This window comes from Ambystoma mexicanum (genome assembly GCF_040938575.1).
Source record: "Ambystoma mexicanum isolate Mex_15411 chromosome 12 unlocalized genomic scaffold, UKY_AmexF1_1 Mex_chr12_unloc.1, whole genome shotgun sequence".
Lineage (NCBI taxonomy): Eukaryota > Metazoa > Chordata > Amphibia > Caudata > Ambystomatidae > Ambystoma > Ambystoma mexicanum.
Window position 1 is genome coordinate 8,258,656 of NW_027182322.1, and position 1,153,433 is coordinate 9,412,088.

The 1,153,433-nt window shown below is 47.6% G+C and overlaps 1 protein-coding gene, 2 long non-coding RNA genes and 39 other non-coding genes across 49 annotated transcripts; 21 read left to right on the forward strand and 21 right to left on the reverse strand.

The window, feature by feature from the left end:
• Nucleotides 1–4,046: 4,046 nt before the first annotated feature.
• TRNAL-CAG (transfer RNA leucine (anticodon CAG)) lies at nt 4,047–4,129 on the reverse strand. The gene has a single exon. It is a non-coding gene; the product is annotated as a tRNA-Leu (tRNA).
• Nucleotides 4,130–40,757: 36,628 nt separating this feature from the next.
• TRNAT-UGU (transfer RNA threonine (anticodon UGU)) lies at nt 40,758–40,830 on the forward strand. The gene has a single exon. It is a non-coding gene; the product is annotated as a tRNA-Thr (tRNA).
• A 5,264-nt stretch (nt 40,831–46,094) lies between these two features.
• Nucleotides 46,095–46,177, reverse strand: TRNAL-CAG (transfer RNA leucine (anticodon CAG)). Its single transcript has one exon. It is a non-coding gene; the product is annotated as a tRNA-Leu (tRNA).
• Nucleotides 46,178–52,186: 6,009 nt separating this feature from the next.
• Nucleotides 52,187–52,259, forward strand: TRNAT-UGU (transfer RNA threonine (anticodon UGU)). The gene has a single exon. It is a non-coding gene; the product is annotated as a tRNA-Thr (tRNA).
• A 5,198-nt stretch (nt 52,260–57,457) lies between these two features.
• On the reverse strand, nt 57,458–57,540 carry TRNAL-CAG (transfer RNA leucine (anticodon CAG)). The gene has a single exon. It is a non-coding gene; the product is annotated as a tRNA-Leu (tRNA).
• Nucleotides 57,541–63,549: 6,009 nt separating this feature from the next.
• TRNAT-UGU (transfer RNA threonine (anticodon UGU)) lies at nt 63,550–63,622 on the forward strand. The gene has a single exon. It is a non-coding gene; the product is annotated as a tRNA-Thr (tRNA).
• Nucleotides 63,623–68,927: 5,305 nt separating this feature from the next.
• TRNAL-CAG (transfer RNA leucine (anticodon CAG)) lies at nt 68,928–69,010 on the reverse strand. Its single transcript has one exon. It is a non-coding gene; the product is annotated as a tRNA-Leu (tRNA).
• Nucleotides 69,011–74,971: 5,961 nt separating this feature from the next.
• TRNAT-UGU (transfer RNA threonine (anticodon UGU)) lies at nt 74,972–75,044 on the forward strand. Its single transcript has one exon. It is a non-coding gene; the product is annotated as a tRNA-Thr (tRNA).
• A 5,310-nt stretch (nt 75,045–80,354) lies between these two features.
• TRNAL-CAG (transfer RNA leucine (anticodon CAG)) lies at nt 80,355–80,437 on the reverse strand. Its single transcript has one exon. It is a non-coding gene; the product is annotated as a tRNA-Leu (tRNA).
• Nucleotides 80,438–86,446: 6,009 nt separating this feature from the next.
• TRNAT-UGU (transfer RNA threonine (anticodon UGU)) lies at nt 86,447–86,519 on the forward strand. Its single transcript has one exon. It is a non-coding gene; the product is annotated as a tRNA-Thr (tRNA).
• Nucleotides 86,520–91,862: 5,343 nt separating this feature from the next.
• On the reverse strand, nt 91,863–91,945 carry TRNAL-CAG (transfer RNA leucine (anticodon CAG)). The gene has a single exon. It is a non-coding gene; the product is annotated as a tRNA-Leu (tRNA).
• Nucleotides 91,946–97,953: 6,008 nt separating this feature from the next.
• On the forward strand, nt 97,954–98,026 carry TRNAT-UGU (transfer RNA threonine (anticodon UGU)). Its single transcript has one exon. It is a non-coding gene; the product is annotated as a tRNA-Thr (tRNA).
• A 5,285-nt stretch (nt 98,027–103,311) lies between these two features.
• On the reverse strand, nt 103,312–103,394 carry TRNAL-CAG (transfer RNA leucine (anticodon CAG)). Its single transcript has one exon. It is a non-coding gene; the product is annotated as a tRNA-Leu (tRNA).
• A 6,008-nt stretch (nt 103,395–109,402) lies between these two features.
• On the forward strand, nt 109,403–109,475 carry TRNAT-UGU (transfer RNA threonine (anticodon UGU)). Its single transcript has one exon. It is a non-coding gene; the product is annotated as a tRNA-Thr (tRNA).
• Nucleotides 109,476–114,794: 5,319 nt separating this feature from the next.
• On the reverse strand, nt 114,795–114,877 carry TRNAL-CAG (transfer RNA leucine (anticodon CAG)). The gene has a single exon. It is a non-coding gene; the product is annotated as a tRNA-Leu (tRNA).
• Nucleotides 114,878–120,885: 6,008 nt separating this feature from the next.
• On the forward strand, nt 120,886–120,958 carry TRNAT-UGU (transfer RNA threonine (anticodon UGU)). The gene has a single exon. It is a non-coding gene; the product is annotated as a tRNA-Thr (tRNA).
• Nucleotides 120,959–126,271: 5,313 nt separating this feature from the next.
• TRNAL-CAG (transfer RNA leucine (anticodon CAG)) lies at nt 126,272–126,354 on the reverse strand. The gene has a single exon. It is a non-coding gene; the product is annotated as a tRNA-Leu (tRNA).
• A 6,008-nt stretch (nt 126,355–132,362) lies between these two features.
• TRNAT-UGU (transfer RNA threonine (anticodon UGU)) lies at nt 132,363–132,435 on the forward strand. The gene has a single exon. It is a non-coding gene; the product is annotated as a tRNA-Thr (tRNA).
• Nucleotides 132,436–137,760: 5,325 nt separating this feature from the next.
• On the reverse strand, nt 137,761–137,843 carry TRNAL-CAG (transfer RNA leucine (anticodon CAG)). Its single transcript has one exon. It is a non-coding gene; the product is annotated as a tRNA-Leu (tRNA).
• Nucleotides 137,844–143,851: 6,008 nt separating this feature from the next.
• TRNAT-UGU (transfer RNA threonine (anticodon UGU)) lies at nt 143,852–143,924 on the forward strand. Its single transcript has one exon. It is a non-coding gene; the product is annotated as a tRNA-Thr (tRNA).
• Nucleotides 143,925–149,233: 5,309 nt separating this feature from the next.
• TRNAL-CAG (transfer RNA leucine (anticodon CAG)) lies at nt 149,234–149,316 on the reverse strand. The gene has a single exon. It is a non-coding gene; the product is annotated as a tRNA-Leu (tRNA).
• A 6,009-nt stretch (nt 149,317–155,325) lies between these two features.
• Nucleotides 155,326–155,398, forward strand: TRNAT-UGU (transfer RNA threonine (anticodon UGU)). The gene has a single exon. It is a non-coding gene; the product is annotated as a tRNA-Thr (tRNA).
• A 5,321-nt stretch (nt 155,399–160,719) lies between these two features.
• TRNAL-CAG (transfer RNA leucine (anticodon CAG)) lies at nt 160,720–160,802 on the reverse strand. The gene has a single exon. It is a non-coding gene; the product is annotated as a tRNA-Leu (tRNA).
• Nucleotides 160,803–166,811: 6,009 nt separating this feature from the next.
• TRNAT-UGU (transfer RNA threonine (anticodon UGU)) lies at nt 166,812–166,884 on the forward strand. The gene has a single exon. It is a non-coding gene; the product is annotated as a tRNA-Thr (tRNA).
• Nucleotides 166,885–172,163: 5,279 nt separating this feature from the next.
• On the reverse strand, nt 172,164–172,246 carry TRNAL-CAG (transfer RNA leucine (anticodon CAG)). Its single transcript has one exon. It is a non-coding gene; the product is annotated as a tRNA-Leu (tRNA).
• Nucleotides 172,247–178,255: 6,009 nt separating this feature from the next.
• TRNAT-UGU (transfer RNA threonine (anticodon UGU)) lies at nt 178,256–178,328 on the forward strand. The gene has a single exon. It is a non-coding gene; the product is annotated as a tRNA-Thr (tRNA).
• A 5,320-nt stretch (nt 178,329–183,648) lies between these two features.
• On the reverse strand, nt 183,649–183,731 carry TRNAL-CAG (transfer RNA leucine (anticodon CAG)). Its single transcript has one exon. It is a non-coding gene; the product is annotated as a tRNA-Leu (tRNA).
• Nucleotides 183,732–189,740: 6,009 nt separating this feature from the next.
• TRNAT-UGU (transfer RNA threonine (anticodon UGU)) lies at nt 189,741–189,813 on the forward strand. Its single transcript has one exon. It is a non-coding gene; the product is annotated as a tRNA-Thr (tRNA).
• A 5,315-nt stretch (nt 189,814–195,128) lies between these two features.
• TRNAL-CAG (transfer RNA leucine (anticodon CAG)) lies at nt 195,129–195,211 on the reverse strand. Its single transcript has one exon. It is a non-coding gene; the product is annotated as a tRNA-Leu (tRNA).
• A 6,009-nt stretch (nt 195,212–201,220) lies between these two features.
• TRNAT-UGU (transfer RNA threonine (anticodon UGU)) lies at nt 201,221–201,293 on the forward strand. The gene has a single exon. It is a non-coding gene; the product is annotated as a tRNA-Thr (tRNA).
• A 5,322-nt stretch (nt 201,294–206,615) lies between these two features.
• On the reverse strand, nt 206,616–206,698 carry TRNAL-CAG (transfer RNA leucine (anticodon CAG)). The gene has a single exon. It is a non-coding gene; the product is annotated as a tRNA-Leu (tRNA).
• Nucleotides 206,699–212,700: 6,002 nt separating this feature from the next.
• On the forward strand, nt 212,701–212,773 carry TRNAT-UGU (transfer RNA threonine (anticodon UGU)). Its single transcript has one exon. It is a non-coding gene; the product is annotated as a tRNA-Thr (tRNA).
• Nucleotides 212,774–232,337: 19,564 nt separating this feature from the next.
• TRNAA-UGC (transfer RNA alanine (anticodon UGC)) lies at nt 232,338–232,409 on the reverse strand. Its single transcript has one exon. It is a non-coding gene; the product is annotated as a tRNA-Ala (tRNA).
• A 527-nt stretch (nt 232,410–232,936) lies between these two features.
• On the forward strand, nt 232,937–463,032 carry LOC138529512 (uncharacterized). Of its 2 annotated transcripts, XR_011284840.1 has the most exons (4): nt 232,937–233,062; nt 258,153–258,289; nt 323,360–323,442; nt 462,953–463,032. It is a non-coding gene; the product is annotated as an uncharacterized lncRNA (long non-coding RNA). The 2 variants fall into 2 exon arrangements; XR_011284839.1 differs by lacking the exons at nt 323,360–323,442; nt 462,953–463,032 and adding an exon at nt 280,708–283,676.
• On the reverse strand, nt 287,523–663,808 carry LOC138529513 (uncharacterized). 2 transcript variants are annotated; one of them, XR_011284842.1, is made up of 3 exons: nt 663,731–663,808; nt 663,536–663,645; nt 287,523–287,597 (listed from the first exon to the last, which is right to left on the reverse strand). It is a non-coding gene; the product is annotated as an uncharacterized lncRNA (long non-coding RNA). The 2 variants fall into 2 exon arrangements; XR_011284841.1 differs by lacking the exon at nt 287,523–287,597 and adding an exon at nt 432,805–433,039.
• On the forward strand, nt 370,248–370,320 carry TRNAT-UGU (transfer RNA threonine (anticodon UGU)). The gene has a single exon. It is a non-coding gene; the product is annotated as a tRNA-Thr (tRNA).
• TRNAT-UGU (transfer RNA threonine (anticodon UGU)) lies at nt 381,994–382,066 on the forward strand. The gene has a single exon. It is a non-coding gene; the product is annotated as a tRNA-Thr (tRNA).
• TRNAI-UAU (transfer RNA isoleucine (anticodon UAU)) lies at nt 391,427–391,499 on the forward strand. Its single transcript has one exon. It is a non-coding gene; the product is annotated as a tRNA-Ile (tRNA).
• On the forward strand, nt 449,733–449,805 carry TRNAT-UGU (transfer RNA threonine (anticodon UGU)). Its single transcript has one exon. It is a non-coding gene; the product is annotated as a tRNA-Thr (tRNA).
• Nucleotides 663,809–773,713: 109,905 nt separating the features above from the next.
• On the reverse strand, nt 773,714–773,784 carry TRNAG-CCC (transfer RNA glycine (anticodon CCC)). Its single transcript has one exon. It is a non-coding gene; the product is annotated as a tRNA-Gly (tRNA).
• Nucleotides 773,785–960,812: 187,028 nt separating this feature from the next.
• Nucleotides 960,813–960,883, reverse strand: TRNAG-CCC (transfer RNA glycine (anticodon CCC)). Its single transcript has one exon. It is a non-coding gene; the product is annotated as a tRNA-Gly (tRNA).
• A 35,415-nt stretch (nt 960,884–996,298) lies between these two features.
• Nucleotides 996,299–1,025,688, reverse strand: LOC138529506 (uncharacterized). Of its 6 annotated transcripts, XR_011284834.1 has the most exons (12): nt 1,025,270–1,025,683; nt 1,024,094–1,024,121; nt 1,023,861–1,023,891; nt 1,022,447–1,022,490; nt 1,013,664–1,013,787; nt 1,008,316–1,008,518; nt 1,005,563–1,005,628; nt 1,004,804–1,004,892; nt 1,003,796–1,003,901; nt 999,998–1,000,077; nt 998,225–999,800; nt 996,299–996,625 (listed from the first exon to the last, which is right to left on the reverse strand). XR_011284834.1 is itself a non-coding variant. In XM_069640833.1 (11 exons), the coding sequence occupies exons 5-10, from the start codon at nt 1,013,782–1,013,784 to the stop codon at nt 1,000,021–1,000,023; spliced, it is 642 nt and encodes a 213-aa protein (XP_069496934.1). In that variant the 5' UTR covers nt 1,013,785–1,013,787; nt 1,022,447–1,022,490; nt 1,023,861–1,023,891; nt 1,024,094–1,024,121; nt 1,025,270–1,025,683; the 3' UTR covers nt 996,299–996,625; nt 1,000,018–1,000,020. The 6 variants fall into 6 exon arrangements, 4 of the variants coding, with proteins under 4 accessions (XP_069496934.1, XP_069496932.1, XP_069496935.1 ...); XR_011284835.1 differs by lacking the exon at nt 998,225–999,800 and having other exon boundaries at nt 1,000,018–1,000,077; nt 1,002,743–1,003,901; nt 1,025,270–1,025,684; XM_069640833.1 differs by lacking the exon at nt 998,225–999,800 and having other exon boundaries at nt 1,000,018–1,000,077.
• Between the last annotated feature and the right edge of the window lie 127,745 nt (nt 1,025,689–1,153,433).

The window sequence follows — 1,153,433 nt, forward strand, 5'->3', positions numbered from 1 at the left end:
TTATTCATGTGATACCATACAAAACTAATTGCAAACTGTGTGACTTTTTATCCAGTTTTTCACGAATGGATAGCAAGACACAGCAGGTAATCAGGAATAAGATGCAGAAAACAGAATCAAAATCCTACCTTCCTTCACCAAATAAGAGTGGAAAACAGATTTTAAACCCCTTGTAATGTTATGAAATGACACTAGGAAATGGACAAATAAATAATTAATGTGCGGTTAAAACTTTACGGTAAATACAATTTCTCACTAAAGCAACAATGCATAGCTACTAACAATCCCCAGCAATGGATTACTAAGAGCATACAATTGAAAACTGAGTGGAAAGTTTAAAACATGTTGCTGCAAAATGACACGTGTAAAAGTTGCATTTTCTTTCAAATTCTGTGTAAATTCACCCAAACGGTATGTAATAAAAACGGGTGAAATACTCTGATTTGGAGTGCGGTTTTTGGGCTGGGGGATAGATATATATCACAGGTACAACATACTAATCAGAGAATAAATCAACCAGGCCCAGATGGGGCCTGACTGCAGAGGCTAACAAAGGAGACAGGAAACCCTACAAACCTTTCATATGCACTGTGTCAACCGAAAGCTAGCTCCAGCCCTCAGTATCGACTGACAGTGAAATGTCATGGCTGGGATTGCGTGTTTACAGTACTCATCCCCACAGGGTGACCCCATTAAGAAGATACAAGAATGTGGTTTGCTGGAGCCAGAAAGTCTGGTCTCGCCGCATCTTCAAGGGAGAGCTCCATTAACCAGATGGACGCTTTGATCCAAAACAGACAGAGATGATGGGTGGGACTTTGTAGTACATGTTTCTACCCCTTTACCTTTTCTGTTGCAAAGCACTCTGGTTATGACCTCACGCATACATGTGAGGACCCAGGATTAGATCATTAAGGCAGACGTACCCTATACCAATCCATGTGGTCCATTTGGCTTTAAAAGAGGGCTGAGCCCCTCTTTTGGCAGATCATCTGACAGCTTCACCAGAAGAAGAAAGAAGAACTCATCATTGGAGCCTAGTTGAAGGGGGATTATACAATTACTGCGTCCCCCAAAATATTGACCTTTTTTTAAAATGTCGACCCCCCTTTAAACCCCATATATATGTGTGTGGGGAGATGGGTATAGTATTTAATACATGTAGGGGGTGCTGCAGGGGCTTCCCCCTGCAAATATATTGGGTGAAAAGTGGGTCAACATAAAAATAAAAGTCAACATATTTGGGGGTCCCAGTAATTTGGGCACAGTAATCAGATAGATCTGCTGAAGGTACAGTCTGCCTTACATCTTCCGCAAGTGAAGGATGGCCCGGACTTCCAAGAGGGAAGCAAGATCCCTCCCCTAAACATCTCCCAGGGAACAGTGGGAGATACTGAATCCAGAGGACCCTCCAGCAGCTACAGAACTAGTACCCAGCCAGCACACAGCGTGCCCTGCTAGGTTCTGCAGCAACCTTCCTAGGTGGGAAATGACAGAGATTCTCTGAACTCTAAACCAAGGACAAGGCATATGCCTGAAATACAATCCTCAGCTTTGGGCTGTCTGCCTTAAAGGACGACACATGCCCAGTGAAGAAGCTAGGAGAAGTGCATTGACAAGCATCTACTGAAGTCTGCCTTAAAGGAAAATTTCGAGCCTGTCGAGTCCCTCGAGCGGCAACCGACTGCAATGCTGCAGTCCCTTAAACCCTTCTGAGACGCCTCGACCAGTGCTTCAGAAGCACCATCCAGATAATGATTCCTGATCCCGAGCTGCCGTGTAGGCCAGCCTGCAGCCATCCGTCCAGATGCGCTCATTGAACTGCCTGCCCCCTGATAACCACAGCTGTCTCCCGTCTCCAACTCTGTCACAGAAGCTGCAAAGCACCCTAAAACTGCCTCGACCCAGTCGAGCACCAAGAACATCTACAAGCACAAGGGACATTGTGGTTCTGTCCCCCTGGTCCTTCTCCAAAGGCCTCTAGAGACATTTTAAGACCCATTGCTTCCTTTGTGCTCAAGCCAAGTGTCCTTGAACTGTTGTGATTATTTACTATACCGACCACCCTCCTGTCAATATCCAGAGTGAATCCCTTTCCTTCTTTGAAACTCTCTGTCCTCTGCATTCCTTTACAGGGTGAGTTGTATTTCATAATGTTGCTAGAACTGTCTTTTGTTAATAATAATAAAGTAGATATTTTTATACACCTTGACTGGACAGTCCCTTTTATCATTGGGTAATAATTGTATTTTTGCTGTGTTGCAACTAATCAATGACCCAAATGCTTTCGGAGATAAGCCTGCCATTCTGTCCACGTTACCAAAACTGGACAAGGAGGTTTATAATTTGCTTATTCTTCCAATCTGTTCGGATCCCTTCTCGTGTACTAGAGGTGTGGGGCTGATTGATGGTTTAGAAAGTGATATTCATACCAGGACTACTGGTGCACCAGAAGTTGGTTTGCCACATAGTGGTTGCTGCATTGTTACAAGGCTTTGAGGACACGTGTGCTTGGCGCACCCTTCTGTGCCACCTGTGCACATGAGTCCTCATGGGCATAATCCCTAGGCTATGCCAACCCTAGCTGCTTGGCTTGTTGTCCCACTTGAGCCTCTTCTCACAGCCCTACACCATGCAGAAGACCTCAAGATCCTCTCATGTGGGTGGTCTTCCCTCATGGCAGGATAAAATAGTACCACTATTAAGCATTCTGTGTAATGTGTTATGGTGTGTTTCAGGTCACCACTCCGCAGGCAACTCCAGGCTTTCCCTCTCCTCTATGGCTAGAAGAGGTACATATACTACCGCCACCTCTTCTTATGTATGCCTCTCATCCTCTCAATCAAGTAGGTATACCTTCTGCTGTGGTACTTTCGCAGGCTGATAAACCCCCCTTAAGTCTTCTCCAGGCAGTCATCCCCCCTCATTTGCAGCAGTATCCTCACCCTGCTTTGTGAACTTCCTCCATTCCAAACACCTCCTCCAGGGTTCTAGCTGCAGCAGTCCCCTCCTACCACATGATGGACATGTCTACCTGCCCCTCCAATGTATCTCTGGGGTTGTCCATTTGAGGACCTCCCTCCCCTGCCTCTGTCCTCTTCTACTTCTAAGACCTCACCAGTGCCTTCACCTCCTCCAAATACTTGGAGGATTGTCAGTGATCAATGGCCCGGGTGCACAGATCAGCACCCTCAAAAGCACAATGTTCCACCCTTGATTGTGAAAAAGGGTTAACTTGTGTGGGGGTGGGCAGCATCCAGGAATATCGTAGACCTTAAGCAATCAGTGTAAGAAGAAGGTGTGAGGGGCGTACAAAAGCCATGTGTAGGTGGCTTAGTTTCAGTGGTAGAAGTGCATCCAAAAAAGTAGTGGAACAGTGACCCTGGCGGGGAAAAGAGTAGGCAGGAAAGGAGTAACATACAACACATTTTTCATTACTGGTTGACAGCCAATCAAGTTGAAACATACTTCAGTTTAGCCTTTACTGCTATTGGATTGTAAAATAGAGAAATGTGATTTAACTTCACAAAGAACAGTTCCGGAATGATTAAAATGATTACAAAAGTAGTAGAACTGTTAACAGTACAAAATGAAAGTAGTGGTAGCCGCTCCCGACCTTTTCTCCTCACTTTAACCACTGCTTAGTTTGTATGCTTATTGTGTTTTTAAAGATAGCATTTGAACGTGTTAGTGTGGATATCTAAAGGGAGAGTGAATATGAAAGTGTGCAATTGTAAATGGAGGGCCTGCTTATGTTGAGACTAACACAGAAAATATGCCACAGGGATAGAAAGACAATAATGTTTCAAAATTCACATGACTTGTAGCATGAGACATTTAGAGTGAAGCTGCAACTATTCCCAACCTGATTCAAAATGACAGAAAGTAAATATTATTCACTCTCCTAAAGAAGTTCATTTACAATCTATTTCACGAGGCATTAGAAAACAACTATTCTAGGAAGAGCCGACAACAATGTTGCACATAATTGTGTTTCTGGATGCAGACACTATTAAGACTATATAGTTATTTACTAAAATAATTCATGTCAGAAGTGGGATTCGAACCCACGCCTCCAGAGGAGACTGCGACCTGAACGCAGCGCCTTAGACCGCTCGGCCATCCTGACGAACTGACGAGCACATGACAAGGTCTGCAGTTATCACCATGTACCAATGTCAAGACACTCCTTTGCAATTCTTTTAATTACTGGTGAAATGACTGATAATCTTGGGATTTGGAATCATAATAACTGACAAATTAACACATATTTGCACAGTATCATTTGCCTCGCATGGTTATAATGGTGATCCACGCAGATGAGTTTGCACACGTCTTTTTATGTTATTTTCCATTCTTTGCATCTCTCACCACTTCATTGCACATACACATAGGTGTAATGTACAGAAGCAAAGAATAGGATCCAGTTTCTCTAATGAGTAACTTTCTATTGCATAACAAGAAAAGGTAGCGACAACCAATCAGTAGGAGCCTGTTGAACGCAGAGTGATCTTAATAGTTGCCCTAATATATTTTTTGAGGATTGTCTGTATTCGTATTACTCAAGGAATCGTATTACTTGCCAGGTGTCTCAGGACACAGCCCCTTTTTTTTTTTATTTATTTATTCGTATTTGTTAAGCGCACAGGCAGCCCATAGGGCATCGTGGCGCTGGTTACAGATATGAACATGACTTCTTGTACATACCGAGAAGTCATAACTTAGTTGCAATAGAAAGGTTTGCAGATATGAACATGACTTGTTATACATACATAGAGGTCATAACTTGGATGCAAGAGAAAAGTAGTAGTTATAGGTGTGTAGCTGTGGGTGAGGAGGAGAGAGAGGAGAGGGTGGGCATACACATGATGGGGGAATTCATTGTCTGAAGGGCATTGATAAGGGATGGGGGAGACTGGTGAGGTATGTGGGAATCTGATCAGCACTGTGGTGTGCTCCCCTTTAAGAAATGACAAGTCCCTGCTTAATGCTTGTGCGGTATCACGTGTCCGTGCAGCATGTGATTAACCCAATATATGTTCATAGATTAGAGTTGATTCTGTTCATATTCACTAGATGATCTACCCTTAATTAGGACATGGTGCTCCATAGTGAGCATCATTTCGGATATATGTCAGTAGAATATGAATTTTTACTTACCATGATACAAAGCAGGAAGAGCTTGCCCGTGAACGTAATAAGAGAATTGGCGTTCATTATGTGATCTTCCCAAACTGAGAACCTGTATTGAATCTCAGCAGTAATATATCTCAGCAGTAGACTTTCACACTTATCTTTAACAGGAGGCGCAGCTATAACAATAACAGACGGCACATAAATCCCTTGATGGCGTGTCTCATCACAGACACGTCATCACGTGATCACTTTGTGATCCCTTGAGGCGGCACAACGGTACAGGGACTGTGTCCTTCATTACACATCGAGCCCTTTTGTATGAGTAATAGTGGCAATAATATTACATATACTAAACGTGGTGTTTTTTAGGTAGATATACCACGTTGGGGCAGAGAAATTGGGGCGATAGTCCTTCAAGAAACGTACGTTTCCTGATCACGTGATCCGAGTTACGATCATGTGACACATTGAAATATCGAATACAAACGCACCGCGGGACGGGAGGCTGTGTTTGCAGCTGATTCGCTGTTCCCGAGTTGCTTTTTGGAAAGTCTCGAGCTGTGGGTAAGTTTTCCTTGAGGCATTTATTTTAGCCATTGGATTTAGTGAGCGCTGGGTGCAGGGAGGCAGTATTGAGTGCAGGTTTTGATAATTTGGTCATGTGATTATTCCTTCTTCATAGAGTGGGTGCAACATTTTGCTAGACCATTGGGACAGGACCATTGAGGATGGTTATAATACCAGACTACCAGCAATTATCAACCAGTGGCAAGTATCAGAAGTGACACGAGAGTCAGTGATGGCTATATAGACCCTGGATACTTCCAAGGTCTGTGAAATTCACTCTTAGGGTGTCTCAAAATGTGTTCATGATATATTGGTGTTCACTATGCTACAGAGACAAACCTAGTACAAATCTTTGTTTTCTTTGAAATTTGTTTTACGAAATAGTGAAAATAATACAAATCACATCAGCACATGAAGAAGGGGTCAAGATAACCCCGAAACGCGTAGTGGATTAACAACATGTGATTGTGATTGTGTGGGGAAAAAAACCTTTCTGCTGAATTGACACTTAAAACTATAAATTCAGCACATTTTGCAGAATTCTTTCTGAATGACATTATTTTCTGCTAAGAACTGTTGCTTTTTTATTTGATGAAAATCTTAGTGTGTAAAACTATTTTGTTTAATGAATGCTGTAATTCAGGTTGTCAAAAACATTGTATTAACTAAGAATAAAATTGTCTGTAAAAGAGATTTACAAAGTGTTTTTTCTGTTTCTTGAAATTTTGATTTAAATGAAGTAATACTTTCCTGATCAATATTGAATAATTAAGAAAATATTTTTTCTCGTGTAGAGTGACCAGGTACATGCCCCATAGGCTTCTTGAGGCATACATTTAATTGGTAACCCAATAAAAGGGACACGCAGTTTCTCGTTCGTCAGTCAAGACCTCCAGACTCCTGCCTGCAGCGTGTTATTCTGCTCTGCGCCAGCGCGGCCTTCCAGGCAGAGTGCCTGCCTGTGCAAAGCCCTTCATGATGGCAGAGCCCCTGTGAGGGAACTCTGTCCCCACTCCCTGTGTTCCAGGCAGAGCCCCTGCATGTCAACTCTGTCTCCCCTGCAGGATGATGCTGTGTGAGCACAGCCCATGCAGCACCACTGAATCTGAATGGATCCAGATCCTTGTGCATGCGCTGGGTGCCCCCAGGCCATGATGCAGTCGTGTGACCATGACTGCCATGTAAGTCTGTGTGGCCACGGAGAACAGGGTGATCCCTGCAGCGGGAACTGTGTGTGCGTATGCTGGGTGTCCCCTTCAGCCCTTGGGTTGGCCTGTGTACCTGTGAGCCAGCCCACACCTGTCTCTGTGAATGCATATACTGGGTGCCCCCAGCGATGGTCCGACTAGCCTGCATGACCGCAGGTCCAGCCGCAACAATGGGGACAAAGGTTTCACGAGCCTGCCGTGTTGGCTGCCCGTCGTCCTACCACCACTGATGCGGCTTGCATCTGGCGGTCATCGGGGCCGCACTCAATCCGACTGTGGGAGACCCCCTTGTTGGTAGGTCATGGAGAGTCAGTGCCCCTATGATGCATGCCCAGGATGGCAAGTCGGTGAGCTACGGAAACGCTGTGATAAAAGTTGGAAACAGTTGAGGTGGCACAGGGCTGCTGCTTCACTGCAGCATCTGTGCAGCCTGCCTGGGGGAGAAGGAGGCTCGCTCTGTGATCGGAGCATCAAAAATAAGAAAATATGGAAGGCGAGTGCCTGGTCCGGCTCCTGACCTGCAATCGGCCGTTTTAGCCTGTGGTTGGCCATCCAAGCCCTCTGAGTTAACCCGCTCTAACCAGCGGTGAAACAGAAAATGCTCCATGTTCAGAGCTTGAAAAAGAATGGGATACAAAAAAAGGAGACAGGATGTCGTGCGGCGGTCTGCACACCCCCAACAAGGTTCCCGGACCTAGTGGTGGTGAACTGTCAGTGTTCTGTGGGCAGAGATGCGGCAGTTTTGTGCTGTGCCTCCCCGCCCCGAATGAAAGTAAAGGCCATTGCTGCCGCATACAATCTGTTTGTCTCCCGCACCATTTTGCATGATCGTTTTTCAATTTTTGGCCATTTTTACAAAAAGCATAATCCTTAGGAACATGCAATTTACTCCGCACATTCCCAATTTTACCCTCTGCCAGTTTGCCAACTCTCAAATTCAGAACATGTTCAGAGCAGCCAAGTACACATTTTAGCCGTTCATTACAATCCCCTAAGTTGCAGGTGGATGAATTTTATTTCAACAAAATCGCCTGGAAATTATCTGAACAATGACATGAACATGAAGGCAGTACAATTTATGGTTGCTGAGAAAAATGGCTAAATGATAATAGTACTTTTAACCCTTTAAGTGCCAACGACGAGGTATCTCGTCCTTGGAAGTGCACACGCAGTGCCAAGGACGAGATAGCTCGTCCTTTTCGGCACCTTGTTTTGAGCGATCCCTGCAAAGCAGGGATCGCTCAAAACTGTAATCCAACCCCCGGGCTATGTGAGGGGGAGGTCCCCCCTCACTGCCCGGGGGTTGGATTTCCTTCAGTTTCACGCCGACGTGCGTGACGCACGTCGGCGTGAAACGGAAAGTAATTCCACCGCAGCAGCCATATTCGGCTGCTGCGTTGGAGAGAGAAGGTGAGTGCCCTTCTTGTTCCGCCTCGATCTCCGGCTGTATTTCAAGCCGGAGATCGAGGCGGGTATCGTTGGAAAGGGGAGATCTTCCCCTTTCCAACGGTACCCATTGTGTGGCTTTGCTGCCCGCGGATCGGGCAAAGGGCGCCTCGATCCGCGGGCAGCAACGTCACGGATCAAACGAAGATCCTTTTGTGACGCGTGGGGGAGGGGTGGCTGCTTACTAGATAAGCGGCCCCCTTCCCCCGTGGCCCCAAAGCATGGGGCCACAGCGCCAGGGACCCCTGGGGGCAGATGATCACTGCCCCCAGGGGTGGGGGAAAAAAAAAAAATGTCGAGGGAAGGAGGGTGGTGGGTGGGGGTTTTGGGCCACCAGGGATTGACCTAAAAGTGGTGTCCCTGGAAAGGGGACTTTCTCCCCTTTCCAGGGACACCACTCATATGCCGCATTGCTGGTCACGGATCCGCGCAGAGCGCTGATCCGTGACCAGCAACCCACTGAACCACCATGGATCTGTTTGTGAGTTGGGGGGGAGGGGGGCTGCTTCAGGTAAGCAGCCCTCTTCCCCCCCCCCAGCCCCCAAAGCATGGGGACACATGGAAATGAACCCTGGGGGCAGATGGCTGACCATCTGCCCCCAGGGAAATATATAAAAGAAAAAAAATAATAATCCGAGGGATGGGGGGAGGTGGGAGGAGGTTTGGGGTCCTGGGGCCCACTAGGCCACCAGGGATTGAGCAGAAAGTGGTGTCCCTGGAAAGGGGACTTTCTCCCCTTTCCAAGGACACCACATATGAGGCATTGCTGGTCACGGATCGGCGCAGAGCGCTCGATCCGTGACCAGCAACCCACTAGACCACCATGGATCTCTTTGTGAGGTGGGGGGGGGAGGGGGCTGCTTCAAGAAAGCAGCCCTCTCCCCCCTCCCGACCCCAAAGCACGGGGGCACGTGCATGTGAACCCTGGGGCAGATGGCTGACCATCTGCCCCAAGGGAATGTAAAATAAAAAATAAAAATGAAATGATGGGAAACAGGGTTGGGGGAAGGGGTGGGGGCCACTAGCCACCATGGATTTTTTACTGAATGAAAGGGGGGGGTGTCCCCCCATGCGGGGGAGTGCCCTCCCAACCGAAGTAGAAAGGGGGCACCCCTTGTAACCCTCCCTGGGGGCAGATAGGGGTGGCCTCACCTCATTCATCCCTCCCTGGGGTCAGATGCCCCTTCCTAGGAGCAGATATCTGCCCCCAGGGAGGGTTGCATGAGGTGGGGCCCTCCATTTGGGGTGGGGGGGGTTGAGGGCCACCCCCCGTTGCGGTACATCATGCGCTGCCAATTTAGGGTGGCCCTCAGCCCCCCCTAAAAAGCAGCCTGTGGTTTTGTATATTTTTTTTTGTTTACCCAACTTTGCTTGGTGCAGATGGCCACATTAGTGTGGCTATCTGCCCCCAGGGTGCCCAAACCCTACTGCCCCATCTATTGGGGGTCCTGCCCCACCTTTTGGGGTGGCCCTCTCCCCCCTCACCCCAAATGGAGGTGGGGTGTACCTCACGCAGCCGTTTGCAGGAGGCCCAGGGAGGCCTGCATGAGGTGTGTCCTCCAGCCTTTGGGGGGTGGGGTGGGGGGGATACCCCAAAAGTTGGGGCAGGACCCCCAATAGATGGGGCAGTAGGGTTTGGGCACCCTGCGGGCAGATAGCCACACTAATGGGCCCATCTGCACCAAGCCAAGTTGGGTAAACAAAAAAAAATATACAAAACCACAGGCTGCTTTTTAGGGGGGGCTGAGGGCCACCCTAAATTGGCAGCGCATGATGTACCACAACGGGGGGTGGCCCTCAACCCCCCCCACCCCAAATGGATTGCCCCCACCTCATGCAACCCTCCCTGGGCGCAGATAGGGGGGGCCTCACCTCATGCATCCCTCCCTGGGGTCAGATGCCCCTTCCTAGGAGCAGATATCTGCCCCCAGGGAGGGTTGCATGAGGTGGGGCCCTCCATTTGGGGTGGGGGGGTTGAGGGCCACCCCCCGTTGCGGTACATCATGCGCTGCCAATTTAGGGTGGCCCTCAGCCCCCCCTAAAAAGCAGCCTGTGGTTTTGTATATTTTTTTTTGTTTACTCAACTTTGCTTGGTGCAGATGGCCACATTAGTGTGGCTATCTGCCCCCAGGGTGCCCAAACCCTACTGCCCAATCTATTGGGGGTCCCGCCCCACCTTTTGGGGTGGCCCTCTCCCCCCTCGCCCCAAATGGAGGTGGGGTGTACCTCACGCAGCCGTTTGGAGGCCTGCATGAGGTGTGTCCCCCAGCCATTGGGGGTGGGGTGGGGGGGGCACCCCAAAAGGTGGGGCAGGACCCCCAATAGATGGGGCAGTAGGGTTTTGGCACCCTGGGGGCAGATAGCCACACTAATGGGCCCATCTGCACCAAGCCAAGTTGGGTAAACAAAAAAAAATATACAAAACCACAGGCTGCTTTTTAGGGGGGGCTGAGGGCCACCCTAAATTGGCAGCGCATGATGTACCGCAACGGGGGGTGGCCCTCAACCCCCCGCCCACCCCAAATGGAGGGCCCCACCTCATGCAACCCTCCCGGGGCGCAGATAGGGGGGCCTCACCTCATGCATCCCTCCCTGGGGTCAGATGCCCCTTCCTAGGAGCAGATATCTGCCCCCAGGGAGGGTTGCATGAGGTGTCCCCCAGCCATTGGGGGTGTGGGGGGAGAGGGCCCCCAAAAATGGTGGGACAGGCCCCCCCCAGTGGGTGGGGCAGTAAGATTTGGGCACCCCGGCGCCAGATTGGCACACCAATGTGACCCTCTGCACCAAGGGGAGTTGGGTTACCAAAGGAAAAAAATGAAAATGGTGGAACGCTTTTTAGGGGGGGCGGTGGGGCACCCCAAAGGGTCAGGGAATTTTCTAATGGGATGGGGCGTTGACCCCCTCCCCCCCACCCGCAATGGAGTGGGTGCCAAGTCATGCAGCCCTTCCTGGGACCAGATATCTGCTCCTAGGAACGGACGCCTGAGCCCAGGGAGGAGTGCAAGACAACCCCCCCCTATCTGCCCCCGGGGAGGGCTACATTTTGCTGGTGTGACCGTAGGTAACACATGTTCTTTGTTTTGTTTACAGCTTTTTCTACCCGAGCAGCTGCAACGTTATGTGAGTACTGTTTTTTATTATTCTATGGTTAGGGCCCACTGTCAGTGGGGTGGGTGAGACTGGGGCTGGATTGTTGGTGGTGTGGGTGGGAATGGCCCGTCTGGGCAGATCACCTCCAACTGTCCTGGAGTTGCGGCTGGGCTGCATTACAGCTTTTCCCTTCGGGGAGGTATTGGCACACTGCCGAGACTCCTTGGTGGGGAGAAGCTGTAACGCAGGGCAGCCAGGGCTCCAGCAAAGTCGGCGGTAATATCCCTGGCCTTGGGCACCCTTCTCCCATGTGGGTCTTTGCTGGTGGTTCTGGGTATTACATTCTGGGCCGATTTGCGTAAGTCAGACCTCTGTGGATTCCCACGGGTGTCCTCTTTTGGGAAATGCATGGGGTTCCCTGTTTCCCTTGCTGGCTGCGACACCCTAGGCCCAAATCTGTAGGTTGCCCACATGAACAAAATGGGCAGTGGCGAATGGCTTGGGGTTCCCAGTCGGTTACCCTTTTCCTTTTGCGCCCCTGGTAGGTGCACCCACACATGTGAGGTACCGTTTTCATCGGGACACGTGTGGGGACACGGGAAGGTAGGCCACGTGTTGTTGGCGGTGTGTTTCGGTGGATGGCCAGAGCGAAATGTCTGAGAATTGTCTTCATTTCTGGCCAATTTCAGAGACATTTCCCTGTGTCCACTCACCGAAACACGTCGCCAACAGCAGATGTCATACCTTCTTGTGTCCCCACAGGTGTCCCGACGAAAAAGGTACCTCGCATGTGTGGGTGCACCTACCGGGGGCGCAAAAGGAAAAGGGTAACCCGCTGGTAACCCCAAGCCTTTCGCCACAGCACAATTTGTTCATGTGGGCAACCTACAGATTTGGGCCTAGGGTGTCCAAGCCAGCAAGGAAAACGGGGAACCCCATGCATTTCCCAAAAGAGGACACCCGTGGGAAAGCACAGATGTCTGATTTGCACGAAGCGGGCCAGAATTTATTACCCAGAACCCCAGACAAAGTGAACATTGTGTTTTTTCCCCACCAAATATCACACTTTGTCGGGGATTGTGGCTAATAAAAACTGGGGCAATTTGCGCAAGGCAGACCTCTGTGGATTCCCACGGGTGTCCTCTTTTGGGAAATGCATGGGGTTCCCTGTTTCCCTTGCTGGCTGCGACACCCTAGGCCCAAATCTGTAGGTTGCCCACAGGAACAAAATGGGCAGTGGCGAATGGCTTGGGGTTCCCAGTCGGTTACCCTTTTCCTTTTGCGCTCCCGGTAGGTGCACCCACACATGTGAGGTACCGTTTTCATCGGGACACGTGTGGGGACACGGGAAGGTAGGCCACGTGTTGTTGGCGGTGTGTTTCGGTGGGTGGCCAGAGCGAAATTTCTGAGAATTGTCTTCATTTCCGGCCAATTTCAGAGACATTTCCCCGTGTCCACTCACCGAAACACGTCGCCAACAGCAGATGTCATACCTTCTTGTGTTCCCACAGGTGTCCTGACGAAAAAGGTACCTTGCATGTGTGGGTGCACCTACCGGGGGCGCAAAAGGAAAAGGGTAACCCGCTGGTAACCCCAAGCCTTTCGCCACAGCACAATTTGTTCATGTGGGCAACCTACAGATTTGGGCCTAGGGTGTCCAAGCCAGCAAGGAAAACGGGGAACCCCATGCATTTCCCAAAAGAGGACACCCGTGGGAAAGCACAGAGGTCTGATTTGCGCGAAGCGGGCCAGAATTTATTACACAGAACCCCAGACAAAGTGAACATTGTGTTTTTTCCCCACCAAATATCACACTTTGTCGGGGATTGTGGCTAATAAAAACTGGGGCAATTTGCGCAAGGCAGACCTCTGTGGATTCCCATGGGTGTCCTCTTTTGGGAACTGCATGGGGTTCCCTGTTTCCCTTGCTGGCTGCGACACTCTAGGCCCAAATCTGTAGGTTGCCCACATGAACAAAATGGGCAGTGGCGAATGGCTTGGGGTTCCCAGTCGGTTACCTTTTTCCTTTTGTGCCCCCGGTAGGTGCACCCACACATGTGAGGTACCGTTTTCATCGGGACACGTGTGGGGACACGGGAAGGTAGGCCACGTGTTGTTGGCGGTGTGTTTCGGTGGGTGGCCAGAGCGAAATGTCTGAGAATTGTCTTCATTTCCGGCCAATTTCAGAGACATTTCCCTGTGTCCACTCACCGAAACACATCGCCAACAGCAGATGTCATACCTTCTCGTGTTCCCACAGGTGTCCCGATGAAAACGGTACCTCACATGCGTGGGTGCACCTACCTGGCCGGCAAGGGGCAAGCCGAAAACGCAAGCAACCCCCAGTCTGTTTGCAGAGGGGAATCTCAGCCATTCTGCCGACCGGCACAACATACAGATATGGGCCTCGGGTGTCCAAGCCACCGAGGAAAACAGGGAGCCCCATGCATTTCCGAAAAGAGGACACACGTGGGAATCCGCAGAGGTGTGATTTGCGCACATCGCCCCAGATTTTTTTACCAAGACACCCCCGCAAAGTCCGGGGCACATTTCGGATTTGCGGGGGTGTCTGGGTAAAAAAACCTGGGGCGATGTGCGCAAATCACACCTCTGCGGATTCCCACGGGTGTCCTCTTTTCGGAAATGCATGGGGCTCCCTGTTTTCCTCGGTGGCTTGAACACCCGAGGCCCATATCTGTATGTTGTGCCGGTCGGCAGAATGGCTGAGATTCCCATCTGCAAACAGACTGGGGGTTGCTTGCGTTTTCGGCTTGCCCCTTGCCGGCCAGGTAGGTGCACCCACGCATGTGAGGTACCGTTTTCATCGGGACACCTGTGGGAACGCGGGACGGTAGGCCATGTGTTGTTGGGGGCGTGTTTCGATGGGTGCGTCGAGCGAAATGTGTGGAAAAAGCGTTTTTTCCCCCCACATTTCGGACTTTGCAGGGGTGTCTGGGTAAAAAAACCTGGGGCGATGTGCGCAATATCTGTATGTTGTGCCGGTCGGCAGAATGGCTGAGATTCCCCTCTGCAAACAGACTGGGGGTTGCTTGCGTTTTCGGCTTGCCCCTTGCCGTCGCCATGCACCGACGCATGTGAGGTACCGTTTTCATCGGGACACCTGTGGGAACGCGGGACGGTAGGCCATGTGTTGTTGGGGGCGTGTTTCGATGGTTGCGTCGAGCGAAATGTGCGGAAAAAGCGTTTTTTCCCCCATATTTCAGACTTTGCAGGGGTGTCTGGGTAAAAAAACCTGGGGCGATGTGCGCAAATCACACCTCTGCGGATTCCCACGGGTGTCCTCTTTTCCGAAATGCATGGGGCTCCCTGTTTTCCTCGGTGGCTTGGACACCCGAGGCCCATATCTGTATGTTGTGCCGGTCGGCAGAATGGCTGAGATTCCCCTCTGCAAACAGACTGGGGGTTGCTTGCGTTTTCGGCTTGCCCCTTGCCGGCCAGGTAGGTGCACCCACGCATGTGAGGTACCGTTTTCATCGGGACACCTGTGGGAACGCGGGACGGTAGGCCATGTGTTGTTGGGGGCGTGTTTCGATGGGTGCGTCGAGCGAAATGTGCGGAAAAAGCGTTTTTTCCCCCACATTTCGGACTTTGCAGGGGTGTCTGGGTAAAAAAACCTGGGGCGATGTGCGCAAATCACACCTCTGCGGATTCCCACGGGTGTCCTCTTTTCGGAAATGCATGGGGCTCCCTGTTTTCCTCGATGGCTTGGACACCCGAGGCCCATATCTGTATGTTGTGCCGGTCGGCAGAATGGCTGAGATTCCCCTCTGCAAACAGACTGGGGGTTGCTTGCGTTTTCGGCTTGCCCCTTGCCGGCCAGGTAGGTGCACCCACGCATGTGAGGTACCGTTTTCATCGGGACACCTGTGGGAACGTGGGACGGTAGGCCATGTGTTGTTGGGGGCGTGTTTCGATGGGTGCGTCGAGCGAAATGTGCGGAAAAAGCGTTTTTTCCCCCACATTTCGGACTTTGCAGGGGTGTCTGGGTAAAAAAACCTGGGGCGATGTGCGCAAATCACACCTCTGCGGATTCCCACGGGTGTCCTCTTTTCGGAAATGCATGGGGCTCCCTGTTTTCCTCGGTGGTTGGACACCCGAGGCCCATATCTGTATGTCGTGCCGGTCGGCAGAATGGCTGAGATTCCCCTCTGCAAACAGACTGGGGGTTGCTTGCGTTTTCGGCTTGCCCCTTGCCGGCCAGGTAGGTGCACCCACGCATGTGAGGTACCGTTTTCATCGGGACACCTGTGGGAACGCGGGACGGTAGGCCATGTGTTGTTGGGGGCGTGTTTCGATGGGTGCGTCGAGAGAAATGTGCGGAAAAAGCGTTTTTCCCCCACATTTCGGACTTTGCAGGGGTGTCTGGGTAAAAAAACCTGGGGCGATGTGCGCAATATCTGTATGTTGTGCCGGTCGGCAGAATGGCTGAGATTCCCCTCTGCAAACAGACTGGGGGTTGCTTGCGTTTTCGGCTTGCCCCTTGCCGGCCAGGTAGGTGCACCGACGCATGTGAGGTACCGTTTTCATCGGGACACCTGTGGGAACGCGGGACGGTAGGCCATGTGTTGTTGGGGGCGTGTTTCGATGGTTGCGTCGAGCGAAATGTGCGGAAAAAGCGTTTTTTTCCCCATATTTCAGACTTTGCAGGGGTGTCTGGGTAAAAAAACCTGGGGCGATGTGCGCAAATCACACCTCTGCGGATTCCCACGGGTGTCCTCTTTTCGGAAATGCATGGGGCTCCCTGTTTTCCTCGGTGGCTTGGACACCCGAGGCCCATATCTGTATGTTGTGCCGGTCGGCAGAATGGCTGAGATTCCCCTCTGCAAACAGACTGGGGGTTGCTTGCGTTTTCGGCTTGCCCCTTGCCGGCCAGGTAGGTGCACCCACGCATGTGAGGTACCGTTTTCATCGGGACACCTGTGGGAACGCGGGACGGTAGGCCATGTGTTGTTGGGGGCGTGTTTCGATGGGTGCGTCGAGCGAAATGTGCGGAAAAAGCGTTTTTTCCCCCACATTTCGGACTTTGCAGGGGTGTCTGGGTAAAAAAACCTGGGGCGATGTGCGCAAATCACACCTCTGCGGATTCCCACGGGTGTCCTCTTTTCGGAAATGCATGGGGCTCCCTGTTTTCCTCAGTGGCTTGGACACCCGAGGCCCATATCTGTATGTTGTGCCGGTCGGCAGAATGGCTGAGATTCCCCTCTGCAAACAGACTGGGGGTTGCTTGCGTTTTCGGCTTGCCCCTTGCCGGCCAGGTAGGTGCACCCACGTATGTGAGGTACTGTTTTCATCGGGACACCTGTGGGAACGCGGGACGGTAGGCCATGTGTTGTTGGGGGCGTGTTTCGATGGGTGCGTCGAGCGAAATGTGCGGAAAAAGCGTTTTTTCCCCCACATTTCGGACTTTGCAGGGGTGTCTGGGTAAAAAAACCTGGGGCGATGTGCGCAATATCTGTATGTTGTTCCGGTCGGCAGAATGGCTGAGATTCCCCTCTGCAAACAGACTGGGGGTTGCTTGCGTTTTCGGCTTGCCCCTTGCCGGCCAGGTAGGTGCACCGACGCATGTGAGGTACCGTTTTCATCGGGACACCTGTGGGAACGCGGGACGGTAGGCCATGTGTTGTTGGGGGCGTGTTTCGATGGTTGCGTCGAGCGAAATGTGCGGAAAAAGCGTTTTTTCCCCCACATTTCAGACTTTGCAGGGGTGTCTGGGTAAAAAAACCTGGGGCGATGTGCGCAAATCACACCTCTGCGGATTCCCACGGGTGTCCTCTTTTCGGAAATGCATGGGGCTCCCTGTTTTCCTCGGTGGCTTGGACACCCGAGGCCCATATCTGTATGTTGTGCCGGTCGGCAGAATGGCTGAGATTCCCCTCTGCAAACAGACTGGGGGTTGCTTGCGTTTTCGGCTTGCCCCTTGCCGGCCAGGTAGGTGCACCCACGCATGTGAGGTACCGTTTTCATCGGGACACCTGTCGAAGGCGGGACGGCAGGCCATGTGTTGTTGGGGGCGTGTTTCGATGGGTGCGTCGAGCGAAATGTGCGGAAAAAGCGTTTTTTCCCCCACATTTCGGACTTTGCAGGGGTGTCTGGGTAAAAAAACCTGGGGCGATGTGCGCAAATCACACCTCTGCGGATTCCCACGGGTGTCCTCTTTTCGGAAATGCATGGGGCTCCCTGTTTTCCTCGGTGGCTTGGACACCCGAGGCCCATATCTGTATGTTGTGCCGGTCGGCAGAATGGCTGAGATTCCCCTCTGCAAACAGACTGGGGGTTGCTTGCGTTTTCGGCTTGCCCCTTGCCGGCCAGGTAGGTGCACCCACGCATGTGAGGTACCGTTCTCATCGGGACACCTCTGGGAACGCGGGACGGTAGGCCATGTGTTGTTGGGGGCGTGTTTCGATGGGTGCGTCGAGCGAAATGTGCGGAAAAAGTGTTTTTTCCCCCACATTTCGGACTTTGCAGGGGTGTCTGGGTAAAAACACCTGGGGCGATGTGCGCAAATCACACCTCTGCGGATTCCCACGGGTGTCCTCTTTTCGGAAATGCATGGGGCTCCCTGTTTTCCTCGGTGGCTTGGACACCCGAGGCCCATATCTGTATGTTGTGCCGGTCAGCAGAATGGCTGAGATTCCCCTCTGCAAACAGACTGGGGGTTGCTTGCGTTTTCGGCTTGCCCCTTGCCGGCCAGGTAGGTGCACCCACGCATGTGAGGTACCGTTTTCATCGGGACACCTGTGGGAACGCGGAACGGTAGGCCATGTGTTGTTGGGGGCGTGTTTCGATGGGTGCGTCGAGCTAAATGTGCGGAAAAAGCGTTTTTTCCCCCACATTTCGGACTTTGCAGGGGTGTCTGGGTAAAAAAAACCTGGGGCGATGTGCGCAAATCACACCTCTGCGGATTCCCACGGGTGTCCTCTTTTCGGAAATGCATGGGGCTCCCTGTTTTCCTCGGTGGCTTGGACACCCGAGGCCCATATCTGTATGTTGTGCCGGTCGGCAGAATGGCTGAGATTCCCCTCTGCAAACAGACTGGGGGTTGCTTGCGTTTTCGGCTTGCCCCTTGCCGGCCAGGTAGGTGCACCCACGTATGTGAGGTACCGTTTTCATCGGGACACCTGTGGGAACGCGGGACGGTAGGCCATGTGTTGTTGGGGGCGTGTTTCGATGGGTGCGTCGAGCGAAATGTGCGGAAAAAGCGTTTTTTCCCCCACATTTCGGACTTTGCAGGGGTGTCTGGGTAAAAAAACCTGGGGCGATGTGCGCAATATCTGTATGTTGTGCCGGTCGGCAGAATGGCTGAGATTCCCCTCTGCAAACAGACTGGGGGTTGCTTGCGTTTTCGGCTTGCCCCTTGCCGGCCAGGTAGGTGCACCGACGCATGTGAGGTACCGTTTTCATCGGGACACCTGTGGGAACGCGGGACGGTAGGCCATGTGTTGTTGGGGGCGTGTTTCGATGGTTGTGTCGAGCGAAATGTGCGGAAAAAGCGTTTTTTCCCCCACATTTCAGACTTTGCAGGGGTGTCTGGGTAAAAAAACCTGGGGCGATGTGCGCAAATCACACCTCTGCGGATTCCCACGGGTGTCCTCTTTTCGGAAATGCATGGGGCTCCCTGTTTTCCTCGGTGGCTTGGACACCCGAGGCCCATATCTGTATGTTGTGCCGGTCGGCAGAATGGCTGAGATTCCCCTCTGCAAACAGACTGGGGGTTGCTTGCGTTTTCGGCTTGCCCCTTGCCGGCCAGGTAGGTGCACCCACGCATGTGAGGTACCGTTCTCATCGGGACACCTGTGGGAACGCGGGACGGTAGGCCATGTGTTGTTGGGGGCGTGTTTCGATGGGTGCGTCGAGCGAAATGTGCGGAAAAAGCGTTTTTTCCCCCACATTTCGGACTTTGCAGGGGTGTCTGGGTAAAAAAACCTAGGGCGATGTGCGCAAATCACACCTCTGCGGATTCCCACGGGTGTCCTCTTTTCGGAAATGCATGGGGCTCCCTGTTTTCCTCGGTGGCTTGGACACCCGAGGCCCATATCTGTATGTTGTGCCGGTCGGCAGAATGGCTGAGATTCCCCTCTGCAAACAGACTGGGGGTTGCTTGCGTTTTTGGCTTGCCCCTTGCCGGCCAGGTAGGTGCACCCACGCATGTGAGGTACCGTTTTCATCGGGACACCTGTGGGAATGCGGGACGGTAGGCCATGTGTTGTTGGGGGCGTGTTTCGATGGGTGAGTCGAGCGAAATGTGAGGAAAATGCGTATTTTTTCCCACATTTCGGACTTTGCGGGGGTGTCTGGGTAAAAAATTCTGGGGCGATTTGGGCATATCATACCTCTACGGATTCCCACGGGTGTCCTCTTTCCGGAAATGCATGGGGTTCCCTGTTTTCCTTGGTGGCTTGGACACCCGAGGCCCATATCTGTACATTGTGCCGGTCGGCAGAATGTCTGAGATTTCCCTCTGAAAACAGACTTGGGGTTACTTGTGTTTTAGGCTTTCCCCTTGGCGGCCAGGTAGGTGCACCCACACATTTGAGGTACCGTTTTCATCGGGACACCTGTGGGAACGCGTGACAGTAGGCCATGTGTTGTTGGGGGCGTGTTTCGATGGGTAAGCCGAGCGAAATGTGTGGAAATTGCGTATTTTTTCCCACATTTCGACTTTGAGGGGGTGTCTGGGTAATAAAATCTGGGGCAATTTGGGCATATCATACCTTTGCGGATTCCCACGGGTGTCCTCTTTTCGGAAATGCATGGGGTTCCCAGTTTTCCTCGGTGGCTTGGACACCCGAGGCCCATATCTGTATGATGTGAGAGTGTGACATTTCCGGTGTGAAAACAGACTTGGGGTTACTTGTGTTTTAGGCTTTCCCCTTGGCGGCCAGGTAGGTGCACCCACACATGTGAGGTACCGTTTTCATCGGGACACCTGTGGGAACGCGGGACGGTAGGCCATGTGTTGTGTTTGTGTGGTTTTCATAACGTTTTGACCCATTTGCTGGAGCCCTTTGTCTCACAACCCTTTCTTTTCCCAAATGTGACCTACATTTAGTCGCTGCTTTAGCCACCATACACTTTTGTAACCTGCACAAGTCACCTACCCTTGAAAAGGTCTGCCTATGCTCTTACAAAAAATGTATGGCTGCCATTCCTCACCACATTGGTTTTCCCAATTTACACATGCTAAGTGCGTCTGGTCAGGCCGTGAGCGTAAAACTCCTGTGTACCATGGCTGTGTTTGGCTTGTGGTATTGCTTGTTTTGTACAAACACTACAAAAATGGTATGCTCTCCTAACTGCAAGAGTCGGGGGAATGTAGCGGAGCATTGCTTTTCTCAAAATTCATAGAAGCCATTGCCGTACCAAGCCAACCATGTCCAACACATACCTTTTTTTCAGTCATTTTCCCGCTTTTCCCCCATTCGATGGCAGTTTCCCCTACCTAGTTGTTGGCTGACCTATGCAAATCACCCCTTCCTAAACTTGGAATTTTGTCTACTTTTCAGAAATATCTGCCTTTCTGTCCTCCAATCTGGCTTTCCTGCACTTTTCTTCCATTCCGTCCATGCATGTCCAATTGGCAAAAATGGCAAAAATCGCCTACCTCTCACCAAACGGTTGATAACCCCATCAAAATAATTTTTTTCCATTTCCACTCAACCTGTTCCTGAAAGCCAACACATTGGGGAACTCAGCACAGCAAGCCATTTGTTCCTAGCTCTTACAAGGAAAAAACCACAGGCTTCTTTGTGCATCATTTTATTGGCATTTTTTGTAAAAACCCAAAATTTTCACACATTTTCCTTATTTTCTCTCACCCCCCTACAGCAACCTGGAATTCCTGGGTGGCGTTACGACCGCCTACATGTGGGAAAAAAAGGAGCCAAATTTGGCCGAGATATCTCATGTAACGAAAAAGTTACAAGCCATTGAATGGCCACATACCAAAATCACCAAAAAAGGCTCTGGCACTGGGGAGAAATACCCATGGCACTTAAAGGATTAAATTAAAGCAAATCTTCCTGTTATGCAAATTGTAGCTCTCTGGTCTCCAGGCCATTTGCCACTCTGGGCCAGCCTGTGACCAGAGTTTTTTTTGTATTAGTCCCTTTGTTGTTTGAAGTATAGACTGCAGATCGTAAATACCTGGGATGCACCGGCCAACACAGAGATCCCCACTGCTGTCCTCTTATCTGTAGGGGACCACCATTTCAATCAAGAAAGCTTCTATTTTCCTGTATTCTGTTCAGGGTTCGGCCTCGATTTCAGCCCCTGCGTTCACACCTCCCCCCTAAATTCAGGTCATGCACTGGCTAGGTCACCTGCCTGCATGGAAATGAGCTTTCAGAGACTCCCAGTCCGGGGGAAGTTTTTTTTTCAACACCCTTAGTGGCCACTTTATTGCAGTTGTAAACAGCTGGGATGGAAGTCAGGCTTTCGGTGGGGGAGTCCTTTGTGACAGTTGCCCCACAAGGCCTACAGGAACTTTTCATGGAAACAAAGTGGGCTTTTCTTTTGAAATGTTTGCCGGTATTTTGAATGTGAAGCATAATATACATTACATCTTGTCAACACAAACTATGTCTTTTCCCTATGTTAGCTGGGGCATATTTTTATCATGTCTTGCTTTAAGCTGCAAAGACACATGCGAAGCCATTTTGGTGACAATGTTTGAAACTCCGGTTTTTCATGTGAACGGGACCTTTGAATTTCTCCTGCCACTTGTGAATTAGAATGGTGCTTTTCTTTTTGTAATGACTTTTAGGACTTTTTCACATGGCCCTTCCTTGTGTTACTTGCTGAAACCCCACAGTCTGCCATGATAGGCCAATTTTCTGTGTGAAGGTTTTTCTATAAAGAAGGCCAGGTCATTTTTTCAGTGGCCCCTTCAGTTCCGTTGGTTTGGAGCCTTTGATTATACCCCACAGGGCAACTGCTCTGAGTTCAAAGAGATCCATTTGCTTTTTTAGCGAGACAATCATAATTATGGTAGCACATGCACAAGTAATTCAAAGCGCTATCTCTTAGCAGGTTATTACCCATTTTGCTAACTCTGAATTTACTGGCATTGGAAGGATGAAGAGATCAGTCTGTCCACTATAGTCAGATGCCTGTAGTAAGGGTGTATCTATCTCATCCACGTAGTCCATGTTAATCTTTTTTCAGGATTATAAATTGAAACTGGTGCGATTCTTCAAATGGTCCCATGCCACTCTTTAAAGCAGATTTGTTTGTCATGGAGATTTGAGGTTGTAAATCACAACTTGGAAGAGAGATTGCTACATGGTATGTTCTGTAACTACGCTTTGCACTGTGCCAAATCACTACTGTGGTAATTTTAAAGTGCAAAAAACTTTTCTGAGACATATTATGACCCTGCCTGGGAAAGCCAATCTTATTCTGCTGGAAAGAAAAGAACGGTGAAGTGAGATGAAGGAGAAGCTGGAAAGTATTGTGCACACATGTAAGAAATATCTGTATGTTGTTCCGGTCGGCAGAATGGCTGAGATTCCCCTCTGCAAACAGACTGGGGGTTGCTTGCGTTTTCGGCTTGCCCCTTGCCGGCCAGGTAGGTGCACCGACGCATGTGAGGTACCGTTTTCATCGGGACACCTGTGGGAACGCGGGACGGTAGGCCATGTGTTGTTGGGGGCGTGTTTCGATGGTTGCGTCGAGCGAAATGTGCGGAAAAAGCGTTTTTTCCCCCACATTTCAGACTTTGCAGGGGTGTCTGGGTAAAAAAACCTGGGGCGATGTGCGCAAATCACACCTCTGCGGATTCCCACGGGTGTCCTCTTTTCGGAAATGCATGGGGCTCCCTGTTTTCCTCGGTGGCTTGGACACCCGAGGCCCATATCTGTATGTTGTGCCGGTCGGCAGAATGGCTGAGATTCCCCTCTGCAAACAGACTGGGGGTTGCTTGCGTTTTCGGCTTGCCCCTTGCCGGCCAGGTAGGTGCACCCACGCATGTGAGGTACCGTTTTCATCGGGACACCTGTCGAAGGCGGGACGGTAGGCCATGTGTTGTTGGGGGCGTGTTTCGATGGGTGCGTCGAGCGAAATGTGCGGAAAAAGCGTTTTTTCCCCCACATTTCGGACTTTGCAGGGGTGTCTGGGTAAAAAAACCTGGGGCGATGTGCGCAAATCACACCTCTGCGGATTCCCACGGGTGTCCTCTTTTCGGAAATGCATGGGGCTCCCTGTTTTCCTCGGTGGCTTGGACACCCGAGGCCCATATCTGTATGTTGTGCCGGTCGGCAGAATGGCTGAGATTCCCCTCTGCAAACAGACTGGGGGTTGCTTGCGTTTTCGGCTTGCCCCTTGCCGGCCAGGTAGGTGCACCCACGCATGTGAGGTACCGTTCTCATCGGGACACCTCTGGGAACGCGGGACGGTAGGCCATGTGTTGTTGGGGGCGTGTTTCGATGGGTGCGTCGAGCGAAATGTGCGGAAAAAGCGTTTTTTCCCCCACATTTCGGACTTTGCAGGGGTGTCTGGGTAAAAACACCTGGGGCGATGTGCGCAAATCACACCTCTGCGGATTCCCACGGGTGTCCTCTTTTCGGAAATGCATGGGGCTCCCTGTTTTCCTCGGTGGCTTGGACACCCGAGGCCCATATCTGTATGTTGTGCCGGTCAGCAGAATGGCTGAGATTCCCCTCTGCAAACAGACTGGGGGTTGCTTGCGTTTTCGGCTTGCCCCTTGCCGGCCAGGTAGGTGCACCCACGCATGTGAGGTACCGTTTTCATCGGGACACCTGTGGGAACGCGGAACGGTAGGCCATGTGTTGTTGGGGGCGTGTTTCGATGGGTGCGTCGAGCTAAATGTGCGGAAAAAGCGTTTTTTCCCCCACATTTCGGACTTTGCAGGGGTGTCTGGGTAAAAAAAACCTGGGGCGATGTGCGCAAATCACACCTCTGCGGATTCCCACGGGTGTCCTCTTTTCGGAAATGCATGGGGCTCCCTGTTTTCCTCGGTGGCTTGGACACCCGAGGCCCATATCTGTATGTTGTGCCGGTCGGCAGAATGGCTGAGATTCCCCTCTGCAAACAGACTGGGGGTTGCTTGCGTTTTCGGCTTGCCCCTTGCCGGCCAGGTAGGTGCACCCACGTATGTGAGGTACCGTTTTCATCGGGACACCTGTGGGAACGCGGGACGGTAGGCCATGTGTTGTTGGGGGCGTGTTTCGATGGGTGCGTCGAGCGAAATGTGCGGAAAAAGCGTTTTTTCCCCCACATTTCGGACTTTGCAGGGGTGTCTGGGTAAAAAAACCTGGGGCGATGTGCGCAATATCTGTATGTTGTGCCGGTCGGCAGAATGGCTGAGATTCCCCTCTGCAAACAGACTGGGGGTTGCTTGCGTTTTCGGCTTGCCCCTTGCCGGCCAGGTAGGTGCACCGACGCATGTGAGGTACCGTTTTCATCGGGACACCTGTGGGAACGCGGGACGGTAGGCCATGTGTTGTTGGGGGCGTGTTTCGATGGTTGCGTCGAGCGAAATGTGCGGAAAAAGCGTTTTTTCCCCCACATTTCAGACTTTGCAGGGGTGTCTGGGTAAAAAAACCTGGGGCGATGTGCGCAAATCACACCTCTGCGGATTCCCACGGGTGTCCTCTTTTCGGAAATGCATGGGGCTCCCTGTTTTCCTCGGTGGCTTGGACACCCGAGGCCCATATCTGTATGTTGTGCCGGTCGGCAGAATGGCTGAGATTCCCCTCTGCAAACAGACTGGGGGTTGCTTGCGTTTTCGGCTTGCCCCTTGCCGGCCAGGTAGGTGCACCCACGCATGTGAGGTACCGTTCTCATCGGGACACCTGTGGGAACGCGGGACGGTAGGCCATGTGTTGTTGGGGGCGTGTTTCGATGGGTGCGTCGAGCGAAATGTGCGGAAAAAGCGTTTTTTCCCCCACATTTCGGACTTTGCAGGGGTGTCTGGGTAAAAAAACCTAGGGCGATGTGCGCAAATCACACCTCTGCGGATTCCCACGGGTGTCCTCTTTTCGGAAATGCATGGGGCTCCCTGTTTTCCTCGGTGGCTTGGACACCAGAGGCCCATATCTGTATGTTGTGCCGGTCGGCAGAATGGCTGAGATTCCCCTCTGCAAACAGACTGGGGGTTGCTTGCGTTTTCGGCTTGCCCCTTGCCGGCCAGGTAGGTGCACCCACGCATGTGAGGTACTGTTTTCATCGGGACACCTGTGGGAACGCGGGACGGTAGGCCATGCGTTGTTGGGGGCGTTTTTCGATGGGTGCGTCAAGCGAAATGTGCGGAAAAAGAGTTTTTTCCCCCACATTTCGGACTTTGCAGGGGTGTCTGGGTAAAAAAATCTGGGGCGATGTGCGCAAATCACACCTCTGCGGATTCCCACGGGTGTCCTCTTTTCGGAAATGCATGGGGCTCCCTGTTTTCCTCGGTGGCTTGGACACCCGAGGCCCATATCTGTATGTTGTGCCGGTCGGCAGAATGGCTGAGATTCCCCTCTGCAAACAGACTGGGGGTTGCTTGCGTTTTCGGCTTGCCCCTTGCCGGCCAGGTAGGTGCACCCACGCATGTGAGGTACCGTTTTCATCGGGACACCTGCGGGAACGCGGGACGGTAGGCCATGTGTTGTTGGGGGCGCGTTTCGATGGGTGCGTCGAGCGAAATGTGCGGAAAAAGTGTTTTTTCCCCCACATTTCGGACTTTGCAGGGGTGTCTGGGTAATAAATTCTGGGGCGATTTGGGCATATCATACCTCTGCGGATTCCCACGGGTGTCCTCTTTTCGGAAATGCATGGGGTTCCCTGTTTTCCTCGGTGGCTTGAACACCCGAGGCCCATATCTGTATGATGTGAGAGTGTGACATTTCCGGTGTGAAAACAGACTTGGGGTTACTTGTGTTTTAGGCTTTCCCCTTGGCGGCCAGGTAGGTGCACCCACACATGTGAGGTACCGTTTTCATCGGGACACCTGTGGGAATGCGGGACGGTAGGCCATGTGTTGTTGGGGGCGTGTTTCGATGGGTGAGTCGAGCAAAATGTGAGGAAAATGCGTATTTTTTCCCACATTTCGGACTTTGCGGGGGTGTCTGGGTAATAAATTCTGGGGCGATTTGGGCATATCATACCTCTGCGGATTCCCACGGGTGTCCTCTTTTCGGAAATGCATGGGGTTCCCTGTTTTCCTCGGTGGCTTGGACACCCGAGGCCCATATCTGTACATTGTGCCGGTCGGCAGAATGTCTGAGATTTCCCTCTGAAAACAGACTTGGGGTTACTTGTATTTTTTAGGCTTTCCCCTTGGCGGCCAGGTAGGTGCACCCACACATGTGAGGTACCGTTTTCATCGGGACACCTGCGGGAACGCGGGACAGTAGGCCATGTGTTGTTGGGGGCGTGTTTCGATGGGTGAGTAGAGCGAAATGTGAGGAAAATGCGTATTTTTTCCCACATTTCGGACTTTGCGGGGGTGTCTGGGTAATAAATTCTGGGGCGATTTGGGCATATCATACCTCTGCGGATTCCCACGGGTGTCCTCTTTTCGGAAATGCATGGGGTTCCCTGTTTTCCTTGGTGGCTTGGACACCCGAGGCCCATATCTGTACATTGTGCCGGTCGGCAGAATGTCTGAGATTTCCCTCTGAAAACAGACTTGGGGTTACTTGTGTTTTTGGCTTTCCCCTTGGCGGCCAGTTAGGTGCACCCACACATGTGAGGTACCGTTTTCATCGGGACACCTGTGGGAATGCGGGACGGTAGGCCATGTGTTGTTGGGGGCGTGTTTCGATGGGTGAGTCGAGCGAAATGTGAGGAAAATGCGTATTTTTTCCCACATTTCGGACTTTGCGGGGGTGTCTGGGTAAAAAATTCTGGGGCGATTTGGGCATATCATACCTCTACGGATTCCCACGGGTGTCCTCTTTCCGGAAATGCATGGGGTTCCCTGTTTTCCTTGGTGGCTTGGACACCCGAGGCCCATATCTGTACATTGTGCCGGTCGGCAGAATGTCTGAGATTTCCCTCTGAAAACAGACTTGGGGTTACTTGTGTTTTAGGCTTTCCCCTTGGCGGCCAGGTAGGTGCACCCACACATTTGAGGTACCGTTTTCATCGGGACACCTGTGGGAACGCGTGACAGTAGGCCATGTGTTGTTGGGGGCGTGTTTCGATGGGTAAGCCGAGCGAAATGTGTGGAAATTGCGTATTTTTTCCCACATTTCGACTTTGAGGGGGTGTCTGGGTAATAAAATCTGGGGCAATTTGGGCATATCATACCTTTGCGGATTCCCACGGGTGTCCTCTTTTCGGAAATGCATGGGGTTCCCAGTTTTCCTCGGTGGCTTGGACACCCGAGGCCCATATCTGTATGATGTGAGAGTGTGACATTTCCGGTGTGAAAACAGACTTGGGGTTACTTGTGTTTTAGGCTTTCCCCTTGGCGGCCAGGTAGGTGCACCCACACATGTGAGGTACCGTTTTCATCGGGACACCTGTGGGAACGCGGGACGGTAGGCCATGTGTTGTGTTTGTGTGGTTTTCATAACGTTTTGACCCATTTGCTGGAGCCCTTTGTCTCACAACCCTTTCTTTTCCCAAATGTGACCTACATTTAGTCGCTGCTTTAGCCACCATACACTTTTGTAACCTGCACAAGTCACCTACCCTTGAAAAGGTCTGCCTATGCTCTTACAAAAAATGTATGGCTGCCATTCCTCACCACATTGGTTTTCCCAATTTACACATGCTAAGTGCGTCTGGTCAGGCCGTGAGCGTAAAACTCCTGTGTACCATGGCTGTGTTTGGCTTGTGGTATTGCTTGTTTTGTACAAACACTACAAAAATGGTATGCTCTCCTAACTGCAAGAGTCGGGGGAATGTAGCGGAGCATTGCTTTTCTCAAAATTCATAGAAGCCATTGCCGTACCAAGCCAACCATGTCCAACACATACCTTTTTTTCAGTCATTTTCCCGCTTTTCCCCCATTCGATGGCAGTTTCCCCTACCTAGTTGTTGGCTGACCTATGCAAATCACCCCTTCCTAAACTTGGAATTTTGTCTACTTTTCAGAAATATCTGCCTTTCTGTCCTCCAATCTGGCTTTCCTGCACTTTTCTTCCATTCCGTCCATGCATGTCCAATTGGCAAAAATGGCAAAAATCGCCTACCTCTCACCAAACGGTTGATAACCCCATCAAAATAATTTTTTTCCATTTCCACTCAACCTGTTCCTGAAAGCCAACACATTGGGGAACTCAGCACAGCAAGCCATTTGTTCCTAGCTCTTACAAGGAAAAAACCACAGGCTTCTTTGTGCATCATTTTATTGGCATTTTTTGTAAAAACCCAAAATTTTCACACATTTTCCTTATTTTCTCTCACCCCCCTACAGCAACCTGGAATTCCTGGGTGGTGTTACGACCGCCTACATGTGGGAAAAAAAGGAGCCAAATTTGGCCGAGATATCTCATGTAACGAAAAAGTTACAAGCCATTGAATGGCCACATACCAAAATCACCAAAAAAGGCTCTGGCACTGGGGAGAAATACCCATGGCACTTAAAGGATTAAATTAAAGCAAATCTTCCTGTTATGCAAATTGTAGCTCTCTGGTCTCCAGGCCATTTGCCACTCTGGGCCAGCCTGTGACCAGAGTTTTTTTTGTATTAGTCCCTTTGTTGTTTGAAGTATAGACTGCAGATCGTAAATACCTGGGATGCACCGGCCAACACAGAGATCCCCACTGCTGTCCTCTTATCTGTAGGGGACCACCATTTCAATCAAGAAAGCTTCTATTTTCCTGTATTCTGTTCAGGGTTCGGCCTCGATTTCAGCCCCTGCGTTCACACCTCCCCCCTAAATTCAGGTCATGCACTGGCTAGGTCACCTGCCTGCATGGAAATGAGCTTTCAGAGACTCCCAGTCCGGGGGAAGTTTTTTTTTCAACACCCTTAGTGGCCACTTTATTGCAGTTGTAAACTGTAAAGAAGACCGGTGGGGGGGTCTGTACTTCTGCTCTCTATATGGTAGAGGGGAGGCACAGAGGACCCCAGCCAAGATTCTCTAATACGGTAGCGATGGACGAGCAATCAAGGCCTAGCTTCTCAGGAGGTGATGCAGGCTGGTTCTTAAGTACAGTGTATCCCCAAGCCCCCACAAAGGAATGTCCACACACTGTATTACTGAAAACACAGTCTTTATATAATTAATATTCAAGGGTTATGTACACTTATCACAATAACGCACTTTGTGCTCAGGAAAATCAGCAATGGTAAATATCTACAATTCTAAAGTGGTACCACTAATATTAGACCTCATTAAGGTGCATTCACAATACTGTAGAAATGGCACACAGATCAATAAGAAGGAAACCAGCAATAGAGAGAGGAGAGATAACAGAGGGTTGAAACAATAGGCAGAATACTGGCCCTTGCTACTGGACACAGTTCTGTGTGGAGATCCCCCCACCTGGGCAACCTGCAAAATAAAGAGATATAACCCCAGCCCAGTCCAGATATTGTTCAATAGTCTATTTTTCTCCTATAATGTTTTTACCCCCCCAATGTACCTGGTGGAGTCGAGTTCCTCGAAAAGGCGTCGACAAGCGTCGAGGGACTCGCTGTTCGGCGACGGGGAATCGACGGCCCTTCTTGAATGCCTTCCTTTTCAGGCGGGAGGCACGGGGCGTCGAACGTCCGTCGACGAACGAGGCCGAACGTTGTCGAAGAGGCGGCAGCTCCGTCCGAGCGGTGCTCGTCGGCGTCGGGGCGTCGGCGTCCTGCAAGGCGGAGGTGTGCGGGGCACCTCGATGACAATAGTTCTGGACCGCAAAGATTGTAGAGACGGGAGCCCAGCAAGGGCGTCGAGTCGTCCGAGTCTTTGGGGTCGTCGGGTGGCGGGAAACCCACCGGCAGGTTTCTCCTCGGCGCGTTGGTCGTCCTCGACTTTCTCCGGCAGGATAAGCGGTCGACGATGCGGTCGAGAGAGTCCTTCGATTGAATGTTCTTAGGCAATGGAGCGGACGGCTCCGATCGTCGGCGGCACGGCGTCAAGTGGTTCCCACGGCTGGGCAACACAACTTCGACGGGCCTCCAGCGGTTACACAGACCTGCGAACCCTGGTCGACGGCAATGGACTTCGACAGCGTCGATGTCCGGGTGCTTCACTTCGATCTCCTCGGCGGTCCCGTCTCGGGTCGGCAGCCTTTCGAGGGTCTGACTTCCAGGGCGCTTCGGCGAAGATTCAGCGGTGCTCGATGGTCCCTCGGAGCACGGGAAGAGGGCGCCTTACCAGGTCCTCTCTCGGGTCAGTCCTCGACGATTTCGACAACCTTCAGTTCCGTCGAAGCAAATGCCACAGCAAGTCTTCTTCTTCCAGCTGGACGTCGAGGATCAGCAAATCCAGTTACTCTTGAGTGGAGACTCAGCTTCTGAATGCTTCTGAACAATTTCCAGTGGTGAGAGGTCCCCAGATATACTATTCTGTCTCTCATCCACACTGCTGGCACACACACAGCAGCCAATCACACAGAAGGGCATTCATGCAGTCAGTCAGCCAATCAGGCACACAGTGCATTCAGGCCACACTCCTCCCTTTCAGACACTCACAACAAGGAATGTGGATTGGGACAAGTACCCAGCCATTCAACACTACACACTGCATTCAGGCCAGTTTCGGGCAGGGCTGTCTCAGTCTTTGTCTCTCATGCCAGAAACCAGACAACCACAACAAGGAGTGTATATTGGTCACACACTCCATTCACCCAGGTCCCACCCACAGGAGGTACCCACAACATACAGTCACTGGGAAGGCTCCAGTCAGTCTAGCTGGGCCTTCACAACAACACCATATATGGAACTTCCACCCAACAGCCAGTCAGGGGGAAGGGACAGAGTCAGGGCATCCCAGGACTTTGGGAAAACAAGACAACAGGCAATAGAAAGCAAGAGGCCACAGGGGCCATCTTGTTTCTATCAGGAATCAACTGATCCCAATGGCAGGGCCTGGGTATCCCAAAATGGAGGACACCCAGAGCACCTGTCCAATTCAGCATGGAGCTGCCACCAGCCCATACCCTGCTCTGTGGGCCACCCACAGGTGCCCAAAAACATACACTAGGGGCACAGGGTTGTACCCCCCCACCCATGGGTGCCATAAGGGTATCCCAGGGGTCTGTTCACCAAACCAAAAGAGAGAGCTGCACTGCCAGGAGTCCCAAATGGATTCCTGGGCAGAAAACATAACAGAACACACGATAAAAGGCAGAAGAGGACAAGGATTCAGAGGCCCTGTCCCTCTGATACATTTCCAGCATCACAGTCGCCCCCCCCAGACTGAGGTGGAGGGTGCCTAATCTCCCACGGGATAGACACCCTCATCCAGACGGTCAACATACCTTCTGGAAAGGCCATCTGCATTATCGTGACTCTTCCCTGGTCTGTGCTCTATGGTGAAGTCTAGCCCTTGTAGGCTAATCGACCACCTGAGCAATTTCGGATTCTCACCCTTCATCTGCATAAGCCACTTCAGGGGCTTATGATCTGTTTGGACCTTGAAGGTGGACCCCGTAAGGTAGGGCCTAAAACGCCTAAGGCTCCAAACTATACTAAAACATTCCTTTTCAACAGTAGCCCACCTAAGTTCTCTACCCTTGAGTTGTCTACTGATGAATATGATAGGATGTTCTCTCCCTTTGTCATCTAACTGGGACAAGACAGCTCCAATTCCGGTGTCGCAGGCATCCGTCTGGACGATAAAGGGTCGGCTGTAGTCAGGCGCACTCAACACAGGTGCCCTACACAGACTTTCTTTCAAGCCATCAAAGGCCCTCTGACAGTCTTCAGTCCAATTAACCTTCCTAGGCTGTTTGGGTGAAGTTAGAGCTGTCAGGGGTGCAGCTATGGTTCCATAGTCTGCCATGAAATTGCGATAGTACCCAGTGAGGCCCAAAAAGGCTCTCACCTGGGTTTGAGTAGTGGGAGTCTCCCAGTTCTGTACGTCCTGTACTTTACTGGAGAGAGGTTGGATTTGACCCCCTCCTACCTCATGACCAAGATAGGTAACTTTCCCCTGAGCTATCTGGCACTTGGTGGCCTTGATAGTGAGGTTAGCCCTTTTCAAGGCCTGCAACACCTTATCCAGATGTGTCAAATGCTCTTCCCAGGTGGAACTGTAGACGGCAATGTCGTCTAAGTAAGCCACACAAAAGGCTTCCAGCCCACTGAGCGCATGGTTGACCAATCTCTGGAAGGTGGCAGGGGCATTCTTCAACCCAAAGGGCATGACCCTAAACTGGTAGAGTCCCTCAGGTGTGGAGAATGCCGTCTTTTCCTTGGCATGGTCCGTCAGAGCTATTTGCCAATAGCCTGAGGTAAGGTCAAAGGTGCTCACAAATTTGGCAGCACCTATAGTGTCCACGAGCTCATCAGCCCTGGGCAATGGGTGCGCGTCAGTTTTGGTGACGGCATTGACTCCTCGGTAGTCCACACAGAACCTCCAATCCTTGGTACCCGCCGGGGAACTTGCCTTGGGGACAAGGACCACTGGACTGGACCAGGGACTGGTGGAGGGTTCAATAACACCCAGATCCAACATCTTGGCGACCTCAGCCTGGATGTGGTTTTTGACGGTATCTGACATACGATAGCTCCTGCTTTTGACAGGCACACTGTCACCAGTGTCAATTTCGTGCTTACACCACGGTGTAAGGCCCGGTGTCAGTGAAAACAGAGGGGCATACTGCTGGAGCAAAGCCCGGCAGGCCCTCTGCTGCTCTGTTGTCAAATCGGGAGAGAGTTGTACTCCCTCCACTGAGCCATCCTGAGGGTTGCTATGCAGCAAATCAGGAAGGGGCTCACTCTCATCCTCTTCTTGCCCTGAAGCTAGCAAGAGACATGAGACTTCTGCTCGCCTGTGGAAAGGCTTGAGCCTGTTGACATGGAATACCTGGGGGGCTACCCCAGAGGCTCCCATGTCCACCAGATAATTGACTTCGCCCATCTTGGAGATGATCCTGAAGGGTCCAGTCCACTTGTCTGCCAAAGCTCTAGGCTTGGTAGGCTCCATCACAAGGATTTCCTGTCCCGGAGTCCAATCCACTTGCGAAGCTTTCAGGTCATGCCAGTACTTATTCAATTCCTGGCTGGCCTTGAGATTTGCTGTTGCCTGACCCATCATTTGTGTCATCCTCCGCCTGAGGCCTAACACATAGTCCCCCACTTGCTTGGCGGGACCTGGAGGGGTGGCTTCCAAGCCTTCTCGGATCAAGGCGAGGGGCCCCCTCACGGGATGTCCAAAGAGTAACTCAAAGGGGCTGAAACCAACACCCTCTTGAGGTACCTCTCTGTAAGCAAACAGCAGGCATGGCAGGAGGAGATCCCATTTCCTCCTTAGGGGCTCTTCCAAAGCACCTAGCATGCCCTTGAGAGTTTTGTTAAATCTCTCAACCAGACCATTGGTCTGGGGGTGGTAAGAGGTGGAGAACTTGTAGGTTACCCCGCACTCTTTCCACATGGTTTTCATGTAACTAGACATGAAGTTGGATCCTCGGTCAGAGACAACCTCCTTGGGGAATCCAACACGGGTGAAAATGCCCAGGAGAGCCCTGGCAACCACCTTGGCAGTAACAGTCCGAAGGGGTATTGCCTCAGGGTACCTGGTGGCATGATCTACCAAGACCAGGATGAACCGATGTCCACCTGAAGTGGGAGGGTCAAGGGGACCGACGATGTCGATGCCCACCCTCTCAAATGGGGTGCCAACCACTGGTAATGGCTGCAGTGGGGCAATGACCCTGCCTCCAGTCTTGCCAGACAACTGACAAGTTGGGCAGGTCCTGCAGTGGGACTCCACCTCTACTCCCATCCGTGGCCAGTAGAAATGGGCAGAGAGCCTCTGCTTAGTCTTCTTGGTCCCAAGATGACCAGCCAAGGGCACCTCATGCGCCAACTGCAGTAGGAAGGGCCTGTAAACCTGGGGTACCACCAACCTCTTGCGGGCACCAGGTTCGGGCTTAGTGGGCTCACTAACAAGGAGCTCACCCTCCCAATAAATCTTGAATGTCCTAGGCACTTCACCTTGTGCCTGGGACAGGGCCTGTTTCCTCAGGCCCTCGAGAGAGTGGCACTCTCTCTGTCCCTTACAGAAGTCTGCCCGGGAGGGTCCCCCTTCAGCTAACAAGCATTGAAGGTCGGGATGATCCTCCGGGTTGAGAACCTCTCCCACAGGAGAGTCTTCTGTCTCTTCTCCCACAGGAGTTGAGTTTGGGTTTTCCGCTGGACCCAGCCCGTCCGGAGCATGGATCCCATTGGGTGCTGTCGGAACAGCAGGAAGAGAAGGTGTTCCCTCCACAGAGGTGGCCTTCTTGGTCTTCCTTCTTCTTGCCTTAGGCCTCGCCTTTGGCTCGGATACCTGACTCACAGCCAGACCCGGTGTCACCTGTGACCTAGTGACTGCAGCAGCAGTCATGGGAAGACCATCCGAGATCAACCCCAACTCTACTAGATCGTTTCCTAACAGAATGTTAGCAGGGACATTGTCCTGAACCAGGACAGGAAGCTTTGCTGTCTTGTCTCCAATCATGAGTGTGACTAGGGTTACAGGCGATAATTTGGGAGGCCCACCAGCTAACCTGGTGGTTCTCAGAGGAGCACCTACATAGTCCTCTGGCTTGAGCAGGGTCCTGTCCACCACTGTCATGCTTGCCCCAGTGTCTCTCAAACCAGTAGAAGGCTGGCCATTCAAGAGGACACTTCTCAAAAACCTACGGGTGTTCTGCGGGATAGTCGCCAGTACTTCTGCGTACTGGTCCCAGGCCCCAAGGGACACTAAGGAAATCTCTACTGGAGCACCAAATGTGATTCCTGTAGAGGAGGGGAGGACAGTGGCCTCCACCTCAGACACGGGGTAAGGGTAGGTCAGGCTGACAGCCTGTACTCCAAGTGCCTTACCTTTACACTTGGGGTCACCCCTTTTGTGATCCAGAGCCCCACAATCCCAACAAGTGCCAGGAGTGCGGGGTACGGTACTGGAACCACTGGGAGCCTGCTTTGCAGCAGGTGGACCACTACTCTTATTCCCACCCACAGAGGACTTATCCCCACTAGATTTTTGGGTCTTAGGAGAGGAAGGTTTTGGTTTACCCGACTGTGACTGCTTTTGGGACTCCTCAGCTTTCTGAGAGGCCCCCTTTTCTTTGTCCTTGTCCTTCCCACTGGAGTCCTTAGGGGACACCCGGTGGGAGACCCACTTGTCAGCCAACCTAGCCAGCTTAAAGGGGTCCAAAATGTTCTGGTCAGCCACATACTGACGCAGCTCTGGTGAACAGGCTTCAGAAAAATGCTCAAAAAACAAGAGGTGGGACAACTCAACAAAAGTTTTCACCTTGTATCCATCAATCCACCCCATCATGTTCATGTGCGCAGTACTCACCCAGTCAACCCAAGACACATTCTCTCTTTTCTTAAATTCCCTGAACCTTTTAAGGTATTGGGCAGGTGTCTTGCCAAACTTGGCAATCAAAGCAGACTTCATACACTCATACTGACCCCTTTCTTCCACACTCAGCTTCAGAATACAGTCATATCCAGTTTGAGGCACTCTGCTTAACAAACACTTAGCCCAATCTCTTTTATCTACATCATGAATTGCACAAGCCATTTCAAACGCTTCAATCCATTGGAGGATATCTGAACCCTCCACAAACACACCAACCAAATCTTTCATAAACTTGGTGGCTGGGGACCTGACACTCTCACTGGATCTAGCTGAAGTCTCCACTCTGGCTTTCTCTAGCTGGATTCTCTGACATTCAGTGTCCTGGCTTTTGAGTTCAAGGTCCTTATTTCTGAGTTCAAGATCCCTATTCTTGAGTTCCACTTGCTGTGCCAGCTCCTCTTTCTTAAGCTCAGCTTCTATTTCCAACTTGCGATATTCAAAGGCTAACTTCATCCTCAATAACTCAAGTTCCATGGAATTGCTGGGGTTTGGAACAGAGGCAGCAGGAATGGTGGCATTCCCAGAAACAGATTCAGCGACAACCCCAGGGGCAGAGTCCTCACTGGTTGCATCCCCCCCTTCCTCAAGAGTTTCACCATCAGTCTGGTAATCCACCAGGGCAGCTATCAGCTCAGCCCTAGACTTATCCACAAAGTCTAACTCCCTGGCTTCACAAGCACTCTGGAGAGCCTCTAAGCTCATCCGAGTCAATTTACCATTTGCAATGGCCTCCATTGCTTGTAATGCAGTTATTTGGTACACACCCAAACCTTAATCTAATAAAAGTGCGGATATTTTGTAAGTGGCACGGTTATACACTGAGTCTTAAAACCATAAGCATCCCACCGCTGCCACCAGCTTTGTAAAGAAGACCGGTGGGGGGGTCTGTACTTCTGCTCTCTATATGGTAGAGGGGAGGCACAGAGGACCCCAGCCAAGATTCTCTAATACGGTAGCGATGGACGAGCAATCAAGGCCTAGCTTCTCAGGAGGTGATGCAGGCTGGTTCTTAAGTACAGTGTATCCCCAAGCCCCCACAAAGGAATGTCCACACACTGTATTACTGAAAACACAGTCTTTATATAATTAATATTCAAGGGTTATGTACACTTATCACAATAACGCACTTTGTGCTCAGGAAAATCAGCAATGGTAAATATCTACAATTCTAAAGTGGTACCACTAATATTAGACCTCATTAAGGTGCATTCACAATACTGTAGAAATGGCACACAGATCAATAAGAAGGAAACCAGCAATAGAGAGAGGAGAGATAACAGAGGGTTGAAACAATAGGCAGAATACTGGCCCTTGCTACTGGACACAGTTCTGTGTGGAGATCCCCCCACCTGGGCAACCTGCAAAATAAAGAGATATAACCCCAGCCCAGTCCAGATATTGTTCAATAGTCTATTTTTCTCCTATAATGTTTTTACCCCCCCAATGTACCTGGTGGAGTCGAGTTCCTCGAAAAGGCGTCGACAAGCGTCGAGGGACTCGCTGTTCGGCGACGGGGAATCGACGGCCCTTCTTGAATGCCTTCCTTTTCAGGCGGGAGGCACGGGGCGTCGAACGTCCGTCGACGAACGAGGCCGAACGTTGTCGAAGAGGCGGCAGCTCCGTCCGAGCGGTGCTCGTCGGCGTCGGGGCGTCGGCGTCCTGCAAGGCGGAGGTGTGCGGGGCACCTCGATGACAATAGTTCTGGACCGCAAAGATTGTAGAGACGGGAGCCCAGCAAGGGCGTCGAGTCGTCCGAGTCTTTGGGGTCGTCGGGTGGCGGGAAACCCACCGGCAGGTTTCTCCTCGGCGCGTTGGTCGTCCTCGACTTTCTCCGGCAGGATAAGCGGTCGACGATGCGGTCGAGAGAGTCCTTCGATTGAATGTTCTTAGGCAATGGAGCGGACGGCTCCGATCGTCGGCGGCACGGCGTCAAGTGGTTCCCACGGCTGGGCAACACAACTTCGACGGGCCTCCAGCGGTTACACAGACCTGCGAACCCTGGTCGACGGCAATGGACTTCGACAGCGTCGATGTCCGGGTGCTTCACTTCGATCTCCTCGGCGGTCCCGTCTCGGGTCGGCAGCCTTTCGAGGGTCTGACTTCCAGGGCGCTTCGGCGAAGATTCAGCGGTGCTCGATGGTCCCTCGGAGCACGGGAAGAGGGCGCCTTACCAGGTCCTCTCTCGGGTCAGTCCTCGACGATTTCGACAACCTTCAGTTCCGTCGAAGCAAATGCCACAGCAAGTCTTCTTCTTCCAGCTGGACGTCGAGGATCAGCAAATCCAGTTACTCTTGAGTGGAGACTCAGCTTCTGAATGCTTCTGAACAATTTCCAGTGGTGAGAGGTCCCCAGATATACTATTCTGTCTCTCATCCACACTGCTGGCACACACACAGCAGCCAATCACACAGAAGGGCATTCATGCAGTCAGTCAGCCAATCAGGCACACAGTGCATTCAGGCCACACTCCTCCCTTTCAGACACTCACAACAAGGAATGTGGATTGGGACAAGTACCCAGCCATTCAACACTACACACTGCATTCAGGCCAGTTTCGGGCAGGGCTGTCTCAGTCTTTGTCTCTCATGCCAGAAACCAGACAACCACAACAAGGAGTGTATATTGGTCACACACTCCATTCACCCAGGTCCCACCCACAGGAGGTACCCACAACATACAGTCACTGGGAAGGCTCCAGTCAGTCTAGCTGGGCCTTCACAACAACACCATATATGGAACTTCCACCCAACAGCCAGTCAGGGGGAAGGGACAGAGTCAGGGCATCCCAGGACTTTGGGAAAACAAGACAACAGGCAATAGAAAGCAAGAGGCCACAGGGGCCATCTTGTTTCTATCAGGAATCAACTGATCCCAATGGCAGGGCCTGGGTATCCCAAAATGGAGGACACCCAGAGCACCTGTCCAATTCAGCATGGAGCTGCCACCAGCCCATACCCTGCTCTGTGGGCCACCCACAGGTGCCCAAAAACATACACTAGGGGCACAGGGTTGTACCCCCCCACCCATGGGTGCCATAAGGGTATCCCAGGGGTCTGTTCACCAAACCAAAAGAGAGAGCTGCACTGCCAGGAGTCCCAAATGGATTCCTGGGCAGAAAACATAACAGAACACACGATAAAAGGCAGAAGAGGACAAGGATTCAGAGGCCCTGTCCCTCTGATACATTTCCAGCATCACATAAACAGCTGGGATGGAAGTCAGGCTTTCGGTGGGGGAGTCCTTTGTGACAGTTGCCCCACAAGGCCTACAGGAACTTTTCATGGAAACAAAGTGGGCTTTTCTTTTGAAATGTTTGCCGGTATTTTGAATGTGAAGCATAATATACATTACATCTTGTCAACACAAACTATGTCTTTTCCCTATGTTAGCTGGGGCATATTTTTATCATGTCTTGCTTTAAGCTGCAAAGACACATGCGAAGCCATTTTGGTGACAATGTTTGAAACTCCGGTTTTTCATGTGAACGGGACCTTTGAATTTCTCCTGCCACTTGTGAATTAGAATGGTGCTTTTCTTTTTGTAATGACTTTTAGGACTTTTTCACATGGCCCTTCCTTGTGTTACTTGCTGAAACCCCACAGTCTGCCATGATAGGCCAATTTTCTGTGTGAAGGTTTTTCTATAAAGAAGGCCAGGTCATTTTTTCAGTGGCCCCTTCAGTTCCGTTGGTTTGGAGCCTTTGATTATACCCCACAGGGCAACTGCTCTGAGTTCAAAGAGATCCATTTGCTTTTTTAGCGAGACAATCATAATTATGGTAGCACATGCACAAGTAATTCAAAGCGCTATCTCTTAGCAGGTTATTACCCATTTTGCTAACTCTGAATTTACTGGCATTGGAAGGATGAAGAGATCAGTCTGTCCACTATAGTCAGATGCCTGTAGTAAGGGTGTATCTATCTCATCCACGTAGTCCATGTTAATCTTTTTTCAGGATTATAAATTGAAACTGGTGCGATTCTTCAAATGGTCCCATGCCACTCTTTAAAGCAGATTTGTTTGTCATGGAGATTTGAGGTTGTAAATCACAACTTGGAAGAGAGATTGCTACATGGTATGTTCTGTAACTACGCTTTGCACTGTGCCAAATCACTACTGTGGTAATTTTAAAGTGCAAAAAACTTTTCTGAGACATATTATGACCCTGCCTGGGAAAGCCAATCTTATTCTGCTGGAAAGAAAAGAACGGTGAAGTGAGATGAAGGAGAAGCTGGAAAGTATTGTGCACACATGTAAGAAAGAAGAAGAGATTCTAACTGCCCACTGAACAGATACACTATGCGGTCTGGTGAATGGTACTTCGTGATTAGCTATACTGCCATGGCATCATTTCAGTGTCAGGCTGTCTACGTGTCATTACTGTCCTATTTTGCAGACTCTGCTTTTTATTGAAAACCTTTTAACAGCCCGGCGTTGCACATTTTCACTCCCTTCCTCACATTTTTAAATACCACTTCCCTTTCCCTTTTTTCCAAGTTTTAGTATAAAGGCTGTTAAGTCAGAAATGGTTGCAAGTAGAAAGTTGTAATACATAAATGAGTGTACATTTCTCCTGGCCAGCACAGATCTGAATGCTATAACTACTGAATGATTTACAGAACACCATAAAGTCAGCAAAGGGCGTGACTGAGTGCCAAAGCCCGTTTCCTCCCTTCTCTTTCTTGTCTTTGGTTTGGCTGACACACATAGTATGTTGCTCTTTTGAAGCAACTCTCGCATTCTTAAAGAAACAGTAAGACATGTACTGTGAGGTAAAACATTCATGTTGTCAGGTTTTTTTGTTTGAAAGACTCCAATGTCTGGCTCCATAGCTCAGGGGTAAGAGCACTGGTCTTGTAAACCAGGGGTCGCGAGTTCAAATCTCGCTGGGGCCTGTTGTAGTTTTGTCTTTTTTTCAGGTGGCGGTTGATATTTTAAACAGTATAGAACACTCAAAGAGTATCCTAATTGCACACATGGAAACATTCCAGTAATACAAAAACAGCATGATAATTGGGGTGTGCTTTTCGAAGCGCATTGAACTCTTCCATGTATGCAATAGCGATGGAACACCCAGAAATGGTGAGCCACTGATAGTCCATTACGTTACTGCAATGCAATAAATACTACTATTGTATGAAAAATTGAACAGCAGAAGAGAATATCATATTGCCGATAATCCATGAAGTCCATAAATAAATAAAGCGTGAAACACATTTCAGACACGTTTTATTATAACGAACAAAACAACTTGAAAATTAAATAATTATGTAACTTGCAGCAAAGTTCATTATCAAACACAAACGGAAAAATACCAGTGAAGTTCAAGAACACAACCTTGGTGAATGACAGGAATGGAAGATTTCGCACTCTACCAAACTTGCCAATATTTTTTATATACAGGCACCATTTTATAATGTTTAAACCACATTTATTGTCACAGCAAGACGAACTTTAATAGACTATACAACATTTTGAAAAAAAGGAACAGTGGAGCCCCATTACTATGGGTGGAAGGGTGTGGATACCTCGCCTGAGTGGCAGGCAGCACAGTCCACCCACGTGCTTTGTTTGCACAGCATTTACTTTCATAATGTGGCATGTCATGTTTTACTTGGCATCAAGGGTAAAGCAAGCATGATACGTGTTATCATGTGGCTAGTCTGGCCTATGGTGTCAGTGAGCATTTACTTTCTTTTTGTGGCATGGCATTTGTTACTTTCTACTTGGTATCAGGGGTAAAGCAAAAATGAGTGTCATTACATGGCTAAACTGGCTTACATAGGTGGCTCCAGTTTGACCAATATATTCTGTGTGTGTCATGGCATATGTATACATTGCAACAAAGGTAAAAGCAAACATGAGTGTGGTTATGTGGTACACTGGCCTGTCTTGATATAGCCAGTCGGGATAGACTTTCCTTCCGTGACATATAATTGTTTACTTGCAGACAGACCTTATATGGTAATATTGGCATATATTGGTGCAGGCTACGTGGACATGCACAGCCATCATGAACATTATATACCGGCTTATTTTATGGGGCAAAGGCATTATGAAAATGTGTGGGAAAATGGTCCTGTGCACTGTTGATTACTTGAATCTATTGGGTTTATTCATGTGATACCATACAAAACTAATTGCAAACTGTGTGGCTTTTTATCCAGTTTTTCACGAATGGATAGCAAGACACAGCAGGTAATCAGGAATAAGATGCAGAAAACAGAATCAAAATCCGACCTTCCGTCACCAAATAAGAGTGGAAAACAGATTTTAAACCCCTTGTAATGTTATGAAATGACACTAGGAAATGGACAAATAAATAATTAATGTGCGGTTAAAACTTTACGGTAAATACAATTTCTCACTAAAGCAACAATGCATAGATACTAACAATCCCCAGCAATGGATTACTAAGAGCATACAATTGAAAACTGAGTGGAAAGTTTAAAACATGTTGCTGCAAAATGACACATGTAAAAGTTGCATTTTCTTTCAAATTCGGTATGTAATAAAAACGGGTGAAATACTCTGATTTGGAGTGCGGTTTTTGGGCTGGGGGATATATATATATCACAGGTACAACATACTAATCAGAGAATAAATCAACCAGGCCCAGATGGGGCCTGACTGCAGAGGCTAACAAAGGAGACAGGAAACCCTACAAACCTTTCATATGCACTGTGTCAACCGAAAGCTAGCTCCAGCCCTCAGTATCGACTGACAGTGAAATGTCATGGCTGGGATTGCGTGTTTACAGTACTCATCCCCACAGGGCGATCCCATTAAGAAGATACAAGTATGTGGTTTGCTGGAGCCAGAAAGTCTGGTCCCGCCGCATCTTCAAGGGAGAGCTCCTATAACCAGAGGGACGCTTTGATCCAAAACAGACAGAGATGATGGGTGGGACTTTGTAGTACATGTTTCTACCCCTTTACCTTTTCTGTTGCAAAGAACTCTGGTTATGACCTCACGCATACATGTGAGGACCCAGGATTAGATCATTAAGGCAGACGTACCCTATACCAATCCATGTGGTCCATTTGGCTTTAAAAGAGGGCTGAGCCCCTCTTTTGGCAGATCATCTGACAGCTTCACCAGAAGAAGAAAGAAGAACTCATCATTGGAGCCTAGTTGAAGGGGGATTATACAATTACTGCATCCCCCAAAATATTGACCTTTTTTTAAAATGTCGACCCCCCTTTAAACCCCATATATATATATATATATATATATATATATATATATATATATATATATATATATATATATATATATATATATATATATATATATATATATATATATATATATATATATATATATATATATATGTGTGGGGAGATTGGTATAGTATTTAATACATGTAGGGGGTGCTGCAGGGGCTTCCCCCTGCAAATATATGGGGTGAAATGTGGGTCAACATAAAAATAAAAGTCAACATATTTGGGGGTCCCAGAAATGTGGGCACAGTAATCAAATAGATCTGCTGAAGGTACAGTCTGCCTTACATCTTCCGCAAGTGAAGGATGGCCCGGACTTCCAAGAGGGAAGCAAGATCCCTCCCCTAAACATCTCCCAGGGAACAGTGGGAGATACTGAATCCAGAGGACCCTCCAGCAGCTACAGAACTAGTACCCAGCCAGCACACAGCGTGCCCTGCTAGGTTCTGCAGCAACCTTCCTAGGTGGGAAATGACAGAGATTCTCTGAACTCTAAACCAAGGACAAGGCATATGCCTGAAATACAATCCTCAGCTTTGGGCTGTCTGCCTTAAAGGACGACACATGCCCAGTGAAGAAGCTAGGAGAAGTGCATTGACAAGCATCTACTGAAGTCTGCCTTACAGGACAATTTCAAGCCAGTCGAGTCCCTCGAGCGGCAACCGACTGCAATGCTGCAGTCCCTTAAACCCTTCTGAGACGCCTCGACCAGTGCTTCAGAACCACCATCCAGATAATGATTCCTGATCCCGAGCTGCCGCGTAGGCCAGCCTGCAGCCATCCGTCCAGATGCGCTCATTGAACTGCCTGCCACCTGATAACCACAGCTGTCTCCCGTCTCCAACTCTGTCACAGAAGCTGCAAAGCACCCTAAAACTGCATCCACCCAGTCGAGCACCAAGAACATCTACAAGCACAAGGGACATTGTGGTTCTGTCCCCCTGGTCCTTCTCCAAATGCCTCTAGAGACATTTTAAGACCCATTGCTTCCTTTGTGCTCAAGCCAAGTGTCCTTGAACTGTTGCGATTATTTACTATACCGACCACCCTCCTGTCAATATCCAGAGTGAATCCCTTTCCTTCTTTGAAACTCTCTGTCCTCTGCATTCCTTTACAGGGTGAGTTGTATTTCATAATGTTGCTAGAACTGTCTGTTGTTGATAATAATAAAGTAGATATTTTTATTCACCTTGACTGGACAGTCCCTTTTATCATTGGGTAATAATTGTATTTTTGCTGTGTTGCAACTAACCAATGACCCAAATCCTTTCGGATATAAGCCTGCCATTCTGTCCACGTTACCAAAACTGGACAAGGAGGTTTATAATTTGCTTATTCTTCCAATCTGTTCGGATCCCTTCTCGTGTACTGGAGGTGTGGGGCTGATTGATGGTTTAGAAACTGATATTCATACCAGGACTACTGGTGCACCAGAAGTTGGTTTGCCACATAGTGGTTGCTGCATTGTTACAAGCCTTTGAGGACACGTGTGCTTGGAGCACCCTTCTGTGCCACCTGTGCACATGAGTCCTCATGGGCATAATCCCTAGGCTATGCCCCCCCTAGCTGCTTGGCTTGTTGTCCCACTTGAGCCTCTTCTCACAGCCCTACACCATGCAGAAGACCTCAAGATCCTCTCACGTGGGTGGTCTTCCCTCATGGCAGGATAAAATAGTACCACTATTAAGCATTCTGTGTAATGTGTTATGGTGTGTTTCAGGTCACCACTCTGCAGGCAACTCCAGGCTTTCCCTCTCCTCTATGGCTAGAAGAGGCACATATACTACCGCCACCTCTTCTTATGTATGCCTCTCATCCTCTCAATCAAGTAGGTATACCTTCTGCTGTGGCACTTTCGCAGGCTGATCAACCCCCCTTAAGTCTTCTCCAGGCAGTCATCCCCCCTCATTTGCAGCAGTATCCTCACCCTGCTTTGTGAACTTCCTCCATTCCAAACACCTCCTCCAGGGTTCTAGCTGCAGCAGTCCCCTCCTACCACATGATGGACATGTCTACCTGCCCCTCCAATGTATCTCTGGGGTTGTCCATTTGAGGACCTCCCTCCCCTGCCTCTGTCCTCTTCTACTTCTAAGACCTCACCAGTGCCTTCACCTCCTCCAAAAACTTGGAGGATTGTCAGTGATCAATGGCCCGGGCGCACAGATCAGCATCCTCAAAAGCACAATGTTCCACCCTTGATTGTGAAAAAGGGTTAACTTGTGTGGGGGTGGGCAGCATCCAGGAATATCGTAGACCTTAAGCAATCAGTGTAAGAAGAAGGTGTGAGGGGCGTACAATAGCCATGTGTAGGTGGCTTAGTTTCAGTGGTAGAAGTGCATCCAAAAAAGTAGTGGAACAGTGACCCTGGCGGGTCAGTTTAGCCTTTACTGCTATTGGATTGTAAAGTAGAGAAATGTGATTTAACTTCACAAAGAACAGTTCCGGAATGATTAAAATGATTACAAAAGTAGTAGAACTGTTAACAGTACAAAATGAAAGTAGTGGTAGCCACTCCCGACCTTTTCTGCTCACTTTAACCACTGCTTAGTTTGTATGCTTATTGTGTTTTTTAAGATAGCATTTGAACGTGTTAGTGTGGATATCTATAGGGAGAGTGAATATGAAAGTGTGCAATTGTAAATGGAGGGCCTGCTTATGTTGAGACTAACACAGAAAATATGCCACAGGGATAGAAAGACAATAATGTTTCAAAATTCACATGACTTGTGGCATGAGCCATTTAGAGTGAAGCTGCAACTATTCCCAACCTGATTCAAAATGACAGAAAGTAAATATTATTCACTCTCCTAAAGAAGTTCATTTACAATCTATTTCACGAGGCATTAGAAAACAACTATTCTAGGAAGAGCCGACAACAATGTTGCACATAATTGTGTTTCTGGATGCAGACACTATTAAGACTATAAAATAATTCATGTCAGAAGTGGGATTCGAACCCACGCCTCCAGAGGAGACTGCGACCTGAACGCAGCGCCTTAGACCGCTCGGCCATCCTGACGAACCGACGAGCACATGGAAAGGTCTGTAGTTATCAACACGTACTAATGTCAAGTCACTCCTTTGCAATTCTTTTAATTACTGATGAAATGACTGATAATCTTGGGATTTGGAATCATAATAACTCACAAATTAACACATATTTGAACAGTATCATTTGCCTCGCATGGTTATAATGGTGATCCACGCAGATGAGTTTGCACACGTCTTTTTATGTTATTTTCCATTCTTTGCATCTCTCACCACTTCATTGCACATACAAATAGGTGTAATGTACAGAAGCAAAGAATAGGATCCAGTTTCTCTAATGAGTAACTTTCTATTGCATAACAAGAAAAGGTAGCGACAACCAATCAGTAGGAGCCTGTTGAACGCAGAGTGATCTTAATAGTTGCCCTAATATATTTTTTGAGGATTGTCTGTATTCGTATTACTCAAGGAATCGTATTACTTGCCAGGTGTCTCAGGACACAGCCCCTTCATTGTCTGAAGGGCATTGATAAGGGATGGGGGAGACTGGTGAGGTATGTGGGAATCTGATCAGCACTGTGGTGTGCTCCCCTTTAAGAAATGACAAGTCCCTGCTTAATGCTTGTGCGGTACCACGTGTCCGTGCAGCATGTGATTAACCCAATATATGTTCATAGCTTAGAGTTGATTCTGTTCATATTCACTAGATGATCTACCCTTAATTAGGACATGGTGCTCCATAGTGAGCATCATATCGGATATATGTCAGTAGAATATGAATTTTTACTTACCATGATACAAAGCAGGAAGAGCTTGCCCGTGAACGTAATAAGAGAATTGGCGTTCATTATGTGATCTTCCCAAACTGAGAACCTGTATTGAATCTCAGCAGTAATATATCTCAGCAGTAGACTTTCACACTTATCTTTAACAGGAGGCGCAGCTATAACAATAACAGACGGCACATAAATCCCTTGATGGCGTGTCTCATCACAGACACGTCATCACGTGATCACTTTGTGATCCCTTGAGGCGGCACAACGGTACAGGGACTGTGTCCTTCATTACACATCGAGCCCTTTTGTATGAGTAATAGCGGCAATAATATTACATATAGCAAACGTGGTGTTTTTTAGGTAGATATACCACGTTGGGGCAGAGAAATTGGGGCGATAGTCCTTCAAGAAACGTACGTTTCCTGGTCACGTGATCCGAGTTACGATCATGTGACACATTGAAATATCTAATACAAACGCACCGCGGGACGGGAGGCTGTGTTTGCAGCTGATTCGCCGTTCCCGAGTTGCTTTTTGGAAAGTCTCGAGCTGTGGGTAAGTTTTCCTTGAGGCATTTATTTTAGCCATTGGATTTAGTGAGCGCTGGGTGCAGGGAGGCAGTATTGAGTGCAGGTTTTGATAATTTGGGCATGTGATTATTCCTTCTTCATAGAGTGGGTGCAACATTTTGCTAGATCATTGGGACAGGACCATTGAGGATGGTTACAATACCAGACTACCAGCAATTATCAACCAGTGGCAAGAATCAGAAGTGACTCGAGAGTCAGTGATGGCTATATAGACCCTGGATACTTCCAAGGTCAGTGAAATTCACTCTTAGGGTGTCTCAAAATTTGTTCATGATATATTGGTGTTCACTATGCTACAGAGACAAACCTAGTACAAATCTTTGTTTTCTTTGAAATTTGTTTTACGAAATAGTGAAAATAATACAAATCACATCAGCACATGAAGAAGGGGTCAAGATAACCCCGAAACGCCTAGTGGATTAACAACATGTGATTGTGATTGTGTGGGGAAAAAAAACCTTTCTGTTGAATTGACACTTAAAACTATAAATTCAGCACATTTTGCAGAATTCTTTCTGAATGACATTATTTTCTGCTAAGAACTGTTGCTTTTTTATTTGATGAAAATCTTAGTGTGTAAAACTATTTTGTTTAATGAATGCTGTAATTCAGGTTGTCAAAAACATTGTATGAACTAAGAATACAATTGTCTGTAAAAGAGATTTACAAAGTGTTTTTTCTGTTTCTTGAAATTTTGATTTAAATGAAGTAATACTCTCCTGATCAATATTGAATAATTAAGAAGAGATTTGTTCTCGTGTAGAGTGACCAGGTACATGCCCCATAGGTTTCTTGAGGCATACATTTCATTGGTAACCCAATAAAAGGGACATGCAGTTTCTCGTTCGTCAGTCAAGACCTCCAGACTCCTGCCTGCAGCGTGTTATTCTGCTCTGCGCCAGCGCGGCCTTCCCGGCAGAGTGCCTGCCTGTGCAAAGCCCTTCATGATGGCAGAGCCCCTGTGAGGGAACTCTGTCCCCACTCCCTGTGTTCCAGGCAGAGCCCCTGCATGTCAACTCTGTCTCCCCTGCAGGATGATGCTGTGTGAGCACAGCCCATGCAGCACCACTGAATCTGAATGGATCCAGGTCCTTGTGCATGCGCTGGGTGCCCCCAGGCCACGATGCAGTCGTGTGACCATGACTGCCATGTAAGTCTGTGTGGCCACGGAGAACAGGGTGATCCCTGCAGCGGGAACTGTGTGTGCGTATGCTGGGTGCCCCCTTCAGCCCTTGGGTTGGCCTGTGTACCTGTGAGCCAGCCCACACCTGTCTCTGTGAATGCATATAATGGGTGCCCCCAGCGATGGTCCGACTAGCCTGCATGACCGCAGGTCCAGCCGCAACAATGGGGACAAAGGTTTCACGAGCCTGCCGTGTTGGCTGCCCGTCGTCCTACCACCACTGATGCGGCTTTCATCTGGCGGTCATCGGCGCCGCACTCAATCCGATTGTGGGAGACCACCTTGTTGGTAGGTCATGGAGAGTCAGTGCCCCTATGATGCATGCCCAGGATGCCAAGTCGGTGAGCTACGGAAACGCTGTGATAAAAGTTGGAAACAGTTGAGGTGGCACAGGGCTGCTGCTTCACTGCAGCATCTGTGCAGCCTGCCTGGGGAAGAAGGAGGCTCGCTCTGTGATCGGAGCATCAAAAATAAGAAAATATGGAAGGCGAGTGCCTGGTCCGGCTCCCGACCTGCAATCGGCCGTTTTAGCCTGTGGTTGGCCATCCAAGCCCTCTGAGTTAACCCGGTCTAACCAGCGGTGAAACAGAAAAAGCTCCATGTTCAGAGCTTGAAAAAGAATGGGATACAAAAAAAGGAGACAGGATGTCGTGCGGCGGTCTGCACACCCCCAACAAGGTTCCCGGACCTAGTGGTGGTGAACTGTCAGTCTTCTGTGGGCAGAGATGCGGCAGTTTTGTGCTGTGCCTCCCTGCCCCGAATGAAAGTAAAGGCCATTGCTGCCGCACACAATCTGTTTGTCTCCTGCACCATTTTGCATGATCGTTTTTCAATTTTCCGCCATTTTTACAAAAAGCATAATCCTTAGGAACATGCAATTTACTCCGCACATTCCTAATTTTACCCTCTGCCAGTTTGCCAACACTCAAATTCAGAACATGTTCAGAGCAGCCAAGTACACATTTTAGCCGTTCATTACAATCCCCTAAGTTGCAGGTGGATGAATTTTATTTCAACAAAATCGCCTGGAAATTATCTGAACAATGACATGAACATGAAGGCAGTACAATTTATTGTCGCTGAGAAAAATGCCTAAATGATAATAGTACTTTTAAATTAAAGCAAATCTTCCTGTTATGCAAATTGTAGCTCTCTGGTCTCCAGGCCATTTGCCACTCTGGGCCAGCCTGTGACCAGAGTTTTTTTTGTATTAGTCCCTTTGTTGTTTGAAGTATAGACTGCAGATCGTAAATACCTGGGATGCACCGGCCAACACAGCGATCCCCACTGCTGTCCTCTTATCTGTAGGGGACCACCATTTCAATCAAGAAAGCTTCTATTTTCCTGTATTTTGTTCAGGGTTCGGCCTTGATTGCAGCCCCTGCGTTCATACCTCCCCCCTACATTCAGGTCATGCACTGACTAGGTCACCTGTCTGCACATAAATGAGCTTTCAGAGACTCCCAGTCCGGGGGAAGTTTTGTTTTCAACACCCTTAGTGGCCACTTTATTGCAGTTGTAAACAGCTGGGATGGAAGTTAGGCTTTCGGTGGGGGAGTCCTTTGTGACAGTTGCCCCACAAGGCCTACAGGAACTTTTCATGGAAACAAAGTGGGCTTTTCTTTTGAAATGTTTGCCGGTATTTTGCATGTGAAGCATAATATACATTACATCTTGTCAACACAAACTATGTCTTCTCCCTATGTTAGCTGGGGAATATTTTTATCATGTCTTGCCTTAAGCTGCAAAGACACATGCGAAGCCATTTTGGTGACAATGTTTGAAACTCCTGTTTTTCATGTGAACGGGACCTTTGAATTTCTCCTGCCACTTTTGAATTAGAATGGTGATTTTCTTTTTGTAATGACTGGTAGGACTTTTTCACATGGCCCTTCCTTGTGCTACTTGCTGAAACCCCACAGTCTGCCATGATAGGCCTATTTTCTGTGTGAAGATTTTTCTATAAAAGCTGCCAGGTCATTTTTTCAGTGGCCCCTTCAGTTCCGTTGGTTTGGAGCCTTTGATTACACCCCACAGGGCAACCGCTCTGAGTTCAAAGAGATCCATTTGCTTTTTTTAGCGAGACAATCATAATTATGGTAGCACATGCCCAAGTAATTCAAAGCGCTATCTCTTAGCAGGTTATTACCCATTTTGCTAACTCTGAATTTACTGGCATTCGAAGGATGAAGAGATCAGTCTGTCCACTATACTCAGATGCCTGTAGTAAGGGCGTATCTATCTCATCCATGTAGTCCATGTTAATCTTTTTTCAGGATTATAAATTGAAACTGGTGCGATTCTTCAAATGGTCCCAGGCCACTCTTTAAAGCAGATGTGTTTGTCATGGAGATTTGAGGTTGTAAATCACAACTGGGAAGAGAGATTGCTACATGGTATGTTCTGTAACTACGCTTTGCACTGTGCCAAATCACTACTGTGGTAATTTTAAAGTGCAAAAAACTTTTCTTAGACATATCATGACCCTGCCTGGGAAAGCCGATCTTATTCTGCTGGGAAGAAAAGAACGGTGAAGTGAGATGAAGGAGAAGCTGGAAAGTATTGTGCACACATGTAAGAAAGAAGAAGAGATTCTAACTGCCCACTGAACAGATACACTATGCGGTCTGGTGAATGGTACTTCGTGATTAGCTATACTGCCATGGCATCATTTCAGTGTCAGGCTGTCTACGTGTCATTACTGTCCTATTTTGCAGACTCTGCTTTTTATTCAAAACCTTTTAACAGCCCGGTGTTGCACATTTTCACTCCCTTCCTCACATTTTTAAATACCACTTCCCTTTCCCTTTGTTCCAAGTTTTAGTATAAAGGCTGTTCAGTCAGAAATGGTTGTAAGTAGAAAGTTGTAATACATAAATGAGTGTACATTTCACGTGGCCAGCACAGATCTGAATGCTATAACTACTGAATGATTTACAGAACACCATAAAGTCAGCAAAGGTTGTGACTGAGTGCCAAAGCCCGTTTCCTCCCTTCTCTTTCTTGTCTTTGGTTTGGCTCACACACATGGGGCCTCATTACAACTCAGGCGTTAAGGGTTAACGCCACCGTTAACCCTTAACGCCTGATTCTGATTTTAACACCTGCTTTTAGCAGGCGTTAAAATCCATGGCGCTAACCTGCCATGGTGCTAATTACGCCGCCGTAATTTACGGCGGCGTAATTAGCGCCTCCCCCACTCCCATTATGCCCTATGGGGCAAAAATGGGAATGGGGAAGGGAAAATGGGAAATGGGGATTTACCGCCCCACTCACCTTGGAATGGGGCGGTAAATCCGCCATCCACCATGGTGTAAACGGAGTTTACACCATGGTGGTAAAGTTGGTGCACTTAGCACCAAGGTTGTAATGAGGCCCTTATGTTGCTCTTTTGAAGCAACTCTTGCATTCTTAAATAAACAGTAAAACATGTACTGTGAGGTAAAACATTCGTGTTGTCAGGTTTTTTTGTTTGAAAGACTCCAATGTCTGGCTCCATAGCTCAGGGGTTAGAGCACTGGTCTTGTAAACCAGGGGTCGCGAGTTCAAATCTCGCTGGGGCCTGTTGTAGTTTTGTCTTTTTTTCAGGTGGCGGTTGATATTTTAAACAGTATAGAACACTCAAAGAGTATCCTAATTGCACACATGGAAACATTCCAGTAATACAAAAACAGCATGATAATTGGGGTGTGCTTTTCGAAGCGCATTGAACTCTTCCATGTATGCAATAGCGATGGAACACCCAGAAATGGTGAGCCACTGATAGTCCATTACGTTACTGCAATGCAATAAATACTACTATTGTATGAAAAATTGAACAGCAGAAGAGAATATCATATTGCCGATAATCCATGAAGTCCATAAATAAATAAAGCGTGAAACACATTTCAGACACGTTTTATTATAACGAACAAAACAACTTGAAAATTAAATAATTATGTAACTTGCAGCAAAGTTCATTATCAAACACAAACGGAAAAATACCAGTGAAGTTCAAGAACACAACCTTGGTGAATGACAGGAATGGAAGATTTCGCACTCTACCAAACTTGCCAATATTTTTTATATACAGGCACCATTTTATAATGTTTAAACCACATTTATTGTCACAGCAAGACGAACTTTAATAGACTATACAACATTTTGAAAAAAAGGAACAGTGGAGCCCCATTACTATGGGTGGAAGGGTGTGGATACCTCGCCTGAGTGGCAGGCAGCACAGTCCACCCACGTGCTTTGTTTGCACAGCATTTACTTTCATAATGTGGCATGTCATGTTTTACTTGGCATCAAGGGTAAAGCAAGCATGATACGTGTTATCATGTGGCTAGTCTGGCCTATGGTGTCAGTGAGCATTTACTTTCTTTTTGTGGCATGGCATTTGTTACTTTCTACTTGGTATCAGGGGTAAAGCAAAAATGAGTGTCATTACATGGCTAAACTGGCTTACATAGGTGGCTCCAGTTTGACCAATATATTCTGTGTGTGTCATGGCATATGTATACATTGCAACAAAGGTAAAAGCAAACATGAGTGTGGTTATGTGGTACACTGGCCTGTCTTGATATAGCCAGTCGGGATAGACTTTCCTTCCGTGACATATAATTGTTTACTTGCAGACAGACCTTATATGGTAATATTGGCATATATTGGTGCAGGCTACGTGGACATGCACAGCCATCATGAACATTATATACCGGCTTATTTTATGGGGCAAAGGCATTATGAAAATGTGTGGGAAAATGGTCCTGTGCACTGTTGATTACTTGAATCTATTGGGTTTATTCATGTGATACCATACAAAACTAATTGCAAACTGTGTGGCTTTTTATCCAGTTTTTCACGAATGGATAGCAAGACACAGCAGGTAATCAGGAATAAGATGCAGAAAACAGAATCAAAATCCGACCTTCCGTCACCAAATAAGAGTGGAAAACAGATTTTAAACCCCTTGTAATGTTATGAAATGACACTAGGAAATGGACAAATAAATAATTAATGTGCGGTTAAAACTTTACGGTAAATACAATTTCTCACTAAAGCAACAATGCATAGATACTAACAATCCCCAGCAATGGATTACTAAGAGCATACAATTGAAAACTGAGTGGAAAGTTTAAAACATGTTGCTGCAAAATGACACATGTAAAAGTTGCATTTTCTTTCAAATTCGGTATGTAATAAAAACGGGTGAAATACTCTGATTTGGAGTGCGGTTTTTGGGCTGGGGGATATATATATATCACAGGTACAACATACTAATCAGAGAATAAATCAACCAGGCCCAGATGGGGCCTGACTGCAGAGGCTAACAAAGGAGACAGGAAACCCTACAAACCTTTCATATGCACTGTGTCAACCGAAAGCTAGCTCCAGCCCTCAGTATCGACTGACAGTGAAATGTCATGGCTGGGATTGCGTGTTTACAGTACTCATCCCCACAGAGCGATCCCATTAAGAAGATACAAGTATGTGGTTTGCTGGAGCCAGAAAGTCTGGTCCCGCCGCATCTTCAAGGGAGAGCTCCTATAACCAGAGGGACGCTTTGATCCAAAACAGACAGAGATGATGGGTGGGACTTTGTAGTACATGTTTCTACCCCTTTACCTTTTCTGTTGCAAAGAACTCTGGTTATGACCTCACGCATACATGTGAGGACCCAGGATTAGATCATTAAGGCAGACGTACCCTATACCAATCCATGTGGTCCATTTGGCTTTAAAAGAGGGCTGAGCCCCTCTTTTGGCAGATCATCTGACAGCTTCACCAGAAGAAGAAAGAAGAACTCATCATTGGAGCCTAGTTGAAGGGGGATTATACAATTACTGCATCCCCCAAAATATTGACCTTTTTTTAAAATGTCGACCCCCCTTTAAACCCCATATATATATATATATATATATATATATATATATATATATATATATATATATATATGTGTGGGGAGATTGGTATAGTATTTAATACATGTAGGGGGTGCTGCAGGGGCTTCCCCCTGCAAATATATGGGGTGAAATGTGGGTCAACATAAAAATAAAAGTCAACATATTTGGGGGTCCCAGAAATGTGGGCACAGTAATCAAATAGATCTGCTGAAGGTACAGTCTGCCTTACATCTTCCGCAAGTGAAGGATGGCCCGGACTTCCAAGAGGGAAGCAAGATCCCTCCCCTAAACATCTCCCAGGGAACAGTGGGAGATACTGAATCCAGAGGACCCTCCAGCAGCTACAGAACTAGTACCCAGCCAGCACACAGCGTGCCCTGCTAGGTTCTGCAGCAACCTTCCTAGGTGGGAAATGACAGAGATTCTCTGAACTCTAAACCAAGGACAAGGCATATGCCTGAAATACAATCCTCAGCTTTGGGCTGTCTGCCTTAAAGGACGACACATGCCCAGTGAAGAAGCTAGGAGAAGTGCATTGACAAGCATCTACTGAAGTCTGCCTTACAGGACAATTTCAAGCCAGTCGAGTCCCTCGAGCGGCAACCGACTGCAATGCTGCAGTCCCTTAAACCCTTCTGAGACGCCTCGACCAGTGCTTCAGAACCACCATCCAGATAATGATTCCTGATCCCGAGCTGCCGCGTAGGCCAGCCTGCAGCCATCCGTCCAGATGCGCTCATTGAACTGCCTGCCACCTGATAACCACAGCTGTCTCCCGTCTCCAACTCTGTCACAGAAGCTGCAAAGCACCCTAAAACTGCATCCACCCAGTCGAGCACCAAGAACATCTACAAGCACAAGGGACATTGTGGTTCTGTCCCCCTGGTCCTTCTCCAAATGCCTCTAGAGACATTTTAAGACCCATTGCTTCCTTTGTGCTCAAGCCAAGTGTCCTTGAACTGTTGCGATTATTTACTATACCGACCACCCTCCTGTCAATATCCAGAGTGAATCCCTTTCCTTCTTTGAAACTCTCTGTCCTCTGCATTCCTTTACAGGGTGAGTTGTATTTCATAATGTTGCTAGAACTGTCTGTTGTTGATAATAATAAAGTAGATATTTTTATACACCTTGACTGGACAGTCCCTTTTATCATTGGGTAATAATTGTATTTTTGCTGTGTTGCAACTAACCAATGACCCAAATCCTTTCGGATATAAGCCTGCCATTCTGTCCACGTTACCAAAACTGGACAAGGAGGTTTATAATTTGCTTATTCTTCCAATCTGTTCGGATCCCTTCTCGTGTACTGGAGGTGTGGGGCTGATTGATGGTTTAGAAACTGATATTCATACCAGGACTACTGGTGCACCAGAAGTTGGTTTGCCACATAGTGGTTGCTGCATTGTTACAAGCCTTTGAGGACACGTGTGCTTGGAGCACCCTTCTGTGCCACCTGTGCACATGAGTCCTCATGGGCATAATCCCTAGGCTATGCCCCCCCTAGCTGCTTGGCTTGTTGTCCCACTTGAGCCTCTTCTCACAGCCCTACACCATGCAGAAGACCTCAAGATCCTCTCACGTGGGTGGTCTTCCCTCATGGCAGGATAAAATAGTACCACTATTAAGCATTCTGTGTAATGTGTTATGGTGTGTTTCAGGTCACCACTCTGCAGGCAACTCCAGGCTTTCCCTCTCCTCTATGGCTAGAAGAGGCACATATACTACCGCCACCTCTTCTTATGTATGCCTCTCATCCTCTCAATCAAGTAGGTATACCTTCTGCTGTGGCACTTTCGCAGGCTGATCAACCCCCCTTAAGTCTTCTCCAGGCAGTCATCCCCCCTCATTTGCAGCAGTATCCTCACCCTGCTTTGTGAACTTCCTCCATTCCAAACACCTCCTCCAGGGTTCTAGCTGCAGCAGTCCCCTCCTACCACATGATGGACATGTCTACCTGCCCCTCCAATGTATCTCTGGGGTTGTCCATTTGAGGACCTCCCTCCCCTGCCTCTGTCCTCTTCTACTTCTAAGACCTCACCAGTGCCTTCACCTCCTCCAAAAACTTGGAGGATTGTCAGTGATCAATGGCCCGGGCGCACAGATCAGCATCCTCAAAAGCACAATGTTCCACCCTTGATTGTGAAAAAGGGTTAACTTGTGTGGGGGTGGGCAGCATCCAGGAATATCGTAGACCTTAAGCAATCAGTGTAAGAAGAAGGTGTGAGGGGCGTACAATAGCCATGTGTAGGTGGCTTAGTTTCAGTGGTAGAAGTGCATCCAAAAAAGTAGTGGAACAGTGACCCTGGCGGGTCAGTTTAGCCTTTACTGCTATTGGATTGTAAAGTAGAGAAATGTGATTTAACTTCACAAAGAACAGTTCCGGAATGATTAAAATGATTACAAAAGTAGTAGAACTGTTAACAGTACAAAATGAAAGTAGTGGTAGCCACTCCCGACCTTTTCTGCTCACTTTAACCACTGCTTAGTTTGTATGCTTATTGTGTTTTTTAAGATAGCATTTGAACGTGTTAGTGTGGATATCTATAGGGAGAGTGAATATGAAAGTGTGCAATTGTAAATGGAGGGCCTGCTTATGTTGAGACTAACACAGAAAATATGCCACAGGGATAGAAAGACAATAATGTTTCAAAATTCACATGACTTGTGGCATGAGCCATTTAGAGTGAAGCTGCAACTATTCCCAACCTGATTCAAAATGACAGAAAGTAAATATTATTCACTCTCCTAAAGAAGTTCATTTACAATCTATTTCACGAGGCATTAGAAAACAACTATTCTAGGAAGAGCCGACAACAATGTTGCACATAATTGTGTTTCTGGATGCAGACACTATTAAGACTATAAAATAATTCATGTCAGAAGTGGGATTCGAACCCACGCCTCCAGAGGAGACTGCGACCTGAACGCAGCGCCTTAGACCGCTCGGCCATCCTGACGAACCGACGAACGCATGGAAAGGTCTGTAGGTATCAACACCTACTAATGTCAAGTCACTCCTTTGCAATTCTTTTAATTACTGATGAAATGACTGATAATCTTGGGATTTGGAATCATAATAACTCACAAATTAACACATATTTGAACAGTATCATTTGCCTCGCATGGTTATAATGGTGATCCACGCAGATGAGTTTGCACACGTCTTTTTATGTTATTTTCCATTCTTTGCATCTCTCACCACTTCATTGCACATACAAATAGGTGTAATGTACAGAAGCAAAGAATAGGATCCAGTTTCTCTAATGAGTAACTTTCTATTGCATAACAAGAAAAGGTAGCGACAACCAATCAGTAGGAGCCTGTTGAACGCAGAGTGATCTTAATAGTTGCCCTAATATATTTTTTGAGGATTGTCTGTATTCGTATTACTCAAGGAATCGTATTACTTGCCAGGTGTCTCAGGACACAGCCCCTTCATTGTCTGAAGGGCATTGATAAGGGATGGGGGAGACTGGTGAGGTATGTGGGAATCTGATCAGCACTGTGGTGTGCTCCCCTTTAAGAAATGACAAGTCCCTGCTTAATGCTTGTGCGGTACCACGTGTCCGTGCAGCATGTGATTAACCCAATATATGTTCATAGATTAGAGCTGATTCTGTTCATATTCACTAGATGATCTACCCTTAATTAGGACATGGTGCTCCATAGTGAGCATCATATCGGATATATGTCAGTAGAATATGAATTTTTACTTACCATGATACAAAGCAGGAAGAGCTTGCCCGTGAACGTAATAAGAGAATTGGCGTTCATTATGTGATCTTCCCAAACTGAGAACCTGTATTGAATCTCAGCAGTAATATATCTCAGCAGTAGACTTTCACACTTATCTTTAACAGGAGGCGCAGCTATAACAATAACAGACGGCACATAAATCCCTTGATGGCGTGCCTCATCACAGACACGTCATCACGTGATCACTTTGTGATCACTTGAGGCGGCACAACGGTACAGGGACTGTGTCCTTCATTACACATCGAGCCCTTTTGTATGAGTAATAGCGGCAATAATATTACATATAGCAAACGTGGTGTTTTTTAGGTAGATATACCACGTTGGGGCAGAGAAATTGGGGCGATAGTCCTTCAAGAAACGTACGTTTCCTGGTCACGTGATCCGAGTTACGATCATGTGACACATTGAAATATCTAATACAAACGCACCGCGGGACGGGAGGCTGTGTTTGCAGCTGATTCGCCGTTCCCGAGTTGCTTTTTGGAAAGTCTCGAGCTGTGGGTAAGTTTTCCTTGAGGCATTTATTTTAGCCATTGGATTTAGTGAGCGCTGGGTGCAGGGAGGCAGTATTGAGTGCAGGTTTTGATAATTTGGGCATGCGATTATTCCTTCTTCATAGAGTGGGTGCAACATTTTGCTAGACCATTGGGACAGGACCATTGAGGATGGTTACAATACCAGACTACCAGCAATTATCAACCAGTGGCAAGAATCAGAAGTGACACGAGAGTCAGTGATGGCTATATAGACCCTGGATACTTCCAAGGTCAGTGAAATTCACTCTTAGGGTGTCTCAAAATTTGTTCATGATATATTGGTGTTCACTATGCTACAGAGACAAACCTAGTACAAATCTTTGTTTTCTTTGAAATTTGTTTTACGAAATAGTGAAAATAATACAAATCACATCAGCACATGAAGAAGGGGTCAAGATAACCCCGAAACGCCTAGTGGATTAACAACATGTGATTGTGATTGTGTGGGGAAAAAAAACCTTTCTGTTGAATTGACACTTAAAACTATAAATTCAGCACATTTTGCAGAATTCTTTCTGAATGACATTATTTTCTGCTAAGAACTGTTGCTTTTTTATTTGATGAAAATCTTAGTGTGTAAAACTATTTTGTTTAATGAATGCTGTAATTCAGGTTGTCAAAAACATTGTATGAACTAAGAATACAATTGTCTGTAAAAGAGATTTACAAAGTGTTTTTTCTGTTTCTTGAAATTTTGATTTAAATGAAGTAATACTCTCCTGATCAATATTGAATAATTAAGAAGAGATTTTTTCTCGTGTAGAGTGACCAGGTACATGCCCCATAGGTTTCTTGAGGCATACATTTCATTGGTAACCCAATAAAAGGGACATGCAGTTTCTCGTTCGTCAGTCAAGACCTCCAGACTCCTGCCTGCAGCGTGTTATTCTGCTCTGCGCCAGCGCGGCCTTCCAGGCAGAGTGCCTGCCTGTGCAAAGCCCTTCATGATGGCAGAGCCCCTGTGAGGGAACTCTGTCCCCACTCCCTGTGTTCCAGGCAGAGCCCCTGCATGTCAACTCTGTCTCCCCTGCAGGATGATGCTGTGTGAGCACAGCCCCTGCAGCACCACTGAATCTGAATGGATCCAGATCCTTGTGCATGCGCTGGGTGCCCCCAGGCCACGATGCAGTCGTGTGACCATGACTGCCATGTAAGTCTGTGTGGCCAGGGAGAACAGGTTGATCCCTGCAGCGGGAACTGTGTGTGCATATGCTGGGTGCCCCCTTCAGCCCTTGGGTTGGCCTGTGTACCTGTGAGCCAGCCCACACCTGTCTCTGTGAATGCGTATACTGGGTGCCCCCAGCGATGGTCCGACTAGCCTGCATGACCGCAGGTCCAGCCGCAACAATGGGGACAAAGGTTTCACGAGCCTGCCGTGTTGGCTGCCCGTCGTCCTACCACCACTGATGCGGCTTTCATCTGGTGGTCATCGGCGCCGCACTCAATCCGATTGTGGGAGACCACCTTGTTGGTAGGTCATGGAGAGTCAGTGCCCCTATGATGCATGCCCAGGATGCCAAGTCAGTGAGCTACGGAAACGCTGTGATAAAAGTTGGAAACAGTTGAGGTGGCACAGGGCTGCTGCTTCACTGCAGCATCTGTGCAGCCTGCCTGGGGGAGAAGGAGGCTCGCTCTGTGATCGGAGCATCAAAAATAAGAAAATATGGAAGGCGAGTGCCTGGTCCGGCTCCCGACCTGCAATCGGCCGTTTTAGCCTGTGGTTGGCCATCCAAGCCCTCTGAGTTAACCCGGTCTAACCAGCGGTGAAACAGAAAATGCTCCATGTTCAGAGCTTGAAAAAGAATGGGATACAAAAAAAGGAGACAGGATGTCGTGCGGCGGTCTGCACACCCCCAACAAGGTTCCCGGACCTAGTGGTGGTGAACTGTCAGTGTTCTGTGGGCAGAGATGCGGCAGTTTTGTGCTGTGCCTCCCTGCCCCGAATGAAAGTAAAGGCCATTGCTGCCGCACACAATCTGTTTGTCTCCTGCACCATTTTGCATGATCGTTTTTCAATTTTCCGCCATTTTTACAAAAAGCATAATCCTTAGGAACATGCAATTTACTCCGCACATTCCTAATTTTACCCTCTGCCAGTTTGCCAACACTCAAATTCAGAACATGTTCAGAGCAGCCAAGTACACATTTTAGCCGTTCATTACAATCCCCTAAGTTGCAGGTGGATGAATTTTATTTCAACAAAATCGCCTGGAAATTATCTGAACAATGACATGAACATGAAGGCAGTACAATTTATTGTCGCTGAGAAAAATGCCTAAATGATAATAGTACTTTTAAATTAAAGCAAATCTTCCTGTTATGCAAATTGTAGCTCTCTGGTCTCCAGGCCATTTGCCACTCTGGGCCAGCCTGTGACCAGAGTTTTTTTTGTATTAGTCCCTTTGTTGTTTGAAGTATAGACTGCAGATCGTAAATACCTGGGATGCACCGGCCAACACAGCGATCCCCACTGCTGTCCTCTTATCTGTAGGGGACCACCATTTCAATCAAGAAAGCTTCTATTTTCCTGTATTTTGTTCAGGGTTCGGCCTTGATTGCAGCCCCTGCGTTCATACCTCCCCCCTACATTCAGGTCATGCACTGACTAGGTCACCTGTCTGCACATAAATGAGCTTTCAGAGACTCCCAGTCCGGGGGAAGTTTTGTTTTCAACACCCTTAGTGGCCACTTTATTGCAGTTGTAAACAGCTGGGATGGAAGTTAGGCTTTCGGTGGGGGAGTCCTTTGTGACAGTTGCCCCACAAGGCCTACAGGAACTTTTCATGGAAACAAAGTGGGCTTTTCTTTTGAAATGTTTGCCGGTATTTTGCATGTGAAGCATAATATACATTACATCTTGTCAACACAAACTATGTCTTCTCCCTATGTTAGCTGGGGAATATTTTTATCATGTCTTGCCTTAAGCTGCAAAGACACATGCGAAGCCATTTTGGTGACAATGTTTGAAACTCCTGTTTTTCATGTGAACGGGACCTTTGAATTTCTCCTGCCACTTTTGAATTAGAATGGTGATTTTCTTTTTGTAATGACTGGTAGGACTTTTTCACATGGCCCTTCCTTGTGCTACTTGCTGAAACCCCACAGTCTGCCATGATAGGCCTATTTTCTGTGTGAAGATTTTTCTATAAAAGCTGCCAGGTCATTTTTTCAGTGGCCCCTTCAGTTCCGTTGGTTTGGAGCCTTTGATTACACCCCACAGGGCAACCGCTCTGAGTTCAAAGAGATCCATTTGCTTTTTTTAGCGAGACAATCATAATTATGGTAGCACATGCCCAAGTAATTCAAAGCGCTATCTCTTAGCAGGTTATTACCCATTTTGCTAACTCTGAATTTACTGGCATTCGAAGGATGAAGAGATCAGTCTGTCCACTATACTCAGATGCCTGTAGTAAGGGCGTATCTATCTCATCCATGTAGTCCATGTTAATCTTTTTTCAGGATTATAAATTGAAACTGGTGCGATTCTTCAAATGGTCCCAGGCCACTCTTTAAAGCAGATGTGTTTGTCATGGAGATTTGAGGTTGTAAATCACAACTGGGAAGAGAGATTGCTACATGGTATGTTCTGTAACTACGCTTTGCACTGTGCCAAATCACTACTGTGGTAATTTTAAAGTGCAAAAAACTTTTCTTAGACATATCATGACCCTGCCTGGGAAAGCCGATCTTATTCTGCTGGGAAGAAAAGAACGGTGAAGTGAGATGAAGGAGAAGCTGGAAAGTATTGTGCACACATGTAAGAAAGAAGAAGAGATTCTAACTGCCCACTGAACAGATACACTATGCGGTCTGGTGAATGGTACTTCGTGATTAGCTATACTGCCATGGCATCATTTCAGTGTCAGGCTGTCTACGTGTCATTACTGTCCTATTTTGCAGACTCTGCTTTTTATTCAAAACCTTTTAACAGCCCGGTGTTGCACATTTTCACTCCCTTCCTCACATTTTTAAATACCACTTCCCTTTCCCTTTGTTCCAAGTTTTAGTATAAAGGCTGTTCAGTCAGAAATGGTTGTAAGTAGAAAGTTGTAATACATAAATGAGTGTACATTTCACGTGGCCAGCACAGATCTGAATGCTATAACTACTGAATGATTTACAGAACACCATAAAGTCAGCAAAGGTTGTGACTGAGTGCCAAAGCCCGTTTCCTCCCTTCTCTTTCTTGTCTTTGGTTTGGCTCACACACATGGGGCCTCATTACAACTCAGGCGTTAAGGGTTAACGCCACCGTTAACCCTTAACGCCTGATTCTGATTTTAACACCTGCTTTTAGCAGGCGTTAAAATCCATGGCGCTAACCTGCCATGGTGCTAATTACGCCGCCGTAATTTACGGCGGCGTAATTAGCGCCTCCCCCACTCCCATTATGCCCTATGGGGCAAAAATGGGAATGGGGAAGGGAAAATGGGAAATGGGGATTTACCGCCCCACTCACCTTGGAATGGGGCGGTAAATCCGCCATCCACCATGGTGTAAACGGAGTTTACACCATGGTGGTAAAGTTGGTGCACTTAGCTCCAAGGTTGTAATGAGGCCCTTATGTTGCTCTTTTGAAGCAACTCTTGCATTCTTAAATAAACAGTAAAACATGTACTGTGAGGTAAAACATTCGTGTTGTCAGGTTTTTTTGTTTGAAAGACTCCAATGTCTGGCTCCATAGCTCAGGGGTTAGAGCACTGGTCTTGTAAACCAGGGGTCGCGAGTTCAAATCTCGCTGGGGCCTGTTGTAGTTTTGTCTTTTTTTCAGGTGGCGGTTGATATTTTAAACAGTATAGAACACTCAAAGAGTATCCTAATTGCACACATGGAAACATTCCAGTAATACAAAAACAGCATGATAATTGGGGTGTGCTTTTCGAAGCGCATTGAACTCTTCCATGTATGCAATAGCGATGGAACACCCAGAAATGGTGAGCCACTGATAGTCCATTACGTTACTGCAATGCAATAAATACTACTATTGTATGAAAAATTGAACAGCAGAAGAGAATATCATATTGCCGATAATCCATGAAGTCCATAAATAAATAAAGCGTGAAACACATTTCAGACACGTTTTATTATAACGAACAAAACAACTTGAAAATTAAATAATTATGTAACTTGCAGCAAAGTTCATTATCAAACACAAACGGAAAAATACCAGTGAAGTTCAAGAACACAACCTTGGTGAATGACAGGAATGGAAGATTTCGCACTCTACCAAACTTGCCAATATTTTTTATATACAGGCACCATTTTATAATGTTTAAACCACATTTATTGTCACAGCAAGACGAACTTTAATAGACTATACAACATTTTGAAAAAAAGGAACAGTGGAGCCCCATTACTATGGGTGGAAGGGTGTGGATACCTCGCCTGAGTGGCAGGCAGCACAGTCCACCCACGTGCTTTGTTTGCACAGCATTTACTTTCATAATGTGGCATGTCATGTTTTACTTGGCATCAAGGGTAAAGCAAGCATGATACGTGTTATCATGTGGCTAGTCTGGCCTATGGTGTCAGTGAGCATTTACTTTCTTTTTGTGGCATGGCATTTGTTACTTTCTACTTGGTATCAGGGGTAAAGCAAAAAATGAGTGTCATTACATGGCTAAACTGGCTTACATAGGTGGCTCCAGTTTGACCAATATATTCTGTGTGTGTCATGGCATATGTATACATTGCAACAAAGGTAAAAGCAAACATGAGTGTGGTTATGTGGTACACTGGCCTGTCTTGATATAGCCAGTCGGGATAGACTTTCCTTCCGTGACATATAATTGTTTACTTGCAGACAGACCTTATATGGTAATATTGGCATATATTGGTGCAGGCTACGTGGACATGCACAGCCATCATGAACATTATATACCGGCTTATTTTATGGGGCAAAGGCATTATGAAAATGTGTGGGAAAATGGTCCTGTGCACTGTTGATTACTTGAATCTATTGGGTTTATTCATGTGATACCATACAAAACTAATTGCAAACTGTGTGGCTTTTTATCCAGTTTTTCACGAATGGATAGCAAGACACAGCAGGTAATCAGGAATAAGATGCAGAAAACAGAATCAAAATCCGACCTTCCGTCACCAAATAAGAGTGGAAAACAGATTTTAAACCCCTTGTAATGTTATGAAATGACACTAGGAAATGGACAAATAAATAATTAATGTGCGGTTAAAACTTTACGGTAAATACAATTTCTCACTAAAGCAACAATGCATAGATACTAACAATCCCCAGCAATGGATTACTAAGAGCATACAATTGAAAACTGAGTGGAAAGTTTAAAACATGTTGCTGCAAAATGACACATGTAAAAGTTGCATTTTCTTTCAAATTCGGTATGTAATAAAAACGGGTGAAATACTCTGATTTGGAGTGCGGTTTTTGGGCTGGGGGATATATATATATATCACAGGTACAACATACTAATCAGAGAATAAATCAACCAGGCCCAGATGGGGCCTGACTGCAGAGGCTAACAAAGGAGACAGGAAACCCTACAAACCTTTCATATGCACTGTGTCAACCGAAAGCTAGCTCCAGCCCTCCGTATCGACTGACAGTGAAATGTCATGGCTGGGATTGCGTGGTTACAGTACTCATCCCCACAGGGCGATCCCATTAAGAAGATACAAGTATGTGGTTTGCTGGAGCCAGAAAGTCTGGTCCCGCCGCATCTTCAAGGGAGAGCTCCATTAACCAGAGGGACGCTTTGATCCAAAACAGACAGAGATGATGGGTGGGACTTTGTAGTACATGTTTCTACCCCTTTACCTTTTCTGTTGCAAAGCACTCTGGTTATGACCTCACGCATACATGTGAGGACCCAGGATTAGATCATTAAGGCAGACGTACCCTATACCAATCCATGTGGTCCATTTGGCTTTAAAAGAGGGCTGAGCCCCTCTTTTGGCAGATCATCTGACAGCTTCACCAGAAGAAGAAAGAAGAACTCATCATTGGAGCCTAGTTGAAGGGGGATTATACAATTACTGCATCCCCCAAAATATTGACCTTTTTTTAAAATGTCGACCCCCCTTTAAACCCCATATATATATATATATATATATATATATATATATATATATATATATATATATATATATATATATATATATATATATATGTGTGGGGAGATTGGTATAGTATTTAATACATGTAGGGGGTGCTGCAGGGGCTTCCCCCTGCAAATATATGGGGTGAAAAGTGGGTCAACATAAAAATAAAAGTCAACATATTTGGGGGTCCCAGAAATGTGGGCACAGTAATCAAATAGATCTGCTGAAGGTACAGTCTGCCTTACATCTTCCGCAAGTGAAGGATGGCCCGGACTTCCAAGAGGGAAGCAAGATCCCTCCCCTAAACATCTCCCAGGGAACAGTGGGAGATACTGAATCCAGAGGACCCTCCAGCAGCTACAGAACTAGTACCCAGCCAGCACACAGCGTGCCCTGCTAGGTTCTGCAGCAACCTTCCTAGGTGGGAAATGACAGAGATTCTCTGAACTCTAAACCAAGGACAAGGCATATGCCTGAAATACAATCCTCAGCTTTGGGCTGTCTGCCTTAAAGGACGACACATGCCCAATGAAGAAGCTAGGAGAAGTGCATTGACAAGCATCTACTGAAGTCTGCCTTACAGGACAATTTCAAGCCAGTCGAGTCCCTCGAGCGGCAACCGACTGCAATGCTGCAGTCCCTTAAACCCTTCTGAGACGCCTCGACCAGTGCTTCAGAACCACCATCCAGATAATGATTCCTGATCCCGAGCTGCCGCGTAGGCCAGCCTGCAGCCATCCGTCCAGATGCGCTCATTGAACTGCCTGCCACCTGATAACCACAGCTGTCTCCCGTCTCCAACTCTGTCACAGAAGCTGCAAAGCACCCTAAAACTGCCTCCACCCAGTCGAGCACCAAGAACATCTACAAGCACAAGGGACATTGTGGTTCTGTCCCCCTGGTCCTTCTCCAAAGGCCTCTAGAGACATTTTAAGACCCATTGCTTCCTTTGTGCTCAAGCCAAGTGTCCTTGAACTGTTGCGATTATTTACTATACCGACCACCCTCCTGTCAATATCCAGAGTGAATCCCTTTCCTTCTTTGAAACTCTCTGTCCTCTGCATTCCTTTACAGGGTGAGTTGTATTTCATAATGTTGCTAGAACTGTCTGTTGTTGATAATAATAATAAAGTAGATATTTTTATACACCTTGACTGGACAGTCCCTTTTATCATTGGGTAATAATTGTATTTTTGCTGTGTTGCAACTAATCAATGACCCAAATCCTTTCGGATATAAGCCTGCCATTCTGTCCACGTTACCAAAACTGGCCAAGGAGGTTTATAATTTGCTTATTCTTCCAATCTGTTCGGATCCCTTCTCGTGTACTGGAGGTGTGGGGCTGATTGATGGTTTAGAAACTGATATTCATACCAGGACTACTGGTGCACCAGAAGTTGGTTTGCCACATAGTGGTTGCTGCATTGTTACAAGCCTTTGAGGACACGTGTGCTTGGAGCACCCTTCTGTGCCACCTGTGCACATGAGTCCTCATGGGCATAATCCCTAGGCTATGCCCCCCCTAGCTGCTTGGCTTGTTGTCCCACTTAAGCCTCTTCTCACAGCCCTACACCATGCAGAAGACCTCAAGATCCTCTCACGTGGGTGGTCTTCCCTCATGGCAGGATAAAATAGTACCACTATTAAGCATTCTGTGTAATGTGTTATGGTGTGTTTCAGGTCACCACTCTGCAGGCAACTCCAGGCTTTCCCTCTCCTCTATGGCTAGAAGAGGCACATATACTACCGCCACCTCTTCTTATGTATGCCTCTCATCCTCTCAATCAAGTAGGTATACCTTCTGCTGTGGCACTTTCGCAGGCTGATCAACCCCCCTTAAGTCTTCTCCAGGCAGTCATCCCCCCTCATTTGCAGCAGTATCCTCACCCTGCTTTGTGAACTTCCTCCATTCCAAACACCTCCTCCAGGGTTCTAGCTGCAGCAGTCCCCTCCTACCACATGATGGACATGTCTACCTGCCCCTCCAATGTATCTCTGGGGTTGTCCATTTGAGGACCTCCCTCCCCTGCCTCTGTCCTCTTCTACTTCTAAGACCTCACCAGTGCCTTCACCTCCTCCAAAAACTTGGAGGATTGTCAGTGATCAATGGCCCGGGCGCACAGATCAGCATCCTCAAAAGCACAATGTTCCACCCTTGATTGTGAAAAAGGGTTAACTTGTGTGGGGGTGGGCAGCATCCAGGAATATCGTAGACCTTAAGCAATCAGTGTAAGAAGAAGGTGTGAGGGGCGTACAATAGCCATGTGTAGGTAGCTTAGTTTCAGTGGTAGAAGTGCATCCAAAAAAGTAGTGGAACAGTGACCCTGGCGGGGAAAAGAGTAGGCAGGAAAGGAGCAACATACAACACATTTTTCATTACTGGTTGACAGCCAATCAAGTTGAAACATACTTCAGTTTAGCCTTTACTGCTATTGGATTGTAAAGTAGAGAAATGTGATTTAACTTCACAAAGAACAGTTCCGGAATGATTAAAATGATTACAAAAGTAGTAGAACTGTTAACAGTACAAAATGAAAGTAGTGGTAGCCACTCCCGACCTTTTCTGCTCACTTTAACCACTGCTTAGTTTGTATGCTTATTGTGTTTTTTAAGATAGCATTTGAACGTGTTAGTGTGGATATCTATAGGGAGAGTGAATATGAAAGTGTGCAATTGTAAATGGAGGGCCTGCTTATGTTGAGACTAACACAGAAAATATGCCACAGGGATAAAAAGACAATAATGTTTCAAAATTCACATGACTTGTGGCATGAGCCATTTAGAGTGAAGCTGCAACTATTCCCAACCTGATTCAAAATGACAGAAAGTAAATATTATTCACTCTCCTAAAGAAGTTCATTTACAATCTATTTCACGAGGCATTAGAAAACAACTATTCTAGGAAGAGCCGACAACAATGTTGCACATAATTGTGTTTCTGGATGCAGATACTATTAAGACTATAAAATAATTCATGTCAGAAGTGGGATTCGAACCCACGCCTCCAGAGGAGACTGCGACCTGAACGCAGCGCCTTAGACCGCTCGGCCATCCTGACGAACCGACGAACACATGGAAAGGTCTATAGTTATCAACACCTACTAATGTCAAGTCACTCCTTTGCAATTCTTTTAATTACTGATGAAATGACTGATAATCTTGGGATTTGGAATCATAATAACTCACAAATTAACACATATTTGAACAGTATCATTTGCCTCGCATGGTTATAATGGTGATCCACGCAGATGAGTTTGCACACGTCTTTTTATGTTATTTTCCATTCTTTGCATCTCTCACCACTTCATTGCACATACAAATAGGTGTAATGTACAGAAGCAAAGAATAGGATCCAGTTTCTCTAATGAGTAACTTTCTATTGCATAACAAGAAAAGGTAGCGACAACCAATCAGTAGGAGCCTGTTGAACGCAGAGTGATCTTAATAGTTGCCCTAATATATTTTTTGAGGATTGTCTGTATTCGTATTACTCAAGGAATCGTATTACTTGCCAGGTGTCTCAGGACACAGCCCCTTCATTGTCTGAAGGGCATTGATAAGGGATGGGGGAGACTGGTGAGGTATGTGGGAATCTGATCAGCACTGTGGTGTGCTCCCCTTTAAGAAATGACAAGTCCCTGCTTAATGCTTGTGCGGTATCACGTGTCCGTGCAGCATGTGATTAACCCAATATATGTTTATAGATTAGAGTTGATTCTGTTCATATTCACTAGATGATCTACCCTTAATTAGGACATGGTGCTCCATAGTGAGCATCATTTCGGATATATGTCAGTAGAATATGAATTTTTACTTACCATGATACAAAGCAGGAAGAGCTTGCCCGTGAACGTAATAAGAGAATTGGCGTTCATTATGTGATCTTCCCAAACTGAGAACCTGTATTGAATCTCAGCAGTAATATATCTCAGCAGTAGACTTTCACACTTATCTTTAACAGGAGGCGCAGCTATAACAATAACAGACGGCACATAAATCCCTTGATGGCGTGTCTCATCACAGACACGTCATCACGTGATCACTTTGTGATCACTTGAGGCGGCACAACGGTACAGGGACTGTGTCCTTCATTACACATCGAGCCCTTTTGTATGAGTAATAGTGGCAATAATGTTACATATAGCAAACGTGGTGTTTTTTAGGTAGATATACCACGTTGGGGCAGAGAAATTGGGGCGATAGTCCTTCAAGAAACGTACGTTTCCTGGTCACGTGATCCGAGTTACGATCATGTGACACATTGAAATATCTAATACAAACGCACCGCGGGACGGGAGGCTGTGTTTGCAGCTGATTCGCCGTTCCCGAGTTGCTTTTTGGAAAGTCTCGAGCTGTGGGTAAGTTTTCCTTGAGGCATTTATTTTAGCCATTGGATTTAGTGAGCGCTGGGTGCAGGGAGGCAGTATTGAGTGCAGGTTTTGATAATTTGGGCATGTGATTATTCCTTCTTCATAGAGTGGGTGCAACATTTTGCTAGATCATTGGGACAGGACCATTGAGGATGGTTACAATACCAGACTACCAGCAATTATCAACCAGTGGCAAGAATCAGAAGTGACTCGAGAGTCAGTGATGGCTATATAGACCCTGGATACTTCCAAGGTCAGTGAAATTCACTCTTAGGGTGTCTCAAAATTTGTTCATGATATATTGGTGTTCACTATGCTACAGAGACAAACCTAGTACAAATCTTTGTTTTCTTTGAAATTTGTTTTACGAAATAGTGAAAATAATACAAATCACATCAGCACATGAAGAAGGGGTCAAGATAACCCCGAAACGCCTAGTGGATTAACAACATGTGATTGTGATTGTGTGGGGAAAAAAAACCTTTCTGTTGAATTGACACTTAAAACTATAAATTCAGCACATTTTGCAGAATTCTTTCTGAATGACATTATTTTCTGCTAAGAACTGTTGCTTTTTTATTTGATGAAAATCTTAGTGTGTAAAACTATTTTGTTTAATGAATGCTGTAATTCAGGTTGTCAAAAACATTGTATGAACTAAGAATACAATTGTCTGTAAAAGAGATTTACAAAGTGTTTTTTCTGTTTCTTGAAATTTTGATTTAAATGAAGTAATACTCTCCTGATCAATATTGAATAATTAAGAAGAGATTTGTTCTCGTGTAGAGTGACCAGGTACATGCCCCATAGGTTTCTTGAGGCATACATTTCATTGGTAACCCAATAAAAGGGACATGCAGTTTCTCGTTCGTCAGTCAAGACCTCCAGACTCCTGCCTGCAGCGTGTTATTCTGCTCTGCGCCAGCGCGGCCTTCCCGGCAGAGTGCCTGCCTGTGCAAAGCCCTTCATGATGGCAGAGCCCCTGTGAGGGAACTCTGTCCCCACTCCCTGTGTTCCAGGCAGAGCCCCTGCATGTCAACTCTGTCTCCCCTGCAGGATGATGCTGTGTGAGCACAGCCCATGCAGCACCACTGAATCTGAATGGATCCAGGTCCTTGTGCATGCGCTGGGTGCCCCCAGGCCACGATGCAGTCGTGTGACCATGACTGCCATGTAAGTCTGTGTGGCCACGGAGAACAGGGTGATCCCTGCAGCGGGAACTGTGTGTGCGTATGCTGGGTGCCCCCTTCAGCCCTTGGGTTGGCCTGTGTACCTGTGAGCCAGCCCACACCTGTCTCTGTGAATGCATATAATGGGTGCCCCCAGCGATGGTCCGACTAGCCTGCATGACCGCAGGTCCAGCCGCAACAATGGGGACAAAGGTTTCACGAGCCTGCCGTGTTGGCTGCCCGTCGTCCTACCACCACTGATGCGGCTTTCATCTGGCGGTCATCGGCGCCGCACTCAATCCGATTGTGGGAGACCACCTTGTTGGTAGGTCATGGAGAGTCAGTGCCCCTATGATGCATGCCCAGGATGCCAAGTCGGTGAGCTACGGAAACGCTGTGATAAAAGTTGGAAACAGTTGAGGTGGCACAGGGCTGCTGCTTCACTGCAGCATCTGTGCAGCCTGCCTGGGGAAGAAGGAGGCTCGCTCTGTGATCGGAGCATCAAAAATAAGAAAATATGGAAGGCGAGTGCCTGGTCCGGCTCCCGACCTGCAATCGGCCGTTTTAGCCTGTGGTTGGCCATCCAAGCCCTCTGAGTTAACCCGGTCTAACCAGCGGTGAAACAGAAAAAGCTCCATGTTCAGAGCTTGAAAAAGAATGGGATACAAAAAAAGGAGACAGGATGTCGTGCGGCGGTCTGCACACCCCCAACAAGGTTCCCGGACCTAGTGGTGGTGAACTGTCAGTCTTCTGTGGGCAGAGATGCGGCAGTTTTGTGCTGTGCCTCCCTGCCCCGAATGAAAGTAAAGGCCATTGCTGCCGCACACAATCTGTTTGTCTCCTGCACCATTTTGCATGATCGTTTTTCAATTTTCCGCCATTTTTACAAAAAGCATAATCCTTAGGAACATGCAATTTACTCCGCACATTCCTAATTTTACCCTCTGCCAGTTTGCCAACACTCAAATTCAGAACATGTTCAGAGCAGCCAAGTACACATTTCAACAAAATCGCCTGGAAATTATCTGAACAATGACATGAACATGAAGGCAGTACAATTTATTGTCGCTGAGAAAAATGCCTAAATGATAATAGTACTTTTAAATTAAAGCAAATCTTCCTGTTATGCAAATTGTAGCTCTCTGGTCTCCAGGCCATTTGCCACTCTGGGCCAGCCTGTGACCAGAGTTTTTTTTGTATTAGTCCCTTTGTTGTTTGAAGTATAGACTGCAGATCGTAAATACCTGGGATGCACCGGCCAACACAGCGATCCCCACTGCTGTCCTCTTATCTGTAGGGGACCACCATTTCAATCAAGAAAGCTTCTATTTTCCTGTATTTTGTTCAGGGTTCGGCCTTGATTGCAGCCCCTGCGTTCATACCTCCCCCCTACATTCAGGTCATGCACTGACTAGGTCACCTGTCTGCACATAAATGAGCTTTCAGAGACTCCCAGTCCGGGGGAAGTTTTGTTTTCAACACCCTTAGTGGCCACTTTATTGCAGTTGTAAACAGCTGGGATGGAAGTTAGGCTTTCGGTGGGGGAGTCCTTTGTGACAGTTGCCCCACAAGGCCTACAGGAACTTTTCATGGAAACAAAGTGGGCTTTTCTTTTGAAATGTTTGCCGGTATTTTGCATGTGAAGCATAATATACATTACATCTTGTCAACACAAACTATGTCTTCTCCCTATGTTAGCTGGGGAATATTTTTATCATGTCTTGCCTTAAGCTGCAAAGACACATGCGAAGCCATTTTGGTGACAATGTTTGAAACTCCTGTTTTTCATGTGAACGGGACCTTTGAATTTCTCCTGCCACTTTTGAATTAGAATGGTGATTTTCTTTTTGTAATGACTGGTAGGACTTTTTCACATGGCCCTTCCTTGTGCTACTTGCTGAAACCCCACAGTCTGCCATGATAGGCCTATTTTCTGTGTGAAGATTTTTCTATAAAAGCTGCCAGGTCATTTTTTCAGTGGCCCCTTCAGTTCCGTTGGTTTGGAGCCTTTGATTACACCCCACAGGGCAACCGCTCTGAGTTCAAAGAGATCCATTTGCTTTTTTTAGCGAGACAATCATAATTATGGTAGCACATGCCCAAGTAATTCAAAGCGCTATCTCTTAGCAGGTTATTACCCATTTTGCTAACTCTGAATTTACTGGCATTCGAAGGATGAAGAGATCAGTCTGTCCACTATACTCAGATGCCTGTAGTAAGGGCGTATCTATCTCATCCATGTAGTCCATGTTAATCTTTTTTCAGGATTATAAATTGAAACTGGTGCGATTCTTCAAATGGTCCCAGGCCACTCTTTAAAGCAGATGTGTTTGTCATGGAGATTTGAGGTTGTAAATCACAACTGGGAAGAGAGATTGCTACATGGTATGTTCTGTAACTACGCTTTGCACTGTGCCAAATCACTACTGTGGTAATTTTAAAGTGCAAAAAACTTTTCTTAGACATATCATGACCCTGCCTGGGAAAGCCGATCTTATTCTGCTGGGAAGAAAAGAACGGTGAAGTGAGATGAAGGAGAAGCTGGAAAGTATTGTGCACACATGTAAGAAAGAAGAAGAGATTCTAACTGCCCACTGAACAGATACACTATGCGGTCTGGTGAATGGTACTTCGTGATTAGCTATACTGCCATGGCATCATTTCAGTGTCAGGCTGTCTACGTGTCATTACTGTCCTATTTTGCAGACTCTGCTTTTTATTCAAAACCTTTTAACAGCCCGGTGTTGCACATTTTCACTCCCTTCCTCACATTTTTAAATACCACTTCCCTTTCCCTTTGTTCCAAGTTTTAGTATAAAGGCTGTTCAGTCAGAAATGGTTGTAAGTAGAAAGTTGTAATACATAAATGAGTGTACATTTCACGTGGCCAGCACAGATCTGAATGCTATAACTACTGAATGATTTACAGAACACCATAAAGTCAGCAAAGGTTGTGACTGAGTGCCAAAGCCCGTTTCCTCCCTTCTCTTTCTTGTCTTTGGTTTGGCTCACACACATGGGGCCTCATTACAACTCAGGCGTTAAGGGTTAACGCCACCGTTAACCCTTAACGCCTGATTCTGATTTTAACACCTGCTTTTAGCAGGCGTTAAAATCCATGGCGCTAACCTGCCATGGTGCTAATTACGCCGCCGTAATTTACGGCGGCGTAATTAGCGCCTCCCCCACTCCCATTATGCCCTATGGGGCAAAAATGGGAATGGGGAAGGGAAAATGGGAAATGGGGATTTACCGCCCCACTCACCTTGGAATGGGGCGGTAAATCCGCCATCCACCATGGTGTAAACGGAGTTTACACCATGGTGGTAAAGTTGGTGCACTTAGCACCAAGGTTGTAATGAGGCCCTTATGTTGCTCTTTTGAAGCAACTCTTGCATTCTTAAATAAACAGTAAAACATGTACTGTGAGGTAAAACATTCGTGTTGTCAGGTTTTTTTGTTTGAAAGACTCCAATGTCTGGCTCCATAGCTCAGGGGTTAGAGCACTGGTCTTGTAAACCAGGGGTCGCGAGTTCAAATCTCGCTGGGGCCTGTTGTAGTTTTGTCTTTTTTTCAGGTGGCGGTTGATATTTTAAACAGTATAGAACACTCAAAGAGTATCCTAATTGCACACATGGAAACATTCCAGTAATACAAAAACAGCATGATAATTGGGGTGTGCTTTTCGAAGCGCATTGAACTCTTCCATGTATGCAATAGCGATGGAACACCCAGAAATGGTGAGCCACTGATAGTCCATTACGTTACTGCAATGCAATAAATACTACTATTGTATGAAAAATTGAACAGCAGAAGAGAATATCATATTGCCGATAATCCATGAAGTCCATAAATAAATAAAGCGTGAAACACATTTCAGACACGTTTTATTATAACGAACAAAACAACTTGAAAATTAAATAATTATGTAACTTGCAGCAAAGTTCATTATCAAACACAAACGGAAAAATACCAGTGAAGTTCAAGAACACAACCTTGGTGAATGACAGGAATGGAAGATTTCGCACTCTACCAAACTTGCCAATATTTTTTATATACAGGCACCATTTTATAATGTTTAAACCACATTTATTGTCACAGCAAGACGAACTTTAATAGACTATACAACATTTTGAAAAAAAGGAACAGTGGAGCCCCATTACTATGGGTGGAAGGGTGTGGATACCTCGCCTGAGTGGCAGGCAGCACAGTCCACCCACGTGCTTTGTTTGCACAGCATTTACTTTCATAATGTGGCATGTCATGTTTTACTTGGCATCAAGGGTAAAGCAAGCATGATACGTGTTATCATGTGGCTAGTCTGGCCTATGGTGTCAGTGAGCATTTACTTTCTTTTTGTGGCATGGCATTTGTTACTTTCTACTTGGTATCAGGGGTAAAGCAAAAAATGAGTGTCATTACATGGCTAAACTGGCTTACATAGGTGGCTCCAGTTTGACCAATATATTCTGTGTGTGTCATGGCATATGTATACATTGCAACAAAGGTAAAAGCAAACATGAGTGTGGTTATGTGGTACACTGGCCTGTCTTGATATAGCCAGTCGGGATAGACTTTCCTTCCGTGACATATAATTGTTTACTTGCAGACAGACCTTATATGGTAATATTGGCATATATTGGTGCAGGCTACGTGGACATGCACAGCCATCATGAACATTATATACCGGCTTATTTTATGGGGCAAAGGCATTATGAAAATGTGTGGGAAAATGGTCCTGTGCACTGTTGATTACTTGAATCTATTGGGTTTATTCATGTGATACCATACAAAACTAATTGCAAACTGTGTGGCTTTTTATCCAGTTTTTCACGAATGGATAGCAAGACACAGCAGGTAATCAGGAATAAGATGCAGAAAACAGAATCAAAATCCGACCTTCCGTCACCAAATAAGAGTGGAAAACAGATTTTAAACCCCTTGTAATGTTATGAAATGACACTAGGAAATGGACAAATAAATAATTAATGTGCGGTTAAAACTTTACGGTAAATACAATTTCTCACTAAAGCAACAATGCATAGATACTAACAATCCCCAGCAATGGATTACTAAGAGCATACAATTGAAAACTGAGTGGAAAGTTTAAAACATGTTGCTGCAAAATGACACATGTAAAAGTTGCATTTTCTTTCAAATTCGGTATGTAATAAAAACGGGTGAAATACTCTGATTTGGAGTGCGGTTTTTGGGCTGGGGGATATATATATATATCACAGGTACAACATACTAATCAGAGAATAAATCAACCAGGCCCAGATGGGGCCTGACTGCAGAGGCTAACAAAGGAGACAGGAAACCCTACAAACCTTTCATATGCACTGTGTCAACCGAAAGCTAGCTCCAGCCCTCCGTATCGACTGACAGTGAAATGTCATGGCTGGGATTGCGTGGTTACAGTACTCATCCCCACAGGGCGATCCCATTAAGAAGATACAAGTATGTGGTTTGCTGGAGCCAGAAAGTCTGGTCCCGCCGCATCTTCAAGGGAGAGCTCCATTAACCAGAGGGACGCTTTGATCCAAAACAGACAGAGATGATGGGTGGGACTTTGTAGTACATGTTTCTACCCCTTTACCTTTTCTGTTGCAAAGCACTCTGGTTATGACCTCACGCATACATGTGAGGACCCAGGATTAGATCATTAAGGCAGACGTACCCTATACCAATCCATGTGGTCCATTTGGCTTTAAAAGAGGGCTGAGCCCCTCTTTTGGCAGATCATCTGACAGCTTCACCAGAAGAAGAAAGAAGAACTCATCATTGGAGCCTAGTTGAAGGGGGATTATACAATTACTGCATCCCCCAAAATATTGACCTTTTTTTAAAATGTCGACCCCCCTTTAAACCCCATATATATATATATATATATATATATATATATATATATATATATATATATATATATATATATATATATATATATATATATATATATGTGTGGGGAGATTGGTATAGTATTTAATACATGTAGGGGGTGCTGCAGGGGCTTCCCCCTGCAAATATATGGGGTGAAAAGTGGGTCAACATAAAAATAAAAGTCAACATATTTGGGGGTCCCAGAAATGTGGGCACAGTAATCAAATAGATCTGCTGAAGGTACAGTCTGCCTTACATCTTCCGCAAGTGAAGGATGGCCCGGACTTCCAAGAGGGAAGCAAGATCCCTCCCCTAAACATCTCCCAGGGAACAGTGGGAGATACTGAATCCAGAGGACCCTCCAGCAGCTACAGAACTAGTACCCAGCCAGCACACAGCGTGCCCTGCTAGGTTCTGCAGCAACCTTCCTAGGTGGGAAATGACAGAGATTCTCTGAACTCTAAACCAAGGACAAGGCATATGCCTGAAATACAATCCTCAGCTTTGGGCTGTCTGCCTTAAAGGACGACACATGCCCAGTGAAGAAGCTAGGAGAAGTGCATTGACAAGCATCTACTGAAGTCTGCCTTACAGGACAATTTCAAGCCAGTCGAGTCCCTCGAGCGGCAACCGACTGCAATGCTGCAGTCCCTTAAACCCTTCTGAGACGCCTCGACCAGTGCTTCAGAACCACCATCCAGATAATGATTCCTGATCCCGAGCTGCCGCGTAGGCCAGCCTGCAGCCATCCGTCCAGATGCGCTCATTGAACTGCCTGCCACCTGATAACCACAGCTGTCTCCCGTCTCCAACTCTGTCACAGAAGCTGCAAAGCACCCTAAAACTGCCTCCACCCAGTCGAGCACCAAGAACATCTACAAGCACAAGGGACATTGTGGTTCTGTCCCCCTGGTCCTTCTCCAAAGGCCTCTAGAGACATTTTAAGACCCATTGCTTCCTTTGTGCTCAAGCCAAGTGTCCTTGAACTGTTGCGATTATTTACTATACCGACCACCCTCCTGTCAATATCCAGAGTGAATCCCTTTCCTTCTTTGAAACTCTCTGTCCTCTGCATTCCTTTACAGGGTGAGTTGTATTTCATAATGTTGCTAGAACTGTCTGTTGTTGATAATAATAAAGTAGATATTTTTATACACCTTGACTGGACAGTCCCTTTTATCATTGGGTAATAATTGTATTTTTGCTGTGTTGCAACTAATCAATGACCCAAATCCTTTCGGATATAAGCCTGCCATTCTGTCCACGTTACCAAAACTGGCCAAGGAGGTTTATAATTTGCTTATTCTTCCAATCTGTTCGGATCCCTTCTCGTGTACTGGAGGTGTGGGGCTGATTGATGGTTTAGAAACTGATATTCATACCAGGACTACTGGTGCACCAGAAGTTGGTTTGCCACATAGTGGTTGCTGCATTGTTACAAGCCTTTGAGGACACGTGTGCTTGGAGCACCCTTCTGTGCCACCTGTGCACATGAGTCCTCATGGGCATAATCCCTAGGCTATGCCCCCCCTAGCTGCTTGGCTTGTTGTCCCACTTAAGCCTCTTCTCACAGCCCTACACCATGCAGAAGACCTCAAGATCCTCTCACGTGGGTGGTCTTCCCTCATGGCAGGATAAAATAGTACCACTATTAAGCATTCTGTGTAATGTGTTATGGTGTGTTTCAGGTCACCACTCTGCAGGCAACTCCAGGCTTTCCCTCTCCTCTATGGCTAGAAGAGGCACATATACTACCGCCACCTCTTCTTATGTATGCCTCTCATCCTCTCAATCAAGTAGGTATGCCTTCTGCTGTGGCACTTTCGCAGGCTGATCAACCCCCCTTAAGTCTTCTCCAGGCAGTCATCCCCCCTCATTTGCAGCAGTATCCTCACCCTGCTTTGTGAACTTCCTCCATTCCAAACACCTCCTCCAGGGTTCTAGCTGCAGCAGTCCCCTCCTACCACATGATGGACATGTCTACCTGCCCCTCCAATGTATCTCTGGGGTTGTCCATTTGAGGACCTCCCTCCCCTGCCTCTGTCCTCTTCTACTTCTAAGACCTCACCAGTGCCTTCACCTCCTCCAAAAACTTGGAGGATTGTCAGTGATCAATGGCCCGGGCGCACAGATCAGCATCCTCAAAAGCACAATGTTCCACCCTTGATTGTGAAAAAGGGTTAACTTGTGTGGGGGTGGGCAGCATCCAGGAATATCGTAGACCTTAAGCAATCAGTGTAAGAAGAAGGTGTGAGGGGCGTACAATAGCCATGTGTAGGTAGCTTAGTTTCAGTGGTAGAAGTGCATCCAAAAAAGTAGTGGAACAGTGACCCTGGCGGGGAAAAGAGTAGGCAGGAAAGGAGCAACATACAACACATTTTTCATTACTGGTTGACAGCCAATCAAGTTGAAACATACTTCAGTTTAGCCTTTACTGCTATTGGATTGTAAAGTAGAGAAATGTGATTTAACTTCACAAAGAACAGTTCCGGAATGATTAAAATGATTACAAAAGTAGTAGAACTGTTAACAGTACAAAATGAAAGTAGTGGTAGCCACTCCCGACCTTTTCTGCTCACTTTAACCACTGCTTAGTTTGTATGCTTATTGTGTTTTTTAAGATAGCATTTGAACGTGTTAGTGTGGATATCTATAGGGAGAGTGAATATGAAAGTGTGCAATTGTAAATGGAGGGCCTGCTTATGTTGAGACTAACACAGAAAATATGCCACAGGGATAAAAAGACAATAATGTTTCAAAATTCACATGACTTGTGGCATGAGCCATTTAGAGTGAAGCTGCAACTATTCCCAACCTGATTCAAAATGACAGAAAGTAAATATTATTCACTCTCCTAAAGAAGTTCATTTACAATCTATTTCACGAGGCATTAGAAAACAACTATTCTAGGAAGAGCCGACAACAATGTTGCACATAATTGTGTTTCTGGATGCAGATACTATTAAGACTATAAAATAATTCATGTCAGAAGTGGGATTCGAACCCACGCCTCCAGAGGAGACTGCGACCTGAACGCAGCGCCTTAGACCGCTCGGCCATCCTGACGAACCGACGAACACATGGAAAGGTCTATAGTTATCAACACCTACTAATGTCAAGTCACTCCTTTGCAATTCTTTTAATTACTGATGAAATGACTGATAATCTTGGGATTTGGAATCATAATAACTCACAAATTAACACATATTTGAACAGTATCATTTGCCTCGCATGGTTATAATGGTGATCCACGCAGATGAGTTTGCACACGTCTTTTTATGTTATTTTCCATTCTTTGCATCTCTCACCACTTCATTGCACATACAAATAGGTGTAATGTACAGAAGCAAAGAATAGGATCCAGTTTCTCTAATGAGTAACTTTCTATTGCATAACAAGAAAAGGTAGCGACAACCAATCAGTAGGAGCCTGTTGAACGCAGAGTGATCTTAATAGTTGCCCTAATATATTTTTTGAGGATTGTCTGCATTCGTATTACTCAAGGAATCGTATTACTTGCCAGGTGTCTCAGGACACAGCCCCTTCATTGTCTGAAGGGCATTGATAAGGGATGGGGGAGACTGGTGAGGTATGTGGGAATCTGATCAGCACTGTGGTGTGCTCCCCTTTAAGAAATGACAAGTCCCTGCTTAATGCTTGTGCGGTACCACGTGTCCGTGCAGCATGTGATTAACCCAATATATGTTCATAGCTTAGAGTTGATTCTGTTCATATTCACTAGATGATCTACCCTTAATTAGGACATGGTGCTCCATAGTGAGCATCATATCGGATATATGTCAGTAGAATATGAATTTTTACTTACCATGATACAAAGCAGGAAGAGCTTGCCCGTGAACGTAATAAGAGAATTGGCGTTCATTATGTGATCTTCCCAAACTGAGAACCTGTATTGAATCTCAGCAGTAATATATCTCAGCAGTAGACTTTCACACTTATCTTTAACAGGAGGCGCAGCTATAACAATAACAGACGGCACATAAATCCCTTGATGGCGTGTCTCATCACAGACACGTCATCACGTGATCACTTTGTGATCACTTGAGGCGGCACAACGGTACAGGGACTGTGTCCTTCATTACACATCAAGCCCTTTTGTATGAGTAATAGCGGCAATAATATTACATATAGCAAACGTGGTGTTTTTTAGGTAGATATACCACGTTGGGGCAGAGAAATTGGGGCGATAGTCCTTCAAGAAACGTACGTTTCCTGGTCACGTGATCCGAGTTACGATCATGTGACACATTGAAATATCTAATACAAACGCACCGCGGGACGGGAGGCTGTGTTTGCAGCTGATTCGCCGTTCCCGAGTTGCTTTTTGGAAAGTCTCGAGCTGTGGGTAAGTTTTCCTTGAGGCATTTATTTTAGCCATTGGATTTAGTGAGCGCTGGGTGCAGGGAGGCAGTATTGAGTGCAGGTTTTGATAATTTGGGCATGTGATTATTCCTTCTTCATAGAGTGGGTGCAACATTTTGCTAGATCATTGGGACAGGACCATTGAGGATGGTTACAATACCAGACTACCAGCAATTATCAACCAGTGGCAAGAATCAGAAGTGACTCGAGAGTCAGTGATGGCTATATAGACCCTGGATACTTCCAAGGTCAGTGAAATTCACTCTTAGGGTGTCTCAAAATTTGTTCATGATATATTGGTGTTCACTATGCTACAGAGACAAACCTAGTACAAATCTTTGTTTTCTTTGAAATTTGTTTTACGAAATAGTGAAAATAATACAAATCACATCAGCACATGAAGAAGGGGTCAAGATAACCCCGAAACGCCTAGTGGATTAACAACATGTGATTGTGATTGTGTGGGGAAAAAAAACCTTTCTGTTGAATTGACACTTAAAACTATAAATTCAGCACATTTTGCAGAATTCTTTCTGAATGACATTATATTCTGCTAAGAACTGTTGCTTTTTTATTTGATGAAAATCTTAGTGTGTAAAACTATTTTGTTTAATGAATGCTGTAATTCAGGTTGTCAAAAACATTGTATGAACTAAGAATACAATTGTCTGTAAAAGAGATTTACAAAGTGTTTTTTCTGTTTCTTGAAATTTTGATTTAAATGAAGTAATACTCTCCTGATCAATATTGAATAATTAAGAAGAGATTTGTTCTCGTGTAGAGTGACCAGGTACATGCCCCATAGGTTTCTTGAGGCATACATTTCATTGGTAACCCAATAAAAGGGACATGCAGTTTCTCGTTCGTCAGTCAAGACCTCCAGACTCCTGCCTGCAGCGTGTTATTCTGCTCTGCGCCAGCGCGGCCTTCCCGGCAGAGTGCCTGCCTGTGCAAAGCCCTTCATGATGGCAGAGCCCCTGTGAGGGAACTCTGTCCCCACTCCCTGTGTTCCAGGCAGAGCCCCTGCATGTCAACTCTGTCTCCCCTGCAGGATGATGCTGTGTGAGCACAGCCCATGCAGCACCACTGAATCTGAATGGATCCAGGTCCTTGTGCATGTGCTGGGTGCCCCCAGGCCACGATGCAGTCGTGTGACCATGACTGCCATGTAAGTCTGTGTGGCCACGGAGAACAGGGTGATCCCTGCAGCGGGAACTGTGTGTGCGTATGCTGGGTGCCCCCTTCAGCCCTTGGGTTGGCCTGTGTACCTGTGAGCCAGCCCACACCTGTCTCTGTGAATGCATATAATGGGTGCCCCCAGCGATGGTCCGACTAGCCTGCATGACCGCAGGTCCAGCCGCAACAATGGGGACAAAGGTTTCACGAGCCTGCCGTGTTGGCTGCCCGTCGTCCTACCACCACTGATGCGGCTTTCATCTGGCGGTCATCGGCGCCGCACTCAATCCGATTGTGGGAGACCACCTTGTTGGTAGGTCATGGAGAGTCAGTGCCCCTATGATGCATGCCCAGGATGCCAAGTCGGTGAGCTACGGAAACGCTGTGATAAAAGTTGGAAACAGTTGAGGTGGCACAGGGCTGCTGCTTCACTGCAGCATCTGTGCAGCCTGCCTGGGGAAGAAGGAGGCTCGCTCTGTGATCGGAGCATCAAAAATAAGAAAATATGGAAGGCGAGTGCCTGGTCCGGCTCCCGACCTGCAATCGGCCGTTTTAGCCTGTGGTTGGCCATCCAAGCCCTCTGAGTTAACCCGGTCTAACCAGCGGTGAAACAGAAAAAGCTCCATGTTCAGAGCTTGAAAAAGAATGGGATACAAAAAAAGGAGACAGGATGTCGTGCGGCGGTCTGCACACCCCCAACAAGGTTCCCGGACCTAGTGGTGGTGAACTGTCAGTCTTCTGTGGGCAGAGATGCGGCAGTTTTGTGCTGTGCCTCCCTGCCCCGAATGAAAGTAAAGGCCATTGCTGCCGCACACAATCTGTTTGTCTCCTGCACCATTTTGCATGATCGTTTTTCAATTTTCCGCCATTTTTACAAAAAGCATAATCCTTAGGAACATGCAATTTACTCCGCACATTCCTAATTTTACCCTCTGCCAGTTTGCCAACACTCAAATTCAGAACATGTTCAGAGCAGCCAAGTACACATTTTAGCCGTTCATTACAATCCCCTAAATTGCAGGTGGATGAATTTTATTTCAACAAAATCGCCTGGAAATTATCTGAACAATGACATGAACATGAAGGCAGTACAATTTATTGTCGCTGAGAAAAATGCCTAAATGATAATAGTACTTTTAAATTAAAGCAAATCTTCCTGTTATGCAAATTGTAGCTCTCTGGTCTCCAGGCCATTTGCCACTCTGGGCCAGCCTGTGACCAGAGTTTTTTTTGTATTAGTCCCTTTGTTGTTTGAAGTATAGACTGCAGATCGTAAATACCTGGGATGCACCGGCCAACACAGAGATCCCCACTGCTGTCCTCTTATCTGTAGGGGACCACCATTTCAATCAAGAAAGCTTCTATTTTCCTGTATTTTGTTCAGGGTTCGGCCTTGATTGCAGCCCCTGCGTTCATACCTCCCCCCTACATTCAGGTCATGCACTGGCTAGGTCACCTGTCTGCACATAAATGAGCTTTCAGAGACTCCCAGTCCGGGGGAAGTTTTGTTTTCAACACCCTTAGTGGCCACTTTATTGCAGTTGTAAACAGCTGGGATGGAAGTTAGGCTTTCGGTGGGGGAGTCCTTTGTGACAGTTGCCCCACAAGGCCTACAGGAACTTTTCATGGAAACAAAGTGGGCTTTTCTTTTGAAATGTTTGCCGGTATTTTGCATGTGAAGCATAATATACATTACATCTTGTCAACACAAACTATGTCTTCTCCCTATGTTAGCTGGGGAATATTTTTATCATGTCTTGCCTTAAGCTGCAAAGACACATGCGAAGCCATTTTGGTGACAATGTTTGAAACTCCTGTTTTTCATGTGAACGGGACCTTTGAATTTCTCCTGCCACTTTTGAATTAGAATGGTGATTTTCTTTTTGTAATGACTGGTAGGACTTTTTCACATGGCCCTTCCTTGTGCTACTTGCTGAAACCCCACAGTCTGCCATGATAGGCCAATTTTCTGTGTGAAGATTTTTCTATAAAAGCTGCCAGGTCATTTTTTCAGTGGCCCCTTCAGTTCCGTTGGTTTGGAGCCTTTGATTACACCCCACAGGGCAACCGCTCTGAGTTCAAAGAGATCCATTTGCTTTTTTTAGCGAGACAATCATAATTATGGTAGCACATGCCCAAGTAATTCAAAGCGCTATCTCTTAGCAGGTTATTACCCATTTTGCTAACTCTGAATTTACTGGCATTCGAAGGATGAAGAGATCAGTCTGTCCACTATACTCAGATGCCTGTAGTAAGGGCGTATCTATCTCATCCATGTAGTCCATGTTAATCTTTTTTCAGGATTATAAATTGAAACTGGTGCGATTCTTCAAATGGTCCCAGGCCACTCTTTAAAGCAGATGTGTTTGTCATGGAGATTTGAGGTTGTAAATCACAACTGGGAAGAGAGATTGCTACATGGTATGTTCTGTAACTACGCTTTGCACTGTGCCAAATCACTACTGTGGTAATTTTAAAGTGCAAAAAACTTTTCTTAGACATATCATGACCCTGCCTGGGAAAGCCGATCTTATTCTGCTGGGAAGAAAAGAACGGTGAAGTGAGATGAAGAAGAAGCTGGAAAGTATTGTGCACACATGTAAGAAAGAAGAAGAGATTCTAACTGCCCACTGAACAGATACACTATGCGGTCTGGTGAATGGTACTTCGTGATTAGCTATACTGCCATGGCATCATTTCAGTGTCAGGCTGTCTACGTGTCATTACTGTCCTATTTTGCAGACTCTGCTTTTTTTTCAAAACCTTTTAACAGCCCGGTGTTGCACATTTTCACTCCCTTCCTCACATTTTTAAATACCACTTCCCTTTCCCTTTGTTCCAAGTTTTAGTATAAAGGCTGTTCAGTCAGAAATGGTTGCAAGTAGAAAGTTGTAATACATAAATGAGTGTACATTTCTCGTGGCCAGCACAGATCTGAATGCTATAACTACTGAATGATTTACAGAACACCATAAAGTCAGCAAAGGTTGTGACTGAGTGCCAAAGCCCGTTTCCTCCCTTCTCTTTCTTGTCTTTGGTTTGGCTCACACACATGGGGCCTCATTACAACTCAGGCGTTAAGGGTTAACGCCACCGTTAACCCTTAACGCCTGATTCTGATTTTAACACCTGCTTTTAGCAGGCGTTAAAATCCATGGCGCTAACCTGCCATGGTGCTAATTACGCCGCCGTAATTTACGGCGGCGTAATTAGCGCCTCCCCCACTCCCATTATGCCCTATGGGGCAAAAATGGGAATGGGGAAGGGAAAATGGGAAATGGGGATTTACCGCCCCACTCACCTTGGAATGGGGCGGTAAATCCGCCATCCACCATGGTGTAAACGGAGTTTACACCATGGTGGTAAAGTTGGTGCACTTAGCACCAAGGTTGTAATGAGGCCCTTATGTTGCTCTTTTGAAGCAACTCTTGCATTCTTAAATAAACAGTAAAACATGTACTGTGAGGTAAAACATTCATGTTGTCAGGTTTTTTTGTTTGAAAGACTCCAATGTCTGGCTCCATAGCTCAGGGGTTAGAGCACTGGTCTTGTAAACCAGGGGTCGCGAGTTCAAATCTCGCTGGGGCCTGTTGTAGTTTTGTCTTTTTTTCAGGTGCCGGTTGATATTTTAAACAGTATAGAACACTCAAAGAGTATCCTAATTGCACACATGGAAACATTCCAGTAATACAAAAACAGCATGATAATTGGGGTGTGCTTTTCGAAGCGCATTGAACTCTTCCATGTATGCAATAGCGATGGAACACCCAGAAATGGTGAGCCACTGATAGTCCATTACGTTACTGCAATGCAATAAATACTACTATTGTATGAAAAATTGAACAGCAGAAGAGAATATCATATTGCCGATAATCCATGAAGTCCATAAATAAATAAAGCGTGAAACACATTTCAGACACGTTTTATTATAACGAACAAAACAACTTGAAAATTAAATAATTATGTAACTTGCAGCAAAGTTCATTATCAAACACAAACGGAAGAATACCAGTGAAGTTCAAGAACACAACCTTGGTGAATGACAGGAATGGAAGATTTCGCACTCTACCAAACTTGCCAATATTTTTTATATACAGGCACCATTTTATAATGTTTAAACCACATTTATTGTCACAGCAAGACGAACTTTAATAGACTATACAACATTTTGAAAAAAAGGAACAGTGGAGCCCCATTACTATGGGTGGAAGGGTGTGGATACCTCGCCTGAGTGGCAGGCAGCACAGTCCACCCACGTGCTTTGTTTGCACAGCATTTACTTTCATAATGTGGCATGTCATGTTTTACTTGGCATCAAGGGTAAAGCAAGCATGATACGTGTTATCATGTGGCTAGTCTGGCCTATGGTGTCAGTGAGCATTTACTTTCTTTTTGTGGCATGGCATTTGTTACTTTCTACTTGGTATCAGGGGTAAAGCAAAAAATGAGTGTCATTACATGGCTAAACTGGCTTACATAGGTGGCTCCAGTTTGACCAATATATTCTGTGTGTGTCATGGCATATGTATACATTGCAACAAAGGTAAAAGCAAACATGAGTGTGGTTATGTGGTACACTGGCCTGTCTTGATATAGCCAGTCGGGATAGACTTTCCTTCCGTGACATATAATTGTTTACTTGCAGACAGACCTTATATGGTAATATTGGCATATATTGGTGCAGGCTACGTGGACATGCACAGCCATCATGAACATTATATACCGGCTTATTTTATGGGGCAAAGGCATTATGAAAATGTGTGGGAAAATGGTCCTGTGCACTGTTGATTACTTGAATCTATTGGGTTTATTCATGTGATACCATACAAAACTAATTGCAAACTGTGTGGCTTTTTATCCAGTTTTTCACGAATGGATAGCAAGACACAGCAGGTAATCAGGAATAAGATGCAGAAAACAGAATCAAAATCCGACCTTCCGTCACCAAATAAGAGTGGAAAACAGATTTTAAACCCCTTGTAATGTTATGAAATGACACTAGGAAATGGACAAATAAATAATTAATGTGCGGTTAAAACTTTACGGTAAATACAATTTCTCACTAAAGCAACAATGCATAGATACTAACAATCCCCAGCAATGGATTACTAAGAGCATACAATTGAAAACTGAGTGGAAAGTTTAAAACATGTTGCTGCAAAATGACACATGTAAAAGTTGCATTTTCTTTCAAATTCCGTGTAAATTCACCCAAACGATATGTAATAAAAACGGGTGAAATACTCTGATTTGGAGTGCGGTTTTTGGGCTGGGGGATATATATATATCACAGGTACAACATACTAATCAGAGAATAAATCAACCAGGCCCAGATGGGGCCTGACTGCAGAGGCTAACAAAGGAGACAGGAAACCCTACAAACCTTTCATATGCTCTGTGTCAACCGAAAGCTAGCTCCAGCCCTCAGTATCGACTGACAGTGAAATGTCATGGCTGGGATTGCGTGTTTACAGTACTCATCCCCACAGGGCGACCCCATTAAGAAGATACAAGTATGTGGTTTGCTGGAGCCAGAAAGTCTGGTCCCGCCGCATCTTCAAGGGAGAGCTCCATTAACCAGAGGGACGCTTTGATCCAAAACAGACAGAGATGATGGGTGGGACTTTGTAGTACATGTTTCTACCCCTTTACCTTTTCTGTTGCAAAGCACTCTGGTTATGACCTCACGCATACATGTGAGGACCCAGGATTAGATCATTAAGGCAGACGTACCCTATACCAATCCATGTGGTCCATTTGGCTTTAAAAGAGGGCTGAGCCTCTCTTTTGGCAGATCATCTGACAGCTTCACCAGAAGAAGAAATAAGAACTCATCATTGGAGCCTAGTTCAAGGGGGATTATACAATTACTGCATCCCCCAAAATATTGACCTTTTTTTAAAATGTCGACCCCCCTTTAAACCCCATATATATATATATATATATATATATATATATATATATATATATATATATATATATATATATATATATATATATATATATATATATATATATATATATATGTGTGTGGGGAGATTGGTATAGTATTTAATACATGTAGGGGGTGCTGCAGGGGCTTCCCCCTGCAAATATATGGGGTGAAAAGTGGGTCAACATAAAAATAAAAGTCAACATATTTGGGGGTCCCAGAAATTTGGGCACAGTAATCAAATAGATCTGCTGAAGGTACAGTCTGCCTTACATCTTCCGCAAGTGAAGGATGGCCCGGACTTCCAAGAGGGAAGCAAGATCCCTCCCCTAAACATCTCCCAGGGAACAGTGGGAGATACTGAATCCAGAGGACCCTCCAGCAGCTACAGAACTAGTACCCAGCCAGCACACAGCGTGCCCTGCTAGGTTCTGCAGCAACCTTCCTAGGTGGGAAATGACAGAGATTCTCTGAACTCTAAACCAAGGACAAGGCATATGCCTGAAATACAATCCTCAGCTTTGGGCTGTCTGCCTTAAAGGACGACACATGCCCAGTGAAGAAGCTAGGAGAAGTGCATTGACAAGCATCTACTGAAGTCTGCCTTACAGGACAATTTCAAGCCAGTCGAGTCCCTCGAGCGGCAACCGACTGCAATGCTGCAGTCCCTTAAACCCTTCTGAGACGCCTCGACCAGTGCTTCAGAACCACCATCCAGATAATGATTCCTGATCCCGAGCTGCCGCGTAGGCCAGCCTGCAGCCATCCGTCCAGATGCGCTCATTGAACTGCCTGCCACCTGATAACCACAGCTGTCTCCCGTCTCCAACTCTGTCACAGAAGCTGCAAAGCACCCTAAAACTGCCTCCACCCAGTCGAGCACCAAGAACATCTACAAGCACAAGGGACATTGTGGTTCTGTCCCCCTGGTCCTTCTCCAAAGGCCTCTAGAGACATTTTAAGACCCATTGCTTCCTTTGTGCTCAAGCCAAGTGTCCTTGAACTGTTGCGATTATTTACTATACCGACCACCCTCCTGTCAATATCCAGAGTGAATCCCTTTCCTTCTTTGAAACTCTCTGTCCTCTGCATTCCTTTACAGGGTGAGTTGTATTTCATAATGTTGCTAGAACTGTCTGTTGTTGATAATAATAAAGTAGATATTTTTATACACCTTGACTGGACAGTCCCTTTTATCATTGGGTAATAATTGTATTTTTGCTGTGTTGCAACTAATCAATGACCCAAATCCTTTCGGATATAAGCCTGCCATTCTGTCCACGTTACCAAAACTGGGCAAGGAGGTTTATAATTTGCTTATTCTTCCAATCTGTTCGGATCCCTTCTCGTGTACTGGAGGTGTGGGGCTGATTGATGGTTTAGAAACTGATATTCATACCAGGACTACTGGTGCACCAGAAGTTGGTTTGCCACATAGTGGTTGCTGCATTGTTACAAGCCTTTGAGGACACGTGTGCTTGGAGCACCCTTCTGTGCCACCTGTGCACATGAGTCCTCATGGGCATAATCCCTAGGCTATGCCCCCCCTAGCTGCTTGGCTTGTTGTCCCACTTGAGCCTCTTCTCACAGCCCTACACCATGCAGAAGACCTCAAGATCCTCTCACGTGGGTGGTCTTCCCTCATGGCAGGATAAAATAGTACCACTATTAAGCATTCTGTGTAATGTGTTATGGTGTGTTTCAGGTCACCACTCTGCAGGCAACTCCAGGCTTTCCCTCTCCTCTATGGCTAGAAGAGGCACATATACTACCGCCACCTCTTCTTATGTATGCCTCTCATCCTCTCAATCAAGTAGGTATACCTTCTGCTGTGGCACTTTCGCAGGCTGATCAACCCCCCTTAAGTCTTCTCCAGGCAGTCATCCCCCCTCATTTGCAGCAGTATCCTCACCCTGCTTTGTGAACTTCCTCCATTCCAAACACCTCCTCCAGGGTTATAGCTGCAGCAGTCCCCTCCTACCACATGATGGACATGTCTACCTGCCCCTCCAATGTATCTCTGGGGTTGTCCATTTGAGGACCTCCCTCCCCTGCCTCTGTCCTCTTCTACTTCTAAGACCTCACCAGTGCCTTCACCTCCTCCAAAAACTTGGAGGATTGTCAGTGATCAATGGCCCGGGCGCACAGATCAGCATCCTCAAAAGCACAATGTTCCACCCTTGATTGTGAAAAAGGGTTAACTTGTGTGGGGGTGGGCAGCATCCAGGAATATCGTAGACCTTAAGCAATCAGTGTAAGAAGAAGGTGTGAGGGGCGTACAATAGCCATGTGTAGGTGGCTTAGTTTCAGTGGTAGAAGTGCATCCAAAAAAGTAGTGGAACAGTGACCCTGGCGGGGAAAAGAGTAGGCAGGAAAGGAGCAACATACAACACATTTTTCATTACTGGTTGACAGCCAATCAAGTTGAAACATACTTCAGTTTAGCCTTTACTGCTATTGGATTGTAAAGTAGAGAAATGTGATTTAACTTCACAAAGAACAGTTCCGGAATGATTAAAATGATTACAAAAGTAGTAGAACTGTTAACAGTACAAAATGAAAGTAGTGGTAGCCACTGCCGACCTTTTCTGCTCACTTTAACCACTGCTTAGTTTGTATGCTTATTGTGTTTTTTAAGATAGCATTTGAACGTGTTAGTGTGGATATCTATAGGGAGAGTGAATATGAAAGTGTGCAATTGTAAATGGAGGGCCTGCTTATGTTGAGACTAACACAGAAAATATGCCACAGGGATAGAAAGACAATAATGTTTCAAAATTCACATGACTTGTGGCATGAGCCATTTAGAGTGAAGCTGCAACTATTCCCAACCTGATTCAAAATGACAGAAAGTAAATATTATTCACTCTCCTAAAGAAGTTCATTTACAATCTATTTCACGAGGCATTAGAAAACAACTATTCTAGGAAGAGCCGACAACAATGTTGCACATAATTGTGTTTCTGGATGCAGACACTATTAAGACTATAAAATAATTCATGTCAGAAGTGGGATTCGAACCCACGCCTCCAGAGGAGACTGCGACCTGAACGCAGCGCCTTAGACCGCTCGGCCATCCTGACGAACCGACGAGCACATGGAAAGGTCTGTAGTTATCAACACGTACTAATGTCAAGTCACTCCTTTGCAATTCTTTTAATTACTGATGAAATGACTGATAATCTTGGGATTTGGAATCATAATAACTCACAAATTAACACATATTTGAACAGTATCATTTGCCTCGCATGGTTATAATGGTGATCCACGCAGATGAGTTTGCACACGTCTTTTTATGTTATTTTCCATTCTTTGCATCTCTCACCACTTCATTGCACATACAAATAGGTGTAATGTACAGAAGCAAAGAATAGGATCCAGTTTCTCTAATGAGTAACTTTCTATTGCATAACAAGAAAAGGTAGCGACAACCAATCAGTAGGAGCCTGTTGAACGCAGAGTGATCTTAATAGTTGCCCTAATATATTTTTTGAGGATTGTCTGTATTCGTATTACTCAAGGAATCGTATTACTTGCCAGGTGTCTCAGGACACAGCCCCTTCATTGTCTGAAGGGCATTGATAAGGGATGGGGGAGACTGGCGAGGTATGTGGGAATCTGATCAGCACTGTGGTGTGCTCCCCTTTAAGAAATGACAAGTCCCTGCTTAATGCTTGTGCGGTACCACGTGTCCGTGCAGCATGTGATTAACCCAATATATGTTCATAGCTTAGAGTTGATTCTGTTCATATTCACTAGATGATCTACCCTTAATTAGGACATGGTGCTCCATAGTGAGCATCATTTCGGATATATGTCAGTAGAATATGAATTTTTACTTACCATGATACAAAGCAGGAAGAGCTTGCCCGTGAACGTAATAAGAGAATTGGCGTTCATTATGTGATCTTCCCAAACTGAGAACCTGTATTGAATCTCAGCAGTAATATATCTCAGCAGTAGACTTTCACACTTATCTTTAACAGGAGGCGCAGCTATAACAATAACAGACGGCACATAAATCCCTTGATGGCGTGTCTCATCACAGACACGTCATCACGTGATCACTTTGTGATCCCTTGAGGCGGCACAACGGTACAGGGACTGTGTCCTTCATTACACATCGAGCCCTTTTGTATGAGTAATAGTGGCAATAATATTACATATACTAAACGTGGTGTTTTTTAGGTAGATATACCACGTTGGGGCAGAGAAATTGGGGCGATAGTCCTTCAAGAAACGTACGTTTCCTGGTCACGTGATCCGAGTTACGATCATGTGACACATTGAAATATCTAATACAAACGCACCGCGGGACGGGAGGCTGTGTTTGCAGCTGATTCGCCGTTCCCGAGTTGCTTTTTGGAAAGTCTCGAGCTGTGGGTAAGTTTTCCTTGAGGCATTTATTTTAGCCATTGGATTTAGTGAGCGCTGGGTGCAGGGAGGCAGTATTGAGTGCAGGTTTTGATAATTTGGGCATGCGATTATTCCTTCTTCATAGAGTGGGTGCAACATTTTGCTAGGCCATTGGGACAGGACCATTGAGGATGGTTACAATACCAGACTACCAGCAATTATCAACCAGTGGCAAGAATCAGAAGTGACTCGAGAGTCAGTGATGGCTATATAGACCCTGGATACTTCCAAGGTCAGTGAAATTCACTCTTAGGGTGTCTCAAAATGTGTTCATGATATATTGGTGTTCACTATGCTACAGAGACAAACCTAGTACAAATCTTTGTTTTCTTTGAAATTTGTTTTACGAAATAGTGAAAATAATACAAATCACATCAGCACATGAAGAAGGGGTCAAGATAACCCCGAAACGCCTAGTGGATTAACAACATGTGATTGTGATTGTGTGGGGAAAAAAACCTTTCTGTTGAATTGACACTTAAAACTATAAATTCAGCACATTTTGCAGAATTCTTTCTGAATGACATTATTTTCTGCTAAGAACTGTTGCTTTTTTATTTGATGAAAATCTTAGTGTGTAAAACTATTTTGTTTAATGAATGCTGTAATTCAGGTTGTCAAAAACATTGTATGAACTAAGAATACAATTGTCTGTAAAAGAGATTTACAAAGTTTTTTTTCTGTTTCTTGAAATTTTGATTTAAATGAAGTAATACTCTCCTGATCAATATTGAATAATTAAGAAGAGATTTTTTCTCGTGTAGAGTGACCAGGTACATGCCCCATAGGTTTCTTGAGGCATACATTTCATTGGTAACCCAATAAAAGGGACATGCAGTTTCTCGTTCGTCAGTCAAGACCTCCAGACTCCTGCCTGCAGCGTGTTATTCTGCTCTGCGCCAGCGCGGCCTTCCAGGCAGAGTGCCTGCCTGTGCAAAGCCCTTCATGATGGCAGAGCCCCTGTGAGGGAACTCTGTCCCCACTCCCTGTGTTCCAGGCAGAGTCCCTGCATGTCAACTCTGTCTCCCCTGCAGGATGATGCTGTGTGAGCACAGCCCCTGCAGCACCACTGAATCTGAATGGATCCAGATCCTTGTGCATGCGCTGGGTGCCCCCAGGCCACGATGCAGTCGTGTGACCATGACTGCCATGTAAGTCTGTGTGGCCAGGGAGAACAGGGTGATCCCTGCAGCGGGAACTGTGTGTGCATATGCTGGGTGCCCCCTTCAGCCCTTGGGTTGGCCTGTGTACCTGTGAGCCAGCCCACACCTGTCTCTGTGAATGCGTATACTGGGTGCCCCCAGCGATGGTCCGACTAGCCTGCATGACCGCAGGTCCAGCCGCAACAATGGGGAAAAAGGTTTCACGAGCCTGCCGTGTTGGCTGCCCGTCGTCCTACCACCACTGATGCGGCTTTCATCTGGCGGTCATCGGCGCCGCACTCAATCCGATTGTGGGAGACCACCTTGTTGGTAGGTCATGGAGAGTCAGTGCCCCTATGATGCATGCCCAGGATGCCAAGTCGGTGAGCTACGGAAACGCTGTGATAAAAGTTGGAAACAGTTGAGGTGGCACAGGGCTGCTGCTTCACTGCAGCATCTGTGCAGCCTGCCTGGGGAAGAAGGAGGCTCGCTCTGTGATCGGAGCATCAAAAATAAGAAAATATGGAAGGCGAGTGCCTGGTCCGGCTCCCGACCTGCAATCGGCCGTTTTAGCCTGTGGTTGGCCATCCAAGCCCTCTGAGTTAACCCGGTCTAACCAGCGGTGAAACAGAAAAAGCTCCATGTTCAGAGCTTGAAAAAGAATGGGATACAAAAAAAGGAGACAGGATGTCGTGCGGCGGTCTGCACACCCCCAACAAGGTTCCCGGACCTAGTGGTGGTGAACTGTCAGTCTTCTGTGGGCAGAGATGCGGCAGTTTTGTGCTGTGCCTCCCTGCCCCGAATGAAAGTAAAGGCCATTGCTGCCGCACACAATCTGTTTGTCTCCTGCACCATTTTGCATGATCGTTTTTCAATTTTCCGCCATTTTTACAAAAAGCATAATCCTTAGGAACATGCAATTTACTCCGCACATTCCTAATTTTACCCTCTGCCAGTTTGCCAACACTCAAATTCAGAACATGTTCAGAGCAGCCAAGTACACATTTTAGCCGTTCATTACAATCCCCTAAATTGCAGGTGGATGAATTTTATTTCAACAAAATCGCCTGGAAATTATCTGAACAATGACATGAACATGAAGGCAGTACAATTTATTGTCGCTGAGAAAAATGCCTAAATGATAATAGTACTTTTAAATTAAAGCAAATCTTCCTGTTATGCAAATTGTAGCTCTCTGGTCTCCAGGCCATTTGCCACTCTGGGCCAGCCTGTGACCAGAGTTTTTTTTGTATTAGTCCCTTTGTTGTTTGAAGTATAGACTGCAGATCGTAAATACCTGGGATGCACCGGCCAACACAGAGATCCCCACTGCTGTCCTCTTATCTGTAGGGGACCACCATTTCAATCAAGAAAGCTTCTATTTTCCTGTATTTTGTTCAGGGTTCGGCCTTGATTGCAGCCCCTGCGTTCATACCTCCCCCCTACATTCAGGTCATGCACTGGCTAGGTCACCTGTCTGCACATAAATGAGCTTTCAGAGACTCCCAGTCCGGGGGAAGTTTTGTTTTCAACACCCTTAGTGGCCACTTTATTGCAGTTGTAAACAGCTGGGATGGAAGTTAGGCTTTCGGTGGGGGAGTCCTTTGTGACAGTTGCCCCACAAGGCCTACAGGAACTTTTCATGGAAACAAAGTGGGCTTTTCTTTTGAAATGTTTGCCGGTATTTTGCATGTGAAGCATAATATACATTACATCTTGTCAACACAAACTATGTCTTCTCCCTATGTTAGCTGGGGAATATTTTTATCATGTCTTGCCTTAAGCTGCAAAGACACATGCGAAGCCATTTTGGTGACAATGTTTGAAACTCCTGTTTTTCATGTGAACGGGACCTTTGAATTTCTCCTGCCACTTTTGAATTAGAATGGTGATTTTCTTTTTGTAATGACTGGTAGGACTTTTTCACATGGCCCTTCCTTGTGCTACTTGCTGAAACCCCACAGTCTGCCATGATAGGCCAATTTTCTGTGTGAAGATTTTTCTATAAAAGCTGCCAGGTCATTTTTTCAGTGGCCCCTTCAGTTCCGTTGGTTTGGAGCCTTTGATTACACCCCACAGGGCAACCGCTCTGAGTTCAAAGAGATCCATTTGCTTTTTTTAGCGAGACAATCATAATTATGGTAGCACATGCCCAAGTAATTCAAAGCGCTATCTCTTAGCAGGTTATTACCCATTTTGCTAACTCTGAATTTACTGGCATTCGAAGGATGAAGAGATCAGTCTGTCCACTATACTCAGATGCCTGTAGTAAGGGCGTATCTATCTCATCCATGTAGTCCATGTTAATCTTTTTTCAGGATTATAAATTGAAACTGGTGCGATTCTTCAAATGGTCCCAGGCCACTCTTTAAAGCAGATGTGTTTGTCATGGAGATTTGAGGTTGTAAATCACAACTGGGAAGAGAGATTGCTACATGGTATGTTCTGTAACTACGCTTTGCACTGTGCCAAATCACTACTGTGGTAATTTTAAAGTGCAAAAAACTTTTCTTAGACATATCATGACCCTGCCTGGGAAAGCCGATCTTATTCTGCTGGGAAGAAAAGAACGGTGAAGTGAGATGAAGAAGAAGCTGGAAAGTATTGTGCACACATGTAAGAAAGAAGAAGAGATTCTAACTGCCCACTGAACAGATACACTATGCGGTCTGGTGAATGGTACTTCGTGATTAGCTATACTGCCATGGCATCATTTCAGTGTCAGGCTGTCTACGTGTCATTACTGTCCTATTTTGCAGACTCTGCTTTTTTTTCAAAACCTTTTAACAGCCCGGTGTTGCACATTTTCACTCCCTTCCTCACATTTTTAAATACCACTTCCCTTTCCCTTTGTTCCAAGTTTTAGTATAAAGGCTGTTCAGTCAGAAATGGTTGCAAGTAGAAAGTTGTAATACATAAATGAGTGTACATTTCTCGTGGCCAGCACAGATCTGAATGCTATAACTACTGAATGATTTACAGAACACCATAAAGTCAGCAAAGGTTGTGACTGAGTGCCAAAGCCCGTTTCCTCCCTTCTCTTTCTTGTCTTTGGTTTGGCTCACACACATGGGGCCTCATTACAACTCAGGCGTTAAGGGTTAACGCCACCGTTAACCCTTAACGCCTGATTCTGATTTTAACACCTGCTTTTAGCAGGCGTTAAAATCCATGGCGCTAACCTGCCATGGTGCTAATTACGCCGCCGTAATTTACGGCGGCGTAATTAGCGCCTCCCCCACTCCCATTATGCCCTATGGGGCAAAAATGGGAATGGGGAAGGGAAAATGGGAAATGGGGATTTACCGCCCCACTCACCTTGGAATGGGGCGGTAAATCCGCCATCCACCATGGTGTAAACGGAGTTTACACCATGGTGGTAAAGTTGGTGCACTTAGCACCAAGGTTGTAATGAGGCCCTTATGTTGCTCTTTTGAAGCAACTCTTGCATTCTTAAATAAACAGTAAAACATGTACTGTGAGGTAAAACATTCATGTTGTCAGGTTTTTTTGTTTGAAAGACTCCAATGTCTGGCTCCATAGCTCAGGGGTTAGAGCACTGGTCTTGTAAACCAGGGGTCGCGAGTTCAAATCTCGCTGGGGCCTGTTGTAGTTTTGTCTTTTTTTCAGGTGCCGGTTGATATTTTAAACAGTATAGAACACTCAAAGAGTATCCTAATTGCACACATGGAAACATTCCAGTAATACAAAAACAGCATGATAATTGGGGTGTGCTTTTCGAAGCGCATTGAACTCTTCCATGTATGCAATAGCGATGGAACACCCAGAAATGGTGAGCCACTGATAGTCCATTACGTTACTGCAATGCAATAAATACTACTATTGTATGAAAAATTGAACAGCAGAAGAGAATATCATATTGCCGATAATCCATGAAGTCCATAAATAAATAAAGCGTGAAACACATTTCAGACACGTTTTATTATAACGAACAAAACAACTTGAAAATTAAATAATTATGTAACTTGCAGCAAAGTTCATTATCAAACACAAACGGAAGAATACCAGTGAAGTTCAAGAACACAACCTTGGTGAATGACAGGAATGGAAGATTTCGCACTCTACCAAACTTGCCAATATTTTTTATATACAGGCACCATTTTATAATGTTTAAACCACATTTATTGTCACAGCAAGACGAACTTTAATAGACTATACAACATTTTGAAAAAAAGGAACAGTGGAGCCCCATTACTATGGGTGGAAGGGTGTGGATACCTCGCCTGAGTGGCAGGCAGCACAGTCCACCCACGTGCTTTGTTTGCACAGCATTTACTTTCATAATGTGGCATGTCATGTTTTACTTGGCATCAAGGGTAAAGCAAGCATGATACGTGTTATCATGTGGCTAGTCTGGCCTATGGTGTCAGTGAGCATTTACTTTCTTTTTGTGGCATGGCATTTGTTACTTTCTACTTGGTATCAGGGGTAAAGCAAAAAATGAGTGTCATTACATGGCTAAACTGGCTTACATAGGTGGCTCCAGTTTGACCAATATATTCTGTGTGTGTCATGGCATATGTATACATTGCAACAAAGGTAAAAGCAAACATGAGTGTGGTTATGTGGTACACTGGCCTGTCTTGATATAGCCAGTCGGGATAGACTTTCCTTCCGTGACATATAATTGTTTACTTGCAGACAGACCTTATATGGTAATATTGGCATATATTGGTGCAGGCTACGTGGACATGCACAGCCATCATGAACATTATATACCGGCTTATTTTATGGGGCAAAGGCATTATGAAAATGTGTGGGAAAATGGTCCTGTGCACTGTTGATTACTTGAATCTATTGGGTTTATTCATGTGATACCATACAAAACTAATTGCAAACTGTGTGGCTTTTTATCCAGTTTTTCACGAATGGATAGCAAGACACAGCAGGTAATCAGGAATAAGATGCAGAAAACAGAATCAAAATCCGACCTTCCGTCACCAAATAAGAGTGGAAAACAGATTTTAAACCCCTTGTAATGTTATGAAATGACACTAGGAAATGGACAAATAAATAATTAATGTGCGGTTAAAACTTTACGGTAAATACAATTTCTCACTAAAGCAACAATGCATAGATACTAACAATCCCCAGCAATGGATTACTAAGAGCATACAATTGAAAACTGAGTGGAAAGTTTAAAACATGTTGCTGCAAAATGACACATGTAAAAGTTGCATTTTCTTTCAAATTCCGTGTAAATTCACCCAAACGATATGTAATAAAAACGGGTGAAATACTCTGATTTGGAGTGCGGTTTTTGGGCTGGGGGATATATATATATCACAGGTACAACATACTAATCAGAGAATAAATCAACCAGGCCCAGATGGGGCCTGACTGCAGAGGCTAACAAAGGAGACAGGAAACCCTACAAACCTTTCATATGCTCTGTGTCAACCGAAAGCTAGCTCCAGCCCTCAGTATCGACTGACAGTGAAATGTCATGGCTGGGATTGCGTGTTTACAGTACTCATCCCCACAGGGCGACCCCATTAAGAAGATACAAGTATGTGGTTTGCTGGAGCCAGAAAGTCTGGTCCCGCCGCATCTTCAAGGGAGAGCTCCATTAACCAGAGGGACGCTTTGATCCAAAACAGACAGAGATGATGGGTGGGACTTTGTAGTACATGTTTCTACCCCTTTACCTTTTCTGTTGCAAAGCACTCTGGTTATGACCTCACGCATACATGTGAGCACCCAGGATTAGATCATTAAGGCAGACGTACCCTATACCAATCCATGTGGTCCATTTGGCTTTAAAAGAGGGCTGAGCCTCTCTTTTGGCAGATCATCTGACAGCTTCACCAGAAGAAGAAATAAGAACTCATCATTGGAGCCTAGTTCAAGGGGGATTATACAATTACTGCATCCCCCAAAATATTGACCTTTTTTTAAAATGTCGACCCCCCTTTAAACCCCATATATATATATATATATATATATATATATATATATATATATGTGTGTGGGGAGATTGGTATAGTATTTAATACATGTAGGGGGTGCTGCAGGGGCTTCCCCCTGCAAATATATGGGGTGAAAAGTGGGTCAACATAAAAATAAAAGTCAACATATTTGGGGGTCCCAGAAATTTGGGCACAGTAATCAAATAGATCTGCTGAAGGTACAGTCTGCCTTACATCTTCCGCAAGTGAAGGATGGCCCGGACTTCCAAGAGGGAAGCAAGATCCCTCCCCTAAACATCTCCCAGGGAACAGTGGGAGATACTGAATCCAGAGGACCCTCCAGCAGCTACAGAACTAGTACCCAGCCAGCACACAGCGTGCCCTGCTAGGTTCTGCAGCAACCTTCCTAGGTGGGAAATGACAGAGATTCTCTGAACTCTAAACCAAGGACAAGGCATATGCCTGAAATACAATCCTCAGCTTTGGGCTGTCTGCCTTAAAGGACGACACATGCCCAGTGAAGAAGCTAGGAGAAGTGCATTGACAAGCATCTACTGAAGTCTGCCTTACAGGACAATTTCAAGCCAGTCGAGTCCCTCGAGCGGCAACCGACTGCAATGCTGCAGTCCCTTAAACCCTTCTGAGACGCCTCGACCAGTGCTTCAGAACCACCATCCAGATAATGATTCCTGATCCCGAGCTGCCGCGTAGGCCAGCCTGCAGCCATCCGTCCAGATGCGCTCATTGAACTGCCTGCCACCTGATAACCACAGCTGTCTCCCGTCTCCAACTCTGTCACAGAAGCTGCAAAGCACCCTAAAACTGCCTCCACCCAGTCGAGCACCAAGAACATCTACAAGCACAAGGGACATTGTGGTTCTGTCCCCCTGGTCCTTCTCCAAAGGCCTCTAGAGACATTTTAAGACCCATTGCTTCCTTTGTGCTCAAGCCAAGTGTCCTTGAACTGTTGCGATTATTTACTATACCGACCACCCTCCTGTCAATATCCAGAGTGAATCCCTTTCCTTCTTTGAAACTCTCTGTCCTCTGCATTCCTTTACAGGGTGAGTTGTATTTCATAATGTTGCTAGAACTGTCTGTTGTTGATAATAATAAAGTAGATATTTTTATACACCTTGACTGGACAGTCCCTTTTATCATTGGGTAATAATTGTATTTTTGCTGTGTTGCAACTAATCAATGACCCAAATCCTTTCGGATATAAGCCTGCCATTCTGTCCACGTTACCAAAACTGGGCAAGGAGGTTTATAATTTGCTTATTCTTCCAATCTGTTCGGATCCCTTCTCGTGTACTGGAGGTGTGGGGCTGATTGATGGTTTAGAAACTGATATTCATACCAGGACTACTGGTGCACCAGAAGTTGGTTTGCCACATAGTGGTTGCTGCATTGTTACAAGCCTTTGAGGACACGTGTGCTTGGAGCACCCTTCTGTGCCACCTGTGCACATGAGTCCTCATGGGCATAATCCCTAGGCTATGCCCCCCCTAGCTGCTTGGCTTGTTGTCCCACTTGAGCCTCTTCTCATAGCCCTACACCATGCAGAAGACCTCAAGATCCTCTCACGTGGGTGGTCTTCCCTCATGGCAGGATAAAATAGTACCACTATTAAGCATTCTGTGTAATGTGTTATGGTGTGTTTCAGGTCACCACTCTGCAGGCAACTCCAGGCTTTCCCTCTCCTCTATGGCTAGAAGAGGCACATATACTACCGCCACCTCTTCTTATGTATGCCTCTCATCCTCTCAATCAAGTAGGTATACCTTCTGCTGTGGCACTTTCGCAGGCTGATCAACCCCCCTTAAGTCTTCTCCAGGCAGTCATCCCCCCTCATTTGCAGCAGTATCCTCACCCTGCTTTGTGAACTTCCTCCATTCCAAACACCTCCTCCAGGGTTATAGCTGCAGCAGTCCCCTCCTACCACATGATGGACATGTCTACCTGCCCCTCCAATGTATCTCTGGGGTTGTCCATTTGAGGACCTCCCTCCCCTGCCTCTGTCCTCTTCTACTTCTAAGACCTCACCAGTGCCTTCACCTCCTCCAAAAACTTGGAGGATTGTCAGTGATCAATGGCCCGGGCGCACAGATCAGCATCCTCAAAAGCACAATGTTCCACCCTTGATTGTGAAAAAGGGTTAACTTGTGTGGGGGTGGGCAGCATCCAGGAATATCGTAGACCTTAAGCAATCAGTGTAAGAAGAAGGTGTGAGGGGCGTACAATAGCCATGTGTAGGTGGCTTAGTTTCAGTGGTAGAAGTGCATCCAAAAAAGTAGTGGAACAGTGACCCTGGCGGGGAAAAGAGTAGGCAGGAAAGGAGCAACATACAACACATTTTTCATTACTGGTTGACAGCCAATCAAGTTGAAACATACTTCAGTTTAGCCTTTACTGCTATTGGATTGTAAAGTAGAGAAATGTGATTTAACTTCACAAAGAACAGTTCCGGAATGATTAAAATGATTACAAAAGTAGTAGAACTGTTAACAGTACAAAATGAAAGTAGTGGTAGCCACTGCCGACCTTTTCTGCTCACTTTAACCACTGCTTAGTTTGTATGCTTATTGTGTTTTTTAAGATAGCATTTGAACGTGTTAGTGTGGATATCTATAGGGAGAGTGAATATGAAAGTGTGCAATTGTAAATGGAGGGCCTGCTTATGTTGAGACTAACACAGAAAATATGCCACAGGGATAGAAAGACAATAATGTTTCAAAATTCACATGACTTGTGGCATGAGCCATTTAGAGTGAAGCTGCAACTATTCCCAACCTGATTCAAAATGACAGAAAGTAAATATTATTCACTCTCCTAAAGAAGTTCATTTACAATCTATTTCACGAGGCATTAGAAAACAACTATTCTAGGAAGAGCCGACAACAATGTTGCACATAATTGTGTTTCTGGATGCAGACACTATTAAGACTATAAAATAATTCATGTCAGAAGTGGGATTCGAACCCACGCCTCCAGAGGAGACTGCGACCTGAACGCAGCGCCTTAGACCGCTCGGCCATCCTGACGAACCGACGAGCACATGGAAAGGTCTGTAGTTATCAACACGTACTAATGTCAAGTCACTCCTTTGCAATTCTTTTAATTACTGATGAAATGACTGATAATCTTGGGATTTGGAATCATAATAACTCACAAATTAACACATATTTGAACAGTATCATTTGCCTCGCATGGTTATAATGGTGATCCACGCAGATGAGTTTGCACACGTCTTTTTATGTTATTTTCCATTCTTTGCATCTCTCACCACTTCATTGCACATACAAATAGGTGTAATGTACAGAAGCAAAGAATAGGATCCAGTTTCTCTAATGAGTAACTTTCTATTGCATAACAAGAAAAGGTAGCGACAACCAATCAGTAGGAGCCTGTTGAACGCAGAGTGATCTTAATAGTTGCCCTAATATATTTTTTGAGGATTGTCTGTATTCGTATTACTCAAGGAATCGTATTACTTGCCAGGTGTCTCAGGACACAGCCCCTTCATTGTCTGAAGGGCATTGATAAGGGATGGGGGAGACTGGTGAGGTATGTGGGAATCTGATCAGCACTGTGGTGTGCTCCCCTTTAAGAAATGACAAGTCCCTGCTTAATGCTTGTGCGGTACCACGTGTCCGTGCAGCATGTGATTAACCCAATATATGTTCATAGCTTAGAGTTGATTCTGTTCATATTCACTAGATGATCTACCCTTAATTAGGACATGGTGCTCCATAGTGAGCATCATTTCGGATATATGTCAGTAGAATATGAATTTTTACTTACCATGATACAAAGCAGGAAGAGCTTGCCCGTGAACGTAATAAGAGAATTGGCGTTCATTATGTGATCTTCCCAAACTGAGAACCTGTATTGAATCTCAGCAGTAATATATCTCAGCAGTAGACTTTCACACTTATCTTTAACAGGAGGCGCAGCTATAACAATAACAGACGGCACATAAATCCCTTGATGGCGTGTCTCATCACAGACACGTCATCACGTGATCACTTTGTGATCACTTGAGGCGGCACAACGGTACAGGGACTGTGTCCTTCATTACACATCAAGCCCTTTTGTATGAGTAATAGCGGCAAAATTATTACATATAGCAAACGTGGTGTTTTTTAGGTAGATATACCACGTTGGGGCAGAGAAATTGGGGCGATAGTCCTTCAAGAAACGTACGTTTCCTGGTCACGTGATCCGAGTTACGATCATGTGACACATTGAAATATCTAATACAAACGCACCGCGGGACGGGAGGCTGTGTTTGCAGCTGATTCGCCGTTCCCGAGTTGCTTTTTGGAAAGTCTCGAGCTGTGGGTAAGTTTTCCTTGAGGCATTTATTTTAGCCATTGGATTTAGTGAGCGCTGGGTGCAGGGAGGCAGTATTGAGTGCAGGTTTTGATAATTTGGGCATGCGATTATTCCTTCTTCATAGAGTGGGTGCAACATTTTGCTAGGCCATTGGGACAGGACCATTGAGGATGGTTACAATACCAGACTACCAGCAATTATCAACCAGTGGCAAGAATCAGAAGTGACTCGAGAGTCAGTGATGGCTATATAGACCCTGGATACTTCCAAGGTCAGTGAAATTCACTCTTAGGGTGTCTCAAAATGTGTTCATGATATATTGGTGTTCACTATGCTACAGAGACAAACCTAGTACAAATCTTTGTTTTCTTTGAAATTTGTTTTACGAAATAGTGAAAATAATACAAATCACATCAGCACATGAAGAAGGGGTCAAGATAACCCCGAAACGCCTAGTGGATTAACAACATGTGATTGTGATTGTGTGGGGAAAAAAACCTTTCTGTTGAATTGACACTTAAAACTATAAATTCAGCACATTTTGCAGAATTCTTTCTGAATGACATTATTTTCTGCTAAGAACTGTTGCTTTTTTATTTGATGAAAATCTTAGTGTGTAAAACTATTTTGTTTAATGAATGCTGTAATTCAGGTTGTCAAAAACATTGTATGAACTAAGAATACAATTGTCTGTAAAAGAGATTTACAAAGTGTTTTTTCTGTTTCTTGAAATTTTGATTTAAATGAAGTAATACTCTCCTGATCAATATTGAATAATTAAGAAGAGATTTTGTCTCGTGTAGAGTGACCAGGTACATGCCCCATAGGTTTCTTGAGGCATACATTTCATTGGTAACCCAATAAAAGGGACATGCAGTTTCTCGTTCGTCAGTCAAGACCTCCAGACTCCTGCCTGCAGCGTGTTATTCTGCTCTGCGCCAGCGCGGCCTTCCAGGCAGAGTGCCTGCCTGTGCAAAGCCCTTCATGATGGCAGAGCCCCTGTGAGGGAACTCTGTCCCCACTCCCTGTGTTCCAGGCAGAGTCCCTGCATGTCAACTCTGTCTCCCCTGCAGGATGATGCTGTGTGAGCACAGCCCCTGCAGCACCACTGAATCTGAATGGATCCAGATCCTTGTGCATGCGCTGGGTGCCCCCAGGCCACGATGCAGTCGTGTGACCATGACTGCCATGTAAGTCTGTGTGGCCAGGGAGAACAGGGTGATCCCTGCAGCGGGAACTGTGTGTGCATATGCTGGGTGCCCCCTTCAGCCCTTGGGTTGGCCTGTGTACCTGTGAGCCAGCCCACACCTGTCTCTGTGAATGCGTATACTGGGTGCCCCCAGCGATGGTCCGACTAGCCTGCATGACCGCAGGTCCAGCCGCAACAATGGGGAAAAAGGTTTCACGAGCCTGCCGTGTTGGCTGCCCGTCGTCCTACCACCACTGATGCGGCTTTCATCTGGCGGTCATCGGCGCCGCACTCAATCCGATTGTGGGAGACCACCTTGTTGGTAGGTCATGGAGAGTCAGTGCCCCTATGATGCATGCCCAGGATGCCAAGTCGGTGAGCTACGGAAACGCTGTGATAAAAGTTGGAAACAGTTGAGGTGGCACAGGGCTGCTGCTTCACTGCAGCATCTGTGCAGCCTGCCTGGGGAAGAAGGAGGCTCGCTCTGTGATCGGAGCATCAAAAATAAGAAAATATGGAAGGCGAGTGCCTGGTCCGGCTCCCGACCTGCAATCGGCCGTTTTAGCCTGTGGTTGGCCATCCAAGCCCTCTGAGTTAACCCGGTCTAACCAGCGGTGAAACAGAAAAAGCTCCATGTTCAGAGCTTGAAAAAGAATGGGATACAAAAAAAGGAGACAGGATGTCGTGCGGCGGTCTGCACACCCCCAACAAGGTTCCCGGACCTAGTGGTGGTGAACTGTCAGTCTTCTGTGGGCAGAGATGCGGCAGTTTTGTGCTGTGCCTCCCTGCCCCGAATGAAAGTAAAGGCCATTGCTGCCGCACACAATCTGTTTGTCTCCTGCACCATTTTGCATGATCGTTTTTCAATTTTCCGCCATTTTTACAAAAAGCATAATCCTTAGGAACATGCAATTTACTCCGCACATTCCTAATTTTACCCTCTGCCAGTTTGCCAACACTCAAATTCAGAACATGTTCAGAGCAGCCAAGTACACATTTTAGCCGTTCATTACAATCCCCTAAATTGCAGGTGGATGAATTTTATTTCAACAAAATCGCCTGGAAATTATCTGAACAATGACATGAACATGAAGGCAGTACAATTTATTGTCGCTGAGAAAAATGCCTAAATGATAATAGTACTTTTAAATTAAAGCAAATCTTCCTGTTATGCAAATTGTAGCTCTCTGGTCTCCAGGCCATTTGCCACTCTGGGCCAGCCTGTGACCAGAGTTTTTTTTGTATTAGTCCCTTTGTTGTTTGAAGTATAGACTGCAGATCGTAAATACCTGGGATGCACCGGCCAACACAGAGATCCCCACTGCTGTCCTCTTATCTGTAGGGGACCACCATTTCAATCAAGAAAGCTTCTATTTTCCTGTATTTTGTTCAGGGTTCGGCCTTGATTGCAGCCCCTGCGTTCATACCTCCCCCCTACATTCAGGTCATGCACTGGCTAGGTCACCTGTCTGCACATAAATGAGCTTTCAGAGACTCCCAGTCCGGGGGAAGTTTTGTTTTCAACACCCTTAGTGGCCACTTTATTGCAGTTGTAAACAGCTGGGATGGAAGTTAGGCTTTCGGTGGGGGAGTCCTTTGTGACAGTTGCCCCACAAGGCCTACAGGAACTTTTCATGGAAACAAAGTGGGCTTTTCTTTTGAAATGTTTGCCGGTATTTTGCATGTGAAGCATAATATACATTACATCTTGTCAACACAAACTATGTCTTCTCCCTATGTTAGCTGGGGAATATTTTTATCATGTCTTGCCTTAAGCTGCAAAGACACATGCGAAGCCATTTTGGTGACAATGTTTGAAACTCCTGTTTTTCATGTGAACGGGACCTTTGAATTTCTCCTGCCACTTTTGAATTAGAATGGTGATTTTCTTTTTGTAATGACTGGTAGGACTTTTTCACATGGCCCTTCCTTGTGCTACTTGCTGAAACCCCACAGTCTGCCATGATAGGCCAATTTTCTGTGTGAAGATTTTTCTATAAAAGCTGCCAGGTCATTTTTTCAGTGGCCCCTTCAGTTCCGTTGGTTTGGAGCCTTTGATTACACCCCACAGGGCAACCGCTCTGAGTTCAAAGAGATCCATTTGCTTTTTTTAGCGAGACAATCATAATTATGGTAGCACATGCCCAAGTAATTCAAAGCGCTATCTCTTAGCAGGTTATTACCCATTTTGCTAACTCTGAATTTACTGGCATTCGAAGGATGAAGAGATCAGTCTGTCCACTATACTCAGATGCCTGTAGTAAGGGCGTATCTATCTCATCCATGTAGTCCATGTTAATCTTTTTTCAGGATTATAAATTGAAACTGGTGCGATTCTTCAAATGGTCCCAGGCCACTCTTTAAAGCAGATGTGTTTGTCATGGAGATTTGAGGTTGTAAATCACAACTGGGAAGAGAGATTGCTACATGGTATGTTCTGTAACTACGCTTTGCACTGTGCCAAATCACTACTGTGGTAATTTTAAAGTGCAAAAAACTTTTCTTAGACATATCATGACCCTGCCTGGGAAAGCCGATCTTATTCTGCTGGGAAGAAAAGAACGGTGAAGTGAGATGAAGAAGAAGCTGGAAAGTATTGTGCACACATGTAAGAAAGAAGAAGAGATTCTAACTGCCCACTGAACAGATACACTATGCGGTCTGGTGAATGGTACTTCGTGATTAGCTATACTGCCATGGCATCATTTCAGTGTCAGGCTGTCTACGTGTCATTACTGTCCTATTTTGCAGACTCTGCTTTTTTTTCAAAACCTTTTAACAGCCCGGTGTTGCACATTTTCACTCCCTTCCTCACATTTTTAAATACCACTTCCCTTTCCCTTTGTTCCAAGTTTTAGTATAAAGGCTGTTCAGTCAGAAATGGTTGCAAGTAGAAAGTTGTAATACATAAATGAGTGTACATTTCTCGTGGCCAGCACAGATCTGAATGCTATAACTACTGAATGATTTACAGAACACCATAAAGTCAGCAAAGGTTGTGACTGAGTGCCAAAGCCCGTTTCCTCCCTTCTCTTTCTTGTCTTTGGTTTGGCTCACACACATGGGGCCTCATTACAACTCAGGCGTTAAGGGTTAACGCCACCGTTAACCCTTAACGCCTGATTCTGATTTTAACACCTGCTTTTAGCAGGCGTTAAAATCCATGGCGCTAACCTGCCATGGTGCTAATTACGCCGCCGTAATTTACGGCGGCGTAATTAGCGCCTCCCCCACTCCCATTATGCCCTATGGGGCAAAAATGGGAATGGGGAAGGGAAAATGGGAAATGGGGATTTACCGCCCCACTCACCTTGGAATGGGGCGGTAAATCCGCCATCCACCATGGTGTAAACGGAGTTTACACCATGGTGGTAAAGTTGGTGCACTTAGCACCAAGGTTGTAATGAGGCCCTTATGTTGCTCTTTTGAAGCAACTCTTGCATTCTTAAATAAACAGTAAAACATGTACTGTGAGGTAAAACATTCATGTTGTCAGGTTTTTTTGTTTGAAAGACTCCAATGTCTGGCTCCATAGCTCAGGGGTTAGAGCACTGGTCTTGTAAACCAGGGGTCGCGAGTTCAAATCTCGCTGGGGCCTGTTGTAGTTTTGTCTTTTTTTCAGGTGCCGGTTGATATTTTAAACAGTATAGAACACTCAAAGAGTATCCTAATTGCACACATGGAAACATTCCAGTAATACAAAAACAGCATGATAATTGGGGTGTGCTTTTCGAAGCGCATTGAACTCTTCCATGTATGCAATAGCGATGGAACACCCAGAAATGGTGAGCCACTGATAGTCCATTACGTTACTGCAATGCAATAAATACTACTATTGTATGAAAAATTGAACAGCAGAAGAGAATATCATATTGCCGATAATCCATGAAGTCCATAAATAAATAAAGCGTGAAACACATTTCAGACACGTTTTATTATAACGAACAAAACAACTTGAAAATTAAATAATTATGTAACTTGCAGCAAAGTTCATTATCAAACACAAACGGAAGAATACCAGTGAAGTTCAAGAACACAACCTTGGTGAATGACAGGAATGGAAGATTTCGCACTCTACCAAACTTGCCAATATTTTTTATATACAGGCACCATTTTATAATGTTTAAACCACATTTATTGTCACAGCAAGACGAACTTTAATAGACTATACAACATTTTGAAAAAAAGGAACAGTGGAGCCCCATTACTATGGGTGGAAGGGTGTGGATACCTCGCCTGAGTGGCAGGCAGCACAGTCCACCCACGTGCTTTGTTTGCACAGCATTTACTTTCATAATGTGGCATGTCATGTTTTACTTGGCATCAAGGGTAAAGCAAGCATGATACGTGTTATCATGTGGCTAGTCTGGCCTATGGTGTCAGTGAGCATTTACTTTCTTTTTGTGGCATGGCATTTGTTACTTTCTACTTGGTATCAGGGGTAAAGCAAAAAATGAGTGTCATTACATGGCTAAACTGGCTTACATAGGTGGCTCCAGTTTGACCAATATATTCTGTGTGTGTCATGGCATATGTATACATTGCAACAAAGGTAAAAGCAAACATGAGTGTGGTTATGTGGTACACTGGCCTGTCTTGATATAGCCAGTCGGGATAGACTTTCCTTCCGTGACATATAATTGTTTACTTGCAGACAGACCTTATATGGTAATATTGGCATATATTGGTGCAGGCTACGTGGACATGCACAGCCATCATGAACATTATATACCGGCTTATTTTATGGGGCAAAGGCATTATGAAAATGTGTGGGAAAATGGTCCTGTGCACTGTTGATTACTTGAATCTATTGGGTTTATTCATGTGATACCATACAAAACTAATTGCAAACTGTGTGGCTTTTTATCCAGTTTTTCACGAATGGATAGCAAGACACAGCAGGTAATCAGGAATAAGATGCAGAAAACAGAATCAAAATCCGACCTTCCGTCACCAAATAAGAGTGGAAAACAGATTTTAAACCCCTTGTAATGTTATGAAATGACACTAGGAAATGGACAAATAAATAATTAATGTGCGGTTAAAACTTTACGGTAAATACAATTTCTCACTAAAGCAACAATGCATAGATACTAACAATCCCCAGCAATGGATTACTAAGAGCATACAATTGAAAACTGAGTGGAAAGTTTAAAACATGTTGCTGCAAAATGACACATGTAAAAGTTGCATTTTCTTTCAAATTCCGTGTAAATTCACCCAAACGGTATGTAATAAAAACGGGTGAAATACTCTGATTTGGAGTGCGGTTTTTGGGCTGGGGGATATATATATATCACAGGTACAACATACTAATCAGAGAATAAATCAACCAGGCCCAGATGGGGCCTGACTGCAGAGGCTAACAAAGGAGACAGGAAACCCTACAAACCTTTCATATGCTCTGTGTCAACCGAAAGCTAGCTCCAGCCCTCAGTATCGACTGACAGTGAAATGTCATGGCTGGGATTGCGTGTTTACAGTACTCATCCCCACAGGGCGACCCCATTAAGAAGATACAAGTATGTGGTTTGCTGGAGCCAGAAAGTCTGGTCCCGCCGCATCTTCAAGGGAGAGCTCCATTAACCAGAGGGACGCTTTGATCCAAAACAGACAGAGATGATGGGTGGGACTTTGTAGTACATGTTTCTACCCCTTTACCTTTTCTGTTGCAAAGCACTCTGGTTATGACCTCACGCATACATGTGAGGACCCAGGATTAGATCATTAAGGCAGACGTACCCTATACCAATCCATGTGGTCCATTTGGCTTTAAAAGAGGGCTGAGCCTCTCTTTTGGCAGATCATCTGACAGCTTCACCAGAAGAAGAAAGAAGAACTCATCATTGGAGCCTAGTTCAAGGGGGATTATACAATTACTGCATCCCCCAAAATATTGACCTTTTTTTAAAATGTCGACCCCCCTTTAAACCCCATATATATATATATATATATATATATATATATATATATATATATATATATATATATATATATATATATATATATATATGTGTGGGGAGATTGGTATAGTATTTAATACATGTAGGGGGTGCTGCAGGGGCTTCCCCCTGCAAATATATGGGGTGAAAAGTGGGTCAACATAAAAATAAAAGTCTACATATTTGGGGGTCCCAGAAATTTGGGCACAGTAATCAAATAGATCTGCTGAAGGTACAGTCTGCCTTACATCTTCCGCAAGTGAAGGATGGCCCGGACTTCCAAGAGGGAAGCAAGATCCCTCCCCTAAACATCTCCCAGGGAACAGTGGGAGATACTGAATCCAGAGGACCCTCCAGCAGCTACAGAACTAGTACCCAGCCAGCACACAGCGTGCCCTGCTAGGTTCTGCAGCAACCTTCCTAGGTGGGAAATGACAGAGATTCTCTGAACTCTAAACCAAGGACAAGGCATATGCCTGAAATACAATCCTCAGCTTTGGGCTGTCTGCCTTAAAGGACGACACATGCCCAGTGAAGAAGCTAGGAGAAGTGCATTGACAAGCATCTACCGAAGTCTGCCTTACAGGACAATTTCAAGCCAGTCGAGTCCCTCGAGCGGCAACCGACTGCAATGCTGCAGTCCCTTAAACCCTTCTGAGACGCCTCGACCAGTGCTTCAGAACCACCATCCAGATAATGATTCCTGATCCCGAGCTGCCGCGTAGGCCAGCCTGCAGCCATCCGTCCAGATGCGCTCATTGAACTGCCTGCCACCTGATAACCACAGCTGTCTCCCGTCTCCAACTCTGTCACAGAAGCTGCAAAGCACCCTAAAACTGCCTCCACCCAGTCGAGCACCAAGAACATCTACAAGCACAAGGGACATTGTGGTTCTGTCCCCCTGGTCCTTCTCCAAAGGCCTCTAGAGACATTTTAAGACCCATTGCTTCCTTTGTGCTCAAGCCAAGTGTCCTTGAACTGTTGCGATTATTTACTATACCGACCACCCTCCTGTCAATATCCAGAGTGAATCCCTTTCCTTCTTTGAAACTCTCTGTCCTCTGCATTCCTTTACAGGGTGAGTTGTATTTCATAATGTTGCTAGAACTGTCTGTTGTTGATAATAATAAAGTAGATATTTTTATACACCTTGACTGGACAGTCCCTTTTATCATTGGGTAATAATTGTATTTTTGCTGTGTTGCAACTAATCAATGACCCAAATCCTTTCGGATATAAGCCTGCCATTCTGTCCACGTTACCAAAACTGGGCAAGGAGGTTTATAATTTGCTTATTCTTCCAATCTGTTCGGATCCCTTCTCGTGTACTGGAGGTGTGGGGCTGATTGATGGTTTAGAAACTGATATTCATACCAGGACTACTGGTGCACCAGAAGTTGGTTTGCCACATAGTGGTTGCTGCATTGTTACAAGCCTTTGAGGACACGTGTGCTTGGAGCACCCTTCTGTGCCACCTGTGCACATGAGTCCTCATGGGCATAATCCCTAGGCTATGCCCCCCCTAGCTGCTTGGCTTGTTGTCCCACTTGAGCCTCTTCTCACAGCCCTACACCATGCAGAAGACCTCAAGATCCTCTCACGTGGGTGGTCTTCCCTCATGGCAGGATAAAATAGTACCACTATTAAGCATTCTGTGTAATGTGTTATGGTGTGTTTCAGGTCACCACTCTGCAGGCAACTCCAGGCTTTCCCTCTCCTCTATGGCTAGAAGAGGCACATATACTACCGCCACCTCTTCTTATGTATGCCTCTCATCCTCTCAATCAAGTAGGTATACCTTCTGCTGTGGCACTTTCGCAGGCTGATCAACCCCCCTTAAGTCTTCTCCAGGCAGTCATCCCCCCTCATTTGCAGCAGTATCCTCACCCTGCTTTGTGAACTTCCTCCATTCCAAACACCTCCTCCAGGGTTATAGCTGCAGCAGTCCCCTCCTACCACATGATGGACATGTCTACCTGCCCCTCCAATGTATCTCTGGGGTTGTCCATTTGAGGACCTCCCTCCCCTGCCTCTGTCCTCTTCTACTTCTAAGACCTCACCAGTGCCTTCACCTCCTCCAAAAACTTGGAGGATTGTCAGTGATCAATGGCCCGGGCGCACAGATCAGCATCCTCAAAAGCACAATGTTCCATCCTTGATTGTGAAAAAGGGTTAACTTGTGTGGGGGTGGGCAGCATCCAGGAATATCGTAGACCTTAAGCAATCAGTGTAAGAAGAAGGTGTGAGGGGCGTACAATAGCCATGTGTAGGTGGCTTAGTTTCAGTGGTAGAAGTGCATCCAAAAAAGTAGTGGAACAGTGACCCTGGCGGGGAAAAGAGTAGGCAGGAAAGGAGCAACATACAACACATTTTTCATTACTGGTTGACAGCCAATCAAGTTGAAACATACTTCAGTTTAGCCTTTACTGCTATTGGATTGTAAAGTAGAGAAATGTGATTTAACTTCACAAAGAACAGTTCCGGAATGATTAAAATGATTACAAAAGTAGTAGAACTGTTAACAGTACAAAATGAAAGTAGTGGTAGCCACTGCCGACCTTTTCTGCTCACTTTAACCACTGCTTAGTTTGTATGCTTATTGTGTTTTTTAAGATAGCATTTGAACGTGTTAGTGTGGATATCTATAGGGAGAGTGAATATGAAAGTGTGCAATTGTAAATGGAGGGCCTGCTTATGTTGAGACTAACACAGAAAATATGCCACAGGGATAGAAAGACAATAATGTTTCAAAATTCACATGACTTGTGGCATGAGCCATTTAGAGTGAAGCTGCAACTATTCCCAACCTGATTCAAAATGACAGAAAGTAAATATTATTCACTCTCCTAAAGAAGTTCATTTACAATCTATTTCACGAGGCATTAGAAAACAACTATTCTAGGAAGAGCCGACAACAATGTTGCACATAATTGTGTTTCTGGATGCAGACACTATTAAGACTATAAAATAATTCATGTCAGAAGTGGGATTCGAACCCACGCCTCCAGAGGAGACTGCGACCTGAACGCAGCGCCTTAGACCGCTCGGCCATCCTGACGAACCGACGAGCACATGGAAAGGTCTGTAGTTATCAACACGTACTAATGTCAAGTCACTCCTTTGCAATTCTTTTAATTACTGATGAAATGACTGATAATCTTGGGATTTGGAATCATAATAACTCACAAATTAACACATATTTGAACAGTATCATTTGCCTCGCATGGTTATAATGGTGATCCACGCAGATGAGTTTGCACACGTCTTTTTATGTTATTTTCCATTCTTTGCATCTCTCACCACTTCATTGCACATACAAATAGGTGTAATGTACAGAAGCAAAGAATAGGATCCAGTTTCTCTAATGAGTAACTTTCTATTGCATAACAAGAAAAGGTAGCGACAACCAATCAGTAGGAGCCTGTTGAACGCAGAGTGATCTTAATAGTTGCCCTAATATATTTTTTGAGGATTGTCTGTATTCGTATTACTCAAGGAATCGTATTACTTGCCAGGTGTCTCAGGACACAGCCCCTTCATTGTCTGAAGGGCATTGATAAGGGATGGGGGAGACTGGTGAGGTATGTGGGAATCTGATCAGCACTGTGGTGTGCTCCCCTTTAAGAAATGACAAGTCCCTGCTTAATGCTTGTGCGGTACCACGTGTCCGTGCAGCATGTGATTAACCCAATATATGTTCATAGCTTAGAGTTGATTCTGTTCATATTCACTAGATGATCTACCCTTAATTAGGACATGGTGCTCCATAGTGAGCATCATTTCGGATATATGTCAGTAGAATATGAATTTTTACTTACCATGATACAAAGCAGGAAGAGCTTGCCCGTGAACGTAATAAGAGAATTGGCGTTCATTATGTGATCTTCCCAAACTGAGAACCTGTATTGAATCTCAGCAGTAATATATCTCAGCAGTAGACTTTCACACTTATCTTTAACAGGAGGCGCAGCTATAACAATAACAGACGGCACATAAATCCCTTGATGGCGTGTCTCATCACAGACACGTCATCACGTGATCACTTTGTGATCACTTGAGGCGGCACAACGGTACAGGGACTGTGTCCTTCATTACACATCAAGCCCTTTTGTATGAGTAATAGCGGCAATAATATTACATATAGCAAACGTGGTGTTTTTTAGGTAGATATACCACGTTGGGGCAGGAGAAATTGGGGCGATAGTCCTTCAAGAAACGTACGTTTCCTGGTCACGTGATCCGAGTTACGATCATGTGACACATTGAAATATCTAATACAAACGCACCGCGGGACGGGAGGCTGTGTTTGCAGCTGATTCGCCGTTCCCGAGTTGCTTTTTGGAAAGTCTCGAGCTGTGGGTAAGTTTTCCTTGAGGCATTTATTTTAGCCATTGGATTTAGTGAGCGCTGGGTGCAGGGAGGCAGTATTGAGTGCAGGTTTTGATAATTTGGGCATGGGATTATTCCTTCTTCATAGAGTGGGTGCAACATTTTGCTAGGCCATTGGGACAGGACCATTGAGGATGGTTACAATACCAGACTACCAGCAATTATCAACCAGTGGCAAGAATCAGAAGTGACTCGAGAGTCAGTGATGGCTATATAGACCCTGGATACTTCCAAGGTCAGTGAAATTCACTCTTAGGGTGTCTCAAAATTTGTTCATGATATATTGGTGTTCACTATGCTACAGAGACAAACCTAGTACAAATCTTTGTTTTCTTTGAAATTTGTTTTACGAAATAGTGAAAATAATACAAATCACATCAGCACATGAAGAAGGGGTCAAGATAACCCCGAAACGCCTAGTGGATTAACAACATGTGATTGTGATTGTGTGGGGAAAAAAACCTTTCTGTTGAATTGACACTTAAAACTATAAATTCAGCACATTTTGCAGAATTCTTTCTGAATGACATTATTTTCTGCTAAGAACAGTTGCTTTTTTATTTGATGAAAATCTTAGTGTGTAAAACTATTTTGTTTAATGAATGCTGTAATTCAGGTTGTCAAAAACATTGTATGAACTAAGAATACAATTGTCTGTAAAAGAGATTTACAAAGTGTTTTTCTGTTTCTTGAAATTTTGATTTAAATGAAGTAATACTCTCCTGATCAATATTGAATAATTAAGAAGAGATTTTTTCTCGTGTAGAGTGACCAGGTACATGCCCCATAGGTTTCTTGAGGCATACATTTCATTGGTAACCCAATAAAAGGGACATGCAGTTTCTCGTTCGTCAGTCAAGACCTCCAGACTCCTGCCTGCAGCGTGTTATTCTGCTCTGCGCCAGCGCGGCCTTCCAGGCAGAGTGCCTGCCTGTGCAAAGCCCTTCATGATGGCAGAGCCCCTGTGAGGGAACTCTGTCCCCACTCCCTGTGTTCCAGGCAGAGCCCCTGCATGTCAACTCTGTCTCCCCTGCAGGATGATGCTGTGTGAGCACAGCCCCTGCAGCACCACTGAATCTGAATGGATCCAGATCCTTGTGCATGCGCTGGGTGCCCCCAGGCCACGATGCAGTCGTGTGACCATGACTGCCATGTAAGTCTGTGTGGCCAGGGAGAACAGGGTGATCCCTGCAGCGGGAACTGTGTGTGCATATGCTGGGTGCCCCCTTCAGCCCTTGGGTTGGCCTGTGTACCTGTGAGCCAGCCCACACCTGTCTCTGTGAATGCGTATAGGGTGCCCCCAGCGATGGTCCGACTAGCCTGCATGACCGCAGGTCCAGCACTCAACAATGGGGACAAAGGTTTCACGAGCCTGCCGTGTTGGCTGCCCGTAGTCCTACCACCACTGATGCGGCTTTCATCTGGCGGTCATCGGCGCCGCACTCAATCCGATTGTGGGAGACCACCTTGTTGGTAGGTCATGGAGAGTCAGTGCCCCTATGATGCATGCCCAGGATGCCAAGTCGGTGAGCTACGGAAACGCTGTGATAAAAGTTGGAAACAGTTGAGGTGGCACAGGGCTGCTACTTCACTGCAGCATCTGTGCAGCCTGCCTGGGGGAGAAGGAGGCTCGCTCTGTGATCGGAGCATCAAAAATAAGAAAATATGGAAGGCGAGTGCCTGGTCCGGCTCCCGACCTGCAATCGGCCGTTTTAGCCTGTGGTTGGCCATCCAAGCCCTCATGAGTTAACCCGGTCTAACCAGCGGTGAAACAGAAAATGCTCCATGTTCAGAGCTTGAAAAAGAATGGGATACAAAAAAAGGAGACAGGATGTCGTGCGGCGGTCTGCACACCCCCAACAAGGTTCCCGGACCTAGTGGTGGTGAACTGTCAGTCTTCTGTGGGCAGAGATGCGGCAGTTTTGTGCTGTGCCTCCCTGCCCCGAATGAAAGTAAAGGCCATTGCTGCCGCACACAATCTGTTTGTCTCCTGCACCATTTTGCATGATCGTTTTTCAATTTTCCGCCATTTTTACAAAAAGCATAATCCTTAGGAACATGCAATTTACTCCGCACATTCCTAATTTTACCCTCTGCCAGTTTGCCAACACTCAAATTCAGAACATGTTCAGAGCAGCCAAGTACACATTTTAGCCGTTCATTACAATCCCCTAAATTGCAGGTGGATGAATTTTTTTTCAACAAAATCGCCTGGAAATTATCTGAACAATGACATGAACCTGAAGGCAGTACAATTTATTGTCGCTGAGAAAAATGCCTAAATGATAATAGTACTTTTAAATTAAAGCAAATCTTCCTGTTATGCAAATTGTAGCTCTCTGGTCTCCAGGCCATTTGCCACTCTGGGCCAGCCTGTGACCAGAGTTTTTTTTGTATTAGTCCCTTTGTTGTTTGAAGTATAGACTGCAGATCGTAAATACCTGGGATGCACCGGCCAACACAGAGATCCCCACTGCTGTCCTCTTATCTGTAGGGGACCACCATTTCAATCAAGAAAGCTTCTATTTTCCTGTATTTTGTTCAGGGTTCGGCCTTGATTGCAGCCCCTGCGTTCATACCTCCCCCCTACATTCAGGTCATGCACTGGCTAGGTCACCTGTCTGCACATAAATGAGCTTTCAGAGACTCCCAGTCCGGGGGAAGTTTTGTTTTCAACACCCTTAGTGGCCACTTTATTGCAGTTGTAAACAGCTGGGATGGAAGTTAGGCTTTCGGTGGGGGAGTCCTTTGTGACAGTTGCCCCACAAGGCCTACAGGAACTTTTCATGGAAACAAAGTGGGCTTTTCTTTTGAAATGTTTGCCGGTATTTTGCATGTGAAGCATAATATACATTACATCTTGTCAACACAAACTATGTCTTCTCCCTATGTTAGCTGGGGAATATTTTTATCATGTCTTGCCTTAAGCTGCAAAGACACATGCGAAGCCATTTTGGTGACAATGTTTGAAACTCCTGTTTTTCATGTGAACGGGACCTTTGAATTTCTCCTGCCACTTTTGAATTAGAATGGTGATTTTCTTTTTGTAATGACTGGTAGGACTTTTTCACATGGCCCTTCCTTGTGCTACTTGCTGAAACCCCACAGTCTGCCATGATAGGCCAATTTTCTGTGTGAAGATTTTTCTATAAAAGCTGCCAGGTCATTTTTTCAGTGGCCCCTTCAGTTCCGTTGGTTTGGAGCCTTTGATTACACCCCACAGGGCAACCGCTCTGAGTTCAAAGAGATCCATTTGCTTTTTTTAGCGAGACAATCATAATTATGGTAGCACATGCCCAAGTAATTCAAAGCGCTATCTCTTAGCAGGTTATTACCCATTTTGCTAACTCTGAATTTACTGGCATTCGAAGGATGAAGAGATCAGTCTGTCCACTATACTCAGATGCCTGTAGTAAGGGCGTATCTATCTCATCCATGTAGTCCATGTTAATCTTTTTTCAGGATTATAAATTGAAACTGGTGCGATTCTTCAAATGGTCCCAGGCCACTCTTTAAAGCAGATGTGTTTGTCATGGAGATTTGAGGTTGTAAATCACAACTGGGAAGAGAGATTGCTACATGGTATGTTCTGTAACTACGCTTTGCACTGTGCCAAATCACTACTGTGGTAATTTTAAAGTGCAAAAAACTTTTCTTAGACATATCATGACCCTGCCTGGGAAAGCCGATCTTATTCTGCTGGGAAGAAAAGAACGGTGAAGTGAGATGAAGAAGAAGCTGGAAAGTATTGTGCACACATGTAAGAAAGAAGAAGAGATTCTAACTGCCCACTGAACAGATACACTATGCGGTCTGGTGAATGGTACTTCGTGATTAGCTATACTGCCATGGCATCATTTCAGTGTCAGGCTGTCTACGTGTCATTACTGTCCTATTTTGCAGACTCTGCTTTTTTTTCAAAACCTTTTAACAGCCCGGTGTTGCACATTTTCACTCCCTTCCTCACATTTTTAAATACCACTTCCCTTTCCCTTTGTTCCAAGTTTTAGTATAAAGGCTGTTCAGTCAGAAATGGTTGCAAGTAGAAAGTTGTAATACATAAATGAGTGTACATTTCTCGTGGCCAGCACAGATCTGAATGCTATAACTACTGAATGATTTACAGAACACCATAAAGTCAGCAAAGGTTGTGACTGAGTGCCAAAGCCCGTTTCCTCCCTTCTCTTTCTTGTCTTTGGTTTGGCTCACACACATGGGGCCTCATTACAACTCAGGCGTTAAGGGTTAACGCCACCGTTAACCCTTAACGCCTGATTCTGATTTTAACACCTGCTTTTAGCAGGCGTTAAAATCCATGGCGCTAACCTGCCATGGTGCTAATTACGCCGCCGTAATTTACGGCGGCGTAATTAGCGCCTCCCCCACTCCCATTATGCCCTATGGGGCAAAAATGGGAATGGGGAAGGGAAAATGGGAAATGGGGATTTACCGCCCCACTCACCTTGGAATGGGGCGGTAAATCCGCCATCCACCATGGTGTAAACGGAGTTTACACCATGGTGGTAAAGTTGGTGCACTTAGCACCAAGGTTGTAATGAGGCCCTTATGTTGCTCTTTTGAAGCAACTCTTGCATTCTTAAATAAACAGTAAAACATGTACTGTGAGGTAAAACATTCATGTTGTCAGGTTTTTTTGTTTGAAAGACTCCAATGTCTGGCTCCATAGCTCAGGGGTTAGAGCACTGGTCTTGTAAACCAGGGGTCGCGAGTTCAAATCTCGCTGGGGCCTGTTGTAGTTTTGTCTTTTTTTCAGGTGCCGGTTGATATTTTAAACAGTATAGAACACTCAAAGAGTATCCTAATTGCACACATGGAAACATTCCAGTAATACAAAAACAGCATGATAATTGGGGTGTGCTTTTCGAAGCGCATTGAACTCTTCCATGTATGCAATAGCGATGGAACACCCAGAAATGGTGAGCCACTGATAGTCCATTACGTTACTGCAATGCAATAAATACTACTATTGTATGAAAAATTGAACAGCAGAAGAGAATATCATATTGCCGATAATCCATGAAGTCCATAAATAAATAAAGCGTGAAACACATTTCAGACACGTTTTATTATAACGAACAAAACAACTTGAAAATTAAATAATTATGTAACTTGCAGCAAAGTTCATTATCAAACACAAACGGAAGAATACCAGTGAAGTTCAAGAACACAACCTTGGTGAATGACAGGAATGGAAGATTTCGCACTCTACCAAACTTGCCAATATTTTTTATATACAGGCACCATTTTATAATGTTTAAACCACATTTATTGTCACAGCAAGACGAACTTTAATAGACTATACAACATTTTGAAAAAAAGGAACAGTGGAGCCCCATTACTATGGGTGGAAGGGTGTGGATACCTCGCCTGAGTGGCAGGCAGCACAGTCCACCCACGTGCTTTGTTTGCACAGCATTTACTTTCATAATGTGGCATGTCATGTTTTACTTGGCATCAAGGGTAAAGCAAGCATGATACGTGTTATCATGTGGCTAGTCTGGCCTATGGTGTCAGTGAGCATTTACTTTCTTTTTGTGGCATGGCATTTGTTACTTTCTACTTGGTATCAGGGGTAAAGCAAAAAATGAGTGTCATTACATGGCTAAACTGGCTTACATAGGTGGCTCCAGTTTGACCAATATATTCTGTGTGTGTCATGGCATATGTATACATTGCAACAAAGGTAAAAGCAAACATGAGTGTGGTTATGTGGTACACTGGCCTGTCTTGATATAGCCAGTCGGGATAGACTTTCCTTCCGTGACATATAATTGTTTACTTGCAGACAGACCTTATATGGTAATATTGGCATATATTGGTGCAGGCTACGTGGACATGCACAGCCATCATGAACATTATATACCGGCTTATTTTATGGGGCAAAGGCATTATGAAAATGTGTGGGAAAATGGTCCTGTGCACTGTTGATTACTTGAATCTATTGGGTTTATTCATGTGATACCATACAAAACTAATTGCAAACTGTGTGGCTTTTTATCCAGTTTTTCACGAATGGATAGCAAGACACAGCAGGTAATCAGGAATAAGATGCAGAAAACAGAATCAAAATCCGACCTTCCGTCACCAAATAAGAGTGGAAAACAGATTTTAAACCCCTTGTAATGTTATGAAATGACACTAGGAAATGGACAAATAAATAATTAATGTGCGGTTAAAACTTTACGGTAAATACAATTTCTCACTAAAGCAACAATGCATAGATACTAACAATCCCCAGCAATGGATTACTAAGAGCATACAATTGAAAACTGAGTGGAAAGTTTAAAACATGTTGCTGCAAAATGACACATGTAAAAGTTGCATTTTCTTTCAAATTCCGTGTAAATTCACCCAAACGGTATGTAATAAAAACGGGTGAAATACTCTGATTTGGAGTGCGGTTTTTGGGCTGGGGGATATATATATATCACAGGTACAACATACTAATCAGAGAATAAATCAACCAGGCCCAGATGGGGCCTGACTGCAGAGGCTAACAAAGGAGACAGGAAACCCTACAAACCTTTCATATGCTCTGTGTCAACCGAAAGCTAGCTCCAGCCCTCAGTATCGACTGACAGTGAAATGTCATGGCTGGGATTGCGTGTTTACAGTACTCATCCCCACAGGGCGACCCCATTAAGAAGATACAAGTATGTGGTTTGCTGGAGCCAGAAAGTCTGGTCCCGCCGCATCTTCAAGGGAGAGCTCCATTAACCAGAGGGACGCTTTGATCCAAAACAGACAGAGATGATGGGTGGGACTTTGTAGTACATGTTTCTACCCCTTTACCTTTTCTGTTGCAAAGCACTCTGGTTATGACCTCACGCATACATGTGAGGACCCAGGATTAGATCATTAAGGCAGACGTACCCTATACCAATCCATGTGGTCCATTTGGCTTTAAAAGAGGGCTGAGCCTCTCTTTTGGCAGATCATCTGACAGCTTCACCAGAAGAAGAAAGAAGAACTCATCATTGGAGCCTAGTTCAAGGGGGATTATACAATTACTGCATCCCCCAAAATATTGACCTTTTTTTAAAATGTCGACCCCCCTTTAAACCCCATATATATATATATATATATATATATATATATATATATATATATATATATATATATATATATATATATATATGTGTGGGGAGATTGGTATAGTATTTAATACATGTAGGGGGTGCTGCAGGGGCTTCCCCCTGCAAATATATGGGGTGAAAAGTGGGTCAACATAAAAATAAAAGTCAACATATTTGGGGGTCCCAGAAATTTGGGCACAGTAATCAAATAGATCTGCTGAAGGTACAGTCTGCCTTACATCTTCCGCAAGTGAAGGATGGCCCGGACTTCCAAGAGGGAAGCAAGATCCCTCCCCTAAACATCTCCCAGGGAACAGTGGGAGATACTGAATCCAGAGGACCCTCCAGCAGCTACAGAACTAGTACCCAGCCAGCACACAGCGTGCCCTGCTAGGTTCTGCAGCAACCTTCCTAGGTGGGAAATGACAGAGATTCTCTGAACTCTAAACCAAGGACAAGGCATATGCCTGAAATACAATCCTCAGCTTTGGGCTGTCTGCCTTAAAGGACGACACATGCCCAGTGAAGAAGCTAGGAGAAGTGCATTGACAAGCATCTACTGAAGTCTGCCTTACAGGACAATTTCAAGCCAGTCGAGTCCCTCGAGCGGCAACCGACTGCAATGCTGCAGTCCCTTAAACCCTTCTGAGACGCCTCGACCAGTGCTTCAGAACCACCATCCAGATAATGATTCCTGATCCCGAGCTGCCGCGTAGGCCAGCCTGCAGCCATCCGTCCAGATGCGCTCATTGAACTGCCTGCCACCTGATAACCACAGCTGTCTCCCGTCTCCAACTCTGTCACAGAAGCTGCAAAGCACCCTAAAACTGCCTCCACCCAGTCGAGCACCAAGAACATCTACAAGCACAAGGGACATTGTGGTTCTGTCCCCCTGGTCCTTCTCCAAAGGCCTCTAGAGACATTTTAAGACCCATTGCTTCCTTTGTGCTCAAGCCAAGTGTCCTTGAACTGTTGCGATTATTTACTATACCGACCACCCTCCTGTCAATATCCAGAGTGAATCCCTTTCCTTCTTTGAAACTCTCTGTCCTCTGCATTCCTTTACAGGGTGAGTTGTATTTCATAATGTTGCTAGAACTGTCTGTTGTTGATAATAATAAAGTAGATATTTTTATACACCTTGACTGGACAGTCCCTTTTATCATTGGGTAATAATTGTATTTTTGCTGTGTTGCAACTAATCAATGACCCAAATCCTTTCGGATATAAGCCTGCCATTCTGTCCACGTTACCAAAACTGGGCAAGGAGGTTTATAATTTGCTTATTCTTCCAATCTGTTCGGATCCCTTCTCGTGTACTGGAGGTGTGGGGCTGATTGATGGTTTAGAAACTGATATTCATACCAGGACTACTGGTGCACCAGAAGTTGGTTTGCCACATAGTGGTTGCTGCATTGTTACAAGCCTTTGAGGACACGTGTGCTTGGAGCACCCTTCTGTGCCACCTGTGCACATGAGTCCTCATGGGCATAATCCCTAGGCTATGCCCCCCCTAGCTGCTTGGCTTGTTGTCCCACTTGAGCCTCTTCTCACAGCCCTACACCATGCAGAAGACCTCAAGATCCTCTCACGTGGGTGGTCTTCCCTCATGGCAGGATAAAATAGTACCACTATTAAGCATTCTGTGTAATGTGTTATGGTGTGTTTCAGGTCACCACTCTGCAGGCAACTCCAGGCTTTCCCTCTCCTCTATGGCTAGAAGAGGCACATATACTACCGCCACCTCTTCTTATGTATGCCTCTCATCCTCTCAATCAAGTAGGTATACCTTCTGCTGTGGCACTTTCGCAGGCTGATCAACCCCCCTTAAGTCTTCTCCAGGCAGTCATCCCCCCTCATTTGCAGCAGTATCCTCACCCTGCTTTGTGAACTTCCTCCATTCCAAACACCTCCTCCAGGGTTATAGCTGCAGCAGTCCCCTCCTACCACATGATGGACATGTCTACCTGCCCCTCCAATGTATCTCTGGGGTTGTCCATTTGAGGACCTCCCTCCCCTGCCTCTGTCCTCTTCTACTTCTAAGACCTCACCAGTGCCTTCACCTCCTCCAAAAACTTGGAGGATTGTCAGTGATCAATGGCCCGGGCGCACAGATCAGCATCCTCAAAAGCACAATGTTCCATCCTTGATTGTGAAAAAGGGTTAACTTGTGTGGGGGTGGGCAGCATCCAGGAATATCGTAGACCTTAAGCAATCAGTGTAAGAAGAAGGTGTGAGGGGCGTACAATAGCCATGTGTAGGTGGCTTAGTTTCAGTGGTAGAAGTGCATCCAAAAAAGTAGTGGAACAGTGACCCTGGCGGGGAAAAGAGTAGGCAGGAAAGGAGCAACATACAACACATTTTTCATTACTGGTTGACAGCCAATCAAGTTGAAACATACTTCAGTTTAGCCTTTACTGCTATTGGATTGTAAAGTAGAGAAATGTGATTTAACTTCACAAAGAACAGTTCCGGAATGATTAAAATGATTACAAAAGTAGTAGAACTGTTAACAGTACAAAATGAAAGTAGTGGTAGCCACTGCCGACCTTTTCTGCTCACTTTAACCACTGCTTAGTTTGTATGCTTATTGTGTTTTTTAAGATAGCATTTGAACGTGTTAGTGTGGATATCTATAGGGAGAGTGAATATGAAAGTGTGCAATTGTAAATGGAGGGCCTGCTTATGTTGAGACTAACACAGAAAATATGCCACAGGGATAGAAAGACAATAATGTTTCAAAATTCACATGACTTGTGGCATGAGCCATTTAGAGTGAAGCTGCAACTATTCCCAACCTGATTCAAAATGACAGAAAGTAAATATTATTCACTCTCCTAAAGAAGTTCATTTACAATCTATTTCACGAGGCATTAGAAAACAACTATTCTAGGAAGAGCCGACAACAATGTTGCACATAATTGTGTTTCTGGATGCAGACACTATTAAGACTATAAAATAATTCATGTCAGAAGTGGGATTCGAACCCACGCCTCCAGAGGAGACTGCGACCTGAACGCAGCGCCTTAGACCGCTCGGCCATCCTGACGAACCGACGAGCACATGGAAAGGTCTGTAGTTATCAACACGTACTAATGTCAAGTCACTCCTTTGCAATTCTTTTAATTACTGATGAAATGACTGATAATCTTGGGATTTGGAATCATAATAACTCACAAATTAACACATATTTGAACAGTATCATTTGCCTCGCATGGTTATAATGGTGATCCACGCAGATGAGTTTGCACACGTCTTTTTATGTTATTTTCCATTCTTTGCATCTCTCACCACTTCATTGCACATACAAATAGGTGTAATGTACAGAAGCAAAGAATAGGATCCAGTTTCTCTAATGAGTAACTTTCTATTGCATAACAAGAAAAGGTAGCGACAACCAATCAGTAGGAGCCTGTTGAACGCAGAGTGATCTTAATAGTTGCCCTAATATATTTTTTGAGGATTGTCTGTATTCGTATTACTCAAGGAATCGTATTACTTGCCAGGTGTCTCAGGACACAGCCCCTTCATTGTCTGAAGGGCATTGATAAGGGATGGGGGAGACTGGTGAGGTATGTGGGAATCTGATCAGCACTGTGGTGTGCTCCCCTTTAAGAAATGACAAGTCCCTGCTTAATGCTTGTGCGGTACCACGTGTCCGTGCAGCATGTGATTAACCCAATATATGTTCATAGCTTAGAGTTGATTCTGTTCATATTCACTAGATGATCTACCCTTAATTAGGACATGGTGCTCCATAGTGAGCATCATATCGGATATATGTCAGTAGAATATGAATTTTTACTTACCATGATACAAAGCAGGAAGAGCTTGCCCGTGAACGTAATAAGAGAATTGGCGTTCATTATGTGATCTTCCCAAACTGAGAACCTGTATTGAATCTCAGCAGTAATATATCTCAGCAGTAGACTTTCACACTTATCTTTAACAGGAGGCGCAGCTATAACAATAACAGACGGCACATAAATCCCTTGATGGCGTGTCTCATCACAGACACGTCATCACGTGATCACTTTGTGATCACTTGAGGCGGCACAACGGTACAGGGACTGTGTCCTTCATTACACATCAAGCCCTTTTGTATGAGTAATAGCGGCAATAATATTACATATAGCAAACGTGGTGTTTTTTAGGTAGATATACCACGTTGGGGCAGAGAAATTGGGGCGATAGTCCTTCAAGAAACGTACGTTTCCTGGTCACGTGATCCGAGTTACGATCATGTGACACATTGAAATATCTAATACAAACGCACCGCGGGACGGGAGGCTGTGTTTGCAGCTGATTCGCCGTTCCCGAGTTGCTTTTTGGAAAGTCTCGAGCTGTGGGTAAGTTTTCCTTGAGGCATTTATTTTAGCCATTGGATTTAGTGAGCGCTGGGTGCAGGGAGGCAGTATTGAGTGCAGGTTTTGATAATTTGGGCATGGGATTATTCCTTCTTCATAGAGTGGGTGCAACATTTTGCTAGGCCATTGGGACAGGACCATTGAGGATGGTTACAATACCAGACTACCAGCAATTATCAACCAGTGGCAAGAATCAGAAGTGACTCGAGAGTCAGTGATGGCTATATAGACCCTGGATACTTCCAAGGTCAGTGAAATTCACTCTTAGGGTGTCTCAAAATTTGTTCATGATATATTGGTGTTCACTATGCTACAGAGACAAACCTAGTACAAATCTTTGTTTTCTTTGAAATTTGTTTTACGAAATAGTGAAAATAATACAAATCACATCAGCACATGAAGAAGGGGTCAAGATAACCCCGAAACGCCTAGTGGATTAACAACATGTGATTGTGATTGTGTGGGGAAAAAAACCTTTCTGTTGAATTGACACTTAAAACTATAAATTCAGCACATTTTGCAGAATTCTTTCTGAATGACATTATTTTCTGCTAAGAACTGTTGCTTTTTTATTTGATGAAAATCTTAGTGTGTAAAACTATTTTGTTTAATGAATGCTGTAATTCAGGTTGTCAAAAACATTGTATGAACTAAGAATACAATTGTCTGTAAAAGAGATTTACAAAGTGTTTTTTCTGTTTCTTGAAATTTTGATTTAAATGAAGTAATACTCTCCTGATCAATATTGAATAATTAAGAAGAGATTTTTTCTCGTGTAGAGTGACCAGGTACATGCCCCATAGGTTTCTTGAGGCATACATTTCATTGGTAACCCAATAAAAGGGACATGCAGTTTCTCGTTCGTCAGTCAAGACCTCCAGACTCCTGCCTGCAGCGTGTTATTCTGCTCTGCGCCAGCGCGGCCTTCCAGGCAGAGTGCCTGCCTGTGCAAAGCCCTTCATGATGGCAGAGCCCCTGTGAGGGAACTCTGTCCCCACTCCCTGTGTTCCAGGCAGAGCCCCTGCATGTCAACTCTGTCTCCCCTGCAGGATGATGCTGTGTGAGCACAGCCCCTGCAGCACCACTGAATCTGAATGGATCCAGATCCTTGTGCATGCGCTGGGTGCCCCCAGGCCACGATGCAGTCGTGTGACCATGACTGCCATGTAAGTCTGTGTGGCCAGGGAGAACAGGGTGATCCCTGCAGCGGGAACTGTGTGTGCATATGCTGGGTGCCCCCTTCAGCCCTTGGGTTGGCCTGTGTACCTGTGAGCCAGCCCACACCTGTCTCTGTGAATGCGTATACTGGGTGCCCCCAGCGATGGTCCGACTAGCCTGCATGACCGCAGGTCCAGCCTCAACAATGGGGACAAAGGTTTCACGAGCCTGCCGTGTTGGCTGCCCGTAGTCCTACCACCACTGATGCGGCTTTCATCTGGCGGTCATCGGCGCCGCACTCAATCCGATTGTGGGAGACCACCTTGTTGGTAGGTCATGGAGAGTCAGTGCCCCTATGATGCATGCCCAGGATGCCAAGTCGGTGAGCTACGGAAACGCTGTGATAAAAGTTGGAAACAGTTGAGGTGGCACAGGGCTGCTACTTCACTGCAGCATCTGTGCAGCCTGCCTGGGGGAGAAGGAGGCTCGCTCTGTGATCGGAGCATCAAAAATAAGAAAATATGGAAGGCGAGTGCCTGGTCCGGCTCCCGACCTGCAATCGGCCGTTTTAGCCTGTGGTTGGCCATCCAAGCCCTCTGAGTTAACCCGGTCTAACCAGCGGTGAAACAGAAAATGCTCCATGTTCAGAGCTTGAAAAAGAATGGGATACAAAAAAAGGAGACAGGATGTCGTGCGGCGGTCTGCACACCCCCAACAAGGTTCCCGGACCTAGTGGTGGTGAACTGTCAGTCTTCTGTGGGCAGAGATGCGGCAGTTTTGTGCTGTGCCTCCCTGCCCCGAATGAAAGTAAAGGCCATTGCTGCCGCACACAATCTGTTTGTCTCCTGCACCATTTTGCATGATCGTTTTTCAATTTTCCGCCATTTTTACAAAAAGCATAATCCTTAGGAACATGCAATTTACTCCGCACATTCCTAATTTTACCCTCTGCCAGTTTGCCAACACTCAAATTCAGAACATGTTCAGAGCAGCCAAGTACACATTTTAGCCGTTCATTACAATCCCCTAAATTGCAGGTGGATGAATTTTTTTTCAACAAAATCGCCTGGAAATTATCTGAACAATGACATGAACCTGAAGGCAGTACAATTTATTGTCGCTGAGAAAAATGCCTAAATGATAATAGTACTTTTAAATTAAAGCAAATCTTCCTGTTATGCAAATTGTAGCTCTCTGGTCTCCAGGCCATTTGCCACTCTGGGCCAGCCTGTGACCAGAGTTTTTTTTGTATTAGTCCCTTTGTTGTTTGAAGTATAGACTGCAGATCGTAAATACCTGGGATGCACCGGCCAACACAGAGATCCCCACTGCTGTCCTCTTATCTGTAGGGGACCACCATTTCAATCAAGAAAGCTTCTATTTTCCTGTATTTTGTTCAGGGTTCGGCCTTGATTGCAGCCCCTGCGTTCATACCTCCCCCCTACATTCAGGTCATGCACTGGCTAGGTCACCTGTCTGCACATAAATGAGCTTTCAGAGACTCCCAGTCCGGGGGAAGTTTTGTTTTCAACACCCTTAGTGGCCACTTTATTGCAGTTGTAAACAGCTGGGATGGAAGTTAGGCTTTCGGTGGGGGAGTCCTTTGTGACAGTTGCCCCACAAGGCCTACAGGAACTTTTCATGGAAACAAAGTGGGCTTTTCTTTTGAAATGTTTGCCGGTATTTTGCATGTGAAGCATAATATACATTACATCTTGTCAACACAAACTATGTCTTCTCCCTATGTTAGCTGGGGAATATTTTTATCATGTCTTGCCTTAAGCTGCAAAGACACATGCGAAGCCATTTTGGTGACAATGTTTGAAACTCCTGTTTTTCATGTGAACGGGACCTTTGAATTTCTCCTGCCACTTTTGAATTAGAATGGTGATTATCTTTTTGTAATGACTGGTAGGACTTTTTCACATGGCCCTTCCTTGTGCTACTTGCTGAAACCCCACAGTCTGCCATGATAGGCCAATTTTCTGTGTGAAGATTTTTCTATAAAAGCTGCCAGGTCATTTTTTCAGTGGCCCCTTCAGTTCCGTTGGTTTGGAGCCTTTGATTACACCCCACAGGGCAACCGCTCTGAGTTCAAAGAGATCCATTTGCTTTTTTTAGCGAGACAATCATAATTATGGTAGCACATGCCCAAGTAATTCAAAGCGCTATCTCTTAGCAGGTTATTACCCATTTTGCTAACTCTGAATTTACTGGCATTCGAAGGATGAAGAGATCAGTCTGTCCACTATACTCAGATGCCTGTAGTAAGGGCGTATCTATCTCATCCATGTAGTCCATGTTAATCTTTTTTCAGGATTATAAATTGAAACTGGTGCGATTCTTCAAATGGTCCCAGGCCACTCTTTAAAGCAGATGTGTTTGTCATGGAGATTTGAGGTTGTAAATCACAACTGGGAAGAGAGATTGCTACATGGTATGTTCTGTAACTACGCTTTGCACTGTGCCAAATCACTACTGTGGTAATTTTAAAGTGCAAAAAACTTTTCTTAGACATATCATGACCCTGCCTGGGAAAGCCGATCTTATTCTGCTGGGAAGAAAAGAACGGTGAAGTGAGATGAAGAAGAAGCTGGAAAGTATTGTGCACACATGTAAGAAAGAAGAAGAGATTCTAACTGCCCACTGAACAGATACACTATGCGGTCTGGTGAATGGTACTTCGTGATTAGCTATACTGCCATGGCATCATTTCAGTGTCAGGCTGTCTACGTGTCATTACTGTCCTATTTTGCAGACTCTGCTTTTTTTTCAAAACCTTTTAACAGCCCGGTGTTGCACATTTTCACTCCCTTCCTCACATTTTTAAATACCACTTCCCTTTCCCTTTGTTCCAAGTTTTAGTATAAAGGCTGTTCAGTCAGAAATGGTTGCAAGTAGAAAGTTGTAATACATAAATGAGTGTACATTTCTCGTGGCCAGCACAGATCTGAATGCTATAACTACTGAATGATTTACAGAACACCATAAAGTCAGCAAAGGTTGTGACTGAGTGCCAAAGCCCGTTTCCTCCCTTCTCTTTCTTGTCTTTGGTTTGGCTCACACACATGGGGCCTCATTACAACTCAGGCGTTAAGGGTTAACGCCACCGTTAACCCTTAACGCCTGATTCTGATTTTAACACCTGCTTTTAGCAGGCGTTAAAATCCATGGCGCTAACCTGCCATGGTGCTAATTACGCCGCCGTAATTTACGGCGGCGTAATTAGCGCCTCCCCCACTCCCATTATGCCCTATGGGGCAAAAATGGGAATGGGGAAGGGAAAATGGGAAATGGGGATTTACCGCCCCACTCACCTTGGAATGGGGCGGTAAATCCGCCATCCACCATGGTGTAAACGGAGTTTACACCATGGTGGTAAAGTTGGTGCACTTAGCACCAAGGTTGTAATGAGGCCCTTATGTTGCTCTTTTGAAGCAACTCTTGCATTCTTAAATAAACAGTAAAACATGTACTGTGAGGTAAAACATTCATGTTGTCAGGTTTTTTTGTTTGAAAGACTCCAATGTCTGGCTCCATAGCTCAGGGGTTAGAGCACTGGTCTTGTAAACCAGGGGTCGCGAGTTCAAATCTCGCTGGGGCCTGTTGTAGTTTTGTCTTTTTTTCAGGTGCCGGTTGATATTTTAAACAGTATAGAACACTCAAAGAGTATCCTAATTGCACACATGGAAACATTCCAGTAATACAAAAACAGCATGATAATTGGGGTGTGCTTTTCGAAGCGCATTGAACTCTTCCATGTATGCAATAGCGATGGAACACCCAGAAATGGTGAGCCACTGATAGTCCATTACGTTACTGCAATGCAATAAATACTACTATTGTATGAAAAATTGAACAGCAGAAGAGAATATCATATTGCCGATAATCCATGAAGTCCATAAATAAATAAAGCGTGAAACACATTTCAGACACGTTTTATTATAACGAACAAAACAACTTGAAAATTAAATAATTATGTAACTTGCAGCAAAGTTCATTATCAAACACAAACGGAAGAATACCAGTGAAGTTCAAGAACACAACCTTGGTGAATGACAGGAATGGAAGATTTCGCACTCTACCAAACTTGCCAATATTTTTTATATACAGGCACCATTTTATAATGTTTAAACCACATTTATTGTCACAGCAAGACGAACTTTAATAGACTATACAACATTTTGAAAAAAAGGAACAGTGGAGCCCCATTACTATGGGTGGAAGGGTGTGGATACCTCGCCTGAGTGGCAGGCAGCACAGTCCACCCACGTGCTTTGTTTGCACAGCATTTACTTTCATAATGTGGCATGTCATGTTTTACTTGGCATCAAGGGTAAAGCAAGCATGATACGTGTTATCATGTGGCTAGTCTGGCCTATGGTGTCAGTGAGCATTTACTTTCTTTTTGTGGCATGGCATTTGTTACTTTCTACTTGGTATCAGGGGTAAAGCAAAAAATGAGTGTCATTACATGGCTAAACTGGCTTACATAGGTGGCTCCAGTTTGACCAATATATTCTGTGTGTGTCATGGCATATGTATACATTGCAACAAAGGTAAAAGCAAACATGAGTGTGGTTATGTGGTACACTGGCCTGTCTTGATATAGCCAGTCGGGATAGACTTTCCTTCCGTGACATATAATTGTTTACTTGCAGACAGACCTTATATGGTAATATTGGCATATATTGGTGCAGGCTACGTGGACATGCACAGCCATCATGAACATTATATACCGGCTTATTTTATGGGGCAAAGGCATTATGAAAATGTGTGGGAAAATGGTCCTGTGCACTGTTGATTACTTGAATCTATTGGGTTTATTCATGTGATACCATACAAAACTAATTGCAAACTGTGTGGCTTTTTATCCAGTTTTTCACGAATGGATAGCAAGACACAGCAGGTAATCAGGAATAAGATGCAGAAAACAGAATCAAAATCCGACCTTCCGTCACCAAATAAGAGTGGAAAACAGATTTTAAACCCCTTGTAATGTTATGAAATGACACTAGGAAATGGACAAATAAATAATTAATGTGCGGTTAAAACTTTACGGTAAATACAATTTCTCACTAAAGCAACAATGCATAGATACTAACAATCCCCAGCAATGGATTACTAAGAGCATACAATTGAAAACTGAGTGGAAAGTTTAAAACATGTTGCTGCAAAATGACACATGTAAAAGTTGCATTTTCTTTCAAATTCCGTGTAAATTCACCCAAACGGTATGTAATAAAAACGGGTGAAATACTCTGATTTGGAGTGCGGTTTTTGGGCTGGGGGATATATATATATCACAGGTACAACATACTAATCAGAGAATAAATCAACCAGGCCCAGATGGGGCCTGACTGCAGAGGCTAACAAAGGAGACAGGAAACCCTACAAACCTTTCATATGCTCTGTGTCAACCGAAAGCTAGCTCCAGCCCTCAGTATCGACTGACAGTGAAATGTCATGGCTGGGATTGCGTGTTTACAGTACTCATCCCCACAGGGCGACCCCATTAAGAAGATACAAGTATGTGGTTTGCTGGAGCCAGAAAGTCTGGTCCCGCCGCATCTTCAAGGGAGAGCTCCATTAACCAGAGGGACGCTTTGATCCAAAACAGACAGAGATGATGGGTGGGACTTTGTAGTACATGTTTCTACCCCTTTACCTTTTCTGTTGCAAAGCACTCTGGTTATGACCTCACGCATACATGTGAGGACCCAGGATTAGATCATTAAGGCAGACGTACCCTATACCAATCCATGTGGTCCATTTGGCTTTAAAAGAGGGCTGAGCCTCTCTTTTGGCAGATCATCTGACAGCTTCACCAGAAGAAGAAAGAAGAACTCATCATTGGAGCCTAGTTCAAGGGGGATTATACAATTACTGCATCCCCCAAAATATTGACCTTTTTTTAAAATGTCGACCCCCCTTTAAACCCCATATATATATATATATATATATATATATATATATATATATATATATATATATATATATATATATATATATATATATATATATATGTGTGGGGAGATTGGTATAGTATTTAATACATGTAGGGGGTGCTGCAGGGGCTTCCCCCTGCAAATATATGGGGTGAAAAGTGGGTCAACATAAAAATAAAAGTCAACATATTTGGGGGTCCCAGAAATTTGGGCACAGTAATCAAATAGATCTGCTGAAGGTACAGTCTGCCTTACATCTTCCGCAAGTGAAGGATGGCCCGGACTTCCAAGAGGGAAGCAAGATCCCTCCCCTAAACATCTCCCAGGGAACAGTGGGAGATACTGAATCCAGAGGACCCTCCAGCAGCTACAGAACTAGTACCCAGCCAGCACACAGCGTGCCCTGCTAGGTTCTGCAGCAACCTTCCTAGGTGGGAAATGACAGAGATTCTCTGAACTCTAAACCAAGGACAAGGCATATGCCTGAAATACAATCCTCAGCTTTGGGCTGTCTGCCTTAAAGGACGACACATGCCCAGTGAAGAAGCTAGGAGAAGTGCATTGACAAGCATCTACTGAAGTCTGCCTTACAGGACAATTTCAAGCCAGTCGAGTCCCTCGAGCGGCAACCGACTGCAATGCTGCAGTCCCTTAAACCCTTCTGAGACGCCTCGACCAGTGCTTCAGAACCACCATCCAGATAATGATTCCTGATCCCGAGCTGCCGCGTAGGCCAGCCTGCAGCCATCCGTCCAGATGCGCTCATTGAACTGCCTGCCACCTGATAACCACAGCTGTCTCCCGTCTCCAACTCTGTCACAGAAGCTGCAAAGCACCCTAAAACTGCCTCCACCCAGTCGAGCACCAAGAACATCTACAAGCACAAGGGACATTGTGGTTCTGTCCCCCTGGTCCTTCTCCAAAGGCCTCTAGAGACATTTTAAGACCCATTGCTTCCTTTGTGCTCAAGCCAAGTGTCCTTGAACTGTTGCGATTATTTACTATACCGACCACCCTCCTGTCAATATCCAGAGTGAATCCCTTTCCTTCTTTGAAACTCTCTGTCCTCTGCATTCCTTTACAGGGTGAGTTGTATTTCATAATGTTGCTAGAACTGTCTGTTGTTGATAATAATAAAGTAGATATTTTTATACACCTTGACTGGACAGTCCCTTTTATCATTGGGTAATAATTGTATTTTTGCTGTGTTGCAACTAATCAATGACCCAAATCCTTTCGGATATAAGCCTGCCATTCTGTCCACGTTACCAAAACTGGGCAAGGAGGTTTATAATTTGCTTATTCTTCCAATCTGTTCGGATCCCTTCTCGTGTACTGGAGGTGTGGGGCTGATTGATGGTTTAGAAACTGATATTCATACCAGGACTACTGGTGCACCAGAAGTTGGTTTGCCACATAGTGGTTGCTGCATTGTTACAAGCCTTTGAGGACACGTGTGCTTGGAGCACCCTTCTGTGCCACCTGTGCACATGAGTCCTCATGGGCATAATCCCTAGGCTATGCCCCCCCTAGCTGCTTGGCTTGTTGTCCCACTTGAGCCTCTTCTCACAGCCCTACACCATGCAGAAGACCTCAAGATCCTCTCACGTGGGTGGTCTTCCCTCATGGCAGGATAAAATAGTACCACTATTAAGCATTCTGTGTAATGTGTTATGGTGTGTTTCAGGTCACCACTCTGCAGGCAACTCCAGGCTTTCCCTCTCCTCTATGGCTAGAAGAGGCACATATACTACCGCCACCTCTTCTTATGTATGCCTCTCATCCTCTCAATCAAGTAGGTATACCTTCTGCTGTGGCACTTTCGCAGGCTGATCAACCCCCCTTAAGTCTTCTCCAGGCAGTCATCCCCCCTCATTTGCAGCAGTATCCTCACCCTGCTTTGTGAACTTCCTCCATTCCAAACACCTCCTCCAGGGTTATAGCTGCAGCAGTCCCCTCCTACCACATGATGGACATGTCTACCTGCCCCTCCAATGTATCTCTGGGGTTGTCCATTTGAGGACCTCCCTCCCCTGCCTCTGTCCTCTTCTACTTCTAAGACCTCACCAGTGCCTTCACCTCCTCCAAAAACTTGGAGGATTGTCAGTGATCAATGGCCCGGGCGCACAGATCAGCATCCTCAAAAGCACAATGTTCCATCCTTGATTGTGAAAAAGGGTTAACTTGTGTGGGGGTGGGCAGCATCCAGGAATATCGTAGACCTTAAGCAATCAGTGTAAGAAGAAGGTGTGAGGGGCGTACAATAGCCATGTGTAGGTGGCTTAGTTTCAGTGGTAGAAGTGCATCCAAAAAAGTAGTGGAACAGTGACCCTGGCGGGGAAAAGAGTAGGCAGGAAAGGAGCAACGTACAACACATTTTTCATTACTGGTTGACAGCCAATCAAGTTGAAACATACTTCAGTTTAGCCTTTACTGCTATTGGATTGTAAAGTAGAGAAATGTGATTTAACTTCACAAAGAACAGTTCCGGAATGATTAAAATGATTACAAAAGTAGTAGAACTGTTAACAGTACAAAATGAAAGTAGTGGTAGCCACTGCCGACCTTTTCTGCTCACTTTAACCACTGCTTAGTTTGTATGCTTATTGTGTTTTTTAAGATAGCATTTGAACGTGTTAGTGTGGATATCTATAGGGAGAGTGAATATGAAAGTGTGCAATTGTAAATGGAGGGCCTGCTTATGTTGAGACTAACACAGAAAATATGCCACAGGGATAGAAAGACAATAATGTTTCAAAATTCACATGACTTGTGGCATGAGCCATTTAGAGTGAAGCTGCAACTATTCCCAACCTGATTCAAAATGACAGAAAGTAAATATTATTCACTCTCCTAAAGAAGTTCATTTACAATCTATTTCACGAGGCATTAGAAAACAACTATTCTAGGAAGAGCCGACAACAATGTTGCACATAATTGTGTTTCTGGATGCAGACACTATTAAGACTATAAAATAATTCATGTCAGAAGTGGGATTCGAACCCACGCCTCCAGAGGAGACTGCGACCTGAACGCAGCGCCTTAGACCGCTCGGCCATCCTGACGAACCGACGAAGACATGGAAAGGTCTGTAGTTATCAACACGTACTAATGTCAAGTCACTCCTTTGCAATTCTTTTAATTACTGATGAAATGACTGATAATCTTGGGATTTGGAATCATAATAACTCACAAATTAACACATATTTGAACAGTATCATTTGCCTCGCATGGTTATAATGGTGATCCACGCAGATGAGTTTGCACACGTCTTTTTATGTTATTTTCCATTCTTTGCATCTCTCACCACTTCATTGCACATACAAATAGGTGTAATGTACAGAAGCAAAGAATAGGATCCAGTTTCTCTAATGAGTAACTTTCTATTGCATAACAAGAAAAGGTAGCGACAACCAATCAGTAGGAGCCTGTTGAACGCAGAGTGATCTTAATAGTTGCCCTAATATATTTTTTGAGGATTGTCTGTATTCGTATTACTCAAGGAATCGTATTACTTGCCAGGTGTCTCAGGACACAGCCCCTTCATTGTCTGAAGGGCATTGATAAGGGATGGGGGAGACTGGTGAGGTATGTGGGAATCTGATCAGCACTGTGGTGTGCTCCCCTTTAAGAAATGACAAGTCCCTGCTTAATGCTTGTGCGGTACCACGTGTCCGTGCAGCATGTGATTAACCCAATATATGTTCATAGCTTAGAGTTGATTCTGTTCATATTCACTAGATGATCTACCCTTAATTAGGACATGGTGCTCCATAGTGAGCATCATATCGGATATATGTCAGTAGAATATGAATTTTTACTTACCATGATACAAAGCAGGAAGAGCTTGCCCGTGAACGTAATAAGAGAATTGGCGTTCATTATGTGATCTTCCCAAACTGAGAACCTGTATTGAATCTCAGCAGTAATATATCTCAGCAGTAGACTTTCACACTTATCTTTAACAGGAGGCGCAGCTATAACAATAACAGACGGCACATAAATCCCTTGATGGCGTGTCTCATCACAGACACGTCATCACGTGATCACTTTGTGATCACTTGAGGCGGCACAACGGTACAGGGACTGTGTCCTTCATTACACATCAAGCCCTTTTGTATGAGTAATAGCGGCAATAATATTACATATAGCAAACGTGGTGTTTTTTAGGTAGATATACCACGTTGGGGCAGAGAAATTGGGGCGATAGTCCTTCAAGAAACGTACGTTTCCTGGTCACGTGATCCGAGTTACGATCATGTGACACATTGAAATATCTAATACAAACGCACCGCGGGACGGGAGGCTGTGTTTGCAGCTGATTCGCCGTTCCCGAGTTGCTTTTTGGAAAGTCTCGAGCTGTGGGTAAGTTTTCCTTGAGGCATTTATTTTAGCCATTGGATTTAGTGAGCGCTGGGTGCAGGGAGGCAGTATTGAGTGCAGGTTTTGATAATTTGGGCATGGGATTATTCCTTCTTCATAGAGTGGGTGCAACATTTTGCTAGGCCATTGGGACAGGACCATTGAGGATGGTTACAATACCAGACTACCAGCAATTATCAACCAGTGGCAAGAATCAGAAGTGACTCGAGAGTCAGTGATGGCTATATAGACCCTGGATACTTCCAAGGTCAGTGAAATTCACTCTTAGGGTGTCTCAAAATTTGTTCATGATATATTGGTGTTCACTATGCTACAGAGACAAACCTAGTACAAATCTTTGTTTTCTTTGAAATTTGTTTTACGAAATAGTGAAAATAATACAAATCACATCAGCACATGAAGAAGGGGTCAAGATAACCCCGAAACGCCTAGTGGATTAACAACATGTGATTGTGATTGTGTGGGGAAAAAAACCTTTCTGTTGAATTGACACTTAAAACTATAAATTCAGCACATTTTGCAGAATTCTTTCTGAATGACATTATTTTCTGCTAAGAACTGTTGCTTTTTTATTTGATGAAAATCTTAGTGTGTAAAACTATTTTGTTTAATGAATGCTGTAATTCAGGTTGTCAAAAACATTGTATGAACTAAGAATACAATTGTCTGTAAAAGAGATTTACAAAGTGTTTTTTCTGTTTCTTGAAATTTTGATTTAAATGAAGTAATACTCTCCTGATCAATATTGAATAATTAAGAAGAGATTTTTTCTCGTGTAGAGTGACCAGGTACATGCCCCATAGGTTTCTTGAGGCATACATTTCATTGGTAACCCAATAAAAGGGACATGCAGTTTCTCGTTCGTCAGTCAAGACCTCCAGACTCCTGCCTGCAGCGTGTTATTCTGCTCTGCGCCAGCGCGGCCTTCCAGGCAGAGTGCCTGCCTGTGCAAAGCCCTTCATGATGGCAGAGCCCCTGTGAGGGAACTCTGTCCCCACTCCCTGTGTTCCAGGCAGAGCCCCTGCATGTCAACTCTGTCTCCCCTGCAGGATGATGCTGTGTGAGCACAGCCCCTGCAGCACCACTGAATCTGAATGGATCCAGATCCTTGTGCATGCGCTGGGTGCCCCCAGGCCACGATGCAGTCGTGTGACCATGACTGCCATGTACGTCTGTGTGGCCAGGGAGAACAGGGTGATCCCTGCAGCGGGAACTGTGTGTGCATATGCTGGGTGCCCCCTTCAGCCCTTGGGTTGGCCTGTGTACCTGTGAGCCAGCCCACACCTGTCTCTGTGAATGCGTATACTGGGTGCCCCCAGCGATGGTCCGACTAGCCTGCATGACCGCAGGTCCAGCCTCAACAATGGGGACAAAGGTTTCACGAGCCTGCCGTGTTGGCTGCCCGTAGTCCTACCACCACTGATGCGGCTTTCATCTGGCGGTCATCGGCGCCGCACTCAATCCGATTGTGGGAGACCACCTTGTTGGTAGGTCATGGAGAGTCAGTGCCCCTATGATGCATGCCCAGGATGCCAAGTCGGTGAGCTACGGAAACGCTGTGATAAAAGTTGGAAACAGTTGAGGTGGCACAGGGCTGCTACTTCACTGCAGCATCTGTGCAGCCTGCCTGGGGGAGAAGGAGGCTCGCTCTGTGATCGGAGCATCAAAAATAAGAAAATATGGAAGGCGAGTGCCTGGTCCGGCTCCCGACCTGCAATCGGCCGTTTTAGCCTGTGGTTGGCCATCCAAGCCCTCTGAGTTAACCCGGTCTAACCAGCGGTGAAACAGAAAATGCTCCATGTTCAGAGCTTGAAAAAGAATGGGATACAAAAAAAGGAGACAGGATGTCGTGCGGCGGTCTGCACACCCCCAACAAGGTTCCCGGACCTAGTGGTGGTGAACTGTCAGTCTTCTGTGGGCAGAGATGCGGCAGTTTTGTGCTGTGCCTCCCTGCCCCGAATGAAAGTAAAGGCCATTGCTGCCGCACACAATCTGTTTGTCTCCTGCACCATTTTGCATGATCGTTTTTCAATTTTCCGCCATTTTTACAAAAAGCATAATCCTTAGGAACATGCAATTTACTCCGCACATTCCTAATTTTACCCTCTGCCAGTTTGCCAACACTCAAATTCAGAACATGTTCAGAGCAGCCAAGTACACATTTTAGCCGTTCATTACAATCCCCTAAATTGCAGGTGGATGAATTTTTTTTCAACAAAATCGCCTGGAAATTATCTGAACAATGACATGAACCTGAAGGCAGTACAATTTATTGTCGCTGAGAAAAATGCCTAAATGATAATAGTACTTTTAAATTAAAGCAAATCTTCCTGTTATGCAAATTGTAGCTCTCTGGTCTCCAGGCCATTTGCCACTCTGGGCCAGCCTGTGACCAGAGTTTTTTTTGTATTAGTCCCTTTGTTGTTTGAAGTATAGACTGCAGATCGTAAATACCTGGGATGCACCGGCCAACACAGAGATCCCCACTGCTGTCCTCTTATCTGTAGGGGACCACCATTTCAATCAAGAAAGCTTCTATTTTCCTGTATTTTGTTCAGGGTTCGGCCTTGATTGCAGCCCCTGCGTTCATACCTCCCCCCTACATTCAGGTCATGCACTGGCTAGGTCACCTGTCTGCACATAAATGAGCTTTCAGAGACTCCCAGTCCGGGGGAAGTTTTGTTTTCAACACCCTTAGTGGCCACTTTATTGCAGTTGTAAACAGCTGGGATGGAAGTTAGGCTTTCGGTGGGGGAGTCCTTTGTGACAGTTGCCCCACAAGGCCTACAGGAACTTTTCATGGAAACAAAGTGGGCTTTTCTTTTGAAATGTTTGCCGGTATTTTGCATGTGAAGCATAATATACATTACATCTTGTCAACACAAACTATGTCTTCTCCCTATGTTAGCTGGGGAATATTTTTATCATGTCTTGCCTTAAGCTGCAAAGACACATGCGAAGCCATTTTGGTGACAATGTTTGAAACTCCTGTTTTTCATGTGAACGGGACCTTTGAATTTCTCCTGCCACTTTTGAATTAGAATGGTGATTATCTTTTTGTAATGACTGGTAGGACTTTTTCACATGGCCCTTCCTTGTGCTACTTGCTGAAACCCCACAGTCTGCCATGATAGGCCAATTTTCTGTGTGAAGATTTTTCTATAAAAGCTGCCAGGTCATTTTTTCAGTGGCCCCTTCAGTTCCGTTGGTTTGGAGCCTTTGATTACACCCCACAGGGCAACCGCTCTGAGTTCAAAGAGATCCATTTGCTTTTTTTAGCGAGACAATCATAATTATGGTAGCACATGCCCAAGTAATTCAAAGCGCTATCTCTTAGCAGGTTATTACCCATTTTGCTAACTCTGAATTTACTGGCATTCGAAGGATGAAGAGATCAGTCTGTCCACTATACTCAGATGCCTGTAGTAAGGGCGTATCTATCTCATCCATGTAGTCCATGTTAATCTTTTTTCAGGATTATAAATTGAAACTGGTGCGATTCTTCAAATGGTCCCAGGCCACTCTTTAAAGCAGATGTGTTTGTCATGGAGATTTGAGGTTGTAAATCACAACTGGGAAGAGAGATTGCTACATGGTATGTTCTGTAACTACGCTTTGCACTGTGCCAAATCACTACTGTGGTAATTTTAAAGTGCAAAAAACTTTTCTTAGACATATCATGACCCTGCCTGGGAAAGCCGATCTTATTCTGCTGGGAAGAAAAGAACGGTGAAGTGAGATGAAGAAGAAGCTGGAAAGTATTGTGCACACATGTAAGAAAGAAGAAGAGATTCTAACTGCCCACTGAACAGATACACTATGCGGTCTGGTGAATGGTACTTCGTGATTAGCTATACTGCCATGGCATCATTTCAGTGTCAGGCTGTCTACGTGTCATTACTGTCCTATTTTGCAGACTCTGCTTTTTTTTCAAAACCTTTTAACAGCCCGGTGTTGCACATTTTCACTCCCTTCCTCACATTTTTAAATACCACTTCCCTTTCCCTTTGTTCCAAGTTTTAGTATAAAGGCTGTTCAGTCAGAAATGGTTGCAAGTAGAAAGTTGTAATACATAAATGAGTGTACATTTCTCGTGGCCAGCACAGATCTGAATGCTATAACTACTGAATGATTTACAGAACACCATAAAGTCAGCAAAGGTTGTGACTGAGTGCCAAAGCCCGTTTCCTCCCTTCTCTTTCTTGTCTTTGGTTTGGCTCACACACATGGGGCCTCATTACAACTCAGGCGTTAAGGGTTAACGCCACCGTTAACCCTTAACGCCTGATTCTGATTTTAACACCTGCTTTTAGCAGGCGTTAAAATCCATGGCGCTAACCTGCCATGGTGCTAATTACGCCGCCGTAATTTACGGCGGCGTAATTAGCGCCTCCCCCACTCCCATTATGCCCTATGGGGCAAAAATGGGAATGGGGAAAGGAAAATGGGAAATGGGGATTTACCACCCCACTCACCTTGGAATGGGGCGGTAAATCCGCCATCCACCATGGTGTAAACGGAGTTTACACCATGGTGGTAAAGTTGGTGCACTTAGCACCAAGGTTGTAATGAGGCCCTTATGTTGCTCTTTTGAAGCAACTCTTGCATTCTTAAATAAACAGTAAAACATGTACTGTGAGGTAAAACATTCATGTTGTCAGGTTTTTTTGTTTGAAAGACTCCAATGTCTGGCTCCATAGCTCAGGGGTTAGAGCACTGGTCTTGTAAACCAGGGGTCGCGAGTTCAAATCTCGCTGGGGCCTGTTGTAGTTTTGTCTTTTTTTCAGGTGGCGGTTGATATTTTAAACAGTATAGAACACTCAAAGAGTATCCTAATTGCACACATGGAAACATTCCAGTAATACAAAAACAGCATGATAATTGGGGTGTGCTTTTCGAAGCGCATTGAACTCTTCCATGTATGCAATAGCGATGGAACACCCAGAAATGGTGAGCCACTGATAGTCCATTACGTTACTGCAATGCAATAAATACTACTATTGTATGAAAAATTGAACAGCAGAAGAGAATATCATATTGCCGATAATCCATGAAGTCCATAAATAAATAAAGCGTGAAACACATTTCAGACACGTTTTATTATAACGAACAAAACAACTTGAAAATTAAATAATTATGTAACTTGCAGCAAAGTTCATTATCAAACACAAACGGAAGAATACCAGTGAAGTTCAAGAACACAACCTTGGTGAATGACAGGAATGGAAGATTTCGCACTCTACCAAACTTGCCAATATTTTTTATATACAGGCACCATTTTATAATGTTTAAACCACATTTATTGTCACAGCAAGACGAACTTTAATAGACTATACAACATTTTGAAAAAAAGGAACAGTGGAGCCCCATTACTATGGGTGGAAGGGTGTGGATACCTCGCCTGAGTGGCAGGCAGCACAGTCCACCCACGTGCTTTGTTTGCACAGCATTTACTTTCATAATGTGGCATGTCATGTTTTACTTGGCATCAAGGGTAAAGCAAGCATGATACGTGTTATCATGTGGCTAGTCTGGCCTATGGTGTCAGTGAGCATTTACTTTCTTTTTGTGGCATGGCATTTGTTACTTTCTACTTGGTATCAGGGGTAAAGCAAAAAATGAGTGTCATTACATGGCTAAACTGGCTTACATAGGTGGCTCCAGTTTGACCAATATATTCTGTGTGTGTCATGGCATATGTATACATTGCAACAAAGGTAAAAGCAAACATGAGTGTGGTTATGTGGTACACTGGCCTGTCTTGATATAGCCAGTCGGGATAGACTTTCCTTCCGTGACATATAATTGTTTACTTGCAGACAGACCTTATATGGTAATATTGGCATATATTGGTGCAGGCTACGTGGACATGCACAGCCATCATGAACATTATATACCGGCTTATTTTATGGGGCAAAGGCATTATGAAAATGTGTGGGAAAATGGTCCTGTGCACTGTTGATTACTTGAATCTATTGGGTTTATTCATGTGATACCATACAAAACTAATTGCAAACTGTGTGGCTTTTTATCCAGTTTTTCACGAATGGATAGCAAGACACAGCAGGTAATCAGGAATAAGATGCAGAAAACAGAATCAAAATCCGACCTTCCGTCACCAAATAAGAGTGGAAAACAGATTTTAAACCCCTTGTAATGTTATGAAATGACACTAGGAAATGGACAAATAAATAATTAATGTGCGGTTAAAACTTTACGGTAAATACAATTTCTCACTAAAGCAACAATGCATAGATACTAACAATCCCCAGCAATGGATTACTAAGAGCATACAATTGAAAACTGAGTGGAAAGTTTAAAACATGTTGCTGCAAAATGACACATGTAAAAGTTGCATTTTCTTTCAAATTCCGTGTAAATTCACCCAAACGGTATGTAATAAAAACGGGTGAAATACTCTGATTTGGAGTGCGGTTTTTGGGCTGGGGGATATATATATATCACAGGTACAACATACTAATCAGAGAATAAATCAACCAGGCCCAGATGGGGCCTGACTGCAGAGGCTAACAAAGGAGACAGGAAACCCTACAAACCTTTCATATGCTCTGTGTCAACCGAAAGCTAGCTCCAGCCCTCAGTATCGACTGACAGTGAAATGTCATGGCTGGGATTGCGTGTTTACAGTACTCATCCCCACAGGGCGACCCCATTAAGAAGATACAAGTATGTGGTTTGCTGGAGCCAGAAAGTCTGGTCCCGCCGCATCTTCAAGGGAGAGCTCCATTAACCAGAGGGACGCTTTGATCCAAAACAGACAGAGATGATGGGTGGGACTTTGTAGTACATGTTTCTACCCCTTTACCTTTTCTGTTGCAAAGCACTCTGGTTATGACCTCACGCATACATGTGAGGACCCAGGATTAGATCATTAAGGCAGACGTACCCTATACCAATCCATGTGGTCCATTTGGCTTTAAAAGAGGGCTGAGCCTCTCTTTTGGCAGATCATCTGACAGCTTCACCAGAAGAAGAAAGAAGAACTCATCATTGGAGCCTAGTTCAAGGGGGATTATACAATTACTGCATCCCCCAAAATATTGACCTTTTTTTAAAATGTCGACCCCCCTTTAAACCCCATATATATATATATATATATATATATATATATATATATATATATATATATATATATGTATATATATATGTGTGGGGAGATTGGTATAGTATTTAATACATGTAGGGGGTGCTGCAGGGGCTTCCCCCTGCAAATATATGGGGTGAAAAGTGGGTCAACATAAAAATAAAAGTCAACATATTTGGGGGTCCCAGAAATTTGGGCACAGTAATCAAATAGATCTGCTGAAGGTACAGTCTGCCTTACATCTTCCGCAAGTGAAGGATGGCCCGGACTTCCAAGAGGGAAGCAAGATCCCTCCCCTAAACATCTCCCAGGGAACAGTGGGAGATACTGAATCCAGAGGACCCTCCAGCAGCTACAGAACTAGTACCCAGCCAGCACACAGCGTGCCCTGCTAGGTTCTGCAGCAACCTTCCTAGGTGGGAAATGACAGAGATTCTCTGAACTCTAAACCAAGGACAAGGCATATGCCTGAAATACAATCCTCAGCTTTGGGCTGTCTGCCTTAAAGGACGACACATGCCCAGTGAAGAAGCTAGGAGAAGTGCATTGACAAGCATCTACTGAAGTCTGCCTTACAGGACAATTTCAAGCCAGTCGAGTCCCTCGAGCGGCAACCGACTGCAATGCTGCAGTCCCTTAAACCCTTCTGAGACGCCTCGACCAGTGCTTCAGAACCACCATCCAGATAATGATTCCTGATCCCGAGCTGCCGCGTAGGCCAGCCTGCAGCCATCCGTCCAGATGCGCTCATTGAACTGCCTGCCACCTGATAACCACAGCTGTCTCCCGTCTCCAACTCTGTCACAGAAGCTGCAAAGCACCCTAAAACTGCCTCCACCCAGTCGAGCACCAAGAACATCTACAAGCACAAGGGACATTGTGGTTCTGTCCCCCTGGTCCTTCTCCAAAGGCCTCTAGAGACATTTTAAGACCCATTGCTTCCTTTGTGCTCAAGCCAAGTGTCCTTGAACTGTTGCGATTATTTACTATACCGACCACCCTCCTGTCAATATCCAGAGTGAATCCCTTTCCTTCTTTGAAACTCTCTGTCCTCTGCATTCCTTTACAGGGTGAGTTGTATTTCATAATGTTGCTAGAACTGTCTGTTGTTGATAATAATAAAGTAGATATTTTTATACACCTTGACTGGACAGTCCCTTTTATCATTGGGTAATAATTGTATTTTTGCTGTGTTGCAACTAATCAATGACCCAAATCCTTTCGGATATAAGCCTGCCATTCTGTCCACGTTACCAAAACTGGGCAAGGAGGTTTATAATTTGCTTATTCTTCCAATCTGTTCGGATCCCTTCTCGTGTACTGGAGGTGTGGGGCTGATTGATGGTTTAGAAACTGATATTCATACCAGGACTACTGGTGCACCAGAAGTTGGTTTGCCACATAGTGGTTGCTGCATTGTTACAAGCCTTTGAGGACACGTGTGCTTGGAGCACCCTTCTGTGCCACCTGTGCACATGAGTCCTCATGGGCATAATCCCTAGGCTATGCCCCCCCTAGCTGCTTGGCTTGTTGTCCCACTTGAGCCTCTTCTCACAGCCCTACACCATGCAGAAGACCTCAAGATCCTCTCACGTGGGTGGTCTTCCCTCATGGCAGGATAAAATAGTACCACTATTAAGCATTCTGTGTAATGTGTTATGGTGTGTTTCAGGTCACCACTCTGCAGGCAACTCCAGGCTTTCCCTCTCCTCTATGGCTAGAAGAGGCACATATACTACCGCCACCTCTTCTTATGTATGCCTCTCATCCTCTCAATCAAGTAGGTATACCTTCTGCTGTGGCACTTTCGCAGGCTGATCAACCCCCCTTAAGTCTTCTCCAGGCAGTCATCCCCCCTCATTTGCAGCAGTATCCTCACCCTGCTTTGTGAACTTCCTCCATTCCAAACACCTCCTCCAGGGTTATAGCTGCAGCAGTCCCCTCCTACCACATGATGGACATGTCTACCTGCCCCTCCAATGTATCTCTGGGGTTGTCCATTTGAGGACCTCCCTCCCCTGCCTCTGTCCTCTTCTACTTCTAAGACCTCACCAGTGCCTTCACCTCCTCCAAAAACTTGGAGGATTGTCAGTGATCAATGGCCCGGGCGCACAGATCAGCATCCTCAAAAGCACAATGTTCCATCCTTGATTGTGAAAAAGGGTTAACTTGTGTGGGGGTGGGCAGCATCCAGGAATATCGTAGACCTTAAGCAATCAGTGTAAGAAGAAGGTGTGAGGGGCGTACAATAGCCATGTGTAGGTGGCTTAGTTTCAGTGGTAGAAGTGCATCCAAAAAAGTAGTGGAACAGTGACCCTGGCGGGGAAAAGAGTAGGCAGGAAAGGAGCAACATACAACACATTTTTCATTACTGGTTGACAGCCAATCAAGTTGAAACATACTTCAGTTTAGCCTTTACTGCTATTGGATTGTAAAGTAGAGAAATGTGATTTAACTTCACAAAGAACAGTTCCGGAATGATTAAAATGATTACAAAAGTAGTAGAACTGTTAACAGTACAAAATGAAAGTAGTGGTAGCCACTGCCGACCTTTTCTGCTCACTTTAACCACTGCTTAGTTTGTATGCTTATTGTGTTTTTTAAGATAGCATTTGAACGTGTTAGTGTGGATATCTATAGGGAGAGTGAATATGAAAGTGTGCAATTGTAAATGGAGGGCCTGCTTATGTTGAGACTAACACAGAAAATATGCCACAGGGATAGAAAGACAATAATGTTTCAAAATTCACATGACTTGTGGCATGAGCCATTTAGAGTGAAGCTGCAACTATTCCCAACCTGATTCAAAATGACAGAAAGTAAATATTATTCACTCTCCTAAAGAAGTTCATTTACAATCTATTTCACGAGGCATTAGAAAACAACTATTCTAGGAAGAGCCGACAACAATGTTGCACATAATTGTGTTTCTGGATGCAGACACTATTAAGACTATAAAATAATTCATGTCAGAAGTGGGATTCGAACCCACGCCTCCAGAGGAGACTGCGACCTGAACGCAGCGCCTTAGACCGCTCGGCCATCCTGACGAACCGACGAAGACATGGAAAGGTCTGTAGTTATCAACACGTACTAATGTCAAGTCACTCCTTTGCAATTCTTTTAATTACTGATGAAATGACTGATAATCTTGGGATTTGGAATCATAATAACTCACAAATTAACACATATTTGAACAGTATCATTTGCCTCGCATGGTTATAATGGTGATCCACGCAGATGAGTTTGCACACGTCTTTTTATGTTATTTTCCATTCTTTGCATCTCTCACCACTTCATTGCACATACAAATAGGTGTAATGTACAGAAGCAAAGAATAGGATCCAGTTTCTCTAATGAGTAACTTTCTATTGCATAACAAGAAAAGGTAGCGACAACCAATCAGTAGGAGCCTGTTGAACGCAGAGTGATCTTAATAGTTGCCCTAATATATTTTTTGAGGATTGTCTGTATTCGTATTACTCAAGGAATCGTATTACTTGCCAGGTGTCTCAGGACACAGCCCCTTCATTGTCTGAAGGGCATTGATAAGGGATGGGGGAGACTGGTGAGGTATGTGGGAATCTGATCAGCACTGTGGTGTGCTCCCCTTTAAGAAATGACAAGTCCCTGCTTAATGCTTGTGCGGTACCACGTGTCCGTGCAGCATGTGATTAACCCAATATATGTTCATAGCTTAGAGTTGATTCTGTTCATATTCACTAGATGATCTACCCTTAATTAGGACATGGTGCTCCATAGTGAGCATCATATCGGATATATGTCAGTAGAATATGAATTTTTACTTACCATGATACAAAGCAGGAAGAGCTTGCCCGTGAACGTAATAAGAGAATTGGCGTTCATTATGTGATCTTCCCAAACTGAGAACCTGTATTGAATCTCAGCAGTAATATATCTCAGCAGTAGACTTTCACACTTATCTTTAACAGGAGGCGCAGCTATAACAATAACAGACGGCACATAAATCCCTTGATGGCGTGTCTCATCACAGACACGTCATCACGTGATCACTTTGTGATCACTTGAGGCGGCACAACGGTACAGGGACTGTGTCCTTCATTACACATCAAGCCCTTTTGTATGAGTAATAGCGGCAATAATATTACATATAGCAAACGTGGTGTTTTTTAGGTAGATATACCACGTTGGGGCAGAGAAATTGGGGCGATAGTCCTTCAAGAAACGTACGTTTCCTGGTCACGTGATCCGAGTTACGATCATGTGACACATTGAAATATCTAATACAAACGCACCGCGGGACGGGAGGCTGTGTTTGCAGCTGATTCGCCGTTCCCGAGTTGCTTTTTGGAAAGTCTCGAGCTGTGGGTAAGTTTTCCTTGAGGCATTTATTTTAGCCATTGGATTTAGTGAGCGCTGGGTGCAGGGAGGCAGTATTGAGTGCAGGTTTTGATAATTTGGGCATGGGATTATTCCTTCTTCATAGAGTGGGTGCAACATTTTGCTAGGCCATTGGGACAGGACCATTGAGGATGGTTACAATACCAGACTACCAGCAATTATCAACCAGTGGCAAGAATCAGAAGTGACTCGAGAGTCAGTGATGGCTATATAGACCCTGGATACTTCCAAGGTCAGTGAAATTCACTCTTAGGGTGTCTCAAAATTTGTTCATGATATATTGGTGTTCACTATGCTACAGAGACAAACCTAGTACAAATCTTTGTTTTCTTTGAAATTTGTTTTACGAAATAGTGAAAATAATACAAATCACATCAGCACATGAAGAAGGGGTCAAGATAACCCCGAAACGCCTAGTGGATTAACAACATGTGATTGTGATTGTGTGGGGAAAAAAACCTTTCTGTTGAATTGACACTTAAAACTATAAATTCAGCACATTTTGCAGAATTCTTTCTGAATGACATTATTTTCTGCTAAGAACTGTTGCTTTTTTATTTGATGAAAATCTTAGTGTGTAAAACTATTTTGTTTAATGAATGCTGTAATTCAGGTTGTCAAAAACATTGTATGAACTAAGAATACAATTGTCTGTAAAAGAGATTTACAAAGTGTTTTTTCTGTTTCTTGAAATTTTGATTTAAATGAAGTAATACTCTCCTGATCAATATTGAATAATTAAGAAGAGATTTTTTCTCGTGTAGAGTGACCAGGTACATGCCCCATAGGTTTCTTGAGGCATACATTTCATTGGTAACCCAATAAAAGGGACATGCAGTTTCTCGTTCGTCAGTCAAGACCTCCAGACTCCTGCCTGCAGCGTGTTATTCTGCTCTGCGCCAGCGCGGCCTTCCAGGCAGAGTGCCTGCCTGTGCAAAGCCCTTCATGATGGCAGAGCCCCTGTGAGGGAACTCTGTCCCCACTCCCTGTGTTCCAGGCAGAGCCCCTGCATGTCAACTCTGTCTCCCCTGCAGGATGATGCTGTGTGAGCACAGCCCCTGCAGCACCACTGAATCTGAATGGATCCAGATCCTTGTGCATGCGCTGGGTGCCCCCAGGCCACGATGCAGTCGTGTGACCATGACTGCCATGTAAGTCTGTGTGGCCAGGGAGAACAGGGTGATCCCTGCAGCGGGAACTGTGTGTGCATATGCTGGGTGCCCCCTTCAGCCCTTGGGTTGGCCTGTGTACCTGTGAGCCAGCCCACACCTGTCTCTGTGAATGCGTATACTGGGTGCCCCCAGCGATGGTCCGACTAGCCTGCATGACCGCAGGTCCAGCCTCAACAATGGGGACAAAGGTTTCACGAGCCTGCCGTGTTGGCTGCCCGTAGTCCTACCACCACTGATGCGGCTTTCATCTGGCGGTCATCGGCGCCGCACTCAATCCGATTGTGGGAGACCACCTTGTTGGTAGGTCATGGAGAGTCAGTGCCCCTATGATGCATGCCCAGGATGCCAAGTCGGTGAGCTACGGAAACGCTGTGATAAAAGTTGGAAACAGTTGAGGTGGCACAGGGCTGCTACTTCACTGCAGCATCTGTGCAGCCTGCCTGGGGGAGAAGGAGGCTCGCTCTGTGATCGGAGCATCAAAAATAAGAAAATATGGAAGGCGAGTGCCTGGTCCGGCTCCCGACCTGCAATCGGCCGTTTTAGCCTGTGGTTGGCCATCCAAGCCCTCTGAGTTAACCCGGTCTAACCAGCGGTGAAACAGAAAATGCTCCATGTTCAGAGCTTGAAAAAGAATGGGATACAAAAAAAGGAGACAGGATGTCGTGCGGCGGTCTGCACACCCCCAACAAGGTTCCCGGACCTAGTGGTGGTGAACTGTCAGTCTTCTGTGGGCAGAGATGCGGCAGTTTTGTGCTGTGCCTCCCTGCCCCGAATGAAAGTAAAGGCCATTGCTGCCGCACACAATCTGTTTGTCTCCTGCACCATTTTGCATGATCGTTTTTCAATTTTCCGCCATTTTTACAAAAAGCATAATCCTTAGGAACATGCAATTTACTCCGCACATTCCTAATTTTACCCTCTGCCAGTTTGCCAACACTCAAATTCAGAACATGTTCAGAGCAGCCAAGTACACATTTTAGCCGTTCATTACAATCCCCTAAATTGCAGGTGGATGAATTTTTTTTCAACAAAATCGCCTGGAAATTATCTGAACAATGACATGAACCTGAAGGCAGTACAATTTATTGTCGCTGAGAAAAATGCCTAAATGATAATAGTACTTTTAAATTAAAGCAAATCTTCCTGTTATGCAAATTGTAGCTCTCTGGTCTCCAGGCCATTTGCCACTCTGGGCCAGCCTGTGACCAGAGTTTTTTTTGTATTAGTCCCTTTGTTGTTTGAAGTATAGACTGCAGATCGTAAATACCTGGGATGCACCGGCCAACACAGAGATCCCCACTGCTGTCCTCTTATCTGTAGGGGACCACCATTTCAATCAAGAAAGCTTCTATTTTCCTGTATTTTGTTCAGGGTTCGGCCTTGATTGCAGCCCCTGCGTTCATACCTCCCCCCTACATTCAGGTCATGCACTGGCTAGGTCACCTGTCTGCACATAAATGAGCTTTCAGAGACTCCCAGTCCGGGGGAAGTTTTGTTTTCAACACCCTTAGTGGCCACTTTATTGCAGTTGTAAACAGCTGGGATGGAAGTTAGGCTTTCGGTGGGGGAGTCCTTTGTGACAGTTGCCCCACAAGGCCTACAGGAACTTTTCATGGAAACAAAGTGGGCTTTTCTTTTGAAATGTTTGCCGGTATTTTGCATGTGAAGCATAATATACATTACATCTTGTCAACACAAACTATGTCTTCTCCCTATGTTAGCTGGGGAATATTTTTATCATGTCTTGCCTTAAGCTGCAAAGACACATGCGAAGCCATTTTGGTGACAATGTTTGAAACTCCTGTTTTTCATGTGAACGGGACCTTTGAATTTCTCCTGCCACTTTTGAATTAGAATGGTGATTATCTTTTTGTAATGACTGGTAGGACTTTTTCACATGGCCCTTCCTTGTGCTACTTGCTGAAACCCCACAGTCTGCCATGATAGGCCAATTTTCTGTGTGAAGATTTTTCTATAAAAGCTGCCAGGTCATTTTTTCAGTGGCCCCTTCAGTTCCGTTGGTTTGGAGCCTTTGATTACACCCCACAGGGCAACCGCTCTGAGTTCAAAGAGATCCATTTGCTTTTTTTAGCGAGACAATCATAATTATGGTAGCACATGCCCAAGTAATTCAAAGCGCTATCTCTTAGCAGGTTATTACCCATTTTGCTAACTCTGAATTTACTGGCATTCGAAGGATGAAGAGATCAGTCTGTCCACTATACTCAGATGCCTGTAGTAAGGGCGTATCTATCTCATCCATGTAGTCCATGTTAATCTTTTTTCAGGATTATAAATTGAAACTGGTGCGATTCTTCAAATGGTCCCAGGCCACTCTTTAAAGCAGATGTGTTTGTCATGGAGATTTGAGGTTGTAAATCACAACTGGGAAGAGAGATTGCTACATGGTATGTTCTGTAACTACGCTTTGCACTGTGCCAAATCACTACTGTGGTAATTTTAAAGTGCAAAAAACTTTTCTTAGACATATCATGACCCTGCCTGGGAAAGCCGATCTTATTCTGCTGGGAAGAAAAGAACGGTGAAGTGAGATGAAGAAGAAGCTGGAAAGTATTGTGCACACATGTAAGAAAGAAGAAGAGATTCTAACTGCCCACTGAACAGATACACTATGCGGTCTGGTGAATGGTACTTCGTGATTAGCTATACTGCCATGGCATCATTTCAGTGTCAGGCTGTCTACGTGTCATTACTGTCCTATTTTGCAGACTCTGCTTTTTTTTCAAAACCTTTTAACAGCCCGGTGTTGCACATTTTCACTCCCTTCCTCACATTTTTAAATACCACTTCCCTTTCCCTTTGTTCCAAGTTTTAGTATAAAGGCTGTTCAGTCAGAAATGGTTGCAAGTAGAAAGTTGTAATACATAAATGAGTGTACATTTCTCGTGGCCAGCACAGATCTGAATGCTATAACTACTGAATGATTTACAGAACACCATAAAGTCAGCAAAGGTTGTGACTGAGTGCCAAAGCCCGTTTCCTCCCTTCTCTTTCTTGTCTTTGGTTTGGCTCACACACATGGGGCCTCATTACAACTCAGGCGTTAAGGGTTAACGCCACCGTTAACCCTTAACGCCTGATTCTGATTTTAACACCTGCTTTTAGCAGGCGTTAAAATCCATGGCGCTAACCTGCCATGGTGCTAATTACGCCGCCGTAATTTACGGCGGCGTAATTAGCGCCTCCCCCACTCCCATTATGCCCTATGGGGCAAAAATGGGAATGGGGAAAGGAAAATGGGAAATGGGGATTTACCGCCCCACTCACCTTGGAATGGGGCGGTAAATCCGCCATCCACCATGGTGTAAACGGAGTTTACACCATGGTGGTAAAGTTGGTGCACTTAGCACCAAGGTTGTAATGAGGCCCTTATGTTGCTCTTTTGAAGCAACTCTTGCATTCTTAAATAAACAGTAAAACATGTACTGTGAGGTAAAACATTCATGTTGTCAGGTTTTTTTTGTTTGAAAGACTCCAATGTCTGGCTCCATAGCTCAGGGGTTAGAGCACTGGTCTTGTAAACCAGGGGTCGCGAGTTCAAATCTCGCTGGGGCCTGTTGTAGTTTTGTCTTTTTTTCAGGTGGCGGTTGATATTTTAAACAGTATAGAACACTCAAAGAGTATCCTAATTGCACACATGGAAACATTCCAGTAATACAAAAACAGCATGATAATTGGGGTGTGCTTTTCGAAGCGCATTGAACTCTTCCATGTATGCAATAGCGATGGAACACCCAGAAATGGTGAGCCACTGATAGTCCATTACGTTACTGCAATGCAATAAATACTACTATTGTATGAAAAATTGAACAGCAGAAGAGAATATCATATTGCCGATAATCCATGAAGTCCATAAATAAATAAAGCGTGAAACACATTTCAGACACGTTTTATTATAACGAACAAAACAACTTGAAAATTAAATAATTATGTAACTTGCAGCAAAGTTCATTATCAAACACAAACGGAAGAATACCAGTGAAGTTCAAGAACACAACCTTGGTGAATGACAGGAATGGAAGATTTCGCACTCTACCAAACTTGCCAATATTTTTTATATACAGGCACCATTTTATAATGTTTAAACCACATTTATTGTCACAGCAAGACGAACTTTAATAGACTATACAACATTTTGAAAAAAAGGGACAGTGGAGCCCCATTACTATGGGTGGAGGGGTGCGGATACCTCGCCTGAGTGGCAGGCAGCACAGTCCACCCACGTGCTTTGTTTGCACAGCATTTACTTTCATAATGTGGCATGTCATGTTTTACTTGGCATCAAGGGTAAAGCAAGCATGTTACGTGTTATCATGTGGCTAGTCTGGCCTATGGTGTCAGTGAGCATTTACTTTCTTTTTGTGGCATGGCATTTGTTACTTTCTACTTGGTATCAGGGGTAAAGCAAAAAATGAGTGTCATTACATGGCTAAACTGGCTTACATAGGTGGCTCCAGTTTGACCAATATATTCTGTGTGTGTCATGGCATATGTATACATTGCAACAAAGGTAAAAGCAAACATGAGTGTGGTTATGTGGTACACTGGCCTGTCTTGATATAGCCAGTCGGGATAGACTTTCCTTCCGTGACATATAATTGTTTACTTGCAGACAGACCTTATATGGTAATATTGGCATATATTGGTGCAGGCTACGTGGACATGCACAGCCATCATGAACATTATATACCGGCTTATTTTATGGGGCAAAGGCATTATGAAAATGTGTGGGAAAATGGTCCTGTGCACTGTTGATTACTTGAATCTATTGGGTTTATTCATGTGATACCATACAAAACTAATTGCAAACTGTGTGGCTTTTTATCCAGTTTTTCACGAATGGATAGCAAGACACAGCAGGTAATCAGGAATAAGATGCAGAAAACAGAATCAAAATCCGACCTTCCGTCACCAAATAAGAGTGGAAAACAGATTTTAAACCCCTTGTAATGTTATGAAATGACACTAGGAAATGGACAAATAAATAATTAATGTGCGGTTAAAACTTTACGGTAAATACAATTTCTCACTAAAGCAACAATGCTTAGATACTAACAATCCCCAGCAATGGATTACTAAGAGCATACAATTGAAAACTGAGTGGAAAGTTTAAAACATGTTGCTGCAAAATGACACATGTAAAAGTTGCATTTTCTTTCAAATTCCGTGTAAATTCACCCAAACGGTATGTAATAAAAACGGGTGAAATACTCTGATTTGGAGTGCGGTTTTTGGGCTGGGGGATATATATATATCACAGGTACAACATACTAATCAGAGAATAAATCAACCAGGCCCAGATGGGGCCTGACTGCAGAGGCTAACAAAGGAGACAGGAAACCCTACAAACCTTTCATATGCTCTGTGTCAACCGAAAGCTAGCTCCAGCCCTCAGTATCGACTGACAGTGAAATGTCATGGCTGGGATTGCGTGTTTACAGTACTCATCCCCACAGGGCGACCCCATTAAGAAGATACAAGTATGTGGTTTGCTGGAGCCAGAAAGTCTGGTCCCGCCGCATCTTCAAGGGAGAGCTCCATTAACCAGAGGGACGCTTTGATCCAAAACAGACAGAGATGATGGGTGGGACTTTGTAGTACATGTTTCTACCCCTTTACCTTTTCTGTTGCAAAGCACTCTGGTTATGACCTCACGCATACATGTGAGGACCCAGGATTAGATCATTAAGGCAGACGTACCCTATACCAATCCATGTGGTCCATTTGGCTTTAAAAGAGGGCTGAGCGTCTCTTTTGGCAGATCATCTGACAGCTTCACCAGAAGAAGAAAGAAGAACTCATCATTGGAGCCTAGTTGAAGGGGGATTATACAATTACTGCATCCCCCAAAATATTGACCTTTTTTTAAAATGTCGACCCCCCTTTAAACCCCATATATATATATATATATATATATATATATATATATATATATATATATATATATATATATATATATATATATATATATATGTGTGGGGAGATTGGTATAGTATTTAATACATGTAGGGGGTGCTGCAGGGGCTTCCCCCTGCAAATATATGGGGTGAAAAGTGGGTCAACATAAAAATAAAAGTCAACATATTTGGGGGTCCCAGAAATTTGGGCACAGTAATCAAATAGATCTGCTGAAGGTACAGTCTGCCTTACATCTTCCGCAAGTGAAGGATGGCCCGGACTTCCAAGAGGGAAGCAAGATCCCTCCCCTAAACATCTCCCAGGGAACAGTGGGAGATACTGAATCCAGAGGACCCTCCAGCAGCTACAGAACTAGTACCCAGCCAGCACACAGCGTGCCCTGCTAGGTTCTGCAGCAACCTTCCTAGGTGGGAAATGACAGAGATTCTCTGAACTCTAAACCAAGGACAAGGCATATGCCTGAAATACAATCCTCAGCTTTGGGCTGTCTGCCTTAAAGGACGACACATGCCCAGTGAAGAAGCTAGGAGAAGTGCATTGACAAGCATCTACTGAAGTCTGCCTTACAGGACAATTTCAAGCCAGTCGAGTCCCTCGAGCGGCAACCGACTGCAATGCTGCAGTCCCTTAAACCCTTCTGAGACGCCTCGACCAGTGCTTCAGAACCACCATCCAGATAATGATTCCTGATCCCGAGCTGCCGCGTAGGCCAGCCTGCAGCCATCCGTCCAGATGCGCTCATTGAACTGCCTGCCACCTGATAACCACAGCTGTCTCCCGTCTCCAACTCTGTCACAGAAGCTGCAAAGCACCCTAAAACTGCCTCCACCCAGTCGAGCACCAAGAACATCTACAAGCACAAGGGGCATTGTGGTTCTGTCCCCCTGGTCCTTCTCCAAAGGCCTCTAGAGACATTTTAAGACCCATTGCTTCCTTTGTGCTCAAGCCAAGTGTCCTTGAACTGTTGCGATTATTTACTATACCGACCACCCTCCTGTCAATATCCAGAGTGAATCCCTTTCCTTCTTTGAAACTCTCTGTCCTCTGCATTCCTTTACAGGGTGAGTTGTATTTCATAATGTTGCTAGAACTGTCTGTTGTTGATAATAATAAAGTAGATATTTTTATACACCTTGACTGGACAGTCCCTTTTATCATTGGGTAATAATTGTATTTTTGCTGTGTTGCAACTAATCAATGACCCAAATCCTTTCGGATATAAGCCTGCCATTCTGTCCACGTTACCAAAACTGGGCAAGGAGGTTTATAATTTGCTTATTCTTCCAATCTGTTCGGATCCCTTCTCGTGTACTGGAGGTGTGGGGCTGATTGATGGTTTAGAAACTGATATTCATACCAGGACTACTGGTGCACCAGAAGTTGGTTTGCCACATAGTGGTTGCTGCATTGTTACAAGCCTTTGAGGACACGTGTGCTTGGAGCACCCTTCTGTGCCACCTGTGCACATGAGTCCTCATGGGCATAATCCCTAGGCTATGCCCCCCCTAGCTGCTTGGCTTGTTGTCCCACTTGAGCCTCTTCTCACAGCCCTACACCATGCAGAAGACCTCAAGATCCTCTCACGTGGGTGGTCTTCCCTCATGGCAGGATAAAATAGTACCACTATTAAGCATTCTGTGTAATGTGTTATGGTGTGTTTCAGGTCACCACTCTGCAGGCAACTCCAGGCTTTCCCTCTCCTCTATGCCTAGAAGAGGCACATATACTACCGCCACCTCTTCTTATGTATGCCTCTCATCCTCTCAATCAAGTAGGTATACCTTCTGCTGTGGCACTTTCGCAGGCTGATCAACCCCCCTTAAGTCTTCTCCAGGCAGTCATCCCCCCTCATTTGCAGCAGTATCCTCACCCTGCTTTGTGAACTTCCTCCATTCCAAACACCTCCTCCAGGGTTCTAGCTGCAGCAGTCCCCTCCTACCACATGATGGACATGTCTACCTGCCCCTCCAATGTATCTCTGGGGTTGTCCATTTGAGGACCTCCCTCCCCTGCCTCTGTCCTCTTCTACTTCTAAGACCTCACCAGTGCCTTCACCTCCTCCAAAAACTTGGAGGATTGTCAGTGATCAATGGCCCGGGCGCACAGATCAGCATCCTCAAAAGCACAATGTTCCACCCTTGATTGTGAAAAAGGGTTAACTTGTGTGGGGGTGGGCAGCATCCAGGAATATCGTAGACCTTAAGCAATCAGTGTAAGAAGAAGGTGTGAGGGGCGTACAATAGCCATGTGTAGGTGGCTTAGTTTCAGTGGTAGAAGTGCATCCAAAAAAGTAGTGGAACAGTGACCCTGGCGGGGAAAAGAGTAGGCAGGAAAGGAGCAACATACAACACATTTTTCATTACTGGTTGACAGCCAATCAAGTTGAAACATACTTCAGTTTAGCCTTTACTGCTATTGGATTGTAAAGTAGAGAAATGTGATTTAACTTCACAAAGAACAGTTCCGGAATGATTAAAATGATTACAAAAGTAGTAGAACTGTTAACAGTACAAAATGAAAGTAGTGGTAGCCACACCCGACCTTTTCTGCTCACTTTAACCACTGCTTAGTTTGTATGCTTATTGTGTTTTTTAAGATAGCATTTGAACGTGTTAGTGTGGATATCTATAGGGAGAGTGAATATGAAAGTGTGCAATTGTAAATGGAGGGCCTGCTTATGTTGAGACTAACACAGAAAATATGCCACAGGGATAGAAAGACAATAATGTTTCAAAATTCACATGACTTGTGGCATGAGCCATTTAGAGTGAAGCTGCAACTATTCCCAACCTGATTCAAAATGACAGAAAGTAAATATTATTCACTCTCCTAAAGAAGTTCATTTACAATCTATTTCACGAGGCATTAGAAAACAACTATTCTAGGAAGAGCCGACAACAATGTTGCACATAATTGTGTTTCTGGATGCAGACACTATTAAGACTATAAAATAATTCATGTCAGAAGTGGGATTCGAACCCACGCCTCCAGAGGAGACTGCGACCTGAACGCAGCGCCTTAGACCGCTCGGCCATCCTGACGATCCGACGAGCACATGGAAAGGTCTGTTGTTATCAACACGTACTAATGTCAAGTCACTCCTTTGCAATTCTTTTAATTACTGATGAAATGACTGATAATCTTGGGATTTGGAATCATAATAACTCACAAATTAACACATATTTGAACAGTATCATTTGCCTCGCATGGTTATAATGGTGATCCACGCAGATGAGTTTGCACACGTCTTTTTATGTTATTTTCCATTCTTTGCATCTCTCACCACTTCATTGCACATACAAATAGGTGTAATGTACAGAAGCAAAGAATAGGATCCAGTTTCTCTAATGAGTAACTTTCTATTGCATAACAAGAAAAGGTAGCGACAACCAATCAGTAGGAGCCTGTTGAACGCAGAGTGATCTTAATAGTTGCCCTAATATATTTTTTGAGGATTGTCTGTATTCGTATTACTCAAGGAATCGTATTACTTGCCAGGTGTCTCAGGACACAGCCCCTTCATTGTCTGAAGGGCATTGATAAGGGATGGGGGAGACTGGTGAGGTATGTGGGAATCTGATCAGCACTGTGGTGTGCTCCCCTTTAAGAAATGACAAGTCCCTGCTTAATGCTTGTGCGGTATCACGTGTCCGTGCAGCATGTGATTAACCCAATATATGTTTATAGATTAGAGTTGATTCTGTTCATATTCACTAGATGATCTACCCTTAATTAGGACATGGTGCTCCATAGTGAGCATCATTTCGGATATATGTCAGTAGAATATGAATTTTTACTTACCATGATACAAAGCAGGAAGAGCTTGCCCGTGAACGTAATAAGAGAATTGGCGTTCATTATGTGATCTTCCCAAACTGAGAACCTGTATTGAATCTCAGCAGTAATATATCTCAGCAGTAGACTTTCACACTTATCTTTAACAGGAGGCGCAGCTATAACAATAACAGACGGCACATAAATCCCTTGATGGCGTGTCTCATCACAGACACGTCATCACGTGATCACTTTGTGATCACTTGAGGCGGCACAACGGTACAGGGACTGTGTCCTTCATTACACATCAAGCCCTTTTGTATGAGTAATAGCGGCAATAATATTACATATAGCAAACGTGGTGTTTTTTAGGTAGATATACCACGTTGGGGCAGAGAAATTGGGGCGATAGTCCTTCAAGAAACGTACGTTTCCTGGTCACGTGATCCGAGTTACGATCATGTGACACATTGAAATATCTAATACAAACGCACCGCGGGACGGGAGGCTGTGTTTGCAGCTGATTCGCCGTTCCCGAGTTGCTTTTTGGAAAGTCTCGAGCTGTGGGTAAGTTTTCCTTGAGGCATTTATTTTAGCCATTGGATTTAGTGAGCGCTGGGTGCAGGGAGGCAGTATTGAGTGCAGGTTTTGATAATTTGGGCATGCGATTATTCCTTCTTCATAGAGTGGGTGCAACATTTTGCTAGACCATTGGGACAGGACCATTGAGGATGGTTATAATACCAGACTACCAGCAATTATCAACCAGTGGCAAGAATCAGAAGTGACTCGAGAGTCAGTGATGGCTATATAGACCCTGGATACTTCCAAGGTCAGTGAAATTCACTCTTAGGGTGTCTCAAAATTTGTTCATGATATATTGGTGTTCACTATGCTACAGAGACAAACCTAGTACAAATCTTTGTTTTCTTTGAAATTTGTTTTACGAAATAGTGAAAATAATACAAATCACATCAGCACATGAAGAAGGGGTCAAGATAACCCCGAAACGCCTAGTGGATTAACAACATGTGATTGTGATTGTGTGGGGAAAAAAAACCTTTCTGTTGAATTGACACTTAAAACTATAAATTCAGCACATTTTGCAGAATTCTTTCTGAATGACATTATTTTCTGCTAAGAACTGTTGCTTTTTTATTTGATGAAAATCTTAGTGTGTAAAACTATTTTGTTTAATGAATGCTGTAATTCAGGTTGTCAAAAACATTGTATGAACTAAGAATACAATTGTCTGTAAAAGAGATTTACAAAGTGTTTTTTCTGTTTCTTGAAATTTTGATTTAAATGAAGTAATACTCTCCTGATCAATATTGAATAATTAAGAAGAGATTTTTTCTCATGTAGAGTGACCAGGTACATGCCCCATAGGTTTCTTGAGGCATACATTTCATTGGTAACCCAATAAAAGGGACATGCAGTTTCTCGTTCGTCAGTCAAGACCTCCAGACTCCTGCCTGCAGCGTGTTATTCTGCTCTGCGCCAGCGCGGCCTTCCAGGCAGAGTGCCTGCCTGTGCAAAGCCCTTCATGATGGCAGAGCCCCTGTGAGGGAACTCTGTCCCCACTCCCTGTGTTCCAGGCAGAGCCCCTGCATGTCAACTCTGTCTCCCCTGCAGGATGATGCTGTGTGAGCACAGCCCCTGCAGCACCACTGAATCTGAATGGATCCAGATCCTTGTGCATGCGCTGGGTGCCCCCAGGCCACGATGCAGTCGTGTGACCATGACTGCCATGTAAGTCTGTGTGGCCAGGGAGAACAGGGTGATCCCTGCAGCGGGAACTGTGTGTGCATATGCTGGGTGCCCCCTTCAGCCCTTGGGTTGGCCTGTGTACCTGTGAGCCAGCCCACACCTGTCTCTGTGAATGCGTATACTGGGTGCCCCCAGCGATGGTCCGACTAGCCTGCATGACCGCAGGTCCAGCCGCAACAATGGGGACAAAGGTTTCACGAGCCTGCCGTGTTGGCTGCCCGTCGTCCTACCACCACTGATGCGGCTTTCATCTGGCGGTCATCGGCGCCGCACTCAATCCGATTGTGGGAGACCACCTTGTTGGTAGGTCATGGAGAGTCAGTGCCCCTATGATGCATGCCCAGGATGCCAAGTCGGTGAGCTACGGAAACGCTGTGATAAAAGTTGGAAACAGTTGAGGTGGCACAGGGCTGCTGCTTCACTGCAGCATCTGTGCAGCCTGCCTGGGGGAGAAGGAGGCTCGCTCTGTGATCGGAGCATCAAAAATAAGAAAATATGGAAGGCGAGTGCCTGGTCCGGCTCCCGACCTGCAATCGGCCGTTTTAGCCTGTGGTTGGCCATCCAAGCCCTCTGAGTTAACCCGGTCTAACCAGCGGTGAAACAGAAAATGCTCCATGTTCAGAGCTTGAAAAAGAATGGGATACAAAAAAAGGAGACAGGATGTCGTGCGGCGGTCTGCACACCCCCAACAAGGTTCCCGGACCTAGTGGTGGTGAACTGTCAGTCTTCTGTGGGCAGAGATGTGGCAGTTTTGTGCTGTGCCTCCCTGCCCCGAATGAAAGTAAAGGCCATTGCTGCCGCACACAATCTGTTTGTCTCCTGCACCATTTTGCATGATCGTTTTTCAATTTTCCGCCATTTTTACAAAAAGCATAATCCTTAGGAACATGCAATTTACTCCGCACATTCCTAATTTTACCCTCTGCCAGTTTGCCAACACTCAAATTCAGAACATGTTCAGAGCAGCCAAGTACACATTTTAGCCGTTCATTACAATCCCCTAAATTGCAGGTAGATGAATTTTATTTCAACAAAATCGCCTGGAAATTATCTGAACAATGACATGAACATGAAGGCAGTACAATTTATTGTCGCTGAGAAAAATGCCTAAATGATAATAGTACTTTTAAATTAAAGCAAATCTTCCTGTTATGCAAATTGTAGCTCTCTGGTCTCCAGGCCATTTGCCACTCTGGGCCAGCCTGTGACCAGAGTTTTTTTTGTATTAGTCCCTTTGTTGTTTGAAGTATAGACTGCAGATCGTAAATACCTGGGATGCACCGGCCAACACAGAGATCCCCACTGCTGTCCTCTTATCTGTAGGGGACCACCATTTCAATCAAGAAAGCTTCTATTTTCCTGTATTTTGTTCAGGGTTCGGCCTTGATTGCAGCCCCTGCGTTCATACCTCCCCCCTACATTCAGGTCATGCACTGGCTAGGTCACCTGTCTGCACATAAATGAGCTTTCAGAGACTCCCAGTCCGGGGGAAGTTTTGTTTTCAACACCCTTAGTGGCCACTTTATTGCAGTTGTAAACAGCTGGGATGGAAGTTAGGCTTTCGGTGGGGGAGTCCTTTGTGACAGTTGCCCCACAAGGCCTACAGGAACTTTTCATGGAAACAAAGTGGGCTTTTCTTTTGAAATGTTTGCCGGTATTTTGCATGTGAAGCATAATATACATTACATCTTGTCAACACAAACTATGTCTTCTCCCTATGTTAGCTGGGGAATATTTTTATCATGTCTTGCCTTAAGCTGCAAAGACACATGCGAAGCCATTTTGGTGACAATGTTTGAAACTCCTGTTTTTCATGTGAACGGGACCTTTGAATTTCTCCTGCCACTTTTGAATTAGAATGGTGATTTTCTTTTTGTAATGACTGGTAGGACTTTTTCACATGGCCCTTCCTTGTGCTACTTGCTGAAACCCCACAGTCTGCCATGATAGGCCAATTTTCTGTGTGAAGATTTTTCTATAAAAGCTGCCAGGTCATTTTTTCAGTGGCCCCTTCAGTTCCGTTGGTTTGGAGCCTTTGATTACACCCCACAGGGCAACCGCTCTGAGTTCAAAGAGATCCATTTGCTTTTTTTAGCGAGACAATCATAATTATGGTAGCACATGCCCAAGTAATTCAAAGCGCTATCTCTTAGCAGGTTATTACCCATTTTGCTAACTCTGAATTTACTGGCATTCGAAGGATGAAGAGATCAGTCTGTCCACTATACTCAGATGCCTGTAGTAAGGGCGTATCTATCTCATCCATGTAGTCCATGTTAATCTTTTTTCAGGATTATAAATTGAAACTGGTGCGATTCTTCAAATGGTCCCAGGCCACTCTTTAAAGCAGATGTGTTTGTCATGGAGATTTGAGGTTGTAAATCACAACTGGGAAGAGAGATTGCTACATGGTATGTTCTGTAACTACGCTTTGCACTGTGCCAAATCACTACTGTGGTAATTTTAAAGTGCAAAAAACTTTTCTTAGACATATCATGACCCTGCCTGGGAAAGCCGATCTTATTCTGCTGGGAAGAAAAGAACGGTGAAGTGAGATGAAGAAGAAGCTGGAAAGTATTGTGCACACATGTAAGAAAGAAGAAGAGATTCTAACTGCCCACTGAACAGATACACTATGCGGTCTGGTGAATGGTACTTCGTGATTAGCTATACTGCCATGGCATCATTTCAGTGTCAGGCTGTCTACGTGTCATTACTGTCCTATTTTGCAGACTCTGCTTTTTATTCAAAACCTTTTAACAGCCCGGTGTTGCACATTTTCACTCCCTTCCTCACATTTTTAAATACCACTTCCCTTTCCCTTTGTTCCAAGTTTTAGTATAAAGGCTGTTCAGTCAGAAATGGTTGCAAGTAGAAAGTTGTAATACATAAATGAGTGTACATTTCTCGTGGCCAGCACAGATCTGAATGCTATAACTACTGAATGATTTACAGAACACCATAAAGTCAGCAAAGGTTGTGACTGAGTGCCAAAGCCCGTTTCCTCCCTTCTCTTTCTTGTCTTTGGTTTGGCTCACACACATGGGGCCTCATTACAACTCAGGCGTTAAGGGTTAACGCCACCGTTAACCCTTAACGCCTGATTCTGATTTTAACACCTGCTTTTAGCAGGCGTTAAAATCCATGGCGCTAACCTGCCATGGTGCTAATTACGCCGCCGTAATTTACGGCGGCGTAATTAGCGCCTCCCCCACTCCCATTATGCCCTATGGGGCAAAAATGGGAATGGGGAAGGGAAAATGGGAAATGGGGATTTACCGCCCCACTCACCTTGGAATGGGGCGGTAAATCCGCCATCCACCATGGTGTAAACGGAGTTTACACCATGGTGGTAAAGTTGGTGCACTTAGCACCAAGGTTGTAATGAGGCCCTTATGTTGCTCTTTTGAAGCAACTCTTGCATTCTTAAATAAACAGTAAAACATGTACTGTGAGGTAAAACATTCATGTTGTCAGGTTTTTTTGTTTGACAGACTCTAATGTCTGGCTCCATAGCTCAGGGGTCAGAGCACTGGTCTTGTAAACCAGGGGTCGCGAGTTCAAATCTCGCTGGGGCCTGTTGTAGTTTTGTCTTTTTTTCAGGTGGCGGTTGATATTTTAAACAGTATAGAACACTCAAAGAGTATCCTAATTGCACACATGGAAACATTCCAGTAATACAAAAACAGCATGATAATTGGGGTGTGCTTTTCGAAGCGCATTGAACTCTTCCATGTATGCAATAGCGATGGAACACCCAGAAATGGTGAGCCACTGATAGTCCATTACGTTACTGCAATGCAATAAATACTACTATTGTATGAAAAATTGAACAGCAGAAGAGAATATCATATTGCCGATAATCCATGAAGTCCATAAATAAATAAAGCGTGAAACACATTTCAGACACGTTTTATTATAACGAACAAAACAACTTGAAAATGAAATAATTATGTAACTTGCAGCAAAGTTCATTATCAAACACAAACGGAAAAATACCAGTGAAGTTCAAGAACACAACCTTGGTGAATGACAGGAATGGAAAATTTCGCACTCTACCAAACTTGCCAATATTTTTTATATACAGGCACCATTTTATAATGTTTAAACCACATTTATTGTCACAGCAAGACGAACTTTAATAGACTATACAACATTTTGAAAAAAAGGAACAGTGGAGCCCCATTACTATGGGTGGAAGGGTGTGGATACCTCGCCTGAGTGGCAGGCAGCACAGTCCACCCACGTGCTTTGTTTGCACAGCATTTACTTTCATAATGTGGCATGTCATGATTTACTTGGCATCAAGGGTAAAGCAAGCATGATACGTGTTATCATGTGGCTAGTCTGGCCTATGGTGTCAGTGAGCATTTACTTTCTTTTTGTGGCATGGCATTTGTTACTTTCTACTTGGTATCAGGGGTAAAGCAAAAAATGAGTGTCATTACATGGCTAAACTGGCTTACATAGGTGGCTCCAGTTTGACCAATATATTCTGTGTGTGTCATGGCATATGTATACATTGCAACAAAGGTAAAAGCAAACATGAGTGTGGTTATGTGGTACACTGGCCTGTTTTGATATAGCCAGTCGGGATAGACTTTCCTTCTGTGACATATAATTGTTTACTTGCAGACAGACCTTATATGGTAATATTGGCATATATTGGTGCAGGCTACGTGGACATGCACAGCCATCATGAACATTATATACCGGCTTATTTTATGGGGCAAAGGCATAATGAAAATGTGTGGGAAAATGGTCCTTTGCACTGTTGATTACTTGAATCTATTGGGTTTATTCATGTGATACCATACAAAACTAATTGCAAACTGTGTGGCTTTTTATCCAGTTTTTCACGAATGGATAGCAAGACACAGCAGGTAATCAGGAATAAGATGCAGAAAACAGAATCAAAATCTGACCTTCCCTCACCAAATAAGAGTGGAAAACAGATTTTAAACCCCTTGTAATGTTATGAAATGACACTAGGAAATGGACAAATAAATAATTAATGTGCGGTTAAAACTTTACGGTAAATACAATTTCTCACTAAAGCAACAATGCATAGATACTAACAATCCCCAGCAATGGATTACTAAGAGCATACAATTGAAAACTGAGTGGAAAGTTTAAAACATGTTGCTGCAAAATGACACATGTAAAAGTTGCATTTTCTTTCAAATTCCGTGTAAATTCACCCAAACGGTATGTAATAAAAACGGGTGAAATACTCTGATTTGGAGTGCGGTTTTTGGGCTGGGGGATATATATATATCACAGGTACAACATACTAATCAGAGAATAAATCAACCAGGCCCAGATGGGGCCTGACTGCAGAGGCTAACAAAGGAGACAGGAAACCCTACAAACCTTTCATATGCACTGTGTCAACCGAAAGCTAGCTCCAGCCCTCAGTATCGACTGACAGTGAAATGTCATGGCTGGGATTGCGTGTTTACAGTACTCATCCCCACAGGGCGACCCCATTAAGAAGATACAAGTATGTGGTTTGCTGGAGCCAGAAAGTCTGGTCCCGCCGCATCTTCAAGGGAGAGCTCCATTAACCAGAGGGACGCTTTGATCCAAAACAGACAGAGATGATGGGTGGGACTTTGTAGTACATGTTTCTACCCCTTTACCTTTTCTGTTGCAAAGCACTCTGGTTATGACCTCACGCATACATGTGAGGACCCAGGATTAGATCATTAAGGCAGACGTACCCTATACCAATCCATGTGGTCCATTTGGCTTTAAAAGAGGGCTGAGCCTCTCTTTTGGCAGATCATCTGACAGCTTCACCAGAAGAAGAAAGAAGAACTCATCATTGGAGCCTAGTTGAAGGGGGATTATACAATTACTGCATCCCCCAAAATATTGACCTTTTTTTAAAATGTCGACCCCCCTTTAAACCCCATATATATATATATATATATATATATATATATATATATGTGTGGGGAGATTGGTATAGTATTTAATACATGTAGGGGATGCTGCAGGGGCTTCCCCCTGCAAATATATGGGGTGAAAAGTGGGTCAACATAAAAATAAAAGTCAACATATTTGGGGGTCCCAGAAATTTGGGCACAGTAATCAAATAGATCTGCTGAAGGTACAGTCTGCCTTACATCTTCCGCAAGTGAAGGATGGCCCGGACTTCCAAGAGGGAAGCAAGATCCCTCCCCTAAACATCTCCCAGGGAACAGTGGGAGATACTGAATCCAGAGGACCCTCCAGCAGCTACAGAACTAGCACCCAGCCAGCACACAGCGTGCCCTGCTAGGTTCTGCAGCAACCTTCCTAGGTGGGAAATGACAGAGATTCTCTGAACTCTAAACCAAGGACAAGGCATATGCCTGAAATACAATCCTCAGCTTTGGGCTGTCTGCCTTAAAGGACGACACATGCCCAGTGAAGAAGCTAGGAGAAGTGCATTGACAAGCATCTACTGAAGTCTGCCTTACAGGACAATTTCAAGCCAGTCGAGTCCCTCGAGCGGCAACCGACTGCAATGCTGCAGTCCCTTAAACCCTTCTGAGACGCCTCGACCAGTGCTTCAGAACCACCATCCAGATAATGATTCCTGATCCCGAGCTGCCGCGTAGGCCAGCCTGCAGCCATCCGTCCAGATGCGCTCATTGAACTGCCTGCCACCTGATAACCACAGCTGTCTCCCGTCTCCAACTCTGTCACAGAAGCTGCAAAGCACCCTAAAACTGCCTCCACCCAGTCGAGCACCAAGAACATCTACAAGCACAAGGGACATTGTGGTTCTGTCCCCCTGGTCCTTCTCCAAAGGCCTCTAGAGACATTTTAAGACCCATTGCTTCCTTTGTGCTCAAGCCAAGTGTCCTTGAACTGTTGCGATTATTTACTATACCGACCACCCTCCTGTCAATATCCAGAGTGAATCCCTTTCCTTCTTTGAAACTCTCTGTCCTCTGCATTCCTTTACAGGGTGAGTTGTATTTCATAATGTTGCTAGAACTGTCTGTTGTTGATAATAATAAAGTAGATATTTTTATACACCTTGACTGGACAGTCCCTTTTATCATTGGGTAATAATTGTATTTTTGCTGTGTTGCAACTAATCAATGACCCAAATCCTTTCGGATATAAGCCTGCCATTCTGTCCACGTTACCAAAACTGGACAAGGAGGTTTATAATTTGCTTATTCTTCCAATCTGTTCGGATCCCCTCTCGTGTACTGGAGGTGTGGGGCTGATTGATGGTTTAGAAACTGATATTCATACCAGGACTACTGGTGCACCAGAAGTTGGTTTGCCACATAGTGGTTGCTGCATTGTTACAAGCCTTTGAGGACACGTGTGCTTGGAGCACCCTTCTGTGCCACCTGTGCACATGAGTCCTCATGGGCATAATCCCTAGGCTATGCCCCCCCTAGCTGCTTGGCTTGTTGTCCCACTTGAGCCTCTTCTCACAGCCCTACACCATGCAGAAGACCTCAAGATCCTCTCACGTGGGTGGTCTTCCCTCATGGCAGGATAAAATAGTACCACTATTAAGCATTCTGTGTAATGTGTTATGGTGTGTTTCAGGTCACCACTCTGCAGGCAACTCCAGGCTTTCCCTCTCCTCTATGGCTAGAAGAGGCACATATACTACCGCCACCTCTTCTTATGTATGCCTCTCATCCTCTCAATCAAGTAGGTATACCTTCTGCTGTGGCACTTTCGCAGGCTGATCAACCCCCCTTAAGTCTTCTCCAGGCAGTCATCCCCCCTCATTTGCAGCAGTATCCTCACCCTGCTTTGTGAACTTCCTCCATTCCAAACACCTCCTCCAGGGTTCTAGCTGCAGCAGTCCCCTCCTACCACATGATGGACATGTCTACCTGCCCCTCCAATGTATCTCTGGGGTTGTCCATTTGAGGACCTCCCTCCCCTGCCTCTGTCCTCTTCTACTTCTAAGACCTCACCAGTGCCTTCACCTCCTCCAAAAACTTGGAGGATTGTCAGTGATCAATGGCCCGGGCGCACAGATCAGCATCCTCAAAAGCACAATGTTCCACCCTTGATTGTGAAAAAGGGTTAACTTGTGTGGGGGTGGGCAGCATCCAGGAATATCGTAGACCTTAAGCAATCAGTGTAAGAAGAAGGTGTGAGGGGCGTACAATAGCCATGTGTAGGTGGCTTAGTTTCAGTGGTAGAAGTGCATCCAAAAAAGTAGTGGAACAGTGACCCTGGCGGGGAAAAGAGTAGGCAGGAAAGGAGCAACATACAACACATTTTTCATTACTGGTTGACAGCCAATCAAGTTGAAACATACTTCAGTTTAGCCTTTACTGCTATTGGATTGTAAAGTAGAGAAATGTGATTTAACTTCACAAAGAACAGTTCCGGAATGATTAAAATGATTACAAAAGTAGTAGAACTGTTAACAGTACAAAATGAAAGTAGTGGTAGCCACTGCCGACCTTTTCTGCTCACTTTAACCACTGCTTAGTTTGTAAGCTTATTGTGTTTTTTAAGATAGCATTTGAACGTGTTAGTGTGGATATCTATAGGGAGAGTGAATATGAAAGTGTGCAATTGTAAATGGAGGGCCTGCTTATGTTGAGACTAACACAGAAAATATGCCACAGGGATAGAAAGACAATAATGTTTCAAAATTCACATGACTTGTGGCATGAGCCATTTAGAGTGAAGCTGCAACTATTCCCAACCTGATTCAAAATGACAGAAAGTAAATATTATTCACTCTTCTAAAGAAGTTCATTTACAATCTATTTCACGAGGCATTAGAAAACAACTATTCTAGGAAGAGCCGACAACAATGTTGCACATAATTGTGTTTCTGGATGCAGACACTATTAAGACTATAAAATAATTCATGTCAGAAGTGGGATTCGAACCCACGCCTCCAGAGGAGACTGCGACCTGAACGCAGCGCCTTAGACCGCTCGGCCATCCTGACGAACCGACGAAGACATGGAAAGGTCTGTAGTTATCAACACGTACTAATGTCAAGTCACTCCTTTGCAATTCTTTTAATTACTGATGAAATGACTGATAATCTTGGGATTTGGAATCATAATAACTCACAAATTAACACATATTTGAACAGTATCATTTGCCTCGCATGGTTATAATGGTGATCCACGCAGATGAGTTTGCACACGTCTTTTTATGTTATTTTCCATTCTTTGCATCTCTCACCACTTCATTGCACATACAAATAGGTGTAATGTACAGAAGCAAAGAATAGGATCCAGTTTCTCTAATGAGTAACTTTCTATTGCATAACAAGAAAAGGTAGCGACAACCAATCAGTAGGAGCCTGTTGAACGCAGAGTGATCTTAATAGTTGCCCTAATATATTTTTTGAGGATTGTCTGTATTCGTATTACTCAAGGAATCGTATTACTTGCCAGGTGTCTCAGGACACAGCCCCTTCATTGTCTGAAGGGCATTGATAAGGGATGGGGGAGACTGGTGAGGTATGTGGGAATCTGATCAGCACTGTGGTGTGCTCCCCTTTAAGAAATGACAAGTCCCTGCTTAATGCTTGTGCGGTACCACGTGTCCGTGCAGCATGTGATTAACCCAATATATGTTCATAGATTAGAGCTGATTCTGTTCATATTCACTAGATGATCTACCCTTAATTAGGACATGGTGCTCCATAGTGAGCATCATTTCGGATATATGTCAGTAGAATATGAATTTTTACTTACCATGATACAAAGCAGGAAGAGCTTGCCCGTGAACGTAATAAGAGAATTGGCGTTCATTATGTGATCTTCCCAAACTGAGAACCTGTATTGAATCTCAGCAGTAATATATCTCAGCAGTAGACTTTCACACTTATCTTTAACAGGAGGCGCAGCTATAACAATAACAGACGGCACATAAATCCCTTGATGGCGTGTCTCATCACAGACACGTCATCACGTGATCACTTTGTGATCCCTTGAGGCGGCACAACGGTACAGGGACTGTGTCCTTCATTACACATCAAGCCCTTTTGTATGAGTAATAGCGGCAATAATATTACATATAGCAAACGTGGTGTTTTTTAGGTAGATATACCACGTTGGGGCAGAGAAATTGGGGCGATAGTCCTTCAAGAAACGTACGTTTCCTGGTCACGTGATCCGAGTTACGATCATGTGACACATTGAAATATCTAATACAAACGCACCGCGGGACGGGAGGCTGTGTTTGCAGCTGATTCGCCGTTCCCGAGTTGCTTTTTGGAAAGTCTCGAGCTGTGGGTAAGTTTTCCTTGAGGCATTTATTTTAGCCATTGGATTTAGTGAGCGCTGGGTGCAGGGAGGCAGTATTGAGTGCAGGTTTTGATAATTTGGGCATGCGATTATTCCTTCTTCATAGAGTGGGTGCAACATTTTGCTAGGCCATTGGGACAGGACCATTGAGGATGGTTACAATACCAGACTACCAGCAATTATCAACCAGTGGCAAGAATCAGAAGTGACACGAGAGTCAGTGATGGCTATATAGACCCTGGATACTTCCAAGGTCAGTGAAATTCACTCTTAGGGTGTCTCAAAATTTGTTCATGATATATTGGTGTTCACTATGCTACAGAGACAAACCTAGTACAAATCTTTGTTTTCTTTGAAATTTGTTTTACGAAATAGTGAAAATAATACAAATCACATCAGCACATGAAGAAGGGGTCAAGATAACCCCGAAACGCCTAGTGGATTAACAACATGTGATTGTGATTGTGTGGGGAAAAAAAACCTTTCTGTTGAATTGACACTTAAAACTATAAATTCAGCACATTTTGCAGAATTCTTTCTGAATGACATTATTTTCTGCTAAGAACTGTTGCTTTTTTATTTGATGAAAATCTTAGTGTGTAAAACTATTTTGTTTAATGAATGCTGTAATTCAGGTTGTCAAAAACATTGTATGAACTAAGAATACAATTGTCTGTAAAAGAGATTTACAAAGTGTTTTTTCTGTTTCTTGAAATTTTGATTTAAATGAAGTAATACTCTCCTGATCAATATTGAATAATTAAGAAGAGATTTTTTCTCGTGTAGAGTGACCAGGTACATGCCCCATAGGTTTCTTGAGGCATACATTTCATTGGTAACCCAATAAAAGGGACATGCAGTTTCTCGTTCGTCAGTCAAGACCTCCAGACTCCTGCCTGCAGCGTGTTATTCTGCTCTGCGCCAGCGCGGCCTTCCAGGCAGAGTGCCTGCCTGTGCAAAGCCCTTCATGATGGCAGAGCCCCTGTGAGGGAACTCTGTCCCCACTCCCTGTGTTCCAGGCAGAGCCCCTGCATGTCAACTCTGTCTCCCCTGCAGGATGATGCTGTGTGAGCACAGCCCCTGCAGCACCACTGAATCTGAATGGATCCAGATCCTTGTGCATGCGCTGGGTGCCCCCAGGCCACGATGCAGTCGTGTGACCATGACTGCCATGTAAGTCTGTGTGGCCAGGGAGAACAGGGTGATCCCTGCAGCGGGAACTGTGTGTGCATATGCTGGGTGCCCCCTTCAGCCCTTGGGTTGGCCTGTGTACCTGTGAGCCAGCCCACACCTGTCTCTGTGAATGCGTATACTGGGTGCCCCCAGCGATGGTCCGACTAGCCTGCATGACCGCAGGTCCAGCCGCAACAATGGGGACAAAGGTTTCACGAGCCTGCCGTGTTGGCTGCCCGTCGTCCTACCACCACTGATGCGGCTTTCATCTGGCGGTCATCGGCGCCGCACTCAATCCGATTGTGGGAGACCACCTTGTTGGTAGGTCATGGAGAGTCAGTGCCCCTATGATGCATGCCCAGGATGCCAAGTCGGTGAGCTACGGAAACGCTGTGATAAAAGTTGGAAACAGTTGAGGTGGCACAGGGCTGCTGCTTCACTGCAGCATCTGTGCAGCCTGCCTGGGGGAGAAGGAGGCTCGCTCTGTGATCGGAGCATCAAAAATAAGAAAATATGGAAGGCGAGTGCCTGGTCCGGCTCCCGACCTGCGATCGGCCGTTTTAGCCTGTGGTTGGCCATCCAAGCCCTCTGAGTTAACCCGGTCTAACCAGCGGTGAAACAGAAAATGCTCCATGTTCAGAGCTTGAAAAAGAATGGGATACAAAAAAAGGAGACAGGATGCCGTGCGGCGGTCTGCACACCCCCAACAAGGTTCCCGGACCTAGTGGTGGTGAACTGTCAGTCTTCTGTGGGCAGAGATGCGGCAGTTTTGTGCTGTGCCTCCCTGCCCCGAATGAAAGTAAAGGCCATTGCTGCCGCACACAATCTGTTTGTCTCCTGCACCATTTTGCATGATCGTTTTTCAATTTTCCGCCATTTTTACAAAAAGCATAATCCTTAGGAACATGCAATTTACTCCGCACATTCCTAATTTTACCCTCTGCCAGTTTGCCAACACTCAAATTCAGAACATGTTCAGAGCAGCCAAGTACACATTTTAGCCGTTCATTACAATCCCCTAAGTTGCAGGTGGATGAATTTTATTTCAACAAAATCGCCTGGAAATTATCTGAACAATGACATGAACATGAAGGCAGTACAATTTATTGTCGCTGAGAAAAATGCCTAAATGATAATAGTACTTTTAAATTAAAGCAAATCTTCCTGTTATGCAAATTGTAGCTCTCTGGTCTCCAGGCCATTTGCCACTCTGGGCCAGCCTGTGACCAGAGTTTTTTTTGTATTAGTCCCTTTGTTGTTTGAAGTATAGACTGCAGATCGTAAATACCTGGGATGCACCGGCCAACACAGAGATCCCCACTGCTGTCCTCTTATCTGTAGGGGACCACCATTTCAATCAAGAAAGCTTCTATTTTCCTGTATTTTGTTCAGGGTTCGGCCTTGATTGCAGCCCCTGCGTTCATACCTCCCCCCTACATTCAGGTCATGCACTGGCTAGGTCACCTGTCTGCACATAAATGAGTTTTCAGAGACTCCCAGTCCGGGGGAAGTTTTGTTTTCAACACCCTTAGTGGCCACTTTATTGCAGTTGTAAACAGCTGGGATGGAAGTTAGGCTTTCGGTGGGGGAGTCCTTTGTGACAGTTGCCCCACAAGGCCTACAGGAACTTTTCATGGAAACAAAGTGGGCTTTTCTTTTGAAATGTTTGCCGGTATTTTGCATGTGAAGCATAATATACATTACATCTTGTCAACACAAACTATGTCTTCTCCCTATGTTAGCTGGGAAATATTTTTATCATGTCTTGCCTTAAGCTGCAAAGACACATGCGAAGCCATTTTGGTGACAATGTTTGAAACTCCTGTTTTTCATGTGAACGGGACCTTTGAATTTCTCCTGCCACTTTTGAATTAGAATGGTGATTTTCTTTTTGTAATGACTGGTAGGACTTTTTCACATGGCCCTTCCTTGTGCTACTTGCTGAAACCCCACAGTCTGCCATGATAGGCCAATTTTCTGTGTGAAGATTTTTCTATAAAAGCTGCCAGGTCATTTTTTCAGTGGCCCCTTCAGTTCCGTTGGTTTGGAGCCTTTGATTACACCCCACAGGGCAACCGCTCTGAGTTCAAAGAGATCCATTTGCTTTTTTTAGCGAGACAATCATAATTATGGTAGCACATGCCCAAGTAATTCAAAGCGCTATCTCTTAGCAGGTTATTACCCATTTTACTAACTCTGAATTTACTGGCATTCGAAGGATGAAGAGATCAGTCTGTCCACTATACTCAGATGCCTGTAGTAAGGGCGTATCTATCTCATCCATGTAGTCCATGTTAATCTTTTTTCAGGATTATAAATTGAAACTGGTGCGATTCTTCAAATGGTCCCAGGCCACTCTTTAAAGCAGATGTGTTTGTCATGGAGATTTGAGGTTGTAAATCACAACTGGGAAGAGAGATTGCTACATGGTATGTTCTGTAACTACGCTTTGCACTGTGCCAAATCACTACTGTGGTAATTTTAAAGTGCAAAAAACTTTTCTTGGACATATCATGACCCTGCCTGGGAAAGCCGATCTTATTCTGCTGGGAAGAAAAGAACGGTGAAGTGAGATGAAGAAGAAGCTGGAAAGTATTGTGCACACATGTAAGAAAGAAGAAGAGATTCTAACTGCCCACTGAACAGATACACTATGCGGTCTGGTGAATGGTACTTCGTGATTAGCTATACTGCCATGGCATCATTTCAGTGTCAGGCTGTCTACGTGTCATTACTGTCCTATTTTGCAGACTCTGCTTTTTATTCAAAACCTTTTAACAGCCCGGTGTTGCACATTTTCACTCCCTTCCTCACATTTTTAAATACCACTTCCCTTTCCCTTTGTTCCAAGTTTTAGTATAAAGGCTGTTCAGTCAGAAATGGTTGCAAGTAGAAAGTTGTAATACATAAATGAGTGTACATTTTTCGTGGCCAGCACAGATCTGAATGCTATAACTACTGAATGATTTACAGAACACCATAAAGTCAGCAAAGGTTGTGACTGAGTGCCAAAGCCCGTTTCCTCCCTTCTCTTTCTTGTCTTTGGTTTGGCTCACACACATGGGGCCTCATTACAACTCAGGCGTTAAGGGTTAACGCCACCGTTAACCCTTAACGCCTGATTCTGATTTTAACACCTGCTTTTAGCAGGCGTTAAAATCCATGGCGCTAACCTGCCATGGTGCTAATTACGCCGCCGTAATTTACGGCGGCGTAATTAGCGCCTCCCCCACTCCCATTATGCCCTATGGGGCAAACATGGGAATGGGGAAGGGAAAATGGGAAATGGGGATTTACCGCCCCACTCACCTTGGAATGGGGCGGTAAATCCGCCATCCACCATGGTGTAAACGGAGTTTACACCATGGTGGTAAAGTTGGTGCACTTAGCACCAAGGTTGTAATGAGGCCCTTATGTTGCTCTTTTGAAGCAACTCTTGCATTCTTAAATAAACAGTAAAACATGTACTGTGAGGTAAAACATTCATGTTGTCAGGTTTTTTTGTTTGACAGACTCTAATGTCTGGCTCCATAGCTCAGGGGTCAGAGCACTGGTCTTGTAAACCAGGGGTCGCGAGTTCAAATCTCGCTGGGGCCTGTTGTAGTTTTGTCTTTTTTTCAGGTGGCGGTTGATATTTTAAACAGTATAGAACACTCAAAGAGTATCCTAATTGCACACATGGAAACATTCCAGTAATACAAAAACAGCATGATAATTGGGGTGTGCTTTTCGAAGCGCATTGAACTCTTCCATGTATGCAATAGCGATGGAACACCCAGAAATGGTGAGCCACTGATAGTCCATTACGTTACTGCAATGCAATAAATACTACTATTGTATGAAAAATTGAACAGCAGAAGAGAATATCATATTGCCGATAATCCATGAAGTCCATAAATAAATAAAGCGTGAAACACATTTCAGACACGTTTTATCATAACGAACAAAACAACTTGAAAATTAAATAATTATGTAACTTGCAGCAAAGTTCATTATCAAACACAAACGGAAAAATACCAGTGAAGTTCAAGAACACAACCTTGGTGAATGACAGGAATGGAAAATTTCGCACTCTACCAAACTTGCCAATATTTTTTATATACAGGCACCATTTTATAATGTTTAAACCACATTTATTGTCACAGCAAGACGAACTTTAATAGACTATACAACATTTTGAAAAAAAGGAACAGTGGAGCCCCATTACTATGGGTGGAAGGGTGTGGATACCTCGCCTGAGTGGCAGGCAGCACAGTCCACCCACGTGCTTTGTTTGCACAGCATTTACTTTCATAATGTGGCATGTCATGTTTTACTTGGCATCAAGGGTAAAGCAAGCATGATACGTGTTATCATGTGGCTAGTCTGGCCTATGGTGTCAGTGAGCATTTACTTTCTTTTTGTGGCATGGCATTTGTTACTTTCTACTTGGTATCAGGGGTAAAGCAAAAAATGAGTGTCATTACATGGCTAAACTGGCTTACATAGGTGGCTCCAGTTTGACCAATATATTCTGTGTGTGTCATGGCATATGTATACATTGCAACAAAGGTAAAAGCAAACATGAGTGTGGTTATGTGGTACACTGGCCTGTTTTGATATAGCCAGTCGGGATAGACTTTCCTTCTGTGACATATAATTGTTTACTTGCAGACAGACCTTATATGGTAATATTGGCATATATTGGTGCAGGCTACGTGGACATGCACAGCCATCATGAACATTATATACCGGCTTATTTTATGGGGCAAAGGCATTATGAAAATGTGTGGGAAAATGGTCCTGTGCACTGTTGATTACTTGAATCTATTGGGTTTATTCATGTGATACCATACAAAACTAATTGCAAACTGTGTGGCTTTTTATCCAGTTTTTCACGAATGGATAGCAAGACACAGCAGGTAATCAGGAATAAGATGCAGAAAACAGAATCAAAATCTGACCTTCCCTCACCAAATAAGAGTGGAAAACAGATTTTAAACCCCTTGTAATGTTATGAAATGACACTAGGAAATGGACAAATAAATAATTAATGTGCGGTTAAAACTTTACGGTAAATACAATTTCTCACTAAAGCAACAATGCATAGATACTAACAATCCCCAGCAATGGATTACTAAGAGCATACAATTGAAAACTGAGTGGAAAGTTTAAAACATGTTGCTGCAAAATGACACATGTAAAAGTTGCATTTTCTTTCAAATTCCGTGTAAATTCACCCAAACGGTATGTAATAAAAACGGGTGAAATACTCTGATTTGGAGGGCGGTTTTTGGGCTGGGGGATATATATATATCACAGGTACAACATACTAATCAGAGAATAAATCAACCAGGCCCAGATGGGGCCTGACTGCAGAGGCTAACAAAGGAGACAGGAAACTCTACAAACCTTTCATATGCACTGTGTCAACCGAATGCTAGCTCCAGCCCTCAGTATCGACTGACAGTGAAATGTCATGGCTGGGATTGCGTGTTTACAGTACTCATCCCCACAGGGCGACCCCATTAAGAAGATACAAGTATGTGGTTTGCTGGAGCCAGAAAGTCTGGTCCCGCCGCATCTTCAAGGGAGAGCTCCATTAACCAGAGGGACGCTTTGATCCAAAACAGACAGAGATGATGGGTGGGACTTTGTAGTACATGTTTCTACCCCTTTACCTTTTCTGTTGCAAAGCACTCTGGTTATGACCTCACGCATACATGTGAGGACCCAGGATTAGATCATTAAGGCAGACGTACCCTATACCAATCCATGTGGTCCATTTGGCTTTAAAAGAGGGCTGAGCCTCTCTTTTGGCAGATCATCTGACAGCTTCACCAGAAGAAGAAAGAAGAACTCATCATTGGAGCCTAGTTGAAGGGGGATTATACAATTACTGCATCCCCCAAAATATTGACCTTTTTTTAAAATGTCGACCCCCCTTTAAACCCCATATATATATATATATATATATATATATATATATATATATATATATATATATATATATATATATATATATATATATATATTGTGGGGAGATTGGTATAGTATTTAATACATGTAGGGGGTGCTGCAGGGGCTTCCCCCTGCAAATATATGGGGTGAAAAGTGGGTCAACATAAAAATAAAAGTCAACATATTTGGGGGTCCCAGAAATTTGGGCACAGTAATCAAATAGATCTGCTGAAGGTACAGTCTGCCTTACATCTTCCGCAAGTGAAGGATGGCCCGGACTTCCAAGAGGGAAGCAAGATCCCTCCCCTAAACATCTCCCAGGGAACAGTGGGAGATACTGAATCCAGAGGACCCTCCAGCAGCTACAGAACTAGTACCCAGCCAGCACACAGCGTGCCCTGCTAGGTTCTGCAGCAACCTTCCTAGGTGGGAAATGACAGAGATTCTCTGAACTCTAAACCAAGGACAAGGCATATGCCTGAAATACAATCCTCAGCTTTGGGCTGTCTGCCTTAAAGGACGACACATGCCCAGTGAAGAAGCTAGGAGAAGTGCATTGACAAGCATCTACTGAAGTCTGCCTTACAGGACAATTTCAAGCCAGTCGAGTCCCTCGAGCGGCAACCGACTGCAATGCTGCAGTCCCTTAAACCCTTCTGAGACGCCTCGACCAGTGCTTCAGAACCACCATCCAGATAATGATTCCTGATCCCGAGCTGCCGCGTAGGCCAGCCTGCAGCCATCCGTCCAGATGCGCTCATTGAACTGCCTGCCACCTGATAACCACAGCTGTCTCCCGTCTCCAACTCTGTCACAGAAGCTGCAAAGCACCCTAAAACTGCCTCCACCCAGTCGAGCACCAAGAACATCTACAAGCACAAGGGACATTGTGGTTCTGTCCCCCTGGTCCTTCTCCAAAGGCCTCTAGAGACATTTTAAGACCCATTGCTTCCTTTGTGCTCAAGCCAAGTGTCCTTGAACTGTTGCGATTATTTACTATACCGACCACCCTCCTGTCAATATCCAGAGTGAATCCCTTTCCTTCTTTGAAACTCTCTGTCCTCTGCATTCCTTTACAGGGTGAGTTGTATTTCATAATGTTGCTAGAACTGTCTGTTGTTGATAATAATAAAGTAGATATTTTTATACACCTTGACTGGACAGTCCCTTTTATCATTGGGTAATAATTGTATTTTTGCTGTGTTGCAACTAATCAATGACCCAAATCCTTTCGGATATAAGCCTGCCATTCTGTCCACGTTACCAAAACTGGACAAGGAGGTTTATAATTTGCTTATTCTTCCAATCTGTTCGGATCCCTTCTCGTGTACTGGAGGTGTGGGGCTGATTGATGGTTTAGAAACTGATATTCATACCAGGACTACTGGTGCACCAGAAGTTGGTTTGCCACATAGTGGTTGCTGCATTGTTACAAGCCTTTGAGGACACGTGTGCTTGGAGCACCCTTCTGTGCCACCTGTGCACATGAGTCCTCATGGGCATAATCCCTAGGCTATGCCCCCCCTAGCTGCTTGGCTTGTTGTCCCACTTGAGCCTCTTCTCACAGCCCTACACCATGCAGAAGACCTCAAGATCCTCTCACGTGGGTGGTCTTCCCTCATGGCAGGATAAAATAGTACCACTATTAAGCATTCTGTGTAATGTGTTATGGTGTGTTTCAGGTCACCACTCTGCAGGCAACTCCAGGCTTTCCCTCTCCTCTATGGCTAGAAGAGGCACATATACTACCGCCACCTCTTCTTATGTATGCCTCTCATCCTCTCAATCAAGTAGGTATACCTTCTGCTGTGGCACTTTCGCAGGCTGATCAACCCCCCTTAAGTCTTCTCCAGGCAGTCATCCCCCCTCATTTGCAGCAGTATCCTCACCCTGCTTTGTGAACTTCCTCCATTCCAAACACCTCCTCCAGGGTTCTAGCTGCAGCAGTCCCCTCCTACCACATGATGGACATGTCTACCTGCCCCTCCAATGTATCTCTGGGGTTGTCCATTTGAGGACCTCCCTCCCCTGCCTCTGTCCTCTTCTACTTCTAAGACCTCACCAGTGCCTTCACCTCCTCCAAAAACTTGGAGGATTGTCAGTGATCAATGGCCCGGGCGCACAGATCAGCATCCTCAAAAGCACAATGTTCCACCCTTGATTGTGAAAAAGGGTTAACTTGTGTGGGGGTGGGCAGCATCCAGGAATATCGTAGACCTTAAGCAATCAGTGTAAGAAGAAGGTGTGAGGGGCGTACAATAGCCATGTGTAGGTGGCTTAGTTTCAGTGGTAGAAGTGCATCCAAAAAAGTAGTGGAACAGTGACCCTGGCGGGGAAAAGAGTAGGCAGGAAAGGAGCAACATACAACACATTTTTCATTACTGGTTGACAGCCAATCAAGTTGAAACATACTTCAGTTTAGCCTTTACTGCTATTGGATTGTAAAGTAGAGAAATGTGATTTAACTTCACAAAGAACAGTTCCGGAATGATTAAAATGATTACAAAAGTAGTAGAACTGTTAACAGTACAAAATGAAAGTAGTGGTAGCCACTGCCGACCTTTTCTGCTCACTTTAACCACTGCTTAGTTTGTAAGCTTATTGTGTTTTTTAAGATAGCATTTGAACGTGTTAGTGTGGATATCTATAGGGAGAGTGAATATGAAAGTGTGCAATTGTAAATGGAGGGCCTGCTTATGTTGAGACTAACACAGAAAATATGCCACAGGGATAGAAAGACAATAATGTTTCAAAATTCACATGACTTGTGGCATGAGCCATTTAGAGTGAAGCTGCAACTATTCCCAACCTGATTCAAAATGACAGAAAGTAAATATTATTCACTCTTCTAAAGAAGTTCATTTACAATCTATTTCACGAGGCATTAGAAAACAACTATTCTAGGAAGAGCCGACAACAATGTTGCACATAATTGTGTTTCTGGATGCAGACACTATTAAGACTATAAAATAATTCATGTCAGAAGTGGGATTCGAACCCACGCCTCCAGAGGAGACTGTGACCTGAACGCAGCGCCTTAGACCGCTCGGCCATCCTGACGAACCGACGAAGAGATGGAAAGGTCTGTAGTTATCAACACGTACTAATGTCAAGTCACTCCTTTGCAATTCTTTTAATTACTGATGAAATGACTGATAATCTTGGGATTTGGAATCATAATAACTCACAAATTAACACATATTTGAACAGTATCATTTGCCTCGCATGGTTATAATGGTGATCCACGCAGATGAGTTTGCACACGTCTTTTTATGTTATTTTCCATTCTTTGCATCTCTCACCACTTCATTGCACATACAAATAGGTGTAATGTACAGAAGCAAAGAATAGGATCCAGTTTCTCTAATGAGTAACTTTCTATTGCATAACAAGAAAAGGTAGCGACAACCAATCAGTAGGAGCCTGTTGAACGCAGAGTGATCTTAATAGTTGCCCTAATATATTTTTTGAGGATTGTCTGTATTCGTATTACTCAAGGAATCGTATTACTTGCCAGGTGTCTCAGGACACAGCCCCTTCATTGTCTGAAGGGCATTGATAAGGGATGGGGGAGACTGGTGAGGTATGTGGGAATCTGATCAGCACTGTGGTGTGCTCCCCTTTAAGAAATGACAAGTCCCTGCTTAATGCTTGTGCGGTACCACGTGTCCGTGCAGCATGTGATTAACCCAATATATGTTCATAGCTTAGAGTTGATTCTGTTCATATTCACTAGATGATCTACCCTTAATTAGGACATGGTGCTCCATAGTGAGCATCATTTCGGATATATGTCAGTAGAATATGAATTTTTACTTACCATGATACAAAGCAGGAAGAGCTTGCCCGTGAACGTAATAAGAGAATTGGCGTTCATTATGTGATCTTCCCAAACTGAGAACCTGTATTGAATCTCAGCAGTAATATATCTCAGCAGTAGACTTTCACACTTATCTTTAACAGGAGGCGCAGCTATAACAATAACAGACGGCACATAAATCCCTTGATGGCGTGTCTCATCACAGACACGTCATCACGTGATCACTTTGTGATCACTTGAGGCGGCACAACGGTACAGGGACTGTGTCCTTCATTACACATCAAGCCCTTTTGTATGAGTAATAGCGGCAATAATATTACATATAGCAAACGTGGTGTTTTTTAGGTAGATATACCACGTTGGGGCAGAGAAATTGGGGCGATAGTCCTTCAAGAAACGTACGTTTCCTGGTCACGTGATCCGAGTTACGATCATGTGACACATTGAAATATCTAATACAAACGCACCGCGGGACGGGAGGCTGTGTTTGCAGCTGATTCGCCGTTCCCGAGTTGCTTTTTGGAAAGTCTCGAGCTGTGGGTAAGTTTTCCTTGAGGCATTTATTTTAGCCATTGGATTTAGTGAGCGCTGGGTGCAGGGAGGCAGTATTGAGTGCAGGTTTTGATAATTTGGGCATGCGATTATTCCTTCTTCATAGAGTGGGTGCAACATTTTGCTAGGCCATTGGGACAGGACCATTGAGGATGGTTACAATACCAGACTACCAGCAATTATCAACCAGTGGCAAGAATCAGAAGTGACACGAGAGTCAGTGATGGCTATATAGACCCTGGATACTTCCAAGGTCAGTGAAATTCACTCTTAGGGTGTCTCAAAATTTGTTCATGATATATTGGTGTTCACTATGCTACAGAGACAAACCTAGTACAAATCTTTGTTTTCTTTGAAATTTGTTTTACGAAATAGTGAAAATAATACAAATCACATCAGCACATGAAGAAGGGGTCAAGATAACCCCGAAACGCCTAGTGGATTAACAACATGTGATTGTGATTGTGTGGGGAAAAAAAACCTTTCTGTTGAATTGACACTTAAAACTATAAATTCAGCACATTTTGCAGAATTCTTTCTGAATGACATTATTTTCTGCTAAGAACTGTTGCTTTTTTATTTGATGAAAATCTTAGTGTGTAAAACTATTTTGTTTAATGAATGCTGTAATTCAGGTTGTCAAAAACATTGTATGAACTAAGAATACAATTGTCTGTAAAAGAGATTTACAAAGTGTTTTTTCTGTTTCTTGAAATTTTGATTTAAATGAAGTAATACTCTCCTGATCAATATTGAATAATTAAGAAGAGATTTTTTCTCGTGTAGAGTGACCAGGTACATGCCCCATAGGTTTCTTGAGGCATACATTTCATTGGTAACCCAATAAAAGGGACATGCAGTTTCTCGTTCGTCAGTCAAGACCTCCAGACTCCTGCCTGCAGCGTGTTATTCTGCTCTGCGCCAGCGCGGCCTTCCAGGCAGAGTGCCTGCCTGTGCAAAGCCCTTCATGATGGCAGAGCCCCTGTGAGGGAACTCTGTCCCCACTCCCTGTGTTCCAGGCAGAGCCCCTGCATGTCAACTCTGTCTCCCCTGCAGGATGATGCTGTGTGAGCACAGCCCCTGCAGCACCACTGAATCTGAATGGATCCAGATCCTTGTGCATGCGCTGGGTGCCCCCAGGCCACGATGCAGTCGTGTGACCATGACTGCCATGTAAGTCTGTGTGGCCAGGGAGAACAGGGTGATCCCTGCAGCGGGAACTGTGTGTGCATATGCTGGGTGCCCCCTTCAGCCCTTGGGTTGGCCTGTGTACCTGTGAGCCAGCCCACACCTGTCTCTGTGAATGCGTATACTGGGTGCCCCCAGCGATGGTCCGACTAGCCTGCATGACCGCAGGTCCAGCCGCAACAATGGGGACAAAGGTTTCACGAGCCTGCCGTGTTGGCTGCCCGTCGTCCTACCACCACTGATGCGGCTTTCATCTGGCGGTCATCGGCGCCGCACTCAATCCGATTGTGGGAGACCACCTTGTTGGTAGGTCATGGAGAGTCAGTGCCCCTATGATGCATGCCCAGGATGCCAAGTCGGTGAGCTACGGAAACGCTGTGATAAAAGTTGGAAACAGTTGAGGTGGCACAGGGCTGCTGCTTCACTGCAGCATCTGTGCAGCCTGCCTGGGGGAGAAGGAGGCTCGCTCTGTGATCGGAGCATCAAAAATAAGAAAATATGGAAGGCGAGTGCCTGGTCCGGCTCCCGACCTGCGATCGGCCGTTTTAGCCTGTGGTTGGCCATCCAAGCCCTCTGAGTTAACCCGGTCTAACCAGCGGTGAAACAGAAAATGCTCCATGTTCAGAGCTTGAAAAAGAATGGGATACAAAAAAAGGAGACAGGATGCCGTGCGGCGGTCTGCACACCCCCAACAAGGTTCCCGGACCTAGTGGTGGTGAACTGTCAGTCTTCTGTGGGCAGAGATGCGGCAGTTTTGTGCTGTGCCTCCCTGCCCCGAATGAAAGTAAAGGCCATTGCTGCCGCACACAATCTGTTTGTCTCCTGCACCATTTTGCATGATCGTTTTTCAATTTTCCGCCATTTTTACAAAAAGCATAATCCTTAGGAACATGCAATTTACTCCGCACATTCCTAATTTTACCCTCTGCCAGTTTGCCAACACTCAAATTCAGAACATGTTCAGAGCAGCCAAGTACACATTTTAGCCGTTCATTACAATCCCCTAAGTTGCAGGTGGATGAATTTTATTTCAACAAAATCGCCTGGAAATTATCTGAACAATGACATGAACATGAAGGCAGTACAATTTATTGTCGCTGAGAAAAATGCCTAAATGATAATAGTACTTTTAAATTAAAGCAAATCTTCCTGTTATGCAAATTGTAGCTCTCTGGTCTCCAGGCCATTTGCCACTCTGGGCCAGCCTGTGACCAGAGTTTTTTTTGTATTAGTCCCTTTGTTGTTTGAAGTATAGACTGCAGATCGTAAATACCTGGGATGCACCGGCCAACACAGAGATCCCCACTGCTGTCCTCTTATCTGTAGGGGACCACCATTTCAATCAAGAAAGCTTCTATTTTCCTGTATTTTGTTCAGGGTTCGGCCTTGATTGCAGCCCCTGCGTTCATACCTCCCCCCTACATTCAGGTCATGCACTGGCTAGGTCACCTGTCTGCACATAAATGAGTTTTCAGAGACTCCCAGTCCGGGGGAAGTTTTGTTTTCAACACCCTTAGTGGCCACTTTATTGCAGTTGTAAACAGCTGGGATGGAAGTTAGGCTTTCGGTGGGGGAGTCCTTTGTGACAGTTGCCCCACAAGGCCTACAGGAACTTTTCATGGAAACAAAGTGGGCTTTTCTTTTGAAATGTTTGCCGGTATTTTGCATGTGAAGCATAATATACATTACATCTTGTCAACACAAACTATGTCTTCTCCCTATGTTAGCTGGGAAATATTTTTATCATGTCTTGCCTTAAGCTGCAAAGACACATGCGAAGCCATTTTGGTGACAATGTTTGAAACTCCTGTTTTTCATGTGAACGGGACCTTTGAATTTCTCCTGCCACTTTTGAATTAGAATGGTGATTTTCTTTTTGTAATGACTGGTAGGACTTTTTCACATGGCCCTTCCTTGTGCTACTTGCTGAAACCCCACAGTCTGCCATGATAGGCCAATTTTCTGTGTGAAGATTTTTCTATAAAAGCTGCCAGGTCATTTTTTCAGTGGCCCCTTCAGTTCCGTTGGTTTGGAGCCTTTGATTACACCCCACAGGGCAACCGCTCTGAGTTCAAAGAGATCCATTTGCTTTTTTTAGCGAGACAATCATAATTATGGTAGCACATGCCCAAGTAATTCAAAGCGCTATCTCTTAGCAGGTTATTACCCATTTTACTAACTCTGAATTTACTGGCATTCGAAGGATGAAGAGATCAGTCTGTCCACTATACTCAGATGCCTGTAGTAAGGGCATATCTATCTCATCCATGTAGTCCATGTTAATCTTTTTTCAGGATTATAAATTGAAACTGGTGCGATTCTTCAAATGGTCCCAGGCCACTCTTTAAAGCAGATGTGTTTGTCATGGAGATTTGAGGTTGTAAATCACAACTGGGAAGAGAGATTGCTACATGGTATGTTCTGTAACTACGCTTTGCACTGTGCCAAATCACTACTGTGGTAATTTTAAAGTGCAAAAAACTTTTCTTAGACATATCATGACCCTGCCTGGGAAAGCCGATCTTATTCTGCTGGGAAGAAAAGAACGGTGAAGTGAGATGAAGAAGAAGCTGGAAAGTATTGTGCACACATGTAAGAAAGAAGAAGAGATTCTAACTGCCCACTGAACAGATACACTATGCGGTCTGGTGAATGGTACTTCGTGATTAGCTATACTGCCATGGCATCATTTCAGTGTCAGGCTGTCTACGTGTCATTACTGTCCTATTTTGCAGACTCTGCTTTTTATTCAAAACCTTTTAACAGCCCGGTGTTGCACATTTTCACTCCCTTCCTCACATTTTTAAATACCACTTCCCTTTCCCTTTGTTCCAAGTTTTAGTATAAAGGCTGTTCAGTCAGAAATGGTTGCAAGTAGAAAGTTGTAATACATAAATGAGTGTACATTTCTCGTGGCCAGCACAGATCTGAATGCTATAACTACTGAATGATTTACAGAACACCATAAAGTCAGCAAAGGTTGTGACTGAGTGCCAAAGCCCGTTTCCTCCCTTCTCTTTCTTGTCTTTGGTTTGGCTCACACACATGGGGCCTCATTACAACTCAGGCGTTAAGGGTTAACGCCACCGTTAACCCTTAACGCCTGATTCTGATTTTAACACCTGCTTTTAGCAGGCGTTAAAATCCATGGCGCTAACCTGCCATGGTGCTAATTACGCCGCCGTAATTTACGGCGGCGTAATTAGCGCCTCCCCCACTCCCATTATGCCCTATGGGGCAAACATGGGAATGGGGAAGGGAAAATGGGAAATGGGGATTTACCGCCCCACTCACCTTGGAATGGGGCGGTAAATCCGCCATCCACCATGGTGTAAACGGAGTTTACACCATGGTGGTAAAGTTGGTGCACTTAGCACCAAGGTTGTAATGAGGCCCTTATGTTGCTCTTTTGAAGCAACTCTTGCATTCTTAAATAAACAGTAAAACATGTACTGTGAGGTAAAACATTCATGTTGTCAGGTTTTTTTGTTTGACAGACTCTAATGTCTGGCTCCATAGCTCAGGGGTCAGAGCACTGGTCTTGTAAACCAGGGGTCGCGAGTTCAAATCTCGCTGGGGCCTGTTGTAGTTTTGTCTTTTTTTCAGGTGGCGGTTGATATTTTAAACAGTATAGAACACTCAAAGAGTATCCTAATTGCACACATGGAAACATTCCAGTAATACAAAAACAGCATGATAATTGGGGTGTGCTTTTCGAAGCGCATTGAACTCTTCCATGTATGCAATAGCGATGGAACACCCAGAAATGGTGAGCCACTGATAGTCCATTACGTTACTGCAATGCAATAAATACTACTATTGTATGAAAAATTGAACAGCAGAAGAGAATATCATATTGCCGATAATCCATGAAGTCCATAAATAAATAAAGCGTGAAACACATTTCAGACACGTTTTATCATAACGAACAAAACAACTTGAAAATTAAATAATTATGTAACTTGCAGCAAAGTTCATTATCAAACACAAACGGAAAAATACCAGTGAAGTTCAAGAACACAACCTTGGTGAATGACAGGAATGGAAAATTTCGCACTCTACCAAACTTGCCAATATTTTTTATATACAGGCACCATTTTATAATGTTTAAACCACATTTATTGTCACAGCAAGACGAACTTTAATAGACTATACAACATTTTGAAAAAAAGGAACAGTGGAGCCCCATTACTATGGGTGGAAGGGTGTGGATACCTCGCCTGAGTGGCAGGCAGCACAGTCCACCCACGTGCTTTGTTTGCACAGCATTTACTTTCATAATGTGGCATGTCATGTTTTACTTGGCATCAAGGGTAAAGCAAGCATGATACGTGTTATCATGTGGCTAGTCTGGCCTATGGTGTCAGTGAGCATTTACTTTCTTTTTGTGGCATGGCATTTGTTACTTTCTACTTGGTATCAGGGGTAAAGCAAAAAATGAGTGTCATTACATGGCTAAACTGGCTTACATAGGTGGCTCCAGTTTGACCAATATATTCTGTGTGTGTCATGGCATATGTATACATTGCAACAAAGGTAAAAGCAAACATGAGTGTGGTTATGTGGTACACTGGCCTGTTTTGATATAGCCAGTCGGGATAGACTTTCCTTCTGTGACATATAATTGTTTACTTGCAGACAGACCTTATATGGTAATATTGGCATATATTGGTGCAGGCTACGTGGACATGCACAGCCATCATGAACATTATATACCGGCTTATTTTATGGGGCAAAGGCATTATGAAAATGTGTGGGAAAATGGTCCTGTGCACTGTTGATTACTTGAATCTATTGGGTTTATTCATGTGATACCATACAAAACTAATTGCAAACTGTGTGGCTTTTTATCCAGTTTTTCACGAATGGATAGCAAGACACAGCAGGTAATCAGGAATAAGATGCAGAAAACAGAATCAAAATCTGACCTTCCCTCACCAAATAAGAGTGGAAAACAGATTTTAAACCCCTTGTAATGTTATGAAATGACACTAGGAAATGGACAAATAAATAATTAATGTGCGGTTAAAACTTTACGGTAAATACAATTTCTCACTAAAGCAACAATGCATAGATACTAACAATCCCCAGCAATGGATTACTAAGAGCATACAATTGAAAACTGAGTGGAAAGTTTAAAACATGTTGCTGCAAAATGACACATGTAAAAGTTGCATTTTCTTTCAAATTCCGTGTAAATTCACCCAAACGGTATGTAATAAAAACGGGTGAAATACTCTGATTTGGAGGGCGGTTTTTGGGCTGGGGGATATATATATATCACAGGTACAACATACTAATCAGAGAATAAATCAACCAGGCCCAGATGGGGCCTGACTGCAGAGGCTAACAAAGGAGACAGGAAACTCTACAAACCTTTCATATGCACTGTGTCAACCGAATGCTAGCTCCAGCCCTCAGTATCGACTGACAGTGAAATGTCATGGCTGGGATTGCGTGTTTACAGTACTCATCCCCACAGGGCGACCCCATTAAGAAGATACAAGTATGTGGTTTGCTGGAGCCAGAAAGTCTGGTCCCGCCGCATCTTCAAGGGAGAGCTCCATTAACCAGAGGGACGCTTTGATCCAAAACAGACAGAGATGATGGGTGGGACTTTGTAGTACATGTTTCTACCCCTTTACCTTTTCTGTTGCAAAGCACTCTGGTTATGACCTCACGCATACATGTGAGGACCCAGGATTAGATCATTAAGGCAGACGTACCCTATACCAATCCATGTGGTCCATTTGGCTTTAAAAGAGGGCTGAGCCTCTCTTTTGGCAGATCATCTGACAGCTTCACCAGAAGAAGAAAGAAGAACTCATCATTGGAGCCTAGTTGAAGGGGGATTATACAATTACTGCATCCCCCAAAATATTGACCTTTTTTTAAAATGTCGACCCCCCTTTAAACCCCATATATATATATATATATATATATATATATATATATATATATATATATATATATATATATATATATATATATATTTGTGGGGAGATTGGTATAGTATTTAATACATGTAGGGGGTGCTGCAGGGGCTTCCCCCTGCAAATATATGGGGTGAAAAGTGGGTCAACATAAAAATAAAAGTCAACATATTTGGGGGTCCCAGAAATTTGGGCACAGTAATCAAATAGATCTGCTGAAGGTACAGTCTGCCTTACATCTTCCGCAAGTGAAGGATGGCCCGGACTTCCAAGAGGGAAGCAAGATCCCTCCCCTAAACATCTCCCAGGGAACAGTGGGAGATACTGAATCCAGAGGACCCTCCAGCAGCTACAGAACTAGTACCCAGCCAGCACACAGCGTGCCCTGCTAGGTTCTGCAGCAACCTTCCTAGGTGGGAAATGACAGAGATTCTCTGAACTCTAAACCAAGGACAAGGCATATGCCTGAAATACAATCCTCAGCTTTGGGCTGTCTGCCTTAAAGGACGACACATGCCCAGTGAAGAAGCTAGGAGAAGTGCATTGACAAGCATCTACTGAAGTCTGCCTTACAGGACAATTTCAAGCCAGTCGAGTCCCTCGAGCGGCAACCGACTGCAATGCTGCAGTCCCTTAAACCCTTCTGAGACGCCTCGACCAGTGCTTCAGAACCACCATCCAGATAATGATTCCTGATCCCGAGCTGCCGCGTAGGCCAGCCTGCAGCCATCCGTCCAGATGCGCTCATTGAACTGCCTGCCACCTGATAACCACAGCTGTCTCCCGTCTCCAACTCTGTCACAGAAGCTGCAAAGCACCCTAAAACTGCCTCCACCCAGTCGAGCACCAAGAACATCTACAAGCACAAGGGACATTGTGGTTCTGTCCCCGTGGTCCTTCTCCAAAGGCCTCTAGAGACATTTTAAGACCCATTGCTTCCTTTGTGCTCAAGCCAAGTGTCCTTGAACTGTTGCGATTATTTACTATACCGACCACCCTCCTGTCAATATCCAGAGTGAATCCCTTTCCTTCTTTGAAACTCTCTGTCCTCTGCATTCCTTTACAGGGTGAGTTGTATTTCATAATGTTGCTAGAACTGTCTGTTGTTGATAATAATAAAGTAGATATTTTTATACACCTTGACTGGACAGTCCCTTTTATCATTGGGTAATAATTGTATTTTTGCTGTGTTGCAACTAATCAATGACCCAAATCCTTTCGGATATAAGCCTGCCATTCTGTCCACGTTACCAAAACTGGACAAGGAGGTTTATAATTTGCTTATTCTTCCAATCTGTTCGGATCCCTTCTCGTGTACTGGAGGTGTGGGGCTGATTGATGGTTTAGAAACTGATATTCATACCAGGACTACTGGTGCACCAGAAGTTGGTTTGCCACATAGTGGTTGCTGCATTGTTACAAGCCTTTGAGGACACGTGTGCTTGGAGCACCCTTCTGTGCCACCTGTGCACATGAGTCCTCATGGGCATAATCCCTAGGCTATGCCCCCCCTAGCTGCTTGGCTTGTTGTCCCACTTGAGCCTCTTCTCACAGCCCTACACCATGCAGAAGACCTCAAGATCCTCTCACGTGGGTGGTCTTCCCTCATGGCAGGATAAAATAGTACCACTATTAAGCATTCTGTGTAATGTGTTATGGTGTGTTTCAGGTCACCACTCTGCAGGCAACTCCAGGCTTTCCCTCTCCTCTATGGCTAGAAGAGGCACATATACTACCGCCACCTCTTCTTATGTATGCCTCTCATCCTCTCAATCAAGTAGGTATACCTTCTGCTGTGGCACTTTCGCAGGCTGATCAACCCCCCTTAAGTCTTCTCCAGGCAGTCATCCCCCCTCATTTGCAGCAGTATCCTCACCCTGCTTTGTGAACTTCCTCCATTCCAAACACCTCCTCCAGGGTTCTAGCTGCAGCAGTCCCCTCCTACCACATGATGGACATGTCTACCTGCCCCTCCAATGTATCTCTGGGGTTGTCCATTTGAGGACCTCCCTCCCCTGCCTCTGTCCTCTTCTACTTCTAAGACCTCACCAGTGCCTTCACCTCCTCCAAAAACTTGGAGGATTGTCAGTGATCAATGGCCCGGGCGCACAGATCAGCATCCTCAAAAGCACAATGTTCCACCCTTGATTGTGAAAAAGGGTTAACTTGTGTGGGGGTGGGCAGCATCCAGGAATATCGTAGACCTTAAGCAATCAGTGTAAGAAGAAGGTGTGAGGGGCGTACAATAGCCATGTGTAGGTGGCTTAGTTTCAGTGGTAGAAGTGCATCCAAAAAAGTAGTGGAACAGTGACCCTGGCGGGGAAAAGAGTAGGCAGGAAAGGAGCAACATACAACACATTTTTCATTACTGGTTGACAGCCAATCAAGTTGAAACATACTTCAGTTTAGCCTTTACTGCTATTGGATTGTAAAGTAGAGAAATGTGATTTAACTTCACAAAGAACAGTTCCGGAATGATTAAAATGATTACAAAAGTAGTAGAACTGTTAACAGTACAAAATGAAAGTAGTGGTAGCCACTGCCGACCTTTTCTGCTCACTTTAACCACTGCTTAGTTTGTAAGCTTATTGTGTTTTTTAAGATAGCATTTGAACGTGTTAGTGTGGATATCTATAGGGAGAGTGAATATGAAAGTGTGCAATTGTAAATGGAGGGCCTGCTTATGTTGAGACTAACACAGAAAATATGCCACAGGGATAGAAAGACAATAATGTTTCAAAATTCACATGACTTGTGGCATGAGCCATTTAGAGGGAAGCTGCAACTATTCCCAACCTGATTCAAAATGACAGAAAGTAAATATTATTCACTCTTCTAAAGAAGTTCATTTACAATCTATTTCACGAGGCATTAGAAAACAACTATTCTAGGAAGAGCCGACAACAATGTTGCACATAATTGTGTTTCTGGATGCAGACACTATTAAGACTATAAAATAATTCATGTCAGAAGTGGGATTCGAACCCACGCCTCCAGAGGAGACTGCGACCTGAACGCAGCGCCTTAGACCGCTCGGCCATCCTGACGAACCGACGAAGACATGGAAAGGTCTGTAGTTATCAACACGTACTAATGTCAAGTCACTCCTTTGCAATTCTTTTAATTACTGATGAAATGACTGATAATCTTGGGATTTGGAATCATAATAACTCACAAATTAACACATATTTGAACAGTATCATTTGCCTCGCATGGTTATAATGGTGATCCACGCAGATGAGTTTGCACACGTCTTTTTATGTTATTTTCCATTCTTTGCATCTCTCACCACTTCATTGCACATACAAATAGGTGTAATGTACAGAAGCAAAGAATAGGATCCAGTTTCTCTAATGAGTAACTTTCTATTGCATAACAAGAAAAGGTAGCGACAACCAATCAGTAGGAGCCTGTTGAACGCAGAGTGATCTTAATAGTTGCCCTAATATATTTTTTGAGGATTGTCTGTATTCGTATTACTCAAGGAATCGTATTACTTGCCAGGTGTCTCAGGACACAGCCCCTTCATTGTCTGAAGGGCATTGATAAGGGATGGGGGAGACTGGTGAGGTATGTGGGAATCTGATCAGCACTGTGGTGTGCTCCCCTTTAAGAAATGACAAGTCCCTGCTTAATGCTTGTGCGGTACCACGTGTCCGTGCAGCATGTGATTAACCCAATATATGTTCATAGCTTAGAGTTGATTCTGTTCATATTCACTAGATGATCTACCCTTAATTAGGACATGGTGCTCCATAGTGAGCATCATTTCGGATATATGTCAGTAGAATATGAATTTTTACTTACCATGATACAAAGCAGGAAGAGCTTGCCCGTGAACGTAATAAGAGAATTGGCGTTCATTATGTGATCTTCCCAAACTGAGAACCTGTATTGAATCTCAGCAGTAATATATCTCAGCAGTAGACTTTCACACTTATCTTTAACAGGAGGCGCAGCTATAACAATAACAGACGGCACATAAATCCCTTGATGGCGTGTCTCATCACAGACACGTCATCACGTGATCACTTTGTGATCACTTGAGGCGGCACAACGGTACAGGGACTGTGTCCTTCATTACACATCGAGCCCTTTTGTATGAGTAATAGTGGCAATAATGTTACATATACCAAACGTGGTGTTTTTTAGGTAGATATACCACGTTGGGGCAGAGAAATTGGGGCGATAGTCCTTCAAGAAACGTACGTTTCCTGGTCACGTGATCCGAGTTACGATCATGTGACACATTGAAATATCTAATACAAACGCACCGCGGGACGGGAGGCTGTGTTTGCAGCTGATTCGCCGTTCCCGAGTTGCTTTTTGGAAAGTCTCGAGCTGTGGGTAAGTTTTCCTTGAGGCATTTATTTTAGCCATTGGATTTAGTGAGCGCTGGGTGCAGGGAGGCAGTATTGAGTGCAGGTTTTGATAATTTGGGCATGCGATTATTCCTTCTTCATAGAGTGGGTGCAACATTTTGCTAGGCCATTGGGACAGGACCATTGAGGATGGTTACAATACCAGACTACCAGCAATTATCAACCAGTGGCAAGAATCAGAAGTGACACGAGAGTCAGTGATGGCTATATAGACCCTGGATACTTCCAAGGTCAGTGAAATTCACTCTTAGGGTGTCTCAAAATTTGTTCATGATATATTGGTGTTCACTATGCTACAGAGACAAACCTAGTACAAATCTTTGTTTTCTTTGAAATTTGTTTTACGAAATAGTGAAAATAATACAAATCACATCAGCACATGAAGAAGGGGTCAAGATAACCCCGAAACGCCTAGTGGATTAACAACATGTGATTGTGATTGTGTGGGGAAAAAAAACCTTTCTGTTGAATTGACACTTAAAACTATAAATTCAGCACATTTTGCAGAATTCTTTCTGAATGACATTATTTTCTGCTAAGAACTGTTGCTTTTTTATTTGATGAAAATCTTAGTGTGTAAAACTATTTTGTTTAATGAATGCTGTAATTCAGGTTGTCAAAAACATTGTATGAACTAAGAATACAATTGTCTGTAAAAGAGATTTACAAAGTGTTTTTTCTGTTTCTTGAAATTTTGATTTAAATGAAGTAATACTCTCCTGATCAATATTGAATAATTAAGAAGAGATTTTTTCTCGTGTAGAGTGACCAGGTACATGCCCCATAGGTTTCTTGAGGCATACATTTCATTGGTAACCCAATAAAAGGGACATGCAGTTTCTCGTTCGTCAGTCAAGACCTCCAGACTCCTGCCTGCAGCGTGTTATTCTGCTCTGCGCCAGCGCGGCCTTCCAGGCAGAGTGCCTGCCTGTGCAAAGCCCTTCATGATGGCAGAGCCCCTGTGAGGGAACTCTGTCCCCACTCCCTGTGTTCCAGGCAGAGCCCCTGCATGTCAACTCTGTCTCCCCTGCAGGATGATGCTGTGTGAGCACAGCCCCTGCAGCACCACTGAATCTGAATGGATCCAGATCCTTGTGCATGCGCTGGGTGCCCCCAGGCCACGATGCAGTCGTGTGACCATGACTGCCATGTAAGTCTGTGTGGCCAGGGAGAACAGGGTGATCCCTGCAGCGGGAACTGTGTGTGCATATGCTGGGTGCCCCCTTCAGCCCTTGGGTTGGCCTGTGTACCTGTGAGCCAGCCCACACCTGTCTCTGTGAATGCGTATACTGGGTGCCCCCAGCGATGGTCCGACTAGCCTGCATGACCGCAGGTCCAGCCGCAACAATGGGGACAAAGGTTTCACGAGCCTGCCGTGTTGGCTGCCCGTCGTCCTACCACCACTGATGCGGCTTTCATCTGGCGGTCATCGGCGCCGCACTCAATCCGATTGTGGGAGACCACCTTGTTGGTAGGTCATGGAGAGTCAGTGCCCCTATGATGCATGCCCAGGATGCCAAGTCGGTGAGCTACGGAAACGCTGTGATAAAAGTTGGAAACAGTTGAGGTGGCACAGGGCTGCTGCTTCACTGCAGCATCTGTGCAGCCTGCCTGGGGGAGAAGGAGGCTCGCTCTGTGATCGGAGCATCAAAAATAAGAAAATATGGAAGGCGAGTGCCTGGTCCGGCTCCCGACCTGCGATCGGCCGTTTTAGCCTGTGGTTGGCCATCCAAGCCCTCTGAGTTAACCCGGTCTAACCAGCGGTGAAACAGAAAATGCTCCATGTTCAGAGCTTGAAAAAGAATGGGATACAAAAAAAGGAGACAGGATGCCGTGCGGCGGTCTGCACACCCCCAACAAGGTTCCCGGACCTAGTGGTGGTGAACTGTCAGTCTTCTGTGGGCAGAGATGCGGCAGTTTTGTGCTGTGCCTCCCTGCCCCGAATGAAAGTAAAGGCCATTGCTGCCGCACACAATCTGTTTGTCTCCTGCACCATTTTGCATGATCGTTTTTCAATTTTCCGCCATTTTTACAAAAAGCATAATCCTTAGGAACATGCAATTTACTCCGCACATTCCTAATTTTACCCTCTGCCAGTTTGCCAACACTCAAATTCAGAACATGTTCAGAGCAGCCAAGTACACATTTTAGCCGTTCATTACAATCCCCTAAGTTGCAGGTGGATGAATTTTATTTCAACAAAATCGCCTGGAAATTATCTGAACAATGACATGAACATGAAGGCAGTACAATTTATTGTCGCTGAGAAAAATGCCTAAATGATAATAGTACTTTTAAATTAAAGCAAATCTTCCTGTTATGCAAATTGTAGCTCTCCGGTCTCCAGGCCATTTGCCACTCTGGGCCAGCCTGTGACCAGAGTTTTTTTTGTATTAGTCCCTTTGTTGTTTGAAGTATAGACTGCAGATCGTAAATACCTGGGATGCACCGGCCAACACAGAGATCCCCACTGCTGTCCTCTTATCTGTAGGGGACCACCATTTCAATCAAGAAAGCTTCTATTTTCCTGTATTTTGTTCAGGGTTCGGCCTTGATTGCAGCCCCTGCGTTCATACCTCCCCCCTACATTCAGGTCATGCACTGGCTAGGTCACCTGTCTGCACATAAATGAGTTTTCAGAGACTCCCAGTCCGGGGGAAGTTTTGTTTTCAACACCCTTAGTGGCCACTTTATTGCAGTTGTAAACAGCTGGGATGGAAGTTAGGCTTTCGGTGGGGGAGTCCTTTGTGACAGTTGCCCCACAAGGCCTACAGGAACTTTTCATGGAAACAAAGTGGGCTTTTCTTTTGAAATGTTTGCCGGTATTTTGCATGTGAAGCATAATATACATTACATCTTGTCAACACAAACTATGTCTTCTCCCTATGTTAGCTGGGAAATATTTTTATCATGTCTTGCCTTAAGCTGCAAAGACACATGCGAAGCCATTTTGGTGACAATGTTTGAAACTCCTGTTTTTCATGTGAACGGGACCTTTGAATTTCTCCTGCCACTTTTGAATTAGAATGGTGATTTTCTTTTTGTAATGACTGGTAGGACTTTTTCACATGGCCCTTCCTTGTGCTACTTGCTGAAACCCCACAGTCTGCCATGATAGGCCAATTTTCTGTGTGAAGATTTTTCTATAAAAGCTGCCAGGTCATTTTTTCAGTGGCCCCTTCAGTTCCGTTGGTTTGGAGCCTTTGATTACACCCCACAGGGCAACCGCTCTGAGTTCAAAGAGATCCATTTGCTTTTTTTAGCGAGACAATCATAATTATGGTAGCACATGCCCAAGTAATTCAAAGCGCTATCTCTTAGCAGGTTATTACCCATTTTACTAACTCTGAATTTACTGGCATTCGAAGGATGAAGAGATCAGTCTGTCCACTATACTCAGATGCCTGTAGTAAGGGCATATCTATCTCATCCATGTAGTCCATGTTAATCTTTTTTCAGGATTATAAATTGAAACTGGTGCGATTCTTCAAATGGTCCCAGGCCACTCTTTAAAGCAGATGTGTTTGTCATGGAGATTTGAGGTTGTAAATCACAACTGGGAAGAGAGATTGCTACATGGTATGTTCTGTAACTACGCTTTGCACTGTGCCAAATCACTACTGTGGTAATTTTAAAGTGCAAAAAACTTTTCTTAGACATATCATGACCCTGCCTGGGAAAGCCGATCTTATTCTGCTGGGAAGAAAAGAACGGTGAAGTGAGATGAAGAAGAAGCTGGAAAGTATTGTGCACACATGTAAGAAAGAAGAAGAGATTCTAACTGCCCACTGAACAGATACACTATGCGGTCTGGTGAATGGTACTTCGTGATTAGCTATACTGCCATGGCATCATTTCAGTGTCAGGCTGTCTACGTGTCATTACTGTCCTATTTTGCAGACTCTGCTTTTTATTCAAAACCTTTTAACAGCCCGGTGTTGCACATTTTCACTCCCTTCCTCACATTTTTAAATACCACTTCCCTTTCCCTTTGTTCCAAGTTTTAGTATAAAGGCTGTTCAGTCAGAAATGGTTGCAAGTAGAAAGTTGTAATACATAAATGAGTGTACATTTCTCGTGGCCAGCACAGATCTGAATGCTATAACTACTGAATGATTTACAGAACACCATAAAGTCAGCAAAGGTTGTGACTGAGTGCCAAAGCCCGTTTCCTCCCTTCTCTTTCTTGTCTTTGGTTTGGCTCACACACATGGGGCCTCATTACAACTCAGGCGTTAAGGGTTAACGCCACCGTTAACCCTTAACGCCTGATTCTGATTTTAACACCTGCTTTTAGCAGGCGTTAAAATCCATGGCGCTAACCTGCCATGGTGCTAATTACGCCGCCGTAATTTACGGCGGCGTAATTAGCGCCTCCCCCACTCCCATTATGCCCTATGGGGCAAACATGGGAATGGGGAAGGGAAAATGGGAAATGGGGATTTACCGCCCCACTCACCTTGGAATGGGGCGGTAAATCCGCCATCCACCATGGTGTAAACGGAGTTTACACCATGGTGGTAAAGTTGGTGCACTTAGCACCAAGGTTGTAATGAGGCCCTTATGTTGCTCTTTTGAAGCAACTCTTGCATTCTTAAATAAACAGTAAAACATGTACTGTGAGGTAAAACATTCATGTTGTCAGGTTTTTTTGTTTGACAGACTCTAATGTCTGGCTCCATAGCTCAGGGGTCAGAGCACTGGTCTTGTAAACCAGGGGTCGCGAGTTCAAATCTCGCTGGGGCCTGTTGTAGTTTTGTCTTTTTTTCAGGTGGCGGTTGATATTTTAAACAGTATAGAACACTCAAAGAGTATCCTAATTGCACACATGGAAACATTCCAGTAATACAAAAACAGCATGATAATTGGGGTGTGCTTTTCGAAGCGCATTGAACTCTTCCATGTATGCAATAGCGATGGAACACCCAGAAATGGTGAGCCACTGATAGTCCATTACGTTACTGCAATGCAATAAATACTACTATTGTATGAAAAATTGAACAGCAGAAGAGAATATCATATTGCCGATAATCCATGAAGTCCATAAATAAATAAAGCGTGAAACACATTTCAGACACGTTTTATCATAACGAACAAAACAACTTGAAAATTAAATAATTATGTAACTTGCAGCAAAGTTCATTATCAAACACAAACGGAAAAATACCAGTGAAGTTCAAGAACACAACCTTGGTGAATGACAGGAATGGAAAATTTCGCACTCTACCAAACTTGCCAATATTTTTTATATACAGGCACCATTTTATAATGTTTAAACCACATTTATTGTCACAGCAAGACGAACTTTAATAGACTATACAACATTTTGAAAAAAAGGAACAGTGGAGCCCCATTACTATGGGTGGAAGGGTGTGGATACCTCGCCTGAGTGGCAGGCAGCACAGTCCACCCACGTGCTTTGTTTGCACAGCATTTACTTTCATAATGTGGCATGTCATGTTTTACTTGGCATCAAGGGTAAAGCAAGCATGATACGTGTTATCATGTGGCTAGTCTGGCCTATGGTGTCAGTGAGCATTTACTTTCTTTTTGTGGCATGGCATTTGTTACTTTCTACTTGGTATCAGGTGTAAAGCAAAAAATGAGTGTCATTACATGGCTAAACTGGCTTACATAGGTGGCTCCAGTTTGACCAATATATTCTGTGTGTGTCATGGCATATGTATACATTGCAACAAAGGTAAAAGCAAACATGAGTGTGGTTATGTGGTACACTGGCCTGTTTTGATATAGCCAGTCGGGATAGACTTTCCTTCTGTGACATATAATTGTTTACTTGCAGACAGACCTTATATGGTAATATTGGCATATATTGGTGCAGGCTACGTGGACATGCACAGCCATCATGAACATTATATACCGGCTTATTTTATGGGGCAAAGGCATTATGAAAATGTGTGGGAAAATGGTCCTGTGCACTGTTGATTACTTGAATCTATTGGGTTTATTCATGTGATACCATACAAAACTAATTGCAAACTGTGTGGCTTTTTATCCAGTTTTTCACGAATGGATAGCAAGACACAGCAGGTAATCAGGAATAAGATGCAGAAAACAGAATCAAAATCTGACCTTCCCTCACCAAATAAGAGTGGAAAACAGATTTTAAACCCCTTGTAATGTTATGAAATGACACTAGGAAATGGACAAATAAATAATTAATGTGCGGTTAAAACTTTACGGTAAATACAATTTCTCACTAAAGCAACAATGCATAGATACTAACAATCCCCAGCAATGGATTACTAAGAGCATACAATTGAAAACTGAGTGGAAAGTTTAAAACATGTTGCTGCAAAATGACACATGTAAAAGTTGCATTTTCTTTCAAATTCCGTGTAAATTCACCCAAACGGTATGTAATAAAAACGGGTGAAATACTCTGATTTGGAGGGCGGTTTTTGGGCTGGGGGATATATATATATCACAGGTACAACATACTAATCAGAGAATAAATCAACCAGGCCCAGATGGGGCCTGACTGCAGAGGCTAACAAAGGAGACAGGAAACTCTACAAACCTTTCATATGCACTGTGTCAACCGAATGCTAGCTCCAGCCCTCAGTATCGACTGACAGTGAAATGTCATGGCTGGGATTGCGTGTTTACAGTACTCATCCCCACAGGGCGACCCCATTAAGAAGATACAAGTATGTGGTTTGCTGGAGCCAGAAAGTCTGGTCCCGCCGCATCTTCAAGGGAGAGCTCCATTAACCAGAGGGACGCTTTGATCCAAAACAGACAGAGATGATGGGTGGGACTTTGTAGTACATGTTTCTACCCCTTTACCTTTTCTGTTGCAAAGCACTCTGGTTATGACCTCACGCATACATGTGAGGACCCAGGATTAGATCATTAAGGCAGACGTACCCTATACCAATCCATGTGGTCCATTTGGCTTTAAAAGAGGGCTGAGCCTCTCTTTTGGCAGATCATCTGACAGCTTCACCAGAAGAAGAAAGAAGAACTCATCATTGGAGCCTAGTTGAAGGGGGATTATACAATTACTGCATCCCCCAAAATATTGACCTTTTTTTAAAATGTCGACCCCCCTTTAAACCCCATATATATATATATATATATATATATATATATATATATATATATATATATATATATATATATATATATATATATATATATATTGTGGGGAGATTGGTATAGTATTTAATACATGTAGGGGGTGCTGCAGGGGCTTCCCCCTGCAAATATATGGGGTGAAAAGTGGGTCAACATAAAAATAAAAGTCAACATATTTGGGGGTCCCAGAAATTTGGGCACAGTAATCAAATAGATCTGCTGAAGGTACAGTCTGCCTTACATCTTCCGCAAGTGAAGGATGGCCCGGACTTCCAAGAGGGAAGCAAGATCCCTCCCCTAAACATCTCCCAGGGAACAGTGGGAGATACTGAATCCAGAGGACCCTCCAGCAGCTACAGAACTAGTACCCAGCCAGCACACAGCGTGCCCTGCTAGGTTCTGCAGCAACCTTCCTAGGTGGGAAATGACAGAGATTCTCTGAACTCTAAACCAAGGACAAGGCATATGCCTGAAATACAATCCTCAGCTTTGGGCTGTCTGCCTTAAAGGACGACACATGCCCAGTGAAGAAGCTAGGAGAAGTGCATTGACAAGCATCTACTGAAGTCTGCCTTACAGGACAATTTCAAGCCAGTCGAGTCCCTCGAGCGGCAACCGACTGCAATGCTGCAGTCCCTTAAACCCTTCTGAGACGCCTCGACCAGTGCTTCAGAACCACCATCCAGATAATGATTCCTGATCCCGAGCTGCCGCGTAAGCCAGCCTGCAGCCATCCGTCCAGATGCGCTCATTGAACTGCCTGCCACCTGATAACCACAGCTGTCTCCCGTCTCCAACTCTGTCACAGAAGCTGCAAAGCACCCTAAAACTGCCTCCACCCAGTCGAGCACCAAGAACATTTACAAGCACAAGGGACATTGTGGTTCTGTCCCCCTGGTCCTTCTCCAAAGGCCTCTAGAGACATTTTAAGACCCATTGCTTCCTTTGTGCTCAAGCCAAGTGTCCTTGAACTGTTGCGATTATTTACTATACCGACCACCCTCCTGTCAATATCCAGAGTGAATCCCTTTCCTTCTTTGAAACTCTCTGTCCTCTGCATTCCTTTACAGGGTGAGTTGTATTTCATAATGTTGCTAGAACTGTCTGTTGTTGATAATAATAAAGTAGATATTTTTATACACCTTGACTGGACAGTCCCTTTTATCATTGGGTAATAATTGTATTTTTGCTGTGTTGCAACTAATCAATGACCCAAATCCTTTCGGATATAAGCCTGCCATTCTGTCCACGTTACCAAAACTGGACAAGGAGGTTTATAATTTGCTTATTCTTCCAATCTGTTCGGATCCCTTCTCGTGTACTGGAGGTGTGGGGCTGATTGATGGTTTAGAAACTGATATTCATACCAGGACTACTGGTGCACCAGAAGTTGGTTTGCCACATAGTGGTTGCTGCATTGTTACAAGCCTTTGAGGACACGTGTGCTTGGAGCACCCTTCTGTGCCACCTGTGCACATGAGTCCTCATGGGCATAATCCCTAGGCTATGCCCCCCCTAGCTGCTTGGCTTGTTGTCCCACTTGAGCCTCTTCTCACAGCCCTACACCATGCAGAAGACCTCAAGATCCTCTCACGTGGGTGGTCTTCCCTCATGGCAGGATAAAATAGTACCACTATTAAGCATTCTGTGTAATGTGTTATGGTGTGTTTCAGGTCACCACTCTGCAGGCAACTCCAGGCTTTCCCTCTCCTCTATGGCTAGAAGAGGCACATATACTACCGCCACCTCTTCTTATGTATGCCTCTCATCCTCTCAATCAAGTAGGTATACCTTCTGCTGTGGCACTTTCGCAGGCTGATCAACCCCCCTTAAGTCTTCTCCAGGCAGTCATCCCCCCTCATTTGCAGCAGTATCCTCACCCTGCTTTGTGAACTTCCTCCATTCCAAACACCTCCTCCAGGGTTCTAGCTGCAGCAGTCCCCTCCTACCACATGATGGACATGTCTACCTGCCCCTCCAATGTATCTCTGGGGTTGTCCATTTGAGGACCTCCCTCCCCTGCCTCTGTCCTCTTCTACTTCTAAGACCTCACCAGTGCCTTCACCTCCTCCAAAAACTTGGAGGATTGTCAGTGATCAATGGCCCGGGCGCACAGATCAGCATCCTCAAAAGCACAATGTTCCACCCTTGATTGTGAAAAAGGGTTAACTTGTGTGGGGGTGGGCAGCATCCAGGAATATCGTAGACCTTAAGCAATCAGTGTAAGAAGAAGGTGTGAGGGGCGTACAATAGCCATGTGTAGGTGGCTTAGTTTCAGTGGTAGAAGTGCATCCAAAAAAGTAGTGGAACAGTGACCCTGGCGGGGAAAAGAGTAGGCAGGAAAGGAGCAACATACAACACATTTTTCATTACTGGTTGACAGCCAATCAAGTTGAAACATACTTCAGTTTAGCCTTTACTGCTATTGGATTGTAAAGTAGAGAAATGTGATTTAACTTCACAAAGAACAGTTCCGGAATGATTAAAATGATTACAAAAGTAGTAGAACTGTTAACAGTACAAAATGAAAGTAGTGGTAGCCACTGCCGACCTTTTCTGCTCACTTTAACCACTGCTTAGTTTGTATGCTTATTGTGTTTTTTAAGATAGCATTTGAACGTGTTAGTGTGGATATCTATAGGGAGAGTGAATATGAAAGTGTGCAATTGTAAATGGAGGGCCTGCTTATGTTGAGACTAACACAGAAAATATGCCACAGGGATAGAAAGACAATAATGTTTCAAAATTCACATGACTTGTGGCATGAGCCATTTAGAGTGAAGCTGCAACTATTCCCAACCTGATTCAAAATGACAGAAAGTAAATATTATTCACTCTTCTAAAGAAGTTCATTTACAATCTATTTCACGAGGCATTAGAAAACAACTATTCTAGGAAGAGCCGACAACAATGTTGCACATAATTGTGTTTCTGGATGCAGACACTATTAAGACTATAAAATAATTCATGTCAGAAGTGGGATTCGAACCCACGCCTCCAGAGGAGACTGCGACCTGAACGCAGCGCCTTAGACCGCTCGGCCATCCTGACGAACCGACGAAAACATGGAAAGGTCTGTAGTTATCAACACGTACTAATGTCAAGTCACTCCTTTGCAATTCTTTTAATTACTGATGAAATGACTGATAATCTTGGGATTTGGAATCATAATAACTGACAAATTAACACATATTTGCACAGTATCATTTGCCTCGCATGGTTATAATGGTGATCCACGCAGATGATTTTGCACACGTCTTTTTATGTTATTTTCCATTCTTTGCATCTCTCACCACTTCATTGCACATACACATAGGTGTAATGTACAGAAGCAAAGAATAGGATCCAGTTTCTCTAATGAGTAACTTTCTATTGCATAACAAGAAAAGGTAGCGACAACCAATCAGTAGGAGCCTGTTGAACGCAGAGTGATCTTAATAGTTGCCCTAATATATTTTTTGAGGATTGTCTGTATTCGTATTACTCAAGGAATCGTATTACTTGCCAGGTGTCTCAGGACACAGCCCCTTCATTGTCTGAAGGGCATTGATAAGGGATGGGGGAGACTGGTGAGGTATGTGGGAATCTGATCAGCACTGTGGTGTGCTCCCCTTTAAGAAATGACAAGTCCCTGCTTAATGCTTGTGCGGTATCACGTGTCCGTGCAGCATGTGATTAACCCAATATATGTTCATAGCTTAGAGTTGATTCTGTTCATATTCACTAGATGATCTACCCTTAATTAGGACATGGTGCTCCATAGTGAGCATCATATCGGATATATGTCAGTAGAATATGAATTTTTACTTACCATGATACAAAGCAGGAAGAGCTTGCCCGTGAACGTAATAAGAGAATTGGCGTTCATTATGTGATCTTCCCAAACTGAGAACCTGTATTGAATCTCAGCAGTAATATATCTCAGCAGTAGACTTTCACACTTATCTTTAACAGGAGGCGCAGCTATAACAATAACAGACGGCACATAAATCCCTTGATGGCGTGTCTCATCACAGACACGTCATCACGTGATCACTTTGTGATCACTTGAGGCGGCACAACGGTACAGGGACTGTGTCCTTCATTACACATCAAGCCCTTTTGTATGAGTAATAGTGGCAATAATATTACATATACCAAACGTGGTGTTTTTTAGGTAGATATACCACGTTGGGGCAGAGAAATTGGGGCGATAGTCCTTCAAGAAACGTACGTTTCCTGGTCACGTGATCCGAGTTACGATCATGTGACACATTGAAATATCTAATACAAACGCACCGCGGGACGGGAGGCTGTGTTTGCAGCTGATTCGCCGTTCCCGAGTTGCTTTTTGGAAAGTCTCGAGCTGTGGGTAAGTTTTCCTTGAGGCATTTATTTTAGCCATTGGATTTAGTGAGCGCTGGGTGCAGGGAGGCAGTATTGAGTGCAGGTTTTGATAATTTGGGCATGCGATTATTCCTTCTTCATAGAGTGGGTGCAACATTTTGCTAGACCATTGGGACAGGACCATTGAGGATGGTTACAATACCAGACTACCAGCAATTATCAACCAGTGGCAAGAATCAGAAGTGACTCGAGAGTCAGTGATGGCTATATAGACCCTGGATACTTCCAAGGTCAGTGAAATTCACTCTTAGGGTGTCTCAAAATTTGTTCATGATATATTGGTGTTCACTATGCTACAGAGACAAACCTAGTACATATCTTTGTTTTCTTTGAAATTTGTTTTACGAAATAGTGAAAATAATACAAATCACATCAGCACATGAAGAAGGGGTCAAGATAACCCCGAAACGCGTAGTGAATTAACAACATGTGATTGTGATTGTGTGGGGAAAAAAAACCTTTCTGTTGAATTGACACTTAAAACTATAAATTCAGCACATTTTGCAGAATTCTTTCTGAATGACATTATTTTCTGCTAAGAACTGTTGCTTTTTTATTTGATGAAAATCTTAGTGTGTAAAACTATTTTGTTTAATGAATGCTGTAATTCAGGTTGTCAAAAACATTGTATGAACTAAGAATACAATTGTCTGTAAAAGAGATTTACAAAGTGTTTTTTCTGTTTCTTGAAATTTTGATTTAAATTAAGTAATACTCTCCTGATCAATATTGAATAATTAAGAAGAGATTTTTTCTCGTGTAGAGTGACCAGGTACATGCCCCATAGGTTTCTTGAGGCATACATTTCATTGGTAACCCAATAAAAGGGACATGCAGTTTCTCGTTCGTCAGTCAAGACCTCCAGACTCCTGCCTGCAGCGTGTTATTCTGCTCTGCGCCAGCGCGGCCTTCCAGGCAGAGTGCTTGCCTGTGCAAAGCCCTTCATGATGGCAGAGCCCCTGTGAGGGAACTCTGTCCCCACTCCCTGTGTTCCAGGCAGAGCCCCTGCATGTCAACTCTGTCTCCCCTGCAGGATGATGCTGTGTGAGCACAGCCCCTGCAGCACCACTGAATCTGAATGGATCCAGATCCTTGTGCATGCGCTGGGTGCCCCCAGGCCACGATGCAGTCGTGTGACCATGACTGCCATGTAAGTCTGTGTGGCCAGGGAGAACAGGGTGATCCCTGCAGCGGGAACTGTGTGTGCATATGCTGGGTGCCCCCTTCAGCCCTTGAGTTGGCCTGTGTACCTGTGAGCCAGCCCACACCTGTCTCTGTGAATGCGTATACTGGGTGCCCCCAGCGATGGTCCGACTAGCCTGCATGACCGCAGGTCCAGCCGCAACAATGGGGACAAAGGTTTCACGAGCCTGCCGTGTTGGCTGCCCGTCGTCCTACCACCACTGATGCGGCTTTCATCTGGCGGTCATCGGCGCCGCACTCAATCCGATTGTGGGAGACCACCTTGTTGGTAGGTCATGGAGAGTCAGTGCCCCTATGATGCATGCCCAGGATGCCAAGTCGGTGAGCTACGGAAACGCTGTGATAAAAGTTGGAAACAGTTGAGGTGGCACAGGGCTGCTGCTTCACTGCAGCATCTGTGCAGCCTGCCTGGGGGAGAAGGAGGCTCGCTCTGTGATCGGAGCATCAAAAATAAGAAAATATGGAAGGCGAGTGCCTGGTCCGGCTCCCGACCTGCAATCGGCCGTTTTAGCCTGTGGTTGGCCATCCAAGCCCTCTGAGTTAACCCGGTCTAACCAGCGGTGAAACAGAAAATGCTCCATGTTCAGAGCTTGAAAAAGAATGGGATACAAAAAAAGGAGACAGGATGTCGTGCGGCGGTCTGCACACCCCCAACAAGGTTCCCGGACCTAGTGGTGGTGAACTGTCAGTGTTCTGTGGGCAGAGATGCGGCAGTTTTGTGCTGTGCCTCCCTGCCCCGAATGAAAGTAAAGGCCATTGCTGCCGCACACAATCTGTTTGTCTCCTGCACCATTTTGCATGATCGTTTTTCAATTTTCCGCCATTTTTACAAAAAGCATAATCCTTAGGAACATGCAATTTACTCCGCACATTCCTAATTTTACCCTCTGCCAGTTTGCCAACACTCAAATTCAGAACATGTTCAGAGCAGCCAAGTACACATTTTAGCCGTTCATTACAATCCCCTAAGTTGCAGGTGGATGAATTTTATTTCAACAAAATCGCCTGGAAATTATCTGAACAATGACATGAACATGAAGGCAGTACAATTTATTGTCGCTGAGAAAAATGCCTAAATGATAATAGTACTTTTAAATTAAAGCAAATCTTCCTGTTATGCAAATTGTAGCTCTCTGATCTCCAGGCCATTTGCCACTCTGGGCCAGCCTGTGACCAGAGTTTTTTTTGTATTAGTCCCTTTGTTGTTTGAAGTATAGACTGCAGATCGTAAATACCTGGGATGCACCGTCCAACACAAAGATCCCCACTGCTGTCCTCTTATCTGTAGGGGACCACCATTTCAATCAAGAAAGCTTCTATTTTCCTGTATTTTGTTCAGGGTTCGGCCTTGATTGCAGCCCCTGCGTTCATACCTCCCCCCTACATTCAGGTCATGCACTGGCTAGGTCACCTGTCTGCACATAAATGAGCTTTCAGAGACTCCCAGTCCGGGGGAAGTTTTGTTTTCAACACCCTTAGTGGCCACTTTATTGCAGTTGTAAACAGCTGGGATGGAAGTTAGGCTTTCGGTGGGGGAGTCCTTTGTGACAGTTGCCCCACAAGGCCTACAGGAACTTTTCATGGAAACAAAGTGGGCTTTTCTTTTGAAATGTTTGCCGGTATTTTGCATGTGAAGCATAATATACATTACATCTTGTCAACACAAACTATGTCTTCTCCCTATGTTAGCTGGGGAATATTTTTATCATGTCTTGCCTTAAGCTGCAAAGACACATGCGAAGCCATTTTGGTGACAATGTTTGAAACTCCTGTTTTTCATGTGAACGGGACCTTTGAATTTCTCCTGCCACTTTTGAATTAGAATGGTGATTTTCTTTTTGTAATGACTGGTAGGACTTTTTCACATGGCCCTTCCTTGTGCTACTTGCTGAAACCCCACAGTCTGCCATGATAGGCCAATTTTCTGTGTGAAGATTTTTCTATAAAAGCTGCCAGGTCATTTTTTAAGTGGCCCCTTCAGTTCCGTTGGTTTGGAGCCTTTGATTACACCCCACAGGGCAACCGCTCTGAGTTCAAAGAGATCCATTTGCTTTTTTTAGCGAGACAATCATAATTATGGTAGCACATGCCCAAGTAATTCAAAGCGCTATCTCTTAGCAGGTTATTACCCATTTTGCTAACTCTGAATTTACTGGCATTCGAAGGATGAAGAGATCAGTCTGTCCACTATACTCAGATGCCTGTAGTAAGGGCGTATCTATCTCATCCATGTAGTCCATGTTAATCTTTTTTCAGGATTATAAATTGAAACTGGTGCGATTCTTCAAATGGTCCCAGGCCACTCTTTAAAGCAGATGTGTTTGTCATGGAGATTTGAGGTTGTAAATCACAACTGGGAAGAGAGATTGCTACATGGTATGTTCTGTAACTACGCTTTGCACTGTGCCAAATCACTACTGTGGTAATTTTAAAGTGCAAAAAACTTTTCTTAGACATATCATGACCCTGCCTGGGAAAGCCGATCTTATTCTGCTGGGAAGAAAAGAACGGTGAAGTGAGATGAAGGAGAAGCTGGAAAGTATTGTGCACACATGTAAGAAAGAAGAAGAGATTCTAACTGCCCACTGAACAGATACACTATGCGGTCTGGTGAATGGTACTTCGTGATTAGCTATACTGCCATGGCATCATTTCAGTGTCAGGCTGTCTACGTGTCATTACTGTCCTATTTTGCAGACTCTGCTTTTTATTCAAAACCTTTTAACAGCCCGGTGTTGCACATTTTCACTCCCTTCCTCACATTTTTAAATACCACTTCCCTTTCCCTTTGTTCCAAGTTTTAGTATAAAGGCTGTTCAGTCAGAAATGGTTGCAAGTAGAAAGTTGTAATACATAAATGAGTGTACATTTCTCGTGGCCAGCACAGATCTGAATGCTATAACTACTGAATGATTTACAGAACACCATAAAGTCAGCAAAGGTTGTGACTGAGTGCCAAAGCCCGTTTCCTCCCTTCTCTTTCTTGTCTTTGGTTTGGCTCACACACATGGGGCCTCATTACAACTCAGGCGTTAAGGGTTAACGCCACCGTTAACCCTTAACGCCTGATTCTGATTTTAACGCCTGCTTTTAGCAGGCGTTAAAATCCATGGCGCTAACCTGCCATGGTGCTAATTACGCCGCCGTAATTTACGGCGGCGTAATTAGCGCCTCCCCCACTCCCATTATGCCCTATGGGGCAAAAATGGGAATGGGGAAGGGAAAATGGGGATTTACTGCCCCACTCACCTTGGAATGGGGCGGTAAATCCGCCATCCACCATGGTGTAAACGGAGTTTACACCATGGTGGTAAAGTTGGTGCACTTAGCACCAAGGTTGTAATGAGGCCCTTATGTTGCTCTTTTGAAGCAACTCTTGCATTCTTAATTAAACAGTAAAACATGTACTGTGAGGTAAAACATTCATGTTGTCAGATTTTTTTGTTTGAAAGCCCCCAATGTCTGGCTCCATAGCTCAGGGGTTAGAGCACTGGTCTTGTAAACCAGGGGTCGCGAGTTCAAATCTCGCTGGGGCCTGTTGTAGTTTTGTCTTTTTTTCAGGTGGCGGTTGATATTTTAAACAGTATAGAACACTCAAAGAGTATCCTAATTGCACACATGGAAACATTCCAGTAATACAAAAACAGCATGATAATTGGGGTGTGCTTTTCGAAGCGCATTGAACTCTTCCATGTATGCAATAGCGATGGAACACCCAGAAATGGTGAGCCACTGATAGTCCATTACGTTACTGCAATGCAATAAATACTACTATTGTATGAAAAATTGAACAGCAGAAGAGAATATCATATTGCCGATAATCCATGAAGTCCATAAATAAATAAAGCGTGAAACACATTTCAGACACGTTTTATTATAACGAACAAAACAACTTGAAAATTAAATAATTATGTAACTTGCAGCAAAGTTCATTATCAAACACAAACGGAAAAATACCTGTGAAGTTCAAGAACACAACCTTGGTGAATGACAGGAATGGAAGATTTCGCACTCTACCAAACTTGCCAATATTTTTTATATACAGGCAACATTTTATAATGTTTAAACCACATTTATTGTCACAGCAAGACGAACTAGACTATACAACATTTTGAAAAAAGGAACAGTGGAGCCCCATTACTATGGGTGGAAGGGTGTGGATACCTCGCCTGAGTGGCAGGCAGCACAGTCCACCCACGTGCTTTTTTTGCACAGCATTTACTTTCATAATGTGGCATGTCATGTTTTACTTGGCATCAAGGGTAAAGCAAGCATGATACGTGTTATCATGTGGCTAGTCTGGCCTATGGTGTCAGTGAGCATTTACTTTCTTTTTGTGGCATGGCATTTGTTACTTTCTACTTGGTATCAGGGGTAAAGCAAAAATGAGTGTCATTACATGGCTAAACTGGCTTACATAGGTGGCTCCAGTTTGACCAATATATTCTGTGTGTGTCATGGCATATTTATACATTGCAACAAAGGTAAAAGCAAACATGAGTGTGGTTATGTGGTACACTGGCCTGTCTTGATATAGCCAGTCGGGATAGACTTTCCTTCCGTGACATATAATTGTTTACTTGCAGGCAGACCTTATATGGTAATATTGGCATATATTGGTGCAGGCTACGTGGACATGCACAGCCATCATGAACATTATATACCGGCTTATTTTATGGGGCAAAGGCATTATGAAAATGTGTGGGAAAATGGTCCTGTGCACTGTTGATTACTTGAATCTATTGGGTTTATTCATGTGATACCATACAAAACTAATTGCAAACTGTGTGGCTTTTTATCCAGTTTTTCACAGAAAGTACTGTAAAATGCATCCTTTTAACCAATCATCTAAAATGTCCTCCCAAATCCCCCTTGTTTGGTTCGGGCTCCCCACTTGAGCTTGGTCGCTCCCATATATTAGGCCGATACACGTACCAACTTCAGTGCAGAATTTCACCAGTCCCCATTTGACAGAGGACACCTGGGATAGAGTCACAAAGCTGTTTGTTGAGTCTGATACTGGAAGCACAAACACAATGCATGTCTTTTAAGCACTACATTTCATTTTGCTCTAATTGTTATTCTAGCACTTGCAAGGCTCTGTCATGCCATTTCTCCCCATCCTCTGGATGCACCCCTCGCGTCGTACTAAGCCCTTTTCTGTACCATCTTCTTTGACTATGTAATTGACATTCCTGTGACTCTCCGACCAATAACATGGTATCATCATATTTTTCAGTTTCAGGGATAACATTTTCTCACCTGTTAAATCATTCCGGTTGTTGGGAAAGATTTCCATTTATGAGTCATTTTCCCTCCATTTGTGTACCCCCCAACTTTTTGTTGATGTTAAACATCATAGCCAAACTTTGCCAGAGGGGAAAACTGACATGCGTTTACAGACAGTCAGTACTGGGAGACTTTGTTTCCCTTAGTCCTTGATGCAACGTTTCTGCAACATGTAACAAGTGCACAATGTACCTTACAGTACAGTGCACTTGGGTCTAATAGTCATTTCCAAAGATCCTAGATACACTCGAAGGACATTTTAGGAGAAGTGCAGATGTGCCTTGGACAGGGCTGGTGGCAGCTTATCTTGTCATGTAATGTTAACCCTTTCCTGCCAGGTAAACCGTGTAAACCGCGTTTGGCACGAAAAGGTGGCCTAGCTCCAAAACAGCCATGCAACAAGGTTCTTTATCCTGTCCTTTGGCCATCTTGCCCCTTCACCTTCCCCAAGACGAGCAGACCCGGGCCAGTCCTTATTTGGGCATGCATTCTCCCGCGAAACGCCAAACTTTTGCAGGCTTCTGCTTGCCTTGTGTGTGCTTCCAGGATGTGGGCTGGACTGTCTAGTTTCAATACACATCCTGGTTGCCAGGGAGTCTGGTGTGCTGTGAATGCCTGGGACCACCGTGGTGCATGACTGGTCCAAGTATGGTATGCCTGCATGTGAGCAGATCTCCCATTGGGTCCTCTTAGCTTTGGCGCGAAGGAGGTTTTGGATAGGACAAGGCTCCAAACACCCATACCATGTCAATCTCTGGAGTTCCCACTGAACTAAGGATAGGATCCAAGTATCTTGAAACTAAGAAGCCGAGTCGAGGAACCGCTGGTGACCCACTGGAAAGTTTTGCACCCTGAGCCCACTGTTGCCCTGCTGGACCCCTCTGCATCTGATCGAATTAGAAGATCTGCGAAGATGCTTCGACCCATTAGAATAGTGGGACCAACTATTCTCGGCACCTTCATCAAACCCTGCAAGTAAGCCTTCTCGGAAGTGTCCCTGGGCCAAAAAGTGGGCTGACCAGCTTATGCAGGACCTTAGCCCTGATACCCCGCCTTTTCGAGGAGACACTTGAAACTTGGTACGTCACCAGCTCTGTGTTCACGGAACTTTCGCACAGGATTTCGTACACTTGGCTTTCCCAGGTCTGGAGTAAAGAGCGAGAGCCTGAACCAGAGTGAACACGCTTACCGTGTCGCCCAGCCGTGGTGACGAACTTTGCAGGTGTGCTACATTTGTGCCCCTCGTGCCCCTGCAGCCTGCTGCAGTGAAACTGGCCTGATCCATCCACCAGGAGCAGAGAAATTGCCACTGTACCATTTGGGAATCAACGCAGTAACTTTGTCGCTGAAAGCCGCAGTCGCAAATTGTTGCATTTGAACCTGCAACCGAATTGGACTTGACTGCCGAAGTTTGGTCCGGAGTGCACCAGGGGTCAGTGAGTACTAGCAACCCTTACCAGTGGCCCCTAGCGCATCCAACCCTTTTTACACATGAGGCCCCCGAGGGCCCCTCTTCATTCCACTGCTGCAGTGAACTAGCAAACTATTGCCAAGTCTTGAAAACTGTTCTGCCCTGTTGTGGAGACCCTCCTCGAATAGTGGGAACTTATTCTGCATCACCTCACCTGCCTTCCTAAGCTGCTAGAGACCCTACAAAAGACCCTTTTCCACCCATCTGCTCTACCGGGTGCGCCAGCATTGCATGCACATTTGAAAAATAGCCTCCTCTCGTCTTAGGGATTGGACTGCATCTCAGTTAGAACTGATTTCTGCAGAATTGCCTAAAGACTATTTGCACTACCTGCTTCCGTCCCTTTTCTAGGTTGTGGACCCATTCTGTGCATTAACCCTTTATGCCACTTGATCTTGTATATATGTATTTAGATAGTATTGTATTGATCTAAAAGTATTACTGTGATTATTATTGTGTGGTGAACTTTCAAAGGCCTTGAAATAAATGTATTTGTATTTTTAATATATATATACACCTGACCGGGAGTGATGTGTATGTGTCCTTTACTCTGTGTGCTCATTGAGGTCTTTCAGTCACCCTCACCCCTCCTGAGACCTAGTCTTGACCACCGCCAATTCTACCTTGGTTGGTCTGACTTGTCCAGAAGGTTACCCTGTTCCAAGAAACTAAGCTGGCCTTTTGAACCTCTGCCCACCAGGTCAGAGTTCAGAAATACGTCTCAACAGTGGTGTCAGTTGTATAGAGGGGCATAAGGGGCTGCAGTGGGCTAAGACCGGGACAACACCACTGATGCTGTGCGTGGGGTATACAGGTGGCTGATACAGCACTGGCGACAGATGCACCCTTACTTACAAAAGATTAAGGAATGATTTGGGAACTCAAAAGGAAATAATACATCAATGTACATCCTCAATAGACGAGAAGTGTCCTGGCGGTAAGACTTGTACATTTATGTGAATTACAGGGTGTGAATTACAGGGACCTCTGTCTCATCTTTAGTCCAGCATCCAACCATTTGTCTGATTTAATTGGGGTGGGAGGAACTAGATAGCTGAAATGTTATTCTACTGATAGGAGATATGGGGGGATTTAAAAGTTTCTATTTTAATGAAATACTGGGTCAGTTCTCACCAGTGGTGACGGGAAAGTGGTTGACTGCTGTTGGGTGCGGGGGGGTGGGGAGTGGAGTGGAGGGGGGTTGGCTCTCTACCAACAATTATGATGTTAACATTTCTCGTTTTCAAAAATGTTTCTAATAACATATACATTAAGAACAGGCAAACACCAGGTTAAGCAGAAAGATTACATGTAAAAAGGTTGTATTTGCTAGCGAACAGGTCAAGTGATTCACCTGAGTGGATGGATGCTAGAGGAAAGAGGTAGCAATTAGTGGCAATGACAAAAATCAGACGGTCAATACTGTAACCAAGAGCCCGAGTGACATATTAAAGAGAAAATATACTATCCATGCTCTATGAAAATGCAGGACTATCAACAACAGCAAACGATTAGTTCATTAGTTAGGTTACCGTAGCGTGGCCGTTATCGCGTTCACCTAACGTGCGGAACATGCCCGGTTCAAAAGTTCAAAACCTCGATGTAAACACTATTTTAAACAACACTTTTGTAGGAAAGTGAAAATGATTAGAAATTACATTATTTTATAGTAATACTATGTAAGGAACAGGGGAAGAACAGAAAGGGAGACAAAACAAATAAATAATGACTTAGCATGGGTGCTTTTGTCAATGATCTCTGTTTTCAAATATTTCTAGTGGGTGAAGTGATTAAATAAAGGCAAATAAAATGGATAGTTTCAGATTGCACTTAACTCAGATTGCTGGATTCAAAGTCCAGAGTGCTAACTATTATACCATGGAACCAGCATGCACTTGCGTGATCTACTGCCTGTGGTCAGCAAAGCACTGGATCCCTAAAATCTTCAGAATTACATGATTTCTGATGGACTGTCACACCCCTTTAAACTATCAGAACATCTTTATTTTGGGCACGTTTTATTATACTTTTGGCTTTGTAAAGAGCTTGTCACAGACAATGAATAACTCAGAGGGCACTGAGCAGAGGGTGAAATCCCTTAACATAATGCACCTTATCTCACCTACATGAGATTTCATGAGACTTTCCTGTATTTGAACCACTCATCGAATCCAGGTATGGAACTTTGTGTTAATTCCCTGTTCCATAATGTTGCCATCTTGGAAGATGACTTGAAAACGCCATCACATGGGCTCTTGAATTGGGCTCAGTTCAGAAAAGACTCTTTGAGATCGCTTTTGGTTTGTTACTCACTTCCCATATCACCAAGTGAGATTTGGCACCTAGTGTCTCTATGCGTTTAGAATCCTACAACATGTGGACTATTTATAGGATTGCATGAATGTGCATCATACACAACAGTATGATGTGTTGGCCTCCTTAGAATAAAAGAGTAAGCCTGGAAAGAAAATCTGAAAAGACTCTTCCTGGGTGGACTCCATTATTGACTCTTCGGCCAAACACACCACACTGATCCAGTGCCCATCTATTGGTCTGACATAAACTCAATTTCAAAGGAGCGAGGATCCCAGACACCCACCCTACATTTCAGAACAGAGCCCACCTCCCTTGGAACCATGCCTACCAAGGCTCCCTAAATCCCCAAACACTTCTTCCAGTAGAGATCCAGCTTCCATGGGGCCCACCCCTGTTCCAGAACAGCCCCAGCCCCCCTGGCACTCACCTTTTGTTCCATTAGAGACCCATCAATCTCGGTCCGACAACATTCTCCAATACCAATTTAGACTTCTGCTCACCCAATTCTTGTTTCACTAAGCCCAACTACCCTATAATCAATAGTTCTGCCAGGATCTATGTTTTTCATCGCCTCAAACTGATCGAACAACATTTCATCTGTGTTGCCACATCTGAGTGAAGAGGACACGCTGGTGCCACCTTTGCACTCACTAGAACTTTTAATCGCTGTTGCTGTTCCTCGTACCAGTTCGCTGTCGCACTGCACCAATTGAGCGCATTGCTTCCTTGGCTCGAATAAGAATCTCACCATGAACATCTTCGCCTCTGACCCGAAATCGAATATCGAACAAATCGTGGTGGCCTTATCCACCTGATTCATTAGAACGCAGCAACAAGCCACAATGAGTCTCACTTCACTGCCGAATCGTGGCCTATTCAACGTCTGGATCATTGCAAAGTACCACATCCGAACAAGATTCAATCCGCTCGCACAATGATAAAATGACTGATTCAACACCTTTGAACTTCCAAGAACTGAATTAGGTACTATTGAAAGGCCATAGGGCCTAGTCCATTTTGTGGGACCCCGGAGACTGTTAAGTTCCATTTTACAATTTTTTTCCTCAAAAAACATATCCTTTTTGGACATTGTGGTGATTTATTTCTTGCTCCTCCCTGCTAAATATCCAGATTGCTTGCATCATTACATTCTGCATTCCTCTGTATGCCTTTACAGAGGTCGGTTTTTGTTAGTGTTTTTATTGTAGATTTGATTGCATATTGCTAAGCTTCATGAGCGTACATATATTTGTATAGAACCTTGATTGGACGTTCCTTTATTTTGGACTTCTGTACTATCATTGATTCATTTGCTACTGTCAAACATTGACACCCATCTTAAGAGTATAGCCTGCCTTGGGCCCACATTACCACAACAAGTGTAGGTGGTATATCTCTTATTTGTGCCTGTTTCGCCTTTATGATTGGGATCACTCTTGTTTTGTAGAAGTGTGAGGGCTGAGTAGGCGGTTTGCCACTACTCATCCTTGTACTCCTGCTGGGCAGAAGTCATTTCGTCACCTGGTGGGCAGCGGTTGGGATTTGATAAAGACTGTGCCTAAAGCATAGTCATCAAAAATTTAAGAAAATGCATTTTGGATTGCTACATTGGAACTTGACATGTGCTCTGCAGACACATAGAAAATAGTTTGCTGCATGAGCTATGCCAATGCAGGGGAATCGCCTGCAGCAGTAAAAGCCTCCAAGCTTTTAAGAAAGATACAGGGAGTAGAGAGTTACTAGAGGGACAGTATCGATATTGAGCTCCCAGCTGAGGTACCCCCTTCTCTGGGTGGCATGGAAGTGGATGGGGAGAGCGACAGTGCTTGTGCATCCCACCCTTCTCCAGGAGAGAGGTTAGTGTAGTCTGCCAGAAGTCCCATGGGTTCCACTATTCTCAAGCCTCAGTTAGGTCCCATGCTTTTGTGAGGTCCACAGATTCTGTTAGGTCCCGGGTGAGGTGCACTAACCTTTAACCTTTGCCTAAAATACAAGTGTGCGAGCATTAGCTGAAGCCAAGAGATTGGCACCAAGGCTGCTGGGAAATTATTCTGGCTAACAGTTGGCAGAGAGATGAAGGCAAAGTTGGGGATGGGAAACTTGCTGATCATACATGTTATCTGAAGTTGAAACAATCATTATTGCCAAAGACTTTAAGCAACGGAGAGAAGTGGGTCATACAGGCAAATGTAAACTGTGGTTGTGGCAGACAGACAAGAGAGGCAAAGAGGTTGCCCCTTTTGAATAGAGATATTCAGAGGAAGAGTGCCTTGCCTGGTTGAAGGTGTTGAAGTTCCTTAACATAAATCTTGTCAGAACTAAAACCTGTTTTCAATCACAAAGTACTGAAGCTGTGGTAGAATCACAAAGTGCTGAAACTGTGGTGGTATATCTGGTTGTCCGTACATGCAAAACCTCAATAATACAAGTGAAGTGGAGTACTATGAGACGAAGGAGCATGTTCTCATGGTAAACCTTAGCAGAAGTGAAGTTGTTGAAGTAGAAGCAGCAGCACTGTCAAATCTTTCTGACAAAGATACCTACTGTTGTACCTAGTAACATAATAACTGTTAACCTATAACTTTGTTTCAGTACTATTGTAGAAGTTACATTTCATTTGAACTGTGGAAAGTCTTCTGGGATTATTTTAAGTGGTGGCAAAGCATTGTGGCTGTGAATACCATTGGTGCTGTTTTGAGTAAGTGGAAAGTCCATATTCCACAAAGATGAAAATATTTGCTATTGTTGGAACTTTGTTTAACAAAACGTTTACCTTGACATTGAAACATCAAGAACTGATATGAGATCTAACCTACAGGGATTTCCTTGTTTCTTTTTGTTGAAAACTGGGGTTGAATTCACTTTGAATCCTGGGGAAGGGAACTCGTCCAGGTTATTGAGAGGTTATCAAAAAAACTGTGAATGTTGTTTGAATTGCCATATATTTTTCTTTGTATTTGATGTTTAGGTGTGAGGGCCGGACAATCTGTGTTAGAGTGTTTCCCTCTAGTTTTGTTAGGCAGGGAAATCCTCAGCCGAGTAGGGATATTGAGGCATTTAATATCAATTTTACTTTAATAAAATGGCATGTTTTGAACAATCATCAAAGAGTTGTCCGTCTCGTATTGCTGACCCCTCAAATATGGTGTCAGAGGTGAGATTGGAGTCAGCTGATACAAACTGGGGATCCACTATGCATATGGCCGATTCCGATCAAACAGAAGTTAACTCAGAAAAGTGTGGGTCTGACACTATTCCTCCTTCTTGTGCCACTTGTACCTCCTATTCAAAACCTGGTTCTGATACCTCCATTACAGGAGAGGCGTGTTGATTCCTTTTTCATCGAAGGATACAGGGGAATAAGAGAAGTTCTTTGTATCCAGTGGCCCCTTAAGATGAATGTTGGCATAATCATTTTCAAAGGCTCAGGCCAAGCTATTTTTCCCAAAGGGGCATCATCACGAGTGGGCAGTATCCGAGCGGTAAATCTGCCGGGATACTGCCCAATGCAAATAGTGTTACCGCAACTCGGTCCAGCACTGTTAGCACCAGATCCTGAGTTGTGGTACAGCAGTAAGTCCCCATTTATATTGGGTCTATTGGACCCAAAGGAGCATTTTCTGTGCTAATTGCACTGCAGTAATTGTCCTGAAAATGGGCGGAGAGTCGGCAGATTTACCTCCAGCTCAGAACTGGAGGTAAAGCTGCTGACTTTCCACCCAACTTATAGTTGGGTGGAGCGGTAAGGCGGCAGTAACAGCATTACCGCAGCATTTATACTGCTCCGCCCAACATGTGATGAGGCATGCTGATGGAAATGTGTTAGATCTATATTTCCCACAGAATCATATAATACTAGGGAAAAATAAATTGATAGTATCTATGCTAAAGGAGGTGGAATGTCCCATTTATTCTCAATTTTTCTACTATTCCCCATGAAATACATCAAGGAGATAGAATGGGAAGATTGATGCATGGCATAGCTTGGAGTCATGGAATCATGAGAAGGTTATCCCTACAAATCCTTTAACTACCTCCAGAAAAAATCATCTACCTATAAACCCAACGATAGCTCCTCTAGCAGGAGAACAGCGGAAGATAACAAGACTACCATGTTGTATTGTGTTGAGAAGGAAGTTACTTGCCCCAATCTGGAGCCCCTTTATGAAGATCAGTCAAATGAGACATGCAGTTTAGAGGAAGAGCTAAAACCTGATCCTCCTAAGGGGAGGTCTAGTAATAGGGTGCAAGATAATTACCTGTCTTCACCACTGAGTAAAACATGTTTTCCACCTGATGATGATTATACAATATTATCCCCATGTTTAAATACATCTCAAAAGCCCATATCAGGAATTTCCCAGAGAAACATCTCACAATTCAGGAATTTAGATTTTTGTAGAAAAACAGGGGTGTGGTCAAGAATGTACTTATTTCTAAAGATATACAACATGGCCTTTATGACCAATAAGGTACTGTATACTCGCTTTGGATTCATCCAGGCTACCATCTCCCTACTGTCGGAGAATTTTGTCTTAAGTTCCTTCTTTTCTTCCTTCTTGCTTTCATAGGATTATTTCACCTAATGATAATCTTAGATATAGTACCCGGGGCATTTGCAACGTTGATCTGCTCTTTACTCTCTTTTTACCTCCTTTACCTCTAACTAAGGATATTTACAGGGGAGCTTACAGCTTAAACTACTCTCGCCTGTGCCAGTGCACACTGTGGCGATAGGTTTCAAGACAAGGTAGGCGTATTTTTAACTATAGGAATGGTGTTGATTTCATTTATTTTTTATTCTTTAATTTTTCTCTCCCTCATTATGCTTGGTTTCACATTTCCCAGTTTGATTTTTTTATGATTCTATATTATTATTTTGTCATTATTTTCATCCATGTAGAAATGTTATGTAATTACGCTCCTATTTTATTTCGCAATGTGAACGCAACCATTATTACTACGAGCTCACGTAGAGTGTACACCTTATCAGACATGTAATACTCGGGATACACACCAGCAGCCTTTCCAACATGGCCGCCGGCGTTTCTCAGTACTTGCGGCTCCATGTGTTGCTTGGCAACGTGACACGAACACAACATTAAGCACTATGGCTACCGCGAACGCGTCCTAGTAGCGTCTTCGCATGGCTCGCCTTCTTTCTACTGTCAGGTAAGAAGCAAGATTGAGCCATATGGTGCTCGTAGGCATCTGAACCCTTCTAATGGAATGGAACTCTGACACGGCGCGTCTCGAGCTACATGTCAACTTTAGAGCCTTTGTTATAAGATGAAATAATGACACGCCGGGTGCCGCGCTGCATGGCTCTCTTATGAGCGACTATGCTCGTAGGCGTCTGTGCGTCTTTAGTTAAATGGTAACTATGACACACTGCTAATCGCGTTGCATGTCTCTTCCAGGCAAGAGTCTGCACGCAAAGTAAAACGCCGGCACACGATAAGAAACGCCAGTCAAGCACGTTTACTTTGGAAGTGTTGGTGTGAAATTCAAGTCCATGCTGTATCTTTGACAAGGTCAGTGTTGAAATAGTCACGTCATTACTTGATGCCTATTAGATAAAACGATATATGGCATTTTGGTGGTCATTTTTCTACCTTTTTCTTTTCTTCCTTCTTTGCTGTAATTCCACGGTTTATCATCACGCACATAAAATGGGATTTCACGTATGTATTTTTTACATTATTTTTACTTTTTTACTATTGGTATCCGTTGGTAATCTTATGGTTCATGACATGTATGGACTCTTTAAAAATGTAACCTTTCTCCTGGTATGTGTTGAAATCGTGTTGTTCATTGCGGTTATTGTCATTGAACAAGTGCATCCATATGGCCACTTTGGGCATAATGCATCCACACCCGGCATGCTTGAAAAACTCCTAAATCATGATGATGATGTATACATTGATGACTTTATTTTCTTGCTATGTTATGATCCCTGTGGATTTGCTTTATAATTACTGTATGTTCAATTAATTAATGTTGCTGACATATTGTGGGTTATCCAACAGATTCGTTTGCTCAATTTTTAGCACTCAAATCTCATTAGTTTGTGAATGAGCTGGCCCTGACGAAGGAACAGTGTTCCGAAATGCATTGGCCAATTGTTTGAGCTCACCCTGCACATCTGCTTTTTCTTAGATGTACAATTACTTAAATTGATGACGAAAATCAAGCATTAAACTATCATTTTTTGCAGTAAACTGACAGAAGTTAATTATTTTGTGCTTTGAACCACATTGAATCTATACACCATGAGTGGTGTTTGGGAGTGCAGCCCGCACCGCTGGCTTAACGGCCTTGGTCCTTACCCCCTGTTTTCGTTGTGTGCCGTTCCACGGAGGCACCTTTTCCAGCGGGTTTGCACCCTTCTTTAAATTCCAAATTAGTAGTGTTTTAACCATAAGAGTTATCTAACAAAGGAAGGTTGTGAGCGTTCACCACACACATTTCAGAGGTGAGATTGGAGTCAGCTGATACAAACTGGGGATCCACTATGCATATGGCCGATTCCGATCAAACAGAAGTTAACTCAGAAAAGTGTGGGTCTGACACTATTCCTCCTTCTTGTGCCACTTGTACCTCCTATTCAAAACCTGGTTCTGATACCTCCATTACAGGAGAGGTGTGTTGATTCCTTTTTCATCGAAGGATACAGGGGAATAAGAGAAGTTCTTTGTATCCAGTGGCCCCTTAAGATGAATGTTGGCATAATCATTTTCAAAGGCTCAGGCCAAGCTATTTTTCCCAAAAGGGCATCATCACGAGTGGGCAGTATCCGAGCGGTAAATCTGCCGGGATACTGCCCAATGCAAATAGTGTTACCGCAACTCGGTCCAGCACTGTTAGCACCAGATCCTGAGTTGTGGTACAGCAGTAAGTCCCCATTTATATTGGGTCTATTGGACCCAAAGGAGCATTTTCTGTGCTAATTGCACTGCAGTAATTGTCCTGAAAATGGGCGGAGAGTCGGCAGATTTACCTCCAGCTCAGAACTGGAGGTAAAGCTGCTGACTTTCCACCCAACTTATAGTTGGGTGGAGCGGTAAGGCGGCAGTAACAGCATTACCGCAGCATTTATACTGCTCCGCCCAACATGTGATGAGGCATGTTGATGGAAATGTGTTAGATCTATATTTCCCACAGAATCATATAATACTAGGGAAAGATAAATTGATAGTATCTATGATATAGGAGGTGGAATGTCCCATTTATTCTCAATTTTTCTACTATTCCCCATGAAATACATCAAGGAGATAGAATGGGAAGATTGATGCATGGCATAGCTTGGAGTCATGGAATCATGAGAAGGTTATCCCTACAAATCCTTTAAATACCTCCAGAAAAAATCTTCTACCTATAAACCCAACGATAGCTCCTCTAGCAGGAGAACAGCGGAAGATAACAAGACTACCATGTTGTATTGTGTTGAGAAGGAAGTAGCTTGCCACAATCTGGAGCCCCTTTATGAAGATCAGTCAAATGAGAGATGCAGTTTAGAGGAAGAGCTAAAACCTGATCCTCCTAAGGGGAGATCTACTAATAGGGTGCAAGATGATTACCTGTCTTCACCACTAAGTAAAACATGTTTTCCACCTGATGATGATTATACAATATTATTCCCATGTTTAAATACATCTCAAAAGCCCATATCAGGAATTTCCCAGAGAAACATCTCACAATTCAGGAATTTAGATTTTTGTAGAAAAAGATATACCTGTGAGTCAAGATGCTTAAGATGTGGAGGTTTCGAACAGCATGAGTATCGATGCTTGTCACAACGTCCCTATAGAATACTAAGAGATGAGTGGGAGGAAGAAAAACAAGAAATATCCAAGAAATGTATATCATCTGTAAACGTTTCTAATCCCTGGGGGAAGAGAGCAATCAGATAACATATTTTGTAATGGAGAGAAAACCTGTTACCGAGAACCTGTGGTATTCCAGGGGGAAACAATTTGGGCCCAGTTAGACAGTGGAAGTAAAAACCCTGCTGTACAGAGTAACCTTCTTCCATAAACTTGGAAACCCATGGGATATAAAGGATTAAGTTGTGTATATGGCTAAATGGAAAGACATCCCTTAACCATTCTTGATGATACCATTTTAGGAAATAGTTTTTCAGTATTAGTGGCAGTATTACCTGATCTGCGTACATCTTTGGTTTTGAGTAGTGAAGTTCCCTAGTTTGATGAATGGATTCTCAGAGTGGCACACATGGAAATAAGAACTAAGGGAAATATTACTAATCAAGTAAGGGGCAAAGATTCTTTTTACTCTCCTCATAATTCATGGTCTCATGAAGAATAATTTCTCAATGATCCAGTCTGGGACTGACAAACTGGTGGACCGACTAAGAATGCGGGGGAGACAGGTGAAGGAGAGTAACAGGAACCTGGACCAGGGAGGTCAGGTCTTTAGGGGAAGGGTATGTGAAGAATCCTACAGAACCCTCACTGAAACCCTGCCTAAAGTCTCCTCCTAGGTGACCAGGGAAAGGCAGACGCTTCCTGATCCTGACCTTGGGGGTGGTGTACTGCGGGAGGATCACCTGGGAGGAGACAAGGCCCATTGTGGTGAGGAGGTCCCATGGGATGAGACACAGTATTTGTTCTTTGAAAGGGAAACCCTGTCAAGGTTACCAAAACAGGTAATGGCTTATTGTCATTATAATGTCCTTGACCTACATATAATATCTGTGGCTCTGAGCACAAGTACCATAACATTGGAGCACGCCTTACCAACAGAAAGACCCTTCAAGGTATTTCAGTATAAACACCCTCATTTCTCCCAAAGGTATAATGTAAAGGAAGCAATAAATATTGCTTTAAGTAAATTGTCTTTCTCTGTAACAACAAATTCTAATGGTTCATTTTTAAATGACTTTAAGGGAAGTAAATCTACCCTTAAAATGAAGCAGATACCTAAAAGAACTAACTTTGTTGTTGGGGACTACAAGTCTCAGAATCCCATCGGAACTGGAATGAGGAAGAAGGCTGAAGAGGCATGTTGTAGCAGTTCTCAGGCAATTATGCCTAGCAGCCCACACCTGAAGGAACGTGGGAGGCAAAAAAGGCTCCTCTAAGGTGCAGGCAATACAAAGGAGCTGGAACTGTGTCTGGAGTGTAGGCTGAACTAGCAGTGGCAGAAAGAAGAAGACACAGTGTTGGAAAATCCAAGCAGAAGTTGGAGAATCAAAGGAATGCTGGAACGTTGATGCAGCAGATTTCACCTGCTTGTTCTGAGAGGGTCCTGTTCCCCAAACTCGAAGTTGCAGAGGCTGCACCTCGGAAGGCATGCAGGAAGGCTGCCTTTCCCCATTTAGCCTGATTGTGGAGATTGCTATGCCAGAAGTGTCAAAGATGAAGTTGAGGGGCTGCTGTCAACTCGTGGGTCTCAGGAGCAAGAGGGGCTCCTTAATCGAGTGCCCGGGCCGGAGACCCCTTCAGCGAGGATGGGTGTGGGTCCCTGTGAAGCCTGAAGCAGTAGAAGTTGTACCTGAAGCCATAGAAGTTGTGCAATCCGCAGAACAAGGATCACAGAAACCGGTTAGTCAAACCTGGCATTCTGATTCCTTGCACAAACACTGCCGGCAACTGTATACAGTCCAATCTTCACTCGTGTATAAGCAGAAGTGAGCTGAAGTTGTTAGTTGAAATTTCAACAATGGGACAAAAAGTAGCAATTATGTGTGATCAGTAATTTCTCTTTTTACCCGCATGAAGAGCAAACGCTGCAAAAAAGCCATTGTTTAATACTTCAAACATTGTAAAGTTCATGAAGAAGTGGTCGTGTGTGCATAATTTTGCTTTTCAATGGAAGAGTGACCTTAACATCTTTATTCATGGGAACAATGAATACTCATCAAATAAGTAAAGTGTGTAAACCTTGTCTCTACTGTTAAAGGGAGAGCAAGAATTGCCCAAACCAAGAGTGTTCCCCATTGATATTGAATGCAGCCTTCCTTAAAGCCAGAAAACAATTTAACCAAGACTGTGAGCCCAATAGAAGTTTAACCATACCTAAGATACAAGTGTGCAAGCTTTACCTGAAGCCAAGAGAGTGGCACCAAGGTTTCTGGGTAATTTTGTGGCTAACATTTGGCAGAGAGATGAAGGCAAAGTTGGGGAAGGGAAACATGCTGCTCATATATGTTATTTAAAGTGGACACAATCTGTATTGCCAAGGACTTTAAGCAACACAGAGAAGTGGGTCATATTAAGTGGTTGTTGTGGAAGACAGACAAGAGAGGCAAAGGGGCTGCCCCTTTTGAAGAGAGATATTCAGAGGAAGAGTGCCTTGCCTGGTTGACGGTGTTGGAAGTGCCTTAAAATAAATCTTGTCAGAACTAACATTTTTTGAATTACAAAATACTGAAGGTGTGGTGGAATCACAAAGTACTGAAAGTGTGGTGGTATATCTGGTTGTCAGTATATGCAAAACATCAGTAGTACAAGTGAAGTGGAGTACTATCAGACAAAGGAGAATGTTCTCATGATTAACATTAGTAGAAGTGAAGTAGAAGCATCAGCACTGTGAAATCATCCTGACAAATATACCTACTGTTGTACCTAGTAACATAATAACTATTCACCAAGAAATGTGTTTCACTAATAATTGTAGAAGTTACATTTCTTTTGAACTTTGGCACGCCTTCTGGGATTATTGGAAGTTGTGGCTGGGAATGCCATTGGCGATGTTTTGAGGAATTAGAAAGTCCAGATTCCACCAAGAAGAAAATATTTGCTATTGTTGGAACTTTGGTTAACAAAACCTTACCTTGACATTCAAACACCAAAAAGTGATCTGAAACTTTGGTTAACAAAACTTTATTTTTGAAACTTGAAGAACTGATCTGAGACTATTTTATCTACAGGGATTTCCTTGTTTCTTTTTGTTGAACATTGGGGCTGAATTCACTTTGAATCCTGGGGCAGGGAACTCACCCAGGTTATTGAGAGGTTAGCAGGAAACTGTGAATATTATTGGTGTTATTTGATATGATATGGCATTTATAACGCGCCTATACACAAGTGTTGCAAGGTGCGAAACAAGTGTTTCAAGGCACAAATTGTCATATCTTTTTTATTTGTATTTGATGTTTAAGTGTGAGGGCCAGACATCCTGTGTTAGAGTGTTGTCTTCTAGTTTTTGTTAGGCAGGGAAATCCTCAGCAGAGTAGTGATAGTTAGGTATTTAATAACAATTTTACTTTAATAAAATGACATGTTTTTAACAATAATCAAACAGTTGACTGCCCTGCATTGCTGACCCCTCACAGTGGCCAGTCAGGGGTTGACTGAGAGGTAACGGAGTGAGTGGCAGCTGTGGATTCTGGAGAGGGCTCTATGATGTGTGTGCAAGCAGTCCCCCATGGATGGAAGGTGGCTTATGCAGTTAGGAAAGGTGGCAGGTTCAGAGTAGAAGTTGCAGCTGTTATGTGGAGTGAAGGTTTGAGATGGGGGGGTGGGGCAAGAGTGGGCAGTGATGGTAGGTTTGATAAAAGGTAGTGGGCAGGTGGTGCAGGCAGGGGTAAGAGTTAGGGTGGGAGGTGGAGAGAGGAGGTTGCCTGATGAGCAATGGAAGATAGCGAGGGGGATGTAGGGAGGGAAATGGATAAGAGGCAGGGGTGTTCTGGGAAGGCAATGAGAGGAGATGGGAGGGGTGGAGTTGTAAGGTGTTTGCAGGGCATATGATATTGAGTCTGAGTGGCGAGGTTAGATGGGGATGTCAAATTGTTGCTCATGGTGCGTGTACAGCTTTGGTGGGTTAGGGGTGGAATGTGTTGGAAGCTTAAATTCTGGAAGTGGGCGAGAATAGGTTTGTTGAAGGATAGGTGTGTTTCGGGTGTCCAGTGAAGAAAGAAGGGGTGTCAGATGAAGGAAGGTGCTTTTTTATCAATGAAGGGGGTGTGTAGGTGTGAACAGCTGTAAGGGGGCTGGCTCTATGTTAAAGGATGTTGTGAGAAAGTGCAGGGTGGTGTATGGGTGATGCCAAGGGTGGTAGATAAGGGAGAGGTAGAATGTGCTAATAGTTCTATCTCTTGAATGCTGGGGTCGGTGGGGAGATTGGAGGAGTATGAATGGTGCCTGACCAAGTGATCACTGTCATTTCTGCTGTGGCATTGGTAACCTCTAGTTTTTGAGCTGTTGCCCATTATTGGAAACTAGATAAATGATAGATGCTAGCTTATTGTGGAATGGATGTAAGTCTCTACTTGGAATTCGGAATCTGAAGTGGTATACAGGATGACCAGTGCTGCCTTATTCTGGCCTAATTCAGAGGTAGAATAGACCGGACCAGCGCAGTTTCAATGCACTAAGGTTAAGAACAGTATACATTGACCCAGTGTGTCTTTAGAATGGCCACATTCAAAAGAGGCAGAACTTAAAATGATACATACATCACGGTAGCAGAATTCAAATGTGGTGTATCCTCACAGTAGCAAACTTCAAATGTGGTGAAACCTCACAGTGGCAGAATTCAAATGTGGTGAAACCTCACAGTGGCAGAATTCAAAGTGGCAGGATTTAAAAGCAGCAGAGTTTAAAATGATACAAACATCACAGTAGCACCATTCAAAATGGTGCAGTCCATAAGCAAGAGAACTCAAAATGGAACTCACAGTGGCAGCATTCAAAGTAGGAAATTTCAAAGCAGCAGAACTCAAAATGGTGCATGCCCCCCAGCAGGAATGTTGAAGTGGTACAATTTAAGCTGCAGATGTTCCAAGTGGTGAGACTTCACCATAGCAGGATTCAAAACAGTAGAGTTAAACATGATGACAAACGATGGTTTCAAACTTTGGCAGGGGGCTGCAGTGCCAGGATGGGCCTCAGGTGAATAGGCCAGCAGGAAACACCCCTATCCACTTCCCTTTGCCAGCTGCCCAGGCAACGCTGTCCTCGGAGGGTCCAGTAAGAGTGCTGATTGGGTCATATAACCCCCAGCAGCACCAATCAGGACCTGGTGTGGGTGGGCAGAGGGAGGGTCCTGAGATGGGAGGGGAAGTAGGCTTTGGGCTCGTTTTTGAAATTAATTTAGAGCATGGGGTCGGAGAGGGAGAGTGGCCTTTGGACTCCATTTTTATTAAACACAGTATATACATAAAACACAATGTGTCTGTACTAGCCTATAAAATCAGTGCAAAGGCCCTGTGCGCTGCCACATAAAGGCATTGTGTAATGCTGTCTGAAGAAATAAATGTACTACTGCAGAGAGGCATGGATGTACTGTCACATATAGAAATACTTCTTAGGCGAATAAACTGCCGTTATATTCTGAATATAAATATGTATTAAGAGGTTAGAGATGAACTAGAACAGAGAGTTGAAACAAAGCTTATAAAAAGCACATCCACCAATAGATTATAATATATATTTTTGTGTAATGAAAATCTTTATGTAAGCCTATTTTTCCTTTTTAGAGAACTCCTTCCAGATGCTGTCTGTAACCTTCAGACAAGTCTCCTGGGATGGAAGTCCGCCCATTCCTGCCTTTTGGTGATTCCCAATATGACTTTATACCAGGGATGTTGCTAGGTCTGGAAAAGATCAGTGGCTACAGTAATGTCAGGACCCTCGGGGCTCGGGGCTAGCTAGCCTTTTGGTGTTGCCCCTAAGATTCTATCCGGGTCTACATCCAAAAGACCCGGGGCTATAGCCCCCTAAGCCCCTCTCCTCCCAGCAACGCCTCTGCTCTATACTATGTTCTGCACGTCTTTACGTCAGAATCCCATCTCTTTGTTTGTTTTCTGTTTACTGCAGCTCCAATCACTATTGCAGAGGTTGCTTTGTCTATTTAATGTCAAGAGATGAGGTCCAGTGTGAACTCTTTACTAGATAGTTAAATGAAGGGTGGTATCAAAACGTGAGCAACAGAAAATGCCCAATTCAGTGAGATGCGATATCAGATTATAGCCCTCTTTGCAAGAAACACGAAAGAAATTGAACAATATCTTCATTAATGGTGAAGTTTACCCATGGAAAAATAAAAAAATAAACCACCTGGAGATGCCGGGGATTGAACCCGGGGCCTCATACATGCAAAGCATGCGCTCTACCACTGAGCTACATCCCCTCACTGTATTAGTCGTTACTGAAAGTCATCATACGTAGTTATCCATCTCTGTCTGTTCCACACAGTGTTTTCCACTTTGTCCACTTCTTTTCTTGTCACCTACACAGGAATCATGAGTGAGTGTGGGGTTTGTATTTGCCACTTAAACTTTCATCTCCGGTTTAGAGCCAATTTCCCACAATCGTTCTCCTATTTCATCTCCGTCAAAGCAATATCGATTTTCAGGGATTACAACTCGGCCCTACAAGCAGGAACCTGTCGCCCAGTGCTGTACTTTAACATTGGAGGGCCAACCCAGTAGCAAAGCTACATCACCTGACAACGCGGTAGCAAAGCTACATCACCTGACTTCTGACTCGGAGCTCATGTGATGCTGCAAACGAGCCTGTGTTGTATGCATCCCCATGGCAGCATGAGGGAGGGATTGTTCGGAAATCTTTGGGACCACGCCCACTTGATGCCTACGGCCACATCCCGCCCTACAACAGCTCTGTTCCTCGGATTGGCCAGTGATCTTCTAGCTCCGCCCCTATCCTCCAGCCCGGTGCCCATAATTCATGCAGTTCTCATCTTCTTTTGTAGAGACTGTGCTATTAAGTTACCGTATTTTCTTCTTTTGCAGTTTGCGAGCACCGTATTTTTCCTGCCTCCAGGTAAGTTCTGTGATTCATGTTCTTCCCTGCATTTTGTAAAGATGGGCCATTTTGTAGGTGCCTTGGTGCTCATTTTCGACCTAGTCTAACCCTGGTTCTCTGATAGTGTTGCCAGTTTCCAGATGTGGGCCTGTGACTGTGTCTACCTAAGGGATGTTCTGTAGTGTGATTGTAGATTTATCTTGCAGTCTTTAATTAGTGCTGACACGTGAGTCTATTTACATAGTCCCATAAACATGTTTGAAAAAAATATATATGCATTTGTTTTTATCCTGAAGAAACCCCAAAACGAAATCGTGTGCAGGAAAAAACGCTCACGTTTTTACTATGATTATTGTGGAAGCGAATCCCAAGGCATAAACCCTGCTAGTTTCCAAAAAAACATAAATTATGGCAGGTCCTGGGTCCCAGTGACCTTTGTGCCTAGTGCAGACCTGAAACCCCCATACCCCCAAAAGGGCCAGTGTCAGCATGCAAGGTAAGCTCCCTCCACTAACTCCCCATGGCAGAACCCTGATGACTGTAACTACATACATTGTGCTGCATTTGCATGTGTTAGTCAGAACGAAGGCAGGGCATCGATCATTAGCAAGATCATGCACCTCCCCTCACCAGGGAAGTTCCTAGCCAACTTGGTGCCCAGGGCGAAACACTACAATGCACCTCCTCTGACTGGTGCACGTCACTCCCAAACTACATCTCTGTGGCACGCAACAAAACCCTCCTAAATATCAATCAATCAATAGTTGCTATCAGATGAAGCTGATTTCATTACATTGCAATTCAAGTACTTTACAGAATAAATCTAATGTGAAAACACAGCTGTTGCTGCCCAAGTAAATGGTTTTTCTGTCACCTGCTCTTAGGGAAGGCCTTGCCTGAATGCAGTTTCAAACTGTCCACAGTAGCACACTGTGGTGTGACCAGCCTGCCACGGTCTGAGGGCCCACTGACCACTGGCCCTGTGTTGCAGGCATTCTGTCTGAACCACCTCACTTGTATTTCCACAAGGGTTAACACTAGACTAACCATATTCATTATTTTCTGATAGAAGGTTATCATTCCAAAGTGGACAGTCTGGTACACTCCTTTGCACTCTCTCAAAACACACCCCTATGAGAGAGGGAAAGGGGACAAATGGCACCAATGAGTGTTCATGTCTGCTTTGCTTTAAATCACAGTGCATTTCGGGAATATAACAATGATCAGAGTTCTCTATATTTGATGAACCAGTAAATACATACCAGACACAAGGCTTGTTGCTTACATCACTGTTCACAACACTCACCCTAACATTAAATTGTTTGTAACCATGAACCATACATACTCATTCGGACATCTTAAGTTTTTGGATGTGAGTAAAAATTGGCTGCAACATCAGCCGCTCAAATGCAGAATAAGGGCTCTTTTGTTTCTTAGTTCTGGAGAAGTTTAGATGAGGGGGGGCAGGGTCTCAGTCTGAGCATGCCCAGTCCCTGATACAGAATCATCTTTAGGGAATTATATCTATAGACCAGAACGGATAACCTACAAGATACACACAATAAAGATGTAAACATTTACGGAAAGGATTGTACTTCTTACAAACTTTAGCCTGACCAGCAATAAATTGATGTATTGTTTTAAACAAAACCGGCTTCCGATACGTGGCATAGGGCCCACAGTTCCTCAGCTACAACCCCCCTCACCATTGTGCAGGCCTCACGGGTTATTTCTGCAAAAATGCAGGCCCATGTTAATCTAACAGCTGGCATTGGCATCCCTCATTAGTGCTGGCATTCTGCTAGTGAAAATCATTGTGTGGCAGTGTAGAAAGGGTGTTTGGCCTAGTAGATGTACCATTTGAGACAACTTCTTTGAATACTTTTAAGTGTGGGGGCATTATGGTGCACTTGTTAGATCTACATACACAAACAATTTGAGTGTGCTATTTTATGGACATTGGACACATCAGACAAAAGCAGTCATGTGCTGTTACATAGAGGAGCAGCACATAGACGCCTTAACAAACTGGGTGGTGACTTGTGCAGCGCACAAATCATTGCTGCACACATCACTGCGTTGATTTGCAACAGACTTACGGTCTGCACGGTGACACAATGAACTCTGCTTTCCTAATCAAGATGCCAAGTCACATTGAGGAGCCATCTGGCAGTGGTTGACATGTTAAGAAAATGAAAAGTAATTTGATGCTGAGCGGATGCATTTTGTCCATGTCCCAAAAGCAGCCACTAGACCACTTTGGCAAGTAAATGTCAGTTAACATGCTCAGGAATGCGCCATATGTAACTAAAAAGTAATATACAAAAACGTGTTGGTGTCTCAAAGACATGAAAATAAAGAACATAGTTTAAAACATTTTCTGAGTGGCATATTAATTCTCTTGTAAGAATGCATACATTTGGTCAGATGCTTTGTGCTGGCCTTAAGAATGAAAATGCCCCATGTTAATTTCTTATCACTGGTGTAAAAACAATGGCTTGTTAAATGAGCCATCATTTTTAAACTTCTCCCACTTTAAAAGGTCTGTCAACACAAAGCTGGAGAGGGCGTGTCTCCAAAGCATCTCAGATGCTGCGTTTGGAATGTGCATTCCTTTATTTCAAACATTGGAATGCTTATCTATTACCAACATGTTCTCCGAGGCAGTAGCCTGGGTGGGCCCCTTCCTGCGCCCGCCCTTCTGAGCTGCTTAATGTCTGCTCCCCGGGCAGCTGCCCCTTCCGTCTGCCACAACAAACAGGGCTCACACCCACCTTCAAGGCCTTGTTACTGCGTGAGCTGTCAGCTCATTGATAATGGCAGCAATTATTTGGGAGATCAGGAGGTCCCCTCAGACTGCCCCACAGGCTTCAGTGATCTTCAGCAGAACCGACACGGCTGACAATGGCATGCTACCCTTCTGTGATTGCCTTACCAACCAGCAATTTAGGGCTCAACTGCTAACGAAAAAAGGGCCTCTAAAAGTTCCATTTTGTTCATATATCAGAGTTAAATGCATTCCTGGTTTCCACGTCTACTTTTACTTCATGGTTTAATTTTTTATTTATTTTATCTTTAATGTATCTTGTTCAATAGAACTTTTAGCATTCAAATCAATGAATAAAACTTTATGCAGTCAAGTAAGATCTTAGAATTAATACCAAAATAAAAAAAATGAGAATATATTTATATATATAAATCAACTATTCTTAAAATACCTAATATTTGATAAAACACTTAGAATAAAATACTTTTACAAAATGCCATACATATGTCTGAGAAGCTACACAGTATTTGAATTTAACAATATAAAAACCTGTAGCCATACATGATACAGTGCAATATACAAAGTAGTGATCCCAGAATGTAGGCAATACGTCCAAAACTCTGGGCTCTTTATCCTATCATAGTCATTGACAAAATAACCCAAATTGCACATATGTAGGCGACCCAGAGGACTGCACTCAGTAAACACGTGTTAAGCTGCTTCAAGTATGTGTTTTAATTTACACGTGTGGCAGTATCTATTGTTCAATGGAAGCTTCAGCCTGGGGCGAGTTACAGACAACATAGGGAGTTGATTAATGTGCAAGCATTAACATCAATTTCCTAACAGCTGGGTCAGGGCATTGTAGCAGATATGGCTGCTGCATGCTCTTGTATTCATCAACCACCTGGGAAACAGCCTGATAAGTCTTCAATTTAGATAGATAGGAATAATTCCGATTCCAATCCCATATGCCTACTTTCTTATCGAAAGAACTTTAAGCCGATAGTAGTCTCGCCACTGTCAGCGTCTGGCATCCACCCAATTTGTTCAAAGAACCAATTATTCAATTGCTCATAATTAATAGACTTATTAATGGTGTCAGTACTAATTTAGTCAATAAAGGGCACCTGGGAGAGTGTGTTGCCCTGAAATACAACTCACCTCTCCTTCTTAAGGCCAGTGCCCGAAGAGATATCTGTCCCGGTTCAAGTCTGAAAAATTCCATGGGGACCGTTTGAGGGAAATTCAAGATCTTCCTCCACAATTTTCCTTCCAGAATATTTAACCATCTCAGGTCCCTCAGTGTCAAATGTTCCAGACCGTAAGGATTGCAGGACAAAAGCCTTGTTTCTAAAGTACCAACAATCCTTTAAGGCAATAGTCGGCAGTTTGTTTTGCAAAATTATTGAACAACGCACCAAGATGTGCCGCTTTCCTGCCTTTTATCAGTACCGTTTCAGTATAGTCCAGAGACTTTCCGATCTCAAAGCCCAGGTATGTGTAGCTATCCACATTCTCGATAATACTGTGAGATGTCGACAATACCGGCTTCCTTGCTGGCCTATTAGCAAACTGCATAATCTTGGTTTTATCGTAATTGATCACATGCTCGTTTTCATCTGCATATAAACACAGTCCTCTAATAGTAATTGACAAACCCATATATTTGTGTACAAAGACTCCAAGATCATCTGCGTATGACAGACCTACTATGTGCTCGTTTCCAATTCTGGGGGGACAGTTAGCTACGACATGGAGTCTAGCTGGGAGGTCTGCTTTAGTCCACCCATTCTTCCCCCACTCCCAGAGGACCCTTCACCCAGGTGATCCTCCTGCACTTATCTCTCGCCTCTCGAGGAATGTTATCAGTTGTGCCAGCCAGACTCGCAGACTTCTCACACATAAGTCTCTCAAGTTCCATCACTGACCCACCATACAGTTTCAGATCTTCATGAATTCTACTGCAAAGTTGAAGTAGAAATGTAACTGCAAATTGAAGCATAGCCATGCTTGAGGCAGCGCCTGAGGACTTCTTGCTATCCACAATCAAGCTTTCTGCATCCTCGGAATCTGTGTATAGCTCTGGGGTGGTAGATAAGCATTGGATGTTGTTCTGACAGGTTACTAACGGTATCACAACTTCAGGGGTCGGTACTATGGGTTGTTATCTATAACAGAGCCAATACAGCCCTTCTGGCCTTCTGATATTTCGACAGTGCTGGTCGTAGCCGCGTCCCGCCGTCTCCATGAGATCTCTGCAGCTGGATTACCAATTTCAAGAAAGAAGAAAGAAGTTATTTCCCCCCTGATCACTGTGGTTATTACCAGCTGATTGAGTTCTTTCCTGCCCTCCCAGTTCTTCAGTATTGATAATAGGCGGGTTCCCCACCTTGCAGGATGGTTTATTCTTCCTTAAATTGTCTGACTTAGTTTTCGCAGGAGCCTTACCTGGAATATTAAGCACCACAGATTCTCTGGATATTTTAAAACCTTTTCAGTCAATAGCTGGTTAAACATGTCTTTCCTTGGTTGAAGAGAAACGGAACACCGGCACCACCTCAGTAGAACCAGAAGTAGAGTGCACACTCAACATGTTCAGTCAGCATATATGGCTTGCTCCAGCAGATTGAAAATAAATAAGAAACTACAAAAAAATCTTCCACAGGCACAAAGTGAAATACAAGCTTTGCAGCGTGTCTTTGCCCCCATAATTTCAAACAATCCAACTATCACACTTAAACTGCTTGTTAAAGCCTTGTATAAGTATAAGTAAAACGTGCCACTGCAATGGTCACTGCCAGTTACCTATTCCCATCACTAATCACTTCCCATTGTAAATGGTCTGTGTGAAGAATCAAATATCAGGGTACCAGTGGTGAATATCGGTTTCTAAACCATTTCCGCCACACACCTCTCATAAACCAGAATGGATCGGAACAGATTGGATTAAACAAGCATACCATTAAAATGATAAAGCTCTTTGTCCGATTTTGGTAACGTGGATGGAACGGCAGACTTATCTCCTCTAAAGGTCATGGATCGTTGGTTAGTTGCAACACAGCAAAAATAGAATTATTGCCCAATGATAAAAGGAGTGTCCAGTCAAGGTTGTATACAAATATCTACTTTATTAATTCTCACAGTTTCATCAGTGGGTCATGTTGTCCTTTAAGGCAGATGGCTCACAGCTGTGAAGTGTGTTGCAGGCAGCTACCTTGTCCTTAGTTGTAGGTTCAGAGACCTTCTGGCACTCCCTATTCAGGAAGCTTGCTACAGAGGCTAGCAGGGCATGCTGTATGCTGACTTGGTACCGGTGGGTCTGGAGTGACTGGAGTGTCCTCTGAGTTCTTTTCTCCCTCTGTTCCCTGGAAGAAGTTTAGGGGAGGGATCTTGTTCCCTCTTTGGATATACTAGTCTTCCTTCACTGGCAGAAGATGTAAGGCAGACTGTATCTTTAGCCAGGGCCCAAGGTTGATTTCTTCTTTTTTACTTCTTGTGAAGTCTTCAGATGATCTGCCAAAGCCATCTGTGCCACAGTGATTGGTTTAGGCTAAGCCTACCTTAGTGAATCAAACCTGGGGTCTCTGCCAACAATCGTCGGTATGCGTGAGGTCATAACAAAAGTACTTTGCAACCGGAAAGGTAAAGGGGTGAAAACAGGAACAAGGTGTGCCCTAGAACTAAATTGGCTGAACCCTTCTCTCATCATAAAGAGAACTGGGCTCACCCCCATTGTGCTACTAAGTCCCACCCATATTCTTGTTTTTTGTGTTCAAAGATTTACTTGGCTTAATTGTCCTCCCTGGGTGGTCCCTGTTAAAGCGACAGGTCACCCTTGAAGCTGCGAAAAGACCAGACTCTCTGGCTCCAGCAAACCACATTCTCATACCTTATGCCGGGTGGACTACTGTAAACAACAGACCCAAACATGACCGTTCAGTGTCATTGATAATGAGGGCGGGAGCTGGCTTGAGGTTTACACAGTTACATGTTAAAGGTTGTTGGGTTTCCTGTCTCCTTTGTTTACCTCTGCAGCCAGACCCCATGTGGGCCTGTTCTAAGTACCCTTTACTGGTATGTTAATAGCTGCCACCGGCTGCAGGGCTTAACAAAAGAGCAGGGCGGTCCCATGGAGCCTTTGGCAGTTAATCAGGCGGACCATGGCATGGGAAAGTTTGGTCCTCCTTCCTGGAGATGGCATTGTGTACTCCTGGCTGTCACATTCCAACTAAATACGACAGGGCCTGACTGCGTCTGTAGGCTGTGTCCATGCCATAGTACATGGGTCTTTGCTTTTGTTGTGGTGTGAGCATAAGAAAATGTGTGTGGATTAGCCCCTCACATTTTTCTAAGTTCTACCATGATCCCATTTAAACATTTAAAAAATGCCCAGGCGAGCGCACGCCCACCCTGCGAATGGTCGAGTTCTTTACAGTCTAATGATGTGACATGCTAAAAAGGGGCGCACAGGAAGTCCATGTGCACACCTGGCTGTTTGACTTTGATGTAAGATAGGCAGTGCAAGGGTCGCCTGTGGGCATTTGTCCCTGTTCGACCTCTGCCACAGAGATAGTTTCATCAAATTTATGCAGGATTTACATTTTTCTATGCTTTGCACCTCTAGCCACCTTACAACATAATTCCATGTGTTAACCAACTACCGTAATGTCTTAACAACCTTTTGGTGCAAATCTTGATACTTTTACAGAATTGTGTTAAGGATTTAGTATTTGCAAAATAAATAAATCTCGCCCTGTACTGAAATCCAAACGTCAGCACCCATTCCTCTACCCAAAACAGCCTAACCCGTAGTCACCTGGACAACAGCCATGTTTAGGGGTTGTCGCCGCAGAGTCAGAGCGCTTATTTACTTTAATTAAATCAAATTTATTTTTTAGTGAAAGGCCCTATAATTTACAGACAGTGTGCACAGACAGAGGTGCATGGGGGGCAGCATACCTAAGACTATGTAGAATCTAACCATAGCCACCTTGTCAATTTTAGGGTATGTGCAGGCTTGGCATGATTAAGGGGTAGCAGGGAGAGGGATTCGGAGGAGGGATTATGTCCTCATTTTTTTTTTATCTATGCAGCAATGAAAGTGGAAGCTTGTGGCGGGATGTATTTGGTCAAAGTTTGCTTCTTTATGTGCAGTACTGCACATGGTTCTGAGATCGTGTGACAGGTTGCCAGAGAGCCCAAAGATGTATGAGTGCCACTCCTCTGTATTACAGGGATGTGCCTCATGGCTCTTGTAATGAGCACCCCAACAGATCCGGGATGGGGAATTGCCCCATTCTGACATTCTAATTAGCATGGGAATCTTGCATATCCTCCTCTTTGGGGGCTACAATGTTTTTCACTAGGAGATCTGTGTCAGATTTAAGGTATAGGGACCCATGCGAAAGACTGACAGGACTCTGGGTAGTGTGACGGGCCAGAAAGGTGAGGCAGACAACTTTGTAAAGAGTTTTCAACTTTAGCCATTTTATTAAATGAACAGGTTGATAAATGCCTCACTATGCCTACCCTGATGAGGATTTCCCTGCCTAAAATAAACTAAAGGAAACACTCTAACAAAAGGACATCTTACTCTGACACTTCTACAACATATAAAGCAAAAAGGAAATGTATGGCAATTCAATACAATGACAACGTATAACATACGATCTGATTCACAATTTGCTCAATGTATCTTCTCATAACCTTGGCGAGTTTCCATTCCCCAGATCTGAACCAGCAATTTCTCCACAGTTCAAAGGAAACCAAACATCCGATACAGTTCTTAAGATTTGGTGTTCGATTACATAAAGTTCTGTTGCTTCAGTAGAGTGTCTCAAGAAACCACAAGTTCCAACTCCTCCTGGAATAAGAACTGTTTCAAATTTGTCTTCTCCAAGTAAGCAACAAGTTACAAAACATGTATTTGTCAGGATAATTGTTTGAACTTTTGGTTTAAAAAAGAAATACATTATTCTAACTCCTCCTGGAGTAAGAACAGGTTTCCTCATTGTAGCAACAACAAATGTGTTTGTTCGAATGGTTTACTGCAATCTTGATTTTAAAGAGAATTGTATTTTTTCTTCAACCAGCTCTTACAATTCTTCTTCAAGTGTCACTAATCAACATGCGTTGTTTCTGTTAGAACCACAGTTCAGCACTTGCATCAACTACTACCTGGCTCATTCTTTTGCCAGGCTCTTGTAGGGAACAACTTCTGCCCTACAGTTATACTCGCCTGCCCGTCTACCTCTTCAACAACAAAACAGAAAAGTGCTTCAGTGGTAACTTCCAACTTAGAATAACAACAACTTCATTGGGCTTCTTCAGCATCAAACTTTAAATGAGTTGCAGGGAAACAAGAAACCACATTAGTGCTCTTTAAGACTTCTTGGCAACTATGCTCCTTTCCCCTCTGTACCAACAACCAAATAATGATCAACAGATAGTCTCACTTTTCCTCAGTCTTGACTTTGGCAATATATGTATCTATCACCTGAAGATCTGTGTTTCATAGCACATAAGCAGTAAGTCTCACAATCATTAAGCCTCCCAGTATTCCCCTCTGGCCTTGAGTACAGTTTGTTATATTGCTATTGCTGATTGGCAAAAAACTCTTGGCTTGGGTAGTGCTTGTCAGCTTTTAGACTGTTTACAACTTTCTCCTTGGGTTTTTGGGCTTTCCACACTCTCATGCGCTTGTTTATACAGTCACTTAGTTTCAACAGGCATCACTTTTTTTGGTTTCTTATAGTTCGGTATTCAAAGTTACTGTTGCTGCTGCTTTCACTCACTCTCAAGTGAAGCGGCCTTCCGCGAACACACGGACAGCGTTGTACAGCTCAGGAGTCACTTGCAAGCTGTGAACTCACCTGGTAAGTCACTTGATTACGCTTCGCTCGGTGTTCACAGGTCTTCGGTACTAGTGGCCTCCTTGTGGTCAGGTGGACAGCCTCCTCTGATCCTCCTCCACTCACGCCACTCAGGAATGGAGCCTCCTCTGCTTCTGAGAGGGCCAGGTGCAACCCAGCCACCTGGAACCTCTGAAGAGGGAACTCTTCCCTCGCTACTGCTGCTTACCGCTGCGCGAACTCTTCACAATTAAATGTCACTGGGCCAACGACCTGAGCAACAGGGAGAGTCAACGGCAAAGACTCTCTCAGGACCAGTGGCCCTGACGTTTTGTTTCGCCACAGATTTCCCTTTCAGCTGTAACCACTGCCTGTGCTGCTTCTTCCTCTTCCGTTGCTCTGCTTCTCTTTCTCTAATGCCTGCACCTGAGGGGGCTTTTTAAGCCTCCCAGTCCCCTTCAGGTGTAGGTCATACACCAATTAGGAGATCACTCCCACAGAAGTGTTTCTTTGCCATCCGTCTTCCTTGTCCCAGTAATGAGGGAATTGTTGGACTTGAAATCCCTTGCAACAAAGTCAGTTTTTCTAGCTCTTTGTGCTTGGCTGATTTGCGTCCAATTTTCCGTAACATTTTTGAAGGAATTTCATACAATTCAGTGACCATTATTGTTTCAGAAGAGGAATAAGGTGTTGGAGGCTTTTTGTGATTATTATTCACAGACATCTTTCCATTACCCCCTTTTGAGTTAGGGAAGCATTGAGCTCTATGGGCTTTATAATGAGTATTATTCTCTTTTATACCACAGGAGCTTTGGCTGATTTTACCTATGTTCAACATATGTTCAACAAGTGGAACATTTAGATTATTGTGGCTACAAGCGATTAGGTATTTTGGCATTTCTAACTTATCTTTGTAAAGGAATGAGTCCCACCTCCCCCTCAAACTGAATGCAATGGAGATAGACCCACTCACCTTCAAACCGAATGGTGATAACTTGTTGGGGTGATCAATTACTCTAAATGTTGTAGAAATCAGAATTATAGTGCCTTACAGGAAAGCGCTTTGAAGGACGATCTGTTGTGGGGTCTGAATGTCATGTGCAGTAGAGAATGTGTCAGGTAGTACATGTTATGATACATTATCAAAGAATATAGGTATAAAACTAAGCAGACCTGAAGTTATGGGTAAAAATAGGTTGGTCAGGCATTTTGTATTTGGTCAGCCATTTTGGGTTTGTGACAAAGTCAGGCACTCTAAGATGGAGGATTGAGCATACAAAATGGTCATGTTTTTGTGCTAACTCATGATGACCTCAATGGACAGACTTTTTAAAATAAAAGTTCATGCAGAGGACACTGATGAAGGCTGAGCTGAATAAAACCTGTTCAGTCTGGGTCTGAGTGGCAATAGGCCAACGAATCACAAGCAAGAAGAGAGGTTGTGCATGATCATGCCATTATAGGCCAACAAATCATAGGTAGGAAGGGTGTTGTACTTCTGATCAGGCATTACCTCACCTTCCTAGAGTGTACAAAAGGGAGGGTGAGCTCAGAGGAGTTTTTAGGAGAGTTCCACAGATGTCTTTAATGCTGTATGGTGTATCCTGCCTGCTGGAAGAAACTAAACTGATGTCTTTGAAAATTCTGCTTCAGTTTCTTGTGCTTCAGAGTGCCTTCCTTACCCGGAGATGCCAATGCTCAGAGAGAGAGGGTGAGGGGAGGCACATCGGAACACTCTCGCTCCTTGCTGTCATTCAGTGAGACCACCAAGCCACCACTTTCTTGTTCAGCGGCCATATCACCCCCCTCTTCCTCGTGTAGAGGTCCAGCTGACAACACCTCCTCTCAAAAGCCCTCTTTTTCCTTCACCCCTTGCACTGTTGCCGAGGTGAATAAGATCATTCTCAATATGAGGCCTACCTCATGTAAGGGTGACACTTGTCCCTCCAGGTTGCTGGTACAATGCTAGTCCTTGGGTGTCTAAGCTCATCAATCAATCCTTCATCGAGGGTCGAGTACCTACAAATCTGAAGGAAGCATGGCTCACACCATTACTCAAGAAAGCAAATCTTGACCCTCTTCTCCCAAAGCATTGTTGACTAATAACTAATGTCCCGTTTTTACTGAAGGTTATGGACCGTGCTGCTTACCTTCAGTTACAAAAATTCATCGACAACAACGTGATTTTGGGACCTCGTCAATCCGGTTACTGTGCCCATCTTGGCACAGAGACAGCCATGCTTGATTTAAAATCAAACCTGGCTGCTATTATCGATCGCGGCCACCCAGCACTCTTTGCCTGTATCTGACTGTTTGTCTTGTTTTTTTTGTGTGAGCCGTGAGGCCTGTGGGCGATTTGGCACTATAGCAAGAGTTAAAATAAATAAATAAATAAATATATTCATGCATGCTTTTAATATATGCTTTTTCTTGCATAGCATTTTATGAGTCCAGTTATTGGCTGACTGTAGTATTAAATAATACAGTTGCATGCATACCACACCTTACTTCAAACAAAATCCAATTCTTAACTCATGACCCTGATATTTTACAACACATTTTCTTTACTCAAAACATTACAGGGTTCGAAATTGAGATTCGATGAGCAGGACCTAAAACCAGCTTTTGGGTGTCAGGCATTACCTATTAGGCAGGAGGTACTTCTGGGGAACCAGAAGCTACCAAAAATGCTCCTTTTAACTTTGTGTCCAGTTTGTATGAACCATTGTGATTAAATGTGTTTAAAGATGCCTCCTGGCCAGGAACGCAATACAAATAAACCAAATACAAAATCAAATGTATAGTAGATGTCTTCTAATTCTTCTTTATTAACATTCTCAAATACTGAAAGTTAATTCCACATTTACATGTTTAGAAGGCACCAGTTGGCATTAGGAGCCAAAAGTAGATCCCGGTAGTGATTTGGTTTCAAGCTAACCATGCTCTACCATGCATGAAGCAGGCGTTAAATAGCTCCCAGCTCCCCTCAATTTTGAACCTTGCATTACAACTCTGGTGTCCTTCTTGTATTCTTGCTTAATCTTACTCTGATATTTGTACCAGTTTTACATGTTCCTCAGCTGCCTTCTTCTCGTTTCACACTTAACACTCTTTTGCATACTGTCAACAATTGCATGTCTAGGGCATGTAGTGATTTCCATGATAGTCTTGCCTCATGGATCTGTACTGCACACAAAGTGGGCCACGCATCGAATACAACAGAGAGGGTGGTGTGAGGAGCCAGGAATGAGACTCGGACATCACGGGTTCACAGTTTTGGTTAAAGACTTTTATTCAAAGAAAAGGGGGGTGGGGAAATGCCTCTCTGTCCCTGTACTAGTGGTGTTTCCCTACCTAAAACTAAGAGTCTGTCAGACTTAAGATGTCCAAAGTAAAACCGTCCCTTGTTCAAAGTACTATTCTGGCCCTCACACTCCTCTATGCTGAAAAAGCATAATGTCTTTGGCTTTAAGTGGTTTATAAATGTTCAAAAGAAGAATACGTAACTCTAACACAAAAGTTCCAGAGGGACAGAGTTCCTTCTTCCAGAGGGTAGTTCCCTTTCCCTGGATTTCTCTTCCTACTGTTGTATGCTGAACGATATCAGTCCCTTGAATTTCTCTTAATTCACAGTGCAACTGTTCCACTAAAACAACTTGGTTCTTCATCCTTATCTTATTAGAATCCCTGGTGTACTCTCCTGCCAGGTTTTCACTTCTTGTTTGATTTGTTTCAACCAACCTTTGGCTGGTCCTTATTCATCCTTATCAGAACCCCTTTTTGTTGATATATTTTTTGTATAGTATTCAACTTGTCTTCACCTGTTGTATTCCCCTACCAAGACATTCCCGTATGCACTTGCCTGGTATTCTCCCCTGCCAGGTTTTCCTTTGCATTTGCTGTGTACACACTTTCAAAGGTAATATTCTCTTGCCTTAGTTTTACACCGTTTTTTTGCTTGTCCTGATATATCCTTCTAAGGACCCCTTTCTGCTGATGTATTCTTTGTACACTGTTCAATTTGGTTTTGTCTGTTGTGTGTTGATGTACCAGGACTTTTCGCCTGTAGACATGCTTGTTCTTCTCTGGTATACTATCCTGCCAGGGCTTTCTTTACACTCTTGCAATTGCCTGGTATACTGTCTTGCCAGGGCGTTCTTTACACTCTTGCAATTGCCTGGTACACTCTCCTGTCAGGGCTTTTCTTCCTGTGTCATCTGCCCACACCTTTAAATGTAATTTTCTCTTGAGTCTACTTTATCTAACACAGCACCTGCCTGGTACACTATCCTGTCAGGGTTTTTCTTCAATATGTATTGCATACACTTGCAAAACGTAATGTCTCATACTTCTTGTTCGCTTTCCTTCTTTGTAAAGGGTTCAGTATTTCCTTCTCTCTCTCGTCTTTTATTCACATGTTTTACATTAATTAATCTTAGGCATATCTCCTTGTGCCCCCCAGTGTCCCTTCTTCCCTTTAGGGAACTCACATGCTCTTGCTGCGTTCCTTGCTCTTCCCGTGATCAGGAAAACAAGAGAAAAACTAAGGCCGACTACGCCTGTCTCAATCCGCTGTATACTCGGTAGGCTTACACAAACATGCTGGTTGCTAGTTTAGTCCCCGGCATATAGATCATGTCTCAACACTTGATTTACCTTTAAAACAAATTTTATTCACACACGTAAATTTCATTTATACTTCACAGCGGATTGAAACAGAAAACCTAACATGGGAGAGAAGATAACAGCTGTCTCTTTTTCTCAATAATTGTGACAATAAATAGCCTTATTAACAAATATATAAAATTCTGTGGAAATACGCAAATTGACAAGATTGTGTACATATATGTTGATGTCACCTACTAACCCCACGATCTGCTACAACATTGTACTGATAAAGTAGTTGAGTTTGTTTTATGTGTATGTGCCTTGTGGAAAAGGGCACTTTTTTTCTTCAATTTATTTTTTGTTGTGAAGTATAAATGAAATTTACGTGTGTGAATAAAATGTGTTTTATAGGTCAATCAAGTGTTGAGACATGATATATGTGCCTGGGACTAAACTAGCAACCATCATGTTTGTGTAGGCCTACCGAGTATACAGCGGATTGAGACAGGGGGACCTCGATGCGTGAGGTATTTTGGGTACATTACACATTGTTAGGGAGAATTCTCAGTGTGCTTATTTCCCTTACCTTTTGAGACCCCCAGCAACTTTGCTGTATTTCTAGGAAGAGTGTGAGCCTTTCCTTCCCACTCTTTCATGTATTTTGATGTGTGTTTTACTTTTCTGTCCTTTGGTTATGGAGTTTTAAAACAACTCAATGGACAACAAGAAATGGCAAAAAAGTCGACCGGAGTCTGTTTTTTCTGGTGCGCCATATTGAAAAACATGGCTGACCCGATTTTTAGCTACTGTTGTTCGCGGTCGGGAAAAATCATGATAGTTTGATCTAAACCACTGCCACCAGCGATTTAAAGTAGGAAAGGGTAACATTTGACTGTTACATGAGTGTTTTGACTCAGGGGAAGCTATGCTACCCCTCCAGCACTCTATAGGAAGATAGTTTGTGCTGGGTCTGCAATTTTAAAGAGACTAAAGTCAATTTAATTTTACATGCTCTGGGAGACAGTAGTCAGTCCCAGAGAAGGTATTTAATCCTTGGGAAGTCTGAAAGACATCCCTGTGCCACTGCACTGAAGGTGCTGTTTGACACACAGAAAAAGATGATGCCCATGGAGTTGTTTTAAAACTCCATAACCAAAGAACACAAAAGTAAAACGTTCATCAAAATACATGGAAGAGTGGGATAAAATGGCTCACACTCTTCCCAGGTAAAAAAATAAAATCCTAGAAATCCAGCAAAGTTGCTGGGGGTCTCAAAGGTAAGGGAAATTAGCACATTTTGAGAATTCTCCCTAACAACGTGTAGTGTACCCAAAATACCTCAAGTGTCGAGGTCCCTCTGGTTGTGTTTTTTCTGCCGTGAGGGAGCCTTATGACTAACGTGAGTACAGATAGAGAGAATAGTAAAATGTCTATGTTCCTTCTAATCCGAGCGGGGAGGAAGGGTGGGCACATGTGAATCTAAGCAGATAGAATCATTAGAAATGCTATTACGGTAAGTAATGCATGTCTACTGATGCTTGTGGATCTGCTTAGAGTCACATGCTGTGCATAGACAAGCGAGCAGTACCCAAAGTTGGAGATGGGGTGTGAGAAGCAACAGTAGTAAAGAGATGTCTTAGTACTTCTTGTCCCACCTGAGAATCAGACCTCGAGTGAGTATCTATGCAGTAGAGTTTTGTAAAGGTGTGTATAGAACTCCAGGTTGCTGCTTTGCAAATGGACTCGAGAGGAACATTTGCAATGAATGCTATGTAAGCCCCAGTGCCCCAAGTAGAGTGTGCTCTAGGCTTGAAGGGCAGATCTCTCTTGGCAAGAGTGTAGCAGAGTGTGATGCAATTTACAATCCACTTTGAGATGGCTGATTTCGAGACAGGGTCCCCTTCTACACCAGCCACCACTGAAACGAAAAACTGGTTTGTTTTTCTTAGTGGTTTAGTCTTTTTCAGATAATATATGACCGCCCTGCGCACATCAAGTGTGTGTTGGCTTTTTTCTGCCACGTTAGTGGGTTCTAGAAGAAGGTGGGTAGGTCTATTGATTGGTTCACATGGAACTTTGAAATGTATTTAGGAGCGCGCCAAGCCAGGTTTGGTCCCTTTGTTTGTTGGCCTTTGGTGGGCTACAGTGCTGAAGTACTCCTCTGGCGCCTGAGTGTCTGGGGTGGACAGGATGTGAGGGAGGTGCCCGAAACTCCTTATGCTTAGTCTCCTAGGAGACCTGAATGCACTCTGGCGTGATTGGCTGGCTGTCCGGCAAGGACAGCCACCCTGCTGTGTGAGTTACAGCCAGGCTGGAATGAATGGGGGAAAACTGTTTAAAAGCAGGTTTCTGGGACTTGGAAAGCAGAGTCGACCACTGGAACGAAAGAACCTAACACAAGCTGAAGGAAGAGGACTGCTGCAACTCCTGGACGACCGGTAAACCCCTGCTGCAGGTCTGAATTGCCTGAAACTCCATTGACGGAGAAGCCCTTCAAGGTTAACTTCTTCCCTTGAGTTTGGTGGGAACAACCAACTCGCAAGCCACCTGGACACCGTCCCCATCTGGTCGAATTTTCTACAGAGTGCTGTTGAAAACCGGATAGCCAGAGGGAAGGAAACCATCTTGTGGACTTTAAGGCACTCACACCTTAAACCAATGTCTTGCTAAAGCTTTTGGCTTCATCCCTGGGCAGTGCAGGAACCTCCCGATGTCCTCCTTCTTGTTCCCAAGACTGAAGCTCACGAACAGCGAGCTCTGCTCGAACTGCCAGGAACAACTGCCTCAGCTACAGCTCTTCTTCACTTTCAAGGTACTGTGCAAACGTGGCCTGGAAATCTTTTTGGCCCTTGCGAAGGTTTGTGGAAACTTTCTCAACTTCGAAGGCTTGTCTTTCCCTTAACTGTTTACAACCAGAACTGTGCTATCCTATACAAAGACTCTGAACCATTGACTTTGGCCCAGGCCTATGAGCTGAATTGCTGGTTGTAGTTTACGAAACCCTTTGCCCTGCCTAATCAAGTATTTGTGCTATTAATGCTTATAACCATGTCTTTTTACCCCTTTTGAAAGTATCTGAAGTGCCATTTTGCTCCCACTTCAGGGGAGCTAAACGTGTGCATTTACTTATCGGTTGTGTATTTGTGGTTTATTAGTGTGTGATATTGAGCTGCTCTTGCTAGTGTAATGTTTTCAAACTGACTGCAAATAAAATGTTCTTTTACCAAGAAACCTTGAGTAAGTGTTTGAATCACTGTAATTGTTGGTCTTTTGTGTAACTTGTTCTACTGCTCACTTTACTCTTGAGATAATTCTGGCTGCTCAGCCATCGCTACCACTTTACTGTGTAGTACAGGCTTGTACCAAAGGTGAAATTGTACTTACACTTGTAGTCTTAATTTTGTGTAGTGTTCCCAAAGGGGATGGATAAAGTGGTGAGGATAAAGTATATTTATTACATTTAGAGTGCTACTTTTAACTTTGTTCAAATAGTCCTCACAAGGCTAAGCAACACTAGAGAAGCAATTGGTTTATCATGACTGATATGGAAAACTACAGACAGGAGACCCTAGTCATTTTAACAGTTGATCATTTGAGAGATGTGTAAAGCTAGGAATCTCACTGTAAAAGGCAACACGGTTGAATTGATAGAAAAGTTGTTAGAATATCAATGTCTGAGGAGTGGGTCTGAAACCCCCACCCCTGCAGCAAATGTGCAAAATATTGATGAGGATGATAATATGTCAGAGCCCAACTCTAATGTTATGGATGGGTTAGATGAAGCAGACAAGTCTCAGAATGTAGGCCGTCTTACCACTACCTGCTCATAGGCCTCAGCCTTTGACCACAGGGACCCCATCAGGTCCAACACTAAGTCCTGAATGTGTCTCTTTAGAACAAATGAGACTTGAGTTAGAGTTTAAAAGAATCCAAGCTCAATCTGAAAGCAAACACCAAGAACTTAAACTCAGAGAAATGGAGTTGAATCATGCACTTGAAATGAAAACGTCGTCTCTTGAAACTGGTTCTCTCCCAAAGTCCTCTAGGTCTTCCAGTCCTAAGAGGCCTCACATGCCCAAAGATGCAGTAAGTATGTATGAGGTTAAGCTTGATATTTTGGATTGGCTGACTGCTTTTGAATCTAATCATGGGATTCAAGACATTACAGGGAATCAGTTGATTCCTTGGCTTTTTTCTAGGCTACCCCCTGTTGCAACTGATGTGGTAATGGAGTTGGGGGATATAGACAGAAAGGAGTATGAAACTGTGAAGCTAGCTTTGATAGCTAGATTTGGGAAGACTCCTGCTCAGTATCTTAAGAGGTTTAGAAACCTCAAAAAGTATGATGGTACCCCTTAGGCAACCTGGGTGACTGAATGTTTGAAAAACCTAGATGGATGGGTTAAGGGTTACAGAGTTAACACTTATGAAGGTATGAGAAATCTGTTTATGCTGGAATCTATGTATGATGCCCGCTCTCCTGAGCTGAGACAGCACTTGGCTGACTCTGAGGAAATTGATCCAAAGAAGTTAGCAAGGGCTGCTGACTTGTGGGTTGCCAACAGGGCTACTCGCAAGGATTCTGGGGTAGCTCAGAAGAAGGATGAGGGGAAGCAGCACAAGAAAGATACCAAAGAGAATTCCAATACCTCCACTCCAAAAGAGGGTCCCAAACATAACAAGGGTAAGCCACAAGGGAAACTGAATCTGGCTAGTGTACCTCCTGGTGCCAAACCAGAAGGAGGTCACAACAAACCCCCATTCATAAAGACATTTGGTAAATGTTATGCTTGTGGGTCATCTGACCATGTGAAAGGGGATCCCAGATGTAAGGGTAAACCTTCAGGGATCCACACTGTCCCTTTAGCCTTCTCCCCAGAGGATGAAGCACCAATGGCAAGTGGAAACTTTCACTTACTGGCTGAGGAACCCATGAAAGTCTCAGCCGGTGTTTCTTTAGTATCCCTGGGTCTGTGGGAACAACAGAACTTAGATGTCTATAATTCTATTCCAGGCAATACTAAAGAGTATTACAAAGACAGTGTTCTTGTGAATGGTCAGGAGACCCCTGCCATCAGAGACACTGGGGCCAGCATAACAGTAGTTGATGAATCATTTTTCAAGGAAGAGGATGTTGCTAAGGCATCCACATTCCTAACTAGGCTTGCTGGAGGCCCTGTTCAAATGCTTCCACAGTTACCAGCTCTCATCCAGTGCAATGACATGACTGTCAAGATACCTGTAAGTGTGCAGAGTGAAGTACCTGGGAAAGTCTTGTTGGTGAATGACTTAAAAACTCTTGGAGTTGTATCAAGTACCCCAGGCCTCCCAGCAAAAGGGAACAGGAGCAGACTAGGAAGGCCAGGGAGAGTACCTTAAGGGGCTCGCAAGGGAAGATTATAGAAGAAGATATAACTCCTAGTCCACAGGACTTACTGACAGCAATTTCAAAGAAGAAGGAGGAAAAGGGGAAACCTAAACCCTCCAGGAAGAAACCAGCCAGCAACCCTGTGCTACCAACAAGGACATCCCCGAGAGGACTGTCCAAAGTCACACCTGTGACTCCTCCACCAGCTGAGGCTCAGTGTTTGGAACAACCTTGTGTGGTTGAATGAGCTGCTGAGGAATCAGAGCTGGAAGAGGACCTTGCTCCTGTTGGAGATCTGGATCCTGCAGACCATCCTGAGCTGCAGTCTTTACTGGCAGAAGGTGTACCCTGTAGGGCAGAATTCAGCAGAGGTCAAAGAGAGTGTCCTACTCTTGAAGGTCTTCGCCAACAGGTAGCTTCCCAGCTGGATGGGCTAGAGCCAGGGAAGCATAGGTTGTATTGGGAAGATGGCCTCTTCTACAGTGAACCGACTGATTCTATCCCAGGGGACTACAGAAGACTTGTGGTGCCTCATGAAAGCAGACTCCAGTTCCTACAGTTAGCCCATGAGATACCTTTAGCTGGTCACCTAAGTTTTAAGAAGACCAAGGAAAGGCTCCCTTTCTATTTGTACTGGTCTAAATTGGGGTCTGATGTAGATAAGTTCTGTAGGAGATGTCACACTTGCCAAACCTCTGGCAAGAGTGGAGCCAAGAATGTGGCACCCTTGGTGCCTCTCCCAGTGGTGGGAGTCCCTTTTGAGAGGGAAGGAATCGACATTCTTGGTCCCTTAGACCCTCCAACATCTTCAGGAAACAGGTTTATCCTGGTTGTGTTAGACCATGCTACTAGGTATCCTGAAGCCATACCTATGAGAACTGTTACAGTTCAGCCTGTTGCCAAGGCTCTACTTTGTATTTTTACCAGAGTAGGTTTTCCTAAGGAAGTTATCTCTGACAGGGGTTCTAATGTTATGTCCCACTACATGCAGGCCATGTAAAAAAAAAACTGTGTGGTAACTTACAAGTTCTCAACTGCCTACCATCCTCAGACCAATGGATTGGTACAGAGGTTCAACCGTACAATAAAGAGCATGATAGGTGCTTTAGAAGAACCGCTTAGAAGAAAGTGGGACCTTCTACTGCCATGACTTCTATTTGCTTATAGAGATGTCACTCAGGAGGGAGTTGGATTTAGTCCCTTTGAACTTCTTTATGGCATTCCAGTTGGAGGCCCCTTGGCCCTAATTAAGCAGGGGTTGGAGAGCTCTCCTTCCCCTAAGCCAGTGAGACTCACTGACTATGTGATAGGTCTCCTGAGGAGAACGTCACACATGATGGCAGAAGCATCAGATAACTTGAAAGCAGGTCAGGCTCTGGTGACGCATTGGCATGACCAGAAGCCCAACATGGTTGAGTTTTCTCAAGACCAGCTAGCTCTAGTTATGGTACCTATAAGGCAGAGGGCCTTTCAGGACAAATGGATAGGATCCTTCAAGGTTGTGGGTAAACTTGGAGAGGTCAACTATCTGGTGGATTTAGGCAATCCTAAGGAGGCTCCCAGAGTCTTTCACGCCAACCATCTAAAAGCGTATGTCTCAAGACCAGAAGTGGGAGCTTTGCTTCTAGCTTCAGCTCAAGAGGAGGAGGAGAGTGAACCACTACCTGGCCTACTCAGAGGCCAGCCTTTAGATGAGAAAATAGAAGGAGTTAATCTCTCTTCTAATTTGACACTTAAAAAACAGGAGTGCAAATTTCTGGTAAATCAGTTTTCCTCCCTGTTCTCACTATCACCAGGCTTGGCCCCTTGGGGCCAGAACGATATTCAAACTGGTGACTGTTTGCCTGTTAAAGGCAGAGGTTACAGGATGTCAGATCATGTAAGATCCCAGATAAAGGAGGAGGTCAACAAGATGCTTGATCTCGGGGTAATAGAGCCCTCTACCAGTCCATGGTCTAGTCCAGTTGTTCTAGTACCAAAGGCAGGATCCAAGGAGTTGTGATTCTGTGTGGACTATTTAGCTCTTAATGCAGTCACCAAGACTGATGTCCACCCTTTACCAAGAACAGATGAACTGGTGGACAAACTTGGCTCAGAACATTTGATCTCACTTCAGGCTTTTGGCAAATAGCACTGACAGACCAGGCCAAGGTGAAAACTGCATTCTCAACACCAGCAGGCCTCTACCAGTTTAAGGTAATGCCTTTCGGACTAAAGAACGCACCAGCTACATTCCAAAGGATGGTTAATCAAGTTCTGAATAGGATGGAGGACTTCTGCATGGCATACTTGGATGACATTGCAGTGTTCAGCCCTACTTGGAAAGAACATGTTGACCACTTAGGATATGTTTTGCAGGCTCTTGAGCAGGCCCATCTCACCATAAAGGCTAGTAAATGTAAAATTGGTCAGGGTAAAGTGAAAGTGGTCTACCTTGTACATGAGGTAGGAAAAGGTGAAATCAGGCCATTGTCTAGCAAAGTACAAGCTGTACAAAACTGGGCCACCCCTACTACTCAAACCCAAGTCAGAGCCTTCCTAGGCCTCACTGGTTACAGTAGGAACTTCATAGAGAACTTTGGGACCATGGCTTCTCCCTTGAATGTGGTCTCCTCTCCCAAATTCCCTTAAAAGGTCAGGTGGAATGAGGAATGCACTCAAGCATTTGAAGGCCTAAAGAAAGCCCTTTTTCAAGCTCCAGTCCTAAGAGCTCCTAACTACAACCAAACCTTCATTGTGCAGACAGATGCTTCAAATATAGGTATAGGTGCAGTTCTGAGTCAGATGGATGAGAAAGGTAGGGAGCACCCCATTTGCGTCATCAGCAGGAAGTCGAAGGAACATGAGTCAAGGTGGGCAACCATTGAAAGAGAATGTTTTGCTACTGTGTAGACACTGAAGAAGTTTAGACCATACTTGTATGGATCTACTTTTGTGATTCAGACTGACCACCAACCCTTGAGATGGTTGATGAGGAAAACCCTAAACTACTGAGATGGTCAATCAGCCTGCAAGGGTTTGATTTTACCATTGAACACAGGTCTGGGTGTCACCACCAAAATGCTGATGGTCTTTCCGGGATGTTTGACCGACTGGATTAAGGAGGTTCATCCAGGAGAGGATTAAATCCTCCTGTCCCTTAGCCTGGGGGGGACGAGTGTTATGGAGAATTCTCAAAATGTGCTAATTTCCCTTACCTTTTGAGACCCCCAGCAACTTTGCTGGATTTCTAGGATTTTATTTTTTTACCTGGGAAGAGTGTGAGCCTTTTTTCCTCACCCTTCCATGTATTTTGATGTGTGTCTTTCTTTTGTGTTCTTTGGTTATGGAGTTTTAAAACAACTCCATGTGCATCATCATTTTCTGCGTGTCACACAGCACCTTCAGTGCAGTGGCACAGGGATGTTTTTCAGCCTTCCCAAGGTTTAAATACCTTCTCTGGTACTGACTACTGTCTCTCAGAGCATGTAAAGTTAAATTGACTTTGCTAGTCTCTTTAAAATTACAGACCCAGCACACATTATCTTCCTATAGAGTGCTTCAGGGGTAGCATAGCTTCCCCTGAGTCAAAACACTCATGTAACAGTCAAATGTTACCCTTTCCTACTTTAAATGGCTGGTGGCAGTGGTTTAGATCAAACTACCATGATGTTTCCCGACCGCGAACAACGGTAGCTAAAAATCGGGTCAGCCATGTTTTTTAATATGGTGCCCCAGACCTATCTGTAAAAACATACTCTGATTGATTTTTTTGACCATTTCTTTTAGGAAAGGTCCTTCTCGTGTTTGTCTCTGTGCACCAAACCAGGTTTGGTCCCTTTGTTCATTGGCCTTTGGCGGACTTCAGTGCTAAAGCCCTCCTCGGGTGCCTTAGTGTCTGGGGTGGACAGGATGTGAGGGAGGTGCCAGAAACTCCATGTGCTTAGTCTCCTAGGAGACCTGAATGCACTCTGGCGTGATTGGCCGGCTGGCTGTCCGGCAAGGACAGCCACCCTGCTGTGTGAGTGACAGTCAGGCTGGAATGAATGGGCCAAACTGTTTAAAAGCAGGTCTCTGGGGCTTGGAGAGCAGTGTCGACCACTGGAACGAAAGAACCAATGACGAGCTGAAGGAACAGGACTGCTGCAACTCCTGGACGACCGGTGAAGCCCTGCTGCAGGCCCAAATTGCCTGAAACTTCATCGACAGAGAAGCCCTTCAAGGTTAACTTCTTCCCTTGAGTTTGGTGGGAACAACCAACTCGCAAGCCACCTGGACACCGTCCCCAGCTGGTTGAATTTTCTCCAGAGTGCTGTTGAAAACCGGATAGCCAGAGGGAAGGAAACCAGCTTGTGGACTTTAAAGCACTCACACCTTAAACCGACATCTTGCTAAAGCTTTTGGCCTCATCCCTGGGCAGTGCAGTCACCTCCCGACATCCTCTTTCTTGTCCCCACGACTGAAGCACAGGAACAGCGAGATATGCTCGAACTGCCAGGAACAACTGCCTCAGCTAATGCTCTTCTTTACTTTCAAGGTACTGTGCATTTGGAAAGTTCATGGAAACGTTCTCAACTTTGAAGGCTTGTCCTTCCCTAAACATTGGCTGACTTTTCGCCTAGCCAAGTTCTTCTAAACTCTGTGGCAAACACTTAATCGTTTACTACCAGAAGTGTGCTATCCTATACAAAGACTCTGAACCATTGACTTTGACCCTGCCTATGCAAGTATTTTACCCCTTTTGAAAGTATCTGAAGTGCCATTCTGCTCCCACTTCAGGGGAGCTAAACTTGTTCATTTACTTATCGGTTGTGTATTTGTGGTTTATTAGTATGTGATATTGAGCTGCTCTTACTAGTGTAATGTTTTCAAACTGATTGTGTAAATAAATCTATATTCTTTTACCAAGAAACCTTGAGTAAGTGTTTGTTTGAATCACGGTAATTGTTGGTCCTTTGTGTAACTTGTTCTACTGCTCACTTTACTCTTGAGATAAGTCTGGCTGCTCAGTCATCGCTACCACTTTACTGTGTAGTACAGGCTTGCACCAAAGGTGAAATTGTTCTTACACTTGTAGTCTTAATTGTGTGTAGTGTTCCCAAAGGGTACTGAACATGATTCTGCCTAACACACGTCACGTTAGGGATAGTGTTACAAGCACGCCCCTATCGACGTCCCCTTTCGATCCTCGAAAGACAAGATGCGATACTCCGCGATTACCACTAGATGTCGCACGATATGCACAGCATGTGAATCTATGCGGATACAATCATCAGAAATGCTATTACGGTAAGTAATGCATGTCATATATATCTTGACTTCTCTCTTACTATCTAATGAGAGTATATGATTGCCACCCATATCTGCTGTACTATTTGATATATATTCAATTAATGTCTGACTTTCCGATTGTGATAGTGTGTGAAACAAGTGACTGCTTGTAGCAAAAATGGGAAGTAGAATTTGGATACAAAATGTAATTACACTTATGTAATAAAAATGTTTCTGTTAATATGATTTAACTTGTTTCAGGTTGCTTGTGATGCATGCAAACTATGGTTCCACTGGAACTGTGTGGATGAAAAACAAAGACCGGTAGATGTGGACAAGGGACAATTTCTGTGCAACAGATGTCAAAGGAAGTTGTCAAGCACCTGATTACATCTCATGTGAGCATCACAGACTTCACCACAGAGGAGCATTAAAATAGACACTTAAAACATGTGTTATGTCTTAAAGAAGTTAAACTAATTTGCAATGCCTGTGCATTTAAAGCGTAATGGCTTTTTTTTAGTTAACAGTGATGGTTTCTAAAGTAGGGACTAAAAACAAATACATTCTTTTCGTTCTCACTTTGGCAATAATCTATGTAAAAACTTAAAATGTGAAATGTAAGCATTTCCTTTTTGTGCAGGCAAACCTATGCAGCTATCTGTTACCTCCATGTCTTTGTTGAGTGGGTCTTGTGGAACTCTCTGGGGCATCACTCCATTCAGACAAGCAAGGGTGACTATGAGTTGCTCAGAGGTCCTCGAATTGTTGATTTCAATTTAACCTGCTCCAGGACTAAACGAGACGCACAGTGAGAGGTGCCCTTCACAGGATCTAACCATGCTTTCGATCCCATGGATCAGGTTCCTCAAAGGTCTAAAACACTGGGTGGACTTTCTCATGTAGTTCTACAGACCTTGTGATGGCATAATGAGAACTCAAAGTGTTAAATTAGAGCGTGCCAGGCTTGAAGTAGTAAAAGTATCTTTATTCAAGATGAGAAGTATGCGGCAGCAGGCCTCACCTTGAGAGGCAAAGCTCAACTGACCATAATAGAATTAAACACATACAATAACACTCCAACCCGGAATACTATGACATCATAGTTAGAAAGAACAGGATAAGAAACAGATAAGTATATATCAATACAAATGAACATGTGAAGCATACACAAGCTACATCTTAACACATCTCTTCCCTTATGAGAACAACAAATTAAATGTTATTCAACATAGTAATCCCTCAGCCACAGAGGTTTGCTCCTTAAACGTCCACCATTGTTTCTATTAAACACATCACTGTATTCTGACAGAGTTCCACTCTTCCTTGAGTCATAACCCATGTCACTATCACTGCCTTCATCCTCACATTCTTCAGCCTCTCCATTGTTGTTGCATCTCACAAGTCTAGACATGGACCAGCACTCCCCTCCTTCCAGAATCACTACATTGCCTCTTATAGCAGTAATTCTTTTAGGTCCAAGGAACTTGCTTTCAATACACTTGGGTGACCGTCTAGGATTCTTCACATATACCATATCACCTTCCTTCCAATCAACACTCTTACACTTCTTTTCTAGGTAAAATCTGACTTTATACTCGTCTTGGGCCTCTCTAATAAGTGTGACAATTTTGTTCCTATCAACATTAACACTCCTGTCCAGATTCAACCAACCAGGGCAAAGTTGGGTGCCTGGCTGTCTCCCTTTAAGAGACATAAAGGGGGAGATCCTAGTAACAATATGGGGTGTAGTACAGTAACCCCATATCATTTCCCTCAAAATTCTTTTCCAATTCAATCCTGCCGCCATGGCTAGTTGTAGTCCTCCCTTAACAAACCTGTTTGCTCTCTCTACCAGTCCGTTGGCTCTGGGTTGACAGAGAGCCGTTCTGTAATGCTTGATGCCATATTTTCTGAAAAATTCTGTCATCCTGTCTGAACAGAATTGGACGCCAGTGTCCGAAATCAACTCTGTGGGAAAACCCTCCCTGTAGTCATCTGAGCAGTGGTGGCTTCTTGTATAGCCTTACACTCTATCCACTTAGAATGATAATCTACCATGACAATCAAATATTTGAGGTCTTCTCCCAGGTCCTGCAGAGGACCTATCAAGTCTACTGCAACTTTCTTCCAAGGCTCAGTAGGGACACTCACTGGTCTAATGGGTGCTTCTCTTACTATTTTACTCTTGTCACTCTTCTCACAATCTTTACACTTCTTAACACACCTTTCAACCTCTCCATCAATCCCTGGCCACCAAAAGGACTCTCTAATATGTCTCTTTGTGCCTCCTATTCCTAGATGCCCTTGATGAGCTAAGGTCACCAATCTAGATCTAATACTGGCAGGGGGGATAACTTTCAGACCCTTTCTATGTTTGAGACCATCCTCTGAAATACTAAGTTCCTCTTTAATGTTATAATAGCACTCAAAAACTTTCTCAACATCATTTCTCTGAGGCCACCCTGTTTTGGTCCAGCTTTTAACTTGTTCTAACATAATATCTTCACCATTGGCAGTTTCCCACTCTTCCTTACTTATGGCATTATATTCAAGTTCAGAAATAAGTACATTTTGTTCTAAGCAGTCTTCTTCATTACTTCCACTACATTATCTTTGCCTGCTATATAAACCATCCTAAAATCATAGGCCAACAGGTCAACCATCCACCTTGAGACTCTGGGTGAACCTTTGGCCCACTCGACACTTCCTAACAATTGGACTAAAGGTTTGTGGTCCGTTTTGACCACAAAAGTTTGACCCCACAAGTAAAACTTGAAATGAGCCACAGCCCATGATACAGCCAGAGCTTCCCTTTCAATAACTGAATAATTCGCTTCAGCACCTCTCAGTGGTCTGGATGTGAACGCAATGATGTGTTCCACCTTGGCAGAGTCATATTGAGATAAAGCTGCCCCCAGACCTTGATTGCTTGCATCAACCGCCAAAATGGTCCTTCTTCCAGCTACAAACCCACCAAGTGAGGGCGCTTGAACAATACTTTCTTTAATCTTTCCAAAAGCCACCTCACACTCACTTGACCAGTCGAACCTAACATTCTTCTTCAACAATTCTCTCAGGGGAGTGGAGATGGTGGCAAAATGATTAACAAACTTGTGGTAATACTCCGCCAGCCCCATAAATGACCGTAACTGATCCTTGTCTTGAGGCTGGGGAGCATTGCTGATGCTGTCCACGAGTGACTTCTTGGGAGAAATACCGTCACTAGAAATCTTATGGCCCAAGTAATCTACTTCCGCTACAGCAATCTTACATTTGCTCCTCTGAACAGTCAGGCCAGCCTCTCTGAGCCTAGTTAGAACAGCCATAAGGGTGTTATCATGCTCCATTTTATTATTATTTTATTGTTGGCAAACACTAGAATGTCATCTTGGAACACCGTGACTCTTTTTAAACCTCTGAGCACCTCCTCCATTACTTTTTGAAAAACGGACGCAGCAGAAGCTAAACCAAATGGCATTCTCTTATACTGAAACACACCCTCAGGAGTAATGAATGCAAGGAGATGCTGCACATCTTCTGATAGTGGGACTTGGTGGTAAGCAGCTGATAAATCAATGATGGAAAATAACTTTGGCTCACCCAAAGTGGAGAGGGTCTCAGAGATGTTGGGAAGGGGGTGTCTCTCAACGATGATATTCTGGTTAAGGCTGCGTAAATCGACACACAACCTCAATTTCCCATTGGATTTAGCCACAAGGACAATGGGTGATAGCCACTCTGTAGCAGCTACAGGTTAAATCACACCTTTTGTAACCAAGTCATGCAGTTCATCACGGAGTTGACTTCTCATGTTCTCATTGCCTTACCCTATGTACAACAGGTTGTGCATTTTGTTTAAGTCTTATGTGATGTTCAAAGTTTCTTAGCCTTCCCAGTCTCTCGGAAAACACTTCGGGAAAATTCTTTGTCCAGACATCTTCTATCTCTGCAATGGATACAGGATTAGGTGCACCTGCCTGGACTCTCACTCCCAAAGCTCTCTGCTCTTCCCATCCTAGTAAAGAAGACTCTCTCTTGGCAACAAGTATTCTGGCTTGACAGTCCCTTCCTTTGTAAAATATTTTCACTGGAACTTCACCCATGATATCAATGGCGGATTCTGAATACCCACAAGCTTTGACGTCAGTGGGTTTGATTTTGTCTTCATCCTTCTTTAAAACATTCACCAGAGGATCCCTTGATACTATGGTCCACGGAGAGCATGTGTCAGCTTTCATTACAATATTGTGACCATCCACACAGAAGGTATCCGTCGGTCCTTTCTCATCACCATGTATGGACAACACTTCAAAAATAAACCTTGCGTTTGGCTCTTGAGTGTTTGATACTTCTTGGATGTTATAGTTCCTCCTAATTTCTTCTTCGTGAGTGGATTTCACTTCCATCCTGGGTTCTACAAGGTTCACTGAACTTGCTCTACAAACATTGGCAAAGTGTCCCTTTCCCTTGCATTTGAAGCAATCAGCGAATTTGGCGGGACAAGACGGAAAGTTCACGCCATGTCTGAAACTTCCACACTTTGGGCATGAGCCCCTCGAACTCCAGTTCCCTTTTTTTACTGGTGAGAAGCTTCCCTTCTTCTTTTGATCGATAGCACAGACTGACATGGCTGGAGTAATTTGTTTGTCAACTTTGAGCTCCTTCACATATTGAGATGTCTGCTCAATACTCCTTGCCAGATCAATTGCTTCTTCCAACTTCATATCCCTCGCAAGTAGTTTTTCCTGGATTCTGGGATTATTCGTGCATCTAAGCAGCTGATCCCTGATCAGTGAGTCCGTCAGTTGTTCGAACTCGCACGTGTAACTTAAGGACCTCAAGCAGGCAATGTATGATTCAACAGACTCATTTTGTTCTTGCATCCTCTGAAAGAATTTATGTCTTTCAAAGCTGACATTCTTGCGTGGTTCAAAATGATCTTGTAATTTCTTGATGGTCAGAGCATACACATCTATGTCACCAGCCTCAGGTACTTGATCGCCAGTCAAACCATCAAATATTCTGCGTCCTTCAATTCCCAAATTATGAATCAAGAGGGCTTTTTTTCTGACAGGGGAGAATCTGTCCCCCCCATTGCTATCAAGTAATTTTCAAATGTATCCTTCCACTTATCCCATCTAAGGGAAGGGCGACCAGGTTCATTTAGAAATGATTGTGGTGGAGGAATAGAGGTAGCCATAGTAGGTGGGAACTAAATAAGAACTTTTTGAATGATGTAGAACACCAGCAGATTGTCTGGGACGGAAATATACTGGATAGCAGTGCTTGAAGTGAATTGTCTGCTGTTCACAATTGTTGCAACAATGTATCCTTTGCTCCGCTAGATTCGACGTTCCTTTGTGCTTCCAGGACAGAAATCTGGTTGCCAGGCAACCGACGTCACAATGGAGGCTTTATTTGCCTTTCCGAGACGTAGCGGGTAATATGACGTGCCCCCAGGGAGCCAGCCTCAGCAAACGGGGTATGGAAAGCTTAGATGACACGTGCGTGCGCGCGCGCACGGGCCAGTAGAAGCGTTGTGCTTTTATGGCGGCACGCGGAATCACACTGTTTCTTGCTTCCCCCCTTCTCTTCACACAACAAGGCACAACTCGCTGACTTGCCTTGTGTGAGGAATCTTCGTACGATGTTCTCCGCCGCCCTCCGCGATCCGCCTGCTGCCGTTGCTAAGGAGGAGGCCCGGACGAACACAACGCTGATTAGATCAGCTGGAGTTACACCTTCAGACGCGCACACAGGGCCCGCTCCAGTTGTCCTCGTCGCCAATGTTAAATTAGAGCGTGCCAGGCTTGAAGTAGTAAAAGTATCTTTATTCAAGATAAGAAGTACGCGGCAGCAGGCCTCACCTTGAGAGGCAAAGCTCAACTGACCATAATAGAATTAAACACATACAATAACACTCCAACCCGGAATACTATGACATCATAGTTAGAAAGAACAGGATAAGAAACAGATAAGTATATATCAATACAAATGAATATGTGAAGCATACACAAGCTACATCTTAACAGACTGTGGTAGGAAATTCCAAGAACTGCCAGAAGAACAGGCTGCGCAAGTTCGTCCCTTAGTGTTCAGCATCCTCGAGAAGACATATTGATTCAAAGAGTTCTTAGATTCATGGCCTCATCACAAAAGCAGCCACATTTGAACAATACAATCTTCAGGTTGCCACAACCAATACCTCAGCACCCACTACTGTACAGGCCTTGTTGCCACAACATACTCAGTATAAAGTGACTGAAGTCCTGCTGCTGCCACCACTACTCTTTCAGCATTAGACCCTAAGGCGCCTCCTCCATTAGAACTGGTGCTTCTCTTTGAGCTAAAATTGCAGTATTTACAAACATTTATGTTTCTGTTTTCAAGTTTTTTCCTTTCCATAAAGGTGGTCTATTGTTATCAACCAGTGTTATTTAAAATGTTTGTATCAAAAAAGTTAATCTAAGCATTGGTACAGAACAATTCTTTGCGACACAAACATAAAATGTTTACCTGGCGTCCATCTATGAGTTACCCATACAGGGCAGGAGATGCAAATTATGATGGGTGTGTATGGGGCTTTAATATCTTGAACCACCACAATAAAAATGGGTGGGGGTAATTTATGGGAGTACTACATGATACAGAACCATATCTTCAGATTCCAATAAATACAAAACTCGATACCCTAGTGTCTGGGGAAAGATATCTTTGAAATGGAGAGGTTCACTGCTATGTTATATGATAAAGAAAATTATATTGAGTATGAATGGAGGGATGTATGTGAGTTCTCTGAATCCATTTATCCTAATGGAGAAATCTTCAAATGATTTTTTCTTTGCATTTTATTATTATCTGCGGGGGAGACCCCCTGCACCCACTCACTTCCCCCTACCTTATCCTATACCCTTACCCCACCCCATCTATCTTTTTTTAATTTAATCACTTACCCTACCAAATTCGAAGAATAAAAACTTCGAAGATTTCCCATCCGGGGAAATGGTATTTGGGAACATCTTATTATCTACAATAACGTGAATGGGAGAGCCTTTGTTGAGAAATATTTCAAATGAAAAGGAGGTGCTGATCAAGGAGGAATCGAGAGGAGGTGGAATTTTTTGGATAAGAATATAAATAATCCCATATGGGGTTGTATGATAGGGGCTAAATTTGCATATGAGTTTGATAGATATATATGTCAACATTTAATGGAATGTACAGTTGTTGCTGCATAGTTCAGACCAATCAGATAAATAGAAAAGAGGCAAACCTGGTGTATAAGTGGTTAACCCTTTTGTATCAGGAGATGCAGATTATCATAGATGTGTATGGGGCCATGATCGCTTGCAGCCTATCAATTAAAAATAGTGGAGGATGCAGGAAAGGAATAAATAGTGCGGAAATGAATTGTGTATAAAGATAGAACTGGGTAGCTGCACTCTCTCACTCTCTTTCACTCTATTTCATGATTGTATACCTCCTTACTCTCTTATTTTGTCTTCTACTCTCTGACCTCTTACTGCCATACTTTGCCACTTTCTCTGAGTACTGACACCCTCCATTCTCTCCCCCTTACTGTCTTTTTCCTGTCTCTTCCCACCTCTCTCCTCTGTCCCTCTGATCTTCTCACACTGCTCGCCCTTTTATCTCTCATAAACCCCTCCTTCACCTATGACAGCCTCCGCCCCTTTTTACACGCCCTCTACAACTCCTGCATCTAGCTTACCCTCTCTATCACTAACTACTCCCTCTCTCCACTACTCACCTCTCACTTCCACTCTCTTTGCTCTCCTTCGACATCTACACACTTCCCCCACCCCTCTTCTACCTCCTGCACACCAGTGCATTACCACTCAATCTCACATACACTCACAATCGCAGCTCCACTATCGCCACTGGGTACTACTCCCACACAGCCTGCACCCCTATCCAAGTCATCCTCAAATACTTCAGCACTCGGTTCCACCATCTGTGCACCTCACTGATCAACAGGTTTGGGGGTGTCTAGGAAGGGGCTTGATGGTAAATATACATTGGTTGGGGAGGATGAGGATACATATATTACTGGATTAGTGTCCCGGATGGGACCAGATTAAACATAAAACAGGATGACCACTTGCGTTACTGCAAATTACCCCCAGAGAAACGGGATGCGAATTTACCATAGGTGCGTTAAGGCCATAATATCTTGAACCCCCACAATCAAAAGGTATTGGGGAGTCCAGGGAGGGGCTAGATGGTACCTCTACTTCGTTTGGCACCATATTAAATACAAAAAAAGGATTACCACTGTAAGTGACTTCAATCCAACAATCCAACTAAGTCAATGTTTAGGATGGGATGCCCAATAGAAGCCCTTATTTATATATTTTTATGTCAAAGTTCTTAAATCTGGATGATGAACCCTTATATAACGCCCCTCTCTTTGAATCCCCCTGACCTCACTGAGCCAAGAAGTAGGTTTGTTTTGCAAATAAAAAGATTTATTTGAAGAATTAAACAATATATATATGACACTTTTATGAATTAAATAATATTTGAATAGCACACTTATGAATATGGACGGTAATCAACAATGGGTAATATTACAAAATTAACACTCTCTTTAATCACTTAGGAGTATGAATATGGAAGAAACTGTAGCAGAGAATACTTATGTGATTCAAGGAAATGCAATAATGGGAAAGAATGCACACAGAAATAGACTTGGTATGATTTCAATCAGAAGATAATATGGTCACTTTTTCCCCTATGACTACTCACTCCCCCCACTATGCAGTATGAAGAGATGGGAAGGAGGGTACACAGGGTTCAAGAATACAATCAATAATGTAGTTCAATTCCAGTTCCCCCCAGCAAGCTTAGAGACAACAGGTATGATTTTAAAACACAGGTCAAAAACGCTTTAGAAAGTGATGCAATGGATGGGAAAATCTGCTAAATTGATTTTAATTTCAGGATGAGTGATAGTTGCTTTAGTTTGTTTCAGGTCAACACTAGCAATGATTCATGAATGATTATCAGATTGAAAACGAAATTCAGCAATTGAGAACAAGGAGCAGCTATTTTGACAGAAAATGAAATTGAGCTAAATTGCAATTCGCAGCACTTTTTCCACGTGCGTAAATCGCGATTACGAAAAAACTATAAGGAATGTCGTTTTAGGTTTGTTGGAAAGCTTAGGATCTAAGCTTTAGCATGACAGTTAAATTTTGGAGGTGCGGTTCAAAAGTTACGGATGTTTTTTGTGAAGGTAGATTTACAGAAATAAAGTCAAGATTTCAGAATGACAGAAGGCGCTTTTACAGATTTGAAATCACAAGATGGACACAAAATTCTAAATGCCGTTCTGGATAGGTTAAAATGGATGGGATAATATTACTTTAAACTAAGAGATTGGTTCTGTACAGTTCTAGACTAGATACTCACTCCTAGTTTTGGAATGGAATGGAAATGGGCCTCGTCACCGATTTGGTCAGGTTTGGACTTCACTCGCCACCGGACGACTGGTTCTGGATACAGTGCTGCTTTCTGGGTCTGGACCTCGGTCCTAGCACAGGATTCTTGGCTAGAAAAGAACAGCTCAGCCCGGCTGTTGAATGTGAGAATCAGGTGGCTAAAGTTCTGAGGCCTGCTGAGAAGGATTCAGCTTTTGGGTTAGGCCTCTGCTTCCGGTTCTAGAGCTTGGTTCTAGAGTCTGGTCTCTGGCTCTATCTGGAGTCTGGATATTGTCTGGATCTGGTCCGGCAGAGTGCTTCGTAGGAATCAGTTGAAGTGGAAAAGTGAGTGTGTCCTTGCCTGTCCTAAGCAATCTCTTTTTATGTGTTTTCAAAGTGGGTGGGGAGGCTGATTCTACATGCCCAACCCCCTAAGGATTTGATAGGTTAGAGGATTCCCTGTGACCTGACTGGAGAAAGGATTAGCGTGTCAGAATGAGTCAGAGTGATGCTGTGTTTTACAATCTAGTGAAGAAACTCCCCTTTGCTTTTACTTAGAAAATCAATTTTTCATAAAAAAACATATTTCCCAGATACACAAGTTGTTGAGAATACATATACACCTCACAGATGAATTAAGGCAGGTCTCTGTTCAAGCCCCGTGTTCCTACGAGCTTGGGTTCCGAAATGACGACTTATTTTCATTTTCGGTGAATTTCCACAATATTGGTTCTGCACCAAATTGTACACAGACATGCACACCATCTCTGAGCATATTACTGTAAGTTTTCATATTTCTAGCATAAACACTGTATCTACAATATTAATAAATCCCGGGGTTTGGTCTCAGAACAGCGTCCAGCTTAGTCTTGAACCGTGAGTGAATTTGTCATTTTAAGAATCACAAAGTTTCATATTTTTGTCAGCTCGGTAAAATCTGTTATAAGCTATTTTATAAAACATACATTTGCTCTCAATTGAATTCACATCTCAGTCTGGTCCGCCCCCCTCCGCACCCCCCCCCCCCCCCAGAGCTGGGCAAGTCAGATGTCACATGGCCTGTCTCTCTCAGAGCAGTTGTTTGACCAGTTACACCCAAATCAGCATATTCTACTCAGCTGAAAGAATCCATTGTCTCTTTTTCCTGCCAGCAGGGGAAATCTCGTCCCTCCGATTAACATGTCCATGCAACCTCCTCTCCTGTTGCTGAGAAGGCCCAGGTGTGAAGGGTTCTCAGGGAAGCAAGTCGTTTGAAGTCTTAGCTGCATCAGGTTCCTTTCTGATCAATTGCACAGAGTTCCTTGTGAAGAAAAACATACATTTATAAACTTAAAATGAGCAATATATCTTTAAATCAAGTCTTTTTCAGAATGAAATCACTGTGTGGCACTTTATATGGCATTTTGATGGCATTCTCTTCTTTGGCATATTTAGCGTCTGCAACACAGCTCTCCTGTCAGAATTTTAAATCGCCAACACCTGTCGGAAGCGAGCAACGGTACTACACCCATTTTTGACAGCTGTATTTACATCAGTATCTTTAAAAGGGGATTTAGCTTGATAGCATATGATTCTTGCTGACATTGTTTTTATGTGGATTCTTGCACTATAATGATGTGTAACACCCAACAAGGAGATTGGATCTTTTTAGGTTGTTTGTGAGCCATGATTTTAGCACATTTTGGCAATCAAGAAAATGAATTCCCAAACAGCTCTGTGTTGCTTTTGGCAATCAGCATTGCTTTTTCCAAGTGGTGTCAGGCTGCTTTGTGGATGGCCCAATAGTGGTTTTAGGCAGTGATCTCCTGTGCTCACTAATATAAGCAAAAGTGGATGGCAGCCTATCTTTGAGATTTTTACTGCGCATTTTTGGCTGGTTTTGAGCGAGCACCATGCTTTCCAGTGGCCATGCTGACGTTTCTGCTGCCAGCAATGCACAGTACTGTTGCAGGGCTCGGATGAGTGGGTTAATACATCCCACAAGCCCCCCTCTTGTGATGGCCGTCGATCTTCCATCAATGGAACTCGCAAGACTGGGATGTTAACCTCACCTTCTTCGGATTCCAAAACGACAAAGTTCAGTATCTTTTCCTCCATCAGGGGTGGATCGATCGGTTCTCCTCGCCAGTGCTGATGGGAGTATTGAGCGATACCCCGGGCACCTCGGATCTTTGCTGCTGGTCCCCGGGTCGTCCTCCTTGGTCAGTCTCCATTGTTTATCTCTCCTAGGATGACAAAGCAAAGCGGCAGAAAGTTATTCGTAGACATTTCCCCACCACTATTAATGTAGTGGGGCGGGCATATGCATTTCATAAATCGGGAGACATTTGCATTCTTATTATTATATTTTATAGCCTATATGTGGAATATTTTAGGGTTGGGATTTTATGGATCTGGAGTGGCCCCCCTCTGGGGGTTCCAGAGGACTGCTCCAGTTGCTGCAGAGTGTGCCTAGGGTGGCAACACTTTAGCTGATTAATATGGACCCACTTTTCTTCCCCCTCTGCCAAACTGCCTTTGGGGATGCGGATCTTGTAGGCGACTGGTGAGATCTTGTCTGCAATTTCAAAAGGTCCCTTCGAGGTAGGCAGACATTTCCGCTGTTTGTCCTGGTTCCTTTTGGAAATTGTATAGATAATTCCGGTCTCCTACATTGTATTCTTTCCTAGTAGTCTTCAAGTCATAGTGGGTCTTCATGCTATCGGCTGTTATTTCTAGATTTCGCTGAGCATAGGCAAAAGCATGTTGAAGGTGTTTTCTTAAATTTTCAATATACTCATGAGTTGTGGAGGCATTGATCAATGTCTGCTCTTGGGTCCTGTAAAGCAGATGCTGCGTCCAGTCATCAACTCAAACGGTGACATTTTAGTTGCAGATCAAGGGGTAGATCTGATGGCCATTAGGACAAGAGGTAATCGAATATCCCAACTTGGCCCAGAATCTGCCACAAACTTTTTTAAGATGCTCACAATGGTTCTGTTGTAACGTTCTACTGAACCACTAGAGTCTGGCCGGTAAGCAATATGTAGCTTCCTTTTAACCCCAAGTATCTCCCACATCTTTGTCATTACTTCGCTGGTGAAATGGCTACCTCTATCTGACTCAATCCTTTGAGGTAGTCCAAAACGCGAAAAGATGTGATTGATCATCAGGGCAGCTGCTGTTTCTGCCTTGCAGTTTGGGGCCGGGAGACATTCCACCCATTTAGTAAACAAGCATGTCACTGTCAACATGTACTTGTTCCCCCTAGAGGAGCGAATCACGGGCCCTATAAAGTCGACTTGTAAATCTGACCATGGCAGTGTCATCCCCCTCTTTTGGAGAGGCGCACGGTGTGTGAGGGATGTTGGCTGAAATTGCACACACACAAGACACCCCTTCAAGTATTGGTCGAGGTCCTGCCCCATGTGTGGCCAGTATGCAATAACTCTTAAGATTTCAAGTGTTGTATGAAACCCCCTGTGACCGGCTGTGGCCGCATCATGGGCGTGACTTAACATCAAGCTTCGGAATGATGTAGGAACCACCCACTGATCATGACCAGCTTGGGATTTCCTTACCAACCAACCGTCTTGGATTCGGAACATTTTTGGGCATTTCATTAACACTCTGAGGTCCTCTTTCCCTATGTAATCGGTATCCGTCAGGGGAAAGTTCTCAGGGTCCGCAATGTGTTGGTAAAACTTACCAATTATTGGATCCCCTTTCTGAGCCGTAATCAAATCAGCATCTGGGGTCTCCTTACTCCATTGTGCAGTTGAAAGATCATTGTGAGCATTTGTCTGGGACCTAGTGATGGCATTGACCTGGATTTCCCCCAACAGGGACTCGATCTCTATTAGATCCACTTTGATGGCCCCAGTTTTGGCCATCTGATCAGCTAAGTCATTTCCAGTTTTGTCTGGTCCCTCTTCTTTGGAATGACCCTTGATTTTTTTCCAGTAGATGGTCAACCCATTCGAGGAATATTTTGGATTAACTTCCCATGTTTCAAGGGCTTATTAGCACACAGCATGCCTCTGGTTTTCCAATTAACCAGGTGCTCCACGAACCCGTTCCGTACATAATCATAATCTGTGATTATGACCAGTTTGTGGAGTTGATGTTGGACAGCAGTGAGGATGGCTTGATGCACAGCCATCAACTCTGCCACTTGACTACTTCGGGGACCAATCTTGTACCCAGCGCAGGGTTCTGGGAACTCATTCACCCATGCATTCCCTACGCCGGCCACAAGTTCTTTTTCCTCGTTGTCAACATTGTAAGAGCATCCATCCACATGCATTCCCTCACACTTGTCTTCTTCTAAGACTTTGTGTGGTGAATTAAGGTATGCGTCCATGTTGTCCGCGATTTTGAGACTTTCGTCATTTTCTCTGGCACAATCATGCTAGTCAGCCAGAACTTGCGCGAGGGGACTCTTCTTGTTTTGGCTATATCTGACCTCCACAGGAAAGCCTTGCATTGATAGAATCCAGGAAGTAATTCGGGAATTACTCACATTTCCGGCCCGGATTCTGTCACTTTGGATATATTGCAGAGGCTGGTGTGGAGTCTCCACTATGATGTGATCCCCCTGGATAAACGGGCGGTAATTCTTCAATGCCCACACCGTTGCCAGGAGTGCCTTCTCACAGTCGTTGAATTTTTCCTCCACAGAGGATAAAGTTTTACTCGCATAGGAGATAACTTTATTGACCTTGTCATGCTTTTGATATAATACTGCAGTCAAGCATGTATTGGAGAGCCCTTTCTCCAAGAAAAACTCCTTGTTTCTGACAGGGTGAGCTAGGCAAGGCACTTGTGAGATGCTTCTTTTGAGTTGTCTTACTGCCTCGGCTTGTTCTGGACCCCATTCCCACTTGACTCCCCCCCACCCCCTTCAAGAGATGAATCAGGGGCCTGGTGATCTCTGCGGAGCCCTCAATGAACTTTCTGCTGTAATTAGTCAGTTCAAGGAGGCTCCTTAGTTCCTGCAGAGTTGTGTGGTCCTTCAGTTTCCGGAGTGCTTCCACTTTCTTTCCTTGGGGACAGAGACCCTGAGGAGTAATCTCATGCCCCAAGAAATTAACACGGGTCCTACACCACTGTGCTTTTTGGAAGGAAAGTTTTGCTCCGGCGGCCCTCTAATGTGTCAGAACATAACGGATCTCCGGTATGTGTTCCTCAACAGTTGAGCTCTTGATGAGGACATCATCTACATAAGCCAAGTTACCCCTTGCACCCAGGTCAGGCATGGCCATATGTAGGAAAATGTTGAATTCATTGCCGGAGTTGGGGTATCCGAAGGGAGTCCGGGTCCATGTGTACTGCTGGCCCCCAAAGGTAAAAGCCATCTTGTATTGGTCCTCCCCACTGACAGGCACAGTCCAGTATCCATTGGTCAGGTCTATTACAGTGAATACCTGTGACCCCTGGATCTGGGCCAGCCCTTGGTCAATGTAGGGAAGAGGCCATCGGGAAGCATGGCCCCGTTTGTTGAGCTCCCTAAGGTCGGTGCAAAGTCTCCACTGGACGTTTGGCTTCAATATCCCAGTACCGGATTATTGAAGGTGCTGTGGACTGGACGGATTATCCCGCGGGATTCAAGGTTCTTAATTATTTCAGTAAGGGACTCCATTGATGCGAGAGGCAAGCGATATTGCTTCACAAATACTGGAGCCATGCCCGGGTCCGTGGGAATTGTTGTTGTGTGGATGTCGGTGCGACCACAGTCATGAGTCCACCGCAAAGAGATCTTGAAAATCCAAGAAAACTTGTTTAATCTTTTGCTTCTGCTCCAGAGTCACACAGGCATCAGCTAGGTTGACTCTCTCTTCCACCATCTGCCTGAAGTCTGGAAAGACCTCTGGTTTTGCTATCTCAGCGGCCTTCTCCAGCTGGGTGGAGAAGTCCCTGGTCAGAGTGCAGATTTGGACAGGTGGCTTCAGGTGGGAAAGGCAGCCCTCATGGACCTGAAAAATCACCTCATCCCTCCTGAAGTCACAAGTCACATCTTCGATACCATAAGGGCAGGAAGTGTACACCAGAAAGTTCCCCCCCCATGCCGGGTAAAGATCCTGTCTGGTGTTGTATCGTCATCACTGTCACTGTCAAAACAGTCCTTGGGGATTGGTCCTAACAGTTCATTCCCTAAATCAATTGAAAAATGTCGGTCATCAACCGCCATTCCAATAATGGTGCCTGCGGCTAGAGTGATACTCTTTAAGTCGCTGTTATCCACCTCTATCAGAATGGTGTCATGTTCTATATTGACTAATGGTGTTGGGTTTACCCCTAACCCTTGCTGTTGGAGAGAAGCATTTAGATAAGCATCAGGGTTTTTCAATTTTTGTCTTCTTTTAACTTTCACGTCCAGGGAGAATTGTCGGGTCCTTTCTGGGATGGTGACTTCCTCTCCAATCTGAATTTCAACTGCATAAGGCAGCAGTTGAGCGTGTGGAAATCGATATAATATTGTGACCCCAATCGCATTGTTTAAATGTATGTTGGCCTACGCCAAGCTGTCTAAAGAATACTATGTACATAGGTTCCGCGGCAAGGTCTTGACCTTAATGTATCGTGTAAGCCGCCATCTTGGATCCAGCCGCCATTTTAGGTACTCTTGCAGTGTGGAAGTCACCCTGAATCACAAAATGGAGGCCGAATGACATTTCGAGTAAGACTTCGGCCATGGTGACCTCCGCACACGTGAATGAATAAAATGTCCGCAGGCTACTTGTTAGGGTCATGAACTAAGACCCTGTCCTCTCTTTAACCTATGTGTAAATATGTAACCGTATCAGTGGAACTGATCTAATATATGGAAATTGTGTGTTCGACCTGGCTACGAACCCTAGCCATGGTTCCAAGAATGGTTAACTTGCAAGAGGGCTGGGCAATGCAGTACAAAATGTATAAAAACCCAAGCATCCCGATAATCGGTCTCTCCCACTTTCAGTGCGAACCTAACGTTGAAGGTTCGCATGTTAGTCAGAGGGCCGAATAGCTATTCGCATGTCAATTGACTTTGGTAACTTTGTAACTTTGAAATAAACCGCTTTGTATGTCCTTTGTAACCTGTGTTGGTGTGTTTCCTTTTGGGCTTCCCGGCCTCATATCAATTTCTCTGTTTCCACAGTTTGGCGCCCGAATAGGGACCCTCAAGATTGATGCCGGATCATCGAAGGTTGACGCAGACTATCGAATCGGGATCGGACGGTGTGATTCTGCGGGCCCGACCGATCGAGACGCGATACCTCGGCAGCACTGCACGATCCGATCCTTGGGCGATAGTCGTGCGGTCTGACACGGCATCTTGACGAGGGTCCAATTCCGAGGCGGGCAGATTTGCCGAAACCACCGAACGCAGGTAAAATTCGTTAGTTGAAGTCCTTTGTAAACCGTACGGTCCTCCTTAGGTTTGGTCAGGTGTAGTCGTGACCCGGCTCTTAATTTAACCCTGACAATTTGAATTTGGCGTATTGTATCTGCAGACACAATTATTGGACCAGGTGACACCAATTCTTTGAGAAATGCCTGGGAAATTGTCTAGCTGCTTTAGGGTTCTGTTCCGCAGCGATCGACAATCTTTGGAATTTAGCCGTCCGGCACCACAGGAGGGGTCGCCGGCGTGTACTATGTACTGTAAGTATGGCATTGGTAGTATTGTATTTAATGACATTTGGCACAGACAGACCAGAAATGCCTCCGAATTTCAGTGGCCAATCAATGGTAGCTTTGAGATCCCCCGTATTGAATACTTAGAGTCGATCTTGCTCAAGAAGAAGGCTAGGCCAGCAGCCTTTGATGTGTTACAAAATTGGAAAAAGGAAGCATTACAGCAGCTTAAAAGTAGGGATAAATATGCACGACGTCATAAAACGAATGCCGAGAAGGCATTGTTGTATGACAAGGAAAAACGATTAGAAGAAACCCAGAAAATGGATAGAGCTTTCTCACTCGGGGTCCAGAAAATTTACCCCTCTAAAGATTTCCATGTTTCCGAGGAGTTTATTGAGAAAATATTAAACGAACGGAGGCCTGATTCTTCAGCGCCACCTCCGTATGCTCCTGTTGTGGCCACTTTGCCCATTCCTGCTATTGCTCCTATTGCTATTCCTACTCCTCCTGCGCAGCCTACTGCTCCTAGTTCTTTGGTTGTCGCTCCTCTGTCTACATTACCTCTTTCCCCTGCACCCTTGCTAGGTTCACTTACACCTCCGATTCCGGGGAGTCCCGTGTTCACTAAATCAGATCCCGGTGCAGGGTCGAAAATTGTGACTCGTAGTACTGTTCCTGCGGGCAGGAAACAGGAACTATTTGCTTGGGCTAAACATTGCATGGAAAAAGGTGATCAAACTGATGTACTTTCGACATTATCTAATTTGCACGATTTTCCCGAGAAAAACGTTTTTATTGAAGGACTGGGGATTCATTTAGGTGTAATGTGGGGTAGATTGCAGACTTCGGATCTCCCACAAGGGGTGAGAGATCTGAACGCTTTGGCACTGTCAAGGGATACAGAGCAGAAGGTATATGGACATGTTGTTAGGTTGTTTGAGTTTAGAAGGGACTTTGAAAGGTTACAAAACGAGGACGATGAAGACGATAGGATATATGTGCAGAAACGGTTCCTTTCGTGTCGAAGATCAGCACCTGAGGAAGTACGGATTTGTACCAGAGATGCGATTCGGTGGATCTCGGATTCATCGATACCGCCAGATGAGGTATATGACACATATAGTCAATACACGGTAGAGATGCAAAGGAAGGTAATCCAAGTGATGGTACAGCATTTACAGGAGGAATGTATAAGGAAGAAGGTTGGTTGCCCCACAGAGTTATTAGGTATTTGTAAAAGAGCTTTTTCGCCCGACACTTCTACAGCTGCTTTAGCGCTCGATTTGGCCTTATTACTTAGTAAGCGGTCGGAGGTCCCTATATCTCAGTTGCCTATGAGAGAGGTCCCTCCGACCCTTGTCCCAAAAGTAGAAATCCCCGCCAACGCGGCGGCTGGTACTGCCGCGGTGGATATCCCTGCACATTACGTATCACAGTTTGTTCACGTCCCGTTCTCTCGACAGGAAGTGAACACGATTAGACAATCAGTTCCTGATATCAGGAAGAACCCGACAGGATTTTATAAAGAAATAGAATCCATTTTGCAATCTTCTGTGTTCACCTTAAGTGACATGGATTTATTGTTTCCAGTGCTTTTGCCTGTTGATGTATGGAAACAGGTACGAACAATAGATGATGTGCCGGGGTTAGGGGATACATGGGTAAATCTGGTTAGAATAGATGGGGAACGACCTGCTGGTGAGAAACCACCCCAGGTAATACTCACTTTACCCGATAGAATAGTCACCAAATTAAAAACTATAATTCCAGAAAAAAGGATTATTTGGGACAAGCTTACGGCCTGCGTCCAAGGGAAAACTGAAGGTACTACTGAATTCTTTAATAGATTCGAACAGGTGTTCTCCGACTTCAGTGGACAGGATTTAGGTACAGAGTCGGGGAAGAGGTTGTTTGTGGACAAATTTGTGCGTGGATTGTTGCCCGACATCCAGTCACAAATTATGTCCTCAGAGAGCGCTTGGCAGGCAAAATCTCAGTCAGAGGTCTTGCATATGGCTCAGTATTATGAGAATCGGGTTAATAATGAAAAAGAGAAAATCGAAAAAAGAAGGGGTGACCTAAAGACTAAGGTATTGTTGCAGCAAATTGTCAGAAACCCCAGAGGAGGTACGACACAAACTAGAGGTCAGTACATTCCAAGAGGAAATACTCCTCCAAATTCTATAAATATTAATCAGTGTGCTTATTGCCGCCAGGAAGGTCACTGGCGAGCACAGTGCCCTGCCCTCCGTCAGAGGTCAGGAGGCACATTCGGAGGAATGGGTAGGCGACCGCGGGGCCGCCCTGGAGCAGGGGGCCCTGATAGGGGTCAGCTTCTACAAGATCCCCAGCAACCTTTTTCACGGGAAAATCAGACTCCGAGTATGGACTCGAGAAATATATTTGATCACCCTTCCGCCGCCTATCTTTCTGAGGAACTTCCCTTTGATGAAGTCTTGCCTTATTAGGATTGCCCGAAGCAGCGTTTGGAACATTTACCTATTCCCGTTATTCAGAAGGGCCCCTATGTTGAATTATTGGTGGGGAATAGGAAACATCAGTTCTTGATCGACACTGGAGCACAAAAATGCTCCATCGACCATTCGAGGGTTCCAAACATCCCACTGTCAGGGCAAACAAACGTCTCTATAGGGTTCTCTGGTATACCAACTATTTGTCCGGTTTCTGCGCCGGTATCCGTTTCTTTGGGTCCTTTTACAGACCAGTGCCCTTTTCTTCTTACTTCAAACTGTGGAGAAAATTTGCTGGGGTTGAATTTGTTGAAGAAACTGAATGCAGTGATTCATTGTTCCCCTGATGGAATAAGATTAACAGTTTCATCACAGCAACCCTTTAACTCCCAATACTTGACCCGACCTCTACCTCCTGAATTTGACATTGTCCCAGAATGTTTGTGGGCAATGGACGACAATGATGTCGGGATATTGCACATCGACCCTGTTAAGATAATATTGAAACATGGGGTTAAGCTACCGCGCATTCCGCAATATAAAATTTCTATTGAAGGTGAGCGCGCTCTGAAATGCATTGTCTCCGATTTTGTACATCGTGGAGTGATCGAAGAGATTACAGGTAGCTTATGTAATAGTCCGATCTTGCCGGTATATAAGAAAGGCGACAATGCAATTCCGTACCGGTTTATAATAGATCTTCGTGCTATTAACCGGGTGGTAGCCCCACAATTTCCAATCGTGCCTGATGTAACAACGATCTTAACAATGATCCCTGCTACGGCTACACACTTTAGTGTCGTAGATTTGAAAAACGCCTTCTTTAGTATTCCGATACATGAGGAGAGCAGGTATTTGTTTGCATTTACCTTGGGGGGACGCTCGTTTACATTCACAAGGGCACCTCAAGGGTATACTGAAAGTCCTAGTATTTATAGTAGAGCCTTAAAAGAGCAGCTCGACACCCTTGAATTGCCACCTACTTGCACGCTGCTTCAATATGTAGACGATCTGCTCCTGGCTGCAGACTCTGAGAAAGCTTGTAAAGAAGGCACTATATTGTTGCTTGTTCATTTAGCTGAAAATGGTCACAAAGCTTCACTTAAGAAATTTCAATATTGTTGCCAGGAGGTTGCCTATTTAGGCTACCTCCTGTCAAAGGAGGGGAGAAGATTGACACCTGAACGAATAAAACACATTTCTGGCATGTCTGTCCCAAATACACAGAAGGAAGTCAGAGCCCTGATAGGGATGGCGTCCTACTGTAGATTGTGGATCCCGAACTTTGCCCTAGTGGTAAAACCGATGTTGGCTTTGACGAAGAAGGGCATTTCTCTGCCACTGCCATGGGAATCGGAACATCAACGATCATTTGAGCTTCTCAAAGCCGCGCTGTGTTCAGCACCGGTTCTGGGTACACCAAATTACGATAAGGCCTTTGTGTTGTTTGTGCATGAATGTAATGGATGTGCTTTGTCTGCGTTAGCGCAGGAACATGGAGGGAAGAATAGGCCGTGCGGCTATTATTCCTCCGCCCTCGATCCTGTTGCATGCGCTTTGCCGCGATGTCTGCGCGCTGTTGCTGCTGCCGCTGCATCTGTAAAACAGAGTGAGGGGATGGTCCTAGGCCACGATTTAATTTTGATGGTGCCTCACTCTGTCGATATTCTATTGAATAAAACTCAAACACAACACCTTACTTCTGCCCGGTTGACCAGGTACGAATTAGTTCTATTTGCTCCTCATATCCAAATTAAAAGGTGTTGTGTTCTCAATCCGGCTGAACTTTTGCCTCTCTCGCAAACTACTGCTTGCGGCGATGACGGATCACATGACTGCCTGTATGCCACCGAACAAGAAACAAAGGGCAGAATAGACCTCTCAGATGCTCCTTTGGAGAATGCGGAAGGGGAGCTGTTTTGTGGTGGCTCCTGTTTTAAACTTCCGAATGGCACATCTACAGCTGCTTATGCAGTTACTACTTTGAACAAGATCGTAGAAACTAAAAGGATTCCGCATAACTCCGCGCAGGCCGCAGAGATTATAGCGTTGACCCGCGCTTGTGAGCTCTCCCAAGGGCATAGAGTTAACATTTATACGGATAGTCAGTACGCCTTTGGGGTGGCTCACAACTTCGGAAAATTGTGGTCGGAAAGAGGGTTTCTGACCTCACACGGGACCAAGATTCAGCATGGCCCCTTAATAGTACAACTACTTTTAGCGCTCTCACTCCCTGAACAACTAGCGATCATGAAATGTGCAGCACATCGCAAGGTCATAGACGATGTGGGCAGAGGAAATGCCTTTGCAGATTCGATAGCTAGACAAACAGCCACAGACCTTAGCACAGACATGTATACCTCGAGGGAAGTGAGAGATGGTTGTATAATAGATGAAGGCATTGGGTCTGTGCGAGATATTCAGACTGATGCCTCTGTTGAAGAATCTAGGAAATGGGCTGAAGGCATGGGGAAATTGGATGACGAAGGGTGTTGGGTGGACGCATCTGACGGGAAATGGTTGCTTCCTGATTCTTATGTATTAGCAATGGTCACAATGGCACACGGTCCAACACATGTGTGTGCCCAGCAAATTGCGAAGATATTACAGCAGGTTTGGGTGAATGAAACTGCAAAAAGATATGTTCAGAATTGTATGATTTGCCTACAGCACAATGTGGGTAAAGGGACAGTGACTCCAAGGGGAAGTTTCGGGCCCCCCTCTGTCCCCTTTGAAACCATTCACCTTGATTTTATTGAAATGGAGCGATGTAATAACTTGAAATATGTTCTTGTTATCATTTGTGCTTTTAGCAAATGGGTCGAGGCTTTCCCCGTCAAAGATGCTACCGCCATGACCACCGCAAAGATCTTGGTAAAAGACTATTTTCCTCGATTTGGGCTCCCGAGGATAATTTGGTCGGACAATGGCCCCCACTTCATCGCAGCCGTAATGTTGCAGATATGTGTTGCCTTAGGGATAGAGAAACGTTTTCATTCAGCTAGGCACCCTCAAAGTGCGGGGTTGGTAGAAAGACACAACGGTATTTTGAAAAACAAACTTGCAAAAACATGTGCCGACACTAAATTAAAATGGCCAGATGCTTTACCTATTGTGTTGTTAGCTATGCGCACCACACCCCAGACTAGGTCTGGGCTCTCTCCATTCGAGGTAGTAATGGGAAGCCCTGCTAATATTTGGGGTCTCCCTAAACCTAAAGCCCTGAGGGATGTGGAGAATGTATTGCTCATAGATTATTGTAATCAATTGACTAAAAATCTGTATTTCATTTACCACCAGGTGAATGCCGCCTTACCTGTACGGTTTACGGGCCCAGGACACGATATATTGCCCGGCAGCTGGGTCCTGGTGAAGGCCTATGAAAGGTCTTCCTGTCTCGCGCCTCGCTGGCGGGGACCCTACCAGGTTTTATTGGTCACCAGGACGGCAGTACGGGTGGCAGGAAAGAAGAACTGGGTACATGCAACGCATGTGAAGAAGATCCCTCACCCGACGCCATACGTTACAGAAGAAACAGAACCCCTCGCTGATGCTACGATCTCTGATCTCGGAGTAGCAGGCAGCGCTGTGAGTGCGTCGGAGAAGTTCTCCGAGCCTGAGGAGCTCGGGGAGCCGTCCATTTTGTCTCCGCACTCCCTTGATCAATCACTTCCGGAAAAACTTGTTTCGAGCTCTGCGACTTCCGTCGCCACTGATACGACGCTCCCCTCAGGGAGCGACGATACTCTGCTTTTGGATTCAACAAACTTGGGTACCATCAGGTACAACCTTCGACCACGCAAATAGAATCGCCGCACGAGTATCGTGCATCTGGAAGAAAAAAGGAGTGATTGAAATACTATCGTCTTTCCTTTTTTTGGAACAAAGAAAAGGAGGGTTCTGTTGGCCAGGGTTGGGAAGGACTAAGAAGTCGCGCGGCCGAAGTGCCGCCAGCAATGAACATTGGGGCCATCGATCGGGATAACCATGATGCCTGCCGCCTTCACCGCTGCTCCTCGTATTGAACTATTAGATAAGGAGGTGACCAATTCGAACAATGGACAATGTGCCTGGGCCCTGAAAACGTACTGTTGTGTTCTCGTTTTGATTATTGTTAGTTTTGCAACTGCTGCCGTGGGACTTTGGTATTTTGAAGAAATTTATCCTTTGAAGCCTCTGTTACCGACCAAAATCGTACCAACTGTTTTGACTCCCTCTGTACACCTTCACACTCTGTCCCCTAGGGACTCTCGGCATAGACAGAAATATTATAATAACACTCTGATGATAGTGATGAATGCTACGCATGCTATTTTTAATAGGAGTAATTGTTGGATCTGCACTCACTTACCACAACATGGGAACAAGGGACTGGGATGGTATATACATCCCTTACCTCTAACAACTTCCTGCTATGCCTCTCTTAGAGCACTCTTTTTTGGCCGATGGAATGATAGCATCTCAGGGAACTTCGATGGGACTAATTTGAATGAATTTGAAAAACGTGAATTGACTCCCCTGGGATGCTCGCTTTTCGCAAATAGGAGTAGACCTAATATCGCTTCTATTAGGCCGTCTGATAAACTTTCTTTTCCTTTTCAAAATCTAGTTTCTTTCAAGATGGCTCCGATAGGCAATAAGGATGCCATGCCTCCTTCTTATTCTGTAAATCATAGTCCTGATTCTGTCCCTTTCTGTGTACAAAGAAACGGCACTAGGCCAATGGGAGATTTCGAGCCTTGTATAAATATTGTACATTTGACTGGGGAAAATAGGCCTTTGTATGTAGGGGGACCCGTTTATTTTGTTTGTGGTAGTTTAGCTTTTCCCTGGTTGCCCAAGGATTGGCAGGGGACCTGTTATTTAGGGATATTGTTACCAGGTGTATTTATAGCCAGTACCTTAGAGGTATCTAAGGCTCGCCCGCGAAGGGATAATGATGGAGATACCCCTGGACAAGTGTTCGGGGATATAGCCAAATCAGTAGTCCCCTTCTGGGGACAAATAGCAAATTCAGAAAACATTAGGGGATTAGCGAGGGTGTTGGAGAAAACGATCAACCGGACCACGGACATACTTTACAATATGACCTTAGAGCAAAAGGCGATAAGATTGGTAGCACTTCAAAATCGAATGGCATTAGATGTCATTTTAGCTGAACGAGGTGGAGTATGTAAATTAGTGGGGTCCGCTTGCTGTGTTTTCATACCAGATTCTTCACCAACAATATTCAAAGCAATTCAGAATTTACACACTCTTAGTTCTGAAGTCCATATCCCTGTAGGAGACTGGAGCCTTAGTACTTGGTTTTGGGATTCTCTACGATCTTGGGGGTGGAAGGTGCTTTCTGTTATTTTAGGTATTTTAGGGACTCTGTTATTTCTTTGCTGCTGTTTTCAATGCCTCCCGAGTATATGCGGAATGATAGGGGATGTTGTGCCCAAGTTATGAGCGCAATAGGGCGTAAAATATACACCCCGAAGACAGCATCTAAAGAATTCATGTTGCAAGAAGTTCTTATGAACAACTTTATGGCTATTGACATTTCAGACAATGATGCGGAACCTATGGATGCTAATGCCTTCAAGTATTTTCAAAAGTATTAGGAAATAATGTTTTAGCACTTGGCATAGGCCAAAAGGAGGGTCTGTGGAAATCGATATAATATTGTGACCCCAATCGCATTGTTTAAATGTATGTTGGCCTACGCCAAGCTGTCTAAAGAATACTATGTACATAGGTTCCGCGGCAAGGTCTTGACCTTAATGTATCGTGTAAGCCGCCATCTTGGATCTAGCCGCCATTTTAGGTACTCTTGCAGTGTGGAAGTCACCCTGAATCACAAAATTTAGGCCGAATGACATTTCGAGTAAGACTTCGGCCATGGTGACCTCCGCACACGTGAATGAATAAAATGTCCGCAGGCTACTTGTTAGGGTCATGAACTAAGACCCTGTCCTCTCTTTAACCTATGTGTAAATATGTAACCGTATCAGTGGAACTGATCTAATATATGGAAATTGTGTGTTCGACCTGGCTACGAACCCTAGCCATGGTTCCAAGAATGGTTAACTTGCAAGAGGGCTGGGCAATGCAGTACAAAATGTATAAAAACCCAAGCATCCCGATAATCGGTCTCTCCCACTTTCAGTGCGAACCTAACGTTGAAGGTTCGCGTGTTAGTCAGAGGGCCGAATAGCTATTCGCATGTCAATTGACTTTGGTAACTTTGTAACTTTGAAATAAAGCGCTTTGTATGTCCATTGTAACCTGTGTTGGTGTGTTTCCTTTTGGGCTTCCCGGCCTCATATCAATTTCTCTGTTTCCACAAGCGGACCTAAATGCTTTCTCTTGGTCATCAAAGCCCATGGGATTATCCACTAACCGGGACCAAGCTTTGAAGTTTGTTAGGTCCAAACTAATGGCAAAGCGATTGAGAATGTCACTGCCTAAGTAAAAGGTGGCAGTGATGTCTTGCACGACCCAACAATTATGGACTATGCTCTTGTTGCCAATGGAGATTTTGAGCATACACCTGCTTGGCAGGAGATGTTTGGAATTGGGTGCTTCCAGATCCATTTCCCATTTGTCTATCAATTTGAATGTGGAAATGGCTGGATCTTTTGGGAGTTGGCGGAACATGGCTTCGCTGATGAAGCTCTTACCATTGTTCACACACACTCGGGCGAGAACAGAGTCCTTCTCTTCATTTAACTGAACAGGGATGAACAACTGCTCTCCAATTTGCTGAATATCAGCCAGGCTCTGAGCTGATTTCACATCTTTGTGGACTATAGGAGTGGGAATGTCTGATTGTGGACTGGTAAAGAATTTCAGAGTGTTTCCTTCCAGTGTGGAATACCACCTTAAACTGGAAGGAAGGTTGATTTTCAGAAATAGAGAGGACCCACCATCACCAGTCTGTTGTCCTACTGCTATTACTGTCAAATCTGGAATTTGGTTGTTGAACTGAAATTCTACTTCGTCAGATTTTTGTTCAACCATGTGGCAGGTGCCGATTAAACTAACATTGTTGACACTCTGTTTCAATTTTATGGGTCGGCTAGTCTGGGTCCAGAGGACCTTGTTTACGCAATCTATTAGGGGTGACAACCTTCTCAGGAGGTCATTCCCTAGTAAACAAGGGGTGCCCTCTGGGGTCCCTACTATGACCGGGTGTTTCACCTTGTGTCGCCCAATTTTAATGTCCAAATCCGCAGTCCCCTCGATGGGAATCTCCTTCCCGTCAAAGTTCTGAAGTTGTCCAGGAAGAGAGGTGAGAGGAATTTGTTATTTCTCCCCCCTTCCTGAATTTAGTTCATCAAAGGCCTTTTTGGAAAGAAGGGTAGCTTGGGATCCAGTGTCCACCAGTGCCAAAATTGTCCCCTGCCCCTGTACTTGTACCGGGGCATAGTATCTTCCCTCCTTCTCCGCAAGGGGGCACAGATAATGCACATTTTTGAACAACTGGTGGGCTAATTTTCTGGTTTTGGACATGGAGAGAGAAGAGATTTGGGCAGAATTCTGTAGAGGGTCTTGGGAATCTGAAAGAAAAAGTTGTCAACTGGAGATAGGAGAAGGTTTGGGTTCCCCTGGTTCTGGGCCACCCCCCCCTTTTTGGAGGCAGTCACCAGGATGGGTTTGAACCAGGGGATTTTCTTGCTGTTGGTTCTGGGATGGGATGATGGGCGACGCTAGCTCAGTCCCCACATCTACCCAGTCTGGATGTGAATCCCTTGGGACGTATTTTTCTTTGGGAGGAGTTCCCCCATCTCTGAAGGAGAAGATTCTTTTCCCAGGATCCTCTGAGGATCCATCTCCTTCAAATTGGAAGATCTGTACCTCCTCTTCAAAGTGGGTCTGTTTGGGTCCTTTGTTTCTCCTACCCTCCTCTGCTCCTTAGGTGGCAGACTTTCAGGGGTAGGAGATTTTGTTTCCGGTTCCTGGGTTTCCAGGGGCTGTTTAAAAGTGGGGAAGGAAGCTTCCTCCAAGGCTTTACACCCCCCCTTACCCTTGTACCTCCTCCCTGGGAACCGGTGGGTTGTTGGGTTGCTGCCCCCGTCATTGTTCTGGAGCACCAGGTCCAGAGTTTGGGGCATTCTGTGCCAGTATGCTCATCTGAGGGTTCTGCTGAGCCCTCAGCATGCGACCCAGATCCTGTGCCATATTTTGGACCTGGCGCTCTAACTGTGAAACCCGCTCAGGCTGATACAGGGTTCTGTTTTCTCCCCTGGGCTGATCCCGGGAAGGGTAGCTATCCCTTCTCTGGTAGTACCCCGGGTTGGGAAGATTTGGGTACCCCTCCACCCTCGGCCTCCCCTCTCCCGGATTAGGTGGTCTGGGCTCAGGGAAGTGGGAAAAGAAGGATGGATGATTTTGGGGTTGGAAGTTGGGTGGATACCTGGGGAAAAAGTTCTGCCCAGGATTTGGTGAATTTCTGCCCTCCTGGGGGAAGTTAGGAGGGAGGTTCCCCGGGTCAGCTGCTTGGTTGGATCCCCCCCTTGGGCTGGAGGAGTCCACACATAACCCAGGATGGGTCGGTTTCCCTTCTAGCGGGGCCTTACATAGTCAGGGAGTGAGGGACCCCATTTATGGGACTACTTCCTTGACTCCCTGTCTGTGACTGGCCCGAGGGCCTTCTGGGCTTGGAATTATTCTGTGCAGGCAAGTTTTTAGGCCCCCCATCTCCAAATCCAAAATCGGGGCAACCTTTACCTCTGCCACCTTGGCAGCAGCAGGGGTGCTGGTCGGTTTGGGGTTTTTCTATTTTTATTTTCCATGGGCTTCTGCACCTCATAGATTTGGGTGGCCTGTTCAATGACCCAGTCTAGTGACCTTTTCTCATGAAAATCTCTCACTAGATGGGTCATGATGTATTTGGGTAAGGCATGGAAAAACATATTTACAAATTCTTTACTGTCCGTGCGCACCCTTTTGGTAGTCTGCGCAAGGCACGCTTCAACTCCTGCACAAATTCTTGTGGAGCCTGATCCTCCCCACATTGCAAATTGTAGGCTGCCTTGCGAGCCTCTTGGGGATTTCGGTGAACAGAAAAGTGTTTCAAGATGGCCGCCCTATATGTGGACCATCTTGAATGATTTTGGTCCTCCAGCCCCGCAAAGAAACTAGAGTATTCTGGGGAGAATGTCCATTTTAAGTACTGAATGCAGCTACTGCTGTCTTTCAAATGGAAAGTCTCCATCATTTGCTCAAAGAGCTCCAAGTATTCCCAAACAGAATACTTGGAGTTCTTATGGTAAGGAGTGATGACGCTCCTTATTGCTTTGATCTGCTTTAAGGGGTCCTTAAGCAAGGCCCTTTTTGCCTTATTGGCCTTCTTGGTTCGGGTAACCCTGGTCCATTCATCCTCTGACTCAGAAGCACTGCTCCCAGAGGTGCCCATCTGATCTTCCAGGTTTTCCCGGATTCTGCGAGCCTGGGAATGGCTGGCAGAATGTGGGGACGTAGAAAGAAAAAAGACCTTGGCCGTGTGGCCAGCGGTGCGGGCTGCACACCCTTATTCCACTACTCAGTGGCGTAGTTCAAAAATAATAATCGTAGAAAAAATTCTTGAATTGATTCCTTTTTTCAAAGAGAAATTTTTAATAAATCAAACTTCATTCGCTTGCTTTAAATTAAAGATAAATTATAATGGCAGAATTCATCACATCTGCGGCCTATGCATTTCGGGTCAAAAAACCCTTCTTCGGGCCTGTGATTACACATTTTCTTATAATACTCGGTCTCAACTGTCTTCACATAATTCCATATTGCGAACAAATCAACATTCCATTAAACAATCAAACACAGATATAATAATTCACCAACATCAATAAAACATTTACATATCAACATATCAGGTGCATATGTCAAAGAAGAAAAAACATAGTAGCAATAGTACATTACCCCATTTCCATTGGGATGATGCAAATCCCATGAACCATGTCAAGGTCGGAAAATGTTGAAAATAAAAAAATTACAGAAAATGAAAATAATGTAAAAATCATAATAAAGAAAAAAAGAAAGTATTCATCAGTGCAGTGTCCACAGTATACCTCAATGTATCCATAACAATATTTAACTCTCAATACGTCTGCCAAAACGGTATCACTAACCTTCAAAACGTCAGAGCTCAAAGAAAAACCAGCACGTCCACCCGTGCGGAAGGAATATCTGATCAGCAGTCGTCTCTGTAATGAGAATGGCCGCGTGTTAGTTAATACATTCCGGCTAGAAATTGAAAACAATACAATGTCTTCAAGTGCACCAGTTACTTACATATTTCGTTAACCAACTATATTCTTCAGGACCTGGTTGGTCCGACTGTATGCCTGCCACTTTCAAATGCGGTAATGTCCGCAGGAGACTAACGCATGCAACTCGGTCTCTGTAATGAGATCGAGCGCGTATAAGTACACTTAAGTTATTCTGCGTGCTATCCTATTCGTGTTCCTATTCCATTTCACTTACTTGTAACTAGAATAGCAGCAATCTGCCGGAGCTGAGTGCGTTGACACGCTTCCTCAGCAATGTCTGTAGAAAAGTATTGTGGCAGCAACCTGTTGCTAAGACAACCATTGCTTTATATAGAGCGGCCATTTTAGAATCGAACAAATGACTAGCTTTCCTCACGCTTGTTAGGCAACCATATTGGAACGATGTGGTAATAGATGAAACCTAATGTTGTAATAAAACGGAATTCATTCCAATTCATTTAAAAGACGTAACATAATGCTTTTGGACAAAATTTGCCACTTGCTGCAAATTGTGGTAAAATATAAATTGTCAAAAATTAACAAAAATAAAACCACAATAATACAAATAATTATAATAAAAAATAAATAATAAAAATGAATAATGAACATAAATATCAAAACCAAACAGAATAAACGAAAATGAAGCGCAAAGATTCATCAAAAGGCGAAAAGCATTTCCCTTCCTGTATTCATACTAATGTGCCCAAATATTCACATTTCAGTGTTACTCAACCATAAAGCACAATAGAATTGTTCATAAAAAACAGCTCAGATATAGCTCCTCGTTCATTCCATCTGGAGCGATCGACCTAGGGGGGACCTAGTCTCTTTTGTCCTGGGACGCTCAGAGGAGCCTTCAGATTCCTCCTTGTTACCCGGATTTGATGGGTACCCCCCCCCCCCCCCCCACTGACCTAACTGGGCAGAGGTTTTCAGGATGCCCTTAGTGGGCCTACTCTTCCGGGGTTCCCCACTAAATTGCACTGTACTTGGGTGCCCATACCCGGATGCCCGCCCATCCATTCCTGGGAGGTACTGGCCTATGAGCTCCATACTTCTGACTGGATAGTAATCTGCCATCCCCGTGGCCCTGGGCTCATGTGCACCAGGGGACATGGGGGTGGCAGAGTCCAGGGACTGGGAGAGATGGAGGCCTCTGGTACTAGGGCTCCTGAGGTTATGCTCAGGTGTTTCCCTTTCCCAGCGAACCTCATCTCTATCAGCCCCTGCTCCCTGTTGCCCTGTCAGAGCCTGTGCTTTCAGTTCCTCAATCAAGGCCTTACTAGACTCTATCAGTCTCTCTTGCATGGCTACCTGTTGCTGGAGCCTATCATTGTGCTGACAGAGAGCCTCATTTTCCCTCTGTGCTTCCTGGTTGGTCCTGGAGTACTGGGTCAGTCTTTGCTGCAGGAGGGTTACCTCCTGGGTACCGTCCCGACTGGCCTGCTCATTTCTTGCCAGAGCATCTTCCACCCTCCTGGTGTGCTCTAACAAGTTCTGATGCTCTTTTTGGAGTTCACCCAGTCCCTGGAGGGCCAGGTGATTTTCTTCCATTTTCCTTTTTAAGTGGCAGACTTCCTGGCCTAAGGTGTCCCTTTCCTGAGTAAGAGCCTGCCTCTGTGACACCAGGTCGTCCCTCTGCCTTTGAAGGGCACCAGCTTTCTGGCGCTTTTCCTCAAATTCTGCCTGGGTGTCCAGGTCTTTCAGAAATAATTTGTTGCTCTCTGCCTTCTCCCTATCTAGGTGGCTTTGCAGGGTGACTACCTGCTCTGCGCATGCCCTGTTGAAGTCCAGTTGTTGCTCCAGATTTTTCTGGATCGGCAGTAGGGAGTTCAAACCTTCTTGATACTCCTTCTGCAAGGCCAGAATTCAGGTATCCTGGTCTGCCCTTTCCTGTTGCAGGATACCTATGTCCTCTTTGATTTTAATGATATACTGCCTACTTTTGTGTTCTGACTCCTGGCTCCTCTGCAGCCTCTGCTCAGAAGAGTCCAGATCAGATTGGGCCTTCTCTAATGCCATCAGTCGTCTATTTGCCAAATTTGGCCTTCAGCACATTTGTCCTGTATGGCTCCCATATATAAATATAAATATGCCGCTATCCTGACAATCTTGTCATGCTCATCTTTGGCTTTAGGGGCCATACATAGTTCACTCAGGGCCACGTGTAAGGGGCCCTGATCTCTCCAGATATCTAACCCAGTTGCAGAGACCTGTTGTGTGTTTGCCTGCAACCACACATTCTTGTCCTGCTCAGTCCACTCACCTCTCACAAATAGCTTATGTAAGAGGTGCTCTCTCGCTATCTTGATGTCTACCAGTGTCGTCATTCTGGAAATTGATTTCCTTCCTGACTTACAGATGTTTATTATTTTATTTTGCAAAACAGACCGTTTCCTGAGAGCGTTCCTTTTTGAGGGGTGCTTTTACAGCGTAACACAGCGTAGTAGCCCATCAGGATTTATGTATCCTATTAGTTAGCACACTGTATTAAGCTGCACAAGTGGTAGTTCTAATCCAGAAGTCCCGTTACGAGCCCCCAATCTGTAAGTGACTTCAATCCAGCAATCCAACTAAGTCAATGCTTAGGATGGGATGCCCAATAGAAGCCCTTATTTATATATTTTTATGTCAAAGTTCTTAAATCTGGATGATGAACCCTTATATAATGCCCCTCTCTTTTAATCCCCCTGACCTCACTGAGCCAAGAAGTAGGTTTGTTTTGCAAATAAAAAGATTTATTTGAAGAATTAAACAATATATATATATATATATATATATCACACTTTTATGAATAAAATAATATTTGAATGGCACACTTATTGTCATGATGCCTAGCCCCGGGGACCCAGACCAAGTCCAGAAACCCCGGAAGCAGGCATCAAGTTATTCTAAGCAAGCCCAACAACCCCTGCTAGGGACTATTTGGGTGCAGTCCTGGTGCCTATGGCGCCAGGCTCATATGGAGTCAGTCCTGGTGCCATAGGCGCCAGGCTCATAGATTAAAACTTACCTGATGCAGACCATGCTGCAAACTCACCTGATGCAGACCATGCTGCAAGAGCTCCAAGCCAAAAGAGGCTTGGAAGGGACTACTTTACCTAGGGACTATTTTTTTTTATTCGGGTGGGGCTGGGGAGGAATACTTACCTGGGACTACTTTGGAGGCTATTTAAACCACGCCCGAAGAGCAGCACACGCTTCGCATTATTCTGCATCCAGCAGCGTAACGCTCACCGTGCCTGCAAGTCTGCATCCAGTCTTCTGCCACGCCCGCCTCGAGTCTGAAGCTCCTAGAAAAAGGGAGAAAGAAGGAGAAAAGGTAGAACAAGAGCAATACCTTTGATCCTTACATGAATTCCCGATCCATCGCGCCTTCGAGCTGGAAGAAAGAAGTTATTTTATGCGCGTCGCCTCGCCTGCTGCAGCGCCGCGCTGACCTCACCGGCCTTCGCAGCATCTTCACATTCCACCACATCCTTCTGCGTGTTCCCGCCGCACTCCGGCACCTAAGGGGAAGACAAGAACAGCAAGGTGAGCCAATGAATACACAGAGGCAATATTAGTTACCCCCCATAGACACCTGATTTTACCACCGGGGGTACTATTCCTCTTCGCGGGTCGGCACAGCTTCCACTGCATTCTCGCCGAAACCCGGCCCCTAAGGGGAAACAAAAGGACAGCAAGGTCAAACAAAGGGACAAACAAGGGGAACCTCCTCACCACAATAGACTTACCTGATTTTACCGCCGGAGGCATTATTCCCAGAGACTTCATACTTTCTCTCAGCGCCTGAATAAGGGAGAAAGCAACAGGTTACATATGGACATTATTTTATCGAACTGTGTTGGATAATACAAATCCTTACCTGAATATTACCGGTTGCCACGAGGAACTCTTCGCTAGGGTCAAGCTGCAACCTGCAAGGAATCGGACAGAGTGAAAGTCAGACATTTGAACTCTTACGAACTACATACTTACGGCGTCTTGCTGGGACTCTCAGAGTCAATATTGTTCTGGAACTCACCAATTCCTTCGTGCCAGTGAAGCAACTGGTTATCTACGCGCCCCTGCGCTCACTGCAGGATGAAGAGCTCATCTTTCCAAACCATCAGGTGAGACTCTATAAGGGGACATCAAAGGTGATCAGTGGGGAGATCAGCGGGATTGGGGGGGTTAACACTCAACTCCACGGGTGGTTAATTCCCTTTCTCCATTTGCAGAAGAATATTCCTACGGGTCAAGCAAACGAAGCTAGGTGGGCCAGTCCAGTCCGTCATCTCGGCACTACGCATCACATTGGTGGAGACTGCAGCTGTCCAGTTCAGATCGACGCCCCTGTGGGAGCCAGGTGAGTGTAACAGAATGCGAAGCCTACCCACAAATTCCCACCCGGGCGTTATGGATACCTTAGAAACTGACCAATTGGCCCAATTACTAGGGGAACTGAGGGCCGAAGTGCATTCCGCCCATCAAGAAACCAATGCTCTTAGGAGAGAACTGATTTTGTCAAAGGAGCGAACTGATGACCTTGCTAGGCAACTACTGCAAAGCCAGGCTGGACAAGCACCCCTACCCGGTCCCGGGGGCAATCCAGCTCCTGTGTCATCGAGTAACCCTGTGCAAATGAACCTACCAGGAAATATTCCATTAGCTCCACCCAAACGCTTTGCCGGAGATCCCAAAAGATTTGCTGTGTTTATGAACCAATGCTGCTTGCAGTTTTTATGCAGACCTGGAGCCTTCCCAAACGATCAAGCCAAGATAGCCTTCGTATTGTCATATCTCAGCGGCAGTGCAGCTGATTGGTCAATTCCACTAGTTACTCAGGATGACCCAATTCTTCGGGATTTTCAGGGCTTTCAAATGAGCATGGAAAGACTATTTGCCCGGCACTCCCAAGGACAGGCCCTGGATAACTAACTTTTGTCCCTACGACAGGGTAACCAGGACCTTCTATTCTACATGATGACCTTTAATAGGTTGATAGTGGAAACTGGATGGCCTGAGGTAAAACTAATCACGTTATTTCATCGAGGGCTTCGAGGAGAACTCAAGGATGTCTTGGCTCAAGTCGTGAACCCACCTCAAGACTGCGCTGAATATATAGACTTAGTGGTCCAGTTAGATCACAGACTTCAGAACAGAAAGGCTGATCGAGCCAAGTTTGAGAATCGGGTGTTGGTCAAAACCCACGCTAACCCCAAAGGAGCAGATGCTTCAGAACCCATCCAAATCGGAGGGGTTAAAAGACCCTTAACCCAGAAGGAAAGGGAAAGGAGACGGCAAATGCAATTGTGTTTATATTGTGGAACTTCTGGGCATTTTCTACGGGATTGCCCTGTAAAACCACCCAAGATGGTGGTAGGAGCTGCTGATAAAAGCCATATAGAGTCAGACTCGGGAAACGAGCACGCCCGACAAGAGTAGAGGTCTGCTTGCCGAGCTTGAAGAAGGATACTCAGACCTCTCATTTCATCATACCAATGGTCCTCGTAGATCCAAGGCAGCCATCGCGTATGCACGCAGTAAGGGCATACATTGATAGCGGGGCCATAGGAAACTATGTGGACTATGAATTGGCTTACAGGATTAATCTACCTCTCTGCCGAAAAACCACCTCAGATGTCATCACCACAGTCGATGGAACTGAAATTGCCTCTGGGCCTGTAACTCATTCCACCACAGAGATGACACTATTGGGTCGAGATGGGCATTGAGAGACTATTGTGTTTGATCTAATCAAAGCCCCACAGTTCCAAATAATACTGGGGATACCTTGGTTGGAAACACATAATCCTTGTATTGATTGGTGAGAGAAGAGAATAACCTTCCGGATTGTGCACAAACCTGTTACCCAAAGAAAAATCTGAACGTAGGCCTGGCCACAGTAACCACAGCAGTCATGCAACTACCTCCAGAATTCCAGGATGTCTTCCAAAAAGAATAGGCAAACACCTTACCACCTCACAGATCGTACGATTGTCAAATCGATCTCATACCCGGTGCACAACCCCCTTGTAGCAGGATCTCCGCCCTTACGGAACCTGAGAACCTTCACCTACGACAATACTTAGACCAGTACCTTGCTAATAGCTTCATTCGCCCATCCAAGTCCCCTGCATCATCAGCTTTGTTCTTTGTGCCCAAAAAGGAAGGTGACCTCAGAACGTGCATAGACTACTGCGCATTGAACCAGATAACTGTTAAGAACCGATACCCATTGCCTCTGATCCCTCAACTACTAGACAAAGTGAAGGACGCTTGCATATACACTAAATTGGATCTCCGGGGGACATACCATCTGGTACGTGTAAAAGAGGGCGACGAATGGAAGACTGCTTTTCGCACTAAATATGGGTTATTCGAATACCACGTGATGCCTTTCGGGTTGTGCAATGCACCAGCAGCCTTCCAATACTTCATGAACTACGTCCTTCGTGAACTCATTGACGTTTGTGTTGTCGTATATATCGATGATATTCTAGTATACTCCTCTTCAGAATCCGACCATGTGAAGCACGTCCGAGCAGTCCTTGAGAAATTGTGCCAGCACAAACTATATGCAAAACTGGAAAAATGCGTTTTTCATGCCACAGAAGTGGAATTCCTTGGGTTTATCCTGACCCCAAAAGGAGTCCGAATGGACTCACGAAAGGTAGACGCAATTCTTAAGTGGCCATCACCAAGTTCAGTTAAAGGAGTACAAAACATGCTCGGCTTTGCCAATTTCTACCGCAGATTCATCCCGGATTTCTCACATTTTGTACATCCCATCACAGCACTCTTGTGAAAAAATAAACGCTTTATGTGGACTGAAGAAGATGAAAATGCCTTCCAAGAGCTGAAAGCGAAATTCATGTCTGCACCTGTATTAAAGCACCCGTGCCCTGAACTTCCATACATAGTGGAAACTGATGCATCCAGTCTAGCCATGAGAGCTGTCCTGTCTCAAAAGGACCCTGAAACTGGCCAGCTTCACCCAGTAGCATTTTGGTCCAGAAAGTTCTCGGCACCCGAGTTAGACTATGCGGTTACCGACAAGGAGTTATTAGCCATTAAATCCACCTTCAAGGCTTGGCGGCACTATCTTCTCAGTGCCAGGCATACCATTACTGTGATCACCGATCACCGGAACTTACAATATTTAAAGACCGCCAAGGCCCAATTGTCACGCCAACTCCGATGGGCATTGTTCTTTGCCGAGTTCGATTTCGTGATAACCTATCGACCAGGTTGTAAGAATGGTAAAGCAGACGCCTTATCCCGAATAGGGATGGGAGAGGCAGAAGTGAACCCAGAACCAGCACCTATAATTTCCGAACAAAGGATTCTTGGCATGACTACTCTACACACTCTAGAGGACTTTCAAGTAAAGGTCCAGCAACTCTTTGATCCTACAGCCCTGCAGGACTGGGTAAAGAAAGGCCCGGACTACTCTGTCACCAATGACCTGCCTTATTACCAAGGGCGGCTATTTCTGCCACACAAAGAACTACAAGAGCTAGTCATTTCCCGTTATCATGATACCCTAATGGAGGGGCACCCAGGTATTTCAAAAACTGAAGCTAAAATTAAGAGACAATTCTGGTGGCCCACCCGTCGAAAGGATATTAAATCATTTGTGATGTCTTGTGGCATTTGCGCCCAAAACAAAAGTCAAAAGAAAAAACCAGCTGGACTCTTACAACCTTTAGACATTCTGTCTACACCATGGCACACCTTATCGTTAGACTTTATTACTGATCTACCCCCATGCAATGGATTTAACACCATTCTAGTTATTGTGCATCTTTTTTCCAAGATAGCCCACTTTATTCCTTTAAAGAGATTACCTTCATTTTCAATCCTGGCCAAGGAGTTCCTCAAAAACATTGTTTGCATACACGGATTACCGTCCGTATTGGTCTCTGACCGGGGCAGTCAATTCATTTCACATTTTTGGAAAAAATTTTGTCAATTGGCGCAAATCGATGTGAGGTTATCGACCAGTCACCACCCCCAAACCAACGGTCAAACAGAGAGGACCAACCAGACTCTTGAACAATACCTGCGTTGTATGTTACATCAGACTGAGAGTAATTGAAAGACATTCTTTGGATCGCCGAATATGCATACAATAATTCTGTACATTCTTGAACTGGACAAAGCCCCTTTTATACCTTTATATGGCCACCATCCTCGAACCTCAGACCTTGACTCACCCCAACATTTAGAAATGCCCGCAGTGGACCATCTGCACACTATGATTACACAAGCCTTTAAGGAAGCAACTGCACATTTAAAACAGGCGAAAGAAAAATACAAGAAAGATGCTGATCGACATAGAAGTGATGCTCCACAATACCAGATAGGGGACCAAGTATGGTTAGCCACAAGACATATACCTCTAAAGGGAACACGGACCTTTAACCCCAGATATTTGGGACTTTACTCTATTAAGGCCATTATCAACCCGGTGGCTGTCAAGTTGGACTTACCTGCTATTATGCAAATTCACCCCGTCTTTCATGTGTCACTTTTGAAGCCAGTGCAACCAGGGAGAAGACTAACCAAGCCACCAGACCCCATCCTTGTAGACGTGGAACCCGAATTTGAAGTGAAGAACATCCTGGACTCCAAACTGATAGTCAAAACTCTTTTATTTAATCGACTGGAAAGGTTACGGACCACAGGAAAGGTCATGGGAACCTAGTGACCACGTTCATGCACCCCGATTGGTGAAAATATTCCACCGAAATTTCCCAGACAAACCGAAACCACAGGGAAGAACGACTTTAGGAGGGGCCTTGCGGGGGAGTGCTGTCATGATGCCTACCTCTGGGGACCCAGACCAAGTCCAGCAACCCCGGAAGCAGGCATCAAGTTATTCTAAGCAAGCCCAACAACCCCTGCTAGGGGCTATTTGGGTGCAGTCCTGGTGCCTATGGAGTCAGTCCTGGTGCAGTCCTGATGCAGACCATGCTGCAAACTCACCTGATGCAGACCATGCTGCAAGAGCTCCAAGCCAAAAGAGGCTTGGAAGGGACTACTTTACCTAGGGACTATTTTTTTTACTCGGGTGGGGCTGGGGAGGAATACTTACCTGGGACTACTTTGGAGGCTATTTAAATCACGCCCGAAGAGCAGCACACGCTTCGCGTTATTCTGCATCCAGCAGCGTAACGCTCACCGTGCCTGCAAGTCTGCATCCAGTCTTCTGCCACGCCCGCCTCGAGTCTGAAGCTCCTAGAAAAGGGGAGAAAGAAGGAGAAAAGGTTAGAACAAGAGCAATACCTTTGATCCTTACATGAATTCCCGATCCATCGCGCCTTCGAGCTGGAAGAAAGAAGTTATTTTATGCGCGTGGCCTCGCCTGCTGCAGCGCCGCGCTGACCTCACAGGCCTTCGCAGCATCTTCACATTCCACCGCATCCTTCTGCATGTTCCCGCCGCACTCCGGCACCTAAGGGGAAGACAAGAACAGCAAGGTGAGCCAAGGGAATACACAGAGGCAATATTAGTTACCCCCCATAGACTTACCTGATTTTACCACCGGGGGTACTATTCCTCTTCGCGGGTCGGCACAGCTTCCACTGCATTCTCGCCGAACCCCGGCCCCTAAAGGGGAAACAAAAGGACAGCAAGGTCAAATAAAGGGACAAACAAGGGGAAACCTCCTCACCACAATAGACTTACCTGATTTTACCGCCAGAGGCATTATTCCCAGAGACTTCATACTTTCTCTCAGCGCCTGAATAAGGGAGAAAGCAACAGGTTACATATGGACATTATTTTATCGAACTGTGTTGGATAATACAAATCCTTACCTGAATATTACCGGTTGCCACGAGGAACTCTTCGCTAGGGTCAAGCTGCAACCTGCAAGGAATCGGACAGAGTGAAAGTCAGACATTTGAACTCTTACGAACTACATACTTACGGCGTCTTGCCGGGACTCTCAGAGTCAATATTGTTCTGGAACTCACCAATTCCTTCGAGCCAGTGAAGCAACTGGTTATCTACGCGCCCCTGCGCTCAATGCAGGATGGAGAGCTCATCTTTCCAAACCATCAGGTGAGACTCTAAGAGGGGACATCAAAGGTGATCAGTGGGGAGATCAGCGGGAGTGGGGGGGTTAACGCTCAACTCCACGGGTGGTTAATTCCCTTTCTCCATTTGCAGAAGAATATTCGTATGGGCCAAGCAAACGAAGCTAGGTGGGCCAGTCCAGTCCGTCATCTCGGCACTACGCGTCACATTGGTGGAGACCGCAGCTGTCCAGTTCAGAGCGACGCCCCTGTGGGAGCCAGGTGAGCGTAACACTTATGAATATTGACGGTAATCAACAATGGGTAATATTACAAAATTGACACTCTCTTTAATCACTTAGGAGTATGAATATGGAAGATACTGTAGCAGAGAATACTTATGTGATTCATGGAAATGCAATAATGGGAAAGAATGCACACAGAAATAGACTTAATATGATTTCAATCAAAAGATTATATGGTCACGTTTTCCCCTATGACTCCTCACTCCCCCCACTATGCAGTATGAAGAGATGGGAAGGAGGGTACAAAGGTTTCAAGAATACAATCAATAATGTAGTTCAATTCCAGTTCCCCCCAGCAAGCTTAGAGAAAACAGGTATGATTTTAAAACACAGGTCAAAAACGCTTTAGAAAGTGATTGCAATGGATAGGAAAATCTGCTAAATTGATTTTAATTTACTAAAAGAGATTCGGGATGAGTGATAGTTACTTTAGATTGGTGCAGGTCAACACTAGCCATGATTCATGAATGATTATCAGATTGAAAACGAAATTTAGCAATTGAGAACAAGGAGCAGCTATTTTGACAGAAAATGAAATTGAGCTAAATTGCAATTCGCAGCACTTGTTCTGCGTGCGTAAATCGCAATTACGGAAAAACTATAGGGAATTGGAATGTTGTTTTAGGTTTTTTGGAAAGCTCAGGATCTTAGCTTTAAAATGATAGTTAAATTAGGACTAGGACGTGTGGTTACAGACGTTTTTGTGAAAGTAGATTTACAGAAATAAAGTCAAGATTTCAGAATGACAGAAGGCGCTTTTACAGATTTGAAATCACAGGATAGACACAGGATAGACACAAAATTCTAAATGCAGTTCTGGACAGGTTAAAATGGATGGGATTAGATTACTTTAAACTAAGAGATTGGTTCTGTACAGTTCTAGACCTAGATACTCACTCCTAGTTTTGGAATGGAATGTGAATGGGCCTCGTCACCGATGTGGTCAGGTTTGGACTTCACTCGGCACCGGACGGTCTCAGGCACTGGTTCTGCTCACAGCACAGCCTCTGGTCAGGGTCTGATGGGTTCTGGATACAGTGCTGCTTTCTGGGTCTGGACCTCGGTCCTAGCACAGGATTCTTGGCTAGAATAGGACAGCTCAGCCCCGCTGTTGAATGTGAGAATCAGGTTGCTATAGTTCTGAGGCCTGCTGAGAAGGATTCAGCTTTTGGGTTAGGCCTCCACTTCAGGTTCTAGAGCTTGCTTCTAGAGTCTGGTCTCTGAATCAGTCTGGAGTCTGGATATTGTCTGGATCTGGTCCGGCAGAGTGCTTCGTAGGAATCAGTTGAAGTGGAAAAGTGAGTGTGTCCTTGCCTGTCCTAAGCAATCTCTTTTTATGTGTTTTCAAAGTGGGTGGGGAGGCTGATTCTACATGTCCAACCCCCTAAGGATTTGATAGGTTAGAGGATTCCCTGTGACCTGACTGGAGAAAGGATTAGCATGTCAGAATGAGTCGGAGTGATGCTGTGTTTTACAATCTAGTGAAGAAACTCCCCTTTTGCTTTTACTTAGAAAATCAATTTTTCATAAAAAAACATATTTCCCAGATACACAAGTTGTTGAGAATACATATACACCTCACAGATGAATTAAGGCAGGTCTCTGTTCAAGCCCTGTGTTCCTACGAGCTTGGGTTCAGAAATGACGACTTATTTTCGTTTTTGGTGAATTTCCCCAATATTGGTTCTGCACCAAATTTTACACAGACATGCACACCCTCTCTGAGCATATTACTGTAAGTTTTCATGTTTCTAGCATAAACACTGTATCTACAATATTAATTAATCCCAGGGTTTGGTCTCAGAACATCGTACGGTGTCCAGCTTAGTCTTGAACCGTGAGTCAATTAGTCATTTTAAGAATCCCAAAGTTTCATATTTTTGTCAGCTCGGTAAAATTTGTTATAAGCAATTTTATAAAACATACATTTGATCTCAATTGAATTCACATCTCAGTCTGGTCCGCCCCCCAGCCCCCAGAGCAGGGTGAGTCAGATGTCACATGGCCTGTCTCTCCCAGAGCAGTTGTTTGACCAGTTACACCCAAATCACCATATTCTATTCAGCTCAAAGAATCCATTGTCTCTTTTTCCTGCCAGCAGGGGAAATCTCCACCCTCCGATTAACATGTCCATGCAACCTCCTCTCCTGTTGGTGAGAAGGCCCCAGGTGTGAAGGGTTCTCAGGGAAGCAAGTCATTCGAAGTCTTAGCTGCATCAGGTTCCTTTCTGATCAATTGCACAGAGTTTCTTGTGAAGAAAAACATACATTTATAAACTTAAAATGAGCAATATATCTTTAAATCAAGTCTTTTTCAGAATGAAATCACTGTGTGGCACTTTATATGGCATTTTGATGGCATTCTCTTCTTTGGCATATTTAGCTTCTGCAACACAGCTCTCCTGTCAGAATTTTAAATCGCCAGCACCTGTCGGAGGCGAGCAACGGTACTATACCCATTTTTGACAGCTGTATTTACATCAGTATCTTTAAAAGGGGATTTAGCTTGATAGCATATCATTCTTGCTGACATTGTGTTTATGTGGATTCTTGCAGTATAATGATGTGGAACACCCACCAAAGAGGTTGGATCTTTTTAGGTTGTTTGTGAGCCATAATTTTAGCACATTTTGACAATCAAGAAAATGAATTCCCAAACAGCTCTGTGTTGCTTTTGGCAATCAGCATTGCTTTTTCCAAGTGGTGTCAGGCTGCTTTGTGGATGGCTCAAGGGTGGTTTTAGGCAGTGATCTCCTGTGCTCACTAATATAGGCAAAATTGTATGGCAGCCTATCTTTCAGATTTTTATTGCGCATTTTTGGCTGGTTTTGAGTGAGCAGCATGCTTTCCAGTGGCCATTCTGATGTTTCTGCTGCCAGCAATGCACAGTACAGTTGCAGGGCTCGGATGACTGGGTTAATACATCCCACACCACTTGTGTTAGTGTGAGTCAACCCCAGGGAGGCAGGGGATGCAAATTACCTTAGGTGCGTTCAGGCCATGATATATTGCACCCCCCACAATCAAAAGGTATGGGGGTGTCCCGGGATGAGCTAGATGGTGCCTCTACATTGATTGGGACCAAATTAAACATAAAACAGGATGACCACTTGGGTTTGTTTGAGTTAACCCTAGGGAGGCAGGGGATGCGAATTACCATAGATGCGTTCAGGCCAGGATATTTTGCACCCCCCACAATCAAAATGTATTGGGGTATTCTGGGAGGGGCTAGATGGTGCCTCTACATTGGTTAGGACCAGAGTAAACACAAAACAGAATGACCACTTGTGTCAGTGTAAATTAACCACAGGAAGGCAGGGGATGTGAATTACCATAGGTGTGTTCAGGCCATTATATATTGCACCCCCCCACAATCAAAATGTATTGGGGTGTTCTGGGAGGGGCTAGATGGTGCCTCTACATTGGTTAGGAACCAGAGTAAACACAAAACAGGATGAGCACTTATGTTATTGTGTGTTACCCCAGCGAGGCAGGGGATGCGAATTACCATAGGTGTGTTCAGGCCATGATATCTTGCACCCCCACAATCAATAGGTATGGGGGTGTCTAGGGAGGGGCTAGATGGTGTCTCTACATTAGCTGGGACCAGATTAAAAATAACACAGGATGACCACTTGTGTTAGTTACCCCCAGGGAGGCAGGGGATGCGAATTACCATAGGTGGGTTCAGGCCATGATATCTTGCACCCCCCACAATCAAAACGTATTGGGGTGTTCCGGGAGGGGCTAGATGGGGCCTTTACATTGGTTAGGACCAGAGTAAACACAAAACAGGATGACCACTTGTGTTAGTGTGAGTTAACCCCAGGGAGGCAGGGGATGTGAATTACCATAGGTATGTTCAGAGCATCATATCATTCACCCCCACAATCAAGGTATGGAGGTGTCCAAGAATGGGCTAGATGGTACCCTTACATCAGTTGGGACCAGAGTAAACATAACAAAGAATGACCACTTGTGTCAGTGTGAGCTAACTCCAGAAAAACAGGGTATGTGAATTACCATAGGTGCGTTCAGGACATGGTATCATGCAACCCCACAATTAAAAGGTATGGGGTGTCCATGTAGGGGATAGATGGTACCTCTACTGCGGTTGGGACCAGATTAAACACAAAACAGGAAGACCACTTGTGTCAGTACAAATTAACCACAGGACGGCAGGGGATGGGAATTAACATAGGTGGGTTCAGACCATGATATCTTGCACCCCCACCATCAAAAGGTATCGGGATGTCCCGGGACGGGCTAGATGGTGCCTCTACATTGCTTGGACCAGAGTAAACATAAAACAGGATGACCATGTGTCAGTGTAAATTAACCACAGGAAGGCAGGAGATGCGAATTACCATAGGTGCGTTCAGGCCATGATATCTTGCACCCCACAATCAAAAGGTATGGCAGTGTCCATGGAGGGGGTAGATGGTGCCCTTAAATCGGTTGGGACTAAAGTAAACCTAAAACAGAATGACCACTTGTCTCAGTGTGAGCTAACCCCAGAAAAACAGGGTATGTGAATTACCATAGGTGCGTTCAGGTCATATCATCATGCACCCCCACAATGAAAAGGTATGGGGCTGTCCAGAGAGGAGATAGATGGTGCTGATACATTAGTTGGGACCTGACTAAATGTAAAACAGGATGGCCACTTGTTTTAGAGTGAATTACCCCAAGGGAAATAGGGGATGCAAATTACCATAGGTGTAATCAGGCCATGATATCTTGCACCCACCACAATCAAAAGGTATGGGGGTGTCCCGGGAGAGGCTGGATGGTACCTCTACATTGGTTCGCACCAGATTAAACACAAAACCTCATGACCTCGTGTCAGTGTAAATTAACCACAGGTAGGCTGGGGATGTGAATTACCATAGGTGTGATCAGACCATATATCTTGCAGCCTCACAATCAAAAGGTATGGGGGTGTCTAGGGAGGGGCTAGGTGGTGCCTTTACATTGGTTGGGATCAGATTAAACATAAAACAGGATGACCACTTGTGTCATTAAGAGTTAACTCCAGGGAGGCAGGGGATGTGAATTACCATAATACATGTAGGGGGACTGCTGATGGGGTGAAAATGGGGTCGAAAACAAAGTCAACATTTAGGGGGTTGCCGTAATTGGGGTGCAATAATCACATAGATCTGGCTTGGAAGCAGACACAGAATTGATAGTTGTAGCTGTAAGGGGGGCTTTCAGTTGGAAATGCCCCATTGCAGTGCTTGTTGGCTGACAATGCATGCATGCCGAAGAACAGGACTGCTGAGGACAAAAGTAAAGTAATTACGCAGACTCTCACTAGTCTGCATTTGATCCCCATACGGATAGCCAAATATTTCAGGGAGGGGCCTGGAGCCTCATTAACCCAATGGTGTTGCATCCATGACATAGGACATACCATACCAGTCTCTTGCAGTAGCGTGTGATCGTGTGCACAGTGTACTAACCCGGGGGTGACCAGGGAGCTTAACAAAAATTACATAAAATACTGTTGACTGCCCTTCCCAATGGCACATGCTGGAGGGAGAACCTACCCTCCTCCCCCTCCCACATTATGACAGTTGTGTGACTAACTGTGCCCCATGACATGCAACGATGCTACAGCCCACCTCCCCCTTTATCCTTAAGAGAGGCTCCTGCAGTGCGTGCTTGTGTTTTGGTGTTGTAATCAGATATAGAAATGTTAAAGGATAGTTCCGGGACTTTTTTTTTATTGTCCCTACGGTTCGGCCATGTGTTTTTAAGCATAAATCGGTAGATCGTAGAAAACTTTCCTATGGACCTTACCCGACTTTTCGTCCATTAACGCACTCGAAATCAGCCGCCATTTTCTGATAATCCTATCATTTCCCCCCATCGACCTGGCTCACCTGCTTTTGCGGCACTAAATCAAATCCCCGCCCCTGAAACAGACTTTATCAAAACATTCATATTCCCCGCCTCTATCCGTGACGTGACTGTGCTGCGTAGGCAAACGCGCCCAGGCGTCTTCTACGCGACTCCACACAGAACCCGGAAACCAACACAGATCAGCTCACAACACAGCGCGCCACAATTCGGAATATGAAACTGTACTTTTAAATCAAACCGCAAGATTGTAAATTTGGTAAAGTACATTTATTTGACATCAAATGTTTAGACAATATTCAATGATTTGCATTTTTCTTTGCTCTCGATCCAAAATAGTTTGTCTTGAGGCAAGCGATGTTCCTTTGCTGTACACAGGGTCTTAGATCATCTCACAATACAGCGCCACAATTCGGAATATGAAACTGTGGTTTAAAAGCAAACGGCAAGATTGTACATTTGGCAAAGTAAATTTATTGGACATCAAATGTTTAGAGAATATTCAGCGATTTGCATTTTTCTTTGCTCTCGATCCAAAATAGTTCGTCTTAGGGCGATGTTCGTGTGCAGTACACAGGGTGTTGGTTTACGATAAAATAAGCTCTTCGGTCGCACTGATAATCGCATGGCTGTTCCAACAACGAGGCACTAGGCCACCACAACGGTCTGTATGTTGCATCTAGCCGTTAGTACCGCGTAAGGGCATACTTGTACTTGGCGATCGTCCCATAAAATGGTCAGGGTGGTAACGTTGTTCACGCGGAGAAGCAACTGGCAGTTGAAAAACCCATCTGCCGGTGTCTGGTACTCGTGACACATACAATAATGAAGGATGTACCTGTTTTAAAAACATAAAAAATGAAATTAGTCTCACCATCAAATCTTTATTAAAATTATTCATTTTATATATTAGGTCGGGAAATTATTTCATAGCTAGGACAGTGCAAAGGCGTGGCGAGGCAGGGAGGGGGGGGAACAAGGAGAAGACAGACAACGATCCTACTAGGCCAGGTGTCATTCAGATCGCGCAAGTGCAGGGGTAGGGGAAAGGTAAAAGTGCAAGGGGAAGGGGAGGGGGGAAGTGGAGTACAAGGTAAGTAGCATAAAATAATAAATACATAGGGCCAGCTGGTGGCGAGTGCAAGGTAAGTGCAGAACAAGTGCTGGGAAGGGGGGGCTGTAGGATACTGAGACAGTCCCCCAGTGCAGGGGTTGACAGGGAGGCAGTGCAGGTGGAGAGTGGAAGGGCCCAGGACCGAGGTCGCAGACAGTGGACCAGTTGTAGCAGGGGAGAGGGAGAGAGAAAGCAGAAGCAAAGAGTAAGGTTTTGAGGTGCTTCCGTAAAAGGAGATGGTTCTCCTCAAGATAGTGCGCGGTACAAAACAATATGCCACATAGAACGAACAAGTACAACTTAACCCGTCTTTAAAGCTACTGTATAGTAATTAAATTGCGGTATAAACTCATCTAAAGAGTTACTTACATTATATTTGCATTTTCCATTGTGTCTGTGCGTAGGGCAGCCCCGAAATACCACTCCTTCTATGCCGACGTTATTTTTTCTAATGAACGAACATTAAATGGCTTTCGTTTCTGAAATTATATTCATTATCGTTTCTTACGTTATTGCACCACACCCCCAAAAAGAAGTCTTTCGGGATGGTCCCGGCCTGTCAAGGTCAAATAACAATAGAACCTTATACTGAGTCGTGGGCCATTCCGGCACCCGAGCAAAAAATCAAAGCAGCTGACCTTCACTTTGAACGAGCACACATTCCTAGTTAGCTACATTCAGTGTAAGGCCATCTCACAGGACTTGAAATTTACACTCCATCTTTGCATTTTGTCTGCGTGCATTTGCAGCCCCAGCAAACCATAAATACGGAGACATTCTATATTTTTTGAAAAATGATTTATATTACTGTTTGGTTTAATTTAATGCGCAAATGAACAAGGGTGGAGAGACACATTGCATGTACACTGAGCAATCACTTTTATTTACACAATACATAGCTACACATATTCAATGGGCCTGCGACATGAGGAGACTCGAGAGAACAGACAATCAAATTACAATCAATTAAACCGTGATGTGTATTTCTCAATGAGCTCTGCTTTAGGTGGACATGGAACAGAGGCAATGTTGGGTGGCAATGCAGTTGTCCCCTGCACAGGTTCGTTCACAACTCCATGCATGTGCCTATCTAGGACATCAACAATAAGTCTCTCAATAAACTCATATTGCATATCCTCAAACACTGGTTTGATCACCCATTGTTTACTTCTTTTAGTGAAGGCCTTATTGTAGCGAAGCGTCCCTAAAGTTCCGGTCGTCCTACTTTGTTGACGGCCAACATTATGGTTATGTGCCAAGACCGCTAGAAGAGTCCGATTTATCATGCCCTCCATGCCAAAATGCAATCGTTTTGGCCTGTACTTTAGGCACATATTGTGGAACACCTCCAAATCTCCTGTGTGGCAGAATTCTGTGAGTCCCCTCAAATCTCTTGTTATAGTTTTATCAAATACAATCTTTTCAATGGCTTTGTGAGTGGGTGATGAAGGAATCAACCACTTCTTCTTCCGTGCCTCCTCTGTGGACAAATGGCCATGTTCACAATTGTGGAAATGTTGGTTTGTGGTCCAGCGGTGTACGTTGCTACAGTGTAGCATTACTGACCGCCATTTTTCCAGTAGAATTTCCAACGACCCTTCACATGTTTTTGAGCTCCACCAAAGATGGTTGCTGATTGACTTGGACCACTGTGAAATACCTTGCATATCTTTTTTTTTACCTGCAGCCGACATTTTTTTATTGATTGTTTTTGCAAGATGCCATACGTCAAATTGGTGATTTATATTTTTGTACTCTTCTCTCATTGTCTTGGCAATTGAAACGTGTCTGTCCATGGCTATCAGGTCGATCACCATTCCCCGCGATTGTAGTTCTTGCAATGATGCTACAAAGCCAACTTTCTCCATGGCCACTGAGGATGTACTTTGTGATGCACGACCACCGAACTCACAATTTTCTTACTTTCCATGTCCTGAAAGTGGTAGGTGCAGTACTTGGCTGAAAATCCTGGGCTGTCGCACTGTCCATCACCGGCTAGCCTGAACCGTTTGCCCGCGAATGTACTATCAATAGACATTTTTTCCATTCTCCAAGCTTCGCTAATGGCTGGAAATAGATAATCGGTTTGGTATTTGTAGAACTGAGTTTTCGCAATGAAATGGATTCCCACAAACTGAAAGAAAGACTCTAACTTTTTAAAACTTGAACCACTAAAAAGTGCAGCCGCTGCACAAAGTAGATTGCCTGCTGGCAGTTGCCCCAGCATGGGTTGTGCAGACCATGAGAAAGGATGATATTTTGTACAGGTGGCATGTATTTTAAGGTTAGTGCCTCAAATTGCACGAGTCACATTAATCAATGGCTCCCCACATACTTCCCCACCAACCGAATGCCCACATTTCATCCGAATATTAATATCAATCAAACAACTATCGAATACAATGAATTTGGCCTCTTTCCTTATACTGTCACTCTGCATCCCAGCTGGTTCGGCCTGTAACGTTGAGGACATGTCACTCACATGAAAGGTAGAATCTCTGATATCGTCTTCCGCTATGTTCAGTGATATTGAAGGTGTTTCATTGTCATCCACTTCATTCTCTTCCATTGCAACATCTGTTCCTTCTCCGGCGATGGGTGAATAAAACAATTTCTTCAACTTTCTCGCGGTCTTACTTTTTGCGGGTGTGGATTCTGTAAATTGATCTCCGACTCCATCCGAACTACCTGGAGGACATTCACTATCAATGGCTGGTGGTGGTATAGCTCCGTTGTCAATCACTTCATATTCTTCCCATTGGCACGATACATCTCCAGTCTCAAGTCCCTGCCAAAAGGTTTGACAAGCAACATCTCTCGTTCGCTTCACTGTCTGTGTAGATCTAGTTCGTACACCCACTCGCAACTAGAGGACAGATTGGAAAAGGGATGTTCAGTTTAAACACAACTTACAGTATTGAACTATTAACAGTGAAAAACAACATAATATAGTGACCAGGACACTAACCTTCTTTTGCTTTCTTTTCTTTGAAACTTTCTTGCCTCGAACTTCAACATCAGGACGCTGTTGCTCCGACTCGTGTGTGCATGTCTCCACTTCCTCTTGCGCTGCAACGACTATATTTTCATGATAAGCACATCCATCACGCACTGACGCTCCATCGACTCCCTGAAACATAGAACTTTCATTAGTATGTATAATAATATCGAAAACACAAAATGTACTTGGGGACCAATACCCATGTACATCTCAATAGCACAACACGAATGAACGCTTTGTGTAGAACATTCAAACGACAATTTTTCACGCTTAGTTGATCTAGTTAGATGGAACTGTCAAGATCCATACCTCGGGCTCCTCATAGACTTCCATTGATGATATTATTGAAGATGATGCTTCAGTAACTCCCTGAAACACAGTAATTGCATTAGTATGGTTTTCTATTTTGTTAAAAAGAACATAAACTTTGTGCAGGCGTCAACGGCTCATCTAAATAGACCTGCACAAAAGATCAGTTGTCTAAAATAAATAATGGATATGTAAATATGATTCGATTTGCTCGATCGTTGGAAGTGTCACCACCCAGAGATCTGCATCAACTACTAGGGGTGATGTTCTTGTAGAAGAAGCTCCGTCATCTCCCTGAAACATAGTACTTGCGTTAATAAAGAAGGAAGTATAGCCGATGTAATCACGTCATATGATTTCGCTTGATCGAACTGTCAGTATCCATACCTCGAAATGCATAAGAACATCAAGGGACGATGTAACTGCGGTGCACACTTCTGCAAGCTGTTGCGCCGACCCGTAACTGCATGCTCCCCCTTCTTCTTGGACTAATGCTCCATCGACTCCCTGAAACATAGGACTTTCATTAGTAATGAACACAATATTGAAAAAAGAAGACACATAGGAGGGCGACGACAGAAGGACATATCAATGGCTAAAAACGAAAGAAACATTGTGTGTAACAATCACGCTACAAGAATGCAAGATCTGATGATCTCCATCGATGGAACTGTCCGGAAACGTACCTCGAGCATCTGAGTGACATCAACGGTTGTCGTCAATACGTTGGACTCCTCAGCATCTCCCTGAAAGACAGTACTTGCATTATTTTGGATAACAATAATTATAACTGAAAACAAAGACTAGAGGACGAGTACAAGGGTGTACCATTAGGTAAAATAATTACACGATAAATTAAAACTATTGATTTACATGCCTAAAACAAGTCAGTGGCAGAATAGCCAAGTAAGATTACCCGATAGGCGCTTGAAGTGGCTGATGACTGCAATAACGACACGGATGGAGAATCTTCCGCCTTCATATTGAGTGGATACATAAATGGGGAAATTATTGTTAGCTAATGCTACACACTACCGCAAGGCCGAGAGATAAATACGTAAACTTGACTCACCAGTGGAGGGATGTGGACGAATAGAGTGGGAATAGCGGTTGAGAGCAATTTTCGCCTCGCTCGCGGTGTGTTCTTCTTTATTAGCAATGATGTGGAGTACATGTCTGAGCTAAAGTGCCTGCTGCAGATGCGGTATCGATCACCCCTCTTGTCCGCAAAGACTTCTAGGACTCTACTTTCAAGCTCAGACGGTGGATATCCGCAATATCGGACCCATTCTCTTATCTGATCTATTGTCTTAGGGAAAACATGCATTATAGTACCTGCAGATTTATTATGGGTCTTCGAAGGGCAACCGCCAATGGAACAGGCAGGCATTGTGGAAAGTTCTGAAAAGTAAAGATCAACAATTCTCTATGAATACCAATGTGTTAAAAAATTAAATGACACATAAAAGGTTCAATGCAAGGTTCGTTTTGGTTCTTGGAACTATACACGTTATTCACATGCGGATAAGTATTTGTATAACTTTAAAAAAATAGAAAAATAATTTGACTAAACTCAGAACATGTGACTAGTTCCTTGCATGTACTGTCTTGAACGAAAAGAAATTGGACGCAAAATGATTATGGTACATGGCCTTACCTTGACGAACAAACAATTAGATGCAGGGATCAGAGTAGTTTCTTGTCGTAGAACAGGGAGCAGTTCACAGGTTGCAAACTGACGAGTTTCCTCGAAGTGGTCACGGAAGTTCACAGAGACGAAGAGCAGATAACCAGCACCTTCACGGGTTGACTAGCAAAGCGCAAAGAAGTTCTCATTAGAAATATGAAGTGGGTTATAAAGAATTCGAAACGGGGGTGTGTTTGTGAATGAATGACGTGTATATGTCGTGGCATTATGCGGTTTGCAGGGGGCCGTCCAGCGTGAGGGGGGATGCTTGGCAGGAGACACGGGGTCTGGAGGTAGACATGGGAACAACAACCCATGCTCTATAGACCACTTTGAAGTGTACATGGTCTTTGGCACCTCTTGGCCTTTATCGCTCCCTGACAGCTCCACTTGCCAGCACAAGTACCCCGGTGCGAACTGCCTTTGATAGGGCGGGGGGTGGATTGGGGCGGTGGTCGTGCAGACAAGACACAGGAAGACTCGTGAATGGAGACACACTTATGTGGATTGCAGGGGGGCGTCCAGCGTGAGGGGGAATGCTTGGCAGGAGACACGGGGTCTGAAGGTAGACATGGGAACAACAACCCATGCTCTATAGACCACTTTGAAGTGTACATGGTCTTTGGCACCTCTTGGCCTTTATCGCTCCCTGACAGCTCCACTTGCCAGCACAAGTACCCCGGTGCGAACTGCCTTTGATAGGGAGGGGGGGGGTGGATTGGGGCGGTGGTCGTGCAGACAAGACACAGGAAGACTCGTGAATGGAGACACACTTATGTGGATTGCAGGGGGGCGTCCAGCGTGAGGGGGGATGCTTGGCAGGAGACACGGGGTCTGGAGGTAGACATGGGAACAACAACCCATGCTCTATAGACCACTTTGAAGTGTACATGGTCTTTGGCACCTCTTGGCCTTTATCGCTCCCTGACAGCTCCACTTGCCAGCACAAGTACCCCGGTGCAAACTGCCTTTGATAGGGCGGGGGGTGGATTGGGGCGGTGGTCGTGCAGACAAGACACAGGAAGACTCGTGAATGGAGACACACTTATGTGGATTGCAGGGGGGCGTCCAGCGTGAGGGGGGATGCTTGGCAGGAGACACGGGGTCTGGAGGTAGACATGGGAACAACAACCCATGCTCTATAGACCACTTTGAAGTGTACATGGTCTTTGGCACCTCTTGGCCTTTATCGCTCCCTGACAGCTCCACTTGCCAGCACAAGTACCCCGGTGCGAACTGCCTTTGATAGGGCGGGGGGGTGGATTGGGGCGGTGGTCGTGCAGACAAGACTCGTTTGCCGCAGGGCCTCACCAAGGAGAGGCCATCTAACTGCATGTAAGAGGCAGGCTGCAGGATCTAGTACATGGAAGGCAGGGGGTGAGTTTATAAATACCTCACCCTCCCAGGAGAATATATGGGTGCAGTTGTGGTGCAGACATGTGGTGTGACAAGGCAAGGCACAGGAAGACTATTCAATGGAGACACACTAGATTCATTTAAAAAATAAAAACAACTATTGTTAAAATATATGTTGGGTTTTATTTTAGATCTTAATTTCAATTGAACATAAATAATAAACATTACACATTGTAAAGTTCCGGTTGCAGCACATCCAGGGAAAATCCGCGGTATTGTCCACTGTCGCTGGGGAAATGTTGTCTAATGGCAAGTACCACACAGGCAGGTATTACTCTCCGAACGCGGTGTCCGAGCCTCCCGTGAAGCCTTTAACTATGCCATAAAAATGTTTATGATTGGCTGCTATGATATAAAGACGGTTAGGCTGTTGGTAAGACACAGTTCAGCTGTGGCGTTGTACAGATCCCGTTCCTCACATAGTGGGACAAGTTTGGGGCTGATACAGAGACACACCCACCGGCCATTCTCACACATCTGCAGCTCAGGCCCAACTGTCGCACATGGAACACTCTGCCACATTCACGCATCAGCATTCTCCCAAGTTGTCAATCAACCCATTCACCAACATTCCATCAAGCATACAGATGGCCACCAGGAAAAGAAGACAACGGGAATGCAACACAACATTGGCACTTGATGAGTTGTAGTGGGTTGTGATAATGTGCTACTAAAGACACAGGAGTGAAATCAAGTAGGTTGTGATAATGTGCTACTAAAGACACAAGGATGTACACAATTCCGTGATAAATGTTCACTGAGAACTTTATGGAATGACCACTAAGCGAAGCATCGGTGGTTCAGTGGAAGAATTCCTGCCTGCCACGTGGGAGGCTAATGCAACATTTCTTTTTAATACAATTTGTAATCATCTGCAACACACACGGTAGTGCATTTTGTGATGCAGATACATGTTGAATTAATGGTTGCCTCCTTTTGTGCAATGGCACTGGGGATTCTTTCATTCAAAATGCCCTGTCCTCACCACCTCCTGGTGTCAGTATGTGGAAATATTCACAGTTCATCAGTTCGGCCGCGTCTCTAATAAGCCCCCATCTGCTGTCCGGGCTTTTCTAAAGCCCTTTATACACAGTACAACTTTCCTTAATTTGACTGTAGTCTCTATACCGTTTAAAATAATAACACGCTGACGATTTGCTGCACAACTGATCGAATGCTAGGTAGCTCCCCGATCCTGCTGTAGCGAAAGCCGTGTTAGTGCACAACCCATATCACTCTCCCACCGCAGTGTGAAATATGTAACTCTGCACAGTATTCAAATGGGGGGTATGGGAGCTTCACATAGCTTGCGCCGCATACTGTTGAGTGCCCTTCTCTACGACACATGGTGGGAACCAGTGCTTTAAGTGAGCCGGGGCCTGCCGGGGCCGGGCTCCGTTAGTCTCCAGAAAGTGGGGCTGAGCCGGGGCCCTGACGGGGCCCCACGGTCCCACCACGCCATGGCAGGACGCATTATCCCGTCACGGCCGCTGCCGCGACAGGAGATGTGCCCGCCAGTTTAACGTTAGCCAAGTGGACAGAAGTGCCAGCCAGCCACACTTAGGCTGGCTGGCACTTCTGTCAGTCACTGTAACTTCCCTGATGACCCCCATCTAAGGGGTCATCAAGGAAGTTACAGTTCCTTTGTTTGCCCTTGCCAGGTCACCTGCCCTCTGTGAACCGGCAGGCTCCATGATCTAATATGTAGATTAGATCACGGAGCCCGCGGGTTCCCAGAGGGTGAAAGAAGCCTTGGGCTCTGTGATCTCTTCTCACAGCAGAGATCACTGAGCCCGAGGTGCCTGTCTCCTTTGGCAAATCTTTATAAAAGATGCCTTGAACTGTGTACGTTTCAAGCCATCTTTTATAAACGTAGAAATATTTCTATGTTTATAACAGACGGCTTGAAACGTACACAATTCAAGGCATCTTTTATAAAGCTTTGTCGACGGACAAAGCCACCTTGGTAAGCACACAAGTGTGCGTAACTTACTATGGTTTGTACACTTTCAAGCTACCTTTTATAAACATAGAAATATGTAACATTGATATGTTTATAAAAGAAGGCTTGAAAATACACAAACCATAGTAGTACGCATACAAATATATAAATGTTCACATACATTTATATATTTGTTTGCACACCCTACTATGATTTGTGCACTTTTAGGCCACGCCCACAGTGGATGCTACGCCCCCAAACGAGGGCCCCCCCTCAATTTCTTACCCCACTTAAAGCACTGGTGGGAACCCCCTAACATGGGAAGCTGTATGTTATACCATGCAGTATGATATTGGCTCCCCATGACAGAGTGAAGATCCTGAAGCTACGCCCACCTGGTAGCTCTGAGGGTGGGATACTGGGTGGGCGTGGCTCCGATGATTGCCGAACACTGCCCCCTCATGCTGCCATGGGGATATAGGATATCATAAAACAAAGTCCGAAGATGAGATGCCAAATTTCCATGCATATTTCCTTGATCGATTGAAAAGGAATATTGTAAGAAAAGAAAGTCAGCAGGTTTAGCAGTTGTTGCTCACATATGTGCATGGGTGTAATTATAGGGGGGGACAGGGGGTTTTGTCCCCCCCAACTTCTGTGGCATGCCTTTTTGTCCCCTCCATCTTTTGGAAGGAGGGCAGGGGGGCCCCAATCATCAATTATGTAATGGACAGCGCAAGCCAAGCTGGCATGGTCAGCAAGGCTTGCCATGTCTCATTACATAATGCAGATATGCCTGGCAGCCGCGCTGCCACACCTACAGGGCTGGGATGCCCTGCGTGGCTCAGTCCCTCACCCTGGCTGGCCTGACTCAAAGTCAGCAGCCAGGGTGCTGAACTGGGTGTTGCAGGGCCTGGCGCCTGTGCTGTCACGCTAGCAGCAGCACTTCCGGGGGCCAGCGGCACAGAGCATCGATTTCCGGCTTCATGTTTGTGCAACACACAGACAGGAACTAGGAAGCTCATTCAGCTTCCTGGTTTCTGTCTGGAGGCACGTGAGTGCGAAGAGGTTAGGTCGGTGTAACGTGAGACGTGGCCCGGGCGGCATTTGAAAGCAGAGCAGAGGTAATAAAAAAAAAAACATGCTTTTAATTGCGTTTGTGTATGTTTGTTGGGGAGCTCTGTCCAAGCCCTCTGAGGCAAAATACATGCAAACCTCCTAATTAGCATATGGATTGCACCAACAGAAGTGACTTCACAAAAAAGGACATTGCAAGGCACATCATTAGTCTTTGATACTTAGAGACACCATGGAAGTGATTTTAGAATAAGTTGCCATAAATAAGCCAAGTGACAAATAAATTTGTGGTGCAAAATACCTAAATTGCACTATTGTTATATGTGAAGCAACTCTATACTCATTAGGCTTTTTCATTATAATAGCATGATACATTAACATAAGCTTTGAAGTGAATCAGAATCACTTACAGAGCTGCAGATAAGGCACAATATGATTAAATGATTTGCTCAGGATCACACACTTGGTTAAATGGTGAAACTGGGATGTGGACAATTTAAGTGTCGTGCACATCTTTCCAGGCTTAGTTGATATATATATTAATTAAGGTTTTGCTTTACATTTCATGTGCTTATTATGTATGTAATACATATAATTATGTATAGCAATGCATTGGAAGCAAACCACATTACATAATAAACTAGCCATCCACTATATACATTGTCATAGAAATATGTTGAGCAATGAGAGTTGGGCTTTAGTTTCATTCTCCCCATTCTTCATGCAAAGTCACAATAGCATCATGCAGATTAATGTGAGCCTAACAAATCCTCCTTGGGTTTTAAAGCCCTAGGCATTATTTCATAAAGCATGTAACATTATGCACCGTTCTCACTTCTTATCACTCCCTCCCATTCACATTTCAAAAGGGACAAAAATCCCTGCTAATAGTACCCCCCTTCCTCCCATCAGTGCCTAGTGGCTCACATTGTAAAACAGAGCTACGTGAGGACCCGCTGCTGCCCGGATCTCCTTGGGACATTGTCCTGGCAGCGGGACACCTCTACCATTCGGAACGAGAAAGGTGTTCTGCTGCCAGGACAATTGCTCAGCACACATTGTCCTGCCAGTGGGACACCTTTGCAGTTGGGTGCCCTCTTTCAGGTGCCGAATGGGAGAGGTGTCCCAATGACAAATGTCCCGGCCTGGCTCTTAAAAGAGCTACAGGGGCATGGGGGGTAGCTTGACCAACCCATTGTGACTCTCCCGCTCGGTACTCCACTGCTTGGAGCCATTTCAACACAGGAAAACATGCCTTAATTTTAATCAGTCAGAATCTTGTGGAAACAAATTCTATTAGCACACAGACACATAAGGTGCTGTGCAGAACCCAAGTTTGGAGATATATTGCATTTAAAAATCTATACCAATTATACTTGGTCACCCACTGCACTGCATTAACCAATGGTTTCTGCCTTTGAATGAAAGGAAAATATCAGGCAAATTGCTGACATTGCAGTAAATCTGGTCCTTTCAGGCATGGCTTTATAGTTCAGCAAGTCAACGTAGCCCAGAATTTCAGGTATCAGGGGGTGATAATGTCTGGTCTCCTCAATGGACGTTGCGCCACTGTTTCCATGTGTTATTGTAAATGTACATATAAATGTTGTGTGCACACAGTGTATGTCAGTGGAGGTGCTGGGGGCATTTGTGTGTGAGTGAGAGTGTGTACAAGCATATGTGTGTTGACCTTTGTGTCTGAATGAATGATAAATAATGCATTGTTTGTATGTTCTAGTTGAATTAAGTTTGTGAATGTTATCTTGTGTCACTGGGTGCATGGCAGATCAGCTGAAGATGCTCGGGGGCCTAATTGAATTTTAAAGATACACCACCAGTCTTATGAAAGTTATAACAGAGTGTCAGCAATGGACTCGTGTGGTGTAGTAGTTCAGTGTTATCCCTCAGGGATTTAGGTTGTTTGACCGACGTACAAAATAACGGTGGAATTAGCCAGGTTCATTTTTGCTGCAAATACGTTTTTACCTCGGTACAAAAAACCAAACCCATGTCCCCTCAAACCGCCAGTACACCCATAAACCCCCCCCACTTAACTTTTCTCCATCCGCTGCCTCTCCTGTAACCTGCAGCATCAGATCCATCCCTTTAACGCGGGTGGGATCTGACGCTGCAGCATCCCTTTTCTTCTTTTTTTTGTTGGGCTCACTGCCACCAATGCTGAGGCAACGGGGGACACCCCTGCAACCTCTGAAGCCAAAAATACCAAACATGGGCTGAGGGGGGCCACCCTTGCAACCACTGCTCTTCATGTTCGGTATCTTCGGCTTCGAACTAATGGTGGTGACCGAATTCAGTCAAATCTACCATTGAACCATTCTTTTTTTTAACAATTTGGCCAAAACGATCCCTCAGAGCCACCATCCGCCCTCCCTTCACCCCACCCCTTTGCTTCAGTTGTCATGTCCCCCCCAACATTTTCAGCAAAGTTACTCCACTGCATATGTGAGTGGCAGGGGATCCGCTTTATACAACACCGGTCGCCACCCCCCTCACCCCTACGTTCTTAGAGGTGTTACTTGATGGATTTAGACAGAGAGACACAGATACAGAGAAAAAAAAGATTTCAGTGCAGGGGACAGGATACAGTAAGGACGAGAAGACCAAGAGTGGGGAAACAACTGGCAAATGCCTGAGAAATACAGTGGAATGGACTGAGAAACCAGAGGGATTGATACTGCATGGTATCCAAGCCACATTCATTTGAATCTCATTCCTTTCAATAACATCTTTTTGGGTTACTCGAGCATAGGGGTTTTTCTATTTTTTGAGATTATGTTTTATTCATTTTCCATAATTTGACAAGCTTGAGATTCTGAATCATGAAGGAGATGCATTGTTAGTAGCTTTAAGATTTTGAATGTAATGAAATTATTGAAGGAATACAATATATTATACATTATTTTGATAATGCTCCCATATTGAAAGGATATATCTAATGTCACAAAATAGAATTGATCTATGTTTCACTATGAAAGGAAAGCAATGTTTTTGGAATAAGACTTTTTTGCGTGGTAGGCAGCGTGACAGTCTCATATACTGAAGGTCTTGAGTTTGAGTCTCACAGAAGGCATATGATTTTACTCGTATATACTAATCTTTAGATTAATATTTTTGTTTTCCACCTATACTTTTAGACATTCGGTTGTTGTGGGTCTCAAAGAAATCACTGCACAATTTCAATCCTAAAGTCGAGGAGCATGAAAAATTGTGCCTGTCCAGCAAAAGCGTTCCCAAGTGCTCCTGTGATTTCAACTGTGACAGGAAAACATGTTTTCCCTTTGACAGTTTAAGTTCCCCAGCGTGCATTCCAAAAGGGCCATTCAAGGCAGGAAGGGCGTTTTATTTCCCCAGCCTTGCACAGGCAATTCAGGATTCAGGCTGGGGAACTGCAGGCCTAAATGTGCCTCCCCGCAGATTCAGACCTCCCTGGGCAGCGTTCAGGAGGTCCTCTGCCTCCGTGCATGCCCTCAGGAACCAGGATGCTTTTTCAGCTCACTTCCTGTGAAGCAGCCAGACGGCCATTGTTGCTGACAGCATCAGCCTTTGGCTGCAGGTAAGGATTTAATATTTTATTTTATGTAATTATTTTATGCTGCTCTTAATACTCCCTTCCCCTCTCACTTCCCTCTTACTACTTAAACTACTAAACCTTCCCCTCCACAGCCTTGGATTACACCTACCATCCACACTCAACAACAAAAATGAGGTAAAACATTCGCACTTGGCAAAGATCTAGACACTCATCGGATCTCCAACTCTACCTGACTGCTCTTCAGAACTACTCCTCTACGCTTTACTCTGCCAAATGTGATTTCTATCTCTCTCGCATTTTGTCTCAATCCTTTCAACCTAGGAGCACCAAAAATCGCTTGTTAAATTCTAGCACCTCCTGAACCTATCTCCATCTCCTCTACTCTTTCTGCTAATGATCTAACTCTCCACTTTGCTACGAAAAAATTTAAAATTCAAAATACCCTTGCAAATGACCTATCCCCCACATGCTCACCTGTATCCACCACCTCAACCCTTCTCTCCTGCGATGAAGTCTTCATTTGCCCCCACTAACCCTGATGAAATTCTTGACCCTCTCTGGGCTAATCCTTCATGTGCCACATAGACCCTCTAACTCCACACATAGTGAAACTCATAGCTCCCAGTGTTACTCCATATCTTACTTCCCTCTTCAGCTCCTCTCTTGTCAGTGCCTCATTTCCATCGTCCTACATGTCGGCTACTGCCATCCCTATTCTTACGAAACCTGGCCTAGCTCCCCACTGTCGTGGCAACTTTTATCCTGTTTCTTTCTACCTCACGGTTCCAAAATCATAGAGCGTGTAGTTTTCAAACAACTCACTGAGTTCCTTGACACAGTCAACCTATGGGATCCTCTTCAAACTGGCTTTTCCGGCCTCTGCACTCTACTGAGTCAGGTCTCCTCAATGTCATCAACTACATCTCTTCCACACGGCATGCTGACCGTTCATCTGTTCTTATTCTTATCAACGCCTCTGCTGCCTTTGATACCGTGAACCATTCTAATCTTCTCTCATCACTACCTCTCCTAGGCATCAGGGACAAGCCCATCTCTTGGTTTGCTTCATCTCTCACCCCCAGACACTCCCAGGTGTCGTGGAACCATCTAACCCCCAACTCACCCCCCTTACTGTTGTTGTTCCCCAAGGGTCAGCCCTGGGTCCACTTTTCTTCACCCTCTATCCCTTTGCTCTTGGCACCTTGATCTTCTCCTATGGCTTCTCTTAACAACTTTTTGCTGATGACACTCAGATCTTCTTCTCCTTTCCCTTCTTATCTGATGAGCTATGGTAAAAAATGCCTGGCTGTCTCTCTGCCATTAAATATTAGATGACATCTCACTCGCTCATGTTCAACTCCACTGAGACTAAAATGTTCTACTTCCCATCCAAACAGGCTATCTCTTCCTCTCCCGCTCTTCAATTCTTCTCTCCTGACTTCGTTCCCTACTCTGCTTCTGTTCGCAACCTTGTTGTCGTCTACGACTCATCTCACAACTTCCCACTCTTCATCACCAAATCTGCCACTGCAGCCAGATTTAGGGCCTCATTACAACCCTGGCGTTGGAGCATGGTGCTATCAGCACCATGGTCCATGCCGGATTCCGCCATGGTGGATGGCGGATTTACTGCCCCATTCCAAGTTTGGCGGGGCGGTAAATCCCCATTCACCATGGCCCCTTCCGCATTCCCATTTTTGGCCCATAGGGCTCAATGGGAATGGGGAAGGCGCTAATTACGGCACCGTAAATTACGGTGCCGTAATTAGCACCAAGGTCCCTTAACGGGTTGGACTTTAACATCTGCAAACAGCAGGCGTTAAAGTATGAATCGGGCGTTAAGGGTTTAACGGCGCCGCAGCCTTTTACGGGGCCGTTAACCCCTTAACGCCAGGGTTGTAATGAGGCCCTTAATCTCAACATCAGAACAATAAGACATCCACTTCCCTTCAGCACTTCTAAGCACGTAATCTCCTCTTTAGTAATATCTTGATCTGACTACTGTGCCAGTCTACTCTATGGCCTTCCCAACTATGCATTTTCACCTCTCGACAAAGTCCTCAACTTTGCTGTCTGTACACTCTTCAGTCTTCCCTGCATTCACCTCCACCTTCCCAGTCTTGTTGTCAGTTAGTCTAGTTATGTATGAGACTGAGGTCAAAGTATAAACTCATTCTCATCATCTTCAAATCTATACACAGACTTGCCCCACCCTATCTATCGGCCCATCTCTCTCCCTATTCTTCCCCTAGCTCCCTATGATCATCCTCTGCGCGGTTCCTTGACACCTCTCCTGCCCCTTGCACTCCCTCTCGTTTCCGCTGTTTTCCTCACTGCTCCCTTACTCCAGCTAACAAGATCTAGATTCCAGGTGAAAATAACTGTGGCACATTTAGCTGCATTTGCAACTGCCTTTTTCAGGTGCAACACAGTTATCTGCTCTTGGCACACCCTCTTTGTCCAGTGGCCCTTGGATTGCAAGGACAAGTCTAGGGGTAGCAGAGGGGGAGCAGCTTCTACACTGGGCAATCCCCAAATGACATCCCTGAAGACTGGCCTATGGTGGTGGGACAGTCTGGATATATTTTCTTACTGTGACATGCCATGTCTAATGAGCATCAAGAGTAAAGCAAACATGATAATTGTTATTTCATGGCAACACTGGCCTAGGTTAGTGTGCCAGTCTGGACATATTTTCTTACTGTGAAATGGCAGGTTTTAATGGTCATCAATTGTAAAGCAAACATGATAAGTGTTACTAAGCGACTAAACTGGTCTACTTTGGAAGCACCTGTACAATACATTCTTACTGTGACATGGCATTTGTTATTGGGAGTCACGGACAAAAGCAAATATGCTAAGTGTTATTACATGGCAAGACTGGTCTACGTTGGTGGGTCAGTCTGAATATATTTACTTATCGTGACATGGCAATAGGCATCAAGAGTAAAGTAAGCATGATAAATCCTATTACATGGCAAGACTGGCCTATGTGGGTGGGACAGTTTGGATTTATTTTATTACTGTGGCATGTCATGATTTAATGGACATCAAGAGAAAAGTAAACATGATCATTGTTATTAGGTGGCTAGACTGGCCTACTGTGGTGCAACCAGTCTAAACATATTTTCTGGCATGACATTGCATTTTTTTACTGGCATCAAGGGTAAAGCAAGTATGGTGAGTGGTCTTCAGTGGCTAGACTCGGCTGAATAGGTGCAGCCTGTTTTGACATGTTCTCTTATTGTCGGATGGTATTTTACTTGCAAAGCCAGCAGGAGTGTGTTTTTACATGGGGATATTGGCAAATATTGGCAGATCCAGCAAGGACATGTATAACTTCAATAATGGTAATCTGGGGGGTCTTCTGAAAACTCAAATGGGTAGGAAAGCAGTATTTTTGTCTTTTTATTTTGCACTGTCATGTAGGACTTATTTCCCCTGTGTCATTGGTTACTAGTGGCCACATTTATCTTCTGGCAAGTTCTTTTGGTTGGTTTCTTCTTCGTGTTCTGATTGCCAGCAGCGTTAGCTGCCATGCTCAGGGGAAATACACAGATGTATTTAATGTATCATATGCTTTGCACTGTGTTTTTCATAGGCTTCGCTTATTGTTCTTTGTTTGTTGGGCTTTAAGTCATCGCTGGCAATGTTTCTCTTATATGCCCCTCAGTTACAGATGAGACTGCCAGAGGGGGTTGCCTTCAGTGAGTTCTGGGAAATGACTTTGTGTTTCTGCATCTTTTGGTTGCTTCCAGCCCTCCACAAGGCACAATTAGCATTGTAAGAGGTTATTAGCCAAGTGTCTCTGTTTTACTGTTGTATCTTGTGATAAGGTAGATGGTTTTCAAAACACAAATACTGTAGGAGTGCCTGCATGTGGGTGTTGTAGTGCGTTCTGGTGAGATCTCTGAAAGGATTATTCAGACAGTAGCCTGGCAGGAGCACTCAACCATAATGGATAACAGGGCGGTGCCCTGCCACCAATCACAGAGGAGCTAGAGTCAAGCCCAGTGAAAGCTGAGCACATTCTCAGCTGCAGCAATCTGCTGAGGAACGCTCGTCAGCCATTGTTGCCCCATCGTAGTCAATGTGCCAGTCCATGCATGCCCAGTGAACCAACCATTCAAGGTGAGGGGAGCTTTGCTTCCCCAGCCTTGCATGGCTCATACAGCATGCTCGCTGTAGTATGCATGCCAACATCTTGCACATCCCAGTGGATGCGCTTGCTCTTGGTGCCGAACTAGAAGTCTCAATGCAAACACAGGAAGCAGGACTAAGAGAGTGGTGTTGATAGACACCTCTTCCTCTTCCTGCCTCCTGGTACTTCCTTAAAGATTTCCTCGTTGCAAGATGTCCGTGCATGGAGGGCTGAAGCAGCCAATGTGTTTGTGGAGCAAGTACAAAACACTTGTGTGGGTGCACGCATGGAATATGAGTCTGTGAGTGCCTGCATGCAGAAGTTTCCTTGTGCAGTTATCTGCATATGTCCCAATGTGTTTGTTTGTGTTAGGGGTAAATGGAGTGCACATCTGTACAGTGAGAGGTGAGCCAGTTATTCTGCATTAAAAATCGGGAGACGAGAGGAAGGGAAACAGAAGGTGACTGGGGGTTGGGAAGGTGGCAGCAATCCAAGTCTTGGCAGTTACGCTTCCATATTCTGGATAGTGACAGCAAGACAAAATTATTTGGTGGACGGATTGCATTTATTGGCACTTGCATCATGAAAAATGTCTTCTGACAGTGACAATATTGGTATTGTTAGGCAGAGTGTAATCTTAAATTAACAACACTGGCATTATAGTGCCTAAACAGCATGAGTGTGTTGCTACTGTGACAAGATTGACATATCTTGTCACAGCCAGCCTGAAAATGTCCTAATACGGTGGCAATAATGGCATTTCTAGACACAGTCAAGCTACATGTGTTTTTAAATTGGAACAATGGATACATTTCTAGACACAGTCAACCTACATGTGTTTTTAAATTGGAACAATGGATACATCGACTCAGGCAGCATGAATGTGTTCTTACAGTGGCAATACTAGGATAAATTGACACAGCCAATGTTTTTGGTTCTTGCAGTGGTGATAATGGTATTTATTGGCACAGCCCTCTTGAAAACATCTTCTTTCAATGCAGTACTGATATTATTACGCACAGCCAAAAAAAAAGGTGTGTTCTTGGAGTAGTGGTACTGGCATATAGTGGCACCACCTTCCTTAGAATACCTTCTTACAGTGGTAAAATGCTGGCATACAATTTGTACACATGAAAGTGTTTTGCATTGACAATGCTGGCTTATATTGTAATATTGATTTTGCAATATGGAATATTGTATTTTTTTTTTATTTATTTATTTGATTAATATGGAATATTGTATTTTTTTTAAATTTATTTATTTGATTTATATTTCAGGCCAAGACCTGTAATTTTATCAAAAAGATCTACGCATTTAACTCTTCAAGATTCTCCGGAGAGTTGGCTTTCAACAGATCGAGGTACATCTTTTTATAAACAATAGATACGTTTCCAATGTCATTGTTCCGATACTCCTTAGGTTTGTATTAATGAGGCGTCTTCGATGAGAAGAATTTCATTTATCTGTTTGAAAGCCAACTCGATTAGGTTTGTCATGGGCATTGTCCACCGCGTAGCTTCACCTGAGATCAATCTGTTCCATATGTTATCCTCTTCGAACATCCAAGGATTTGTAATCAACGGAGATAGATAAGTGATTCTGTTCTGTTTGGTGTATGGACAGTTTAAAACCAGGTGCCTAATTGTTTCCACGGTGTCCACATTTTTACATAACCTGCATGCTTGGTTTTCCACCAAACCTCGGATGGCAAGTATTTGCTTTGTGTGAAGTGTATTTAGTCTCGCTTTCATAAACAAGTGTCTTTTTTTCTTTTCTGGAAATTTGCTGACGTATTTTATAGGTATCTTTAATTTATTGCATGTAGGTGGAAGATGCTGTAGCAATTTGTTGTCTGCTGCTATTTCTATTGTTTTAATCCAGTCCATTTCCTGCATTTTCCGCTTGATTTTGTCTGGATTTTCTTTTAAATCTGTTTCCGTGCACATTATTTGCGACAGTCTTTCTTTTCTAGTTTCGGCCCAATTTCTAAATATCGTGCAATTCCCGTTTAACATTTCTTCTTTAACTACAGCGTAGATCGGGAGGGAGTCTGCCAGAATGATTTTTCTAAATAACCTCATTGCGCTAACGTCGACTATCGAAGCCAAAGACGTTAGCCCAAGTTCCCTTCTAATGGCCGCAATTGCCGTTGATTTGGGCAATCCCAAAACAGATCTCCAGACCATACCTTCTATCTTATTCCAAATGTTCTCCGGAATACAGAGAGAGGCTTCCATACCGCTTGTTAGTGAGGGCACTACTTTCATTTTATAGAAGTTGATTGCCGGAGTTAAGGTGAATTTGCCAAATTTCTTGTCTATTGTTCTCATTTGCGCTATCAAGCTCTTCACTTTGTCCCAGAGTACTGTTTGCATAGCTTTGTCTGTTGTTGTATTGTCTATTTCAAACCCTAGATATCTGATATTTTTTACTTTTTCAATTTTTATGTCATCCAGATACCATGCCTCCTTGGTTGTTAGGTTCTTTCTATGTTTCTCAAGGATCATGATTTTTGTTTTATTTCTATTTATCTCCAGAAGGTTTTCATCTGTGTATTTTTTCAAGTTTGTTAATTTCCGTTGTAAACCCACTTTGGTCTGGTCGATGAGAATCACATCGTCCGCGTATAGGAGACGGGGAATAGGAGTTTTCCCTAGTTTCGGAGGGAACGTTCTGATCTCATTTTCCGAGTATTGCAAATCTCCCAGAAAGGCGATAAAAAGTGCGGGCGCAAGAGGACAACCCTGTTTTACGCCTCTTTTTACTTGAATTTCCTCCGAGAGAATTCCCTGTTGGTTTAATTTCACTCTTACCGTTGTATTTGAGTGCAGGGCGATTAGTGGATCTAACAGTGATCTTGGGCATCCCCACCCATTCAATTTTCCCCAAAGCATGTTTCTGTCCACTTTGTCGAATGCTTTTGACATGTCCACAAAGGCCAGATATATTTTTGGTGCTCCTTCTTTGATTTTTGCTTTGAAAATGTTTATTATCAGAATGTTGATTGCTGTCGTTCCGTTTTTCTGGAAGCCTGTTTGTAATATGTCTTTCGATTTTGATGACCTTTCCCTTATCCTCAGATGGTCCAGGATGAGGGATGAAAAGATCTTTCCCAGAATGTCTAATAAAGCAATCGGTCTATAATTAGCGGGGTCCTCCCGACTACCTTTCTTATAGATTGGGACGATGACTGCTTTTAGCCAAGTATCTGGAATTTGATGGGATTGTTCACAGATCTCGAAAATCTTTCCAATCACTTTTGCCCAGTCTTTTGGGAATTCTTTTAGGATGGTGTTTGTCAATCCGTCCGGGCCGGGTGCTCTAGATGATTTCAAGCTTCTTATTTTTTTTTCAATGTCCTCCACATTGGCTACCGACACCCAAGTCGTGTTTGTTACAGATTTCTGAACTTTTGTCAGTTTCTGAGGTTCCTCAAATTCATTCGAAATGTACTCCATCCATTTTACTTCTGATACTGCATTTGTAGGTGTTACGTTGTGTGATGTGTTACTTTTTTTAATTAAAAACCAGAAGTCGCTAGATTTATTGGTGATCAGTTTTTTCATCATTTCTTCTGCGTCCAACTGGTATTGTGTTGCTTTTGTTTGTTTTCTCCAGGCAGTGTATCTTTTTGCTTCCAATTTCCAGTTTAGCCAGTCTTGTGCCTGATTTGTTTTTTTTGCCTTTCTTTTTAGTTGCCGCCCTAGTTTCCTTTGTTCTACAAGTTCTTTGTTGTATGCGTGGGCGGCCTGTGGTACAGGCTTCTTTCTAGCGACTATTGGTTTCCGGTATGGTATTAGAAGTGGTAGATAATCCGGTTTCTCAATTATTTTTGTTTGTTGATTTGCTCTTATTTTTTTATCCCATGCTGATTTTATTTGTTGAATATTTGCCTCCGTTATACGTAGACGGGTTTGTTGCACATTTGTTTCAAGTGTGGCATTATATACCACTTTAGTTGGTCTCCGGCCATTCCACTTACAAATAAGTAAGTTATGGTCGCTGTTGTTCGTTTTCAGCACTTTAAAGCTCACTATGTTCGCTGCCAGTCCAGATGATACAAAGATGTAATCTAGGGTTGCTTTTGATTCTCCCCTTTCCCAAGTCGGGATATTCAGTTGATTTGGGAAGAGTGTCGCTATGTTTTGTAAGTCTCTATAGCTTGTTACTTTCATCCAGGCTTTTCCCCGTTCTTGTGTTGCAGTTGTTTCTGTTCTCTCTATTTCTTCATTGCAATTGGCGTTTAAGTCGCCGCATATCATGATCTCGATATCATCGAAATCTTCGTAGAGCTGATCAATAGTCGCACTCATTCTTGCACAGAAAGCCTTTGTTGTTGTCCGCTGGGGGTTCCAATAGCAATTTATAATTGCTAAGGTGTTTCTTGTGGTGCCATTACCCTTTTCCATGGGGGGAGACCATGTGGAAAGGGTCACCAGCATTTCATATGCTTCACTCCATTTCTTTGGAGGTTCCAGTCCTAATCCGTTTTTGATGGCTGTAAGCAAGCCAGACGATGGTCTTCCTAAAGGACCTCTAATTGTAGCAGATGTTTCCAAGCAGAATCCGTCCAGTGAGGGTTTCTCAAGTAGCCACGTCTCTTGAAGGCATATTATATCAAGTGAGCCCAGATTTACATCCCCCGGTACTGTTAAATGATTATGCCCTCTGGTGTTCCATGAGCCTACCTTGTAGTGGTTTTGTTCGGGCCGTTCCTCTAGGATTGGGGCCGACGACAAAGTCTCGGGACTCCGTCCTATTTGTTGCTATTTTTGTGATTTCTTTGACCAGGTGGATGTAAACCAATCCCACGGACCTCTCGGCGATCTTGATTCTTGTGTTTTAGGTAAACTCTTTTGAGCCATTATTTCTCCTCCTGAATGTTTGATTTGTTGTGTGGATTTCTCATTTTCTCTGCTTCTATTGGTAGGTCTCCGTTCCTGTGGGTCACTACTGCTTTCTTGGAGGCTACTCAAACGTGCTTTGCTGTTTCCCCACTTGGAGGCCCCCTCCCAATTCAGCGGCCCATTTCTTCGGCTATCTTTTGGGTCTTCACGAACGTGCTTGATGTCCCTCTTTTCGTTCCATCGCTTATGAGAATACAGCCTTTCAGTTTTTGAATGGTAATGTGTGCTCTGATCGTTCATTTTTGTTGGATTTCTGCTTCGCTCTTCCCGCTGTGGGTGTGTTAGCTCTCTCAAGTAGAAGCCCATATCTTTCAGCTCTTCAAACACTGATTTGTCCAGGTGCATTATACTCTCCGCTTTTACATGTAAAAATGCTTTTGCTGTCTTACCCCTGTGGTACGGTTCGACCAAGTCTAGGTCCTTTGTTCTGAGGTCCCTGAGCGTTTTCGATTTTTTCAGGATCTGCAGAACCGTTGGCCTGTTTAAAATTAAATAGTCTTCTTTGATGACTTGTTGCTCAAGTTTGAACAATCGGGTTTTGCCTCTTTCTTCTGTTGTCGTTTTCCCATTTCCCCTCACTTGAGCTTGTTTTCTCGGGGTACTTCTGCTTCTTCGCCTCACTCTTTGTGGTGATGCTTTGTTGTCTTTCTGACTTTTACTGTTATAATCGCTAACATCTCTTTTTTCGGGCAATTTTTCCCTTCGCTTCACAAGCACCCACGTTTCTTCATCATTACTCAGCGATCTTTCTCCTTCTTTGATGCTTGTTTCATCATTCTTTAGCTTGTCTATCGTGGCAGCTGTTAACTCCTGTGACTTCATGGTAGTTTGGATTTGTTTGTCATGTTGTGATATGTTCATCAATGCTGAATCTAAGATGAATTCTTCCACCGTCCTAGGTGATCTCCGATCTGAGGGCGTCTGAGGGGACTGGGCATCAAGAGTTTGGATGTCATCTTTTTTCATCTCTATTTTGTTTGGACTTTTGGCTAAATGTGGTGGTTTTGCTCTAGCCTCCGATGAGAATGTATGTGAAGCTCTCGGTATAGCTGATTTATTTTGAGTCGATGGTGGAATTACTGAGCTCTTCTCTGTAATGACCTCCAGGCCATTCCTCTCATAATCTAATTTTTTAAATTTGTCTACCACATGCTTGTCCCCTTTTAAATCTTGTGTTGTTTGCGGGTTATTTTTTTGTTTCTCCAGCAGTTCGATTTTCCTTTCTAGAGTCTCGATTTTATTTTCCCACAGGATCTCTTGAATACTTTTTTGTGCTTCTACTGCTGTTATATAGCTTTCTACATGCGTATTTATCATGCACATTACTGAAAGAGTACCAGGCAGCATCTGGTGTACAGATGGAACCTTAAAAAACAGGAACAGAAACATTTGTAGTATAATCATGAAGCCATTTAGACAACTGATTCTGGCAAAAAGATAGATCTTCAAAGACCTCCGGAAGTTAAGAAGGGAATTCATGAGTGGATGTGGGTAGGGAGATCCTTCCAGGGATGTGGGCCCAAAACAGAAACACGTCTGTCACCTCTAATGGCACAACGAGACATGGAAATATACAAAGGCAAGGCTTGTTAGGAACAGAGCCTTCGGGAGAGTTGATGAATTTGTATTTTTTGAGAAAGGTAAGTAGATGCTAAGCCCTGTAAGCATTTTAATACCAAACAAAGTCTTTTCAAATTGACACTGTGATACATTGGTAGCCAATGCAAAGAATGTCTAGTGTTGGAAATGGGAGAAAACCAGGGAAGCTTAGGAATAAGCTGCATTGCTGCATTTTGATTGGATTGGAGGCAAATGAACAGATATTTAGGTAGTCCTGCACATAGGACTTTAGCATAATTCATTTTGTATTGTAGGCACATTCATCACCAACATGCGCTTGGCAGTGCTGGTGAGGGAACATGCCTCATGAAATGTGTTCTACAGCGTCAATTCAGGCATGTATTGTGAGCACAGAAATCACGAAAATGCATTGGAAAATGCTCATGTGTATTCTTGGTAACATGCAAATCATGTATTCCTTTCTATGCTTGGCAACATGCGCCCACTAAAGGGGACTGCTCATGACCCTTAATATATCAATGATCACCAGCTTCCGCCGTCTATTGCCACATCATCATAGAGTGGGGACTGTCATGAGCCAGATGGACAATGAGGTAACGTCCTGAGTACTTACAGGTACTCCTCTTTACCACCAGTACTCAGCACAGTTTTCAAAATCTCTTACTCCCGAAACCCAGCGGGGTTTTAAACTGCTTGATGATCAAAGCAGAAGTCTCAGCGAGTCTGATGTACTTTTATGCTCAGATAAGGGGAAGATTTGGTTTTAAAAAATGGGACGGGCAAACATGATTTTAGGGGGCTTTCGAAGCACCTTTCTCCCAGGTGAGGACTCACCTGAAGAATTCAAGAACGTGAGGAGGAAGGCGTGTACCCAGAGGAATGGCAATCACAGATAAGTTATCGAACAACAGCATTTTTTTTATAAAATTACCTGAGCTGGTGGGGTCGGTAACCCAAATCATTAGTGATGGGCTTTGCACGTCTTTCTACATAAACTGGTGGAAGTCACGTGGACAGAAGTGGGACATGAAATCCCGTGCAGACTGGTACAAACGAGAGCAGCCCAAACGTGTGCATGAAAATACAGACAACACGTAAAATGTCTCCACCAATCGAGCTCTACCTGACGCTAGTGCATTCGATCCGGAGGAAGGTTTATTGGGAATGTTGCGGTCACTACTCGAGGAAAGTGGCTACCTCCACATCAGTGGGAGCAAAGGACTCTTTCCAAGGAATGCCTGACCAGGATTGCTACGGACCAGGAACCTCTTCAGTCATGTTGGCCTGTGCGCGAACATTGCGTCATTACGTCATGTGTGCTACAGAGGCGGGAGCACATTGGGATTACAGAAGGACCGCAAGACCTCTTCAAAAATACAGCTAGTGCTCCTGCTAACTTTGGGGAGGCGTAATGGGGGTCTGTCCTCATTTTCATCGGGATATTCTGCATGCGAACAAGGGAGTCTGATTGCCTGAGTGCAGGCTTTGCGTTGTCAAATCATGAGCAGTCTAGCATTGTGTGTGCACGCGAACCAGGTGATATGCACACATGCTCTGCACGTCCCAATAGTATACCTTTTTGGAGGACGTCACATACATGCCAACATTCTGTGACCAAAAATCTGTAGGAATAAAGTTTCAAAAATATTGAAAAAACCCACCTAAATCGGTAGGGTTGGCAAGTATGACGTCATCAGGGCGTTAAGTGGGAGGGCAAAGGCTGGGCATTCTCCAAAAAGGGTTTCTGAGAGAGGGTGCTGGCAGAGCTCCCTAAAGACCCCCAGTTAGCCAGGGCAGATCTGAAGGCAAGAAGCCATTGCATTTTTTCCTACTACCTGAAGTCACTCGCATTTGAGCTAATTTCTCTGCATGAGAGCTTTGCATGAGAGTTTTGGGCTTTAAAAAAAAATGCCTTGACTTGTACCCGCCTTTCTTTTTCTACCTTAATTGTGATGCAGGGATTATCACTCTCCCTACCTGGGTGAGAAGGTGATGATCACTGCAAAGGGATGCCTGGTGGGGGTCAACACCACCATTTAGGAGCAAAAGGAGAGGTGCAGATCTTACCTAAGCTGCATGCCACCTCTTAAGCCATGCCCCATCTGAGCCCCTCCTCGAGTTTGCATCCTATTTAAAGCAATGGTGGGCAGGCAAGTCCCGAACCTATGCTGCATGCCTGCATCTGTTCTCCACAACGGGCTAAACATACAGACTGCACCCTCTTCAGAGGAGAGGGTAGTCAGTGCTTTTAGTGGGCCAGGGCCAGCCGCCACCGGGCCCCAGCAGTCTCCAAAAAGTGGGGTTGAGCCAGGGCCCTGCCAGGGCCCTGGTCCCACCACGCCATGGCAGGACACATTATCCACTTGCGGCGTGGCGGGAGATGCGCCTGCCATTTTAATGTCAGGCATTTTACAGAAGTGACAGCCCGCCACAGCGTCTCTGCGGCTGGCTAGCACTTCTGTCAGTCACTGTAACTTCCTCTTGTGACCCCTCGCGTGATAGGTCACAAGAAGAAGTTATGGTGCCTTTGTTTGTCCTTCCCAGGTTCACTGACCCTCAGCGAACATGCGGGCTCGTGATCTAATCTGCAGATTAGATCACAGAGCCCGCGGGTTCGCTGAGGGTCAAAGACGCCTCAGGCTCATGATCCATCTGACCACAGATCACTGAGCCCGAGGCATCTTTGTCCGTTGGCAAAGCTTTATAAAAGATGCCTTGAATTGTGCACTTTTCAAGCCATCTTTTATAAACCTAGAAATATATTATTTCTAGGTTTAAAAAAGATGGCTTGAAGTAGACAATTCAAGGCATCTTTTATAAAGCTTTGTCGACGGACAAAGACTTTCAGGCCGATTCATGGAATCAACGTGCACCGAAAAAACGTCGCACGCGTGCGAAAACGTGCGATTCGCAGAGAAACAGCGAAAATCGCAGTGCAAGTGCGATTATCGCACAGAAAACATCGCACATCAATTCATGGAAGTCCGTGCACGCGCGAAATGTGGGATGTGCGCTGAGAAAGTGCGCGGCGCACGCTGCCGCACAGGTCAACGAACGCCGTGCGATAAGGCCACAGCGAATTCGCACATAGCGCGGCGCACATAACAAAAGTAGGTGTAACACGGGGCGTCACACGCAGAATGGGGAACAACTCGTGAAAATGTGGGCGTCACGGGGGAAGTACAGGAGGCAAGTGCGCAGAACGCCCACACGCTCACCTACAACACGTATTCATGGAATCGAATAGGGAAAAACAGCGCACGGCCAAAGACGCGCACAGGCCCATACATGTCCGCCACACGAAAGCAGGCGGTAGCGTCCCTGCGCAGGAAAAAAATGTGCGCCAAAGTCCTACACGCGCGAGAAGGCCCACACGCGATCGGGCCTGGGGGAGCGTGTGCGTGTATTTCAGGGGTGCGCGTGAAGTTCCACACGCGATTGGCCTGGGCGCGTGTATTTCAGGGGTGCGCGAGAAGCTTCTCACACGCGATTGGCCTGGGCGCGTGTATTTCAGGGGCTCGCGGGTGTTTTCACACGCGATCGGGCCTGGGGGAGCGTGTGCGTGAATTTCAGGGGTGCGCGTGAAGTTCCACACGCGATTGGCCTGGGCGCGTGTATTTCAGGGGTGCGCGAGAAGCTTCTCACACGCGATTGGCCTGGGCGCGTGTATTACAGGGGCTCGCGGGTGTTTTTACACGCGATCGGGCCTGGGGGAGCGGGGTATGTGTATTCCAGGGGCTCGCGGGTGTTTACACATGCGATCGGGCCTGGGGGAGCGTGTGCGTGTATTTCAGGGGTGCGTGTGAAGTTCCACACGCGATTGGCCTGGGCGCGTGTATTTCAGGGGTGCGCAAGAAGCTTCTCACACGCGATTGGCCTGGGCGCGTGTATTTCAGGGGCTCGCGGGTGTTATCACACGCGATCGGGCCTGGGGGAGCGGGGTACGTGTATTCCAGGGACTCGCGGGTGTTTTTACACGCGATCGGGCCTGGGCGAGCGGGGTACATGTATTTCAGGGGCTCGCGGGTGTTTTTACACGCGATCGGGCCTGGGGGAGCGTGTGCGTGTATTCCAGGGGTGCGCGAGAAGTTCCACACCCGATTGGCCTGTGTACGCAATTCCATTGGACCAAAGGCCCTGACAGCGCAGGCGCATCTGTGACGTGACACGCGCGGGCGTGTCCCTGTACCCGGGGGAATGTTACAAGACCAAAAACTGCACGTCCGAGTGTCAGCCTGCGTGATTGGAGGATAGTGCCTCAGTGCGTATACGCGGAAGTGACGTTGGATGTGTGGTGCGGTTTAAAAGGTGCGTGTAGTACGTCATTTCCTTGTACGTGCTTCCCGTGGAGAGCGAGTGGGTGAAATCTGTACTTCTTGTCGGTTCACACGCGATTTACTTCACAGCGTTTCCAGTTCGTACTCCCTGTTACCTCTGTCAGTATTTTTCTGATTTTCTTTTCGACCTGTTTCCTCAAACAGCGTTGACTTCTCCTTTTGTCCTGTCTCCTCAGACAGTGTACAATTCTTCTTTTGGCAGGGGTGTTGCCAACGCGCACACGCGCATATTTTTCACGCTCTTTTCCCAGGCAGACGGTGAGTCGCGCACGTATTTACCAACTGTGCTAGCCCCGTGTGTAGCATACCCCTTCAGAGGTCATTGTAGGCTGCGTGTGACACGCATACGTTCATTTTTGTGTTCCTGGGTGCCACAGCGTAGTGCAGGTTCCTTTTCCCACGCACGCAGTCTACGAGGGGTCACGTGCACGTCATTTCTGTTTTAGGGGTGCCTGTGCGTTGCGTGACCCGTCATCTTTCCCCAGGGGTTACATACAGCCTTGCTAGAGCACTTGGGTACGAATTCGATCTAGTACCCTACCCCTTTGACACCCAATTGCCCAGGACAATTGTCCACTGCAACTCCCATACGCACAACTCCATCAGGGCCATGGCTGGGAGGCGAGCAAGTGGTAAGGGTGGCAAAGGTGGCCGAGCCTCAAGAGGTGGGCGTGGTGGGCGCGGTAGGGGACGTGGCCAGGATTTGCAGACTCCCCCAAGCCCCCCACGTGTGGAGGACCAGTCAGGGACACACATCCCCCCTCATGGTTGAGGGAAATGTGGCTGACACATCCCTGCTCAGCCCTTGTTGGACCGGCCCGTTGTGGCACCTGACCTAGCACAGGGTGACTCCCAGGCTGACTTCCAGGTCGCCAAGTCTAGGCCACGGGTGGTGGCGCAAGCCAGTGTCACCAGGCCACGTGGTACAGGAGCAGCCATGTCATCTGCTGCCCCGAGTAGGCGGGGTGGGGAGGCTGCAGGGGCAGCTGCAGCTCCGTCCACCCCAGCTCTGACTCCCCCAGCAAGGACAGTGTTGGTCCCGGTACATCAGACTGAGGTTCCCCCTGCCATAATCACACTTCAGCTAATGCCTGCAGATAGTCATGTGGTCACTGTGCCATCGCACACTACTACTACACAGTCCACCGGTGCTCCTGCCTCTAGTGTCCAGAGCGGCCTAGGGCCCTCCGGATCCCCACCACCCACAAAAAGAAAGAGGAAGAGTGCTCGACCAGTACAGGCTTATGACCCCGACACGGCTACACGGTCCGGCACGCCAAGGAAGCCTAGCTTCAATGATGCCGAAATGTTGGTCACTTCAGGGTGTAGGATTACACCTGCTCGACGTCAGGCACACTGGCAGTCCATCGCGGACAGCATAAGTGCCCTTGGGTTTATGAGGCGCACAGCTGTTGAGTGCTACAAGCGCTGGAACGACCTTAAGCGTAGGGCAAAGAAAAAGCTGGCCTCAAGTCATGCCGCAACTCTGGTGACTGGAGGTGGGTCTCCACAAGAGGACATAGAACTCACTCTACATGAGCATGTTGCTGGGACCTACGTCACAGAGGAGCAGATCCAAGGTGTGGGAGAACTGCCAGATTACGAGGCATTGTCCGGTGAGTGCACATGCATGTGTGTGTGATCCATGTGTATGTAGTTTGTGGGAGGGGATTCGGTTGAGTGCCAGGTCAGGGTGTGTGTGCCTGAATGTTTTGTCCCACCCATGTGCTTCATCCAATGCATTCTGCGCCCCGGGGTTTGGGTATTACAGTGTCCCTTCTGGCCACAGTAGGCATTTTGCACTACATTGCGCCAGTTGCCCTTGAAGTGGCATCTTGCTACCACATTGTTCCGTATTAAGCTGTGTTCATTCAGGCTGATTGTAGGAATTCACCTGGTTCTACTGCGCATCACTCTGCCCCATTGTCACATATATGTCATGCCCCTGGTACATGCCATCTGTGTGATGGCATGTGTCATGTATGTGTATTGGACATGCCACTCACAGGCCAATGTGTGATGGCACTGCTAGCCAGCATGCAGCTGATGTGTTGCTCTCCCATCTTGGTGTCATCAGTGTCTGACATTTTCCTCCCCTTCCAACTCATGGACAGTGCATGCATGGGAGGGTCATAGTCATGTGGGACATGTGTAAATCAAGTACTGGTACTGTAGCTTGTCTGGCCTAATAGCGTGCCATGGTGCTAATGCCTGTTTCCATTTTTTGTCTTTCTTGTTTTTGCAGAGGATGACGCACCTGATGCTGTTGAGGGAGAGGAGATGGTGCAGGCCCAGGAGGGATCTGAAGCACGACCAGGCACCAGTGGGGGACGTGGTTTGGTGGTGGGGGAGAACCCTCTCTTGCTGCAGGCCATACTGTCCTGGGGTGTCCCTGGCTGCACCTCCCCAGAACTCTTTTCAGGTGTTGATTCGGATGAGGCCTATGTGGATTCGCAGGTATGTGTTCATGGAAGGGATACTGTTCTGTCCGACCCACCTGCACCAGGGGTAGAGCCCACTATGGGGATGTCAGTGTTGGTAGGTGCGCCTTTGGTGGTTACGGATGCAGGGCCACACTCCGCAACATCTGATCCTGTTCCTGGGCCAGCAGTTCAGAGGGGAAATGCAGTCCTGCAGCCTCAGGCAGTGCGACACAGCAAGGCGCAGTTCGCCTTGCCCCAGACAGGTGTGGTGCCCGCCAACGCGGTGGCCGTCCGCCACCAGGCAATACCGCATGGGAGCAATCCATTTACGGTATGGCCAACCAACAGGCAGCATCATCCGAAATGATTGCTCAGGCCATGGAGAGGGTGGCCACTTCCATTGTCCCCCCAGAAAGGCAGATGGAGCTACTACAGCAGGCAACAGACTCCATTTGCCAATCAGTCAGGGAGGACATGTTGGCGTCCAACAGGAACAGACAGGCGGCCCTGGACAATCTGAGGGAATCAATTTCTATAGATGTCCAGGGACAGAGGGAAGCCCTGAGGGGAGAGGTCCGGCACCTCAGGCAGACTCTTGTGGACCTTGAGGCTTCCACTGTCACCAGGACGGAACAGCTGCTGGAGCACGTCACCCGTACGCTCTCAGCAGAGATGCAGACAACTCGGGCGGAGGTCCGGGCAACACGTCGGGTGTTGCATGGGGATCTCCGCACCATATCCCTCCAGAACGAGGCCTTCCAGGCCCGCATGCTTGCTGCCATGGAGGACCAAACTAGGGCATTGCGTGGGCTGCCTCCCATGGCACCACCTCCTCCTGTGGCAGCAGCAGCAGAGGTTGAGGAGAGCGAATCCAGCAGTGAATCTCACACTATTTAGTAGCCGTGTAGGCCATGAGCCCATGGAGGTGTTTTTTTTTCGCAACATTCACGCAGGTGACTGTTGGTGGGCACCCTGTCCTCGGACCTCCTGGGTGGCCTCCCCCACCCCCCCTGGCCCACACATGGCCATTTTCGATTTTTGATTTTTGATTTTTGATTTTTGAATACTTGTTGCAGTGTGTTGCCTTGTGTGGCTCCCGTGGGCATCCACTGTATTCCAGCTGGGCACATGTAGGCTTGTCCTGAGTTTGGGTTAGATGCTTGGGTCAGTGAGACACACACCCCTCCTGCTTCCCGTTTCCATGGGCTTGCAAAGGGTGTGCCCAAGTGACAGTGAATTACACAGTGACGTTGGACTCCCATGAGCTGTGTGGGCAGTCTGTAGTCAATACTGTGTATACATTCCTAGTGCATATTGTTGTTGTATTGTGCACTGCATGGTGTATTGATGTGTGCTTGTGCATCCATGTCTCCCTCCTGATTTGCAGGTTCATTCCTCATGTCTTCACAAGGCTGTCCACTTTGGAGATGGGGCTCATGTTGTGAGCAGTGGACTTCCAGATGTGCGTGGCAACAACACTGTACAGTTGGAGGTGGTGGATGTGCTGGCATTTTCATGTTGTAAGACTACGTATCCTTTGCCTTAGTACTGTCATGTTTATGCTATGTCGATTGTATTGTGGTAAGTATTTGGTCATGTGTGTTGTTGTTTCTACATTCATGTGGGCATATTGTGTGTGGCCAGTTTCCATTAGGGACACTGTACTTTGTGACACTTGTCATGTTTGGGGGATGACTTTGTTTGCTCTCACATGGCATGTCATGCCATGGTGTGTTGGGTGGCGGTGCTGGTGAGGGGTTGGGTGACATGGTACTGTTGTCATGTTGTGTCTTGCAAGGGGGTAATGATTTCAGCAGCATAGAAGTGTGTCTTTTGAACACAGCATTGGTGCTGTTTGTGTAGTTTGGGAAGCACACAATGGAACACTTCCAGATGTACAATCTCAGGCTGGTATGGTTGTGACAGTTGACTGTCCATTGACACATCATAATTGTCAGTAACAATCATCATTGATTGTCAGCTGGTATGTGCCAGGGCTGTGTGCACTCCACAGGGGTGTGATTTTATGTGAAATAATTAGCCAAGAGCTGCGTAGGGGCTGCCTCACCCCGTGCCCTTTCCCCTCCCATGCGCAGTGGGCATGCATGTGGTTGGGGATGTGGGGGCACCACCATGTCCACGGCCAGGCCCCGGCGTGTTGCAACGTTGTGCAGGACACATGCTGCCACTATGATCCTGCACACTACTGGGGGAGCATATAACAGCTGCCCGCCAGAACGGTCAAGGGAGCGGAAGCGTGACTTGAGCACTCCGAATGTGCGCTCCACGATGCCCCGGGTTGCAATGTGGGCTGTGTTGCATCTTACCTGGGGCGGCGTGGTGGGGTTCCGAATTGGCGTCATCATGTGGGTGCTGAGAGGGTAGGCACTGTCCCCTGGGGAGGTGGTGATGGGTATCATCAGTGGGGTTGTGACATTACTCAGTATCTGACATGCATGCATGCGCAGTGGCATTTATACTCACCGAGCAGCCATGTATCGCCATGCCGCCCAGCTTCTATGTCCCGGTTTAGGGTAGACATTCTGTAGATGAAACTGTCGTGGGTGGAGCCTGGATAGTTGGCGTATACTGAGGTGATGATTCCCTTGGCATCACATACTACCTGGGCGTTGATGGAATGCCAGTGCTTGCGGTTTCTATAGATGTGCTCAGTTGCCCTGGGGGAACGTAGAGCCACATGGGTGCAATCAATGGCACCTAGCACTTTGGGGAATTGTGCCACCCTGTAGAGGTCCTGGGCAACAGCCTGCCTTTCTGCAGGTGTTCTGGGCAGGTATATGTGCCTGCGGACTGATGGGCGTGCAGTGATGATGGCCAAGACCTGGTGTAGGCAGCGTGACTGCGTGGCCTGTGACACCCCCCCCACTATGGCACTTGTCCGCTGAAATGATCCAGTGGCCAGGAAGTGCAGTACATTGAGGACCTTCTCCAGGGGGCTGAGTGCTTGGGAGCACAGGGTGGTTGATGTGAGGTCATCCTCCCACTCACTGACCAGGTCGAGTATTATGTGAGGTGGAAACCTGTACCTCCCATACACATGGTCATCAGGCATCCCAAAAAGGCTGGTTCTGGGTGTAAAAATTCTGGCCCGGACTATCCTCCTCCTCCTCCTGCGGTAGGAACGGTATGTTCATCCTGGCGTCTGAGCTTGTTTGTTGTTTGCGTGCACTTTTATGCTGTGCGGGTGGACGTACGCCTACTTCCTGCTGGCGTACGTGTTTCCGGATTGGCCACATTCGTTTCCATGAATACGTGTTGTAGGCGAGCGTGTAAAACTTCCCGCGCAGCCCTGGAATACCCGCACCCAGCCCAATCGCGTGTGGTACTTCCCATGCACCCCTGAAATACACGTACCCCGCTCCCACAGGCCCGATCGTGTGTGAAACCACCCGCGAGCCCCTGAAATACACGCACACGCTCCCCCAGGCCCGATCGCATGTGAAACCACCCGCGAGCCCCTGAAATACACCACACGCTCCCCCAGGCCCGATGGCGTGTGAAACCACCCGCGAGCCCCTGAAATACACGCACACGCTCCCCCAGGCCCGATCGCGTGTGAAACCACCCGCGAGCCCCTGAAATACACGCACACGCTCCCCCGCCCAGGCCAATCGCGTGTGGAACTTCTCGCGCACCCCTGAAATACACGCACACGCTCCCCCAGGCCCGATCGCGTGTGAAACCACCCGCGAGCCCCTGAAATACACGCGCCCAGGCCAATCGCGTGTGGAACTTCTCGCGCACCCCTGGAATACACGCACACGCTCCCCCAGGCCTGATCGCGTGTGAAACCACCCGCGAGCCCCTGAAATACAGGCGCCCAGGCCAATCGCGTGTGGAACTTCTCGCGCACCCCTGCAATACACGCACCCAGGCCATTCGCGTGTAATACTTCTCGCGCACCCCTGAAATACACGCACCCAGGCCATTCGCGTGTGGGACTTCTCGCGCACCCCTGAAATACACGCACCCAGGCCATTCGCTTGTAATACTTCTCGCAGGCGCAGCCCTTTGCGATGGTTTTGCGATCTTGATGGCTTTTCCTTGCGCGAGGGCGTTCTTGGGGGCGTAACTGGCGCTGATGCAGGGTCGCTGCACCACTCTGCGCCACGTCTGCTTTTGAAGGTGGGAATCCATGAATACGCTGTGCATGGAAATTGATTTTATCGCACGCGGCTGGCGCAGACATTCGCACGGGCACGCTGTGCGCCAGCCGCGTGCAACACTTTTGGGAGGAATTACATGAATCGGCCTGTTTGCGTTTTATCCGTACTCAACGCTTTATAAAAGATGGCTTGAATTGTGTATGTTTCAAACCATCTTTTATAACCATAGACGTATGTTACAAACTTCTATTTTGATAAAAGGAGGCTTGAAAAAAGTACACAAACCATAGTAAGGTAAGCAGACAAGTGTGCGTACCTTACTATGGTTTGTGCACTTTCAGGTTCACCCACCTTTTATTAACATAGACATATGTAACATTTCTATGTTTATAAAAGTTGGCTTAAAAAGTACACAAACCATAGTAAGGTACGCATACAAATAAATAGATGTTTGCACACCTTACTATGGTTTTTGCACTTTTTAGGCCATGCCCACCATGTAAGCCACGCCCCCAAATGAGGGCCCCCCTCAATGTCTTACCCCACTTAAAGCACTGAGGGTAGCTCTCTCCCAAGGAGGATTGGCAAGGGTGAAGGTCAGCAAAGCAGCACGGAAAATGCGATACCACTCCCCATCACTGCACGGGCAGTCGGGAGTGGCTTTTATAAAAATCATGAAGTGTAAAGCCCAGGCTCGGACTGGCTTTAGGGAAATGCCCGAACCAAAAACGCAAAATGATAGTGTGGGACAGTTTTTTAAAATCAAAGTGAGTCACTTTTTTGGTCAATGTGGGCCAGTTTGATGAGATAGTTCACTATGCGGCTAGTAGTTTTGACTATTGGTGCTGAATACATATCCTTTAAATTGCAAAATGTGCATCACATTTTATCAAAAAACTCCCACTTAGGTACCATTCAAACAGTCTGTCACAAAAGGAATTAATTTCCATTTGAAACTGTGGGCCACTTTTTCTTTGGTGCCTGAGACAATAGTATGCCCCACTCCGACCCTGGTAAAGCCCCACACTGCACTTGAAGCATCATGCCTACCCTGCTGTAGTATAATAATCAGGCCACAGATAACTTGAAGTAACAAACTTTATTTGCCTCAACATATGTAATGGCAAGTATTTTTGGAACAAGGTTCATCAAGTGTCCATATGCTGCTTGGGAGCAGGGTGCAGGACCTGGGCTGCTAGGTCTGCTCTAGTGGCTTAGTGGCAGTCTTTAAGGCCCTTCCTTAGGAGGAGCACCAAGAGCATGTCTGCTCCGTGTCACTGGTGCCTTTGTGTGTCTGTTTGCCGCTTCGCGCCGCTGGGGGCAATTCCGTATCTGATCTCATGAGAACACGGCGGTGTCGCATCTCGCAAGCTTCCTACACACCTCCCTTTGGTAAAACAGAAATGCCTATTCCATAATAAAGTCATCATGCTTCACCAATCTTTTGTGCTCTCTTCTCGCATGACTCTCTTTCGTACCCCCTGTGTCTGGTGCTTGCATTGCTTCCTGGGACACTTCCGGTGTCTCACTTTCCATCTCGCTTTCTATGACATCCCTCACTGATGCCTCTAGTCCTTGTTCTCTCGTTGTATCACGGTCTTGGCGGCTGCAGGGATTGAAATCATCCTGTGTTCTCTTATTTGCCTGATGTCTCTCAAACATTGCCACACATTCCATGTTCCATGTACGGCCGTCTTCTTTGCGGATGTGATTGGTCCCTCTGTGTATGCCTTTCATGGACTTGCTGAACTTTGATCCTGTCATTTGGTCTTTACATGGTAGACTAATTTTGATCCATTCTCCTTCCCTGACTTTACGACCTTGGGTCGCTCTTCTCCGGTTGCTCCATTTCTTCATTCGTGCTTTGCTATTTTCCATCCTCCACAAAACATCCTCCATGTTCACTTCATCATCTTCTTGTACTTTGGTCAACCATGGTGGTACCAGTGTGGGTGCCTGTCTTCTCCCCCTCAGCATGCAGAACAGTGACACTTGGCCGACCCCATTGGTGGTTAATCTGTGAGCCTCTAAGACCCTCCTTGATGGTTTTCAGTGGATCTACTCCTGATGCCATTGCTAACTGAATTGCCCCTTTGATTAACCTATTTGCCCTCTCAACGAGTCAATTTGCCTGGGGGTGGTACAACGCAGCCTTCCTCTGCCTTATGTTATTTCTCTGCATAAATGAATTAATCTTCCGGGAAACTAGTTGGACTCCATTGTTGGTGAAAGTGTCTTTGGGGAGGCCTTCCCTCTGAAAAATGGATGTGAGGACTTCTATAACTGTTGCAGTGGTAATGTTGGGGACAGATTCCGCATCCACCCATTTTGACAGATAGTCAGCCATTACTATGCCGTACCGGTGCTCAGGAGCCATTGCTTCTAACGTGCCAATGAAATCCAGTCCCACTGTGTGCCAGGCTGCTTCTGGGAATCATCTGGGCTTGTCTGGTCTTCAACCATTTATCGCTGTTCATGCATTCATGGCATCTCTCAATCATGGAGCGGATGTCCTGGTCCATGGCTGGCCACCAGTACGCCTCTCTCACTTTTCGGCGCGTCATGGTGTTCCCTAAATGTCCTGAGTGGGCTCTGCATGGGATGACTCTTCTCATTCCCACTGGTGATATTACCTGGTCGCCCTTGATGATCAGTCCTTCTGCCTCTGATATTTCTTCTGCCACCTTCCATTAAGGCCTCATGCCTTCTGGGATGGCCCTTTCTTCTGGCCACCCACTCCTGACCCCCCTCTCTGAGACTCACGATGGTGGGGTCTTTACTGTCCTCCTCGTTCCAGTGGCCTTCACTCATCTCTAAGAACTCCGGACCTCTCAAGTCTTGGATAGGTGCGACAATGCATTCATCCTGCAGAAATGTGATGGCTCTTTCTTTGTTTTATGGAACCCTGGACATGCAGTCTGCTTGGGTATTTCTCCACCCAGCTATGTGGGTTATCTCAAACATGAATTCCTGCAGTTTTTCCGCGATGCGCGCCCGTCCGGGTGTTGATGACTGTCCCTCCTGGATGTGGATGAGGGGCTTATGGTCCGTGACCAATTAAAATGTTGTGCCCCATACATAGGTACTGACAGGCTCTACAGGCCATGCACAGGCTAGCATCTCCTTATACTCAGTGGAGTAGTTCCTCTCGGTTTGGATAGGGCTTTGGAGGCGAATGCCACCACATGTTCTGCATCGCCTGTCTTCTGGTTGAGCACGGCCTCTAATCCGCATGCGCTGGCATCTGTGGTGATAACTGTATCCCTTGAGGGATTAAAAGGCTGTTAGTACGGTGCTTCCATTATCTGTCCTTTTATGGTTTCCACAGCCTCCTTCTGGGATTCTGACAAGGTGAACTATGCTCCCTTTTTTATCAGGTCTCTCAGCGATGCATTGACCTCCAAAAGGTTTGGGATGAATTTAGCACAGTATTCTGCAAGTCCTAGAACTGATCATACTTCATCCTTGTTGGCAGGCTCTGGAGCTTTGACAATGGCCTACACAAGGTTTTGTTTGGGGCTGATTACTTGGGCGGATATCTTGTACGCCAGGTATTCAACTTCTTGTGCTTTCAAGGCACACTTCTCATATCTTAGCTTTACTCCAGCATCCTGTAACTTGGTGAAAACTTTTCTCAATGTGACATCATGTGTGTGCTTGTCATTGGCGTACACCAGTATATCATCCTGAAAATAGGAGACATTTCCTATATCCCTCAGGAGTGAGTCAATCATGCGCTGGAATGACGGAGGCTGCAGATGATAGACCAAAAGGCATCTTGGCAAACTAGTACGGGATAAATGCTTTGAGGGGCCTGGAGTCAGAAGATGAATTTGATGATACGCATCCCTCATGTCCAGCTTGGAAAACACCCAGGCTTCCTTCATCACCGGGGAGTGGATAGCTATCTGAAATGACCTCCAGGTTGAGACTTCAAAGGTTTATGCATACTCTCAGGTCCTCTGAGTTTTGCTTTTTGATCAGCACCACTGGGTTAAGCCTCTCTGAGGCTTCCACTTCTTTGATGGTGCCCTCTTTCACCATTTTATTGAGTTGGCCTTTGTGTTTGTCCCTGGTGGTCGCTGGTACCGGCTGTACTTTATGCTTGACCTGGACAGCGTTGGTCTTCAGTATTATTCTGTGTACAAAGTTCTTGATTTTCCCTGGCCCTTCTGAGAACAATTTGGGGACGTCTTCTTTCACCACTGGCACTCCTCCTGTATTGAATGCCAATACCTGATCTTCCATGCTGGGATCTAGTTTGATCTTGAATTTAGCTTGGTCATCCCATCCTAGGACCACCAGCCTTCTTTGGACAAGTATACTCTTGTCGTGGCTCTCTTACTTTGAACTCCGCAACGCTTAATGCACCCTAATAGGTTCACGGACACACCTCCATAAACGGTGGGTTTGTGACACGTGCTGAGTACTTCAACTCTGTTGGTTCCCATCGTATCGTATACATGTGTAAGTGTAATAGGGTCAAATCAGAGCCTGAGTCGGCCATCACTCCTGTCCCCATACTGTTCACTGGGAACACACAATGGGGCTTCTCTTTTCTGGCTCTTGAGCTGTTCACCATCAACACAGCAGGTCTCCCTTCTTCTTCCGAAGAGGATTCTGCTTCGACCTTGTGTTCTGCATTAATGGTCGTCACTTTTTTTTTTTGCATCACTAGCAAACCAATGCAAAATGTCTGCTTTTCTTGCACACAGAGGACTCTTTGTCCCTCGCCAGGCATTCTCTGTCGTTGGCCAAATGTTTCATATTTGTGCATCTGTGACACACATTCTCTGTCGTTGGCCAAATGTTTCATACTTGTGCATCTGTGACACTTAAGTGGTTCCTTTCTTCCCCACTTCGCCTCTCTTGCGTCAGCCACTTGGTTCTCTTTTCTATTTCTAAACGTAATTGCTTGGACCTCTGCTGGGACAGAGCTGCCAGCAAACTCTTTCCGTCGCCCTGTGGTCTCTTCTACAGCCCTCGCGATCACTATGGCCTTGTCAAGCTGGAGTTTCTTTTCCAAACTAAACTTGTCCTGCACCTTTCTGCTGTTGGTTTGGACCGCCAACATGTCGCAGATCATTCCTTCAGCATTATTGCCAAAGTTGCACAGTGCGGCTAGTTCTCGCAGCTTGGTTACATAAGTGTCCTACATAATCGTAACCGGGTTCTGACGCTTCTTGTTTGCGACCATAAAATCATACTCTGTGCAGAACTGTGTTTTCCTTGCTGGCAAATCGATTCACAATTCTCCTGACGGCCTCCTTGTAAGCATTGTTGTTCTCATCGGCACGTGCTTTCAGCGTAAGGCCGGCTAAGATGCATTGTCCTACTCCCAAAGCGTTCAATAGCATTGCTCTGTGCCTCGCAGCCATGTACCCCGCACTCTTAGTGCCTTCATGTATGTCGTGAACAGGGGTTCCCATTGTGGCCATGGGATCGCGGGCCTACCGGGCATTTGCAGGAACAGCGGGGGAGGCCTTGCTCCTTGCATGGTGATTTGCGTGTGTTGAATCCCGTCCTTGTCGGCAAATATGTAGTATAATATTCAGGTTACAGATAACTTGAAGTAAAAAATATTACTGGAACAAGTTTCATCAAGTGTCCATATACTGCTTGGGAGCAGGGTGCAGGACATGGGCTGCCAGGTCTGCACTAGTGGCTTAGTGGCAGTCTTCAAGGCCCGTCATTAGGAGGAGCGCCAGGAGCACGTCTGCTCTGTGTCTCTGTTGTGTGTCTGTTTGCCGCTTCGTGCACTTCCACTTTGTTAATCCAGCCCCAGGTGGGTTAAAACATGGCAAAAGGGGCAGCCTACTGTACCTTTAGTGGACAGATATGCTATATGTACCCTATCTTAAGCATTATTGAAAACGAATTTTTATTACAAAATTAATTGGTTAAAATACAATTTCCCGGAAACAAAAAGCTATATGTCTCAAGCCATTCCAGGTTACAATTACAAACGACACAGACGATGTTGCACATTACAGAGGCTGATTGAGTGGTTTTTATATTAGTGAAGTGGAAACAGCGAACCATGGCATTATTTTAGGACAAGCGGAGGGTCCAGTTTCTTGCTTCACGGGGAGACGAGAACGGACAGGTCGGCTCTTTGGTACTTTGGGGAACTCTTAATGAGGGTGAGCAGCCATTTCTTTGAAAATGCTGCCAACAGAAAAGTGAGATGCATTTCATGTGAGCGATTGAGTCAATGAGGGAATGAGTCCGTGACTGAGTGAGGGAATCAGTCCTTCAGTCATTGAAAATATTTGTATTGCGCTCTCATACAACTGAACTGTCCAGAGGTGTCAGACTATCATAAACAGTAGCAACAGAAGAGGACAACGAAGGCGCCCTAGAAACATAAAAGCATTGTATGTCTTTCCTGAAAGTCTTGTACTTTTTCCCCCCATTCTTGCTTCTATTACCAATCTAAAACCTGCTGCTCTCCAGATGTTTTGAACTACGATTTCTATGATCCACCACCATTGACTATACTGGCTAGGGATGATGTGAATTGTAGTACAAAACATCTGGAGAGCTAAAGGTTGCAGACCCCTGCCTAGGGGAAGATAGTTGTTTAAGAAGGGCTCCTTCCCAGGCCCTCCTTCAAGGAAGAGTGGACTCTTAAGAGTGCTATGTTGCTTGAGTGATCGCTCAGCAACCTGTGAGCCCAATTCAAATATTCCCTTAAGTACTTTAGACCCTGAATGAAGAAGTATTTTAGCTGCTGTTGGTAGTTTGTGGATGGCCCCACTCAGACCAGAGATAACTGTTTTATGGCACCCCAAGAACCCTTACTGTGGCTTTGAGCTCTAACTGCAACTGCGGTAGTAGTCCGACACAATGACCTAGAGACTCCTGAAGTACCCTAGAGCAATGGCTTCTATGCAAACTCGTGTTTTAGCCAATTAGAGTATCTAACACGTAGGTTTCTTCCACTAACCCAGTAGGAGTACCTGCTTGCAGACTGTTGCAATAGCCCAAGCATGAATTAGTGACTATGCCTTCCACCCAAGCTTCATGGAAATATCAGTGCAATTCTCCTTTTGTCAATTCATGGAACCAACTGCGTAGGCCTTTCCTGGGACTTGCGTGAAGTTCGCACAGACCCAGCACATCTCTGCAAGTTGACAAGTGCCTTGCGCGAGACTCCCCAGAGAGTGTGGGCCGGGCCTACAAATCGATCAAAATAGGGGGCGGAACATGCAGAATGAGGAAGAACTTGCGAAAATGTGGGTGTGTTGAGGGACAGTACACAGCCAAGCAATCGGACCGCACATAGCCGTGCCAATATAACCGTATTCGTAGATTTGAACTCGGAACGTTGGGCCGTGAAAAAAGCACATGCAAATCTCAGTATCCATAAGCCACATGATAGCAGGCGTAAAGTCCAAAGGCCCATAGGAGACAACTAGCATGCAAAACACAGATCATACGGGTGGCGGTATGTAGAATCGCGGGGGGCGCACCAATGTTACGAGCATCACCTCGAAACTTACAGGTTACAGTTACAAGGTGATGCTCATAACTTGTAAATTACGAAGTGATGCTGGTAACGTGCAAGTTACAAGGTGCTTGTAACTTTCGGGGTGCACACAAGTTACGGAGTGATCACACACAGTTTCTCTGGGGTACTCGATATCGGGCAGAAGTAGACACTAAGGTTGTTGTGTGGTTTGTGTGGGGGTGTGTCACGGGTGTTTGGGCCGCTCCTTGTGCATAGTGTTGAAAAACAATGGGAAATTCTGTGCATATGCAGAGAGCGCAGATTTTCTTGTTTGCCCAGGGGCAAGCAAATTCGTTTTCGGCGTGCAGGCTTTGTGGGGTAAATGCGCCTTTTTCCATGAATCAGGCCCCAACAAAGGATGTGTTTAAACTTAATTATTTGAAAATATATAGGTTTCTATATGGTGACGATTTGGGATTTAAGAGGTAGATTTGCAGCCCATCAGGCGCTAGGATTTGTATTTCATTTCTGATTTTTATTTGAGGTGTAAAATAGGCATTGGAAAAGTTAATGGCCAGATTCTCGAAACTTGTTTTGGTGCAAGTGATGAGATGCACTAGCGCATCTCATTACTTATGCCCAACGAAGGAGCAGCCTAATCCTCAAAGGACATCTGAATGAGTGCTTAGATGCGCTCGTTCAGATGCCCTTTTCACCACTTTGCACATTTGCGCAAATCAGAGGGGGGGTTTCCTCACATTTAAAAGTGAATCTGGAATTCACAAATGGGATGCACTTTGAAATGTGCAGAAATGAGGGAAATTCCCCTGTGCCTGTTCGGAACCGGCTCAGGGGGAGGTGGAAATCAATACATGATTTTGCCGTTAAGTTTGATGTCACGATTCAAACTGCAGCTGTCACACTTGGATTTCCATCCCCAAACAGGGGAATGGGCATCTAAGGTTGCTGGGAGCCTGTCATACATTCCTCCCAACACTTATGTATCCAAGAGGCTCGGACAGTGTAGCTTTGCTTTACTGTCCAGCTGCTCTTGAAATGTGTAGGGCACCTTTGAGCATTAGATGACCTATGCATTTCTAGAAGCCCTTTCCAGAAAAGGCATGGTGTTGTGTGCCGCTAGTGAGCCGTGAGCTGTTGTGAGTCTAGAGGCCATGCCCCCATTGATTAAAACAGGGCTGCTGGCTCTGTATCAGCAAAGCCCGCACTGGCAGAGGGTGCGGTGTTGTGCACCACTGGTGTGTGTTACGCTCACCTGGTCTCTGCAGAGGAGTTGGGGCACGGTTGCATCTCTCCCGGGGGTGAGGTTGCTCGGATCCGACTTCACCCTCTGCGCTTATGTGGTGACTGGTGGTAATAGGTGATGCTGCTCGGGACTGCTCCTGCGTGGAGAATAGGGGGCGTGAGTATGCCAGCTTGTGCGCCTGATCCCCTTCCAGAACCCTTCTCCGAAGGCGTGGTAACCCGTGGGATGCGCTGTACTCTGGAAAGCTCTGGAAAGCTTGATTAGTTTTGGCGAGCACTCTGTCCTGCTGCTTCTGGCAGGGGCACTTGTATGATCTGGACCGAATTCCTTCACTGGCCCCTTGCACGTGGTAGTCCAGTCCTGCTGCGACTAAGCCACTATCCTTCAGGTAAGTGTTCCTGTTTGCCTTTGCCTTTCCTGTTGTATTTTAAAGTTTGTTGTCTTGTATTGCTGTCCGTTCCACTTTTGATGTTTGCTCTTTTGCTTTCTTCCCTTGCAGGTGATGTTGCTGGCCCGGCAAAAGCTGTGGAGCTCGAGGCAGCAGCCGGAAGGAATGAGGAACAAAGCTGCAGCGGTACAGTAGCTGGTAAATTGTTAACTAGGGGGCACGCAGGGTTGAAATGCGGCGCGCCCCTTGGATGGATTTCTAACCTTGTCTTTCTTCTTCACAGGTTCCGAGTTCGTGGATGCGGAGTGCAGTGCTGCAGTGTCGAGATCAAGATCACTGGATGTCAGGAGATGAGTCTGCAGATGAAGCGATGAAGAACCGGTTTCCTGGAGGTGAGTATGCTGGACAACCCTGGTTTCAATGGAAAATAAACTGGTCCAAGCGGCGGTGAGCGCCACGTTGCACGCAAGTGCACAGTAACGCGAAGAACCGGCCTTAAGGATGGAGCAGCTTATATAGCTGAGCTTCTGGAGCCACGTCCACCAGGTTGAGCCTGCCTGCCACACCCCGACACATCCGATGAGTCAGCACATGAAGACCAGGCCTAGGGAGCCACACCCGATGAGTCAGTACATGAGGATGTTCTCTGGAATAAAGACTTTCAGCTCCTGGAAAGTTCTTGTAAAATAAAAGCACTCCTGCACTGAAATAAAGTAAAAGCACTCCTTCACTGAAATAAAGTGTTCCTGCTCACATCTCTATATGAGCCTGGCGCCAAAGGCGCCAGGACTGAGTCCAGCCAGGGCCCCTGTGTTTATAGGTACCAAGCCTCTTTTGTGCAGACTGCCTACACGCATGCGTGGAGTTTCGAGTGAGGAAATCTATTTCGGTTCGCAGAGTCAACCTTTTTGACCTCTATTATCCACTTTACAGAGATGGATAATCGTCTGATGGAGTATTCTACAGACGATACTGGTGTTTTGGGTTAAGCTGTGCTGCTTTCCCAATTTCCAACATCTGAAACCTTGGCCTTCCCTAATTCAATAGGGTGCCTTATAGGTTAGGATTTGGTCCTGCCTTCCCCCAGCGTGACTGACCACAACACTTCGTTACGGCCACCACAGCAATTTGGCATCCATCAGAATGGTAACATCCACCTCCTGAGGAAGACGTTGTGTTTACTTCCACTACTCATCGAAACCGGTCGAGAGATAAACCCTACAGGGATGTGATCTTTTTCACTTTTCCTTCCGATCCACCCTGACAATAGATTATTTATTAATTAATTCTATTGATTATGAATATATAAATTATGTCTGTGTCATGATGCCTACCTCCAAGGAGCCAGACCAGGCCCAGCTACCCCAGAGGCAGACATCATGTCTCCGAGGGAAGTCTCAGCAGCCCCAAGTAGGTGCCCTTTGGACTCAGTCCTGGCGCCTTCGGCGCCAGGCAGGCTCATATTGGACAACAGTCCTGGCGCCATAGGCGCCAGGCTCATGAAAGATGACTTTGTGTTTAAAGGTGCTTTGTGTAAACTTACCTGATGCAGACCATGCTGCAACATCCGGGCCATCTAGAAGCCTGAATGGGACTACTTTCTCTTTGGGGACTACTTAACCACACGGGTGTGGCCGGAGGAAGAATACATACCTGAGAGGAAGGATACATACCTGGAACTACTTTGAAGGCTATTTAAGCCACGCCCAAGCAGCAACTCACGCTTTGCGTTGTTCTGCATCTAGCAGCTGGACGCTCACCCTGTCTGCTCCTGCATCCTGACTTCTGCCACGCCCGCCAGCATCCTGGAACACCTGCAAAGGGAGAAGAGAAGAGAATAGGAGAAAGAAGAGTCCTTACCTGCTAAAATCCGCATTCCGGAGACATTTCGCCGACGATCCTGAAAAGGAAGACATTCATTTTAAAAGCACATCGCATCGATCGCTGCAGCGCCGCATTCCACTCACCTTTACTAGGCGCCTCCATGTTCATCAGCGACCATCTGGATCCGCAACCACATTTCAGCGCCTAGGGAGAAAAAGACAAGAACAAAGGTGAGCTAGGGAAGAGAATAAGAAAACCTTAATTTGCCATCATAAGACTTACCTGTTGGGTCATTCCCACTTCATTTCGGGTTGGTGCCGCATCCTGGCATTTCCGGACCCCGGCCCCTAAGGGGAAAAAGAGACATCAGCGTTAGTGAGCGAATGCTAAGACATTACCTGAACGCTCATTAAAGACTTACCTGATATCTACTGGAACTGCACCTTTCACTTCGGGTCGGTGCCATATCTCCGGCATTTCCGAACCCGGGCCCCTATGGGGAAAAAAGACACAAGCATCAGTGCATTCATGCAAGGACACTAAAGGAACCTCTCATCAAACAACTCACCTGAGTTTCCTTCGTCGGTTACATTGCTCATCTCGGAATCTTTGTTCTGCACCTGAAATAGAGATAACGGACAATTATTATTTCGGGCTCATACTTATAAACAGAATTCTCACAGTACTTTACCGCAAAGGTCAAGCAAACTTGAACTCTCTACAATCCATGATCCAGTGAAGTAACTGGATTACAACGCGCCCCTGCATCAGAAGCAGGATGGAGAGCTCGTCCTTTCAGACCCTAAGGTGAGACTTCACGGGGAATCGCAGAAGGGTTTCGTGGAGGGTGAGAAGGGAGTGGGAGGCTTACACATTATCCCGCAGATTGTTAATACTCCCTTTTCACACACAGAAGGATATTTCTGCGAGTCAGACAAGCCAGATTTGAAGGTCCGGTCCTGTCCATTTTCCGAGTCCTGCGCTTCACCATAGAAGAGGCAACAGCACTCCAAACCAGGCCTGCGCCTCTGTGGGAGTCAGGTGAGCGTAACAGTCTGTTTGATGGGGACTAGTCATGAATTCCTTCTCCCCACAGGTTTTTAGCATGATTCCTTTGTCTTTTAAGCTTTTGGATGTATGTCACGGTATGTTGAGTTGGGTTTGAATGAGTGCACTATGAATGGCAAGTATGTGTGACAATGTTTTAGCCGATTTTAGGCATATGGTTGCTGCTGTTTTGCTGTATTTAAGTAATCAGTGTTTAATTATTTGTGATTGACTCACTATTGTTTAAATTGTTGGTATCACTTTCAATACATTTTGATGCACATTTTTTCAAATTGATTTGTTTCTCTGGACAATCTTTTTCTGTTGTTCTATGCAATTATGATACTCTGGTCCAGAGGCTAGAGTTTTCCTGCCCTTTTCAGATTTTATGTATAGGTACCAAAGGGACATAAGTAAGTCAAGTGACCTATTGCCCCCATCACTAGATGGTGTGGCTTTTGTGTTCTGGGGCCTATGGCCATGACAGCCCTCCCCCTCAAAGCCCCTCTCATGGGTGGTTTCCCCCCTGGCCCTGGGTTAGTGGGGTTATTGCGGTGGAACTGCCTGATTAATCGTGGAGCGTGAACATGCTCACTGGGTTCCCAGGTCCAATCTTGGGGTCCATAACCTTTCCAGTCTATAAGGTAGTATAACTTGGACCGGACCATCTTAGAGTTTAGGATCCTTTTAACTTCGTATTCTGGTTCTCCTTCAACTGTTTCAGGATCCGGTGGAGTATCGATCCGCGTACCTGGTCTCAATGGTTTTAGGAGGGAGACATGAAACACCGGGTGGATCCACATGTGGGCAGGTAATTCTAATTTCATGGCCACAGGGTTGATCACAGCCTTGATAGTGTAGGGTCCCAGAGATCTGGGACAGAACGCCTGTGATCCTTTCAGGGGGATGTTTTTGGATGCTAACCAAACCTTGTTTCCGACTTGGTCGTTGGGCGCTTCTCTTCGGTGTCGATCCGCAAACTGCTTGTATTTCTCTTTGGCTCTGGCAAGATGCTCTGCTGCTTTCTTAAAAACCTGGGTGATGGTTTTGTGTAAGGTCATTACAGCGGGCGTTTCTAATGAATTGAGTGGGTTGAAAATGGATGTACGTGGATGTCGACCGTACACTATGTAGAATGGGCTTTGTCCCGTACTGGTGTGAATGAAGTTATAATATATGCGTATTCTGCTAACCAAAGTATGTCCTTCCAGGTATCCTTGTTTGTTGCAGCATACACCTTATATATTGCTCAAGGGTCTGGTTAGTCTGTTCAGTCTGGCCGTCGGTTTGGGGGTGATGGCTTGTAGATAACCGGAGGTCGATTTTGGCAATTTTACAACACCTTTTCCAGAATGCAGAGACAAACTGAGTTCCTCGGTCTGATGTCAATATTGATGGGAACATGTGTAGCTGGACAATCTGTTCCAAAAACACGGTAGCCAGAGTAGAAGCAGTTGGGAGACCTTTCAGGGGAATAAAGTGGGCCATTTTGGAAAACAGATCTACGATGACTAAGATGGTATTGTACCCGTTACAGGAGGAAAGGTCTGTAAAAGAATCCATTGATAGCCTATTCCAAGGTGCTTGGGGTTCTTCTAAAGGACGTAGCAGAGCTACAGGACTTTGTTTTTGGGACTTGTGTTGTGCAAAGGCGCCACAGGTTGCGATGAACTGAACAATGTCCTTTCGCCAAGTTGGCGACCAGTAATTTTTCTTTATTTTAGCTAAGGTTTTGGCTATTGCCGGATGCCCTTCTACTAATGAATCGTGATAGTTTGCAATGATTTGATTCTGTAATTTCTTATCCGAGATGTACAATCATCCTTGGTAGTATGGTAGGTTGTCCATGATCGTATACCGGTCTCCCTTCCCTAGCCATTCCTGTTGCGCTGGTGGACTCATCAAGTGTTGCAGGTCAGATTTTAAGTTGTCTAGAGTGGTAGTTGCGGCAATCATGCCTTGGATTCGTCCTTCAGGGATGATGGCCAAGGGGTCTAGTGTAGTGAATGCCTCTTCTCCCTCACTCATGCGAGACAGGGCGTCCGATTTTCTATTGCGTACTCCGGGTCTATAGATGATGACAAAGTCATATTCTGCAAAGAAGAGAGCCCAGCGGAGTTGGCATGATTATTGCGCTTTAGCGGTCTTCAAATATTGTAGATGGCAATGATCCGTGACGACGGTGACTGTATGTCTAGCTCCAAGAAGATAATGTCTCCAGGCTTTGAACGCTGCCTTAATTGCTAACAGTTCTTTATCAGCGATTGCATAATTCAATTCAGGGGATGAAAACTTGCGAGACTAGAATGCCACGGGATGCAACTGACCTGTTTCGGGGTCTTGTTGTAACAGGACTGCTCCCATTGCTATGTTGGAAGCATCAGTTTCAACCACGTATTGTAGTTCTGGTCGAGGATGCCGTAGAATTGGTGCTGTGGTAAATGCTTGTTTTAGCTCCTGGAAGGATTTCTCTGCCTCTGCGGACCAATTAAAATTTTTATTTTTCCGTAGTAAAGAGGTGATTGGGTGGACAATCTGGGAGAACCCGAGAATGAAGCAGCGATAAAAGTTGGCGAACCTGAGTATACTCTGTACTTCCTTTATGGATGTCGGTGAGGGCCAGTTAAGGATAGCATTTACCTTGCACGTGTCCATGTGTACGCCCTGTGGTGTGAGAATAAAGCTGAGGATTTCTACCTCTTTCACATGAAAGAAGCATTTCAGCAATTTGGCATATAGTCAGTGTTGCCTAAGTTTCTCCAAAACTTCCCGGACATGGTTGACGTGGTGCAGATGTCCAACAGTTCGCAGAGCACGTAATTCGTGAAAAATTGGAACGCCGCTGGGGCATTACATAGTCCAAAGGGTATAACCTGATATTCATAAAGACCATATTTCGTGCGAAAAGCCGTCTTCCACTCGTCTCCTTTTTTAACTCTTACTAGATGGTAGGCCCCTTGTAAGTCTAGTTTTGTATATATCTGAGCGTTTTTGACTTGATCCAAGAGCTCGAGGATAAGCGGTAACGGGTACTGTTTTATTACCGCGATCTAGTTAAGTGCTCTGTAGTCAATGCAAGTTCTCAGGTCACCTCCTTTTAGGCACCAAAAAGAGGGGCGAGGATGCAGGCGACTTGGACGGACGAATGAAGCCATTTGCCAGATACTGATCGAGGTAGGTTTTTAGATGCTGGTTTTCCTGTTCTGTTAGGGTGTAAATCCGGCTGCAGTGAACTTAAGATCCAGGTACCAGATCAATTTGTGATACAGTCTGTGCAGAGGTAGGGTGTTCGCTTGCTCTTTTTGAAAGACATCTTGGTAATCCAGGTATTCAGGTGGTAGTGAACTGGTGAGGCCCAGTATGGTTTCTTTCTTCGACGAACCTGGGTTGGTAAGACCTTTTAATGAGAATCCCTTGCTATAACAGGTGTCGGCACAGTCTTGGGGAAAGGTCAGAACTCTTTTACGCCAGTCAATCCTGGGATTGTGAGTCTCCAGCTAGGGCATTCCCAATATCATCTGGAACTGAGGAGCACCGATGAGATTGAAGGTGATGTCCTCTTGGTGACCGTCCTGACACAGAAGCGTGACCTTCTCAGTGTAATGCATCACTGGGCCGGATGATAGCTGAGATCCATCAACTGCTGTGACGTTTTCCGAAACCTGCTTCTGACGGAGAGGAAGGCCTACCGGGTAGCCAGATCTTGGTCCATGTAATTTCCCACAGCACCACTGTCGATGTATGCCTCCAAGGCATGTATTTTCGACAGCTGCTTGTGGTTTACCAGAAGCACAGGGATGACAAGATGTGAGGTCTGTATAGGTTCCTTTTCACCGCTCGACAAGTGGACCCTTAAGCTTGCTGCACGTTGGAGTTTCCTGAGTCCTGTTTTTCTTTTTCACCCTTGTCAGTTGCTCCAACTGCTTTCCTGTGTGGTTTCACCAGGCATTCCCAGAGATAGCGACCTGCCTTACCACAGTACAGACAAAGCTGCTGCTGTCTCCTTTTCTCCCTTTCTGCCTTGGTGAGTGGGCTCCGCAAGCCTCTGATTTGCATTGGCTCGGACTGATCGTGTGATTTGGTTTGATTCTCACGGGGTCACACGTACACCGACCGCCCCTCGGCCTTGGCCCGATCCATCTTCCGATCCTGCAATCTGTGATCGAGCTGCACTGCCAGGTCGATGTATTCAGCACATCTTTCTGGGGGATTTTCTACTTGGGCTAATACGTCCTTAGGTTACCCTCGCAAGCCTCGGTAAAAGAACCTAGTTCCTTTTTCATCTGGCCAGTTAGTTTGTGCTATCAGATGATTAAAGGAAGCGATATATGTTAGTAGTTCTTGATTAGCCTGCCGTAGTGATAACAGTTCATTGTCCAGAGCCCACCCTTGAGTATGCCGTGCATATAGTTTCTCCATTTCACGCTGGAAATCTCCAAAGTCTCGAAGCAAAGGATCATCCTGGTTTACCAAGGGTATTGACAAGTCTGCTGCACTACCTTCCAAATATTAGAGTACAAATGCCACTCTCTCTTGAACTTTGGGGAATGCCCCAGGTCTGCACAAGAAATGTAGGCAACATTGATTAATAAAGATGGCGTACTTATTTGGATCACCTGTGAAGCGTTCTGGTGGGGCCAGGTGAACCCCCCCTGGAAGAACCACCTGTACTGGCATGGGCTGTGGAGGCGCAGCTGGAGGGGCTGCTGTTAGGCAATTGCAGGAATGTACCACCCTCCTCCTCACCTAGACCTTCAGACGAACTGTCCTTGGACTCGGTTAGAGTCTTCTTCCTTGATTTCTTGAGTTCGGTGGGCACATCTTCCTTGGTTTTCTTCTTCTTCTTGTCATGCAAGTAGGGTCTAGCTTCCCCAGAGACCACCTTGACAGGGATAGGAACCTGTCTAAGGGGAACCCCGGGGAGCTAGACCCCAAGAACTGGGAAAAAGCCTCTGGGCAATAAAAAACCCTGGAAGAAGTGGCAGAGGTGGGTTCCTCGATCTTGGTTCTCCTGTGGTTTGATAAGATGAGTTGCAGTTCCCAATACAGTCTATAGGAGTCCTGAACTGGAGGATGAGTCTGGACCAAGAACTGATGATGAGGAAATGGATTCTTTGGTTGAAAGGGACAGAAAGATGAAAATCTCTGAATGGAGTTTAGAGGATCGAAGAGTACCTCCCCGTATGGATAACAGAGAACTAGGGGATACAGAGTTCTGAAGTGAGGTCTCTGAAACTACTGAAACTACAGGAACCAGAATGCAGTGGGAAGAGGAAAGAAATATAGCCCGCGAAGGTGCGGGAAGCCACCGCAAGAGGAGTCCACTTACCGGAGATGAACGAGCAACACCGCGAGTGACTGGTAAGTAAAGGATGTGTGAAAGAAAAGGAAAGTAGGAATGCTATGTACCAAACGAACGGTGCGGGTGGAGGTTGAGAGCAAGTGGAAGAACAGAGGAGCAGGAGATCGAACTGAGCAGGGAAGATCAGGCGGAATGGATAGTAGGACAGAAGGAGTCGCGCAAAGACGGGAACGGGAAAAACAAATGTAAGAAGAACGGAAAGGCAATCAATAAAAAAGTCGTAAGAAGGAACAACCGGCAAGACTGGAATTGGAAGGATAAGGCAAATCACAAGGGCTACAGAACGAGAGGCAAAGTATCGAAGTGCTGAAGTAGATAACCACGAACAACAGATACAACGCCATGAGACGTTTATAGTCTCAGCCGTCATGTTGGATGAGGACTAGACCGGGGAGTCTATTCCTTGGAGTTCTGTATTCGCCAGGCATTACACAGCTTCCACAGGCGATGAATCCTGACACATACCCTGGCAGTGGGACCTGGCCTGCCGGTGCCAGGAGCATTTGCCTTGCTATCTGTCCGCTCCCGGTTCACAATTTGATCCCTAATTAGGGCATTGGTTTCCTGTCTTGAGGCATGGACTTCAGCCCGTAACTCTCCCAGTAATCGGGCCAACTGGTCAGTTTCAGAAGTTTCCATAACACCCAGGCAGAGATTCGAAGAGGCTTCACGTTCTGTTACGCTCACCTGGTCTCTGCGGAGGCGTTGGGGGCACGGTTGAAGCCCTCCCAGGGGTGAGGTCGCTCGGGTCCAACTTCGCCCTCTGCGCATATGTGGTGAATGGTGGTGATAGGTGATGCTGCTCAGGACTGCTCCGGCATGGAGAATAAGGGGTGTGAGTATGCCAGCTTGTGCGCCTGATCCCCTTCCAGAACCCTTCTCCCAAACCATGGTACCCATGGGATGCGCTGTCCATGGAAAGCTCACGTGTTTATTAGTTTTGGCGAGCACTCCATCCTGCTGCTTCTGGCAGGGGTGCTTGTGTGATCTGGACCGAGTTCCTTCGCTGTTCCCTTGCACGTGGTAGTCCAGTCCTGCTGCGACTAAGCCACTATACTTCAGGTAAGTGTTACTGTTTGCCTTTGCCTTTCCTCGTCTGTTTTTGTTGTATTGTAAAGTTTGTTGTCTTGTATTGCTGCCCGTTCCTCTTTTGATGTTTGCTCTTTTGCTTTTTTCCCTTGCAGGTGATGTTGCCGGCCCGGCAGAAGCTGTGGATCCCAAGGCGACAGCTGGAGGGAATGAGGAACAAAGCTGCAGTGGTACAGTAGCTGGTAAATTGTTAACTAGGTGGCGCGCAGGATTCAAATGCGCTGCGGCCCTTGGACGGATGTTCTAACCTTGTCTTTCTTCTTCTTCACAAGGTCCGAGTTCGTGGATGCGGAGTGCGGTGCTGTGGCATCGAGATCAAGATCACTGGATGTCAGGAGATGAGTCTGCAGATGAAGCGATGAAGCACCGGTTTCCTGGAGGTGAGTATGCCGGAGAACGCTTGGTTTCAAAGGTAAGTAAACTGGTCCAAGCGGCGGTGAGAGCCACGTTGCACACGAGTGCACAGTAACGCGAAGCACCGGCCGTAAGGATGGAGCAGCTTATATAGCTGAACTTCTGAAGCCACGTCCACCAGGTTCAGCCTGCCTGCCACACCCGATGAGTCAGCACATGAGGATGTTCTCTGGAATAAAGGCTTTCAGCTCCTGAACATTTCTTGTAAAATAAAAGCTCTCCTGCACTGAAATAAAGTAAAAGCACTCCTGAACTGAAATAAACTGTTCCTGCTCACATCTCTATATGAGCCTGGTGCCAAAGGCACCAGGACTGAGTCCAGCCAGGGCCCCTGTGTTTATAGGTCCCAAAGGGACATAAGTGAGTCAAATGACCCATTGCCCCCATCACTAGATGGTATGGTTTTTGTGTTCTGGGGCCTGTGGCCATGACAGCGTGCCTGTACCGCCTGGGAGTCGTGAGCCGTAAACTGGTGTGGGTCCTAGAGGCCATGCTCCCATTGATTAAAACAGGGCTGCTGGCTCTGTAGTGTCAAAGCCCGCACTGGCAAAGGGTGCGGTGTTGTGCGCCACTGGTGTGCCTGTACCACCTGGGAGTCGTGAGCTGGTGTGGGACCTGAAGGCTATGCCCCCATTCTGTTAAAATAGGTCTGCTGGCCCCATAGCGACAATGGGTGCAGTGTTGTGCGCCACTGCTGTGCCTGTACTGCCTGGGAGTCGTGAGCTGGTGTGGGATCTCGAGGCCACGCCCCCATTGAGTTAAAACAGGGCTGCTGGCCCCATAGCGGAAAAGCCCACGCTGGCAAAGGGCGCAGTGTTGTGTGCCGCTGAAGTTTGGCACCGAGGGGATTTGGCACTTCTTTATTTCCTGTTTTTGGATGTGGACGTAACGCTTACAGTTGCTATAGAGATCGAGGCAATGAGCTTCTGTCGGTTTGCGCTAACCCTTATGGTAAGAATGTCCTCTGCTTGCCTGGTTAGCTTTTACTATGCCCTATTTGCTGTCCTTTCTGACCACAACCTGGCCCTGGGATTGCGGTTTTCACAGGTCCTACCTTCTATGGAGCTAGCGACTCCTGTGCCAGCGAGGAGTCACAGAGCCAACCTGACTTAATTGCAAGGAGCCAGGGAGGGGAGACGGACTAAGGCTGCCCCCTCAAGCCACTTGTGAATGCCTCTTTCCCGGTTTTACATTTGTTTACTTGTTTGCTTAGTTTTCTTCGACCTGCTCTGTCGCATTGCTGCGACCTCTTATTTATTGCTCCGTGCATGGATACAGATTTTCACTCCATTCAGCAGCTTTTTGGGCATCCTATCTAGACTGTGTAGATAAACCCCTGAACGCTCACACCAGAAGAAATGCGACTCACTAGGGAAAAGGGCCCAGCACACATCTGCAAGGAGAACAAGGTTTTATTTCCACAAAAATAGAGATGCACCAGCAAAGCACTCTGCTGCCACCGAACGTTCTGGAAAAAATCAGCATGAGCAACACTTTAAAAAGGCACACAGCATCATCAATGATGTAAGTTACACAGGGTACAAATGTGAGTGGCTGGTTGGTAAGACCCTATACATAGGCTACCCGCTCCATAAAGGATACCAGGCCATTGTTCCCTGTGCCGTCTGTCCATCTTCTCCCACGTTGGCCTCTTCTCATGCGTCATCAGACATGGAGCTACAGCTAATTGATCATTATGTGCAGAAAAAATAATACAGTCTCTTATCTTTGTCCTAAGGTGCAACTGGTACTGCAGACAAGAGCTAAGTGGATACTTCAAGGTCAACCTACACACACAAACACACACAGACACCCACCCCAACTTGATTCCAGACACGTCAGCACACATCCAAAGCTTGTCGCCCTTGTTTTAGGTTTGTTGTTTTGCCCGTCCCGGCACCTCACAGCACAAATCACGTGGCCTATGGTGAAGACAATTGGTTCTTACTTTCTGATCTTTTCTGATCGATTGGGGGTCTAACAGTTTTATTTATTTTTTATTTATTTTATTTAATTGGTTATTTATAATGTGCTTAATACCCAGACGTTTCTAAGCGAGGACCTCCGCGTTGTCTTGTTTCCAAGGCGAGCGCATTTCCCCTGAGCTATCCTCCCTGTCGGTGGTTTGGGACTGACGGATACCTTGTAATGCTGGGGTCTTGGGATGGAAGCATCTGGCCGCTATTACTTAGAGCTTGGATGGGGAAGTTTGGAGGCTCATGTCCTCCTTCTCGTGGTATTGCTTTTCGCAGGGAGCTTTCACCCCCCTAGTGGGTTTGCAGGGCACATTCCTCCTGGGATACGAATGCTGGAGCCCTCAGTAACCGCGCACAATGTCCCTAGACTTTCCACATGCACTTTTGAGAATCTGTAATGTCTGATAATAATAATTGTTCTTTTATGGATTCAAACCTGTATTGTGCTATCCTTCCTCCCCACCAATAGATAGGCAAGAGCATCCATTAGATTTGGTCTGTCAATCCATCATGTGGATGTGGATGTGTATCCATCATTAGGGAGGATATTGTACTGTGTATGCAGAGGAACATGCCCAATAGCATGGATGATTATCCAGATCTTTCATATGAACAGAGAAGAATGGATTAAGGTCTCCTTGCAACAGAATATCAGGCATATCTCTCCAGGGTTCCAGAATCATCTAAAGAGCTCTTCCAGTGACGATAAAGTTTTACGCAGGAAGCCCTGGGTAGGGTGATGGGAGGGAGTGGTCACCAATAGAGTGTCACCCAGTAATGAGAAACCTAAACAACATAGGACCCGGGGAATGACCAGCTCCAATGTAGGAGAACGTCTCAAGGTAGTTGATTGACTGATCAAAGGTACCAGGTACAGTTTCCACCCCAGTAGCTCTCTGCAAATTGGTCTCATGGAATATTGCTGGCATAGCCAAGCACTTGACTGACCCTAGCTGGTGTGATTTTATCCAGAGGAGTTTGGGTTAATTATTTTCCAATAAACCTGGGCTACAGTGGCAGTCGATATGCAGGGGTATCGGGCATTCTCAATTATCGCCCGGAAAGGTTACATATGGAGGCCCAATGGTGGCCTGTTCATCTAGGTGGATTCTGCCCTAAACTCGCGAGTTGAAGAATGATCAACTGATTTAGTAGATATTCATTCAACATCTAATAGCATATATGCCTGTTGGCCATCACAGTGTTCTGTTCAATGTTTACAACAGACAAAATCCAAAAACCCCATTAAGTAAAGTAAACAGAATTCAAGAGATGTTTAGTGCTTGGGAGGAGTATAATCTCGTGAAAACTAACACCTTGGTTGCTGCCGATTTTAACCTACAATTTGAACCCTTAAGGGAACTGAGGGATTATGGGATGACCAAGACTGTGCTTGGGATGTACCCGCCTTGTAGCTGCCCCTCCAAAGGAATGCATAGCCAAGCAATCGACACAGCGCACTTTATTTATGCTCTGGAGTTGTGAGCATGCAACAGCCAGCATACTAAGGATCAACCAACTAACAAGACATGTGTTGGGCCAAATAGCACTTCCTGTATAGATTATATCCTAATCTTGGCCGGAGACTAGGTGGTAACAAAGAATGTTGAGGTGATTGACAAGTATGGTAGCGATCACAGGCCTCTGACAATTATTTTTTGTTCCAACAGGCATTGGCCTATAAGGATAACAACGATGCCCAGGGTATATCAGTGGCAGGACATGCAAATGGGCAAAACACGAGGAGCTTAACTCCAAACTGGGCATTTATAGGGCTATCCTGGGGCAAATTGAAAACATTTGTACGGCGTGGAAGTCTGAAATCTTGCACGAGTTTGATGTCTTTGCTAGAAACATTTTAACTTCTATAGCACATCCTAAACCCATGTTAAGAAAGCATGCACTCTCAGAAGAGGAATGGTTTGATGTGGAAACAGACGATAGTCTCCTGCCTAGCAGACGGGTCTTCTGTGGATACGTCCCTCTTCCGTGCCTACAGAGCTAATTACAAAAAGCTAGCAACGGAAAAAACAATGCTTTTGTAAAATCAACATGGGATAATCTCCTAACTACTTTTGAGGAGGGCGACTGCATGACCTTCTTGAAGCTAGTATCCGGTAAAGAGATTATCGGGGATGCAGTACTTCACTGCAATATACGCGCGGGTGCTTGGTGTACACACTTGGCTGAATTGTACGGGGGTGGTTTTGATAATCGAACTAAAAGAGCCAACATGGGGACATTTCAAGATGAGAGTTATATTGAAGGGAAAGGTGCCTTCCAACTTAGTGTAGGTGAGATTCATGATGTTATTAAGTCACAAAAAGGAGGGAAGGCACCCAGACCGGACAAAATTCCTGTTGATCTTTTGAAAGATAGGAATGACACACTGTGTGTCATCGGCGTAGTTCGTAAACATTATGCCGAACTGATCCAGAAGGGCAAAATAGGGAGCCATGAAGATATTATAGAGGCAGGGCGATAACGGAAACTCTGTGGAACACCGTATTTTAAAGTAATAGGCAGAGCCTCTGCCTCCTCAAAAAAGACTCTGCTGACCCGATTACTGAGGAAGGAGGCTATCCACTGGGCTGCTAACAGAGAGAAGTTGGCCACGTCCCTCAACCTGGTGACCATAATAGAATGGTCCACCAGGTGGAAGGCTGCTGCAAATCAAGCAGTATCAACATGGATGCTTTTTTTTGTCCATACGTTCCATGAGCCTCAACTTCAATTCAAGTAATGCTGACTCTGTACCAAAGCCCTGTCTAAAACCAGATTGGCGGTTCTTTAGAATGGGGAATTTGTTAAGATGCTCAGACATTTGCATATCTGCCACACGATCCAATATTTTTAACAAGAAGGGGGTATTGGCGGTGGGCCTGTAATTAAGCGGCCCATCCATGGGTAGCCCAGGTTATTTCAGGATAGGGGTTACCCAAGCCTTTTTTAATTCCTCGGGCAACACGCCCTCCCTCAGAGATGTATTAACACATTTACAGTTTGCTTCAAGTAAAATGGGAAGGCAAGTTTTTACAATAATGGCCGAGCAGGGATCACCCTTGCACTTTGTGGCCTTGAGCTGTTCAACTATAATAGACAATTCGGGTACCGTTATGGCAGAAAAGCTGAATTGCGGGATGGAGGGGCATGTATGGAAATCAGCAGTGACCCCGTCGCTAACAACCCCGAGTTGATTTTCATTTTTTTTTTTTTTGCACTATCCTCCATGATCCCGTTCAGCTTGCCCTGCATGGCTTCCTGAATCTCAGAGCAGCATGCCGCGTCCTTCACCAACAGACCAGGGTCAAGGTTGTAAGTAGTTTCTTGCTCCTTCAGCATATTAAAGATCTCTTTCACGTCAGAATTAAAGGAGTTTTTCTTTGCGTTTATAATTGCTGATCTGTAAGATTTGGCTGCTCCCTTGTTGGCTGCAAATGCTGAAATTGTGGGATTAAGTTTTCAAGTATGAAAAAGTTTAAGTGTAGTAGATTTAAGTTTTTTTAGTTCGGGGTAGAACCACATATTATTAGACTTTCCTTCCTTATGCTTCCTCTGTTTAGGTGGAGCCAGAGAATTTGCAGTTTTTTCTAGGTGTGACATTAGAGTATTAGACAATTCATCAGCGGAAGATTTTTGATGGAAGAGATTAGCCACTCAGTGGTGTTGGTAGGTCTGGAAAAGATCTGCAGCTTCGCTAATATCCAGACTGTCGGGATCCGGGGCTAGCTAGACTTTTGGTTGTAGCCCTTGAGCTTCTATCTGGGGCTGCAACCAAAATACCTGCAGCTATAGCCCCCTCAGACCTCCCCTAGCAATGCCTCTGACCCCACCTCAGGGCTGGTTTGCTTTTGCCCCTTCTTGGGACCTTCGTTGTTTACCCCTTCTTGAGGTGTCTTTGCTCTCACCCTGCTTTTTGGTCATCAGCCTTTCATCCCTCTTTGGGGTTGTTTCTTTCTTACCTGACCCTGGGGTTGTTAGGGTTTTGCCCTGCTTTGGGTTTGTTTCTCTCTCACCCTGCCTTGGGGCTGTTAGGCTTTCACCCCACTGTGTCAATTTTGGTGCCCAGTCAGGAAGACAAAACAAATCAGCATGTGTCCGACAGAAGTGAGCACACAGACTGACATGGAAGAGTGAAGTGAATGAACTGATGTATCTGAAACACCCCACCTTCGTCATGCTTTTCTCCTTCCTCGTCCTTCCATTTACCGCTATACCATGCTTCAATTTTTTCTATTCAAATCCTCTTCAAACTTACCCGCCTTGGGGCATTTCAAACCTTTCAAATAAAATGGGCCCCCACAGTGTGATGGGCCTGTGGGACACCAACGAAGGGAGCAGAATAACTTTTCTTAAGTAGTGTAACAGTGTTGAAGAAGGAGACTGAGACAAAGGTGGCATGATTTTGGTTATAAACTTTTATTTTGGAAATGGAAAAGAACTATCCCTAACTTCTAAGAGGGGTTTCCCGACCCCAACACTAATACTAAAAGGGCCTATTAGAATGTCAGTCAAAGTAAATTGCACCATCCTGTGTCAATAATAAACATCTATTCCTCACACTACATAACTGAAGAGTAAACTAAGATAACGTTCCTTCTTAAAGGGAGAGAATGACTCCTTTCTCCTGCTTTTTGAATGGCGTTTAACAAAATGTTCCTTCAAAACAAAAATATCCAGAGGGAATGACTTGCTTCCCCTGGTTTCCGGGTTTCAAAACAGTCGTAACGCAATTTTCTCTCCAGGAGATTGGCTCCCTTCTGCTAGTGTGTTTCTGCATAACTTCCAATAAAACCAGGGGGAATGACTCCCTTCCCCTGTTATATCTTGATACAATGCACAGCAAGGCCAGGGGAAAAGACTCCCTTCCTCTGGTTGCTTCACATTAATGCTTAGTTCAGGGCCAGGAGAATGCCTCCCTTCTCTTGGTCTGCTTTAGCACAGTTCAATCACAACAACAAAGCCAGGGAGAATAACTCCCTTCCCCCGGCATGTATATCACAGCGCTTCCCGGTTGATACATACTTTGCCTTTGTGACTTGCTTTCAATAATGTCCCAAATCTTGTCAGGATCCCAAATCCTTCTCTAATGACTAGTCCACTTATCTCTGCCACTATAGTGAGGACGATTTCTTCTGAGCTTTAGTGTCTTTCTGTTGGGGTCCCAGACCCTTCTTATATGACCAATTCTTTCTTCTTCATTGTGGACAGGGTCCCAGACACTTCCCTGCTGGCCAGTGGGCTTCTCTCCCCTACTACAGTTGTGGACAGGGTCCCAGAGCCTTCCTTGGTGGCCAGCAGGCTTCTCTCCTCCACTGCAGTTGTGGACACAGACCCTTGCCTTGCTTGGGTTCCAAACCCATGCCTTCATCCCTCTTGTGCCAGGCCCACTTGATTCACTCTCCTGCCAAGTACTGCCACGAGGGAGATTACTTGTATCGCTGTTTTCAATCAACTTGCATTGCTTTTCCAACTCTACATCCCTACCGGATCCGGCACTACACCAAATATCTTCACTGGCTTCGGGACACTTTACCGGTTCTTCCTGGGGTCTTGCTTCTCTTGGGAGCGATGCATGTGTGTTCCGTGTGTCTCTGCGGCTCTTGCTCCACATGTCTCATTCTTGTCCACCAAGCCGGTGGTGTAGGCGCTGTTTCAGGGCTGCACGGTCCACCTTTCTTAGTTCGTGCCACCGCTTCTCAGCTTCAAGCCATGTTCCTAACCAGCTCCACACTACCGGACAAAGGATTCTCGATGCCTGCTTCTCGTCTCCAGAGGATGACGGCTTTTGGCTTTTTTGCAGTGTTCTCCGTATCTTCCTGGCTATTCCCATGCCGGACTGTCTCCTGTGCTGCTCTCCTTCTCTGCTGTCCTGTCTCCAGGACTATTCTCCCTTTCACCGAGTTCTTTGTCTATTTAGGTGAGCACTCCCACGCAGGTAACTAGAACGTTTCCTTGTGTTCTATGGGGGCCTCTTCATCGCTCCTTGGGGTCACCTCTTCTCAGTACTTGCATTGGTGTTAATCTGTTTGTAATGGATGATCTTCATCTCAGTTGGGGAATCTGACACAATGTTACAGTGTCACATGGATGTATCAGCCAGAAGGGTGTGTGTGAAAGGGTAATAGAGGTTACTGGCAGGGTTTGGTTCGGTGTTGGGTCGCCTATCCCCCAGGTGGTCGTCCTAATCCCCAGTACGGGTGGCCCTTCCCATGAGGTTCTCCCGCATTAAACCACCTTAAGGGGAATATTGGGTAGTGGCATCACCTCTCTAGCCTCATGAGAAGAGGCTCCCCACTGGGGAGAAGTGACGACACGTAGTGAATCGTCACAGTAGTCATTTAGGTTTTTTGCTCCCCCACTGTCTGCCTATTGTCTTCTGTTTAATCGACAATAATCCCTTGGTACAAGCAAACCTCCAGGATTGGCTGAGCTCACTCTCAAACCCCTCATGCATCCAACATTAAATAAAATACATTGTGTACTAACTTACAATTTTCCAAATCTGCTTTGCGAACAACCCAGTTATCACAAACATTAGGACATCACCCCGTCTTCCCTTACAGAACTCTGGTCAAATTGACAGGATTGATGTTAGGAAAAAAAATTAGCTACTGCACCTTTCCTTCCATCTTTATGGAACCCCCAAACCTTTTGCTTTTATTTTTGAATCTGACCTGAACTTGTTGCACTACAGTGAAACCTTACGCTTCACTACACTCACCTTTGCTCATACGTTATGGGGAAACTGATATGTCCTTTAGGCTGTCAGTACTGGGAAATCTTGTTTCCCTTAGTTGTGTTACTGTGTTACTACTTTTGGTTACTTTTGTATCACGTGAGGTAACTTTTTATCATTGTACAATGTCGCTTACACTACAGTAAAATGTGGTTCATTTTTGTTTTGCCCTACACTAACACTCATAGATTTTTGGTTACTCTATGCTTGCTATAAGGATAGCCTGGTGGTAGCAGGGAGTTCCCCACTTTTTGGGGATTTTCGTTTTCGCTTTACTGCGTTTACCGTGTTTGGCTACTAACTGTGGCTACTGGTCAAACATGGCCATGCCACGAGATGTTTCGCCTGTGTTTTTGCCATCTTGTCCTTTAGCCTAAGAGGCCAGGAAAATCCATATAAGGACTTCCAGTGCCCGGGAAAGCAGGAGCTTTTGGCGGGCTACTGGAGGGGTGTGTGTGTGTTTGCAGGCAGGATGTGGGCTGGGTCTGTCTGACCCCAATCCACAAACTGGTTTCAGTGTGTCTGAGTGGTATGCATGAATGTTCCAGCCAGTGGTCCTGATTGGACCACTGCTGGGGTGTGTGTGTGGGCTAGTCCTGCTATTGGCTAGTGGGAGTTTCAGCTCTTACCTGGCTTTTAGGATAAGACAAGGACCCCTGCATCCATTCTTCACAGATCCTGGAGAAACCTGAAGGAGCCAAGTATCCTGTCCAACTGTGAGACCCGCGAAGAAACCTGAGATCGACTGAAGGAGGCCTAGCAAACAACTTCTGCTGCTATCCTGGAGGAGCCCTGTCTTGCTTGTGATCTTTAGTATTCCTGCGAAGGAGCTACGACCCTTGGAGTGGAGGGCCCATTCATTCCTGATGTCTGCTCGCTGCCCTGACAAAGGACGCCTTCAGAGGTGCCCTGGAACCGTGCTGTGGCTGATCAGCTTTGTTTTTGGGCTACTCTGCTGCTGGCATCACGGTACCGAGTTTTGGCCTGAAACTTGGGGGATCCTTGGCTGGACTGACAAGACTACCTCCTGCGAAATATTGGAGTCCTAGCATCAAGGGAACCTGTGATAGGAGGGAAAGTCCGACTGGGGCTGCTGAGTCGTTTTGCATCGCCGTGCGCGGTGACCACCGTCCAAAATTTCCTTACCTGACCTGAGTTCAGTCCTGAGAGAGGTGCTACATTGAGTTTTACTGCATTCTTCAACCGAGATTCCTTGCAACATTAAAAGACACCAACTGAAGATCAGCTCAGACCTGCAACCCCTGGGAATCGACGACTAGGACTTTCAGTAGTAAAAGCAAATTCGGACACCCTTCATTTGTTCTGCCAAGTTTGGGGAAGGATCGGCGTAAGGGGGATAAGTTAGTTTCTAACCTACCCATATACTCCCATTATAAGTCAACGGCCTTATAATAAAGCTTATTTATAACAATTTTGGCTTTGCCATTGCTTGCTTGCACAACACATCTGACTGCTGGGGCTACTTTTGGGTATTAGTCTACTTGAACCCTAAACCTAAGAACACTTCACTGGACCCCAGAGACCCTACCTTCATTTTTTCCTGCATTCTAAGTTCTGTGGAACTGTGTCCTGAACTGTTGGGCAAAAGGCCTCGGGCAACTTCGGGCTGTATATTTTTTTTTTGCATAATAACTGTCTAACCTTTCATTTGCAGGAGTCTCTGATATGTATTATGCCCTATAACAAAGTGAATGTATATAGTATTCAGTTTGATAGTGCTGTGTGAAAGGTCTATCTGCTAGTAGTCACCTGTCTAGTGTGTTTCGACCATAAATAAATAACTGCATTTTTATGCATCCTAAGTGTGATCTGTGATTCTCATTGTGTGACCTCATCGTGGACCTTTTAAAAGCTCTCTGAAGAACTTAGCCTAGAGACTGCCTGTCACTGCTACTTAAACTGGTTTGGCCACGGCTTCCCAGAGTTGTTCCTGTCACAATATAGGTGGGCCTTCTGTCCACCAGGCCAGAGTATAGAAAATCAGTCCTAACAACTGACATGCATCCATGCTACCAAAAAACATTCTTCCCTTCCCTCCCACCTTGCATTCCTTCCTCCCCCTTCTCCCTCCTGGCCTCCCTCCATCCCTCACAGTGTTTGCAATATCTTTTTCCCACTTTTCCATCCTCTTATGTTCCCTGTGCTAATTTTCTTTCCACCAGTAGACTTAAGTCTGAGACCTTTGGCAGGGGAATAGTTTGCCACTCCATGGACCAGTCTTGCTGCTCTGAAGCTAAAACGGTGGTGATTTGGTGCAGAATCAAACCATATTCTCATAACATTACACATTCTGCACATCTCCTGCATTGCTCAATGTAGCGTTTGCCGCAGATTCCAGGCACTATCTGCGGCGGCAGCATGCACATACTAGGCACATTCTTAGCATGAGTTGACCTAGGAAAACTGTGACCCAGCACGGAAGATGTTTACAATGTTGTGCAGTATGAGAGGCAAAACAGATTATTTTCAAATTATTCCCATTTCTTATCACATATGGCTCGTGGGATCCTATAGGGGCAGCGGGTAAAACAAATACCAAATGAAAGTGCATGTGCCCCTCAAAAAACGAATGTAAAGAATTTTTCCATCACCCTTTTGCTTTTCAAAACCTTAAACTACATCACATCACTACATTTTTGTTATATACATAAGGAATATACATATTCCCCCTCACCCGCCCCCAAAGGCAACCCTGTGCCTCCAACACGTCATTTTAAAACGTGCCACCATGCTTTTTGATCTTGCCCTGATGAGGAAAGAACTGATCTTTTCATCATCTCTCAATGTGTTTTATTTAGCCTCCTCTACATTTAATCAGCAACCTTTTAGAAGTTCAGACTTTGCAAATGTTCACTGCCTTCCTCAAATCTTTCCTCCTCGCTTATAATTCCCTTTTTTGCACACATTCTATGGCAAATGCTGTTGGATCACAAAAGACGGCAAGACTGAGAGTTTAAATAACTAAATCAACATGGGTGTTCTTTTGTTTGCTCTGCACAGAGATTGAATCCGGTTACTTTTGTTAATGATTTACACAGTACACTACATGGGCAGCAAGTGCTGTGACTGAGCCAAGTGTGTTTCCACCCTTCTCTTCTTCGTTCCTGAGTTTGGCTCACAGGACTGCCACTCCTGACTCATTCTCCCCATTCAACCATTTCTGAGCTGACTCATTGCTGCTATTACCTGTTATATTGACGTCGCTCGTCACCTGGCTCCATAGCTCAGGGGTTAGAGCACTGGTCTTGTAAACCAGGGGTCGCGAGTTCAAATCTCGCTGGGGCCTGAAATATTTTTTTCTTACCTGAACTCAATCTCTTTTAGGATCAGGCCCCGAAGTGACTTCTCGTGGCTCTCCATTGCCTGGCAAAAACATTTCGCCCATGTATTCTGAGATCCCGAACGCCAGAAATGGGTGCGGAACTGATGAGACTAAGTACAATGTGTGCACCGAGCAATCCTCAATTCTGCACCTCAAGTATTTTATAGGAGCTCCTCTTTAGTTCAAAGTTCATTTTCGACTTCCGCGAGTTCCGTTGTTTAGTCATGTTCGTATTCCGTGAGAACCGTGGATACAATTCAGAGCAATGTGTGCTTCATGGTGTTCAACAGCTAGTGTTATTTGGGAACTTTATCTTGACCAGCTCCCAAGTCATACAGCAGGGCCGCCATAAAGAAGGAAAATATGATCACAGCCAGCCCAGCAGGGGCCAGCAGGCTGAGGTGGTGCACAAGGGGGCGTGCTGCTGGGGCACCCACTGAACGGCATTTTGAGTTCAAGGTGTTCATTTCTTTGCTGCCTGGCATATAATGACGACTATGTTTTTTTTTAGGCGTCCCGTGGATCTGCTGTTTAGGACTTGTTCGTAAATGGTGCATGTATTGGAGTACACCATTTTGATGGATTGAGTTGTCCGACTGTATTTCCAATGCTAATACTGAAATGGACATCATGTCCATTTTACGGTGTCACATTTCTCACTGTGTAGGGTATGTGGGATTTAAAAGGCGCACCTCTGACCTATACGTGAGTTGGTGGTGGTGTGGATGGTCCGTAGGATCGCAGTGTTTTAAGTGGGATGCACAATCAAGTAGCTGTGTCGGTCTGGAAAGGTAGCATGGGCCAAAGTGAGCTGGGCGTGGCCTACAAGAGAAGCAGGTGGCTATCCCACGGTTTCCTGCTCCACGCAATACATCATAAGGCCCGTAAATATGTATGTTGAGGTCACTCAGCACCCAGCATTCTAGCAGGGAGATTTGTCTGAATACTTTAAATAGAGCCCTCTCTGGTTTAGTTTTGAAATAAATGTAATCTGTAAACTTTTGTAATCTGTATACAAATAACTTTATTGGTAAGTAAATTACCTTCATTCAATGAGTTACCCAGGTCCAGAGTGCTTAATAGATTTTTAAGTAGTAATTTCGGGGTTCAGCACCTCTGCAAGTTGCCTCTTTTTGTTCTGCCCTGCAGAGGTCGATAAACCTGTCATGTGTTAATCAGCAGCTCCCCCACCTCCAATTCTCTCAGGGTCAGTCGCTTCTCCAAGCAAAGAGTTGGTGGTAGATCTTTCTGCGGCTGGAGCCTCCCTCTGGAACAGCCTCCATGCCTCTCTGAAACTTGAGAAGAACCATCTCCGGTTCTACAAGCACCTCAAGACCTTCCTCTTTGCTTCTGCCTTCTCTCTTCCTCTCCCCTGCTGATTTCCTGTCTGATACTGCACTGGTCACCTGGCTACCCTCTGATTTCGGGCAAGGTCCCTACCCACCCAGTTGCACACCCGCACTGCCTCCCGGCAACCCTTGTACTTGGGTCTGTATCTGCAACCCTGCAGTCCCCCTAGCTGCACTTTTGGACACCTGCTGTCTGCACTTACCCTTGCACCTTCTACCTGCTGGCAACACTTGTTGTTATTGATTTGATCCCATGTACAGCACTGCCACCTCCCCTTTCCCCTGGCACTTTCCCTTTCCCCCATTCCCTACACTTTCACAATCTCAATGTAACTTGGCCTAGTAAGATTGTTGTCTCTATCCTCCCTCTGTTCCCCCTTCCTTGCCTCGTCGCACCTTGAAAAACTTGTTTACAGGCGCGTTACAAATACTATACCATATCATATTGACTCCTTGCCTGCTTTTCTTTATCTAAGAGTTTTGGACAGTATGAAGTTGCACGTGGGGGTTGATAGTATGCACATAATCCCTAGAGAGTGACAGGTTTTCTCAAACAAGGCTGTGTCACTTTAAATGTTCTTTTGCTGACCAAAGACAGACCTGTACAAGGTGGTAACTTATCACTCCCATGTTTTCCCTGCGTTCAGCTCTTTGGTGTAGGCCAGTGAATATACTTTGGTATTAATAAAGTTGAATGTGGGGCAAATCAGGCACTGAAGTTTGCTTCACTAAACATCTCTATCATACCCCATGAACCACAGAGCCGCCTCAGGTGGTCTGGAGAGAAGGAGGCACCCAAACAACATTTTGAAATGCCCCCTCCCCCACAAACCTCCATACATCTTGAAATTTGAGAAAGGGAAGGGGGACACATAGCACAAATTTAGTTTAGTGGCTGCTTTGCATAAAATCAAAGAGCATTATGGGAAGATGAAATGACCATAAGATGTTATGTTTCAGAACTATGTATGTCAGTGATTCAAGCCTACGGCCCTATTGAGTACAAAATCCACACTGGCCTTTGTCGGGGTAAACTGAATAGTCACAGTACTTTAAATCTGAATCAAAACACAAGGCGCCGGAATGGTACCTAATTCATTTGAGTACAATGTTTTGCTAAACCCCCTACACATGATATGGAACCTGTGTAAGTGCAGACTGACTCTTTGTGAGATAACATACAATTCCATACAACTGGTGTGCAATCTACAAAGAACTTATTTAAGACTAATGCAGCCCATGTATGATACACGCAAGGAAAACTACAACAATGGCCTAGTGTTTTGTTTTGCACATCACCTGGGAGATGTTGCTGTGTGGTTTCAATTAAAGCACAGCATTGTACATGCACATTAAGAAAATCTGATGTCAAACTATCAGAACCTTTACCTGAAGCAGACTTTAGCTGAAGTAGACTTGATTCCCTGAGATGGACTGTAAGTAGAGACTCCAGGGCCTTGCTGACTGGGGAAAGTACCTGGAAGCTGGGAGGGGCCCTGCTAATTCTGCGCCTTAAAAGAAAAGCACAGATGTGAGTATAAAAGTCCAAATGAAACCGGAACTATGTCCTCAGGAATCATTCATCAGTAAGTCCCCAGAGAGGGTGGCGGGAACTGGAAGTCACTGGGGGACGGATTTCAAATAGCATTTTCTGTGTAAAACCATGGGTGTAATTATAGGGGGGGACAGGGTTTTTTGTCCCCCCAACTTCTGTGGCATGCCTTTTTGTCCCCCCCATCTTTTGGAAGGGCAGGGGGGCCACAATCATCAATTATGTAATGGACAGCGCAAGCCAAGCTGGCATGGTCAGCAAGGCTTGCGCTGTCTCATTACATAATGCAGAGATGCCTGGCAGCCGCGCTGCAACACCTACAGGGCTGGGATGCCCTGCGTGGCTCAGTCCCTCACCCTGGCTGGCCTGACTCAAAGTCAGCAGCCAGGGTGCTGAACTGGGTGTTGCAGGGCCTGGCGCCTGTGCTGTCACGCTAGCAGCAGCACTTCCGGGGGCCAGCGGCACAGAGCATCGATTTCCGGCTTCATGTTTGTGCAACACACAGACAGGAACTAGGAAGCTCATTCAGCTTCCTGGTTTCTGTCTGGAGGCACGTGAGTGCGAAGAGGTTAGGTCGGTGTAACGTGAGACGTGGCCCGGGCGGCATTTGAAAGCAGAGCAGAGGTAATTAAAAAAAAACATGCTTTTAATTGTGTTTGTGTATGTTTGTTGGGGAGCTCTGTCCAAGCCCTCTGAGGCAAAATACATGCAAACGTCCTAATTAGCATATGGATTGCACCAACAGAAGTGACTTCACAGAAAAGGACATTGCAAGGCGCATCATCAGTCTTTGATACTTAGAGACACCATGGAAGTGATTTTAGAATAAGTTGCCATAAATAAGCCAAGTGACAAATAACTTTGTGGTGCAAAATACCTAAATTGCACTATTGTTATATGTGGAGCAACTCTATACTCATTAGGCTTTTCCATTATAATAGCATGATACATTAAAATAAGCTTTGAAGTGAATCAGAATCACTTACAGAGCTGCAGATAAGGCAGCATATGATTAAATGATTTGCTCAGGATCACACACTTGGTTAAATGGTGAAACTGGGATGTGGACAATTTAAGTGCCCGTGCACATCTTTCCAGGCTTAGTTGATATAGATATTAATTAAGGTTTTGCTTTACATTTCATGTGCTTATTATGTATGTAATACATATAATTATGTATAGCAATGCATTGGAAGAAAACCACATTACATAATAAACTAGCCATACACTATATACATTGTCATAGAAATATGTTGAGCAATGGGAGTTGGGCTTTAGTTTCATTCTCCCCATTCTTCATGCAAAGTCACAATAGCATCATGCAGATTAATGTGAGCCTACCAAATCCTCCTTGGGTTTTAAAGCCCTAGGCATTATTTCATAAAGCATGTAACATTATGCACCGTTCTCACTTCTTATCACTCCCTCCCATTCACATTTCAAAAGGGACAAAAATCCCTTCTAATAGTACCCCCCTTCCTCCCATCAGTGCCTAGTGGCTCACATTGTAAAACAGAGCTACGAGAGGACCCGCTGCTGCCCGGATCTCCTTGGGACATTGTCCTGGCAGCGGGACACCTCTACCATTCGGAACGAGAAAGGTGTTCTGCTGCCAGGACAATTGCTCAGCACACATTGTCCTGCCAGTGGGACACCTTTGCCGTTGGGTGCCCTCTTTCAGGTGCCGAATGGCAGAGGTGTCCCAATGACAAATGTCCCGGCCTGGCTCTTAAAAGAGCTACGGGGGGATGGGGGGAGCTTGACCAACCCATTGCGACTCTCCCGCTCGGTACTCCACTGCTTGGAGCCATTTCAACACAGGAAAACATGCCTTAATTTTAATCAGTCAGAATCTTGTGGAAACAAATTCTATTAGCACGCAGGCATATAAGGTGCTGTGCAGAACCCAAGTTTGGAGATATATGGCATTTAAAAATCTATACCAATTATACTTGGTCACCCACTGCACTGCATTAACCAATAGTTTCTGCCTTTGAATGAAAGGAAAAATCAGGCAAATTGCTGACATTCCAGTAAATCTGGTCCTTTCTGGCATGGCTTTATAGTTCAGCAAGTCAACGTAGCCCAGAATTTCAGGTATCAGGGGGTGATAATGTCTGGTCTCCTCAATGGACGTTGCGTCACTGTTTCCATGTGTTATTGTAAATGTACATATAAATGTTGTGTGCACGCAGTGTATGTCAGTGGAGGTGCTGGGGGCATTTGTGTGTGAGTGAGTGTGTACAAGCATATGTGTGTTGACCTTTGTGTCTGAATGAATGATAAATAATGCATTGTTTGTATGTTCTAGTTGAATTAAGTTTATGAATGTTATGTTGTGTCACTGGGTGCATGGCTGAAGATGCGCGGGGGCCTAATTGAATTTTAAAGATACACCACCAGTCTTATGAAAGTTATAACAGAGTGTCAGCAATGGACTCGTGTGGTGTAGTAGTTCAGTGTTATCCCTCAGGGATTTAGGTTGTTTGACCGACGTACAAAATAACGGTGGAATTAGCCAGGTTCATTTTTGCTGCAAATACGTTTTTACCTCGGTACAAAAAAACAAACCCATGTCCCCTCAAACTGCCAGTACACCCATAAAGCCCCCCCCCACTTAACTTTTCTCCATCCGCTGCCTCTCCTGTAACCTGCAGCATCAGATCCATCCCTTTAACGCGGGTGGGATCTGACGCTGCAGCATCCCTTTTCTTCTTTTTTTTGTTGGGCTCACTGCCACCAATGCTGAGGCAACGGGGGACACCCCTGCAACCTCTGAAGCCAAAAATACCAAACATGGGCTGAGGGGGGCCACCCTTGCAACCACTGCTCATCATGTTCGGTATCTTCGGCTTCGAACTAATGGTGGTGACCGAATTCAGTCAAATCTACCATTGAACCATTCTTTTTTTTAACAATTTGGCCAAAACGATCCCTCAAAGCCACCATCCGCCCTCCCTTCACCTCACCCCTTTGCTTCAGTTGTCATGTCCCCCCCAACATTTTCAGCAAAGTTACTCCACTGTGTAAAACATGCAGCGTCTTTTAACCATAGCCAATTGATTACAAATAGAAAACTGTAGCATTTTAGTCTGAAATATACTTTGCCGTTTTACCTTATTTATGCTAAAAGGGAACTCACTTTAAATAGGTGAATGGCATTTTCTGCACAGGGTGCGCAGTGTCGTTTCACAGTAGCTAAATGTTTTCACATGCGTATTCAGAAACTGGAATTGTGAACATGTGTACACCGCCTCATAATTGTACAGTCGGATACACCATTTTCGACCTCTGAAGGTGTAATCATTTAAAAAGAGATATTCCTGGGGTGAAAGGGAGCTTAGTGAGGCCACTTCCATTCCATAAAATATGATGCAATTTTAAATGAATAGTCAAACCTGGCTCATGACATTGTGCAGAAGGGGCAGGACCCTGCATTAGATAGACCCGATCTGGGACCAACGTTTCATTTCTGATCATGGGTTAAAGACTAGTTTACATAGAGGCATATGGTATGAGTCATCAGCAGCACATAAATGCATAGGAATGTCATACTCATTGGGGAATGTACATTAAGTCTCCTATCCATGTGATGGTAATTTTTTCAGTGAAACATTTCTGTGATGGAAACATCTGTTGTTATTATTGGAGCAAAGATAGTGAATTGAACTGTTAATTATTTGAGGAAAATTTGGACACATACTGGCCGACAAGTAGCAATGCTAATATTGAAATATGTATTGTTGCTTAGAAATAGCTTCGTAGATATAATGTTATATTTGAATTTGTATGATTCATGCGCTCTACATGTTATAGACATCTTGAAAAGCAGGTTGAATTTATTTCTTAATGTAGAGAAGCAGCCTATGATTGTATAACATTTTTTGTGACTTTCCCAGGATAAAGTTAGGGGACAACCTTTTGTTTTTGATTCTTCATTTAAAGAGAATAGATCCTTAACTCCAAACACAGCCTGTTTCTTGCCCCGGTATTTTGGGGTGGGATTGTGTAATAGGAGAAGTTTGATCCGAGGTGCTGGCTCCATTAAAAAATTGATAAGGCTAAGATATATTTTAGAAACCAATCAAAACTGCCTTACATAAATGGGGCTTTGTGCCAGTGTACCGAGATAGTGACATCACTGATGCCAAGAATGCATGCATTGTGTAACACAGATTGTGCGCAAGATCACAGGTGTGTGAAGTTGCATTAATGAGTTGAATTGGATGGTACCTGATGCATAGTCTCATTTAAGCATAGAGGTTGTTTTTAGAATACAAATAGAGATTATAATTTTTTTTATCTGAGACAACTAAGGGCTGTGGACAGCAATGGCCGCATGATCAGTGGTAGAAGTGTACCAAAAAAAGTAGTGGGACTGTGACCCTGGCTGGGATAGAGTAGACAGGAGGGGCGAAACGTGCTACACATTTTTCAAGGGTTTGCAGCATGCTGCTTGACAGCCAATTCAATTGAAACAGATGCCAGGTTAGCTGTAACTGATATTGGGTGGTAAAGTGGAGAAATATGCTTTAACTTCACAATGAACAGTTCCGGAATGGTGTAAATGGTTGCAAAAAGTAGTGGAACTGTTCACAGTAAAAAATAAAACTAGTGGAACGCCGCTCCCAACCGTTCCCACTCACTTCGGCCACTGCGCATGATGCAATGGCTCCAGGACTCATTGCCGTGAAATGAGAGTCCATGAGACTCACCGGTTGGTAATCCAGGTGATGCAGTGGAACCTTGACCCAGGACTTGATTGTAGAGCCCATAGTCAGACCTAACCGGGGCCTCCTCTCTGTTGAGGGCAAGAAGGCTCTTTTTAGCAATATGTCCCCAGACTGTTTAAGGATACAATCAAGTAGACCGATCACTCAAAAGAGCGGGAACACACACCGCTATAGTCACCAGCTGTAAAGGAATGAACAGGCATTAATATGGAGAAAGAATAAGGATTAACACAGCTAATTCTGAATATAACACTAGTAATACCTGTACTGACTACAGCTGATTTTCCCTCTAGGTAACCCAACACTAAAGACAAGAAGAAAATGGGTTCAGTGAAGACTCAACTAATATAACAGGGCTACACTGAAGAAAGAGAGATGACTGAGCTGTTAGCCTCACCGTGTTGATTGGAGTTTAATCCCAGGGTAAGTAGGAAGTCCACAACGACTGGTGCAAAACACCAAAAAAAGGAAAATTAGTAGGGGAACTAAACCCGATGGCACGCGGATCACTCTAGAGTCGGGATGGTGCACGTCCCTGCAGAGCGTTCTTGTGCACAGAGGAGTTTAGTTTAACAGGAAGTGGAAGAAGACAGTTCAACTGGGAAGCAGCCACAACAGGATTGAAAAGACAAACAAGATTACCCAGGAAAAAAGGAAATAGATACTTGCGGTGCGCTTGTTCGCGCTGTAGAGTGGAGGAGTTCAGATTCCAAACCAAATAACAGTACGGGTTGGGTACACAGGCAGGAGACTAGAAGCAAAATCAGCGTCCAGGAGGATGGTCCGTAGGCAGACTTGAAGGTTCGGTACACGTGCGGGAGCAACCGGGAACAAGACGAAGGCAGAGAGAGAAATCCGTAAAACAGGCTGAGGGTTTGGTACACAGGTAAGAAGATCCAAGGTAAGTCGAAGGTGAAGACGGAACTTCAGGAGCAACATATCACCGGAGTAACTTCAATTGGAAGCATACTTCCGTGTTACGTGAAACGTAATATGCAGTCCAAAGCGAGGCTCCCTGATTCCCATTGGAGGAAAGAACGGAACCAAGGATGATGGGAATTGAAGTCCGTCCATGTCCCGGACCATTAAAGTAACCTCCAACGTCTATGAAACGGTGCCCAAAACCGCCGTATTCGGTGACATAGAAACCTGGCACGCCTGCTGAACGTTGTTGACCAACATATCGGGTAAGTTTAGTATCACCATGAGCCGCCGCCGGTCTCCTTGGCGTAACACTCCACCCATCTCTGTGATCCCAGAGAAGAAGGTAACCCACCACGCAGGTCCCCCCGCTGTCACCCCCCACCCGATACTGATGGGAATGAGGTCCCTGACACATGGAACCCATGAAACCAGGGTCAGGCCTGTAGCCAGGCCTGAGGCGCAGCCGCCATCACTACTGGAGGCCTTTGGTGGTGCAGGTTGGGGGAGACGAGTGAGAGCGGCTCAATGTGCTGCCCTGTGAGTCCGAGGATCGGATCACAACATTGCATGCAGCAGGGTGCTCCGACCCCTGCTGCCGTCAAGGAGATTGCAGAGGAAAGACTCATTAGGAAGGAGGGGGAGCCCTGTGTGGTGACAAGAAACGCGGAAGGAGGGGCGGGGTTAAGACCATCCTCGGTATCAGTGTTGCCAGGCCCGATTTTTATAAGCGACTTTGGTCGTCTGTTTGCCCAAAGTCACTTATGATATTTGGAGGTTGCTTGTTGCGGCTACCATGCTGCCGGCATCACCATACCGGGTTTTGGCCTGAAACATGGGGGATCCTTGGCAGACCCTACAAGACTACCCCCTGTGAGATTTCGTTATCCTAGAATCAAGGGGACCCGAGATGGGAGGGAAAGTCTGACCGCAGCTGCTGAGTCCTTATGCGTCGCCGTGCGCAGTGACCACCGTCCATGAATTGCTTACCTGACCCAAATTCATTCCTGCGAGGTGTGCGACATCGACTTTTTCTGCATTCTTCAACCGGGAGTTCTTGCAACAGTAAAAGACACCAACCAGAGATCAGCTCGAACCTGCAACCCCTGGGAATCGAGCACTGTGACTTTCCATGGAATAGCAACGTTGGACACCCTTCCTTTGTTCTGCCAAGTCTGGGGAAGGATCAGAGTATGGGTGTAACTTAGAGAGTTTCTAACCTACCCCTATACTCACAGTATAAGTCAATGGGCTTATAATAAAGCTTATTTATAACAATATTGGCTTTGCCATTGCTTGCTTGCGCAAGACATCTGACTGCTGGGGCTACTTTTGGGCATTAGTCTAACTTGAACACTAACGATAAGAACCCTTCACTGGACCCCGGAGACCATACCTGCCTTTTTTCCTGCATCCTAAATTCTGTGGAACTGTAACCTGAACTATTGGGCAAAAGGCCCCAGGCAATTTAGGAATGGACAATTTTAGTTAGGGATCATCTCTGTGGACCATTTTGTGCATAATAACTGTCTAACCTTTCCATTGCAGGAGTCTCTGATATGTATTATGCCCTATAACAAAGTGAATGTATATTGGTATTTAGTTTGATAGTGCTGTGTGAAAAGTCTACCTGCTAGTAGTCATGCTTCTAGTGTGTTCTGGACATAAATAAAGAACTGTATTTTGATACATCCCGTCTAAGTGTAATCTGTGATTCCCATTGTGTGACCTCATTGTGGACCCTTTACAAGCTCACCCCCTCTGAAGAACGTAGCCTAGACTGCTTATCACTGCTACCTAAACTGGTTTGGCTACAGCTTCCCGGAGTTATTCCTGTCACTAACAACTGACATGCAGCAATGCTACCACAAAACATTCTTCCCCTCCCTCTGCCCCTCCTTCCCTCCCACCTTGCCTTCCTTTCTACCCCTTCTTCTTCCCGCCCTCCCTCCATCCCTCACAGTGTTTGCAATATCTATTTCCCACTTTTCCATCCTCTTATGTTCCCTATGCTAATTTTCTTTCCACCAGTAGACTTAAGTCTGAGACCCTTGGCCGGGGAATAGTTTGCCACTCCATGGACCAGTCTTGCTGCTCTGAAGCTAAAACGGTGGTGATTTGGTGCAGAATCAAACCATATTCTCATAACATAACACATTCTGCACATCTCCTGCATTGCTTAATGTAGCGTTTGCTACAGAATCCAGGCACTAGCTGCAGCGGCAGCATGCACATACTAGGCACATTCTTAGCATGAGTTGACCTAGGAAAACTGTGACCCAGCACGAAAGATGTTTACAATGTTGTGCAGTATGAGAGGCAAAACAGATTCTTTTCAAATTATTCCCATTTCTTATCACATATGGCTCGTGGGATCCTATAGGGGCAGCGGGTAAAACAAATACCAAATGAAAGTGCATGTGCCCCTCAAAAAACGAATGTAAACAATTTTTTCATCGCCCTTTTGCTTTTCAAAACCTTAAACTGCATCACATCACTACATTTTTGTTATATACATACAGGCAGGTTCCCCCTCCCCCGCCCCCAAAGGCAACCCTGTGCCCCCAACACGTCATTTTAAAATGTGCCACCATGCTTTTTGATCTTGCCCTGATGAGGAAAGAACTGATTTTATCACCATCTCCTGGTGAGTTTATTTAGCCTCCTCTACATTTAATCAGCAAACTTTTAGAAGTTCAGACTTTGCAAATGTTCACTGCCTTCCTCAAATCTTTCCTCCTCGCTTATCGTTCACTTGTTTGCACACATTCTATGGCAAATGCTGTTGGATCACAAACGACTGCAAGGCTGAAAGTCTAAATACCTATATCAACATGGGCGTTCTTTTGTTTGCTCTGCACAGAGATTGAATATGCTTACTTTTGGAAATTATTTACACAGTACACTACATGGGCAGCAAATGTTGTGACTGAGCCCAGTGTGTCTCCTCCCTTGTCTTCTTTGTTCCTGAGTTTGGCTCACAAGACTGCCACTCTTTCTGACTCACTCACCCCATTCAACCAGTTCTGAGCTGATTCATTGCTGCTATTACCTGTTGTATTGACCATGCTATTAACAATCTGGCTCCATAGCTCAGGGGTTAGAGCACTGGTCTTGTAAACGAGGGGTCGCGAGTTCAAATCTCGCTGGGGCCCGTCATACTCTTTTCTTACATAATTTCAAGCGCTGTTAGGGTGAGGCCCCCAAGAGGAGGTAATGATATGAAAAGGGGGCGTCAGCACCCTATTGTCATTAAATGAGCCCGCTGCTGTGGGTGCATTTAATGACAATGGGGCGCCTGCCACGCTTTCTGCCTCTAGGCCAGCTCGGGGGAGCCCTTGAAAGACTCCCCCGAGCTGGCGTGGTGGGGGCTAATGATGCCCTCGGGGACGTGGTGCCCCGGGCGGTCGCCCGGTTCACCCCCTCTAACGCCGGCTCTGCGTGTTAGTACATTTGTGCATTTATTGGACTGCACCATTTTGATGGATTGAGTTGTCAGACTTTATTTCCAATGCTAATACTGAAATGGGCCTCATGTCCATTTTACGGTATAACATTTCTGACTGTAGGGTATGGGGGATTTAAAAGGCGCACCTCTGACATATAAATGAGTTGGTGGTGGTGTGGATGGTCCATAGGATTGCAGTGTTTTAAGTGGGATGCAAAGTATCGTGTATTTGTATTTGTATTTTTATTGTGATTTATATAGTGCCTTTGTCCAAAGCGCTTCACACAGGAAAAATCAACGGTACATAAAATCAGCAGTCCAAATCAACATTCAGATACTGTCGGTAAAAATCAATCAGGACACTGAAGCAGGTGTGTTTTTAGGGAACAACGGAATAAAGAGTAATAAGTAATGGAGTGGAGAGACAGGGGGAGCATGTTCCAATGAAGAGGAGCAAGGAGTTGAAAAGAACGAAAGTGGGATTGAGCACAAGGATAAGACCAAAAGAACGGAGAGAGCGAGAGGGAGTATAGAATGAATGAAGAGAAGCAAGATAGTCGGGGGCAAGTTCATAGAGAGATTTAAAAACTAAGTAAAGAAAGTTAAATTTAAGTGGAGAATGCAAAGACAGCCAGCCAAATGAGGCAGGAGAAGAGGAAATGGAGTCCTGATAAGAAAGAAGACAAAGTCAGCGAGTAGAAGAATGGCAGATTGATTTAAGAGGAGCAAGACGTGAACAGGGAAGAACAACGAATGTGACAAAACAATAAAATGGTCAAGAGAAGATTATTGAAGAGAGAAGAAGTTTTGTGGAAAGTGAGAAAAGGGCAGACTCTGCAGATATTATAGAGATGAAATCGACAGGAACGAGATGTGAGAGAAATATGATGAGCAAAGGAAAGATTAGAATCGAAATAGAGACCAAGGTTACGTACAGTGGGAGAGAGAGAGTAGAGGCAGAAAAAGAAATAGAAGGAAGAGGAGACTGTTGGGAGCGTGTTAGCAGGAAAGAATAAGACCTCAGTCTTTCCGGCATTAAAAGTAAGGAAATGGGAGGTCATCCAGGATTTGATAGCAGAAAGACATGTTGAGAGAGTGTGATGAATATCAGGAGTAAAAGACAAAAAGGATAGAAAGAGCTGAGTATCATCAGCATAGAAGTGGTGCGATAGTCCAAAGGAAGAAATTCTAGGAGCAAGACGTGAGGTATATAGGGAGAATAGAAAAGGACCCAGGACTGACCCTTGAGGAACACCGTGATCAAGGGGAAAAGATGGAGAAGTGTTGCCACACCAGGAGACAGCAAAGGTACGGTTGGATAAGTAAGAAGAAAACCACGTGTGGTGGTCTGGAAGGGCAACCTGGCCAACGTGAGCGGGGCGTGGCCTACAAGAGAAGCAGGTGGCTTAGGCAAGGGCTGCCTGCTCCAAGCAATACATCATGAGGCACATAATCATTTAATTTGGGTCACTCAGCACTCAGCATTCTGCAGGGTGCCTGGTCTGAATACTGTGAATAAAGCCCTCTCTGGATTTGTTTCTAAATAAATGGTTGCTTGTAGAAACTATCACTTTTGCACTATACATACAAACAAAGACAGACCCGTACAAGGTGTTAATTTATCACTCGCATGTTTTCCCTGCTGTCAGCTCTTGGTTGTAGGCCAGTGAATATACTCGGGTAATAATAAAGTTGAAGGTGGGACAAATCACCCACTGAAGTTTGCTTCAGTAAACATCTCTATCATACTCCATGAACCACAGAGCCGCCTCAGGTGGTCTGGAGAGAAGGAGGCACCCAAACAACATTTTGAAATGCCCCCTCCCCCACAAACCTCCATACATCTTCACACATGAGAAAGGTAAGGGGGACATATAGCACAAATCTAGTTTAGTGGCTGCTTTGCATACCAGGTCATAGTATAGAAAATCAGTCCTAACAACGGACATGCAGCCATGCTACTACAAAACATGCTTCCCCTCCCTCTGCCCCTCCTTTCCTCCCACCTTGCCTTCATTCCTCCTCCTTCTCCCTCCCACCCTCCCTACATCCCTCCCAGTGTTTGCAATATCTATTTCCCACTTTTCCATCCTCTTATGTTCCCTATGCTAACTTTCTTTCCACCAGTAGACTTAAGTCTGAGACCCCTGGCAGGGGAATAGTTTGCCACTCCATGGACAAGCGTAGCTGCTCTGAAACTGAAACGGTGGTGATTTGGTGCAGAATATTATCCCTGCTAACTGCGCAAGGAGTATTCATTCTATTAAAGACTAGGAGGCGAGCATTATGCTTCAACTTCTTTATTTACTACCCTTCAGCAGTTTCAACAAACTATACCAAAAATCAACAACAAAGAAATGTCCACATGACCTTCACTTTTAAAAACTACAAATCCCATAGTCTCTGTAGTCCTTCCCATTCCAGCTCAGCTATGACCACATCCTGTCCCTGAGCTCCTCCTCTCTTTTACGTGCTCTGAATGTTCTTTAACCATAACTTTTCTCGTCCCGCCAACTGAGCGAAGACTTCCTGAACTCCAAAAGATTAACATCTCAATGGCTGAACTCTCGCCTTCTTCCTTCTAGTCGACTCACTCAATTGTTCTTCTGCTCTTCCCCTAGGGAAAACATAAATATAATATCAAGGTGGAGTCTAGCTTGTCATCATATCATTACACAATTACATACAATATGATTAACAAATAGCAGTGGGTGGGAACTAATGCTCGCCTCCTAGTCTTTAATAGAATTAATACTCCCTGCGCAGTTAGCTGGGGTAATCTTTATTCTATGACAAGACTGGAGGCGAGCATTATGCTTGTTCAAAGCTGTCCCAACACTGTACTCTCTATATCCTCAGCCGGTTTAAAATAAAATTCTCTGAAGGTACGATCATTCGCCCAGTCTGCTGCTGACATAATATCCTGCAATGGGACTCCTGTCCTGTATGCTTTGGACGCCATGGCCCCTCTCACTGAATGAGCACCATACCTCTGTAAATCAATACCTGCTGCTAGCATTATTTCTCTGACCCATCTTGCTATGGTAGCTGTCTTTATCGCCTGATAAGGCTTCCTACGCACTATTAATAACTGCGTTGTACTTATTGCTCTATTCTCTGCTGTCCTGGCTTCATATTCTTTGATGCAGCTTGCTACGCACCATTAGATATTATTTGGAAAATACGGATAATGCACTGTGGAGGTGCTTGATTTAGTCCTTTGCACTACTACAAAGGTCACTCCCTCTGGCCCAAATGTGCTTCTATTAACCTCTAATGCTTTAATATCTGACACTCTCTTACAGGATAAAAGACATAACAGCATCGCTAGCTTGCCCGACAACTGCTTGAGAGATAAATATCTATTAACCGGCCAGCTTTCTAATAATTTCAGTACTATCATCACGTCCCATAAGACTGTGTACTTAGGTGCTGGTGGTGCTTTAAACTTAGCTCCTCTAATGAGCCTACAAACTGCCGAGTGTTCGCCTGCTGGCACTCCTTCAATCGTTACGTGTCCTGCAGAGATCTGATCTGTACACTCCTATAGTGCGAAATGCTTTCCCATCTTGCAGAAGCTGCGCTAGGAAGTTTAGTATCGCTACTACAGGTGCAGAAATGGGATGAATACCTCTCCCTCTACACCAACTAGTCCACTTGGCCCAAGCCGCGTCGTAGCTCCTCCTAGATGATGGAGCACAGGATTCGGCAATGAGTTCTGCCACCTGCATCGAAATGCCTGGCAGTTCCCATCGTCTCCTGATATCCTGCACACGATGAGTGGGAGTATCCCTCTCACTCTCAGAGAATGACACTGCCCAGCTGGGTCCGTGAGTAGTCGCTCTCCTTCCAGGAGGACTCTCGGCAGATCTATCAAGTGTTCCATCAGCGTCGGGAACCATACTTGAGCTTTCCACAAAGGTGCTACTAGTACAAACTCCGCACTCTCCCTCCGACACTTCGCCAGCACTCTGCTCAGCATCATGAAAGGAGGACACGCGTAATGCGGGCCGCCTGCCCAATCCTGTAGGAATGCATCTGTAACTTTTGCGTCTGGATCTAGCCTCCAGCTGAAATAGCTGGGTATCTGTGCGTTGAGGCGAGACGCAAACAGATCCATGTGTAACGGGCCCCACTTCTGATCCAATATCTGAAACACTGCTGGATCTAGCCTCCAATCGCTGGAGTCCGTGAGGTATCGGGAGTTCCAATCTGCTACTACATTCAGTGTCCCGGGCAGATACTCCGCTGTCACTGACGTCCCTGTCTGCAGGCAGTAGTGCCAGATATCCTTCGCTAGCTCGGCTAGCATCCTGGACTTCGTCCCCCTAAGTGGTTTATGTAACGTACTGCCGAAATGTTGTCCATCTTTAGCAGGACGCAAGACTTCACTTTGTCTCTCGTGAACGTCTTTATCGCGAAGGAGCCTGCCAGAAGTTCTAGACAGTATATGTGCAGACTCAGCTCCTGTCTGCTCCATTTGCCTCCTGTTTGCAACTCTCTGCACCGATTTCCCCATCCTAGACGACTGGCGTCTGACTCTATTATGAGGTCCGGCCGGTCTCCGAATATGGCAACCACCATTCCAGTTCTGTGATAGACTCCTGATCCAACGGTATTGATTGATGATATCTCAACCCTTGTTGTAGGTGTCTTATCTTCAACCTTTGTAAGGCTCTATAGTGTAAGGGACCTGGAAAAATGGCTTGTATGGAGGCTGCCAGGAGGCCCACTATTCTCGCTAGAACTCTCAGAGAAATCACTTTCTTCCTCAAGCATGCTCTGATCTCTCTCTTGATATCTCGTATCTTCCTTGCTGGTAGTTCCAGGGTGGCTTTCCTCGTATCTAGAATGAAGCCGAGGAAATCCAGCCTCTGCGCTGGTTTGGTATCTGACTTCTCCATGTTTACTAGAAATCCCAGTGACTGCAGCAGGTCTAGTACCCACTCCGTCTGATATTCCAACGCTCCTCTATCTTCTGCCAAAAGCAACAGATCGTCTAGATATATTATCAACCGTATGCCCTTCTCTCGGATAGCCGCGGCTACTGGTTTCATTATTTTCGTGAATGCCCAAGGTGCTTACGCAAGCCCCAATGGCATCGTCCTGAATTGCCAGAGCTGACTCTTCTAGTGAAAAGCTAGGAACCTCCTGAAATGCTCCTGCACTGGAACTATAAGGTAGGCATCCTTTAGATCTAACCTGGTCAGCCAGTCTCCCTGTCTCAGAGAGTCTCTGAGCTGATGGATCCCTTCCATTTTGAATTGATGGTAAATTATCCATCCGTTCAACTCCTTTAAATGTATTACTGGGCGCACTTTCTCCTTCCTGTGAACGAGAAACATGTTGCTGATGAAGCTCGGGGCACTGGGGCATCTTTCTATGGCTCTTTTCTTCACTAATAGTTCTAATTCGGTATTGAGGGCCGCTTGCTCTGCTTTCGTTAGGCGCGGGCGCTGGGGTACTCTGGTCTGCACTGGGGCCTGTATAAATTCTAGCTGCAGACCTCTGACGGTTTGCAAAATCCAGGCATCGCTGGAAAGCGCGCGCCAGTTTTCCCAGAACATACTTGTTCTCCCTCTCACTGGAGGGTAAGTTACCGCTCTTACCTGGTGTAAACCCCTGACCTCGTCTGAAGCCTCTTCCTCGACGCCCTCTGGTATTGCGACCTCTGGCTGGAAAGAACGTGTCTTGCTGCCTGTTCTCCCAGTACTGGGCTCTGTGATTAGGGGGTCTTCTACCTCCTTGTTGGCGACCGGTCGAGCGACCCCTGTAACGACCGGTCCCGGCAAAAACTCTCTGAGGGAAGATCTTACATATGGATGCTTGCGCCTTCTCCAGTGATGTGTATGTGCCTACAAAGCGGCCCATCTCCTTCCTGAAAGTCTCACCAAACAAGAGTCCTTGGGCCGCCTCCCCAGCCTCGTAGGATGCTAGGTCACTGAGCTTCGAGTCTATTTTCAATAATAGCCCTCTTCTTCTCTCGGAAGCTATAGCGCAATTTGCGTTCCCTAGAAGGCAAACCGCTCTTTGCGCCCATCCTGCTAGGGCTTCTGGGTCCACTCCTTCGCCTGTGTCCCTCGCCCTTTCTGCTAAGTCCATGATCTTAGCGAGTGGACCGACCAAGTCCAGTATCTTTTCCTGACAACTTTTCCATGATCTATCTATCCCTTTACAGGGGTCCTTACTGGTCTTTGAGACAAAGGTAAGCATTTTGGGGTCCAATTCGGGAGCCTCTGCCACTTTCCCTGGCAAGTCTGGGCGGGGGTATTCCGCTTTGAGGCGCTGTCTCACTTCCTTATCTAAAGCTTTTCTTAGCCTTGCTGTCATATATTGAGCCACTCTCGGAGAAGGATGCCAGTCGGGAGATCTCGGATTCCTAATACTCTCCGGATCGAACATATACTCCTGCTCCTCTTCGAGGTGCTTCTCCTTGTGGGTTCTTTTTCCCCTGCTGGGCTTTGCCCATTCCTCCTCGACTGGCTCCTCCGGCTCTTGCGGGGATAGGTCCCCTTCCTCTGGCTCTTCTTCCAAGCCTGGGTCTTCATCTCCTTCCTTTTCTTCCCCAGGAGAGGGGGTTGTGAGGTTCGGCACTACCTGACGATGCAAATATGCTTTCTTAAGCTTTGCGAAGGCGTCGGCGACCTCCGGGGCCTTGTCTTCCGCCCCATCCATATGGCCCTGGGGTTCTGCAGAGGCTTTCCTCTTGCGGGCTTGAATACTCCCCTTAGACCCTGATCCAGAGGGTTCAATCGGCAAGCCATGAGTTCTTTTGGTGCTTTCTTTAGGCTGGTGGAGCATTGCTTCCAACGTCTCCAGCCTTTCCTGCAGGGGTCTCACCCCTTGAGCCGCTGCATCTACTAGGGAATTCCCCAGCACCTCCTTGAAACTTGCGGCTAAATCTAGGGACTGCTCTTCCTCGCTCCATTCAAATTCCGACATGTTAAGGGGTGCTGTGTGCCTTAATACCTGTAGGAAGGTGTCTTTGCTGGCCACTTCCTAGTAGATGCTTTTCAGAGATCGATCTCTAGTCTCTTTCTCCTATTTCCTTTCTTCTTTTTTCTTCTTTTTTTTTTTTTTTCCTGGCTACACCGGACTTTGTTAGTTCTGTATGTCTGTGGTGGCTTATGATCTCTTATTACTCGTTGGGAGGCTACCGCCTCGTGTGTGTGCTTGCTGGCACCTTCTCCTCGTGAGCTGTGCTACTTGCTCACTGCCTTCTTCAGCCTTTCTCTCGTGGGGCTGTGCTTCCCTCAGCTCGGGCTGCACTTTCAATGCGCGCGAAGGAGGGGCTTAAATTCTTTAAATTGCAATGAATTTGTTCCGCTAGTACGAGCACTCGCTCCGCATGCCTCGGGCCACGCCGCAGAATGACTACAACGCGGCACGGGCATCCGACAAGCTCTGCCCCCGCGAGGGTGGGAGCCGGAGTACTCTGTGTCAGCCCTTTGCAAGGGCTGAACGCGCTCGGCATCTGACCTCGCCTCCGCAAGGGAGGGGGCCCGCGCTGGAGCGAGCCCGCTCTACCCGCAAGGGAGGGGGTATGCTGGCGGACCAAGGGAGCTCGGCGGCCCAACGGCGAACCCCTGAGGTGCCGGAAATACAGCACGGGGCCAAGGAAGCCGATAGAACTCCCGATATTAGTATTTAGCTGCAAAACACTTTGGCGGATTTCTATGACGGCCGATACGCTCTTGTCACGGACAAAAAGTCCTACATGCTGTATAACTGTTCACAAACACACTTAACGATTCTAACGCGTTGCCTGATGCTACGCTTGCGCGCTCTATGCCCAGTATCTAAGTTCACTCACTAATCTGTGAAATATTGCTGTAGAGGCACTCCAAGTCAAAAAACATATCTAAACTATGCGTCAATGCTATAGAAATGTACATTAACTGTGAGGGAAAGAAAATGTCACTTATCTGCTTGAAGAGCAGTAAAAGAAGAGGGGGAGCTCGGGGACAGGATGTGGTCATAGCTGAGCTGGAATGGGAAGGACTACAGAGACTATGGCATTTGTAGTTTTTAAAAGTGAAAGTCATGTGGACATTTCTTTGTTGTTGATTTTTGGTATAGTTTGTTGAAACTGCTGAATGGTAGTAAATAAAGAAGTTGAAGCATAATGCTCGCCTCCAGTCTTGTCATAGAATCAAACCATATTCTCATAACATAAAACATTCTGCACATCTCCTGCATTGCTTTATGTAGCGTTTGCTACAGAATCCAGGCACTAGCTGCAGCGGCAGCATGCACATACTAGGCACATTCTTAACACGAGTTGACCTAGGAAAACTGTGACCCAGCAAGGAAGATGTTTACAATGTTGTGCAGTATGAGAGGCAAAACAGATTATTTTCAAAGTATTCCCATTTCTTATCATATATGGCTCGTTGGATCCTATAGGGGCAGCGGGTAAAACAAATACCAAATGAAAGTGCATGTGCCCCTCAAAAAACGAATATAAACAGTTTTTCCAAAACCTTAAACTTCAACACATCACTACATGTTTGTTATATACATACAGGCAGGTTCCCCCCACCCCCCAAAGGCAAGCCCTGCGCCCCCAACACATCATTTTAAAACGCGCCACTATGCTTTTTGATCTTGCCCTGATGAGGAAAGAACTGATTTTATCACCATCTCCTGGTGAGTTTATTTAGCCTCCTCTACATTTAATCAGCAACCTTTTAGAAGTTCCGACTTTGCAAATGTTCACTGCCTTCCTCAATTCTTTCCTCCTCGCTTATCCTTCCCTTTTTTGCACACATTCTATGGCAAATGCTGTTGGATCACAAAAGACGGCAAGACTGAGAGTTTAAATACCTATATCAACATGGCTGTTCTTTTGTTTGCTCTGCACAGAGATTTTGTTAATGATTTACACAGTACACTACATGGGCAGCAAGTGCTGTGACTGAGCCCAGTGTGTCTCCACCCTTCTCTTCTTCGTTCCTGAGTTTGGCTCACAGGACTGCCACTCCTTCTGACTCACACTCCCCATTCAACCAGTTCTGAGCTGACTCATTGCTGCTATTACCTGTTATATTGACGTCGCTCGTCACCTGGCTCCATAGCTCAGGGGTTAGAGCACTGGTCTTATAAACCAGGGGTCGCAAGTTAAAATCTCGCTGGGGCCTGTCATACTCTTTTCTTACCTGACCTCAAGCGCTCTTAGGGCCAGGCCTCCAAGTGACTTCTCGTGGCTCTCCACTGCCTGGAAAAAAGCTCCCATGCATTCTGATATCCCTGTAATGGATCACCACTCCTGGGAGCATGGTATGTCCCAGGAGCTCGTGGCAGGAGCCACGTGACTATTCTTAATAAAAAGTAATGAGCGGCTTCCCACTCTTCAGTCTACAGAGCAACAGAAACCATGGTGTGCCGTGTCATTATTCAGCAGCACCATGCTGGTGCTGCATAATTGGCTGAGAGCCTGCCCTGCCACGCCCTCCAAAGTGACAGGGCCCGTGCCGGGCAACGCTGTCCCCCGTGGCTGCATGCCCTGGATGTAGAGCCCCTGTCGGGCAACTCTACCACTGGAGGCTGGTGCCCCTGCTGAGCAACGCTGGCGCCAACTGCTGCTGCCAGCCTGGGTGCCCCTAGTCTGGAGTTGTTGGCTGGGTGCCCCCAGCCTTGATGTTGTGTCGGGTGCTCCCGACACATACAGGGTGATCCCTTTCTGTCAACACGCTGCGTGACCGCAGCCCATGGTCTGCTGCGTGCCCCCAGCATGTCGGCTGAGTGCCCCCAGCCTTGGTACGCTTGGTCTGGGTGCCCCCGGACCATGACATAACAATCCCGAATGCCAGAAATGGGTGCGGAACTGGTGAGGCTAAGTGCAATATGTGCACCGAGCAATCACCAATTCTGCACCTCAAGTATTTTATAAGAGCTCCTCTTTAGTTCAATGTTCATTTTCGACTTCCGCGAGTTCCGTTGTTTAGCCATTTTAATATTCCGTGAGAACCGTGGATACAATTCACAGCAATATGTCCTTGATGGTGTTCAACAGCTAGTGTTATTTGGGAACTTTATCTTGACCAGTTTCCAAGTCATACAGCAGGGCCGCCATAAAGAGGAAATATGATCACAGCCAGCCCAGCAGGGGCCAGCAGGCTGAGGTGGTGCACAAGGGGCGGGTTGCTGGGCCCCCACTGAACGGCATTTTGACTTCAAGGTGTACATTTCTTTTCTGCCTGGCATCTGATGCCTATGTTTTTTAAAGCGTTCCGTGGATCTGCTGTTTAGGACGTGTTAGCAGGCCGACTTTAAGGGCAGCAGCGCCCTGGGCGAATTGGCGCCCCACCTTGTCCCCTGCGCGCCGCTGATTAACAGGGGGTGGGGCTGAAGGGGGGTGGGCCAGGATTGGCCACTTTTTTCTTTTTTGAACCTCCTCGCTCCGGCGAGGAGGTAATGATATGAATAGGGCGCGTCAGCACCTTATTGCCATTAAATGAGCCTGCCGCCGCGGGTGCATTTAATGGCAATGGGGTACCTGCCTCGCCTTCTGCCTCTAGGCCAGCTCGGGGGAGCCCTTGAAAGACTCCCTCGAGCTGGCATGGTGGTGGCTAATGGCGTCCTTGGGGGCACGGCGGTCCGGTTCACCCCCCTCTAAGGCCATCTCTGCGTGTTAATACATTTGTGCATTTATTGAACTGCACCATTCTGATGGATTGAGTTGTCTGACTTTATTTCCAATGCTAATACTGAATTGGGCCGCATGTCCATTTTACGGTGTAACATTTCTGGCTGTGGGGTATGGGGGAGTTAAAAGGCGCACCTCTGACATATAAATGAGTTGGTGGTGGTATTGATGGTCCATAGGATCGCAGTGTTTTAAGTGGGATGCAAAATCAAGTAGCGTGTATTTGTATTTTTATTGTGATTTATATAGCGCCTTTGTCCAAAGCGCTTCACACAGGAAAAATCAATAGTACATAAAATCAGCAGTGCAAATCAACATTCAGATACTGTCGGTAAACATCAATCAGGACACTGAAGCAGGTGTGTTTTTAGGGAACAACGGAACAAAGTGTAAGAAGTAATGGAGCGGAGAGACAGGGCGAGCATGTTCCAATGAAGAGGAGCAAGGAGTTGAAAAGAACGAAAGCGGGATTGAGCACAAGGATGAGACCAGAAGAACGGAGAGAGTGAGAGGGAGTATAGAATGAATGAAGAGAAGCAAGATAGTCAGGGGCAAGTCCATAGAGAGATTTAAAAACTAAGCAAAGGAAGTTAAATTTAAGTTCAGAATGCAAAGACAGCCAGCCAAATGAGGCAGGAGAAGAGGAAATGGAGTCCCGATAAGAAAGAAGACGTCAGTGAATAGAAGAATGGTAGATTGATTTAAGAGGAGCAATACTTGAACAGTGACAGAAGAATAAAATAGTCGAGAGAAGATTAGTGAAGAGATAAGACGTTTTGTGGCGTGGAAAGTGAGAAAAGGGCAGACTCTGCTGATATTATAGAGATGAAATCGACAGGAACGAGATATGAGAGAAATATGGTGAGCAAAGGAAAGATTGGAATCGAAATAGAGACCAAGGTTACGTACAGTGGGAGAGATAGAGTAGAGGTAGAAAAAGAAATAGAAGGAGGAGGAGACTGTGGCGGGAGAGTGTTAGCAGGAAAGAATAAGACCCCAGTCTTTCTGGCATTAAAAGTAAGAAAATGGGAGGTCATCCAGGATTTGATGGCAGAAAGACATGCTGAGAGAGTGTGATGAATATCAGAAGTAAAAGACGAAAAGGATAGAAAGAGATGAGTATCATCAGCATAGAAGTGGTGCGATAGTCCAAAGGAAGAAATTGTAGGAGCAAGACGTGAGGTATATAGGGAGAATAGAAAAGTACCCAGGACTGACCCTTGAGGAACACCGTGATCAAGGGGAAAAGATGGAGAAGTGTTGCCACCCCTTGAGACAGTAAAAGCACAGTTGGATAAGTAAGAAGAAAACCACGTGTGGCGGTATGGAAAGGTAGCCTGGCCAACGTGAGCTGGGCGTGGCCTACAGAGAAGCAGGTGGCTTAGGCAAGGGCTGCCTGCTCCAAGCAATACATCATGAGGCCCATAAACATGTATTTTGGGTCACTCAGCACTCAGCATTCTGCAGGGTGCCTGGTCTGAATACTGTGAATAAAGCTCTCTCTGGTTTCGTTTCTATATAAATTGTTGCTTGTAGAAACAATTACTTTTGCACTCTGCATACAAACAACTTTATTGGTAAGTAGTCATTTCGGGGTTCAGCACCTCTGCCCGTTACCTCATTTTGTTCTGCTCTGCAGAGGTCGATAAACCTGCCCTTTGTTAATCAGCAGCTATTGACTCCTTTCCTGCTTTGCTTTATCTAAGAGTTTTACACAGTATGAAGTTGCACGTGGGGGCTGATAGTATGCACATAATCCCTAGAGAGTCACATGTTTTCTCAAACTAAAGGCTGTGCCACCTTAAATGTTCTTTTGCTGGCCAAAGACAGACCAGTACAAGGTGTTAACTTATCACTCGCATGTTTTCCCTGCTGTCAGCTCTTTGGTGTAGGCCAGTGAATATACTTTGGTAACAATAAAGTTGAAGGTGGGGCAAATCAGCCACTGAAGTTTGCTTCAGTAAACATCTCTATCATACCCCATGAACCACAGAGCAGCCTCAGGTGGTCTGGGGAGAAGGGAGCACCCAAACAACATTTTGAAATGCCCCTCCTCCCCCACAAACCTCCATACATCTTGAAATTTGAGAAAGGGAAGGGGGACACATAGCACAAATTTAGTTTAGTGGCTGCTTTGCATAAAATCAAAGAGCATTATGGGAAGATGAAATGACCATAAGATGTTATGTTTTAGAACTATGTATGTGACAGTGATTCAAGCCTACGGCCCTTTTGAGTACAAAATCCACACTGGCCTTTGTCGGGGAAAACTGAATAGTCACAGTACTTTAAATCTGAATCAAAACACAAGGCGCCGGAATGGTACCTAATTCATTTGAGTACAATGTTTTGCTAAACCCCCTACACATGATATGGAACCTGTGTAAGTGCAGACTGACTCTTTGTGAGATAACATACAATTCCATACAACTGGTGTGCAATCTACAACGAACTTATTTAAGACTAATGCAGCCCATGTATGATACACGCAAGGAAAACTACAACAATGGCCTAGTGTTTTGTTTTGCACATCACCTGGGAGATGTTGCTGTGTGGTTTCAATTAAAGCACAGCATTGTACATAAAAATGAAGAAAATCTGATGTCAAGCTATCAGAACCTTTACCTGAAGCAGACTTTAGCTGAAGTAGACTTGATTCCCTGAGATGGACTGTAAGTAGAGACTCCAGGGCCTTGCTGACTGGGGAAAGTACCTGGAAGCTGGGAGGGGCCCTGCTAATCCTGCGCCTTAAAAGAAAAGCACAGATGTGAGTATAAAAGACCAAATGAAACCGGAACTATGTCCTCAAGAATCATTCATCAGTAAGTCCCCAGAGAGGGTGGCGGGAACTGGAAGTCACTGGGGGACGGATTTCAAATAGCATTTTCTGTGTAAAACATGCAGCGTCTTTTAACCATAGCCAATTGATTACAAATAGAAAACTGTAGCATTTTAGTCTGAAATATACTTTGCTGTTTTACCTTATTTATGCTAAAAGGGAACTCACTTTAAATAGGTGAACAGCATTTTCTGCACAGGGTGCGCAGTGTCGTTTGACAGTAGCTAAATGTTTTCACATGCGTTTTCAGAAACTGGAATTGGGAACTAGTGTACAACAGCTCATAATTTCACAGTGGGATACGCTATTTTCGACCTTTGAAGCTGTACTTATTTAAAAAGAGATGTTCCTGGGGTGAAAGGGAGCTTAGTGAGGCCACTTCCATTCCATAAAATATGATGCAATTTTAAATGAATAGTCAAACCTGGCTCATGACATTGTGCAGAAGGGGCAGGACCCTGCATTAGATAGACCCGATCTGGGACCAACGTTTCATTTCTGATCATGGGTCAAAGACTAGTTTACATAGAGGCATATGGTATGAGTCATCAGCAGCACATACATGCATGGGAATGTCATACTCATTGGGGAATGTACATTAAGTCTCATATCCATGTGACTTTAATTTTTTCGGTGAAACATTTCTGTGATAGAAACATCTGTTGTTATTATTAGAGCAAAGATAGTGAATTGAACTGTTAATGATTTGAGGAAAATTTGGACACACACTGGCTGAAAAGTAGCAATGCTAATATTAAAATATGTATTGTTGCTTAGAAATAGCTTCGTAGATATAATGTTATATTTGATGTTGTATGATTCATGCGTTCGACATGTTAGTGACATCTTGAAAAGCAGGTTGAATTTTTTTCTTAATGAAGAGAAGCAGCCTGTGATTGTATAACATTTTTTGGTACTTTCCCAGGATAAAGTAAGGGGACAACCTTTTGGTTTTGATTCTTCATTTAAAGAGAATAGATCCTTAACTCCAAACACAGCCTGTTTCTTGCCCCGGTATTTTTGGGTGGGATTGTGTAATACGGGAAGTTTGATCGGAGGTGCTGGCTCCTTTAAAAAATGTATAAGGCTAAGAGATATTCTACAAACCAATCAAAATTGCCTTACATAAATGGGGTTTCATGCCAGTGTACATAGATAGTGACAGCACTGATGCCAACAATGCATGCATTGTGTAACACAGATTGTGCGCAAAATCACAGGTGTGTGAAGTTGCATTAATGAGTTGAATTGGATGGTACCTGATGCATAGTCTCATTTAAACAGACAAGTTGTTTTTAGAATACAAATAGAGATAATTACATTTATCTGAGACAACTAAGGGATATGGACAGCAATGGCCGCATGATGCAATGACTCCAGGAAACCTTGCCGTGAAATGAGACTCCACCCGACTCGGGGATCCCAGAGAAGAAGGAAACCGCCCAAGGAGGACCCCCGCTGTCACCATCCGATGCTGACGGGAATGAGATCCCTGACAACTGGGACCCATGAAACAGGGGTCAGGCCTGAGTCTGGGTCTGAGGCATGGCCGCCATCACTACTGGAGGCCTTCGGTGGTGCAGGTTGGAGAGGGAGACGAGTGAGAGAGGCTCAATGTGCTGCCTCGCGAGTCCACTGAGGGAAACGGATGACCATGATGGATGCGGCAGGGTGCTCCAATCCTCCAACCCACCCCCCCCCGCACCCCACCCCCACAGCAAGGAGATTGCAGAGGAAAGACTCATAAGGAAGGAGGTGGAGTTCTGTGTGGTGACAGGAAAAGCAGGAGGGTCGGGGTTAAGACCATCCTCGGATTCAGTGTTGCCCGGTCCGCTTATTATAAGCGACTTTGGCGTCTATTTGCCCAAATTCGCTTATAATATTTGGAGGTCGCTTGTTGTGGTTTTAGTCTGCTTATTACCCCTATTTAGCGCTTATTGTTGGGCTTGTGCAGTGCAGTTAATATGGATAATAAGCAGACAAAATCTGCAACAAGTAGAATTACTTCACTGCTGCGACCCTGATACATTAACACAAATTACTTTAAAAAAAGAGTGTAAATAAAGAGGTGAACTCAGATGCACTGCGATCAGTGTGCTGCTTCCCCCTGCTGCCTGCGGTGAGGGCGAGGCCTCATTCCTGATTAGTGTGCTGCTTCCTCCTGCTGCCTCCACTGAGGGCGAGGCGTTCTAAATTAGACGATACATGAACTGGAGTTAACTGTTAACTTTCCTCCAGCCGTCACTATCAGCTGTCTTCTCATCTCTTCAATCACCACTGCAGCGCCCAGTGCGACCCCTGCTGCTAAGTTTCATTAGCAGCAGGTGTCATTGAAGAGAAGAGAAGACAGCTGATAGTGACGGCTGGGGGAAGTTAACTCCAGTTCATTTATGTTCTAATTTAGAACATGAATGAGGCCTCGCCCTCACGGGACCTACACAGCAGAAGGAAGCAGCACACTCTTTTTTTTAAAGCCATGCAGGCTCATTACGAGTATACCGGTCCGGTAACAACGGTGGCAGTAAGCTACCGGCACCGTTGTTACCGGACTGGCATACTGTGAGTTCTGCGTGCGGGTGCCTTTCCGCCCGGCAGGTCTCACCTGGCACCCGCTCGCACACTTTGATTGATTTGATATGATATGGCATTTGTAACGCGCCTATACACAAGTGTTTCAAGGCGTGACGAGGCAGGGAGGGGGGGACAAAGGGAAGACAGACAACGATCCTACTAGGCCAGGTGTCATTCAGATCGTGCAAGTACATGGGCAGAGGGGAAGGGAAAGTGCAAGGGGAAAGGGAGAGGGGAAAGTGCAGTACAGGGGTAGTAGAATAACAAGATAAATAATAAGGGCCAGCTGGTGGCAAGTGCAAGATAAGTGCAGACAAGTGCTGGGAAAGGGGGCTGTAGGGATACAGAGACAGTCCCGCAGTACAGGGGTTGCCAGGGAGGCAGTTCAAGGGGAGAGTGGCTGGGCCAAGGACCGAGATCAGTTAGAGTTGCCCAGTTGCAGATTCAGTGCAGTTTCAGCCAGGAATTTAGCAGGGGAGAGGGGGAGAGAAAGCAGAAGCAAAGAGGAAGGTTTTGAGGTGCTTCCGGAACCAGAGATGGTTCCCCTCAAGTTTCAGGGAGGCAGGAAGCCTGTTCCAGAGCGAGGCCCCTGCAGCGGAGAGAGATCTACTCCCAACTTGTTGCTTGGAGAAGCAACTGACCCTGAGGGAGTTGGAGGCGGATGAGCGAAGAGCTCGAGAAGGAAGATATTTAGGAAGAGAGAGTTGAAGGTATTTTGGCCCCATGCCCCAGAAAGCCTTGTGGACAATGCAGAGGGTTTTGAACTTAATCCTCGTAGCCACTGGGAGCCAGTGCAGAGATTTCAGTCCTGGAGAGATACGGTCCCTGGGCTTGAGGCCAAGGACAAGTCTCGCAGTCCTGTTCTGGATAAGTTGCAGAGGGCGGAGAGTAGAGGCAGGCTGATTTAGATGTTACAGTAGTCCAGTTTAGAGAGAAACAGTGCTCTGGAGACAGTGAGATTCTGGGGGAAGGAGAGGAAAGGAATAACACCTCTGAGGAGGTGCAGCTGGTAGTGTGACTTCTTAGAGACGTCAGATATGTGAGTGAGAAGGAGAGTGTGGAGTCGAAGATGACCCCAAGGTTTTTTGCCTTGCAGGTAGGAGCAGGAAGAGGGCCAAGAGAGGCCGGCCAGAGAGCTGTAGGGAAGGAGGGAGTGGGTGTGCCGATGAGTAGAATCTCAGTCTTACTGGCATTAAGGCAGAGGTCATTGGCGACACACCATTCCTGGATAGCAGAAAGACAGAGATGAGGGAAGGAGAAGAGGAGGCCGAGGGTAGCCTGAAAATGAGCTGGGTATCATCTGCATAGCACTGAAAGTTGGGGCAGAGAGCGCGATGCGTTGGGTGAGAAGTGCCAGATACTGGTTGAACAGCCAGGGAGAGAGGTTAGATCCCTGGGGGACACCACAGGTAGAGAAAAGATATCAGAGAGGAAGGACCCCAGTTGGACCTGAGAGGGTCGATTGGAGAGGAAAGAGTTCAGCCACGCCAGTGCCTGACCAGTGATACCCAGGTTATCATGGAGACGGTTGAGCAGGATGGAATGGTTGACAGTATCAAAGGCAGAAGAGAGATCGAGCAAAATGAGAACACACAGAGTGTTAGAGTCAAGGTTGGAGAGCAGGTCTTCACGGATGTTCAGGAGAGCAGTTTCCGTGCTTCTGACAGCTCTGAAGCCAGACTGATGGTCATGAAGACAAGATTCAGCATAGAGATTAAGCTGGGAGATGGCCAGTTTCTCCAGGAGCTTGCCCAGTATTGGAGTGATGGAGATTGGGCGATAGTTAGCCGGGCAGGAGGTGTCGGAAGAGGGTTTCTTAAGAAGAGGGTGCACAAGGGAGTGCTTAAGGGGGGGTGGGAAGACTCCAGAAGCGAAGGAGTGATTGCAGAAGTCAGCCAGGGCAGGAGCCAGGGAGTCAATGTGGTCCTTGATAGTTTTGGAGGAACAGGGGTGAACCTGTTTTGACGAGACTTTCATAGATCGGACTTGTCTGGAAACCTTGTCAGCAGAGGAAAGTGGAAAGGCAGAGAAGGAGGGAGGAGGGGTGGCTGCAAAAGGGCCAGAGGAAGAGCAGGGAATAGAGGGAGGGAGGTGATAGGAGAGTGAGGACAGGATGTCCTGAGTTTTTTTTAAATGAAGTGAAGTTGCACACAGTGCTGGTGCATCCGTCCTCACCATTCCCATTGAGTCCTATGGAATTCGAATGGGAATGGGGAGTAATTTTTCCCAGCGCCTGGCTCTGGGGAATTACCGGGACCGCCAGGGCTGTAATGCCCTCGTAATTCCCCATTGCCAGGCACCGGGAAAAAAAACTACTCCGGTGGCAGCCGTGCCGTTTTTTCGCGGCACGGCTACAGCCAGGGTCTAAATGAGGCCCATGGTCCATTTAAGAACCTTTGTTTTGGGCAAGGGCTTGAAAAGGCACATTCTACACTGAAAGAACATACAGAAAAACTAGTTGCCATAAAATATGTTGAAAAAAAGAGTTGTGCACTATTTCAATAGTATTCATATGTCTGCTTTTGGTGGGCTAAATGCATTTGTTTATTTGGGCGAGAATGTCACTTTTCACTCGCATGATGTAAAGCATGCGTTAGTTTAATGATGCAAAAGGTTACAATTTCACGTTATCTTTGGTTAGAATTAAGTCTTGAAAGACAGCCTACAAGCCATTTTTTTTACAACTTTATTTAAAATCAGTTGCAACAGAGTAATCGTACAGTGCATGGCAGCAGTAATCCTTAACAATAGATAACAAACCCATCGCCCTCCCTCCGCTATTCTACAGGTTCATGGGGCCCCATCGCCGGATTAGCAAGGTTCATTAGGGGACCAGGAAGGGGTGTGGGGGGGGGAGAGAGTGCTGTTTTGAACACATTACTAGGGGTGTAGGAAAAGTTTCACCAGGCATGGTTGGAAGATTAGCGCTGGGAAGGCTTCGTCATACTCCAGGATTGGGGCCCAACTTTCAGTGAAACAGTGAAGTGTTCCTTTTCCTTCTTTGGCCGCCACAATATCCCAGACCTTGATCCACCATAGTGGCAACTGGGGGGCCCTCCTGTGCTTTCCACCTACGGGCAAGAGTGATCTTCGCAGCCAGGAGGAGTTGAGTGAGTAGCTTGGCGGATGGACCAGTCTTAGGGTAGCACTGTGGCTGTTGGGTCCCCAATAGAATTATCTCCAGTTCCATTGGCTGCCTAATGTGAGTGAGGGCCTCAATCGTTTTGAGCACTTCCTCCCAGAAGAAGTGCGCCACTGGGCACTCCCACCACATTTGGAAATATTTCCCACGGGCTCCACATTGTTTCCAACATTTGGGATCAAGGGAATTCTTGAAATGATGTAAACGTGCTGGGGATAATACCACCGATATAATAGTTTAAGAGTGCATTCTTTATTGGTGACACAACTAGTGGCTGTATTGTTCCTGGACCAGATATCGACCCCCTGGAGTCTAAGTTCGAAAGAGTTGTGCTCCCTTGTGGCCCCTCGTTTGGTGGGTGGCTGGGTGATTCAATGTCAGATTTTGGTGTAAGAAAATCTGTCCCATTCCTACACAGTCTTTACATTTTTCAAAAGTGAATGGACTGCCATTCTCGAAAAGTTGAGAGATCGTCTGCAACCCTCCCCGACACCAATTCTTGAAGTTAGCCATTTCCAGGCCTGGGGCAAAGTCAGGGTTCTGAAAAACTGGCAGTGTGGGCTCAGCCCCTTCGGAGTTTCTTTTCTTTGTAGCGCCCAATCCCAGGTTCTCAGGGTGGTTTTGGTTGAGGAGGTAATGGTTGCCAAATATTTGCATGCCATCGCCGAGATGTGTAGCAGGGAGCAAAGTGGGAGAGGGCATCTGGCTTGTTCTATGAGTATCCATTTCAAGGGTTTCATGGAATCGGACCATGCCAGAATGTTTGTCAATTGTGCCGCTACATAATGGTTGCCTAGGTTAGGAGCACCCATCCCAACCCATTTAGCAGCGCCTATCAGTACTTTCTGTGGGACCTGTGCCTTTCTCCCCTTCCATATAAACTGGGAAACCTGTTTTTGCAGCTGAAGGAGTGGTTTTGGAGGGATTTCCATTGGCAGGGCCAAGCATAGGTATAGAAATATGGGCAATAGGTTCATTTTGCACGCCGTAAATCTTTCCATAAGCAAGATCTCCTGTGCTGCCCACCTCTTGAGGTCAGCCTCCTGGTCACTGAACAGGGGGGGAGGTTGGCCATGTATGAGCCATTAGGGTTTGCTGCAATATGTACCTCCAGATATTTTATCGTATTTGTGCTCCACTCCAGTGGGCAAGCAGGTCAGAGGAGGTTTATTGTGTTGTTAGTCATCCCAACCCCCAAGACTTCCGATTTCGCATAGTTAATGGCAAAGCCTGCAACCTTTTCAAAGGAGTCAAGTTCTGCCAATGCCTGTGGTAGAAAGATCGGTTGTTCATAAGTGAGAGCATTAGATCATCCGCATATAGAGATACCTTTCATTGATCAGCTTTTATTGCCACCCCTTCAATGGAGACGTTGTTACGGATTCTTTGGGCAAACGGCTCCATAATTAGAGCGAAAAGTAACAGGGAGAGCAGACATCCTTGTCTTGTCCCGCATGAGAGTGGGATGGGGCCGAAAGTTTTTGGTTTACCTTCAGAACTGTCCACGGGGACCTGTAGTTAGCCAATAGCATTTGGCAGAAAAGGGGGCCAAATTGCAATGCTTCAAGGGTCAATCGCATAAATGTCCAATCAACCCTGTCGAATGCTTTGGTTGCATCTACGGTAAGTAAAGCCAGTTCACTGTGTTTCGTCGTTGCCACTTCTATTAGGTTAAGAGGCAGCCGAATTTTGTCCCCCGTGCTTCTTCCTAAAATAAACCTGTTTGATCGGCATTAACTATTTTGGTGAGGACCTTTGCTAGTCTATTAGCCCCAACAGTTTGGAGTAAATGTTCACATCTATATTCAGAAGCGAGGTGAACCTAAATGGGGCGCATTCTCTTGGGTCTTTTCCTGGCTTTAACAAAAGGATGGTGGTGGATTCTTGCATGGAGGGGGTTGTGATGCCTGTCTCCCGTAATTAATTCATGAGTTCTGTCAGGGGACCTGTGACGGAAGTCCTGAAGAGTTTGTAGAATTTGGGAGAGAAACGATTGGGTCCCGGGGCCGTAGCTATCAAGGATTTTATTACTGACTTGACTTCCTCTGTAGTAATTGGTAGTTCTAGGGCTTCCCTATCTGCCTCTGCCAGAGACACGGAAGGGCGGCCTCCGTAATATATTGCTCCTGCTGAGATAAAGTTCGGAGAGTTGTGGACATAGTGTCAATCAAGTGTGATGTTGCCAGTTGTAGCTTGGCTTCTTCTGAATATTGAGTCAAGCCCATTGAGTCTTTTAGGGCCGTAATCAGATTCTGCTTTCGGGCTTTTGCTAGTTTCCTGACCAGGAATTTGTTGGCTTTATTGCCATTGGCATAGTAGCATTGTTTAGTTCTCATAAGGGTTTGGGCTGTTTCTTCTGCATAGTGGGCTTCTAGTTTATTGCGGCTGATTCGGAGGGCTCAAGCTGCTATAGGAGACCAGCCTTTCTTGTGGTTTAGTTCAGCTGCCGCTATTTCGTTTTCCAATAGCTCTTTAGTTTTTGATCTTTTTTGAAACAGGAGGGATGGCGTCCTGCCACTTACTTTTAATCTCTTTACCTATACATTTTAGTAAAGACTAGGTTATTCAGCATGCTTGGTATGACAAAAGCCATTTCATTAAGCTAACTGACATACATGTTCAAACAGACGAACAATTAAGCCCTTAACCGGTGCACTGTAGCTTTTTATTTAGCCAGTGTTAGTAACTGCAGAGAGAATTTTCTGCGTTCAGTTTAACATAAAACTTTTTAGTTTTTTAGTTTTTTTAGTGTACATATACATCAAAGCACATTTATGTTATTTAACAAATGCATCAGAGAAAAATTAGCGAGTGCTTAAAAAAGAATTAATAAACAAAACATACAAATGCACAATCATTGGTGGTTTGCCTAAATGTGCAATGAATGCAAAGAAACATGGTATAGTGTTTAAACAAAAGGCAAACAACTGTATGAAGTGCGTGGAGTCAAAAACCGTGTGAGAAGAAGGGTATTGTTTCTTTTCTGAAACTAAATATATTGTTGTAGACTCCTGGGAGAAAAGGACCTAGTCGTTGGTCAAAGTCTAGAAACGGATCAAATTATGGAACGGGAATAAAGCCCTCAAAATGGTGCAGTCCCGTGACGTTTCGGCGGAAAGCCTTCTTCATGGGCCTCGACTTGGTCTCCCCTATGTGAGAAACAAAGAGAAAGAGAGAAAAAGGAAGGAAGGGGCTCAATTTGTTGTAGAGCTTGTCTTGAAAGATAAAATCAAATGCTAATAATATTGGCATGCACTAAAATCTAACTTGGACCATATAAGTGAACAATGGTATCATTGTCTAAACTTGATTACTGACCTGTACGGAAGTCAGAGATTAGTGCTTTCTTCCAGTCGGTGATCGCAAGGAGCTGGGAGTAGTGTATCGCAGACCACTTCAAACTGTCAGAGGTAATTCCTGCAGATCGATCGCTGATGTGCTGGATACACTAAGGTGTGGGGGAGAATATCAAAAACATGTCTATGCAGGCAGATGATCACCTGTAATACTAATGTGCACTAATGTATAGTAGTGAACCTGAATGGAAAAGATGGCGTCAAAGATTTAGTTTTTGATCAGCACTTTATGTAGGCTGCCGCCTGGGCTACCAGTGCCCCCCTGATAACCGCTTTCATTGCCTCACATCTGGTGGCAACCGAAGTGGGCCTGATGGGGTTTTCTCTAAGGTAGTTATGAATGGCTTTGGTCAGTGCATCTGTGAGTGCCATGTCATTCAGCATTGGGACATGGAGGGACCACCCGGGTCTCAGGGGTTGGGGGGTGCGGATTGTGAATCTGAGCCATAAGAATTACTGGAGCATGATCAGAAATTACCTTTGTTACTATCAGTTCCTCATCAGTGTAGGGCAGGAGCTGGGGGCTAGTCAGCAGAAGGTCGACGCGGGAAGAAGTGCGATGCACGTGTGAAAAAAATGAAAAGTCTTTTGTTTCTGGGTGTAAGACCCTCCATGAGTCTACCACTCGCAGAGATTTAAAGAAATGAAGCAGACCCAGGGCAATTTTGAAGTCTCTCAGTGCCGGTTGGTGAGATTTCTCAGCCTTGGGGTCTGGGACCCCATTAAAGTCTCCTCCTATCATCACTTGGCCCTTGTGGAAAGGGAGTAAATTGAATTCCAAGTCTATTAGGAAGGTCTCCTGTCTTTCCTTGGGGCATTGACTAAGACCAAGGTGTACATTTGGCCGAACAGCTTATCTTTGATGCCAATATATCGGCCTTCTGGACTCTTGAGTATCTCCAGTTCTGTAAATGGGATGCCTCTCGCCAGCATGATTGCTGTGCTGCCTTTTTTGAAGCCACTGATCGCCAGATATTGTCTCAGGAAGGCTCTGCTCCGTAGGCTTGAAAAGTCTACCATGATCAGGTGAGTTTCTTGGAGGAATATGATTGAGCTGGACAAATCTCTTAGGCGTCGGAGTGTTGATCTCCGTTTGTTAGGAGAGTTCAGGCCTTGGATATTAAAAGTCACAAAGCAACATTTTTGGTGAGGCGGGAATGCCTACACTAGATCTGTCTCGTCCGTTGGCGGAGAAAGGTTCGGGTTCCGGTGAGATTCAGCTGCCATCAGATGCAATGCTAAACTCCATCAAGATGAACTTATTTCAGATGTTACCAGTCAAGGTACCCCCCTTGTTTATAGAGATGGCACGGAAGGCCTTGGTAGGCATTCTCTGGTCCAAGAAGAAGCCCAGTATAGCATACGAGATGCTTATGCGCACTAGGGAGGAAGGGGGAATGTCCTCCCTAGACTTAAAAACCTACTGTAAGGCAGCACAGTGGCAAATACTGGCCGACCACATGGATACTCTCTCCTCCAAACAGTGGGTCCACGTAGACAATTCACTTTTAGATCCGGTTCCTTTGGGCTCTGCATGGGGGACATGATGGGGCATGAGAGATACACTTAGACACCTTCTTTTTTTTATTCTTTACATCATAACAAAAAACACGACTTAAGAACCACACATCATCAATAGCAATAAATCTCCTAGTACTGACAGGTGGTTCAGGCAGACCACGCCCTCCACCCTTCAAGGTGGTGCATGGTGGTGATGCCCTATTCCGTCCCCACCATGCCCTGCTCTGTGTGGAGTGGCGATCCCAGGAGGCTGACCCTTTGTTACCCAACTAGCCTCCTGACCCCACCCCCACACGCTCTCCTCCGCCAGTACCCCCCCCGGCAGCTGTCCATGAATTCCGCAGGGGGCGTCCTGAGCCCTCCCCTTCACCTAATTCCAGCTCCAGAGTCCCCCGTAAGGGGATTCTAATGTTTCTGTGGTCCTCCCCCACCCTCAATCCAATCTCCTCTCCTGCCCTCTCCCGAACTCTGCTATTCAGGGTGGGTGGGATGGAAAAAGCACTTCTGATGCAGGCAGGTCGACAGCACTGGCCCGGAAGGCAGGAACACAGCAATCCTCCCAGGGTAATGCAGTGAACTGTGCACTTTTGAATTTCTCCCGGAATGTGTTCCAGATCACCAGGTCATCTTTTTATTCTCTGGACAGCCTTGTGTGATGGTGCGTTTTAGTCGACCCTGACATGGCCCCAGCAATCACCCTGGAAAAAGGACTGCCCATGGAGATGATCCGCAGGGTGAAGTTCAGCTGCCCCACCAAGCTCTGTAGCTGGCCCATGGTTACCTTTTTTTGCTTGCAAGCAAGTAGCCACTGCCTCTCTGAAGTTACTGACCTTGTCCTCGGGTAGGCGGCACAGCCCTTTTTCAGAGTCCATTTTGATGCGTAGGAAGCATAGCGATGTTTTAGGCCCTTCCGTTTTTTCCTCTGCTAAGGGTACTCCCAGTTCCCCGGCCACTTTCTGGAATGCCTCTAGAGCCCTTCTGCACTGATCTGATCCCACCAGCCCATAAATAAGAAAAACTGTCCAGGTAATGCATCACCTGCGCTCCCTTGCATTCCCTTTTTGTTGCCCATTCTGGAAATGTGCTGAATGCCTCTAAGTAGGAACATTAAACCGAACTCCCCATTGGCATACACTTGTCAAAGTAAACCCCCCTCCCCCAATCCCCTACTTGGAAACCCAGTAAATGGTAATCTTCTGGGTGTACTGGCAATAATCGGAATGCAGATTTGATGTCAGATTTTGCCAATAAGGCGCCCCTCCCCAATTTCCATAACACAGCCAGTGCCCCATCAAATGATGCATACCTTACGGAACAGAGCTCATCATCAATTGCATCATTTACTAACGCACCCCTGGGAAATCCTAAGTTGTGAATCAATCTGAATTTCCCAGGCCCTTTTTTGGGGACTAAACCCCCAGTGAACACACACATTTTGGCAATGGTGGGGATGTGAAAGGTCCCGCCATTCTACCCAACCTCCGTTCTTTCACCACCATGTCCATCGCCAATCCTAACTGGCTTCTCTGCACCCCCCCCATCACTTGGGACTGGTGGCATTGTAAATTCATACCCCGGAATCCTGAAACCTTGTCAAAAACCCCCCACCAGTAGTTGTGCCTCTTTGTGTATAGGGTACCCGTTTGCCCAACCCTTTTATATGTCCACCCGCACTGACGAGGGCAAACCTGCTGGTGGCTCCACCAATGCTAATCCTTCACTTCTGCTCTTTGATTCTTTTTGCGCACTTGGCCTGCCCATGCCCGAGCATCCCACAAAATGAACAAATGTGCTTAAATGTGCACGCTGGTCTTGCACAGGTTGTTTCATTAAAGGCCCAACAGGCTCTCTTTCTGTCCCCCGATCATGTGCTGCTCTGAAAGGGCTGCATATGCCTCCCTTTCCCAAACTGCCTGCTGGACGTATTGCAAACCACCGTGCAGCTCGCCCATAAGTCCATTGCCCTGGTCCCCCAACCCATCTGCGCGTTCCCTGCATTGGCGCTCCTAAACTTCTCATCATACACCAACCAAGCCCCAAAAGCGCAGTCATGGTACATTAACACCACCAAATGATGATAGGACCATAGCTTCTGGTGTAGCTCAGGATACTTCTCCAGCAGTATTGCAGAAAATATCGAAAAACAAGTTGCCCAATTGATTGGAGATATTTCGACAAAGAATTTCCTATCTTTCCCTTCGCCCTGAGTGTCCTTGCACTCCTCTACTCTTCTGTAATCCAGCAATGAGAAAATATCAATGTATTTGTCCTTCCAAATGTTTTCCTTTGTGTGCAGCTACACATGCCATGTAAGCATACCTGGTGTCATTGCCTGCCCTGGGGTGGGGGCCATCTGAGCTGCCCCACCCTGAGGGCACCCCTGTTGCTGCTGGTGCTACTTTTTGTCCCTCGGTCTCATTTGAATTGCTTGCCCCGCCCGGCCCGGTGTGCCCCCCAGCACCTGTCATTGCACCTGTTGCTGTTGTGAGCGGGTTTCCCGAGGCTTGCCCTGCTGTCTGAACCCCCAGTTGTCCCCCATTCCTTCCTTCAGTCAGGGCTCCCCTTCCCCCCCATGTTGTGTGCCTCCTACTAGGTGTGTGGTGCCGTTGGGCCCCACTCCCCCTGATGGGGCAACCGCCAGAGACCAGGGTGCCCCAGATGGTGCTGGCCACGGTTGTTTTTGTGGACCCCCCCTTGCCGTCCCCCTTAAAATGTCCACCTCCTTACCACCCGGTTCCCACTCCCAAATTCCCTTGCCGAGGGATCCCCCAGCCATACTCTGGCCCCTGCCAGCTACCCACTCCCCATGAGTTATTCTGGCTGTTGTTCATTGTCCATGTGTTGTTCCCTTGCCCCTACTTCCCCACCGCTGTGGGGCGCCCTTGCCCTTGTGAAGCCCCAATCGGCGTCTCCCCCGGCCTCCCATTAGCCCCTTGCTGCCTCGTAGCCATTGTCCCCCGGCTCACAGGGGGCCTGTTGAGCAGATGCTGTGGGGGTCACTACCACTACTGCTGGTGGGTGAGCCATAACGGCTCCTCTCCTTCCCGCCTTTTTTAATTTCTTTGCTGGGGAATTCTGCCCTGGGGGCCACATTATATCTTCTTGACCTCTCTCCCACACTTCCATCCTCTCCTTCAGGATTTTCACCACTAGTGCCGGATTTCCTGCATCATTGTAATCAGTGCGGCTAATTTGCCCATGGCCCTTTCTTGCTTTTTGCAGCACCTTACGTTAACAGATCCCTTTACTATCTTACGAATGATCGCCTTGTCGACCAATGCGACCTTTCCCTGATTGTTGACGGTGTCGTCTGTTGGTGGCGCCTGGTAGGTCACCCTTCCTCGCTCAGTGATACTCGGTCTCCACCTTCAAACATGTGCAACCTCCCCCGCTGCTTTGCGTATTTCAACCTCTTGATTAAAGAATCTGTTAAGTATCAAACCACAAAGCCTCACAATATAGTCCTACAAACCCTGCCACCCTGCAATGTCCCTCTCCTTAGCCCAGACCCACCCGTGCCACCACCTTAACCCGTCTCCCAAGCCCTCTCCTTACCTGTGTCTCCCAGCCGCAGCCGGCATGCCCAACGATCAGCAAAAAGTTCCCTTTCCCAACGCGAATGCACCGACCCAACGGACAGCCACGCAGGAGCCTCAAGAGATGGATCCTCAGACAAAAATCACTTCTGATGTAGGCAGGTCGACAGCACAGGGCCGGATGGCAGGAACGCAGCGGCACAAAAACCTTCCAGGGTAAAGCAGAGAACTGTGCACCTTTGCACTATTGCCCCCCCTTTTATGGGACATTTTGCACCACTGCGCTCCCCCGTTGGGCCCGATCCCGTGAGACCCGTCTGGCACCCTGTCGTGGAACCGGTTCCACCTGGCACCTCATGTCTCCAGTCGCCCAGCCCCTCCCCTTCCCCCCAGGCCATCCCCCGGACTCCCCAAAACGCTATCCCCACATGGGCGGGTATTTGCCTTTGGTAAGAGTTCCATAGAATAGAATCTCAAGGAGAATACTCCAAAACCCGGTCCTGGCTGTGCTGTGGGATATTTGGAAAGAGGGGTTGTATACGCCCTGGCTGAACTCGTGGCTAGCACTGCTCAACTATATCTGGGCCCCTCCAGTGAGAGATATAACCCATGAACCTTCACACTTCCAGAGATGGTATGAGGTGGGACTGGTGATGGCTGGGCAGATGTGGTCAGATGGAGAATATAAGTTGTAAGAGCAGCTATCGAGACCCTACACTTTGGTGCCCTGCCAGTGTTTCCATACATCGGGCCTCATTACGACTCAGGCGGTAAGGGGTTTACGGCGGCGTAAACAGCGCCGACCCTTACCGCCTGAGTACGAGGTCCCTTAGCGCCATGGAGGTTTTAACACCTGCTTTTAGCAGGTGTTAAAATCCATGGCGCTAAGGGACCATGGAGTTAATTACGCCACCGTAATTTACGGTGGCGTAATTAACGCCTTCCCCACTCCCATTATGCCCTATGGGGCAAAATGGGAATGGGGAAGGGTAAATGGGAAAATGGGGATTTACCGCCCCGCCAAGGTCGGAATGGGGCGGTAAATCCGCCAACCACCATGGCGTAAACATAGTTTACGCCATGGTGGTAAAGTCACGGCCCAGGCGGTAACTTACCGCCTGGGTCGTAATGAGGCCCATCCACTTAAAGGGGATGTTAACTGACAAAAGGTTGAGGCAGGACTTATGTAGGGATCTAACCTCTTTTGAGAAATTGATATTGACCAAATGGGAATCCCAAGGTTTGATAAAAAAAATAGTAATGGCCTAACCTAAAGAAACCTAAAGAGTGCTTTTGCAATCGAGTAAAGACTTGAGGGAAGACATCTCTGACACAAAGTGGGCTCTTCTCTGTTGTAAAGTTTACCAAACCTCAATCTCTTTACAATATAGGTGGCAGGCATTGAAAATCTTACATCAATGGCACTACCTCCACAACTATGGGTGAAAATGTACAGGGAGGTTAGGGTGACCTGTTGGAGGTGTGTAACGGGGTGCAGGTTACAGGCATATGTGGTGGGAATGGGTGGTGGTCCCAAATATTTGGTAGGTAGTCCTATCTTGGCTCAAAGAACTGGACGGAATCACTTGCCAACTTTTACCCATGTTATAGTTTTTTGGGATTAGTGAAGACAAGTAGGAAGGCAATTCACTGGGGCATATGCCACGTAATCTACTAGTAGCGGCGAGAAGCTGATTAGCCAGCCACTGAAAATGTACAGAAACGTCCACGAGGAATGTATGGCTGTGCAAAGTATGGGCTATTTACACAATGGAAAGTCTCACTCACCTATTAAATGAGGTTTTTGTATTTCGTATTTATTAAGCGCTATATGCCAAATTGCTGACAAATCTTAAAGGAAGTATGCTAACCCTTTCTGGGAAAAATACAGGACTGCGGAGAAAACAATTTAATAAGTAGCTCATCTGTCTCCTAACAGTACAGGTTTTAATCTAATAAAAAAAAAGATCTATATTCATGGATTTGTAGCTTGAAAGAATAGCAGTGAGACATATAATTCAGGTTAATTGTTTATTTGTTTACAGATTGGTGATTAATACATATATTGTTGATCCACATTCATGATCAAATATACAATCTAAATGAAGAGTTGGTTGAGAGAGAATCTTTACTCAAATCATCTCCTAAAAATTAAGATACTCTACTCCTCTTCATTTCAGAGTACTTTAGACAAAGTGCCCGTCTTTCAATAATTATCAGGAAAAACTGGAAATATGTGCACTTTCACCCACAGCTACAGAAAGTTTTCCAAAACCACACATGATGGCTTACAGAAGAGGAAGGAACTTCAGAGACAAATTGGTGCGAGCTGAGAGAACTATGGACACACAGAAAACATTATGCACCCGAAAGAAAGGTACATTTCCATGTCTGGTGGGTAACAATTGTAACAACATAATAAAGGGCAATTCGGTACAACATCCCCACACTGGAAAGACGTTTGTATTATCGGATTTTGCTACCTTTAACACTTTGGGAGTGATATATGCTATGAAATCCCCCTGCAGCCTTTTGGGCAAATATCTAGGACAGCTAGAGAGATGGTTAGAGCACAAATCCAACATTCGTACACACAACACCCGAAGCAAGACATTTCCTCGAAAAGCGACATAATCCTTCCCAAATCAGATTTGCGATCCTTGAAGTTGTGTCTATATTTACAAGAGGGGGATATAAGGTCAAAAGATTGCTTCGGAGAGAGATGCATCGGTTACATTTTTTGGACACAGTACATCCAAAAGGATTGAACTAGGAATTCAGTTTACACTGCTTTGTGTAAAAGAATTTCTCGAGAATCCAGTGTACATCTCTTTCTGAAGAAGACTATTGAATATTTTTTTTGATGTAGCCCTTATTCCATTTGACTTGTGTTTTGCCCTGTTCTATATTGGACTGATAATAACCCTTCTGTGATTTATTTCCACTTCTATTTGTACTTCTTTTATAATTTAATCCACTAGGGACAATACAATGTGGATACAATTTGCTATTTTCTTGTTTTTAATGAGGATGCAGAAGAATGTGTTTAAAATCGTTTTTCTACATGACAGCAAGGTCCTGTTCACTTTGTTCTTCATAATTATCTATTAAAATATGTTGTTAATGCTTGTGTTTGTATTTCGTATTGTGCAAGTTGAGTTGATTGTGTATATCACCCAATTCACTTTAATTGACTATGATTAAGATGTATATGCCAAATCCTTGTGCTAGTGTATGGGCATATCCAATCTGTTTTTCAAAAATACATTTTGTACGTATTCATGTTGTTATTGCTGGATCTACAAGTTGTCATTCTATAGACAATTTTATTTACCATATTCAGTTTCATGCCAATTGATGTCAAATTAAGGAAGTGTTAGCTCCTTTTTTGGGGGGATATTTCTTGACCCCATTTGCTGTTCTCCTGGTTCTATCATTCTTTCCTCTTTATGTTTGTTTCCTTTTTATTTACATTATTGATTAAGCCATCTTCTCTTATTTGGATCTTTTGCTCATTTGCCTTTATCTTTTACTATCTTGTCTTAGTCTCCTGGTTACGTCTGACCGCTGTGTACATTTAGCCATTTTATGTATTCACACTCTTTACGAGTTGCAGCTTACTTTGGTCTCAATTTCTGCTTTTCCTCACAGATAGTGATATACTTTGGTGAATTTTTTTGTGATAAGCATGGTTGGGCTTTTGGGAGGTATTCTCTTATTCTTACTGGTTGTTACAATGTTCCTCTTCTTTATTTTAGTCTGCCAGACAGTCTTTGTATATGTTGGAAATGACTTAGTTACACTACTCCAGGTATTCTTTTGAGCTTAACACATGGGTGGTTCTCTGTTAGACATCTTCATACTCACATGGTTTTTAGGTTGTTAAATTTGATATCTTTATCTTGTTTTCACTTTTTAGCGAGTTTTGCTGTGTTTTACCATTCCTGCTTGTTCAGTTTCAGCAGGGCCACATTTATGTCATCAAGGTATATATGTCTTCATGAATTTGGAGTTTTTGTATCCCCTGCGGTCTTGGTGATGATAGCATGACTTTCTTTTCGCTAGACAACATTTGTTTCTAGTTATTCTAGGGATTTTTCATTACAGCACATTTGGTTTGTATACACTGCTCTATTTTTCATCTAGATTATACTATATTTGACATCAATTAGATTTAATTTGTTTGAATGAAAAAATTAACTGGACAACACATTATGAATCCATTAATTTACATTGTTAATTCATTACATTGTATAACTATATTGAGTATTGACATATTGTTATATTATATTGACAGATTATAATGTGCACCCGATGAAGGGATTTACATCCGAAAACACGTTGTGCTGATCCTACATCATAAAATAAGTTTTATCCTCAACTGAATTGTTCCTGAGACTTTTGTTTAATTAATTTCTTCCTTAAGTTTCTTTTTGTCTGATGTATTTTTGAACTCTTATACAATTATAACCAACATAAATTGGTTGACTTTTCAGCATTGGGTTGTGCAGGGGACAGGGGTATCCAACTTATTTTGTACACCATCTCTTCTTCATTTGCTTTTCAACCTCGGTACAAGGTTGTGTTACCTTCCCTGCGCCCAAACTGTCTTGATTTTTTGTTAACTCATTAAGTTGCTCTGTAATTAGAGTGTGTACTGATACATATATACGTTTATCAAATATACAATCTAGCTGGGCCATCACACGATGTCAGTGCAGATTTAAAATTAGCTTTTGACCATGCGTTGTCTAGATATTTCCTGCATGGCAATGTGTGGCATTGGATCTTGGGTCATAGAAAGACAAAAAGAAGGAAAGTGTGGAAAGAGTAGGAACAGATGTTTGAGGAGAAGAAAGCTCAGCAAGATGAAGTATTGCAAAATGATATATTACCCCCACATCTAAGAAGGAGAGGCAGATGCTTGTGAATCTTTCTGCTCATCTCCTCTTCCATCTCAAGGCGGTAGATTACAGAATGGCTGAAAATTTTAATTATTGTTACCAAATCACAAAAACTGCTCAAAAGACACCAGCAGAATTAACACTCATGTTGACCAGCTAGAGCAAGACATTAAATGGTTAAGTGAGTTTCTAGATGTTAAACAAATGTTATTACAAAAGAAACAAAATCTCTTTGAAGATATACAATACAAATTGAAAGTGTGCAGAGAAGCCAAACAATACTTAGAAAAGTAACTTTTGAGCACTAATCACATACAAGGTCAGTGTTTACACACACACGACAAATTAAATAGTACATTAAATGATTAAGCCACTTAGCAACGCCTGACATTGTGACTATAAACACGCAGCTCAAATAGAGCCTGCAAAGAGCTAAAAATCTCCTCATAAAGGATGTATATTTGCAAGCTGGAGTTCATCACTTAAAGCAAAATATAAAAATAATCAAATAGCAATGGAACCAGTTCAGAAAAAGATACAGCTTTTCAGGAAATGCACCAAATCACTTTACAATTAACAAAGGCACACACACAAAGTGACCAGAATAAGGCATCTTCATGAGAGCAAGTGCAAAGTATAGGAGAAAATGTGACTTTGCGGGAGAAGTCAGAAAAAATGTATGACAGATCTTGATAATGCAGTGTCACTGAATGAATACTTGAAGAAAGAATTAGCAAGAGGGCAGTCCATAAAACCAGATTCAGTTGAAGAATTAAATGCTTGTCTGAAAGCAAAAGATTCCTTGCAGAAGGAGTTACAAAGTAGACAAGACACACATGCTTCTAAAATAAGAGCATTTGAAACCAGCCAGCCCAGTCTGAATGAATCTAGGGAAAAACTAGTACAGAGTAGGCAACAAATGATAATTGAAATGGATAGTAATGTTAAATTAAGACAAGAATTTAAAGAAAGTAAGGTGAGTTCAGAATCACCAGCTACAGCTCAGAAACTAATACATTTCCTGGATGGAGGAAGACTCTTTCCTATTCCTGAGACTATCTCTACAATTGGCCTCATTATAAGTTTGCTGCTATCCCACCGTAATTCCGGTGGGATACCGGCAAACTGACCTACTGTTTGCGCCTTCTGATATCCCGGAATTTCTGGGATATTGCAGGTGGCGGAAAGGGCAGTAAATTCCTATTCCATGGAGCTCTATAGGACTCCATGGAGGGGACTGCAGGTATTACTAGCACCGGTATTACGAGTGCCACTAATACCGGCAGTTTTTTGTCAGTGGGCCCCTAAGAGCTGGAAGTAAATCAGTGACCCCCCCACCGGCAAACTTGTAGTTTTGAGGTGCAGTAAAAGTTCTGGTTACAGAATTCCCAGCACTTTTACCGGCACTTTCCTGCACCACAAAACTTGTAATGAGGCCCATATCCAGATCTTCCCTGAGACAAACTCATGGCTCTGGGACACGGGGGCACTAGACCCACCAATTCCTGTTCCCAAACTTGCCTAGACATACAGGAAGACTTGTCAGACACAGAGGAATATTGACAATTCCAGGTGAGACGAGGGGGGAGGTGTCCATTTAGTATGTTAGGGATGGAAAGGACAGGGTAGGAGAGTACCCTCAAAACAGACAATCAGTAAAGAAATGTATGAAAAGGCCCTTTGGTCCATCCAGCTGACAGAGAAGAGACAGAAAATGCAGCATAAAAACAGAATTCTAAAGGCCCCTATCTATGCCTGTGATTATGGGGGTATCCCAAAAACCCTAGGTAGATGAATAAACAATTATTCTGAGTGACAGTAAGAAGAAATGCCATGCTATCCAGTCCCTCAGAACAGATGTGAGGCCCATATCCCAGAAAGCCAATTGGTAAGCGAGAAATGAAAGTACCCCCCCTGAACCATACACATAGGAAGCTTTCTACAGTCATTTTGGGGCTCATTCAAGGGCCTCAAACAGAAGTCCGTTTCACATGAACAGCAGGATTCTAAACACAGAACCAAAAACGACTTGCCCTGTGTTTATTTTTCAGGTAAACTTGAAGCGCCATGTGGAAAAGGGGCCTACCTGTCATTACCAAAGGAAAAACAGCATTTTAATTCACAAAAGAAGGAGGAATCAAAGTTCCCTTTCACATGGAAAACAGGATTTTTAAACAGTGACACAGAAATGGCTTGTATAGGTGTGCAAGTAAAAGCAGTTTAAATGTGAAAATGTATCACTGCTCAAAGAAAAATGTCAGGGAAAAAACGACGTGCGGGTTGACAAAAAGCAATGTATATTATGTTTCACATACAAAACACCAGTGACATTTGAAAAGACACTTTGTTTTCATGGAAAAATGTTAGCCCAAGACAAACACTTTTCTTGGCTGTGAAACACTTCACAAAGAAATTCCCCTCTGCCAGTTTGGATTTTACATCCTCCGGCTAATTACCAACTGCAATGAAGTATCCTGCGAAAGGTGACGAAGTTCAGTGGTCTCCAGACCTCCTGGCTCTGAAGGCATTGACTGATGGAGAAGTTCCTCTTGGCTTGAGCTTGACTAATATGTGTGACAATGGGGGCAACAACTTCAAAGAGCAAGCTTCCAACACAAAGAGACTGATAAAAAAAGTCTCTGGGTACAGGCTGACCCAGTGAGAACAAATGGCCGGAAGGCAGGAGAATGGCCATTTGTCCCACATGAAGATTCACAATTAATATAAAAGGACTATTATCATTTAGGCCTTTTTCTCAGCCACCATAAGGCAGATGTTTTTACTTTATGTACTGTTTTTATGTCATTTCCAGGCATTTGTAGTGGTATATAATTCCTCCACCTGTGACTCAGGAAACCGTAATGGCCAGTTAAACTAGGTTTCTGGCTAATCTGAACATACTCCAAATCTGAGAGTTGGTGAGCGGGTGGATAAAAAATGTGGGATATGGGTACTAACTTACATATTTATAACTGTTAAGCTATTTATGTAAACGACAAAAATGTGCCACAAGGCCATGCTTCATGGTACGGACCTGGTGGTTGACATATCTAATTCCCCATGATTAGCTGAATCAGAAAATATGTATATTATTGTTGTTGCTAGTAACATGATGAAGTTGTGATACATAACTAGTTTTTGCCAGATATTTGAAAGGAGAACAAATGGCGATTACACATGGAAATTGGCATATGCTGCTCCAGACCCCTAAACCATTCCTGACTTGGAGGCTAGGTTTGGGAGGAGAGGGAAGGGTAACTGTCCAATCCTAGTTGGGGTAATTATTGCAGGGTAAATAAGGGGCACTGCAATTGGAGGAAGGACCACACATGAACTGGAGACACAGACAGAGAGACAAGGAAGGCTGCTGAAACTTACCATCTGAGAGCTGTGAGGAAAAACCAGAGGACATTGCTGAGAGTGCATCTGGGTGGAGTTGTCTATTTCTACGAAGGCCTCAAGGCTGACTGGGTCCTATGGTCGAGAGTGGGAGTCCATCTTTGAGAGTCGAGTGACCAGACTCCTGCCCTATCTTTCCAGGATGAGCTGAGATGCAGCTGGGTTTCCTGAATCTAAAACAAAGGCTTTATATGTAAGTAGATCTGAGCCCTGGGAAACCAAACCGTGGGGAGTTTGCTTGCCTTGAATATTTCCCTTTATAATGGGTGGGGGGCAAAACTGTGTAGATCCTTAGCCTATTTAACTACAAATATTAATGTATTTAATTCCCCATTTGGCAGAACACTACGGGTGAATTTTTTTAAAATTCGAAATTAACAAAACTCACTCCCCGGTGTGCGCTGAAAACTATAGCCTATAATTTACTTGGGTAATCCTTTTTGTCCTGCTGATCCCGACTTCGTTAAGGAAGAGTTTCTTAAATCAGTCCAACCTTTTTATCCAGCTTTCCCAATGTAGGCATTTCAGTGGAGAGGGGTCTGAAATACAAAATTCCCTAAATCATTCTAATTTTTCTGTCCGACTTCCCCAACACAGACTAAAGTGGGTGGGGTGGGGTCTGAAAAACAAACTGCTAAATCACCCTGTGTTTATTTTAAACTAAAAGTGTGAGTGAAATCATAATTGCCATATGTATTTGTACTAATCTTGAAATCCTGCTGCTAACCTTAAAGCCCACAGGAAAATCAAAATCGCACAACACTACATGATAATTGCTTTCGCTATTGATCAGTTTAATTATTTCTTGAAGTGAAATTTGCAGAAAGTGAAGAATTGTGATTGTATTCTTTTCAACTCACTTTTGTGATTTATTTATGCTGAGAAAAATTTATTGTGTTGTGCCACGTATAAAGTGGTGTTTGATATTTTAGTGCTAATTTCTATTACTTTTATTTAAATAAATACCAATACATTTCCGGTACACCGGCCTGGTTCTGGCCTCATTGTTAGCTCAGGGGAGAGAGATCCAAGCGGCATGATATGCTTGTGAAGTAGGGCTGAAGAAATGAATATGTTAAATAGTTTGTTGCATGACACCTTGAGTGGGGAGGGAAGGAACTCCCTGTGTTGACGGTGGTCTCTCAATAAATCGTTACATCATTACATTTCCTAATTTTCCAGGATGATCCTCAAGACCTTCCTCTTTACCTCCTCCTTCCCTCCCTCTCTCCTCTACTAATCTCACAGTTGCATTTTAGGTGTTCAGGGCATCCTCAGGGCCCTGACCTCCCACACCGAATCACCCCAGCTTCTGTCTATCCTCAGCACTTGCCTCGGGTCACCCTCCACGCCTGGAGGCTCGCACTTACCTTATGTTGCACTTCACATGTTGCTCACCCATGAGAACCCTAGCACCTATCCCATTCCCTCTCCCTTCTGCACTTCCATGTTCTGAACACTCACAACACATAGTAGGTTCGCCCCCCCCACTGTATTTATTATTCTTTTTTTATTTATTTGTATGTGTTTCTCATCCCTTGTCCCCTCCCTGTTGCCCTGTGAGCATTTTGAAACAATATTTACTTCCTGTATAAGTGCGTAGCAAGATAACCATACACACATAAATAAATAAAATAAATCACAACAAGGAGAACAAATATCCAAGCAGGCAGGGTTTTCAAGCAGTGGCTCTTACTCTGATTCTGAGGAGGGAAGTTGGGCACAAAAAAACAAGCCATAGAGAAAGAAAACCCCATTTTGTAAAAGACCCAATCAAGCAGATTAAGGCCATAGCAAGTAAAAGGCATTGGCAATGCCAACAGTTTGGGCTTTTGTGTAGGCATGGGAAAGGCACTGCCATAGTGGTACTAAATGCTTATTGATGGTAGCAGGTGTAACATGGTGCGAGTAAATGGACATCTAATTGCAGTGCCTAGCAAATGCCTAATGCGTATACAGAAGGCAAAACTGTTGGCTTTGCCATTGCTTGTTTTGAACAGGATTTCAGTGAAGGGCATTCATAGTGCTTATTATAATTCGAGTGGCTGAAGGCAGGCTTGGTTTAGACATGTTTATTACACCAGTAGTTTATGTTCACTCCCAATTAAGTCATTAACTCTCAGAAGACTGCTTTGTAAAAACACTGTTAAGTACTTTGAGTGCAGCGTTTGATGGTAAGGCTTGATTAAGACAAGCTGAATGAGTTCCCATGAGGAGGGGTGTTGGGTGGGGAGGGGCAGGAGCTGGGTGGGAATGGCCATAGGGATTAGCATGGCCATGGCAAGTCAATGGGTGGGCAAATAACCAAACAACGCCTACATGCTTTGTGTCCCTCTTCATAAGACATTTCTCCATGTCTGTATTCTAAAACTTAACTATTGTGACACCCGTCTTTGCGGCACCTCTGGAAAGAAATCTTTGCAAACTTCAAACTACCCAGAACAACGTGCTCAGAAGCGCCCATGACATTGGCAAACAGGACAATTTATCAGATGCCAGGCGATCAGCCCACTAGCTTCCAGTTAAGGATAGAATCAATTTCAAAATCCTATCCCTCAACCACCGCTATCTCTCGAATGACGCTCCAAGCTACCTAACTGACAATCTAAGATAATGGGCCTCAGAAAGACCTCCTAGGGCCGCCTACAGTCACTGCCTCGTCACCCCAAGGTTCAAACATGCTAAAGCAGGGCTGTGGGGGGCTCCAGTTTCCCAGTCTGGGCACCTCCTCTCTGGAACAACCACCCCCATACCTGCGTGCAGAATCCTCTTACAAAGTCTTCAGAAAGCACCTTAAAAAGCTTCTGTTCCACTGACTTTCCTCCCCCTGTTCATGCTCCCACTGACTTCTGTATACTCTCCATGTAACAAGCGCCTAGATGCCTATGGGCTTTGCACGCTGCTATAAATGTACAAATAAAATAAATAAATAAATATTGCCATAATTGCAGCTTATAGGTAGCTCTGCCACCTAATACCCCAACTAAAAATGGAAAACAGTCTGTTTTAGAACATCTGGAATTGTACGAACAGATGGGGGCATCATTTGGATTGAATGATTAGCAAAACAAAACTGAAAAATAAAATGGGCATTTTCTTGGGTTTGCTGCCACTTTATTAATGAACCACAGCCTTTCTCGTGTCAGCCCTCTGAAAGTGGTCATTCCCCAAAAATACAAACCCAAAACTCAGAATAAATGGACACACCCCAGTAGGGAATGAGACCAGGAGAAAGAGGAGTAGTCTTTATATAATAGTAAAGTGAGGCATGCAGAGGACTCTGCTGCTCCGAGAGCGCTCTCCCAACAATACAAAAACATGACATTTTAACCACAATCTTCGTCATTGATGACGATTTCTATGAGTGTTACATAGTGCCACTTCATTGGCTCGTTTAGCTACTACATTATATACTATAAGGTTACGGTGCTGCTAGATTGGCTGGTGCTGAACTTGTTGCTTCTTGTGGCATGTGGGTCATCTGGGCTCATCTGCAAGGGGTGAAGGTCAGGCTGAGTCCACACCATTAGTCGTCTAACTAATCTAAGCTACACAGTAATTATTGGCATGTAGTGATTAATATAAGACATAAAACATTATACAGACTATGCAGGGTTGTCTATAAATTGTAGTAAAAGGCACACATTCTTGACCTGGGCCTCAGTGGCGACAGGGGCGCAATGGTCTAGGTGCCTTATCTGATGGTGCCGTCCTAAGATTTATTGACATGGTGCCTCATGGTTCAAACGAATGTATTGATAGGTGTTAGTACAGGGAGAGTATATGATCACTCTGGATTAGTTATATGGGGGGCCCTCTAGGCTGGCCCATGGGGATGGGTCTCACCGCCTGCTACATGAATGAAACACAGGGGGGCAAGGGTTATACAGGCAATAATTCCTAAAGGCGGTGGGGTTTGGAGGAGCTGGGGCAGATTTGTGGAGACGGATGGTTTTTGTAAGCCAGGCTTCAGCCCGGTCACACACAGGGCAATGATCTCAGAGGAAGAGAAGAAATACATTGTCAGTTTGCAACAATTTGCGCCCAAGCTTCTGTGAGAACTGGACAGCCGCGGCACAGACAGGGGAGGCGTAGGTGGGGGGTGAACTGTGCGCGGTGCTGGAAGAAGGGAGAGAGGGCTTGTTAGAAATCATAGTGCGGCCTAATAGAAGATGGAGTTGGGACCAATACAAAGTGGAGTCTGGAGACGTACGAAATGGAATTTGTTATGTGTCATACAGTGGCTTCCAAGCTCCGTCGCCAGTCACACAGACCCAGGGACATCTCAAGCAATTGAATGAGCATAACTTCCACTTCATACTGAATGTAGGGGGGGTCAAAAAGACCCGTCATCCCTTACATACCCCCCTTTCGTTACATCTAAAGTAACAAAGATGCTAGGACCCTCAAACGTTTCTGTTCTTCTGCCTCCAGCACTGCTTCATCCCAGGCAGGCGTCCCCTTGATGGGCACCCACGCTCTGCAGACAGATCTCAAGCTTTGTCCTCTTCTAGCATATTCATCAGGGGTGCAGGTCATATAAATGTACCCACCATCCCCAGCAAGGGCCACCCATACCTCCTTATACCATTCTAATTCATAGGGTTCTTTAATAGTTGAACATGCTTCACCAACCTAAAGTCAAAACCAAAAAAGCACAATGTGGTGCTTTCGCCCTTTGCGGTACCAGCTATTTGGAACACCCTACCAGGTCAGCTGAGAAACTCTGTAGCCCTGAGCAACTTTAAGAAGGACTTAAAAACCTTCCTCTTCAAGTAGTAGTATACGATCCTCAGCCTATCTTTTTCCTTTCCCGGTTCTCAAGGTCTCCTCTTTTCTGTTTTTGTTCTGTCTGCGCCCTCACACCCACGGGTTTATGGTTGCGCAATATAAATGCAATAAAGTAAAGTAAAGTAAAAGTATGGTATAGGTCGTCTACCCTGTCTCCTGTGTTATACACAGCAGCCATTCGATATTTAGGTTCAGTGTTTTCTCCTGTTTGTACTTGGGCATCTCTTGCAACTTGTGGCACCTTTGCTGGGCTGCCCACTGTCACCATCTTCATTGCACTGTTGTGGATTGATTTCACACAACATCGAACCCCTACCTGGGACACACAAAAAATCAGCAGAACAAAATACTACGATGGGCACCAGTAGCTTCATGACAGTCCCAAGCCACAATGGTACCCACTCAAAAAGTGTGTTGAACCAATGGCTAGACTGTACGCCACCTTCATTCTTCATTCCTTCGCCGAGATTGTGTACTGCAGCTATCACGTGTGATAATGTCCCATTGTCAGCATCGGCAGAAGGCCTGAACGTGCAACATGCGCTCCCGATTCTTCATCAAACACCACCGTCCATTGCTGTGAGCAGTTCCAGCACGTGTCTATTCTGCATGGTCATCAACTTTAGGGCTCTGAGTTCCACCTTGATGACGTTGAACCCTTCTTCAGTGTCGTTTTCCAGTTGGATCAATTCCCAGCAAATTATTTGTAGCCATTTGGCATTTACTCGAGCCTGGATACTTGGTATAGGTGATGCAAAGAATGTCTCTGCTGACGTAAAAAGCTTGAATTTATCAGGTATTTGCGCCAAGTGTTCAGAAGAGTCTGTGGAGATGTAATTCGAGGCCCTCCTTTTTTCAAGACACTCTGTTTTGCAGCTCATCTTCCGACAGTTTGTCATACGTAGGGGGTTCTTCAGTTGTTCACTGGGCTGCTGGAGACATCTTGGCTGGCACCCCCTCCCCTTGGATATGAATCTCAGGAATTACCATCAGGGCCGAATGCAGCATGGCCAGGGCACAAGTACCTCTCCATGACGGCAGGAGGTGCAAGTACGCCTGTTTGCCGCACACCCAGCAAGTGTCCATTAAAGCTGCTGTTTCATTCTTCATGTCAGGCAGGATAGGTGTCTTGTTACAGTGTTTGTTTGCGCCCATGGGCACTTTCCCTTCTCCGTGGAAACACAGTTCTTATTGTAGTTCACGTTGGATCCTGATTGGTTTTTCGAGAGCTATTACCCAGGTCAGTTTGGCGATGTGCAGAGACCAGGTTGGAGTGCATGTTTTTTCAACCCCAAATTTTCCATCAGATAGTCTCCGCAATGCTTCTGCTTTACACATGACTGTTTCTTCTTGCCATCTATTCTCTGCGAACATTATCCCTTTTATGACAAAAAACAGTTCCTTTATGCAGAGCACTCCTTGGCGCTTGCTGTGGCAAGTTGTCTCATTTTCAAGTAGCTAGTAACGAGACAGGGTGTGATTGGAAGGTACTCCGAATTCGACACAGTGCACGATGAATAAGACACTGGGCATCCGCAATAGGTGTTTCCTGGGGTTTAGGATTTTAGGTGTTCACGAGGCGTGGGGTATCAAGGAGCACACATAGCAACTCTCGTTAGTAGCTTTTTTTGCTATGGTGTTCATGTCAGCGTACATCAATTAGATTGGTCTGGGTGGTGTGGGTCTTCTACTGCATCAAGACCATGGTATGCATAATATCTTTTCTGCCCCGCCCCCTTTTTCTCCTCCTTCCCCCCCCTAGGTCATTATGTACCCTCATTATCCTCTGGTGACGAAGGTGAAAAAGTCCAGCAATCATCTTTACACTTTGCTGCCAATACTGTGAGGTAGGGTGGGTAAGTGGGGTGAGGGTTTGAGTTCTGAAATGCATGTCATTGCTGCTTGAGGTAGGGTCTGAGGTTGTCTGTACATTTTCGTGTGGCAATAGTTACACATCAGGAATTGAATTGTCCTCATTATACACATCAAACTCATTGTCATCATTATGGATTACTGAGTATTCAACCAATGGCACCTTAATAGTTATGTTTTTATGCAGAGTAGTGAGGTTTGTGCAAGCATTGTGAGCCCAATTCAGTTTAAAGCCATCCCATATCAGGTGCGTTCCCTCTTGTATCAGTTTTACCCCCTCCCCCATTCTTTGATCCCTTCAACAATAAAAGAAATTGCCCAGTACAGTCCCAAACATAACAATATTGTTGGGAACACAATAGCAGTAAAGCACAAGCCACACTCATAGGAGTAGGCTCTAGTGGCACTAATATTTCCCCTACTGCTAACTACAGGTGTAGCGCTGTCATTGACGGCTCTCCTTTCTGCCATGTTATTACCTATAGACTGAGATATAATGGGTTAAGTACACATTCATTTACATCCATTTACTTTTAAAATCCCTGAGGGTAATAGCACTATTTCTCGTACGGGAAACCAGTAAGAGAGAGAGAAAATGAGAGCGAGAGAGAGAGAGGGAGACAGAGAGAGAGAGAGAAAGAGAGAGAGAGAGAGAGAGAGAGATAGAGAGATAGAGATAGCAGGCAAAGTACAGATTATAGTAGACACACTTTTAGGGAACAGACAAAGAGGGAGGTAGATAGTGGACAAATCGTAAAAGCACATTTGTCTCTTATATAACATTATGGTATCTTGCTTTTCTGGTAATTATTTACATAATTTTCACATTTTCACCTTTTTTCCCCTTAATGTCCTGATTTACTCATTAATTTGTAATTTCCATTAGGGTACAGCTGTGCTTTGTTGCTCTTGCTCTTCCCCTTCTGGCACTGTACTGCTGTGTGCTTTCCTGGAGAGGTGTATCCAATATTTCAGGCCCTTAACTTTCACTGCAGATGGTGTGTAATACACTACTTCATAAGGCCCATGAAATCTTGGAGAATTCCATCCTCTCACAAAACTCCTAATGTACACCCATTTTCCAGGCATTATCTGTGTATCGGGACTATCTGCTGCTGCAGTGTTCGTGTCAGTTTCACTTTCTCATTTGAAGGGGGGTGCAACCTGTTTTGCTATACTTCTTACTGCACGTGTGAGTTCAGTCAAATAATCTTTAAACTCTTCATCGAGTATCGTGGCTGTTCTATGTGTGTCAGATGTCCTCCTAATTGGAGGGATTGGTGTTTGCATACGTCTACCTGTTACTATCTTGTGTGGGGACAAGTGGTGGTCTTTACTTGCTGTGTGCGCAATTGAAACAGCACGAGGGGCAGGCAATACACCTAATTTTTCTTAATGGTGTGACACAATTTTGACCGCTTAATTTTAAGGAGGCTGTTGATTTTTTCGACAATTCAGTTCTCTTGCAGGTGGTAAATGGGACATTACCTGTGTTTTATTCCTATCAGGGACGTCACTTCCTTGAATAGGTCATTCACAAAGTGGGTTCCGTGGTCGGAGCGTATGACGTCACAAATGCCCCATCGCGGGAAACCTCTCTCATTAAAACCTTTGCTGCACATTTCGCATCTGGGTGGGCGCAGGGTCCTGCCTTCACCCAGCGTGAAAAGGGGCAGACCACCACAATGAGATATCTTGCTCAATTGCATCTTTCCCCCATGTCTGCATAATCAATATGCAATTCATGGAAGGGTCCGATGGGGCGGGGCAACGTTCCTCACAGTGTTCTCAAAGTCATTCCAGAGTTGTACGTCTGACATGTTGTGCATTCAATAGTCAATTTTGCTATGTGATCCTGCAACTGTGGAATGAACCAATCTTCCTCTATATCTACTGCTATGTGTTGTTTCATTGTATGTGCTGGGAAGTGCAACTGTTGAAATGCAAGTTGTAAATGCTCTAAGGGCATTACTACTTTTCCTGTGCTATCTTGGTGCCACAGGAGATTTGTCGCGGACTGTGTCCACCCCCTCTTTGACCACAGTTCTTGTTCTTCGATTGGGCCTCTTTTTTGCAAATCTATTATTTGCAAAATTGGCATTGAATTGTATCCCAACTCTCTCTTCTTGCACACTTCTTTTCAATATATACTCTGCTATTTAGGGTTTTTGAAAGTACGCTGCCTCTTTCGCAGCGGCATCTGCTGCCGCGTTTCCCAATGATATGACGTCACCTTTATTGGTATGGGCTTGGCACTTCACTAAGGCCACTACTGATGGCTCTGCTCATGCTTGTATGAGCTCTTTCAAGAGTTCTGCATGCTGAACTGGGGACCCATCTGCCCTTCTGAATCCTCTTCTTCTCCACCTTGACAACGTGTACCGTTGTGGTCATATACACCGAACCAGAGTATATCGTCACTGCGCATCCTTTTGCTGCGTGTAATGCTTCAATTAATGCTACAAGTTCTGCCGCTTGTGCGGAAAAACGCATTGATAACCATTTCTGTACCAGTGTCTCATACTCCCTGTCTTCCAACTGCTGCTCCCACATGTTTTTCCCCTGTCTCTGGACAAATTGAAGCTGACCCATCCACAAAGTACACTTCACCCTCCTCTAGGCCGTTCCTGTTTGCTTTGGGAATGTCATCACGCTCCCCTTTATGTGTGGCACAATCATGATTTTGCATGTCTTCCACTGTGCATGGTTCTGTAATAAATGTAGCTGGATTTACCGTTTTGCATCGTACGATATGAATGTTGGAGCTGGAGAGTATTATCTCATATGCTGTATCACTTTGTGTTGTCAGTGTGGACTTGGATCTCTCAAGAATTGCAAATAAAGAGTGTTCAACGAACAATGTTACTGAGCATCCCATCTCAATGGTGGCGCTTTTTTCAATTGCAAAGACGGCGGTTGCGAGAGCCTTTTTGCACGTAAAGTGTACTTGCATCATAGCGTCGAGCTTGCCGCTGTAGTAAGCTAGAGGTTTGTGTCCTAATGATGTATTTTGGGTCAGGACAGCTGTCATAAGAGTACCATCACAGTGTGAGAACAGGTAAAATTCCTGTTCAAAGTCTGGGATGGCTAGGACTGGGGCAGTGGAAATGAGCTCTTTCAACGTGTCAAAGGCAGTGTTAATTTCTTGTGTCCATGTAATTGCTGTGTTTTCTTGCTGCGCTTCTTTTAGTGCCTGTAACAAGGGCCTTGTGTATGCTGCATAGTCTAGTATCCATGCTTGGCAGTAGTTACATATGCAGAGAAATGTCTGCATGTCTTTAACTGTTTTGGGTCAGATTGTTGCGCGCACAGCTGCTGCTCTATCAGGAAGTATGCGCTTGCCATCTTTCGATATTAGCTTCCCCAGGTACAACACTTCTGCTAGCAATTACTGCAATTTCCCTCTGTCCACCTTGTACCCCTTTTGTGCCAATAAATGTAGTAATGTGATGGAGTCTGCCCTGCACTGTTCTTCATCTTCGCCACAAACCAACAGGTCGTCTACGTACTATATCACCGTACATTTGACATCGATATTTCCAAAGTGTTCATGCAGTATTCTGTTGAAAATATTCGGGTTTTCACAGTAACCTTGTGTTAACTTGCAATGTTCGTACCTTTTCCCCGCTAGGGTGAATGCTGTTAAGTATTGTGAACCTGGGCGCAGTGGTACCGAGAAAAAAGCATTTTTCAAGTCTACCACTGTGAAACACGTTGCAGATTTTGGTATGCTGCACAAAATGGATGCAGGGTTGGGGACAAGGGGAAACTCCTTCTGTATGATGTCATTAAGTGGTCTTAAGTCCTGTATTATCCCCTAAGCCCCGCCCTTTGCTTTTTTAATTGGATAAATTGCTGTGTTGCTGTGTTGCATGGTGAATTTGATGGTACTATAATGCCTTGTTGTAATAATGCATGTATTGTCTCTTTTATTCCGTCTTCCTCTTCCCTTGACAGGGGGTATTGTTTTACACGGGGCAGTACTGCCCCAGGTTTGAGTTTTATCTTAACTGGCTTCACCTCTTGTAAGAGCCCTACATCATGGAGGTTAGTAGTCCATAGTTTGGTGGGTACCTGTTGCATATCTTCATCAGAAAATGTTGAGGGTGAACTGACAATGGCCATGAGGGGATTTGTCACTTGTCTGTGCTGAATAATTATGTCGCAGGGCATGCAAATTTCCATTATTATCTCTCCATCATTGTCAGTGAACAGCTCTTCCTCTGTTAAATCGTGCAGCGCTATGTTGGAGTCTATGCATAGAACTGTCCGCCACTCGCATCCCTGCGTGTACAAACCTATCACCGCGATACGTGTTGCCGACACCTGCACACCTTGTAAATCTAGGGACAACATGGTCCCAGGTACCACCTCTGGGGCAGCTATGGGTCAGAAAACAAAGTCAGAAGGTATTATCCAATCCTATTGCATTATTTCGGGCACCACTCTTACCAAAACCTGTATTCCATACACAAACATGTCTGCATCAACAGGCACTCCCCAAACTGTTATCTCATTAGCAATTGTGTTAATTAATAACATCGCTCTAAGGGGGCATATCCCCGGGGTCGAGTACACTATGCCTCTTTCAGTAAAGGAGATTGTCATATTGAGCTTGCTAAGAAGGTCCCTCCCCAGCAAATTGATTGGTGAGTCTTCATGGTACAATAGGGTGTTCGCACCGTCTTCCCACCTACCGTGATGTCTAAATCTTTAGTGTATGGATCGTGACTACAGCCCCAGAAAAACCCTGTGTTTCCAACTTCCAGTCTGACAACGGAAACCAGCCTTCTATTAGGCATGATTTTACTGCCCTGAGTCCACCATAAAGATGAACTGCCTATCACCTATCTCTGCCCCCACCAGTGGTTCCTCGTCTGGACATAGGGTAGTCAATAGGATTGGACATGTAAGTGCTCTCTGTGGACTGTCCTAGTTTGGGTGTGTGTTTGTCCCTGGAAAATAAAAAACATTTTCCCCTACCATGTTCGTCCCCCGAAATGGTGCTGGCGCGCCATTAGCAGTAGTGACGAAAGGGTTACTGTGTGTGTTTACCATTTGGTCCTGGCGTGTTAATCATTGCTATGTCCCATGAGGTGGTGCTCTCCGCTCTTAGATATGGCGGGTGTCAGCCTGTTCCTCTTGCCTGTATCCACCCATAGGCTACCCATAGGGGCTGCCTCAGTGGGGGTGGCCATACTGCTGCTCGTGGTTTAATCCTTGTGTATTTTAATAGTATGCCATGGAGCGGGTGCGACATTCCCTCGCAAAGTGGCCCACCTCCCACATAACCAACATACTCCTTGTCCCCCCTCAGGGTCCCTGTCCTCTATACCCTCCTCTCTGTCCTCGGTACCCACCTCTTCCTCTTCCAGGTCTTCCTGGCCATTGGGCCCCTCCATATTGCTCCTCTCCAGCCCATTGTTCCTGTCCATTTGCTGCCCAAGTTGCTGCCATTCTCGCTTGTAATTCTACCTGCCCCTCCTCTCCATCTCCCTGCCTGTCTGCAGGGAGGGCGGCTGCTACTGCTGCGACCTTCAACAACTTATTTTGTACAGGCTTCACCTCGTCTGCCAATCTCTTCTGTGCAATTTCCTTCTCCCTTTCTTTGATCCTTCTACAGTGGTGTACTATAATGCTTTGTATTTCTGGCCAACCCTTGGCCTCGATCCCAGCTATTTTATCTAAGGCCTTCTGTACCTTCTTCAGGAGGCCTTTCTTGATTATGAAGTAAAAGAGGGAGGTGGACTGGTCCCAAGCGGTACCTATCTCCGCCCTCCACATATCCTTGACCGGAGAATGTATTGCGCAGCATCTTCATCGTCCCCCATGGTGCATTGCATCACCGAATGTAAGTTGGGTTATCAGGGAAGGTTCTACGCAATGCATCCCACACATGTGCCCTCACATTATTAAATGATGCTCCATCATGGTGGTCACTGTCTATCGTCACTCCTGGGAATCCTGCCTTCACCCACACTCCATTAGATTGATCACCCACTGCGGACACTAATAAGCTCTTGACATCTCCCATTGCTAGTGGAACCCCGGCAGTGTTTTTCTCAAAAGCATATATCCATTTACTCGCACCCCAGAAAGTGGGGGCAAGGTCTTTAACAAGTTAGCCTCATCCATTAGTGCCCAAGGTACATAGTGAGGCCTTCCTGCACCCTTGTGGATGAGAGACATCTGTACATTTGTTCTTTCTTTCCCCTTACCTACCTTTGTCCCTTTCCTGTTTGCCAATGCCATTCTTCCCGTCCTGTTTCTCAACCTTCCCTGCCACTTCTCTTCTTCCCCGCCCACCTATGGTGTCATGTACTGTACCTGCAAGCCTCCTGCTATTGCTCCTTCCTCATACTCATCGGTGTCATTCCAACACTCCTCTTCTCTCTCGGATGTCACACTACCTTGGCCTGTGCTTACGTGGTCACCTTCCTGCCCTACTCGCACTATTTTTACTGGGGCACTATCAATGCGAAAGAGGAAGTCCACGGACTTCCATTCATCTTCAGTGACGACGGAAGGTGTTTTCGGCAGTGGTGGTAACGGTGTTTGTCCGCTCCCCGTCGCCAGCAGCCTGTCAACGCATCAGGATGCTAATCATGCCAGTTCTGTTTGGGTATTGATAATGTGGTCTTCTATATTGCGGGTTACCTTCCCTATGTCATCTGGGGGTGTACTTGTTGGGCCACAGGAGTTAGTAGGGTCATACGGGGGAGGAGGCGCTACTGCTAGTGACGTTGGTGCACTAGGCCGGGGTAAATATAACGGGTCACAATATACTTCTGCAGGTTTGGTCATCAATGGGTACAGCTTTTTAGGTTCTTCCCATTTACCTTTTCCTTCCCCTCCTTCTTTCGGAGTTGTGGCGACTACAGGCTGTGACTCTCTGTCTTTGTTTTTGGCATGTGGAACCTCCTCAAACAAACACCAAAGGTCTAATAGCTCTCTTCTCTTTTGGAGCTGCTTCACCTTGTATTTGATTGTTAGGTAGGTTGCCACAAGGTCCAACACGGCCTTATCAAAAGACCCTCTGTCTGGCCATATTAGGGACAACCCCTCCCCCTTTGTTTCCGTTAACCATTGCTTGTGATACTTTATCTTCTCACTGTATAATGGGAGGTGTTGACATATATGCAAGAGGGGCGTATCTGCACCCATTATGTGTATTTACTGGTTAAGTGCGTGTATATGTGTAGATGTCTCAATCGCTACCATCAAATCTTATTTCGTTAAAATTCTATTGCCACAAAAACCTTCTATTGTATACATTGAAACATTGTGATCACACTTTTAGTCAAATTTTGAACATTTCATAATGATAACAAATAACCAAAGAACATCAAACACTTAAAACATTGACGTGACACACTGACGTACTCTACTCACGACAAAGAACATGAAACATGTACCCGTACTTCCCTTCTTACTCATGGCCCCCTGCTATGGACCCAGAGTCTTCCCTTCTCATTCACAATCCACAATCTCCCCTCCCTGGCCCCTTTTGGACCGACCTCTAGAGAACGTTTACCAAGAGTAAAGAAAAAGAATAACTAATATTTTCGGAGTCTTCTCCATATACAAGACTCCCACATATTTCTTGTTCAACCTTTATAATCCTGTACTGGTTGAGACAGTACTACGCGGTGCCGCCTACACCCCCTTTCGGAGCTAGGTTCCTGTACCTCCTCTTATTCTGTCACCTTATATAAAATCCGAATGGCCATATGAAGAAAGAAAGAAAGATTGCTCACTCATAAATGCTCTAAACCCACGAGTTGTTCCTCAGTTACTTAATCTGACTTTGTTCCCATTACCCTTACACTTCCTTTAGTTTTCCTCGCAATCAATACTCACGTGTCCGTGTTGATCCGAGAGCCTCCGTGCGTGGTCTATCCACAATCGGGGTGCCGCCCCCAATCAAAAGCCGAACCCGGCTCGGGCAAGCAGTGTGGTGGGTATTTGCAAAGCCGGGACCCGCAGAACCTGTTCAGGAGCGTACGCGTTTTTAAGCACCAGTCAGCCATAGGTGGAGGTGGTCTTGTTGGGGGTGCCCCGGATCTCGCCGCAATGCTTCGGGGCTTTCCCGTATCATCACCTAGTCGGGGTCACCAAATGAAAGTGGTCATTCCCCAAAAATACAAACACAAAACTCAGAATAAATGGACGCACCCCAGTAGGGAATGAGACCAGGAGAAAGATTGCGAGTCAAACAAAGTAGTCTTTATATAATAGTAAAGTGAGGCATGCAGAGGACTCTGCTGCTCCGAGAGCACTCTGCCAACAATACAGAAACATGACATTTTAACCACAATCCTCGTCATTGATGACGATTTCTATAAGTGTTTCATGGTGCTACTTCATTGGCTCGTTTAGCTTATACATTATACACTATAAGGTGACGGTGCTGCTCGATTGGCTGGTGCTGAACTTGTTGCTTCTTGTGGCATGTGGGTCAGATGGGCTCATCTGGGAGGGGTGAAGGTTAGGCTGAGTCCACACCATCAGTCGTTTAACTAATCTAAGCTACACAGTAATTATTGGCATGTAGTGATTAATATAAGACATAAAACTTCATACAGACTATGCAGGGTTGTCTATACATTTTTGTAAACGGCGCACATTCTTGACTTGGGCCTCAGTGGCGACAGGGGCGCAATGGTCCTGGTGCCTTATCTGATAGTGCTCTCCTGAGATTTATTGACATGGAGCCTCATGGTTCAAACAAATGGATTGATAGGTGTTAGTACAGGGAGAATATTTGATCACTCTGGATTAGTTATATGGGGGGCCATCTAGGGTGGCCCATGGGGATGGATCTCATCGTCTGCTACATGAAAGAAACACAGGGGAGCAAGGGTTATACAGGCAATAATTCCTAAAGGTGGGGGGGCGTTGGAGGAGCTGGGGCAGTTTTGTGGAGATGGATGATTTTCGCAAGCCAGGTTTCGGCCCGGTCACACACAGTGCATTGATCTCAGAGGAAGAGAAGAAATACATTGTCAGTTTGCAATAATTAGTGGCCAAGCTTCCGTGAGAACTGGACAGCCGTGGCACAGAAAGGGTGGAGGAGGTGGGGGTGAACTGTGTTCGGCGCTGGAAGAAGGGATAGAGAGCTTGTTAGAAATCATAGTGCTGCCTAATAAAAGATGGAGTCAGGACCATACAAAATGGAATCTGGGGACGTACGAAATGGAAAATGTTATGTGCCATGCAATGGCTTCCAAGCTCTGTCGCCAGTAGCCCGGACCCAGGGATGTCTCCAGCAATTGAATGAACTTAACTTCCACTTCATACCGGATGTAGGGGGGGTCAAAAAGACCCTTTCTCTTTTACACTTCCTTAACAGATTGAGTCCGACCGAGGTAGTCATTTCACCAGTAAGGCAATGAATAAGATGTGAGAAATTCTGAGAGTAAAAAGAAAATGACGTATCACCTAAATCCATCGTGGGGAGGAGGGGGTAGAACAATATGATAAAACAATTCTGGGAATTTTAAAGACATTTGTGGTGGATTCTGAGTCCAGTTGAGACTTGCAATTACCACTGGTCCTTATGGCTCTGGTGTCTATCACTACCTCTGCTACTAAGATAGCTAATTTTGAACTCATAACTGCTAGAAAACAGTTATTGTCTCCACATCTGTTATACTCAAGACAGGAACAGACATTGATTGATTGATGCCTCTACCACCCATGAATATTTAGAAAATATCCACAAACACCTTCAGCATGCATTTGCTTATGCCCAATGAAACTGTGAAAAAATTGGAGTAAGTACAAAGATGTACTGCGATCTACAAACAGACAAAAAGAAATATGTGGTGGGTGACCAAGTTGTTCTCTATAATTGCCAGAGAAGCAAGTCTAGGGCGTGGAAGATTCTTTCTAAATGAAGAGGTTTTTGCAAAATTACCGATTATACAGGGCTTGCAAAATCTACTAGCCGATTAGCATTGGCGAGTAGTTTTTATGAACGGGGAGTACCATTTGTATGATACTCGACCTTGCTGGTGAGTATGGGGATGCTAGAAACATACTATTCATTTATTGCAAACACACTTTGTTTGAAGTAAATGGCAACTTCAAGTGTCACAGTGCATGCTTGACAGGGTTGCACCAAATATGAAGTGCGCTTATGGTGACGTACACCATTTTACAAAAAGCACTGGTAAATATTTTGTCACCAGTCAGCTTGGGGCAAGTGCATTTCTCTTAGGACGAGTATATAAACTAAGGAACTCGCCCTGCAGGTCTAGTGGGATTTTTAAGAATTTGCAAGGCCTGGCCTATATCTCTGGTTGTCTACAAAATACAAAATAAAAATGTGGAACAGACAGATAAACGCTGGGCCTGCATGAGTCAACTGAAGAACTATCATCCGCAACGGTTCTTAATCAGATTGAGGAATCATCTCTTCCCAACCATTGGTGATCTCTGAATGAGCAATATGTGTTAGAAAGTTTGGTAAAGCTGTTTAGATGAATTGATGAATGTCTGGAAGATATTGTTAAATAATAAATTACCTGTTGTTTCTCACAGATAAATCTACATCTTGATATTAAAAAAATTATAGGATGAAAAAGTCATCTGTGTCAATATTTTATATAAAACCAGCCTTTCTAACCATCTCTTTTAGTTAATAAAACTTGAAGGTATTTACAGCTTTGGAAGAAGGAGGGGAGGTGAGAGAACCAACACCCTCTGTCCAGGAAAAGAAGAAGTCAATGTGGAATGATGTTGAGGAGCCAAGATGTGAGTCGGGGCACTGTGAAAAGAAACATTTTGAAACCAACATTTTCCTTTGGAACTGCATACAAACATTGTATCAACTACCCAGACAACTACCACCATTGAAATATGTCAGTGACAGATGAATAATCTTCCTACTCTTAACCAACAACAAGCCTAACTGTGACATACCAAGATCTATCAGTTGAGTGAACTCTTGGCTGACCAGGAACAGCCTATAGTTTAACTCAAATGTAATCTGCCCTGCAAAAGATGAGAGGTGGGGATTTGTCCAGAAACAATCAGAGTGGCCAAGAACTAGTCCTGATGGATACCAAACTAACACTGGAAATGCAAAACACCTTACACGTTTCTTTCACCTGCATTAGAACACACCCATTATGCTAATTTCAATTTTATGAACACGAACCCGGTGGTCATATCCCGTGTGTATCCAGTCCCAACTATGTCACAGTACATATTGACAGCCTAAAACACCTACTAAAGAAAATACAGGACACTCAAACTACATCAGGATGAAGGCTACGACCACTCAAACAATGCAAACCTATTGCACCTGCACTCCGAACTCTCACTCTCCGCTGACTGCCAGTCAGAAACAAATACACTTCAAAGCTCTTTGCATCACACGCTATCAGGGCTGGCCTTAGTGCTAGCAACAACGAAGACAAGTAAAACAACTGTCACCCCCCTCCCCAGGTCAAGCAGGTGGGGGGGTTCCTTCCATGCAGGAGCGGGGAGTTAATCACTTCAATAGGGTGCCGATGCTAAACCAGCATGGGGCAGCCTTTGAAAGGCTTCCACTCTGCTGTTTTATCATCGGCACTCTATTGAAAGGAAATGCGCTACCGTCTCTTGCTCGAGCTGGCGAGAGTGGGCCACATTTCCTTTCAATAGGGCCCCTTCACCCACCACGCCAGCTCAGGAGAGCCCTTGAAAGACTCCCCCGAGCTGGCGTTGTGGGGGAGGGGGGGCTAATGTGGCAGGTCTAAAGCCGGCCCTGCCCACTATGCCACTCAGGGATTGGAATTCATCCAAAGGAAAATCAGACCCTGCCACCCAATGAGGCCACTGTGATGTTTGGACTCATCCAAGTCACGTATCACGGGAGCAGGGGAAGTGACGCCACGGGAGGTCAGAGAGCCAGGGAAGTTCCTGCCGGAAAGACAGTTAATGTTGGCGGTCTCGTGCGGGCCGCCTCCGTGAGCCCCCCACCCCCTGTAGAACAGAGACACGGAGACGTGGATGTTGTCGGTGTGGGCTCCCCGGTGAACTGACGTCACCAGGAGCCGCCCCGTTTATTTAAACAGGCACGCGACGGAGTTGACGTCACTCCGTCGCGTGCGGACCCTTAAAGGGGCAACGCCACACTCCTCCTTTTCCATAACAACAAATTGGAAATAGGAGTACATAACTAGCACACATCTAGAACACACAACACTCTGTAAGTTTCAACAAAACCCCCATTTATTGACAGCCACCCCGGATCCCCCGTGTGTACCTGTCATGGCCTGACCATTCATCCCCGGTCAGCCTCCCCGCTCAGTCCGTAACATAGTCACTGAGACGGGCAGGTTTCCCACGCCCTGATCTCAGGGGGTACCTCCTGCCGCCGTCTCGGGCTGGTGTTCCGGGGGTGGGTCCGCCTCGAGCCGGCGATTCCACTACGGCGCTTTCTCCCCCACCTTCATCCAAAACGCCTTCGCTCTCTCGGCTGTCCGGGTCGTCCACTCGGGATTCACCAATCTTCCTGAAGAAGGACGCATTCCTGGTCACTGATGACGTTCCATCTGATGCAGTCACCATTGACCCCTTGACTGCCACCACGTCCAGTGGAGCAGGCTCGTATGTGAGTGACAATTTTCCATGGGGATGGCGATTTCTCACCAGCACCTCATCCCCAAGAGCAATGTGTGGGGGTCTGAGCCCCCTCCGGATGTTCTCCATCTGCGTCCTGATCTGTCTGTCCTCTTCCACCTGCTCATTGTTGATGACGGCGGGGTCCCGGTCCCCCAGTTCCGGTATGACATCTCTCGGGCACCGCTGGAATAGTGCTTCGGCCGGGGCCACCCCCGTAGACGAGTGAGGGGTGGTGCGATAGCCTCGTAGAAATACGTACAGAGCCCTCTTCAGACACTCCCCTTTTCCATGGGCAATGCGGAACACCTTGTTGAGGGTGCGCATCATTCGCTCGGCCTCCCCGTTGGCACGGGGCCACAGTGGGGTGACCCGTCGGTGTTGAATGCCATACTCTTTCATGAGCTCTGCGAAGCTCTCCCCCTGGAACGGGGCTCCGTTGTCCGAGCACAGCACAGAGGGGAGGCCATGAGTGGCAAAGATCTTTTCCAGCGCCACCACCACGTTCTCAAACGTTCTTCGCTCCACCGCCTCCAGCACTGTCTTCCAGGCACCCTTCTGCATGGCCTCCCTCAAGATGGAGAAACACTCGTCATTTTTCGACGCCGCCTCTAGTTCTTCCACCTGCATGGAGTTGGGTGTCGCAGTCTCTACAACTAGGCAGACGTGTTCGTCAGCTTCCTCCGCCGACGCCGACTCCTGCGAGTCGTTCCTGGGGTGACGAGATAGGTAGTCCGCCGCATTGTTGGCGCCGGGACGATAAGTCAATGACACCCCGTACTCCAGCAGGGCGAGCATCCACCGCTCAATCCTTACTGGCGGGCGAGATGACGAGCCCGCCATGATCGGCAGCAGCGGCTTGTGGTCCGTGACCACGGTCACGGGACGCCCCAGAATGTACAGGCGGAAGTGTCGACAGCCCCACAGCACCGCCAGGGCCTCCCTCTCTATTTGAGAGTATCGTTGTTCAGTGTCAGACAGGGCCTTACTGGCGTAAGCTATCGGCCGGACCTCTTGGTCTTTTCCTACTTGTGTAAGCACCGCCCCTAGCCCATATGGGCTGGCGTCTACCACGATCTCCGTCTGCAGGCCTGGGTCAAAGAATGCCATAGTGTCATGCGCCGCCAGTGCCCCCCGAATGTCGTCAAACGCCGCCTGTTCCAGAGGGCCCCACTGCCAGGGGGTGTCCTTCTTGGTGAGCGCCCTCAGGGGCTCAGAGCGGGATGCGAGATTTCTGATGAACCGGCCGCAGTAAGTGACCATCCCCAGAAAACTCCTCACCTCCGCAACATTTTCAGGCGGGCGCGCCTCCTTGATGTCTCTCACTTTGCGGGGATCTGGTGACACCCCATCAGCCTTGAACACGAACCCAAAGAATTCGATCTCCGTCTTCAGAAATTCGCATTTGTCCTTATGCAAGGTGAGACCCAGCAGACGTAGCCGTTCAAAAGTCCTGGACAGGCGTGCCAGGTGCTCTGTTTCGGACTTGGCATACACCAGGATATCATCGCTGATATTGATGACGCCCTCCAGATCCGCCAGTGCACCTCTTATTATGTTTTGAAAGACCTCCGCTGCCGAGGACACCCCAAAGCTTAGTCTTTTATATCGGTAGAGCCCCCGATGTGTGGTAAAGGTAGTGATGTATCTGGATTCGGGGTGCAAGACCACCTGATGATAGCCCGATCTCAGGTCGAGTTTTGAGAAGAATCTTGCACCCTGCAGCTCTGCAATAATGTCATCGATGGTGGGGGTGAGGTGTCTCTCTCTCTTTATGGCCTTATTGGGCAGTCGCATGTCCACACAGATTCTCACAGCATCGGGTTGTTTAGGCTTGCGGGCAATGACGATGGGGGACACCCAGGTGGTGGGTCCATCCACCTTTTCGATTATGTCCAACCCCACGAGATTGTCAAGCTCACGATCCACCAGGTCCCTAAGATGGAACGGAACCCGTCGGTGCTTCAGCGCCACTGGTTGTATGGATTCGTCGATATGGAGCCGGACCGGCTCACCCACCAGCTGTCCAATGCCCTCAAACAGGGATCCATGTTTGGCCAGGAGGACCTGGATGTCCTCCAAGTATACTGCATAGGCGAATGTGACGATACCCAGTGCCTCCGCCGCGGCACAACAGAGCAGGGTGTTATCGCTCACCGGTGTCACGTAGAATCGAGCCCGTATGTGTGAGTCCCCATACTGCACACCGGCCACGAAAACACCATCCAGAGGCAAAGGCCGGTCCCCGCCGAAAGTGAATATGCGTGCCTTTGGCGCCGCCAGCGCAGGCGGGGCCAGCATGGTCTTGTAATGCTGGCGGGCCATTACGTTTACCGATGCGCCAGTGTCCACTAGCATCGGCACAGAGTCTCCATTCACCAGCACATTGCACCTGGGTTGTCTCTTGGAGCGGGACTTAAGCATGCTCACGCTGGACACGAAAAACACGTTCTCCTCATCATCGTCCTCCTCCTTGTCCTCCTGGGGGGCTCCTTCGTCCCCTTGGTCCACTTGGGCAACGTTGGAGGCCCTCTGGGGGCGGAAGAACCCGGCTCGAACTGGTCCTCTTGGCACTACCTTGGGCGCGGCCGATTTGCACATTCTTGCGAAATGGTCCGGGCCCGCACATCTGCCACATTTGACACCCATGGCCGGACACTCTGCGGGGTGTGGGAGATCATAGCCACACTTCGAGCACGGGACATTCGACCCCTGTGCGCGCTGACTCTGATTGTTCAAAGGGCGCCTTGACCCGCGGCCTCTTCCGACCGCGCAGATCTCTTCCAACTTGGCTGGGCGAACCCCCGCTTCCATCCTGGTTGCACGCAGTTCGGAGACTTCGTGGCACCTCCCCAGTTCTAGGATGCGAGGGAGGGTGATGCCCGGCTCGCGCAGGATCTGGCGTCTCAGCTTCCCCGAGCTGCATCCCTGAATGAGTTGGTTCCTGATCATGACATCGGGGTCATTCCAGGCACACGGTGCTGCCAGGCGCCGCAGCCGCCCAAAGAATACATCCAGAGTCTCGTCATCTTTTTGGCGGGCCGTACCCATAAGGAAGCGTTCATAGTCCACATTGGCCGTTGGCAGAAAATGATTATGGAGCGCCTCTTTGGCCGCCGCAAACGATCCATCCACCGGCTGTAGGGACATAAATACCTCATGCACCGCCGGGCCAGCAGAGTACAGTAGGGTGGCCAGCTTGCCGTCATCCGTTGTTTCCATTGTGGCCCTGAAATACATTTCCAGTCTATCCATCCACATCTTCCACCTCTGTCCAAGGCCAGATGGAGCACCTGAGATATCAAACTCAGGCATTGGTTGCAGGGACCCCGGTGGTTTCGGCGGAGGGACAGGTGGAAGTACAGGCGGTGCCTGACCCACAACAGCAGGAGGAGCAGCAGCAGCAGCAGCAGCAGCAGCAGCAGGATCCATAGTGGAGAGCGCACAGGCACCCCAAAAGAATGACAAGAAAAGGGGCCGCAACTCACCACCAGCCGTAACTCTTGCGGAGGTATCACCTCAGTCAGCCTGCCGACAATGATGTGTCCAAAAATTGAGTAGAGGAAGAGACCCCTATCTAACCAGCAGGCCTCACACGGAGTCTCTCAGCCTCTGCTCGACGTAATTAGCATAAATTGTCAAAATTTTTCCATGAAATTGACATGTGCTGTGTCCAGCGATCATCCGCCGCTGAAATGTCCAAAAATTAAACCCGGATGGCTCACCGACGCTTCGTTACGAAGCCGTGAGTCCCCAGGGCCTATTCACCAAAATGGCCGCCGGCCGCGTGCGTCGCTTCCTTCTCTGCGGTGTTCGGAGTTCATCGCGCGCTCACAATCGATCATCTGCGTCGCGTCGGAACTCCCCCGCATTTCATGGAAGCGATCCCGGTCTCGTCGCCACTGTTGGCGGTCTCGTGCGGGCCGCCTCCGTGAGCCCCCCACCCCCTGTAGAACAGAGACACGGAGACGTGGATGTTGTCGGTTTGGGCTCCCCGGTGAACTGACGTCACCAGGAGCCGCCCCGTTTATTTAAACAGGCACGCGACGGAGTTGACGTCACTCCGTCGCGTGCGGACCCTTAAAGGGGCAACGCCACAGTTAAGATTGGTGTGAAGTTGAAGAAAACCACCGTTTCAGAAGCTCTTGGTTGTCCTCTCTTTCTTTATACCCTGAGAGATGGGAGATCTGTTTGGGGTTTAGCGCCAGCTGGCACACGCATGGTCCTACGAGGGACAGCAAACTGGCGATGAGGTGGACGGCCTCTGGTATATCGCAATCCCAGGTCGGGATTTGGCGGGTGAATGCACACGGCGCTGCGTCGCTGAGTAAGGGACAGAGCAGTCTGTTCCTTTTCTGTGCTGAAAGATGATCTTTTTCATAAGCGACAAAGCAAATGCAAACCTCCCGACTTGAAGTGGAAGCGACGCATGTGAGAGCACAACAAAGGAAGGGCACACTGCCCTACTGCCTGGGTATCTGCAAGACCCACACCCCAACTGGAAACCCCATCCCCCAAGCCACATCTGTCATTGCAACTGCTGATGAGAGGGAACAGCAAGTAGCCTATTCTCTCAAGCCACACGTGAATGCCAAGCTGAGGAGGAGCTAGGGGCCCCACCGCTGCCTAGCACGTGCCCACCATGCCAGGGGAGGAAAAGAACCTCAGACTGCGCATCACTCCACCTACAGTCTTGCCCTCCCAACTGCAGGACAGCCTGATTACTCAGCTACCCATACACTCTGACCTGTCTGAGACCAGCAGTCTGGACTCCCGGTGGAAGCAGTGGGTGAGAGACTTTGAGGTCTACATAAAGGCCATAGGACCGCTGGGAGAGGAGAAGAAACACAGCCTGCTCACCCTCTCCATTGGCCCAAATGTGCGCAACATAGTGGACAAACTGCCAAGTGGGTCCACAGACACCTATGCCAATCTAAAACAGCACTCACTGACTACTTCACGCCCCACACCAACGTCGATTACGAACGGCATGTATTCCACATGACGAAGCAGCACAAAGGGTAGTCCATGGACACATACGTGATGCGCCTGCACATTCGACTCAAACACTGTGACTTCAATTACTCTAATGATGAGACACTGCATTCCCAAATTATTGCGGGGTGCGAATGTGCAGATTTTCGCAAAAGGTTACTCCAGAAACCACGGTCGCAGGAAGAGATGCTTCGTCTGGCAAGATTGGACGCAGCCCTGGAAATCCAGGTGGAAGGTCTGAATGACATTAAAATCTCACAAGGAAAAACAGAAGTTGTCCACAAAATTGACACAATGCCACCACACAAAGGAAACAGGAAACCATTCTGCTATCGCTGTGGATATGAATTCTCCCATGAAGGCACCTTCCCTGCCATAGGACAACAATGCTCCTGCAGGGGGGACAATCTTTTCAAAGCCACCTCATCAAAGAAACAGAGAGAGAAAGGAAGAGGGAAGAGCACAAGATAGAGCGCTGGCACCAGCGGAATGGCGGTCGAGCAGGACAACAAACTCTAAGCCCAAGGGGCATTCCCAAAGATACATCCGTTACTTAGTAGAACAGTCACAGATGGACAGCAGTCTATGGCGTCATCGGAAGAAGACTCCAGGAGAGAAACCTGTTGTGAAGACTCGAAAAGGAAGAATTACCTGTATGCAACGGCAACAGAACAAAGTCCAATGCTACTCCTCCCGATAAACAACATGGCGGCTGAATTCCTACTCGACACCAGAGCCAAGGTAAATATCATCAGCAAGGAAGTCTACAACATTCTCCCACATGCCCAAAGACTCCGACCAGCGGAAGTGAACATTTACCCCTACGGATCAAAAATGCTGTGCAAGGGATACTTTTTGGCACAATGCAAATACAAGATGGAGAAGAAGCACGTGTTGGAGGCTATGACCGACAGGGGGTGCATCCTGAACTTTAAAGCAGCGATAGATATGGGTCTCATACACGTGCTATACCGACTCATGGCCCACAAATACAAACACCCATCGGCCAAGATAGAACAACTCTTCCCCACATTATTCAAAGGGTTGGGCAAACTAAATAACTGCCAGATCAGACTGCATATCGTCCCACAGGTAACTCCAGTGGCCCAACAGTACCGCGGCATTCCAGTGAACATTCAAAGGCAAGTGGACGAAGAGCTGCACAAACTCTTGGCCGCAGACATCATGAAACCGGCTGGAGGACCCACCCCGTTGGTATCCCCAATTGTTCCTGTCCCCACGAGGGACTCACAAGACATTAGACTATGTGTGGATGTGCGCCGACCCAACAAAGCCATAATGAGAGAGCACCATCAAGCCCCCCGCTTAACAGACTTGGTCCACCTGCTAAATGGCGCCACTGTATTTTCGAAACTAGACCTAAACAAGGGCTATAATTGGACAAGGAATCCAGGAATGTGTCACTCATCTGGGGCTCTACCGCTATAAGAGGTTCCGCTTTGGAGTTTCATCAGCCGCTGAAATCTTCCAAGCTGAGATACACAATATCATCAAGCATATTCCTAACTGTTTGATGAATTACAGTGATGATATTTTGGCATTTGGGAAGGATCACAAACAGCATGATAACACCTTGACACGAGTATGGATGGCCCTGGAAGAAGCACACCTAACACTAAACCTGGACAAATGTGAATTCAGTAAGCAAACACTTTGATTCTTTGGTCATGTGTTTTCGGCCCAAGTCATGACTCCGGATCCTGAGAAAGTAACCGCTCTCACTGAAGCAGACTCACCAATGTATCTGATTTACGATCCTTTCTGGGAGTCGCCAGCTATTGCACCCGGTACATCCAGGACTTTGTATGAGTGAGTGAGCCGTTGAGAGCCCTTACTAAACAACAAGTGACATTTGAGTGGATAGAAACATGCCAACAAGCATTCAAACTCATTTAATAACACATTGCTGATGCCAAAAACATGGCTTATTTTAACACGGCGAGAGAGACAGAACTGGTGGTGGACGCCAGCCCAGTAGGTTTGGGCGCCATATTCACACAGATTGACCCTGCCGACGGGGAGAAGCGCCACGTCATCTCATAAGCCAGCCAGAGTCTTTCGAGAACAGAACAACCCTACTTACATGCCGTGAAAGAAGGACTAGCCGTCGTGTGGGCTTGCAAACATTTTCACTTATTTCTCTATGGGAAACCATTCACAGTGGTCACCGACCACCAGGACCTGCTGTTTCTATACGGGAACCCCCAAGCAAAATTGCCCCTCCAGGATCGCGAGATGGGGCTTCAGACTCCAAGACTACAGTTTCTATATCGTTCATCGCCCGGGAAAGATGACAATCCAGCCAACTTCTTTGTCTTGGTACCGTCGCAAGAATTCTCTTTCGCCACTCCCGTTAGCGGAGCAATACTTCCATTATGTCGTACAAGCAGCCGCACCAACAAGTGTCGACCTAGCCCTCATTGCTCAAGAGACAAAAATTGATCAAGCCATCCAGATTATCTTCAAATACATTGAATCGGGCCGATGGAAGCAGGGCAAATAAATGAGAGAGTGCACCAGCGCACACACACAACAGGACCTCGGGAGCTTAATGGCAGTGAGGGAAGAACTGGCCAGGTCAGAGGAGGGGCTGTTACTCAAGGGCACCAAGATAGTAATTTCTCTAACACTTCAAACAAAGGTTCTTGAACTTGCGCATGAAGGAAACTAGGGAATCGTATCCACCAAGAGAATGCTATGGCAGAAGGTCTGGTTTCCACAGTTGGATACACAGGTGGAAAAGCTCCTCTAGCAGTGTGCTACCTGTGCGGTAATTGGGCCCCTCACACAACCAGAACCCTTGCACATGACGGAAATACCTGAAAAGGCATGGGACTCTTTCAAACCCATCGAGGGAGGAGAATACAAACTAGTGGCGATGGATGAATACTCAAGGTTCCCAGATGTGCAGCTAATACCCTCCACAGCTGCATACCGCACCATACCGGCACTAGACAGAATGTTTGCCGCATCTGGTATACCCAGGGTAGTCAAGTCGGACAATGGGCCACCATTCACAATGCAGAACTTTAAGGCCTTCGCAGAATACATGGGATTCACACATACCGACGAGTCACACCCTTGTGGCCACAGACCCGTGGGACTGTAGAAAGATTCATGAGCAACTCAAAAAGAAATGTTCAGATTGCACGTTTGACCGGGGAACCTGTGGAAAAGATATTGTATCAACTATTAAGAGATTACCGGAATACCCCTTACAGCAGCACCGGAAAGGCACTGTCAGAAGTCATGTTTGGGAGGAACATTCTCACACAGATCCCACATGTAGCGGGCCCGGGAGAAGGCTATGAAGGGGACCCCGAGATGCAGAGACAAGACAGGATTGCCAAGGAAACCATGAAGGCGCGAGCCAACGAGGCCAGGAAGCTCGTACAAATAACATTGAGGTAAGGGAAGTGGTGATAGTACGCTAACCTCAGACGCACAAGCACACCACGGCTTTTAACAGCGAGTCTGACTGTCACTCAGATAATAGGGTCCCTCATCACGGCAGAAGATGAATGAGGAAAAGTTTCCAAAATTCCTCACACTTTAAAAAGATGCCTGGACTCATTGTGACTCGAACACAAGACGAAGACTCTGATCTAAGGGAGTGGGATAACGATATAACGGAGATGGAGAGGACTCCAGCGAAGAATAGGACGTGTCACCTTCGACGCTGGGTCATGGCCCGAGACCGATGAGCATGACGGGAAGACCTCAACGGGCCTGGATGAGGCTGCAGTGACTCATAGAAGAGATGAACTGAGGTATAACCTCTTGTTAAGAAAGAGGGTTGCGATGTTTGGACTCATCCAAGTCACGTGTCACTGGAGATGGGGAAGTAACGCCAAGGGAGGGGGAGAGGGGAGAGAAGTTCCTGCCGGAAAGGCAGTTACTTAAGATTGGTGTGAAGCTGAATAAAGCCACCGTTTCGGAAGCTCTTGGTTTTCCGCTCTTTCTTTATACCCTGAGAGGTGGGAGAGCCATGTGGGGTTTCGCGCCAACCGGCGCATGCATGGTCCTACGAGGGACCGCAAAGTCACTAAAATGCAGCAGTGACATACTCAAAACAGTTTCAAACTACATTAGAAAGCGACGCAGAGGCACACGTGTCACAAACATGACCGCAAAAACTCTTGAACCTGCTCCCAAAGGGGAATGTCCGGTCCACCTTTCAGGACCACCTCAGCTTCTAGAAATCACAGACGGCCTGGCTATTTAGCAAAGCATGGTAACCATGTTAAACTAATCCCCTATTCATCCAACCCAGTGCCCCCTGTTCAACAAGCCTGCGAACATTAACACTCCAAATGTTGTACCTCGTGATACGGTGCTTGTTCCTCTCGTTTCCCTCCTGATATTTGTCCCTCGGCAATGCCTCTGTCATGTCCCCCATGGAGAGCTTGCTGCCTTTTCTGCACCCTATGGCAATCTGCTTCTGAGGGATGGTTTGCTCCTGGCCTGGACCATTCAAGGCCAATGCTTTGCTTGCCATTGATGTCCGGCTCATTGAATTGCTGACCACTGTTTCCTTGTGTTCGTTATTGTTGCACTGCTTCCTCGTTAGCATGCTCCCCGTCCCATCCTCCTGTGCTACATGCATCTGTTAAATGTCTTCGTGCCCAAACTGCACGCCGCTTATCTTGTTATTCTCTCATCATAGCTGGCATCACACTTTTCACCACAGCACTTAACACTCGCACCACTTAGCCAACCCTGCAACAAGAACTGCACTTTAACCGCTAATTGCCCAAAGATCATTCCCCATGAACATAATGCACAAACGTACCATAACAGACCTCGACTACACAACAAGCGCACCCAGCTCAGGCCATGCTCCAAGGAACAACACCCCAAAAATATCTAGAAGATTCCCTGCGGTCAGAGGGTCAGAGGCCATTTTCCAACCATCTGCCAGAGCAACACAATAGCAAAAAGAAAAAACAAGTGTATTGTCCTTCCTCCTACTAACCAATCCCAACCCACACTGGGCAGGTCCCAAAGTGCACAGAACCCGAGGGTTTATAGTCATTTCATCGAATTCTTACCATTGACAGACCATTCCATCGAAAAGAATGCATCGGAAAAAATTGCATCGAATGCATTTTTAAAACATTATTTTTTTAATGGGGGGTCTCCACCAAACCCCCTTTTTTTACCCTTTAAAACCCATTAAAATTAAATTAAACTCTTTACCTTCAAAAAACATGCATTCGATGCTTTTTTTTCGATGCTATTTTTTTAGATGGAAAGGCATTCGATGGTATCGCAGACTATGAACATGTCATTTATTAAACTATATTTTAAAAAAATAACATTATCACCATGGAAGCCTGGTCCTCACTCAATGGACCAACACATGCCTGCACGCGTGGGAAAGAACTCATTCTATAGAATGCATCTTGGGCTGGGCAAACAAGGCAACACATGACAGTCAACAACTGCTGGCAACATTGTCGACGCCGGCCCCCAGTATGGAAGATGAACCAAAACGTGTGTCCCACAGAGGTGAGCTCACAGACTGGCAAGGATGATGGATCTGAAACTCGCCACCTCTTCACATTTCTCCCCTTTCCTCATTACTTTCCATCCGTCTCTAGCCAATGCTTCGCCTTTACACCCAAATCCTCTCCAAGCTGGGCCAGCAGTGCGGCATCGGGGCTTTCCAACCCTTTCAAATGAAATGGGCCTCCACACTGTGGGGGGCAGGGGGATCCCCATTACCCTGACAAAACTAGCTTAATTACTATTCCTAGTGGTTTGATTGCCCCTGCGGACGGCCTTTCTTTACTCTCCTGTGTAATGGACACTAAATAACGAGCCCCTCATGCATCCAACATTACATAGTGTACTAACTCACAGTTCTCCAAATCTTCCTTGGAAACACAACCCCCAATCATCACAGCTCTTTCAGACATATCCGCCACTGCCCTTTTGCAGAGTTGTGGTCCACCAACCAGGACTGACATGCTACCACAAAACATTCTTCCCCTCCCTCCGCCCCTCCTTGCATGCCACCTTGCCTTCCTTCCTCCCCTTTCTCCCTCCCGGCCTCCCTCCATCCCTCACAGTGTTTGCAATATCTATTTTCCACTTTGCCATCCTCTTATGTTCCCTATGCTAATTTTCTTTCCTCCAGTAGACTTAAGTCTGAGACCCCTGGCAGGGGAATAGTTTGCCACTCCATGGACAAGCCTAGCCACTCTGAAACTAAAACGGTGGTGATTTGGTGCAGAATGAAACCATATTCTCGTAACATAACACATTCTGCACATGTCCTGCATCGCTTAATGTAGCGTTTACCGCAGAATCCAGGCACTATCTGCGGCGGCAGCATGCACATACTGGGCACCTTCTTAGCATGAGTTGACCTAGGAAAACTGTGACCCAGCACGGAAGATGTTTACAATGTTGTGCAGTATGAGAGGCAAAACAGATTCTTTTCCACACATGGTTTCCTCTGTTTATCATATACCGATCGTGTAGGAGCACTAGGTATAAAAAAATACACTGCCCCCCCCAATAAAAACTAATATCAACAATTTTTCTATCACCCTTTGCTTTTGAAAACCTTAAACTACATCACATGACTACCGTTTTGTTATATATATATACACAGGCACGTGTCCCCCCTAAAGGCAGCCCTGCGCCCCCAACACATGATTTTAAAATGGGCCACCATGCTTTTTGATCTTGCCCTGGTGTGGAAAGTACTGATCTTATCATCATCTCCCAATGTGTTTTATTCAGCCTCCTCTACATGCCATCAGCAACCTTTGAGAAGTCCAGCCTTTTAAATGTCCCCTCTTCCTCAAATCATTCCTCCTCCCTTATCCTTCCCTTTTTTGCCCACACGTTATGGCAAATGCTGTTAGATCACAAAAGGCTGAAAGTTTAAATAAATACATGGCCATGGGTGTTCTTTTGTTGGCTCTGCACAGAGATTGAATCCGGTTACTTTTGTTAATGATTTACACAGTACACTACATGGGCAGCAAGTGCTGTGACTGAGCCCAGTGTGTCTCCTCCCTTCTCTTCTTCGTTCCTTTGTTTGGCTCACAGGACTGCCACTCCTTCTGACTAACTCTGCCTATTCAACCAGGTCTGAACTGACTCGTTGCTGATATTACCTTTTCTATTGACGACGCGACTCGTACAGAACAGGCTCCATAGCTCAGGGGTTAGAGCACTGGTCTTGTAAACCAGGGGTCGCGAGTTCAAATCTCGCTGGGGCCTTCTGAGTGTTTTTTCGTTTTTCTTTCACGTACTCAATCTCAGGCCCACAAGTGACTTCTCGTGGCTCTCCACAGCCTAGATAAACATCTCTCTCATTTATCCTGAGATCACGAAAGCCAAAAATAGATGCGGAACTGGTGAGATTAGGCACAAGATATGGACTGAACAAGAATCTCTTCGGCACTCTTTAGCACAATATTATTTTTTGACATCCTCGAGTTAAGTTGTTTTATAGGCATTTTGATATTCCGTGAATGTCATTTTTGGTCCTTTAGGTTCAGGCTGGTGTTCAACAGATGATGTTATTTGGGAGGATTTTTTGATGAATTGTTATTAGGGTGACCACCCCAGTCATACAGCAAGCCAGCTACAAATAGGACAAATACGATTACAGCCAGCTGCGAATTGGTGCACGGAGGGAGTGTGGGTGCTGGGTTGGCGTCAGGGCCTTTCACGTTTTTCAGTTGGAAGAGGCCAAGCCCTGGCGTTTGGGGGCAGGTGGGTGTTATAAAATACCCTCATGCTGCCAGTCAGCAGTCTAATAATATGGCAATATATTGCTTTCTATATTACTTTTATTCTGAGGCTTTAGATGTGTGCGTTGGAGCACTCCCCTTACAAGCTTTGTTTGATGGGGCCCTTCCCTGGGGTGTCTAGGGGGGTATACGGAAGTGTTATTAACTCGTTGCCTTTTAACACCAGACCCTACACATCAGCCACTTGCTGACAAAGAAGGATTTACAGGCAGCTTCAGCTCCCTGCTGGCTGGCTGCCTCGCCTCGCCTAGTTGACCAGGGGCGGATTTAGCAGTTGCCAGGCAGACAAATGGCGAGCAGGCCCCCCCTCACCCCCTTCCCTTCCTTCCCATTTGTTTTCACAGACAGTGGCAGCCAGTACTCATGCACCCCCCCCCCCCGCCCCCCACACACTGACTGAGCCACGCATCCATTAAGGTGGAGGGGCTGCCACTTTTACTATGCATAGAGGTGCCTTAGCTGCTGTTAATGAATGCTGAGGGGGTTTGGGGGGGGGGGGGGGTGTTGAGCACTGTCTCAAGTGATGCCAAAGAAATGCATAACTAACAGGTTTGTGATTTGCCATCTAGTGAATAGGCAGTTGGTGGTCTCCCACCATTTACAAGGGCCCTATTTTCTCTCTGGTGCGAATTTCCACTCTGGGTGTCAATGGGTGGCAATGGGTGGTGGGGCAAATACATAACCCTTCCACGCCCAGAAGGAGCTTTAAACAAAAGGCATAGCCTAAAATGACTGCCATTTGCTGTTTTTCCATTTCACCTCCCAGTTTATTCCAAGTAGACCAAACACATCATGGGCTAGACGTGAATAAATTAACACATTCCTGCAATAAAGCCAACATTATGAAAAATAGCTTTTGTCCCTAAGTTTGCCATTGCACAATTAACTTCGCCCACCCTAAACTCCGCCTCTATGACCCACCCATCTTGGGCCCTTTGTCACGTGCTGCCCACGGGGTCCTTTCTGCCACTATATTTGACCTTATTTTTCTATCCATTATAATATAGCACCCACGGGTGCCTTAGGCTTCGACTGTTTTCCGCTCCAGGCAAGGGGGCGGGGGGCCGTCATGTTGAATAGGGCCCCCACACCGTTTGAGCTGGGCCTGGTCCTACTGAGCGACATTTTGAGTTTACGGGTTTAACACTTCTTCTTCTGCCTGAGTTGTAACGTTTTAGTACCTTTTTGCCATTATTTGGGAGGCGCCATTCTGATAGATTGCACTGTCCGCCTTTATATTCAGCTCCCATACTGAAGTGGCCCGTGGTCTATTGCACGCATTGGCGTAACAAGACATGTGTCCCCCCTCCTCCCCACGCCCCCTGCAAGCCCTGCTGAGGGCCTCCCCCCTCACTGGGCGTGGTCAGCATGGAGCCGCCCGCGCTGGGGTTATTCCAATGGTTCCACTCCACGGTATAATTTGATATTGCTGGTTGCACCGTCAAACCGCAGATGTTTCGTGGGAATTAAAAGGCGCACCTCTGGCATATGAATTAGTTGATTTTGGTGTGGGTGGTACCCAGTGAGCAAGAATGTGGCAGCAGGGTTGTCGTGCTATACGTATGTAGATCGGAAGTGCTTTAAGTGTGATGTAAATCGAGGGGGGCTCTCTGGCAAGGGGCGTGATAACCGTGTGCTGGACGACGGGAAGAACAGGTGACTTAAGCAAGGACTGTCTGCCTCAAGCAACGCACCATGATGTCCTGCAAATCGCTGTTCCTAAAAAAGTAAGTTATGTTTGGTTATTCGGCATTTGTATAGCGCCTTTTACCATTCGTATGATTTCATATGGGATATAAACAGTGCACACATCACCTTTATTCAGTGAATAAATGACCCGGGCCATTAGTGCTTAATAGCTTTTTAAGTGGTCCGTTTGGGGTTTCAGACCCCATGCTAGCTGCCTTTCTTTGTTCTGCCCTGCAGAGGCCAACACGCATGCCCTTTGATAATCCACTGCAATTAATCCATCCCTGTTTTTCTTTATCTAGGATGTTTCCACAGTAGGAAGCTGCAAATTGAGGTTGATAGTATGCCCACAATCCCTAGAGAGCCATCCGTTTTCTCAAATTAAAGGCTAAGTCACTTTTAATGTTCTTTTGCTGGCCAAAGACAGACATTTTATAAAAGGTATTCCTTTATCACTGCCATGTTTTCCCTGCTTTCAGCTCTTTGGTGAAACAATAACATCGAAGATGGGCAAATCACCCACGGAAGTTAGCTTTAGAAACATCTCTATCATACCCCATGAACCACAGAGCAGCCTCAGGTGGTTTGGGGGCAGAAGGGAGCAGCCCAAACAACATTTTGCAATGGACCCCACAAGCCTCGTACATCTTTACATATGAGAAAGGAACGGGGGCACATAACGAAGTCTCGTGGCTGATTTGCATACAATCAAAGAGCATTTTGGGAACATGAGAATGACCACACTGTTTCACGTTGATTTGATGCTTAACAGCAAATAATCGACATTAGCCTTGCTATTCTATTGATTTGTAATGACACCCTAATAATGAAATCTTGGAAAACCATGCCTCTTCTATTTTCATTTGGACAGCCTCAGTCTTTGGGCTGGCGATTCTTCCTGGGCAAAGACGGATTCTAGTTGCCTTTCACTCACCCCGCACACAGCCAGTTAATCACTCACCCTGTCTGCAATGAAGTGTCTGATATTTAATGAGACTGGTTGTGTCCTGTGGGATTTTCCTCTTTGGTTGTGTCTTTCTACTTTCGGTGTAGAAAATCAAAGATGTACTAACTATGGCTCTCTGTTTTCCAGTACCCTGGAGATCCTTCAATAATTTCAGAGTAATGGTGGAGGATTTTGCCTTTAGTAAAACTAAAGCCAAATAGTGTCGGCAATGCAGCGGAGCACCGGTTACGTCCCCCAGGACGGATGTGACCCTTCAAGTCACATGAGTTTTATGTAGACGTTCTCTCTCTCTCTCTCTCTCTCTCTCTCTCTCTCTCTCTCTCTCTCTCTCTCTCTCTCTCTCTCTCTCTCTCTCTCTCTCTCTCTCTCTCTCTCTCTCTCTCTCTCTCTCTCTCTCTCTCTCTCTCTCTCTCTCTCTCTCTCTCTCTCTCTCTCTCTCTCTCTCTCTCTCTCTCTCTCTCTCTCTCTCTCTCTCTCTCTCTCTCTCTCTCTCTCTCTCTCTCTCTCTCTCTCTCTCATTCTATGCAGCGTCCTTCATTGGAGGGGATGACTAAAGGAAAGAACATGTGCATCAGTGCCCTAGTCTATAACATCAGAGGACAGTAGATTCTCCACCTGGGTGCCTGAACACTCCTCTGCGCACAGTGCTGGGAGTGCAGAGGGTCGCCTGCCCTGCGAGCCACGGACATCGGTACAGGTTCGGACCAAGAGGACAGGTGACCCAGAAGGGTAGATTGTGGGCAGTCCCAATGGGCTGGAAAAATAGGATTGCAGTGACGTTAAAAAAAGGAGAGATATATTGTGTGTGCACAAGGACACAGGTAAAGGCGAGGCGTGGACAGAGGTGGAGTTTGGACAGATGGCACAAGAGGTGCCGACATATGCATCGAAGGGAACAGAGATGGTATGAAAGAAAAGTCCAGATGCACAGAATTCTTGCAACTATAGATCACCATCTACTTTAGGAAAACCAGTAAGACTTGCCCAGCCACCATTTTGTATTGCCCTGCCTCCATTTTGTATTGTAATCTGAGAGACCCAGGGGTTGAAGCCAGCAGGAAATGAGTTTCACGACATTTCACAACTATTTTCACGCTTTTATTTTTATATTTAACACACAGCTTGTATATTTAGTTACTGCTAAACTGAAACCTGTTTGACTGTACACTCACAAAGCTTTCATGACATCAAGGCCTGTACGGATTTGATCTGGTTTCGGTTTAGTTCGGGGAATATGGAGGTGGCCCTGTTAACACTAAGACATCCCCCATTGGACTCTTATCTCACGATTCCTGCAAAACGTGTCAAGTTCTTGCCCCAGGTTCAATGCGCAGAGGTTCTGGTTTATAAATGCTACCTTAATATTGCGCTATGTGGGGTTGTCCCTTGATGTTATATGGCATAGGGAGAGTTGTAGTATGGGCCGAGGTGACCAGTTGCATGGACTATTGTAGTACACACCTGGGGGTACTTCCGTTATTAGCAGACTCCAAGTGGCCTAATACTGATTACCTTCTGGAAATTGGATTACTGCTGTAGCTTTCAGTAGCACAGACAATTAAGCTGACTTTCTCCCGGTCATATTCAATATCCGGCAGGTAGCATCAGATGTGTATCTCAGGAAGGAACCTGTGGTCCAGGCGGGCAGCAACATCAGGAAGGAGCCTGTGGTCCAGGCGGGCAGCATCAGATGTGTATTTCAGGAAGGAGCCTGTGGTCCAGGCGGGCAGCATCAGATGTGTATCTCAGGAAAGAGCCTGTGGTTCAGGCGGGCAGCATCAGATGTGTATCTCAGGAAGGAACCTGTGGTCCAGGCGGGCAGCATCAGATGTGTATCTCAGGAAGGAACCGTGGGCCAGGCGGGCAGCATCAGATGTGTATCTCAGGAAGGAACCTGTGGGCCAGGCGGGCAGCATCAGATGTGTATCTCAGGAAGGAACCTGTGGTCCAGGCGGGCAGCATCAGATGTGTATCTCAGGAAGGAACCTGTGGTCCAGGCGGGCAGCATCAGATGTGTATCTCAGGAAGGAACCGTGGTCCAGGCGGGCAGCATCAGATGTGTATCTCAGGAAGGAACCTGTGGTCCAGGCGGGCAGCATCAGATGTGTATCTCAGGAAGGAACCTGTGGTCCAGGCGGGCAGCATCAGATGTGTATCTCAGGAAGGAACCTGTGGTCCAGGCGGGCAGCATCAGATGTGTATCTCAGGAAGGAACCTGTGGTCCAGGCGGGCAGCATCAGATGTGTATCTCAGGAAGGAGCCTGTGGTTCAGGCGGGCAGCTTCAGATGTGTATCTCAGGAAAGAGCCTGTGGTTCAGGCGGGCAGCATCAGATGTGTATCTCAGGAAGGAGCCTGTGGTTCAGGCGGGCAGCATCAGATGTGTATCTCAGGAAAGAGCCTGTGGTCCAGGCGGGCAGCATCAGATGTGTATCTCAGGAAGGAACCTGTGGTCCAGGCGGGCAGCATCAGATGTTTATCTCAGGAAGGAACCGTGGTCCAGGCGGACAGCATCAGATGTGTATCTCAGGAAGGAACCTGTGGGCCAGGCGGGCAGCATCAGATGTATATCTCAGGAAGGAACCTGTGGTCCAGGCGGGCAGCATCAGATGTGTATCTCAGGAAGGAACCGTGGTCCAGGCGGGCAGCATCAGATGTGTATCTCAGGAAGGAACCGTGGTCCAGGCGGGCAGCATCAGATGTGTATCTCAGGAAGGAACCTGTGGTCCAGGCGGGCAGCATCAGATGTGTATCTCAGGAAGGAACCTGTGGTCCAGGCGGGCAGCATCAGATGTGTATCTCAGGAAGGAACCTGTGGTCCAGGCGGGCAGCATCAGATGTGTATCTCAGGAAGGAACCTGTGGTCCAGGCGGGCAGCATCAGATGTGTATCTCAGGAAGGAACCTGTGGTCCAGGCGGGCAGCATCAGATGTGTATCTCAGGAAGGAACCTGTGGTCCAGGCGGGCAGCATCAGATGTGTATCTCAGGAAGGAACCTGTGGTCCAGGCGGGCAGCATCAGATGTGTATCTCAGGAAGGAACCCGTGATCCAGACAGGTAGCATCAGATGTGTATCTCAAGAAGGAATCTGTGTTCTATGGACGATCATCTCTAGCACTCTGTAAGGCCAAACATAAGATTTTCATCTTGGGTTCCAGCCTTTGGAACACATTATAAAATCGTATTCTTGAAAGTGTAGGTTTTTCTAGTTTCAAGCCCTTGTTGAAGCAGCATCTATTCAGGTAGCTGTTAGGTGTGGATTCCAACTGTGTTAAGCTCCACATGTAGTTGCAAGTGAATTAGTGAATTCACAAGTGCATTCACAAAGGCGATATGTAGAAGTGTTCCAAGCGATTGAGTAGACCACAGAAATACAATAAAAATGAAGCACAAGTACTTTGTTCTTTTGCCTGTTCTACCCACCTGTAAAATGCAAGTCTGCCCCAGCTGTAACCCCTTGACATGTGTTGCAACATGGTCCACCTTACCCCATTCCGTGCCAGGGTCACAGTTCCACTTCCTCTTCTGCAACACTTCTAACCCTGAAGAGAACATATACATACACATGAAGAGGCAGTGTGGGGGCTGCTGTAGAGGTAATGGGTACACTTGGGACGGGCACTGGAGATGAGGGGGCAGAACTAAGGAAGGAGTGTTTGACTAGCAAGGATTCACAGTTAGCTGTGAAAGGCTGTGTTTCCGACAGTGTGATGGTTATGTGTGGTTTGTGTACGAAGGCTACTCTGTCTCCTCTGGAGGGTCTGTTGTGGGTGATGAGGGAGTAGTAGGGTGCAGAGGTGTCGCTAGCAAGGGCTGGGGTGAGCTATAACCTGGATCTTTTGGTTGTAGCCCGGATAGAAGCTCGGGTAACAACCAAAAGGCTAGCTAGCCCTGAGTCCCGACATTAGCGTAGCCCCAGATCTTTTCCAGACCTAGCAGCACCCCTTGTCGGGTGGGAATGCTTTGTGTGCGATTGTTTTGAAGTCAGTCGAGAACCATGTTTCAGTGATAAACATGAGTTCAGGGTTTTCAGAGGTGAGGGGATCAAAGATGATGTGTCTGTTTCTGGCCATCGAGCAGTCATTGATTAGAAGGCCAGGGAGTTTGTTGGGTGTGGTTGGTGCTTCTCCGGGTGTCAAGGGCTGGAAGGTTTGGGCTGGGAGGTTTGACCGGTTGGAGGGTGTTGGTGGTTTGTGGGCGGGGTCTCTGGAGGTAGTGTATGGGTGGTGGGGTGTGGTTGGGAAGAGGGAATAGGCAGTAACAGGTCTTCAAGTGATGACAGGTATGGTTTGGGTGGGGGATGTTTGGTTGACAGTGAATGGTCTGGAAGGGAGTGTGGCGAGTGGAGCGTTGTGTGTTTTTCTGCTTGGGGTGGGTGGGCCGGAGGAGTCAATGGTGAGGGGGAGGTGGAGTCTTGGCCGTGTTCAAAAAGGGATTTGACAGGCATAGGTATGTGAAGGGGCGTGGTAGACGGGACAGGAGAGGTGTGGTTGGTGGGCTGATGTAGGGCTGGAGATGCATTTAGATCAGAGGGGTGGTCCCTGACTCTGTAATTTGGGTGTGCAATGGGGTGGGAGGGTCAGCAGGGAAGAGGGTTGAAGCAATGGTTCAGGAAAGGGGTAGAGATGTGCCATGCTGAGGGATGCGAAAGGCGTGGAAATGGGAGGTCTGGGAGGGGTGACAGTCAAGGCAGAGCGGATGACGGTGGGGTTGGCAAGGGATGCAGGCGAGGCTTCAGATGGTTGAGATGGTTTCAGTGGGTTCGGGAGAGTGGAGCCATGCTTATTGAGGGAGACATGAGGAAGAGAGCGGGGGTGAAGCCTTGACGGGTCCTGCTGACAGGGCCGGTAGTAGGGTGGTGTGGAACGTGGCATTGACTATTAGAGTGCCACTGGGTCCCCTAAATAGTGGAGTTGGAAAGGGTACGGGATAGGGAAGGAGAATCGGAAGGGGTGAATTTGGAGGGGGTATGCAACGTGGTAGGTGAGATCCTGAATTTAGGTGCGAGGGTTAAGTGGAGAGTCGGAAGGGGTGTCTTACTGTGTGCCAGAAGGCTCTCCTGGTATGATAATTGAAGATGTGTGGTGTGCGGATATGGCGGGAATCTGTCTCTGGGCATGGAAGGATGGGAGGGGAAAGGAGGTAGGGATGAGGTTGGTGTATTCCTGAATGTAGGTGCAAGGGTTGTGTTGGTGGCAGGCGTGTGTGGTGCGTGGGTGTCCGGGGCTGTGAGGCTCTGGATGGGTGTGATTGTGAACGATGTACATATTGTGATGGCGTATATTTGATATGATGTGGCATTTATAATGCGCCTGTACACAAGTGTTTCTAGGTGCGACAAGGAGGGGGAAACAAAGGGAGGACAGATTAACAATCTTACTAAGCCTTGTGTCATTCATATCGTGCAAGTGCGGGGAAGAGGGAAGGGGAGCAGTGCCAGGGGGAGGGGAAGGGGGAAGTGCAGTTAACTCAAAGTGCAGCCAGCGGGTGGCTCATAAGTGCAGAGAGAAGGGACTGTAGGGTTGAAGATACAGAGCCTTAAGTGCTGGGGAGCCCGGAGGCAGTGAAAGGGAAACTGGACATGCAGGAGCCTGGACCCGGGTTCAGAGGGTGACCAAGTGACCAGTGCACAGAGCAGTCAGGTGCACCAGCAGGGCAGAGGAAGAGAGAAAGCGGAAGCAAAATGGTCTTGGTGTTGAGTTGGTACCAGAGGTGGTTCCGCTCACTCAAGTTTGAGCGAGGCAGGGAGGCTGTTCCCCAGCCGAGGAGATAGAGAAGGAAGATGTTTTGGAAGAGAAAGTTGGAGGTTGAGCAGTCCCAAGCCCCAAAAAGCCTTGTGGATGATGCAGAGGGTCTTTAACTTGATCCTTGCAGCCACAGGGAGCGAGTTAAGAGATTTCAGAGCTGGAAAGATATGATCCCTGGGCTTTAGGTCAAAGATAAGTCTTACAGTCCTGCTCTAGATAAGTTGTAAATGTAGAAGAGTAGAGGCAGGAAGATTTAGAAAGAGGCTGTTACAATAGTCCATCCTAGAGAGGACCAGAGCTCTGGAGACAGTGAACTTCTGCGGTTAAGTGGGAAAAGGAAGAATACCTCTGAGGAGGTGCAAGTGATAGTTTGACTTCTTAGAGACGTAAGAGATGTGAGGAGAGAAGGAGAGGGTGGAGTCGAAGACACCAGGGATCTTAGCCTCACAGGAAATAGCGGAAAGAGAGGGCAGTGTGGGAGGCCAGAGAGAGAGAGGAACGGAGGGAGAGGGTGTCAGAATGAGGAGGATCTTACTCTGAGATCATTGGCAGCACACACCCTTCCTGAATTGCAGCCAGACAGTCTGGTATGAGAGAAGAAGCAGATGTGATTGAGGGGAGCCTGAAAGAGAGCCGAGTGTCATCCGCATAACATTGACAATTGGATCAGAAAGTAGCGATGCAGTGGGCAAGAGGTGCCAGGTAGTGTTTGAAGAGCCAGGGGGAGAAGTTAGACCCCTGGAGACCATCACAAGTAGAGAGAGAGATAGAAGAGAGGAAAGACCCCAGTTGGACCTGAGGGCTTCTGTGGGTGAGAAAGGAGGTCAACCAGGCCAGGGCCTGATCAGTAATACCAAGGTTGCAGAGGAGGCGATTGAGCAGGATGGCATGGTTGACTGTGTCAAAAGCAGAGGAGAATGAAGGCAGAAGGGATATTAGAGTCAAGATTGGAGAGCAAGTCATTATGGGTGTTCAGGAGAGCAGTTTCCGTGCTTCTGCAGATCTGATGCCAGACTGGTGGTCATACAGGCAACCAGCAGATTCAGTATGTAGATTAAGTTGGGAGATGACCAGCTTTTCCAAGAGTTTGCCCAGGAAAGGAGTAATGGAAATCGGGCAATAGTTAGCCGGAGTGAAAGGATCGGCCGAGGGCTTCTTTAGAAGGGGGTGAACAAGAGAGTGCTTAAGGGGGAGGGAAAAGTTCCAGTGGAAAAGGAGTGATTGCAGAAATTGGCCAAGGCTGTCAATGTGGTCCTTGATGGTTCTGGATGAGCAGAGGAGAACCTGCTTTGACGAGTCTTTCATAGATTGCACATGTCTAGAAACATCGTCAGTGGTGAACAGGGGAAAGGAGGAGTAGAGACGGCTTCAGACGGGCCAGGAGTGGTAGAGGAGGAGGTAGAGGAAGAGAGGGTGGACAGGATGCCTTGAGTTTTATTAGTGAAATGCAAGGCCAAGGCTGTGCAGAGGGCCTGGGACGGAACAGGAGAGGTAGAGCTGCAGCAGGATTGGCCAGCTCCTTGAATATTTTGAAAAGTTCAGCCAAGTTGTTAGATGCTGCAGAGATGCAGGCTTGAATGTAGGCTCTCTTCCTAGAGAGTGTGTACTGCCTTTGGAGCAGGTGGCAGGCCAGCTGGTCAGTGGGTGTGCCCGATGCCCTCCACTTCCTCTCTTCCGCCCTCCACTTGCTTTTAAGGGTGGCGAGGTCGTAATCAGGCCAAGAGTTGCACTTGGATTTGGGCTTCAAACGGATCCTCACGACAGGGGCAAGGACATCCAGAGTGAGTGTTAGAGATAGAGAGATGAAGGTTAGAGAGGGTTATGTCAGGGTGTGAGTCAGCCATAGGTGCAGGAGGAGAAGAGAAAGTAGCGGCGAAAGCCTCAAATGTCACACGCTTCATGGTTCGGATGGCAGTGCTGGTGTCGGCTTGACCTGTGCAGAAGAGAGAGTGAGGTGGGAAGAAAGGAGGAATTGATCACTCCAAGAGAGAGGAGTAGTGAGAAGGTAAGAGAACAGGAGGTCTGAGGAGATCAGAACATCCAGGGTGTGCCCTACAGAGTGATTCGCGCCAGAGGGAAGACTAAAGAGGTTACTAAAGAGTCCTGAAGAAGGGCTGGTAGCATCCAGGTGGATGTTCAAGTCTCTGAGGAGGAGAAGTTGTGAGGTAGAGGCAAGGAGCAAGGAGCAGAGGTTAGCCCACCCAGAGAAGAAGAGGGTGATCTGGCCAAGTGGCCTGTAGATATTGGCCACAGTGAGAGAGAGGCCAGGAGAGATAGAGAGTCTGCAGACCAGGCATTCAATGGAGGAGTAGTGCTGCATTGGAATGATAGAAGCAGGGATCCACTCCTGGAAAATCAAGGCTACACCCCCACAGGCACGGTTGGTTCTGGGTTCGTAGAGTATCTTGTAACCATCGGGAAGAAGAGTGTTGAAACGTGTGACAGAGCTGGCTGTGAACCAAGTCTCGGTGAGACAGAGTACATCCAAATCAAGGTCTTCCAGAAGATGGCAGATGTCAGAGTTCTGTTTGAAAGCTGAAGGAGAGTTGAGAGTAGTGATGTGGAGCAGGTTGCCACATTTGAAGGACTTCCGGAGAGGGGTACAGGCCAAAGGTCAACCTACGGAAGTGTTGGAGGTGCCCGAGATTGGGCAGAGGAGGAAGGAAGAGAAGAAAGGGTAGTCGGAGAGGGATAAGAGAGTGCCTGAGTGGTGGAAGAGGAGGGCGGCAACAGGGTGGCCAGAGAAGCAGCAGGGGTGCTGAAGAGGTGGCAGAGGAGGGAGGTGGCAGAGGAACCAGAGAGGGGTAAGAAGGGATAGCAGCGGAGGAAAGGAAGTTGATAAGGCACGGGAAGCGTCTAACAAAGAGGAGGAGATTGGCCTGAGGGCCCTGGACCAAGACAGTGCCATTTAATTAGACATTAATGATGATCTTGGAGGAGTTGAAGGGGGACAGGAGGGCCTCCCACCGGGTGCCACCATTAATGGGAGTATAGGTGGGCGGTGCTCTCTATCAGAGACCCCAATCATCAGCAGAGAATACTTGATTACTTGATACTTGGGCCTATAAAAGACTTCCCGCCACAAGAACAAAAGACTCCACCATGGGGCAAAGTTACTGTCTTTTATTAGCAAGCAAATGATGAGGATAACACCAGAAAAACAAGTATCCTCCAGAGCTCTCGTCTTCTAAGCATGTGCCACCCAGTTTTATTCTGTTTTGACTTCACAAATGTAGGTTCCATCCAGAAACATATCACACATTTACATTGGTCAGTTTGGGTAGTATACACAGGGGAACTATATGGGTTAGTTCTACAATTGGATGCCGTTTCTAGGAGCCGCTCCTAGTACCACCCCTACTATCATCAATCTACAATGTTGCAGGGTCGCAGAGAGACCATTTGCTCTTGCAACAGATTATCCCCACGAGAAAGGTGAATCTGGATTGGTCAGAATGTGTCCTCCCATCCCTGCGGCCCTGGACAGTTACCAGACTAAGTGTACCTTTTCAAGGCATGGGAATGAACGTGGAGGTGCAAAGTGTTCCCTAATGTTGTGATCTCTGATAACCTAAGCCTGGGAGAGTGCAGTTAGCAGCTTGTGGGTAACACTTGTAGCCTTTTCCCTTCTGGTGCCTTGGTTCTGGTTCGTGTACCTTGGCTGAATGGGCATTGTCCTGTTCGACTGGGTCACGTGTATTGAGACCATGAAATGAAGCTGTCCTGCTTGTAATTATGAGGATTTTAGCCTGATTTTCTGCAGGTGGGTAATTTTCTTGGTAACTGGAACTTTTCCGTCTCCACTTGTCCTTGGCTGAGTGCCTTGTTTCTGCTCGCCTCTGGCTGCGGCAACCATGTCCGTTTTCCAAGTACTCGAAGCCTGGCTCTCCTTTGCCATCCATTTCAGAGACTTATAGCTTCTATGTCATTCTCTATGGCTTCTCCATGTTAATAACAGTCAAGCATGTGCCAGCTAAATATAGGGACTGTTTGCATCTTGCGGTTTCAGCTTTGGCAAAAGATATGAATATAAAGATATGCACGTGTATCTGTCCTCTGCCTACATAGGTCATAAGCATGTGCTTCGTGCCCATATGCAATAAACTAGTGCATGTTTGTGTAACTTCATGAACAAATTAATATGTACTTCATGTATAATGCAGCTAAATTGTGATGTCAGTGATGATGTCATTAATGTCTGTTTTTACAGGTAGTCGACTTGCTCGATCGATGGCATTTCCATATTATCCAAGTTATCGATTGGGTATGGTCTGAACGGCTGTCTGAGTGAGTAACGCTTCTCACACCTGTGATATAATTAAGTTTGTGGTGATGGGCCTAGTAGTGAGGCACATTTGTCGTTTCTCTGCTTTCGTGTTGAGTCATGTGGGGGGGGGCATGAGGGTCAGATTTGGTCCCGGCCCCACAATGGGAGTGGTGGTCTAGGTTGCAGTTGTGCCCTACTCGAGTGTGAGTTGGCAGTCTGGTGGGCGGTTGGTGTCTGATTTGCAAGGGTGGTGGGCAATGGGATGGGGTGAAGCACGGTGGGGGAAGAGCAGTGAGCGCTGGGTGGGAAGGGGGCAGTTTCCTCCTGAAGAGAGTTCTGTTACTGAATCTGCCAAAACTGCAACCTAGGCCAACCCACTCAATTGGGCGAAATGCAGTTTTAGGCTACTAGCAGAGTCAGGAAGGGGGTGAGACATACAGTAGTGGGAATACACCTAGATTTGAAACACAAAGCGGTGCAAAGATGCACCTAGATTTGAGACACAACAGTGGTGGAAGATGCACCCACATTTGAAACACAACAGTTCTGGGAAATCACCTAGATTTGAAATTCACAGCCGTGGAGTATGTACCTAGATTTGAAACACAACAGTGGTGGAAAAGTGCACCTAGATCTGAGAGACAGCGGCAGTGGAGGATGCATCTAGATTTGAAATGCAACAGTAGTGGAAAGTGCACCTAGATTTGAGAGACAACGGCAGTGGAGGATGCACCTACATTTGAAATGCAACAGTAGTGGAAAGTGCACCTAGATTTGAGAGACAACAGCAGTGGAAGATGCACCTAGATTTGAAATGCAACAGTAGTGGAAAAGTGCACCTAGATCTGAGAGACAACGGCAGTGGAGGATGCATCTAGATTTGAAATGCAACAGTAGTGGAAAGTGCACCTAGATTTGAGAGACAACGGCAGTGGAGGATGCACCTAGATTTGAAATGCAACAGTAGTGGAAAGTGCACCTAGATTTGAGAGACACCAGCAGTGGAAGATGCACCTAGATCCACCTAGATTTGAGAGACAACGGCAGTGGAGGATGCACCTAGATTTGAAATGCAACAGTAGTGGAAAGCGCACCTAGATTTGAGAGACAACAGCAGTGGAAGATGCACCTAGATTTGAAACACTACAGTGGTGGAAAAGTGCATCTACATTTGAGCGACAGCAGTGCAGGATGCAGCTAGATATGAGACACACAACAGTGGAGTCTATTGTGCGAGAAAATCCTATGACCCTAGATCTTAAGGCTGCCAGTCTACCGCACCTAGAAGACAGTATAAAATAGTCGGTTTATTTGTGCTTAGAGGGTAGCCGGTCTATAGTGCCTAGGAGAGAATATGAGGGTCACTTGTCTTTTTCACACACAATCGGATTAGACAATGAGATCATAGATAAGCTCCATCTGAGCTTAAGGTACGTATAAATGCACCACTTCGGTGGACATCTGCCACAGGCAAGGCTATCCATCCATATACTTTAAAATGCAGCCACAACTACGACAAATTAAGTCTAGCTGGACATGTAATGGCTTAACCCCTTACACCAGACTTGCTCTGCCATTACAATACACTAACAACCTATGACACCTTTTGGTCTAGCTGGTTCACATTCAAGTCTCTTGCACTCGCCCTCTTGTCGGGACCTCCCTCAGCACCCGCCCACATGCTTGACCTATTGGGTTACTTCCCGGAGCCTGGACAGCCCACCTAATTCCTAATCGTGGCCAAATGCACACACACATTTTAAGCCTTTTCTAAGAATTTTCCCATACCTGGACTTCGGTCCCTGAGGGCGTTCCTACCACAAAGCGTGTTGAGGCAAGTCGCAAATGAGAAAATGCGCTATTTAATGACAACTACAATACAATAACCACTGGCACTCGCAATCTCTGTATGAGCCTACCTGAAGAGTGTATACTTTGGAACTGTTAGCTTTTGGGCCCAGGGTCCCAAATCATTTTAGAGTTGGACTTTATAGGATTTGGGGAGCTGTTTTGTGATTATTCTGAAGAGTTCTTTCTATTTCTCTGCATCTGAATACTTACCTGTATTTCTTTTTTTTAAAACATTTTTTATTAATATGTTATCATTTTCAATCCATACTTGCCTGTATATCACTGGGCGTTGAATCACTTGCTATTCTATTTCTCCAAAGGGTGATTGTATATATCTGTTTCACATGTGCTGATGTGGTAATATTTACCTAGACATCATTTTATCTGCTTAGTGTGTAATGTAAATGCCTAATTGTATTTTTGTACTTACCGTCTAACTGGAATTACTGGTGTTGCTATGTGGACTTATTGTAGCCCTAGCCCACTCTCACACCTTTCCCAAGACTATGCTTTGCCACCGTCCTACCGTCCCTCGATTGGGTTTGGCTAACCTCTGTCTTCCCTAGTAGGGTGGCCTTTCAAAACCCTCATACCATGGCTGATTTTGGAAATTCACCTTAACACACAGATACTTGCACACACCTTTTCACCCTTAAGCCTGCTCTGGCATCTGGGAGTTAAGGTGATTACATATACAATCCTCTGGGGAGGGCTGTACAACCAGACTTGAAGATGGGACAGTAAACCCAAACCTCTTAGGGTGGCTAGTGTGGCAAAGTAGTCAGGCTTAACTTCAGGGAAGTCAGCTGACGGTTCGTTCCCACAATTATCCAAAGAAGGTACAACACCCTGGTATATTGAACAATATACACATATTAAATTACACACAAATCTTTTCTCAATAGGTACTTCAACACACAGCAAAAATATTTATGTATAAGAACAGTAAATTGTCATTGAAAAAGGCAACCCACTCCTATACTATAACGTAGGTCCAAGGCCGGTCTTTGTGTCATGCAGCTCAGGCCGCTGCCTGACGTCAGTCAGCCTCTAGGGAGCGCTCGCCTGAGCCTCAAGCCAGTGCAAAGCCACTGGGCCAGGTCGCACGGACCAGCCAAAGCCAGCCAGCCTAGGAATACGAACATCAGTTAACAACACATTAAAATGATGCATCATTAGGCAGCCTAAAACTGCCTAATGATGCATAATTTTAATGTGTTAACTTAGGTTTGTATTCCACACTGCAGCGGGTGGCAGGCAGCCTTGTTCCTCAGGCAGGGCAGCAATTGGCAGGCCAATTTGCAACATTTGTTGCTTTATTGACTTCCCGGGTGGCGCCGGCGCCCGCCAGGCCCATGGGCGTATGTGCCCTCCTCCAGGCCATGCGCGCGCACACAGAAGTGAACTGCTACTCTGACATGGATTGGGATTGGGGGCTGCTGGCGTTGGCGGCGGCGTTGTGGTTGAAAAACCCTTTTTGCAAAAGAGGAGTGGGTCATGCAACGTTTGGTGCAACCATGCGCTCAGGTAAGTGTTTGGGGTGGGGGGGGGGCAGGGAGGCAAGCGGGCAGGCTGACCTACTTTCCCGGCGCCCAAAGGTCATTATGTTGAACAGTGGCAGGAGGGAAACGTAGAAAACATTGATCGGAGGGGGCGTACGGTGATTGATGGTCACGGACTGCAGACACCTGCATTTTCTTTCCAGACTGTGATTTCCTCTCTGGCCCACTTTCTCTTTCCATCTCCGCGACTCCTATTTATTTTCCTTTAAATTCCCTTCTTTTATCTGCTTTACTATCACCTCCTCCGCTCTCTCGCCCGTGGGCTATCTGCACTAGTGCATTGTCTAATATCACATGCATTTAATTGATGATGGTGGAGAGGTGTTATGCTGTCCTGAAGCACAAGCTATATTGTATATGTCATATTACATACATTAGGTTATTTATAACGCGCTTAAATACCCAGAGGTTTCTAAGCACCGATGCAGGAATCAAACATGTGTTTGCTCGGTGTCGTTTTGCTTCCAAGGCGAGCACTTTGCCCCTCCTCCCGAGACATAGGCTCTTATTGCATGCATTCTGTGATCAATTGGGGGACTCCGCGTGTGATGTTGGAAATGCATCGGAGGGACAGGGCCACTGTATCCTTGTCCTTTACTGCTTTTTATTGTGTGTTCTGTCGTGTTTTCCGCGCAGGAGTTCATGTGGGACTCCTGGCGGTGCAGCTCTCTTTCTTTTGGTTTGGTGAACGGACCCGTGGGATACCCTTATGGCACCCACGGGTAGGGGTACAACCCTGTGCCCCTAGTGTATGTTTTTGGGCACCTGTGGGTGGCCCGCAGAGCAGGGTATGGGCTGATGGCAGCTCCATGCTGAATTTGACAGGTGCGCGGTGTATCCTCCATTTTGGGATACCCCGGCCCTGCCATTGGGATCAGTTGATTCCTGGTGGAAAACAAGATGGCCCCAGTGGCCTCTTGCTTTCTAATACCAATTACCTTGTTTTCCCAAAGTCCTGGGAAGCCCTGACTCTGTCCCTTCCCCCTGACTGGTTGTTGGGTGGAAATGCCATATATGGTGTTGTTGTGAAGGCCCGGCCAGACTAGCTGGAGCCTTCCCGGTGATGTATGTTGTGGGTACCTCCTGTGGGTGGGACCTGGGTGAATAGAGTGTGTGACGAATATGCATTCTGTGTTGTGGGTGTCTAGTATCTGGTGGTTGACACAATGACTGAGACAACCCTGCCCAAAACGTGTATGAATGTAGCTTGGAGTGTTGAATGGCTCAGTACTTGTCCCAATACACATAACTTGTTGTGAGTGTCTGGAGAGAAGTGAATGGCCTGAATACCTCGTGTGCCTGATTGGCTGCCTGCCTGCATGAATGCCCATAGTCGTGATTGGATGCTTGAGTGTGACCCAGCGGAATGAATGGGAGATCAACAGTATATCTGGGGACCTCTCACTGCTAAGAATCGGGTTCAGAAGCCGAAGTCCACTACGACGAGTAACTGGATTAACTGACGCTTGACCTTGAAGCCCTGCTGGACGAGAAGAATTGCTGTTGCTCTCCTTCACCATCTGAAAGCTGCTGTGCCTCCAAGGACTGACCCAGAGAGGACCTGTTAAGGCGCCCTCTTCCCGAGCTACGAGGGACCATCGTGCACAGCTGATCTTTGCCAACGCTCCCTGGTAGACAGACCTTCGACAGGCTGCCGACCCGATACGGGGACTGCTGCGGAACTCCAAGGAGGAGCACTCGGACTATTGTCTGCCACTGTCGACGACCGCCGTCCCCGACCGGAGCCGCAGTGCTCCCGTTTTTGCCTAAGAATTTCCATTGATCATCGGACGCTCTCGTCTGCATCGTCACCCGCTTGTCTTCCGCTGGAGAAGGCCTGACCGTCGACGCGCCGAGGAGCATCCACCGGTGGGTTTCCCGTCACCTAAAGACCACAGAGATGCCGACGACTCGACGCCCTTGCTGGGCCACAGTTCTTCATCATCTCTTTGCGGTCCAGAACTATTGTCACCGAGGTGCCCCGCATGCCTCTTCCTTGCAGGACGCCAATGCTCTGTCGTCAACGAGAACCGCTAGGAACGAAGCTGTCACTTCCTTGCCGTAGTTCACCCGGTTCACCATCGGACGTTCAACGACCCGTGGCTCCCGCCTTAAAAGGAGGGCACTCAAGAAGGGCCGTCGATTCCCCGACACCGAACGCCAAGTTCCCCGACACCTCTCGACGATCCGTGGCTCCCACCTGAAAGGGAGGCACTCAAGAAGGATCGGTCGGTGCATCGTCGGAGAACTCTACTCCACCAGGTACATTGGGGGGGTAAAACCTTTATAGGAAGAAGTAAAACTATCGAACATTATATGGACTGGGCTTGTGCTATATATCTTTACCCACAGGTTGCCCAGGTGGGGGAATCTCCACACAGAACTGTGTCTAGGTAATGGGGCCAGTATTCTGCCTATTGTTTCAACCATCTGACGTTCCTGCCTATCTCTATTGCTGGTTTACTCGTTATTGATCTCTGTGACATTTTAACCGTACAGTTGATGCACTTTAACGAGATTTGATAACATTAGTGGTACCACTCTAGACCTGTATATATTTATCATTATTGACTTCCAAGTACAAAGTGTGTTATTGTGATCGTGTACATACCTTTGAATATTAATTATATAAAGACTGTGTTTTCAGTAATACGGTGTGTGGACATTCCTTTGTGGGGGTTCGGGGACTACACTGTACTTAATAACCAGCCCGCATCACCTCCTGAGAAGCTAGGCCTTGATTGCTCGTCCATTGCTACCTTATAGAGAATCTTGGCTGGGGTCTGCTGTGCCTCTCCTCTACCATATAGAGAGCGCAAGTACAGACACCCCCTACCAGTCTTTACACCGCGCACCATCAGAACGGAGTGCCATGCAAAAAAATGATTGTGCTTTTTGGGCAATATTTTGCTGTTTGTAGTAAATGATATGCATCCAATGTATGGAGAGCTGACCCCTACCTTGAAAACATAATGAGTGATTAGATTTTTGGAAAACCAGATGTGGACACAGTTAATACACAATAAAACAATAGACAAAAATGCCAGTGGGACTGCAGACCAGTCCTTAAGTACATTCAGAAAATAAAGTGTGCAAGAGCTCCAGAAACAGGTTCAGCCATACTGCAAACCAGTCTGGGGTCCTCTGCACCCTAGACCCTCGTATGCTTAGCCCTAGCCCCATCACGTTGCCCCACAGATCATGAAGGTTAATGTCGAAGAGTGACTGGCCGACTGGCTTATTGGCACCTCAGCACTGTACCAAGTACTCAACCTGTGGCAAAATCTCCTGAAATTGTCACAGCTTAATTGGTTGCAATAATGACGAGTACAACAGCGACAACTCTGTCGATACCATTCACAACTCAATGTCATAAATTGTGAAAAGAGCAGTGACCCGGCGCTAATATCTCTCAAGTGGTTCCCTGTAAACCAGTCTAGTTCCTCGACACGATCACTCTGCAGGGACCGTGTGCCTTTCACCGCTATCACCCACCTCACACTACTCTACCGGTGTGAAATACCAAGCATCGACTCACACTCAACAAACTCAGCCTCCTCTTGATCTTCATACCTCGCACTCGGCCAACATGCCAGCCAACTCCGCTTGATTATGCTCAAGCATGAGGAAGCCTTGGGCGGGGGACTTTGTTATGGCAGTTTGTAAGGTAACAGTTACTGTAAGGCACTTGGGGGACATCTATCCGAGATGCAGCAAAACAGGTGTGAAAGGGCAGGCATATTTTTCGCACACGCAGATAATTGTATAAAAAGTTCTCTACTCTGATTTCTCCAGTTGTTGTTTCTGTTCCGCACCGCACGCGTTGCACAGTGTTGCTGCTAGTCCAGAATATCATCAGGTTCTCTCTTATTCCATGCCCCTGGGCTGTTCTTTCTTTCTTTCTTTCTTTCTTTCTTTCTTTCTTTCTTTCTTTCTTTCTTTCTTTCTTTCTTTCCCCCTCAGTCCCCTTTCCTCTTCGTGTTGCTGCTGTACATAGCTGGGATTTCATCACAGGGGTCGGTGGTCATAGTGGGGGTTCTTCTAAGTCACCAATTGTACCCACTCTACAACGATATGAAAAAGATAAGGGATGCCTGGTGCTATGTCTATGGTCCGCCAGGCAGATATGCAATGAAAAAAATGGGGTTGGACCAACTAGACCGAAGATGACAAAATACTGTTTGTCCATTTTTGGCAAAACATCATATTTATTTTACAATTTCGCAAAGATTTTTACTATACTAGGCACAATATACAGAAAAATATCCCTCCGTATTCTATTCAATCATCACTCATACATACACATCTCATGCTCACATAAAATTCTAACAATAGGGTAAATTAATGTTCCCAATTCAAAATATAATCAAGTAAATGTCACTTTAACACCCGCAGTGTGCCAGTACGGACAGTTTGAAATTGCATTCAGACGAGGCCTTCCCTAAAAGCACGTGACAGAAAAACCATTTACTTGGGCAGCAACAGCTGTGTTTTCACATTAGAATTCTTCTGTAAAGTACTTGAATTACAATGTCATGAAACTAGCTTCATTTATATAGCAATTATTTATTCATATTGAGGAGGGGTTTTGTCACACAACAGAGGTGCAGTTTGGGAGTGACGTGAGCCAGTCGTGGAGGAGGGTCGCATTCTGAGGAATGGGGGGCGCCAATGATGCTTCCCGCCTTGTATTGGAATCTGGTGTGAAACCAGCCCTGCGTAGGTCCCCTGGAGATTGGCAAATTACAAACATACAGGGTGTGGTAAAAGAGGGCAAATTGACATTAAGAAATTATGTGTTACTAATCATTCCAATACCTCAGATGCCAAACCTATCACACTTGCTGTGACCCTAATCGCTGTGACCCTAAACCTCCAGGAAATAGTATTTGGAAAATACATATATGCACCTCACAGTCAATGTTGGGCATAGAGCAGTGAAAACATTCCTAAAACACTGCCTCGCCCACCAAAGATAGTGTAAATTAAGCCTGATAGCACCAAGACATTCCACTTCCAGGTAAATACAGATAGTGTCACTACAAATACAGTATAGTCTGTGTGATAGGGTCATGGTTGGGACCCTGTCGGATCAGTACATGGACCCCTCTTAATCTGGGTTAGGCGTCCAACCAGGGGGTATAGCTAGACCTTTGCCATGAATGCTGTGGGGAAGTTGAGGGACCCCATTCCCTGGCTCTCCAGCATGTTTGACATTGGGCCTCATTACGAGTCTGGCGGTAACCGAGCCGGAAAAACCGGCAGGTTACCGCCAGACCCGTATTACCATTCTGCTTCTGTGATTCCCGCAATCACCGAGGCATTACGACCTGGTGACCCGGGAATTCCCGAGGCGGAATTGTGTAAGTCCCCATTCCCATGGAGTCCCGTAGGGCTCCATGGGGATGGGGACAATGGAAACACTAGTTCCGTCTATGACAGAGCCGGTGTTTCCATGTCCGCCTGCAGGCGGGTGGTGTTAAACCCGCCAGGTCAGACCTGGCGGGAGTGACACCTCCCGCCTGCAGGACTCTTAATCAGCTGGTCCGGAAAGAACGGTGGTGGCGGTTTTACCACCACCGTTCTTTCCGGACCGGCATGGTCATAATGAGGCCCATTGTGTTTGCTGACTGGTTTCCCTGTCCCTAGTCCATCGAATTGTTTTGATGGTTCTATAGAGCCATGGTGATAAGAGTATCCCTGTACCATGATGCTAGACCCAGATATTAGGCTACCAACATGAACTAAATTCAAGCGTAATACTTTGTTCACATGTGCATGTGAAATACTCCGAAGGGGGCTTAGAAAACACACAGACATCATCTAGGTATACAATTACTGAACAGTACAAAATATCAGGAAAACACTATCCACAAAACGCTGGAAGACCGTTGAGGCATTAGCCAGGTCAAAGGGCATGCCAGGTCAAAGGCCATGTTAGGCAGGATCACCTGCAGTACCCTTTGGGAACACTAGAGGCAATTAGGACTACAAGTTTAGCTCAAAAATGAAGTAGGAGCAAAATGGCACTTCAGATACTTAGAAAAGGGAGGAAAAGACAAGGTTATAAGAATAGACAGCCCAAATACATTCATAGGCAGGGCAAAGGGTTTCCGTTAAATACAACCAGCAATTCTTCTCAACAGGCCTGGGCCAAAGTCAATGGTTCAGAGTCTTTTGTACAGGATAGCACAGTTCTGGTATATAACAGTTAAGTCTTTGCCACAGATTTTTAAAGGATTTGGCTAAGCGAAAAATTTGATGAATGTTCAGAGAAGGACAAGCCTTCGTAGTTGAGGAAAGTTTCACGCACTTTCTCGATGGCCGAAAAGATTTCTGGACTGCGTTTGCACAGTATCTTTTTAAATGAAGAAAGCTGTAGCTGAGGCAGTTGTTCCTGGCAGTTCGAGCAGATCTCCCTGTTCCTGTGCTTCAGTCGTGGGGACAAGAAGGAGGAAGAAGGAGGACGTCGGGAGGTTCCTGCACTGCCCAGGGAAGAGGCCAAAAGCTGTAGCAAGACGTCTGTTAATAGTGTGAGTGCCTTAAAGTCCCCCTGGTTTCCTTCCCTCTGGTTATCCAGTTTTCAACAGCACTGTGAAGAAAATTCGACCAGAATAGGATGGTGTCCAGGTGGCTTGCGAGTTGGTTGTTCCCACCAAACTCAAGGGAAGAAGTTAACCTTGAAGGGCTTCTCTGTCGTCAGAGTTTCAGGCAATTCGGACCTGCAGCAGGGCTTCACCGGTCGTCCAGGAATTGCAGCAGTGCTCTTCCTTCATTTCCGCTTTGGTTTTTCATCCCAGTGGTTGACTCTGCTTTCCAAGTCCCAGAGATCTGCTTTTAAACAGTTTTCCCCCCATTCATTCACCCTGGCTGTCACTCACCCAGCAGGGTGGCTGTCCTTGCCGGACAGCAGCCAGCCAATCACATCAGAGTGCATTCAGGTCTCCTAGGAAACTAAGCACAGGGAGTTTCGGGCACCTCACTCACATCCTGTCTACCCCAGACACTCTGGCACCAGAGGAGGGCTTCAGCACAGGAGCCCGCCAAAGGGCACGAACAAAGGGACCAAACCTGATTTGGCGCACAGAGTTACCCACAAGAAGGACTTTTCCTAAAAGAAATGGCGAAAAAAGATGACCGGACTCTGTTTTTACAGATAGGTCTGGGGCGCCATATTGAAAAACATGGCTTCCCCTGATTTTGAGCTACTGTTGTTAGCGGTCGCAAAAAATGACGGTAGTTGATCTAAACCACTGCCACCAGCCATTTAAAATAAGAAAAGGTACCATTTTACTGTTACACAAGTGTTTTGACTCAGGGGAAGCTAAGCAACCTCTCCAGCACTCTATAGTAAGATAGGTGGGCTGGGTCAGTAAATTTAAAGAGACTAGTAAAGTCAATTTAACTTTACATGCCCTGGGAGACAGTAGTCAGTCACAGGGAAGGTATTTAAACCTTTGGGGAGTCTGAAAAGACACCCCTGTGCCACTGCACTGAAGGTGCTGTGTGACACACAGAAAAAGATGATGCCACTGGAGTTGTTTAAAAACTCCATAACCACAGAACAAAAAAGTAAAACACACCCAAAATACATGGAAGAATGGGGGGGGGAAAAGCTCACACTCTTCCCAGGTAAAAAATAAAATCCCAGAAATCCAGCAAAGTTGCTGCGGTTCTCAATAGGTAAGGGAAATTAGCACATTGGGAGAATTCTCCCTAACAGGGCATAACGAAGTATTAATCTAATCTAAAGAGGTTCTGAAGGTGGTCTTCCACTCCTCCCCCAGCTCTTATCCTGACAAGGTGGTATGCCCCTCGAAGGTCCATCTTGAAAAAAGATGGTGGATCCACGGACTGCTTTGAGGATTTATGAGATTAGGGGCAATGGGTATTTTTCCATGACTGATCTTGTTCAGACCTCTATAATCCAAGGAGAACCTCAATTCACTTGTCTTTCTTTGGGACAAAGACCAAGAAAGCCCCCGCAGGCTTTGGATGGGGCGATGGGCCAGTTCTTCAGGTTTTTGTTAAGGTAGCCTGGCAACAATCCTATAGTGCAATCCTCGGGCCTGTGCAGAGTAATTCAACTTCCTGGCCTTCTGTAAAGACATCAGAACATTCTACATAATCCTGTGGGATAGTCTGCACAAGAACCACTGTCCTGCTCTTCTTTGTGCCTTGTTTGTCTTGTTCATTTATCAGAGCTATCTGGAGGCAAGCCTGTGTACAATACTCGGACACCGAGAAAAGCGTATCTGCTCTCCAGTCAATAAAGGGCTTATGTTTCTTTAGCCAGGGCGTCCCCAGTATGATAGGGACATGTGCAGAATGTCTAAGATCCAGACACTGTGTCCACATGCTGTCCTACCCTCATGATGGTGGTCCCTGTTTGTTCTGACACTTAGCCAGAGCTCAGTGGGTGGCCACCTACCCTTCAATTGACTTGATGTTCTCCTTTGCTATCCTTGGTACCTGGATCTGGGAGGCCCATTCAGTGATCATGAAGCGTCCTGCCGAGCCACTGTTGATCAAGGCAAGATGGACGAATGTCTTCTTATCTTCTACGTCAGCTAGATCTTGAGTACCAAGAGTCCAGAGTCTACTTCTTTACCTTTCTTTGGACAAGTATATTTCTCACGAGCCAAGATCCCATTTGGGAATGTGAGCGAGCATTTCCTGTTCTGCATCCCGTAGTGATGGGACACTCATTGACCAAATGTTATGAATGTTTTAATTTTATTTATACTTTCCGTGTTCAATTTGTGTTATTTTTTTTTTAAGTGATTTGGTTCACCCTCAGCCACCCACAAAGTAATGAATGAAATTGTAATGGACCGATGCCCCCTGCCACCAAAAGCTGCCTATGCCACTGGTAGGGGGCTCTTTGCAGAAGACAGTGGTACATCGCACATTTAAAATGTTGTATATAGTGCTTCATGGTGTATTCCTCCCACTTCTGAGCATTGTAATATTAGCTGCCTTGAGTGCACCGCATAATGTCGCTCTGATTTACCACAGAAGAATTAAGGCGTGAGTCGGCTCTGCCAGTGTTCAAATTCTCCACTTGCTGGTTTGCCCAGTGTCGGAGGCAAATGATTGACCCGTGAGCGGTCTTCCCGGACATAATGACTTTACTTGCATGTTCTGCCCAAGGTGGTGGCACCCAGGAACCACCAGTGACACCGCCCACAGGTACTTTGACGAAGTAGATCACCATTTGGGGGCACTGTGGCAAGCTCTTTGAGTAGCATATGGTGTTCGGAGGCACTGCCAGTGGTCTTTGGGAGGCCCACACGACCATTGTCTGCAGGAAGCTTTTGTGGTTCTGGGACATGCACGCATTCTGCCCTCCTTGTTGGGAGCAGTGATACTGCTGTAGATGGTCGGTCGCTGTGGGGTACTCTGCAAAGTACACCCATTGCCATTTGGCGGTTGACATTATTTAGTACAAAGATCTTGGCATGCCTAGCCAGAAGTATCACCTGAGTAAATACACAAAGTGCATAAAAGGCTTTACGCTTGGGTTGTGTACATAGTACTTTCCAGGATGTTTGTTGCAGTGTTGTGTTTTTTTTCCTCTGCTGACTTTCACGTGTACACCCATCACAACTGTATCTGATTGGTTCCACTACATTCGGGGTTTACATTTTCAGAGTGTTGAAATGCAAGCTTCTCTGAAGGTATTGGCGGTATGTGCGGAAGTGACATTCATTTCTAATGTTAAGATCTGTTCTATTCTGCCGTTTCTTGTTCCAGTCTGTGGTCGCGTGACCTGCATTTCAGGTGCATGCCTTTGGCTTGTGTTTGACCACTCTGCCTGCCGGTATTCAGCCATGAACGTGGTGTCGCCGTGATAGAACAATCCAAGGAGACTGTCAGAGACTGGCTCCTAGTGCATAAGGTTTCTTCCGTGGCTTACTTTTCTCTCGCGTTTAATGTAAAGGTTTGTTTGTTATGCATACTTGACCCTTTTGAAATAGCATTAAGTAGAGTCGTTTGAATCACGATGTGCACCCAAGTCTTACATTTTAGTCATGTCAGTTTACCTTATTACGTCCGGCGGTGCTTATCCTCTCTGCCATGCTTTTCACCATGTATCTGGAGCCCATCTGAGCACTGATTGCAAGCATGGACCGTGCGTTGACGAGACTTCCGAGAGACCACTCCAATCCCTCTGAATGCCTATGACTTCACAACGGATCTACGTGATTACAGCAACTCCGAAAATATCTAATCACAAAATCCTGCTGGCAGCGATCACCTAGATCACAGTCACCGACGGCCCACATAACCTACCCCTGCCCTGCCCACCTACTTACCTCGGCGGCACACACAGAAGTGTGCTGCTGACTCTCCTGGATCCGCCGTAGGGACCCTTTTTCGGGGTTTTCCGTTTTTAAATTGTATTTATTTGTTTCCTTTGTCTCCCTGCTTCGAATGACATGCAACCCCAGCTCCCCGTGTTCGGCATTATGCGATCCAATGTATGTATTTATTTTTTTGCAAGCCGAATGCGCAGTAAATGCGTACTCGGCATCCTCCCCGCCCCTGCTATTTTCGGGCAATATACCTTCACAACCGCTCCCAGGGGAGTATGCTACTCGTGTTGTCTCGAGATCTGAATAACTTTTTTTCTGGGAGAAGTGGATTGGAAGATTACAAGGATACGGAAATGACCTATGTTTACAGGAGAAGCTCTGACGTGTCCAGGATCCGGGGCAGAGATGAAATGCACCTTGAGGAGTAGCCTTAATGATTTCTCAAACATCCGAAGGCGCACCGTTTCAAGAGATGTGTGTACTACTGTCCGTCAATTAGTTAGCTATTTCCGAGCAGTGGAGTAAATGCCAATATTTTTCATCTGAGAATCTTTTGTCTGATCTCCAGAGAAGGCAAAAGCCATGTTGGGACTTCCACTAGTAGGGTGCAGGTGAACTGTATTAAGAGGGCTTTAAGTGGGGTAAGAAATCGAGCGGGGGTCATTAAGGGGCGTGACTTGTGGGACGGACGTGGCCTTAAAAACATACACAAACCATAGTAAGGTACACAAACATTTAATATATTTGCATGCCTACCTTACTATGGTTTGTGTAGTATGCAAGCCATCTTTTATAAACATAGAAATATGTAACATATTTCTATGTTCATAAATATTGGCCCGGGGATCGCCCCGGCTCAACCCCACTTTTAGGAGACTGCAGGAGCCCAGCACAGGCAGGTCCTGGCCCACTTAAAACACTGTGTATTAATGCTAGCCGCACAGGATTCGGAACCAAATGGGCATTGAATTGCTGAGAGTTTAAAAAAAAAAGACATCCAACTAATAGCACAGTGTATTTCGGTAGGAGGAAATGATCGCCATAAAGAAAGGTTTGCTTTGGCTTCAGTGAAAACATTTTTTTTTGTGGAATCAGGTGGGTTTTTGCATAGATTAACTGACATTCGTTTACTGTAATCTCTGTAGCGATACTTGCACTGGTGGCTTTTGGTCCTTCGTGGATGGAGGGCCTGGATGCATCTAGGTGCATTGGTACATTCTGTGCACTGCGAAACATAACTTAAAGGGAGTGCCCGGAATCCTCATAGCACCGTGATACGATAGGTTATGTGCTTAATACCCAGGCCCGGGGAGCGAATCTGTGTGCCTCTGTGTCGTCTTGCTTCCTAGACGAGCACGTTGCCGCTGAGCTATCGTCCCGAGACGTTGACTTCCTCCCATGGACCTTTTTAATGTCCGTCTGCCCTTTTCAGCATCAAAGTTAGATCCAGTGCCTCATCAAGCGTAAGTGCTTTTTATATTGTTTCATAAGTGAGACATCCAGACGGGCAACAGCGATGGCTTTATCTCTGTTGCCCAGAGCGAAGATATTCATACATTTTCCCATCTGATTGTGAATCCCCTTCTATCGGAGAGGACATTGAGGACCATGAGTTCGTGGTGTAACCCCTTAAGCAAGGAAAATGACTTCCATTGTCTTATGTAGACGCCTTCCCTAAAGGTATGGTGATCCTCATTTAATTGCTTGGTGCCCCAATGTGTTCCAGTAAGTCCCTCTATATGGATTGGGTGGAAGGAAGTGTAGAACCTGACCCCCAAAGAAGACACTCTTAGTTTGGGATGGAGACAGATTGATGATCTGATTGTTCTTGCCAATTTGGGGATTGCGACTGCTGCATTCTAATGCTTTCAAAAGGCCATCAAAGCCAGTACTCTCTGGAACAAACACATTGTTGTGTAGATGATGGAACTGATGTGGTTGTTGGCTTGTTGTGGATCAAAAACCCTTCATTGTTCAAAACCAGCTGCTCCAGATTACATCCGGAATAGCTCCAATGAAATGGATGCTCTGGGAATTTCCAGGCTCAAAAAGCAGCAGCTACGAGACTGGCTGAAGTGACACCGAGGCCCTGTGAGGAGCAAGTCCTCTAATCAGCCAGTTGTCCAAGTTGGGGTAGGTGTGACCACTTGTTATGTAAGATGGGAGGGGCTGACCTTTGACTGAACAGAAGTACGTGTTGGTAATGGTGTATTTCCTCACAACGAACCTCGGCCTGAAACAAACAAGGTCACCTGTTAAAAAGATGGCTCGGGGCAATGTAGTAGATTAAGACTTGTTTATTTAAGTCTAGTTCAAGCGACAGCAGGCACCACCTGAGAAGGCAGGACCCAACTGAAGATTTCAGAACTCCATAAAGAACTCCATAAATAATAACACTCTAAGAATACACATACCTTCAATGGAACACTGACATAAACACATGAACAGAACATTGTGATTGGTCTGGATCCACATTCAGAACTATGTTACATTGTTAATAATTGTTCAATGCATGCCTACCTAAGTAACACATAGATAAGTAGACTCAACACATCTTCCCCCTTTCAATAACACTGAGTTACTCTAGTGCATAATCTCGCAACCAAAGAGGTTTACCTCTCCTCCTTTCTGTACTGATATTAACGTCTGTGTCTTGTTGAACACTCTTACTAACTCCTCCAGATTCATACACCAACTCATTGTCATTGCCATTGTCATTTCCATCACCATTTTCTCCATCCTCTACTGCTTGACCATTCTTATTACATTTCACCAATTTGGACATGGACCAGCATTCCCCACCTTCCATTATGACCACATTCCCCCTTACTACCACTATTTTCTTAGGCCCAATAAATTTGCTCTCGATGCATTTAGGGGACAACCTGGGGTTTTTTACATACACAAGTTCACCTTCTCTCCATACCAAACTCTTGGATTTCTTTTCTATGTCAACCCTTTCCTTGTATGCATTTTGGGCCTCTTTAATGAGTGTCACAATTTTATTCCTATCAATATTCACACTCTTGGCCAAGTCAAGCCACCCTGGACAGAGTTTAGTGCCCGGCTGCCTGCCCTTGAGAGACATAAAAGGTGAGACTTTGGTAACAGTGTGGGGCGTCGTGCAGTAGTTCCAAACCATCTCCCTCAACACTTTCTGCCACTCCAAACCTGCCGCCATTGCTAACTGCAAGCCTCCCTTTACAAATCTGTTTGCCCTCTCTACCAGCCCATTAGCCCTGGGTTGATAGAGTGCTGTTCTGTAATGCCTTATACCAAACTTTTTGAAAAACTCCACCATCTTGTCAGGACAAAATTGAACACCATTATCTGAAATTAATTCTGTGGGGAAGCCTTCCCTGTAAAATGTTTCTTCAAAAAATGATATCATTTGGGCCGTGGTTGCCTCACCAATTGCCTTCCACTCTATCCACTTTGAGTGGTAATCTACTAACACTATTAAGTACTTGAGATTCTCCCCCAAATTCTGTAGTGGGCCCATCAGATCCACAGCCACCTTTTTCCAGGGTTCACCCGGAACACTAACAGGTCTAATGGGTGCTTCCCTAACCTTACTTTTATCACTCCTCTCGCACTCTCTGCAGTTCTTCACACACCTCTCTACTTCACTGTCAACTGCCGGCCACCAATAGAACTCCCTGATGTATCTCTTGGTTCCTCCCATCCCTAAATGGCCTTGGTGAGCTATACTCACCAGCTTGGATCTAACATTGCTGGGTGGGATCACTTTGGTGCCCTTCCTGAGTTTTAGACCGTCTTCTGATAAGCTCAGCTCATCCTTTATGCAATAGAAGCAGTCAAATTGTTTTTCTACAATGTCTTTGTGAGGCCACCCTGTCCTGGTCCACACCTTGACTTGATTCAATATAAGATCCTCACTATCAGCAATCTCCCATTCATCTCTACTTATGGCATTGTATTCAACCTCAGAAATACTCAAACCCTGCTCTAGGGATGCTTCTTCTGTATCTTTGCCCTCCACCGGTAATCTAGACAGACAGTCTGCTACTACATTGTCCCTACCAGCTATGTACACTATCTTGAAATCATAGGCTAGGAGTTCAATCATCCATCTAGAAATTCTGGGTGATCCTTTGGCCCACTCTACACTACCTAGTAGTTGGACTAAAGGTTTGTGGTCAGTTTTTACCGTAAAAGTTTCACCCCATAGATAGAATTTGAAATATGCTACAGCCCAAGAGACTGCCAATGCCTCCCTCTCAATCACATAGTAGTTTTCTTCCGCTCCCTTCAATGGCCTAGAGGCAAAAGCAATTATATGTTCGGTCTTACCAGAGTCCACCTGAGACAAAGCTGCACCTAGACCCATATTGCTTGCATCAACCGATAAAACAGTTGTCCTTCCCGACACAAACCCTCCCAAAGAGGGTGCTTGCACTATGCACTCTTTTATTTTCTTAAAAGATTCATGGCAGTCACCCGACCACACAAACTTCACATTCTTTTTCAACAACTCTCTTAACGGAGTGGAGATGGTGGCAAAACCATTTACAAATTTGTGGTAGTACTCCGCCAGCCCCATGAAAGAACGTAACTGATCTTTGTCTCGTGGCTGGGGAGCACTGCTGATGCTATCAATAAGAGACTTTTTCGGAGCAATACCATCACCAGAAATTCTATGACCTAAATAGTCTACTTCTCTAACAGCAATCTTGCATTTTTTTCTTTGCACAGTCAAACCAGATTCTTTAAGTCTGACTAGGACAGCCCTCAAAATCTCATTATGTTCCTCTTCATTTTCAGCGAACACTAGTATGTCATCCTGGAACACTGTTACTTTCCTTAGCCCTCTAAGCACTTCCTCCATCACGCTTTGGAAAACAGAAGCAGCGGAAGCTAATCCAAAAGGCATGCGATTGTATTTGAACACTCCTTCAGGAGTGATGAAAGCTGTAAAATGCTGACAACCCTTGGACAACGGAACTTGATGATATGCTGCTGACAAGTCAATGATGGAAAATATCTTCGGTTCCCCCAAGGTGGAAAGGGTCTCCGATATGTTGGGAAGAGGATGTCTCTCTACAACAATGTTCCGATTGAGGTTGCGTAAGTCTACACATAGTCTCAGATTTCCATTTGCTTTGGCTACTAGTACAACCGGCGATAACCATTCGGTTGCTGTTATTGGCTCGATTACTCCTTTGTCCACCAAGTCATTTAATTCTACGCGAAGCTTACTTCTCATCTTCAATGGCACTTGCCTAACCTTGTGTATCACTGGTTGCGCACCATTTTTTAGTTTGATATGGTGTTCGAAATTTCTAAGTTTCCCTAATTTCTCGGAAAACACTTCAGGAAACTCTTTAGTCCAGACGTCATCTTCCACTTCAGCAATAGATATTGGTTGGGGGGCATTTGCCTGTATTCTTACACCTAAGTTCTTTTGTTCTTCCCATCCTAATAAAGAGGCTCCCTTTTTTGCTACCAGAATGTTGGCCTGGCATTCCTTTCCTTTGTAACTGACAGATGCAGAAAATTCCCCCAAGACTTCTATCGTAGATTCTCCATATCCACAGGCTCTAACATCAGTGGGTTTAATTGCCCCTTCACCCTTCTTCAATATGTTCACCAAGGTATCCCTTGAGATTATGGTCCAAGGAGAACAAGTGTCGACTTTCATGACTAAACTGCGCCCATCAATCAGAAAGGTGTCTGCCGGACCCTTAGCCTCGCTTGCAGTAGCTGAAATTTTAAAAACAAACTTGGCACTTGGTTCCTGGGTGGCTGATACTTCTTGAATGTTGTAATTTCTCCTGACCGATTCTTCAATGCTGGCCCTGTTCTCTACTCTGGGTTCGAGGAAATTTATGGAAGTAGCTTTACATACATTTGCAAAGTGTCCTCTATTCTTGCACTTAAAGCATTCGGCAAATTTGGCAGGGCACGACGGAAAGTTTGCACCATGTCTGGGGTTACCACATCTGGTACATGCATTTCTCGCAGTCCAATTTCCTTTCTTTCCACTGGGATTGTTTGACCTTTTCATCTGGTCTATTGCACAGACCGACATGGTGGTCGGACTTTGTTTGTCACCCTTGAGCTCCTTGACATATAATGACGTCTGTTCGATGCTCCTGGATAATTCGAGTGCCTCATCCAGTTTCATATCTTTGGGCAGTAGCTTCTCTTGGATTCTGGCGTTATTGGTGCACCTGAGTAACTGATCCCTGATTAGAGAATCAGTCAGATGCTCAAATTCACATGAGTAACTTAATGACCTCAAACAAGCGACATATGATTCAACTGACTCTGATTGTTCTTGTACTCGCTGGAAGAATTTATGCCTTTCAAAGCTGACATTTTTTCTGGGCTCAAAATGGTCCTGTAGTTTTTTGAGGGCCAATGTATATTCATCAGCATCACCAGCCTCCAACATATGGTCTCCAGTCAGCCCATCGAAGATCCTGCGTCCTTCTATGCCCAAATTGTGAACCAAAAGAGCTTTTTTGCGAGCTGAAGAAAATCTGTCTCCGCCCATTGCCACCAGGTAATTTTCAAATGTGTCCTTCCACTTGTCCCACCTGAGGGGGGGCGGCCGGGTTCATTGAGGAACGAAATGGGTGGGGGAATTGATGCTGCCATGATGAAGAAAAAATGGCCAACTATGTGTGTGTAGAAAGTGGCTGTAATGGATGTGAGGCGGCAGGACTTCTAACTCTGTGATGCAAAAAACACAATTGTCAGATTTGTTCACTGTAGGAACAATTGCCTTTGATGTGCAGGCTCCTAAGTTCCACTTTTCCTTCTATGTAAATATAAATTGCTGGAACAAAGTGTCTTCTTTGTTGCCAATTCGGTGTTCCTTTTTTTTTTCTCTCTCAGCCGTGGGAGTCCTGCTGGCAGTAAGCTGACGTCACAATGGAGACCGGGGTTCCTGAAGATAAAGCCGAGTCATTGCTGGGCAACTGGCATCACAATGGAGACCGGGGCTCGAGTTGACACGCCCTCCACAGCGTGTACTGCAGCGCGTGTGTCTGCGCGCGCCAGAGCCAGCTGAGGGCCGCGTGCGCTGGCAGGCAGACGGTGAGGGGCGGAGCCTGCGCTCTGACAGCTGTGCACGGCTCCCTCGCGGCTCGCGGGGACCTGCTCTGCTGCAGCAGTACTCGCGCAGCCCCTCCGCGGCTCGCGCAGCTCCCTCGCGGCTCGCGGGGGCCTGCTCTGCTGCAGCAGTACTCGCGCAGCTCCTCCGCGGCTCGCGCAGCTCCCCCGCGGCTCTCCTTTCTCCCCCGATAACGCTGACTTGCCTGATTGGATTTCCTCCTCCTTCAATGTTTCTTCTCCGCCTTGTAGCAAACGCAGGCGGTGAAGAGCGGGGCCTGCGCTCTGGCAGCTGTGCGCGGCTCCCTCGCGGCTCTACTTTCTCCAAATTAACGCCGGCTTGCCTGACTGGCCTGCCTCCTCCTTCCTTTCTTCTCCGCCTTATATATCTGCCTCGCCTGCTGTCGCTGGTGCGGCGGAAAAGGCACAACGCCGGCAACTCGGCAAAGTCAACAGAAAGCCAGCAGCTGGGGCCGACGTCAGGGGTCCGTGAAGTGAATCCTCGTCGCCAATGTTAAAAAGATGGCTCGGGGCAATGTAGTAGATTAAGACTTGTTTATTTAAGTCTAGTTCAAGCGACAGCAGGCACCACCTGAGAAGGCAGGACCCAACTGAAGATTTCAGAACTCCATAAAGAACTCCACAAATATTAACACTCTAAGAATACACATACCTTCAATGGAACACTGACATAAACACATGAACAGAACATTGTGATTGGTCTGGATCCACATTCAGAACTATGTTACATTGTTAATAATTATTCAATGCATGCCTACCTAAGTAACACATAGATAAGTAGACTCAACATCACCTTTCTGCTTGTCTCTCACATAGGTAGTTTGGTGTGTGTGTGTGTGTGTTTCTTCAGGGACTGCTCTAATGGAATTGATGGGGATGCGGATTCATGTTAATATCCCGCCCCCTGTCCCTCTAAGTTAGGGGCAGGTTTGACATGCCTCTCATGCCAACATGGTGTCATAAAGTTTATGAAGATCCTGAGTGCTTGAGGCTTTGTCATGTGAGGGGAGTGCTGACCCCAGGGCCGTCACATGGGAGGAGGGGGCCAAACTGCACAGGCCTCGCCTACAGGGGGGCCTCGCAGCCACGGGGGTGGGCATGGCCTGTACAGGGTGGGTAAGATGCCACCACTGCCTCATTGATGCTGGGACGAGACTGCACCAGCACTCTGTGTGTGTAATGATGCTGCCTGTCAGCCACACATCATAGTATATACACACACCAAGGGCAGTGATTGAAACCTCGGTGTGTAGTGTTCTTGTGGACTGCCTTAGCCCACAAGGGCCTGCCACGTACTACTTTCACCCACAAAGAGGCGGAGGTTGGAGGTGGGGTACAACACGTCTTTATTTGTACAAACTCAAACTGAGCTTTCTTTCCATTGTTCGCCCCTCCTCTTCCCGCTGCACTGTGTCCTTCCCCATGTGACATGAGTTGGTGACGACACCACACCTGCATGTATACTATAATGCTGTGGTGGTGGAGTGGACACAGGTGCGGTTGCTGCGGCGCCTTAAGTGTGCTGCTGTGCCACTAGTGCGCTGCTTGTCAATCACGGTGCGAAGCATGCCGTGCCGTTAATTATGCCGTCATCAGGTTGGTGGGCTGCCTGGCGACGTTCATCCTGCACAGAGCCGCTCTATCATTGGAGCGTGCACCATTCTCACTCACTGCAGCCGACTCCTACTAGCGAGGACGGTCACGCAGACAGTGCCGTGCTAGCCTAGCCCAGCTCCCTGTATGACTCTTCAGCTGCAGGAAGTCAAGTGGACCGTTATTGTTTTCCATCCGAAGAACGAAGATAACAAATACATACCGAAGTCCAGGTCAGGACCAGGTTGTTAGTTTGGGCTATTAAGCCTTGGCCAACAGTGTGGTTGAACTTGAAACAAGGGATTCAGGTTTTGTTAATATGTGGATAAATTGTGGTTTATAGAAACGTTGTAGTGGAGAACATACTTATAGCAACACTTACCCCCAATTTCACATTGATAACTTTAAATTGTATTATTTCACTATTGTATAGAGTAAAGCTATGGACACATGGCATATGAGGAGGGACACATTCTGTAGGTGGGAAGAGAGGGTTGTCTCCTGGATATCTTGCATCTGTTTCTCAATTAAGAGTTTCCAACACATTGGTTTTTGCGATTCAGGCTCGCTTTTTATTTGTGCCATTTGTTGTGTGGTTTATGAATCGGGATCAGGAGCCACATGGACCGTTATCATGGAGCAGCACACAGGGCCCAACAGGAGCCACTGATCCCCACAGGACAGACAATATATTCCGGACCAGGACCCCACAGGGGGCTTAAAACTATTTACAATAGCCTTGATAAAGACCCACGGGTCGAAACACGTGTCGGCTGACAACAAAGGGACACAATTTGCCCCACAAATGTACCTAACATGTACCAATCCAATGTTCATAAACCACACAACAAATGGCACAAATAAAAAGCGAGACTGAATCGCAAAAACCAATGTGTTGGAAACTCTTAATTGAAAAACAGAAGCAAGATATCCAGGAGACAACCCTCTCTTCCTTTACTTTTCAAACATTGGGGTACCGGCTAAACCCCTACTATTCCTGTGAGCTTGCAACAGAAGAACCCTACTTTTCGAGTTCACCAAATAACAGGGCTCAGCACAGGTTGTTCGCTAACCTAGAGCCAACCACGTTTCATTCTGTAGGTGGTGTTGGTCTCCCCACCCATTGACTGCCCATGGCCATGCTAATCCCTATGGGCATTCATACCCCTCTCCATCCCGCCCAACACACCTCTTCATGGGGACTCTTTGAGATAGATTTAACAAGCCTTACCATCAAACTATGCACTCAAATGCCTGTCTGTGTTTTATCAAAGTATTCTTCTGAGAGTTAATGGCTTAATTGGAGTTTTAAACATGCTACTCGTGTAATAAAAATATCTTGCCATGCCTGCCTTCAGCCACTCGATTTCTAAGCACTCTGTGTGTCCTTTACCGAAGTCTTATTAAAAACCAGCATTGACAAAGCCAACAGGTTTGGCTTGTGTAAGCATTACGCTTTTGCCAGGCACTGCGTTTAGATGCCCAGGTTCTCCTACCATTTTGTGCTTGCTACTATCAATGGCCAGTTAATACCACAACGGCTGTGTCGTGGCAAGTGCCTTTCTCATGCCTACACAAAAGCCCAAACTGTTGGCATTTTTGTTCGTGCTCTGAAAAAGCACAGCTGGGTTCTTAAAATAAAATGCATGCAAATATATATTTATGCATATGATACAAAACTAAGTCTGGAATACACCTTTCTTCAGCAGAGAAACATGGCTTTGCTGTAGCTGATTTGCAGTCCTAATAATCCATATTCGAGTTCTTCCACACCTAAACTCAAATGGAGATTTCTCGCTTTGCTTGTTTGCGGTGCCACTGGCCAACGGCAAAAAATAAAGGGGCCTCCCCTTATGTTTTGCCGCGGGCCTCACCTCACCCTGTGACAGCCCTGACTGGAATTCCCTACGCCTAGATGTAAAATAAATAACCTTTTGCCTCTCTTTAAAACTGCATTCAAATGGTTCCCCTTGTCCAGGGAAAGAGCACCTGAAGCCTACAGGGGAGTAATCTATCATGACCATCACCCTCCACAGTCCTTCATTCTACTTATAGCCATATAACCATTCTCAATGTAAATGGCCTATACATATGACACAGCTTATCTATGGCCATGCTCTGTATCTACAACAATCTATTCATCCTTTACTGTCACCTCCTGAAAAACACCCTGCAATGGGATCGCGCCACCCACTGTAATCATCCCAAGTGCAGCATTTCTGCTTCAAGCACTGAATCTTTCACTCAATAAAATACAAGCAATAAAATAATATAAGCAAGTGTGGACATAGGAGAGCCTAACAACAACAGCACGAGTCATCTACTTTCCTGGGATAGATCAACTTGGAATCCCTTTTGTGATCAACACACCAACCTGCACCCTGCCAAAGCTAAAAAGAAAACCCCAAATCATCCTGGGAGTCTGTGAGACTATCATCTTAGATGGATGTCATGCATTCATTGAGAAAAATAATAAGTTGGACTTATCTACACTACATGATATGATATGGCATTGATTGGCATGATATGGCATTTATAACGCGCCTATACACAAGTGTTTCACGGCGCGACACTTACGTACACTTGGAGAAAACCCTCCACAACTTGATCACACTGGTTAGTTACCCTAGTTTGCTGAAACAATTCACCCGTTAGGACCCAAAACAAGAAGACAGCAGACTGGCTCCCGAACTAAAAACACTCAAGAAAAACAACAGATAACTGGAACAGACTAAGTGGAAAAACTACAATGTGAAATACATGTCAGTCAGTCCATTATTCGGCGTTACAACCATAAAGTTCATGAAACAATTGCAACATTTCAGAATTAATATACACAATACAACACATGCAACAACGCTAAAAATAACCTGATCCAGCAAACAGTTATTCCATAGACATTAAAATAGTATCGTAATAAGTGATGTTAAAAAAAGAAGTATTATCTAACAGGAGCATAGAATCAGCAGATTTCAACACATTCAGTCTACGTAGCGCGCCAGGTGGAGATAGCGTGACGCCCGGTGGAGGTAGCGTGACGCCCGGTGGAGGTAGCGTGCCACCCGGTGGAGATAGCGTGACGCCCGGTGGAGATAGCTTGACGCCCGGTGGAGATAGCGTCACACCCGGTGGAGATAGCGTGACGCCCGGTGGAGATAGCGTGCCACGCAGAACAGTAGGATCTGCGCTCCCTCTGCAGAGTTTCAAGACTTCTGAAGTTGTGTGGATCGCAGCGTCCCTGAGGAGTGGTCTTAGTGTTCTCAGCACATCACAAATAAAGAAAAATTGTGTAATGGTTTCATCATCCAAACCACACAGAGGGCAGGTTCCTGACCAATCAGAGCCCCAGAGTTTGGCAAAGAACGCAGTCGGTAACGTGCCCAGCGTAAAGCTGATTTATTTATTGATAGTTTTTTAAGCGCTGAAAACCCACAGGTATCAGGGCGCCAAACAAATACACAAGCGTACAACATAAGGAAACGGGACACGCATGAACAGTGCATGAGCTAAGAGAGACTTCAGTGAAAGGGGAAGGTTTTCAGTTGTCGACAGAACTTTTTGTGCTCCTTCTGCTGTCTGAGTTCTAGTGGAAGAGAGTTCCAGGTTTTAGCAGCAAGGACAGGAAACGATATTCCTTGGCTATTGGCAAGCTTGGAATATGGATTTTTAACCAATGCCTGTGTGGTTGACCGGAGCCTTCTTGCAGGTTCGTGAGGAGACACCAAGTTTTGGATGTAGACTGGAAGCGTGCCGTGTAGAGATTTATGAAAAAGTATTGCCGCCTTGAATTGTAGATGAGCAATAACAGGAAGCCAATGTAGGTCCTGCCGACTGCAAGTAATATGCTCTCTCCAAGATTTACCTTTAATGATGCGTACAGCGTAATTTTGTATCACCTGTAAATCCTGTATGCTTTTTTGTGGGAACCAATCAGTAGGGTATTTCCATAGTCTAGTCTATATAGAATAACTGCCCGTGCAATGGATGAAAAGTTGGTCTCAGATAGGAAGGCCAAAGGTTCCTCATTAATCTGAGTTAGTATGAACAATTTTTCACAGTCTGATTAACATGTGTTTCCGAACTGAGCAAAGAATCCAGATGGAAGCCTAAAGGTTTGACCCTCCTAGAAACCTGAAAACAACAGTCATGAATGAAAAAAGATTGGTATCTGTGATCGAGTTTGGATCTGGCTCGAAAAGAACCGAAGATCAGCAGCTCGGTCTTATTCCCATTGAGGCACATCAAGTTAGAATTAATCCAAGCTTCAATCCAGCTATAGATGGATCTACCATACGCTGGGCTTATATTGTCAGGATATCTTTTAACGCCAAACTCTGGCTTATGTAAAAGATACCCTGGGCCTAATTTCTGCCTGTTAACAGCATCCTTCATCTTCTCCCTGGCCAGAATGGATGCCTCTTTTTTCATCCTGCACAGAGCCTCTTTGTCAACGCTGTGTGGTTCCTCCCACAACCCAGCCTCATTCAAGACAAGAAGAGATGTTTTCACATGTGCAGCCTAGGGGACAATTTTGTCCCCTTCTAGGCTCAAGAGATGCTTCAATGCATCTCAATATTTCCTTAACGTTACCCAGTATAATGCGGGGCTAAGGGAGGCTTGGTCTCCAATAGGGCACGGATCAAGCTCAAGATACGCATTGGGTGAGCCCTGTGAAATCAGTAAAAGCTTTTTCAAAAAGCTATTATTGTTGGCATAGCTCCATAGTTCTGGCCAAAGAGGGACTCTGGGATAGCTTGTTTTCGATATAATTCAATGGCCAGCGGGACGGCTCCTCTACCATGTCTATTAAAGAAAGGTCTAGTTGCTCGCTCTACCTTCCTAGGCCAGGACACACCTTTTCCAATTGGGCTGACCAGTGGCCACACTCATGGAATTTGATTCCTAAGTAATCATACATCATTACTTGTTCCAGTTTTTGGCCAGACACATTGATATCCAGTGTGCAATGTTTACCAAACTGAGGTCCGAAGATCTTGACCTTTGTTTTTTCAATGTTCAAATTAATTAGAAGAATTGGAAAGTGGCAAATGCAAAGCACTTAACATTTGGGTTGAAAAGAGAAAAGAGAAGCTGTCCAAAATAGCATGCATAGAAAAAGAGCTAAAAGAAAATCCGGATAGAATCAAACAAAAAATGGAAGAAATGGACTGGATTCATAAGATTGAGAAAGCGGTAGAGAACAAACTCTTAACCCATCTCCCCCCAAAGTTTAACAAATTGAGAAAGCCCATTAATTACTGTGCCAAATTTCCGGAAAAAAGGAAAAGAAACCTTTTTTATGAAAGCAAGACTAAATCTACTGTTAACACAGGAAATTTTAACCATTCGGGGAGCCACAGACAAAAAGGGATGCCGTCTATGCAAAAAGACGGAGATGGTGGAAACTTTAAAACACCTAGTAATAGACTGTCCAAATACCAAACAAAACAGATCTACCTACCTCTTACCTCTGATATCGAATCCGTGGATGATGCAGACAGACGACCTATGGAACAGATTAATATCTGGAGAAACCACCAGATGGCCAGTGGCCATGGCGAACTTAATCGAACTAACATTTTGGCAGATAAACGAGCCAACAACCGTTTTTTCGCCCACTTAGATAGCGGACCAGGCCCATTTTTTTCGAAGACGAACAGGGTATTTGTCCGAACATCTTAGAGGTATCGATAGATCTGGAGGAAGGTCTATGTGAAATTAAGAATCGGAATCACCTACCGTAACCGTAACTTTGATAAAATTCAGGTGTTCCCCGAATAAAAGTCAATTAAAAAAAAAATGTTCAACTTAAGGGCGAGATCTTCACATTTTCTCAGAAAAACAGCTAAGGTGGCTTTAAGCCCCTGTAGGGTAGTAGATAAAGGGATAGCACCATCTGCACAGAATAATGCTGGGTATTTATCTAGCCCCATTCTAGGACAGTCCATAGACTATAGCATCAGTGTATCAATTATTTCTTCTATGAATACACAAAACAATAATGGGGCGAGGACACAACCTTGTCTTACACCCTCCATAACCTTAAAGGGGGCTGTGACGTCACCAGCCAATACGTGGCGCTTTGCCGCTTTATTGTTAGAATACAAAGCCTGCACAATGGAGATCAAATGCTGAGGTGCATTTCTTTTCCTTAGAATTTGCCAGTGTATGCCTTGGTAAACCTCCTTGAAGGCAGTCTTGAGGTCCACAAAGACAACGTACATTTTCATTTTTGTTAGCATGGTGTACTTCTGGGCCAACAAGAATAATCTGAAGCTTTGGTCTGCTGTGCCCTTCCACTTCTGAAACCCAGCCTGGTGATCACTAATAATATTACTTTTGTCAGCCCATGCTTATAGATGGGGTAAAAGGGCCTTTGTAAAAATCTTTCCTAAACTATCCAATAGAGAAATGGGTCGATAGTTTGCAGGACAGTCTCTGCCCCATTTTATATAAATTGGTACTATTACCACTTGTTTGCAGGTAAATACATGTGTACCTTCCTGTAGAGACTTATGTTCTGCTTCCCAGTTTCTCCTTTCTGTTCTCTGACCTTCTTGCGCTTCTTCCCGGTTCCGTTCTTTCCAAATTCTTGCTCCTTCCCTCTCCTAATCCGCTCCTCTCCTACTCTTTCCCAATTCTGAAAAAAACGTTTGAAACTCCATCTCTTTCCTCTGTGTGTGTGTGTGTGTGTGTTGGTGGTGTTTTTTATGTATGTGTGTATGTTTCATTACTTATACAGTGTATGTGTGTGCGTTGCAGGCGTATTGTTAGTATATATGTAGTTCATAATGTGGTATCTATGTGGCATGCCTTGCTTACATAGTCATTACAGCATACATTTTGCATCTTTGGGTCATGACTACTGGCCCAACAATGCAGAAACCACACCATTTTATGATGGGAGCCAGGGGAAACACATCACTTCACGTGCCTTTGGGACATTTCGGCACAGGGGGCCCAGCTGGACTTTGGCACCAGGCTCATGAATGGATAACAGAGACTGCATTCTGATGCAGGAGTGCTTTATTATACTCATTGGAATCCTCCATTAGCACTCTGTTCGGGCGTGACTATTTAAAACTGAAGGGCACGTGAATCTAGGAGGGGCATGGTGTGGCAGGCAGGCCAGAACCAATGGGCGTGGCCATGAACTAGACTATATAAACCCCGCCTTCCCTCAGACCAGCTCTTTGCGTTACTTTGCACCTCTGTGCAACGTGACGCTCACCGCCACCTGATCCAGCTAACTTACCTCGTGGGATCTTACAACGGCTGCAACCTTACCTGAACTCTGTTCACGGCACTCCGGCAGCATCCCATCTTCTTGGCGGTCCTCGGATCCCACTCTGCTGCACCCGCACTCCTGCTCTCGAAATCTAAGACCTGAAATGAGAAAGAAGACAAGAAAACAAGGTTAGAACAAATAAAAACATCCGGTCCTAGGTCACGCCTTGCTCTAAATCATACGCGCATCCTTACGGATTGCTACCTGCTACTGAACCTTTGCTGCTCCTTTCCTCCGCACCGCCGGCTCAGTTTCCATCACCGCAGCTACCACCAGGACCGCTACAGCACCTGCAAACCACCAGAGCTACCGCCATGACCACTGCATCACCTGCAAAGGGAAAGAGCAGAAAAGAGACATTATATACAGAACGGACATTAGTTAACAAACTTTATTAATAAAATTGCGAAAAGAAAACGGCTAGTGGAAACTAGGGAACCACTTACCAGCTGATGAAGTGGATAAGTCACAGCTGGTCTGGACCTCCACGACAAGGGGCCAGTGATGGAACTCAGTTCCCTTTGCCAAGCGCCCCTGCCAGAAGCAGCAGGACGGAGAGATCATCCTCATCATTCAACAGGTGAGCCTTCTATAATAGCACAACCAGGGAAACCACAGTAAGGGAGAGGAGGTCTGAAGAAGGGGTTAGAACCACAGCCAGCATATTCTCACAACCCCACTCTATATTCCCGCAGGAGTCGCGCTGCTCATCCCCGCCGTTCCTACATCGGTGCAGAGGGAGAAGTACTACAGAGACCAGGTAAGCGTAACAGAACACAAAGCCTCCTACAAATCTCTGCCTGGGCGTTATGGACACTTCAGAAACAGACCAGTCGGCCCAGTTGCTGGGAGAGTTACGGGCTGAAGTTCATGCCTTAAGGAAGGAAACCAACGCTCTAAGGAGGGACCTCATTGTGAACAGGGAACGTACAGACGATTTAGCAAGACAAATGCTCCAGGCACAGGCTGGCCAGATCCCCTTACCGGGGTTGTCTCACCCCATTCCACCACCACCATCAACGCTGGTACAGGTGGTTCTTCCTGGGGCGGTTCCTGTAGTCCCACCCGAACGCTTCAATGGGGAACCCAATAGGTACACAATATTTATGAATCAATGCCGCCTTCATTTCCTGTTTAGGCCTGGGACCTTCCCCAATGATCAATCCAGAGTGGCCTTTGTATTTTCATATCTGGGAGGCAGTGCGGCGGACTGGCCCCAACGCTACAACTAGGCATCCTGCTGCCTAGCAACAGAGCCGATCCACCCGATTGGCTGTGCCGGAGGATTTGTTTGCAGGCTACTGACCGGAAGGCGTCAGCCGGCCCGCATACCCCAAGGCTTGCTACTTTAAGGCCATGGTCTGTCTGCATCTGTCTGCGACAGGACGTCTATCAGCCTAGAAACACTCCACCTTCCGTGGATATACCTCCTTCAAACTTCGCGCCTCCATCGTCTGAGGATCTATTAGCTCATCGCCATCCTCATAAGGTACACTGTGCGCTCAGCGCCAATCCTTGCTCCCCCCCTCAAACTTATTGACTTTTGTTTGACACCTACCCGCCTCCTCACCATTGCGTGGCGCAGTCTAACTGTAACCCTAATGTACGGTGTCCTCCTTTATCATTACCCGCTGCATAGGTCTACCCCTGGTCGCTTTAAGCTCTCAAACATACCGGCCTGCGACCCAGCAACTCAGCTATTTGCCATTGAAATTACCGAACCTGCTTCCGCTCCGCGACCTATTAACTCTTCTGTTTCATTTAGACACAAGCATTATCAATAACTAATTGGCGCCACACGTACGTGTTACACCTTGCCTATTTCAGTTGTAAAATGTATACTGACTACCTTTGTATGGAGGATTAGCTAAGCTACGGCAGCCATTCCTGAATAGGCATGTCCTGTCGAACCTCTTACATTTAGGACTTTGCAACTCAACCAGGTGCCCCTTGGCTAGATAGTCCCACAGCTTGCTCTTGATTTCTCCTTGTACCTGTTTTAGATCTACCACATTTCTGCCATATATGCTCCCAGCTATCAGGGCTCGCCTTTTTATCGCGACTACTATGCATAGACCTAAATGTGCCTCCACCAATAAATGTATCTAGGTGCACCCTCTAGCCAGTCTAGTTAATGGTATAGAGCTTACCTCTACATCGGATTGTTACAGAGACAGAACAGTGTTTTTTGGCTTTATTTATGAAAGTCGAATCTAGGTGCGCTCATAATCCTAGACTAGACTGCAGCATTTACCGGTACCCACATTCAATGCACCCACTACTAGACTAGGATACAGCCTAGAGCTCACCCTTCTGGGATTGATATACACACACTACGCTGAATTATGCTGTAACTAGGAAGACTAAACCTAGTACCCCAGCCAATCTATTGACGTAGCACTATCCTACATCCATTGCTATGGTAGATTTGATGCTGCAAACGTTATATACCCGCCACTAATCTGGTGCAGAGTCCTACCTTTGGCAGTATTTACCGTGCACTATGTCTCTCCCTTAAACTATCAGCATTACTGAGACCACCACCGCACTGCTATAACACCCCCACTGCCGCCCTACCACAGACCTGCCTACACATTCACCTGCTCCTCTCCTGTGCATTACAACACATACCTAACATGCTACCCACCTCACATGAGCCTTGCCTCTATGGCACCCCTGTTGGCACACAGCAACAACACCTTACCTCGGCAACTAGGGTCGACCCTCCTGCCAACCCTTACCTCAACTGGCCGTTTCTCTCGCTTGAATACTTTGCCATGAAGCCCACTCCCAACCAACCTTGCTCTGTGTCCGCCAGAAATCTTAGATTAGGAGCTGGACTTCCCCATTCCTCCTACCATCCCACTAATGCTAACTGGCCAACCAAACCATTTTGCATCATGCCTACAGTCCCTGCACACCCCCACACACCTCTACCCATACTATCACGTCTGACCGAAACCCCACAATTGGTCTCAAGCCTGCTCTGATCAACACTAGGTCACTCACGGCCCACGCACTCGACATGGCTGACCTTATCACTTCTCATGACCTGGACTTCATAGCCATTACTGAAACCGGGCTCCACGCTGCCTCAGGACCTCTGCTATCCCTAGCGATCCCAGAAGGCTACTCGATCATTAGATGTGACCGTTAGACGAACCAAACTAAAGGAGGCGGTGTCACCATTATCCACAAAACCTCAATAAATCTCTGCATCACCACTCCATGCCAAATCACCTCAGCAGAACTACTCACAGCCAAGCTAGCCATCACCCCCAACCGGACCATCACTCTCCATATCTTATACAGACCCCCTGGCCCACTATCCACATTTGCTGATGACCTCTCCCACATCCTCGCTGACAATACTAAGACTAAGTCCCAAATCATTGTATTAGGTGATTTCAATCTAGGCTACCTAGACCCCAATGACACCTCCGCCCAGGATGTCAGCAACCTGAACTTAACTTAGGCTTCACACAAAAGGTCAATACACCAACTCACCGCAAGGGCAGGACTCTCGACTCGATAGCTGACTTAAATTGTGACACTAGCGTCGACTCTATCCAACCATGCATATGGACTGATCACCACCTTATCACCTTCAGCATCCCCACTAAAATCATCCAGTCCACGCCTAATATAGCGCCCGCCACCGCCACCAGAAATAAGCGCAATATAACTTGCGCCAAACTACTCCCACTTATCCTCCCCACTCTCAATGATATTTCATCCGCCTGCTCTGACCCCACAGTCTTGGTAGACGCATACAATCAGACAATGCTGAAAGCACTTGACCTTATTGCGCCATCCAAACTAAGAAAACCCAAACCGCGAGCCCACTTCAACTCCTGTTCACGCCTCAGCTGAGAACTTTACGAAAGGAAAAAGGACTCTTGAAGCACGTTCGAAAAGCAATCCAACGGATGCCAACAAAGCTAGTGTTGCCCTAGCTACACTTAATTACAAAGAAGCCATACTTACTGCAAAAAAAGAGACGCACAATAAACGCATTGAACTTGCCCAACCAAGGAGTTATTTAGAATCTTAAAGGAGCTGGAATCCCCTGCCACTCCCCCTGATACCTGCTCCAAAGACATCACCTGGTGTGCTAACATTCAAAAAGCCCTCCTTGGAAAAATCGTCACCCTCCAAACCAAAATCAATAATAAAAAAAATAGTTTGCAGCCCAGCCTGCAACACAAACTCCCCCCCCCCCCGGTTAATATCAAACCCAACGCTGAACCCCAGAAACCTTTCACCTTCTCACCTCTCTCCATCATTGAAGTTGAACATATCATCAATAACCTTAAACCTTCCAATTGTCAGGGGGACCCATGCCCTACTGCCATCATTAAGGAGGCCGCTCATAATTTAGCGCCCTTCATCACCACACCCCTTAACTCCTCCTTTAGCACGGGGATTGTCCCTGACAACCTCAAGGATGCCTGGGTTATTCCTCTCCTGAAAAAATCTACCCTGGATGCCAACATACCCACTAACTACCGCCCGATCACTACAGTCCCTTTCCTTTTAAAAATTCTTGATCATGCTGCATACCTGCAGATCCAAGATTATTTAGAAACCAATTATCTCTTGGGACTGAGGCAATCTGGCTTCCACCCGCAATACGGCACTGAAACTGCTCTACTCGACCTTAAAACCCAGATTGAAGACCTCAAAGATAAGGGCAAACTAGCCCTCCTACTCCTCTTAGATCTCTCAGCGGCCTTCGATCTAGTAAATCATCAAATCCTATGCCGCCACGTTCTGCCGCCCACTTCTCGGACAAAGCGACAGCCTGGATCACAGATCGATGAGAGTTTTCTCCCCCACCGCCACCGCAGAACCGTGTCCAGTCACTTTTGGAGTCCCTCAAGGCTCATGTGTATCCCCGACACTCTACAATGTGTTTACAAAACCTCTTTTTTGCCATCCAGGATCTTCGGGGTGTTACGTATACCAACTACGCCGACGACACCCAGATACTTATCCCCATCACTGGTGACCACAAAACCGACTCACAAGCTCAACACTATCTATCAAGTCATCCAGGCCAGGATGGCCCAGCACGAATAGTGCTTAAATGATGATAAGACGGAGCTCATCATCCTTGGCTCCCACCAAAGACTTAGCAAACTTGACTCAGTGTTTAAATCCTTTACCATTGATGGCAACACCATCAAAGTGGCGAAGCATACATAAACGCTTGGTATCTACATCGATTCCACTCTCTCCCTATCCAGACAAACCAACGCAGTATCATCCTCGGCATCATATACCTGCAAGCTCATTACAGCTTGCCGCCCCTTCCTCTCACCAGCCAACTGCACCACATTAGCCAGGACCTTAGTCTTATCCAAAATTGACTATTGCAATGCCCTCTATGTGGGTACCAACCAATGCAATATGAAAAAACTTCAAATCATCCAAAATAACGCTATCAGAGCGGCGCTCAATATTCCCAGGAACCACCACATTTCAGACTCCAGACAAAGTCTTTGTTGGCTCTCAGTCTCCCAAAGAATCTCCCTTAAAGCACTCGCGCTCACACACAAAAGCCTTGCCAATCAACCCCCTAGCTACCTTGCCAGTAGATCCGCACTACACACTATTGTGAGACCACTCAGAAGTGCCCAAACGAACTGCCTCTCTATCCCGTGTTTCAACCTGCAAAGATCTGGAAGAAGGAGTTTCCCAGTCCCAGCAGTTAAACTCTGGAATTCGCTACCCAATCCACTTAGAGCTGAAACCTCCTTCCCAGCCTTCAAGCGCAAAGCGTCAGCTTGGCTATCTGCCCAAAACTCGCCATGACTCCTGTCTCAAGGCACCCAGGGGCATAACAGCTTCACCGACTTACTGTTACTTCCCACTCCTGCATAGTGTATTTTTCCTGCATAAATCTGTATATTCTGTATATTCTATTCTAATGCTCTATCTTACCATGCCTGTAACTAAGTGTTGTATAATTTGTATATTATGTATATTCTAGTCAAATGCTCTATTTTACCATGCATGTAACTAAGTGATGGGCTATATAAATAAAATAAATACAAATACTATACCCTTGGTAATTCAAGACGACCCCTTGCTTCGGGACTTTGGGGGTTTTCAGCACGAAATGGAGAAACTGTTTGCACGACATGCCCAAGGACAGGCTCTGGACAACAAATTATTGTCACTACGACAGGGTAACCAAGATTTGTTAACCTACATCGCTTCTTTCAACCGTCTTGTTGCCCAAACATATAGGCCTGAGGAAAAAAGGACTACGCTCTTTTATCGTGGATTGCGAGGGGAACTAAAAGATGTTCTAGCCCAAGTAGTGAATCCCCCGGAGGAATGTGCTGAATACATTGATCTGACAGTACAACTTGATCATAGGCTGCAGAATCGGAAGTTAGACCGAGCCAGAGCAGAGGGGCGGTCAGTGTACGTGCGCCCCAGGGAAAGTCAGACTAAACCACATGAACAGTCAGAACCCATGCAGATCAGGGGTTTGCGGAGCCCAATCACCAAGGCCGAAAGGAGACAGCAGCAGCTCTGCATATATTGTGGCAAAGCAGGACACTTTCTCTGAGAATTTCCAGTGAAACAACCGAGAAAAACATCCGTGGCGACTGACACTGACGAGTGTGAAGAAGAAGAACCGGCCCGGGAAATGCCTGCGCCTGACAAGTGCAGAGGTCCACTTGTTGAGCGGTGAAAAGGAACCAATACAGACCTCACAGTTGGAAAACATCACAGCAGTTGATGGATCTCAGTTATCATCTGGCCCTGTGACGCATTATACCGAAAACGTCAAGGTCCTGTGTCAGGACGGTCACCAAGAGGATATCACCTTCGATCTCATCGGCACTCCTCAGTTCCAGATGATATTAGGGATGCCCTGGCTGGAAACCCATAACCCTAGGATTGACTGGCGTAGAATTTCTGATTTTTCCCCAAGAATGTAAGGACACCGGTTAAAACCACGGCAGCCTAGCAAAGGATCACACCAAGTCACGAGCAGAGAAAGAAATTGTGTTAGGTCTTACCAGCTCTTTACCCTCCAAATACCTTGATGACCAAGATGTGTTTCAGAAATAACAAGCAAACACTTTACCTCGGCACAGAACATACGACTGCCAAATTGATCGTGTACCCAGAGCCCAGATTCCGTGCAGTTCAATTTACGCGTTAAAGGAGCAAGAAAAACAGCATTTGAAGACCTACTTGGACCGGTATTTAGCCAATGGCTTCATCCGCCCGTCCAAATCTTTGGGCTATGTAATGCCCCTGCAGCGTTCTAGTACTTTATGAACGACGTGCTTTGTGAACTATTGGACATGTGTGTGCTTGTCTATATCAACAACATCCTCATTTACTCATCCACCAAGGAGGATCATATCAGGCATGTCCGGGCCATTTTGGGAAGACTTCGGCAACACCGGCTATATGCCAAGTTGGAGAAATGTTTCTTTCATGTAACTGAGGTTGAATTCCTCAGGTTTATACTCGCACCACGAGGAGTACACATGGACACAAGTAAGGTAGATAGCATCCTCCAATGGCCCTCACCAAATTCAACGAAAGGTGTACAAAATGTGCTCGGGTTCGCCAACTTCTATCGCCGGTTTATCCCAGGGTTGTCACAAATCGTTCATCCAATCACATCCCTGCTACGGAAGAACAAACGATTTCAATGGACCACTGAAGTGGAAGAAGCCTTCCAGACCTTAAAAAGAGCATTCACATCAGCACCTATTCTACGGCATCCCTGACTGGAATTGCCATACATAGTCAAAACCGATGCTTCTAATGTAGCAATGGGAACAGTTTTGTCTCAGCGAGATCCTGAAACAGGACAATTACATCCTGTGGCATTCTGGTCTCGCAATTTCTACGCTCCCGAATTGAACTATGCAATCACAGTTAAAGAACTGTTAGCTATAAAAGCAGCATTCAAGGCATGGAGACATTATCTTCTTAGAGCCAGGCACACAGTTACCGTCATCACGGACCATCGGAACCTACAATAACTAAAGACCGCAAAAGCTCAATCACCACATCAACTCTGCGAGGCTCTCTTTTTTGCAGAATAGGATTTTGTCATTACCTACAGACCTGGAGTACGCAATGGAAAAGCAGACGCTCTATCAAGAATGAGCGAAGAGGAAAAGGCATTCACCACACCCGACCCCGTGGCAATCATCCTTAAAGAGCGAATCCTAAATACTATTGCAGTCACTGACTCTTTAGTTGACTTAAAGATCAACCTGCAAAACATGATGAGCCAAACTGAACAACAAGATTGGCTGTCAAGATGAGATAAATACACTATCGTAAACAATTTGCCATACTTTCATGGAAGACTGTATGTTTCAGACAAAGACATGCAAAACCAGATCATAGCAAGCTATCATGACTCTTTAATAGAAGGACATCCAGGAATTTCTAAAACTCAAGCCAAGATAAAAAGGAATTATTGGTGGCCAACTTGGAGAAAAGATATCGTCCAGTTTATCACAACCTGTGGTGTTTGCGCACAGCACATGTCTCAAAAACATAGCCCCGCAGGTCTTCTACGTCCTTTGATGATACCCCCAGCACCCTGGCACACACTGTCTCTGGACTTAATTACCAGTGATCGGGGACCTCTTTTCTAAAATGGCTCACTTCATCCCACTAAAAGGGTTCCCAACTGCCTCTACCCTGGCTACGGTGTTTTTGGAACAAAGTGTTCCGCTACATGGGTTCCCATCTATAATAATATCTGACCACGGAACTTAGTTTGTCCCAGCACTCTGGAGAAGGTGTTTCAAAATTGCCAAAATCGACCTTCGACTGTCCACAAGTCATCAACCCCAAACCGATGGTCACACTGAACGGACTAACCAACTCTAGAACAATACTTAACAATGCATGTTACAACAAACCAAAGATACCTGGAGGAACATACTCTGGTTAGCCGAATATGCATACAATAATTCTATCCACTCTAGCACAGGACAAACTCCATTCTACACAGTGCACAGCCGACATCCACGAACCTCTGCCTTTGCTTCACTCGAAACACTGGAAATGCTGGCGGTTGCGACCTTGCATGAAACCATCACTCGTGTTCTTAAGGAGGCAACTGAACATCAGGCCCAAGCCAAAGAAAAGCAGAAACAGTTTGCAGACCTACACCGAAGAGAGGCTCCAAATTATCAGGTTGGGGACAAGGTTTGGTTGGCAACCAAAAACATTTGTCTGAAGGGACCATGACTTTCCGTCCCAGGTACCTAGGACCCTATCCCATCAAGGGTGTGATCAACCCGCTGCTATGAAATTGGAACTACCATCTCATATGCGGACCCACCCGGTGTTTCATGAAATCTGGTACGCAAATCAATACTCTGCCAGAGCCAGAAATCATTGAAGGGGAAACTGAATACGAGGTCAAAACCATTCTGGACTCCACAATAGTCTGATCCAAGTTGTATTATCTCATAGACTGGAAAGGTTATGGACCTCAAGACCGTACCTGGGAACCCAGGGACTTTGTCCACGCACCACGACTGAATAAACAATTCCATCGTAATAATCCCAACAAACCCGGGCCAGGAGAAAAAACTCCTGTGAGAGGGGCCTTGATGGGGATTGCTGTCATGACTACTGGCCCAACAATGCAGAAACCATGCCATCTGATGATGGGAGCCAGGGGAAACACATCACATTCACGTCCATTTGGGACATTTCGGCAGAGGGGGCCCAGCTGGAATAGATAACAACAGAGACTTCATTCTGATGCAGGAGTGCTTTATTATACTCATTGGAATCCTCCATTAGTACACTGTTCGGGCGTGACTATTTGAAACTGAAGGGCACATGAAGAATCTAGGAGGGGCAGGGTGTGGCAGGCCAGAACTAATGGGGGTGGCCATGAACTAGACTATATAAACCCTGCCTTCCCTCAGACAAGCGATTCGCGTTACTTTGCACCACCGTGCAACGTGACGCTCACCGCCGCCCGATCAAGCTAACTTACCTTTTGCGATCTTACATTGGCTGCTACCTTACCTGGACTCTGTTCAAGGCACTCCGGCAGCATCCCATCTTCTTGGCGGTCCTCGGATCCCACTCTGCAGCATCTGCGCTCCTGCTCTCAAAATCTAAGACCTGAAACGAGAAAGAAGACAAGAAAACAAAGTTAGAACAATTAAAAACATCCGGCCCTAGGTCACGCCTTGCTCTAAATCATACGTGCATCCTTACGGATTACTTACTGTTAAGCGACTTCAATTCAGCAATCCCATTAAGTCAGTGCCTCGTCTGGGACGCCCAAGGGAAGCCCTTATTTATATATTTTCATGACAAGTTATACTCTGGATGATAAACCCTTATATAACGCCCCTCTCTTAGAATCCCCCTGACCCCACTGAGCCAAGAAGTAGGTTTGTTTTGCAAATTAAAAAGGTTTATTGAAAAATTAAACAATAGATATATAGCACACATTTATAATAAATTAATATTTGATATCACACTTAGACATATGACAGTGAGTGATCAACAATGGATGATGTTATACTAGCACACTGGTTTAATTACTTAGGAGTAGTATAGAGGATAAGGTAGCTGAGAATGCTTTATATGGTACAAGGAAATGCAAGGTGGAAAAGAATCAACACAGGAATAAACTTGATATTCAGCAAAACATAATATAATCACTTTTCCCCTTTTGGCAATTCACCCCCCCTCTATGCAATGTAAGGAGGTGGAAGTAACACACACAGTCTTCAGGAATACAATCACAGTACAATACGAATTCAGTTCCCCCCCTAGCAAGCTTAGAGAAACAGGGATGATTTTAAACACAGGCAAAGTACTTTAAAGGTGGTATGCAAAGAAGGGAAAAATATGCTAAAAATGATTTTAATTCCCTCTAGAGGTTCAGGGTGAGTGAGAGATACTTTAAATCAGTTCAGGCCAGCCCTATCAATGATTCAGGGATGGTTACCAGGTTGAAAACGGAATTCCGTAATGGAGGCAAAAGACAAATGTTTTTACACGTGGCTGGAATGAAGCAAAATGTCAAATCGCGACAATTTAGTCGCGTGCGTCGAGCGCAATTATGGAGGAACCATAAGGAGTAGCAAGTCAGTTTTGAGGTTGTTGGAAAGCTTAGCATCTCAGCTTTCAAATAAAAGTTAAATCTCGCTTCTATCACAAACGGTTCAAGAGATACGGTCAATTTTCTGAAGGTAGATTCTCAAAATAAAAGTAAAGCTCAGAATGACAGATGACAGTTTTGCAGCTTTGAATTAACAGGAGGGACACGATTTCTATGATGCAGTTCTCAATAGGTTAAAATAGTTTAAATTAGATTATTTTAAACTAAAAGATTGGTTTTGCACAGTTCTGGCTGAGTACTCACACTATATTTTGGACAGGAATGTGACTTCGTCACGGATCGGGTCAATAGGTTTAGCTGCGGTTCTCTCTGCTCGGCGGGTCAATCAGGCACCGGTTCTGCTCACAGCAGTCTGGGTCTGGTCTGCGGTTCTGCTATCGGCACTTCTTTCTGAGTCTGCTACCGGTTCTGGCAAAAGTTCTTGGCAAAGAATTCAACAGCTCGCCCGGCTGTAGAATAGTTTGGTTGGATTGCTGGATTGGTAGGCCTGCTGAAAAAGGATTTAGCTGGTGGTTTTAAAACGCCGGCTTTCTGGTAGTGGTGAGCACCAGTATTGCATCCATTTTTGACATTAATAACAACAGATTTTGAACAGCACCATATTCCTTAGCACTGATTTCGCTCATGGCGCTTCTGGCCCCTCACGCACACAGTGGTGGGTGGCAGGTCAGACGACCATTTTGTTGTGCGCAAAGACTGCGCAGTTCTCCAGGATTCTGGCGCAAATGTGGGCTTTTCCGCCCTCTTGGATTTCCTAAGCCCACAGCACCAAGTGTTGCAGCATAATAGTCCAAACGTGGGTCAGGACACCCAACATTTGCTGCTACTGAACCTTCGCTGCTCCATTCCTCTGCACCACCGGCTCAGTTTCCATCACTGCAGCTACCGCCAGTACAAACCACCGGAGCTACCGCCAGGACCGCTGCATCATCTGCAAAGGGAAAGAGCAGAAAAGAGACATTACATACAGAACGGACATTGGTTAATAACAAACTTTATTAATACAATTGCGAAAAGAAGACGAAAGACAAGCCGGCAAGTGGAAACAAGGGAAACACTTACCATACCAGCTGAAGAAGTGGTTAAGTCGCAGCTGGTCTGGACATCCATGACAAGGGACCAGTGAAGGGACTCAGTTCCCTTCACCAAGCGCCCCTGCCAGAAGCAGCAGGACGGAGATCTCATCCTCATCATTCAACAGGTGAGCCTTCTACAATAGCACAACCAGGGAAACCACAGTAAGGGAGAGGAGGTCTGGAAAAGGGGTTAGAACCACAGCCAGCATATTCTCACAACCCCACTCTAAATTCCCACAGGAGTCGCGCTGCTCATCCCCGCCGTTTCTACATAGGCGCAGAGGGAGAAGTACTATCATAGGTTTCATCCCTGGGAGGGCTGTGACCGTGCTCCAACGCCTCTGCAGAGAACAGGTGAGCATAATACTTTGTGAGCTAGGCTTTTACTGTTGCAGCATATTTTATTGTCAAATATAGCTTTCCCAGTGTGCATGTGTCATATTGATATACATTTTGAATCAACAATATCTCTAAATTGATGTACTTTAGTTATTTGTTCAGTGCACCAATTTTAAGATATTTTGGATACATTTTGTTTCCCTATGAGAAAATCCCTGGTTAAAAGCTGTTCAAAACCTGCTTAAAGTGACCTTTTTTAAAATATGAAAACGTCTATGAAAAAATCTGAAATTCTCTATTCCAGGGCGGTGTGAGGGGTCAGTAATGCAAGGCAAACAATTGCTTATAAATGTTTCCAAATATGCCATGTTATTAAAGTAAATAATTAAAAAATAAAGCCTTGCTTGCTCTACTGAGGAAACAATCTCTAGCATGGATAAACTGGCCCTTGCACTAAACTACAAAAATACAAAGAAATGATATACCAACACCATAAAATAAACAACATCCACCCAATGTCTGAATGACCCGTTCCTTTCCTGGGTAAGATTCTTTCCCCAGGATTCAAAGTTAACTCAAAATGTTCTTCAAAGGAAAAGAAAAGTCTTGAACCAGCTCTTGATAGTTCCAAGGTAAAGTATAAGTACATCACACAAAAATCCATTGGTAGCCAATCTGTGTTCCTTGATGCAAGATCCTCTTCCAGCTTCCAGAAAAGAAAAAGCACCAATGGTAATCCTAGTTATGATAAATTGTCTCTCCTTCCAGACCACTTGCAAAAGTTCAAAATAAAGTTTAATGTTTCCCCATTGACAATAGTAGACCTTTCTTTAAGACTTCCTCACTCCAACTTTAGTTGCAACTGTACATTGGTATATTTGTCAGGATGCTTTTTCTGTACTGCTGCTTCGATTTCAACAACCACGCCTCCACTGTTGGTCCTATGAGAACAGCCAACCTTGTCCCACAGTATGTTACGGCTTCATACCACTTCAATGTGACATCTACTGACACATTCTTATACCACCACAGTTTAAATGTCATTACTATAGCTCAGTACTTTAAACTGTTACACCTCAACCTCTTTAGGCAGGCAAGGCACTCTTCCTTTTGATGACGTCCTGAAAAGGGGCAGCCTTTTTGCTTCTCCCATCTCTCTGGCTACCACAACTCAGTGCTTTAAACTGCTGGGCAGGCTTCGACGAGACACTCTTCAACCTATTTGGGTAGGCACAACACTCTTCCTTTTTAATAGCTTTCTAAAAAGGGGCAGCCTCTTTGCCTCTCCTGTCTTCTGCCACTTTACTTCAGAATATTCTTCACAAGCAATTAGTTCCCATTACCCAACTTTGCTCACACCTTTTTGCCAGTCATTATCCAAAGTAATTACCCAGAAGCTGTAGTGCCACTCTTTTAGCTTCAAATAATAATGCCACACTCATATTTTAGGCCACTTGACTGCTCACAACTTTACAGTGGAGTTAGATGGCTCTTTAACTCGTGGCAAGGCGAATTGCAGTATACAAAGGCGGTGCTTCTTGGCTTGTGCAATGCTTGTTCTTCTCTTGACTAGTTTAGACTCTTTACTTCTTAGATATTCTAATGATGTCACTTCTGGATATAGTTTAGAATTCAATCTTCCAAGTGAAAGCACTGCTGGGCGTCGCAACCTCTCTTTAAAGTACAATTTTATGTTGAAGAAAGGTTTGTATTTCCATGAAATGGTAAAGGTTGAAATTCTGATTTCCTTTGGGAAACACAATTGGGCACACACGACTTTTCCTTGATGTAGTTTTCACACTTCATTACTTGTATCGCGTATAATATTAAAGTTAGGTATTCGGTATTGGTGGGGAATGTATTCCTTTGGGAAACACAATTGGGCACACACGACTTTTCCTTGATGTAGTTTTCACACTTCATTACTTGTATCGCGTATAATATTAAAGTTAGGTATTCGGTATTGGTGGGGAATGTATTCCTTCTTCTTAATTGAGGACACACAACCACTCTGTAAGTCAGCAACTGTTTTAAAGAGTTCAACAATGGAGTTTTAATCACTTTAGCTCTCACACGATTATCGGGTCTTTTACAACATATGCAAGCTCTACAATTCCATTGTGAATCAAACTTCAGGTATAACTAACAGCTTTCACTCATGTTAGACAATATGCGAGACAATTAGGAGCTGGACACAGTTACCGGCAAGGCTCGCAACGTTTATTTGAACGCTGTGCTTCACTCACTGTCTTCAGGGACACTGCCTTTGCGGGTTGTACTGCTTCCCCGACTTCCTCGACTGCTTCTATTACTTCTGGCTCACTGGGGACCCACACCTTTCTCCAGCACGGGTGTCTTCAGTCCGGCCACTTGAATTGGGAGTTCCTTTTCCTGCTGAGACCCCCGGCTTTACTTCTGGCCTTAGTCTCCTGCACATTCACAGCTCTGCAATCACAGCAACAAGGCTCACATGGGGAAAACCCAACCCACGTCTTCTGCGGTGCAGCCTCTGCCATTCAGGTTTTGGGAGAATGGGACCCTCTCAGAACTTGCAGTTGAAATCTGCTGCCTCCACGTTCCATCGTCCCTTCTGTGCTTCCACTTCCTCCTGATTTGCCAGCCTTGTGCTCCTCAACTTAATTGCCTACTACATCTGCATGCCTCCTCAGCCCTCTTCCTCACCTCAGTCCTTCTAGGATTCTGGAACTTGTAGTTTCTTCGACTAAATTTAGTTTTTTCAACTTCTACATTATTTGTAATTGTGGATTTAATTCCCTTAAGACTTTGAACAGAGGGGGTATGAAATGTAGCTATTTTATAACCTCGGGTTTCACAACCTTAGAATTAAAATGAGGTTTAGAGATATTAAAATGACAATAAGCCATAACCTCTTTAGGTACGGTGGTAAGACTCTTTCTGGCAGAGGAAAAATACGGTGTCTCATCCCACAGAATCTTCTCACCACCCTGGGCCCTGTCTCCTCTCAGGTGATCCTTCCGCATTACACCACCCCCAGGGTTGGGATCAGCAAGCGTCTGCCTTCCCCTGGCCACCTGAGAGGAGACTTTAGGCAAGGTTTCAGTGAGGGATCCGTGGGATTCTTCATAGCGACTACCTGGAAAATGTACTGTGACCATTTTTCAGGTGTTTTCTTGAAAGGGTTCAAGAGTAATTTAGAAAAGTTATTTTCTGAAACTCCATAGACAATTCCCCTCAAACTTGACTATACCATGCTCTAGCACAACTGCATTATATAACCTTGCACAATAAATGCACACACCAACCCCAAAGGCTCACAGCCTCGGTTCTTCTTTGACAGCGACCTTAAGCTCCAGCGGTTTATCAACTCCACTTGCGTGGTGGTTAGGATAAGCACCTTAGTAATCTGGAAATCTGTTGATTGCTTTACCTAAAATGTTGATTTCTGTCTTTGTCCACAAGTGACTCAACTATTGCTCTAGCTTCAGACTGCTTCTATCGCTCTACTACTTTCCTCATCTCAACATCGAGAACTTTGCTACTTGCTTCCTCTTCAACACCCCCTGATTGTCTCCCACTTCTTCCTATAACCCTCTTGGCAGTTGACTGTCCATGCACGATTTATCCCACTTCAAATTCCTTCTCATTGGGGCTCATTAGGAGTTTGGTGGTATCTCAGCAGTAAATCTGCCAAGATACCACCAAATGGAATTACCGTTACCACCACTTGGTCCGGCAGTATCACTGTCATATTACAAGTGGTGGGGCGGTTTTCGTCCCCATTAATAGGAGTCCATAGGATGCCATGGGGATTTTGGTGGAATTACCGCTGGCAGTAATTCTGCCGAAATTGCAGTTTTTTGGCAGAAAGGGTGCAGCATTACCTGCAGCTCTTGCCTGGCGGTGAATCCTATACCTCTCCGACAAACTCGTAGTATGGTGGTGTGGTAATCCAGGGGTAACAGAGCAGTAATTCCATTACCATACTTGTTTACCTCACCGCCATACTCGTGATTAGGCCCATTGCCTTTTAAGGTAGTGTAGGTGCCTTTCCCCGTCTTACTACGTGTGAGAGAAAAAATAAAATAGCAGACAACACCCCTTGTCGGGGAAGGAGGCACTGAGACCCGGCTGCAAGAGTTCAAAGGATGGTTTATTTCTCCAGCTAGGAAATAACCCAAAAAACTCTAACACATTTACATCAGTGCCAACATTTATATTAGTTAAAGTAACTCTAACAAAAAATACTAAATGGACCCGATTGGCCAGACGGTGTGGTGCTGTAGGTGTGGGTAGCATCTCTTCCTCCTGGTTGGCTGAGTAGCTGACGGACGTCAAACATCTTGTGCTCCATGCAGGTCAGGGTCCGGTCACTGTGGTAACTACCTAAGCTAGTATTGTGTCATACTAAATGACAAATTATTTAAAACATTTTATACTACTTGTCACATTTCTACATGAGTTACACACAATGATTATTGTCAGTACAATTGGGTCATTCGTGGCTTTAATTGAAGGCCTTGACCTTTATTGTGCATGTAAAAGAATCAGGCTATGTTTCGCATCTCTTTCTAGGTTTCAAATTCATTAGTGCAAGTAAAAGCATATATAATAATAAAAATGCTTAAGGTTAGTAGTGGGTGTGTTGGGTGGGTTTTGCAGCACAGGCGAGGGTCTGGCACTTGAAAGAAATACCTTACAGGGGTTGCAGGGTCAAGATAGCAATACATTGTTCTAATGGTGGTGGGTGGCTTGCACGTTTATGAGGACAAATTGAGCAGAAAGTGCTTAGCTCATCTTGGTTCACATGCCGGTTCTCAGGCAAACAGTGATCTCAGAGGAAGAAAACTGTAGCATATTAATTGTTGCAACTTTCTCCAGCTTCAGCGTGAGAATAGGAGCATGGAGCTTTCCTTCGCAGGGGGAGTGCAAGGGTGGGGGCCAACCAGCTGCCTGCGCGCCTTGTGTGGGTGTCTCTGTCCTTGGCTGCTACGGTGGAAAGGGGAGCTGAGCATTGCTGTACTATCGCAGTGAGGCCTGTTTACCCAAGATGGAGTCGAAAAGGGGCACAAAAGATGGATGCCCCGTGTCCTGCTCAGTAGTCCCATCTATGCAGTAGTCAACCGTGGTTAACTTTACATAAGGGCAAGGGGCAATTCCACTACCGGAGGCACGTGGTCCAAGCTTTGTACTGAGGAGCGTACGACGCGAGGGGGCCTGAGGACCCCTCGCTACCATACATTCCCCCCTTTCGTTACATCTAAAGTAACAAACTATTTTATCTTGTTCTTTCCGTTCTCCCTTCGGTAGTGCTCAGCTTCAGCCACAGCCTCATCCCAGGCAGGTGTACCCTTTATTGGCATCCATGCTTTACACACACTTCTTAAGCTGTTACCTCTTCATGCATATTCTTCTGGGGTGACCATTAAGTATATCCCACCATCCCCATCTAAATCTATCCATACCTCGTTATACCACCGCAAGTTTTTTGGTTCTCTAATGGTAGTGTAATGTAGATTATCGACTACGTCCCCATACTGTCTATAGATGGCAGTCATCCTATACTGTGGTGTGGTGTATTCTCTGGTTTGTACTTGGGCATCTATCATGGTAGCCACCGTTGCCTGCCGACCCACTGTTACCATCATCATTGCTGAATTAGACATATTATTTTCACAGCATCTTAGTCCCAGTTGGCACACACAGAATATTAGGAGAAGAAAGACTATAATGGGAATGAGTATCTTTGCTGCGATGTTCACCCACGATGGTATCCAGCTGAACAGATCGTCGAACCACGTGTTGTTGTCTACTCCGTCTTCTGCTCTCATTCTTTCTCCTAAATTATGCACTGCTGTTATCACATGTGACAGTGTCCCGTTATCAGCATCGGAAGTTGGTACGAACGTGCAACACGCCCCCCAATTTCTTTGCAAACACCACCGTCCATTGCTGTTATAAGATCTAAGACATATCTGTTTTGCATCGTCATCAGGCGCAGTGCATGGAGCTCTATTTTTATGATGTTGAATCCTTCTTCAGTGTCGTTGGCCAGCTGGATGAGCTCCCAGCGTGTTATCTGCAGCCATTTCGCGTTTGCCCTTGCTTGAACGCCTGGTGCTAGGAACGATGCAAAGAATGTTTCTGCAGATGAGAAAAGTTTATACTGTTGTGGGATTTTAGCAAGGAGTTCTGACGACTTGGCCGAAATATAATTGGATCTTTTGCTGCATGACAACTTGGTTTTCAAAGTTTCTTCTGACAATAGTTCGTATGCTGGGGGCTCTGTGATTGTCTCATCGGGTGCTGTCGATGGTTCAGCCAATTGCCCTGCTGCTGATGTGTCAGTCGATTGGCCTGCTGTCGATGTGTCAGCCGAAGGCCTTGCTGTAAACTGGACGTGGCTCTCTGGTATCACCATTAGTGCTGAGTGAAGTGTGGCTAGGGCACAAGTGCCCCTCCAGGATGCTGGGAGATGCAGGTAAGCTCGTTTGCCACAGATCCAGTATATGTCCATTAATGCAGCAGTGCCTTTTTTCATGACTGGCATTATTAAAGTCTTATTGCACTGCCGCACCGTTCCCATGTTCACCTTCCCTTCTCCATGGAAGCAAAGTTTGTGCGGTATTTCTTTTTGAATCTTTATGGGTCTCTCCAGGGGTGTGACCCAGGTCAGTTTGGTGATATGCTGTGTCCAGATGGGGATGCACGTTTCTTTTGCCCATTCGTATGTTTCACCTGGCAGCACTCGAAGCCCTTCAGCTTTGCATTCAATCCTTTCATCATGCCACTTGTCATCTGCATATGTTTTGCCTTTTATAACGAAAAATGGCTCCTGGAGGCAGATTACTCCTTGTCGTCTGCTGGTGCAAGTTTGTTCGTTTTCCAATTTTTCCATAGTGACTGTATGTGCTTGAAATGTCTTTTTATTCTAACCAGCATCAGATGAATCAAACATTGGGCCTCAGACAAGGCAAGGGTACTTCCTGTGGGATTAACATTTTTGGGGTTCCAGTTGCGTGGGGAATAAGTGAGCAAATGTAACAACTTTCGTTACTTGCTTGCTTTGCTGCGGTGCTCATGTCTGAATACCATTTGTTTGATTGGTCAGGGTGTCGGGGGTCCTCTATTTCATCTAACCCCAAGTTATGATAAATATCGTATCTATTTTTTCCCACCCCCCTTTTTTCTCCTCCTTCTGTTTTTTGATTGGGTTCCAACTAGTGAATATTGCAGCGGGAATATTCTAGACCATACTTCATCTATGTTGTTCATTGTGACATGTGTGTATTCAGTGGTGGTTTCTGGTGCAGTGTGTGTACGTATGCTTGTATTTCTGACATCAGTTAACCAATAGTAACCATAATTTACATTCCATCCAGGCTCTATTTCCTTGGCTCCAGTATTATTCAACATTGGAATAGCAGTTTTGTTTACGTGCAATTGTACAAGGGGCCCTGTCATATTTTTATCAATCAATTCAATGTTATAAATGTCCTTCAAAGTAGTTGTTGCTTCAGTCCATATCAATTTAGACCCTAGTTTTGTCATATCAATTTCGCTTTCCCCTTTGTTCATTTCATTTGCCACATATAAAACAACATTATACCAAATAAAATAAAACATCATTATTGCAAAGAGTATGGCAGCATATTTTATAACACATTCCAAATTATTTAATTTACTGGCCCTAGTGGCATCCCTATTTCTATCTAACATTTGTGCTTGCTCAGCCATTTCGTCGCATTGGCTCATGTTGAACCTATGTGGGCAAGACAAATTCGTTAAGTCATATGAAAAGAAACATAATTGCAATTATTCACTCTTTTTCATTTCTTTACTCAGTTAGGCATTTAACAATTCCTTTTCATTTCTTCAGGGAATAAATGAGGAAAAGATAGAAAAAACAACACGATTTATATGAAGAGAAAAGAAAGAGAGAGAGGCAAAATATATAAAACCTTTGCTTTTTCCCCTATACTTTCCCTGTCTAAGTTGCGATTTTCATCATGTCAACCTGTGCCAGAAATGGCATCCACACAGTCGGTTTCATTTTGAGGATGTGTAACACTGTGTGCCCTTCTTACGTCTGAGAGGTGTACCCAGTCTTTTAACCCTGTGACCTTGACTGCAGTTGGGGTGCTGTACACCACTGTATATGGACCATGTAATCTTGGTGAATTCCACCTTCTTACAAAGTTTCTAATAAGAATTTGCTCCCCTGGCATTAAAGGCCCCTACGGGCTGTCTGCTGTCGGCATGGAGGTGTCTGTTGCTACATCTTCAGTAAATGGTGAAACAATTTGTTTTGCTATGCTGCATACTGCGCGCGTTAGCTGTGTTAGGTATTCCTTAAACTCTTCTCCCAGCACTGTGGCAGCCCTGTGCACATCGGACGCCCTCCTAACAGGGGAGAGCGGCGTGTGCATTCTTCTTCCCGTCACGATTTCGTGCGGGCTTAAATGGTGGTCCTTGCATGGTTGGTTTCTGAGTTGGAACAGTGCTAGGGGCAGACAATATACCCAATTTTTTTTCAACGTGCTGCATAATTTTGATAAATTGCTTTTGAGCAGCCCGTTGATCCTCTCCACAACTCCATTGGCCATTGGATGATAAATCGAACATAGTTTGTGTTTCACCCCCAGAAGGGAGGTCACTTATTTGAAGAGGTCATTTACAAAGTGCGCGCCGTTGTCTGAACGGATCACGTCACAGATTCCCCACTGTGAGAATACTTCTCGCACAAGGAACTTGGCAGCACATTTTGCATCAGGATGGGGACAGGGACCCGCTTCCTCCCAGCGTGAAAAGGGGCATACCACCACAATCAAGTATCTTGCCCCGTTACATCTTTCTCCCATATCGGCGTAATCGATATGTAGTTCTCTGAATGGACCTGTAGGGCGTGGCAAAGTGCCACGCAGAGTTCGCAATGTCATTCCTGAATTGTAAGTTTGGCATGTAGTACATTCAATCACAAATTTAGTCAAGTATTCGTGTAGATTAGGAACAAACCAATCCTCTTGAATATCTGAGGCAATGTGTTGTTTTGCAACGTGAGCTGGAAAATGCAGTTGTTGGAATGCTACTTCTAATAATTCTACGGGCATCACTACCTTGCCTGTTGTATTCTGTCTCCAAATGAGATCTGTGGCTGATTGCTTACACCCTCGTTTGCCCCACAACTCCTGCTCTTCCAGTGGGGCCCTTCTCAGGAGTTCTATCAATTGTGCTATGGGCATGTTATTGTATGCATCTGTTGGTTGTTCTGCTTTGGTTGTTTTTACAATGTACTCTGATGTTGGTCTCTTATTGAAGTACGAGGCTTCTTTCGCTGCTGCATCGGCTGCCGCGTTCCCCAATGAGACGGCGTCTGTGTTATGGGTGTGGGCTTGGCATTTAACCACCGCTACTACCGATGGTTCTGCTAAAGCTTCTATTAGTTCATTTAGCAACGTGGCATGTTGTACAGGGGACCAGTCTGCTCTTCTGAACCCTCTCCTTCGCCAACGTGATAACCCTGAGTGAACTGTGGTGGTAACATAAACTGAATCTGAATATATGGTCACGGTACAATCTTTGGCTGTGTGTAACGCGCTGATTAGCGCAGTCAGTTCGGCTGCTGCTGCTGCTGCTGTTGCTGCTGTTGTGGGGCTTGCTGTCTCTGTTGCATTTGGGGGTCATAGCAGTATTGATCCTGTTGTTCCCCCCTCCCTATTGGAGCTCCATAAGGGCTACCTGGGTGTGGGCAGCCCCACCCCTGTTCATATTGTTCATGGGCCTTTGTTGCTGTTGAAAATAGCCTGATGGTCGCATTCTACAATCTTGTGAATAATGTCCCCATCTTCCACAATTCCAACACGACCCCTGTTGTCCTCCCCTTGGTCCTTGCCCACCATACCCTCTGTTTCCCATTCCTCCGTATCCTCCCCTTTGCCCGCGGTACCCACCTCTTCCTTGGGCCGGCCTGTTCTGCCACTGCGATCCTTGGCATGGCTGTTCCTCTCCGTTCCACTGTCCCTGATCTTCTCCAACCTACTTCGCTGCTATCCCAACGGGCCTTCCTCCTGCGTTTTCTTCTCCTTCTTTTCCTCTGTCTGCTGTAGCACTGGCAGTAATGGCGGCAACCTTCACTAATTTCGTCTGTACCAATTTTGCTTCGTCAGCCAGCCTCTTTTGCGTGACCTCCTTTTCCTTCTCTTTGATCCTCCTCCAGTGGTGTACAATTATGCTCTGAATTTCAGGCGACCCTTTGGCTTCGATCCCAGCTATTTTGTCCAAGGCCTTCTGCACCCCTTTCAGCAACCCCTTTTTCATGATAAAATAGAATAAAGCTGTTGATTGATTCCATGCCGTACCAGTTTCGTTTCTCCATAAATCTTGCACTCGCAAAATGAATTGCGCAGGATCCTCGTTCTCCTCCATTGTTCACTGCATCACTGCATGTAAATCTGGAACGTCTGGAAATGCACGCCGCAATGCATCCCACACTTGTGCTCGAACATTGTTAAATGGTGATCCATCGTGTCGGTCACAGCTCATCGTTACTCCCGGGAGCCCTGCCCTTTCCCAGATTGTGTCTGCTTGGTCCCCGATTGCTGAAACTAATAGACTTTTTACATCGCCTATAGCTAACGGCACGCCTGCCGTGTTCTTCTCAAATACATGTATCCACTTACCTGCCCCTCCCGTCAGCGGGGGAAGGAGTTTTAACAGGTTGGTTTTGTCCATTTGGGCCCACGGAATGTAGTTTGGCCTACCTGCTCCTTTATGTATCAGTGGCATTTGTAGTTTTTGTTTCTTTCCCGTTCTGCTTGTCTTCCCTTTTTTCGTTTTACTTACCAATATGTTTCCTATCCTCCCTGTTCGTTGTCGTAATCTACCTTGCCATAATGGTGGTGATAGTGTGTCTGGGTAACGGCGGTTTGGCAGTGGGGAACCCTCCGCGGCAGCTGCCTCTTCGTATTAATCTAAATCGTCCTATATTTCTTCTATTTCTGACTCTAGCTCGTTATTATCCTCCCAGTTTCCTTGGGTTCACTTCCTTGTCTCTCACCCTGGTCTCCACTTTGTTGACTCTCCGGTGTATCTGGGCGTATAATTCTCACTGGCTTGTTATTCAATTGGAACAGGAACTGTCCTGACTGCCACTCTTGTTCTTGCCTCTGCTGCGATGACGTCCCTTGCGATACTATAGACTGCCCTGATACCGAGGCTGTTGGGGTTGCATTGCTTGCTGCCCCTATCGGGGGTGTGAGATCGGCCAGTGACAGTGGGGGTACCTCCCCTCCCCCTGGCAGCATTTGCCCTTTGTCACATAAAGCTCTTAACCGTGTTATTTCCATTTGTGCGTGTGCTAGCTGACGGTTCAAATCACCTGTAAAACGTGCTATGTCCACAGGAGGCGCACTCATGGGGCCATACAGGCCTCCTTTGTCATATGGTGGAGGTTCGGGGGCTGTTGACCCACTCTGGGCAGTTGCGGTGGGTGGTATATACAGGGGTTCACTAAACCCTACCGCTGGCCTAGTCATTAAGGGATACATTTTTGTTACTTCGTTTTCTGTTGTAGTTGTTGAGCATTCCCCTTTTGGTGTCCCATCCACTTCTTCAGGGTTTTTCTGCTTTTCTGTCATTCGGCTTGTACCTACCTCTACCGTGGGGGAAACCTCCTCAAACATTCGCCATAAATCTAAGACTTCTCTCCGGTTCTGTAACTGTTTCCCTTTATATCGCGCTAGCAAATGTGTTGATACTAGGTCCAACACTCTTTTGTCAAATGATCCTCCTTCTGGCCAAATTGGTGTAACCCCGTCTCCCTTTATCTCAGTGATCCACTGATCGTGATACTTCTGTATCCTGTCGCTATAAAGTGGAAGGTGCTGGCAAATATGTGCCAGTGGTGTTACTCCCCCCATGGCAATGTTTCTTTTCCTTTCTTGTGTATTCCAGTACCTTTTGAATCTCTTCCCACCTCTAACTTGGTATATCAGTTACAATATGTAGAAATAATACGTTCTTTATCAATGCTCACAATTACCATATGTCACATTAGCTTTCTGAGAGGTGTTACCTGATCACCCCTCACAGTTTATTTCTTCTGCTTTACCTTATATCAATCACAAATTACTTGTATTAAAATACTTTAGCGTGTTCAACAGGACATATACATAAAAGCAGACCAACAAACATATAATCATGCAACATACACATGCACTGCCTGTGCGCGTTTGTTCTTTCCCTATTCCCGTTACTGTCCCTGTTTTTTCTTCTTCCCTATACTACCTACTATTTCGCATTCACTCCCCACCTCTTTCACCTTTATTATGTCTCAAGATTTCTTACTTCCATGGAAAAAGAATATTCTAAAAACTACTCCGAGCCTACACGAGACCCCTACTATTTTTCTCTTTATCTCTATTCTGCATTTGGTCGGGACAAATGCTACGCGGCACCGCCTTCTACCCCCTACGGGCTAGGATACCACTTCTCTTCTTCTTCTCACTTCTTATAACACCTAATGGCCATATAAAGGATAGATCAGAAAAGCCTCACCGTCACTAACGCAGACCCTATTCTTGGCTACCTTCTCTTTGTTGCTAATTCCCTTCTTCCCGTATTTTCCCCTTACCTTCCTTTGGGGTCTTTGCAACCGGGACTCCACGTGTTCAGTCAGGTACTCCGAGGGTCGCTGCTCACGGCCGGACCTCGCTCAGGTCCGTCCCCCAACCAAGCCGTGGCCTGCCTTGGCGAGCAGCTTTTTTCGATCGGGTATTCGTCAACCGGGAACCCTTGACCCTTTCTTCTTGGTGTGCAGAGTCTGGTCAACCGCAAAGGCGATGGTTCTGCTGGGGGGCGCCCTGGATCTCGCTGCCGGACGGCGCAGGCCTCAAGGCACCTCTCTAAATCACGTTGCAGGGGTCACCAAAAATGTAGGTGCCTTTCCCCGTCTTACTATGTGTGAGAGAAAAAATAAAATAGCAGACAACACCCTTTGTCGGGGAAGGAGGCACTGAGACCCAGCTGCAAGAGTTCAAAGGATGGTTTATTTCTCCAGCTAGGAAATAACCCAAAAAACTCTAACACATTTACATCAGTGCCAACATTTATATTAGTTAAAGTAACTCTAACAAAAAATACTAAATGGACCCGATTGGCCAGAGGTGTGGTGCTGTAGGTGTGGGTAGCATCTCTTCCTCCTGGTTGGCTGAGTAGCTGACGGACGTCAAACATCTTGTGCTCCATGCAGGTCAGGGTCCGGTCACTGTGGTCACTACCCAAGCTAGAATTGTTTCATACTAAATGACAAATTATTTAAAACATTTTATACTACTTGTCACATTTCTACATGGGTTACACACAATGATTATTGTCAGTACAATTGGGTCATTTGTGGCTTTAATTGAAGGCCTTGACCTTTATTGTGCATGTAAAAGAATCAGGCTTTGTTTCGCATCTCTTTCTAGGTTTCAAATTCATTAGTGCAAGTAAAAGCATATATAATAATAAAAATGCTTAAGGTTATTAGTGGGTGTGTTGGGTGGGTTTCGCAGCACAGGCGAGGGTCTGGCACTTGAAAGAAATACCTTACAGGGGGTGCAGGGTCAAGATAGCAATAAATTGTTCTAATGGGGGTGAGTGGCTTGCACGTTTATGAGGACGAATTGAGCAGAAAGTGCTTAGCTCATCTTGGTTCACATGCCGGTTCTCAGGCAAACAGTGATCTCAGAAGAAGAAAACTGTAGCATATTAATTGTTGCGACTTTCTCCAGCTTCAGCGTGAGAATAGGAGCGCAGAGCTTTCCTTTGCAGGGGGAGTGCAAGGGTGGGGGCCAGCCAGCTGCCTGCGCGCCTTGTGTGTGTGTCTCTGTCCTTGACTGCTGCGGTGGAAAGGGGAGCTGAGCATTGCTGTACTATCGCAGTGAGGCCTGTTTACCCAAGATGGAGTCGAAAAGGGGCAGAAAAGATGGATGCCCCGTGTCCTGCTCAGTAGTCCCATCTATGCAGTAGTCAACCGTAGTTAACTTTACATAAGGGCAAGGGGCAATTCCACTACCGGAGGCACATGGTCCAAGCTTTGTACTGAGGAGCGTATGACGCGAGGGGGCCTGAGGACCCCTGAGTAGCCACACACTGCCCCATAATTCCTCTCTGCCTAATGCTGCCCCTGGTACTCTCTCCTTCCACCCTTAACTCTCAAGCACTACTGAACCTATCTGTCTCCGCCCACACTGGCTCCCATGTCCACTCCTTTTCACTCCTGGTGCCCTTCCTCTAGAACAGTAGTTTTCAAACTGTGGGGGACTGACTCTTTGAAAAGGGATTAAGAGGACTGTTTTTAATATAAAAAAAAGTATTAAGGTGACTGCTTTTAATAGAAAATATAAGCAGTAGAAAATCTGCTTATATTTTAAAGAGCCTTGGGACATCTGGAGGGGCCAACCCCTAGGTGGGACTGTGGGGGGAAGACCAGAAACAATATTTTTACCCAAGAGGGAATCAATATGAACATTTTTGGAATGCCTCTGCTCTAGAACGCGCACCCCCTGAAATTAAAACATTGATACAGTTCAATTTAGAAGAGTTCTAATTAAACACCCGCTGGACCCATCCCTGGCATCAGCCAGACTTCTTACTGTCTTTGCCCCCCTCCTCCTCTGCTATTGCATAACTCTGTAAATAATAAGCATTGCTGTAAATTTGTCTCAACAACTTATCTTATAGGCTATTGTATGTACAAATTATATCTAGATGAATTCACCAAAACCTCCTGATGGGCCCCGAGAATCCTTTAGGCGAGATGTGTCCTATCCCACGAGTATAAAATGGGTTTTGGTGCAGGAAAATCCTCTGTTGAACTTGTGGAAAACACCAGGCTCTCTCATGATGACTTGTCATCTAATCAGGAACCTCAGAACCCAGGTTAAATTCTGTGTTTATTTGTTCGGTTCATCCAGTCAGAGTTCTCAAACCTCATAAAGGGTGTTCAACCCTCTTGAGAGGGAATATTTCCTGTTCAAGTGGGGTTTTTTCTGGGCTGTGAAGAAAGCAGATCACAGGACAGGCTCGCACATGTAGGTTATTTGGCAGCCTTTCTGGTCATTTGAGCAGGGTCTAGATGAGTGTGTTTCATGAAGTTCTAGCAGTTACGTTATTTGCGTGGGTTGTTGATGTGTAGTGGATTTATGTTGTCAATGTGTGCGCTACACTTTTTGTGTTTGTGCAGTGTTTTCTGTGTCTGGTTTGCAATTCCCAGTATCCCCCTGCATGTGTGTTGTTGTAGTGTCCACCAGTTTCTGTTCTGTTGTTTGTGTTAGTATGTTATGTAGTGTTTCTCGTAGTAGTAGTATGATAGTATTGTTTGTTTTAGTGTATAGTGCAGTAGCAATATATAGTGTTCACTTCTCCGGTTGTGCATGTTGGTTTTAGGGAGTGTTTTGGTTTCACTCTTGTGGGATCGCAGGATTAAGGCACACTCTTGTTGGCTTTGCATATAACGGCAGTAAAAATGCTATTCCACTGTAAGAAATAATACCCACACTTATTGCACCAATATATGCCAGTATCCCCATGTAAGAGAACTAATCATGACGGCTTTGCCCAGAATTTCCTGTGAAAATGCAACGCCATTGTATGAAAACATGTCTATACTGACTGGATTAATGTAGGCTAGCACCCACAACTAGGAACTCTCATATTAGCTTTCAGTCTGGGATCTAGAGCTACCACCAACTACCAGACCTCCCCAAAACATCTCTCCATCTCCAGCCCACATGCACACATATTCATACAGACGTGCACCCATACACTACAACATTCACACTTCTCAGTCACATGCGCACCAAAATGCTGCAACATATGCACTGCACTCTCATTCACATAAAGATATTTGCATGTGAACGCACACAGACACAACCGCTCGCATGCATGCATACTGGCATACATGCATACATAAAAACAAACACAAAGGTTTTTTTACGTATTCATAAGCTCCAGCTTTGGACTCCCACAGAGGAAAAACATGCTTCCTGGATGGTCCTGCGGCTCCACACACCTCACAGGCAGAAACAATGAAGCAAGTGGGGATGTCAATCAAATACCTCCCCGTTTCCGGATGGGTGGAGCATCAGTGCCACATCGCCCAATAGCTGGTTAATAGTGATGGGTTGGGGGTGGTGCTAGACACACCTACTTTTCCAACCCATACGGTTGCCTAGGAGGCCCTGCATCACCCCTGCCTCCACCTCTCCTCTATATCAGACCAATGATAATGCTATGGGTACACAACAAAGCACCCAGGCACTGACAAATCCTTTGGTTGTATTGATCCCCGCTGTTCCACTTCCTTTACTAAACCTGCTCTCTAGGAGTATGAACGGGCAGCTTTTTAAAAACCCAGGCACACGTCTGTACTGCTGCAGCCTGGGGGGAGGAATGCGCTTAATTTTATTAATCGGAATTGTATTGTGGGTAAGTGGACGCTGTTTGAGGAATTGGTGGGACTCTCCCCTATTGTCCCTCTGACCCATTGTTAGAGGGGCTGGAGGGCCCTGGAATAATATGTGGACAAATTCATCAAATTGACAATGCGCACCTTTGACTCTGAGCCTCGTAATAAACTCATCCACCGTTTCATCGCTGCTCTGCGTGCACTGGTTGAAGATGTATCTTTCATAATCCCTGTTGGGGCAATGACAAGAAGTTTGTTTAAAGCTGTTATAAGGCTTGCAAAGTCAGTGAGTTCTGCTGGTGGAAACTGAAGTGGGAGAATGGGAGAAAAGACTCCCGCCAATCTCTTCGCGACCCTGGCCCAGAGGATTGCGGCCCAGACACCCGCCACAAGATGAATTTGTCTATCTACCAGACGACCAAATACCCTGGTTCAAGAACATACGGATGTGCCCACCAGCCTGCCCGCCAGCCTGCCCTACTTAAGCCGACACCTGCGGCATGGATGAACTCGACTAAAACCTCAACAACAAGCACCCACATCGTTAGAGATGCCATGACGACCTAGCCAACTGTCAAGAACACACGTGCCACCATGCACACTGGACACTCCCACACCAACTCACACGAAGAATATACTCAGTGCTATGACGTAGGTGACAGATACACCCACTGACGCGCATCTTTATTATTTTCACATAGGTTTTCCGAAATGCAGAAACGCAAGACGCACAAAGCACTCACTTACATGCTTGCTGACGCTTCTCCCGACCCTTGCATCGTGATAAAAATACAACAAAGACATGATACTGTCTATGAAGCCATGTGACACCGCAACACAAGTACCGTGCATTACACATCCCCACCTATGAACCAGGCCCAAGTAGGCCGCAAGCAAGAGCCGCCATGAACACTGAGCGAGCAAGAGTACATGTGCTGACCCTGCAGAACGGGCCCAGCGAGAGCTGGCAGCCAAGGGAGCGATGTTACAACTCGTATGCTACCAGCCGACGCCAAGGTGACACCTGTAAGCACAACCAGGCACGCAGAAGCAAATACAACTTTAAATGTGCAGAATTCTGACTCAGCCACGGTCTCGCCTCACGTGACCCAGCCAAACCTGACAAGGTGCCAGGGAGAAGTCGCCTGGGTCCCACGTCTGGGACACAGGCTGCAACAATGAAATGACCCAATGGACACCTACAGTGATGGGAATGGTCTGCTCTCAGGCCTATGAGCAAATCCACGCATTGTCTGCACGAACACATAGTTACATATTGTTGCAAACGACAGGTACACCGCGAGCTGGGAACAACGATGGTCCCAGGCTGGGGGGCTCGTGAGTGGACCAATCAGAACATGGGGGCACTCATCACTGACGCCACTAACATTAGCCAATCATTAGGGGTCTGCGTGTAACAATTTTCAAGTATCTAATAGAAGGGACCACCCAAGTATACCACCTGACTTACCCTCAACCACTAACAACATTCTCTATATGTATGCTATACTAACCCTACCACTCAAGGAACCAATCCAGAGTGACAATAGATTTTTCGCTAACTTTCCCAGGTGACGCAAGTAGCGCGTCATACTGAGGCAAAAAGGGGCCTGCGAGCTCCACGAAATTTGAGAGTCTGGACGGACGCGTACGATCCTAGACCCATCCCTGCCGTTGTTCAATAAACAGCAGAACCACCTTGCTTCTTGCGTGTGTCTCATACTCATTTTTGGGAAATACGGGAGGAGTTGGGGCCTCCCAGCCCGGAGGTCCGTGGAAGGCCCAGCCGACCCCGGGAGAAACTCCCCGACAAATCGTTTTAAGTAACGTCTTTATTTCTGTACCTGCCGTGTCAATAAACATGCTGCGCAAGCATGGAGAGGTTTCTTCCCCTGCGGCATCTATGAAGTTGTTGAAGTCCTCAAGCCATTCCACCCACCTCGCTCCTTTGTCAGCTTGTGGGGTCATGGAGAAAAGAGGGGACATGCGCCATGCAGTGGCTGTTGATCTCGTGATTGTTGGAGCTGGTTGGGAGCTGGAGCTCGCTTGGTCAGTCGATGTGCTCATCGTTCGTTGACTGGCGCTTGACGTGGCGCTGTTCGGTGATGTGCGTGGGTGTCGCCATTTTCCTTTCTTTATTTTTCACAAACCCACTGCGGTAGGTGTGGCCCCGAACCCCTTGGGCAGTAGTTGTGTAGGTGGTACCTGAACAGTCACTTCTTGCTATGTGGAGTGTTTCTTCCTGTTGTGCACTTTTGGTGAAGGGCTCGGCCGCTGGAGCCACTTTCCGGTGGTCTCTGATGGCGGGATCACCCACGTGGAGTGTTTTTCTTGTTTGTTGTGCACTTGGGTCGCGGCTGGACCCGTGGAGGCAACTTCTGATGGTGTGATCACCCCAGGTATAAGCCTGTGAGGCTGGCTTCTGATGGTTGTTGTTGATGGGATGATCGTCCTCAGCGAAGGGAGGATGTGAGAGGAAAAAAAAAAGGTTTTTTTTTCTTAATTGCAGGCGGGCCCGACAGGGCTTGAGTGCACTGGGCTGCAAGCAGGAGACGTGGCACGGCGGGATCACTCGTGTCCAAGGAGCTCAGGCGCTCCGTCAGCTGGGTGAGGAGACATGGCACGGCGGGATCGCTCGTGTCCAAGGAGCTCAGGCGCTCCGTCAGCTGGATGAAGAAAAAAAAGGAGCGGCGTATGCCGGCAGGGTCAGCTAAATGGAAAAGGGGTGCTACCGCAATAGCCGCACAAATGTCTCACCTGGGAGAGCAGAGTATTTACAAATAAACAATCATTAACCTGTCAGCAGCCACAAACGTGGAGTGGCAGAAGACCAACATCTGCCCAGCGCATATCAATATACCCCCGATGATGAAGGCAAAAGATTAGCATCACTGTGTGAAACTGAATAGCCTCTGAATTGGGGTGAACGATGCATCTAATGCTTATGAACTATTCAGCCTCCTAGGCTCAAAGGAAGGGGGGAAGTGTGACAGCATGGGTTAATGGCCCCACTCCTGACCAGCTTTCAAAACTTTCACCCTCCCACCCCCCAAATCATTCTTTAAGCTTTTCCCTTCTTTAGTTTCTGCTTTTTCTCATTTAGACATGTTTCGTTTCTGTAGATTGGTTTTTCAGGGAATACTGCGAGGCGTTGTGTTGTGGCACAATGTAGGAAAACGGACACAGTATGTGGCAGGCACGGTATGAAATAAATACAGGAGTGTACGTCCCATCTCCTTTATTCTGTAACGTTAACTAACCCATTCCTTCCCACTTCCTCCTCATGACCCAAATTACACATAATGAGGGCGAGTGACTGCTAAACCTGTGAAGACATTACAACCTCCCCTAAACTTAACATGCAAAACCATTAACCCATTTCTCCTATCCACCTTAAATGGCTTCTTCAATGTTTGTTTCACTCCTACACAATCTGAAAATTGGACAGGAACAATGCTTCCTGTTGACTAAACTCTTCTAGTGTGAATCTTCATCCCAACCTTGACTGCCCCAGAATATCTTTCTGATGTATCTGTACCTGAGACCGTTGTTAAGTCATCTTTGATCAATTTTAAGAAGAAAGACTCATTTCTCGTTACGTTCTTCGTTTAATTTTCAGCGCCTATCATGGAACCTTTCCTTTCCATTATCTCAATGATTCTGGGTTAAGCAGAGAGGTAACCCTGTGAGGTGCTGGCTGGCGCACTATAACTTTGTCTCCTGGCATCAGGTTTGACTCATTCTGCGCTTGCCATCCACATATTGTTTCATAAGGGCCTTGCCATGATAGTCCTTTTCTCTGACCGTTTGGAAATTGGCACATATATCCTTTATCATCTTTAGGTTAGGTATCCTTGTGCGGATCTGCCTCCTGAATATTAGTGAAGAGGGAGTGTTAGTGTAATCTCAAAGCAGCTGATAAATAATTTTCCCAAATGGCTTGTGAGTTGGATGAGCAATGCATAGTGACATTCGCCGCTTGAGGCCACTGAGGAGAGATTTTTCTATGTTTGAAAACCATTTATGGAGCAACATTCTGGAAATAAGTGCTTGTAACTGGTGGCCCATTGTCCGATTTCACTATGTGCGGGACACCATACGATGTGAACATCTTGTCTAATGTCAGGATGACAACTGTCACCAAGATTGATGGTAGAATGTGAACATCTGTGTACCTCGAGTATTCATCCATGATCACTAAAGCATACATTCTTCCCAGTGATGGAGCAAAGAAGTCAATCACTACTTCTTCCCATACACTATCTGGAAAAGGTGTCATGCGTAGGGGCTCTGGTCTAGTAAGCGGTTGTATTGCTTGACATATCGAACAGTGTGCTATGGTAGATTCAATTACTTTGTCCATTCCAGGGAACCACAACTTTTGTCGCAGCATCTTTTTTTATTTATTTCATTTATAAAGCGCACAGCAACCGTAGGCATTGAGGCACTGTTACAGACACCAGTTACTTGTCGGAGAGATATACAAGGGTGCGTTAAAACAGTCCAAGCAGTCAAAGCATAGAATAACATTGGGTGAGGTGTCTGGGTTAGGAAAACAACCAAGTTTTGAGGGATCTCCAGAATACCCAGTATGAAAGTTCAGCTCTCATGGTAGGAGGAAGAGAGTTCCATTGTTTGACTGCAATGCATTGGAAGCTGAGCCTCCTGCAATAGTGCATCTGACTTTGGGCTGGCGGAGGTGATGTGCATACGGGGTCCTGGCTGGTCCTGATGAGTGAACTTTTGTGATTTTCTGGGACAGGTAAGGGGGCGTAGTGTTGGACAGGCAACTGTGACTAATTGACAGGGTTTGAAGATTCATTCACGATTGACAGCCAATGTACTGATCTCCTGCTGGGAGAGATGCGCTCTCGTTTGGGAATGTTAAGTGCTGCTTGCAGCTCATTATCCTGAATAATTTGAAGCTTTCATATGTTTTGGGACGAGGTGCCGGCAAATAGGACATTGCAGTAGTCAGTCCTGGAGCCAATGGGGGTCATTCCGAGTATGGTGGTAGCCAAGGAGCAATTAGCTCCATGGCTGCCTCCCATACCGGTACTGACTCCGGTGTTGTTCAATGGGGACTTACCAGTCCATTCCGACCCTGCAGGGACCGGTAAGTCCCCATTGAACAAACCATTTCCCATTCCCATTTGAGCCCCACAGGGCTCAATGGGAATGGGGAGGGTGCAAATAACGGGCTCGCGAATGGCAAGCCCGTTATTTGCGCCCTGGTCCCCTAACGGGACCCGTAAGGGACGTGTGGTCCGACCACACATCCCTTACAGTTCCCGATAGGGGACCTCGGAATCGGGCGGTAGGGGATTACCAGCACCGGTCTCCTTACCCGTGCCCGGTATCCCCTACCACCCGACTCAGAATGACCCCCAATGACTTCCTATGCAATGCTTAAGCAGCTGTCTGGGGATAGAAAGGGTCTAAAAGCATTTATCAATGTGGTTGTGTAGGCAGCGGATGAGGTAATTGCATTCACTTGGGGTGCCATTGAGAGGGTGGCATCTAGGTGGACACCTAGTGGCTTCACTAACGTGTACATGGGGATCATGATGCTGTCAATTTGGAAGGCTGTGCCTTGGGGATTGAGCTCATCAAGTACGGCAGGAGGCCCTATCAGCAAGATCTCTTATCCCCATTAAGGCAGAGGTGGTTGGCTGCCATCCAGGCCTGGCTGGTTGTGTAGGCGGCATCAAGGGTATTTGGCCCTCATTCCGAGTTTGGAGGTAACTATGGAGCTATTAGCTCCATGGTTGCCTCCCAACTCGTCCCAAATCCGGCCTGGTGAATGGAGTAATTACCGGTCCATTCCAAGGTTGGAGGAACCGGTAATTCCCCATTCACCAGGGCCCTTCCCCATTCCCATTTTCGCCCCCATAGGGCTCAATGGGAATGGGGAAGGAGGTAATTACGGTACCGTAAATTACGGTACCGTAATTACCTTCAAAGTCACTTTGCGGGTTCGTTTTTTACCGCCTGTTAAAAGCAGGCGTTAAGTACCAACCCGCAAAGGGAACTCGTAGTAGGGCGGTAAGGGTTTAACGGCACCGGTCTCGTTACCGGTGACCGTTAACCCTTACCGCCATACTCGGAATGAGGCCCTTTGAGTCTTCTATGTAGTTACCTGAGAGGGGGAGGAGAATTTGTGTTTTGATGACATAATTGGTGTAGGCTATGCCGAGGGAGTCAAGAATGTCAAAGAGGGGTCTGGTGAAGATATTCTAGAGCGTGGGGGATATGCAGGAACCTTGTGGTACCCCAAAAGGAATCAGTGCTGGTTGGGCACTGGCGTTGCCAGTAAACACTGTCATGGCTCCCCCTCTAGAAAGGAGGTAGTCCAAGCTGTGGCTTTGGTGGAGAAGTTAGCTGAGGTGGTGAGGTGGCGGCAGAGGATTTTGTGGTCTACTAAGATAAATGCTGCCGACAGATCAAGAAGGAGGAGAAGAGCAGGCTTCCCCGTGTCTCTGAACTCGTCCATCTGGCTTTTTAGGTCCAGAAGCGCTGTTTATCTACCATGGTCTGGGCGGAAACCAGAATGGCACATTCATAGGATATGGTTAAGTTTCCAGGTATTGCTGGATTTGCAGGTACGCTGCTCTGTGTATGATTTTAAGTAGGAATGGGAAAGTTGTGATGGGCTGGTAGTTATTGGGAGATTCTGCTTCTAGGGTGGGTTTCTTTTAGAAGAGGGAGAACCCAGGCTTCATCGAGGCCAGAGGGCACTATGCCTGTGGCAAAGGAGGCATTTATTAAGGTGGTTGTGAGGGGTGCCAGGGCTTCAGAGCATTTCTTGAGGAAGGAGACCGGTCATACATCGCCTTTGCATATCCAAAACACCTTAGGGGAGGTAAGAGGATTTTTAGCCCTGTTCCTAGCACATCCTCAACAATGTAGGCGAAGCCTTGAACAAAAAACGTAATAGTGCTAAGGGGCTTATTAGTTCCCTTTTTGGTATGCGTCACGATGCTTAGAGCATAAGTCAACAATTCCAAATGAAATTCCAAGCAAGTTTTACAAAGATATGTCATTTATTAGTTTTTTCTTAACAGAGCTACAAATGTGTTCACAATGTTAACAAATGTTAAAAAGATTCAAAATCCAATTCTCTGGAGAAAATGCAAGTACAGATAATGCGTGACCCTAAGGTTAAAGAAGTAAACCGGCAGAGTGAACACCAAACAAATGAAAAAATAATAATAGGTTGTGTGTAAACTAGGGGTGATCCGAAATTAGGGTCACTCCAAGGTAGTGTTGTGCAAATACCACCAAAATAGACTTATTTCACACTACATTCATTCCAATATCAATTCAGGCATACTCATTCTCTCATCACATTCCCAACATGTTTCTTTCTGATCGTGTGTGTGTAAACAGTGTAAACAGAAATTCATCAGGGGTAGTCTGCCATCTACCAGATCAATTATAACCTAAGAAAATTAATTAATAGGGTACAATATTTTCTAATTTCATCCACAATTAAATAATGCAAACTCAACAAATGCAGGAGGGCCAACTTTTGAGTAAATTGGCTTCACGCAAAACTCATGCGATTAAATCGTCCAAATTTTACAAGTCCTGTAAATAGTCCATGATTCCTTTATGGCCCAACAGCGAAAAGGACTCCATATCTGAAAAGGGAACAGATCAGGGTATAAATAAAGGATGCCCTGAATATTCATTATCTACGTGTAGAATTGAATAAACATTAAAATTACCTAGTCATAAGTACTGATCAGAAAAAGTGGTGCACAAGCACTAACTGGCTAGTGCATCACTGCAGTAGTCCGGTGACAAAAGTGACATTTCATATTCTTGTTCATTCTATGAAAAAGTGAACCTGACCCCCGCCATATTACCACCATATGGGCTGGCGGCAAAAACTGAGACAGGAAAAATGGCTAAACTGTATGCTGTTTTAAGCATGTTTAGACTAGATGTATAGTTCATCACTTACTCATAAGTAAGATGGTTCAAAAGCGATATGTAGTTCTGACTCCTGGGTTTCACGGTCATGGATCCTATGCGTCCAAGGTCAAGCACCAGACCACGTGGGCCTGGCTATTTTAGACTGTAGGAGACATAGGGGAACACATGTATCCACTCTTTCGTAGTCCATTATAATTTAAGAGACGCATGTATGGTTCTTAATAATTAGCAGTGCTTACCGTTCCTAGCGTGTATAGAAATGCAGGGCCGGTCAGCGTAGAGCTTTTCTGATTTCGCACAGCCGTATTTGTTTCATGTTCAATTAAACAATACATAGTCCAGAATTGGTCGCCCCATAGTGTTGCTTAGGGTGATGTTGACCGCGGGCGGAGTTACGATATTGTTTCCTTGCCTGTGAAATAAAGAGGCACAGATAGGTCAGGGTTATGTCGGGAAAAAGGGGTTCATTGAGTAAAGAGATCTCTATTTATATTGCTTATTTAGCCTCAGTTTCACGTTTAGCTGGTGAAGTATTGGGATCCGACTTACTTCCAAATCGCTAGTTTGAAGAGAGAAAGTACTCTTAGTGAGCCATAGCTGAGACGGATCTATGAGAGTGTAGCCATGTTGCTCCTGCGGGGGAAGTACGTTTTATTCTCCGTTGTGATCACAACTTCCAGCCTCCATATCTCTGTAAAGCGATCAGGAGTTATACTCTATTAGAAGCGTGTCAGAATAGCAGGCGAGAAAAAGGAATACTAACACTTAATCAACCTCCCACCCAGGTTGCCATCTTACTGGAGTATCGTAGTCTTCCCGTGCTCCCTGTCAGTGCTCCTGGTTCCGTTGCCGAACTAATCGCGCGGTCACCTGATTTTTATACGTTGTTGTATGCGTATCTCGACGTCTTACGTGTCATGTGATTGACGTGCCGGTGTTGTGGACTTATTGTCATTCAGGGGCTAATGTTGTGTTGTGTTACATCACTAATCGCCCATACTTCGTGTCGATGTCACTGCCGGTGCCAAAAAGAGTGGATCAGAAGCAAGTCAGATCAGAACTGTGACAAAATTCAATACAGCGCGCGGTGCTTCGTGAGTTAATTTCTTTGTTGTGTTTAGTTACCCCCGTGTTGTTAACATGGGAGATTCTCATGTAATTACAAATACCAATCCATTTTCTCATTAAGACCCGATATGGAACTCTAAGTTAGAACAATTAGTTGTTGTTCTTTCTTCAATAAAGTCATTGGCCCTCATTACGACCTCGGCGGTAGCCATGCCGCTATTGGCGGCATGGCTGCCGCCGAAATCGCGTCCGGGTCCGGGTCCACAGAATGAGGAATTACCGGGCCATTCCGAGTTCGGAAGGCCCAGTGATTCCTCCCTCCAAGGACCCGGACCCAGTCCTTCCCATTCCCATTCAGCCCCTATAGGGCTGAATGGGAATGGGAGAGGGAGCAAACAACGGGCCATTACGAGTTGGCCCGTTGTTTGCTCCCTCTTCCCCTCGCGGGACCCGGTAAGCACGCCTGGTTTTCCCAGGCGTGCTACCGTGTCCCGCGAGGGGACCTCGTAATGAGGCGGTACGGGGTTAACGGCGCCGGCACCTTTTACGGCACCATTAACCCTGTACCGCCAGGGTCGTAATGAGGCCCATTCTCTTTGTTTATGTCCATACTTGGTATTAATTTGTAAATTACCGTCCATTTCAAATCTTCTAATGAATGTTGATATTCCACCCAATGGTCAACCATTGGGGCATTTTTAGTCCAGTTTTTGAGGCAACTTTTGTGTTCACTAATGCAGAGTTTCACTTTCCGATCCGTTTTGCGAATATGCACTTTATTACCTCAAAAAGCACGGAAGTAGACATAGGCCTTCGCTCAAAATGGAAACAAAAATTACACACAAACTGCAATTCAACCTTGGTAATTTATGCAGTATGGTGCCATTTTGCGAACCATAGGTTGGAGAAAGGGTTCCAATACGGAGTTGACCCCTGAAACAATAGGACGGCCCGGTGGTTTAGTCATTGACTTATGTATTTTGGGGAGCGTGTAGAATTGCGGTATACGTGGTTTATCCTTTTTCAGGAACCTGGCTTCTTTCTTGCTAATCCATCCCCTTTGTTCCGCTTTCTCGATTTTTGTACTGATTATACACTGTAATTTAGAAGTCGGATCTCGGTCTAGATGTTTGTAACAACTGAGGTCCAGGAGTTCTCTATTGCATTGAATTATGTAGTCCTCGCGATTCAGTAGATCGATTGCTCGCCCTTTATCTGCTTTACGTATAATAATCAATTTGTTGTTTAAGAGGTTTTTCATGGCTTTGTTTTCTTTCTTACTTGTGTTATAGGTTTCCCTGTTTTTTTGGGTCAGTTCTAGTTTCCCCAAGTCATGTAAGACGCAGTTCTCATATGTCTTAGCCCCGGCGCTCTGTAGTTGGGTCGGTACACAGAAAACCAATTTGTTGTGCAAGCCAGAGTCTCATTCTTCAGGTTCATATTCTGTTCCTTGAAAATATTGAAATAGATGAATCTTTCTCATGAACTGGGTAAATTCTTGGCGAAAAACGAATCTGTTGTGGTGGTTGGTAGATACAAATCCTATTCCTTTCTCAAGTATTGTGCCTTCTGTTGGTGTAGGTGAATAGTCTGAAAGATTCACCACAATGCTTGCATGCTTCGTGTCACACGGGGTTCGAAGCCCCATTCGTCCTGGCCTCTCTCTAAAAAAAGGCGGTTGTTGCATGTTACTCCTGTTTTGTTGGTTACCACGATTAGGCATATTCCTGCCTCTGTAATTTCGTTATCCACAAGGGCATCGATTGGGGCATCCTCGATTGAGGTTTGAGTCGCCACTCAGGCTGCTATTGCTTGAGCTAAAGGACCTATTCTTAAAGTTGACCTTTTTTGCCCCTCCGTTGGGTGGATCATTCTGTCCGATTTGATGGTAGTTCTCTTCTGTATAGGCAAAAGCCTTCTCATGTGTGAAGTTTGTTAGATCTCTATTCACTCTACAAACTCTTTCCCTTAGTGTCTCCTCTTTGAAATTCATCATCTCTAACAACAATGTGTCATGTCTCTTTTTGTAAAGTTCAAGGGGGACAGCTTTTTGAATTTCTTCTTCCAGGGTTTTGAGATCGATTAAAATGTTTTCAGTCATTTCAGTTGCCGTGTCTATTATCAAGATGACCCAATCTCTGCCACATTTTTTGGCTACGTAACTCCATTGTAAGATAAAGTTTTTATTATCTAGAAATAGTGTTGGTTCGTTCCTTACAACTAGCCCTTGTGGCAAAGTACCATTGCGAAGATATTCGAGCATAATGGAGCAATGGAGTTCAGTCCTTATGAGTCTTTTTTTTGAGCTGGCTCAATTCATCCCAAATACTTATATTCGATGTCTCTTCACTAGAGCCCCCTAGACCTGATGCTTTTTCCAGCAAGTCTTTTACATATTTTTCATCGTAACTTTTGCATCTTTCCAAAGCCATCTTGAAAGCATAGCCAACTCTAAAAGAGAGAACCACAGGTTGCTATTAATCAGGGGGAAAAAGGGTTTATGGCACCAAGGTTGTGGAACTTGCCACTAGTGTGGCTACGTCTTCCTTAGTAGTTTGACCTACGTCAAGTGTCTCCTTTTTAAGTCTGAAAATGCGGTCTTGTCGGGATGTCACTGGTTGTCCACTAAGACCACTGCATAATTGAAAATGCCTCACGGCCCATCAGCCGTACAAGAAATATCCAAAACACCTTAGGGGAGGTAAGGGTATTTTTAGCCCTGTTCCAGCACATGCTCAACAATTTAGGCGAAGCCTTGAACAAAAAACGTAATAGTGCTAAGGGGCTTATTAGTTCCCTTATCGGTATGCGTCCCAATGCTTAGAGCATAAGTCAACGATTCCAAATCAGATTCCAAGCAAGTTTTACAAAGATATAAGTCATTTATTAGTTTTTGCTTAATAGAGCAAAAAATGTGTTCACAATGTTAACAAATGTTAAAAAGATTCAAAATCCAATTCTCTGGAGAAAATGAAAGTACAGATAATGCATGACCCTAAGGTTAAAGAAGTAAACCGGCAGAGTGAACACCAAACAAATAAAAAAATAATAATGGCTTGTGTGTAAACCAGGAGTGATCCGAAAGTAGGGTCACTCCAAGGTAGTGTTGTGCAAATACCACCAAAATAGACTTATTTCACACTACATTAATTCCAATATCATTTCAGTCATACTCATTCTCTCATCACATTCCCAACATGTTTCTTTCTGATCGTGTGTGTATAAACAGTGTAATCAGAAATTCATCTGGGGTAGTCTGCCGTCTACCAGATCAATTATAACCTAAGCAAATTCATTAACAGGGTACAATATTTTCTAATTTCCTCCACAATTAAATAATGCGAACTCAACAAATGCAGGAGGGCCAACTTTTGAGTAAATTGGCTTCACGCAAAACTCATTCGATTAAATTGTCCAAACAAGTCCTGTAAACAGTCCATGATTCGTTTATGGCCCAACAGCAAAAGGGACTCCATATCTTAAAAGGGAACAGATCAGGGTATAAATAAAGGAAGCCCGGAATATTACTTCTCTACATGTAGAATTGAATAAACATTAAAATGACCTAGTCATAAGTACTGATCAGAAAAAGTGGTGCACAAGCACTAACTGGCTAGTGCATCACTGCAGTATTCCGGGGACAACAGTGACATTTCATATTCTTGTTCGCGCTATAAAAAAGTGAACCTGAACCCCCAATATTACCACCATATGGGCTGGCGGCAAAAACTGAGACAGGAAAAATGGCTAAACTGTATGCTGTTTTAAGCATGTTTAGACTAGATGTATAGTTCATCACTTACTCATAAGTAAGATGGTTCAAAAGCGATCTGTAGTTCAGATTCCTGGGTTTCACGGTCCTGGATCCTATGCGTCCAAGGTCAAGCACCAAACCACGTGGGCTTGGCTATTTTAGACTGTAGGAGACATAGGGGAACACATGTATCTGCTCTTTAGTAGTCCATTATAATTTTAGAGACGCATGTATGGTTCTTAATAATTAGCAGTGCTTACCGTTCCTAGCGTGTATAGAAACGCAGGGCCAGTCAGCATAGAGCTTTTCTGATTTCGCACAGCTGTATTTATTTCATGTTCAATTAAACAATAAATAGTTCAGAATTGGTCGCCCCATAGTGTTGCTTAGGGTGTTGTTGACCGTAGGCAGAGTTACGATATTGTTTCCTTGCCTGTGAAATAAAGAGGCACAGATAGGTCAGGGTTATGTCGGGGAAAAAGGGGTTCATTGAGTAAAGAGATCTCTATTTATATTGCTTATTTAGTCTCATTTTTTCATTTAGCTGATGAAGTATTGGGATCTGACTTACTTCCAAATCGCTAGTTTGAAGAGAGAAAAGACTCTTAGTGAGCCATAGCTGAGACAGATCTATGAGAGTGTAGCCGGGTTGCTCCTGCGGGGGAAGTAAGTTTTACGCTTCGTTGTGATCACAATTACCAGCCTCCATATCTCTGTAAAGCGTTCAGGAGTTATACTCTATTAGAAGCGTGTCAGAATAGCCAGCGAGAAAAAGGAATACTAACACTTAATTAACCTGCCGCCCAGTTCGCCATCTTACCGGAGTATCGTAGACTTCCAGTGTTCCCCGTCAGTGCTCCTGGTTCCGTTGCCGAACTAATCGCGCGGTCACCTGATTTATATATGTTGTTGTATGCGTATCTCGACGTCTCACGTGTCATGTGATTGACGCGCCGGTGTAGTGGACGTATTGTCATTCAGGGGCTGATGTTGTGTTGTGTTACGTCACCAATCGCCCATACTTCATGTCGATGTCACTGCCGGTGCCAAAAACAGTGGATCAGAAGCAAGTCAGATCAGAACTGTGACAAAATTCAATACAGCGCATGGTGCTTCGTGAGTTAATTTCTTTGTTGTGTTTAGTTACCCCTCTGTTGTTAACATGGGAGAGTCTCATGTAATTACAAATACCAATCCATTTTCTCGTTAAGACCCGATATGGAACTCTTAGTTAGAAAAATGAGTTGTTGTTCTTTCTTCAATAAAGTCATTCTGTCTTTGTTTATGTCCATACTTGGTATTAATTTGTAGATTACCATCCATTTCAAATCTTCTAATGAATGTTGATATTCCACCCAATGGTCAACCATTGGGGCATTTTTAGTCCGGTTTTTGAGGCAACTTTTGTGTTCACCAATGCAGAGTTTCACTTTCCAATCCGTTTTGCCAATGTACACTTTATTACAGGGGCACCATACTGCATAAATTACCAAGGTTGAATTGCAGTTTGTGTGTAATTTTTGTTTCCATTTTGCACCTGGAAGGTTTTAGGCTTTTTATGATATATAGGACTTCCGGCTCTGATACCGCATGGATATGAAACTGTGGGAAGGTTGGAGCAGAGGTGGTGGCAGTGGGGCATGGGTGGGGCTAGTTTGGAGCAGATTATTCTGTGTAGTTTGTCAATTTTGATGAGCTTGGCACTTTGGCCTTTGGTGCACCAGGCTTCATCCTTGGTAATGGAAGAGGGTAGGGTGGTGGGGGATTCGAGCTCTTTTAGAATAGTGAAGATTTCTATTGTGTCTGATTTTTGCATTGTCTATTCTGGAGTTAAAGGTGGTAGATTTTGGCAGAGATGATGGCTCATTTATGTTTTCGATGCCTTGGAGAACTCCAATTTGGAGGGGTCTGAAGGTTTTTGTTTCCAGCACATTCTGCTAGTCGTTTTATATCTCTGAGTTCTCATAGGTCAGGGGTGCACCAGGAGTTAAGGTGTTTTACAGGTTTGGCTTTTCGTTGGGCTAGTGGGGCAACAGTGTCTACTGTGGATGCTAAGGTTGTGGTGTAGAGCTCTGCCAGAAGGTTCAGATTGTTTGAGTATGGAGGCTCTAGTTTTGGCCTAGCCAGCAGGGGCAGGATACGGTCTTTAGTAAGCTTACATGAGCTGCAGGTTATTGATGGAGGTAGGGTTAGGGTGGCAGGTTTGGTCTTCCTAGGGTGTTGAATGGTGAAGGAAATGATGTGGTTGTCTGACCAAGGGCAGGGGTCATTGGAAACAATGGTGATCTGGAAATTGAGGTCTACATTCCAGTCCAGCGTATGGCCCTTAGCGTGGGGCGGGAGGGTCACTGATGCACTGATGCAATGTCTAAAGCTTAGACCCTTCAGAGAGTTGGAGACACCACTCCACAGTGACCTTTGTGAGCTATTGCCACAATTTGTTTCTGTGAACCTCTGGGTTGACAATACACTCATTCTTGCGGATGATGTTTGAAATAGCAACCGACAGATCATCCTTCACTAGTGCAAACGCTCGTAGAGCCTCTTGACCCACTCCCACCACCAACTCTCTGATTTTCTGGTGTGCTTCCATTTCCCAGTGTCGATACAGGGTCTCACAATTACCACAAAGGGCTCCTGTTGACTGTGACGCTCAATGACCGGAAGATAGATACAGTTATGCATTGCCACTTTGATGTAATTTACATATATATTTGTTAGTGACAGATGGAGTTCTCGTGCACAATTCCACAGGATATCTTGAGAGGAAACCAGCGGGACCTGCGTCCTTCCCAGGTTTATGTATGAGGGAAAACTTGAAGCCCGACAGCCTGAGTCACCAACTTGCGATCCCCAGAGGCATCTTTGCTTTGGGGAACAGAAGATGGTGAGGAGCACCTGATGATCAGTAACAATGGTGAATGGCTTGCTAGATATGAACAGGTGAAAATGTTCGCAGACCCATACATCAGCAAAACTTTCATTCTAAGGCTGCAAATAAGCCTGTTTGGTCTCCGTCAAACATTTTCTGGCATGAGGAGCAATACTTCTTGGCTTGGTGGTTCCAAATTTGTACTGCGCCAGGATAGCCCTCAGACCAACTGGACTGGTATCCACTCATCAAACACATCCTGATTCAACCCCCTGGAAAAGACACGTCTGAAAAACTTGAGTGTGTGTTTGCCAAAGTCACATTTTTCTGAGTTTAATGTGAGATGCACCTTTTTTAGTGTCTGGCATACCTGGTGGAGTGTGTCATCATGTGATTCTTGTGATGTGTCATCATGTAATTCATACAGTTGGGAATGTGTTGTATCACTCAATGGATCTCGTTCTGAAAGTTCTCCGCAGCAGACAAAATGCCAAAACTTAACCGCTTATAGTGAAACGAACCAATGTCGGTAGCGAAAGTCGTGACATAACTGGATTTCCGTGGATTCGTATGAGCAGGATGCAGCAAATGTACTTTTACATAGAAGCAGGCTTGTGATCCATATGGATATATATCACTGTAAGATGAATAAAGATGAGGAGGCTTAGCCATGTTTTGGTACTCTTTTACTCCTAGGAAATGTTCTGTTGCTCCAGTGTCAATGAGAAATTCTATCGATTCATCATTCACGTTGAGCTGTAGTGTGGGACTATGTTGTATCGCAGTTTCATTTCCCAGGGCACCGAGATACCCTATTCCTCTGTTAGATCTAGAAGAACCATCAGAGCCTCTTTTGGACGGTGACATTGTTTGAAGATATTGGATGCATCTCTTTGATCTGTGACTCTTTTGGCGCTCCAGAGAGGGGCATTGCAATTGCATGGACCTGTATGTTTTTTCTTTATCAATCCATTTTTCTCTGTCCTTCGGAGGGAATGACCATCGTCTGAATTGATGTGGTTTGGGCATGGAGCAATCAGATCTAGGTAAGCAGAGAGAGAGCCGGATGCTTGACAGACTGATTGAAAATAATTTTTGCAACCACACGCTGTACATACTTGTCCAATTGTTGGGCAGGCTACATCGTGAGGGAAATCATATCTGCATCAATAACATATGCGATCCAACTGCTTCAGACCCAGCAAAGTTGCTGATACTTGGAGCACGGGGGCAGCCAACACCGTTGGTAATACCCAGTTTTAGTTTCTCCATGGTCTCAACCTGCTGATCAATTGCCGAGGCGTTTCTGGCCGTTTTCAGGATCTCTTCCAGACTATGAGATTTTTAAAGAAGTTTATCACTGAAGATGAATGATTCACACTCAGCAATGATTTGTGATTTGAGGGCCTCATCGCTCCAGTAGTGATGAAAATCAGTGTTTGATGCGTGATCGTAGTCTCATCACAAATGCATCCACTGATTCATCTTTTAATTAGATGAAAGGCATGAGATTTGTAATCTACATTTTTTATGTGGCTTGAAATATTCATTCAGGGATGTTTCATATGAAGAAATGGACAACGCATGTAGTTCATAAACAATGTCAAGGGCCGCTGGTCTGACTGAAAGGGGATGAATTCCGTTCTTTCTCTTTTTGTCTTGAATGCCTATCACAACAAGATACCATTGAAATCATGCCTCCACCGTGTCCATCTGGGTGCGAAGTTACTGGTGTCTGGAGTGTCAAATGGCAAGAATCTGTGCTAACATCACGCCAGGCTCCCGTCATAGCTTACCGGATGCACAACCTTGAATCAGTTGGTTATGTACCATCCCCTCTTCATTATTCCACGCACATGTGGCTGAAAGACCCCGTAGTTGGCCATAGAATATGTCCAGGAGTTCATCGTCCTTTTGCTTGGCATTACACATGACAAATCTTTCGTATTCCATATTCGCAAGGGGCATGAACTATTCTCTTAGTGCATTCTTCATAGCTGTATTAAACTCATCGATTGGTTGAAGCGTCTTGAAAATGTGATGGACCGCGGGGCCAGCTGCATAGACGAGAGTTGCTACCTTGGCCTAATCATCAGTTTCCCCACAGGCCCTAAAATACATCTCAAGTCGGTCGATCCACAGGTTCCACCTCGGTCCCAGACTAGAAGGTGTCCCTGAGACATCAAACTCCGGCATTGGGGCCAATGACCATTGTTGGTGTCGCATTTGTGTTCTGACCTGGGCGGTAACTGCAGCTGCAGCCGCATTTCCTTGATTGTCTTCCATTTCTTTAGTCAAAGTGGCCGGGGCCCCAACCCAGAGAACACGTGCCGACACTAGTCCTCAAAGCTTGATGGCTGAACACAGATCCTCATGGGAGGAGCACAGCTGGATGATGGAATTCACCTCCCTGTGACAGGAGAAAGAATACAAAATGTTCCTTCTTTTCCTCTTTCTTTTGAGAGAGAGAAGAATGACAAAGGAGAGAAAAACATTTTTTTTTAAAAATGTTGCAGCATATCCGTGGATGCTCCAAAAATTGTGTGTGGAGGCACACATGCACTCCCCAACGGACCTGCAACCTCTGTGTGCCGACAGAATATGAGATATCTCACTGTGACGCACAAGTCGTCTCTACGGACGGTGAACGTCTTTCCCTTGAACACTGCCCTCTATGGTTATGCCTGGGATCACCGCCTCATAGCCAAACCGTCGGGTCCCTCAAACTGATAACCCCTTCATCGCCAGTGTTGCATGGCCCCCAGTGTTCACGTTAAGCCCACGGACCCACAGACGACACAGGATACATTGTTCACCTTCGGGGCTCCGCTCGTGCACTGAAGCACATCACCGGAACGCCGCCTTCATTGCACGCGACAGAGTGGCGTAACGTCATCACATGTGTTCTTAAAGCAACACACCACAGTGTGGGCAGCTGCTTTGACTGATCCATGCTGATGATGTCCCTTTTTTGAGTGACCCTCATTCAAACCACCATCCGCCCCTGTTCCACTCATCATGGGACTTCACTTTCTTTGCGATCCTGAGAGGGAAGGGAATCAATATACCTGAGACAACACTGAGTGGTCCAGAGGAGGATGGGACATTCACTCTGCACACAGCCCTCTGACCCTATTTAAGGTGGAATATCCCTGGTCTCTTGTTCCCATTTCATAAAACGCATGAATTTTTATATATGTGCCAGATTCTGTGCCAGAGGAGCAACAGGGGATGCTTGCGCTGTAAATAGAAACATATTTTATTCTTTGTCCAGTGATAAAGGGCACATACTTGCCAACATTCTGTGACCAAAAAGATGTAGGATATTTCTAGGTTGAAAAATAATAATTTCCTTAACAATGACATCACAGGAAAATACAAAACATACAAACAGCACAACATGGAAAGATGTTGAAATGTTAAAAATGTACCATTCTGAATGCTAACACCAAATTGTCAGCAGATGGTGTTACACTCTGCCACTTGCTTTCACTGCTGGTTCACCTAAGGGTTGTACCAGCAAGAGTGCAGGAGAGAGTCATGTAGCTGACAGGTCAGTGGATTGGTGTGAGGCTAATCAAAGTAATCACCTACCAGCCCACTGTACAGACAGACTAATTAATGCATTGTATGCTTTGTCCTGGGCTGGTCTCAAGCAGTCTGCCTGAGAATCACATAAAGTACTTGCCACTGTAAAAATCAGAATGATCTGTCACTGAAATCTGTAGGCGGTAGGGCTGCTTCAAAAGCAGTAGCCTACTGCCTAAATCTGTAGGGTTGGTGAGTATGCAGGGCATGTTTTCGCAATGGACAGAACACCTTCTATTTGTAGCATGAGCAGGTACTCGATTTCGGCAATAAGTCACAGAACATTTTTCAAAATTCTAGGAACTTCTAACCAACTGAAAATCGAGTAGTTTGAGTTTCCCTTAAACTGCTTCAAAAATGAATATTCATGACTCGGCGACATACTGAAAATCTAGAGGAATGTAATGTAAACTATGTAGGCACAGGAATTGTAGTAGATATAGTTATTGACTGAACCCGCAAGCTCTCCTTTTGCACTTTATCTTGCGCTCTCTGCCATGATGTTGAGTAATGCCTCTATTGGTACAATATCTATTGAGGTACTCTCAACGATTTTGGTCACACTGACAGGTGAAATCACATTTAGTGGGAGGTGCTCGATTGAAATCTAACAAAATATTTGGTTTAACTAATTTTTATTCATTTTTTAGCAGGTAAAGGGTCCCTTGCTTCTGACTTTTCTTATTGCTATCCACTTTTTTCACAGCTGTGCTTTGCTTATTCCTGCTTTCCATGATTAGGTCCAACCATAGGAGAGCAATGCAAAGTAAATCTATCCGCCATGATGGTAGAGAGGAATCTGCCGTTCACAGCAGCATTTAGCTAATATTTAAGGAGGCACAGCTTATGAGGCCATACAGTTATGGACGAATTGTTTGTGCTGCAAGTTATTTACACCTGTTCCGTGTTTTACACCATTCCTTTAATTATAAATATCCACATTTGTGACTGCGCATTTCGCAGAGGAGAGAAACTCATAAACATATGGATACACATTGCCATTGAATCCTCGTTAGTATAGTGGTCAGTATCCCGCCTGTCACGCGGGAGACCGGGTTCCCCGACAGGGAGACAACTTTTTTGGGCATTTTTATTCTTGAGAAATATTATTGCACTGTCCAGGGAATATTTTCTTATTTATTTTATGCACATATTTACAAATGCACTTGCATCGATTTTAATTTCGAAACTTATGGAACACTTATGAGGAAAAAAGCTTAACAAATGCTCGACTTCTCGGAACAGGTAGCACTATAAACTGCCACTGTACACATTTTCAGTGCAAGAATACACACGCTTTAAGTGCATTTTAGGAATGGATTATTACTGCCAGTCATTTTAAAAAGATTCAATAACAGATTTCACCACTCTTCAGCGGCCTTCTGCCCTTTTCACAAGGGGTGCCATGATTTAGGGGAATGCAAAAGGTCACTCACAAACAGTGGTTGTTGAAGTGTAGGCAAAGAAGTAGTGGAACTATGTTCCCTGCTGGCTCACCCCTGCTTCCACAAGCACCATTGCGTAATGTCCTATTTCTATTGTTTCCTTTGGTAAAGAAGACCCTGTCTCCTTTCTACTGTTATGGTGGGTTGGAGCACACATGTTCTGAGATAGGCAGAGATCCCGCCAGAGCGCCAGATCGAGGTTTGATATTAAATGAGATCACACGCTACGAGATTGCCTCCTTGCTTTATTGAATCCTGTTATAATAATGCAATATTATTGGTATGCATGATCACGCAGTCTGAAATACAACAATGGCAGCAAGGTAATTCCTCGAACGAGCGGAGTGTTCGACAGCAGCAACCTGGTGAAACTAAAACCCCCAGCTGTCCTGAACCACTGCGTGCGGAGCCAAGCACGCCTGCGCCTTGCTCCGGCCCATGCAGCATTGCCATTCTGCTCCCCATGTCAAAGACGGTGAGACCGACGAGCGTGGGAAAGTGAATTACACCGCCACGGAGGAAACATTGAAATGTACGATTACTTAACAGCAGGCACACCTGGCATGTATGACACGTGCAAATGCCAGCGAATGCTGTTAAGAAGCGAATATAACAGCACAACGTTCCACAGTGCCATAGATGACCAGCACCCACTTCAAAGGACATTAACCCTGTGTTATCAAGCAGCAAAAACCGAGACAAGCTACACACGCTGCCACCAATTATTCACCCTGCATCGTCCAGACAACGTTCACAAGAAAATCTGCAGAAACTCATTACTGCAAAGCCTACGGTGAGAATTCACAATACTGAGTCCCTGCCATCATGCCAGGCAATGAGGCAAACAGCTCGCAAAGCCCTCAATCAAGTTCCACACCTGCACTCCCGCGCTCAGGGAAGAAGGGAGTCATGGCTCCTTACAATTACAGGCCTTGCCACACTTTGACATTTCAGACATGAGTAGCCTGGCACCGAGATGGGTTAGGTGGCTTAAGGAGCTACATATTTATACCGATGCGACAGGTGGCTGCGAAGAACATTGTCTGAGAGGGATTCTAATGCATACACTAGGCCTGGTGGTAAGAGACATTGGGCCTCATTATGACCCTGGCGGTAGCCGTGCCAGTGAAAAGAGCACGGCTGCCGCCGGAGTCCGTTTTTTTTCTAGCGCCGGCAATGGGGACTTGCCGGGGCATTACAGCCCCAGCGGTGCAGGTAATTCCCCATTGCCGGGCACCAGGAAAAATTGCTCCCAACTCCCATTCGAGTCCCATTGGACTCAATGGGAATGGGAAGGACAGAAGCACCCGCACTATGTGCAACGATGCTGGTGCATCCGTCAAGGTCTGCGAGTGGGTGCCGTTCGGCCCCTCAGGTCTCACCTGGCGGGCGGAAAGGCACCCGCTTGCAGAACTTGGAGTATGCCAGTCCGGTAACAGTGCTGGTAGCTTACCAGCACGGTTGTTACCAGACCGGCATACTCATAATGAGGCCCATTGTATTTGAGATGCCACAAAACAATACAGACACATTTCAAGGTGTAATTGACTCGCTAAATAATTATTTTGCACCGTCAAGGAACGTAGATTACGAGATACATATTTTCCATACAACAATGCAGGATAAAGGCAAAAATATGGACAATTTTGTAATGAGACTGCGTAAACTTGCAAAATATTGTGATTTTGGCAGATATTCGACAGAGGAAGCACTTAAATTGCAAGCCATTGCGGGATGTGAGTCCCCTGAATTCAGAAAGAAAATACTTCAAAAAAGCAGAACCTTGGAGGAAATTCTATAGCTAGCGAGAGCGGATTCCACTCTGTCGCTGCAAACAGAGTCCCTCAGCAACAGTAAAATAATTCAATCTGCATTACCCGCAATTTTGTGCCCCATTAGCACATCTGAGAATGCTGCAGACCAGAGAAAGTGCTACAGATGTGGATACAAGTTCCAACATGTCAGCCCGTGTCCAGCCAGAGGCCATCATTGTGACAAATGCGGGGGTGAGAACCACTGTCAGTGTGCAAGAATATCAGATTCTATCAGTCAACGGAAACCAACAGAGACGTCAGGAAGCAAGATGGCCGTCGCTCCAGGCAGGAAAGTCCACGACCCACCACGTGGCGATCTCCTACGACCAGCAGACGGAGCTCACACAGTGGATCGCGAGAGTCATCACGCAGAGACAGACGGCATGAAGAAAGAAGAGACAACTCCAGTCGACACAGGAGCAGACAGGACTCACAAAGACGACCACCACAACAGAAAATCGGGTATTTAGAAGAGTCCCTGTGATACTGACATGCCTCGAACTCCTCCTCATCGAGTGAAGACAGAAAGAGAGGATACGTCCATGCCATTGGAAATGATACTGCTGCCGAATACAGCCCGACATTATTGCTACAGATAAATGGACAGAGCCGCAAATTCCTGATTGACATCAGAGCTACATTAAATGTTATTAAGGGGGACACATACAAGGAGTTGAGCAAAGCTGATACCGAAATATACCCATATGGCTCAAATAAACCCCTCAACTGGCATGTTTACGGCCACGTGCTAATATAAAGACAAAAGCCTGAAAGTCAAAATCTATGTCGTAAAAGGAGAAGTGCCAGGAGGAAGCCTACTCAGTTTTCGGCCAGCTATTCAAATGTCCTTATACACATAGGGCCTCATTACGAGTTTGGAGGCACCCATGGTGCTATTAGCATCATGGCTGCCTCCAAAATCGTGTCCGGATTCTGTGAATGAGGAATTACCGGGTCATTCCAACCTTGGAGGACCCTGTATTTCCTCATTCACAAAACCAATCCCCATTCCCATTTGAGCCCCCATAGGGCTCAATGGGGATGGAGCTAATAAAGGGCCCGTTAATAACGGGCCCGTTATTAGATTCTTGGTCCCCTTGCGGGACCCGCTAAGAATGTCTGGTCTGACCAGACGTTCTGTGCGGGTCACGCAAGGGAGCCTTGTAATAGGGAGGAATGGGTTTACCGGCACCAGCACCATTACCGGTGCCGGTAAACCCATTCCTCCAACCTCGTAATGAGGCCCATAATGTACCAGTTTATGTCTGCATACACGTCCAGCCCAAAAGAGATGATAAAGAAAATGTTCCTGGCTTTGCTCAAAGGATTGGGAAAACTCAGACAAACAACTTAAACTACACATAAACCTGCAGATACAACCGATAGCCCAACACTACAGGGGCATACCCCTGAACATCCAAAGACACGTGGAAGATGAAATACAGTGCTTATTAGAACAAGACATTATTGAACCCGCATCAGGACCCACACCTTGGGTGTCCCCCATGGTGCCTGTGCCCAAAAAAGAGAACAATACCAGCATACACATCTGTGTCAACATGAGAGCTCAAAACATAGCAATAGAAAGGGACAGGCATTTAGCACCCTGGATGACGGACATGATGCATCTACTACATGGGGCAAAGATATTCTCCAAACTCAATTTAAATAAAGGGTATTACCAACTGGAATTGCACCCATCCTCCAGATAAATCACTACCTTCTCCACACACCTGGTATTATTCAGGTACAAAAGACTCAGCTTTGGAGTATTGTCAGCTGCCGAAATATTTAAAAACGAAATCCATTAGGTCATCAAGCACATCCCAAATTGCTTAAACTACAGAGATGACATTCTGATATTTGGCACCACGCAAGCAGCACATGATGACGCACAAAGAAGAGTGTGTATGTCGGTTGACGTCACCCATTTGACATTGAATGCTGACAAATGTTAACTCAGTAAATCAACTCTAGAGTTCTTCGGTCACATATTTTCAATCAATGGACTACAACCTGACCCGGAAAAAGTGCAGGCATTAGTGTAAGCCCCTACCCCCTCTTCCGTGTCTGCAGTCAGGTCTTTTCTAGGAATGGCAAGTTATTGTACGCAATACATTCTGGACTTTGCGTCGGTGAGCACGGCACTCTGGTTACTCAGGGGAAAAGGACAAGAATTCTACTGGTCCAATGCATGCGAAGAAGCATTTCAGGAAATCAAGAAACGCATTGCCTCTTCATCCTGCCTGGCATATTATGATCCGGACCTTAACACAGAGGTGACAGTTGATGCCAGCCCTGTCGGTCTATGAACGATCCTAGCCCAAACAAAACCAGGAACCTCGACACACCGAGACGCATTGTAGCGTACGTAAGCTGTAGCCTCCCAGCAACAGAGTGTGCATACTCCCAGCCGGAGAAGGAGAGCCTGGCTGGTGTGTGGTCATGTGAACATTACCATCTGTTCCTATACGGACACCCATTCACCATCATCACTGATCACCAGGCCCTCACCACCATATATGGCAAACAAACGGCCAAGATGCCACCACGCATCGCAAGGTGGGGACTTGGACTGCAAGAATACTCATTAAAAATCATACTCCACCCGGGGAAAGACAACAACCCGGCAGACATCTTATCCATGGGATACCCACTTCCCGGGGCATGATGAGAGACAGTCCATCAAAGCTAACCAGTACATAAATTATCAAATAAGAAATGCGCTCCCCAAGTCCATCACGAGTGCCCAACTATTAGAGAGTATGTACAAATACAAATACAAATACAAATGAGCAAAGACCACCTGCTCCAGAAAATACAGGAATGCCTGCAGCAGAAGGAAAAAGGCACAAGGTTGGCAGACCAAGCAGAAGTGGGAGAACCAGAAGAGGGTCCTGTTCCCTCGAACTCCAAAGTGCAGAGGCTGCTCAATGGAAGATGTGCAGGAGAGTTGTCTTTCTCCATGTGAGCCTGATTGCTATGGTTGCTGAGCTGTGGACGTGCAGAAGACAGAGGCAAGAACATGGATCTCGGGAACAAGAGGGGCTCCCAAAACGTGTAACCTGGTCTGCAGATGCATCTACTGGAGAAGGGTGTGGGTCCTCAGAGAGCCAGAAGCAGTAGAAGTTGTGGCAGAAGTCTGGAAAGCAGTGCAACCCGCAGTGCAAGTGTCTGAGAAGCCGACGAGTGAAGCACAGCATTCTAAAACCTTGCGCAAGCATTGTTGGCAATAGTATCCAGCTCCCGGTTAACTCGGCAAGACTTAAAGCGAGTAGAAGTTGTTTGTTGCATCTGAAAAACCATTAACAATAGAAATTTTGCACTTGCGTACAACCTGAAAGATATACTTTCGTGAGAAGCCAATGTTGATTAAATTCATTGTTCAAGCATTTAAAGACTGTTCCTGCTTAAAGGAGTGGTTGTGTGTTTTTAATTAAGGAGAGGGAACGCTTGTAAAACCATTGCTGAATACCTAAACTTGACATTACAAGAGTTACAATCTTTACCTCATGAAAACTACATCAAAGAATTGTCATGTGTACCTAATTGTGATTCCCAAAGATGAATTGAACTCTATCCTTCACTTTCACACGGAAATACAATTATATACCAATCTTTAACTTTTGAAACTACACCAAGTAGTGGTCACGTGTGCCTATTTGTGGTTTCTAAAGAAAGACTGAATTCTATTCTTTATCCTAACACAGTTTGAAGTTTGAAGTTTTGTTTATTTATAAAGCGCAAACCAGGCCCAGGGGCAACCGGGCGCATAATCTTGCAAGCAGGTACAGTAAACAGTGCATACACAGTAAATTTACACACACAAATATATACAATAAAGTGTGCAGCAAGAAATACATTGGCAGATTAAGATACAAATACAAAGGAAGGTGTATAACCCATAATTTATATTACAAGTGGCAGGCAGGTCTGAGCATACCTTTTATATATAAGAAGTTAACGTCTTTAACTGTTGAAGAGAACAAGCATTGCCCAAGCCCAGAGTCTCCCCAATTAACACTGATACCAGCCTTTCTCAGAGTTAAGCAATTTAACTGTACTGTGAAGTTGATAACAGTGTATTGGCCTAGGATACAAGTGTGCAAGCATTACATTACCTGAAGCTAGGAGAGTGCACCAAGGCTTCTGGGTAATACATTGGGCTGATAACTGGCAGAAAGGTGCAGGTAAAAGTGGGGCAGGGAAACTGGCTGCTTGTAAAGACTATTTTGAAGTTGACACAACCTGTAGTGCCAGAGACTGGAAGACAGAGAGAAGTGAGTCTTAAAGGCAATCCCCGGTTGTTATTGTGGCAGACAGACAAGCGAGGCAAAGTGGCTGCCCCTTTATTCAGAGGAAGAGTGCCTTACCTACTTGAAGTTGTTGAAATACTTTGAAGTGTGTCTTGTTGAAGCATGTCTAAAAGTCCAAAGTACTGAAGCGGTGATAGTAGTCCAAAGTACTGCAGCTGTGGTGGTATATCTGGTTGTCAGTGGATGCAACATTGAAGTAGTCCAATCAAAGAGGAGCACTGTGAGACAAAGTTGACTGTCCTCATAGAGAATAAAGTAGAATGAAGTTGTCAAAGTTGAAGCAGCAGCACGTAGAAATCATCCTGACAAATATACCATTGTGAAGCCTAAAACAGTAACTAAGAGAATATTAACTGCTAACCACGAGCTCTGCATCACTGTAGTTGTGGATATTGCATTTCTTTTGAACTGTGGCAAGTCTTCTTGAGGGGGTGGCAAAGCCTCGTAGCCAGGATTACCATTGGTGCTATTTGAAGGAAGTGGAAAGTGGATATTTCACAGAGGGGAAGAGATTTGCTGTCACTGGAACTTTGGATAACAAACTTGTACATTGACTTTGAAATGCCAAGAACTGATTTGAAACATTTCTTTCTTTGATTGAACACCCACCATCCTGTCCTTGAATCCTGGGGAAAGGACATAGCCCAGGTGCCTAGAAGCTTGTTCAGAGGCTGTGACTGTTGTTCATGTGATGTTGTATTGCCATATATTTTCTTTGTGTATTTGTTGCTGTCGGAGGACCAGTTATCCTATGTTAGTGTTTTCATTTAGCTTTGGTTGGCAGGGAGATCCTTAGCAGAGTAGGGATAGTGAGTCATTTTGGAACATTTACATTTTTGTACATTTTCTTTAAGAATAAAATGGCTTTTGTTAACAAATCATCCAACAGTTGACCGCCTCACATGACTGACCCCTCACACCTGTCAACCAAGGCATACACTCAATATTCTGACAACACTTGTCTTGATCACATACACAAGATTGATGTGAGGATGTTTTTGACTTAGTTTCATTTTCTATATAGTGTACATGACATGAAAAAACGATTTTTTATATAAATCTGGATTAAAAATATTTGTTATATTCATAATACATTTTTCTTTTTTTTCAGAGGCCTAAGGCAATAGGGACTTATTTTCTTTTGGCTCAGTTCCAGTGGTTTGTGTTTAGTTCCTTCAGGCAGCATAATGCCATCCAGTGACTGATGGTTGTGGGACAGTTGGTGATGTTTTGAGAGATAATAGGGGTGAAGAATAGGAAGGAAAATAAGATCTATATGTTATCAGCAAATGGGCAATAATAAAAGCCGAAGGTGTGGAAGTCTCATCTAGGGCGGGCAATGCAGTGTGAGAACAGGAGCATGCCAAGGACAGATCCTTGGGGAACTGCCTTAGGAATGGGATGGGGTTACCATTCGAGGAGATGGAAAATGAGTGGTCAAAGTGGTAGGAGGTGCACTACCATTTAAGCTAAGGGAGAATATGGTTTGTGAAAGGGAAGGATGGGCCCCAGTGTCAAAGGTGATGTTGACGGCTGCTTTAGAGACAGCTAAGGAAATGCTAGAGAAGACAAAGACACTGAAAGGGGGAGAGGTATGAAGAGGTGAAAGGTACAAGTGGTTGCATTGTTTGAGTTGCAAAGGGGTCAACAGGTGTGCAGAAAGGTTTAAGCAAGCAGATCAGTTGAAGGTTTGTGCAAGAAGCGGGGGATAAGATAGAAAGGATGCAAGGGGGTGATCCAAGCTGGTGAGAAGGAGGGATAGAAGGGAGACCTGGAAGTGGTTTTAAGGTATCACATAAATTAATGATATTGAATGAAGAGTACGAGGCTACACGGAAGGCGGTAAGGGTTAACGGTCACCGGTAATGGTACCGGTGACCGTTAACCCTTACCGCCTTACTACAAGGTCCTTTGCGGCTAGGTACTTTAACGCCTGCTGTTTAGCAGGCGTTAAAAACCAACCCGCAAAGGGACCGGGGTGCTAATTACGGTACCGCAATTTGCGGCACCATAATTAGCACCTTCCCCATTCCCATAGAGCCCTATGGGGCAAAAATGGGAATGGGGAAGGGCAATGGGGGAAGGGGGAATTACCGCCCCGCCAACCTTGGAATAGGGCGGTAATTCCCCTTTCCACCAAGGCGGTGCCGGTATTTTACCGGCATGGACCAAGGTGCTAATAGCACCTTGGTCCTCCGCCTACCGTGTAATGAGGCCCAAAGTCATCAGCTACGAGAGAGGAGGATTGGGGTCATTTTGTAGGAGAACATAACAAAGTCTTGAGGGTTATGGAGAGTGTCTGAGGATGGGAAAAGAGAGACAAAATCAGGTCTGTGAAGGAGGAGGATTTGGTCTAAGGTTGCGTGAAGGAAAGGAGAGAGTCTTTGAAGGCAGCAAGAACATTGAGGGTGTTACCTAGGTGGTGACGTATGGTTGTCTCTAACTGTTGGATGGCCAGGATAGTTCCTGAATGCTTTTTAGGGAGAGAGGGAGAAAAGAGTGGAAATGTTTGTGATAGTCGCAGGTGAGTGGAAAGAATGGTTTTGAACTCTGTAGGGCAGTTCAAAGGAGTGGGCAAGGGCAGGAGAGAGGGCTAGATGAGCAGATTTTACTTGGTTCAGTTTGGCGGCCATGGTGTTCGGTTTGTACTTTCTATTGATGTTTTGAACTTTTTTTTAAAGATGACTATGGGGATCCCTAAACAGTACAATTTCTAGATACACTAATGATTATCGGCAGTCACCCATTGTTTAAACTTTTCATAAAGGAAACCAGAAAGAATCACTGCATCCAACTAAAATGCCTTAGTCCCAGTTACTTCAATTGAAAATATGAGCATGTACTGATGATTATTGCCATGAATCAGTGGTATAAATGTATCAACTATTCAAAGGGAGAGGATATTCTACTACAGTGCACATTATCCCCTGTGTTTCTGCAGAGAGAATAGGTGAGGGCGAGCTCCCTACCACATCACACTGATAGACATCCAGGTTGTGTGGCCACCCGGACCGCTTTCCATTTAGAGTTCCTGAAATATGGCTGATTAAACAAACCATTTTGAAACATTGGCCAGTAGTTCAAAATAATATTAATTGGCTAAAGGGGATAGGGAGGCAGATATGTTATTGGACTTCATAGTGTGATGATTCGCTAGGCGTCATCACTACCTCCCCAGGGAGGAGCCCCTTCTCATTAGGCTAGAGGGGTGCAGCTGCTACCCTATAGTACCCATAGGGGTGGTTTTATGAGGGATAACCTCATGGGAGCGAGCTCCGTGTCTAGTGACAAGGACGACCACCTAAGGTATGAGCCACGTCACCACAGCACATACTCCCAGACTCTATCCCAATCTCTCTCCTCCTTCAACCTCTATCCTTCTATCTATATGTGCTGTTGTCAGTTCGAGAATATCGGGATGAGGACGAGTCCTAGAAGTTCTGCAGATCTGAGTGATGGGACGAGTTGGCCCCGCAGAGAAATTAAGCTCGAAGGGCCAAGGACATTGAAGAGGGACTTGAATCCCAATGCCAACCACTGCCAACCAACCACTATAAACATCATGAAAGAAATACGAATCGTAGACAAAGTCCAGGGCTGTGGTGGAAAAATAGCTGTGAGAGACTGTAAGTGGGAGCAGCATCGGTCTTGGGAGATTCAAACACACTGGATGAGCAAAGGAGCAGAAGACGCTCGTGGTCATCCGCGTTCGAGCAAAAAGTACCTGCTGGAACGGTCCTGTGTTGAGAGGTGTCAAGCAAGTGAGAAGAGGAAAGAAGCAGCACACAACACTGTCCCTTCACTGCCACAAAGCCAAGACACTGCCGAGACCAAGCAGATGGGCCACGACCCCAAAGCAAATAAGGGAATGCAGGGAAATGAACAAATCCTCCTCCTCATGGAAGCCACAGACCACCGGGGAAGGGTTGAGGACCCCAGCCCCAAAGCCAGAGGAAGAATCCTCACTGCAGTGGCATTCATAAGACCACTGACCATCAGGGAATGCTCTGCGGCCCCATACCACAAACCCAGAGCCTGAGATGGAAGGTCCTGCAGCCCCATGGCGTACAAAAGACCACTGTGAAAGCCAACAGTGAAAAGGGCATCAGAAGTCATCTTCCTCAGCACAGTGGTTGGTCACAGACCACTGTTACAGCCAAAAAGTGAAGAAGGCATCAGAAGTCCTCTTCCTCAGCACAATGGTTGGTCACAGACCACTGTTAAAGCCTATACTGAAAAGGGCATTGAAAGTCACCTTCGTTTGCCTAATGGTTGGTCGAAGACCATTGCTAAAATCAATGGCAAAGAGAAGAATACAAGTCATTTCCTTCATGGCAGTACTTGTCAGAGTAGTGTACCAAGTACGCCAAGTCCAAGAAGAGAAATGAGGATATAGGACCCAGATCCTGAGAGAGACACAAGTCCTTGTGGCAGTACTTCGTAGGTACGTGAACCAGGTCTGCTGAGTCAAAGAAGAAGAATCTGGGTCTGGGTCCCAAGCACAATTGGAACCTTTATGGTATTGAACATAGGAGACACTGGAGTATCCAGGGGAAGGGTGTTATTCCCCCTGCGTCTAGTGTGGTTGGCATGTTCTAAAGAGAAGCATCAGGAGGAGGGAGTCATCGTCCCCCCTAATATCAAGTGTTAAAGGAAACTTTCAGTCAGGGGAAAGGGGGCATTCCCCCTGATTCAAGTGGAAGAAGTAAGGACAGGCTTCCAGCCAGGAAGAGGGAGCAATGCCCCCTGGGTCTAGTGTGATTGGCATGTCTGGGGGTGTCCAACTGTTAACCCATTGAATTGACTGGTGTGACAAGAGATATATATAGCCCAGCCTGGCACTGTGTGACCGGCACATAGCTGGCTGTGAAGATTTAGAGTTTCTGGAATCTGTCGCTGTCAATTTTACCATCTAACTAAATTGATACGCCATTATATTCGAGACTACCTGCAGTTCGTGCCGCGGTTTGAGCAATATAACCACCATTAGTCTACGATGTGCATTTAAGTTGCACAATTGAGTATCCAATGACTATGCCATCGACGGGGCATGAATATACACATTTTTGCAATCAATTTAACTTGTAGATTGACACACCTAGACATGTAGCTGTGTCAGTCCTATTTTCATTTCCATGAATGGAGGAGTCTACTATAAGTAGGATGTACTCCCGGGCGCCCCGTTTCACTACGCGAGTTGAATCACACAGAAGGGGCGCTCCGCGGGTATGTTTGACATCCAATTTAGCCGACATGTTAAAATGCCGGCACACAAGAGCTACTGATTGCCGCGTATGCCACAAACTATGTTATTGTTGTCATCTGTACTTGATGATAATATATGGCGCGGGCTATAAAGTTGTTTCTTTTGAGTGACTGAGCTAGTCATTTGAGATGGTATTGCCGACGCCGTGTTGGGCAAATATTTGTTTAGCAGAGCCGATAGTGGACGAATCAGACTGTATGTTGAAACTAGTTATGAAATACATCCTAGTGACTAGTCCCATGTAGAGTTCTAATGGTTAATATGCATGTTTTGTCATGCAGATGCCGCTTGACAATTGATGTGATCATGGTGTGGACGACATCACGGGTGAACAGATTGCCAGCCCCCACGTTCAGATTTCTTACAGCACGCTTTATTGACGGTCAGCGTGTTTTAGTTTTATCTTCAGTATGCCTCTGGTATAAATGTTGGGTACAGGTGTGGGGTTTCACGAGTGGCAATGTGCGTACCCCAGCTAACATCAAGCTGTACAATACTGTTTTACAGGTACTATAGACATCAGTATTCATATGACGCACATCATGGTGAAGGTCAACGGACTAGTGGTCTAGCCGAGTAATGCACCTTGGATTATGTTGTGATGCATATACACAATGTTAACAAGTAAGTCCTATAATGTTAGCAATTATGCTAGGATGGCCTAATTGCACTGGGCTACATGCAGGTTAATTCTGGGCCTATATGTTTTACAGGCGTCCCAGTACACTTCTCTCTTGAGTACCTGGGATCCACTCCTTCGACTTGCGCCACCACCAACAATCAAATTTAGAGATGAGTGCGAGCCATTACAACCATTTACGGTTGATATGCATAAGTGTAGATGTGGCTAACAAGAAATGAGGTTGGATTGTAAATGCCTGTTTATGTGTTTGTTTTATGTTGAAAGAAACTGTTGGAGACATCTTCCACCAATATCTGTTATGAGTGTGAGGGAAGTACCACTCTCGTTTTTGTCCTGAAGAAGGTCGGAACTACATTGGGCTACTACTTCAGGCCTAACCGACCGAAACATATGTAGACGATGCAGTCTATAAGCAATGCTATTGGACTTATATCCACACCATCAGGAATCTAGGGTGCAACTGAAAGAATATATTGTCTTGTTTATGATTACAAGAAAGACTTCAATGGTAGCTGGATTTTCCTATATATCGAGTGTATTGTGTTTGACATTGAATGTGTGATAGTGTGGTTGAGTATGAAAGGTGGGAAATGGTAGATGTCCAAGAACATGACTGATTATGTATAATAATTGTGTGGTTTTTTTAACTTTGAGATATATTTTTTGAATTACACTGATGAATTAGAATTGACTTTTGTGTACAGTGTGTTACTCCAACCTCAATACCAACATCCATTAAAAAAAATATATAATTGTATATTGTACCTGAAGGATCTTTTTGGTTGACAGGTACCCTTATTATTGATATGTTGTAAACAGAAGTATCAGGAGGCAGGAGGCATCCTCCTGATATCAAGTGTTAAAGGAAACTTTTAGCCAGGGGAAGGGAGGCAGTCCCCCTGATTCAAGTGGAAGAAGTAAGGACAGGCTTCCAGCCAGGAAATGGGAGTCATTCCCCCAGTACATTGACTTCAAAGTGTTAAAGGAACCTTTCAATTGGCGGAAGGGAGGCATTCCCCCTGATATATCAATGACCCAAAAGGAGAAGGGTTGTTGGGCTTGTTTTCTTTTGTTTGTTTGAGGACACCTGAAATGGTGAACATTGTTTGAACTTTGCTGTATTGAGAGCATGCAACCCAGGGGAAGGGTGTCATTCCCCCTAGTGAGAACTATTGAAGTTCCTGTAGTGAACTGTGATCACAAACCCAGGATAAGGGAGACATTCTTCTGGGCACCGAACACTTTAGCCTTATCTACTTTAGTTATGCATGTGAGGGACAGAACCAGTGATTTTGGCACATGATAGTGGACACTTAAGTTAAACAGACATTCTGACAGATCCTTTTTAGTCTTTAGTGGAGGCAGGGAATCCCCTCATATAAATAGGGACAGATAATCTTTTCTCTTTCTTTTTTAATAAGAATAAAAGCCTCTGCAACCATCATGCCACCTTTGTGTGAGTCTCCTTCTTCTGCACCCTTACAGTAGCTATAATGATACTGACCAGAAAAACTCTGCCCATAAAATGAGGAGTGAAGTTGGATTACACCTCAGATTGTATTTATGGCTACATGCCTGGTGCAGCTTGTAATGATATAGATTAAGGCAATGTGGATAACAGGTAACAACCATATTCTGCACCCTTTTCATACAATGCATTAAATACATATATTGCTACCCATCAACAGGGAATAAACCTATATTGCTTACTATGAAGTATATTTGTGGGCATATGCATATATGAATTAAGTGAGAGACAATCCTTTTCCACATGCTTTCTTATGGTGTAATGCACACTTCAGGATAGAGAGCAAGCCTTTCTACGGGAAATCCTGAGATGAGAAAGGTTTTCATCTAACTTCACACTATTTTCAAGAAAATCAATATGTCTCATTTCAGCACTAATTTCATTTAGGGATGTCTGGCGATGTTTACTTAGACACTTTGTATAGATGAAGGTATCCACTTTAAATGTCCCAAAAGTGAAAGAACCACAAATATATTAATATTTGAGGTTCCTGCTACTAGGGTTGAAAAACCTGCTAGAAGGCTCAAGGCTAAATGGTTTAATAGAATGGAATTTGTGCTCAAGAGAATCAAATTCGAAACTTCTATCTTAATACATTCTACATAGGGCTTATTGATATTCGGCTGAAATAGTACATTTTTTGGAGCCTACCACAGGTCTGTGTTGGAAACAATGTATGGCACGGGCTACTTCATACATATGGTGTGGTGGTGTATAGGGGTGCCAACCCCTCTCCCTCAACTGAGTATAGATAATATGATAGGCAGATCAAATGGTTCTATTATTGCAGAAATCAGGATTATAGTGCTTTTATTTAAGGTAAAAAGTGCACATGGCACTGTGCGTATTTGTGTTACACTGACCCAGGAGGTGAAGGGTGCTTTATATATCACACACATACCATGAGTATATAATTATATATCATGAATAAGAGATACAAAGTGAGAGATGCTTAAATAAATAATATATCTCTGTCTGACACTGTATTAATCCATCAGGGAGCTATTTCAAAATGGATGACTAAAGTACAAAATGGTGTCTAGTTTTAAGACAGGTGTGAAAAACCCTGACTCATGCTGACAAGCAACAGAGATACATGAGACAGTCTTTGGCAGCATCTCACAGTAACATAATTAGGTCTGGAAGGTTAAACTTGGAACTTGGCAGGAAAAGCAGACAAGATTAAACTTGGATACATTTATCCATGGTGTTAATAAGAAGGGCATACTGTGCTTTATGTAGACCAATTTGACAGACCAGCTGCAGTATTTGGCATCATATAATAGAGGTTATTATTTTTACCATGGTATAGGCACTAACTAACTTGGCACAACCTCGAAAAGTAGATAATGAGTTGACATTGATGTGATAATGTTGTTTTTGGCAGAAATTGAGAAATGTCATAAATGTGTCCAGCCAGGTCTAAAATATGCTTATCAGGTCTGTGCATCAGGAAAGATAGTGGATGCCCACTATGCTAATGTGGGCTTGGGGTGCACCAGATAAGCCATACTATCATAGAGAAGTGAGTTTTGTCCTCTAGCTAAGAGGACCTATCAGAGCATACTCTAACCAAAGTAGTAATTTGCCTAAGGATGTTGCATCATCCAAATCGCCTATAAACGCACGTTGAAGGCAAAATGTGCTGAGTGCTTTTTTTCCAGATGGTGTCTTGTAAACTGCACCTAATAAAGACTGCTGAGATGAAAAACTCACGGGCGCCTGATTTTCTCCTGTCGCTGTCTCTGAGAAGTGTTCATAGATGCCAGATGCTTGATGGGATGGGAAGAGGACCCCCCCCATTCAGGAGTGCCTGAAACTGGTTCCTTTTTTGGTGCAGGGTTTCAAGTTCTATTTCAGAGGCGTCAGGCTCCATGTCTTCTGTGACTCTTGAGTTGGCATTATTTCATATAAATCGTTCTAATGATGACTCGGAGCCAGAGGTTGTTAAATCGAGAGTCACAGTCCATGCCTTGGGCAGAAGGGTTATTGTACCCCATTAGGAGCAAGTAACTATGGAATTGTTCAAAGAATGGAATAATTTGATGTCTGTGACTACGACCTATGAGGAACTGATACATAAAGATGCAGAAGATTATTAAGCCGCAGCAGACATACAAGCCGAGTTCTTATCTGTGTAGTGTTTATCTTGTACTATGTAACATCATCTTTTACCTTTGTTAACTTTAGTTTACATGTACGGAAAAGCTATACTACAATATGTCATTTGGAATTGAAGATATCATGGAAATCTGGGGGGTTGATTTAGCGGGCCTGTATGTGACCAAGGGAGGGTTAGTGTCATGCATGATGAAATGGTTATTTTTTGCCATCATTTTAAAAAATGATATCGATTTGAGAACAATTATGTCAGATGTTCCATGATTTGCCTTTAAACATCAGTCTAGAATTTTGAATATGGTCACTCTTGCTGATCATAAATATTTGAAAGATTTTCAAAGGTTTTTGATGACTTATAAGAAAATAAATTTTCTGTATTTGAATTGTGTGTCGCGTCCAACAACATTTTGAGAGGTGTTTATATCACACAATCGAACAGTGAAGTAAAGTCTTTTAGAGAGATTTCACTACTTGGCAAACAGATTATGTGATATTTTGTGTGAAGTGTCCCTTTAGTTTGTTTTTTTAGTGGCCATACCAGTGACAATCTAAACAATTGTGTCATGAGTGTCATCATGCCAGAGTCTAACCTCCACCCAAAGGTGTTAAAATGTCCACCTGGTACTCTGGTGGGTTTTGTGGCTGAGAATAGTGCTGTACCTAGCATAGGGCTCTGGAGGGGGTTGGATCTCTGTGCTTAGTGCAACAGAAACCACTACGACTGAAAAGCTGACTGGCTTACCTTTAGATGGTAATATCGTTGTGACTCTACCTTTCAAGTATCTAAGAACCAATTTGTATTACTGTTGTATTTGACATTAACTCTTATCAATAGCTTCCCTACATGGTGTTAGCACTAAACCAAGAAATATTTACACTTTCAATATAGTGGGCCTCATCACGAGTTGGGTGGTAGACCTTAAATGTGGTGGTAATGGGGTTACAGCTGCATTTAAGGGTCTGCCCAATCATGAGTATGGCGTGTTGACCCCCAGCTCAGAGCTGGGGGCAAACACGCCAAACAAATTATAATTTTTGGAGCAATTACCATCAATGATACCGCCTGCGATAATTGCGCTGAAAATTCCCCATTGCGTTCAATGGACCTAATGGGAAATGGGGAACAATGTTTATTGGCCAACCCATGATCCAGCAGTAATACCGCCAGATGGGTGGGCAGTAATGCCAATAAAGTTGGGTCGGGATACCAACCAACTCGTGATGAGACCAGTGTCTTTTATACTCAAATATATAAACATTAAGAATGCATTCACTCTCTGGATCAGTATTTATTTACATTTATTCTCTTAGAGATAATATGTGAGCATTCAAAATAATAAGCCAGTGGTTTGCAACCTTTCACTCACCAGATGTTGTGGGCTAGAACTCCCATCAGTCCTATTAAACCTAGATAACAGGGAGCTATTGTGGGGGTTGTAGTCCAAAACGTCTGGCAAGCCATAGGTTGCATACCCCTGATATATCCAAAGAGTATACAGTCCCCAATATTAGTAATAAAGTCATTCAATAGAGTCCCAACATCCTATTATTCTATTCACCTCTAAAATATCAAAGCAACTTACAAGCAATCAGCGTTGTGTGTATCCATCGTGGCCTAGCAAAACGTACAATCATACTCACAATAGTGGTGCTGTCAGGATTGGATTGGCAAGCCAGGGGACAGGTGAAGTTATACATAACAACCCCTGTAAAACCCATTAAATTGAAAGGGTTAAATAAAACTCTGTCAAAGGTGCATAGTTTCTATGGGCTGTTAACTAAGAACAAAAAGCAATCTAAAGCTGTGGATTCATAATGTTACAGGTAAAGCATTGTGTGATACTTTCGGCCCAGCATCAAATGAACTGAAAGGCCATGTTAGGCCCAAAATGTGCAGAAATACCTTCTTGGCATGGGAAGGCACACTGGCAGAGTGGAAAGCCAGCCTCAAAGCTTCAACACTGTTAAGGTGCCTAGCAGACATTAATGCATGTACTTCTGCAGTGGAAGCAAGGAATATATGTAAAAACCAGGCTGCAAAAGGGAACCATGAAGGCACATTGTGAATGCCAGATTGAAACGGCGGGATTTCATTTGCAGCTGCCACATTGAGAATGTGGTGTTCAAATAAGGAGAAACACATGTATTTCCTTCGATGTGATTGATTTCCAAATACAGAAACTGTGATGTCTAAAAGTGTGTGCATTTTGCACCTTGAAATGAATATAGAAAAATGCTCCTTTGCCAAAATTAACATATCATGAGGAGAAAAATTAACAGTGATGGTGAGATGCAGTTTATTAAAAATAAATAAAAGACCTCATGTGCCCAAGGAATTAGAACCTTTACAAATATAAGTGTCTGTTGCTAGCGACATGACTGTACGTTTCTATTTCCTGAGCAGGATAATCTAGTGACCAGCAAAGAATTTTATTGGGTCTTGTTCTCTGGGATAAGACAGAGGATCGTCCATTAGCCTTGAGAGAATAAAGGCTAATGCCTTTAGCCCAGGCTTCAGTCAACAATAAGGCAGCAGAGCCTGGAGCATATGTTTCAAGCAAAATGAAACCCCAGGCAAGAAATAAAGCCTACAAAGGCAGTCTGATGGTCAGAAATTTCCATTTGTAAACATATGGCCATCGGGTTATATTAGGAATCATGTTTTACCCATTAACATTTGAACCATGATACTTACGGAAATGGGACATACACCATTTTAAAGCTTATTACGAGCCTCTTATGTTGATTCAACATGTATCAAAACTCGAAACCCTGTAACAATCAAACATTTATTTTTCAGAAAATGTCATGAGGCTGATACTCAGGGTAGTAGTAGATTAGTGAATGATGTAACTGTGTATAAAACTTGGTGATAATGACTTGTATTATTTGTGAGTATAGTGCAAACAATTGGTATTTGAACCTGCAACCTCGTGCCAACAAGTGGGTAATTTGAATGAGTCTGTCATGATTAGCTGTATCTAAAAATGTATATGTTATGTTTATTTGTAAAACCCAACCGGGCTGATACAACCAACTATCGTCCGATTGCCCTGTTGGACACCATTGGAAAAATCTTCGCCTCTTTTTTACGACAAAGGCTAACGGCATGGTCCATAGAAGAGAAAATCTTTGACATCCGGCAAACAGGCTTCACAAAAGGCGTAGGTGTGGAGGTAAACCTGCTGCTAATAAATATATTAAAACTTGAAAGCCTAAAAGCAAAGTCGAGATTATATCTGGCATTCATCGATCTGAGGGGTGCTTTTGATAGCGTAAACCGCAGTAACCTATGGCAAAAATTAATAAATTGGAAGTGTCCGAGCGACCTGGTTGCACCAATAAGAGCTCTACACACAGAGACTAGCATCAAAATAAGATTAAACAATCAAGGCTCACTATCTAAGCCGATCTCAACAAACTCAGGTGTGAAACAGGGATGCCCACTAGCAGCTGAACTTTTCAAATTGTTCATTTCTGACCTCCCAGCATATCGTAAAGATGTGCGTTGTTTTCCACCGAAATTGAACAATAATGAAATAGGATGCATAATTTATGCTGACAACGTGGTTTTGTTGGACCAAACACAGATAGGTCTGCAACGCCAGTTAACAAATCTTCATGATTATCTAAAAAAAAATGACTTGGAGCTGAACATCGAAAAATCCAAGATTGTCATCATCGGTCAACACCGCACTGACAAACAGAAAGCCTTTGTGTGGAAAATTGACGACAATCGACTTGATGTAGTTAATTCGATCAGATACTTGGGAATCTTTGCTGGGGAAAAAACTACAGGAAACTCGAAACTGCTAGACGAGTGGAAACAAATAATGATATCAACCTTATCTAATGCCGATCTGACCTTGCAAGACCTGCTGACGAGACCACAATCCATAAAAACAAAATTTGAGCAATGGTGCTGGATTAAGAACAACGAGCGATGTTTGCAGTTGAAGACCACCCTAGACTCTGGAATCGGAGAACACAAACTAAATGTTACAAGTAGATACTTAACGAACTGTCCATCTCGTCACCATCGCGAGCAGTTTCTAAGATTTCGACTAAACGCAATCAAAACAAAGGAAATGATGTGGGGTCGTCACCTTAAAGAAGCAAAGGATAATCTATGTCGCTTCTGTCATAGCGAAATAGAATCCTTAGAACATCTTATCACCAAATGCACGAAGACCACCTCAAAGAGGATGCAACATCTAGGAGAATATATCCCAGTAGACTGTATCACCCGAGACTGGTGGTCCTACGTAGCAGCCGGTCACAGCATAAAATTAAGCTATGCGGTAATAGACTACATAGACGCCTTAAATCTTGAAGATCTGCAAATGATTCTCTGAAATTGAATCTTTCTTCCCATTCAGAATATCTGATGCAGTACCGTGAATTGGCTTCTGGCTGGACGAATTTCGATGACTGATGTTATTTTGTAATAAAAGTCTGATGCCACATTGCTTGCAATGTGGTACTTTAGGCTGACGTTTCAATAAAAAAAAAAAAAAAAAAAAACAGGTTTCTGTCACTTAGGACTTTTTCGATGCAAAATTACATGTGTAAAAAATGTTGGTTGAATTCATACCTCCCTTCAATTCAACTTGAGAACTCCAAGAGCCTATTCGCAGAGAGGGGCTGGGGCTTGTGGAGAAGAGGACATTAAAGGTCCAATACAAATTTTGAACTAATAAGTTGGCACCTCCTAATTTTAATGTTTTGGAGGTGTGGCCTAGAGGGTAAAAAGTCCTTGCACAATGTGAGGGGGGAGAATTGCCTAAAAACCATCTGGGTGAATCCTGGGGAAAAAAATGCCTAAAAATCATCTGGTTAAATACTGAAAGAAAGAGCAGAATTTAAGCTTGCATGACAGCTGCCTAAACATCATTTGGGTGCAACTATTGAAAATTGCTGCAGGATTAATTTGGCCTGGGAGGCAGCATTTTGAGAAATACCGAAGCTGGCTTGAACCCACACCAGGAGAGGGTACAAAGGATGAATAGAGGGATAGAGCATGGAGATTATCCCTGACTGATGGTGGATTCTGATGTCCCTGTCCTGTCCCTGTAAGTAGAGCCCTTCTGACTTTCCCCGAGCAGCAAACCTTGAGGCATCAATGTAAGTAGTTTGTCCAACAGAACCAAGTGTGTTGGGGATCTGTCATAGTTAATATCCTCCCCTTAATTAGTGGGTCGGGGGCAAACTGACTAGGCCCTCAGCATATTTTACTGAATAATAATGTAATTCCCATATAGTCCTTGAATGCGGGAGGGGGGTAGTTTGGGGGAGTTCCAAACTGCAGCCCTCTTTCCTAGCGCTAATTCAAGTTATAGTCATTTATAATAATTGAGTATTCCTATTGACTTGCTAACCTCAAAACTCCCTCAAGGGAAGGGGTGTCTGTGATGCTGGAAATGCATTGGAGGGACAGGGCCTCTGTGTCCTTGTCCTTAATGCCTTTCTCATATATGTTCTGTCTTGTTTTCCACGCAGGGGTTCATGTGGGACACCTGGCGGTGCAGCTCTTCCTCTTTTTGGTCATGGTGAACAGACCCTTGGTATACCCTTATTGCACCCATGGGTGGGGGTACAACCCTGTACTCGTAGTGTTCATTTTTGGGCACCTGTGTGTGGCCCACAGAGCAGGATATGGGCAGGTGGCAGCACCATGCTGAATTGACAGGTGCTCTGAGTATCCTTCATTTTGGGATAACCAGGCCCTGCTGTTGGAATCAGTTGGTTCCTGATAGGAGACAAGATGGGCCCTGTGGTCTCCTGCATTCTATCGCCTGTTACCTTGTTTTCCCGAAGTCCCGGGAAACCCTGACTGTCCCTTCCCCCTGACTGGCTGTTGGGTGGAAGTTCCATATATGGTATTGCGGGGAAGTCCAGGCCAGACTGGCTGGAGCCTTCCCAATGACTGTATGTTGTGGGTACGCCCGTGGGGTGGGGCCTGGGTGAATGGAGTGTGTAACAAATACACATTTAATGTTATGGGTGTCTAGTTTCTGGTGTTTGACACAATGACTGAGACAGCCCTGCCCGAATCTAGTATGAATGCATTGTGGAGTGCTGAATGGCTGGGTACTTGTCCGAATCTACATTCCGTGTTGTGAGTGTCTGGATGGAGAAGAAAGGCCTGAATGCCTTGTGAGCCTGATTGGCTGCCTGGCTGCATGAATGCCCTTCTGGATGATTGTTTGCCTGAGTGCGACCCAGCAGAGTGAATGGTATATCTGGGGACCTCTCACTGATGGAAATCGTTCAGAAGCTGAAGTCGAAACTGATGCTTACTCTCGAAGCTGAGCCGGAAGAAGAAGGTTAACTGCTGTTTCCCTTCAATGTAATCTGAAAGCTGCTGTGTCTTCAAGAAACTGATCCAAGAGAGGACCTGGCTACGAGACCTCTTCCTGAGCTACAAGGGACCATCGTGCACCAGCTGATCTTTGCCAAAGCTCACTGGAAGCCAGACCTTTGAAAGGCTGCCGACCGGAGAAGGGGAAATCCGAAGTGAAGCACCCGGACATCCGTCCATCATCGTTGACCAGGGTTCGCAGGTTTGCTATAACCGCTGGAAGCCCGTCGAAGTGTGCTTCCCAGACACAGAGACAATTTGATGTTGTGCTGCTCAATGCCCAGAGCTGCAACGCTGCATTGCCTAAGACATTTGATTCAAGGACTCCCTTGCTCAGCATCATCGACTGCTTTGTCCGGCTGGAGAAAGTCAAGGTCGTCGACGACTGGGGAGAATCCGCTGGTGGGTTTCCCACCACCTGAAGACCGCAAAGACGCCACTGAGGATCCGACAGCCAGCCGTGGTCAGACTCCGATGACCTGATGCCCTTGATGGGCCAAAGTTCTTCATTAATTCTTTGTGGCAAAAAACTATATTCGTTAAGGTATACCGTACGCCTCATCTTGACAGGATGTTCACAAGCTTTCATCAACGAGCAATGCTAGGGACGAAGCTGCTTCCCCGACAACAGCGTTCCCCTTTTCTTCACTTGGAAACTTGATGACCCGTGGCTCCTGCCTTAAAGGGAGTTCACTCATCGAAGAACCCTATGAAACCAGGTACATTGGGGTCGTAGAACCTTTAGAAGAAATTGAGACTATATTGAGCATATCTCGACTGGGCTTGTCAATACGCTTTATTTACAGGTTGCCCGGGTGGGGGGAACCTCACACAGAACTGTCTTTAGGTAGACGCGAGGCTGTTCTGCCATTGGTTGATTTAACTTACTTTCTTTCTGTGGTCTATCGTTGATTCATCTTACCATCTGATTCGTATGTCATTTGAGCTGTTAGCAGTTGATGCATTTCAAAGGACATGATAGTTAAAGGGATGGTCTAGTAAAATTTTTTATTTAAAAAATAGATAGGCAACATAAATAAAAAAAATACTAGCATTCTCCGTTTTAAAACTTCCTATGTAAAATTTTGAGCTATTCAAGCTCAAAATTCGCAAAAGCAAGCACATGGGCGCATCCATTTTGTGAAATGGAGGCCCTCCTGTGCTGGCTTTTGCTTTTGCGGCACTAATGAAGGAAAAGCCAGCCAGCTGTAGTAAACAAAGGCTACCGCTGGGTGGCTTTCCCTTCATTAGTGCTGTAGGCGGAGGACGGGGACCGGAGACCAGAGCAGGAAAGCTGCAGCAGAATCTCGGTAAGTGCTATTTATTTATTTTTTTAAAATAAGCACTAGCTGCAGTTTTTTTTCTAAGTTTTCCTGGCTCCTCCAGCCTCCTCCTCCAATAAAACCGCAGCTTTAAAAACGTATTTATGTTTGCGGTCGCTTTTGAAGCGACCGCAAACATAAATACAACGTTATTGTGTTGGAAAACGCTGCAGTTTTTCTTTCCAAGTTTCTCAGGCTCCTCCGACTCGGAGGAGCCTGAGAAACTCGGAAAGAAAAACCGCAGCGTTTTCCAACACAACCGCGTTGTTTCTGCCTGAATCTGCTTTCCCATTTGGGGCTCTCGGGCTCCCCACGGGGAGCCCGAGAGCCCCAAATGGGAAAGCAGATTCAGGCAGAAACAACGCGGCATTGCGGAAAACAACCGCGTTGTTTCTGCCTGAATCTGCTTTCCCATTTGGGGCTCTCGGGCTCCCCATGGGGAGCCCGAGAGCCCCAAATGGGAAAGCAGATTTAGGCAGACAACGCAGCATTTAGCATTTCCCATTTGGGTCTCTCGGGCTCCCCACGGGGAGCCCGAGAGCCCCAAATGGGAAATCAGCTGTAGGTAGAAACACTACGCGGCATGTAAACATAACCGCATTGTGTTTCTGCCTGCTGTGGCTTTCACTTTGGGTCTCCGGTGCTGGAGCACCGGAGACCCAAAGTGATAGCCACAGCAGGCAGAAACACACGCGGTTGTGTTGGAAAACGCTGCGGTTTTTCTTTCCAAGTTTTTAAAGTTCTCAGTCGAGATATGCTCAATATAGTCTCGATTTCTTCTAAAGGTTCTACAACCCCAATTTACCTGGTTTCATAGGGTTCTTCGATGAGTGAACTCCCTTTAAGGCAGGAGCCACAGGTCATCGACATTCCAAGTGAAGAAAAGGGGAATGCTGTTGTCGGGGAAGCAGCTTCGTCCCTAGTATTGCTCATTGAAGAATCAGCCCGCATCACCTTTTGAGAGCTTAAGCCTTGATTGCTCGTCCACGTTTTACCAAATAGAGAATCTTGGCTGGGGTGCTCTGTGCTTCGACTCTGCCATATAGAGAGCAGGGGTACAGATATCCCCCTCCAGTCTTTACAGTATCCTTGTCTAACAATGAAATTCCTAACTGTCACCACTCCCCAGACATTGCCTTTAAGCAGAGCGGTGCTGAATGTAACTGAACTCTGGGTTTTTGGTGCTGAATAGAGAAGTGTTTTGCTAAATGAAACCAAGGGCAATTCCTAATTGGTTGGAGAGTGACAAAGTGACGCCGATAGAAGAAACATTTTGTATTGCATTAGGGTGAAGAAGGAGGAACGGTTCTATCCATCCAAAGTAGTATCAAAAGTCAGTTGTGATATCAAAACTGCTAGCATTGTCCACTGCACAAGGAAATGAAATATACAAAGTGTTGCATGTGTGAAATTGCTTTTGAAAACAGAACATTTTGCATTTGATTTAAAGCCAAACCTTATCATCGAATGCTAATACTCATGATCTGGTAAAGCTCCAAGGTTTTGTTTAATTTTGACATAAAGGGGTTCGTGGACCAGGTGGTGTGAACTAATTATTTAGTCTGTGTTCCATGTACATCAGACAAAAAAGGGACATTCAAAGAGAAATGGAGTTGTGTATTGAAGCTTTGTTTTCGACAGGGAAGGTGGCATGTGTAATCATTTGGTGCAAATATTAATTGAACCTATTATTGAATACATATGTATTCTTTCTGTACCCGGGCCTGGTTCTCAGCTCATTGGTGGCACTGGGGGAGGGATCTATGTGGCTCTATATGAGTCATAGACAAGCCTAGATAGAATCAAAATCAGTTATGGGTTGTGGGGAGCTTTAACTGTGGGGGATTAACTATCCATGCTAAGAGTGGACTCTCAATATATTTGTACAAGTGGGGGCTCGTCGCCGGGATCTAGCTTGGTGTTTTTGACTCATGACAAGTGCATTGTGAAAGGCTATTCATTCTGGTGTAACCTCATTAAGATTGAAAGAAGGTTGTTCATGCTTTGGTAAAGTACCACTGGGACTTGACCCCTAAGTATCAGGGAGGTGTGTAGAGAAATACGATTGTGCAGAGTGATGCAAAAGTAACTGATTTGAGTTGACATTTGATTTGGAATTCCTTGTGGAAATCTAGCAGGAATAAATGAGCACCATTGAAATTATAGATGCCAGGAAGCATCTCCTAGCTAATGTATTTATTTGTGGTGAGTGGCCAGAGAATGAAGCTGGGAGCTGACAAACTAGAATGGTACAAGAAATGACATCAGTAAGCACTGACATTTGGTAGAATAATGGTATTTTACATCAAGCTTTAACAGAATTCTACATGAGCAAAAATATTCGGGAGGAACAGATTCAGGTGACCCAATTTACAGCTCATTTATGTTTCCATTTGCAATTAATTGAAGAGCGATTGCAAAATAAAGAGACCAGTATGCTGAATCAGGCTGGACACCTCAAACAGGCCCAGAATTCCATTGAGCAACTCAAAAATGAGCTGGAAACCCACCTACAGGCCAGTGCAGAGCAAGCAAATAGAGTTTGCTGCACTGCAAGATGCACATAACGAGTTTGTGGAAAAGTTGTGCACACTGCAACATAAGGTGAATGATCAACCTACTTAGAGTAGGGCATTGTTGGATGAGATTATGGCATTTAAACAGACCATAAATACATTTAAAAGTGAGTTAATTATAGAAAGGGTTTTAGCAGAGGTGGAGTTGATCGAGGCGGGACTCCCTTTCTCCTGCGTACCTCCTCTTATCTTGTTGCCGAATCTGACCAGCAGCCTTGATCCTGGTTTGTTGAGGAACCAACTCTGGGGTTCCTATTAATATGTAAGAGTTGTGGGGATGACAAACTCTGGATCAGTTGGGTGCTGATAAGGTATGGTGGCCCAATGGTCGCTTGTTGAGCGATTAGATCAATTATATGGTCCAGTCAGGTCATAGGGCCTCATTACATGGTAGGCGGTAAGGGTTTACCGGTACCAGTATTTTACCGGTACCGGTAAATCCTTACCGCCTTACTACGAGGTCCCTTTGCGGGTTGGGGTTTTTAATGCCTGCTTTTTGCAGGCGTTAAAAACCAACCTGCAAAGGGACCCAGGGAGCTAATTACGGTACCGCAATTTGCGGTGCCGTAATTAGCGCCTTCCCCATTCCCATTATGCCCTATGGGGCAAAAATGGGAATGGGAAAGGGCAATGGTGGAAGGGGGAATTACCGCCCCTCCAACCTTGGCATGGGGCGGTAATTCCCCTTTCCACCAAGGCGGTGCCGGTATTTTACCGGCATGAACCATGGCGCTAATTGCGCCATGGTTCACCGCCTACTGTGTAATGAGGCCCATAGTCATTAATTTGTTTATTTTTGGTTAGTTAGCACCAAAGAAAACATCATTGTAGAAATGAATGACAAGTTTTTGACATGGTAACTCGCTACACAGCCGACGCGCGTTTCAACCCAAGTCTTTTTCAAGGCTGTGATTTGGTGATGTTGTGATGTGCACCGTGAAGTGACATAGTGATACCCATTGTTTATTTATAACATATATATTCCATTCAATATGCATGTATTTAATAATTTGTTCCAGTCATGAGGAAAGGAAGCACATTGTGATAACAGATTAGTAATTTTAGCAAAACCCGTGATCATCGAGTGGTGGTGACGGGGTAAGTGACAGGGCAGAACATTTAGCAATTGAAGGTTACATTTAGGCATGACAAGATGTATAGTTACAGTGTGAAGTTAATTGAGACAAAGTAAGAGACAATGTACCAAGGGAGAGAAGGAAAAGGAGAGTCAATTAGTTGAGTCAAGGGCCAAAAGAAATTGGTAAGACAGCCAGGCGCCCTTATCTGGGAGGACCAGCTTACAGCAATTGATGTCGACCCTTAACTCAATTGGGTAAGACTCTGCTTCCTCTACTGTTACCCAACTAGGCTGTCTTACCAATTTCCCAAAATGGAAATTTTCTCATGAGCACTCAAGTTTCTTTGCAGGACTGGCGGACCAGGATCATTATAAATGGTCCACCTATAAGGCGGCCATGTTGAAATATTTCTCCACGAAAAGGAACCCACAAGAGGCCTTAAGGCTGCATATAACTTGCAATGTGGGGAAGATCAGGCGTCAAGGGATTTTGTACACTAACGAAAATGTGCATTTGCACAGACCTCCAGCTGGGTGAACATCAATAGAAGGGAATTTGTGATCACATATTTCCATGTGCTTCCCAAATATATAATTAACCAATTAGTGGGTGATTTACACCAGTGCGGGACACTGGTTTGTGTAATAGAGCAAGCCACCAGGATATATGAGGTCCAAAAGCCCACTGATCATAAAATTAACCAAAAAACCACAAAAACATCTACCACACCTGATTTGATTTTTTTATTTTTATTGTGTCCATTTGTAACGCGCACCTGATGAATTTAATCGTGATTGGGTGCAGATGTAACCTCTAGAATTAGAGACGTACCTGGTCAAGTTCAAACATATGAGGAGGGTAAGTCGGTTAAAGGGCGAGGGCTCTAACAGAACAAGTAGGTCTTCACTGCCCTACGGAAAGCTGTGAGATTTTTGATCTCCCAGATTTCTCTGGGTAATTTATTCCATGCTCTTGGACCGTAGACTCCAAATCTGCAGTCCCCTTTACTCAAATATCTAGTATGTGGTATCTGAAGCAGATTGTTATCTGCTGAGCATAATTGTCGGGTAGGGACATACTTCCTAATTTTGTCCGATAGATATCCTGGGCCCATGCCATAGACACATTTAAAAATCAGACAAAGAATCTTGAATTCAATTCTCTGCTTTATTGGCAGCCAATGTAAGGCCCTCCTTAAGTCAGAGATTGGCGCAGATTTTTTTACCCTATGTACTAACCTGACTGCTGCATTTTGAGCCACTTGTAGTCTGCGTAGCTGGTAGGCTGGTATACCTGACAGTAGTGCATTTCCATAGTCAAGTTTGGAGGTGACCAGTTTACCAATGACCACCGCTCTATCCTCATTCGCAATGAAAGGCTAAATATGATTCAACAGGCGTAATTAATAGAATGCTGCCTGTACCTTTGCGCTGCCATGGGCTACGCTTCGCATGTTATCCTCCCCAATACATCCTAAGTTCTTGATTTTCTTAGATAACTCCAGCTGTGTCCCCACGAAGCATGGGGCTTATAATTGCTCTCGATATAGATGGTGCTTTGATACGAATAAAACCACTTCTGTTTTGCTAGCATTCAGCAATAGTTGGTTGGCACACATCCAGGTCTGAATTTCCTGTAGGCACTGTTCCACTTTGTCATACGTTTCCTTTAGGTTTTGAATCCTCATGAACACCTGGGTGTCATCTGCATATGAGTGAAAATGTATGCCGTGCTTCGTAAGGATATCCATGAGTAATTTTACATATAAATTAAAAAGTAGCGGGGAAAGGGAGGATCACTGTAAAGGTGGCAGAGGTGAAAACTACCCCTCCTTTGGACCTGGAGATGGGAGGCCTAAAAATATGCCTTCTGCCAACAAGAAGAATGAAAGACAGAGATGACCCCTTCCCCCGACCCAAAGGAATGGTAGTCAGGAAGGATTGCAGTACAATGAGCCCTCTGACCCTGACCTATGTAAGTACTCGATATAAGGGTACAAAACCAATCCTGGGGTATGTGTACACTCCCCCAGCACAAATGGGGTGCCACACTAGGTAAGTACTTCCCCAGGAAACTTCCCTCCAAGCTTCACACAGGAGAGAAGTACCACTCCACCTCCCCACCTGATTGTTTTGAACAGGTACCCTGAAGATCAGAACAGTCCTCCTCTTTCTCCATGGTTCCAGGACAATAGATCCTTAAACTAGGAAGAAGGGAGGATCCGGACTGAAAATTATGGGGCAAATTTCCAATACCCGAGTTACTCTACGAGAAGAGATAGTTACCTTTTTAGGGTGTAACAAAGGTATGAACAGTGTCCTTGGTACAACCCAGAAAAGGTTTCCCAACTGGAGCAACAGGTCCAGCAACTGACCGATGACCTGGGGCACATGCTGAGGGCTCAGTCAAACCCTCAACCTAACCCTGCTCCCCAGAATTCCCCAAACACTGGCAGGGTAATTCATAGAATTTCGCAGAAAAGTGTCGCAAGCGGCTGGCGCAGAGTGTCCGCGTGCGATTGACTGCGCCAGGCACGTGCGCTAAAACCGATTTCCGCGGACAGCGTATTCATGGATTTTAGGCTTCCAAACCAGCCGTGGCGCAGAGAATCGCAGCGACCCTGCAGCAGCGCCAGTAACGCTCCCAAGAACGCCCTCGCGCAAGGAAAAGCCATCAAAATCGCTAAATCATCGCAAAGGGCTGCGCTAACCCTGGACCTGTTCACCGGGCTGGCAAACAGCAAACGCCAAGCGGGGAACGTGTATTTCAGGGGTGCGCGGGAAGTCCCACACGCGATTGGCCCCGTGCAAGCAGGGTACGTGTATTTCAGGGGTGCGCGGGAAGTTCCACACGCGATTTCAGCAGGGTACGTGTATTTCAGGGGTGCGCGGGAAGTTCCACACGCGATTGTCCCAGTGCGAGCAGGGTACGTGTATTTCAGGGGTGCGCGGGAAGTTCCACACGCGATTGGCCCCGTGCAAGCAGGGTACGTGTATTTCAGGGGTGCGCGGGAAGTTCCACACGCGATTGGCCCCGTGCAAGCAGGGTACGTGTATTTCAGGGGTGCGTGGGAAGTTCCACACGCGAATTCAGCAGGGTACGTGTATTCCAGGGGTGCGCGGGAAGTTCCACACGCGAATTCAGCAGGGTACGTGTATTTCAGGGGTGCGCGGGAAGTTGCACACGCGATTTCAGCAGGGTATGTGTATTTCAGGGGTTCTGGGGAGTACTACACGTGAATTGGGCGTGTGAGTCCTCCCAGGTGTACGCTCCACAACCTCCACGGCCCCTGCAGGCAGCCCACACCACGGGGGACTACTACCCTGCACCCCTGCTCATGTCCCGCAGGCAGCCCATCCACCATGGGCATGCCCCCCAGCCAACCCACATGTCACCTTGCACTACTGATCAACAATGCATGTCTCCCGCCACCCCCACCCCCCAGCCACCATGGCCAGCTCCCACCAGGCGCCCACTCATGTCCCCTATCACCCCCACCCCCCAGCAGTGCAGGGGCAGCCTCCACCAGGCCCCCACTCATGTCTCCCACCACCCCCACCCCCCAGCAGTGCAGGGTCACCCTCCACCAGGCCCCCACTCATGTCTCCCACCACCCCCACCCCCCTGCCACCATGGGCAGCCCCCACCAGGCCCCCACTCATGTCTCCCACCACCCCCACCCCCCAGCAGTGCAGGGGCACCCTCCACCAGGCCCCCACTCATGTCTCCCACCACCCCCACCACCCAGCAGTGCAGGGGCAGCCTCCACCAGGCCCCCACTCATGTCTCCCACCACCCCCACCCCCCAGCAGTGCAGGGGAAGCCTCCACCGGGCCCCCACCCATGTCTCCCACCACCCCCATCCCCCAGCCACCAGGGGCACCCTCCACCAGGCCCCCACTCATGTCCCCCTGCACCCCCACCCCCCTGCCACCATGGGCAGCCCCCACCAGGCCCCCACTTAAGTCTCCCACCACCCCCACCCCCCAGCAGTGCAGGGGCAGCCTCCACCAGGCCCCCACTCATGTCTCCCACCACCCCACCCCCCTGCCACCATGGGCAGCCCCCACCAGGCCCCCACTCATGTCTCCCACCACCCCCACCCCCCAGCAGTGCAGGGGCACCCTCCACCAGGCCCCCACTCATGTCTCCCACCACCCCCACCCCCCAGCCACCAGGGGCACCCTCCACCAGGCCCCCACTCATGTCTCCCACCACCCCCACCCCCCAGCAGTGCAGGGGCAGCCTCCACCAGGCCCCACTCATGTCCCCCTGTACCCCCACCCCCCAGCATCCAGGGGCACCCTCCACCAGGCCCCCACCCATGTCTCCCACCACCCCCACCCCCCAGCAGTGCAGGGGCAGCCTCCACCAGGCCCCCACTCATGTCTCCCACCACCCCCACCACCCAGCAGTGCAGGGGCAGCCTCCACCAGGCCCCCACTCATGTCTCCCACCACCCCCACTCCCCAGCAGTGCAGGGGCAGCCTCCACCAGGCCCCCACTCATGTCTCCCACCACCCCCACCACCCAGCAGTGCAGGGGCAGCCTCCACCAGGCCCCCACTCATGTCTCCCACCACCCCCACCCCCCAGCAGTGCAGGGGCAGCCTCCACCAGGCCCCCACTCATGTCTCCCACCACCCCCACCCCCCTGCCACCATGGGCAGCCCCCACCAGGCCCCCACTCATGTCTCCCACCACCCCCACCCCCCAGCAGTGCAGGGGCACCCTCCACCAGGCCCCCACTCATGTCTCCCACCACCCCCACCCCCCAGCCACCAGGGGCACCCTCCACCAGGCCCCCACTCATGTCTCTCACCACCCCCACCCCCCAGCAGTGCAGGGGCAGCCTCCACCAGGCCCCCACCCATGTCTCCCACCACCCCCACCCCACAGCCACCAGGGGCACCCTCCACCAGGCCCCCACTCATGTCCCCCTGCACCCCCACCCCCCAGCATCCAGGGGCACCCTCCACCAGGCCCCCACCCATGTCTCCCACCAACCCCACCCCCCAGCAGTGCAGGGGCAGCCTCCACAAGGCCCCCACTCATGTCTCCCACCACCCCCACCACCCAGCAGTGCAGGGGCAGCCTCCACCAGGCCCCCACTCATGTCTCCCACCACCCCCACCCCCCAGCAGTGCAGGGGCACCCTCCACCAGGCCCCCACTCATGTCTCCCACCACCCCCACCACTCAGCAGTCAGGGGCACCCTCCACCAGGCCCCCACTCATGTCTCCCACCACCGCCACCCCCCAGCAGTGCAGGGGCAGCCTCCACCAGGCCCCCACCCATGTCTCCCACCACCCCCACCCCCCAGCCACCAGGGGCACCCTCCACCAGGCCCCCACTCATGTCCCCCTGCACCCCCACCCCCCAGCATCCAGGGGCACCCTCCACCAGGCCCCCACCCATGTCTCCCACCACCCCCACCCCCCAGGAGTGCAGGGGCAGCCTCCACCAGGCCCCCACTCATGTCTCCCACCACCCCCACCACCCAGCAGTGCTGGGGCAGCCTCCACCAGGCCCCCACTCATGTCTCCCACCACCCCCACCCCCCAGCAGTGCAGGGGCAGCCTCCACCAGGCCCCCACTCATGTCTCCCACCACCCCCACCACCCAGCAGTGCAGGGGCAGCCTCCACCAGGCCCCCACGCATGTCTCCCTCCACCCCCACCCCCCAGCAGTGCAGGGGCAGCCTACACCAGGCCCCCACTCATGTCTCCCACCACCCCCACCCCCCTGCCACCATGGGCAGCCCCCACCAGGCCCCCACTCATGTCTCCCACCACCCCCGCCCCCCAGCAGTGCAGGGGCACCCTCCACCAGGCCCCCACTCATGTCTCCCACCACCCCCGCCCCCCAGCCACCAGGGGCACCCTCCACCAGGCCTCCACTCATGTCTCCCACCACCCCCACCCCCCAGCAGTGCAGGGGCAGCCTCCACCAGGCCCCCACCCATGTCTCCCACCACCCCCACCCCCCAGCCACCAGGGGCACCCTCCACCAGGCCCCCACTCATGTCCCCCTGCACCCCCACCCCCCAGCATCCAGGGGCACCCTCCACCAGGCCCCCACCCATGTCTCCCACCACCCCCAGCCCGCAGCAGTGCAGGGGCAGCCTCCACCAGGCCCCCACTCATGTCTCCCACCACCCCCACCCCCCTGCCACCATGGGCAGCTCCCACCAGGCCCCCACTCATGTCTCCCACCACCCCCACCACCCAGCAGTGCAGGGGCAGCCTCCACCAGGCCCCCACTCATGTCTCCCACCACCCCCACCACCCAGCAGTGCAGGGGCAGCCTCCACCAGGCCCCCACTCATGTCTCCCACCACCCCCACACCCCAGCAGTGCAGGGGCACCCTTCACCAGGCCCCCACTCATGTCTCCCACCACCCCCATCACCCAGCAGTGCAGGGGCAGCCTCCACCAGGCCCCCACTCATGTCTCCCACCACCCCCACCCCCCAGCAGTGCAGGGGCAGCCTCCACCAGGCCCCCACTCATGTCTCCCACCACCCCCACCCCCCTGCCACCATGGGCAGCTCCCACCAGGCCCCCACCCATGTCTCCCACCACCCCCACCCCCCTGCCACCATGGGCAGCCCCCACCAGGCCCCCACTCATGTCTCCCACCACCCCCACCCCCCTGCCACCATGGGCAGCCCCCACCAGGCCCCCACTCATGTCTCCCACCACCCCCACCCCCCAGCAGTGCAGGGGCACCGTCCACCAGGCCCCCACTCATGTCTCCCACCACCCTCACCACCCAGCAGTGCAGGGGCAGCCTCCGCCAGGCCCCCACTCATGTCTCCCACCACCCCCACCCCCCAGCAGTGCAGGGGCAGCCTCCACCAGGCCCCCACTCATGTCTCCCACCACCCCCACCCCCCAGCCACCAGGGGCACCCTCCACCAGGCCCCCACTCATGTCCCCCTGCACCCCCACCCCCCAGCATCCAGGGGCACCCTCCACCAGGCCCCCACCCATGTCTCCCACCACCCCCACCCTCCAGCAGTGCAGGGGCAGCCTCCACCAGGCCCCCACTCATGTCTCCCACCACCCCCACCACCCAGCAGTGCAGGGGCAGCCTCCACCAGGCCCCCACTCATGTCTCCCACCACCCCCACCCCCCAGCAGTGCAGGGGCAGCCTCCACCAGGCCCCCACTCATGTCTCCCACCACCCCCACCCCCCAGCAGTGCAGGGGCACCCTCCACCAGGCCCCCACTCATGTCTCCCACCACCCCCACCACCCAGCAGTCAGGGGCACCCTCCACCAGGCCCCCACTCATGTCTCCCACCACCCCCACCCCCCAGCAGTGCAGGGGCAGCCTCCACCAGGCCCCCACCCATGTCTCCCACCACCCCCACCCCCCAGCCACCAGGGGCACCCTCCACCAGGCCCCCACTCATGTCCCTCTGCACCCCCACCCCCCAGCATCCAGGGGCACCCTCCACCAGGCCCCCACTCATGTCTCCCACCACCCCCACCCCCCAGCAGTGCAGGGGCAGCCTCCACCAGGCCCCCACTCATGTCTCCCACCACCCCCACCCCCCAGCAGTGCAGGGGCACCCTCCACCAGGCCCCCACTCATGTCTCCCACCACCCCCACCACCCAGCAGTGCAGGGGCAGCCTCCACCAGGTCCTCACAAACCCCAATCATGTGCGTTATGGTCAGCCTCCACAGCCAAAAAGCCCTACCAAGTAACCCATTCACCCACATGGAAATGGAAATTACATGTTACACCCCCAATGTTCATGAAGCTAATGAACCCATGTCCGTCACACACAATGGTTGCAATTGAATGGGAAAACACCCAACATGACATGCATGAAACCAATGAGATGATACCACACAGTGAAGTATGAAAACAAAATTGTATTGAAAAAAATTAAAGAATGCTAAAGAAATTAAACAAACTACAATGGGAATGAGAAAAAATAAGCTGCATGTCCGTATAAAAAAAAAAAACAGCAAATCAGAATCCAAAAAAATGTCGTCCAAAGTCAAATGTAAAAAAATATCTATCCAATCAAGAACTATGTAAAAAACTTCCAAGGGTCCATGAGCCCAACTGAACAAAGGAAACCTACAAAAAAAACTAACTAAAATGCAACTATATACAAAAAGTGGAGCAGTGTCCGTCGACTCCAAATCATAATAAGAAACAAAGGAAACCTAAAACTAAAGAACTATATAGAAAGGCGGCGGGCAAGTCCAGCGGCTCACTCCGTGGTGTTCCGGGCCAGGGCATCATCGAACTCCTGTTCGATGTCCCAGAGGCGGTCCTGTTCCATGTCCCCGAGGGTCCGCAGGGACGACGCCGTGTCCTCCTCCAACCCCCTGCGGATTGCCTCGAGGCACTCGGCCCGCCTCAGGGCCCTCCGCATGGAGTTCTCCGCCCTGACCATTGTGAGCCGCGCCTCTTCCGCCCGCCGCCGCTCCGCACCTATGGCGTGGCCCAACCGCTGCCACACGGAAGACACTCTCTGTCCTGGGTCCTCCTGCCCTCCGGCCGATGCCTGCCCCTCCGATGTCGAAGGCCCCGAGCCTTCATGGCTCCCACCATGTTGCTGCTGCTGCTCTGCCTCTGCCCGTGCACTGCCTCCTGCTGCCTGCACATCCTCCGCCGGCTGGGGTGCAGTTGTTGATGTGGCCACCCCTGCTGGACCTCCGACTCCCGACTGTGGCAGGGATGCCTCCTCCACCAGCCTGGCCGCACCGTCAGAGGCAGCTCCACAGGGCACCCAGGTGACTGATGGGTGGGAAGATGGCACAGAGGACGACTGGCGTGTAGGGGGTCCAGTTGAGGAGGGGGTCAGAGCAAGCCCCATCAGACGGAGGAATCCGGCCTGGGTGACCTGTCCCAGCAGGCTGACGTGGTCAACGAGCCATTCGAGATGACGTGCAGCACCTCCGCGGCGGCCTGTGCTGCCTCCTGTCCCTGGTCCTGCACTACACCACTAGCACCAGTGGGATCCCCACGTCCAGACCCCGTCTCTGGTGCTTGCACGGCCTCCTCCTCCACCAAACCCCCACCAACCTGGATGACTCCCTGCCATCTTCCCCTGTTGGGCCCTGTGGGGTCCCAGCTGCCCCTTCTGCTGCCGAGGTGTCCAACTCCAACCTCCGCCTCTTGGACCTCCCCCCGGCAGCTGCGGCCTGGGACGCGGCACCGGACTCCTCACTCCCCGACGAGATGACAACACGGGAGGGGAGCTGGGCCTTGCGTCTCCGGCTGGCGGTCGGATCCCCACTGCTGTGCTCCACAGCACCTTCTCCGCCCTCTTCATCAGTTGACGCTGCAGACAGGGAGAAACAAAACACAGGCATCAGGGCACTGTACAATGGACACATACACACATGACAGTTGCACATGAGTGGCATTGGCAAACCTCAGACATGTCATCACAATCCCCAACACACATGTCATTGCAACTCGCACACATGAGCCATTCCACAGCCATATTGCAACTGCCAGCACCATCCCTACACATACAACAGCATGAGCAGCCAAAGGGGAGCCAGACATCACATGCAACACAGGAAGTGCACCACACATGTACACACACCACCACACTTGCATGCATGTGTACACCTCTGCCAAGTGTCGCACTGTTCAGACGGGCATCCATGTCACATCTGCCAATCAGGCTTCCACATACCGCTGTCACATGCATCCATGTTGCATCACTGTTGCACCCTTGTCAAATACACACACATACACATGTACACAGTGCTCATACATGCAGCCGAAAACAACATACATGCGTGACATCACGGACATGTCTACTTACATACACGTTCATCCAAACATGTGTGCACGCACAACTGCATTTGGCATGCAAGCCTACATACACAAGCACCATCCATGTCTCACACATTACAGCCCTCGCATGTGTCAGCCCCACGGCCCTGTACACCCCCACCCATACTCGACCCCATACAAACAGATGTGCAACCTGCACACTACCGAATAATCACCACACGCACTGCTCACAATCAGGATGCATGTACACTCACCGCTCGACTCCAGACGGGTCTGCTTCTCCAGGACCTGGACGTGGAGCGCTGGGGATATGCATTCCAGGACCCTCATCTGTTCTTCCGACAAGTGGCCCCGGAGCCCCTTGGCATCCGCTGCCTTCAAGAGGCGCCGGGCCTTGTTCAGGGTCCTGGACCTGAACTCCTCCCAGCGCTTCCTGACATGTTGTAAGTCCCGGACTGCCACCCCCTCCGCGTTGATGGCAGTCACGATGTCAGTCCAGATCCGAGTCCGTCCTTCCTTGTCGGCGCGGGAACTTCCGAAGAGGGCATCATACTGCCCCAGGACTTGCTCCACCAGGACACCAACTTCGGTGGCACTGAAGCTGGTGCCCCTCTGCCTCTCTGGCCGGGGGTTGTCAGTGGTCACAGATGGTGTTTGCCCCGACATGACAACCCCAGAGGCAGGAGTGGGTGGGCAACTGGGTCCTGGGGCTGGGCTGTGGAGCGATGGAATCCCAGTGGGGAGTCTTCGGTTCCAGCAGGGGTGGTCACAGCAACAGCACCCCTGGCTGATGTGCAGGCAGCAAATGGCAGTGCACGTGGGCAGCAGGCAGTCAGGCAGCAGCAGATGGCAGGTGGGAGCGTGCTCGGGGCTCTGGGGGGCAGTAGTTCGGCCTTCTGGGCAGGAGCGTGGTCTTCCGTGTGCTTACGCGTGGCCAGCTTGGTACGGAGTGATTTTGCACGTGAAAATCCTGCACGTCAGCGTGAAAATCGAGGAAAGGCCCTTAGCGCGTAAGCGCGTCAGCACGCATACACGATTCTATTGGACCAAAGGCCCCAGCGCGTAAGCGCGTCTGTGACGTGACCCGCACGGGTGTTTTCCACACAGCACGTGATGACAGAGCACACGTGGAAAGACTGCACGTCAGAGTGTCATCGCGTGTAATTGGACAGCACGTCAGAGTGTCATCGCGTGTAATTGGTGGGAATGGGCCTAGCGTGTACACGCGGCAGTGACAAAGCATGTGATTGGTGGAAATGGCCCTACACGCAGAAGTGACAAAGCGTGTAATTGGTGGAAATGGCCCTACACGCAGAAGTGACAAAGCGTGTAATTGGTGGAAATGGCCCTAGCGCGTACACGCCGCGTAAGTGACGCTGGACGTGTGGGCCTGTATAAAAGGTACGTGTAGAAGACCATTTCCTTGTACGTGCTTTTCGTGGAGAGCGAGTGGGTGAATTCTGAACTTCTTGTCGTTTCACACGCGATTTACTTCACGGCGTTTCAAGTTCGTATTCCCTGTTACCTCTGACAGCTTTTTCTCTTTTTTCTCTTTTACTGGTTTACCTGGGCCTGTTCCCTCAAACAGTGTTCCCTTCTACTGTTGTCCTGTCTCCTCAGACAGCGTACAAATCTTCTTTTGGCGGGGGTGATGCCAACCAAACGCGCTCCTTTTTCACGCTCTTTTACCTGGCAGACGGTGAGTCACGCACGTATCTAACATCTGTGCTTGCCCCGTGTGTAGCCTACCCCTTCAGAGGTCATTCTAGGCTGCGTGTGACACGCATACGTTCTTTCTTGTGTTACTGGGTGCCACAGCGTAGTGCAGGTTTTTCTTTCTGCACACGTGGTCTAGGAGGGGTTGCGTGCACCTCATCTCCCTTTTTTGGGGCTCCTGTGCGTAGCGTGACCCGTCATCTTTCCCCAGGGGTTACATTCAGCCCTGCAAGAGCACTAGGGTACAATTACCATCTGGTACCCAACCCCTTTGACCCCCAATTGCCCAGGACAATAGTTTACAGCCACTCCCATACGCACATTTACATCAGTGCCATGGCTGGGAGGCGAGGATTCCGTAAGGGTGGTAAAGGTGGAAGAGCCACAAGTGGTGGCCGTGGTGGATCCGGTAGGGGACGTGGTCGTTACTTGCAGGGTGAGCCTGTCCCCCCATGTGTGGAGGACCAGTCAAGGGCACCCATAATCCCCCCCCTCCCGTTGAGCCTGATGTGGCTGACACCATCCATGCTCAGCCCTTGTTGGACCAGCCCATTGTGGCACCAGACCTGGCTGACTCCATGGCTGACTTCCAGGTCAGCAGGCCTATGACACGTGCGCTGGTGCACGTTGATGTCACCATGCCACGTGCATCTGGGGCAGCAAGGTCATCTGCTGCCCCAAGTAGGCAGGGCGGAGAGGCTGCAGGGGCAGCTGCGGCTCCATCCACCCCAGCCCTCACACACCCAGCCAGGACAGTGTCGGTCCTAGTCCATCCTGCTGACATTCCCCCTGACACCATCACACTTGAGCCAATGCCTGCACCAACTCCCATGCTGAGTGTGCAATCCCACACTCCTGATAGAGAGTCCACCAGGGCTCCTGCCCCTAGTGTCCAGAGCGGCGCAGGACACTCAGGATCACCACCACCTTCCAAGCGGAAGAGGAAGAGTGCTCGTCCGGCACAGGCTGATGCCCCAGACACGGCTACACAGTCCGGCCCGTCGAGGAAGCCCAGCTTCACGGATGACGAACTGAATGCACTTGTCGAGTATGTGTCCGCACATGACAACGAGATGGTCATTGTTGCAGGATCCAAGACCACACCTGCACAATGCCAGGCACACTGGCAGACCGTTGCGGACATCGCAAGTGCCCTTGGAATCATGAGGCGCACAGCCAATGATTGCTATAAGCGCTGGAATGACCTAAAGCGCAGGGCAAAGAGTAAGCTGGCCTCAAGTCATGCCGCAACTCTAGTGACTGGAGGTGGGTCTCCAGTAGTAGACATGGAACTCACTCCACATGAGTCAGTCGCTGGGACCTACGTCACGGAGGAACAGATCCAAGGCGTGGGAGATCTGGCTGATTACGAGGCATTGTCCGGTGAGTGCACATGCATGTGTGTGTCATCCATGTGCATGGTGTGTGTGAAGGCTTCTGTTTGTGTGCCAGGTGAGAGTGTGTGCGCCTGAGTCGTATGGGTCAGCCATGTGCTTCATGCAATACATCCTGCGCAGCTGCATTTGGCCATAGCAGTATCCCTTCTGCCAACAGTAGACATCTAGCCCAACTGCACGCCAGTTGCCCTTGAAGTGTCACCTTGCCACAACATTGTTGCTTATTTTTCACTGTTCATTCAGTCAGATTGTTTGCATTCCACCACTTTTACTAGGCATGTCGCAGTCCTCTAGTCACATGTCTGACATGGCTATGGTAAAGTGGAGTGACTTTGTTACCTGGATATCATTTGTTCACACAAGTCCCTGTGCAATTGGACCATTTCGGACTGGCAGCTCCAGGTGAAAAATCTGACCTGTTTGAATTAGAAAAGCTATTACATGCGGGAACTGGACAGAATGAATAGGTGCTGCCCTCCTCTCCATCTTCACTCAATAGCAATGGTACATGCCATCTGTGTGATGGCATGTGTGTTTCACCTGGCAATCACAGGCCAATGTGTGATGCCACTGCAGCATGCAGAAAATGTGTTCATCTTCCATCTTGGTGTCATCAGTGTGTGCCATTTGCCTGCCCTTCATACGCAATGAGGGTGCATGCATGGGAGGGTTTTAGTCATGTGGGACATGTGTCAATCAAGTACTGGTTCTCTTGCTTCTCAGCCCTCATTGTGTGCCATGGTGCTAATGCCTGTTTCCATTTCTTTGTTTTTATGTCTTTGCAGGGGAAGACGCACCTGATACTGCTGGGGTTGTGGAGATGGTGCAGACCCAGGAGGGGTCCGAGGGCCGACCAACCACCAGTGAGGGACGTGGTGTGGTGGTGGGTGAGAACCCACAACTGCTGCAGGTCGTGCTCTCAAGGAGTGTCTCTGGCTGCACCTCCCCCGAGCTGTACTCAGGTGTTGATTCGGATGAGACCTACGTGCCGTCGCAGGTGAGCGTTCCAGGGAGGGATTCTGTTCTGTTACGGATGCAGGGTCACACTCCGCGACATCTGATCCTGTTCCTGGGCCAGCAGATCAGAGGGGGAATGCAGTCCTGCAGCCTCAGGCAGTGCCGGCACAGCAAGGCGCAGTTCGCCTTGCCCCAGACAGGTGTGGTGCCCGCCGACGTGGTGGCCGTACGCCACCTGGCAATACCGCATGGGAGCAATCCATTTACGGTATGGCAACCCAACAGGCAGCATCATCCGAGATGATGGCTCAGGCCATGGATAGGGTGGCCACTTCCATTGTCCCCCCTGAAAGGCTGATGGAGCGACTACAGCAGGCAACCGACTCCATCTGCCAGTCACACAGGGAGGACATGTTGGGGTCCAACAGGGACAGGCGGGCGGCACTGGCGACTCTGCAGGAGGCCATCTCCATTGAGTCCCAGGGCCACAGGGAAGCCCTGAGGCAGGAGCTCCTTCACCTCAGGATGACTCTTGTTGAGCTTGAGGCTTCAACACACCAAAGGACAGAACAGCAGCTAGAGCGTCTCACCCGTACGCTCTCAGCTGAGATGCAGGCAACGAGGGCGGAGGTCCGGGCATCCCGTGAGTTGTTGCATGGGGACCTCCGCACACTCATCCTCCAGAACCAGACCTACCACACCCGCATGCTTGCAGCCATGGAGGAGCAGACTAGGGCCTTGCGTGGGCTGCCTCCCATAGTGCAACCACCTCCGGATGCAACTGCACAGGGTGATAATAGCGACAGCAGTGATACTCCCACAATAGGGTAGCCGTGTGGGCCATGAGCCCATGGAGGTGTTTTTTTTCCCAGGATCCACACAGGTGGGTTCTGGTGTGCACCCTGTCTTCGGACCTCCCGGGTGGCCTCCCCAACCCCCCCGGGCCCATCAATGGCCATTTTTGATTTTTTTTATTTTTATTTTTATTTTTATTTTTATTTTTAATTATTTTATTCCCAATTTTTTTGGGACGATTTGTTGGCTTCCGTGGTTCCTGTGGGCATACGCTGCATTGTGGCTGGGCACATGCAGGCTTGTAATGTATTTGGTTCAGATGCTTGGGTTTGAGTCACACACACCCCTCCTGCTTCCCGTTTCCATGGGCTTGCAAAGGGTGTGCCCAAGTGACATTGACATACATGGTGACATTGGACTCCCACTACATGTGTGGGCAGTCTAGTCAATACTGTGTATACATTCCTAGTGCATATTACTGTTGTGTTGTACACTGCATGTTGCATTGATGTGTAACTCATCATCTGTGTCTACCTCCCAATTTGCAGGTCCCTTCCTCATGTCTACACAAGGCCCTCTAGTCTGGAGATGGGGTCCATGTTGGCAGCAGTGCACCTACAACTCTACATGGCGCCAACACTGCACAGTTGGTAGTGGTGGGAGTGCAGGCATTTCCAGGTGGTGAGACTACTAATATATAACATTTGTGATGTCATGTTAATGGTAGTACCTGCTCAAGTTTGTTGTTGGTCCTGCATTACTGTGAGCATTTCAGGTGTTGCAAGTTTCAATTAGGGACGACACTGTACATTGTGACACTAGTGTCATGTTGTGGGGATTACTTTGTTTACCTGCAAATAGCATGACATGGCACGGTGTGTCGTGTGGCGGTGCTGGGGTTGGGTTGGCTGACATGGCACTGTCCTCTTGTTGCATTTTGCAAGTGGGTATTCATTTTAGCTGCTTGAATGTGTTACTTCACAAAACTGCATTGGTGGTGTCTGTGTGGGTAGGGATGCACACATTGTGACACTTCCAGGTGAACAATCTCAGGCTGATATGGTTTTCACGGTTCATTCTCCAGACATTCAGGATCAGTGTCAGGTTGAGTCATCATTGATTGTCAGATGGAATGTGCCAGGGCAGTGTGCACTCCACAGGGGTGTGATTTCTAAGTGAAGTAATTAGCCACTAGCTGTGTACGGGCTGCCTCCCCCTGTGCCCTTTCCCCTCCCATGCGCAGCGGCTGTGCATGTGGTTGGGGATGTGGGGCCACCACCATGTCCACGGCCAGGCCCCGGCGTGTTGCAACGTTGTGCAGGACACATGCTGCCACTATGATCCTGCACACTACTGGGGGAGCGTACAACAGCTGCCCGCCAGAACGGTCAAGGGAGCGAAAGCGTGACTTTAGCACTCCGAATGTGCGCTCCACTATGCCCCGGGTTGTAATGTGGGCTGTGTTATAACTTACCTCGGGTGGCGTTGTGGGGTTCCGAATTGGCGTCATCATGTGGGGGCTGAGAGGGTAGGCACTGTCCCCTGTGGAGGTGGTGATTGGTATCATTGGTGGGGTTGTGACCTTGCTCAGTATCTGACATGCATGCATGTGCAGTGGCATTCATACTCACCAAGCAGCCATGTATCGCCATGCCGCCCAGCTTATAGGTCCCGGCTTAGGGTGGACATTCGGTAAATGAAGCTGTCGTGGGTTGACCCGGGATAGTTGGCATATACTGAGGTGATGATTCCCTTGGCATTACATACTACCTGCACGTTGATGGAATGCCAGTGCTTGCGGTTCCTATAGATGTGCTCTGATGCCCTGGGGGGACGTAGAGCCCCATGGGTGCAGTCGATGGCACCTAGCACTTTGGGGAATCGTGCCACACCGTAAAAATCCAGGGCGGCAGCGTACCTTTCTGCAGGTGTTCTGGGCAGGTATATGTGCCTGCGGACTGATGGGCGTGCAGTGATGATGTTCAAGACCTAGTGTAGGCAGCGTGACTGGGTGGCCTGTGATACACCACCCACAATGGCACTTGTCCGCTGAAATGATCCAGTGGCTAAGAAGTGCAGTACATTGAGGACCTTCTCCAGGGGGCTGAGTGCTTGGGAGCACAGGGTGGGTGATGTGAGGTCATCCTCCCACTCACTCACCAGGTCCAGTATAATGTGTGGTGGAAACCTGTACCTCCCATGCACCTGGTCATCAGGCATCCCGAAAAGGCTGGTTCTGGGTGTGAATATTCTGGCCCTGACTATCCTCCTCCTCCTCCTTTGGTAGCCCACGCCCACTGCTGCTAGGAACGGTATGTTCATCCTGGGTCTGAGCTTGTTATTTTGTTAGCGCGCAAATTTATGCGTTGCGCGTGTTGTAGGCGAGCGTGTGACCCGCGCACCCCTGAAATCCAGTACCCAGTCCAATAGCGTGTGGAAATTCCCGCGCACCCCGGGATACAGGTGCGCTGACGTACTTACGTGTGTAAGTGCCCGCGCACCCCTGATATACACGTACATAGGCCAATCACGTGTACGCGCACTTTTGTCCAATTACACGCGATGACACTCTGACCTGCTGTCCAATTACACGCGATGACACTCTGACGTGCAGTCTTTCCACGTGTGCTCTGTCATCACGTGCTGTGTGGGAAACACCCGTGCGGGTCACGTCACTGACGCGCTTACGCGCTGAGGGCCTTTGGTCCAATAGAATCGCGTATGCGTGCTGACGCGCTTACGCGCTAAGGGCCTTTCCTCGATTTTCACGCTGACGTGCAGGATTTTCATGTGCAAAATCACTCCGTACCAAGCTGGCCACGCGTAAGCACACGGAAGACCACGCTCCTGCCCAGAAGGCCAAACTACTGCCCCCCAGAGCCCCGAGCACGCTCCCACCTGCCATCTGCTGCTGCCTGACTGCCTGCTGCCCACGTGCACTGCCATTTGCTGCCTGCACATCAGCCAGGGCGGTTGTTGCTGTGACCACCCCTGCTGGAACCGAAGACTCCTGACTGGGATTCCATCGCTCCAAAGCCCAGCCCCAGGACCCAGTTGCCCACGCACTCCTGCCTCTGGGGTTGTCATGTCGGGGCAAACACCATCTGTGACCACTGACAACCCCCGGCCAGAGAGGCAGAGGGGCACCAGCTTCAGTGCCACCGAAGTTGGTGTCCTGGTGGAGCAAGTCCTGGGGCAGTATGATGCCCTCTTCGGAAGTTCCCGCGCCGACAAGGAAGGACGGACTCGGATCTGGACTGACATCGTGACTGCCATCAACGCGGAGGGGGTGGCAGTCCGGGACTTACAACATGTCAGGAAGCACTGGGAGGACTTCAGGTCCAGGACCCTGAACAAGGCCCGGCGCCTCTTGAAGGCAGCGGATGCCAAGGGGCGCCGGGGCCACTTGTCGGAAGAACAGATGAGGGTCCTGGAACACATATCCCCAGCGCTCCACGTCCAGGTCCTGGAGAAGCAGACCCGTCTGGAGTCGAGCGGTGAGTGTACATGCATCCTGATTGTGAGCAGTGCGTGTGGTGATTATTCGGTAGTGTGCAGGTTGCACATCTGTTTGTATGGGGTCGAGTATGGGTGGGGGTGTACAGGGCCGTGGGGCTGACACATGCGAGGGCTGTAACGTGTGAGACATGGATGGTGCTTGTGTGTGTAGGCTTGCATGCCAAATGCAGTTGTGCGTGCACACATGTTTGGATGAATGTGTATGTAAGTAGACATGTCCGTGATGTCATGCATGTATGTTGTTTTCGGCTGCATGTATGAGCACTGTGTACATGTGCATGTGTGTGTATTTGACAAGGGTGCAACAGTGATGCAACATGGATGCATGTGACAGCGGTATGTGGAAGCCTGATTGGCAGATGTGACATGGATGCCCGTCTGAACAGTGCGACACTTGGCAGAGGTGTACACATGCATGCAAGTGTGGTGGTGTGTGTACATGTGTGGTGCATTTCCTGTGTTGCATGTGATGTCTGGCTCCCCTTTGGCTGCTCATGCTGTTGTATGTGTAGGGATGGTGCTGGCAGTTGCGATATGGCTGTGGTATGGCTCATGTGTGCGAGTTGCAATGACATGTGTGTTGGGGATTGTGATGACATGTCTGAGGTTTGCCAATGCCACTCATGTGCAACTGTCATGTGTGTATGTGTCCATTGTACAGTGCCCTGATGCCTGTGTTTTGTTTCTCCCTGTCTGCAGCGTCAACTGATGAAGAGGGCGGAGAAGGTGCTGTGGAGCACAGCGGCGGGGATCCTACCGCCAGCCGGAGACGCAAGGCCCGGCTCCCCTCCCGTGTTGTCATCTCGTCGGGGAGTGAGGAGTCCGGTGCCGCGTCCCAGGCCGCAGCTGCCGGGGGGAGGTCCAAGAGGCGGAGGTTGGAGTTGGACTCCTCGGCAGCAGAAGGGGCAGCTGGGACCCCACAGGGCCCAACAGGGGAAGATGGCACAGAGTCATCCAGGTTGATGGGGGGTTTGGTGGAGGAGGAGGCCGTGCAAGCACCAGAGACGGGGTCTGGAGGTGGGGATCCCACTGGTGCTAGTGGTGCAGTGCAGGACCAGGGACAGGAGGCAGCACAGGCCGCCGCGGAGGTGCCTGTGTGCAATCCTGTCCCCGATCCTGTCCCTGCATCATCTTGCACCAGCAGGGATGCCTACATCCAGACCTGTTTTCAGGCAGGGGATGAGCTGACGTCAACTGGCCTTCCTCTGCCTGCGGATGTGGCCATCCAGGTCCGGGTTGAGCCTGTCCTGGCTGGTATGGCGTTGCGTCAACGGGCCATGCGAGGTGACCTGCAGTCTTTTCATGGAGAGACTGCACGTCATCTCGAATAGCTCGTTGACCACGTCAGCCTGCTGGGACAGGTCACCCAGGCCGGATTCCTCCGTCTGATGGGGCTTGCTCCGACCCCCTCCTCAACTGGACCCCCTACGCGCCAGTCGTCCTCTGTGCCATCTTCCCACCCATCAGTCACCTGGGTGCCCTGTGGAGCTGCCTCTGACGGTGCGGCCAGGCTGGTGGAGGAGGCATCCCTGCCACAGTCGGGAGTCGGAGGTCCAGCAGGGGTGGCCACATCAACAACTGCACCCCAGCCGGCGGAGGATGTGCAGGCAGCAGGAGGCAGTGCACGGGCAGAGGCAGAGCATCAGCAGCAACATGGTGGGAGCCATGAAGGCTCGGGGCCTTCGACATCGGAGGGGCAGGCATCGGCCGGAGGGCAGGAGGACCCAGGAAGAGAGTGTCTTCCGTGTGGCAGCGGTTGGGCCACGCCATAGGTGCGGAGCGGCGGCGAGCGGAAGAGGCGCGGCTCACAATGGTCAGGGCGGAGAACTCCATGCGGAGGGCCCTGAGGCGGGCCGAGTGCCTCGAGGCAATCCGCAGGGGGTTGGAGGAGGACACGGCGTCGTCGCTGCGGACCCTCAGGGACATGGAACAGGACCGCCTCCGGGACATCGAACAGGAGTTCGATGATGCCCTGGCCCGGAACACCACGGAGTGAGCCGCTGGACTTGCCCGCCGCCTTTGTATATAGTTCTTTAGTTTTAGGTTTCCTTTGTTTCTTATTATGATTTGGAGTCGACGGACGCTGCTCCACTTTTTGTATATAGTTGCATTTTAGTTAGGTTTTTTTGTAGGTTTCCTTTGTTCAGTTGGGCTCATGGACCCTTGGAAGTTTTTTACATAGTTCTTGATTTGCTGTTTTTTTTTTTATACGGACATGCAGCTTATTTTTTCTCATTCCCATTGTAGTTTGTTTCATTTCTTTAGCATTCTTTAATTTTTTTCAATACAATTTTGTTTTCATACTTCACTGTGTGGTATCATCTCATTGGTTTCATGCATGTCATGTTGGGTGTTTTCCCATTCAATTGCAACCATTGTGTGTGACGGACATGGGTTCATTAGCTTCATGAACATTGGGGGTGTAACATGTAATTTCCATTTCCATGTGGGTGAATGGGTTACTTGGTAGGGCTTTTTGGCTGTGGAGGCTGACCATAACGCACATGATAGGGGATTGTGAGGACCTGGTGGAGGCTGCCCCTGCACTGCTGGGTGGTGGGGGTGGTGGGAGACATGAGTGGGGGCCTGGTGGAGGGTTCCCCTGCACTGCTGGGGGGTGGGGATGGTGGGAGACATGAGTGGGGGCCTGGTGGGGGCTGCCCCTGCACTGCTGGGGGGTGGGGGTGGTGGGAGACATGAGTGGGGGCCTGGTGGAGGCTGCCCCTGCACTGCTGGGTGGTGGGGGTGGTGGGAGACATGAGTGGGGCCCTGGTGGAGGGTGCCCCTGTACTGCTGGGGGGTGGGGGTGGTGGGAGACATGAGTGGGGGCCTGGTGGGGGCTGGCCATCGTGGCAGGGGGGTGGGGGTGGTGGGAGACATGAGTGGGGGCCTGGTGGAGGCTGCCCCTGCACTGCTGGGGGGTGGGGGTGTTAGGGAGAATTCTCTGTTTAGGCTGAATTTCCCTACCTAGTGAGTCCCCCAGCAGCTTTGCTGGATTTCTGGGGTTTAATTTTTTCTCCTGCCAAGAGTGAGACTCTTTTACCCTCACTCTTGGACATGTTGAAGTGTGTTTTCTTGGTTAAACCTTGTGTTGAATGGGCTATGGGGTCTTTTACTCCATAGGGCCTCATGTATTTTTGTGATGTGGGTCGCACAGCACCCTCTGTGCCGTGACCCAGGGGTGTCCTAGGGACTCCCCAACATAGACTCCATACCCTGGGACTGACTACTGTCTCCCAGGGCATGTAAAGTCACCAAAGACTTTGCTAGTCTTGAATCCTGAACAGAACCAGTACAAACCATCATATTGTGGACGTACTGGCTGGGGCAATTCGATTGCCCCAGGGTCTGTTAGTCGAGGGGGCACGTCTCCGTCCCCCCTGATCGAGTTTTGGCTGGTGGCAGTGGAAACTACTTTTTATATTCGACCGCGAATATTTCCCTATGGGATTTCCCATTGTTTTAGGCTAACACATTTAATTATTTATTTACGGTAGCCTTAAACATACCGCCGGTTTATATATTTATTTTTATAACTCCGGTTGGGACTTTTTGCCAAAACTTGATTCTAAAATGGCGTTGGTGTTCGCCTCTGTAACTCTGACCCAAAGTGGAGCCCCTTGTTCCACTTTTGGCGGGCTTCTCCACAGAAGCCCTCCAAAGTGGTGCCACTCTGTCTGGGGTACTTAGGAGGGGTGGGGGGGGATTTAGGCACCCTGGACTGAGTTACCTTGGTAACTCAAGTCGCACTCCGTCCTGATTGGCCCAAGTGGTGAGCCGCCCGGCTCACCACTTAGCATGTTTGAGTGACAGCTAGGCTGGGTGAATGGGGGTTTGCTGCATAAAAGCAGGGCTTTGGGGACTGGGACTTCAGAAGTCGCCACAGGACCAAGAATCCGACGAGGGAAGAGCTGAGCCGACCTGCTTCGACGACACCACCCGGTGGAGCCCTGCTGAACCGTCTCACCACTTTTTCCCGACGACCGAGGAGAACTCTTAACGGAGTGGCTCCTTCCCTTGACTGGTGGGGACAACCAGTTTTCGCCTTCTTTCCGTTCGTTGAGGTATCTCGTGGCCGCCTTGCCTGTGCCAAGCACCCCGGCAACCGGAATACCACACTTTACCCCCATACCGCGAAAGTCGGTACCAACCCTTTAACCGGAGGACTCCGCGGCTGGTTTCTTCCCGGGCAGTGCAACGACCCTCTTCTTCTGCTCTTCAGCGAGAACTTCTTCTCCCCTGACCGACGTCGAGCCCTGCTGCCACTGCCTGGAACAACTGCCACCGCTGGAGGATCCTTTCCGCTTAAGGTACTGTGTTCCGCCTGGCTTCCCTTGCTACCGACTGTACGGGGTAGATTTAGTCCCCGGCTTTCGAACCTGGGAGTGCCTGGGACACTTTGGCTAAACTTTCTGAGCCACTCTAAACTCTTTTTGACTCTTTGCAAGACTTTGAATCTCTAACTAACAGTGTGATCTTGGGCACATTTTCGCTCCGGCTACTCTAAGAGTGGGCCCTGCCTAGTGACTTTTGCTCACCTGTGACTTTATTCTTCTTTAAGCCTATTGCAAGTGTTCTGGACCTTAGAGTGGTGTGTCTAACCCATTTCTGCTGTTTCTCTCCCTTTCTTGGAAACTACTAGAGTGTCATCTAACGTTAAGCACTCACCTCTGTTTTAATTAAGTGGTGTTAACCTAGAGTTGTCTAGATAGGAGAAAGGATTGAATCTACTTTCATTATAACTGTGTTTGAAGTGTTTATTATATTTTTGCTAGAGTGTTTTTAACCTATGTGTAGTTTAAATAAATAACTATATACTTTTGAAACCAAGCTCTGGTCAGTGTTTGCTTGTGCTATTGTGTGTTGGTACATATTGTGTATACTTTGCATACTGCCTAACTCTTCTTGAGAGAAGTCTGACTGCTCAGCCACAGCTACCAGGTAAATCTGGGTGGTACAGACTGCTACCAAAGGGGTTTACTGCTCTACCTGTAGTCTTAAATCTTTTGCAGTGTTCCCCAAGGGAACTGCACAGGTTTCTGCCTAACACTGGTGTACAGCGGTGGGATTTGTATTGAGTATACATTTTATTGTGCTTTAGATACCTTAGTGCAACTAACCACAAAGCTTAGCACTGAAAAAGTAAAACCTCTAACATGTCAGTTATAGAAAGCTATAGTCAAGAGTCCCTTGCAGCCAAAACTGCTGATTGTTTAAGAGTGCTCTGTAAACATAAGGATCTCCTGACTAAGGGCAAGAAAATGGAGCTGATTGAAAGATTGTTAGCTAACCAAAGTCTGGGTGATGGTTCAGAGGAACCTACCACTCCAGCAACTGTAGATGACAGTGTTGAAATTAACATGGAGCAAAATGTTGATGATTCTGAGGAAGAGTCAGAAGAGGAGGGTGAGGCTGTTGTAACTGTCCCCCCTAGGCCTCTGCCTGCTCTACCTGCTGTGCCTACTGGACCTTTACCAGGTCCCACATTTAGTCCTCAGTACTTTGAACTGGAGAAAATGAAGCTAGAATTGGAGTATAAGAAACTTAATGCTCAAACTGACAAAGAACTAAGGCTAAGGGAAATGGAGCTCAAGTATGACTTAGAAATGAAGAAATTATCTGTAGAGAATGTTTCTCTCTCTGGCTCCTCTAGAAGTTCCAGTCCTAAAAGACCCCGGATGCCTAAAGAATTGGTTGGTATGTATGAGCCTAAGTTGGATGTGTTGGATTGGTTGTCTCTGTTTGAATATAATCATGGGCTCCAGAACATCACAGGAAATGACTTACTCACCTGGTTGTTCTCTAGGCTTCCCCCTGTTGCAACTGATGTGGTAATGGAGATGGGGGAGGAGGATAGGAAGGACTATGAATGTGTGAAACTAGCTTTGATAGCTAGGTTTGGGAAGACCCCTTCCCAGTATCTTAAGAGGTTTAGGAACCTCAAAAAGCATGATGGTACCCCTTGGGCTACCTGGGTGAGTGAATGTTTGAAAAACTTAGAGGGATGGATTAAGGGTTACAAGGTGAACACTTATGAAGGTATGAAGAATTTGTTTATGTTGGAGACTATTTATGATGCCTGCTCTCCTGAGCTCAGGCAACACTTGGCTGATTCCAAGGAATTGGATTCCCGGAAACTAGCCAAGGCTGCTGACTTGTGGGTTGCCAACAGGGCCACTCACAAGGATTCTGGGGTAACTCAGAAGAAGGATGGGGAAAAACAGTCTAAGAAGGACTCCAAAGAGAATTCTAATAATTCCTATCCCAAAGAGGGCCCCAAACCACAAAATAACCAGGGTAAGCCACATGGGAAACCTAGTCAGGCTACTGTACCTCCTGGCCACAAGCCAGAAGGAGGTCAGAACAAGCCACCCTTCCAGAGAGCATTTGGACAATGCTATGTCTGTCAGGGTACTGATCATATCAAAGGAGATCCCAAGTGCAAGGGTAAACCTGCAGGGATCAGCACAGTCTCCTTAGCCTTCACTCCTGAGGATGAAGTACAGATGGCTAGTGCCCACTTTGAACTCTTTGCTGAAGAACCCTTGGGTCTTCAAGCAACTGTAAACTTAGAGCCTATGGGTCTGGTTAGCCCCCAGAATAGGGTTGTGTATAACTCCCTACCTGTTAACTCTAAGGTGTATTATGTGGACAGTGTTCTTGTCAATGGCCAGGATACTCCTGCCAGGAGAGACACTGGGGCCAGCAGAACAGTAGTGGATGAAAGCTTCTTTCAACCTGAGGATGTGGCCAAAGCACCCAAAGGTCCCACTAAGATGTCTGGAGGCCCTGTCCAAATGGTTCCTATTCTACCAGCCCTCATTCAATGTAACAACATGACAGTAAGGATCCCTGTCAGTGTTCAGGCTGAGGTACCTGGGAAGGTCCTGTTAGGGAATGACCTAAGAACTCTAGGAGTAGTGTCACATACCCCCAGGCCTCCCAGTATGGAGAAGCAGAACTTAACCAAATTGGCTAGACAGGCTACCTTGAAGGACCCTTCTAAGCCTGTGGGACCCTCTACTGAGAACCCCACTACAAGCCCTGGTGTTAGTAAATTGACCTCTAACCCAGGCACATTTCAGGATAGTATGCTAGGAACATGGGCGCCCCAACCAAGCTCCATCATTGTTCCCCTAGTCTCAGAGTCTCTGACTCCCCCTGCTTCTGAGGAAGAGGTGGATAGACCAACTAGGCCCCTATCTAGACCTGAGAGAACTGGTAATTCTCAGTGCTGGTGGAAAACCAGAAAAGAAAAGTCTAAGGCCAAAAACCTTCAGACTGTTGGACCTTCTACTGAAGACCCCAACTCAAATCCTAATATTAGGGGGGAAACTCCTAAAATAGGTAAGGGTAGATCTAAGAGGAAGGGGAAGCAGGTACATTGCCTAACCCCAACCCCTCCAACCAAGAGGCCTAAGACCCAACCTGCTCCCACAAGAGAGGTGGTGAGGAACCTTGGAGGCCCCTCTAGATCTAAGGGAATCCTTTATAAGGACCCCTTCAAAAAGCCTAACATAGGTTCAGGAGTTGTCCCAACTTCTGAGGGACTGGTCAACCAGATCCCCTATAACAAAAAGACTGATGTTCCTCAAAGGGTTTGTAGGTCCTTTAGCTTGCAAAAGAAAACCTTTGAGTTCTCCCTTAAGCAAAGGTCAAGGTGTCACCATCAAAATGCTGATGGACTCTCTAGGATGTATATCATCGACTAGAGGTATGAGGTTCATCCAGGAGTGGATTAAATCCTCCTGTCCCTTAGTCTGGGGGGGGCGAGTGTTAGGGAGAATTCTCTGTTTAGGCTGAATTTCCCTACCTAGTGAGTCCCCCAGCAGCTTTGCTGGATTTCTGGGGTTTAATTTTTTCTCCTGCCAAGAGTGAGACTCTTTTACCCTCACTCTTGGACATGTTGAAGTGTGTTTTCTTGGTTAAACCTTGTGTTGAATGGGCTATGGGGTCTTTTACTCCATAGGGCCTCATGTATTTTTGTGATGTGGGTCGCACAGCACCCTCTGTGCCGTGACCCAGGGGTGTCCTAGGGACTCCCCAACATAGACTCCATACCCTGGGACTGACTACTGTCTCCCAGGGCATGTAAAGTCACCAAAGACTTTGCTAGTCTTGAATCCTGAACAGAACCAGTACAAACCATCATATTGTGGACGTACTGGCTGGGGCAATTCGATTGCCCCAGGGTCTGTTAGTCGAGGGGGCACGTCTCCGTCCCCCCTGATCGAGTTTTGGCTGGTGGCAGTGGAAACTACTTTTTATATTCGACCGCGAATATTTCCCTATGGGATTTCCCATTGTTTTAGGCTAACACATTTAATTATTTATTTACGGTAGCCTTAAACATACCGCCGGTTTATATATTTATTTTTATAACTCCGGTTGGGACTTTTTGCCAAAACTTGATTCTAAAATGGCGTTGGTGTTCGCCTCTGTAACTCTGACCCAAAGTGGAGCCCCTTGTTCCACTTTTGGCGGGCTTCTCCACAGAAGCCCTCCAAAGTGGTGCCACTCTGTCTGGGGTACTTAGGAGGGGTGGGGGGGGATTTAGGCACCCTGGACTGAGTTACCTTGGTAACTCAAGTCGCACTCCGTCCTGATTGGCCCAAGTGGTGAGCCGCCCGGCTCACCACTTAGCATGTTTGAGTGACAGCTAGGCTGGGTGAATGGGGGTTTGCTGCATAAAAGCAGGGCTTTGGGGACTGGGACTTCAGAAGTCGCCACAGGACCAAGAATCCGACGAGGGAAGAGCTGAGCCGACCTGCTTCGACGACACCACCCGGTGGAGCCCTGCTGAACCGTCTCACCACTTTTTCCCGACGACCGAGGAGAACTCTTAACGGAGTGGCTCCTTCCCTTGACTGGTGGGGACAACCAGTTTTCGCCTTCTTTCCGTTCGTTGAGGTATCTCGTGGCCGCCTTGCCTGTGCCAAGCACCCCGGCAACCGGAATACCACACTTTACCCCCATACCGCGAAAGTCGGTACCAACCCTTTAACCGGAGGACTCCGCGGCTGGTTTCTTCCCGGGCAGTGCAACGACCCTCTTCTTCTGCTCTTCAGCGAGAACTTCTTCTCCCCTGACCGACGTCGAGCCCTGCTGCCACTGCCTGGAACAACTGCCACCGCTGGAGGATCCTTTCCGCTTAAGGTACTGTGTTCCGCCTGGCTTCCCTTGCTACCGACTGTACGGGGTAGATTTAGTCCCCGGCTTTCGAACCTGGGAGTGCCTGGGACACTTTGGCTAAACTTTCTGAGCCACTCTAAACTCTTTTTGACTCTTTGCAAGACTTTGAATCTCTAACTAACAGTGTGATCTTGGGCACATTTTCGCTCCGGCTACTCTAAGAGTGGGCCCTGCCTAGTGACTTTTGCTCACCTGTGACTTTATTCTTCTTTAAGCCTATTGCAAGTGTTCTGGACCTTAGAGTGGTGTGTCTAACCCATTTCTGCTGTTTCTCTCCCTTTCTTGGAAACTACTAGAGTGTCATCTAACGTTAAGCACTCACCTCTGTTTTAATTAAGTGGTGTTAACCTAGAGTTGTCTAGATAGGAGAAAGGATTGAATCTACTTTCATTATAACTGTGTTTGAAGTGTTTATTATATTTTTGCTAGAGTGTTTTTAACCTATGTGTAGTTTAAATAAATAACTATATACTTTTGAAACCAAGCTCTGGTCAGTGTTTGCTTGTGCTATTGTGTGTTGGTACATATTGTGTATACTTTGCATACTGCCTAACTCTTCTTGAGAGAAGTCTGACTGCTCAGCCACAGCTACCAGGTAAATCTGGGTGGTACAGACTGCTACCAAAGGGGTTTACTGCTCTACCTGTAGTCTTAAATCTTTTGCAGTGTTCCCCAAGGGAACTGCACAGGTTTCTGCCTAACAGGGGGTGGTGGGAGACATGAGTGGGGGCCTGGTGGAGGCTGCCCCTGCACTGCTGGGGGGTGGGGGTGGTGGGAGACATGAGTGGGGGCCTGGTGGAGGGTGCCCCTGGATGCTGGGGGTGGGGGTGCAGGGGGACATGAGTGGGGGCCTGGTGGAGGCTGCCCCTGCACTGCTGGGTGGTGGGGTGGTGGGAGACATGAGTGGGGGCCTGGTGGAGGCTGACCCTGCACTGCTGGGGGGTGGGGGTGGTGGGAGACATGGGTGGGGGCCTGGTGGAGGGTGCCCCTGGAGGCTGGGGGGCGGGGGTGCAGGGGGACATGAGTGGGGGCCTGGTGGAGGGTGCCCCTGGTGGCTGGGGGGTGGGGGTGGTGGGAGACATGGGTGGGGGCCTGGTGGAGGCTGCCCCTGCACTGCTGGGGGGTGGGGGTGGTGGGAGACATGAGTGGGGGCCTGGTGGAGGGTGCCCATGGTGGCTGGGGGGTGGGGTGGTGGGAGACATGAGTGGGGGCCTGGTGGGGGCTGCCCATGGTGGCAGGGGGGTGGGGGTGGTGGGAGACATGAGTGAGGGCCTGGTGGGGGCTGCCCATGGTGGCAGGGGGGTGGGGGTGGTGGGAGACATGAGTGGGGGCCTGGTGGAGGCGGCCCCTGCACTGCTGGGGGGTGGGGGTGGTGGGAGACATGAGTGGGGGCCTGGTGGAGGCTGCCCCTGCACTGCTGGGTGGTGGGGGTGGTGGGAGACATGAGTGGGGGCCTGGTGGAGGGTGCCCCTGCACTGCTGGGGGGTGGGGGTGGTGGGAGACATGAATGGGGGCCTGGTGGAGGCTGCCCCTGCACTGCTGGGTGGTGGGGGTGGTGGGAGACATGAGTGGGGGCCTGGTGGAGGCTGCCCCTGCACTGCTGGGGGGTGGGGGTGGTGGGAGACATGGGTGGGGGCCTGGTGGTGGGTGCCCCTGGATGCTGGGGGGTGGGGGTGCAGGGGGACATGAGTGGGGGCCTGGTGGAGGGTGCCCCTGGTGGCTGGGGGGTGGGGGTGGTGGGAGACATGGGTGGGGGCCTGGTGGAGGCTGCCCCTGCACTGCTGGGGGGTGGGGGTGGTGGGAGACATGAGTGGGGGCCTGGTGGAGGGTGCCCCTGGTGGCTGGGGGTTGGGGGTGGTGGGAGACATGAGTGGGGGCCTGGTGGAGGGTGCCCCTGCACTGCTGGGGGGTGGGGGTGGTGGGAGACATGAGTGGGGGCCTGGTGGGGGCTGCCCCTGCACTGCTGGGGGGTGGGGTGGTGGGAGACATGAGTGGGGGCCTGGTGGGGGCTGCCCATGGTGGCAGGGGGGTGGGGGTGGTGGGAGACATGAGTGGGGGCCTGGTGGGGGCTGCCCATGGTGGCAGGGGGGTGGGGGTGGTGGGAGACATGAGTGGGGGCCTGGCGGGGGCTGCCCATGGTGGCAGGGGGGTGGGGGTGGTGGGAGACATGAGTGGGGGCCTGGTGGAGGGTGCCCCTGGTGGCTGGGGGGTGGGGGTGGTGGGAGACATGAATGGGGGCCTGGTGGAGGCTGCCCCTGCACTGCTGGGGGGTGGGGGTGGTGGGAGACATGAGTGGGGGCCTGGTGGGGGCTGCCCATGGTGGCAGGGGGGTGGGGGTGGTGGGAGACATGAGTGGGGGCCTGGTGGAGGCTGCCCCTGCACTGCTGGGGGGTGGGGGTGGTGGGAGACATGAGTGGGGGCCTGGTGGAGGCTGCCCCTGCACTGCTGGGGGGTGGGGGTGGTGGGAGACATGAGTGGGGGCCTGGTGGAGGGTGCCCCTGGATTCTGGGGGGTGGGGGTGCAGGGGGACATGAGTGGGGGCCTGGTGGAGGCTGCCCCTGCACTGCTGGGTGGTGGGGGTGGTGTGAGACATGTGTGGGGGCCATGTGGAGGGTGCCCCTGCACTGCTGGGGGGTGGGGGTGTTGGGAGACATGAGTGGGGGCCTGGTGGGGGCTGCCCATGGTGGCAGGGGGGTGGGGGTGGTGGGAGACATGAGTGGGGGCCTGGTGGAGGGTGCCCCTGCACTGCTGGGGGGTGGGGGTGGTGGGAGACATGAGTGGGGGCCTGGTGGAGGGTGCCCCTGCACTGCTGGGGGGTGGTGGGAGACATGAGTGGGGGCCTGGTGGGGGCTGGCCATGGTGGCTGGGGGGTGGGGGTGGGGGGAGGCATGAGTGGGGGCCTGGTGGAGGGTGCCCCTGCACTGCTGGGGGGTGGGGATGGTGGGAGACATGAGTGGGGGCCTGGTGGGGGCTGCCCATGGTGGCAGTGGGGTGGGGGTGGTGGGAGACATGAGTGGGGGCCTGGTGGAGGGTGCCCCTGGTGGCTGGGGGGTGGGGGTGGTGGGAGACATGAGTGGGGGCCTGGTGGAGGGTGCCCCTGCACTGCTGGGGGGTGGGGGTGGTGGGAGACATGAGTGGGGGCCTGGTGGGGGCTGCCCATGGTGGCAGTGGGGTGGGGGCGGTGGGAGACATGAGTGGGGGCCTGGTGGAGGGTGCCCCTGGTGGCTGGGGGGTGGGGGTGGTGGGAGACATGAGTGGGGGCCTGGTGGAGGGTGCCCCTGCACTGCTGGGGGGTGGGGGTGGGCAGTAGTGCAAGGTGACATGTGGGTTGGCTGGGGGGCATGCCCATGGTGGATGGGCTGCCTGCGGGACATGAGCAGGGGTGCAGGGTAGTCCCCCGTGGTGTGGGCTGCCTGCAGGGGCCGTGGAGGTTGTGGAGCGTACACCTGGGAGGACCCACACGGCCAATTCACGTGTAGTACTCCCCAGAACCCTTGGAATACACATACCCTGCTGAAATCGTGTGTGGAACTTCCCGCGTACCCCTGAAATACACGTACCCTGCTCGCACTGGGCCAATCGCGTGTGGAACTTCCCGCGCACCCCTGAAATACACGTACCCTGCCGAAATCGCGTGTGGAACTTCCCGCGTACCCATGGAATACACGTACCCTGCTCGCACTGGGCCAATTGCGTGTGGAACTTCCCGCGCACCCCTGAAATACACGTACCCTGCTGAAATCGCGTGTGGAACTTCCCGCGCACCCCTGGAATACACATACCCTGCTGAAATCGTGTGTGGAACTTCCCGCGCACCCCTGAAATACACGTACCCTGCTCGCACTGGGCCAATCGCGTGTGGAACTTCCCGCGCACCCCTGAAATACACGTACCCTGCCGAAATCACGTGTGGAACTTCCCGCGTACCCATGGAATACACGTACCCTGCTCGCACTGGGCCAATTGCGTGTGGAACTTCCCGCGCACCCCTGAAATACACGTACCCTGCTGAAATCGCGTGTGGAACTTCCTGCGCACCCCTGGAATACACATACCCTGCTGAAATCGTGTGTGGAACTTCCCGCGCACCCCTGAAATACACGTACCCTGCTCGCACTGGGCCAATCGCGTGTGGAACTTCCCGCGCACCCCTGAAATACACGTACCCTGCCGAAATCACGTGTGGAAATTCCCGCGCACCCATGGAATACACGTACCCTGCTCGCACTGGGCCAATCGCGTGTGGATCTTCCCGCGCACCGCTGAAATACACGTACCCTGCCGAAATTGCGTGTGAGACTTCCCGCGCACCCCGGTATACACGCACACATATTTTTTGTCAGCGGGTGTCCGTGTTTGTGGGTACCCCTTTGCACGTCATTTGTCCTGGAGGGCCACAGTATAGGACATTCATCATGGCTGTATATAGGTGCTATTTGTTGGCGCACCTTTTGGCGCACATTTCTTCCTGGCGCAGAGACGCTACCACCTGCTTTCTTGTGGCGGTCGTGTTTGTGCCTGTGCGCTGGTTTGAGCGTGCGCTTTTTTGCCCTATTCTATTCCATGAATACGTGTTGTAGGCGAGCGTTTGGGCGTTCCGCGCACTTGTACCCTGTACTTCCCCCGTGACGGCCACGTTTTGGCAAGTTGTTCCCCATTCCGAGTGTTACGCCCCATGTTCCGCCTACTTTTGTTGCGTGCGCCGCGCTATGTGCGATTTTCGCTGTGGCCTGTGCGATTTTCGCTGTGACCTGGCGCACGCAGTTAGATGGCCTGTGCGCCAACGTGCGCCACGCACTTTTTTATCGCACATCCGATGGTTTTCTCGCGCACGGCCTTCCATGAATCGATGTGCGCTGCTTTTCGTGCGATTTTCGCACTTGCACTGCGATTTTCGCTATTCCACTGCGATTCACACGTTTTTGCCCACTTGCGCCGCGCTAATTATTCCATGATTTGGCCTGTGGGTCTGATGACGTGGGGGTTAAATGACTGAAGAAAAGTTCAGACAAGTAACAGGTTTCTGAGGATGGGGTCCGGTGCAAGGGAGATGCCAAGCCCTTGAGGAAGCATCCTTTCTCGCCAAAACAAAACCTTTCAGCCTGGTACTGGCTCTTCTATCCCTGGGAAGTTAAAACTCAAAAGAACAGAGGGTAAGCAGAAGATGCCAAAGAAGAACCCACTTCATGGAGGAACACAACAAGTTAATCCCCTTCGAAAGAAAAGAATACCTGGAGGACTCAGGTAAGTACACCTACTCTTCAGAAATGTATTTATTTTACGCATTTTTAAAGCGCTTACACAGCCGCGGCATCGAGGCGCTGTTACAGGAATTATTTGTTAGTTGCGTAGTCGTTTTGTCTTAGATACGCGGCACACCACCGAAGCCTAGTATTAGTACCTAAGCTGGCAGTTTTAGTTAGACAATCACGCTATCCTTGTGTCTCTTTCTATTGTGCAGACCTCTGGGTCACCTCCTCTTCAAGATCTTGATGAGTGTGAAGCACGTTGCAAGATACTTCTTTTGTGTGAACAAACTGTTTGTTAGGACTAAGCCTGTTCATTTGGTTAGTAGGCACCCTTTAGTGAATTTCAACCAGGGAAGTACCCATGAAAAATAAAGAGTCATTCCATGAGTCGTTGGTGATCCCAGCCTCAGTTTCCACGAAGAGTTTCAGTTTATGCAGAGCAGCAATAGTTCTGGTGAGCATGCCATTTTTGGTGTCATTGGGACGCACAAATGTACACGAAGTACTCTTGATTTTCCGGAATACTCTGCCCTCCGGAATACTCTGCCCTCCATTGCTGTCAAGAGGTAGAGTATGTACCGGTTTTACAAAGTTATGAGCCTCAGTGCCCGTAATTCTTCCTTAATCGCACTAAATGCTGACTTGGAAGTGTTCAAAAAGAGCAAGAGTTCATAGCTGGTCAACAAGAGCCATTAGGCATTTGCCGCTACTTAAATGCCAGGTGACAGGAGGGAGGTAAAAATAGTTAAGAATGTTTCGGTGTGGTTAAACAGCCGATATTGAGCAACCAGCAAGAGGGAAAGAGAGGGTGAATAAATACACTTAAATGATAAATATATATCATTTAATAATTCTATGTAGCTACAAGTTGCTGGCTTCAACACATACATGTTACAAAACGCATGTTATGCACATATCAAATTAATCACAGAGTACACAAGGGCAGAAAGGGGAATGGAGTCAAGAGTTGTGAAAAAAGCAGGCAGATGGCGAGCAAAGAAAAGCAAAATATACCAAGTATAGTTAACACAAATATCCTATACTGTTCAATGAGGCTTAAAGACAGGTGCTCCTCTTGAATCACATTCTAGTATGTGGTCGCAAGTTCCATGTAAAGAATTTTTTCTAAACAAATACAATCATATGTAGTGAATACAGGCATCTGTAGTCTACTAAGTGAGACAATACACAATTCACATAATTGTCTTCTATACATGAAAATCTTGAGCGCTAAAACTCCTAGTTTTAACTAATCAGATGGCCAGGAGAGGACTGGTCTCTTGTTTTTCAATTAAATTAAGCATGTGCACAGTGGTCTGATGGTGTCCAAAGATCACCTGCAGAGCCACGCCAGAGTGACACAATGGTCCTGGTTAAAGATTAAAAGGCCCCAATTGCGCCTGAGCAACATGTGGAGGTCAATCCTTTCACTGCTCCCGCTAACGATAAACAGCCAAATTTGATCAGGAATGTCTGCTAAGGCCTATGATGGTGCAGCTCGGAGGTAGTTCAACCTTTTCCTTCATTGTAATTGTCTGGGAATTTTGGCATCAAATGTATTCTCTGATATGTCTATATATGGTGGTGAAGGGGACGCAAGGGGCACAGGGGACGAGGGGGGCACAGATGTAATTTTGGGCATTGGATGGGCCAAAATGTGGTGCTCTTCAGGGATCATCAGGACGGGCACATGAAGGGTAGAGAGACTGCACACACCTCGCCAGACTAGCGGCAACTGCCTGTATGCACTCTATGTACAGATCCAAAAGTTGTCGAGAAGGGTATTTGTATCTCCAGCCAAATCTGCAATGTGTAGAGTGTTAGTTCCCATTTGTACCAACTGGCGCCAGGCCATTGCCCTTAAAACATAGAGAAAAATGGGTGTGTCTGTATCTTAATAGATTTTTCTGGCTCTTTGAGCCATGTCAGATACGGCAAATGATTTCTCCATACTGTCCCGCACTCTTTGTTTATTTCTGCCACCCCTTCTTCTGAGAATCCCCTCATTCCTCTAGCTCTGCAACTCTTCACTCCTTGTTCCCATCAATTTTTTGAAAAAATAGCTCCTTCCAAGGTCATTTAGACTCTTTGAGTACAGCTAATATTTTTGTGCTCTGCCCGTTCAGCCATTAAGAAACTATCGTCACTTGGTATAATTGATGCTGGAATGGACTGCCCTTTAAACTGCCCTCGGACCCTGCACAGGGCTAAGTGCACTTGACATAGCACATTTCACTTGGGATAAACACCATGGGAACGCCAGAAGTATTATGTAGCAGCATCCTACGGATCTCTCTCCTTCCCACCTTCCTCATATGGCCATAATATACGCTGTCAGCTACGAAACCATGTGCATTCAATATGGGATTTGATTAATCATTATCATTATTGTAAAAAATCGCTATCAACCTTTTATTTATTTATTTATTTATTTATTTATTTATATATATAGCGCCGACTGCCCGCAGGCATCGGGGCGCTTACATGTAGACATGTACATAGCTCAAGGTGGAGCCTGAAGAAGCAACAGGACAAGTACATAAAACTACAGGTTGGCTGATTCATTGGGTCCTAAACATGGGTTACTTGAAAAGCTCTGTTTTTAGTTTATCTCTGCTTCTAGGGTTCATGCTTAAATGAGCTTAGATTGCAATGCAGCATGCTGGACAAGGGACACGTCAGACCTCCTAAATCCTCTTCTCTGCCATCTTGATAACCTAGAATGGACAGTGGAGGTGGCCTAAGAGGAGTCAAAATAAACAGTGATTTCCTTCCCCTTACACATTTCTAGCATCTCTATAAGTGTCACTAGGTCCGCTGCTTGTGCAGAGTAATGAGAAGGCAACAATTTCTTCAATCTGGCCCGGTACTCCCCCATCCACAAGACCCATGACAGCTGTGCCCATATGCATCTCACCTGTCTCTTGATTGATGGTCGAAGATACAGCAACAAAAATCACTTCAACTCCCTCACGGGCATCCTCTCGCCCTCTTCTGCCCCATGCATGGTGCAATCGTGAACAATATCCGTAGGCTGCACCGCCTCTGCTACAAATGTCACAGGGTTTACTAGGTGACTAGGTGACATTGCACGGGATTAATTGATGAATTTGATAAGATGACCTCATACCTGACACTCTCTGAGTAGTCAATTTGGATTTAGACTGCATACTCTACAGACAATGTCACCGGGCAACCCATAGTAATGGTTGAAGACATTTCAATTGCAAAAGCTTCTGCCGCCAGAGCTTGTTTACAAGGGAACTTTCCCTGCCTCACTGGGTTTAGGAGTCCACTGCACTACGCTAAAGGTTGGTGGCATAGCAATGTTTGTAGCTCAGGACTGCTGTCATCACCTGCCTGTTTGAATGGGAAAACAGAAAGAATGGCTTCTTGTAAGTTGGGGTCGTTAGGACCAGAGCATTGCTGATCGCAGCCTTGAGTTCCCTAGAGCAAGTCCCCATTTTTATGAACCTGACAAATGACCCGCTTCCCCGTGAAAATCCTCCTCTGCCCCTCAGAAACCCTCTAATTGGCCTTGGACAGAAAACATACCTGTCCACCCAACCCTGTGTCATACCCAGTTGACTGTGCCCCTGTTGTCCTAGTTGCCCCTGCTGTCCCTCCATAGAATTTGTAATTACTGACCCTTATTAAACACATCTTTGTCAATTTCTTTTGAACAAGCTTAGCCTCTGCCTTTTGTGCCTGCTCTACATTCTCCCTCTCTTTTTTCTGTCTTCTCTTGCAAAAATGCACAATGTGTGCCTGAATTTCTGGCCAACTCTTGGCCTCCATGCCTACTACTTTATCTAAATCGTGTTGGACTACTTTTGGAGGTTTCTTCTTCAGCACGTGGTAAAAGACCACCACATTCTTGTCCCATGCTTCTCCCATTTCTGCCCTCCACATCTCCTGAATTAACCGGATGTGTGTGGCAAGATCCTCATCTACTTTCATCATCTTAGCTAAAATCAAATTGATATCAGGCGTATTGGGATACATAATCCACAAGGATCCCATACTTGTGCCCTTAGATTATTAAAACCCGCTCCATCATGGGTATATGTATCCAACTGAACTCCTGGGTACCCCAATCTCTTCCAAAGCTCGTCTGACCGCTTCCGCACTAGGGCCGTGAATAAGCTCTTCATGTCCCCTATGGCCAACATGACACAGACAGTATAATATGATATGATATGATATGGCATTTATAACGTGCCTATACACAAGTGTTTCAAGGCACGATGAGGTAAGGTAGGGGGAACAGGGGAAAGACAGACAACAATCCTACTAGGCCAGGTGTCATTCATATATGCTTCTCCAATGCATAATTCCACTTCCCTGCCCTTGCAATGAGCAAAGGGTGTGTCTTCATCAAGTTATTCTGGTCCATGTGTGACAACCGGACATAATACACCCTTCCCCGACCCTTCTGGAGCAACAAAAACTGAGTTATGCATGTTTTTACTGGGGCTTCCACCATCTCTCCCCTCCCACTTACTACAGCCATGCAAATACCCCTGGTGTGTCCCATGGTTCCATGGTGTACATTCTACCACTGCTACTGGAGCGGGAGGTAGGCTGCCTACACCCTGCTCTCCTTGCTCAACATCCCATTCCTCTCCTTCATCGTCTACTCCAGCTACTACATCCCTTAGCTCTTCTACAGGCATGTAAGCATAATCAGCACTACCATAGGGTATTGTCTCCCATCCTCCCTGCTTAGCCTCTGTACCCATGGTAGCATCCCTGTTCTCCATGTCCACCTGAACCATTCTCATAACTGAGTTGTCTAATCTAACAAGAACCTGCCCATGTCTTCACCTTCCTTCTTCTACGTATCTTACCTGTCTTCTCACTTCCTCCCTCTCTTAATTTCTCTGCCACCATAGCAGCATTACCTCATCATCTGCTAGCCGTAGCGCTTCCTTCATCTTTTCCCATTCTTGCGCATCTACCACTCTTCGCAGTCTATCCTCTATCCTCACCGGAAGAGGCCTTACCTCTTTTTTCTACCACATTATTAAACCTTTCTCCACTCTTCTAACTATTAGCCTTACTCTTTCTTGCACCTCCACCCTGAATCTATCTGCTAACCTAGGAGTTGTGGGTGTTATCCCCTTCCCGCTCTCTGTTTTCAACCTCCCTGCAGCCCTACATATTGAAGAAGTTACCCTTCCACTTTCGTCAAAATCCCAGTTCTTAGAAATCTTAACTGATGGAGGTGTTACCTGTGACCGTCTTACAACCACTGGAGTAGCTTCTGGGGAAAATGGTGGTACGAACTCAGGGTCTGTGTACCCGTCTGCGGGCAATTTCTGGCCCTCCCCCCACATTTTCAACATTATTGCCCTTCCCGCTTTTTCATACATCCTCAATAATTCCAAGATTTTTAACCGCTTCTGTAACTTCAAGCCCTTGTGCTCTGTAATTAAAAAGGTATGCAGGTTCTCCAATATCCTCATTTCATAGTATCCCTCAGTAGGTCAAGAATGTATAATTTTCCCATAACTCTCCCACAACCATTCCCTATATTTTAAAATGTTTGCCTTATAGTGGGTAACACATGGCACAAATGATTCAACAGTCTCCATACTCCAATCCAAGTTATCAAAAAATGGTTTCACAAAAATCTGACACTAAGCCGAACCTGCAGCACAAAAGTTTTTTCACCCAAGAGCTCCCTTTTTACCCTTACCCAATTTCTTAGGTGCACTTCACACTCATTCACCATACTCACCTATACTACAATGACCTCACTTCATTATTTACTCCAATTCTACTTCTCACTCATACATAAAAGACAGCATCTTATCAAAAACACTTGCCGGCCAATATTTCCAAGATATCCCCATCACTTGAGCATAGGAGGGGCGCAATGCTTTCCACTACAGCACTGCCGCTCTCGCTCTCTGTATCACTAGTAAGATCTTCTCTACTACAAAATGGTCTTTTCCTGACTACAGGAAGTTCCCTTCACTACTTTGACTAACCAAGAATATTGGCACACAGCAAATATAAAAGAATGTCAAGGCCTACTTCAGAAAGGTATCTACGGTTGGACTTACCATAAGATACCACCCCACGTTCAGGTGAGGGCTCCAGCCAACCAGACAAGCAAATTTAAGGGTATCAGGACAAGCTTCACACTGGGTGTGCGAGGTAAGGTGTTCCCTCACACCTCTAAAATAATGAACTAGTTACAAAGGACTTACAATACAGAACAGTTCAACCACCCAATCAGAAAACATCCACTTTTCAAAACCATGCAACCTCAACTAATTTCACACCCACACTCCAAGTCTACCCATAGCCCCCCAAAAAACAAAACAACAAAAACAAAACCCCTTAAATCAGGGAAACAACCCTTTTTCCCCCCTATTCTGCCCCCCTTGCTTTACACCCACAAACGTGTTCTCGAGTGAAACCGAGGTGCTCCGATGCGGTGCCTCGTCGAATTCTTAAGCACATCTAAGCCACGATCATGAGATTGGTGCATGGTTAAACATTAGTATTGAAAACATAATTCATTGCTAGCAATAACTGGCCTAAGGCCTTTAATTTAAGTATGATTGCATGTGGTCCTGCTGATGTATTTTAGCAAATAAAGCAAGGTCTGCATAAACAGGATTTTCGTTGAACTACAAATTGCAATCCCCATTCCGCGGACTCCTGGCACCTTAAAAAATACCTTCTAATTTATGCAAGCACATACAACATCTGATGACCTGGAAAAACACTTAACGGTTGGACCGTGACCTCGAGCCTCCTGTTTATTACCACCAAACAAATGACTACCCCCTCCAAAGATTTTAATACAAAGGGCAAGATAACATCTGTTCCCTTGCCAGGACTGCAAACCTTGCCCTGTTCGTACGACCTTTTTATTAGGTAACTAATTCTCTTTTCCGTCAAGACTGTCCTGCTACTAAGAATGCATGTGTAACAGCTGACCATGGAGAAAAGCACCCATTGTGTGGATTTGTGTTTGTGTTGTATTTTCAATTTTAGTATTGTATCTTTCTACGTGCGTGAAGATCTAATATGTGTAAATTCTAAATAATTGTAACACTAGAAGTAACATATAATTAACTCCATTCGATTCATATGGATTTGCAACACCATTCCAGTTTGCTGCCATCCCCCCATCATCAATATGGTGTGCGGAACATGAATCCCTCATTATAAAGGGGACCCTCCTTGACCACTGCGACAATCACAGTGACAGAATTCAACATTGAGAAGATGACCACCGAGCTGGCAAATAACTCACACTTTCTTTGTACCCTCGAGGAGAAAGAGGGAAGATGTTATGCCCTAGTCAAGGTGCAGCGTCTGTGTGAATTATCTCTAGTGGATACAGAATACCAAGCCAGTCTTATGTCCAAAAAAGCAATCAAACAACTAAACTCAGGAACTGGGGGGCGGGGCACCAACTTCCCCTCATACCTCTTCCCAGACAACTCCAAAATTTCGCTGGGAAAGATTTTTCTGTCGAAGGGACTGTGGATCTGGAAATAAAAATTGGGCGACATCGGTTAAAACAGCTGGTGATTGTCGTGACTCCAGAGTTCAGACCTTGTTTACTGGGGAATGATCTCCTTCAGAGGTTATCACCTCTGATCGACTGTGTGAATAAGGTCCTCTAGACCCAGACTAACCAGCCTATAAAACTATAAATGTGTGCCAATTATGTGAGTTTGAATCGCACCTGCCATTTAATTGAACAATGTTCATAGAAAGTGGAATTTCCTTTCCAGAAAAATTAGACCCCAGATATCACTGCCATCTCTGTAGGAGAACAAACTGGTGATGGGAACCCTGCTCAGTTTTTGAAAATCAACTTTCCTCCTGGTTTTAAGCGGCATTCCACAATGGAAGTGAACACCCCGAAATTGTACACCAGTCCAAAGTCAGAAGAAACACTGGGATCCATGAAAAAAGACAATGAAGAACCAGCTCAAATTCTGACCGACATTCAGAAAAAGGGTGAACAGTTGTTTATCCACATTTAGATAAATTAGGGGGGAGCCTGTGCTCACCAGAGTATCCCTGCATAATGGTAAAAGCTTAATCAGCTAAGGATTATTTAGGAAACTCCCACAAGAGCAGACCAGTCTCACATTTAAATGGATTGATAAATGGGACATAGGTCCGGAAACCCCAAATTCCAAACATTTCCTGCCTAGCAGGTGTATGCTAAAGATTTCCATTGGCAACAAAAAGCATACAACACAATTGTTGAGTCATGCGAGGTGTCCCTTCTGCCTTTTATTAAGGTAGAGACATTCTCAACCAATTTTCAATCGATTTGGATTTAATTTATAATAAAGAATGGTCGCAAATGGGGATTAACCCCATGGGCTTAGACAACATCAAAGAAACATTCTGGTCAGCTCAATTGCTGCCTGTTGTGGTTGAAGTTCAAGTGTGAGAAGAGGTTACCATCCCAGGACCATCCCATTCATGATTTCCCTCAAAATTAAGGGAGGACAGAACCTCAAAAATCAGGATGCCTAAATAAATTTGAATCCTCATCTCCAACAACAAGGTTTTTATTTACACCTGACACCTCTAATGAATTTAGAACATGACACCATTTGAATATTGGTGGTTAGCAGTGACCCTTAAGTATCACTTTGGGCACAGACACTTGCATTGGAATGACTAGTGATGCCTAAAATTATTCTATTGATTTAGGTAATGAAATCATTGTACCAATTCCAAACACTGTTTCGGCACCAGTGACATTATTCCTCCAGAAACGTTTTTTAACGGTCATGTGGTGAATTTCCTCATGGGGTGGAAGAGGTCACCTATGACATCAGGAATGATGAGGTGGTATGGTATTCAGTGATGTTACTGGAAACTGGAGAAAAAAAAATGAATGAGGTTTTACTGAAAAGAATACTGAACAATAAATATATAGGGAGTGGGGTAAAGGGTCAAAAGGTGCGGGTGGTGATCTAGGGGAGGGGTGGGGGTTTAACAATGTAACCCAATTAAAAAGAAATCTCAATTTTCTTTTTTGCCCTGAGAATGTCATTTAGTAACATTTGGTTCAGTAAATTCAGTGGTATTTAGAGTGAATAACAACTACCTCGAATCCATGGAGCCTCCTGTCCATGTTAACACCATAAAAAGATATCTCTCCATCCAATTGGAGGATATTGCTGAAGTAGCCACACCAGAGGTCTTTCCAGGTTTCAAGTAGATGGTCGAAGAACAGATCAATCTTACTGATGCGTGTGAGACTGAGGAGCAAAGAGAGAAACTGAAAAAGGTATTCCAGGACTTCCAGAATATCTTTTCAGTAGACCCATATGACTGTGGACATACATCTAGTCATTCAACCACCACCCACACAGACCCAGGGATGGCACCAGTATTTGTTACCTCTCGCGTCCATAGAGCCACTCACAGAGATTACTAAGAACTTGGAATCCTGTGGGATAATTCATCTGATCCACAGTACCTACAACCCTGTACTGGGGATACTAAAACCCAACGGCCAATGGAGACTATGTTCAGACCTGAGGGAGTTGAACAAATGAGTTCACATGTCAAGAATGCCACTTCCTACAGTGATCAAGGGCTAGCACAGATCCGAGGGTCAAAGGTTTACACAGCGATTTACTTGACCAATGGTTACTGGATGGTACCCGGAAGTAGGGAAGACCAATGCAAGCTTGCCTTTACCTTTGGTGCGCAGCAATAGACGTGGACCTGAAACCCCTTTGGATATATGAACTCCGGCAATTAGTTCACCATCTTTCTGCATAAGGCCATGCCCGATTTGGGTGACAGGGGAAACCTGGCCTATGTAAATGATGCTCTGATCAAGAGCTCAACTGTGGAGGAACATGTAGCAGAAATCCACTATGTTCTGACCCAGTTGCAGAAAGCCAGAGAAAACCTATCATTTCAAAAAGGCACAATGGTGTAAGTCCCGAGATAACTTCTAAGGGCATGAAATCACCCCTGAGGGTCTCAATCCCCAGATGAAGAAGGTGGGTGCCTTATTGAAATAAAATACACTACTACTCTGCAAGAATTGAGAAGCCTTCTTGGACTAATTGTAGGCGGAAGTTCATTGAAGACTATGCAGAAGTCACTCGACACTTGGCCCATTTACTAAAGGCCGGAGTTAAGTGGGCGTGGTGTCCAGAACATTCCAAGGCAGTTAATCAAATGAAAAGAAGCCTTTCCCAAGCTACTTGTTTGGCCTACCCCATCAAGAATAAGGAATTCTTCTTGGAGACAGGGTTCTCAGATACCTGCCTAACTGTAGTATTGTACCAAAAGCATGATAAGATTATGTGAAGAATCTGAAAGGATTCTCCCCAGAAACCTGGTCTGGGACCCTCCTTATATGGCCAGGAAAGGCAGGCGTGATATGATCCAGCCCTGGGGTGGTGTACTGCAGGAGGATCACATGGGGGTTGGGGGCATCAGACCAGGAAGATTGGGAGGAACCCCTTTTTTTTTAACTTTGACCGTAATCCCTCCCTTTTGATGGCTTTTTGCCAACTTAAAGAAGTGAGAAAATCTAACTTTTCTAAAAAGAACTACATGTCTCCGAAACCCTTAAACGCAAAGGAAAGGCAATTAGGTATAACAGCTCTTGCCACGGTCAGGCAACTAACAATAAGGGCCTGCACCTGAAATCAATTGCCCCACCTAAGAGGCATAAAACGCTGCAGCAGGAGGGTGAGGAGAGATGGAGCAGGAGCTGAACAGCTGGCAGCAGTAGCAGAAGGAGAAGAGCACGAGGCTGGCAGTTCATGAGAAAGTGTGATCACTTCAGGGATGCCGGGACATGAGGAGAGCAGATTTCACTTGCAAGTTCTGAGAGAGTCCCGTGATCACAAAACCTGCCTTGCTGTGGTTACACTGGGAGAGGCGTGCCGAGATTGAAATTCTTCCCAGGTGCGCCTAGTGGCTGTAATTGCAGAGCCGTCATCGTGCTGCAACCCGAGACCCATGTGCAGAAGAAAGCCGAGGGACAGAGGAGTGAAGAAGACTCCCTGTGGTTAAGGCCGGATCAGAGACACCCCTGCTGCAGATGGGTGTGGGTCCCAAGAGTGCCTTAAATAGTAGAAAAAGGAGAAAACAAGTCAGAAAGTGGAAGCAGCCCACAACCACAGTGTTCCTGGAGCTTGTGAGTGAAGCTCCATGTTCAGATTTCACTTTAAAAACCTTGCCAGTAACTGTTACCAGCTCTAAACTAACTTGTGTAAGAGTGGGAGCGAGTAGAAGTTGTTTGTCAATGAGAAGAGTCCTGCTAACAATGGAAATGTGTTATACACACTTCTAACACAAGCCGGAGTGCTCACGTATAAAGAAAGGATTTTCCTTTTCCATTGCAAACTATTTAATGTTAACAGAGTGGTTGCATGTCTCCAATTAGGAAGGGGAACGCTTTGTAAGCAACTCAGAAACCCTAAAGCTCACTTTCACAAACTGTTACAAGACCTATTACACCAAAGAGAGGCCGCGTGTGAACACTTGTAGTTCCCAACTGAAGACAGAGTGTAACTCAGTGTTAATGAAAGGGAATACAATTTCTTACAGCTCTTTAAAGTTAGAGATGTTCCTTAAAGAGTGGTTGTCTGTAACTAAGTTTGATTTCCTTTTGTAACATTCAGAACAAGTATTATATAAATGTAGAAGTTGTCGGATTGAAGAGAAGAACAAGCATTACCCAAGCCAGTAGACTAATCCATTCTATATTGAAAAAAACAGCCTTGTTGAAATCTTTCCACCCACATTCTGAGGTTGCTAAAGTTGGTAAAGGTCCAGTGTCCTCTGATAACAGTTGACACTGTTATCCAAAGCTGGAAGAGTGGTAATACAGATTTAGGGTAACTACTGGAATCAAGAAGGTGTGATTGATCAGGGGAAGTGAGCTCGGTACTTGTAAGAAGCTTACGTCAACAATCTGTGCTGCTGAGACTGTTGAAGTTGAGAGAGAGGTAATCTGGAAGCAGAAGCATGTTATATTGATGGCAGTAAGACAGACAGAAGAGGCAAAGAGGTTCCCCTTTCTTGCAGTATAGGAAAGAAGAGTGCCTTGCCTACATGAGGAGGTCTGAAACTGTGGTTATGTATAATACTGTCAGTGAATGTTATACGGTGGCTGAAGTAGTGGCATACCGTGGAACAAAGTAGCCTGTTCCGACAGTGTCAGTAGTAGTAGGGTGGTTGTCAAGAGGAAAGCAACACCCTACAAAGAAGCATCCTGACAATTATACTAAAGACATTGCAGAGGTCATAAATACATGGAGAGTTGCTGTAGCAGAAGTTGTTCATTTATTGTTTTAACCGTGGTGAAACAGCCTTAGAAAGAGAATATCCAGGACTACTATTGGTGCTGTTTTCTTGGCTGAAATTGGATGGGGAACTTTTCAACAGAAAGCTGAAGAACTGTTAACAGTGGATCTTTGGTTTGGTGAACTTTTATTTCATTTGGAACTTACAAGAACTGGTTCAAGGCATTACTTGTCTTTCTGAACATTTGGAAACACTGACTTTGAGCAATCCTGGGCAAAGGATTTACCCAGGACAGGTGAAGGTTAGCTGAATTACTGGTTGTTGGTATTTATATATTTTTATGTTGTTTATGATTTACTTTAATGTTTCTGTTGTTAAGTGTGAGGGCCCGTTTTGTGTATGCTGGGAGTGATACCTTTAGCTATTAGACTATTGAGGGAACTCCATGTTAGAGTAGGATTTATTTGCACTTTTTTACTTTGATAAAATGCTAAATTCTGAGACAAACACAAGCACTTGTCCGCCTCACATTACTGCCCCCTCACAATTAACAAAGTTGTCTCGCACGCGCGCAAAACTTTGTGGAGGGAAAATTCAAAGACTGTGAAAAGGCACTCCTGGAGACGGTGTGGGCATAAAAAAACTACCGCTCATTCATCCATATGGAGCACCTCATAGCAGAGAGTCCTCACCAACCCTTGCAATACTTACAAAGCGACAGAATCCGGGTGGGGAATTCTGTCCATGCAAGGCTTTCCTGAGGAGGTCAAATATGGCCAAAACAAGAAGAGTCCTCTCGCACAAGGATTGGTTGACTTGCATGATTGTGCTCAAGAAAACTGTCTCAAGGATGAAAGTCTGACGAAAAACAATATGGGAGTGTACCTAACTTCCCTGCACAAGGGCTATGAATAAAACACGTGTCAGGTGTGAAGAGTCAGGAATGAAACTCAGACACGTTAGTCATGTTTTTGGTTAACGACTTTTGTTGAAAACAAAAGGGTTGGGAAAAGGAATCCCTGACCCTGCTCTAAGAAGTGTTTCCCTACCTAAAACCAAAAACCAAGGATCTGTCTGTGCCGGGATGTCAAAATCAAAACTGTGCTTGTGTCCAAATGCTCTATTCTGACCCTCACACTATAAACTAAACTACAAGATAAAAAGGGAAATGTCTTTAACCTTATGTGATTGCATAAAGGGTTTGTAAAGGAAAATAAGCAACTTCAACACAAAGGTTCTCCAAGGTGAAAGAGCCTTGGTTTCAGAGGGTGGCTCCCTTCTCCTGGGTTCTTCCTCAGTACAAATGATTCGCCAACACAAAAGATCTCCAAGGTCAAAAAGCCTTGGTTCCAGAGGGTGGGTCCATTCCTCTGGATTCTTCCTCAATAAAAATGATTCTCTAACACAAACGTTCTCCAAGGTCAAAATGCCTTGGTCTAACAGTTATTTGTGTCTTTCTTGGTCCACAACAATACTGTTATTTACAAAGCTACTTAGCCTCATAGTTTCTACTTCTTTGGAATGTTCCTTCTTGTCCAGCAAGCACAATTCAATATAGTTTCTTCTAATTTCCTATAGATTTGCAATTGCCTGGTATACTCCCCTGCGAGGGCATCTTATGCACTTCTGGTTGCCTGGTGTACTCTCCTGGCAGGGCTTTGTGGAGAATCCAGCAGATCCCCCATTAACACCCTGCCTAAGGTCCTTTCCCAGGTGGCCAGGAGAGGGCAGAGACTTCTGGATCCCAATCCTGGCGGTGATGTACTGCGGAAGGATCACCTGGATGGAGACAAGGCCCAGGGTAATGGGGAGACTTTGCAGGATAAGATGCAATATTTCTCCTTGAAGAGAGGTCCTCTTAATACTGGGTTAAAGGAGGAATTGACATTTTGTCATTTTGATATATCCTGACCTCCTATTAAGAATGCAAGGCTGTAATCCAACAAGGTATTGTGTCCAAAGAGCATGTCTTTTGTACACCTACTATCCCATGTCCTCCCAAACACCAAGAGTATGACAAAACAAATGACAGAAATGTGGCCTTTCTTGTTCCATCTGTCTCTAAAAAGGTTAAACCCTATGACTCCTCTTTTAATAACATCAAGGGATAACAAATTATCAATTGTTTTTTATTTATTTATTTATTTATTTATTTATTGGGTATTTATAATGCACATATACAGAAAATGGTGTTTCAAGGCGCCACAAGACAAAAAGGGGGTGGGGTCAGGGATGAAGAAAAAAAAACTGTCCTCCTAGGCCTTGTGTTATTTGGATCATGCAAGTGCTGTAACAAAAAGTGCAGTGTAGAGAGGGCGGGGTTAGAGGGGAGGGGGAATTGACGGTCAGTGCAGAATGCGTTAATGCTAAGATGGGAAGGGAAGATTGGAGAGCACGCAAGTGCAGGGGGGTTGGCAGAGAAGGGGGAAGAGAGCCTATGGGCTAGGCGAGTGCTATGGGGAGGCCAGGTGGACAAGTGCCAGGGGAAGCAGGGAGTGCAGGGAATGAGGGTACATGTGCTAAGTGCGAGGACAGGGCTGTATCGGGCACAGTAGGGGTATAGGCCATGCTAGGCTAGTACACAGGGAGGAAGCCTGGGAGTGCAAGTGCAGGTTTGGATGTTCGTGCTGGGGTAGACTGGGCAAGGAGGGCCTGGTGCCCTGTAAAACTCAGAAGGAACAAGGCAGCCATTCAAAATGCAGTAGAGGGGCACATTAGCAGGGGAGTGGGAGAGGAACGGAAGAGAACAGGAGGGTCTTGAGAAGCATCTGGAACTTAAGGAGATCCAACTCAAACCTGAGGGGTGCAGGGTGGCTATTCCAGAGGGCGGCTCCTGTGGAAGAGAGAGATCTACCCACTGCCCCCCCCCCCTCTCTCTGCTTGGAAGAGCATCTGATCTGCAGAGAGTTGGAGCTAGAAGACCGAAGGCCTCTAGCAGGGATGTATTTAGGGAGAAAGAATTGGTGGTAGCGAGGTGCCAGGCCTCAGAAAGCCTTGTGGATGATGCAGAGGGTCTTGAACTTGATCCTTGCAACAATCAGGAGCTAGTGGAGAGATTTTAGGGCTGGCGAAATGTGGTCCCTGGGTCTTAGGCCAATGATAAATCTTGCAGTCCTATTCTGGATAAGATGAAGGGGACGAAGGGAGGATTAAGGCATATTGAGGAAGGGGCTGTTACAGTAGTCCAGCCTAGAGAGGACCAGAGCTCTGGAGACAATGAGTTTCTGGGGGAAGGTGAGGAAAGGGAGAATACCTTTGAGGAGGAGCAGCTGAAAGTGGGCCTTCTTGCCAAGGTCCGTAAAGGTCAGTGATGTGAGAAGAGAAGGAGAGAGAGTAGTCGAGGATGACATCAAGGTTTTTTGCCTCACAAGAGGGTGAGGGGAGGAGACCTATGGAGGGCAGCCAGAGAGTAGAATGGAAGGAGTGTGCAGGGGTCCCAATGGGAAGGATCTCAGTTTTACTGGCATTAAGGCAGAGATCGTTATCAGCACACTGTGCATGAATAGCAGTCAGACAGTCAAGAATGAGAAAGAAAGAAGAGGAGGAAGTGGAGGGAAGCTTGAAGGAGAGCTGCGTGTGATCTGCATAACACTGGAAGTGAGAAGAGAAGTTGGACATCAAATAGGCTAGAAGGTCAAGGTAGATGGTGAATATCCACGGTGAGAGGATAGAGCCCAGAGGGCCACCGCAAGTCCAGAGTGTGATTTAGGAGAGAAAAGGTCCCAGTTGAACCTGGGAATGTCAGTCAGAGAGAAAGGAGGGCAACCAGTCCAGTGCCAGGTCGTGATGCCATGGGTATCACGGAGCCGATTTATAAGTGTGGCATGATTTACTGTATCAAAGGCAGAGGAAAGGTCAAGAAGGATAAAAACAGAAGGAGAGTTGGAACTGAGATTTCAGAGTAAGTCTTCACAGGTGTTCAGCAGTGCAGTTTGCGTGCGTCTGGCTGCTCTGAAGTGAGACTGGTGGTCGTGGAGACAACAATCACATTCAGTGTGGTGGATCAGCTGGGAGATGACCAGCTTCTCCAAGAGTTTGCCCAATAAGGGGGTAATGGAGATAGGGCAGTAGTTAGCTGGGCAGGAGGGGTCGGCAGAAGGCTTTTTGATGAGAGGGTGCACAAGGAAGTGCTTGAGGGGTAGCAGGAAGGAGCCAGTGGCAAAGGAGTGATTGCAGAAATCAGCCAAGTCCGGAGCAAGGTAATTCAATGTTGTCTGTGATAGTTCTGGAGGAGCAGGGGAGCACCTGTATGGAGAACACTTTCATAGAGAGGACTTGTCTAGAGATCTCATCCAGTGGTATGGGCAAGAAACAATGGTCATTTGGTAACCTTTTATTTATGTTGTTTATATGTTACTTTGAATATTTCTGTTGTTTAGTGTGAGGGTTAGTCTTGTGTATGCTATGAGGCTTTCCTTTAGATTCTAGACTAGGTAGGAAATACCCTGGCAGAGTAGGTTTAGTTGAGGTTTATTTTCTATTGTTGTGTAAAATACAATGTCAGACCTTGAGAAAACTAAACATAGTTGTGAGTCTCACATTACTGACCCCTCACAGCTTCCTGTATTCACACTTATGACTGCCTGGTATACTGTTCTGCCAGAGCTTCTTGTATTCACACACACTTGTAGCTGCCTTGTTTTTTAACCTTCTAAGACTTCTTATATTCCCCTGTGGTACCTCTTTTACTTCCACAGTTGCACACACCCCATTTGTTATATCACATTTCTTTGATTCAACATTTTATCTGGGTTCCCCCTATATTTGCATTCCATACATTCATATATGGCTGGGATCCTTATTTGCAATATGCCTTCTTGTTTTTCAATCAGTCTCTTTATTGTCTCTGATTCTCTGTCTTTGTCATAGTTTGTACTTGCCGCCAAAACTCCCTGTGGTCCCCACTATGCCAGGGCTGACTCACTGGCTTTTCTTGCCATTCTCGGTTCCGTTCACACTTAAACGGCCAAGGTTTGCAACCTGCTTTCCACTCTGGACTGCCCTTGCGTTGTTCCGGTCTATCTCTTGGCTTCACCTATGCACACCTGTCTCTCTCTGGGGCCCCAATAGGTGAAACGCTGTCTTATTCAGTTGCTGAATGCCCAGGAATCTTCCCCTGGCTCATGGCGTGTCTGTGGCACGTCCCGGTCCTCACAAATTTCTCTGCTTCCTCTCTGGCGAGCCGCTCAGCTCTGCCACAGCGGTTTGTGCTTCCAAGCTCCACAAGCCTCACAGAGAGGTGTGATAACTTCTCCCAAACAGCAGCAGCCTCCAAGATGTTGATTTCTATGTTTAAATGTCCCACGCTCAAGTGCATTCCGAAAACAACATGAACACTCGTTGAGCTTGAGTCTCCCTCTTCTCTGCATTGTTCTTTGCTTCTACCCCATCCCAGTAATTGGGTGATTGTGGGAAAAGAAGTGCATTGATGTTGATTGATACATATTACTTGGAAAATCCCTTTCAACAGTTCTGAATAATGAGCCAGTTCCACATGGTGGATAGTTAAATCTGGAAAAGGAAGTTTTTGAGTTTTGACATTTTAGATAGGAATGGAGGTTTGGCCTATAGGTTTTTAGGAATATATTTCTCTATTTTCCCTAAAGGGGGCTGTAGATGTCTGGCAGTAGACCGTTAGGATATTGGTTATCAAGGGATTTTCTTCATGAGCATACAGGGGATACCATGTCTCATCCAATAATGCCATGACATCTCTGCAGAGGCTTTCTGCGCTTATGTGATCCTCCCTCATATAGCCGCCCCCAGTGTCGGTATCAGGTAGCAGCTGCCGTCCACTGGCCACATGGGAGGATGTCACCGCTGGGAAAACAGTGATGACTCCATCAGATTCATTACACAGGGGATACCCACAGTTTATGTGGATGGATGTTCCCACCATGTTCGTAATAATGGGGAAATAGAACTGGTGGCAGACATTGGGAATTGCTTGGTGAATGATACCCCGGAGACCTCTGCTGGTTCCAAAATTGGACCCTGAAGTAGTCAGGTGGCAAAGTTGATGGCCATACATCAAGCCATTCTCACTGTAGTACATCAACATTTCAAAGAACTACTGGCCATAATCACTGACTCTGACTATGTCAAGAATGGGTTTGTGGAACACCGGATTACCTAGAAGAATGAGTCTTTGTGCTAACAATAAACCCTTAAAGCATGGGAAACAGATCCAGTAGATTGATGATCTGGTGACCTCTAATGAGATGACCATCTATTGAAACAAGATGAGAGGTCATTCCAAAATAGAGGCGCCAGATAAGACTGGGAATGACCTGGCAGACCCTTTGTCTAAGGCTGGAGCTCTGCAGGGGCATTTCATAGAGACAGAATCCCTGCGGGGTAAAACCCAAGTCACTGCGGTCACTAAGTCATAAACTTGTGCTAACAGTGAACTCTCAACTGTCCAGTGGGGTTTATAGTCATAATATCGAAAAAAAAGGTCGAATTACAAAAATATCGAAAAAAATATCGAAAATGGAAATATCGAAAATATATACCTAGAATTAAAAGGGTCAATATCTCGAAAATGTAAATATCGAAAAAGAAAATTACGAATATGAATAAGTGGAAATAAAGAAAAAACAAGAGTATCATTTAGTATGAGGGGGGGTTCCCCCCCCCAAACCTCCCACCACCCTCTCACCCGGCACCCCGCGGCCAACGGCTCCCACCCCCCCACCCATCATCTCACCCCTCATACTCGACACAAGAGTGTAAGAAAGGGTTAAACTCATAGGTGACAACCACGAGTAAAGAACCTTGTTTAGGTACCAAGAAACGAATAACGGTTGAGGAAAACCGTCATTACCTGACAGAACATCACTTGACACGGTACTGCAGGAAATCGATTGGATTTACTTTACAAGACAACAGGTACTATTTATAAAACGTTCATGTAACAAAACATTAAATAGTCATACGACATACAAATATATGACAGAAACATATTTTTTTCGTTTGTTTTAGAATACGAAATGGAAAGTAAAGTGGAATTTGTGGCCACACAAAAGGGAGGGAAGCAGTTGATTTTAAATGGATACGTTTTCCATAAGGAATACGAGAAAAATGGACGAGTTTACTGGAAATGCACTGAATACAAAAAAGAATAAATGCAGCGCACTAGCGATTACAGAGGGAACGAATGTGAAAAGTAAAAATGAACATAACCATCTGCCAGACCAAACAAATATTATTATCAAAAAAACGTTATCAGAGCTAAAAAGAAAAGCCGAAGAAAGTCACGATGAAGCAAGTGGATCGGTACTGCCAAGAGTTTGTGACCAATTACCAACACATATAACGGCACAGTTACCAGCTGAAAAGTTGATGCAACGTACAATAAACAGAACTAGACATCAGAAAGAGAATCTACCACCTGCACCAGTGTTATTTCAAGACATTACAATTCCGGATGTTTTCAAATTAACAAAAAACTGAGAAAGTTTTCACCATGCCAAACTTGAATTGAACAATGAGAAAATATTAATATTCTCGACTGCTAGTAACTTTCACCATCTAACTCAAAGTGACAAATGGCAAAGTGACGCAACGTTCAAGGTGTGCCCGCAACCATTTCACCAGTTTTACACAATACATGGCACAATAAACGATAAAATCATACCACTTGTGTATATATTAATGCCAAAAAAAAACTGAAGAATCATACAGAATCGTGTTTAATAAAAATTAAGCAAACTACGCCTGATTCAAACCCAACAACAATAATCATGGACTACGAATCTGCACAAATTAAAGGATTTTCATCAGTATACAAAGAGGCAAGAATTCAAGGATGTTTTTTTCATTTTACGCAAAGCATATGGCGCAAGTTACAAAAATTAGGCCTAAGCACTAAATACACAGAGGACAGTTGCTACCAGTTTAACATAAAGAAACTTTTTGCATTGGCATTTGTACAGGTGAATTATGTTATTGATTTTTATGAACATTTAATTGACACTGACTATTACAAAAATCATGAAGAAGAAAATGGTGATTTATTAGACTATGTTGAGAACACATGGGTAGGACAATTAACTAGAAATGGAACACAACGCAGGCCAAAATACCCAGTGCAATTATGGAATTGTTACCAAGCAACATTGGAAAATACACCTCGAACAAATAACGCCCTCGAGGGATGGCATAGCAGATTGAATAAAAACTTCAACATCCACAACCCCACATTATGGCATTTTTTAAAGGACTTACAGAATGAAGAACAACACCAGCAATTTAAAATCGCACAAACAGTTTCTTTGGCTAACCAACCACAAACAAGAAAAAAATAAAGGGACTATGAGGGTAAACTGGTACAGTTAATACAAAATTTTGACCCACAAAATAAGGAAACCTTTTTAGACTCGGTAGCATTTAACTTAAAATGTTAAAAAAACACTTACGGTTCAGGAACATATCCAATCCAGTGTGACATGGCCAAAACAGATCCAAAACGACATCCAGGTGGTCCAAAATATGGAATCTGGAACAGAAATCCATGGAAAAAACCCAAGAAAGCATCCGAAAAAAACAGAAATCAGCAAAAAAGAAAAAATACACAATCCAAGATGAGAAAGTCCTAGAAACGATGTTTGTAAACTCATTCCAAGTAAAATATGCCCAAAAAAAAAGAAGAAAAATCCAAATCCACGAAGGAAATAAAGTGCAATAAAAGACGATGCTCCATGATCCAAATGAAGAGGCAATACAAATCCGGCAAGCCCAGGTAAATCCATTGGATAAAATAGCAATCCATCGAAAAAAACCAAGAAAAATCCATTAAATCCACGAGCAAAAGGACGGAGACGCGACCGCTGCAGAACCCAATACTGAATGAACTTTAAAAATGGCGCTTACGCATACGTAGGCAAACGTAATGTGCATTTGCATATGTAAACAAACAAAAAGATTAAATGTATACGACTAGTTATTCTTGATGCAATAGCACCATCTAGTGGAATGTACATATATTACAAGTTAAAAAAAAGAAATACAGAAGATATTATTGAAGTTAAATGGACATATATATATGTATTTAATATTACATAAATTACATTTCATTTAATGAATTTATAAATTTAAAAAAAGTTGTTAAAACATATAACAGAAAGAAAAATTATTAAAAAATAAAACCTAAACAGTTAAGTACAGATTGCGCTATTTGTTTCATTACTTGTGTTGTACTTACCTGAAATATGATAGCTAAAAAGTTGCAGTGAGAATTCGAGATTATAGAAAAAAATCCGATATTATAACTTTCGAGATTTTTTTTCGGTCAAAAAAATTCGAGATTTTTATTTTCGAGATTTGTAAATTCGAGATTATGACTGACCACCATCCAGTGGAGTAAAGATACCCCAGATGCAGATTTCATCACTGCACAGAAAGAGAACCCAATTATTGGAAAATTTGATCAACACATTGAAGACCCAGTGAGTTCGGAATCGGATTATACCAGTAAAAGGATCTACAGTTGTGATGAAGTTTTCCAAAATGTTCAGAATCCAAGACGGTTTGTTGGTACAGAGATGTAACCTGTGGGTGGTATCTACCTCATTCGGGAGCCTGCCGGTCGGTGGGGTTTCATACAACATTGGCAATCTTGTGTGAGGTGTCATACTGGCCACACATGGGCCAGGACCACGACATTTATTTAAAGGAGTGTCTCGTGTGCGTTAAGTTTCAACCCAGTTCTCTCACACATAGAGCTCCCCATACAGAAAAGGGGACTGGCACTGCCTTGGTCGATTTGCAAGTTGATTTCATTGGGCCAGTGATTCGCTCATCTAGAGGAAACAAGTACAAGTTGACTGTAAAATGCTTGTTTACAAAGTGGGTAGAGTGTCTTCCTGACCCGAATTGTAAGACGGAGACAGCTACTGTGCTAAGGACCAACCACATCATCTCTTGTTCCTGCCTCCTGCAAAAGAATGAGTTGGGCTGAGGAAGTCACTTTACTAGTGAGGTGATGACAAAGATGTGGGAGATTCTAGGGGAGAAATAAAAACTCCACATTGCCTACAGCCCAGCCTCGAGCTGAGGGGTTGGGAGATACAACAAGACAATTGTGAGCATCCTGAAGATGTTTGTGGCAGACTTTGGACCCAGGTGGGACATTCGATTACTGCTTGTCCTGATGGCTATTAGGTCTACACCATCTTCTACAACTAAAATGTCTCAATTTGAGCTCATGACCAGACAAAAAATGGTGTTACCTCAGCATCTGCTCTATAAAACTCTGGCGTAGACACTGATAAATGCATCCACCACTCATGAATACATTGAAAATTTAGGGAAGCACCTCCAGCATGTTTTTGCTTATGCACAGCGCAAATTGGCAAAGTTGGCTGAGGGACTAAAAGACCACAAAAAAGGAGTGTGAGGAAGGAGACAATGTGTACCTGTACAATTTCCAGAGGAATTAGACCAAGGATCAGAAATGTCTTCTGTCATGGCATGGTAGCTTTGAGATTGTCAACAAAATCTCCTCTGTTGCTGATAAGATCTGCATCCCAGAAGGAGAACAGGTGGAAGAGAAATAGGTCCATATGAATCATTTGAAAACCTGTCATCCCAGACAAGCTTTACGACTGATTGAGGCACTCAATGAATGTAAAGCTGAGGAACCATCTGTGGAATGAAGGTAAGGTGAAACACCAGATCTAAACTAAAATAAATATAACAGGGAATAGTTTAATTAATAGTAATCGAATATGGTCTTGCACTTACCAAATTGAAAATGTGATAAACGTCTCATAATTCTATTAAAAGTTGTCTCTCAAATTCTGTGTAATGTTCTCGAGGGGAAATAAGTTCTGTACAAAAATCTATTTTTACTCCTCTCTCTATATGTATTATCCTCCTTCATTCTAGCGTGGGGGACAGAAGCATTGGAGTCTGGGTGGACCCCAGGGATCCTGGAAAGGAACCAAGGGGGAAAAAAGAAGGGGTTCTGTGACCATACCCCTAGAATGCATAAACAAGGAGATGAAGACAGATCACCCAATCCCAAAGGTGAAAGGAAAGCCAAACCACCCATGACGGGCTGTCCTTGACCAAAAGTATTGATAATACAACTGAAAATAAATCCCACTCTTCCCTGCTCTTTGTCAGACGAGAAATCATTAACAGACCAAAAGCGGTGGGAGTTGTGGGTTACTTTCAGACCAGAATCAAATGAACTGAAAGCCGATGTTAGGCCCAAAATGTACAGAATTGTTTTTAAATTTTTTTTTATTAAAGTGTCATATGGTTAATTATAACCATTAACCCTATAAAATGCAGTAAATAGACACTTGTGGTATCTGGTCAATTCATCTAAACCCATTCCATCTAATACCATTCATCGAAATGTTTCTATCTAAAAAATGTCCATCTAATGCATGTTTTTGGGGGGTAAAGGGTTAATTTTTGTCCACGTGCATTTTAAAGGGTAAAAAACTGGTGTTTGGGGGGCCCCTCCCCCAAAAAAATTTTTAAAAAAAAGAAAATGCATTAGATGGACATTTTTTAGATGGAAAAATTCCGATGGAATGGCATTAGATGCAATGGTTTTAGATGAAATGACCATAAACCACATTTATATAAGTACCTATAGATAAAATTCCATAGATACAAATTCTGAAATAATTAATGACATTACATGAATACATTATATATAGCAACAAGATATAAGTTAAAATGTGCATTCATTCTATATGAACTTCTAAAAGCAGATCACTTCCCCCAAATACACAGTTGCTGAACACATAGAAGCCGATCTGGTATTTTTAAGATAAACATATCTTTGTAAAAACTGAATCTTTGCTTCATGTAAAAAATGTGCATTAAAGTAATAATTTCATGATTTCTTCACACATATAATAAACCATGAAAGTTAACAGTGTTTCTATCTTCATAGATCACAGACAAAAATGGATTAATGTGTATAAAATTCATATCATGTACCAGCATTGAATATCCTTTCTCATGTAGCCAATAGGAACTTAAGCCAATACATTTGGTCAACAGTGTCCAGTCTTTCAGTCGCCAGTTGTTCCCAACATGTAATGAAATACGTTCTTGTCATGGGAAGGCACACTGGCAGACTGAAAAGCCAGCCTCAAAACTTCAACACTGTTAAGATGCCAAGTGGACTTAAATCTATGTACTTCTGCAGTGGAAGCAAGGAACATATGCAAAAATGAAACCAGGCTGCTGTGTGGTAGACCTCCTGACAGCCAGACACGGAAAATAAATGCAGCCCTCTAGGTAAAAGGTTTTAATTCCAAAAACAAAAATACATGTCAGCAGGGGAATTCAAACCCTACTGCCACCATGCGCCTGTCAGAACTGAAGATCTGCTCAGGCAGTTGAACCTGTCGTGTAGCCGACAAGTTCTTTCTGCCAATGTACCTCTCAGGGATGTGTAAGAAATCACTTGAGAAGTCAATTGACCCAAAGATGGATGGACGCCAGAGGATCCCGCTGACCTGCAAAGAAAAGTCAGGGTTAATACCACAATGTATGTTGAAAAAACAATATTCAAGACAAGAGGTTTTGTACCTTATGCCTAGCAGGAGTTTTCGCTGCAACTGGTTTAGAATTTCTATTGCAATGCTAACTGGTGTATCCTATGATCAAGGATAACACAATGATGTAGGAAGGTGGGTTATTTAAACTGTAACAGTAGCATAAACAGTGCCGTAAGTAAAGAAAACACTCTTACCAATGATCATGGTGTAGAGTTCCGTAGAAAACATAAACTTTCAGAATTAGGTCAGTGATGAAAAGAAAAATGCTTCTCCTAACGCCTGCCGGCACGAGGACGTATAACAGTGTTCCATAAGGCAGTCCTAATTCAATGGAAAGTTCCAAGGATTCACCTAACACCTGCCGGCACGAGGGCACCTAACAGAGTTTCAGAAGGCAGTCCGAGTTCATGCGACGCGAAGAAGTTCCAGTATCAGTGAGATTGAGGAAAATTAGTAGGTTCTAATGTGAGTGGAGATTCCTAGAACAAATGTGGGGGGGTTGAAGCGCGGGACAATGAACAACAGGATAATGGTCCGAGGTCATGAAATACAAGGATTCGTAGTCAGGTGGGTTCCGAGTCGATAACAGTGCAGGCAGAAAGAAGTACAAAATCGGAAGACGTTGCAGGTCAGAAGCGTTCCAATAGTCTTAACAGGGCTTTCTTGAATAGCAGACAGATAAGGAGCAAGACAAATGGATTACCGTGAGATGTAGCCAGGCCGTTAACCAAGAAAGCAAAATTTCACAAGATTCAGTAAGGCCGTTGAAAAAAAATTCAGAAGCAGTGAATTCAAAAACAGGCAGGGCATAAGTAGGAAAACACTGAAATCACATGACACCGTGGAACACGGTCTAACGTGAGACAACACGTGACCTAATGAATGCGGAAGGACTGCGTTTCCACAGCAACCCCCAAAGCCCCCGAACAGAGACATGGCGGGTAGTCGTGGAATTGGGAATACGTAGGCAACGTGGATCAGATGCACTATTGGATGAACGAGAGAGAGAGAGGTAGAAGAAGAACCTCCTGCCGGGATATGTGTTCTCTCTCCCCCCGAATGTCTGGGCTGCCGCAGTTTCCGGACAGCATCCTCCCCCAATGGTCCCACCCCCATCCCTGATGACAGGAAACGGGACATGAGAAGTGGGGCATGGATGTTAGAGGTGGGTTCCCAAGTCTGATACGTCGGACCATAGCCCTTCCAATCCACCAGAAACAACCTGGTACCCCTAGAGACCTTTGTATCAAAGATGGCATTAACTTCATACTCCTCAGTACCTTGGGCCATAATGGGAGAAGGTTTAATAGGCAAATTAGTATCCCCAACACAAGGTTTAAGTAGGGACACGTGGAATACAGGATGTACCTTCCATGACAAGGGCAACTCCAACCTAACAGCCACTGGGTTCACCAGCCCCTGTACTGAAAAAGGACCCACAAAGTGAGACAACAGACACCTACGGCCCGGGAGGCGGAGATTTTTGTTGGACAACCATAGCTTGGAACCAGTGGAGTACCGAGGTACCTCGTGACGGTGCCGATCAGCATATGCCTTAGATTTTTCTTGCGCCTCCCGTCAAATGGAGATTAACTGCTTTATGCACAGCAGAGAGGTCCCGAAGACATGCAGGGTTGGTCATATCTAGAGTTAAGTCCATAGGAAGGATCCACAGATTTTGGCCGTACATAGCATTGAATGGTGTGGTACCAGCAGAGGCATGGACAGAGTTATTGTAAGCAAACCCGGCATGAACAAGGACTGAAAACCAAGTTTCCTGGTATTGTAGAGTGAGACAACGCAAGTACTGCTCTAAGGTAGCATTAAGACGTTCGGTCTGACCATCTGTTTGTGGATGATAAGCGCTAGAATAGCGATCTTCAATACCAATGGAGCTGGTGAGGTGTTTCCAGAAACGGGAGGTGAACTGTGTACCCCGATCTGAAGCAATAATGTCTGGAAGACCAAAGAAACGGAAGACATTGTGCAGAAAAAGATCCGCGAGAGCAGGAGCGGTAGGTAATCCCTTGAAGGGGACAAACAAGGCTAATTTAGAAAAGAAGTAAACTACCACCCATATGGTATCATATCCCATGACCGGCGGAAGTTCCACAATGAAATACATTAAGATCATGGACTATGGACGTTCGGGAACAGGAAGAGGCTGTAAGAGGCCCATTGGTTTGGCCATAGTTCCCTTACATTGTGCACATATGGAACAAGGGGATATGTACGACAACACATCCCGGTGCATTGAGGGCCACCAGCACCAACGTCGTAATAGTTCCATAGTCTTGTGTTTACCAGTGGGAGCAGCCACTAGTGAATCGTGGCACCATTTTAAGGCGACATGTCTCGTAGCTTGATCAGGAATGTAGACACGGCCTTGAACGTATGGCAATGTTTTAATAACATCCATGTTGTAATCTTTGATTTCACTGGGTTCTTTTGCTACCCATTCCTGGATTAAGGACTTCAATTTAGGTTGTAATGTACAGGAACAAACTACCTGGTTATCAAGGAGGATGGTACCATCCCAGGTCCGGGGTGGAGAGCCATGGAGCCGTGACAGAGCATTCAGCTGACCGGGACGATATGTTAACACAAAGTTGTACATGGAGAAAAATGTGTGCCACCTTGCATGACGTGCAGAAGTGCATTGTAATTATTGCAGGGCAAGTAGGTTCCTATGGTCTGTGTACACCTGTTAGGGAGACGCAGTACCTAGTAGGTGGTGTCTCCATACAGAGAAGGTGTCCCTCACGGCTAGGAGTTCGCGTTCTGTGACGGTATAGTTTTTCTCGTACTGAGTGAGTTTACGTGAATGATGAGCAACTGTATGTAATAAACCGGTATCATTGCATAATTGTGATAGTACCGCACCTACTGCGACTTCCGAGGTGTCAGCCTCCACATGAAATGGATGTCTGGGATCAGGATGTTGTAGTACAGGTGCAGTCGTAAAGGCCACTTTCAAGGCATCAAAATCTTGTTGGGCCTCATCACTCTAAATGAACTTACATTTATTACTGGTCAACGCAGTCAAGGGAGCGACTGTTTCCAAAAAAGATCAGATAAACCGCCGATAAAAATTTGCAAAGCCAAGAAATGACTGCATGGCCTTAACGGTGGTAAGGGTGGGCCAATCCAAAATGGCATTAACCTTGATATCACTCATCTTGATGCCTATACTGGTGATGTCGTAAACCGAGGAATTCAACCTCCTTAACATGGAACTAACATTTCTCACGCTTGGCGTACAGGCGGTTCTCTCGTAAACATTGCAGAACAGTGGACACGTGTTTGACGTGTTCTTCGTAGGATGAAGAATAAATCAGAATATCATCCAGATATACAACTACGTACCGATCCAACATGTCACTCAGTACATCATTGATGAATATCTAGAAATTAGGCGGGGCATTACATAGTCCAAATGGCATTACAAGGTATTCGAAAAGGCTGTATTTGGTCTTAAAAGCCGTCTTCCACTCATCCCTTCTTTTCATTCTTACGAGATTATAAGCACTCCGTAAATCCAATTTCGTGAAATATTCAGAGGCACCCAACTGATCTAACAAAACAGATATGAGTGGAAGTGGGTATTGATTGCGTATAGTAATCACATTGAGTTCTCGGTAATCCATACATGGGCGCAGGTCTCCCTCCTTCTTGGGTACGAAGAAGAGAGGATATGCGGCCGTGGAACGAGAGTGACAAATTAAACCGTTCTTTAGGGCTTTGTCAAGATATTCTTTGAGGATGGTATTTTCTTTTTGAGTGAGAGAATAGATTTTCCCTGAGGGAATCCTAGCCCCTTCCACAAGATCAATGGGACAATCATAAGGACAATGTGGCGGTAGCTTCTCTGCTCCTACCTTGTCGAAAACGTCACGAAATGTCTCATACTCCTTAGGAGGAACAAATGTTGATATGCCCCCAATCACAGAGGCTGAATCCAACAATGGAAAACATGGTCTGAAAGCTTTGGACGGTGCGGCAAAGCAGTGGTTTTCACAGTGTTCAGAAACAAACATGACCAGTCCGGTTTGCCAGTCCACCAAAGGGTTATGCAACACCAACCATGGCAAACCCAGTATAACCTAGAACTGAGGTGCTGCAATAACATCGAAATGTATCTCCTCCACATGCCCCGAGGAGAGGGTCATAGTAAGATTTACGGTACGTTCTCTGACCAGACCTGGTAACAAAGTGGTACCGTCCACTGCGCTGACCAACTCTGGATGGTCTTTTGGTATGACAGGGATGTTCCACTCATGTACATACTGAGCATCAATGTAGTTTCCTGTGGTGCCGGAGTCCAAAACCGCCTTAACAGACTATGGTTCTCTAGAAGGATAGGCCAGCGTAGCTTGTAAAACAAAAGGAACAGACAAGCAGGAACCCTGTTTCTTCTTGGTCGGCAAAGGGGTTCCCTCTATTTCTGGGCCCTGGTATTTCCCTGCTTCTTAGTTTTCTTTGGGCATTCTTTTAGGAAGTGTTCCACAGAGACACAATAAGAACATAAATTGCTCTTCTTACGGTGCTCCCTTTCCTCAGAAGACAGAGGACCCTGAATTGCCCCGATCTGCATGGGTTCCCCATCACCTGCAGATGAGGTACGTACTGGAGGTGGAGCAAGAAACGCACCTCTTTTCTCCCCTTTCCTTTCAGACCTATGGGCATCTATTTGTAATACCAAGTCCAATAGTTCAGGGAGCTTGGAGGGCACCACCAGTACCATGGCCAAGACATCCTTCAATGTATCCGACAAGCCTTTGTAAAACAAATCAGCCTTCTTTTCATCAGGCCACTCTGTTTCGGCCACCAACTGATTGAAACGGGCTAGATAAGCCAATAAAGGAGTGTCCCTTTGTTGTAAAGACAGGAGTTCCAAATCATTGGCTTGAGACTTGTATCTGGTATCGTATACACATGACACAGCAGTGATCAATGCATCACAATCATTGAGCAATTGGCTCCCCTGTTCCAGCAAGGGGTTTTGCCCAGACCGCTGCTGTACCACCTAAATAAGACAAAACAAATGCGGACTTGGTGGTAGAGTCAGGGAATGAGGATGGCCGACACAAAAAGTGTAGTTTACACTGATTGATGAAGGTACGGAAGTGTTTCGGATCACCATCGAAACGTTCCGGTGGAGCTAGGAGAAACTGAGCTGGCATGTACACAGGAGCGTTCTCCTGTCTGGTGGAGGATACGCCTGAAGCGGAAGCTGAGCCTGATGCCGAACCAGAGGCACCCGCTCCGCCTGGTTGCATGCTGGCTCGAAACTCGTGAAGGTTCCGTTGAGTGGCTTCATGGGAAGCTGTCATGTCAGCTCTAAGGTCTGTCACTATCTGAGCCAGTGCGGTCAACGGGTCGCTTGTGGCCTCCATTTTGGAAGGCTTCTGAATATGTCAGAACTCTCTGTAATTTCCTAACTGGAGATCTGCTCCAGCAGTTGAACCTGTCGTGTAGCGGACAAGTTTTTTCGGCCAATGTACCTCTCAGGGATGTATAAGAAATCACCTGAGAAGTCTATTGACCCAAAGATGGATGGACGCCACAGTATCCCGCTGACCTGCAAAGGAAAGTCAGGGTTAATACCACAATGTATGTTGAGAAAACAATATTCAAGACAAGAGGTTTTGTACCTTATGTGTAGCACGAGTTCATGCTCTAACTGGTTTAGAATTCCTGTTGAAATGCTAACTGGCGTATCCTATGATCAAGGATTAAACAATGATTTAGGAAGGTGGGTTATTTAAACAGTAACTTGTACAGTAACATAAACAGTGCCGTAAGTAAAGAAAACACTCTTACCAATGATCAAGGTGTAGAGTTCCGTAGAAAACATAAACATCCAGAATTAGGTCAGTGATGAAAAGAAAAATGCTTCTCCTAACACCCGCCGGCACGAGGACGCATAACAGTGTTCCATAAGGCAGTCCTAGTTCAATGGAAAGTTCCAAGGATTCACCTAACGGCCTGAGGCACAAGGACGCCTAACAGAGTACCAGAAGGCAGTCCAAGTTCAAACAATGTGAAGAAATGCTCCTACTAACATCCGCCGGCACGAGGATGCCTAACAGAGTTCCAGAAGGCAGTCAGAGTTCATGCAACATGAAGAAGTTCCAGTATCGGTGAGATTGAGGAAAATTAGTAGGTTCGATGTGAGTGGAGATTCCTAGAACAAACGCGGGGGGTTGAAGCGTGGGACAATGAACAACAGGATAATGGTCCGAGGTCATGAAATACAAGGATTCGTAGTCAGTTGGATTCCGAGTCGATAACAGTGCGGGCAGAAAGAAGTACAAAATCAGAAGACGTTGCCAATCAGAAGCGTTCCAATAATTGTAACAGGGCTTTCTTGAATACCAGACCGACAAGGAGCAAGACAAATGGATTACCGTGAGACCTAGCCGGGTCATTAACCAAGAAAGCAAAACATCACAAGATTAAGTAAGGCAGTAGAAAAGGAATTCAGAAGCAGTGAATTCAAAAACAGGCGGAGCATAAGTAGGAAAACACTGAAATCACTTGACACTGTGGAACACGGTCTAACGTGAGAAAACACGTGACCTAATGAACGCGGAAGGACTGCCTTTCCACGGCAACCCCCAACGCTCCCGAACAGAGACACGGCGGGTAGTCGTGGACCTGGGAATACGTAGGCAATGTGGATCAGATACACTATTGGGTGAAAGAGAGAGAGGTAGAAGAAGTACCTCCTGCCGGGATATGTGTTCTCGCTCCCCCCGAATGTCTGGGCCGCTGCAATTTCCTGACAGTGCCCTGGTTAGTTCAAGGCAGACAAAGCATTTCATGGAGCAACAATGTTACTCATGATGCAAACAGTATACATTGTCATTGGGGGGGCTATATACATAATGTTAGCCCCTTATTGACCACCAGTCGATTGGTGGCAGTTGCTTGTGTCAATCATCTTCCACGCGCTCCTTGGCCTTGATAAGGCCAGACCTTAGCAACACAATTGATTAATTAGATGAAAAACCATTTCTTCATGCATTTCGACCACGTGTTGTGTAATCTGGTAATTAGACATGAGCTCAGTTCATATTCTCAAGGTCAAGATTGCTTTGAGCAATGCAAGAATCTTCATTCGATCCTAGACACTCTGATGCCCCCTCCATAACCCCGTTGTTGGCCTAAAATTGCTATCCTCAACCTGTGCACCTCACAGTACAAATCATAGGGCATTCTGTTTGTGCTCCACACCCTTGGCATCTGCCCCTCCCTGGGTTGCCTATTGTGGACACACTAATCAGTCAATCACTGAGAGATCTAGTAGTTTGTATAGTGGATATCTGGTAGTTCAAAAAGACAGACTAGGGTTTTTAGGGAATGGGTGCTCTAAATCTAGTATACATGTTTTGGCAGGCCATACCTCTGTCCTGCCTCCCATGAGATGGTCCTTCATGGACAGGCACAACGCTACCCGTTATTCACTGTTCACATTCCTTTCCGATTCTATGGGCCTGCAGTGTGAGAGAAGAAAAGGGCTCTGTATTATTTGATCAAATGGGCTTCTGGGCTATAACTGGGGGTATGTATTTGTATTTGAGACATTTGTATGGCGTATATCCGTGAAACAAAACAGGCACAAAAGATTGCATCTGGGCGCAGGTGGTATTTTAACAGAAGAATGAAGAACCAACATGGACTGCTATTCTTTAGATGAAAAGATATACGTTTTCAATTTTTTACTAAACTCTAACAAAGATTTAGAGTTGCAGAGTTTGTATGGTAGAGCATTCCATGTTTTTGGCTCTGCATGGGAGAAGCGTGTATTTACCCAGGTAACAGAGTTTGAGTGGGGGACCACGAAAAGTTGTTGTTTAAATGAACGCAAACAGCATTCAGGTTGATATGCCGTGACTATTGACACCAAGTATCTCGGGCTGTCCCTTGGATGCACCTGAAAACCAAACAAAGGGTCTTAAACAACACCCTTCGTTGTACAGGCAACCAATGGAGATCTCTCTGGGGTTGCAAGATAAGTGAACATCGTGGCAGAGAGAAAATTAACCTAACGGCTGAATTCTGTGCAACCTGTGAATGCTGAATTTGCTTCTTCGGAACACCCATAAGCAATGCATTACAGTAGTCGAGCCTTGAATTAATCAAGGCGCCGACCACCAAGGGACGGTTTTTAGATGAGATCAATTGTAGTAACGGTTTTAACAGCCTGAGCTGATAGTATACAGATTTCACTGTATCATTGATCTACAAATTACAGCTTAAGTCCGCCTGCCAAGTACAACCAAGGTTTTTTACTTTTGAGGCAAATGATGTGGAGGCCCCAAAAAAGGTCAGGATAGGGCATCTGTGACAAAGTTGTTGCCAGTGTTTTCTTAGGACCAAACAGAATGAACAAAGTTTTGTTTGGGTTGAGCTGAAACCTATTGGCAACCATCCAACTCTTGATTTTAGTAGCACATGCAAGCACTCTCTGTATGGCTTCAATGGGTTCATTTAGCCGCACGTAGATCTGCGTGTCGTCGGCATAAGAGTGATAAAGTAGTCCGAATTCGGCAAAGAATTCCAGCAAAGGGAGAATGTAAATATTGAAAAGTAATGGAGATAATGAAGAGCCCTGAGGGACTCCATATTTATCTGCCAGGAAATCCGAAATAAAGGTACCCAGCTTGACCTGCTGAAATCAATCATTTAGAAATTAGGTAAACCATTGCAAAGAGGCATTAGAGACCTGGGCCGTGGCAGAGAGTCTTGTGATAAGTATCTCAAAATCGACTGTATGAAAGGCAGCCGAGAGGTCCAACAAAACTAGCATACTAATGTCACCCAAATCGTCTGACTTAAGGATGTCATCCCAGACTGACAATAATGCTGTCTCGGTCCCATGACCTGGTCTAAAGTCAGATTGGTACAAATCCAGAATGCCCTGTTCCTCCAGATGAGCCTGCAATTGGATTGTGACAATCTTTTCCAGTATCTTAGCCAACCAAGATAAACCTGCGATTGGGCGGTATTTTGAGTATACCTTCGAGTCTAGAGTATTTTTCTTCAGCAATGGTGTGATATAAGACCTCTTTATCCCCCTAGGGCTGCAACCCTGTGTTAGCGAGGCATTTACAATGGTCAGCACGGGTGCACTTAACACTTCCACGTGTTTTCTAGCTAAATATGCAGGAATCGGACCATAGTTGTGGTTGGTAGGTTTTAGTTTAGGGGTGGGCACAGGGACGGAGATGGGTAGTTTGGCTGGGGTCTACATCTATTATGCTCTGGTACTGGGTCCTGGCCTTACTGGCCCTAACTTCCAGATGGCAGCAGTTCGTTATACATTCACTGCATGGGCTATTTACTGTCTACAACTCAACACTTCCTACAGGTGTCTACATCCTATTGTCTCTTCTATACCCTTCCCCCTCCCTCTGCCCCCTCCTGCCATTAAGTATGCACACTCTTAGCGTATTGCTCTCAATCTGACCCGACTGGGGAAACAGCAGAGCTGGGCATGCATCCCAGCATTCCCCATTCAGTTAATCCTGCATTAACTAACTCTGCTGCCATTCTCTGTGCTTCCTTATATCTAGGACATAGCGGTTTTGGAGTGTCATCAATCTAATCGCCCTCATTTCACTCTTGATTGTATTTAGTCCCTGCTCTGTGTCATTGGCCAACTGGATCACTTCCCACCTCACTATCTGCAGCCATTTTGCGTTGGCTGCTGCCTATACTCCTGGTAGCAATATTGACGCAAATAGTACCTCACCTTTATTGTATAATAGATATTTCTCACGTATTTCTTTTAGTAATTTGGAAGAGTCTTCAGACAAGTAGTTAGAATGTCTCTTCTGTCGTCTGAGTGAATGCCTATTTCTTCTTGGTTGTGAGGCTGGGGTGTGGGGTGCTCAGTTTGCTTTGCATTAGTGTTTGGTGGTGTCACAAAGTGCGCCTAAGGAACCACAAGGATCGCTGAATGCAGGGTGGCCCACAAACATATGCCTTTCCATGATGGTGGGAGGTGCAAATACGCCTGATGACCGCACACCCAATATATGTCCATAATTGCTGCAGTACTCTTTTTGAGGTCTGGAATAAGCAGAGTCTTCTTACATTTATTATTATCCTCTACAGGAACAGTTCCAACTCCTTGGAAGCACACCTGGTATTCTTGTTGCACCTGTATTTTCACCTGAGCTTCTCTTGCTTCGAGCCATGTTAGTTTAGAAACATGCGCTGTCCAGATATCTTGACACAGGTTGTTCACTTCCCATATAACCTCTTCATCAAACCCCACCTTGCCTCCAGCTGTGCAGCTAATCGCAGCTTCTTCTGATTGGTTGGATGCAAATAATACACCATCAATTTTTATGAGCGGACACGGCATACACTGCGGGTCTTCACTGTTCTTAGCACACTTTTCACCGTCTTTGTCCATCAACACGAGTCGAACTCCATGCACCTGAAACAAGCTTTGCACTCAGCATAATACTAGATGAACTAAGCACTGCACGTCAAATGATGAAGTTTCTTGGGGTACCAACATTTTGGGGGCCGCAGATGCGTGGAGGATCAAGGAGCACACATAGCAGCTCCCATTTGCCCTCGCTTTCCACAGTGAGCGTGTGTTGTTGTACCACATATTACTAAATTCAGGATGGTGCATGTCCTCCATTGTATCTAAGCCAAGGCCTCTGTATTCATCATATTATCTTCTGGTGTCCATTTCTCTTTTTATTCTGTGTAACCCTATAACAGTACTACTTAATTGCACATTGAGTTGTGATTCCGAATATATGTCTATTGTTACCTTTACTTCTACACCCACATCTAAACATTCCTGGCTATTATCCCCCGCTCCCATTATATACCCTCACCATATAAATATAGCAAAGGTTATATACATTGTTAATGCAAAGAAGAACCCAAAAACTATCACCACTGTCATATATATTGTACAATTGTAATGGGAGTAATACTGCACGATAATTCTTTTAAAAGTGCTGTACATCTGTGATGATGTCGACAAATACTAACGTTTATAGGTACTTGACTGCGCTGAAGGTTGGTTGTCCTGATGAAATATATTTGTTGTGCTGGAGAAACAAAGCATACATAAACAGGTGTCACTTTTTCAGTTATTGTTCTTTGTAGTCGATTGTGCCACTTCAAATAACAGTTTATGCAAAATGAAGGAAAACAACACTATTCATCAGTAGGTATTGGTACCATGTCAGCGGAGGAGGGAGCGGTATGGGGGGGCCCATTGCTCATCCGGTAGGTGCACCCAATAGCGCAGCTCCTTTACCTTGGCCATAAATGGAGTCGCAAACACGACCGTGAAGGGACTGTTATATCTGGGCCCACTCCACCTGCGGACAAAGTTTCTAACATGAATTGAGTCTCCATGTGACATCTGAAGGTGTGGCAAGCTCACATGTTACCGTGCAGCACTTGTTTCTTCTTCCACTCGTCACAGGCCTATTTGTTGAGAGATCATTTTGATTGAGCGCATTAAAACCGACAAACATTGTTTAAATTCATTCCCCAGTCTTGACACAGCCCTGTAGGCATCAGAGGCACTTCTAATGGGTGATACAGGAGTGTGCAGATGCTGGCCCGTCACTATTTTGTGGGCCGATAAGTGGTTATCCTTACAGGGCTGCGTCTGCATGCTAAACAGGGCAATGGGCCAACAATGGACCCAGTTTGTTCCCGAGGGTAACACACACTTCGGAAAGTTTTTCCTTTAAAAGGCCATTCATCCGTTCCACCACGCCGTTCGCCTGGGGGTGGTAAATTTAACACATCTTATGCTTCATGCCCAATAAGGATGTTATCTCTTTAAACAGCTTATTAAAGAAGTGCATGCCATTGTCCGATCTTAAAGCGTCACACCCACCCCATCAAGGAAATACCTTTCTCTTCAGGACCGTGGTGGGTGATTTAGCATCTGGATGTGTACAAGGACCATCCTTGACCCAATGGGAGAAGGGGAATACCACCTCAATGAGATATCAATACTTGTTGCACCATTCTCCCATTTCAGCGTAGTCGATATGGAGCTCCCAGAATGGCCCAGTAAGGCAGGGCAGTATGCCTCGTATTGTACGGAGTGTTTGCCCAGTACTATAGCTCTAGCACATAGTACAGTTGTACATGAATACTTTCCACATGTCAGGAATAAGGGCTGGTGCCGCCGGGGAGTAACTAAGTTTGCTTATTAAAGCATTGGTAAAGAGAACTACATTTCCCAGCATTCCGGGGGTACCTGTAGTTCAGCGCAAGTTGCCGCGCGTTGCCAGCTGCAAGTAATGAAGGGCAGCATAAAGCCAACACGCTCGCAACCGCAGGTGTGGCTTATTTTGTGTTCCTGGATGGGTGCGGTTGGAGCGAGACGTGAGCGAAGCTTTCCTTACAGCCCGTAAGACTTTGGAGCAAGACGAAGCTGGCGGACTGGCTGGCAGTTTGTACAGTGTTTTCTTCAGACTCCGAGTGGTTCCGTGGGGCCGCTCGGAGCTCAGATAAGTAATGGGTACATTACGCTGGTAAATACTGGGAGCAGGAGGAATGCGGGCGGGCTGGCTGACATTGGTTATGGCATTTTCTTCAGACTCCGAGTGGTCCCGTGGGGCCGCTCGGAGCTCAGATAAGTACTGGGCACATTACGAGTTTACAGCAAAGTGGGTGTTTTCAGTAAATCCTTGTTAAGGACTGCGATGCTTAATACTCGTGTGTTTAAAGGCACACGGCAGAGTGCGGACCATGTTTAGGGTTGCTAAATCAGCAACATACAGTACAGGACATTCAGGGTTAGGGGCTGTTTAGGCACAACAGTGATCTGTGTCCCTGTCTGGGCATGTACATTATGGCTATATGTGTTCAGTGTTGCTTCAGCTTTCCCAACGGGCCATGTGTCATGTATTTCATATATGGAATCTAATTCCATTGTTGGTGTTCATCTATGCTTGCTGTATGTTTATCTTGTTACATGTTCACACGTATTAAGGTGTGTTTATACGATTTAGAGGTAGGCTGGAGGCAAGATTAATAGCGCATACCCTATGTGTTTGGTTTAGTAAAAGAACTAGATAAGGAGGTTTTTCCCTGTGCTTCCCCTTTTCCTATCCACCTTAGGTGTTCCCTAACCCTCTATCCGGTGTTCCTACATCCCTACCCTATCCACAACCTCTTCCTAACTCCTCTTCCCACCATTGGCTGCCACGTGGTGTCCTGTGTCTATAATCAGGCGCCTGTGCCAACCACGGGTGGAGGGTCGAATTCATTCGGCTTCTGTGGTTCGGGGGAGAGTGTCGATTCCTCTCCTCCATTATTGTGTGCATCCTGACATAATAAGCCACCCCCATATTGGGATACTAAAACCACCCAAGCCAAATGGATACGACTCCTCCGCCGTTAGCCGATGTGCTAAAGGCTCTTCAAGATATTCAGTTAGAATTAGCACAGGCACGCCAAGATTCAGACAACTTAAAAGTACAAGTACATGGTTTGATGGCTCAGCGAACCCCCTTGGAGGGGGCTAGTGGGTCTAATGTTATAGAACCATCTACTAGTCAAAATGCTACCGTTATTGTTCAATCTCCTAGTAATGTACCGTTAGCAGCACCTGAATGGTTTTCTGGTGATCCTCGGAAGTATATGATGTTTCTTACACAATGTAGATTGCATTTTCTGTGTAAACCCATGGCGTTTGAGACCATACAGGCCAGAACGGCATTTGTAATATCATACTTGACAGGGGATGCGGCGGCCTGGGCAATGCCCTTGGTTCAAAAGGATGATCCTTTGCTGTATAGTTGGGATGGGTTTTTGGCAGAATTTGGAAGGTTGTTTGATCGGCGGGAAGTGTCTTTGGCCCAAGATAAAGAAATATTAGGGTTGAAGCTGGGTACTAAAGATTTGGTAACGTATGTGACCCAATTTAATAGATTGGTGATTGAAACAGAATGGCCAGAGGCTAAACAAACAGTGTTGTTTTATCAAGGATTGAAGGATGAACTAAAGGATGCCATTGCTCAAGTGGAGCCGCAACCTAGAACATGTACAGCTATGATAGATTTGGCATTGAGACTAGATCACAGATTTAACGAGAGAAGAGATGAAAGAAAAAAACCGGAGGCCGTTTCCTTTGCAAGACTAGATAGAAGTAGAGGAGGAAGGTTGAGTGAGGTGGAACCCATGCAGATTGGTAGTATCAGAGGACATTTATCAACAGCGGAAAAAGAGCAGCGTAAAAGTAACAATCTATGTCTCTATTGTGGACAAGCAGGGCATTTTATCCGCAATTGCCCTAATACTCCTCAGAAAGGGGGGGGGAGAGACAAGAGCGAGAAGGAAACGGTAAAAGAGATGGGCCGGCCTTAGGGGGAACACAGGTGTCTGGCCCGAGTGAAGTAAGGTTCCCCAGATGGGTAGCAAACACGGTTGGAAGCAAAACCTCTCATTTTTATATCTTGGTGACATTATGTTTTGCGTTGTCCAAAAAAGAGGTATGGGCAATGGTGGATTCGGGGGCTACGGGAAATTTTGTAGACATTACTTTGGCTGAACATTTAGGATTACCTGTGCAAGACAAGGAGAGGGTGGAAGGTGTGCAGTCAGTGGATGGGTCCCCGTTGATATCCGGACCAATTCGGAAGCAGACTGAGAAATTGGAAATGATATGTGCGGCAGGTCATAGAGAGGAAATCATATTTGATTTGATAGGAGCACCTCAGTTTGGTGTGATCCTGGGAATGCCTTGGTTGAAAGAACATAATCCAAGAATTGACTGGGTAAAGCAGAGGTTGTGGTTCGAGGAACAGGAGTGTAAGGAACATATGTTATCAGAATTGGGACCGGCAGCATTGTTGGTGGAAAGGAAACTGGATATGCCAGTAGTAGGAGCGGTGGAAACAGAGATCCCTGCCCAGTATATGGAATTTGCTAAAGTTTTTGACAAAAGAGGAGCGGAACAACTACCACCGCATCGACCATATGATTGTGTTATCGAATTAGAGGAGGGTGCCAAATTGCCTTGCAGTCGGATATATGCTCTCACTGAAACTGAAAACAAACATCTCAGAGAATATCTTGATGAGATGTTGGCTAAAGGGTTTATCCGACATTCAACTTCCCCTGTTTCTTCCCCCCTATTTTTTGTTCCCAAAAAGGAAGGCACGTTACGAACATGCATTGATTATCGTGCACTAAATAAGGTCACAATTAAGAATAGGTTTCCTTTACCTTTGATTTCTGTCTTGTTGGATCAAGTACAGTCTGCAAAGATTTACACTAAGTTTGATTTGAGAGGTGCCTATCACTTGATAAGAGTTAAGGAGGGTGATGAGTGGAAGACGGCCTTCAGAACTAAGTTTGGGTTGTTTGAGTACCTTGTAATGCCATTTGGCCTATGTAACGCTCCGGCGGCCTTTCAGTTTTTTATGCAAGAAGTATTGCGAGATTTCATTGACATTTTTGTTATTGTTTACATCGACGACATTTTGATATACTCAGATTCCCCACAACAACATGTTGGACATGTACAGGCCGTGTTGAAGCGTCTGCAGGAATACCAACTGAATGTAAAATTGTAGAAATGTGTATTCCATGTAAAACAGGTTGAATTTTTAGGATTTATTCTGACTCCAGCAGGAGTGGTTATGGATCCCAAGAAAGTGCAGGCAGTAACTGAGTGGCCTTCCCCGCAATGCATTAAAGATATCCAATCATTGCTATGGTTCGCCAATTTTTATCGGCGTTTCATTAGTAATTTCTCCAAGATAGTTTCTCCTATCACACGATTACTTCGGAAGGCAGTAAGATTTGTTTGGAATTCTGAGGCAGAAAATGCTTTTAAAGAATTAAAGAAAGCCTTTACTACAGCACCCGTGTTAAGACATCCAAACACTGAGAAAGCTTTTCAGATGGAGACAGATGCTAGCAATGTGGCCATAGGAGCTATACTGTCACAGAAAGAGGAGGATGGAATATGGCATCCAGTGCCATTTTTCTCTAGAAAATTAACCGGTTGTGAGCAGAACTACTCCATTACTGATAAGGAATTGTTGGCCATTCACACAGCCTTTCTAGAATGGAGACATTATTTACTAGGGGCACGGTATCAGGTGGTGGTGGTAACAGATCACAAGAACTTGCAATATTTTAAAACTGCACAAACCCTGAGCCAGAGACAACTGAGATGGTCACAGTATTTTAATGAGTTTGATTTTGTGGTAACATTCAGACCAGGCAGTAAAAATGGGAAGGCGGATGCCTTATCCCGACAACAAAATACAGACAATCTAGTAGAGGAAGTCAAAACAATTATTGCCCCAGAAAAAGTTATTGGAGCAGTCACTAAACACATAACTGACCAAATAAAGAAGGTGTTTCACCAAGTCAAATGCAGAATTGGAAAAATATGGATGCAACACGAATGGTGCGGGAGGGGTTGCCTTACCATAATGGGCATTTGTACTTACCCACCAAAGAATTACAAGAAAAGGCGTTGTATTGGTGCCATAATTCACCTTTAGCAGGACATGCTGGGCAAAGGAAAATGCAAATTATGTTAGAGAAGTACTTTTGGTGGCCTACATTAAGAAAGGATGTGGAGAAATATTTATTACATTGTGAAAATTGTGCGCGTAATAAGTCTGAGCATGTAAAAAAGAGAGGGCTCTTACAACCATTGGCCACTCCTGAAAGAGCATGGACTCACCTGTCAATGGATTTCATTACTGACCTACCACCCGATAATCAGTTCAATACCATTTGGGTGGTGGTAGACATTCTGTCCAAACAAGCCCATTTTGTTCCATGTGTGGGAATTCCGGGAGCAGGCAAGTTGGCAGAGTTGTTTTTGCAATATGTAGTCAGATTGCATGGTCTGCCAAAGAGCATTGTGTCGGATAGGGGCTCGCAGTTTACATCCAGGTTTTGGCGTGCTTTCTGTCGGATGTTGGGAATCAATTATGCTCTGTCCACTAGCTATCATCCCCAAACCGATGGGCAGACCGAAAGAGTGAACCAGACATTGGAGCAATACCTGAGAGGTTACCTGGGGGATGGCAGAGAATCGTGGGTGCAGGCACTGTGGTTAGCGGAGTTTACATATAATAACACTTTTCACAGTTCTTTGGGAATGGCACCTAATGAATTTTTGTATGGGCATGAACAAAACATGATACCAGAACAACTACCAAACATGGAAAATATGCCAGCGTTGCAAGAGCGAAAACAGTTGCTTCTTCAAGTCAGACAGAGGGCACGCACAAATTTGGAGAGAGCCAAAGAAGCATATAAAAGACAGGCGGATAAACATCGACAAAAGAGTCCGCAGTATCAAGTGGGGGATCGAGTTTGGTTATCAACACGCAATCTTTCATTGGTAGGATCACGCAAATTTATGCCTCGGTTTATTGGTCCTTATGAAATATGTAAGTGTGTATCAAATACTGCTATGAAATTGCATTTGCCAAAGACTGTGCCGGTACATCCAGTATTTCATGTATCTTTACTTAAACCTGCAGCTCCCGGAATGAAGACCAAACGGCCTCCACCCATGGCACAAGATGGACAAGAGGAATACGAGGTTAAAAGGATTTTGGATGTGAAAAGGAAGAAGAAGCATCTATGGTACCTCATTCAATGGGTATGTTACGGACCAGAAGACTGTTCATGGGAACCAGCAGAGGCCGTACATGCCCCCAGATTGGTGAAATTATTTCATTTGAGACATCCAGAAAAACCCGGTCCTGGAAAGAGGCCTGGGAGAGGAGGTAATGTCAGGAATAAGGGCTGGTGCCGCCGGGGAGTAACTAAGTTTGCTTATTAAAGCATTGGTAAAGAGAACTACATTTCCCAGCATTCCGGGGAGGACCTGTAGTTCAGCGCAAGTTGCCGCGCGTTGCCAGCTGCAAGTAATGAAGGGCAGCATAAAGCCAACACGCTCGCAACCGCAGGTGTGGCTTATTTTGTGTTCCTGGATGGGTGCGGTCGGAGCGAGATGTGAGCGAAGCTTTCCTTACAGCCCGTAAGACTTTGGAGCAAGACGAAGCTGGCGGACTGGCTGGCAGTTTGTACAGCGTTTTCTTCAGACACTGAGTGGTTCCGTGGGGCCGCTCGGAGCTCAGATAAGTAATGGGTACATTACGCTGGTAAATACTGGGAGCAGGAGGAATGCGGGCGGGCTGGCTGACATTGGTTACGGCATTTTCTTCAGACTCCGAGTGGTCCCGTGGGGCCGCTCGGAGCTCAGATAAGTACTGGGCATATTACGAGTTTACAGCAAAGTGGGTGTTTTCAGTAAATCCTTGTTAAGGACTGCGATGCTTAATACTTGTGTGTTTAAAGGCACACGGCAGAGTGCGGACCATGTTTAGGGTTGCTAAATCAGCAACATACAGTACAGGACATTCAGGGTTAGGGGCTGTTTAGGCACAACAGTGATCTGTGTCCCTGTCTGGGCATGTACATTATGGCTATATGTGTTCAGTGTTGCTTCAGCTTGCCCAACGGGCCATGTGTCATGTATTTCATGTATGGAATCTAATTCCATTGTTGGTGTTCATCTATGCTTGCTATATGTTTATCTTGTTACATGTTCACACGTATTAAGGTGTGTTTATACGATTTAGAGGTAGGCTGGAGGCAAGATTAATAGCGCATACCCTATGTGTTTGGTTTAGTAAAAGAACTAGATAAGGAGGTTTTTCCCTGTGCTTCCCCTTTTCCTATCCACCTTAGGAGTTCCCTAACCCTCTATCCGGTGTTCCTACATCCCTACCCTATCCACAACCTCTTCCTAACTCCTCTTCCCCCCATTGGCTGCCACGTGGTGTCCTGTGTCTATAATCAGGCGCCTGTGCCAACCACGGGTGGAGGGTCAAATTCATTCGGCTTCTGTGGTTCGGGGGAGAGTGTCGATTCCTCTCCTCCATTATTGTGTGCATCCTGACACCACATTTCTTGTTGGTTGGGTACAAGCCAGTCGTCATATATGCCTGCAGCAATATGTTGTTTCGATAAATAAGGATAATGGAGTTGCTCAAATGCAACAATCATCAACTCATGCGGCATGACCACCTTTCATGCAGAACTCTGCCTCCACAATAAGTCAGTAGGGCATTGTACCTACCCTCTCTTTTGCCACAATAATTTCTCCTCCTGGGGAGCCCACCTTGTAACTCAATTATTTCGGTAGTTGGTAAAGATGTATATGGCGGTGATAACTGCACTTGCATATTTGCAACCTCTGGTTATTCAGCTATCTCAGGTATAGGAAGATACGCTGCATGTTAGGCTGCTGCATCCGCTGCAGCATTTCAGAGAGACATTTTGTCTGTGGTGTTTAGTACGGGTGGCACATTTCACCACTGCTACTTACGTGGGCCCAGTTAAGGCATATATTAATCAGTTTAGTAGGGCGGCATGCTGCACGGGGTACCCATCTGTTCTTTAAAATCCCCTTCTTTGCATCGAGCCAACCCAGAATGCACACTAATGATGACATATGCCTAATCAGAGTAAATCGTCATTGTGCATTCCTGAGACGCTTCTACCAGCACATTGATTTCGGCCGTCTTGGCCGAATAATGCATGGGCAACCTCTTCTGTTCTAGGATTTCATACTCTCTCTCCTTCTAGGCAGACTACAGCTGCACCTGTATGTCTTTGGCCTGTCTCTTGATCAATAGTGGCCGACCCATCAATGAAGAACACCTCTCCCTCATCCAAGGCATAGTTTGTTCTTTTGGAGTGTAAATAATCTGGTCCTTCAAAGGTAGTACAGTCGTGTACTTTGTCATTGTCAGTGATGGGTTCAGTCAAAAAGGTTGCGGGGTTCACAGTTTTGCATTGTACTATGTGAATGTTGGGGCTAGACAATACAATCCCATATGCGGATGCTCTCTGCGTAGTCAAATTGGATTTAGACCTCTCTAAAATGGCAAAAAGCACCTGTTCCACAAACAAAATTACTGAGTACCCCATGGTAATCATTGCAGACTTTTCTATGGCGAATGCAGAGGCATCAAGCACTTGCTCACCTGGTAATCTGCCCTGCGTGATGGAGTTGAGCATGCTGCTGTAATACGCCAAGGGCGTTTGGCCCATTGTGCTCTTTTGTGTTAGTAAAGCTGTCATTGTTTGGCCATCAGAGTGTGAAAAATGATAGAAGTCCTGGGTGGAGTCAGAAGTTGCTAACACTGGTGCTGTGGTAATCATTTCCTTCAGTTCGTTAAAACTGGCGAGTATTTCCTCTGTCAACTCAATAACATTCTTTGTCTTTTGGGCATCTTTGAACGCCTGCAATAAGGGTTGTGTGTGTGTGGTGTAATCAAAAATCTGTGCTCTGCAGTAGTTACAGAATCCCCAAAATTTCTGCATCTCCTTTACTGTGATTGGTTGCGGTGTGCTGCACACAGCAGCTGCGCGGTCAGGTGTTAACCATTTCCCATGGACACAAATAAGCTGACCTAAGTATAATACTTCTTGCTGACAATACTGCAATTTTGCTTTGTCTAATTTGTACCTCTTGACAGCTGACAGTTGCAAAAGGCGATGGAGTCTGCTCTGCACTGCTGCTAACTAATCATCCACATACTAGATAATGGTACTGGGAACGTGTATGTTGCCCAGATTTTCATGCAGCACTCTGTTGAGAATGCTGGATGATTCGCAAAACCCCTGGAGCAGTCTAGTATGTTGGAATCTCTTTCCGCAGTGGGTAAACGCAGATTAATTTTGAGAATCTGGGTGTAGGGGCACTGAAAAGAATGCATTCTTGAGATTGATGACCATGGAGTGGTTAGCTCCCGTAGGTATATGGCATAAAATTGTGGTGATGTTTGGGACAACCGGAAATTCTGCCTCACTATGTCGTTCAGAGGGAGCATAAAAATTCGGAATTATTCTCCAACTGGACCCTTTCCATTTTTTAATAGGGTATACAGCTGTACTACAAGGTGAATTGGATGGAACAATAATCCCTTGACATAGGAGTGCATTTATGGTGTCATTTATCCCTTGCCCTGCTACCTTTGATAGGGGATATTGCTTAGCTTGTGGTAGCAGTGCTTCTGGCTTTAGGGTAATACGTATTGGGTCAACACTTTGCAGAAGACCTACATCAGGGGCACTAGTTGTCCACAAAACATTAGGGTCCTGGGCTTCTTGAACAAATGAGGGAACACTTCCTGCCACAAATATTGGACACAGGACCTGCCGAAATTGGACCATACTTTCATAGGGAACACATATTGCCATCACTATCTCCCCTTCGTCATCCCTATCTTCAAACAGCTCAGCATCAGTCAATTCCTTTAATAACCTGGTTGGATCGATGCACAACACTGTACGTCACTGCCTTCTGTCCGGGTCTACCGCTATCTTAACAATTTTAGTCTTTGACACCAACACTCCTTCAAAATCTAGCATGGGGATCGTCCCCCCAATGTGCTCTTGGGGTACCGCAGGTCCAAATATAAAGTCAGGGTGTACTCTCCACCATCTATACTTGGAATTGCAAGCAACCACACTGTCACTGCATAAACAAACAGCTCTGGATGTATCGGTACTCCTCGGGCAGCCAGCTCACTTCCTAGGACATGAATAACTTCCATGGCTCTTATGTGGCATATCCCTGGGGTGGAGCACACCACCCCTCTTTCAGTAAACAAGATGGTCATATTGTGCTTACTGAGCACATCTCGTCCCAACAGATTAACGGGGGAGGTTTCTGAGAACAACAGGGGAGCTTGCACTGTCTTGCCCCCCACCTTGATGGCCAATTCTTCTGTGAAACGAACTGATTTCACTGCCCCAAAGAAGCACTGCATGTCCATGATTTCGGCTGGTAAAGTAAAGCATCCCTCCGTAATGCATGATTTGGTGGCGCCTGTGTCCACCATACAGATAACATTTTTTTTGCCTATCTGCACACCCACCAAGGGTTCCTCTTCAGGGTCAGCAGTGATGGGCAGGACTGGACATGCAAGAAATCTATGTGGGCTGTCCTAATCTGGATAGGTGTTTGTCCCTTGGAAGGCAAAAGGGTTGCCCCCCAATACACTCGCTCCCTTATAGTGTGTAACCATACCATTGGGGACCGCATTACTATTAGGTATTTGAGTTAACTGTGGAGGGGTGGGGTGCGTTTCGTTTGCCGCCTTGCTATTGGCACTTAGAGGATGCAGCTGCGGAAAATACAGAGGCGGGGGTGCTTGGGTAGGTGGTTGTTGTGCTCCATACTGAGCCACTGCGGGACCAGTGGCATTTGGCATTTGATAGGGGGCTGGTGCTCCTTGGGTATACGGGGGCATCTGATTATATCCTCCACCAATCCTACTTCTGCACCAACATTGCCCTATTTTCCCCCCTTTTGGTCACATGCCCCCAAATCCTCCCTGTCCTCCTCATGGACCTGCAAACCCCCCTTCCACATGGGTACCTGTTACGCTCACCTGGTATCCACGGGGACGCCACCCAGTCCTGGTTGGATGATTTGCACTCTCAAACCCTCTCCCGGTCCCTTGGTAAGGCCCTGGTTAAAGATGGGTCTGCAATGTAGGAGAGCTGGATTCAATAACAGATTGTCTTTATGTTTTCCCACCTCCCTTGGCCTCAACTCCTTCCTCCCCCTTGGGCCTACTCATCACCTTAATATTGTAAAAGGTGGATTCTCCGTCCTGCTCCTCGTGGCAGGGGCGCGTAGATGTGGAGGGCGAGCAGCGACCAAGTTACTTCACTGGTGCAAGCCCCCCTGTGGGAATCCAGGTCTGCTGCGACTCCGTAGGTTTGCTGCTTTACAGTCTTTATATGGAGTTCTTATGTCTTATGTCTTGCTTCTTTCCTTTTAGGTATGGAAAGGTATTTTGGTGTTGTCATGCAGTTTGAAGATGAGCATGGGCCGGTAGGCGAAAGCGCGGTGTGCGCGTTGCTGTCCGGTGAGGAATGCGCGATGCAAGGCACTGTTTTGCCTTTTATATTGCTAACCTGTGTCTTTTCTCTCCTTGCAGGTTGCGTTGTTCCTTGCCGAGCGCCGTAATGTTCCAGCAATTATACTGACCAGGAGATGACTACCCAGGTAAGAATTGTGTGGCTTTCTTCATTCGGGAGGAAACGTGAGTAAATGCTTACCAATGCTGTCTTTATTTCTCCTCTTTCCAGGTTCTGGTATTCCAGGATGCATGCGGTGCTGGATGATGGAGTTCGTACCTTCAGGTGAGTGGAACTGAAGTCAGTGTTGGATTGAAGACAGGATACTGTTCCAGATAAGTTTCATAGTGTTCTTTCTCTCTCTGAAGGTCCTTGGTTTCAGGTAAGCTGGGATCAAAGAACTGGACACGGTGAGCGTTACGCTGCCCACAGCAGAATAACGCAAAGCATGTTCTGCTGTTTGGGTGTGGTTTAAATAGTCTCAGGTGAAGTAGTCCAGGTAAAATAGTCCCAGGCCTGCCACACCCAAAGTAGTCCAGGTAAAGTAGTCCCAGGCCTGCCACACCCAAAAGACTAGACCGCATAGCTCAGTTCCTTGTAACTGAGCTATGTGTGTGCCTCCAAGTTAAATAGTCCTAAGTAAATAGTCCCATTCTAATGTTAGTCTTCATGATGGTTATGAGCCTGGCGCCAAAGGCGCCAGGACTGACTCCAAGGGAGTCTTGGATGAGGTTTTAAGGCCTTTGACCTGGCCCTAACTGGAAGGCTGATTTGCCAGCGAGGGCCACGGGCAAGGGTCATGACAGTACCCTCTGTGGGGTGATCATGAGTATTGGTTGAAACCCATCATTCCAGATGTACCCTCCTGTCCACACAGGGGCTGTTCTCATGTCTGCCTGGACCACCCTTGTCCGTGTCTGTGGATCGTGTAATGCAGCGATCATAGGCCCTTGCACTGATATCTTTGCTAATTTCTTTTTTTTCTAGTTTGCCTTCCTCAGACTGCAGTCGCTGAGCCGTTTCCTTCTCCTTTTCTCTCAACCGTTTACAATGATGTATAATAATAGATTGGTTCTATGTCATTTCATTGACTGATTTCTTTTTCCGATGGGTTTTTGTACGAATATTTTTCAACACAAAACTCATCATTGTGTGTTGAATAATTGATTGAAGATCAGGCATGTCGGGATAAGCACACCGCAAGGCTGCCCACACCTGCGCTCTGATGTCATTAAAATGGGCACCATCATGAATATCATCTCCTAATCATACACCCTGGACCCCACTTTTACAAAAATGTCATCAGCCTGATCTCCCAGTGTGGTGACAAACGGGCTCTTCAAATCCCCTACTGCCAAGGTAACCACTGCCGTCTGTTTGTTAAATGCATACATCCATTTCCCCACCCCAGCAGTAAGGGATGGCAAACTTTTTATCAAATTATTTGTGTCCATCTGTGGCCACATAATATACTGTGCCCTTCCAGGTCTTTTGTGCAATAAGAGGAACTGTGCTTCCATCACCTTCCTCATCTTCCTCTACTCGGTACCCTCCCATTTAGCAATCGCTATGTGCCTATATCTGTTCCATAGTCAGAGCCCCCATAAACTTTCCACTCCCTGCGATATCACTGGCGGGGCCTCTCCTTCCCCCAGCTCATCCACTGTACCCCATCCTCCTCTCCTGGGTCTCCACCCATCTCATCCTCTGACCTCACTGTCCCATAGTCCAAACTTACATTCCCCTTATCCTCTCTTTCCAAATGTACATCATTAATGGGTGTGCTATCGATCCTAAAAAAAATGTCTCCCACTCTTGTGCCGCTTTTAAGGTGCCCTCTAACTCCTTCTGTAGTTTTGTATTGATGCCCCTATTTTGTTTGGCGTTGTGTCCGAGGGCATAGTATTTGAAATATTTTGGTATGGAGCTTGTGGCAGTGATGGGGTTGGGGCAGTGGTGGGCGGGACGACATATGTGGGGGTTGGTGCATCCTAAGGCAACACAGGTGGGGTAACACCCTGGCGGGTACTGTGGCATGGTAGTGGTCCACTTGTTCCCCACACCTGGTCTGGATGGGGTGGGACAAGCAGGCCCTGGTGGGGCTCTGAGGACAGTTTTACTTTCTATCATGGGCGGTCCTGTGGGTAATTTCGCCTGACTGGGGGTGGCCACCTCTAAGTCTTCTTCCTTCCTCTTTTGGAACTTTTTACCCTTATATTTAGATGCCAAAAACATGTACGTGTGACCCAATATTTCCTTGTTATTCGTGCCCTGCTCTGGCCATGATTGAAATAACCCTCCCTGTGTCTCCGTCAACCACTGCTTATGGTATTCATCCTCATCTTCATCATATGCTTTATTCCACAATTTGTCATTAGCACTTCATCACAATAAAACATGAAATCCAAATATATAAAACTCCAGATGACTAAAAGTATATATCAATCCAATGTCTTATAAAAAGTAGAAATTAATTTCATTTTCTTAATGGCAAACTAACACAGTGGATAAAATTACTATATAAAAATCAATAAAACACAATAGATACAATTGCAATGTAAACTCAGACACATAACTTTAAGAGACACATAGTAGTAGAAAGGTATGGCTATAGGCAACTAGCCATTTACTTAGTTTGTATAATTAACCAAATGCCTCCGTCGTAGCAATGCTCGGTGCACAAATTTCACTATGAAGTAAGTGTCATTTATGTTATTAGTAGACTGACATAATAACACAGTTTCAAGGGGGATGGTAAAACTGGCTTTCCTGAAGAGCGGCAACAAGTACTGTCTTCTTAAGTCAATGGGCCTCATTACGAGGTTGGAGGTAGCCATGCAGTTTAAACCGGCATGGCTACTCCCAAATTCGGGTCTGGCTCAGGGTCCCGGGAAAGGGGAATTACCGGGCCATTCCGACATTGGCAGGCCCGGTAATTCCCCTTGCGCGGGACCCAGAGCTGGTACGTCCCCATTCCCACTTGAGCCCCCATAGGGCTCAATGGGAATGGGGAGGATGGTAGCAGCGGTACCATTCATAACGGTACCGTTGCTACCATCCTGTTCTGCTTGCGGGTGCCGCTCAGCACTTCTGGTCTAACCAGGCATGCAGAGCGGCACCCGCGAGCAGAACTCGTAATGTGGTGGCATGGTAACAACGGCGCAGGTAGCACTACCGGTGCTGTTGTTGCCTTACCGCTTGTTGCCTTACCGCCACAATCGTAAATACAAAACAACAAAAAGTGCATAATAGACTCATTACTCAAGTTTCAAAGTGGACAAATTTGTGTAGATTGACCTTTCCAGCTACTCATGAATTTACCGGTCCTAAGGGTGCCTGTTCTGAGCTCCAGAAACAATCTATGTGCATATACAGGTGTTAGAAGTTCCAAATAACTCCCAAAGCCTTGCTCAGTTTTTAGGCAAAGGTAATTGAAGCCTAACTTTAATTTTAGGCAACTATTGGCTGATGTTTTGCAATTTACCAACCTTATAGCAGACTTCACTTCATCTTTCATGGAACTAGATATGTTCGCTGGGCTGGATTATCCCAGATAGATTCTAAACCCAGACATTTCAATAGATTTTTAACGTGAATTACCCATGACAATAACCCCCCACCCGATGAATTTAATAAGGCTAGGATTGCATCCCAAAACATTGATAAATCTGTGGATGACCATAATCGCAGCCAATAAAAGTTTGGATTCCAGACTACCTGGGAGGTGATAGAATCTAAACCACACTCCTTCTGTAAAAGTGTGTTTGGGTAGCTCATTGGGAGGTGCAACCATTTTTTTATGAACTTATTCTCAATAATCCTGAGGTGATGTCCATTACAACACCCCCACAGATCCCCCCAACCCCATACAGGGCAGCCGGAAAAGATTGGATTTTTATGAATGTCAAGGGCTGGAGAAACCGCCCTTTGACTGTGTTTGACAAAAACATTTGTACTCCCCCGCTATTCCTAGCCAAGACAGCCTTTCATTTACTCATCTGTGTAAGGAACTCATGGTATCAACAGTAAGACAGACACAAATGACCACAGTTCAAGGGTGTTTATTGAACTTCAATTGGGTTTGAAAAACACCTATCTAATCCTAAATCTAAAGATGGGAGCGAGTGTCATGGCCACTGGTCATTGGCCAGTCACCTCACATCCTGCAGGGTCCCAATGGACCCAGTCTTGGCACCTTTGGCACCAAGCTCATTATAAAGTGTGCTTTGCACACAGACTGTTGAAAGCACATGCATCTGGGCAGGGCGGGGCCCTAGCAATGCATGGAAGGCACGTGCAGAAGGCAGGAGGAGTGGCAAGGTGGGGCCTCAGGGCGGGGCATAAAGGGAGTGGCTGGGGCTAGGCTATATAAGCCACTCCCACCCACATGCTGGCACTTCGCGTTAGTCTGCTAGAGCAGCGTAACGCTTACCGCCGTTCAGAAGACCTTACCTGTTTCAGCACGTGTATCCTCAGTCTCCGGAGCCCTCCAGCATCTTACTTGAGTCAGCCACACCATCGCTGAAAGCACTGCCATTGCTTCACTTCAGCAACTACGCGTGCATCTTACCTGGGTCAGCCGCACCATCGCTGGAAGCACTGCTATCACTTCCCCTTCTGCAGTCACGCGCATATCTTATCTGGATATGCAGGCCCTCACGGGTGCCGCCCAGCATCCCTACCAGTCCCGAACTTCCATCAACACGGGATCTTCTTCCGACACACCATCCTCGAGGATCTTCATCTCCAGCCGCCTGTAGGAGCTCGGAAATCATCAAGCACTGATCAGCTGCACCTGCAAAGGGAAAGGAAACACAAGGTTAGCACTTGCATTGACTTTCATACTCTAAGCAGCAATCTTCTGGTAGAGGCCACTTGCCTCTAGTAGCTCCTCCGGAGTAGACTTTGTCATCACACATTCCTGGGTCATCTTCATACCTAAGGGAGAGAGAAAGGAAAATATAGGGTTACGGACAATGATCATGGAGGAAGATTAACACAATCAATACGAACAATAATCATAGTTACAAAACTTACCTTCAAGAGGGAATGGTTGCAGCCGGTTTGGACCTTCACGCCAAGGACCAGTGACGCAACTAGGTCTATCTACAGCACCCCTGCTGGAAGAAAGCAGGACGGAGAGCTTATCTTTCAATCAAAACAGGAGAGCCTGCATGGGCAAACTCTTGCTCACAATCTTTTGGCACGAAAGGGTTGAGGGGAATGGCAACGTCACCACGCCATTTTCACCATCTCTCATCTTCTCTCAGGAGCAGAACCTGTATCCTGGGTCCTCGGTAACGCAGTGGCTGGGGGAGAGAGGTGATCCACAGGATCCAAGTCGAGGGAGGGCTCCAACCGCACCCCAACGTCCCCGTGGAGACCAGTTGAGCGTAACAGAACGCAAAGCCTCACCGAATCTCTGCCTGCTTGTTATGTATGCTTCAGAGACTGACCAGTTGGCTCAATTGTTGGGGGAATAACGAGCTGAAGTACATGCCTCCAGACAAGAGACTAATTTGTTAAGAAGGGATCTTATTGTTGCACGAGGAAGAACTGACGAACTGGCAAGGCAGGCACTTCAAACACATGCGGGACAAGTCCCGTTACCTGGGATCGCTCCAATCCCTTTGCCACCATCACCACCAGTGCAAGTGGTGCTCCCATGGGCTGTACCGTTGGCTCCACCCTAACGGTTTACCAGCGACCCCAAACAATACGCAATATTTATGAATCGGTGTCGCTTGCATTTTATGTGCCGTCCAGGGGCTTTTCCAAATGACAGTTCCAGAGTGGCCTTTATGCTTTTATATTTAGGAGTGAGTGCTGCAGACTGGTGAATACCATTGGTCGATCAGGACGACCCAGTACTCCACAACTTTGGGGGGGTTCCAACAGGAAATGGAAAAGTTGTTTGCGAGACACTCCCAAGGACAAGCTCTGAATAACGAACTATTGTCTCTAAGACAGGGAAATCAGGAATTATTGACATATATAGCCATCTTTAATCGCCTCATTGCACAAACCAACTGGCCCAAAGAAAAAAGGAACACATTATTCTATCGAGGATTGCGTGGGGAATTAAAGGATGTGCTAGCCCAAGTGGTCCATCCTCCTAAAGTTTGTACAGAGTACATTAATCTGATGTTGCAACTGGATCGTAGATTACAAGACAGGAAATTAGATCGCACGAGAACTGAAGGGAGAACAGTCTACATGCGAACCAGGGATAACCACATCAAGGCCCATGATGCAGCTGAACCCATGCAAATGTGGGGGTTACGGGCCCCCATATCTAAGGCAGAGAGGGAAAAAAGGAGGCAACAACAGCTTTGTCTATATTGTGGCAAGGCTGGACACTTTCTGCGAGATTGCCCAACGAAACCCCCCAGGAAAACTGTAGGTGCAACGGATAATAATGATAACGAGCAAGAGCAGGCTTCAGCTCCAGAAAACTCCAACACCCGAAAAGGTAGGGGTCCCCTTGTCGAGCGAAATAAAGAAAGCAGTTCAGACCTCACACCTAGTCTTTCTGGTACTTATAGTCCACCCTCAGCAACCATCACAGGTACACGCCTTGGAGGCGTATATCGACAGTGGAGTAGTTGGTAACTATATTGATCAGGATCTAGCCACACAAATAGGCCTTCCTCTTCAGCATAAATCGCAGGCGGAAAACGTAACTGCAGTTGATGGCTCTCAACTATCCTCAGACCGTGACGCAACACACCGAAAAACTTATGCTGATATGTCAGGACGGTCATCAAGAAGACATCTCTTTTGATCTTATTGGAGCACCACAGTCCAGATGATCCTAGGAATGCCGTGGCTGGAGACCCATAATCCCAGAATAGACTGGAAAACATGAGTGCTGACCTTTCAGCAAGAACGCGCCAAAACCTGTTACCCTAAGAACTTGCAGAAACCCAAATCCAAAGCAAAGGCACTTCTGGCTCTTGCAAGCACCTTACCCCCGGAATATCTGGACTTTCAGGATGTATTCCAAAAGGAACAAGCAAATACGTTGCCCCCGCATAGACCCTATGACTGCCAGATCGATCTGATACCCGGGGCCCAAATCCCGTGCAGTCAAATATATGCAAGAAAATCAACACCTGCAAACCTACCTAGATCAGTACCTGGTGAACGGATTTATTTGTCCATCTAAGTCCCCTGCATGCTTAGTGCTCTTCTTCGTACCCAAGAAGGAAGGAGACCTCAGAACGTGCATCTATTACAGGGCTTTGAACCAAATTACGGTTAAAAATAGGTATCATTTACCACTCATGCGAGAACTAATCGACCAGGTAAAGAGTGCTCGGAGCAACACAAAGCTAGACCTCCGGGGGCTTATCACCTCGTACGAGTTAAAAGTGGTGACGAGTGCAAAACAGCATTTCGGACCAAATATGGACTTTTTGAGTATCAGGTTATGCCCTTCGGGTTATGCAATGCACCAGCGGCATTTCAGTTCTTTATGAACAATGTACTCCACGAACTATTGGATGTCTGTGTTCTTGTTTACATCAACGATATCCTTATCTATTCGCAGCCTAAGGAAGATCATGTGGGCCATGTAAGAGCTGTGCTGGAAAAGCTCTGTCGGCACCGATTGTTTGCCAAACTGGAAAAATGCTCCTTCCACATCACGGAGGTCACATTTTTGGGATTTATGCTTACTCCACAGGGTGTTCGAATGGACACAGGCAAGGTTAAGGCTATCCTCAAATGGCCTTCCCCGACCTCTACCAAAGGGGTACAAAGCGTGTTGGGATTTGCTAATTTTTACAGACGGTTTATACCACAATTCTCTCAGATCGTCCATCCGATCACATCACTTCTAAATAAGAATAAGAAATTCTTATGGTCTGCCGAAGCAGAGAGCGCTTTTCAGGAATTGAAACAAGCCTTCACCTCGGAGCCTGTACTTCGACATCCTCGACCGGATCTACCCTAAGTGGTTGAAACGGACGCCTCCAGCATTGCCATGGGAGCCGTGCTATCGCAAAAGGACCCTGAGACGGGACAACTCCATCCCATAGCATTTTGGTCTTGCAAATTTTCAGCACCCGAAAAGAACTATGCAATTACTGACAAAGAACTCTTGGCAATCAAAGGAGCCTTCAAGACCTGGAGACACTACCTATTAGGGGCCAAACACACAGTCACTGTTATTACTGATCACTGTAATCTACAATATTTAAAAACAGCTAAAGCTCAGTCCTCACGTCAACTCCGCTGGGCTTTATTCTTTGCTGAGTACGATTTTATAATAACCTATCGACCAGGAGTGAATAACAGAAAGGCAGACGCCCCATCGAGAATGGGAGAGGACCAGGACGCCTTCAATCCAGTCGACCCCATTGCATTATCTCCGAAGAACAGATTCAACACCAGACCGCTATAACTACCTGCTGGGAAGACTTAAAAATCGATCCCCAAAGTCAGATGGAACCGACTGCCCAAAGGAATGGTTGAGTAAGGGGGATCAATATTCTATCAAAAATAATCTGCCATACTTCCAGGGAACACTATATGTTCAAGACAAGGGAACATGTACCAAAATAATAGCGAACTATCACGAGTCATTGGTGGAAGGACACCCTGGAATTGCCAAGACTAGAGCCAAAATCCATGCCAATTATTGGTGGCGATCTTGAAGGAAGGATGTGACCCAGTTTGTTACCACTTGCGGTGTCTGTGCACAAAACAAAGCTCAAAAACTAAACCCTGCAGGGCTATTGAGACCATTAGGAGTACCACCGACACCATGGCATACTTTGTCACTGGAATTCATTACCGACATGCCACCCTGTGATGGGTTTAATATGATATTAGTAGTGGTAGACCTATTCTCCAAGATGGCACATTTTATCCCACTGAAAGGACTTCCCACCGCTGCTACTCTGGCCACAGTATTTCTGGAACAAATCGTTCGACTACATGGTTTGCCATCTGTACTGGTTTCTGACCGAGGAACTCAGTTTGTTTCGGCCTTTTGGAAAAGATGTTGTAAGATAGCCCAAATTGACCTCTGTCTTTCCACGAGTCATCACCCTCAAACCGATGGTCAAACAGAAAGGACGAACCAGACGCTGGAACAATACCTGAGATTTATGTTGCAACAAACAGGAGAGTCCTGAAAAAACATTCTCTGGCTCAGCGAATTTGCAACTCTATTCACACCAGCACCGGGCAGAGCCCATTTTATACAATGAATGGTCGACACCCAAGAACATCCTCTTTTGATCCCCTTGATGAGTTGGAGATGCCGGCTGTTACATCATTGCATGGGATAATCGCTCAATCCCTTAAAGAAGCCACCGAAAACTTGAACCGACATAGGAGAGAGGCTCCACAATATCACGTCGGGGATGAAGTGTGGTTGGCATCCAAACACATTCCATTAAAAGGACTCTGTGCCTTTCGGCCATGATACCTGGGACCATATCCGATTAAGGCCATCATAAACGCTGTGGCCATGAAATTGGATTTACCAACCAACATGCGAATTCACCCAGTTTTTCATGTTTCTCTTCTAAAGCCAGTGAAACCAGACACACGAATTTCAACACCACCTGAACTGGAGGTTATCGCAGGGGAACTTGAGTATGAGGTAAAAAGCATCCTGGATTCCGATGAAGGAACACTCAAAACTTTATTATCTCATTGATTGGGAGGGCTACGGGCCCCAGGATCATACTTGGGAACCAGCCGAATTTGTCCATGCTCCACGACTTATCAAACTATTTCACCGGAACAACCCCACCAAACTGGGACCTGAGGTTAGGACAATCCTGAGAGGGTTCTTGAGGGGGAGTGCTGTCATGGCCACTGGTCATTGGACAGTCACTTCACATCCTGCAGGGTCCCAATGGACCCAGTCTTTGCGCCTTTGGCACCAAGCTCATTATAAAGTGTGCTTTGCACACAGACTGTTGAAGGCACGTGCATCTGGGCAGGGCCCTAGCATGCATGGAAGGCACAAGCAGATGGCAGGAGGAGTGGCAAGGTGGGGCCTCAGGGTGGGGCCTGAACGGATTGGCTGAGGCCAGGCTATATAAACTGGCACCACCCGCATGCTGGTGCTTCGCGTTAGTCTGCTAGAGCAGCGTAACGCTTAGCGCCGTTCAGAAGACCTTACCTGTTTCAGCACGTGCATCCTCAGTCTCTGGAACCCTCCAGCATCTTACCTTGAGGGCAGCCACACCAACGCTTCACTTCTGCAGCTACACGCGCATCTTACCTGAGTCAGCCGCACCATCGCTGAAAGCACTGCCATTGCTTCACTTCAGCAACTACGCGCGCATCTTACCTGGGTCAACCGCACCATCGCTGGAAGCACTGCTATTGCTTCCCCTTCTGCAGCCACGCGCATATCTTTCCTGGATCTGCAGCCCCTTGCGGGTACCGCCCGGCATCCCTACCAGTCCCAAACTTCCATCAACACGGGATCTTCTTCTGACGCACCATCCTCGAGGATCTTCATCTCCGGCGTCCTGTAGGAACTCGGAAACCACCCATCAAGCACTGATCAGCTGCACCTGCAAAGGGAAAGGGAACACAAGGTTAGCACTTGCATTGACTTTCATACTCTAAGCTGCAAGCTTCTGGTAGAGGCCACTTGCCTCTGGTAGCTCCTCCGGAGTAGACTTTGTCATCACACATTCCTGGGTCATCTTCATACCTAAGGGAGAGACAAAGGACAATATAGGGTTTCGGACAATAATCATGGAGGAAGATTAACACAATCAATACGAACAATAATCATAGTTACAAAACTTACCTTCAAGACGGAATGGTCGCAGCCGGTCTAGACCTTCACGCCAAGGACCAGTGACGCAACTAGGTCCATCTACAGCGCCCCTGCTGGAAGAAAGCAGGACGGAGAGCTCATCTTTCAATCAAAATAGGTGAGCCTGCATGGGCAAACTCTTGCTCACAACCTTTTTGCATAAAAGTGTTGAGGGGAATCCCGACGTCACCATGCCATTTTCACCGTCCCTCATCTTCTCTCAGGAGCAGAACCGGTATCCTGGGTCCTCTGTAACGCAGTTGCTGGGGGAGAGAGCTGATCCACAGGAGCCAGGACCAGGGAGGGCTCCAACCATGCCCCAAAGCCCCCGCGGAGACCAGGTGAGCGTAACAGCTTGCTACGACCATCAAATAATAATAATGAAGTCCCAGTCAAGTCTGTCAAAATAAGAGGGCTTATACTAATAAACCTATTGCCAATCCTTACTTCTAAATATACCGAACAGTGTGGAAAATGATGTAGATACCAAAAGTGTATCATAAACCAATATGTCAGGATGACTGGATAGTTAGTTTCCCTTCCCCAAGTTTTCACCACGGGACAAGGCGGAAAACTTGGGCTTGGAACACACTCCAGTTCGGCTAAGCACCAGGGCACGGTTCCAGTTCATATAGCAGCTTTCCGTAACCTAATGTCTTACTCAATCAAGGACGACTTTTCCCTTTCAATGCAAAAGTTCAACAAAAAGGGATCAAGGTTCCTTTCCTCAGGAGTTTACCTTTCAAGCTACGAAAGTCCTTCACTCCACTTTGAGACTCCCTCAACCGGGCTCACACTCCTTTTTCACTTTACCATAGGACTCTCTCCGTCAGTCACGGGCATGTGTATGGCTCTGTTCTCAATTCACACTACTTTCAACTTTCACTTTGACTCTCCCTCAGTCAGGCTCAGACTCCTGTTTATTTCACAGTTCACTACAAACCGAAGACTTTTGATGGTGCACAGGATTTAGCTTGACCCGTTGCAGTAGCACTTCTATTCTCTTCCTCATAAATAATATTCACAATTCATAAGTTCTGTTAGCAGGGATACATTTAGGCAGAGACCTTTCGATTTGGCACCCACGTGGTGCCGGACCACTCTGCTACTTAATGTACTTGCTTTGATAGTTCAATCACCCATCCAATACTCACTTTTCTCCTGGCTTCTCTCATTCGGGCACAAGCCACTTGTTTTATGATTCAAATCCCCCTCCTCTGGGCTCAGATCTGCCGGTGTTCACTTTCTAGGCTTCCCTGGTTCGGGCGCGAGACTTCTAAACAGCTTCAAGCATTCTTTTTGCTACTTAGTATCGTGCGTTCACTTCTCAAAGTAAAAAAAAAACAATTATCAGCATTCCTTTTCCATTTGCGTCTTTCATCAAATGCCTTTTACTTCAACTTTATAGGAAACTTTGTTGCCTCTCGTAACCTTTGTTCATATGCAGCCCGGTTTCACACAGTTGCCTTCAACTCACCCAGCTGTGTACAACGTTCGGCTCGCGACTTTGCTCTTGGAACCAATGGTGATACCGCAGTGGCTGCACTTCTCCCCTGACTCGACTAGTCAGGCAGGAGGGCTCCTGGTATTTCAGACACACATTACAGGATTCTCTGGCCTCACTTCTCCGCCTCACAGGTGATGGTTCCGAGTTTTCCACAGACAAGCGATTATTTGTCAAACAGCCAAAGGGCATCTCCCTTCTTGATTTCATTCCATGACTTTCCGTCTGGCTTCCTCGATTCATCTGCAGTCTGCAATAGGCTTCTCCCTCATATGCACTGCCAAGTTCTTTGCCTTGCTCAGTGTGTGCTACTGAGCTCTGCCTTTTATCCAGGTGGGGAGAGTGAATTTGTTGCAGGTGAAGATGATTGGGATGGAGTGCCTGATCTTGCCTGGCCTTGTTAATGCGACACAATGGGGTTTGTACATAGGGATTAATGACCCATGGGCTTCCATGGGTAATCCTCATTGTCCAGTTTTATTCTTCCTCATCTCAGTCATGTCAGTAGGATAGGAAAGGTAAGGATTATGGGAGTTGTAGTGTTTTGCAAAATGTGGTAAAAAAATAAGTTTGAAAGAGTTTCAAATAGAATGGACCTTTCAGATAATGTTTCTTATTATTATGGGTAGGGACGGTTCTGCATTTTGCAGAAGGACATGGTTCGGATGAGGTTGAGGCATAATGACTGAAATGATAGATACGGGCGGGCACCGCAATTTTACTTACAGTCTTGTGTGTTAACTTGCAACTTTCTTTGTGTTTAATGGTGAGCCCAAGTGACCCAGTGTACACTACACTGGAAAAAGAACCAAAACAGCAAAATGTGTCTTATGAAAACCTTTCATCAGACCTTGGGTCGCCAGTGATGTAGAAAAGACTGTTGAGACATGTTTAATTTGTTCATATAATGCTCAAAATAGAAGGTAATAGTTTGACCCCCATCTAAAAGAAATAGGCAGAGTTTCTTTGCAATTTTGCTTGTGGATTGTTTTTAAATTTCAAAAGTTCATTTTGGTTGAGGAGGCAGAATGCCAAACAATTTCCAATGCATTTCAGACCTACAATCTTGGTCCTTCATCAGGGCGAATTCTACAGTACGAAAGAAAATACAAACACTAGTTTAGCTATTACTGATATGCTTATCACAAATGTATCAACAACGAGAAAAACTCAAAATACTTTTCAAATTCTGTGAGGTACATTGAAAGTGCAAAGTACCTGTAATTGGATGAACAATTTATACGTTATGATTCTACTCCAAAGTATTCACAACTTGAGAACTGACATGATTCTCATTCAGAAATCCTCAATGTAACTTTGTTGTGCGTACCAAGTCCTAATGCAGTTTCCAATGTAAAATACACAGATACAAGTTCTGTTGATCGTGTATATAATAGTCAAAAGAAGAATTAAATCGCCTAGGTGATGCTTAATCTAGTCATCAATCTGCTTAAAATCGAGTGAATGTAGTGCATACCTGAATGTTATCTGGAATCATGCCCCGGCACGAAAAGCCATGTAGAATGTTGCGCTAATGGCCGCTCACAGCCGTCGTTTCGTCTCGGCGTAATCAAGCATGTATAAGCTCTGCGTAATGTGAAACATGTAATTAGGGACTTGAGATCGTAGGGAGTGTAGAATATAAATCAATGGATATGGTCAGATCGTTTACCTTGAAAAGCGTTAAGAACCTCATACAGCTAACCGCTATGCTTCGCGTTCCTGTAGCTGCAGTTCGTGAAGCTTTGGTATGCGCGTTGTCATGGGAACGCCTAATACCCTCAGCGTTACATGCTGTTACGTCCGAATGTTGCATGATTGTTAGTAAGCGGTTGTCTAAGGACCATGATGCAGTTATTTGAGATGAAGCCGCGTACACAGTAGGCTGCATTTTAGCTTTGCTGGTAAGAATGTTAAAACACATTACGGATGTTAATGTAAAAAAAGGAATAGTGTTCCAAGCCATACTTCAATGCTAAGGTTTAGAGTAAAAAGCTGGTATACAAAACTCGAATTGCTTGCATGTACAGTTGCATATTAGAACTGCATGGGAGGGAAGGTTTTCATGGTCCCCCTCCCCTCAATTCTCTTAAGGCGCTCAGACTATGACTCGTCCAGCAGCCACCCATGCACGTGTGGCCAGGGATGCAGGATGGCTGCTGACCTACACATATGGCTGCAATGTTCGCTCATCTGTTAGGATGGTACTAGACTCCATTTCTAACACACTCACTCCATTTTGAACATGATAATTTAGGCCTCACTAGCACAAGCAATCTGCAGGGCTGCAGTTCTCCCCTCCAGACAGCGCACAGTGAGCCGGCGCTTCCCTCGCCCTCCTCCCCTTGGCAGCTCTGTTGCAGGCCTGTTCTCACGGGAGACTAGGCACGAACAAGCTACATTACAAACACTGTATCTTTCACCTTCCGCAGTCCATAATTGACCTGCAGATGACCGGGCTGAAGATGGGGTTTGGAAAAACAAGCTACCTCCATTAAACTTGTCCTGTCCCCTCGCAGACCCCACATACATGACATATGCCGTGGATAACCCCCAAACCTGTTCCCCGCTTGAAGTGCCAGACCTGTATGCTAAGCCCGTGAGCCACCCTGTTTCACCCATGCAGCTAAGCCATCTGAAGGAACGATAAAATCACTTTGTGTCCATAAAAATTATTGCACATATTGAAATAGGGATGGCCCTCACCCATCCCAGATCGTACATGAAACCACGACGTGTAAGTCATAGCCTTTCACTACTAATCAAGGGTTACTGTTATCACACAATACACAGGGCAATGTATGATCTTAATATATACTTAATGATTTTCCTAGCATATGTGATTCTAAAATGTAGTTAATTAAGGGTTGAAATATGTATGGTTTTAATGTAATGAGTGTCCACTGTATAATAGTGTCCTTTGCAGCATTAATTTAATCTCTGAGTATTGAATTATGCACGTCATATTATAAGCAGAACGTTGCAGACTTTATGCTGTACCAATGCACACACTAACCTATTTCTACCTCATTTGAGATGACAGCTCTATGTGTACCCCACACACCGTAGCAAATGCACGGCCCAACATACTACAGGGCCGTTTCTCCGCTCACCTCTCTCAGGTATCGCTGCATACACAGACCCCCACCTATCTTCCCCCACTGGCTCGGCGCGGATGTGATCCTTAGCCCTGTGAATGATGCGATGTAAACAAGACTGTTGTTGATAGAATTTATTTTGAAACAAGGTACACATGATAAACGAAACATGTAACATATACAATGTTCATAAACTCGCGTATTGCTCGATGTACCTGTAGCCACGCTGGCTTAATACTACCTCGCATTTTTAAATGATGTGCATGTAATCCTGTAAAGTAGATGAGCTAGAACATCAGGGCTCTCTCTCCCTTCTCCTGCAGCGCCGCACACTCAGCCCCCAACTCCCTCCCGCCTCAGCTCGGGCCGACAACTAAAGATCCTTATTCTATTGATAATGTGATGCTGTAACTGCAACCTCTCACCCCTCTGCTAAGCCTGCACCAAGTATCAGCCCTCCCCTAGGTCCCCAGACCCACAACAACACCATAAAACACGTTTTATACCCTGAGACCGTAGTTAAAATAAATATAGGTAATAAGCCCCTCATCCCACTGCCTTTTGATGTACCAGCTATGTGCCCGCTGGCCAGATAGTATCCAAGCTCACCCCAACCCGAATGACCATGGTGGCAGTATATTTACTCTTGTACTAACATACTATAAATATGTCCCCCACTAGATCTAACAAAGCAGGCATCCCAGACATGTGCCCCCCTGATAGAGTACCTGAATTCCTGAAGCAGCCCCTTTATTGTATAATGTTTTATGATGATGAGACAAGAACACCCAGAGTTATGTGCTATCTCTCTTGTGATGTTAGATTAACAACTTGTAGGATTTACAGGGCATTATGTATTATAATGAACACTGCACGAGTATGTGTGGCCACAAGGGCAAATGCTAGCATAGTCCAAGATGTATCAATCAACCATCAATCTGGCCAGAGCTCCACTCTGATGATTTCAGCTGACCTGCAAGCATCACGATAAACCCTCAAGGAGCCTCGCCAATCCCGGAGCTTCACCCCGATGGATGTATATGTGCCTCATCCCCACTGCCCAATCACATCGATTCATGTATCCCATAGCTCCCACGTCATAGGTGACATGGATTTGTAACAAAAAATGAATGTTTGCTGATGTTTGGCAGAACGCTCTCGGAGTTTGCAGAGTTCTCTGCTTACCCTATATTGGTTTGGATAAACTTTTACCTTTTAACTTCACCCGCACTTAGTCCTGGTCTCAATCCCATTTTGGGGTGTGTCCATCATTTACTCTCATTGTGGAGCTTTAACTGCCTTTTTGGGGGATGCTCACTTTCAAGTGGTGACCCCTTAGACGTGATTTGTCCTTTTGTTCCTTTTTGGCACAAGACGTTCCCGGCCACAGCAGAGATGCACGGTGCGCCCCTTCAAGAGAGCTGCTCGCCTACGGCAACTGGTACGCTTAAACGTGCGCACGCAGTAGGGCGAGAGCAGTGGTCGAAGTGAGCGGGAGCGGTAGGGAGCGGTGCTCCTCTACTTTTTTAAATTACCTTTTACAGCTCCTATACTTTTATTTTAAAAAGAAACCGTTCCGGAATGCTTTCGTTTTCAAATAAAAGTGTAAGGAGAAGATGAAACTTGCACTTTCAGTGCACTGCACTGAACGTTCCCTTAAAAAGCAGGTGCAAGTGTTTGGGTGTGTGTATTGTGTGTGGGAGCGGACAAGGTGATGGGGTTTGTGCGAGTGGGTGCAGGCTAGTAGGGAACATAATTCCACTACTTTTGTTCGTACACTTCGAGCACTGGGCGAGAGGGTACGGGTCCCACTTCACAAAACCCATAGCACTGCTCGCTGGGGGCGGCCATTGAGTGTGGGGCAGCACTGCCTGGACAGACCAGGTCCGGAGGGTCTCGGATCAAGACGGACACGTGAGATTTAAGTGCGAGCGACATTAAAAGGAGGTGATGTAGAACATAGTGTAAGAGGTCTGATAGAGCAAAAGGGGTTCTGGGGGGGGTATAATAGATACTATCCTATACTTTTTTCCCTTTCTCTGCATATGGCCATTAGGACGAGTAAAGGAGAATACAAGGTGAAAAAGCAGTAGGGGAACCTAGCTCTGCAAGGGGGTAGAAGGCGGCGCCGCATAGTTCTTTTTTTTTAATTGTAAGTTGTCTTAATCAAGTAAACTTGAATTTTCAACAAATGCAGTTACAAATTTTGTTAAAATTCATTGTGAGAATGTACAACATTCTTAAGAAGGAAAAAAAACAAGATATGAAACAAATAAAGTATGCTTAACAATTCAACTTAAATCAAGACAAGACAATTCATTGTTTTAAGGACAGTACACAGTGATAATAGTGAAAGATATAACATCCAACCTTATTCAAAAAATTAATTACAAAAGTAAAATACATGTGATCATAATCTGCTCTGGATCAATGTTTTATCTATTATTTTCAAGCTATATAGAAAGTTCAGGATATAGCATATCTTAATGGGTGTCTATTAGTATGAAACAACAAGTCCCACAATCTATCGCTGGTGGTTATGACATGATCCATTAATAGAGGTTTAAGATACTTAATTCTTTGCATGAATAATGCCGGACAGTCTGAACACAGATGTTTCAGTGTTTATGGTGAGACCTTACAAAAGCGACAAGCACGCTCATGCTCAGATATTAGTTTGCGTTTGTATAGGAGTTCATTAGTTGGCCAAAGATTCAATCGATAGCGCAGGAAATCATCACGCAGACGTGAACTGGGGAAAATCATTAGATAACTTTCGATTGTACCATAACGTTTCATATTGAAGGGAGTGTTTATAAAGGTCTGATATTGGGTACACGCCAATCGCGTTTGTATCCAATCATACTCCCATAATCGTATTTTTGCTCTATTCGGATTCTCTAATAATAATGTTATTGAGATCCCTGTTTCACTAATGATTTCCTGCGCTTGAAGCCTCCAACTCAGAGGAAACACATCCATTGAATGTAGAAGATATTTCGCAATAATCTTGATTAAACCCGATTTGTCATCTGCCATAACACATTTCCTATAGAGTGAGCAGATTTTCCATTTGCAAGACTCGTTTCCAGTAGCGTCCCTCAATAGCGGTCCAATAAATATAGGATCTTTTCAACAAGGCCTGAGTTCCATAGGTTATTACTGGAACAAACTTTTGCTTATAATAAATAATTATCGGCACCAAGGAAAACTTGCAATATTTAGTCCTAATTAAACAGGCCTGCGATACTGCTGTTATAACCTTTTGTTTTACACATTGATCATCAGCATTGATATTCAAATTATTTGTGACCAAGGTGCCTAGGTATATGTATGATGGTACGGTTTCCAGACTTGTACATTGTAAAGGCCATTGATGATCAACGCATCGTTGCTTCCTAGTGCCGAATTGAATTACCTTGGTTTTCGCTATATTCACAGTTCTACAATTTTTGATAGAATAGCGGTCCACAGCATCCAATAGGGCACGGAGGCCATTTGCAGTCTTCGAAAGTAACACCACATCATCTGCATATAACAAATGCTTGATTTGGATACCATTGATTTTTGGAGAGTCTGTGATTATTGAGGCAAATTTCTGCCTTACATCTGATATAAAAAAAAGTAAATATCGCTGACGCCAAGAGGCAGCCCTGTTTAAGGCCACGAGCAGTCTCTATTGGTTCCGATAATAGACCTTCGTTATTCAATCTAATCTGTATAGAAGTGCCCATGTGCAATTGAGTAATCCACTTTAGGATGAACCAGGGACAGCCTTTGTCCATGAGTTTTTTGTATATTAGCTCACGGGGGATTGCGTCAAACGCCATGCGAAAGTCAACGAATGCCATGTATAATACTTGGTATTGTTGGCGAGCATGGTGAATGACGGAATTTAGTGTGGTGACCTTGATGGCAGTACCTAAACTAGGTAAAAATCCTGTTTGAAACGGATCCCGTGATTCACTCGAATCAAGCCAGAGATTGAATTGTTTCAAGACAAGGCGGGCGAAAATTTTGCCCGGGCAGTCGAGAAGGGCGATGGGACGATAAGCTGCAGGATCAGCCCCATTGCCCTTTTTAAAGATTGGGAGAATGATTGAGCGCCTCCATGAGTTGGGAATTTCACCAACATTGAAGATGTGCTGGAAAAGTTCGAGGAGAATGGATGTCCATTTATGGGGGTGATCTTTGAGCATACTATTATGTAGACCATCAGGGCCAATCGCTCTTGACCGGCTGAGATAGTTCTATCTTGACTAGTACTGGGAATAAGTGGAAAATATAAGCAATAAGAGGGAGTCTCGCGCAAGAGGAAGATTCGAAGTACAATTTAGAAACACCTTTTTCTTTTTTTAAACATGTTTTTATTAACGGTTTCAACAGTTGCATTGGTACACAGTGAACACAATATACAGTCACATACATAGCAATATCTTCGTTAAATGATTAACAGTTGTCATTCAAATATTTGTTTCAGTGTCTGAAAGCATATCGCAGAGGTACGCCCTGAATGGGCCCCAGATGTCTTTTGGTCTGCTCATGCTCGGTTGGGTCAGTACATATTGCTCCTCGCATTCATTTATATAAGTTAACTCCCGTAGGAAGGTCTCCATTGTGGGGGCAGACGTGCTTTTCCACTCCTTCAATATGCATCACTTAGCTATGACACATGACACATTAAATAGCCTTCTGAGTTTTTCGGAACATTTACCAATATTACCGAACAAGTATTTTTGTGGGGTCAAGTACGGGGGGATCTGTGTAATTTCATTTAGCATATTCGCAACCCCCTCCCAAAACCGCGCCACGGCTGGACACTCCCAGTACATATGGTAGGATCCCGCTGCTAGGGACCCACACTTGGGACACTTGCCTGGGTCGTCGGGCGTGAATGTAGCTATCCTAGCAGGGGTATAGTGCAGCCTGTTTAGAATTTTAAAATGTATTTGCCGAAGCCCGGCATTAAGGGAGACTCTTTTTGTAAGCGCACAATATCTTGCCCACTTTTCTTCAGGTATTGGCATTTTCATGTCGGCTTCCCATTTCTCCCTCACCTGGTTTACCACGACGGAGTGCGTCTGTATTTCCCTGTAGAGTTTGGAAATTCCCAGCCCGCGCTGTTTAGTGGCCAGCCGCAAGCACGGGTGAGCAGGGGGTTCGTCTGGGAATGACGGCCAGCGCCTTTGATATGCAGATCTTATACGGTAGTACTGCAATGTCTTGAGCTGCCCACCTCCCACGCCTCTAGTGAACTTCGCAAAGGTCGCAAACATCCCCTCTATGTACATGTCACCTATTTTCATCTCCATGCCCGGGTCCCAAGTTTCCTGTATGTCGGTATCAAACGTGGGGGCGAGGCCAGGGTATTTCCACAGGGGTGCATCTGGGTTATACAGGGTCTCTATTTTCAGTCTTTTGTGTATTGCTCCCCAGGCCTTCACCGTACAGCTCACAGGGTCGAATTCGCAAGAGTCTTTGTGCCCAGTATCAAAAATCACTGACCTAATGTTCGTGGGCCCGGTGGTGCATTCTTCTATTTGCGTATGAGGGGAGTTGTCACATTCATCGTACCAGTACTTTGCAAATTGTGCTTGTGACACAGTGTAGTAGAGCTCAAAGTCTGGTGCAGCTATTCCCCCCTTCTCATACGGCTCTGTCATTTTCTCCCAGCTGATTCTCACCGTCTTCCCGTTCCACAGAAAGGACACCGCCATAGAGCGAAGTCTAGAGAAGAACTCCCTCCCCGGCCATATAGGGATATTTACAAATAGGTATAATAGTTTCGGAAGTACAATCATTTTAAGAATGGCAATTCTACCGTGTAGTGAAATTGGGAGACGTCTCCAGACCTGTAATTTGATGTTAAGCGTGTGCAGCACCTGGTCATAGTTATCAATATATAAGGTTTGTTTATTACAAGATACCAGCACCCCAAGGTACCTGATGTGTTGTTCAGCCCATTTAAGGCCACACATGTGGGCTGGGCATTTTTTGGAGGGGGCGAGCGGTAATACTTCTGATTTGGAGCTATTGACCGTGTATCCCGAGTATTCTGCAAACTCGTTGATATCTGTCATGATGGGGACAATGTTTTTTTCGGGTTCTCGAACATAGAGTAATGTATCATCCGCATATAGTGATATTATTTGGGTAGCCCCCTTCAGTGATATGCCCTTGTTGCCATGTCTCGACCGTATCGCCGCTGCCATGGGTTCAATCGTCAAAGCAAAAAGGATAGGGGAGAAGGGGCACCCTTGCCTGGTACCTCTGCCCAGTTCAAACCCTTGAGACATAGTTCTATTCGTGTATACTTTCGCACACGGAGCAGTATAGAGCAATTTGACGTATTGAATGAAATATGGGCCAACCCCAAATGCCTCCAATACCAAGAACAAATACTCCCAGGAAACCGAATCAAACGCTTTCTCGGCGTCGAGGGAGATTGCCACTGCTTGTTTGTTCGGATTGATCTGTGACATTATGCTGAATAGTCTACGCAAATTTAGGGCGGTGGACCTTTGGGGAATGAATCCACTTTGATCTGTGTGTACTAGCAATGGCGTGATGGGCATCATACGGTTTGCCAGCACTTTCGCAAAGATTTTTGCATCCACATTTATCAGGGACAGGGGTCTGTAGGATGACATATCTTGCGGTGGACGCCGAGGTTTGTGCAACACCGTGATTATGGCCTCGCGCATTGTTTGCGGCAGCGTTCGTTTACCCAGGTCTTCCCCCCACACCTCCAGCAAAACAGGGATCAGTTCTTCCCGGAATTCCTTGTAGAATTCCACTCCCAGGCCGTCCGAGCCCGGCGCCTTACCAGACGCGAGCCCTTTGATCGCCTCAGTGAGCTCCTCTGCCGTGACAGGTTGCTCCAATATTAGCCTATTTTCTTCCGTGAGTTTTGGGAGCTCCAAGGTGGCCAAATAAGCTTTGATCTCATCAGGGGATTTCCTATCTTTATTCGCATATAATGTTTTGTAAAACTCTGCAAATTCATCATTTATTCCCTGTTCGCTTGTTACCATCACATTTGCCGCTGTGTGTATCGATGCAATCGGGGCCACATGATATTCCTGCTTAACCAGGTTGGCCAGCATTTTCCCTGCCTTGTTCCCCTCCCCGTACCTCCGAGCTCTTGAGGGGGCTGCTATATAATGTACTTCCCTTACCGCCAGTTTGTCAAATTCCCTGAGAGATTTGTGTATTTCAGCAAGGGTGTCTCCCCCATGTGTCTGACCATATGTCTCCTCCAGTACGTTCAGATCTCTCTCCACCCTCTCCATGTCTCGGCGTACCTCCTTCAGGAGGCCCGTTGTTTTGGACATTAGGACCCCTCTTACCCACACCTTAAAAGTTTCCAGACTGTCGAAACATGATCAACAGACCCTATGTTGTCTGCGAAGAAATTGGCGATGTCTGTGTGCAGGCCTTCCGCCACGTTTGGGTCCTTTATACCAATGGGCATTCTCCACCTTCTAGCCTGCCTGGGGACGTGCCCGAGGGTAATTTCCATGGTCACGGGGGAGTGATCAGATAATGTACGGGGGAGGATTTCGCAACTCTGTAGGGCATGTGTCATGTTTGAGGGGACAAACCAATAGTCTATGCGTGATTCACTGTCATGTACGGAGGAATAGAACGTTCTTTTCCTTCTTCTGATCTACGGGAACATATTCAGACAATCTAAGGGTTAAGGGGCGTAACAGGCTGGGGTAAAGGATATCTTTTGGATAAAGAGCAGTTGAAAGAAGACAGCGGGTGTATGTTACATGTTGTATGTGAACCGTCTGTCAATCAATGTTATGTATTGAATTGGTTATGTCTCTTGTGATGGTCAAAATGACTGTGTAGTTGTTCTATGAATAAGTGGTCACTGTAAGTGTGACCTTTCAAAGACTCAGTATATACGGTATATAAAAGTGGTATATTAGTAAAAGTGGTATTTATATTAGCGGTAAAATATTTGCATAGTGAGCATTGTGAATACATAACACCCACCCACCCACCCACAAGGGGAACTAGAGGGACGGGAAAGTAACATGGGTGCGGAAACACCATTGGCCCATATTTGTCAGAGTTTACCGGGTTATGCGGAGCATATACCTAAGTACTATGACCAGTGGATCACAGAATTAAAAGGGGAAAGGATACCACAGGTATGGCCCCATGGAGGATCATTTGATAAAAGCGTGTTGGATATGGTAGCCACATGCTTATTTGTAAAATATAAAGGAAAACAATTGAAAAATAGAAGAGAGATATTAGACTTATGTAGGTTAGTTGAAGAGGTGCCTCCAATAAAAAGAAAAGAGCAAGTAAAGGAGCAGATTGAAACTCCCCTGGCAACAGAGAATAACGGAAAGGAGGGTGAAGAAAAGGAAGGGCCAGTAGAGGTTGCACAATTATACCCCCTCTTAAACAAACCGGTGCCAGCCGAGGGATACAGTGACCTGGTGTATGTGTCAAAACCCACCTCCCCAACCCCACAGCGACCCACAGCACCCCCACCATACGAGTGCCCAAGAGCGAGTGGACAGGTGAGTACCCCGGCAATAGATATCGGAGAGTGCACAGAAGATTTAGACTCAAGGTTATCGTTAACCCGGAGTGAACTATCCAGACTAAGGGATATATGTGAACAGAGTGGATCAAGTACTTCCAAGGTCGATCAAACACAGAGATCACGGACACCCGAGAGATCCATAGAGGAGGGGTGGAAGAAAGCAGAGATACTGTTTCGAATAAATGAAGAACCAACAAGGATAATAGAGTTAGAGCAACACACGCCTAAGGGAGAAACAATGGGAGAAGGTATGGCATCGGGAGGAGCGGAAGAACTGTGGTGTGATATAGAGGAAGAGGAGTTAGAAGGAAGGAGAATAGGGATCGCAGCAGGAGGAATACTGGTGAGACTAGAAGAAACACCTCTGAGGCGGGCAATAGAAAAGAATGAATGGGAGGCTAAGAAACAGAGTCGGGAGGATGGCCGTGTTGGGAAAAAGAGGAACAAAGGTGAGTATGGGGAAAGGAACAAAAGTAAGGTTGCAGCTGCCCCTAATACATCAGGGAGGAGGGAGGCCAAATTATATACCCTGGGCACAGATGGAGAAGGCAAATTTGTTGAAATTGCTTCCCCCGCTGTCAGAGGTGCAAGTAAATGGATATATGCATTTGAGAAACACACTGCAGGGGTTCCTTTGGCAGTAGGCGACATTAAAAGTTTGCCGGTATCTGCAGTGGGTGATCAAGCTGATTGAGTTTGGGCAAAAGCAGGCTTCTGTTTGTGCCCTTCCCATCTTTAACGTGCAAAAAGAATAAAACAAACACACCCCTGACGGGGAATAAGGCAAAGAGAGCAGGCTACGAGAGTTCAAGGCAAGGTGTATCTGATGAATAGTATTCAAGAGATATCTGAGAGCGCTCTGCACAAGTTATCATTACATTCCATTTTATAAGGTAAATGATGCAACTAACATAGGATACTACGCTGGTCCCGGATTGTTCAGTTCACTCGATGTCTCAGGTGGGGTGGCATCTCTTCATCCGGGTTGGTTGCTTGGTTGGCGGGAGGATTGACGTCAGTCATCTGTGCTCTGCATGGGTGAAGTACAGGTCGCCGAGAGGCAGGGTAGTCACTATCTAAGCTAACATAATATATTCTCAAAAAATGGACTTTCTGGATCTCTCTCCCATCATGCGCAAGTCACGCATACAGGGACACTACTCCCCCACGGTTGTGCGGTCCGCACACTGTGTGACTCGGCAACTACACGAAAATAAATTAGATGGCCGTCAGACGGACACCACACAGGAGCCGCACGGACCTAGGACACAGCTGCTAACAGGTGAGCCCCGGGGGAAACCCTCACCCACCGTCGCGCCTAGCCACCTTGATATGTCCCATATGGACACAGCCACCGCTCCGCGGCGTATGATTTGGAACCTAATTAACTAACCATCACTCACTTAACATGAGTGCAGTTCGGCCCCTCCAGCCACCGCATTTATTAATTGCCAAACAACTTGCAACATGGCAGCAGCGCCCTCATCCCTCTTCATGGAAAGAGCGCAGGTCGACCCCCACAGCCACCTCGCTTGGTCTAATTGTCAAGCCCCCTCAACAGGGATGCATTGACTGCACATATGCATCCCATGCCTAATAGACCTTTACTCATGCCTTCACCCACACATGTACTAGCTAAACCGGACTTCTCTGTTTTCACAACACGGCCGGCCAGCTGTCTTTAAATCTCACACTCACTGGCACTCCTTGCCACGCAACAATACTGCTGTGCCTTAAATTCAGCCCCAGGCACCACCCGCTTTGCATTTTTGGGGAGATCAGCCTCCCGGGCCACCTTGGCTCACCCTAATCAGCCGGAGCTCATCTCCCAGAGGCCCCGCCACGGCCGCTTTTCACCATGGGGGACATCACCTCCACAAACCTGGGAACTCCCACCTTAGTATTTCCTCTAGGGGGACAGCACCCCCACCACTTGGCTCTCACACCTTAGCCCAACACTACAAAGCGGCCATGGCATGCTAACAATATGCCACCTTAGGAACAGCCAGTCCAAGCCATTGCTCCCCAGCACTTTAACAGCATTCCCATTGCCTTTCAGGGCCCAACAGGAGCCACGACTGTCAACAGGACAGCACCCATATCAGGACCAGGACCCCACAGGGGCTCAAGACCTATTGACAATAGGTAAGAGGCTCTTTCCTCGCCACTGCCAACCTTGACTACAACCCTTTACCACTTCCTCGCTAACTTTGTTCTGTTCTCTCTCCTCTTTTCTCCTACCTTGAATTATAATTCATTTCATCAAATGTATGTGCTATGTAACTTTGAATAACGTACCACAAATCATTCACTTCACTCAAACACCACTATTCATGTACTTATACAACCTATGTCACAAATGTCACGAACCACATGATTTTTGAATATTCATCAGCCTTGATAAAGACCCACGGGTCGAAACACGTGTCGGCTGACAAACAAGGCGCACTACTGCCCCTAAGTGTACCTAACGCTTATCTGATGTAATATGAAGAAACAATTCAACACTATCCCTAATAAAAGTGAATCCTGTATCGCACTAACTAAAGTGTTAGAAGGATTATTTCAACTACTGAAGCAAGATAGCCAGGAGAAAAACGTCTTTCTTTCTACTCAACAAATTGGGGTACTGGCTTAACCCCAACAGCTCCTCTGATCTTGCAAACGCCAAAATAACCCACTATTCTCAGACAACTGAGGAGCCTAGCACAGGCTGTTTCCATACCTAGAGCCAACCCAGATTTCTGTACTCATAAGAATCTCTGGTATGTGGCATTTGTTAGTAGTAGGCAACAATATACTGCAGCAGGGGTCTAATGTTAGTTGGGGATCTGCTGGGTGGGCATCATGGCATGGTCAGTGGTCTGGCACATGAAAGGAATAACTTGCAGGGACACAGGGTCACAATGGCAGTAAGTTTCCACTGGCGAGGGTGCGGGAGGGGCAGCGACACGTTTGTGGAGATGGACAAGCTATGTGCTTAGCTCATGCTGGTTCACATGCAGGACATTGATCTCAGAGGAAGAGCGATGTGTTACATTTATTATGTGTTGCAAGCATCTCCTGCTTCAGCATGAGAATGGGCCCGCAGAGTTTTCCAGTCAGAGTGAGAACGGGGTGGGAGCCCTGTGCCCTGCGCGCCTGGACGTGCTGCTGCGAGAAAAAGAAAGAGAAACGTTTTTGTACTATCGCAGTGAGACCTAGTCACCAAGATGGAGTCGAAAGGGGGGACAAAAATGGATGCCCCGTGTCCTGCTCAGTGGTCCCATCTACGTGAAAGTCAACCAAAGTTAACATCGCATAAGGGCAAGGGGCGAACCCACTACTGGAGGCACTTGGTCCCCCTTTTGTTACATCTAAAGTAATGAATCATGACACTTTATTCTTTTCATTCTCCCTTCGGTAGTACTCAGCTTCAGCCACTGCTTCTTCCCAGGCAGGGGTACCCTTTATTGGCATCCATGCTCTGCATACACTTCTCAAGCTATTCCCTCTTCTTGCATATTCATCTGGAGTGCATGCTAGGTATATCACACCATCCCCGTACAAGTCTACCCATACCTTGTTATACCATTGCAATTCTGTTGGTTCCTTGATCGTGGTGTGGTATAAATTATCAACCCTGTCCCCATATTGCCTGTAGATGGCAGTCATTCTGTACTTTGGAGGATTATGTTGCCCTGTTTGTATTTGGGCATCTGTCATAGTTGCTGCCGTTGTCGGTCGGCCCATTGTTACCATCATCATAGTCGAGGCAGGCATACTTTTTGCACAACAACGGAGTCCCAGTTGCCACACGCAGAAGAATAGTAACACAAAGACCATGATAGGAACTAGTATTTTCATCATCACATTTTCCCATGATGGTATCCAGCTGAACAAGTTGTCAAACCATGTAATTTCTTCCGCTCCGCCCTCTGTTCTCATCTTCTCTCCTAGATTGTGGACTGCTGTTATCACATGTGAGAGTGTCCCGTTATCTGTCACGCTCACCTGATTCCCACAGAGGCGCAGGTCTGGCTTTGAGTGCTGATGCTTCTTCTATGGTGAAGCGCAGGGCTCTGAAGATGGACTCTCTGGCTCGCAGGAATATTCCCCTTAGGGTCTGGAAGAATGAGTTCTCCATCCTGCTTCTGATGCAGGGGCGCGTTGAAACCCAGTTACTTCACTGGATTGAGGTTTGATGGGAGTTCAAATAAGCTTGACTATTCAGGTAAGGCGCTGTAAGAGTTCTGTCGCAAGTTCAAAAGTTCAAGCTTAATAATAATGTTCATTGTCTTATTGCAGCAAGCGCTAACGCTTATGTCTTTTTCCCCTTAGGGGCCGGGGTTCGGAATGCCAGAGATATGGCGCCGACCCGAAGTGAAACGTGCAGTTCCAGTAAATGACAGGTAAGTTCTGGATGAGCGTTCGGGTAATGTCTTTGCATTCGCTCATTCAATGTCTTTGTCTTTTTTCCCCATAGGGGCCGGGGTCCGGAATGCCAGGAAGCGGCAGTACCCGAAATGAAATGGGAATGACCCAACAGGTAAGTCTTAGAAGGAAACTGAGCTTTTCCTATGCCCTTCCTTCTCTCACATTGTGTTCTTGTCTTTTTCTCTCTAGGCTCTGGGAAGTGGCTGCGGATCCAGATGATCGCTGCTGAAGATGGAGGTGCCCCGGAAAGGTGAGTGAAATGCAGCGCTGCAGCGATCGAAGCGAAATGCTTTTAAAATGATGTCTTCCCTTTCAGGATTGTCGGAGTGATGTCTCCGTGATGCAGCTTTAGCAGGTAAGGTCTTCTTTCTCTCCAATTCTCTCTTAGCAGGTGACCCAGGATGCTGACAGGCGTGGCTGAAGTCCAGATGCAGGAGCTGACACGGTGAGCATCCAGCTGCGAGGAGCAGAACAACGCGAAGCGTGAGTTGCTGATCGGGCGTGGTTTAAATAGCTTTGGAAGAAGTTCCAGGTATGTATCCTTCCACCGATCAGGTATGTATCCTTCCCCGACCACACCCAGGGGAAAGTAGTCCCACAGGTAAAGTAGTTCCATTCAGGCCTCAAGAGGGCCTGGATGTAGCAGCATGGTCTGCATCAGGTAAGTGCACATAAAAACACGTGAACACTTGTCTAGCTTTATGAGCCTGGCGCCTAAGGCGCCAGGACAGGGGCCCAACATGAGCCTGGCGCCTAAGGCGCCAGGACTGTGTCCAAAGGGCCCCAGCTTGGGCCCGTTGGCACTTCCCTGGGGGGAATGATGCCTGCCTCTGGGGTTGCTGGGTTTGACCTGGCTCCTTAGAGGTAGGCATCATGACATTATCTGCATCTTCGGATGGCACGAATGTGCAACAGGCCCCCTCGTATTTTCAGCAAACACCACCATCCATTGCCATGAGGAGATCTAGAACATATCTGTTTGGCATTGTCATTAGGCGTAGGGTGCGGAGCTCTATTTTTATAACGTTGAATCCTTCTTCAGTGTCATTGGCCAGTTGGATGAGCTCCCAGCGTACTATTTTCAACTATTTGGCGTTTGCTTGTGCTTGGAGCCCTGGTGCTAAGAGTGATGCAAAAAATGTCTCTGCAGATGAGAACAGCTTGTATTTTTGCAGGATCTCAGCAAGTAGTTTTGATGATTCGGACGAAATGTAGTTGGATGATGTTTTGCTTTGTGACAACTTTGTTTTCAGCTCGTATTCTGACAATAGTTCATACGCTGGAAGTTCTGTGTTTTCTTGTTGGGGTGCTGCCGATGGACCAGCCGATTGCCCTGCTGCCGATTTGTCAGCCGAATCTCCTGCTGCCGATCTGCCAGCCGAATCCCCTGCTGCCCCTTGGATATGGCTTTCTGGTATCACCATCAGTGCTGTATGAAGAGTGGCTAAGGCGCAAGTGCCCTTCCAGGATGCGGGTAGATGCAGGTATGCTTGTTTGTCGCAATCCCAGTACATGTCCATGAGGGCTGCGGTGCCTTTTTTCATGTCGGGTATTATTACTGTCTTGTTGCATTTTCTTGCTTCAACAAATGTTCACTTTTCCTTCTCCACAGAAGCATAGTTTGTGCGGTATTTCTTTTTGCGTTTTTATGGGCTTTTCCAGCGCTGTAATCCATGTTAGCTTAGCAACATGCTGTGACCAGATAGGCGTGCACACTCCCTTTATCCATTGGAATGCTTCTTCGGCAGCCCCCGGAGTGATTCTGCTCTGCACTCAATAGTTTCATCGTGCCATTTGTTCTCTGCATACCTCGTCCCCTTTATGACAAGAAATGGCTCTTTGAGGCATATCACTCCTTGACGCCGACTCGTGCAGGTTCTCTCACTCTCCATTCTTTCTAGGCTGACGGTGTGTGCCTGCAAGGTGCTTTTTATCCTACACAGAACTAAATGAATTAAACACTGAGCCTCCGACAAGGTCACTTCCTGGGGTATCAACATTTTTGGTGTCCCTGAAGCATGAGGAATGAGTGAACAGATGAACAGACATAGCAGCTTTCATTTGTTGCTTGCTTTGCCGTAGCACTCATGTCCGAGTACCATTTGTTAGATTGGTCAGGGTGGCGGTGGCCTTCTATTTCATCTAACCCCAGGTCATGATAAATGTATCTTTTCCCTCGCGCCCCCCTTTTCCTTCTCCTTCCCTCCTTGTGTCTTCTCACTCTTTGGTAATGTATTGGAAACATTCCAGCCCAGGTCGTGTCATTGCTGTTGAACATGGCATGTGTATATTCACTAGTGGTAGCAGCATAATATGAGGTAGGTTCTATAGGTGCCTGTGTATATGCACTTGGATTAGCTAAGTCTTTCAGCCAATAATAGTCGCCATCATATTCATTTGATTCATAATCATTACTCATATTTATGCCAGGATGTAACAATGAGACAATTGTTGGACCTGCAATGGCGTGTTCTGAAGGTTGCGTTACAGTTGTACCGTTAATACCAATGTTATAAGTTTCTCCCCACATTGTCTTTACTCCAGTCCATATTAGGTTGGAACCTTCTCGTATCATATTAGCCCCGCTCCCCCCTTTGTGCAAATCATTAACCAGAGATAAGAGAATATAATACCAGGCCATGAAAAACAGCATCACTGAAAACAAAATTGCAGCACATTTCAAAACACATTCAACATTACTAAACCTTTTTGCCCTAATGGCATCCCTATCACTATCTAACATAATTGCATCTGCCGCAATTGTGCTATGTTGGGCCATTTATCACCTGGAGGGGCGATACAAAATGGTTAAGTCATCACAATATTTACATCCATTTATATATTTACATTTCATATTCACTCATTACTTCCATTTTGCTATTTCATTTTTATATACGTTTCTCAGCTCTTTGTTTCAATTATGTCCTGTGTTCTTAGGCAGAGAGAGAGAGAGAGAAAGAGAGAGAGAGAGAGAGAGAGAGAGAGAGAGAGAGAGAGAGAGAGAGGTAAAAGGAAATTAATTGATACGAACATATGACAGAGCAAACCAGAGGGCATAACATTCTTTCATGTTCCTTCTTCATTAAATCACATTGTCATTGTTTTTCAACCTCGTTTGTAGTACCATTTGCACATTCCTGTTCGATCTGAGGGAGTGTACTATCGCGTGCCCTCCTCACATCTGAGAGGTGCACCCAATATTTCAGTCCCTTCACTTTGACTGCTGTGGGTGTACTATATATCGTAGGGGCCATGAAACCTAGGTGAATTCCATCTCCTCACAAAGCTTCGGATGTACACCTGTGACCACGGCATCAGCGGCCCGCTGGGGCTGTCTGTAGCTGGCGTGGTAGTATCAGTTGCCACATTCTCAGTGAACGGTGGTGCTATTTGGCGCGCTATGCTGCAAACTGCGCGTGTCAGCTGAGTTAAATATTCCCTAAATTCTTCCCCCAGCACTGTGGCAGCCTTGTGTGCGTCGGACGCTCTCCTAATTTAGGAGTGTGGTGTATGTATTCGCCGCCCAGTCACAATTTCATGGGGGCTCAGATGGTGGTCCTTGCATGGTTGCGTTCTGAGTTGGAACAGTGCTAGGGGCAGGCAATATACCCAGTTCTTTTTTAGTGTGTTGCACAATTTTGATAATTTGCTCTTGAGCAGGCCGTTGATCTTCTCCACCACTCCATTGGCCATCGGATGATAAATGGAACACAGTTTGTGATTTACCCCCAAGAGTGTTGGCACTTCCTTGAAGAGGTCATTCACAAAGTGTGTGCCATTGTCTGACCGTATCACATCACATATTTCCCACCGGGAAAACACTTCTCGTACTAGAAACTTCGCCGCACACTTTGCGTCTGGGTGGGGACATAGACCCGCCTCCACCCACCTTGAGAAGGGACACACCACCACAATTAAATATCTTGCTCTGTTACATCTCTCTCCCATGTCAGCGTAGTCAATATGGAGTTCTCTAAATGGCCCTGCTGGTCATGGCAAGGTGCCTCGCAATGTCCTCAGTGTCAGCCCTGAATTGTATGTTTGACATGTCGTACACTCTATGACAAACTTTGACAAATGCTCCTGTAAGTTAGGGACAAACCAATGTTCCAGAATGTCTGCTGCAATGTGTTGTTTCGCTACATGGGCTGGGAAGTGCAGCTGTTGGAATGCTACTTCTAGTAATTCTACTGGCATCACTACCTTTCCCGTTGTCTCCTGTCTCCAAATAAGGTCTGTGGCTGACTGTTTGCACCCTCGTTTGCCCCACAACTCTTCTGGTGGTGCTCTCCTCTGTAGCTCTATTAGCTGTGCTATGGGTGTGTTGCTATAAGCTTCTTCTAGTGGCTCTACAGTGGTTGCCTTTACAATGCATTCTGTTGCTGGTGTTGTATTGAAATACGAGGCCTACTTTGCTGCTGCTTCGGCTGCCGTGTTCCCCAATGAGATCGCATCTGTGTTGTTGGTATGGGCCTGGCATTTCACCACTGCCACTACCAATGGCTCCGCTAATGCATCTATCAATTCATTCAATAGTGCAGCGTGCTGTACTGGCGAGCCATCCGCTCATCTGAACCCCCTCCTACGCCAGCGCGAAAGTCCTGAATGAACAGTGGTAGTTGCATACGCTGAATCTGAATGTGTCATCACTGTGTATCCTTTGACTGTGCGTAATGCTTCAATTAATGCAGTTAGTTCCGCTGCTTGTGCGGAGTAATGGGACGGGAGGCGCTTTTGGACGATTATTTCATAGCTATCTTCTTCCATTCGTACTACTGCCATCCCTACATGTTTTTCCCCTGTTTCCGGATTTATTGATGCTGAGCCATCGATGAAGTATATTTCTCCTTCCTTCAGGGCGTTTTCACTTGCTTTGGGAATATCGTCACCATCCCCCTCATCCGTTGCACAGTCATGTTCCTGCATCTCCTCCATTGTGCATGGCTCTGTTATGAATGTTGCTGGGTTTACCGTTTTACGCCTAACTATATGTACATTGGGGCTTGAAGTTATTATTTCATATGCTGTTGCTCTTTGTGTTGTCAGTGTCGATTTTGACCGCTCGAGAATTGCAAATAATGAATGTTTGGCATATAGTGTTACTGAACATCCCATCACAATTGTGGCACTCTTTTCAATGGCGCAGGCTGCAGCTGCGAGGGCCTGTTCGCACGCGAAGTGACCTTGCATCACTGCATCTAGTGTTCCACTGTAATAGGCCAATGGTTTGCGGCCTAATGATGTTTTTTTGTGTCAGTACTGCTGTCATCAGTGTTCCATTGCAGTGTGAGAACAGGAAAAATTCCCTCTCATAATCTGGGTTTGCGAGGACTGGAGCATCTGCAATTAGGTCTTTTAGTCTAAAGTACTGGGTCATCATGTCATGTGTCCATTTTATTGGGGCTCTGTTCTTCTGCGCTTCTTTTAGTGCTTGCAATAATGGACGTGTGTATGCTGCGTAATCAAGGATCCATGCTCGGCAATAGTTACATATGCCAAGAAATTTTTGCATGTCCTTCATTGTTTTTGGTATGATTATGTTACGTATAGCAGCTGCTCTGTCTAGGAGTATTTGTTTCCCGTCTTTTGATATCAACTGTCCGAGGTATACAACTTCGGCAAGGCAGTATTGTAATTTCCCTTTATCCACCTTGTACCCCTTTGTAGCTAACACGTTTAGTAGTGTTATGGAATCTTCCCTGCACTTTTCCTCTGTTTTACTGCAGACGAATAGTATGTCTACATATTGTATAATGGTGCTCTCTGCATTTATGTTCCCAATATCTTCACGTAGTTCCCTGTTAAAAATGCTGGGGCTTTCGCAGTACCCCTGTGGGAGTCTGCAATGCTCATATCTGTTGTTTCCCAGTGTGAATGCTGTGAGCTACTGTGATCCTGGATCAAGTGGTATAGAGAAGAAAGCATTCTTCAAGTCAACCACAGTAAAACTTGTAGATTCTTTGGGTATACTGCACAGTATTGATGCCGGGTTAGGCACTAACAAGAATTCTTTTTGGATGACGTCATTGAGTGGGCGGAGATCTTGGATCATCCTCCACGCCCCTCCTTTTGCTTTTTTGATCGGGAAGATTGCCGTATTACACGGGGAGTTTGATGGCACTATTATACCTTGGCTCAGGAGTGCATTTATTGTTTCCCTAATTCCTTCCTCTGCTCCTCTAGATATTGGGTATTGTTTCACTCTCGGCGGTATGGCACCTGGTTTGAGTTTTAACTTTATGGGTGTCACTTCATGCAGAAACCCTACATCATGGGGGCCTGTAGTCCAAATTTCTAGCGCCACCTTTGCCATGTCTTCCTCAAATATTGTTGGTGGGGCACTAACACTGGCCATAAGCGGGTTGTGTACCTCTTTGCTCTTTGTACTGGATCATAATGTCACACGGTATGCTTATTTCCATTATTATTTCTCTGTCATCTTCGTTATCAGTGAATAATTCTTCATCAGTTATGTCTCTGAGCATTATGTTGGGATCTATGCATAGCACAGTTCTCCACTCGCACCCATGCGTGTCCAAGCCTATGACCACAATAAGTTTACTCGATACCTGAACTGCCTCAATGTATATGGACATTATTGTGCCTGGCACGACATCTACACTTGTGATTGGGCGAAACATAAAGTCTGATGGTGTCCTCCACTCTTTTCCTGTTATTTCAGGCACTACTCGGGCTAACACCTTGATGCCATAGATAAACATGTCTATATCAATGGGTATCCATCGCACTACAACTTCATTCATCATTGTACTGATCATCAACATTGCTCGTACTGGGCACACTCCTAGTGCGGAACACACTATTCCCCGCTCTGTAAATGAAATGGTCATGTTCAATTTGCTTAGCAAATCTCTTCCCAGCAAGTTGATTGGCACGTCTTTGTGATACAGTAAGGGTACGCGCACTGTTTTTCCCCCCACCGTTATATCAAGATCTTTCGTGTAAGGAACTTTTAAAATAGCCCCAGAGAACTCCTGCGTTGCCAAATTCCTGCCTGAGAGCGGAAAACGCCCTTCCATAAGACATATTTTTCTGCTCCTGAGTCTACCATAAAGATAAACTGCTTATTTCCTATCTCTGCCCCCACTAGTGGTTCCTCTTCTGAACGTAGGGTGGTAGATAGGACTGGACACGCAAGTGCTCCCTGTGGGCTGTCCTAATCTGCGAACCTTTCTTGTCCTGGCACTGAAAAGACATTGGGCCTCATTACGAGTCCGGCGGTAACCGAGGCGGTAAAACCGCCTGGTTACCGCCGGACTCGTATTACCATTCCGCCTCCGTGACTCCCGGAATTACCGGGGCATTACAACCCCGGTGTACTGGGAATTCCGGAGGCGGAATGGTGTTAATCCCCATTCCCATTGAGTCCCGTAGGACTCCCATAGGACTCAATGGGGATGGGGATCATAGAAACACCGGCACCATCTCGTGATGGTGCCGGTGTTTCCTCGTCCGCCTGCAGGCGGGCAGTGTTAAACCTGCCATGTCAGACCTGGCGGGTTTGACGCCTCCGCCTGCAGGAGTTGTGATCGCCCGGTATGGAAACAACGGTGGCGGCGGGTTTACCGCCACCGTTGTTTCCATACCGGGCGAGTTATAATGAGGGCCATTATCTCCAACTACTGTTACACCACGGAATGGTGCAGTTGCACCGTTTGCAGACGTTGTAAAACTGTTATTGCTAGCGTTCCCTACAGTGTTTTGTCGTGCCATGGACTGTGATGCACTGTGATGTGGCTGTGGGGGTGGCTGTCTTTGTTGAATTTGGGGTTCATTGTAACACTGGTCCTGTGGTATTCCACACCCCATTGGTAGTCCATAGGGGCTACCTGGGTGTGGGCAACCCCATACCTGTTCATTGTCCATGGGTGGTTGCCCTTCAAAGTACCCTGACAGCCGCATTCTGCAATCTCTTGAATAGTGTCCCCATCTTCCACAATTCCAACACGACCCTTGCTGTCCCCCTCTCATCCCTTGCCCACCAAAACCTCTGTTTCCCATACCTCTGAACCCCCCTCTCTGGCTGTGGTACCCACCTCTTCCTCTGCTTGGTCTTTCTTGCCACTGCGGTCCTCTCTGTGGTTCTTCTCCGTTCCACGGTCCTTGTTCTCCTGCGGCCCACAGCGCTACTATTCCAACTGGTCTATTTCCCACACTTTCATCCCCCTCGTTCTCTCTATCAGCAGTTAGGCTGGCGTTTATGGCGTCGACCTTCACCAATTTGTTCTGCACTAGTTTTGCTTCGTCTGCCAACCTTTTTTGTGCTATCTCCTTTTCTCTCTCTTTGATCTTCCTACAGTGGTGTACAATTATACTCTTAATTTCTGGTCAACCCTTGGCTTCTCTTCCAGCTATTTTATCCAAGGCCTTCTGTACCTACTTCGGGAGCCCTTTTTTGATAATAAAGTAGAACAGGGCAGTGGATTGATTCCACGCCATGCCAGTTTCGCTTCTCCACAAATCTTGCAGTATGAATTGCGTAGGATCCTCATTCTCCTCCATTGTACATTGCATTACTAAATATAAATCTGGAATATCTGGAAATGTGCGCCGCAATGTGTCCTATACTTGCGCTCAAACATTGTTGAAGGGTGATCCATTGTGGCGGTCACAGCTCATTGTCACTCCTGGGAACCCTGCTTTTTCCCACACAGCGTCTGCCTGATCACCGACGGCGGACACTAGGAAACTCTTTACTTCACCTATCGCTAATGGTACTCCTGCCGTGTTTTTCTCAAATGTATGTATCCATTTCCCTGCCCCTCCCGCAACTGGGGGGAGGAGCTTCAACATGTTGTTTTTGTCCATTTGGGCCCACGGAATGTAGTGTGGCCTACCTGCTCCCTTATGTATCAGCGGCATCTGCAACTTATGTTTCTTTCCTGTCTTACTTACGTCCCTTTCTTTATCTTGCTCACCAACATGTCCCCTACTCGCTGCCTTAATCTACCCTGCCATCGTGGGGGTGATCGTGGATCCATGTCATCGAAATGATGTGGCAGTGGGGATCCTACAGCTGCCACTCCTTCCTCGTATTCGTCTAGGTCGCTCCACACCTCCTCTACTTCCTCTTCTTGATCACCATCCTCCTCTTGTCCTTCTCCATGCTGGCTTTCTGGGGTGGCTGGGCGTATAATTCTCACTGGTTTATCATTTAGATGGAACAGGAACTCTCCTGATCGCCATTCTTTTTCTCGCCCTTGTGATGTGGGTGTTCGCGGGGACAATACCGACTGCGCTGGCTCTGGCATAGTTGGGGTTAACTCCCCTGTTGCACTTAGCGGGGGTGTGAAATCTGCCAGAGTCAAGGGTGGTACTTCCCCTCATCCCGGTAGCATTTGACCCGTCACACAGTGCTCGTAATCGTGTTATTCTATCTGTGCATGCTCTAGCTGGTTGTCTAGATCTCTGGTTAATTGCGCTAATTTTACAGGGGGCGCGCTTGTTGGGCCATACAGGCCTCCTTTGTCATATGGCGGCAGTGCGGTGGCTATTGCTCCATTTGAGGGAGTGGGGGTGGGGCATGCCAGTATGTACAGAGGCTCACTGTATCCTACTGCTGGTCTTGTCATTAAGGGGTATATTTTGGTTGTGTCATTCTCAGCTGTGGTTGTTGTGCACTCACCCTTTGGTGTTCCGCTTATCTCTTCTTGCATTTTCTCTTTTCCAATTGCCTTCCCTGTACTTACCTCTGCTGTGGGGGCTATTTCCTCAAACATTTGCCACAGATCTAGCACTTCCCTTCTGTTCTGCAACTGTTTTGCCTTATACCTCGCCAATAAGTGTGTGGACACTACATCTAACACCCGATTGTAGAAAGACCCTCCCTCTGGCCAAATTGGTGTTACGCTGTCTTCTATCACTATATAGTGGGAGGTGTTGGCAAATATGAGCTAGTAGTGTTATTCCTCCCATGACGATGTTTCTCCCTTCACTTGTACGTGCACTTGCACCTGAGCCTCCCTTCTAATCACCCCCTCCAACCACTTGTCCCCTTATACAGATCAGCAATATGTCAAGTGTTTCTCAATAATTGGCAATTATTGAATATTGGAACCTTTGTACCTATTGCATTCCCAACTTCAATAGTTCATGTTAGCATATATGACTTTTTACCAACAAATCACTCACACTATTTTGACATATGTGCCACAAAATGGACAAAAAGCAAAAACATGTAACACATGAAATGCACATGCACTACCTGCGCGCTTTTATTTCTCCTTTGTTCCCGTTACTGAACACCTCTCCCCTTTCCCCGTTTTACCTACTCTTCTCATTCACTCCCCACCTTTTACACCCTCTTACTTGTTCCCAAAGAATTCTTGCTCACACGGAAAAAGAATATTCTAAATAACTACTCTGAGTCTACTCAATATACGAGACCCCTACTATTTTCTCTTTATGTTCACTTATTTATCTGCACTGGACGAGACAATGCTACGAGGCGCCGCCTTATACCCCGTTCAGGCTAGGATACCTCTTCTCCTCTTCTTCTCACTTTTTCACAAAACATAATGGCCATATAAAGGGCAGATCAGGAAAGCCTCAGGCTCAATCACACAGTCCCTACTCTCGGTTTTAACCCACTATCACCTGTTCTCTTGTCCCCGTACGTTCCCCCTTACCTTTCCTTGGAAACCTTCGCAACCGGCACTCACATGTTCGGTCAGGTAATCCGAGGGTCACCGTTCTCGGTCTGACCACAGTCAGGTCCGCACCCCAACCAAGCCGTGGCCCGACTCTTGTAGTGCGCACAGGCTGGTCGGCTGCGGAGGCAATGGTTTTGCTGGGGGGCGTCCCGGATCCCACCGCACGGTGTGGGCCTCGAGGCACCTCTCCAAATCACGTCGCAGGGGGTCACCAAATGTTTGTGTCCTCCCCGTCTTTGACGTGCAAAAAGAATAAAACAAACACACCCCTGACGGGGAATAAGGCAAAGAGAGCAGGCTGCGAGATTTCAAGGCAAGGTTTATCTGATGAATAGTATCCAAGAGATATCTGAGAGCCTCTGCACAAGTTATCATTACATTCCATTTTATAAGGTAAATGACGCAACTAACACAGGATACTACGTTGATCCCGGATTGGTCAGTTCACTCGATGTCTCAGGTGGGGTGGCATCTCTTCATCCGGGTTGGTCGCTTGGTTGGCGGGAGGATTGACGTCAGTCATCTGTGCTCTGCATGGGTGAAGGTCAGGTCACTGGGAGGCAGGGTGGTCACCATCTAAGCTAACATAATATATTTTCAAAAAATGCATGCACTAAATAATAATTGTTCAAAGACCTTCAGTAGTTTATCATGTCTCTATAAAAGTCACACATATATCTATACTATCAATAACATTGAATTATACAAGTCTTAGGTTAAGGGTCATGACCGCTATAATACACTGGTTGAAGTTAAGGTCTGTACTCATAAGAATCTCTGGTATGTGGCATTTGTTAGTAGTAGGCAACGATATACTGCAGCAGGGGTCTAATGTCAGTTGGGGATCTGCTGGGTGGGCATCATGGCATGGTCAGTGGTCTGGCACATGAAAGGAAGATCTTGCAGGGACACAGGGTCACAATGGCAGTAGGTTTCCACTGGCGAGGGTGCGGGAGGGGCAGCGACACATTTGTGGAGATGGACGAGCTATGTGCTTAGCTCATGCTGGTTCACATGCAGGATAGTGATCTCAGAGGAAGAGCGATGTGTTACATTTATTATGTGTTGCAAGCATCTCCTGCTTCAGCGTGAGAATGGACCCGCAGAGTTTTCCAGTCAGAGTGAGAACACGGGAGGGGGCCTCATAGTACACCATTGCAAAAGGATCAAAGAAAGGGAGAAGGAGATAGCACAAAGAAGACTGGCAGACAAAGCAAAATTAATTCAGACGAAACTAGTGAAGGTCAAAGCAGCTGTAGCCGCGCTCCCAAGACAGGGACAGAGAGGAGGAAGGGTCAGCAGAAATACAAGCAGGAATGGCAGCCAATTGGGCAGGAAATGGACAGGACCAGTGGAATGGAGAGGAACAATACGGAGGGCCACAGTGACAATTGAGGAGCGCCCGTGGAGGAAGAGGTGGGTACAGAGGACAAAGAGAGTGTGGCCGAGGGTATGGAGGGTATGGCCGATACAGAGGCCCAGGTCCAAGGGAAGGACAAGGGAATTGTTGGAATTGCGCAAGGTGGGGACATTTTTCAAGTGAATGTAGAAGCAGACCCATGAATAACTATCAAAATGAACAGCAGTATGGCAACCCACACACAGGAAGCCCATATGGGCTGCCAATGGGCAACGGAAGAAGAGAGGAACAATATGATCAGAGATGCATAGATGAGCGCAGGGCACCATAGCGTAATGCTCAACACCCACAATACAGCGAACGCATGATGCATGCACAAGGTAACCCTTTTGTCACAACAGCAAATGGTGCGCCTGCACCCTTTGGCGGAGTGGCAGTTGTGTCAGGAAACGTTTTTGACAACGGGGGAACAACAAGGCACCCAGCATAGGACAGGCCACAGAGAGCACTTGCGTGTCCAGTACTATCAATGACCCTCGATGCAGCAGAGGTGGGGGCGGAGATAGGAAATAAATAGTTCCTTTTTATGGTAGATTCGGGAGCTGAAAAATCATGCCTACGTGAAGGCAGGTTTCCGTTATCTAATCGTAAATTGGAAATGCAGGGGTTCTCTGGGGCAGTGGTCGAAGTTCCTTACACACAAGATTTGGATGTAACAGTGGGAGGAAAGACAGTGCGAGCACCTTTACTGTATTATGAAGAATCACCGATCAACTTGCTGGGGAGGGATCTCCTCAGCAAGCTCAACATGACTATATCATTCACAGAAAGAGGAATAGTTTGCTCGACCCCAGGGATTTGCCCAATGTGAGTAATGCTGGTAGTGCACACCCAAGCCACAGCACCTGAGGTCCGCGGCATGCCAGTTGATCCAGACATGTTCATCCAGGGACTAAAAACATTAGCACGAGTGGTCCCTGAGTTAAAACACCAAGAATGGAGAGTGCCCTCAGAGTTTGTTTTCCGCCCTGTAGCACACCCAGAAATGATGGCAGGAACAATGATGTCCTTAGATTTGCATGCAGTACAGGTGTCAGCGCAAAGCATAGCAGTTATAGGAATGGACATATATGGGTGTCAGTGGTGAACAGTGTTGTGCATTAATGCTAACATTGCACTACGAGACTTGTCTGACGAGGACCTTTTTACAGATTCAGACAGCGATGGGGAAATAATAATGGAGATAGCAATCCCCTGCGATATCATGATACAAACAAGACGGGTGCCAGTACAGCTAATGGCAGTGATAGGATCGCCACCTTCCTTTCTCAATGATGACATGCAACTGGTGCCACACAAACTGTGGACAACAGGCCCACAGGATGTGGATCTGCTGCGCGAGGTGACACCAGTAAATATAAAACTTAAACCAGGGGCGTTGCTGCCCCGAGTAAAACAAAACCCCTTATCCCGTGAAGCAGAAGAAGGGATAAAAGAAACAATATCCCCTTCTCCCCACAAGAAGCAAAAAGGACATCACAGCAGAAAAACTACTCCTGCACCTCCTCCCTTCTCTGAATAACGTTAACAATAATGCTAACTCTAAGGGGGTAATTCATAGAATTCAGCGCACAAGTGGCGCACGCGGCTGGCGCACAGTGTGCGCGTGCGAATTCCTGCGCCAGCCGCGTGCGCTAAAATCCATTTCCGCGCACAGCGTATTCATGGATTCCAGGCACCAAAACCAGCCGTGGCGCACAGTGGCACAGCGACCCTGCAGCAGCGCCAGTTACGCCCCCAAGAACGCCTCTCGCGCAGGGAAAAGCCATCAAAATCCCCAATCCAGCGCAAAGGGCTGCGCTAACCCTCTACCAGCACGGCAAGCGGGCTACGTGTATCACTGGGGTGCGCAGGAAGTACCTCACGCGATTGGCCCCGTGCGAGCAGGGTACGCGTATTTCAGGGGTGCGCGGGAAGTTCCACACGCGATTTCCGCAGGGTACATGTATTTCAGGGGTGCGCGGGAAGTTCCACACGCGATTTCAGCAGGGTACGTGTATTACAGGGGTGCGCGGGAAGTTCCACACGCGATTGGCCCCTTGCGAGCAGTGTACGTGTATTTCAGGGGTGCGCGGGAAGTTCCACACGCGATTTCCGCAGGGTACGTGTATTTCGGGGTGCGCGGGAAGTTTCACACGCGACATCAGCAGGGTACGTACATTTCAGGGGTGCGCGGGAAGTTCCACACGCGATTTCCGCAGGGTACGTGTATTTCAGGGGTGCGCGGGAAGTTCCACACGCGATTTCATCAGGGTACGTGTATTTCGGGGTGCGGGGGAAGTTTCACACGCGACATCAGCAGGGTACGTGTATTTCAGGGGTGCGCGGGAAGTTCCACACGCGATTTCATCAGGGTACGTGTATTTCAGGGTGCGGGGGAAGTTTCACACGCGACATCAGCAGGGTACGTGTATTCCAGGGGTGCGCGGGAAGTTCCACACGCGATTCCATCAGGGTACGTGTATTACAGGGGTGCACGGGAAGTTCCACACGCGATTTCATCAGGGTACGTGTATTTTGGGGTGCGGGGGAAGTTTCACACGCAACATCAGCAGGGTACGTGTATTCCAGGGGTGCGCGGGAAGTTCCACACGCGATTCCATCAGGGTACGTGTATTACAGGGGTGCGCGGGGAGCAACACACGTGAATTGCACGTGTGGGTCCTCCCAGGTGTTCCCTCTACACCCGCAAAACAAAAGAGTTGATGGCTGGAAGGTTTAGAATAAATCTTGACCTCTGGCATTGCTCTGGGCAACCCTCCAGACCATCGTTCTTCGCCTGCCAAACCATTACAAAAGGAGAAAATCCATATGCAAATCAGGCTTGGTCCCACCCCCAAAGGGGTAGTCCAGCCCGAACTGCTAGGTCACATCCCTTTTGCACGAGACCACAAGCATCCCCAGACATGTTTCAGCCTTGTTGGGCGTCATCAGTGAGGAGTAGCTTGGGTCTCTAGGCCCAGCAGGCAAGGGACCCACGTCTGGGCATACCCTTCCCACTCGGGGTGACAATAGCAAAACAAAAGAGTTGATGGCTGGAAGGTTTAGAATAAATCTTGACCTCTGGCATTGCTCTGGGCAACCCTCCAGACCATCGTTCTTCGCCTGCCAAACCATTACAAAAGGAGAAAATCCATATGCAAATCAGGCTTGGTCCCACCCCCAAAGGGGTAGTCCAGCCCGAACTGCTAGGTCACATCCCTTTTGCACGAGACCACAAGCATCCCCAGACATGTTTCAGCCTTGTTGGGCGTCATCAGTGAGGAGTAGCTTGGGTCTCTAGGCCCAGCAGGCAAGGGACCCACGTCTGGGCATACCCTTCCCACTCGGGTGACAATAGCAAAACAAAAGAGTTGATGGCTGGAAGGTTTAGAATAAATCTTGACCTCTGGCATTGCTCTGGGCAACCCTCCAGAACATCGTTCTTCGCCTGCCAAACCATTACAAAAGGAGAAAATCCATATGCAAATCAGGCTTGGTCCCACCCCCAAAGGGGTAGTCCAGCCCGAACTGCTAGGTCACATCCCTTTTGCACGAGACCACAAGCATCCCCAGACATGTTTCAGCCTTGTTGGGCGTCATCAGTGAGGAGTAGCTTGGGTCTCTAGGCCCAGCAGGCAAGGGACCCACGTCTGGGCATACCCTTCCCACTCGGGGTGACAATAGCAAAACAAAAGAGTTGATGGCTGGAAGGTTTAGAATAAATCTTGACCTCTGGCATTGCTCTGGGCAACCCTCCAGACCATCGTTCTTCGCCTGCCAAACCATTACAAAAGGAGAAAATCCATATGCAAATCAGGCTTGGTCCCACCCCCAAAGGGGTAGTCCAGCCCGAACTGCTAGGTCACATCCCTTTTGCACGAGACCACAAGCATCCCCAGACATGTTTCAGCCTTGTTGGGCGTCATCAGTGAGGAGTAGCTTGGGTCTCTAGGCCCAGCAGGCAAGGGACCCACGTCTGGGCATACCCTTCCCACTCGGGGTGACAATAGCAAAACAAAAGAGTTGATGGCTGGAAGGTTTAGAATAAATCTTGACCTCTGGCATTGCTCTGGGCAACCCTCCAGACCATCGTTCTTCGCCTGCCAAACCATTACAAAAGGAGAAAATCCATATGCAAATCAGGCTTGGTCCCACCCCCAAAGGGGTAGTCCAGCCCGAACTGCTAGGTCACATCCCTTTTGCACGAGACCACAAGCATCCCCAGACATGTTTCAGCCTTGTTGGGCGTCATCAGTGAGGAGTAGCTTGGGTCTCTAGGCCCAGCAGGCAAGGGACCCACGTCTGGGCATACCCTTCCCACTCGGGGTGACAATAGCAAAACAAAAGAGTTGATGGCTGGAAGGTTTAGAATAAATCTTGACCTCTGGCATTGCTCTGGGCAACCCTCCAGACCATCGTTCTTCGCCTGCCAAACCATTACAAAAGGAGAAAATCCATATGCAAATCAGGCTTGGTCCCACCCCCAAAGGGGTAGTCCAGCCCGAACTGCTAGGTCACATCCCTTTTGCACGAGACCACAAGCATCCCCAGACATGTTTCAGCCTTGTTGGGCGTCATCAGTGAGGAGTAGCTTGGGTCTCTAGGCCCAGCAGGCAAGGGACCCACGTCTGGGCATACCCTTCCCACTCGGGGTGACAATAGCACCCTCCACGGCCCCTGCAGGTGGCTCACACCACAGGGGCCTACCCTGCACATGTCCTGCAGGCACCCCATCCACCATGGCCATGCCCCCCAGCCAACCCACATGTCAACTTGCACTACTGCCCACCAACGCATGTCCCCTGCACCCCCAACCACCAGGGGCACCCTCCACCAGGCCCCCACCCATGTCTCCCACCCCCCCCACCCCCCAGCACTGTGGGGCACCTGCCAGCAGGCCCCCACCCATGTCTCCCACCACCCCCACCCCCCAGCAGTGCAGGGTCACCCTCCAGCAGGTCCCCACCCATGTCCAACTCATGTTCCCCACCCCCCACCCCCCAGCAGTGCAGGGTCACCCTCCACCAGGCCCCCACCCATGTCTCCCACCCCTCCCCACCCCCAGCAGTGCAGGGTCACCCTCCACCAGGCCCCCACCCATGTCTCCCACCCCCCAGCAGTGCAGGGTCACCCTCCACCAGGCCCCCACCCATGTCTCCCACCCCCCCACCCCCAGCACTGTGGGGCACCTGCCACCAGGCCCCCACCCATGTCCAACTCATGTTCCCCACCACCCCCACCCCCCAGCACTGTGGGGCACCTGCCAGCAGGCCCCCACCCATGTCCAACTCATGTTCCCCACCACCCCCACCCCCCAGCAGTGCAGGGTCATCTTCCACCTGGCCCCCACCCATGTCTCCCACCACCCCCACCCCCCAGCAGTGCAGGGTCACCCTCCACCAGACCCCCACCCATGTCTCCCACCCCCCCACCCCCCAGCAGTGCAGGGTCACCCTCCACAAGGCCCCCACCCATGTCTCCCACCACCCCCACCCCCCAGCACTGTGGGGCACCTGCCACCAGGCCCCCACCCATGTCTCCCACCACCCCCACCACCCAGCACTGTGGGGCACCTGCCAGCAGGCCCCCACCCATGTCTCCCACCACCCCCACCCCTAGCACTGTGGGGCACCTGCCAGCAGGCCCCCACCCATGTCCAACTCATGTTCCCCACCATCCCCACCCCCCAGCAGTGCAGGGTCACCCTCCACCAGGCCCCCACCCATGTTCCCCACCACCCCCACCCCCAGCAGTGCAGGGTCACCCTCCACCAGGCCCCCACCCATGTGCCCCACCCCCCCACCCCCCAGCAGTGCAGGGTCACCCTCCACCAGGCCCCCACCCATGTTCCCCACCACCCCCACCCCCCAGCAGTGCAGGGTCACCCTCCACCAGGCCCCCACCCATGTCCAACACATGTTCCCCACCCCCCCACCCCTCAGCAGTGGAGGGTCACCCTCCACCAGGCCCCCACCCATGTCTCCCACCACCCCCACCCCCCAGCACTGTGGGGCACCTGCCAGCAGGCCCCCACCCATGTCCAACTCATGTTCCCCACCCCCCCACTTCCCCAAGCACTGTGGGGCACCTGCTAGCAGGCCCCCACCCATGTCCAGCTCATGTTCCCGACCACCCCCACCCCCCCAGCAGTGCAGGGTCACCCCCCACCATGCCCCCACCCATGTCCAACTCATGTTCCCCAGCCAACATGTCATCACAATCTAGATCCCTGGTCCCTATGGTCAGCCTACAAATGCAAAACACCCACCCGAGTATTGCATCCACCCACTCATAATTGGCAATTACATGACAGAACACCAATTGCAAGTTCCGAAACAAACACATTTCCCTCACATACACCCAATGGGTGTCAGTGAATCTCAAAACCCATATCATGATATGCATGAAACCAATGAGATACTACACATTGAAGTTCAATAAAAAAATATGTATTAAAGGAAACATAAATAGAATCAAAAATAAAGAAACAGAAATGGGAATGTACAAAAATGAAAAGAAGCATGTCCGTGAAAAAAAGCAAAACCAAAAATCATAATCCAAAGTAATGGTGTCCAAAGTCACTGTCCACAAAACAAAATCCAATGGGAAATAAAATTGAAAGCCATTGCTCCATGGTTAAAATGTGAAAGAAAAATACAATCCAACAGTGAACTATGTACATACGAACAAGCCAGGGTCCATTATCCCAACAAAAGAAATGAAACCTATCTAACTACACTAACTAATAAAATAAAGTATATACAAAAATGTGGCTAATGTCCAAACGGTCCAAAATAAATCCAAAAAAAAGGAAACCTAACCCTACCTACATAACTATGTACAAGGGCAGCGGGCTAGTTTGACGGCTCACTTTTGGATGTCCCGGGCCAGGGCATCATCGAACTCCTGCTCAATGCCCCGGAGGCGGTCCTCCTCCATGGCCCCGAGGGTCCGCAGGGCTGTCGACGTGTCCACCTCCAAACCCCTGCGGATTGCCTCGAGGCACTCGGCCCGCCTCAGGGCCCTCCGCACGGAGTTCTCCGCCCTGACCATTGTGAGCCGTGCCTCTACCGCCCGCTGCCGCTCCGCATCTATGGCGTGGCCCAACCGCTGCCACACGGAAGACACTCTTTGTCCTGGGTCCTCCTGCCCTCCGGCCGATGCCTGCCCCTCCGATGTTGAAGGCCCCGAGCCTTCATGGCTCCCACCACGTTGCTGCTGCTGCTGTGCCTCTGCCCGTGCACTGCCTCCTGCTGCCTGCACATCCTCCGCCGGCTGGGGTGCAGTCATTGATGTGGCCACCCCTGCTGGACGTCCGACTCCCGACTGTGGCAGGGATGCCTCCTCCACCAGCCTGGCCGCACCGTCAGAGGCAGCTCCACAGGGCACCCAGGTGACTGATGGGTGGGAAGATGGCACGGAGGACGACTGGCGCGTAGGGGGCTTCAGTTGAGGAGGGGGTCATAGCAAGCCCCATCATACGGTGGAATCCGGCCTGGGTGACCTGTCCCAGCTGGCTGACGTGGTCAACGAGCCATTCGAGATGACGTGCAGTCTCCTCATGAAAAGACTGCAGGTCACCTCGCATGGCCCGTTGACGCAACGCCACACCAGTCAGAACAGGCTCAACCTGGACCCGGATAGCCACGTCCGCAGGCAGAGGAAGGCCAGTTGTCGAGAGCTCATCCCCTGCCTGAAAACGGGTCTGGACGTAGGCATCCCTGCTGGTGCAAGATGATGCAGGGACAGGATCAGGGACAGGATTGCACACAGGCACCTCCGTGGCGGCCTGTGCTGCCTCCTGTCCCTGGTCCTGCACTGCACCACTAGCACCAGTGGGATCCCCACCTCCAGACCCCGTCTCTGTTGCTTGCACAGCCTCCTCCTCCACCAAACCCCCCACCAACCTTGATGACTCTGTGCCATCTTCCCTCGTTGGGCCCTGTGGGGTCCCAGCTGCCCCTTCTGCTGCCGAGGAGTCCAACTCCAACCTCCGCCTCTTGGACCTCCCCCCGGCAGCTGCGGCCTGGGATGCGGCACCGGACTCCTCACTCCCCGACGAGATGACAACATGGGAGGGGAGCCGGGCCTTGCGTCTCCGGCTGGCGGTGGGATCCCTGCCACTGTGCTCCACAGCACCTTCTCCGCCCACTTCATCAGTTGACGCTGCAGACAGGGAGAAATAAAACACAGGCATCAGGGCACTGTACAATGGAGACATACACACATGACAGTTGTACATGAGTGGCATTGGCAACCTCAGACATGCCTTCACAATCCCCAACACACATGTCATTTCAACTCGCACACATGAGCCATACCACAGCCATATCGCAACTGCCAGCCCTATCCATACACATACAACAGCATGAGCAGGCAAAGGTGAGCCAGACATCACATGGAACACAGGAAGTGCACCACACATGTACACACACCACCACACTTGCATGCATGTGTACACCTCTGCCAAGTGTCGCAGTGTTCAGATGGGCATCCATGTCACATCTGCCAATCAGGCTTCCACATACCGCTGTCACATGCATCCATGTTGCATCACTGTTGCACCCTTGTCAAATACACACAGATGCACATGTACACAGTGCCGATACATGCAGCTGAAAACAACATACATGCGTGACATGTGACATCACGGACATGTCTACTTACATACACATTCATCCAAACATGTGTGCCCACACAACTGCATTTGGCATGCAAGCCTACACACACAAGCACCATCCATGTCTCACACATTCCAGCCCTTGCATGTATTAGCCCCACGGCCCTGTACACCCCCACCCATACTCGACCCCATTCAAATAGATGTGCAACCTGCACACTACTGAAAAATCACCACACGCACAGCTCACAATCAGGATGCATGTACACTTACCGCTCGACTCCAGACGGGTCTGCCTCTCAAGGACCTGGACGTGGAGCGCTGGGGATATGCGTTCCAGGACCCTCATCTGTTCTTCCGACAAGTGGCCCCGGCGCCCCTTGGCATCCGCTGCCTTCAAGAGGTGCCGGGCCTTGTTCAGGGTCCTGGACCTGAAGTCCATCCAGCGCTTCTTGACATGTTGTAAGTCGCGGACTGCCACCCCCTCCGCGTTGATGGCAGTCACGATGTCAGTCCAGATCCGAGTCCGTCCTTCCTTGTCGGCGCAGGAACTTCCGAAGAGGGCATCATACTGCCCCAGGACTTGCTCCACCAGGACACCAACTTCGGTGGCACTGAAGCTGGTGCCCCTCTGCCTCTCTGGCCGGGGGTTGTCAGTGGTCTCAGATGGTGTTTGCCCCGACGTGACAACCCCAGAGGCAGGAGTGGGTGGGCAACTGGGTCCTGGGGCTGGGCTGTGGAGCGATGGAATCCCAGTCGGGAGTCTTCGGTTCCAGCAGGGGTGGTCATAGCAACAGCACCCCTGGCTGATGTGCAGGCAGCAAATGGCAGGGCACGTGGGCAGCAGGCAGTCAGGCAGCATCAGATGGCAGGTGGGAGCGTGCTCGGGGCTCTGGGGTGCAGTAATTCGGCCTTCTGGGCAGGAGCGTGGTCTTCCGTGTGCTTACGCGTGGCCAGCTTGATACGGAGTGATTTGGCACGTGAAAATTCGGCACGTCAGCGTGTAATTCGAGGAAAGGCCCTTAGCGCGTAAGCGCGTCTGCACGCATACGCAATTTCATTGGACAGAAGGCCCCTGAAGCGCAAGCGCCCCTGTGATGTGACGCGTACAGGCGCGCACACGCGTGAAAAACTGCACGTCCGCGTGTAATACGAGGAAAGGGCCCATGCGCGTAAGTGACATGACGCGCGCGTGCGTTTCCCTCAGCACGGGTTAAAGGTGAGCGGGCCCAGCAGTTCGCTGTACGTGCCTTTCGTGGAGACCGACGTGTGTTGCCGCTTCCTGTTGTTTCGCGCGCCATCACAACTTCACAGCTATCAAGGACGTATCTCTTCTTTTGGCTGGGGTATTGGCTACGCGTGTTTTTCTGCATCGCGCTAGTCAGACGGTGAGTCGCACATGCTCTTTTTCCCGCTGCGGGTGCCCCTGTGTATCGCACCCATTTTCGATGTCATAGTAGCCTGCGTGTCCCACGCGTACGCGTTATTTGTGTTACTGGGTGCCACCGCGTACTGTGGGAGGTTGAATCCACGCACGTAGGCTGCAGGGTTGCGTGCACGGTTTTACTGCAGTTTTGGGGTGCCTGAGCGTTGCGTGACCCGTCACCACATCACCGGGGTCACATACAGCCTTGCAGGTGCAGGGGGGCTGTTAACATCTTGCTTCCCACCCCCTTCACCCCAATTGCCCAGGTCAATTGTGGTGTACACCTCCCATTGGCACCACTCCATCTGTGCCAGCACTACTACATCAGTGCCATGGTTGGGAGGCCACCAAAGGTGAGGGGCGCCTCAGCTGGGCGTCCTCCTCGTGGCGGGTGTGGTCGGGGACGTGGCCGTTGTGACCAGGGAGTAGGGGGACTCCAGGGTGTCCAGGGCGGCCACAGAGGGGGAAGAGGCAGGGGTGCGCCACTTGAGCACAATGTTGTGCCATGTATCGGTGCAGTCATGCCACCACCCCCTGTGGTTCCGGGGGATGCAGCTCCTGCATCTGGCACTGGCACCCGTTTGACCCGGCAGTCCGTTCCATCGACTGCCACGGGCCCAAGGGTAGTGGTAGCTGCAGGTGCAGCTGTGGACACTGCCACCCAGGCTCAGGGTCTGCCAGCGCAGGCTGCGTTGGCACTTGAAGAGCCCTTGGTAGATCTCCAACAGGCCAGGGGGGAAACCATAGGGGCAGGCCGGGCTGCTCAGACCAAGACACGTGTCCCTGGGGCAGTCATGTCATCTGCTGCCCCGAACAGCCGGGTGTTGGCAAGTGCAGGGGCAGATGCACCCAACAGCACCCCGGTTGTGAGTCTGCCAACCAGGACCGTTGCGGTCAATGACCCTGCCACAGCTGATGTTGCTGCGCAGGGTCCATTAGTGGGCACCCAGCTGCCACTGACACAAATCAGGCCTTTGGTCATCCCTCCACCTGCCACTCCCTTGGCTCAATCCACCGAACCCACTGGCCATACTGGTCAGGGCCGCATTAGCCAGCCAGGGTCTGCACCACAGTCCAAGAGGAGGAAGGTTGCACCTGCAGCACAGGCTGGGACCCCACACACAGCCACGACCTCCTGCACGTCGAGGAAGAAGCCTTTCTGTAAGCAGGAACTGGACTTCCTCGTGGACTACGTGCGGGGCCACAGCCGTGACATGCTAGTGGGTGCCAATAGTCAGACTACGGCTGCTCAACGTGACACCCACTGGAAGCATGTTGCGTAACATGTCAGTTCATTCGGCCATGAGGTGCGCACGGCGCAAGAGTGCAAAAAGCGTTGGAATGACATCATGCGCAGCACTAAGGCTAAGCGTGCCTCTAATTACAACTTGACTCTGGTGACTGGCGGTGGGCCTGCACCAGAGGAGGAAGAGCTCACTCCGCATGAGGCTCTCGTTGCAGAGTTCATACCACCTGAATTGGTCGAAGGAGTGGGAGAGATGCTGGACTTTAATGCGCAGTCCAGTGAGTGTTGATGCGTGTTTGTTGAGGACGTGTGTGTTTCACTTGTGGGATGTGTTGTGCATGATTGCTGCTACATGTGACGTGTACATGGTTCTGATGTGTAAGTAATGCAATGCTTCCGTCATGCATGTCTCCTCTGCCTGCATGCGGGACTCCATGTAGGCATGCTCCCTTGCCCCTCCTCCGCCACTCTGCACCCCAGTTCCACCTTTGCACTGGTCTGCTTCAATCTTGCCAATGTGTACTTTCTTGTTCATGTGTCCTGTGTAGATGCTAACTTCCAGCGTAGAATCTGCCAGACATATGCCGTGTGGTACAGCCTTAGTACTCGATGCAGGGTATCTCACTTGTACTGTGCATGGGTCAGATGTCCCGCAGGGACATGAGCGCCCATTCATGCTCCATGTGCATTTCACGCATGCCCCTATGTGTCCTTGACTGGCTGATCACTGTAATACAAGTCCTTGGTTACATACATTGCCTGCCATCTCATCAGCCTTCCCATGTCAACTGTGGCTCAGTCCTGCGTTGCACACATGTTTAGGCTCTGACAATCTGTGTGGCTCACAGGCCTCAGCCTGTTCAATGGCCAATGACTCTGTCCAACTCTTGTTGTGTCTTCTTCACACGTGGGCGGCCTCCAGAGTTTTCATCATGTGTCCTGCCTACTGTCCCAGCATCATTTGCAGTGTGGTCACTTGAATCACATTAAGCTGTTGATGCCAGTCAACACTGCCTGTCAATACACAGGTGTATGGTCAGCCTTTTGATGCCATGCTAGGCATCCCTGCTTTGGTACTGGGCTGGAGGGGTGCTTGGCTTCTAGATATGGTACACATTGAATGCACAATGCACGTGATGTCTGAATTTGACATTGCACTGCCTTCACATTTCCTGGCACACACCATGGAGTCCTTGTACATGTAGGTAGTGAGTGGCGTACACATTTTCTGCACTGCATAGACCCACTTCCATGGAAACTGCCACCTTTCAACAGGTCTGATCACAGAAGCTATTCAAAGTTGACCCAGCATGCATGCCAGGTTATATGTTGTGTATCACATGTCTGCCGGATGCGTTTGCTGTCGGTGTGTGTGTGTGTTGTGTGCTTCTGACATGTGTAGTGACCTTTTTTCTCTCTATTTTTCAGGTGATGACGCAATGGAGGCGGAGGATGGTGTTGTCATGCCAGACACAGGGTTGATAACACCACATCAACCCGGCACTAGTGGGGGTCGTGGGGTGGTAGGCCACGAAAACCCCCAAGTGCTGCAGTCCATCTTGTCTCTGGCTGCCTATGAGTCCAGCCTTGATGACGACTCTGACGTCCATGTTGAGTTGGATGAGCATCAAGTCCATGTGTCAGGGGTGAGTGATTCTGATGTGGACACTCCTCTGTCTGCGACCCCTGCACTGAGGGATCAGACAGTCTTGGTTCCTCCGCCCGTGGTGGATCGGGACGCAGGGTCACCCTCCACACCAGTCACTGATGTGCCTGGGACATCACGTCGACGGGGGCATGTAGTCGTGCAGCCGCGGGCGGTGCCAACACAGCGAGGACCCCCGGTCCTTGGGTCCCGCAGGGGTCAAGCCCGGCAACGCGGTCGCCGCGCGCAACTGCAGTATACTGAGTGGGAGCAAAACATGAGTGCCAATTCCGAACAGCAGGGGGCAGCAATGGAGAACATCGCTGACAGCATGGAGCGTGTGGCCCGATCTGTGCTCCCCCCTGCTAGGCAGGTGCTTCTCCAGCAGCAGGCGGCACGGTCCACGGCCCACTCGCTCAGGCTGGGCATGGCGGCCTCAGACAGGGCACGCCAGGCTGAAATGTCGTCTCTGCGTCAAGCAATTGCTGCTCATGCAGAGGCGCACATGGATGCCCTGAGGGAGGAGTATGCTTCCCTCAGATCCACTCTGGGTGTCCTTATGATGTCCCAGAGGCAGCAGGCAGAGGAGAGGTTTGCACAGCTTGAGCGTACCATCTCGGCTGAGCTACAGGCTTGCCGGGAGGTGCAGCGGTTGTCCAGCCAGGCCTTGCAGGAGGAACTCCGTGTTACACGTGCTACCTTGCAAGAGGAAGCACGTGTATCACGTGAGGTTCTGCATGCAGACCTACGTCACATCGCCACACAGAACCAGGCTCACCCGTCCGGCAGACTTGCTGCCGACGAGGGGCAAGCTGCGGCTAGGCGTGGCCAGGCTACTGTGCCACGTCCTCCTTTACAGGATGAGCCAGACTCGGACGACCATCTATCTCCCACATAGGTCGGGCTGTGCAGGCGTTGAGCCCATGGAGGTTTTTTTTTTGGCTCAGCATCATCGCATGTGGATGTTGAGCAGCACCCTGTACCTCCCCCCTACAGGGTGCCTCCCCTCCCCCCCGGGTCGTATGTGGCCATTTTTAATTTTTCTTTTATTTTAGTTAGTTAAGTTTCTGTTTGATAGTTAGTTTAATTAGGTAATGTAGGTTTTCCATTGTTAGTGTAATTAGTTAATAGTTGATTTAGTTTAAAATTGCTAGTCTATTGTGCTTTCATGTGACGGTGCGGTGCTTTGTGGCTTTTGAAGGCATCCACTGTTTGTTCCAGCTGGGCCCTTCAGGCTTGTCTTGTGTATGTGTTTGCTGCTTGGGGTCCTTGACTCACATATGCCACTCCTGCCTCCCTTATCCATGGGCTCGCAAGGATGGTTCGGTGTTACAGAATTTTACACAAGGGCTTTGGACTGTCATATCTGTGGCATGTCTGGTGCTGTGTGACTGGGGTTGACACCCCTAGTGGGGATGATTTTGGTGTTATTGTCCACTGTTCAGCTTTTGCTAGATGGCATGTGTCATGATTAATGTGTACATTAATTGCTATGCATTGTGTAGTATGTTTCATATCTTTACTGTACACGTGCTTGTTGCAATTCATGCTGTAGATAGTGTTCCACACTTTGGATGTGAAAGACGGACTGATGGTGTGATTTGTGATGTGACTCTCTGACATGGTCAAGTAATGAGATGCCTGATGAGACACACACAGGTGACTTTGAAGCATTAATCATGTGTTTCATGCCCTTTCTGCAGGGGGTTGAGCCTCCAGAGCACCTTTGCCAGCAGACATGGCCCATTGGACGACGGAATTCTGGACACGTTTGTTGGTGCCCACATGCACATGTGTGCACAAGCAGAGGCACAGGGATTGCAGACCCACATCCTCGAACTGCTGACATGTTCCAAGGAACTCCAGGCAAGGTGAGCAGCACAGGGGGGCCACGACACAGCAAAGCTTGCACCAGGCGAGTTGCACATGCAGGCTTAGTCACAGCACTGAGGGTGAGCTTAGACGAATATTGGTGTTGAAGCACACAATGCAGCTCAGATGTGTTGGTGGACTGATGGCTGTTGATAGTAAGGTTATCTGGGAAACCTGCAGGGGCAGTGGCACATACCCTCCGGTACACCAAAGTCCATTGAGGCACTTGTATCAACCATGTAGCCTTCCGAGACATGGAAAGGGGCAGCTCACAGGGACATACAGCAAGGGACATACTCGGGTGCAGTGCATGTCTTTTCCATGTACTTTATGATAAATGCACTGCCAACTTTGTTTCGGTCATGGTGGTACGCAACTTGCTCAGAAGTCATGGCTTGCTATATGGGTCTGTCTGCTTACCCAGGGAACATTGCATGTTGTGTGAATTGTGACAAATTGGTGTTCCATTTGCCACGCACCCACCGGCGGCTGACTTACTGCATTGACTGTGTATGACCCGTCACAGGGGTGATGTTATATATGGGTACGAAGCATCTACACCAGATTGTCTGTTTGTAGAGTAGTTTGTTGCTATGGGGCATGTTTGGTGGTGTGTTTTTGTGTAATTGGCACGTACAGGTTGTTGACTGTGGCTCTCTTTGCAGCATTGCAGTGCTCCTGTAACCGGACCTGAGAGTGCGCAGGCAGGAGGCCAGCACTCAAAACCAGAGCTAAGTGTCTTGTTGTTTTTCTTACGAACTGCTCTGCATAGGCTTACTGGGGAGTGTACTGATGCATGGATGTATGTGTGGTTCAATTTGGTATGTTTTTTCTCCATAATCACCCGTAATCCTATGCAATTTTGAACCCTGTACCCTCTACCCGGTGTTCCTGCTTCCCGTACCTATCCAAGCAACGTTCCCTGAACCTCTTTCCCTGCTGGGGTTGCGGATGCCTGTGTAAGCCCCGAACTTGCAGGCGCCAAAACCCTAGAGGGGGTGGTTGGTTCGTACCACTCCTGAGCCTGGACTACAGAAGGCCATGACAATGATGTCCAAGTTTGTTTGGATTGTGTATGTGTTCATGCAGGTAGTACATTTTTGTGCATTCCCTAGTTTCATGTGTCATTCCTCCTCCCCTCTCCTGCCACTCATTCCAGTCATCCAGTGTGTCAACACCTGTCCCGACTGCATATCCCTGAATCTCCTTTCCCACCAGGGTCTCATGGGCCTGTGTGAATTTGACCTTGCAGGCACCCGGGACATGGTGCAGGTGGTTGTTTCGTGACACTCCCGCGCCTGTACAGGGGACCTGTGACAGTACACATCCGTTCATAGTGCATCATCCTATGTCATGTACCACACATGTTTCACATCCTGTTGTGACATTGTTTTACTGTGCTACCTTGGTTGTTGCATCATTGTGGTAGTACTTGGCCTTTGTGAGGTACTGCTACGTCAAGTCATCTACTGGAGGGTGTTCTGATTCGTTTATCTGGCTTGGATTTTGTGATTTTGGACATGAGTGTGGATTATGAGGGTGCAGGCACCTTTTTACACACAAGGTGGGAGATGGTGACGAAGGCTAAAGGTGATCCTGTGGCCAGGTGGAATTGAGGTTTTAAGGCTCCATGACCCAGGTGCAGTTGTTCAGTGGGTCATGGTCATGTGTGAGGGAGGGGGGGTTGTTGTTGATAGTTGCCTTGCCCTGCAGTGTGATGGGAACTCTGACATTGTAATGGTGCTATCCTATGTACATGTTGTGTTCTGCTGATCAATGCCTGTTCATTTGTTGTGTTTCCCTTTCAGGTGTGAGGGGATAGTTGTGGTTTGACATGCTGGGGTGTACACATGGTGAATGTTCACATGTGATGGGTAGAGAACACTAATGGTCACTTGAGTGCACATGCATATGTGGAGTGCATGTCCTTGCAGAACCACACACTTGCACTCTGATGCACTACATGTACTCCCACCCTTGCATATCCACGTGTACACTGTTTGCCTTCTGGTGCCCACTGTGTCCCTGCAGCACATGTTCTGTGACCGATTATGGATCCTGAACATGCCTAATTTGCTGTTCTATGTGGTCTGTCACTTAGATGTGATGCTCAGGGTGTGCATCACACACAATGGCTGTTCACTGTGCTGTGCGCTGAGCAGTGTGTTGCAGGAGTAGGACACGGCACACATGAGCTGCAGTGTTGATTTTGCAATGCACAATGTGCATGTAGACAAGCATTCTTTGTTATGTTACGTCTAAAACTCTTGTGATGCATTTGGAAATGACTTATTATGGGTGGGAGATTTTGTTGGTCTGTCATTTCATCTGATTCCGGGTCAGGCATCATTGTCTGATGCCACTGTACATTTAGGACATGGCAATGTGTACCTTATTGTTACTGTGTTGGTGTATGGGTATTGCTTGCCATGTCATGTTGTGGTTTGGGAGGGTTTGAGTGACATGACAGTGATGGCCAGGGCCTGTTTTGCAGGTGTGTGTGATGCACACCTTGCATGTCAGGGTCATCCGCTTCTCAGAGCAACTAGCTGGGGGTAGATCTCTCTCCGCGGCAGGGCCCTCCCTCTGGAACAGCCTTCCTGCCTCACTTGAACTTGAGGGGAACCATCTCCAGTTCTGGAAGCACCTCAAGACCTACCTCTTTGCTTCTGCTTTCTCTCTGCCTCTCCCTTGCGGAATTCTTCACTGGAACTGCACTGGAGCTGCAACTGGGCCACTCTCACCGACCTCGGTCCCTGGCCCAGCCACTCTCCATTTGCACTGCCTCCCTGGCAACCCCTGCACTGCGGTACTGTCTCTCTATCCCTACAGCCCACCCTTCCCAGCACTTGTCTGCACTTACCTTTGCAGTTGCCACCAGCCGACCTATGTATTTTTTTTTGGTCTACTTCCCCTGTACTGCACCCCCCCCCCCTTCCCCTTGCACTTTTCCCTTCCCCCTACCCCTGCACTTGCACAATCTAAATGACACCTGGCCTAGTAGTACTGTTGTCTGTCTTCCCTTGTTCCCCCCTCCCTGCCTCATCGCACCTTGAAATACTTGTGTATAGGCCATATCATGTCATATGTCATATGTGTGCCTTTTGGTCACACGGGATAGCTTGTGTTTAAGTAGCTAGGGATGCAGACGATGTGGCACTTCCATGGCAACTATCTCAGGGTGGTAGGGTTGTGACAGTTGACTGTCTCTTTGTCATCATCGATTGTCACCTGGTATGTGCCAGGCCTGTGTGCACTCCGCAGGGGTGGGAGTTTAGGTGAAAAATGTGGCCACAAGCTGGGTCCTGGCTTCCTCGCCACGTGCCCTGTCCCCTCCCATGGGCAGCGCCTGTGCCTGTGGTTGGGGATGTGGGGGCACCACCATGTCCACCGGGACGCCCTGCCGTGTTGCAACATTGTGCAGGACACATGCTGCCACAATGATCCGGCACACTACTGGCGGTGCATAGAGTAGTTGCCCGCCAGAGCGGTCAAGGGAGCGGAAACGTGACTTGAGCACTCCGAATGTGCGCTCCACTATGGCCCTGGTTGCAATATGGGCGGCGTTGTATCTTTCCTGGGGTGGTGTGGTGGGGTTCCGGATCGGCGTCATCATGTGGTTGCTCAGAGGGTAGGCACTGTCCCCTGGGGAGGTGATAATAGTTGAGATTATAAGGGTTTGGATATTTGTCTGTGTGTGACTTGCATGCATGTGCAAGGGCATTTGTACTGACCTAGGAGCCATGTGTTGCCATGCTGCCCAGCTTCCAGGGCCCGGCTCAGGGCGGACATTCTGTATATGAAACTGTCATGGGCGGAGCCAGGGTAGTTTGCATAGACAGAGGTGATGATTCCCTTTGCATCGCATACCACCTGACCACCTGTACATTGATGGAATGCCAGTGCTTGCGGTTTCGGTAGATGTGCTCAGTGGCCCTAGGTGGACGTAGGGCCACATGGGTGCAATCTATGGCACCGAGCACTTTGGGGAAGTGTGCCACCCTGAAAAAATCCAGGACAACGGCCTGCCTTTCTGCGGGTGTTCTGGGCATGTATATGTGCCTGCGGACTGAGGGGCGCGCTGTCATGATTGCCAGTACCTGGTGTAGGCAGCGTAACTGCGTGGCCTGTGAGACCCCCCCCACTATGGCAGTGGTCCGTTGAAATGACCCAGTGGCCAAAAAATGCAGGACATTGAGCAGCTTCTCCAAGGGGCTCAATGCTTGGGAGCAAAGGGTGGGGGATGTAAGGTCATGTTCCCACTCCCTGACCAGGTCTAGGATGATATGGGGTGGAAACCTATACCTGCCATAGACCTGGTCATCAGGCATCCCAAAAAGGCTTGTCCGTGGTGCGAAAATGCGTGCCCTGGCTATTCTCCTCCTCCTGCGGTGTCCCACGATCAGTGCTGCGACAAATGGGGCATTCATCGTAGCTGTATATACGCGTTTGTTGTTTGCGTGCACTTTTATACTGTGCGCGGGGACGCTTCCGCCTGCCTTCGTGTGGCGGACGCGTTGACGCCTGTGCGCGTCTTTTGCCGTGCGCGGGTTTCCCGTATTCGGATCCATGAATACGGGTTGTTCGCGTGCGTGTGGGCGTTCCGTGTAGTTCCCTGCAGTACTTCCCCAGTTATGCCTTCTTTTTCACGCGTTGTTCCCCATTCCGCGTGTTACGCCCACTGTTCCGCCCACTTTGGTTGTGTGCGCCGCGCTATGTGCGCTTTTGCTGTGTGCGTAACGCACGCCGTGGATGCCTGCGTGCGCCATGGCTGGATTGGGCGCACGGACAGCGGGAAACACGCGCAGCGTCTTCCTTGAATCGCACGTGTGCGCGTGCGCTGCTTTTCTCACGCTTGCGCTCCCTTGCACCTGCTTGCGCATGGATTTTCGGCGCACGTTTGTTCCATGAATTGGCCCCTAAATCTCTAGTGGAAATCTTCAATACTGCCATGTCCCAAGCGTTGGACTCCACCGCCCCACTAAAAATGCGCAAAGCTAGACAAAAATCCCACCTCAACGCATGGTTCACACCTCAACTTAAAGAGTTAAGATTACAGAAAAGAAAATTGCAGACGATCTGGCATCACTCCCCAACTACTATCAATAAGGCTAAATTAACAGAACTCTCCAAACACTACAAAAAAGAAATAACCAACACAAAAAAAAAATATATTCAATGATAGAATTGCAAAAGCCAGCTCCAATACTAAGGAACTGTTCTCCATCCTCAGCGAAATGGAAGCCCCAACTCCACCGGCAGACTTTCCCAAAGGACAAGCCATGGTGCACTGCAATTCAAAAAGCCCTCCTAAACAAAATCACTACACTCCAACAGAAAATAGCAATTAAAAAAGCCTCTCTGCCCCCTTCTGAGCACCAACCAGCCCCTGACACAGGTTGTAACGCAACTACACCATTTACCTTTAAAGAAATCTCTATTCTTGACACGTAAAAAATCATTCTCTCTCTAACACCATCTAACTGCAAGGGAGACAGTTGCCCTGCACAAATTATAAAGGATGTGGCTAGAGACCTTGCCCGATTTATCTCCAAGCTCATAAACGCTTCCTTCAGAACCAATACAGTACCTAATAACCTCAAAGAATCCTGGGTCCTCCCCCTGCTTAAAAAACAAACACTAGACCCTACCATCCCTACCAATTATATACCAATTACCACTGTCCCCTTTCTACTTAAAATTATTGATAGAGTAGCCTATATTCAAATTCAGGAATACCTAGAAGCTAATCACCTACTAGGATCACGCCAGTCTGGCTTCCGCCCACTCCACGGCACAGAAACTGCCTTACTAGACCTTAAGACTCAAATTGACGAGTTGCAGGACAAGGGACAAACAGCTATGCTACTTCTCCTGGACCTCTCTGCAGCGTTCGACCTAGTGGATCATGCAGTCTTATGTAACCATCTTAGGTCGGCGGCGCACTTCTCAGGGGAAGCCATAGCCTGGGTCCAATCCTTCCTGGCCAACAGGACAATGCAAGTCTTTTCCCCACTAACGGCTGCTGATCCAACTCAAATCTCCTGTGGAGTACCCTGAGGATCCTGTGTCTCACCCACTATGTATAATATCTTCACTAAGCCTTTGTTCGGCAAATTGGACAGACTGGGTATCACCAACACTAATTATGCAGATGATACCCAGATCCTCATTCCCCCTTTCGGGCAACTTTTTGGAGGACACAGCCTTAGTGAACAGAGTATACCTCCTCATTCAGGCATGCATGGCATCTCACCGCCTCTGCCTGAATGACGAAAAAACTGAGATACTAATCCTAGGCTCTGAAAACAACATAAAAAAACTTAGCCCTAACTATAACGCCTTTAATATCGACAACAATCTCATCAAGGTGATGCCAGTGGTCAAAACACTAGGCTTCTATTTTGATGCCACTCTCGCTTAAGGAACAAGTCAACTCACTCGCATCCTCCACAGCTTATACCTGTAAGCTTATCCGAGCTTGCAGACCATTCCTTTCTACCTTGAGTTGCATCACCCTCGCCAATGCCCTTGTAATGTCGAGATTAGACTACTGTAACGCTCTTTACTCAGGTGCCAACAAAAATATCATCAACAAAATACAAAGAAAGCAAAATAATGCCCTAAGAGCAGCCCTGAATATCCCTAGGAGAGAACACATCTCTGGAAACGCCTAGATTCAAACGTGTCACAGGGGGAGGATCTAGCTTCCCAGTTATTACAGCACAACCCTGGAATGCACTACCGCACAACCTCAGACAGGAACAACCATATCCTAATTTAGGCTCAATACAATTAAATGGCTACGAACGAATGGCTGTTAGCTTACCCTCTCGGTACCTTGCACTCCTGTCTCTGCCGCATGTCGCCTAACTTGCTTCCTTCTGTATGCCACTGTAACTATCCTGGCAGCCTATTTTCAAACTGTTTTTTGTATATTATATGCTTCTTTGTACACATTATGTAACCAAGTTTAAGTTGTCTTGACCTCTACTGCGCCCGGATACCTAATGGGTTTGGCGCGCATTACCAAATTAATAAACAAACAAACAATATATGGTCGGTTAGTACAGGGTATAATAGTGCCCTCAAATTCACCATGTAATACTTGTATCTACCCCATCAAGAAAGCAAAGGGCGGGGCGTGGAGGATGATCCAGGACCTACGCCCCCTTAATGATGTCAAACAAAAAGAATTTCCTTTGGTCCCAAATCCAGCATCAATTCTGTGTAGTATACCGAAAGATGGATCATGTTTTACAGTGGTAGACTTGAAGAACACATTCTTCTCAGTCCTACTGGACCCAGAATCCCAATATTTGACAGCATTCACCCTGGGAGGGAAGAGGTATGAGCATTGCAGGCTACCCCAGGGATACTGTGAGAGCCCAAGTATATTCAACAGAATTTTAAATGAAGATCTAGGTAATATCATCACAAAGAGCACGATCATTCAATATGTGGATGATCTCCTGATTTGCGGGAAAAATTAAGATGAGTGCAAGAAACACTCTATTACACTTTTGACATTATTGGCCCACAAAAGTTACAAGGTAGACAAAGAGAAATTACAATACTGCCAGGAAGAAATGTTTTACCTGGGTCAGTTGATATCAAAGGCTGGTAAGAGAATAATACCAGACAGGGCGGCTGCAGAACACGCTGTAAATAAGCCAAAAACAGTTTAAGATGCAGAAATTTCTTGGCATGTGCAATTACTGCCGTGCTTGGATATCAGAATATGCAGGATACACAAAACCATTACTGCAAGGACTCGGAGAAGCACAAAGAGAAAACACAGAGATACAATAGACAGCAGAAATGCAGGATACATTCAGCACATTAAAAGAACTGATATCAACCGCACCAGTACTCGTGAACCCAGATTATGAGCGCAAGTTTTACTTATTTTCACATTGCAATGGGACACTCTTGACAGCAGTGCTAACATAAAAAACATCTTTGGGTCACAAGCCTCTGGCGTACTATAGTGGCACACTAGATGCAGTAATGCAAAGACACTTTGCTTGCGAACAGTCTCTCGCAGCCGCAGCGTTCACAATAGAGAAAAGTGCAACAATTGTGATGGGGTGTTCTGTGACACTGTTTGTGGAACATTCACTATTCGCAATATTAGAAAGATCAAAAAGCACACTGACAACGCAAAGAGCCACAGCCTATCCAGTGCTAACATACACATAGTGAGATGTAAACAGTTAACCCTGCAACATTTATCTCAGAAGCGTGCACAGTGGAAGACATGCAAACACATGATTGTGCCACATACAGAGGAGAGGATGGAGACACACCCATAGTAAGTGAAAATGCTTTATCTGAAGGAGAAGTATACTTTATAGACGGGTCAGCATCAATAAATTCAGAGACAGGAGAGAAACATGTGGGGGTGGCTGTTGTAAGACTAGAGGAAGGTGAATATGAAGTACTTGTCCAACAGAGGCTACCTGCCCATTACTCAGCACAAGCAGCAGAGTTAGTAGCACTCATCAAAGCATTACATGCAGCAAAGGGGTGTGCAGTAACAATCTATACTGACTCTGCAAACATGATACCAGCAGTACATGGGGACTGGCTAGATGGGGAGAAGAGAATTTCACAGAGCAGACAGATCCCCAGTGCAGCACGGTGAGCTACTAAAAGAGTTGATAGAGGCGCTGAAAGAACCCACAGTTGTGGCCATAGTGAAATGCCAGGCCCATACAAACAACAATGACGTCATCTCTTTGGGAAACGCGGCAGCAGACACTGCCGTGAAAGAAGCATCATATTTAGCAAAAGGGAAAGCAGGTGAGTACATAGTGCAGAAACATGTGGAAGAGGATCGCCCTGATGGGTATAATTTAATGCCCATTTCCCAGATATTCGAGTTACAAGGAGGGGCGACAAGTGAAGAGAAGGAGTTCTGGTGAAAAAAGTGGGTGTAGCCAGTCATCCACAGACCTCCTTTGGCGTCAAAACAACACAGGTATGGGTGGCGCTGTTGAGCAGCCCAAGATGGCTGCCTAGCTCTTTGGCTCCGTGTGGCCTCGGCAGTTATCCGTAAGCATCTGCGGTTCATCGAGCCCCTGACGGCTATAAATTGGGGAAATTGCAGCTTGCCGTCTTCACTCTGTATCCTGTGAGTTTGGCCAGGATCCGTACATCAGAGGACTGCCTGTGGCTGTGGCTGGCCGTGGGGGGGTGCCGGCCCTGGCATATACTGAAGCGCCTGCCCTCCTGCTGCAGGCTCCCCGTGGCCGCGACTGGCGGTGCGGCTGCGTGTGGAAGCCCAAACGCATCGGCTGCTGGCCTGCGGCGGGCAGCTGAGGCCCCGCACGCATGTGAGGAGCCGCCCTCCCATCATCCATCGACGAGGTCGCTGAGAGGGGGAGCAGTGACCGGGGCCTGCGCTGGAGCACGCCCCGGGTCCCCCCCGCTATCTCCTACATCGGAGCTCTTACCTCTGGCCGTGTCTGGGCCGCTTCCGGGGACCGTGGGGCTGTGGGTGCCCGACCCTGGCGGACCAGGTGAGGAGGTTGGGGGTGGCGCTCCCCGCTCCCTGTTAGTGCAGCCACGGCCACGAATATATGTTTAACATCCGCTGATCCTCGCGGGGAGGAAGGCGTAATCCTGCTTCGGCTCCGTTGTCGGTTGCTGTGCCCGGCCGCTTCGGGCCCGCCCGCCTGGGGGGGGGCCCATGTGCACCATCCACCGCTCGACGCTCTACTGGGCCTGCTGTTGGGCCCCTGCTGGTGCGGCAGCCCCTCATCCCTCGGCACTTTACCATCGGATTGATCCTCTGGGAGCGGGCGCGCCTGCATCGACGTGGGATCATATTTCTTACAACGTGGCTCATTGTACCATAACTATTGGAATCCTGCCACTCAGCACTCACACTTGACGACGGTCACTTGCCTCCACTGGTGCTCTAACCATTGTTGTCACCCTGCGGGCTTGCCTCCACTGCTGCTGCATTTGTCTGGCCCCTGTGAGGTCCCTGCACAACTCCCTCCAACTAGACCCTGGGCGCTCCGACTCCACATACCTGTCTGCGGCCCCTGCTCGCCCTGGGACACACTGTACCATTGCCTGGTGACCAGTCAAGTATCGCAACCCTCCCCAGCCGTCCCCCCCTGTGGACACTGCCTGTAGGTCACCTGCATATCCAATCTCACTCCAGCAATGTCGAACAGATCCAAGGGAGCTGCCAAGCGGGGAGCCATGGACAAGTTTGCCAGGGCCGTCCCGAGGGCCGAGGCGGACCAGACGACATCCTTGCAGGAGGAGCCTGAGGTTGCCCCCCATCCTACTGCACAGTTGCCAGACCTCACTGCACTGATGGAATCAATGGCAAAAAATGTTGCTGCATTCCATGAGAATTAGATGACATTAACGCCAATGTCGCCTCGCTCAGAACTCGAGTGGATCAGGCGGGAAATAGGATCACGGAGGCTGAAGATAGGATCTCTACACATGAAGATGCAATACATATGCTACAGGACACGGTTGCATCTCTGTCACGTGACATGAAAAACGTGAAAGCCAAATGCGAGGATTTGGAGTCGCGCTCTCGCAGGAATAACCTGCGCATTATTGGGGTTCCTGAAAATGCCCTCAAGGGGCGCATGGAAGACGCTGTCGAAGGCCTACTCAAAGATCTCCTGGGAAACCCGGCCTTGTCACCGTACTTCACGATTGAACGAGCTCATCACGCTTTGTCCCCACGCCCCGGGCCGGGCGACATCCCTAGGCCCATCATAGCCAGGATCCTCAATGATCGCGACAGAGACCTCATCCTTCAACCTGGCACGCGAGAAGGGTGACTTACGCTTGGAGGCCCACACTATCAGGATCTTCCCTGATTTCTCTGTCGGAGTGCAGCAAGAGAGACGACAATTCCTTGGCGTCAAGAAACAGCCATCTTGTTCCCTGTACGACTCAAGATCACCCATAACGGCAAGCTGTTCTTCTTTACTGTCCCTGATGAGGCGGTGAAGTTTATCGAGGCACAGATCCCACTCCCTAATCCTGAAGCGGACCGCGCCAACAACGTATGATCATGCTCTTTCATGCTTGATGATGCCCATCTCTATCTGGTAATCCTTTTTTTCTCAACGCGATGATGGCAACAACGCTCTCTACTCAGCAAATATAGATCCCTGCTACGGGCGACCTGGATGCCGGCCCTGCTTCTAAACTGGAGACATTCACCATCACCATTCCCCAGGGCCGGTGGCTGGTTACTTGCCCTGACCACTCCTACATCCGCATCCTATCGGGGATAGATACTGGATCCGTCCATCGCAGAAACCTATCCTGGGCGGCATAGGCTGTCCGTCTCTACGTTCAAGATGCCGACCACACTGCAACAGCGCACCTCACTGCAGTTGCAATGTTCTTGTTTATTTTCACCTGGTTACCACTTTATTTGGGCCCCGGTTGGGCCATGGAAGAGGCACACCCACGTTGGGTGCTGCCCACCGACTGCTGCTTGATTGATGGCATTGGCCTAGCCAAGGCCACCTGGGCTTGGGGAATTGTTGGCACCTGTATTGGGGGTGGAGGGGGTCTACACTGCAAGTTGGGGTGGGCAGTGAGGGCGGGGGGTAGTAAAGTGGGGAATTGTTTTAACGAAAACGGCATGGAAGAAGGGTGCATGTTTGCAATGCAATATGCTTACACTGCAGTTGAATGCACGATACTGAACAGTAATGATTATCGCAGCTGGGATGTTCCATAATACCGCCCTATGTCCCTTAACATCATGACGTGGGATGTCCAGGGGTTGAGTAACTTCACCAAAGCACGGAGAATAACTGCATATGCCCAGAGGCACGGAGTTAAAATACTCCTCCTGCAAGAAACACATGCCCTTGGGCGACTATCGACATGTCTTGCCCCAAGTTGGGGCACCACCAGATACTACACAAAATATTTTACTCAGTCCAGAGGAGTGCTTACCCTGGTCCACAAGTCAGTACAGTTCTTGCTGCGCACCAGTCACATTGACCCTGAGGGCAGATATGTAATACTCCATTGTCTACTTGCTAACAAGGAATGCCTCCTTGTGAACACATATGCCCCCAATTTTAACGCTCCAGACTTCTTTGACGCAATCACCTCCATACCTGTGAAATATGTCGGGGTTCCAATCATATGGGGGGTGACATGAATCTGATTTTAGAGCTTGACAAATCTGGGACTGCCCGAAGGGCCATCTCATGCGCGGCCAATAGACTATGCACGCACATGGACGCGCTAGGTCTTAGAGACGTATGGAGAGTTCTCCACCCTCAGGTGAGAGAGCATACCTTCTACTCCTCAGTACATGATAGCTTATCTAGGATAGACCTGTTTCTCATATCGAGCAAAATGGTAGGCAAGGCCATAGATACACAGATACTGCCACGCACACTTTCGGACGACTCCCCAGTGATGCTACGAATTGCACTGGGACTCGACCAGCCTTCCCGCCCATCCTGGTGATTCAAATCTGAGGCCCTCCAAGATATCGTTTTCAAAGCTGAAATCCTGGCCGATATCACCACCTTTTTTAAAAGTAATAACAGACAGGACACATCCAATGGGGTTCGGTGGGAGGCGTTCTAGGTCTTCATCATGGGGATGTTTATCTCCAGGGAAGCTGGGGTCCTCAAAGCCATTAGAAATAGCTTGCAGCAGTCGGAGGTGAAGCTAAAAGACCTCGAAAAGCAGTACGCCTCTGTCCCCTCCCCGACCACACTGGCACAAATTAGATCAGAACTGGAAACGTTCGAGGCCCATGCCCGGAGGGAGATTCAATACCATGCCCGTCCCATGGCGGCCCGGAAATATGGTGAAGGGGACAGACCGGGGAGGACGTTGGCCAGACTGGTCCACGCAGAGGGTGGCAGAACGCGCATAGACTGCATCAAAGACGCATCCGGTGCGCTGGGCTGGTCTGACCAACACATCCTTGAAACTTTTACAACATTCTACACAACCCTACACGGCCCCCAACAAGAACATAGCCCACAAGACACAGACCTTCTCCTCGACCATATCCCCATGACCCTCCTCTCCCGCGCTACCAGAGATAGCCCGTTCACTCTTGACGAGATAACTGCAGCTATATCGAGCTCCCCGAAGGGCAAAGCACCTGGCCCAGATGGTCTCACTTGGGAGTTTTATCAGGAGTATGTAGCCATCCTTGCACCCAGACTCCTCGAAGTCTGGAATGCATCGCTGGAACTGGTTACTCTGCCCCAGTCTTTAGGCAAGGCTGTTATAATTGTACTCCCCAAACCGGGTAAGCCACTTGACGGATGCAGGTCCTACAGACCCCTGTCTTTAATCAACACCGACACGAAAATCTTTGCTAAGATTATTGCAAGCAGGTTCCTCCCCATAATGACCCACTTAGCTCACCCTGACCAGAGCGGATTCGTCCCCGGTAGGTCCACAGCCCTCAACATCCGCCGGCTGGTCAACGTCATGTCCAGGATTGACCCCAACGCCAACGCAGTAGCAGTCACCCTTGATGCCCAGAAGGCATTCAACATGGTGTCGTGGCAGTATATGTGGGCGGTACTCCACAAAATGGGAATCGGCCCTCGAATGATATCATATATCAAGCTAGTATACACAGACCCGGTAGCCATAGTCCTTGTCAACTCTAAAGTTTCATCCCCCTTCGCGCTCCACAGAGGTACTCGCCAGGGTTGGCCGGTCTCCCCAATACTCTTTGCGCTTGCTATCGAACCTATGGCTGACAGCGTCAGGGACAAGCACACACGAAAGGGCATACGCCTGTGAGACACCCCGGAGATAATCTCGTTGTACGCGGATGACGTACTCCTCTATATCAGAGACCCTGCTGCTCATCTAGACCCTGTCTTGCATGACGTAACGAAAATAGGCACGTTCTCGGGCTTCATGATCTATTATACCAAATCCGATATTTTCCCACTCACGGTGGCAACCCCCCAACCAGAATGCGAATTTCCCCTCAGCTGGTCACCCGAGGGTATCAGAAACCTCGGGGTTTAGGTATCCCTCACTAAACCATCACTGCTAGCTGACAACTACGTGGCTGCGGCGCAGCTAGTGGAGGCCCGACTGTCGAAATGGCGCAGTCTGCCGCTTTCAATATCAGGCAAACTGTCCCTAATCAAAATGATCATTGTCCCTAAACTGCTTTACATCTTCGTGAACGTGCCGATCTGGCCCGGGAGGCGATACTTCATGGACCTACACACGGCATGCACCCAGTTTCTGTGGCACTCTGGTGCGGTGCGTAAGAAGTGGCAGCAAATTACCCTTCCTTACGAGAGGGGTGGCTTCACTGCCCCAGACTTCGCCAAGTACTGGACTGCCGCACAAGCTCAACACGCCTCTCACTGGTATACATTTACGGATCCTCCCCCACATGTTAAACTCGAGAAACTGGCAGGTGAGGAAGTTAACATTCTCTCCCTCATTCTTCATCACACATTCCATACAGATGCCCCTGCTTACCCTGTAGCAGCTACAGTCACAGCTTGGAAACGATTACTGCAGGCACACACTAGCCACCACCCATACTACAAATGCCTGCCCATCTGGAAGTTCCCGGGCCTCAGCCCTACCCATGACAAACTCCTAATGAGACACTGGGACGACCTGGGCTACTAAGCACTGACCGACCTATACCCCGGAGGGAAGTTCATCACCCCGCAGACATGGCGACCCGGGCATCCGACTCGGCACTGGAATTGCTGCAGTACTTCAGGTTAAGGGCAGCAATTCGCACCTGGTGGCCCTTCTATCCCGACGAACCCCCAGACTTGCCCGAAATCCAATATATAGCTAACTCAGCGGGGGCCAGGGGCATAACATCATAGTTTTACAAAATGCAGATGGCTAACCCTGATGATACAAAGCAGACGGCACGTGACATGAGGAAGGGTGAACTGGGCGTACCCCTTTCAGATACACTGTGGAGGAAGATGTGCATACACACACGTAAAACCTTCCTAAATGCCAGATATAGATGTATGCAATACAAGCTCCTGAATCGCCTATACTACACGCCACACAGGGTGGGAAGGTTTACACACGGGCAGGCTCATGTATGCCCTAGATGTAAATCCATTGAGGCTGATCACATACACAAGTTCTGGTCTTGTGAAGCACTGGAAAGCCGTCATGGAGGCCCTATCTGAGATAACGACGACCCATATATCTCCCGCGCCCCTCGCTGTCCTGTTTGGAGTATGGGACGAGCCAGAGGCTAGGAAGATGGCAACATTTTTGAATGTCGCTACTATGGTAGGCAAAAAATGCATCTTGCAGTGTTGGAAGCGCCGCTCCCCCCCATCGTTTGAGATGTGGCTAAAGGCCCTTACTTGGACTCAAACGTGCAAAGAGGGTTACATTAACACCCTCCCACTGACCTCCCATCCCAAGAATGTATGGACAGAGTTTTGTAGTTATCTGAATAGCAAGGAGGATATCAAACTTGTATCATCACCCCCCCCAATGTAGTACTCTCGGCTACCCCGTAAATGTGCTGAATGGTGAAACCAGGGGCGTACCCCCCTAACTGGCATCCTCAAAATGTGAATTGTCGTGCATTTGACTGCAATATTATCTGTTCTGTGCACTGTGTTGTTGATCTGTACCCTCTCTATGGTTTGTTTGGATGGTCACGATGGAACCGCCTGATCAGTCGCAGAGGGTGGCTATGCCCCCTTGATTACCACGTTCGGTCTTGAGGTCCATAGCCTTTCCAGTCTATAAGATAGTACAATTTGGACCAAACTATCTTGGTGTCCATGATATGTTTGACTTCAAATTCTGGTTCCCCCACTATTATTTCAGGGTCCGGTGGAGTATCAATCCGTGTACCCGGTTCATTGGTTTTATAAAGGAGACATGAAACACAGGATGGATCTGCATGTGAGATGGCAATTCTAACTTCATGGCAGCAGGATTAATCATAGCTCTGATAGAGTAGGGTCCCAAGTATCGAGGCCGGAAGGCTTGTGGCCCTTAAGAGGAATTGTTTCTGACTTGATAGTTTGGAGCTTCCTTTCTGTGGTGATCTGCAAACTGCTTTTGTTTTTCTTTAGCTCTGGCCAGATGTTCTGCTGCTTCCTTAAGAACCTGGGTGATGGTTTTACGTAACATCGTTATAACTGGCATTTCCAATGATTCAGGTGGATCAAAGATGGATGTTTGTGGATGTCATCTGTACACAATATAAAATGGAGTTTGCCCCGTACTGGTGTGGATGGAGTTGTTGTACACATATTCTGCTATCCAAAGTATGTCTTTCCAGGCATCCTCGGTTTGTTGCAGCATACATCTTATGAGTCTGGTTGGTCCATTCGGTCTGGCCATCGGTTTGGGGATGATGACTGGTGTATAGTTGAAGGTCGATTTTGGCAATTTTGCAGCATTTTCTCCAAAAGGTGGAGACAAAGTCCCTCGATCAGAAATTAGTACTGATGGAAATCCATGAAGTCGATCAATCTGTTCCAGAAATACCGTAGCCAGAGTGTATGCAGTAGGTAGACATTTCAGAGGAATAAAATGGGCCATTTTAGAGAACAGATCTACAATGACCAAAATGGTGTTGTATCCATTGCAGGGGGGAAGTTCTGTAATAAAATCCAATGACAAAGTATGCCATGGTGCTGGGGGTACTGATAAAGGTCGCAGTAGACCTGCCGGACTTTGTTTTTGAGGTTTGTGTTGTGCGCAGACACCACAGGTTGCAATGAATTGGGCAATGTCTTTCGCCAAGTCGGCCACCAGTTATTTTTTCTTACTTTAGCTAGGGTTTTTGTTATTCCTGGGCGTTCTTCTACTAAAGAATCGTGATAGTTGGCTATGATTTGGTTCTGTAGATTTTTATCTGGAACGTACAGCCGTCCTTGAAAGTATGGCAAATTGTTCACAATGGTATGTCGATCTCCCTTCGATAACCAGTCTTGTTGTGATGTGTGATTCATAGAATATTGTAGGTTAGATTTTAAGTCGTCTAAAGAGGTGGTTGCTGTGATCGTGTTTAGGATCCCTCCTTCCAGGATGATGGCCACAGGGTCTGGCGTAATGAAGGCCTCCTCTTTCTCACTCATACGTGACAGGGCGTCTGCTTTGCCATTGCGAACTCCAGGTCTGTAGGTAATTACAAAATCGTATTCTGCGAAGAAGAGGGCCCAGTGGAGTTGGTGTGAGGATTGTGCTTTGGTGGTTTTTAAGTATTGTAAATTGCGATGATCTGTGATGACGGTAACTGTATGTCTAGCTCTGAGAAGATAATGCCTCCATGCCTTGAAGGCTGCCTTGATAGCTAGTAATTCTTTATCAGTAATGGCATAGTTTACTTTGGGGGCAGAGAACTTACGAGACCAGAATGCCACAGGGTGCAGCTGTCCTGTTTCGGGGTCTCGTTGTGGCAGGACTGCTCCCATTGCTATGTTGGATGCATCAGTTTCAACCACGTATGGTAGTTGTGGTCGAGGATGTTGTAATACTGGTGCGGTGGTAAAAGCTTGCTTTAGTTTCAGGAAGGCTTCTTCTGCCTCTGCAGACCTATGAAAATGTTTATTCTTCTGCAGCAAGGAGGTCATTGGATGGACAATCTGAGAGAATCTGGGAATAAACTGACGATAAAAGTTGGCGAATCGGAGCACACTCTGTGCTCTCTTTGTGGATGTCAGTGAAGGCCAATGGAGAATGGCGTCTACTTTGCGCATGTCCATAGGTACGCCCCGTGGTGTGAGAACAAAGCTGAAGAATTCTATCTCTGTCACATGAAAGAAGCACTTCTCCAGTTTGGCATATAACTGGTGATGTCGAAGCCTCTTTAAAACTGCTCGAACATGACCGACATGCTCTTCCTGGTTGGTTGAGTAGAGGAGAATGTCATCAATGTAAACAAGTCCATCGACGTCCAATAGTTTGCGAAGCATGTCGTTCATGAAGAATTGGAACGCCACCGGGGCATTACATAGTCCAAAGTGCATGACCTGGTATTCAAAAAGACCATATTTTGCACAAAAGGCAGTCTTTCACTTGTCTCCTTTTTTGACTCTTACCAGATGATAGGCCCCTCGCAAGTCTAGTTTTGTGTAAATCTGGGCGTGTTTGACTTGATCCAGTAGCTCGGGGATGAGTGGCAACGGATACCATTTTTTTACTGTGATCTGGTTAAGTGCCCTATAGTCAATGCAAGTTCTTAAGTCTCCCTCCTTTTTGGGCACAAAAAACAGGGGCGATGAAGCAGGGGACTTGGATGGGCAGATGAAGCCGTTTGCCAGATACTGGTCTAAGCATATTCTTAAATGCTGGTTTTCCTGTTCTGTTAAGGCGTAGATCCGGCTACACGGAACTTGGGCCCCAGGTACGAGATCGATTTGACAGTCATACGGCTTGTGCTGTGGTAGGACATTCACTTGCTCCTTTTGAAAAACATCTTGGTAATCCAGATATTCGGGTGGTAACGAACTTGCGAGGCCCAGTACAGTTGTTTTCCCTGCTCCTGGGTCGGTGAAATCATTCAATGGGAATCCTTTGTTGTAACAGGTGTCGGCACAGTCTTTTGGAAAGGCCAGATCTCTTTTACGCCAGCCAATCTTAGGGTTGTTGGTCTCCAGCCAAGGCATTCCCAATATCATATGGAACTGAGGAGCACTGATGAGATCGAAGGTGACGTCTTCTTGGTGACCGTCCTGACACAGAAGCGTAACCAACTCGGTGTAGTGCGTTACTGGGCCGGATGATAGCTGAGATCCATCAACTGCTGTAACATATTCTGAGATTTGCTTCTGTCGGACACAAGGCCAATCCGGGTAGCTAGATCTTGGTCAATGTAATTTCCCACAGCTCCACCATCAATATAGGATTCCAAGGCATGTATTTTTGATGGTTGTTTGTGGTTTACCAAGAGCACAGGGATGACTAGGTGTGAGGTCTGTGTTGGTTCCTTTTTACCGCTTGACAAGTGGACCCCTACGCTTGCCAGGCGTTGGAGTTTCCCGAGTCCCGTTGTTCTTCTTCTTCGCCTTTGTCAGTTGCTCCTACTGTTTTCCTGGGTGGTTTCACGGGGCATTCTCGGAGAAAATGGCCTGCTTTACCACAGTATAAACAAAGTTGTTGCTGTCTCCTTTTCTCCCTTTCTGCCTTGGGGATAGGACTCTGCAAACCCCCAATCTGCATAGGTTCTGAATGATCGTGTGGCCTGGTTTGATTTTCACGGGATCGTACGTAGACCGACCGCCCTTCTGCTTTTGCTCGGCCAATTTTCCGATTCTGTAATCTGTGATCGAGCTGCACTGTCAGGTCAATGTACTCTGCACAACCATCCGGGGGATTTACTACTTGGGCTAAAACGTCCTTAAATTCTTCTTGTAACCCTTGATAAAAGAGCATAGTCCTCTTCTCCTCTGGTCAATTTGTCTGGGTTATAAGGCAATTGAAGTTGGAGATGTAGTTTAATAAGTCTTGGTTACCTTGCCGGAGTGACAACAGTTCGTTGTCTAAAGCTTGTCCTTGGGTATGTCTTGCAAACAGTTTCTCCATTTCACGCTGAAAACCTCCAAAATCCCGAAGTAAAGGATCATCTTGGTTGACCAAAGGTAATGACCAGTCCGCCGCACTACCTCCCAAATATGACAGCACAAATGCCACTCTACATTGCTCGTTGGGGAATGCCCCAGGTCTGCACAGAAAATGTAGGCGGCATTGGTTCATAAAAAAGGGCATACTTATTTGGGTTGCGTGTGAAACGTTCGGGCGGGGCCAGGGGAATCGCCCTTGGAAGAACCACCTGTACTGGCGTTGACTGTGCAGGTGTAGCAGAAGGGGTTAATCCTGGTTGTGGGGTTTGACCAGCTTGTGCTTGAAGCATGTGTCTTGCTAGTTCATCAGTTTGTTCACGATTCACTATAAGAGCCCTTCTTAAGGCATTGGTTTCCGGTCTTGAGGCATGAATCTCAGCCCGTAATTCACCCAGTAATTGGGCCAACTGGTCCATCTCTGAAGTTTGCATTATGCCCAGGTGGGGATTCGAAGAGGCTTTGCGTTCTGTTACGCTCACCTGGTCTCCGCGCGGGCGTTGTGCATGGTTGCAGCCCTCCAAGGGATTAGTTTGCCCTCATCTGGCTTCTCCCTCTGCGCTTGCACAGTTACTGCGGTAGTGCTGCTCAAGACTACTCCTATATAAATGTACAGGAGGCGTAAGTATGCCAGTCTGTGACCCGAGTTCCACTCCAGACCCCTTCCACTCAGGGTGTAGGTCCCGTAGGTTGCGCTGCCCATAGAGCGCTCACCTGCTTACCTTGAATGATGAGCTCTCCGCCCTGCTACTTCCGGCAGGGGCGCTTGCTTAACTAGGACCAAGTTCCTTCACTGGTCCCTCTGTGTGGCTGTCCAGTCCAGCTGTGACTAATCCACTTCTCTCCAGGTGAGTGTTTTTTGTTTGTATAGTCCGTTTTGCTTTCAACCTGCTTTACAGTGTTTGTTTTGTCTGTTCTGGCAATGTTGTTCGTTCTTTCCTCAATGTCTCTCTTTTGCTCTTTCCAGCCAGAGCGAATAAGGAATGAGTTCACGATGGCCCGGCAACAGGTGAGTGACTTCTGAGGATGCGCGCGTGGTCCCAATGCGGCGCAACACCCAGCTGCTGAGTTTCAATTGTCTAACCTTGACTTTCTGCTTATTTACAGGGCCTGACTCCGTGGACGATGGACGCAACGTTTATTGATGAGCGCAGAGCCGGAATCAGGGTCGCTGGTTTCCTGAAGGTGAGTATGTCAATGCGATGCGATGATAAACACTGAAACACTGGCTTCTAGAAGGTGAGTAGGCAGATGCGATGAGATGGTGATCGTTGGCTTCCAGAAGACGAGTATGCAGATGCGATGAGATGGTGATCGCTGGCTTCCAGAAGGTGAGTATGCAGATGCGGCAAGATGGTGAACGCTGGCTTTCAGAAGGTAAGTAAGCCTGTCCAAGCGGTGGTGAGCGACACGTTGCATGAAGATGCAAAGTAACGCGAAGCATGGATCAGTGTGAGGGCGGGGCTTATATAGCGCTGGGCTGTTTAGCCTCGCCCTCGAGTAGCCTGGCTGGGCACGCCCTCCCACATCTAAAACTAGATGCACGTGCGGAGTCGGCCGGGAACATTCCCAATGATCTAGATGCGCGTGTGGTCCCAATGCGGCATGACCCCCAGCTGCTGAGTTTCAATTGTCTAACGTTGTCTTTCTGCTTCTTTACAGGGCCCGACTGCGTGGACGGTGGACGCAGCGTTGGATGATGAGCACGGCACTGAAATCAGGGTCGCTGGTTTCCTGAAGGTGAGTATGTTAATGCGAAGATGAACGCTGGCTTCCAGAAGGTGAGTATGCAGATGCGATGAGATGGTGATCGCTGGCTTCCAGAAGGTGAGTATGCAGATGCGATGAGATGGTGATCGCTGCTTTCCAGAAGGTGAGTATGCAGATGCGATGAGATGGTGATCGCTGGCTTCCAGAAGGTCAGTATGAAGATGCGATGAGATGGTGATCGCTGGCTTCCAGAAGGTGAGTTTGCAGATGCGGCGAGATGGTGAACGCTGGCTTTCAGAAGGTAAGTAGGCTGGTCCGAGCGGTGGTGAGCGTCGCGTTGCATGAAGATGCAAAGTAACGCGAAGCATGGATCAGTGTGAGGGCGGGGCTTACATAGCCCTGGGCTATTTAGCCTCGCCATCAAGTAGCCTGCCTGGGCACGCCCTGCCACACGTAATAATAGATGCACGTGCGGAGTGGGCCTGGAACGTTCCCAATTATGTGGTCTTCTTCATGAGCCTGGCGCCCCAGAGGCACCAGGACAAAATTCACCTGGCTCCATGTTGTGCCCCATAAGGGGCTCTGGAGTGCCCCATACAAGGGCAGATGGGCAACAACTGTGTCCCTGCCTGAGTGGCCATGACACTGAGACATGGTTCACGGCCAGCACTGTCACAAGCTTTGACACTCTCCTCCCTGACGGATACAAGATCCTCTCCGCGCCCAGGTCCAACCGTTCCAGAGGGGGTGTAGCCATGATCTTCCCTGAGTGGATACCTGCCTCTGTCATTCCTACGCAGGCCTACTCCTCTTTCGAATGCCTCGTCTGCAGGCTCTATCCCTCTTCTAGCCATTCCCTTACTGTGGCTACTATCTATCGGCCACCTGGTCAGATCTTCTCCTTCCTCTCCGAGTGGGTGGACCTCTCCTCTTCCCTCCTGGTCTCGACCAGTCAACTCCTCCTTCTTGGAGACTTCAAATTCCATATGGATGCTCTCTGTCCTTCCTCTGGACTGTCCTTCCTTGGACTCTTCCGCAACCTTTGCGACTCTCACTCACAACTCTCCCCTCTGGTCCGACTCACTCTGCAGGTCACACTCTGGATGCTCCGATCTCCTCCGACCTTCTCCTTTCTAGCCCTCTAACCACTCCTCTCTCTTGGAGTGATCAAGTTCTCCTTTCCTCCCATCTCACCCTCTCTACCCCTCAGGCCAAGCCAATTCCAGCACTGCCACCCACCTTCTCGGTCATCCGACCCATGAAGCACGTGTCAGTTGAGGCTTTCGCTGCCACTTTCTCGTCCCTCCTACCCCTCTGGCTGACTCACACCCTGACACAGCCCTTTCCATGCTCCACTCTGCTATATCTGATCCTCTCGATGTTCTTGCCCCTGTCATGAGGATCCGCCTGAAGCCCAAAGCCAAGTGCAACTCTTGGTAAAACTCAGACCTCGTCACCCTTAAACGCAAGTGCAGGGTGACTGAGAGGAAATGGCGTGCTTCTGGTACATCCTTTGACAAACTGGCCTGCCGCCTGCTCCAAAGGCAATACCGGCTCTCTGTCCTCACCAAGAAGAGAGCCCACATCCAAGCCTGCGTCTCTGCGGCTTCCAACAAACTCGCTGAACTCTTTAAAATCTGAAAGGAACTGGCCAATCCTGCTGCATTCTCTACCTCCCCAGTCCCTTCCCGGGCCCTCTGCATGGCTCTGGCTTCTCATTTCATCTCTAAAACTCAGGACATCCTGTCCTCTCTCTCTCTTCATCTCCCCTCCTCCCTCGACAAATTCCTGGAAAGGCTGGCCATCTCCCAGCTTAATCTTCACACTGAATCTGTTGGTTGTCTCCATGACCATCAGTCTGGCTTCCGAGCTGCCAGTAGCATGGAAACTGCTCTCCTGAACATCCATGAAGACTTGCTCTCCAACCTTGACCCCAACACCGCCTGTATCCTCATCTTACTTGATCTCTCTTCTGCCTTTGATATGGTCAACCATGCCATCCTGCTCAATCGTCTCCGTGATAACCTGGGCATCACCGTCAGGCCCTGGCGTGGTTGACTTCTTTCCTCTCTGACTGAACCTCCCAGGTTCAACTTGGGTTCTTCCTCTCCTTCATCTCTATCTCTACCTGTGGTGTTCCCCAGGGGTCTAACCTCTCTCCCTGGCTGTTTAACCAATACCTGGCACTTCTTGCCCACCGCATTGCAGCACTCTTCCCCAATTTCCAGTGCTATGTGGATGACACTCAGCTCATTTTCAGGCTACCCTCAGCCACCTCTTCTTCCTCTCTCATCTCTGACTGTCTCTCCACCATCCAGGAGTGGTGTACTGCCAATGATATCTGCCTTAATGCCAGTAAGACTGAGATTCTCCTCATCGGTACACCCGCCCCCTCCTTTCCTGTCTCTCTCTGGTCGGCCTCTCTTTGCCCTCTTCCTGCGCCCACCTTTGAGGCCAAAAACCTTGGGGTTATCATTGACTCCACACTCTCCTTCTCTCCTCACATCTCTGACGTCTCTAAGAAGTCACACTACCAGCTACACCTCCTCAGAGGTATTCTTCCTTTCCTCTCCTTCCCCCAGAAGCTCACTGTCTCCAGAGCTCTAGTTCTCTCTAGGATGGACTACTGCAACAGCCTCTTTCTAAATCTGCCTGCCTCTACTCTCCGCCCTCTGCAACTTATTCAGAACAGGATTGCGAGACTTGTTCTTGGCCTCAAGTCCTGGGATTGTATCTCTCGAGGACTGAAATCCCTGCACTGGCTCCCAGTGGCTGCGAGGATTACGTTCAAAACCCTCTGCATTGTCCATAAGGCATTCTGGGGCCTCAATACCTTCAACTCCTCTTCCTAAATATATTCCTTCTCGAGCTCTTTGCTCATCCGCCTCCAACTCCCTCAGGGTCAGTCGCTTCTCCAAGCAACGAGTTGGTGGAGATCTCTCTCTTCGGGTGGGGCCGCCCTCTGGAACAGCCTCCCTGCCTCACTGAAAGTTGAGGAGAACCATCTCTGGTTCCGGAAGCACCTCAAAACCTTTCTCTTTGCTTCCGCTTTTTCTCTTCCTCTCCTCTGCTGAACCCCTGGCTGAAACTGCACTGATTACCTGGCCACCCGCTGATCTCGGGCCCAGGTCCCCTCTACCGCCAGTCGCACTCCTACCCTACCTTCCTGGCAACCCCTGCACTCTGGACTGTCACTGTATCCCTTCAGTCCCTCTACCAGCACTTGACACCGGATGTCTGCACTTACCCTTGCACTTGCCACCAGTTGGTATACTTACTATGTTATTAGTCTATTATCCTGTGTACTGCATTCTCCCCTCCCCCTCTCCCTTGCACTTTCCCCCTTCCCCCTCCCATGCACTTGCGCAATCTGAATGACACCTGGCCTAGTAGGATCGCTGTTTGTCTTCCCTCTGTTCCCACTCCCTTGCCTCGTCGCGCCTTGAAATACTTGTGCATAGGCGCATTATAAATGCCATATCATATCATTGTGCAACTGAAACACTTGTGTTAGTGGCACATTATAAAATGCCCAACCAACTTAACCAGTCCCCTCCGCTCCCCTGATCCACTCCCGGTATGTCAATGTCTACTTGTGCTCATTAGCAAGAAATGTCCTCTAATATGGCTGAGTTGTTGTGTGCCTCTACCTCTCTCCCTCAATACTTGTCACACATGTGCATTACTGTCAGTTCGTTATCCATGTACCCCCTTCTGCCCCCCCTGCTTTCTCTCACTATCTGTTAATGCACTTAAACTCACAGAAATGTTGACAGGTTTAGTATGCTTATTATTATTGTATATCATTCGGGATTCTCCAAGGCCTTATGAATGATTGTATCCCATGACACCCTCCCCCGTCTTGGAGTGCTTTGAAGAACTTGTTTTGTGTCTAAGCACTTTATAAATAAACAATACCATACCATACCAGGGGATACTCCCTCGCTCATCCACTCCAAGGGTTGGGATCCAAGAGCGATGGCCCTCCCCTGGCCACCTGAACAAAGGATCCCCGGGAATAGCCTGGGAGAAATGCCTCAGGTTTCTAACATACCCTTCCCCTATAAGAACAGCTACCCGCTGTAGGGCTATTTGTTGAATGTGTTTTTCCCAGAGGTTGTTTCCAATGATTCATTCCCCTCTTAATCAGTGTTTCATTATAAAGGATAAGAGAACCTAATAGTTCAACCTTATTTTACCTACTTGTTCTCTTCTAACAAGTATTCTCTGTTAAGGTTGTGGTAGGTCTGATTTTATTAAGGGGGCAATATCGTGCCACATGACCTACTTCCCCAAAGGGATAACGAGTTTTAAATCTGGTACTGAAGACTGTCAATTTGCCCTTATTTGATAGACGTGGTTTTAAGTCCTGGATCTCAGTTTTGTAGGACAAGCGTGAGTCTTTTTGGGTAAGGAGGATATCTGCAGTTTCGATTAAGGAGCTACTTTCTGGGGTTTCCTGGGGGTCACTTTCTATACCAAATTCATCCGCCTCCTCAAAGAAGTGATAGTGGTTTTTGCCCTTCTTTTCCTCCATAGAAAATTCTGTTTCTCTATTCTCATCCTCTAGGTCTTTAGGGTGTCCCAAGATCTGGTTTTCATTCTCTGAGGGGACTGTTGGCTTGGCATAACTATCAACCTGATTATAGGTACTATCCTCTGGCATTGTTATGGGAAATGTATTAAACTTTGGTGTATAGAAATGTTGGGGGGAAGTAGAGGAACGATTTTCCTTTCCTATTCTGTTGTTCTCGTGGGCATACATTTTCTGTTCCTCAGGGTTCTTAGGGCTAAGCTCCATGATATGTCCCCAATTTCCACAAAACCAGCTGTATTCTAAACTGAGAGATCCCTCCTCACCTGAAAAATGGTTCACAAATTCAGGGGATGATTCTTTCCTTCCTTGTTTCCCTGGGGAAATATAGGGGGTTTTGTTTTGTAGAGCTTTTTGTTTTACCCCTGGTATTGGGAAGATAGATTCCGATAAGCAAGGGGGTTGCTAAAAGGGTACCTGGTTTGATGTACCGAAAAAGGTTTCTCCATGTCCTTTTCCTTCAGATGGTAAAATACATTTTTAGGGGGCTGATCATGTCTTTGTTCTATCTTGCGTCTCTCAATTTATCCATCCCATGGAGTTTCAAAGAGTAAATCGCCCTGGAGCAAGAGTGAAATTTAAAATAATAAATCTCAATTCCACCCCACAGGAGAGCGAAGATGTTCAACCATTCGTGGTGGTAGAGTAAAACATAGAGAGCCCAGTTAGGAGGATGTTCTATTTGTAAGTTTAGGGACATTAACATCTTGTCCTTTCCTAGTATCCAGCAATCTTCGGGGAAAAATAGGTGACGCCCTTCTACGTCCTTCCTTTCAGGGGAAATTGCTTGTGGGTTTAAGGGATGGAAAATGACCGCCGTTCTAAAGGTGTAACCTTTGTGAGACTGGATAACTTCAGTAGAGAAGGGTCTGGGATTATGGAGGGAGGTTGTGTTCGTTTCCTTACAATTTATGTTGGGGAGGGAACTGGTTTTTGAAGGGTCTCTGATCTGATGGGATCCCCAACTTGTCTCAGTTGAGTCATATCCCACTACTGACACCATAGGTAAGGAACTCATGGTATCAACAGTAAGACAGACACAAGTGACCACAGTTCAAGGGTGTTTATTGAACTTCAATTGGGTTTAAAAAACGCCTATGTGATCCTAAATCTAAAGATGGGAGTGAGCTACGACCATCAAATAATAATAATGCAGGAGGAATACCATGTCTCACCCGAGGGCATGTCTCCCATAGTTCCCAAGGACTGCATGTCCTGGTCATCCTCTCTCGCTCGTCCGCTCCAGGGTTGGTATCCAAGAGGATGGCCCTCTCCTGGCCACCGGAACAAAGGACCCCAGGAATAGCCTGTGATAAACACCTCAGGTTTCTCACATATGTAATGACCAGGTACCACCTTTGGCAAATCTAACCCCTAGATAATCGTAATATGGAACTTGCTCCAATTCCACCCCTTCAATTTTTATGGTGCATGCACAAGGTTTGGTTTTTGGTGGTCTAAAAACCATGACCTTTGTTTAGATTTATTTAGCTTCAAACCAAGGTGAAAGCAGTTAGTAACAAAGCATTGTAAGCTAGGCATGAGCCCCATTGGGGAAGTTGCCAATAATACGTCACCGTCCGCAAAGATGAATGCTGTAATAACATAATTTCTGATTTTAGGATGGTCAGGAACACTGTTAATACACTCTTCTTGTGAGGCCAAAATAAAGTAATTAATAAAAAGAGAAAACAAAAGTGGCGCAGGTACACAGCCTCGGCATACACCTCTGTTTACCTTCAATTCTTCGGTGCATTCGCCAACTATTCCCCACATTACTACTGCTGCGTTGTTGCTATGCAGTTGCTTAATTGCACATACCAACTCTACTGGTACAACCTGCTTGATCAGGACCCGCCATAATAGATCCCTAGAGACCGAATCAAATTCAGTCTGGAGGTCCACAAACACTTTGTAAACATGCATTCTCTTTAGACCTGTGTATTTTTGAAGCACCAAAAACAGCAGAAAACACTAGTCCACTGTGCCTACCCCTGTATGAAAGCCTGTCTGTAGGTGGAAGACTAGATTGTTTGAGCTCACCCATAGTTGCAAGTGATATAAAATCACTTTAGTGTATAATTTACCCATTCCATCGAGCAACAAAATCGGCCTATAATTACTTGGTAATCCTTTATCACCTTTTGTGTATATGGGCATGATCAAGGCCTTGCTCCAGGATTCGGAGGCTTGCTTTAGCTCAACAATTGACATAAATAGCTTTAGCAGAACGGGTGCCCAAATAGCTAGTTCATCTTTCATTACATCAACTGAGAACCCATCGGGCCAGGGGCTTTATGGCTTTTTCTGTTCATAATTCCATGTTTCATTTCGTCCACTGATATTACAATAGTAAAACCAGTGCTCTCCAAGTCCTCCAACATATCTCCCGTTGTACTTGTTTCCACCAAAATCTGACCACAGCTATACAGCCCTGCAAAGTGTGACAACCAATCTTCAGGTGGGACAACAGGATGAAGCCTGTTATCATACCTGTTCTTGTTATCCGAGACGAGAGACCAAAATGTTTAGGAGTCTCGCATAATAGCTGCCTCCTTAAATTTATCCCACGTTAGACTATAATAACCTTTTTTTCACATTATGTTTGCCTATATGAATTTCTACAGGAGCGAAATTCAGCCTTGTCTAAATTAACATATTTGGCAAGACAGCGAATCAATGCTCTCTTTGATGCTCTACAAGCATCATCATACCAGGGGGAGCTTTCTTTCATCTTCCCTTTTGTTGCACCTGACGGTTTAATAAAGTAAGGACCTAGTCCCTTTACTACATGATCATATGAAGACATAATATCCCTCTTACCAGAATGAACCTCACAAATTTTGATAATATCATCCAAGGCGTTGCAGTAAATGGATGGTTTTACACCTGCAGATACTATATGATCCCACTTAACTGCACGCCTACCATTTCCCGTAATCATAAATGGAGCAGATCACTCCCGTTGGGCGGCCAAATTACCGCCAATCTTAACACTAATTGTAGGGGTTTATGGTCCCTGTATCTTTGGTCCACAATAGTAAACTCCTCTACAAGTTCCCAGTCTTGTAACGGAACAAGGATATAGTCAATCCTCGGGGAACAGTTGGTTCCAAAAAACACATGGGGTACCCTTTGCTCCTTCCATTACACGCCTGCAAATCTAATTTATACAAAACTCCAGCAGTCTCCAAGACATATTTATGAGCCTGTTTAGGGAGGGTTGCCACTAACATGGGCATATCCCACTCACAATCAATCTTGTCCCAAAGTCCCTTAAGCTCTCTTAAAGGTTCGAATTGGAGGTTGAGATCACCCCTAACTACAATATGCTCCTTGTCTAGTAAAATCGAGTCCCAGGATGCTATACGCTCCTGGAGTAATAGGATCGTTCCCATGGGGCCATTTCCATTTGGCCTATTGTACAAGTTAAATATAAGTAAAATGGGACCCTCGTTATTTTTAATTGGAGGTTTGGGGTGCTGTCTTGAGATAATTCACCAACCCATCATAAATCAATGGCTATTACAATGAGGACCCCACTTCCCCACAGGGTCTCTCCTTGATGCCCTTGAGTGCCACCGTATTATATGATTTAAGCCCCTGTATATCAATTCTAGAAAGATCCCATGTTTCCTGATTGCAGATGATCTCACACCCCTGAATCAGTTAACATCATCCTGGGTCCTTTAAATGCCTTTTAATACCTGTGGCGTTCAAGGAAAGTTTGTTCATTCCCCTAGACCTTGCTATTATCACCAGCGAGAGTGCAACCGGGGTCAGGGAAATAGGGAGTCAGCCAACCTCCTCCAGATCTACCTCCCAATCAGTCACCTGTGTAAACCGAACAGAGCCCCCTCCGCTGGTTCTCAATGGTTCCATGATCCACAGGGCATCCCCCTGTTGTCCACCATAGGGGGATGACCTCAAAGAGATGTGTGTCTCCCTAAGAGGATAGGATTTTGCTTCTATGGCTAAAAGCCCCTGTGTCAACAGCTCGTCCCTGGTTGCCAGTCATTTGGTCGAAAGAAATTGGTCGACCAGACAAATGGTCGAACCAATTTGATCGAAAACCAAATGGTCGAATTTTTTTATTTTTTTATTTTAACCCTTTTTTTTTTTTTTTGGGGGGGTCCCCCCCAACCCCCTTTTTTCTCTAAAAACCCCTTTTTTAAATAAACGAAAACCCAAAAAATAAATATATAAATAAAAAAAAAAATTCGACCATTTGGTTTTCGACCAAATTGCGTCGACCAAATTGCAGTCGACCAGTTTTTTTTCGACGAGTTGACGGGACACCCTCGTCCCTTAATGGTAGTTGGATGTTATTACATTTTCCATGCGACATAGCACCCCTGGTACAGTGGACAATATCATCTTTTAAGACAGAGGTGCAACCCCTGACATGTTGTATCCAGTAGATGCTTTAGTTTGTAAAAATGGCCTCAGTCTCATATGATCCATTCCCCAATTTCGGGGCGGTATGCATAAAAATGGCATCTGTTGGTCCCAACATGTTCACTAATAGGGTGAGAAGTTTCACATTGGGAGCCACCATTTGGGGTCCATACACCAAGCCGGTAGCAGATGTCGAGTAGCTGATGCAGCCTGGCGGATCCACACGTAAGTGACACCCAAGGTTCTCAAATTCCGACTCACAGAATTTAGATTCTCAGCACTCTTCTATTGGGATATCTCATTACCGTAAGCCACACACACATTACTTTTCACTCTATGGAGGACCAAATCTATTGCAGGTGGTGTCTATTTCTCACCCAGGGCAAACTGATTATTATCCTGTGATACAGAGGTGTCTTTAGAAATCTTAAGTGACTGGGGCCCGTGTGCATGCACTGAATTTAATTACCTAATTGGTCACAACATTTTCAAATTGCCAATCTCAAAAAAGGTAGCAGGCGCTCCTCTCCAGAAAGAGCATGGCATGATAACCTGTTCTGATATGAGAGTTTGCAGCACACGCTTTTTGCTCACTGTACCTTTCACAGATGGGAAATGTCATCATGCCGCACGCTCATGTGGTCACGTGACACTGTCTGAAAAGTCTGCGATGATGTCAGATGTTCGCGGTAGTGGAAAAAGTTGCAAAAAGTCCATAGAACTATTTTAAAAAATGATGCTACAATGTGGGAAATGGCAGAGTTTTAAGGTGAAACTTTGTAAATTGCAAAAAATGTTGCGATATTGGGTTAAGTATGATATTAGTAAGTTGTAGAAAATTTGCATGCTCTGGTAAAAACCCATCAAATTCACTGAAAACAATTTGTTAAAGGGATGTTATGGTCAAGTTGCACTAATAAAAACCTATGAAATTCAATGAAAAGAAAGGGACGTTATGGTTACAAGTGAAACCGAATAACCTCAGAAATTCACCAGTTATGGTAAAATAAGCAACCATAACTCTCACCACCACCGTCCACTGCTAAGGCTAACATCCAGGACATCAAAGATGGCATCACGAATGTCATTGATGACATCACATTTGAAATTAATTTTGATGAAAAGTCTCTACAAGGGGTTGTGTTTATATTGTTGGTAACAAGATGTCAGGGGTCATCAGGAGACCTATCATGAACTACTTAATCTATTGAAGAATGTACTCCTCTATACAAAACATTATACTGGAGTATTGTTGTTAATACAGGAACCTAATCATACAAAAACATAGGCAATGGCTGCAGCATGCACCATAGAAATACAATAATAAACTAAACTAATATTTATGATCTTGTAATTTTGGATAGTATAATAATGAATGCTAGTTTATCAGAGTTTTGAGTACTAGCTAACAATTCAAGACTTACTACACACTTGTGCTAGTACAAACAATACATATGAAGACCCACAATGCATTCAAATCAGAGGCACATACAGGGAAACTAAAGTAAGGAAGAAAGAAACAGCATCACCAGAAAATGTTAATAACATTAAGGTTCATCTTCATGTACACAAATGAATTGTGTGTTTTATTGCCCCATGTATGTGCACCATGAGCTGAGACCAAACCCTAAGAAATGTACTTTAAGAGCATACAACAAGGTTAATGTCTAGATATATACCACCTTTTGATGAAAACTCTCCCCTCAAAGTTGGAAAAAATCACAGAACAGGTTATCATGCCATGCTCTTTCTGGAGAGGAGCGCCTGCTACCTTTTCTGAAATATTTGCAAGGAACTTGGGGTTGTTCACCCTGAGTTACATGGGGGAACCCAGATGTGGACTCCCTGCTCTCTGTGCTCAGAGAGGCACAGCTCCACCTCAATGATGAGGCCCAACAAGGCTGAAACACGTGTATGGGGTTGCTGTTGGTACTCTTGTTCACAAGGGAATTGCCATAGCATTTCGGTGCTGGACTGCCCATGTGGGCGGGACAAAGACTGATATGCAAATGGATATTTCCCATTCGTGAAAGGTACAGTGAGTAAAAAGCGATGGCTGCAAACTCTCATCTCAAAGTAGGAAAAAACCACAGAACAGGTTATCATGCCATTTTCTTTCTGGAGAGGAGCGCCTGCTACCTTTTATGAAATACCTACAATCAAGAACTGAAACCAACACAGACCGGTAAAGAACAGTAACACATCGCTGTATACCACCTTTGAAAACTGTGTACAGTCAAAAATTCGAAAATTATATTGTGAATCTCACAATTTTAAAATCACCAATGAGAAAAAGAATGTTGGCAAAGGGAATGTGTGTTAGTTGGAATCGGTCATAAAAAATGAGTAAATGGTCAAAAGAGGGCTAGAGGATTAAAAGCGGAAAAGGTTGAGTGGTCTGACGGGATTATGAAAAAAGGGCAACCATAATTCTCAAAAAAGATATAACGAAATCAAGGGCAAATATAGCCTGTTCTAATTAAAGGGCAATTCGAAGTTATGGCATATAACCTTACAAACATCCAAATGGCTCTGTGATCCAATGGATCAGGTGCTGGACTTTTAGACTGACTACAGAGTCAATTGGGAAATAAATCGGTCCGGGGCACCAAAATAAAAGTGTCGCACATTCATGAATTGCAGTTTGTGACACTTTACTATTAACTGTTTGAATAGTATGTGGACCACATTTTGTGTGGACTTCAGCTTATTATAGTGGTTATAACCAGTGGTCGAAGGGAGCGGGAGCGGTCGGGAGCGGTGCTCCTCTACTTTTTTAAATTAAGTTTTACTGTTCCTATACTTTTGTTTTAAAAAGAAACTGTTCCGGAATGGTTTTGTTTAGAAATAAAAGTGTGGGAAGAAGTTGAACCTTTCACTTTCAGTGTACTACAGTGAATGTTCCCTTAAACAGCAGGTGAATGTGTTTGGGGGTTTGTATTGTGTGTGGGAGGGGGCGTGGTGATGGGGTTTGTGGGGAGCAGGGGCAGGCAAGCAGGGAACATAGTTCCACTACTTCTTTTCATCCACTTCGACCACTGGTTATAACTACCAGCTGCACAGCACGTCAAGCCATTAAATTGATCAACGTGGGCCTGTAGTGGCCTGCTGCCTTTTGCCATATTAACCAGTCACATAGAGCCTGTCACCTGCAGTAACTTATTGCAAGCATATGGCAGTTAATGAGCCTTATTTCATCCATATTTCAACTCATTTGCATTTGGTGAGGTTCACCCCCTACCCTCAGTTCTCACAGCTAGTCATATGACCCTCTATGGAAGTCAAAGGGCTCTAACCCACAATTAACAGCAACACCTGATTTCACCCACCTTTCAGCCTTGCCAGATATCTGGCAAAATCCGAAGTGATTTCAGTCTCATGGCTTAAGGCCATTTCTTTTCATTCCAATCCGGGAAATACAGTTTGAACATGTTAACAAGTTTTTCGGCCAGTGGCTATAGAAGACTCAGTAGTGTGCTTTAGGCAGATGACTTAAAACACTGTCACTGCCAGGACTGTGCGATAGTACCTGGGACTGGGCCACCTGTCTTCTACCTGGAAATACAGGCAGAGGTATAGATGCAGCACAGGAAACGCATGCAGTACAAATAAGTACCTATGGTTTACATGTTCATTCAGATAAGCAGATCCAGGCGAACGTCATAAGGAACGTCCGATTCATTGTTTAAGGCAGAAGAACAAAAGTGATCCGAGATATATAAAAACCTATTAACATAAGCTACTTAACTAAAACATGTCCTTCAAATAAAACATGGAGATTCTCCCACTTAATAAAATTTACCACAACTTTGGCTACTACAAAAGCCCCCCCCCACACCTCCCCAGTCAGCTAAATCCAAGAATACCGATAAATAGAATACGATTTTCATACACGAATGGAAAATACCATTAACAGGCATCGTCTCCTAACGTCCTGTCTTTTTATCATAGTATAATATAAAGGTTGTATGCATGAACAAAATAAAACATGACAAGGAACGCTACATTTAATGTTTAAAAAGTTGTTAAAATGAAGAAAGAACTCTTAAAAAAAACAAGTGTGCCTCCCCGTCGGGGAATGTCTCCCGCGCGACAGGCTGGGATACTGACCACTATACTAACGAGGATCTGGCTGTAGTAGCTCTCTGAGTAAGTCCTTTTAAAAAAAGTTCCAATATTTTCAGGTCTACTCTTCTGTTTCAATGTTTATTTTATTCTAGAGAAATATGATCGCCTGAAGTTACCCAGCCCCATTGGATGCTTTCTGGCAAGTCTGCCTCACTCAATCTGAGCACTGACACTGGGTATCGTGTAGTCTCATGACAGTGTCACCATTTTAAACTGGAAAAAACTAATCTGATCGTAACTTGTCATGTGCTATTGGATACTAAATAGGAGTTCTGCTGATCTATTTCAGCATCCGTTGTCCCATTCTAACATGACGGGCAGTCTAGTACCGTGCAGCTTAAAGCTTGCTGCCGAGATAACAAAGCATTGCAAAGCCAACATGTTTAGCCATCGTTGGTGGAAGGAATAAGCAGTGGGCGACACAGTCACCTGCAAATTTTGCTTTCTTGCATTACTATTGAATGTAAGCAGAGCGTGGCGCTGCAGCAGGCGTCCTGGGCTTCGGTGCTTATGGGTAATCTGCTGTCTCAGCGTCCGCAGTGGGTGCACGCATGCGCAATTTCACATCCGCTTGGCAGCTGAGAGGCTGGCTCCAAAACTGGTAGTGACTTTTGTAGGGGAGGACTGGCCGCGAGGCCCTCCTCACCTGCAGCCTTCTCCCCAGGTGAGGACCATGACTCGGTGGCCGTCCCCTCATGCCACCCGGGCCCAGGTGGAGGAGGGGTCACCCGCCGACGACATTGCCCACACATATCCGTTCCCTGCATATACCAAAATTCAGTTAGGCCTAGAAGCCATCTTGTTTAGCAAACATGGCGTGAGTTCAGCACACTGTAACGAGGCCCCCACCTTTGGAGGGCCTTTCATGCATCTCCGCCGCCGCAGTAGCCCTGGTAGATCCGCTGCGAGCGCGTTCCCATGAGAAAGTCGGGTATGAGCTAACCCGAGATGCTAACACTGTAACATTTTATCGTTCACAATGTAATATTGCACCCCGCATGACCTGGTCCGCGAGGCCGGGGTGACGGGAAAAAAGCTGAAGCATCACTATCTGAAGAAAGTAGAAAATAATTCAAGTATTGGTATCAACGAACTACCTCTGTTTAAACAGATCCTGTAAACTGTGAATAAACCATAAAGATGTAACGTTACATGATACCACCCCAGGTCTGGACTAGTGCTGCTATAACCACAGAGAAAGATGTCGACCAAATGTATAGCCTTTATCTGTATAAGTGTTCTTACAATTTTATGTAGAAACCTGAACTCATATATGTTTTCTTAATCACCTAAAGCAGCGAGCATCAATTTCTGTAGGCCATAACCTAGAACTACCTCGTGTAACGTCTAATGTACATAAAATAATCACACCATGTAGTAAATATAATGTTAGGTAACGAAAAGGTACTCGGACCGACTGTATTAAAGAAATGTGTAACGAAATTGAAATATATATGTGTGTTTAAATAACATCAAAATAAGGCGGAACATTATAAAAGTTCTGCATTCAAAAGTTAGCAACGCACGAGGAAAAAACCTTTGTGAATATATGCAAGGCCATTCTCCCTCCCACCCTACCAAGCCTGCCAGATAAAGAAGCTAAGGCCTGTGCCGCGCTCCCTCACCTCCCCCAACCAAGCTGGAGCCGCTTCAGAGAGTCAGAGGCCCCGGTACCGCACCCAAGGCCACAGCCCGCCACCTGTGTTATTTACAGCACGGTAATAAACCCACGTTTAAATCCACTGATCTACCAGCACCCTCTCGTAAATTCCACAACCCCCCCTAGACCACCCCAAGAATCATGACCCCGTGCAAAGACGACCCCCATCACTGGGACAAGACACAGAGACCCATTTATATAATAACTTCTAACGCGGCAGACAGACATGTATCATTCGGCTCAGGCCCCAGAGCCCAGCCCCTCGACCTAAAATACCGGTCAATAGGACACAGGTAAATCTCACCCCAACCGACAACCACCGGACCTCTCACGAGGTGCATTCCTCATGTGTTGCGTTTATTTTATAAGACAAACTGCTGAGCGATTTATTGATGAACTTAGATGTCGTTTCTTGAATAACTGCAGTGTGCATGGCCTAGGGCAAACGAGTCAGGAAAGGTATTCATCTTTGTCACAGGCTGCCCCAGCATACCAACACCGCTCGGATGACCTCAAGCTGGCCTGCCAGGCCCAACCCAACCCACGAGGCTGACCAGTGACGTCCTCACGCCAAGACCAACCACACTGCAGCAACACCTATAGTTAGTCGACGCCACCCAATCCCAATTAACTTGTGCCCCCTATAGTGTGTAGGTTCTGATGACGTTTTTTGTATTAGAAATACGCCTGTCTTTGCTATTGTCAGACAGAGCGCTCTCGGAGGTTGCAGAGTTCTTTGCATGCCCTATTCTTTGGATAAACTCCCACTTACGCTCACCCGCACTCTGTCTTGGTCTTATTCCCACTACGGGAGAGTCCCTTATTGTCTCTCATTGCGGGGAGGATCGTGCTGAAATTGGGGGCGCTTCCTTTCAGTGGTGACCCCGATAGCGTGATATCTCCAAATTATTTTTCCTAACTCCTTTTTAACGACCCCCTTGTGGCACGAGAATCTCCGGTCGAGAAGGGATACGCACGGTGAGCCGGCTCCGGGAGGCTGCCCGCCAACGGCGACCGGCACAATAAGAAGTGCGCACTCAATGAGAAAGGGTACGGGATCCCGATTGGAAAAAATCCCCTTTGAGTGCCGCTCGCCGGAGCCAGGGGCTGACCGTTGAGTTACCGGTGACACTGCCTGGACGGACCCAGTTTCGGAGACTATCGGTTCAAGACGGGCACGTGAGTACTGAGTGCGAGCGATCGTAAAGGGGAAGGGAGGGGAAATTGTGAACAGAAGAACGGGGACAGGTAGAGGAGAAGAATAACGGGGGTCTACTAAAGACGGGTCTTGAAACTTTCTTTATCTTTTCTTTGAATATGGCCATTAGGAGTAAGAAATAAGTGAAGTGGTAGAAGTGACGGAAACCTAGCTCCGAAAGGGGGTGGAAGGCGGCGCCGCATAGTGCTATCTAAACTAGTACTGGGAATATATGAAGAAGTAAGAAATAAGTTATTGGTGTCTGGCAAAGGGAGACACCGGGAATATTTTTTAGTGATTGCTACTCTCTCTATTTCTTTTTTCCATTCCACGGGGCAGGGGGAGAAAGCGAAAAGGGTATAAGGTAAATATACTCGTAGAAGAACTATAAAATAGGGAGCACATTTGTAGGAGAGGGGATTAAGTAGTGGCACGTACAGACGTGAATATAGTAACCTTAGCAGAAAAACAGGGACAGCTGGCCAGGGAGGAAAGGGAGAAAAAAAAAGACGAGGTGTGAGTGGAAAAGCATTGTGAAGGGTGCGCGCACCGTGTGAGTGTTGGAGACGACCGGTTGACCGCGAGGTGGCGCCAGAGAGTGTTGACCATAACTAGTACTTGATCAGTTGCAAGCGGAATCACATGAGAGTGTATGGGAATGGGAAGGAGATGAGCTATGGTGAGTGAGAAAGGATTTGCGCAGTGAATAAAATTGGGTGATAATTTTTGAGACGTCCGCTCTTGTCTGTGCCATAAAGGTATACATACACATATCTACACCTAACTAAAAGTAAAGAAGGTGGACACGGCTGTGTTAGTGATTTAGAGGATGGGGGCCGAAACTCCCTTGTCACACATTTGTAAGAGCTTACCGGGATACGCTGAACGAATAAATAAATATCACGATCAATGGGTAACAGAATTGAAAGGGGAGGGTCTGCCCCAGATTTGGCCCGAGGGAGGGTCTTTTGACAAAAGCGTTCTTGATATGGTACGAGCATGCATTAGCCTCAAGTATAAGGGGAAACAATGGCAAAATAGGAAGGAGATATTAGACCTCTGGAGATTGTTTGAGGAAGTACCCCCACCCAAAGCTCCGGCACCAAATATTGATCTACCTTCCACCACAGATAATCCACTGATGATTCCAAGAGAGGAAAAGGAACAGCTACGTACAGAACAACCTGCGGAGGTGATTAGTTTGTACCCGATATTGCCTAAACCAGCCCCCGCAGCAGGATATAGCGACCCTACTTATGTGCCTCCCCCCACAACTGGTACACCACAAAGACCAACAGCCCCCCCGCCATACGAAAGCACCAGAGAGCGCGCCCAGGGAAGCACACAGAGGGTGGATATAGAGAAGCTAACGAGTGACTTAGAGTCGAGGCTTACTGTGGCAAGGGATGAACTCTCAAGAATAAAAGACATATGTGAGCGCACGGCGTGCGCCCCTACACAATCAGGACGCACGTCTAGAGCGTCGAGCGAAAGTAGACAAATTGAGGAAGGATGGAAAAAGGGGGAAATACTGTTCAGAATTGAGGAAGAGCCGACACGAATAATAGAGGTAGGAGCAGTAGAAGGGAGCATTGGTGATGTATCACGAGAGAGAGGGATCAGAGAGGACTTGTTATGTGATGTCAGAGGAGGGTTGGATGAGAGTGATAGGTTGAGTATGGCAGTAGGAGGGGAAAGCGAGGAGGTGGACGGTGCATGTTCGCTAGGGACTATAGACGACGAATGGATGGGACGACTAAGAAATAGGGTGGGGAAGATGGCGTCATTGGAGTCAGCAGCGACTAAGGAAAGGGAGGGTGCAACCGCAAAAGGGAAGTTACAACTTCCATTGATACACAGAGGGGGGGGGAGACCAAACTATATACCATGGGCTCAGATGGATAAGGCTAATTTAATGAAATTATTGCCCCAGCTGTCAGGAGGGGCGAGCAAGTGGATATATGCATTTGAGAAACATACCGCCGGCATACCGTTGGCAGTAGGCGATGTGAAAAGCCTACTAGTAACCGCAGTAGGAGATCAAGCGGACAGAGTATGGGCTAAGGCTGGTTTCCCGGCCGTGACGTTGGACTGCGATCGCCATGATGGGGCTTCCTTTAATACAGTACGAGCAAGGGTGTGGGACGCACTGCGGGAGACATTCCCAGATACCCCTGATTTACAGTCAGTAATGCAATGTACAATGAATGACGGGGAGGATGCTATGGATTACATTCTCCGGGTGCAGGAGATGTGGAGAGCGGAAACGGGCACGCCCTGGCACCAATCCACATCTCTATTTTATTTTATCATTAAGAGAGGGCTCCCAAAAGAGGTGCAGAAGGCACTCGATAAAATAGCGGGCGTTGAGGCAAAGGGGTGGCCAGAGATCCAAAGTATAATAGTGCACCATTGCAAAAGGATCAAAGAGAGAGAGAGGGAAGTAGCACAGAAAAGGTTGGCAGACGAGGCGAAGTTGGTACAATCAAAACTGGTGAAGGTTGCAGCAGCGGTAGCAGGGCTCCCACTCATGAGGGAGGGAGACGAAGGAGAGGAGGGGCAAATAGCAATACAAGGAAGAATAGCAGCAAATTGGGCAGGACAAGGACAACGACAGTGGACTGAGCAGGAGCAGAACGGAGGTCCAACGTGGCAAGAGTGGGCCCCAAGAGGGGGAAGAGGTGGGTACAGGGGCCGAAGAGGAGGACAAGGGTATGGAGGAATGGGAGGAAATGGGTGGCAGGGTCCCAGAGGTCCACAGGGGAGCTGCTGGAATTGTGGGAGATGGGGGCACTACTCAAGAGAGTGCAGGAGCAGACAAAACAACGGGTTCCAGGAGACAGAACAGTACGGTCACCCCCACCCAGGAAGCCCCTAGGGCCTCCCCATGGGACAATACCAACAACCAGAAAATGTAGGACAAAGAAGTAATGCACAACTACACGGACATCAGTACAGAACACAAAACCACCCACAGAATAATGACAATATGCAATACACGCCAGGTAACACTTTCGCCACAGTAGCTAACGGAGCGCCTGCTCCCGCACCTTACAGCGGGGTGTCAGTAGTTTCGGGGAACATTTTTGATCAAGGGGGGGCAATGAGACACCCCGCATAGGACAGCCCACAGAGAGCACTTGCGTGTCCAGTACTATCTACGACCCACAATGCATCAGAGGAACCATTGATAGGAGCGCAGATAGGAGACAAGCAGTTCATATTCATGGTGGATTCGGGAGCGGAGAAATCATGCATTAGAGAGGGCCGGTTCCCGTTATCTAATAGAACGTTAGAGACGCAGGGGTTCTCTGGGGCTGTAATTGAAGTTCCTTACACAGAGGCATTGGATGTGACAGTGGGGGGTAAAACAGTGAAAGCACCCTTACTGTACTATGAACACTCTCCCATTAATTTGCTGGGGAGAGATCTCTTAAGCAAACTAAATATGACAATATCATTCACAGGGAGCGGTATCGTATGTTCGACGCCAGGCATATGCCCCCTCCGCATATTAGCAGTAATACACGGCCACACAATCATGCAAGAGATCAGAGGGTTACCAAGAAACGAGGAGATGTTTGTTGAGGGCATGAGAACATTGGCTCTCATAGTACCAGAACTAAAAAGGATGGATTGGAGGATTCCAGCCGAATTCCTCTTCCGCCCCATAGCAAGCCCCGACACTGCTCCCGGGTCAGTGCTATCGTTGGATTTACACGCAGTACACGTGTCAGCAAACAGAATATGTGTGATTGGCGTTGACATGGAAGGATGTGAGTGGCGGACAGTACTGTGTACAAATGCAAATATCCCACTGAGGGAGCTCTCGGACGAGGAGCTATTTTCTGACACTGAGACAGATGGCGAAATAGTGATGGAACTAGCAATGCCGTGTGACATTGTAGTTACAGCCAGAAAAACTCAAGTTGAATTAATGGCAGTAGTAGGAGCACCACATGCATTTTTTGATGACGACATGAGGTTAGTGCCCACTAACATATGGACAAATGGCCCCCATGATGTGGGGTTATTACATGGGGTTCAGCCTGTGGTAATAAAACTGAAACCGGGAGCAATTCTACCCCGGGTAAAACAATATCCATTGTCACGCGAAGCAGAAGAAGGGATCAGAGAGACACTAGATGCACTGCTAGCACAAGGAATAATAGTGCCCTCAAACTCCCCATGCAACACATGCATTTACCCGATTAAAAAGGCGAAGGGAGGTTCATGGAGGATGATACAAGATTTACGCCCACTCAATGATGTGATTCAGAAGGAGTTCCCTTTAGTACCGAACCCGGCGACAATACTGTGCAACATTCCGAAAACGGCATCCCACTTCACAGTTATTGACTTAAAAAATGCATTTTTCTCGATTCCCTTAGCAGAAGAGAGCAGGTACTTAACAGCGTTTACACTAGGGGGGAGGAGGTTCGAACACTGCAGACTACCACAAGGATATTGCGAGAGCCCAAGCATATTCAACAGGGTACTACATGAAGATCTGGGGAATTTGTCTGTAGAAAGCACAGTGATTCAGTACGTTGATGATTTATTGATCTGTGCACAAACTGAGGAAGAGTGTAGAAGGGACTCAATAACACTCCTGACATTATTGGCCAATAAAGGGTACAAGGTGGACAAGGGGAAGTTACAATACTGTCTGACAGAGGTCCTATACTTGGGACAGCTGATATCAAAGGATGGCAAGCGGATCATACCAGACAGGGCACAGGCGATTAGAGCAGTTGGGGAGCCCAAAACAGTAAAAGAGATGCAGAAATTTCTGGGTATGTGCAACTATTGCCGAGCATGGATATTGGATTATGCAGCATACACAAGGCCCTTGTTACAGGCACTAAAAGAGGCACAGCAGGAAAACAAACACATAGAATGGACAGAAGAGATGAACACAGCATTTAACTCACTAAAAGAGCTGATATCAAGCGCTCCAGTACTGGCAAATCCAGATTATGGGCGCGAATTCTTCTTATTTTCACACTGCAAAGGAACACTGATGACAGCAGTACTGACACAAAAGACATCGTTAGGGCACAAACCACTGGCTTACTATAGTGGCACCCTAGACGCAGTAATGCAAGGTCATTTCGCGTGCGAGCAATCCCTAGCTGCAGCCGCGTTCGCGATTGAGAAAAGTGCCACGATAGTGATGGGCTGTCCTGTGACACTGTTTGTGGAACACTCACTCTTTGCAATATTAGAGCGATCAAAGAGCACATTGACGACACAGCGCGCCACAGCATATGAAATAATACTGTCCAGCGCAAACATCCACATAGTAAGATGTAAAACAGTGAACCCGGCCACATTCATCACAGAGGCGTGCACCGTAGAGGACATGCAGAACCACAACTGCGCTACGTACACAGGTGACGAAGGTCAGGATCAAGTGATTTTTGAGAATGCCCTGAACGAGGGAGAGGTGTATTTCGTGGACGGGTCAGCATCAATAGACATGGAGACAGGAGAGAAACATGTGGGTATGGCAGTTGTACGATTAGAGGAAGATGAATACGAGACACTAGTGCAACACCGCCTCCCATCACACTATTCAGCCCAAGCAGCAGAACTAATAGCGCTAATAGAAGCATTGCATGCCGCCAAGGGGTGCGCAGTGACAATATATACCGACTCAGCATACATGACAACAACAGTACACGGCGGGTTGGCACGGTGGGGGCGGAGAGGGTTTCGACGAGCAGATGGAACACCGGTTCAGCATGCAGAATTATTGAAAGAACTGATTGAGGCCCTGCAAGACCCCACGGCAGTGGCCATCGTAAAATGCCAAGCCCACACCACAAATACAGATTTTATATCTTTGGGGAACGCAGCAGCAGACGCCGCTGCCAAAGAAGCTTCGTATTTACAGAAAGGTGAAGTAGGAGAGTACATGTTGCACCACACAGCAAGCCAAGAGGTCCCCACAGGATACAACATGATGCCCACACAGGAAATAATAGAGCTGCAAGAGGGAGCTAGTGCAGAAGAAAAATTGCTGTGGACTAAGAGGGGATGCAGCAAATCGCCGACTGATTTATTGTGGCGACAAAAAAGTTCAGGAAAAGCGGTAATGCCAGTTACATTGTTAGAAATAGCATTTCAACAACTACACTTTCCCGCACATAACGCAAAGCAACACATAATGGCGGACATACAAGAAGATTGGTTTGCACCTTGCCTCCATGAACACATCACAAGGCTGGCTTTAGAATGCACGACATGTCAGATTTACAACTCAGGTATGACATTGCGCACACTGAGAGGAACGATACCAAAACCAAATGGCCCATTCAGAGAGCTCCACATTGATTATGTAGACATGGGAGAAAGATGTAACAGGGCTCGCTACATGATTGTGGTTGTATGTCCATTTTCGAGGTGGGTGGAGGCAGGCCCCTGTGCGCGCCCTGATGCGAAGGGCGCCGCGAAGTTCCTAGTGCGGGAAGTGTTCCCGCGCTGGGGGATTTGCGAAGTTATTCGCTCAGACAACGGCACGCATTTTGTTAATGAACTATTCAAGGAAGTGACTACGCTACTGGGAATAAAGCACAAATTATGTTCGATTTATCATCCTCAAAGTAATGGCGTAGTGGAAAAGATGAACGGTCTGTTAAAAAGCAGATTGTCAAAATTGTGTTTTTCCCTTAAAAAGACCTGGATGTACTGCCTGCCTTTGGCCCTGTTTGAGTTACGAAATCAGCCAAGTAAAGACCACCATTTGTCCCCGCATGAGATCGTCACGGGAAGGAGAATGCACACAGCGCATTCGCCTCTCCGTGAACGTTCTGATGCACACAGAAGTGCAGCGATATTGGGAGAGGAGTTCACAGAGTACTTGAAAAAACTGACACGGGCAGCGCGCGTAATTGCGAAGCAACTAGCCCCCCCCTCTACTAGAGAGGAGGGGAACACAACAGAAACAGAGACACTGCCTGAAAAACCATTACAACTAATGCCTGGTGACCTCATATATGTCAGAAGTTTTGTGCGAAGGTGGAATGCGCCACGTTTCCATGGCCCTTATGAGGTAGTGTTTTGCACACCCACAGCAGTAAAGGTGAAGGGCCTACGATACTGGGTACATTTGACAGACGTACGCAGAGCCTATAGCGCCGTGGAAGGTGAGGTACAGGACGAGGCACAGGCAACTGCGGACAATGAAGTTGTGCAGAATGAATGATGGGAATTTTGTGTGCATTAAGTGATGAACCTTGAACGCGACTGGCGCACGACAAGTGTACTGAAATAAATATGTGTATATATATATATAATTTTTTACAACTTTTGAAGGTTTTTGTGGTTTTTTTTTAGTTTTGGAGAAGTTTTTTTTTCTCTCGACTTTCCTCTTTATATATGAAATAATGTACGGATAGTAATGATTGTAAAGTTACCTTGTCTGTGGACACACCCCCTCCCTCACCCACTCCCATACTTTGTCGAAAAAATGTCACAACGTTATAAATGTTTACATGCTTGTACTTAATGCACTTTTATGTTTCAAACAGGATTTACTATGGCATCGAATGGGCAGCCTGCAACTAATAGATTTGTTAGATTTAGAGAAATGTTAGTAGATAGATTGACATATTCATACGAATGTGGTTTATCAATGTGTGTTATTGTGTTCTTCATCTCAATATTTTGCCTAGTGACATATTGGGTCATAGCGTTCATCTCTACCGAGATGAACGAGGGGGGAGGGGGGAGTAACACCACCCTTGCCCCTGGCACGAATTCAATTACAAGTATGAATATTAAAGAAGGTGATTTTTTGGTCTGGGATGGATCACGCCTTGTATGGGGTTACTACACTGCACCACCCACTGCTGCCCCGTCACAATCAAGATATAAAGATATGGAAAATGACACAATGCCCCTACCGGAAATATATAACAGCCCCACTACCCTTCCCGCCCCGATACAAAACAGCGATTTGTTGTTTATTGAGGAAAATGGAAAAGTAATTACGATGACAGAACACAAGCTCCTATATGAGGAATTGGAAAAGGGGGGTGGGAATGAGAGAGGGGGGCCTATTATTTCACCTATCGAAACTAAAAGGTATAGGAGGGGGGAGAGAAGTAGGCGAAGAAGAGAGACAAGCAGGAGGGGGTATGATGAGTATTATGGGTTAGGATTAGACAAGATGGAAGACCCACGACACCCCCACCAAGCAAATAAATGGTATGCAGATATGAGTACAACAGCTAAACAGACAACCAATGAAAGCTGCTATGTCTGTTCGCTCATCCCCCATGCATCAGGTACACCCAAAGTGTTGTTGCCAAGAGAATTGCCCATTGTGGATGCCCAATGTCTCCTTCATCTCACACTGTGTAGAATAAAGAACACCTTCCAAGCACACGATGTCTCTTTCAAAATGATACAGGACAACAAAACGTGCTATTCAAAAGCGTCTGGAGTGGTCTGTCTTAAAGAACCTTTCTTTGCAATACAAGGGACGCTGTTTTCCGAAAACAAATGGAAAGATGAAGAAGTACTGTGCAAAGCGGAAGCACTGAGAGGTGTCCAACCAGACAAGCTGTGGTGGATGGAAAAAACGTGCTTACCAATATGGAAAGAACACATCTCTAAACTAACATGGGTAACAGCGATGGAGAAACCCTTCAAGCTACAAAGTGAAATACAAAACGAACTATGTTTCAAGGGAGAAGGAAAAGTGGCAATGGGAACGAATAAAAACTGTAACAAAACTCTCACCATCCCAGACATGAAAAAAGGAACAGCAGCACTAATGGACACATACTGGGTATGCGGGAATCAGGCTTACTTGCACCTTCCCCAGGCATGGAGTGGCAGCTGCTCAATGGCCACTTTGCATTCGGCCCTAATGGTGATTCCAGAAAGTCACGTCGACGAAAATAAAAGGACGCAAGGAAACGTGAACAAGGATGCGACGTCTCCCACTGCAGAAGCGCACCTCTATGTCCTGTCCTCCGGAGGGAAAGAAGAGGAGCTATCACGGAACAAGCGAGCATCAAACTACATATCACAAGCATCATCCGATTTATTGGCACAGATCCCAGACAGGTATCGCCTGTTCAGCTCCGTGGAAACATTTTTTGCTTCACTAGTTTCAAGTGTCCAAGCAAGAGCAAATGCAAAATGGCTCCAGATCACACGGTGGGAACTGATTCAGCTGGCCAATGACACTGAAGAAGGGTTCAACATAATAAAGGTGGAACTACGAGCTCTGCGACTAATGACCATGCAGAACAGGTATGTTCTGGACCTGCTAACAGCGATCGATGGAGGTGTTTGCCGAATAATAGGAAGTGCGTGCTGCACGTTCGTACCTTCTGAAGACGCAGAAAATGGGTCCCTGTCCCACGTCATTGAAGCAGTACATAACCTGGGAGAGAAGATGAAGCTAGAAGGTGGGGCTAAAGATAGCTCATGGTTCGACAATATCTTCTCCTGGGTTCCCTCATGGCTTGGAATGGCGATGAAGTTCTTGATACCAGTTGTGGTGGTCCTCCTCGTGGTGTTCTGCCTGTGCCAGGTGGGCCTCCGATGTTGTGCTAACGCAGTCCCTAACGGTGCAATGATGATGGTGACAATGGGCAACTCTGGTGGTACGATTAAGGCGACACAAGAAGTACATGTACAGACAGGAACAGATAACACTCCCAGATACCAGTTAGTGCCTATGTGCCGTGATAAGTACATAGTAGATAAACTATGGCACACCACTATCAAAGAACCCCGAGAGGTGGAACTGGAATGGTATGAGGAGGTCTGGGTAGACTTGGAAGAAACTGGTGACTGTATATATTTAACATGTACACCAGATGAGTATGCTAGGAGAGGTGAGAGCTTGAGGGGGGTATGCAGAGCCTGGATGCCTAGAAAAGGAACACCCGCATGGGATGACGCAGTGATAGAGGAGCAAGAATGTAGAAGATTAGAAGAGCTAAAGAATTCGTTACTTTAGTAACGAAAGGGGGGAAATGTAGGGGAGGACTGGCCGCGAGGCCCTCCTCACCTGCAGCCTTCTCCCCAGGTGAGGACCATGACTCGGTGGCCGTCCCCTCATGCCACCCGGGCCCAGGTGGAGGAGGGGTCACCCGCCGACGACATTGCCCACACATATCCGTTCCCTGCATATACCAAAATTCAGTTAGGCCTAGAAGCCATCTTGTTTAGCAAACATGGCGTGAGTTCAGCACACTGTAACGAGGCCCCCACCTTTGGAGGGCCTTTCATGCATCTCCGCCGCCGCAGTAGCCCTGGTAGATCCGCTGCGAGCGCGTTCCCATGAGAAAGTCGGGTATGAGCTAACCCGAGATGCTAACACTGTAACATTTTATCGTTCACAATGTAATATTGCACCCCGCATGACCTGGTCCGCGAGGCCGGGGTGACGGGAAAAAAGCTGAAGCATCACTATCTGAAGAAAGTAGAAAATAATTCAAGTATTGGTATCAACGAACTACCTCTGTTTAAACAGATCCTGTAAACTGTGAATAAACCATAAAGATGTAACGTTACATGATACCACCCCAGGTCTGGACTAGTGCTGCTATAACCACAGAGAAAGATGTCGACCAAATGTATAGCCTTTATCTGTATAAGTGTTCTTACAATTTTATGTAGAAACCTGAACTCATATATGTTTTCTTAATCACCTAAAGCAGCGAGCATCAATTTCTGTAGGCCATAACCTAGAACTACCTCGTGTAACGTCTAATGTACATAAAATAATCACACCATGTAGTAAATATAATGTTAGGTAACGAAAAGGTACTCGGACCGACTGTATTAAAGAAATGTGTAACGAAATTGAAATATATATGTGTGTTTAAATAACATCAAAATAAGGCGGAACATTATAAAAGTTCTGCATTCAAAAGTTAGCAACGCACGAGGAAAAAACCTTTGTGAATATATGCAAGGCCATTCTCCCTCCCACCCTACCAAGCCTGCCAGATAAAGAAGCTAAGGCCTGTGCCGCGCTCCCTCACCTCCCCCAACCAAGCTGGAGCCGCTTCAGAGAGTCAGAGGCCCCGGTACCGCACCCAAGGCCACAGCCCGCCACCTGTGTTATTTACAGCACGGTAATAAACCCACGTTTAAATCCACTGATCTACCAGCACCCTCTCGTAAATTCCACAACCCCCCCTAGACCACCCCAAGAATCATGACCCCGTGCAAAGACGACCCCCATCACTGGGACAAGACACAGAGACCCATTTATATAATAACTTCTAACGCGGCAGACAGACATGTATCATTCGGCTCAGGCCCCAGAGCCCAGCCCCTCGACCTAAAATACCGGTCAATAGGACACAGGTAAATCTCACCCCAACCGACAACCACCGGACCTCTCACGAGGTGCATTCCTCATGTGTTGCGTTTATTTTATAAGACAAACTGCCCCCAGGCCAAAGGGGCTAGCGTCCACAACAATTTCCGACGGCAAGGCAGGGTCAAAAAATGCCATGGTGTCGTCAGCCGTAGAGTGCACTCTTGATGTCATCAAACGCCGCCTACTCAAGGGGGCCCCAGTGCCAGCTTATTTCCTTCTTTGTGAGGGCCCTCAGAGGCTCCGATCTTGAGGCAAGGTTTTGGATTAAGCGGCCACAGTAAGTTACCATGATGAGGAAACTCCTCACATCAGACACGGACTCCGGTGGTTGTGCTTTCTTGATGTACTGAACTTTCCTTGGGTCTGGCGACACACCCCCCCTCCTTGAAGACAAACCCAAAGAATTCGATGGATGGGCGCAGGAATTCACATTTCTCCCTGTGGAGGGTGAGGCCAAGCGACTGTAGTCTTTCAAGTGTCCTTGCCAGCCTACGCAGGTGGTCGACCTCAGTTCTGGCAAACACTAGGATACCATCATTAATGTTTAAGACGCCCTCCAGGTCAGCGAGGGCGCCCCGGATGATGTTCTGAAACACCTCCGCCGCTGGTGACACACCATAACTGAGTCTCTCATAGTGGTATAGCCCCTGGTGGGTGGTAAATGTAGTAATGTACCTTGATTCCGGGTGTAGGACCACCTGATGGTAGCCAGCCCGGAGATCCAGTTTGGAGAAAAACCGAGCACCCTGCACCTCCCCAATGATGTCGTCAATTGTGGGAGTGAGGTGTCTCTCCCTTTTGATGGCCTTGTTGGGGAGCCTCATGTCGACGCAAATGCGGACGGAATCAGGTTGCTTGGGTTTCCTTGCCACTACAATTGGGGACACCCACGGAGTCGGACCCTCCACCTTCTCGATGATGTCTAAGTTCACGAGATTGTGCAACTCTTTATCCACCTGCTCCTGAAGATGAAAAGGCACCCTCCGATGTTTGAGGGCAATGGGCTGCACCGATTAATCTATCTGAAGCCTCACGGGGTCACCAGCCATCTGTCCAATTCCATTGAACAACGCAGAGTACTTGTCCAGGAGGTCATTGATGTCCTCAAGATACACAGAGAGCATGGTGGCCAGCCTGCTGTCATTGTCCGTCTCCATTGTGGCCCTGAAATACATATCGAGGCGGTCCACCCACTTCTTCCATCTGGGACCCAGACTGGATGGTAGGCCTGAGACATCGAACTCAGAAATGGGCTGCAGAGCCGCCGGGGCCCGTGCTTGGGCCATGACAGGAGGTGGCGGCTGAACAACCGGTTGTGCCGCTGGTAGAGCCTGAGGGAATGGAGCCTGAAGTGGTGCTGGGGCCTGAGGCTGTGCCGGAAGTTGGGGCTCGGCTGGAGGCTGCTGTTGGTCTGCGGGTTGCCCACCGTCCTGGTCACCAGTCCCGTTCATGGGTTAGAGCGCACAGGCATCCCCAGCATGGATCTGTTTCGCTCCTTTATATTTATATTTCCAATTGGGACTACTGTTTCACCTGTCTCCCCATTCCCTGCCTCACAAACTGGCACCCTCATATTACTTGCTACAGAATCAAATAAATCACACCAACCATCCCCTCCTTCGGTAAACTCCTTGAGAAGTTGGTCCTCCCCAACTGATCCTTCATACTGAACTTGTTGGTTGCCTCCATCACCATCAATCTGGATTCCCGGGCATCCAGAGGCACGGAAACTGCTCTCCTGAACACCCATGAAGACATGCTTGCAAACCTTGAGTCTAACTCTACCGCTGTCCTCATCCTCCTCGATCTCTCCTCTGCCTTTGACACGGTCAACCATTCTATCCTCATAAAATGGCTCTGTGATACCCTTGGCATCACAGACCGGGCGCTGGATTGACTAACCTCCTTCTTCACTAACCGCCCCTTCCAGTTGCAGCTGGGCCCTTTCTCCTCCACCACCTCGCTCTACACCTCTGGCATCCCCCATGGTTCTTCAACATCTATCTTGCCCCTCTTGCTCACCTTATCTCCTCCTTCTCTCCTCATTTCCATTATTTTGCTGACGACACACAGCTCTCCTTCAAACTTCCCTCTACTACCTCCTCCTCCTCCTCCTCTCTCATCCCCGATTTTCTGACTGATATTACGCATGCTGTGTTGCCAATGGCCTCTGTCTTAATGCCAGCAAGACAGAGATCGTTCTTATTGGGACATCTGCGCCCTGTTTCCCTCCTACCCTCTGGCCGCCCTCCTTGGGCCCTCTACCCTCTGCATCCCATGAGGCCAAAACCTTGGGGTCATCTTTGACTCATCTCTCGCCTTTACCCCTCACATCTTGGACCTTGCCAACAAGGCCCACTTCCAGCTTCACCTACTCAGAGGCATTCTCCCATTCCTCACCTTCCCCCAGAAGCTCAACGTTTCCAGAGCTCTGGTACGCTCTGGGCTGGACAACTGCAACAGCCTCTTCCTCTCTCAATCTCCCCCATTCCTCCCTTCAACCCCTTGAACTAATCTAGAATAGGGCTGAAAGACTTATCCTTGGCCTCAGGCCCAGTGTCATGATGCCTATCCCCGGGGACCCAGACCAAGTCCAGCAACCCCAGAAGCAGGCATCAAGTTATCCCAAGCAAGCCCAACAACCCCTGCTAGGGGCTATTTGGGTCCAGTCCTGGCGCCTATGGCGCCAGGCTCATATGGAGAGTCAGTCCTGGCGCCATAGGCGCCAGGCTCATAGATTAAAACTTACCTGATGCAGACCATATTGCAAACTTACCTGATGCAGACCATGCTGCAAGAGCTCCAAGCCAAAAGAGGCTTGGAAGGGACTACTTTCCTTAGGGACTATTTTTTTACTCGGGCGGGGCTGGGGAGGAATACTTACCTGGGACTACTTGGGAGGCTATTTAAACCACGCCCGAAGAGCAGCACACGCTTTGCGTTATTCTGCATCCAGCACCGTAACGCTCACCGTGCCTACAAGTCTGCATCCAGCCTTCTGCCACGCCCGCCTCGAGTTTGGAGCTCCTAGAAAAAGGGGAGAAAGAAGGAGAAAAGGTTAGAACAAGAGCAATACCTTTGATCCTTACCTGAATTCCCGATCCATCACGCCTTCGAGCTGGAAGAAAGAAGCTATTTATGCGCATCGCCTCGCCTGCTGCAGCGCCGCGCTGAACTCACCGGCCTTCGCAGCATCTTCACATTCCACCGCATCCTCCTGCATGTTCCCGCCGCATTCCGGCACCTAAGGAGAAGACAAGAACAGCAAGGTGAGCCAAGGGAATACACAGAGGGATATTAGTTACCCCCCCATAGACTTACCTGATTTTACCACCAGGGGCACTATTCCTCTTCACGGGTCGGCACAGCTTCCACTGCATCTTCGCCGAACCCCGGCCCCTAAGGAGAAACAAAAGGAGAGCAAGGTGAAACAAAGGGACTAACAAGGGGAACCCTCCTCATCACAATGGACTTACCTGATTTTACCACCAGAGGTATTATTCCCCGAGACTTCATACTTTCTCTCAGCGCCTGAATACGGGAGAAAGCAACAGGTTACATATTGACATTATTTTATCGAACTGTGTTGGAAAATACAAATCCTTACCAGAATACTACCGGTTGCCACGAGGAACTCTTCATTAGGGTCAAGCTGCAACCTGCAAGGAATCGGACAAGAGGGAATCTCGGAGTCAATATTGTTCTGGAACTCACCAATTCCTTTGAGCCATTGAAGCAACTGGTTATCAACGCGCCCCTGCGCTCAATGCAGGATGGAGAGCTCATCTTTGCAAACCATCAGGTGAGACTATAAGAGGGGACATCAAAGGTGATCTGTGAGGGGAACAGCAGGGGTGGGGGGATTTACGCTCAACTCCACGGGTTGTTAATTCCCTTTCTCCATTTGCAGAAGAATATTCCTACGGGCCAAGCAAACGAAGCTAGGTGGGCCAGTCCAGTCTCTCATCTCGGCCCTACGCATCACATTGGTGGAGACCACAGCTGTCCAGTTCCGATCGACGCCTCTGTGGTAGCCAGGTGAGCGTAACAGAATGCGACGCCTACCCACAAATTCCCACCCGGGCATTATGGATACCTCAGAGACTGACCAATTGGTCCAATTACTAGGGGAACTGAGGGCTGAAGTGCATTCCGCCCGTCAAGAAACCAATGCTCTTAGGAGAGAACTGATTTTGTCAAAGGAGCGAACTGATGACCTTGCTAGGCAACTATTGCAAAGCCAGGCTGGACAAGCACCCTTACCTGGTTCCGGGGGAAATCCAGCTCCTGTGTTATCGAGTAACCCTGTGCAAATAAACCTACCAGGAAATATTCCATTAGCTCCACCCGAACGCTTTGCCTGAGATCCCAAAAGGTTCACCGTGTTTATGAACCAATGCCCAGTGCAGCTGATTGGTCAATTCCCCTAGTTTCTCAGGATGACCCAATTCTTCGGGATTTTCAGGGCTTTCAAACGAACATGGAAAGACTATTTGCCCGGCACTCCCAAGGACAGGCCCTGGATAACGAACTTTTGTCCCTACGACAGTGTAACCAGGACCTTCTATCCTACATCGCAACCTTTAATAGGTTGATAGTGGAAACTGGATGGCCTGAGGTAAAACGAATCACGTTATTTCATCGAGGGCTTCGAGGAGAACTCAAGGATGTCTTGACTTAAGTCGTGAACCCACCTCAAGACTGCGCTGAATATATAGACTTAGTGGTCCAGTTAGATCACAGACTTCAGAACAGAAAGGCTGATCGAGCCAAGTTTGAGAATCGGGTGTTGGTCAAAACCCACGCTAACCCCAAAGGAGCAGATGCTTCAGAACCCATGCAAATCGGAGGGGTTAAAGGATCCTTAACCCAGAAGGAAAGAGAAAGGAGACGGCAAATGCAATTGTGTCTATATTGTGGAACTTCTGGGCATTTTCTACGGGATTGCCCTGTAAAACCACCCAAGAAGGTGGTAGGAGCTGCTGATAAAAGCCATATGGAGTCAGACTCGGGAAACAACCACGCCTGACAAGCTTAGAGGTCCGCTTGCCGAGCTTGAAGAAGGATACTCAGACCTCGCATTTCATCATACCAATGGTCCTCGTAGATCCAGGGCAGCCATCGCGTATGCACGCAGTAAGGGCATACATTGATAGGGGGACCATAGGAAACTATGTGGACTACGAATTGGCTTCCAAGATGAATCTACCTCTCTGCCGAAAAACCACCTCAGATGTCATCACCACAGTCGATGGAACTGAAATTGCCTCTGGGCCTGTAACTCATTCCACCGCAGAGATGACACTATTGGGTCAGGATGGGCATCAAGAGACTATTGTGTTTGATCTAATCAAAGCCCCACAGTTCCAAATAATACTGGGGATACCTTGGTTGGAAACACATAATCCTTGTATTGATTGGCGAAAGAAGAGAATAAACTTCCCGGATGGTGCACAAACCTGTTACCCAAAGAAAAGTCAGAACGCAGGCCTGGCCACAGTAATCACAGCAGTCATGCAACTACCTCCAGAATACCAAGAATTCCAGGATCTTCCAAAAAGAACAGGCAAACACCTTACCTCCTCACAGATCGTACGAATGTCAAATCGATCTCATACCCGGTGCACAACCCTCTTGTAGCAGGATCTATGCCCTTACGGAACCTGAGAACCTTCACCTACGACAATACTTAGACCAGTACCTTGCCAATGGCTTTATTCGCCCAACCAAGTCCCCTGCATCTTCAGCTTTGTTCTTCGTGCCCAAAAAGGAAGGTGACCTCAGAACGTGCATAGACTACCGTGCATTGAACCAGATAACTGTTAAGAACCGATACCCATTGCCTCTGATCCCTGAACTACTAGACCAAGTGAAGGACGCTTGTATATACACTAAATTGGATCTCCAGGGGTCATACCATCTGGTACGTGTAAAAGAAGGCGACGAATGGAAGACTGCTTTCCGCACTAAGTATGGGTTATTCGAATACCAGGTGATGCCTTTCAGGTTGTGCAATGCACCAGTAGCCTTCCAATACTTCATGAACGATGTCCTTCGTGAACTCATTGACGTTTGTGTTATCGTATATATATCGATGATATTCTAGTATACTCCTCTTCAGAATCTGACCATGTGAAGCACGTCCGAGCAGTCCTTGAGAAATTGCGCCAGCACAAACTATATGCAAAACTGGAAAAATGCGTTTTTCATGCCACAGAAGTTGAATTCATTGGGTTTATCCTGACCCCAAAGGGAGTCCGAATGGACTCACGAAAGGTGGACGCAATCCTTAAGTGGCCATCACCAAGTTCAGTTAAAGGAGTACAAAGCATGCTCGGCTTTGCCAATTTCTACCGCAGATTCATCCCGGATTTTTCACATGTTGTACATCCCATCACAGCACTCTTGCGAAAAAATAAACGCTTTATTTGGACTGAAGAAGCTGAAAATGCCTTCCAAGAGCTGAAAGCGAAATTCACGTCTGCACCTGTATTAAAGCACCTGCGCCCTGAACTTCCATACATAGTGGAAACTGATGCATCCAGTCTAGCCATGGGAGCTGTCCTGTCTCAAAAGGACCCTGAAACTGGCTAGCTTCATCCAGTAGCATTTTGGTCCAGAAAGTTCTCGGCACCCGAGTTGAACTATGCGGTTACCGACAAGGAGTTATTAGCCATTAAATCCGCCTTCAAGGCTTGGCGGCACTATCTTCTCGGTGCCAGGCATACCATTACTGTGATCACCGATCACCGGAACTTACAGTATTTAAAGACAGCCAAGGCCCAATCGTCACATCAACTCCGATGGGCATTGTTCTTTACCGAGTTCGATTTCGTAATAACCTATCGACCAGGTTGTAAGAATGGTAAAGCAGACGCCTTATCTCGAATAGGGATGGGAGAGGCAGAAGTGAACCCAGAACCAGTACCTATAATTTCCGAACAAAGAATTCTTGGCATGACTACTCTACAGACACTAGAGGACATTCAGGTAAAGATCCAGCAACTCTTTGATCCTACAGCCCTGCAGGACTGGGTAAAAAAAGGCCCGGACTACTCTGTCACCAATGATCTGCCTTATTACCAAGGGCGGCTATTTCTGCCACACAAGGAACTACAAGAGCTAGTCTTTTCCCGTTATCATGATACCCTTATGGAGGGGCACCCAGGTATTGCAAAAACTGAAGCTAAAATTAAAAGACAATTCTGGTGGCCCACCTGGCGAAAGGATATTAAATCATTTGTGATGTCGTGTGGCATTTGCGCCCAAAACAAAAGTCAAAAGAAGAAACCAGCTGGACTCTTACAACGTTTAGACATTCAACCTACACCATGGCACACCTTATTGTTAGACTTTATTACTGATCTACCTCCATGCAATGGATTTAACACCATTCTAATTATTGTGGATCTTTTTTCCAAGATGGCCCACTTTATTCCTTTAAAGGGATTAACTTCAGCTTCAATCCTGGCCAAGGAGTTCCTCGAAAACTTTGTTCGCATACACGGATTTCCGTCCATATTGGTCTCTGACCGGGGCAGTCAATTCATTTCACATTTTTGGAAAAAATGCTGTCAATTGGCGCAAATCGATGTGAGGTTATCGACCAGTCACCACCCCCAGACCGATGGTCAGACGGAGTGGACCAACCAGACTCTCAAACAATACCTGCGTTGTATGTTACATCAGACTGAGAGTAATTGGAAAGACATTCTTTGGATCGCCGAATATGCATACAATAATTCAGTACACTCTGGAACTGGACAAAGCCTCTTTTATACTTTATATGGGCACCATCCTCGAACCTCAGACCTTGACTCACCCCAACACTTAGAAATGCCCGCAGTGGACCATCTGCACGCTACGATTACAAAAGCCTTTAAGGAAGCAACTACACATTTAAAACAGGCGAAAGAAAAATACAAGAAAGATGCTGATTGGCATAGACATGATACTCCACAATACCAGATTGGGAACCAAATATGGTTAGCCACAAAACATATACCTCTAAAGGGAACACGGACCTTTAACCCCAGATATTTGGGACCTTACTCTTTTAAGGCCATTATCAACCCGGTGGCTGTCAAGTTGGACTTACCTGCTAATATGCGAATTCACCCCGTCTTTCATGTGTCACTTTTGAAGCCAGTACAACCAGGGGCAAGACTAACCAAGCCACCAGACCCTATCCTTGTAGACGGAGAACCCGAATTTGAAGTTAAGAACATGCTGGACTCCAAGCTGATAAAGTCAAAACTCTTTTATTTAATCGACTGGAAAGGTTACGGACCACAGGAACAGTCATGGAAACCTAGTGACCATGTTCATGCACCCCGATTGGTGAAAAAATTCCACCAAAATTTCCCAGACAAACCGAAACCACAGGAAGAACGACTTTAGGAGGGGCCTTGGGGCTTGTCATCAAGTTATCCCAAGAAGCTATCAAGTTATCCCAAGAAAGCCCAACAACCCCTGCTAGGGGCTATTTGGCTCAGTCCTGGCGCCTATGGCGCCAGGCTCATACGGAGAGTCAGTCCTGGCGCCATAGGCGCCAGGCTCATAGATTAAAACGTACCTAATGCAGACCATGCTGCAAACTTACCTGATGCAGACCATGCTGCAAGAGCTCCAAGCCAAAAGAGGCTTGGAAGGGACTACTTTACTTAGGGACTATTTTTTTACTCGGGCGGGGCTGTGGAGGAATACTTACCTGGCACTACTTTGGAGGCTATTTAAACCACGCCCAAAGAGCAGCACACGCTTCGCGTTATTCTGCATCCAGCAGCGTAACGCTCCCCATGCCTGCAAGTCTGCCTCCAGCCTTCTGCCACGCCCGCCTCGAGTTTGGAGCTACTAGAAAAAGGGGAGAAAGAAGGAGAAAAGGTTAGAACAAGAGCAATACCTTTGGTCCTTACCTGAATTCCCGATCCATCGCGCCTTCGAGCTGGAAGAAAGAAGCTATTTATGCGCGTCGCCTCGCCTGCTGCAGCGCCGCGCTGAACTCACCGGCCTTCGCAGCATCTTCACATTCCACTGCATCCTCCTGCATGTTCCCGCCGCACTCCGGCACCTAAGGAGAAGACAAGAACAGCAAGGTGAGCCAAGGGAATACACAGAGGAATATTAGTTACCCCCCCATAGACTTACCTGATTTTACCACCAGGGGTACTATTCCTCTTCACGGGTCGGCGCAGCTTCCACTGCATCTTCGCCGAACCCCGGCCCCTAAGGGGAAACAAAAGGAGAGCAAGGTGAAACAAAGGGACTAACAAGGGGAACCCTCCTCATCACAATAGACTTACCTGATTTTACCGCCGGAGGTATTATTCCCCGAGACTTCATACTTTCTCTCAGCACCTGAATACGGGAGAAAGCAACAGGTTACAAATTGACATTATTTTATCGAACTGTGTTGGAAAATACAAATCCTAACCAGAATACTACCTGTTGCCACAATGAACTCTTCATTAGGGTGAAGCTGCAACCTGCAAGGAATCGGACATGAGTGAAAGTCAGGCATTTGAACTCTTACGAACTTTATACTTACGGCGTCTTGCCGGGAATCTCTGAGTCAATATTGTTCTGGAACTCACCAATTCCTTCGAGCCAGTGAACCAACTGGTTATCAACGCACCCCTGCCCGCAATGCAGGATGGAGAGCTCATCTTTTCAAACCATCAGGTGAGACTATAAGAGGGGACATCAAAGGTGATCTGTGGGGAGAACAGCGGGGTTAGGGGGATTTACGCTCAACTCCACGGGTGGTTAATTCCCTTTCTCCATTTGCAGAAGAATATTCCTACGGGCCAAGCAAACAAAGCTAGGTGGGCCAGTCCAGTCCGTCATCTCGGCCCTACTCGTCACATTGGTGGAGACCGCAGCTGTCCAGTTCCGATCGACGCCTCTGTGGGAGCCAGGTGAGCGTAACACCCAGGGATCGTATCTCTCCAGCCCTAAGATCCCTCCACTGGCTCCCGCTGTGAGGATCAAATTCAAGACCCTCTCCATCATCCACAAGGCTTACTGGGGCCTGGGATCATGCTATCTCCAGCTAATCTAGATAGGACTACAAGACTTTTCCTTGGCCTCAAGCCCAGGGATCGTATCTCTCCAGCTCCCGGCGGCCTCAAGGATCAAATTCAAGACCTTCTGCATCATCCACAAGGCTTTCTGGGGTCTGGGATCACGCTATCGCCAACTTTCTCTCCCTAAATACCTCCCTGCTAGAGCACTCCGCTCCTCTAACTCTAAATCTCTGCTTGACAAACGCTTCTCCAAGCAGAGAGTGGGGGCATGTTTCTCTCTTTGGCTGGTGCCTCTCTTTGGAACAGCCTTCCTGCCTCTGAGTCGGACCTCCTTAAATTCTGGAAACTACTGAAAACTCTGCTTTTCTCTACCTCTTTCCCTCTTTCCTTCCCTTGCTAATCACCCTGCTGCCGCTGAGACTGGCGGCATGTACCTTCTTGCATCCCACAGGTTACCAGGCCCCTGCCCAGTTGACACCAGCACCCGCCCTCCGCCCCACCCAGCACTGCCCCTCTGGGCCCCCTACAAGATGGCTGAGCACCCCACCCTGGCATTCCGCCACCCTTGCACTTAGCCAGCAGCTCTTCCCATAGCACCCCTCAGCACTTCACTCTTAGGCTCTCACTGGCACTAGCCCTCCAGAGATGTTTTTATGGAAGGGCAAAAGGGGCACTTGCCCAGGGCCCCCACCTTGGAGGGTGCCCCACAAGGCTAGCTGATCTGAAGAAGTAAGATTCCATTGTTCACCAGTCTTAAATAGCACACATCAGGATATTTTATGGGGTGCTGCTGAGGCTCTAAACCCATTGCCTTTCTGTTTTGGCAAGTGCATTCTGCCTTGATAACATCATGAATTGCTTTCTGTGTTCACTGTGGTATACATAGTTTGTGTGTTCCTTATGGCATAACTCTGTAGCATTCTTTCCTTCCTGTGGGAATTATGTTGATCATGTGCAATAGACAATGGTGAAATGCAGATTCATAAATTGAGTGCCACAATGGTTCAGAAGTTAGCTCAGTGTGTGAAGCACCCATTGCAGAGATATGTGTTCATATGCAAAACTAGAATATTACATTCCAGGAAGGCTGGCTAAGCCTTTCCTATGTCTGAAGTTTATAAACATACCTGCACTTGTACTTGGTTTTGCAGAACAACATCTGCTATTATCAGCAATGTACCTGCAGCAGATAGGGGTTGCTATAAAAACGAACATATCATCCGTATGGTGAAGGTCTAGAAATTGGTTTGTTCAGATGGGGTGTTGGAAAACCTAGGCAATCGCCTCCAACGATGGTATAAACTGTTAGTCGAAGAGGTGAATAAGTATCCAAATTCAAGACTATGGAACGACTGCTTTCATGTTTGTATCCTGGATTTGCCAGCAGACAATACAATGATCCTGGTCAAATCATCTAATATATATTACATTACTGTGCTGTCTTCTGTGAGGTTTGCCTTCTTGCATGCTGCTGGGATCATTTAGCCCATTACTTGATCCAGATACAACCAGTATCTGGCACTTCTCGCCCACCGCATCGCCGCTCTCTGCCCCAACTTCCAGTGCTATGCGGATGATACCCAGCTCATTTTCAGGCTACCCTCGGCCTCCTCTTCTCCTTCCCTCATCTCTGACTGTCTTTCTGCTATCCATGAATGGTGTGCCGCCAACGACCTCTGCCTTAATGCCAGTAAGACTGAGATTCTACTCATCGGCACACCCACTCCCTCCTTCCCTGCAGCTCTCTGGCCGGCCTCTCTTGGCCCTCTTCCTGCTCCCACCTGCAAGACTAAAAACCTCTGGGTTATCTTCGACTCCACACTCTCCTTCTCTTCTCACATATCTGACGTCTCTAAGAAGTCACACTACCAGCTACACCTCCTCAGAGGTATCCTTCCTTTCCTCTCCTTCCCCCAGAAGCTCACTGTCTCCAGAGCCCTGGTTCTCTCGAAGCTGGACTACTGTAACAGCCTCTATCTAAATCTGCCTGCCTCTACTCTCCGCCCTTTGCAACTCATCCAGAACAGGACTGCGAGACTTGTCCTTGGCCTCAAGCCCAGGGACCGTATCTCTCCAGGACTGAAATCACTACACTGGCTCCCAGTGACTTCGAGGATTAAGTTCAAAACCCTCTGCATTGTCCACAAGGCCTTCTGGGGCCTTGGGCCAAAATGCCTTCAGCTCTCTCTTCCTAAATAACTTCCTTCTTGAGCTCTTCGCTCATCCGCCTCCAACTCCCTCAGGGTCAGCCGCTTCTCCAAACAACGAGTTGGGGGCAGATCTCTCTCCGCTGCAGGGGCCTCCCTCGGGAACAGCCTTCCTGCCTCCCTGAAACTTGAGGAGAACCATCTCCATTTCCGGAAGCACCTCAAAACCTTCCTCTTTGCCTCTGCTTTCTCTCCCCCCTCTCCCCTGCTAAATATTACTGAAACTGCACGGAATCTGCTTCTGGGCCACCCACCGATCTCGGTCCTTGGCCCAGCCACTCTCCCCTGCACTGCCACCCTGGCAACCCCTGCACTGTGGGACTGTGTCTGTATCCCTACCGCCCCCCCTCCCAGCACTTGTCTGCACTTACCTTGCACTTGCCACCAGCTGACCCTTGTTATTTATCTTGTATGCTAATAACCCTGTACTGCACTTTCCCCTCTCCCTTTCCCCCTTGCACTTTTCCCTTCCCCTCTACCCTTGCACTTGCGCGATCTGAATGACACCTGGCCTAGTAGGATCGTTGTCTGTCTCCCCTGTTCCCCCCCGCCTCGTCGCGCCTTGAAACACTTGCGTATAGGCGTGTTACAAATGCCATATCATATCATATCATCTTATGTAGGCCATTTGTTTGGAAGGGTTGGTAGACAGAAGAGAGCGGACCATATGTTGCAGGCCTCAGGCAAGCATATTTTAACGTCTGCTTGTTGGACACAAAAAACGGTTTGCTTTTTGGTAAAAGTCAAAGGTTTTTATGCACGTTTATAAATGAAAATGTCACAAGCCATTGTTTGGATGTATTTTAAAGCTTTAAAATACAAAAGACAAACCCAGATTAAATGTGTTAGATCACATCAATTTGTATGCTGGTTCTTATATACTTCCCTTGATGATGGAGAGAATGAAGCTAGAATAATCCCCTTTTGCATAACACCCATCTATAATATTTTGTTTGAAAATGGTCATGTTTGGTAATATGATTTGTGTACTTTCCAAGTCTGTTGTTTTAAAAAATGAGATTGTTTTAGTTCATGATAAGAACTGGAAAAGAAAGTGTTCAAATGCAGAAATTGCAGAGTTGGCACAATTTCCAGCTTCACCCCTTCACCCCTTTACCAATGTGTGATCCTGGGCATCTCATTTAATCTTGTATTGCCGAACCTCTCAATATTGCCAGTCCCTAAACCTTTCAAAATTGTCAACCCTTCCGAGTGATTGCCTTCTCATGGTATAATCTTCATGAAAGCCTTATTCATGGTTTCACTGTGTTAATAGTGAGCATATTTATATTGCACACCACAGGCATTTGTTCCTTTGATATCTAATGGCAACACTATTTGAAAACCATATCCCATTTCTAATCTCAGTCTGTCTGTATAAAGACACCTTCCTGGTAGCTTCTAATATGCCTCCACTATTCATGCTACGTATGTGTAGCATTCTCCTTCCCTCCAATTGGTGGTCCCTATCCATGCATGATTACTTTTGCATTCTGTGAGGCAGTTAATGTGAATGGTCTGTCTATTATGGGTTACATGTACCTTTTACATACGCACCTGCATTAAAACTACATCTACCTTCCTAAATGTTATTGATACAAAGTATCCTGTATGCACTAGAACAGTAACCCCTTTGTAGACTGCTTAATATGTTGGTCTTCAAATGCTACTTGTTTATTATGCTACTCTGATTAGAGCAAGAATGAAGAGGGCAAGGGGACTTAAAGGGAGTAAACGTGCTTATTCTGCTGTGAGGTTGTCAGCGCGAGGGTGGGGGGCGCTGTTGAGGGTGACTGGCGCCCCCGCGCGCATCGCCGTAAGCCCCGGCACCAAGGACTGACACCCACACGTCCGTCTTGGTTCGGGCTTCCCGGTCGCTCTAACGCGGCCGGGAAACGCCCCGTTTATTTGTACTGCATGCGACGGCGTGCAACGTCACGCCGCCGCGTGCGTGCCCGTCATCGGGCCGCGCCACACTCCTCCTTTTTCGGGGAGAACCAACAATTATCATTGAACTATGCACTGCAAACCATACAACACTGCAATTGAAACACATATGAAAACAACAGGGCAACGAAAACAAATAACAAGCCCTTGTGCCGTGAACACCCCTTTATTGGCATCCACCCGGGTCCCCTTAGCTAGCCTTTCTCACCCTCCGGATCCTCAACCAATTGTCCCAGCACGTAATCGGTGAGGCGAGCTGATTTCCCTCGCCCAGCCCTCTGGGGGTACCTCCGGCTCGCCTCCGGCACGGGTGATCTGTCCACCGACGGCCCCCGAGCTGGGGACTCCGGCATGCAGGGTGGGTCTCCCTCGTTCTCCAGGACTCCTCCCAGGTCCGGATCAGGAGGTGGGTCAGTTCTAGGATCTGTGATCTTTTTGAAGAAGCTCACATTGCGAGTCACTTCCGACCGTCCATCCGACGCAGTCACCATGGAGCCCCGGACTGCCACGACATCCAGTGGCTCAGGCTCATACGGCAAGGAGAGTTTCCCATGCGGGTGTCGATTGCGAATGAGAACCTCATCGCCCGGCTCCAGCTGTTGTGGGCGAAGCCCCCTCCGCACGTTCTCTTGCTCAATTCTCACCTGCCGGTCCATTTCAACTCGTTGGTCGTCAATCACCGCAGGTTCTCGCTCGCCGACCTCTGGCAAAAGTCCTCGCGGACACCTTCTGAACATCGCTTCCGCCGGGGCCACCCCTGTGGACGCATGTGGCGTGGTGCGGTATACCCTCTGTGTGTGGGAACCCGTGAGCCACGAACAACTTTTCCACCGCCACCACCACGTGCTCAAACGCCATGGATTCCACGAACTCCATCTAGGGGTATCTGGAGTACTCGTCCACCAGGACCATGAAGTGGGTGCCCATGGTGGTGGACCCAAAATCGGCATGAACTACCTCCCACGGATGGGTCCCCCTTGGCATCGCCTCGATGACCGGCTCCCGCTGTAAGGGCGAGGCTGCCTGGCACCAGACACAAGCCACCACAAATTCGTCCACCTTGCGTTCTAGCTCGGGGAACCACACCATCATCCGGAGGCGGGCCTTGGTCTTGGCGGCCCCTTGGTGGCCCCGGTGTGCCAGTGCGATCACCTCACCCACCTTTGACTGGGGGACTACAATCCGGTCACCCCGAAGTAGCAGGCCTGACGCAGAGAAAGACAGTTCCTCACAAACCTTCCATAGTTGTTCTAAACCAGTCCGGGCCTCCTTAGTGCGTCCCGCCAGGGCCTCGAGCGCTGACTTCCAGGAGCCTTGCTGCATGGACTGCCTCAACACTTTGAAGCACTCATCCTGTGCCGCCGCAGCCTCCAGCTCCTGGAGAGGCATGGCATTCGGCGTGGCTGCTTCTACCATGACTTGGACATGCTCCTCAGCTTCTTGCTCACAGATGTCATGGTCTCCTTCTCCAGGCGCTCCGGGGTGTCTGGATAGGTAGTCAGCTGCGTTTTTTACCCCTGGCCGGTAAACCAGGGTCACCCCATACTCCAAAAGAGCCAGCATCCACCTCTCAATGCGTGCCGGCGGTTTGGATGACGACCCTGCTAGGATGGGCAGCAGTGGTTTATGGTCGGTAACCACCGTCACCGGGCGTCCGAGTACATAGAGCCGGAAGTGGCGGCATCCCCACAGCACCGCCAGCGCCTCGCGCTCAATCTGCGAGTAGCGTTGTTCGGCGTCTGATAGCGCCTTGCTGGCATATGCGACTGGCCGGACGCCGCCATCACGGTCAACCTGTGTCAACACAGCACCCAGGCCAAATGGGCTGGCGTCAACGATGATCTCCGATGGCAGGGCAGGATCAAAGAACGACATTGTGTCCTCGGCCGTGAGGGCACCCCTGATGTCATCAAAAGCCGCCTGCTCCAGTGGACCCCAATTCCAGATGGTGTCCTTTCTTGTCAGGGCCCGGAGGGGCTCAGACCTGGATGCCAGGTTCTTGATGAACCGGCCACAGTACGTGACCATGCCCAAAAAGCTCTGCACCTCCGACACAGATTCCGGTGGTTGTGCCTTCTGTATGTCCAGTACCTTTTTTGGGTCAGGAGACACCCCCCCCTCCCTGAACACGAACCCGAAGAACTCCAGGGAGGGGCGCAGAAATTCGCACTTCTCCTTATGTAGTGTGAGTCCCAACGACTGCAGTCTCTCGAATGTTTTCGCCAGATGCCTCAGGTGATCCACCTCCATCCTTGCGAACACCAGAATGTCGTCGCTTATGTTTAGGACGCCCTCGAGGTCGGCTAGGGCACCCCGAATGATGTTCTGAAATACTTCCGCGGCCGAGGACACCCCAAAGCTCAGCCTCTTGTAGCGATATAGTCCCCGGTGTGTGGTGAAGGTGGTAATGTACCTTGAATCGGGGTGGAGGACGACCTGGTGATAGCCGGCCCGGAGGTCGAGCTTCGAGAAGAAGCGAGCGCCCTGCACCTCCGCAATGATGTCCTCCAGCGTCAGTGTGAGGTGCCTCTCCCTCTTGATGGCTTTGTTGGGGATCCTCATGTCCACGCAGATCCGGACTGCGCCTGGTTGTTTGAGTTTCCTTGCCACCACTATGGGGGACACCCAAGGAGTCGGGCCCTCCACCTTCTCTATAATGTCTAGATCGACGAGGCTGTCCAATTCTTTGTCGACCTGCTCACGGAGGTGGAAAGGTACCCTCCGATGTTTGAGGGCCACCGGCTGTACCGAATCATCAATGTGCAGCCGCACCGGCTCCCCGGCCATCTGCCCAATCCCTTTGAATAGGGCATTATGCTTCTCCAGCAAGTCATTAATGTCTTCCAGGTAGACGGAGTACGCGAAGCTGACGATGCCGAGAGCCTCTGCCGCTGCACAACTTAACAACGTGTTCTTACTCACTGGGGTCACGTAGAAACGGGCTGTGATGTGGGAGCCATCGTGTTCTACTTTTGCTATAAAGGCCCCGTCCAGAGGGATGGGCTCCACACCACTGAATGCAAAGATGCGGGCCTTTGATGTGACCAGTCTGGGTGGCTGATCCATGGCGTTGTAATGTTCTCAGGCCATGACGTTCACCGATGCCCCTGTGTCCACGAGGACAGGGACTGGAGACTGGTTCACTTCGACCACGCACCTTGGTTGTCGTCGGTTCCTGCCTCTTAGAAGCTCCACACTTGAGACAAAGAATATGTTCTCTTCGTCTTCTTCTTCTTCGGCTTCTTCCACCTGAGCCTTCTCCTCGCCCTGGTCCACCTGAGCGACATTGGACGGCCGACCTTGGCGAGTGGAGACAGCTCGGCCCTGGCCCCTTGGCACCAGTACGGGCAAGGCAGCCCTACAACCCTTGAGAAGTGGTCCGGCAACCCACACCGTCCACAGGTCTTTCCAGCTGCAGGGCACTCTGCCGGGTGAGGCAGGTCGTATCCGCATTTTTGGCAAATCTCGCCTGCCCTCCCGGCTCTGCCCCGTGTGCCGCCGCCATACCTCCTGGCACCTCTCCCCCCCCGCCACATCGCGCAGATCTCTTCAGTTTTGATAGGGCGCGACCCGGCCTCCATTCTTGCAGCTCTCGCCTCTGACACCTCGTGGCACCTTCCTAGCTCAAGGATGCGCTGGAGCGTTATCCCAGGCTCCCTCAGCACTTGGCGCCTGAGCTTGCCTGACAAGCACGCCTGGATAAGCATGGTCCTGATCATGTCCTCTGCATCGCCCCAGGCACAGGCGAGGGACAGACGCCTCAGGCGCCCATAGAATGTGTCCAAGGTCTCGTCATCTTTTTGTTTGGCAGAGAGCATTACGAATTGCTCATAGTCCGCGTTGGCTAGGGGGAGAAAATATGCCTGGAGGGCGGCCTTTGCATGACCGTAGGTTCCGTTCCCTTGTGGCAGAGATTCAAAAGTCTCCTGGACAGAGGGCCCTGCCAAGTATAACATCGTGGCCAGCCTGGTGTCATCATCAACCACTTGCGCAGCCCTGAAATACATGTCCAGGCGGTCCACCCACCTTCTCCATCTGGGCCCCAAGCTGGATGGCGGGCCCGACACATCAAATTCGGGGATGGGCTGCAGGGCAGCATGCGCACGTACCTGTGCCATGGCAGGCGCCGCTTGCTGGACACCAGGTGCAGCAGCTGGTTGAACTGGGGGTTGGAGGGCGGGAACCGCTGCCTGACCATCTGCTGGAGCTGCCGGTTGCTGCATTGGAGGTGGTGTACTCTGCGGGGCCACTGGTGCACGAGGATGAAACTGCACTGCCACACCGTGTGCTCCGTCCTGATCTTCGGTGTCCCTCATGAGTTTGAGCGCACAGGCAACCCCATAATGCTGTCCGGGGCTGCAACTCAAACACTCAGTTGATCCTCAGCCTGGACCACCTCTGGATGCAGTGACTCCTGCCACCTCTGTGATGATGAAGAGGATGAAGATAGGTGGAGTCACCAGGATGATGATGAAGGGGATGAAAAAGCAGTATGCCTTTGGTTGTCCCAAAAATTAGCAAAATATAATTGGATTCAGCAGGCCCAGCCAAGATAGGCCTTCTCCTAGCTTCCACTCGACGTAGAAAACCCAAAATTGAGTCGATGCCCTATTTGGGCATAACTCTGTGTAGATGTAGCTGTCAGCTACTAGAATGTCCAAAAATTAGGCTTGGGGTCGTTTCAGGGCCCAAACCGGAGCCCCCTGAAGTCCCACAGCCCGTTGCACAAAATGGCCGCCAGCCGCGTGGGCAACGCACTACCCGCGGCGTGAAACGAAGTCTGTCTTCCGACCTCGTTTCGGTGAAAAATTATTTCGATGATCACCGCCGGGCCCGGGCATCGTTTCCCCCACTCGTCGCCACTGTTGAGGGTGACTGGCGCCCCCCGCGCGCATCGCTGTAAGCCCCGGCTCCAAGGACTGACACCCACACGTCCGTCTTGGTTCGGGCTTCCCGGTCGCTCCAACGCGGCCGGGAAACGCCCCGTTTATTTGTACTGCACGCAACGGCGTGCAACGTCACGCAACCGCGTGCGCGACCGTCATCGGGCGGCGCCACAGGCGCGTCCAGTATTCTTGATCCCTTAATTCCTTTGTTTTGGTGGAGGGGGGGCCCAAAGATGTCCGTGCCCAGGGCCCCAATAGTGCTTAAGATGGCCCTGTAGCCCTCACCTCACACCCTTTGTTTCCTCCCCTATCTCCTGCAGTTCCTTTTACTGCACTTGCACCCCCGAATGTCACAAGGCCTAGTAGGACCACAATTGTATATTTACTGTCCCTTGTCCCCTCCTCATTTGTCTTGTGGCACCTGGAAACACTATTTTGTTGTATAGGCGCCTAACAGATGCTCAATAAATAAACCAATAAATAAATAATAAATAAATATGACCCCTTCCCAACTACACTTTCTAGACGGATACTTCAAAATGTGAATCTCTGGGAACGAGGACAACCAGCCAGGCGATACTGGCAACCAATCACTACTGTGAATCAAACATGGTAGCATAAACGTCAGTTACGTGCTGCATCTGCCAATGTCCCGACTGGAGGAGGTGTCCGTCCTTCTCCCACAGACCTTTTTTTTTTATTAATTTCAAATGTAATGCTGCTGACCACTTTAAAGTTGTTCTCCAGCTTCAGAAAGGAAGTTATAATAATTTGAATTAAATGATTTTACTTAACAACATTAGTGATTTCATCACCGAAAATGCATCCAATAAATACTGCAGGTGTCAACATGCAAAAAATAGTAAGATTACTTTTCCTATATGTATTTATTTATTTTTTTTAAAAAGAGGACAGCATCCATAGGCGGAGAACAGCATACTTTCGATCCAATTTAGAAACAAACACAAAGATTTAAAAAAAAAAAAAAAATGCTGCGCCAGCCGGGAATCGAACCCGGGTCGCAAGAATGGGAATCTTGCATGATACCACTACACTACTGGCGCCGACGAAATTTAGCGTGTATTTTGTGGTTTTATCAGCAGAAGCAGGACAGATAGGTGTGTCTAGTTGTTTGGTATATTACTGTGCATGTTTGCATGGAAATGTTGTAGAATGGTGGCCCAAAAAAACAAAACAGAATACACGAGCTCCTGCATATCATTTAATGGGTTGGTCTATGCATACGTGTGCAAGCTGTCATTTAGCAGGATACCTCAGATTCAGATGGCTCACTTTTCCGTATGTACACTGCTTTGTTTGCCACCTGCATCAATTTGACCTGCTGCGCACGTTTTGGAGATAATAGGTGATATACTTTGTGGGGAATACATTTATTAGGGACTAGCTGACAACAAGGAAAGTCAGTTTATTACACGAATAAAGAGTTTGCATTCTTACTATAAAATAGGGACAATGTTTAATTGGGTGCAGCTAAAACAAACATAATGAAATGATCACCATACAAACACAGCTCGTCTGATTGATACATTACGAATAATATATTGTAAGCTTGCAAATACAATCTAAACGTTTAGCAAAACATAGAATATTTACATATTTGCATGTAATGTCATTGCCGAATTATGAGTGGTAAAACGAATTGCAAAGTACGGCATGCAAGATTTAAAGGCAAATTCACTGAATATTTTTAAGTTAAAAGTGTCCTACTCAGCCTTAGACCTGACCCACACCAGATAATGATGTCCAAAGGCAAGTTGTGATGACCGGAGTCTCAACCTCAATTTGACCCTCTGTCAGGAAGGAAAGAGACACAAACGTCCAACCGCCCCCCTCCACTGATAAAACCCCAATACCAAATGAGCGAAATAAGGGCAGCTTCATTAAAGAATGAAAATTATATTAAATGTTGTTATATCACTAAGATAGCTGGATGCTGTCAGATAAGTTGCCAAAAACAAGCATTGGCAAAGCCAATAGTTTTGGCGTTTACTGCTATTCTATTCATTTTGCATTTATAGGCATTAGGGTGTAAGAAGGATGTTATGCATGAATAAGGATGCCAAGCTAAATGTGGATTCAGGAACAGTAACTTTTATTACTTTCTCTCCAAACCGTTACTGATAAACATACCCCACAACTCCTCTCCTTCGCATTCCTCACAAGTCCCTGTGCCGACCTCACAGGTCGTCCTTAAAGGTGCAGTAGCCTGCAACATCACTCCCGGACAAATGTTCTGTGGTAGGGCTCAGCATTCCTCTGCCAGGTGTTGTGGCCTCCTGATTTTTCTCTGTGGGCGACTCCTGACTCCGCTGGGGCCCGCGAGTTGGGTTTCTATTGATATTGATATTTATATTTTATTTCTATCGCACTCGTACACAAGTGTTTCAGAGCGCGACAAGGCAAGGGAGGGGAACAGGGGAGAACAAAACAACGATCTTACTAGGCCCAGTGACATTGAGAACGCTCAAGTGCATTGGAGAGGGGGATGGGAAAAGTGCATGGAAGGGGGGAGAAGTGGAGAGTGCAGAGCAAATGAGAAACAGATCAATAATAATAAATAAATAATTAATAAAGGCACCAAACAGTGGTAGTGCTGCCAGCAATTGGCAAGTGCTGGGTTTAAGGCAGCAGAGAGGGTAGGTCTGATAAATGCAGGAAGAAATAAAGGTAGGGGGGTGTCTGTATGGGTACAGATACAGACCCCAGTGCAAGGGGTGGCCCGGAGGCAGTGCAGGAGGATGGCAGGGTGAGCAGGTGCCGGGGTCCAAAGGACAGAGGGTGGCCAGGTGCACGATGCCAAGAGAGAACAGATCAGCAGGGGAGAGGGGGAGCGAAGGCAGAAGCAAAGAGGAAGGTCTTGAGGTGCTTCCGGAACCGGAGATGGTTCTCCTCAAATTTTAGAGTGGCAGGGAAGCTGTTCCAGCGGGAGGCCCCAGCCGAAGACAGACATCTACCCCCAGCTTGTTTCTTTGAAAAACAACTGACCCTGAGGGAGTTAGAGGTAGAGGGGTGAAGAGCTTGAGAGGGGAGGTATTTGTAGAGGGATAGCTGAAGGTATTTTGGACACAGGCCCCATAAAGCCTTGCGGACAAAGCAGAGGGTTTTGAATTTAATCCTTGCATCCACTGGGAGCCAATGGAGAGATTTCAGAGCTGGAGAGATACAATCCCAGGGCTTGAGGCCAATGACAAGTCTTGCAGTCCTCTTCTGGATTAGTTGCAGAGAGCGGAGAGTAGAGGCAGGTATATTTAGAAAGAGGCTTTGACAATAGTCCAACCTACAGAGAACCAGAGCTTGGGAGACCATGAGCTTCTGGGGGAAGGAGAGGAAAGGCAGAGTACCTCTGAGGAGGTGCAGTAGGAAGTTTGACTTTTTAGAGACATCAGAGATGTGGGCGGAGAATTAAAGTGTGGAGTCAAAGATGACCCAGAGGTTCTTAGCCTCGCAGGTGGGGGTAGGAGGAGGGCCAAGGGAGGCCGGCCAGAGAGTGAGGGGAAAGGATGGTGAAGGTGTGCCGATGAGGAGGATCTCCGTCTTGCTGGCATTCAGACAAAGATCATTGGCCGCACACCAATCTTGAATGGCAGTTAGGCAATCAGAGATGAGAGAACGAGAGGAGGTGGCCGAGGGCAGCCTGAAAATGAGTTGAGCCTACAATCTACAGCCGGTTCCGATGTCCTCCTTGTGCTGTTAGTCAGTGGGAGCCAGGGATCATCGGGAGGTTCTTTCATGTCAGGTTCTCACTCTGTCCCTTCATTTTTGAAGAGATGTTTGAACTGTGGCACATTCCTCGTTGCTTCATGTTCTGCGTTTTTTGCTGTCACCATCGTTCTTTTTAGGGCTACAATGTTCAATCGGTGAGGTGAGTATTGAGGATCGGATTTTTTTTTTCATTTGTTGCCTCGCAAAGGCCTCCTTGCCTACCAGAACATCTTTGGGTACTGCTCTCCTCCTGTGATACTCCTCCTGTTTTGCTTGCTCTTTCTTTTCAGCATCTCTTCCTTTTATCTCAGAATCTTGATTTCCTCTCTCCAATGTGATATGCACTATTCTCGTATTTACGGGTTACCGCATGATGATTTCAGCTTGCGTTTTGTTGGTGACCTCATGCAGGGTGTTTCTGTAGTCTCTGAGCATTCTGCACAGTGCTTTATGAGGACATACATCCTTGATGTGTGCTCTCTGAATAGTCTTCTTTATTGAGGCCATGATACGTTCAGCCATCCTGTTTGCTTGGGCCCATCTTGGTGTTATTTTCTGGTGGCTGAAACCCATGTGTTTGGTGAATGTTGCAAAGTCGTGGCTATTGAACAGAGGGCCATTGTCTGATTTGATCATGCGCGGAAAATACCCAACTCACTGAGTACTTCACTGAGTACTTCATCGAAAATGGCTGCCACCTGCGTGTATGCAGTTGTTGCTGTTTTCTTTATGATAGGAAATCACCAGAACTCATTAATGAAGACGAGGAGGTAGTCCCCTGTGTTCGTGGGCCCATAGAAGTCTACAGCTACACGGTCCCTTTCTGGAATCTGGGTTGGTTGTAGGGGCAGTAGTGCATCAGCTCTGGCAGTGCACTGGCAGGGTAAACAGTGCTTTATCATGTCCTCTACAAGGGCGTCCATGTAGAGGAAACATACATGACACCTTACCTGTTTCTTGGTGTTGTTGGCTGTGATAAATGGTTAAGTCTAAATAATTGACTTCATTAGAACTCATGGAAGCTGTAAATTTCAGATACCTGTTTTGATTGTTAAGCCACACCACAAACTCGTTAGCTGTTTCTAATGTTCCATGCCACACCATAAAAACATCGTCAATATATCGTAGCCACTGAAATATTTGATGTCTAAAGGGGTTAACCCCAGAGTAAATAACAGTTTGTTCCACCATATCTACATATAAGTTGGCTAAATTTGGAGCCATCGCTGCTCCCATGGCCCTGCCTTCTACCTGCATGTAAAATTAACCATTTATCACAGAGATAATCGATTATGGGTCAAACCATTTGTAAAGAGTACTGATAAAAATGCATTATTGCATTATGGCAGTCATCATGCCAAACATGTGCGTGACAATTTGCCTTTTGGGCAATTTTTACGCCTTAAACGTAACAGTAGCACAAGGTTGGACTATGAAGATGGGGCTAACATTCTGATTAACAAACTCACTGAGAGAGGGTATCCGGCCAAGATTGTGAAACAATCAGCAAAACGAGCTTTTAACAATCATCGAGAAGCGTTATTTGAAAAGAAAAGTAGAGAGACAGTAGAGAGACCATTGGTATTTGTCAACACCTTCAGTAATATTTCTTATAAAGTCAAAAACATTATCCAGAGGAATTGGAAGAAGATAATGACCATTCCCACTCCTTTAGTGGCTTTTAAGAAAAGTACTAATATTCGCAATCTAGTGATGCGCAATGATATACAGAAAACGTATACCCCTGAAGTGCGACAAAGTACTTTATGGGGGATACCTAGGGTCATAGGGCATCATCCTTGTGGTGATTGCATTATGTGTCCACTTACCCGTAAAATGACATCTGTGAATTTGGGTTTAAAATCAGAATGGCAAATGAAGGAACATACTAACTGTCAAACAGATAATGTGATTTACATGATTAGATGCCCATGTGCCTTACTGTACATAGGAAAGACCAACAGAAAATGCAAGACACGGATGATAGAACACAAGAGTTGCCTTAAAAACCATGTTGAAAAAGCCCCCCTGGTGAAACACTTTGAAGAGAAGGGCCATTCTTTCATGGATTTTGAATGGTGCATCTTGAAGAAAGTAAAAGGAAAGACACAGGAAGATATCAATAGAAAACTATTAAATTTAGAACAAAAATTGATTTTTCTAACTAACAGTCATTTAACAGGACTTAATGAGAATATTGAGTGGCACAATATTAAATAGACTGATTATTTTCCTGTTTATTTAATCCACATTACAGGACGTGTCATGCATTGACTTTTGGTATTCCCTATCAAGATGCTTCTACTGTCAAATAAGAATTTTCTTCTAAGAGCTCACGACAGGATATGATGTGGGTAGGGTATTTTGTATTACTCTGTGCCCAATTGAGGGGCGTGCAGCCATGTTTATTGACATTTTCGTGGTTTGCCTTGGTAACCACGTTTGTTGTGGCGACGGCATGGCGTGTCGCGGAATGTATGACGTCATCGCGTCACGTTTTGACGTGATGACGTCATCAATGTGCGCACAAATGTAGCGCTCAATATAAATGGAGAGGCTCGCTTTTTCGAGCAGGTTAGCGGTAAAATAACTATACGCTGTTGATGGAATTCGATTTGAGCCATTGTAAAGGTAAGCAGGGGTACTTATGCTTGGTAATTCTGGATTGAAAAGTACATTTCTGTTGAAATGTCTTACTAAAGTGAGGATTTGTGTTTGTTACACTCTAGGGAAGACGTTTGTTTCCCATGGAATGCTACAAAGTAAAATAGAATTTTGGCCCAGGAAGTGTTGGATATGTTTCCGGACCTCATAAATTTGTAATATCTTAAATCGAGGGTCTCAAAGGTATGAACCTTCCTTTCTGTCTATTACTGTGTGGTCTACCTTGTGTACATTCAGGAACTCACAGAGTGTCTTATCTGATTGTTTTTTTAAACAGAACTGTTTATCTAAATTGGGTTTGAGAAAAACCCTGGAACTTTGCCCAACAGAGAGAAAAATCGTTTTTGTGAATAGAGGTGAGGCCATACTCTATTAGAATGTGTGAGGACTTGAGTTAGGGTTCAGAATAGATGTGTGTACCCGATGAGTATACTATTCATCGGGGAGCATGATTTGATGAGAACAAGGCGGGATAGGTGCTAGATATCTCTCTCTAACACTGTGAACAGTGAAGGACAAAATTGCGATTGTCTTTTAAATTTGTACAACATTAAATGGATACAAGTTTGAAGCACCAGTATTTGATTAAATATATACTTGATGCATCCTAATGGTGATTAGGACGAGCTAGGCTAAGTAAAATAACCTACTTTGTCAATGTAGTAATATGTTTCTATATGTACACCCAATTCTAGAAACTGGAATCATAGAGAGAAGTCTACAAGAAGCACAAGACAATTTTCTGCCCCTGAAGAATGTCCAGTTAATAGCAACATCCAGGACAGAAACTTATATAAGTCGGGCTACGTTGTTACGCACAGTAGGAAAGAAGAACAGTTGAATTAGCTACTGTGGAGAATGTTCCAGTAGTTGTTTGAACTTGAATATGTGCTGTGTTATTACCACTTTTATTAAATTGTATATTTGTTATGTGATATAATGCATTCTTTTACAAAAATGTTTTTTGATACTTGTGCTGTTTAGCAAATGAATTAAATATGATATTTTAAATAATGAATACATGTCATTCATTAAACTTAACATAACCGTGAATTGGTTAATGGGCTATGTAAGTAGGTTTCAGATTGTTGTGGGTCACATATTGTGTTTTAAGTAATATGGACATGTCCCTTCCTTTTTTTGATTAAATAGATATTATATCCGCCTTGTAGGTAGACCATCTTGAATGGTTTAGATCCTCCAGCCCAGCAAAGAATCTGGAGTATTCTGAGGAGAATGTCCACTTAACAAACTCCATGGAATTCTGGTCATTTTTTTTCTCCAAATGACGTCATCAACTGGTTATACAGCTCCAGATGCTCCCGGACTGAGTACTTGGCATTTGTGTGGTAAACGGTCGTGAAGTTTCTAATGGCTTTTATTTGTCGAATGTTTTTTTTTTTTACCAGAGTTCTCTTTTGTTTGGCAGCCTTCTTTTTCCGCTGCACCTGAGTCCATTCGACCTCAGACTCAGAGGTGCTACTATTTGTGGTCCCGTCCCTATCCTCTAGGCCAGTGGTCTTCAAACTCTTTTGGCCTGGGCCCCCCTATGCAAGATTTGGGCAGGCCGGGCCCCCCCAAAAATGCCAAATGACAGTATGTATTGTGTGCAGTCACCGCACCCTACTTCCAGTATAGTCCCTGGCTCCCCCACCTGCTCCCATCACAGTCGCTGGGCTCCCTCATCCCACTCCTACCCAGGCCCTGGGCTCTCCCCACCCCATCACACACCCTGGTCTCTCTCCACCCTGCTCCCACCACTATTCCATGGTTCCCGCCCATCCTACTCCCACCACAGTCCCTGGGCTCCCCCCATCACGTTCCCAACACAGTCAAAGGACCAGTGGCGGCTGGTGAATTTTTTAAGTGGAGGGGCATAACTATTTCCTTCAAAAATATAACTATATCTCCCCCAAAAATGCCATAGCGATCGAGCGCACTGAGGGAGCCCGAACCAATCAAGAGGGGTTTGCGGGGTCCCCCCGTGAATTGATATAAATAATGGGTTAAAATGTTGCATTGTAGAGCATACTTAAAAATAAAAAGGGTAAATAGCCAAACAGTTTGCAATTGGTGCTGCGGGGCCCAGGGGACAGGCATGACATTTGTTACTAGACATCTATGATAGATGTCCAGTAAAAAGATATCATCCCTGTCCCCTGGGCTCCACAGTGCCTCAGAAGGAGAGCTGATTTTGGCAGGTGGGTAGGGGGATTGTGCAACAAAGGCATTTAGGCATTTTTAAAATGCCTTTGTTGTACAACCCTCCTTCCCCCCTCTATCCACCACTTGCCAAAAACAGCTCAACTGACCAAAACAAACTAACACACACACACACATTCATACATCAATCACTCTATCATTCACATCAGTATCCATCACCATACACTCACTCGTAACACAAGCATATACGCATCCATACACATGTTTAAATACAGAAGAACATAAACGTACCTTCTGCATTGGCCTGCGTGTAAGTGCTAAAACGCCATGCTTCTGGCTGCTCTGTCCGTATGTGCGAGGAGGCGCAGGAGCTCCCCCTTGCAGACACAGACATGCAGTGCCCCAGCCAGCATTTCCAATGAGCTATGCAATGCTGGCAAAATAAAACACCCCAGCACTTGAATGGCTCAGTGAGCATGTGCGGCTGGGGAACTAAACTGAATTGTGAAAGGGAAATAGTGGTTCCCTTTGACAGTTCAGCCAGCCCAGGATCACTCCCTCAGCTGCAAAAAGAAGCTGAGGGAGTACTCATTGTTTCACTTAGCTGGCTCCTTAGCACCTCCATAATGGGTGAGGCGCCCCCTCGCCATTATGGATGAGCCGCCAGGCTCGTACTGGCCCATAGGGCAATAGGGCAATGACTGTACCAAAAATGCTAGTGTGGGCCAGTCAAAATGGGCCACCCTTTTGGCCAAGTTGGGCCGGTTTGATGAGTTACTTCACTATACAGTAAGTAATTTTGACCATTTTTGCTGAATAAATATTATATAATTATCACAATTTACTTACATTTTAACACAAATCACCTCTTTGAGTACTATTCAAACAGTCTGTGAGTAAAGGAATGAATATCACTTTTACAACTGCGGGCCACTTTTTCATTGGTGCCTGCGACAGTTTCATGCTTCAGCCCGACCATGTGAGCTGCCCCTGCCCATTTCTTCCAAAAAAAAAAAAAAATATATATATATATATACATATATTACACAGCCACGTTAGTGGCTGTGTAGTTATGGTTAAGTTGCTAATCCCATAAGAAGAGCACTTTTTGGGTGGCTTATAACTTTGCTCCCTCTGGACGAATCCTCACCAAACTTTGCAAAAAAAAGTATATGGCCCACTCTGAATTGTTTTGCAAAGTTTGTTGAGATTTGGTCCAGGGGGGGGCAAAGTTATAGAGGGGGTCCAATAATTTATTTTTTTCCCATAGATTGAATGGGGATAAAAATTTGCTCACGCCTACAGCCAAAACCGCTGGACGGATTTTCACCAAATTTGCATCAGGAGCGGCGGCTTGGTCCCGAAAGCATGCTTTTGTAAATTTGGTGAAAATCCATCCAGTAGTTATTTTTTAAAACACCAAAAAGTAGGTCACAAGAAATTAGTGATATCTAAATCCGTTCCGCAGACACACTTCCCTGTTCGCTCCGTGGACAGGACACCGATTGGCTAATTGGCTTGCGTCATGTCCGCGGACATGCGACGTGTTCGCTGATTGGCTGGAATGAAGCGTGAGGTGCGTCATATTGTTTTGATGTGCCTGGCATCTTGGATCCGCGGACATCCGCGGACAGCACGGCGACGAACGGGGGAGAAATACAACTTTGGCAAGTGTGTTGTTTTGTAAGAGTGCTTGGGGCGTGTGGGGGAGTAAGAGATGGGTCAAATGCTGTATTTGTTTAGATGGCAGGCACCCCTGATGTGTTTGCCATGTCTGTGGTCACCACGGCTCTCCGCGGACATAAATAATGCAATGCAGTAGCCCATATAGCCAGTTAAAATGTTTGATTCGATGGGTGTGATCTATGGGTGTGATATGCTGCGGTGGTTGTGGCCAGGGCCTAGAGTCTTGGGTGCATGGCTGAAGGCCGCAGGCCATGCACCCAAGACTCTAGGCCCTGGCCACAACCACTGCAGCATATCACACCCATAGAACACACCCATAGAATCGAATATCTATCAAATATTAGCAAATCTACAGTTTGTGTACTGTTTGATTTGTATAGTTTGTCTGTGAAGTTTTGGCTACGTCATGTCATTGAGATTGTAGAGTTTGGTAACAAGCACTGCAGTATAACATATCCATGGAAGTTAACATTTTGTATTGTGGTGTATGGTTAGATGTTTGCTTCAATGATTGTGTTATGGAGCAGTATTTATGAGTTGTATTTATTATAATATACTTACTGTTTGATTTTTTGCAATTGGACATATTTTTTTCATGACGTGGGTAACTGGAGCAGATATATTCTTTTGTCAATTTCTGTGATAAAAGAAAAGATCATGTTAGTGTAGGTAGTTTATAAAGACTTATTACATTGAATAATAGATATTTATGCTTCATTTCGACCCTCATATTTAGTAGTTTACAAACCAGTGCACTGTGCACATTGCTCAGTTTCTGTGTTTGTTGCTTAAATCATTGGGTCTGTGGGAAAAAAATCCATGTTGGATTAAAAATAAACTTTTTTTGTTATGGTACACTCCATTTCTTTCTTTGTTTTCAGTGTTTACTTGTTGTTTCTGGCTAATGTTCAATCTGTTGGCTTGTTGCAGATTGTTAGATACCTGTTGTCTAATTGTAATTGGTCATAGTTTTTTATTTATATTCTCAAGTTGCTAATCTATCTGTTGGGTTGTTGCAGATTCTTGGGGCAGTTAGATACATGTTGGCGTATTCTAACTGTTTATTTCTTCTTATAATTTAGTGGTATTGATTTATCTGTTTGGTTGTTGCAGAATTTCGGGGCAGTTAGATACCTGTTGGTGTATTGTAGCTGTTTATAGTTTTCTAATTGAAGTTTTATTAATGTTTATGTGCAGATTAGTAATTGGTGGTATTGTTTTATTTGCTTTGTTGTTGCAAAATCTTGGGGCAGTTAGCTACCTGTTGGCGTATTCTAACTGTTTATTTCTTGTTATATTTTAGTGGTATTGATTTATCTGTTTGGTTGTTGCAAAATCTTGGTGCAGTTAGATACCTGTTGGCGTATTCGAACTGTTTATTTCTTCTTATAATTTAGTGGTATTGATTTATCTGTTTGGTTGTTGCAGAATCTTGGGGTAGTTAGATACCTGTTGGCGTATTCTAACTGTTTATAGTTTTCTAATTGAAGCTTTATTAATGTTTATGTACAGATTAGTTATTACATTTTGGTTTTAAGAATATTAAATAAGTGTTTATAAAATTTGCTGGTAATCTTTGCTTTAGAGTAATGGTACTATCATTACATTTGAACCATCCACAATTCTTTTTTTATATACAGTGTAGTGACCTGCATTGGTTGTGGCTCCTGCATGGTAGATTATACCTATTGTTGTGAACGTTTTCCTACCAAGTGATACTTGACCATGTGTGAATCCAGTCAGCTTGCAGTTGTTTTTGGTACCATCTGCATTGTAACATAAAAGCATTAGTATTACATATTTACTATGTGTTTGTATTTGTAAGGTGGAGCGATTATCTGAATTGCAGGTAGTACATAATCTGCCATGGTTTGCATTTCGTACAAGTTGCTGAAATGGAACGGATTCACAGTTAGATATGGAAACATACTCAAAATGTTCATTAGGGATTTGTTCCTGTGCCATATTGTTGCACAGAGTGCATGTATGTCCCCACATGTATGAAATCTGGAAGATTTCATTTATATGTATGTTTTTGTTTTCCAGTACTTGTAGTAAGTACATTAGAAACTCTTGTGGATCTTCTTGTGAGTTTATAGTGAATTTCACCATTCCAGCACAGTAGTCCAATTCTTGTCTTATTCCATGAACACTATATGTGTTGTCAGGATTGTTGCTTGCATTTCTATGAAGGACTAACATTTGCAAACACAATTGGTCTGTATTTTGTAAGTAAATGTTGTCAACAATTGGTGGCAATTGAAATAGAATATGTATTGCTACATTTGCGTAGCAAGTTACACCAGTTATATTTGAAAATTTGAATGGCCCAGATAGTTCTGTGTCCAAGTCATTTCTTCGGAGTGTGTGTTGCTTCTTTGAAGAAGTACCCGAGTTACATTGAGTAGTACATTCTTCTTTGGTTGTAGTAATTGATGAAGTATTAGCTTCTTTTATTCTCTTTGGAGGATTTGCAGTGAGATCCTGTTGCATTTCTGTTTGAAGTCGTTTTCTTTTACAATGTTTTGCTTTTTGTGGAACAGGATAGGTCTTTAGATGGGGGTGTATAGTGAGCGTAGTCTATTGTATTCTAAAATGCAAGGAATATCAGCGTTTACTTTACTTGCATCAAAGTTGATTAGAAATAGACCGTCAAGTGTACGTAAGCATGATAGTGCTACGTAGCTCATGCCTTCTTCAAAATCTGTGTTCCCAATATCTATCAATGCTTTATCAGGGGTAAGACCTTGTGATTTGTGAATGGTGACTGGGTATGCTAGAGGTAGAGAAAATTGTTCTCTGCGTACATACATGTCTTTGAAAAGAAGGAATCGAGCTGTTGAGCGTCCTATCCTTTTTACTTCTGATAGTTTGTCAAAGAGAATATTGACAAACTGAATTTTGTTGTCACGTGGGTATGTTTGAAAGCCAACAACTGTACCAAGTGCTCCATTAACTAGTCCTTGCTCCACGTCAAAGTTACGTTTAAGCATTACTCTACAGTTTAAAGATAATTTTAATATTTTCTCCAAACCAGCTGTGTTGGAGTTTTATAAGGTATTAAGTCTTGTTGTGGCTTGTTGACACATGGGTAGAGTCATACCATGTACATCCAGTTTGTCTGTGGAGCAAATTTCAATTATTGGTTGCATTTCTTTTTTCAACATTTTTTTATTGAATATGGAACAGCTTGCAAGAGTTGGCATCAAGGACATACTACTGACATTTTTGTGTGCTAATTGTTCCATGACATCAGTAGACATGATTTATGGCCATAAAGTGCATGGATGTGCCAGGTGTTTAATATTGCTTGTGCTTCTTGAGATAGTGCACCACCTCTAATACTTTTTAAAATGTTGGCGTAGGTGAGGTCTGCAGACTGGTGCACGTTTTCTGTTAATTCTCTGTATTGGAAATGTTGCCAAAGGTTAACATTTCCTATGCTGCCAACAGTTTTACGGCAGAGTTTGTGTCCTAAGGTTTTAAAAATAAGTTCACCTTTCGCTGGTGTCAATTGAAGAAGATCTCTGAAAACAATAATGTGTTTTTCCTCCAAAGAGCTCTTCGTAGTTTGTTTTGAGTACTTTGTGTAATCTGCGGTGAATCAAAGCCAACATTAGGTTGGAGACCATGCTCACTTCATCTATTAGTAGCATTTTCATTTGTTTTAACACTCTGCGTAGTTCCATTGCAGCTTTTGTAGAAAGTTTGTAATATTCTAATTTGTTTTGGTGTTCTACTGGAAGGAGTAGTAATCGGTGTAAAGTGACACCGGCTATGTTGTAGGCAGCTAAACCTGTGGGGGCAGTTACAACAGCTGACAGTTTGTTGTTTGTCAATTGTTGAAGGAACTTGCTGATGATTTTGATTAAGAATGTTTTGCCTGAATTTTGGCAGCTACATTCTTTATTTTCATGTTGTACACCATGTACAATTTGTTTTGTTACTTCTTGAAAAATGGTACGCTGCTCTTTGTTCAGTTTTGATTGTAGTACAGTTAAGTCTTCTGTATCTTCTTCAAAGTGACACATGGTGTTTTCTACTTCTGTCATAGCTAATTCTGCCTCATTTGCTATTAGTGGCTGTTCCAGTGGTTCTTGGCTTCCTGTTACAGAAGGTTGACTACTGTCAGGAGTGTCCTTATCTAGTTGGGTCTGGAGTTCTTCTTCGTGTTGCTATTCATTGTGCAACATTATTTTGTACTGTGTAAAGTTTACATCGGTTATAGTGCTTTCATTTGCTTTCAAAGCGTCTTCATAGGAGTCATAGATATCTAGTATCTCTTCTTCTTTTCTCCATGGTTTAAAAAGTTGTAGCAGGGACATGTAATATAGTTCTTTATGTTGAGGAGTTTTGAATGACAATTTTATATGATTAATTAAGCTTTGTTTTGTAAGTTTCACAAAGCTGCCTTCACAATTTGTCGCTCAGTATCTACCTTTATTTTCATCGGGTTTTATATTATTTTTGTATGTGAAGTTTTGGGCTCTGTGGTATAGACACATGGTTTCCAAAGTGGTACTCCTGTTTGGGTAGTATGTGTCTAGTAAATTGTTTTTCAAAATGTCTTGGCTGTTGGGATCATTTTTGGCTATTGTTTCTATGTCGTCGTATGATTAGAGAACTCTTTTTCTAGATTTAGCAGGACCAAGACTTAGCCATACTATATTTTATTTTCAGATTTTCCATACAAAGCAGTACCGGTTAGAACGATCTGCAGCTTCATAGCAGCCACATTCTCTATGAGAGAGCATTTTTATGCCTAAGCTGTACAATTTCTGAGACAGTGTTTTGTCCGATGATAGGTAATTCCAGAGGTCTTGAAGCTCTGTTTTTTCTGCTTTGGTTAAGTAGGCTGTAACATATCGTGCAACTGCAGTGGAATTGTCTGCAATGTACTGCACATCTATGTTTGCATTCCATAAGAGGGCAATGATTGCATTGTAATCATTGATATATTTTGCTTCTTCTGTTCTTTTTATGTAATATGTGTCCTTAGGTGATTTACCTTTAACACTATGTCTAACTGAAGACATGAAGTTGTTCACTTCACCTGTTTCTGTAACTGGAGTAGGGAAACCAAAGCAGCATTTGGTGTAGTATTTCCCTTTGTTTTTGTATTTGCGACGACAATATTTCCCACATTTGTGTCTTTGAAATTGTACAATTTGTGCATGAAGATCACTATTTGTTGCTTCTGATGGAATTTCACAAGTGACATATTTTACGATAAACTGTAAAACAGTGGCATCACTGTCTTGACCAAATTTAGGAGCATCTTTAATCCATAAAAGCATGTGGATATGTGGTGCTCCTCTGGATTGGTATTCTTTTCTCCAAAACAAGTGTTGCACTTCTCCAAGGGGAGGAACAGTTTTATTACAAATAAAATGTAGCATAGCAATGAAGCGATGGTGAAAATATCTTGAAACATTAACAGGATCCAAAGAACAAAGTTCTCCTGGTGTTAGTATATCTATGTTTGTTTTGTTTTTGTTTGATATGCATAGGAAATCATGTAAATCTTCCCATGCATATTCTGCACAACTTAATGTAACAAACCAAGTGGGCGGGCCAAGGTTTCTTATCATACAACGTACATCTCTGTGACGTCGGAACCAGTACTCTTTAGTACCACGCATGTTTGCTAATAGATTTGTAATGCTTGATTGTAAAACCTCATCTTTTTCTTGCACTTTTTGTAGTAACTGCATAGCTGAAATATTTTGAAAGTGGGTACCTGATTTTAATGTGTGTGCAACTCTGTAGCATAGAGTTGCTAGTTCACTTTCAAAGAGTAGGTGGAATATGTATTCCACCTTTTGTCTAAATCTGGGATCTTCAAAATACATTTGTAACAACGGTATTCTGATTCTGCTATCTGAATGGGTCTATCCTCGTACCTTCCTCCTTTCCCAGTAGGAAAGAGTTGAGGAAAAGCATGTGCTTCTATACTTTTTTCCCATATGCTGATTGCTGATCCTTTGGTTTGTCACATTTGGTGCGTTTCTAGTGCATCATCTATGGTGTCATTAGAGTGTAATGGATGAATTGTATAATGGTCTAAAATATTGGATACTGTAGCAGGACCTAGAAGTTCAAATTTACCAGTTTCTGGTGACTCTTGAATTATTTCAGTGGTTTCCCTCAAGTTTTCTTCAATATTCATTTCTTTGTAGTATTCATTATTGTCTTTTAGATATTGCAAGGCTTGTCTAACTTTATGTAAGTCTACGAGTTGTTGCCATATCTTTTTTTCTTTTGTAGGTACACCATTTACTAAGACAATTAAAGATTGCTGTATTGGACGTTGCACGCTGTTATATATAGTCCTGTACATTGTCACTGGCCTGGAGTGATTGCAAATAGAATGTGATGTATGATGCAGCCAGGAGAATGTTGAGTGCATCAGTGTATGAATGTTCTGAGTGAGTCAGTTGGGGGCCTGAGCTGGAGTGAGTGGATGGCCGGTGGGTCCTCTCCTTCATGTATACTGTATCTAACCATCCCTGTCCATGTCCTGTCATCCATACTACTGTATATACCTAAGAGTAACTGGAACTGTATATACTGTACCAATAAAGCATACCTGGATCAACATCAGTCTCCACGGCTGGTCTGTGTGTCCCGTGTGACTAATAAGAGACTTTATTACATTGGCGACGAGGAAAACAAGTAATGATAAAAGGACATGGAGAAAGGGACTGGTCAGCGTGCACTGAGGAGCTGCAGCAACATAAAAATGTACAGTAAGGAGTGCTGTGGGGGGGAAGCAGCAGTGAAATGAGTGACCCACCGTTCCCCCAAGGCTTTAGTATAACCATCCTGCTCAGAAAACGAGAATTAGAAATGACATTAGACTGGACTCTGGGAGGGAGGTCCCCAAAAATGATAATGCCCCAGAGATCCCCGCAAGGTTGGAAATGACCTGCTTGTAGTGTAACATCATCACATGACAGCAGAAATCCACCTGCTCTGCTGGAAATGCAAATAGACTTTTAATGACTTTGAACTTATATCCCACAAAAGTCCAGCAGATGGCGCCTGTGCTCCATTAAACTACGTAGGAATATGAGAAGCCAAACTAATACTGCCGTGACAGCAAAGTGCCGTGTGTTTGAGGAATATTATCTTTCATCAGTAATATCTGCAAACCGTTTTACGGAGATCCAGTGATGTATTTAGATTCCTGTTAAGCTTTATAAGGGGATGTTTTGACAAACAAGTGGCAGCATGAAACTTGCCTTTTTTTGAACAATGCTGTGTGGGAGTGACAGTTGCAGTGAGGAGGCCCAGCGAGGTCTTGATCCTTCAATTGTGAAGAGCAAATGATGACGTTGTGGAACGTACATCTCACATTGTTTGTATTGGAATTCAGTGACCTCTATGTGTCCCAAGCAGGAAGGATCTTTCTCCTGATGTGGAGACCGAACATTTCAAGAAAAGTTTTAGATCGTTTCATTTCTAGATGCTAGGCTGTACCTCCTCATGGAAATGTGCTTATTTCATAGGCTTGGCTACCACTGTGGAATTTTAAGGATTTGTTCAGCACTGTGACTAAAGCTATTTTCGTCCGTTAAAGGAAGCTGCATTTGTGTGACAGTGTGCAGCGCTTGAATTGGCAGCAATATGCCACAGCAGTGTATGGAGCGTAAGGAAAGATAACACAGCAATGGATTACTGGACAACATGGTGACCTTTATACTAAACTAAACGGAACTATGCATCTTGCAGATAATATACATACGGTCATATGATGCAACGTTGATCAAGGTTGTGACAATTTTTGAGCATTCCAGCGGGAGCATCGGAAAATAACTATACACAGTGGAATATAATTTTATTTTTTTGCAATACTATTATGCTGACAATAACAAAACATTTTTTTTAAAAAGACATGGTTTCAAAAATGCACAACTATTGACTGATGAATATTAATTGTGTGATATTACATTTTAATGCTGCTCAAGGGTTTTGAATACATACTTAAGCTACACACTTTAAGGGAAATGTAGAAACGTGTGGCTTGGCCAGCCAGCATGTTTTCTCTTAGTTTAAAGTTTCAAATTATTTTTCACAATCTTGCAAATGTATCTGGAAAAGCCACCACCGCATCTTGAGCTCACAATGGTGGACATAATGCAAAACATGAGTATTTTAAATGGAAATAACAATTTAGATTCCTAAAGTGCAAATTAATTGAGTACAAAGTCAATAATGAATGTTAAAATTTTTTTTTTTTTCAATGACAATTTATCACCATCACTAAGAAATGTTTACGTAATTGAAAAACCTATGCTATGGTTATGGGGTTTAGGGTCATGTTTACCCTTTGAAGAGATGTTGAACTACACATTAGATACCCTGCAATTGACGTTGGGCCATTGTCTTGCTCAGTTAGTGTAATGTTGTGGCCCACTGTTATGTGTCTCATCCCGACCATGACGCACGTGTTGCAGTCCATGGTCGCGGTGCAGGGTATTCCTGTTAATGTGCATTGATTAACTAGTCTTGGAGACTAGAGCCATAAAGGAAAAATGTGGCGGTATGTATACTCTTGTTTGGGGTACATATGTGTACGCTCTGATGTGAGGTACTGTGTTTGGGCAACTGACTGAATAAGGGTTGCGCCAAAAAAGGAGATTGGGCAACTGACTGAATAAGGGTTGCGCCAAAAAAGGAGATTGGGCAACTGACTGAATAAGGGTTGTGCCAAAAAAAAAAAGTTTGAAATTGCCGGCGGATGTACATAACCTGTATATAGTGTGCACTTTAGCAATAGTTAATGTTAAGCATTTTAACCTCTGTTTCTTATAGTAATAGTTTTAAGTTTAAGACTTGCGGTGCTGCCAGGAGCACCCCATCTGTTACATGTAGTTTATCTGTGTGAGATTCTGGTTGTGGTTAGATTTATGAGTGGGCGAGTGATATGTGTTTGGTTGGCTTCCTCTGCATCCTGTATGTAAGGGTGATGTTTGTGTGTATGATGTGTGTATGAACCTGATATGAAAGGGAGATGTCACGCGTGGGTACTTCCGGTATGAAAGGGAGATGCTATGTTGTGGTTGAATCTGGTATGAAAGGGAGATGTTATATATAGTCCTGTACATTGTCACTGGCCTGGAGTGATTGCAAATAGAATGTGATGTATGATGCAGCCAGGAGAATGTTGAGTGCATCAGTGTATGAATGTTCTGAGTGAGTCAGTTGGGGGCCTGAGCTGGAGTGAGTGGATGGCCGGTGGGTCCTCTCCTTCATGTATACTGTATCTAACCATCCCTGTCCATGTCCTGTCATCCATACTACTGTATATACCTAAGAGTAACTGGAACTGTATATACTGTACCAATAAAGCATACCTGGATCAACATCAGTCTCCACGGCTGGTCTGTGTGTCCCGTGTGACTAATAAGAGACTTTATTACACACGCCCAGAGTGTGCACATTTTCTTTCAGATCTAATGGTAAATAAACTACTTTGCCACAAATGCCTTTCACTAATTCAGAGTGAGGTAATTTTGCTTTTTTTGGTTGAAGGCGTATTATTGCTTGAAATGGGTGCACTGTTTGAATTATGATGCTCTCATATAAATTGAGTTGTTGAAGGGGTTTTGGTAGTGGGAATAATTCCAAGTTAATTGTGATAGCACGTGAAGGAGTTTGGTTGTTGTCAAGTTTTGTAGTGCAGTAAGTGCAAAGTATTAAGGGGTCAATTATTTCATATTTGTTTTCTGCTATAAGGTAGCAAGCTAATTCACACCATTTGGAATCTTCATTGTCTTCTATTTTGTATGTTACATCTACAGTTTTTGTGTTACTTCTATAAAATAAAAAGTTCTGCGGCAACACACACACACAACACCTGGTTTGGTACTTCAGCGGATGTACTTTTACCTTTTAGCATTTCTTTTTTGTATGTGTGTAGTAGAAGGTTGCCATATGTACAATTGTTGCTAGTCTGTTGTAAAGCTATTGCATTTTGTAAGTGGCTTTCACTTGCAGAATATTTTCTCTGGATATGCTCTATTTCTTCGAGTATTTCTTTGGCTGTACCATGTAGAAGATTGTTATTTAAATTGGCTAGTGCTAAAGCAGGACTTTTAGCAAAGTACAGTTTATAGACTAGATTTCTGATAGTTTAATGATGTGTTGATATCATTTTCATATGATGGAAGGTGCTTTTGCAAATAGGTCCTGAAATGCAGGCTAATGAATGTCCTTGTAGTCCTGTGTATTTGCGCACTGGACAGGTATCCATATTTTGTAGTAGTTTCATTTTGATTTTGTCTTTGCCTTTCACATACTGATTGAGGAACTGGCGTAAAGATTTGAAAGATTTTTTGGCAATGTTAAACATTGACGTGCATGGCCATTTGTATACTGGACGTTCTGGTTCAGTCGTATAGAGAAGTGATACTGAGTTTTCTGGGGATATTTCTGTAAGCAGTATTTCTTGTTCCATTATGGTATTATTAAGTTATTTATACTCTCGTCCACTGCTATGAATGGCAATTGTGTTTGTTTGCTTTTGTGTGTATGCTTCTTCATTGAAAATATGGTTCTGTGCTCGTGGTGTGACTCCATTCACCTCCACAGATATTTAAGAAGTTCTTTTTGTTGACATTCCATTTATTGAGAAGTCTTTTTTGTAATTTAGTAGTTAGTTTTGTTAGTGGTTTCATTCTGTTTAACACTAAAATAAATAGCTTCCTTTTGAGCAGTATTGCACTGTCTATCAAAGCTTCTAAGATTAATTTTCTACGGTAGGTTTTAAGGGTTGTGCATGATTTCTCTCCTGTTTTTATAAGATTCTGAAGGACTCTGTGGCAGAACATTTTTTGTAAAATACTTTTTTTGGTATGGTTACTTGCCACAAAATTAAGATTTATAGGAGCAGTATTAGCAGTAGTGGTAGCTGAATTCTTGTTAATTACTTTCTGTTTTACATTTTGGAAGAGGAGGGAAAGTTTTTGTATTGGAAGCTTGTTTTGTTTCGCTTAATGACTCTATTAGATCTTTTGTTTGAACTTTTTGTACAAGTTCTGCTAGAAAATGTTTTTCTACAATTATACTGTTATTTCTCCCATCTTCTAATATTATAATTTTTTAGATAGCTGTGTGTGTAAAAAAAAAAAGTTAGATAGCAGACAGGTTTGGAAGTGACAGTTGATTTTAGCAGATGGGAAAAATGACAGTAAGTTAATTTTATAGGTTATGCAGTTTAAGTGGCAGTTACTCTGTTTATATGGGCAGTTACTCTGTTTATATGCATTCATAAGAGTTGTACATGTACTTTGCAGAAAATATGCATACCTGTAGTTTGTATTCATGCATGTGGATATGCATGCAGCTGCAAGTAGAAATCTTGGAGACTTGTACAGTAGTTTTTGTAGTAGGTGCTTTCCAATGATATGAGACTTGTACTCAGAGTGATCAACAGTATATTTGAAGTGCTGAACTCTGATGATGTAGTTAGATGTAGAGGTCTTGGATGTGATTGGTGGATGGTTGTGTCACTGCTTAGCTGTATCCAATGAGGGAATGGCACAGAGAGTGATGTGGAAAGGGTAGAAGGGCTGTCTAAGAGTTACGCGGTCCGCGGACACCGCAGCTGTCTCTGGACAGGGCGTGCCACATCCGGGGATTTTCAGCAAATCCAGCATGGAAAGGGGACTGTAGGGATTAGCCAATCAGATGTTGAGGTTGTGGATTTGTGTTGAAAGAGACTGTGTGTAGTGAAGATGGCAGAGGTGGAGAAAGTCAGGGTGTTGGTGCTTGGCGATATGTTTGTGCATGGTTTACAGCAGTATGCTCAATGCAGGCATGTGGCAAACAATTTTGATGTTAAAGGAGTGGAGGTGGTGTGGAGCACTGTGCCTGATTGCAATGTACAGGGAATTGTACAAGTTTGTGAAGATATGGGCAGGATGAACAGTCCCCATGTGGTAGTTTTGCACTATGGTGCTTTCCATTTGGGCTATGTCAGTGCCCCTACTTTGTTGGCAGATTTGGAACACTTGGTTCAAGCAGTAATGAACATCCTTCCAAATGCCAAAGTATTTTTTTCTGGATTAGTACCTAGGGCAATATGGGACAATAGTTATGTTTTTGTCCTCAGAAAAACATTGCTAGGTGTGCAATCAACCGAGGCATGTGTGCTTTCATGCTTAGAGATGGTACGTTCTTCTGTAATAATGAGAATATTGATTCCAGTAATGCTGTTTATTTTAAAGAAGATTGCATTTCCTTATCTTTTATGGGAAAAGCCATTCTGTTTTGGAATGTAAGGGTTGCTTTGGAGAAGGTTATGTGAAGATTTTAGGAGTAAAGTAAGAACCCCCCCAATAAAATACAAAATAACAGGTGTCTGTCAAGCATATGCAAAAAAAACAAAAAAAAGCTCTTTTCAGAGCCAACCTCAATGGGGAAATGGGGCACACTATTTAAATTTACATTCACCATGCTCAGATTTTTGATATGTCCGCGGACATGGTGGTAGTCCGCGGACAGCGCGTATTACATACAGGGATTTTGGGGTGGAGAGCATGCAAATGAGAATGAGCAGAGTGAGGGATTGGTCAGTAAAGTTTACTGGGTGTGTTGTGTAAGGAGAGAGTTTGTCAGAAAGTCTTTTTCCTGAGAGAAGAACAGATAGATATGGCTGTGTGTTTCAGAAAACAGATTATCTGGATTTTGGGAGACTCATGGATACATTGGTTGGAGGTGCATGCAGAACGCTGTGGAGTAGCTGTAGATCTTGGATTCCCTCATGTGGAAGTGCACTGACATGGAGTGCGTGGAATGAAGTGGCTGGACTTGGTACATCTCTGTGCTACTTTGGAGACAGAGCATCATCCAGACATAATTATAATTCATTGTGGAGGGAACAGTTTAGGACATGTGTCTGGAATTTCATTGCAATTTGCAATGAAAGAAGGACTTGGTAAGGTCATGGACATGTTTCCAAATTCCCAAGTACTTTTTTCTGGTATTGCACAAAGACAAATGTGGCTGCGTTCTTCTTCATTTGGTCCACAAATGGAGAAAGCAAGGCGCAATGTCAATAAGGCTGTTTGTGCCTTTCTAAGAGATGTTGGGATGTCCTTTTCAAAATGAAAATATTATGTTTTGTAGCACATACATTTTTCGCAGAGATGGAGTCCATTTTACTTATGCTGGCAATCAGATTTTTCTGAGAAATGTACAAAATGCATTGCAACCTTTTTTGGAAATACAGCCATCCATTTTGCACTAGGTGTTGACCATTTCAAGTTTTTCAAACACAAAAAATACCACCAAAAGGCTCTTTTCAGAGCCACCACTTCCTCCAGGAGAAAAGTGCAATGGTTTTGCTAGGGCATCACCCCAAAATTGTATATGTCCGTGAACTGTCCTCGGACTTCTAAAAAATGAACTGGGCCCTGCTCCATTTATTTGCCACTTCTATTTTTAAACTGTCAAAGGCGGCTCTGAAAAGAGCCTTTTTTTTTGTTTTTTGTTGTTTTATATTTACACACGACACACAAGGAAAGGAGGGGAAAGGAGGGTAAGGAAGGGACACCAACCACAGGAATATGAAAGGGCAGGTGGAGAGAGGAAGATGTAGGGTGGGCCTTACTTAGGTAGGTAGCAGGTCTTCTGGTGCTCCGTGACCGCAGTTTCGGAAGCACTTCGAAGAATCTCCCCCCTGCAGAGTACTGCGTCGCAGTACATACACAATATTGTGACCCTCAAAAGGTAAGGGTCAACAGCATTGTGAATGGCCTGTGAGGCAGCTGGAGGGATGCACTCTTCCACAGGAATGTCTCTTATGGTGAGAGAAGCGGAAACAGAGAATGTGGTAGAGGAACTCAACCTACTACGTTGATCACAAGGTACAACCTTGCGAACGGCCCCACACTGTGGAACGACCTTAGGTGTCGCTTCATGGATGTCGTACCAAAACTGTACAAACCAGGCCTCCCACGACTCAGCACCATTTTGCACTGGTTGCAGGTGACCTTGTTCGCACGTGCTTTTGGTACGTCACCATGAATGGTAAACAACCGCCACACCCAAGACTCACGGCGAGTGCTGGTAGTAGGGACTTCCACTACCTCATCCTCGTCATCCTCTTCATCCTTCTCCTCTACATCCTCACGCCTGTTCCCCTCTGCAGGCGCTTGGGGAGGTGGTGGTGGTGGAGGGGTTGGGGGTGGTGCTGAGGCAGATGTAGCAACAGCAGCCATGGATGCCATCAGGGTTGATGAGAAAATCTCAGTAAGAGCAGCAAAGGCAGCAAAAGTCAATCTGCAGTAGCCAGAAGCACAATGAAGATCAGCTCTGGGGTGTGGCCTATTATAGGGGTGCTGGTGTGCGCTCCGCAGACAGCCGCGCTGTCTGGGGACAGATCAGACACCCCAAAAAGGCTCAAAAAGTTCCAAAAAGTATGTAGAAAGCCAGGTTAATTGTCTGGGACATGTGCAATGGTGGATTATTACTGTAAAATACTTTGGATTGTCTGTAAAAGTACTTTTAAAATGTTCGGGGACCCGGACAGTGTTCACAAATCAGGACACACGCTCAGCGTGGGTGCGGTCACATGATGACGTCGCAAACACGTCCGCGAAGGGAACGGGTGTCCGCAGGACACCAAAAGCACAGGAACGGTCGTGCGCGCGGGTGTTCTACGGACAGTGTTCGGGTCCTCAAACTAATTAAAAGTGCAACACAAGTGAGACGGACAGTTACGGACAGGTGCAATGTTCATAGGACTTATGGGTGTGGTGCGCATGTGCGTAGATGTTCTACAGACAATACGGACAGGTATAGTGTCCTTAGAACACCCCCATTTGGGTTAATTGCGAACATTCAAGACACCGGGTGTGTTCTAAGAACAGATCCATGTTGCTTGCAGACAGTACGGACGGGTATAGTGTCCTTAGGACACCCGATTTTCCTAATTACGGACATCCCGGACACCGCGTGTGTTCTAAGAACAGTTCCATTTTGCTTGCGGACAGTACGGACAGGTATAGTGTCCTTAGGACACCTCCATTTTGGTTAATTACGGACATCCCGGACACCGCGCGTGTTCTAAGAACAGTTCCATCTTGCTTGCGGACTGTATGGACAAGTATAGTGTTCTTAGGATACCTCCATTTTGGTTAATTTCGGACATTCCGGACACCGGGTGTGTTCTAAGAACAGTTCCATCTTGCTTGTGAACGGTACGGACAGGTATAGTGCCCTTAGGACACCTCCATTTTGGGCAATTACGGACATCCCAGACAGCGGGTGTGTTCTAAGAACAATTCCATGTTGCTTGCGGACAATGCAGACAGGTATAGTGTCCTTAGGACACCCCCATTTTGGTTAATTATGGACATCCCGGACACCGGGTGTGTTCTAAGAACAGTTCCATGTTGCTTGTGGACAATACGGACAGGTAAAGTGTCCTTAGGAAACCCCATTTTGGTTAATTACGGACATCCCGGACACCCGTGCTGACCACGGACATCCCAACTGCCTTTTTAAAAAAAATAAGACACAAAGTACTGAGTTAAAAGACACATAGGGCCTCATCACGACTTTGGCGTAAACCCTGAAATCCAGCAGTCGCGCTATTACCGCCGGATTTAAGGGTCTGCCAAATCAGGACTTCAGCGGATTTTGCCCCAGCTCTTGGCTGGAGGGAAATCCGCCGAAAATTCGCACTATTACCGCTGGCAGGAAATCCGCCAGCGGTAAGAGCACTAATTTACCCCATTGAGCCCAATGGGGAATGGGGCATTCCCGAATGGGCTCAATGGGGAATGAGGAATTACATTGCCGCCAAACTCGTGATCCGGCGCTATTAGCGCCGGGGAGTTCGGCGGTAGGGCTAATACTGCCAGCGGTAATACCGCCGGCGTTACCGCCAAAGTCCTGATCAGGCCCATAATCTTTGTTTTAATTATATACAGATATACAATTTATGACAGAGACGGGGAAGCAGAAACGGACACAAATACAGGGGATTTAGGGGTTTGAAGAGGATGGATGTGAGGGGATGAAGGGATGGAAGTCTCATCAACAGGTTTTTCTTGGTGTTGAGGGTTTGGGGATAGTTGACTAGGACATGGAGAGGGGGAACGGGTGCATGTGGGACAATGATATTTAATTTTTTCTTTTATGTGGTCCTCCACAAAATGTTTCAAAAGATTAAAATTTTCCATAAGCATGTCCATTTTTTGTTCCATGCGCTGCAGAGTATGTTCTAATGTCTCGTTTGGTGTATTATTTTCAATGTTTGTATGGTCTGTTAAATATATATATATATATGTTAAGTGCACATAAAGTAATGATTATTAATTTGCTTATATAGAGAAGTGTCTACCATTAGTATCACTGTCTTCAGACATTTCCTCACATGGGAAATTTTTCTCAAGCCATTCCAAAGTACTGGACATTTCTGTGTAAAAAAAATATATTACTTTTAGTGTACCTAATACAGAAAGTTTAGAAATATATAAGAAAAATGAAGTTTGCTTACTAGTTTCTGGTAAGTTGTGTTCCTACTGTTGTGTAGCTCTGCTGTTGCTCCTAGCTGTGCAGTTTCTGTGAGGTAATTATGTTGGAAGCACATCTTTTTTGTTTTGGTATATTCCATTTTAGTACATATGGTATTGAAATGGATGGTTGATGTGTTACATATATAGGTTCCACTACATATAATGTGTTTATATGCTGCTTTTTGAACTTGTTCAGTGTTTATATAGCATGGTAGAACAATCTAAGATACCCCCTATGTTTTTGGGTAGTGTTGCTGTTGTCCGCATCTGTCCGCGGACATACGCACAGTCCGCGGACATCAAAATCACCGGCAGGGGGCTTGTCATGTTCTATGTTACATGTATATAAAGTAAGGGAATCCTATTAAACATCTATCAAATTCACACTATGTATACGTGTATTCAGTAAAAAAAACTTTGTTAAAGGGACGTTATGGTTAAGTTGTGCTACTAAAAACCTATGAAATTCAGTAAAAAAACGTTAAAGGGACGTTATGGTTCCAAGTAAAACCGAAAAACCCCTGAAATTCGCCAGTTATGGTAAGCTAAGAAACCATAACTCGTGCCACCACCGTACATTGCTAAGACTAACACCCAGGGCATCAAAGAGGACATCACAAGTGTCATTGATGACATCACTGATGACATCACATGTGCATTTACTTTTCATGAAAACTCTGTACAAGGGAATCTTATTATAATGTTGACAGAAAAAGTTTCAAGGATCATTGGAATAGATATCTTGAGCTATGTAGTGCATTAGGCAATGCATTGATATAAATAGCATTCTATTATGAAGTTTGTTACAGTATACTAAGCTACTCATGCATAAATATAAGCATTATGTGCAGCATACATGATGGAGGTGCAATATTCATAATCTTACCATGTTGAATAGTGAAATGATAAATGCTTTCTTATTAGAGTTTTGTGTACTGTGCATCATGCAATAAGTAGCTAATAACACCATTTACTACATAATTTCATTATTACATACAAAACACAAAGACACAACAACACATACAAATATGAGTATATATAGAGAAAGTGAAGTACGCAAAAAGGCAGCAGTAGAAGCAGAACATGTTCACAACCTAACTGATTATCTTTATGCACAGAAAGGTTTGCTCTGCTTCAAACCTACTACTTCCCTATGTACAAATATCACATGATGTGACTGCACCCTAAAGAAAGTGATGCAAATACAAATATGAGCACATCCAGAGAAAGTACAGTAATAAAAAAACAGCAGAACAATAAGAAATTGGTGATAACCTTACTGATTGTCTTTATAAACAGAAAGCATTGCTATCTTTTAAGTGTGTATTTTTCTTATGTATATGTTTCATATGCTGTGAGTGGGACCCTAAGTGAATTATTGTAAGAACATATTTGAAGTATAAGTCTACAAATATAGTACTTTTTGATTTCTTTGTTCCTAACTATTACTATCTAAGTTATATCACTAAAGGAAAAAACAGTGAGTGAGACATGTGATGTCATCAGTGATGTCATCAACGACATTTGTTATGTCATCTTTGATGTCCTTGGTGTTAGTCTTAGCAATGCACGGTGGTGGCGCGAGTTATGGTTGCTTAGCTTACCATAACTGGCGAATTTCAGGGGTTTTTCGGTTTTACTTGGAACCATAACGTCCCTTTAACACATTTTTTTTACTGAAAATATATATATATTCAGTAAAAAAACGTTGTTAAAGGGACGTTATGGTTAAGTTGCGCTACTGACAACCTATGAAATTCTGTGAAAAAACTTTGTTAAAGGGACGTTATGATTAAGTTGCGCTACTAAAAATCTATGAAATTCAGTGAAAAAACTTTGTTAACGGGACGTTGTGGTTCCACGTAAAACCGAAAAACCCTTGAAATTCTCCAGTTATGGTAAGCTAAGCAACCATAACTCGCGCCACTAACGTGCACTGCTAAGACTAACACCCAGGACATCAAAGATGACATCACAAATGTCACTGATGACATCACTGATGACATCACATGTGCATTTACTTTTCATGAAATGTCTGTACAAGGGATTCTTATTATAATGTTGAGAAAATAGTGTCAACGATCATTGGAATAGATATCATGAGCTACGTGGTGCATTAAGCAATGCATTGATATAAATAGCATTCTATTATGAAGTTCTTTACAGTATAGTAAGCTACTCATGCAGAAGCATAGGCATTGTGTGCTGCATACATGATGAAGGTATAATATTCATAATGTTGATATGTTGAATAATGAAATGATAACTGTTTTCTTATTAGGGTTTTGTGTACTGTGAAATATGTAATGAGTAGCTAATAAAACCCACGTATTAAATAATTGCATTATTACAGACAAAACAGAAAGACACAATAACACATACAAATATTGGTATATACAGGGAAAGTGAAGTAAGCAAAACAGCAGAAGTAGTAGCAGAAACAATTCATAACCTAACTGATTATCTTTATTCTAATAAATGATTGCTCTGTTTCAAAACTGCTATTTACCCTATGCATATGTATCACATAATGTGACTGGACCCTAAAGAAAATTAGTGTGAGTACAATGTATACAAATATGAGCATATACAGGGAAAGTATAGTAATACAAAAAAACAACAGAACTATCAGAAAGTGTTGATAACTCTACTGATTATTTTAATGCACAGAAAGGATTACTGTCTTTCAAGCTTGTGTCTTCCCCTATGTATATGTTTCACATGATATGACTGGACCCTAAGGGAATTAATTACTGTAAGAACATACTTGAAGGATAAGTCTACAAATATAGTGCGTTTACAATTTTTAGTTCCTGACTGTTACTGAAGAAAACCATGTGGCCTAGATATGTCAGTAAGGGAAAAAAGAGGGAGACAGACATGTGATGTCATCAGTGATGTCATCAATGACATTTGTGATGTCATCTTTGATGTCCTGGGTGTTCGTCTTAGCAGTGCATGGTGGTGGCGTGAGTTATGGTTGCTTAGCTTACCATAACTGGCGAATTTCAAGGGTTTTTCGGTTTTACTTGGAACCATAACGTCCCTTTAACAAAGTTTTTTCACTGAATTTCATAGGTGGTTAGTAGCGCAACTTAATCATAATGTCCCTTTAACAAAGTTTTTTCACTGAATTTCATAGGTTTTTAGTAGCGCAACTTAACCATAATGTCCCTTTAACAAAGTTTTTTTTACTGAATTTCATAGGTTTTTATTAGTGCAACTTAACCATAACGTCCTTTTCAATGGATGAAGACCACTAGCATCCTAGGTTCTCAAAGTGGGAACCCGGGGTGTTAAAAAAAAGATTTTTCTTCCCAAACCGGGACGCTTGCGGCGTCCCGGTGTAGGAAGGAAAATCTTTTACCAAGATGGACACAATGGAAAGGGAAGGCGGGATGTATAAAGAGAACACAACAGGGCATCAGCGGGGGGTGGGGGGAACAAGAGGTCAACAAGGGGCAACATAGGAGGGGGGACAAGAGGAAGACACAGGGCATGAGAGGCGGGTTGGGGGAACAGAAGGAAGACACAGGGCATGAGCGTTGGTTGGGGGGAACAGGAGGAAGACACGGGGCATGAGTGGGGGTGGGGGGAACAGGAGGAAGACACTGGGCATCAGCGGGGGTTGGGGGAACAGGAGGGAGACACGGGTCATCAACAGGGGGTGGGGGGAACAAGAGGTCAACAAGGGGCATTATAGGAGGGGGGACAAGAGGAAGAAACAGGGCATGAGCGGGGGTGGGGGAATAGGAGGAAGACACAGGACATGAGCGGGGGGCGGGGGGAACAGAAGGAAGACACGGGGCATCAGCAGGGGGTGGGGGGAACAAGAGGTCAACAAGGGGCATCATAGGAAGGGGGGACAAGAGGAAGACACGGGGCATGAGCGGGGGGTGGGGGGAACAGGAGGAAGGACCGGGGCATGAGCGGGGGGTGGGGGAACAGGAGAGAGACACGGGGCATGAGCGGGGGGTGGGGTGAACAGGAGAGAGACACAGGGCATGAGCGGGGGTGCGGGGAACAGGAGGAAGACATAGGGCATGAGCGGGGGGTGGAGGGAACAGGAGGAAGACATGGGACATGAGCAGGGGGTGGGGGGAACAGGAGAGAGACACGGGGCATGAGCGGGGGGGAACAGGAGAGAGACACGGGGCATGAACGGGGGAACAGGAGAGAGACACAGGACATGAGCAGGGGTGGGGGGAACAGGAGGGAAACAGGGGGCATGAGTGGGGGTGGGGGAGAACAGGAGAGAGACACGGGACATGAGCAGGGGGTGGGGGAACAGGAGAGAGACACGGGGCATGAGCGCTGGGTGGGGGGAACAGGAAAGAGACACGGGGCATGAGCGGGGGGTGGGGAGGACCAGGAGGGAGACACGGGGCATGAGCGGGAGGTGGGGGGAACAGGAGGAAGACACGGGGCATGAGCGGGGGGTGGGGGCAACAGGAGAGAGACACTGGGCATGAGCGGGGGGTGGGGGGAACAGGAGGGAGACACAGGGCATGAGCAGGGGATGGGGGAACAGGAGGAAGACACGGGGCATGATCGGGGGTGGAGGGAACAGGAGAGAGACACGGGGCATGAGCGGAGGGTGGGGGGAACAGAAGAGAGACACGGGGCATGAGCAGGGGGTGGGGGAACAGGAGAGAGACGCGGAGCATGAGCGTGGGGTGGGGGGTACAGGAGGGAGACACGGGGCATGAGTGGGGGGTGGGAGGGAACAGGAGAGAGACACGGGGCATGAGCGGGGGTGGGGGGAACAGGAGAGAGACATGGGGCATGAGCGGGGGGTGGGGGGAACAGGAGAGATATGCGGAGCGTGAGCAGGGGATGGGGGAACAGGAGAGAGACACGGGGTGTGAGCAGGGGGTGGGGGAACAGGAGAGAGACGTGGGGGATGAGCGGGGTGTGGGGGAACAGGAGGAAGACACCGAGCATGAGCAGGGGCTGGGGGGTAACAGGAGAGAGACGCAGAGCATGAGCGGGGGTGGAGGGGAACAGGAGGAAGACACAGGGCATGAGCGGGGGTGGGGGAACAGGAGAGAGACACGGAGCATTCGCAAAAAAAACAGACCGATATCTGGGACATGGGGTACACTGAACCACTATCTCCGGAAACCAGGAAACTCCCAGGGTTTCTGTTGAGAATACCCCTCTCGATGCGAACGATAAACAAAGACGACAGGCGTCTCTGAAAATACACACACTTCACGTTTCAGCCCAGCCAATCACAGAGCACGTCACATGTCCGCGGACATGACGCAAGTGCTTGCCCAATCCCTGTCCTGTCCATGGAGCGAACAGGGAAGTGTGTCCGCGGAGCGTACATAGATATCACTAATTTTTTTCACTTACATTTTTGTCATTTAAAAAAAAAACTACTGGACAGATTTACACCAAATTAACAAAAGCACGCTTTCGGGACCAAGCCGCCGCCCCTGACGCAAATTTGGTGTAAATCCAATATATTTATATATATATTCAGTGAAAAAACTTTGTTAAACGGACGTTATGGTTTCAAGTAAAACCGAAAAACCCTAGAAATTCGCCAGTTATGGTAAGCTAAGCAACCATAACTCACGCCACCACCGTGCACTGCTAAGACTAACACCCACAGTGGTGGCGCAAGTTATGGTTGCTTAGCTTACCATAACTGGCAAATTTCAAGGGTTTTTCGGTTTTACTTGGAACCATAACGACCATTTAACAAATTTTTTCACTCAATTTCATAGGTTGTTAGTAGCGCAACTTAACCATAATGTCCCTTTAACAAAGTTTTTTCACTGAATTTCATAGGTTTTTAGTAGCGCAACTTAACCATAACGTCCCTTTAACAAAGTTTTTTCACTGAATTTCATAGGTTTTTAGTAGCACACCTTAACCATAACTTCCCTTTAACAAAGTCTTTTCTTAACAATAATAACTTTGAATTTATGTACATGTAATATGGAACATACTGAACCTCTTCTACTGAACTTGATGTCCGTGAACTCTTTTAATGTCCGTGGACATGTTCGGAGAACAGTACCACTACCTAAAAACTCTGGGGGGTATGTTTGATTGTTATATCATAACATAGGAACATTTAACACATTCAAAAAGCAACACACATACACATTATATGTAGTAATACATAAGAAATGTAACCCATATATGTAACACACTAACCATTCATTTAAATACAATATGTTCTAAAATGGAATATACCAGAAGAAGATAAATTGGCTTCCAACATAATTACCTCACAGACACTACAGAACTAAGAACAACACCAGACCTACACAGTACCTAGAACATATTTTACCTGAAATAGTAAGTGTACTTCATTTTACTCATATATTTATAAACTTTCTGTATTAGATTAAAAAAAATATAATATCTTTTTTTTTTCTCACAGAAATGTCTAGTACTCTGGAATGGCTAGAGCAGCATTTCCCACATGAGGAAATGTCACAAGATAGTGCAACTAATGGTAAACACTTTACAATATAAACCATTTAATTATTATTATTTTATATACATTTAACACATACATATTTTTTTGTACACAGCATACCAAAATAGAAAATACCTCTGAAGAAGCTGTTATGGAAAACACGCTTGACAGCATAAAATCAAAAATGGATTTATTGTTGACCAATTTTAATAATTTGAAAACTTTTGTTAAAGATCATTTTAAAACAAAAACGTCATACCATTGCCCCACATGTACTTGTCCCCCCTCACCATATCCCAATCAATTATCCCCAAACCCTCTCCATAACCCAAAATGTTTTGCTGAGACTTCCATCCCTTCTTCACCTGATACCAATCATGTTGAAACCCCTAATTCTCCTGTTTTTGTTTCTGTTTCTGCCTCACCTTCTCTGTCATAAATTATTACTATATGTTAAATAAAGTTAAATGTTTATATTGAGTTATAATTAGTTTCCGTTTTAAAAAAAGAAAACAATGTAGGTGTCCGCAGACAGCGCAGGTGTTCTGAAATGTTCGTAAATAAACAAAAATGGAGCTGTCCTGAAGAACACTATACATGTCCGTACAGTTCGCTAGCAAGTTGAAACTGTTCTAAGAACACACCCGGTGCCCGGAAATGTTTGTAAAGAAACGAAAATGGAGGTGTCCTGAAGAACACTATACATGTCCGTACTGTTCGTTAGCAAGTTGAAACTCTTCTAAGAACACAATTGGTGTTCTGAAATGTTCGTAAATAAATGAAAATGGAGGTGTCCTGAAGAACACTATACCTGTCTGTACTGTTCATTAGCAAGTTGAAACTGTTCTAAGAACACACGCGGTGTCCTGAAATGTTCATAAAGAAACGAAAATGGAGGTGTTCTGAGGACGCTATTTCTGTCCATATTGTTCGCAAGCAAGTTGACACTGTTCTAAGAACAAACGCCTGTCTGTAACTGTTCGTTTGACGTCTGACACACTTTTAATTACTTCAGGACCCGAACAGTGTCCGTAGAACATCAACGCGCATACGCAAACCAATGCCCATGCATTTGGTGTCCTGCGGACAGCCGCTTCCTTCGTGAACATGTTCGCGAAGCGACCATGTGACCGCGCCCACGCTGATCGCGTGTTCTGAATGCGGACACTGTTCATGTCCCCGAACAATTTAAAAGTACATTTTCAAGTAATCCACAATATTTTCCAATAAAAACTCACCATAGCACAAGTCCCACATACTAATTATAAGTTTATACATACTTTTTGAAACCTTTTGAATCTTTTTTTGAGTTCGATCTGTCCGCGGACAGCACGCATGTCCGCGGACCGCGCACAAGCACCCCTATAAAAGACCACGCCCTAGAGCTTATTCTCATTGTTGTTCTGGCTATTCTACAGAGCACAGAGATTTTTGCTGCAACCTGCAGATTTCCATCTTCAACCTGCTGGCTTCTGTGGCTCCACTGCTGCCACCTGATGCTGTGTCTGCCTCACCACCACCCCCACACCCTCCACCACCACCACCTTCCCAAGGGCCTGAAGAGGGGAACGGGAGTGAGGATGCAGAGGAGGAAGAAGAGGATGACGAGAATGAGGTAGAGGAAATCCCTACTACCCACACTAGGCGTGAGTCTTGGGTGTGGCGGTTGTTTACCATTTATGGGAATGGTCCTAAGGCTCGTGTGAACCGTGTTATCTGCAATGAGTGCAAAATGATACTCAGTCGCGTAAAGCACGGTTCGTACAGCTTTGGGACCACGACCATGAAGCGACACCTGAGGTCATTTCACTCCGGAGCTATTCGCAAGGTTGTACCTTGCGAAGAACGTAGTAGGTTGATTTCCTCTACTTCATCCTCCGTTTCTGATCCTGTCACCACAAGGACCACCTCTGTGGGACAGCGTCTTCCTCAAGCTGCCTCACAGGCCATACAGAATTCTGATGACCCTTACCTTTCGAGGGTCAAAGTTGTATGTATGTACTGTGACACATTACTCTGAAGGGGGGAGCGACTTCGGAGTGCATTTGAGACTATTGTCTCAGAGCACGAGAAGACCTGCTCACTACCCAACTAAAACCCACTCTACATCTTCCTCTCTCAGCTCGCCCTTTCTTATCCCTGTGGTTGGTGTCCCCCCTTTCCCCTCCTTTCCCTTCCTCTCCTAGTGTGTTGTGTATAAAAAACCAAAAAAAAATACAAAATAACAAAAATCAAAAAGAAATAAGGCTCTTTTCAGAGCCGCCTTTCACAGTTAAAAAATAGAAGTGAAGATAAATGAAGCATGGTCCTTTGTATTTCTTAGAAGTCCGCAGACAGTTCGCGAACATTTAAAAAATTGGGGTGCAACCCTATTATGACCATTGCATTTTTCTCTGGGAGGAAGTGGTGGATCTGAAAAGAGCCTTTGGGAGGTGTTTGTATGTCAAAAATTATAAATACTTAACACCTACTTCAAAATGGATGCTGTATTTCTAAAAAATGTCGCAATGCATTTTGTACATTTCTCAGAAAAATCTGATTGCCAGCATAAGTAAGATGTAAAATGTATGTACTACCAAACATAATATTTTCATTGTGAAAAGAGGACATGCCTAAATCTCTTAGGCACAAACAGCCTTATTAACATTGCGCCTTGCTTTTTCCATTTGTGGACATAATGAAGAAGAACGAAGCCACATTTGTCTCTGCGCAATCTGTGAAAATATCACTTGAGAATTAGGAAACATGTCCATGACCTTCCCAAGTCCTTCTTTCATAGCAAATTGCAAAAAAATTCCAGTCACATGTCCTAAACTGTTCCCTCCACAATGAATTATAATTATGTCTGGATGTTGCTCTGTCTCCAAAGTAGCACAGAGAGGTAGCAAGTCCAACCACTTCATTCCACGCACTCCATGCCAGTGTACTTCCACATGTGGAAATCCAAGATCTACAGCTACTCCACAGCTTTCTGCATGCACATTCAACCAATGTATCCACGAATCTCCCAAAATCCAGACAATCTGTTTTCTGAAACACACAGCCATAGCTATCTGTTGTTCTCTCAGCAAAAGGTATATCTGAGAAACTCTCTCGTGGCACAACACACCCACTAAACTTTCCTGACCAATCCATTTCAGTGCTCATTCTCATTTGCATGACTTCTGAACCCAAAAATCCCCGGATGTAACTCCCGATGTCCGCAAACTACCGCCATATCCGCGGACATATCGTAACATGAACAGCCCTTCTACCATTTCTACTTCACTCTCTGTGCCATTCCCTCATTGGATGTAGCTAAGAAATCACATGACCATGCACCAATCACATTCAAGACCTCTACATCTAACTGCATCATCATAGATCAGCACTGCAAATGTACTGTGAATTTTTCTGAGTACAAGTGTCATATCATTGGCAAGCACCATCTACAAGAAATACTGTACAAGTCTCCAAGATTTCTACTTGCAACTCCATGCCTATCCATATGCATGAACACAAACTACAGGTATGCATATTTTCTGTACAGTACATGAACACATTTTCAAACTGACGTTTAGCTTGTGTAAGCTGGAAAATGAATCTACTGTATTTTTTCCAATTTCCTAAAATCAACTGTCACTTATAAAACTTTATACTATTTACTTTCTTTATACACACACACTCAAATCATGGTAAACTAACATTTTTTAAATGAAATGTATAGACTACATATATTCAAACAAAATTGCATGCATGCACACTCTATGTTCAAATCTCAAAAAATAATACTCATACACTTATATATTTTTCTTTATTTATTTTTTTAATTACTTTTATTTAAGCATGACATTGAGACACTATTACCTAGAACAGCTTAGTTACAGAAATAGTGGTATTCAGTGGTACATTATGAATTTCACAAGACATAGTGAAAGGGGCCTCTAAGGGTCCCTAACGTCTATGGAAACAAGGCGAGTCACCACACACGATAGATATGCCAGACACGAGGTTGTATTCCCAAAGCTAGGGTTTATTGCAAAGCAAAAGTCTCAGTTGGCCAACTCGGTCTCACGCCCCGCGACGTGTATCTCTAGACCTCGAGGGACGCAAGAGAGTGACTTACGTACATCAGTTACTTATATACAAAATGCATATCAAACAATCAGCTATGACATGTTTAACACCCCCCTTTTATTGGGTTTCTTTGAACTTGGTGTGACGATGGACATCTCTGACAACTATGACACCTTCAAACATCTATTCTAGTAACAATTTGCAATTTGTGAGTGCGCAGGCATCTTTCAGTTGTTGAATAGAACACTGCACTTCTGTTCTTGGAAGCGAACTACATACGGGGGAAGAGTTGCATTCCAAACCTTGCTATCTATTAGGTGCTATTCGTGTCCTGGGAGCCGACACGCTCTAGCGGGCTCAGCAAAGGGGGGCCGTAAGAAAAGCATAATTCAAGCCTTTAACTGTATTATTCTAACATATTCTACCATATAACGAGACTGGCTGGCAGCTGCAAAATGATTAAATGCCCTGCAGCTCTGCTTCAAGGCTACATTCGGGAGGGAGCCGTGCATTCCTCCTGGCGCTGCCTACGTTTGTGTTTCAACAAACTCTTGTTATCCTCACGGCCCTGCGGCCTTGTCCTTTCTACGTGCAGACAACAATGTTTTACAGTCGAGCAGTGTAAGCGGAAAATATACTGCGAAGCAATAGGAACAGAAAACAATGAGCAATGGTTAGAAAACAAAATTGCGATTCTTGTTACATCAAAATGGCCGTTCATTGGCAAACTCGAAAACCTATATTCTGTCATACCGTGCATGAGACGGTTGGCCCACGGCCACCAAAATACGTTTGCGGTCACACAGTAGAGGTATCCATTTTTCTAGACTGACAAACCCTCCTTTGGCTGTATGCCAAACGTCTCATCTATTTATTGAAACCTCCTCTAGTGATGATGAGTCTGAAGTACTTATGTCTGATTTGTGCATGCTATCGTAAACATCATCGTCTTCATCAATATCTATTGCCATCAACTCTTTTACTGTTCTCATCTCATTTGGGTCTTGGTCAGCTCGACCATGAGGTTGTTTTTTCTTTGTCATCATATGCATACATCCTCCCGTGCATCCCTCAGTTACCTCAGCGCAAACTATTGGTAGGCAATGTGTGCAACAACAGCACGTTAGGAATATTCCAAACACCACTACTAATATTGAGATCAACTTCCATCCCCAAGAACGTAGTATTCCCCAAAACCAAGATCCTATTCCCCAGCTTCCTTCTCCAGTAGGGAGTTCAGAGCTTAGAACATGCATTTCTTTATTGCTTCAAAAATCGTGGGGGAATAGTCAATTGGGCCTCATTACGACTCAGGCGGTAAGGGTTTTACGGCGGCGTAAACAGCGCCGACCCTTACCGCCTGAGTAGGAGGTCCCTTAGCGCCATGGAGGTTTTAACACCTGCTATTAGCAGGTGTTCAAATCCATGGCGCTAAGGGACCATGGAGTTAATTACGCCACCGTAATTTACGGTGGCGTAATTAACGCCTTCCCCACTCCCATTATGCCCTATGGGGCAAAATGGGAATGGGGAAGGGTAAATGGGAAAATGGGGATTTACCGCCCCGCCAAGGTTGGAATGGGGTGGTAAATCCGCCAACCACCATGGCGTAAACGTAGTTTACGCCATGGTGGTAAAGTCACGGCCCAGGCGGTAACTTACCGCCTGGGTCGTAATGAGGCCCATTGACATAAACGTAACACCCTGATACCACTATTTTGCAAATTCCCCCACGATCAACCAGGATCACATCGAGAGCCATTCTATTTTGCAGCGTCATTAACCTGATTCCTCTTTCTTCCAACATCATGTTAAATAATATATCTGTTGTTGCGTTTATGGTATTTTTTAGGATTTTGGACAGCTGCCTTATATTATAGGAGTTCACTATCTGCCCTAAGAATGCAATGGATGATTTTGCTACATCAGTTGCTATTAAAACACCCTTGTCAGTCCTTTTGACTCTAGTTCTGGATAGTCTGGCCATGTCTGCTGTTTCTAAGAGGAGTACTCCTGGGAACAGTAGACCTAGGTAACATGTACCTCCCCAGTTTCTGGGCAACCAAGGATATGCTTTCTCTCCACATATAAAATAAACTGGATCACCTACATATACTGGTTCTATTTCCCATTTTAATACCACTGTATTCATGCATCCAGTATATGTTCCGACTGAAAAAGAGCCTTTCTTTTTTAGACAAAAAGGGACAGTTCTTGGGCTATAATTCACCGTGTAAGATGGGGGAATTGCATCTTTGTCCCCTTCTTTTCTTACACGAAACGTCATTACAGATGTCTTTTCTGGTGGGGACAATCTATCTCGTCTATTTTGTCGTGTTATCTTTCGTGTACTTTTCCTCGTGGGCTCTGGGGCTATTACTTGTGCTTCATGGAAAATGGAACAACCCACAGGCTTCATTATTATTTCCTCAAACTCATTCATGTTGGTTCTGTCTAAATGACCCGTACTACTCTCATTCCATTTCCCATAAAACATTGCACCTAAAGATGCACTACATGCAGAACTTAATGGTAATGGCTGTACATGCCACCCTATTCCTTTCCCAGCATGCTGTGGTAAATGGGCATATACCCAGCAATTTGTTTTCTTCAGAATTGCATGTGTCATGTTCATGATCAATAACAACTATTATTCCCAAAACCTTCCCTGTGTCTTTCTTCCATTGGGGGCAAGGTATAGGTAATCACCTGAACCGGGCTTTCAGTAGTGGATATATTAATTATTGGTAAAAACATTTCTAATGGGTGTATCGCTTCCACATACCATAATATTAGGGCTGTCGATATTGGTGCTACCACGCTCATAAAGCACATTATTATTGTCAGTGCCAGCATACAATTCGTTTTACCAAGCGTTTTTCTTAAGTTTACAGTCTTTATAATTGACTCATTCTCAGCAGTGGTGGTGCAGGAGGAGGCTGGCACCGGTCCCATCATGTTTCTCGTCGTCCTTCTTTTTCCTTATTACAGTTCGTCGTGGATATCTCTCTTCGTCGCGCTTGCTCTGGTGTCAATAAGTTCAACGGAATTGTCACAGTTCAGTTCTGCCTGTCCTTATTAGCCTGGATTTGTTTATTCGTTTTTAGGCAAGATCACTTGTCCTTTCTCTTACTGCTCAGAGGACCTTCGATCAGTTATCTTACTGCCTTAGTACCATGTGCACCCAGCTTGTCCGCTCTGGTTCCTGACACATGTACTTTTAATCAGTTATCTCATTGCCTTAGTACCATGTGCGCCCAGCTTGTCCGCTCTGGTTCCTGACACATGTACTTTTATGATCGCACCGAGGAGCCGCGAGTCTTGAATTGTCCGACTTGCACAATTCTCACGCTTCTCTCCTCTACACCTCTAGTTCCTTCTCCGTCCATGAGCGGAACCAGAGGTTGACATAAATATCAAAAAAGAACTGCGGATCACTTTGTCTTTCGAGGCCGCAAGTTGTATCGCCTTACTCCTGGTATCGTGCGATCCGTGAACAGTGCCGGTGCACTTCCAGATTCAGGCTCAAAGTCAGCCTGTGGCGCTACTGCAGGTGCTGGTGTGCGCAGCGCCAATGATGCAGGTCCGTTCTTTGGCATGCTGGCAAGTGCTGGTGGGCGCCAAAGGGGTACACGATTTGTTTCTGCTGGTATTTGCAAGGCGGATTTCGTGTCGGTCAGCAGTGATGTCGATTCTGCTGGGCAACGTTGGGGTACTCTTTGCCCTTCCCCCTCTTTGGCAAACGTCTCAGGCTTTGTTTCGAGTTTCACTTCTCGTTTTGGCAGATTTGGTGGCTGCTTACTGGCAACAGTTTTTCCGTTACTGGGACTGCTGTCTCTTTCCGATCATCAGCGTCAGGCAAGTCTTTCAGTGAAGTTGGAATCTACTTGGCATGGGTGGCATGGATCCACGACTTCCTTCCATCCACCCGTATTGCCGTCTGCGTCGCCAAGAGTACTTGATAGGGCCCGCACCACCTGGGTGCTAGCGATGACTTTCTTTCAAAAATGTTTAGCAGCACCCAGTCGCCTGGCTCCAGCGCGTGCCCCGGACCGGTGTATCTCACTGGTAATGCCTCCTGCACCTGCTGATGAATCAAACGCAATTTCTGCATTAAAAGGCCACAATAATTACTAAGCACAGGATGTTCTACCTCACTAAGTCGTTTTGGCTGGGGTGCGCACCATACATTTGCCGGCCTCCCCATTACGATCTCGTACAGGGAGAGCCCGGTTTTAGCCTGTACAGACATACGCATGCATAATAGTGCTATTGGTAATGCATCCACCCAACTCAACTTGCTTCCCGCACAAATCTTGCTAATCTTTGATTTAAGAATCCCGTTGTGCCTCTCCACAAGACCGGCAGAACTCGGATGCCTTGAACTATGGAATCTCTTATCAATCTGAAGACCAGCACATATCTGTAACACCACTGCGCCCACAAAATGTGGTCCATTTTCGGACCATAGGACACGGGGGAAGCCAAATCTGGAAAAGTACTCCTTAAGCATTACTTTTGCTGTGCTCATTGCTGTGCAGTCCTTCAAGGGATATGCCTCCACCCACTTACTGAATACACAGATCACCACCAAGACGTATTTTAAGTTTTGGCATCTCTCCATCTCTATGAAATCAAAATGGATAACCTCAAATGGCATAGAGGGTGGGCCAAAACTGCCTGTGGGAGTCACTGTTCCCTTTCCTACATTGTGTTGCAAACACGTGACACAGTTCTGCACCAACCTCTCTGCATTCTTTTTTATGTTCACATTCTGCCATACTGTAGAAAGGTGATGTATTATCTTTTTCGCACAGATGTGAGTAGGGCTGTGGGCCATTGTGACCATTGCAGTCACATACAAATTTGGCAAAATCCAGTTTCTAGTTCCCTTGTCCACCCAACAACCCTCCAGATCCAACTCGGCAGATCCTTCTGCCCACCCCTGTATTTCATCGGCCGTAGCTTCGGCCTGCATTTCTTTGACAGTGGCAACTCCATTTTCTATCATACAGGGTACTTCCTCTTTCTGAACCGTCATCATTTTGGTATTTAAATCAGTAGCAGTTTGTTTAGCAATTCTGTCTGCAAACGCGTTTCCCTCTCCTACTTTGCATGTTACCTTTTTGTGTGCCTCGCATTTCACTATTGCTAGGCGCTTTGGAAGCATGAGTGCAGACAGCAATCGTACAATCAAAGGGCCATGTTGAATTCTGGCGCCATGTGATGTCAAAAACCCTCTCTCAGCCCAGAGTCGTCCAAAGTTATGAACCACTCCAAAAGCATACTGGCTATCAGTATATATATTCACATTCAAATTGTCAGAAATCTCGCAGGCTCTGGTTAATCCTATTATCTCTGCGGCCTGTGCCGAATTGTAGGGAATTCTTTCGCTTTCTACAGCGCTCTCTAGGGTAGTGATAGCATATGTGGCAGTTATCGTGCCATCTGGTAATTTAAAACATGAGCCGTCACAGAATAACTCTCCATCTGGCTCTTTCTGTGGGGTATCACTTAAATCAACTCTCCCCTCGGTTTCTTCCTCAGTGACCATTAAGCAATTGTGGGGGGGTGATTCATCCTCCCCAATTTCTTTTATGGTTGGTGGCATTAATTCTGCAGGATTCAAAGCGCTACACCTCATAATTTGGATATGGGGCGCGAACAAGATAATCTCATATCTTGTCAATCTAGCAGAGGTGAGGTGTTGCGTCTGTGTCCTATTTAATAGAGCGTCTATGGCATGTGGCACCATCAAAATTAAAGTGTGCCCCAATACCATCCCTTCCGTTTGTTTCACTGACGCAGCAGCCGCCGCGACAGATCGCAAACATCGTGGTAGTGCGCGCGCTACAGGGTCCAGCGCAGAAGAAAAATAGCCGCATGGCCTATTTCTTCCACCTTGTTCATGTGTCAAAACCGCCAATGCACATCCTTCACTTTCACACACAAATAGTCTAAAAACGTTCTCATAATTCGGCGTACCCAAAACTGGAGCCGAGCATAATGCAGTTTTCAATCCATCAACTGCTTTCTGAAGGCATAACCGCATCCTTTCTAGTCAAATTCACCAACGGCTTCACAATTAACGCAAAATTACCAATCTATTGACGGCAATATGAAGCCATGCCTATTATGGCTCTGACTCCTCTTTGGAATAGGCATACAAGAAATACTTTCTATGCGTTCTGGCGTTAGTCTTCTCCCTCCTTTCGAAAATAGCCCAAATAGGCCACCTCCTTTTGATTATATTGAAATTTCTTCAAACTAGCTTTATGGCCATGTGCCACTAGGTGTGACAGTAGTAATACAGTGCTTTCTTTACAAATCTCCTCTGTGTCTGCAGCTAGCAATAGATCGTCTATGTATTGCAAGAGTACACAACCCACGGGCAATTCTAGCATGTCTAGCTGCTCTTTTAATGCTCTACTGTAAATACTTGGACTTTCTGTGTAACCTTGCAGAATCCGTGTAAATGTAAATGATCGTCCTCCTAATGTGAACGCAAACAAATATCTGCTGTCCTTGTCCACTGGAATACTGAAGAACGCGTTTTTCAAATCCACTACACTAAAATATTCTGCTGAAACAGGTATCATTGTCAATATTGTAGTGACATCTGGCACTAGAGGAAATTGTGGATCTACTACCTTGTTCAATGTGCGCAAATCAATTATAAAACGGTATGGTACTTCATTGCCTCCTTTTTTATAAACTGGAAGAATCGGGCTGTTGCATGTACTGCCTGTAATTTCCTCGATTACCCCTAATTTCACCAAATCTGTAACAATGCTCTTCAATCCTTTCTCACCTTCAGCCGAAATTCTGTATTGCGGTATTCGCAGTAGGGTAACACCTTCTTTCAAAATGATCTTTACTGGCTCTATCTTTAAGCATCCTACATCATTGTCATGCATTGCCCATATACAGGTTGGTACTTTACTTAAGTTTCGGACATGAATTCTGACACAGGGGCATTGTGCGGCCAAATCGTTAGGAACACTCCGTCTGCCGTGCAATGTATAACGGAACCTAGTTTTTTCAACAAGTTTAATCCCAACAAGTTCTCCCCACAATTTTCTGTTAAAAGGAAAGGACAATGTTCAGTAAATGGTCTTATTGTAACTGGGACTGGTTTGGACACTGGATTTATGACTGGTGTACCTGCAAACCCTACGGAAACATTCTTTTGCCCTGACAGTGGTATATCCGGAACCAAGTGGTGGTTTATTGAACACTTCTGCGCTCCTGTATCTACAAGAAAGCGGTGCTCCTCATTCCAGACTCTCATTTCTACGTAGGGTCCTCTCTGATTCATGGGAATAGACACTGGTTCCGACCCCTGTCCTGGGCTCTGGGCTGTCCTATTGGGGAAATAACACATCGTCCGATGTGTAATCATTACTGTTACTGTAATACGTGTTTGGCTGTGTATCGAAAACGTTCCCACTCTTTCCTCTATTTCCCCCACTCTGGTTTCCATACTGTTGATTTTGCTATCCCTGACTCTGGTTTGGGGCATTTTGGTTTTGGCCTTGGTTTTGATTACCTCCGTTATTGTGATGCTGCTGCATACTATTCCTATTTGGTCCATTCGCTCCTGGGTGTCCTTTATGCTGTCTCCTCTGACCAGACCCATTTCTATTCTGTAGATGCGTACATTGCGCTTGCCAATGTCCTTCCTCCTTACAATACGCACACTGATTTGGTCCCACTGTTCCCCCATGCATATTCAAATTACTCCTTCCTTGTGCGTTCCCTCGCCCTACATTATGTCCTGCTACTTGCTGCAGTAGTGCCTGTGTTCTCAATAGACAATCTTTCAAGTCTGCCCCCACCTGTTTTAGAAACGATAATTCGTTCACCATCTCCTTCTGCCCCGGTGATGGTAACTGCTGCCGTTTATTATGTGACCCCTTTTTTCCCTTCCGATGTCTCCCAATATGCCTACTCCTGTACCAAGGTGTACTAAACATTACGACATAATCATTATCTAATTCATCTCTAAGTTCAAAAAGTCCATATACATGTTCTCTCACTTCTTCATCCTTCTCCCTACAGCGTGCTAATGCATTCAAATCTAACAATCGCTGCAGTGGTAATTTCCCAATTAACTGTTTCCATTTCTCCACCAACTATTTACCCATGCATTCCAACACTACCTGTCTTTCGTTGCTTCTTCGGAAGTCATACATCGAAGCCAATGTTGCCGTCCCATCATTCCCGTCTATATACATCTCTGCCTGTTGCTGCAATTCCACCTTCCTTTCTTTGCTGATCGCACTGCGAGTTACCCTCATGCATCCCCTTTGGTCAGTCCCGCCTCTTGCCCCCGTGGGTTCAACTTCAACCCCGGGAGGAACGGACGGTACCGAGTCTGTGTCTGAGGTGGGAGGTGCGGATGGGACAATGGGAACAGGGAGTGTCTGTTGTGGGCCTGGTTGGCTAATAGGAAGTGCTACGTGTGCGGTCTGTGGCTGTGGGAGGGCTTGAGCTGCCGGAGGGAGAGCTTGGGCTATGGGTGGGGTTTGGGCAGTAGCTACTGACGTGTCTGGCCTCACTTCTGATCTTGGGCCTTGTTTTGTATGGGTCAATATATTTTCTATCAATTCATCTGCTATGTGTAATTCCCGTTGTGGATATATCTTTTCTATATTCAACTGGTCACGCCAACCTGCCCTTTTTAGACTCTCAGTCCACTCCTCCTCTTCTTTCTCTTCCGCTACTTCACCTTTCGATTTATGCCATGCGCGCATGCTTCGCTCTGCTTTTAAATCGGAGCATTGCTTCCTTTCTCCAGTCTTTAATAGTCTCAAATGCTCCAGGACGCGCTTTCTTTCTTATCAACACCCTTTCCAGGTTATCTATTCTCGCTATCTCAAAACTACCATTAATCAGCCACTAATGGTCTTGTTGCTTTCTGGTTTGCCTATGCCAAGTCTCACAGAATATTATCGCAACCCACTCCATACTTCACATACATCTCATACGCCGGCGTTCCCCTGGGTGGTACAATTTGGCCATCTTCCAAAGATTGTCTACCACAGCGGAAAAACCCTGCTAAGGTGGACAATACCCCAGGCATGTTTCAACCTTCCCCCTGGTTAATCAACCTTACCTAGGGCGTTTGATTTTGCAAAGTCAACTCTCAACCAATATCAGGATTACTTTGAATCGGGGAATGACTCACCTGATAGATCAGGTCGTCTGTATACTGATGCACCAAATGACGTTGTGTCTGCGTTTCTTGGCTTCCGCCTCGTTTCGGGACCCTCGCCTCCTTGTTCTCTAGCCAGGCACGTCGATCTGGGATCAGATGTGTGCAGATCTGCAAAGGAGTCTCATCACTTTTACAGGGCGTCCCGAACACCTCTTGATCCCGGCTCGATCGTCCCGTCCTCGACGTTCTCCGCCTTACTCAATTACAATGTTATGCGATGGAACAAGTGGGGGAGGGTCCCTATTCGGGCGCCATCTTGAAAGGGGCCCCTAGGGGCCCCTAACGTCTATGGAAACAAGGCGAGTCACCACACACGATAGATACGCCAGACACAAGGTTGTATTCCCAAAGCTAGGGTTTATTGCAAAGCAAAAGTTTCAGTTGGCCAACTCGGTCTCACGCCCCGCGACGTGTATCTCTAGACCTCGAGGGACGCAAGAGAGTGACTTACGTACATCAGTTACATATATACAAAATGCATATCAAACAATCAGCTATGACATGTTTAACACCCCCCTTTTATTGGGTTTCTTTGAACTTGGTGTGATGATGGACATCTCCGACAACTATGACACCTTCAAACATCTATTCTAGTAACAATTTGCAAATTGTGAGTGCGGAGGCATCTTTCAGTTGTTGAATAGAACACAGCGCTTCTGTTCTTGGAAGCGAGCTACACACGGGGGGAAGAGTTGCATTCCAAACCTTGCTATCTATTAGGTGCTATTCGTGTCCTGGGAGCCGACACGCTGTAGCAGGCTCAGCAAAGGGGTGCCATAAGAAAAGCATAATTCAAGCCTTTAACTGTATTATTCTAACATATTCTACCATATAACGAGACTGGCTGGCAGCTGCGAAATAATTAAATGCCCTGCATTAAGGCTACATTCGGGAGCGAGCCGGGCATTCTTCCTGGCGCTGCCTACGTTTGTGTTTCAATGAACTCTTGTTATCCTCACGGCCCTGCGGCCTTGTCCTTTCTACGTGCAGACAAAAATGTTTTACAGTCGAGCAGTGTAAGCGGAAAATATACTGCAAAGCAATAGGAACAGAAAGCAATGAGCAATGGTTAGAAATCAAAATGGCGATTCTTGTTACATCAAAATGGCTGTTCATTGGCAAACTCGAAAACCTATATTCTGTCATATCGTGCATGAGACGGTTGGCCCACGGCCACCAAAATACGTGTGTGGTCACACAGAAGAGGTATACATTTTTCTAGACTAACAATAGTAAAGATATTCTGTTTGTTACAGTTAGTCATTGCAATACAATTTGTTCATTAAGAACGTATCTTATGTAAATAAGATAGTTTTAATGGTTTTTAGGAAGGCGCTGAGGATTTCAATTAAAAAAATCAATATCTAAATTAAAAACAGTGCTATATACAAACAAAATTACTAATTTGTTTCTTTTACAATTGCAGTGAAGACCATTATCCTGAAAAGAAGCAGCTGAATTTGAAGAACAAAGAAGAACTAAGAATTAACCTGTTCATTTTAGAAAAAAGTAAGTAGAATATCACCATAATATTTGTATTATTACTCAAACATACTGTAAAGTTAATTCATGCTATTTATGTGCCTAAAAATAGAGATTGTGCACCATTCTGCCCAAAAATCCCCATATCTTAAACAGCGATTTACAGCCAGAATGGCGCACAAATTCCTATTTTCTGACACACAAATTACCCAACTCAACCGCTAGAATTTTCATATTATAGAACAAACAACTGTTTTAATTGTATACATTAGATTTACTATTTATACTTCTGCAAACCACTAGCTTATTTTTTTCTGTCATCTGAACCTGAGTTTAGGATCATATTAATTGAAGAATGAAGAATACCCATCCCTACTAGTTGTAGTTCCCAATGCACAATCACACACCATTACATACACCATCTTACTCAAACACGCATGCACACATCACACATACATTGTAGAACACCCCAATCCATACCATCTTTATTTTTTTCAACAGACCCTAAAGAATGCCTACCAAAAATCAAGTCTGTAGAAAGCAACGCAGAAGTAGAGCAAATGAAAATAAATGTGTGCAACATAAGCATCCATCTCGAGCAGAATTTGTAAAAAAAAGTTGAAACAAAACAGCTAATACAGTCATTTACTGAAACACAAGAAGTTTCAAGTACAAAAACATTGCCTCCTCTATCAAAATGTAAAACAAACCAAAAAACAATTAACAGAAAATCAGCTATCACTACAGATAAAACTGCTTCTTTAAATTTTAATATAGTGCAAAGTAAGCATACCAAGAAAAGTATTTTAGCCAAAATGTTCCGTCACAAAGTCCTTCAAAATCTTATAAAAACAGGAGAGAAATCAGGTTCAATGCTTAAAACCTATCGTAGGAAATTAATCTTAGAAGCGTTGATAGACAGTGCAATTATTCTCAAAAGAAAGTTATTTATTTTAGTTTTAAGCAAAATGAAACCACTAACAAACCTAATAACTAAATTACAAAAAAGACTTTGCAATAAACGAAATGTCAACAGAAAGAACTTCTTAAGTATCTGCGGAGGTGAATGGAATCACACTACGAGCACAGAACCATACTTTAATGAAGAAGCGTACAAACAAAACCAAACAAATACAATAGCCATTCATAGCAGTGGTCGAGGTTATGAAAAAGTTAATAATACCATAATGGAACAAGAAGTACTCCTTACAAAAATATGCCCTAAAAACTTAGAATTACCCTTCCATTCAACTGAATCAGAACGTCTAGTGGACAAATGGTCATGCACGTCAATATATAACATTCCCAAACAATTTTTTACGCCAATTCCTCAATCAATATGTAAAAAGCAAAGACAAAATCAAAATTAAACTACTGCAAAATATGGATACTTGTCCAGTGCGCAAATACACAGGACTACAAGGACATTCATTGGCCTGCATTACAGGACCTACTTGTAAAACCACCTTCCATGATATCAAAAGAATATCAACACATCATTCAACTATAGGAAATCTAGTCTATAAACTGTACTATGCTAGAAGTCCTGCTTTAGCACTAGCAAATTTAAATAACAGTCTTCTACATGGTACAGCGAAAGACCTACTTCAAGAAATTGACTATATCCAGAAAAAATATTTTGGAAGTGAAAGCCATTTACAGAATGAAATAGCTTTAAACCAAATTAGCAACAATTGTACACATGGCAACCTTTTGCTAAACACATACAAAAAAGAAATACTAACATTTAAAAGTACATCAGCTGAAGTGCCAAACCATGTTTGTGTATGTTGCTGCAGAACCTTTTATAAAAGTAACATAAAAACTGTAGACCTATCATATAAAATAGAAGACAATGATTTGAATTAGCTCTCTACCTTGTAGCAGAAAACAAATACGAAATAACTGACCCCTTAATACTTTGCAGTTACGGCACTACAAAACTTGACAACAACCAAACTCCTTCATGTGCTATCACAAATAATTTGGAATGATACCCACTACCAAAACCCCTACAACAACATAATTTATATGAGAGCATCATAATTCAAACAGTGCACCCATTTCAAGCAATAATACGCCTTCAACCAAAAACAGTAAAATTATCTCCCTCTGAATTGGTAAAAGACATTTGTGGAAAAGTAGTTTATTTACCATTAGATCTAAAAGAAAATGTGCATACTCTAGGAGTGCAACGTCCAATGTAGCAATCTTTAATTATCTTAGTAAATGGAGTACCTACAAAAGACAAAAAAATATGGCAACAGCTGGTAGATTTACATAAGGTTAGACAAGCCTTGCAATAACTTAAAGAGAATAATGAATATTACAAAGAAATTAATGTTGAAGAAAACTTGAAGGATACAACTGAAATAATTCAAGAAACACAAGAAACTGGTCAATTTGAGCTCCTAGATCCTGCTACAATATCACATACTTTAGACCATTATACAATTCATCCTTTGCACTCTAATGACACCATAGAAGATGCACTGGAAACGTACCAAATGCGTCAAACAAAAGGATCACCAATCAGCATATGGGAAAAAAGTATAGAAGCATGTGCTTTTCCTCTACTCTTTCCTACTGGCAAAGGAGGAAGGTGCGATGATAGACCTATTCAAATATCAGTATCAGAATACCGCTCATTACGGATGTATTCTGAAGATCCCAGATTTAGACAAAATGTGGAATACATATTCCACCTACACTTTGAAAGTGAACTAGCAACTTTATGTTACGGAGTTGCACACATATTAAAATCAGGATCACACTTTCAAAATATGACAGCTACACAATTATTACAAAAAGTGCAACAAAAGGATGAGGTTTTACAATCAAATATTACAAATCTATTAGCAAATATGCGTGGTACCAAAGAGTACTGGTTTCAACGTCATGGAGATGTACTTTGTATGATCAGAAACCTTGGCCCACCCACTTGGTTTGTTACATTAAGTTGTGCAGAATATGCATGGGAAGATTTACATGATTTCCTACGCATATCAAACAAAAACAAAACAAACATAGATATACTAACACCAGGAGAACTTTGTTCTTTGGATCCTGTTAATGTTTCAAGATATTTTCACCATCGCTTCATTGCTATGCTACATTTTATTTGTAATAAAACTGTTCCTCCCCTTGGAGAAGTGCAACACTTGTTTTGGAGAAAAGAATACCAAGCCAGAGGAGCACCACATATCCACATGCTTTTATGGATTAAAGATGCTCCTAAATTTGGTCAAGACAGTGATGCCACTGTTTTACAGTTTATTGAAAAATTTCACTTGTGAAATTCCATCAGAATCCACAAATAGTGATCTTCATGCACACATTTTACAATTTCAAAGACACAAATGTGGCAAATATTGTCGTCACAAATACAAAAACAAAGGGAAATACTACACCAATGCCGATTTGGTTTCCCTAGACCAGTTACAAATACAGGTCAAGTGAACAACCTCATGTCTTCAGTTAGACATAGTGTTAAAGGTAAGTCACCTAAAAATACATATTACATAAAAAGAAAAGAAGAAGAAAAATATATCAATGATTATAATGCAATCATTGCCCACTTATGGAATGCAAACATAGATGTGCAGTACATTGCAGACAATTCTACTCCAGTTGCACGATATGTCACAGCATACTTAACCAAAGCAGAAAAGACAGAGCTCCAAGACCTCTGGAATCACCTGTCATCAGATAAAACAATGTCTCAGAAATTATACAGCTTGGGCATAAAAATGCTCTCCCATAGAGAATGTGGATCATATGAAGCAGCTGATTGTTTAACTGGTACTGCATTGTATGGTACATCTGAAAATATAGTATGGCTAAGTCTTGGTCCAGCTAAATCTAGAAAAATAGTTCTAAAATCATATGAAGATATAGAAACAATAGCCAAACATGATCCCAACAGCCAAGACATTTTAAAAAACGATTTATTGGACACATACTACTCGAAGAGAAGTAATACTTTGGAAACCATGTGTCTATACCACATAGCACAAAACTACACATACAAAAATAATATAAAACCTGATGAAAAAAAGGTAAATACAGAGTGACAAACTGTGAAGGCAGCTTAGTTAAACTCACTAAACCAAATTTAATGAATCATATCAAATTGTCATTGAAGACTCCTCAACATAAAAAAGTATATTACATGTCCCTGCTACAACTCTTTAAACCATGGAGAAAAGAAGAAGAAATACTAGATAACTATGACTCGTATGAAGATGCTTTCAAAGCAAAGGAAAGCACTATAATTGATGTAAACTTTACACAATACAAAACAATGTTGCACAATGAACAGCAACACGAAGAAGAACTCCAGGCCCAACTAGATAAAGACACTCCTGGCAGTAGTCAACCTTCTGTAACAGGAAGCCAAGAACCACTGGGAGAACCACTAATAATAAATGAGGCAGAATTAGCTATGATAGAAGTAGAAAACACCATGTGTCAGTATGAAGATAAAGAAGAATTAACTAAACTACAATCAAAACTAAACAACGAACAACGTAGCATTTTTGAAGAAGTAACAAAACAAATTGCACATGGTGTACAACATGAAATTAAAGAATGTTCCTGCCATAATTATAAACCTATACTACTGTACATCAGTGGTGAAGCTGGTTCTGGCAAAACATTCCTAATCAAAATCATCAGTAAATTTCTTCAACAATTGACAAACAACAAACTGTCAGCTGTTGTCACTGCCCCCACAGGTTTAGCTGCCTACAACATAGGTGGTGTCACTTTACACCAATTACTACTATTGCCAGTAAAACACCAGAACAAATTAGACTATTACAAACTTTCTGCAGAAGCTGCAATGGAACTACGCAGAGTATTGAAACAAATGAAAATGCTACTAATAGATGAAGTGAGCATGGTCTCCAACCTAATGTTGGCTTTGATTCACCTCAGATTACAAGACGTACTCAAAACAAAATATGAAGAGGTCTTTGCGGGAAAACACATTATTGTTTTCAGAGATCTTCTTCAATTGACACCAGTAAAAGGTGAGCCTATTTTTAAAACATTAGTACACAAACTCTGCCATAAAACTGTTGGCAGCATTGGAAAGGTCAACTTTTGGCAACATTTCCAATACAGAGAATTAACAGAAAACATGCAGCAATCTGCAGATCTCACTTATGCCAACATCTTAAAAGGTATCAGGGTTGGTATACTTTCTAAAGAAGCAGAAGCAATATTGAAAACCCGGCAAATTAATGCACTTTATGGCCATAATGCATGTGCTACAGATGTTATGGAACAATTAGTAGACAAAATTGTCAATTGTATGGCCTTAATGCCAACTCTTGCAAGCTGTTTCAAATTCAATGAAATAATGTTAAGTAAAGAAATGCAACCAATAATGGAAATTAGCGCCACAGACAAACTAGATGTACATGGTATGACACTACCTATGTGTGACCAAGCCACAACAAGACTAAATAGTTTAGAAAAATCAATCTCAAACACAGCAGGCTTAGAAAAGATATTAAAATTATCCTTAAATTGCAGAGTAATGCTTAAACGTAACCTTGATGTGGACCAAGGACTGGTTAATGGAGCACTGGGTACAGTTGTTGGCTTTCAAACATACACACGTGACAACAAAATTCAGTTTGTCAATATACTTTTTGACAAACTTTCAGAAGTAAAAAGGATAGGACGCTCAACAGCTCGATTCATTCTCTTCAAAGACATATATGTACGCAGAGAACAATTTTCTCTAACTCTTGCATACGCAGCCACGATTCATAAATCACAAGGTCTTACCCTAGGCAAAGCAATGATAGATATTGGTAACACAGACTTTAAAGAAGGCATGAGCTACGTAGCACTATCACGCTTACGTACACTTGACGGTCTATTTCTAATCAACTTTGATGCAAGTAAAATAAACGCTGATATTCCTTGCATTTTGAATACAATCGACTTCGCTCACTATACACCCCCATCTAAACACATATTCTGTTCCTCAAAAAGTAAAACGTTATAAAAGAAAAATAAATCAAACAGAAATGCAACAGGATGTCACTGCAAATCCTCCAAAGAGAGTAAAAGAAAGTAATACTTCATCAAGTACCACAAGCAAAAAAGAATCAATTAGGGAAAGTAAACCAGGTACTTCTTCAAAGAAGGAAGACAAACTCCAAAAAAAGCAGTCGGATACAGAGCTACCTAGTCCATTTAAACGCTCAATATAGTTGGTGTAAGTTGCTACGCAAATATAGCAATGAATATTCTATTTCAATTACCACCAATTGTTGACAACATTTACTTACACAGTACAGACCCATTGTGTATGCAAATGTTAGTAATTCACAGAAATGCAGCAAACAATCCTGATAACATATATAGTGTTTATGGAATAAGACAACGATTGCACTACTGTGATGGAATGGTGAAATTCACTATAAACTCACAGGAAGATACACAAGAATTTCTAATGTACTTACTACAAGTACTGGAAAACAAAATCATACCTACAAATGAAATCTTCCAGATTTCATACATGTGGAAACATACATGCACTCTCTGCAACAATGTGACGCAAGAACAAATCCCCAATGAACGCTTCGTATATATATCAATACCTAATTGTGAATCCATTCCATTTCAGTAACTTGTACAAAATGCAAAACATGGTAGATTATGTTCGCCCTGCAATTCAGATAATCGCTCCACATTAGTAATACAAACACATAGTAAATACATAATACTAATGTTTCTATGTTACAATGCAGATGGTACCAAAAACAACTGCAAGCTGACTGGATTCACACATGGTCAAATATCACTTGCCAAGAAAACCTTCACAACAATAGGTATAATCTACCACGCAGGAGCCACAACCAATGCAGGTCACTACACTGCATATATAAAAAAGAAATGTGGATGGTTTGAATGTAATGATAGTACCATTACTCTAAAGCAGAGATTACCAGCAAATCTTACAAACGCTTATTTAATGTTCTTAAAACCAAAATTTGATAAATAAATTGTTCTTAAACCTTAACTAAACTTGTAGTAAAAAAATATAAACTGTTAGAATATTCCAAAAGCTATATAACTGCCCAAAGATTCTACAACAACTAATCAGATAAATGAATACCACTAAATTAGAGCAAAAAATAGACAGTTAGAATACGCCAATTGGTATCTAACTGTCCCAAAATTTAACAATATCCAAACAGATAAATCAATACCACTAAAATATATTTAAAAAATAGACAGTTAGAATACGCCAATTGGTATCTAACTGTCCAAAAATTTAACAATATCCAAACAAATAAATCAATACCACAAAAATATATCAATAAATAGACATTTGGAATACGCCTACTGGTATCTAACTGCTCCAAAATGTTATAATATCCAAACAAATAAATAATATGTTACTGCTCCAAAAAATGCAACAACCCAATGTATAAACCATTAGCAAGAAGCAACAAGTGAACACTGAAAACAAACAAACAAATAAACTGTAGCATAACAGAAAAAGTTTTTTTTTTTTAATCCAACATGGATTTTTTTTCTCCCACAGACCCAATGATTTTAGCAACGAACACAGAAACTGAGCAAATTGCACAGTACTCTGGTTTGTAATCTACTAAATATGAGGGCCCAAAAAAAAAAAATGTTGATTATACAATGTAATAAGTCATTACAAAATACTAATACTAACATGCTATTTTCTTTTATCACAGAAATTAACAAGAAATACATGTACTCCAGTTACTAAACCAAACAGTAAGTATACTATACACTCTATGCCATTGCCACAACCATTGCAGCACATCACACCCATAATATCTTATAACTTTGTTCCTTATGAATTTGTTTTTGACCCAAAGTTATAAGCAACTATAACTGTGATATGCTGCGGTGGTTGTGGCCAGGGCATAGAGTGTTGGGTGCATATCACACCCATACAGTCAAACATTTCAACTATGGCCTATGGAAACTTTTAATGTCCGCGGACATTACCAGTGTTCTTAGAACACTTTCAATTTACCAGCGAACAATACGAACAGCGTCTTCAGGACACCCCCTACGAAAATTTCAGGACACCGCGAGAGTTCTTAGAACACATTCAACTTGCAATCGAACAATACAGACAGCATCTTCAGGACACCCCCTACGAACATTTCAGAACACCGCGAGAGTTCTTAGAACACTTTCAACTTGACAACGAACAATACGGACAGCGTCCTCCGAACACCCCCATTTTGTTTATTTGCGAACATTTCAGGACACCGCGAGAGTTCTTAGAACACTTTCAACTTGACAACGAACAATACGGACAGCGTCCTCAGAACACCCCCATTTTGTTTTTGTGAACATTTCAGGACACTGCGAGTGTTCTTAGAACACATTCAGCTTGCCACAGAACAATACGGACAGCGTCTTCAGAACACCCCCTACGAACATTTCAGGACACCGCGTGAGTTCTTAGAACACACCCCCATTTTGTTTATTTGAGAACATTTCATGACACCGCGAGAGTTCTTAGAACACACCCCCATTTTGTTTATTTGAGAACATTTCAGGACACCGCGAGAGTTCTTAGAAGCCTTTCAACTTGCCAGAGAACTATACGGACAGCGTCTTCAGGACACCCCCTACGAACATTTCAGGACACCGCGAGAGTTCTTAGAACACTTTCAACTTGACAACGAACAATACGGACAGCGTTCTCAGAACACCCCCATTTTCTTTATTTGCGAACATTTCAGGACACCGCAAGAGTTCTTAGAACACATTCAACTTGACAACGAACAATACGGACAGCGTCCTCAGAACACCCTCATTTTGTTTTTGCGAACATTTCAGGACACCGCGAGAGTTCTTAGAACACATTCAGCTTGCCACAGAACAATACGGACAGCGTCTTCAGGACACCCCCTACGAACATTTCAGGACACCGCGAGAGTTCTTAGAACACTTTCAACTTGACAACGAACAATACGGACAGCGTCCTCAGAACACCCTCATTTTGTTTATGCGAACATTTCAGGACACCGCGAGAGTTCTTAGAACACATTCAGCTTGCCACAGAACAATACGGACAGCGTCTTCAGGACACCCCCTACGAACATTTGAGGACACCGCGTGAGTTCTTAGAACACACCCCCATTTTGTTTATTTGCGAACATTTCAGGACATTGCGAGAGTTCTTAGAACACATTCAGCTTGCCACAGAACAATACAGACAGCGTCTTCAGGACACCCCCTACGAACATATCAGGACACCGCGTGAGTTCTTAGAACACACCCCCATTTTGTTTATTTGCGAACATTTCAGGACACTGCGAGAGTTCTTAGAACACTTTCAACTTGCCAGAGAACAATACGGACAGCGTCTTCAGGACACCCCCTACGAACATTTCAGGTCCCGCGATAGTTCTTAGAACACTTTCAACTTGACAACGAACAATACGGACAGCGTTCTCAGAACATCCCCATTTTCTTTATTTGCGAACATTTCAGGACACCGCGAGAGTTCTTAGAACACTTTCAACTTGATAACGAACAATACAGACAGCGTCTTCAGAACACCCCCTACGAACATTTCAGAACACTGCAAGAGTTCTTAGAACGCTTTCAACTTGACAACGAACAATACGGACAGCGCCTCAGAACACCCCCATTTTGTTTTTGCGAACATTTCAGGACACCACGAGTGTTCTTAGAACACAATCAACTTGCCAGAGAACAATACGGACAGCGTCTTCAGGACACCCCCTACGAACATTTCAGGACACCGCGATTGACAACGAACAATACGGACAGCGTCCTCAGAATACCCCCATTTTCTTTTTTTTTTGCGAACATTTCAGGACACCGCGAGTGTTCTTGGAACAGTTTCAGCTTACTTGCGAACAAAACGGACACATATTGAGTCCTCAGAACACCACCTATTTGGTTTACTTAGAACATTTCAGAACACCCGTGATGTCCGCAGACAAATCGAACACAAAAAGAACATCTACCACATAAAAAAGCACAACATTTAACCTATCTCAAACCCTCCCATCCTCCCCAAACACTCCTACACAACAACACACTCTACTAAATACACATTTTGAACAAACTTTCACCGCGCTGTCCGCGGACGTCCGCAAATCCAAGATGGCGGGCGCTACCGAAAATCTGACGCGCTTCACGCTTAACACCGTCCAATCAGCAAACACGCCGTAGGTCCGCGGACATGACGTAAGCCACTCGGCCAATCAGGACACTGTCCGCGGAGTGAACAGGGAAGTGTTTCCGCGGCCCGAACACAGATATCACTAATTTTTTTTAACTACTTTTTTCTAATTTAAAAAAAAACTATTGGACGGATTTTCACCAAATTTTCAAAAGCACGCTTTCGAGACCAAGCCGCTGCTCCTGGTCCAAATTTGGTGAAAATCCGTCCAGCGGTTTGGGCTGAAGGCGCAAGCAAAGTTTTTTCCCCATTCAGTCTATGGGGAAAAAAAACGTTTTGGGACGCCCCTTATAACTTTGCCCCCCCGGACGTATCCTCACCAAACAACAAAAATTCAGAGTGGGCCATATACTTTTTTTGCAAAGTTTGATGAGGATTCGTCCAGGGGGAGGGAAGTTATAAGCCGCCCAAAAAGTGCTCTTCCTATGGAAACAGCAACTTAACCATAACAACATGGCCACTACTGTGGCCATGTAATATATGTATATATATATGTATATAATATATGTATATATATATATGTGTATATATATATATATATATATATATATATATATATATATATTTTTTTTTTTTTTTTAACATTTCATGCTGGGCTCTCACCACATTTTGTCAATTTCCACCACTGATGCCAACTATTCCGATCCTATGAAATAATGTGGACATTAATTGATTTACTGAAAAATATATTAGGGATCTACACAAGCAACAGGAGATTCTTTCACTGGGAAATGACAGAAATGCACAGTCAAACAACGGGTTTTCAATGGAAACAATTACTATAATGCACAGACAAGTGAAATATCTTTCAATGGGGAAATGACTGAATTACACAAACAAAGAAGATAAGGGGTTTTACCATGGGGGGATATCTATGGCAATGCTGAAGAATATAGGGCTAATTTAATCTATTGCTGGGGATGTCTATACTTACAGAAAAGGGCTTTATGGACACAAAGGGGTCAGTCAAGGCCTCTCTCTGTCCTGCAAAAAGGTTCTACTCCAGCTCCTGGCTTTACTCCAAGATTAGGCTCATTTCTGCAAGGATGGTTCCAGATTTTAGCAGCTGCACACCAAGATTTTTAGGGAGAGTCCTCATTTGAGGCAGAGTGACCTATTTATAAGGCAAATAACATCAGTGATGTGTCATGTTTCTTGCACAACTTATAGGGCAGTGGTCAATGGTTCCCTCCCTTCTGTGGGCCGATAGGTCGAGAGAAAATAGGCATTTTCTGGGAAATCAAGGGAGGATACCACATCCATCATCTAACTGGTACAGGGGGGTTGGATCTAGATTTTGCACCAGGAAATCTCACATTCTTACAAATGCCCTTTCTCATCATGTTATGCCACATATGGCAGTATTTTTGGATACTATATTCTTCAGTGAATCGCATAAACTTTGTTTGATGACTGTGTGACATATTGGTACTAAACTACAGTATTTTCTCGTTTGCGCCCAAACTATATTACTGAAAAATCTGGCATTCAGTGGGCGGAATATTTATCACCTGTTACACATTTTCTCAAATTTGTATGGTTGTCACATTTATGCAGAGATCACAATCAATTTGTTTCTTATAACATATGTCTCCCAATTTACACAATGGGAAATCAGCTCCCTCCTTAAACATAGCCCCCACCTTTGCCATCGGTGGCTGTGACGTCAAGAGGGGTCCTCTGTTGAGATCAGATCACATTCCAAGAGCTTCAAAGGGCTAGTTGTCAGGTAAAGCAAGTTTTATGGTGGCCTTAAGTGGTTTCTGGTCATAACAACTGGAGGGCAGGAGATTTCATCATCTCATCCTCCTGACAACGGGCTTGGAAAAGCTAGTTTCACACTTGGGGGGGAAAATGAAACTTAACACTTGTCTTTTCCCCCCACTGCTGAACAGCAATTTACATTTAATCCAACCTTAGCAAATGCACACAATCTGAACAGGTAAACCCTTGCAAAAGTAATTTCCTGCAAACAGTGATTACAGAAGGGCAACACAATGTATATTGCAAGACTTTTGCTGTACATTTGAATGCTTCAAGTGTTGATTTTTGAAAGCCCAGTTTGAAATGTCCTTTGTCACTTCCAGCCATGAAACCGTTCATTCTGTTGCAGCTTCACATTTCCTTGTAGATTATTGTAACTTAAAGGATTCTTCTGTGATGGGCTCCTTATGAACAGAACTCCAGCTCATTTGTTGCTCATTTTGCACACCTTCTTGAGGAGCATATCTTTAATTGAAAGGGAAAAACTGATTTGTATAGATAACTTTTCTGTCACAGTGAAAGCTCCTTTCTGTTGCGCAGGGTTGCACACAGTCTTGGCACTTTTATTTACATGCTGGACACTGCAGTTTCTGCCAATATGGTCTCAGCTTTGTCAGACCTTTTTCTTCACCCTGATCCTAGGAGGAGCAGGAGCTCCCCTACCACTGCCAAAGCAGTGGCCCGACATCATCTGGCCTGCACCACCCACGGAAGGTAAGCCAGCTGGCTTCACCTCTTCCCCCTGCGGCCTGACGTGCATCGGCTCCTGTTGCATGAGATTGCTATTTACTTTATCCATAGTAATTTTATCATTGCCACACTGCATTCCCGCACATGATTGTAGTCCTGCACCGTGCCGGCCCAAGTTTCTCTTATCGACTCCATTACAGAGCGCGAGGCAGGCTCCACTCTAAAATGGCCGCCTCACTACCGTGATGGTAGCCTGACTTCGTTCTACATGCTGATCCTTGCTGCCTTTCCTTGATTGGCCACATCACAGAATTAAGCCCCAATCAGGAGCCGGAAGGTGTAAGCCGGCCCACATGCTACAAAGCCCACTGATGTGAGGCCGATGCTCATCCAAGCCTGCATCTTCACCCTGATCCTAGGAGGAGCAGGAGCTCCCCTACCACTGCCAAAGCATTGGCCCGAAATCATCTGGCCCGCACCACCCACGTAAGGTAAGCCAGCTGGCTTCACCTCTTCCCCCTTCGGCCTGACGTGCATCAGCTCCTGTAGCACGAGATTGCTATTTACTTTATCCATAGTAATCTTATCATTGCCACACTTCCATTCCAGCACAGGATTGTAGTCCTGCACCGTGCCGGCGCCAGTTTCTCTTATCGACTCCATTACAGAGCGTGAGGCAGGCTCCACTCTAAAATGGCCGCCTCACTACCATGATGGTAGCCTGTCTTCGTTCTACATGCTGATCCTTGCTGCCTTTCCTTGATTGGCCACATCACAGAATTAAGCCCCAATCAGGAGCCGGAAGGCTTAAGCTGGCCCACATGCTACAAGGCCCACTGATGTGAGGCCAATGCCTGTCCAAGCCTGCATCTTCTCCCTGATCCTAGGAGGAGCAGGAGCTCCCCTACCACTGCCAGAGCAGTGGCCCGACATCATCTGGCTCGCACCACCCACGTAAGGTAAGCCAGCTGGCTTCACCTCTTCCCCCTGCGCCCGACGTGCATCGGCTCCTGTTGCACGAGATTGCTATTTACTTTATCCATAGTAATCTTATCATTGCCACACTGCCATTCCAGCACAGGATTGTAGTCCTGCACCGTGCCAGCGCCAGTTTCTCTCATCGACTCCATTACAGAGCGCGAGGCAGGCTCCACTCTAAAATGGCCGCCTCAATACCGTGATGGTAGCCTGTCTTCATTCTACATGCTGATCCTTGCTGCCTTTCCTTGATTGGCCGGATCACAGAATTAAGCCCCAATCAGGAGCCGGAAGGCGTAAGCCGGCCCACATGCTACAAGGCCCACTGATCTAAGGCCAATGCCTGTCCAAGTCTGTACAGAGCCTTACGGTCCATCGGCCAGGACCCCTGCACCTCTTAACTAGCAACCGTGCAACTTATAAGTACCTTGACCCATGTAGCTCGCCACATAGTGACCCTGTTGTTATGATCGCCGCTCCATAAGTATACATGTTGAACCTCGACTGCACTCTTTGTGCAGCATGTACCACTGCATTGTGCACCTCTACCACTGCCACAAAACTTTATCAAGGCACTTTTTAGGCACTCGAAGTGCAACAGCCACCACTGCAGACCAAAAGGACCCTGGCATGCCATAATGATCACCTGTATTCATCATTGAGTATATGTTGGGTCCACGCCGCATATAAATACGCCTCCTGCATATCTTGCGCATATTACTCTCCACTCATTGCGCTACATAGCACTCCGACCTACCAGTCCCCTACGTACTATTGTCCCTCGACACCCATTCACTGTGCGCCCTATCCTCATACTACTTCTACAGTATTGCCTAGAATTCTGCTGTACAAAGCCTTAATTCATGCCTTATCAGGTTACTATGCATTACTGCCTAAGATTCTGCCTACCTATGTACCGAGCTATTTGTGAGCCTTTTGCTAAAATCGAATCTGCCTATTTGTGAGCCTTTTAGCTGAAGCTGATTCTACCTATTTTGTGAGCCTCTTGCTAAAGTCGAATCTGCCATTTGTAAACCTTTTAGCTAAAGCTGATTCTGCCTATTTGTGAACCTTTTATCTAAAGTTGATTCTGCCTATTTTGTGAGCCTTTCGCTAAAGTCGAATCTGCCTATTTGTGAGCCTTTTAGCTAAAACTGATTCTACCTATTTTGTGGGCCTTTTGCTAAAGTCGAATCTGCCTATTTGTGAACCTTTTAGCTAAAGCTGATTCTGCATATTTGTAAGCCTCTTGCTATAGTCGAATCTGCCCTCTTGTGAACCTTAGCTAAAGTTGAATTTGTTTATCTGAGAGATTCTTGCTATTGTTGAATTTGCCCATTGGTGAGTCTCTAGCTTAAGTTGATTCTGCCCATCTGTGTATACATAATCTAAACCGATTTTGCCTATCTCAAGCTCTACTACCTAGACCATATTGCAGCCAAGACCATGCCCACCTCGTTCACACTCATCATGTTCCCCTTCTGTATCATGCAAGATACTGTACCGTGCAGTGTTAATAGCTACATAGCTTTCAGCAACGGCCTTGCCCACCTTGGATGCCCAAGACACTCCCCCATCCTCTGCCCTACACCCTTCCTACTGACCATATCACCCTTCCCACACAGTCACCAACAATACCATTCCACCATAGGCATTGGCCGCCCACTTGACACCCCAGCCAACACTATCCGTGACAACACCTTGTGGCACCTCAGACCAAGTGTTCCATGCCTGACTGGGGACGCCAATCCGAGTATCCAGCCTAACTGCACTAAAGATAGACCCAAATACCCTACAACCAAGCCTCCAGGCAACACACTCACAGCCAATCCCAACCTCACAACCCGTAACAGTAGACTAGGTATGAGACTCCCCATTACAACTAGTAAGCTTCCTGCCAAACCCCATACAAAGACTAACATTAAGGACACAGCCTCCACTAAACCCAAACTACTCCCCCTAAAAGGAGCTTTACTAAATGTTCGATCCCTTGGTGCCCATCCCACAGAAATCGCTGACATCATCCTAACTAACGATCTTGACTTCCTGGCCATAACGGAAACTTGGCTACATGAAGCAGCAGGAACGTACCTAACTTTAGCTAGTCCTGATAAATACTCCATCCTCAGAGCTGACAGACCTAATGCTCGAGGAGGAGGTGTAGCTATTATTTTTAAATCCTCCTTAGACCTCAGATCAGTCACCTCCTCTGTACTAAAATCATGTGAGCATCTTACAATCAAGCTACAGATCTCTCCCAATAGCACGATTTCCATTCACTTAATATACAGACCCCCAGGCACATCGGGTGCCTGTGAGGAAGACATCACTTCTCTAATAGCCGAGAACTCTAAGCCTGCAGCTCAAACTATCATCCTCTGAGATTTTAACCTTGGGTACAATGATCCTGATGACTCTCCTGCCTCTTCCCTAGCCAATGCCTTAGCTGAGCATGGTTTCACACAACTCAGTTCTCAACCTACTCATCAGAAGGGTAGGATTATCGACTGGGTTGCAGTTCTCAACTGCAATATCACCTGTAAAACCCCCAACCTCTCGCATGGACTGACCACTACTTTGTTCCTCCAGATATTAATATCAATATCCAACACCCAAAATAGTGCCCTACTGCACCAGCTTGTCCGACTAGGAATAAGCGCAACATTACTGCCGAAGCACTAATACCGTTGGTCCTGCCCACCCTTAACGCACTTCCTGCCACTGCCGACCTTAACCTACTAGTCAAAACCTACAACGACTCCATGGCCAGTGCCATCGATACCATCGCCCCATTGAAACTGCGCAAAGGAAAACCTAGAGCTCATCTGAACTCCTGGTACACCCCCGAACTCAAAACACGGACAAAAAAGAAAGACAAGTTAGAAACACTATGGAAAATAGCACCAACTGCTGAATACAAATCTAATCTGACAAATATCTCCTCCCTATATAAAAAAGAGATAATTCGCACTAAGAAAGAACCCTATAACGTCAGGATTAATCAGGCAGGTTCCTGCACCAAAGAACTATTCATCATACTTAAAGAACTAGAAAACCCTAACCCACCCACAGATACTTGTACAAAAGATAAACCCTGGTGCACCAGCATCCAGAACGCCCTTGCCAACAAAATTGCTGGGCTCTAAACCAAAATAGAAGACAAACGACAACAACTCACCAGTAGTAAGCCCACTAACCCCAGTACACCGCTATCCACTGACTCTAACATAGGCTTCACATTCAAAAAGGTAACGATACCGGAAGTACAAAAAATTATAGCTTCTTTAAAACTCTCTAACTGCAAAGGGGACAGCTGCCCTGCCCAGATTATAAAAGACGCAGCCAGAGATCTATCCCCTTTCATCGCTAAACTAATAAACCTGTCTTTCTCGACTAACTTAGTCCCTAGCTAAAATCGAATCTGCCTATTTGTGAGCCTTTTAGCTGAAGCTGATTCTACCTATTTTGTGAGCCTCTTGCTAAAGTCGAATCTGCCATTTGTAAACCTTTTAGCTAAAGCTGATTCTGCCTATTTGTGAACCTTTTATCTAAAGTTGATTCTGCCTATTTTGTGAGCCTTTCGCTAAAGTCGAATCTGCCTATTTGTGAGCCTTTTAGCTAAAACTGATTCTACCTATTTTGTGGGCCTTTTGCTAAAGTCGAATCTGCCTATTTGTGAACCTTTTAGCTAAAGCTGATTCTGCATATTTGTAAGCCTCTTGCTATAGTCGAATCTGCCCTCTTGTGAACCTTAGCTAAAGTTGAATTTGTTTATCTGAGAGATTCTTGCTATTGTTGAATTTGCCCATTGGTGAGTCTCTAGCTTAAGTTGATTCTGCCCATCTGTGTATACATAATCTAAACCGATTTTGCCTATCTCAAGCTCTACTACCTAGACCATATTGCAGCCAAGACCATGCCCACCTCGTTCACACTCATCATGTTCCCCTTCTGTATCATGCAAGATACTGTACCGTGCAGTGTTAATAGCTACATAGCTTTCAGCAACGGCCTTGCCCACCTTGGATGCCCAAGACACTCCCCCATCCTCTGCCCTACACCCTTCCTACTGACCATATCACCCTTCCCACACAGTCACCAACAATACCATTCCACCATAGGCATTGGCCGCCCACTTGACACCCCAGCCAACACTATCCGTGACAACACCTTGTGGCACCTCAGACCAAGTGTTCCATGCCTGACTGGGGACGCCAATCCGAGTATCCAGCCTAACTGCACTAAAGATAGACCCAAATACCCTACAACCAAGCCTCCAGGCAACACACTCACAGCCAATCCCAACCTCACAACCCGTAACAGTAGACTAGGTATGAGACTCCCCATTACAACTAGTAAGCTTCCTGCCAAACCCCATACAAAGACTAACATTAAGGACACAGCCTCCACTAAACCCAAACTACTCCCCCTAAAAGGAGCTTTACTAAATGTTCGATCCCTTGGTGCCCATCCCACAGAAATCGCTGACATCATCCTAACTAACGATCTTGACTTCCTGGCCATAACGGAAACTTGGCTACATGAAGCAGCAGGAACGTACCTAACTTTAGCTAGTCCTGATAAATACTCCATCCTCAGAGCTGACAGACCTAATGCTCGAGGAGGAGGTGTAGCTATTATTTTTAAATCCTCCTTAGACCTCAGATCAGTCACCTCCTCTGTACTAAAATCATGTGAGCATCTTACAATCAAGCTACAGATCTCTCCCAATAGCACGATTTCCATTCACTTAATATACAGACCCCCAGGCACATCGGGTGCCTGTGAGGAAGACATCACTTCTCTAATAGCCGAGAACTCTAAGCCTGCAGCTCAAACTATCATCCTCTGAGATTTTAACCTTGGGTACAATGATCCTGATGACTCTCCTGCCTCTTCCCTAGCCAATGCCTTAGCTGAGCATGGTTTCACACAACTCAGTTCTCAACCTACTCATCAGAAGGGTAGGATTATCGACTGGGTTGCAGTTCTCAACTGCAATATCACCTGTAAAACCCCCAACCTCTCGCATGGACTGACCACTACTTTGTTCCTCCAGATATTAATATCAATATCCAACACCCAAAATAGTGCCCTACTGCACCAGCTTGTCCGACTAGGAATAAGCGCAACATTACTGCCGAAGCACTAATACCGTTGGTCCTGCCCACCCTTAACGCACTTCCTGCCACTGCCGACCTTAACCTACTAGTCAAAACCTACAACGACTCCATGGCCAGTGCCATCGATACCATCGCCCCATTGAAACTGCGCAAAGGAAAACCTAGAGCTCATCTGAACTCCTGGTACACCCCCGAACTCAAAACACGGACAAAAAAGAAAGACAAGTTAGAAACACTATGGAAAATAGCACCAACTGCTGAATACAAATCTAATCTGACAAATATCTCCTCCCTATATAAAAAAGAGATAATTCGCACTAAGAAAGAACCCTATAACGTCAGGATTAATCAGGCAGGTTCCTGCACCAAAGAACTATTCATCATACTTAAAGAACTAGAAAACCCTAACCCACCCACAGATACTTGTACAAAAGATAAACCCTGGTGCACCAGCATCCAGAACGCCCTTGCCAACAAAATTGCTGGGCTCTAAACCAAAATAGAAGACAAACGACAACAACTCACCAGTAGTAAGCCCACTAACCCCAGTACACCGCTATCCACTGACTCTAACATAGGCTTCACATTCAAAAAGGTAACGATACCGGAAGTACAAAAAATTATAGCTTCTTTAAAACTCTCTAACTGCAAAGGGGACAGCTGCCCTGCCCAGATTATAAAAGACGCAGCCAGAGATCTATCCCCTTTCATCGCTAAACTAATAAACCTGTCTTTCTCGACTAACTTAGTCCCTAGCAACTTGAAACAATCATGGGTGCCCCCCCTTCTAAAAAAACAATCTTTAGACCCTGCCATGCCCACTAATTACAGACCTATCACCACGGTCCCATTCCTGCTAAAATATTTTGACAGAGTTGCCTACCTGCAAATTCAGGATTACCTAGAGACAAACCAACTGTTAGGAATACGTCAATCTGGCTTTAGACCTCAACATGGAACAGAAACTGCCCTTGTTGACCTTAAAAGCCAGATTGATCAAATTAATGACAAAGGTAACGCCGCCATCCTACTCCTCTTAGACCTTTCAGCGGCTTTCGACTTGGTCGATCACAAAATCCTTTGCAACCACCTATCCTCTGCAGCTCATTTCTCCTCCTCTGCTGTCATGTGGATATATTCCTTCTTGGCTAACAGAACCATGAGGGTTTTCTCACCAGCAGACGCAGCAGACCCCATCCCTATCACCTGTGGGGTCCCACAAGGCTCTTGCGTTTCACCCACTTTGTACAATATATTTACAAAGCAACTCTTTGACAAACTGGACCATCACCATCTGGGTGTCACCTACACAAATTACGCAGATGACACCCAAATACTCCTTACCCTTTCAGGTAACTACAATGCCGACGTCACCGGATCAACAAAATGTTCTCCATCATTCAGGCATGGATGGCCACACATGGCCTATGCCTTAATGATGGGAAAACTGAGCTTCTCCTTTTTGGTACACCTAATAACTTGCTGAAACTTAGCCCCAACTACAACAGCTTCATCATCACCATTGTCAAAAGTGTGAAAACCCTTGGTTTTTATCTAGACGCCAACACTAACCTTTCCAAACAAATTAACATGACTGCCTCTGCCACTGCCTACATGGGTAAGCTGATCAGGGCATGCAGACCGTTCCTGTCCATTAATAGTTGCCTTACATTGGCCAGGGCTCTTATACAATCCAAACTGGACTACTGTAACAGTCTCTACCTAGGCGCAAACCAGTCCATAGTCAATAAACTACAGGTACTCCAAAACAACGCACTGCGAGCAGCCCTAAACATATCCAGGTGTGAGCATATCTCCACCACCAGAAAATCATGCAAATGGCTTTCTATCCAACAAAAAAATGTACTTAAAGACCATCTGTTTTACATACAAAGCCTTAAACCACCTAGCCCCACCTTATCTCACCAACAAATTCACCCTGAAATCTACAACCAGAATCACTAGATCCACTAACACATTATGCCTAACAGTGCCCAGATTCTCCCTAAAAAGAGCTGGAGGATCCAGCTTCACAGTCCTTGCCTCCCAACTCTGGAACACTCTACCATTCAACATTAAGTCCATCGAATCATTTCAATCTTTTAGAAAACAGGTTATTAGTTGGTTACTGGATAAAAACTAGCATTTTCCATCCTCTCTTCCCATGCCTGACAACACAGCTTATTCCTCAATGATGCTCCTTACCTGTATGCCGTAGAACGTATATTTGTAATCTGTAAACTGTATATAATGTACTATGTAAACTGTATATAATGTACTATGTAAACTGTATATAATGTACTTGTAACCGTGTCCCAAAGTGCCCTTTTACCTCTGGGTCTGGAGCGCTATATAAGTAAATAAAACAAACAAACAAAACAAATGTTTTCTTCGAACTTTCCCTCATGTGAGTCAAGGAACATTTTCAGGCATCTCCAAGCTTTGATGCCTAAATTCGGTCTTTTTGATTTTGCCATTACAGGGCCTTATTTCGATGTTAGCCGAAAGCCAATCCTTTACTGAGGGGCTGGTCCCCCCACTGACTCAGGCCTTCATTTATGGCGTTTTAGGGCTATTTCACCCCACAAGGTGGGAATGGCCATATTGATTAGCATGGCCATGGGCTGTATGTGCATGGGCAAATAACAAAACAGCACACACAAGCTGTGTGATCCTCCTCACAGGTCATCTCCCTTCTACATGTACTGCAATGCAATAGTTTGGGCTTATTAAAATAGTATGAGTTTCTCGTGGACATAGTTGCCCTTATCCTCCTTCAAATTCGTTGTGAATGTCTCATGTGCAAATGCACTGTGGATCAAGGGTAAGGAGGAGATTATTTCTGCGGCCCCAGAATGCTAAACCCTTGTTGCAGCTCAGCTTTGATTTGTTCTTTAACGTCATCACTTAACACTAGAAGGGTATGGCCTACCAAGCAGAGATGTTGTGAGTGGAATGCGTTGAATGAGAGTTTGTGGAGCAAAAGAGGCAGAGAGAGAGAGAGAGAGACATAAGGAGAGAGAGACAGAACTGTTGATAACAAAAAGAAGAGAGCAAGGTTAATATAGGGAGAAGGACAGAGCAAAAGGTGTAAGAGAGAGAAAATAAGACAGATATAAATGAAAGAGAAAAGGGAATAGTAAAAGGAAAGAAGGTGCAAGAAAGAAATAATACAATAAAAAACTGTTCAACAAATAAACAGACAGTATAAGAACTGAAGAATTGTGAAGAGAGGATATAAGAATACCACAAAAAAGTGTAGAAGAAAGTGAGAAAGAGAAAGAAATAATCTAACGAAGAGAGCAAAGTGAGGTTAAGAAATTCAAGTATGGCATATTGACACTGAAGAGTTGAGATAGTGTAGGGGAGGAATGGCCACGAGGCCCTCCTCACCTACAGCTCCCTCCCCAGGTGAGGGCCATGGCTCGTTGGGCGCACCCTCATGCCACCCGGGCCCAGGTGGAGGGGGGTTCACCCGCCGACGACATTGCCCACACGCACCCCGTCTTTGCATTTACCAAAAATTAAGTTAGGCCTAGACGCCATCTTGCCCAGCAAACATGGTGTGAGTTCAGCACACTGTAACGAGGCCCCCACCTTTGGAGGGCCTTTCATGCATCTCTGTCGCCTCAGCAGCCCTGACAGATCCGCTGCGAGCGCGTTCCCATGAGAAAGTCGGAGATGAGCTAAACCCGAGACGCCAACACGGCAACATTATATTAGTAACAATGTGATATTGCACCCCGTATAACCCGGACCGCAAGGCCGGGGTAGCGAGGAAAAAAAAGCTGAAGCATCACTATCTGAAGAAGGTAGAAAACAATTCAAGTATTGGTATTAATGAACTACCTCTGTTTAAAATGTGAATAAGCCATAAAAATGTAACGTTATATGATATCCCTCCAGGTCTGGACTAATGCTGCTATAACCACGGAGAAAGATGTTGACCAAACGTGTAACCTCTACCTGTAAAAGTGTTTTTCAATAGTATGTAGAAACTTGAACTCATATATGTTTTTCACCCAAAGCGGTGAGCTTCAATCTCTGTAGGCCATAACCTAGATATCCCTCGTATAACGTCTAATGTACATACAATACGCACACAACGTAGTGAATATAATGTGAGGTAATGAAAAGGTACTGGAACCGACTGTATTAAAGAAATGTGTAACGAAATTGAAGTATATATATATGTGTCTAAATAACGTCAAAATAAGGCAGAACAGTATAGAACTTCTACATCCACTGATCAGCAACGCACGAGGAAAATACCTTTGTGGGTATATGCAAGGCCATTCCCTCTCCCACCCCACCAAGCCTGCCAGATAAAAAAGCTAAGACTTGTGCCGCGCTCCCTCACCTCCCCCAACCAAGCTGGCGTTACTTCAGAGAGTCAGAGGCCCCGGCGCCGCAACCAAGGCCACAGCCCGCCACCTGTGTTATTTACAGCACGGTAATAAACCCACGGATGAACCCACTGATCTACCAGCACCCTTTCATAAATCCCACGAACCCCCCAAGAATCCTGACCCCGTGTAAGGACGACCCCCATCATTGAGACAAGACACAGAGACCCATCTATATAATAACTTCTAACGCAGCAGACAGACATGTATCATTCGGCCCAGGCCCCAGAGCCCCGTCCCGCGACCTAAAATACCGGTCAATAGGACACGGGTAAATCTCACCCCAACCGACGACCACCAGACCTCTCACAAGGTGCATTCCTCATGTGTTGTGTTTATTTTTATAAGATAAGCTGCTGAAGCAATTTATCAATGAACTCAAATGTCATTTTCTGAATAACTGCAGTGTGCATGGCCTAGGGCAAATGAGACAGGAAAGGTATTCGTCATTGTCACAGGCTGCCCCAGCACATCAACACCGCACGGATGACCTCAAGCCGGCCTGCCAGGCCCAACCCAACCCACGAGGCTGACCAGTGACGTCGTCCCGCCAGGACCAACCCCGCTGCAGCAACACCTATAGTTAGTCGACGCCACCCAATCCCGATTGACCTGTGCCCCCTATAGTGTTTAGGTGCTGATGACGTTTCTTGTATTAGAAATACGCCTGTCTTTGCTATTGTCAGGCAGAGCGCTCTCGTAGGTTGCAGAGTTCTTTGCATGCCTTATTCTTGGATAAACTCCCACTTACGCTCACCCGCACTCTGTCTTGGTCTTATTCCCACTACGGGAGAGTCCCTTCTTGTCTCTCATTGCGGGGAGGATCGTGCTGAATTGGGGGCGCTTCCTTTCAGTGGTGACCCCGACGTGATATCTCCAAACTATTTTTCCTAACTCCTTCTTAACGACCCCCTTGTGGCACGAGAATCTCCGGTCGAGAAGGGATACGCACGGTGAGCCGTCTCCGGGAGGCCGCCCGCCAACGGCGACCGGCACAATAAGAAGTGCGCACTCAATGAGAAAGGGTACGGGATCCCGATTGCAAAAAAATCCCCTTTGAGTGCCGCTCGCCGGAGCCAGGGGCTGACCGTTGAGTTACCGGTGACGCCGCCTGGACGGACCCAGTTTCGGAGAGTATCGGTTCAAGACGGGCACGTGAGTACCGAGTGCGAGTGATCGTCAAGGGGAAAAGAAGGGGAAATTGGGAACAAAAGAACGGGGACAGGTAGAGGAGAAGAATATCGGGGGTCTACTACAGACGGGTCTTGAAACTTTCTTTATTCTTTCTTTTGCATATGGCCATTAGGAGTAAGAAATAAGTGACGTGGTAGAAGTGACGGAAACCTAGCTCCGAGAGGGGGTGGAAGGCGGCGCCGCATAGTACTATCTAGACTAGTACTGGGAATATATGAAGAAGTGAGAAATAAGTTATTGGTGTCTAGCAAAAGGAGACACCGGGAATATTTTTTAGTGATTGTGCTCTCTCTCTCTATTTCTTCTTTTTCCATTTCCACGGGGTAGGGGGCGAAAATGAGAAGGGTATAAAGAAGTTAGAACATCTTAAAAAGTGGGGACTCAGTAGTGGCACGTACAGACGTGAACACAGTAACCTTAGCAGGAAAACAGGGACAGCTGGTTAGGGAGGAAAGGGAGGAAAAAAAAAAAAAAAAAAAAAAAAAAAAACAAAAGTGTGAGTGGAAAGCATTGTGAAGGGTGCGCGCACCGTACGAGTGTTAGAGACGACCGGGTGGCCGTGAGGTGGTGTCAGAGAGTGTGGCCATAACCAGTACTTGATCAATTACAAGTGAGATCACATAAGAGTGCCTGGGAATGGGAAAGAGATGAGATATGGTGAGTGAGAAGAGATTTGTGCAGTGAATGACAGTGGGTGATAATTTTGAGAGGTCCGCTCTTGTCTGTGCCATAAAGGTATACATACGCATATTTACACCTAATCAAAAGTAACGAAGGCGAACGCGGTAGCGCTAGCAATTTAGAGGATGGGGGCTGAAACTCCCTTGTCACACATTTGTAAGAGCTTGCCGGGATATACTGAACGCATAAATAAATATCATGATCAATGGTTAACAGAATTGAAAGGGGAGGGGTTGCCCCAGATTTGGCCAGAAGGAGGGTCGTTTGACAAAAGCGTTCTTGATATGGTATGTACATGTATTCGCCTCAAGTATAAGGGAAAACAATGGCAGAATAGGAAGGAGATATTAGATCTTTGGAGATTGTTTGAGGAAGTACCCCCACCCAAAGCTCCAGCTCCAAATATTGATTTACCTTCCACCACAGACAATCCACTAATGATCCCGCGAGAAGAAAAGGAACAGGTAAGCACAGAACAACCTGCGGAAGTGGTTATGTTGTACCCAATGTTACCTAAACCAGCCCCTGCAGCAGGATACAGCGACCCGATTTATGTGCCTCCCGCTTCGACCAGCACACCACAAAGACCAACTGCACCCCCACCATACGAAAACACCAGAGAGCGCGCCCAGGGAGGCACACAAAGGGTGGATATAGAGAAGTTAACGAGTGACTTAGAGTCGAGGCTTACAGTGGCAAGAGATGAACTCTCAAGAATAAAAGACATATGTGAACGCACAGCATGCGCCCCCACGCAATATGGGCGCACGTCTAGAGCGTCGAGCGAAAGTAGACCAATTGAGGAAGGATGGAAAAAGGGGGAAATATTGTTCAGAATTGAGGAAGAACCGACCAGGATAATAGAAGTAGGGACAGCAGAAGGAAGCATTGGTAATGTCTCGCGAGAGAGAGGGATCAGAGAGGATTTGTTATGTGATGTCAGAGGAGGAGGGGATGAGAGTGATAGATTGAGCATGGCAGTAGGAGGAGACGGCGAGGAGCTAGATGGTGCATGTTCACTGGGGACTATAGAAGATGAATGGATGGGACGACTAAGAAATAGGGTGGGGAAGATGGCGTCATTAGAGTCAGCAGTGACTAAGGAAAAGGAAGCTGCAACGGCAAAAGGGAAATTACAACTCCCATTACTGCACAGGGGAGGTGGGAGGCCAAACTATATACCGTGGGCTCAGATGGACAAGGCTAATTTAATGAAATTACTACCACAGCTGTCAGGAGGGGCAAGCAAGTGGATATATGCATTTGAGAAACATACCGCTGGTATACCGCTGGCAGTAGGCGATGTGAAAAGCCTACTAGTGTCCGCAGTAGGGGATCAGGCAGACAGAGTATGGGCTAAAGCGGGTTTTCCAGCTGTAACTTTAGAGTGTGATCGCCATGATGGGGCTTCTTTTAACACCGTGCGAGCAAGGGTGTGGGACGCACTGCGGGAAACCTTCCCAGATACCCCTGATTTGCAGTCAGTAATGCAATGTACCATGAATGACGGGGAGGACGCTATGGATTACATTCTCCGGGTGCAGGAGATGTGGAGAGCGGAAACGGGTACGCCCTGGCACCAATCCACGTCTCTATTTTACTTCATCATTAAGAGAGGGCTCCCAAAGGAAGTGCAAAAGGCACTAGATAAAATAGCAGGTGTTGAGGCAAAAGGCTGGCCGGAGATCCAAAGCATAATAGTACACCATTGTAAACGGATCAAAGAAAGAGAGAGGGAAGTAGCACAGAAAAGGTTGGCGGATGAGGCGAAGTTGGTGCAATCAAAATTGGTGAAGGTCGCAGCAGCGGTAGCGGGACTCCCACTCATACGGGAGGGAGAGGAAGGAGAGGAGGGGCAAATAGCAATACAAGGAAGAATAGCAGCGAATTGGGCAGGACAAGGGCAACGACAGTGGACAGAGCAGGAGCAGAACGGAGGTCCAACGTGGCAAGAGTGGGCCCCAAGAGGAGGAAGAGGTGGGTACAGGGGTCGAAGAGGAGGACAAGGGTATGGAGGAATGGGAGGAAATGGGTGGCAGGGTCCCAGAGGTCCACAGGGGAGCTGTTGGAATTGTGGGAGATGGGGGCATTACTCAAGAGAATGTAGGAGCAGACAAAACAACGGTTTCCAAGAGATAGAACAGTACGGACACCCCCATCCAGGAAGCCCCTACGGCCTCCCCATGGGACAATACCAGCAACCAGACAATGTAGTACAAAGGAGTAACGCACAACTGCACGGACATCAGTACCGAACACAAACCAGCCCACAGAATAATGACAATGTGCACTACACGCCTGGTAACACTTTCGCCACAGTAGCTAATGGGGCACCCGCCCCCGCACCTTACAGTGGAGTGTCAGTGGTTTCGGGGAACATTTTCGATCAAGGGGGGGCAATGAGACACCCCGCATAGGACAGCCCACAGAGAGCACTTGCGTGTCCAGTACTGTCTACGACCCACAATGCATCAGAGGAACCATTGATAGGAGCGCAGATAGGAGACAAGCAATTCATTTTCATGGTGGATTCGGGAGCGGAGAAATCATGCATTAGAGAGGGCCGATTCCCGTTATCTAATAGAACGTTAGAGACGCAGGGGTTCTCTGGGGCTGTAATTGAAGTTCCTTACACAGAGGTATTGGATGTGACAGTGGGGGGTAAAACAGTGAAAGCACCCTTACTGTACTATGAAAACTCTCCCATCAACTTACTGGGGAGAGATCTCTTGAGCAAACTAAACATGACAATATCATTCACAGGGAGCGGTATCGTATGTTCAACGCCAGGCATATGCCCCCTCCGTATATTAGCAGTAATACACGGCCACACAATCATGAAAGAGATCAGAGGGGTACCGAGAAATGAGGAGATGTTTGTCGAAGGTATGAGAACATTGGCTCTCATAGTACCAGAACTAAAAAGGGTGGAGTGGAGGATCCCAGCAGAATTCCTTTTTCGTCCCATAGCAAGCCCTGACACTGCTCTTGGGACAGTACTATCGTTGGATTTGCATGCAATACATGTATCAACAAACAGAATATGTGTGATTGGTATTGACATGGAAGGGTGTGAGTGGCGGACAGTATTGTGTACAAATGCAAATATCCCGCTGAGAGAGCTCTCTGACGAGGAGCTATTTTCTGACACTGAGGGAGATGGTGAAGTAGTGATGGAACTGGCAATGCCCTGCGACATTGTAGTTACAGCCAGACAAACTAAGGTTGAACTAATGGCGGTAGTAGGAGCACCGCACACATTTTTTGATGAAGACATGAGTTCAGTACCCACTAACTTATGGACTAATGGCCCCCACGATGTAGGGTTGCTGCATGAAGTTCAGCCTGTGGTGATAAAAGTAAAACAGGGAGCAATACTACCCCGGGTGAAACAATATCCACTGTCGCGAGAAGCAGAAGAAGGGATCAGAGAGACAATAGAAGCCCTGCTAGCACAGGGTATAATCGTGCCCTCAAACTCCCCATGCAACACATGCATTTACCCAATCAAAAAAGCGAAGGGGGGTTCATGGAGGATGATACAAGATTTACGCCCACTGAACGATGTGGTAATGAAGGAGTTCCCTCTAGTCCCGAACCCGGCGACAATACTGTGCAACATTCCAAGAGTAGCATCACACTTCACAGTAATTGACTTAAAAAATGCATTTTTTTCGATTCCCTTAGCAGAAGAGAGCAGGTACTTGACAGCATTTACATTGGGAGGAAGGAGGTTCGAACACTGCAGACTACCACAAGGATATTGCGAGAGCCCAAGCATATTTAACAGGGTACTACATGAAGATCTGGGGAATTTGTCTGTAGAAAGCACAGTGATTCAGTACGTTGATGATTTATTGGTTTGTGCACAGGACGAGGAAGAGTGTAGACAAGACTCGATAACACTCTTGACATTATTGGCCAATAAGGGGTACAAGGTGGACAAGGGGAAATTACAATACTGTCTGACAGAGGTCCTATACTTGGGTCAGTTGATATCAAAGGATGGCAAGCGAATTATACCAGACAGGGCACAGGCGATTAGAACAATTGGAGAGCCCAAAACAGTAAAAGAGATGCAGAAATTTCTGGGTATGTGTAACTATTGCCGAGCATGGATATTGGACTATGCGGCGTACACAAGGCCCCTGCTACAGGCACTGAAAGAAGCACAACAAGAACACAAACACATAGAATGGACAGAGGTGATGAACACAGCATTTAACTCACTAAAAGAGCTGATATCAAGCGCTCCAGTACTAGCAAACCCAGATTATGGGCGCGAATTTTTCTTATTTTCACACTGCAAAGGAACACTGATGACAGCAGTACTGACACAGAAAACATCTTTAGGGCACAAGCCACTCGCTTACTATAGCGGCACCCTAGACGCAGTAATGCAAGGTCATTTCGCGTGCGAGCAATCCCTAGCTGCAGCCGCGTTCGCAATTGAAAAAAGTGCCACGATAGTGATGGGCTGCCCGGTGACACTGTTTGTGGAACACTCACTTTTTGCAATATTAGAGCGAACAAAGAGCACATTGACAACACAACGCGCCACAGCATATGAGATAATACTGTCCAGCGCTAACATCCATATAGTAAGATGTAAAACAGTGAACCCAGCCACATTCATCACAGAGGCATGCACCGTAGAGGACATGCAAAACCATAACTGCGCCACGTACACAGGTGACGAAAGTAAGGATCCAGTGATTTTTGAAAATGCCCTGACCGAGGGTGAGGTGTATTTTGTGGACGGGTCAGCATCAATAGACATGGAGACAGGAGAAAAGCATGTGGGTATGGCAGTGGTACGATTAGAGGAAGATGAATATGAGATACTAGTACAACACCGCCTCCCATCACACTATTCAGCGCAAGCAGCAGAACTAATAGCGCTAGTAGAAGCATTGCATGCCGCCAAGGGGTGCGCAGTGACCATATATACAGATTCAGCATACATGACAACAACAGTTCACGGTGGGTTGGCCCGGTGGGGGCGGAGAGGGTTCCGACGAGCAGACGGAACGCCAGTCCAGCATGCAGAATTATTGAAAGAACTGATTGAGGCCCTGCAAGACCCCACGGCAGTGGCCATCGTAAAATGTCAAGCTCATACCACCAATACAGATTTTGTATCTTTGGGGAACGCGGCAGCAGACGCCGCTGCCAAAGCAGCTTCATATCTACAAAAAGGTGAAATAGGAGAGTACATGTTGCACCACACAGCAAGCCAAGAGGTCCCCACAGGATACAACATGATGTCCACACAGGAGATAATAGAGCTGCAAGAGGGAGCTAGTGCAGAGGAAAAATTGCTGTGGACTAAGAGAGGATGCAGCAAATCACCGACTGATTCATTGTGGCGACAAGAGAGTTCAGGAAAAGTGGTAATGCCAATTACGCTGTTAGAAATAGCATTTCAACAACTACACTTTCCCGCACACAACACGAAGAAACACATAATGGCAGAGATACAAGAAGATTGGTTTGCACCGTGCCTCCAGGAACACGTCACAAGGTTAGCCCTAGAATGCACGACATGTCAAATTTACAACTCAGGTATGACCTTGCGTACACTAAGGGGTACGATACCAAAACCAAGTGGCCCATTCAGAGAGCTCCACATTGATTATGTAGACATGGGAGAAAGGTGTAATGGGGCTCGATACATGATTGTGGTTGTATGTCCATTCTCGAGGTGGGTGGAGGCGGGCCCATGTGCCCGCCCTGACGCGAAGGGCGCCGCGAAGTTCCTAGTGCGGGAAGTGTTTCCGCGCTGGGGAATTTGCGACGTTATTCGCTCAGATAACGGGACGCATTTTGTTAATGAATTATTTAAAGAAGTGACTACATTATTGGGAATAAAGCACAAATTATGTTCGATTTATCATCCTCAAAGTAATGGCGTCGTGGAAAAGATAAATGGCCTGTTAAAAAGCAGATTATCAAAACTTTGTTTTTCCCTTAAAAAGACTTGGATGTACTGCCTGCCTTTGGCCTTGTTTGAACTACGAAACCAGCCAAGTAAGGATCACCATTTGTCCCCGCACGAGATCGTCACGGGAAGAAGAATGCATACAGCGCATTCGCCTCTCCGTGAGCGTTCTGATGCACACAGAAGCGCAGCTATATTGGGGGAGGAGTTCACAGAATATCTGCGAAAACTGACACGGGCAGCGCGCGTAATTGCAAAGCAACTAGCCCCCCCCTCGACAAGAGAGGAGGGGAACGCGACTGAACCAAACAGGTTGCCTGAAAAACCACTACAGCTAATGCCTGGTGACCTTATATATGTTAGAAGTTTTGTGCGGAGGTGGAACGCACCACGTTTCCATGGCCCCTATGAGGTAGTGTTTTGCACACCTACAGCAGTAAAGGTGAAGGGCCTGCGATATTGGGTGCATTTGACAGACGTACGTAAAGCTTACAGCGCTGCGGAAAGTGAGGTGCAGGACGAGGCACAGGCAACAGCGGACGATGAAGTTGTGCGGAATGAATGATTGGAATTTTGTGTGCTTTATGAGATGAACAGTGAGCACAATTAGCGCGCAACAAATGTCCTGGACTAAAACATGTACATATGTATATGTAAATTTTCTTTTTATTACAATTTTTGAAAGTTTTGCGTGGGGTTCTTTTTTCCCCTCCTGTGCTCTTTAAGATGTTTTTATTATTGTTGTTTTAAAATGTCATGTTTTTTATTATTTATATATATATAGTAAGGTACGAATAATGATGATTGAAAGGCTACCTTGTCTGTCAACACACCCCCTCCCTCACCCAACCCTATATTTGATCACCGAAACGTTACAACGTGGAAATGCTTACATGTTTGTATTTAATGAACTCTTGTGTCTCAAACAGGATTTATCATGGCATCGAATGGGCAGCCTGCAACTAATAGATATGTTAGATTTAGAGAAATGTTAGTGGCTAGATTAACATATTCATTTGAATGTGGTTTATCAATGTGTGCTATCGTGTTCTTCATCTCAATGTTTTGTCTGGTGTTACACTGGATTATAGCGTTCATCTCTACCGAGATGAACGAGGGGGGAGGGGGGAACAACACCACCCTTGCCCCTGGAACGAAAACAATTCCGACTGTAGGTATCAAAGAAGGTGATTTCTTGATCTGGGATGGATCACACTTTGTGTGGGGATACTATACTACACCACCCACTGCTGTCCTCTCACAATCGAGAACCAAAAATGTAAATAATGACACAATGTCCCAACCTGGAACATACAACAACCACACGATCCCTCCCGCCCCAATTTCAAACAACGATCTCTTGTTTATTAAGGAGGATGGAAAAGTGATTATGATGACAGAACACAAGACCCTATATGAAGAATTAGAAAAGGGGGGTGGGAGGGAGGAAGGGGGGCCTGGTTCTTCACCTACTATAACGAGAAGGTACAGAAGAAGGGAGAAAAGTAGGCGGAGAAGAGAGACTGGTGGGAAAGGGTATGATGAGTATTATGGACTAGGGTTAGACAAAATGGAAGACCCACGACACCCACACCAAGCAAATAAATGGTATGCAGATATGAGCACAACAGCCAAACAAACAACCAATGAGAGCTGTTATGTCTGCTCACTTATCCCCCATGCATCAGGCACACCTAAAGTATTGTTGCCACGAGAATTGCCCATTGTGGATGCCCAATGTCTCCTTCATCTCACGCTGTGTAGAATAAAGAACACTTTCCAAGCACACGATGTCTCTTTCAGAATGTTACAGAACAACAAAACGTGCTATTCGCAGGCGTCTGGAGTGATCTGTCTTAAAGAACCTTTCTTTGCAATACAAGGGACACTGTTCTCCGAAAACAAATGGAAAGACGAAGAAGTGCTGTGCAAGGCAGAAGCACTGAAAGGTGTCCAACCGGACAAGTTGCGGTGGATGGAAAGAACGTGCTTGCCAATATGGAAAGAACACATCCCTAAACTAACATGGGTAACAGCGATGGAGAAACCCTTCAAGCTACAAAGTGAAATACAAAACGAACTATGTTTCAAGGGAGAAGGAAAAATGGCAATGGGAACGAACAAGAACTGTAACAAAACTCTCACCATCCCAGATATGAAAAAAGGGACAGCAGCACTAATGGACACCTACTGGGTATGCGGAAACAAGGCGTACCTGCACCTTCCCCAATCATGGAGTGGTAGCTGCTCAATGGCCACTTTGCACTCAACACTAATGGTGATTCCAGAAAGCCATATTGACAGAAGTAACATGATGAAAGGAGGCTTGAACCAGAATGCAGCTTCTCCAACTACACAAGCGCACCTTTATGTCCTGTCCTCCGGAGGGAAGGAAGAAGAGCTCTCAAGGAACAAGCGAGCCTCGAACTACATATCACAAGCATCATCTGACTTATTGGCACAGATCCCAGACAAGTATCGCCTGTTCAGCTCCGTGGAAACATTCTTTGCTTCGCTAGTATCAAGTGTCCAAGCAAGAGCAAATGCAAAATGGCTCCAGATCACACGGTGGGAACTGATCCAGTTGGCCAATGACACCGAAGAAGGGTTCAACATAATAAAGGTGGAACTACGAGCTCTGCGATTAATGACCATGCAGAACAGGTATGTTCTAGACCTGTTAACAGCAATCGATGGAGGTGTTTGCCGAAAAATAGGAAGTGCGTGCTGCACGTTCGTACCTTCCGAAGATGCAGAAAATGGGTCCCTGTCCCACGTTATTGAAGCAGTACATAACCTGGGCGAGAAGATGAAAATGGAAGGTGGAGCTGAGGATAGCTCGTGGTTCGACAATATCTTCTCTTGGGTTCCCTCATGGCTTGGAGTGACAATGAAGTTCCTGATACCAATAGTGGTGATCATCCTTGTGATGTTCTGCCTGTGCCAGGTGGGCCTCCGATGTTGTGCTAATGCAGTTCCTAACGGTGCAATGATGATGGTGACAATGGGCAACTCCGGTGGCACAATTAAAGCAACACAAGAAGTACATGTGCAGACAGGAGCAGACAACACCCCCAGGTACCAGTTAGTGCCTATGTGCCGTGATAAGTACATAGTAGATAAACTATGGCACACCACTATCAAAGAACCACGAGACGTAGAACTGGAATGGTATGAGGAGGTCTGGGTAGATCTGGAAGAAACTGGCGACTGTATATATTTAACATGTACACCAGACGAGTATGCTAGGAGAGGTGAGAGTTTAAGGGGGGTGTGCAGAGCATGGATGCCTATAAAAGGAACCCCTGCATGGGATGGTGCAGTGTTAGAGGAACAAGAATGTAGAAGATTGGAAGAGCTAAAGAAATTCGTTACTTTAAGTAACGAAAGGGGGGAAATGTAGGGGAGGAATGGCCACGAGGCCCTCCTCACCTACAGCTCCCTCCCCAGGTGAGGGCCATGGCTCGTTGGGCGCACCCTCATGCCACCCGGGCCCAGGTGGAGGGGGGTTCACCCGCCGACGACATTGCCCACACGCACCCCGTCTTTGCATTTACCAAAAATTAAGTTAGGCCTAGACGCCATCTTGCCCAGCAAACATGGTGTGAGTTCAGCACACTGTAACGAGGCCCCCACCTTTGGAGGGCCTTTCATGCATCTCTGTCGCCTCAGCAGCCCTGACAGATCCGCTGCGAGCGCGTTCCCATGAGAAAGTCGGAGATGAGCTAAACCCGAGACGCCAACACGGCAACATTATATTAGTAACAATGTGATATTGCACCCCGTATAACCCGGACCGCAAGGCCGGGGTAGCGAGGAAAAAAAAGCTGAAGCATCACTATCTGAAGAAGGTAGAAAACAATTCAAGTATTGGTATTAATGAACTACCTCTGTTTAAAATGTGAATAAGCCATAAAAATGTAACGTTATATGATATCCCTCCAGGTCTGGACTAATGCTGCTATAACCACGGAGAAAGATGTTGACCAAACGTGTAACCTCTACCTGTAAAAGTGTTTTTCAATAGTATGTAGAAACTTGAACTCATATATGTTTTTCACCCAAAGCGGTGAGCTTCAATCTCTGTAGGCCATAACCTAGATATCCCTCGTATAACGTCTAATGTACATACAATACGCACACAACGTAGTGAATATAATGTGAGGTAATGAAAAGGTACTGGAACCGACTGTATTAAAGAAATGTGTAACGAAATTGAAGTATATATATATGTGTCTAAATAACGTCAAAATAAGGCAGAACAGTATAGAACTTCTACATCCACTGATCAGCAACGCACGAGGAAAATACCTTTGTGGGTATATGCAAGGCCATTCCCTCTCCCACCCCACCAAGCCTGCCAGATAAAAAAGCTAAGACTTGTGCCGCGCTCCCTCACCTCCCCCAACCAAGCTGGCGTTACTTCAGAGAGTCAGAGGCCCCGGCGCCGCAACCAAGGCCACAGCCCGCCACCTGTGTTATTTACAGCACGGTAATAAACCCACGGATGAACCCACTGATCTACCAGCACCCTTTCATAAATCCCACGAACCCCCCAAGAATCCTGACCCCGTGTAAGGACGACCCCCATCATTGAGACAAGACACAGAGACCCATCTATATAATAACTTCTAACGCAGCAGACAGACATGTATCATTCGGCCCAGGCCCCAGAGCCCCGTCCCGCGACCTAAAATACCGGTCAATAGGACACGGGTAAATCTCACCCCAACCGACGACCACCAGACCTCTCACAAGGTGCATTCCTCATGTGTTGTGTTTATTTTTATAAGATAAGCTGCTGAAGCAATTTATCAATGAACTCAAATGTCATTTTGCATAACTGCAGTGTGCATGGCCTAGGGCAAATGAGACAGGAAAGGTATTCGTCATTGTCACAGGCTGCCCCAGCACATCAACACCGCACGGATGACCTCAAGCCGGCCTGCCAGGCCCAACCCAACCCACGAGGCTGACCAGTGACGTCGTCCCGCCAGGACCAACCCCGCTGCAGCAACACCTATAGTTAGTCGACGCCACCCAATCCCGATTGACCTGTGCCCCCTATAGTGTTTAGGTGCTGATGACGTTTCTTGTATTAGAAATACGCCTGTCTTTGCTATTGTCAGGCAGAGCGCTCTCGTAGGTTGCAGAGTTCTTTGCATGCCTTATTCTTGGATAAACTCCCACTTACGCTCACCCGCACTCTGTCTTGGTCTTATTCCCACTACGGGAGAGTCCCTTCTTGTCTCTCATTGCGGGGAGGATCGTGCTGAATTGGGGGCGCTTCCTTTCAATAGCACCAGAGGTAGAGGGTTAAATAATGAAATATAGAACAAACTGAAGAGGAAAATAAACATAAATAGAGCTAAAGGCATGCTGACGGCACCAAAGATGGAGAGTGATGAAGGGTAAACTAAATGCACAGCAAAGTGTGGACATGTGGGCAGACAACCACGAGGAGCAGAGACAAGTGATGAGAGATGAGGAAGGTAGAGGAATGTCAACCAGGAAGAGGAGGGGACTGGGAGAAATTACTTTAACGATGGGACTAGAAGCAGGAACCTAAGGGAGACGAGTAAAAAAGAATGAGAGTTGATGGTGGCAGGTCAATTAGAGACTGTGTTGAGAGAAGACAAGAGATAAAGATGGAAGTGAGTGTGTGAAAAACTGGGAATGGTAGAGACCTGACAATGAAGGAGGTTGAGATGCAGATGAAAGTGAGACAGTGACAAGGAAGTTGGATGGAAGCTGATGGAGGTTGAGTTGAGGGAATAAGCATTAGAGGTTAGAGGGAAGCGGATACAAATGAAATTTAAAAAAGAGAGTGTGCTCGAAGCAATCAGGACAGTGACAGAAAAAGAGGACAGATAGAAGAGGGCAGAGATAGAAATGAGAGCCAAAGAGGAGGAAGTGAAGTGGTAGAAATAAATGAACGTTGAAGGGGAGATAGAAACAGATGAGACCGTGGTGAGATAATGAGAGGGACAGGGGAGGAGAGAGAATACAAATAGAGTTGAGTAAGACCCTGCTGGAGGTGAGATCCAGACTTCGGGCTAAAGAGGTTATATGAGGACGAGCAAAGAACGAAAGGGGGATTGGATATGTTTGAAGCTTCAAGTCCCAACATGTGGCCGATAAGGGTAACTAAACAGCCTTGACATTAGAGGAGAAGGAAGTGCTCGTAAATGAAGTCACATGTTGTTTGGTCTGGCTGTTCCCATGTAGTCATTTAAATGCTCAATGATAACATCTTGGGAAGTATTTTAGCAACATGTATGATTTTTCTTAAACATTGTAAAATATGGAACGGGTTTACGTTTGGCAAGGTGGATATGACAACGCTGATAATCATAAATTGGTGTCAGAAGTGAGATTTGAATCCATGTCTCCTGTGCAGCACCTCAGACCACTCGGCCATCCTAGCCGTAGCTTTGTAACTGATTATATCGTATTCGGCTTCTATTAAGGCCATTCTGCTATGTTCAATGTAAGTGTGGGTGGTTTCTGTGGGTTGTAGGGGTTAAGGTGACGGCCAGCATACATTTCCTGGTACATTTGTGGAATTCAAACATCCGTCTAAGGATCTCAAGCCTTTTCATGAATGAAACGACATTTCTCTGTTTTGAAAGAGACGTGTGCGTGAGGGCGTGGTGATATTCTTTCACACTCTTTCTCTGGCCCCTCTTTTCCTTTCTTTTCTGCATAGTTCTTTGTTCAGTCTGTTTCTAAAAGGTTTGTATGAAGACAAGTTTATTTGAACTGCTTGCGATTTCCTCAACGGTTTTTCTTCTGTGCCATGCAAACCCTATAAGGAGGCATGTCTTTCTTTTCACCAATAGCATTTCCATATCAACAGTACAGGCTAAACCCAGGGGCACTGGGGCAGCTCAATCCTAATTAGTAACAGTGACAGAGCAGAACGTGAACATAAAGATCACCCCTCCCATTAAGGGAAAAAGAAGGGCTGGGTACTATAGGACATCATTACAAGTTTGGTGGTGCGGAATCAAACGGGTGGTAATTCTCTTACCAACACTTTTTTTGGTGGTACTGGAATTACTGCTGTTTTACCGCACAGCTGCACTATAGGCTTTACCTTAAAGTGAAGGATTGATCTCCAGCGTCATGCTGGAGGTCACTCTGCCAATTTAAGGCCACATTTCGACCGAATTACTGCTGACTGTTATTCCACAGAAATGCCCATGGAGTGTCTGAAAATGGGGATTCACGGCATCCTACCACCACTTGTAATCCCGTGGTAAACCCACGGCAACAAGTGGCAGTAACAGTAAGCAAGTTTGGTGGTAATTTGGTGGATTTACTGCCGAACTACAACCAAACTCGTAATGAGGCCCTATGCGGTCTGTTGGGAAGTGGACCAACCCGTTCCACCCCCTAAGCACTTTAGAGTAAGGCGGACTGCATTCTAAGCACTACGATGGGCCAGTGGGGAGAGGGGACAGTGGTAGGATCACACCCAAATATAATCAACCCACATAGGGTAGCCAATATAATCAAGCCACATAGTGTAGCGCAGGGCGCAAGCAAGACTGCCATTTTGCGTAGATGTTAGTAACCATAGTTAGGAGACAATGTATGGGGAATGCAGCATCTAATGCATTAGACCCTAATTGCGGGACGAGGGAAACTTCAGCCATGCCCGAGCTCCCATGAGGACAACCCACACCCCCAACCACCATAAAGCTCATTTAATGTTCTAACAGTGTTGCAACAATGTTTTTTTACCCGAAAGTAATGTGCCATACAAGGCTTCGATCATAGACCGGTGCCTGGTGTGCATTCACACTGGCCAAAGCATGACCCAGCCAACCCCCTGGCGAACACGAGTTATAGACCATATAACTGACTAAGCCCTCAAGATCCCTGAATTCCATGACACCAGGTGACCTTCGACCACCAACCCTAAAAGTAACAAGTCTTGAATGTTCAAAGAGAATGGACATTGCACGTCTTTGAGCTACAAGCATATGATTTGTATTGTGAGGTGCTCAGAGGCATAAATTATAGTTCAAAACGAGGGTGGAGACCTTGGAGCCGGATGGCACGAAAGGGAGTGATTATAATGTGTGTGTGTGTGGAGGTCAGAGTGCCCTAGAAAGAACCTCCTTTGTGCCAGTCTTAAAGCCTACCGGGTGCACAGTATATTGATGAAGTAGCATTGTGTTAGGAGTGTAGTTAATCGGTTCTTTGACCTTCGTCGGTGAGAAGATGATCTTTGCAGCACTCACGTGATGGAAGATGGACGGACAGTACTGTAACCAATGACCTGGCATCCCTTATGGAGTAGGCGGATCCTGTAAAGGCGCACACCAACCAGCTGTGCAGGTTTCTACTGTATGGCATTTCGCCACAATGACGATGTGTCTCCTCTTAAGCCTCTGCTTGTGCCCTTTATCGGAAGAACGTTCTTGGCAGCAGAGTTCGTTGCTGTTGCTCTTATCTTAGTGTGAGATTAAAACGTGTTATCCTTACAAAATTGACTTGGGCCTTTCTTCCCTAGCGGGTTGTATTTTATCTAGTGTGAGCGCTCAGGTGCGTGCCTTCAATTGGTGAACCCAACGTGATCCCTGCGCCGCCCCCCCCTAATTGCAGAGGCTTCCGGGCCGCTTCTTCAGAAGGAGCCACACCCACCTACAGTGACCGGTCCCATTAAAGAAAATGTGTTCTGAGTGGTTTAACAGGAGCGACTTCTAAGAGAAGTCCTCTTTGCTCTTTGAAGCGGGGCGCGGCTCCGAGGGGAGTGCAGGCCGGTGTTGGAGCCCTATGACGGAGGAGTTCAGGTGAGCACGCACATGTGAGTAGACTCTTGTAAGCGATAACAAGTAGTGCACAGATGCATTGGGAAGTATGAGAGGTGTGAACACGTGGAGAACGAGGTCATGGATGTGACGTGGGTGTGGTTGGTGTTATTTCTTGTTGGTGGTTGCATGGTAAAGAGATTATTTCAGTGCGGCATTATAAGGTAAACCCAAGGTAAGGCAGGGAGCCCCTCCTCTTCAGAGGAGGGGAGGTGGTACCATGATAAAATATATTATATAAAGGAGGAATACCACAATAAAAGCAGTGGCCCTGTGTAAATAGTGGGCCTGGAATAAGTAGTGGTTGTTATATCAAAACTCTGCTCTTCAGTTAAACATCCCTTCCCCCACCTTACTATAACTGATTTATGACTGTCTCTCTTTAACTAGTGCCTAGATGCCCATGGGCTTTGCACGCTGCTATAAATGCACACAAAAAAAAAAAATAATAATATTTCAGCTTGGAGGGGCATTCATTGTTTGTGGCGGCGTGGTGTGGCATTGGATGGTTGTATGAAGTAGGGTGTGTGCGCGTGGGAGGGGGCCAGAAAAAGGTGGAGGTTGATTTTCTTTTTTTTGTCACAAGCAGTGGCAGCGTGCACAGTGCGTCAACAATGCTTTGCGGGGTCAGTAAGACATAGACATCACCAATAGAATATATATACATGGCCCTGCCACTGTATCGTGACACAGTGGACAAATACCATAAGCAGTGGATCGCGGAGACGGGAGGAGGGGGAATGCCTTGCCCATGGCCAGAGTAGGGCTCCCACAATCAGAGCGTCTTGGAACATATGTCCACATTCTTAGTAGCTAAGTAGAAGGGGAAACAGCTACAGAAGAGAAAAGAAATGTTGGACCTCTGGCAAATGGTTGAGGACATAGAGGACCAAGGGGATGGAGTGATGGCACGGACACAGAAAGAAGGAAAATGCAGGATGGGAGAAGGAGAGGGTGGGGTGCCAGCGGAGCACAGGGAATTATGTGCCTTTACAGTGTGTCCCGCAGAAGGGTACACAAATCCAATCTATGTGCCCACCTTGATAGGGACCCCTTCAGTATCAATCGGTAACACCATGAGCTATCACTCTCCGACCCACATATGCACACCTGCCTGAAGTATCGGCACACGCAGGTGTCAGGCAAAGAGAGTTCGAAGAAATGTTGTCAGAGTTGCAGGCAGAGCTGAACACGGTGCGGGTATCCTTAGGAGAAGTGAGGGATGTAAGGGTGTCGGAACAAGGATCAGAAGAATGGAAATCAGGGGATTTCTTGCTCAGGATGAATAATGACGGAATAAGAAATTTATGTATTGAGGAGGAGGGAAGGAAGGGTGAGTGGATACTCTTGGGAAAGGAGAATACGGTGTCAGGGAAATGATGAGAGGGTGGACAATGATGGCATGTTTGATGAGTGGCAGGGCAAAGTAGAATGAAGGGGGGAGATGTGGCTGAGAATACCTCCCAGAGTAGAAGGCACGTGGGGGGGGGGCAGGTTGAGGAAAAGGCTCGGCCAGGTGGTGTTAGCAAGGAAAAGGGGAATTATGAAGAATGGTGTGCAGGAAGTAGGGTGAAGAAGCAGATGCTCCTTCTACATAAGGGGGCAAGGAGGGCACAGTAGGTGCCCTGGCCCCAGATAGATAAAAACAACTTGATTAAGGTTCTCCCACAGCTCACAGCAGGGGCAAGTAAGTGGATATATGAGTTTGAAAAGCAAACGGCAGGGGATGGCCCTGCCAGTGGGTGATATCAAGAGCTTTCAGGTTGATATAATTGGGGACCAGGCCGGGGATTTGTGGGTGAAAGCTGGGTATCCGGGGAAAAACCCTGGGGGACGATGCCCATGATGGACAGTCGTTCAACAGAATTAGAGCACAAGTGTAGAATGCGCTAGGAAGGGCTTTTCCTGATACCCCCGATTTACAGTCCCTGCTTAATTGTGCAATGGGCGATGATGAGGACCCAGCTAAATTCATTATTAAATTACAAGAGATGTGGAGAGCTAAAGCGGGAGAACCATGGGATCCTTCAACACCGTTTTATATTTTTTCTTATGAATAGGGGCTTGCCAAAAGAAGTGCAGAAGGTGCTAGATACAATTGTAGGTATCGATGCAAAAAGGTGGCCAGAGAAACGGAGTACAATAGTGTACCATTACAAAAGAATCAAGAAGCGGATCAAGGAAACAGCCCAAATGCGTCAAACGGAGGAAGCAAAACTGGTAGAAAGGAAATTGGCAAAAGTTGTACAAGTGACAGAGAGCTCCCAACAGGTCGTGAGCGCCACCATTGCCGCGCTTAGGGCTGAAGGAGGACAGTGAGGTTGGGGGGGGCAACAGTATCCTGGCTCACATTGGCAGCAAGGAGGGCCACAGTGAGGAAGAGGGGGCTTCCGAGGAGCAAGAGGGGGGATTAGATCCCGAGGGAGAGGGTTTGGACCATCACAATGTTAGAATTGTGGGGGCATTTTGCAAGGGAAAGCAGGAGCAGGTCTGCAATGGGGTATAATTATGGGTCACAGCAGCACGGCCATGGGCCCCAAGGACCCCTAGGGCTAGGATATCTGAAACAGGGTCAGGGGTTTCAGAATCAAGGGTATCTAGAAAATCAACACCAAACATATAATCAGCAGTCTCAAGCATCTGACATGCAAGTGCGGCACCTGCCACAGCAACTGTAGGGTGGTGTTGTCCCAGTCAATAGGGTTTTGAGTGGGACCACCGCCCCCTTTGGAGGAGCAACAGTGATGGGGTAACCCCTTCTCATTCCCCGGAACAAACACATATCCTGATTAAGACAGCCCACAGAGAGGACTTGCGTGTCCAGTCTTATCAACAACCACCCACCGTGAAGAGGAACCCTTGGTGAGGGCAGAGATAGGAAACAAGCAGTTCATAATTATGGTGGACTCAGGTGCAACAACATTATGTATCATGGAGAGGAATTTCCCATTATCAGGCAAATACCTTGACATGCAGGGATTCTCTGAGGCTATTTCCACGGTTCCGTACACTGAGGAGCTGGCCGTAAAGGTGGGAGGGAAGGTGGTGTGGGCTCCCTTATATTCTGAAAGTTCCCCTGTTAATTTTCTGGGCAGGGAGCTGCTCAGCAAATTAAACATGATAATATAATTCACAGATTGCGGTATAGTTTGCTCCACACCTGGGATGTGGGCAATGAGAGCAATGCTGATAATACACACAATGACAAGTGAGGTGGGAGTTCACTGGACTCCCGTGGAGCCAGACATGTTCATTTATGGTATTACTGTGCTTGTGAAGGCGGTGCCTCAGATCGCTAAACAGTGTTGGTGAGTACCCACAGATTTAATCTTTCGTCCAGTTGTGTCACCTGAGGTAGTGGCGGGAACAATATTGGATTTACAGGGATTGTTGGTTTCTGACAAGAGGGTTGTCGTGCTAGGAAAAGACAAGGATGGGTGTGAGTAAGGAGCAAGTTTGTCGATGTGGTCCTTGATGGTTCTGGAAGAACAGGGAAGAACCTGTTTAGATGAGACTTTCATAGATTGGACTTGTCTAGAGACAGCACCTAGGGTGAAGAAGGAAAAGGAAAAGAAGGGCAGAAGAGAGGGGGCCACAGGCAGGCCAGGAGTGGATGAGGAGGAGGAGGAAGAGGAGGAGAGGGTGGACAGGATGTCCTGAGGTTTACTGATGAAATGAGAGGAGAAGGCTATTTAGCGGGCCTGGGAGGGAACAGGAGAGGCAGAGACTGCAGCAGGATTGGCCAGCTGCTTGCAGATTTTGAAGAGTTTGGCCGAGTTGTTAGATGCCGCTGAGACACAGGTTTGGATGTGTGCTCTCTTCTTGGTGAGGACAGAGAGTCTGTACTGTCTTTGTAACAGGCGGCAGGCCAGTTTGTCAGAGGCTGTACCTGAAGCCCTCCACTTCCTCTTAGCCACCCTGCACTTGTGATTGAGGGTGATGAGGTCAGAGTCGTACCAAGAGTTGCTCTTGGATTTGGGCTTCAAGCGGATCCTCATTACAGGGGCAAGTACATCAAGAGTGGCAGAGATAGAAAGATGGAGGTTAAAAGGGCTGTGTGAGGATGTGAGTCAGTCAAAGGTGCAGATGGAGGAGAGAAAGTAGCTGCGAAAGCCTCCACTGACACACGCTTCATGGGTCAGATGACCGAGTAAGGTAGGTGGCAGTACTGGAGCAGGCTTGGACTGAGGTGTAGAGAGAGAGAGGTGGGAGGAAAGGAGAAAATGCTCACTCCAGGAGAGAGGAGTGGTGAGAGGGTTAGAGAAGGGGAGGTCTGAGGAGATCATAACATCGAGGGTGTGCCCTGCAGAGTGAGTCAGGCCAGAGGGAAGAATAGAGGGAGAGAGGGAGTCACAGAGGTTGCGAAAGAGTCCTGCTGAAGGACAAGAAGCATCCAAGTGGATGTTAAGGTCTCAGAGGAGGAGAAGTTGAGAGGTAGAGGCAAGGAGAGAGAGGAGGAAAGAGCCGCCCATTCAGAGAGGAAGGAGACTACCTGGCCGGGCAGCCAGTAGATAATGGCCACAGTAAGAGAAAGGCCAGGAGAAAGAGAGAGCCTGCAGACCAGGCATTCAAAAGAGGAGTAGTCTTGCATAGTAATGATAGAAGCAGGGATCCACTGCAGGAAGATAAAGGCTACACGGTTGTTTCTTGGCTCGGAGAGGATAGTGTAGCCATCAGGAAAGAGAGTGTCAAAGCTCATGACGTTGCTGGCCATGAACCACGCCTCGGTCATACCAAGGACATCCAGATCAAGTTCTTCCTGGAGATGGCAGATGTCAGAGGAGTGTTTGACAGCTGAGCGAGAATTGAGAGTGTCAATGTGAAGCAGGTTGCCACCTTTTAAAGAATTCTGTGGAGTTGTACAGGTCATAGGTATGTCCTGAGGTAGTGCTGAAGGCACCTGAGGAAGGAAGGTGAGGAAGGAGGAGAGGGAAAGATAGCCAAGGAAGAGGAGGTGGATGCTAGAGGGGTGGTGGAGCAAGGTGGCAACACACTGAGGTGGCAGAGGAAGAAGGAGGCAGAGGAGCCATAGAGGGGAAAGAAGGGACAGCAGGAGAAGAAAGGAAGTTGATAAGGCACAGGAAGCATCTATCAAAAAGGAGGAGGTTGGCCTGAGGGCCTTGGACACAGATGCTGCAGTTTATGTAAACATTAGTGATGGTCTTGGAGGAGTGGAAGGGGGCCAGGAGGGCCTCCCATCGGGTGCCACCATTAAACAGTGAAGAGGAAAAAGGAGAAATAACAGAGACTATATGGAGGGTCCATTGGCGTGGAGAGGGAACAACAAAGAGGATGTCGGGATGGGTCTGTCTGGAGGAAGCACTGGTGTAGCTATCAGTGATAGGGAGGCCAAGGTTGGAGACCTGGATATCCCTTTTAAACTTCTTCCTACCAGACTTAGTAAGAAGGATAGGATAGTCGATGAAATAAAGTTCAAGAAGATAGGAGAGACAGAGATCAGCATAGAGGGTGCGGAGGGCAGAGTGGGGTGAAGGAGAGGGTGGAGGGGGAGTGAGCGTGGGGGCAGGCAGGAGGGGGGAGAAACACTACGACTGGGGACATAGAAGGAGGAGGGGCACACAGCAAACAGAACAATGAACAAAGCTCAGATGTAAAGTATAGACAGGTCAGTTGCCAAAGGAACCTAGAGGTAAGGAATGGACACAGCAAGGATGCCAGTAATACAGTTTAGGCAAAAACAAACAGGAGAAACCAAAACGCCAATAGAAAAAGAAAATTATCAACCTAGTAAAAGGAATGAGCAGTAGGGATAATGGCAATACAATGACGTAAACAACCAGGAGAAACAAAAACACCAAAGACAGAGCAATCAACCAGGGAACCTAGGAAAAAGAAGGAACAGCACCAGGGATGCAAGCAGTACAGTGTAAGCAAGCAACTATGGATGGTAAAAAACACAAGGTAGGGCAAAACTATCAATGGAACCAAGAGGAAAAGAATGCAGCAACCATGGAGAACAAAATCACAGAAGTACACAGTAGGTCAGGAGAAGGTGTAAGGAAGGGGGAAGAGAGGGGAGTAAGTAAGGGGGAGAAGAAGGCCTAGAGTTGCAAGGGAGTGCACACAATCAAGAATTGCGAGGGAACGTACATGCCTCAGGACGCGAGGGATCACACACAATCAAGGGATGCAAGGGTACGCACGCGGCCTAGGAAGCGAGGGAGAGCATGCATTTGTGGATTGCTTTGGAATGCACACGGCACGGGACACGAGGGAGCGCACACGTTCAAGGAATGCGAGGGTACTCACACGGCCAAGGAAGCGAGGGAACGCATCCAATCAGGGATTTGAGGGAACGCACGTGGCATAAGGTTGCGAGAGGGCAACGCAATCTAAAATTGCAAGGCAGGGCACACGGCCTAAGATGAGAGGGAGCAAGCGTGGCCTAGGGTGTGAGGGAGTGCACGTGATCAGGAATTGCGAGGGTGCGATGTGAGCAGGGGGCAAAGGGATGGGAGGAGCCAAGGACAGGTCACAGAGGAACAACAACGTGAGTGCAAGAGTGAGAAGGGGTACTAGGTCAGGGGGGTTACGTGGAGTAAAGCAAGCTAAAACTCTTGCCACAACTTCTTACCTGGTGGCCGCAGGTAGGAGGGTGAGTCGTCCGCACTCACTGTCTATGCTGCATCCCCTTCGCAGCCAAACACCTGCATCGCTCAACACCTCGGCATTGTCCTGTGAGGGCTTTGCCGCAGAGGGTCCGCGCCTCGGTTCTTATAGGCACAGAAGCGTGGACGTAGCAAAGCATGCTATGTTTTGTCAGGCAGTGTCTCCTGAGCACCTGCTTCGCTCAACACTGCAGCCTTGTCCTGCAAGGGCTTTGCAGCAGAAGGTTTGCGCCTCAGTCCTTAAAGGCACAGAAGCGCAGATGTAGTGAAGCGTGCTGTGTTTCGTTGGGCAGCGTCTCCTGCGCACATGCGCTGCTCAACACTGCAGCCTTGTCCTGCAAGGGCTTTTCCATAGGGGGGCAGTGCCTCGGTTCTTATAGACGCGGAAGCGTGGACTTAGCAAAGCATGTTGCATTTCGTCCGGCCGCGACTCCTGTGCACCTGCGTTGCTCAACACTGCAGCCTTGTCGTGCAAGGGCTTTGCTGCAGAGGGTCCGCGCCTCGGTTTGTATAGGCACGGAAGCATGGACGTAACGAAGAATTCTACGTTTCATCGGGCAGTGTCTCGTGTGCACCTGTGTCTCTCAACGTCATGGTCTTGTCCTGCGAGGGCTTTGCTGCAGAGGGTCGGCACCTCGGTTCTTATAGGCACGGAAGCGTGGACGTAGCGAAGCATGCTAAGTTTCATCGGGCAGCGTCTCCTGTGCAGCTGCATCGCTCAACACCACAGCCTTGCCCTGTGAGTGCTTTGCCTCAGGGGGTCCACGCCTCGGTTCTTATAGGCACGGAAGCATGGACGTAGTAAAGCAAGCTATGTTTCGTCAGGCAGTGTCCCCTGCGCCCCTGCGTCGCTCAACACTGCGGCCTTGTCCTGCAAGTGCTTCGCCGCAAAGGGTCCGTGCCTCGGTACTTATAGGCACGGAAGCGTGGACGTAGAGAAGCGTGCTACATTTTGTCGGGCAGCGTCTCCTATGCACCTGCGTTGCTCAACACTGCTGCCTTGTCCTGTGAGGGCTTTGCCACAGAGGGCCCGCGCCTCGGTTCTTAAAGGTGCAGAAGCGCTGACGTAGCAAAGCATGCTACATTTTTTCGGGCACCGTCTCCTGCGCGCCTGCATCACTCAACACTGCAGCCTTGTCCTGTGAGGGCTTTTGTAGAGGTGGTGTTTTCGGATAGGTGGTGTTTGGCACTCCTCTCACTGTGAAGGTAAAGGGCTTGCGATATTGGGTCCACCTCTCCCACGTCTGCAGGGCACCCCCAGACAGCACGTCGGCACTTCAGTTATCTTAGAGGAGTGGCAGTAGTGCCAGCGCCCTATCTACTTTAATGGACTGTGTAGAAACAGTAAGTGTGCGGTGTCACACTCTTCTAATGGGCCAAAGCTCAGCTGCTAGATCCGCAGCTCTCTCTTTCTCTCTCTCTCTCACTCTCTCTCTGCTTCTCTCTCTCTCTCTGTGTAAAGGTATGTCTTGTACGTCTCTCTCTTTTTTTGTAGTTCTGTGCATTCTGCTTCCATTTCAGGAGAGAAGATGATGAACCTCACCAAACTTTTCAGCGGCACTGGCCACACTCCGGCCATTAATGTTCATCACATGCTTGATGTAATGCGAGAGATCTTCTAGTTGCTGATACATATCATTCATGTAGAATCCATTCAGATTATAGCAAAACAACTAATATGCAGCTTCTAATGTATTGCTGATAATTAGTCTAAACAGTTTAATGAAATGTGTCAATAAAATGTTTTCATTTTGTGCTTTAAAACAAGTAATAACATGAACATTCTTGCTCTTGCATTAAACTCAAGCAGTTTTCAAAATTAACATTGCAAGGTAAACAGTTCTTTGTCAATGAATGGCTGTAAAGTGTCACAGAAAACGGTTTTACGCGCAAGGAAGGAATTTGAAAAGATTGTCAATGCTTTTATTAAGTGCTGTTGTGACAGCTGGAATTATGCTCTCTGCTGGCTCAAGCAACAGGCATTGTGATGTCACAACTGAAGAGTAATAACTAATTGCAGAGCAGTTGTGTTGTCAATTTCTGATTGCAGGTCAGTTGTGATGTCATAACTAGCCTGTAGTAACATTATGTCCTTACTTTTAAAGGGATATTACAGGCTGCCATGTATATTTACAAGTATCATTCTACATTTAGTGAACAGAAGGCATCAGTAAGCCGAATTGCCTGATACACAATTAAGTAATCCCTTTGACAGCTAGGTACTGCTTCAGTGTGCACTAAAGGTTTTGAAGGAAGAAGCGTTCCTTAATATACTGGGGAGGGCATTCCATAGTTGACTCCCATTAACTCTGTGGGATCAGTGGCCCCTTTCTCCCTTCAGAGTCTATCTATCGACCTGCTTTCATGTTAGCTGCTGAGCTAGACTGCCATCACCAAGCTGTGTGTAATATTCAGCAATGTTGGAAGGACAGGAGGGTGAGATGATATGATATATTTATTGTATGGTGCGCCCATACACAAGTGTTCCAAGGCGTGATGAGGGAGGGGAGCAAGGGGGGGACAAGATAACGATGTTACTAGGCCCAGTGACATTGAGATCGCGCAAGTGCAGGGAAGAGGAAAGGGGAGAAGTGCCAGGGGAAGGGGAGGAGGAACAAGTGCAGGACATAGGATCGAGACATTAAAGAAAAAACAAGAAGTGCGGCCAGCAGGTGGTAGTGCAGAGGTTAAGTGCAGACAGCAAGTGTTGGAAAGTGAAGGTAGGGAAAGTGCAGGTATGTGGACAGTAGGGTTACGGATACAGCCTTAAGTGCAGGGTTGCCAGAAGGCACTGCAGGTGTGCAACTGGGAGGGCAGGGAACCTGGGCCCATGGTTCAGAGGGTAGCCAGGAAACCAGTCCAGTATCAGACATGATATCAGCAGGGAAGAGGAAGAGAGAAGGCAGAAGCAAAGAGGAAAGTCTTGAGCTGCTTCCGGAACTGAACATGGTTCTGCTCAACTTTCAGAAAGGCAGGGTGGCTGTTCCAGAGGGAGGCGCCAGCCGAAGAGAGAGGTCCGGCCCAGGCTCGTTTCTTGGAAAAGCGCCTGACCCTCAAGGAGTTGGAGGTGGAGGAGCGAAGGGCTTGAGTAGGAAGATACTTCAGAAGAGAAAGCTGGAGATATTTTGGTCCCAGGCCTCAGAAGACCTTGTAGACTATGCAAGGGGTCCTGAACTTGGGAGCCAATGGAGGGATTTCAGTGCTGAATGCAGTGGAGGATTTTCCATAGGATAAAATACGTAGGTGATTTTGATCCTCCATAGTCAACTATCCCTAATATGATGGGGCTTGAGATACGTGATCTTGTTTTCTTTATTGAACAACGGTACAAATCGCCCCATTTTGGTATAACTGTAGCTTAGTAAGAGTATTTTTATAGATTCCTAGGTAGTCCGACATGCAATACGCAAGTCTCGACATGACCAATTTCTGGACCAATAATGTTCAATTATTTTTTCAAGCAAAACCCCAGCTCTTCTAATTTTAAAAAGATAAGGAACTGTCTTCACTACTGCATCAAACGGAAGTGCAAAGGAGGAGTATTGGGTGGGCCCAGATGGTGAGGACATGCAAAATGCAGGGTATCTGGGAAACCCACGATTGGTCCTTCTGTCTTTTCCCTGTTCAAGTGCATGCAGTCGCACTGCATTCTTCCTTTTCTCATTTCACCTCCTTCTCAATAGTTTTCTTATTTTTCCCTTTCCACTTCTGTCTGGGTTTCCACAGATGCCACATTACATGAAGCTTGCACTGCACTCCCATCCCTGCATATTTTCCTTAGATGCCATTTCTTATGAGGCCGACACTGTCAACACTTCCCTGTCCCCATCATCCCTCAGACCCTCGTGCATTGTGCCATCTCCCTTTTCGTTCTTTTCTCTTCTGCCATTTTTACAGCTGTCTGTCGCATTCAATCCTCCATTGGGTCCTATCATACTCCCCCTGCGAGGACACAGGTTCATTTGCGGACTTGCCTCATCTCCCCCATCCACGTGCTGGACCGCTCCTCTTCCCTCTCGTTCCTCAGTGGTGTCTGGCATCTATGTCTATCACCTCCTCCCAACAGCGGCTACTCTATTCTGTAACTCTCTGTTTCAAGCCTTCTTCTCCTCAGGACCTCTCACCATTCTCTTGACCCTCACCACTGATAGGAAGACCCCACGCCTGCCGCTCCCCAATCCCTATTTTGGGAACGGTAAATTCTCCATTCTCTACTTTTCCTATAGTGCACTTCCCCTATCATTTCCCTGTTAAGCTTTTGCGCCCTGATTTAATATCCCATACTCTGCCCTGTCATCTGAGAGTCCCTGTCTGAAGTTAATGAACGTCAGCTGTGACATTCCCCAACTGTGCTTTTCTCCCGATTCGCCCCATTGGCAAAACTGATTACCACTGCAGGCAGGACCCCCCGTCTTCCTCCTTCCTCCCCCCCAGTGCTCTTGTCCTGCCTTACAGGTATACTAGGCCCTGTCCAGCTACTCCACCTCATTCTGTTAAAACCCTATTATCTACTTTTCAGTTGCACTTTTCTTATATTTTCCTTTTTTATCTCCTCCTCCTGCCTTTTTGGGCTTGGCCATACAGGCCAATACAGCAACTGCTACTCCCAAAGAAGTAGCCCTCCATTTGGCTCTTCCGACCCCTCCCATGGTCCCTACCACCTCATCTTGCCGCCCGCTCTCCGCTTGCAGCCCTTCGGCTTCCACCCTGCTCTCCTCTTCTATAGTCGTATTTCCCTCTGCGGCTACTATTTCTCCAAGCACTCCATTCCCTGCCTCAACAACTTGCACCCTCCAATGGCTTGCATTAGAATCAAATATGGCGCTTTAGTCAGCTGTCCTTATTAGCCTTTGGCCACAACAATGACACTTGCCAACTCCACCATTAGATGCACTGCACGATCTCCACTTCTTCCTTCAAGCTTGTTGTGTCCTGTCCTGCGGTCACCAAGGCTGGGGGCACCCAGTGGACATCTCAGGACAGGGGGCTCCCTGTCAGACCGTGAGCACACGGTATCTTCCATGGCCTGGGGGCACCCAGGCAAACACAAAGGATGGCGCCGGGGTTGCCTGGCAGGGGCACCGGCACCTCACTGCAGAGTTGCCCATCAGGGTCTCCAGGACCACGTGGATGCAGAGTTTCCCATCAGGGGCTCTGCGGACAAGGGAGGGGGGGTCATCATGGATAGTGTTGCCCAGCAGGGGCCCTGCCCGAGTGGAGGATCCTGCAGCAGCAGGCCCTCCGCCTGCTATGCACCGCCAGCTTTGCGCAGCAGTAGTAACACACATGACAGGCAGGGATACATTGCATCAACTGACTAGGCGGAAACGACCCATCTCCTTTATTAGTACTGAATGACATGGGCACAACATGTGACCTTGGCACGAGCCCTGGGAGATACCATGCTCCCAGGAGCGGTGACACACCACACTCCTCCTTTTCCATAACGAACAAACAAATGGAAAGCACCATTGGACACTAAATCAATTAACAGTCACACACAGCAATGCTTGGAATCCATGTGCAAATAATTTTCGCATACATAGAAACTCAGGTTGGGACAGTTACGACCACCAAAAACGTCACACATGCACGGAGCCTTGGTACACATGTGGGGTGACAGGGTTGGTGGATTGCTGGTGACACATTGGAAATTCCACATTTAAACAAATCCTTTATTGAACTGGGTGAGTGGAACTTAAACCACTGAACAACACCTTCATTAGCACCTGGCATCATTTAAGGCATGTCCGCAATACGCAAGATCACAGCTTCACATAGCAACTTGGCTGAGGCCATTTTAAGCATGCCAGCGTCTGCAGGTTCCCAGCCTTCGTTGGGACGGCTACTGGGTCCATCCTAAGCAGGAGACCAGTCCAACTCCTGTCAGTATCTGTTCAGGACAGTTCAGTTCACATTTCAGGGGCCGGCAAAGCCGCACCTGGGGGGGACCGGGGGCAACAAATCGGCCTAGTCCATAGATGGTGGTGGCAGGCCGTGTCAGGGTACTGGTGGCGGGGTGGCAGGTCACTCATTTAACTTCTCCTTCCACACAAGGGCTGCTGGCAGGACACTGCTGATAGCAGAGGGCACCCTGCCACCTGGCCCAGGGATGGTGCTAGCACGGCAGGTGCACACTGGCGTGGGGCCTGCTACAGGATGGTGAGCTTGGGTAGCCACGCACTTTCTTTAACGTGCCTAATCCTGCTCTTAACTGGGGCCTGTCACCAGCACCCCCTTCGTTTTGTGATATCACAGCACCACACCTGCAGCACGAAAAGTCACTGCCGTTGGGCCCAGGCGCTTGATTAGGCGGCGAGGCCTCTGTATTTTTTAGCACCGACCTGAAGCGTTGTACAATTCGCCGGCAGATGGGGCCGGGATCGCCAATGGACCATATAGATGGTTTTCCATTGTGCCGACATGGATGCCATAGATGCCACCAACAATGGGCCCAGGATCTTAAGAGGGCCAGTCACTGTTGAATGGCACTGTTGGGCCTGGGATATTTACTAGGCAGCTCGGCCTCTAATTTCTGAGCTCTGCCACCAAAGCACTCTCTTTGTCACTTGCTCCGACCTGGAGCTGCATATACACTCACCGCCTCTGGGACTGGGATCTACCGCAGGCGGGCCCGCTTCCACTGGAGAATATCCCATCACGGTCAGGTGCCCCGGGTTCGGGTGGATGAGGAGAACACCGGCAGCCACACAACTACGCTGCCCTCATTTTGGCCGCCCCTGTTTTTCCATTGCGGTCCAGGAAACGCCAGCAACTACAGGCCATGCACATTTGTGCAACATTCAGCTCCGACATGGAGCACTTCACACAAACACCGCCGGTGGGCCCGGGATCTCGTAGGGCCTGCTTGCACAGCAACCCATAACCTGGCAGTAAAACTGCTCCCGGCCAACTGGGCTGGGCGGCACACACTGTCGGCCCGCTGATGGAGCAAGCAAGCACTTCCCATACCATTCCAGTCAGCAGGAGCAGCTGCCGATCCACCTCATTCAGTTTCTATTAACGAGCGCACACCCCGCCGGGAGCAGCATGCCGCAGGGCAGCAACACTCACAATGCGGGTCTGCTTTTCCTCATCGCCAATCTTGTGTCCTGGCCTGCGGTCATGCAAGCCAGGCAGAACAAGGCTGGGGGCACCCAGCGGACATCTCCAAGCTCAGATGGCAGCACTACCAAGAAGTGCACTTCAAAACAGGGGCGCTGGTTACATGGGTGCTCTGGTGCCTGGGCCCCCACTCCCCTACTCTTAGAATGGGACATTTTTTTGTTTTCTTTTGCCGCGGCCCTCCCACCTCCACCCCCCAGACACCTATGTCAACCTCCCCGGAAAACCAAAAGTCAGAGTTGCTGAATGGGCTTGTAATGGGTGGCCCAGTGAAAGGACCATTCCAGAAGGATTAAGACCCTACTTTAAAGTAAGTGAAGACATTTATGAAGCTGTGGGGTGCATTTACAGGCCCTAACAGAAACCCATCACCTAAAAACCGCATCTAAACATTGCCACCCAAAAACGGCTGTGTTGTGTTCTCCCTGGCACATGTGCAGCAAACATGTAAACACTGCATTCCGGAAAAGAGCCCTACAACTGTTGTTCCTTTCATCTGAACCAAGTTATGTACTGCAGTGAAAAATGGCTCTGCATTTGGTTTCCTTTCATCTGAAAAAAGGGAAGTCATGACCTGCATTCAGAAAGGCTTTGCGTGTACTTTTCTTTCATCTGAATAATAAGAAGTCATGACTGCATTCAAAACGGCCCTGTCTTTACTTTATTCCATCTGAATGCCAAAAAGTTAGGCAATACATTCCAAAACAGCCTTGTCTTACTGTTCATTCACATGAGGGACAAGGATTTCACATTGCAACTGACACAGCTTTGTTTTCCCTTTCATGTGGATGGCAGCAACAGCTTGGTTTTTATTTTTCATCCGTGTCAAATCAAAAAGCCCAGTGCAGGAGCCTTACACCTCCGTGTCCATGGATAAACAGTCAATGCAGACCCACTCAAAAGGACAAATCAAATTAATCCTGTGACCTACAGAACCGCATTTAAACATTAAATGAAATATGGCTTGCAAAACGTGTGAAAGAACATAAAGAAAAAAAAGACGTTTAAAAGCCAACGTAACACAGGGGATTTTGCTTGCACAAGAAATGTCAGTGTGGGTGGGGGTTTGGCTACATATGTACATTTGTTCTCCCCCACAAGACTTCAACCACCTTCAGGTCCAGCAGACCAGTTAAACCAGTTTCGGGCTAAATTGAAAGCCTGGACTCTCACTGGAAGTCACATTAATCAGTGTATCATTCTGCAATGACATGTGATGTGGCAGAGGGCATGATGATACTCTGTTCTACCAGATGAGAAGGCAGCCCTGGCAGAAAAGACTAAGAGAGCAAGTGTGGCCAGTGCTGGACCAAGAAGTGCAAGTTCCTTTTGCATCCACTTCCCAGGACAAACTGACAAACTTCAAAGGGTTCAATAAAAGTCCTTTGTTGCAAGCTGAGCCAGGGGGAGACATTTGGCTGGGGGGTTGAAGCACCACCCTCCCACATGTGACAGTTCCTCAAAATTGATATTAAAGGAGTTATGCATTTTAGGCATTTTTCAACAGCACTAAAATCAAGAAATAATGTGGTTTTATGATATTTTTCCATGTGATTTCCAGGCGGATTTTCAAGACTAAATGCATATTTCTAGGACTTTGTGAACTGAAATGGCCAGTCAAGACTCCTTTCTGGCTGATTTTAAAATGGGACAAACTTGACAGTTTGGGGAAAGATGGAGATGTACACTATGAATATGCTTAATTATTTGCAGAGTGATAACTAGTATACATTTTGTGAAAATGACCAAAAGGTGTCAAGGGGCCATGCTACCTCGCACAGAGACGGCGATCAGCTTGTCTAATTCCCCATGAACCCCTGAAACCACCTATCTATTTCTTATGGCCGTGTCTCGTATAAGTTGGGAATTATGATACATAACTCAGTTTTGCAAAAAAAGTTGGCCAAGAGAACAAAGAACTGTCATAAATGCCAAATGGACAGATGGTGATCCCTCCCCTTGAACCAATGACACCAGGGGGCGGGGAAAGGAATGGTTGGCTGTCCTATCCCAGGGTAGGAGTAATTCTAGCACACTTCCCGCAGATTGTAAAATAAATGATGTCATCCGGGCTATATAAGGGGGGGGGCTGTACTAGACACAGGATCACACACCCAAACAGGAATCCAGGGAGACAGGAGAAAGAGGACAGAGGCAGCTGATTTCATCCAAGAGAGTGCAGAGACCAGACCCCTGCCCTAGCTGTCCAGAGAGTCCTGAGATCCAGACTGGCTGTCCAGAATCCCATCCAGGAGAGTGCCGATACCAAACACCTTGCCTAGCTGTCCAGAGGGCCCTGAGATCCCACGGACTTTCCAGTATCCCAAGACAAGGCTTACTTTGTAAGTAGTAAATAACTCTAGTCGAAATTGCATACCCCTCTCTTTTAGGACATAAATCCCCTAGAAAATCCCATAGAAAATCCTATTGATAATCCCATTGAAAGTCTCAAATTGCTAATATAATTCATTCGCGTTCCATAGAGGAATCTGTATTAGCCTGTGTATGTTAGTGCATTCCTTTCATGAATCTTTCAGTTGTCTGTATAATTCCTTAGCATTATTTGAAAGTAAATCAATTAATTCCCCTATAAGGAAATTAGCGATGTAAGCTGGTTGAAATTCGAAATTAACCCCCTTGCGCTTATTGTCTTTCTTTAATAACTATAGTCTTTAAAATGTCTCTAAGAAGTAGTCTCCATGTCACTGAAAACTGAATATTCCTGTGTTTTGTGTGCATTCCCCATGAACTCTTAACTTATATCTGTCCCATTGAAAACCCAAACTGTAGCCCCATTGAGAGCAATCCGTTGTGCCTAGCATCTTGCCTGTTGTGTGTCTTTGTCCCTCTCCTTGAAACTGATTTCCGATTTTGACAACTAATCCCTTTCCTCAGCTGCCTGTCATCAGAAATCCCGTGTGAAAACGAAATTCCATTGCTGAGTGTATTTTTCTTTTGTATTTACTTTCTTCCCAAAATCGATCTTCCTACCTTGTTTCCACGTTGTTCTGTGTGCGGATTAGAAGTCCATAAGCTTTTCCATCTCCTCAAGTGTAGCAACACGAATTTCATTGCATTCTCTCCCGCATCCATGTGCATAACAAGCAAAATCCGATTCTGCCGTTTTGCTCCTACAACAATTTGAAAGATAAAAGTTACACACAGAAACGCGCTCTGCCCTGAATTAATGTCCTGTAAAATGATAAATTGGATCCATATTGTTGATAGTAATGGTTCTATTTAATTGAATGTCTCCACACAAAGTCAGCCGACGAGTGTTTCGACCATAGGTCGTTCTCAAGGCACAATTACGTGAATGTAGTTGAAAAGTGCATCGGACTTGGCACATTAGCAGTTCTTCAATGCTCCCTGATATGCTTGCAATTTCAACTAGACTGTGACATGCTATGATGCACATCATAATTAAATCCATCAAGGTTAGCATAGTAGTTAGATGCAATTAATCAAATAGGTGGTGTGTAAAAGTTTTCGCACATCCTCAAATGTAATGATCCTAATGTACAATGTAACTAGCATTGCCGTTTGTTTGTACAGAGTGGTATAATAACTATAAAAGTTAAGTTGGGATACCTGTAGCGATCTTGAATCAAATAAATGTCTTCCATAACAGTCAAAATTGTGCTCATTGTTATAATATATATCAATAAACCTTTGGAAGTGAAAAAGTAAAGAGAATATTCCTCACCAAACTTACGTGAATGTAGTTGAAAAGTGCATAGGACTTGTCACATTAGTAGTTCTTCAATGCTCCCTGATATGCTTGCTATAAAGAAAAGGTGAGGTCACCAAACTGTTATAATAATACGGCATTGTCTAATGTGTGTAATCCCTATAAATGCGCTTACCTTTATAAAAGGGCTCGATCCCCGGACTGAACGAAATTATTCCAGGAACACGAGCGCTTTATTAGCGTTCAATATATATGTGTGGTCTTGTGTAGTGGTGTTCAGCCATTGGTGCTTGATGATTACCATCATTGCGCATGTGCCATAGGGAGGACACTAATCCCCAGCGCAGTTGTGGACACAGTGTAAGGCGTCCATATTTCGCACATGCGCATAGCCCAGCCGTATACAAAAGCGGCAATGGTACTGCACATGCGCAAATATCGCGCCTGTATATCTGGCCGCATTGATATATGGCACCGATATTGAGCATGCGCGATGCCTAAATAGTGTCTCAGGCTGTAACGATCGTTTGTGTATTAGGCTTCACTAATCCTGATCAGAGAAACATTTTTTGTCACAATTGATTCCAATACCTAGCAATTATAATTAATTAAATGTTACACTACTATAATAAGTGTGCATAAACAGCAATGTCAAGGACACTTATATGTATAGTGTATAGTGTCACTCCTATAATTGTCATTATAAAAATACAAACATCTCATTATCCGTATGTTTTGTATAGTGGATAAGTGGTGACAACTGGTGGAATAAAGCGTCAAATTAACCTCTGATGGTTTGCGTATATCCACTATACAAAACATACCAATGGGTGAATTCTATAGGGCACGTAGGAATTGTAAAAAAGACCAAGATTTTTTTGAGGAGTGTGAGCAATTATCCACCAGATTTTTAGAAAGAGGCTATTCAATACAATCCGTTCGCAAAAGTTTAAATAAATATAGCAACATGGATAGAGCTGCCACTTTGAAATTGAAAACCAAAAGACCCATTCAATTAAACACTGTTAACTTCATCACCAAATACTCTGGAGACTCTAAGCTTTTGTTCAAACTATTACAAAAACATTGGGACCTACTTCTATTAGACAAGGACATTGCACCATTTCTTACTAATAAACCTAGACTCATTTTCACTAAATCAGTTACAATCAGGGATAGAGTCAGTCCTTCTTTTCTTCGAGCACCACAAAAACACAGTACTACCTGGATGTCCCCTCCAAAAGGCTTTCATAAATGTGGAAATTGTTCTATGTGCAAATACGCAGAGTGAAATATAACACACTTTACAGATGACAAAGGTCATACTATTCAGATTAACCACTTTATTAACTGTCACACAACACATGTAGTATATGCAATCAGATGTGTCTGTGCCAAGGTCTATATTGGCTCCACCATCAGGCAACTACGGATTAGAATACGAGAACATATTTCTAGTTTAGGCAGTCAAAACCCTAAACTACCTCTTTCCGTTCACTGGCAAACTCAGCATCAGACAGATAACAAGGATGATATACGTTTTGCAGGTGTAGTAAAAGTGAGTTTGGGGAAAAGAGGCGGTGATCTGCTATTGAAATGAAGACAATTGGAGGCCAAATGTATATGTGCATTTCGTTGCACTAAAGAAGGTCTCAACACGGATAATGAGATGTTTGTATTTTTATAATGACAATTATAGGAGTGACACTATATATATAAGTGCCCTTGACATTGCTGTTTATGCACACTTATTATAGTAGTGTAACATTTAATTAATTATAATTGCTAGGTATTGGAATCAATTGTGACAAAAAATGTTTCTCTGATCAGGATTAGTGAAGCCTAATACACAAACGATCGTTACAGCCTGAGACACTATTTAGGCATCGCGCATGCTCAATATCGCTGCCCTATATCAATGCGGCCAGATATACAGGCGCGATATTTGCGCATGTGCAGTACCATTGCCGCTTTTGTATGCGGCTGGGCTATGGGCATGTGCGAAATATGGACGCATTACACTGTGTCCACACATGCGCTGGGGATTAGTGTCCTCCCTACGGCACATGCGCAATGATGGTAATCATCAAGCACCAATGGCTGAACACCACGACACAAGACCACACATATATATTGAACGCTAATAAAGCGCTCGTGTTTCTGGAATAATTTCGTTCAGTCCGGGGATTGAGCCCTTTTATAAAGGTAAGCGCATTTATAGGGATTACACACATTAGACAATGCCGTATTATTATAACAGTTTGGTGACCTCACTTTTTCTTTATAGCAAGCATATCAGGGAGTATTGAAGAACTACTAATATGACAAGTCCTATGCACTTTTCAACTACATTCACGTAATTTTGGTGAGGAATATTCTCTTTACTTTTTCACTTCCAAAGGTTTATTGATATATATTATAACAATGAGCACAATTTTGACTGTTATGGAAGACATTTATTTGATTCAAGATCGCTACAGGTATCCCAACTTAACTTTTATAATTATTATACCACTCTGTACAAATAAACGGCAATGCTAGTTACATTGTACATTAGGATCATTACATTTGAGGATGTGCGAAAACTTTTACACACCACCTATTTGATTAATTGCATTTAACTACTATGCTAACCTTGATGGATTTAATTATGATGTGCATAATAGCATGTCACAGTCTAGTTGAAATTGCAAGCATATCAGATAGCATTGAAGAACTGCTAATGTGCCAAGTCCGATGCACTTTTCAACTACATTCACGTAATTGTGCCTTGAGAACGACCTATGGTCGAAACACGCGTCGGCTGACTTTGTGTGGAGACATTCAATTAAATAGAACCATTACTATCAACAATATGGATCCAATTTATCATTTTACAGGACATTAATTCAGGGCAGAGCGCGTTTCTGTGTGTAACTTTTATCTTTCAAATTTTTTACTGGGCAATTGGTGGGAACCTAGTACAAAGACACGTGTAACGCGGCTCAGTGCACCCAATTAAGTCCAGTGAGCATAGCGCACATTCAAGCCTTTACCCACCAGCATCTCTTTTCAGCTCCTAAAACAAGTTTTCATTTTATTTTCTGACTTCCAAACTTGGGATCGGGGCTGTATTCCAAATTTGATTTTTCTGTCTTTATCCTTACTCCCTGCCACTGTCTTCCATCCAAAGGGAATTAAGTTAGCTGATGCTTGGGGGTGAGTGTTGCATCGGGAGTGCTCAACCTTAGTGCAATCACATGCTTAAAAAACATTTTTCCTGTTTGCCATTAAATATTCATGTGAATTGTGTAGGATTTCTGAACCAATTGTTCTGCAGGAAAAATTGCATTGTGTGCCACAACATTGGTGGCTGGTGTCAAATTGTTTGATTTTGTTTTTGTTCATTAAATAATAAATTAATAAATACCTTATTGGTACACACCGGCCTGATTCCTAGTCCATTGTGACACGGGGTCTTTGTAAAGGTGGGTGTGAGATGGAATGGAGGCCTACTCAAATAAAAGAACCCATGGGTTTTTCAAGAAAAACATGTTTTTATTGTGCGCCACATTCATTGTCAGGGGAAGGAGTCCCTGGCTGGAGTGTGCCGTGTTCTAAAACTGTGACAAAGTGAGGGCTCGTCCGGGATTGAGATAAGTATTTTCACCTGTGACATGTCAACACAGCAGACTAACCCATTGAAGGTAGTGTTACTTTTGGTGGTTAGAAAACTGTGTTACACTGTAAACGCGCCATCCAAAAACTTGTACCCTAGGTATCAGGCCTGTGTCTCAAAATAAAATACTGTAACCCTAAACTAGGCAAGAACAGGGTAGAGATTTTGCATAGATAGATAACTAACCAAAGGTAGAACACTTCATAATGAGCACCGTGGAAATTGATATTGCTAGGCAGAACCTTCTGTCCAAATTATTCATTAGAGGGGAATGGGCAGAGCAAGAGCAGGAGGCCTGGCTATCCAGCATGATGCAACAGGTGACCTCTATAAGCATGGATGTGTGTCAGGACAGTGGCCTGTTACATAAAGCCCTGACTGAGTTTTATATGACTCAGAACATCAAAAATGAGCAGATTAAGATGGTCCAACTCACCACGTACATGTACTTCCATAATGATAGTTATGGAAGAAAAATACCAAGAAAGTGTAATCTCTGTGCATAGCCAGTCTGATATGATATGATATTTTATTTATATCGCACTCATACACAAGTGTTTCACAAGAGCTCTTAAATCAAATACAGAGTGAGTTAAGGCAGGCAGAGGAAAAAATGCGAGAAAGCCAAAACTCTGAGTTAGAACTAGGACATACCATTCAGCAGCTAAAGAATGAGTTGGCAGCTCAGCAACAAACTAATTTACAACAGGAGGCCCAATTGTCTGCACTGAAAGAGGAGTGCCAGGAAAGGTTTGATTCCCTGAAAGAAAGTCAACTAAAATTGAACCAACAAGTGACATGCGATAGAGCCTGCTCAAAGGAGATAGTCACTTTACAAAATCAGATCAAGCATTTGGAAGAGGAGAATAGTAAGTTAATCATGAAAGAGGTCCATTCCCAACAGAAGTTAAGCACTATAAAACAACAAAGAGATAACCTGACTGAACAGATTGGCACCCTGTATCAGGAAAAAGAGGCCCTATGCCAGGAAGTGTGAAAATTAAAGACAAACCTTGAGAGAAGTGAGTCAGATCTTCAGGAACTGACTGACCTAAAAGCAGAGTACGACAAATTGACGGGACATATGAGGCGAATAGAATTTGATCTAGAGCAGGCGACACAGGCCAAAACTGCTCAGAATGAGGAGATGTATCTCCTACAACAGAAATGGTCCGAGTTCTCCCAGACAATACAAGAGGACCAGAAAGAAAATGAGGCCCTTAGTAATGGGAACAGGGCATTCCAGCGCCAAGTAGCAGCACAAGAGAAGGTCATAGAAGCCAGTCAAGCCCTGATAGCAGAGCACAAGGCTCAGGCCTTTGAATACTATCAAGAAATAGGGGCTGAGAAACAGAAATTTGGTAGGTTAGAAAAAGAGTGTGTGAGGTTAAATAAGGGCTTGAGGAACCCTGAACAGTTAGAGAGTGACAGGGCAACCCCTGATCACAGTGTGATGCTCTCTCTACACAGGGTGCCAAGCTAACTTACCAACCTGTATACACAAGGCGCTGCTAACCTCATGTCCACAGCTTCACAAGAACCAGAAACTATGAAGCAGCCGGACGCAATTAGGCCCAGCTTGATTGAGCCCACAGGCCAGCGTCCATCAGAGATTGATGGACGTGCATCACTGTTCAGGTTAAAAAATATTGTGGCCGTTGTATCTAACTAGGAAGACTCCTACTAAGAGAAAATCAGAGAGTTAGATTGCCAGAAACATAAGCTACAAAGGAACCCACCTGGTCCACTTTGCCGATAAAAAGGAGTCTGAGTTTAGGCCCCAAAAGGCTATTCTGAAAACAAACCTCCACCCTATCAGGGAGGTGGGGGGAGTTCTCCGCCAACCCCAGCAGAAGGGAGGAGTCAGATGACTACTCCCCTGTGCGAAAGAGGGAGTCCAAGGGAAATGACCGAAAGAGCCCACAATACAACAGGGGAGATGAGACTAGGCCATGTTATTCTGGGAGAGACTCTCAGTTTCCCAGAATCAGGGAGCGCCTAAAGGATCGGGACATGACCTCAAATAGCAGCAGCTCTGAGTCTGAGGGCGAATAAACTCAGGTCCAGCGGAAAAAGAAGGCTGCCAAACAAAAAGGAACTTTGGTGAAAGACCCGATTAGACAGATAAAAGCCATCAGAGGTTTCATAACTTTGTATCATAAAAATGCTAAATACTCAGTCTGGGAGTTCCTGGAGCTATATGACTAGCTATATGACCAGATGATGACATCATTTCGCATTAAGAATGATCTGAATTCTATGGAGTTTGCCAAATGGACATTCTCTCCAGTTTCTTTGCTGGGCTGGAGGATCAAAACCATTCAAGATGGTCTACCTACAAGGCAACCATCTTGAAGCACTTCTCCATGCACCAAAACCCCCAGGAGGCTCGCAAGGTGGCCTACAACCTGCAGTGCTGAGAGGATCAGGCCCCAGGAGAATTTGTTGAGGAATTGAAAGGGGCATTTGCACAAACTACTAGGTGGGTGCGCACGAACAGTAGGGAGTTCATAAATACCTATTTCCATGCACTCCCTAAGTACATTATGACGCATTTGGTAAGAGACTTCCAAGATGAAAGGACCCTGGACTGGGTAATAGAGCAAGCTACCCGGATCTATGAGGTCCAAAAACCAGTAGAAAACAAGAATCCCCCTAGAAACCCCAAACAAACCAACACCTCGCTGCTGCCAAGGTGGCAGAGGTGAAAGTTACCCCCATTTTGGACCTAGAAATGGGAGGGCCTAAAAATACACCTCCCCTAACCAATCAAACCAGAGGCAGAGAAGACCCTCTGACCAGTCTCAAACAGGTGGTTACCAGGCAGGATACCCCACAAATGTGTCACCTGACCGCCAATTATATCAGCCCAGGTACAAGGGGAACAGACCCATCTTGGGGTACGTGTGGACTCCCCCGGCCCTGGGGGGGATCCAATCAGGTGAGTACAGCCCCAGGGAACTTCCCTCCAAACTTCCCCCAGGAGGGCAGTCATCTTTCATCCTCTAGTTTAAGTTTCTTCCCCAGGTACCTCAAAACTCCAACATTTAGAATAACTTTCCTTACTCTCCGCGCTTTCATGAGTCTAAACCACCAAATATCAGCCAGAGAGGGTGTTCCAACTGGAGCGCCAGGTCCAGAGCTTGACCCAAGACCTGAGCCGCATGTTGAGGGCTCAGCAGAATCCTTAGATGAACATGGCTGCTCAGAACAGCTCGAACCAAGGGTCTGGCACCCCGGAACAATGGCGGGAGAGAAGCCCAACAATCAACAGGTTCCAGAGGAGGAGGCCCGGAGGAAGGGGGATGCAAAGCCCTGGAGGAAGTTTCCTTCTTCAACCGTGAAAAGACCCTAGAAACCCCTGAACCTGAACTCAAATGTCTTACCCCCGGAAAACTGCAACCTAGGGAAAAGAGGGTAAGTAGGAGAAACATAAGGACAAAGAACACCAATTTTGTGGAGGAAGTCAGTGTCGTCCAGTTTGAAGGAGAAGAATCCTTGGATGGAGGGGGGATCCCCCCCAAAGAAAAATGGTCCCAAAAGACCATCACTCAGACTGGGTAGGTATGGGGACTGACTTGGAATCGCCTATCCCTGAACCCCGGAAATGTCATCCTGAGAACTCAGCAATAACTGAGGGATCCTCCCCACAAACCCGTTCAAATAAGTTTCTCTGGGAAAAGGGGGACAGCACAGAATCAAGGGAAAAAGGGGATTCCAAAATCCCGCCAAACGCAGGATGCCACCCTTTATTTACAGATTCACGAACTCCACCCAAGATTCCACAGTGTCGGAGTCCAGAATAAAGAAATTAACTGCTCAGCTGGCCCAAAATGCCCATTTCCTTTGCCCCTTGGAGGAGAAAGAAGGTAGGTTTTATGCCCCCATCCGGGTGCAAGGGCAGTGTGCAATTTCAGCACTGGTGGACACCAGACCTCAAGCCACTCTGTTGTCCAAAAGGGCCTTTGAGCAACTTAATTCAGGAAGGGGGGAGAGTCACCAAATTCCCCTCAGATCAAAATTGGACGACACAAGGTGAAACACCTGATTATAGTCGTAACACCAGAGGGGACCCCCTGTCTCTTAGGGAATTACCTCCTTTGGAGGTTGTCTCCACTAATATATTGTGTGAGCAAGGTCCTCTGGACGCAGGCTAACCGGCCAATAAAATTAGAACAGAGCACCAACTGTCAGTCTCAATGGCACATGCCACATGGCTGAGAAGCAATCTGACAAAATGGAGTTCCATTTTCAGAACAATCAAGTCTCTGACGTTACTGTAATTGTTGTAGGACAACAAACTGGTTACGGGAACTCCTCTCCATTCCTGAAAATCAACCTTCCTTCCAGTTCCAAGTGACACTGGAAGGAAATACCCTGAAATGTTATACCGATCCACAATTTGAAAACCCAAGTCTCCTGATAAAAAGTGATGAAAAACCAGCTCAAAGCTTCGCCGATATTCAGAAAAAGGGTGAACAGCTGTTCCTCCCCATTCAGTTAAATGAGGGGAGGGAGCCTGTTCTCACCAGAGTATGCCTGAATAATGGAAAAAGCTTAATCAGCGAAGCATTTTTCAGGAAACTCCCAAAAGATCAGACCATATCCACATTTAAATTGGTTGATAAGTGGGAAATGGGCCTGGAAACTCCCAATTTCAAACACCTGTGCATGCTAAAAATTTCCATTGGTGATAAAAGCATAGTGCATAAATGATTGATGAACCAAATGAAAATCGAGCAGAGGAACCATTTGAGGAGTGAAAAGAAAGGAGGAAAAAGCAGACAAGAGTATTTAGGTGCATAGGTACATCTATATTACAGGGAGTAATTTTCTTGGTGTTGTTATAAAAAGGAAACGGAAAAGGAAAAGTAAAGTGAGATATTGAAAAAGAATACAAAGATAAAAATGTCTGATAAAAAAAATTGCGACCATTATTATTGTCGTTGTTCCCTTGTAAATCTCCAGGGAATAATGTCAGTAAAAAATACTAAAACTTGTTTTTTTTCTATCTTCTATTAGAGAATTAACATCCTTGCATTCCAAACTGGAGAGGAACGCCCCGCTAACCTGGAAGGGAAGGAAGGAAAAAGGGTGCTGCACCATACCCTCCAACACTAAGACGGAAGGGGATCCTGAAGTGTCACTCCCTGAGGAAGGAGAATTACGCCGAAAGAAACCCCACTCTGCCCTACTCTTCCCCAACAAAAAGTAACAGAAGTTCAGGAGGGGGAATCGCTGGGGTGCATTTACAGGCCCTAACAGAAATCCTTCACCTAAAAACCGCATTTAAACATTGTCACCCAAAAACGGCTGTGTTGTGTTCTCTCTGGCACATGCCCGGCAAGCATGTGAACACTGCATCACGGAAAACAGCCCTACAACTGTTGTTCCTTTCATCTGAACCAAGTTATGCGCTGCAGTGAAAAATGGCTCTGCATTTGCTTTCCTTTCATCTGAAAAATAGGAAGTCATGACCTACATATGGAACGGCTCTGCATGTACTTTTCTTTCATCTGAATAATAAGAAGTCATGACTGAATTCAAAATGGCCTGCGTTTACTTTATTCCATCTGAATGCCAAAACATTAGGCAATACATTCCAAAAACAGCCTTCTCTTACTGATCATTCACATGAAGGGCAAGGATTTCACATTGCAACTGACACGGCTATGTTTTCCCTTTCATGTGGACGGCAGCACTTTGAAATACTGCAGATGAATGAAAAACGGCTTGGTTTTTATGTTTCATCCATGTCAAATCAAAAAGCCCAGTGCAGGAGGCTTACGCCTCCGTGTCCATGGATCAACAGTCAATGCAGACCCACTCAAAAGGACAAATAAAATGAATCCTATGACCTACAGAACCGCATTTAAACATTAAATGAAATACGGCTTGCAAAACGTGTGAAAGAACATAAAGAAAAAAAAGACGTTTAAAAGCCAACGTAACACGGGGATTTTGCTTGCACAAGAAATGTCAGTGTGGGTGGGGGTTTGGCTACATATGTACATTTGTTCTCCCCCACAAAACTTCAACCACCTTGAGGTCCAGCAGACCAGTTAAACCAGTTTCGGGCTAAATTGAAAGCCTGGACTCTCACTGCAAGTCACATTAATCAGTGAATCATTCTGCAATGACATGTGATGTGGCAGAGGGCATGATGATACTCTGTTCTACCAGATGAGAAGGCAGCCCTGGCAGAAAAGACAAAGAGAGCAAGTGTGGCCAGTGCTGGACCAAGAAGTGCGAGTTCCTTTTGCATCCACTTCCCAGGACAAACTGACAAACTTCAAAGGGTTCAATAAAAGTCCTTTGTTGCCAGCTGAGCCAGGGGGAGACATTTGGCTGGGGGGGGGGTTGAAGCACCACCCTCCCACATGTGACAGTTCCTCAAAATTGACATTAAAGGAGTTATGCATTTTAGGCTTTTTCCCCAGCACTAAAAACAAGCAAGAAATAGTGTGGTTTTATGATATTTTTCCATGTGATTTCCAGGTGGATTTCTAAATGCATATTTCTAGGACTTTGTGAACTGAAATGGCCCGTCAAGACTAATTTCTGGCTGATTTTAAAATGGGACAAATTTGACAGTTGGGGGAAAGATGGAGATGTACATTATGAATACTCTTAATCATTTGCAGAGTGATAACTGCTATACATTTTGTGAAAATGACCAAAAGGTGTCAAGGGGCCATGCTACCTCGCACAGAGTCGGTGATCAGCTTGTCTAATTCCACATGAACCTGTGAAAGATTCAAATCGGCTGTCACACACTGGACCAGGACCTTCGCCCTTAGCCTTAGATGTAGCGTGCAATTAGAATGCTTTTTCTTTATTTTCTACAAATTCGAATTGAGCCGATAAATCAATGATAAATCACCAGTTTCACACCCCCTTTTTCAAATATCCCAGGTCACAATGGACCATGAACCAGGCCGGTGGGTGGTAACATGATATTTATTTATTTTAATTTCAAAGAAATTCACATCATTTTTATATTGGGCAGCAATCACCAATGGGGTGATAATTACAATGAAAACCACTGAAATACACTTGGGCAACCTTCTACAAGAACATATCCAAAACACAAATGAAGAGGAGCACTTTTTCAATTAGGATAGGTAACACCTGAGTTAAGGTTTCCCCCGGAAAAGTTCCCTCAAACCCCAATCAATCAAATTCTGATACACTTTCCTCAGAATATCCAATTTTCTGCTATTTCTGTCCCTTATATGCTACTGAAGGCTACCACGTCTTGAATTACAGCCATCAAAATTGCATCTAGATTGGGAAACTTTCGTATTTCTGCATTGTCCAATTGCGGAGATAAAAGTCTCAAAGTTTTATTAATAAACTAGTCTTCAGAGCCAAAATGGGCGGCCTTTGTCCTCCATTTGGACAATTTTTTATTCTTCAGGCTACCAGCAAATATCAGTTCTGTCCAGGGCTGCCCTGGAGTTTCCCCAGCTTGAGTGACTGGTGGTTGTCACTTCCAAAAGTCGCACGTAGGTATCCCAGATATATTGTCTCAAGCTGAAGCCCAAAGTCTGACGAGCATGTGATATTTCTTTCTCTTGGTCCGTTCAAAGTTTTCAAGGGCGGCAATTAACCCATATGTGTCCCAGATCTCCATTGTGGCTTCTCTTGGGGGTAGGGAACTGCTGTTATCAGCACCCAAATGTCCCTTGGGCCATGGCAGAAACCTGTTTGGGCTGATTTCCCAGTGCAGCCAAAAACATGTATTTCTTTATTTTATTTTGTTTTGACTCAGCAGCAAGCCTGTTGAAATAAAACCTCCGATATATGTTTCCCAGCAAAACCCCCTTTACATTGCTAGGCCAAGACAGGGCCTTCTTTCAACATTACACTTTTAAAACAGGCATTTTTCCTAATTTGCAAAAGCGCCTTTTAACACAGGGTGAAGTCTCCTGGGCTGACCATTTCAAAAGGTTTTCTCTTCCTTCTGACGTCCCAACATTGTTTTGCAGCCCTAGTCAGTTTCACTTATACAGCAATCTGTTTAAGACACAGGTTCACTGAAATTGACATATGCCCTTATAGCTAGGGTTTCTTTTGAAGCAATGATTTTTGACATTTTGTAGCCCAAAAGTCAAGCGTTTTCCCGTGCAGTTGAAAGTAAAGCTTCTGTTGATTTCCCAGACTTCGTCTGACACAGCCTGCCATTCAGGAATAAGGCTCTCTTCTGCTGGAGCACAATCTGAATATGGATGGGCATAGCAGGGCCTCACTGATAAAAGCAGAGTAATGTAGAATAGATGAAAAGAGAATCAAAGCGGCATCATTTTAAATAGTTTAAATGGTTTTTCAATGGGAAACTTTGGGCTAGCAGCAAAGCTGCGCTGCTTCTTCACTCTGCTTCTATAGTACACACCAGAACACACCCTGGCAGTCTTTCTTGGTGTGCTCCCAGTTCCAAGTAGACCAATGGTGCTTGGCAAAACAGTGCAGCCATACTTTTGTAGCTACAAAACGCAGTTTTGATGCGAGGCAGTGGTGCTCAAAGGAGCCAGCGCAGCCATTTTGCTGTTAACTGCTGAAGTGCAGCTTGGTTATGGATGGGAATTCTGCTGAGTGGGTCAATGTATCCCACAAACCCCTGAAACCACCTATCTCTTTCTTATGTCGGTGTCTAGTATAAGTTGGGAGTTATGATACATAACTCAGTTGTGTTAAAAAGTTGCCCAAGAGAACAAAGAACTGTCACAAATGCCAAATGGACAGATGGTGATCCCCCCCTTGCACCAATGACCCGAGGGGGTGGGGAAAGGAATGCTCGGCTGTCCTATTCCTGGGTAGGAATAATTCTAGAACACTTCCCCCAGATTGTAAAATAAATTATGTCATCTGGGCTATATAAGGGGGGACTGTACTAGACACAGGATCACACACCCACACAAGAATCCAGGGAGACAGGAGAAAAAGAGGACAGAGGCAGCTGATCCCATCCAAGAGAGAGCAGAGACCAGACCCCATGCCTACCTGTCCAGAGAGTCCTGAGATCTAGCATGGCTGTCCAGAATCCCATTCAGGAGACTGCTGAGATCAGACCCCTTGCCGAGCTGTCCAGAGGGCCCAGAGATCCTGCTGACTTTGCAGAATCCTAAGTCAAGGCTTACTTTGTAATTAGCAAATAACCCTAGTCCCAAATTGCATACCCCTCTCTTCTGTGACATAAATCCCATAGAAAATCCTATTTTAAATCATATTGAAAGTCCCAAATTGCCAGTATAATTCATTCACCTTCCATAGAAGAATATGTATTAACCTGTGTATGTTAGCGCATTCCTTTGATAAATCTTTCAGTTGTCTGTATAAATCCTTAGCATTATTTGGAAGTAAATCAATGAATTCCCCTATAAGGAAATTTGCGGTGTAACCTGGTTGAAATTCGAAATTAATCCCCTTGCACTTAGTATCTTTCTTTAATACCTATAGTCTTTAAAATATAGTCTCTAAGAAGTAGTCTCCTTGTCTCTGAAAACCAAATTTGCCCGTGTTTTGTGTGCATTCCCATTGAGAGCAATCCGTTGTGCCTAGCATCTTGCCTGTTGTGTGCCTTTGTCCCTTTCCTTGAAACCGATCTCCGATTTTGACAGCTAATCCCTTTCCTCAGCTGCCTGTCATCATAAATCATGTGTGAAAATGAAATTCCATTGCCATGTGTATTTTTCTTTTGTATTTGCTTTCCTCCAAAAATCGATCTTCCTACCTTGTGTTCATGTTGTTCTGTGTGCGGATTAGTAGTCCATAAGGTTTCCCATCTCCTCAAGTGTAGCAACACGAATTTCATTGCATTCTGTCCTCTAGCCGTGTGCATAATAAGCAAAATCCGATTCTGCCGTTTTGCTCCCAAAACGGGTTTTCATTTTATTTTCTGACTTCCCATCTTGGGGTGAGGGGCTGTATTCCAAATATGATTTTTCTTGTTTTATCCTTACTCCCTGCCATCCAAAGGGAATTAAGTTAGTTGATGTTTGGGGGTGAGTATTGCATGGGGAGTGCCATCACATGCTTAAAAAACATTTTTCCTTTTTGCCATTAAAGATTCATGTGAATTGTCTAGGATTTCTGAACCAATTGTTCTGCAGGAAACATTGCATTGTGTGCCACAACATTGGTGGCTGGTGTCAAATTGTTTGATTTTGCTTTTGTTCATTAAATAATAAATTAATAAATATCTTATTGATGCACACCGGCCTGGTTCCTAGTCCATTGTGACACAGGGTGTTTTTAAAGGTGGGTGCGAGACGGAATGGAGGCCTACTCAAATAAAAGAACCCATGGGTTATTCAAGATAAAACACGTTTTTATTGTGCACCACATTCATTGTCAGGGGAAAAAGTCCCTGGCTGGAGTGTGCCGTGTTCTAAAACCGTGACAAGCGGATGGACTGGTGATGAGAGTGGATCAAGTGATACTGCCTCTAGGGATGAGCAAAGTGATCCTGTGCAGGGCACACTCTGGTCATTTAGGTGGAAATATGACTAGGTGGAGAGTGCGACAAGCTTTCTGGTGCCCGTGCATGGACCAAGACATTAGAGTGATGATAGAAAGGGGCCATAAATGTATAAACAGTGACAAGAGGCTAAAACTGCGGCAAGCACTGTTGATTCCCAATGAGATCCCCACAGGAGTGTGACACAAATTAGGCCTTGACTTCAATGGACCCTTAGATACGATGTCGCTAGACCACAGATATACAGTGGTAATCGTAGACTACCTGTCTAAATAGGTACAAGCAGATTTAGTACCCAATATTACCACAGCCACGGTCATAAATGTGTTGAACACAGCATTCCAGAGAGAAAGCTTACCCAGAGAAATAGTGACTGACAATGGTGTGCTGATATCAAAGGAAATCGAAACCTTCTTACAAAACCATAACATCAAGCAAATCAAAGCTAGTCTGTATCACCCTCAGGCTAACGGATTAGTCGAAAGGACGAATCAGTTTATAAAGGGGGCCCTACACCTAGACTCAGCCTCGGAAATGGACCCATACAAACGTTTCAAGGAGGCGATAGCTGCCCAATGTCTTACCCCCAATGCCATCACAAAGATGTCTACTATTCAACTGTTGAGATAAAGGAGAGCTGCTTCTACATTAGATCCCCCTGGTTATCTGAAGTAAGCCATGACGATGCCGTTGACATGGAAGAGCCGTATGGAGGACACAAAAGAGCAAAGACCAGATGAAAAGACAAAGTGACGCTCACAGTGCAGCTCTAAGAACACAGGTCAATGAAGCAGACATGGTAAAGATTAGGATGCCACACAAGGATCCAGAAACAGGATCCAGATATAGTCAACCAGCAGAAGTAGTGCAAAAAGCCACTAACCACGTATGTACGTACCTGAGCTGGTAAAAGGCAGGGGTCAAGCACTAAAAATGAAAGTGGGGGGACTCATCAACAAACGCAATGGGACGTGACGTCGCAAGAAATTACCATTTCAAGGTGAAATTTGCACATTTCATTAAACTGGCTTCGTATAACCACCCAAATTGCACCAGACGAATGGCATTTGCCTTTCACAAAATCAATACACAAAACCGTTAAAAGGTGTACATGTTTTAAACTCCAAGAACCAATATAAATATTTTCCCTGAACCTGCAGTACAGAAATATGACATTTCACCTTTAGTTGTTTTTCATTTTTCATCAGGTTATATAGTGCAGTGGTGAAGTGTCAGGCCTAAAAACCTGACAACTGTGGTTCAACGCTTTAATTCATGAATTCAAGGAAGACTTTCAAAGTTTCTCATTTTAGCTGGGGGGGGAGGGAGCTGAATCCACCCTCTGAAAAAAGTTGTTGGACTGCGTCCACCAGTGTGTACCATCGACTTTGGAATCTTGAAAGAGTTGCCATATTCAAGAGACGACCCCTGGAGTCTAGAGAATCATCCTTGACAGAAGTAACAGAACCAGCACCAGAGGGCCCAGAACCATACAGAGAACATGAGACTAGCTTGGAAGAGATCTGAGAAGAGAGCGGTGCAGGAGACATGCCAGAAGAGGGAGATGCAAAGCGAAGGTGACATTTGGACACACTCCAGAGAAAAAGTAGAGACTGCATCACCGAGACCAGTGGCAGGTGAGAGTTGTCCTCAGCGTGAGAGGCGGAGACCGTCGAGGTGCAATGACTACATAATGGAGTAGTGCCATATGCTTGACAAAAGGAGGTATGTGGAGACGCAGCCTTGCTATATCACTGCAGCTGCCGTGCCCTTGCAAGACGGCAATGCGCATGCACGCGGTCGTGGTGTGCAGAACTGGGAGAGCTGAGCAATGGAGCGGTGGAGCAGATGCTCCACAGCATTCCTCCTTTATGAAGGACACATTAACTTTAACTGCACAATGGGCACAGGGGATGCTGAGGCCGAGAAAGAGACCACTAAAGCAGTGAAGTAACTGTTGTTTGCATGTGTGCGCAGAGAGACGTTGACAGCAAGTACGTGATTGCCAAAGTATATGCTTTATTTGAATTGAGTTATTAAATCCTCTACATCAATCATGTAATGTGGTGCCCCCTTTAAATGTGTGCATGTTTAATCGTGACGAGATACGTGTCACGACTACATCATGTATGTTAATAAAAGGGGCCACTGCAGGCATGTGCGGCACTGCAGTGGAGACCTAGTTAGCGTCAACTCCTGTGTACGGTGGTCTTTTGCTGTATACGGGTGCCGTGTGACCAAGGCCGTGACACCTGCCTCAGCCCATGAGCCCACAAGGCTGAGGCACATGTGTGCTGGGTGCCCCCAGTGCTGTTGATTCAGCTGGTGATCCAGCTGACAGAGGGTGCCCCCTCTGCTACAACGGACTGCGTGCCCGCAGTCTATCCAGTTGATCCTGGACCTAGTGTCCCTCTGCGGTGCCCCGGAAGCAGGACGTAAAATTGGTGACATGGAGGTGCACAGCCCTGCGCCCCTGTGCTGATTTCTGGTGTGGGCTGCCAAGGGGCTGTTTCATGCTTGGTGTGGAAGTGGAACAGCAGAGACCGTGCGAAGAGAGGGGGCGTGGCCACGAGAACGCCGGGCCTGCAGCGGTGACGGTGCACAGGGTACGGCTGGATGAAGAACCAGCAGAGGTGTAGCTAGGAGCTGCGTGTCCACGCACTGCCGCTCCATGCAGCCGAACAGAGCGAGCGAGGCCACGTGTGTGCGGTGCGGGTGAGGGTATGAGGAGGGGAGCGGTTGATGTGTGGTTGCCTTTGAGTGTGGATGAGGTGAAGGCTGTGATGGTGAGACGGGTCATGGATGAGTGGCAGGAGAGGTGGGTGAGTGGGGTGAAGGGCAGGTGGATGTTTGGTGTTCGTGGAAAAGTGTCGGTGAAGGTAGATGCGGGGAGTCTGGAATGGAGGAGGGGGAAGGAGGTGATGCTGAATCGGTTGAGGATAGGGCATGTGGGGCTGAATGACTGTCTGTTTCGAGTGGGGAAGCGTGAGTCGAGGGACTGACTGTGCGGTGTGTGGGGTGCCTGAGACTGTGGGACATTTTTTGCTTAGGTGTGAGAGACATGTTGAAGAGAGAGAATTGATGAGGGTTCGGTTGACTGCGCTAGGTGTGGCTGAGCTGAGTGGGAGGACTTTGCTGGGAGGTGACGGGGTGAGAGGCAGGAGGAGGAGCAGTGTGATGTTGGATTTTGTGAGGCAGACGGGGCGGTGGGAGGAGTTGTGAGTTTTATGTAAGCTAAGTAATGATTGGTGGGTCTGGTGCGCATCATCCTTTAGGATGGGGAAGCGCCTGTGTGGGTCCGCCCACGCCTCCGATAATTGAAAGAAAGAAAAGAAAGAAAAGTCCAGAAGGGGTGAAGCAAGTCACTGGACCGAGCGACGCATCGAGTGCGGGGAGGAGCCGCATTAACCCGGCCTGCCGAGAAAGTGCAGGTGAGGCACTGGTGGTAGGAGGAGGGGCCACAATGTCAAGTGCCCCCCCATAACATCACAACGGTGGGTGGGGAGCATGCACGAAAAAAAAAACAGAACAGTTATTAATCCATGAGGAACCTGCGGGATGGGACAGAGGAGGCCAGAAGCCCCTGGGTGGACTACATAAACTGTGCAGGTTGCAGAGCCGGCATCCCGCGGTGGGTGCACACTTGTAGGCCACACAATAGCACGGGTTGCCTACGATCATCAGTGGGGGACTGAGCACACCAGCACATTTACCAGGAGGAAGGAAGGAAACATGTGTGCTGGGGTAGGGGTCTGGGCAGCAGAGCACCCCCCTCCTTGTGTTTCACCCAGAGCATTGGGTGGGGAAACCAACGGTCTCAGAAGGGTAGCGGCTCCCCAAGGAGTGCTTGTGCACCCTCTCAGACTAGCCAAGCAGCGCCGGATACCTGCCTGTGGCAAGGGCGAACTGGGCTGCATCCCTCATGGCCGATGAAGAAGATGGCGTCCAAGGAGCACAGAGGCAAAGTGGGCAGCTAGTACCTCTGCATATCTTTGACATGGTGGGGGCACCGGCCAGTCTGGGGCCTCACTGCATGGCGTGGGTAGAAAACCTGGAATTGTACTTTGCGGCTGTGGAAGTAAAGGAAAGAGCAAAACGACCAACCCTCCTGTACACGGACGGCCCTGCTTTCCAGAGACTGTTTAAAACACTGTGGCACAGGGACCTAACATAGCAGCAGCCATTGACACACTAAATGCGTACTTCATGCCCATGGTAAATAGGGACAATGAGAGATTTAGGATGCGCAGCACGAGACAAGAAGAAAGGGAGAGCCTGGACGCGTTACATGGGAGGCTTTGTGGCATTGCGCTATCTTGTGCCCTGGGAAATTTTGAGGAGGACGAGGTGAGAGCACAAATATTATACAGATGCAGCTCCACAAACTGCATAGACAGGTTCTCAGGGAACCAGGGCTGAGCCTGGACAGAATCCTGGAGTTGGGCCGGGCCCAAGAGCTGGCGGAAGTGAGCGCTTCAGTAATGGATAGCTCGAGGCAGTTCATCAAGCTTGAAAAGCCCTTACAACGGGTGAAGCTGGAGGAGGCGTGTCCTGTGGGCAGTTGGCAAGGCGGCAAAACAGCCAGAAGAGGAGAATGGCCATGGAAGGAGACGGGCAACATGTGTCCCCAGTGTGGATGGGACCTGCCGCATGCCAATGAGTGTCCGGCAAAAGGCCACACGTGTGGCAGGTGCGGAAAAGATGGACACAAAGCAAGGGTGTGCCTCGCACCGGCACCGGCCAGCGCAGGGAAGCCAGTACCCAAGGAGGAAGGGAAACAAGCACAAATGTCAGGGAGGAAGTCGCCCAGAGGCGAAGTGGTCCAAGTAGCTGAAACTCAGAGGCAGCAATATATGCTTGAGGATGAGGAGGATGAAGAGGATGTGTTCCTCCTATCATGTGGCAGAACAGGCGGCCAAGGACAGCCCAGGCGAAGGATGTCTGCCTGGAACTGACCCTTTCAGGCTGGACAGTTTCACCCAGGAATACAGCGAGCAGCCGCCAGGAAGGAAGCACTCATGTCAGAGGTGTCAAAATGTTTGTTGTGAGTTACTGTAGGTTAGTAGCGGTGTGGATTTTAATGCACCAAAGTTGCCGGCGGCTTTAGGGCCATCATTGAAGTTTATTCTGTTTTGTTTCGTTATAATAAAGGAGGAATGTAATGTGGTGCCCCCTTTAAATGTGGGCATTTTTAATCGTGACGAGATGCGTGTCACGACTGCATCATGTATGTTAAGAAAAGTGGCCACTGCAGGCACGTGCGGCACTGCAGTGGAGACCCTGTTAGTGGCAACTCCTGTGTACTGTGGTCTTTTGCTGTATACGTGTGCCGTGTGACCACGGCCGTGACTCCTGCCTCGGCCCGTGAGCCCACAAGGCCGAGGCACAAGTGTGCTGGGTGCCCCTGTTCTGTAATATTTGGTATCCCCTGGTCTTCGGCTGTCTTTGGCTCATTGCTGATTGGCTGCATTAAGCCTCAGCAGTGGCCCCTCTTGCGAGCTGTCACAGACATAAGCAGCAGAGCACCGCGCAGCACGTTGCTGTAATAGATAAAAACACTGTTCATTCTGAGAGAAAGCTTTGCATTAAAACGCGATGCTGCCCCTGAGGAAGCTGCTGATGTAAAGCTTTCTCTCAGAATAATAAACAGTCATTAATCTATACCCACAACGGAACGTAGCTCGGCATTGCATAAACTTTAACTTGTCATTAAAATACGAGGCTTCGACTGAAGCCATTAACGACTCGTTACAGTTCATGAAATGTCGAGCTGCGCTTTGTGATAATAACAAGACAGTTACATCTCACCGATATGATTTTGTCATGAAGATGTATATTACTGCAAGTACATGTTTTTTCGTATGATCTTTGTAAAAGTTGATGTATGTACCCCCTAGGCACCTCTCTATGCAGTGTCAAGCAAAATAAAATAAAGGTTTAAAAAATAAAAAAAAGACAGTTACATCTTATGAAAAGCCTCCCTATATTATCCTGTAAGTGGAGTATTCAGCATTGCAAGATGTGGTGAGGGGGACAGCCACGGTGAAACGCCTGCTACTTTCCCCTCAAATGCAGTGCACGCAATTCCAGGTTGTCTCATTCGCACCCACAAACCGCCCACCCCTGCCCCAATCTATTTTTTGGGTAACATTACTAGTGGCATCTCGCATTTTAACACAACAAAAATGAAAAAGGGCAGAATCATTACAGATGCAGGGAACTCATCTATTAGAGCTCTGTCCAGGCGCTCTGGGGCAAAATACATGCACATCTCCTGATTTGCTTATGGATTGCACCAACAAAAATTACTTCACAGAAAGCAAATCTCAAGGAGCATCATCAGTCTTTGATACTTGGAGGCGCCATGCAACTGACTTTAGAATAAGTTGTCATAAGTAAGCCAAGTGGCAAATAATTTTCTGGTGCAAAATACCTAAATTGCATTGTTATATATGGAGCAAGTCAGGCTTTTTAAAAAAAATAACAGCATGATATATTAAAGCTTTGAAGTGAATCACTTACAGAGCTGCAGATAAGACACAGTCTGATTACATGGTCTGCCCAGGATCACACACTTTGGTTAAATGGTGAAACTGGGATGTGGACAATTTAAGCAACTGAGCACTTCTTCACAGTTTTAGTTTATATAGATTTTTATTAATGTTTCCCTTTGCATTTCATCTGCTTAAATAATACTTTATCTATGTAACTGGAGGGTCAGCTCATGAACAAGTGGAAGGACTTAAGAGCTAAAGATACTTGAAACGAAAGGGATGGCGCCCTGCCACTTACTTTTAGTCTCTTGACCTTAACATTTTGGTCAAGGCTAAGTTATTCAGCATGCTTAGTGTGGCAAAAGCTATTTCATTAAGCTAACTGTCATACATATACAAAAAAGACGAGCTTTGGAGCCCTTCAAAGGTACACTGTAGCTTTTTATTTAGCCATTGTCAGTGAATGCAGGGGGAATTTTTTTCCCGCATTTAAGTCTAACATGAAACTAATTCGTTTTCTGGTGTACATAAGGAACAAATTACAGTCATCTTATTAAACAAATGCAACAAAGAAAAGATAGCAAATGCTTAAGGGAAATTAACAAACAAGGCAAATGAATGCACAATCGTTGATGATTTGCCTAGATGTGCAATGGATGCAGCGAAACATGGTGTATTATTTAAACACAAGGCAAACACCTATGTGGGATGTGTGGAGTCCAGACCATGTGTCAGAGAAAAGACTTTCTTTCTTTCTGAGACTGGGTAGATTTGTTACTGGCTCCTAAAGGAAAGGGACCTAGTCGTTGGTCAACGACTAGAAACGGATCGAGTTGTGAAGCGGGAATGGGGGAGTAAAGCCCTCAAAAGGATGTAGTCCTGTGACGTTTTGGCAGAAAGCCTTCTTCATGGGCCTTGACTTGGTCTCCCCTATATGGAAAACAAAGGAAAGAAAAGAAAAAGAGGGAAATGGGCTCAGAAAATATTGTAGAGCTCGTCTAGGAGGTTAAAATCTGATGCTAGTTATACTGGCATGCAATAAAATCTAATTGAGACCATGTGAGTGAACAATATGTCATTGTCCACTGGCTTGCTGGCACCTGGTTACTGACCTGGACAGTAATCAGAAAGTGGTGTTTTCTTCCAGTTGGTGGTACCAGGGGACTGGGAAAAATGAGTGGCAGACCTCTTCAAGCAGTAGGAGGGGATTTCTGCCGCTAGGTAACTGGTGTGCTGGATGCACTTGGGTATTGGGAAAAATATAAAAAAAACACAGAAAGCATATATGTATGAGTAAATAAATGGTAGTCACTAATGTGTAGTGGAATGCTTGACTAAAACAGTTGACATACAAGTACCTGTTGGCACAGTCTTGCAGCCGTTTGGAGATTCTTGACTGTGTTCAGTTGTGCGAGGACCTTATGAGTGATGCTTGTAAAAGGCAATCAGGCAGTGGTCCACATATTGGTGGGGCTCCCAGGATTATGGGGTCTGGATTTTGCCATGCCTTAATGTGGCTGCAGGACCCTGGAAATGAGAAACCAGGGTACAGTTTATCAAGAAGACGCTCTAAAGAGATTCAGAAAAATCTGATGCTATGAGACTTCTGAAAGCAAGGGGCGGAAGGCGCCCACCCGTGTTGGGTTGGATCGTACCGTCGTGAGAAGACAGGAGCTTAGGACACGGGTAGCTTCTGTGGCGGGGGCGGTAAACCCCTGACTCCTTCGTGGCAAGCCCTGCAGGGCGCTCTTACCTATGTGTCCGAAAAGTGAGTCGATCGCTTTCTTGGGCTGTGGAGGTCGGCTGCGAGAGCCGGCGTCGGAACAGAGACAGTCAGAGCTGTGTCGCAAGTACGCTCAGTGCAGGCGCATGTAAGAAGTGTCTGTACCCCTGCGCATGCGCGAACCATGCCGGTCCAAGGGTTGGCATGGTAACCGAACAGTTTATGCGAAGCGTAATATGGCGTTAAAGGAGTGGAGTGGAATCAGAGCTTCTATCGTGTGGGCTGTGAATGGGGATATTGAATAGGGAAGATGTTGGTTGCGATTACGGAGGGCACAGATGTACATCCCCCATGTACTGGTAGATTCTTATGGATTGAATAGTAAGGCAATTTGTTGCCGCGATGACTGTAGGCTGTGTGTTGTTTACAAAATAGACAGTGACACTCGCATTTCAAAACTCAAAGTAAATATGCTCAGCATCAATTGGTGTGCGTATGATGATACAGTATATATATGTATATATGTATATATATATATATGTATATTCAGTGAAAAAAACTTTGTTAAAGGGACATTATGGTTAAGTTGCGCTACTAAAAACCTATGAAATTCAGTGAAAAAACTTTGTTAAAGGGACGTTATGGTTCCAAGTAAAACCGAAAAACCCTTGAAATTCGCCAGTTATGGTAAGCTAAGCAACCATAACTCGCGCCACCACCGTGCACTGCTAAGACTAACACCCAGGACATCAAAGATGACATCACAAATGTCATTGATGACATCACTGATGACATCACATGTCTGGCTCACTATTTTTTCTTTTGCTGACATATCTAGGCCACATGGTTTTCTTCAGTAACAGTCAGAAACTAAGAATTTTATTTCATTTGTAGACGTATCCTTCTAGTAGGTTCTTACAGTAATTCTCTTAGAGTACAGTCACATCATATGAAAGATATACATATGGGAAAACACAAGCTTGAAAGACAGCAATCCTTTTTGTGCATGAAGATAATCACTAGACTTATGAGCACTTTCTGATAGTTCTGTTGTTTTTTTTATGGCTGTACTTTCCCTGTATATGGTCATATTTGTATACATTGTACTCAGACTACTTTCCTTAGGGTCCAATCACATCAAGTGATACATATACATAGGGTAAATAGCAGCTTTGAAACAGAGCAATAATTTATTTGCATGAAACTAATCAGTTAAGTTATGAATTGTTTCTGTTACTACTTGTGCTTTTTTGCTAACTTCACTTTCCCTGTATATAACCATATTGGTATGTGTTCTTGTGTCTTTGTGTTTTGTCTATAGTAATGCAATTATGTAATACATGGGTTTTATTAGCTACTTATTACATATTTCACAGTACACAAAAATGTATTAAGAAAACAATTATCATTTCATTATTCAACATATTAACATTACGAATATCATACCTTCATCTTGTACGCTGCACACAATGTTATGTTTCTGTATGAGTAGCTTAGTATACTAGATAGAACCCCATAATAGGATGCTATTTATATCAATGCATCGTTCAATGCACTTATTAGGGTATATTTCTTGCAATGATTCTTGCAAATTGACAAGGGGGGTCCTGGGAGTCTCTCTGCCAGACATTAGTCCTGGTTACGAGAGACTTACCCAGAGTCTTTAGCTCACTATCTTTCACAGAGAAGAAATATCCCAAACATATCAGTCTTTGTCCTGCCTTGGGGCAGTCCAGCACCGAAATGGTAGGCAATTCTCCTCTGAACAAGAGTACCAACAGCATCCCCAGACACGTGTTTCGGTCTGGTTGGACCTCATCAGTAGGGAGGAGCTGTGCCTCTCTAAGAATAGTGAGCAAGGGGTCCACATCTGGATTCCCCTAGTAACTTAGGGTGAGACCCAAAGTTACTTAAATATGCAAATTGACAAGGGGGGTCCTGGGAGTCTCTCTGCCAGACATTAGTCCTGGTTACGAGAGACTTACCCAGAGTCTTTAGCTCACTATCTTTCACAGAGAAGAAATATCCCAAACATATCAGTCTTTGTCCTGCCCTGGGGCAGTCCAGCACCGAAATGGTAGGCAATTCTCCTCTGAACAAGAGTAGCAAGAGCATCCCCAGACACGTGTTTCGGTCTGGTTGGACCTCATCAGTAGGGAGGAGCTGTGCCTCTCTAAGAATAGTGAGCAAGGGGTCCACGTCTGGATTCCCCTAGTAACTTAGGGTGAGACCCAAAGTTACTTAAATATGCAAATTGACAAGGGGGGTCCTGGGAGTCTCTCTGCCAGACATTAGTCCTGGTTACGAGAGACTTACCCAGAGTCTTTAGCTCACTATCTTTCACAGAGAAGAAATATCCCAAACATATCAGTCTTTGTCCTGCCCTGGGGCAGTCCAGCACCGAAATGGTAGGCAATTCTCCTCTGAACAAGAGTACCAACAGCATCCCCAGACACGTGTTTCGGTCTGGTTGGACCTCATCAGTAGGGAGGAGCTGTGCCTCTCTAAGAATAGTGAGCAAGGGGTCCACGTCTGGATTCCCCTAGTAACTTAGGGTGAGACCCAAAGTTACTTAAATATGCAAATTGACAAGGGGGGTCCTGGGAGTCTCTCTGCCAGACATTAGTCCTGGTTACGAGAGACTTACCCAGAGTCTTTAGCTCACTATCTTTCACAGAGAAGAAATATCCCAAACATATCAGTCTTTGTCCTGCCCTGGGGCAGTCCAGCACCGAAATGGTAGGCAATTCTCCTCTGAACAAGAGTACAAACAGCATCCCCAGACACGTGTTTCGGTCTGGTTGGACCTCATCAGTAGGGAGGAGTGTGCCTCTCTAAGAATAGTGAGCAAGGGGTCCACGTCTGGATTCCCCTAGTAACTTAGGGTGAGACCCAAAGTTACTTAAATATGCAAATTGACAAGGGGGGTCCTGGGAGTCTCTCTGCCAGACATTAGTCCTGGTTACGAGAGACTTACCCAGAGTCTTTAGCTCACTATCTTTCACAGAGAAGAAATATCCCAAACATATCAGTCTTTGTCCTGCCCTGGGGCAGTCCAGCACCGAAATGGTAGGCAATTCTCCTCTGAACAAGAGTACCAACAGCATCCCCAGACACGTGTTTCGGTCTGGTTGGACCTCATCAGTAGGGAGGTGCTGTGCCTCTCTAAGAATAGTGAGCAAGGGGTCCACGTCTGGATTCCCCTAGTAACTTAGGGTGAGACCCAAAGTTACTTAAATATGCAAATTGACAAGGGGGGTCCTGGGAGTCTCTCTGCCAGACATTAGTCCTGGTTACGAGAGACTTACCCAGAGTCTTTAGCTCACTATCTTTCACAGAGAAGAAATATCCCAAACATATCAGTCTTTGTCCTGCCCTGGGGCAGTCCAGCACCGAAATGGTAGGCAATTCTCCTCTGAACAAGAGTAGCAAGAGCATCCCCAGACACGTGTTTCGGTCTGGTTGGACCTCATCAGTAGGGAGGAGCTGTGCCTCTCTAAGAATAGTGAGCAAGGGGTCCACGTCTGGATTCCCCTAGTAACTTAGGGTGAGACCCAAAGTTACTTAAATATGCAAATTGACAAGGGGGGTCCTGGGAGTCTCTCTGCCAGACATTAGTCCTGGTTACGAGAGACTTACCCAGAGTCTTTAGCTCACTATCTTTCACAGAGAAGAAATATCCCAAACATATCAGTCTTTGTCCTGCCCTGGGGCAGTCCAGCACCGAAATGGTAGGCAATTCTCCTCTGAACAAGAGTACCAACAGCATCCCCAGACACGTGTGCATATTTAAGTAACTTTGGGTCTCACCCTAAGTTACTAGGGGAATCCAGACGTGGACCCCTTGCTCACTATTCTTAGAGAGGCACAGATCCACCCTACTGATGAGGTCCAACCAGACCGAAACACGTGTCTGGGGTTTCTGTTGGTACTCTTGTTCAGAGGAGAATTGCCCCAGGGCAGGACAAAGACTGATATGTTTGGGATATTTCTTCTCTGTGAAAGATAGTGAGCTAAAGACTCTGGGTAAGTCTCTCGTAACCAGGACTAATGTCTGGCAGAGGGACTCCCAGGACCCCCCTTGTTAAATCTGCATATTTAAGTAACTTTGGGTCTCACCCTAAGTTACTAGGGGAATCCAGACGTGGACCCCTTGCTCACTATGCTTAGAGAGGCACAGATCCACCCTACTGATGAGGTCCAACCAGACCGAAACACGTGTCTGGGGTTTCTGTTGGTACTCTTGTTCAGAGGAGAATTGCCTCGCATTTCGGTGCTGGACTGCCCCAGGGCAGGACAAAGACTGATATGTTTGGGATATTTCTTCTCTGTGAAAGATAGTGAGCTAAAGACTCTGGGTAAGTCTCTCGTAACCAGGACTAATGTCTGGCAGAGGGACTCCCAGGACCCCCTTGTTAAATCTGCATATTTAAGTAACTTTGGGTCTCACCCTAAGTTACTAGGGGAATCCAGACGTGGACCCCTTGCTCACTATTCTTAGAGAGGTACAGATCCACCCTACTGATGAGGTCCAACCAGACCGAAACACGTGTCTGGGGTTTCTGTTGGTACTCTTGTTCAGAGGAGAATTGCCTCGCATTTCGGTGCTGGACTGCCCCAGGGCAGGACAAAGACTGATATGTTTGGGATATTTCTTCTCTGTGAAAGATAGTGAGCTAAAGACTCTGGGTAAGTCTCTCGTAACCAGGACTAATGTCTGGCAGAGGGACTCCCAGGACCCCCCTTGTTAAATCTTCATATTTAAGTAACTTTGGGTCTCACCCTAAGTTACTAGGGGAATCCAGACGTGGACCCCTTGCTCACTATTCTTAGAGAGGCACAGATCCACCCTACTGATGAGGTCCAACCAGACCGAAACACGTGTCTGGGGTTTCTGTTGGTACTCTTGTTCAGAGGAGAATTGCCTCGCATTTCGGTGCTGGACTGCCCCAGGGCAGGACAAAGACTGATATGTTTGGGATATTTCTTCTCTGTGAAAGATAGTGAGCTAAAGACTCTGGGTAAGTCTCTCGTAACCAGGACTAATGTCTGGCAGAGGGACTCCCAGGACCCCCCTTGTTAAATCTGCATATTTAAGTAACTTTGGGTCTCACCCTAAATTACTAGGGGAATCCAGACGTGGACCCCTTGCTCACTATTCTTAGAGAGGCACAGATCCACCCTACTGATGAGGTCCAACCAGACCGAAACACGTGTCTGGGGTTTCTGTTGGTACTCTTGTTCAGAGGAGAATTGCCTCGCATTTCGGTGCTGGACTGCCCCAGGGCAGGACAAAGACTGATATGTTTGGGATATTTCTTCTCTGTGAAAGATAGTGAGCTAAAGACTCTGGGTAAGTCTCTCGTAACCAGGACTAATGTCTGGCAGAGGGACTCCCAGGACCCCCCTTGTTAAATCTGCATATTTAAGTAACTTTGGGTCTCACCCTAAGTTACTAGGGGAATCCAGACGTGGACCCCTTGCTCACTATAATTAGAGAGGCACAGATCCACCCTACTGATGAGGTCCAACCAGACCGAAACACGTGTCTGGGGTTTCTGTTGGTACTCTTGTTCAGAGGAGAATTGCCTCGCATTTCGGTGCTGGACTGCCCCAGGGCAGGACAAAGACTGATATGTTTGGGATATTTCTTCTCTGTGAAAGATAGTGAGATAAAGACTCTGGGTAAGTCTCTCGTAACCAGGACTAATGTCTGGCAGAGGGACTCCCAGGACCCCCCTTGTTAAATCTGCATATTTAAGTAACTTTGGGTCTCACCCTAAGTTACTAGGGGAATCCAGACGTGGACCCCTTGCTCACTATTCTTAGAGAGGCACAGATCCACCCTACTGATGAGGTCCAACCAGACCGAAACACGTGTCTGGGGTTTCTGTTGGTACTCTTGTTCAGAGGAGAATTGCCTCGCATTTCGGTGCTGGACTGCCCCAGGGCAGGACAAAGACTGATATGTTTGGGATATTTCTTCTCTGTGAAAGATAGTGAGCTAAAGACTCTGGGTAAGTCTCTTGTAACCAGGACTAATGTCTGGCAGAGGGACTCCCAGGACCCCCCTTGTTAAATCTGCATATTTAAGTAACTTTGGGTCTCACCCTAAGTTACTAGGGGAATCCAGACGTGGACCCCTTGCTCACTATTCTTAGAGAGGCACAGATCCACCCTACTGATGAGGTCCAACCAGACCGAAACACGTGTCTGGGGTTTCTGTTGGTACTCTTGTTCAGAGGAGAATTGCCTCACATTTCGGTGCTGGACTGCCCCAGGGCAGGACAAAGACTGATATGTTTGGGATATTTCTTCTCTGTGAAAGATAGTGAGCTAAAGACTCTGGGTAAGTCTCTCGTAACGAGGACTAATGTCTGGCAGAGGGACTCCGAGGACCCCCCTTGTTAGATTTGCAATGATTCTTGACACTTTTTTCGCAACATAATAAAAATCCCTTCTACACATATTTCATGAGAAGTACATACACATGTGATGTCATCAGTGATGTCATCAATGACATTTGTGATGTCATCTTTGATGTCCTGGGTGTTAGTCTTAGCAGTGCACGGTGGTGGCGCGAGTTATGGTTGCTTAGCTTACCATAACTGGCGAATTTCAAGGGTTTTTCGGTTTTACTTGGAACCATAACGTCCCTTTAACAAAGTTTTTTCACTGAATTTCATAGGTTTTTAGTAGCGCAACTTAACCATAACCTCCCTTTAACAAAGTTTTTTTCACTGAATTTCATAGGTTTTTAGTAGCGCAACTTAACCATAACGTCCCTTTAACAAAGTTTTTTCACTGAATTTCATAGTTTTTTAGTAGCACAACTTAACAATAATGACTTTGACTTCATATACATGTCATATGGAATTGACTAGATCTCTTCTTATGAACTTGATGTCCGCGAACTTATTTAATGTTCGCGGACATGTTCGGAGAACAGTACCACCACCTAAAAACTCTGGGGAGGTATGTGTAATAGTTATATCATAACATAGGAACATTTAACAAATTCACAAAGCAGCACACATACAAAGTATATGTAGTAATACTTAAAAAATGTTACCCATATATGCAACAAACTAACCATTCATGTAAATACAATACGTTTTAAAAAGGAATATACCAAAAGAAGATAAAGTGGCTTCCACCATAATTACCTCACAGACGCTCCACAACCAACAGCAAGACCAGACGTATACACTACTGATTACATATCTCACCAGACATAGTAAGTGCACTTCTTTTACTCATAAATTTATAAACTTTCTATATTAGAAAAAAAAAACATATTACTTTTTTGTTTTCTCACAGAAATGTGTACTACTCTCGACTGGCTAGAGGAGCATTTCCCACGAGAGGAAATGTTAGAAAATAGTCCACCTAATGGTACACACTTTACTATATAAACCAATTAATAAATATTATTTTGTATACATTTAACATATACATTTTTTTTATTACAGACCATACAAAAATTCCAAGCATCTCAAAACAACAATCAGAGGATATCACTCTACAGCAGATTCATCAAAAAATGGACGACCTTATGCAAAATTTTATGGATTTGAAAAACTTTGTGGAAAATTATGTGAAACCCCCAACAGCACACCATTGTCCAACCTGCACTTGTCCCCCCTCACCCTATCCCACGCAGTTAACCCCAAACCCTGTCTATGGACTAAAGCGTTTCGATGACATTTCCTTCCCTTCTTCACCTGATCCCAGTTATCTAGAAATCCCTAATTCTCCTGTTTTTGTTTCCGTTTCTGACCCACCGTCCCAGTCATAATTGTATTTATATATGAAATAAAGTTACTTTTCTTATATTGTGTTGTAATTACTTTCAGTTCCTTGTAATAAAACCAATTTAGGTGTCCACGGACACCGCGGTTGTTCGGAAATGTTCGTAAAGAAACGAAAATGTAACTGTCCTGAGGACACTACATCTGTCCGTAATGTTCTCATGCAAGTTGAAAATGTTCTAAGAACACTCGTAGTGTCCTGAAATGTTCGTAAAGAAACAAAAATTAAAGTGTTCTAAAGAACACTATATCTGTCCGTAATGTTCGCTATCAACTTATAACTGTCCTAAGAACACAATTGCTGTCCTGAAATGTTCCTAAATACACGAAAATGATGTGTCCTGAACAACAGTACAACTGTTCCTAGTGTTCGCTACCCAATTGAAAGTGTTCTAAGAACACAATTGGTGTCCTGAAATGTTCCTACATAAACTAAATTACACGTGTCCTGAAGAACACTATATCTGTCCTAACTGTTCGCTACCAAGTTTAAACTGTTCGAAGAACACACGCGGTGTCCTGAAATATTCGTTTCACGTGTGACGCACTTTTAATTACTTCAGAACCCGAACAGTGTCCGTAGGACATCAATGCGCATGCGCTAACCAATCTCCGTGCACTTTGTGTCCTGCGGACAGGCGCTTCCTTCGCAGACTATTTCGCAAACAGATCATATGACCGCGCCCACGCTCATCGTCTGTCCTGAAATGCGGACACTGTTCGTGTCCCCGAACAATTTAAAAGTACATTTTCAGTTAATCCATAATATTTTTCAATAAAATCTCACCATGCCACAAGTCCCACATAGCAATCTTGACTTTCTATATACCTTTTGAAACTTTCCGATCCTTTTTTTGTGTTCGATCTGTCCGCGTACAGTGCGCATGTCCGCGGACCGCGCACAAGCACCCCTATAAAAGACCACGCCCAAGAGCTTATTCCCATTGTGTTTCTGGCTATTCTTCAGAACACAGTGATTTTTGTTGCCACCTGCAGACTACACCATCATCGACATGGCATCCTTGGCTGCTGAACTGCCACTTGGTGCTGCACCTGCTTCAGCACCACCACCACCCCCTCCACCACCACCTCCCCAAGGGCCTGAAGAGGGGAACAGGAGTGAGGATGCGGAGGAGGAAGAAGAGGATGATGAGAATGAGGTAGAGGAAATCCCTACTACCCGCACTAGGCGTGAGTCTTGGGTGTGGCGGTTATTTACCATTCATGGGAATGGTCCTAAGGCTCGTGAGAACCATGTTACCTGCAATGAGTGCAAAATGATACTCAGTCGCAGGAAGCATGGTAACTACAGCTTTGGGACCACTACTATGAAGCGACACCTGAGGTTATTTCACTCTAGGGCTATTCACAGGGTTGTACCTTGCGAAGAACGTAGCAGGTTGATTTCCTCTACTTCATCCTCTGTTTCTGATCCTGTCACCACAAGGACCACCTCTGTGGGACAGCGTCTTTCTCAAGCTGCCTCACAGGCCATACAGAATGCTGATGACCCTTACCTTTCGAGGGTCACAGTTGTATGTATGTACTGTGACACAGTACTCTGCAGGAGGGAGCGACTTCGGAGTGCTTTTGAGACTATCATGTCAGAGCACGAGAAGACCTGCTCACTACCCAAATAAAACCCACTCTACATCTTCCTCTCTCAGCTCGCCCTTTCTTATCCCTGTGGTTGGTGTCCCCCCCTTTACCCTCCTTTACCCTCCTCTCCTAGTGTGTCGTGTCTGAAAAACCAAAAAAAATACAAAATTACAAAAATCAAAAAAAAATAAGGCTCTTTTCAGAGCCGCCTTTCCCAGTTAAAAAATAGAAGTGAAAATAAATGAAGCAGGGCTCTTTGTATTTTTTTAGAAGTCCGCGAACAGTTCGTGAACATTAAAAAAATTGGGTTACTACTCCATCACAAACATTGTAATCTTCTCTGGAAAGAATTGGTGGCTCTGAAAAGAGCCTTTGGGTGGTGTTTGTAAGTCAAAAATTGTAAATGCTTAACATCTACTTCAAAATCGTTGTTGTAATTCCAAAAAAGGTCGCAATGCATTTTGTACATTTCTCAAAAAAATCTGATTGCCAGCATAAGTAAGATGGACTCCATCTCTGCGAAAAATGTATGTACTACAAAACATAATATTTTCATTGTGAAAAGAAGACATGCCAAAATCTCTTAGAAAGCCACAAACAGCCTTATTAACATTGCGCCTTTCTTTTTCCATTTGTGGACCAAATGAAGAAGAACGAAGCCACATTTGTCTCTGCGCAATCCGTGAAAATATCACGTGCGAATTAGGAAACATATCCATAACCTTCCTCAGTCCTTCTTTCATAGCAAATTGCAAAAAAATTCCAGTCACATGCCCTAAACTGTTCCCTCCACAATGAATTACAATTATGTCTGGATGTTGCTCTGTCTCCAAAGTAGCACAGAGAGGTAGCAAATCCAACCACTTCATTCCACGTACTCCATGCCAGTGTACTTCCACATGTGGGAATCCAAGATCGACAGCTACTCCACAGCTTTCTGCATGCACCTTCAACCAATGTATCCACGAATCTCCTAAAATCCAAACAATCTGTTTTCTGAAACACACAGCCATAGCTATCTTTTGTTCTCTCAGCAAAAAGAGTATCTCAAAAAATCTCTCCTGGCACAACACACCCACCAAACTTTCCTGACCAATCCCTTTCAATGCTTATTCTCATTTGCATGACTTCTGAACCCAAAAATCCCCGGATGTAACTCCCGATGTCCTGGAACTACCGCCATGTCCGCGGACATATCGTAACATGAACAGCCCTTCTACCATTTCCACTACACTCTCTCTGCCATTCCCTCATTGGATGTACCTCAAAAATCACATGACCATGCACCAATCACATTCAAGACCTCTACATCTAACTGCATCATCATAGATCAGCACTGCAAATGTACTCTGAATCTCTCTGAGTACAAGGGTCATATCATTGGCAAACAGCATCTGCCACAAATACTGTACAAATCTTCAAGATTTCTACTTGCAGATCCACGCATATCCATATGCATGAACACAAACTTCAGGTATGCACATTTTCTGTATAGTACATGACATAGCTCTCAACCATTTTTGTTTTACAGGCGGGTGAAATCACCCGATTTTGTTTTTAGCGGGTGAGACGCCCATTGGAATGAATGGGCGTGCAGGAGTCTTGGCGGGTGAGTCGGCCCTTTACAAGGCGTGTGACACCCGCCAAAAGCGTGTGACTTGAGAGCTATAGTAGATGAACACATTTTCAAACAGACTTTTACCTTGTAAAATCTGTTAAATGAATTTACTGTACTTTTTTCAATTTCCTAAAATCAACTACCACTTATACACCTTTATACTTTTTACTTTCTTTAAACACACATACTCAAATCATGTTAAACTAACATTTTTTAAATGGAATATATAGACTACATATATTCAAACAAAATTGCATGCAAACACAATCTATGTTTAAACCTTTATAAAAAATACTTATACAATTTCATATTTTTTGTTTTTATTTATTTATTTACTTAATTACTTTAAATTAGACATGACATTGAGGCGCTATTGCCTAGAACAGTTTACTTACAGAAATAGTGGTATTCACTAATATATTATAAATTTCACAAGACATAGTAAAGATATTTTATTTTTGCTACAATTAGTCATTCAATACAATTTGTTCATTAAGAACATATCATATACACTGAACTGATGCAATGTATCTTATGTAAATAAATTAGTATAATAGTTTTACAGAAGGCACTGAGGATTTCAATTAAAAAAATCAATATCTAAATTAAAAACAGTGCTATATACAAACAAAGTTACTAATTTGAAGCTTTCACAATTGCAGTGAAGACCAGTTTCCTGAAAAGAAGCAGCCAAATTCGAAGAAGAAAGAAAAACTAAGAAGTTACCTGTTAATTTAAAAAAAAAAGTAAGTAAAATATCACCATATTATTTATATTATTAATCAAATATACTATAAAATTAATACCAGCTATTTTGGTTTCTTGAAATAGAGATTTTGTACCATTTTGTCCACAAATTTCCATGTCGTAAACAGCGATTTACAACCAGAATGGCCCACAAATTTCTATTTTTGGACACACAAATTAGCCAACTGAACCACTACAATTTTCATATTATAGAACAAACAACTGTTCTAATTGTATACATTACATTTACTCTTTGTAATTTTCCACACCACTAGCTTTTTTTTGTCATCTGAACCCCTACCCCTACTAGTTTTAGTTCCCAATGCACAATCACACACCATTACATACATCTTTATCATCTTACTCAAACACTCATGCACACAGCACACATACATTCCAGAACACCACAACCCATATCTTCTTTATTTTTTTCAACAGACCCTAAAGATTGCCTACCAAAAGACAACTCCGTAGAAAGCAACGCAAAATTGGAGCAAATGAAAATAAAGGTGTCCAACATAAGCATCCATCTCTAGCAGAATTTGTAAAAAAAGTTGAAACAAAACAGCTAATACAATCATTTAGTGAAACACAAAAAGTTTCAAGTACAACAACTTCGCTTCCTCTATCAAAATGTAAAACAAACCAAAAAACAATTAACAGAAAATCACCTATCAGTACAGATAAAACTACTTCTTCAAATTTTAATATAGTGCAAAGTAAGCATACCAAGAAAAGTATTTTAGCCAAAATATACCTTCACAAAGTCCTTCAAAATCTTATAAAAACAGGAGAGAAATCAGGTTCAAAGCTTAAAACCTATCGTAGGAAATTAATCTTAGAAGCATTGATGGACAGTGCAATTCTTCTCAAAAGAAATTTATTTATTTTACTGTGAAACAAAATGAAACCACTAACAAAACTAATAACTAAATTACAAAAAAGATTTCTCAATAAGCGAAATGTCAACAGAAAGAACTTCTTAAGTATCTGCGGAGGTGAATGGAATCACACTACGAGCACAGAACCATATTTTAATGAAGAAGCGTACAAACAAAAGCAAACGAATACAATTGCCATAAATAGCAGTGGTCGAGGTTATGAAAAAGTGAATAATACCATAATGGAACAAGAAGTACTCCTTACAAAAATATGCCCTAAAACTTAGAATTACCTCTCCATTCAACTGAATCAGAACGTCTAGTGTACAAATGGCCATGCACGTCAATGTGTAACATTCCCAAACAATGTTTCAAATCTTTACACCAATTCCTCAATAAATATGTAAAAAGCAAAGACAAAATCAAAATTAAATTACTGCAAAATATAGATACCTGTCCAGTGCACAAGTACACATGACTACAAGGACATTCATTGGCCTGCATTACAGGACCTACTTGTAAAACCACTTTCCATGATATCAAAAGGATATCAACACATCATTCAACTATAAGAAATCTAGTCTATAAACTGTACTATGCTAAATGTCCTGCTTTAGCACTAGCAAAGTTAAATAACATCCTTCTACATGGTACAGCAAAAGACCTACTTGAAGAAATTCACTATATCCAGAAAAAATATTTTGGAAGTGAAAGCCATTTACAGAATGAAATAGCTTTAAACCAATTAAGCAACAATTCTACACATGGCAACCTTTTGCTAAACACATACAAAAAAGAAATACTAAAATTTAAAAGTACATCAGCTGAAGTACCAAACCATGTATGTGTATGTTGCCGTAGAATTTTTTATAAACGTAACACAAAAACTGTGGGCCTATCCTACAAAATAGAAGACAATGAAGATTCTAAATGGTTTGAATTAGCTCTCTACCTTCTAGCAGAAAACAAATATGAAATAACTGAGCCCTTAATACTTTGCAGTTATTGCACCACAAAACTTGACAACAACCAAACTCCTTCACGTTCTATCACAAATAATTTGGAATTATACCCAGTACCAAAACCTCTACAACAACTTAATTTCTATGAGAGCATCATAATTCAAACAGTACACCCATTTCAAGCAATAATACGCCTTCAACCAAAAACAGCAAAATTACCTCCTTCTGAATTGGTAAAAGGCATTCGTGGAAAAGTAGTTTATTTACCATTAAATCTAAAAGAAAATGTGCATACTCTAGGAGTGCAACGTCCAATGCACCAATCTTTAATTATATTAGTAAATGGATAACCTACAAAAGACAAAACAATATGGCAACAGCTGGTAGATTTATATAAAGTTAGACAAGCCTTCCAATATCTTAAAGAGAATAATGAATATTACAAAGAAATTAATATTGAAGAAAACTTGAAAGATACAACTGAAATAATTCAAGAAACACAAGAAGCTGGTCAATTTGAGCTACTAGATCCTGCTATAATATCAAATACTATAGACCAGTATACAATTCATCCTTTGCACTGTAATGACACCGTACAAGATGTACTGGAAACTTACCAAATGCATCAAACAAAAGGATCGCCAATCAGTATATGGGAAAAAAGTATAGAAGCATGTGCTTTTCCTCTACTCTTTCCAACTGGCAAAGGAGGAAGATATGATGATAGACCTATTCAAATATCAGCTTCAGAATGCCGCTCATTACGGATGTATTCTGAAGATCCCAGATTTAGACAAAATGTGGAATACATATTCCACCTACTCTTTGAAAGTGAACTAGCAACTTTATGTTACGGAGTGGCACACATATTAAAATCAGGATCACACTTTCAAAATATGACAGCTACACAATTATTAGAGAAAGTGCAACAAAAGGATGAGATTTTACAATCAAATATTACAAATCTATTAGCAAATATGCGTGGTACTAAAGAGTACTGGTTTCGACGTCATGGAGATGTACGTTGTATGATCAGAAACCTTGGCCCACCCACTTGGTTTGTTACATTAAGTTGTGCAGAATATGCATGGGAAGATTTACATGATTTCCTACGCATATCAAATAAAAACAAAACAAACATAGATATTCTAACACCTGGAGAACTTTGTTCTTTGGATCCTGTTAATGTTTCAAGATATTTTCACCATCGCTTCATTGCTATGCTACATTTTATTTGTAATAAAACTGTTCCTCCCCTTGGAGAAGTGCAACACTTCTTTTGGAGAAAAGAATACCAAGCCAGAGGAGCACCACATATCCACATGCTTTTATGGATTAAAGATGCTCCTAAATTTGGTCAAGACAGTGATGCCACTGTTTTACAGTTTATTGAAAAATATGTCACTTGTCAAATTCCATCAGAAGCCACAAATAGTGATCTTTGTGCACAAATTTTACAATTTCAAAGACACAAATGTGGAAAATATTGTCGTCGCAAATACAAAAACAAAGGCAAATACTACACCAAATGCCGATTTGGTTTCCCTAGACCAGTTACAAATACAGGTCAAGTAAACAACCTCATGTCTTCAGTTAGACATACTGTTAAAGGAAAGACACCTAAAAATACATATTACATAAAAAGAAAAGAAGAAAAATATATCAATGATTATAATGCAATCATTGCCCACTTATGGAATGCAAACATAGATGTGCAGTACATTGCAGACAATTCTACTGCAGTTGCACAATATGTAACAGCATACTTAACTAAAGCAGAAAAGACAGAGCTCCAAGACCTCTGGAATGACCTGTCATCAGATAAAACAGTATCTCAGAAATTATACAGCTTGGGCATAAAAATGCTCACCCATAGAGAATGTGGATCTTATGAAGCAGCTGATCGTTTAACTGGTACTTCATTGTATGGTAAATCTGAAAATATAGTATGGCTAAGTCTTGGTCCAGCTAAATCTAGAAAAAGAGTTCTAAAATCATATGAAGATATATAAACAATAACCAAACATGATCCCAACAGCCAAGACATTTTAAAAAAACAATTTATTGGACACATACTACCCAAACAGAAGTAATACTTTGGAAAACATGTGTCTATACCAAATAGCCCAAAACTACACATACAAAAATAATATGAAACCCGATGAAAAAAAAGGTAAATATAGAGTGACAGACTGTGAAGGCAGCTTAGTTAAACTCACTAAACCAAATTTAATTAATCATATCAAATTGTCATTGAAGACTCCTCAACATAAAGAAGTATATTACATGTCCCGGCTACAACTCTTCAAACCATGGAGAAAAGAAGAACAATTACTAGATAACTATGACTCATATGAGGATGCTTTCAAAGCAAATGAAAGCACTATAACTGATGTAAACTTTAAACAGTACAAAACAATGTTGCACAATGTTGCACAATGAACAGCAACATGAAGAAGAACTCCAGGCTCAACTAGATAAGGATACTCCTGACAGTAGTCAACCTTCTGTAACAGGAAGCCAAGAACCATTGGGAGAACCACTAATAACAAATGAGGCAGAATTAGCTATGATAGAAAACACCATGTGTCAGTATGAAGATAAGGAAGACTTAACTATACTACAATCAAAACTAAACAATGAGCAAAGTAGCATTTTTCAAGAAGTAACAAAACAAATTGCACATGGTGTAAAACATGAAAATAAAGAATGTTACTGCCATAATTATAAACCTATACTACTGTACGACAGTGGTGAAGCTGGTTCTGGCAAAACATTCCTAATCAAAATCATTAGTAAGTTCCTTCAACAATTGACAAACAACAAACTGTCAGCTGTTGTCACTGCCCCCACAGGTTTAGCTGCCTACAACATAGGTGGTGTTACATTACACTGATTACTACTATTACCAGTAGAACACCAGAACAAATTAGACTATTACAAACTTTCTGCAGAAGCTGCAATGGAATTACGCAGAGTATTGAAACAAATGAAAATGCTACTAATAGATGAAGTGAGCATGGTCTCCAACCTGATGTTAGCTTTGATTCACCTCAGATTACAAGAAGTACTCAAAACAGACTATGAAGAGCTCTTTGCAGGAAAACACATTATTGTTTTTGGAGATCTGCTTCAATTAACACCAGTAAAAGGTGAACCTATTTTTAAAACATTAGGGCACAAACTCTGCCGTAACTCTGTTGGCAGCATTGGAAATGTCAACCTTTGGCAACATTTCCAATACAGAGAATTAACAGAAAGCATGCGCCAATCTGCAGATCTCACTTATGCCAACATTTTAAAAAGTTTGAGAGTTGGTAAACATTCTAAAGAAGCAGAAGCAACATTGAAAACCCGGCACATTAATGCACTTTATGGCGATAATGCATGTGCTACAGATGTTATGGAACAATTAGCCCACAAAAATGTCAATTGTATGGCCTTAATGCCAACTCTTGCAAGCTGTTTCAAATTCAATGAAATCATGCTAAGTAAAGAAATGCAACCAATAATGGAAATTAGCGCCACAGACAAACTAGATGTACATGGTATGACACTACCCATGTGTGACCAAGCCACAACAAGACTACATAATTTAGAAAAATCAATCTCAAACACAGCAGGCTCAGAAAAGATGTTAAAATTATCCTTAAATTGCAGAGTAATGCTTAAACGTAACCTTGACGTGGACCAAGGACTAGTTAATGGAGCACTGGGTACACTTGTTGGCTTTCAAACATACCCACGTGACAACAAAATTCAGTTTGTCAATATACTCTTTGACAAACTTTCAGAAGTAAAACGGATAGGACGCTCAACAGCTAGATTCCTTCTCTTCAAAGATATGTATGTACGCAGAGAACAATTTTCTCTAACTCTTGCATACGCAGTCACAATTCATAAATCACAAGGTCTTACCCTAGACAAAGCAATGATAGATATTGGTAACACAGTCTTTAAAGAAGGCATGAGCTACGTAGCACTATCACGCTTACGTCCACTTGACGGTCTATTTCTAATCAACTTTGATGCAAGTAAAGTAAACGCTGATATTCCTTGCATTTTAGAATATAATAGACTTCGCTCACTATACACTCCCCATCTAAACACATATTCTGTTCCACAAAAACTAAAACGTTGTAAAAGAAAACTAAATCAAACTGAAATGCAACAGGACGTCACTGGAAATCCCCCAAAGAGAGTAAAAGAAACTAATACTCCATCAAGTACCACAAACAAAAAAGAATCAATTAGAGAAAGTAAACCAGGTACCTCTTTAAAGAAGGAAGACAAACTCCAAAAAAAGCAGTTAGATACAAAACTACCTGGACCATTTAAATTCTCAAATATAGTTGGTGTAAGTTGCTATGCAAATTTAGCAATGAATATTCTATTTCAATTACCACCAATTGTTGACAACATTTACTCACACAGTACAAACCCATTGTGTTTGCAAATGTTAGTACTTCACAGAAATGCAGCAAACAATCCTGACAACACGTATAGTGTTTTTGGAATAAGACGACAATTGGACTACTGTGCTGGAATGGTGAAATTCACTATAAACTCACAGGAAGATCCACAAGAATTTCTAATGTACTTACTACAAGTACTGGAAAACAAAAACATACCTATAAATGAAATCTTTCAGATTTCATACATGTGGAAACATACATGCACTCTCTGCAACAATGTGACACAAGAAGAAATCCCCAATGAACGCTTCATATATATATCAATACCAAATTGTGAATCCATTCCATTTCAGCAACTTGTACAAAATGCAAACCATGGTAGATTATGCTCTACCTGCAATTCAGATGATCGCTCCACGTTAGTAATACAAACACATAGTAAATACGTAATACTAATGCTTCTACGTTACAATGCAGATGGTACCAAAAACAACTGCAAGCTGACTCGATTCACACATGGTCAAATATCACTTGGTAAGAAAACCTTCACAACAATAGGTATAATCTACCACGCAGGATCCACAACCAATTCAGGGCACTACACTGCATACATAAAAAAGAAATGTGGATGGTTTGAATGTAATGATAGTACCATTACTCTAAAGCAGAGATTACCAGCAAATCTTACAAACGATTATTTGATGTTCTTAAAACCAAAATTTGATAAATAAACTGTATTTAAACCTTTAAGTAAATTTGTGTTACAAAAATATAAACTGTTAGAATACTCCAAAACCTATCTAACTGCTTAAAGATTCTACAACAACTAATCAGATAAATGAATACCACTAAATTAGACCAAAAAGTACACAGTTAGAATACGTCAATTGGTATCTAACTGTCCCAAAATTATAAATGTGTGTTAAAGTAATATAAACTGTTTGAATACTCCAAAAGCTATCTAACACTGAAAGATTCTACAACAACTAATCAGATAAATGAATACCACTAAATTAGGCCAAAAAATAGACAGTTAGAATACGCCAATTGGTATCTAACTGCTCCAAAATTTTATAATATCAAAACAAATGAAGAATCTGTTACTGTTCCAAAAGAAATACAACAAAGCAAAGTATAAAGCATTAGCCAGAAACAACAAGTGAACACTGAAAACAAACAAACAAATAAACTGTAGCATAACAGAAAAAGTTTTTTTTTTAATCCAACATGGATTTTTTTTTCTCCCACAGACCCAATGATTTTAGCAACAAATACAGAAACTGAGCAAATTGCACAGTACTCTGATTTGTACTCTACTAAATATGAGGGTCGAAAAAAAATAAAAGTATATTGCTTATACAATGTAATAAGTCATTACAAAATACTAATACTAACATGCTATTTTCTTTTATCACAGAAATGAAGAAAAAAAACATGGACTCCCATTACTAGACCAAACAGTAAGTATACAATAATAAGGACAACCATAGCAGCACATCACATCCATAGTATCCAATACCTTTGTTCCTTATACATTTGTTTTTAACCCAAAGTTATAAACAAATATGAATGTGATATGCTGCGGTGGTTGTTGCCAGGGTATAGAGTCTTGGTGCATGGCCAAATGGACCCAAGACTCCCATGCACCCAAGACTCTATGCCCTGGCAACAACCACCGCAGCATATCACATCCATAGAGTCAAACATTTCAACTATGATCTATGGGAAACTTTTAATGTCCGCGAACAATGTGAGTGTTCTTAGAACACTTTGAGCTTGCCAGCGAACAATACGGACACCGTCCTAAGGACACCCCCTACGAACATTCCAGGACACCGGGAGTGTTCTCAAAAACGTCTTCAGAACACCCCCATCTTGTTTATTTGCGAACAATTCAGGACACCGCGAGTGTTCTTAGGACACATTGAACTTGACAGAGAACAATACGGACAGCGTCCTCAGGACACCCCCTACGAACATTCCAGGACACCGGGAGTGTTCTTAGAAGAGTCTTCAGAACACCACCATCTTGTTTATTTGCGAACATTTCAGGACACCGCGAGTGTTCTTAGGACACATTCAACTTGACAAAGAACAATACGGACAGCGTCCTCAGGACACCCCCTACGAACACTCCCCGGACACCGCGAGTGTTCTTAGAAGCGTCTTCAGAACACCCCCATTTTGTTTATTTGCGAACATTTCAGGACACCGCGAGTGTTCTTAGGACAGACTCAACTTGACAGAGAACAATACGGACAGCCTCCTCAGGACACCCCCTACGAACACTCCCCGGACACCGCGAGTGTTCTTAGAAGCGTCTTCATAACACCCCCATTTTGTTTATTTGCAAACATTTCAGGACACTGCGCGTGTTCGTAGAACACATTCAACTTGACAGAGAACAATACGGACAGCGTCCTCAGGACACCACCTACGAACACTCCCCGGACACCGCGAGTGTTCTTAGAACAGTTTCACTTTGCTTGCGAACAAAACGGACACATTTTGACTCTTTAGAACACCCCCTAGTCAGTTTATTTAGAAAATTTCAGAACACCCGTGATGTCTGCAAACAAATCGAACACAAAAAGAACGTCTAACACATAAAAAACACAACTTTCCCACCCTCCCCAAACACTCCTACACACCAACAAACTCTACAAAATACACATTTTGAACAAAGTTTCACCGCGCTGTCCGGGACGTCCGTGAATCCAATATGGCGGGCGCTACCAAAAAATCTGAAGCGCTTCACGCTCCACGCCGTCCAATCAGCGACCACTTTGCATGTCCGCGAACATCACGCAAGACAATTGGCCAATCAGGACACTTTCCGCGGAGCGAACAGGGAAGTGTATCCGCAAACCGAACACAGATATCACTCATTTTTTTTTACCTACTTTTTGGTCATTTAAAAAAAAAACTACTGGACGAATATTCACCAAATTTGCAAAAGCACGCTTTCGGGACCAAGCCGCTGCTCCTGGTCCAAATTTGGTGGAAATCCGTCCAGCGGTTTGGGCTGTAGACGCGAGCAAATTTTTTTTCCCATTCACTCTATGGAGAGTGACTATAATGTATACAAATATGAGCATATAGAGGGAAGGTAGAGTAATAAAAATAAAACTATGACAAAGTGCTGATACCATAATGATTATCTTCATGCACAGAAAGGATTCCTCTCTTTCAAGCCTGTATCTTCCTCTACGTACATGTTTCATATATGATGTGACAGGAACCCAAGTCTACAAATATAGTACCTTTTCAATTTTTACTTCCTGACTGTTACTGTAGAAAACTATGTGGCTTCGATATGTCACTAAAGGATAAAAAGGGAGAGCCAGCCATGTGATGTCATCAGTTATGTCATCAATGACATTTGTGATGTCATCTTTGATGTCCTGGGTGTTAGTGTTAGCAGTGCACGGTGGCGCGAGTTATGGTTGCTTATGTTACCATAACTGGCGAATTTCAAGGGTTTTTTGGTTTTACTTGGAACCATAACGTCCCTTTAACAAAGTTTTTTCACTGAATTTCATAGGTTTTTAGTAACACAACTTAACCATAATATCCCTGACATGTAACATAGAACATACTAACCCCCTCGTAGTGATTTTCATGTCCGCGGACTACCGCCATGTCCGCGGACACATCGAAAGTCTGAGCGTGGTGAATGTAAATTTAAATAGTGTGCCCCATTTCCCCTTTGAAGTTGGCTCTAAAAAGAGCCGTTTTTTTTTTTTTACAGATGCTTGACAGACACCTGTTATTTTATATTTTTTTTCTTGTTTTTTTTTCTTACTTTACTCCTAAAATCTTCACATAACCTTCTCCAAAGCAACCCTTACATTCCAAAATAAAAAGGCATTTCCGGTAAAAGTTAAAGAAATGCCATCTTCTTTCAAATTAACAGCATTACTGGCATCAATATTCTCATTGTTACAGAAGAACATACCAGCTCTAAGCATGAAGGCACACATGCCTCGGTTGATGACACACCTAGCAATGTTTTGCTGAGGACAAAAAACTGAACTATTGTCCCATATTGCCCTAGGTAGTAATCCAGAAAAAATTACTTTCGCATTTGGAAGGATCTTCACTACGGTTTGAACCAAGCGTTCCAAATCAGCCAACAAAGTAGGGGCACTGACGTTGCCCAAATGGAAAGCACCATAGTGCAAAACTACCACATGCGGACTGTTCATCGTGGCCATATCCGCACAAACTTGTACAATTCCCTGTACATTGCAATAAGGCACAGTGCTCCACACCGCCTCCACTCCTTTGACATCAAAGTTCTTTGCAACATGCCTGCATTCAGCGTACTGCTGTAAACCATGCACAAACATATCTCCGAGCACCAACACCCTGACTTTCTCCACTTCTGCCATCTTCACCACATACAGTCTCTTTCAACACAAATCCACAACCTCGACATCTGATTGGCTGATCCGTACAGTCTTCTTTCCATGTTGGATTTCCAGGAAAAACCCGGATTTACCATGCCCTGTCCACGAACAGCCGCGGTGTCCGCGGACGGCGTCCACTTTACTCTCTGTACCATTCCCTCATTGCATACAGCTAAGCAATCACACAATACGAATAACGTCCTCAGAACACCCCCATTTTGTGAATTTTCCAACATTTCAGGACAATTATCATTTCATTATTCTACATATTAACATTACAAATATTATACTTTTATCTTGTACTCTGCACACAATGCTATCTTTCTCCATTAGCAGCTCAGTATACTACATAGAATCCCATAATACAATGCTATTTATTGATATAAATGCATCGTTCAAAGCACTAATAACGGTATGATATTTATTGCAATATCCTTGACACTTTTTTCGGAACATTATAATGAAAATCCCTAGTACACAAATTCCATGAAAAGTACATACACATGTGATGTCATCAGTGATTTCATCAATGACATTTGCAATGTCATCTTTGATGTCCTGGGTGTTAGTCTTAGCAGTGCATGGTGTTGGCGCGAGTTATTTTTCATAGCTTACCATAACTTGCTATTTTCAGGGGTCTTTCGGCTGTACTTAGAACCATAACGTCCTTTAAACAAACTTTTTTTAATATCACGCAAACAATATACAAACATGGCGTGCAAAAACCAACTTCTACAGATGGCTTTACACAGAATGTTGCAAAGTAAGAATTTATGCTCGTTCACAGTGAAGGTCAGCTGCTTCATTTTTTTCTCGGGCCCCGGAGAGGATCACGAAGCAGACTATAAGGTTGTATTGTGTTTTGACCTTGACAGACAGAGATTGTGATGAAAGACTTCTCTTGAAGGAGTGTTGCTAAAACGTAAGAGAAGATAAAGATGAAATTTCTGAAACGAAACCCCTTTTACATATTATATCACTATGCGAAAGATCGTTGGCACACGCAGAGTCGTATTTTCGGACTGCACCACTCGTAGACAATGGAAATTGCAATTGTACTGTAAGTAACCCTTTACATTACTTTATGCCAAATATAATTACAATAGCGTAGCATTAAAGACCGCTGAAGTTGAACTTGTTCGTTGAAAGTGGCATAATGTTTTCTACCGCGTACTATCACCGCCAAATTGATCCCCTGTCGTTTAGAGGGCTCTGAAAAAGGCAGACGACACAGAGTGGGTTAATAGAAATAATTTAACCGGTCTATAGGCGATCAAGCGCTCTACTCGCTGTGCCACTTTACTGTAGCCTGTCAAGTGGCACAATGAGTACAGCGCTCGCTTTGACATCTGTGCACAGCTTGCTAACGCAAGTTCGAATCCCGGCAAGCCCAAACTCAGCCTTTCATCCTTCCGTGGTCGATAAATGAGCACCACACACCGTGGTTAATAATAAGCACCGCTTAGATACCTCACAGTTCTTAGCGCTATATGAATGGGAAAATATTATTATTTTATTATTAACATACTCTGTTGCACTATCTTCGATAGCAAATAGTTTCACGCCCTAATAAATAAAATGATGATTTTTAATGAAGATCGGCTAGTGAGACTAATTTATGTTTTTTAAAACAGGTACGTGGCCCCGTTTTGTCTATGTCACGATTTACAGCCTCCAGCGGATGGGGTCTTCAACTGCCAGGTGCAAGTCCAAATATGCAACTTCATGACCCTCACCATTTTATGGGACAATTGCCAAGGACCAATATGCCCTTACGCAGTACTAGCGGCTACAAACAACATACCAACCAATACGGTGGTCTAATGGCTCGTTGTTGGAGCAACCTTCCGATTATCAGAGAGACCATTTACTGCTTTTATCATAAACCAACAGCCTATCTACCGCAAAGGAACAACGCGCGGCTCCAAATAAACTTTTGCTGATCGACAGCAGAGACAATAGCAAATCGCTGAATATTCACTAAACATTTCATGTGAAATAAATGTACTTTACCAAATGTACAATCCTGCTGTTTACTTTTAAACCACAGTTTCATATTCCGAATTGTGGCGCACTGAGTTGTAACCTGATCTAACACTCTCTGTACCGCAAAGGAACATCGCGTGTCTCAACATGAACTTTTGCGGATCGACAACAAAGACAAATGCAAATGCAAATTGCTGAATATTCTCTAAACATTTGATGTCAAATAAATGTACTTTACAACATTTTCCAATCTTGCTCTTTGCTTTTAAATCACAGTTTCATATTCTGAATTGTGGCGCGCTGTGTTGTGACATAATGTGTGTTGTCTTCCGGGTTCTGTGTAAAGTCGCGTAGTACTGGAGACGACTGGGCGCGTTTCATTATGCACCCTGTAACGTCACAGAGGGAGGCGGGGAATATGAATGCTTTGATAATATCAGGCTTAGTGGCGGGACATATGATTTAGTGTCGCAAAAGCAAGTCAGCCAGGTCAATAGCGCCAGTCATAGGATTATCACATAATGTCGACGCACACCAGCCGGATTTATCGTTTCTTTAGTGGACAAAAAGTCGGTTGACGCCCCTAGGAAATTGTACTATTAGCGGACAAAAGGAGTGTTCTTAAAACACTTTCACCCTGACAACGAACAATACAAACAACGTTCTCAGAACACCCCCATTTTGTGTAATTGCAACCATTTCGGGACACTGCGAGTGTTCTTAGAACACATTCAACTAGACAGATTACAATACGGACAGCGTCCTGAGGACACCCCCAGTTTGTGTATTTATGAACAATTAAGTACACCGCAAGTGTTCATAGCTCATTTTTACCTTCCTTGCGAACAAAAATGACACATACTCCGTCCTCTAAACACCCCACCATTTAGTTTATTTACAAAATGTCAGAACAGCCGTGTTCTCCGCAGACAAATCGAACGCAACAAAAACGTCTAGCACATAAAAAAACAAAACATTGAACCTATCTCATACTCCCCCACCCTCCCCAAACACTCTTACACACCAACACACGGCACTAAATACAATTTTTTATCCACGTTTCACTGCGCTGTACGCGGTCGACTGCAAATACAAGATGGCGGGCGCCACAGAAAATCTGACGCGCTCCACGCCCCTCGCCGTCCAATCAGCGAACACGTCGCATGTCCGCGGACATGACGCAAGGCCATGGGCCAATCGGGGTGCTGTCCGCGGAGCGAACAGGGAAGTCCGTCCGCGAAGCGAACGCAGATATCACTAATTTTTTTGCCTTACATTTTAGTCATTTTTAAAAAAAACTACTGATTTACACCAAATTTACAAAAGCACGCTTTTGGGACCAGGCCGCCGCTCCTGCCGCAAATTTGGTGTAAATCCGTCCAGCGGTTGGGGCTGTAGCCGTGCGCAAAGTTTTTTCCCATTCAGTCTATGGGAAAAAAAAAATTTGGGACCCCCCCTATAACTTTGCCCCCCCCCGGACAAATCCTCACCAAACTTTGCAAAAAAAAAAACAGAGTGACCCAACTACTTTTTTTGCAAAGTTTGGTGAGGATCCGTCCAGGGAGAGCGAAGTTATAAGCCGCCCAAAAAGTGCTCTTCCTATGGAAACAGCAACTTAACCATAACTACATGGCCACTACCGTGGCCATTTAATGTACAAGTGATACCAAATAGGAGTGAACCATGGCATATGCAGGAAAGACAAGGTTGGCACAGGATGAAACCCATTAGCAAATAAACTCTTATTGTGCATAACATTAATTGCTTTGCATGAAATGATTGTGTGTACATTTTCACGAATGGTACTTAAGGAAGCACATTGCTAGTTAGTTCTCCACTTTATAGAAAATGTAAAGCACCTAACAATACGAGGACATGATGTGTACTTGTGCGGTCAGGCGTTGATAGCACACCTGGCATATTGCTCGAGTACAGCCACATAGTGGACTGTCCTATTTGTGTGAAGGAAAAGAAGTGGTGGGTCCCCCCACGAGTTTAGTGAAAGGGGTAGGGACTAACCGGTCATCTGAGGGTATTTGGCATGGCCTCGTTGAGACCCTTAGTAGTAGCCTTAAGTTTAAAAATCCACCATGATTCCTTATTGTTCAACGCATTGGATGCATTGGTGGTGTTGACTACTGTATCTGCAATCCACCAGTATATATCATCCGCACTATGTTGATACTCCATGAAGTGCGAGACTAGTGGTGCTGTGTGGACTCGACATCGAATCCTAGAGCGATGTTCGCCAATTCTTTTGTTGACTTGCCTCTGGGTCTGGCCAACATGTCTGAGTCCGCAAGGACATTCAATGATGTAGACCACATTTGTAGTTTTACAATTTGAGAAATGTTTGATCTTCCATTCCTTTCCTTCAATTTGGGATGATGTTGTTTTCCTAGTAAACCTGCACACATTACATAATACTTTATAGCAATGCCTTGGAAGCAAAGCACATTACATAAGAAACTACCCTTTCATTATTAACTTTAACTATACATCATTATAGAACTATGTTGAGGAATAAGAGGATGGATTTAGTTTTATTGTCCCCATCCTGCATGCAAAGTCACAATAGCATCATGCAGATTAATGTGAGCCTAACAAACCCCCCCTTGGGTAAAGCCATACTCATTATTTCATAAAGCCTGCAGCAATATGCAACCGTCTCACACCTGATCACTCCCTCCCATGCACATTTCTAAATGGACAAATGTTCCTGCTAATAGTCCACCCTCCCTTCCATCAGTGCCTAATGATTCACATTGAAATGCTCTTGACACAGAGCAACTTGCGAGCCCCTCTGCTGCTGCCTGGAACTCCTTGGGACATTATCCTGGCAGAGGCTTCGGAAAGGGTAAGGTGTCCTGCTGCCAGGACAATTACTGTGCTGAGCAGGAATTACTCAGCACACATTGTCCTGCCAGGAGGACACCTTTCCCGTTTGGGCACCTTCATTGAGGTGCCGAACAGGGGAGGTGGCCCACTGACGAAAGTCTCGGTCAGGCTATCAAAATAGCCTGTGGGGTGGCAGTGTGCCCTCCCCAGCCCCCGCTCGGTACGCCACTGTGTCCAGGTGTTCTCCAGCCGATCAAGATATGAAGCTTTACAGTCCCTGGTGCCACATCTATGAGTTTATGAACCACCCTTGTGCATTTCACCCATCCTACGGATTGAAGGGCTTTAACACACCACATAAGACTTCCTCCATTAGGTTCTACACTTTTTTTGTCAAAATGTTATATTCAAGAAAGAGCGTGAACAGTAATTTCAACAAAGTGATACATCCTCATCATATACCGCCACAGATTCCTTACATAAATCAAGAAATGCAACCTTTCAAATACAATTTTCCAGCAAAGAGGCACTAATAAAAACAACCACAAACACCAACACATAAGGAAAGTCGGTGGGTACAAGGTGTGTTTATGACAGACAGCAACAGGAACATCGACAAGACGGAGCACACTGATACAACAAGCATTAGCAATGCGAACAGTTTGGGCTTTTTTGTAGGCATGGCAAAGGCACTTGTCAGGCACAGTCGTATTGGTATTAACTGCCCATTGGTAGTTGCAGGTGCAAAATGTGGCAGTATCTGGGCATCTAAGCAGTGCCCGGCAAGTTCCTAATATTATACACAAGCCAAAACTGTTGGCTTTGCCAATGCCTGTGCTTAACAGCACTTCAATGAAATCAACACAGAGTGCTTATCAATTAAGTGGCTGACTGCAGACCTGGCTTCAGCATTTTTATTACACCAGTAGCGTGTTTACAGCAGCAATTAAGTCTGCAAGCTGTGTGACCCTCCTCATATGCCGACACCTGAAGGGTTTCTGTCAAAGAGGCTGATACCTTAAAAGTAGGTACTGGGATAAGGAAGAGGAACATGGAGGTAATATGCCTGAGAGATATGTGTAGAAATGAGCATTTCTACACATAAAGTTGACTTACGACTGTGCCGGCCAGGTAACAGCGGTGCCGGTAAGCCTACCGGCACTGTTGTTACCGGACTGGCACAGTATGACTCTGCGGGCAGGTGCCGTCCCGCACGCAGAGTTTCACGGAAGCACCAAAACCGTTATTAACGGTGACGTTGCTTCCTTGGTCCCCATTCCCATTGAGTCCTATTGGACTCAATGGGAATGGGGACTAACAGAATTACCGGGGTCTGACTTCCCGGCCACCGGGATTGGTGTTACTGGGAAATCAGGTGCTGGTAAGTTTTGTCGGGTCTGGCGGCAACCCACTGGTTTTACCGGCAGGGTTACCGCCAGACCCGTAAGGCGGCCCATAGTCTTGTTGTTGTTAACAAGATACAGTATTATTTTTCATAAAGTACCTATGCTGCTATCACACCCGGCTGGTGTGCATAGTGTAGTTCATTCCACAAGCAGGAGAGCCCCATGGGAGCAACCGCTCTGCCTGCCGCTCTGTGCTTTTCTGTGCAGCGCCCTGCGAGACCCTCACACGCCTCCTCGACCACGAACGGCGTGCCCTTGTGGCGTCGGGCAGAGCGTTGCGGGCAACACAGTATGCTGTGCCGAAACATCAACACAGTAGGAATACATGGTTGTGCTTCTCACCCCTTACAGCATCTGCAGGTAAGAAGCCCTCAATTCCGAACACAAGTGGGATGCTGCTTTGGTGCATGGGTGCAGCAGGCACGCATTATGTTGCCTCCCTTTTACAATGGCCTGGGCTCAAACCCTGAGTCAGGAGATAAGAGAGATGTTGTGCTGCTACAAAGTGCCACATCTTCTCTCCTGCATGTCCTTTGGTCTCACGTCCTTAGTTCAGAATATGTGCATGAGTGGAGTACTGTACTGATGTATTCCTCTTTTGTGCAGATCAATACAGAAGCCCTGCCGGATTATTTGTCAGTGAGTAGGATTGATACAGCCTTCCCTTTCAAACCCCACTGCCACAAGCTTGTTAAAGCATGTTCGCTGCTTCTAGTGCAGTTCTTGGTGTAATCCCTGGTTTAGCAAAGTCTTCCATACCAGATGATAGTTAGAAAGTGGAACTGTTCCTATTTCATCAACCTTGCGGCAGTGGAAGCTGCCAATGTTGTCAACGCTGTGAGGCCTCATTAGAATATGTTTCACCATGAAAATATATTAAATAAATAAAATACAAATTGTACCTACTCCTGCTCACATGGAGATCACGGTAGCAAGTGTATTAATCCTCTCCACAGCAATATTACCAGACTAGCTATTTTAAAGGCTGTGTATATCATACATTTGTTAAGAAGGAGATGCATACAGCAGGCGCAGGCAGTATGTAAAAACAGATTAATTGGCATGCTTATTAATGCCGTTCAAGGGTGCCCCAGTGATTGGTGGTGTTCCACAGGTGGGGATTATATTTATAACATGTGTTTATCCCTTTCATGATGATTTTCTGGATGCCATATTGGGTGCTGGAATGGTAAGTGGGGAGCAGGTGGAAGTGGATCTCGGTCACCTGGCCTAAGCTCCGCCCACCTGGTGCCTTCCTGCCTGCTGCTCTTTTTCACCACTTAGCAAGCCCCGCCCACCTGGTGCCTTCCTGCTTGCCGCTCTGTTTCCCTACTTAAGGAGCCCTCCAGCCTCTTTTACTTTGCAGATGGGGAGCAGGTGCAAGTGGATCTAGGTCACCTGGCCTAAGCACCACCCACCTTCTTAGCCCTGCCTCTTCTTTCCTTCTCTTAACTATTAGATCAAGGGCGTCTCTCGCCTGGGCGTCCTAAGTGAAGGGCAGACGAAGAAAAGGGCAATTCCTGTTTGGGCCTGCTCAGACCAGGAGGACCCAGGGCCGGACCCCCTGCTCAGACAGCAGGTACGCATGCACCAACATGTGTTACCCCCTCTGTCCCCACAGGCCATCCCCACCCTCTCTGGTCCCCCTGTGATGTTCCCTTGTGCCCCAACCCTTCTCGCACACAGGTGTTGCCTGGTTTGCTTGATTCTTCTACCCTGCTCCCCCTACCCCCTTCCAGGCTACTTCTACAGGAGTCTGTCCTGATAAATTCTGGTTTCACCATCACCGTCTTGTGGCCAATGCTGGATTTGACTTTTATGGACTTCATTCATTCACGGTGCGTCACTCTTTCTCGACTCTCATGCTGGATTTCCTTTGCATCTTGTACTCATGGTGGCCCTGAATCATGCTGTTCCCATCTTCATCTTGTATTCTGGCTTGCAAAATTATGCGTTACTACTGACTTCTGCAATTCTATCCGCTCTCCACTCTTGCTTCTCCACTCTATTTGGCTGCTTACTCTCTGTTCTCTCCTCTTTTCCCTTCTCCCTTTTCCTATCTCCTCCCCTTACTTTCTTCTATGCACTTACTCTATCAGAATTGTCCCTGGACCTAATATGATAGCAGCCTCGTCTGTTTCCTCCACACTTCCATTACTGTTTTTTCCTCCCCACTCCACCTCCAGCACTATCTGAAATGTCGTCAGGCCTAGTATGATAGTCGCTTGTTTTGTTCCTCCCCTCCCTTTCTGCACCCCTCTCCCTCACCTTTTGTTTTTCTCCGGCTCTACCAGAAATGTCGTCAGGCCTAGTACGGTAGTCGCCTGTCTGTTTCCATTTCCTTCCCATTCTCCCCCTCCCTTCCTTATCTATGTCTTAGCTCTTGCACTATCTGAAATGTCGTCAGGCCGAGTACGATAGTTAATTTCACATCCTTGCTGTTCATGGCCTGTAAGAATGTCATTGTATTTTCCCTTGTTCCCTCCCTTGCCTTGAAGCGCTTTGAAACACATTGTGTATAGGCGCTATATAAATAAACTATCATCATCATCATAAGTGTTTGTCTTTATCTCTCTCCACCTGTCTTTCTCACACAATCTTTGACAAAACACCCTCCATAAACTAAATGCACTCTTGCCACTGCAATAATACACCTTGACCATTAACCTCATATAATTTGAAGGTCTTTGATAGACCCTGAAAGTATAAAAGGTGCAGTCTAGAGGTGTTCCTCAAATCTATGTGGTGGGGACTCAACCCACAGAACAACCTTACTGGCTCAACAGATGGCTATAGTCGGCCATGGTCCATAATCGCTGTCCATGATCGGCAAGACATGACCATGATTGGCGATGCTTGGCAATGGTTAGCTATGATTGGGGATGGTGGGCCATGGTTGGCAATGATTGATTTGGGGATAGGCAACTGTGGTTGGTTTGGACGCTGGCGAATGTCAGCAATGGCCAACTGTGTTTGGCAATGGTCGCCTGCTGTCTGATCCTAAAAAACGTTTGGTAATATGAATAATGCAAAATGCAAAACCTTTTAACTGCAGATAACCAAGACTAAAGACAGTTCAGCCAAACAAAAGCCAGACTCTGTATCTGTCTCTGCCAACCCTTATGTCATGCTTTCGCCTACTTGGCGCTTATCTGATCAGGTTTCATTTTGGAAATGCTTTCAAATTGCGTCCCGATCCAAGATGGCTCCCAGACGCTCTTGCCACGCGGTGACATCATCGCGTTCACGTGCTCGCCAACATCTGATACCCGGAAATAAATAGAGGTTTTCAGAAGGCTTCTCGCATTGCAATTGTTTTGTATTGCGGAACGCTAGTTTGCCTTGCAACCTCGTGTTTTCTACGTGTTCCTGGTTCCTGTAAAGACAAATTCCCAGAATAACAATTGTACCTGGAACGTCTTCTCAGCAGCTTGTTTTTTTTCCCCCTCAAGGTTCTTTCCCCCCTGGACCTGGCTCCCGGGGTAGCTGTAGTGCTTACCTGTTATCCTGTAATCGGGTTGCATGGTGGCTACCTGAAAGGACAGGCCTTACCTCTTCCCAGCAAAGGAGTCCAGAAGCAAAGAGGTAAGGACTGAACCTGACGCCTTATCGCCTAGTCATCATTTAGGGCAGTAATTTTGGCTCACATGCAGAGGGGAACTAAACCACCACCTGATGGAGCCAAAACTTCTAAATTCAAATGTAATCAGTACTCAAATAATTCTACTAAAATAAAAAGTCAAATAAAAAATGAATCAAATAAGAGATAAAAGTAAGTTTGAGTCCCTGTAATATAGCCAGGGGTGTTAATGTCTCTGTTACAGAGATATACGTGTATCCTACGGGTCCGAATTTCCCATTCCCAGTTAGATTGCACAAAGGGTTAATATGCCTGCTCTGATTTGTCTGTTACATGCACTGCACATACCTACCATTCCAAACAATGGAAGAGCTGTAGCCCCTGCAGCCCACCCCTGAAAAACAGAAAAATATATTACATTTGCTCCTCATAAAAACAAATGTCCCTTCTTCTGGGTGCTCCAGCACGGGAGCAGGACTTTTTTCATTTCAATAGGGCACTGATGCTACACCAGAATGGGACAGCCTTTGAAAAACTGCCCATGCTGGTGTGGCAGCGGCGCACTATTTAAGTGATAAGCTCTCCGCTCGTACACATCAGCTTGGAGCTTTTCATTTAAATAGGACGTTGCTGCTACACCAGTACAGGGTAGCTTCTGAAAGGCTTCCCTGAGCTAGTGTGGCAGCGGTGCCCTATCACCCACCAGATACAGAGGGACACCCTGCGGCAGACCGGGTTTACAGCCGCCCGTCTGCCTCATGGGGTAGAGCTTGCTGAGGTGGGTCGTAGAAAGGTTCTGGACCAAACTGGGACTTGCCTGTACTTCAGATTCCTATTCTAGAATCAGAAGACGCTGCTCTAGTTTTTTTGTGAGTGGGTGGGGGCTGTGCATGGGGGATGTAGCCGCTTCCCTCGTGTGCTGAGGAGGGACCCATTGAAACAATCAGTGAGGGATCCTAGCATTCTCAGTGTCCCAAAAACGAGTCTGTTTGGGTTGTAGCTGAAGACTGTGATGGGAGGCAGGCGTAGTTCTCAGTTGTCAAACCCTCAGAGGAAGCCACTCCCCAGGGTTATGATCAAGCTCAGTGGGACAACTTGTCAACTAACTGCCAACTCACCCTAGTTTTGGCAGAGCCCCCATTGTTTGTGATTGCCCAGATACAATTCCCTTTCACACTTTCCCTTCAACATAAAAAACATACAGTAGTCACTCAGTGGCCGATTAAAGCTTGCACCCTATGCCTGTTTAACCGCTGTGAGAAACCTGAAGGTGTCACCCTGGCTAAATCCCAGAGATCTGTCGTCCAGGTGGCCAGGACATGGCCATCGCTTTGGATCCTGTTGGTGGACTAGTGAGGGAGGATCACCTGGATGGGGTGTCCTCGGGGAGTGGGAGTGGGACACTGACGGGTGAGACGTGGTATCCCCCTTCCTTCAACACTTTTTCCCCATCCTCTTCCGTAGGACATTCAAAAACACTGCCCCCCCCTTTTCCGACACGAACACTTTCGCACAACATGAAAGACAATGGACTAACACCAGAGCCGTTTACCTGACTTGTCCCAATACCAGGGTCAGGCAAAAGTCAGGCAATTTATCAGAATCACACACACCTGATGGCCCTTTCCCTTCCCCAGAGGGATAAAAAGGGGAGCAAGAGAGCATAGAGAGCACAGTACGAACGAGGCAGACCGCACAATGAGACAGCTATCAAGACCAGGCAGTTCAAGAGGAGGAGAAAGGCGACAAACATCGAGAGGCAGACAAGGAGCGACACAACCTTGCCCTTCTTGACAAAACCCAGCGAAACCTCTGCAAAAGGAATCGTAAGACCGAGGACAATAGACCAAGTGTCCTGCAGCAGATGTCGAAGGTACACCGAGCGTATACACGCTGATAAACTGGATCGAGGGAGACTCCTGCTACCATGGTACCGGCCTTGACTCCAGTTGTGAAGAAAACCAAGCGGTTCATCAGAGCCAGTGAGTCGAAGGAAAAACTGATAAGAACCGGGCTGTGAGGAATGAAAGTAAAAGAAGTTCAAAGAAAAATTGTAAAGGGGAGACCAGCTGGAGAAGGGGACCAGCACCACGTGGGTGCTGCTTCGAGAAACTCTGGTCGACTCTGATTGATCCCTGAGTGAAACTACAGATACCAGAAGGCCGTAGGAGAGCCGTCGAGATAGCTCAAAGTGGTCATACAGGAGGTCAAGCAAAATCCCTGTACAGTCGAAAGCCTTTGACTTAAGAACTATGAGAAAGCAAGGGAAGTAAGGAACAAGTTACTTACCTGTAACTGTTGTTCTCCAGCATGGGTCTGGGATGGATTCGCTGGGAATCCTCGGTAAAGAAAAAATCAGTTTCAGTTTTGTTTCTGAGCTGTCTTTCTACTAGTAACCAATGACTGCCCTCTACCTAAGCCCCTCCTCTGGCAGCCATCTTCAGATTTGGTAGCACATAAAGTGGCAGTATGACCAAGAGAAGAGTCGCAGAGGGGTTGGAGGGAGGGTTCACATGTGAATCCATGCCAGAACCATGCTGGAGAACACCAGTTACAGGTAAGTAACTTGTTCCTTCTCCAGCATGTGGTCTGGCATGGATTCACATGCTCATGAATACAAGAATACATAGCAGTACACACATGCAGAACCACGGGAGGTGGCAAGGCTCAACATTAAGCATTTCAACAACTCAACATTAAGCATCTCTTACCTCCTCACCAGGCTCACCTTCAGGCAAACAGGTTGCACAGCACTGCCTGGCCGACTCTGGACTCCTCCCTGGAATCCCGGTCGACGCACTAGAATATTGTGAAGGTGTGCGTCAACCTCCACGTAGCAGCCCTGCAGATGTCCAGCAGGGGCACACCAGACAGGAACCCCATGGTAGCAACAATCGCTCTGGTTGAAAGGGCTTTCGGACAGCTGGGTAACGGTCGGTTCGCCAACCGGTGACAGAGCATGATGCAGTGCATGATGCAGCCGGAGAGCCATCTGGAAATGGAAGCCTTCGAGAGAGCCTTCCCTTGGTTCACAGGTCCAAAGTTCACAAACAGCTGTGATGTCCTCCAAAGACTCTTCGTGCGGTCCACGTAGAACTTCAGCGCTCTAGCCACATCCAGCGAGTGCAAAGACCTCTCAGCCGGCGACGAAGGCAACGGGAAGAAAACAGGTAACACCAAAGGCTCGTTGAGATGGAAGTCCGACGGCACCTTGGGCATGAAGGAGGGGTGCATACTCAGCACTACCCTCATCTCGTGGAATGTCAGGTATGGAGGTTTACAGGAGAGGGAATGGATCTCTCCCACTCGTCGTGCAGAGGTGATGGTCACAAGAAACACTGTCTTCCACGACAGGAACTTCAACGGTGCCAAATGCAGAGGCTCGAATGGCGGCCCCATGAGCCTGGTCAGCACCACGTTGAGCTCCCACGCCGGGGCCGGGGCTGGGGCCTTCACCGGCAGGAACGACCGGAACAGTCCTTTCATGAACTCCTTCACCAGGCGATGAGACCACAGAGATGACCGCCCGAAGTTCTGGTGTAGCGGGAGATAGACGCCAGATGGATCTTGATGGAGGCATGTGCCAGCCCCACCTTGGCCAGCGATAGTAAGTACGGCAGCACTTGAGGGACCGTAATCCGCAGAGGGTTAATCTTCTGTGCACGGCACTAGACAGAGAACCTCTTCCATTTGTGTCCATAGCACTCGAGGACACCTTGGCCTTTGCAAGCAAGCACCTCCTTGCAGTCCGCCGGGTTATTGTACCCTCCGAACTCTAGTGCTGCAGGAGCCAGGCCTGCAGGTTCAGCGATCCTGGGTCGTGATGGAGGATTGCGCCTCCGTCCCTGGCGAGAAGATCCGCGTCCGCCGGAAGTTTGACCAGGGGGACGCTGACATGTCCAGAAAATCCGGGAACCAGATCTGCCTCGGCCACGCCAGTGCGACGAGGATCATCCTGCACCGGGACCGTCTGAGTTAACTGAGTCGCAGCAGCAACGGCAACGGAGGGAACGCATACAGGAACAGGCCGTCCCAGGGGAATGAGAAGGCATCGCCCATGCTCCCCGGCTGGGGAAACCTGCTGGCGAACCTCTGGCACTTGGCATTCGTCACCGTCGCGAATAGGTCGATCTGGGGATTGCCCCATCGTCGGAATAGGAGATCCACTTGATCTTGCCGAAGCTCCCACTCGTGGCACGAGCGCAGCTCCCTGCTGAGTGAGTCGGCAATGGTTTTCTTTATTCCTGCCAGATGGAAAGGTACCAGGAACATCCCTTGGGCAATGGACCAGTGCTACAGATCCTGCTTCCTGATGTAGAACATTGTGGCGGTGTTGTCGGTGAAGACCCTTACCATCTTGACCTTGAGGGACGGAAGGAACGACCTGAGGGCCCAGAACATGGCTCGGTGCTCCAGGACATTGATTTGTAGTGACCTCTCCTCCGGGAGCCAAAGGCCTCTTGCGTGGAGATCTCCGGTGTGCGCTCCCCATCCTTCCAGGGAGGCATCCTTCGTCACTGTTTCCTGATGTGCTGGGTCTGGAAGTCCATGCACGCCGCTGGATGCACGCAGGTGCCCCACCACCGGATCGCTTGGCGGAAAGTCTCGCTGAGTGAGATCCTGTCTTTGAAGCTGCCTGCCACTTGCATCCAAAAGGCATTGAGGAACTCCTGCAGGGGTCGCATCAGCAACCTGCATAGGCGCATGCAGTAAATGCACGATGACATCATGCCGAGTAGGGACTTGATGGACCTCACCCTAGCCACGTCCATGGTCAACAGCCGTTGTACCTTGCCGAAGATGGCCTTCGTCCTTTCCTCCGACTGCGAAGCCAATCGTGCCACTGTGTCGAGTCTGGCTCCCAGGAACAGGGCATCTTGCAACAGTACCAAGTGGGGTTTTGCGAAGTTGATCGAGAATTCCAGATCCGTGAGCAGTTGGACGGTCTTCGCTGTGTGATCGACGATGAGTTTCCTTGACTTTGCTTCGGATGAGCCAATCGTCCAGGTAGGGGTAAATGTGGATCCCCTGCAGGCGCAGCCGCGCCACCACCACCGGTGCCAGGCACTTGGTGAAGACCCTGGGTGCTGACTTCAATCCGAAGGGAAGGGCCTTGCACTGATAGTGTCGTCCTTAGACCACGAATCGTAGGAACTTTCGATGTCCTTTGAGAATGGGGATGTGGAAGTAGGCATCCTCCAAGTCCAGCAACGATAGGAAGTCGCCTTCCTCCAGCTGTCCCAACACGTGCTGGAGGGTGACCATCCGGAATTTCTGGGACTTGATGCATTTGTTTAGACGACGAAGGTCCAGGAGGGGTCGCCAACCGCTGGTCTTCTTTCGGACGAGGAAGTACCGCGAGTACAATCCGGAGCCCCTGGAGCCTTTTCGGGACAAGTTCTATCGGGCCCTTTTTCAGCATTGCTTGTACCTCCGAAGTAGCTGTGGGACGTGGTTTTCCTTCCTGGCCACAGGTGGTAGACGGGGACACTTTCTTTGGAATTCCAGAGTGTGCCCGTGGCCCAGCGCGTCCAGCACCCAACGGTCAGTGGAGATGGACTCCCACACGCTGACGAATTTCACCAGCCGGCCTCCCACCGGGGTGCTTCGGTGGGGACCCGATGCCGTGGCCATTTCAATCTTGCTTCGCCAAGGCCTTGGCGTCTTGGCCTCCCTGGCGACGACGACGTCCTCCGGCCTTGCCACGGCCTCTGTAGGCCTCCTGTGACGATGAATGGGCCGCTTGGCGGTACGATGAGGAACCGCCACCAAATCCTTTGGAGGCACCTTGAGACTTGCCTCTGGAAGTCGGAAAGGGTGGCCGTCGTTGTTGGAGAGAACCCAAGGCCCGGGCCGTCTCGGTGTCCGCCTTGATGGCCGGCAGTGACTCGTCCACTGCCTTGCCGAACAGGTTGTTCCCGTCGAAGGCCATGTCCAGTACCCTGGTCTGCATGTTCTGACGGAAATCGGTGGCCTTAAGCCAACCACGCAGACGAAGGCAAACACTGTTGCCCATCTGGCGAAAGCCGGTGTCAGTGATGTCCGTGGCCACCGGATGCCGTTGTCCGAAGCCACCTCACCTTTCTGCAGGATTTCAAGGGCTTCTGCCCTCTTGTCGTCTGGGAGGAAGTCCACGAGGGAAGCGATCTTGAACCACAGCTCCCTGTTGTAGCGCACCACGATCCCGAGGGCGTTGGCCGCTTTGATGGTCATCGCCGCCGACGAGATGACTCGTCGCCCCATGGTGTCCAGCTTCTTCCCCTCGCCGTCCGGTGGGGAAGTGGAAGCTGATCCCGTCGCCCCTGCCGATTTCTTCTTGGCCGCTGCGCAGACCACCGAATACGGGGACGGCTGAGCTCTGAGGCACATCGGGCGGAATCTGGGACCCGGTACTTCTTCTCATAACGGTCCCTCTTCGCAGGAGCCGTGGACGGGTTCTTGAGTAGCGACAGTCCTTCGTCCCAGATGCCGTCTAGTAACGGTACTGAGAAGACGGTCTTCCTCTTGGCCTCCCGTCGCTGGAAGAGGAAGCCCTCCTTCTTCTGTTCTTCGGTACAAAGTTGGAAGAGCTCCGAAGGCCTGGCGATCATGGCGTGGAAAGAGCCAATTTCGTCGGGAGGGGAGGCCGGGGCAGGAGGTGATGGGAGATCCGTCCCGTCGTCACCACCGTCGTCGTCCGTCCCCGTCGTCACTGTCTCCGTTCCAGTCTCATCCCTCGGTGGAGGGGAAGGACGTGAAGGCTGGAAAGGAGGGGGAGGATGGATTCACCTCTGCTTGTTCAGTGGGCTTCCCGACGGTCCAGGTGCTGCTGGATCATCCGCTGGGGTTAAGGGCAATCTTGTCCTTATCTCCGTACACAGGGCCTGGATAGCCATCAAGATTGCTCCTGAGTTGTCCTGTGGCATAGGCACCAGTTGCGACGGGAGCGACGGCTGGGGAGTAGGGTCCTCCGTCTCCTCCACAGTCCGCGGCTCCTCGTCGGCTCCACCGTCGCTTTCTACGTCTGCCTCGTCGGGATCCCTCCCGTAGGACTGGACTTCCTCGAACCTCTTGTCCAGGATCTTTGCGATGCCAGCCAGCTCATCTTCAGAGGTGGTATCTGTGTCCGTTATGGCTACCGTGCCACCCCCCTCTTTCTCCACCCGGGGTTTCACAGGGGTCTTATTGATAGGCTGAAAAGAGGATTCCCTCCGGGGTGGCAGGGAAACTCTAGGCCTGGATGTCGTCTCTACTGAGTTAGCCTCCACAGGCTTCGCCAGGGTCGCCACGACTCCTTCGATTTCGGCCTTAGCCGGGTGAATCAGGGCCGCGTGACTTTGGGCGCGCCTGAGGCCTTCACCTTGTGGGGAGGACCGCTGCCTCGCTCCCCCTCGGCTGTCGCCGTCTGGTTCGACCGGGGCTTTCCCCTCCAGCCAGTTGGCAAGTCGGGTACGACGATCCCTCATGGTCCGTTCCGACATGTTCTTACAAAACGCACAGTCCTTTTCCACGTGCGATTTGTGGTTGTGAAGGCAGTAGACGCACCGGGAGTGCTCATCTTCCTTGAAGACATTCTGTAGTCCGCATCCAGGGCAGCTTCTGAACAGCTTGGGTCCTGGAGTCGTGTTTCCCTTGTCCTGGGCCATGACCACGCGGCGTAGGCCTCAAAGGTCTTCCGGAATCCTCCGAGAAGTGAAAACTCGACGAAAATTCGCCCTTGAGGGGTGTAGAAAATTCCGAAACGGGTCCCCGTTGATCGGAAGTAAACTCTTTGCAAAATCGCAAAATGCAGTAAAAGCTCGAGAGCTATAGCACGAGGACTCTTGAACGTGCGGTAAAAATCTGAAGATGGCTGCCAGAGGAGGGGCTTAGGTAGAGGGCAGTCATTGGTTGGGGGCAGTATGACCCAGAGACCAGTGATTGGTTACTAGTAGAAAGACAGTTCAGAAACGAAACTGGAAACTGATTTTTTCTTTACCGAGGATTCCCAGCCTGACGACCGGGAATATTCATGAGCATGTGAATCCATGCCAGACCCCATGCTGGGGAAATCCGGCAAACATTGAAAGTAAATGTGAATGTGAAGTTGGACAGAGTGAACCCGGAAGAGTGATGCTGACTAAGAGGGGACAAAGTCTAAAGTCCCAAAAACAGTGCTTTGACAAACGTGAACCTGGTAGAGAGATGTCCACTATGAACTGTTAGAAAAGACATTAAGATTTGGGAACCAAGAGAAAGCCATAGTGAACCCGGTGGAGGGAGGCTGAAAGCAAAGAGGGGTCTGCGCCCGGAAGAGCGGGACCCAGGGGTGAAGCCATCACCCGAAAAATAAGCCATAGTGAACCCAGTGGAGGGAGACGGAAAGCAACGAGGGGTCTGCGCCCGAAAGAGGGGGACCCAAGGGTGAAGCCATCCCCTGAGGAATACGTAGAACAGAAGTTTGCGTTTGTTGGTCATTTTTGTAAACCTATCAGGCCCTCGGAAACAGGAGACTCAACCACTGAAGGCCTTGATATTGATAGGAACTGTTTTAGGATCCAAGCCCAGAAGAGGGGGTTCCCGGGGTGGAAGTCATCACCCAAGACCCACTGAAAGGGGACTGTATATATGATTTGTGGAAAGCGATTGGTACCTGAAAAGGAACTTTGTGTTTGTTATTTTACTCACCCTAGAAGGCAAGAGACTTTTTGAAGATAAAAGAGACTTGGCCATCGAGGCTCCTGATAAGCTAAAACAGAACTGTCGTCTCATGCTTGGAGAGATCGAGACTGTGCTGTGCTCCAAGACCCCACCTTAACCCGTGCTCAAAACGTGGGCAAGGAAGACCCAGGCTACCATATCCTGACATATTATTTGTGAACACTTCTTTCTTTTTTTGTAAACTATCCCACGCCCTTTTTCGATTAGTTGGAAGGCTTGGCAATAGGTTTCTTAGTATAGGCCCTTTTTCATTTGACACAATGCCACTAGGACTGCCTTATTTTCGTTTGATGGTCGACGCTTGCTCCTATCTTAGATTTAGGTTTAGATTAGGCGTTTTTCCAACCTGCATACAGTTTAATAATCACCCTTGAACTGTGATCACTTGTGTCTGTCTTTACTGTTGCCACCAGGAGTTCCTTACACCGCCCTCCCCCTTTTTCTATCTGCCCCCTCATCCACAGAACTTCCTGACAAGAGTTCATATCTGCCAACTAGATATATGCCACCAAACGTAGTGCTATGGGTCTATAGGAGGTACAATTAGTGGGGTCTTTCCTGGGCTTCAGGATTAGCGTAATCATGGCTTCACCATAGAAGGAGGGAGGGAGCCTTGCTGGAAAGCTCTTGCCAGACTTTCAACAAGTGCATGGACACGTTAGGACTAAATTCGTTAAAAAAATACAGCCGTTAAACCATCCGACACCAGGACTTTTGAGGTGGGTAGCGCTGCAATGGCATTCATTATATCCTTTTCCGTGATTGGGGAATTTAAGAGTATAGGGTGCTCTGATTTAACTTGCGCATTGGCATATCGCATAGGTTTGCTTTGAGTTCCATAGGGAATTGTGTATGCTTCCTAGCATACAGTGTCTTGCTAGAAGTATGAAACATATACACTATCACTCAGTTCTGACATAAGTGTCCCTTCATCGTTCAATATGGTCGCTATGTTGGTAGGCCCCCATTCAGAATGCAAAACAAAAGGGGTGATGGCTGGAAGGTTTAGAATTAATCTTAACTACTGGTATTGCTCTAGGCAACCCTCCAGGCCATTGTTGTTTGCCTGCCAAGCCATTACAAAAGGGGAAAGACCATATGCAAATCAGGCTTGGTCCTACCCCAAAGGGGCAGTCTAGCCTGAACTAATAGGTCACATCCCTTCTGCACGAGACCACAAGCATCCACAAACATGTTTTGGTCTTGTTAGGCCTCATCAGTGAGGAGTAGCTTGGGTCTCTCGGCCGAGCAGTCACGGGACCCATGTCTGGGCATACCCGTCCCACTCGGGGCGACTACAGCAAAACAAAAGAGGTGATGGCTCTTTCAGAACACAACAGTAAGGCTAGTAAGCGGCAGGTCTTCCGTCCTCTCCATATTTCGGGTCTGTGTCTGGGCAGAAACTAATTTCACCTCCTGATCTGCCAGTGAGCGGAATTGGTCCAGTTGAACTTTTATGGATGGAAGCAGGATTTTATTGCTGGACCTGATCCATTTAAATCTCAAGTTGTCTGATCTCTACCTCGAGTTCCGTCAAACTCCTCCTTATGCCTTATGGACTCCATTCTCTATTCCTATGCAGCATGAAGATAAACCTTGACTGTGTCCCAGATAGTAAATATTCAGGGGGACCAAGCCGATATTAGTTTAAAAAAAGGTGTTAATGACCACGTTGATGTCACTTTTAAATGCTACATCCGACAGTGCATGCAATTTAAAATGCCAGAGACGTTGCTCAATCGCATTCTCCTCAAGAAGAAATGCCCACAATAAGCGGGGGTGTTCTGATAGAGTCCTGAGGAGCAGAATGCACTCTCAAGACCTATGTAACAGTCCCGTCCCGATTAAGATACATTCAATCCGTGACTCCATTTCATGGACTGAAGAGTAATATGAATATTCCCTATCACTTGGATGGATTGTCCTCCACAGGTCTAAAAGCTCAAAATCATACATGCCCTTGTGAATTTCCTGTGCAGAGAATGAAAGAGCTCTAGCAACTCTGCTGGATCTACCTAGGGAGGTGCTTAAAATAGTGTTGAAATCTACAGCCTTTATAAACTGGGTATGAAGATGATTAGCACATTTACTGCTGTTTTTGCTGCCTATGCTCACGTGAGGTGGAGGAGGATGAGCATTTAACCCTAACACAAGTGCGGAGCGTGGCGCGGAGGTGAAGTCAAGTCAAGGCACAAGTGATTATTGGTGGGGGACTGGCAGCCTTTCCAGTCTGTTTTTGCAGCCTATGCTCATGTGAGGTGGAGGAGGAGGAGCATTTAACCCTAACACGAGTGCGGAGTGCTGCACAGAGGTGAAGTGGAGGCACAAGTGGTTATTGGTGGTTCGTGGTGGAGCGGCATGGAAGGGGTTAGTCCAGTCACTAAGGTCTGCAAGTAAGTCATTGGCCGACCTCCGTTGGTAACCCAGGTTTCCTCACCCCTCTGCACTTTGGTACTTCCGCATGATAGTGGAGTGCGGAAAACCTGTAACCCGAAAGTGGGAAAGTGAAAGATAGACTGTTGAAAAACTGTACGTGAATATATTTGTACTGCCCTCCACTTTTGCCTGCTACTCTACGTCCAGACAACTGAGTGGCTATTTACTTATTCCGGCAATTGGATAAGGAGGAGTGTGCCAAGCTAGAATCCCTCCCGTGCTACTGGTTGACTATTGATTTGCCGCTGAAATCTATCGCTCTCCAATGCCTCTGACTGTTTCAAGTTTTGTGTTTATGGGAGTGGGGTTAGGGGGAGACAGACAGACTAAGGCTGCTCCTTGAGCCATCGGGCGTTCCCTGTCCCCCCTCTCTGGGTCTCTGGAGGTTTTTCCTGAGGACTGGATGCCGGTGGCCATCTGTGACGGTGGGTGTTGTGGCTGCCTTTGGAGCCGAACAGTCCTTACTAAGCTATCAATCCAGGGTTGCGGGTGGCTGTATTTGTCCCGCAGATGGTTGTGGTCCTCTGTGGCCAACAACCCATTACCATTTGTTTCTTATGCTCTGGCACATGCCAGAAGGTCCCACTGCATAGTCACCATTTAGACATTGACGTTTTAGTGGTCTGTTTACTCTTTTTAACCAATTTTATAATGGCTCAATTTTACTGTTCTTAGGTGCATTTCCACCATAAGCAAGGGATGATCAGAGACCGGGGGCGCTGACAGAAAGGGCAAAAAAACGAAACAAATTAAAACGGCCCAGGAGCTTGCCAAGGTTAAGCCCCATCTTTTGCAACACTCCCTTGATTCGTATTTGGAAGACATGGCCAGCAAAATAGTGAATCGCGTTACTGTTACTGGAAAAGCAACATGGGATGCCATTTCAGGTTCAGGAGGGAATCCCAAAGGTTGCACCACTGAAAAAAATAGTTGTATTGAGGGGATGGGGGCCTTTGGGGGCACAGTGGTTAAGGCAATGGCTCTACAGGAGCAGTTGCTTGGGGTGTGTATGCCTCAGGATCCTCTACACCCTGGTATGGAGGCAGATAAGAAAGTAGAAGTGGAAGGGGAGGGGGTGAGACTAGGGATGGGGCACCGGATGGTGAGTGTTAGAGGTTACAGTTTGTCATATTAGAAGTTATTATATTTAAATGTCTATGTATTGATGGGCTTGTGTGTGCAATACATCTCATCCATAACTTGGTTACTGTTGTCATAATATGTTTACTGACATCACCTCCTGGAATGTGGAGTCTCAGTATCTGGGGGACTCCACATTCCACTAGGTCAGTTGCGAAGATTTCCCCTGGCTGGGGGTCGTTGCTGTTACTAACTCAATAAAGAGTTAATTTTAACTTTTGCACAGTGTGGACCCATCATTACGTGTCTTAACAGTGAGGGTGTGTAGTAATGGATCAATTGGTGAATAGCCTTATGGGTGGGAGCCCGGAGAGGGAACTGAGACAGGATCTAAATTCCTCCTACAGGGGGGAGGAGGATAAGCTTTGGCTGGAATCACTTCTAGATGTAAAGCTCAAGCCCCTTTAGACCATCCTAGAGACATTGCAGATGTTTAAGTCTGGGGTAATGAACACACTGGCTATCCTGGATGACTCAGAGTTCTAACAAAAAGAGTGGCAGAAATAAGTACGGTTGGGGTTGGGGCAAAGCCGGTAAGATACTATCGGGGGTGGGAGGGTTGAGGGGTGACCGTCCTGGCCCGGTCACTGAGGTTGGCGGGCTGGTGATGCCGGCAAAGGATAAGGCAGTAACCACACAGTTAAGCTCAGTAACTGTTCATTCAAATTTTACGGGTACTGGGAGGTCCGACTTAAGCTTTAGGACTTTCATAGGGGACACTGGGGCTAACATGCATATAGAAGGGCTGTAGAAGAGCATTTTGAATTTACTGCCTGCAGCAGCCCCTCTTATGGGGATTATCATGGGTGTACCGGGGCTCCCTAAGTGTGGATTTGAATTAACTATTTCCCTAATGAATAAAACGACCTATTGGATCAACACCAACCTGAATGGACCGAGCATTGACCCAAGCCTTATATTAATGGCAAGAAGGGTAGGAAGGGTAGGCCAAAAACCCAAATGTATGAAGGGGCACTGCATAGTGGTTTCCTTCTCGGATGCAACAATGGTTTGTTATTTGGTCAACTCTAATTTATCCAGAGGCTTAAAACCAAACAGCTACAGTCTCCATAGTAGGCCTGTCTCTCAGGATTTGTTTTACGGTTGTACAGGGAGGATGGCTGATTCAGGGAACCGCTTGAGCAAATTTGTTAGGAGGAGGGAAGCACAGAGTTACCCCACGCACAGGGGCCTTTGTATCCACCTCTTGGCCACAGATTACCCTTGGGTTGGAGGTCCAACCCTAATTTAGAAAGATTGACCCCACAGAAGGGAGAGGCGCATACAATTGAGGTTGAGCTAGCTAATCGGTATGAGGCCCTAACCTCCTGCGAAGATCTGGACTGACGTACGGCTGACCGGCCCAGCCCAGTCGACTGGGAGCTTTGTGAGGGGGGTGGGTCCTGAGATTGGGGGGTACACATGTTATCTAAAGCAGCCCCTTTGGTAGCTAGCTTGTTATCCTGGAATATAGCCAGGCCAGGGGAAAATTCAAAGGGGAAGTCACTGTGGAGATTTTAAAAACCCACAACTAGAAGACCCAAGAGTGGAACAGGGTACCCCGCGGGCTCCATTGTGGCCCAGAGGCCTTCCGCTGACCCTCGGAGGCGCACGTAGCCAGGTGCCCGGAGGAGAAGTAAACCACGAGAGCGAGACCCGACTACAGGAGAAAGTGAGTTCTCCCTGAACAGAGGCAAAGGTGCCCCCCATGCTTCGTTGGTGAGAGAGGCCTTCCCGGGGGACCCCTCGGTGGCGTGGGGTAGAGAGAGGGCTTGAAACCATCTTGTTGCGGAGTGGGGAGGCAGACAACAGGCGGTGGCTGGGGGGCCTCAAAGCACACGGGGGCCTCACAGCACACGGCCCAATGCCACCTCGCCTCGGAAGGATCCAGAAGAAGAGGTGAGGGGGTTGTGGGGGAATGAGGAGGCCCAGAGGAAGCCAAATCACGAGCCAGGCTCCCCCCCCACACCTGGCATATATAAATGCTCCGAGACACGCTGGAGGGAACGGGGGCCCGAGAACTCTCCCAGACCCTCTTTTTCGGTGTGCATGGGCCCCAACGTTGGAGGGGAGGGTAGCTCGTGGACTCCGGGGGCATGGAGGGGGATAACATAGCGGCCCTCTGAAGCTTCCACATCAAACCCCGGGGTGCCAATAAACGGGACCCCGACCCGTTCCAGCGCAGAGCCCGGGAACCCCTCTGGAGACTGAAGCAGGCGCAGAAAATAAGCAGGCAGCAGGTGCCCCGCCATCCCAGTCCTCGGTGGAGCTCCGAGCCACGCAATCCAGCCCACCCACGCCAGGGAGAGACAGAGAACACGGAGGGAGCCTAAGGCCAGAAGCAGAAGGCTCAACACGGGAGGCCCCACCAGAAAACTGGGCCCCAGACCTCATCTGAGGAATCTCTAAAGAGCTCTGCGCTTGCAGTGTGGCCCCTCCAGGGCAAAACCATATCTGGCTCAAGACATACAAAATAAGAGAGTCTGGAACGAGGTCCCAGGGGTACAGACAGGGAAGCCTGGAAGTCTGCACCAAACTATTGGAACCCAGGGGACCGGAAACCTGGAGCAACCATTGATAGGCACCCCTGAGCAACAAGCACTTACCCACGCAATCCTATCCCTCCAGCGTTTCTGTAGGCCTCAACCAACACTAGGAGTGACACGCACTACAATATGGCCACAGGAAGTGCCCCCCCCTCCGCACCACTTACCAGGGATGATCTTAAAGACATTCTGCAGGAAATCAAGGCCATAAGGACAGATACACAGGCCTCGATAGTGGCTCTTAAAGGGAGAGTTGACACTCTTGAAGAGAAAATGGAAGGTATGGAGAATAACCACCTCCAAACTGATCTGCTGGACATGAAATATGAAGCGAGGCTGACAAACCTGGAAATGAGAGAAGAGGACATGCTTTTGAAGATGGACGACCTTGAAAACAGGTAACTCCGATATAACCTGCGTATGCTAGGGGTGACCGTTGGGAGGATAGTCCTAGGCTTAATAAAGCAACTCTGCACCCTGGAGTTGGGCAAGGAAGTCCAGCTGGAAAGAGCTCATAGGGGTGGTGGAGGCAGAGGGAAAGGCCCAAGATCCATCGTGGTGCGTTTCCTCCGCTACAGAGAAAGGTTGGAGGTCCTAGAAAAGGCGAAGAGACTGGGGTGCTTCTCCTTTGAGGGGGACACAATCAGGATTTATCAAGATCTCTCCGCCCTCACACTTACCTGCAGAAGGGAATGCCGTCCCCTCACACAATGGCTCACTAACAGGATATACGATATAGATGGTCCTACCCATTTGCCCTCGAATTTGAATGGGATGGAGTGGATTATCAAGTCACGGGGGAAGGAGGCTTTACGAAGGGAACCTGACGCCCCAGGAGCATAGACGAGAACTACAGGGCCCCTGGGTCAAAAAGAAGAAGATGAAGGGAAAGAGAAAATATTTAAAAAAACAACACCCCGACGCATGATCTAGAGGAGGATTAAAAGATTGGGGCTGCATCAGAGGTGCAGGAGTTGGGAAAAGTTAAAGGACCCCAGCCGGGGGTGGCGAGCAGATAAGGACAGCGAGGGACGGACGGACCTCTTCCCCGAGTGGCTTGCCAACTGGCAAGCGTCGCAGACAAGGATGGGAGGGGGGTCAAGGGGAGGGAAAGGGTTGGGAATGTATGGGGTCAGGCACAACATAGATCGGACTCAAGAAGTGAGCTGAGCGGCTTCCATATGGCCAGGAGAGGTGTGAATCCAAAAATGTCATTCGATTACAGACAATGAGAAAAGGGGCCGGGTCGAAACTTTAAGGCTAGGATCTCTTAATGTAAAGGGCCTTAACTCACCAACAAAGCGCTCACTCCTGGGGAGGGAAACGAAGAATGCAGGGCTGGGTGTACTCCTAGTACAAGAAACTAGAACAGAGAAAGGGGAAGAAAGGTGCATTCCAGGTTCACATGTGGGCCAGATATTCTGGGCATCAGGCCCCACCAAAAAGGGAGGTGTTGGGATCCTACTCCGCAGAAACCTTAGGCTAGAGTCATCAGTTTGGGGCAGAGCAGATGGAAGAGCGGTGGTGGTCTCGGGAAACCTGGAAAACTCCAGAATTACCATAGCAGCCATTTATGGCCCAAATATGGGTCAGATGCAATTCATCAAGGAGGTACTGAGGGAGGTATTGGATAGGGCTGAGGGGCTCATCCTCTTGGGAGGCGATTTTAACATGTGGGTGGACCGGGGATTGGATCATAGTGGGAAGCCGATCCCCACAGGTAGTAGGGGGGGGCAGCCATACAGAGGGTTCTTGGACTTAATGGGAACCACAGGTTGGTAGATCTTTGGAGGGAGACTCACCCAATTATGAAAGGCTATACATTTTACTCCGCAGTCCATAGCTCCAGAACCAGGATTGATTATATATTTCTGGAACACCAGCATATGAGCAGAACTGATGCTTGTAACCATCACCGGGTTAGCTGGTCAGATCATGACCTGGTTTGGGGAGACATTATTATATCTGGTTTAAAACCGAGGGAATCATTGTGGAGGTGCAACAACCTCCTATTGAGGGATGCGGTTTTTAGAGAGCAGATGATGTTTTCAGCCATTAGAGAGTACTTTGAGTTAAACAACACTGGTGAGGTTCACTTGGAGACGGTGTGGGAGGTGGCTAAAGCTACATGGCGGGGTAGATTGATTAGTGAAGGGGTGGCCAAGAAGAGAACTAGAACGCTCTTGGCCCACAAACTACGATCTGAGATACGCCTATTGGAGAGAGTCGAGGGGAAGGAAGAGGAAGAGAAGGAGAGAGACCTGGGGATCACCAAAACCAAGAGACAGGAACTTAGAGAAATGGAGATGGGTAAAATTGTAGCAGGCCTCCAACACCTGAAACAGAAATATTACAAAAAAGGGGATAAGGCGGGTACCAGGCTGGTGGCGAAGCTCCGTGCCCAGCGGCCAGATATATAGGTGGCAAAGATCAAGAATGGGAAAGAGGGGGAAAGATTGGACCCAGAGGCGATAGCGGGAGAATTTGCCAGTTTCTATGAGATATTGTACGAGAAGGAAGGAGTTATAGATGGGGAAACATTAGAATCCTATTTGCAGGGAGTGACCCTCCCGACCTTTAGACCTGGAGAAGTCTTCAGCCTATTGGCCCCAATAAAAGATGAGGAATTCCTCCGGGCAATATCAGGTTTGAAGCTGGGGAAGGCCCCGGGAGAGGATGGGTTCACGGCAGGCTTCTATAAGGCATTTGCAGGCCAACTGGCGGATTCCTGGCGGATCTGTTCACGAATATTATGTCCACAGGGAGGGCCCCTCCGTCGTTTGGGAAAGCATTAATCACGGTCATCCCCAAAGAAGGAAAAGACCCTGCAGACTGCCAATCTTATAGACCAATCTCCCTCCTGAACGTGGATGCAAAGTTGTTCACCAGAATAATTGCAACAAGACTCCTTCCGGGGCTCATCCATTCTGATAAGGTGGGCTTCATACAGGGGAGGCAGGAAGCAGACACCCTCAAGAAGACTCTCCATTTTATGAGGGAGGCAGCACCCAGGGGGGCAACCCAGTCTTGGTGGCCATAGATGCCGAAAAGGCCTTTGACTGAGTCAACTGGGAGTTTCTACATGAGGTACTAGAGAAATTTGATTTCGGTGAAGGTGCCCGACGAGCGATCAAGGCTCTGTACGCAGAACCGTTGGCCAGAGTTACGGTAAATGGGTGGCTATCATGTAGATTTAATCTTCAGCGAGGGACCCGACAGGGCTGCCCCCTCTCGCCCCTATTTTTTGCAATGACCATGGGGATTTTGGTGGAATATCTGAGGAGGTCCCCTGATGAGATGGGTATAGATGTGGGAGACAGAACCTTTAAACTCGGTTTCTATGCAGATGATATAATGCTCCACGTTAGGCAGCCAGCCCAATCTGTCCCAGCCGCCTTGCGGGTGATAGAGGAGTTTGGGCATTTTTCAGGATTGAAGGTGAATGTGGGCACATTTGGTCCCCACCAGTGAGGGACGCGATCCCTGGCCACAAACATTATCAGTCCGGGTTTGAAGCGGGGCTTTGCAGGGTGGGTCAGTTGGTGGAAGAAAATACATTCATAAGCATCCAGGAACAGGAGGAAGCATTGGGCATTGTCAGGCTGTCCCCACTCCTCTATCTAAGATTGAAGGGGGTATTCATGGCAGGGAAATGGAAGCAGCATTTACAGAGGCCACTCACCCCAGTAGAGAAGGTCTTGCACACGCATGTAGATATAAAAGGTCTCATCTCCCTCCTGTATACAGCGCTTTTGTCCCGCCGTGAAGGAGCAATCAGGGGTCTAAGAACGAGATGGGAGAGGGACTTGGGCTGTGAAAATGGGGACGGTTTATGGGTGCGACTCTGTAGTAGGTCATTTAAGACCTCAATTTCGTGTCAATATAAGATGCACACCATAAAACTGCTTCACAGGTGGAAATATGACCGGGTAGTACTCTCCAAGATGTTTCCAGCGGTGATTCCCCGTTGCTGGCATGGATGCAGGGAAAAAGCCAATTATTGGCATATGTGGTGGACATGTCACAAAGTGCGCACATATTGGACACAAGTGTTGAGCTGGATCAAAGAGGCGGACGGAGGATCCCACCCACTAGACCCAATCTTAGTATTATTTTGACTTGAAAGAAGGGATGAGCGGTTGTACAATCTTCCACACCTGTCACATTGTTTACTTTTAGCGGCCAGAGCCTGTCGAGCTAGAACTTGGAAAAGGACCTGCCTCCCCATGAAGAAAGAATGGGTGGCAGTGGCCAGGGATATTTATTTTATGGAAAAGATCACAAAAGCTATACAGGGATCCAGCGTTCTGATAGAGACTGAATGGCTCGGGTTCTTTAGTGCTTTTAGTAACATGGAAAGTACTGGTTGAAATTCCCAGAGAACCGTGACTCGGCCCCACCAAATAGTTAACTTGGAAAACACAGACTTTAATTCAGAGGAATCGGCCCATTTCCGACTATCTAGTGCTCGGTCGGGACTGCCGACAATGGATTGAACAGTATAAGTGAAAGCAGCGATCAGAGACTGTGCCTTGAAAGGGGGTTGGGGGAAGGAGGGAGAGGAGGGTGTATACACCAGGGAATTATCTAATTTCTTTTTGTATAAGGTTTATAGGGACACAAGTCCCTTTCATGTTTCCTCCGAAGGTTCTCTGTTGTTTCATAAAACCAATAAAAATAAATAAAATTTAAAAAAAACACAATGTCATTCTCCTGCAAGAGACCTGAGCCTTGGAGACCACACTGTTAGTTGGCTACACATCGTAGGGGATCTCAGCAAAAGAAATGCTAGAGTAAGATGTTATGGGGGTCTGGCGATTTTGATTGAAGCCTCCCTAACCTGTAGGTTTAGGGTAGTGGAGACTAACATGGACTACCTACAGGTGCTCCGTATTTTACCCTCTCGAGGGGACACGTTAATCATTTTGAACCTCTATAACAACCCCCATAAGGCTGAGGCAGACAGGTTAGCCAAAGTCAAGGCGTTTATTGATGAGTTATTTCTAAACAGGAGGAATCGTAATGAGCAATGCATATGGGGAGGAGATTTTAACCTCAAAATGGGTGTAGATCTACCAAAGGATTTGTCAGATCCGCTGGAGCACTGGTCACTGAACATCCCCTTGTCCACAATGAAATATGGACGAGTGTGTGCAAAGGGTCTCCAAATGTGTTTATGGCTCATCGAATAGGGGCTGCGCATGGTAAACGGATGCAAAGCACCCGATATACCGGGTAACCTTACCTTCAATAATCACCAAGGTTGGAGGGGGGTGTGGCCAGCAAGCGGGCAATGAGGACGTGATTCCTCACTGCTCCCAGTCCGCCAGCTAGTTCCTGCCTTTATCCTGACAGTTCATGTTGTTAAACTCACAAAAATAGCTTCCAAAAGCGGAACCCTTCTGCAACGGGTCGCTGCACTATGGACCTGGAACGACGTGTGGTTCCAGAGATACGCGCTGGGGAATCCAGAAGCGGCTGACTGCGTATGCCAGACAAGATGGCCGCCGGGACTGCGAGCTAAGAGGAAGGTGCGCATTACGTTAAAGGCTCCACTGAACCAAGCGCCCCGCTACAGCAACTACCATCACATCGCTGAGGCCGAAATCAGGAAGACTAAACAGTGATACCGACGCCAAACAACACTGCGAGTAGGCGGCGAGCGCGCCCATGAAAGCAGACGGGCACTAGCATCCCCTGCTCCGATACGAGGTGGAGCAACCCTGCTTGAGGACGACAGAGAGGACCAGCCGACGTTACGATCCTGATCACTGCAGCAACAAGGTGAGCCGCGCTATGGGTCCTCCCCCTGATGGGATCTCCAAGTGCCAGCGAGGCTCGGCTCCTACCTGCTGCCCAGGCGATCGATGGGGTGGTCCCATCTGAGGCTGCGAGAAGCTGCTGTGGGCCCTTGGGAACGACGCAACCCGAGCTAGCAGGCAAACCGAGGAAGGCTGCCTGAAGGCGCTCCGGTTGCAGGAGAGCCAGGCCGACTGCAAAGCGAGCAGCTCCTGCGACAAGGAGGGAGCGGGGCAACCAAATCAAACACGTCTCCTACCCAGAGACGGTGCGAAAAAGCTAAACTGCCTACCAAAAACGATACGCAGCAGAATTATCCCTGGACCCCAACCGCTCACAGTGGGACCCTGAAAGTGGAACGCGACTCGTGGATTCCAACACACGTTCCACAAAGCAACCGAGAATGGAAGGTAAGCTGCCTACGCTGAGGGCATGGCTGTTATAAGGTGAATGAGAACTGCGCACTGAATCTACAACGCTCCGAGCTCCCAATAAAGTAGTGATGTGGCTGAGCGCTGAGTGTCCAAGGTGAACCCAATAAGACTAATATCCTGTGAATACATCACCTAGCCGCCATAACACGCAGCAATAAACGTGGTTTACGCACTTAAAATCGCTTGTGAGCCCAGACCGTTACCAAAAGCGACCACCTGCTGGGAGGCGAGCTTGTACACAACCGGTGCGCCGACCTGAGTGACAGCACGCACTTCAGAAGCTGAAGGGATTTGAGAGAGCAAAACAACATTCTGATATCACGGGCCCCGATGAAAGACTACTACTGGGGACAACTGAAACAAGCACGTCTCCCAGGAAAGGAGGCAACTGGAGTACTGGCCTGCTTGTCCGTGGCGTGAAGCGGCAACAGGGCCCCTAATCCTGCACTGTACGAGTCTAAGACACACGTTTGAACTGAGACTAATAGAAACACCTCCTTCCCGAAAGATAGGGTGCCGACCAAGCCAATCCTCAGGCCAACAAAACAAAGGAGGGAGAGGCTATAGGTGATTACGCAGCGGACTTCGGGGAAGAAAACCACGAAGTGGACAGTGCATATAAACCGTAAGAGAAACCAAAAGGAGGGAAGAGGTGTTAGAGATTACAACGGCACCTCCCTAGCGAGATAGAAGCCAAGGCTTGTGGCTCTGCCGTCTTTGGAGTACGGCAGCCGAGTGTTCACTGACAGCACCAATTGGTAATAAACGCTGGACAGTGCACCTGCAAAGGCGGAACAAGTGTCTCTGGTGAACCACTTGACCAGTATCCACAAGATCCTGAACCAACAGCAACAACTGGATGGTGCCTTGCCGAATCGTTGCGCCCGAAGTGAGCACCCCACTGACCTAAACAGCTGCACAAACATCGGCTGAGAGGGAAGGGAGCAACTGCAAATCAACACTGGCTTGACCATAATGGGGAAAGACAGGGCAAAAATGCGACAACGCAGAGCAAAATGGAGCAGTACACAATCACTACCCAAGTGCCCCTGCAGGAGCAGGGCACCATGGCGATGCATTGGGACCGAAGGATGACAATATATCCCTTAAAAACATCATGAATGCTATCACCAACTCAAGGACCTCCATGGAAAAAAAGATGGATGGCATAAGTACTGAGGTGTCGCTATTGCGCCATGAGCTGCAAAAATTCACGGCTCGTACCGGGGAAGCAGAGGGCCGCATGTCGGAAACAGAGGACAGCCTGAGGACTGTAAATCACCAAATGACTGGAGCATTGGCACGCCTCAAGGCACTGGAAGAATGAGTGGAAGAGAGTGAGGGCAGAGCAAGACGGAAGAACATCTGGATCCTTGGATTGCCTGAAAACTCTGAAGGCCCGAGCATGGAGCTATTCCTAGAGCAATGGCTTGCGGATCTATTCACTCCCAAGACCCTATCAAAATTCTTCTCAGTTGAACGTGCTCACCAACGGACAGACAAATACCCAGAGCTCCCCCGCGTACGGTAATAGCAAATCTCCTGAACTGTAGGGATCGGGACGCCATACTGCAGATGGCCAGAACTAAGGGCTCCATAACATTTAATGGCTCCAGAATCGCCTTTTTCCCAGACTTCACCAGGGAGGTTCAGAAAGCGAGGCAGTCCTTCGACTCACTCAAGAAACGCCTTCAAACTCTTCACATAAAATACAGACTTCTGTTCCCAGCACAACTGAAAATGTACCACAACCGTACGACATTGCATTTCACGGGTCCCAGAGAAGCGTGGAGCTGGGTGGAAAGAAACCTAGAGGGTGACTGGAGGCCGAATCGGAGGCAAGACATCGACAGGAGTCGCCCACAACCAGAGAGAGCACCACCTGAGCTCCCACAACAGGAGATGGAAGCACTGCCAAATGAAGGCAATGACTTCTGGAAGCAATCTCATCCTTTTCTTGAAGGGGATACCAAATATTACAGCTAATATAGTGTTGTAATATTTGGTATCCCCTTGATTTTGAGGGGTAACATTTAACAAAGCACTGCTTGAACTATCCCTTGCATTGGGGAGGGGAGTACATCATACATAAGCCTACACTGTGACAGCTTCTGGAAGCCATCTCATCCTTTTTATGAAGGGGATACCAAATATTACAGCTAATATAGTGTTGTAATATTTGGTATCCCCTTGATTTTGAGGGGTAACATTTAACAACGCGCTGTTTGAACTATCCCCTGCATTGGGGGAGGGGAGCACATCATAAGCCTTCACTGTGACAGCTTCTGGAAGCCATCTCATCCTTTTTATGAAGGGGATACCAAATATAATGGCTAATATAGGGTTGTAATATTTGGTATCCCCTTGATGTTGAGGGGCAACATATAACAAAGCACTGCTTGAACTATACCTTGCATTTGGGAGGGGAGTACATCATAAGCCTACACTTTGACAGCTTCTGGAAGCCATCCCATCCTTTTTTTGAAGGGGATACCGAATATAATGGCTAATTTAGGGTTGTAATATTTGGTATCCCCTTGATTTTGAGGGGTAACATTTAACAAAGCACTGCTTGAACTATCCCTTGCATTGGGGAGGGGAGTACATCATAAGCCTACACTGTGACAGCTTCTGGAAGCCATCTCATCCTTTTTTTGAAGGGGATACCAAATATTACAGCTAATATAGTGTTGTAATATTTGGTATCCCCTTGATTTTGAGAGGTAACATTTAACAAAGCACTGCTTGAACTATCCTCTGAATTGGGGAGGGGAGTACATCATAAGCCTACAATGTGACAGCTTCTGGAAGCCATCTCATCCTTTTTATGAAGGGGATACCAAATATTACAGCTAATATAGTGTTGTAATATTTGGTATCCCCTTGATTTTGAGGGGTAACATTTAACAACACACTGTTTGAACTATCCCTTGCATTGGGGAGGGGAGCACATCATAAGCCTTCAATGTGACAGCTTCTGGAAGCCATCCCATCCTTTTTTTGAAGGGGATACCAAATATAATGGCTAATATAGGGTTGTAATATTTGGTATCCCCTTGATGTTGAGGGGTAACATTTAACAACGCACTGCTTGAACTATCCCTTGCATTGGGAAGGGGAGTGCACCATAAGCCTACACTATGACAGCTTCTGGAAGCTATCCCATCCTTTTTCTGAAGGGGATACCAAATATTACAGCTAATATAGGGTTGTAATATTTGGTATCCCCTTGATTTTGAGGGGTAACATTTAACAACGCACTGCTTGAACTATACCTTGCATTGGGGAGGGGAGTACATCATAACCCTTCACATTGTCAGCTTCTGGAAGCCATCCCATCCTTTTTTTGAAGGGGATACCAAATATTACAGCTAATATAGGGTTGTAATATTTGGTATCCCCTTGATGTTGAGGGGTGACATTTAACAACGCACTGCTTGAACTATCCCTTGCATTGGGGAGGGGAGTACATCATAAGTCTTCAATGTGACAGCTTCTGGAAGCCATTTCATCCTTTTTTTTAAGGGGATACCAAATATAATGGCTAATATAGGGTTGTAATATTTGGTATCCCCTTGATGTTGAGGAGTAACAAGTAACAACGCACTGCTTGAACTATCCCTTGCATTGGGGAGGGGAGTACATCATAAGCCTACACTGTGACAGCTTCTGGAAGCCATCTCATCCTTTTTTTGAAGGGGATACCAAATATTACAGCTAATATAGGGTTGTAATATTTGGTATCCCCTTGATTTTGAGAGGTAACATTTAACAAAATACTGATTGAACTATCCCTTGAATTGGGTAGTGGAGTACACAAATTCTTTCTGTGCACTGTGACTCTGGGCCAGCCCAAGGGGTGCCCGGGGCACCGACACACAATTAATGTGGCAGGGATTACCCTGATCGCCGTGGTCACACGACAAGACCGTAGCTGCCGTGGGCTCCCGGACAAGCAGCTGCTCTGCGATCACACAGAGGGCCAGTGGCCTGGAGACACCCAGGTTACACATGCTTGTCTGGGGGCACCCAGACTGCACCCAGACTAGCAGGGCCGCAGGCCTGTGATCACACAGGGTAGGCTTGCAGGCCCAACACAATGAGACACAGAGACAGAGTGCCATTACATTTAATCTACCGCCGTGGTATTGCACGTGCGTGCTCAGGCTCCTTCTTTTCCCAGTCACGTATGAGGCTGTCATGACACATCCTTAGAGGGAAAATACATGTTCTTAAAAGGGAAACACCACAAATACTCCCACTACGCTATGAGATGTGTAATATATATATATTGTCAGTCTGGTTTATTGTGTGATTTACCTGCGTTTCATGTCAACCCTGTAAAATGAAATATTATTTATATGTGTTTTACGTGCCTGCCATGATGACTGCACCGCTACGCCACACCCTCTACAGTGAACCCATCTATCGGGTCAATTTCCCTAAGGAGGTAGTATTCCGGAGTATTTTTTCAATTTCCAGCCATAGTTTGTGTAGTCATTTCCATCACTGTTGGCAGCTGTGATTTATTAAGCTACTAATTATATAACCCACTAAGTGTTGGCAGCTATGATTTTTTAAGCTACAAATAACCATATAACCAACTAAGTTTCATTCAACTCAAAGCAGTTCGGCTGACTCATCAAGTAACAGTGGCGTACCGAGCCGCGGGAGTGGGGGGGCCAAGCTGCCACCCCACAGGCTCTTTTTAGAGCCTGACCGGGACTTTCGTCAGTGGGCCACCCGTCCCGTTCGGCACCTCAATGAGGGTACCTAATGAGAAAGGTGTCCCGCTGGCAGGACAATGTATGCTGAGTAATTCCTGCTCAGCACAGTAATTGTCCTGGCAGCAGGACACCTTACCCTTTCCGAAACCTCTGGCAGGACAATGTCCCAAGGAGCTCAGGGCAGCAGCAGAGGGGCTCTCAAGTTGCTCTGTGTCAACAGAGCATTTCAATGTGAGCCATTAGGCACTGATGGGAGGGAGGGGGGACTATTAGCAGGGACTTTTGTCCCTTTAGAAATGTACACGGCAGGAAGTGATCAGGTGTGAGAAGTTTGCATAATGCTGCATGCTTTATGAAATAATGACTGCATAGCTCTCAACTCACACGCTTTTGGCGGGTGTCACCCGCCTTGTAAAGGGCTGACTCACCCGCCAAGCCTCCTGCACGCCCATGCATTCCAATGGGCGTCTCACCCGCCAAAAACAAAATCGGGTGGTTTCACCCGCCTTTGCAACACAAATGGTTGAGAGCTATGTGACTGTAAAGATGTGCTCAGTTGCTTAAATTGTCCACATCCCGGTTTCACTATTTTAACCAGTGTGTGATCCTGGTCAGATCATTTAATTAACTGTCTTATCTGCAGCTCTGTAAGTGATTCACTTCAAAGCTTACGTGTTAATATATGATGCTATTTTTTTTAAAAAAACAGCCTTACTTGCTCCATATATAACAGTGCATTTTAGGTATTTTGCCTCACAAAATTATTTGCCTCTTGGCTTACTTATGACAACTTATTCTAAAGTCACTTCCATGGTGCCTCCAAGTATCAAAGACTGATGATGCTCCTTGCAATGTGCTTTCTGTGAAGTAATTTCTGTTGGTGCAATCCATAAGCAAATCAGGAGATGTGTATGTATTTTGCCCCAGAGCGCCTGGATAGAGCTCTAAAAGATGAGTTCCCTGCATCTGTAATGATTCTGCGTTTTTATTGTGTTAAAATGCGATATGATGAGAAAACCTGGAATTGCATGCACTCCATTTGAGAGGGGAAAGTAGCGAGTTTTGAGAGGGGAAAGTAGCAGGTTTCACCGTGGCTGTATGGAACTCGGGCGTTATGCCGGTGTTATGCAACATTTGGTATCCCATACCGAGGCTCAAAACTTACTGAGGCTCGGAACTCTCCTACTTTGGTCTGTGATCTAGAAGACAGCCGAAGACAGGGGATACCGGATCGGTATGGGATACCAAATATTACAGAACACCCCCAGTGCTGGTGATTCAGCTGACAGAGGGTGCCCCCTCTGCTACAACGGACTGCGTGCCCTCAGTCTATCCAGGTGATCCTGGACCTAGTGTCCCACTCCTGTGCCCCGCGGGACGTAACAAATCACTGTGTTGTGTCTTGCTTAAGCCACTACACATTTGTTTCCCTATAAAGTGTATTGCTCATGTACAGTGTTGATAATTGCACAATATTATTTGTGGGTGAAATTAATCACAACAATGATGTTTGGTAGCATTATTTTTGAGTACCATTATTTTTGAGTTGCTGACTTTTGCTGAAAAGGCAACTTTGCCGAATTTGGGTTTGCTGTATTTGTTCTGCTGATTTTCTTTTTTTTTTTTTTTTTTTACAACAAACAGATTTATGGTAAATTGGGGCAAGGTTTATAATGGGTTGAAGGTTATAAGGGGGATGCAGGGTCAACCCTCCCGCCCCCTGCTGTTTGTGGTAATTAAATGGGAAAATTCAACAGGGAATAAAATCAGCCAAGTTGACATTCGGCAAAAAAAAATGCGGCAACCCTTCATAGAACCTTATTTAATTCTGATATTTCAGGTAAATCTTGCTTTTAGTTCCATTATTTCAGGTAAATCTTGCTGTTAGTTCTAAAGTGATTTCAGAGCATAAGGGAGACCAGCTTTAAATCGTAGAATATATTTTGTTGAAACTTGAAAGTAGCTTTTTCTTACTGGTTTAATTGCTTTTCATTATAGAATTACTAAATATGTCAAATATTCAAAACAGCAGGATACAACTGCAAATGAAGCACTTATTTAATGATATACTGTACTGTTGCTATGTACTTCTATATTGCGTTTTCGCATTGCCACTGAGTTGCATATCTGTCCCTCAGTATGGCTTGCACTTCTTGACATTTTTATTTCTAATCCCTTGCTACTGACGACTTTTAAGGTGCTGTTCCACTTAAGAAAAGAGATTTCAATAATTGTTATCAAATCATTTTAGAAATACAACCAATTATAGAATTACATGTAGAAACTGCTTCCAATACAAACGGCGTTAATACATTGCAGAGAACAATACGATTTTAATGTTCACTCTCCTATCCTTCGAAACCTGCCCTAAATATATATATATATTTTAAACGTAAGGCACTCTTAACAGCACTATCAGCAATGCAGAATAAATACATTTGGCCATTAAAAAAAAAGTTTTGAAAAGAAAGATGCGCCAGCCGGGAATCGAACCCGGGTCGCAAGAATGGGAATCTTGCATGATACCACTACACTACTGGCGCCGATGAAAGTTTCTTCCATTTTGCGCTATTTAGAGGTCGTCAGAGAAATGTCTGCTCTCGCAATATATTTTAGGGCAAAAAAAAAGAGACTGGAGATGGATCATTCAGAAGAATATTAAATAGAGTAAGTATAAGTGTGTGCATGAAGAAAGTTCAAATAAGGACTCGGATCATTTACAAGGTATGTATTTCAATGACAGCTAGCAACCAACGTAAATGTGTGCTTGTAAATGCAGACCTGTTGGGAATGGCAGGCAAGATGTGCTGGGCGATATAACATATCTGAAATAAATAAATAAGCTCCAGCATATTTAATAACTGATGTAGCTGGCTAAAGGCTGTATGTCCAAGCAGCAATATAGCTTGTGCCATTCTGTGGCTTTTACAGCAGATGGTTGATGTACTCGTTTCTGTTCGGTTTATTTTATCTTTTAAGTGAAGGGCAAAATGGAAAGTGGGATAAGAAATTGAGGGGGTGGGTGGCTCATTTAGGGGCGTGGCTTCCACTGTGGGCGTGGCCTAAACGTGCACAAATCATAGCAAGGTGCAAACAAATATATAATTGTATGTGAGTATTTCTATATTTGTATGCGTACTACTATGGTTTGTGTATTTTTAAGCTTTCTTTTATAAACATTGCAACGTTACATTTTTATGTTTATAAAAGGTGGCGTGAAAGTGCACACACAATAGTAAGTTACGCACACTTGGGCTTACCATACTATGGTTTGTGTACTTTTCAAGCTACCTTTTAGAAACATAGACATTTGTAACATATTTCTATGTTTATAAAAGATGGCTTGAAACGTACACAATTCAAGGCATCTTTTATAAAGCGTTGCGGACGGACAAAACCCAAGGTGGCTTTGTCCGTCGACAAAGCTTTATAAAAGATGCATTGAATTGTGTACGTTTCAAGCCGTCTTTTATAAACATAGAAATATTTCTACGTTTATAAAAGATGGCTTGAAACGTACACAATTCAAGGCATCTTTTATGAAGATTTGCCAACGGAGAAAGGAGCCTCGGGCTCAGTGATCTCTGCTCAGAGCAGATAGATCACAGAGACCGAGGCGTCTTTCACCCTCTGCGAACCCGCGGGCTCTGTGATCTAATCTGCATATTAGCTCACGGAGCCAGCGGGTTTGCTGAGGGTCAGTGACCTGGCGAGGGCAAACAAAAGGGACTCTAGCTTCCTCGGATGACCCCTCATGAGGGGTCATCAGGTGAAGTTACAGTGACTGACAGAAGTGCCAGCCAGCCTCAGCTACGCTGTGGCTGGCTGGCACTTATGTCAGCTTGCCTAACGTTAAAATGGTGGGGGCATCTCCTATCGCGGCTGCAGCGGGATAATGCGTCCTGCCATGGCACGGAGGGACCGGAGGGCCCGGCAGGGCCCAGGCTCAGCCCCACTTATTGGAGACTGCCGGGGCCCGGCCCCATCCCAGCCCACTTAAAGCACTGGCCATGGTCCCAACGGTTGTGTAGTGAACCCTCCCGAGTGTGTTGCCCCTTTAAGGGGATGTGTCCCTCCCCAGTTTATTGCCCTTTTAAGATGGGCCATGACTTCATGGCCCAAGCTAATAAAAAGGAGCCCTGCAGGCACGTGAAGGGAGAACGGCTGCAGACTCGTAAGAGGAACTCCTGAATCGGTGTCTCATTAGCATGTAGGCTGCAGGCCTACAAGTGGAGGTACAGGCCTGCAGGCCCTGATGCCATGGGACCCTCGTGCCAGGACGGTGGCAAAGTTTGCATGGTCAGGGGTCTGGCATGCTGTACCCCTAACCCCCCCCATTGGTGCTGATATCCCAAAGCACCATTTATTTACTTAGATTTGTAAAGCGCGCTGCAGCCCACGGGCATAGAGGCGCTAAAATGAGCTTAAGAAGGCTTGATTCTGGGTTACAGGAATGCCGCCCAAGGAGGATTCTTATACATGGTAAGGTTTATACAGACATAAGAGTGACCGCATGGTTCCAAGGCTGCATGCTTACAGACGAACGCTAGACGAAACATATTCAAACAAAGAGCATAGTTTTGATCGCCTTACGGAAGGCTGCATGAGAGTCAATGCCCCTGATGTGTGGCAGTAAGGCGTTCCAGTTGTGCACAGCCTGGGTGGGGAAGCTACTTCCACCGGCACGCGTTTTGGGAGTTTTAGGGATGGTGATCAGGTTTGTGTAGGGTGTTCTAGCTGGCCTGGAGGAGAGGAGTTTGGAGATCCTCTGGGCCAAGTAAGGGGGGGCAATCTAATGGAGGCACCTATGGGTAAGCGCTAAGGTCTTGAACAGGATTCTCTGCTTGATTGGAAGCCAGTGGACCTGAGTCCTGAGATGTGATCTCTACATGAGAGAGCGGTAGTGGCCCTAAGGGCATTATTTTGAGCAATCTGTAGTTTAGCTATGTTTTTTCCAGATGTTCCCACATGGGGCCTGCTGGATGTCCAGGGCAGGCCCCTAACTCCTACAGGCACTGGGCCTGTCATGCACTGCTGTGAAGGGCACTCAGGGTGTCTGCCGGATGTCCAGGGCAGGCGACCCCCAACAATGGCAACGAGGACGGCGAGTCCACGTGGCCCCCTGCTGCCAGTGAGTAGTGGGGGGGGGGAGAGGAGCGTCCGACCCCACCGCAGGTCCAGGTTGGCCTGTGCCTCACCGCCGCAGCGTGGGCTATGCAAGCCCAGGCTACCCTGCGGTGAGGCACACATCCCGTGGCGTTCTGCCGCAAAGAGAAGACATGTGCGGCCCCGAAAGGAGAGAAGAAAAGGGGTGCAGCGCGGCTCCACAGCCCACCGGGAAGAGACTGATGGTGAGAGACCTGCGGGTGAGCCCACTGGCCGTGGCCTTCTGGGTGGAGGGTGCTCGTGCAGCCAGGAGGGGGAGACAGCCTGCCCCCAGCGGCATCCGTCATGCCGACAAAGGAGAAGAAGTAACACCTCCCGCCAGGGGTGAGTCATGCTGCGGTCGCCTCCCGACACTCCTGCCGCGGGGAAAGCGATTGTGTGCCCCCTGGGGGAAAAGTAATGGGCGTCATCTGTTGCGAAGGGAGAAGCCGTGCTGACCCCGCCCCCCACCCCCGCAAGGAAGCAAAACGGCTGCTGCCACGACCAAAGCAGGAGTGAAGATGCCCTGAGGCAGCCAAAGACAGAGGGGGCATGGTGTGCCCAGCAGCCAGCTGGCAGTCCCTCCTTGGTCGCGGCTCTCTGTAGAGAGTGTGGTGTCACGTGACCCTGCGTGCGCAGGCACGTGACACGGGGGAAAAAAGGAAAATAAAGGAATCACCGGAAATGACGGCAGTCAGTCCGGGTTTATGCACGAAGGCCGCGAGTCGCGTGTTTTATTGCGTGCAGCTGTTCCCGCGCTACGCCCTGAAACCGCCCGCCCCCGCGCATTGGCAGGGGCGGTAGCAAACCCCCGGGGCCCTGATAACAATCACCACACTGGCGACGAGGGGAGCCACGAACCCGACACGGAGCTGCGCACCGACGCCCACATTAAAAAAAAAAATAACAACCTACAGCCAAGAACAACGCTGTGATCGAGGTGGTTGAAGCCCCACCTTCTGATCTAGACAGGGGCTCCCACACAGCTGCAACGACCCCACCCGACACTCCTGGAGGAGTCCAGCAGCCCTGTCCAGGTACTGCGCAGCAACATACAAGCACCCTAGGCCCACGCTCCAACACTAAGAAGAACGCCCACGGATTAACATGTCGAGCCCAAGCACCAGCCCTGGGAGGGCCGGCACGAGTCCTTCTTCCAGGAGGAGCATCTCCTACGAACACCCCGACCCGGCACAGACATCATTTATGCCGCCATTCGACCCTTTCACCTCTGGCGCCGCCATCAGATGGGAAATCTGGCTCCAACAATTCGAGATGCACCTCGAAGCCAGAGACATCACCGTGCCTAAGAAAATGCGCACTTTCCTCCTACTGAACATTGGAGCTTGCGGCCCTGCGCCTCTTTAATGCAACACCCAACCACGGCAGCGCAGACAATTATGACGCAGCGAGATCTGCACTCACAAATATGTTCAAGCCCGACCTCAACCCGGACTACGAACGCTTCCACTTTTGCATGGCGAGGCAGCGAGAGAAAGAGACGGTTGACAAATTTCACGCCCGCCTTCGTGAAATGGCTGTAGGCTGTGAGTTCCCAGATGAGGAATTCGCCATCCGTCTCCAAATCATTAACGGAATATCCTCTGAGAAACTGAGACGGGCTATACTTTTAGAACGTAACATACGCCTCTCACGGATCCTTGAAATGGCGCGCCTCCGTTAACAAACGGAAGACCAGGTAGCAGTCACGGAGGCAGCAATCCAGAAACTACCACTTGACAGCCCCGGACCTACGGAAGAAGTAGCAGCCATTTCCAGGCGCCAGAACACTCGCACGAGACAAGATTGGAAGCCCCACCCACCACAAGGGCGGGACAAAAGCTGCAAATGGTGCGGAGGCCCATGGCACAAAGGCGAATCCTGCCCCGCATGGGGTTCCACGTGCAGGAAATGCAATCGCCTTAACCATTTTGCCGCGGTCTGTCTGAATCCACCGGACAAAGACTATACCCCGCGCCAGACACAAGAACGCCGGAAAATGTTTGCGCCCAGAGAAACCTCACACCTCCAGACACGAAAAGGAAAAGCCAGAGCCGTCGATGAGTCCCAAAGGTCCCCGGACTTGAGCGACAGCGGCGATAGCGACAGCAGCACATCCCCCGAAAGAGGAGACAAAAGTAGACGGAAAAAGGGAGGCAGACGGATACACCGAATACATCTCATATCGGCAGTTGAACCACATCGGTCACGGCAGAGGAAGAGACCGTCGTGCACCGTCCTCTCCAATGGAGAACCACTGAAGGTGGTCATCGACACCGGCGCAACCGTGAATGTCATGCCGGTGGCTGCATTCAACAAGCTTCACCCAAAGCCCGACCTCCAACAAAAAAGAGTCAGGCTATACGCCTACGGCTGCAAGAAACCCCTCCCCGTGCGAGGGTCATTCAAATCAAACTTTGCCCACGAGAACACCAACTGCCGCGCACGCATATATGTGGTGGACGCCGGCTGCGAGACGCTACTGAGCTGCAGGATAGCAGAGAAGCTGAAACTAATACACTTCGCGTTCAGCCTCCAACAAGACGAACTCAACAGTCTACTAAAACGACACAGTAAACTATTCCAGGGCATCGGGTGCCTCAAGGGGAGAACCATCAAACTCCACATAGACACCACAATTGAACCGAAAGCAGTTCGGCACAGACGGATCCCGTTCCACCTGCGAAGTGCGGTAGAAAAAGAACTGACCAAACTCGTAGAAGAAGGGATCATCGAGAAAACATCTGGACCAACCCCGTGGGTCTCACCCATGGTCGTGGCGCAAAAACCCAAACAGCCGAATGCAGTAAAAATTTGCATCGATATGAGGCTTCCCAACGTCGCGATTGGGAGAGAAAGCCACGTAACCCCCACGATCGACGAACTCATCGTAGACCTCACCGGAGCAACCGTCTTCAGCAAACTCGACCTCAGATCGGGCTATCACCAGCTACGTCTATCGAAAGAATCGAGGTACATCACTACCTTCTCATCTCACCTCGGCCTGATGAGATACAAACGGCTAAACTTTGGAATATCCTCTGCGGCAGAAGTGTTCCAACATGAAATCCGCAAAGTTATCGCAGGTTTAGAAGGGGCCACCAACATCAGCGATGACATCCTCGTTTATGCCCCAAATAAAGAGGAACACCACCAACGCCTAGCGGCAGTCCTGAAAAGGCTCGAAGATGCAGGCCTGACACTCAACGCAGAGAAGTGTGAATTCAACAGGAGTGAGCTGTGCTTCTTTGGCTACATATTCAGCGCGGAAGGAGTATCCACCGACCCGTCAAAAGTGCGAGACATCAAGGACTCCAAAGCACCACAATCAGCCTCCGAGGTGAGGAGCTTCATGGGGATGGCCACCTACTGCGCACGTTTTATCCCCGACCTCGCAAGCGTCGCAAGTCCACTCAGAGAATTAACAAAGAAAGACCAAAAGTGGGAGTGGACCGCAGCTCACCAACAAGCGTTCCAACAAATCAAGGACACTCTATCTACCTCCACCACCATGGCATTCTTCGACATAAGAAAACAGACCGAGCTTCTCGTGGATGCCAGCCCGTGTGGCCTAGGAGCAGTGTTAACCCAAACAGACAACGAAGGCAGAGTGTCCCCCATAGCATTTGCCAGCAGAGCCCTCACAAAACCCGAATAAAATTATGCGCACATTGAAAAGGAAGCTCTGGCCATTTTGTGGGGATGCCGACATTTCAAGGTCTACCTGCTAGGAAAGCAAGCTAAAGTATTTACAGACCACAAACCACTAATCCCGATCTTCCGAGGCTCAGCCCCCCACCCACCTGCACGCATAGAAAAATGGATGCTGCAGCTACAACCGTACAACATTGAGGTGGAGTACCGCCCAGGATCGGACAACCCAGCAGACTACCTGTCTCGTCACCCAAGGCCAGCTACTGACAGTGAGCAGCACCACGCGAAAGAGACTGATGAGCATGTTTGTCAGGTAGTTGCCTGCGCAAGACCGAGAGCCCTGACTCTACAAGAAGTCGTGCATGAGACAGAAGAAGATACCGTCTTACAACACACGGCGGCAGCCATCCAGTCTGGCAATTGGAAAAACTATCTCACATCAATTGCCCACCGCACAACACCAGCCCAAACCAAGCTCAGAGCATTGTTTGGGATCAGGCACAAACTCTCAATAGCTCCAGAAGGAGTGCTGCTGAAGGGGCACCGCATCATATTGCCCGAGTCCCTAGAAGAAAGGGCTCTCAGATTAGCACACAGCGGACACCAAGGAATCGTAAAGTCAACAGCCTACCTCAAGTCCAGGATGTGGATGCCAAACATGCAGCAAAGAGTAATAGAGCTAGTCGAATCCTGCGCGGCCTGCCAAGCATCCAGGAGACCCGAACACCCTGAACCAATCAGCAGTACCCCAAGGAGCTGCACACGCTGGGACGCGGTCAGCATGGACCACTGCACCATCGCGGGAGAAGGGTATCTGCTCGTAGTCATCGACGAGTTTAGTAGGTATCCAGAAGTCGAACATGTAACCTCGACCAACGCCGCAACCACCATCCTCACACTAGAGAAGATATTTGCCACCAACGGAATCCCGAGGAAAGTGAAGAGCGACAACGGGCCCTCCTTCACCAGTCAAGAACTACGAGACTACTTCAAGGAAGTGAACGTCAAGCACCAGCGAATCACCCCAAGATGGCCCCAAGCAAACGGAGACGCAGAAAGATTCATGGGATCACTTAACAAGGTCATCAGGATCGCCAAAGAACAAAGACACTCATGGCTGACGGCCGTGTACCGGTTTCTGAGGACACACAGACAGACCCCGCACTCGGCCACCGGGATCAGCCCCGCCGCCCTTATGTTCGGGGTACCTATACAGGCGGAACTCCCTGTACACCCCCACTGGACAGCCCCAGAACCTGACATCCCCGCGATAGACGCCAGGCGGCTAAGGAGAAATGAACAGGAGAGCATCGCCAGGAGAGCCAGCCACCGAGAACTAACCCCAGGGGACACCGTCATTGTCAAGAACCGGGCACCGCCCAAGAAGATGTCCCTAAACTTTGAAATACGACCGTGGACAGTCAGCACAACCAACCACAGCATGGTCACCGCCACCCGAGGGGGAGAAACCGTGACACGCAATGTGTCACACTTCAGGAAAGTACCTCCGGAGATGTGGGAAGAACCATCAACACCCCCAAAGGAAGACGGAAGAAGAACACCGCAGACTCCTCGAGGACCGGCACCAAGGGAGAGTCTAGCCACACCAGGAGATGCAGGCGAATCACACTCGCCCAATGGGGAAACCGAAGCAGAGATCACGGAAAAGAACAGGCCTACAGAAAGAAACACCCGCTATCGCCTGAGAGAAAAGCCCAAACCGTCGTGCCGCCTCCAAGGATACATAGTAGACGGAATCTACAGGCGAACGCCCAAGCCAAGATGAACCCCGAGAAGGACACGGATGGAAGCAGAGACAGTTAAGTCGCATGTTACTCTGCCAGTCAAAACTGTTTACAAGATCCCGCGTTAATTACCATGTTATTAAGTGTAATGCATAAATATCTCCAAGTTGGGGAGGAATGTGGTGTCACGTGACCCTGCGTGCGCAGGCACGTGACACGGGGGAAAAAAGGAAAATAAAGGAATCACCGGAACTGATGGCAGTCAGTCCGGGTTTATGCACGAAGGCCGCGAGTCGCGTGTTTTATTGCGCGCAGCTGTTCCCGCGCTGCGCCCTGAAACCGCCCGCCTCCGCGCATTGGCATGGGCGGTAGCAAACCCCCGTTCCCTGATAACAATCACCACAGAGAGGGTGCTCATGCGACCGGAGTGAGGGGCAGCCCTGTGGCAGTGAGAATGGGAGGTGAGGGCTCCCACAAGCGGTAGCACCATCCCGTGTGGTGCCGCCGCTTGAGCCCTCACTGTGATCCTGGGCCAGCGGCAGTGAAGTGAAGCTCCAATTATGAAAAAAAGATGAGACGTCGCAGCCCCGCCGAGCTGTGGGGAAAGAAACAGCCTGCGACACCCCCAGAGGCATCTGCTACCATGGGGAGGAAAAGAATGGAGCGGCCCCGGTGTTGTATGCTATCCTGCCTCCCATGGTAGATTGTGGGAGGCAGTGTTCGGCAATCTTCGGAGTCACGCCCACTTGATGGCTACAGCCATACATGCAGCCCGAAATGAAAAGCTAATGTTATAGCCCGCCTACAGCCCGCCCTCCAACATCTCTGTTCAGGGATTGGCCAGAGCTACCAGGTGGGCGTTGTTTCAGGGCCTTCACTCTGTCATGGGAAGCCGAATATCATACAGTATGGTATAATATACGGCTTCCCATGTTGTTTTTTTTTTTTTAATACTGTGCAAAGTCTGGGAGCCTATCATTCGCTCAGTTGTACATTTGCGCACATGTTATTATTTTAAATGGTATAATAATGAGAAAGGTTGTACTGTTACAGCAGATGGGGCACTTAAACATGTTTTATGGCATAATTAACCTTTCTATATTTTATTCCAACATCACACTACAGCCAAAATAAGAAAGGTTGTACTGTGACAGCAGATAGGGCGCACATGTTATTATTTTAAATGGTATAATAATAAGAAAGTTTGTACTGTTACAGTAGATGGGGCGCTTAAATATTTTTTATGGCATAATTAACCTTTCTATATTTGATTCCAACATCAAAGCACAAGGAATCACTGCAGGAGCCTCTCTTAAGGATAAAGGGGGAGGTTGGGCTCAGTCACACAACTCTGTCATAATGCAGGGGGGTGCATGGTAGGGTCTCCCTTCAGCATGTGTTATTGGGAAGGGAAGTCAACAGTATTTTACGTAATTGGTGTTAAGCTCCCTGTTCACCCGCGGCTTGGTAAACTGTGCACATTATCACACATTGCTGCAAGTGACTGGTATGGGCTGCGCTATGTCATGGCTACAACACCACTGGGTTAATGAGGCTCAAGCCCCCTACCTAAAGTTTGGGCTGTTTGTATGGGGATGAAATGCAGACTGGTGAGAGTCTGTGTAATTCCTTTCCTTTTGTCCTCAGCAGCGCTGTTCTTCGGCGTGCATTCAGCCATCACACACTACAATGGGGCATTTCCAACCGAAAGATCGCCTTCCCCTTACAGCTACAACTATCAATTCTGTGTCTGCTTCCAAGACGGATCTATCTGATTACTGTGCCCCAATTACTATGACCCCCAAAATGTTGACTTTTTTATTTCAACCCCATTTTCACCTCATATATATGCTGGGAGAGACACGATCAGCTCCCCTACATGTATGATGGTAATTTGCATCCCCTGTCTCCCTGGGGTTAACTCACAATGACATAAGTCGTCATCCTGTTTAACGTTTAATCTGGTCCCTACCAATGTATCGGCACCACCTACCTCCTCCCTTGACACCCCCATACCTTTTCATTGTTGGGGTGCATGATATCATGGCCTGAACGCAACTATGGTAATTCACAAAACCTGTAACACACATCCTGTTTTATGTTTACTCTGGTCCCAAATGATGTAGAGGCACCACCTAGCCCTTCCCTGGATACCTCCATACCCTTTGATTGTGGGGGTGCAAGATATCATGGCCTGAATGCACTTATGGTCATTTTGCATCCCCTGCCTCCCTGGGGTTAGCTCACACTAACAAAAGTGGTCATCCTGTTTTATGTTTAATCTGGTCCCAACCAATGTAGAGGTGTCCCCTAACCCCTCCCGGAACACCCCCATACCTTTCGATTGTGGGGGGTGCAAGATATCATGGCCTGAATGCACCTATGGTAGGTTGCATCCTCTACCTCCCTGGGGTTAACTCACACTGACGCAAGTGGTCATCCTGTTTTATGTTTAATCTGGTCCCAACAAATGTAGATGCACCATCTAGCCCCTCCCTGGACACCCCCATACCTTTTGATTGTGGGGGGTGCAAGATATCATGGCCTGAATGCACCTATGGTAATTTGCATCCCCTATTTCTCTTGGGGTAATTCACACTAGCGCAAGTGGTCATCCTGTTTTATGTTTACTCTGGTCCTAACCAATATAGAGGCATCCCCCTAGCCCCTCCCGGAACACCCCCACACCTTTTGATTGTGGGGGATGAAAGATATCATGGCCTGAATGCACCTATGGTAATTTGCATCCCCTATTTCTCTTGGGGCTATTCATACTAGTGCAAGTGGTCATCCTGTTTTATGTTTAATCTGGTCCCAACCAATGTAGAGGCACCATCTACCGCCTCCCGGAACACCCCCATACCTTTTGATTGTGGGGGGTGCAAGATATCATGGCCTGAATGCACCTATGGTAATTTGCATCCCCTATTTCTCTTGGGGCTATTGACAGTAGCGCAAGTGGTCATCCTGGTTTATGTTTACTCTGGTCCTAACCAATGTAGAGGCATCCTCTAACCCCTCCTGGTACACCCCCATACCTTTTGATTGTGGGGGGTGCAAGATATCATGGCCTGAATGCACCTATGGTAATTTGCATCCCCTATTTCTCTTGGGGCTATTGACACTAGCGCAAGTGGTCATCCTGGTTTATGTTTACTCTGGTCCCAACCAATGTAGAGGCACCATCTACCGCCTCCCGGAACACCCCCATACCTTTTGATTGTGGGGGGTGCAAGATATCATGGCCTGAATGCACCTATGGTAATTTGCATCCCCTATTTCTCTTGGGGCTATTGACAGTAGCGCAAGTGGTCATCCTGGTTTATGTTTACTCTGGTCCTAACCAATGTAGAGGCATCCTCTAACCCCTCCCGGTACACCCCCATACCTTTTGATTGTGGGGGGTGCAAGATATCATGGCCTGAATGCACCTATGGTAATTTGCATCCCCTATTTCTCTTGGGGCTATTGACAGTAGCGCAAGTGGTAATCCTGGTTTATGTTTACTCTGGTCCTAACCAATGTAGAGGCATCCTCTAACCCCTCCCGGTACACCCCCATACCTTTCGATTGTGGGGGGTGCAAGATATCATGGCCTGAATACACCTATGGTAATTTGCATCCCCTATTTCTCTTGGGGCTATTGACACTAGCGCAAGTGGTCATCCTGGTTTATGTTTACTCTGGTCCCAACCAATGTAGAGGCACCATCTACCGCCTCCCGGAACACCCCCATACCTTTTGATTGTGGGGGGTGCAAGATATCATTGCCTGAATGCACCTATGGTAATTTGCATCCCCTATTTCTCTTGGGGCTATTGACAGTAGCGCAAGTGGTCATCCTGGTTTATGTTTACTCTGGTCCTAACCAATGTAGAGGCATCCTCTAACCCCTCCCGGTACACCCCCATACCTTTTGATTGTGGGGGGTGCAAGATATCATGGCCTGAATGCACCTATGGTAATTTGCATCCCCTATTTCTCTTGGGGCTATTGACAGTAGCGCAAGTGGTCATCCTGGTTTATGTTTACTCTGGTCCTAACCAATGTAGAGGCATCCTCTAACCCCTCCCGGTACACCCCCATACCTTTTGATTGTGGGGGGTGCAAGATATCATGGCCTGAATGCACCTATGGTAATTTGCATCCCCTATTTCTCTTGGGGCTATTGACAGTAGCGCAAGTGGTCATCCTGGTTTATGTTTACTCTGGTCCTAACCAATGTAGAGGCATCCTCTAACCCCTCCCGGTACACCCCCATACCTTTCGATTGTGGGGGGTGCAAGATATCATGGCCTGAATACACCTATGGTAATTTGCATCCCCTATTTCTCTTGGGGCTATTGACACTAGCGCAAGTGGTCATCCTGGTTTATGTTTACTCTGGTCCTAACCAATGTAGAGGTGTCCCCTAACCCCTCCCGGAACACCCCCATACCTTTCGATTGTGGGGGGTGCAAGATATCATGGCCTGAATGCACCTATGGTAGGTTGCATCCCCTACCTCCCTGGGGTTAACTCACACTGACGCAAGTGGTCATCCTGTTTTATGTTTAATCTGGTCCCAACCAATGTAGATGCACCATCTAACCCCTCCCTGGAGACCACCATGCCTTTTGATTGTGGGGGGTGCAAGATATCATGGCCTGAATGCACCTATGGTAATTTGCATCCCCTATTTCTCTTGGGGCTATTCACACTAGCGCAAGTGGTCATCCTGTTTTATGTTTAATCTGGTCCCAACAAATGTAGAGGCACCATCTACCCCCTCCCGGAACACCCCCATACCTTTTGATTGTGGGGGGTGCAAGATATCATGGCCTGAATGCACCTATGGTAATTTGCATCCCCTATTTCTCTTGGGGCTATTCACACTAGTGCAAGTGGTCATCCTGTTTTATGTTTTATCTGGTCCCAATCAATGTAGATGCACCATCTAACCCCTCCCTGGACACCCCCATACCTTTTGATTGTGGGGGGTGCAAGATGTCATGGCCTGAATGCACCTATGGTAGGTTTCATCCCCTACCTCACTGGGGTTAACTCACACTAGCGCACGTGCTCATCCGGCTGTATGTTTAATCTGGTCCCAATCAATGTAGAGTCATCACCTAGCCCCTCCCTGGACACCCCCATACCTTTTGATTGTGGGGGGTGCAAGATGTCATGGCCTGAATGCACCTATGGTAGTTTGCATCCCCTACCTCCCTGGGGTTAACTCACACTAGCGCACGTGGTCATCCTGTTTTATGTTTAATCTGGTTCCAATCAATGTAGATGCACAGTCTAACCCCTCCCTGGAGTCCCCATGCCTTTTGATTGTGGGGGGTGCAAGATATCATGGCCTGAATGCACCTGTGGTAATTTGCATCCTCTATTTCTCTTGGGGCTATTCACACTAGTGCAAATGGTCATCCTGTTTTATGTTTACTCTGGTCCCAATCAATGTAGATGCACCATCCAACCCCTCCCTGGAGACCCCCATGCCTTTTGATTGCCGGGGGGTGCAAGATATCATGGCCTGAACACAACTATGGTAATTCGCATTCCCTACCTCCCTGGGGTTAACTCACAGTAGCGCACGTGGTCATCCTGCTGTATGTTTAATCTGGTCCCAATCAATGTAGAGGCATCACCTAGCCCCTCCCTGGACACCCCCATACCTTTTGATTGTGGGGGTGCAAGATATCATGGCCTGAACACACCTATGGTAGTTCGCATCCCCTACCTCCCTGGGGTAAACTCACACTAGCGCATTTGGTCATCCTGTTTTATGTTTAATCTGGTCCCAATCAATGTAGATGCACCATCTAACCCTTCCCTGGAGACCCCCATGCCTTTTGATTGTGGGGGGTGCAAGATATCATGGCCTGAATGCACCTATGTTAATTTGCATCCCCTATTTCTCTTGGGGCTATTCACACTAGTGCAAGTGGTCATCCTGTTTTATGTTTAATCTGGTCCCAATCAATGTAGATGCACCATCTAACCCCTCCCTGGACACCCCCATACCTTTTGATTGTGGGGGGTGCAAGATATCATGGCCTGAATGCACCTATGGTAATTTGCATCCCCTATTTCTCTTGGGGCTATTGACAGTAGCGCAAGTGGTCATCCTGGTTTATGTTTACTCTGGTCCTAACCAATGTAGAGGCATCCTCTAACCCCTCCCGGTACACCCCCATACCTTTCGATTGTGGGGGGTGCAAGATATCATGGCCTGAATACGCCTATGGTAATTTGCATCCCCTATTTCTCTTGGGGCTATTGACACTAGCGCAAGTGGTCATCCTGGTTTATGTTTACTCTGGTCCTAACCAATGTAGAGGTGTCCCCTAACCCCTCCCGGAACACCCCCATACCTTTCGATTGTGGGGGGTGCAAGATATCATGGCCTGAATGCACCTATGGTAGGTTGCATCCTCTACCTCCCTGGGGTTAACTCACACTGACGCAAGTGGTCATCCTGTTTTATGTTTAATCTGGTCCCAACAAATGTAGATGCACCATCTAGCCCCTCCCTGGACACCCCCATACCTTTTGATTGTGGGGGGTGCAAGATATCATGGCCTGAATGCACCTATGGTAATTTGCATCCTCTATTTCTCTTGGGGTAATTCACACTAGCGCAAGTGGTCATCCTGTTTTATGTTTACTCTGGTCCTAACCAATATAGAGGCATCCCCGTAGCCCCTCCCGGAACACCCCCACACCTTTTGATTGTGGGGGATGAAAGATATCATGGCCTGAATGCACCTATGGTAATTTGCATCCCCTATTTCTCTTGGGGCTATTCACACTAGTGCAAGTGGTCATCCTGTTTTATGTTTAATCTGGTCCCAACCAATGTAGAGGCACCATCTACCGCCTCCCGGAACACCCCCATACCTTTTGATTGTGGGGGGTGCAAGATATCATGGCCTGAATGCACCTATGGTAATTTGCATCCCCTATTTCTCTTGGGGCTATTGACAGTAGCGCAAGTGGTCATCCTGGTTTATGTTTACTCTGGTCCTAACCAATGTAGAGGCATCCTCTAACCCCTCCTGGTACACCCCCATACCTTTTGATTGTGGGGGGTGAAAGATATCATGGCCTGAATGCACCTATGGTAATTTGCATCCCCTATTTCTCTTGGGGCTATTGACACTAGCGCAAGTGGTCATCCTGGTTTATGTTTACTCTGGTCCCAACCAATGTAGAGGCACCATCTACCGCCTCCCGGAACACCCCCATACCTTTTGATTGTGGGGGGTGCAAGATATCATGGCCTGAATGCACCTATGGTAATTTGCATCCCCTATTTCTCTTGGGGCTATTGACAGTAGCGCAAGTGGTCATCCTGGTTTATGTTTACTCTGGTCCTAACCAATGTAGAGGCATCCTCTAACCCCTCCCGGTACACCCCCATACCTTTTGATTGTGGGGGGTGCAAGATATCATGGCCTGAATGCACCTATGGTAATTTGCATCCCCTATTTCTCTTGGGGCTATTGACAGTAGCGCAAGTGGTCATCCTGGTTTATGTTTACTCTGGTCCTAACCAATGTAGAGGCATCCTCTAACCCCTCCCGGTACACCCCCATACCTTTCGATTGTGGGGGGTGCAAGATATCATGGCCTGAATACACCTATGGTAATTTGCATCCCCTATTTCTCTTGGGGCTATTGACACTAGCGCAAGTGGTCATCCTGGTTTATGTTTACTCTGGTCCCAACCAATGTAGAGGCACCATCTACCGCCTCCCGGAACACCCCCATACCTTTTGATTGTGGGGGGTGCAAGATATCATGGCCTGAATGCACCTATGGTAATTTGCATCCCCTATTTCTCTTGGGGCTATTGACAGTAGCGCAAGTGGTCATCCTGGTTTATGTTTACTCTGGTCCTAACCAATGTAGAGGCATCCTCTAACCCCTCCCGGTACACCCCCATACCTTTTGATTGTGGGGGGTGCAAGATATCATGGCCTGAATGCACCTATGGTAATTTGCATCCCCTATTTCTCTTGGGGCTATTGACAGTAGCGCAAGTGGTCATCCTGGTTTATGTTTACTCTGGTCCTAACCAATGTAGAGGCATCCTCTAACCCCTCCCGGTACACCCCCATACCTTTTGATTGTGGGGGGTGCAAGATATCATGGCCTGAATGCACCTATGGTAATTTGCATCCCCTATTTCTCTTGGGGCTATTGACAGTAGCGCAAGTGGTCATCCTGGTTTATGTTTACTCTGGTCCTAACCAATGTAGAGGCATCCTCTAACCCCTCCCGGTACACCCCCATACCTTTCGATTGTGGGGGGTGCAAGATATCATGGCCTGAATACACCTATGGTAATTTGCATCCCCTATTTCTCTTGGGGCTATTGACACTAGCGCAAGTGGTCATCCTGGTTTATGTTTACTCTGGTCCTAACCAATGTAGAGGTGTCCCCTAACCCCTCCCGGAACACCCCCATACCTTTCGATTGTGGGGGGTGCAAGATATCATGGCCTGAATGCACCTATGGTAGGTTGCATCCCTAACCTCCCTGGGGTTAACTCACACTGACGCAAGTGGTCATCCTGTTTTATGTTTAATCTGGTCCCAACCAATGTAGATGCACCATCTAACCCCTCCCTGGAGACCACCATGCCTTTTGATTGTGGGGGGTGCAAGATATCATGGCCTGAATGCACCTATGGTAATTTGCATCCCCTATTTCTCTTGGGGCTATTCACACTAGCGCAAGTGGTCATCCTGTTTTATGTTTAATCTGGTCCCAACAAATGTAGAGGCACCATCTACCCCCTCCCGGAACACCCCCATACCTTTTGATTGTGGGGGGTGCAAGATATCATGGCCTGAATGCACCTATGGTAATTTGCATCCCCTATTTCTCTTGGGGCTATTCACACTAGTGCAAGTGGTCATCCTGTTTTATGTTTTATCTGGTCCCAATCAATGTAGATGCACCATCTAACCCCTCCCTGGACACCCCATACCTTTTGATTGTGGGGGGTGCAAGATGTCATGGCCTGAATGCACCTATGGTAGGTTTCATCCCCTACCTCACTGGGGTTAACTCACACTAGCGCACGTGCTCATCCGGCTGTATGTTTAATCTGGTCCCAATCAATGTAGAGTCATCACCTAGCCCCTCCCTGGACACCCCCATACCTTTTGATTGTGGGGGGTGCAAGATGTCATGGCCTGAATGCACCTATGGTAGTTTGCATCCCCTACCTCCCTGGGGTTAACTCACACTAGCGCACGTGGTCATCCTGTTTTATGTTTAATCTGGTTCCAATCAATGTAGATGCACAGTCTAACCCCTCCCTGGAGTCCCCATGCCTTTTGATTGTGGGGGGTGCAAGATATCATGGCCTGAATGCACCTGTGGTAATTTGCATCCTCTATTTCTCTTGGGGCTATTCACACTAGTGCAAATGGTCATCCTGTTTTATGTTTACTCTGGTCCCAATCAATGTAGATGCACCATCCAACCCCTCCCTGGAGACCCCCATGCCTTTTGATTGCCGGGGGGTGCAAGATATCATGGCCTGAACACAACTATGGTAATTCGCATTCCCTACCTCCCTGGGGTTAACTCACAGTAGCGCACGTGGTCATCCTGCTGTATGTTTAATCTGGTCCCAATCAATGTAGAGGCATCACCTAGCCCCTCCCTGGACACCCCCATACCTTTTGATTGTGGGGGTGCAAGATATCATGGCCTGAACACACCTATGGTAGTTCGCATCCCCTACCTCCCTGGGGTAAACTCACACTAGCGCATTTGGTCATCCTGTTTTATGTTTAATCTGGTCCCAATCAATGTAGATGCACCATCTAACCCTTCCCTGGAGACCCCCATGCCTTTTGATTGTGGGGGGTGCAAGATATCATGGCCTGAATGCACCTATGGTAATTTGCATCCCCTATTTCTCTTGGGGCTATTCACACTAGTGCAAGTGGTCATCCTGTTTTATGTTTAATCTGGTCCCAATCAATGTAGATGCACCATCTAACCCCTCCCTGGACACCCCCATACCTTTTGATTGTGGGGGGTGCAAGATATCATGGCCTGAATGCACCTATGGTAATTTGCATCCCCTATTTCTCTTGGGGCTATTGACAGTAGCGCAAGTGGTCATCCTGGTTTATGTTTACTCTGGTCCTAACCAATGTAGAGGCATCCTCTAACCCCTCCCGGTACACCCCCATACCTTTCGATTGTGGGGGGTGCAAGATATCATGGCCTGAATACACCTATGGTAATTTGCATCCCCTATTTCTCTTGGGGCTATTGACACTAGCGCAAGTGGTCATCCTGGTTTATGTTTACTCTGGTCCTAACCAATGTAGAGGTGTCCCCTAACCCCTCCCGGAACACCCCCATACCTTTCGATTGTGGGGGGTGCAAGATATCATGGCCTGAATGCACCTATGGTAGGTTGCATCCCCTACCTCCCTGGGGTTAACTCACACTGACGCAAGTGGTCATCCTGTTTTATGTTTAATCTGGTCCCAACCAATGTAGATGCACCATCTAACCCCTCCCTGGAGACCACCATGCCTTTTGATTGTGGGGGGTGCAAGATATCATGGCCTGAATGCACCTATGGTAATTTGCATCCCCTATTTCTCTTGGGGCTATTCACACTAGCGCAAGTGGTCATCCTGTTTTATGTTTAATCTGGTCCCAACAAATGTAGAGGCACCATCTACCCCCTCCCGGAACACCCCCATACCTTTTGATTGTGGGGGGTGCAAGATATCATGGCCTGAATGCACCTATGGTAATTTGCATCCCCTATTTCTCTTGGGGCTATTCACACTAGTGCAAGTGGTCATCCTGTTTTATGTTTTATCTGGTCCCAATCAATGTAGATGCACCATCTAACCCCTCCCTGGACACCCCCATACCTTTTGATTGTGGGGGGTGCAAGATGTCATGGCCTGAATGCACCTATGGTAGGTTTCATCCCCTACCTCACTGGGGTTAACTCACACTAGCGCACGTGCTCATCCTGTTTTATGTTTAATCTGGTTCCAATCAATGTAGATGCACAGTCTAACCCCTCCCTGGAGTCCCCATGCCTTTTGATTGTGGGGGGGTGCAAGATATCATGGCCTGAATGCACCTGTGGTAATTTGCATCCTCTATTTCTCTTGGGGCTATTCACACTAGTGCAAATGGTCATCCTGTTTTATGTTTACTCTGGTCCCAATCAATGTAGATGCACCATCCAACCCCTCCCTGGAGACCCCCATGCCTTTTGATTGCCGGGGGGTGCAAGATATCATGGCCTGAACACAACTATGGTAATTCGCATTCCCTACCTCCCTGGGGTTAACTCACAGTAGCGCAGGTGGTCATCCTGCTGTATGTTTAATCTGGTCCCAATCAATGTAGAGGCATCACCTAGCCCCTCCCTGGACACCCCCATACCTTTTGATTGTGGGGGTGCAAGATATCATGGCCTGAACACACCTATGGTAGTTCGCATCCCCTACCTCCCTGGGGTAAACTCACACTAGCGCATTTGGTCATCCTGTTTTATGTTTAATCTGGTCCCAATCAATGTAGATGCACCATCTAACCCTTCCCAGGAGACCCCCATGCCTTTTGATTGTGGGGGGTGCAAGATATCATGGCCTGAATGCACCTATGGTAATTTGCATCCCCTATTTCTCTTGGGGCTATTCACACTAGTGCAAGTGGTCATCCTGTTTTATGTTTAATCTGGTCCCAATCAATGTAGATGCACCATCTAACCCCTCCCTGGACACCCCCATACCTTTTGATTGTGGGGGGTGCAAGATATCATGGCCTGAATGCACCTATGGTAGTTTGCATCCCCTACCTCACTGGGGTTAACTCACACTGACGCAAGTGGTCATCCTGTTTTATGTTTAATCTGGTCCCAACCAATGTAGAGGCACCATCTACCGCCTCCCGGAACACCCCCATACCTTTTGATTGTGGGGGGTGCAAGATATCATGGCCTGAATGCACCTATGGTAATTTGCATCCCCTATTTCTCTTGGGGCTATTCACACTAGTGCAAGTGGTCATCCTGTTTTATGTTTAATCTGGTCCCAATCAATGTAGATGCACCATCTAACCCCTCCCTGGACACCCCCATACCTTTTGATTGTGGGGGGTGCAAGATGTCATGGCCTGAATGCACCTATGGTAGTTTGCATCCCCTACCTCACTGGGGTTAACTCACACTAGCGCACGTGGTCATCCAGCTGTATGTTTAATCTGGTCCCAATCAATGTAGAGTCATCACCTAGCCCCTCCCTGGACACCCCCATACCTTTTGATTGTGGGGGGTGCAAGATGTCATGGCCTGAATGCACCTGTGGTAGTTTGCATCCCCTACCTCCCTGGGGTTAACTCACACTAGCGCACGTGGTCATCCTGTTTTATGTTTAATCTGGTTCCAATCAATGTAGATGCACAGTCTAACCCCTCCCTGGAGTCCCCATGCCTTTTGATTGTGGGGGGTGCAAGATATCATGGCCTGAATGCACCTGTGGTAATTTGCATCCCCTATTTCTCTTGGGGCTATTCACACTAGTGCAAATGGTCATCCTGTTTTATGTTTACTCTGGTCCCAATCAATGTAGATGCACCATCCAACCCCTCCCTGGAGACCCCCATGCCTTTTGATTGCCTGGGGGTGCAAGATATCATGGCCTGAACACAACTATGGTAATTCGCATTCCCTACCTCCCTGGGGTTAACTCACAGTAGCGCACGTGGTCATCCTGCTGTATGTTTAATCTGGTCCCAATCAATGTAGAGGCATCACCTAGCCCCTCCCTGGACACCCCCATACCTTTTGATTGTGGGGGTGCAAGATATCATGGCCTGAACACACCTATGGTAGTTCGCATCCCCTACCTCCCTGGGGTAAACTCACACTAGCGCATTTGGTCATCCTGTTTTATGTTTAATCTGGTCCCAATCAATGTAGATGCACCATCTAACCCTTCCCTGGAGACCCCCATGCCTTTTGATTGTGGGGGGTGCAAGATATCATGGCCTGAATGCACCTATGGTAATTTGCATCCCCTATTTCTCTTGGGGCTATTCACACTAGTGCAAGTGGTCATCCTGTTTTATGTTTAATCTGGTCCCAATCAATGTAGATGCACCATCTAACCCCTCCCTGGACACCCCCATACCTTTTGATTGTGGGGGGTGCAAGATATCATGGCCTGAATGCACCTATGGTAATTTGCATCCCCTATTTCTCTTGGGGCTATTGACAGTAGCGCAAGTGGTCATCCTGGTTTATGTTTACTCTGGTCCTAACCAATGTAGAGGCATCCTCTAACCCCTCCCGGTACACCCCCATACCTTTTGATTGTGGGGGGTGCAAGATATCATGGCCTGAATGCACCTATGGTAATTTGCATCCCCTATTTCTCTTGGGGCTATTGACAGTAGCGCAAGTGGTCATCCTGGTTTATGTTTACTCTGGTCCTAACCAATGTAGAGGCATCCTCTAACCCCTCCCGGTACACCCCCATACCTTTCGATTGTGGGGGGTGCAAGATATCATGGCCTGAATACACCTATGGTAATTTGCATCCCCTATTTCTCTTGGGGCTATTGACACTAGCGCAAGTGGTCATCCTGGTTTATGTTTACTCTGGTCCCAACCAATGTAGAGGCACCATCTACCGCCTCCCGGAACACCCCCATACCTTTTGATTGTGGGGGGTGCAAGATATCATGGCCTGAATGCACCTATGGTAATTTGCATCCCCTATTTCTCTTGGGGCTATTGACAGTAGCGCAAGTGGTCATCCTGGTTTATGTTTACTCTGGTCCTAACCAATGTAGAGGCATCCTCTAACCCCTCCCGGTACACCCCCATACCTTTTGATTGTGGGGGGTGCAAGATATCATGGCCTGAATGCACCTATGGTAATTTGCATCCCCTATTTCTCTTGGGGCTATTGACAGTAGCGCAAGTGATCATCCTGGTTTATGTTTACTCTGGTCCTAACCAATGTAGAGGCATCCTCTAACCCTTCCCGGTACACCCCCATACCTTTTGATTGTGGGGGGTGCAAGATATCATGGCCTGAATGCACCTATGGTAATTTGCATCCCCTATTTCTCTTGGGGCTATTGACAGTAGCGCAAGTGGTCATCCTGGTTTATGTTTACTCTGGTCCTAACCAATGTAGAGGCATCCTCTAACCCCTCCCGGTACACCCCCATACCTTTCGATTGTGGGGGGTGCAAGATATCATGGCCTGAATACACCTATGGTAATTTGCATCCCCTATTTCTCTTGGGTCTATTGACACTAGCGCAAGTGGTCATCCTGGTTTATGTTTACTCTGGTCCTAACCAATGTAGAGGTGTCCCCTAACCCCTCCCGGAACACCCCCATACCTTTCGATTGTGGGGGGTGCAAGATATCATGGCCTGAATGCACCTATGGTAGGTTGCATCCCCTACCTCCCTGGGGTTAACTCACACTGACGCAAGTGGTCATCCTGTTTTATGTTTAATCTGGTCCCAACCAATGTAGATGCACCATCTAACCCCTCCCTGGAGACCACCATGCCTTTTGATTGTGGGGGGTGCAAGATATCATGGCCTGAATGCACCTATGGTAATTTGCATCCCCTATTTCTCTTGGGGCTATTCACACTAGCGCAAGTGGTCATCCTGTTTTATGTTTAATCTGGTCCCAACAAATGTAGAGGCACCATCTACCCCCTCCCGGAACACCCCCATACCTTTTGATTGTGGGGGGTGCAAGATATCATGGCCTGAATGCACCTATGGTAATTTGCATCCCCTATTTCTCTTGGGGCTATTCACACTAGTGCAAGTGGTCATCCTGTTTTATGTTTTATCTGGTCCCAATCAATGTAGATGCACCATCTAACCCCTCCCTGGACACCCCCATACCTTTTGATTGTGGGGGGTGCAAGATGTCATGGCCTGAATGCACCTATGGTAGGTTTCATCCCCTACCTCACTGGGGTTAACTCACACTAGCGCACGTGCTCATCCGGCTGTATGTTTAATCTGGTCCCAATCAATGTAGAGTCATCACCTAGCCCCTCCCTGGACACCCCCATACCTTTTGATTGTGGGGGGTGCAAGATGTCATGGCCTGAATGCACCTATGGTAGTTTGCATCCCCTACCTCCCTGGGGTTAACTCACACTAGCGCACGTGGTCATCCTGTTTTATGTTTAATCTGGTTCCAATCAATGTAGATGCACAGTCTAACCCCTCCCTGGAGTCCCCATGCCTTTTGATTGTGGGGGGTGCAAGATATCATGGCCTGAATGCACCTGTGGTAATTTGCATCCTCTATTTCTCTTGGGGCTATTCACACTAGTGCAAATGGTCATCCTGTTTTATGTTTACTCTGGTCCCAATCAATGTAGATGCACCATCCAACCCCTCCCTGGAGACCCCCATGCCTTTTGATTGCCGGGGGGTGCAAGATATCATGGCCTGAACACAACTATGGTAATTCGCATTCCCTACCTCCCTGGGGTTAACTCACAGTAGCGCACGTGGTCATCCTGCTGTATGTTTAATCTGGTCCCAATCAATGTAGAGGCATCACCTAGCCCCTCCCTGGACACCCCCATACCTTTTGATTGTGGGGGTGCAAGATATCATGGCCTGAACACACCTATGGTAGTTCGCATCCCCTACCTCCCTGGGGTAAACTCACACTAGCGCATTTGGTCATCCTGTTTTATGTTTAATCTGGTCCCAATCAATGTAGATGCACCATCTAACCCTTCCCTGGAGACCCCCATGCCTTTTGATTGTGGGGGGTGCAAGATATCATGGCCTGAATGCACCTATGGTAATTTGCATCCCCTATTTCTCTTGGGGCTATTCACACTAGTGCAAGTGGTCATCCTGTTTTATGTTTAATCTGGTCCCAATCAATGTAGATGCACCATCTAACCCCTCCCTGGACACCCCCATACCTTTTGATTGTGGGGGGTGCAAGATATCATGGCCTGAATGCACCTATGGTAATTTGCATCCCCTATTTCTCTTGGGGCTATTGACAGTAGCGCAAGTGGTCATCCTGGTTTATGTTTACTCTGGTCCTAACCAATGTAGAGGCATCCTCTAACCCCTCCCGGTACACCCCCATACCTTTCGATTGTGGGGGGTGCAAGATATCATGGCCTGAATACACCTATGGTAATTTGCATCCCCTATTTCTCTTGGGGCTATTGACACTAGCGCAAGTGGTCATCCTGGTTTATGTTTACTCTGGTCCTAACCAATGTAGAGGTGTCCCCTAACCCCTCCCGGAACACCCCCATACCTTTCGATTGTGGGGGGTGCAAGATATCATGGCCTGAATGCACCTATGGTAGGTTGCATCCCCTACCTCCCTGGGGTTAACTCACACTGACGCAAGTGGTCATCCTGTTTTATGTTTAATCTGGTCCCAACCAATGTAGATGCACCATCTAACCCCTCCCTGGAGACCACCATGCCTTTTGATTGTGGGGGGTGCAAGATATCATGGCCTGAATGCACCTATGGTAATTTGCATCCCCTATTTCTCTTGGGGCTATTCACACTAGCGCAAGTGGTCATCCTGTTTTATGTTTAATCTGGTCCCAACAAATGTAGAGGCACCATCTACCCCCTCCCGGAACACCCCCATACCTTTTGATTGTGGGGGGTGCAAGATATCATGGCCTGAATGCACCTATGGTAATTTGCATCCCCTATTTCTCCTGGGGCTATTCACACTAGTGCAAGTGGTCATCCTGTTTTATGTTTTATCTGGTCCCAATCAATGTAGATGCACCATCTAACCCCTCCCTGGACACCCCCATACCTTTTGATTGTGGGGGGTGCAAGATGTCATGGCCTGAATGCACCTATGGTAGGTTTCATCCCCTACCTCACTGGGGTTAACTCACACTAGCGCACGTGCTCATCCTGTTTTATGTTTAATCTGGTTCCATTCAATGTAGATGCACAGTCTAACCCCTCCCTGGAGTCCCCATGCCTTTTGATTGTGGGGGGGTGCAAGATATCATGGCCTGAATGCACCTGTGGTAATTTGCATCCTCTATTTCTCTTGGGGCTATTCACACTAGTGCAAATGGTCATCCTGTTTTATGTTTACTCTGGTCCCAATCAATGTAGATGCACCATCCAACCCCTCCCTGGAGACCCCCATGCCTTTTGATTGCCGGGGGGTGCAAGATATCATGGCCTGAACACAACTATGGTAATTCGCATTCCCTACCTCCCTGGGGTTAACTCACAGTAGCGCACGTGGTCATCCTGCTGTATGTTTAATCTGGTCCCAATCAATGTAGAGGCATCACCTAGCCCCTCCCTGGACACCCCCATACCTTTTGATTGTGGGGGTGCAAGATATCATGGCCTGAACACACCTATGGTAGTTCGCATCCCCTACCTCCCTGGGGTAAACTCACACTAGCGCATTTGGTCATCCTGTTTTATGTTTAATCTGGTCCCAATCAATGTAGATGCACCATCTAACCCTTCCCAGGAGACCCCCATGCCTTTTGATTGTGGGGGGTGCAAGATATCATGGCCTGAATGCACCTATGGTAATTTGCATCCCCTATTTCTCTTGGGGCTATTCACACTAGTGCAAGTGGTCATCCTGTTTTATGTTTAATCTGGTCCCAATCAATGTAGATGCACCATCTAACCCCTCCCTGGACACCCCCATACCTTTTGATTGTGGGGGGTGCAAGATATCATGGCCTGAATGCACCTATGGTAGTTTGCATCCCCTACCTCACTGGGGTTAACTCACACTGACGCAAGTGGTCATCCTGTTTTATGTTTAATCTGGTCCCAACCAATGTAGAGGCACCATCTACCGCCTCCCGGAACACCCCCATACCTTTTGATTGTGGGGGGTGCAAGATATCATGGCCTGAATGCACCTATGGTAATTTGCATCCCCTATTTCTCTTGGGGCTATTCACACTAGTGCAAGTGGTCATCCTGTTTTATGTTTAATCTGGTCCCAATCAATGTAGATGCACCATCTAACCCCTCCCTGGACACCCCCATACCTTTTGATTGTGGGGGGTGCAAGATGTCATGGCCTGAATGCACCTATGGTAGTTTGCATCCCCTACCTCACTGGGGTTAACTCACACTAGCGCACGTGGTCATCCAGCTGTATGTTTAATCTGGTCCCAATCAATGTAGAGTCATCACCTAGCCCCTCCCTGGACACCCCCATACCTTTTGATTGTGGGGGGTGCAAGATGTCATGGCCTGAATGCACCTGTGGTAGTTTGCATCCCCTACCTCCCTGGGGTTAACTCACACTAGCGCACGTGGTCATCCTGTTTTATGTTTAATCTGGTTCCAATCAATGTAGATGCACAGTCTAACCCCTCCCTGGAGTCCCCATGCCTTTTGATTGTGGGGGGTGCAAGATATCATGGCCTGAATGCACCTGTGGTAATTTGCATCCCCTATTTCTCTTGGGGCTATTCACACTAGTGCAAATGGTCATCCTGTTTTATGTTTACTCTGGTCCCAATCAATGTAGATGCACCATCCAACCCCTCCCTGGAGACCCCCATGCCTTTTGATTGCCTGGGGGTGCAAGATATCATGGCCTGAACACAACTATGGTAATTCGCATTCCCTACCTCCCTGGGGTTAACTCACAGTAGCGCACGTGGTCATCCTGCTGTATGTTTAATCTGGTCCCAATCAATGTAGAGGCATCACCTAGCCCCTCCCTGGACACCCCCATACCTTTTGATTGTGGGGGTGCAAGATATCATGGCCTGAACACACCTATGGTAGTTCGCATCCCCTACCTCCCTGGGGTAAACTCACACTAGCGCATTTGGTCATCCTGTTTTATGTTTAATCTGGTCCCAATCAATGTAGATGCACCATCTAACCCTTCCCTGGAGACCCCCATGCCTTTTGATTGTGGGGGGTGCAAGATATCATGGCCTGAATGCACCTATGGTAATTTGCATCCCCTATTTCTCTTGGGGCTATTCACACTAGTGCAAGTGGTCATCCTGTTTTATGTTTAATCTGGTCCCAATCAATGTAGATGCACCATCTAACCCCTCCCTGGACACCCCCATACCTTTTGATTGTGGGGGGTGCAAGATATCATGGCCTGAATGCACCTATGGTAATTTGCATCCCCTATTTCTCTTGGGGCTATTGACAGTAGCGCAAGTGGTCATCCTGGTTTATGTTTACTCTGGTCCTAACCAATGTAGAGGCATCCTCTAACCCCTCCCGGTACACCCCCATACCTTTTGATTGTGGGGGGTGCAAGATATCATGGCCTGAATGCACCTATGGTAATTTGCATCCCCTATTTCTCTTGGGGCTATTGACAGTAGCGCAAGTGGTCATCCTGGTTTATGTTTACTCTGGTCCTAACCAATGTAGAGGCATCCTCTAACCCCTCCCGGTACACCCCCATACCTTTCGATTGTGGGGGGTGCAAGATATCATGGCCTGAATACACCTATGGTAATTTGCATCCCCTATTTCTCTTGGGGCTATTGACACTAGCGCAAGTGGTCATCCTGGTTTATGTTTACTCTGGTCCTAACCAATGTAGAGGTGTCCCCTAACCCCTCCCGGAACACCCCCATACCTTTCGATTGTGGGGGGTGCAAGATATCATGGCCTGAATGCACCTATGGTAGGTTGCATCCCCTACCTCCCTGGGGTTAACTCACACTGACGCAAGTGGTCATCCTGTTTTATGTTTAATCTGGTCCCAACCAATGTAGATGCACCATCTAACCCCTCCCTGGAGACCACCATGCCTTTTGATTGTGGGGGGTGCAAGATATCATGGCCTGAATGCACCTATGGTAATTTGCATCCCCTATTTCTCTTGGGGCTATTCACACTAGCGCAAGTGGTCATCCTGTTTTATGTTTAATCTGGTCCCAACAAATGTAGAGGCACCATCTACCCCCTCCCGGAACACCCCCATACCTTTTGATTGTGGGGGGTGCAAGATATCATGGCCTGAATGCACCTATGGTAATTTGCATCCCCTATTTCTCTTGGGGCTATTCACACTAGTGCAAGTGGTCATCCTGTTTTATGTTTTATCTGGTCCCAATCAATGTAGATGCACCATCTAACCCCTCCCTGGACACCCCCATACCTTTTGATTGTGGGGGGTGCAAGATGTCATGGCCTGAATGCACCTATGGTAGGTTTCATCCCCTACCTCACTCGGGTTAACTCACACTAGCGCACGTGCTCATCCTGTTTTATGTTTAATCTGGTTCCAATCAATGTAGATGCACAGTCTAACCCCTCCCTGGAGTCCCCATGCCTTTTGATTGTGGGGGGGTGCAAGATATCATGGCCTGAATGCACCTGTGGTAATTTGCATCCTCTATTTCTCTTGGGGCTATTCACACTAGTGCAAATGGTCATCCTGTTTTATGTTTACTCTGGTCCCAATCAATGTAGATGCACCATCCAACCCCTCCCTGGAGACCCCCATGCCTTTTGATTGCCGGGGGGTGCAAGATATCATGGCCTGAACACAACTATGGTAATTCACATTCCCTACCTCCCTGGGGTTAACTCACAGTAGCGCACGTGGTCATCCTGCTGTATGTTTAATCTGGTCCCAATCAATGTAGAGGCATCACCTAGCCCCTCCCTGGACACCCCCATACCTTTTGATTGTGGGGGTGCAAGATATCATGGCCTGAACACACCTATGGTAGTTCGCATCCCCTACCTCCCTGGGGTAAACTCACACTAGCGCATTTGGTCATCCTGTTTTATGTTTAATCTGGTCCCAATCAATGTAGATGCACCATCTAACCCTTCCCAGGAGACCCCCATGCCTTTTGATTGTGGGGGGTGCAAGATATCATGGCCTGAATGCACCTATGGTAATTTGCATCCCCTATTTCTCTTGGGGCTATTCACACTAGTGCAAGTGGTCATCCTGTTTTATGTTTAATCTGGTCCCAATCAATGTAGATGCACCATCTAACCCCTCCCTGGACACCCCCATACCTTTTGATTGTGGGGGGTGCAAGATATCATGGCCTGAATGCACCTATGGTAGTTTGCATCCCCTACCTCACTGGGGTTAACTCACACTGACGCAAGTGGTCATCCTGTTTTATGTTTAATCTGGTCCCAACCAATGTAGAGGCACCATCTACCGCCTCCCGGAACACCCCCATACCTTTTGAATGTGGGGGGTGCAAGATATCATGGCCTGAATGCACCTATGGTAATTTGCATCCCCTATTTCTCTTGGGGCTATTCACACTAGTGCAAGTGGTCATCCTGTTTTATGTTTAATCTGGTCCCAATCAATGTAGATGCACCATCTAACCCCTCCCTGGACACCCCCATACCTTTTGATTGTGGGGGGTGCAAGATGTCATGGCCTGAATGCACCTATGGTAGTTTGCATCCCCTACCTCACTGGGGTTAACTCACACTAGCGCACGTGGTCATCCAGCTGTATGTTTAATCTGGTCCCAATCAATGTAGAGTCATCACCTAGCCCCTCCCTGGACACCCCCATACCTTTTGATTGTGGGGGGTGCAAGATGTCATGGCCTGAATGCACCTGTGGTAGTTTGCATCCCCTACCTCCCTGGGGTTAACTCACACTAGCGCACGTGGTCATCCTGTTTTATGTTTAATCTGGTTCCAATCAATGTAGATGCACAGTCTAACCCCTCCCTGGAGTCCCCATGCCTTTTGATTGTGGGGGGTGCAAGATATCATGGCCTGAATGCACCTGTGGTAATTTGCATCCCCTATTTCTCTTGGGGCTATTCACACTAGTGCAAATGGTCATCCTGTTTTATGTTTACTCTGGTCCCAATCAATGTAGATGCACCATCCAACCCCTCCCTGGAGACCCCCATGCCTTTTGATTGCCTGGGGGTGCAAGATATCATGGCCTGAACACAACTATGGTAATTCGCATTCCCTACCTCCCTGGGGTTAACTCACAGTAGCGCACGTGGTCATCCTGCTGTATGTTTAATCTGGTCCCAATCAATGTAGAGGCATCACCTAGCCCCTCCCTGGACACCCCCATACCTTTTGATTGTGGGGGTGCAAGATATCATGGCCTGAACAAACCTATGGTAGTTCGCATCCCCTACCTCCCTGGGGTAAACTCACACTAGCGCATTTGGTCATCCTGTTTTATGTTTAATCTGGTCCCAATCAATGTAGATGCACCATCTAACCCTTCCCTGGAGACCCCCATGCCTTTTGATTGTGGGGGGTGCAAGATATCATGGCCTGAATGCACCTATGGTAATTTGCATCCCCTATTTCTCTTGGGGCTATTCACACTAGTGCAAGTGGTCATCCTGTTTTATGTTTAATCTGGTCCCAATCAATGTAGATGCACCATCTAACCCCTCCCTGGACACCCCCATACCTTTTGATTGTGGGGGGTGCAAGATATCATGGCCTGAATGCACCTATGGTAATTTGCATCCCCTATTTCTCTTGGGGCTATTGACAGTAGCGCAAGTGGTCATCCTGGTTTATGTTTACTCTGGTCCTAACCAATGTAGAGGCATCCTCTAACCCCTCCCGGTACACCCCCATACCTTTTGATTGTGGGGGGTGCAAGATATCATGGCCTGAATGCACCTATGGTAATTTGCATCCCCTATTTCTCTTGGGGCTATTGACAGTAGCGCAAGTGGTCATCCTGGTTTATGTTTACTCTGGTCCTAACCAATGTAGAGGCATCCTCTAACCCCTCCCGGTACACCCCCATACCTTTCGATTGTGGGGGGTGCAAGATATCATGGCCTGAATACACCTATGGTAATTTGCATCCCCTATTTCTCTTGGGGCTATTGACACTAGCGCAAGTGGTCATCCTGGTTTATGTTTACTCTGGTCCTAACCAATGTAGAGGTGTCCCCTAACCCCTCCCGGAACACCCCCATACCTTTCGATTGTGGGGGGTGCAAGATATCATGGCCTGAATGCACCTATGGTAGGTTGCATCCCCTACCTCCCTGGGGTTAACTCACACTGACGCAAGTGGTCATCCTGTTTTATGTTTAATCTGGTCCCAACCAATGTAGATGCACCATCTAACCCCTCCCTGGAGACCACCATGCCTTTTGATTGTGGGGGGTGCAAGATATCATGGCCTGAATGCACCTATGGTAATTTGCATCCCCTATTTCTCTTGGGGCTATTCACACTAGCGCAAGTGGTCATCCTGTTTTATGTTTAATCTGGTCCCAACAAATGTAGAGGCACCATCTACCCCCTCCCGGAACACCCCCATACCTTTTGATTGTGGGGGGTGCAAGATATCATGGCCTGAATGCACCTATGGTAATTTGCATCCCCTATTTCTCTTGGGGCTATTCACACTAGTGCAAGTGGTCATCCTGTTTTATGTTTAATCTGGTCCCAATCAATGTAGATGCACCATCTAACCCCTCCCTGGACACCCCCATACCTTTTGATTGTGGGGGGTGCAAGATATCATGGCCTGAATGCACCTATGGTAGTTTGCATCCCCTACCTCACTGGGGTTAACTCACACTGACGCAAGTGGTCATCCTGTTTTATGTTTAATCTGGTCCCAACCAATGTAGAGGCACCATCTACCGCCTCCCGGAACACCCCCATACCTTTTGATTGTGGGGGGTGCAAGATATCATGGCCTGAATGCACCTATGGTAATTTGCATCCCCTATTTCTCTTGGGGCTATTCACACTAGTGCAAGTGGTCATCCTGTTTTATGTTTAATCTGGTCCCAATCAATGTAGATGCACCATCTAACCCCTCCCTGGACACCCCCATACCTTTTGATTGTGGGGGGTGCAAGATATCATGGCCTGAATGCACCTATGGTAATTTGCATCCCCTATTTCTCTTGGGGCTATTCACACTAGTGCAAGTGGTCATCCTGTTTTATGTTTAATCTGGTCCCAATCAATGTAGATGCACCATCTAACCCCTCCCTGGACACCCCCATACCTTTTGATTGTGGGGGGTGCAAGATATCATGGCCTGAATGCACCTGTGGTAATTTGCATCCCCTATTTCTCTTGGGGCTATTCACACTAGTGCAAATGGTCATCCTGTTTTATGTTTACTCTGGTCCCAATCAATGTAGATGCACCATCCAACCCCTCCCTGGAGACCCCCATGCCTTTTGATTGCCGGGGGGTGCAAGATATCATGGCCTGAACACAACTATGGTAATTCGCATTCCCTACCTCCCTGGGGTTAACTCACAGTAGCGCACGTGGTCATCCTGCTGTATGTTTAATCTGGTCCCAATCAATGTAGAGGCATCACCTAGCCCCTCCCTGGACACCCCCATACCTTTTGATTTTGGGGGTGCAAGATATCATGGCCTGAACACACCTATGGTAGTTCGCATCCCCTACCTCCCTGGGGTAAACTCACACTAGCGCATTTGGTCATCCTGTTTTATGTTTAATCTGGTCTCAATCAATGTAGATGCACCATCTAACCCTTCCCTGGAGACCCCCATGCCTTTTGATTGTGGGGGGTGCAAGATATCATGGCCTGAATGCACCTATGGTAATTTGCATCCCCTATTTCTCTTGGGGCTATTCACACTAGTGCAAGTGGTCATCCTGTTTTATGTTTTATGATCATTGCCCCATACACATCTATGATAATCTGCATCTCCTGATACAAAAGGGTACCCACCTGTACAGCAGGTTTTCCTCTTTTCTATTTATTTGATTCGTCTGAACTATGCAGCAACAACTGCACATTCCATTAAATGTTCATATATATATATATATACATATATATATATATATATATATCCAACTCATATGCCAAATTTAACCCCTATCATACAACCTCATCTTGGATTATTTATATTGTTATTCAGAAAACTCAACCTCCTCTTGATTCCTCCTTGAAAAGCACCTCCTTTTCATTTGAAATATTTCTCACTGAAGGCTCTCAATTCATGTTACCGTAGATCAGCATAATTCAAACTGTGGGGCGCGCCCCTCTGGTTGGGCACATCCTCATGCCCAGGGGGGCACGCACCCATAGCCTGAAAAGGAAAACACAAAAAAACGGGATACATTACAAAAGGATCGGGCTGTTGCTTCATCAAGCAGCAGCCGAATCCACGTCCCCTGTCTTTAGTGCGACAGGGGCCGGGCCTTTTGTGCAGCCTCAGGCTCCATTAAGAGCCGATTTAGGAAGACAAAACAAAAAAGCACACACCTTCTTTTGCCGTGATGACCAGTCATCGCGGCAAAAGAAGGTGTGTACTTTTTCTTTCGTCTTCATGGAAAGGCTCCTAATGGGGCCTGGGCCACACAAAGGCCCGGCCTCTGTCGCACTAAGGACAGGGGCCGGGCGTTTGAGTGGCCTCACACTCCATTAAGAGCCTATTTATGAAGATAAAAGAAAAAGCACACGCCTTCTTTTGCCGCGATGACTGGTCATCACAGCAAAAGAAGGTGTGTGCTTTTATTCTTAATGGAAATCCAAAACATCGTGCACGACTATTGTTTGTTCACAGCCTTTCTGGTGACCTCCTACTCAATGTCAGGGCAGTTTCTAGCCAAATTGGTGCCCAGGGCGAAACATCAGAATGCACCCACGCCCACCCCCCCAAATTGCACAAATCACTCACAAACTGCACCTCTGTTGTGTGACAAAACCGCTCTGCAATATGAATAAATAATTGCTATATAAATTAAGTTTGTTTCATTACATTGCAATTAAAGTAATTTGCAGAATAATTTTAATGTGAATACTAGTCTAACCATAAGAACTATTTTTTGATAGAAGGTTATCATTCCAAGATTGGCAGTCTGGTACACTCTTAATACCTCTTTAAGAGTGGGAAAGGGGATAAATAGCACCAATGAGGATTTCTTTATGTTCTGCATTAAATCACAGAGCATTTCAGGACTATACCAGTGATCCGAGATCACTACATTTGATAAACCAGTCTGTGATAAAAGGATTGTATGTGTGAATCTCTAAATTCATGACGGATGTGTGGCTTGGTGCTCACATCACGACTCACAATACTCACCCTAACATTAAAATGTTAGGAACAATGAACCATACATGCTTTTGGACAGCTTACGTTTTTGGAAGCAAGGATTAAATGGCTGCAACATCAGCCACTCAAATGTGGTACAAGGGCTCTTTTGCTTCTTGTTTCTGAAGGAAGGGCTGGGCCTCAGTGTGGGCATCCCCAACACCAATGCAGAAACAACTTTAGGGAATTCAGGATACCGCACAAGAGAGACCCAATAAACAATGCACAGAAATGCTGCACAGAAAGGATTGTACCACTTTCAAACTTTAGCCTGATCAGTAATAAACTGATGAAGCGTTTTAAAAAGAAATGTCCTCTAATGCATGTTAGAGGGTCCACAAATCCTCAGCCGATACCTCCTCCATATTATGCAAGCCTCAGGGGTTATTTCGGCAAAAAAGAGCAGGCCCATGCTTTTTCTAACAGAGTTGGCATTAGCATCTCTCATTAGTGCTGGCCTGCAGCTAGTGAAAATCATGGCGTGGCAGTGTAGAAAGGGCATTTGGCCTAGTGGATTTACAATGTGAGGCAAGTTCTTTGATTGCTTTATGTGTTTAAATGTGGGCACAGTATGGCATGCTCATCAGAGCCACATACACACAACGTTCCATTGTTCTTATCTATGGACATCACGCATTCCGCAGCCATCTCTATAAATAAAAATAAACACCAGCACAAAGGTGTGGGGCAGGGGGGTCCCGAACAATTTATTTTTTGCTCAGTGTGGCCTTGGCATGAATAGTTTGAAGACCCCTGCCGTAGATGTTCCCAAATACCATTTCCTCAGATGGGAAATCTTTGAAGTTTTTATTCTTCGAATTTGGTAGGGTAAGTGGTTAATTTAAAAAAGATAGATGGGGTGGGGTAAGGGTATAGGATAAGGTAGAGGGGAAGTGGGGGGCTACAGGGGGTCTCCCCCGCATATAAAAAAATGCAAAGAAAATATAATTCGAAGTTTTCTCCATTAGGAGAAATGTATTTGGTGAAATCACATACATCCCTCCATTCAAACTCAATATAATTTTCTTTTATGATATAACATAGCAGTGAACCTCTCAATTTCAAAGATTTCTATCCCCAGACACCAGGGTCTAGTTTTGTATTTATTGGAATCTCCCGATATGGTTCTGTATCATGCAGCACTCTCATAAATTACCCCCACCCTTTTTTATTGTGGTGGTTCAAGATATTATAGCCCCATACCCACTCCTCATAATTGCATCCCCTGCCCTGTACAGGTAACTCATGGATGAATACCAGTTAAACCGGTTTTATGTTTGTGTTGCAAGGAATTGTTCTGTACCAATGCATAGATTAACTTTTTTAATACAAACATTTTAAATAACACAGATTGACAACAGTAAACAACTTTTATGAAAAGTAATAACTTGAAAACAGAAACATAACTGTTTTAAATACTGCAATTGTTCATATGTAATTGTACATATGTTTTAAGAGTATTTTAATGCTCCTCTGTGGTGAAGTCTGTGATGCTCACATGAGATGTAATCAGGTGCTTGACAACTTCTTTTGACATCTGTTACACAGAAATTGTGCCTTGTCCACGTCTACCGGTCTTTGTTTTTCATCCACACAGTTCCAGTGGAACCATAGTTTGCATGCATCACACGCAACCTGAAACAAGTTAAATCATATTAACGGAACAATTTTTATAAGTTTAATTTCATTTTGTATTCAAATTCTTCTTCCCATTTTTGCTACAAGCAGTCAATTGTTTCACACACTATCACAATCAGAAAGACAGACATTAATTGAATATATATCAAATAGTACAGCAGATATGGGTGTTAATCATATACTCTCATTAGATAATAAGAGAGAAGGCAAGATATATATGACATGCTTTACTTACTGTAATAGTATTTCTGATGATTGTATCTGCTTACAATCACATGGTGTACATATAGTCCGACATCTAGTTTATTGAGAATCCCAGACTGAAGAGTAGATCTAACGTCTGTTGGGTGTTTCATAGGCATGTTCCGTACAAATCCCCTGTTGTTTAGCCAGTCGTCGAGGTAAGGATAGACTGGAATGAACTGCCTCCACAGGTGAGCCGCTACTACCGCCAGCACCTTTGTAAATACTGTGGGGGCTGAGGTAATCTATTTATTTACCTTTCTAAAGCACACTAGGCGGCTCTGGGGCATCGTGGCGCTGTTACATAGTGCTTGCTTGGTTACAGGAGATGGGACAACAGAGAGATACAAGACAGTGCATAAACACCAGAATACAATGACATTTACATGAGATGCAGTTTAAATTCTAATGGTTCTGAGGTTACAGGGGAACCATCTGAAGCTCTTCGTGAGATTATTAGCAGGGGGATTTAGTTGAAAAGCTTGGTTTTTAGTGCTTTGTGGAACGCTGCGGATGAGGTTACGTTCCCGAGTGTTGTGGGCAGGACATTCCAGTTTTTTGGCGCTAGGAATAGGAAGCTATACCGAAGTGAAGAACCTTGAACTGATGGTGTTTGTCCTCGCGCTCTGAAACACCTGCGTATGGGCGCAATATAAAGTATGTGTTAGGCAAGATTTGGAGCAATACCCTTGGGGTGCACTACAACAAACCTTGACCTCCTGGCAATAGGAACCCAACCTTTGGTATAGGTCTTTATTACACAGGTTGGTAGTGTGGTTCAGCAGCCAGGCTTATCTCAAGAGGTGTCAATGTGAGCTATGCTGCAGTTACACAGAGATTCACAGTGACAAGTATCCAAATAAACACATACTCTCAATGTTTCTTGATTAAATTCTTAGTCTTACTCATTTATTTAACAGTCAGTTTGAATAAGCCTTCCTCAGAAGGGAGCAATATAATAGCAACACACAAATACACTTCAAACTACACACTCTTAGTTTCTCTAAATCAGCAAATACCCATTTGGGATGGCACACAGACACTTCCTACACCCTCAGGTGACTTAAATAGCTAGGACACTGTGGGCATTAATATATCACTGTAGCATTTAGAGCAATACTGAGATGAGTGTCAAATAAAAGGGTTATTAGACACTTCTTGCAGGTAAGTAAAAGTCTTGCACAATGTTTTAGAAGTCTCTGTAGAAAAAGAAGGATCAATGTAGGGCCACAAGCTGTTAGGCTTGTGAGAGTAGAAGATGCAAGCAACTCTACAGATCAACCAAGACAAGTCTCAACTGAGAACAAGCAAGGCTATACAACAAGAGGTAAGTTCTCTTAGACTGTACACTACCTTTGGTTAGAAGAAAAAGGTTGCAGATGACTTCTGTTCCTGTGCAGCTCTGCAGACCCTGTTGTTACTGGGGCTCAGTCGTGGGGACAAGAGGGAGGACGTCTGGGGACTCCTGCACTGCAATGGAACGGTCATTGACAGCAACCAGCAATCTTCAAATGAGTGGCACCACTGCGGTTTCTGGCTATCGAGATGGGCTTTCCTTGCATTTGGGGTCCAGCACTCTGTTGAGGTGGCTCACACTCGGCCAGTCCCCGCAACCCCAGGATGAACCGGTGACACACACCCACCAAGAAACAGGTGGCGGAAGACCCGGCAGAGGTACATGGAATAAGAAAAGCCAAGAGACCAATTTGAGTAATCTCCCTTGTCAAAGCAATTACAAACAGATTAAGAAACGCAAGTGGGCAACGGGTGTAATCTCCCTCATCACAGTGACTGTAAGAACTGTGCGAAAAACCGAAGAATACTACAGGAGTAATCTCCCTTGTAGCAGCGATCATGAAAACCCTAAGAAAAGCTAAGAGGAGTATGGGAGTGGTTGCCCTCATCGCAATGGTTGTAAAGTTTATGGAAAGAGCCAAGTTGACATCCTTGGACAATTGATAAAGACACAAGAAGCCCCCTTGAGGAACTGCATGGGCTAATCAGTACTATAGAAAAAGACTATGAGATCAGTCACTAAGGCTGAGTAAGACAGGCCAGGACAAGGGAGTCATCCTCCTGTGCCCCATTTTTGTTTTGCTGAATCCCTTTTTTATTAGTATTAAGGGTCAGAATAGGATAGTTTTTGGACAGAGGATGGACCTTTTTCCTTTGGACAAACCACCTGACAAGCACCCCAGTTAGTTTTGTTAGGAAGGGAAAACCGGTAGGGGAAAGAGATGTCTTTTTCTTATTATTTAAATAAAAGTGGAGTGTATAAGTATGCCACCACTTTGTCCAACTCCTTCTGACATAAGTCTGCCGAACCTAAACCTACTTGCCCAGGAGTCCGAATCCAACAGCTGATGACACAGTCTTGCAATGTTGTCCAAGTTCAGGAGATGTTCACGAAGGTTGAGTACAGCTGCTGACTGCAATGACAAGATCAGCTAGATTGTGCCCTTGGCAGGGGTTGGGCAGGCTATACTGAAAATGGCCTGATAATCCATCCATGATTGACCGAGAAGGAATTAATGGTCATTTTATACTCGCATGCAACCCGTTTTTAGGGCTCTCAGAAACTGTAGTCGGTCTTGGAACTGTGAGTGACACTTTGTTTTGGACTGGCACTTTTTGTAATATAATGTATATATTTAAAACGTGCCGAAAGCCTGCAGGCATCAGTGCGCGGGTGGACATTCTATCAGCTTTTGTTGAAGTTGGCTAAGGAAAGACCTGATGAAAAACCTGCGTAGAGCCTTGATAAAATTTGCTGGATATTTCATTTCTTCTGTCCTCATCACCTTGCTGGAAACATATTCACCCTGGTTCTCATGTTTTGTTCCACAATAGTGGTATTTGTATACAGTAAGCCTTGTTTTGCAACATTTCATTTCGCTTGATGATTCCCTTCTTGGTCATAGTGTGCATTCTGTTTTCAGAAAAGATAGGGAGAAAAGAGGTTTTTATTTTACTAACAAGTTGTCTGTCACGGTACCTATGCACCTCGTTAATATAGACTGTGACTATGATTACTATCACTCATACAAATGAAGTGCACCACTAATAGACAGCACATTTTTCCAGGGAAAAGTTAAATAGGAACAAGAGCACAAAAATAACAATTACCCATTTTTCATGTGCTTCACCTCTTACTTCTGCATTTGTTGTCCTCTCGCCACATATGTGGCACAAGTCTTTTGTGTTCTCTGCAATTAAATAACAATATTAGTATAGTGAATATATATTTACTTGCATAGTTATTTTCCAAAAAGATCCAGTGCCTTAATTTTAGGTGAAAATAAGCTATGCATGAGATTTTATTTTAACAATGTATGTATGATAGCGGATAAACTAAACAGGGCATGGCATAAGATAAAATAAAAATGTCTCACTGTAGGGACTCATGCATGTTTTTACATGTCCGCCCTTCCAATAGCTTTCTAGGAAGGCTTTACTCTCGTTACAGCGATTGGACCATGTCTTGCAAAGCAAAAGAAAGCAATGGAATGACGTATGCAGACGTCACCTCCTTACAGATACAACACATTTGGTGCATCAGTCAGACCCTCCCCATGAGGCCACAATAAGAGTTAATAGCAGATTATGATTTAGACATCTGTAGCAAGTGGGATACAGACAAGGTGGTGGACCAACAGAACACATGGCACATAAGTCAAGTGTTAAGGTTATTTATTGTAGGTGTCATAATGTTTATAGGATAAATGGGTATGGGTACTGGAGTTGTTATCATGCGATAAGGTCTTGTCTTACAGCCCAGTATTTAGGGTATGCTTTCCGACTCTATATGAGTGGGTACAGAAGCACCCACCTCTGAAGAATAATCCCATACCTTGTTACCATTATTAGAAGAGTTGACCAACATGGGTACCTTGTACCTGTCCCTTAAGGGCCATAGAACACAGTGATGGGTGTGGAGGGGAAACGCTACAGGTTCTCGGGAGAGCCCTGCAGTAGATAGCGAGGCCCCAGTATGCAACTCGCAAGAAGATCGCTCAATTTCTGCAAACATTCCACGGTCTCCAGCTGGCATCAGTAAGCTACAGCCCTTCCAGAACTTGCATGACAAAGTCCTAAACGGGGATCTTAGAATGTAGAACGACTGAAAGGGTCTTGGAAAACAAGCATTACAAGGTGCCTGTGCAGGTGAAATAGATGGTGCAGCCAGGGCAATGATGTCAGGGTCCGAGCTACTGCTGTGGACAACAAGGTGAAAGAAATGGCCTAAGAACACCCCAAAAGAAATGTGATCATACCACTTATGGTTGAATCACAACTTAGCAAGAAATGTCTGGTCTGTTCTAGCAGAGAGACGTGACTGAGGTATGAAATACAGTGAGTGCATGCAGAGGCTGGTTCCGGGCCTTGCAAGGGTCAAGCCACACCTGCTTGCATAGCTCTAGTCACTTCCTTTGGTTAGCAAAAAATGCTCCCATCTCTCTACAGAGAGTACAGATAACTGATGAATCCAATGGAGTCATCACGGAATCCCGGGCGGTCAACTCCTACCATGTGGCCACGGGACGGCAGCCGTTACCTGATCCTGACCCTGGGGGCAGCTTCATGAGGGAGCATCACATGGGAGGAGATAACTACTGGCAAGATGTCATGATTTCATTGACAAGACGCGGTACGTCCGCCTTTCCCATGTGGAAGATCCTTTAATATCCAGGGCCTTTTTCCATGAGGAAGACCCTCTAATACCCAAGACCTTAATGCCCTATTGTCAGCTCGTGTTCACCCTTTTAGAAGAAGTAAAGAAACCTGTTTAATAAATATATTCGAATGAAAATATAACAACTTTGTGTCGGGTTTCATTTCTGACCCTTCATATAACACAGGTGTCTGAAGAAAGGAGGATAGTCATTCAATTTACACGTTGAAAATGCTGTCAGTACTGCAGAGTTATTCAAACACTCACCGGCTTTACTTACTATTTGAAATACCCTCAAATATCTAATAATAGCTAGGGACATAACTTCTTGGCCCACCTAAATGACATACATTCATGTTTCCATATATCATACAAAAGTACCAAATCTTTTGTTGCCTAATCTTTTACACAGTTTTAGTAAGGCTCTTGTAATGTATGACAAGCCGTGCAACGATATAATGGCTTCCCAGTTATGTGCAGTAAAAACATGTTTGGTTGACATTACGATTAATACTTAAATTCGCAGTTTAAAAAAAATGGACTCTATTTCTAAACAATCCAATCCTGCCCACAAGTACTTGGCAAGCCCATAACGCAGCATAACGAGGATCTTGTTTTTGGCCACATTGTTCACAATACGTACAATACACACTTAAAACTTGAACATGCCTCATTAAGGTACATCTTGAGATTCCATTATACTGAAATTCGTAATAGAATACAAAGTCATGAACATAATATTTGACATTATATTGTTCTCTCACTCTGTGTCTCTTACAGTCTTACATATCAATAAATCAGTATATGTTATTTTTTCACATTTATTCTGCCCTATTAAGTCATGCATATTGTTCGGTCAGTATGGCACCAAGGCATTCTGCCATTATTAATGCATTGTAAAGGTCACCTTGAAGCAGAAATACCTTTCATAATATCTCTATAAAGTAATTCCACTTTTAAATTGGAATTTTGTTTCTTAATCGCCCTAATTATGTATTATGGCCATTTTGTCACATAATACTCTGCAATCTTGCAGGTTAAAGACTAGCTTATAAAGGCACCATGCTACTGATCGAAAACATAATGACTAATGTGACATGTGAATCTGAAGACGTGTTTATTTGATTTTGTACTCGCTATCACGCTTAGTTAATATGAAATGTTCTCTACATTAATTTCAACCTTCGTAACTTGAATACCTGACTCAGTTATTAAAGTCTCTGCTATCTCCCTTCGATAACCATTGATAACTTCGGTGCTATTCGGGAAATCAACTGCTTCCTCTGTTAAAATGAAGTCTGCAAACTAAAATGAAAAATAATTTTTCGAAAATATTCAAACATTGCAAACAGGTAATTGAAAAGGTTTCTCCTCTGAAACTGCATTCCATTTTCATGTAGCAAAAATTAGCTGTTCATGTATGGTCTTTGCTTACTAAAGTTAACATGGCTACAGTGATCTGTCCAGTGTTTTTTTATTAAAAGCGCAGGGTACTTTTCGGTTTATAGAGCAAAGAATCTAATTTTAAATACCAAAGCCATCATTTTGCAGAAAGAGACTAAGGCGGATTACAGAAAATGGTGCGCTAATTGGCAGGTTTGACTGTGCCTGCATGAGGTTTCTAGCCAGATCACTGCAGAAATGTTTTAAAGTACATTACAAAATAATGCAAAGGCAGAGCAAATGGTGCTTTCCAAAGATAATCAACCTCAGTGATCGTAGGAAGAATAACAAGTATAAACTCCGGATTCTGAGTAGGGAGACACTGCACCTCAAGGGCTTGGGGAGAGGGTTATGCCTGCACATAAAAGATGCCTTGTATTGTCTTTGTTGCAGGTGGTAAGCTACATACAAACTGGGAGGGAAGGACCTCCAAGACTCTAAATGTAAAGATCAGGCCTCAGTAGCCCTGACCTGGTGATTACAGTCTGCACCCGATTAAAGGGTGGAGTGAGATTAAATCAATCTGCTTTGTATCTATGCCTGATCTGGTAAACTGAAATTTGATGGCATCAAGCAGACGTATGCATATTTATTATGTACATGAAGAATGCACTGCAATCTAGCTCTTGATTCCATCCAATCTTGCTCTACCTAGAGGCCTCATGAAACATACACACAACTTGAATATTCATGTGTATGTTAATAAACGCCTTAATGATGTTTAACCGAATGCACTATTTAGCCAATGCAAAATTTTATATTATGGCATCACACAAATCATGCAGTATACTGTATGAAAAAAGATTTACCTTGCAAACAAAAACACCACATGATATGCTGTCCTGTTGTTTGGGGTGAATAACAGTAGAACAAGCCCACCTAGATATAGGTACATCTTTCTTTCTCAGGAATGCCCTTAAAAATAATGTACAAATAGTCAAGTCCCAAAATCAAGACACAATAAGCATAATTTAAGTGAAATTGGACTTTGAAATTTTACTCATTTATTAACACATGCTAGCCCATTCGAGAGTTATGTTTCAGAGTTACATAAAATACACCACCCATAGAGTTCATGTAGCCCACCCAGAGCACTGATTGTGTGCCAATAGATAATACATGGAGGTTACATGTTTATTATCTACGAATGGCTTTAGTGGCTAGTGCAGCCATAAAGAACAGTGGTTTAACTTCCCTCCAGGAAATATGGCCCTCACCTTCAGCTCAGGATCATAATTTATAGCAAGCATTTACACTGACGTTTTGCAGCCAATACTTATATGTGTACCACAAAACGTATTACAATATTTTTATTGAAATGATCTGCATTCAATGAATTTTGCTTCAGCACCCAGAGTGCAATGTTCAGTTCCAACCAGCCACTCATGATCTTTGGCTTCTGGAAAATAGTACCCAATATTGTAGGGAATGGCAAGTGGCAAGGATTCTGATGGTTGCATGGTGCTCTCTGGAAGTCTACCTGCATCTCACTTGTCTGCAATATGACTCTATTGCAGACGAATAAACCACTTAATACCCTCTGCCCTAAAAGTCCAATTTCTTATATGCATTGTGTGAGAATGCAACTTTTATTTTTCCCTTCTTCCTTTTTTTCAGCAGCTTGAATGTCTGCACAACCCACTGGCATTAGTAGAGACTAGACCCTTCTGGCATGTGCTAATAGCATGCATTTGGCAAGGGCATTTAGTGCCATAATTTCTGGTTTTGCTCGTGATTATTACTGCTTAATCAAAAGCAGTGAAGTAAACATGGGCTACAACTGTAATAATCTAAATGCAAAGTAATGTAACTAATACCTTGTAGCTTCCTTGCATTTCTTGATCTGCGATTCAACCTCACCGAGAGGATTGAGGTATATAGCTCTCTTTTCACAAGGATATATAGCCTACAACATCCAAGACAGTTTTGTTACATTCAGTAATGTGTTGTTTCTCTTTATAAACACATAACATATACACATGAATCATAAACCTCAAATGGTTCGATAACCCAATACTTTTCAGCTCATTTACTTCCATTTCATATGTGCCTGAACAAAAACAAATGTTGTTTGCCCTATAACGTGTGCAAAAATGAAATGTCAAACGTGGAACAATAACCATGATTGATATTTCTTTATTGACTTCCTCAAATTCAAAATAAAATAAATATTATATATAATGACTTAGTACCCAGCAATCCTTGGGATACAGAGACTGCATTTACCAATCCAAAGTGAGGTATAATTCACCTTACTTCGCCAAATAAATGGAGTGAGTAGGCCTTGCAGAAAACACAGGAGGTTATCGATGTAACTATTACCACTGATGATAAAGAAATCAATACATATTCGCATACAAAAACTGTGGTCCTATTTTCAAAACTATTTCTAGTGATCGTAAGGGTCTTGCAGTTAAAGCCAAGATAATGAGAAAACATGGATGTGTGGATAAAATACATTAATGTTAATGCTGCCAGAAAAACATAGCATTTTATGTTCAGACTATTACATGTTGTAAACTTAGCTTTATGTAATATTAGGTCCTAATCTGTCAAAGTGACAAATACATGCTTACCACTAATGTCCAGTGATGATGCTCATTGACTGCACCCAGTAACAGATGATACTTTGAAGGATCAACCTATGACAAAATGTGACATAAATCATACATTTCAGTAAATAATTCATGTAGAAAAATGCAGACCATGATTTACAAATGCATGCTAAATTTATCCCGGAGATTGCAAAGAGTGAACATTTGAAAGGACAATACATGAATATGGTAGCTGTATAAGGACAGAATATTTGCATTTTCTCTTGCGCAGTGACACGCATCGCGGCTAGAGGGTTCTCTTACGGCCATCGTAGCAGAGGGTAACCTATAGAAGCACCCCAGGCCTAAAAGGTCCTGACATACCCCACCTCTGGCAAAGATATTGCCCCACCATAAAAGTTGTTGTAACTATAGAGAATGGGTGACATAAAGGAGAGACATGAAGAGACTTTCAGAAAACTTATCAGAAGTAATTATACTTTTCTTTTGTTTACCTTTCTGACCCCTATTTTTATGTTGCAAAATAAAATCCTTTGAGCGTCAACAATGAGTTACTTTCTCTGTGAAGTCCACTTTGCTTCAAGACTTTGCCGGACCTTGTTAACAGGACATGTCCAATGAGATAGCTGAGTGTTAGCCACTTTGCCGGACCTTGTTAACAGGACATGTCCAATGAGATAGCTGAGTGTTAGCCTTTCTACTCTCAGGCCTCCTCCTCCTTGCACCAGTGTTTGCAGAAAGGGGGCAGAGTTGGGAGAATCCTATAAAATAGGATGGGGTGTGAGTACAGGAAAGGGGGATACCGCATCTCACCACTGGCTGCTCACCCCCACTCCCTGAAGATCCCTCACCCAGGTGATCCTCCTGCACTGGTCCACCACCAGGGTCTGGATCCAAAGGCGATGGGCATGCCCTGGCCACCTGAGAGAGAGAGAGATCGATCCCCGGGGACTAGCAGGTGAGACACCCTTTTGTTTCTCACAGCACTGAGTTCCACAATGTTGATGCCAAGGTTAAATAGGTGGCGCCTCCAATCTTGGCTAAATTGGAGGCGGGGACCACTAGGAGGAGGGCAGTACTTGACCTTAGAGTGTGGCTTGGGTGGTAAGACGTAATCTTTTCCTGTCAGTATTTTGGCCCAGCTTTACTCAGTGAGTAATGAACAGGATTTTGAAGGTGACCCTTGGTCCAGTCGGGAGCCAGTGTAGTGTCTGGAGTGCAGGGGAGATGTGATCCCCTGGTCTGAGCGCAAAGAGCCGCCTGGCAGCGAGTTTTGGACTCTTTGGAGTTTGTTTATTTGGTGGGCCAGTGTATCCAGGTAAAGTGAGTTTGCATAGTCAGGTATGGACATGACAATCAACATAATTGCTGCCAGTCTATTGAGGTAGGTGAGGTAAGAAGATGCGTTTCAAAAGCATAAGGTGCAAGTGGTAGGATTTGGAGACATTGTTAATGTGGTGTGACAGAGTTAGGCCAGAGTCCATTATGCAGCCAAGGCTTTTGACAATGGTGGAGTTTTGGAGGGGTTGATCCACATTGGGAACTGCACCCTTGCATCCAGTGCCAGAGTGTGTCACCCCGTCTGAGTGTGCCACCTTACCCCGTGCTATACAAACGTGGGGCGAGAGTTTACTCCTAAACTTGTAGTTGTAGGGCAAGGTAGGAGTTTTCCAACCCCGTTCAAGTTAAAATAAAGGTTTTGAAAACTTGCAGCTCTTGTGTCAGTGTCTCCTTGATGATATCATGCCTCCCTTACATATAGGAATATGCATTGCGGGCAATCAGTTTTGCCAAGAATCTGGTATTGGTGAGAGTGAGCAGGCAGTCACAGGCCTTTGAGAGGGGTGATTGGGATTGGTGTCCAGAGCATGGATGAGGTGGTGTTGTGGGTGGTTGGAGATGACAGGGGTAAGAGCTGTATTCAAAGAGGGAGGTGGAAGGCATAGGTGACAGAGAGGGGTGAGAAAGAGGGGGTGGGAAAGGGTAGTAGGTAAACTGACGTAGGCCAGAGAGGTGTGTAGAGCTGATGGTGAGGAGTGGCCCACTGCCTTTGTGTTTTCTGTGTTTGGGTGGGAGAGGTTTGTGCAAGTGGGTCGAGGGAGGCAGGAAGGGGGTTGAAGCGATGGTTCAGGAAAGGGCAAAGGTGGTCTTGTGATGGTGGTCGGGGGGATAGAGGGGTTAAATGGTCTAAGGGTCATGTTTGTCAAGGGATGTGTGGACGAGGAAGGGGAAATAGGTGCTCGGTGGACTTCTATCCCCATAACAGCAAGTAAGCTGGGACAAGGAAGAGGAATCGAGTAATGCAGAACATAAAAGACCAAAAGCACAGGTTGCGCTCTAGTTGTTGGGAGCCCAGTCCTGTAGCCGGGAGATTTAATAAATAAATAAGAATTAGAAGACATCTAATATACATTTAAACACAATGGTTCATACAAACTGGACAAAATGTACAAAGGAGCATCTTTGGTAGCTTCTAGTTCACCAGCAGTGGCTCCTGCCTAATGGGTGATGCCCGACACCCAGAAGCTGGTTTTAGGTCAAGAGTTAATAATTGGATTTTGTTTCAAGTAAGGTGTGGTATGCATGCAATTGAAATTTAATACTACAGTCAGCCAATAACTGGACTCATAAAATGGTATGCAAGAAAAAGCATATATTAATAGCATGCATTAAGATATGCAAAACATAAGATGCTTGAAATGAAATAAATGCTAATGGACATATCACGACTGCTTCTATAGACGTATTATGCAAAATAGCCAACTTATAGTTACCCAGTTCCTAACATCGGCATACATGTTTGGCCAGTAGTAGCGTTGGGAAACTGCATCACAAGTCTTATTAATGCCACAGTGGGCACCAATTCCACTGCCATGGAAATGTTTAAATATTTCTTGTGCCTTTTCAGCGCTAGACACCACTTTTTCTGAAGTTGTCGTCCCGTCCCTTTTAACAGTAACGTGACACAAATCTTCACCTGTAGAGAGGAATAATGGCAACATAGATGCGAATGAGAAAGGTATTGTGTATGAGCAGGATATATTATTCATATAAAAAGCCATGTAGGTGGCTGCTCCACCGTTTACAATCACAGAATTGATTTTAAGAATAATCTTTCTTTTGTGGTGTTTGTTCATCTATTGGTTTTATACAGTATACATTTGAACAATAATTGATAATTACTACAATGCACACACAAATCCACATATTTTAAAAAATGATTGTGCATTTGCAGATGCAAATATTTCAATGTGAACAAGGATGATTATTATTTTTTTTAAAACTTTATTTATTGAAGAGCTTGATAACGCAACAACGGACACCAACAGTACATACTTGATCAGTGAACATACATCAGGTGTACATATACAGTCACAAATCATTCATGAGCAGCAGAACAACTGTTTAAGGTGACCAGGGGAATGACATCAATACAAGTAACATGAGTATAGCAATACAAAGGGACTAAGCAACTTCAGGAGGGGGGGATGGTGGCTCGCTGACCTCGTCCCCCGAACTGGCAGACAGGGAGGAGATGTATGAGCGAAAGGGGCCACACATATTGCTTGGTCTAGCTCTTAATGGTTGTAGTAGTACCCACCATTATTCAGTGTCAGCAGCCCATGTGGCAGCACAGAGTCATGGTTCGTGTGCGGGGGTCTAGGCCGGAGCCAAAGTAAGAGAATGCACCGGGTGGAGAGAAGCAGGCACAGACTCGCCAGTCTCCTGGAGCCGCGGTTTAACATGGGAAGATCGTAAAAGAAACATGTCAAGGGGGATGGGGCGTTGGTACACTCCAGCATTGCAGAGTGAGATGCACACACTTCGGTCCGGAATTGGGTAAGTCGCGGGCATGACCACAGCGTGTGTATATAGTCTGCGCTATCAGAATTACATCTTGGGCATGTGGCGGGGTGGTACTGTGACATGCGGCGAAGCATGATCGGTGTATACTGGAACCTGTGTAGGATCTTAAATTGCATGAGTTGAATGAGATGTCGTGTGTACAAGTGCACATATGTTCCCACCGTTGATTGAAATCTCGGTTCCCAGATCTCTTGTCCACAATTCCCTGAGCCTAGTGATCTGTGGGGATATCTCACTCTGAAGGGTAGCGTATAATCTGGAGACCTTGCCCCTGAGAGCCGTAGTGTTTAATAGTTCCGATAGTAAATGGTTATCTTGTGGAAGTGAAGGGAAGTCAGGGAGTCTGGACTTTTGTGCGCGTTACAGGCCCGCATAGTGTAACCAACGATAAGGCCTGCCCCGCAGGGACCCCGGCAGATTGGCCCATTCAGTGAAAGTGCCCTGTACACATATATCACAAATAAAATTCAGGCCGGCTTCCGCCCAGCGGTTCGCGGTCGTTATGTCAACCCGGGGGGAAATCAGGAAAAACATTCAGGGGAACTCTCCGTGAAACGGCTGTGTGTCACCGGTCTGTTTCCACATCTTGCTTAAGGCTAGGGCCGTGGCACCTACAGGATCGGTGGGTTCAAATCTGGGATCGTAGGACTATGGTAAGGATATTTTTGCTATCCACAGCAAGATGCTCCAATTTGACATGAAGGGGAGGGTCAGAGGGCATGAACCAGAATGATGCAAAGTGGGCTTGAGCCGCAATCCAGTAGCCCTTGAAATTCGGAGCTCCGAATCCTCCCTTCGTTATTGGGGTGGTTAGTGTTGCTAGCTTCAGCCGGACCGCGCCAGAGTGTCATAGAAATGCGTTAACGGTACGAGTGAGTGTAGCAGAGAATTCTTGTCCCGGCCACAGTGGGACATTTAAGAACCTGTAAAGTAGTTGCAGCAGTACCAGCATTTTGAGAATGGCTATTCTACCAGCTAGGGTAATCATCAGGTTCGTCCAACCCGCGCACTTCCGGATTAGAGTGGCTAGGTATTTACCAAGGTTAGCATCATACAACGTGGCTGGATCACGAGCGACTACCATGCCCAGGTATGTAAACGTATTCTGTGCCCATGTGAACCCCTGGAGATTCGATGGCGGGGTGGTAGCTTCGGTCAGCGGGAATAATACGGACTTGAAGAAATTAACTTGAAGGCCTGACAACTCGCTGAAATGAATAACGCCTTAGAGTATTGGGGGAAGGTTGAGCTCGGGTTGGCGAACGAAAAGGTGAGCATCATCCACATATAGTGAGATGATCTCCGATGGGCCCGCCAATCGTATGCCTCTGTGCGCGTGCCTCTGGCGTATCCTATCGGCTAGTGGTCCAATAGCCAGTGCAAAGACTAGTGGCGAGAAGGGGCAGCCCTGTCTCATGCCTCTTGCTATCGGGAATTGAGATGAGCACATATTGTCGATGCGGACCCTAGCAACAGGGGAGGAATATAACTGTTTGATCCATGCTCTGAAACCGGGGCTGAAGTTGCATTTCTCAAGTACCTGCCAAAGGTATCCCCATGAGAAAGAATCGAAGGCCTTCTGCATATCTAATGTTGCTGCAACTGCTTGCCTGCTGGGATTAATGCGCGTCAGTACATTAAATCGTCAACGTAGATTGAAGGAGGTAGCACGGCCAGGAATAAAACTGGATTGGTCCGGGCGTATAATATGGTGCATGTATGGGGCCAGACGCAAGGCTAACACTTTGGCGTAAATCTTAACGTCACAATTTATGAGTGACAGAGGGCAGTAGGAGCCACACTGTGTGGGGGGTTGCCCGGTTTGGGCAGCACTGTTATTACTGCTTCACAGAGGGAAGGGGCCAGGGCTCCCACAAGGAGTAGTGATACAAGATGGGATTTATAATGTTTATAAAATTCGATAGGGAGACCGTCGGATCATGGAGCCTTTCCCTAAGCCATCTGGTCAATGGCGGTATATATTTCGTCTGATGTGATCGGGGCATCAAGGGTATCTCTAGTTGCCAAAGAAAGAACCGAGAGCGGGCGACTGTCCAAGAACGACCCAATGTCGGTTTCACTGGCTGTATCAGTGTTAGAGTAGAGCTTCTCATAGAAAGATCGGAATTCAGTGTTGACTTCTTGCGATGTCACATCCAGAGTGCCATCAGCCTTTTCTATTGCCGGGATATGTGATGCACGCCGTTCAAGTCTGATCAACCTGGCAAAAACCCGACCTGGGCGTTCGGCCTCCACGTATTAATGTGCGGCTGGGGGAATCAAAGAACTTCCGTTCCTGCTCAGCATGCGCACAAAACATATCTAGTTAAGTGCTAATATCAGTATGTAGAAAAAAGAGAGAGGGTGAGGCGCGCACTCTAGTTCCCAGCTTTGAATAACTGATGCATTTCAGTTGCTGTTCTCCTCCAAGCACTTTCAAGTCTCTAACAATCTACACGGAGGCAGTCTTTTCAGGTGTTACAAGCCGCCCTACCGCAACCAAAGGGGGGGAGTAGCCTCACCCCGATCCGAGGAAGCAGATACAGGATGTATGCCCTTCAATGGTTGCCAGCTGAGTCCAGGACACGTTAAGACGTGATGCCACGGGGGAGTGCCCCTTAGGTGCTGCAGGATAGGTCAGTCTGGTATCTGGGCCCGAGTCGCCCAACTCAATTAAGGGGAGCATGCACCATCACACAGGCACAGGAGGGGTCCACACATGTAGCACAGATCCTTACAATAGTATGATCGGGGAGGGGACCCTGGTGTACACGGCTTTAGAGTTGGCAGATTGATGGATCATAGGGACGTGGCTTGGTGTAAGCCGAATCCCCTGGCTGTCCCAGGCTCGACTGTAGCCCTCCACGTAGGTTCAAAAATGTGAAAATTACAACAGGAGGGCCAGTGCCGCTAGTTACTATGCCAGACCAGTAGTCCGCTTCAGCACAACAATGTCACAGCCTGCAGGCAGGATTTATGAAAGGAGAACAGTGGAGGCTGTCAGACAGTGCATGTCCGCGTCCTGCCACCGTGGATGCTTAACTATGAATTCTTGGCAGTAATGTGACAAGCTAGCTTGGGTCTGTGTTTAGTTAGGAGACCAGGAGCCGTGCGTGGGGAGGTTCGGGGGAGCCCAGCGCAGCGTATGATCGCTGACTCCACAGTCGCAACACATGGCACAAGAGCAGGCAACCCGGACCGCCCGGCATGCTACAGCAGTAGGGGGCGAAGACGTCCTTATAACCTAGGAGGGTTTGTGGATCCCCTGCTTCTCATGCGCCGCCACGCAGTATCCATGCACTGCGAGGCTCCCCGAAAGCCCCTGCAGTCCCGCCATTGCAGGTCCTACCTTGCCCAAAGATGCGTCACATCATGCTGGTGAGCGGTGGGAGGGGAGCAACGGGAGCGCCCAGAAGCTGAGCCAGGAACCGGCGCCTCAGTCTCCAGGAGCGAACCGGGAGATGGGGGCCCAGCGCCAGTCAGGGAGGATCTCCAGAAGTCAACTGCCACCCACCGAAGAGCCGCAGGCGTGATGGGGTGCTGTCTCCAAGTGGTGGAAGGGCTCAGGCGCAATGAACACAATGGCGACCAGCAAGTATCCAACAGCCCGAATAATAGTGCTGCAGTATGGCCGTAGAGCCTTCCCCCAGGCAGAGCAGCACAGGCGAGGCGCGCAGTCAGGGCAGTGACGCTCCTCCCCCACCAGGCCTGCAAAGCCTCGCCTCTCGATTGTAGAATGAGCAGCGTGGAGCTGCGTCCTGGGTCCTCGCAGGGGAGTCCCGCAGCGGTCTTCAAGTGGTTGTAGCTCCCAGGTCTACAGCCTCCGGAGGCTGCAAGTTAGCCAGTATCTGCAGGAATGGGAGATGTAGAGTTCAGCCCAAGATATTCAGGATTTACTGCAACGCAGCAGATCGTTTGCGGAAATGGATCTTCCCTAACATGGAGCCCAACGTTCAGGCGGCCATACTCATCGAGTGCAACAGCACCCCTAACAAGGATGATTTGTGACATGTCATGAATGGTTCAATCACAGCTACTGAGTAATATGATTGTGAATTACATGTCTGAGAGTTGTATTGTGAAATATTTAACGATTCATGTGTAAATAATAAGAGTGACCAAAGACATTTTCATTGATGATTACTGTGGCTAATTAAGCTGGTGATTTCTCCATGTTTTGAGCCTCAGTTTCACTGTAATTCAAATGAATATGAAAGAGCAGGCTTAAAATAGAAATATGGAAACATGATTTTACCTGATAATTCAAAATGTGCGGCTCTTCTTCGAATTGTGTGCTTTTCTGACTTTGTGGCACCTAATGGATATGTCGTATTTGACTTGTAATCAATTATTTCTTTTATTTTTTGGGGATCCATTATCTAAAAGAAAACATTGAAAATATGATGCTGGTGCAATATGGGAAACATGAGCATATAAAACCAACGATGCATCCACCATGAAGGGTACAAAAGGTTACTTAAATACAGGATTGAAAACAGGAAGCCGTCACAAACGCCTCCCACCCTATACTCTACCACAATTCCCTGCCTACTGTGCTGGATCCCATGGATCCCTCACCAAATCCCTGACTAAAGTCTCCCCCCAGGTGGCCAGGGAAAGGCAGACACTTCCTGATCCTGAGCTTGCAGGTGGTGCTCTGCGGGAGGATCACCTGGGAGGAGACAAGGCTCAGAGGTGAGAGGAACCAATGGGGTCGAGACACAGTATTTAACTTCCTCTGAGGAAGACAAGTTACAAATGCCAAAATACCTAATTGCTTGTTGCCACAATAATCTAAATGTTCCACTTGTTGAACATATAAATGTAGGTAAAATCAGCCAAAGCTACAGTGGTATAAAAGAGAATACTCATTGTAAAGCCCCTAGAGCTCAATGGTTCCCTACCTCAAAAGGGGGTAATGGAACGATGTCTGAATAATAATCACAAAAAGCCTAGAACCCGTTAATCCTCTTTTCAAACAAGAATGGTCACTCAATTGTATGAAATTCCTTCAGAAATGTTGCAGAAAATAGAAGGCAAATCAGCAAAGCACAAAGAGCAAGAAAAACTAACTTTGTTGCAAGGGATTTCAAGTCCAATAATTCCCTCATTACTGGGACGAGAAGAGGGATGGCAAAGAAACCCCACTGTGGGAGTGATCTCCTAATTGGTGTAAATGACCTACACCTGAAGGGGACTGAGAGGCATAAAAAGCCCCCTCAGGTGCAGGCATTAAGAGAGAGAAGAAGAGCAGCGGAAGAGGAAGATGCAGCATGGGCCTTGGTTGCAGCTCAAAGGGAAATCTGTGGCGAGAGAAAACACCAGGACTACTGGTCCTGAGAGTCTTTTCCATTGCCTTTCCCTGTTGTAGAGGTTGTTTGCCCAGTGACCTTTCATTGTGAAGAGTTTGTGCAGCAGGAAGCAGCAGAGGGAAGTGTTCCCTCTTAGGAGGTTCCAGCTGGCTGGGTTGCACCTGGCCCTCTCAGAAGCAGAGGAGGCTCCATTCCTGAGTGGCGTGAGCAGAGGAGGATCAGAGGAGGCTATCCACCTAACCACAAGGAGCCACTAGTACCGAAGACCTGTGAAAACCAAGCAAAGTGTAATCGAGCGACTTACCCGGTGAGTGCAAAGCTTGCAAGTGACTATGGAGCTCTCAAGCACTGTCTATGTGCTCGCGGCAGGCCGGTTCATTTGCGAGTGTATGAAAGCAGCAGCAGTAACTTTGAATACTGAACTATACAAAACCAATAAAAGTGGTGCCTGTTGAAATTAAATGGCTGTATAAACAAGCGCATGACAGTATGGAAAGCCCAAAAGCCCCAAGGGAAAGCTTTAAACAGTCTAAAAGCTACAAGTAATAACCAAGCCAAGAGTGTATAGTCAATCAACAATACCAATATAACAAATCGCACTCAAGGCCAGAGAGCAATACTGGGAGGCTTAAGGATTGTGAGACTTACTGCTTATGTGCTATGAAACACAGATCTTATGCTGATAGAAACATACATAGCCAAAGCCGAGACAGAGGAAAAGTGAGACTATCTGTTTAGCATTATTTGTTTTTTGGTACAGAGGGGAAAAAAGGTGACAAACAGGCTGCCCTCTGGAGAAGGTTATCCAGAGAGAGGGGAGCATAGTTGCCAAGAAGTCTTAAAGAGGACCAATGTGGTTTCTTGTTTCCCCACAACTCGTTTAAAGTTTTATGCTGAAGAAGCCCAATGAAGGTGTTGTTATTCTAAGTTGGAAGTTACCACTGAAACACTTTTTTCTGTTTTGTTGTTGAAGAGGTAGACAGGCAGGCGAGTATACCTGTAGGGCAGAAGTTGTTCCCTACAAGAACCTGGCAAAAGAATGAGCCAGGTACTAGTTGATGCAAGTGCTGAACTATGGTTCTAACAGAAATAACTCATACTGATTAGTGACATTTGAAGAAGAATTGTAAGAGCTGGTTGAAGAAAAAATACAATTCTCTTTGAAACCAAGATAGCAGTAAACCATTTGTTAGGCTGAATTATATGCAGTACCCTTTGGGAATACCACACACAATTAAGACTACAAGTGACAGTACAAATTCACCTTTGGTACAAGCCTGTACTACACAGTGTAACTAAGGAGGGTCTCCTGACTGTAGCTTTCCATATCTGACATGATTAATATTGCTTTTTAGTGATGTTTTAGCCTTGTGGTTAGTTGACCCAAGGTAATAGCAGCACTCTTAGTGTAATCACTATACATGATACTCACCGCTATACACCAGTGTTAGGCAGAATTATATGCAGTACCATTTGGGAACACCACACACAAATAGGACTACAAGTGACAGTACAAATTCACCTTTGGTACAAGCCTGTACGACACAGTAAAGTGGTAGTGATGGCTGAGCAACCAGACTTATCTGAAGAGTAAGTGAGCAGTATCAAATAGTTGCACAAAGGACAGCAATTACTATGATTCAAACAAACACTGACTCAAGGTTTTCAAGTAAAAGAATATACATTTATTTTACTCTTCAGTTGTATAACATTTCACTAAGTTAAAGCAGTTTAAAAAGCACACTCTTAATACACCACTCCCAATAAGTTCCAGACAAGTTAAGCTCACAAAATGAAGTGGGAGCAAAATGGCACTCAAGCAATTTAAAAGAGAGGGAAAGACAAAGTTAATGGTAATTGAACCACACCAACAGGTAAGTACTGAGGGCAATTGAGCAAGAGGAACTACAGTGATAGAATCAGGTAAAAAAAAGCTTAGGGCCAAAGTCATTAGGTCAAAAGTATTTTGCTCAAGATCACACAGTTCAGGGTCGTTCGCGGTAAAGTTTGTGCCACGAGTTCCGGACGGAGTTGGCCAGCAGAAAAGTTAGTTCAAAGAGAAGAGAAGGACAAGCCCTCGGATTGGGGAAAGATTTCACACTTTCCCAGCGGCTGGACGAAACAAACAACCGATTTGCACAGTACCTTGAAACAGAGAGGGAGCTGTAGCTGAGGCGGACGTTCCTGGTAGTTTCTGCAGGCTCACGGTTCCTGAAGCGACTGTCGGACTGACAAGAAGTAGGAAGACTGGAGGGTCCTGCACTAAGCAGGGAAGAAACCAGCAGCAGAGCAAAGCAATGAATAAAAAATAGGGTACTTACCACTGCCACCAGCCAAGACTTGATGAAAAGGGAGCGAAACAGTGCTCCAAGTGAAACAGTCAAAAAGGGATAAGAATTAACCCTTTCCAATACTCCATGTAAGATGGGGTGTACTGGCTATGTGGTTTAAAGAGACTACATAAAGTTAATGGCACTTTACATGTTTCTCGGAGACAGTAGTCAGGTCCCAGAAATATTGAGTCAGTGGGAAGTCTGAAAGACAACCCTGTGTCACTGCACTGGAGGTGCTGTGTAACATAAAGAAATGATGCCCATGGAGTAGGTGAGGCTCCAGAGCCCAAGGTCACACAAATGGTAAAAACACACACAGCAAAACACATGTAAGAGTGGGAAAAAGGCTCACACTCTTACCAGGTGAAAAAAATAAACCGAGTGTATGAAAGCAGCAGCAACAGTAACTTTGAATACTGAACTATACGAAACCAACAAAAGTGGCACCTGTTGAAACTAAGTGGCTGTATAAACAAGCGCATGACAGTGTGGAAAGCCCAAAAGCACCAAGGGAAAGCTTTAAACAGTCTAAAAGCTACAAGTAATACCCAAGCCAAGAGTGTATAGTCAATCAACAATAGTCTAGTGTTAACCCTGATGGAAATACCAGTGAGGGGATTTGAGGGGGGCGTGGCCTGGTGAGCATGGAGTAAGGAGGTGCTAACCTGCGGCTCCGGCCGAGATCCTGTAAACAGATCCTGCACTGGCGGTTATACGACGCCACAGACAATACTAAAGACATCCAAGAGAAGCCAAAGGGATTCTACACACAACCGCAACAAATCCAGAAGAAATCGGACCCGAAAAGGCGGTGCAAAACTCTGTGTACTACTCCCCCCTGGGTCCCAACAAAATGGCGGACGGGACCCGGTGCTGGAGATAGAAGAGGGGGAGGGGCGGAGCAGACCCGACTCAATAGAACGAGAAGCAGCCTGAGAACGCCTGAATACAGGCAGAAAAAAACAGAGCTGGACCGGCTTATTAGACGCTCAGCGGTGCAGACCGGGCTGATATAAAGGAGCGTTCCTACAGCTCCACTACAGCGCTGTCTGTAAGCCTGCCCTGAGCGGGCCGCCCTGAGGAGCAGAGGAATCAGCAGGACCCCTGGCGCCAGGGGGGGGGGAAGAGAGGACTGGCGCCAACACAAACGCTGAGGTGAGCGGAGTGAAAAGCGTGAGCAGCTGCACTACGCGGGGGATGCGAGGGATAGAACCATAATAGGAACGCTAAACTGGCCAAGTGAGATAAAGATTAGAAAGACCACACATACACTCATTCTTGATCCCGGACCCGACCGAATGGCCATAATCCCAACGGCCATGCAAAGCGAGTAATCCTGAACCCACGAGCTAATATTGGAGAGGCCACATAAACATACAGGGGACACGCTACAGAAGAGCGAGACACTATGAGTACTGTGCTGCTCCTAACAAACCTATAGCCTGGAAAGTAAACAACGGCCTGGCACTAACACCATTGATGTGCAGGCCTAACCTGGGGTACCACCACAGCCAAACAACGCATAACCTAAGGCACAACTGAGGAGTGGTCAAGACAACGCTGATGACCCCATGGGAACGGAAGATAATGGTAGCACCCAACCATTAGCAGACTAACATAATAACGCCAGGCTGGAGGGATAAGGAACAGGAGACAGACCTCAGCGAGCAACACGCAAGACGCAGATAACCCAGAACACCTAGGCTGGGAGGCTGCTGACACTAAGTTGATTAGATCTGGGAGCGAAGCCAAGCCCGGAATATTGCTTAGAATTCCTGGCAAGTCCACAACTGAAACGAAACACACAGCTATCATGCAAATAGAGGACGCTGAGCACACCTCCCCAAATACCGTCCCTAGACAAGGCCTCTCCAGACACCTACTTGCGAATTGCCATGTCACCATCCAAAAACAAAGGGAGGGCATCCATAATGGACTCCTTTGCCGCAACCAAACCCCGCTCACCAATGGAGTTAACGACGGCAGAGCCTGAGATCCAGAGAAATGAGGACGGTGAAAAAAAGGACCACCAGGTTCTGGAAGCAATAGCTGCCTTAAGAACATTCATTGACACAAAGATAGACGAAGTAAAAGCTGACATGCAATTGATGCGGCAAGATGCATGCAACCTAGCAGAAAGAGTCACTACTGCTGAAGCCACGCTACAAGAGACGACCGAATCCATGACCGAACTAAAAGCTAAGGTGGCGGAGCTAGAAAAGAAAGTAGCAACGCTGGAGGCAAGGTCTGAGGACGCGGAGGAACAGGCTAGATCCAGCAACATCAGAATACTGGGAGTACCTGAAAGACAGGAAGGGCCAAATACGACCGGATATGTAGAATCACTACTACAACAAGAAATAGGTGCTGGCTGGCTGTCACAGGGATTCGCGGTGGAAAGAGCGCACCGATCCCTCCAGTAAAGACCACCACCGGGCTCATATCCCCGCCCGATAATAGCGAAAATACTCAACTTTCAAGATAGAGAGGTGATACTCAGACACTCAAGGGAAGGAGGAGTGATAGAACGAGACAACTCCAAAACTACAATATATCCTGATTACACAACGGCGGTGCAGAAGGCATGTACAACTTGAGCGATGGATGGAGGCCCATATCCCGATTATATAGCCAACTATCGGATAGACCTAACCCTTGCAGCCTAACCTTGAAAGAGAAATGCGAGAAAGAACTGACGACTAGCATACCCGAAAAGAAATGGGAAAGAGCGCTGACGTCCCCGAAAGAGGTGTTTAGGAACACTAGATTCAAATTAATCCAACTGAACATCCAATACAGGACCTACATGATATAATATGATATGGCATTTATAACGTGCCTATACACAAGTGTTTCAAGGCGTGAAAATGACCCCGAAGCGATTAGCTGGGTTTGGCAGGCACCCGAGTTCAAAATGCCCACGATGCAGTGAGAAAGGTGCTGGCCTACTACACATGTTCTGGGAGTGCAACAAGATACAGACCTTCTGGACTAAAATAGAAAATACTTGCAGAAGAGGGGGTATGAACAGATACACCTGGACTCCAACGAAAGCCTCCTGGGAACATACCCTCGCCTGAGCAAACACAAACACCTGGTGCAACTGATGGACCTAGTTTGCATACTGGTGAAAAGGGCAATAGCTATGACGTGGAAATCGACTACAGGCCCAAAATACGAGAAATGGAGCAAGAAACTGGAAAGATGTGCAGAGGCGGAGACCGCAGCCTGGGAAAAGGGAATGGATAGATCAGAGGGTGACATCAGTGTCACGTTCGAAGCATGGAAAGCCCTACTAAGAGACATGTTCCTGCGCGCTGATGACAAACCACCTTGAATTTATAAATGGAACCCGTAATGCAAGAGCTGCGAAGCAAAACTCACTTATGGAACCACGCCATTGATGTCCCCCCTCCACCCCCCAAGACGGAGCAAACCACTCCTGCACTTCTTAACTAGGAACCTAGAAGAGATCTCGCCTGAGAATCGAAGACAGTTTGTGTTGTTAACGTTATATGTTTGGTTTATTGATGCTCTGAAATATCCAAAATGACAATTGATACAGGCTGCAATAAAAGAGCTAATTGTTGTATAATCCAAATGCAAATAAAAACATTTTAAAATAAATAAACAAGTGAGGTGGTTCGAACAGAGTGCCTGCAACATAGGGCCAGTGGGCCCTCATACCGTGGCAGGCTGGTCACACCAGTGTGCTACTATGGACAGTTTGAAACTGCATTCAGGCAAGGCATCCCCTAAGAGCAGCTGACAGAAATACCATTTACTTGGATAGCAACAGCTGTTTTCACATTAGATGTATTCTGTAAGGTACTTGAATTACAATGTAATGAAACCAGCTTCCTTCATTTAGCAACTATTCATGGATATTGAGGAGGGTTTTATTGCGTGACACAGAGATGTAGTTTGGGAGTGACAGTTGCCATTCAGAGGATGTGCATTCTAATTTGCCTTGGTCACCAAGTTGGCTAGGAACTGACCTGGTGGGGGGATGTGCATGATCTTCCCAATGATCAATGCCCTGCCTTTGATCTGACTAACACATGCAAATGCAGTACAACGTATGTAGTTACAATCATCAGGGTTCTGCCATGGGGGTGTTGTATGATATTCTGCATCGCCATGGCAGAATGATGGAAGTGGTGTACGGAAGTCTTCAAAACATCAATAGGTAGGCAAACTAGAGAAGGGGAGATTCTTGCAGTAAGAATGTAATATCTCCAGCTACACTGAACCTGTTGACTTTCTTAAGAGCTTCATGATCCCTCTTGGCTTTTCCCAATGCATCGAGTATTCCCTGTCCTCCAGATTTTAAGGCAGCAATAAACTCCATCATAATTTTCCCCTTGAACGAACTGCACCTGATCATTTTGTATACATTGTTCCGTTAATATCGGGCAGAAAAGTAGGGGGCACATACACTGTAGAACGTATTATACACACACACATGTGTTTTGCCAGGGTACATTATGTTGCAAAGGAAAGTAGCTTGTGACTACTGCCCTAAACGTTTTAATTTCCATGAAAAGTATTTGTGATTTCTTTAACACTTCGCAATTTCATGTGTACATGTTTTGGGCTAGTTGAACTATTTAATGGTGAGAGCAAATGCGCTGGGGGAAAAGGAGAGCTAAAAAGATGGTGCGTTGTAAAACATTTACTCCAAGTTGAACGTTAAGTAACGGGTTGTTGTAATGCGTAAGTGAGCCTTCCGATTTCTCACTTGAATGAACTACATCTTTACACCCATACCCTGCCTTCAGCATAAACGTTGTGTGTGGACTGGATGAATATTTTAAAGGGTGAGGGAAGGAAACAGGTTATTTTAAAAAGTGAACAGAAAGTTAAAGTGGGTGTCAAACTGCTTTATTTTGACTGTTTGAGGATTAGAAAGTGCGACCATGGGGATGCAGAATATCATACAACACCGGTGCATCCACATTCATTAAAAAGCTAAGGATTACACTTATTACGAACGGCATTGCTTGAAAATGGGTTTAATCATTATGTTTCTTCTATCAACCCAAAATGGAGAAGTGCCATTGAGGGAAGAAGTGCAGGCATGAAGGCAAGATTCACTGAGAGCCAAAAGATAAGTCTGGGGGCAGGGAGCAGGGGGTATAAGACGATTGAGGGAGGCCATGGGGTTTTGCCACACAAAGAGCAGGATGGTGGAGGCAAGGAGCTGAGGAGGACCAAGGGTCGCTTATGCAAAGACCAGCTCATGTCAGGTACAGGGGGCGGAGGGGAAGGGAAATGGGGGTAAGGGTAGGGGAAGAACATGAAACAGCTTGTGAGCAACGAATGGTAAGCATACAACAGGGAAGCAGAATATCGTACGAGACGAGATCCCCATTGCAGATCGCAGAGCTTACCTTGAGTCAGGAAAAATACGATGCTTGCTGTACACTTTGGAAAACTGCAAAAGAAGAAAATACAGTAAGTAATGGGCACGGGCAATGTACAAAAGAAGAAAATGAGGACAATGCACAAGTTATATACACGGGCGCTGTAGGACACCGATGGGCAGGGGCGGATCTACAAAGAAGATCACTGGACAATCCCAGGAACAGAGCTGTTGAGGGCGGGCTATCCCGTTATATATTCATTTCACGCTGTATGTATGGCTGTAACATCTGTGGGTGGGCGGGGTTACCACTTGCTCATCTTCCGGAAATCCGAACATGCCATACCCACAGGTGCTGCATATGTACTCCTGGATGGATTCCAACTGAATTGTCTGTCAAGGAACTGGAAGTTAGATTCCATACACTCATATGGCTTTAATATGAGTTTGGTGGTATTAGATATGTAATGCCACTAAACTCATTTACGTTACCAGTGCCTGCATGATTCAGAGTCATGTGAATCCTTCTATTAGTCCCTATTTTGGAGTGCCATTGGACTACATGACACCTGTAATTAATACATGTGGATATTACTGCAAGCAATAATGCATTTGTGGGAAGGTAGCTACCATGACACAGAAGCAAGTCTCAGGAGGATAGCTCAGGGGCAACGGGCTCGCCTTGGAAGCAAGACGACACCGAGCAACAAAGGTTCAACCCCCGGGTCTTCGCTTAGAAACCTCTGGGTATTACTGGGCACGTTAAAAATAACCAATAAAATGAAATAAATAAATAAGTGATAAATTGAGTTTCGGTAACAAAACTCAAAAGTGTGGCAGAGCGTGGAAACATCCGGTACTGGGGTCCCAGGGCTGCTGCGGTTTATAGCGGTAGATCCAAGGGGCGTAGTGGAAGTTAAGATCCATGACGTGTGTGGAGGGAGGGGGAAGGACAGTGAGGAGTTCGTGGAGGGAGCTTACCTTGCATGCTAACATTGGCCCTTTTGCGCTATGTGAGTGTGGGGGGTGTCAGGTCTGGACTAGGCACAAAGGTAACTGGGACTCAGGACCTGCCATAATTTATGTTTTTTGGAAACTAGTAGGATTTTGGGCTTGGGATTCACTTCCACCACAATCATAGTCAAAACGTGACCGTTTTTTCCTGCACACTTTTGCGGTTTGGTGTTTCTTCCTGATAAAATCAAATGCATATATATACTTTTTAAAAACATGTTTATGGGTCTATGTAAATAGACTCAGTGTCAGCACTTATTAAAGATTGCAAGCTACATCTACAACCACACTACAGAACATCACTTAGGTATACACAGGCCCACTATCTGGAAAATGGCAACACTATCATCGAGAACAAGGGTCCGGCTATGACAAACATGAGCAACAAGGCACCTACACAATGGAAGAACATGAATCACAGAGCTTACCTAGAGGCGGCAGAGAAAATATCGTGCTCGACTGCAAAAGAAAGTAATACAGTAAATTATGAGCACGGCTGTTACAAAGAAGAAAATACTAATACTCGAACTGCGTACTTTATGGGCACGTGCACTCGAGAGAGGGGCAGAGCTAAGAAAACAGACAAAAATGAACACCAAGACACCTACAAAATGGGCCATCTTTACAAAATGCAGGCAATAACATTAATGACAGAGCTTACCTGGAGGCAGAGAAAATATCATGCTCGACTGCAAAAGAAGTTAATACAGTATATTATGAGCACGCAGGGCTGAAGTCGAGGGTACACGCGGTGGGACAGAGTCCACCCACTTTTTTCGGAGGGTGGACTCAGTCCCCCCCCCAGCAAAAATGAGAAACATTGAGTATATTCTTTGAATTTAGGAATTAACACGAACCTCGGGGCTCAGAACAAGTCTTTACGTTCGTAGGGGGGCCACTTCACCAATGCACTATAAAACCTTATGAAAAATAACAAACTACTAAAGCTGATATGTTCCATTTCAGTAGTGCATGTTCTAGGGAAAACTGGTATTTGTTCTTGAAGTTTAAAACATGCACACCTTTAAACATTTTCAAAAACACTATTAGAAGAAAATATCCTCTCTTGGTTTTGTATGTTGATTTCTTGAAAGGCAAATGCCATTCGTCCTGTGCAATTTGGGTGGATATGCAAAGCCAATTCAATGTATTGTGCATTTTTCACCTTGATATGCTCATTTCTGGCGATGTCGAATACAATTGCATTTTTTATGAGTCCCACTACTTCTTTCTTTAGGACTTGACCCCTGTGAGCACGGCTGCCTGAGTACTTTGGGCACGTGCGCTCGAGGAGAGGGGCGGAGCTAAAAAACACGGACAAAAACTAACACCAAGGCACCTACAAAATGGGCCATCTTTACAAAATGCAGGCAATAACAGTAATGACAGAGCTTACCTGGAGGCAGAGAATATATAAATAAGTTAATACAGTATATTGTGAGCACGGCTGCTACTGCTACACAGAAGAAAATACTAATATAGAACTGCGTACTTTGGGCACGTGCGCTGGAGGAGAGGGGCGGAGCTAAAAAACACGGACAAAAACTAACACCAAGGCACCTACAAAATGGGCCATCTTTACAAAATGCAGGCAATAACAGTAATGACAGAGCTTACCTGGAGGCAGAGAATATATAAATAAGTTAATACAGTATATTGTGAGCACGGCTGCTACTGCTACACAGAAGAAAATACTAATATAGAACTGCGTACTTTGGGCACGTGCGCTCGAGGAGAGGGGCGGAGCTAAAAACACGGACAAAAACTAACACCAAAGCACCTAAAAAATGGGCCATCTTTACAAAATGCAGGCAATAACAGTAATGACAGAGCTTACCTGGAAGCAGAGAAAATATCGTGCTGCAAACTGCGAAAATCCGTGAACAACTGCTACAGAAGAAAATACAGAACAACTGTGTAAATGATGGCACAGACGCCCGAGGACAGGGGTGGAGTTACAAGAATATCACTAGCCAATCCCTGAACAGAGATGTTGGAGGGCGGGCTGTAGGCGGGCTATGACATTAGCTTTTCATTTCGGGCTGCATGTATGGCTGTAGCCATCAAGTGGGCGTGACTCCGAAGATTGCCGAACACTGCCTCCCACAATCTACCATGGGAGGCAGGATAGCATACAACACCGGCCGCAGTGAAACAAACTCCCGCTGGGGGAGAACAAAAGGCTCCAACAATGCCTGTCGGCTGTGCCGGCAGCCTGCATCAGGGTCCGGGGCTGCCGGACAGCGGACGACCTCATGATCCAGGGCCGGAGCAACGGACAGACTGGCCCCTTTGCCCCCCTTGCTGACGGCGACACAGTGGGGTGTGTGTGCTGCTGCCGGAGCCCTGCAGTGATTCCGGGCCCCGGCAGTGAGAGGAAAGCAAAATGAGGCAGCCACAGTCTTGAAACGGCCTCCTCGGGTGGGTGGTGGGGGGACAGCCAAGCTGCCCCGATTCGAAACAATGTCCGGTGAGTGCCCCAAATGGCAGCACCTCTTCCCAGTGGTGCCACACCGCTGGAGTTTCACTGAGATCCCGGGCCCGGCGGTGATAATTTGAAAACATTCAGGCTCCATGCAGGAGCTGCGATTAAAGAAGAAAATGCCCTAACAAAGATCCCGGGCCACGGGCGGTGAGTGTGACTGTGCTCTGGCAGGAGCAGTAAGAAGGAAAAATGCATGCTCCCTGCTAGCGCTGAAACAAAGAAACACATGGCCCTCCGAAAGCCAGACCATGGGGCGGGCCACATAAGGGCCTGCTCCGGTCTGGAGCGGTGAAGACAGTGCTTCCCCTGCGGGGGAAATCAGCTTGGTGGTCTGGTGGCCACACAATCAAGGAGAAAGAATGGTTGCTGCCAGATCAGAAGGGGAGAGACGTGCCCTCCCCTGACAGGGGGGAGATGTCAAGAGGGCCTCATTGATGGGTCAACAGTACCCCACTAACACATGTATCCTGGACCACCCAATACCCGCAGGGAGCAGTGGCCTCAGCACTTTCTCTTACAAGTGGCCCAACACAATGCCACGGAAGCCACCCTGACTACCTGCCCTACTAGATGGCCCCCTTTACAGAGCCACTGCAGTCACCCAGCCTGCCACCCAGGGGCCCTGTCTGCCTCTCACAAACCGGGAAAGTGATGAAATGCTCCAGTCTAGAGCAGTGCAGCGAGGGCAGACATACCCCTGTACTCCAAGAAGGTGTGCAGGGGGGAGGGGGCATCTCTAAGGCGCTTTACACCGGAGCAGAAATTAGGAGGCAAGTCTGCTCCCCAGGCACCAACATGGAGGGCAGGTCGGGTTTAACCCGATCCATCCAGAGGAATAGGGATAATCACGTACTACATGTCAACACATGCCACAGCACAGAGCTAATGAACCAGCACCACATTATAACTCTAAGCCCAGGGTGCATGAGCGCACTGCAATCTGCGCATCGCCTACCTCACTACCAGTGCAATGCCCAAGATGCGGCATGCAATGGACAAATGACTCTGCACCAAATACCGCCATGTGCAATTGAAGTATGGCATGGACCCAGCACCAACCATGGCCTCACCGTGGCCGACGTGGAACTTTCACCCGCATGCCCCTCAGGGCTCACAACCATGAGCACCAGGGCATCCTGCGTTCTCGGCACCGCCCACACCACCAGGACGAGTGAGCGAGTGTTGCTGCCTGCGCAAGGCTGAACAAGGTCAGGGGCCCCAACTCTGAGGAGGAGGCGCTAGGCGCTGTCCAGTGATCCAAGAGGGTGGCTTCCACCACGCACCTGTGGCGCCAATCCAGCCCAGAGCTGCCAGCCAGACAAGGACTAGTACACTGTAACAGCAAACAAAAGAGAAGGCCAACCAGAAGCGAAGTGATCGTCTCCTGGCACAGTGCCAGCGGGACACAGGCCACCCTGCCTGCCACACTAGTGGCGTTGCCTGCCACTGAGGACACCCTGGGTGCCTGTCACTCAAGACACCCTGCAGGCTATCCCGTTGAAGGACTAGGCCGATGTGGGCGTGGGGGAGATACCAACAGGCCCCATGAGTCCAACTAACAGCTGAGGTCTGACCAGCGACCATGGGTGACCCTGACATCCGCTGCAAGGAAGCGGTACACCGGGCAAGACACGGGCTGCAGTTCCTCAGGAGTGCTTGTGCGCCCTCATGTTCCACTGGAGAACGGCACGTTGTGGACGGGAGGAACATCACTGAAAAAGGGGTGAGTGCAGTCCCGTCACCCCGTACCCAGAAATCAGTCCGTGGAGCAGCCTGGATCCCCAGTGAGCTGCGTCGTGCTGCACTGCCCTCAACATCAAGGGACTAGGCCGATGTGGCCCCTGGCACTGGCCAGGTGCAGCCTTGCCGGCTGCAAACTGTACCATCAAGGGACCTGGACCTGGGGGGAAGTGACTCCTGCACGGACATCCCACCTCATCAAGGGTCTATGCCGATGTGGCCTCTGGCATCACTCACCAGGTGCGGCTTTGCCGGTTTTGAACTGTACCATCAATGGATCTGGTCCAGGGGAAGTGACTCTTGAACGGATGCTGATGGAGGTTCAATTGGTCTCCTGCAGTCCTGCCATTGCTCTAAGAGGACTCAGTAAACATGCGTTTTGATGCTGTGAACCTGCATAGTATTTACATGCTCAAAGTGGTCTCAGTAAAGGACAGTGATGTGAAGCTGTGCTCCTGCAGTTGGTGGAGGTGCTCAATAGGGTACCAGTGACTATCCGTCAGCGTCATGCAATGGTGGCCAATCAGTACCCCAGGTTAATAAAGGGTTTGTGGCTTGCGGTCCAACTGCCAACCATCCACTGGGGGTGTCCCCTCTGTGACCGTCACCTGAGGGTGATGGGTCGGCAGGTGATGTATATATAAGAGGGTGTGACTATAGGTGGGTCAATAGCATATCCTGTTTGAAGTGGGTCTTCCGACTCTGATGTAACGTTGTTCTGTAATGAGAGGGGGGGGTCAGTTGTGTTGTATTATTTGTTGTATTGTTCTTTATGAAAAAGGAGGGATGTTGTGTAGTGAACCCTCCTGAGGTGGGTGCCCCCTTAAGGGGATGTGTCCCTCCCCAGTGTATTGCCCTTTTAAGATGGGCCATGACTTTGTCATGGCCCAAGCTAATAAAAGGGAGCCCTGCAGGTACATGAAGGGAGAACGGCTGCAGACTCCATAAGAGGAACTCCTGAGTCCGTGTCTCATTAGCATGTAGGCTGCAGGCCTACATGTGGAGGTACAGGCCTGCAGGCCCTGATGCCATGGGACCCTCATGCCAGGAGGGTGGCAGACGTCTGCATGGTCAGGGGCCTGGCAGGCTGTGCCCCCACTCCACCATTGGTGCTGATGTCCCAAAGCACGATGGGGCCTGCCGGATGTCCAGGGCAGGTCCCTAACCCCTACAGGCACTGGGCCTGTCATGTGCTGCTTTGAAGGGCACTCAGGGTGCCTGCCAGATGTCCAGGGCAGGCGACCCCCAACATCAACCAGGGACCTCCCTTCATCAAAATGCAAGGTGCAGTGAAGCGACCTCAAAGGAATGGACATACATTACTCCTGGAAATGATGGCATCACAGTAAGCAATGTAATAGGACGTTCGGGCTAGTATCATCACAAGAAATGACAACACAAAAGCATAAAAAAGTAGAAGGGTACAATACAAACAGTAAAGTGGAGGAAGGGCTATTTTAGATTTCTGCTATACATTAACTACGGTGCTGCCTATATATGAAATGGATTTAGTCATGATAGGCCAGGGCACCCTTTCCTGTGTCACAGGAACCTTGCATGGCCAGTTACTGCCACCTTACACCTACAAAAGCCTCACATGCCAAGTATCATCATAATATGCGAAAAACTTCATCACATGCCAGGCACTTCTACAATATGGTACACAGTCCTATACACTGCAGTGCCATTGTATTCCAGATTAAGCCTTATGAGCTATGTATAGTCATCAAATGCAAGCGACTGCCTCACAAGCACAAGGGGTGTGCTCATATGCCAAGGGCAGCCTGTCGCCCAAGTGCATCGTATGACAGTTAATTAATGGCTGATATAATCAACGCATGAGTGTTAGGAAAGAATTCTATTTCATGTGTAATTTTCCCTCCAGTTGTGTACCCCCCACATTTTTGCTGATGTTTAACACCATAGTCCGACTTTAACAGAGGAGCCCAGCCTTCTGCTGCACTCCTCTTGGCTTTTCGCTCACTTCTTATGGGGAAACTGACATGCCCTTAAGACAGTCAGTACTGGGAGACTTTTTTTCCCTTAGTCCTTTCCAATGTTGCAACTTTTCTGCAACATGTAACAGGTGTACAATGTACCTTCCAGTACAGTACACTTGGGTCTATTAGTCATTTCCCAATGCCCTAGATACGCTCGAAGGGTGCAGGTGTGCCTTGGACAAGGCTGGTGGCAGCTTATCATTTCGCATATTTTTAACCCTTTCCTGCCAGATAAACCACTTTGGCATGAATAGGTGGCCTGGCTCCGAAATGGTCATGTCACAAGGTTCTTTGTCCTGTCCTTTGGCCATCTTGCCCCTTCTCCTTCCCCAGGTCGAGCCGACCCGGGTCAGTCCTTATTTGGGCATGCATTCTCTCGTGAAACACCAAGCTTTTGCAGGCTTCTGCAAGCCTTGTGTGTGTGCCTCCAGTATGTGGGCTGGAACATCCGGTTCCAATACACATCCTGGGTGCCAGAGAGTCTGGAGTGCTGTGAATGCCTGGGACCACTGTGGTCCGTGATTGGTCCACATATGGTATGCCTGTATGTGAGCAGATCTCCCATTGGGTCCTCTTCATTTTGGCGTGAAGGAGATTCTGGATAAGAGAAGGCCCTAAACACCCATAGCATGTTGATCTCTGGAGTTCTCACCGAACGAAGGATAGAATCCAAGTATCCTGAAACTAAGAAGCCGAGTCGAGGAACCGCTGGTGACTCACTGGAAGATTTGGCACCCTGAGCCCGCTGTCGTCCCGTGGGACCCCTCTGCATCTGGTCATCCTAGAAGGTCTGCAAAGACGCTTCGACCCATTGGAATAGTGGGACCAACTATTCTCGGCACCTTCATCAAAATCTGCAAGTAAGCCTTCCCGGAAGTGTCCCTGGGCCAACCAGTGGGCTGACCAGCTTACGCAGGACCTTTGCTCTGTCTACGCCACAGTTTTGAGGAGGCCCTCAAAACTTGGCATATCTTTAGCTCTCTGTTCACGGCACTCTTATACCGAATTTCTTACACTTAGCATTCCCAAGTCTGAGTCTGAAGTGAGACGAGTGCGCCTGAACCGGAGCATACGCGGTTACCGTGTCACCCAGCCGTGGTGACGACCTTTGCAGGTGTGCTGCATTTGTGCCCCTCTTGTACCTGAAGCCTGCTGTAGTGAAACTGGCCTGATCCATCCACCAGGAGCAGAGAAATCACCACTGTCTCCTCTGGGAATCATCACTGTATCTTCGCCGACGAAAGCCACAGAGCCGTCAACTTGCCGCACTTGAACCTGCAACCAAAGTGGACTCAAATGGCGAAGTTTGGTCCAGAGTTCGCCGGGGGTCGGTGAGTAATCGCAACCCTAACCAGTGACCCCTATCGCCTCCATCCATTTTTACGCACGAGTGACCGCTGAGGGCCCCTCTCCTTTCCACTCTTAGTGCAAACTAGCAAACTATTCCCAACTCTTGGAATCGACTCTGCCCTCAAGTGGAGACCCTCCTCGAATAGTGGGAACCTATTCTTCATTGCCTCACCCACCTTTCTGAGTTGCTACAGACCCTTGAAGAGACCCCATTTTGCCCATTTGAACTACCGCGTGCGCTTGCATTGCATGTACATTTGAGCATTAAGCTCCACTTTTCTTAGGGATTTGACTGCCTCTTAGTTAGGAGTGTGTTGGATGCAGAAGGGACTAAACACTATTTGCACTGCCTGTTTCCTTCCCCTTTTAGGTTGTGGGACCATTTCATGCATTAACCCTTTAAACCCCATTGGTCTTGTATATATGTATTTAGATAGGATTGTGTTTGCTTAATAAGTATTACTGTGAATTGATTTGTGTGTTGATACTCAAAGGCCTTGAAATACATGTATATGTATTTTTAATATATCTACACCTGACTGGGAGTGATTTGTAAGTGTCCTTTACTCTGTGTGCTCATTGAGGTCTTTCAGTCACCCTCACCCCTCCTGAGAGTCAGTCTTCACCACCGCCAAGCTACCTTGATTCGTCTGGCTTATCCAGAAGGTTACCCCGTTCCAAGAAACTAGGCTGGTCTTCTGAATTTCTGTCCGCCAGGTCAGAGTTCAGAAATCCATCTTAACAAATTGGTGTACAGCGGTGGGATAGGACTGAAGGTATCCAGTGCTGCATACTAGTGAAGGCATTTCAAGTTATTCCTATCCAGGATACATAGTGACTTTTGTAGTGATAACTGTAAAATGCCATAGACCTATCTAATAAAATGGAAACAAGTACCTTTATAACCTTAAATGCTTCTAGATCAGAAACATTGAGAAAGATGTATGCTGAGAGGGGTTTACCTGCTCAAGGTACAAAGTTGGAAATGATCAAAAGAGTCATGGAATGGCAAGAGTTGCAACTCGGTGCCATAGCTTCTGGTGAAGGTGCAGAAGGAGGTGGGGCTGCTTCTACTGGCAGAACTGACAGTTCTGTCGCCGCCCTTACTCATGGTGCCCATGAGGATGTCGATGATGTAATGTCTAGTGTTTCCTCTGCAAGCTCTGATGCTGAGGCCGTGCTGGAATTCAAGAAGCAAGAGCTGCTGTTTAGGCACAACGTGCTTGAATTTTACATGGCCAAGCTGAAGATAGAGCAGGCAGAAAAACAGAAAGACAGGGATCACCAGTTGGAACTGGCAAAGTTTCAAGTTTCACCAGGATCCAGGGGATCTGTACATGGGTCTGGGTCCTCCTCTCATCCAAGATTTCCTAAAGATCTGCTAAGTGTGTATGATGAGAAGAATGACATTATGGACTGGTTGAATGCATTTGAGTATGCATGTGAAGTTCAAGAGGTTATAAATGCTGACGAGATTGGATGGTTTCTCAGCACACTACCCCATTCTGGCTGCAGTGTTACTATGGAGATGTCAAAAGCTGAAAGAGTAGATTTTGCAATGTTGAAACAAACTCTCCTTTTAAAGTTTGGGAAAACTTCTTCACAATACTTGAAAAGGTTCAGAGAGTACAGAAAGAAAGAAGGAAGTACTTGGGTGTCATATGTGACTGACTCTTTAAAAAACTTGACTGGCTGGGTTTACGGCTATAAGGTCTCCACCCTTGAGGGTATGATACGTCTTGTCATGCTTGAACATATTTTTGCATCTTGTTCCCCTAAGCTTAAGCAGCATTTGGCAGATTCAAAGGAGTTAGATCCTAAGAAGCTGGCCATTGCAGCAGATTTATGGGTGTCATATAGAGTGTCCCATAAGGACAAGACTCATCCTGACAAGCAGGAGGAGGAGAAAAAGTCCAAAGATAAAGAGGGTGGGGGATCTGATAAAACTTCCTCCCAGAAGGGCCACAAAAAGAAAAATAAGGGTAAGTCACAAGAGAACACACAGGGTAGTGGAGGTTATCCTCCAAAACAGAACGTGGTTACAGTAAGCCTCCCTATGTCAACAGACCCAGTGGATCTTGTGTGGCTTGTGGAGCAAGTGACCATGTGAAGGGGAACCCAAGATGCAAAGTCAAAACCTTGGGAGTCTAATCTGCTAATCTGGCCTTCTCCTCCTTTGAGGAAGAAGAGATTACAAGGGCATCCTTCTCCTCAGAAAGCTTCCCCAGTGGGATAGATTCTGAGGTAGTTTTAGTTTACCTTGGGTCCTGGGAGCCTAAAGTCTCAGAGGCTTATGCTAGGATTCCAGACAATACCAAACACTACTTTAAGGACAGTGTGCTGAGCAATGGAGTAGATACTCCTGCTCTTAGGGATGGTGGGTGCAGTCGAACTGTAGTGGATTCTACTTTGGTAGACCGGAGGAAGTTGCCAGAGCTCCTCTAATATCCACTAAGTTGGCTCATGGCCCACCTCTCCAGTTCCCAGTTATACCTGTAAAGCTTACTTCAAATGGTACAGTAGTCAGGATTCCAGTGGGCACTCAGAGAGATGTCCCAGGAAAGGTCTTGCTGGGAAATGATCTCAGAGCCTTAGGGCTTGTGGGAGATACAGCAGAAAGACCCTGCAAAAGGTCTAAAACAAGGGCAGCACTGGCCAAGACCACTGCAGTGCCCAAGCCAAAGGGGAAACCTAAGGCTAAAGGAGTCAAAAAAGACAAGAGAGGGAAAGAAAACATTCCCCCTAACTCACCTACCACTGAGGTGGAGGTAGTTGGTCAAACACCTGGACCTGATGAGGTAGAGGTGTTACGTGAAGTATTTGATCCCAATGATCATCCTGAACTAAAAGACTTGTTAGTAGAAGGTGCTCCTGACAGGGAGGAATTCAGTAAGGGCCAACATGAGTGCTCATCTCAGGAAGGCCTAAGGAGACAGGCCTGCTCCCAGCTTGAGGGTGAACCTCCTGGGAAGCATAGGATTTATTGGAAAGGTGGGCTCCTCTACAGTGAGCCTCAGAGTCTACAAAAGGAGACCATAGGAGGTTGCTGGTTTCCCAGACTGTAAAACCCTACCACCTGCAGCTGGTGCATGAAGTGCCCCTTGCTGGTCACCTTGGTATCAAGAGAACCAAGCAAAAGTTATCCATGCATTTCTACTGGCCCAAGATGGGGGTGCAAGTAGAAAGTCACTGTAGGAGTTGTGCCACCTGCCAGTTATCTGGTAAGAGTGGCTCAACAATCCAAGCCCCACTGGTACCACTCCCAGTTGTGGGGGTACCTTTTGAGAGGGTAGGGATCGACATTGTTGGTCCCCTTGACCACCAAACACCCTCGGGCAATAGGTTTATCCTGGTACTGGTCGGCCATGCTACGAGATATTCTGAGGCTATCCCATTGAAGATTGTGACTGCCAAGTCAGTTGCAAAAGCTTTACTTGGCATATTTACTAGGGTTGGCCTCCTTTAAGAAGTTGTGTCTGATAGGGGAAGCAACTTTATGTCAAAGTATATGCAGGCCATGTGGAAGGAATGTGGTGTCACCTATAAGTTTTCACCCACAAACCAATGGTCTAGTTGAAAGGTTTAACAGAACCTTAAAATGCATGATTGGGGCTCTGAAAGAACCCCAAAGAACCCCAAAGAAGAAAATGGGATCTTCTGTTATCATGCTTACTGTTTGTCTACAGAGAGGTACCACAGGATTGTGTTGGCTTCATCCCCTTCGAGCTTCTGTTTGGTCACCCTGTGAGGGGACACTTGGCCATAGTGAAGGAGTGATGAGAGATGTCCACTCCCCCCATTACTACCAATGTAGTAAACTATGTGCTAGGGCTCAGAAAAAAAGATGGTACTCCTGATGGGTCCGGCTAGTGAGAAACTGAAGGCAAGGCAAGCACTGGTGAAACATTGGTATGACCAGAAGGCTTCCCTCATCAATTTCACACCTGGTCAGCAAGTCCTGATCATGAATCCTAAAAGGTCTAGAGCTTTACAGGACAAATTTCAGGCCCTTACACAGTGGTGGAATCACTGGGTGAGGTCAACTATTTAGTAGACCTTGGAAGGGCTGGTCAGGCTCCAAAAGTGTTCCATGTAACTAGGCTGATGGCTTTCATCCCAAGAGTTGAAATCACTGCACTGCTGCTGGCTTCAGATGTTGAGGAAGAGGAGTCAGAACCTCTCCCTTACCTGTTCCGGGGCAGTCCTTCAGACAGCTCCATTGAGGGTGTCCAAGTGGCCCCTCACCTGACTGCTGATCAACAAGCAGAAGTGAAAAATGTGCAGAGGCACGTTTCCCCCTTGTTCTCACAGTCTCCTGGTTTGAACCCTTGGTGCAAACATGAAATTGACACAGGAGACAGTGTACCTACCAAAAGTAGGGGATACAGGATGTCAGACAAGGTAAGGTCCTACATTAAGGCAGAGGTCAACAAAATGTTGGATCTTAGGGTGATTGAACCCTCTAGTAGTCCCTAATGCAGCCCTATTGTTTTGGTTCCAAAGGCAGTTACCTCTGAGTTGAGGTTCTGCATGGATTACAGGGCTCTGAATGCTGTCACCAAGACAGAGGCACACCCCTTGCCTAGAACAGATGAGCTGGTTGATACTTTGGGTGCCTCCAGATACCTCAGCACATTTGACCTCATTGCAGGCTATTGGCAAATAGCTCTTGCAGAACATGCCAAGGAGAAGAGAGCTTTCTCAACACCAGAGTGTCTTTACCAGTTCAGGGTAATGCCTTTTGGGTAGAAGGAAGCCCCTGCCACTTTCGAGAGGCTTGTGAATCATGTGCTGAATGGGTTGGATGAATAATGTCTTGCATTTCTAAATGATATAGCAGATTTCAGTGCCACCTGGGAAGACCATGTAAAACACCTTAGGATTGTTCTGCAGGCTCTTCAGAAGTCCCACTTGACCATAACGGCCGGTAAGTGCCAGATTGGACAAGGATCAGTGGTCTACCTTGGGCATGAAGTAGGTAGAGGGAGGATACAGCCTATACCCAGTAAAATACAAACAGTATGAGACTGCCTTACCCCCACTACTCAGACCCAAGTGAGAGCCTTTTTAGGATTCACTGGGTACTACAGGAATTTCATGGCAGACTATGGCACCATATCTGCCCCTCTGACTGCTCTCACCACTCCTAACAAACCGAAGAAGGTAACTTGGTCTGAAGATTGTGGCTTAAACGACTCCTTGTGCCAGGCCCCTGTTCTCAGAGCCCCTGATTACCAAAGACCTTTTATTGTGCAGACAGATGCCTCTGACACTGGGATAGGAGCTGTACTATTCCAAGTAGGTGAGAAGGGTAAGGAACACCCTATTGGCTTCATTAGTCGCCAGTTTAAGGACAGAGAGCTCAGATAGTCCACAGTACAGAAAGAATGTTTCTCTGTTGTGTGGGCCCTAAGGAAGCTGAGGCCCTACCTCTGTGGGACCCACTTGACTGTGCAAACTGACCATAAGCTCTTAAAGTGGCTAATGAACATGAAGGGAGAGAATTCAAAGTTGCTTGGGTGGTCCATACGTCTGCAAGGCTTCGACTTCACTATTTAGCATAGACCAGGTGTCCAACATAGCAATGCTGATGGGTTGTCCAGAATTTGAAATCGACCTGAACATGAGACTCACCCAGGGGTATATTAATTCCCCCTGTCTTTCGTCTGGGAGGGGCGAGTGTTAGGAAAGATTTCCATTTCATGTGTAATTTTCCCTCCAGTTGTGTACCCCCCAACATTTTGCTGATGTTTAACACCATAGTCTGACTTTACCAGAGGAGCCTGGCCTTCTGCTGCACTCCTCTTGGCTTTTCGCTGACTTCTTATGGGGAAACTGACATGCCCTTAAGACAGTCAGTACTGGGAGACTTTGTTTCCCTTAGTCCTTTCCAGTGTTGCAACTTTTCTGCAACATGTAACAAGTGTATAATGTACCTTCCAGTACAGTACACTTGGATCTATTAGTCATTTCCAAATGCCCTAGATACTCTCGAAGGATTTTTTAGGAGAAGTGCAGGTGTGCATTGGACAGGGCTAGTGGCAGCGTATCATTTCGCATATTTGTAACCCTTTCCTGCAAGATAAACCACAATTACTGCGTTTGCCATTAATAGGTGGCCTGAATCCAAAATGGCCATGCCACGAGGTTCTTTGTCCTTTCTTTGGCCATCTTGCCGCTTCCGCTTCCCCAGGTCGAGCCGACCTGGGTCAGTCCTTATTTGGGCATGCATTCTCCCGCGAAACGCCAAGCTTTCGCGGACTTCTGCATGCCTTGTGTGTGTGCCTCCAGGATGGGGGCTGCAACGTCTTGTTCAAATACACATCCTGGGTGCCAGAGTGTCTGGAGTGCTGTGAATGCCTGGGACCACCGTGCTCCATGATTGGTCCATGTATGGTATGCCTGTATGTGAGCAGATGTCCCATTGGGTCCTCTTCGTTTTGGCACAAAGGAGATTCTGGTTAAGAGAAGGCCCCAAACACCCATACCATGTCGATCTCTGGAGTTCTCACCGAACGAAGGATAGAATCCAAGTATCCTGAAACTAAGAAGCCGAGTCGAGGAACCGCTGGTGACTCACTGGAAGGTTTGGCACCCTGAACCCGCTGTCGTCCTATGGGACCCCCTGCATCTGGTCATCCTAGAAGGTCTGCGAAGACGCTTTGACCCATTGGAATAATGGGACCAACTATTCTCGGCACCTTCATCATAACCTGCAAGTAAGCCCTCCCGGAAGTGTCCCTGGGCCAACCAGTGGGCTGACCAGCTTACGCAGGACCTTTGCTCTGTCTCTTCCGCCATTTCGAGGAGGCCCTCAAAACTTGGTATATCACTAGCCCTCTGTTCATGGCACCCTCACACCGAATTTCTTACACTTAGCATTCCCAGGTCTGAAGTGAGACGAGTGCGCCCGAACCGGAGCATACGCAGTTACTGTGTCGCCCAGCCGTGGTGACGACCTTTGCAGGTGCGCTGCATTTGTGCCCCTCTTGTCCCTGAAGCCTGCTGCAGTGAAACTGGCCTGATCCATCCACCAGGAGCAGAGAAATCACCACTGTCCCCTTTGGAAATCATCACTATATCTTCGCTGCCGAAAGCCGCAGAGCCATCAAATTGCTGCACTTGAACCTGTAACCGAAGTGGACTCGACTGGCGAAGTTTGGTCCGGAGTGCCCCGGGGGTCGGTGAATAATCGCAACCCTCACCGGTGAGCCCTAGCGTCTCCATCCATTTGTACGCACGAGTGGACCCTAAGGGCCCCTCTCGTTTCCACTCCTAGTGCGAACTAGCAAACTATTCCCAACTCTTGGAATCAACTCTGCCCTCAAGTGGAGACCCTCCTTGAATAGTGGGAACCTATTCTTCATCGCCTCACCCACTTTCCTGAGTTGCTACAGACCCTTGAAGAGACCCCGTTTTGCCCATTTGAACTACTGCGTACGCTTACATTGCATGTACATTTGAGCATTAGGCTCCACTCTTCTTAGGGATTTGACTGCCTCTTAGTTAGGAGTGTGTTGGATGCAGAAGGGACTAAACACTATTTGCTCTGCCTGTTTCTTTCCCCTTTTAGATTGTGGGCCCATTTTGTGCATTAACCCTTTAGATCCCATTGGTCTGTATATATGTATTTAGATAGGATTGTGTTGGCTTAATAAGTATTACTGTGAATTGATTTGTGTGTTGAAACTCAAAGGCCTTGAAATAAATGTATATGTATTTTTAATATATCTACACTTGACTGGGAGTGATTTGCAAATGTCCTTTACTCTGTGTGCTCATTGAGGTCTTTCAGTCACCCTCACCCCTCCTGTGACCCAGTCTTGACCGCCGCCAATTACCTTGATTGGTCTGGCTTGTCCAGAAGGTTACCCAGTTCCAAGAAACTAAGCTGGCCTTCTGAACCTCTGCCCACCAGGTCAGAGTTCAGAAATCCATCTTAACAATGATTTAGCATGATTTTTTATAATGCAATCTGAACTGCAATATTTTTAAGGTGATCTTGGTTTGAGAGGTTAAGGTGAATTAAGCGCTTTTCTGCCAAATCAATGTCCCTGGATCACATATATTGGTGACGTGGAGAAGTCAGAATTTGTCAGAATGTGTTACCTTTTTCACTGTTTCCAGTTTATCAGTTACAGCACATTTCCCACTATTCCATCTTTAGTTTTACACCAGCAGTTGGGAAAACACCCACAGAACAGGTTATCATGCCATGTTCTTTCTAGAGAAGGGCGCCTGCTACCTTTTTTGTATTTTTGCAAGGAACTTGGGGTTGGTTAGACTAAGTTACCTGGGGGGGCCCAGGTGTGGACCCCTTGCTCACTCTGCTCAGAGAGGCACAGTTCGACCTCACTGATGAGGCACAACACAGCTGAAACATGTGTCTGGGGTTGCTGTTGGTACTCTTGTTCAAAGGAGGTTTGCCTGGCATTTCGTTGCTGGACTGCCCTTGCGGGCGGGACAAAGACTGATATCCAAATGGATATTCCTCCTTTGTGAAAAGTACAGTGAGCAAAAAGCGATGGCTGCGGACTCTCAAAGTGGGAAAAAACCACAGAACAGGTTATCATGCCATGATCTTTCTAGAGAGGGGAGCCTGCTACCTTTTTTGTATTTTTGCAAGGAAGTTGGGGTTGGTCACCCTAGGTTACCTGGGGAAGCCCAGACATGGACCCCTTGCTCACTGTGCTCAGAGAGGCACAGTTTCACCTCACTGATGAGGCACAACAACGCTGAAACACGTCTCTGAGGTTGCTGTTGGTACTCTTGTTCAATGGAGGTTTTGCCTGGCATTTCGGTGCTGGACTACCCTTATGGGCGGGATAAAGACTGATATGCAAATGGTTATTCCTCCTTTGTGAAAAGTACAGTGAGCAAAACGCGATGGCTGCGGACTCTCAAAGTGGGAAAAAAACACAGAACAGGTTAGAGGGGGGGGGGACCTGCTACCTTTTTTGTATTTACACCAGCATAGCAAGATGGTTGCTAATTGTGTTCCTTCTTGCACAGAACCAATTGCTTGCATTCATTAAAGCAGATATGCGAAGCACCTAACCACAATCTAGGTCAATCTGAACATACAAAAGAAGTCTTTTTTGGAAAGCTGTTGGGTAAATCACACATGATTTATTGTGAAGAGATGCAGGATGAACAGAGTTACTAGCAGCACACATGTATCATCACCCCTTTGCACTTACTGTATCAAAGAGGTCATTTCCTGAATGTGCAAAAGTACATAGATATGTTCTTTGCACTCTCAACAATGAAGTGTCACACATACGACAAGGTACAACAGTTAAGAAAACTGCAAGCACGGAGATGTCTTTCACCGAGATGGCTCTCTCACAGGAACACACACACACAACAAAGAGGTTTACGGCACCTTTCCTAGTGCCAATGGAGAAAGTGTGCCCATATTCAGCAATTCCTTATGGTTGTGTCTCACAATAAACAAGCAGTCATCATTTTGAAAAGTTGAATGGGACTGAGCAGTGGCAAAACCAAGTGATTTATTTTTCACTGAGTGATTTAACATATAAGCGTGTGGGCTAATAGTCCAGAGGTCCCAGAGACAGTGGCAGCGGTACCAAGGAGTTTGCCAGGTGTAGTAGCTGGCACGCCTCGCCACTCCTCAATTACACTCATCACCTGAACTTCAACATGACAGTCTATCAAAGGCAGGAACGGGAGGGAGACACTCAAGAGACGGAATTAGCGCGAAACATTCGAATAGCTGCTCCTGTCAGTGGGAATCATTGCTGAACCCACATTAGCAAATGAGCGAATTGCGGGCAGCTTATTTAAGGAATGAGGAAGAAATTAAAAATCGGTATTATTTTATAATGTATGTCTCCCTCTTATCCCTGAGGGTGGTGAATGTCAGTGTAGAGTGCACCCTATTATGTGATGTCACTATGGAGTGTCAGTGTTGTTATCTGAATGTATGTTCCATGGGGGACAGTTGGAGAAGGAGAGCTGGCTAAGAAGGACGTGCTAGTGTTTGCTGTTACTATCTTGAACAATAAACCCACAGTAATTTACCTGCTGGCTCAGGGTGTCTTTCTGTGGGACCACGATACTTCATATTACTAAGATAATGACTAAGAATGCTGGCACCAGTTGCGAAACCGATCAATAAATCAGTCATATTAAAATTTCATGTTTTAGGGGGGTTAAAGCCCATGACAACCAAGTTATAAGAAGAGCAGTGAATAAGCTACCATCATCGTGAACCTTACCTCTGCAAAGTCATCAGGTGGCCAATGTGAGCTTGTGGTGGAAAGTCTATGCAGCCCTTTCAGTAATAGATATGCCCATACGTCACGCCTCACAGATGCAGCAAGCAGACTCTCCTTACAGTATTCAAAGTCAATTTCGGGGGATGCTTGAAAGCAAAAGGAATGACTATTGGTTGTGTTGTCAGCAACAGAAGCTACATTGTGCATGCAATGGCAGGCAGGTGGGAACCATTACCATGCTCTCTCTTGTGTGCACTACATGAACCTCAGAGTTCAGGTCTTCATGAAAAAAAAAGAAGTTGTCAGAGTAATGGCCACATTTCCAAAATGTATTGCTATTTCAGCCATTCTGCAAAGTTCAAAAGATGCTGAGAACATTGCACACTGTGAATGGCCTTTCCCGGCTCAGCCATATACAGGACGTTTCCAGCCAATGGAATTCAGCCCTATGTATGCTTCTAAGCCTCTTTGAGCAGCAAAAAGCCACCCATGAGTATTTGATGCAACACAAGGTGAAGCAGGTCATCCATGTTTTTAACTCCCAGGCAACAGAATTTCATGAAATGGCTCATACAGGTTTTATTTTCCTTTTGAATATGGTACTAAGGATGTCAGCAATTAAACCACAACGATCAGTGATGGGATTCCTCTTGTTCATCTGCTCAAAGACCAACTGGAGACCACGGGGCAGGATATTAGGGAAGAAGAGGATTTTGAAGATCTGGCTGTGGCCAACGACAAGCACCAGTGCTTCGAAACACCTGCTAGGATATGTTATGTTATGTTATGTTACTTTGCATTTATATAGCGCCTTATGCACCATTGGTATGGTCTCAAGGCGCTGGTAGGTTGAACGCCCTCGGGAACTGAAGTTCAAGTCAGTAGAGAGTAGAGATAGTCAAAGGTGCGTGTGAGCACCGGATTTGTGTGCAGCGGGTGTGGCATTCGTGTGATAGCTGATTCTTAGCGGTGGGTGTGGTGGTTGAGAGATCAGGAGTATGTGTTTGTTCTGGCAGGTTTTATCCAGACCGATTCTGACTGTGTTTGGCCTGAGGAGAACGCCTAGGCTGGAGGGTGTGTAACCAGCAGTGTTTAGTTAGAGTGATGTGGAGTATGGGGCAGATGATGGTATGAGAACAGCAATACCGTATGGCGTCATAGTATTGCTGTGTTCTAGTTGAGTGGTGGTGTAAAGAAGAGAGTAAGCATGGAGATGTGATATGGTGGTCTACCTTAGGTGTTTGAGATCGAGCCCACTCCAATAGTTCCATGTTCTCCATCCGATCCATGTACTCCCCTTGTTCCATGCATTACAACCATTTCGAGCACACAAAACTGTTCTTTTCCATGCTCTTTTAAACGTTCCATGCACTCCAAACCATTCCATGTAAGTCACGCAATTATATGCATTCCAATCTGTTCCATGCACTCCAATCCATTCCATGCACTCCAATCCATTCCATGCACTCCAATCCATTCCATGCACTCCAATCCGTTCCATGCACTCCAATCCGTTCCATGCACTGGGGCACAGATTCAACTTTACCACAGTGACGCTATTGGGCACACTTTCTAAATTCAACTTTAACACTGTGACGCTATGTTGGGAATACCTGCTAGATTCAACTTTACCACAGTGACGCTATTGGTGCACAGTTTCTAAAATAAACTCTAACACAGTGACGCTATGTTGGGAGAACCTTCTAGGTTCAGCATTAACACAGTGACGCTATTAGGGCACACTTTCTAAATTCAACTTTAACACAGTGACCCTATTGGGGCATACTTGTAAATTCAACTCTAACACAGTGGCGCTATGTTTGGAATTCCTTCTGGATTCATCATTAACACAGTGACGCCATTCGGCCACACTTTCTAAATTCAACTTTAACACAATCACAATATTGAGGCATAGTTAATAAATTCAACTCTAACACAGTGACGCTATGTTGGGAGTACCTTCTAGATTCAGCATTATCATAGTGACGCTATTGGGGCACAGTTTCTAAATTCAACTTTAACACAGTGACGTTATGTTGGAAGTACCTTCTAGATTCAGCATTAACACAGTCACTCTATTAGGGCACACTTTCTAAATTCAACTTTAACACAGTGACGCTATTGGGCACAGTTTCTAAATTCAACTTTAACACAGTGACGCTATGTTGGGAATACCTTCTAGCTTCAACTTTACCACAGTGACGCTATTGGGGCACACTTTCTAAAGTCAACTCTAACATGGTGACGGTATGCTGGGAATACCTTCTAATTTCAACTCTAACACAGTGACGCTAAATTGGGAGTACCTTCTAGACGCTATGTATGGAATTCCTTCTGTATTCAGCATTAACACAGTGATGCTATTGGGGAGTACCTTCTAGATTCAGCATAAACACAGTGACGCTATTAGGGCACACTTTCTAAATTCAACTTTAACACAGTGACGCTATTGGGCACACTTTCTAAATTCAACATTAACACTGTGATGCTCTTGCGCACAGTCTCTAAATCAACATGAACACAGTGACGCTATGTTGGGAATACCTTCTAGAGTCAACTATACCACAGTGACCCTATTGGGGTACACTTCCTAAATTCAACTCTAACACAGTGACGCTATGTTGTGAGAAACTTCTAGGTTCAGCATTAACACAGTGACGCTATTAAGGCACACTTTCTAAATTCAACATTAATGTACGGGCGTACAAGCAATGTCAAAACACGTGCGCGTAGCCCTTTAAGGACGCTGCAGCCAGGTGCCTGGAAGTTGGCATGGCAATGCTGGCGTCCTCTCTATCCTTCCTACAGCCGACGCATAACAGCATACAGCGTTATCACATGACCTGTTGTTCTTAAGCACCACCCTCACTGTTGCTGGTGCTTCTGATTGTTAATTAGTGGCGTTACGAAAGCTTCATACTCTGTTTACCTTGTACCTTGTATCCCTGTTGCTGAACCTTTTCCTCCCCAACCCTCCTGTTACTTTGAACTGTATTATTTCCTTGACCCGGACCGCTACCTGGAATTAGATCTGGACCGCTTTAGCTCTTGTTCATTGCCCAACTTGTGTTTGACCTGGGAATGCCTACGGACCTTCTTTGCCTACGCCCATTGAACTTTGCTGCTATATTCACCTTCGGCTGCTTCGTGACTCTGTTCGTCTGCTGTACCTCTTCCTTTTGACTCACTCGGACTGCTTTTGGATTCGTGTTTGGATTGCGTGAACTCTTTGGGGTTTTTTTTGGACTTTGGAATTTGGGACTTCCTTGCTTGCTCAGTACACGGACTAGAGACTGCCAGTGTGTACTAAGGCGTCCTCATGCCGTCGGGATAGGGTGCTGGTCTTCCTATTGGATTTTGGAATTGTGGCTTCTTGCTTCCTCCTATATGGTTGTCTGCTCTGGCTGAAAGAAGAACAAAATACAGTAAGCCATTAGTCTCTTCATTGTGATACCTTGTGTGTTAAAGGGAGGAGGGGGCTATTATTTCAAGTTTTGAGGAACCAGGAATATAGGAGAGCGCTTGGACTTGCCTGTAATACTCTACCACATTTGACTGCCCTTTTGAGTTTGGCTGGTCATTGGCTCTTGGTCTTGTCTAGAAGTGTGGTTGGCTTTACATTTCATGTTGTTTTAACCACTCACTTCGCTTGCAGGTCCAGCTTCTATCCTATACTGATTGTATCTCAGCTGGCTTCGCCTGTACCTGCTCCTGCGGCACCTGTCGTCATCTGCAGTACCTGGGTCTCATCTGGCATCCTTTCTTTCCTCTGATTGACTGCTCTGATTGTCTATTTCTGGAACCAGAGGGGTACATCAGGAGGAAGAATTCATCGGCTACACTACATGGGCAATCCGCATCTGACATAATCAGAAGCCTATACAATGGATGCCAATGAGACATTGGCCACTATATTGAAACTAGTGGCTGACTTGCGTAATGATATGACTGCAGCTCATTCAGCCACACAACGGCGCATTGATGAGTTGCAGGCAGGTTTTCAACCTCTTGGGGCAGAGGTGCCTCCTGTGGCTAGTGTCTCTGGGGCAGGCTCTGTCCCTCCTCAACAGGGTACTGGACCAGTCTACATGACTGCCCAGTTTCCTTTGGCCCGCAGGAACAGTTCAATGGAGACCCCAAGACTTTTAGGACCTTCTTGAACCAGTGTAGGTTGCACTTTCTATGTCGTCCTGCCTTCTTTCCGGATTCCACTACTAAGGCGGCATTTTTGTTGTCCCACTTAGGGGGTACCGCGGCTGTATGGGCCAATCCGTTGTTAGAAGAAGGCAGTCACCTTCTTTACAATTGTGATGCTTTAATTGACGCCATGAGTCGTGTGTTCGACACACGTTACGCCACACAGGCTACTGATCTAGAACTGCTCGGTCTTCAACAGGGCAATCTGCCCCTCTTGTCTTATTTAGCCAAGTTCAATCAGCTGGTGGAGGAGACTGGCTGGACCAAAGAAAAGAAGGCCTCTCTCTTCTATAAAGGGTTATCAGACTCCCTGAAAGACACCCTTGGTACAGTCCCAGTGATACCCACGGCCTTTTCAGAACTATTGGATTTGGTTCTCCAAATCGATTCCCGGCAGTCAGCAAGGAAGGGTGAAAAGAGAACGACTCCTCCGGTTGCCCATTCTGTTCCTGTTTCCGTTTCTAGATCCACGGAGCCTATGCAGATAGGGGGAGTTAGGGCCCCTTTATCGGCAGAAGTTAGGGAACACCGGAGGAAGAATGGTTTATGTTTCTACTGTGGAGGATCAGACCACCTGCTCCGGGAGTGCCCTAAAAAACCCACCAAGATACAGGGAAAGGCCAAAGCCCGGTGATTGAAGGGATCCAGATGCCGGGAGATTCATCAATAGATCCCACATTGTATAGTCCTTATTGTCTGTCTGTTTCTCTTTCGGCTATTTGTTTTGAGAAACACGAAGTAATGGTGGTCTTGGACTCAGGAGCCATGGGGAATTACGTTGATGTTTCTTTTGCCCGGAAATTTGGTCTTCCGATTGTTCCAAAGACATGTCCTGAAATGGTGAACGCAGTTGATGGATCTTCCCTAGTCTCTGGCCTCGTGACAGAAAGTACAACTGACCTTGTCATGACCACGGACTGTGGTCATCAAGAAAGTATATCTTTCGACCTCATTGCCGCATCACAGTTCAAGTTCATTCTTGGTTTACCATGGTTGAAGTTGCATAATCCATCTGTGGATTGGCATTCGGGGGAAGTTTGTTTTCTCTCGGCTTATTGTGAAAACAAGTGTCTGACGACCCGTTCCGAATCCACTAGTCCAAGCCATGCTCTCATTGAGACCGCCCGTACCATGGGAGCCTTCATTAACACTACGCTTCCTATGGTATATAAGGAGTATCAGGTTGTGTTCGACGCCCGCGGGGCAGAGGTGCTTCCGCCGCATAGACCTTATGATTGCCCCATCGAGCTGGTCCCAGGAGCAAAGATCCCGTCTGGGCGTATTTATTCACTAACCCCAAAGGAAGACTTGATCTTGAAGGATTATATTCAGAAATCCTTGAACACTGGCTTTATACGTCGTTCACGTTCACCTGCTGCCCCCCCATGTTCTTTGTCCCTAAGAAAGAGGGGGACCTTCGTCCGTGCATCGACTATCGTGCACTGAATGCGGTCACGATCAGAAATCAATACCCTATTCCTTTGATTTCGGTCTTGTTGGACCAATTGGGTTTGGCGAAGGTGTTCACGAAATTGGATTTAAGGGGGGCATACAACTTTGTACGAATATGCGAGGGCGATGAGTGGAAGACTGCTTTCAAAACTAAGTATGGCCTTTTCGAGTACTGCGTTATGCCTTTCGGCTTGTGCAACGCTCCAGCGACTTTCCAATACTTCATCAATGAAGTGTTTCATGACATGTTGGACCAATATATAGTCGTTTACCTAGACAACATTCTGATCTACTCCCCTTCAGTTGACATTCATGTCGCCCATGTGTCTAACATGCTACGACGACTAAGAGAAAACCACCTGTATGCCAAATTAGACAAATGCATGTTCCATGTAACTGAGGTGGAGTTCCTAGGCTATAATATCACTAGCCATGGTGTACAGATGAGCCGGTCCAAGGTAGCCACTATACTGGATTGGCCCTGTCCCAACACCTTGAAGGCCTTGCAGTCTTTTCTATGTTTTGCCAGCGTTTTATCCAAGACTTCTCTGCCATCGCCTCTCCGCTTACTGAACTAACCAGCACCAAACGCTTATTTAAGTGGAATAATGAGGCACAACAGGCTTTTGAGACCTTAAAGTCTGCTTTCACCTCCGCTCCCGTGCTTCAACTTCCAGACCCAGCCTTACCTTTTGTCGTTGAAGCAGGTGCGTCTGACATAGCATTAGGAGCTATCTTGTCACAGCATTGCCCAGAGACCAATAACCTGCATCCAGTTGCATACCATTCAAGAAAACTCACCCCCTATTAAAGTAACTATACAATCACTGAACGTGAGCTATTGGCTGTTAGAGATGCCTTCATGGTATGGAGACACTATCTGTTGGGGTCCCCTGAACCGGTCCAAGTGTTCACTGATCACAGGAACCTCTTGGCACTCCAATCCGTGAAATGTACAACTGCACGCTACGTGGCATGAATTCTTTGCTATGTTCAACTTTACCATCACCTATCGCCCTTGGTCTTTGAACTCTAAGGCGGATCCCCTTTCCCGTCTCCATGGGGTTCCTGAACCTTCTAATCTCCAGGGCGCCCTTGTGCTACCTAACCAAGTGGTATGTGGGTGTACTTTACGTCCCTCTCTAAAGCTTTTGATCCAGAATTGGGTGAGAACCACTCCTTCCGAGATAGCTAGCCTTGGGTTGGAGATCATCCATTTGTTGCCCTATAAACAGGGTAAAATCTATCTGCCTGACTCAGACACAAGGCGTACAGCTATGCAATAGTGCCACGATTCAGCGGTAGCTGCGCATCAGGGCATTTGGAAGACTATAGAGCTTTTGAGACGGTGGTGCTGGTGGCCCTCCATGAACCATGACATAAAGGAATACGTAGCCGCTTGTGCCATTTGTGCCCAGTGTAAACATCAACATGGCAAACCTGTGGGCTTGCTACAACCCATGCCTATACCCGATAGCCCTTGGAAAATGATGTCTATGGACTTCGTTGTAGAGCTTCCATTGGTTGACGGATACAACACTATCTGGGTAGTCATAGACTATTTCACAAAAATGGCCCTGTTTGTACCTTGTCATGGTATTCCTACCGGTCCCGTGTTAGCAGATCTGTTCCTGAAGAATGTGTTCAAAAGTTTTGGTCTGCCTTCCACTATTGTCACTAATCGAGGAAAGAAGTTCACTTCTCGCTTTTGGAGGGCGTTAACAACGACGCTGGGTATAGATGGTAGATACTCCAGTGCATACCATCCCCAAACAGATGGGCAAACTGAAAGGTTGAATGCCACTATGGAGCAATATCTACGTTGTCTTACCTTCCAACGTCAGGATACCTGGGTTTACGTTCTACTACTGGCAGAGTTCGCCTACAACAACTCCCTTCACACGGCAACACGTTTTTCCCCATTCTTTGCTCTGTATTGCCAGCATCCACGTTCATTGCCTGTTGTTGCTGAATTGCTATTACACAATCCGGCTGCCTTTGGCTGTCTTAGGAATCTATCAGAGACCCATACCATTGTGAAAAGACAACTACTGCGGGCCCAGAAACGAGCCAAGATATGTGCAGATGCGCACTGCACCACGGCTCCTAGTTATAGCCCAGGCATGAAGGTTTGGCTGTCCACGAAGAACCTACGCCTACCTGGTCGATGTACCCTGTTACCTTGGTTTGTGGGTCCTGCAGTGTACTGCAGGTCATTAATCTTGCTACCGTCCACCTGGCCCTCCCTTCAAAATGGAAGGTACATCCAGTATTCCATGTATCACTAGTGAAACCATGTCATCCATCGGCCAGGTTGCCTGCACGTCCTCTGCCTATTAAGGTGCACGATTTCGATGAATTCGAGGTGAGTGCGATCCTGGACACCAAGGTTCGAGGGGGCAGGCGTCTCTATTTGGTTGATTGGAAGGGCTATGGTCCTGAGGATCGTACCTGGGAACCTGCCGGGAACATCCATGCCCTGGTTCTTTTGTCACGTTTCTGGTCTACTCGGGGGGTGAGGGCCCCTTTGAGGGAGGATACTGTCAGGTACGGGCATACGAGCAATGTCAAAACACGTGCGCGTAGCCCTTTAAGGATGCTGCAGCCAGGTGCCTGGAAGTTGGCATGGCAACGCTGGCGTCCTCTCTATCCTTCCTACAGCCGACACCTAACAACGCACATCATTGTCACATGACCTGTTCTTCTTAAGCACCACCCTCACTGTTGCCGGTGCTTCTGATTGTTAATTAGTGGCGTTACGAAAGCTTCATACTCTGTTTACCTTGTACCTTGTATCCCTGTTGCTGAACCTTTTCCTCCCCAGCCCTCCTGTTACTTTGAACTGTATTATTTCCTTGACCCGGACCGCTACCTGGAATTAGATCTGGACCGCTTTAGCTCTTGTTCATTGCCCGACTCATGTTTGACCTCGGAATGCCTACGGACCTTCTTTGCCTACGCCCATTGAACTTTGCTGCTGTATTCACATTCGGCTGCTTCGTGACTCCGTTCGACTGCTGCACCTCTTCCTTTTGACTCACTCGGACTGCTTTTGGATTCGTGTTTGGATTGCGTGAACTCTTTGGTTTTTTTTTGGACTTTGGAATTTGGGACTTCCTTGCTTGCTCAGTACACGGACTAGAGACTGCCAGTGTGTACTAAGGCGTCCTCGTGCCGTCAGGATAGGGTGCTGGTCTTCCTATTGGATTTTGGAATTGTGCCTTCTTGCTTCCTCCTATATGGCTGTCTGCCGTGGCTGAAAGAAGAACAAAATATGGTAAGCCATTAGTCTCTTCATTGTGATACCTTGTGTGTTAAAGGGAAGAGGGGGCTATTATTTCAAGTTTTGAGGAACCAGGAATATAGGAGAGCGCTTGGACTTGCCTGTAATACTCTACCACATTTGACTGCCCTTTTGAGTTTGTCTGGTTATTGGCTCTTGGTCTTGTCTAGAAGTGTGGTTGGCTTTACATTTCATGTTGTTTTAACCACTCACTTCGCTTGCAGGTCCAGCTCCTATCCTATACCGATTGTATCTCATCTGGCTTCGCCTGTACCTGCTCCTGCGGCACCTGTCATCATCTGCAGTACCTGGGTCTCATATGGCATCCTTTAATTCCTCTGATTGACTGCTCTGGTTGTCTATTTCTGGAACCAGAGGGGTACATCAGGAGGAAGAATTAATCGGCTACACTACGTGGGCAAACCACATCTGACAATTAACACAGTGACGCTATGTTGGGAGTACCTTCTAGATTCAGCCTTAACACAGTGACGCTATTTGGCACATTTTCTAATTTCAAACCTAACACAGTGACGCTATGTTGGGAGTACCTTCTAGATTCAGCATTAACACAGTGACGCTATTGGGGCACACTTGCTAAATTCAACATTAACACAGTGACGCTATGTTGGGAGTACCTTCTAGATTCAACATTAACACAGTGACGCTATTGGGCACACTTTCTAAATTCAACATTAGCACAGTGGCACTATTGAGGCACAGTTAATAAATTCAACTCTAACACAGTGACCCAATGTTGGGAGTACCTTCTAGATTCCGCATTAACACAGTGACGCTATTGGGGCACAGTTTCTAAATTCAACTTTAACACAGTGACGCTATGTTGGGAGTACCTTCTAGATTCAGCATTAACACAGTGACGCTATTGGGCACAGTTTCTAAATTCAACTTTAACACAGTGATGCTATGTTGGGAATACCTTCTAGATGCAGCTTTACCACAGTGACGCTATTGGGGCGCACTTTCTAAATTCAACTTGAACACAGTGACGATATGCTGGGAATACCTTCTAATTTCAACTCTAACACAGCAACGCTAAGTTGGCAGTACCTTCTAGACGCTATGTTTGGAATTCCTTCTGGATTCAGCATTACCACAGTGACGCTATTAGGGCACACTTTCTCAATTCAACTCTCACACAGTGACGCTATTAGGGTACACTTTCTCAATTCAACTCTAAAAAGTGACGCTATGTTGGGAATACCTTCTAGATGCAGCATTAACACAGTGACCCTATTGAGCACACTTTCTAAATTCGACATCAACACAGTGACCCTATTGGGGCATACTTGTAAATTCAACTCTAACACAGTGGCGCTATTGAGGCACAGTTAATAAATTCAACTCTAACACAGTGACGCTATGTTGGGAGTACCTTCTAGATTCAGCATTAACACAGTGACGCTATTGGGACACAAGTTTGTAAATTCAACTTTAACACAGTGATGCTATGTTGGGAGTACCTTCTAGATTCAGCATTAACACAGTGACGCTATTAGGGCACACCTTCTACATCCAACTTTAACACAGTGACGCTATTGGGCACAGTTTCTAAATTCAACTTTAACACAGTGATGCTATGTTGGGAATACCTTCTAATTTCAGCTCTAACACAGTGACGCTAAGTTGGGAGTACCTTCTAGACGCTATGTTTGGAATTCCTTCTGGATTCAGCATTACCACAGTGACACTATTAGGGTACACTTTCTAAATTCAACTCTAACACGGTGACTCTATTAGGGCACACTTTCTCAATTCAACTCTAACACAGTGACGCTATGTTGGGAATACCTTCTAGATGCAGCATTAACACAGTGACGCTATTGAGGTACACTTTCTCAATTCAACTCTAACACAGTGACGCTATTAGGGCACACTTTCTCAATTCAACTCTAACACAGTGACGCTATGTTGGGAATACCTTCTAGATGCAGCACTAACACAGTGACGCTATTAGGGCACACTTTCTCAATTCAACTTTAACACAGTGACGCAATTGAGGTACAGTTGATAAATTCAACTCTGACACTGACGCTATGTTGGGAGTACCTTCTAGATTCAGCATTAACATAGTGACGCTATCGGGGCACAGTTTCTAAATTCAACTTTAACACAGTGACGCTATGTTGGGAGTACCATCTAGATTCAGCATTAACACAGTGACGCTATTAGGGCACACTTTCTAAATTCAACTTTAACACAGTGACGCTATCGGGCACAGTTTCTAAATTCAACTTTAACACAGTGACGCTATGTTGGGAGTACCTTCTAGATTCAGCATTAACACAGTGACGCTATTGGGGCACAGTTTCTAAATTCAACTTTAACCAGTGACGCTATGTTGGGAATACCTTCTAGCTTCAACTTTACCACAGTGACGCTGTGGGGCACCCTTTCTAAAGTCAACTCTAACAAGGTGACGCTATGCTGGGAATACCTTCTAATGTCAACTCTAACACAGTGACGCTAAGTTGGGAGTACCTTCTAGACGCTATGCTTGGAATTCCTTCTGGATTCAGCATTAACACAGTGACGCTATTGGGGCACAGTTTCTAAATTCAACTCTAACACAGTGACGCTATGTTGGGAGTACCTTCTAGATTCAGCATAAACACAGTGACGCTATTGGGGCACAGTTTCTAAATTCAACTTTAACACAGTGACGCTATGTTGGGAATACCTTCTAGCTTCAACTTTACCACAGTGACGCTGTGGGGCACACTTTCTAAAGTCAACTCTAACAAGGTGACGCTATGCTGGGAATACCTTCTAATGTCAACTCTAACACAGTGACACTAAATTGGGAGTACCTTCTAGACGCTATGCTTGGAATTCCTTCTGGATTCAGCATTAACACAATGACGCTATTGGGGCACAGTTTCTAAATTCAACTCTAACACAGTGACGCTAAGTTGGGAGTACCTTCTAGACGCTATGCTTGGAATTCCTTCTGGATTCAGCATTAACACAGTGACGCTATTGGGGCACAGTTTCTAAATTCAACTCTAACACAGTGACGCTATATTGGAAGTACCTTCTAGATTCAGCATTAACACAGTGACGCTATTAGGGCACACTTTCCATGTTCAACATTAACACAGTGACGCTATGTTGGGAGTACCATCTAGATTCAGCATTAACACAGTGGCCCTATTGGGGCATACTTGTAAATTCAACTCTAACACAGTGGCGCTATTGAGGCACAGTTAATAAATTCAACTCTAACACAATGACGCTATGTTGGGAATACCTTCTAGCTTCAACTTTACCACATTGACACTATTGGGGCACACTTTCTAAAGTCAACTCTAACACGGTGACGCTATACTGGGAGTACCTTCTAGACGCTATGTTTGGAATTCCTTCTGGATTCAGCATAAACACAGTGACGCTATTAGGGCACTCTTTCTAAATTCAACTTTAACACATGCATCGACATAGCTGGCTCTGAGAGGTTCATCTGTTCCACTGTGTCAAGCATATGCTACAGACTTCAGCTGTCTGCGTTCTTCGGCTGTGGAGATAGTAAGGTACACAACATGAAAACTGGGCTGGATTTCTGCACATAAGAGGGAGAGGTTAAATTGGCACTGTCTGAAATGGCCTATTCTTCCACTACCAAACAGAGCTGTCCCAGTGTCGCTGCCACCACCTATATCACACACACAGCACACTGTAAATAACTAGCCTCACCAGTGTCTCCCCCATCTGCAACCAGTGAAAACAAGTTGAATGCGGTCTTCTTCTTGTACAGAAGTGTGCAAGTTTAGTCCAAAGCAGAGCACCTTATTAGTCGAATTTGGATTCAAGACACAGCCAACAGAGCAATTATCTGGATCATGATGACTGCAGAGGAAATGCTGGAGTAGTAGCTCACAGATAATGAGCTTTTGGCCATACATGAGAATTCTCTGATGTATTGGCACAGTAAAATGGCAGAGGGGCTAACGCTAAGCAGGCCAGCAATCAACATATATCGAGTATGCTTGCCCAAATTAATTTTCCTAGCTCACAATGTATTTATGGTTTTCTTATCCTGTTGCAGTTCATATTGTTCAATTGTTTTATTATGCTTAAATGCCTGGATTCCGCATTGTAACACGTTGCCTTTTATTGATTGCTATGATGTTGATTAAACTTTATAAATAAATAAATAAAATAAAAAAATCTTGTGTGTCTTGCATCCAGCGTCAAATCTTAGTGTGTTTTTAGTGCTTACTGGCAATCATCAGAGACAGAAGGATAAGCTTGCCAACCAGCCAGCCAGCCAGCCTAAAATGCAGACACCCTACTGATCCATCAGATCAGGATCAAGTGTAAGAACATCTGGCACACTTCAAACATGTTCCTGCTACTGCTGACTACGATAGCAACAATGCAGAGAATGGCACCAGCATCTAATCGTGCTGCCTGGGCCTTCTGCGGCACTCTTTAACAGAGTTTAGAGCTGTTTATGAAACCCTATGTACCTCGGAATACCGAGGCAACGCCTCAAACATAAAGGACTTCCTAGCAAATCTGCCCATTCTCAGACTCCCAGGTGAGTTAGCACCGACTTTAGAAGACCCAGTAGAAGAGGATGAGGTGGTGAGAACGATCATGGGAATGAAAGGGCGCACAACCCCAGGAAGCAATGTCTTCTCAGTGAGGTTTCATAAACAATAATGATCACTCTTGGCCCCTTACCTGACTAGTGTTTAATGTGGTCCTGGCAGGTGGATCCCACCCGGAAACAATGATCGGAGCAAACCGAGTAGTGATCCCCAAAGACGGTAGAAATCATGCTCTGTGTTCTTTGTACAGACCTATATCCTTATTAAACTTAGATGTAAAAATCTTAGCAAAACTACTCGGAAGCAGACTGGAAGTGTGTTCCCATCCTTAATTCATGGTGACCAAGTTGGCTTCATTAAAGGTAGACAAGGTACGGATAATATAAGAAACACTATAGATTTAATGCACTGCATGAGACAGGAAAGTGGTGAATTGGGCCTTGTTACCATTGACTCCAAGAAAACCTTTCACCGAGTGGAATGGTGGTATATGATGGAAGTGTTAAAGAAAATGGGATTGGGAGTGAACTTTAGAAGATGGGTTGCTGCCTTATACGAAGCCCCGTTGGCTTGCCTACAGGTTAACGTGATATTGTCCGCCACGTTCGGACTAACCAGAGGCACTCAACAAGGCTGCCCCCTTTCCCCACTGTAATACACCTTGGCAATGGAGCCCATGGCCATTTCATTAGGGCCAACCCAAAGATTAAAGAGGTAACTCGAGGGGAACTGAATTCATATTATCACTTTTTGCAGACAATATTTTAGTTTCCCTGTCTGATATACGCACCTTCCTTCCAGAATTGGCGTCCCAGACCCCACACTTTGGAGTATTTCCAGGGCTTAAGATAAATGCAGCCAAATCCAGGGTCATGCCGACCTGTAAGAGATGCCCAGCTTTAGAACAGGAGGTGAGGTTATGTGGAGTGAAAATTGAAAGACAAAGTATTAGATACTTGGGAGTTAACCTGACTAGGAATATGTCACATTTATTTGCGTCCAACCTCCTTTCCACTTTGGCGACAATAAAGGCTGACCTGAAAAGGTGGGAACCGCTAGTTCTGTCATGGTATGGTCGAATAACATCAGTGAAAATGCCTCGTCTTCTCTACCTGATTATCTCACGTCCAGTGGTCACCCCAGAGGACTTCTTCAGGGATCTTAATGGGGCAGTGTCCAGGTTCATCTGGGGAAATAAAATAGCTAGAATTAAAAAATCAATGCTGACCCTCCCCCGGGATCAGGGTGGTTTTGGTCTCCCCGACTTTCAGGAATACTGCTGAGCGTCACAGTAGTGGGTTATGTTCGAACACATAAGGGATGACCAGGGAACTTACTGGTCATTCTTGGAGGATCTGGAGGCTCACCCTAGGGAAGTGAGAGATTATCTATCGGCATCACATAGAGATATCCCACCCAACCTCAAGATCCACCCAACCCTAGAAGTACTGTGGGCAACTTGGTGGAGGGGTAAATCAACAGTGGCTCTGTCTACCTGGTCCTCGCCGCTGTCCTCTGTCTGGGCTCTGCAAATACGCCTTGACGAGCAGAATTGTGCAATGGTCAAACAGGCGGCTTGAGCGTGAGGGTCAACTCTTTCATCAAGGGAGTTTTAAATCTATGGAAGCTTTATGGAATGTCATGCCTATCACAAACATTCCAATTTCTGACTACTTAAGACTTGAGGGGCTCATCACAGCACCCAAATGGAAAGGCATACAGGCCGATTCATGGAATTAATGTGCGCTGAAAATTCCCCCGCAAGCGTGCAAAACCGTGCGAATCGCAGTGCAAGTGCGAAAATCGCAGCAAAACCCGCGCACATCGATTCATGGAAGTCCGTGCGCGAGTAAAATCTGGGATGTGTGCTGAAAGTCTGCATGGCACACGCCGGCGCACAGGTCATCTAACGGCGTGCGCTACGGCCACAGCGAAAGCGCACATAGAACGGCGCACATAACAAAAGTAGGCGTAACACGGGGCGTGACACGCGGAATGGGGAACAACACGTGAAAATGTGGGCGTCACGGGGGAAGTACAGGAGGCAAGTGCGTGGAACGCCCACACGCTCGCCTACAAGACGTATTCATGGAATCGAATAGGGCAAACCAGCGCACGGGCGAAGACGCGCACAGGCCTAAACACATACGCCACACGAAGGCAGCCGGTAGCGTCCCTGCGCATGAAAAAAATGTCTGCCAAAATGTGCGCTAACAAAAAGAACGTATATACAGCTCTGATGATTATCCCATACTGTGGCCCTCTAGGACAAATGACGTGCAAAGGGGTAGGCGACAAACACGAACACCCGCTGTGTCGAAAATAGCGTGTGCGTGTATTTCGGGGGTGCGCAGGAAGTTTCACACGCAATTGGCCTTGGGGGTGCGGGGTGCGTGTAAATCTGGGGTTCGCAGGAAGTTTCACAAGCGATAGGCTCTGTGCGAGTGGGGTGCGTGTATTCCTGGGGTTCGTGTGAAGTTTCACACGGGATTGGCCTGGGTACGTGTAAATCTGGGGTGCGCGGGAAGTTTCACACGCGATTGGCCTTGGGCGAGCGGGGTACGTGTATTTCGGGGGTGCGCGGGAAGTTTCACACGCGACAGGCCCTGTGCGAGTGGGGTACTTGTATATCTGGGGTGCAGGGGAGGCCTACATGTGAATTGGCAGTGTGGGTCCTCCCAGGTGTTCCCTCTACACCCACCACGGCCCCGGCAGGCAGCCCACACCACAGAGGACTACCCTGCACCCCTGGTCATGTCCCGCAGGCAGCCCATCCACCATGGTCATGCCCCCCAGCCAAGCCACATGTCAGCTTGCACTACTGATCACCAACGCATGACCCCCTCCACCCCCACTCCGCAGCAGTGCAGGGCAACTGCCAGCAGTCCCCCACTCATGTCCCACTCAGGTCCCATTGCACCCCCAACCCCCAGCACTGAGGGGCACCTGCCAGCAGGCCCCCACTCATGTCCCCTTGCACCCCACCCCCTAGCAGTGCAGGGCACCTGCCAGCAGGCCCCCACTTATGTCCCACTCATGTCCCCTTGAACCCCCACCCCCCAGCAGTGCAGGGCACCTGCCAGCAGGCCCCCACTCATGTCCCACTCATGTCCCCTTGAATCCCCACCCCCCAACACCGAGGGGCACCTGCCAACAGGTCCCCACTCATGTCCCCTTGCACAACCACCCCCCAGCACTGACGGGCACCTGCCAACAGGCCCCCACTCACGTCCCCTTGCACCTCCATCCCACAGCAGTGCAGCGCACCTGCCAGCAGTCCCTCACTCATGTCCCCTTGCACACCCACCCCCCAGCACTGAGGGGCACCTGCCAGCAGGCCCCCACTCATGTCCCACTCATGTCCCCTTGCACCCCCACCCTCCAGCAGTGCAGGGCACCTGCCAGCAGGCCCCCACTCATGTCCCCTTGCACCCCCACCCCCCAGCACTGAGGGACACCTCCCAGCAGTGCAGGGCACCTGCCAGCAGGCCCCCACTCATGTCCCTTTGCACCCCCACCCCCCAGCAGTGCAGGGCACCTGCCAGCAGGCCCCCACTCATGTCCCCTTGGACCCCACCCCCAGCAGTGCAGGGCACCTGCCAGCAGGCCCCCAATCATGTTCCCTTGCACACCCACCCCCCAGCACTGAGAGGCACCTGCCAACAGGCCCCCACTCATGTCCCACTCATGTCCCCTTGCACCCCCACCCCCAGCAGTGCAGGGCACCTGCCAGCAGGCCCCCACACATGTCCCCTTGCACCCCCACCCCCAGCACTGAGGGGCACCTGCCAGCAGGCCCCCACTCATGTCCCCCTGAACCCCCACCCCCCCATCAGTGCAGGGCCCTGCGAGCAGGCCCCCACTCATGACCCCTTGCACCCGACCCCCCAGCAGTGCAGGTCACCTGCCAGCAGGCCCCCACTCATGTCCCACTCATGTCCCCTTGCACCCCCACCCCCCAGCAGTGCAGGGCACCTGCCAGCAGGCCCCACTCATGTCCCACTCATGTCCCCTTGCACCTCCACCCCCCAGCAGTGCAGGGTACCTGCCAACAGGCCCCCACTCATGTGCAGTGCAGGGCACCTGCCAGCAGGCCCCCACTCATGTCCCCTTGCACCCCCATACCCCAGCACTGAGGGGACCTGCCAGCAGGCCCCCACTCATGTCCCCTTGTACCCCCAGGAACCAGGACCGAGGGGCACCTACCAGCAGGCCCCCACTCATGTCCCCTTGCCCCATTCATGTCCCACTCATGTCCCCTTGCACCCCCACCCCCAAGCAGTGCAGGGCACCTGCCAGCAGGCCCCCACTCATGTCCCCTTGCACACCCACCCCCCAACACTGAGGGGCACCTGCCAGCAGGCCCCCACTCATGTCCCACTCATGTCCCCTTGCACCCCCACCCCCAGCAGTGCAGGGCACCTGCCAGCAGGTCCCCACTCATGTCCCCTTGCACACCCACCCCCCAGCACTGAGGGGCACCTGCCAGCAGGCCCCCACTCATGTCCCCTTGCACACACACCCCCCAGCACTGAGGAGCACCTGCCAGCAGGTCCCACTCATGTCCCCTTGCACACCCACCCCCCAACACTGAGGGGCACCTGCCAGCAGGCCCCCACTCATGTCCCCTTGCCCACCCACCCCCAGCAGTGCAGGGCACCTGCCAACAGGCCCCCACTCATGTCCCACTCATGTCCCGTTGCACTCCCACACCCCAGCAGTGCAGGGCCCCTGACAGCAGGCCCCCACTCATGTCCCACTCATGTCCCCTTGCACCCCCACCCCCCAGCAGTGCAGGGAACCTGCCAACAGGCCCCCACTCATGTCCCCTTGCACCCCCACCCCCCAGCAGTGCAGGGCACCTGCCAGCAGGCCCCCACTCATGTCCCACTCATGTCCCCTTGCACCCCCACCCCCCAGCAGTGCAGGGCACCTGCCAGCAGGCCCCCACTCATGTCCCCTTGCACACCCACCCCCCAGCACTGAGGGGCACCTGCCAGCAGGCCCCCACTCATGTCCCCTTGCACCCCCAACCCCCAGCACTGAGGGGCACCTGCCAGCAGGCCCCCACTCATGTCCCCTTGCACACCCATCCCCCAGCACTGAGGGGCACCTGCCAGCAGCCCCCCCCTCATGTCCCACTCATGTCCCCTTGCACCCCCACCCCCCAGCACTGAGGGGCACCTGCCAGCAGGCCCCCACTCATGTCCCCTTGCACACCCAACCCCCAGCACTGAGGGGCACCTGCCAGCAGGCCTACACTCATGTCCCCTTGCACACCCACCCACAGCAGTGCAGGGCACCTGCCAACAGGCCCCCACTCATGTCCCACTCATGTCCCCTTGCACCCCCACCCCCCAGCAGTGCAGGGCCCCTGACAGCAGGCCCCCACTCATGTCCCCTTGCACACCCACCCCCCAGCACTGAGGGGCACCTGCCAGCAGGCCCCCACTCATGTCCCACTCATGTCCCCTTGCACCCCCACCCCCAATAGTGCAGGGCACCTGCCAGCAGGCCCCCACTCATGTCCCCTTGCACCCCCACCCCCCAGCATGCAGGGCACCTGCCAGCAGGCCCCCACTCATGTCCCCTTGCACCCCCACCCCCAGCAGTGCAGGGCACCTGCCAGCATGCCCCCACTCATGTCCCCTTGCACCCCCACCCCCAGCAGTGCAAGGCACCTTCCAGCAGGCCCCCACTCATGTCCCACTCATGTCCCCTTGCACCCCCAACCCCCAGCAGTGCATGGCACCTGCCAGCAGGCCCCACTCATGTCCCACTAATGTCCCCTTGCACCTCCACCCCCCAGCAGTGCAGGGCACCTGCCAACAGGCCCCCACTCATGTCCCCTTGCACCCCACCCCCCAGCAGTGCAGGGCACCTGCCAGCAGCCCCCACTCATGTCCCCTTGCACACCCACCCCCAGCACTGAGGGGCACCTGCCAACAGGCCCCCACTCATGTCCCCTTGCACCCCCACACCCCAGTACTGAGGGGCACCTGCCAGCAGGCCCCCACTCATGTCCCCTTGTACCCCCCGCCCCCAGCACTGAGGGGCACCTGCCAGCAGGCCCCCACTCATGTCCCCTTGCCCCCACTCATGTCCCACTCATGTCCCCTTGCACCCCCCCCCCAGCAGTGCAGGGCACCTGCCAGCAGGCCCCCACTCATGTCCCCTTACACACACACCCCCAGCACAGAGGGGCACCTGCCAGCAGGCCCCCACTCATGTCCCACCCATGTCCCCTTTCACCCCCACACCCCAGCAGTGCAGGGCACCTGCCAGCAGGCCCCCACTCATGTCCCCTTGCACACCCACCCCCCAGCCCTGAGGGGCACCTGCCAGCAGGCCCCCACTTATGTCCCCTTGCACACACATCCCCCAGCACTGAGGGGTACCTGCCAGCAGGCCCCCTCTCATGTCCCCTTGCACACACACCCCCCAGCACTTAGGGGCACCTGCCAGCAGGCCCCCACTCATGTCCCACCCATGTCCCCTTTCACCCCCACCCCCCAGCAGTGCAGGGCACCTGCCAGCAGGCCCCCACTCATGTCCCCTTGCACACCCAACCCCCAGCACTGAGGGGCACCTGCCAGCAGGCCCCCACTCATGTCCCATTGCACACCCACCCCCAGCAGTGCAGGGCACCTGCCAAAAGGCCCCCACTCATGTCCCACTCATGTCCCATTGCACCCCCACGCACCAGCAGTGCAGGGCCCCTGACAGCAAGCCCCCACTCATGTCCCACTCATGTCCCCTTGCACCCCCACCCCCCACAGTGCAGGGCACCTGCCAACAGGCCCGCACTCATGTCCCCTTGCACCCGCACCCCCTAGCAGTGCAGGGCACCTGCCAGCAGGCCCCCACTCATGTCCCCTTGCACACCCACCCCCCAGCACTGAGGGGCACCTGCCAGCAGGCCCCCACTCATGTCCCCTTGCACCCCCACCCCCCACAGTGCAGGGCACCTACCAACAGGCCCCCACTCGTGTCCCCTTGCACACCCACCCCGCAGCACTGAGGGGCACCTGCCAGCAGGCCTCCACTCATGTCCCCTTGCACACCCACCCCCAGCAGTGCAGGGCACCTGCCAACAGGCCCCCACTCATGTCCCACTCATGACCCCTTGCACCCCCACCCCCCAGCAGTGCAGGGCCCCTGACGGCAGGCCCCCACTCATGTCCCCTTGCACACCCACCCCCAGCACTGAGGGGCACCTGCCAGCAGGCCCCCACTCATGTCCCACTCATGTCCCGTTGCACCCCCACCCCCCAGCACTGAGGGGCACCTGCCAGCAGGCCCCCACTCATGTCCCCTTGCATACCCACCCCCCAGCACTGAGGGGCACCTGCCAGCAGGCCTCCACTCATGTCCACTTGCACACCCACCGCCAGCAGTGCAGGGCACCTGCCAACAGGTCCCCACTCCCCACTCATGTCCCACTCATGTCCCCTTGCACCCCCACCCCCCACTAGTGCAGGGCCCCTGACAGCAGGCCCCCACTCATGTTCCCTTGCACACCCACCCCCCAGCACTGAGGGGCACCTGCCAGCAGGCCCCCACTCATGTCCCACTCATGTTCCCTTGCACCCCCACCCCCAACAGTGCAGGGCCCCTGACAGCAGGCCCCCGCTCATGTCCCCTTGCACCCCCACCCCCAGCACTGAGGGGCACTTGCCAGCAGGCCTCCACTCATGTCCCACTCATGTCCCCTTGCACCCCCACCCCCCAGCCGTGCAGGGCACCTGCCCGCAGGCCCCCACTCATGTCCCCTGGCACCCCCACTTCCCAGGAGTGCAGGGCACCTGCCAGCATGCCCCCACTCATGTCCCCTTGCACCCTCACCCCCCAGAAGTGCAGGGCACCTGCCAGCATGCCCCCACTCATGTCCCACTCATGTCCCCTTGCACCCCCACCCCCCACAGTGCAGGGCACCTGCCAACAGGCCCGCACTCATGTCCCCTTGCACCCGCACCCCCTAGCAGTGCAGGGCACCTGCCAGCTGGCCCCCACTCATGTCCCCTTGCACCCCCACCCCCCAGCAGTGCAGGGCACCTGCCAGCATGCCCCACTCATGTCCCCTTGCACCCCCACCCCCCACAGTGCAGGGCACCTACCAACAGGCCCCCACTCGTGTCCCCTTGTACACCCACCCCGCAGCACTGAGGGGCACCTGCCAGCCGGCCTCCACTCATGTCCCACTCATGTCCCCTTGCACCCCCACCCCCCAGCACTGAGGGGCACCTGCCAGCAGGCCTCCACTCATGTCCCCTTGCACACCCACCCCCAGCACTGAGGGGCACCTGCCAGCAGGCCTCCACTCATGTCCCCTTGCACACCCACCCCCAGCAGTGCAGGGCACCTGCCAACAGGCCCCCACTCATGTCCCCTTGCACCCCCACCCCCCAGCAGTGCAGGGCCCCTGACGGCAGGTCCCCACTCATGTCCCCTTGCACACCCACCCCCAGCACTGAGGGGCACCTGCCAGCAGGCCCCCACTCATGTCCCACTCATGTCCCGTTGCACCCCCACCCCCAGCACTGAGGGGCACCTGCCAGCAGGCCCCCACTCATGTCCCCTTGCATACCCACCCGCCAGCACTGAGGGGCACCTGCCAGCAGGCCTCCACTCATGTCCACTTGCACACACACCGCCAGCAGTGCAGGGCACCTGCCAACAGGTCCCCACTCCCCACTCATGTCCCACTCATGTCCCCTTGCACCCCCACCCCCCAGCAGTGCAGGGCCCCTGACAGCAGGCCCCCACTCATGTTCCCTTGCACACCCACCCCCCAGCACTGAGGGGCACCTGCCAGCAGGCCCCCACTCATGTCCCACTCATGCTCCCTTGCACCCCCACCCCCAACAGTGCAGGGCCCCTGACAGCAGGCCCCCGCTCATGTCCCCTTGCACCCCCACCCCCAGCACTGAGGGGCACTTGCCAGCAGGCCTCCACTCATGTCCCACTCATGTCCCCTTGCACCCCCACCCCCCAGCAGTGCAGGGCACCTGCCCGCAGGCGCCCACTCATGTCCCCTGGCACCCCCACTTCCCAGCAGTGCAGGGCACCTGCCAGCATGCCCCCACTCATGTCCCCTTGCACCCTCACCCCCCAGCAGTGCAGGGCACCTGCCAGCATGCCCCCACTCATGTCCCACTCATGTCCCCTTGCACCCCCACCCCCCACAGTGCAGGGCACCTGCCAACAGGCCCGCACTCATGTCCCCTTGCACCCGCACCCCCTAGCAGTGCAGGGCACCTGCCAGCAGGCCCCCACTCATGTCCCCTTGCACCCCCACCCCCCAGCAGTGCAGGCCCCCTGACGGCAGGCCCCCACTCATGTCCCCTTGCACACCCACCCCCAGCACTGAGGGGCACCTGCCAGCAGGCACCCACTCATGTCCCACTCATGTCCCGTTGCACCCCCACCCCCCAGCACTGAGGGGCACCTGCCAGCAGGCCCCCACTCATGTCCCCTTGCATACCCACCCCCCAGCACTGAGGGGCACCTGCCAGCAGGCCTCCACTCATGTCCACTTGCACACCCACCGCCAGCAGTGCAGGGCACCTGCCAACAGGTCCCCACTCCCCACTCATGTCCCACTCATGTCCCCTTGCACCCCCACCCCCCAGCAGTGCAGGGCCCCTGACAGCAGGCCCCCACTCATGTTCCCTTGCACACACACCCCCCAGCACTGAGGGGCACCTGCCAGCAGGCCCCCACTCATGCCCCACTCATGTTCCCTTGCACCCCCACCCCCAACAGTGCAGGGCCCCTGACAGCAGTCCCCCGCTCATGTCCCCTTGCACCCCCACCCCCAGCACTGAGGGGCACTTGCCAGCAGGCCTCCACTCATGTCCCACTCATGTCCCCTTGCACCCCCACCCCCCAGCAGTGCAGGGCACCTGCCAGCAGGCCCCCACTCATGTCCCCTGGCACCCCCACTTCTCAGCAGTGCAGGGCACCTGCCAGCATGCCCCCACTCATGTCCCCTTGCACCCTCACCCCCCAGCAGTGCAGGGCACCTGCCAGCATGCCCCCACTCATGTCCCACTCATGTCCCCTTGCACCCCAGTGCAGGGCACCTGCCAACAGGCCCGCACTCATGTCCCCTTGCACCCGCACCCCCTAGCAGTGCATGGCACCTGCCAGCAGGCCCCCACTCATGTCCCCTTGCACACCCACCCCGCAGCACTGAGGGGCACCTGCCAGCAGGCCCCCACTCATGTCCCACTCATGTCCCCTTGCACCCCCACCCCCCAGCACTAAGGGGCACCTGCCAGCAGGCCTCCACTCATGTCCCCTTGCACACCCACCCCCAGCAGTGCAGGGCACCTGCCAGCAGGCCCCCACTCATGTCCCCTTGCACACCCACCCCCCAGCACTGAGGGGCACCTGCCAGCAGGCCTCCACTCATGTCCCCTTGCACACCCACCCCCAGCAGTGCAGGGCACCTGCCAACAGGCCCCCACTCATGTCCCACTCATGTCCCCTTGCACCCCCACCCCCCAGCACTAAGGGGCACCTGCCAGCAGGCCCCCACTCATGTCCCCTTGCAGCCCCACCCCCCAGCAGTGCAGGGCACCTGCCAGCATGCCCCCACTCATGTCCCCTTGCACCCCCACCCCCCAGCAGTGCAGGGCACCTGCCAGCATGCCCCCGCTCATGTCCCCTTGCACCCCCACCCCCACAGTGCAGGGCACCTGCCAACAGGCCCCCACTCATGTCCCCTTGCACCCGGACCCCCCAGCAGTGCAGGGCACCTGCCAGCAGGCCCCCACTCATGTCCCCTTGCACACCCACCCCGCAGCACTGAGGGGCACTTGCCAGCAGGCCCCCACTCATGTCCCACTCATGTCCCCTTGCACCCCCACCCCCCAGGACTGAGGGGCACCTGCCAGCAGGCCCCCACTCATGTCCCCTTGCACACCCACCCCCAGCACTGAGGGGCACCTGCCAGCAGGCCTCCACTCATGTCCCCTTGCACACCCACCCCCAGCAGTGCAGGGCACCTGCCAACAGGCCCCCACTCATGTCCCACTCATGTCCCCTTGCACCCCCACCCCCCAGCAGTGCAGGGCCCCTGACGGCAGGCCCCCACTCATGTCCCCTTGCACACCCACCCCCAGCACTGAGGGGCACCTGCCAGCAGGCCCCCACTCATGTCCCACTCATGTCAAGTTGCACCCCCACCCCCAGCACTGAGGGGCACCTGCCAGCAGGACCCCACTCATGTCCCCTTGCATACCCACCCCCCAGCACTGAGGGGCACCTGCCAGCAGGCCTCCACTCATGTCCACTTGCACACCCACCGCCAGCAGTGCAGGGCACCTGCCAACAGGTCCCCACTCCCCACTCATGTCCCACTCATGTCCCCCTGCACCCCCACCCCCCAGCAATGCAGGGCCCCTGACAGCAGGCCCCCACTCATGTTCCCTTGCACACCCACCCCCCAGCACTGAGGGGCACCTGCCAGCAGGCCCCCACTCATGTCCCACTCATGTTCCCTTGCACCCCCACCCCCAACAGTGCAGGGCCCCTGACAGCAGGCCCCCGCTCATGTCCCCTTGCACCCCCACCCCCAGCACTGTGGGGCACTTGCCAGCAGGCCTCCACTCATGTCCCACTCATGTCCCCTTGCACCCCCACCCCCCAGCAGTGCAGGGCACCTGCCAGCAGGCCCCCACTCATGTCCCCTTGCACCCTCACCCCCCAGCAGTGCAGGGCACCTCCCAGCATGCCCCCACTCATGTCCCACTCATGTCCCCTTGCACCCCCACCCCCCACAGTGCAGGGCACCTGCCAACAGGCCCGCACTCATGTCCCCTTGCACCCGCACCCCCTAGCAGTGCAGGGCACCTGCTAGCAGGCCCCCACTCATGTCCCCTTGCACACCCACCCCGCAGCACTGAGGGGCACCTGCCAGCAGGCCCCCACTCATGTCCCCTTGCACACCCACCCCCAGCAGTGCAGGGCACCTGCCAACAGGCCCCAACTCATGTCCCCTTGCGCCCCCACCCCCCAGCAGTGCAGGACACCTGCCAGCATGCCCCCGCTCATGTCCCACACATGTCCCCTTGCACCCCCACCCCCCACAGTGCAGGGCACCTGCCAACAGGCCCGCACTCATGTCCCCTTGCACCCGCACCCCCTAGCAGTGTAGGGCACCTGCCAGCAGGCCCCCATTCATGTCCCCTTGCACACCCACCCCGCAGCACTGAGGGGCACCTGCCAGCAGGCCCCCACTCATGTCCCACTCATGTCCCCTTGCACCCCCACCCCCTAGCACTAAGGGGCACCTGCCAGCAGGCCTCCACTCATGTCCCCTTGCACACAAACCCCCAGCAGTGCAGGGCACCTGCCAGCAGGCCCCCACTCATGTCCCCTTGCACACCCACCCCCCAGCACTGAGGGGCACCTGCCAGCAGGCCTCCACTCATGTCCACTTGCACACCCACCCCCAGCAGTGCAGGGCACCTGCCAACAGGCCCCCACTCATGTCCCACGCATGTCCCCTTGCACCCCCACCCCCCAACAGTGCAGGGCCCCTGACAGCAGGAACCCACTCATGTCCCCTTGCACCCCCACCCCCCAGCACTGAGGGGCACCTGCAAGCAGGCCCCCACTCATGTCCCACTCATGTCCCCTTGCACCCCCACCCCCAACAGTGCAGGGCACCTGCTAGCAGGCCCCCACTCATGTCCCCTTGCACCCCCACCCCCCAGCACTGAGGGGCACCTGCCAGCAGGCCTCCACTCATGTCCCACTCATGTCCCCTTGCACCCCCACCCCCCAGCAGTGCAGGGCACCTGCCAGCAGGTCCCCACTCATGTCCCCTTGCACCCCCACCCCCCCAGCAGTGCAGGGCACCTGCCAGAATGCCCCCACTCATGTCCCACTCATGTCCCCTTGCACCCCCACCCCCCAGCAGTGCAGGGCACCTGCCAACAGACCCCCACTCATGTCTCCTTGCACCCGCACCCCCCAGCAGTGCAGGGCACCTGCAAGCAGCCCCACACTCATGTCTCCTTGCAAACCCACACCCAGCACTGAGGGGCACCTGCCAACAGGCCCCCACTCATGCCCCACTCATGTCCTCTTGCACACTCACCCCCCAGCACTGAGGGGCACCTGCAAGCAGGCCCCCACTCATGTCCCACTCATGTCCCCTTGCACCCCAACCCCCCCAGCAGTGCAGGGCACCTGCCAGCAGGCCCCCACTCATGTCCCCTTGCACACCCACCCCCAGCACTGAGGGGCACCTGCCAGCAGCCCCCCACTCAAGGCCCACTCATGTCCCCTTGCACCCCCACCCCCCAGCACTGAGGGGAACCTGCCAGCAGGCCCCCACTCATGTCCCCTTGCACACCCACCCCCCAGCACTGAGGGGCACCTGCCAGCAGGCCCCCACTCATGTCCCCTTGCACACCCACCCCCCAGCACTGAGGGGCACCTGCCAGCTGGCCCCCACTCATGTCCCCTTGCACCCCCACCCCCCAGCACTGAGGGGCACCTGCCAGCGGGCCCCCACTCATGTCCCCTTGCACACCCACCCCCCAGCAGTGCAGGGCACCTGCCAACAGGCCCCCACTCATGTCCCACTCATGTCCCCTTGCACCCCCACCCCCCAGCAGTGCAGGGCACCTGCCAGCAGGCCCCCACTCATGTCACCTTGCACACCCACCCCCCAGCAATGAGGGGCACCTGCCAACAGGCCCCCACTCATGTCCCACTCATGCCCCCTTGCACCCCCACCTCCCAGCACTGAGGGGTACCTGCCAGCAGGCCCCCACTCATGTCCCCTTGTACCCCCACCCCCCAGCACTGAGGGGCACCTGCGAGCAGGCCCCCACACATGTCCCCTTGCACGCCCACCCCCCAGCAGTGCAGGGCACCTGCCAGCAGGCCCCCACCTATGTCCCACACATGTCCCCTTGCACTTCCCACCCCCCTGCAGTCCAGGGCACCGGCCAGCAGGCCCCCACTCATGTCCCACTCATGTCCCCTTGCATCCCCACCCCCCAGCACCGAGGGGCACCTGCCAACAGGTCCCCACTCATGTCCCCTTGCACACCCACCCCCCAGCACTGAGTGGCACCTGCCAACAGGCCCCCACTCATGTGCTACTCATGTCCCCTTGCACACCCACCCCCCAGCAGTGCAGGGGACCTGCCAGCAGTCCCTCACTCATGTCCCCTTGCACACCCACCCCCCAGCACTGAGGGGCACCTGACAGCAGGCCCCAACTCATGTCCCACTCATGTCCCCTTGCACCCCCACCCTCCATCAGTGCAGGGCACCTGCCAGCAGGCCCTCACTCATGCCCCCTTGGACCCCCACCCCCCAGCACTGAGGGTAACCTCCCAGCAGTGCAGGGCACCTGCCAGCAGGCCCCCACTCATGTCCCCTTGCACCCCCACCCCCCAGCAGTGCAGGGCACCTGCCAGCAAGCCCCCACTCATGTCCCCTTGTACCCCCACCCCCAGCAGTGCAGGGCACCTGCCAGCAGGCCCCCACTCATGTTCCCTTGCACACCCACCCCCAGCACTGAGGGGCACCTGCCAACAGGCCCCCACTCATGTCCCACTCATGTCGCCTTGCACCCCCACCCCCCAGCAGTGCAGGGCACTTGCCAGCAGGCCCCCACTCATGTCCCCTTGCACCCCCACCCCCAGCAGTGCAGGGCACCTGCCAACAGGCCCCCACTCATGTCCCACTAATGTCCCGTTGCACCCCCACACCCCAGCAGTGCAGGGCCCCTGACAGCAGGCCCCCACTCATGTCCCACTCATGACCCCTTGCACCCCCACCCCCCAGCAGTGAAGGGCACCTGCCAACAGGCCCCCAACCATGTCCCCTTGCACCTCCACCCCCCAGCAGTGCAGGGCACCTGCCAGCAGGCCCCCACTCCTGTCCCACTCATGTCCCCTTGCAGCCCCACCCCCCAGCAGTGCAGGGCACCTGCCAGCAGGCCCCCACTCATGTCCCCTTGCACACTCACCCCCCAGCACTGAGGGGCACCTGCCAGCAGGCCCCCACTCATGTCCCCTTGCACCCCCAACCACCAGCACTGAGGGGCACCTGCCAGCAGGCCCCCACTCATGTCCCCTTGCACACCCACCCCCCAGCACTGAGGGGCACCTGCCAGCAGGCCCCCACTCATGTCCCACTCATGTCCCCTTGCACCCCCACCCCCCAGCACTGAGGGGCACCTGCCAGCAAGCCCCCACTCATGTCCCCTTGCACACCCACCCCCCAGCACTGAGGGGCACCTGCCAGCAGGCCTCCACTCATGTCCCCTTGCACACCCACCCACAGCAGTGCAGGACACCTGCCAACAGGCCCCCACTCATGTCCCACTCATGTCCCCTTGCACCCCCACCCTCCAGCAGTGCAGGGCTCCTGACAGCAGGCCCCCACTCATGTCCCCTTGCACACCCACCCCCCAGCACTGAGGGGCACCTGCCAGCAGGCCCCCACTCATGTCCCACTCATGTCCCCTTGCACCCCCACCCCCAACAGTGCAGGGCACCTGCCAGCAGGCCCCCACTCATGTCCCCTTGCACCCCCACCCCCAGCAGTGAGGGGCACCTTCCAGCAGGCCCCCACTCATGTCCCACTCATGTCCCCTTGCACCCCCACCCCCCAGCAGTGCAGGGCACCTGCCAGCAGGCCCCCACTCATGTCCCCTTGTACCCCCCGCCCCCAGCACTGAGGGGCTCCTGCCAGCAGGCCCCCACTCATGTCCCCTTGCCCCCACTCATGTCCCACTCATGTCCCCTTGCACCCCCACCCCCAGAAGTGCAGGGCACCTGCCAGCAGGCCCCCACTCATGTCCCCTTGCACACCCACCCCCCAGCACTGAGGGGCACCTGCCAGCAGGCCCCCACTCATGTCCCCTTGCACACACATCCCCCAGCACTGAGGGGCACCTGCCAGCAGGCCCCACTCATGTCCACTTACACCCCCACCCCCCAGCACTGAGGGGCACCTGCCAGCAGGCCCCCACTCATGTCCCGTTGCACACCCACCCCAGCAGTACAGGGCACCTGCCAACAGGCCCCCACTCATGTCCCACTCATGTCCCATTGCACCCCCACGCCCCAGCAGTGCAGGGCCCCTGACAGCAGGCCCCCACTCATGTCCCACTCATGTCCCCTTGCACCCCCACCCCCCAGCAGTGCAGGGCACCTGCCAACAGGCCCCCACTCATGTCCCCTTGCACCCCCACCCCCCCAACAGTGCAGGGCACCTGCCAGCAGGCCCCCACTCATGCCCTACTCATGTCCCCTTGCACCCCCACCCCCCAGCAGTGCAGGGCACCTGCCAGCAGGCCCCCACTCATGTCCCCTTGCACACCCACCCCCCAGCACTGAGGGGCACCTGCCAGCAGGCCCCCACTCATGTCCCACTCATGTCCCCTTGCACCCCCACCCCCCAGCACTGAGGGGCACCTGCCAGCAGGCCCCCACTCATGTCCCACTCATGTCCCCTTGCACCCCCACCCCCCAGCACTGAGGGGCACCTGCCAGCAGGCCCCCACTCATGTCCCCTTGCACACCCACCCCCAGCACTGAGGGGCACCTGCCAGCAGGCCTCCACTCATGTACCCTTGCACACCCACCCCCAGCAGTGCAGGGCACCTGCCAACAGGCCCCCACTCATGTCCCACTCATATCCCCTTCCACCCCCACCCCCCAGCAGTGCAGGGCCCCTGACGGCAGGCCCCCACTCATGTCCCCTTGCACACCCACCCCCAGCACTGAGGGGCACCTGCCAGCAGGCCCCCACTCATGTCCCACTCATGTCCCGTTGCACCCCCACCCCCCAGCACTGAGGGGCACCTGCCAGCAGGCCCCCACTCATGTCCCCTTGCATACCCACCCCCCAGCACTGAGGGGTACCTGCCAGCAGGCCTCAACTCATGTCCACTTGCACACCCACCGACAGCAGTGCAGGGCACCTGCCAACAGGTCCCCACTCCCCACTCATGTCCCACTCATGTCCCCTTGCACCCCCACCCCCCAGCAGTGCAGGGCCCCTGACAGCAGGCCCCCACTCATGTTCCCTTGCACACCCACCACCCAGCACTGAGGTGCACCTGCCAGCAGGCCCACACTCATGTCCCCTTGCATACCCACCGCCCAGCACTGAGGGGCACCTGCCAGCAGGCCTCAACTCATGTCCACTTGCACACCCACCGCCAGCAGTGCAGGGCACCTGCCAACAGGTCCCCACTCCCCACTCATGTCCCACTCATGTCCCCTTACACCCCCACCCCCCAGCAGTGCAGGGCCCCTGACAGCAGGCCCCCACTCATGTTCCCTTGCACACCCACCCCCCAGCACTGAGGGGCACCTGCCAGCAGGCCTCAACTCATGTCCACTTGTACACCCACCGCCAGCAGTGCAGGGCACCTGCCAACAGGTCCCCACTCCTCACTCGTGTCCCACTCATGTCCCCTTGCACCCCCACCCCCCAGCAGTGCAGGGCCCCTGACAGCAGGCCCCCACTCATGTTCCCTTGCACACCCAACACCCAGCACTGAGGTGCACCTGCCAGCAGGCCCCCACTCATGTCCCACTCATGTTCCCTTGCACCCCCACCCCCAACAGTGCAGGGCCCCTGCCAGCAGGCCCCCGCTCATGTATCCTTGCACCCCCACTCCCAACACTGAGGGGCACTTGCCAGCAGGCCTCCACTCATGTCCCACTCATGTCCCCTTGCTCCCCCACCCCCCAGCAGTGCAGGGCACCTGCCAGCATGCCCCCACTCATGTCCCCTTGCACCCCCACCCCCCCAGCAGTGCAGAGCACCTGCCAGCATGCCCCACTCATGTCCCCTTGCACCACCACCCCCCACAGTGCAGGGCACCTGCCAACAGGCCCGCACTCATGTCCCCTTGCACGCGCACCCCCTAGCAGTGCAGGGCACCTGCCAGCAGGCCCCCACTCATGTCCCCTTGCACACCCTCCTCGCAGCACTGAGGGGCACCTGTCAGCAGGCCCCCACTCATGTCCCACTCATGTCCCCTTGCACCCCCACCCCCCAGCACTAAGGGGCACCTGCCAGCAGGCCTCCACTCATGTCCCCTTGCACACCCACCCCCAGCAGTGCAGGGCACCTGCCAGCAGGCCCCCACTCATGTCCCCTTGCACACCCACCCCCCAGCACTGAGGGGCACCTGCCAGCAGGCCTCCACTCATGTCCCCTTGCACACCCACCCCCAGCAGTGCAGGGCACCTGCCAACAGGCCCCCACTCATGTCCCACTCATGTCCCCTTGCACCCCCACCCCCCAGCACTAAGGGGCACCTGCCAGCAGGCCCCCACTCATGTCCCCTTGCACCCCCACCCCCAGAAGTGCAGGGCACCTGCCAGCATGCCCCCACTCATGTCCCCTTGCACCCCCAACCCCCAGCAGTGCAGGGCACCTGCCAGCATGCCCCCACTCATGTCCCCTTGCACCCCCACCCCCCACAGGGCAGGGCACCTGCCAACAGGCCCCCACTCATGTCCCCTTGCACCCGCACCCCCCAGCAGTGCAGGGCACCTGCCAGCAGGCCCCCACTTATGTCCCCTTGCACACCCACCCCGCAGCACTGAGAGGCACGTGCCAGCAGGCCCCCACTCATGTCCCACTCATGTCCCCTTGCACCCCCACCCCCCAGCACTGAGGGGCACCTGCCAGCAGGCCCCCACTCATATCCCCTTGCACACCCACCCCCAGCACTGAGGGGCACCTGCCAGCAGGCCTCCACTCATGTCCCCTTGCACACCCACCCCCAGCAGTGCAGGGCACCTGCCAACAGACCCCCACTCATGTCCCACTCATGTCCCCTTGCACCCCCACCCCCCAGCAGTGCAGGGCCCCTGACAGCAGTTCCCCACTCATGTCCCCTTGCACACCCACCCCCAGCACTGAGGGGCACCTGCCAGCAGGCCCCCACTCATGTCCCACTCATGTCCCGTTGCACCCCCACGCCCCAGCACTGAGGGGCACCTGCCAGCAGGCCTCCACTCATGTCCACTTGCACACCCACCGCCAGCAGTGCAGGGCACCTGCCAACAGGTCCCCACTCCGCACTCCTGTCCCACTCATGTCCCCTTGCACCCCCACCCCCAACAATGCAGGGCCCCTGCCAGCAGGCCCCCGCTCATGTCCCCTTGCACCCCCACCCCCAGCACTGAGGGGCACTTGCCAGCAGGCCTCCACTCATGTCCCACTCATGTCCCCTGGCACCCCCACCCCCCAGCAGTGCAGGGCACCTGCCAGCATGCCCCCACTCATGTCCTCTAGCGCCCCCACCCCCCAGCAGTGCAGGGCACCTGCCAGCATGCCCCCACTCATGTCCCACTCATGTCCCCTTGGACCCCCACCCCCCACAGTGCAGGGCACCTGCCAACAGGCCCGCACTCATGTCCCCTTGCACCCGCACCTCCTAGCAGTGCAGGGCACCTGCCAGCAGGCCCCCACTCATGTCCCCTTTCACACCCACCCCGCAGCACTGAGGGGAACCTGCCAGCAGGCCCCCACTCATGTCCCACTCATGTCCCCTTGCACCCCCACCCCCCAGCACTAAGGGGCACCTGCCAGCAGGCCTCCACTCATGTCCCCTTGCACACCCACCCCCAACAGTGCAGGGCACCTGCCAGCAGGCCCCCACTCATGTCCCCTTGCACACCCACCCCCCAGCACTGAGGGGCACCTGCCAGCAGGCCTCCACTCATGTCCCCTTGCACACCCACCCCCAGCAGTGCAGGGCACCTGCCAACAGGCCCCCACTCATGTCCCACTCATGTCCCCTTGCACCCCCACCCCCCAGCAGTGCAAGGCCCCTGACAGCAGGCCCCCACTCATGTCCCCTTGCACACCCACCACCAGCACTGAGGGGCACCTGCCAGCAGGCCCCCACTCATTTCCCACTCATGTCCCCTTGCACCCCCACCCCAACAGTGCAGGGCACCTGCTAGCAGGCCCCCACTCATGTCCCCTTGCACCCCCACCCCCCAGCACTGAGGGGCACCTGCCAGCAGGCCTCCACTCATGTCCCACTCATGTCCCCTTGCACCCCCACCCCCCAGCAGTGCAGGGCACCTGCCAGCAGGCCCCCACTCATGTCCCCTTGCACCCCCACCCCCAGCAGTGCAGGGCACCTGCCAGAATGCCCCCACTGATGTCCCACTCATGTCCCCTTGCACACCCACCCCCAGCACTGAGGGGCACCTGCCAACAGGCCCCCACTCATGCCCCACTCATGTCCCCAGCAGTGCAGGGCACCTGCCAGCAGGCCCCCACTCATGTCCCCTTGCACACCCACCCCCGGGACTGAGGGGCACCTGCCAGCAGGCCCCCACTCATGTCCCCTTGCACACCCACCCCCCAGCACTGAGGGGCACCTGCCAGCTGGCCCCCACTCATGTCCCCTTGCATCCCCACCCCCCAGCACTGAGGGGCACCTGCCAGCAGGCCCCCACTCATGTCCCCGTGCACACCCACCCCCCAGCAGTGCAGGGCACCTGCCAGCAGGCCCCCACTCATGTCCCCTTGCACACCCACCCCCCAGCACTGAGGGGCACCTGCCAGCAGGCCCCCACTCATGTCCCACTCATGTCCCCTTGCACCCACCCCCCCCAGCAGTGCAGGGCAACTGCCAGCAGGCCCCCACTCATGTCCCCTTGCACACCCACCCCCGGCACTGAGGGGCACCTGCCAGCAGGCCCCCACTCATGTCCCCTTGCACACCCACCCCCCAGCACTGAGGGGCACCTGCCAGCTGGCCCCCACTCATGTCCCCTTGCATCCCCACCCCCCAGCACTGAGGGGCACCTGCCAGCAGGCCCCCACTCATGTCCCCGTGCACACCCACCCCCCAGCAGTGCAGGGCACCTGCCAACAGGCCCCCACTCATGTCCCACTCATGTCCCCTTGCACCCCCACCCCCCAGCAGTGCAGGGCACCTGCCAGCAGGCCACCACTCATGTCCCCTTGCACACCCACCCCACAGCACTGAGGGGCACCTGCCAACAGGCCCCCACTCATGTCCCACTCATGCCCCCTTGCACCCCCACCCCCCAGCACTGAGGGGTACCTACCAGCAGACCCGCACTCATGTCCCCTTGCACACCTACCCCCCAGCACTGAGGGGCACCTGCCAACAGGCCCCCACTCATGTCCCACTCATGTCGCCTTGTACCCCCAGCAGTGCGGAGCACCTGCCAGCAGGCCCCCACTCATGTCCCCTTGCACCCCCACCCCCCAGCACTGAGGGGCACCTGCCAGCAGGCCCCCACACATGTCCCCTTGCATGCCCACCCCCCAGCAGTGCAGGGTACCTGCCAGCAGGCCCCCACTTATGACCCACTCATGTCCCCTTGCACCCCTTCCCCCCAGCAGTCCAGGGCACCGGCCAGCAGGCCCCCACTCATGTCCCACTCATGTCCCCTTGCATCCCCACCCCCCAGCACCGAGGGGCACCTGCCAACAGGTCTCCACTCATGTCCCCTTGCACACCCACCCCCCAGCACTGAGTGGCACCTGCCAACAGGCCCCCACTCATGTCCTGCTCATGTCCCCTTGCACACCCACCCCCCAGCAGTGCAGGGCACCTGCCAGCAGTCCCTCACTCATGTCCCCTTGCACACCCACCCCCAGCACTGAGGGGCACCTGCCAGCAGGCCCCAACTCATCTCCCACTCATGTCCCCTTGCACCCCCACCCTCCATCAGTGCAGGGCCCTGCCAGCAGGCCCCCACTCATGTCCCCTTGCACCCCCACCCCCCAGCACTAAGGGTCACCTCCCAGCAGAGCAGGGCACCTGCCAGCAGGCCCCCACTCATGTCCCCTTGCACCCCCACCCCCCAGCAGTGCAGGGCACCTGCCAGCAGGCCCCCACTCATGTCCCCTTGCACACCCACCCCCCAGCACTGAGGGTCACCTCCCAGCAGAGCAGGGCACCTGCCAGCAGGCCCCCACTCATGTCCCCTTGCACACCCACCCCCCAGCACTGAGGGGCACCTGCCAGCAGGCCTCCACTCATGTCCCCTTGCACACCCACCCCCAGCAGTGCAGGGCACCTGCCAACAGGCCCCCACTCATGTCCCACTCATGTCCCCTTGCACCCCCACCCCCCAGCAGTGCAGGGCCCCTGACAGCAGGCCCCCACTCATGTCCCCTTGCACACCCACTCCCCAGCACGGAGGGGCACCTGCCAGCAGGCCCCCACTCATGTCCCACTCATGTGCCCTTGCACCCCCACCCCCCAGCAGTGCAGGGCACCTGCTAGCAGGCCCCCACTCATGTCCCCTTGCACCCCCACCCCCCAGCAGTGCAGGGCACCTGCCAGAATGCCCCCACTCAAGTCCCACTCATGTCCCCTTGCACACCCACCCCCAGCACTGAGGGGCACCTGCCAACAGGCCCCCACTCATGCCCCACTCATGTCCTCTTGCACACCCACCCCCCAACACTGAGGGGCACCTGCCAACAGGCCCCCACTCATGTCCCACTCATGTCCCCTTGCACCCCCACCCCCAGCAGTGCAGGGCACCTGCCAGCAGGCCCCCACTCATGTCCCCTTGCACAACCACCCCCCAGCACTGAGGGGCACCTGCCAGCAGGCCCCCACTCATGTCCCACTCATGTCCACTTGCACCCCCACCCCCCCAGCAGTGCAGGGCACCTGCCAGCAGGCCCCCACTCATGTCCCCTTGCACACCCACCCCCAGCACTGAGGGGCACCTGCCAGCAGGCCCCCACTCATGGCCCACTCATGTCCCCTTGCACCCCCACCCCCAGCACTGAGGGGAACCTGCCAGCAGGCCCCCACTCATGTCCCCTTGCACACCCACCCCCCAGCACTGAGGGGCACCTGCCAGCTGCCCCCCACTAATGTCGCCTTGCATCCCCACCCCCCAGCACTGAGGGGCACCTGCCAGCAGGCCCCCACTCATGTCCCCGTGCACACCCACCCCCCAGCAGTGCAGTGCACCTGCCAACAGGCCCCCACTCATGTCCCACTCATGTCCCCTTGTACCCCCAGCCCCCAGCAGTGCAGGGCACCTGCCAGCAGGCCGCCACTCATGTCCCCTTGCACACCCACCCCACAGCACTGAGGGGCACCTGCCAACAGACCCCCACTCATGTCCCACTCATGCCCCCTTGCACCCCCAGCAGTGCGGAGCACCTGCCAGCAGGCCCCCACTCATGTCCCCTTGCACCCCCACCCCCCAGCACTGAGGGGCACCTGCCAGCAGGCCCCCACACATGTCCTCTTGCACGCCCACCCCCCAGCAGTGCAGGGCACCTGCCAGCAGGCCCCCACTTATGTCCCACTCATGTCCCCTTGCACCCCCACCCCCCAGCAGTCCAGGGCACCGGTCAGCAGGCCCCCACTCATGTCCCCTTGCATCCCCACCCCCCAGCACCGAGGGGCACCTGCCAACAGGTCCCCACTCATGTCCCCTTGCACACCCACCCCCCAGCACTGAGGGGCATCTGCCAACAGGCCCCCACTCATGTCATGCTCATGTCCCCTTGCACACCCACCCCCCAGCAGTGCAGGGCACCTGCCAGCAGTCCCTCACTCATGTCCCCTTGCACACCCACCCCCCAGCACCGAGGGGCACCTGCCAGCAGGCCCCAACTCATGTCCCACTCATGTCCCCTTGAACCCCCACCCTCCATCAGTGCAGGGCCCTGCCAGCAGGCCCCCACTCATGTCCCCTTGCACCCCCACCCCCCAGCACTGAGGGTCACCTCCCAGCAGTGCAGGGCACCTGCCAGCAGGCCCCCACTCATGTCCCCTTGCACCCCCACCCCCCAGCAGTGCAGGGCACCTACCAGCAGGCCCCCACTCATGTCCCCTTGCACCCCCACCCCCAGCAGTGCAGGGCACCTGCCAGCAGGCCCCCACTCATGTTCCCTTGCACACCCACCCCCCAGCACTGAGGGGCACCTGCCAACAGGCCCCCACTCATGTCCCCTTGCACCCCCACCCCCCAGCAGTGCAGGGCAACTGCCAGCAGGCCCCCACTCATGTCCCCTTGCACCCCCACCCCCAGCAGTGAGGGGCACCTGCCAGCAGGCCCCGACTCATGTCCCCCTGAACCCCCACCCCCCAGCAGTGCAGGGCACCTGCCAGCAGGCCCCCACTCATGTCCCCTTGCACCCCCACCCCCCCAGCAGTGCAGGGCACCTGCCAGCAGGCCCCCACTCAGGTCCCCTTGTACCCCCACCCCCCAGCAGTGCAGGGCACCTGCCAGCAGGCCCCACTCATGTCCCAATCATGTCCCCTTGCACCTCCACCCCCCAGCAGTGCAGGGCACCTGCCAACAGGCCCCCACTCATGTTCCCTTGCACCTCCACCCCCCAGTTTTGCACGGCACCTGCCAACAGGCCCCACTCATGTCCCCTTGCACCCCCACCCCCCAGCACTGAGGGGCACCTGCCAGCAGGCCTCCACTCATGTCCCACTCATGTCCCCTTGCACCCCCACCCCCCAGCAGTGCAGGGCACCTGCCAGCAGGCCCCCACTCATGTCCCCTTGCACCCCCACCCCCCAGCAGTGCAGGGCACCTGCCAGAATGCCCCCACTCATGTCCCACTCATGTCCCCTTGCATCTTCACCCCCGAGCAGTGCAGGGCACCTGCCAACAGGCCCCCACTCATGCCCCCTTGCGCCCACACCCCCCAGCAGTGCAGGGCACCTGCCAGTAGGCCCCCACTCATGTCCCCTTGCACACCCCCCAGCACTGAGGGGCACCTGCCAACAGGCCCCCACTCATGTCCTCTTGCACACCCACCCCCCAACACTGAGGGGCACCTGCCAACAGGCCCCCACTCATGTCCCACTCATGTCCCCTTGCACCTCCACCCCCCAGCAGTGCAGGGCACCTGCAAGCAGGCCCCCACTCATGTCCCCTTGCACACCCACCCCCCAGCACTGAGGGGCACCTGCCAGCAGGCCCCCACTCATGGCCCACTCATGTCCCCTTTCACCCCCACCCCCCAGCACTGAGGGGAACCTGCCAGCAGGCCCCCACTCATGTCCCCTTGCACACCCACCCCCCAGCACTGAGGGGCACCTGCCAGCAGGCCCCCACTCCTGTCCCCTTGCACACCCACCCCCCAGCACTGAGGGGCACCTGCCAGCAGGCCCCCACTCATGTCCCCTTGCGCCCCCACCCCCCAGCACTGAGGGGCACCTGCCAGCAGGCCCCCACTCATGTCCCCTTGCACACCCACCCCCCAGCAGTACAGGGCACCTGCCAACAGGTCCCCACTCATGTCCCACTCATGTCCCCTTGCACCCCCACTCCCCAGCAGTGCAGGGCACCTACCAGCAGGCCCCCACTCATGTCCCCTTGCACACCCACCCCCCAGCACTGAGGGGCACCTGCCAACAGGCCCCCACTCATGTCCCACTCATGCCCCCTTGCACCCCCACCCCCCAGCACTGAGGGGTAACTGCCAGCAGGCCCGCACTCATGTCCCCTTGCACACCCACCCCCCAGCACTGAGGGGCACCTGCCAACAGGCCCCCACTCATGTCCCACTGATGTCCCCTTGCACCCCCGCAGTGCGGAGCACCTGCCAGCAGGCCCCCACTCATGTCCCCTTGCACCCCCACCCACCAGCACTGAGGGGCACCTGCCAGCAGGCCCCCACACATGTCCCCTTGGACCCCCACCCCCCAGCAGTGCAGGGCACCTGCCAGCAGGCCCCCACTTATGTACCACTCATGTCCCCTTGCACCCCCACCCCCCAGCAGTGCAGGGCACCTGCCAGCAGGCCCCCACTCATGTCCCACTCATGTCCCCTTGCAGCCCCACCCCCCAGCACCGAGGGGCACCTGCCAACAGGTCCCCACTCATGTCCCCTTGCACACCCACCCACCAGCAATGAGGGGCACCTGCCAACAGGCCCCCACTCATGTCCTACTCATGTCCCCTTGCAACCACACCCCCCAGCAGTGCAGGGCACCTGCCAGCAGTCCCTCACTCATGTCCCCTTGCACACCCACCCCCCCAGCACTGAGGGGCACCTGCCAGCAGGCCCCCACTCATGTCCCACTCATGTCCCCTTGCACCCCCACCCCCCAGCACTGAGGGTCACCTCCCAGCAGTGCAGGGCACCTGCCAGCAGGCCCCCACTCATGTCCCCTTGCACCCACACCCCCCAGCAGTGCATGGCACCTGCCAGCAGGCCCCCACTCATGTCCCCTCGCAGCCCCGCCCCCAGCAGTGCAGGGCACCTGCCAGCAGGCCCCCACTCATGTTCCCTTGCACACCCACCCCCCAGCACTGAGGGGCACCTGCCAACAGGCCCCCACTCATGTCCCACTCATGTCCCCTTGCACCCCCACCCCCCAGCAGTGCAGGGCACTTGCCAGCAGGCCCCCACTCATGTCCCCTTGCACCCCCACCCCCAGCACTGAGGGGCACCTGCCAGCAGGCCCCCACTCATGTCCCCCTGAACCCCCACCCCCCAGCAGTGCAGGGCACCTGCCAGCAGGCCCCCACTCATGTCCCCTTGCACCCCCACCCCCCAGCAGTGCAGGGCACCTGCCAGCAGGCCCCCACTCAGGTCCCACTCATGTCCCCTTGCACCCCACCCCCCAGCAATGCAGGGCACCTTTCAGCAGGCCCCACTCATGTCCCAATCATGTCCCCTTGCACCTCCACCCCCCAGAAGTGCAGGGCACCTGCCAACAGGCCCCCACTCATGTCCCCTTGCACACCCACCCCCCAGCAGTGCAGGGCACCTGCCAGCAGGCCACCACTCATGTCCCCTTGCACACCCACACCCAGCACAGAGGGGCACCTGCCAACAGGCCCCCACTCATGTCCCACTCATGTCCCCTTGCACCCCCACACCCCAGCACTGAGGGGCACCTGCCAGCAAGCCCCCACTCATGTCCCCTTGCACACCCACCCCCCAGCACTGAGGGGCACCTGCCAGCAGGCCTCCACTCATGTCCCCTTGCACACCCACCCCCAGCAGTGCAGGGCACCTGCCAACAGGCCCCCACTCATGTCCTACTCATGTCCCCTTGCACCCCCACCCACCAGCAGTGCAGGGCACCTTCCAGTAGGCCCCCACTCATGTCCCCTTGCACCCCCACCCCCCAGCAGTGCAGGGCACCTGCCAGCATGCCCCCACTCATGTCCCACTCTTGTCCCCTTGCACCCCCACCCCCCAGCACTGAGGGGCACCTGCCACCAGGCCCCCACTCATGTCCCCTTGCACACCCACCCCCCAGCACTGAGGGGCACCTGCCAGCAGGCCTCCACTCATGTCCCCTTGCACACCCACCCCCAGCAGTGCAGGGCACCTGCCAGCAGGCCCCCACTCATGTCCCACTCATGTCCCCTTGCATCCCCACCCCCAACAGTGCAGGGCCCCTGCCAGCAGGCCCCCGCTCATGTCCCCTTGCACCCCCACCCCCAGCACTGAGGGGCACTTGCCAGCAGGCCTCCACGCATGTCCCACTCATGTCCCCTTGCACCCCCACCCCCCAGCAGTGCAGGGCACCTGCTAGCAGGCCCCCACTCATGTCCCCTTGCACCCCACCCCCCAGCAGTGCAGGGCACCTGCCAGCATGCCCCCAGTCATGTCCCCTTGCACCCCCACCCCCCAGCAGTGCAGGGCACCTGCCAGCATGCCCCCACTCATGTCCCACTTATGTCCCCTTGCACCTCCACCCCCCACAGTGCAGGGCACCTGCCAAAAGGCCCCCACCCATGTCCCCTTGCACCGCACCCCCCAGCAGTGCAGGGCACCTGCCAGCAGGCCCCCACTCATGTCCCCTTGCACACCCACCCCGCAGCACTGAGGGGAACCTGCCAGCAGTCCCCCACTCATGTCCCACTCATGTCCCCTTGCACCCCCACCCCCCAGCACTGAGGGGTACCTGCCAGCAGGCCCCCACTCATGTCTCCTTGCACACCCACCCCCCAGCACCGCGGGGCACCTGCCAGCTGGTCTCCACTCATGTCCCCTTGCACACCCACCCCCAGCAGTGCAGGGCACCTGCCAACAGGCCCCCACTCATGTCCCACTCATGTCCCCTTGCAACCCCACCCCCCAGCAGTGCAGGGTACCTGCCAGCATGCCCCCACTCATGTCCCCTTGCACCCCCACCCCCCAGCAGTGCAGGGCACCTGCCAGCATGCCCCCACTCATGTCCCACTCATGTCCCCTTGCACCCCCAACCCCCACAGTGTAGGGCACCTGCCAGCAGGCCCCCACTCATGTCCCCTTGCACACCCACCCCGCAGCACTGAGGGGCACCTGCCAGCAGGCCCCCACTCATGTCCCACTCATGTCCCCTTGCACCCCCACCCACCAGCACTGACGGGCACCTGCCAGCAGGCCCCCACTCATGTCCCCTTGCACACCCACCCCCCAGCACTGCGGCGCACCTGCCAGCAGGCCTCCACTCATGTCCCCTTGCACACCCACCCCCAGCAGTGCAGGGCACCTGCCAACAGGCCCCCACTCATGTCCCACTCATGTCCTCTTGCACCCCCCAACAGTGCAGGGCCCCTGCCAGCAGGCCCCCACTCATGTCCCACTCATGTCCCCTTGCACCCCCACCCCCAACAGTGCAGGGCACCTGCCAGCAGGCCCCCACTCATGTCCCCTTGCACCCCACCAACCCAGCACTGAGGGGCACCTGCCAGCAGGCCTCCACTCATGTCCCACTCATGTCCCCTTGCACCCCCACCCCCCAGCAGTGCAGGGCACCTGCCAGCAGGCCCCCACTCATGTCCCCTTGTGCCCCCACCCCCCAGCAGTGCAGGGCACCTTCCAGCATGCCCCCACTCATGTCCCCTTGCACCCCCACCCCCCAGCAGTGCAGGGCACCTGCCAGCATGCCCCCACTCATGTCTCACTCATGTCCCCTTGCACCCCCACCCCCCCACAGTGCAGGGCACCTGCCAACAGGCCCCCACTCATGTCCCCTTGCACCCGCACCCCCCAGCAGTGCAGGACACCTGCCAGCAGGCCCCCCCTCATGTCCCCTTGCACACCCACCCCCAGCAGTGCAGGGCACCTGCCAACAGGCCCCCACTCATATCCTACTCATGTCCCCTTGCACCCCCACCCACCAGCAGTGCAGGGCACCTGCCAGCAGGCCCCCACTCATGTACCCTTGCACCCCCACCCCTCAGCAGTGCAGGGCACATGCCAGCATGCCCCCACTCATGTCCCACTCATGTCCCCTTGCACCCCCACCCCCCAGCCCTGAGGGGTACCTGCCAGCAGGCCCCCACTCATGTCCCCTTGCACACCCACCCCCCAGCACTGAGGGGCACCTGCCAGCAGGCCTCGACTCATGTCCCCTTGCACACCCACCCCCAGCAGTGCAGGGCACCTGCCAGCAGGCCTCCACTCATGTCCCACTCATGTCCCCTTGCACCCCCCACCCCCAACAGTGCAGGGCCCCTGCCAGCAGGCCCCCGCTCATGTCCCCTTGCACCCCGACCCCCAGCACTGAGGGGCACTTGCCAGCAGGCCTCCACTCATGTCCCACTCATGTCCCCTTGCACCCCCACCCCCCAGCAGTGCAGGGCACCTGCCAGCAGGCCCCCACTCATGTCCCCTTGCACACCCACCCCCAGCAGTGCAGGGCACCTTCCAACAGGCCCCCACTCATGTCCCACTCATGCCCCCTTGCACCCCCACACCCCAGCAGTGCAGGGCACCTGCCAGCATGCCCCCACTCATGTCCCCTTGCACCCCCACCCCCCACAGTGCAGGGCACCTGCCAACAGGCCCCCAGTCATTTCCCCTTGCACCCACACCCCCCAGCAGTGCAGGGCACCTGCCAGCAGGCCCCACTCATGTCCCCTTGCACACCCACCCCGCAGCACTGAGGGGCACCTGCCCAGCAGTCCCCCACTCATGTCCCACTCATGTCCCCTTGCACACCCACCCCCCAGCACTGCGGGGCACCTGCCAGCAGGACTCCACTCATGTCCCCTTGCACACCCACCACCAGCTTTGCAGCGCACCTGCCAACAGGCCCCCACTCATGTCCCACTCATGTCCCCTTGCACCCCCACCCACCAGCAGTGCAGGGCACCTGCCAGTAGGCCCCCACTCATGTCCCCTTGCACCCCCACCCCCAGCAGTGCAGGGCACCTGCCAGCATGCCCCCACTCATGTCCCACTCTTGTCCCCTTGCACCCCCACCCCCCAGCACTGAGGGGCACCTGCCACCAGGCCCCCACTCATGTCCCCTTGCACACCCACCCCCCAGCACTGAGGGGCACCTGCCAGCAGGCCTCCACTCATGTCCCCTTGCACACCCACCCCCAGCAGTGCAGGGCACCTGCCAGCAGGCCCCCACTCATGTCCCACTCATGTCCCCTTGCATCCCCACCCCCAACAGTGCAGGGCCCCTGCCAGCAGGCCCCCGCTCATGTCCCCTTGCACCCCCACCCCCAGCACTGAGGGGCACTTGCTAGCAGGCCTCCACGCATGTCCCACTCATGTCCCCTTGCACCCCCACCCCCAGCAGTGCAGGGCACCTGCCAGCAGGCCCCCACTCATGTCCCCTTGCACCCCACCCCCCAGCAGTGCAGGGCACCTGCCAGCATGCCCCCAGTCATGTCCCCTTGCACCCCCACCCCCCAGCAGTGCAGGGAACCTGCCAGCATGCCCCCACTCATGTCCCACTTATGTCCCCTTGCACCCCCACCCCCCACAGTGCAGGGCACCTGCCAAAAGGCCCCCACCCATGTCCCCTTGCACCGCACCCCCCAGCAGTGCAGGGCACCTGCCAGCAGGCCCCCACTCATGTCCCCTTGCACACCCACCCCGCAGCACTGAGGGGCACCTGCCAGCAGTCCCCACTCATGTCCCACTCATGTCCCCTTGCACCCCACCCCCCAGCACTGAGGGGTACCTGCCAGCAGGCCCCCACTCATGTATCCTTGCACACCCACCCCCCAGCACCGCGGGGCACCTGCCAGCTGGTCTCCACTCATGTCCCCTTGCACACCCACCCCCAGCAGTGCAGGGCACCTGCCAACAGGCCCCCACTCATGTCCCACTCATGTCCCCTTGCAACCCCACCCCCCAGCAGTGCAGGGTACCTGCCAGCATGCCCCCACTCATGTCCCCTTGCACCCCCACCCCCCAGCAGTGCAGGGCACCTGCCAGCATGCCCCCACTCATGTCCCACTCATGTCCCCTTGCACCCCCAACCCCCACAGTGTAGGGCACCTGCCAACAGGCCCCCACTCATGTCCCCTTGCACACCCACCCCGCAGCACTGAGGGGCACCTGCCAGCAGGCCCCCACTCATGTCCCACTCATGTCCCCTTGCACCCCCACCCACCAGCACTGAGGGGCACCTGCCAGCAGGCCCCCACTCATGTCCCCTTGCACACCCACCCCCCAGCACTGCGGCGCACCTGCCAGCAGGCCTCCACTCATGTCCCCTTGCACACCCACCCCCAGCAGTGCAGGGCACCTGCCAGCAGGCCCCCACTCATGTCCCACTCATGTCCCCTTGCACCCCCACCCCCAACAGTGCAGGGCACCTGCCAGCAGGCCCCCACTCATGTCCCCTTGCACCCCACCAACCCAGCACTGAGGGGCACCTGCCAGCAGGCCTCCACTCATGTCCCACTCATGTCCCCTTGCACCCCCACCCCCCAGCAGTGCAGGGCACCTGCCAGCAGGCCCCCACTCATGTCCCCTTGTGCCCCCACCCCCCAGCAGTGCAGGGCACCTTCCAGCATGCCCCCACTCATGTCCCCTTGCACCCCCACCCCCCAGCAGTGCAGGGCACCTGCCAGCATGCCCCCACTCATGTCTCACTCATGTCCCCTTGCACCCCCACCCCCCACAGTGCAGGGCACCTGCCAACAGGCCCCCACTCATGTCCCCTTGCACCCGCACCCCCCAGCAGTGCAGGACACCTGCCAGCAGGCCCCCCTCATGTCCCCTTGCACACCCACCCCCAGCAGTGCAGGGCACCTGCCACCAGGCCCCCACTCATGTCCTACTCATGTCCCCATGCACCCCCACCCACCAGCAGTGCAGGGCACCTGCCAGCAGGCCCCCACTCATGTACCCTTGCACCCCCACCCCTCAGCAGTGCAGGGCACATGCCAGCATGCCCCCACTCATGTCCCACTCATGTCCCCTTGCACCCCCACCCCCCAGCACTGAGGGGTACCTGCCAGCAGGCCCCCACTCATGTCCCCTTGCACACCCACCCCCCAGCACTGAGGGGCACCTGCCAGCAGGCCTCCACTCATGTCCCCTTGCACACCCACCCCCAGCAGTGCAGGGCACCTGCCAGCAGGCCTCCACTCATGTCCCACTCATGTCCCCTTGCACCCCCACCCCCAACAGTGCAGGGCCCCTGCCAGCAGGCCCCCGCTCATGTCCCCTTGCACCCCGACCCCCAGCACTGAGGGGCACTTGCCAGCAGGCCTCCACTCATGTCCCACTCATGTCCCCTTGCACCCCCACCCCCCAGCAGTGCAGGGCACCTGCCAGCAGGCCCCCACTCATGTCCCCTTGCACACCCACCCCCAGCAGTGCAGGGCACCTTCCAACAGGCCCCCACTCATGTCCCACTCATGTCCCCTTGCACCCCCACACCCCAGCAGTGCAGGGCACCTGCCAGCATGCCCCCACTCATGTCCCCTTGCACCCCCACCCCCCACAGTGCAGGGCACCTGCCAACAGGCCCCCAGTCATTTCCCCTTGCACCCGCACCCCCCAGCAGTGCAGGGCACCTGCCAGCAGGCCCCACTCATGTCCCCTTGCACACCCACCCCGCAGCACTGAGGGGCACCTGCCAGCAGTCCCCCACTCATGTCCCACTCATGTCCCCTTGCACACCCACCCCCCAGCACTGCGGGGCACCTGCCAGCAGGACTCCACTCATGTCCCCTTGCACACCCACCACCAGCTTTGCAGCGCACCTGCCAACAGGCCCCCACTCATGTCCCACTCATGTCCCCTTGCACCCCCACACCCCAGCAGTGCAGGGCACCTGCCAGCATGCCCCCACTCATGTCCCCTTGCACCCCCACCGCCCAGCATTGCAGGGCACCTGCCAGCATGCCCCCACTCATGTCCCACTCATGTCCCCTTGCACCCCCACCCCCCACAGTGCAGGGCACCTGCCAACAGGCCCCCACTCATGTCCCCTTGCACCCGCACCCCCCAGCAGTGCAGGGCACCTGCCAGCAGGCCCCCACTCATGTCCCCTTGCACACCCACCCCACAGCACTGAGAGGCACCTGCCAGCAGGCCCCCACTCATGTCCCACTCATGTCCCCTTGCACCCCCACCCCCCAGCACTGAGGGGCACCTGCCAGCAGGCCCCCACTCATGTCCCCTTGCACACCCACCTCCCAGCACTGCGGGCCACCTGCCAGCAGGCCTCCATTCATGTCCCCTTGCACACCCACCCCCAGCAGTGCAGGGCACCTGCCAACAGGCCCCCACTCATGTCCCACTCATGTCCCCTTGCACCCCCACCCCCCAGCAGTGCAGGGCCCCTGCCAGCAGGCCCCCACTCATGTCCCACTCATGTCCCCTTGCACCCCCACCCCCAACAGTGCAGGGCACCTGCCAGCAGGCCCCCACTCATGTCCCCTTGCACCCCCACCCCCCGGCACTGAGGGGCACTTGCCAGCAGGCCTCCACTCATGTCCCACTCATGTCCCCTTGCACCCCCACCCCCAGCAGTGCAGGGCACCTGCCAGCAGGCCCCCACTCATGTCCCCTTGGACTCCCACCTCCCAGCAGTGCAGGGCACCTGACAGCAGGCCCTCACTCATGTCCCACTCATGCCCTCTTGCACCCCCATCCCCCAGCAGTGCAGGGCACCTGCCAGCAGGCCCCCACTCATGTCCCCTTGCACCCCCACCCCCCAGCAGTGCAGGGCACCTGCCAGCTTGCCCCCATTCATGTCCCCTTGCACCCCCACCCCCCAGCAGTGCAGGGCACGTACCAGCATGCCCCCACTCATGTCCCACTCATGTCCCCTTGCACCCTTTCCCCCGGCAGTGCAGGGCACCTGCCAGCAGGACCCCACTCATGTCCCCTTGCACCCCCACCCCCCAGCAGTGCAGGGTACCTGCCAGCATGCCCCCACTCATGCCCCCTTGCACCCCCACACCCCAGCAGTGCAGGGCACCTGCCAGCATGCCCCCACTCATGTCCCACTTATGTCCCCTTGCACCCCTACCCCCCACAGTGCAGGGCACCTGCCAACAGTCCCCCACTCATGTCCCCTTGCACCCGCACCCCCCAGCAGTGCAGGGCACCTGCCAGCAGGCCCCCCCTCATGTCCCCTTGCACACCCACCCCGCAGCACTGAGGGGCACCTGCCAGCAGGCCCCGACTCATGTCCCACTCATGTCCCCTTGCACCCCCACCCCCAGCACTGAGGGGCACCTGCCAGCAGGCCTCCACTCATGTCCCCTTGCACACCCATCCCCAGCAGTGCAGGGCACCTGCCAGCAGGCCCCCACTCATGTCCCCTTGCACACCCACCCCCCAGCACTGAGGGGCACCTGCCAGCAGGCCTCCACTCATGTCCCCTTGCACACCCACCCCCAGCAGTGCAGGGCAACTTCCAACAGGCCCCCACACATGTCCCACTCATGTCCCCTTGCACCCCCACCCCCCAGCAGTGCAGGGCCCCTGACAGCAGGCCCCCACTCATGTCCCCTTGCACACCCACCCCCCAGCACTGAGGGGCACCTGCCAGCAGGCCCCCACTCATGTCCCACTCATGTCCCATTGCACCCCCACCCCCAACAGTGCAGGGCACCTGCCAGCAGGCCCCCACTCATGTCCCCTTGCACCCCCACCCCCCAGCACTGAGGGGCACCTGCCAGCATGCCTCCACTCATGTCCCACTCATGTCCCCTTGCACCCCCACCCCCCAACAGTGCAGGGCACCTGCCAGCAGGCCCCCACTCATGTCCCCTTGCACCCCCACCCCCAGCAGTGCAGGGCACCTGCCAGCAGGCCCCCACTCATGTCCCATTGCACCCCCACCCCCCAGCAGTGCAGGGCACCTGCCAGAATGCTCCCACTCATGTCCCACTCATGTCCCCTTGCACCCCCACCCCACAGCAGTGCAGGGCACCTGCCAACAGGCCCCCACTCATGTCCCCTTGCACCCGCACCCCCCAGCAGTGCAGGGCGCCTGCCAGCAGGCCCCCACTCATGTCCCCTTGCACACCCACCCCCAGCACTGAGGGGCACCTGCCAACAGGCCCCCACTCATGCCCCACTCATGTCCTCTTGCACACCCACCCCCAGCACTGAGGGGCACCTGCCAACAGGCCCCCACTCATGTCCCACTCATGTCCCCTTGTACCCCCACCCCCAGCAGTGCAGGGCACCTGCCAGCAGGCCGCCACTCATGTCCCCTTGCACACCCACCCCCCAGCACTGAGGGGCACCTGCCAGCAGGCCCCCACTCATGTCCCACTCATGTCCCCTTGCACCCACACCCCCAAGCCGTGCAGGGCACCTGCCAGCAGGCCCCCAGTCATGTCCCCTTGCACACCCACCCCCAGCACTGAGGGGCACCTGCCAGCAGGCCCCCACTCAAGGCCCACTCATGTCCCCTTGCACCCTCACCCCCCAGCACTGAGGGGAACCTGCCAGAAGGCCCCCACTCATGTCCCCTTGCACAGCAACCCCCCAGCACTGAGGGGCACCTGCCAGCAGGCCCCCACTCATGTCCCCTTGCACACCCACCCCCCAGCACTGCGGGGCACCTGCCAGCAGGCCTCCACTCATGTCCCCTTGCACACCCACCCCCAGCAGTGCAGGGCACCTGCCAACAGGCCCCCACTCATGTCCCACTCATGTCCCCTTGCACCCCCACCCCCCAGCAGTGCAGGGCCCCTGCCAGCAGGCCCCCACTCATGTCCCACTCATGTCCCCTTGCACCCCCACCCCCAACAGTGCAGGGCACCTGCCAGCAGGCCCCCACTCATGTCCGCTTGCACCCCCACCCCCCAGCACTGAGGGGCACTTGCCAGCAGGCCTCCACTCATGTCCCACTCATGTCCCCTTGCGCCCCCACCCCCAGCTGTGCAGGGCACCTGCCAGCAGGCCCCCACTCATGTCCCCTTGGACTCCCACCCCCAGCAGTGCAGGGCACCTGACAGCAGGCCCCCACTCATGTCCCCTTGCACCCCCATCCCCCAGCAGTGCAGGGCACCTGCCAGCAGGCCCCCACTCATGTCCCCTTGCACCCCACCCCCCAGCAGTGCAGGGCACCTGCCAGCATGCCCCCATTCATGTCCCCTTGCACCCCCACCCACCAGCAGTGCAGGGCACCTGCCAGCATGCCCCCACTCATGTCCCACTCATGTCCCCTTGCACCCTTTCACCCAGCAGTGCAGGGCACCTGCCAGCAGGACGCCACTCATATCCCCTTGCACCCCCACCCCCCAGCAGTGCAGGGCACCTGCCAGCATGCCCCCACTCATGTCCCCTTGCACCCCCACACCCCAGCAGTGCAGGGCACCTGCCAGCATGCCCCACTCATGTCCCACTTATGTCCCCTTGCACCCGCACCCCCCAGCAGTGCAGGGCGCCTGCCAGCAGGCCCCCACTCATGTCCCCTTGCACACCCACCCCCAGCACTGAGGGGCACCTGCCAACAGGCCCCCACTCATGCCCCACTCATGTCCTCTTGCACACCCACCCCCAGCACTGAGGGGCACCTGCCAACAGGCCCCCACTCATGTCCCACTCATGTCCCCTTGTACCCCCACCCCCCAGCAGTGCAGGGCACCTGCCAGCAGGCCGCCACTCATGTCCCCTTGCACACCCACCCCCCAGCACTGAGGGGCACCTGCCAGCAGGCCCCCACTCATGTCCCACTCATGTCCCCTTGCACCCACACCCCCAAGCCGTGCAGGGCACCTGCCAGCAGGCCCCCAGTCATGTCCCCTTGCACACCCACCCCCAGCACTGAGGGGCACCTGCCAGCAGGCCCCCACTCAAGGCCCACTCATGTCCCCTTGCACCCTCACCCCCCAGCACTGAGGGGAACCTGCCAGAAGGCCCCCACTCATGTCCCCTTGCACAGCAACCCCCCAGCACTGAGGGGCACCTGCCAGCAGGCCCCCACTCATGTCCCCTTGCACACCCACCCCCCAGCACTGCGGGGCACCTGCCAGCAGGCCTCCACTCATGTCCCCTTGCACACCCACCCCCACAGTGCAGGGCACCTGCCAACAGGCCCCCACTCATGTCCCACTCATGTCCCCTTGCACCCCCACCCCCCAGCAGTGCAGGGCCCCTGCCAGCAGGCCCCCACTCATGTCCCACTCATGTCCCCTTGCACCCCCACCCCCAACAGTGCAGGGCACCTGCCAGCAGGCCCCCACTCATGTCCGCTTGCACCCCCACCCCCCAGCACTGAGGGGCACTTGCCAGCAGGCCTCCACTCATGTCCCACTCATGTCCCCTTGCGCCCCCACCCCCAGCTGTGCAGGGCACCTGCCAGCATGCCCCCATTCATGTCCCCTTGCACCCCCACCCACCAGCAGTGCATGCCCCCACTCATGTCCCACTCATGTCCCCTTGCACCCTTTCACCCAGCAGTGCAGGGCACCTGCCAGCAGGACGCCACCTGCCCCCACTCATGTCCCACTCATGTCCCCTTGCACCCTTTCACCCCCTTGCACCCGCACCCCCCAGCAGTGCAGGGCACCTGCCAGCAGGCCCCCACTCATGTCCCACTCATGTCCCCTTGCACCCCCACCCCCCAGCACTGAGGAGCACCTGCCAGCAGGCCTCCACTCATGTCCCCTTGCACACCCACCCCCAGCAGTGCAGGGCACCTGCCAGCAGGCCCCCACTCATGTCCCCTTGCACACCCACCCCCCAGCACTGAGGGGCACCTGCCAGCAGGCCTCCACTCATGTCCCCTTGCACCCCCACCCCCCCAGCAGTGCAGGGCCCTTGACAGCAGGCCCCCACTCATGTCCCCTTGCACACCCACCCCCCAGCACTGAGGGGCACCTGCCAGCAGGCCCCCACTCATGTCCCACTCATGTCCCATTGCACCCCCACCCCCAACAGTGCAGGGCACCTGCCAGCAGGCCCCCACTCATGTCCCCTTGCACCCCCACCCCCCAGCACTGAGGGGCACCTGCCAGCATGCCTCCACTCATGTCCCACTCATGTCCCCTTGCACCCCCACCCCCAGCAGTGCAGGGCACCTGCCAGCAGGCCCCCACTCATGTCCCATTGCACCCCCGCCCCCCAGCAGTGCAGGGCACCTGCCAGAATGCTCCCACTCATGTCCCACTCATGTCCCCTTGCACCGTACCCCCCAGCAGTGCAGGGCACCTACCAGCAGGCCCCCACTCATGTCCCCTTGCACACCCACCCCCAGCACTGAGGGGCACCTGCCAACAGGCCCCCACTCATGCCCCACTCATGTCCTCTTGCACACCCACCCCCAGCACTGAGGGGCACCTGTCAACAGGCCCCCACTCATGTCCCACTCATGTCCCCTTGTACCCCCACCCCCCAGCAGTGTAGGGCACGTGCCAGCAGGCCGCCACTCATGTCCCCTTGCACACCCACCCCCCAGCACTGAGGGGCACCTGCCAGCAGGCCCCCACTCATGTCCCACTCATGTCCCCTTGCACCCACACCCCCAAGCAGTGCAGGGCACCTGCCAGCAGGCCCCCAGTCATGTCCCCTTGCACACCCACCCCCAGCACTGAGGGGCACCTGCCAACAGGTCCCCACTCAAGGCCCACTCATGTCCCCTTGCACCCTCACCCCCCAGCACTGAGGGGAACCTGCCAGAAGGCCCCCACTCATGTCCCCTTGCACACCCACCCCCCAGCACTGAGGGGCACCTGCCAGCAGGCCCCCACTCATGTCCCCTTGCACACCCACCCCCCAGCACTGAGGGGCACCTGCCAGCAGGCCCCCACTCATGTCCCCTTGCACCCCCACCCCCCAGCACTGAGGGGCACCTGCCAGCAGGCCCCCACTCATGTCCCCTTGCACACCCACCCCCAGCAGTGCAGGGCACCTGCCAACAGTCCTCCACTCATGTCCCATTCATGTCCCCTTGCACCCCCACCCCCCAGCAGTGCAGGGCACCTGCCAGCAGGCCCCCAATCATGTCCCCTTACACACCCACCCCCCAGCACTGAGGGGCACCTGTCAACAGGCCCCCACTCATTTCCCACTCATGCCCCCTTGCACCCCCACCCAACAGCACGGAGGGGCCCCTGCCAGCAGGCCCCCACTCATGTCCCCTTGCATCCCAACCCCCCGGCACTGAGGGGTACCTGCCAGCTGGCCCCCACTCATGTCCCCTTGCACACCCACCCCCCAGCACTGAGGGGCACCTGCCAACAGGCCCCCACTCATGCCCCACTTATGTCCCCTTGCACCCCCACCCCCAGCAGTGCGGGGCACCTGCCAGCAGGCCCCCACTCATGTCCCCTTACACCCCCACCCCCCAGCACTGAGGGACACCTGCCAGCAGGCCCCACACATGTCCCCTTGCACCCCCACACCCCAGCAGTGCAGGGCACCTGCCAGCAGGCCCCCACTTATGTCCCACTCATGTCCCCTTGCACCCCCACCCCCAGCAGTGCAGGGCACCTGCCAGCAGTCCCTCACTCATGTCCCCTTGCACACCTACCCCCCAGCACTGAGGGGCACCTGCCAGCAGGCCCCCACTCATGGCCCCTTGCACCCCCACCCCCAGCAGTGCAGAGCACCTGCCAGCAGGCCCCCACTCATGTTCCCTTGCACACCCACCCCCCAGCACTGAGGGGCACCTGCCAACAGGCCCCCACTCATGTCCCACTCATGTCCCCTTGCACCCCCACCCCCAGCAGTGCAGGGCACCTGCCAGCAGGCCCCCACTCATGTCCCCTTGCACCCCTACCCCCAGCACTGAGGGGCACCTGCCAGCAGGCCCCCACTCATGTCCCCCTGAGCCCCCACCCCCCAGGAGTGCAGGGCACCTGCCAGCAGGCCCCCACTCATGCCCCCTTGCACCCCCACCCCCCGGCAGGGCAGGGCACCTGCCAGCAGGCCCCCACTCAGATCCCACTCATGTCCCCTTGCACCCCCACCCCCCAGCAGTGCAAGGCACCTGCCAGCAGGCCCCACTCATGTCCCACTCATGTCCCCTTGCACCTCCACCCCCCAGCAGTGCAGGGCACCTGCCAACAGCCCCCCACTCATGTCCCCTTGCACCCCCACCCCCCAGCAGTGCAGGGCACCTGCCAGCAGGCCCCCACTCATGTCCCCTTGCACACCCACACCCAGCACTGAGGGGCACCTGCCAACAGGCCCCCACTCATGTCCCACTCATGTCCCCTTGCACCCCACACCCCAGCACTGAGGGGCACCTGCCAGCAGGCCCCACCTCATGTCCCCTTGTACCCCCAGCACTGAGGGGCACCTGCCAGCAGGCCCCCACTCATGTCCCCTTGCCCCCACTCATGTCCCACTCATGTCCCCTTGCACCCCCACCCCCCAGCAGTGAAGGGCACCTGCCAGCAGGCCCCCACTCATGTCCCCTTGCACACCCACCCCCCAGCACTGAGGGGCTCCTGCCAGCAGGCCCCCACTCATGTCCCACTTATGTCCCCTTGCACCCACACCCCCCAGCAGTGCAGGGCACCTGCCAGCAGGCCCCCACTCATGTCCCCTTGCACACCCACCCCCTAGCACTGAGGGGCACCTGCCAGCAGGCCCCCACTCATGTCCTCTTGCACACACACCCCCATCACTGAGGGGCACCTGCCAGCAGGCCCCCATTCATGTCCCCTTGCCCCCCCACCCCCAGCACTGAGGGGCTCCTGCCAGCAGGCCCCCACTCATGTCCCCTTGCACACCCACCCCCCAGCAGTGCAGGGCACCTGCCAACAGGCCCCCACTCATGTCCCACTCATGTCCCGTTGTACCCCCACGCCCCAGCAGTGCAGGGCCCCTGACAGCAGGCCCCCACTCATGTCCCACTCATGTTCCCTTGCACCCCCACCCCCCAGCAGTGCAGGGCACCTGCCAACAGGCCCCCACTCATGTCCCCTTGGACCCCCACACCCCAGGCAGTGCAGGGCACCTCCCAGCAGGCCCCCACTCATGTCCCACGCATTTCCCCTTGCACCCCCACCCCCCAACAGTGCAGGGCACCTGCCAGCAGGCCCCCACTCATATCCCCTTGCACACCCATCCCCCAGCACTGAGGGGCACCTGCCAGCAGGCCCCCACTCATGTCCCACTCATGTCCCCTTGCACCCCCACCCCCCAGCACTGAGGGGCACCTGCCAGCAGGCCCCCACTCATGTCCCCTTGCACACCCACCCCCCAGCACTGAGGGGCACCTGCCAGCAGGCCCCCACTCATGTCCCACTCATGTCCCCTTGCACCCCCAGCCACCAGCACTGAGGGGCACCTGCCAGCAGGCCCCCACTCATGTCCCCTTTCACACCCACCCCCCAGCACTGAGGGGCACCTGCCAGCAGGCCTCCACTCATGTCCCCTTGCACACCCACCCCCAGCAGTGCAGGGCACCTGCCAACAGACCCCCACTCATGTCCCACTCATGTCACCTTGCACCCCCACCCCCCAGCAGTGCAGGGCCCCTGACAGCAGGCCCCCACTCATGTCCCCTTGCACACCCACCCCTCAGCACTGAGGGGCACCTGCGAGTAGGCCCCCACTCATGTCCCCTTGCACCCCCACCCCCAACAGTGTAGGGCACCTGCCAGCAGGCCCCCACTCATGTCCCCTTGCACCCCCACCCCCAGCACTGACGGGCACCTGCCAGCAGGCCTCCACTCATGTCCCACTCATGTCCCCTTGCACCCCCACCCCCCAGCAGTGCAGGGCACCTGCCAGCAGGCCCCCACTCATGTCCCCTTGCACCCCCACCCCGCAGCAGTGCAGGGCACCTGCCAGCATGCCCCCACTCATGTCCCCTTGCACTCCCACCCCCAGCAGTGCAAGGCACCTGCCAGCATGCCCCCACTCATGTTCCCTTGCACCCCCACCCCCCACAGTGCAGGGCACCTGCCAACAGGCCCCCACTCATGTCCCCTTGCACCTGCACCCCCCAGCAGTGCAGGGCACCTGCCAGCAGGCCCCCACTCATGTCCCCTTGCACACCCACCCTGCAGCACTGAGGGGCACCTGCCAGCAGGCCCCCACTCATGTCCCACTCATGTCCCCTTGCACCCCCACCCCCCAGCACTGAGGGGCCCCTGACGGCAGGCCCCCACTCATGTCCCCTTGCACACCCACCCCCCAGCACTGAGGGGCACCTGCCAGCAGGCCCCCACTCATGTCCCACTCATGTCCCCTTGCACCCCCACCCCCCAGCACTGAGGGGCACCTGCCAGCAGGCCCCCACTCATGTCCCCTTGCACACCCACCCCCCAGCACTGAGGGGCACCTGCCAGCAGGCCTCCACTCATGTCCCCTTGCACACCCACCCCCAGCAGTGCAGGGCACCTGCCAACAGGCCCCCACTCATGTCCCCTTGCACCCCCACCCCCCAGCAGTGCAGGGCCCCTGACAGCAGGCCCCCACTCATGTCCCCTTGCACACCCACCCCTCAGCACTGAGGGGCACCTGCGAGTAGGCCCCCACTCATGTCCCCTTGCACCCCCACCCCCAACAGTGCAGGGCACCTGCCAGCAGGCCCACACTCATGTCCCCTTGCACCCCCACCCCCAGCACTGACGGGCACCTGCCAGCAGGCCTCCACTCATGTCCCACTCATGTCCCCTTGCACCCCCACCCCCCAGCAGTGCAGGGCACCTGCCAGCAGGCCCCCACTCATGTCCCCTTGCACCCCCACCCCCTAGCAGTGCAGGGCACCTGCCAGCATGCCCCCACACATGTCCCCTTGCACTCCCACCCCCAGCAGTGCAAGGCACCTGCCAGCATGCCCCCACTCATGTCCCCTTGCACCCCCACCCCCCACAGTGCGGGGCACCTGCCAACAGGCCCCCACTCATGTCCCCTTGCACCTGCACCCCCAGCAGTGCAGGGCACCTGCCAGCAGGCCCCCACTCATGTCCCCTTGCACACCCACCCCGCAGCACTGAGGGGCACCTGCCAGCAGTCCCCCACTCATGTCCCACTCATGTCCCCTTGCACCCCCACCCCCCAGCACTGAGGGGTACCTGCCAGCAGGCCCCCACTCATGTCTCCTTGCACACCCACCCCCCAGCACCGCGGGGCACCTGCCAGCTGGTCTCCACTCATGTCCCCTTGCACACCCACCCCCAGCAGTGCAGGGCACCTGCCAACAGGCCCCCACTCATGTCCCACTCATGTCCCCTTGCAACCCCACCCCCCAGCAGTGCAGGGTACCTGCCAGCATGCCCCCACTCATGTCCCCTTGCACCCCCACCCCCCAGCAGTGCAGGGCACCTGCCAGCATGCCCCCACTCATGTCCCACTCATGTCCCCTTGCACCCCCAACCCCCACAGTGTAGGGCACCTGCCAGCAGGCCCCCACTCATGTCCCCTTGCACACCCACCCCGCAGCACTGAGGGGCACCTGCCAGCAGGCCCCCACTCATGTCCCACTCATGTCCCCTTGCACCCCCACCCACCAGCACTGAGGGGCACCTGCCAGCAGGCCCCCACTCATGTCCCCTTGCACACCCACCCCCCAGCACTGCGGCGCACCTGCCAGCAGGCCTCCACTCATGTCCCCTTGCACACCCACCCCCAGCAGTGCAGGGCACCTGCCAACAGGCCCCCACTCATGTCCCACTCATGTCCTCTTGCACCCCCACCCCCCAACAGTGCAGGGCCCCTGCCAGCAGGCCCCCACTCATGTCCCACTCATGTCCCCTTGCACCCCCACCCCCAACAGTGCAGGGCACCTGCCAGCAGGCCCCCACTCATGTCCCCTTGCACCCCACCAACCCAGCACTGAGGGGCACCTGCCAGCAGGCCTCCACTCATGTCCCACTCATGTCCCCTTGCACCCCCACCCCCCAGCAGTGCAGGGCACCTGCCAGCAGGCCCCCACTCATGTCCCCTTGTGCCCCCACCCCCCAGCAGTGCAGGGCACCTTCCAGCATGCCCCCACTCATGTCCCCTTGCACCCCCACCCCCCAGCAGTGCAGGGCACCTGCCAGCATGCCCCCACTCATGTCTCACTCATGTCCCCTTGCACCCCCACCCCCCACAGTGCAGGGCACCTGCCAACAGGCCCCCACTCATGTCCCCTTGCACCCGCACCCCCCAGCAGTGCAGGACACCTGCCAGCAGGCCCCCCTCATGTCCCCTTGCACACCCACCCCCAGCAGTGCAGGGCACCTGCCAACAGGCCCCCACTCATGTCCTACTCATGTCCCCATGCACCCCCACCCACCAGCAGTGCAGGGCACCTGCCAGCAGGCCCCCACTCATGTACCCTTGCACCCCCACCCCTCAGCAGTGCAGGGCACATGCCAGCATGCCCCCACTCATGTCCCACTCATGTCCCCTTGCACCCCCACCCCCCAGCACTGAGGGGTACCTGCCAGCAGGCCCCCACTCATGTCCCCTTGCACACCCACCCCCCAGCACTGAGGGGCACCTGCCAGCAGGCCTCCACTCATGTCCCCTTGCACACCCACCCCCAGCAGTGCAGGGCACCTGCCAGCAGGCCTCCACTCATGTCCCACTCATGTCCCCTTGCACCCCCACCCCCAACAGTGCAGGGCCCCTGCCAGCAGGCCCCCGCTCATGTCCCCTTGCACCCCGACCCCCAGCACTGAGGGGCACTTGCCAGCAGGCCTCCACTCATGTCCCACTCATGTCCCCTTGCACCCCCACCCCCCAGCAGTGCAGGGCACCTGCCAGCAGGCCCCCACTCATGTCCCCTTGCACACCCACCCCCAGCAGTGCAGGGCACCTTCCAACAGGCCCCCACTCATGTCCCACTCATGTCCCCTTGCACCCCCACACCCCAGCAGTGCAGGGCACCTGCCAGCATGCCCCCACTCATGTCCCCTTGCACCCCCACCCCCCACAGTGCAGGGCACCTGCCAACAGGCCCCCAGTCATTTCCCCTTGCACCCGCACCCCCCAGCAGTGCAGGGCACCTGCCAGCAGGCCCCACTCATGTCCCCTTGCACACCCACCCCGCAGCACTGAGGGGCACCTGCCAGCAGTCCCCCACTCATGTCCCACTCATGTCCCCTTGCACACCCACCCCCCAGCACTGCGGGGCACCTGCCAGCAGGACTCCACTCATGTCCCCTTGCACACCCACCACCAGCTTTGCAGCGCACCTGCCAACAGGCCCCCACTCATGTCCCACTCATGTCCCCTTGCACCCCCACACCCCAGCAGTGCAGGGCACCTGCCAGCATGCCCCCACTCATGTCCCCTTGCACCCCCACCCCCCAGCATTGCAGGGCACCTGCCAGCATGCCCCCACTCATGTCCCACTCATGTCCCCTTGCACCCCCACCCCCCACAGTGCAGGGCACCTGCCAACAGGCCCCCACTCATGTCCCCTTGCACCCGCACCCCCCAGCAGTGCAGGGCACCTGCCAGCAGGCCCCCACTCATGTCCCCTTGCACACCCACCCCACAGCACTGAGAGGCACCTGCCAGCAGGCCCCCACTCATGTCCCACTCATGTCCCCTTGCACCCCCACCCCCCAGCACTGAGGGGCACCTGCCAGCAGGCCCCCACTCATGTCCCCTTGCACACCCACCTCCCAGCACTGCGGGGCACCTGCCAGCAGGCCTCCACTCATGTCCCCTTGCACACCCACCCCCAGCAGTGCAGGGCACCTGCCAACAGGCCCCCACTCATGTCCCACTCATGTCCCCTTGCACCCCCACCCCCCAGCAGTGCAGGGCCCCTGCCAGCAGGCCCCCACTCATGTCCCACTCATGTCCCCTTGCACCCCCACCCCCAACAGTGCAGGGCACCTGCCAGCAGGCCCCCACTCATGTCCCCTTGCACCCCCACCCCCCGGCACTGAGGGGCACTTGCCAGCAGGCCTCCACTCATGTCCCACTCATGTCCCCTTGCACCCCCACCCCCAGCAGTGCAGGGCACCTGCCAGCAGGCCCCCACTCATGTCCCCTTGGACTCCCACCTCCCAGCAGTGCAGGGCACCTGACAGCAGGCCCTCACTCATGTCCCACTCATGCCCTCTTGCACCCCCATCCCCCAGCAGTGCAGGGCACCTGCCAGCAGGCCCCCACTCATGTCCCCTTGCACCCCCACCCCCCAGCAGTGCAGGGCACCTGCCAGCTTGCCCCCATTCATGTCCCCTTGCACCCCCACCCCCAGCAGTGCAGGGCACGTACCAGCATGCCCCCACTCATGTCCCACTCATGTCCCCTTGCACCCTTTCCCCCGGCAGTGCAGGGCACCTGCCAGCAGGACCCCACTCATGTCCCCTTGCACCCCCACCCCCCAGCAGTGCAGGGCACCTGCCAGCATGCCCCCACTCATGCCCCCTTGCACCCCCACACCCCAGCAGTGCAGGGCACCTGCCAGCATGCCCCCACTCATGTCCCACTTATGTCCCCTTGCACCCCTACCCCCCACAGTGCAGGGCACCTGCCAACAGTCCCCCACTCATGTCCCCTTGCACCCGCACCCCCCAGCAGTGCAGGGCACCTGCCAGCAGGCCCCCCCTCATGTCCCCTTGCACACCCACCCCGCAGCACTGAGGGGCACCTGCCAGCAGGCCCCGACTCATGTCCCACTCATGTCCCCTTGCACCCCCACCCCCAGCACTGAGGGGCACCTGCCAGCAGGCCTCCACTCATGTCCCCTTGCACACCCATCCCCAGCAGTGCAGGGCACCTGCCAGCAGGCCCCCACTCATGTCCCCTTGCACACCCACCCCCCAGCACTGAGGGGCACCTGCCAGCAGGCCTCCACTCATGTCCCCTTGCACACCCACCCCCAGCAGTGCAGGGCAACTTCCAACAGGCCCCCACACATGTCCCACTCATGTCCCCTTGCACCCCCACCCCCCAGCAGTGCAGGGCCCCTGACAGCAGGCCCCCACTCATGTCCCCTTGCACACCCACCCCCCAGCACTGAGGGGCACCTGCCAGCAGGCCCCCACTCATGTCCCACTCATGTCCCATTGCACCCCCACCCCCAACAGTGCAGGGCACCTGCCAGCAGGCCCCCACTCATGTCCCCTTGCACCCCCACCCCCCAGCACTGAGGGGCACCTGCCAGCATGCCTCCACTCATGTCCCACTCATGTCCCCTTGCACCCCCACCCCCCAACAGTGCAGGGCACCTGCCAGCAGGCCCCCACTCATGTCCCCTTGCACCCCCACCCCCAGCAGTGCAGGGCACCTGCCAGCAGGCCCCCACTCATGTCCCATTGCACCCCCACCCCCCAGCAGTGCAGGGCACCTGCCAGAATGCTCCCACTCATGTCCCACTCATGTCCCCTTGCACCCCCACCCCACAGCAGTGCAGGGCACCTGCCAACAGGCCCCCACTCATGTCCCCTTGCACCCGCACCCCCCAGCAGTGCAGGGCGCCTGCCAGCAGGCCCCCACTCATATCCCCTTGCACACCCACCCCCAGCACTGAGGGGCACCTGCCAACAGGCCCCCACTCATGCCCCACTCATGTCCTCTTGCACACCCACCCCCAGCACTGAGGGGCACCTGCCAACAGGCCCCCACTCATGTCCCACTCATGTCCCCTTGTACCCCCACCCCCCAGCAGTGCAGGGCACCTGCCAGCAGGCCGCCACTCATGTCCCCTTGCACACCCACCCCCCAGCACTGAGGGGCACCTGCCAGCAGGCCCCCACTCATGTCCCACTCATGTCCCCTTGCACCCACACCCCCAAGCCGTGCAGGGCACCTGCCAGCAGGCCCCCAGTCATGTCCCCTTGCACACCCACCCCCAGCACTGAGGGGCACCTGCCAGCAGGCCCCCACTCAAGGCCCACTCATGTCCCCTTGCACCCTCACCCCCCAGCACTGAGGGGAACCTGCCAGAAGGCCCCCACTCATGTCCCCTTGCACAGCAACCCCCCAGCACTGAGGGGCACCTGCCAGCAGGCCCCCACTCATGTCCCCTTGCACACCCACCCCCCAGCACTGCGGGGCACCTGCCAGCAGGCCTCCACTCATGTCCCCTTGCACACCCACCCCCAGCAGTGCAGGGCACCTGCCAACAGGCCCCCACTCATGTCCCACTCATGTCCCCTTGCACCCCCACCCCCCAGCAGTGCAGGGCCCCTGCCAGCAGGCCCCCACTCATGTCCCACTCATGTCCCCTTGCACCCCCATCCCCAACAGTGCAGGGCACCTGCCAGCAGGCCCCCACTCATGTCCGCTTGCACCCCCACCCCCCAGCACTGAGGGGCACTTGCCAGCAGGCCTCCACTCATGTCCCACTCATGTCCCCTTGCGCCCCCACCCCCAGCTGTGCAGGGCACCTGCCAGCAGGCCCCCACTCATGTCCCCTTGGACTCCCACCCCCAGCAGTGCAGGGCACCTGACAGCAGGCCCCCACTCATGTCCCCTTGCACCCCCATCCCCCAGCAGTGCAGGGCACCTGCCAGCAGGCCCCCACTCATGTCCCCTTGCACCCCACCCCCCAGCAGTGCAGGGCACCTGCCAGCATGCCCCCATTCATGTCCCCTTGCACCCCCACCCACCAGCAGTGCAGGGCACCTGCCAGCATGCCCCCACTCATGTCCCACTCATGTCCCCTTGCACCCTTTCACCCAGCAGTGCAGGGCACCTGCCAGCAGGACGCCACTCATATCCCCTTGCACCCCCACCCCCCAGCAGTGCAGGGCACCTGCCAGCATGCCCCCACTCATGTCCCCTTGCACCCCCACACCCCAGCAGTGCAGGGCACCTGCCAGCATGCCCCACTCATGTCCCACTTATGTCCCCTTGCACCCGCACCCCCCAGCAGTGCAGGGCGCCTGCCAGCAGGCCCCCACTCATGTCCCCTTGCACACCCACCCCCAGCACTGAGGGGCACCTGCCAACAGGCCCCCACTCATGCCCCACTCATGTCCTCTTGCACACCCACCCCCAGCACTGAGGGGCACCTGCCAACAGGCCCCCACTCATGTCCCACTCATGTCCCCTTGTACCCCCACCCCCCAGCAGTGCAGGGCACCTGCCAGCAGGCCGCCACTCATGTCCCCTTGCACACCCACCCCCCAGCACTGAGGGGCACCTGCCAGCAGGCCCCCACTCATGTCCCACTCATGTCCCCTTGCACCCACACCCCCAAGCCGTGCAGGGCACCTGCCAGCAGGCCCCCAGTCATGTCCCCTTGCACACCCACCCCCAGCACTGAGGGGCACCTGCCAGCAGGCCCCCACTCAAGGCCCACTCATGTCCCCTTGCACCCTCACCCCCCAGCACTGAGGGGAACCTGCCAGAAGGCCCCCACTCATGTCCCCTTGCACAGCAACCCCCCAGCACTGAGGGGCACCTGCCAGCAGGCCCCCACTCATGTCCCCTTGCACACCCACCCCCCAGCACTGCGGGGCACCTGCCAGCAGGCCTCCACTCATGTCCCCTTGCACACCCACCCCCACAGTGCAGGGCACCTGCCAACAGGCCCCCACTCATGTCCCACTCATGTCCCCTTGCACCCCCACCCCCCAGCAGTGCAGGGCCCCTGCCAGCAGGCCCCCACTCATGTCCCACTCATGTCCCCTTGCACCCCCACCCCCAACAGTGCAGGGCACCTGCCAGCAGGCCCCCACTCATGTCCGCTTGCACCCCCACCCCCCAGCACTGAGGGGCACTTGCCAGCAGGCCTCCACTCATGTCCCACTCATGTCCCCTTGCGCCCCCACCCCCAGCTGTGCAGGGCACCTGCCAGCATGCCCCCATTCATGTCCCCTTGCACCCCCACCCACCAGCAGTGCATGCCCCCACTCATGTCCCACTCATGTCCCCTTGCACCCTTTCACCCAGCAGTGCAGGGCACCTGCCAGCAGGACGCCACCTGCCCCCACTCATGTCCCACTCATGTCCCCTTGCACCCTTTCACCCCCTTGCACCCGCACCCCCCAGCAGTGCAGGGCACCTGCCAGCAGGCCCCCACTCATGTCCCACTCATGTCCCCTTGCACCCCCACCCCCCAGCACTGAGGAGCACCTGCCAGCAGGCCTCCACTCATGTCCCCTTGCACACCCACCCCCAGCAGTGCAGGGCACCTGCCAGCAGGCCCCCACTCATGTCCCCTTGCACACCCACCCCCCAGCACTGAGGGGCACCTGCCAGCAGGCCTCCACTCATGTCCCCTTGCACCCCCACCCCCCCAGCAGTGCAGGGCCCTTGACAGCAGGCCCCCACTCATGTCCCCTTGCACACCCACCCCCCAGCACTGAGGGGCACCTGCCAGCAGGCCCCCACTCATGTCCCACTCATGTCCCATTGCACCCCCACCCCCAACAGTGCAGGGCACCTGCCAGCAGGCCCCCACTCATGTCCCCTTGCACCCCCACCCCCCAGCACTGAGGGGCACCTGCCAGCATGCCTCCACTCATGTCCCACTCATGTCCCCTTGCACCCCCACCCCCAGCAGTGCAGGGCACCTGCCAGCAGGCCCCCACTCATGTCCCATTGCACCCCCGCCCCCCAGCAGTGCAGGGCACCTGCCAGAATGCTCCCACTCATGTCCCACTCATGTCCCCTTGCACCCGTACCCCCCAGCAGTGCAGGGCACCTACCAGCAGGCCCCCACTCATGTCCCCTTGCACACCCACCCCCAGCACTGAGGGGCACCTGCCAACAGGCCCCCACTCATGCCCCACTCATGTCCTCTTGCACACCCACCCCCAGCACTGAGGGGCACCTGTCAACAGGCCCCCACTCATGTCCCACTCATGTCCCCTTGTACCCCCACCCCCCAGCAGTGTAGGGCACCTGCCAGCAGGCCGCCACTCATGTCCCCTTGCACACCCACCCCCCAGCACTGAGGGGCACCTGCCAGCAGGCCCCCACTCATGTCCCACTCATGTCCCCTTGTACCCCCACCCCCCAGCAGTGTAGGGCACCTGCCAGCAGGCCCCCAGTCATGTCCCCTTGCACACCCACCCCCAGCACTGAGGGGCACCTGCCAGCAGGTCCCCACTCAAGGCCCACTCATGTCCCCTTGCACCCTCACCCCCCAGCACTGAGGGGAACCTGCCAGAAGGCCCCCACTCATGTCCCCTTGCACACCCACCCCCCAGCACTGAGGGGCACCTGCCAGCAGGCCCCCACTCATGTCCCCTTGCACACCTACCCCCCAGCACTGAGGGGCACCTGCCAGCAGGCCCCCACTCATGTCCCCTTGCACCCCCACCCCCCAGCACTGAGGGGCACCTGCCAGCAGGCCCCCACTCATGTCCCCTTGCACACACACCCCCAGCAGTGCAGGGCACCTGCCAACAGTCCTCCACTCATGTCCCATTCATGTCCCCTTGCACCCCCACCCCCCAGCAGTGCAGGGCACCTGCCAGCAGGCCCCCAATCATGTCCCCTTACACACCCACTCCCCAGCACTGAGGGGCACCTGTCAACAGGCCCCCACTCATTTCCCACTCATGCCCCCTTGCACCCCCACCCAACAGCACGGAGGGGCCCCTGCCAGCAGGCCCCCACTCATGTCCCCTTGCATCCCAACCCCCCGGCACTGAGGGGTACCTGCCAGCTGGCCCCCACTCATGTCCCCTTGCACACCCACCCCCCAGCACTGAGGGGCACCTGCCAACAGGCCCCCACTCATGCCCCACTTATGTCCCCTTGCACCCCCACCCCCAGCAGTGCGGGGCACCTGCCAGCAGGCCCCCACTCATGTCCCCTTACACCCCCACCCCCCAGCACTGAGGGACACCTGCCAGCAGGCCCCACACATGTCCCCTTGCACCCCCACACCCCAGCAGTGCAGGGCACCTGCCAGCAGGCCCCCACTTATGTCCCACTCATGTCCCCTTGCACCCCCACCCCCAGCAGTGCAGGGCACCTGCCAGCAGTCCCTCACTCATGTCCCCTTGCACACCTACCCCCCAGCACTGAGGGGCACCTGCCAGCAGGCCCCCACTCATGTCCCCTTTCACCCCCACCCCCCAGCAGTGCAGGGCACCTGCCAGCAGGCCCCCACTCATGGCCCCTTGCACCCCCACCCCCAGCAGTGCAGAGCACCTGCCAGCAGGCCCCCACTCATGTTCCCTTGCACACCCACCCCCCAGCACTGAGGGGCACCTGCCAACAGGCCCCCACTCATGTCCCACTCATGTCCCCTTGCACCCCCACCCCCAGCAGTGCAGGGCACCTGCCAGCAGGCCCCCACTCATGTCCCCTTGCACCCCTACCCCCAGCACTGAGGGGCACCTGCCAGCAGGCCCCCACTCATGTCCTCCTGAGCCCCCACCCCCCAGGAGTGCAGGGCACCTGCCAGCAGGCCCCCACTCATGCCCCCTTGCACCCCCACCCCCCGGCAGGGCAGGGCACCTGCCAGCAGGCCCCCACTCAGGTCCCACTCATGTCCCCTTGCACCCCCACCCCCCAGCAGTGCAAGGCACCTGCCAGCAGGCCCCACTCATGTCCCACTCATGTCCCCTTGCACCTCCACCCCCCAGCAGTGCAGGGCACCTGCCAACAGCCCCCCACTCATGTCCCCTTGCACCCCCACCCCCCAGCAGTGCAGGGCACCTGCCAGCAGGCCCCCACTCATGTCCCCTTGCACACCCACACCCAGCACTGAGGGGCACCTGCCAACAGGCCCCCACTCATGTCCCACTCATGTCCCCTTGCACCCCACACCCCAGCACTGAGGGGCACCTGCCAGCAGGCCCCACCTCATGTCCCCTTGTACCCCCAGCACTGAGGGGCACCTGCCAGCAGGCCCCCACTCATGTCCCCTTGCCCCCACTCATGTCCCACTCATGTCCCCTTGCACCCCCACCCCCCAGCAGTGAAGGGCACCTGCCAGCAGGCCCCCACTCATGTCCCCTTGCACACCCACCCCCCAGCACTGAGGGGCTCCTGCCAGCAGGCCCCCACTCATGTCCCACTTATGTCCCCTTGCACCCACACCCCCCAGCAGTGCAGGGCACCTGCCAGCAGGCCCCCACTCATGTCCCCTTGCACACCCACCCCCTAGCACTGAGGGGCACCTGCCAGCAGGCCCCCACTCATGTCCTCTTGCACACACACCCCCATCACTGAGGGGCACCTGCCAGCAGGCCCCCATTCATGTCCCCTTGCCCCCCCACCCCCAGCACTGAGGGGCTCCTGCCAGCAGGCCCCCACTCATGTCCCCTTGCACACCCACCCCCCAGCAGTGCAGGGCACCTGCCAACAGGCCCCCACTCATGTCCCACTCATGTCCCGTTGTACCCCCACGCCCCAGCAGTGCAGGGCCCCTGACAGCAGGCCCCCACTCATGTCCCACTCATGTTCCCTTGCACCCCCACCCCCCAGCAGTGCAGGGCACCTGCCAACAGGCCCCCACTCATGTCCCCTTGGACCCCCACACCCCAGGCAGTGCAGGGCACCTCCCAGCAGGCCCCCACTCATGTCCCACGCATTTCCCCTTGCACCCCCACCCCCCAACAGTGCAGGGCACCTGCCAGCAGGCCCCCACTCATATCCCCTTGCACACCCATCCCCCAGCACTGAGGGGCACCTGCCAGCAGGCCCCCACTCATGTCCCACTCATGTCCCCTTGCACCCCCACCCCCCAGCACTGAGGGGCACCTGCCAGCAGGCCCCCACTCATGTCCCCTTGCACACCCACCCCCCAGCACTGAGGGGCACCTGCCAGCAGGCCCCCACTCATGTCCCACTCATGTCCCCTTGCACCCCCAGCCACCAGCACTGAGGGGCACCTGCCAGCAGGCCCCCACTCATGTCCCCTTTCACACCCACCCCCCAGCACTGAGGGGCACCTGCCAGCAGGCCTCCACTCATGTCCCCTTGCACACCCACCCCCAGCAGTGCAGGGCACCTGCCAACAGACCCCCACTCATGTCCCACTCATGTCACCTTGCACCCCCACCCCCCAGCAGTGCAGGGCCCCTGACAGCAGGCCCCCACTCATGTCCCCTTGCACACCCACCCCTCAGCACTGAGGGGCACCTGCGAGTAGGCCCCCACTCATGTCCCCTTGCACCCCCACCCCCAACAGTGTAGGGCACCTGCCAGCAGGCCCCCACTCATGTCCCCTTGCACCCCCACCCCCAGCACTGACGGGCACCTGCCAGCAGGCCTCCACTCATGTCCCACTCATGTCCCCTTGCACCCCCACCCCCCAGCAGTGCAGGGCACCTGCCAGCAGGCCCCCACTCATGTCCCCTTGCACCCCCACCCCGCAGCAGTGCAGGGCACCTGCCAGCATGCCCCCACTCATGTCCCCTTGCACTCCCACCCCCAGCAGTGCAAGGCACCTGCCAGCATGCCCCCACTCATGTTCCCTTGCACCCCCACCCCCCACAGTGCAGGGCACCTGCCAACAGGCCCCCACTCATGTCCCCTTGCACCTGCACCCCCCAGCAGTGCAGGGCACCTGCCAGCAGGCCCCCACTCATGTCCCCTTGCACACCCACCCTGCAGCACTGAGGGGCACCTGCCAGCAGGCCCCCACTCATGTCCCACTCATGTCCCCTTGCACCCCCACCCCCCAGCACTGAGGGGCACCTGCCAGCAGGCCCCCACTCATGTCCCCTTGCACACCCACCCCCCAGCACTGAGGGGCACCTGCCAGCAGGCCTCCACTCATGTCCCCTTGCACCCCCACCCCCAGCAGTGCAGGGCACCTGCCAACAGGCCCCCACTCATGTCCTACTCATGTCCCCTTGCACCCCCACCCCCCAGCAGTGTAGGGCCCCTGACGGCAGGCCCCCACTCATGTCCCCTTGCACACCCACCCCCCAGCACTGAGGGGCACCTGCCAGCAGGCCCCCACTCATGTCCCACTCATGTCCCCTTGCACCCCCACCCCCCAGCACTGAGGGGCACCTGCCAGCAGGCCCCCACTCATGTCCCCTTGCACACCCACCCCCCAGCACTGAGGGGCACCTGCCAGCAGGCCTCCACTCATGTCCCCTTGCACACCCACCCCCAGCAGTGCAGGGCACCTGCCAACAGGCCCCCACTCATGTCCCCTTGCACCCCCACCCCCCAGCAGTGCAGGGCCCCTGACAGCAGGCCCCCACTCATGTCCCCTTGCACACCCACCCCTCAGCACTGAGGGGCACCTGCGAGTAGGCCCCCACTCATGTCCCCTTGCACCCCCACCCCCAACAGTGCAGGGCACCTGCCAGCAGGCCCACACTCATGTCCCCTTGCACCCCCACCCCCAGCACTGACGGGCACCTGCCAGCAGGCCTCCACTCATGTCCCACTCATGTCCCCTTGCACCCCCACCCCCCAGCAGTGCAGGGCACCTGCCAGCAGGCCCCCACTCATGTCCCCTTGCACCCCCACCCCCTAGCAGTGCAGGGCACCTGCCAGCATGCCCCCACACATGTCCCCTTGCACTCCCACCCCCAGCAGTGCAAGGCACCTGCCAGCATGCCCCCACTCATGTCCCCTTGCACCCCCACCCCCCACAGTGCGGGGCACCTGCCAACAGGCCCCCACTCATGTCCCCTTGCACCTGCACCCCCAGCAGTGCAGGGCACCTGCCAGCAGGCCCCCACTCATGTCCCCTTGCACACCCACCCTGCAGCACTGAGGGGCACCTGCCAGCAGGCCCCCACTCATGTCCCACTCATGTCCCCTTGCACCCCCACCCCCCAGCACTGAGGGGCACCTGCCAGCAGGCCCCCACTCATGTCCCCTTGCACACCCACCCCCCAGCACTGAGGGGCACCTGCCAGCAGGCATCCACTCATGTCCCCTTGCACCCCCACCCCCAGCAGTGCAGGGCACCTGCCAACAGGCCCCCACTCATGTCCTACTCATGTCACCTTGCACCCCCACCCCCCAGCAGTGCAGGGCCCCTGACGGCAGGCCCCCACTCATGTCCCCTTGCACACCCACCCCCCAGCACTGAGGGGCACCTGCCAGCAGGCCCCCACTCATGTCCCACTCATGTCCCCTTGCACCCCCACCCCCCAGCAGTGCGGGGCACCTGCCAGCAGGCCCCCACTCATGTCCCCTTGCACCCCCACCCCCCAGCACTGAGGGACACCTGCCAGCAGGCCTCCACTCATGTCCCCTTGCACACCCACCCCCAGCAGTGCAGGGCACCTGCCAGCAGGCCCCCACTTATGTCCCACTCATGTCCCCTTGCACCCCCACCCCCAGCAGTGCAGGGCACCAGCCAGCAGGCCCCCACTCATGTCCCACTCATGTCCCCTTGCATCCCCACCCCCCAGCACCGAGGGGCACCTGCCAACAGGTCCCCACTCATGTCCTCTTGCACCCCCACCCCCAGCAGTGCAGGGCACCTGCCAGCAGTCCCTCACTCATGTCCCCTTGCACACCCACCCCCCCGCACTGAGGGGCACCTGCCAGTAGGCCCCCACTCATGTCCCACTCATGTCCCCTTGCACCCCCACCCTCCAGCAGTGCAGGTCACCTGCCAGCAGGCCCCCACTCATGTACCCTTGCACCCCCACCCCTCAGCAGTGAGGGTCACCAACCAGCAGTGCAGGGCACCTGCCAGCAGGCCCCCACTCATGTCCCCTTTCACCCCCACCCCCCAGCAGTGCAGGGCACCTGCCAGCAGGCCCCCACTCATGACCCCTTGCACCCCCACCCCCAGCAGTGCAGAGCACCTGCCAGCAGGCCCCCACTCATGTTCCCTTGCACACCCACCCCCCAGCACTGAGGGGCACCTGCCAACAGGCCCCCACTCATGTCCCACTCATGTCCCCTTGCACCCCCACCCCCAGCAGTGCAGGACACCTGCCAGCAGGCCCCCACTCATGTCCCCTTGCACCCCCACCCCCAGCACTGAGGGGCACCTGCCAGCAGGCCCCCACTCATGTCCCCCTGAGCTCCCACCCCCCAGGAGTGCAGGGCACCTGCCAGCAGGCCCCCACTCATGTCCCCTTGCATCCCCACCCCCCAGCAGGGCAGGTCACCTGCCAGCAGGCCCCCACTCAGGTCCCACTCATGTCCCCTTGCACCCCCACCCCCCAGCAGTGCAAGTCACCTGCCAGCAGGCCCCACTCATGTCCCCTTGCACCTCCACCCCCCAGCAGTGCAGGGCACCTGCCAACAGCCCCCCACTCATGTCCCCTTGCACCCCCACCCCCCAGCAGTACAGGGCACCTGCCAGCAGGCCCCCACTCATGTCCCCTTGCACACCCACACCCAGCATTGAGGGGCACCTGCCAACAGGCCCCCACTCATGTCCCACTCATGTCCCCTTGCACCCCACACCCCAGCACTGAGGGGCACCTGCCAGCATGCCCCACCTCATGTCCCCTTGTACCCCAGCACTGAGGGGCACCTGCCAGCAGGCCCCCACTCATGTCCGCTTGCCCCCACTCATGTCCCACTCATGTCCCCTTGCACCCCCACCCCCCAGCAGTGCAGGGCACCTGCCAGCAGGCCCCCACTCATGTCCCCTTGCACACCCACCCCCCAGCACTGAGGGGCTCCTACCAGAAGGCCCCCACTCATGTCCCACTCATGTCCCCTTGCACCCACACCCCCCAGCAGTGCAGGGCACCTTCCAGCAGGCCCCCACTCATGTCCCCTTGCACACCCACCCCCCAGCACTGAGGGGCACCTGCCAGCAGGCCCCCACTCATGTCCTCTTGCACACACACCCCCATCACTGAGGGGCACCTGCCAGCAGGCCCCCATTCATGTCCCCTTGCACACCCACCCCCCAGCAGTGCAGGGCACCTGCCAACAGGCCCCCACTCATGTCCCACTCATGTCCCGTTGCACCCCCACGCCCCAGCAGTGCAGGGCCCCTGACAGCAGGCCCCCACTCATGTCCCACTCATGTTCCCTTGCACCCCCACCCCCCAGCAGTGCAGGGCACCTGCCAACAGGCCCCCACTCATGTCCCCTTGGACCCCCACGCCCCCAGCAGTTCAGGGAACCTCCCAGCAGGCCCCCACTCATGTCCCACTCATGTCCCCTTGCACCCCCACCCCCCAACAGTGCAGGTCACCTGCCAGCAGGCCCCCACTCATATCCCCTTGCACACCCATCCCCCAGCATTAAGGGGCACCTGCCAGCAGGCCCCCACTCATGTCCCACTCATGTCCCCTTGCACCCCCACCCCCCAGCACTGAGGGGCACCTGCCAGCAGGCCCCCACTCATGTCCCCTTGCACACCCACCCCCCAGCACTGAGGGGCACTTGCCAGCAGGCCCCCACTCATGTCCCGCTCATGTCCCCTTGCACCCCCACCCCCAGCACTGAGGGGCACCTGCCAGCAGGCCCCCACTCATGTCCCCTTGCACACCCACCCCCCAGCACTGAGGGGCACCTGCCAGCAGGCCTCCACTCATGTCCCCTTGCACACCCACCCCCAGCAGTGCAGGGCACCTGCCAACAGGCCCCCACTCATGTCCCACTCATGTCCCCTTGCACCCCCACCCCCCAGCAGTGCAGGGCCCCTGACAGCAGGCCCCCACTCATGTCCCCTTGCACACCCACCCCTCAGCACTGAGGGGCACCTGCGAGTCGGCCCCCACTCATGTCCCCTTGCACCCCCACCCCCAACAGTGCAGGGCACCTGCCAGCAGGCCCCCACTCATGTCCCCTTGCACCCCCACCCCCAGCACTGACGGGCACCTGCCAGCAGGCCTCCACTCATGTCCCACTCATGTCCCCTTGCACCCCCACCCCCAGCAGTGCAGGGCACCTGCCAGCAGGCCCCCACTCATGTCCCCTTGCACCCCCAACCCCCAGCAGTGCAGGGCACCTGCCAGCATGCCCCCACTCATGTCCCCTTGCACTCCCACCCCCAGCAGTGCAAGGCACCTGCCAGCATGCCCCCACTCATGTCCCCTTGGACCCCCACCCCCCACAGTGCAGGGCACCTGCCAACAGGCCCCCACTCATGTCCCCTTGCACCTGCACCCCCCAGCAGTGCAGGGCACCTGCCAGCAGGCCCCCACTCATGTCCCCTTGCACACCTACCCTGCAGCACTGAGGGGCACCTGCCAGCAGGCCCCCACTCATGTCCCACTCATGTCCCCTTGCACCCCCACCCCCCAGCACTGAGGGGCACCTGCCAGCAGGCCCCCACTCATGTCCCCTTGCACACCCACCCCCCAGCACTGAGGGGCACCTGCCAGCAGGCCTCCACTCATGTCCCCTTGCACCCCCACCCCCAGCAGTGCAGGGCACCTGCCAGCAGGCCCCCACTCATGTCCCACTCATGTCCCCTTGCACCCCCACCCCCCAGCACTGAGGGGCACCTGCCAGCAGGCCCCCACTCATGTCCCCTTGCACACCCACCCCCCAGCACTGAGGGGCACCTGCCAGCAGGCCCCCACTCATGTCCCACTCATGTCCCCTTGCACCCCCACCCCCCAGCACTGAGGGGCACCTGCCAGCAGGCCCCCACTCATGTCCCCTTGCACACCCACCCCCCAGCACTGAGGGGCACCTGCCAGCAGGCCTCCACTCATGTCCCCTTGCACACCCACCCCCAGCAGTGCAGGGCACCTGCCAACAGGCCCCCACTCATGTCCCCTTGCACCCCCACCCCCCAGCAGTGCAGGGCCCCTGACAGCAGGCCCCCACTCATGTCCCCTTGCACACCCACCCCTCAGCACTGAGGGGCACCTGCGAGTAGGCCCCCACTCATGTCCCCTTGCACCCCCACCCCCAACAGTGCAGGGCACCTGCCAGCAGGCCCACACTCATGTCCCCTTGCACCCCCACCCCCAGCACTGACGGGCACCTGCCAGCAGGCCTCCACTCATGTCCCACTCATGTCCCCTTGCACCCCCACCCCCCAGCAGTGCAGGGCACCTGCCAGCAGGCCCCCACTCATGTCCCCTTGCACCCCCACCCCCTAGCAGTGCAGGGCACCTGCCAGCATGCCCCCACACATGTCCCCTTGCACTCCCACCCCCAGCAGTGCAAGGCACCTGCCAGCATGCCCCCACTCATGTCCCCTTGCACCCCCACCCCCCACAGTGCGGGGCACCTGCCAACAGGCCCCCACTCATGTCCCCTTGCACCTGCACCCCCAGCAGTGCAGGGCACCTGCCAGCAGGCCCCCACTCATGTCCCCTTGCACACCCACCCTGCAGCACTGAGGGGCACCTGCCAGCAGGCCCCCACTCATGTCCCACTCATGTCCCCTTGCACCCCCACCCCCCAGCACTGAGGGGCACCTGCCAGCAGGCCCCCACTCATGTCCCCTTGCACACCCACCCCCCAGCACTGAGGGGCACCTGCCAGCAGGCATCCACTCATGTCCCCTTGCACCCCCACCCCCAGCAGTGCAGGGCACCTGCCAACAGGCCCCCACTCATGTCCTACTCATGTCACCTTGCACCCCCACCCCCCAGCAGTGCAGGGCCCCTGACGGCAGGCCCCCACTCATGTCCCCTTGCACACCCACCCCCCAGCACTGAGGGGCACCTGCCAGCAGGCCCCCACTCATGTCCCACTCATGTCCCCTTGCACCCCCACCCCCCAGCAGTGCGGGGCACCTGCCAGCAGGCCCCCACTCATGTCCCCTTGCACCCCCACCCCCCAGCACTGAGGGACACCTGCCAGCAGGCCTCCACTCATGTCCCCTTGCACACCCACCCCCAGCAGTGCAGGGCACCTGCCAGCAGGCCCCCACTTATGTCCCACTCATGTCCCCTTGCACCCCCACCCCCAGCAGTGCAGGGCACCAGCCAGCAGGCCCCCACTCATGTCCCACTCATGTCCCCTTGCATCCCCACCCCCCAGCACCGAGGGGCACCTGCCAACAGGTCCCCACTCATGTCCTCTTGCACCCCCACCCCCAGCAGTGCAGGGCACCTGCCAGCAGTCCCTCACTCATGTCCCCTTGCACACCCACCCCCCCGCACTGAGGGGCACCTGCCAGTAGGCCCCCACTCATGTCCCACTCATGTCCCCTTGCACCCCCACCCTCCAGCAGTGCAGGTCACCTGCCAGCAGGCCCCCACTCATGTACCCTTGCACCCCCACCCCTCAGCAGTGAGGGTCACCAACCAGCAGTGCAGGGCACCTGCCAGCAGGCCCCCACTCATGTCCCCTTTCACCCCCACCCCCCAGCAGTGCAGGGCACCTGCCAGCAGGCCCCCACTCATGACCCCTTGCACCCCCACCCCCAGCAGTGCAGAGCACCTGCCAGCAGGCCCCCACTCATGTTCCCTTGCACACCCACCCCCCAGCACTGAGGGGCACCTGCCAACAGGCCCCCACTCATGTCCCACTCATGTCCCCTTGCACCCCCACCCCAGCAGTGCAGGACACCTGCCAGCAGGCCCCCACTCATGTCCCCTTGCACCCCCACCCCCAGCACTGAGGGGCACCTGCCAGCAGGCCCCCACTCATGTCCCCCTGAGCTCCCACCCCCCAGGAGTGCAGGGCACCTGCCAGCAGGCCCCCACTCATGTCCCCTTGCATCCCCACCCCCCAGCAGGGCAGGTCACCTGCCAGCAGGCCCCCACTCAGGTCCCACTCATGTCCCCTTGCACCCCCACCCCCCAGCAGTGCAAGTCACCTGCCATCAGGCCCCACTCATGTCCCCTTGCACCTCCATCCCCCAGCAGTGCAGGGCACCTGCCAACAGCCCCCCACTCATGTCCCCTTGCACCCCCACCCCCCAGCAGTACAGGGCACCTGCCAGCAGGCCCCCACTCATGTCCCCTTGCACACCCACACCCAGCATTGAGGGGCACCTGCCAACAGGCCCCCACTCATGTCCCACTCATGTCCCCTTGCACCCCACACCCCAGCACTGAGGGGCACCTGCCAGCATGCCCCACCTCATGTCCCCTTGTACCCCAGCACTGAGGGGCACCTGCCAGCAGGCCCCCACTCATGTCCGCTTGCCCCCACTCATGTCCCACTCATGTCCCCTTGCACCCCCACCCCCCAGCAGTGCAGGGCACCTGCCAGCAGGCCCCCACTCATGTCCCCTTGCACACCCACCCCCCAGCACTGAGGGGCTCCTACCAGAAGGCCCCCACTCATGTCCCACTCATGTCCCCTTGCACCCACACCCCCCAGCAGTGCAGGGCACCTTCCAGCAGGCCCCCACTCATGTCCCCTTGCACACCCACCCCCCAGCACTGAGGGGCACCTGCCAGCAGGCCCCCACTCATGTCCTCTTGCACACACACCCCCATCACTGAGGGGCACCTGCCAGCAGGCCCCCATTCATGTCCCCTTGCACACCCACCCCCCAGCAGTGCAGGGCACCTGCCAACAGGCCCCCACTCATGTCCCACTCATGTCCCGTTGCACCCCCACGCCCCAGCAGTGCAGGGCCCCTGACAGCAGGCCCCCACTCATGTCCCACTCATGTTCCCTTGCACCCCCACCCCCCAGCAGTGCAGGGCACCTGCCAACAGGCCCCCACTCATGTCCCCTTGGACCCCCACGCCCCCAGCAGTTCAGGGAACCTCCCAGCAGGCCCCCACTCATGTCCCACTCATGTCCCCTTGCACCCCCACCCCCCAACAGTGCAGGTCACCTGCCAGCAGGCCCCCACTCATATCCCCTTGCACACCCATCCCCCAGCATTAAGGGGCACCTGCCAGCAGGCCCCCACTCATATCCCACTCATGTCCCCTTGCACCCCCACCCCCCAGCACTGAGGGGCACCTGCCAGCAGGCCCCCACTCATGTCCCCTTGCACACCCACCCCCCAGCACTGAGGGGCACTTGCCAGCAGGCCCCCACTCATGTCCCACTCATGTCCCCTTGCACCCCCACCCCCAGCACTGAGGGGCACCTGCCAGCAGGCCCCCACTCATGTCCCCTTGCACACCCACCCCCCAGCACTGAGGGGCACCTGCCAGCAGGCCTCCACTCATGTCCCCTTGCACACCCACCCCCAGCAGTGCAGGGCACCTGCCAACAGGCCCCCACTCATGTCCCACTCATGTCCCCTTGCACCCCCACCCCCCAGCAGTGCAGGGCCCCTTACAGCAGGCCCCCACTCATGTCCCCTTGCACACCCACCCCTCAGCACTGAGGGGCACCTGCGAGTAGGCCCCCACTCATGTCCCCTTGCACCCCCACCCCCAACAGTGCAGGGCACCTGCCAGCAGGCCCCCACTCATGTCCCCTTGCACCCCCACCCCCAGCACTGACGGGCACCTGCCAGCAGGCCTCCACTCATGTCCCACTCATGTCCCCTTGCACCCCCACCCCCAGCAGTGCAGGGCACCTGCCAGCAGGCCCCCACTCATGTCCCCTTGCACCCCCAACCCCCAGCAGTGCAGGGCACCTGCCAGCATGCCCCCACTCATGTCCCCTTGCACTCCCACCCCCAGCAGTGCAAGGCACCTGCCAGCATGCCCCCACTCATGTCCCCTTGGACCCCCACCCCCCACAGTGCAGGGCACCTGCCAACAGGCCCCCACTCATGTCCCCTTGCACCTGCACCCCCCAGCAGTGCAGGGCACCTGCCAGCAGGCCCCCACTCATGTCCCCTTGCACACCTACCCTGCAGCACTGAGGGGCACCTGCCAGCAGGCCCCCACTCATGTCCCACTCATGTCCCCTTGCACCCCCACCCCCCAGCACTGAGGGGCACCTGCCAGCAGGCCCCCACTCATGTCCCCTTGCACACCCACCCCCCAGCACTGAGGGGCACCTGCCAGCAGGCCTCCACTCATGTCCCCTTGCACCCCCACCCCCAGCAGTGCAGGGCACCTGCCAACAGGCCCCCACTCATGTCCTACTCATGTCCCCTTGCACCCCCACCCCCCAGCAGTGCAGGGCCCCTGACGGCAGGCCCCCACTCATGTCCCCTTGCACACCCACCCCCCAGCACTGAGGGGCACCTGCCAGCAGGCCCCCACTAATGTCCCACTCATGTCCCCTTGCACCCCCACCCCCCAGCACTGAGGGGCACCTGCCAGCAGGCCCCCACTCATGTCCCCTTGCACACCCACCCCCCAGCACTGAGGGGCACCTGCCAGCAGGCCTCCACTCATGCCCCCATGCACACCCACCCCCAGCAGTGCAGGGCACCTGCCAACAGGCCCCCACCCATGTCCCACTCATGTCCCCTTGCACCCCCACCCCCAGCAGTGCAGGGCCCCTGACAGCAGGCCCCCACTCATGTCCCCTTGCACACCCACCCCTCAGCACTGAGGGGCACCTGCGAGTAGGCCCCCACTCATGTCCCCTTGCACCCCCACCCCCAACAGTGCAGGGCACCTGCCAGCAGGCCCCCACTCATGTCGCCTTGCACCCCCACCCCCAGCACTGACGGGCACCTGCCAGCAGGCCTCCACTCATGTCCCACTCATGTCCCCTTGCACCCCCACACCCCAGCAGTGCAGGGCACCTGCCAGCAGGCCCCCACTCATGTCCCCTTGCACCCCCACCCCCCAGCAGTGCAGGGCACCTGCCAGCATGCCCCCACTCATTTCCCCTTGCACTCCCACCCCCAGCAGTGCAAGGCACCTGCCAGCATGCCCCCACTCATGTCCCCTTGCACCCCCACCCCCCACAGTGCAGGGCACCTGCCAACAGGCCCCCACTCATGTCCCCTTGCACCTGCACCCCCAGCAGTGCAGGGCACCTGCCAGCAGGCCCCCACTCATGTCCCCTTGCACACCCACCCTGCAGCACTGAGGGGCACCTGCCAGCAGGCCCCCACTCATGTCCCCTTGCACCCCCACCCCCCAGCACTGAGGGGCACCTGCCAGCAGGCCCCCACTCATGTCCCCTTGCACACCCACCCCCCAGCACTGAGGGGCACCTGCCAGCAGGCCTCCACTCATGCCCCCTTGCACCCCCACCCCCAGCAGTGCAGGGCACCTGCCAACAGGCCCCCACTCATGTCCTACTCATGTCCCCTTGCACCCCCACCCCCCAGCAGTGCAGGGCCCCTGACGGCAGGCCCCCACTCATGTCCCCTTGCACACCCACCCCCCAGCACTGAGGGGCACCTGCCAGCAGGCCCCCACTCATGTCCCACTCATGTCCCTTTGCACCCCCACCCCCCAGCACTGAGGAGCACCCGCCAGCAGGCCCCCACTCATGTCCCCTTGCACACCCACCCCCCAGCACTGAGGGGCACCTGCCAGCAGGCCTCCACTCATGTCCCCTTGCACACCCACCCCCAGCAGTGCAGGGCACCTGCCAACAGGCCCCCACTCATGTCCCACTCATGTCCCTGTTAGGGAGAATTCTCTGTTTAGGCTGAATTTCCTAACCTAGTGAGTCCCCCAGCAGCGTTGCTGGATTTCGGGAGGTTTTTTTTTCCATCCTGCCAAGAGTGAGACCCTTTTCCTCCCACTCTTGGACATGAATGTGTGCAGTTCCTTTGAATGTCAATGTGTTCTATGGGCTATGGGGTCTTTTACTCCATAGGGTCTCATATGTTTTTCTATGTGTGTTACACCGCACCCTATGTGCCGTAACACTGTGGCGCCCTAGCGGACCTCCGCCATAGACTCCATACCCGGGGACTGACTACTGTCTCCCCGGGCATGTAAAGTCACCATTGGCTTTACTAAACCTAAATTTACTAACAGAACTGGTACCAACCATCTTATTGTGGACGTACTAGTAGGGGTAATTCGATTACTCCTGGATCTGTTACTCGAGGGGGCACTGTCCTGTCCCCCCTCGTCGAGTTTTGGCTAGTGGCAGTGGAAACTACTTGTTATGTTCGACCCCGAACATAACCCTATGGGATTCGTCCCATTGTTGGAGATTGATCCTTTTTCTCGTTTAATCTCTAACGTACCACCGATCTACTTATCTTAAATAAGTTTATCGGATGGTATTTTCTGCCAGAACTCGGTTTGTAAAATGGCGTCTGTGTTCGTCTCTGTGACTCCTAAACCAAAGGTCGAGCCCTTTGTTCCACTTTTGGTGGGCTCTGTACAGAGACCCTCCAAAAGTGGTGCCATTCTGTCTGGGTTACCACAGGGGTGTGGGAGGGGGTTTAGGCACCCTGGACCGAGTTGCCTTGCCAACTCCGGTCGCACTCTGGAGTGATTGGCCCAAGGGGTGAGCCTTTCCGCTCACCACTTAGCATGTGTTGATTGACAGCTAGGCTGAATGAATGGGGGTTTTCTGCATAAAAGCAGGGCTTTTGGGACTGGATCTTCAGAAGTCGCCACAGGACCTAAGAATCCGACGAGGGTAACACTGAGCCGACCTGCACGACGACACCTCCGGTGGAGCCCTGCGGAACCGACTCACCACTTCCCGACGACAGAGGAGATCTCCCTGCCGGAGAGTCTCTTCCCCTGACTGGTGGGAACAACCAGTCCCCTTTGCTTTTTATTCGCCTCAGGACGCAGTGGTCGAATTGCCCGTGCAGAGCACCTCGGCAACCGGATAGCCACTACCCCTGTAACGCGACCAAAAGGTGGTGCCTTGTGATGGAGCACTCCGCGGCTGGTCTCTTCCCTGGTGGTGCACCGGACTTCACTTTTCTTCGACGACGAGATCATCTCTACTCTTGACAAAGACCTGACGTGCATCCACCACCAGGAACAACTGCTCCCGCCGGAGCTGCCCTCCACAACAAGGTACTGTGTCCGCCTGGCTTCCCTTTCGATCGGTTCGAGTGAGGTGTCTTAATCCTCTCCGTTCCGTTGGGTCGCCTCCAAGCTTTTCTCATTTGTTGTTCTGAACTGGTTCAATCTGCCGATAACAATTTGCTACAAAGACTTGAATGCATCTCAACTAGAGACTTTTTGGGACATCGCGCCTTGCCTCTCTCCGAGTGGGCCTGGCCTCTGAACTTTACGATCTATTGTGATTCTTGCCTTCCTGCCTTGCATTTTATCCGCGAAGGATTGAACTGTGTTGATTTCATAACCTGCCTATCTTTTTCTGTCCCGTCCTAACTAATATTAGAGTGTCATCTAGGTTGAGGTGTACACCTCTGTCTGAAAATAAGTGGTACCGGTAGAACCTAGACTTGTCGAAATATTGCTAGGGGGATTGATTGTTTCTTCTTCGTAGAGTAATTGTGTGTGATTTGTTTACCGTGAACTCACCATAGTGTTTTTCATAGATGTTTCGTTATAATAAATACCTTAATATCTTTACACTAAGCCTTGTTGCGTGTTTGCTTGTCTTGCTGGGAAGAATTGCCCTATTTTGTATACTCCACATACTGCTCAACTCTTCTTGAGGGAGGTCTGACTGCTCAGCCACAGCTACCAAGTGAATCTGTGTGGTACAGACTGCTACCAAGTGGGTTCACCACCAACCACCTGTAGTCCTAAATCTTTTGCAGTAGTCCCAGAGGGAACTGCACAGGTTTCTGCCTAACACTGGTGTACAGCGGTGGGATTTGTATCGAGTATACAGTTTAGAGTGCTTTTCGACACTGTAGGATAACTAACCACAAAACTTTGCACAAAAAGCAACTTTCAAAAAACATGTCTACGATGGAAACTTACAGTCAAGAGTCCTTGTCAGGTGAAAATACTGAGAGTTTGCGAGCTCTCTGTAGGCAAGAGAATCTTTCTGTAAGAGGCAAGAAGTTAGAACTAATCGAGAGATTGCTGGCGAACCAAAGAATGGGTACTGGTTCAGAGGAACCAAGCTCTCCAGCAAATGTAGATAACAGTAATGGTGTTGATCTAAATCATAATTCTGATGATAGCGATGAAGAGGCTGACGAGGACGGCGAGGCTAACGAAACTGTCTCCCCTGCTCCTCTACCTGCCTTACCAGCTGTGCCTACGGGGCCCATACCAGGTCCCACAAGTAACCCTGCTTATTTTGAACTTGAAAAAATGAAGCTCGAACTAGAATACAAACGGTTCTTGGCTCAATCTGAACGAAACCAAGAGCTCGAGTTCAGACGGATGAATGCCCAGGCTGAGCAGAAGCAAGCTGAGTTAAGACTCAGGGAAATAGAACTTAATCACGAGTTAGAGATGAAAAAGTTGTCTATGGAAAATGCTTCTCTCTCCTCTGGTTCCTCTAGGAGCTCCAGTCTCAAAAGACCCCGGATGCCGAAGGAATTAGTGGGTATATATGAACCGAGATTGGATGTGTTGGATTGGTTGAAACTGTTTGAATACAATCATGGGCTCCAGGACATCACTGGGAATGCTTTGCTTCCCTGGTTGTTCTCTAGGCTCCCTCCTGTTGCGACTAATGTGGTAATGGAGTTGGGGGAGGCGGATAAGACGGATTACGAAAGTGTGAAACTAGCTTTAATAGCTAGATTGGGAAGACCCCTTCCCAGTATCTTCAGAGGTTTAGAACCCTCAAAAAGCATGATGGTACCCCTTGGGCTACCTGGGTGAGTGAAGGGTTGAAAAACTTAGAGGGATGGATTAAGGGTTACAAAGTGAACACTTATGAAGGTATGAGGAATCTTTTTATGTTGGGGTCAATTTATGATGCCTGTTCTCCTGAGCTCAGACAGCACTTGGCTGATTCGAAGGAATTGGATTCCAGGGAGCTAGCTAAGGCTGCTGACTTGTGGGTTGCCAACAGGGCTACTCATAAGGATTCTGGAGCAACTCAGAAAAAGGATGAGGGAAAACAGCCTAAAAAAGATTCACAAGAGAATTCTAATAACTCACATTCCAAAGAGGGCCCCAAACAAAACCAGAAGGGTAAGCCACAGGGAAAACCACAGCAAAATAGTGTGTCTTCTGGTGCCAAACCGGAAGGAGGTCAGAACAAGCCACCATTCCAGAAAGCATTCGGAAAATGCTTTGTTTGCGGCTCGACTGATCACGTGAAAGGAGATCCCAGCTGTAAGGGTAAACCTTCAGGGGTCTAGCTTGTCTCCTTAGCCTTCGCTCCAGAGGAGGAAGTCCAAATGGCAAGTAGAAACTTTCTACTGCTAGCTGACGAACCCATTGGAGTATCAGCCAGCGTTTCTTTAGTATCTCTGGGGTTGTGGGAACAACAGAATTTAGATGTCTATAATTCTATCCCCGATAATACTAAAGAGGACCATGAGAGAGAGAGAGGACCATGCGCGGCACTCTCCAGGAGATGATGAAGACAGAAATCACTCCTGCTCCACTGGAATTGTCGGCCGCTGTCTCCAAGAAATCAGAAGCGAAAGGGAAACCTAAGACTTCTATCCCGAAACCCGCAGCCAGCATTCCAGTGCAGCCAACACGGACTTCCCCGCGGTTGTCCAAAGTTGCACCCGTAACTCCACCTCCAGCCGAGGCTGAGAGGGAGGTACAACCCTGTGTGGTAGAATTAGACTCTGAGGAAGAGCTAATGAAAGGCCAGGAACTCATTGGAGATCTGGATCCTGTTGATCATCCTGAGCTGCATTCTTTACTGGCAGAAGGTGGACCCAGCAGGGCAGACTTCAGTAAGGGACAGAGAGAATGTCCAACTCTGGAAGGTCTTTGCCACCAGGCAGAAGCTCAGGCTGAAGGGCAAGAGCCTGGGAAATACAGGTTGCACTGGGAAGATGGCCTCTTCTACAGTGAACCAACCTAGTCTGCACCTGGAGACTACAAACGACTGGTTGTACCCCAAGAGAACAGACAACAGTTCTTGCAGTTAGCCCACGAGATTCCTTTGGCTGGTCACTTGAGTTTCAAGAAGACTAAGGAAAGGCTCTCTCTCTACTTCTATTGGCCGAAGATGGGGGCCGAAGTAGAAAAACACTGCAGGAGCTGCCACACCTGCCAGATCTCTGGTAAGGTTGGCTCCAAGAATGTGGCACCTTTAGTGCCTCTCCCAGTCGTGGGAGTCCCATTTGAGAGAGTAGGGATTGACATCGTTGGTCCCCTTGATCCTCCAACCTCCTCAGGCAACAGGTTCATACTTGTTGTAGTAGACCATGCTACTAGGTATCCTGAGGCAATTCCTATAAGGACTGTTACAGCTCCAGCGGTGGCGAAGGCCCTCCTTGGTATTTTTACTAGGGTCGGGTTTCCTAAGGAAGTAATCTCTTGCAGGGGGTCAAACTTCATGTCCCACTACATGAAAGCCATGTGGAAAACCTGTGGAGTTACTTACAAGTTCTCAACAGCTTACCACCCACAAACCAATGGGTTGGTAGAACGGTTCAACCGAACCATAAAGAGCATGATAGGTGCTTTAGAGGAACCCCTTAAGCGTAAGTGGGACCTTCTACTGCCATGCCTTCTCTTTGCTTATAGAGAAGTCCCTCAGGAGGGCGTAGGTTACTCGCCCTTCGAACTACTCTATGGTCATCCCGTCAGAGGTCCACTGGCCCTGATTAAGGAGGGGTTGGAGAGTGCTCCTTCCCCCAAGCCAGTCAGAGTGACTGACTACGTGATAGGTCTCCGGAGGAGAATGTCACACATGATAACGGAAGCAAGCGATAACTTGAAAGCTGGACAAGCATTGGTCAAGCACTGGCACGATCAAAAGGCTAACATGGTTGAGTTCGCTCAAGACCAGCTCGTTCTCGTTATGATCCCAACAAGGCAGAGGGCCTTGCAAGATAAGTGGATGGGACCCTTCAGAGTCGTGGGTAAACTCGGAGAGGTTAACTATCTGGTGGACTTGGGCAATCCCAAGGAGGCTCCGACAGTCTTTCACACCAACCGACTTAAAGCGTATGTCTCACGACCTGATGTAGGAGCATTGCTTCTAGCGTCATACGAGGAAGAAGAAGAGAGTGAAGCTCTTCCGGACCTTCTCAGAGGCTTACCTTTAGATGAAAAAATTGAAGGAGTAAATCTCTCCTCCAATCTGACACCCGAGCAACAAGAAGAGTGCAAATCTATGTTGAATCAGTTTGCCTCTCTGTTCTCGCTTTCACCAGGCTTGACCCCTTGGGGCCAGCACGACATACTCACTGGCGACTGTCTGCCAGTCAAAAGCAGAGGATACCGCATGTCAGAAAACGTACAAACCCACATCAAAGGTGCGGTCAGCAAGATTCTCAATCTCGGGGTAATAGAGCCCTCTACTAGTCCATGGTCTAGCCCAGTTGTGTTAGTACCAAAGGCCGGATCTAAAGAACTTAGATTCTGCGTGGATTATAGAGCTCTTAATGCAGTCACCAAGACTGATGCCCACCCTTTGCCAAGAACAGATGAGTTGGTGGATAAACTTGGCGCCGCCAAGTTCCTCAGCACATTTGACTTGACGTCAGGCTATTGGCAGATAGTCCTGACAGACCATGCAAAGGAGAAAACTGCATTTTCTACCCCCGTTGGCTTATACCAGTTTAAGGTAATGCCTTTCGGATTGAAGAATGCACCTGCTACGTTTCAATGGATGGTAAACCAGGTTCTGAATGGGATGGATGACTTCTGCATGGCATACTTGGATGACATCGCAGTGTTCAGCAATTCCTGGGAAGAACATGTAACCCAGCTGAGAGATGTTTTGCAGGCTCTTGGACGAGCCAATCTGACCATAAAGGCGAGCAAATGCCAAATTGGAAAGAGTAAGGTAGTCTATCCTGGGCATGAGGTAGGCGGTGGAGAAATAAGGCCTTTGCTCAGTAAAATTGAAGCTGTGCAAAATTGGACAACACCGACTACTCAAACCCAGGTGAGAGCCTTCCTAGGCCTCACTGGGTATTACAGGAATTTCATAGAGAACTATGGGACCATAGCTTCTCCACTGAATGTCATCTCCTCGCCCAAATTTCCTAAAAAGGTTAAATGGAACGAGGAGTGCAATCAGGCTTTTGAAAACCTGAAAAAGGCTCTTTGCCAAGCCCCAGTACTCAGAGCTCCTGATTACCGCCAACACTTCATTGTGCAGGCAGATGCTTCAAATGTAGGAATAGGTGCCATACTCAGTCAACTGGATGGGAAAGGTAGGGAGCACCCCGTTTGCTTCATCAGCCGCAAGCTGAAGGATCCTGAAACAAGGTGGGCAACAATCGAAAGAGAGTGCTTTGCTATCGTGTGGGCTCTGAAGAAGTTTAGGCCGTACTTGTATGGTTCTACTTTTGTCATTCAGACTGACCACCAACCCTTGAGATGGTTAATGCAAATGAAAGGGGAAAACCCAAAACTATTGAGATGGTCGATCTGCCTGCAAGGGTTTGATTTCACCATTGAGCACAGGTCAGGATGTCACCACCAAAATGCTGATGGTCTCTCTAGGATGTATGTCATCGACTAGAGGTATGAGATTCATCCAGGAGTGGATTAAATCCTCCTGTCCCTTAGTCTGGGGGGAGGGGGGGTGAGTGTTAGGGAGAATTCTCTGTTTAGGCTGAATTTCCTAACCTAGTGAGTCCCCCAGCTGCTTTGCTGGATTTCGGGAGTTTGTTTTTTTTCCATCCTGCCAAGAGTGAGACCCTTTTCCTCCCACTCTTGGACATGAATGTGTGTAATTCCTTTGAATGTCAATGTGTTCTATGGGCTATGGGGTCTTTTACTCCATAGGGTCTCATATGTTTTTCTATGTGTGTTACACCGCACCCTACGTGCCGTAACACTGGGGCGTCCTAGCGGACCTCCGCCATAGACTCCATACCCGGGGACTGACGACTGTCTCCCCGGGCATGTAAAGTCACCATTGGCTTTACTAGACCTAAATTTACTTACAGAACTGGTACCAACCATCTTATTGTGGACGTACTAGTAGGGGTAATTCGATTACTCCTGGATCTGTTACTCGAGGGGGCACTGTCCCGTCCCCCCTCATCGAGTTTTGGCTGGTGGCAGTAGAAACTACTTGTTATGTTCGACCCCGAACATAACCCTATGGGATTCGTCCCATTGTTGGAGATTGATCCTTTTTCTCGTTTAATCTCTAACGTTCCACCGATCTACTTATCTTAAATAAGTTTATCGGATGGTATTTTCTGCCAGAACTCGGTTTGTAAAATGGCGTCTGTGTTCGTCTCTGTGACTCCTAAACCAAAGGTCGAGCCCTTTGTTCCACTTTTGGCGGGCTCTGTACAGAGACCCTCCAAAAGTGGTGCCATTCTGTCTGGGTTACCACAGGGGTGTGGGAGCGGGTTTAGGCACCCTGGACCGAGTTGCCTTGCCAACTCCGGTCGCACTCTGGAGTGATTGACCCAAGTGGTGGGCCTTCCCGCTCACCACTTAGCATGTGTTGATTGACAGCTAGGCTGAATGAATGGGGGTTTTCTGCATAAAAGCAGGGCTTTTCGGACTGGATCTTCAGAAGTCGCCACAGGACCTAAGAATCCGACGAGGGTAACACTGAGCCGACCAGCACGACCACACCTCCGGTGGAGCCCTGCGGAACCGACTCACCACTTCCCGACGACAGAGGAGATCTCCCTGCCGAAGAGTCTCTTCCCCTGACTGGTGGGAACAACCAGTCCCCTTTGCTTTTTATTCGCCTCAGGACGCAGTGGTCGAATTGCCCGTGCAGAGCACCTCGACAACCGGATAGCCACTACCCCTGTACCGCGACCAAAAGGTGGTGCCTTGTGATGGAGTACTCCGCGGCTGTTCTCTTCCCTGGTGGCGCACCGGACTTCACTTTTCTTCGACGACGAGATCATCTCTACTCTTGGCAAAGACCCGACGTGCATCCACCACCAGGAACAACTGCCCCCGCCGGAGCTGCCCTCCACAACAAGGTACCGTGTCCGCCTGGCTTCCCTTTCGATCGGTTCGAGTGAGGTGTCTTAATCCTCTCCGTTCCATTGGGTCGCCTCCAATCTTTTCTCATTTGTTGTTCTGAACTGGTTCAATCTGCCGATAACAATTTGCTACAAAGACTTGAATGCATCTTCACTAGAGACTTTTTGGGACATCGCGCCTTGCCTCTCTCCGAGTGGGCCTGGCCTCTGAACTTTACGGTCTATTGTGATTCTTGCCTTCCTGCCTTGCATTTTATCCGTGAAGGATTGAACTCTGTTGATTTCATAACCTGCCTATCTTTTTCTCTCCCGTCCTAACTAATATTAGAGTGTCATCTAGGTTGAGGTATACACCTCTGTCTGAAAATAAGTGGTACCGGTGGAACCTAGACTTGTAAAAATATTGCTAGGGGGATTGATCGTTTCTTCTTCTTAGAGTAATTGTGTGTGATTTGTTTACCGTGAATTCGCCATAGTGTTTTTCATAGATGTTTCGTTATAAATAAATACCTTAATATCTTTACACTAAGCCTCGTTGCGTGTTTGCTTGTCTTGCTGGGAAGAATTGGCCTATTTTGTATACTCCACATACTGCTCAACTCTTCTTGAGGGAGGTGTGGCTGCTCAGCCACAGCTACCAAGTGAATCTGTGTGGTACAGACTGCTACCAAGTGGGTTCACCGCCAACCACCTGTAGTCCTAAATCTTTTGCAGTGGTCCCAGAGGGAACTGCACAGGATTCCGCCTAACAGTCCCCTTGCACCCCCACCCCCCAGCAGTGAAGGGCCCCTGACAGCAGGCCCCCACTCATGTCCCCTTGCACCCCCACCCCCCAGCAGTGCAGGGCACCTGCCAGCATGCCGCCACTCATGTCCCCTTGCACCCCCACCCCCAACAGTGCAGGGCACCTGCCAGCAGGCCCCCACTCATGTCCCCTTGCACCCCCAGCCCCCAGCAGTGCAGGGCCCCTGCCAGCATGCCCCCACTCATGTCCCCTTGCACCCCCACCCCCCAGCAGTGCAGGGCACCTGCCAGCAGGCCCCCACTCATGTCCCCTTGCACCCCCACCCCCAGCAGTGCAGGGCACCTGCCAGCATGCCACCACTCATGTCCCCTTGCACCCCCACCCCCCACCAGTGCAGGGCACCTGCCAGCATGCCCCCACTCATGTCCCCTTGCACCCCCACCCCCCACAGTGCAGGGCACCTGCCAACAGGCCCCCACTCATGTCCCCTTGCACCCGCACCCCTCCGCAGTGCAGGGCGCCTGCCAGCAGGCCCCCACTCATGTCCCCTTGCACACCCACCCCCAGCAGTGCAGGGCACCTGCCAACAGACCCCCACTCATGTCCTACTCATGTCCCCTTGCACCCCCACCCCCCAGCAGTGCAGGGCCCCTGACTGCAGGCCCCCACTCATGTCCCCTTGCACACCCACCCCCCAGCACTGAGGGGCACCTGCCAGCAGGCCCCCACTCATGTCCCACTCATGTCCCCTTGCACCCCCACCCCCCAGCACTGAGGGGCACCTGCCAGCAGGCCCCCACTCATGTCCCCTTGCACACCCACCCCCCAGCACTGAGGGGCACCTGCCAGCAGGCCTCCACTCATGTCCCCTTGCACACCCACCCCCAGCAGTGCAGGGCACCTGCTAACAGGCCCCCACTCATGTCCCACTCATGTCCCCTTGCACCCCCACCCCCCAGCAGTGCAGGGCCCCTGACAGCAGGCCCCACTCATGTTCCCTTGCACACCTACCCCCCAGCACTGAGGGGTACCTGCCAGCAGGCCCCCTCTCATGTCCCACTCATGTCCCCTTGCACCCCCACCCCCAACAGTGCAGGTCCCCTGCCAGCAGGCCCCCGCTCATGTCCCCTTGCACACCCACACCGCAGCACTGAGGGGCACCTGCCAGCAGGCCCCCACTCATGTCCCACTCATGTCACCTTGCACACCCACCCCCCAGCACTGAGGGGCACCTGCCAGCAGGCCTCCACTCATGTCCCCTTGCACCCCCACCCCCAACAGTGCAGGTCCCCTGCCAGCAGGCCCCCGCTCATGTCCCCTTGCACCCCCACCCCCAGCACTGAGGGGCACTTGCCAGCAGGCCTCCACTCATGTCCCACTCATGTCCGCTTGCACCCCCACCCCCCAGCAGTGCAGGGCACCTGCCAGCAGGCCCCCACTCATGTCCCCTTGCACCCCCACCCCCCAGCAGTGCAGGCCACCTGCCAGCATGCCCCCACTCATGTCCCCTTGCACCCCCACCCCCCAGCAGTGGAGGGCACCTGCCAGCATGCCCCCACTCATGTCCCACTCATGTCCCCTTGCACCCCCACCTCCCACAGTGCAGGGCACCTGCCAACAGGCCCCCACTCATGTCCCCTTGCACCCATACCCCCCAGCAGTGCAGGGCACCTGCCAGCAGGCCCCCACTCATGTCCCCTTGCACACCCACCCCCCAGCACTGAGGGGCACCTGCCAGCAGGCCCCCACTCATGTCCCCTTGCACACCCACCCCCCAGCACTGAGGGGCACCTGCCAGCAGGCCTCCACTCATGTCCCCTTGCACACCCACCCCCAGCAGTGCAGGGCACCTGCCAACAGGCCCCCACTCATGTCCCACTCATGTCCCCTTGCACCCCCACCCCTCAGCAGTGCAGGGCCCCTGACAGCAGGCCCCCACTCATGTCCCCTTGCACACCAACCCCCAGCACTGAGGGGCACCTGCCAGCAGGCCCCCACTCATGTCCCACTCATGTCCCCTTGCACCCCCACCCCCAACAGTGCAGGGCACCTGCCAGCAGGCCCCCACTCATGTCCCCTTGCACCCCCACCCCAGCACTGAGGGGCACCTGTCAGCAGGCCTCCACTCATGTCCCACTCATGTCCCCTTGCACCCCCACCCCTCAGCAGTGCAGGGTACCTGCCAGCAGGCCCCCACTCATGTCCCCTTGCACCCCCACCCCCCAGCAGTGCAGGGCACCTGCCAGCAGGCCCCCACTCATGTCCCCTTGCACCCGCACCCCCAGCAGTGCAGGGCTCCTGCCAGCAGGCCCCCACTCATGTCCCACTCATGTCCCCTAGCACCCCCACCCCCCAGCAGTGCAGGGCACCTGCCAACAGGCCCCCACTCATGTCCCCTTGCACCCGCACCCCCAGCAGTGCAGGGCTCCTGCCAGCAGGCCCCTACTCATGTCCCCTTGCACACCCACCCCCAGCATTGAGGGGCACCTGCCAACAGGCCCCCACTCATGCTCCACTCATGTCCTCTTGCACACCCACCCCCCAGCACTGAGGGGCACCTGCCAACAGGCCCCCACTCATGTCCCACTCATGTCCCCTTGCACCCCCACCCCCCAGCAGTGCAGGGCACCTGCCAGCAGGCCCCCACTCATGTCCCCTTGCACACCCACCCCCCAGCACAGAGAGGCACCTGCCAGCAGGCCCCCACTCATGTCCCACTCATGTCCCCTTGCACACCAACCCCCCAGCACTGAGGGGCACCTGCCAGCAGGCCCCCACTCATGTCCCCTTGCACACCCACCCCCCAGCACTGAGGGGCATCTGCCAGCAGGCCTCCACTCATATCCCCTTGAACACCCACCCCCAGCAGTGCAGGGCACCTGCCAACAGGCCCCCACTTATGTCCCACTCATGTCCCCTTGCACACCCACCCCCAGCACTGAGGGGCACCTGCCAGCAGGCCCCCACTCATGTCCCACTCATGTCCCCTTGCACCCCCACCCCCAACAGTGCAGGGCCCCTGCCAGCAGGCCCCCGCTAATGTCCCCTTGCACACCCACCCCCAGCACTGAGGGGCACTTACCAGCAGGCCTCCACTCATGTCCCACTCATGTCCCCTTTTACCCCCACCCCCCAGCAGTGCAGGGCACCTGCCAGCAGGCCCCCACTCATGTCCCCTTGCACCCCCACCCCCAGAAGTGCAGGGCACCTGCCAGCATGCCCCCACTCATGTCCCCTTGCACCCCCAACCCCCAGCAGTGCAGGGCACCTGCCAGCATGCCCCCACTCATGTCCCACTTATGTCCCCTTGCACCCCCACCCCCCACAGTGCAGGGCACCTGCCAACAGGCCCCCACTCATGTCCCCTTGCACCCGCACCCCCCAGCAGTGCAGGGCACCTGCCAATAGGCCCCCACTCATGTCCCCTTGCACACCCACCCCGCAGCACTGACGGGCACCTTCCAGCAGGCCCCCACTCTGTCCCACTCATGTCCCCTTGCACCCCCACCCCCAGCAGTGCAGGGCACCTGCCAGCAGGCCGCCACTCATGTCCCCCTGCACACCCACCCCCCAGCACTGAGGGGCACCTGCCAACAGGCCCCCACTCATGTCCCCTTGCACACCCACCCCCAGCATTGAGGGGCACCTGCCAACAGGCCCCCACTCATGTCCCACTCATGTCCCCTTGCACCCCCACCCCCCAGCAGTGCAGGGCACCTGCCAGCAGGCCCCCACTCATGTCCCCTTGCACACCCACCCCCCAGCACAGAGAGGCACCTGCCAGCAGGCCCCCACTCATGTCCCACTCATGTCCCCTTGCACACCAACCCCCCAGCACTGAGGGGCACCTGCCAGCAGGCCCCCACTCATGTCCCCTTGCACACCCACCCCCCAGCACTGAGGGGCATCTGCCAGCAGGCCTCCACTCATATCCCCTTGAACACCCACCCCCAGCAGTGCAGGGCACCTGCCAACAGGCCCCCACTTATGTCCCACTCATGTCCCCTTGCACACCCACCCCCAGCACTGAGGGGCACCTGCCAGCAGGCCCCCACTCATGTCCCACTCATGTCCCCTTGCACCCCCACCCCCAACAGTGCAGGGCCCCTGCCAGCAGGCCCCCGCTAATGTCCCCTTGCACACCCACCCCCAGCACTGAGGGGCACTTGCCAGCAGGCCTCCACTCATGTCCCACTCATGTCCCCTTTTACCCCCACCCCCCAGCAGTGCAGGGCACCTGCCAGCAGGCCCCCACTCATGTCCCCTTGCACCCCCACCCCCAGAAGTGCAGGGCACCTGCCAGCATGCCCCCACTCATGTCCCCTTGCACCCCCACCCCCCAGCAGTGCAGGGCACCTGCCAGCATGCCCCCACTCATGTCCCACTTATGTCCCCTTGCACCCCCACCCCCCACAGTGCAGGGCACCTGCCAACAGGCCCCCACTCATGTCCCCTTGCACCCGCACCCCCCAGCAGTGCAGGGCACCTGCCAATAGGCCCCCACTCATGTCCCCTTGCACACCCACCCCGCAGCACTGACGGGCACCTTCCAGCAGGCCCCCACTCATGTCCCACTCATGTCCCCTTGCACCCCCACCCCCAGCAGTGCAGGGCACCTGCCAGCAGGCCGCCACTCATGTCCCCCTGCACACCCACCCCCCAGCACTGAGGGGCACCTGCCAACAGGCCCCCACTCGTGTCCCCTTGCACACCCACCCCCCAGCACTGAGGGGCACCTGCCAGCAGGCCCCCACTCATGTCCCACTCATGTCCCCTTGCACCCCCACCCCCAACAGTGCAGGGCACCTGCCAGCAGGCCCCCACTCATGTCCCCTTGCACCCCCACCCCCCAGCACTGAGGGGCACCTGCCAGCAGGCCTCCACTCATGTCCCACTCATGTCCCCTTGCACCCCCACCCCCCAGCAGTGCAGGGCGCCTGACAGCAGGCCCCCACTCATGTCCCCTTGCACACCCACCCCCCAGCACTGAGGGGCACCTGCCAGCAGGCCCCCACTCATGTCCCACTCATGTCCCCTTGCACCCCCAACAGTGCAGGGCACCTGCCAGCAGGCCCCCACTCATGTCCCCTTGCACCCCCACCCCCCAGCACTGAGGGGCACCTGCCAGCAGGCCTCCACTCATGTCCCACTCATGTCCCCTTGCACCCCACCCCCCCAGCAGTGCAGGGCACCTGCCAGCAGGCCCCCACTCATGTCCCCTTGCACCCCACCCCCAGCAGTGCAGGGCACCTGCCAGCAGGCCCCCACTCATGTCCCCTTGCACCCCCACCCCCCCAGCAGTGCAGGGCACCTGCCAGCATGCCCCCACTCATGTCCCACTCATGTCCCCTTGCACCCCCACCCCCCAGCAGTGCCGGGCACCTGCCAACAGGCCCCCACTCATGTCCCCTTGCACCCGCACCCCCCAACAGTGCAGGGCACCTGCCAGCAGGCCCCCACTCATGTCCCCTTGCACACCCATCCCCAGCATTGAGGGGCACCTGCCAACAGGCCCCCACTCATGCCCCACTCATGTCCTCTTGCACAACCACCCCCAGCACTGAGGGGCACCTGCCAACAGGCCCCCACTCATGTCCCACTCATGTCCCCTTGCACCCCCACCTCCCAGCAGTGCAGGGCACCTGCCAGCAGGCCCTCACTCATGTCCCCTTGCACACCCACCCCCAGCACTGAGGGGCACCTGCCAGCAGGCCCCCACTCATGTCCCACTCATGTCCCCTTGCACCCCCACCCCCCACAGTGCAGGGCACCTGCCAACAGGCCCCCACTCATGTCCCCTTGCACCCGCACCCCCCAGCAGTGCAGGGCACCTGCCAGTAGGCCCCCACTCATGTCCCCTTGCACACCCACCCTGCAGCACTGACGGGCACCTGCCAGCAGGCCCCCACTCATGTCCCACTCATGTCCCCTTGCACCCCCACCCCCAGCAGTGCAGGGCACCTGCCAGCAGGCCCCCACTCATGTCCCCTTGCACACCCACCCCCCAGCACTGAGGGGCACCTGCCAGCAGGCCTCCACTCATGTCCCCTTGCACACGCACCCCCAGCAGTGCAGGGCACCTCCCAACAGGCCCCCACTCATGTCCCCTTGCACACCCACCCCCCAGCACTGAGGGGCACCTGCCAGCAGGCCTCCACTCATGTCCCCTTGCACACCCACCCCCAGCAGTGCAGGGCACCTGCCAGCAGGCCCCCACTCATATCCCCTTGCACCCCCACCCCCCAGCAGTGCAGGGCACCTGCCAGCATGCCCCCACTCATGTCCCATTGCACCCCCACCCCCCAGCAGTGCAGGGCACCTGCCAGCATGCCCCCACTCATGTCCCACATATGTCCCCTTGTACCCCCACCCCCCACAGTGCAGGGCACCTGCCAACAGGCCCCCACTCATGTCCCCTTGCACCCGCACCCCCAGCAGTGCAGGGCACCTGCCAGTAGGCCCCCACTCATGTCCCCTTGCACACCCACCCCGCAGCACTGACGGGCACCTGCCAGCAGGCCCCCACTCATGTCCCACTCATGTCCCCTTGCACCCCCACCCCCAGCAGTGCAGGGCACCTGCCAGCAGGCCCCCACTCATGTCCCCTTGCACACCCACCCCCCAGCACTGAGGGGCACCTGCCAGCAGGCCTCCACTCATGTCCCCTTGCACACGCACCCCCAGCAGTGCAGGGCACCTGCCAACAGGCCCCCACTCATGTCCCCTTGCACACCCACCCCCCAGCACTGAGGGGCACCTGCCAGCAGGCCCCCACTCATGTCCCACTCATGTCCCCTTGCACCCCCACCCCCAACAGTGCAGGGCACCTGCCAGCAGGCCCCCACTCATGTCCCCTTGCACCCCCACCCCCCAGCACTGAGGGGCACCTGCCAGCAGGCCTCCACTCATGTCCCACTCATGTCCCCTTGCACCCCCACCCCCAGCAGTGCAGGGCCCCTGACAGCAGGCCCCCACTCATGTCCCCTTGCACACCCACCCCCCAGCACTGAGGGGCACCTGCCAGCATGCCCCCACTCATGTCCCACTCATGTCCCCTTGCACCCCCACCCCCAACAGTGCAGGGCCCCTGCCAGCAGGCCCCCGCTAATGTCCCCTTGCACACCCACCCCCAGCACTGAGGGGCACTTGCCAGCAGGCCTCCACTCATGTCCCACTCATGTCCCCCTTGCACCCCCACCCCCCAGCAGTGCAGGGCACCTGCCAGCAGGCCCCCACTCATGTCCCCTTGCACCCCCACCCCCCAGCAGTGCAGGGCACCTGCCAGCATGCCCCCACTCATGTCCCCTTGCACCCCCACCCCCCAGCAGTGCAGGGCACCTGCCAGCATGCCCCCACTCATGTCCCACATATGTCCCCTTGCACCCCCACCCCCCACAGTGCAGGGCACCTGCCAACAGGCCCCCACTCATGTCCCCTTGCACCCGCACCCCCCAGCAGTGCAGGGCACCTGCCAGTAGGCCCCCACTCATGTCCCCTTGCACACCCACCCCGCAGCACTGACGGGCACCTGCCATCAGGCCCCCACTCATGTCCCACTCATGTCCCCTTGCACCCCCACCCCCAGCAGTGCAGGGCACCTGCCAGCAGGCCCCCACTCATGTCCCCTTGCACACCCACCCCCCAGCACTGAGGGGCACCTGCCAGCAGGCCTCCACTCATGTCCCCTTGCACACGCACCCCCAGCAGTGCAGGGCACCTCCCAACAGGCCCCCACTCATGTCCCCTTGCACACCCACCCCCCAGCACTGAGGGGCACCTGCCAGCAGGCCCCCACTCATGTCCCACTCATGTCCCCTTGCACCCCCACCCCCAACAGTGCAGGGCACCTGCCAGCAGGCCCCCACTCATGTCCCCTTGCACCCCCACCCCCCAGCACTGAGGGGCACCTGCCAGCAGGCCTCCACTCATGTCCCACTCATGTCCCCTTGCACCCCCACCCCCCAGCGGTGCAGGGCCCCTGACAGCAGGCCCCCACTCATGTCCCCTTGCACACCCATCCCCCAGCACTGAGGGGCACCTGCCAGCAGGCCCCCACTCATGTCCCACTCATGTTCCCTTGCACCCCCACCCCCAACAGTGCAGGGCACCTGCCAGCAGGCCCCCACTCATGTCCCCTTGCACCCCCACCCCCCAGCACTGAGGGGCACCTGCCAGCAGGCCTCCACTCATGTCCCACTCATGTCCCCTTGCACCCCACCCCCCAGCAGTGCAGGGCACCTGCCAGCAGGCCCCCACTCATGTCCCCTTGCACCCCCACCCCCCAGCAGTGCAGGGCACCTGCCAGCATGCCCCCACTCATGTCCCCTTGCACACCCATCCCCAGCATTGAGGGGCACCTGCCAACAGGCCCCCACTCATGCCCCACTCATGTCCTCTTGCACAACCACCCCCAGCACTGAGGGGCACCTGCCAACAGGCCCCCACTCATGTCCCACTCATGTCCCCTTGCACCCCCACCTCCCAGCAGTGCAGGGCACCTGCCAGCAGGCCCTCACTCATGTCCCCTTGCACACCCACCCCGAGCACTGAGGGGCACCTGCCAGCAGGCCCCCACTCATGTCCCACTCATGTCCCCTTGCACCCCCACCCCCTCAGCATTGCAGGGCACCTGCCAGCCGGCCCCCACTCATGTCACCTTGCACACCACCCCCAGCACTGAGGGGCACCTGCCAGCAGGCCCCCAATCATGGCCCATTCATGTCCCCTTGCACCCCCACCCCCCAGCACTGAGGGGAACCTGCCAGCAGGCCCCACTCATGTCCCCTTTCACACCCACCCCACAGCAGTGCAGGGCACATGCCAACAGGCCCCCACTCATGTCCCCTTGCACCCCCACCCCCAGCAGTGCAGGGCACCTGCCAGCAGGCCCCCACTCATGTCCCCTTGCACACCCACCCCCCAGCACTGAGGGGCACCTGCCAACAGGCCCCCACTCATGTCCCACTCATGCCTGTTGCACTGCTGCACTGAGGGCACCTGCCAGCAGGCCCACACTCATGTCCCCTTGCACTCCCAACCCCCCCGCACTGAGGGGTACCTGCCAGCAGGCCCCCACTCATGTCCCCTTGCACACCCACCCCCAGCACTGAGGGCCACCTGCCAACAGGCCCCCACTCATGTCCCACTCATGTCCCCTTGCACCCCACCCCCCAGCAGTGCATGGCACCTGCCAGCAGGCCCCCACTCAAGTCCCCTTGCACACCCACCACCCAGCACTGAGGGGTGCACCTGCCAGCAGGCCTCCACTCATGTCCCCTTGCACACCCACCCCCAGCAGTGCAGGGCACCTGCCGACAGGCCCCCACTCATGTCCCACTCATGTCCCCTTGCACACCCTCCCCCCAGCACTGAGGGGCACCTGCCAGCAGGCCCCCACTCATGTCCCACTCATGTCCCCTTGCACCCCCACCCCCAACAGTGCAGGGCCCCTGCCAGCAGGCCCCCGCTCATGTCACCTTGCACCCCCACCCCCAGCACTGAGGGACACTTGCCAGCAGGCCTCCACTCATGTCCCACTCATGTCCCCTTGCACCCCCACCCCCCAGCAGTGCAGGACACCTGCCAGCAGGCCCCCACTCATGTCCCTTTGCACCCCCACCCCCCAGCAGTGCAGGGCACCTGCCAGCATGCCCCCACTCATGTCCCCTTGCACCCCCACCCCCCAGCAGTGCGGGGCACCTGCCAGCATGCCCCCACTCATGTCCCACTCATGTCCCCTTGCACCCCCACCCCCCAGCAGTGCAGGGCACCTGCCAGCAGGCCCCCACTCATGTCCCCTTGCATACCCACCCTGCAGCACTGAGGTGCACCTGCCAGCAGGCCCCCACTCATGTCCCACTCATGTCCCCCTGCACCCCCACCCCCCAGCACTGAGGGGCACCTGCCAGCAGGCCCCCACTCATGTCCCCTTGCACACCCACCCCCCAGCACTGAGGGGCACCTGCCAGCAGGCCTCCACTCATGTCCCCTTGCACCCCCACCCCCAGCAGTGCAGGGCACCTGCCAACAGGCCCCCACTCATGTCCTACTCGTGTCCCCTTGCACCCCCACCCCCAGCAGTGCAGGGCCCCTGACAGCAGGCCCCCACTCATGTCCCCTTGCACACCCACCCCCCAGCACTGAGGGGCACCTGCCAGCAGGCCCCCACTCATGTCCCACTCATGTCCCCTTGCACCCCCACCCCCCAGCACTGAGGAGCACCTGCCAGCAGGCCCCCACTCATGTCCCCTTGCACACCCACCCCCCAGCACTGAGGGGCACCTGCCAGCAGGCCTCCACTCATGTCCCCTTGCACACCCACCCCCAGCAGTGCAGGGCACCTGCCAACAGGCCCCCACTCATGTCCCACTCATGTCCCTGTTAGGGAGAATTCTCTGTTTAGGCTGATTTTCCTAACCTAGTGAGTCCCCCAGCAGCGTTGCTGGATTTCGGGAGGTTTTTTTTTTCCATCCTGCCAAGAGTGAGACCCTTTTCCTCCCACTCTTGGACATGAATGTGTGTAATTCCTTTGAATGTCAATGTGTTCTATGGGCTATGGGGTCTTTTACTCCATAGGGTCTCATACGTTTTTCTATGTGTGTTACACCGCACCCTATGTGCCGTAACACTGTGGCGTCCTAGCGGACCTCCGCCATAGACTCCATACCCGGGGACTGACCACTGTCTCCCCGGGCATGTAAAGTCACCATTGGCTTTACTAAACCTAAATTTACTAACAGAACTGGTACCAACCATCTTATTGTGGACGTACTAGTAGGGGTAATTCGATTACTCCTGGATCTGTTACTCGAGGGGGCACTGTCCCGTCCCCCCTCGTCGAGTTTTGGCTGGTGGCAGTGGAAACTACTTGTTATGTTCGACCCCGAACATAACCCTATGGGATTCGTCCCATTGTTGGAGATTGATCCTTTTTCTCGTTTAATCTCTAACGTACCACCGATCTACTTATCTTAAATAAGTTTATCGGATGGTATTTTCTGCCAGAACTCGGTTTGTAAAATGGCGTCTGTGTTCGTCTCTGTGACTCCTAAACCAAAGGTCGAGCCCTTTGTTCCACTTTTGGTGGGCTCTGTACAGAGACCCTCCAAAAGTGGTGCCATTCTGTCTGGGTTACCACAGGGGTGTGGGAGGGGGTTTAGGCACCCTGGACCGAGTTGCCTTGCCAACTCCGGTCGCACTCTGGAGTGATTGGCCCAAGTGGTGGGCCTTTCCGCTCACCACTTAGCATGTGTTGATTGACAGCTAGGCTGAATGAATGGGGGTTTTCTGCATAAAAGCAGGGCTTTTGGGACTGGATCTTCAGAAGTCGCCACAGGACCTAAGAATCCGACGAGGGTAACACTGAGCCGACCTGCACGACGACACCTCCGGTGGAGCCCTGCGGAACCGACTCACCACTTCCCGACGACAGAGGAGATCTCCCTGCCGGAGAGTCTCTTCCCCTGACTGGTGGGAACAACCAGTCCCCTTTGCTTTTTATTCGCCTCAGGACGCAGTGGTCGAATTGCCCGTGCAGAGCACCTCGGCAACCGGATAGCCACTACCCCTGTAACGCGACCAAAAGGTGGTGCCTTGTGACGGAGCACTCCGCGGCTGGTCTCTTCCCTGGTGGTGCACCGGACTTCACTTTTCTTCGACGACGAGATCATCTCTACTCTTGACAAAGACCCGACGTGCATCCACCACCAGGAACAACTGCTCCCGCCGGAGCTGCCCTCCACAACAAGGTACTGTGTCCGCCTGGCTTCCCTTTCGATCGGTTCGAGTGAGGTGTCTTAATCCTCTCCGTTCCGTTGGGTCGCCTCCAAGCTTTTCTCATTTGTTGTTCTGAACTGGTTCAATCTGCCGATAACAATTTGCTACAAAGACTTGAATGCATCTCAACTAGAGACTTTTTGGGACATCGCGCCTTGCCTCTCTCCGAGTGGGCCTGGCCTCTGAACTTTACGATCTATTGTGATTCTTGCCTTCCTGCCTTGCATTCTATCCGCGAAGGATTGAACTGTGTTGATTTCATAACCTGCCTATCTTTTTCTGTCCCGTCCTAACTAATATTAGAGTGTCATCTAGGTTGAGGTGTACACCTCTGTCTGAAAATAAGTGGTACCGGTAGAACCTAGACTTGTCGAAATATTGCTAGGGGGATTGATCGTTTCTTCTTCGTAGAGTAATTGTGTGTGATTTGTTTACCGTGAACTCACCATAGTGTTTTTCATAGATGTTTCGTTATAAAAAATACCTTAATATCTTTACACTAAGCCTCGTTGCGTGTTTGCTTGTCTTGCTGGGAAGAATTGCCCTATTTTGTATACTCCACATACTGCTCAACTCTTCTTGAGGGAGGTCTGACTGCTCAGCCACAGCTACCAAGTGAATCTGTGTGGTACAGACTGCTACCAAGTGGGTTCACCACCAACCACCTGTAGTCCTAAATCTTTTGCAGTGGTCCCAGAGGGAACTGCACAGGTTTCTGCCTAACACTGGTGTACAGCGGTGGGATTTGTATCGAGTATACAGTTTAGAGTGCTTTTCGACACTGTAGGATAACTAACCACAAAACTTTGCACAAAAAGCAACTTTCAAAAAACATGTCTACGATGGAAACTTACAGTCAAGAGTCCTTGTCAGGTGAAAATACTGAGAGTTTGTGAGCTCTCTGTAGGCAAGAGAATCTTTCTGTAAGAGGCAAGAAGTTAGAACTAATCGAGATATTGCTGGCGAACCAAAGAATGGGTACTGGTTCAGAGGAACCAAGCTCTCCAGCAAAAGTAGATAACAGTAATGGTGTTGATCTAAATCATAATTCTGATGATAGCGATGAAGAGGCTGACGAGGACGGCGAGGCTAACGAAACTGTCTCCCCTGCTCCTCTACCTGCCTTACCAGCTGTGCCTACGGGGCCCATACTAGGTCCCAGAAGTAACCCTGCTTATTTTGAACTTGAAAAAATGAAGCTCGAACTAGAATACAAACGGTTCTTGGCTCAATCTGAACGAAACCAAGAGCTCGAGTTCAGACGGATGAATGCCCAGGCTGAGCAGAAGCAAGCTGAGTTAAGACTCAGGGAAATAGAACTTAATCACGAGTTAGAGATGAAAAAGTTGTCTATGGAAAATGCTTCTCTCTCCTCTGGTTCCTCTAGGAGCTCCAGTCTCAAAAGACCCCGGATGCCGAAGGAATTAGTGGGTATGTATGAACCGAGATTGGATGTGTTGGATTGGTTGAAACTGTTTGAATACAATCATGGGCTCCAGGACATCACTGGGAATGCTTTGCTTCCCTGGTTGTTCTCTAGGCTCCCTCCTGTTGCGACTGATGTGGTAATGGAGTTGGGGGAGGCGGATAAGACGGATTACGAAAGTGTGAAACTAGCTTTAATAGCTAGATTGGGAAGACCCCTTCCCAGTATCTTCAGAGGTTTAGAACCCTCAAAAAGCATGATGGTACCCCTTGGGCTACCTGGGTGAGTGAAGGGTTGAAAAACTTAGAGGGATGGATTAAGGGTTACAAAGTGAACACTTATGAGGGTATGAGGAATCTTTTTATGTTGGGGTCAATTTATGATGCCTGTTCTCCTGAGCTCAGACAGCACTTGGCTGATTCGAAGGAATTGGATTCCAGGGAGCTAGCTAAGGCTGCTGACTTGTGGGTTGCCAACAGGGCTACTCATAAGGATTCTGGAGCAACTCAGAAAAAGGATGAGGAAAAAACAGCCTAAAAAAGACTCACAAGAGAATTCTAATAACTCACATTCCAAAGAGGGCCCCAAACAAAACCAGAAGGGTAAGCCACAGGGAAAACCACAGCAAAATAGTGTGTCTTCTGGTGCCAAACCGGAAGGAGGTCAGAACAAGCCACCATTCCAGAAAGCATTCGGAAAATGCTTTGTTTGCGGCTCGACTGATCACGTGAAAGGAGATCCCAGCTGTAAGGGTAAACCTTCAGGGGTCTAGCTTGTCTCCTTAGCCTTCGCTCCAGAGGAGGAAGTCCAAATGGCAAGTCGAAACTTTCTACTGCTAGCTGACGAACCCATTGGAGTATCAGCCAGCGTTTCTTTAGTATCTCTGGGGTTGTGGGAACAACAGAATTTAGATGTCTATAATTCTATCCCCGATAATACTAAAGAGTATTATAAGGACAGTGTCCAGGTGAATGGTCAGGAGACTCCTGCCATTAGGGACACTGGGGCCAGCATAACTGTGGTGGATAAATCGTTTTTTCAGGCTGAGGATGTTGCTAACGCACCCAAACGCCTCACCAAGTTAGCTGGAGGGCCTGTGCAAATGCTTCCCCAATTACCAGTTCTCATCCAGTGTAACGACATGACTGTGAAGATACCTGTCAGCATACAGAGTGAGATATCAGGACGCGTACTGTTGGGTAACGATTTGAAAACTCTCGGAGTTGTATCGCATACTCCCAGACCTCCTAGTAAACGGTTACAGGAGCTAACCAGACCTGTAAGAGAGAGGACCATGCGCAGCACTCTCCAGGAGATGATGAAGACAAAAATCACTCCTGCTCCACTGGAATTGTCGGCCGCTGTCTCCAAGAAATCAGAAGCGAAAGGGAAACCTAAGACTTCTATCCCGAAACCCGCAGCCAGCATTCCAGTGCAGCCAACACGGACTTCCCCGCGTTTGTCCAAAGTTGCACCCGTAACTCCACCTCCAGCTGAGGCTGAGAGGGAGGTACAACCCTGTGTGGTAGAATTAGACTCTGAGGAAGAGCTAATGAAAGGCCAGGAACTCATTGGAGATCTGGATCCTGTTGACCATCCTGAGCTGCAGTCTTTACTGGCAGAAGGTGGACCCAGCAGGGCAGACTTCAGTAAGGGACAGAGAGAATGTCCAACTCTGGAAGGTCTTCGCCACCAGGCAGAAGCTCAGGCTGAAGGGCAAGAGCCTGGGAAATACAGGTTGCACTGGGAAGATGGCCTCTTCTACAGTGAACCAACCGAGTCTGCACCTGGAGACTACAAACGACTGGTTGTACCCCAAGAGAACAGACAACAGTTTTTGCAGTTAGGCCACGAGATTCCTTTGGCTGGTCACTTGAGTTTCAAGAAGACTAAGGAAAGGCTCTCTCTCTACTTCTATTGGCCGAAGATGGGGGCCGAAGTAGAAAAACACTGCAGGAGCTGCCACACCTGCCAGATCTCTGGTAAGGTTGGCTCCAAGAATGTGGCACCTTTAGTGCCTCTCCCAGTCGTGGGAGTCCCATTTGAGAGAGTAGGGATTGACATCGTTGGTCCCCTTGATCCTCCAACCTCCTCAGGCAACAGGTTCATACTTGTTGTAGTAGACCATGCTACTAGGTATCCTGAGGCAATTCCTATAAGGACTGTTACTGCTCCTGCGGTGGCGAAGGCCCTCCTTGGTATTTTTACTAGGGTCGGGTTTCCTAAGGAAGTAATCTCTTGCAGGGGGTCAAACTTTATGTCCCACTACATGAAAGCCATGTGGAAAACCTGTGGAGTTACTTACAAGTTCTCAACAGCTTACCACCCACAAACCAATGGGTTGGTAGAACGGTTCAACCGAACCATAAAGAGCATGATAGGTGCTTTAGAGGAACCCCTTAAGCGTAAGTGGGACCTTCTACTGCCATGCCTTCTCTTTGCTTATAGAGAAGTCCCTCAGGAGGGCGTAGGTTACTCGCCCTTCGAACTACTCTATGGTCATCCCGTCAGAGGTCCACTGGCCCTGATTAAGGAGGGGTTGGAGAGTGCTCCTTCCCCCAAGCCAGTCAGAGTGACTGACTACGTGATAGGTCTCCGGAGGAGAATGTCACACATGATAACGGAAGCAAGCGATAACTTGAAAGCTGGACAAGCATTGGTCAAGCACTGGCACGATCAAAAGGCTGACATGGTTGAGTTCGCTCAAGACCAGCTCATTCTCGTTATGATCCCAACAAGGCAGAGGGCCTTGCAAGATAAGTGGATGGGACCCTTCAGAGTCGTGGGTAAACTCGGAGAGGTTAACTATCTGGTGGACTTGGGCAATCCCAAGGAGGCTCCGACAGTCTTTCACACCAACCGACTTAAAGCGTATGTCTCACGACCTGATGTAGGAGCATTGCTTCTAGCGTCATACGAGGAAGAAGAAGAGAGTGAAGCTCTTCCGGACCTTCTCAGAGGCTTACCTTTAGATGAAAAAATTGAAGGAGTAAATCTCTCCTCCAATCTGACACCCGAGCAACAAGAAGAGTGCAAATCTATGTTGAATCAGTTTGCCTCTCTGTTCTCGCTTTCACCAGGCTTGACCCCTTGGGGCCAGCACGACATACTCACTGGTGACTGTCTGCCAGTCAAAAGCAGAGGATACCGCATGTCAGAAAACGTACAAACCCACATCAAAGGTGAGGTCAGCAAGATGCTCAATCTCGGGGTAATAGAGCCCTCTACTAGTCCATGGTCTAGCCCAGTTGTGTTAGTACCAAAGGCTGGATCTAAAGAACTTAGATTCTGCGTGGATTATAGAGCTCTTAATGCAGTCACCAAGACTGATGCCCACCCTTTGCCAAGAACAGATGAGTTGGTGGATAAACTTGGCGCCGCCAAGTTCCTCAGCACATTTGACTTGACGTCAGGCTATTGGCAGATAGTCCTGACAGACCATGCAAAGGAGAAAACTGCATTTTCTACCCCCGTTGGCTTATACCCGTTTAAGGTAATGCCTTTCGGATTGAAGAATGCACCTGCTACGTTTCAACGGATGGTAAACCAGGTTCTGAATGGGATGGATGACTTCTGCATGGCATACTTGGATGACATCGCAGTGTTCAGCAATTCCTGGGAAGAACATGTAACCCAGCTGAGAGATGTTTTGCAGGCTCTTGGACGAGCCAATCTGCCCATAAAGGCGAGCAAATGCCAAATTGGACAGAGTAAGGTAGTCTATCCTGGGCATGAGGTAGGCGGTGGAGAAATAAGGCCTCAGCTCAGTAAAATTGAAGCTGTGGAAAATTGGACAACACCGACTACTCAAACCCAGGTGAGAGCCTTCCTAGGCCTCACTGGGTATTACAGGAATTTCATAGAGAACTATGGGACCATAGCTTCTCCACTGAATGTCATCTCCTCGCCCAAATTTCCTAAAAAGGTTAAATGGAACGAGGAGTGCAATCAGGCTTTTGAAAACCTGAAAAAGGCTCTTTGCCAAGCCCCAGTACTCAGAGCTCCTGATTACCGCCAACACTTCATTGTGCAGGCAGATGCTTCAAATGTAGGAATAGGTGCCGTACTCAGTCAACTGGATGGGAAAGGTAGGGAGCACCCCGTTTGCTTCATCAGCCGCAAGCTGAAGGATCCTGAAACAAGGTGGGCAACAATCGAAAGAGACTGCTTTGCTATCGTGTGGGCTCTGAAGAAGTTTAGGCCGTACTTGTATGGTTCTACTTTTGTCATTCAGACTGACCACCAACCCTTGAGATGGTTAATGCAAATGAAAGGGGAAAACCCAAAACTATTGAGATGGTCGATCTGCCTGCAAGGGTTTGATTTCACCATTGAGCACAGGTCAGGATGTCACCACCAAAATGCTGATGGTCTCTCTAGGATGTATGTCATCGACTAGAGGTATGAGATTCATCCAGGAGTGGATTAAATCCTCCTGTCCCTTAGTCTGGGGTGAAGGGGGCGAGTGTTAGGGAGAATTCTCTGTTTAGGCTGAATTTCCTAACCTAGTGAGTCCCCCAGCTGCTTTGCTGGATTTCGGGAGTTTGTTTTTTTTCCATCCTGCCAAGAGTGAGACCCTTTTCCTCCCACTCTTGGACATGAATGTGTGTAATTCCTTTGAATGTCAATGTGTTCTATGGGCTTTGGGGTCTTTTACTCCATAGGGTCTCATATGTTTTTCTATGTGTGTTACACCGCACCCTACGTGCCGTAACACTGGGGCGTCCTAGCGGACCTCCGCCATAGACTCCATACCCGGGGACTGACGACTGTCTCCCCGGGCATGTAAAGTCACCATTGGCTTTACTAGACCTAAATTTACTACCAGAACTGGTACCAACCATCTTATTGTGGACGTACTAGTAGGGGTAATTCGATTACTCCTGGATCTGTTACTCGAGGGGGCACTGTCCCGTCCCCCCTCATCGAGTTTTGGCTGGTGGCAGTGGAAACTACTTGTTATGTTCGACCCCGAACATAACCCTATGGGATTCGTCCCATTGTTGGAGATTGATCCTTTTTCTCGTTTAATCTCTAACGTTCCACCGATCTACTTATCTTAAATAAGTTTATCGGATGGTATTTTCTGCCAGAACTCGGTTTGTAAAATGGCGTCTCTGTGACTCCTAAACCAAAGGTCGAGCCCTTTGTTCCACTTTTGGCGGGCTCTGTACAGAGACCCTCCAAAAGTGGTGCCATTCTGTCTGGGTTACCACAGGGGTGTGGGAGGGGGTTTAGGCACCCTGGACCGAGTTGCCTTGCCAACTCCGGTCGCACTCTGGAGTGATTGACCCAAGTGGTGGGCCTTCCCGCTCACCACTTAGCATGTGTTGATTGACAGCTAGGCTGAATGAATGGGGGTTTTCTGCATAAAAGCAGGGCTTTTGGGACTGGATCTTCAGAAGTCGCCACAGGACCTAAGAATCCGACGAGGGTAACACTGAGCCGACCAGCACGACCACACCTCCGGTGGAGCCCTGCGGAACCGACTCACCACTTCCCGACGACAGAGGAGATCTCCCTGCCGAAGAGTCTCTTCCCCTGACTGGTGGGAACAACCAGTCCCCTTTGCTTTTTATTCGCCTCAGGACGCGGTGGTCGAATTGCCCGTGCAGAGCACCTCGGCAACCGGATAGCCACTACCCCTGTACCGCGACCAAAAGGTGGTGCCTTGTGATGGAGCACTCCGCGGCTGGTCTCTTCCCTGGTGGTGCACCGGACTTCACTTTTCTTCGACGACGAGATCATCTCTACTCTTGGCAAAGACCCGACGTGCATCCACCACCAGGAACAACTGCCCCCGCCGGAGCTGCCCTCCACAACAAGGTACCGTGTCCGCCTGGCTTCCCTTTCGATCGGTTCGAGTGAAGTGTCTTAATCCTCTCCGTTCCGTTGGGTCGCCTCCAATCTTTTCTCATTTGTTGTTCTGAACTGGTTCAATCTGCCGATAACAATTTGCTACAAAGACTTGAATGCATCTTCACTAGAGACTTTTTGGGACATCGCGCCTTGCCTCTCTCCGAGTGGGCCTGGCCTCGAACTTTACGATCTATTGTGATTCTTGCCTTCCTGCCTTGCATTTTATCCGCGAAGGATTGAACTGTGTTGATTTCATAACCTGCCTATCTTTTTCTCTCCCATCCTAACTAATATTAGAGTGTCATCTAGGTTGAGGTATACACCTCTGTCTGAAAATAAGTGGTACCGGTAGAACCTACACTTGTCAAAATATTGCTAGGGGGATTGATCGTTTCTTCTTCGTAGAGTAATTGTGTGTGATTTGTTTACCGTGAATTCGCCATAGTGTTTTTCATAGATGTTTCGTTATAAATAAATACCTTAATATCTTTACACTAAGCCTCGTTGCGTGTTTGCTTGTCTTGCTGGGAAGAATTGCCCTATTTTGTATACTCCACATACTGCTCAACTCTTCTTGAGGGAGGTGTGGCTGCTCATCCACAGCTACCAAGTGAATCTGTGTGGTACAGACTGCTACCAAGTGGGTTCACCGCCAACCACCTGTAGTCCTAAATCTTTTGCAGTGGTCCCAGAGGGAACTGCACAGGTTTCCGCCTAACAGTCCCCTTGCACCCCCACCCCCCAGCAGTGAAGGGCCCCTGACAGCAGGCCCCCACTCATGTCCCCTTGCACACCCACTCCCCAGAACTGAGGGGCACCTGCCAGCAGGCCCCCACTCATGTCCCCTTGCACCCCCACCCCACCAGCAGTGCAGGGCACCTGCCAGCATGCCGCCACTCATGTCCCCTTGCACCCCCACCCCCAACAGTGCAGGGCACCTGCCAGCAGGCCCCCACTCATGTCCCCTTGCACCCCCAGCCCCCAGCAGTGCAGGGCCCCTGCCAGCATGCCCCCACTCATGTCCCCTTGCACCCCCACCCCCCAGCAGTGCAGGGCACCTGCCAGCAGGCCCCCACTCATGTCCCCTTGCACCCCCACCCCCAGCAGTGCAGGTCACCTGCCAGCATGCCACCACTCATGTCCCCTTGCACCCCCACCCCCCACCAGTGCAGGGCACCTGCCAGCATGCCCCCACTCATGTCCCCTTGCACCCCCACCCCCCACAGTGCAGGGCACCTGCCAACAGGCCCCCACTCATGTCCCCTTGCACCCGCACCCCCCAGCAGTGCAGGGCGCCTGCCAGCAGGCCCCCACTCATGTCCCCTTGCACACCCACCCACAGCAGTGCAGAGCACTTGCCAACAGGCCCCCACTCATGTCCTACTCATGTCCCCTTGCACCCCCACCCCCAGCAGTGCAGGGCCCCTGACGGCAGGCCCCCACTCATGTCCCCTTGCACACCCACCCCCCAGCACTGAGGGGCACCTGCCAGCAGGCCCCCACTCATGTCCCACTCATGTCCCCTTGCACCCCCACCCCCCAGCACTGAGGGGCACCTGCCAGCAGGCCCCCACTCATGTCCTCTTGCACACCCACCCCCCAGCACTGAGGGGCACCTGCCAGCAGGCCTCCACTCATGTCCCCTTGCACACCCACCCCCAGCAGTGCAGGGCACCTGCTAACAGGCCCCCACTCATGTCCCACTCATGTCCCCTTGCACCCCCACCCCCCAGCAGTGCAGGGCCCCTGACAGCAGGCCCCCACCCATGTTCCCTTGCACACCTACCCCCCAGCACTGAGGGGCACCTGCCAGCAGGCCCCCTCTCATGTCCCACTCATGTCCCCTTGCACCCCCACCCCCAACAGTGCAGGTCCCCTGCCAGCAGGCCCCCGCTCATGTCCCCTTGCACACCCACACCGCAGCACTGAGGGGCACCTGCCAGCAGGCCCCCACTCATGTCCCACTCATGTCCCCTTGCACACCCACCCCCCAGCACTGAGGGGCACCTGCCAGCAGGCCTCCACTCATGTCCCCTTGCACACCCACCCCCAGCAGTGCAGGGCACCTGCCAACAGGTCCCCACTCATGTCCTACTCATGTCCCCTTGCACCCTCACCCCCCAGCCGTGCAGGGCCCCTGACGGCAGGCCCCCACTCATGTCCCCTTGCACACCCACCCCCAGCACTGAGGGGCACCTGCCAGCAGGCCCCCACTCATGTCACCTTGCACCCCCACCCCCCAGCACTGAGGGGCACCTGCCAGCAGGCCCCCACTCATGTCCCCTTGCACACCCACCCCCCAGCACTGAGGGGCACCTGCCAGCAGGCCTCCACTCATGTCCCCTTGCACACCCACCCCCAGCAGTGCAGGGCACCTGCTAACAGGCCCCCACTCATGTCCCACTCATGTCCCCTTGCATCCCCACCCCCCAGCAGTGCAGGGCCCCTGACAGCAGGCCCCCACTCATGTTCCCTTGCACACCTACCCCCCAGCACTGAGGGGCACCTGCCAGCAGGCCCCCACTCATGTCCCCTTGCACCCCCACCCCCAACAGTGCAGGTCCCCTGCCAGCAGGCCCCCGCTCATGTCCCCTTGCACCCCCACCCGCAGCACTGAGGGGCACTTGCCAGCAGGCCTCCACTCATGTCCCACTCATGTCCGCTTGCACCCCCACCCCCCAGCAGTGCAGGGCACCTGCCAGCAGGCCCCCACTCATGTCCCCTTGCACCCCCACCACCCAGCAGTGCAGGGCACCTGCCAGCATGCCCCCACTCATGTCCCCTTGCACCCCCACCCCCCAGCAGTGGAGGGCACCTGCCAGCATGCCCCCACTCATGTCCCACTCATGTCCCCTTGCACCCCCACCTCCCACAGTGCAGGGCACCTGCCAACAGGCCCCCACTCATGTCCCCTTGCACCCACACCCCCCAGCAGTGCAGGGCACCTGCCAGCAGGCCCCCACTCATGTCCCCTTGCACACCCACCCCGCAGGACTGACGGGCACCTGCCTGCAGGCCCCCACTCATGTCCCACTCATGTCCCCTTGCACCCCCACCCCCCAGCACTGAGGGGCACCTGCCAGCAGGCCCCCACTCATGTCCCCTTGCACACCCACCCCCCAGCACTGAGGGGCACCTGCCAGCAGGCCTCCACTCATGTCCCCTTGCACACCCACCCCTAGCAGTGCAGGGCACCTGCCAACAGGCCCCCACTCATGTCCCACTCATGTCCCCTTGCACCCCCACCCCTCAGCAGTGCAGGGCCCCTGACAGCAGGCCCCCATTCATGTCCCCTTGCACACCAACCCCCCAGCACTGAGGGGCACCTGCCAGCAGGCCCCCACTCATGTCCCACTCATGTCCCCTTGCACCCCCACCCCCAACAGTGCAGGGCACCTGCCAGCAGGCCCCCACTCATGTCCCCTTGCACCCCCACCCCCAGCACTGAGGGGCACCTGCCAGCAGGCCTCCACTCATGTCCCACTCATGTCCCCTTGCACCCCCACCCCTCAGCAGTGCAGGGCACCTGCCAGCAGGCCCCCACTCATGTCCCCTTGCACCCCCACCCCCCATCAGTGCAGGGCACCTGCCAGCAGGCCCCCACTCATGTCCCCTTGCACCCGCACCCCCAGCAGTGCAGGGCTCCTGCCAGCAGGCCCCCACTCATGTCCCACTCATGTCCCCTAGCACCCCCACCCCCCAGCAGTGCAGGGCACCTGCCAACAGGCCCCCACTCATGTCCCCTTGCACCCGCACCCCCAGCAGTGCAGGGCTCCTGCCAGCAGGCCCCTACTCATGTCCCCTTGCACACCCACCCCCAGCATTGAGGGGCACCTGCCAACAGGCCCCCACTCATGCTCCACTCATGTCCTCTTGCACACCCACCCCCCAGCACTGAGGGGCACCTGCCAACAGGCCCCCACTCATGTCCCACTCATGTCCCCTTGCACCCCCACCCCCCAGCGGTGCAGGGCACCTGCCAGCAGGCCCCCACTCATGTCCCCTTGCACACCCACCCCCCAGCACTGAGAGGCACCTGCCAGCAGGCCCCCACTCATGTCCCACTCATGTCCCCTTGCACACCAACCCCCCAGCACTGAGGGGCACCTGCCAGCAGGCCCCCACTCACGTCCCCTTGCACCCCCACCCCCCAGCACTGAGGGGCACCTGCCAGCAGGCCCCCACTCATGTCCCCTTGCACACCCACCCCCCAGCACTGAGGGGCATCTGCCAGCAGGCCTCCACTCATATCCCCTTAAACACCCACCCCCAGCAGTGCAGGGCACCTGCCAACAGGCCCCCACTTATGTCCCACTCATGTCCCCTTGCACACCCACCCCCAGCACTGAGGGGCACCTGCCAGCAGGCCCCCACTCATGTCCCACTCATGTCCCCTTGCACCCCCACCCCCAACAGTGCAGGGCCCCTGCCAGCAGGCCCCCGCTAATGTCCCCTTGCACACCCACCCCCAGCACTGAGGGGCACTTGCCAGCAGGCCTCCACTCATGTCCCACTCATGTCCCCTTTTACCCCCACCCCCCAGCAGTGCAGGGCACCTGTCAGCAGGCCCCCACTCATGTCCCCTTGCACCTCCACCCCCAGAAGTGCAGGGCACCTGCCAGCATGCCCCCACTCATGTCCCCTTGCACCCCCACCCCCCAGCAGTGCAGGGCACCTGCCAGCATGCCCCCACTCATGTCCCACTTATGTCCCCTTGCACCCCCACCCCCCACAGTGCAGGGCACCTGCCAACAGGCCCCCACTCATGTCCCCTTGCACCCGCACCCCCCAGCAGTGCAGGGCACCTGCCAATAGGCCCCCACTCATGTCCCCTTGCACACCCACCCCGCAGCACTGACGGGCACCTTCTAGCAGGCCCCCACTCATGTCCCACTCATGTCCCCTTGCACCCCCACCCCCAGCAGTGCAGGGCACCTGCCAGCAGGCCCCCACTCATGTCCCCTTGCACACCCACCCCCCAACACTGAGGGGCACCTGCCAACAGGCCCCCACTCATGTCCCCTTGCACACCCACCCCCCAGCACTGAGGGGCACCTGCCAGCAGGCCCCCACTCATGTCCCACTCATGTCCCCTTGCACCCCCACCCCCAACAGTGCAGGGCACCTGCCAGCAGGCCCCCACTCATGTCCCCTTGCACCCCCACCGCCCAGCACTGAGGGGCACCTGCCAGCAGGCCTCCACTCATGTCCCACTCATGTCCCCTTGCACCCCCACCCCCCAGCAGTGCA

What these genes read in the sequence shown, in the direction of transcription:
- LOC138529506 (XM_069640833.1), bottom strand. Translation starts at nt 1,013,784, where the DNA reads ATGGATCCCCAAAAAATAAAAGAAATAATTGATTACAAGTCAAATACG. An exon ending in AAATGCAAGGAAGCTACAAG is followed by an intron (nt 1,003,902 to 1,004,803) that starts GTATTAGTTACA and finishes ATTATTTTTAAG; the next exon opens with GGCATTCCTGAGAAAGAAAG. An exon ending in GTGGTGTTTTTGTTTGCAAG is followed by an intron (nt 1,000,078 to 1,003,795) that starts GTAAATCTTTTT and finishes ATTTAATTGCAG; the next exon opens with AGAACACAAAAGACTTGTGC.